Source organism: Bombus affinis, chromosome 6 (assembly GCF_024516045.1).
Source record: "Bombus affinis isolate iyBomAffi1 chromosome 6, iyBomAffi1.2, whole genome shotgun sequence".
NCBI lineage: Eukaryota > Metazoa > Arthropoda > Insecta > Hymenoptera > Apidae > Bombus > Bombus affinis.
This window is the reverse complement of record NC_066349.1, coordinates 6,227,812-7,285,042: the sequence shown is the minus strand read 5'-3', so window position 1 is coordinate 7,285,042 and position 1,057,231 is coordinate 6,227,812. Positions and strand designations below refer to the sequence as shown.

General features: G+C 37.3%; 32 protein-coding genes, 6 long non-coding RNA genes and 20 pseudogenes across 79 annotated transcripts; 39 read left to right on the top strand and 19 right to left on the bottom strand.

Moving 5' to 3' along the window:
- Nucleotides 1-5,439: 5,439 nt before the first annotated feature.
- LOC126917497 (otoferlin-like) lies at nucleotides 5,440-21,423 on the bottom strand (annotated as a pseudogene).
- Nucleotides 21,424-30,130: 8,707 nt separating this feature from the next.
- Nucleotides 30,131-83,650, top strand: LOC126917957 (uncharacterized). The gene is made up of 3 exons (XR_007711144.1): nucleotides 30,131-32,622; nucleotides 67,418-67,756; nucleotides 82,465-83,650. It is a non-coding gene; the product is annotated as an uncharacterized LOC126917957 (long non-coding RNA).
- On the bottom strand, nucleotides 50,912-67,674 carry LOC126917950 (LIM/homeobox protein Lhx9-like). Its single transcript, XM_050725433.1, has 5 exons — nucleotides 67,397-67,674; nucleotides 61,905-62,078; nucleotides 60,597-60,829; nucleotides 53,973-54,208; nucleotides 50,912-53,308 (listed from the first exon to the last, which is right to left on the bottom strand). The coding sequence occupies exons 1-5, from the start codon at nucleotides 67,672-67,674 to the stop codon at nucleotides 53,054-53,056; spliced, it is 1,176 nt and encodes a 391-aa protein (XP_050581390.1). The 3' UTR covers nucleotides 50,912-53,053.
- On the top strand, nucleotides 71,240-75,910 carry LOC126917955 (uncharacterized). The gene is made up of 2 exons (XR_007711142.1): nucleotides 71,240-71,397; nucleotides 71,811-75,910. It is a non-coding gene; the product is annotated as an uncharacterized LOC126917955 (long non-coding RNA).
- A 45,752-nt stretch (nucleotides 83,651-129,402) lies between the features above and the next one.
- Nucleotides 129,403-183,581, bottom strand: LOC126917947 (protein apterous-like). Of its 2 annotated transcripts, none has more exons than XM_050725429.1 (6): nucleotides 182,552-183,581; nucleotides 167,558-167,849; nucleotides 166,686-167,073; nucleotides 140,243-140,772; nucleotides 135,993-136,210; nucleotides 129,403-131,164 (listed from the first exon to the last, which is right to left on the bottom strand). In XM_050725429.1, exons 1-6 carry the CDS (start codon nucleotides 182,597-182,599, stop codon nucleotides 130,949-130,951), a joined length of 1,692 nt encoding a protein of 563 aa, XP_050581386.1. In that variant the 5' UTR covers nucleotides 182,600-183,581; the 3' UTR covers nucleotides 129,403-130,948. The 2 variants fall into 2 exon arrangements, with proteins under 2 accessions (XP_050581386.1, XP_050581387.1); XM_050725430.1 differs by having other exon boundaries at nucleotides 167,558-167,846.
- A 57,895-nt stretch (nucleotides 183,582-241,476) lies between these two features.
- Nucleotides 241,477-246,302, bottom strand: LOC126917954 (MIP18 family protein galla-2). Of its 2 annotated transcripts, XR_007711141.1 has the most exons (5): nucleotides 246,046-246,302; nucleotides 245,887-245,966; nucleotides 245,522-245,804; nucleotides 242,573-242,778; nucleotides 241,477-242,272 (listed from the first exon to the last, which is right to left on the bottom strand). XR_007711141.1 is itself a non-coding variant. In XM_050725439.1 (3 exons), exons 1-3 carry the CDS (start codon nucleotides 246,164-246,166, stop codon nucleotides 245,535-245,537), a joined length of 471 nt encoding a protein of 156 aa, XP_050581396.1. In that variant the 5' UTR covers nucleotides 246,167-246,302; the 3' UTR covers nucleotides 244,678-245,534. The 2 variants fall into 2 exon arrangements, 1 of the variants encoding a protein (XP_050581396.1); XM_050725439.1 differs by lacking the exons at nucleotides 241,477-242,272; nucleotides 242,573-242,778 and having other exon boundaries at nucleotides 244,678-245,804.
- LOC126917949 (mitochondrial inner membrane protein OXA1L) lies at nucleotides 242,849-245,502 on the top strand. The gene is made up of 8 exons (XM_050725432.1): nucleotides 242,849-243,563; nucleotides 243,656-243,830; nucleotides 243,906-243,983; nucleotides 244,044-244,373; nucleotides 244,463-244,542; nucleotides 244,641-244,904; nucleotides 244,966-245,131; nucleotides 245,201-245,502. The coding sequence occupies exons 1-8, from the start codon at nucleotides 243,501-243,503 to the stop codon at nucleotides 245,368-245,370; spliced, it is 1,326 nt and encodes a 441-aa protein (XP_050581389.1). The 5' UTR covers nucleotides 242,849-243,500; the 3' UTR covers nucleotides 245,371-245,502.
- Nucleotides 246,303-246,553: 251 nt separating the features above from the next.
- LOC126917938 (HEAT repeat-containing protein 1) lies at nucleotides 246,554-254,109 on the top strand. Its single transcript, XM_050725383.1, has 7 exons — nucleotides 246,554-246,694; nucleotides 246,784-246,932; nucleotides 247,044-251,707; nucleotides 251,980-252,297; nucleotides 252,565-253,028; nucleotides 253,153-253,603; nucleotides 253,818-254,109. The coding sequence occupies exons 2-7, from the start codon at nucleotides 246,791-246,793 to the stop codon at nucleotides 253,986-253,988; spliced, it is 6,210 nt and encodes a 2,069-aa protein (XP_050581340.1). The 5' UTR covers nucleotides 246,554-246,694; nucleotides 246,784-246,790; the 3' UTR covers nucleotides 253,989-254,109.
- An 8-nt stretch (nucleotides 254,110-254,117) lies between these two features.
- On the bottom strand, nucleotides 254,118-285,421 carry LOC126917948 (uncharacterized). 2 transcript variants are annotated; one of them, XM_050725431.1, is made up of 9 exons: nucleotides 282,555-284,969; nucleotides 281,221-281,889; nucleotides 279,037-279,140; nucleotides 276,647-276,823; nucleotides 275,938-276,120; nucleotides 275,206-275,388; nucleotides 257,520-257,702; nucleotides 255,362-255,446; nucleotides 254,118-254,728 (listed from the first exon to the last, which is right to left on the bottom strand). In XM_050725431.1, exons 2-9 carry the CDS (start codon nucleotides 281,637-281,639, stop codon nucleotides 254,659-254,661), a joined length of 1,404 nt encoding a protein of 467 aa, XP_050581388.1. In that variant the 5' UTR covers nucleotides 281,640-281,889; nucleotides 282,555-284,969; the 3' UTR covers nucleotides 254,118-254,658. The 2 variants fall into 2 exon arrangements, 1 of the variants encoding a protein (XP_050581388.1); XR_007711140.1 differs by lacking the exons at nucleotides 254,118-254,728; nucleotides 255,362-255,446 and adding an exon at nucleotides 274,241-274,691 and having other exon boundaries at nucleotides 257,557-257,702; nucleotides 282,555-285,421.
- Nucleotides 285,422-292,347: 6,926 nt separating this feature from the next.
- Nucleotides 292,348-403,719, bottom strand: LOC126917942 (whirlin). 10 transcript variants are annotated; one of them, XM_050725402.1, is made up of 16 exons: nucleotides 401,205-403,719; nucleotides 370,839-371,186; nucleotides 369,754-370,103; nucleotides 365,307-365,318; nucleotides 355,987-356,117; nucleotides 341,233-341,556; nucleotides 339,486-339,718; nucleotides 338,947-339,247; nucleotides 338,538-338,597; nucleotides 333,573-333,727; nucleotides 328,118-328,199; nucleotides 327,869-328,042; nucleotides 307,441-307,665; nucleotides 301,339-301,644; nucleotides 300,890-300,968; nucleotides 292,348-300,785 (listed from the first exon to the last, which is right to left on the bottom strand). In XM_050725402.1, the coding sequence occupies exons 2-16, from the start codon at nucleotides 371,159-371,161 to the stop codon at nucleotides 300,643-300,645; spliced, it is 2,898 nt and encodes a 965-aa protein (XP_050581359.1). In that variant the 5' UTR covers nucleotides 371,162-371,186; nucleotides 401,205-403,719; the 3' UTR covers nucleotides 292,348-300,642. The 10 variants fall into 10 exon arrangements, with proteins under 10 accessions (XP_050581359.1, XP_050581363.1, XP_050581362.1 ...); XM_050725406.1 differs by having other exon boundaries at nucleotides 327,869-327,979; XM_050725405.1 differs by having other exon boundaries at nucleotides 369,814-370,103.
- A 137-nt stretch (nucleotides 403,720-403,856) lies between these two features.
- On the bottom strand, nucleotides 403,857-445,123 carry LOC126917943 (ral guanine nucleotide dissociation stimulator). 5 transcript variants are annotated; one of them, XM_050725416.1, is made up of 7 exons: nucleotides 444,485-445,123; nucleotides 419,624-419,840; nucleotides 408,541-408,645; nucleotides 407,769-408,198; nucleotides 406,673-407,295; nucleotides 405,993-406,307; nucleotides 403,857-405,902 (listed from the first exon to the last, which is right to left on the bottom strand). In XM_050725416.1, the coding sequence occupies exons 1-7, from the start codon at nucleotides 444,499-444,501 to the stop codon at nucleotides 405,258-405,260; spliced, it is 2,352 nt and encodes a 783-aa protein (XP_050581373.1). In that variant the 5' UTR covers nucleotides 444,502-445,123; the 3' UTR covers nucleotides 403,857-405,257. The 5 variants fall into 5 exon arrangements, with proteins under 5 accessions (XP_050581373.1, XP_050581372.1, XP_050581370.1 ...); XM_050725415.1 differs by having other exon boundaries at nucleotides 419,624-419,836; XM_050725413.1 differs by lacking the exon at nucleotides 444,485-445,123 and adding an exon at nucleotides 430,342-430,800.
- Nucleotides 445,124-445,851: 728 nt separating this feature from the next.
- On the bottom strand, nucleotides 445,852-479,293 carry LOC126917939 (uncharacterized). Of its 7 annotated transcripts, none has more exons than XM_050725386.1 (6): nucleotides 479,024-479,293; nucleotides 477,839-478,051; nucleotides 449,826-452,045; nucleotides 449,367-449,617; nucleotides 448,824-449,240; nucleotides 445,852-448,699 (listed from the first exon to the last, which is right to left on the bottom strand). In XM_050725386.1, exons 3-6 carry the CDS (start codon nucleotides 452,029-452,031, stop codon nucleotides 447,710-447,712), a joined length of 3,864 nt encoding a protein of 1,287 aa, XP_050581343.1. In that variant the 5' UTR covers nucleotides 452,032-452,045; nucleotides 477,839-478,051; nucleotides 479,024-479,293; the 3' UTR covers nucleotides 445,852-447,709. The 7 variants fall into 7 exon arrangements, with proteins under 7 accessions (XP_050581343.1, XP_050581344.1, XP_050581342.1 ...); XM_050725387.1 differs by lacking the exons at nucleotides 477,839-478,051; nucleotides 479,024-479,293 and adding exons at nucleotides 452,724-452,835; nucleotides 452,899-453,918; XM_050725391.1 differs by lacking the exons at nucleotides 477,839-478,051; nucleotides 479,024-479,293 and adding an exon at nucleotides 452,724-453,918 and having other exon boundaries at nucleotides 447,773-448,148; nucleotides 448,294-448,699.
- LOC126917956 (uncharacterized) lies at nucleotides 458,687-461,264 on the top strand. Its single transcript, XR_007711143.1, has 2 exons — nucleotides 458,687-458,828; nucleotides 460,857-461,264. It is a non-coding gene; the product is annotated as an uncharacterized LOC126917956 (long non-coding RNA).
- An 851-nt stretch (nucleotides 479,294-480,144) lies between the features above and the next one.
- Nucleotides 480,145-483,080, bottom strand: LOC126917953 (class E basic helix-loop-helix protein 23). The gene is made up of 4 exons (XM_050725438.1): nucleotides 482,933-483,080; nucleotides 482,045-482,283; nucleotides 481,748-481,971; nucleotides 480,145-481,640 (listed from the first exon to the last, which is right to left on the bottom strand). The coding sequence occupies exons 1-4, from the start codon at nucleotides 483,068-483,070 to the stop codon at nucleotides 481,411-481,413; spliced, it is 831 nt and encodes a 276-aa protein (XP_050581395.1). The 5' UTR covers nucleotides 483,071-483,080; the 3' UTR covers nucleotides 480,145-481,410.
- An 18,015-nt stretch (nucleotides 483,081-501,095) lies between these two features.
- LOC126918133 (uncharacterized) lies at nucleotides 501,096-508,939 on the top strand. 2 transcript variants are annotated; one of them, XR_007711239.1, is made up of 4 exons: nucleotides 501,096-501,942; nucleotides 504,149-504,445; nucleotides 506,922-507,250; nucleotides 508,764-508,939. It is a non-coding gene; the product is annotated as an uncharacterized LOC126918133 (long non-coding RNA). The 2 variants fall into 2 exon arrangements; XR_007711238.1 differs by lacking the exon at nucleotides 508,764-508,939 and having other exon boundaries at nucleotides 506,922-508,369.
- An 876-nt stretch (nucleotides 508,940-509,815) lies between these two features.
- On the bottom strand, nucleotides 509,816-529,633 carry LOC126918131 (dynein axonemal heavy chain 7). The gene is made up of 29 exons (XM_050725782.1): nucleotides 529,279-529,633; nucleotides 528,564-529,037; nucleotides 527,828-528,208; nucleotides 527,284-527,720; nucleotides 527,093-527,208; nucleotides 526,292-527,019; nucleotides 525,426-526,083; nucleotides 525,030-525,224; nucleotides 524,766-524,897; nucleotides 523,636-524,691; nucleotides 523,046-523,223; nucleotides 522,807-522,972; nucleotides 521,516-522,521; nucleotides 520,764-520,952; nucleotides 519,576-520,654; nucleotides 519,276-519,467; nucleotides 518,993-519,219; nucleotides 518,242-518,612; nucleotides 517,840-518,020; nucleotides 517,186-517,484; nucleotides 516,930-517,094; nucleotides 516,589-516,829; nucleotides 516,077-516,366; nucleotides 515,982-515,999; nucleotides 515,872-515,892; nucleotides 515,247-515,484; nucleotides 515,024-515,175; nucleotides 514,170-514,451; nucleotides 509,816-513,877 (listed from the first exon to the last, which is right to left on the bottom strand). Exons 1-29 carry the CDS (start codon nucleotides 529,494-529,496, stop codon nucleotides 513,671-513,673), a joined length of 9,897 nt encoding a protein of 3,298 aa, XP_050581739.1. The 5' UTR covers nucleotides 529,497-529,633; the 3' UTR covers nucleotides 509,816-513,670.
- A 2,933-nt stretch (nucleotides 529,634-532,566) lies between these two features.
- Nucleotides 532,567-534,427, top strand: LOC126917329 (elongation factor Ts, mitochondrial). The gene is made up of 3 exons (XM_050724099.1): nucleotides 532,567-533,293; nucleotides 533,376-533,904; nucleotides 533,992-534,427. Exons 1-3 carry the CDS (start codon nucleotides 533,138-533,140, stop codon nucleotides 534,213-534,215), a joined length of 909 nt encoding a protein of 302 aa, XP_050580056.1. The 5' UTR covers nucleotides 532,567-533,137; the 3' UTR covers nucleotides 534,216-534,427.
- Nucleotides 534,428-535,737: 1,310 nt separating this feature from the next.
- LOC126917314 (villin-like protein quail) lies at nucleotides 535,738-542,176 on the top strand. Of its 2 annotated transcripts, none has more exons than XM_050724068.1 (9): nucleotides 535,738-536,263; nucleotides 538,678-538,770; nucleotides 538,948-539,064; nucleotides 539,324-539,664; nucleotides 539,740-540,502; nucleotides 540,588-540,774; nucleotides 540,844-541,095; nucleotides 541,174-541,470; nucleotides 541,548-542,176. In XM_050724068.1, exons 1-9 carry the CDS (start codon nucleotides 536,246-536,248, stop codon nucleotides 541,895-541,897), a joined length of 2,418 nt encoding a protein of 805 aa, XP_050580025.1. In that variant the 5' UTR covers nucleotides 535,738-536,245; the 3' UTR covers nucleotides 541,898-542,176. The 2 variants fall into 2 exon arrangements, with proteins under 2 accessions (XP_050580025.1, XP_050580024.1); XM_050724067.1 differs by lacking the exon at nucleotides 535,738-536,263 and adding an exon at nucleotides 537,127-537,950.
- On the bottom strand, nucleotides 542,041-543,466 carry LOC126917333 (proteasome subunit beta type-7). Its single transcript, XM_050724109.1, has 4 exons — nucleotides 543,299-543,466; nucleotides 542,900-543,079; nucleotides 542,471-542,786; nucleotides 542,041-542,396 (listed from the first exon to the last, which is right to left on the bottom strand). The coding sequence occupies exons 1-4, from the start codon at nucleotides 543,358-543,360 to the stop codon at nucleotides 542,121-542,123; spliced, it is 834 nt and encodes a 277-aa protein (XP_050580066.1). The 5' UTR covers nucleotides 543,361-543,466; the 3' UTR covers nucleotides 542,041-542,120.
- On the bottom strand, nucleotides 543,299-546,216 carry LOC126917318 (cell division control protein 6 homolog). 2 transcript variants are annotated; one of them, XM_050724074.1, is made up of 4 exons: nucleotides 545,542-546,216; nucleotides 544,512-545,450; nucleotides 544,224-544,429; nucleotides 543,299-544,153 (listed from the first exon to the last, which is right to left on the bottom strand). In XM_050724074.1, the coding sequence occupies exons 1-4, from the start codon at nucleotides 545,804-545,806 to the stop codon at nucleotides 543,920-543,922; spliced, it is 1,644 nt and encodes a 547-aa protein (XP_050580031.1). In that variant the 5' UTR covers nucleotides 545,807-546,216; the 3' UTR covers nucleotides 543,299-543,919. The 2 variants fall into 2 exon arrangements, with proteins under 2 accessions (XP_050580031.1, XP_050580030.1); XM_050724073.1 differs by having other exon boundaries at nucleotides 544,512-545,453; nucleotides 545,542-546,209.
- A 181-nt stretch (nucleotides 546,217-546,397) lies between these two features.
- Nucleotides 546,398-547,279, top strand: LOC126917369 (uncharacterized). Its single transcript, XR_007710917.1, has 3 exons — nucleotides 546,398-546,565; nucleotides 546,785-546,870; nucleotides 547,139-547,279. It is a non-coding gene; the product is annotated as an uncharacterized LOC126917369 (long non-coding RNA).
- Nucleotides 547,280-547,503: 224 nt separating this feature from the next.
- On the top strand, nucleotides 547,504-548,576 carry LOC126917334 (mitochondrial assembly of ribosomal large subunit protein 1). The gene is made up of 3 exons (XM_050724110.1): nucleotides 547,504-547,885; nucleotides 548,010-548,270; nucleotides 548,350-548,576. The coding sequence occupies exons 1-3, from the start codon at nucleotides 547,558-547,560 to the stop codon at nucleotides 548,553-548,555; spliced, it is 795 nt and encodes a 264-aa protein (XP_050580067.1). The 5' UTR covers nucleotides 547,504-547,557; the 3' UTR covers nucleotides 548,556-548,576.
- A 175-nt stretch (nucleotides 548,577-548,751) lies between these two features.
- Nucleotides 548,752-551,795, top strand: LOC126917320 (uncharacterized). Of its 2 annotated transcripts, XM_050724076.1 has the most exons (6): nucleotides 548,752-548,983; nucleotides 549,072-549,158; nucleotides 549,345-549,777; nucleotides 549,853-550,055; nucleotides 550,158-550,297; nucleotides 550,388-551,795. In XM_050724076.1, the coding sequence occupies exons 3-6, from the start codon at nucleotides 549,413-549,415 to the stop codon at nucleotides 551,267-551,269; spliced, it is 1,590 nt and encodes a 529-aa protein (XP_050580033.1). In that variant the 5' UTR covers nucleotides 548,752-548,983; nucleotides 549,072-549,158; nucleotides 549,345-549,412; the 3' UTR covers nucleotides 551,270-551,795. The 2 variants fall into 2 exon arrangements, with proteins under 2 accessions (XP_050580033.1, XP_050580032.1); XM_050724075.1 differs by having other exon boundaries at nucleotides 548,752-549,158.
- LOC126917332 (uncharacterized) lies at nucleotides 551,313-557,533 on the bottom strand. 4 transcript variants are annotated; one of them, XM_050724106.1, is made up of 4 exons: nucleotides 557,394-557,533; nucleotides 552,658-553,170; nucleotides 552,441-552,581; nucleotides 551,313-552,352 (listed from the first exon to the last, which is right to left on the bottom strand). In XM_050724106.1, the coding sequence occupies exons 2-4, from the start codon at nucleotides 553,084-553,086 to the stop codon at nucleotides 552,059-552,061; spliced, it is 864 nt and encodes a 287-aa protein (XP_050580063.1). In that variant the 5' UTR covers nucleotides 553,087-553,170; nucleotides 557,394-557,533; the 3' UTR covers nucleotides 551,313-552,058. The 4 variants fall into 4 exon arrangements, with proteins under 4 accessions (XP_050580063.1, XP_050580065.1, XP_050580061.1 ...); XM_050724108.1 differs by lacking the exon at nucleotides 557,394-557,533 and adding an exon at nucleotides 553,368-553,979 and having other exon boundaries at nucleotides 552,658-553,098; XM_050724104.1 differs by lacking the exon at nucleotides 557,394-557,533 and adding an exon at nucleotides 553,361-553,978.
- LOC126917323 (mRNA cap guanine-N7 methyltransferase) lies at nucleotides 554,209-556,758 on the top strand. Its single transcript, XM_050724086.1, has 7 exons — nucleotides 554,209-554,670; nucleotides 554,752-554,944; nucleotides 555,015-555,259; nucleotides 555,395-555,576; nucleotides 555,688-555,897; nucleotides 555,974-556,188; nucleotides 556,266-556,758. Exons 1-7 carry the CDS (start codon nucleotides 554,437-554,439, stop codon nucleotides 556,319-556,321), a joined length of 1,335 nt encoding a protein of 444 aa, XP_050580043.1. The 5' UTR covers nucleotides 554,209-554,436; the 3' UTR covers nucleotides 556,322-556,758.
- LOC126917308 (DNA topoisomerase 1) lies at nucleotides 557,422-564,019 on the top strand. 4 transcript variants are annotated; one of them, XM_050724052.1, is made up of 12 exons: nucleotides 557,422-557,571; nucleotides 557,843-557,888; nucleotides 558,438-558,831; nucleotides 558,902-559,215; nucleotides 559,295-559,443; nucleotides 559,534-559,740; nucleotides 559,814-559,975; nucleotides 560,755-560,846; nucleotides 561,213-562,186; nucleotides 562,273-562,723; nucleotides 562,791-562,940; nucleotides 563,065-564,019. In XM_050724052.1, exons 1-12 carry the CDS (start codon nucleotides 557,530-557,532, stop codon nucleotides 563,165-563,167), a joined length of 3,084 nt encoding a protein of 1,027 aa, XP_050580009.1. In that variant the 5' UTR covers nucleotides 557,422-557,529; the 3' UTR covers nucleotides 563,168-564,019. The 4 variants fall into 4 exon arrangements, with proteins under 4 accessions (XP_050580009.1, XP_050580008.1, XP_050580010.1 ...); XM_050724051.1 differs by lacking the exon at nucleotides 557,422-557,571 and adding an exon at nucleotides 557,675-557,774; XM_050724053.1 differs by lacking the exons at nucleotides 557,422-557,571; nucleotides 557,843-557,888; nucleotides 558,438-558,831; ... (3 more) ...; nucleotides 559,814-559,975; nucleotides 560,755-560,846 and adding an exon at nucleotides 560,909-561,106.
- A 1,504-nt stretch (nucleotides 564,020-565,523) lies between these two features.
- On the bottom strand, nucleotides 565,524-573,741 carry LOC126917321 (eukaryotic translation initiation factor 4E-binding protein Mextli). 7 transcript variants are annotated; one of them, XM_050724082.1, is made up of 12 exons: nucleotides 573,543-573,741; nucleotides 572,389-572,507; nucleotides 572,085-572,225; nucleotides 571,830-571,999; nucleotides 571,553-571,748; nucleotides 571,211-571,282; nucleotides 570,237-570,297; nucleotides 569,863-570,151; nucleotides 568,845-569,097; nucleotides 568,653-568,789; nucleotides 567,370-567,395; nucleotides 565,524-567,287 (listed from the first exon to the last, which is right to left on the bottom strand). In XM_050724082.1, the coding sequence occupies exons 2-12, from the start codon at nucleotides 572,495-572,497 to the stop codon at nucleotides 567,215-567,217; spliced, it is 1,527 nt and encodes a 508-aa protein (XP_050580039.1). In that variant the 5' UTR covers nucleotides 572,498-572,507; nucleotides 573,543-573,741; the 3' UTR covers nucleotides 565,524-567,214. The 7 variants fall into 7 exon arrangements, with proteins under 7 accessions (XP_050580039.1, XP_050580034.1, XP_050580040.1 ...); XM_050724077.1 differs by lacking the exon at nucleotides 567,370-567,395 and having other exon boundaries at nucleotides 573,543-573,734; XM_050724083.1 differs by lacking the exon at nucleotides 567,370-567,395 and having other exon boundaries at nucleotides 568,653-568,774; nucleotides 573,543-573,719.
- Nucleotides 573,742-576,307: 2,566 nt separating this feature from the next.
- LOC126917328 (neuroguidin-A) lies at nucleotides 576,308-580,933 on the bottom strand. 2 transcript variants are annotated; one of them, XM_050724097.1, is made up of 4 exons: nucleotides 580,796-580,933; nucleotides 579,668-580,193; nucleotides 579,218-579,568; nucleotides 576,308-579,099 (listed from the first exon to the last, which is right to left on the bottom strand). In XM_050724097.1, the coding sequence occupies exons 1-4, from the start codon at nucleotides 580,802-580,804 to the stop codon at nucleotides 579,074-579,076; spliced, it is 912 nt and encodes a 303-aa protein (XP_050580054.1). In that variant the 5' UTR covers nucleotides 580,805-580,933; the 3' UTR covers nucleotides 576,308-579,073. The 2 variants fall into 2 exon arrangements, with proteins under 2 accessions (XP_050580054.1, XP_050580053.1); XM_050724096.1 differs by lacking the exon at nucleotides 580,796-580,933 and adding an exon at nucleotides 580,274-580,675.
- Nucleotides 580,934-581,585: 652 nt separating this feature from the next.
- LOC126917317 (transmembrane 9 superfamily member 4) lies at nucleotides 581,586-584,981 on the top strand. The gene is made up of 10 exons (XM_050724072.1): nucleotides 581,586-581,743; nucleotides 582,153-582,403; nucleotides 582,463-582,609; nucleotides 582,676-582,831; nucleotides 582,903-583,183; nucleotides 583,267-583,485; nucleotides 583,565-583,722; nucleotides 583,798-584,057; nucleotides 584,187-584,370; nucleotides 584,441-584,981. Exons 1-10 carry the CDS (start codon nucleotides 581,741-581,743, stop codon nucleotides 584,678-584,680), a joined length of 1,899 nt encoding a protein of 632 aa, XP_050580029.1. The 5' UTR covers nucleotides 581,586-581,740; the 3' UTR covers nucleotides 584,681-584,981.
- Nucleotides 584,982-585,240: 259 nt separating this feature from the next.
- On the bottom strand, nucleotides 585,241-588,443 carry LOC126917324 (metallophosphoesterase 1). Its single transcript, XM_050724087.1, has 9 exons — nucleotides 587,705-588,443; nucleotides 587,491-587,636; nucleotides 587,323-587,393; nucleotides 587,105-587,245; nucleotides 586,847-587,014; nucleotides 586,686-586,771; nucleotides 586,505-586,627; nucleotides 586,255-586,395; nucleotides 585,241-586,166 (listed from the first exon to the last, which is right to left on the bottom strand). Exons 1-9 carry the CDS (start codon nucleotides 587,816-587,818, stop codon nucleotides 586,005-586,007), a joined length of 1,152 nt encoding a protein of 383 aa, XP_050580044.1. The 5' UTR covers nucleotides 587,819-588,443; the 3' UTR covers nucleotides 585,241-586,004.
- Nucleotides 588,444-588,852: 409 nt separating this feature from the next.
- On the top strand, nucleotides 588,853-592,758 carry LOC126917315 (trifunctional enzyme subunit alpha, mitochondrial). The gene is made up of 11 exons (XM_050724069.1): nucleotides 588,853-589,056; nucleotides 589,346-589,455; nucleotides 589,591-589,863; nucleotides 589,947-590,197; nucleotides 590,297-590,680; nucleotides 590,770-590,940; nucleotides 591,041-591,263; nucleotides 591,319-591,528; nucleotides 591,604-591,799; nucleotides 591,876-592,078; nucleotides 592,153-592,758. The coding sequence occupies exons 1-11, from the start codon at nucleotides 588,984-588,986 to the stop codon at nucleotides 592,351-592,353; spliced, it is 2,295 nt and encodes a 764-aa protein (XP_050580026.1). The 5' UTR covers nucleotides 588,853-588,983; the 3' UTR covers nucleotides 592,354-592,758.
- Nucleotides 592,759-594,294: 1,536 nt separating this feature from the next.
- Nucleotides 594,295-595,091, top strand: LOC126917371 (uncharacterized). Its single transcript, XR_007710922.1, has 2 exons — nucleotides 594,295-594,564; nucleotides 594,666-595,091. It is a non-coding gene; the product is annotated as an uncharacterized LOC126917371 (long non-coding RNA).
- Nucleotides 595,092-595,287: 196 nt separating this feature from the next.
- Nucleotides 595,288-598,150, bottom strand: LOC126917325 (Krueppel-like factor 10). The gene is made up of 3 exons (XM_050724089.1): nucleotides 597,921-598,150; nucleotides 597,394-597,603; nucleotides 595,288-596,917 (listed from the first exon to the last, which is right to left on the bottom strand). The coding sequence occupies exons 1-3, from the start codon at nucleotides 597,972-597,974 to the stop codon at nucleotides 596,051-596,053; spliced, it is 1,131 nt and encodes a 376-aa protein (XP_050580046.1). The 5' UTR covers nucleotides 597,975-598,150; the 3' UTR covers nucleotides 595,288-596,050.
- Nucleotides 598,151-604,006: 5,856 nt separating this feature from the next.
- Nucleotides 604,007-806,209, top strand: LOC126917310 (zinc finger protein ush). 3 transcript variants are annotated; one of them, XM_050724058.1, is made up of 8 exons: nucleotides 604,007-604,514; nucleotides 800,227-800,483; nucleotides 800,973-801,369; nucleotides 801,730-802,446; nucleotides 802,712-803,117; nucleotides 803,403-803,661; nucleotides 803,844-804,077; nucleotides 804,285-806,209. In XM_050724058.1, exons 1-8 carry the CDS (start codon nucleotides 604,475-604,477, stop codon nucleotides 804,714-804,716), a joined length of 2,742 nt encoding a protein of 913 aa, XP_050580015.1. In that variant the 5' UTR covers nucleotides 604,007-604,474; the 3' UTR covers nucleotides 804,717-806,209. The 3 variants fall into 3 exon arrangements, with proteins under 3 accessions (XP_050580015.1, XP_050580014.1, XP_050580013.1); XM_050724057.1 differs by lacking the exon at nucleotides 604,007-604,514 and adding an exon at nucleotides 743,728-748,113 and having other exon boundaries at nucleotides 801,742-802,446; XM_050724056.1 differs by lacking the exon at nucleotides 604,007-604,514 and adding an exon at nucleotides 743,735-748,113.
- Nucleotides 806,210-806,454: 245 nt separating this feature from the next.
- On the bottom strand, nucleotides 806,455-807,768 carry LOC126917330 (probable RNA polymerase II nuclear localization protein SLC7A6OS). The gene is made up of 3 exons (XM_050724100.1): nucleotides 807,468-807,768; nucleotides 807,121-807,387; nucleotides 806,455-807,045 (listed from the first exon to the last, which is right to left on the bottom strand). The coding sequence occupies exons 1-3, from the start codon at nucleotides 807,630-807,632 to the stop codon at nucleotides 806,569-806,571; spliced, it is 909 nt and encodes a 302-aa protein (XP_050580057.1). The 5' UTR covers nucleotides 807,633-807,768; the 3' UTR covers nucleotides 806,455-806,568.
- Nucleotides 807,769-807,806: 38 nt separating this feature from the next.
- Nucleotides 807,807-811,070, top strand: LOC126917316 (zinc finger protein 341-like). Its single transcript, XM_050724071.1, has 9 exons — nucleotides 807,807-807,995; nucleotides 808,121-808,195; nucleotides 808,304-808,577; nucleotides 808,679-808,952; nucleotides 809,043-809,237; nucleotides 809,307-809,870; nucleotides 809,946-810,215; nucleotides 810,294-810,506; nucleotides 810,609-811,070. The coding sequence occupies exons 1-9, from the start codon at nucleotides 807,965-807,967 to the stop codon at nucleotides 810,789-810,791; spliced, it is 2,079 nt and encodes a 692-aa protein (XP_050580028.1). The 5' UTR covers nucleotides 807,807-807,964; the 3' UTR covers nucleotides 810,792-811,070.
- A 186-nt stretch (nucleotides 811,071-811,256) lies between these two features.
- On the top strand, nucleotides 811,257-817,039 carry LOC126917368 (neprilysin-1-like). Its single transcript, XM_050724120.1, has 15 exons — nucleotides 811,257-811,567; nucleotides 811,639-812,395; nucleotides 812,675-812,782; nucleotides 812,872-812,977; nucleotides 813,065-813,257; nucleotides 813,356-813,505; nucleotides 813,568-813,660; nucleotides 813,740-813,922; nucleotides 814,017-814,148; nucleotides 814,222-814,404; nucleotides 814,542-814,648; nucleotides 814,719-814,906; nucleotides 815,039-815,202; nucleotides 815,332-815,487; nucleotides 815,585-817,039. Exons 1-15 carry the CDS (start codon nucleotides 811,367-811,369, stop codon nucleotides 815,795-815,797), a joined length of 2,934 nt encoding a protein of 977 aa, XP_050580077.1. The 5' UTR covers nucleotides 811,257-811,366; the 3' UTR covers nucleotides 815,798-817,039.
- Nucleotides 813,439-818,570, bottom strand: LOC126917322 (phosphatidylserine synthase). The gene is made up of 5 exons (XM_050724085.1): nucleotides 817,970-818,570; nucleotides 817,073-817,897; nucleotides 816,738-816,960; nucleotides 816,564-816,639; nucleotides 813,439-816,137 (listed from the first exon to the last, which is right to left on the bottom strand). The coding sequence occupies exons 1-5, from the start codon at nucleotides 818,221-818,223 to the stop codon at nucleotides 816,082-816,084; spliced, it is 1,434 nt and encodes a 477-aa protein (XP_050580042.1). The 5' UTR covers nucleotides 818,224-818,570; the 3' UTR covers nucleotides 813,439-816,081.
- A 582-nt stretch (nucleotides 818,571-819,152) lies between these two features.
- LOC126917367 (transcription elongation factor SPT6-like) lies at nucleotides 819,153-825,469 on the top strand (the record flags this gene model as incomplete). Its single annotated transcript, XM_050724119.1, has 4 exons — nucleotides 819,153-819,228; nucleotides 819,528-823,762; nucleotides 823,854-824,091; nucleotides 824,182-825,469. Coding segments are annotated over 4 exons (5,166 nt in total), but the record flags the coding sequence as incomplete, so codon positions are not given.
- Nucleotides 825,470-843,993: 18,524 nt separating this feature from the next.
- Nucleotides 843,994-849,769, top strand: LOC126917364 (transcription elongation factor SPT6-like; annotated as a pseudogene).
- A 3,432-nt stretch (nucleotides 849,770-853,201) lies between these two features.
- On the top strand, nucleotides 853,202-858,975 carry LOC126917359 (transcription elongation factor SPT6-like; annotated as a pseudogene).
- Nucleotides 858,976-862,422: 3,447 nt separating this feature from the next.
- On the top strand, nucleotides 862,423-868,196 carry LOC126917354 (transcription elongation factor SPT6-like; annotated as a pseudogene).
- A 3,423-nt stretch (nucleotides 868,197-871,619) lies between these two features.
- Nucleotides 871,620-877,395, top strand: LOC126917360 (transcription elongation factor SPT6-like; annotated as a pseudogene).
- A 2,437-nt stretch (nucleotides 877,396-879,832) lies between these two features.
- Nucleotides 879,833-885,614, top strand: LOC126917340 (transcription elongation factor SPT6-like; annotated as a pseudogene).
- Nucleotides 885,615-898,067: 12,453 nt separating this feature from the next.
- Nucleotides 898,068-903,839, top strand: LOC126917353 (transcription elongation factor SPT6-like; annotated as a pseudogene).
- A 3,028-nt stretch (nucleotides 903,840-906,867) lies between these two features.
- LOC126917352 (transcription elongation factor SPT6-like) lies at nucleotides 906,868-912,807 on the top strand (annotated as a pseudogene).
- Nucleotides 912,808-914,871: 2,064 nt separating this feature from the next.
- LOC126917365 (transcription elongation factor SPT6-like) lies at nucleotides 914,872-920,632 on the top strand (annotated as a pseudogene).
- A 2,844-nt stretch (nucleotides 920,633-923,476) lies between these two features.
- Nucleotides 923,477-929,242, top strand: LOC126917349 (transcription elongation factor SPT6-like; annotated as a pseudogene).
- A 2,649-nt stretch (nucleotides 929,243-931,891) lies between these two features.
- On the top strand, nucleotides 931,892-937,657 carry LOC126917348 (transcription elongation factor SPT6-like; annotated as a pseudogene).
- An 11,478-nt stretch (nucleotides 937,658-949,135) lies between these two features.
- LOC126917366 (transcription elongation factor SPT6-like) lies at nucleotides 949,136-954,937 on the top strand (annotated as a pseudogene).
- Nucleotides 954,938-965,970: 11,033 nt separating this feature from the next.
- On the top strand, nucleotides 965,971-971,736 carry LOC126917362 (transcription elongation factor SPT6-like; annotated as a pseudogene).
- A 3,041-nt stretch (nucleotides 971,737-974,777) lies between these two features.
- Nucleotides 974,778-980,544, top strand: LOC126917338 (transcription elongation factor SPT6-like; annotated as a pseudogene).
- Nucleotides 980,545-984,167: 3,623 nt separating this feature from the next.
- LOC126917355 (transcription elongation factor SPT6-like) lies at nucleotides 984,168-989,933 on the top strand (annotated as a pseudogene).
- A 4,242-nt stretch (nucleotides 989,934-994,175) lies between these two features.
- Nucleotides 994,176-1,000,117, top strand: LOC126917356 (transcription elongation factor SPT6-like; annotated as a pseudogene).
- A 3,258-nt stretch (nucleotides 1,000,118-1,003,375) lies between these two features.
- LOC126917357 (transcription elongation factor SPT6-like) lies at nucleotides 1,003,376-1,009,315 on the top strand (annotated as a pseudogene).
- A 4,640-nt stretch (nucleotides 1,009,316-1,013,955) lies between these two features.
- Nucleotides 1,013,956-1,019,895, top strand: LOC126917358 (transcription elongation factor SPT6-like; annotated as a pseudogene).
- Nucleotides 1,019,896-1,024,144: 4,249 nt separating this feature from the next.
- Nucleotides 1,024,145-1,030,080, top strand: LOC126917339 (transcription elongation factor SPT6-like; annotated as a pseudogene).
- Nucleotides 1,030,081-1,040,623: 10,543 nt separating this feature from the next.
- Nucleotides 1,040,624-1,046,389, top strand: LOC126917361 (transcription elongation factor SPT6-like; annotated as a pseudogene).
- The last annotated feature ends 10,842 nt before the right edge of the window (nucleotides 1,046,390-1,057,231 follow it).

Genomic DNA, 1,057,231 nt, shown 5'->3' with positions numbered 1-1,057,231 from the left:
ATGGCCCGTTACAACTCAGCGATTATTATCGATAATTTGCAAACCTAACATTATGCGAGTACTGTGTAAGTATTTGGATAGAATATGTAAGCTTGCATTTCTTTATCGTCCTTTTTTAATAAAAGTGAGTTAATGTATTTCGAAGTGTGTGATGTTATCGAATATTAACATTCATTAGAAATGTTTAATTAACGTTAAAAATACTAATAAGATTGACATTCGTTCGTTTCAGTGTTATCGAAAATTCATAAAATTTGAAATGTTCAGTGAAATATTTTTACGCCATTGTTTCGAATTACTCCCATAAATAATATTGCATTGTGAAATAGGTTCCTCTCGATAATCGAAGATTTCCCGATAGACCGCGACGCATATGTACTTTGAAGACAACGCTTGAGGGAAATAAGGTTCTCCAGGACTCCGGAGCAACACAAACTCGGATTATGCATCTCTACAAGTTTCAAGTACCATGTAATTGGTAACGTACCTCGACTTATATTGTCTATTATATTGCATGTTATTGTAAGAATAATTAAAATTCTCACCAATCTTCTCATGGTTTAATTTGATTGAGGTTATGCTCTAGCATGTTATAAGATAAATAGTTTCTGCTAGAGACTTGAACATTTGTGAATAATAATCATATGTAACAAATTTTATGAGGATGACTTTACAATAAAGGAGAAACTAAAACTTCTCAAAATAATCTGTAAGTATTATGCAAATAAATTTTTTGTTAGTTTTAAACATTTATGCATAATAATCGCGAAGACTAAATCTAGTAAGGATATAATATAGTTAATAAAAAGCAAAAATACATAACTTTTTAGAAATTATTCATAAAATGATCACGTCTTAAATACTTTGTCAAGAAATGGGAATAAGTATATCCAACAGCCAGTTCAAACGATAAAATGAAAGTATAAAATTATACTCGCAGGACAGTTCTCTGTGAAATTGAAACTAATAGTTTACGGTGGCTGCATCTATCCTGTTGTAAAAATGAACCCGGGCGCGTAACTGCGAGATGTCGTCGGATATAATTAAAAGTAAAGTGTCGTCTTGAAGGAAGCTTTTACCTTCTGAATCGTGTCGAGTTTCATTGAAACATCAACATTCTTGTCAAAGAGCTCTCGTAAAAAGCACTCAAAGCACTATCGATGAAACCGCCTGTAAACAAATTATAAGTTACCGTTTCTTTGAATACGAACACATAAACGCACGATTATAGATACACTCAAAATTTTTATTATCTCAGAAATTTTTTCAGTAATAATTAAAGACTTTTTACAATTACTATCTTCATGAAGAACAGAGTATTACACTTTTTATTATCTTACATTTGCATATCAATCCACAATAATTAGTAAAATGTTTGAATATGTTGATAGATATTGACTGAAGTAGTAACATAAAAAAAAATTCCTAAGATATAATCGTGACTGTAAAGCGATCATGCAACGGCCATAAAATAACTACAATAAGGCAAGGCTAAATTGCAGTATATGTTAAAATCAACTTTTTTGACATTCACATGTTGTGCTTACGTCTAATTTGCTGAAAAAAGACTCCTTATTTTAATATCTTATTACAGAAATAAAATAATTCATATTATCAGATTAATTAGCATATTTAGCATGTTTTGTACACGAAAATCGTGTTATTGATTAGGAAATTTGCTTCCTATTAAATCTCTTAGATTTCCCGATATCGCGATACACAATCCTCAAGCGTGTCGTTCATAGAACTTCGCCTAAACTTTAGTACGACCTCATTTACAGACCACGTATGCACGACACCTCTTTCGTGACGACAGAGTGGCTCGCATGTACGAGTGCTTGGAAATTTGTCTCGCGACGAAGAAACTTTTTCAAGACGCAGTCTCGTCACGACCCCGGATGTTAGATTTTGCATAAAAAGATTCTTGCTTAGTGGAATATCACAGATCTTGCAGGTTGCGTCGCAATGTGCCTGTAACAAGCAATACCACGTTTCCTCAGTCGATTGTTCGAAGTAAACACGATCCGTTGTCATGACGACGCAAAATCGAAAGTGTACTTATATGCTGATAATATGAATTATATTATCGTTGGTAAGGTTGAAAAATATGACTGTAAAATTAGATTTTCAGGAAAACACGCGAAATACATTTTTTAGCATATAGATTTCATAAACAGCATCATCATCTGCTATTATGCACGGTACGTCTATCAACGAACGATGTTAGGAGAAATATTTATTACGGTTTTATACTCGATCTGCATAGTTATCTGGCGTGTAGCATGAGGCAGGTGCTGTAAAGTAAATGCAAAGAGTGGCGCGCACGATGGCGGCGCAGAAGTCCTCGTTTACGTGAAGTAGCACGGAAGAAGGGACGATTTATGGTCATTAAATAATGTAACGAAATTTATTCCGTCGCCTCCGTTCCAGGAACTCACGGCGTTAAATTTTCGAGCCACGAACGTGTGTCTACGATTGCGATATTAATGGTCGCGGTGTAATAGGGATCCGATAATTGGCCACCGGCCAACAATCGACTCGCCTCTGCTTCATTGCGAAATTCCGCGATCGAAGAAATTATGTGGAGCTTCGTTTCGACGTGTATTACGCGTGCCTAATAACTAGTTTCGCGTCGGGTGCGGTTTTCACGCGAGAAAACCAGTAGTACTGACATCGCCAAACATGTTCAGAATATTTCGCTTCTTCCCGCACAATTCTTCTTCTTGCTGAACTATTAACATAGTCGCGTTATTTTTCTCCGGTATTCTGAAAACGCGAAACCTATTCTTCCTTCATCGCATGCAGCGAATAAATTTTTCCCTAGCCATTAACCAGCTACCGGAAAACTACCAAGTCTCTTATTTCTATGAACACAATCTTCTGCCTCGCCTCTTTTTTTTTCTATTAACGAAATAGTCGTCACAACTATTTTCTCGCCTCTTAGTTTGTGCGGTGCAACTGCGCGGGAGATACCTCGTTAGAAAAGACGTAACTACCTCAGCGTCTTATTTATGACTCCCGGGATTTTTCGAGGATTTAATTTAACCGAGGCGCATCTTTGCGTTGCACCTGTTATATCATGAAATACGTTTCACAAAATAAATTCTAAAACTTACCAAAGTTAAAAAATCCTACCGCCAATGTACATGGAACACGTAGAGAGGTCAAGATCGAAGAAAAAGATGAGTATCAGAAAATTGCAGAAATCTCGGGTGAGATATCAACGATTGCTTGCTTCCATTGTAACAATTCCATCATAAATCCGCGAGTCGGTAGAAGATCGCAGGTGACAGGGTCGCAGGTGAAATCTCAACGTTATCGCGAAAATGACGGAAACTTTTCATAGGGTCAGGTCATTGGCCCGTAATCGAGAGATACTTAGTCGGATAGGACACGCGATGCATTAAGACCGAATTTAGTCGACGCGGCGGCGCGCAGTTCGGTGCATGTACTCCTGGCTCGTGCATATGCATTCGCGTGACTTTGCTGGCCTGTAATAAGTGAATTCACGTTCGCTCAGGTCGAAAACTTAGCTAACAAACTCTGCCGCCGCGCCGCACGAGGCCATTCAGCTCGCGAAACTCGCTTGTTTCGAGTCCGTTTAACGGTTTCCCAGAGACCCGCTTTTTCGTCCGGCCGCATGCAACGCGAATGCGGTCGTGAACTATGGATTCGCCAGCGGGACCGCATGCAGGTTCGCGTGTGTTCACCCCTTTCGCCTGCCGCGGTCATTGATTCGCCGTCGTGTTTATTCCAAGTACTTTGCCTCGTGTTTTCGATTTAATACACTCCTGCTGCAATCGCGCAATGGTTTTCATCATTTGAAAATTTTATGATAATTTCACTATAAGAATTTTCAAATAGGGTATTAATGGGTTATTTGATCAAATAGATAGCGGTTTCTGTGTTGAAATTGTTGCGTAATTATCATCGTACAGTGTCATCGCATGTTAATAACGAAGACTATAATTATATCTGTTTATTTTTCTATATTTTAGTTTGGGCAAGAAATATTCATCGACGAGGAGAAACGTTTCATATGGACATATGGCAAATCCATTTCGCGCATCCGTGCGTCAGTCATACTTGATGGATTCGTCGAATATGTCGAACAAAAATAGTAGGAGTTTAGAATATGCTTGTATGTCATGACGAAAGTTCACGGGACGCGTCGCAAGGTTTGAAAGAGTCTCAATATCAATAACTAGCTGCATTGAAGATAAAAATTTCTCCCGAAAAGAAAATATATATGATATGAAATTCGTATACACACTTTATAAAAAAGTACAATGTCTTTCTCAATATGAAAGTTGATGTAACTTCCTACTCTATTTCTATTATCCACTATCTATCGCAGAAGAGTTCATTCAAAGTTCGCATTAAAGTATCACCGTAATGTAAGAAACTTTTACCCTTTAGAATTTCTCAGAAAACTTTAGATTCTGTGTTCGTTTTCCTTTAAAGAACAGAATAAAAAACTTCATCGTTATTTCATTTGTACGATACCGGAACTATTCATAATACTTTAGTTTGGAAGCTAAACGAGAGACACGTCCGTATAAATCCAATAGGAACGCAGCTGAATTTATCTTTTCACGAGGGTGCCACGTTAGTCACGTTCATCGGGAAATCGCGAATTGCAGCTCGAGTCGCGACGGAAAAGAAGATTAGATTACTTAGAGGCGTCCCCTCGAGTTCAGTCGTAAAGAGGTTTATCACGACGAGAATGAAAGGGATGGAAAATACAAAGGAGCCCTACGCGTTGCTCGTCTATGTCGTAAAAGCGACACAGACGCGATTCGTCGGTGGTTGAAGCGAGCAGCGGCCATTAAGAAAAGTCGAGTTCAATAAACTTTCGAACAAAACGGTTGAGTTATTGATCTTCTAGTTACGTCACGTTACCTCTTTTTCACCTGCCAGCTCGTCTATTGAACCGTACAGACTGAAACCGCATTTCCAACGTGCAAATGGTCCTTAAAAAGTACCTCGAATCACGAAAAAATCAACAGTCAAAGCGAATTCCGTCATGATTTCTGCATTTTTATTCGTCGCGTGTTTCACGCTATCGATCCGTTTCGGACCGTCTAATTTTTAGCCCAGAAACCAGATATCGCGCCGAGAGAAGATAACCAGGGTCACGACGGTGATAAACTCGTGACAAGCTTTTGTATAATTTGATTAACTCGCGAATAGTCGAACGTCAGATTTCTTTTTGTCTGAAAAACTTTTTAGGAAAAGAGTACAGTAAGAATACAATCGAATTAAATGCAAAAGTTGAATAACATCTTTTTTATTATATTCGTAAACTACATTCGTACAGTTAGAAACCTACTACGTATAATTATTAATATTTATATAACTATCATTGAACTTTACTGCTTGGAAACTTGAGGAAGTATAATAATCCATTGATTCGAATTTTACAATAAATAGCAGGTTTTTAATTAATAAAATGCTCGTTGAACAACTGAGTCGATCGTGTTATCCAACAATTAACGGTGCCGAAATAACGAACGTGTTATCATGAAGTAGTCAGAATCGATGTTTCATGCTACGACACAATTCATGATTTACGACCGAGCAACTGCAATGGTTCCCGATTCCATCGTTTTCTTTTCCTCGTTAACCGATTCAAGCACCAAGGAGGCGCTTCACAAAATAACCAGGGAAAGCGTAAATTCCACAGCCTGCCAACAATACTATCAACACACACATGAAGAAGCCTATTATCCTCCATTTATAGTACCGGCAGACAACGTAACGAAATGCTTTCCACGGGTTCCGGAACCAGGAGAACGAAGTATCCGGTCGGCTGTAAATTAAGGGAAATAAGATGTTTTCCTGTATGATTGATTCATGGTGAAGTATGATTGCGAACATTCCTAATGGAATTAACAAATACGTCGGCCTCCGTTGATGGCCGTCGTCATTACTATTACTCATATAATTATATAATGGCGCTTTAATGTCGATGAAATGTGATCAGGTTTAATTACACTCGCCATTGAATGTCGATCGTTTTATTGAAATAGCTAACAAACAAATGTTTGCATTTCACTGTTCATGTTGTTAGCGCATTATTTAGTGATCTGGACGTGTTTATGTATATCTTCTTTGATGAATTTCACGCTTTTATATCGAAAAAAGTAGATAATCAATTGAAAAGTAAGATTTAAATATCCGTGAACTACATATTTATCTTGTAAAATGCAACGAGCTTTAAAATCTCATTAAGGTTGCGATTCATCGAATAGTCGTGGAATAAATGATAATAAGAACAGAGAAAGATGAAATTACGAAGAATTAAAGATGTTTAATGTTGCGTGGATGTATAGTTACGGATTATAGACTTTGTACAGAACAAACGATCAACGCTCGTATTACGAATCGTATAATGGAGCTTGGTTTAATTTTATCTTTAGACGTTTCTTTATGCTCCGGGTGGAGTAGACAAACCGCAATTTAAGTGGATAACTTGATCTTCTAAAGATTGCTCGGAAATACATTGCCGGCGCTGGTCGAGCCCGAATTAACTCTACCGACTTAACGAAATAATCTGATTACCCAGCTACTTGCAGTTATACAGATTGACGGCAAAATCGAAAATTAATCTATTTAAGTTTGATAGCGAGTGATATATACGCTAATTTAATTTGCGGTTCAACGTGAAATTAACTTTGATACGTTCATCATGATATGGTTTTATTTCGATGTAACCGAGGTTACTAATTTTATACGGATAATAAATGATTGACCACGTCTAGTCAGTTTCTTGTTAATAGTTAAATATTCCTCTAATTTTTACGGTTATTTTTATACTGTTATGAATATGCACGTAATCCTTGAATGCATAATGTTATCATTTAATAATATATTCGAATATATTTATATTGTTAGGATTAGAATATTGACGTATATGAATAAATGACTATGTAGTCATTTGGCAAAAAACTTTTTGCAGAGAAACGGTACGGGAGATGAATTTTTGAAATAATTTTTCTATAGTTTTATATGATATAAATTAACAATTCTAACATGTTTCAGTATATCCCGGAAAACCATACATTTAAGGATTAAATTTATATCAATGCATAAATAAAAATTCTTTGGTACAGTGACATGGAAATACAGTAGAACTAATACTATTGGAAATTCATTAGAACTCATCAATCTTGTATAAACGTCGAATCATATTTCGCTCAAATTTTTGTCAAAGTAGGTCATCCTTCATGCAAGGTACAAGATATTTTTCATCGTTACTTGCAGGTGTCTTTTTTTTATCGACTGACGTGAAGTTCCGTATGTATATTTCAATTAAGTATCGTCATACTTTGGTGCAGGAAGATTTTGAGGTGGATCCCTTCCTTTGCCTGCAGGTTGCTCGTCAGCCTCCTTCGCTTGCAATATTGATATTTCCAGTTCAATTTTACCCTGTATCGATATATTACGTCAGCCTACTTCGATGTTTTACGAATATTTCTAAATAATCTTCAAAATAAAAAGATAAACAAAGAAGAATAGTTGAGGTAAATAGGTATATTCGTGATGTTCGTTATCGAAGGAACACATTTCCAGCGAATAATTTTAGAAGAAATTAAAAGCTTTCATTTTAATGAGAACTTTGGTATTGACTTGATTTATCAAAGGAGGCAGTGTTACAATTGCGACGGAGTAAAGTAAATGTTTGTTTCCTCGAATGTTAATGAACGTTAGATCTTTATGATACGCACCGCCTGGACGTATTGGGCTGCGTTCATGCTACGCTCCAATGGCCACCAAGCTTTGATTCGTGCCACTTTGAACATATCGATCGTTGGTAGATTCGGATTGAGTAGCTCTAAAGTACAGTTTTTAGAATTTGGACTTCCCCGTGGCATCTTGGCTAAATCCAACGTTAATGCTCCTAAAAGTAGATAAAAATATTCATGCCGATTGTGCCAGGACCTTTGAAACCTTCTGATACACACACATAAAATCTTACGATACATTCGAATATTTATAGACTACTATAGATATACTATACGTGTTATACGAGACAGGTTTCCCACAATAAGTGTTCAAATGTTTGCTTGTGTATGCATCAGCAATATTGAAAATTCGTCTGCAGTAGATTAATGGATAAACATGACGATTAATCTAATGTTTGTTTTACCGAGAAAATCGTCCGAAGAGAAATGATCGCTGTCCCAAACTTGCAGGTGTAATCTACATGGCAGTTTGTCCTCGGTTTCGCTCATAGCAAAGATGGATGTCTTTTTACGTACGATCATAACACGCTCACCCTTGCAATACATAACGCGAAATATAAATCGCCAATTGAAATTGCCCTCTCCGGTTAAGGAATTATAATGAATGTCAGTTCTTTGATAATCGTCGTAAACAATCCAGCTAAAAAATTGATCATAGCGATTTATACAAAAATAGCTCATCTATTTCCTAGTAAATTCTTCAAATAGCCACCGCTATCTGCAATTTTCAAATTCACCCTTTCACGTAAATATCGGAACACTTCTCTCCGGTAAGAAATTGGCTGTCGACGAGAGGCACGTCCTCTGTGTTCCAAACGATCACACGGATTTCATATTCCTCTGGTACAGGTGGACTGATGTTCACTGCTGGTTTTGGAGGAAGCTCGCTAGATTGAAACATGTCGATCCAAAGTTCCAATTTACCCTGAAGCATCGTTCGAGAATGCAAATTGTGCGTTTAGAATGCTCAATGATTATTTAGGCAGTTGAAAAAATGTTTAATTTCTGAATGTTACATTCGGACGATATCGTCTTCTCGACAATTCTAGATTAATTCTTTCACAGTGCGTCTCAATCTCTTCTGTCAAATATTTTACTGTCATGCCAACCATAAAATATAGTACCATAAATTTCGCATTAAAATAAATCAGAAATAATAAGTTTTAACAACGAGTCCCCAAGTATACGTCTCATGATTCTTTTTCTTCGAAGAAGACAACCAGCTGTCGAAAGTTTAGCCAAACTCGCGTTTTATCTTAAATGACTCAATATTAGTCACAGTTCTACCGTAGATAAAAGCACAGACTCGTCTTTTTTACAACCTGCTCCAATCCGGGTCTGGTGGCATTAAAAAGCGGACGTCTTTCAACGTGTTCCGGTACCAGGACGCAGCCACAAATGGGGAAATCTTGCCATTGATGAAGGACGTTCAGTGCCATACATTCTTGCCTCTCTGAATAGAAATCATCAATCACCGATAAAGTGAAATTCATTCTGACGACACAGTTCCCTCCTGATCGAAACGATTAATTTTTAAAATGTACCGTTTTCCGCTTGCTCGTTGACGAATGGAAATCTTTTTCGTCCAATTTTCACGTAATGCTTCCGGTACTCCGGCAATGGGAGATTGTTCCTTTTGCAAAGTTGCTCGAGTATTTGCGTCGGTCTCTCGCGGTCTCTCCACTTATTGTACCCTCCCTCGTTGTACGTCTTGGAAATACCGCAAGTAGCTCGGTGTCTGCTATAGAACCGATTCTCCAAGTCGATCTTCGTCTGTCCTACTAAATCGTCAGTCGTAGTTGCATCGTAGTCCCATACTTGTATGATCATCATGTAATCTTGAGGGAAAGTGGCTTCTATCTCGAAGAGCCTATAAATTATTCGACATTAACGCCCTTACGCATTCCCTGTTCTATCGGGTGTCTTGAAACGAAACATATATATAGTATTATAATCAGAGTTCTCTTACATAGTAATTTACTATTTAATAATATTAATGAATTAACAAGTTGAAATTATTTTAATACCTATTACTTTATTCAACGTTTTAATATTTCTCTCAAAAAAAGGAGAAAGATAGAATCCTATAATGTTATTCGCGATAAATTCAATAATGTTGCTTTGACTGAAAATTAGAAAAATGAATGGCTTTCGAACGAGCGCTCTCAAAGCGAATCACATGTAATCTATCGTGGAAAGTGGATAAAAGAATTATGCGACGTGGAAAATGCAACGGTCAACAGGGCGTGAACGAAATTAAAATGCCATCGTACCGTCCGAAAATTGGATTTAGCTGATTCGGTATGTAATTCTTTTTATCATTGATAAACGTTTTTCCAAGCTTGACGCACAGATACGGGTCAGATTTTCCGCTGAGAGGATCGCTAGGCTGCAAGTCGATACCTATGGGCGAAATCGATTCATTCTCATTAGTTTATCACACCATGTAAACGTCATAAAACGTCGTGTTTCGCACACCTTTCACGACGTAAAGTCTGACCAGAAATTTGATGGGATCCGATTGTGGATAATCGCCACACAGACCATTAGCCGCGTTTCTACCGCTTTTCGTTTTGCAGGGCAAGTTGTTCGGGTGCGGCCAGTGATATACACAAATGCGTCCCTGTAGATGTTATAATTTTATTAATGGATTATGTTTTATAAATGGATATTTTATCCTAATATTAGGTTATAGCAATGTTCATATTTCTTCGAATGAACGTCAAACATCGTTACTTTTACGTAAGATTTACATGATCAATTTTCATTATTACATTAAAACTAAACGATATCCTGTAACGTACAAGTTTGATTGCTTTATGCAAAATTCAAGATTCAATTTTAAGATTGAGGTATAAGTTATCCGAGTAACCCTGCTTTACTATGTATATGCAGATTGCAGAGATATTTTAACCGCTAGATTCGAAATAAACCTTGAACTTTCCAACGTAATTGTCTGTATCGTAGTCGGGATCCTCGCTCTTCTTCCCCTTCCATAGTTCGAACGATCTCAGACGATCCTGAAAGCCGGCGAATTGCGGTTGCATCTCCAGTTCTCCGTTGTATACCTGTTTCCCGTCCAATGAGACAGCTGAGCTGGTGAAAATGCGCTAAAGCGTAGGTACCTTGAACGTCGTCACGAGCTTCTGATCACCTGGTGACAAGCTGCCTAGCTCTCTGCTTCTTTCCTCCTGGAAACGCCATGTTTTGCTTAACAGAGATCCGTGGAAATTTACATCGAGTTACTCGCGTGACCGACCCTCTTTCGCCCTACCTCCATCGAAGCGAAGTATTTACTCCACCAGTCGAGAGACTGATCCTCCTCTGGCTTATAGTAATCCATTTTCTTTTTCTTTTTTTTTCTTGGTATCACATGCGCGAAAATCTTCTTTAAGGACCGTAATATTTTCCTAATCCATGATTTCTTCTTGTACATCTTCTTGTACGGTATCAACTCCTTGTTCTCGTCTTCTTTCAATGGATCGTAATCGATCGGCAAAGGTGCTTAAGGATAACATTATCATATGAAATGAGTTTTAAGAATGAGATTTGTAAACCCTATGAGCATTCACCATAGGAAATAACGTTTATATTCATCATAGGTATAACACCCTAGTAGAGTAGTATCTCTTATTTCAATTTTTATTTCGATAATTAAGCGACTGGTAATTTGTAATATTCACTTGGAACACTTTATTTATTTCATTATCAAACTTGCTATCGCCGTGTAAGAGAACTTGTAAGATCTCAGAAATAATATCAATCGATGAATATTAGACGCACGTATAAATAAAAGAATTTCATTTTTGAGGATCTTTCTCTGATACAGCTCTACCTTCGAATGGTTTAATAAACTACATGTTGAATAAGGGACGAAATTCGCTAATAACTAAACGCAAGTTAATCTCAATTTCCAGCCGGATAATGCTCGAGCTCATGTTCCTCGAGGGGTAAAAAACATTTGTTCGTAGCGTATAAACATTTCGTAGAACTTTAATTAACAAAGTTTTCTATTGCGTGCGGTGTGGAACCACATTTTCCATGGCATTATTAACTTCCGTTGAAACCGACCGCGTTCAAATATTTAATAACCACCTGAAATGCCTCTGAAATTGGCACACATTTTCTGTGAATCTATGGTATATGGTCTATGGTATACGACGAGGTATACCGTCATTGGATGTTAATATTTCACACAAGGAATCGCTCATGCTCGACGTTTTATATTTATATTATTTATATTATAACGTTATTTCAACAATATTTTGCATTTTTACATTCGTAAGAAGGAACTTACAAATCGTGACAGATTGTCTTTTAGTCCATTGAGATTTCAAAATCGATTTGGTGCCGTGTATACGCGCGTCGTAATCCTCCTCTGTTATTAATTGCTCGAGAAAGACGTAAACGCTGGGTATTATGCAAATCCCGACGTATTTGAAGCATCCAAATCCTCGTGAGTCGTAAGCTTTTATTGTGATGCAGGGATAATAGATATCGAGCTCTGGCATGTCCTTAGAGAATTTTCATATATTATAGTATATGTAATGCGTACATTGTACATACACATACGAGTATGTCGATACATTTGAATCGAATTAGATATTTCTTTAACGTTAAAATAATACTTGTACGACGATAATGAAAAATGCTTGAAACGTTACCAGTTCGACGACAACATACGTCTGCTTGTAGTTACTGAATTTCTTGGCATTCTGCATCACTTCTGACTTGACTTGAACGGCGGCACACTCTATAACAATCTGAGGGTTTAACACCGGCATGCAATTAATCTTCTTCATGTCTCGTACGCCCCAAAATATAACTTCAAGCCTGTAACTCGTCATTTTTGGTCTGATGTCTTCCGGTATGTTGTAAATGACGTCTTGCATTGAGGAGTCCATAATTTTGTCCACAGACTTATCGTCCATCGTCTGAAATAATACATAGCTGTACTCGTGTCATTAATATTTCGTGGGCTATTAAACGTAGAATAAACCGTTAAACTGTTCTTTAACTTTAAAGGTGATTTAACAAGTTTGTTGCTACTGTCATGCCAACCACAAGTATCAAGACACAATATTCGTTATATTTGTTGAAAAAATTATAAAGTTTAACATTTTGTACATATAAAACTCTTAGAATAGGATTTGTACCAGTTCATCTCATCGTTCGTAATTAAATATTCTGAAGAACTATCAATCGTCGAATTTCATTAATATTCATGCGGCCACGTCATTTTTGTGATTTAACCTTTGTATTCCGATCTACGTTTGCATTTATGAATAGAATGGATAGCGCACGTGGGAGACGGATATTAATTTTGTAATCAATCCGCGCGCCAGATGAAAGAAAAGTTCATTAGCGCGAAGGCAGCAAAGATTCTCTCTCTCTCTCTCTCTCTCTTTCTTTCTCTCTCTCACGAGTCGAATATCGATCAGTATTGCCTTTCTTACCTCTATGAGCTCGAAAGCAGCGAGCACTGAGCCGCTGAAATCCCTTTGCGATTTAAATTTGTACCACTCGAGTTTCGGAGGGAAATTAGGCGGCGAGTAAGTTTCCTCCGCCAGTTTAACTAATGGGATAGTTGTGCATCTCCCGCAGAACTCCTTGAAGCCCTGTAAATTTCGATTCGACATGATTTCAGGGTGAACCACTTAGAGCTTCTATCAATTTGTAAATCACTGCCATATCGAAGATCGCATATGATTAAACATCAGATATACTTTGCAAGATTTGATATTTCGGACCATCCCCTTCTCCCTGTGCCACCTATCAAATTTTATCTCAGTACCATTGGGAAATACAGCCTAGAAATCTATTTCTATGAATTTAAAAAAGCATTTCACTTACGCATATATCCTCGTCGTACACTTGCAAAATCGCTCTAGGCGGATTTGATTTAATGTACTCCTTCGTCCCATGAATAGTTTTCGGCGGTAGTATCAAAGTTTGATCCCAGAACGGATCCAGTGTCTGCTTAATAATCTGGAAAATTTCGAATACTTTCAATCCCCTGAAGTACCTTTCCAGAAACCGAGGAATTTTCGCTTACGATTCGAAGTTTGAAAAGTGCCAATCCTTGAAATATTTAAACGGACGTTCGAGATAGAAAATCGAAAGAAATCTAAATCGCTGCTCGTGAAACAGATTGCCAGCAAATTCTGTGGAAATCCATTTACGAATAACGGGGAACCTTCGAGGAATGGAACCGCGGAAATCTCCGCGGTAATAATAACGCGACGAGTTCGCGCGTCACCTCAGGAAGCGTGGGTGAATTATCGACACGAAACTTACTCTGGTGGAGGCCGTGTAACCGTGAAAAGTGACACGCACGATCGGATCCAATAAACCGGATGCATCCATGCCGGGATCAAAGCGACCTTGGAATATGTGAGCTCGCAACTGAAATGTCTGCAATGCAACCGATGACAAACTCATTTTATCGTTTCGTTCGAAATATTTCTAACGATATTACTTTAATGCGTCTGTGGAATAGTTAGACCTTTAATATGGATCAACGTCAAGTTTGATTTTTGAGTCGTTGAATCTCGTTTCAGGTGACGCTTAAATTAAGAAAAAAATGATAGCTACTAAAGCCTGGATTCCTCGATCAGGATATTTTGATTGTTCATTGATGTGAATCTCGATGGAAAGATTGATGATATTGGCACCTTTTGTTGTAGGTTGAATGCACAGTGATGCATAGTTTATTTGATAATATACTATATTTTGTAACGTAGCGGATATACTACAACATTTAATACATTGTTTGTTTCAATTCATTTATATTATCGGAACGCTCAAATTATTTCTCTATAGATTTATGTCACGTAAATTAATGATTTCGAAATGTTTTATTACATTTGGATACAATGCATTCAAAGATTAACTCGTTCGTTAAGAGAAGAAAACTTTTTAAGAACAAATGCGTTGAATTTATGATGTCAAGCGATAATAATTTAACGCATACTCAATTCCGTGTAAAAGGTGTGTGCGCTCGGGGAATGCATTGCGGCGAAGGTTAAAATTACAATTTTGCGTTGTAGTTGTCAGGAATGCGTGCCGTTTCGATTGTTTAAATTTCTCTAGTGTAATGAAAGTATCCGATACTAAATTGCATTTCATCACATCAACGTCAAAAAGCTTCCTTGACTCAAATAAAACCGTCGACAAAGGGAATAAAACAAAGGAATGTTAATTATCAAAGAGAAGAGTAGATAAACTGTCGTTAATATTGGAAATTATGAATGTAATCCAGTGCGTGACGTGGCAATTAGAAAGGAAGGAAAAGAAGGTATTCTTGGCAAAGAAAAATATACCCTCGTTTTCGCCTGGCATTTCTTGAATGTCAGGGATTAATTAAAGCCCCTGGCTCAAGCTACGAAACGAGACGCGTCTAAACTTGACCTTGCTCTGAAATTCTCACCAACGAGAAATTTTCATACCGTGGAACGTGTGTACTCCAAATATTTGGGAAACGAATCAATGTTTCTCTCATGGTCCACCTTGTAACCAGGTGGAATCGAGGCCCAACAAGCTCCTATATACTCGGCGTTTCCAAGCCACAGGAAAATTTCAAGCTTGCAGGCCATGTAATCGGCACCTTCCTCATCTCGTGGATGTAGCAAAAATACGTCAACCTTCTGACCGCATAATGATCCCTTCTCGGTCATTTCTTCTGAATAAATAATTCGTTCGGCTGGAAATCGCGCGTACGCCACTCGTTTCGAGCCGGCTATCATCCAAATGAAAACGTCAGGCAGGCCATGCTGGGGCTGGTAAATTTGTAAGAAGTCTTGTGTTGCTCACGGTAAAATAAATTTTCTATGGAGGTGCGCGGAACAAGAAGAACGCTCGTGTTTAAATATTTCATGACGATTTGCAATGTCTATGAGTAGAAAGGGCAGCGCGTCGTTATCTTGCGTTCTCCATGGGAAATTCTTCGCGAGAGAGGGGACACAAGATCACGAGGAAAAAAGATATGCAAATTTAGAAGCAACTTTGTTCTTTGTTCTCCGAGGATTAGTTTCTTGTGTTTATCCGAAACAAGCTGGTAAAGGGAAAAAGTCAGCGTAAAGCTTTTACCGTCTCATTGAAGTGTTTAAAACTTCTTCTTTCCGTCTTTCTCCGGCGAAGATGTAAATTGAATACATATAGACCTGGTAAGATTTGTAAGTAGAACGGGGAACGTTTATGTCGAATGGAGGAAAGTGGAGGTTAAAGAATTTGCTAGAGAATATTAATAAAATTTTCCAAGTAAATAGGAAAGTAAAAAAATGTCGTAGGAACTTAATACTCTACAGAATCACAAATGTAGTCGGAATCAAGATTAATTCCTTCTTAATCTTTATATCGACGACAAAAATATTCACATTTCATTAGTAACTAGGTTACCTAGGTACTTCGAAGAGAGGTCTTTCTGTAGATTAAACATATCTAGAGCGATAGTTTCATCTTTATACGTCTCCAGGACGTTCATAACCACTATGAGTTATTTCAAATAATTACTTGAAACTACAATATGGAATTGAAAGCAATTCGATGATATTTCCATAACAACATAAGCGGTTGTCAATGAAGTAAAAATGGCTATTCGATTTGCCAGTTGTTCCAGAAATAGAAAATGTGCGTGACGGAGAAACATGAAATACAACTCACGTCTTCCCGTAGCTTTTTCACTTTAGCCAGATACTGATACGCATGTGCCATTGCGATTCTCGTGTAGTGATTACTGGGAAGTTCGCCGTTGATCTTGATCCTCTTCAGGATATTCTCAATCTCTTTACGGCATAGATTCACGCGATGGCGATCGAGCTTCGTGGTGCCACCTTCGTCGTCGTATCGCCCCGTGTCTAATGTATGCAAATAATGTATGCAATGGCTCTTCATGGTACGAATCGTCTCGTTGTAGAATTTGTAAGTGTCTGGATGTTGGAGCTCGACCATGTCCTCTAGTTGTTCCAACTTCTGCTCCTGTCGTGACAAATTAAAATTATTCTGGTATCGCTGTTCTAGTTTGGAAACAAACTTACTCGTTTCCCGCTACCATCGTGAGAACTCGACTCTAGGATATATAAAATATTTCTTTCGAATGAAAGAACTTTTCGGTTGGCCGTTACGACGCTCTCATATTAATCGCGATTTGTAATTTTAGCACGTGCACTGACTTATTGAGAGATTAATGCGAACGAATGGCCAGGTTGCGAAAGTTTTTAGCTAAAGTTTCGTTGACAGAATGACAGGTGTTTAGAAAAGTTTAGAAGTAGGTAACTTGACCTACATCGAAGGCATAAGTCGGATTTAATAGAGCATTTACAATTTATCCAGTTTAATTTCCTTTTGATATCGAAGAACAAACGAAGCTCACTAGGAAATCAGCGATGAAAGCCAAGCTGTTACTGTTGTGCATTCGCCAATCGAGATTCGGCCACCAAGATCTAACATAGAGGCAGGGTTTTCGCGAGCCAAGAGGCACGTAATTATATTTGCCATCCAATGTTCCAGTCAATCGTGGCAGGGTCTCGCTTTCGAACTCCGGTTTACGGTCTGGCATCTGGTTTCCTGTTGAAAATTGATCATATTTTACATAGAGCAACCGTACATAGCGTAACTTGTCGATCGTATTAACAAGTAATTGGAGAGTGGAAACGTAGTTTCGTTATGGAAGTTCGAGTGGCGGGTCCTATATTCCCCAATTTTCGTTCAAAAGGAGTGGTTGAAGAAAGTATACACGAGAATCCAATACCATCGTTGTTGTCCTCAAAGCATTGGCTGCGAGCAAATTGTCTGTTACCGGCATTTCCGAGGCTAACCTCGAAGCTTATCGATTTCGTCCAAAATTTTCCCCGATCGATCATACTTATATCGTATAACACAGTGACCAGGTAATATTCTTCCGTCTTCCACAAGCTTCTCTTTGAAAAAAGAAACGATCCGAGAGTTAGTAATTGTCAATTTAGACGAAAGATGAAAAGATATGTCAAACAGAAATTGAAATTTTTAATCTAATCCTTAAATATTTAACAAATATAAAGAACTTGAGATATTGTAAAGTTGTTAAACTACTCCTTGCAAATATCGTAAAATATCGTCCTACAAGAAAATGTTCATGAATTCGCTGTAACAAAAGCAACCATCATACCAATGTAGAATCACATAAACAGGTAGTTAAATCAACGAAACGATATTACCGTCGGGTTATTGTATAAATTATTTACACGCTCACTCTTGCTACACGCAGAATGAAGCGTGACGATGGATTAATATTTACTAATAACACACTGAGGTGTAAGTGTTGTCCGTGATAATTGTAGCAGCTGGCTGTAGATCTCGCTGCTGAGGTACTGCTATTTTTCTTTTAATTTAGTTGCGTGAAAGGAGAATCGGACTACGGGCGCCGGGATTCGAACCCGGGTCCCGAACGTTCGTAATCCTAAGGCGCTAAACCACTGCGCTACCGTTGTCCGTTATTAGTTAGTGTCGAGTGGCGGTGTTTGTTATCGAGTGCCGCCACAACACAAACTGTCGTTTTATCTTACTTATTGATCTTCAATTATTCTTAAAAATTAATTTATAGCGCAAATTTTGTCTAAAGAATCATACTTTTATATAAGCACAGGAGGTTGTATATAATATAATATGTAATTCGTTGTAGAATTGTATCTGATCAGAGACGCACCGTTTCTCTTTATTATTTTACATTTAAATCCTTCCTTCCCATTTTTCGTTATATATAGTTAAAAGGACTGAAATCCAATACTATAACATTGAGCATTGCAAACTTGAGATTTGTCGACGCCTATTTAAAAGATTTAAAATTTTCGAGATTTGAAATTCTGCTCTTATGAAATAATCAGATAGTAATAGAAATTGATGTACAAAAGAGAGAATGATCACTGCAGATGTACCTCGATAATAGGAACCGCAAGCTCTCTTTCAGCACTGATTTCAGCCGTCGTTGTTTCTGAGTCATCCATTTCAGTTTTTAAGGAGAGAAGAACTCTACCGCGATAAAAAGGAAGGGCTATCGAGCACTTGCCGAAACAGCTGTTCCTTTCTGTAGTCCCGGACCCATAAAAGTGAAGGAACGATGGCCCAAAAGTCGGTAGGAAACCTAATAAAAATAACATCTAGCAATGTATCAGGTTATTTTGTCTCTTGTGATCTTAAAAAAAAAAAAACAAATTAAGAAAAATTTCGTATCATATTGTAGATTGAATGGTATTCGTTAATTTTATTGCTTACACAATTAAAATGTGTATAGTCACATATTATGATCACATACAAAAAACTTGTGGTATTGATATTCCTTTGTTTCAAAAATTTAAGCAAAAATTGATCTATAATATATTTCAATCCATTTTTCAGTTTATAACATCGGTATGGTATTGGTAATGGAAGAACGAATGTGAATTAAAAAAGAAAAACAATATATCGTACTATATCGAATCGAACTAACGTTACACGACGTTGGTTACATTAAATGCAGACGAGTTAGCTGTTCACGAAAAAAAGGATGGAAGAAGTTGAAATACGAATAGAACAGAACAAACAGAGGTGGTTAATCAACGTTTCGTTTGCAACTGCTTATTTGAATTTCGTTTACGTACGATATTCTGTCGTTTAATTTATCGATCTCGATTCGATGTTATATGTACTCCTGCTGTATTATCCTTTGAAATCTTTTTTTCGCGATCCTCGATACTCGGAGAAAAGAATTTCCAATAGCGTATATAATACTCATACGAATTTACCATACTCTCCAGAATTCGATATTTTGCTCATGTTGAGAATGTAAGAAGCCACGACACACGTTCGACAGCTATTAACACGATGCTTGATAGCAATCCTGACACGTTGACACAGTGATGGGAACATTTCTCTGAACGTAATCTTTTCATTAAATCGCGGCCTGTAGGTTTGCCACGCTTCGCTCGTCGTTTCCTGAAAACGTTGTCGAAATGAAACAAACGGGTCATTCTATAAGCGTCATCGTGTCCTATTTTACATTCCGAATTTCCATGATCAAAATCAAATGGTAACTCGGCTGAAAACATATGCGTACGCAGTTGGTAATTGGAAAGGTAAGAATTGAAACGACTGAAACTAATGAATAGGGAAAGTTGAATTATCGATAGCGATTTCAATTAATAATTACCTTCATTCCAGCGAACGATATCTGCACGAACGGGTTAATATTTTCAAAATCATTTTTTACGCATAGGCTGCTCATATCTGGCAACCCGTCAGCTCGATAAATCGTAAAAATGTAGCATGCTCGTTGCCTATAGGGTAGAAATTCACCACCGACAGGCAACAAGAGGTTCCTGTAATTATTCGCTTTCCATTAATCGGCTGACAAGCCAATGTGCTCCGAATTCGAATCCACCCCAAATCGATTTTGGAACACGCACAAATACCCTATTACATTAAAAAGGCTACTGGAATGTGTCTCTATTCTCTGTCGTACGGGCAATAGAACGCAATACGAGTATGTATGCAGATGTATAGTTAGGGCTTAAATTGTTGGTGTTGGAACGTATAAATTTATAGGGAAGTGCTCGAAGATTGGGAATAAATGTGGTACAATATCTTAGATTTATTGATATATAGGAAATAAATATGATTAACACTTAATATTTGGAAACCACAAAAAAAATATGACCAACATCTTTGCTGATATTTTGAATTTTATAGATTCACTGATAAAAAAATTTTTATTAAATTAAATCCTATCGAACGACGCTACTTATATTTAAAATTTGTGAATTTTATGATCTATAATGTTCAAGTTTAAATAAAAATTCCATGCAGATATCAGAGCGTATTTTAATGGATTTAGATTAAAGACGCCCGTCAGGTAGAATATCGATTTCACGTTAATGTCATAAAGGAGTTTGCTACTTTTCAATTTGATTCTGAAGGCGTAAAATGTCTAAGGATCTTCTTTTTGGAAATTCTTAACATCATACAATTAGTAAGTGATATTACGTGTTGAAGTATTTTGGAGTGAAAATTACCCTTCGATGTCGTCCTCGCCCTCTGTATCCGGATGTACTTTCAATTTCTCTCCTTTCACATTAATCGCGATATTACATTTGACGTAACCTTTCGGTCCCGCAGAAACATCCTTTGGATTTGTCAGCATTGCCCATTTGTGATAATATTGATGATCTGTTCAGGTCGATAAATTTATTACGCCACTGCCTCTTTTCCAATATGATAAAGTAAAAATTAAAATAGGATAACGGCGAACTAAGATGCATCGAGAAACTCAAGGAACTAAATATCACCTGGTTGATCCCAAACGAGAGCAACTTCGAAAGTCGTACTTCCATGAAACTTGAGACGTAAATAACCCTTCAGATATACAGCTATCGTAATTTTAGTGCTTAAAAGTTCGTTTAAGTTGCAAAAAAGATCGAACACGAAATACTGTAACATAGTTAAAAAGTTTAATAGATGGAATCGATAAAAGTTTCGTGAGAACGACGTTTTCCAATTTTACTTCATTATAGATTGGTGAGTCCGTTCTTTCACGAACCACCGTTTTTTTCCTCCGATTTCCCACTTTAACCACGACCATAGGATTTGCATTTTGGGGCAAATGTTTCGCTTTCAGAATCTTTATGCAAATCTGATAGACATTCGACCGAGTTTTCTTGGGGCTCATTACGTTTCGATACACTCGATTCTTTGTATTTCATATACTTCACGCTGTTTGATTTATCGTCTGTTTGATTGGCAAATTTCATACAGATGTTTATCCATTAATTAAAGTTAACTAATTATTTAGCCTTTGGCAATGAGCGAATTCACATGTGTAGATATGTTTATTTCCTTTAATGTTAATAAAAAATAATTTTTAGAGAATTTAGGTGACTATAATAATACACAATAGGCTTTAAACTATTATGATAATTAATAATTATATTTTAACGAACATTCTTTATAGCGAATGTCTTTAATGAACTTGATTACCTCCTTTAATCATTATTGAAATTTCTAAATTAATATCACTGGCGAGGAATAAGATAAATTCTTTGGAAAAGCTTTTAAGCATTTAAAGCTTTGATTTTTAAATGATTAAAATGTATTCAGAGTTATTAAAAAAATAAAATATTGGAATTATAACTATTACGATATTAAATAATGAAGGAGTTACTTTTTATCTGCAGTAAAGCTCTGTATTTACTCCTTGCCAACATATGATAAACATAACGTATAATGGTAAAGACCATTGACTAAATTATAGTATAGACTATAGCCTGAAATTATATGAAACCAGTTGCCACTACTATACTGAATCGATAACGTTGCATGCGATTCAAAAAGTGCTATGGTTGGTCAAATGACTCTCAAAACGTGGGATACAAAACAGCATTGAATGTCACGTCTATTCTGTATATCATCGGTGCTGGCATCTGGTATCTTACGAGACATCCCGTCACATGTTCTGTTGTACCGACCACTCAGAGGTTTTATTACGCCCTCTATATTCTACCGCTTCACTGGCGTTGTAGTCTTTCTCTACACTGAACCGATAACGTCGCATGTGACACGAAAACAGCAAGGGGGTTGTAAGCAACCCCCAAAACATGGGACATAAAAAAACCATTGAATGCCGAATCCATTCAAAGTATTTCTAGTCGTTCACATTTACTGAATATAAAATTTCGCATTGGACTCAACTATACTTGAAACATATTAAAAACGATTTAGTAAACAGCTAGAAACTTTTTATCTCAATTATCATCGTCTTTTTATCGTAAGTTTTCGTGGGTGTTTTAAAAAATCATTCACCGAAGCGTTCGTGGTAATCGAAAATCTATAGGATTGCAATGCCCCGGGAGTGCTCACTTTGTCGGATTTAACGCTGACGCTGGAAAATGATTTTTCCTATTTATTGAGCCAGATGACCGAATTAATTCAATTAAATCAAACCTGTACAATTTTTGTGCAATCCGCTATCTCCATGCAAAAATTACACAGGTGATTCTCCTGTAACATCTGCATCGTGTTCAACGCTTTATTTAAAACAAATGATATCATGTAACGTGGAATTATAAATCTTATAAGTAAATTTTGAATATCTATAGAAATTCCATTTTTGCAGCACGGATAAAGAAACAAAATTTGTATGAAAGAAATTCGTATCGTTTAAATGTATTAATATATAGTTTATTTTTGACATTTGATATATTACTACATTTCTATGCATGCTTCTACATATTTGCATTTGTGCACGTTGATGCATATTTTCGCATATTTACATTCGTCAAATATATAACTACATTTAGTCAAGTAGTAAGTATTTAATACTACCAGAGGCGATGTGTCTGATTTGTAATATTTATATGTGATTTCCTTCGAACAATCGACAGTGAGTTTGTTTTACGCGCTGCTTCGCGTCACTGGCTTCGAAGGCTGAACTGTCGGATACAAGTGTGTACTTCACACGTCAATTTGCGTACCGGTGTGTAAATAAAAATGCTGTCGAATGACGTGCTTCAACTTATTCCCCGATTGTCACACCAACGACTATCGATCAGTCTGTCGAAATTAGTCCACGAGTTTCGCGACGATCTGTCCACAGACCCTTATATTTACTTCATCTTACCTTATATTATTCTTGGTTATAAATTCGCCATTTAAATAATTCAACGATAATTGATTATCCGATGAATCGATTTCATTAAAATGTTATAAAATCGTGAAACTCTATTGGATTCGATAGATATAGTATATTTGTTCGATTATGGCCTCGGAATATCTCTATCAACGAGTAAAGCCATTATTTATGAGCACCTCTTCCGCATTAAATTAGAAATCAATGTTTAATTTCTGTTTCTAACAAATTGTTAGAATATAACGATTCGGCCAAATTTTTGCAAGTATCCGATTATCTGTTTATACGTGATATGCTTATGTAATATATATTTCGGTATTCAGACAATACTTCAGACTAGAAAGTTTGATGAGAAGAAGCTGAAACGCTCTGTATAATAACTACGTTTGCAACGACACAGGATATAATTCAGTCGTCGAATTTTGATCTGCGCATGAATTTTTCCTCTAATGATGTTAGAAATTAGGGTATCGGTGACACGCGTGGTGGATACCACGCCAGGATAAAAACGTCACGTAGTTTCGGCCCCCCATCGACTAGGTTCTCTATGGGGCGTGCACGAAACAGACGGTCGGAATAGCAAAGGGCGTGCACGCGCAATTCAGAAGCTATTATAGGCACGCGGTTTATTTCGACACGTGTCTTTACACGGCCTCCGATCCCCGTCGTTCGGTATCCTAAGTACGGACTTCCGACGTGTTGCCGCAAATCGCGCCGTACATTTTCACTAATTGTCCCGGTGATTTATCGAGAACAGCGCGATCGGTATTTCTCGGAATGAAAGTCATGCTTGTAACACTGACCAAACTGTTTCTTCCACGATCCTCCCAACTCTTGGCCTATTCTGCCCACTATTTAGCATTATTCGAATTGTTTCGTGCAATTCCTTATTCTTATACGAATGAGTTGTTCGATTTCATTTCGATCCGGATAAACTCTTACACGAACTATACTTTATCCGAATTAATTTTATTCGATAGTATATTCATTCGTAAGTGGCGAATAAAATTTTGCTCCACATTTTTATTCGAATAAAATTTTCACTCAATATGAATTTAAGTAGTTTAGTTAAGAATGTGTATTATTTTATTATACTTTTGTCTCCTGAGAAAACAATATATTATCTACTTTATGCGACCGATTGTAAAGTGTTTGGAAGGTGTGTTTAAGTTCGATTCTTTTAGTTTCGTTTTTAAAGCTATGGGTTTGCGTACACATTCACAGTCTAGTTATAAGTGTAGGTAGCTTGAGCGACAGCATTTTTGTGGACTCATGAGAAATATGCAGTAAAATTGAAGTGGTATACACGTGAATTCTTTAACATGTTCACTGATATGTAAATTTTGTATTTTCTTATGGGCAGTATCCAAGTGACGTTCAGATGCTTCTTGATGCATTTACTAGTTTACATCGCAGTACTATTGAAAGCATTCATAGTTTTTTTTTTTTCATAATTTTTATAGAAAGAATACTCATCGTGACATATATATTTTATCAATTTTATCGAGCTTTTTTCATACATCATGCGTCATACATCAACAAATTTACCGTTTATTCAATTTTAAAACGAGCTACATTATTTATATACCTATATTTATATATCAAGTATGCTATACATGAACGTAAAAATCTCGTTCACTTACCGTATAAAATAATTAACTTTTACAACAACACTGTACGTACACACTCTGAATAAATTCTGACAGTTCGCTCGATACAATGGATTTTATTATCTAACATTAAATATGTACATTGCACCAAAAGATGCAGGAACTATTCACGGATTAATATCCATAATCATGCGACCAAGAATCGTGTGAACCGATCGGAAATCTATACGTCACCGTAACACGAAATTATTGCCCATCATGGTAACTAGCGACGATTCGACAACACGAAAAGAAAGAAGTAAAAAAAAAAGTGATGTTGCGGACAGGGAATGAAAGAAGAAGCGGGGAAAAAGAAAAATCGTATTCCAGCACGTATTAGCGATGGACTTGTAAGTTAACCCTGGTAACTGGTAGAGGACACGAGCTCGGAGCGTGCCCCTTGTGGGGGTTGCACCATTGGGGGTGTTCGTTATATTCCGAGTCCTTTTGAAAGGGTCACGTGGCTAGGCCTGCATCCCCCTCGAACCGATATCGTATTTGTACAACACGCATCCATTATTGCAATCCGGCTGTTTGTGTGTTTTGCGCACTCTTTGTGTGGCGATCCTCCGCTCTCGTGGGCTCCCCGCGAGCGCGAGCGCACACGCCTTCGTTTTCTTTCGCTTGGAACGGCGCCCTCTCGGCTTTTCGCACACTTGTCCTGGTCTCGCTGTGCGAGCGAAACGCAGGCCCATTATTGTACCGTGAAACAATGAGCACTCGCGATCGGCGGACCACTCGACACAAGAGAGAAAACCGGCTCTTTCGTTTCGCCGGGTCACGTGGGAAAACGTCGTCGCTTTATTCCTTTCTTTTTTCATCTTCCTTCTTTACTTCGTCCGCCTCTTTTCGTTTCTGTTCTCTCGACAGAAGGGTGAATATCGACGGGGTGTTCGAGCACGCGTGGGAGAAGTCAGCTTTTCGAAATCTTTGAGAAAGTCGGCGCTTCGACAACGATGTGGCTCCTAGACCCTCTCCTTATCTCTCTTTCTCACCTTTTACCAGTCATGCGTCGAGTAAGCTTTTCTAACGTCAATATACTTCTCCACTTATTCTAGTTATGCCTATATACAGTCCGATATCGCGATGCAAAACACGTAACTGAATATCATGATTTCATAATTTCCCAACATTTCGCATCAAATCGTCGATCGACCTTGATCTCCCAAGTTTTACCCGAAATCCGCATCTTGTCTCCGATATCGCAATCCTGAACTTGGGAACAGTGGACACTGATGGATCTCAAACATAAATCACGACGATACCTGCGAAGTAATTGAACCGTCGCAGGTGCGTATGAACGATCCTTCAGCTAGCTGCCCATTCTATCCGAAGGGATTCGCTGGCGCTCTCCATGGGTGGCTGCGGGCATTTCGAAGTGAGCGCCCATCGTCTAAATAGCGGAACATTATCCTATCTCCCGCGGTGGAGGACGCGCGCGGTCCTGTGTACCTGCTCTCCGGTCCAGCGGCTGGACATCATCCTCTCTGCTCGTGCACAACGACGCGCGATGTCGTGTCCAGGTTCGAGCGTGGATGATGGGATGACGGACCGCGGGCGTGTCCGAGTAGCCGATACCAGGCGCGTGATCGGAAGACCTCCCGGGGCCGACCACCCTCGAGGGGCCACGAGGGTCGACTTGTTAGCCAGACACAACGGCCTCTCGAACTAACGGACCGCTCCTCCAGCGACGACAGCTCCGAGCCGACAATGTTTCTGCGAGGCCCCTCGCTGCCAGTCGAGAAACGCTTTGCATCGGCCCCGGCCGCATCAGTTCTCCGAGTATTCCACAGCTTCGTGACTCTGCCGGAAGATCGTCGATTCGGTCGAATCGTATTCGAGCACCCAAGCAAACCAGACGCACACGTTTTGTTCCTCGCTTCCGCGGATCTCACCAACCGATCGCGGGACACCTGACTGTATCGGTTTCGCTTCTCGGGGTGGGGAAAGGTCTTTGACTTGGATTCGATGAATTTTGTTGGATTTCACCCTTCTTTGAATCGTTGACGATTTAATCCTGTGTTTCTTTAAAAACAACTTTTGTTTTCGTTGGAACACCCGATTGGGTGTTGGGGTGATTGTTAAGGGATGATTGTATTGTTTTACAATGATTTACCCTCATCTTTTAATTAAACTCGTTTTTTGTTAGGATCTGTACCCTTCATTTTCCTAGTAGTAAGTTTTTCAAATCGTGTCGTGGTATTTCTAAATCATACGGAATTTAATATACTTGGATCTAATTAATTGACACGTAAATTGCTACTATAAATGCAATGATGTGCAAATACATTTTATAGCCACTGTATTGCCACTGTATCGTAGTTGAGGGATGATTGTGTGAAAGACTTTGAGGAAATTCGTGACTTCTTCTTTCGTCGCACTAATCACGATCAACCATTGCAACCTCGTAAAGCTTCTCTAAATAATTTTCAGTGCCTTCCTCGTCATTTAAGCCACTCCGAAGTCTTCTCATTGATCAATTTCGAAATTGGAAAGCAAAGAAAAGGGATGACATTGGAAGCACGTCTCCTGTTTTCTTGAGAATCGAACATTAATCGTGTATTTGAGTAATAAAATTGAAAGATTTACACAAAGTGTTGCGGATCAATTCGGCTTTCGAAACACTTAATTTATAAATACGACATAAAATGGCAAGTCCGAGAATTGGTTGACGAAACGTTAAGAAGCTATCAGGGGTCAGAAGTATTGTTCACCGTGGAAGCTATTTATTGATCGACCGCGCTATTTCAAACGGGTCGGCGTCGTTAAACAAATTTTCGATAAAGGTATTCCGACTCGCGGTCAGCCTGTCTAGGGCCGCTACGAAAAAATGTTATTATTGGACGTTTCGAGGCGAAAGCGAAACCGTGTTCGTCGAACCCGCCTTAATGAAGGTACATTCTTCGCTCGCCCTTTCGATCAAGATATCTCCCGTATAAATTGAATGCTTTTCACCGAAGCTCAATCAAGCCGTGCGGTAGTCGAAAAAATGCCCACGGTGGTACGATCTCGATTAGAGGAACCGGCGGCGGTCGCCGCGGCATGCCGCGCGTTCAACTTTGTCTTTTCCAGCGATTATCTTAAAAACGAGACGACTTCGATGCCTGTGCTCGGCGAGGGTGTATCGAAGCAAATCTGTTCCGAGAAACGTTCTCGCGACACGCTCTTTGTAACTAGAAACATCGCTGGTACAAGATTTCACCCTTCCGGACATCCCTATTTTTGCCATTATCGCAGATGTGTATTCTATCAGATTCTAGTTGGTATTCTATGGTATTTTATTTGTAGAAGCTTTGTAAAAATTAATCGAATCTAACGTAACTAAAAATGTCGAAAATGGAATATTCGGCCCTTGTTGCAGAAGCTTTATATACTCGTCGGTTTCTAGAGATTGCAAAACGAATTTTGAAAAATAATGAAACAACGAAACATCGTCGGATTTTTTTATTTTCCGATGTATAGCGTAATTTAACAGCGTAGTTGTTGAAAAACTCATATTAGTAGCTGTTGAAGTGGTCACCACTTCTACGAAAACTCCACATCTGGTCTTTTTAGTTTTCTCAAGCGCTGAAGCCATCGACAGCATATAGACAAAAGAATAGCAGGAGGGCAGACCATAAACAGTAGACAGGCGACGTTGGCTTCGGGTTTTTCAGTTATAAGGTAACACTGCTAGCGTGCGGATCTGGACCAGCTCAAATTGTATTCCTACTTATTATTACACTTCTCTATTAAATTAAATATATATATTTTGTACCTTACACTTTATCCACGCGTTTTTCTCTCTTTATACACCGAATAACCTCAACAGTAGCGCGAAATATGCAAAAGAAGAGTTAAAGATTGAAATATTTCCCCTTTTTCTTATAAAATTAGCGCTTCTGGAAAATAGTCGGAGAAATTGATTACGCAGCGTAAAAGTTAAGTCGGTAATTCTAAGAACTTGAAACATCGTTCGAGAAGAAGAGTATTTTTATTCGAACAGAATGGAATCATTCTCTTTCCTTTTTTGAGACATTTCTTCGAATGGGATTTCATTCACGGACAATCTAGTTTTACGAATCACCAGGGAAGAAACGAATAGCCGGACGCATGGCTCGATTTTCGTGGCACAAGCGCGATAACTCTTTCGACGAATTAAAAGTTCTCTAAGAAACAAGAAGGAAAGAAAAGGGGAAAAATAGGAATTTGGTTTAGTCCCCACATACCAGACAAACGAAATATCTTAGGAAACCGCCCACGAAACGAATCTTTAAGGTCGTTATACTCCTTTTAATTAATGGCCACTCTCATCTTCTTCCGCTCTCCTTATTTTCTCCTTCCCTCGTTCGCGATGTCAATCGTTACTTTCCTTTTTCCTCTCGTTCAAGCGCACGCCTTGATAAATCAAACTTTCCAACAAGTTTTATCATCACCCTATCTTCCTTCTTTGAAAAATTATTCCGGTGAATTTTAATTAACTGTCCAAACGTGACTTTCTCGGCGCTTATACTTAGACAAATAATGGACGAAGATTTAGAAACGAACGCAATTGACTCACGAGAAGACATATTTATATTACCGAGACCTGCACTTGCAATTAGAAGTGGCGAGGATGCTCGCAGAACAGACACGAACAAGTGGGGCCGTTCCGACAAGAGCGCATCTCTCAGGCTCGTCGAAAACCTGATTCCGTGCCACTGTACGGAGCATGGCGCTTGCCGCGGCGGAGGTCGCATTTCACGACGACCGGAGCGGTCTAAGCGTAATCAGCGCAAGCACGCAAATTAAAGTCTCTCCTGTCAGTCTCGACCTCCCTTCGCGCGTCCCACTGACCTGATTTCGTTTGCTCGAGGAAAAAAGGAAGCCGACACGGGCCGCCGCGCCGGGGCTCCGTAAGGTTCGCGATCCATCCGCGTCGTCTGAGGAAGGTGGAAAAGGGTGAAGAGATTGAAAAAGCAGAGAAAGGGGGATAGATGGATGTAGAAGGAAGGCAGAAAGGGAGAGAGAGAGAGAGAAAGAGAGGAGAGAAGACAGAGGGTAAAAGAGAGTGGAACGTCGAAGAAAGGAAGGAAGAGAGGAAGAGTTAAAGAGAGAAGGAAGGGTAAGAAAAGGAAAGAGAGAAGAATCAGTGGAGAGCTTGGGAGTCTGTGAACGAAGAAGGAAAGGGAGCAAAGAGTAGAGTGAGGAGGGGTTGGGGTAGGGAGAGTTTAAGGAAGAGAGACAAGGCGAAGCTGTGGCGGAGAGAGGGAAAGAGAGAAAAAAGGGTCAAACTCGTTTTCGTTTTCGTCGCTAATTAGACTCGTTAACCGCCTCTTCTGGCGTAGCAGGCGTAGCCATAACCGGGCGACTTCTCTTCGGCTCTCTGAGAGGCCGCCGAGAAGCGAACGGAACGGCCACCAATGCTTGGAGGCTAGTTTGTTCTCGTCGCCCAGTCCTCCAGGGTGCGTTTGCCTTGATCGCCCCTCTTGGCTATTCGACATGCGTGTAGCACGCGAAATTGCAGCTGCACCGGGGCCACCCCCCTTTCCCCGTCTCACGTCCACCTTTTCCCGTAGTGACCGATTCCTTGGTGTACACACGCGTGTCAAGGGAAAAGCTTGGAGAGCTTCGTGTTCAACGCGACGACGGTGCTGCTCGCTGATGGTAGTGGTGGTGGTGGTGGTAGCAGTGGTAGTAGTGGTAGTCGTGGTGGTGGTGGTAGTGGTGACGATCGGGTCATGGTGGATGTTCGCACAGGATGACCGCTTATCATGGAACACGATGGAAAAAACGATGACACCAGGTATTTGTTACATCGAAATTACGCAGCCAATATATCGTACTTGGTACGGCACAGGTGATCGAGACTATGTGCGCGCGCGGATGGAACACTTAGGCCTCATTACGTCCAACCGAACCACTTTAACATCCCGATGACACTCGATGATTGTATCTGTACTTACGCTTTTGGATCGCCGTGTTACGTGGCTCGCTGACATTGATAAGGAGGTCTGTTGGTTCGCTATAGCGTGCGAAAAAGGGGACACTTCACTTCCACCGAGAAACATCGGTGGCACCCTTGAATACTAATTTCGAACTGGTTACGCTTGAGAACGAACAGTCACGAAAGGTCTGAGAGTCAAAGGAGCATAAGCGGAGAGAAGATGATCAGGAAACGGATGCTCCGATGGTAAAGGCTATGGTAATCGATAATCGATGGTAGACGATGTTCCAAGGACGTACAGACTACGAGAATTCCCAAAGGAAATGTAGAAAATAACGAGGAAATATCTGTTACCAACCGTCGCGTGAAACGATGATACTGCTGTGACGCCTGTCACTATTGGTTGGTCGTCCTGTTGACTCGACCAATAACTCCTGCGTACGTCCGTTCAGAAAGAGGACCGATAACGATTATGTCACAGGACGCACTAACTCGTTATTCTGGACATCGTTCAACGCGATTTAACTCTCATACTCTTAGATAATCCCACGAATTAACTTTTCAAAGGATACTCGTCTGCCTTCGATTTATTCCGCTGGCTGATCGGCGTGCAACTACGTGTAATTATCGCTTCACGCTACACCATTCGATCGTTACGGTGTCCCGATTGCAACAAGATGTTGCGCTCATCAATGTACTTATATTACAATCTTGAGCGAGAACTCCGCTCGTCCACGTTGGGAAACGTAGCGTATACGTAACATATTCCACGGAAGTCACTGTATCTCGTTACTCGACACGACGAATCGAGTACGCGTGAAGATCGAAAGAGATCAAATCGCGAAAGCGATGAAGGTGAATCGAACAGGCGATGGTTGTACGCAACCGTGATCAGAAGGAATCAACGATCATCGACGAAGATTACGAACGTGCTAACTCTGAACAGACTGAACGAAAATCGAAGGCTCGGCTAGCCGGACGTCCCGTAGATGATGAAGCGAACAGGAAAAGGGAACGTCAGCAAGTAGCATCGGTTCCACCGTGAAAATAATTAATCACGTCACCGATAAGAACGTCGAACGCTGACAGACGCGGATTGCTTTCACGAGGCATCGGTTATATCGTCCCTCGGAGGGAAACGGTTATGCCAGATCGGCATGCCATCGAGAATATGCGAGACTAATGGTTGGCTACCTGAACGAAAGAAAAGGAAACGTACAAGTGGAAACTTTGTGTTGGTCAGAAATCGGCGTTACCGATCTGGAAAAGTGACGGGTCACGCGTACGCCATGGCTTCGATCGGCGTCGTGCGCTCGGATACTTCTTTGTTCCTCTTTCAGGGAGAGGGATCTCCTCTCTTGGAGATCAGAGAGAGGCAGATTGAGACACTCGCGGCTACCTGATCGTCGATAGAGAACGAATGGTAAAATGAACAGCCATGTGCACTGCGGAGGGGCCACAAACCGAACAGATAAGAATCATTTTTCAAAGGCGTGTTACCGGGAACGCGCGACGGAAGGGAGAGAAGAGTTACGTTTTATGATAAATGAACAGCAAAGTCTGTGGATGTCGATTTTCCAACCAGGAGATGTCCTTGAGGGAATTGGTGAATATGAAAAATGAATGAACAGAGACCGGACAAGCCGTGAATCGTTGTCATTGAATTTTTGCCCGGAAACCGAGACCGAGGTAAGGATCGAGCTCACCGTTTATCTCGAATACGATCTTCTCTTCGCGTAGATTACATTATATCGTGGGTAGCCGAGAATGATGTACTGCAAATGGAATTGCTGTTCCCATTGAACCCCGTCGCGTTTTTTCTCGCGCTTCCGAGATTACTTCTATCTTCTATCGTATAGAACACCGATAAATTAACGCCAGACCGTGGCTACAACCTCGAGTGATTTGTGTCTTCGAAGTAAATTTCGAGCCGAGGACAAGCTCTTGAAATTGATTGCGCGACGTGGTGATTGTGTACGAAAGGGTCCTCTGCCTCTGTACTGTAGAAATGCTGGATTGCAGGCAAGATTTTACTGATTAAATATAAAGTAAAATAATAATTACTATTATATTCAATAGTAATACGATGACAATAGCTCTTCAAATAATTCTGAATTCTCTCATTGAATCTCAAGTGATTCTTTCAATTCTTCCACAGTTCACACGCTCTTCTTCTCAATCGTATTGTACCTTTCATGGGTTATCGTGAATCGTTTCTTCTTCGTTATCGATATTCCAGCATAAATATAGCCTCGATTCTCGATCGTCATCAACGCTCAAATTCTCACAGTACGTTCCATTTTCTCGTATAAAAGCACACCGAAGACGTTTCTAGACGTTTCTAGACCACTTTCCGAGACGTGTACCGGTTCGAGCCGAGACAGCCGAGGGAGAACTATAATTTCTGTGTCCGTCGTTGGTTGCGCTGGCTGTCCTTGATGAAGTGCGCGTGCGGCCGATGCACGATATACCGTATTTCTTACATAAAGCGGACATTGACGTTCGCCATAGGGTCTAATACTCGCGGTGGGCGGCCATATTGGATCGTGATATGGGCCCGCAATTAAGGCCGAGTAGGCCACCCGGACGAGGGAGCGCGATAAGGTGAGGTTCAGCGTCTCAGGGCTAAGCTTGACCTTCTTGGCCCCCTTCGCTCGGTGCGCTTCCCAAAGCGGTCCGCGCTGGAGGTTAGGTCACGATTAAGCACTGATTGGGTGGGCCTAATAACCGGGGACCGTGCTGTATGCAGAACTTTCACCGAGGGAACGTCGCTCTCTGATGGATTAAAAGAATGATTTCACGTGCGCGGACGTTCGACAGGATCGGGCCTTGTACGCTTCGGAATTAACGGAATTGACGAATTTTCCTTTATTTTCTTAGATTCAGACGACTGACTTTGATTAGTAGCATTTAGGAATTTGATTTGATCGATAGAAAATACATTAGTTACGATATCTGTAAGTTTTAGGTATTTTTAGTTAAGAAACTTTCAAGTTGTGCTCCAGTGTTGGAGATTTCCCTTTTGGTAAGCAGAATTTTTCTCTTCGAGAAGTCACATGAATAGGTTAATCTTCTGTTATTTATAAGATTAAATGTATCGGTTTAAGTGGAGAATATTTAAAGAAATATTCTGATTTATATATATACATTTATAATTGGTAAGAGACATGCCAATAGCGATACGCGACATTTTTAAATTATCGAATGCTCAGTTAAATTTCGAATTTTGGTATTTCTATTTAATATCAAATATGTCTGAGTCTCTTCTTTGAATTAGAAATATTTAAATATCCGATTTTGACGATGAAAGACATACTAATCACAGTATCTGTAATTTTTAGATATTCAAACGTTCGATTGGAAGAATTTCAAATTCTAGAGTTCCAATTTTAAACATCCCCAGAACCACTACTTAACCTAACCTTCTTCTATGAAAAATTATATATAATATTTCCTATTCCTTCCACCACGTAAACCATCAAAGGTATTCACACGATTAGTAAACGAGAGCCGCCAGTTCCTTCCGCTGACACGAAGAACGTCGAAGGACACCTCGTGCCAGGGCAAAAATACGCGACACGGGGCAAGGACAACGGAGGAAGCTCACGGGTCCTTCAACTGTTGTCGCTGGCTACGATCAGATAAACGAGCGAGAGTCTCTGGTATGCAAATTCTAAACGAACTAATGAAGATTAAGAATGCCCCTGGTAAAGGAGTTCGCCTCATTTCGAAAACATCCTGCGGCCCCTTGTTCACTCCCTCTATTCGTGGACTCTTGGCCACGATCACGGCGATTCCTGGCAGAAACGGCCATTGTCTTTGGCTATCGTTTTAATAGTGTCAAGCTGGCGGACCTCCTACGGCGAAATTTCAGCGACTATGAGGTAAAATCTATCGACCACGGGACCCCGTCATCGGGGCCAGAGGGTCCGGTCCGGGTTACGGTAGCCGACCGAGATTATCATCTTCCACGGTAGCGGCGCTATGAGGGATTCCCTCTTAATAGCTCCTTGAATTTTTTTTCTCGACCGTACTTCTCTGTGTCCTCCTCTTCTGCGCTTCCTCGTATCCCTTCGTGGAAAAGGGCAACTATGGCCCCAGGATCGTTTTGTAATATTTCAGCGACGATTCCACGGATCCAACGAAGACCCTAATTTGGTGGCGCGAATAGGGACGTTCCTTGCCACGAGTAATGCTCGGTGTTTTCGGTTAATGAGAGGACTAGAAAGATTTACGGGCGGATCTTCTAGTCAGAAATATAGGAAGCAACGACAGCTGACCGCAGAAAGGTGGTCGATCTATTAATGTGCTTCGAAATGAACGCGTCCCCTGCGGATGTGTGCCATAGATTTTATCGGATCTCGTTTGGAGATTCGTTTTAATAGCCGCGATTGTGGAACGGGTATGCGGGAGGAATTTTATAATTCAATTTTCGAGAACTTTCGCGTGGATGTTGAATTCCTACGGAATTCTAACTTTTTTGTCCCTTTTTCAAAGAAATTCGCCAACAGATACATTTTATCTACTGCTACAACTACGTTGCTATAGATTCTTCATCGAATTGTAAAAATGTTCATATTTCTTAATCCAAAGTCTTAATTTAACTCTTCGATTAAGAAAGGGACTTCGTGCTTTGCACATTAGTAAATTTCATCGTTCTGTTTATGAAGATATTAAGTTAGTAAATGTGGACTGTTTCTCCGAAATTCTTCAACTATTGGATTTTTAAATATTCGTGATTAAAGTTTCATTGAAGTAATCTAGATAGTTGGAGGTCCTCCACTTTTCTTCTTTCTACTCGAGACACAGCGAATTCGGTGACAAGCGAAATGCACGCAGCACGGCAAGGACCTGGAATACAGGCGTCCCTTGCAATTCAATGGTAAAGAGCCAATCAGCGGCGGAAAGGCAATGGATTATCGAGGCCAGGCCCGATTACATATAAATATACGTATACACGAAGAAGCATGCTTGTCGACGTTCGTCAAGGAGGGCTATATAGAACCGCATCATTATCCAGCCTGTTTATACGACGCGCAGCATCCTTACACCACGAGATTCTACATATTCGCGATTGGCTGCGTTTCAACGACGCGGCCACTGTATTATTCTTACGTTTCCCTTCGTTTCAAAATTTTGCCGTGATCGAACGAAACGAAACTTCACGGAAAGTAGGACGCTAAAAATGTGAAACGAAGAAAAAGACCAGCGTCGTGCTTAGAATACAAATTTCGAACCTACTATAAGTATAAATATTATACTATACTAGTATCGACCACGATAGTAAATCATAGGTTTATTACACACGTTCCTGTCACCACGCTATCTGGACGCCTGTCAGATTCGTTATATACCCATTCACACCCACGAAATCCTCTCTTATACGCCTCGAATTATCTGCAATAATTTCGCATGCGGGTCGCGTGGACGCTCGCGCGTGAACGCACGGGAAAAGTGAAAGGGCCCGCGTAATACGTCGACGGAGAACGAGCGAGCCAATTTCTCTCCATCGCCCACGCAACGGGTCCAATTAAAAAACGTCGATAATTCAAGCTCGAGCGGGTAGGCTTCGTCGGCCAGATCGCAGAACCTTATCCCGAAGGAACAACGGTCTTGAACGCTGACGAGACATTACTTACTCCTCACTGAGGAACGAGCTACGGATAAGTGGTCGCGGGGCAAGGTACCTCGGCTAATCCCGGCGCAATAATTACACCCATGGTGGAATTTATTCGCGGTTATCGCGAAGTAAATGCGCCATCACCGACGGGGGCCTGGCTTCGTCCTTCTAAGCGGCGCTAAAACCCGACGTATCCTCCGCTCCGCTGTTGCCCCAAGGGCCTGCCCTCGCTCTCCTCCGCGCGCGCGCGGGCCAGATGAACCATAGCTGAACTTATTTCCACCGGACCCATCCCATTACCCCTCTTCTCGTTTCCTTTTCTTCTTTACCATCCTTCCTTCTCCTCTCGTCACTGTTCTCTCCACCATCTTTCTCCGTTCGTGTCCGACCCGGCCGTTTCGCTAGCGGGCCTGGCGGAGGCGCGCGAGGTGATAAATCACCGCGCCATAAACAACCAATATTTCTCGTCGAATGTTTACCGAGTACGCTTTAAATGCCTTGTTAAAACAAACCTACGCCCGCGCGCGAGCTGGACTGCACGCCCTTTTTGCCCTTCTTCGGGCTCCGACGTTGCCACCCCCTCCGCCTCGTAGCCCGAGCGACGGGTATATATCACGGACCACGGCGTAAACTCTGTGACCTCGCGCGAAACCTCTCGGCGCCGATGGAAAAAGTCGACAGAGTCTCCATCGGCGACCCCGTCCCCTGTCTCTCTCGTCGACGAGCGACGCGCGAGCGCGCGTACACACAGCCTTCTCCGTCTCGCTTCCCACGGCCGATTAGACCGCGTGATCTTTTTACGCGCCCTTCCTCCACCAGGCTCTTTTACCTCTTTTTCGCCGTTCTTGCGAGCTCCGTGCACGATCGAATCGAAAGGTTCGCTCGAGCAGGTCTGATGGTCGTAGCACTTTTTATAGTTCTTTCTTTGATCGATGAGTCGAAACTCGATGTTTGACAGGGTTCGAAGTATTTTGCGGGTTTGTGGCGGGATTAGAATTTTGAATAATTTCTTTAATTATGTAAAACCTCGTTGAACAGTCGCTGATGGTAAGTGGGATTGAAAATAACGAGGACGAGAATGTAAATAAATGTATGGATGTAGAAGGGTAAAGTAGAGCGATAAACAAACAGAATGGAAATGGAAATGGAAAAGGTTGAAGTGTAAATAAACAGACGGAAAGGTAAATGACAAACTAGGTAATAATTGTCGTGTTGACTTTCTTTTGTAGAAGACGAATTGAATTGACAAACTAAAAATGTAAACAGAAAGAAAATCAAACAAAATACTAAAAGCCCGGACTAAAAATGCAAGTGAATAAACTGGGAAAGTGAACAAGCCGAAAAGATAAACGATAAATTAAGTGTTAATTAATTAGAAACAAATTGGAGATGTGTGATTTTATTTTCTTTTTAGTAATCCGTAAAATATAAGAATCAAAGCAATCTGAAAGACATTTTTAATCTCAATTATTTCAAAGTGATGTATTCTGGAACTATATTTTGAAACTTTAATTCGTTTCGATAATAATAGTGGCACCTCGTAGTATTCTACCAAGGGTACCTCCAAGCTCGGGAGATAAATTTTCTCTCGTAATATTTATCGATGATTTAATGGAAGACATCAAAATTCTTTTTTTAGTGATAACAAAATTAGAAAGAAATTACAAATACGCACGCATACCCGTGAAAGAATAATTTTTCTTCGATTTCCCATAGCCCCACTAAATTAAGCTTGGTATCTAATATCCCGTATCTAAGAGACTGAACCCGAATCAGAAGTGAACGGTATCCACGGCCAATAAATTACTTCCTCGAGCTGTGTGTCGGCTTCCAAGTTGGTTCTCCGCGCGTAATAGAATCCTCCTGCGAACGAAATTAATTCCTCAGCATTCACCGACCTCCGGACCAGCCAGCGTTATTCCGTATTATCAGAAAAAGGATGGAATAATCGAAAACGATTAAGATTGGAACGGGACGCGCCACTTTGTCCCAAACCGCGACCAGCGCAAGCAATTTGAATGTTAATCGACGTTCGACTCTGTTCGGTCTCGTTTACGACCTGTTTCTGGGGTTCAATGATCCAGGCCCGACACGTCCTTCGTGGAAAGTTCGAAAGTCGTTGGAAAAGAGAGCCGATACGTGGGCGTAGCCCATAGCTCATCGGTTGATTGAGTTATAGCGCGTTAAAAAGGCCCAACCTGAGCTCGAAGCATCGAATTTTGAACGAATTTCGACCGTGCCACGAAAGGAGCCGATGAAGGCGAGATGAAATTAGCGATGAATAGCTAGCTGCTCGTTGATGGCCTACCGCCATACATGGCTCGTTTCAACAACAACTGGTTAAAATGTCTGCGACAAGCTATCGCTGTATTATTCTTCAGAATATTGTTTCATTATGTTGATAGGATACTATTGGAGCTAAAGATATTTTTGATATACAGATCAACGTAATTTTTTTTCAACCTCTCTGCGTTCGTTGAATTATTTTCGACTAAATCGTATTTTTTTTATCGCCAAACAATTTTTGAAGTTTAAGAAAAATAGGAGAAGATTGTTATCTATAAATGTCATTTAAGTTGTCAATTTTATTATATAAAGTACGTTATGCACACACCTGCTTCTGTAGCACATTATTAATACATATTTAGAGGTGCATGTATAAACGCAGTAAAATCACGCTAATAAATACAGGGTTTATCTGAAAAGACAAGCTTAACAAAATGAACTGCAACAAAACCTCCACGATATTCGAGAAGCTTTTGGACATCGATGCGTATTTCGATCAAACCGATCATCGAGGAAGCGTAAAGCGGCATGAATGAAAGTTCGCCATGCACGCGAACTTTGCTCTGAATCTCTTTTGAAAGAGCCATTCATGTTCTCGTGGCATATTTCGTGACGTGATTTCTTTTCACGTTCTCGATCGGTTCCAAGCGGTCTGCTCCGAAAAAAAGAAAAGAAGGAAAAGAGAGTAGGAGTTTCGCGTTGTGCAGGACAGGAATTCTATCGGCGGAGGATATCTGATTTTCGAGCGGCGGCCAGAGAATGAGCTGGAAGATATCCGGCGTCACGTAGCCGTATAGTTTAATGACACCCCCGTGATTTATTTCGCGTTTCTCGCGGCAATAAACGGCCGATTAAAAAATGAGAAAGATTTATCAAGCTCGTCTGGAAGCATGGGGGAGAGGGAAAGAAAATAGAAGAGAGACAGAGAGACAGAGAGAGACGCACAAGTGGCCTAGAGGCACACTCGTGGCCGGCGAGCTTCGAGTCCAGATACAAGTTTGCTTGAAAAACACACTGTAGACACAGCGGACATGGCCACTGGCGGGTTATCAACCGATCAGAAGTAAATCTCTCGACCACTGTCAGGGAGCGTTCGACAGGGCACGATAGTGAATTAACTGCCGGAATAAATGGTGCCTCCTAGGACGAGATTCCATTCACGAAATTTCTCGCCGGCGTGCCATGGTCCCCGATAAGAAAAAAATGCACCTACTTCTTGGAAAAATCCTTTTGCCGATCGTTTTTTCGACCTCTGCACCCATCTGCAAAAAAGCTGCGCTTCGCTCCTTGTGCGGGATCAATGATCTTGATAACCAGCCAGCGAAGGCGGGACTTTGCTCGCATACTCGGTTCTCTCCATCGATGGCTCTTGCTCCTTCTTACTTCATCGATCGAATGATTAATTTTGTAGGTGTGCGTTTGACGAGTCGAAGATCTCTGCCCTGGATGAAGTAGATGATCGTGTCGCTTTGATGGAGCTTCTATCGGATCTCTTGTTGAGATGGAGGGATGCGTATTAAACGCTGAAGATGGTGATGGGTTAACAAAACGAATTAGGAGTTCGATGAAGAGGAAGTTATTCGCTTTATGAAGCTTTCTTTTTCCAATTAATTACATTCTGACAACACGTGAAATTACGTACTTACAGCGGCGAACATGCGTATAAATAGAAAAAGTTTTTATGGCAAATTCGACATAATATAATTTATAATTATTGCGCGTAATAGAAATTTGAAAGCTTTTCTGTACGATGCTTCAATGAAATGTACTTTTAAGTCCTATATTATGAAGAAAATGAAAATAATATAATTAGTTGAATGTACGAGTAAGCATTTCCTCTACTTATACGCTCGCCATCGTATGTACCTATAGTTTCTAAATCTCTATCTAGTTGTATGAGATATTATTTTGCCGCGTTATTACACCATTATATACCATACTGGTACGAAGTAATTTATTTATAATAGTAACAGTCCCTACTATTATTTAGATGAAACGAAAAACTAAAAACTATGATCGACTAGAATTTCTTTTCTCACAAGCAATGACAGTTATACAGTATTGAAGAAGAAAAGGATAAATGAGATATCAGAGAGATGTTATTACAAGGATTTGGTTAACGTTTTCATCGACATGTAATCTAATTTCGTTAGATGCTGTATCTATTATCCGTGAAAAGTCCGTGGGCACGGTAGCCACGTACGAGAAAAAACCTTCAATTTGCATCGGCCGCCATTCTTCAGCTCCTTTGAATTCCGTCGCTATAGCGACCTTTGTCCGGATCGTGCCACAATGGCCACTATCTTCTCCCTCGGCTCTCCGCTTCTTCCTGGAGAAACCGTCGCAAACAAAGAATCCTCCCTGCACCCCCAGGAGAAAAAGGGCAAAAAGGCGAAAAAGGTCGATACACGAATAAGCGATGCGCCGCTTGGATAATCCGAGAAAAAAGACCGCGAAACGTGAACTCGCACTGTGCTGCACCAACCAACCCCTTCTCCCCTTCCTCCCTCCACCTCTTATACCGCCGCTTCCTCCACCTCGCCCCCTCCGATCGTCCCGATACCGACTTATGTGCACATGTACAGGGTGAATCCAAGTGTATCGCGTTTTTGGAAACTCGCCGGCCATCTTGTTTCCTCGAACTGGCGACTCTTTTCTTCAAGTTTCTAATAGAGGAGAAAGCTGCAAATATTCTTCGTATTGCAATTAGCGATTTTAATATTAGGGTTGGTTCACGGAGTAATCAATATTATGGATTAGAATGTTTTCGTGACTGGTAAGGTTTAAGGGTAGTTTGTAGCATCAAGGTTTGTAGCCCTAGTCTTGCAATATCGAATTGGATATTATAGTTTCAATTCGGTGGAAATACATTTTGTAACGAAGTTCGTTATTAGCTTTGAATTTTGTATCTGTATTTCAGATCGGATATTTTTACATATAAATGATATGGACTATTCCAGTACTTTGTGCACACAGCAGGAAATATCTCCATTGAACAAGGGGTCAAGACTAGGGATATCGGTCCATCATATTTATTATTATTATTAATATTATTTATTATTATTACGAAAAACTGTACCTTCTTCTCTTTACTTAAAGAAATATCTAATGTTCGCTTAAATAGTTATTGAAAATATCTTAAAGTAAGAGGCAGGAACAATTCTTGAGCGAAACAAAACATTGACGTGACATTCAACCTTCTTTCCTCCCTTAATACTCTATACTTCATACATCTCCTATATGTCGTACATAACGTCCAGTTCCACGTTGTTTCTCCGATCCTTCTTTCGAATCACGTTTAACAAAAATCGTGGTCGCGATTCAGCTGGTAAAAGAGGGGTTGGCTCACAGTCGGGCAATGACGAGGAACACTTCAAAAGCTGAAAAGCTGGAAAGCCCAGCAGAGACTCGAAGCAAATCGGAATGACGACAGAGCGTACGAATGACTCGTTACTCGGGGGAAGAGAAAAGTTACTCATCGTCTCGTGGTCCACCCTCGTGTGCAATCGCGTGTTGGCCACACGATTTACGTGGCTGATAAACCATGGTTCGCCCTGGCGATGGCCCAGTAACTTTTGCGAAATATTCGACGACGTACTGATGGAGAGGGTGGTCGAAAACAGTGGCGGCCGTGGACGGCGAGGGGGATCGGGACAGAGACGACAAAGGAAACAAAGCAAACGGCGTGACTGCGGTGGCCAATGGGAGTCCCGTGCGAGGGGACATCGGGACCGAATCAGTTTATGCGCGACAGGTTCTGGAAAGAGAGAAAAAGAAGCCGAAACCGGGAGAAAGGGGGAGGAACGAGGGAGGGTAGGGTGGGCGGGGGATGGAGGTGGAAGAAGAAGATAGAGGAAGAGAGCCAGGGCCCAACCAGGCTGTATAGTTTGCCAACTCTCCAACCTTCTGGTTCGCCGCCATGGAGAGACATTATTTACAACGGAGTCTTTGGTAGACAATGCTGGGGTACCCGCGGCCATCTTTCGTTCCTTTTCTGTTCTCCATATGCAACAGCATCTGCTGTTGCTCCGGCCATCCCATCGGCTCCTCTTCACCGCAACGGAGAAAAGGGAACAACCGACCTACCGTTCTCTGTTCTCTCCTCTCTCATCTCCTCTCTTCGTCCCATGTCGTTTTCGTTGGCTCGTCTACTACTCCTGGTTTCACCTGAAAATAGCGCCAACAGAGCTTGCGATTCGCTATCATTATCATAAACTCGCAGCCTGACATCGTAGCCAACCGTGAAATATATCGGGAGACTCGAACGTCAGTTTCCCATAGAATCGACCGGCTTCTGCCAACTTTGGAGATACTCATTTGCTGCAACTTACGCAACCACCCTCCCGATTCTCTGAATCTATGGAAATGCTCTACTCCGATCATCTGAGATTCTTTCTCCTACCTTTACCCGTGTCTTCCTAAGATTTGCTATGGTAGCTTTGACTCGATGTATAAATATATGTGAGTCTTCGACATTTGACGATACACTTAAAACAAAGTTGCGAGTTTTCTATGTATCGTATACATGACATACACCGGCAAGCTGAAACAACCGAACGAGTTTCGTTGGCTCATTCCGATTCAACGCATGCTCTATGGTTAGCTAGGACATGGGTGCAACAAGGATGATGCTTCCTGTCTTGTATATTTTGTATTACAGATCTTATCGACGATCTATCCTTCGGCGAGACGGTCGTAACGTTTCGTCAGCAGGTGTTCCGCCATCCTTCCTCCTGGAATGTTTTTGCCCTTCTGGTGAAAGCTCAACGTCGGTCACGTTTTGTATGATTCTCCGTAATTACCTGGTCAACAACGGGCGTTCCTTCTCTTTCCCCTTTGTAATTCGTTCCTCCTAATTAAAACGCAATTTCTCATACGACCACGTGGGGAACGCGTCGCGCGACGGTATCAAAGGAGGCCTTGCACAGTGGCCTCCGTCCCTCTGTTTGGTTTTTATCATTTCCACGATAGAATGGGGGGAGGAAGAAGGGGAGGAAAGAATAAAACGGATGGAACGGCTGAAACTCAAGGAGGGGGAGGTTAAGCTCCCGCAGCAGGTAGGTCCATCTCTCGACATCGGCGAACGAAGAACAGTCCGGAATACTGGTTTTCTTGCGGGGCCAATATACACTGGTAACGCGTGCCTCTGTCACCCTGTCGGCAGCCATCTGCTGTGTCCCGGGCAGCTTCCGGCGAAGCGAGGCGCGGCGAAGCGGAGGCAAGGCAATCGAATCGGCAGCGGAGCTTATCGCGACTCGCGGACACGGAGAAGAACGGGCAAAGAACGAAAGAGAAGAAACACAGAGAGATATACAGAGAGCGAGGAGAGGACGCGAGGTGGACGACGGGTCCCCTCGGCTATCGGCGGAAGCGTAACATCCAATGCAATGGCGGTAGATGCTGGCGGTAGCAGCTGGCTCTCTGGCTGCCCTTCTTGCAGTCAGAAAACGAGTCGCGGCCTCCTCTCTTGCGCCCAGCCAATGTAATCCATCCCTGTGTGTAGTTGTGAAACGTTCCTGTGTATGTATAAGTACTACTTATACACCACACGTTCGCGAACTTCTCTACCCGCCACAGAGAAGAGACAGTCGTGTATATATCGAGTTGGCAAGAGACGATTGCCGGACCCTAGCTGCAAGAGCAGCCGCCCCAATAAAAACTCCGCTTCTCGAGGCCCTCTCTCGTTGTCTCCTCCGCTACGTTCTCCTTGTCCTTCGGGTGAAAGAGCCAGCTACGACTAACAGAGAAGGGAAACCAAGGGAAGAAGTCAGGGGAAGAGAGGCTTCTGTTCTACCTTACCTCGGCTCCCCGCCTCTCCTGTTTCGTTCTCCCTCGCCGGAGGGACCGGGCGCGGTCCACGTTTCGACGTTTGACAGAACAAAAGACTATCGACCGAACTCGTGAACACCGTGGAAGGCTTCCTCTTCCCTCGAAAATATCCTTCTGGTAGCCACCCTTCTTGGGGAACTCCATTCTCCGTCCCACTCTCCTGTCATCCTGCCCCTTCTCCAGCGTTGTCCTTCATCTTGCCTTTTACACCTTCTTTCCAGATGGACGTATGTACCTACATACATGCACGTACGTACGTGCGCTACCGTCTTCCGCTGAGAGTATACGGTATTCGCGAATGGATCGAAAGAGGAGACCACGATCTTGCTGCCAGCACGAACGGATACGTGCGCGTTCGCGGCTCCAACGCGTACAAATTACTGAAAATTGGTCCACTTTTTAAGCTGGTCAGCCGCTTCGACACCGACCGGATACCGACCAGCTACCGAAGGCTTCAAGACATCTCCCCGGGTCGATCTTTTCCAACGATCCCTCGCCTGTACCGTTCCTTGACAGGCGTCCTTTCGTTCTTGTTGCGACTCGACTACCGATCCGAGAATGCGACGATTTTCAGACAGTTTGCTCTCTTTCTCCCGATGGAGGACTTGTGCTCACGCTTTTTACCTTTTGCCAAATCATTTCGATGATCGTCGGCCAATTGAAATGTAGAGGAATACAGGTTGCGCAGGGACTAATTGGAGGACCGTGCCTCTTCTAGGTCTGCTTCGATGTTTTGGTTAGTGGTTTCTTCGTACAGGGTGTGGAAAAAATCGGTCCAAATTCTAAGAACGTGTAGGAAACTGGGTGATTGAGAATTAATCATAGGGGAGCGACTTTAGTGTTTCTGGTTCGCTGTACGGTATATTAGGTATAAATGAGCAGATTGTTCTGTTCTCTGGACCAATTTCTTTTCGTCTCCACTTTTTATGCAGTTCTCAATTTCATTGCTCGGGTATATAATCAATATACAATATGTTATAGAAGAAAGATTCTTTAAAAACAATATCAATGATCGTCATTTTTCTCTATATTTCAATTCATGAAGTTGGTGCAGTATATCTCGTATAATAAAACAAAAGTACTATAAGGCTTACGAATTGACGCGTATGTAACATCAGAGACTCGTACCATACAGTTATTTTCAAAAACTGGTAGGAATATCAATGCTCAGTTAACGCAGTCCTAACTAATAAATAATCTTTTCAACCAAAGCCAAAAGGACGTTTCACGAATACTCTTCAATAGCCAATATAGAAATACGATTCATTCCACACGCATAGAGAATTTCCATTATACCAGCTCCTTCGTTACTCGCGACACCCGGACGCCCTCGCGTGCAGCTTAACGATGCTTAACTAATTAACGTAAAATTCGATCGGTCATGGGACACGGGGATCCATTCCCTCTTGCTTTCTCCCCGTCACACCTTTACACACACCCAGCTGCCAGTGTCTACTTATGTGTGAACACAGGCAACCTGTTACCTCGTTCCATCTCGCTCCTTCGCGTTAAAGAGACGAATATCACAGCTCTATTCAATCGTGTGAGAGCGTGGTGTTAAAGGTCGGCCGATTTCCACGGACAAATAAAGTTGGCTCGACCGTGTAAACACCTGTAAGGCTCGATGCAGACGAGCGATTCTTTCTCGCGCGTTTTCGCACCGTTGCCGAACAGGCAGCAGGTAATGCATATGTAAAGACGAAATATCGCTTGTCACCAGATGTGTGACAATTGTGTACGTACGTTGTGTAAAAAGTTGGAATTACTTTCTCAGTTGTATCTACGTTAAATCTGTTGTTTGTTCGTTTATTGTATTTAAAAAGTATTATATGAAATATAACGGATAGAATGTAACGGATGAGTGTTTCAACATCTTCTACAATAAAGATATTTGTTTAACTCTCCAACCGCGGGCAACGTCGAAATCACCGCTACTTATTCTGTTAATAAGTATACTTACGTTTTATATCTCATTAAAAGTCTTCTTATAATAAATCTATGCGGGATATAAACTTTGTCCACAATTTTGTACAGAAAATACGAATATCGTTCGTGATTTTTTACAGAAGAATATGAAAATCATTCGAGATTTTGTACAGAAAAATATGAAAATCGCCGGCGGCCGGAGAATTAAAATATCTCGTGAAGTAACCATTTTGGGATTATTTTACTTCGATACTTTTCTACGTGGATTAAAGTAAAAATGCGCAGCATTACCGTTTCAACAACACAGTGATGTCGTGCTACTCATTAACATTGGAGCCCAACAGATTACGCAATCTGTAAATTAATCGTGCACGACCCTCCGCTGTTCTCGCGACTCATCGTCGCCTACTATCCGATCACCTTGCGAACAAGTCCACGCGTACGGAAACATAAATTTTCCTCGTGTGGTATTGGTGGCCGATTTTCAAAGGCGGTCGAACGGGTGGGCCGTGGGATCGCGATAAAAAGAGGAAGGTGTGCAAGCGATTTCGCGAGCGTATGACACTTGCGGCAACGAGGAGCCGAACCGTCTTGTTATTACGAGTTGTAAATCGATCTCGTTGAAGTAATTTGCGAGCTTCCGTTTCGTGCAGATTGCCGATAATCGTGTGGCTGTAACATACTGTGTAATTACACGATACGGAAAAATTATGCGAAGATAATGCGAGAGTATTAAGGGAGCCTGACCTAATTAGCGGCAATCTTTTTACTCTTGATACGACGTTTAATGAATAGAAGTAAGAACATTTAGCCAAAGAGATACGATGAGACGGAACAGGTGAACACAGGATGCGTGAGAAGGACAAATTATTCTTAAATCTTCCAACAAAAGGTTTTCCTTTTAACGCAATCGTTATAATACTAGAATGAAATGAAACTTGAAAGAGATGATTTAGAGTATTCGTTGCGTTCAAATATTGCTATGAACAGAAATTGATTTCATTTAGTAAATATTATAACTAATATTTCATATCGTGTGTTTTATATATCTTTGTATATTATATATATTCCATACATTCGCGTGTTCCTTCGACCAAAACTCAAAATGACAAATTTCAGAAATTACTAAGAATATGCAAGTGCTTCCAACAGAATTAATGTTGATTTTTACTGAAATCGAAACTTATTTATTTTAATCGTGTCAGAGTACATTACATAAATAAAATTACCATAAATTCAATAATGAATCGCCAGAAAGATGTTTAAAACGTACAGAAAATGTACATCGAACATATCTGAGACGCTTATGGGCGACATTCGGAAACATTGCTGTTAACGATTCACAGACATTTCTTCTCGGTCTCGATTCGACAGAGAAGCACTTTGTCGCGTCTCGTGCCCAGAGAATCAGGTTAATCAGCGAAAAAGAGGCACGGATCGAAACGTATTGAGCGGCCGTATTCGAACAGCGTGTCGCGGGAGATAAAGGGCACAAGGCAGACGGTCACGATTCGCGATCGCCAATAAAAGGGGAGGACCAGATTTTGGACGCAGCTGTCGCCGCTGTAAAAGGTAGCGAGCAACGACGACTGCTTTTCGACAACCCAGAAAATACACGGAATTCATGGATGCGCACGTATCTCCGATGTTTCCAAGGCTTCTTGCATCGACGTGTCCCTTCTCGTTAAAAGTTTATACATATGCCTCCCCTGTCGATGGACCGGCTCGTAAATTAGTTGTAAATAGGCCAGCCAACAAAAGGGCCACAAATTGGATCCTTTTGAAAGGTGCGATCATCGTTTGATCTTTCGAACGGTAAACAGAACGAACACTGTTAATAGTTGGATCAGGATGGTTGATTTTGTTAAATTCTTGAAACAATGTTTCTCTGTAGCATTCACAAAATTGGAAGTACTTTTGTTGCACAGACCGTAGCAGTTTTTCCTAATATCGAACAGATATACGCATGTATATTTAAATACTATATAATTATTTAACAGAAATGTACGAATCTGGTATGTTTAACGAAATAAAAATTTTGTGTGATATGTATGTAAATGTGTCTGATTAAATGATGCGAAAATTATACGGGAAATGTATATTATGATACAATGTGTACGGAGATTATATAGATAGGTATCATAAATTAAGTAACATATAGAAAATGCATTTGAACACAAGCCTTACATGCGTTCAAACATATTGAAACGTATTTCTCTTGGTACCAACGAGATGAATTTAACTCGTTTGAATTTTACTCAAAAATTGCTCCGAATTTATTAATAAGAACGAAACCAATAAAAGTACATAAATAACTTGGAATAATTTCGATATCCGCAAAATCATATTTCTACATGTTTGAATAAAAAGATTCTTGGTCCATTCAGGATCGTAGTCGCGTTAACACGCCCGTAAACACACGGCAACGTGCGCGCTCTGCGTTCGCCCGCGAAGGTGATATTTCCAAGTCCCCGCGGATGGGTCTGGCCATTGTATCCTCCTCGCGCTCATTAAATATTAACGAGAGTCTCAATTTCTTCATTTCGTTGATGAGTCGCCGCGCGCCATCCGAGAACCCGCATATAGATTGAAAATTAACTTATATGAGCGCCGACGAAATATATGTATACGCCGTACAACGCGCTGCACTTATACGACTCTGGGGCCTACAATTTACACGAGAGGTCCCTATGTTGGTATAACCCCTAAGTAGGAGACCTTCGTCTTCTTTTTCTTCCGCCTCTCGACCTTCCTCCTCTTCCTCCTCTTTCTCCTCTGCCGTTCCTCTTCCTCGTCTTCTTCTTCTTCTGCTTCACCTTCTTCTTCTTCTTCTTCATCTCCTTCTTCTTTGAACGTCGAATCCCTTTTCTCCTCTGCTTTCAACCTTCTCCCACTACTTACACACTCTTCCCCTCTCCGTAATTCGTTCACGCACGAACGTGAAATCCTTAAATACCTAATTTGATGCTAATTAGAACTCGCACTTGCTCTCCACGGCCAGATCTCGCCGCGACCGGCTCGCGTGTGGCGGAAATACGGGCAGACAAACCGTATGAAGACGGGTCATGGAGAATATCTCGCAAAGTGGTTATTGATATTTCGCAGGAACATGATTATCAAGACTGGGAATTTAAGCGGGATCCTTTTGGCCGAGGGCCGAGACACGGAAGATGCATAGCGCAAGATGAATAAAATTCACGTTTCATGATACCGTGTCTGGATATTATCCGTACGTTCGAAGAGTAACTTTTTGGAGGCCGCGTCTCCAGCTTCGGACCTCGACGTCTCTTTTTGGCCAGGGATAGGGGCTTAATTTGCTATTCAATTAAGAACGGAACGAGACTCGTGGGATCCTTTGCTCCTCCGATTGGGGGTGATTTTGGTAACTTCGTTTTTCTCCCGGGTTCTTCTTTTTCCAATTTCTGATGGTTTCTTTCATTTACTTTGTCTTGAATTAGTGAGAAAATAGCGTTGACTCTTGTCTATGCGAAGATAGAGAGTTTTTGAATTACCATCGTTTAAAAGTAAGTAAGATAAATAGGCTGAAAGAGGAAATTAAAAATAGAAGTAGAAACAATAATATATTTCGCATTCACAAAATTAACATTATTTTCCGATCAGCTGAACGGGATAAAGAAAATATAATAAATTGAGGAAAGCGGAGGAAATTATGGATAATATAAAACGGGAAATGAGCAACAGCATTTTTAAAGTCCAGATGTACGTAACTATTTATTATACGATAATAGTCGCACTCGAATGCTGCACATTAATTTCATCTATACAGTTTTACATAATTGGTTCACCGATATGCGTATGTGTGTGTGTCTGTTTTATTTTTCTTGTTTCGATTTTAAGACGCTGACGTACATTAAATCATCGCTATGCTACACATGCCTAACATGCGACTGCCGCCACTTTGCCGACTATGCAGACTATTCCCGACTCGACGGGTGTTGTGTCGCAAAATGTGGAAAGATGTTAGAAAAACCGCTGTGGTCGGCGGTCCATCGCGATAATTGACGAGATGTTGTCCGCGGGGCAAGGAAGGAAATTTTCATTTCGGTAAAAGGAATCACGGGATTTAGAATTCCATCAGAACGATCATTTATCATCGAAACGTCTTGTCGCTTGCAGTCGATAAATATCATTTTCTAATTACGACGTATATATATAAAAATTATAAGTTCTCGATTGTTACAAATAAATTTCTTCTTCTCATCATAGGAATCCTCGTTTCTATCTTTTTTTTTCTTTTCTGTCCTTTTTTAACGTCATGTCGAAAATGTGACGCACGCGTGTGTCACGCGATGAAAGTCCGCATCGATAATTCGTTTCTTTCTTTTTTTTTTTTCTTTTTACTCTGGTTCTCTTCTTTCTCGGTTCTCAACGTCCATCACTTTGCTACACGTTGATGATCGCACTTAGGATACTCGATAATCCCAAGCGTTTTACTATGTTGCTTACGCCTGGCTAAAGACTTTGCGATCTGTTCGCTAATTTTCATTATCTATAATATACATACCGTGTCGTCAGTGGTCGAATGAGTGTATTTCGTGTCGATCGAATCCAAAGATCGTAGATCCATTTGACTAGATGAAGAATCCCTTCGTTTCTACGATCCTTCCTTCTTTTCATAACTTCTTCATTTTTCGCAATGATAAGCGATCAATTGTAAAATACGAAGACATCACGCTTATTCGAGATTAATTGGAAAAGAAAAAGAATAATTTTATTTGAAAAATCTTGCAATTACCTTGGATTCGCTTGACACCGTACAAAAAGAACTCGTATCTTAGCTACTCGTATGTACGTACGTTTTTGGCACGAGGAGAGGAACGCCGTTTTACCACACCTGTCGTTCGCGATTCTCTAGCCCGTAAATCGCCGTTATCAAAAAGTGTCTTCGTGACACGGTTTTTGGCTAAAAAGGAGGAGTGAAGCAGCGCGCAAAGTCGGATCAGGATGCCACAGAAGAGGGACATTATCGAGATATCGATACAATTTGGGCTATATCGATCCATCACGATCGTTTCACATTTTCAAACCATCGAGCACAAAACTAAAACGCAAGATGCTGTATGAGCAAGATTTTGTTTCACGATTTAATTAATCAATGCATTCTGCAAAGTAATAACAAATTAAAGGTAAGAAATGCCAGATATGTCGCCGTTTCTTTAAACCGATATACCGCGCGGCGAAATAACAATTAAATAAAATAGAAATCGTTAGTGTGAAACCGCTTCAAGAATCAATTGCACGAAATGGCCATTTAAAGACTCAAAGCCGAACCAGTTGGAACAAATGAAATAATCCTGCGGTATAATATAATTACACGCTGGAGGAGAGCTACGCCCATTCTGTCGGAACCCTCCTTAGCCTTTCGATCCAAAGAACGCCATGGGACAGTTTTATCGCTGTGGAACAAGGCCGTTTCTTCCCCCTATTTCGACGAATCCTTCGATGATACCTCAACCTTCAGCACCCAAACCCGATTCACGCTTTCGCTAGCGAGACAAACTATCGCCTAGTACCTTTGGTAATTCGGATGTGCATGGAACTATGATTATTATCACTGATTACTTAAACATAATCCGTTTCAGCTAAAACGCTGTTGGCGTAACTTTATCTGCCTTTTATCGCGAACCTTGACCATTTCTTGGTGAGCAATGGTGAGCCGATTGTATGTTTTTAGATAGATCCAAAAATTGTTTGATTCGATTCGTTTATGAAGCGATCTATGGGCAGTTGATGAATCGATAGATCGTTTTTAGCGTGTGGCTCGCCACGTAAATTGAGGCTGGTGATCGATGAACGACCGTTTGTTCTTGTTACGTGTAATTGACGTTTGCAGATTGTTCAAGTATAATCGTTGAAAGGCGTTTAATAGTCGGTTTTGCTTGAACGAATGCGATAATTGCGGGGATTTGACAAGCTCGTAGGCAGAAACTGTTCGCAACCCATTAGCGATTGTAAACGTCTTCATTCACCACGTGTCGCTTATTAATTAAGAAACGTCGGCTTTCTAACAAGCAAGTTTAATCGGGGTCGTTAAACAGATCAGTGTCTTTAGTATACAAATAAATCTAAGCTTACCAACTGGAAAACATTGGGATTTATTACTCACCAGGAAATTCGTCAAAGGTTCAGCGATAAATCTCATCGCCCAGAATTCGATTCTTCCGCCATTCAGAGGAGGAATCGCGTGAAACGCTAACAGAAACGCATCCTTCTACGCATCTTTATGGAACCAGAATGTGGTTCGTCCGTTGGTCAACGATCAACGTCGAAAATCTCGAGCAGAAATGGAGATGAAAATCGAATCGATTCCGGAGGAGCACGTTTTCCCTCTGAAATTGAACGCGGCGAAAATCGATCCCAAAAGAAAGACGCGGCGATCCTTCATCCAAGATGGCTGGAAAGGCTGCTGTAGCTGTCTTCCTCCATCTCAAGCCGTCGTCAGTAAAGATCGGAGAACGAGACCTGAGAGGAAACGCCGGAATGTAGGTGATGAAGAGCGTGGAGCTCCTCCATCGAGGTCGACGGCATGCTGTTGCTGTCCCCTAGGATGCTGGCTGCCGGTCCTACGTTCGGCGAGCCGGCCGTGTTCGACGGCACAGGCGTACCTGGACACCCCACGTTGCTCGTCGTCGTGTTGCCTTCCTGCCTCATCATGTTCCGTCGCCATTTCGCGCGAGCATTTTGGAACCAAACCTGCACGAACCGAGAACCTTACTCAGAATTCGTTATTCCTTCGTTTCGAGCACATTCTTAGACAATTTTTCTATTGAATATAGTATGATAAAAAAGAATGGTACAAAGATAATAGAAGTAGCTAATGGATATTGTGTGATAGTAATTTAAGTTTGGAAAATATGTGTCGATCTTTTGAAATTAGGAATGATCCTACGCGAATATAGATGATGAGAATATATAATATCGAATAAAAATTCAATTATTGCATATATTATGCAATTAAAGTTACTGTGCTAATTTCCTTTGCTGCATCGTGCCGATTATCTCAAGTTTTCCTCCATGATATTGAATTTCTCTATCTGAATATACTTAAATATAATTAAAAATGACTGTATATGAATATAGCTAACGAAGAAAATGCAATATTGAAGAAAAATTAAATTATTGCATACTCTTTTTAAATTAATTATCAAACTCATTTCTATTATACGTTACCAAAAGATACTCAACCTGTTAACATCTTATTAAATATAAAAACGATGCTCTCTAGAGTTATATGCATCTAATAAAACGAAAAAGGATATCATATCGCTAATTATTTTTCGCATAGGAGTTTCAACACGACATCGATTTAAAATTGGATTCGAGACGAAGGAAACCAAGGCTGAAATTTATTTCCTACCTGAAGCACCCTCTTCGAGAGCCCCGTCTTCTGCGCCAGTTGCTTGAGGTCCTTCGCGTCGGGGTTCTGATTTATAGCAAAATAATTCTTCATCGTCCGCAACTGATGGTGCTTGAAGCTCGTTCTCATCCGCTTCGTTCGCTGGCTCTGATGCACCGGCCCGGGAGAACCGACAGACGCTTCGTACGCCGCCAAAGATTCCATGGACGAGGACAGTTCGGTTGGGTGAAGCAGCTCTGCAACCAAATTACCTTCCTTTATTCGATATTTCAATCCCTTCCTCCGGTTTATACTGTTGGATATTTAATTGGACGGCTTGGAATTTAGGAAATATTAAATTCCTTGATATTTCTTCGAAAGCTTGATTTATTCGATTCACTGCTGCATATGAAAAAGCTATCGTACAATATAAGATAAAATGAAAATAGGCCATGATCTATTTAAGAGCTTAACAAACCAACAAAAAGTCTCACTCTCAGTTCAAATGTTTTTCTCTGTATTTGTGCAATGATTAAAATACCAATACGAAGATCTAAAGAGCGTATTTGATGTGAAGGTCATTTTTTACAGAATAGAAGAGATCTAACGTAGAATAAAAGACGCTTGAATTCTAACTTTTCCAACTAAATTAATCGATAGTATTTTTTATATTTATGCAATATCTATAGTGTCAAGATAAAAGTTTATGTATCATACGTAATGTTCGGTGCATTGAAGAGATTTAGTGCGGAATAAACAGTGGTTGAATTTTAACTTTCTCAAGAAAATTAACGACCGATGGGTGTACTGCGCTAATAAATCATCAAACGAAACTAAATGGTCGTACACACGAGTATAGAGTTCAAGAGTGTCGAGCATCTGTTACAAAGATTTTTTAGTCCTGTCGGCTTATCGGATACGCGAAAGAAGTTCAGTCATGTTTGATGTAAAAAGATTGGACAGCAAAGCTGGAGAAAAAAGCAGACGACGATCGGACGACACAGAACGGCCGATGCTAAATGAGAAGATTCCAGTCTGATCGTTACAGAACGCTCGTGATCCATCAATCGGTACTAGGCGACTATCTGACCTATCTATCGAACGATTTGTTCTTCTGTTTGGCGACAATCGTCAAACAACGATCTTCAAAAAGGATCATATTTTTTTCCGGACGATAGAAGATGGTTGATCACCATTGGTGAAGAAAGTTTAGAAACAGATCAACAAATTAGATATGACTTATCTTCATCACTTATCTTCATCTCTTCTTGAAATTCCTGATTTTTTACAAAAGTACTTTTAACGTTCTAATCAAATCTTTATATATCAGATTGAAACGAGAAATAATATTATATCAAGAATAATTCTTTTAGAAAATATCTCTATCGTTTTTCTTACGAATTACAAGGCAGTCCGCTTCTTTAAAGTCCGGCTTGTTTAAATAATTCTTTTATATTTTCCTCAAACTAAAGTAATTCGTTAAAAACAGAGAAAATTTGCCCTATAATTAGGAAAAAAATCATACGCTGTTAAACAGAATTATCCAAAGATGACCACTTAGTCATTTCTTTCAATCGTGATGATACAACAAGATATTTCATATGCAATTTAATGTTCATATTCAAAGATCGTTTATTTCATAGTTTTCCATCTTATCGACGCTATATACGACATTCTGCCATGAAGAAAGCGAACCGGACATATCAAGAACAATCGCTCAAGATTCAATCCCAACTTTACTCGTTCCATCTATAATCCAACCCCCGCTCGTCTTATCTCAAAGCTAGCCAAAACTCTGGCCACCGATTCTTCAGCGTCAGCATGTTCGCGAACCATCTAAATCTTTCCACAAGATCGACCGATCGATCTTCGTTCTCTTCTCTTCCTCCAACCCCTGTCCACGGAAAGCCGGCGGTACATCTGTGTGCACGCGAAACGAATTTCCGCGCACGTAAGCGCTGTTGCAGCTCGGGCAACAGCAGCGTCGTCGTGCCCGTGGATAAAAGCAGCGCGAGAGTATCGAAAGAGGGACGACATCGGTGTGCAACCGTTCAGTGCCGTTGCAAGTTGCAGTTGTTGCGCGCCGGCGGAGCGAAGGAACGCATCCAATAAATAAGACGACGAGGGTAACCATTGAATTCAATCGGAGAGAAAGAACGGGTTCCAGGCGACGTTCGTGGACAGGCGAGCGCGCGCAAGGGGGATGGGGCGACGGGGGGAACACCCGACCAGAAGTAAATCCCCGAGCACGTATCCGCCATTACTGTTTATTGTCCCGAACTTCCATTCCCTACGGACGCGACGAGCTGTTCTCCGCGTTCTGGCTCGCGATCCAGAAAAGAGAAGAACCGCTCTCGCGGACGGCCACACCGCCAGTGGAATTTGTTTTGTTCGCCGGGGTGAACGACATCGATTTTTGTTTCTATATAAGTTGGCATCGTGTTTGGAAAAGTCGTGATTCGATAGGGATTGTATAATACTTTGGGGAATTTCTTGCTAGGGAGAGGTTGAGAGTCCGTAACTGAGTGCTGATGGATTGATTATAAAGTTGATTTTGTTGAGGGTAGTATGCGGTATTTGTTGCTGATGAAGCAATAATTTCTTGCGTTCTTCGTATGGCTTGGCTTTTTAGTGTTATTCGAGAAATAGACCCGATTCGGTAGTAAGATATAGACATAGTTCACTGAAGTATTGCAAGAAACTGGAATAGGACATACTAAGGGTTGATGTTGATGAAATACTTTCTCATTGGTGAATTTTCTATGGGTTGAGCGAACATGAAGTAACGATTCTTTGTGTTTTTGATCCAGATAGGTTTATTTCGAATAAACTTGACATGATTTGCGAAGAACAAATGGAACGATAATAACAAACATCATTTCAAAAAATGAAATGACGTAACAAATTACCATTGCAATCTACGGAAGCATCGCTTATTTCTCAACAATTTCACGTTAAACTTAATGAAATATCCTACACTCTGACTCGTTACGTTAAATCACACCCAGCCCAAAGAACCCATTTTTCCTCCAATCTTTCGTTCCATTATCCACAAAAAAGGTTAAAGAAAATTGTGGTTCTCGGTGACTCCGTTCAATTCCCAAACGGATCGCTTTCCCTAGAACCAACTCTATCAATAAACTCGAGCGAACGGCCCTGCAAAAGGAATACGCAAGTTTTTTCATCGAACTGGCCTGGTTCCCAAGCTGAGTCTCCCTGCGTGGCGGGAGGACGAGGGGTAAACGGCAGTTAGAGGTAGGGGAATAGAGGAGATGGGGTGTCGAGGACGGTTTTCGTGGTTCAAGAATGAGATTACAATTTGTCAGGTCCGGGCTAGAGGCCGAAATCACGCGGATGGCACGGATGGTCGACGACGAGGGCCGTCTTCGAGTCGGCAAGAAACTCACGCAGGCGGCATTATAGTGTTCCGCCGGCCATTCTGCTGGCTGCGGCCACGTATTGGCCACGGCAGCATTCTTTTCCTGCCAGATCGGCCAATCGATGCATCTCGCCACCGATACCCATCTGTCACTGTCCGCGGAGCCTAGCCTTTTCTCCGTTCGCGCGACCGGCGTGCCTCGAGTTCGAATCCCCCGACGAACGGTGAAATCGACCGTACCAACGCCCGTGTTAACTCTTCTTCCGGTATTTGGGGAAATTTTCAGTGAGGTTTGAGAGTCCCTTTATGGTTAGTTTGGTGGGAAAAGGTATTATCGGAGGATGAAATCCGGGAAGAATCATGACAATCGATTTGAACTGTGTTGTATCATTAGATATTGTACGTCATTTGAGATGAAAAGTAAAAAATTAAGTTAACAATGTTGTTAGTAAAAAAAGAGGGCTATTTATTGTTATTACACACCTTTCTTTGTAAGAAACTTGGATATACTGTTTATTATATTTTGTTATCTTCTACATCGTTCTATTGAAACTGTGGGTATCTCATATTTTCTCGCGTGTTATGTATATTCTGTACAATTAAATTCTCCATAAATGCGTAAACGTTCACAGTTTACGTACAACACGAACTTTACTCCTTCAACTTTCTCCAAAACGATTACTAAATCGCTTTAAATAAACCTCTTAAGGACGATCTTCCAACAAAAACGCACGGAACCTGTAGAAAATATACTTCGCGAAATGACCGCTCTGCCTGTTGGACAAACAGAAACGAAGTCTCTGAAGGGAGCTAATTTTTCAGCGCCGCAAGAACCGTAACCGCGGTGGACAAAGGTATTTTCGGTGGCGGAGAAACGACGGCCTTATCGTGGTCGCAATTCCAGCGATTCATCGAACGCGCCTGCCGACGTCCAGACGGAATAGTTCGAGGGATCCGGTGGATCGTCCGGCAAAAAGTGTCCCAATTATATATAAAGACAATAAAACGCGAACCAGTCGGTCGGTTCCCACCCCGACCAAGGCTGCGCGTCGCTCAAACTGGACTCTTCATGGCCGATTTTATGGCTGTTGATCGTAAATTCCGACCCCGGTAGCCCGAAAGTGATTCTCTGTGATCGCGCGTCGATTATAAAATAACCGGGGACGATGGCGAGCGAGGCCTCGAAACGTCGTAAACATCGTGAAACAAACGAGACGCGGGGATATCGCGAACGAAAACGTTGTCGCACCGACAAACGAGCCTGTTCCACGAGGGCATTAAACGAATTTACCGCGGTGGTGATTTTTGGGGGATCGCGCCGTGCGATCTGGCTTCCGGGGGTAGTAAATGTCTCGGTGAATTAACCCTTGCATGGCATAATAAAACGGAGAAGAATTCAAAATGAAAGGTTCAGAGAATAATTGTTTCTTTGTCGTCGAAATTTATTGCACTTTTAATATCAAACGCGGCGAACACGTATTCGTATTTCTTCGAACGTATTTGTTCATGGACAATAAATTTTGATTTCCTTGTGTATAATAATGTTTGAAACTTGAAATTTATTCTTGAAACCAAGCGAGATTGCTGTGATATGCTTAGCTTCTTGTTATCAGAAACAGCCTGCATACGAATTTAAGGATTTATTACGTTACTCGTAATAAATGTCAGAATGATATAAAATGAGAACAGCCGTTTAGCATCCACAAATCTTCACAAACGGTCTACTCTTTCACCTTTCTTTCGATCCTTCGTTTCTTCGTTCTCATCGGTAAAGGGGCCAGCGAAACGTTTTCCGGCGTATCGAGCAAGCCAATTTAAGCATCGAGTCCAATTGGAAGCAGCCGCGACGACCAAATGCGTGGACACATTGGCGAACGAGTGGCTGGCCGTTTGTTCGATTGGTTCTCGAAAAGGAAAACCGTTCGACCGGCTGGCACATGTCCGACACGCGAAACAAAGAGTGCGCTTCGGCCGTGTCGTGTCTCATGCACTCGCACACTTGGATCATGGATCAATTAGACAGCCGGTGAAAATTCCGTCGAAGAATTCCGCTTGTATGTCGATGAGGGAACGCCTAACGAGGCGAGCGAGAACAATCTCCGGCCGATTCGCGGTCCGCGATCCTCGAAAGCACGGGCAAATGTTTGCACACCGAAGGAACCAGCCATTATACTCATTGCTCGGCAAATAATGCAACTCCCCCGACTCACTTGCTCGATTCGAGGGATGGAGAGCAGAGAAACAGAAAACTGGTACTACTAGGTGGTTTCGAAAGAGAGAAAGAGGAAAAGAGTTTCGCGCGTGCACATATTGAACGGAGAGAAAAAGAGAGATGAAAGAAAACGAGATCACGAACGAGAGTACCACGTGTTCCCATGGTTTTAAGACCTACGTTTGAAAGCACACCCCCGTTTACCATCCGGCCCAATTATCCCTCTGGCAACCCCTTCCATCCCTCTTTTACGTTCTCGCGTTGTTTCACCACTGCCAATTACACGTATTTGCGTCCTCAGGCAGCCAGCCCAGCCGAGACTGGATTCTTGTGAATTCTTTATTGTTTCGACTATACGACGGGAGGAACAAAGGGCCCCGGGGCCGACGTTTTTCTTCGTCCCTCGCCTATTTCTCTTTGCCCTCTGTCGCCCGCGCGATTAATCGATCCGCGGTACGATGGTGCAGACGTCGCGTCCTTCCGATCGAACCCAGAGATCGATATTTCTCATGTATTTCCCATTGCTTTCTCAATGATGAAACTGTATGTTTTTTGGAACTCGTTCTCCAGTTCAAGTAATATTCCTCTGCCGTTCTTACGTTTAATTAAATCATTTCTATCTAAGGAGAAAATGTTACTGTCGTTAAATAAATTCATATATTGAATATATGGTCAGCTGATATGATTCAGTGATAAATAAGCAACAAATACACTGGGAATATTTATGAATTTATGGGGAATCTTAATGTGTGATAATATACAGGCTGCATGTAACATGCAAAAATATAGGCACACGATACAGGAACAAAACAAGTCTGTATTTAAATTCTCCGTATTTCTTTAATCATAATCGCAAGAATACTTTGCATTAAAAATCTTGCCTAACGCCTGGTCTTGCATTGTAAAAATATTCTATCGTCGATTTGGTCCACACAACGTCAATTGAGAGTCAGTCAAACAATCTTCAAAAATTCGACGAAAGGAAAATATATAACGGAGAAACAATAATCAGAAAATAACAAATAATTGAAAAGAAGAGTAAAATGTAACTCACCAAGGGCTCCAGCGGCCAGCCTCATCGTGACAGGTAACTCGGATCCGGTGACTTCCGACAACTTCCTCTTTCTGGGGCGACCCTTCTGCACGGTACCGGATGAGGTGATCGGGCTCTGCTCCGCGGCGCTGTAATAAGCCGGAAGCGGCGACACTCCCGGCGAGCCGATGTCCTCGATATTGCTGGCTGCGCTCCCGTAATCCCCCGCGCAGCACAGCAACTCGTAGTGAGGTCTTGGGACCGACCAGCTCGTCATTCGTGAACCTTGCTGTCGAGTATTTCAGTGGCGACCCTGCGTTATCCTCCGAGTTCGATGAACGCGCGAACGCGATCACGCTCGCGAGAGGAGATAGACGAACGGCAAGGCCGCTTCCCGCCCACAATCGAATCGATGGATCGGCGAATCCAGCGTTTTATCATAGATCCTTTTGCAACCCTCCATTCCGTTAATCCGTAATTTTGTTTAAATAGATCGCGCGATTTTCAAACTTACGCCGTTCTTTCTTTTGTTTTTTCGACAAGTAACTTTTCTTCCGAAATTTTTCAAACTTTGTACCAGAGGAAATCATCTACTTCTACAGTTTTTAACCGCTCTTTCATTCCTACCCTTCGCACGAGAAATATGCAAATACATCCCCGTTTAGCGTTTTCCACAGATATAAAGTAAAACAACTTTCAGGTAAATAAAATGTACGTGCTATTGATCTTCGCGTCAAAATCTTTTTTGCATGGAACTTTAAATTTCCTAACAACAATCAATTCCCCTTCCAGCCTCACTCTTTACAAAACAATCGACTACCGCGCGTTGCGCGTTACATCTACTCGATACCTCTTTCCTTAGACATAAACAGTCATCTTGAGAGATCACTCTGTCAATCATAGGTCCTGTACTAAACTTCTCTTCCCTGAGCTTCCTACTGACGATTATTCGCGTGAAACCCTTGCTGATGTATCGTGAACGCGGATCGATGCGCAATACGCACGAGCAGCGTTGATAAGCCGGCGAGAGTGGCGGTCGAATCGATCTCGCGGAGCGGCAAGCGGCACCGCGACGTCTTTCTCTTTACGAGAGCGCGCGTCGAGCTCGACTCTCTGTCTCTCTCCGTTTATATCTCTCTTTCGATCCTGTTTCTGAGAATAGAAAAAACCGGATTCACCCGCGCCGGAGGGCTGTCATTAGGCGAGCAGCGAACGATAATAAGTGTCCTACGTCGACGCGCCTCGTGTTTCTGTCACTCTCGTCATCAAACTCGTTGATAACAAAGAGACGGCCTTTGGAGGATGGTAATTCGGGCTCGTATTTCTCACCTACAGTAGACCAGGCCATCCCTCTGCCCGAAATGATCGCCCTTGTTCAGCGGGGTGCCGCACGAGGCGCATGTAAAACAAGCCACGTGGTACACCAAGTCCCTCGCGCGCATCACCAGCTCCGTCGCGAAGATGCCCGCTCGACATCGCGAACATCTCGAAACGGCGAACAACCTACGGATTAAAATTACAAATCTTTTCGATTGACGTATTCTTTTATAGATAATTATTATTATAACGATCAGACGTTTATGAATTCGCATGAAATCTAATCCTTCGCGCATGGCATATTTTTTTGGTAGCATCATTAATTTGACAATAGTCGAAGCAATAAATACTTGCCACCACCATGGTGGTGCCACCTGACTTCAAAGACAATTTTTTTTTTTGGAGGTACAGAAGGATACAGGATACGTGTAAGATATGAAAATATGTAAAATATTTAAAGTGAAGTATAGTAAATAGGGGTGATATAAAAATACTGTTGAATTAATTCTATTTATGTTACGCTTCTTTAGTTGAGTTTATAAAAATATGAAATTGCACCAACATCCACTTTCTAATAATGGGTATCATCCTCGTTTTATACTGCTTCATAGAGAAAGTAATAAGGAAAAGGAGTACAGCGTGATTGCTGCTAACTACTACAGTGGCTGCAAAAAGTTTCCGACCAAAGTTTAATTTTGTTATTTTGTTGGGATAAAGTGTTTCTGAAAATAAAAGATCTACCATCCAAGTATAACATGTACTGTATCTTACTGTATCTGGCTTCGATGTTGCTACCGATATCGCGTCATTTTCGTAGGCAACGAATGTAATCCACTGTAAATATACAAACAAATAAATCAGGTCATTGAGCACGCCGTGCTGACTACAAATTTTTATAATTGAACGAGTTTCAGTACAATAACGTTGTTGCATTCGTTAATGCAATTTACGATTGCAACATTTTCCGTTTTGTTCGATCGGAGAAATTCTAACGTGGATTACATTTTCATCCGCGTCGAAGTAGAGTAATGCCCGTGCCTGGTCAGCCGCTAGTTGATATTATCTCAAGAATGTCTGCTCGTGAATATTGTTGCGATAAGTTTAAGTGTTACATGTGCTACGTCAATACTATTAATTGTTATGCAACAATACACAAATAATTCATCATTATTTTTAAATTTCAATCTCACTGTTTCCTGCAAATATCTGAATACTTACTATAGAAATTGTTTACGATTACATGTCTGTATTATGTACATTATACGAAACTTTCTGGAAGTTTATAACACTGTAACGATACGAGTATCATTACTGATAGAAGATACAAGCCAAATATTTTCGTAAGCAAATTTTGTATACATTAAATTTTCCAAAATTGCGTTTCATCAGAAAACTCAACTAATTCTTGCGTGCAAGAGTGCACAAGCTACATAGGCTAATTATCCATTGGATATTAACTAAACTCAACATTTATTCGACAAAACCTCTATTTCACTTTTAATAAACCTACAAACACTGGCATAGAGGCACGAACAGAAGCTACAAGAATATTCTCTGCGATGAAAATCCTGCAAGATCCCCTTAGCTATCCCATATCCAGCCACGAACACAATGACTCAACTATATCCTACCGGTATCTGTCTACCAATCAACCCTCTTAATACGACGGAACCGTTTCGATTCACCGGCAGCAACCGGCTTTCTAAGAGCGTCGCCGTCGTTCCGGGTTCCTTCGAACAGCCTCGAGCTCTCGATCACGCGTTCTTCGTAGAATCCCCTAATTACAAAATCAACGATCCCGATCGTCGCTCGAATTCATCGATCCTTGCCACTGTTCCCCGTTCGCGCGCGCACGTGACCTCCCGTTGTTCGTGACTATCGGCTCGAACCAAAATCGGAGAACAATGCAGTTCCCCCTCTGGTTACGTTTTTCTTCCACTAATACACCATAACGTCTGCGAAGGGAGGCAGCCAGAGGGGAGTTAGAGAGGGTGGAGTGAAGACAGAGTAGGAAGGTGGGGGTTTCCTCGCCAAGGCTCTCATATCGGTTGTCGACGATCGAGGCGAAGTTACAGTTTTCGAAGCGCGAAAACCAAATAGAGACAAAGGGGTTGGCCTGGATATGGATCGTTGCATATTGCATGGGAGCCGGCTGTATTCTTCTCTAACGAACCGGCAGCATGGAGTTCCAGCCTGCAGGAACACCGGCCTACGGCGTGTTCCACCCTCGTCTGGAATCTCTGAAACTCGAGGATCGCTGTGATGGCAAGGATAAAGGATGTGGCTTATGGGTGTGAGCAGGTTATACGAGGAATTGCGTTTTAACAGTTCGCTTGAGTATTTTTCTTCGAACGTGTGATATTTTGAGACATTGCTGATTAGATGTATAATTACAAATCAGGTGGTATTCTTTTGAATAAAATATGTCTAGCTTGCAATGGTTATCGGTTATAATCGATCGTAATTATTTTAAATTGCAATAGTTTTGAGCTAACACTGTTTTTTAAATTTATTTAAGAATTTATCGTTATTGGGAATTAAATATTAATATTCTAATGACGTTATTCTAATGCCAATATTACAAATATAAAACGCGAGATATTTCGTCATCCATTCATAATATGTTAAATAATATCATATCTTTTTTATAGTATACATCATGACTGATTTGCCAATACTCTAATATCTAGAGAGGTTCTTTAAAAATACGATTCTCATCTCCGAAAGAGGGTAGATTCTTTGACGAGTCGTTTTGCTTGCGGAATATCATATTTCACTGGAAAAAGCCTCGTAAAGAGAAGCTTACGGCTAAAGCCACAGCAAAATGTTGCATTCGTTATTCCGACTGTCTTTAGCTCAGCAAAGAAACGTTTCAGTTTTCTGGCTGTAACAACGTGTTCGTTGAAAAATCTTCCTCGTCAGACCTGAACTCGTTTTGTTCCCTTTAATTATTCCGTTTCACCGGGACTCGTGCGGCCTACGTATCACTGATTAGACAATGATTACAGGACCGAAATGGGGAAGCTTGTAACATAATCACCCTTTTCTCTCATTACAAAAATAACAAGGAAACGATGCTTGAAGATAATAATATAGAAAATATCATTGAATCTTATGATTCTTATGTTTTGTTCTTTTCACAATATTTCCCCCTCCATTTTCCTTAATATCGATTAATAAAAAATCTAAAATGATCACTAATGTAAATATTTTATTTTTCTGACCACAAACTTGTAGCTTTGTTCATTAATTTATTCATGCATAAGACAGTATAGAAAAGAACATTGGATTCTGTGATTCTGCACAGAATTTTTGTTCGTTCGCTCAACGATACTTCTCCCTCGCCTCTAAGATCGCTGAAAAAAGATACGTATTGGGAAATCATGTAAATTCTTTATTCTTTTCTAAGAGCAATCTTTAGCTTTGTTAATTAATTCATGCATAGAACGAAGCATTGAAGAAGTTCCACTGATATTATTCGTTGGTCAAGAATACTTTAGCAGTGAATAATTCATAGGGAATTGAATATTTAACGCTGGTTTCTCGTCGAAGCTCTCGTCAATTTAACAGTTTCAATCCGCTTAACGCCAAAAGGAAAGAACGAACAGTGGCTGAGGAAGGGGAAAACCCCGAAACGAAAAAGAGAAGAAACGATTCTCACGCTTTCCAGAACTACAGGAATTATGCAACGCGTGCTTCTCCGTCGCCGTCCGTTAACTGCACTCGGAATTTCAACGAGAACACCCGTTTTCATAGGCAAAAACACAATAACAGATTCCCAGCATCTAATTACCATCTCCACAATAACCACGTTTAGTGTAATTAATTTCATTCATCGAGACTTTGCATTTTAATATCTTAATCTGCACCGCCCTGACGAGCTTCCGCGTTCAAATGCGTGCTTACAGAACGAAGAAACATGCTATTGAAATTTTTATATTGTTAATCGGCGCGCCAAGTAATGCGCATTTAGAATAAAACATTACATTATGTATATAATAAATATAAATAGTATACTTAATAAAATAAATATATATATCTACTAAACGAACTATTAAAAGCTACCAAATATAGGATTTACTAATCGTCTTTATTTATATGAAGAATTACTTCAATTTCATTTTCTTACAATTACTAAAGACACGCAGATGGTTTTGGCAAAATTATCCACGACTTTTATTAGATTGAAAAATAAGCTTCATTCATATATTTTACAAAAAATTATTCTAATCCCCCAAAATACACTGTTAAATTTGTGAAAAACGTTACAGTTTCCATAGAAGGGCTTTCTATAAAATTAATAAAATTTCAATGAAAATTAAAAGATAAAATCAACAAATTTCTAAATTTCTAAATTCTTGTGCCAGAATTTAAAACGGAGGGATGTGTATATGTGTGCGGTACTCGTTCAAAAGACCAAAACCAATAATTCAACATGCGTTTGATCGATCAAAACTGCACAGTGGCGTACCTACGCGAAGAAAAACGAAGTGTCATTCGATGGCGGAAAGAGGTTGTTCGCTGGAAATCGTGACCGCGTGTTTTTATCACGGTGAACGTATCACAACAACGGAATTTCAGGACCAGGTTAGGCCTACCTAGGACAAGCACGGTTTAGAGCTGGCCATTAGTAGACATTTTGTGTGGTCCAGGCGAAGTTTTGAGCGGGGTGGACGCTCCTATGCAAATTCGCGAATACCCCAATAAATACTGAAACGGGAAGCCGGCCCCGGGCAACCAACGCTCGGGGATCTTGCATTAATTTCGCGCGTCATCCCGGTAATTCGACGTAAAATACCACGATGAATGGTTGGATCCGCTTTGTGTCGTAAAACGTATGGTGAAATATCGAAAAAAGAGAGAACCGAACACGAAGAACATTTACAATTATTACTTCGATTTAACGGAAGAATACAACAAACTAATTTCCATTCTTTTTTGAAGAAATAATTCTACAAATAATAAGAGATATAAATTTTAAAGGTAAAAGCAATTCCACATGATACAAAATTGGTAGAAATAGGAGGTAGCTAATTCAAGCTAATTTTATAGATAGTTGAATCGTATCTAATAATCAAAAAATTGAAGAACTTGCAACAATAAGGGATTGTTTATCGAGAATTTATCCTTTTATCGAGATTGAAATATGATAATCTTTACTTTTATCGTACCATACTTACTTAAATACAAGTATGATATTCAAGTATCTACACGTTAAAGGATGTCTGTCATAATATCCAATATTTCCAATATCTTACAAAATTAGAATATTTCAAACTTAATGCATTCGATACAAATACAAGCCACTTTGTCCATTAAACTAATGAAAACGTCAGTCATAAAAGAACCAGCTTGGACATTGCTTGAAACAACTGAGTGGTACAATCCACAAATAAAATTCCCTAGGATGGGGGTAGCTGGCGCAGTTTCGCGGACCGGATCACGTTCTAAGATTCTCTTCAGCGTCGCCCGACCCTAATCCTCTTACAACTACTTCTACCAACCTATAATAATCCTCTTTGCAGTAGATGTTGCCGTCCCTGGCGAAGCACGTCAACTCGGCGGCGAGAGGCACACGGCAATGGCAGCAACGAAGGCAGCCGCAGTGCCACGCGCGATCCGCAGCCTTTAGGTACCATCGTTCGGCTATCTCTCTGCCGCAACCCCCGCAACCGAGGCCACCATCGGTGTTGTTGTTCTCACCGGTACCGATCTGCCGATTGCTGATGGCACCATCCCCTGGCGGGGGTGTGCTGCTCCCACAGCCCACTTCCTTCAGCATCTCGAGGAGAATCGCCGCGACCACCGGCGCATTCTGGGACAAACGTAGTTGCTTCTTCAGTTCGGAATTATTGCAGTTTCAGGTATATCGATAAGTAAAATTCGATTTTATTCAATAGAATGAAACTGTACTTAATACCTGTTGGGTTGATCTTAAGTAGACTGAATCTATCTATATAATTGTGTTCTGTTTATGATACTTGATATAATACTTTAAATAATACTTTTATATTATATATAATGCTTATACATAATACTCATACATAGTAATACTTGTGTGTGTGTATATATATGTATCGTAAAGCTTCTTGAGATGAACGATTCATCAGCTTGTACTAATGCTTTACTACTATTGTCGAATAACGTTATGCTATTATTTTTTATACTGTTAATACCTGACTTAATTTTCACGATCATTTAACAGTTTAATAACAAAATTCTTCTTTGATTTCATTACCCCTCATATAAATAACGTGTTATCTAAGGAGCTCTCCGGGTAACACTTTCGATTTCATAACAATGTACATATATATATTCTCTAACGTTGATTAATATTATTAAATTGCTTAGAAAATTCGCATTTGAGGATAGCATATACTCGTATGAAATTACCATTAGTTACAGATTCTATTTTCAAACCTCGTTTCCCCACCGTCCATAAAACAACCTTCAAAACGATTTCCAATTTTCACGCAACCTCCACGTACAATTTCCAGCCATCATAAAATGAACAACGATACAATGGAGCAACGATAAATAAAAACGTTTACACTTTAATCGCGTACCGGCCACTGGCCCATGAATTTTCCTCTGGTAGCTTCTGCCACCACAATTGTATTTGGCGGGCTGACACTCGAGGCTGGTCGAGCCACTCGTCCTCGATTTCACGCGGGTGAAAATTCACAGGCGACACGAACCGGAACTTTTTTCCACGTCGTCATCACGATGACGAGAAAGAGCACCGTGGCCGAAGGACTCGGAGCCTCCTCCTCCTTCTCTTGGAGGCGGCGGAGGAGGAGGAGGAGGAGGCAGGCGGAGGAGGAAGATGGAGAGGCGGCCCCGCATTCATTCAGGACACTTCTCGGCGGCGGCGCACGCAAGAACCGATGAATGAAAACAATTCGTGACTGCTGTCCCGTTAATGAATGACTCCCGGGGCAGTGGCTCTCTCGGTTTCGAATCGGCCGCGAGCTAATTAGTAGAAGCTTGCGGATCGCCACAATAACTCAACGTCCTTTACGAGCGCGGGCCGCACGTGATTTCCGTAAGTTAAATGGAAGGTGACGTCGCCTGGAATCACCGTACACCTCGTTCCTACACAAGGTGACGCCGTTTTGCTGCCGCTTGTCACCGACGTATTAGACTGAACGTGTGCTCCTTGATTTACAACTATTCTACTCGCGCTCCTCTTATTCTTTTGTTCTTTCCTTTAATTGTGTTTCTGCTTCTTTGACTTTCATATTCCGATTCGGATTTTGCTTTATTATTTGTCATGGAGTTCGGGTGTTTCGTTTGATTGCAGAACGATCGCACATGTATATGGGTGATGGGGAGTAGGTTGGGTAATTTTGGTTGATGATAAGATAGAATGAAATGCGCTTTCTAGATATACTCTTAGAAAAATTCTCATTTGATGATGCATATACGCAAGGTTATGCTTTAACAAGTTACTAATCAGCGCTGAACGGCATTGGAATTTATTTTCCATAAAAGTAGTTCTAATTTCAATACATTATATCTTCGTTATAAAGAGGAATATATTTCACTAAAGAAACTATGCTTCTACTATTAATAATTGATGAAGGAAATATCTTTTCCTGTGGCAAAAAAAAAGATCTATATTAAAAGGGTTAAAAAGCTTTAATACGAATGAAAAGTACTTAACAACAGTTATCTTATATTAAAGACATAATCTCATCCGTTTTGTTCAATCATTGTACATCTACACAGTAACGCTAATTTAGCACACAGTGAAACGTATTATCTATGATCCCTATATTACCGTCAAGTAGATAGAAAGGTCTTAAATTGCAATAAAGATCATCTCAATTATCCTGCCAATCTCAGTCATTAAATCAACACCAGCCTTCGTTCTAACCTCGCTTGAAATTCTGTTTCTATGCTCCAATTCATCTTGAATCCATACTTACATGATTGTTAGTTTAACCAGCTGTAAACACGACGGTGAAATCCACCGACGCTACCGACGTCTTTGACGTTTCCTCTGTCTGCTCGTTGTCTGCCGTCGCTTCCTGTCCCAGCGTTCCCACAACGCTGAATTTATTCCACGAACCTGGCTATTTCCATCTGAATGGCAGCGTCGACCTTGAATCACGGGTAGGAAGGTTTTCCAGGTTCAGTGTCGATGATCGAGAGTCGAATGTCGACGTTTTCGAGGTCCGTCGGAAGCGGTCGCGGCAGTCGTGAGGTGAGAAAGTCGAGGCAGAGCGTTGGACGATTGAAAATGCTGCGTTGGAAAGCCGAATAGCGTGAAATAGGTGTCATGCAATTCTTTCGAATCGATTAATTACTTATTATTTAATTTTCCTGCTTCAAAAATGGTATTCGCGTCGGAATTCATAGAAATGGAATTGGAATCTATTGAAGTCGAATTATAATCTATCGAACAATTCCTTAGGTTCTAGCGATAAAACTAAACCAAATTGTTATGCCAGTAAAGAACACTAAAAGCCCAGTTTATTATATTAGTACCAAAGCATTTAAAAATTTACCAAAATTACATATTTCTTGTGGCAACGTGATTACTATTCAAACATGATACTTTTAAGCTTCGCACATCATCCAAGACATCACTCACGTCGTGATGTCACTACTTATACCCAACGCGTCCACGAAATTATCCTAACATTCACACGATTCCACGAACAAATCCACGAACGAAACCACGAGGACCACTATAATTCCATACAACATCCAATATTTCTGATCTTGTTTCAATCGTCCAACTTCCCCGTTGCTCAACCGCCATCAACCACCTCAACCCTTGGATTCCTCTACCTGCTTCCCCGTATTCAGTCTCGTTCCTCTCGTCGATCCTCTCCTCTCGCACTCGAGAACTTGCTCTATCACCTTTGCCCGCAGATCATCACCAGGGGTCGGGACTCGTGTCGCAGCCACGTTCTCGCGTGTCTCGCCGTTTCGTTTCGGCGACGGAACCGAGCCGGAAGACGCCACTTTCCCGTCCGACCGAGAGACGCCGCTCCTCTTTTTGCCCGGCGAGGGAAAATCGTGCGCGTCGCGGATAAGGTCGGCAGTCGAGTTGGCCGCGAGGGAAGCTGTTCCCCGTCGGCGTAATAGTACGATCCTGGGGCTGGCCAGCCAGGGCCAGGGGCGGACGTCGGCATGGCAGAATAGAGGGGCTGGCCCCCGCGTGCACCGATGTCGCAGCCACGGGGTGGGGTTTTCGGTGGCTACCCCGACGGGGTAGAGGCGTCGGGACGCCTGGCGTTTGCGCGTTCCCGCGATCTCTCTCTGTCTTCGTTTACGTTATATCCGATCGTGTATGGCGTCCTCGTCTACGACGCGTCGACGTAGCCGGCATCTAGTCGACCTCCGTGCCGGATGACAAGAATCACTTCGAACAACTCGCTTCGCGGGCGTCAATTATGTCATCGGGTTTGTGGGATGTCGAAGGTTCTTGGGTGCTCTGCTTTGGGTGGCTGAGAAGGATGGGTGCTCCTTAGGTGCATTGGGTTTTGGAGCGGTAGGTTTGGAAGAGTTTCACTGTGCAGATCCCGGTGTGGCAAAAGAATGGTTTCTGTATCGGATAGGTGTAATACGTGAGCTTCTGAGTTAAAAGTAATCGAACTTAGTTTTTGTAGATTTTGGAGAATCAAAGTGACTTTCAAGGAACTTAGTCTCCTTGATCCAATTCTGGAAACGATATTGGAAATCTTTAAAACCATCTTTTGCCTTTCGAATGTCTTTAATTCTACGTGAAATGTATTCTCAGCCTTTCAAATATATTTACGTGCATGTGAAAAGAACCTTGAAATCCCAGAATTGTAATAAATAGTACATTCCATCTTCTTCCCTCTGAAAGTATCTTGATCCGCCAAACAAAGAAGAATCTCATTTAATTCCGCAAATACGATATCGATATTCCATTTCCTACAGATAAATGAAAAACGAAGTTCAAGTTTAAAATGCGGATGGGGAAACAAATGGCCGTTGACGAGAAGAACATCGAACGACGAGAGGCGGCGGAGTACTCGAGCGAGCGGCAGGCACACGAGACCGGCGCGCGTACGTTCCAGAGTATCTCGTCGCAGGCCGCGTGACAAACGGTCAGCGATATTAAAATCGTCGCAGGAACACGTTTTTCGTCCGGCAGCGGCGAACTGGAACATTGCTGCTGGCCCGTTCGGAGCAAACGCAATTTGTAGCTGTATGCGTGAGTGACGCGTGACTAACCATTCGCGTGTCACGTCATTTCTCTTTGATAGTAGTGGAACCGCGCTCTTCCCATTCAATACGGTCCCACCTCCTCCTGCACCCTCTGCTCCTCCTAACCTCTCGCCCCCACCTGGCACGATTACAAATTAATTGAGAGTGAAACGCGAACGCACCGGTAAACGCTTTGAAAACGACGTCGACAGGAGCTAGAGGCGCTAATCATGAATAATGAATGCCGTGCCGGCCCGCCGCAGAACCCGCTTAGAAACGCGCTGCCCAACACACGCGGATTTTGTACGATAATCCCGCGAAAGCCAAGGGATTTTCCGAATGTTAAATCGACCGACCAGCCAGGCGCACTTCTACCGCGTCCTCGCGAGATTAATCGCGGCGAATGTCGAAACACGGTGTTAAAGCTTTTTGAGTTTTGACGAAAATACTCATTACCTTATTTCCGCACGGGAAAGTGATTGATATTAGAATTGTGAAATTTCTTTAAATGAGAAACTTCAGATATCTTATTACGATACGGTAGTTAACGATTCTAAATGAGATCCGACGATTGGTGAAGATTACAAACAATGACAACGTAAGAAAGACGGGGCTTATCCTCAAACCCTTCTTCACTTCTTTCCACTCAGCCCACAATCTTCAAGTATCTGTTTGAAACAATCTCATAAAAACCTCATACTTCGTAAAATCGAAGTAGAAAAAGTCGTACCTCTTAACTTCGAATCGCAAGAAAGCCAAACAATTCCACTAAATAGGACAAAACGAATCGAAATAGCGAACGGGTAATGTTGCACGAGACGTGAGCGCGTGCACCTGTTTCGTCAACGCTAGATTTTCTCTTACACGGTTTAATTGTAATCGAATCACGGTGACAGTTAGACGTATTGTCCTCGGCGGCCAGTTCTGGATTCGTTGGCCTGAAAACGGCCGACTATATTTGGCCACGAAACCGGTGGCCGCACGCGTATTCGACTGAACACGACGGAAATTCATCGCTCACCGTACGCGACGGAATCGTGTCTCTAGAGTGCCGTATGCTCTCTTTTTCCCTTCCCCTTTTTCCTCTCTTTCTCTCTCCACCACCAAGCACATATATCCCATTAAGTTCGTTAACCGAGGCACAATCGTACACGGTCCCCACGAATCGAGCCTCGCCGATTTTATGCGCCGTTACCACCGATCGACAGCTTCTTCTCGCGTTTCGAGTTTTTGAGCCGCGTTTCACGGCAATTACGTTCGATGACTTTCCTCGAATTCGTCGCGGAGTCCGTTTACGGAAGGCGGAACAATAGAGAACCAACGACACGAGTCTGATCGACGGCTGTTTCTACTGTGATTGATTGCAATCGGCCTGCAGGCCGACGCCACTTTCGATCCTCCAGTAATATCGTATATGTCTATGCCGAAGAGAAAGGGAGTGGATCGTACTTAACGAGATTCATAGGTTAACCTCGTACGGAATTGGTACATGGAATAAATATCGTTAACGATCAGATTCGCCCTAAAATTCGTTCGCCAGAGAACGAGACGAGATATCAACCTACTTTGGAAACACGGCGCTCTCGAGTCGCGATCGCAGCCACCCTCATCCCAGATGTCCCGAGTCGACTCGAAAATTCAATCCACTCGAACGAGAAGACGCGACAGAGGTCGCAACCCCGTTTCCCTCCAATGAGCATCTACGAAAGAGAGCAAAAAAAGAAGGAAAGGAAAAGTCCCACCGATCCGAGTACTCTCAATCAACGGAAGCTTCTCCGTCTCGCAATCTTTGGAGATTACGAGCACAGAGAGAAACGTAAGACGGCTTGAAGTAACCCCCATGACGCGAAGGAAGGGTGCACGAGGTCTGTCCCGCTCCAAGACTCCGGGGATGCGACGTCATATCGATCAGGGACTTTCGGAACGGCCTAGCAGAGGGAAGGCTGAAAGCAATATTAACGAAGAAGAAGACGAGCACTAGGTCTATCTCCTCTTCCACCCCTCTACAACCACTTCTTCTCTTTCTCTCCCTCTCCCTCTCTCTTCTCTCTCATTCTCTCTTGCCGGTACTCTGGTGTCCTTGTCCGATCTGCTGGAGGGGAAAACGAAGGTACACTAACCCCAGATCCGAAGCAGCAACCTCTCTCTGCTAGGCGCGGCCTTCTGACGCCCGCTCGATAGAAACCCGACCGGTTCCAGCCAATGGGAGGAACGTACGAAGATAAAGCAGTCGTCCGATTGGTCGACGTGCTATTCAGACTGACACTGTGCTGATGGGAAACGGGCGAGCCACCGAGCCGCGTGGAGATGGAACTGGTCCCACCAGCATCCACGGACCTGGGGATTCTCCGTGCCGAGAACGAGAGTCATCTGGCGAATGCCGCTGGAGGCCGTTTTCGACGGCTGATTCTACTTACGTCTCCACGAGGATTCCAAGGAAATTGCCACGGGGTTCGAGCGAACGGACCTAGAGTATCCTAGAACATCGAATTGGGTCGAGGATCGAAATTTGGGTTCTTTAGGGGTGAAAAATTGTCTTAGCTTGTAGTTAGTATAGACAAAGTAGTTTGACGAGGCATAACATGTCCCTGATTATTTCTTTTTTAAATTCGTCATTTTTTAATGTGTTTAAAATAATCGCGAAGTTGAAGTGCTGTAAGCAAGAATTTGTATAATAAATAAGAAATATCGTTTTAAATATAATATTTATAATTTGAGTTTTATTTATCGTAGCTCATACAACGTTTAAGATTGCATTCAGCATTTTTTTGTTTTCGTTGTTTACATCGTTTACTGATTGAAATCTCTCGATTTTTCAAAAAAAAAGATTATAACGATTTTGTGGCAGCAAATGGAAATATTGGTGAAGAGTCGAGGAATAATAGTTTGATATATTTGCTTTGAGACTGTCCTCTGTCTCTTTAATTAGGTTTGCTTCTAAAAATTCAAGGGAAATAGTACGGTTCAAGTGATGACAAGTTCTCAAGTAAGGGACCTTGATCGACATGCTGATATTGCGGTAGAGACGTATTCTAAATTTTGTAAATTGGCAATATTTCAAGCTAGGTTTGAGTCGCTCCGAAACTCGTGTCCCGACTGGTTCCATCAATCGTGAGAAAGAGAAATTAATTAGCGTAATTGAACCCGAGTGTAATTTGAAGGCTTCGTTAACACTTTCTTTATGCTAATCTCGAAATACATGTATCTCGACGTCGTGCATAAGTAACTGCAGAGTTATTAGCAATCCTTATCCACTTCCCAACATCGTATCATCCAATTTCAAGGTAATCTAAGATTAACGAAGATTTACTTCATCCGTTAGCTTTGAAGATTAAACGTATCTTTGAAGAAACATAATAATAGTAAAATATTAATAGCAAAGAAATTTCTAGATATTTAACAAAATACTTTATTCTTCGTCTAACTACGATTAAATGATTTTTCAACCTAAATATCTAACTACAGTTTTTTCAAAATTGTAAATGATTAAAAGTAAAGTTACATCGAACTTCTGCTGTTCTTCGATTCATTACATACGCATGTTATCTGCTGAAAGTTTGGAATTACAGCAGAAATGTAACAAAGTAATCGTCGTCAATCCATCGCTAAAACGAATCTCCGACTTACGATTCTTTTATCTTGGCAAATTCTGTAGTTAAAAATCCATCGAGATAAAGAAAATTACCGAAATTAGTAGAACATCCAGTATAGGTACAAGTAAAGAAACGGCTGCAAATGTTTGGTTGATACTATCTGTCATACATTATAGCAATTTGTAATCTCTACACCTATCAAAACCGATCAAAAATAAACAACCGATAAATCTTCGAGATCTGATCTTCCACTCTTTCCAACATGACATCAAAGAATCTATTCAAGTAATATAACCAGTCTACTCTAAATTCAGCATATCTTGAGACGTTTCATGCTTCACGGTATCCTAAGGTAAGCTTGAAGAGGCAAAGAATCGGTAAAATCGGTAACGGATCCGGGATGCTCGGTTCGGGCCCTTGATTCAAGCAGCGGTGCATCGTCTAAGCTCGGGGGCCGATTGCATTATGTAAAATACGGTGTTTCGCTCGCTACGTTATCTGGCTTGTGTAAGAGTAAATAAGTGCAAAGATATAACGGTTAATTTCCGTGTTAACCGCGTTTTATCGCGACGTCTATCCACAGCGAGCCGCCCAAGCAGCAGGATGCCGACTCTTTTCAGTGTGAATCTGCCGCGGTCGCCTGTTCCACGTGTGTCTACCTTAACGCTCGCACACGGCCAGACACGCACAATGGCCATACCTTCACACACGGACATTCTCTATGTTGTAGAGCCTACAATATTCACGGTGTACATGCACACCTGTCCACCTTTGGGTCTCTCTGATCACGGAACGTGTGTTCCACGCGGTCTCGCGTGTTACCGTGCGCTCGCTACGTTGCTCGGGCTTGCATCTCGCGTTGAACGAGGACGTTGCAGCCAGAACGCGCGGACACGAGCTGAGAAGAGCAGACAGAGAAGGAAAAAGGGGGCGGCGGCGTTGGTGGTGGTGGTGTTCGGAACGAGGACACGGGAGGGAAGAGGGCAAACGCTCTCGGTGCGTGTGCGCGTGCATCAAGTATATTTATGTGCGGCACCGTCACGTGGGGAAGGATCGTAGATTGCGGCCTGGGACATGCCGGTGTTGGTGAATGAGGTTGACGTGGATAAATGGTATGTTTCCCCGCGGGAGACGTATACCCGGTGATCTTCCGGGCCCTGGACTCGCCGTACAACGGCCGATCGGAGTGCCACAGAAACTCCAGGAAGCGCACCGCCTTGATACTCGTCGTCACAGCCCCTCGATTGCCACCGTGAATGTCACCAACCTTCGACAATCACGCTGGTACCGCCTGGTCGTCGTTGGGAGGTTCGCTCGATGCTCAGATTGAATTGTTAATAACGGAACAACTCGACGATAGTGTCTAAAAGCTCGTGGGAGACCGAGTCCTGAGATCATAGTGGTTTTTCTGATCGTCTTCCATGTAGCAACGTACGAACAATATTCTTCCACCGATTTTACAATATTATTTCGCATAATATTAAAATATCGTTATCCTAACAGCTATGCTTTTAACTTCTACAAAATTTCATCGACAGTATCTTTGTACTTGTTAAAGTCTTCTTATATTTAGATTAAATCATTTTATATTAAAATATTTCTTTTTTCCTTAAAAAGAAAAATCGATAAAAATATACTTATCCTGCATTTTACCTGTGTTCTTTCACATAGAGCCAAACCTTAAGTCACAATGAGAAGCCAGGAACGCAAGGAAGCGCGTTTCGATGCGTGCCACAACGCACACCGTTAAGACCGACACAAGAAGAAGCCTGGAGCTGGGAGTAGCTCGAGTTTCATTCAACTCGACACGGGTCGAGGCAGAAACGCGGGAAGCTTTCACCGTGGCGGCGTTCGAAATCTAATTAATCCGTCCGCCATTCAGGCAACGGCCAGCCACTTCATAAACACGATCAAGCCCGCGTGCAAGCTTGCGTGGGCGGTGAATCAGATCTGGCGAAGATAACGATCATCCGCGTAGCGTTTCGCGTTCGGTTTCTCCCGCTTTTACGAATCCTGTTAAGTTCGTCTCATTGTTCTGGCCGGCCTGTCAGGCGAAACGGAGGCCGAATGCTTGGCAACGAACCCACATAGACAGAGAAGGAAGGGAGGGAAAAGGTAGTGGATGACGGCGAAACAGGAGGTGGAGGACGGGTAGGAGGAATAAGAAAGCAAGGCAGGTCAGGCAAAGGCAGTAGAGGGTTATCTGATCGCGAGCGCGCGAATATCTTCTCGGCTTCCGGCGCCCAACCCGTGATTACCGCGTCGATTGTCTGCAAATGGAAGCTGAAAAAATGCATCTCACACTCTATAAGAAAAGCATAGTTCCCCTCGTGGCGAGAGCGAGCTGCGTGTTCGCGCCGGCGATATCTCGGTTAGCATCGTCCCACCTGCTTGGACGCGTTTAAGAATCCAGCATCGATGCGCCGGATCTTTCTCCGGATTATTTCGATCTATATTTCACCGTCTTTTTTTATGATGTTAACGTTAACTATTGTCAATTACCAACATTCGGACGCATATTTTCAATATATGTAGACATCGCAAAAGTTTAATTTGTATTTAATCCTTTGCGATATCGGTGAATAGATCCATAATATAATTGTTAAGTGTTAATAGCACTAAAAAATATTCGACTTGTATGAAATACGTGTTAGATTCTGTGTAGACACAGTAGATATCTTAATTGTCTAAATGTCGAGTAATTAAAAGTTAATCACATACTCCGACACATTGTGATGCTAGAATCGGGAAATGTTCAGAAAATGAATTTGTTCGGCTAAACTTTAAATTAGATGTTGCATTTTGTGTACATTAATTGGTCTTCTTGTGGATTCTAGCCAAATTAATGCAATAAAAAATAATATTTTGATAGGTAACCAACAGTGAAAAAGTAGATAAATATATTATTCTCGAGTCATATCCTAGCAAAGCAAATTTGAAATTAAAAGCAACAATGCATCAGAGAATCTAAGGAAGGTTTTAAAGAACACGCATGCACATCAGAGAAATGGAATATCTAGATTCTAGATACATAAATCCGCGCTTCGAACGAGCCGCGTTCTCCTATCGCATAAATATGGATTATTCTCGACCGATACCAGAGTTACAGTTCGTGAGCATGTTGAGTTGGAGCAAAAATGAGGCGTTCCAAGGGGAGAGAAGAAAAGAGTACACGTGAAAAATAAATTTAAACGATAAGCGGAAAAATGAGACGAAATAGTGGCCGTCTCTGGTTACAGGAATCATTAACATCGCACATATAATACATGTATATCGAATAACTTGTCTTATACGATATATATGATATACGATATATGATTATATATGATATTTTTAATATTTCATATCGTTATTTAAATCTATAGTTTTGCCATGAATAAAGAAGTACCTCTCCTTATCTCTAATTGTCAAAATAGCGATTTATTTGAAACATCGAATAATTTGTTTGAAACATTTATGCGTAAAACATTTTCATGAAAATCCTTCCAAGCTTACTACCTTGATAAATAGTTATTTTATTAAAATTTTCGAAAATACCGGGGCAGTATTTGGCCCTGATTTCTTCGTCGCTCGTTATTCACGATAGAAATTCCAGGAAATTTCGGTAGATTAATGATCACGCTGTAAAATCGAACGTGTACAATTAATTCCGCGAAAATTCCACTCGCTGAAGCATCTAATGATCTAATATTTCTCTCTCGCGATCAATTAAGCTGGCCAAATCTCCCATTTTGAAATGGACCTTGCTCGATTCAAAATATACAATACTTATTGGAAATAATCATGAAATTTCCAATCCCATCGTGGCGACTGGAGAAACGAATAAATCCCCCATCGACCGATGTACCGCGCTATCAAATCGGGCATCTGATCGCAAAGGTCCACTCCAATTACTCCCCTCCACAGGAAGAGAAGAGAAACGCAAAATCATTGGATAACACTGTGGCGTCGTAACAACGGCGGAACCGTCGTCAAACCGGAAGCAGACCGGCAAATGAAATTATAAAAGTTCCATAAGAGGCGTGATGTTTTTTCCCTGCGATATAACAATGTTTCTATGCCGTTAACTGGCGGCCATTTATCACGGGCAACACGATACGCATTTCCTACTGCCCCGTGTAAGGAAATCGACCAACCCTCGCTCTTGCGTTTTTTCTTTTTCTCTCTTTCTTTCTTGCTCCCTGCCCCACCCAAACGAACGTTTTCCCCCAATAACAAATGTGGAAATACAGGAACTGGAAGGCGAAGAAAATAAAAGGAACGAAGATGAAGATGAAAATGAAACTCAATCGGAACTCAACTCATCCAAATGCTACTGTTCCATAACATTATTCCATAGAAATGCAGACAAAGACGAATAAAAAAAAATAGAAGAGATACAAAGAAGAAATACGAACGAAGTGACATGTGAAGCTTTCCATCGGCCATAAATACGCGTTCTTCCTAGTTTTTTCCATCCGGCAGCTTTCCGCCATATTTATGACGCTGAAACGACGCGATCCAGCAGCTAGGCGGGGTAACCCCGAAGGAATGAAATCCTCGTTATTCTTCGCGGCCGGTACGTTCGGTGTCTAGCATCCGGCGGCGGCGCGATTTATTTGAGCTTCCGTCTTTATCGTTGGCCAGGATCACCACGGGTGAAAGAGGATATAGACCATAACCACTTCGCGTTGGCTGGCTTCCTTCGCTCGTGGATCCCATATCCTATTATATTGCGCGCGAAAACCGCTGGCAAATGTTGGATGAACGCGAGGAAGAGTAGGGAGAAATAGGCACAGGGTGATAGAGGGAGAGAGAGGGAGATAGGAAGAGAGAAAAAACGAAAAGAGAATAAACGCGAAGACTCATTAAGAGGCTCGATGATAAAGTGAGTTATGGTACTCGCGGGGAATCGAGCTATTCCGCGAACTGTGATTGTAACAGTGTTTCTGGCTTGCTGCACCCGCGCCTTCGTTATTTATGTAAGCTCGTCCCGCGAAAATGTAACCGACTACCCTGAAATGGGAACGCCGTTCTGTTATCGCCCCGCCATACGTAATTCGTGTTTCTTTGGCTCGTCCTAGTTGGAAGAAGGAGAATAGAATTGTCTTACAAGTGTGATTTACAAACTATACGATACCTCCTCCACGAAACTTTCCAATAGTGACTCGTTGATTTTGCGGCAAGCTAAATTGTTTGTTAACACTTTCACGGCTGCTCATACGCTTTAGCCTTTAGACTTCAGTGTATGTTAGAAATTACTTTCATTTTTCAGTTATATCATTTGACTATTTCTTTTGCACAATTATATTGTAGAAATACAGCGAGACCAAGTTAAATAATTTAATATACCGTATCAGGCTTGATTTAAAGTAATAAAGTGTTCCGAGAACACGTACGTACAATAGTATTTTGAAAACGTTTCAATGATAAGAATACAAAAATTTGTAATAGAGTATGTAATTCTTAAGTGACAATTTAAATGTAACCTTCCTGCTGTTGTCTTTCTTTGCACAGAAATATTAATTCTTTTGTAAAAACCCCCATTCTCCAAGAGCTTCATACCAACCCAAATCAAAGTGGATCAATTTCAACCTTGTATTTACACACTTCTTACAACCATTCCGCCTCTTTTGCATTATTATCTTATTAAAGCGTTCGCATAAATAATTCCATCGGTGTCGGAAGCTATCAACGACATCCTCTATCGGCCCTCGTCGTTTCTGGCCGCTGTTTAGTTCACCTGGACTGGCTCCGGTGTAAGCCGAGCGATAACCGTCGTTAACGGCGTGAAACGGATGGATCGAACGTTTCTCAACGACAGGAATCGACGAGGAAGGCTTGGATAAACAAGTCGACGGCTGCCCCATTCGGCGGGTTGTCAAAGAGGACAAACGAGAATGTCGTGTGGTTGAAAGTTGACGCGAGCCAGCGCGAGAAGCGGCTTCCCTCTGATGTCTAGCCAAACAATATCGTCGCTTGTATTTTTGGTTGTTCCAATCGGGGTTCGTGTTATTTTTGCGACGAGGGGGAAATCGTTCCGCGGCTTCCTCTATTGGTTCTACTTCCCTGGCGATTGTCTTGCAATTACGGTTTAATTGCAAGGGTTTGCGATAAGGGCTGGAGTGCAATTAAAAAGTAACCGTCTACGTACGTAATGATTTTATTAAACTTTCGCGAAAGAGTTTATGCAATTTGTTTTAAACGTCAGTTTTGCATCTGTCGTAATTTATTCTAATGAGAAATTACCTGCGTCTCGACGAATCTGCTGTCACAGGCGGACCGTAAGCTTCAGCTCCAATGATTCAATGTTTCCCGGCGTCTGATACACTTTCATGAACTTCATTTGTTCTTCTAATGTAAGAGGATTTGATAAGTTTATAATAATAATATTAAACAGCGTATTTAATTACCAACCAACCTTTCTATTCATTTTAATTCTTCGTTGTTCAAGTAAACTTTAAATCTCAAAGATAATGCAATAAGTGACTGATGCTAACAATGTTCTAATTAATTATTCGGCAAATGTCACGAAAATTATATTTAGAAATATCTAATTAGTACCAAAACATCGATATTCGTTTGATTAACTCAAATATTCGGGAATTTCTTTTATGATATTCTTCGACACTACGTCATATACTATTTGGGATTTAAATCGAACGTAAATTCTTTCTATTAATTCCTAGTAAAAATCAAAATTCTATTATTTATAGATACGAACGTTTATCATAAATTTTGTATAACGACTAGCCTTATTTATGCTCTTCTAACAATTTTCATATGCTTCAAATATTCAAATATTATTCCAGGGAAACATTCCACATTACCAATGGCGAACAGTCTTCATCCCATTCACGTTTATCACTGGTGCATCGCATCATCGATGGCTTGACCGTTTCGCGGTCGCAAATCCAAGGTTTTACCTTTGTGTGTATCGGTTGGCTGGGTCCTCGTACATAATCGTGACCGTAGAATGGTTCCGGAGCGTCATATCCTTCGGCACGATTAAAGAACCGACGACTTTAATCCCGGACGAGTGTCCACGGGAACGCTGGGAATACGATTCCAGCATAAAGCGACGACTTTATGGTTATTCGACGTACGATTCGCTGACGGGTTCACTTTGTGGAAGACAACGGGGCTGGAAGGAAGAGGAACAGGGAGGCGGAGGAAGACGATGACGAGGAGGAGAACGAGGACGACTCACGAAGGACGACAAAACGCAGCAGCCACGCCGGTTTTGCTACCTGAACGCTTGCTCCCAGCGAGAGCTTTCTTTCATCTAACGGGTGACGCGTTGTGAATTGAAATATTTGACATTTTAAATTAAGAAGTAATTCGTTTCGTTTTTCATTTTTCGACAACAGTTCGTGTTCAGTTCTGCCACTTCAAGAATTTTTCAATTTCGGTGTTTTATTATTTGGAAAATCAGATTTGATATGGTACAGAACTTTTGGTTTATTGAATTCTGTTTCTGTTCGTTTAGTTAATTTTGTTTGTTCGTGTCGATTACTTTCTCGATATTATTCGGCTTGTTTTTTCTTCCTTGTTCAGTTAATCTTTAGAATCGAATGCAGCAAAATTTCTTTTTTATTTTATCGTTAATAATAGAACATTATCTTTCCTGATGTTTGCGTAAAGAAGATATTATTGCATAATGTAAAGTAGATAGATTTCTTTTTAAATAATATTTTTTTACTGCTTTCTTAAAATAGTATGTCTAATTTATTCAGTTAATGTGGTAAATTTATAGTAATTATACTTCATATTACTCTTATTTTTGAACTGCATTAGCCGATAAATTTCTCTTTGGGCTAATCCATTTGTTATTTCGCTAAAGATAGAGATGGTTACTGTAAGGGAATTTGCTGTATCTAGAGGCTTTCCATGGAATCCCTCCTTGATTGCGTGAACTGACTGTTAACGTAGCGCAGAAATAGCGGAGAAACATTTCAGAAATAAACTGTGAACTTCACCGTCAGGTGTAGCCATGAATCAAGCCGAACTTCGCCGTTTCTCATTCCTAAAACGAAGTCCTCCGCCTATCCAATGATCCAATCGTTTCCTCTCTCTTACTGAACCCGATATTATGGTACCAGTACATACTGTTATTTTGCGATTTAGTTTCACGATACTTCTGCGTGCCTTTAAATGCATTTTTAGTATCTCTATAAGGCGGATAAAAATTTGTACAAATAATTAACGCAGCGTGAAATATCTAGGTACTACATTCATCGTGTTTATCCTCATTAATTCCCCTTGCCTTGTGCGTTCGTTTTAAACTTATCTTCGATTACAGACACATTTATTACAGTATTTAAATCTCTTCCAGCGCACCACTTACCTTTAAGCATAAAATATTTCATAAAATCACTAGTTAATATTTTTTATCATGATCTTTTTGTTGTTCTCTTTGCTTCTTATTGTTCTTTTTATATTTGTTATGCAGAGCAGTTTAAATTTTCTAAGAGGAGGAAAAGGAAATTTTTGTAAGATTGGAAGAGGGTAGCTTATTATTAATTTTATCAAATAACCAACTCTTTCCTCCTTCTTCCTCGGTTAAATTTGTTAGAATTCTGCTCTTATTTGAAAGAAACGATATTCCTATATTTTATTCGACAAAATATAAATTCTGTGGAAATATACCTTTCTCAAATTTGATTTAAATTTGTCTAAGAATTTTCTGAACAACCTTATACGTTAGTTTAAATTTCCTTTCAATTTTTAAATTCGCAAACTTTCGATCAGAGAATCAAAGAACGAAACACAGACTAATTCGATTTCCAATCGTCCACGAATGCTCTTCTCCAGTAAAGGGAAATCTTAATCGCGATTCGACGCGCGTATCGGAGGAGGAACCTGAAGACGACGGCAGTACACCCTATAGAGAGACAACAGAAGGGCCCTGCGCGCGAGAGGCGTAGACCACAGAGAAAACGCGGCGTGCTGGGAGTTGATGTGTGGCCATTGTGACGGAATTTTGATAACGACAGGGAACGCCACGGGGTATCCCGCGGCGCTACCCGCGATTCGGACGTCGGACATAATTCTCGTAAAATTCTCGGCTTTATGGTAATGTCCCTGTCTCTGTATTGCCATGGCAGGCCGCGTCAGCTTCGAATTTTCTCTCCGAACCGGCTCGATGATTTTTTTCTTATCACGATCGGCCAAGAGCTGCCAGATGATTCTCTGACCGACCAGTAATGTCCCTCTTAACTCTGGAATCATCGTATAAAACATCGAACGTGGAACTTTTACTTGTTTCGAAAGATACGAGCGACAGATATTTTCCAGCTTCTTGAATTTTTATTCTTTTCAATCGAACCTTTCCTAAATCGTTTGGATTTAGTGTCGATCGTTCGAGGATGATGTGCTAAGTATCAATATGTTGACTGCTGGATTTTCAAATATGTCAAAGTATGCGATAATAAATTTGTCAAAAATGTCTACAATTGAATTAAACGAATTTCTAAAATCATTCACTTACGTCATAATGTAGTATGACCTATTCTTGTAATCTAAAAAATCATCGCTATCAAATATAGCGAGGAAATAGGAGTATTTGATGATTACACGGTAACATAAAAGAAACATATTTTTACTCGACTGATGCGACGTATGTTAAGATAAAATTCATGAATGATTTTCTCAAAATTTACGACGTTAAAGTAATGTTATCACCTGGACATCAATATGCCGTAAAAAATTCCAAACTCTACAAGGTAGCATTCGGATTACAACTTCACTAATGAAAGAAGCTCGAAAGTTTCGGTTGCAGCATTTTCACACGACAGATACACGAGGATTTACCGAATTTCTCACAAGGTCCCGACTGTAGCCGGGGCTGTAACAGATAAGATCTTGCCCGGTTATACATAACGCCGGAAAGTCCGCGTTCCTAGCGTTCACCGTCTTGATTCCTGCTCTAACCGCGAGTATCAACTTCATCTTTATCATCGTCGTTATGGCGTCGCCGCGGGATGTCGACCCTTTCAGGTTCTAACCTCCGAGTCTCCTAGCGATGGAGCAGGCTAAGGAGATAAGCGCAAGCAAGATTAAAGTACGCCACTTTTTTTGTCTGCATTTCCATTTTCCTCGACGAAACAGGGAAACAGTGGAAGATTTTCAACGTTTTCGCGCGGACGCAATTCGCTAGTGACGTTCACTGTTTGGCTAACGTTAGGCAGATTGTCGAAGCGTCTAGGATTGATTCGAATTGTTACGTTGAATAATTTTTTCTTCCATTTTTATTTTTTTTTTTTTTTTTACTGGCTAAAAGATTTTTGAGAAAGAAATAATTCATCGTTAATCCTTTATCTATATAGATAACAAAAGTATTGCTGTTATTTAACAAGTGAGATACTAATTTTGCGTGAATTTCGACGAAATATGCAAAGAATCAGTATTCGAGAATTTTGTAATATTTTAATTAAAAAATTAATAATATGCTTGGAGGAAATAGCAAGGAGTAACAGGTTATTCAGATATCCAGACTAGGGTTAATTATTCTAGAATTCTGTGATTCTGTTTAAGAGTACGTATCTTTAAATCACAGATTATAGATCATCAACTATAATTTTTAATTTCTGCTATGATGAGTGGAAGATTAAGAAGGTTTATAAATTTTAGATGGAATTTAAGTAAGAGACTACGTCTCTCTTGAGATGAGTCGAGATACCTCGCCTTCATGTTTATTAAGTTTCCTAATATTTCTTGGAGAAATATTCTCCAAACTTCAGTCGTTACACATACTTTCATCGTCAAATTACGTTCTCACCTACAGTTTGTCAGAAACCTGTTGATCGCAAAGTTAAACTTCCATTGCGTTTTATTATTCTTTGTCGTAATATTTTTAATGCTTCTACACAAACCTATGCATGTAATTCGATGCACAAAAGTAACTTCAACGAATGGATTTTCAATGAAGACGTTTAAACGATAATACGATGATTTCTTGCGTTCTAGCCCCGGACCCCGTTGACGTACCGGGTTCAGGACTGCTTTTCCTTTTCCTTCCTTTGTATGGAACGGGAAAAATCACAGGGCTGATTAAAAGGCCGCTTAGTATGCTCGAGGCGGGGCCACTGATAAATAGCTCTGCTTCTTTCGTGTTCGCAAAAAGCTCGCTAGCGCCACGACCCATTCATGCCACATACGAAACCATATGTGGCGTTGTCCTCGCCGTTATACTTACACGGGATTCCAGACTCACAGGAGTCTGTTGCACAGGCAGAATTTACATTCCCTGCAGATCCTCTTTCGACGGAGTTAAATTCCTATTTTGTCTGATTCTCTACTACTCCACGTTTTATGTTACTCTTGGGAGTATATCAAATTAAATCATACTGGTTGGTTTTATTCGAAATAGTTACAAAAATTCTATAATCGTACTCAACAATTTAATAAATATTTCAATTACTATTTCAATAGTTATTGTATTACTATATAGTTTATTTAGTAATTTATTTTGTGTATTCAGGCAAATATCAAATTTTTATTGCAATTGAAGAGCGCAGAGATAGAACAAGTCGACTTCGTGATTTTCCTTTGATTCCTGTTTTAATTTTCTGATATTTGAATCATCTGATAAAAGAATTGGAAAAAGTGACTAGTTTAGAATTTTTCATAGGAATTTTATAAATTTGGTGTTCGAGACCGTTTTTCCAAGAGGAACGGGAAATATACCTTTTTTAGCGTGATCTTGAACCGAAAAAACGTTGAAAAATGCAAATCAGTAACACAGGTTCGAAGTTTCCTCGAATACTCTCCATTGAAAGACAATCCTCTTGTAAGCTGGTTACAATTCCAAATGCTTCAAAAAGTCAATTTTCACCGATTGTCAAGTTAAAAAAAAAAAAAAAAAAAAGGAAAGCAGAAGAAACTAAAAAATAGAACGGAGCATATTTCGCGTTTTTTCTCAATCGCTCTTACTCATCGTCGACTGAAGTATCAGAAAACAAAACGCGGCGAACAGAAATACTGCACTTGCCGTGTGTCCGCGTTGAAAGCAACGTGTTTCGCTGCACCGTTTGATGCCGCGTAGAGACGAGTTTCAAAAGCGCCACGGAAAAAGGTGGCTGGAAAGTTGAAGCGACTGAAAAATTCGTATACCTCACCGATGGAGCAGCGACAAAGAGGCAGGAACGAAGAAAGAGAAAACCAGCGGCTTCCTTTTCCGCTCGTTTCATCCTCGAAATTGAAACGCGCATCTGCAAATACTTTTTCTTTTTTTTTTTTTTTTTTCAAAGCTTGACCGTCACTCGAGTCGACACGCATCGAGGACGAAAAGTGGCAACTAGTAGCGTGCAAAGAGGGGTGGATGCATCCATGTTGGTTGGCGAGAAGCGTGATCGTTTCGAAAGCAAGTTAAAGTTGGACTACAGGCGCGCGTGGAACCGTGTGTGCGCGCAGTAAAGCTTCCAAGAGGGTTGGCCGTTTCGTTGAGGCCAATAATTAAAATGCATTCAGCCGAGTTATAAAGCCTTAACGACGTGCGTGCGCGACCGATTTTTTGCTACTGTATCCCCAGACTTTACGATACAATTTATTGCTTATTTAATTCTCCCTTTCCGTACCATCGATTTAGGCTCGTCTGGCTGGCGAATCCTGGCTGGCGGATATCAACGTTGTCGACGATTCTGTTGAGTATTCGTTTCTAACGTAAGGATATGATGCTCTTTGAAAGATGGTGAAAGCTTTGGTTTAGTCTTCTGGTGCTAAGAATTTGAGAAATTTGTAAATGATTGATGAACAAGATGATAAATTCGAAGATCTTTGCTTTTAGTAAAGGATATAGGTAAAATTCGTCTTTTCTCTTGCATCGTGTCTTTTTTATATAATATGTTTTTCTTATAAAACGATGAACAATCAGGTTGACGATCCTAGTATTAACGTCGAGAGACAAAATCATCTTTTCTATTTTTTAAACCACGTTGGAAGAACCAGGGAAGAATTAGCAAAATTCCTACATCCCTGGATATCAAACGATCGATACCTCGCACAAAGAAACCCTTCGAGGAGGAGGGCAATGTGACAGAAAACTCCGGAGGAGCTGCAGGAAACCGGATAAACCGCATAACAGAAGCGTCTCGTATTTCCCACCTAATTGGGAAGCGTGGCGGGAAAAAGGGTTGCGTGGCATAACAATGCTTATCTTTCCGTAATCCCTTCTGTTTTCTACCAACGTAGAACGCTCGTATACCGTAAAATACAATTATAATTCTACGAACAAAAAAATGTCCCCAATGGATAAGCCATGATCGTGGTTCGAGTCATAGATATTTGAAATTCTTTAACGACGCGGATCGACGTACATATGTCCGTCGTAGAACCGGACGATTTCTAGTTAAACGCCGAGGATAATTCGTTCCACGTAGAAATAAAAGTTTAGCGAAATACTTGGCCGGTTGGCCTGGACAGATTTCCAATAACGCAGAGAAGTGCACCGTCGATAATCTCGTTCGGCGAGTCGTCTTTTTTCCCTGGCCCCACTCTGCGGAACTCTCGTCGCGGTCTCTCGTCGATTTCTTACGGATGCGTCTCGACGATACGATAAATCATCTCGTTTCTCGAACGCAGGTTCGGGACGAGCATTTTTATTTGACAGCGGCAGCCATGTAGCAGACTTTCCAAAGGCTACGTGCACGGTGAATTAAGTATCCGCCAGCATCCGCCCTCGGGAGAGCTTGTCAGGTGTTCCCGATAGAAACGACAGCTTATTAAAAAGCTGTTCCCCTCGAGAGAGACAGAGATGTAGAGAGGAAGAGAAACGAGGTTCGTGGGAAGCGTTTTTCACGTGGAAATTTCGTGAGAATCGTGCTTCCTCGTTCAATCGATCACGCGATGTATGTATGTATTTTCTTTTTCTTTTTTCGAATTCATAGTTTCTCATCCATTACTAAGGTTGCTATGTCATTGTGTAATTGATTTGTCGATGATTAATATGATTTATAAGGAAGCATTCGGACGATCGATACTTCTATATCGTCAATATTTCTGTTGTCAACGTTGTCGTACGTGTAAAGGGATTGTCAGACGATCAATTTATCCATATATTGTTAATACGCATACAATAATGTTGAAAAGTCTGAAATATTGATAATGTACTCGCATATCGATCGTCTGAAGCACTCTCAAGACGCTACTTATTCGAGTTGCAATTTGCTTAACTCTTTCACAGTTTAACAGGAGAAAGACTACGGCGAGTCGTCAAATATAATCGAAATAAAGAAAATATAACGTTATTACGAGAAAGATGGCGAAAAATGTATATCTGGGTTAAAAGTACGATCAATGAATTCAGACCAAATCACAAATCAATCGTAAAGATCCAGTTCGCAGTGTCATCGAGAAATCGATTCTCCAGCTCTCTCACGTGGAAGAAGAAAAAAAGAGAAAGAGAGAAATCAGCGGCTGATGCAGACGCGTTTCCCTAGCGAGTTCTCGCCCTTTAATTAAACGACCCGAGCCCGCGAGGGGAAGAAAGAGGGCGCTATAGTGGCGCATAAAAGAAAGAAAGAAAAGAAGAAAGAAGATAAAAAGAAAGGAAAGAAAATAGAAAAGAAGCAGGAAGACAGAAAGGCAGAGGCGGTGAAGGGGGTGGCGAGGCGCGAGGAAGGAGAGGCAGCGGAAGGAAAAAAGAGTAGAAGGAAGAGGAGGGGCAGAGCAATAATTACTACTGGGCTCACAGTTTCCAGGCCCGATGCCGTCGAGCAGTCATGTAAAAAAATCTCAACGCCACCCACACCGCAAGTGGAAGGGCCAGAGGTTAGTTATTCATGCGTCAAGGCGCCACCGCTACAAGTTATTCGAACCAGACCGTACGTCTCTAATGCGTGGCTACGAATTTCTAAGCGGTCCTTGTCTCTCGTTCAACCCTTATCCTCTGTCTTCACGCCGCGAGAAAGCACCGACAACACTTACCGACCAGTTGGAATCTTCCTGATCGTTACACCTTTTGTTTCATACCAGGGGTTGTTTTTTGAGTTCAGTGAATTCTCGTCGCTTCTTGTCAACGAGTGTACGGTTTTTTTCGTTTTGCTATAATTTATGAAGTATTGCAGGTGTTGGAAGAGGCTGTTGTTTTAATTGTGTGAATTGATTGGGAGGAATGGAAGTGGAGTTTTGTTAAAAAGGATACGAAGTTGCGCTTAAATTTTTGGTACACTCACAATCTACTAACGATTCAAGCACGTAACGCTATCTTGCTTAGTAGCCAACAGCTTAGAAGCACCGGAGAAAGTCAATCGAACTCACTGAATGTATAGAAATATCTTTTTATATATCTTTACAGCGGATTTCTTATACGTTCACAAGGAAAGTACAAAATTGCACGGAATACACCTAATATGAAAAAATATATAAAATATCCAAAATATAGTATTTGTTGTAATACTATATTTGGTATTTAAAAAAATATGGATTTGCATAAAAATCCGCAGTCTACTAATAACTGAAATACGCGCTTCTACTTTACTTGGCAATCAAAGATCAGAAAAGAGTCAACCAGAATCCCAAACTCCAGCGTATCGCTTCAGTCTCGTTCAAAAGAGATTGGTCGCGCGCGACTGGAGTGACAGTCGCGATAGCGAAGCATCGAAAGGCGGGCGATAAAGCATTCAGCACGATGTATCGCGCGGGGCTGTGGTAATAGACGCATCTTCATAAATCACGGGTGTCTCTCCCTTTCGACGGGTCCGAAAACGGATGAAAAAGGAGGAAAAAGGAGGGCCCAGATGTAGTGGGACCAAGAGGGCCGCCGGGACACGGGGTAGGATAGTAAATTGAAATAATTCTCGGCCGAAGAGAATAGCCGTCGGCCAGGCGAAGTGGAATCGGTCCGGCTTGGCTGGCGAACGTGTTGAGCCAGCTCACTCTCTCTCCACAGAGGAAAACGATTCCGTAGCTCTGGCTCCGAATAGACCTCGCGACGATGTAGCCGTAAATCGAGGCGAGTTGATGGCGCATTGATTGCCTCGCATCTCATCACGTTCGAAACTTCCACGTTGCCCCGACGATTCCTATTTAGTCGTCCCAGTGCTACTTTTACGACGATGTCGGCCACGAGTTGCCCACTAAGATCTCGAAAAAGAAGCGTTTACGGGGTTAAGGTTCTTAACGTACGACAGAATTTAGTGTCGATGACTATTGAGTATTGGAAATTTAATTCTCGAATGTACTTGTCTAACTATACTTTCGTACAAGCACATTCTGTAACGGATTTGCATTTTATACAAACACATTCTGGCAAACTCGATTTCCATCAAATCACTATAAAAATTACAGCCATGATCTCTCTCATCCTTAACAATCAATCACCTCTTACGCGACAAAGCCACGGAATCCCTTAACACACGAAAGGATAATACGACCGTTGAACCTTTGCAAATGAGCTCATTCCATAAATTAGCGCATTGACGTGATCCAAGCATGTTGCTCCGAGGAATCTAACCCAAGCATAGCCAAACCAGAACCCAGGGGAATCACCGGTTGCAAATTGAAATCTGACCGCGATTCACAAGCGACTATAGCCAGAATCAACGAACGAACGAACATAACGATTGTAGAGTAGAAGACACCTGTAACCATGATCAGGTTCGTTCGTCAAGAACTCTTTTCTGTGTTCGATTCCTCGGGCTGCATTTGCCCATTCGCCGGTGCGGCGCGTTTAACTGGATCGGGCGGTTCAGTACTCGTGGCCATTAGCCCCGGCCCGTAATTTACGTATTTGTTCTTCGGCTTGTAAATCTTCTTCTACCTCTTGACTCACGGCCGTTTCCCCTTCTTCGTTCCAATCCCGTTCCTTCTGTCCTTCTGGTTCGCCAGCAGGGTTGGAGGCGCCAACGAGCAAGCAGGGCGAGCCAGCCAATATGGATAGGAATGCGTGACGTTACCATAATATTAATAGTTTATTTACCGAGGCCCATACGTCACTATGTCCCACAGTCGGCTTCGTGTATTAGTTAACGTCCGTTGCTCTTGCTCCGGGCGACTATCACTAAATATTCCTGCTCGCGATGATGCTGACAGGGGTTCAGCGTGTACGCAGCTACGTGCACACCGTTTCTACTCTGTGTACACGATAGCGATGTACCGGTATACGTGTGTAGCCCTTTTGGTTCGCGGGGAATAGTCGTATAGAAACGGTACGAATGTACGGACTAGCTTCGAGTGTTCGACGGTTAATATTGATGGCGGGACGCGGGAACGGGCACGGTTAAACGATCCAGAGAAGAATCGGCATGGTAAATAACCTGTTGGGCCTCGTAGGCGATTATTTATGTTCCCCGTGGTAATTCTGATCGGGATTTCGTGCGGCGGCTACGACGTTGCTCCGAGCTTGTCGCGGCTACCAGAGTAGCGTCTGTCGATCGAACCGTAGCGTGGAAATCCGTCTAATTCTTAGGTTACATGTGGATGAATTAGAAATGTCCCTCAAAAAAGTGAAGTAACCTATCGCAGGGTTACGTTCGCGAATATTCATTCATTCTTTATCAAACAGATGCTCCAAGTATTTGAAAGTATCCGGTGGATCCATATGCTATCTTCAATTGGTTAAAAAACGAAAGTGGCATTATTGAAAATGTATTCTCATTTCGTGGATTTTTTGGAAGATGTATAAGAACGAGATTTTGATCATCCCCAAAAATCGACATAACACGAACTAATCGAACGATTTAATAATATCATACTAAGATATTTGAAACGCATTTAAATGCTTCAAGATTTGTGGTGACATGACAAAATCCTGCCGATATTATACTAATCAAGTTAACAAACCCATGTCGCGAGTCACGAATCACGCGAATTCCGGAAACGCTCGATCCGAGAAGCGCAGGAGGCATTTTTAAACGACAAAAGAAACCGTGACCCATATTACAAAATGCCCAGCCAGAAGCCTACAAAGGACTTGGACAATGGTGGCAATTCAGTGTCGTCAATTTCACAGCCGCACCCTATTGTTATCCCGCCGACATTGTTACAATCTGCTTCTCTACGTGACTTATTTCGCCTCGAAAAAATATCCCCGAAGCATCAACCATCCTACGTCTTATGTTGGTTTGTTTATCTATCGTAGCGGTGCAGAGCCCCCGAAGCAAGCCGTGCCTCGTTCGAAAATCGTCGTTGCGTGCTTCTGAAACAAAATGGTGGCCCTGTTTCCCGAAAATCCTTTGCCGGCTGTAGGTCCGTTCCTCCAGGTCGCCATGCAGTTTCCCAGAATACGCGATTGATAATTGACGGGGCGCCGTGGCAAGGGAGAAGGGGAAAAAGCAGTCGCCCGATAATGATACACGCCGATACGTTCAATTACAGTGCGGTGCATCGCGTGTGCGCGTCTAATGTGTCGCTGTGGTATACGCGTTGCACGATCTTGACTAGGGTAAACGCGTGATTTCTAGACTCCTGGTCTTTCTACGTGAAGTTCCTAGGACTCTGAATGAAGTTCAAATTGAATTCCAGTGAATAGAGAAGTCTTCGATACTTATCTACCGAGGTGATTAGAAGCGTGTAAAATATAAATGGTAACCCTTCATTGTTGAAACCGTAATAATACATTCTGTAAAATGCGCGCTCGATGTGCTGAACCCGTAAATTTGCGGATTTCGCGTAGCGTATAATCAATTGCTTGTAAGATTTATTCAGCACTGAGTATCTTTTATCTTGGAATATATATTCAATATCGAAAGGGTCAAGGTGGTTACCATGTTTGAAATTATAGACTACAAGTATTTTATGCATTTACGACACCGTGATATACAAAAACAAAATATCTAAAGCATTCGTTGCAACATCTAGAGAATAAGGCAAATCTTTATTTGCATTCCATTGCTGTACTTGCATTCACGAGAGCGTGAATCAACATCAATAATCTAACTGTCAATTTTCTATATAACTTAGTAGCTTTTATTAATTTTATTAAAGATTGATTAGTATCGATCATCAACCACAAATCGATCAGCTTTTCATATCCCCTTCTAACGAATCCAGTCCGAAAATTTTAATAACACGAATAGCATCGTCGAATACCAAATGTCAACGAAGGATTTCGTCAGAGTAGCCACGACGGTGGCAGGACGGTAGGACATACCGATGACTGGTGACCGATTGCCGGTCCGCGGCTAGGAACCTGCGGCCAGAGGAAGGAATTTGCCGAGTAATAGCTTCGAGCCTCCGACTATTAAACTGCCCGGTTACCGTCGACTTTTCTCCGATCGCCCTGTCCCCCCAACCACCACAGCTTCGTCCTTTTCTTTCACACACGAACAGGAACCCATGGCGATGGAGAGGACCATGTCGTTGCCACGAAGCGCCAACCGAGCAGGTAGTCGCGGCCACAATCGCCGTGTGTGCCCTCTCACCTCCTTTCGTGTCACCACGGATTCGAGTGGAGATATTAAAAGGCAGTTTAAGAATGACTGGAAGATGACTCATGACGCTTCTGCCATCGGCGTGGATATTCGTTCTTTTATCATCGTGGAGAGAGACGTCCAACACGGAGACGCAACAGAAACGAAGAGAAGAGGAGGAGGACCTGTACGGTACTCGTTGACATCCTCGCAGGATATGCTAGTCACTCCCGTGGCCGCAGCCGGGACCCGTACGATGACTACGTCGATTCCAGCCAGGCAAAACGCGTCGTGAGAGTGGAATCCTACGTACGGAAGCACCGATTGCCGATTTTTGGCCGCTCCAAAGAGCGGAGATTTGAAGCGAGGGTCTTATCGAAGGTCGAGCCTTTTCGTCTCGCCTCGTTTCTTCCTTTTCGTTGGACGCGACGACTCTTTGGCCACGGTCGAACGAGGGTAGGGTAATAATTTATGTTTGCCCGGTGATGGGATAAATGCTTTTCTGGATTCCCCCCACATCGCGATCCTTTCTTTTTGAACGGTTCCTTGGTGATGTTGCACCGCGTGACGATGTGTGCTTGGATTAAATTGAAGCTCGAAGAGTATGTTTTATGAATACGTCTAGGTATTTGGAGAATAAGATTGAAAATCGTTGGACGAATTGTTAATTACAAATGTATTGAATTATATACCTATACATAAGGTGAAAAATATGTAGGTATACAAGTTTATGATTACTTAATCATCTAACAATTCATTTCTTTATAAATACACTCCAAAATTACAATTACTCTTTTCTTCCTTCATTTCAAGTTAACACAAAATTCGCCTGTCATTCCTATGAATTCTCACCGAAATCGATTATTCTACAGTGAAATAGAACATATTGGTAACGATGAAGAGTAGTAAAGTCGTAAAACTTTAGTATATCGTAAGAAGATCCAAGAGATATGAAAGATTCGGCTCGACTTGAAGAACCAACTATCGCCAATTTAAATCGATCTCAATGCCAGCAAGTGAGTGTCCATGCGCTGGTAAATGACCGAATCGAAAGGTCCATTTGTAACTCGGCCGGATCGTCTTCGGCCCCTCTGTCCGATGATCCACATCGAGTACCCCTTTCTCCACGGTGAAATCAAAGGGAGCCGACCGTTCTTATCTCGCTGCGGGGTCAAAACGTCCTGGGTGGACCTGGAACGAACCCCCTGCCACGGTACAATGACGGACTATCCATGCTGGCCACCGTGCGCCATTGTTCTTTGTTGCGACCACCGTGAACAGCTTTCTGATCGAACACAGAGAAGACAAACAGCGATCACGATCTTTCAGACTGTCTAGGATAAATCTTGTTCCTTTGTATTTCTATTCGTTGTAATTGTGGGTTAGGTTTGAGTGGAAAGGAACCTGGAAATAGGCGGTTTTAAGGCGATGATTTAACAGTTGGAATCTCTACTTCAGTTTAATTTTTATATATACGAGTCAGTTTCATTCAATCGTTAGATACTTGATGGTGCTAAATCTAATTGTAAGTTCAGTGTACAGTATGATGTTTTTAATTTAAACAGAAATTCAAAGGGTACAAAGAGTGTGATTATGTTGACTTTGATATTCGATCACTACATGTTGCATAGAACTCAAGGTAGAAGGCAGCTTAGAATTAGTGAATCAGTAAAATTGCGGAAATGATTCATATCTCCGCTATCTTTTCATTCCTAAGCGTATTCGTATTTATTTTACAAATTAATTATTTAAAAAAAAAGCTGACTAATTCCCTTTGTTATGTGTTAATAAATTTGTATCCAAACGGATTAACAATATATCGGATCAGGAAATTATATTCTTTCATCTTCTATTTATGCATCACTTACGATTTCCATTCTAAAAAACCGCACATCACATCCAATAAAGAAACTTCCTTCCCCAAAGGAGTCCGAAGCCTAACCTCCGATCTAACTCCTATTGCAGCCTCTTGAGGCTCCGTTTTATTTTCAACGTGACAGTCGGCGATTACCAACAAACCCATACTGAAACGCCATGGTCCATATTCGGTGAGTAATCATCGTGCACTGAAAGCGTACAGCCAGGCAAGACGAAAGTGACATCGCGCGACACAATCCTCGTTAAAGGCTGATCGGGTCCATGGAGCGGCAAATCGGGTCGCGTTCCTCTCACCGTCCAACAATGTGATTACCTTTCAAACGGAGCACCACCTCTCTGTACGCGATTCGACCGAGCTTGTCGCGTCGTCCTATCGCCGTTCGTCCACCGGATATTGGCCCCCGACGATCGATCACGGATGCCGTTCGCGTTCGCTCCATGCATCGTGATTATCATGATTTCTCAGTGGTCTAGTTTCCTTAGAACCGCGCTGATTCATTCGAAATCGCGCACGTCAGGAGAGGCTCGTTCCCTTTTTTCCCTTCTTTTGTCGCTCCTGTGAAATTGCACGGTATTTAGAGCGGTCACTAGACGCTTATAGGGACGAGTACGTGACGCTGTCACGCGCGAGAACATGGCTGACGAGTGGAATATACTGCCTCGAAACGTTTGCTGCAGAGAAAACGCTGAGTTTCCACGCCGCGAGTAGACTGTCGGTATTGCACGATTGTTCGAGAATCGTTGATTCCAACCATCCCGCCTCTGCATTGAAATAGATCAACTGAATGCAATTGTGTGTTCCATAGAGATACGTTTTTGGGTTAGAGAATAATCATCCTCTTCTTCAAAACTGTTCCTTTGTCGTGGTATTTTAAGAATTTGCTTCTGCAAGAATATTTACTCATCGTAGTATTTTAATTTGATGAAATGAGAATGTAGTGAATATAACGTGTGTCGATGTAATGAATGTGCCGTATAATGTGGAGTACCTATAATTCTGGTAGATACGTTGTACAAAACCTTGAAGAAATTAAAGATAATCTCTCACAATGTAACAACTGATTCCATCCCTAAAAAGGAACAGCTGGAATAAAATTGGATGAATTCAACGAACGTGCAATCATGCTGTTCGAGACCGAATCTTGACCAAGCAGACGCACAATCGAAGCCCGAGCCATGAGCAAAATAAGAAGCAAGAGAGTGCAACGGTAGTCGGTGAACGGCAAAGCAACAGCGCCGAAATCCAGCGCAACCCTTGGACCTGATCGACAAAAGGTGTCTAACGAACGACACGCCTCCGCTTCCTTAGCTTGCTGGAATCAACACTGCGCACCCTGGTATACCGTGTACTCGTGGCACGGAATCGTTAAGGCCATTATGTCGCGGAATTAAGACGTGAGCGGATCCGCCGCAGTAACATTAATCATTTCGGGACGCCGACGATTCTTCCGGCGCGGAGGCAGCCGCCATTGTGCGATCGCGTACCCCTCAATGCTGTGTGATTACGCGGTGCGAAGAAGAGACTAGCTCGCGCGAGTTGAACACACGCTGCTGTCCGTTATTATCGCGGCGAATCGGTTCTACGAAGTTCATCGCGGTCGATTGCGCAACGTGAACCAGCAGGTGGTGCGTACAACAGATCGTACAGACGGTGTGAGTTGTTTTCACCAGTCGATGTCGGACCCAGAAGAGAAAGGAATTACAAAGGAGGCGCAACGGGACGAACGCAGCTTGACACGAAGAAAATCAACGTGCATCTTCTGTTCGTTTCGATGGTATAATAGTAGTCAGCGGGGTGGGACGAAATAATTAAGAATTGTATATGCGGCTATTTCCTAATATCGAAGGAAACTTATTCCTGTTCCAGATTAAACATGCAAATGTTAGTTTGCTGATAAATAAATTTTTGAGGTGTTCTTGTTGCAAGGATTTTTGGTTCGAAATAAGGTTTCCGTATCTCTGAGTAAAAGCCATCTGAAACATTCTAGAAAAATATGAGCTACTATCGGAAAATTAAGATTGTCGAGGTTCTTTGACCAGAATGTTTAACGTGCCTGTAGCAAAGTTTCTTAAAAGAGAATACGAAATCTCAAGTGTATGAAAGAATTACGAAAGTAAGAATGATAAAAGGGAGGATTCTTCTTTAACGCAAGCAAAGAAAAGAAACGGAGCAAGCTTTCTTTGAAAGTCATAGGAATCCGGTATATTCTTTCCGTAACTCTTGTCCCTTTGTACTCTGTTTTAGGAATTATTCCAAAGGAATGGCTGAATTTTTCAAAGGGGGAATACAGTTTTCCTGCTTGATCAAACGATTAACGTATCCTCCATCCTCTCTGCCTGCAATCCCTTATACCCCATGCTATTTATCTACTCCATCTATATCCGTCTATCGATTCCTTTGTCCACCTGTCCATCTCTACATACGTACGTCTGTCTTTCGATTTCAATCGACCAACTGACGAATTCATAAAATCGTAAAGCCTCGTTAAACCAATCGCATGCATCAAGCATATAGACCCTCGCTAGTTCTGTATGATAACTCGACGATTTATTATCGTTCATGCCAGCTCATTATTTCACCGTAAGCGTTAACGCGATTGTCACTGTAATAAATTACATTACATTATCAACGGTTTCAGAATATCGACACCGGCGAGTGTAAACGTTGAAACGGTATAACGAGTGGAAATTGGGCAATTGACGGGTAACGATCGGTCGCCTCGAGACACAACGACGACGGAATCGTTAATTAGCCGTTCATGAAGGCGACGACGCGGCCGTAACAACAATATTATTATTCAACTACGTGAGAAGGGCGTGACGTAATCCGAAAAAGGTTCGGCCGGTATGAAAGCCATAGGATGGACGTGGAGCAAGGTAGCCGCGTACCGATGGAAAAGAAATCGTTCCTCTCTCTAGCTGAGATCCGCTTAGACTGATTTATAGCAAAGGAATGATGAGGCATTGCGCGATGTTAAACGCTGCCTTTATGACCCGCTGCTGATCCTCTGACGCTGACTTTGATTGCGCATCATTAATCAGCGGGGTTACTCTCGTCTTTCGCTTCCTCACCTGCACGCTGGACCCTGCCGCTGTCGAAACGGCCCACTGCACGATACAGTTGCGCCATTTTTCGTTACGGGTCCGTCGCACGAGGATCGCCAAGAATTTTGCATAGAAGTTTTTTGCAAGTTGATAGTGAAGTAAAGTGGGTTAAATATTAGACGCGTGGTATGTGGCATTAAGTACGTGAGTCATACTTAGTAAGCTACTTTCAAAACCTATGCTGCTTTACATTTTCATATTTCAGTAAACTTCTCGTGGAAGATTGTAGAATTTTCAAACATGACATAATAATAATATAGGTGATCATTTTTCTCCTTTCATCTTTGAGATACTGATATATGATATCTCTGTCTAATATGAAATATGAAATTGGCACATTTATTCCATCAACGTTGACATATTTTAAATTATTATTATTTAAATTATTATTTAAATTAATTACTATATTAAATTAATTTGTAACAAAAGAAATTTTATATACATTAACGTTAGAAAGAATCTAATGAAATAATAAATCAAATCTAAGTCAATGTAAGACAGCAACGAATTGAACACCAGATTTCCATTAAAACTAATCTCATCTATTTATTATCTAAATACAAACTTCTCGGCAACTATCAAATGATTAAATAAACACATCATTCACATATCACGGATTGGATTGGATTCTGTTAAGGGGAAGTGTGATCGACAATAATTAACACGGTAACTACCGCTTAGATCGTACCCGTGCACGTAGCAGCTAACTATCGAGCACACCTGATCACAACCTGTGCGTTAAGTATCGCGAGCGTTATAACTCGACGTGGTCGACACCTTGCCAGCATCGGTCGACTGCTCCCGTTCCGACGATTATCTCGATTACTCGCGTCCGCTTCTTAAACAAGCCACCCTTCTACGTAGCGTGTTTGCAGGACGGATTAAAATGTGTTTGGCCAAATACTTAGTCGCGCCCGAGTAGTCGTAGAGTTGTTTTCCATGCTTGTAGCACGCGTATATCGCTCGTCGATCTCGTTCCCCATGGTCCGATTTATCAATGAGAAATCGTAAACTGCATCGGTTGTGTTCCGCTTTCTGAATCGCGTTTAATTTAATTCGCCGACGCGACAAAGAGAAATGCAAGAGTCAAATCGCCGAAATTTATTTGAAGCTTACGTTCACATTCTTAGGGAACCCGTTACTTTGTTTATAAGCATAGATGATTTATTTTTTAAAAGATAGTTTTTAAATCTTAGTTTCCGTTAGTCTATGCATTTAACTGAAATTTTTTCTACGTGTGCTTACTTTACAAAAGTTTCTCGTAGTAAATGTAGCTTCTTAAACCATTTAAAATATCTCTAAAATACAATATCTTATCTTCCAAATCATCACAAGATCCTCTGTGTCATATTAAATTAAATAGGTCTTATAAATACAAAACAGTATAAAATTTACGTTTCAAGGAATATCAGCTGCCGTTCTTCCCAAGATGCCTTCCATCGTCGAAAAGTCTTGTTATTCCTCAAATCAACACTCCGTCGGCGTTGGTCGTTAACGACGCCCCGACATGACGCTTCGCAGCAGGTGTTCCCTGTCGTGTATCCGAATCGTCCTCGTTCCAAGCTCGAGGAAACGACACCTTTCAGGCGACCGGCACGGAAAAAGAGAAGCAGCTCGCGGATGGAATCTCTCCGGGGGAAACGCGTATAGAAAAAGTGTGCTTCCAAGGAGAACTCCAGGTCTCCGCAATGATAGTGGCGTAAAAACAAGTCGAAGGGAGCAGAGCGCTATAGTTGGGGTGCAGAGGCGCAAGCGATTCGTCACAGATATTATTTGAAGGGGCTGTGTCTTTCTTTTTTTCTTTCTCTCTTCTCGTTTCGAAGCACCAGCACAATACAAGTCAACACGGCTGTCTGCGTAATGAAGTACTTTCAGGAGGGTCGATTCCGCCTAACAGAGTCGAAGAAGAGGCCAGAGGGGAGCTGGTAATTGGGGGGGTAGCCCACTCTACCCGCAACCCTCAGCAGGGTCCACGAGAAAACCCCTAACATATGCTACCCTCGATCGGGGCTATCCTCGTTTGTCCCTATTCCCCGTCCACGATTATGCCCGTGTATGCTCTAATCCTCATCCTGATCTCGATGTCGAGCCTTGTGTAATAGATAAATAAAGGTTGCGAGTCCCGTGCCCCGAACGGTCGAATTCTGTTCCGCGTCGAGTAGGGAGACCAAGTGAGCAGCAAACGGTGTCAAGGGTTTTCGAGATTTCCACTCGGATTCCGTGGGGACTCTCGACAGATTTGGCTGAATTCCATGGATTTGAAGGATGGCGGAAATTTGTATCGCGAAAGACGGTTTGGAATTATTTCGGATTCCCCTTAACTCTGGAAAACGTTGGTTTAGTTAATATGATAATAGTACAGATTTATATAATTATTAAGAAATTTCGATTAAAGAATCGTTTCTTCTAAAGATTAATTAGGGATAAAAGTCGACTCTTCTCTGAATTGAAGAACGCTTTGAATAACTCGTTTCCGGCGATCGTTATTTTCACGGAACACTCGACGGTTCTGTAAATTCAAAAGTTCGCTAACAAATCCAGAAATCTTGTATCTCAGGATCACGAACGTTATCGATAAACTTTTTCAACGAGGAAATTCACGAAGGATCACGACAGGAGGTTTGTTTATATTTCTATATCGATTCGTGGAATCTCGAATTCAGCAGCGTCACCCCTAGCAATTTATCGTGCCCCAACCCTTCCTGATCGCCAACATATGAAGACATCAAGGGAATTTATGTATACCGCAATCAATTGTCACCCGGCCACCCTGCCTGTTTTTTCTCACCCGCGTGACTTTACCACGCCGTCTGTCGCGCGTTGTGCTCCTTGACTTCGCCAATTATCGTCTATTGTAAGGCTCGGTTTCACGCTCAATCGCGTGAAAAGATTTGTTCCGCTGGCAGGAATAATTTCTAAGCTTTGGTAAGTATATTTCTTTCCTACGAATTATTTGTATAAAGTGGCAATAGAGGTAAGGAAATTGTGCAACTACCGCCTGCTACTTTCTAATTTATAGTCCTACTAATAATCAGAATCTGTGCAATTTAAATTATTATAAATTTCTCCAAAATTTTACATTAGTAATATAGTTCGCCCTCTGAGGCTTCTCTGTAAGAAATAGTAATAGGAACAGAGAACGTTACTTCACACTGTTGCCTGATTCATAATTCTACTTAGATCTACTTGGAACATTGTGGAAGAAAATAGAAGAATCCTCGAGTCATTATAAACGTCATCAAAATTAAACCATTACTAATTTTGTTCCTTTTCTGAAGTTTATTTACAAATATTCGTTACGGTAGCTTATAATTCATAATTATTATAAACATCAAGATAGAATTAAACAGCTTCCCATTTTATAATTCTACTCAGAATTGCCGAAAATAAATTGAAAAATTTTTGTAAACTTCACCAAATATTCTCGTCTGAACCATCGAATCCTGTAACTCTCTTCGTTCGCCAATTTCAATCTCTCAGTCCTCTGAGCCCCAAGTTCAAGAAACATCTATCGAAAGTAGAATCTTCCAGAAAGAAACAGGCAATCGATCGTCAGTTGGGAGGAGCTTTATTAGCCCGGAAACGTGTACACGTACAAAGCTCGGAGTGGAAGTCGGTGGCGCTCACCTGTCAGATCCACGTGACCGTCACGACTTTTTCACAACGGGCGAGGAGCTGCATACAACCGTTTCGCCCCCGTTTTCCCTCCGGCTACATCCATGTCGTATTTCCACGTGACTTCCATGTGCTCGTTAGCGTCGGCTTTGGGTGAAATCGAGAGCGTCTACGTCACGGTCGCTCGAAACGGAAAGAGAGAAACATCTCGTTGGAGGAACAAGGATCCAGGGAAACACGGGGACAGAGGATGCCGTGGGAGGGAAAAGAGAGAGAGAGAGAGACATGGGCGAGAAGGGTGGAAAGAGGGTGAGAAGAAGAGAGAAGGGAACGTCGGCGAAGTTCCTCCCTAATTGGGGTGGAACTACGACGTCGACGACGACGACGACGACGACGGCTGCTAACCTGGGATAAAATCAGAGCTGGCGTCCTCTTCAACAGCCCAGACCCTCTTCTTCGTGACCGATTGCGCGGCTCGGTGAACGGGATTTTCAATTCTACCATCCGCGTCTCCTGGGCGCGGAAGAGCCACTTCGATCTGCGCCAGGACGGAACGCTTGTTTCCAAGATCTGCTAGAGGATCGAACTGACTTCCTGGTTCGCGTTTTGCTCTTCAATTGGAACCGAGTGTTTGGGACGAGACGTACCGACCGGTAACAAAGGCAGTCACAAGGGGAACAGTTATGCCGATGAATACCGCGATGTAAACCATCCTTTGTAATTACTTGGCACTGTCATGTTTCGAGGATGTTTGGGAAATTTCTTATGGGAAAAATTGTTAGCCTTCGTAAGAGAAGATTTGTCCGAACACCTTGATCATATTCTATTTAATATTATTACCAGTGGAGTAAAATGATCGATTCGTACATTTCCATAGAAATTTTAGATCTGCAGATTTACTACGATGAATCTTTTTTGAGCATTTGAACGTTTGTTGTAAAATGTATAAACGAAATTTTGTTGTTCTCTTTCTATTACATATATTTATATACTAAATATTATAAATATAAACATATTTATTTTTAGGAAAACCTCCGAAAAATCCCAGCTAAAAAGAACGAAGGTTCGTTATCGACTTCAACAGAACGAGCTACTTGTTTGCAATCGTATTAACGCGTCTCGTCTGTAAGGAAAAAATAAAATAACCATGGCTATTGGTAGTCCAAAAAACGGTGATTCCTGATTGACACCGGAAGCTGCAAAGCGGCTGCACAAAGTCGCTAGCGATTTACGCTTTGGAGTGAAATGTTTGCACGGCTAGCCAAGCCAACCGTTACGAAAATAAGCATAATATTTGGCCGCGTAATCAATCAATTAGCGCGGGCAACGAACATCACCGGCGTGCATTAGTTTACCGCTGACTGGCCACCCTTTTGCGATCAATCGAATAAACAACCCCTCATATGATTCGCTTCACCGCTACCTCGAGCATCGTGCAAACACTTTAGATACTGTTGCCGCTGGAAACCACGCGATCCTTCAACCGAACTGTTGCGAAATAGTTTCGCGACGTAAATGAGAAAATTTACTAATATTTAGAAATATACCATAATCGGCGAAAGAAATATGTCTTTTGAGATTTTATACGAGGTTCAAATAACTTCGTATTGACTGAAAATTAATAACAAGTCCTATAAGTATTTTCAACGTTTCGTTCTTCGCCATCAAATAGTATTTTGAATATCTACACTGTGTATTTCAATTTTCCAGTATCTCGAAATTATCAGTATCAAGGAAAAGCTTAATCAGATAGAACTTTCCGATTTGTATTAGAATCATTAAGATACATTTGACTAATCTAATTTAATAATCCAATCGAAATAAAGTATATAAAACATACAATATAATCTAATATATTTCTACTTATATTTATTAATCTACAATATAATAAAAATATAATCTAAATTTGCTATAAACATTTCATATTTCGTAACATAAAATTTCAATAAAGTATCATTCCTCCATTAATCAACACTATTCTCGAAGTTTCAATTTTTCTCAAAATCATCGTCTAAAAAAAAAAAAAATCCGTAAAGCCATCGGAATCGTTCATCATCGGGAGTTCATCGTTTTCGTGAAACGTCAACGTGTTTATACTCGGCTGTCGGCTCGATGACCGAGCAATAATTGCGAGCGATTCGGGGCGCAAATCGTCACGGGTGACGGAATACGCTCTCACGACCCCTCTGGCGAATTCGACCGCCTATTTATAAACACACGTCGGCCCGCGTTAACCGACGGTACACCTTTTGTGAATAGCCCGCTACACAAAACCAGTGTAATACCTGAATCCTGGACCCGTCTCGTCGTCTGGTCCTGGGGAGCGTGGATTTGCAGCGGTTAACACGTGGACCTAATGCGATCGCTTCCGCCATTTATGTTAAATAAACCTCGCGAATAACGGTGACTGATTTTTTTGTACGGCTTTGAAACCGCGCAGCAAACGAACCGCGACGATCTCTGAATAAGGATGAGTCGCTGCTTCTCTGCCTCCTTTTTTTACACTTCTTTTTCATTTATGTATCGTTTGAGATCGAAAGGCAGATGAATGACGTACTTATTACCTATTGGGATGTAATTACGTTCGAACGAGCAACATTTTCTGTGTGGTTGATTTTTAAAAGATTGGTTTTGTTCTACAATGGGAGATTTTTCGGATAAGGTGTATCTCCGAAGCTGAAAGTATTCTTTAACGTATTACTTTTTCGGTAGGAAAATTTTTGTTTGGTAAAGAGTGAGTGGAATTCTTGAAACTCGGTTCGAGTCGATCTTTATTCAATGATTGACTTATACTACTATTTATGCATCCTTGAGAATAGAATGTCCAATCTGTGATATGCACCTGAGTATTTGATTTGTGGATGATTATAATTACAATAGTATGATGAAAAAATTCTAATTATATTATAATTACAATGATAGGAATATTTAAGTGTTTTATGTCTAACAATGAATACCAGCCGACAACAATTTTACGAAGGCATCTACGTATTTTTCGTAATTGTAAAAAAAAACGAACAAATCTAATATCTGCCATTTTGATCATTCTAGTGTTAAATAGAAGTAATATGTGAGTATTCGTCTTCTTAGGTAATCTCCATAGAATACCTCATGCTGAAACATCGGATCTGCGACTGCGAACACCTTCGAACCCTCCCCAAGGATCAGCACTATTCTCATCCTTTCACCTCATCCTCCTTTTTTCTCTACAAACTCTTCTCTAAAATGTTAATTCACGGGCGTTTGTTTCTCACGCGCTTCCCTGCGCCACGCTGCGCGCGCAGAGGCCGTATCCTTTGAAATCCTGCGGTTAGGTGTCCCGCTGGGACATAATAAGGCGTATATCTATTCTTTCCACGGCCGATAATCCAGCCGAGCCACCCGCAAAACCTTCGCGAATCGTCGACGACCGAAGTTGTCGGCCCCGCGAACGCCCTCACCCCCTCAAGGCTTTTCCCTTCCATTTTTCTCGCAGTTTGTTATTCTGAAAGTCTCTTTTTAGCCGTAGAAACTCGACACAGCCTGCCAGCCTGGCACCCCTCGTTGCACCCCGCCCCTTCGAGTAACCTCTTTTCTCCTCCTTGCCACCCCATCGCGCCGTCCTCCCTCTCTTTTTAACCCCGCTGTCTTTCAATCGCCCCTCGTCGTCGCTCCACCTCTCTCTTCTTTGCTGTTCCGGTCTACTCTCTCGCCTTGTCGCTTTCTCGTTTCACCCTCTGCCTCGCTACCTCTTCAGATCCACTCACCCCTTTTTCCTGTGTAGATTTCTGCCCCGCTTCTACACCCCTTCCCGCCCCCTTGGCACCAGCAGTTCTCACCCTTCGCTCCATAGAGGCTAACCTTCCTTACGAAGAATGAAATTACCTTCGTTACGCGAAACTCCGTTCGCCCCAACCCCCGAACCCGATTCCTACTCCTCTCTTTCCGTCCTTCGGTCTCACCCTCCCACTTTCTGTCTTCCTTCCTCTCTTACCCTTGACTCACCGCCTCTCTACAACCGGTAGCTCCTTCCAGAGCCGAGAGAAACGCTATGTACATACTACCGGCACGGTATATACTGCACCAACACGTAGTAGGACACCCGGTACCTTCTATGTGTACATGGCTGTGTACACGTCAGAGGCACGATTTTATTGCGCCATTTTTCCCACCCCCCTTTTCTCTTCGCGGGGCCGAGCTCCTCGGGGATGCTACGAAAGTAATGGCTCCTTCAGAGACCCGCAACTCAACGCCACGTGACACTCGGGATTTATGGTCACTCGCGTGGTGTCTCCGCAGTTTTCTTTCGCTACCTTCTCGTTTCTTTTTTATCCATGATTCTTACCCTCCCTGCTTTGCTCCGCTCTTTGTGCTAGGGTTTTGTTCTAACGTGGATTCTTGCGAGAATGAACGATGATTGTAGAAATAACGAAGCTGAAATAATAGTTGGAGATTATAGTTTGCCAGTATATGTACGTTTATTTGAATATTTTAATCCTTTAATAGCGTAACACAACGGAAGATTCGGAACGAACAATTTAAAAAATAATTATCCTCTTATCGTGAAAGTTTCTTGTATTTCTAGTATCGGATACAGAAGATACCCTCCTGGAGGTACTCTCCTGATATGATCCTAAATTTTCTCAAAGCGAAGATTACAAAAATTCCTAAGTATCCACTCGTTATTGTCAACATCATGACACATTTCGCGAATACACGGTGAATTATCGCGAAATAAACATCTATGGACTTGAATCCCTCGTATTCGATACACCTGGGGTATCGTGTACCAGAGGAAGAATTATTATCTGTTCCTCGACAAGATGAATGCAGTTCATTGATAGAAGATCAATTGTATGTCGAAAGGGATCACGGCGGCATTGTCCGACGGAAGGTACCTTGTCAAATCTGCCGCACGGAGATTTGCTACGCGATGCTTCTCTCGCATGCTGGGGTGAAGTAACGAGCCCTTAGGGGGTGATAATCGTTTCCTACCAGCCGAGTTATATCGACTCACCAGTTGCTCCTCCTTTCCTGCTCAACCATGATACTCATTATTTTCTATATTCTAACTAATGCCAATACTCATGTCCCAAAATCCAATAAAATCAACGATCCACTAAAGATACTTAAAAATCCAAAAATAGCTAAAGTAGGATATTTAATGCAAGTGAATATTTCATAGAGATCATCAGAGTATTTAAATGATCAGTTATTCATTATACATATTAGTAAGCCATAATATTTAGTGAGATCACCACTGTGTATCCTCTATACTAATTCTGTACTAAGTACACGTTTACAATAGATATTATGTATTATAACCTCCACATACATTTCCAGATTAATCTCAAATTTTACCAATATAATCGAGTCATGTCTCGTTATTGTATTAATGGTGTTTAAAAAAATTGTTTGTGATAAATGTTCGAATAGTTTCCTGAGCCACTGTAAGTCTCATAAACATTCCAGGAATCACAGGTTGCAGGGGTGTTCCGTTTACAAGACCGGCGTCGATCGTCCAGTGATATAACCGCTTTTGAAAATAGCTCGAATTCCGCAACGGATGACCGGGTCTTCCTTCCTTGCACGCGTCATTAGCAGGGCTACGATGACGACGGAGACCGGCAGTGGCAAAGAAGAATAAGAAAACGAGAGAGGACGAAGTAGACGAAAGAGGGAAAAAAGGGCCGATGGGGGAACTCGTGTTCGAGCTTACGTGGTTCACACCCCTGCAGACGGATCACGTGTCAGCCACGCAACGACATGGCGCCAGGGCTCATCCCGTTCTACGCGGCTCCCTTTTTCGGGGACCTTTGAGGTCCCGACCGCAAAAATCATCGACTCTCTGTGAAACCCTACGCAGCCAACGCGCGGAACGATCGCACACGTGCTCCTTCGACCCGTTTCGGAGCTCCTTCGGCTCCCTCGATCGACGAGCAACGCGACCGGCGCGGCGTCGACTTTCATTGTTACCAAAGCCGAGACGCCGGGCGTGTCGTCGGCAGACGAGACGACAAGCTGTGGAAAAAAGCTGCAAGAACGCGGGTTTCAGTGTTACTGTCGCCTGTGAAACGGGATCCCGCGCAGAGTCGACTTACTCTGACGAATGGGTCCATTGATGTTTGTGGCTTCGTTACTTTCACGCTTTGTTCTGGGACTTACTTTCCATTCCTCATAGATTAGGCTTACTTCGTTCCTGTGGCAGTGTGAACGTTTGACGTTGATCCGATAGTTATTTTAAAGGTGAAAAATATTCATTTTTGTATCTAGATTTCTTCTTTGTTGTGTCGATTGCTTAGATTGTTTTAAATTGTTTAGGTTCGTGCCTTCTATTTGTAATAAAACTTTCACGTTAATTATAAATATTACTTATGAACTATTGGTGAAATGTTTAATACATTAGAACTTTTATACATTAGTTACTTTCACTTCAAGTATTTATTTTAATCCTGGAAGTTATTTCATTGTTTATTTTACTTTATTTAACGGCTCCCTGCTGGCTGAAATCGGGTTATTCGAATCTCCCTATTGCTAGACTTGTAGTACACGACGTCCTTTCATTCTTCCGCTATTTAATTTAATTCGCTTTATTAAGATAAATGGGAAAACCTTCTTTACATTAAAATTATACAAAAATATGTGTGGATACATAGGTTCGCAGAAACTTAATATAACATAATACAAGAAAATAGAAGAAAATACAAGAGAATATTAGTATACTATTATTATCGACATTAAAGCCAATGGTGTCTTATAATACACAAGACGTTTGATTATTCTGTGCAAAATTCAAGATTAAATTTTAAGATACTGACGTTTATGGCTAGATGATTCAAATCGCCCTTCCCTACTATACCAGGAACAACCTCATCGCCTAAAATTATAATTGCTTAAACGTCACCTGCATCGATCGCGGAAGGATACCGTGCTAATGAAAGAGTGCATGCATCGTATCGTTGGCATTAGAATAAATATTTCATCGTAGGAAATCATTAGAACCCGGATACGGATCGATGTCGTGTCGGTTCACTTGATACCCGGCAGACGTACGGTGCCTATAGGCCTGGCCAGCAGCGAATGGATCGTAAAAGCGAAACATAAAAAACGAAGAAACGCCCACCGTACTCGGCTTGCGCCGAGAAACATTTCTTGCGACCATTATTCATAAAATGCTGGATACCTCCGTGCCGTTTACTGCGTTTTCTTCCTACGTCTACCAACCCGTCGACCCCGTACTCTTCTTTCACTTCCTCGCTGCCCTTACACCATCATAAGTAAGTTTCGAAGAATTTTGTCATTTTTCTCCGTTGATTTTTTACGTGGTTGCGTATTACTCTTCTACGGAGTACTTGTATAACTCATTTAATTCCTGTTCGGTTGATAGAGCTTATATAAAAACGTTTTTTCCTATCGATAGTATGACTACTTTATATGCGATTGAAATAACTTTGTGGTGTTATTAATAGCAGTAGATACGCTATCCGATTAATTGTCAAAGAAGGTTTTAGAATTTGAATTTAATACTCGCAATTCTGACGATGTGTTTAATTGAAATGGTGTTGGATTTCTTTTTTAATGTAACGGGACATTTCTTCCGCAATTTAACAATTAAATTCCTATGGAATAAGAAGCATTTCGTATGAAGAACGGGACATGTCTAATTTTGTTAATTTTCTCGGCTTGAGTGCTGTAGAGAACAGAGAGAGAAAAAGAAGTATTCTAGCATGATACACGTGATACTTCATGCAGTTGTTCTTTAACGCAAAGAAACTTTCATTGCGATTACCTTAGAAAATATTGTATATCTGATTTTCTATGATGAATAAGTACTTTCGTGACTAACAACGATCCCTCCTGACAAACAGCGAAAGAACCACATCATACACAGCCAGCCACGAGCCCCCACAGAAGAAACACTCGTAATTCATTCAAAATCTGCGATGGCTGTTCGCATACATAGCTGTTCGAAAACTATCGTGAAAATCAGTAGAACGGACAGAGGGCATTCTGAGAGGTCACCGATCGAGGAGGGCACAGCAGGTGTTCCAAGCCGATTTTACGACAGCCTTTGACCTCGGCTAAGCCGATCGGAATAAGTTTTCCGGTGCAGTCGAGCGATATATTCCTCGGTCACGGCACGCACGCCCGCTATCCGTGGCCTCGCATCTTCTCCTCGGCCCTATTCCGGGCTCCGATTTATGTGTGGCCCCGATCAGACGAATAACGATCTGTAAAGAGGTTTGTAACGTTGGCGGGTAGCAAGAACCCCGTGGCGTGGCTAAGCCCTCCCTGTGTGAGATCGGTTTGCCATCGATGTGGGCTCGCGCCTCGTCTGAAACTTTGTTGGGACCCTATTTCTGCCGATTTATTTCGTGCATTATAGTCGAACACATCAGAGACTACTTATACGAAACGAAGTGCTTTGCGGTGTCCTCTTTTTAAAATAAAGGGATGGTTTAATGTGTGAAGGAAGTCGTGGTAGGTGGAACAGTGGTTCAATGTGTAAAAGGTTATAGCTGAAATGGGCTGTCTCTTTAAATGAATTAAGTATTTTTTATTTGAAACTTTGTATAGAATTAATTGGTTATAGAATGACTCCAACTTAGGGAGTAAAATTGCTAATTGATCTAGTCATTTAATTAAAACGTGAAACATATCGGAATGTTCTGTTAGTGAAGAAACATATTCTCTTTCGAGGAACTGCATATGTATCGTAATATCTCTATCAATTTATAAATTATATTATAACAATTTCAGGCTCTTCCACGATCCAATTAGCACGCAGTTCCTAAAACCGAATCTTTTGGATGTATATTATATTATATTATATTATATTATATTATAGAGCGACCAATATGCCATGCGACCTATAAAAAAGCTAACTAACTCTCACGAAAGTTTGAAATTTTCTCCCTCCGAAAGAATAATTAAAAAATTCTGTAAATCCTAATTCTAATAATTGAAAATTTATAATTCCTTCCTCTGACGAAAATTTTAATCCAAAAGTAATTATTTCGAAAATTACCTGTATTTCATAAAATACATAAAAAATTCCAAACCATTAATATTTTCATAGTAGTCCCGTAACCAAAATTACAGCATACAGAGAGCCAAGGCCTTCTGACAACACACGAGTTCTCAAGTTATATTTGTACAAGTTTTAGTTCTTTTGGCTTCCTTCAAACCCGGAACACGGCGAGTCTGGTCGAATCGAGAATACTCGGGTTGTGTGTGGTCCCTTGGCGACGTCGCCCTCGTCTCTTTCTTGCAAATTTCTCCGTAGGAGAGTAGCGCCATGCCGAGTAGTACGCGACGGCCATTCATATTCGCCGGCCCGTGATCGATGATCTACCGTCGCTTTCCGGCGACACAAAGCACTATCGTACTCGATCTGCTTCTTATCACTCCCCGTGCTTCCTACGAGACCCTCGTTTATCGTGTCTGAGCTTCGAGTGGGTGGCAGGGTCGCGAAAAAGAATTTGACGTGGACTTGTAATTGGATGGCCTCTCGTTGACGATTTTTGACAAGGGGATTTACAAAGTTGTCATATTTTTCAAATAATCTGACGACGTGGGAGATGAATGAGGTAAAAATATTGGAAAAAGAAGAATATAAAACACGGAGATTAATATAGGAAATATTTAATTATTTGTTTGTAATAGTAAATTCCAAGTAAGTGTTATCGAATAATTTTTTCAACATTTCCATTTTTTTATATTTTGCAATTTTGGAATAGAAGTTGAGAATGTGACTTCCGAATGTCTAACGTTCGCCAAAATTTCCTACATCACAAAGTGATCCTTCTTCGTTTCCTTTATCTCAAAACTGCTAATACACGTTTTGCCTCTTAAGCCAATTATAATCGAAACCTCAAACATAAGTCATACGTCCTGTGCAGCATACATTCGATGAAAAAAAAAGACTTCTCAAACCTTCCACCATAATCCTTATGCTAAATATAGCATAGAAGACCTGACTTCTTACCTGACGAACTCTTACAAAAAATACATTTAGTCGAGGATAATAGCGTCTAAATGTCAGCTTTCTAATTTCAACGTTTCGCAATGTACGTGAAGCCTGTCAGGAGACGAACAATCGAAACGCACCCTCACGTCAATTCTTGTTCAAGATGACCGACAGATCATGCGATCGACGTAGATTCCGGCAAGGGCAAACGCGAAGTCGAGCTTCAAAAGTCGTTGGTACCCCTGAGGAACGCGAAGAGGTGCCGGGCCATTTCTGCACACCCACACGACGTGCAGCGTGGGCCTCAAGACAATCGCCACCTACGAGACCATTCTTCCGCGGCGGGCCCGCATGCGCGAGATCGGAGATTTACGATTTTCCTGAGTTATGGCCAATTAATTAAACCGAGACGAAGAAGGATCGGCCGAGTCGCGCCATAATGATCCCCATAGACGGTTTTCAGTGCTCTCCACGGCTCTCGATGACGAGGAACCTTCCCCGTGATCGAACACTTGCCTGTCTTTCGCAATGTTGGTGGCTCGATTCTTCGACGATATCTAAATGGCTAATTCTTCGAATGTTTCCAGAATTATCGGATTTGTTTTTTAATGAGGGAGTTTCGCCGATCGAAAATGATAGTTTAAAGTTTATTTTGGTGTTTCCTTTTGTATGTTTTTTGTTTTATTGATATATTATATTTGGAGAGATCCTTTAACTCTGCGAGTCCTGGATCCTTTTTGACGCAATCATGCTTTTTTATTATTAAAAATTTCTCGAAGGAAATATAAAAAAATCGTTCTTAACGTGTATCAATTCTTGTTTCAATTTTATACCGAAGTTTTTCATATCAAATTTATTTCTTAAAATGAGAGCGACAAGTATAAAAATTAAGTAGCAGGTTGTCAAGGATTTAAATATACTCTTTCAGCAGCTGTTTAGTATTTTTACTCTATGAATGTATTAGGTTGTCCGAAAAGTTGTGTTGTGTTTTATATTAGTTTATTAAATTATGCACGAACATAATAGAAATATAACGAAATGAATCATACCTAATTCAATAAAATAATATAAAACAGAAATTGTTGTTCATCTATTATCACCTTATGAAACGAAAGAAACTTTTCGGACAACCTAATATTCTAATTATATGCACAAACACGTTTCCAAGGATCTTTCACAAATTAATTATATTTTCCCTACAAGGAAAGTGTATGATGTCTCGAATGACAAGCATACAGCCTGTGTAGCAACTCAATCTTTCAGAAGCGATATGTAATAATACACCACATATGACCAATATACTAAAGATAAATAAGTGATACCAGAATACATTACTAATACTATTTGCAACATTATTATCGTGACATCAAATGCTGTAACACCAAATTTCCTCATTACTGTCATTTGGAAGTATTTCGTTCCAATAAGTGAATAGAAGATAAATGAAGGTCTACCATATATTATCCGCCCTCTCGGCCTGATTATCAGATTCCCAACGCGATCAGTCGAAACATCGTCTCCCTATTCAAACTGGGTGGTCCCCGGAACGCGAGTATTCCTGTAACTTCCTCAATGGAGCGACTCCTTACGTAGCGGAGCATGTCGCGTTTTCGGGGATCGTCGGATTTCGGATGTGGGCGCGACCACGTCTAACAGCGAAGTGCGAAGGTCCGGTGACGACCTAATGAGCAACAAACCCGCTGCCATCTGGTCACCAGCTTCGCCGTCACTGACGTTGCTCGTGCTTACGGGAAATTAATGTACCTCGAGAATTAATGATCCGGTCGGCTTCCTGGAACGAGAGCACCGGGCCAGATTCGGTCGCTCGTCATTCAGTCTGGACGATAAACCGATTCTTGTTCACTCACTGCTTCGGATCGCTTAGCTTTCTAATTAATGTTTTTGGGTGTCTGTCTTATATTAGGTGCTAAAAAGGTTGGATGGGTTACAAGAGGGAAATATAATATAGATTTCGTTACAGGGTGTTGAGAATATAAAAAATTGAAGAAAATAATTTTGGGTGTCGTTTTATAAAATAAAATAATTATCAGATAATTATGAGGAGACAGACTTCATAAATATTTTGCTGTGAGAATCTTCAAATTGGCAGAAAATGTAAACGAAAAAAAATTGTATCATCTGTTTAATACGAGGAACAATATATGTGTACGTATATTAATCATCAATAAGTAGAATATCTTATAAACAATAAAAAATATCACAACATTTTCAATTCCAAAATGCAAAAGTATCAAATCCTATGTCTATCGCAACAATTCTATCCCTGAAAAAGAACAATCGTCGCGTGAACGAAGAAAACAAGAAACGAGGTCAAAGGGTACCACCAAAGGGAAAAGGTTAACACTGTCAGTTCAGAACGAAACAATAAACGCGAGCCAGAGAGGTAATAATTTCGTTTATTTTGTTCGATTTTCAGGATCTTCGGTCGGTTTCTCGGGCAACAAATCGCGGCTGACCGTTTTCATATGTATATGTATGCAGTGTGTAACGAGTTTCGCGATGATTTACGTCCCCATGGTCCCGTGGAACTAATCTGTATTTGTTTATTTAGTCAAACACTCTGCGGAGAAGATCACTAGCGTGGTGGGTTCGGCTCTTCTCTTTCTACCTTTATAGAATCCCTTGCTTCGTTCTCTAACTATCTTTTTTAACCTTTCACAGATCTACGCTGTGATTTAAGGTTTCGGGTTTCGATGCACTCGCCGGTCCGTTGTGTTTACCATTCCGCTGAATTTATTGCCGGAACACGAAGAAGATAGCCGGCGAACGAGCGAGAAAGCAATTGGATTTGCACTCCGATTCCGCGGCGCTACGGCCGAGCTGAACACCCTCGACACGCTTCGTTTCTTAAATTAAACAGTCTCGATATGCGTGACTCTGCCGAACACGGAATGTAAATCTTTTCGTTACAAGTTGACGAGATCGACGTGTATTGGCGGTTGAAGAGATTTCGATTATATAGAGCAACTAATCTTAAGAGTTCCAAAACTATTCTTTTACCGGGGAAGCTTTTCCCCTCGTAGAGGCATTGAGCAAGGATTTCCAATTTTTTATTTTGCGAGAAATAGATATTTCATAAACAAAGATGCAAAATTACTTTTTATTTTATAAATTTTATCTTTTATTTTCTTATTCTACAAAAGTGGATATTTTAGAACCGCAGCATCATTTTACACATCATGAAGACTTTTCTCATTGAATAGACATCTTGCAAACGTTCTTATCTCTTTTATTTTATTAAAAAATAAATATCACAACATTTTCTTTTATTTTACGATACATTTGTTTCGCAAGAAGTAAAAGATTTAAGAAGCAAGAATTTTTTCTGTTTCTTGCATTCCTTCTGCACTCTTCTACACAAATCCTTACTTTGTTATTATTTGCACACGATTCACAAATCTTTCTCTGTATCAGATGTGCTCAATTGATATATACTCGTCATCAAATAATTCCAGATGAAGTAACCCGAAGGGTTTGACAACTCCAAGAATATATACAGCTCAATGATTATCAAGCACCATTCGGATCTGTAATAATGCGACACTCTCTATATAATTACCAAATATCAAATTATTTTTCTTCTAACTCTCGATACATTTTTGTGGCACTAAGCCAGACAATGCTTCACGATCGTCGATACTTTTTTTAGGGCGCATTGGTTGACTTCAACTGAAGCGTGAAGAAATATGTACGATTTTATACGATATTTTCTCCTATCAAAAGCATAAACTTATAAATGTGCAGATAAAAACACAAATTACATCTGAATCAAACACAATGCAAAGAGATAGCAAAATCCGTATCTACCTCGTGCCTACACCAATTTCATATTTCTACCATATGTGTATGTATGTTGAGTTACAACATAAATTCCTCCTTTTCTTATACACATATTATAAATATTGCTTTTATATTAGATTGTCTTTCTTTCGCAAACATGTCTTTTTACAATAGTGCACCTTCATACAAACGTGAAACCAAATCTGTGAAATGTCGCGGTGTTTATTTCAACAGAACAAAATGGACCATATGTAATTCGGCAAAATATTATAATAATTAATTAATTAATAATTAATTTATTAATAAAAATATTATTATAAAACAAAAAACGTTGTGCGTCTACTATTTCCTCATAAAACGGAAGAAACTTTTCGGATAACCTAATACATATATTGTACAAGATGAATTTGTATTGCAACCCAATACATACATAGTACACCAATTATACATTCCTCGCCATCCACATTCATCAACTATTCCACTGAAATCACCACTGGTCACTGGTCGAAAGAAAATCACCTGATTCATAATCTTTTCATTACGGTCACCATCGCTGGAATCGCGTCGAATGGGAAAGGTGGCGATACGCGATAGAAAAGGAGCGACGAGACGAGAGGGTGGGATTATGTCATTAAAGCGGTCACGGTTCACCGAACTGTCATCCAGGATCGAGCAGCTTGTGTGTACGACGCGTGACAGCCTCTGGTTGTTGCACCTGTGTCGCCGTTGTTATCCCCGCTTTGTTGCATCGTGTGCCCGGACCCGGTCGACTGAAATAACACATCCGAAAACACGTGCGGCCGCGCACGCATACGATCCGCGTGCATCCGCGTTACTACGCGTCGCTAACGAGCCTCGCTCATCTATAAGCTGCCAATTAACAGGCTATGAGTCGCGGACCAGATTGGCTATCAATTAATTTACATTCTGCTCCCCTGTCGATTCATCCACCCTCTTCAAAGCCTGTGTCCACGTCTACGTCGTGTTCTACCCTACTGTCGATCGAAGGACAGTCGCAGGTGGCCATGCATTTAGATGCATTCGTGTCTCATCGATGAGTATCGTTCGCTGCTTAGATTGTTCGATATTGGTGCAGGTGGTTGTTTGGAGGGCGAACATGCGAGGGAGAGCTCGAGTCAACGATTCCGATGGCTCTCGTTAGAGAGAATTCCACGGTCGTTTTGTTATCGTTTTACTCTCCGCTGAATATTAGCTGTGATACACAGTACTGTTGATAATTACTCAAACGATACATCACGTATGATTCGAGAAGTTCTACTGGAACAGCAAATACTGGTTTGATCGTATTATCCATTAGAAATTGTATGTCTCAAATTTAAATTAATCAAGTAGTGTCCATCACGAATTAAAGTTAAAGTGTGACCCGACAAAGGAAGAATTAAGCAAGAACATTTAGTTCTTTGTATTAGATACCTCGCACGTGCAATATTAGGTACATTTTTTAAATAAATAAACCAAACACATAAAGTTTCTGACAGCCAAAAATAGAGCTAAGGATAGAAAAGAAGCTTTAACTTTTGAAAAAGTTCGAACACATAATGCTTCAGTCGTACAATTTGCATAGCATAAAAGGACCATAACTACGAACAAAGTATGAGAATCATCCCCTATATGAAAGAGTTAAAGTATCGAAAGGAACGCCGGTACTAAAGACACCGTTTATTTCCCAACTTTACCACCCATCAATCATCCGGTACAAAACAGCCATCCGCCATTCTCCTCGCCCACGATTCCTCCCCGCGTACATCGTGAAACGAGATGGAATATTTAACCGGTTACGTCGTCGGAATTATCGGGAGGTCACCGTTGTCGTGGTCACGCACGAACGAATGAAAAGAACGGTCTCGCCTTACCGGCGACAGTCGGCCAAGATCCTCGCAATAATGCATTTCAATTAATTAGCTAATAAGCCGCCTCGTTAAAGATAAATGGTCGCGGCGTTGGTGGCGCTCGATTGCGTCGCATGCATCAATCTTCGCTGGTCCCGGATCGGAAAGGCAAACGCGTTCGACCGTTTCCGTACCAGATACTTGACAGGATACCGTTACTTTAAATACTGTTACTTGCATGTCCATACGATAATTGAAACGTTTGACGTACGAATTTTGCGCTGACAAATTTTAGCGAATAATGGAAAAGCATTTAAACTACAGATTTTCTCTCCCTGAAAATCACACTCCTTAATTTCAATTTTTTGAAGCTCTTTTTCATTTTACTGAAATAGCGGTGCAAGGTGTCCTACAAACGATACCTACTCTTGTAAATTATAAAATTCCAATTTTTACAGTTTACGATACACCTAAATTCCAATGTCCAATAATATCCAAACGAATATACGAATATCTTTATTCGTTTTAATGCGAGACTACCTGACTGATATCAAAATATTTAACATTAAAAACGACAAACCCCTAATGTGTATTTAAATATTCCGTCCTTTCCAGCATCGAAATACTTCAAGCAGCAGTTTGACAAGCTTCCCCTAATATGTAATTCGGTTATTGAAATCATATACAATTTACTGCTTTATTAATGTTACTAGAATCTGAAAATATCGCAACGTTCGACATCTAAGTATGACAGTTTCGTTGCTACGACAAACAAACAGGGATATTGAATATCCGTTGGTATAATTCATAAGTAAACAGTCTCAAAAGCGGTTTCGCCGCGCGTTGCCGGCCACTTCATTTTCTCCCTTTGCCGCAATTAACACGTTAATTTGACTGGCAGAGGCGTGCTGAACTCCAGCCCGTGATAAAGGAGAAGCGAACGAGAAGCGACCGCCCCGCTCGTGTTCCTGTTATAATCCCTGTTACGGTATCTCGGGTATCCCAGCGACCGGTTTCTCGACGAATCCATTTCGATTTTCATACGTTTCTATTGCCCCAGGCTTATCAAGGACCGCGACCACTCGTAAAACGCTGTATTTACGTAACGTCCAGCGAATATTATTAATCGTTAATTAAACCGGTACAAAGCGGCTCGATAAGATATCGTTTAAACAGTGGTGCACTCAGAGGGGGTTCTATCTTTCTCTTTCCTTCAAGGAGACACCCGGATTTATGCAAGACGTGGTTGTTAAACGCCGGCGAGTAGCTTTTAATAGACATCGATTTTTCTTTACTTTTCTCGTTGAACCGATTTTATCAATGGTATGTTGGTTTTCTCAATATTCTTTAATTTTTTATTGGAAAGTTAGAGGGTGTAAAAATTTTATTCGTTCTTTTATTTTCGATTTTTCTTTACTTTCTTTTTTTTATTCTTTTTTATTTTTTATTTATTTATTTTTTTTTTCTTGTTGAATAGATACTGTCAACAGTATTATGGTTTCTCTTCTGTATCTGTTTTTCGTTAACGGTAAGTGATATTTTATTCGTGTTTTTACGCGGACAAGAAAACTTTTACTCGGAAATACGACTTTTAAGTCGAAAGGAAGGCTTACATCTTTTTTGTACGCTGCAAACACAATCTGTCGAGTAATTTATGGTTTACTTTATATGTTGCTCTGGGCACTTGGATTAGCTATCTGAGTTTCCTTATTGCTGTTTATTTTTTCCACTAATAAGAAGTGGAATATAGGAAGTAAGTGCAAAAAATTTAGTCGTGATTTTATTTTGGAAAGAAAAATGCACTCAGAGGAGTAATTCAAGGAACGATGTGTTTAAATCTTCTGTACGATACAAACGAGGCAATACTCTGTTAAAGTAAATTACAATTATACCATATCCGGAAACGTACTTGCAGTTCTTACTGAGAGCAACATGTTTCAGAGCGTAGAAGTAAAGCTTCTACTAATAGATGTGCTTTCTTTTCCCTATTCGTAGGAATAAATGTCACTAAAAGTTTCCTTTGAACAGAAAACAGCGGATCGATTAGATGGAGATACTAAGATTCACTACATTCGTTTGTAAAAATATTCGCATAGCTACGTAGTTGACAAATACGCGGAGGATTGAGCAAGTGTCACTAGAACATCCAAACTCCGCCTACCAACTTTGTATGGCAATGATGCGTACATCCCTCTACATCCAGAACATCGGTACATCTGTAAGCTACACGAAAATGGCTATTAATAACACTTATCCAATAAAATGTAAAATATAAGTTAAAATGAAATGTCCGAACATTAAATAATCTGAATCACATCTAATCTTAACAAATGTGACCACCCATGATCCAGTAATACCAACTGATGGTTAATATACATAACTTTCACTTCGAACCATGTAACAACTCTGAACCACTCCGTACGAATCTTCGCAACGACACTGACAACCATTGAAACTTCATTCCACAAATTGAAATTCGAAATCCCCTTAATACTCTCCGACGTGTTTCCGTCACCGTAACCACCGTACACAGATCACTCAAACCGATGCAACTCCCGTTTTGAAGAAGACATCCCTGCCGGTCCACCCACCCTACGTCGCGACTCAACTCATCCAACTAATCGTCCATCCGGCGCGGCGCGTTCCCCGACGCCGCTCGCCGAACCAAAAAGAACACAGATCCACGATGGTGTGCAGCCACGAATTTTGCTCGCACATGTACCGTGGCGTGACATCTCGCAGCTATTACGCTGACTCGCGACGGCAGGTGCAACATCGCTCACTGTCCCCCGCCGATATATTCAAATAGCCCGCTCAGCCTGCCATCTTGCCCCGCTTCTTCTTTTTTTCTCTCCGCTCAACGCGCCATACGGATGTCTTCTTATTCGAATTTTACTTTCTATTCCTTTCTTTCCAGTCTCCTCCTTATCCTCTGTCCTCTCAGAGAACAGCGTTCGTCGCGCGTCGTCTCTTTTTCGGCACGCTCGTGAACCGCTAATTAGCGCGGACTTTGCGCGCCGCGTGGATCCGTGGAATCCGTGCAGTTGTTTGTCACCCGCGCCAACCCGTGCAGGAAGCTTCCACCCTTTTCTCTCGCCTTCCGTCTACATTCTACCATCTGCCTTCTCTCTTCTCCTTTCTTTCTTGTCGCGTTTCTTTTGCTTCCACTCGACAGAGGCTTTCGCCGGAGCTTCGCCTCGCGCGAACTTCCGAGACGAGGAACGATCTCTGTCGTCAGTGATTTTTGGCCATGCGTTCAACCGCAGTTGATGTAATGAATGCGATTAGCAAGGATGTTGTTGTGTACTCGAGATTTCGAGAGTCGGGTTAGTATCAGACGATGCTTGATCAGATGCTTTGTATTGTTGCTCGATGCTTCGGTAGGTACTTTATTTCAATCCGGTTCTTTGACGTTATTATTTTCGCTTTAGTGGAATTATCATTTTATTCAGATGATTATTGGAATATTATTCTATTATTTGTAGAATTACAAATATTATTTTATCGAATCGAATTTTCATTGATTTATGATCTAGATTTCTAGACTATTCTTTATTTCGATGTATACCGCGTCCAACTTTTACGGTACATCTTAATATTTTCACACTTATGCACGTATCTTTGCGTTTAAATCGTAATTCGTAATTTTTCATAGAAACCTTAGTTGCAGTAAAATGTGGATTATTTGAAAGATTCGCGGTAGAATATCTTCTTGATACTAGAACCACCAATTCTTAATTTGTCATAGAAATTTTGTAGATCTACAACGATGCACTTTTGAACAACCCGATGATTTTTGTGAAATATATAGACGAAAATATGTTTCAATTTCGCTTGATTCTAGCATTAACTTCTAGCCGGAATTCACAAATTTTCGTAGATTAAAAAATATTACTTATACGTATAAAGAACACGGAACGTTTTTCCAGTTTTCGTAGTAACAAGTTCCACGGAAAATTCTTAGTGCGGCCGGGTTCCTCTGAAGGGCGAAGAACGACCTCTTTGAGCGTGGAGGAACGAAGGAGGCAAGGAGAAAACGGGAAACGCTGGCTCGCGTGGCTTTTGATATTCCGTCAGGGCGATCTTCACGCCCGCGCCTTGAAGTTTGAATTATTGGCCACGAAGAGCGGCGCCGCTTGTCGAATGGTATCCGAGCGTGATGCAGGCCGTCGAAAGTGCTCAGTGGCAAAGAGAATCCGGTGCCTGAGTAGACTTTAACGCGAAGTCTACGGATGGTTTCGCGTCCTCAGAAGAGATTCGACGGTAGACTCTTGGAAATTGTTCAAGCAACGACGTCAGGTTTATTAGTTGTGTAACTTGCTGGCTATTTTTACCATTGCGAACACTTTGATCTAAATTGTAAATGTGATAAGTATGTTATCGATTCCATTGAAATCTCGACTATGTACGAGGAAACAAAACTTTTAGACAAAACAGAAATCTTGAGATATAATTTTAATTAAAATGTCAAGTTGAAAAGTAACTTCAAATATAGGTGAATTTTAAATTACCTTGAAATTGAATTGCGATTAAAGAAATTGAGAATTAAATTACACTCAAAGTTTAGATATAATTATCACGGAAATTCTTTCTTAGATATATTATAAATTTTATGTAGATAAAATTGTTACATACGTATATTCTTTAGAGTTTCTATATGTGTCTATATATGTATCATCGACTGACTTGATCTCGACGCGACTCCTTCGTTTCCGGGGCGTACGATCTTCCAAAGCGACTTCTCGTCGCGAGAGCAAAAATGGAAAAGAGAAATAAAAAAAGAAAACGGGAACGAACCGCAGAAGGGAAGAAGCAAACGGGGACGAAGAGAGCGTGACGAACCGAACGAGGAAAAAGGGAAGAAAAAGCGGGAGAGTAGAAGAAGAAGCGAGGGAAAAAAACCTTCGTCGCCTCCCGAATCCTCTTGTCGAACGGTATTCAAGCGTATCGCGGGGCGTCAAAAGTCCTTCGGCAAAGGGTTGCGGTGCTCGGCCGTGTTCAGAGGAAGCGTTTCTCGGAGAGGAGCCGGCACACAAACGTGAGACGACGACGACAAGTGAGTTCCGACCCGAAGTCTCGTGTATATGTTCAGTCGAGATTCAACGAGAGCAAGAGACGTTGGAGAGGACAGAGAGGAAGGGATATGCATCGGGGCGTGGACAACGAGCCTCCGGAGAACCGCGTAGGCACTAAAAAAATCAAGGAGAGGAGTTTAATGAGCGGGTAGCGGCGAGAAATAATAACGTGACGAGGTTTATATACAAAAAGAAGAAACGACGAGACGATGGCAAAAAGGGGGCGGGTTGCCGGCGGAGGAGAACGGAGGGGTAAAAATCGACGCGCGGAGCACTCGCGTTGTCGCGCTTCATATTTTCGTTTCCGGTGAAAATAAATGCGGCCTCGATAAATTGGGAGCGACGCTCCAGTAGAGCTCGCAAACTCTCCATGATTCGTTACGTTTCGCACCGGCGCAACTGGAAATAGAGAGAGCACCCACAGATGGAATTGCCGTCGTCGAGAGGCTCCTTCCCGATCTTCAACCCATCGTGCACACTCGTCCAACCGCGCCTCGAAATGGGAATCGTCGATAGTTTACGTTGGCTGGCTCTTTCGGCTGTCGCGGTTTCCCTGTTTCGATGTGGATGTTGCCTCGGCCTGGTAAAAGAGTACTTTTCTTCAATGTAGACTGAACTGTCGAGCTGTTGCAACATCTTTCTTTCGTTTGTCTAGATTTTTCTTTATAATAATTACTGTGATTACCGTGGAAAAAATTGGCGCGTCATTGTATTAATTAGCATTTACGTAGATGCTAATTAATTAAACTCAAGTATATCAAATTTCGTATCATTTAGTTGTGCTTTCATACGAGTACAAAAATTTGATAATATGAAAATGAATCTGCAGAATCCGATAAAAACACTGTTAGATAATAGTGTGTAGCCTTTTCTTCAGAAAACTCTTCAATTAACTCATCTTTGATAAATTAGACGCACACGGAAAGATCAAAGTCGAATGATCGAGCAAAAAAAAGTTCGACGTCAAAACTGTTTGAAACATTAGCAGATAATTCGTGCAACAACTTATAACTAACATGCAAATTTGTTATCTTTCTTCGTATCGAACTTGTTATTTCACATGTTTACACTCATTATAGTCTATTAATTTGTAATTATACATAATTTAGATCTAAACATGCAAAAGTTGTTAGTTTCAACTAGTTCTCTCTGTCCCAATCAAATTGCATGTAATATTCCAAGCATCGATGAAAACAATTTACGTTATAATCTTATATACGTATGTTTAAATCAGGGAACATTGAAGTTAATAAGGCAGTGTTTATATTTTTCTTCCATTTTTAATGAATTCTGCTGACACGTCGATCACGGATCTCATATACGTTTAGAAACTCATATATCATATAGCACATGGAGAAAAATTTAAATTCAATCAGGGATAATCAAGCGACTCGAACCGATCACAAAAATGTGACAGCACGAAGAATGTAAATATCTGTCATTTAATTTTTGCCCCATTATCACCTTATCGATATAACACGTTTCTTCTTGAACGTTTCCATAAATTCCTCGGTTGAACTCATATTTTCCAAAATCGTAAAAATGATCTCCTCCTTTTTATCAAACAGAAACCTGCTCTAACTTCTACTTTTAGCAGATTGATTGGAAAGCGAAACGAAATCCTCGATCGAATCAAAAATCATCATTTTGTACATTAGTGAATATTTCAATAACCGTGAAGTATGTTAGAAGAAAGTGCAACATACCAGGTTATAAAAGATTGTTTATTACGACATTCCTTCTTCTGCTACAAAAGGCAACAGCTACAACTAACAAAGAGTAGATTTCTCAGTGAAGCAGTTTGAAACAAAATGTTTGAAATAGAAAACTATCAATAACTTGACTATTTAAGAGTGAACGAACTTTCTCTGTTTTGTAATTTAAGTATGGACTTCTGTCTTGAATGTATCCTCTTCTTGCCTGTTCGCTCTTATTCCAACAATTATTTTTCATACTATAACACCCAGCACGATCGCTTATTTCGCGAAATACAGTACACCACCGTCATCGGCGACAAACATCAGAAACGAGTCGTGTAACCGTCAGAACGTTCCCAACTTAACCATCCTCGCGGCTGTATTAATTAAAAACCATCGAAATGGCCGACGTCGGAATTACAAGGCTCCGACGTTCGTTGCAGCGCGACCCATTGATGGGCCAAGGTTAAGCAGCGAATGGAGGCGGAGAGGCGGCGTGGCACCCGAGGAGGAGCAAGGGTTCTCACATTTTCTTCTCACGTTGGAAACAATGCTCGTGGAACCGTGGTGGTTTCGTCGGACGATAAAACGAAAACACACGCAACAACGACGAACGTGCGCCATTCCGTTCGCATTCGGGGACCGTTCATTCTCCTGTTCGATCAGGCATGATCGAGGGACGAACGAGAGATTCCTAGATCCTCCGGCCCGATGTCCGTGCCTGGCGTCTACCGTGTCCTCTGACCGGTTCGAAGGATCGAGATGTCGATAACGCGAATGATCGATGCCAGGTAACCAACGACACCGAGGAAACGACTGTACGCCCATTGACAGTGTTCCACCGGTGTCGATCCTAGGCTACGTCTCATTTACTTCGTTAAACGCATCACGACTTCTTCGTGCAGCCGATCCCCCGTCCTCCACCGACCTGTCTTCTTCGTTCGTACACGTCACGCCGGGCAAACGTCCAACGTGTCCTCGACTCTGTGGATCGTTTGTTAAACGAGCACTCGCTTTCCGGTATTTTTGGATATTCTCGAAACCTTCCCATCCCCACTGACGAGTATTTTCGGTGGACGGGGAATTGATGTTCTTTTGGAATTTTGATGTCTGATAGGAGGTTCTGGAATATGGCAGGACTGAATCTGTTTGATGAGGAATCTTGAATATATTTGAGGGAAATTTCGTTAATCCTTAACTAGTACTTTTGGGATTCTGGAACAGCCCAATGTATCTTCTTGCCATGAATAAATTCATAGCAGCAAATTATTTAATCTTTTTTTTTTTAAATTGAACATTAATTATGCATGTGGACGATGAATTTCAAATGAGATGTTTTCTTTTCACCGTAGTAATTAGAGGATTAGTCGTTGAAAAAGTTTCACAAAAATATTTCCAAGTTTCTGTTGACGTTGATATTTGGCTTTTGCTTTCGATTCTTTTGTTTCTCGTTGGTCCACGATTTTTTCCAATCAGAAATACGTGCAATGCATAATCTCCTTTCGAAATCGCAGAGGTCCGTGCGTCAGCCGCTTACTCAGCAACTATAATGCAACTGAATGCATATTGTATGCACCTTCCTATCTTGCATGTTAGTTTTTTGCATTTCCGTTATCCTTCTCTGTGTTGCAGCTTCCTACCGCAAACAGTTAATATTCTCTCAGTGTCGAAAAACTAAATTATACACCTATCAAGCATGTACGCCAAAGCTGTTAAGCTCTAAACGTTACTACTCTCAGGAAATTAAACATTGATTTATGACAGTGAATATTTTTATAGATTTTTATTAATTCATAATCTACGTGGAAATATTTTCTTAAGTAGGTACATGAATTTATATTTATATTTATTTATAGAATCGATTTGTTTGACGTACCTATAGATATTTTAATAACAATGGCGTAGACTGTAGCCATTTATAATATCAGACGACGACGATCTGGATGACTCAATTAATATAATTCCATTCGTTTTTATTCCGTTTCACTGCCTGATTTATCGTTTCGTAACCATCTTTCGCGAGTAATTTGATGTATTTGACATAATGTATATAATACTTATAGCAGAACATAGTCAGAGAACAATCAAGACCCTAAAACGGAGTCTCCGTGATCTTAATTGACGAATTCGCTCCAGGATCGATTCCAGAATTCACTAATTTTCCCTAAGAACGTTTCAAAAATTAATCGTCGTCGCCGTCATGAGCAACTGGAAAGTTAAATTATATAAAGTTACCAGCCTTTAACATAGACCTCGATATTAGTTTCTTCCACCCTCAACAGAAGCATTATTCATAGTAAAAAATTATTCATTACGAATAAATACTTTACTCCACGCTTCTTGTTGTCGAATAAAAATCTTCAAAATGGTAGCACCTTAATCTTTTATTTCCAAGCTTCTTTGAAGAATACTAAAAACGTTTCAAAAAAACCAACGAATCTCACGAATTCATCCATTTCAAACGAACACACCGTTTGACACGCCTCGTTATCAAATTGGAACAAGCAAAACGACGACGCGCGCGTTCAGGCCGCACCGTATCATCGTTTGGAATATCGCGAGCGAGTAGCACGGATGCTATTAAGCCCCATTAGAAAGATTGCGGCGTTGAAGATGTGGAAAAAAAAATGGTAAAAAGAGGCGGCCCTCGACGCAGGCAAAGTTAACGAGAAATTTCTTTTCCCGCGCGTACAAGAGTCGAAGATAATTTGCACGGAATCAGCCTTGCGTAATTCGGATTGACGTGCAACGTGTAATTTTAATTTTAATGTTCGCCACTCACGGGATGCGCACTGCTCCTCTAGTTACGCGTAACAGGGTCGTTAAATCGGTTGCCAGCCTTATAAAACCTCGCCCTCACCCCGCCAGTAAATTTCAAGCGCAGAAAACGCCTGTGCCGTTGATTCGAATGTTTCCTACTTTTCCCTCGTTTCCCTCCATATGCGCATATGCATATATTCCGCACGAACGTTTCGTGAAATCGTGTACTTTTTAAATATGCTTCGTTTTTTCTTTTATAGAGATCAGTTTTGTAGATAAGATTTTATGAAGAAGTTACTTTCTATCGAGCGAAATTTTTGTTTTTACAGAGGATCTTAGATCTTACATTTGATAGCTAAATAAATAATTTGTTTAAAATAAATATTTCCTTTAGTTATTATCCAAGTATTAACCCTTTCGCCCTTTCTTGAGATACGTAAAGAAATTATTTTGTCAGCTATCTTGTCAGCCACAGAGATATATTTTCTTATCTCTTTGCGAAGGAATCAATTTAATATTTTATTTTCTTTCTTCCTCTAAAAATCTGAGAATTGGAATTTTAATACGTAGTCGTATTAATAACTGTGAATTCGATGTTAAGGATAGACAAGGCAAAGGATGTGAAACGGTGGCAGAGGGTTTACAAAGAAAAAGTCGAGAGAGGCAGCGAGTATATTGTCAAAATATATTCAATGAAAAAATCATCTTGTAAAATTAGACAATCGTTCCATTCGTTACAAGGGTATTAATAATAGGAGTGATAATAATAATAATCGACGTCATCATTATTACCTTGCCTAACAGAACCGCTACCGAATGCAATTAGAATCCCTACAACCTATAGCGGTGCCTTAAGAAACTTGAGGAACGTCCTTTATTTACAACAATTATCGTGAAATTTACGCCAAGGATTCGCGATCGGGCGCGACGCGAGCGGCAATTCATTCTATCCCTCATTCTTCTTCGATTTATTCCTTCCTCTTCTCATTCTTTACTTGAGCAATAATTACAGTCACACTCGTTAAATTCACGCTCGACGCGCCCGAATTTATTTATAAATAATATATATATTTATATATTTATATATTCGTATTTATATATACTCGACGTTAAAACCCAACGTTTCGCGCGACACGAAACACACTGGAGTTCTCTGTTTAATTATCAATTTCGATAACTCTTCGTTCACGCGTTTCAACACATGAGTCAATGGTTCGTCGTTGATATTGATCGTCGAGACGCGTTGGATCGAGTTAATCGTAACGATACGGAATCCCTCAATCGAAACCCTTCATCACCTTGATTCACATAACGATAACGATTACGAAATGTTATTGTGTACGTACATATAATTGTTTAATGCATTCGTTTATTTAAACACGTAATACCAATAGAAAAGTATTACGTTCATCCTCCTTCTACTAACCCCGTGGAAACGTTGGATTTTCACACAGCACTGGTAAGGTTTGTAACCTTTAACTAGGCTTACCTCAAAACGCTTATAACCAATAAATAGACATCGACAACTAATTACAAACGCTTCCGAGCCGGGTGTACTACATCGACGTGTCCCATCGAAACGTGCACCCTTCGTGTGTACGTATTTCCGTGTAATCGTTCGTGCACATGTGTCGCGAAATTCACCATAATGTGACAGAAAACTGTAGTAGATCAAGTTCTCTTCGCTTATGCCTCGCTTACAATAAATACATCTTCTATACCATTCAATTAATCGATTCTTCTTTATTGTACAATCTCCATTTTCCCCCAGATCGAATGCCGCTCGGTCCACATGGAGAACATCCTTGCTAGGAAAATCTTATTTTCATCCTTTCACTCGTCTCACGTTTCTAATTATTGTTACCGTGTTCCGTGTAGGCGTAGCGAGCTACATTGTATTGGATCAATAGATCCACGTAGTTACGGGAAAATCTCGTAAGAAATGGTTCGTCAAAAACGAAACAACTTCTTTTTCTTTACACAGCTTCCTACCGAACCCTTAAAACGCGAGATACCACTCGTTTCGACGAATAAATTATTCACAGTGTCGTTGTTCGCGCGTTCTTAAGGACAAAGAAAGTCGTGGATTCACGTAATCGAATAAAACAGTTCCTCGTTTCGTTGCGTGGCGTCGAATCCGCGAATTCTCGACCACGTTAACGACGGGCGTTTTACGAATCGTTCGGCTGGCCTGTCCCGGAAATGGAATTTCGGAGATCACGCGCAGTCCAAGGACGCCAAGGACGCTGGACTGTGCGGTCCGCCCAGCATGAATGGAGGACTCATCGGCGGTCCACCGCTTCCGGTGCTGTTCCCATAAAGCTCAAGGTCGCCAAGGGAACCGCCGTCCACGCTGCCGTCGCATTTGTCCGACTTCCCCTCCTGCTTCAGCACCATGCGCCGCCATTTTGCGCGGGCGTTCTGGAACCAGACCTGCGAACACATCGAAACCACACCGTTGAATGTATATACGTATCGCGTACCTTCGCGTATTCGATGCTTCAGCCGCGAGTGCTGATCGAAGAGAGAGTGCGCGGAGAGACTCGTGCACCGGATACCCGATGGATGTTACTATTCTTCTACGATTTCGAGTACATTTTTCTAGTGTTGTTGATATATTTGTTCGCGGATACTTTCGAGTGTTTGCTCTGAGCCTCGTTAGAAAGTCAATGAAATGATATAATAGATTATGGAGAGCTTGCAACTCGCATATTTTAGATGTATTAGACTGTAGCGTGGAGTGTTTGGTTTTGGAGTATCAATTTAGTAACGATTTCAGTTCTTAGGAAATATTTTTACTCTCTGTACATTATATTTCCTAGATTGATTTAAATGTTTTCAGATTTTAGCTGACAGAAAACGCTTCTTTTTGGGGATTTAATCGACTATGTTTCTTTAAAAATCGGACATTAACACCGGATTAGTGATTGCTTCCTCCATTTACCCCGTGTATTTAGATTTGCAAATTGCAAAGTTGGAAGGCGTGTTTTTAACTCTCTACACTTTAAAACCTTCTTTCCTCCATTTTCCTCTGGACTCGTAAGTTCGCCATCCTCGAAAGAACATCGCCTAAAAAGAAGCACACCCCAATTTCTCCCGTGCCTTTACCACGCCTCGTTGCACCTGACGACGAGAAGAAACGCGGGACAAAAGGAGATGGAGGACAGTCGCAGTGAAGAGAATGGTCGAGGAGGACCAAAAAGCTCGCGCGCCACCAATATATCTTCATCGAGGGGGCGCACTCGGAATACAGAGGGAGAAAGAGCGTGCAATTTAAATGCAACCACACGCGCAGTGGCACGTCAACGGGCCAGGCCCTGGCTAGGATAGCTACATCGTCCATACAATGCAACAATATATAATGCCACGATACACAGCCTCGAGCCTCTCCCTCTCGCCACTCTACCCTCTGTTCCCGATAGATAAAAGACGGCCTCGATACACGGATCCGGCGTCGCCATTTTCAAGAGAGTCTCCTCCCCCGCTAGCTGAAAACCAGCAGAGACTTCCAACCGACACAACCTGGGTCTCCCCTTCGTGGTCGAAGCGTGTACGAGTGTTTCTCCCTGTGGCGAACTCGCAAACTCTCTCGCGCGCGCATGTTTGTATTATACATACTTATAACGTGGTTACCACTGTGTAGGTTGTGTGCACGTTTGTACATGTGTATGTATGTTTGTACGGAGTTTGAAAGTGTCGGTGGGTTAGGTACGCGCGTTCTCGTGTATTCGCACATGTATACATAGAACGAAGTACGTAGAGAGACGAGAGGAGAGCGGCGACGAACGCAGCCGCGGCGAATGAGCGAGTATTCGTGCGTTTCGCGATCAATATCAAGCAAGATGGCGACCAAGAACCCTACGCCGCACCGAATACAATAGGCCGGCTCTCGCGCCTCCTCCCCTGGCCAACCCGACGACCCCCAAGCCTTTTCTCTTTCTCTAGATCTTCTGCCGGTTGCTGCCGGCGCCATCGAGTCACCGCGCGCTTCTCTATGTCTGCCTGGATCCACGTGAAGAGGCTGTGCTTCACGGGTGCACAGAGCCGCACAAGGATTTCGAGGATCTCGTTCTTTCGCTAGAATAGAAGGAGTCGCTTCCACAGAAACGGGTTAACTTTATTGGGTGAAGATCGGGGATGGTGGGGTGGAACGTGGTTTTGGTGCGTGCACAGGAATGTTTCTAAGAGGAACTGGAAATCGTTTTTGTCGTAGATTGAGAGCGATTATAATGCAGATTTTATGGACTATGTAAAAGTAGTTTGAACTTTCATGTTGATTTCTCTGATTATTTTCGAAGAGCGCTAATTTTAAAGGATGGAAAGAGTTCTTTAATCTTCAACCTTTGTTTGCATTGACGATGTCATTCACGTTTTTTCGATCGATTCCTTTCTTTGCAACGAAGGAAAATAATCTTCAATGGAACGTTGCGTGTGATAAATTACATCTTATTGCAATAATAAGATCGTAAATGAAACAAAGATCAAATAAAGATTTGGAAACGAATTTTACGGAAATTAAGGAAATCAATTCATTGTCCAATTCGTGTGCAGTCTATGGCTCCATCATTTGTCAATTCAATTTGTCGGTTATAACTCAAGAGGGTCGAAATATACTGCAGCGTAAATCGAATTTTCTACGAATAAAAAACCAGCTAATTTCAAAATCCTATCGCAATAAAATGTTTCCATACCACTAAAACCCATAAACCCTTCAAATCTTCTTGGAACAATACCAAGCTCCATAAACCATTCTTCTTAAGAGCCTCCTAACCAGAAAACAAATCCGATTAATTCGCCATAAAAACTGCGAAGCAACCACAAAATAACCGGAAATGATTTCGCCCATAATCACACGTTTAGGTCCGAATGTCCAGAAGTCAGTCGGGTCTAGTCGGTCCGGTGGCAACGATTTACGCTCAGACAAATGCTCGTTCACGACGATCTTCGATTCGGCGGATCGATCGACTGAGGTTTCGGAGGTTGGTCTTAACGCGTTGAGACGTGTGTGTTCGCACGTTACACCCGTCCCGGTTCACGAAATAGATTCCTGGCCCGTGTAATTTAACAGTAGTGGGTTAACGAGGGCAGAGCGCGGCGCTCGTTACGACAAAACTTGCCCGGCCGGAGATTTTGAGTAGCGGCGGATTGACGGAGGGCCATAATTACGGGGAAAGGCCACAGAGGCTCGTCGACGGAAATATCACCGTGGCCCATGCGGTTCTTTTACCTCAACGCGCCGCCGGCAGCACGCACTAATTGGGAGAAGCGCGCGCGTACGTCTCCACCGCGCGCGGTTCACCCGCCACGTGAATATTTTTATAGGAGTCCCTGGCAAGCGTGGCGACGACCGAACGCCACGCACAAGGGGTGCAGGGAGAGACAGTGAAAAAAGAGGAAAAACGATCGAACCACCGGCTATCCATCTTCCAACCGCGATTTTTGTCTGCACCTTTTTTACCCGCCTCTGGAAACCTCCGCGACCCTCCCGAAACCGCAGGCTCGGCCTCTTCCCTCCTCGTCTACGGACACCGATAGTTATCTATTCGAAACAACATCTTTCCGTGGCGACGATTTTTTTACTCAGTTTTTCGTTTTGCTTGCGCTGCTTCGTTTTTTAAGAAAGTAATGTTAAGGGAAAAAAGAGTTTGTATTGGAAATGGGGGGAATTGAAAAGTGAAAGTTTTTTTAGTCGATTTTCGACTCTTAATACTGCTGTGTTCTTTGAATCATTTTAGGATCGTAATAGAATTTGGATTATTTCATTTTTCAATTCTTATATAATATGTAATCGCTGCTTGCCTATGATCCAACGATACCAATCGATAATTAAATAAAATCGCCATCAACGTATGGAAGCAATTATTTTACAAGAATGAAGAGAGTACGAATTTATCAAGAAGCTAGTAAATTGTCGAGCGTATTAAATGCCCAAAAATATGTTCAAAAATATGTTTGATTAATGAACTTATGCAGGTCCAAACGAAGATAAATGGAGAAAGCTACAGACATTTCACCAAAGTAGGAGGATGATCGATACTGAGAAAACAATCAGCCTATTTATCTTTCACGCAAAAATGAACCACCGTCTGGCCTAGATCAAAACGTAGGATCTCAGGGAAACGGTAGGACGACGATTTTCCCCGGGACCTTCTCTTTTCGCGTACTAACAATCTCTTCTATCTTTAACCTACCGCCGCGTGTTCCACGTTTTCAAGTGCCGCCGAAATAAACGTAACACGGTCGCATAAATTCCAAAGACACCGCGGCTGGATCGAACAACACGAAGAGGGAACGCAACGATACAATCTGTCCGAAACGACGTAGCCGAAAAGGTCCCGGGGACAGTTTTAGCTGGCCTATGAAGGGCGTCATGCGTCATTGACGGCGTGCACTAATTGGAGGAGGCCGGTGCACACCCGACGCGAATACTTTTCCCGCGAACCGACCCTGTAAATTTCCTTTTAATTGCGCATCAAGACGATTCCACGCCTCTAAATATTTTGTCTAGCGTGGAAATACGGTGGAACGTTCAATGTGTAGACGATTCAGAAGATTGAATTTGACAGAATATGATGTGCTTTATATATAAGTATAGTCATTCGTAAGAATTTTTGTATGTTCCATAAGGGGACTCTCCTTGTTCAAATGAATTAAATCGTCGTGTAATTTTGATCGATTTATAGTAACGATGAACACATGGAGTTTGATTTTAAAAAACTCGTGATGAATTGGTAATTAAAAGTAGCACTTACTATCATCTTCCTATGGTAAGTTTTTCTATGGTTCAATTCAAATAAGGAAGTTGATAATTACTGATTGCTATAAGGAACATGGTATATATTATAACGAATAATATAAGAGCAACTAAATTATATTAATTTTCAAAAATCTAATTTTAAACCCATGTTGTTAAAAATCATATTATGAAATTAAAAAGTATCCAATGTCTTGCCAATACGTCTATACGTTTCAGGAAGAGCATAGTACCAATTAATTAACTCCGAAGAAAGCTACTCTTAGGCCAGGAAACCGATTATATATTCCACAATATCAATGTGCATCGAACCTTCATCCAGAGCACTGTCAATCAATAACAAATAACAAATCTTCCCAAGACAAAAGCGGACACACGTCCAAGTAACGATAACACATCCCTCGAATCATCAAACGTCGCAGAACTCGATTCCACGATTAAACTGGAGTAAATGTAGCACGAAACGAAGACTATGGCTATGGCTTCGTCACCAGATCGAAAGCTTACCTGTAACACCCTTTTTGGCAAGCCAGTTTTCTGGGAAAGTTGCTTGAGATCCTTCGCATCCGGATTGTGATTGATCGCGAAGTAACTCTTCATCGTCCTTAACTGGTGATGCTTGAAACTTGTTCTCATTCGTTTTGTTCTGCTATTGGAACCAGGTATGCCGGGAGTCGCCGGTCCTCCTCTACCGAAGGGCATATCTATGTAGTCCGCGTTCAAATCTGCAACATAAATTCCCAACATCCGGATTATGCGTCTTAATTAAACACCGGTGTCGCGGGCTATTTTTGAAGCCGCCCGTATCGCCTGTATCAGTTAGGGGGATCTTTTCCCGGCGGCGGTGGACCGAACCTCTCTTCGCGCGCTAAGGGTTGGACCCGGCTTTGGATTTATGTCTCGCCTTCCACGCAGTTCGTCTCGCCGATACCACGGAACGTCAATATCGCCGCGACTTTATTTACCGTCGTTTATCGTTTACCGTCTAATTGTTTAAATGAAAGGGTTAATGATATGGAGGTTTGATAGGGAAGATTTGTGTTTACTTGGTTATATTTTCTTTCGGTTGGATTATTTGGAAGTTCGTCAGTCGTGGATTTTCTAGATATACTGTGCAGTATTTGGCAATCCTTTTGATCTGATTCTGTCATTTGTTCTATTGTTTTTAGAAATCAATAAAATCGAACGAATGCAATTTTTGTATTAGTGTATTCAATATCAGGTGAAAAGTTATTATTTCCAATGCTTACAAATGATATAATGTTAAAAATAAATACGCATGGAATGAAACTTCCTTCCTTTAGGACCCGCTAAGAATGAAATTCAAGGAAACTGGAACATGTTTTTCCTCCCAAATTCCTAACGTCTCTTCGTATTATCATCACCTATCAATTTCACTGCTTCATAGCAAACACGCTACCGAAAAATCTCATCGAAATTCAAAAGCGATAGGGGGCAACGTTGGTAGCCGACGATCACGCATCTCGATCGGAAATAAAGTTATCGTGGCAACAATTGCGGGCTCTCGAGGCAATGCGAAGAACCGTCGGAAGCGGCAATGCGGCTGGTCGCGACTCTAGCGCTGTTTGATGTGTATCACAGCTCATTAGCTCCTCGAGTGCAAACAAGAAGGGTGATAGCGTATGCGAAAGACCAGTGGATACACGGCCAATTACAACTCTATGCAGCAAATAGTTTGCAGGCACGATACCTCATTCCGGTATATCTATCCTGTCCCCGAGACTTCGCCAGTCCACCAGAGAATAAAGCGACGCTCCGACAGCCGTCCAGCCAGATGCCGGATCGATAAGATCGAGATCGATCTTCTATCGCGTGGAAATCTACGAAACCGCTGACTCGTTCACGATGAACGACCGTTCTTACATATTTTTTCCTTTTTTTTTTTCTTTGCCCGTTCATTCGCTACCGTTCGCTATCTGAACTGGATCCTGCGAACTTCTGCCGCTCAGTTGATGAACTTTTAGATCTCACGGAGATCTTATGAGAATTTCTAATTACCGCGTTAGACGATTATTTGGAACCGTGAGAGAGTATCGATATTCCCTTTCCTATTTTTATACTATTAAAGACTCTATACTATACAATCATGCTTCGTGATGTATTTTGTAAAAAATGGAGTTCAGATTGTTGAACGACTTATTTTCATTTCTGTAACAAGCACTTCTGATAAGATCAAATTTGTTACTGAATACATTCAATCTTTTAAATCATCGTATCAGATAGTAAAAAGTATAAATAGCTGAAGTAGGAAGAGCTAGCATATCTTATAAATTGTATTAATTCCAAGGTTAAACGAGCTGGAAATATCTCACAAAAAAATTCAACACAACCTCGTCTTCTCGATCTAAAACATTGTCAAACGACCACCACACGTTCTAAAACCAAGCACACCTTGAGATAAAAGGAAAAACTGGAAGAAATTCTAGTCGAAGGGGCCCGACGACCTTGCCAGCGAAGAAGGTCCAATCGACGAAGTCCCCCCCCCCCCTATCAAATTATTTTATTTCAAACGATAAATTCTCGCGCGAGGCTATCCAGCCAGCAAACAGAACAAATAATTTCCAGTCATCCGTGGGTCCCGTGTCGAGACATCATCGTTCGCGGACACGAACCACGAGATCTTTTTCACAGGAAACAGCCAAAAGAAAAGGACCCAGAGATGAAAGAAAGAGGAAGAAAATGAAGGAACAAAAAGAAAAGCAGAGGAACTGGTCCCGGGGTAGAGAACGGCGCACGGCCGGTGGTTCGTTGAGGCGACTCGTCTCTGGTCCCTCCTCTGTTCCCACGGTCGGTCAACAATCGAAATTAAGTTCTCGAAGGCGGAGAAGGAAGCTGCCGCGGCGCGCTGCCCACGCGCGACACGTACACGCTTTGTTGGGATTGGATTCGTGAATTTATGTCGCGGCGACAAATTTTATCAGGGTTCGGTGGCAAACACCACGCGCCCACGCGCGCCCGTAAATCACCGGCGGAGCACACACCTCTCGGGGATTCGTCGTGTTACGTGCGCGTACCGCGCGATCTCTGACCGCGTGGCCGAGGCCCTCGTACCAACGTCCACCGATCCGGGACCCTGCAGCTCGTGTAAGAATTTTCGTGCACGCGATCGCGATCGTGCCCCGACACCGACGATTGAAAATCCTCGGACCTGATCTAGGTACACTTTGGAACTGTTCTTAAAACATGGATGCAGAGGAACGGTTAAATGCGAGTTGGCATGAAGTCTCTATATGGTGATTCGAAGCGGTTAGGTTACAGTTACAAGGAACGTTATGTGGACAATTTGGATTGCTATGTAGTTAAGAAGAACGTGGATGAAATCAAAACGAAGTATCTTCTAAGTCTTAGGTAACATTGATTGTTTGGAATGAAGAAATAGGAGTTGCTCGTAATTTTATGTGATATCTACTTTATTCTAGGCGGAGTCTTCCACGTTGATTTGATTAAAGTCATTTAGTTAAGCCGAATGTAATATGAGGCAACCTTCTGATAATTAAGAAGATCGTTGATAATATTAAAAATCGAGGTATATCTTTTAAATATCATTACTAATAAAGGAATATTAAATAATATTAAATATCATTACTAATAAAGAAAGGATAAAAGTGGTTTAAAGGTTAACACAACGATAGAGAGAATTTTCTGGCGTGTTTCGGTATAACAACGTTAAAAGTAATAAACGTTAATTTAATGGAGCAAAAATAATGACTCATTGACGAATTACAATGTTTTAGCACAGCTTAATTGAATTACGATAGGCACGCAGTTTTCGTGCTATTAATTTTTCAAGATGAGAAGTTCAACAACACTGAGCGCCTCGTTTTTCAAAGCTACTGACGCGGTTTGCGATATTTTCTTGTTAAGCAAACATTCGACCACTTCACGGTCCAAAAAATCGTACAGCAATTTTGCGGAGTTACACGTCTCGTGCTTTCTAATTGCAAACCATGATTATTGCGTGATACATTCCAGCACAATGCTCGTACAACGTGTTTCTATTCCAATTTGCATCTGTTCTATCGGGTACGTTTCACCTTCATTTGCGATCGAATCTCTGAAACGTGTCTACACATACGTATACTATTCGCTGCCAGAATGTTAATTCGCGCGTGAAGAATTTCTCTAAAATAACTTTTGCATTCCTCGAGGGACAATGTGCAAAGCTTTTTATAAATCTGGTACGTGGTGCAACCGAGAAAGCGATGAATCACTTTGCAGCTGTTAGGATGCCCGCAAAATCGTCCAACAGCATGCGATACAAAACAAAATAATACGCTTCGGAAGAATAACGAAAAACAATGCGACCAAGTTACCTTCCAATATTCTAGAACACTGGATTATGCTCGATGGAAGAAACGATCCGGATAATTCGTAGACACAAATTCTTCTTTCTAAGTCACATAACTCGATGAAAGTGACGAATGATCGAGAAATATAGCTATTACTGTATAAATATATTTTGCTGATACGTGTTACATGGAAGCTAAAAACATAAAGAAACAGTTACCTTGGAAGATTGTTTAGCCAAAAATTTAAAGAAATTAATCATAAGATTAATAGCAGATTAAGTGTAGCGTTTAAACACGAACCTATAAGAGAATTATGACTTAGAAATTAAGGAATCAAAAAATTACGGCTTTACGATAAAACAAATTACTCTGTAGGTCGTTTCTTCCATCAAGCACATCTTCGTTTTTCCCCAAAACTTTTGATCAGATACGGGTAACGACACTCACCTATGTTGGCGGTCATAGCTTCGAGATCCTTGGGTTTCCTCTTCCTAGGCCTACCCTTCTGTCTTGGCGGCGGCACGACGGCGGCGCCATTGAAGTACGGTACCTTGGGTGGTGAGCCTGCGTCGGGTATGGATGGCGTCGAAGGTTGAAGCGGTACCGGGCTTACGTGGCTGTGGGGATGCTGAGGATGCATCGAGTGATGCGGGTGAGACGGATGGGAGGGATGATGATGATGGTGGTGAAGGAATTCCGGCGAGGGGAACGGTTGACCGGGATAGTGCGGACCGGGCGGATAAACCGGAACCGGAGGACTCTGGGACGGGTGCAGCTCCGCGCCCATCTCGTAATGCAATCGACAGAGCACTGCGCCATCCCTCATCCCGAAGTGATCGCCCTTGGTCAGCGGAACCGCGCAGGCGGCACATGAGAAGCAACGGACATGGAACACCAAGTCTCTGGCTCGCATCACCAGCTCCGAGGCCAGGATCGCTGCGTGGCATCGGGCACATCGTTTCATACTGCCAAACATTCTGAAAAAAATTTGGATCTAAAGTTATACATGTGTTTTCTTTTGAGAATATTCATTAAGCAAGGAAGATTAATTTTCTAGTACTTAAAAGTGAGGTATTTTAACTGATTTTTATACTTGAATCTATGAATGAGACATTTCATTCCTTAAAATGTAGGTAATTTTAAGTTCGTCTTTTTTTTCAATCACTATCATAAAAACGTTCATATTTTTCAGCAATACCAACGTGTTCTTTTATTAAGACAAAATCGTGATTATACCTACATATTTGCTTATTTTCTTTTGTATTGCTTTAGTTCTAATTAGCTATGGATAACATATTAAGGTAGATATGAAGTATCTTGTTGAAAGCGCCATATGAACGACTGTGCAATAAAATATCTCACTCATATTGGGATGGTTTAAAAGAATTCTTTTGTAATTATCGAATAATCCCTATAACGTAAGTGACAGTTTTAAATATATATGATAATAACGACATAAATGTTATTTTACACGCATATAATATATCTCTAAAATAATATGATGTTTCAACGGGCAATAACTTGGCCTAAAGTAGCCCGATCCTTAAGCTCCCAATTTGCAAGACGATCACACAGCCCGGTTAAAAAGCCAGGGTAACTAAACGTTCTAGCAAAGTTACGCCGCTTTTGGTCCGTGGGGCATATCTTTGGAACTAAACCGGCCAATTAACAGGGCAAGAAATCGGGCGACGTTAGTACAACGCCCGCCGACACCGGGATACATACAAACAGATCGAACCGGCGGCCATAACAAAAATAACCAAGAAATTATCGTAACTGCGGGATGCAGGCGGCGCCCATTTTTCCATTCACTTTAAACGATACAAACACATCCGCATGGGGAATGTTTCTCATCGTCTGAGATATCCACCGTGTCCCACAGATAGGGTTCCGTTAAATCGAGAGAAAAAAAGGAGAAAAAAATGAAAGAAAGGAAAAAGGCAACCGGCAAGCAGATAAACAGCCACCGCCAGAGAAGTGTCCGTGGCACGAACGTGGATCGAAGTGGAACAGAGACAGAGACGACACATAGAAACTCAGTGATATCGCGAAGGTAGGGAAGGGACACGTATGGTAAACCGCGGTGAAGCAAAAGGGCGGAAAGGGAAGGAATATGCCGATGCAACGGGCACCGTGACATCGCTACTGCATTAGCGGCACCCTGCAGTCTCCATTACCGAAGCCGGTCGACTATCTACCCGACATCCACTACGGCTACCTACCTAACCACCTATCTCACTCTCCACCTCCTCCCAAATATATTACGTCGCCTCGCAGCCGTACTAAAGAACCTAGATAGAGACGTGCCCGATCTTATAACCCTGATGCTACGTCGGATCCAGTCTCCGTTAAGTTGCTCCGCACCATATAGAAATATATGGTAGGCATAATCATGGTGTTTCAGACGTATGTAGAACGATCCTCGAACCTGGGTCATTGGATACTCTTTGAGGTGTTCTGAGACGAATGTTTCAAGAAGAATGAGAAAAATGGCTCGGTCGTAATGTTGTACACAACTGTCGCTGAGATTATTGTACGTGTATATCGTTTAGATATTTTTATTTGTATCTGAAATAAAGAGAAACGTCTCTCTATTACTTGAGACCTAAATAAAGGGAAAATTGCAACGCTTTGAAAAATATCGCAGAGAAAATCGAGTATATGCAAATAAATTTAAGTGACATTACAGATTACTAAATTTTCTTACAATATGTTTTAAGCTATGATTCAAAGAAACGCGAATTGTGTAAAAGCGTGAGGTTGAAGCAGAGACTATTTTATAGAAGAGACGGTTTTCCTTTTGATCTCCCTCGAATCATGTCAACACGCGTAGCCAGACAATGATTTTTCTGAGATCGACGCGATATTGATGGAATGAATAGGGAAATGCGGGAAAACAAAAGGAGGATGTGGCTACGAGAAATCGTGCACGCACTGCGGAGCAACGATCTCAGCAATTGGAAAACGAGAAAATGGGGAATAACGATCAGATATCGCGTAACGGAAAAGCAAGCCAGACTCCGCGTAACGAGTTTCGTTGTTTCTCGATGGAACAACGACTCGGTTTGCTCGGTATTCTCGTCTCGAAAAGGGAACACGTTCGATGCATACCCTGTTCGATAACACAATGAAATGCAAACAAGATTTAAAAAAAACCATTCATCTAGTATCTCCATTAACACTGTCTGCATAGTGCATTAAATCTACATAAAGCTTGTTTAAACTGTCTTTACTCCACCAAGCATTTTAATAAATAAAGTTTCTTCTTGATTAATATACACTACATTCTATTAATAACAATAAATGAATAACAAATCAAATTAGTTAATATTATACATTCAATTTTCTCCAAACAAATATTTACATTCAAAATAAAACGAAAAAGAAAAAGAAGGAAAAGGGGGATGAATGTAATCTAATTGTCATAACGTTGCATGTACGCAACCTCTATACGTTATCTCGCTGCATAATTCTAAATGAGTTAATAAAAATTCTAACATATTAGTTTTATTACATACCTAAATTTTGCAGCAAAGCAACGAACGATAACAAAAGATTCTTTTCCCCTAACAAACATCTTCAACAATCCTCAGAAGAATAGCAAAGATGAAACTGTTGTTATATAAACTCGAAAGAGGGCCAATCGGTTACCCAATATGCTCGAATGGATCCGATTAGGCAAAAATACGCGGAGTTATCCTGCTGAGCACAAACCAGACTACCGCAACCATTGTATTCTGTATGTGTGACAGGATTAGGGCTGTCAATAGGATCAGAACAACGATAACAATGTGTCTCGAGTCAAGAGACCCTCGACGACTAGTAGATTCTCCGTGCCTAATCCATTAGATTAGGTTTAGGTTTTACCAGGGACCAGGTTAAATCCCTTCGACTCAAAGACTATGTTCTACTGTGCAACGTTATTCGTCGAAACCATTGGCACCCATCGTTGAAGACAGGGTGCCGAATGACTGGCTACTTTCATCGTTGGCGTTCAAGTCGTTTCGGCCGTGTCCCTGTGAAGAGGTGTTGACACGGCTTGACGCTAACTCCCGTCGACGCTTGAATGGAACTTTGAATCGAGTCTACTTGTCGGACTCGCTTGGGGACCGAATATTTTTCTAACTCGATTGGAGGAGCCTGTTCAGTTGAATGTGAAATTGAGGAAGAGGATTAATTTAGTTTGAAGTGCGGTGTAGTTTGATGTTGATGGTGTTTCGTAAAGGTTGAGGAGTAGATCGATTTGACATAGAGAAATTATAGAAATTGTTACAGCACTTATAAAAAATTTCCATCAATATATTACACGTATTATAAATAAATATTTATCGATTATTCAATTATTATGAACTCGAATGATTCTGTCCTGCCATCAATCTCTCCAACTGATCAGAAACCCAAACTTTCCACTTCATTAATCCATCAGTCTTCCTCCATAAGACTCGTACATCCTCTTCAAGCCCAAACACCTCACGAAACCGTCAGAAACCCGTAAGGCATTTACAGCAAAGAGAAAAATCCGTGAAGGTGAGTAGGGTAGAGTTGGTTTTGGCTATTCCTTGCCGTTGGTCGACGCTGTCTTCAGCCTCCCCACGAGGGCTGTCCCGCCGATGGATGAATGAACGAGCTCCACGACCGGGAATAACCTCATTCACGCGCTTCCATCCGTCCTTCCACGCTCATCCTGGTTCCACAAGGCACGGTGGGGGGACGCCCGCAGAGTTTTACAAGATGCACCATATGCGATACATTATTATACAATGCGAGTTGCCGCGGTATTCTAAGCGCGGCCAGAGCCTTGCTTTTTCGCCCGGCTCCTAAACGGATCGTACCCAGTCCGCCACAAAGAGTCGGAAATCTTTTATAATACGCGAACTACTCGCGCGGCGCTGGGACCACTTGCCGCGCGTTCGCACACTCGTTGCATCCGTCGACCACGTGGATACTCTCTCCCTCCGTTTCCATTTCCTTTTCTTTCTTTCTTTCTCTCTTTCTTTCTTCCTTCCTTATCCAGCTTCTTTTGGTTCGTAGCCTCGTTGCGACCGCTTTCTTTTCGGTTCGCTTTCTTTGGCCCTCGAGAGATGCCCGCGAGGACACGAGCCCCGCAGAGGCCGCGATTTCTCACGTGCCGTCTCGAGAAAGATGTAAGACTCCACACGTCTTCATCTTTCGACCGTTGCACCCCGCGGTTCTCGTTCTTCTCGCACGCTTCTGGGGATGATTTTTTTATACATTATACAATGTTGGGTATTTTCTCTTTTTTCTTTTTCTCTTCTTTTTTTTCATTTTGGTTCCTGTTTCTCTTTGTACGATTGTTGGTAGGCGCGAGGAGGAGATCGTGTTGAGTTTGGAACAGTTGGAGAGATGTTTCTGAAGGTTTGATTATGATTACTTTGCCAAATAACTTTTGATAGAGATTTAGTAGAAATGGAGTCAAGCTTGAATAGTTTTTATAGGATTGTTGCTTATTTGGAATATATTAATCATTATCTTAACATTTCTCTAAAGAAATAGTTCGTAAAAGTTATGGTCTTGTCCAGGTTTTTACTCTTAAACAGTTTTCTCTGTACTTGGTTGTTATGCTAAAACTTTTTAAGCGTTTTGTATTATGTAAATTTTGCTTACAGGCAATTGCATCGCTTACACTTGTGATACGAGTAGGAATATTCCAAACTACTGTACGAAACACTTAACATATCTTTAATGAAGATTCGCCATTAAACGAAGAAGCGTGCAAACGAAACGTCGTTAAGATTTCTCAGGCTGCAACCTGCAATCCAAAAATTGTAAGAAATTCAAAGATCTTCGCTCGATTAAACATTCCAGTAATTTCTTTGTAATGTATTCACAAATTCTAGCCAGCCACTCACAACCACATCGTTAAGACTCTTGCAGAAATGTTAAAACGAAATGGTAATCGTGAAAGTAATTGACGTTTTATCGAGAGAATGCTTTCGCTATGAACAATGACCTGTCATCGGAAGTAGAAGATGCAAAGAGTGATCATTTTCCCCAAATTGTATTACTAGAATTCACGTCCAACTTTACACATCGCAATCAGGATCAGATTATTTTTCATACGATGTCAATTTTTCTGCATTTTTCCTTTTTTTAACTATCATGAAACTTTCTTTGTCAAAAGACAAAATAAATGTCCTATATTATTACCATATTCTTTATGTTAGTTTGAAAAACCTAAATACGACAAGAATACTGACTGGATGGAATGTGCCAAGGATATTTCTAAACAAATATCAATGTGACGTTATCATTGAAATATTGACTTCTCGAAAAGAGTGTGTTCTCGTGTAAAATTTTTCGGAATCGTGGAAGACGTTTTCTTCGATATTGTGTCGTGTTCTCGTGGCATTTGTCAGGCCGCGTGCGGACATTCAAAAAGATCCAGTCCCGCTTCTATTCGTTCAGCAGCATCGTATGTTAAAGCGGAGGCCGTTGACAAGCCGCGCAGGGATTAAGAGGACAGGCCTCACGATGCTGTAAATTATTATTTTCACGATAAAGGCATGTCCACCTCGACTGGAATCCCGGGTGTAATTAATGCATCCACCGATAAACGATCTGCTTCTGTCCTTCCTACGGCCGCGAATCTAATCGACAAGATTCGACGATCGTCGCTACCGTCCTCGTTGGAAACGTGACTGGATTGTTGAAAGAGAAAAGTAGCAGAAAGAAAGATTTTGAGACACGCCAGGTACGAAACGCAACTTACTTCGATGTTTCTTACACTGTAATTTTAATTAATGTATCTAATTTAGTACTGGGTAATGTAGTAACATAAGTTCCCCTTGTTTCTATATTTATTATATAAATAGAGAAAACAGGACGAATATATGCATATTACAAACTGATATTTCTTCATAATGGTTTTCATTTGTTTATCGAGTGCGTGACGTATCCGTACGATAAATAACTTAACCAAAGCTATTGCGATTATTCTGTTAAAATTTTGTACCAATGGATATCGTATCTTACTGTGTCCTACAGCTCTCTAGCTCTTTACATAAAAACAAAACCACCCTTCGAATAGCAGAACCAGTTTCCCATCATACCATACATTTACCATTTTCCATATATACCATTCTACGCTTCATTTCTACTCAAATAGAGATCGTTACAGACCGGAGTGGCAGCAAGTGAAGCGAGACGCGCGGCAATGAAAGTCGCGGTGACAGGAACGCGGTGAAAATCTTGTCGGGATAGGCCTGTCCGGTATCCACCATCAAGGAAGATGAACGATAATGCAAGAATACCGTGATCCAGATTAATGCTCGAACACCGCGCCACGTCGCCGCCGGCGACCCACGCGTGTGCGTGTCCACCGCCGTCGGGGGAGATCCGCGGTGTATCCGCCCGGTAGCCCGTAGCTACATTATTCATAAAATAAAACGCGCAACCATTGGTTAGTCTGAGCGCAGACGACGCGAGAAAATCAACAAGAAAATGCAGCGGGCCGAGACAAGCCCAGCCGCTGTTACGAAAAGATTATTCAGCGAATCATTCAGTAAACCTAGCCGCTACTTCCGCTCGCGGACCGTCTGTAATAAAATGATATACACTGTCGAACTTCCGCTGACGAGGCACTTTCTAAAATGAAATTTCGTTTTTTCTTTTTTACAGATTTGTCGAAGAAGGATTACGCGTATTGAGATTTGTGATTGGTAAAAGTTGGAGATTAAATCATGAATGGTTATCGAATGTTGGAACGTTGATAAAGGGGTTATAGTTTAAAGAATGATATTGGACTAAGCTCGTAGCGAAATTTTGTAGAGTTAATATTTTAAAATCATACACATGCGCTTTCTTTCGGTAATTATAACAGAATGATACTATCGACGAATCTACAGTTCAAATTCCACCAAATGATCTCAGTCAACCTCTGTTACAACACTTCATTACGTAACTCTCATTACGTCTCTTAGACAAACTTATAATTCATCATCCAACGACACCCAATAATTAAGAGCAAAATCACACTACCTCGAGAGATGCATATTCTAATTCTCAATCGTGGAAAACTAAGAGTGTTGAGATCGCATCAGTGAGACTCTTAGTAACTGGAGATTCCCTGAGTCGAGAAGCATACGAAGAACAATGTTGCAGAGGTACATATGGAAATCCAGAGCATGATATTGTGAGAACGAGGAAACACGCAATGTTCTCGGTAGATAAAAGAGCTTGGTCGACCTTCTGGTTACAGGAAACACGTAGGCTATCCAGGTAAAGTTAGCATCGGTTGCGTAGCGGAACCAAGCTCTTGGAAACGAAAATTTCCAACATGGAAGAAGTATCCCCAAGGGCAAACGTGTCGCGATGGCGAAGATCCCCTGGCTGGATTAGACATAAACATGTCATACCGGCGATATCAACGCCAATAACGTTGCAAAGCGAACAAGTCGCCGCGATATCGCTGCTTCCGATCGCCTCTCCACAGGGGCAGCCAGCGGGCAACAAAGAAACCAAAAAGGGAAACGTCTCTGGAATCGCATACCGTGAAAACTTCGCGGCTGATGTATCGATAAAACGCGTTGGCAACGTTAATCAAGCACCTACGGTGCCATGGAACAATCGTTGAGAAAACGGTGCGCAGTTGCGTCGATAGTTGCGTAATATAATATACAGTGCCGTGCTAAAGTCTTGGCCCATCTACCATGGCGATCTCTTAATAGTAACAATCTTATTTTTAAGAAACATTTCCATACACAATTATCTGGAAATCTTTAGATGTTTTAGTTATGTAAATGGTAAGTAAATGGTAAGAATTGAGATTATTGAAAAATTAACGGGAGAACGTTTGTTGTGGAGAGGACAAAACAAGTTCATATGTCAACTTCGATGTTTCAATTTCAAATTTTAAAAGAATTTGTTGCGATAGAAAAACAGTCATGTTAAAAATAATCGAAACGACACGGTCGGATTAATACGTGTTGACAGATTTAAAATAATCTCAGATATATTTATATTTATCTGTAAAGACAAAATATTTATTTGACAGATCTTATTCGATATTGTTTTTGTCGTTTACTATGTATCACGATCTATATAATTATCACTGTGTCTGATTGCGCAGCTAAATGATTACAATATCATCGTGTCGAATACGACGAAACAGACAGAGACAGCGAGGAAGAAGGGGACAGTCTTTATCGATGCAGAATTTGTATCCGGATTGTCGTTTCGCAGCCTTTCGCGGCTACTGTTTCATTTTATTCGGTTAACGAACGAGAATCGAACGCGAGAACCGACTCGATACACGACTATTGGTTTCTAAGGGTACAAGTGGAACAAGAGCGGATTACGAATTGATCCGGCCTGAAAATGGCCAGAGATATCCATTTACGAGCACCCACTCGCCAGATGGGGAAAATTTATGTCCCCGGTTTCTTTTCGCTTTAGGAATTATTAGCTTCGCAGTTTGGCGCGAGGGCTACGCTTGATTTTCCGACCGAACGATTAGTCTTTGAAGCAAGCAGCCTCGATTAACGTCCTGACATCCATCATCGAATGGACACACGTTGGATCACGGTCGTGTTTGTTCGGGTTGCGAAAGGGAAGCTAGAGAAATGATTTATCTAGTGGCCCTCGAAGCCGATTTCCGGTTATCGTTTGTTTTTGGTGTGCACGTTTGACTATAGATTGATGATTCTTTTGCAACTGAAAGTAGGGAGATGAATGGTATCAATGTTAACCTATTAACAAGATCACTCTACAGAATAAAACGAAAGAAATCACGAGTCTTCGCAAGCATTCATGATAGACAATCCATTTTAATAAAATGGTTTAAGTATCATAACACGTTATTGTGATGAATGATTAGAGTATGAATAATACAATTGCCAAATTAAGACTGCTATAATCTGATTAACGACTGAAAAATGTCAATGAAATAACTGTTGTATAAAAAGCACGTTACTTAACTTGGAATTATAATAATTTTCAAGCTCAAAGCAGAAATATTTTACATTTTACAAATTTCAAAAGAAAATACACAAAGAAGACAATAATATTCACTCGTTATCCATGAGGTATCAATTCCAGAAAAATTGTATCCCATTAAAAATTCAATCCAAAAAGACTCGGATTATTTTTTCTCCTCTTTCTCAAATAGTAACTCGCCCGAACCTTAACCATCGGTCATAAAACCCTTTCTTCCCCACGATATATAGTAATAATCACGGGATTACCTCGCGAACCGGTGCTTATCTCCCGAACAGTCTAATCTGAATATTGATCTACGAAGAACGTAGGAAAAAGGGAAAAAAGAGGCGGGCCCGAGGAAATATAAACTCGCCGGGAAGACACGCTGCGTCCTGTGATATGTGGGGTATCTAGCCAGAGGGTACGTAGCTCATCTCCGTCGGTGCAATAAATACGTACGATTACAATGTTACGCGGCTGTAACTCAGCCGCGCCTTCGCTGCGCCTAGCACTGCGCTCAGCAATTTACGACGAACTTGATTCGACCATTTCTAGTTGTATCGAATCTTCAAGCATTAAGACACTCAAAATATAATCTTCCACTGCAATTTGGTAGCATCTTTTGGTACCTCGATACCTCTGTATTCGTATTGCTTGGATTAGTATTTACATGAGATTGAATGATTTAAAATTCGTATGCTATCGTCTAAGCATAGATCGAGATTAGAAGTTGTTTTGTATAAAATCATTCGTAAGTGAAATATCGTGATTACATCCAAAGTTATCAATCATCAGGAATTCCATGTAAACCTCCGAAACTTATCCAAGCAGCATTGAGCTCTGAATCCTAAATTAAAAATAATAAGTCTTAATTAAATTTAGTTAAATTAAAGTCTTTCTAAGCCTAAATTAAAGTCTTTCAATAATCTAATATCCGAAATTCTATTAGCCCAATAATGACAATAAAGACACAAAATATGTTTCAAAACTTCTATCAAGATCCTCGTCGATCTCAATAATTTAGTTTATAATACTCAAACTTCTAACATTCCTCCCATGATTCCCTTTAAAGAGACGAAAAATCCATTTAAAACCTCGAGACCTATCCAAGTCTCTAAACCACCAACAAACTCTCCATATACCAAAACAGAAACGCTGAATCGTTACTGGTGGAGGAACACCTCGACGAGCAAGCGCAGAGAGACAATCTATCTAGTCGTTCATCTGCACATGTCCAAGGATCGCTGGAGACGGCACACGGAGAACAGGAAGAAGAAAGAGGGTAGTCGAGGGTCGAGAATCGCAGTAACCCGATACTTTTGCGGGGATGGTTTATGTGGTGACACTCGCAATTCTGTGGTAGACACACGACTCATCGTGACCTTGCGGGTCCCTCCGAGATGGACCCCCTGCCGGGGTACGCCGAATCCTCTTATGAAGTAACGATGACCAACGACCGAGCCACTCGTAAAAACTCCGTACGAATACGAGGCATATGCAGAACCAGGTTTACACACGCGAACGCGTCGCTGGCATGCGTACGAATTAAGGGCCACTGAGCTTCGACTGCCGCCTCAGGGTATCGAACAGGCGACCCTTTCAACCATTTCGACTGTCTCTGAAATTGTACACTGTAACGGTGGTAGGGTTTGATAACGGAGAATACTCGAAGAAATGTTGAGTGAAATTCGCGATAATGATGGAGGATTCACAAAAACAATATAAAATTGTGCGGCTGTTTCATAAGTTTTGTCCTTCTCTTTCTGGGACGAAATGTTTGCATAATGAATACAATCATCAACATGTTGCTTCTGGCTTTTCATTGCTAATTAATTTTGATCTAAACCTTTCGGTGAAAATTTCCTGTCAGGTTCTTGAAAATCATTTTTGGCATATTTTTACACCGAGAGCTTGCAAGTGAATCCAATTAATATTTTCATTCGTCACTATTGCTCCTTTTTGTGATACTTATCAAGTGTAACTATATATAATTTTATATTTATCAAGTATCACGAGTGCTTTTGATATCTCAACGCATTAATTAAGTTTTAATCTTCAATAGATATCTTAACAAATAAAAATTCGAAAATAAATGAAAAATAATCTGGTAAAAAGATAAGAGATATGTTGTAATAAAGGAGAAGAAGTATTATTGAAGAATATTACGAGACTACGCGGGCAAATTTAAAGGGGACATGGAAAATGATCGTCATCGCAGTTCGAGGATTATTAAAAATTAATAGCGACCAACACCAACAGGTGAAAAAAGTCGATGTGACGGTAGTTGTAACGCGAACGGACAAGTGACTCTTAGCGGGGCGCCATTGCTGGCGAATCTGATAATGGCGAGAAGGTATATCGCCGCTCGGAGGAGCTATCATTCGTGTTCTCGCTGCGTCCGTTCGCATCCTGCGGCTGATACATGAAGTGTCCTACGTGCAGGTGTCGCGAGACAAATACGGGCTGGTCGTGGTATCTCACATAGGATCTACGACATCGAGATATCCTGGCGGTCTCTTTTTTTCGACCTCCGAATGAACGAATAAACTATTTGTACCATACGTATGCTCACTTCGTTTCGCGTATCATTGAATCGTTATCGTTATCTGGATTCGTTTCGTTTACTGGATAAAATACCAATTAACAGGTAGGTACTTTTATCTTTCATGGTTTATTTTATTCCATTTGTTATTTTCCTATAATTCTAACTTTTACAAACTCTTCATGTATTTTTTTACGATCGATGACGATTGGATTCGAATCGATTATCATTTTATACAATTCCATCAAGTATTTTAATATTTACGAGAAGAATTACACTGTAAATCTTAAGAGATTATCCAAGAGGATTAACACTCCCACCGTGACTCAACGTTCGATCGTCACCATACTCTTCACACCGTTCTATCCCGCGAATACTTGCTCCTCCGCCATCAGAGGCGCGAATAATACCTCTAATGAGCGTCATTCAATCTGTCACTCTTTTCGTTGTCATTAAACCAGCCATCGGCAACAAGCACTCGTTCCAGCAGCACCCGTGTACACCGTGGACGCATGAATAGAGGTCGCACAAAGACCTCCACGAGCATCAATCCTCTCCCATCGATCGTTCTACGATCTTCTCCTCTTCAAGTAGCTGAAAATCGATCGCGCGACGATCCATTCCCTCGGCTACCAGAAAAAAAAGCGACGCTTAACGAGGCAACCGGGGCGATAACCCAGCGAGTAGAGTCGGCCAGCTGCTATTACACTGTTGGAATGCGAGGGTATCTTCGAAATCGGCCCTTAAAGTACGTCGAAACAGCGACTTGTTCCTTTCTCTCCCTAATATCGCTCTCCTCCGTTCGTTTTCCTACATACTGAGGACTGATTAGACACCGTGGCGGAGATAACCGAACGTCCATCGAAGATCCTCTCCTTATCTGGTCCCGCATCTAAACCGCGTTCCCCCGGAATTTCGACGTTCCCTCTAGAGAAAACAGCCGACCAGGGACATAAATATGATAGAGTCACGACCTGGTGTGTCGGGACGCACGTACGGTACGGAGTGGTGGTGCGTCGCACCGGGTAACATAATACGCGTGCACAGCCTCTCTCGGCCACTTCTGGGACATGCATCATCGGTAGCCGTCCCGGTGTCGCAGTATTTCTCGGCCCCTTTCTTAGATCGTAACACGGTGGACGCACCGAGTTATGTCCCCGTGCCTCGTTATCGTTGCACCGCGACTCCGACCACCACGCCGCCCCCTACGTGCTAGCCTGCGTCCTGATTAATGCAACACTTTTTGCCATCACTTCGCAAAACCGGGTTCCTCTTCCGCTTGTTGCTGCTATACTACACGTAACTAGGCGGGAAGAGTGTTACGGTGGTTTAGATCGGTTCGCTGAGACACAAGGAATAGCGTTTACGGTTATTTCTCGAGGGTAAGTGCAATCTTCGGGCGTTGAGAGTGTTTAGACTGGAAGGTTAAATATCTAGGGAATCGATATTCTTGTTTGGAATTCAATGCGTGCTTCTCAATTTTACACGAAGTATTTATTTAATTATTTGTTTATTTATTATTGTATATCGAAGTAGCTGCCTGATGACTGGATTGCGAATGCTTGTGCATTTAGGAAAAATTTAAATAGACAACATAGACATATATATATACAATACAGCGTACAAAGTATCTAAAATACTCTTTAAAATATTTAGAAGATGAAGGAAATTCCTAGTCAGGTTCTACGTATCGTTTTCGTTATATCCATGAAAGTGTTCGGATTTGCAAAGCAAGAAGAACAAAGTGATACATATGAAAAACCATCATCGCGTAGAGATAAACGATTCCCGTCAGAGTATCGTGTCGGTTTGCGAAAGTGATTCGGAAGAATTCATTCCGGACTGAGTCGTATCTGTTTTCGTGAGGATGTTTCGGGACGACTGGTTGTGGCCTCGTGCTCGTCCTTTTTCGAGCAAGGATTCTCGCGCGTACGACGCGAGCAGGGGGTTCCAGCGGGTCCGGAGTCTGCGCGGCGCATCTTAATTATGAGGGCTAAATTATGAGCGAGCTCCCGGCGCTGAAATATTTGTGTGTTCGCCGGCCGAGGGTTATGGCTCAATTACCACTGGCTATTTCCTTTGCGAGCCGTTGATTTAAGGCGACCACTTCCTGCGCCCGAAAGGACATCCTCCGCGATCGTTTCGACCAGTTGAAACCACGAGAAATACTCTTGTCGCTTTTCAACGGCAGACCATTGCTTGAGCATTCTCGATATGAGGTCCTTGGTCATCTCGATTTCATTCCTGACGCTTCAATGTTTCACTTTCCAAGCATTTTTAAATCATTTAGCTTTAAACAATGAACTTGGACTCTTTTATTCGGTCATATAATTTAGATAACATAAAAGAGCCATAACATACACGTACATATATTATAAACAAATTACGTATAAATATTGTCTCTCATTCGATGGAGCTGAAGTATCGAAAAGAACGCCAGTATCCTCGTTTCATCTATTTTCTATAAAAAAGTTTGTAAAATTCAATGAAAAATTCATAAACTATTAATTGGATGAAATATTGATCTGAAAGAATCGTGGATGGAGAAAAATCTGAAATGTGAATGCATGTTATTAATAAATCTAATTAATCAGTGCATGAATCTACGTCTTCGCAAATGGAAACTCGATTAAAAACATAATCATTGTGCGCGTGTCTTATATTATATTCCACTCTATTCTATTCTTAGAATGAAATTTAGCGACATTGGCTAAGCGATTATTAACAATATACAACGTTACGTGAGACGAGTGGATGGAACGGATGAAGGGATAATCGTTGCTTTTTCGAGTGCAACAGCCGAATTGCAACGGCGACTTCACGCGAGCGCATCATCGGAGGATTGAGACGTTAAATGTGAGATCGTAATCAAAATTTAATGCGATCAGATAAGGACTAATTGCAGTCAGACCACTTCGGTAGTCTCATCGAGAGGAAATCGTAAAACATAGTTGCTCGGTGTCGAGCTGCACGCACCGTCTTCCTAGTATCGTAATCTATACCCTGCGATCTTGTCTTTGCCCATCGTGAGACGTATTATACATGTCTATATAATGGAAATTAAATTTCATTTAATTATATATAATTTATGAAATTATTGCAATGTCAAATATATAAATTCTTTATAACTATATAAGATTTCAAATGAGATATCTAATATGTAATTCTAGAAGGTTTTAATAATTTCCTAATGACTTCACTTACAGGTTTACCTAAATTTTCGTACATGTCGTACGTATTCGTATGTATATTGATATGTTTCATTATGTTCCAATACAACCCGCCATACGATACGCCAAATACTCTTATCTCAAAAAACTGCCGATTGGTTTAGCAAAATTATATGCATAACTTCCACCCCAGCATCCTCATCTTGAACAAATTGAAAGAGCCGCAAAATACATTTTTCAAACGCGTTCCCACCGTCTTCTGGTTGTACGAAGAAAAAAGCTAAATGATCCAGAAAGGAAAAAGTAAACCGAGGAAATTTCTGTCCACTAATTAGTCCTCTGAAGAGAGACAGTATATACGCGAGGACAGGATCGTGAAGACAAAATTCAGCAGGTGGTGGTACGCACGCGACCCCGTGGTTTATGAACACGCACGCTTTGCCGCTAATATACCCGTGCGCAACGAGACACGCACGGGCCGCGCGAGGAGATGCGCTTTGAACGCCGGTGAATCGCGCGAACGTGAATCCTGACGTACATGCAAGTCGTGGCCACGATGCATGACCGCTGCCACCAGCCAGAGAGCCAGCCTCCAGAAAATCCAGGAAGTCGAGCTCACCAAGCCCGATCCACGATCATTTCCTTAGTGTTCTCTCTCTTCTCTCTTCTTTCCCCCGATCCCTTCTTTTTCATACGTAATTAAGAACGTCCTCCTACACGCTCGTTATCCGCGCCAATCTCGAATAACGTCGTTTAAAAGATATACGATTTTGCATGAATTTTAGATGATCTTGAATGTATATAGAAGATTCGTAGAGAAAGCAAGTTTTTGTCTTGTTTTGTATTTTTTTTTTTTTTTTTTTCGAATATAATGTTGCTTATGTGGTTTGGCATTAAACAGAAGTAATATGAATATGTAATATAATTTTATCAGATAAGATAACGACACTCCGACATTTAGGAAAATATATGCCGTTTAATGTCTTACAGTTAACGATTCTGTAGATGCTACTCTTTTATACAGGAAATTAACAATATGAAGAGCAGAAAATTGAAATATTAAAATATAGAAACAGGGGCGTTTTAAGCGGAAGATTGAAATTATAGGGTTTGTAAGACTCGAAGGTAACCGGAATCCGAAGAAGATAAAATGAAGGCTAAGAGGTAGCGACATTAAGTCGTTCGAGTCCTGAGGAAACAGAGCCATCGGCTACCAAGTGGTCGCAGGATATTCCGGCGAACCGGTTCAAACGTATCTCTGGTTGCACAAGGAATAAGTGAATTTTATGCGCTCGTGTATCTTCCATCGTGAAAATATAACGACGCATCAAACATTTTAACGAATATCGTAATATAAATATTGGTTTATTAATAACAGAAAAATCTTTGAATCGGTCATCGAACGTGACTTACTAACTCATCTACGAAACACATTCATCGAATTCCCAGTGGCAAACCACAAATATTGCATTTCAGTAAACATGCGAGTTTATAATTAATGAACCACTCGACCTCACCTCCCCGAAACAAATTATTATAAATTTCAAAATTCTCGAATGAATATTATCACGCATTTTTATAAATCACGTTCCATGATTGTCGAGCAATTTCAACGTACCTCGAAAACATCCAATTCACGAAACACGTTCGCGTGGTTGCTCGTCGAAGTTCATACATTTCGCTGTATGCAAAAACGTTGGTGATAAATTATGCGTGCCCAGCGTCCCACGTGGCTGTGCTACGGGTTTACTCGATAAATAATGAGTAGCTCGGTGCGGACATCTTATCTAACACCGCTTTATATTTTAGAAAAATTCATCAAAAGTGGAAGAGAATGGAACAGTGAGTTTCACCAATGGCTTTGATCATCGAATGATTGAAAATCAACAGAATTGAATAGAATAAAATATTCCAAGTTTCTACTAATTTGTGTCGCTGAATCAGCAGTTTACTTCCTAATCGGATTTAGCCAAGAAACCAGCCATCACGAAGTTACTATCCTATGACCTCCATCTACGTCAATATCCACAATTAAAGAAAAAAAAAGAAACAGATTGGAAAGTTTTCTGAAAAAAGAGCTCGGAAGATAAGAGAGTCAAGTGTGTAAATTACATGGAAAGTTTAGTTCTAGTTTTTATAATAGTCCTCAAAAAGCACTATTCTTCTATATTTACAAAATAAATGAACATTTCGTAAAATGATATTTTATAAAATTATTTCTTTAAAAAAAAAAAGCGTCTATATATTTATCACATACTTAAAAGCCCCTCCTTTCAGAAAGCCCCTTAGTTTCAAAGACCTTGTTCCAGTATTCACGAAGAATTTCCGAGAAAGACCTAAACGATCCTCGTTCCATTCATTTTGCACCCTTAATCCGGGCATCCGGTTTCTTCCATCGCCCACGTAACGAATCTGCATGGTTCGCGGACGAATTTGCCGTGGCGCGGTGTGGGCAAGAAATTCCAAACGGTCCCCGAAGCGAGACGGAGCCCCGAATTAATTACCAGCCGGCATTGAACTTGGCCGTGTGTGAATACTGAATACTTGCGCGCGCGAAGGAGGCATCATCGAGCATGCTCGCCTCGAAAACATCCGCGAACGTGCGCACGGCTAACTCTTGTAGCGGGTAGTTCATTAGTCGCATTAGAGCAATTTATCAGCGATCAGGGGGCTGGACACGCTTCGATTGCCGACGCTGCTCATATTAACGGCGATACTAAAGCTCGAACAAACGCGTCTGACAAAGACGGAGGCCGAAGACCAACGGGCTAGCACCGCGAAGTAATTTCAGCCCGTGGAACACACAGAGGCGATTCCGGAGGAAAAGAGGAGGAAAGAAGAGGAGAAAAAAACTTGAACGATCCAGGAAGCTCTTAGAACACGGCGAGCAACGATCTCTTTACGCGCAAGCAATTTTTACGACGAAGCCACCGGGCCGGGCCGAGCTAACACGCGAGGTGACCAGCCACTTTCGACGTTCTACCGTCTGCCAGCCAGACGTTCATATTTCGCTTGGAAAGTGGCTCGTTAAAACATTCAAAGCTGCTTGACATTCTCGTCCGAAAACGAAATGGATGAGCCGGATAACTTGAAAAGCACCTGTGGCGATCCATCGCTAAATTGTAGCTACTCTTTCGCTTCGTCTTTCTTTTTCGCTAATTGCATCCTGTTCGATGTCAAAATATCAAGATCTGGTTAGCCACCGGATAAGGGGCGCTCTTTGTAACTCCTCGTGCTCGGCCGAGTTCTTTCTGAAGGCGTGTGATAAGAAGAGATTACTGAGAAAGCGACACTGTGTACTAATGATTACATCGATTCGAAATACGGTTATTTGGCCTGGAAAAATATTACACAAGAAGCAAATTGAATTTGTGTATTTCTTGCTATTAAAAATATGGCTAGTTATCTCTGAAATATCATATTCCAACACACTGTTCGCTACATAGTTCGTTTGCCTCGAATCTACGTTTTCAGTATCATCTAATATACATCAAACTATTAGAAAGTCCTAAGCTGTCCTAACATCCAAATATTCACTACCCGAACACTATTCAACATTCCATCAAACTTCTCCAACAGGCGCGATATCTAAAATGCAACAGTTACGTTAGCAGCATTATTTAATCGATGCAACACATATGTCGTAAACATCTAACATGTTAAAACTCCCAAAAAACCTAGCATCCACTTTAACTTACCAAAGATACCTAACCTATCCTAACAAGCAAATAGTACATAGCCACTACTCAAACGCTACCCAATATTATAATATACACGAAACTGTCCTAAATTCCCTAAAGTAATTCTTCCGCTTCTCGCCATCATCTTCGTTTAACGTCAACGCCTCAAACCCAGAAATCGACCATCCATCCAAGAGTCCATCCACGTAACTCGATCCTACAAACCTCATAGCCACGTGAACGGTTGGTCGCGTTAGATCAATCGATCGTTGGGTCCGCGAGCTAGACGAACGAGTTCGGGCCCGCTGCTGGAAATAATTCCTTCCGATCTAGAGCCGCGACGCGGGAGTTACGAAAGGGTGTCACGCGCGTAAAACCGAGTTCACTGGACGGACACGCGAACGCGCGTCGCCTAATAACACCGGTCGCGGCGACAGCCAGCAGCCAACGACACGCCGGCTATGCGGTAACGACGGCACAGATCGCACATGCGAGCCACCGAGATAAGAGTTTCGGGCCCAAAGCCGTGTCGTGACGGGATGTCTGTGCTATTCCATCTTGGCTGTCACTCTTGTATGACGCGGTAAGCAACTGTGTATGCAACCGTGTACACGCGTGTACAGTGTACCGGTTCGCGAGGACACACCACGAGGAAACGCGTCCAAAGTTGTCCACTCGCGTGCAAGTGCCGCTTGCAGAGAGAACACGGCCCCGCCACACCTCTGCTTCGACACTCTTGGTCTCCGTTGTCACTGGTTTCGACGACTTGCTCTCTGAATTTTAAACGGTTAACTGAGAACGAGTCGAGTTGTTGGACGGTTTCGGTGTATGTTGCTTCGTTAGAGGGTGTGATGTGGACTTTGGATTGTCATATCGAGTCAAATTCGCTGCATGTGTTATGGATTAAAGGCAGGTGGCGATTGTATCAGAATTTTAGCTTTGATGTGAATTTCAAATTACTGAATTGTGAATTAAAGAATAGAAGTTGCGTGCAGTAGTATCGAAGTATGTAATCTGGAACACCAGTTTCGATACATCGAATAGTTACATGGAAGATTATTTAAAGGAACACATTGTCGTTTGTAACGAAGTATCGTAATTCTTCTTTTCTAAATTCTTACGATTCCCAAATGTAAAATATATATCGCTCCAAAAATTTCCATGTCTTCCTTGTATTTCATCGTCGTGTTTTCTTTACTCGTTCTGAGGAAGAGTCGCTGATCTCAAAGGTCCCGTCTACTGAAAAAAAGCCCGCTATCTGGTAAACGAACGTTATCAGAAGGTTCGTCGATCCTCCCGCGCTGGTTCAAACAAAGAGACAGAAAGAACAAGTCGCGAGTACTCGCGTAATCGGCGACCACGGCATTTGCATCTCAGGCACGAAACGACGAATCCACGTGATCCGTGCGCGTGCAAAAAACCGGGGGGGCTCGTCTTACACAATCGCATCAACGGGAAATCTACGTTCTCAAATTTCAAGGCTTAATTTACGAGTGCCGCACGAGTAAATCACGAGGAATCGCAGCGCGCATCGCAGCAGCGACAAATTTATTCCTTTTCCTAGTAGATATCGCGTAACGCCGACACACTATCCTGCCACGAATGAAGTTCCTCTACCTGGGCGACAATAGGAAACGCGTCCAACTTTCCTGCCGGAAATCCCGAAAACCTGACTAGACACTATGCCATTTTGTACTTTGATCAAAGTATCATTGCACAAGATGAATTTTCGTCCATGATATTTTCATCGAGATATTTTTACTTTTATTTAGATTCTTTGATATAATTGATTAAAAAAAAATACATGAATTTTATATAGATATTAAAGGTGCCATATTACTATTAGCCTTACTGAATCTTTCGAGGCATTTTCAACTCTATTTTGTTTAGTTTTATGCACATATACCTGTTTAAAGCGAGCACAGTAGTATGAGCCGGAGGAATACCGAAGTCAGACAGTCGCGGTATCACGCTGGTGCGAATAGGACGATGTTATAAATTTATTAGGATGATTTTCAGTTCTATTAATTTCATCTTTATATCTCAATTATCCCGATTATCCAGCAGAGTTGCTCCTTATATTTTTATAAATTATTCATTTAAAAAAAATCATCTTGGGTGCTTCCCATTTGATTCAGCGAAAGAAATATTTGTGTAAATCAACAATGATAAAAAGGCAAACGTTAACCAATCCACGACGATCATCATAATTGCTCAATTGTGGAAATTCCAAATTTTGATTGATTCCACTAAATTTCAAATTTAATATAAAAATTAATCGACTAGACCAATGTAATATTCCGTTAATTTTAATCTGTAAAATCTCACACGGCACGCGGATCACCAAAACGCGTGTGCAAGAACGTCTAAACGACGTTCTCCCTTCGCGAGTTCTAATCTCGTCGCTGTCACAGGGTGTCTTCACTCGCGCGTCCTGCTTTGCGCGATAAAACCAGCTCCTTATCCAGGGGGATCTCGACCGTGGCCTCTGAGATCGGCTGGAGTGATTTTCGAGGCATACCACCGCGTCCACGAGCGAGCAGAAAGCGTGCAGACGAAGCGGAGGACGGAAGACGAGCAAAAGGAACCTCTGTTGGGTGTCTGGCTACCGAAATTGCAACGCGGCTTCGAGTCGAGCGACTTCAGCTTCTGTCACGCGTTTAATGATTTATGTAATAATGAATCACGGCTATCTACGATCTCCGTGACCATATGTTGAATCACGAATAACTGTAAAATTACTATATTCATGGAACGCTTGAGCGTTTTAGAATATTTAACCAATCCGACCAAGCGCGATTCCACTTTTCTCCGGCAGTGGCTGAAATTTGACTTTAAATTAAAACTCGAAAAACAACGCTACGAAGTTTTCTTACATACCAGTAACAAATTTGATAATAAAACAAATAAGCCATCAATTGTCCTCTTTGATGTGAAATAATAAAATTAAGCAACAAGAATCTGTAAACCGCAACTTATTTATCTATCCACTAATTTTATTAATTAGTAAGTCACTGTATAGGAGAGCCTAGAATACAATCCAACCGCTAATAAAAGCCTCTTTAAAAATTCGTGAATACCAAGCAGCCTACTTAAACTTCCTCCAACAAATCTCATCCGTCATTCAATTAAGAAAGCGAACGATAACAAAGAAAAAAAATATTAAAATTCGAGTGGGAAACAAAGTACGAAAGGTCGAAGGTCGATTCAAGAGTCAAGGAGACTGAGAATGAAAGGAAAAAATAGAGAAAGGCAAGTGCATCGAAAGGACATCCGGGGGTTGACGGCGCTGGTGCACCATCCGCGATGACGTGCAGCTCGGTGCACGTGTATATCGTCCGTCGCTCGTGAAATGTAGATCGACGGTGATTTACTTATCAAGAATCGACGCTTCGCCGGAGGTAAATGGTCGAGTCGTGACCATTAGTCGATGGACTGGCCAGTCCGTACGTACGGCGAACAGCCGTGTGTGCGAATCGAGCAGAGCGAGGGAGTACGCTAATATCCGCGCCGTGTGAGGCCTACTCCACGGCCCAACACGATGTTCCCTGTCCCTCTCGACCATGGTGCCCGCAACGATATTCTCTCATGAACCTTTAAATTATTTCGCTCGTCGATCGAACAAGAACGATCGAAGCATGTGGAATGAGGCATCGTGATACGAGTGGGCAACTTTGATATTTTCATTTCTGATGTGGGTTGTAAAGGAAGATTTATGAATTTGTTGATACGTGGTTGAATTGGTGGTTGTATGGAGCTGGAGAAGATAATCGAAGTACTTTGAGCATTTTGGAAGTTTAGTAGTTGTTGATTTGAATAGTTGTAATGTATACTTCAGAATAACTTTAGCGAGTTAGGTAAATTTAAATAGCCGGAAATCATACGTTCCAGTTTTCTTTGAAATTGGATGAAATTGAATGAAATTGATGAAAGACCAACAGAAATACAATTTGACGTTATTCCTTGACGGAATTGGTCAATATTACTTCGAATCATAACTTTTCCGATAAAGAATCAGACAATATATGAAGTTCTTGATCGAAGCAAAGCATTTTTTACTCTTCTATCTTCCTACAAAGTCTTGACATCGGGAAATCGACATTTTTCCAAACGAATCGCAAATACGGCGCGAAAGTTTCATCCGAAAGCACTTTTAAAGCATTTTTATTCTAAAAGATCGTTCACCAGGAGGAACGATTGACTTCTGACTCCCTGCTAGACAAGGATTAGTGTCTGAAACCGGGGCACGAAATATGGCAAGACAGGTGATTTCCGCGTACTGGAGCGCGAACGTCGAGGGCGCAATTGTTTCTCGGAATGGGAATCACCAGTGCCGGCTAAACGTGAGGGAATTCTTACGGAGCTGTGCCAAGTTCGCTTCTGGCGCACGAGTAACGGTTTAGGATACTTTAGGTAGAGATGGACCAAGTATTGCGCAAATTTATTTGACAAGTACACAGCGCATCAGTGCCGCTGCATCTTTAAATTCGTTTCTATAAAATTTCGTCGGAAATCAATTACTGATAAAAACTGAAAGAATAATTTTCTACGCTATAATTTGCGAACTATAATAGAAATCTTTCAACAAGTTTAATGAAACGATTTAATAAAATAATGTAATTTTTGTTAAAATAATCCATTTTATCAGTAATAACAGTGATAGCATAAACTAAAACTTACAATTTTATCTACTTATTTTTATAGCTACCTATGGAAATATTTTTTATGCTTCTCATAGATTTAGGAAATTACAGATTGAAGAAAAAATAGTTCATTAATCAGAGTCTTAAGTATTAAAGTATTAACTTTCAAAATAGTTAAATAAAATATAAATAGGGAGAAATTTTAAGTTTCTGGAAATTATCCATCAGATTCGTCTCTCTTATTATGACTATATGATTATGAGAATTTCATTGTGTTTCTCATAAAAATCACGCAATTTTTAAGGTGATACGCTTGTCGCCGTATCCCTAACAATACGGAAATCACCACGGATTACGTAACTTATTACGGATTTGCGTTTATCGTTTATAATCCCGATAGGGAAAGTTGACTAATTGAGGAACCGCTTGAGTAGAAATCTGGGGAAAGGTCTCGCGCATCTGCAAAAGAGGACGATCGCATCGATAAGTTTTTTTTCCTGGTTCTAACGTTGTTTCGGAGTATTAGGTAGATTAGGTAAGACGAATACGCTTGTGCGCTTTATTATCCTTATACTACGTGAAGCTCTTACGCTCGTATATTACTTAATGGGTCAATTTTCTATGAATAGCGAACGTTGTCGTGAATAGAAATTATCATTTTTACTTCCAAAGTAATAAATTTTATCCTTTCATCTTCTAATAGTTTCTAATAAAATTCTAAATCGCTTTATACGGAATCGATCTTCTTTCAAATTACTTCACTTTACATAAGCAAAAATTAATGGATGAATGTAATGTCAAGTCGGTAAATAATACGTAGTCAACGCATAATGTCAAATAATTGTAAAACTATCAAAAACCTTGCAATTCTTATATGTTGTGGTTAATATGATTTTATCGTATCGGAATATAAAATATAAGAATAGAAAAATTCAGAATATAAAAATTAGAAAGCTACATTAACAAGAGGCTAGAAATAATTTCCACACACCTTCATTTTCCAATGAAACGTTTTCTTATGAGATTTTAGATTTAATTTCCATAGTACGAAATTTTTATAGTCGTATGAAAGTACTATTATATGATACGAAATTTAATATACTTGAATCTAATTAATTAGTATGCAAATGCTACCACAGGTACAACGATATGCAGATACTTTTCGTAACCACTGTACATCGATGATGCCTGATCATGTTTTTTGTAAAATTTCAACACGAAATACAAAGTTTTTCTTGAAAGAGAATGCACGTTCTCGGAATAACGTGCATTTCAGAGGAAAAGCAAGCCGACTTATATAAACGCGTGGTATCTTATTGTTTTCCGCGAGTCGCTCTCTGTAACGATAATTTTTTGTTATTCCATGCGTGATTCGCCTCGATGGCCAGCTACTCGGTGCAATGGTAATTCACTGTCAATCGCGTGCACGTCGATAGAACGAGCCCTTATCATCGCGGCCGAGGAGATTCAAGACCTTCGTTGCGCAAACGCGTTCGCCCACTTTGAAATCACGCGCGCTCTCTGAAATCGCAGATGGTCTCCTCGAATGATCTGTGGAATTACAGAAATTGCCGCTTCGCGGTTGACTTACTCCTGTGACGAGCGACCCAGCATTTTCTTTGCACCGTATAACATGCCCTATTGACGTGAAGAAAAATTCAAAACGAAAATATAACGTAATTTAAGAAAAATATAGGGAAATCGGACGAACTTAATTTTTGACAACATCGAAAATTTAGTATGTTAGAAAAATTTTAAGTATTCGTTGAAATTATGTGATTGAGGGTAATTGATTAATTAAATGTCAGTGGAACAATGACACAAGTGTATTTTCTGTGATACATTACATTTTATATTTTCTTCGATAAAAATTGCCTTTAAGCTTCTTAATTATGTTTATTAAATTGATTTTAAATTTGAGGGAATAAAGAGTAGAATTTAAGATATCGATACATTACTAATCTTTGATTGATATTACTTGTACCGAATAATAACAAATGACTGAGATCTGTAAAGCATAAAATTTGGCCATAGCTACGCAAATATCGTTGTTTCACTGTAACGATAGGAAGTCGACCACTACGGATTTCCTCGGGCAACATTGTCGATAAAAACCAAAGACACTATACTTTGTGGTTTCATTTTAATTGCTTAGCGGGGAAGATTATCAGTCGACCACATGAAGATTCGTGTAGATATAAATATAGTTGTAAACCATGGCCGAAGCTATTAGAATGGGTGGATGAGAGGAATGGATCGATATAGGACATGTACCTAATTTATTTAATGCGTACAATCCCAAGACGTTTCACTAGACAAAATCATTAGAAGACTCGTTAACGGTAAGGTCGACAAACGTTCGAAACTTCGCTTTTATGACTCGCCTCGACGATACTCATTGGCGATCGTTACGAATCTTTAATGAGAGGTAGTGACTTTATCTTCATGATAAAAAACCAACTGCTTACTAATATAGATCCCTATTTTAATTGCGTTTTTTTCTAAAACTCGTTTTCCATCTACGAGCATAAAGTTTTAAACGAGCAATTTCTAAAACTCGCCTTTATAATATAAAATTCTTTGTATATTATTTTATAATCGGTTATTGTCAGCAATTTAAAGCTTTTAATGACTGACAACGAACAGCGCATGGCTCGTATTAATATTTGATTGATAAATATTAAAGATTGGTAAATCCCAAACCAAGACTGGTAAGTATAATCAACATGATCACACATGATCAATGAAAAGATAAGAGCTATTCACAAAAATATGAATTTGCATAAATATCTACAGTCTGCCTATTACAATCTCTTATAAGAAAACTCTGTCAAATCGACCTCGACCGCTTACGTAACGTTCCTCGTCGGGCCACCAGTCGAGGGTTAATCACCGTAACAAATGTCTGCATCGACTCACCGATAGTAATCCTTCTTGCAGTAAATGTTTCCGTCTCTGCTGAAGCAGGTGACTTCGCCATCGAGTCCTTGACGGCAGTGGGAGCATTGAAGACAGGCCGCGTGCCACCGCCTGTCCACCGCCTGCAAGTAAAACCTGTCGGATATCCGTAGACCGCATCCGGCGCAAACCACCCCCGGAACATCCTCAGACTGTGCGGGAGGAGTGGGTGGTGGCTCCAGCTTTGGGATAGCGTGCAAGTGGTCCGTGGTCTGTTGCTCCTGTGAATGAGTCTGCGGGTGCAGATGCGAATGGTGATGATGGTGATGATGATGCGTCGTATGCGGAGGCATGGTCAAGTCGCTGGGGTTCTCGAAATTACTGTTGCTATTCCTGTATTCTTGGCCACCTGACAAGCGTTTCAATGGATTATGACGTTTAATTTACAAATTGAGATTGTTGATTCAAAAATGAAAGAAAATTAAGGATCATCGAAAACAATTTTTACTTGAATCGTTAAATGTTATTACGGGTGCAAATTAATCCGATGTGTCTTTAAACAAAATTACCAATTTGTTCGTGGTATGTGGAATGTAAATTCGAGTATCAAATAAAATAATTTTCCTTATTCGATCAATTCACGTGAAGTTGCCAATACGAACACACGTGAAGTTGCCAATACGAACACACGTGAGGTTGTTTTTAAATTGTCGTGAAACATTAAAATATTTCAGTTTAAGATTCTTGTTAGAAACAAGTAAATCTAAATGCATCGAATTAATTTTCGCATTAAATACTTTAAAATTGTACGATATGAAAGAAAGTTGGAAATACTTGAAACATTTCGATGTGATAAAGAATTCAATATTGTTAAAGATAATACAAACACGTACCTCCAGGAGAATCATAATCCCTAGAGTCGTAGGGGGTGGTAGGTCCGTCGTAGCAGTTGTTGTTTGTTCCACAGTGGGTCTGATGCAGGGGTGTATGATGGGGCCCGTGATGGTGGGCGGCAGGAGGACTGCACGGTAAGGTGGTAGGTCGTGCAGCGTCGCCCATAGACGCAGGGAGGCAGGGACTTAGGTCCCTCGCCTGGTCCACTGCTCCGGGCCCCCCCGCACTGCCGGGCCCCCCTTGACGCCCCACAGCCAAGCCGCTGCCACGCTCCTGCGAGCTGGCCGGCTGCTGGAACAAACATCCAATCATACACTTCAGAAATTTTCAAAATTTACAATCAATGTCTTATAACATTTATGTATGTCTGAATTAAGAATATTTATACAAAATTTATATACCTGTGATCGCGATTAAAGATATAGGAGCTAAACATAAATTTGTTTTATGTACTGGAAATGGAGAGCTCACGGCCAAAGAGCGAAAAATGTATTTTGTATTTATTTCTTTACGATCCGATATTTTTAACAAAAGCAGATTGTAACAGAGTATAACTTTAGTTTACTGCTAGAGAATTATATAGTTACAAATTAAGAATAATATCTTCATATTTCACGGCTGACACGGTGTAAAAACAGCGATTAACTAACGCTAGCTTAAGTAGCAATTAAAAAGATCATAAGACAGGGAAATAACATTAGTTCGATGGCGTTAATTTTATTGTACGATAGGAATGGCTAAAAGGCTCGATGACAACGGGAATGCAAAGTTCTTCGCGCGAATGGAGCCTAATACGTTAATTGAACTGTAATGTGGCGGTGTTAAACGATTGTTTTACGCGCGTGTATTTTGCAACGCGGTCTCACGCGACACCCGAACGAGCATCGACGGTATTTCACCGTTCACGGTTCAGTAGTCGCATCGAAAAACCGAGTGGAAAGAACCTAATCCTTCCGATCTAACCGCAATTGCGTCGAAACAAAGCATAGTCGATTTGCTCGAGCGAAATTCTCACACCTACATTGTGCAATGTTCACAAAAATCGTCACAAACAGTGTCACCATAAACAAGAAGTCAATCGCGAGAAATCACCAATCAGAGAAAAACAGAGGAAGGATAGAGACAGGGTGAAAGTAATCAAAGGAGGCTTCCTTTCATTAATAGTTCGGATAGGATCGAATCGATTCTAAGTCGAAGGGACAAGACACGTCGAAAAACGCCGCGTCAACGTGGACGCGCCGTAGACCAGTCCCAGCTCAAAAACCTATATAATTCCCAACGACGAAGGGAGGAAAAAAGCTCGCCGGTAAAAGTAACCGATCTGAGGCAGAGCCGAAGATGGAGAAGACACTTTCCACCGAAGTCAAAGAGGAGGCACCGTAAAGGACATGGTCGGAAGACGTCGCAACCGCGTAGGATAGGTACTCCTGGTCGTCGTTGTCGGACCGACAACTGGAATAGGCGAAATAGGACAACAACCTAACAGGCACGAAGAGCAAGACGGCGACGGGGACAGTATCCAAAGTGACAGCGGATTACGGCTCGGTTGACATCGGCAAAGGGCAAGGGGTCTAGAGAAAAGGAGAAAGATAAAGAGTGGCATGCTGACGGCAGTAGCCGGTCGCCTCTGATGGATGTCGTAAGGCGGTGTGCGCATGCGCGCGACCCTATAAGGCGCCCGGAGCCGACCAATCCGAGTCGCCGCCGTGTTTCAACTGTCAACGCGGTTGCGGCGTACCGCGGTGCGCTCCAGACATAAATTACGTGGCGAGCTGCCCTGGTCCTCTCTTTCTTGTCCCTCTCTCTTTCCGCCTCCCTTTTTTCCTCTACCCCTCTTTCTCGCTCTTTCTAATACCTTTCAACTTCTCCTTCCCTTCTTCTTTACCCGGGAACCCTTTCTTCCCCATTTCCTTCTCACTCAGGTCATAGAGACCCTACGCTTCCTTAGGCTCTCTCTCCGGTGGAAAACCAATGCCGCACTTTACGACACCAGATACCGGTATTTACTGCATCTCCGTTGAAGCGGCATGTTTGCGATCGAGCCCGAAGGGCGGTTAACTTGTGCGCATAGAACGTCGTAAAGATCGCTACTCTGAGCGGTGATGCCCCACGGTGACGAATTTAAGCTCGTATTCCAACGATCTATGCTAAAGTTTATGGCACTTACAGTTAGTACCTTCGGTGGATAGTAATCATGCGTCGAGGGAATTTTTCTTTTGTCGAAACTCTTTACTCTAAGCATTAAGTTATTAAGAGACAACGTTGCGTGAAATTTTCTCTCAGTTAAATTATGAAAGTTTCTGTTGGAACTTAAAGTTGAAAAATATATCAGACGAATCCTTGAAATTCTCTTTCGTAACTTAATTGAAAAACAATTACGAATGTAACGTAACACTTGTCCCTAATAGGTTAATCGACTTTTTAATTTACCTAGATAAAAGTAAACGAAGTGAATTTCAACGAAAGCAAAATCTTCAATAAACAAGTATATTTATTCTTTTTCATTAAATAAACATGATTTAGCAATCTGTGGATAATACTGAAGGAAAAAAGATATCTCTACGACGATCTTCTTATTAAATTCGCGTTCCAGTTGCGACATAGATTCTGATTCTCTAAGTTGGCTAGCGACTTCTATCTTTTTCTGTTCTATTTCTTTTTTCCATTAACTGATTCATCGAACGATAATGGTCCTAGAAATGGCACAAAAGAGATCGATCGGATAAAGCGCGCATGCGCGGCGCCGCGTGTTTCACGACGAGGGAAAACTAATAGAAATTACCAGGTTCGTTTGTTACGGCGGATTTTCACTGTGCAACGTAACGATTACGCGGCGGCCGTTGTTTCTTATGTAATAAACCGGGTCGCGGAAAGAATCCATGGAACGCGCGTTTCGACGTGTCTCTCTGGTGCTTCTGGCGTGCAACCTATCGCGAGTCGTGGCTCGTTTCCTTCGAAGATCATTGATTAAGCTTCGATTGGAACTTTGATTGGGCGACTTTCTTGCCGCTAACAGTAACAACGACACCCCGCGGTGGTGAACTCGATTCTCCGAGGGAATACGCTGGTTTCTAGCGAAACGATTCGAGTCGCTCACCGCAAACGTTATCCGAATATCGTGGAAGAAGATGAAGTTAATTATAATTTTGCTCTTTTTTTATTAATTCCCTTGATAGATTTAAGTAATATATTTCCTCTATTTTCTCTATTATTTCTTACACAAAGTTACTGATTTGACAAAGATCATAATTTTACTTATTTATAAAGATTTGTTTTTAGAAAAAGATTACTAAGAATTTCTCGATAATTGTAAGTTTCGATTTAACGGGCTTCCGCTCCTATCCTGTTTTTTATTTATAAACGTGGACAATGTCGTCATCTACTTCCTGTCATTGATAGTATTGTACCTACTCAATGTCAGTTTGTAAACGCAGTTTCTTTCATCCAGTATTTAATCAAAACACATACGTACATACACTGAAATATCGATTTGTATTCTGATCGATATACAAATACAAAACTACATTTCTCAGAAAAGAAACCTCTACTTTCAATATATTTTTTCACAAAGAATTATTCTTTTCCGCTTATTTAATATTCTACTAAAAACTAACACGTTGAAATTTAATGGATTCAAATATTTCTACCATATTCATAGATACACATATAAAGACATCCTGTACATCTGTTACATGTATATGTATATCAGACAATCACAATGAAACGTTCTTTTAAATGTTACATCCATAACAACGGATCATCAAGACCTTCAGTCTTGCCTTTATTGGTTCAACAACGTTTGTTACGTTCGCCGATAACACCAGCGCATCATGCAAGAAATCAACCAGGTTTTCATACACTGTTCCTCGTTTAATGTCATTATTAACCTCCACTCGAACAATGCACAGCTTTTTTAACAGTGTAGGCGCATTTCTTAACACTCCATTGTGCCAGGTCGCACTCCTCGAGCCGCGAGCGAAGATGTTCTTTGGTACCAACATAGGTCGCCGCTTTTCTTTTGACGTGCCTCAATGAGATTTCCCAACCTTCCCCTCGTATCGGGCATCGCGGCGAAACAAGCGCCAACAACGAATGCAAATAGAGATATTTCCTCGAGAGAATGCGGCTGGAAATCTCTGTTTTTCCATCTGAACACGCGTTTCTCACGAACATTTTCGCCGAATCCCGTTTTGGTATGCGATCGTAATGGAATATCTTCTTGGATCGTAACCTAACCTAAATTTCGAACCGTTTCCACCGTTGCAACAGTTAGAATTATAAATAATATACGGATCTTTCGTCAGTTTCGACAATAGGAATGGATTGATTATATATTGAGGATTATAGGAAGAATAGGTGAACAGGAAGAACAACGCTCTCATTCTTCAAAGCAGTGTACAATCGCAAGATTTATGAAGTATGTTAACGATTGTGTGAACTCGACACAGTGTGATATGAAGAATAGGAACAAAGAATGGATATATAGTATATGATTAACACTAATAGCAACCATTCATAAGAGTTAATTGAGAATTAACACTGCAGATTGTGATGTATCGTAGATTTAGTCCTTTGCCAGTCTACTAATCCCAATCCTATGACTCTGTTCTCAGAAACTCCATTGATTATCCTAAATGCAAAAGGAGCATCCTCGTTTCGTTGCCTTCGCCATGGAAAAGGTCAACCATCCATATTTCATTGGAAAATTTCTATCAACCAATGAATTCCATTATTATCGGTTATCACTACAAACCACGTACCAGAGATTTTTCAATTCTAATCCCAGAACTCTGCTTTCATGAAATTCCACGGTTATCCTAAATATCAGATCAATAGCTTCATTTTCCTCCTTTCGCCGTGAGATCAATCAGCGATGCTTCACTGAAAAATTTCGTATTGGAAAATTTCAACGACGCCAAATGCATTCCGGTTGGTTATAGAAGCTGAACGAGTTCCATTTCCAGAATTTGCCCGATGGTCGATTTCGTAAGAGCGAACGCGACAACCGGCGAGTAGCTCGCGCGAACAGACGAGAGATCGATACGGGCATCCTATAAATTTCCCACGAAACGGCACGACCGGTCGATCGATCTTCACTCGGCTTCGCGAGATCCTTATCCATCTCGAGAGTGGACCTGCCACAGGCGGCCGGGTGCTCGGACTGTAAAACAGACTTTCACCGTGGCTCTAACTTGCACAAGACTCCGCCTTTTTCATTTTCACGAAACGTGAAGTAAATAACGAGCGCGGAATCCGTCGGGATGCCGGCATGAAAAGCCAGTAGAATGCCGCCAGAAATGCCGCTCGACGGTCGTTCGATTGTGCGACAGCCTCTCCGAACTACTGCCAAGATATCGACTGTCGATTACATTGGTCGCTGTGTACGTCTACTTTTGTATTATTTCTTTCGTCTGTTACTTTACTTTTCCTCTTTTCGCATCTTTTTTCTTTTCCCTTTTGTTTCATTAATTTTTCTAGGGCAAACAGACGCGTGGACCGCGTGTACACCAAGATAGCACGATGTATTAAATTCGCGCCGTGACTTTCAGATTGATAAGTAATCGATGATTCATCTGTTTCGCGTCGGGGTAACTTGCGCCGAGCCGTTAACGAGTTATCAAAGTAGAGATACGCTGGTCCATTAGATAGAAAATACGAGGTCGAGTTGGAAATTTTTATTGAACAACCACGTTCTCGTGGAACCTATAAAATCTTTCTTCCCAAACACTTTCTTCTCAGAGGCTGTTTCCTCCGTCTGTTCGCGAACGAGGAATGGGGTAATTGGAGCGTGATTCTTTTTGTAGCGCGACACGATCTCGTATGATTTACGAGAAGTCATCAGTATGAATCAGACACGACTCGAGCCGAGAATTTTTCTACGATCGTTCCCCTCGTTTGGAAAACGCCGAGCCGCCTGTTTCCAGACGGTGAAGTTAACTGGAGACTGGAGACTTAACCATGGGAAAATGGATCTCAAATCGAATGGAGTCTGCAGTCGTTCTGTAAGGAGGATGAGAAACGAGTCAGTTTCGCGCGGGAAAAGTTCCAAGGACCACACGGTCCGAATACGGTCGGAATAGGAGAGCTGGTAAAATTTATTGAGGACGATCTCTCGCCGCGTCGCCTCCATGACGGCTCCGATGATTAACCATCCATTTTTGGGGACAAAAAGAAACGCAAAATTCACCATTTCTTTATCACTCTTGCGAATCATTACGAAAAGCTTAGGAGCAACGAATAGAATCGCTGTTTTGAAAGGAAAAACAATTTGAACGACGAACATAGACAATGCGTTTGGCTTGAGTAAAAACTTTTTTTTTTTTTATTATTTATTAGAATATTTACAATCAATTCTCGTTGAGAATTTTCAGTAACTTAATTTGGCGTGATACAATGACATGGATTATAATAGTTTTATATTGTTGGTTCTAGTAGAAACTATGGATTTAATCTAGAGGGTATTTTCTTTTTAGTCTGCGGATCTGGTCCGTCGTGTCCAGTAGTTGGGCGACTAATGGGTTGTGGTGGTTGTTGACTCTTGTGTTATATCTGGACTTGTGTATTTCATCTTTGACTGTAGGTAGAGTAAAAACTGAGTAAAGACGTGTAGAAGAAAGAGCACGATCCTTGATCTTGTTGATTTTGAAATGTTATAAATGTTATAAATAGACCAATTTACTTTTATCGATACATTAGCGTATACATAAGGTATGATCAAATAGAACAGTTAACGTATCAATGTTAGACTCTGTGGAAAGGACAATAGTTTTATTTCTACAAATTTATCAGCCACGAATATGCTAAAAGAGATACTCAATGACGAATCTGGAATGTATATACTTCCAACCCATGATTCAAATTTTTCAGATTCTATCTTTCCCAGCATCTCCTGTTATCCATATTTACATTACATTAAAAAGTATAATAAATTATTACTTACTAGAAATAGTATTAAAAGCAATAAATTACTGATTACGAACATCTTCAGAAAACTGTCACCAATATCGCAACTATAAATTTTATAACATATCCTCTCAATTTTTTCAACTTCCAAATTTCCGAAATCCTCGAGCTCCAATGCCAACAATTCTCAGCATGTCCTATCATCGATACTAAAAGCGAGACCACAAAAAAATCAAACCAGGAAATTCGCTCGCAGTCCGAATCTGGCATCTCTCTTTGTCCCATTTCTCTCTCGCTCTGTCGATTCTATAAACACGCGCGTCCCGTGTTGGCCGCGTATCAGCTTCCCTTGGCCAGCCATGATAGTGATAACAATAAACAGCCTCGTCCACTCGGCGGACGGGCTGCAGCCTGTGGTTTCTCTTAAAACGCGTGGGCGACGCTTAACACCGCAGAGAACCGATAAACTGCTCGCTATCTGCACTTCTCCGCGGCGACCGGCTACCAACCGGCCGGACCTCGAGCTACTCGCGACCGGACAAAAATATTGGATCGTGGCTGTTCGTGTGCTACTGTGCCACCTCGGTTATTCGGCTGCTACGACGACAGCCAACTGAGAGAAACAAAAAACGAGAAAAAGGAATAAAGAAGGAAGGTGTTTGCGAAGGAAGAAGCCACCAGTCGAGCTCTAAATATAGATTCAACCCCTTTGGATCAGAGACTGGTCTCAAAGAGTATTGGTGTATTTTACGAGGATTTGATGAGAGCAGGATTTTGAAGGTGAATGATCGAAAATGGTACATAATCGTCGATGGTACTTTTGCCACTATTCAGTGTTTATTTTCCATTTTCTTATTCTTATTTTGCTTTTAACTTTTAATTTCACGTGGAATTTTTAATTGTATCATTAAACTGTTGGTAATGGATGACAGATTGCTTGCGAATGTAAGGATTAATTATATTAAAAATGACGCAAAAAGATTAGTGTTTTTTACTCGATATAAAATACGTACTTTTTTGTGAAATCGAGATAGTTATTCGCGACTCGATGTTGAAATTATTGTTCCGCTTCTTTCAATTACGTCGCGTGTCATGTATATGCAAATATAAAAAACTCTAATTTCAAGTTCGATAAAATGTCATGTAAATTCTTCCGCTCGAGAAATTTAATCAACCTAACTTCAATCTTCGACCTCCCACGTTATCGTACAGAAACACTGTTTTCATTCAACAAGAAGAAATTATCATTTCTAATTATTTTTAATCTGTACATATTATGAAACAATTTCGACTATCAATCTACTCGAATTTTCACGAATTTCTAGCACAGCTTGATCGCCATGAATATTAAACGTATCGCGCTTTTGCGTGTGATTACGAAACCTGCGTTTTGCAAATTTTATGAATCACGACACCGAACGAAATCGCATATCGTCGACCTCGAATTTTTCCGATCAATTCTCGCTATCGACGCTTTCCACGCGATTAAACGATTTCTTAATGACAAAAATGACGAAGAATCAAAACCGAATCAGAGTGATAAAAGATCGAGAGCGAGAAATCTACTTGATCGAACGATACTACGATATTCTGTGGAAATAAAAAAAGAGATTGAAAAAATGAAAAAATATCGAGACGAATATTGTCGTCCTTGCGTCACATCCGGTGCGTCATTGCACAATCGCCAGGACTATCGAGATCCGAGGGAAGCGACTCGTTTGCAGTGAGGCAAAGAATACGTAACGATAATTGAGAAATTATGAATTTTGACGATTGTTCCAGGAAATCGGTGATCTCAACTGCGTAGGAATATCGTATTATCATACTACGTGTTCTGTTTTGTTTTCTTCTTCTGGTACGATGTTTACGGAGAAGATTTTGATTTAACGACGCTCGGATAATTTCATCGCTCGTTTCAATGTTACGTCTACAATGATCTTATGTTTCCTGCGACGTGTGTATTTAGAACAAAAGTTCTGCTAGATTTCTTCCTTGCCCGATGTCAATCCAAATGAACGTGATTAATAACTACTAACGATCAAAGAAGTTTCTTTTTTCGCATCATTTACGCATGGGTAGAAAATAAAGACAATTAACTCTTATCTTTTAGAAAACCTTAATCTTTTATATTTCATTGGTGCTACTACGCAAAATTGACCAGATGAAAATTGTTTTTCTTTTTTGTATCGTTTCCACCGAGACAAAATAAAAAAGAGAACGTTACTGTATAAATAAAAGTATGCTAAAATTCTTCGTCAATCGTATAATCTCTGTATATTTTCAATATTATTTACGATTAACCAAACAAAGCTTTATTCATATAGACAATTTTTCTTTTTATATTATTCTAAGGAAAAAAAGGGATATGGAAGAAAAGGAATCTCGCAACTGCCTGACAAAGCAAAGAGGTGTAAGAGTACTTGAAGTAAGAGATGAGAAAACAGTTATTTAAATACTAAAACGAGACGAGATACCGGGGACACAGAACGGCGGCACGCCGAGCAGGCCAAGAATCGCGACCCGACCCCGAGATACCGCTTTCCCTCCCTCTGTGGCCACTTCGCGTTCCGGGAAAATTCAGATCGCGTCTTCGTCTGCCAACGACGCGACGCCCGATTCGACCGCTATTAATCACGTGCAAAACCGTGATCGGCCCGCTGAAAGCATGAGTAAACGTTTCGACGTACCGCAACGAGGACCGTTTGAAAATTTTGCGAAATGTCCGACCGACAGATGATGCATTCGAAGAAACACGAACGGACAGATTCAATCTTCTTGCGACTATTCGTGACTTTGATGTATTCGGGAATTTTGAAAGGGTTTCGTCGAGTATTTAAAGAAAATGGAACGATCGATGAGACAACTATGTTTTCGAGTTGTCAGCAAGAGTGAAAATCGGAACGTTTGACGATAGACAAAAAGTGAAAACAAAGAGAAATTTTCCTAGAAGCTGTAAAACTGCCAGTGGGAAACGAATTTCCTGTTCGTTGAATATAAATCATACGTTCTTACGACGGAAAGAGCATAGTGGAACGAATTAATTTAGGAATCGCGATTAAAAGATCTATTCTACCCAACGTGTTTTTTATTCCGAGAACCGCCAGTGAACAGGCAGTTAGGATATTAACAAGTTCCTGTGCAATAAATTAGCCACCTAGAACCAGGCTCTACTTCATAAATGTTTACTTATTCGTTCTTTTACTTGGTGATCCCTTATTCGATGATTCACCGAAATTCAAACGCATGACGAATAAAAATCTTTATCTTCTAACGCGTGATAGGAAATTCATTTCGTTACATTTCTTACGTATAAATAAAAATCAAAAAGAAGAAGAGGAATTCCGTTCCACTAAATTTCACTAAAAAAATCATATTCCTTTATAACGTTTTTCTATATAATCAATTCTAAACTAAATATTTCGAAAATATTAAATGTTCGTGTTTAAAGCACAATCACGAAACAGAATTACGAGCAACTCCGTTTCCTCAAATTTCGCCGAAACTCGGGAAAACTGGCAAATTTTTGCCAAGAGACGAACGTGTCACTCTGGAGGACAATTTCGCGAGCCACGATAGGCAAAAGCATATCGCCTCCAGTCCATACCTAAATAAACGACAAAAGATGGAGCGCGGCGCGGATTTATTAAACGTTCGTCCCGCGATGACCGCCGCCGCTTCGTGGCGGATATATCTCAACAGGCCCGGCCAATAAATTACGCTCGACACAAACGGACCACTATCACGGACAGACACGTTCGTGCCACGTCGCGCTTATCTCATCGAAGTTACAATAATCACACTCTCTTCGGCCGGCTCCATGCTGACGCACGCGTCCGGCTGCGTGCATAGAAAAAGATCGAAAGCGTCGAGAGACTAAACGACGCCAAATCCGTGTGACTCTGATTAGATGCGTTCCACCAATATCAGTTTCAACGATTGGATTTCAATCGACCGACTACAGGTCAGAATCGATGAAAGATTGTTTGTTGAATCACCACTTGTACGCGACGGGTGTTTATGTATATTCATATTTTGATAACAATACTAATCATATTATCATAATGACTATTTATGTCATATCACAATGTGTATATCATAATGATTATTTTGCTTTGAACATCAGTCTTCGAACAATGGTTTAAGAATTATATATGTACATAGTTGTCTCGATGATTTGAACGAAGGTTTGGAATAATTTAAGAAAGTCTGAGTGGGTTTGAAAGGAATCGAAGCCGAGAAAGAGAATGTGGAACAGTTTAAGCGCAGGTTACTTTCAGGAAATTTCAGAGCAGATGTAAAATGAATTAACGTCAATATCTTCTGAGCTTTTGGAAGAAGATTCCTGTCGAATTACGCCAGTAGGAGGAAATATATAGGTGGAAGGGTAACATCGAGAAACTGAGTTCGATGGGGAAGAAGATGTAAATTTCACTCTTGAAATCTGCAATCTTCGAAATATTCGAAAGTATTAAGCTTCCCCTTTAATTCCTCCGATCTTAATTATCTTAACATTGCTTCAGATTTTAGATTCTTATATCACCACTTCCATTTCAACAGCATACAAGGATTTTTAAATGTTTAAAAAAAAAAAACTTTGACATATTAACGATTGTATCGTGTTCTCCTTAAATTTAAGAAATATTTTAATAGTAGGAAAATTTGTGTCGAAGATTACCAAAGAGAGTAACATTAATCGTGGTATGAAAGAAAACGTTCTGTAACTTGTAAGTTTCGGCTCAACTATCATTCAATCACGTTATAACGCAACTCTGTCTTAAAACCACCTCTAACCACGAAGTCAACATTGTTGCAGTATCAAGAATGTCTGCTCAACCCGACGAATAACTCCCGTCAAGCATATGAAATGTCTGAAAAATCCGTCGCAGACTCGAACTCGTAATTCACGCAGTTGTCGGGGAAATTGTTATTTATTTTCACCGCAGTCGCGGCCCCTGTCGCGAGATGAATTATTCGATGGTGCACGCGGCCACAAAGGAGCGTAGGAAAATCTCGGGTTGCGCAACGAAGAAACAGAGAAAATTAAGCCGGTTGAAAGCCAAACTGATCGTCTCTGTTTTCCTTAACAATCTTTTATTTTGACAGGTAATGGAATATACGATTAAATTTTTCATAAATACGCAAAAACGTGTAATCGATGTACGATAAACGCGTCAACTCAGCAAAAGCTAAACGATTAACCTCGGTTGAGACGATCAGTTTGACTCTTGTGTGATTCAATTGCGCTGGCCACTCGTCGCCGCCACGAAAACGGCGCGCCATTCCCGCGCCCCGTTTTGCGTTTCATGCGATAAAATAATCGCGTCGCTATAAGGAGACTGGGACATTTAACGCACGGCGCCTCTTATATGATACGCTTTAATCAACCGCTGATTCTTTGGTAAACAAATTATTTACGTCGTGTTTCTTTCAATGGTTTTCATTGTAAAAATTTCGAAGAATAGCCGTCAAATTAAATGAATGAAAATTACAGAATAATTGTGAATGATGTATCTCACGATTTGAAAATTTGTATGTTCTTTAGAATAAAAAAAAGACAACACACGACGCCATGAAATATGTTTTACAGGAATGATCAGCAAGATAATGAAATATACTTCGTCGTGAATAATTCCGTGAATAATGGAGAGATAGTTTTGTTTGAGAAAATTCTCGTGGAATTTTTGGTGGATTTTTATAGTAGCTTTTTGTAGGTAGATATAGGGGCGTGAAAAGAAGGAATGATACGTATAATTTAAAAAATTCACATTCTGATGTAATAAGAATTTCCGAGTATTTATACGGACTGTGAACAAAGTAAGAATATAAAATTAACATATAGAATTAACATAATGTTTATCACGAAACAAACAAAAAAAGCGAATAAATCTTAATATAACGTATATTACAGCGTTAATATAATTTGATAAAAAGTGGAAGTCAATCTTTTTCTTCGACTGTACATTATCGATCTACATTAATGTATTATTTTATATGTATTACTTTCTTACTTGTATTACTAAAATATATCCAAATATGTATACACATTGAAACGACACAACAAAGTAACTTAAAAAGATCAGAAATTAATTCCGAGAAAAGTTTCCGCGAACACAAGTTAATCGAACGAAAGAGAACGAAAATAATGAAAGTCGTTCGAACTCTCGTTTGAAACGGTTTATATCGATTAACACTCAATTTCGGTGGAATCAGCGAAAATAAAGGGAAAAGAGAAAGATTGGTAAGCGATGGCATGCGTTTTACATCCAGCTCGTTTCGTCGGCGTAGCCACGAGTTAATGCATCGGTTCAATTAGCGGCCATCGTGGTGACACCGAACAATCAATTACGTTTGTTTACAAGGTGTACCCGTTAACGGCACAGCCATTCAACAGTCGTTTAAAACGGAATTAACATTCCTTGAAGATGAACGCCGGTTTCGCTGATCGTACATTGCTCGACACTGTTCGAACCATCGTGCAATGGAAAACGAACGTCGCCGCTAAAAATCACGAGCATCCACGTTCCGCCGTTTAATCCGACATGATTTCCTTCATGACCAAAACGGTTTCGTGAAATGTTCGTAGTAAATATCACGAAACAGAGGAATTTCGATTTCTCTTTCGAAAATTAACTTGCGTTGCTAAAACACGAGTATACGTACAGGATTTTCTCGAAAAGTATGGCCAACCAAGAAATAACTACGTCGAACGAATCGAAATGAACGTATACAAACGTAAGAATCTGCTTCTATGAAGAAATTCAATGAAAATCCACGGAAAATATGAAAAATTAATAAAACGAGAATAACCCGAAGAACACGACAGGATTAAATAATATCGTATAAAAAGTATAATGAAACGAGATCAGTGTTTAACATTTCGCTTCGATCTACTAAAAATGATAATCGCTTTCAGCAATGGACCAAAGAAAAATCTCTGTCTAAAGATTTCACGCAATATCAACCCTTCTCGAACAATGACAAGGAGAAAGAAAAATGTATACCTTTTAACCGATCGAAATCTGCAACCCCTTTCAGCCAGGGGAATCAATTAACAAATCGGGGGCGCGACTCGGGTTCGCGTGTCGCGATCCATTACACCGGTGACACCCGAAAAATTCACAAGCTTCGTGGCGATCCGTCAAACCCGTGGTTCGTGTACGCACGCAGGTCTGTCGTCGAGACGAGGTTTTTTCTGTCGGCGGCGATCTACAACGTCGTCGCGAATCCCTGAAACCCGTTCCGCTCCACGGCCGGCGAATATATCAACCGTTGCGTCGCCGATAAGCGTCGGAGCTCGTCGGCGACTCGTTCGCCCAGCAATATTCCAATTACGGAATCGCCGGCAATAAAATCGTTGGATCGAATTATCCAGCTAGGATTTGTTTCCATTAACAGCTACAACCGGACACCGACAGCCGCTATCGAGCGGCTCCCTTATCCCTCGCAACGAGAGGTTTTAATTAGTTTGTCGAGCCTGAGAATTTAGAATCTTGGAGATTGGACGTTTCGAGCGATCCTAAGACGTGGATTAATCTGTTTTTCGTGAAAAAAAATTGTCATACGGGAGTTAACAGATACTTAGGAAGTAGACTATGATATTTTGAAGAAAAAGATCGTTGTATCGGGGCACGTTGATAGAAATCTAGAATTCTCAAGTTTGTGGGATACAACTATTTAAAAGCACCCATTACAACTCGCAGAAAATACGACTGTAATTCCAGAATTTCAGCCAGTCAAAAGAAACCTACTTAATAGAAACCTGATAAACCTAATAAGAATTATTGAAAAATGTCTGTTACAACTCCCGAAAATGTAATAATTTCGGAATATAGGTCGCTCGAAAGCAACCAAAGAACCAAATTGCGACCCCCTCTCCTCTTGTAACATTCTAAAAAAAGCTCTGCTCCAGGTGCAAGTGTCAAGTTGCAAGAGTTGCAAACTCGGTGGAGATCAAAGGGTCGAGGTAAGGATCATCATCCACAGATCATCGAGGCCTGCGTGACAAAGGACCGGGAGCCCCTCTCGACGGTTTTGTGGTGCGTACACGGCCAATAAGCAAAGAACCGAGGGAATAGAGGGATGACACTCACCCAGTGCATGCCGGTGGTAGGAGGGGCGCGCTCCTCATACACTCCCATCAGGGTGGCTGCTGTCGCGGGGTAGTTCCCGCCGAGGGTGCGCGACGCCGAAGCTGCTTGGGGGGGAGTCCCGGGGGATCCGCTTGCCGATAACGCGGAGATGGCGTCCGCTGCGCAGGTTCCCTTCTTTTGCCTCCTCTTCTTCTTTCTCCACCACCGTCAAGCTCGCTTCACCCTCTACTTTCCCTGGTTTGGCAATTTTTTCCGCACTCAAAAACGTCACTGGCACCTCCGCGTTGCTTTTTTCCCCGGACTTGTATCAATATCTATATATATTGAATATGAAAGAAAAGTCCACGAGAGAACTGATAATCGTTGTCTGGTGAGTGGGTAACGCGCGCCCTCGCGGGCACATTTCGCTGAAAAAGAATCACTCCGAGAATCCAGCAGCTAATTCTGCTCTGTTAAAAGCAAAGACACGGTGTAACAGTACGGAAACACCGAGCAGACAGTCACGTTACCCCGGAGAAGAAAGTACACCCCTCACTGATACACAATCACTATAGACGCAACGGACAGTCGTTCATCGACGCGACGAGTTGGGGCGACGGGGCGCAGTCCTAGAACCTTGTCGCGGAATTCCTGGTTCCATATCGAACCAAATGGTTCACAAGCACTAGGGTAGTCGGAGAAACGCGCGACGAAATAACACCCGGTTAGTCCGCGCACCTGCACTCGAATACTACCACCGTCCTGGTGTCCTTGGAGCATCGACAGCTCGGTGATCGATCTCAGTTCGTGCTCCTTCGAGGGGACGACCGGACACGCGTCAGACACGATTCATGGCGCATGTGCCCCGTGTGGTACAAAGGAACGACGAGATCCAACGACCACGACCACGGCCACGGCGACGACACGTCGAGAGGAACGACGCCAGAAAACGAGATTCGCGCGAGCACGCTGCGCCACGGTAAATACAGACCCGTCTACCGAGCCGAAGCCGCGATGCGGAGTGAGGGAACCGGCACAGCTGCAACTGGTTCCAGCCAGAGGCAGCGCCGCATTGCGGTGGAACCGTGAAAACTACCACGTCACAAGGTGGGGCGGACACGGTTCTACGAAGAACCGCCCACTGGCACCCCCTCCCTGGTCGGCAGTGGAACAACAGGCCACACCCCTACACGAAACCCGATACTGTCTTTCCTTGTCTGTTCCGCAATTCTGTCTGGTCAGACCTTGTCTCGAGCACCACGACTACTTTGCTCCACGCCGCGCTCCTGCTCCAGAGAACCGTCTGCACGAGAGAACAGCGGCTCCGCTGCGGTACACAGTGGCGTAGCCTTCTACGTATATGTGGTTTCGTAGAACAGACGCTTTAAATTGGTGCCTCGGACGGCTGGGTTCTTTGCCGTTTTGTTATGTCACCACGGAAATGAATGTATCAGGGATGTAGGAATGGAAATGCTGAACGTTCGTTGTCGATCGAATGATTGTTCCCGTGAAAGAGATAATAATGTTGGATCGTGAAGAATGATAACTTCGTGTAAATATTTCGCTAATTTACTAGTTTCTAATAACTTATTCCGCGGTTGTATTGAATCAAAGCAAGATGTAAAAAGCAAGTTTCTGCTATCAAGGAGTCCATTATCCGAGAGGAAGTGGCCAAGATCAAAGCGTTAGAAGTACCTTAAACACCTGAAAACCTTAGACACCTCGTTTTCATGTCAAAATTGAAAGTTGGCTGTCCACACTGGGCCATTACCCCCGTTTTCAGTATATTTTGAGACGAAAAAAGATGTCGTAATTGTTCGCCCAACGATCCGCTCAACCATCTGGCATTTGCATGAACAACCAATTTACACGTTACCTCTCGTCACGCGACGCCTTTAACCGCGATTGTCGTTTAACTACAATTTTTCCATCACGAATGCGTCGCCACAAAAGGGCTTGTTTTGAAAAACGTACAGCGCGATTCCATCGAAAAATTCGAGAGGAATTCACAAGTCAAATCGAGCGACCGGTTGCATCCGGCTTTCCGCAATCTTCAGAAGGTCTCGGTTCTCTTTTTTTATTTCGCTCTTTGGAAAGTCGATTCGACGGGACACTGGCGGCCTTCGTCTTTTTGCCCCACGTCGATGCCTTTTCTACACAGCATTGTTCGTCATTATATTCGCCACCTGGAACTTTTTGGTCGGGATTTTCCTGTCGCAACGCACAATCGTCTTGTGTCGAACTGGTGTCCACGATAGATACATTGTGTCCTTTGTTTTCTCATTTGATACGTCAACCCTTTTAGTGTCTAACACTTTCACTGACATATATGACTCATCGATTCAATTATTTTGTTTAGATTTTAAATGACGTTATCGTAAGCAACTATCGTATTTTCAAGTTTGTATCTTTTAACAGAAACCTTTAAGGAAAGAAACAAAACAGCAAGTGCATTCAAATAAATATTGTTACTTCAAATAAAATTTCTCATAGTGAGAGTATCATCTTTTTTAAGCTATGTATGACTCATATTCGGTGTTTAAAAAAAAAAGTGAATTTAGTAGTATTCTTCGTGATCTTTTACATAGATTAAGCATAATGTCTTAATAGAAAGCGGGAAAAAACTAGAAGTGTGAAAGTTTTGTGACTATACGAGTGTTACAGACCTCACCTTTGACCACGAACCGGAAGTACGTGTATCTACGTGACAGTATAATTACAGAAGAAACATTTTTATTGTTGTCTCCTTAAAATACGAGAACTACCAACCCGGTATATATGTGTAGCCAAATATGAAACTATTTGAAGTTTCCTTCATTAATATGAAACTTAAACCTTCTAGTAATATATTTCGCCTAATTTCCATCGCATCCTTCATTCGACGCAACATTATCGATTCATGTTACAAGTCTCTTAACCCGGATTCTTCGGAGAGGGTCAACCTCAAACGAAAAATACAAGAAAAACCGTTTGGTTTTCATAGTATTTCCTTCGGCTCGAGCTCAACGCCTCCTTCCTCCTGTTCGCGGTGTTGCGTCTCTGAAAAAACGACAGGTTTCAGCGATGGAACAGGCTAACACAGACGTGGCCAGATAGGAGAAAAGAAAGAGAGAGAAAGAGAGAAGAGACAGGACGAGCGACCAGCTGAAACCGAACGACGACCGTCCGTCCGATATTCCGTCATAAAAAGGAACCGGTTTCGTCTGCAACGTAGACGGAAACCGCTGCTGTTGCCGCAGATAACGTCGTCGAGTGATGGAATTCGCGAATACGTCGCCGATGGTCCGTTCGTCCGGCATGTCGTCTGACTGTTTCATAATTGTGTGAGAATGACCGTGCTATTAGGATCGTTCATTTAACACTAGAACTATCAACATAATCGAAACGATCAATTTATAACTTAATCCAGTGGCACTTTATGAACGATTTTCGTAATTCATGTGAACAACTACGACACAGAGGGCTAAGATTAATCTTTCACCAAAATAAAACACTCCTTTATAAAAATATTCTTTTCATAGCAAAAATCAACGAATTAAAATATAATTTATTGCCACATCTATCTTATTCGTTAGATTTAACTGCTTCCGATTTCTATCATTACTTATGAATAAAGATGTAACGGTGCTAATGAGAAATTAAAATATATAAGAATTTATAGGATTGCTTACTATGATAGATATGTCAATATACTATTTAAGTAGTAAAACGAATCTGTATTGTAACGATCAATTCTAAGCTTTAATTACAGAAGAATCGTGCCTGTTAAATTAGAACCAACTAATGAGACGCTTTTCACGAGTGGTCAGCATTCAGCTAAAGACAAAAGTGTTCTTTAAACAACCCATCAGGTCTTGCAAAACAGTGAATCATGAAAATTCACGTTTCTATTCCTAGCTTTCACCAACTCAACTTCACAGATTGAAAAACAGACGACAGTAATACACTGTATGTATTAGCTTCTAAAATTTACTGTGTAATTTATGGTTATTTTTAAGAAATTAAACACTAATCATTAAATTATAGGTAAAGGATAATCAAATGTAGAAATGTCTTAGAACTAAAAGCATTGATCTGTTTCTCTTTCAAGAATCTCGCATAATCTCAATATCAAAGAACTAGACTGATTAACCAAAGCCAACCCTCCTCTAAACTACCCCTATAACAAAAATCTTGTAAAAATCCCTTTAACCTTCTCAGGCACTTTCTCGATCAGTCCAAGTAACATATAACAAAAACATACAAACCCGAGACCATACTTAACAGTATAAAGAAACAGTTGGCGATTATTGGAAGCCTCTGAGAAATTCTTGATCGCAATAGAGAAGCCGTGGTAGTTGAAACGCGGAATACAGGGAAAGAGATCGTCGAAAAAATATAGAAACGAAAGAGAAAAGAAAAGAAAGAAAGGTGAGAAGGGGAGGGGTGCTGTTAACTTGACGCGTGAGTACTAAACACGCAGTGACGGTACAATAAAGAGCGGCGCCCCGCGGAGAATGGGGCCCCGCCCGTTGAGAACCCCCCATGAGTGAGACTCGACGAGACCCATGAAAGCCCTATAGAACCTCAAGGAAACTTTGCATTTCGGGGGTCGTGCCGTGAAACCGCTTATACCTTCGGGATCAACGTAACCGGATGAACTGTTAAAATTTGTGTTCGTTCATTGATAGGTTCACAATACCACGTCTCTATGGAGCGTTAGAACGCGTCCCGGGAAATCCCCTACTGGTTTATTTGTTACGCTTGCGAATAAATTGACCGATCACCATGGTGGCTCATGTTAAGACGTAATGGTGTTATTGATATTCTGCAATGAACGTTGTAACGACTTGTTTAGGAAAAGAGGGGATGGCGAAGGTTGGGACTGGTAAATCTTAATAATGATCTTAATAATGATCGCTATATTTCGTGGTTTTGAATCTTTGTTCTTCTTTTTAATTCTGTCGTTGGTATACAAATTTAGTATATTCATAACATGTAACATCCATTATAAATTTATGTATTTACATACAAATTTATAATTAGAATTGTAGCATTGTTGGCTTGTTACATACATATGTATGTATAATGATCATCTTCCAGACAAAAGATTTTGATAAATATTGAAACATGAACTTAGCATGATGTTACTCACTCGTACAGGGGCATTATTCGCAGGATTAAGCTCCTATATCCAAAGAATATAAAAAGAAATCTTGCAAATGTCGCATGATTCAGTTCTCTTTCATAGAAAAACGTCTCAAAGGCAAAGTCGCGAAAACAGTGCAGCATTATACACGCGTTTCATTGTTCGTTGCAACGGCAGGTAGAAAGAGAAGAGAATCAAAGACGAACGGCGAACCTTGACCAACTTTTGCTTGTAGTGACGTCTGTTTTCGTTCTCTGAGTTAGAGGAAACTGTTTCGACGGTGATTCACGTCGAAATATTCAACGAGCACGAAAGCTCGTGAGTAGCATAATCGGTGGGAAAGGAGCGAGGCGCAACGCGATCTCTCGTCGTGAAAATCCGTTTCGCGACTTCTGTTTCCATGGGCAGAGATTCGTGTGCTCGGGGAGGCCGCCGTTGAAGAAAAGGCGAACAGCCCGCGTAGAATAAAAGCAAGCGAGAGGGATCAAGAAAGAAATGAAAAAAGAGAAAGAAAAAGCAGTGCTCGAAACGAACAGCCCAAGCGTTTCCTTCAACTCGCGTTCGTGAAAGTGGATTTTTCAGTGAAAACAACGTGCAACGTTGGCACGCGAACGAAATAGGAAAGCTTTCCACTCTTTGACCCGGAATCCGCGTTTCCAGCTGGCGGACGACGCCGCGCAACCCTTCCGCTTCCTCTTCTGCCGCGTCGACATTTTCTTCTGGGTATATGCATATACCGAGTAGAGTCAAAGACCGCGGCTGAGCTGAAACCAAGCCCCTTCAGCCCCTCAGCCTTTTTTCCAATTCTAAGCGTGCTCGCAAGAGCGAATAGCATTGTGTCGTTCGCTGACGCGCTTTTCGCATTCTTGTTTCGAATTCTAAGAGGAAATGACGGGAGAGACGAAACAGGAAATAGACGCGAGATTGTGCGATGGATATCGCTGGTCCAAAAAAATTAGTAATTCGTGTCTGAATAAAAGATTCACAAATCAGTTGTTTGCGAACAACTAGAATTTCATCCTTGGATTTCTTTCCACCAAATTTTTATTTCTACTGGAGAATAGTTCGAATGTTTAACTTTGCGAACATCGAACGTTGTACATGTTGCTGTATGTCGTTGGTATTGCTTTTATTGAAATAAATTTTTAATACGTAAATCAACGAAGAATAGTATAGAAAATCCCTCTTTTTACACATTATACATAACGTCAAAAAGATTAGGCTTCCGTATAAACGATTTAATTGGCCTACGAAGTGAAAGAAGAAGAATTACCTACAAAAAGTTAGACACACCAAGCCTCTCTGTGTGTTTCACGACAAACTGACAACATTTCCAATTTCACAAAGCTAAATTACAATTTCTACAAACACAACTTAAAACTACCTAATAACCTTATGGATCTATTTATGTACTTCAGTTTGTAGACGAAAGCCAAACAGAGATTGAATGGTCAGAAAACGAGAGTTAAACCGCGCTAACGAGACCGTCTGATCTCAGCACGAGACTCAGCCGGCGACAAGGAAACGACACAAGAGAGGGTGACCTGGGGTGCACCAGGATAGAGAGATCATAAGGGAGAGCAAGGCCCGAGAAATGCGGCAATTTCGATCGGGGGCGGCCGTTTTTCACAAAGCTCGAGGGTATGCAACCCTAAACGGTCCACCCCGTGCTCATTGTGCGCATTGTCGTGGATCGTGTCTCGCCCACAAGCACGCGTTCAAGCCTAGCACAGAGTCACTAGAAAGCGATGAATGACCAAAACCGGACTGGTTGCACATGCACGTTCGACAACCACGTTACAATGAAAGAAGGGCCTATTTCTTCGTTCGTCGGTCTCTTCTGGGCCTGCTGAAAAATGTTTCGCCGTCATTGTGCCTTGGCGGAAATCCACGTCGTTCTATGAGCATAGAGGTGGATGGGAAACGCGTGCTGATCAATGGACACCGCGGGGATTACAGGATTTTTCGTCGATTCCCCAAAGTGGTCAGTCCGTCTTTGAAAAGTAGAAAGTATCCTTTGTTCGCTGGAGGTTTTCCAGTTGTCAGTTGGGTATATTGAATCGCTGGACACGACATTTGAATAGTTGTAGGCGTGAGCGGCGTGTTAAAGTTTGTGCGTTAAGCTCAATCTGTGTAGATAAACAAACAAAAGAATCGTTGGTAAATTTAGGATGTTGGAGTTTAGTGTTCTAAACATCGATGATTATCGATTTGAAGTTTCTGAACCATTCATTGTTCTCTGCTGTATTTTTATCGTAACTTTTTAATAAAACTTTCTATTAACTTTGAATTACATTTTTTCCTGGATTATGCCTGTAGAATATACTGACAGAGTTTAGCTGTTAAACCCTGCAACACTCTGTATTTGTCGGCGTTTCTCTTATAATACACTATGCACAAATTTAATTAATAACACTCGAATTTTTCCAAATTGCCAACTACCTTTAATTGCAATCACTCGAAATCTGGAAACAGGACATCAACCGCAATACAATTCGTTCTAACGACCCATTCGCAGCTATAATCTCTCGAATACTCTGTTATAATCATCGTAGCCATCATCGACCAAGCATCGCCAGGTCATCTCAAAAAATCAATCAAGCTCTAAAAATCGGATTCGACGGAGGATCGTCGGTCCCGCGTACATGCGCGAGAGCATCGAAGCGGCGGCAACACGAGTGGCTCCCTTCTTTTATTTTCGGCCCATTCTCCCCCTGTCCGGGATTACACGGTGCGCGCACGTTGAAGAAGAGGAACGCCGCAAACCGAAGACGAAGAAGGAGGCAGAAAGCACCTGAGACCAGCGAACGAACGAAGCCAGTGCCCCCTCGTTCCGTCTTTTTCCCTTGAAGGCGGTCGCTTAGGGTAGCACGGACGGATATCCTCTTACCGACACGTGGCCTGCACGTGCCCCCATTTGCAGACCAGTCCTGCGAGCAACGCGCAGAGGGTCCTTCGGGCAACACGGCGCCCCTCACGCTCCTATAAGGCTATTAATTAAGCGAGATTCGGGACACGTCAGATTTTTCGAGTCTCCACTTGCGCGATGCTATATAGTCAGATAGAGAGAGAGAAAGAGAGAAAGAGAGAGAGAGAGAGAGAGAGAGAGAGAGAGAGAGAGAGAGAGAGTACCTATAGGCTTTGAAATTCGGCACGGGGGATTATTTGACTGGTTCCTGCGAGTCCTTGTTGAAGTGGATTTTGGAGAATAGTGATTTGGAATTGATTTCTTTTTTACATCATTAATTGTGCTTTCGAGGGCTATAAAGATTTCCCTTCTTGAATCTTTGGATTTGGTGGATAAATGCGCATTTTTAAATTTCAATCTTTAGAACTGTTGTTGTATTTTTTTGTTAGTCTTTCATCGTATTTGGCTGGTCCTGTCAGTCTTTGTAGATGCCGACTCTCTGGAGGATAGTCATTTGGGATCGATCGCTTTTTATTCATCGATCACGAGTTTTGAATTTGGTTCTCTAAAACTGTTCTAGAATATTTTGTTGGTCTTAATTGTGTTTAGTTGATTCCTGTGAATTCTTGTTGGATCGATATATAGTGGGAGTGGACTTTGGTAGATAGTTATTTGTAATAGGTTGATCGTAGATTTTTTAATTTGCAACTGTAAGGTCATTCTACGATTTTCTTGTACATATAACTGTAGATGTAACTTGATTAGATAAATAGATTTTTTAAATAATTGTAATATTCCTGTCGAAACACTGGATAAACTATCAAAACAAAATATTTAATCCTGCTAATTGACGATATATCCCTGTATTATCCTTCGTATGAGAGTTTAATCATACTAATCCCGAACTCTTTTTACGAAATGAAGGGGACGTAACGTCGAAAATTTGACGAAGCATGTCTGTTCGAAGTCGCGCGTTCAACAGCTTGACGGTTTAATCCTCCGTGCTAAGCAATACGAGACGTTGACGAGAGTCGATCCGACGTGTAAGGGATACCCCGTAAAAAAAGCTACGTCCCATACCCCACAACGAGCTCACGTGTGCCTTTTATTGTGGGAACCGCTTCTAAAGCATACTAGTCACCCATTACCCTGATTGCGCCATTTCTCTTACTTCTTCCCCCCAAAAAAGAAAAACGAATAGCAATTTGCCATACGAGAAAATAGAAATATGAGGGATCATTATCATATGAAAATAATAAAAATGACAACGTTTGATGTAAAATGAAATAGCATCGTTAGGAGCAATACATTATTTTTCAATCAATACTTCTTGAAATAATCGTTCGATGTACCTTATAAAGAAACAATTGTCTTCCACTAGAAAATAACTATATTAATAAATCTTTAATTGTTTAATATGTCGGAAAGCCAGTAGGATCGGAGGTGTGGGCGGGTAATGAATCTTCGCCAGTATTAGCCATTGTCAAGGTACGATCCAGAATTTATTGGCACAAGTATGAAGATGTGAGATTTGACGAATAAACTGCGGCGGTTAGGTACTCGCGACGCGAATGACAATAGTCTTAGCTCCGATAACGAATCCGCGGTCAACGGGACTCTTTTACCCTTTACTCGTTGGCACTTAATTAATAGCCTTATAGGAGCCCTAGGTGGCACTCTCAGTTAGCACGCGAATTAAACCCTTTGAGTGCTGACTACTCGCGGCCTATGTCATCCGTACGGACGGCGCGCGTCTAGCGCTGACGATCGCTGTGGACAGAATACTTTTTCGTTAGACTGAACTCTGTTGATTGACTATTCAAAGCGAAAATCGTAATAAGTTATAGTAATTCTTTTGCACGAGATTAAATGATTCAAGAGCGTTATTTTTTAGTTATTTTTAATTATTTATTATAAACATTGAAATTTACAGTTAACTAGAATTTGGATAATAAACTAGAAAACAATAAACTAGAAAACTAAATTTAGTAAATATAACACAAGTTAATAACTTATTTGTGTGTGAAAAATTCAGTGCTTGAGAAAACTAAAAAAACCAAATGTAGAGTTTTCTTACAAGTGGTGACCACTTCAACAATAACGAGACACTATTGGCATTTGTTTACTACCGTAAGGAATGCATTTATATTTATTTCACACAAACGTAATAGTATTACTTCTGCGTAGGTGTTCGGAAAAATTGAAAAACCCATACATGCGTCCTTAGCCCATGCCGGGCACTTACAGAAAGCGCATATATATGTCCACACCGATAGCTTTCGCCAGACACCTATGTGCACCCACAGCACTCAAAGGGTTAAGCACTCCGTCGAAATGATACCTTAGTCGTACTCGAAGCTCTCACTGTGACGCTGTTTCGGAAAAACTGCTCTACTCTCTCGCGGCCCCAGGCCTTTTATATTAGTGGAGACAAGTCTTCGTTCGAAGAGTGAGGGAAATTGCCATTATTGTTAAATTGGTCAGTCTTCGGAAGTGTCATTTGCGGAAAAAGACTGTTTGCCTATTTTCGTTAATTAAGATTTAAGGTTTATGATCATTTAAGGTTTATGGTCATTAGACTGGCTGCAGATGTTTTGCGAATATGTCTCGACAACCGGCAATCAACCTACCCATAGAATAGGGTCTGCGTATGACGGGCCACGAGACAGAAACCGTTAGTATGCTTACTGTCGAGTGCCGTTACAACTATTTCTTTTTACGGAGGGCTATAGACTTTTTCATGACTTTGTTAGAAAAAATGTTCGTCCCTTGACCGCGGCTACGTTCAGTGACTGGTTGTCACCTCGAACCCAAACTCATTCTCATAGATTGCAGGCAATTACAATCGGGCTGAAGAACGGTGATTGTTTAACTACGGCTATGATGGAATCCAAAATACAATATTAGGGGTTTTTCCCCGGTTTCGACGGGAAGGCTCCGGTGTCTCTCCATCTCCGACAAATATAAGATACTATCTTAAATTCGACTAGTCACGTCTCTTAATAGACGTCATAAATATTGCTCCTAATTGCAAACGGTCTTCAATGGTATCAGACACGATGCTATCAAAGCGGTTCATAAACGTACGAGAATTCTCAATTAAAACATGAAATACTATCGCGTGTATCTAATACGATTGATCAATTCGCGAAAAGCTATTATACAATTAATCCTTGGGAATTATTTTATCGCCCTCTTAATTTCTTGCAGCTATAAATTAAGAAAACGAGCTAAACCTCTGATAAGGCTAACGATTAACAACCTAACTATCTAACTGTGGTATACTAAAAACGCATATATGATTGGAACGAATTCAACAGGTTTGTAGGAAAAATGATCGATCATCGAGGATCTTTCTCGAGGGGAAAGAAAATTCACGATTCTCTAATTATGAATACTCGAGAAAAAAAGAGAAAGAGAGGGAGGATGGAAAAAATCGGGGGTTGCTGATTGCTCGACATTTTATTATCCGGTTTATCGCGGGAGGGTGCACGTTTTTCCATACATATGTGCGTGTAGAGCGTGTCGTCTCCATAAAAATCTCATAAACAACACGATCAGCCCCCGTGCGCGGAGTGACGCGCGGTATTCTCACCCCCGAGCCACGGTCTCGTGTTACAGACTTCCAGAATTCATCCATCAAGCCAGAAAAAGCCATGCAACTTGCGGCCTAATGAAAGTGACAGCTCTGGCAGCTCGTGATTGATAAAACGTCAAAATGCTCTAGGAAAATCCGATGACGATTTCGGGCTGGTACTTGGGAATGGTGATTTTTGAAAGTGCAAGGAACACAGTGTTTATACTTCGTTTAGAATATACTTAAAATTTGCCCATATTTTCTAAACATTCCCCTATTTTCCACCAATTTGCAAAACCTTAATGTTGTTATAAATATTAAAACAAAATTAGATAAACAGCTCTCTGAAAACTTGATCTTTAAAGGCACAGAGAATTTATATTTGGTTTATCTAGAATATAGCTAAAAATTTTCCATCAAATAATACTGAGAATTTAAAGGGCAAATTCCCAATTTGTCTCCATTCTCGAAACGTTTATATGCAACTGAAGAATTACGAATAAACGATACAAGTCACAGATGACAAATTGTAAGGAAAGAATATTTGGATGGTCGTTCGTTTTCCCTAAATCCTATTTAACGCCGTCTATTAGTTGCTAATGACGGGGCATTGTGCCGAACCATGTCGGAGAAATGCTGTTTCGGCGACAAAACGACGTATCCGACGCGTCGATGAGGGTGCTTAAGGGGCAGGATTTAGCAAATTTCGAAGAGTTTAAGCTGTGGACGACACCTGGATCGTAAAATTGCAGGTGTTCCCTCCGCAGAGGATCTCTTAGAGATGGATTAAATGGCACGAAGAGCACAAAAGGGCGTGACGGCATACCAAGCGTGTAATGGATAAGCGGCTGGTTTCACACAAAGTAACCAAAATGTGCTCACTGTATTGCTATTAATTTGTCAGCTATTTTATCATTTGTTTGTTCTAAATTATTTTATTATTTTGGTATTTGGATATAATGGTTGTTTGCGGATATTGAAACGAAGAATAGTTGTTTGAAGTTTCTTCTTGCTTGGTGGAAGATTTATGGCGATGATTTTGATCGGTATCTTCCTCGACAGAGTTCTTCTTCTTGGCCTAATAGAAGTTCATGGATATTGAAATGGAAAACTGATGTATCGGGTATGTTCTTATCTTGTAGAAGATTTATGACGATGATTTTGATAATACTCGCGATATTTGTAATTTTATTAAAGAAAATTCATCTTTTTGGCGATAATGGCGGATTTCTAAGGAGAAATCAAACTCGCAGTTAACAGTCGAAATTCAGGACAGGTTATCGACATCTCAAACACCGTCATACCTCCAAAAAGCGGACTTCTGGTCAACGTCTCACCTCGAGGCAGCTCGCGAATCAGCTCGTTCCCTTTTCAGCCTCCTGGACGGAGATGGTCGCGGGTTCGTGCCGCGTGCAGGCTTCGAAGTGGCCGGTTATTTATGGCTGGATGTATTAGAGGTGGATATAAACGTCGGTTATTGCAAACACTTAACAGTCCGTATATCAATCAGATGCCAGCTTCGGCTACAGCCCCTCGAGAGTGAAGAGGGTTAGGTCGCGACTCTTCTCGTCTTTTCTTCTTCTCTTCTCCTGATAGTATAGGTACATACATACAACGTCACGTAGGAGTGACGACGCTTTTGCCACACTCTCGACAATGTAAACGTATGGACGGTTGCATTAACGGTGACGTGCCAGAGAGGGCTGCATCGATGCAAAAGTGATAAATAATCTAGACCCGCGGCGAATAAACCGCGTTGTCCGGACACCGATACGCACTCTCTCCCCGTTGATTTATGGATCGTGTTTCTACTGGAGGAATGAAACGGAGGTGCCTTTTTCGGACGACGAACAGCGAGACCCGTACTCGTCTTGATGGCCCATGAACCGCGAAACGAGCGTCTAAAGGAGATTGAATTTCAATAAAGTAGCCATTGTTTGGTAAACTGTTGGTTTCTAGTGTTGTAGCAGTGAAAACCTCTTCTTTCTGTCAATATCGATCCGAGACAAGCACTTATAGAATTTTAGCAAGTACTAAATTCCTATTACGTGATGTGAAACGATTCTTATCAACCCTCTAAACTATACGACAGTTTTAATATCCAGGATATATCGTATATAAAAATTGAAGTCGATAGATTAATCAAAAGACTCAGAAAGATGATCAAGTTGTTCGAACCGATCTAGCTAGACCTGAGAAGAAGAAAAAAGAGAACGATGGTTTCCCGGCTGGTCCAGACCCCCCGTGCCCTTCTCATCGGTGATGCTCGTAAATAACACGGTCGACGGAACGAGCAACGGGGCGAAAGGGGAAAGGAATATGCCTGGAAGCACGGCGAGGGAGGGAGTAGGCCAGAGTCACATCACTACCGGCCGTTTGATAAGGCCGATAAGACACATAAAGAATGCTTGTCCCTCGTGTCCCTCTCTTCGAAAGGCCGCGCCTTTCCCCCATCACTGCTGCCAGCTAGTGTCGGTATCTTAATGTTCCTCTCTCTCTCCCCTTTCCCTCCCCCTCACCGTTTTCTCGTCCATTCTCTTTCTCGTCTCTCTGTTTCTTCGTGTCTCATCGGCACACACAGAGGAACACCACGTTCTCTCTTCTCTCTTCCTCTGTGAAACACGTGCGTGTTCATACAGGTTATTTCAAAAAGTTAGACTCAAAGTTGAGGGAACATTTAGTGGCATCAACTGGTAGCACTTAGTTCGCACCAATCAGCAAAAAAGTCTTAATAAACGTGGGTACAAATGTCACTAGGTTCGGAGTTATAAGATTATAATTTTCACCTATGAGCTACCTGTATCCTTATCGAGTAAATCGTTAGATCAAATATAGCAATGAGGAGTTTAGGAAACATAAGTTTAGAATTTGAGGAGGGGACAGGATATTTCCTATACCAACTAAGTAATTACTTAATGCATAATTATTTTAATGAGATCTGTAAATGAAGAAATTACAGTAATCGTTGAAAAAGTATACCAAAGGATTTGAAAATTATTTCAAGGAAAAATTACTATGAGATTTTGAAAAGAACTACGTGCAAGTAATGTTTTGTCGTATGGAACGATCTAATAATGCTTCACTTGTGGAAACGTCCTATAACTTCGAAGCTAATGATATTTGTATCCATGTTTGTTAAGACTCTTTTATTTATTTTGATCAGCGTTGTTCCTCCAAAGATCCCAACTTTTTAAAACACTCTGTATACGCGTTTATATACGTGATCATGGCTGTGTGTTTTTCGTGTATACGCGCGTTTCTCTGTGGCATCACGGGCCAGCCGATGCTATAAATTATGCGACTGCATCGCGAGCACAGCTGCGACGACGGCTTGTCCTGATCATCTCTCCTTTCGGCGGCCCCTTGGAGATCTTCGCTAACAGTCGGCCAGCCGGTGATACCACGGAAATTCTTCGTTGTCGACCGACTCGATATGATCGATCGAGAGGGAAGCGGGAGTCACGTCTCTCCCTCTCAACGTGGTTTTGTACCATTGATACGGGGACGATTGGAACTCGATCTTGGAACGCTTCTGACCAGAGTGGTGGCCGTGATTCCTCGCGGTCGTTTTAGACCGTGTTGTTTCGCGCCGTTGCTTTTATTACATCGGGGAACGCGTCCCGTGTGACAAGTGCTCGTTGATTTGTAACAGGATAATTGAATGTTTTACACTTCTCATTTTCTTCTCTTTCTTGTTCCCTTTCTTTCAACAATGAATGAAGTTTCACGATGTTAATCTTTTGCATATTGAGAATAGTTTAAAGTACTATATACTTCATAAAAATGTTGCCATGAAACAAGTATGATTGGGACGTAATATTAATTATTGTACAGTTCCTGGATTTTTATATATAAATGTTGCCCTAAAAAATGTTTACTCTTAGCGTACAAATTATTTGAACAGTCTCGAAGTATCTAAAATAAAATTGTACCAATAAAAGATGTGAATGATATAATGCAAATGATAAAGAATTAAATGATAAACTATAACTCTGTTTTATTTTAACTTTCCTTTTATTTCTTTGTAAAAAGGATATAGCTTAAACATTGTTCACGTTTAAACTTTTTATTTGTCAATAAACAACTTTGTTTTCAGATTCCTTTCTTTTTTACTTAATTATTAAAGTCGCGAGATGGTGACAATCACAATGGTGACATCCACCATCAATGGCGCCTCATTCAAGCTTGGTCACTAATCGAGTCTCGATTGTAAAATTGAGTCATGCAGCTATCGGATTTAAATCGCCACTGATAATTTTATCCACGTGGACCTCGTGTACCGCATCCTCGTGGAACCATCGCGTGCGTACGGTGTTTAATGGTTTTCAGGGGAGTCAAAACAGCCAGAAGAAAGACGGTCGTTAAAAAGGATTTCCCTACGATATATCTTCATTTACGCGCAGTAAATAATTCACGCGTCGCAATGTCGTGTGCGTGGTGCCGGTGTGCCTCTGAACGATGAGAAAATTGTGTCAGTGTGATAGGCATTGGGTTACTTTTTTGCCTTTCGAAAAATCTCCGAACGAGGGAAGCCATGCTCCTCGTGTACATACACCGCGTTTCTTCGCTCCGCGAAGTTTACGATCCAGTAAATTAAGCGTGGAGAAAGCACGATGGACCGGCGTGGATTCGGATCCTTGAAAAGTGGTAAAAAATCCGAGGTTATCGCGGCGACATCGTGTTCGAGGACTACGCGTTTTACCAACACTGGTACCGTGATCTTTCTCATTTTATTCTGGACACACTTATGACGAATTTCGTAAACGAAATTTCTTTTTGGGAAATGGAGTCAATATTCTTATTTTGATCCTTAATCAACGTTATCCTCGTACAACGATTCCTGAGTACATTTTCTCTCTTTATCGTTCCAGATACACTCGATTCTTGACAAATTTTTTTTTTTTTTTATTTATTAGAATATTTACAATCAATTCTCGTTGAGAATTTTCAGTAACTTAATTTGGCGTGATACAATGACATGGATTATAATAGTTTTATATTGTTGGTTCTAGTAGAAACTAAGGATTTAATCTAGAGGATATTTTCTTTTTAGTCTGCGGATCTGGTCCGTCGTGTCCAGTAGTTGGGCGACTAATGGGTTGTGGTGGTTGTTGACTCTTGTTGTTGTTGACTCTATATCTGCTTCTGGACTTGTGTATTTCATCTTTGACTGTAGGTATCTTGAGGTCACGGTGGATTGTTTCGTTGGTAACATACCAGGGTGCATTTAATAGAGATCTTAGTGTTTTCGATTGGAAGCGTTGGAGTATTTCAATGTTGGAATTACTTGCTGTTCCCCATAGTTGGATTCCGTAGGTCCAGACTGGTTTTATTACGGCCTTATAGAGCATAATTTTGTTCTGTGTGCTTAGGTTGGAGCGACGGCCAATGAGCCAATAAAATTTGTTGAGTTTGTCCCGGAGTTGTTTAGATTTGTCTAGGATATATTGCTTCCAGGTTAATCTCCTGTCCAAAGTCATGCCCAGGTATCTGACTGTGCCTTTGTTGGGAACTGTAACAAATTTTATAAATAAAATTTCTTTAAAAATTGGTTTCCCTCTAATCCCTGTGATTCCGTGACGAATCCAGACAACTGAAGTACCACTACACCAAGGCGACAAAGTAAATGAAAACTACAAAATGAGCTTTTGAAGATCAACAAAGATGATGCCTTGTCGCAATTTACCTTGAGATCTTAGAAAAACAGATGGGAAACGGAGAATTTTTCCGTGAATCGGGACTGCATCGTCATCCACTTGGCACCTTTCTTTTTCACAGCAGAAATTAGTAGGCCGAATCGTGGTCGGGTCAGACGCCGTCTAAATATTTTCTTAGGTCATGACGCCTTGTTCGACAAGCCCTACTCGAATCACGGTAATGGAGACAATGACCGAGTAAACATCAAATTATCCTTTGCCTTTCGACTTGCCAGCTTCTACAAGCCGCAAAATGTACCAATCTGACGATTCGTTTTTTCAGGTAAGAAACCATTTTCCCTTTTTCTCTTTGCGGCGTGAAAGGCTAGACGATCGATGACATTTTCGTTGAAAACGTGCTATTACCACGGCAACTAGAATTTAATTAAATTTACTTCAAATTCTGCCACGATATCACGCAAAACTGACAATATATACGTATATGTGATATTTTACAATTAATATTCTACGATCTGTTACGGTTTTAATTCCATTTCACGTGCATAAGCACGAAATGAGTTCTCCCGTTGAAAAATGGCCGATCCGCAGCCGAGGTGCGTCCAGGGGCTGAGAAACAACTTCGTAATAACAAAAACAATATTTAATGAGATCGGTCGTTACGCTTTTTCATACGATGCAAATATCATTTTTCATTAGAATTTCTACGTTCGTCCGCACGTTTCAACGTAACGATTAATATTCAACAAATGTTAAGACTCGCGAAACAGAGCAGAAAGGCGAGATAATCGAACAAAATTCCATATATATTTTGAGATTCGTGATATTAGAAAGGAATTTGCAAGCGTAGTCATGTTGAATCGCGATAATTATTATTTAAACTCTTACATCGAAGAGCTATAATGAATCAATAAAGCTAATGAAATTTTTAAATGTCTCCTATAACACGCGTAATATATTCGTTAAAATGATGTATTGTACGTGGAATATAAAAGAGTTTTGCAAATATTTAAATATTTCCGCGAGTCACTATATATTAAATCATGCATGATGTTAGAATGGAATTATTACAATGTTGCTAAGACGCAACAATAATTCGAGCCCTTTCATTGCGGAATTTACGATGGATCCATGAAGATAGCAATATTAACTCGGTATTCACGAGGGATTAGGAGCAAGCAGTGGTTATCTCGGAAGCGAATCACTGTTAAGGCTTATCTCCGTCGTCTCCCGGTTTACGGGCCATTGACTGAAAGACTCTCGAACATCTGGACCATACAGATAGTCGTGCTTTGACTGAATTCTGACTCTACTCCGTTTCCCGGAAGCATCTATCTTGCGACGTGGCGCTTAAAACCGGAGAGAAGGAGAGAAAATGGTAGCTAGAATGGATCGAACGTCACTGTGTTACGAAATTCTACTATTTAAATCATGGTAGCTTCTATATACTATTGTTATATAATTTTATTATTTTTATTATTTTTCGATGCCTCGTAAAGAAGATATAGTGGCACACAAAAATATTTCGATGAACTATAGAAAATTTGTATAAATATCGTACGTGATTTTTGCAAATAATTGTATTATATATGAATTATTATTAACATTCACAGTATTTCCAAATCAGTTACATTATTGATGACTGATACCAAATGCATTCAGCCGACGGAACTACTTCATCCAGCGCAATTGAAATTGCTCTTGATCAAATGTTACCGTCGCAATGCGGCTGAGCTGCAATTTACGAGAGGTCCAGGCGCCTGACTGCTCTCCAACGACCGATTAAAGTCGTTAACTTGGGAAAGAATGATAGGCGAGACGAGTGTCGGATATTTTAGCCGCCTCGACGCCGGAAATGATTCGGTGATTTTTGGCGAATATGGCGCAACAACTGACACGGTTACCATCTGTCGTCCTTCGACCCGTCAACCCTCCTCTTCACAACAATTAATTCTTCCATGACAAATACCGAAGTCAAAACACTATGACGCACACGATTATCTCAAGAATATATCATCAAATATTCATAAAGAAAGGGATAGTATAAAAGGGGTTCTACCATGTGAATTCTCACTCCTCGATAAAAATTTCTAAAAAGTTTTTCAAAATTCTAAAGATCACAACCTATACACTGTATTCACTCACTAACGATACTTGATCGTGATCGTTCGCTCGATTCTTGTCAGTTATTATCCATCAAAAATTCCCACTTTTACGATAAGAATCTAGAGAAAATTATCAAAAACACCAAAGACTCAGTGTCTCTCAGTAAAAGCCAAAAAAAAAAAGAAACAAATCGTCTAACGACCGTTCAAAATAACTACACGCGTATCTACCGTGAGAACGAAGCCTGTGCAAACGAACAGGTGTAAGAAAGGATTCGGCAAACAGTCTGGTTAAGAAGAGAGCGAAAATTTTCTGGAAAGTAAGTCCGATATCGCCTGGTCCGCGGGGTCTCGAGGGAACAGGTAAAACGGGGCATCAAACTCGCTTGGTTCTCTTCTCTGGCCCTCTACAGGGGGTCCAGTCACGCTGACATGTTTATCACGCTCGTTCCCGAGACTCGTGCCATGCGTTACACGCGAAGGACTCTCCGTGTTATGCTCGCGAGCATAAGCTTCGTAAGGTTTCACGTTACTGGCGACACAATGCCGCGCTACGTGTCCTCAAGCATTTTTCATTCCCCTTCAACCTGAGGAACTTGTGGATTCGTATCTTCCAAAAGGAAGTGTATGCATTTCCTCGAAGTAAATGTAAGATCAATTGATCCACCTCGTAAAGATCGTTGACATACTTACGAATATTTTCTCGATTCTTTTCAAATAGCAATTCTTGTTAAGGCAGTAAAAAATCGTTCTAGATGTAACGATGGGAGCTTTGCGATCATCGCCACGAATAAATCGCGTGGACTGAGGATTGTATAACGCTCGCTTGTGTCTGAGATGGGGAGGTTTTACGAGGAGTTGTTTCGCTTCTATAATGTGTGAAAGGTGTTTCTTTTTAGCAATGGGCGTGAAGAAGGTGTTCCGTGAGACAGTGGAATTTTAGTGACTAATTAGCTTTCGTGAATGTATTAATTTAATCGATAACGATGGGAGAAAGTCTTAACCCTGGAACATTGTAATTAAAGAGTCTAGGATATACATATCGTTACGCACGTTTTCCGCCTATTTTTCGCCTAACTTTGATTATTTTTCTACTTTATTAGCATCTATTACTTTATATCCATTGAATATCGGGGATATCGAAATTACTAAGTAAGTAAAGTAGAACATAAATAGAGTATTTATACTTTGATATATAGAATACCATAGTGAGATCATGCAACTCCTCGTTTATATTTGTTTCAGTTTCTTTTAGAAATATTTAATATTCCCAAAGTATTTAATATCAACGGGAAACGGTCCAAAAAGAGTAGATTTTATAGTGGCGAAGTATCCACGAAACAGTTTCAACTTAACGTCAACAGGCTTTCAATGCGTATATTCCAAGCGTCGACATAAAGTTTCATTTCCGAATGCTACGAGCAGAGCAAAATCCAACGCGACGGATTTTGCCGCATAAATTACCCGCTGCTACGTTATACGTTCATTTGCGTCATTTTATGGGATCGTATATCTGATTCTGACTGTATCACGCGCGAACGAAGCCAGCGATCCCGACGAATAAACGTTGTTTCGTAGTTTCACCGAGAAACACCTTCCCTCCTCAGTTGTTTGTTGCACAACGTAGCGTAACGTTTCTCGATTACGATAATCTATGGTCGTAACGCGTCGCGCGGTTCGTTTCCCCCCTTTATCGTCGTCGTTCATCTACGATCCTCCGGGAATCTGTTGCCTTCCCGTTTTTCTCATTTCTATGAAAGCACACGCGACCCAGCTTTTTCACTCGTGTCGCAGCTCCGGCTAGTTCCACGGAACTATCGCGATGAGGAACGACTGTGCGTCAGTCGAACCGTTATAAAATCCTCGAGTCGCCCTCTGCTTCTACCAACCTCAGGTTTTCTGTTTTCTCTTTTCTATTAGAATAAGACATATGCGATTATGTGATTTGATAATAGCCAGTAAAGTGATTACACGTATGGTAGCATCTCGATTATTGGAATATCGATTAACGAAACGATCAGTTATCGAAGTGTTGATTAATGAGAAATTTGAAGAATATCCCTGATAAGATAGATTGCAATTAAGATAAGGATAGGAATTGAAAAAAATAACTTTCTCGACATAATTAGTAAAGTTTGTTTCGTTATACCTGAATTTCCCGAACTGAGATAGTGTTCTTAGTATCGAATGTCGAAAAATAGTAAGCCCGTGGCATGTGTCATTTCATCCGGTGCCACGTTGATCTCTCCATCAAAATTCCATCCTAAAATGTCTTTTTACGACACGATAGTTTTACGATCCGTAGCGACCGATACCGTTCTTTTGCCCCTAAATGGATCTCTCCTCTTAGATCGAGTCACAATGCGATGATTCCTCGTTGCCTGTCACCGCCAAGTACGCGTGGAAGTTTAAAACGATCAAACAGCAAAATTAACAATCATAAAGAAGAAAAGGAAAGAAAAAGATACAAAACACGCAGATAAGTAAGAAGGATCGCGTTAGGTCACGTTACTATACACTGCCATGCTCTTTATCACCACAAGTGCGTACATACGAAGAAGCTGACACGACGATTGACGATCAATGACACGGCGATCAAACGCCGACAGTAAGGACTCTTTGGTTGATGATGAAAGAAAAATAAAACAACTCCTGAAGAAATAAAGAGAAGCCATGGTTACTTCAGCAGCACTTTCTATTCGGATCGATATTCCGCGAACGTTCGTCGCGTAACAGTCGAAGACAGCACTCGAGAGAGGTTAAACAGCCAGGCTAATACACGATATATCTCGACCAATATCGACGTGGATACCTCGTTCCCTGTGTATCTAACTTCACCGCCGGCCGATAAGGCCCCTTATTAAGTATCCTATAAAGTGCAGCCGCACGTTTTCCCGTCGCCGGTGCGAAACTTTCGCCGTCCTTTAAGGACCGTCGGGAATCGGCTTGGCCGGTGCTCGAGCGATCGGTGATCGACGGTGGAAGGCCTATAAACGCGCCACGGAATGTTGGTCATCATGCGGCGCAAGAGAATCGGAATCGGTGGCAGTTCAACAAATCAGCGATTTTATTCGGCATAACTGCCGCCAGCCGGGCCGACAGCTCTTCATATAGGTTATCTCTTTGCATTACGTGGCCGCTCCAAATGCAGTCTTCAAACGTTGCTGCGGTTTCCAGCCGGGAATGCGGTCCCAATCGTCCAGTGATACTCAAACCTGGCCCTTCCATTGCTTTCCGATCCTTTTAGATGGACAGGGAATATGTTCTTCAAACTGTCACAGTGATTATGATTACGTTGGAAACGATAGTAGCGGATATAGCACTCAAATTTAGGCAACGAGTACGAGATTTTGGTAAGCGAATAAAACACGAGCTTTGGTTATTCCTTGTTGAAAAGTCTTATCGAATTTGACGTTACGATTGGTTGCTGTTTCTAAGGGATGAAGATCGAAATTGGGATTGTTACCATTTTATAATCGTAGTTCTAATCTTGCAACAAGAATCGTATTGTATTCGATGTTTCTGTTAGTCGTTAGTGGAGTGCGAATATTTATGAATTTATGGGAAGTTAAAAAATACAAAAATATATAGAATAGATACATAATGTGCAAGAATATAGAAAATATACAAAGTACAGTCTCTGTTACAATAATTAGAAGAAGAGACAAGTCTCCATTGAGATTTTATTTCTCTGAACGAATCTATGAAAAATATGAATTTCCATAAAAATCTACAGTGATCGAGTCGTCGATATCGAATTAGATACAAATATCATGACAAAAACGAAAGTTTGAGAAGCGCTGCATGAGTGTGCCGTATTTCGTGGCGGCACACTGACGTGCTGCTAGCGCAGCGGGTACAGCGCGATGCCGCTTGTAACCGGCGAGCTCCAATCCTGGCTATGCGACATACCACCGGCAATATATAACGCGGCACGTATCGTGCGCACACGACTATTTTCAACAAATCGACCTGGATGCCGGCTACGAGAGCCCCGTCGTTCCGAGGACGATGTCCTTGTATGCCGCCACGCCATCGCCTCCTGTAACGAGGCCCTCTGATAAGGGTTGATGTTCCGGCATCATCGTTACAACGCGTTTTACTACGCGAACACCGGAATAATGTGTTTACTGCTACCGAAACGAACGTACTCGAACCCATTTATGATTCCAACTGACGACTGTTTTTAGGGCAAGCGTGAAAGACGACAGGTAAACTAAATGAGATGTAGAGAAGCTAAACTGTCGAATTCCAACGAGGTTAATTATTCAGTTTCAAACCATTTATGCTAACGACTGTTTATATCATATATAAAATAAACGAGCTATCAACTTAATTGTTTTATATTATAAAAATTCCCACTAGAATGCTAAAATTGAGAAATTTTTAAAAAACGGATTTAGCCGGATGGCCTTTTGACAATGAGTCACTCGAGTATGGCGGATGTCATCTAAGCATAGCATTGAGAAACGAATTCTATAACTGTCATTAAAGATTTATTACGTTTAAAAGTGTCAGAGAAATGTATTTTATAAAAGAGGATATGGTTTTCGGGTAGCCGGCATGAAAGGCATAAAGTAGTTTTGGCACCATTTGCCACGATTCGTTAGAACGACAGGTCTTAAGTAACTCGTTTTGGATCTTTTTACGACGTTGTAAATCCGTACGAACAACTACGGACGCGCGTAACATCACAGCACGATACATCGATAAGTTTATTATGCACGCAGAAAAGCTTTGATAAGCAGGCCTATAAAAACGCTAACATTAATGGTACTTAACATCGTCCGTTTTCAACATTCTATTACAAGTAAATATTATATCTAAAGATTTGAGAGAAACCTACATACACAAACTATCTTAGCACGACGAAAAATGAGGGCCATTGATATCGCAGTGAACGAGATAATCGCGCTAGTCTGGAAATGGATCGATCAACGACGAAATTGTCCCTCGATCCGTGAAAAAGGACGGGGTCAAGGGAGCCGAGTTGAAATCAGATCCAGATTATTTAAGACTTTTCCCAGCCGCTTCCGGCTGGCTGGCATGCTCTTCCGGAAGATTTACGCGGCACATTGTTTCGTAATCGTGAGCAGCCCGGTTCTCGTCAGGTCAGTGAACACTCACACGAACGCTATCTCTTCGGATGCTCCGACGAGGAAAAGAGCCTGACGTCGGACAACGGAATCAGGGAGCCGGTACACCCTGGCTGGCTGGATAGCTAGCGGTTCGTTCAGATCTAGATCGCAGATTTAACTGCAAATATTAATTAGGCTAGGCTGCGCTCGTGAATCCTAACGGATTGCGTCACTCTTCCTCCGTTCTAATCCTACGGTGTGGTCTTCACGAAATTTTCAAATGAAATCTAAAGTCTCGTTCAGACTAACCAAGTTCTTTAAATTTAAGTCCGTAGATAACACAATATAACGTTATTTAGCTTTGCTATTTTTCTCATATTGATCGGATATAAATGATTTCATTGGCTACTACGAATATGTAGAAATGTAGTGTCAAGTGAAACGATTTCAAGTTTATCTTCATACAAGTCGAGTTATTTGAACTTTAACCCAAATCCTCATTCTTCTTTCTCTGCTTAAAACATTACTTTACTCTATTTCACACCTACGAGATCTCCCATCGACGTTCCTATTACCGACTTTCATTCATGCGTTCTCCAATCGCTGAAGACCAGAATTTTCCCTTCCCACTCAATTGCATCGATGTTTCATTCACTCTATCCCCTCCATACATCCATTTGCTCCCATTGAAATCTCGATAAACCATGTTGCGATAAATACCCAGGTCATGTAAGTATGACAGCGCAAGTATAAAACTTGAATCTTCAAAGCTTTGATATTCAATCGTTAAGGCTGAATTTTTCGAACGAAATTTAGTCCCGCTTCATAAAAGTTTATGTTAAAAATTACCAAATCTTCTTTACGTACATGAGTGTAAATAACGATTTAACCGATTAAATTAGAACAAAGAGAGCTCCAACGCTTTTACAGTTTGAATCGGAATTTCAACTTCGAGCTCCGTGCTCGAAATGCTATTTTAACAACTAATTATCCCGAACGATGAATTCTCGAGGTAGACGCGAATAGTAAACTCGATAAAACGGCGGTCGGATATCATGCGTTTAATTATCAATCAGAGATGCCAGGGATCGCGTGGTTGATTCCTTACAGCAGAGCTTCCCTTAGGCCGGAACTTGGTACGCGGTATTTATGCGTAATATAGCCGGTCGAATGCATCGTAACACGTATACCTATGTACGCGTTAAAGTATATTTGTTACAGTCGAGCTGAGATACGATGCCTCCTTGTTATTATGCATTGTGCACTAACGTGTGGCGTGATGTGAGCCCGTGTTTGTGTACACAGGTGCGCGCGCAAGCGTAATCAACATCAGATAACAGATCTCGATCCGTCGATGACAGGAACACGGTATCCCCAGTGGTAATCGCCGCGGACCTGCTTCCCGTTCTCCTTCGAGGAATGAAATTACCGTCTTCCACCTTTGTTCCTCCATGTTGCCACGATCGAATCCCAGTTGTATGAATCGTGGACTGTTAACCTTTTAATACAGCTACGTTTGAATAAATCGTTCCCCTCAAACGCAAAAAGATGACAAGGCTAAATACAATATTATTATCGATACATTTCAATACATCATTCATTTTGTTCTGTGTATAGTATCTAGGAAACGTTATAGCAAATTTTTCCCCTTATCTTTCTTTCAAAATGATAATACATAGAGTATTATCCTATCTCGTGCGCGAGTTTTATCTAGCTACGTGTCAAGAACGTTGGAAGCCTTAATCATGCTATTAACACCTAACACGGGAGAGGAAAAATCGAGGAAAAATGGATGAATTAAACAGAGGAAGATCGCCAGCTCGATTTTCGCGTAAAACAACAAAAGACGGGAACGAGTGCGATGAAATAACACGATTTGCCTGCTTATGCAAGGTAATTGCTTTCTGGACTGAGTTATATCGTGTATCTGTTCATGCTAACTTACCCATGGCAGAGCGTGGTTAATTCGTCTTCTCCTTTTTTCTTCTTTTGCTGGAAACAAGCGATTAACTTTCGTTTTGCAAATGGTGCCACCATTGGAGATAAATGGCGGAACATGTCGGAAACGATTACGAGGATCGTGGAGACGTTGAACGACGATGATCAAGGGCCTCGTTGAACGAATCGAATCCAGACACATTGTCGTTTCCTTTTCTCTTCCTAAAATAATTTCCGGCGCTTCTACGGTTCCGTGAAAATGAAAATCACCGTTTTTAACGTTCGAGTTTTTCCAGCAAACGCGGCAAACCTACGTTCATCGATACGATCGAAAGCGTGGTTAATGCAACGTGGAATACGAGAGGAAAAATTCCATGGAACTGCATTTGCAAACCTTTGTCGGCAGGGCTTAGTTACTTGGATTCCGTCCTTCTTTCGCATTCGATGCGGTAATTTTCGGTATCGTTAAATTTCACGCGTGAGCTATGAACCGTTGCATCTAATTAAATGACGCAAGGAAAAGAAGTCATTGCGTGGAGTTATTCATTGAATTGAAACTTGCCGAAGTTGTCGGTATAACCAACGTCATTTAATGTTGTCATAAGGGAAACATCGATTTTAAGTCGTTATATTCAGCTCCTGATCATTTTAATGAACAAATAAAGAGTTAAGTATTATCCGTCTAACTTAAATACAAATTAAAAATTATTTGTCCCAATGTTACACGAATAAGAATATCGCAGATTATACATAGATATACTAACTAAAAACGAACAAGGTTAAAGACTGTAATGACTCAACTCACTTTGTATAATAATACAACTTTATCCCTGATCGCCAACAGTTGATTGGCATTTACCAATAAACTACCGCATCTCTTACCTTTTAGACAAATTTTAATTCAATTCTGTACGTCTGTAGAAACTCAGCAAACAAAAACGTAATACAAATTCTATAGATAATCTATCCTAATCAACGTTCTACAGGGAATATTTGAATATTTCTTTAACTCCTCGAAAAACACACTTATTGGAATCTATTGCAATGAAATGAAATGGAACTTCCACCTGTGTTCGATCTAGTTCCATTTTCTAATTAAAAGATAAAAGAAAAGAGGAAAAGAAATTAATGCTAGACACATATATACAGGTTGGATATTTCCGACAGTGGTCTGACCGCGAAAGATACGATGTCGTTCGCAGTGTAACCCCCGTGACGGTGAACGGTGTTGAACAACACATTTCAGGAAGAACAAAGTCCTCGTTAGGGTTTCTGCGCGTCCAAGAACATGCAAGATAGCCATAAGGGACACAGTTTCGCGGCTGTGGTTTAATGAGAAAGCACGGACTAGTTCTTGTAACGGCGACTCAACTACCCGCCCGTATTTATTACTCATCGCGGACATGAGCGATGGCTCGCGCATAAAATTAGCGATACCTCCTAATTGTTATTGCTTATGTGCTGGACGTCGCTGCGATAACGGCTAATGTACGTTTATTTGTCGGCGAAACGAGCGAGTTTCATGCGCGCTTGCTTTCTCTTGTTTTCCCCTGTTCACAATTAGCCATCGCCAACGTCGTGCTCCCTTTTCTACGTTTTCGGCCTCTGGCTTACTGCTAGAGATGTTTCTTACTGCTGAAAATATTCCTTACTGTTGTCGCTTTTGGGCTCGATTTATCTATTCGAAGTAAAAGTCTATCCAATCTTAACATTCACACATTGAAAATCATCTTTTATTGCTACGTCTTTATATCTTATGACATCAAACTGCTTCAAAATATGTTCAACTAGTTCAACAAACTATAGACATCTCAATCTCTTCGATCTACACAGGAGAAGAAGAATTGCTCCTCAAAGTATAAGAATTCTTCCACTTAAAAAACTCCAAACAAACTGCAATTTACTTTACAAACTTAACGATCGCGTTAAACTGTAACAACGGCCAAACTTCTTCAAATTGCTTCAGGAAATAATCAATCAGTTCATCGATCTAACCAAATTACACCTATACGATGAAAAAGATACACCTTCAAAAATATATAATAATTTTTCTACGCAAAGAAACTCGATTTCCACAACAATACTTCCTCGAACAAAACATCCCACAGTCGATAAACGTACATAGTCCAACATGAAGGTTCGCGAGTCCACACGGGTGAAGAGGAGCAATCCACGATTCGACACATGCGTATAACGTTTTCCCACGCGCAACCATGTGCATATCTCTGTGAATTATTATACGCATACAGATCACCCGATACGTAGCGCGGGTAGGCAGAAAGCAGAACGTACACTCGAACACGTACGCTCGCTCCCAGAAACATGAACGAGACCGAGAGAGGGTACACACATATACAAACGCATATGATTTTCTATCGAGAGGGGAAACCATCGTCGGGAGGCGCGTCGGTGTATCACAGACCGCAGATACTACTATGCCCGCTTCCTTCCACATTAAATCCCTGAGCGAATCGCGAATCTCGCCGGTGAATTGCCCTGGGACACGCACCAGTCCTCCGGCTGACCGTGGTAAACGCAAGGACGCGCCTTCTTCACGGGGTGAGAACTCCGCGACTCGACGACTCCGCTTTTAACCCTTGCCTCTCGATGGCTTTGCCCTCTTGTGGGAATTCCCTTGCGTCGAGACGATTTTACTCTGGTTTCTTCCAGTAGAATCGAATGGGGAGTCAGTTTTGTGATAGCAGTAATAAATGGAATAATTTATCGATGATAATGACGATGAAGTTGTATTTTTATGTGCAACGTAGGAATTCTGAAATGAAAAGAGGCATTAGTTCATTATTTAAGACGAAGATTTTATTGGAAAGTTCTACAAAATTTACTTCTGCTAAAAATTCTTGAAACGCCTATAAGATATAAAGCTTTGTTATAGTTTATGGATTTTAAATTACATATTCTAATGGAATTGTTATATCATATACCTATTAGTAGATACTTTCTATATAGTATAATAAATAATAATAAATAACAAAAAGACCTATATAACTGAAAGAAATAAAATTATTTCTTTCAATCCATAATCGTTGTTCACAAATGCGAAGCACCGTAAGAATCAACAAAAAACTCTCTGTCCCCATTTCTCCGTAAGAAAAAGGAAGGAAGAAACTCGTTGCGAGCGAGCAATGACAAAAATCACCTCTCGCCTTCTCTTTCTCTCTTTTCCTCCGTCTCCTCTCGGAACAAGTGATCGCGCGTGCACACGTGGGAATGCCAGGACATAATGTAAGAATTTTATTCGTGGCGATCAATATAAATACGCGAGATTATGAGCGGTGCGAGGAAGAATTCGAATCCTAGGGCTGCGAATCGTGCGTTCTCGATGCATTTTGCTCCTAATTCCACCGATCTCCAGTCTCCGCTCCAATGATTCCATTAGCGGTTCCTGCGTTCTGCTCTCCAGTCGACGAGACCGACGATCCGCGATCCGTGCCGATAATAAACGGCTTCACCGAGCTTGCGTGGAACTCGCCACGGCGAGACGGGTGCATAACGCGTTAACGATACGCGTTGCAAACATCGACGATCGGTCGGCGGCCATTTGGTTCCTGGCCTGTTGAAAGGGAAATTGGTAACGGGGATTCTTGAGTCGTTACGGTAGTTTGATAGCAAAATTAACCGTTTCTAGGGAAGGCTTGTTAGTCTATATTTAGAATGTTTATTAACTCTTTTGTTTGTAAGAAAATATGACTCTTTAACGATTATAAAAAGATTAATTAATGTAATAAGAATTGTATCAATCGACATAATGTTTGCATAAGAAGAAATTTATAATCCACAGCTTGTAACTGTCGATTCATCAAATTTATTATTACGTGGTAATTTGTCGTACAAGACAACTGATCTGAGATTTTTTACAAGTTTTACACGTTGGTAGTGTAATATATGCATATCCTGATACAGTCTGTCATTCATTTCACGTATCTGCTTTATGGACATACCCGATATTCAATGAATGGACGCGATATAGATTCAAATATCATAGAGTTTCTTGAAGTATAAAAATAAATTATGCTACTGACTATAACCAATTATGATAACGAATGTAATATTACATACAGTATATGACGATGTATATAAATGTAAGACGAAGAGGAGATATTGTTCTCGATTGCACGTACGATCATCTATCCGAGACGAACCTTTATCGCATGTTATACACCTGCAAAACAATCCCCTCCCGGTGTCAAGTACAGTAAAATGACTCGAGCGTAAAGTTCGGGATAGCGTTTCTTCCTCCCCGGGACCGATTCAAGCGTCGTTTTGTACATCTCCTTCGCCGTCACCTCCGCTTCCGATTCGCGCCTAGATAATACAACGCCGCGGACAGAAGTGCACGCCCGGTTGTTTTATGCAAGCGTAAGCACGTCTTGTTTCGTTCGAACGAGGAAAGCTCGAGAAAAGCGAAACAGATAAGAAGGAGTGAAAAGGGATCAAGATGCATTAGACGAAAAAAAATAAGAAAATTATAATGTTACACTAATAACGAGGTCGTGGCGCGATAATCGCATTTCGACAAGAAAATCCATCTTCCGTATGTGGAAACGTTACGTCTGTTTAGTCCATGAAGCAACATCGCGCATTGCAGATAGTTTAATTACACGCTCCAGCAAAAGGTTGATGCACGTTTGGAAGTAATCTTTCGAAAACTATGCCCCAGCAACACGCTACCAACTTTAGGCACATAAATTTCACGGCGACGCGCGGCTTCCAACTATTTCAGCCCCGATATCCGTTTTGAGAGCCACCGATCCTCGTCAGCATTCGCAACGCTCTCGTTGATCCCATGCCGACTATCTTTCCTTTTATCTTATTTCTCTATTTCCTATTCCTTGCCATTTCTTCGACGTATCTTTCTGTATGGTATGTGATACGATTCTATGCTCGCGAGTGTGCAGAGCATCGGTTCGACCATTCGGGAACATTAGCTGCTATGGTGTTTTATAACGAAGAATTGAAAACATCGTTGTTTTCTGCGTGAAATCAATCGCAACGATAAATTCTGAACCAATGAAGAAAAAATAAGACAGCTTATGGAAATTGCTGAGTAATACAAAATAAAAAGTGTGATTTGGATTGTGACATAGGATGGGTTCATACATAAGTCGTGCATTTATATACTTCCCTGTTATTGACTGTTGACAAGGAAGTAAATTGACTATAATTACAAACGATGTGTTTACGCGTCACGGTCACGCGTTTTGAATTTCAATTGTTTTGCATCGCGTTGAGCTAAACGAACAACAGTATAAAGAAAAGGGGAGAAAACGAGAGGAGAAAAAGTCCAAGACCTGTTCATGATCATTATGTAGACTTGTTTTCCGCGCAATTACTATTCCTTTTCTGGCGTTTAGACGGTACAGCGGCAAGGGCATGGACTGGGCTAATCACATCTTAATTAATACATCGTATGCGCGCATCGTCTAAACCGGAGAACGAACCATTCCTTTGGCTGACCATTTTCTCCACTAGTAGACCTGGCCCCAGTGCAATTAATCTGATAAACGTACATGCGTAAACACGACTCTTACGCGTTACTTTCTCTACCGAGTTGAACATTTACAGAGGTCACAGCCGTGTGATCAATGCAAGATCCAAAAGATATGCCCCATTGTCGTATGCGTGAGCTCACCTCGTACAGTACGAGACCCAGCCACCGTCACGACTGTCTTTTCGACGGAAAATAGCAGCTTCCATCATCGTCACTGAATTAATTCTTTTAATCGAACTGATTCGGCATTACTTACAATATCCTTACCATGTTTTATTTCCAGGAAGACAAAGAAATACTCTAAAATCTTTAATATTTGTTGTTACCTTCGTTTTCATTCTACCCTATCCACATCCATAAACTTACTTAAATTCATTGTCTAACACGAGCCACTGATCAAACTGATCAACTCTACTTTATATTAATTTCTTAATTTCATTACGTAAATAGACGATTAATGATCAATTCTGAAGAAACAAATTTTTACTTTCACAAGTTCATTCGTCGTAAAAAGATACGACAGCTGATGGTAAATTCTTAAGTAAATTTCAAGTAAAACCTATCGTATTCTAGCATCGTCATTTTACTATGATTTTGAATTTATCGGATTGATCAATGCGTCTTCTGAATAACTCATATAATTCTACACGAGTTAAGCAGTAGATCCAACGTATCGTATTCTCATCGTGAAATAGCGTTTCGTTTTCACAAAAGTAGGGGCCGAAATCAGATTCAAGAAGTGGCTGTCGATCGCCAAGGTGCGCAACGGTCTGCTCCTAAATCGATCGCCAATGATCACAGGGACATCGGCGGCCGGTTACGAAGTGTTCGCATCTGCTCCCCGATGTAGAATCCCGTGACTTTAGGAAATTGCATGGCTACGTAATACGCGTGTACGTAGCATGTACGAGGCAGGCGTGGCGCGTCACGGCGCGGCAGGTGCTTCGCGATGCGCTACGCTAAGCAACATCGTGCTCGGAGCTCGGTCAACGAGCCATCGACGAAGTCTCCTTAATAGGAGGCTCAGGCTTGATGGCCACTTTGTATGGGCAATTTCACTTTAATGGGTATGCTTCATTTGATCGAAGCGTCCCATGCGTCAAAAATATATGTAAAATACGGCAGCTTACGATATTCCGCACTCCTCGATTCCTGCTATTCCTTGTCTCTTCCTTTCACTACTTTTTCTTCCACTTTTACCCTTTTTAATTTTTATCCGAGGAGGGAGAATTATGTTTTTAACGGGTATCTGTGTCGTGTAATGTGTACCGAGCTTATCGATATACGCCTGAGGCGATACGTTCGCCTTTACCTCCCTTGTTTATTAAACATAGATCGATGACAAGATCGCGTGACCCCAAAAGAAAAAGCGCTACTGTTAGTATGTTGTGAGAAATACACGCTCGACGAAACTTATCGTTCTTGAAGTATTCCAATGGCGAGAATGTATTACTCGGTTGTAAGAGAATATAAACTATGCCACATATTTGGGAAGGTTTATGGGAATCAAGCTGGGGGCGTGTGTTGTTTCAGAAAAAAATGCATTATCATATTTTTTAATTATTTTATGAATCTTCCATCTCGTTGAGGTACTTTCATGTTCACTTATGGTGAAAGGGACATCATATATAACAATATATTTAGTTTTTACCTTTTTCGCTGTTTTATTCGTTTGTATCTATTCACGATCTTACATGTGAAACATTATTATAACAAAACGTTGCCGCAAAAGCAGGACAAACGGCAAGCTGTAGAAGGTGACGCGGTGCCTGTTCTCTCCGAGAGGGATGGGCCGTATGTAAAGATCGCATGCTGCTTGAACATTTAGCATTAATTGCATATCGGTTTTGGCAGGTGGTTGCCAGTCATATAGGATAAACATCTCCGCTCAGTGACCGGAACCTGTGCCATAGATGAATAATTATGAACTGCAACGTACGAAAACCGTATCGAACGCTAAGTCTATCAAGCGTTTCGAAATCAAAATTCGACGCTCCGTAAATATCGGTTATCGATCAATGTGCTTTATATATACTTTCTACCCGCTCTTCGAAAGAAAGATTAAAATCAACGATAATTTAGTTAAGACATCATCAAGAAAAAAAGTATAGGAAAAAATATATTCTAGTGCAAGAAGAAATACCAACTTTCATCCATATATTTTACAAAAAATAAATCGAATTTCCAAAAATGCATTACCGCGAGCTTATGAATTATCTATAAGAGGCTACAAATTATTAATATTGAACATTTTCATAATTTTGATATTAATAATAAACACTACTATTTCAAAGTAGAAGAAAATTAATCACCACGAATAATCATCTCGAGTAACGACGTCGAACATAAAGTAGCCTCTTTACGAATTCCCCGGATAATGGCAGATTAATCGCCGCGGGAATAAATTGCCCAAGCTTCAAAGAACAAAAGAAATCACAATTACATTACGCCGAGTGTAGGAATTCGTCTAACGTTTTCTCGCTGGAAATAATGGTTCTCGTTTAATTCAAAAGCAGTTGAAACAGGAAACAGAAACGTTCGCTCGCGACAGCGAGATGAACGATTTTTTAATGCAACAGGCTCGCGTAACGATATGCCCGTGTGCGCTTCAATTATTAGGATTCGAGGAAACGCAGGTTCGACATGGTTTACCGGATCGGTGCCACGGGAACTTAACGAGATCCCAGATTTTTTAATTAATACAGTTGGCACATCGGTAGCTGGGAACGAGGAACTCGGGACTCGCGGCGTTCCGTCCTGAGAACGACGAAATAATGCCGCGATTATGTATGCGCCGGTATCTTCGCGGCGAATCGATGATCATCATCAAGTTCAGACGATCGCCGGTTGATGAGCGTACGCGGCTTCTAAATCGCGAACCTTTTGCGCGTTATGGATTCATCAGGGTCAGATTAGCCAGCCCCCCAAGCGGGCACGATGGGATCCGCCGCGAACCAAGGCGATGATTTACGCGCGCGCCTTTCAGGAATTTTTCCTCTCATCGCCATTGTGAATCGTCGTTGTTGTTATTACGTTGCGGAATGAATGACATGCGCAGGGGAACGATTCAGATGGGGTAAATACGCTTTATCGGTTAATTGCAAGGAAGTTATATATATTATCTTCTCCTCTTACTATAAACTTTGAAGGTATGATGAAAATTAGCTGGTTAGAACAATCAAATGTTTTTTTCATATCTGTTTGATTGTTATACCAAGCTGGTGGTTCGGGATAAAGAGGATCTATTGTATTCTTTAATATTATTTATGTAACTACATGTTCTACCAATGGTACAAATTTTAAAGTTTGACTTTGTTTAACTCTTAAAGATCTAAGATTTCCTCATTTGTACCGCTTATCCTTTGAACCCTCATTTGTTAAACTAACCAGCTAATGTTATAATTGTCAAGTTGATACGTGTCCGTCCACACTATACTTAAGTCACTAAAATTATTCGATTGCCTGCAGGCGCTACGGAGGTGCTAAAACGTGGTAAAAACGTGTTAAAAGGTCGTGGCGCGTTGCATTGTAAATGAAGTCACCATCGAAGACAGAAAGATGCTTACCAAACGATAAGATCTAAGGAAATCCGCTAGTGGCTTGGAAACATTTCGTATTCATACGAGACAAACTATCAACGAATGACCTCCGTTCACTCGTTAACGCATAAATTCTTTAGTTTATTCGACGAAAGCGAATAAATTCCTTCATAATAAAACGTAGTTAAACGCATAATGAGAATAGGTGTGATACGTCTACTGCGAGATTATACATATTAGCATAAAATATTGTAATTTGATATTTTAGCACGAAACATTGTGGCTGAATGCTGCATGAAAGGGTTAAACTCACCCCTAATTATAATGAACTCACAATTCGAAATTATTTCGCGAACAGTCTCGTTCCAAATCAAATTGCAGGCGGTCGTCGACATTCTCGGAGTGCGAATACGATCCGCGAATTTATTACTTAATAATGTCAAACCGTCGGCTTAATTATTTCATGGCGAGCGGCCTATCTCTTGGCCGCTCTCTTGCTCCTTCCGTTTACATTTTAACGGTTCTCCACTTCCTCCCGGTCTCGATCGACCGGTCGTCCCCGCGCGCTCTTCTCCTGCGTGAAGATCGGCGTGGATCTAGCGCGCATGCGCAGTCGCCAGCGCGCCGGAATATACCACGGCGCAGATCGCGCAACCGCGCCGCTGCCTGCCGACCAACCAGCCGCGCTTCACGTGTGATCTCAAGCAGAAAAAAAATGGTCTACCGGTCCCGATAAGATCGTCTGGTTAAAGCCAAACAAACTATTCCATTAATTCGTAAAAGAAGAAATTTTTCGCCGGCCGGTTCGCCGGGAGAAGCGACTCCAGAAAAGGGGAAAAGAGGAGTGGAGAGGAGAGAGGACGCAAGCCCATCGACCACTTTCGCGCTAGCGTCGCACCGCTCTCGAACCGTATAAGAGCGTCCCTTTTCTTTAACGCTGTAACCGACGAATCTCTTTTATCTAGACAAGCTTAGTCAGCGGCTCTGATATAATTATATTCGGCAACGGGAGGAGCGATGGGGAAATAGTTTGTGCACCGGATACGTCGGAAAGAGCAGCGCTCGCCACGCCAGGAAAGCGTAAAGATGTATTATGCGGCTTGCTTCCGTCGTTGTATAAAGGAAGAGCTGTGTTGTGTAAAAAAGGAAAGAGTTTAAAAGAGAGGAAAGAAGAGAGGATGATTGTCAACAGTCGTGAAGCTTTCTGACGTACCCTTTCTGGCCCTGTGAGAGGTTTTCGGTAATAATATCGTGTTATGATCGCTGCATATATTTACTAGGCGGCAACAATGTGATACTGCTTTAATGCTCGAACGATAATGACCGGCTTACGTGTAATATTTGGAACAACGGCGAGAAGTGGCCGTGCTAAGTACCGAAACTCGTAGACGCGTTCGCGATGCTTCAGTGATTCGATGCCTTACCCCTTCTTAAGTCGATCTATTTATTCACTTATAATAACTGAATAAAGGACGAACGTTCGTAATCTTTAGGAATTTTGTCGCGCTAACGTTTCAGCATTGCATTTATGCAAAAATATTAAAATTAAATTCCACCAAATTAAACATAACTGAACGCAGTTATTAAGCCTCCAAATTAAAATATCTTTCAACGACAGACATTATAGACAGACTTTATAAGGGATATTGTCTCGCAATTCGAGAATCCTTCCTTGGATCTCTTCGAAAATCGAGCATTTCAAAGCTGCTTAAAGACATCCGGAGCGGTCGCCTTTGACGATTTCGAGTTCCGTTGAAGCAGTGGCGAGAAGTAGGAAACGGCACTCGTTCTGAATCCGGTAATCCGGTCATTTACAAGTTCAGCCGTGAAAATGTGTCCTTCTTAAATGTTATTACCGCTAGCCGGCGGTTAGGACAGTCTCTTTCACTCAGCCACCATTGTACCACGGATAAGCTTCGGTGGAGAAGTGGTTGAAGAGTAGAAGTACACGTTATCCTTTCTACGCCCTTTCGCGGAAAGTCTGCTCAAATAACAAAGCTACCAGGTGGTGAGGATCGAACATGGACTGTTCAGCCTTTAGTTTGTACACGCTGGTGTAAGGTTTATTGGGTTATTAGGGAAACCTTGAGCCTTGTCCCACTGCCACAAGGAGAAACCTTTTGGGCATGAGCTGCGAGATTTTCCATCGATACTCGCCAATTAGGTAGTAACGTACAAATTGGAAGCAAATGTCCGAGTAAGTGAAAGAGGTTTGGGCGTAGTGAAAGTTGGAGAAACGTAAAGAGATTTGTAATATTGGAGAAATCAACTTAAATTTTAGGGATGTGAAATTATAGATCATCAAATTTAAATGTTGAAGAATTAAAATTTGATTTTATAAGAATCCAAATTTCAAATAAGCGAACTTAAGGTTTCACAATAACTCGATTTTCGAATATTCAAATCTCAATTTTTAAACGTTCTAGTTTTAAATATCGAAATTTAAATTGTAAAAAATGCTACTTCTCCGACAAACATTTTGCAGTTGAATTTCAAGTGTTGTCAAAAGGAAAAGAAGCGTCAAGTGAAAATGCGTTGCAGCGCTTGATAAACCAGAAAAGAAATCATGAATCTCGAAGAACGAGTCTCGACGACTCGGCAATCTATTTCGTAGGTCCAGTTTCTCCTAGCAAGGCGAGTCATGTTCCTGGCGTTTCGTCTACCTGACGAGAAGTACTTGCCCGGTATTATCCAGCTACGTTCCACAAAGACAGAGGCTTATTGGGGTGGACGGCTCATCAGATAGCATTTAAACCGTAGCACTCGTCGTAGTACGGGGATCTAGCGGCGGGCCTGACAATGTTAAAGCGAGGTCTGTGTGCGTGGCCATAGGTAAAATGCCACGCGACCACGGGGCCAAAGTCCCTGTCGACCTAAAAGCCCATAGTTCGCACTGGCCCGTAGATGTCCGTCGGATAAGACGACAACGTGAATTATATTCAACCGGTGCGGCCGGGTACCTATCCGGATGAGTTTCGGTCCCCGAGATAAAGTTAATAGCTTTATTAACTGTGGGAAAAGCCGGCCACGTTACGGGAGTCGTGCGTTTTTCTTTTTCCCCTTCTACCACAGATTCCTCGCGACATTGCGAGTTCTCGCATAAATGTAATTTATATCGGTGCTATCTTGACGATGATACGTTTAAACGTATCCGTAGTTAACCAATTTCTACCATAATTTATCTGTTAACGTTTATTTCATTTGTAGTGGTGCTATATCAACGACGGCGAAATATTTGGATGTCCTGGAAAGAAGATAAAGAACGTTTAATTTGAATGTATTATACAAGTCGTTCTGTTCAGTTTTTACTACAATTGCTCTATTAACCTGTAACTAATTACATAATTTGCACGGGTAGCGGGTTAACGATGGCGTGGTGTTTGGATGTGTTGAGGAAAAAACACTTAGAAACGCTTGGGAAGGGAATACTTACATCGTATGTTTTATGCATATTCCGCTCAATCTTTGCTACTTTGTTTCACGATTTGTATTACAATCAAAACATCTAATATCCAACTCCAAATCCGGAAATCCTTAATTATTCCTCCAACTCGCGTAGTTAATGATTTACCAGCTCAAGCCTCATCCAAACCGACTGAAGACATTCCCACAGAAAGGCCAACATCGAGTGGAGGTTTGAAGTGTCCTCGTGGTACTCGGCGCGACAATCACGATCGAGACTTTTCCACAAGATCCTCCGTTCCGATTGGCCTCGTCCTACCTCGAAAATTCTCCGTCCGCTAACGAACCGGCCAATCCTTTCACAAGCCCGATATTCTCACCCCGATTGAATGGAACGAAAGTGCATACCGTATATACCAGCGTATGCTCGCTTCCCGATGAATCGATACGGCATGAAATCGAAGGGTGATCGGGATGATAGGCACCGGATCGATCTTATCAGTTTCGCGCGTAATTACGCGTGTTGGGCATACAGAGGGCCCGCGAGTGCCATTGTACAACCCAACCGATGCACACGCTGCTAAAGGGAGAGGAAGAGAGCGCGTAGTACAGCGTTGGCCTTAACGAAGATATCGGTGGCTCACGTGGATTGAATATGACGGGGCGGTGAAAATGGGCTTATATAGACTATCCCCAATAATCAAATAGCAGAAACAAATAAACATACAAGCGTCAATATTAAATTACTTTGACTTTATAAGAATCCACTACGCTAGAAACTAGGAAATACTTAGTTTATGCAAAAGGAGTCTATAATTCTTCTTTGCTATTAAGACCTGGATTCAAACGATGAATATTCTGCTCTTATCGAATCTTTTTAGATTCGAGAAGCTCTTGCCTTACATTTTAATGCCCACTGTCTGAAATTCAGAATTTCAAGATTTTTATTCCGCTAAATTAAACAGAACAGTTTCAAAATGAAAGAAGGCGACAAAATATGTAATACAGCGTTAGCTTTAAGGAAGATATCGGTTGATCACATGGTTTGAACGTGAAGGGGCGGTAAGAAGGGGGCGAGTGTACGGTGCTGCTTACAAGCTGGAAAATCAAGGCGAATATCACAAGCCGTCGGGCAAGTCTGATTGAATTTCCTGTGGCAATAATTCTCCGCTTTTACACGGGCACCGGGCATGCATCGCAACTCTCCTTGTCGGTGTGCCTGTAGGCTGTTGTTGTTCGTGGTAAAAAGGCGGATGCTGTTAGCAGCGCAATTAATATCGCGCGAAATCGTATATCAGCGGACGAGGTTTACGGTTAGGCTCGCGCAGGTAAAAGCTCTCCCTGTATAAAGCCCGGCAAACGTGTGTAAGCGAGCCGCAATCGTCCACCATTCAGTAGGGCTTATTTATAACTATTTAAACGGAGTGGAACGCGCAAAGGAAAATGTTCGTTTCGCGAAAGACAAATTGGGAATGGCCGTGCCGCTAATGCGGTAATTAGTATTCGAGCGGACTCGAAGATCAGAATCGGTTCCTTTTTCTCATCTCTTTCCATTTTTTTTTTTTTTTTTTTTGATTTGTTTATTTGTTTGAAGTCTCGTGGTTTATTTTTTTTTCCTTTTTTCCCTTTCACTGACTTGCTCCCTGTTTATAACGCCGCGGTTTGTTGCCATCGTACTTTCGAATGAGATCCCATTTTACGTCTGAGAAATGGAATACGTACTGTCGCAGTAACGTGTATGAAATATTTAAAACGTATGAATTCTGGTATTCTACCATTCTGCAAACTGTAAAGTGGAGCAAGATGACGAATGGGTCAACTGCATTAATGTTGCTTTGATTTCAAGAAATTCGACACTGTGTGTACGTATGTTGATACTACAACTTCGTAAATTAAAAAGTAGAGAAAACCGATGAGATATCATACCTTGTAGTTTTTAAAATTTACATTGAAATTTATAAATATCTATATCATCTCCCTGCGATAAACAAACTTGCAGAGGAAAATCAATTCTTCTCTGACAAATCAATTATTAACAAGGTACCTGAATCATGAAGTTAAAGAATTAATAAAAACGTAGTTAATCAGTTGCGTGTCTAAGACACTCATATTCGGAAAACAACGTTGCTTTTTTTCAAAACGTATTAAATATAATCGCCTATTATTATACAATTATTCAACAACTTAATCACTTACGATTGCCAAGCAAACTGCTAGAAACTAATCAGCCCCGTTAACAGAGATCCAAGAAATCTCATAAAAACCTCGAACCGCAAATAAAGTACCGAAGTTACGACCATAGAAACAGCTCGTAAATTCTTTCCCACGTTCACGTCCAATTTCACCCAAAAATCCAAGCCATATAACCGCACTTTACAGCGAATACTTTGGATGAACGGCCAAAGATCCGTCTCTATCGAAAGAAGTAAAACGAGCCTTCTTCGATTCGATCGGGTAGGGTGCAATAAACGAATAAAGCGGTAAAGCTCTCGACATATTGTTCGAGCAGATGCAGCAATGATTTGGTTCCTTTCGGACCTGGTGACAATGCCCGCCTAACAAAGTGACTCAGACACGACCGCGTAAAACAAGGAAGCGGAATTTATAAGTTATTGCAGGCTTAACACATCCGTCGGTGCGACGCGGCTCACGAAACGGAACAAGCAACGGTTGTTAGATGCTACCTAAATTAATTTACGAGCCCGGACCGACTTTTCTTCGGTCGTTATGGCATTCTTGTTGAAATAATGGCTCCTCGAAACCGACGATATCCTTAGTACGAGACGAGCGCGATGATACTCTAAAGAAAAGCGTATTAACGCGTTTGCGTAACTAATATCATTACGCACGCCGTTCTGGAACGTGACTGTCTTGCGGCTAAGTGTCGCGTAATTACACGTATGTACTTATATGTACGCAGGGGTTTTGATGTGATAACGAGTAAGAGGAATCTAATGTTGTGGTTAGGTTTCTCGTATAATGGGCATTTTCTTAAGGAAAAGTAGGATATGGCATATATGGTTTGAAGAGTGAGTACTTATAGGGTAAGCGCTAAGATTTTCTACATCTGTACTTGATGACATTTAGATGTTCGTAAGGTTTAAAAACTCGAAAAGTACGAAAGCTTCAAAAAGTATCGACATTCAAAGATTTGAAAATTCAGAAATTCGAGAATTTGGAAATTATATCCAATAGGAGAGAACGAATTACTGTTACCCTTACGATAATACCATTACGAACCGGAGAACGATTCATCCCTTAATTTTGTCAAACAGAACCTCCGAGAAATCGCGAATAAACAAATAAACGAACAAACCAGGACCAAGAGCTAACCCATATCAACACCGTAACCGATTAATTCGATTCACCCTTTTCATCCCCATTCTCCACTTGTCCTTGCCGTTCACTTTCCTCGGTTTACCCTGCGACCAGTGGTGTGTACCGAAGATTACAAATTTCAATCTCACCGGTGCGTGACGTGGTGTTACATTCATGACCGCCCTCTCGAGGCAATCCTTCCACCACCCTTTGTTTCCATTTCTCTATATTTCTCCCTCTTTACCCTTCTCTCCACCCTAACATCGTTTATTTTAGGGACGAAGTTAGCGCTGTGCACACAAACGTTTTGCGGTCGTGTTTGCTCGTAGCCTCCGGTTGGAAACGTAAGCCAGTTTGATGCTCGGTTGCTTCGATCCCGCTGGATACCGGTATGCTAGGTACAGGGGTAACTGAATAATACGGCATGATTATACGGCCGACCCCGTGGACGAGGGAGGCCCAGATAATTCTCTCTGGCCGAGCGGGGTAGCGATAATCTTCGCTAAAGGTGCTCGTTACGTTTGATTTTTGTGTACTCGGCCTTCTGCCTCCACGCAGGCGTTGAAACGCTTCTAGGATGGATTAAACGCGTCTTTTTTTAGATTACACTAGGGTTTGGATAACGTTAAACAGAGGACGTGGAATAACGATGATTTGTCGCTAATTTACCAGGACGACAGATTTTTTATATTACTGATAACGAAATAACAATTAAAATTACTCGAAGATCTAAGAACCGGACAGATTACCTTAGGAGAAGCTTTTTGAACTAAATATTCTGTTTCGATGCAGAGAGTAATTGTATTTTAGATATATAACTAATGATAATTATATTACTAATCGTTTTTCTCTAACGTTAGAAGTATTTCAAGTTTGAATAAAACATGCAAAGATTCTCGTTAATATACATGATTTCTCGGTTCGATTTAACGTTGAACGTTTTCCTAAAACGTTGAAAGTATTAATTGTTTGTCAAAACGAGAGTACAGCGAAGATCACAATAGAGTTAAGTCGAAACTCATAATGAAGTCCAAAGCCTTATACCTTGGTGCTTTGAAAATATCCACGATTACGTCTCAAGACATTTAGATTCGAAATGAACATGAAATTATATCGTTCGTTATATTAGTTCTACTATAATATATTATAATATAATTTTCAAGTTCTTTTGAAAATTTCTTCTGAATTTATTTGTTAAGCGAACAAAGACAGGTAAGTTATTTTAGTACGAGAAATAAAATGTGTTAGTCGGGAATACATTGTTGTGACGGCGCAAACAGTCGTTGATGATCTACCAAGATTGATCCACGCTGGGCGGATACCGACGATGACGCGTCTTGTCGCAGAAATGTTCCGCCTTTCTGTGCTTTTAACACGACTTGTCACCGCTTATCAACCAGGTAAATCAGCAATAAAAATATCTCGGCAAGAAAGCAATAAAAAATATAATTAGCGCGTCTAACGTTATTCACGGTTACCGTGCGCCTAGATGCTTGATATTTTGTACTCATTTACGGCAAACAGAGTAAAATATCACGTGCAATGTAAATAAAACACGCTTTTTTATTAACTCGCTCACTTTTTAGTCGATTAATGCTCTTTATAAAACCTCACTAATCTCAACTGGTCTAACAGGTCAAATAATTGACATAATAATATTTTCTTGCGTACTATCAGATCATATGGAAAACGAAGTATACCTGTAAAATTATTAGGAAATTATTACCATCATTAAACCGTAATCACTACAAGCTAATCTCTCAACTACCCTTGTAACCGAGGATATTAACATTAAGTGAACAAACTTTTTCCTTCTGGTAAGTTATATTCTTGTACTATTGCCCTCGAGCTGCCAATGCACGCGATATACTTCACTGTTTATCACGCCACTAATAACGCTTAAAACTTGTTCATAACTAAATTTTCCAAACAAAACAAATTATTTAGTTCGATTTAAATCCTTCTGGCTCGAATAATAATTCCGTACATTCTATTGTTCCCATAATTCCCATCCTATAATTCTAAAACAATTAAAATAAATTAGATCATTTTAATATAGAGAATAGATGTTTATATTACATTGAATGAAATTGAATAACCAACGACAAAAAGGATAAGAAAAAGGAGGAAGGAAAGGTAAGATCAAAGAGGGTCGTAAGTCTGATACGATCGAAAGCAACGGGAATTGCGATACTTTCTCCTTCGTCGCTTGTAACACGTGTCCCTCGTCTCCGTTCCTCGGTCCGGCGAGTGAAACGAGCGCGCGACTTGACAAATCCGCCCGGCTTCCCGTATTTATAAACACTCTCACGCTACATGAATTTAAGCCACCGCGAAAGAACACAGGCTGACGAAGCGCGGTAGTCTCTCTGTTTCGCGTCGGGGCGCGAGAGAGCTCTTTTCTACCAGCCGCGACGCGACGCGTCGTCTCCCTTTCTCTCCCCCCATAAATCACCCAGATTTCTCTTCGGCTCGTCTTGGTTACGAGATCGTCCAACTTGGATCCTTCGCTGCCACGATCCAGGAAGTCTCAGACGCCGTGAAACTTTTTATCCGTGAGAACACCGTATATTCGCGGACTAATCCACGGTTAATTAATTCTTTCTCTATTCCCCACGATTTTCGCCTTTTCCTTTTTCATTCGTTCCTCCTTAATCATACGAATACGTTCGGTGATTTTTAACTTGAAAATTGGAAGAAATAAAGTACGCGATAAAAACATCGAGAAACAGCATTTACGCGATAAAGAAATTATACACTGATAATATATTAACGATTTTATTGAAACATGAGTGTAATTTATAATTTATATGTCAATATCAAAGTTCTATCAAAAATAGATGTCCTAAGACTTTTGAGCTGTGGCGGTATATATTCCCGATACAGCGATATAATATTCAATTACGAAAACCTATAAGATCCGCCATGAGATTAATCCTCACCTCCTCTGTACCGCACCTAGATATATCAAACCATGACAAAATACATCGATTCAAGGCTCATCGCTTCCGAACTTTCCGACAGACTGAAAGCAAAACCCTCTCGATAAACCACCCGCAGAATAATCGCGCGTTCTCCGAGAATCGACGAACGTGCAAGCTCCGACCAGAGACAGAGAAGCGTCATCTCGGAATAGACGCGACGAAACGGCAGAGGAACGGAGTAACGAGTTCGAGCAAAGGAGAAACTTGCGCCATCCTCCCCTTTCTATCAGGAGGTGCGGGGCAGATGCGTTTGAGCTGCTCGATTCCGTACCTACGATCCTCTCTCTATCTCTCTCTTCTTCCTCTTCTCTTCGTCTAGCAATCTTTCCTCTTCGTCCCTCTGTCTCGCTACATCTCAGCCGTTTTTACGACGCTTTGAGTCGCGGGCGTCGCAGCGGAATGCGCTAATGAGGACTTGGCTACCGTCACACTTCCCCCTTTCGTTCGTCGGCGCACCCCAACCGCACCGCGGCGACGACGGTGGCAGAGACTGCAACGCCACAGACCTAACGTTTTCCTTTTTTCGAACACCGGCTCTCTCGATCACGCTCCCGCGGCGATTCCGCTCTCGCCGCCTATTGATATGTGGCTAGTTAAATTTGCCCGTGACACCGGCTATTCCTGGACCAAAGACCCGCGGGTACCGCGATTTAGCTTACAACGTGGTGCACGCTCGTGAAGGTAAGTTCGAGCTGGCTTTTGGTATGCTTGGTTTGATATTTCTGATCCTTTTTTAAATAATCGGTAAGAATTTTTTAGATTCAAGAAAATTGTTTGATAAGATGTAGGTGTAGATGATCTTGGGGACATAAAGCGGGAGATATAGCTCAGGTTTATTGATTTCGTGGTTTATTCGATAATCTGTCTGGCACAGAAGTGTTTTGTGATTTGAATATTGTAATTTTACTGCACCAAAGATCGTTTCTTCATTTGTTCACTTGGAGAAGGTTACATCGATATCTGAAAACTAAATTCGTGATCGATGTTACGATTCATCTTGAAATCAGCTTTCTATAGATACAGGAACCTTTCGTTCGACTTAAGTACTATAACTGTGCTATCTCCAAGACTTCTCCTTCTTTGTCTTTTTTACAATAATTATCCTTTAAAAGTAAATATAGCTATCTAAAAATCTCGTACTCGCGAGTCATGAGTAACGAGCATTTTTTCTTTTGCGTTATTTTCCTTTCTCGCGTAATAAATAATGCTGGCGAGGCGATAGGAGAGGTTTCATCGTTCCGTGAAAACATTTTCACCCTTTTCTTCGACGATGAGCGTAGCACCCCAACACTCGCGGTTAAGGAACTTCCTTTCGAACCGTGCACCGTCACGAGGAAGGGAGCTCGAAAGCGAGCCGCGGCTGCGACTGCGTCGAATGCAACACTTAACGCACCTTTCGTCGAGCAGCCGTGTCACGGCGTGAAATCATCTACACGGCCCTCCAGGATACGCTGAATAACGAGCGCAATCTTTACTTTTTTCCTTTTACTTTTCGACTATCCGCTCGAACGCTCGTGCACACGCGCTCCGTCGTCTGGTGGTGTCGTGAGGGAAGGATTCACGAGTCGAGAAAAAGAAAGAGATGAGAAGATGCAAGGGAGTCCTCTGTCAATGGTACTACATTTTAAAGTGCACCAAGGGGACGAGAGTAAGAAATGTCGCGCATCGTGCACCAACCTTCGTTCAAATGCTTCTTCGTGAATATTATCCACAGATGAAGAAGATCTGGAAGGGAAATATATCGAATTTATTTTGTAATTTTAATATTTCGGATTAATTTTTCTAGGACAAACTTTTCCATGGCCCGAAAATGTTCAATTCAGAAAAAGTTAATTTGAAATCTAAAAACTAATAACTATTACGAATAAACTATTTAGTGTCGATAAAATGTTCCAGTGTAGGAAAAACTGATAAAACATGATTTAAGAAACACGGACAAGAATTTTCACTCAGAAATTGCAACAAACATTCTACAACATCGAACCACAAAATATCAACACCTGTATCAGCAACACCAACATTATAAATAGTATTTCACAGTGAGAGGAAGATCACGTCGCAATTTCATGGCAGTCGCAGAGACACGCCGACAGAAAAGTTATTGCCGCGAATAAATATTCATGAGCAATCGTGCGCCCGCGCGCATGAAGATTTTTTTTTACAACGCTTTCAATATCTCGCCGAGAAAATGCGATTTCTTAGACGCGTTCAGCCGCGGGAGTATATTCTAATTTATGTAAGAAGCGCGCAACGGGATTGGCCGTTACTATACGTGCAGACGCTTTCCATGCCCGTGTCGCGGAGATTACGGTCCAGCCGAGAAGTGCAAATGGCCCTGTGTAATATATAATGACACAAAAGCGGCATCTCCGTTGACCGGCGTCAACGTTTACAACGCCGGAAAAATTTATAATTACTATTTCACTCGGGGCCCCGTTTATATTTCAAAAGATTACAACTCGGTGTCGCGGTTATTTATCGCCGATAAAACCGGTAATCGTCGCTGAATTCAATAACGTTGCAACACCGCTGGACAGGCGCGCGCGCGTGCAATCAACTTGGACAAAGTGCATATTGCGCTCTTTTCTAAGTAGATTCAGCCTGAACGATGTAACAAAGGTATAAAGGAAAATAATAATCACCTTTCCACGAGTTTTGATGCTTCATGGATAATCGAAAAAATGATACCGCTCATAAGACGAAGGTAAAAGCTTTATGAAGATGAAAATTTTATGGGAAACATGTTTGTGTTGCCAGTATTAAGATTGATACGCTTAATACTGAAAGTATTATACAGCTGCTATAAAGGGTACTTGTTCGGTAAACAAGTAAAAGAATAAAATCATATAAAAACAAATAGAAACAAAAAGCAAAAATCTAAAAGTCCAGAAGCGTTCCGTTTTATGGGCAGAACGTACATTGTCTTAAACAAAAAGTACCGTTTACATCGAAACTAGCTGGGATTCCCGTACAATTCTTCATAAACGTAGTGGCGAATAACTTCCGCCATGTTGATTTTCCCGTCAGCAGGATTGACTCCGACAAGAACCCTCGAGGGGCTAATTAAACCCGTCGAGTCCACTTACGGTAACAGACTTATTGTTAATTAATTCGTTCTAAATGTGGAGTTGTGGCGCCTATGGTGCTTCCTTCGAGCTACAAAGAAAACAATTAATTCCACTCTATCCGCGTGCTGCCTGTTGAACCACTGCAACCGCGGGTGCTCCCTCGGCGAAAAGCGGGCAAAACGCGATTCACACGAGCAGCTTTTCGCAGGAATACTATCGGAAGAGGAAAGGATCCTATACAAAAACGATCGTACGCCGCTTTCATTGTCGTGGCAAAAACTTCCGTAAGAACTTACGGGTTCCAACCTACACTGTGGGTCATACATACCCGTACAAAAGCCTTAGGATAGTTAGCCTCAAAATTGGAACAAATTTTCAATAAAATTATAAATGCATACATACAATTTCAAGAAGGCAGTATCTGCTTATAAACACCATCAGGTCTCTAAATTTATTTAGGCCCATATTCAAAAAATAAACAGTCAGAATAAAAGATTAATGATAAAAATTAAAAAGAGAAAAAAATTAAAACATCTCTGCTCCAAAAATCTTAGGACAATTATTCCTAGATTGCAAATGTTTATGCACTTATGACAGATTTATATGTGAAAAATGCACAAGGATGAGCACCAATGTAAACGTTTGTACATTATAAAATGTAAAATATACATTTTGTGACGTTTAGATGATAACGTATATCGCTGTCCAAGTTCCACTTCATTCTTTAATTCTTGCAGTTTAATTTATCCGTATTCTTATTTAACTTTATGATCAAAATATATTTTTTAGAAAGGAGCAAATACTTTTGAGCAATAGTGTACGCCGTTCTTCCGCAAACAACCGCATAAAAAAAGCGCGCCCAAAGTGGAACCCTGTCGATTGGCGCCAATGAGCGCGGTGCACGGCAACGACGCAGGCGCAGTCGCGTGCGCAGTGGTGGGGCTCAGTGGTTTCTAACCGTACAAGGGAGATGCGCTTAGGCAAGGCGCGCTTTTTGTCGAGCCGTACATCGTGTACGCGCGGATGCTTACTGCGACGATCCAACAAAATGCCTTCCGCCCTGGTTGAATAGGGGCGCCGTAAACTATAATAACACCAGCATCGTTCACACCATCAAAACGTTGCCCCGACCTCATCCGATGTCTTTATTAACGAGCTACATAATCGTTGATTCGATCGTGAGCCTGTCTCAGAAAATTCGCGAGATTATCGTGTAGTCACAGTGTATCGTAACGAAGATTACAAGCTTCAAGATGCAGACAGACATGATTCCTCCATGTATAAGTAGTTTGTTCTGATATATCGTAAATGTAATACATATTGCAACGAGTTAAAGATTGTGGACCAGCAAAGATTCATGACTCCCGTCCCTCGTGGCGAAACATGATTTGTCGTCGCAGAAAATATGTGACCAGAAATTTGTAATGTTTTACGTCTTTTTATTTAACCCTTAGGCGATAAAAACTAGTGAAACTGCATCCTGATTTACGAAAATATTTCACATTTATTTCAAGTTACACTTACGTATAATTATTTTCCCGAATTATATGAACGATTATATTTTTGAAATAAATTTAGTTATCAGAAAGGTGAAAAACTTTTTCATCCGGCTCTTTCCTTTATCGTTGTAAAATATAATGTGCGACATTTCTGACAACAATAATTTAACCTTCGTTAGATGAGGGTTTAAAGTTTTTGCTCGTCACCATGTAGAGAAGTCATCGTTGCAACGTGAATTATCAAATTTGTAGTCGTAAACTCATCTATGTCATGTTACATTTACCAGTACAGTCCTGTACTTGACAATCCAATCGTAGTTAAATTCGACTGGCGATTACATTAAATTACCGTGTTTCACCGAGCGTCTATAACCATATAAATTATTTATGTAATATCAGACCAGCTCGTTGGAGGTGTTTACTTATCTGTGCACACTGACACCGTCTTAATTGCCGAAGCAGCTCGAATCGATCGAATTAATTATTCCGCCAAGTTCAGCCAGCACGAGACGCGCGGCGATATGCTTTCTTACAACGCGTGCTGCCACGCCATAGAACCCAGCCGGTCACGATGGTCAAGGATACCCAAGACCCTGAGTCGAGCTATATCCTCTCGTCGCGACTGGCCAGACGCGCCACTTTGTCATGGCGTATTACACCTAAGCTGCGGCGCCTATGGTGGTGCTTCCTCCCAAAGGCGCCTATTACTCGGCTTAATGCACCGAGTTCACTCATTTTTATGCGCGCGATACGTCCCCTTGTAGCCAGCGACCAAGCATTACACGGCTTACCGCATCCAACGACACGAGTGCATGCGAAATTTACGAGACAGCACGTCCGACTTTGCTCACCTTTGTACTGTGCGCCACGCCACGGTACTACTTTTCTTACGACTCTTCGTTTCTTCCAGTTCTGGGACCAGACTGTTACATGTACGAGATGCTCGTTTGCACCTGATGCATTTCGTTTGGAATATTTCATGTAGTATGGAATACTCGTTTAAGTTAAATAAAACTTTGATAAAGGAAAATACTAATAACAAGTGCAAATTATCACTACTAAGATGTATACCTTTTTACTTGATAGATTTGATTAGAAATGTTTCATATATCATAGAGAATCTGTATAATGAGAGATAGACAAGAATAATTAGAATATTCTTAGTAGATGAAAGATTCGACAAGGAACACCAAGATATCACGCTAATCTCATCCCCTAAATGCATCTCCATTTCATCCCCAGCAATCCCTCAATCAATATCAAACTTTCTCTCTTTCACGTTCATTTTAATTCCGACAATGAAAACTACCCTGAGCAGAACTACTGGAAATATGCACACGAATGTATTCTACTCTTATTACCATGTCTATGTACAAGAATTATTTCCCAGAGACGCGTAGGCATGAATCTCTCCAGTTACTGATCGGATCTTGGCGTGGCTCGTCCAGGCATAATCGAACTCTTCTTCTGCCTATTCCTTCTGCTCCTTCTTCTTCTTCTTTTTCGTCGTTTCGGGGTCGCGACCGCAGCGGACACTAGTTGCATGTCGCTTAGCTGTAAACGTGCGGTTACCCGGCTTCGATTAACGTCGATCGTCTCGGTGGCTGGGCAAACTGCTGTTTATCTCACGGGGGATCGATGTGGCGAAATGCGATGGGATTGCATGGCGAAAGGGGCGGACATCGCGGAAGGCGCTAGTTTCTATTTGGCCCTTCACGTTGTCCTGCTAACTTTATATTTCGATATTTCTGGTTACACGTACGGTTTAAAAGGAATAAGAATTAAGAGTGTTTTTGTAAGATTGCGTAATTTGTATACAAGGTGTCGAGATAAAATTGAAGGTAATTAATCGTTAGTAGAAATCGGTTAAAGTAATCGAAGCATTTAACTGAATGTAAGTATGATGTAGAATATCGTATTTCAATTTCGATCGAAGAACACCGTTTTTGTAATAATTACCCGAAAGGATATGTAATTAATAAACTCTTTGAAACGAAATGGAACAGCACGATTTAAATTAATTATTTCGATATTTCGAACAGAAATAAAGATCTTAATTGCTAGCTTCAGTGTCATCGGTCATTATTTACCGTCGAAAAATTTACCACTTCGCGCTTTATTCGTTTCAACGAATAGATTTATTCCGCCGACACATTTGCACAGTTCGATTAATTTTTCATAACGATTTTAATTTATGTAACAAGTAATGTATTTATCGTAGCGAGCATGAAAAATTATTCATCCGTATCAATTACCAAAACGTTTGAGATCCGGAAGCTCTTTCAACGTGAAATGAATTCGTGCGCCGATTTCGATTCAATTAACCATTGATAACGGTTAATGAATTTCCTTTTGTTCAGTTTAGCATCCTATTGATTATATTATAATACGTATTACGATACAATGCGCACCCATGGCGGCGTATCTGCAAATTAATTAATAGCATAACATAAGATAATTTATGCGTGACACGATGGATCGATCGGCGGACGATGATAAAACACCGTGCGCAAGGATCGTCGGAGGCAAGGTCAGGTAGTTCGTCATTAATTTACAGCTCGCAGAGGGTTGATAAAATCGTCCGTTGGTGAAAATGAGCATCCTTGACTTTAACTGTCCTTTCAAACTGACCGTTTAACACGTGTCTGTAACACACACCCCTCCCTGATTAATTATTCCTCGTCATCCCCGACCGATTATTTGTTAATTAATTCTATGTCATGCCCGGATTTTGTGTAATATTTATTCGTTAAACCTCTCCGTCATATACCTGTTGAATCTCAGAACTCTTTAGCAAAATTCTTTATTAACAGATTTACGAGATCTTCTTTCATGGTTGTTCCGGTTAATTGTCCTACTAGTTTTTAAATCTAATAATTTCCTTTTTTAGCAAAACCTACCCTTAAAAGCTCTCTTTCTTAATTTTTAAGTTAACTTTTTTCTGAACAGAACAGACACAGAGGGATACTAACGCCTCCTCAATAAACTAACTCTCTAATCAAATTCGTACGTCGAGAACGTTAAAAGGCAAAAAAAAACCTCTACGATTCTAACTCAAAATCCGACTATGTGCATAAAAGTCGTGGGCATAATTTCGGTCGGACAGAGAGGAAACCGAAAAACCGGCTCGCTGATCGATCTAGATCTGTCCACCGGAAATGCATACGTTTCTATGATATATACACATCCGGCGCCACGCCTCCTCGCCTCACCTGCTGCATGATGCCTTGCGCGATGATAATAATAATAATAATAATGCTCATCCGCATCGTCGCGAACGAGCATTCATAACAGACATCTCTCGAGGCACGTGAGCGATAACGTGTGCTCACCCGTTGTATATAAGTAGTTATATGCTCCTGGCTATCGTGTATAACGAGTATGCACCTCCTCGAAGACGAAAGCGTCGCGATTGCGTTCAGTCTCGAACGGATCAACGTTCCTTCAACGATTAACTTAGGGAATCTCCTTCCTTTTTATGCAAAATTCTTCGCAGTTACAGTGCGCTCTTGGGAACAACATTTTTCTCTTTTCTTCTCTCTCTTCCTTCCTTTCTTCTCTACAGTAGTGTGAGAATTTTTGGTTACAACGAAAATCATGATATTATATTCAGCACGGAATGAAAGTTGAAATTTTAGAATTGGTATATTTTGGAGAATTTCCAATCCCCTTTTAACTCTGCGTAACCAAAATGTTACTTGATTTCCCGGGAATGAGTATTTTGTAAATACTGAAGTAAGAATCCTTTGGAATAAGAATCTTCTGAAGTTTATTTTGGGTCATATCGATGTTCATACTTTGTGAAAATGAAAGTACGACTCGCAAGGGGCACGGAAATATAACGAGACGCTATTTATACACGGTGCCGCAGCATCTAATCGCACTGGCAAAATATCAATTTTGCCACACGTAATCGTCATACTCGATTTGCCGTGTAACCGATCGCCTACCTATGTGCGCGTCTAAAATGAAGAACTGCGGTCGTTCTGTTAATATTCCGCCACAAATATCGGCCACATCCTTTAGCATTCAACATTGTTCCGAATAAAATGGAATCCAATATCAAAATCGTTCTCTCAACAGCAGGATCATTAAAAAAGCCATTTTCAATTTAAGGATCAAATCTCTCTCTTTCATTTCACATACTAAATGATAATTGCCTCTTAAATGAGATTACTTCATTTCGACCAGACAAACGCAGTGTCAGGTCGCCAATTAATAAGTCAATCCGATTTATTGGCCGTCAGTAAACTAATTAGCCACGTCAAAAGGACTAGCTTCTTTTTGAAAACTTAATATCCTCGCAAAATGCCAAGTTCGCCGATAAATTCAGCAGCTGGCATCTTGGACAACCGGAATACATGATTGCGTGATAGAAGAGTGATCGATGAAACGAACAGGAATTGGCAAAATTCGAGGATTTGTTTTATCGTGGAATTTGAGCGATCATCGTAAAATCAAATTGTTATATCGTGTGTTATATTATATATTATATGCCCGATATTATGATACCTACAAATATTTTGTACAAATCGAATGCTTCTCACTGCTTGTATTTTCTAGTTATTTTGTTATAAATCTGTTATTTCATCCGCGCCATATGTATTATAATGTAAAATGTTAAATAAAGTATAATTTGTTAGAGTTCTTTAATGATAACGCAACTTTTGTCCTTAACAAGATCGCTTAAATTCAAGTAGGTATGTAACTCGATTAATCCGGACGAGGTTTAACAAGCAACAAACAAGGTACAGTAAAAACGAACAACCAAAGAAGGGCAAAAAAAAATGAGGAAGCATCAACTAATTTGATCAAAGAGGAAGCATCGCGTAAGCGAAAATAACGATAGTCGCTCTGTCACCACCCCTTGGCGGATCCCGGAATCCCACGGCGTTTTCCGGCCGAACAGCAAAGCTAACAAACGTATCCTGACTCTCTTCGTATTATCGTCGTTATTTTCTGTATTTTATTTTTCTTTACCTTTTTTTTCACATTTTTTCGTTCCCCTCTCGATTCGAACAGACAGACTGCGAATTTGTGGGAATGTTCACGATACGCTCGCACATCCTCGTCGACGAATCGCGAGAGGGAAGCCTGGTTGGTCCCACGGGCGCTTCTCTACACGGTGGTTACACGCGAGAGTACGTCCTCGCGACGAGCATTAAGTAAGCATTATGATAAGTGGCGTGTTCGCGAGCCAATTCGCGACCTCCGTTGTCTCACGCGCGCGAATTTCAATGGACTCGTCACGCGAACCCCTAGTTACGTACTTCACCACTGTCTGTCAGATTCTAGAGATTTTTCTGGGGGAAAATCGTTCTGTTACTTTGCATCAGTTTGAAGAAGATTTGAATCAGCTTGAAAAAGATTCTATTTCGCAACACATTGAAGTATATGTACAATGTATTTTTTTAAATATGGAAAACATTTTTAGCAGATATTTTCCCATTAAAGAGATTATCGTGGTCGAATTGATAATAATCCTGAAACAGAGCGGACGAGTGGTACGAAGTCGTCAATGCGATTTTTTACGGTTATCGAATCTGAATGTTGACTGTTGAATGCATCGCTGGATATAATTTCGAGATTAACTGCTTTTATCTATTCATCCGATATTTAAATTTTTGCTAAAGACCCTTCGGAACACATTTCATCGAATTTCGTTCACCAAAACGAATATGCTACATTTTTAATATAATTCGTTACATATCATGCGTGATATTTTAAATGTTGGCTAAACCCATTGTTTTCCACCATCTTTCCAATTGCGTGATCACGTTTTATTCAATTATTTGCGTTTTATCGTTTTCGCTTCGATCGTAACAAATAATGAGATGAGAAAATTCGTTTGAGATTTTGTTCTCTTTTTTTTTTTTTCTTTTTTCATATGATGCAATGTTGCACAGATTCGAAACATTGTTACACCGTAAGATAAATTTGACGAGCGAGTGAAAGACAAGCAGCGAATCGCAACGAATTTCCGAGACTTATGATTGTTCGTGTTTCAATCGGGCACACTTCGATCATAACAAATAATGAGATGAGAAAATTCGTTTGAGATTTTGTTCTCTTTTTTTTTTTTTCTTTTTTCATATGATGCAATGTTGCACAGACTCGAAACATTGTTACACCGTAAGATAAATTTGACGAGCGAGTGAAAGACAAGCAGCGAATCGCAACGAATTTCCGAGACTTATGATTGTTCGTGTTTCAATCGGGCACACGGCCGATCTCCTGAACTACATTTCGCGCTTTGCAAACAATAAAACGCAACAACGGGGGCGCGCTCATAAAGCTAATCGAAAATAATTTCTCCCACACCGACAATGCCGATTCTGTGATTAATCGCAGAATCCGCTTCAAGTCGTCCGGTCTTTCGCACGTTAGTCGCGTTTCGAATTTCATGTCGTATAAAAATAGTGAATTTGTAATCTCCATTGAGCGTCACTTGATGTTGGAAACACTACTTCTACATTTATTTTTTAAATAATAATTGTAATCCCGTCTTCATAAAATGTTTCATAAAAAGTCCTTCTCAGACATAAACTAAATTTTTAACCAAAAATCTATAAACTAATATTTTAACCAGTCGTAGTTATCTGGAGAAGGTATATTCTCTCAATGAAAATAAAAGATAGAAATGCATCAAAACTCTTTCTGCTTAAAAATTCGTAGATTGCATAATATTTCCGCAAGAAGATCTTACAAAAAATAAACAAACTTCCTAACCACAACTGCAGTCGGAATGTATCCTCTTAACAAGAAACGTAGAATAAAAGTTATTGAATTTTTGTTTCGCGCAGAAATTTGCAGACACGGTCCCGTTAACCACGAATGGATCGGTTCCGCGAAAGAATTCCTTTTTTCCACGGAGATGATGCTCGCACAACGATAATCGGGCGTAGCAATCGTGCGACATTCGCGATGAAGAAACTTAGTGAATGAAAGGAAACCGGTGGTGGTTCACACGCGTCCGGGCACGCACGTCGCTCTGCCTCCTCGACCATTTACCTTAAAGCGAGGCGATTTCCTTTTGCACGTTATGATCCCACACAATGCTGCACCTACGACGACTATCTAGTAGATTATCCTTCTGTACATACCATTACCTCGACACGCGAGCCCCATGAACAAGAAAGCAACGAGAGAACAGGCAACGATCAAGAAAAATTGCGGCTGATGACGCCGATATACATGAACGAAACAAACAGATTGCTCCTATTACTGAACAACGTAGCATTATCTTTCCATTTTCTTATTCTTTTTCTGCTTCTTTTCTTTTAATATGATTTGATAAAAGTGGACCATTGTTCCCCTTTTGTGTAACTTTAATCGCTCGATCTTTGATTCTAACGATTCTGATGGCTCCTCGACTTTCGAGGAAGTCGTTAGACGCATCTGCGCCCAAATAACGTCTCGTTAAGCAAACTTCGTTTCCGCTTAACTTAGACTTCAGCATATGAAGATTCATGCTTCAAATATCGAAGTGTGTGCATTCAGTGAGTTCATTTGGAATATACACCAGGCTACATCTATTCTTTTATAGGTACTGATTATTAATAATGGAAATATATCTTCTGATATTTCCATGACGAAAACATGAATTTTAACTTCAAGATGAATTTTATCAAGCAAAACAAATACATTAGTCTTTTAATTAGTTCATAACTTGTGTCAAGTGCAATGTCGCGTATAATAAATAAAGAATTAAAAAGGGAATGAATCAATCCTTCGCTCAATAGATGTCACAGGAGATAAACAATATCTTACTTTGACTGTCGGCTAGCTAAACCAGTAAATACGACCTTTATCGAACGATTCAAACTGGGAACCAGTCCCGGTATAATCTTTGAAAGAAGAAGAGAAACACAGTGGTCAGCTCTTTCGCCGACACGGTGCCGTACTTCCTGTCCAATCACGACTTTATCTCTCCCTGACGAATGCGTACCAGGCGCTAGCCACCTGAGATCCCACAGATACTAGGAGAGTAGGCATCGGAAGAAAAAAAAAGGCCGTACCTGTTTCCACAGTCGTGTTAACAGCCGAAACTCATAAAGACGTTTAAAAGTGGCCTGAAGGAGAGAGACGGGACACGATCATCTCCTTTACCACCGAAACACACCTTCGTCGATTCTTCAACGTCGCCAGACACCGACCATTCAAAAACTGGCGACGATGAATAGACCGTTCATAGAAATTCGTTTGATTACGTGTACAGGGTGATTTCTTATAACTCGACCGGTTTTACGAAGTTTGACATTATATTTTCTTTGTTTTGTTCGGTTATACGCGATGAATAATTCTGTCGAAATTTCATTTTGTTAAATTATAGAACATCGTGCTTTCATGAGTAAGTAAAAGGTTGCTGGCATAAATTCGTTCAACGTATCAATTAGAGCCAAACTTTCATCTAATCGAGTTGTTCAACGTATGATATCATACAAATGGAAAATTTTTTACAAAGAATCATCAATGTTAGCAAATAAATCGCGAGGTTAACGAAACGTTAGTCTTTAAAAGATTAAAATAAAACACCCTGTACGTTATAATTTCCTAAAAGAAGAGACGTAAACGTAAAAGCATTCCTCTCATTTGCAACAATATTTTCAAGCTTAAACGTTTCATTATACCATTAAACTCCTCCCTGTGCGAGACGCAACTCGACAGATGACTATTAAAAGCGAACGAAGGACCGTTACCCGTCACAAGTATGCATTACCCACCAAATTTCATTCACGATATTAACAACACTTTCGCAACGTGGCTGATCGAACCGGAATCGCAATTAAAAATTGATTTACAACAGCCGCCGTGTCGGTTCGTCATTAACAACGCTCATGCGCACGCGCATGAGAGGAAAAACGGCAGCCGGTGGCAGCGTGCAAATTTCGCGATAATTGGCGAACGTGTCGCTCGCACGCCGCTAATATCACGATGGAATCGCAACGAGCGAATCGATCAGGCCTCGATGGATCGCCCAGAGCGCAATTTGTCATAGACAAGAATCTCCTCGAGGATGCGTGATCGAGACGCACCTCTACGAAATCGACTGTCATGTTTATGATCTAATTACCTATGATTTCGATCTTCGAATTCACGATCGATCCGTTTAATCGGTTACACATTATCTTTGGTTATTTCTCACAGGCTGAGATCGGTTAGGAACGTGTTTGTGCAAAATTGATATTGTGTAAGGAAATTCCATTAGGCTTGTTTCTTCTAAAGGAAATTTGTCAATGTCACGTGTCTGTTTCCTTTATTTGAGTACACACTATCTTTGAGGTTTATTTGTAGAGTACAGTTGCTTATTCAGATTCATATTTTTAGAAAGATAAAGAAATGCAATCTAAATAGAGATTTGTTTCACATATTACATAATATAAGATGCCAACTCATAATTCGTCATAAAAATTTTATAGATTTATATATAATGATACTTTTAGGGATCTGAATGATTTTTTGTAAAGCATACGAATGAAAATTTACTTTCTCTGAATTACATATTTTTCCATATGCTTATCACTTTAATTCGTTTAGTTCTAATTTTACACTTTAGTAATAATATAATCTCAAACGAGGTTATAAATCCTAACCAAAAACATTATTACGATTTGTAATTAATGGGACACTGATACGTAATGGACGGTCAACTTTCTCAGCAAAAATGACTTCATCTAACTAGGTGTTCGTCTTCACGAAAATTCTGTAGGAACTGGGCTTTATCGGCACGATCAAAGGGATCGCGATACGACGTTAACACAAGGCTGAATTTGGTGTCGTTCCTCTCCTGTGACAGCTTCACTATCTTGTTCTTTTCGAAGAACGCGCAATCCCATTATCTTTCGCCCTGGTTGACCTGCTACCCGGGCGTAAAGTGGGTAATCCTGTCCAAGAAGCGATCTTCAATCTTCTACACTCTACGCAATGGATACCAGGTTCTTGGGAGGTTTCGAAGGTTCGATTCGTTATTTTGTCACAACGGTTGGTGTTACGTGATGACTTTCTTGTAGGTATGAATTTTAGTTTTTCAGATAACTATAAAATGTCAAAAAATACAAATTTTATTTAATTCATCCTATGCACTCGCAAATGTGTTCAATAACATTAATGTACAATAACAAAAAAGGAGAAATCCTAGCGCCAGGTGGTTAATATAATTTCAATTTTGTATAACAACTATGTCAAAAATAATTTCGTGAATCGCTCCAGGGGTGAAACCTGACCGGATAAATACTTTGACTCGAATCTAATTGAACGTTACGGCACGCATTCATAAAAGGAAGAAAAGATAACAACGAAGCGGTAGTTGCGCCATCGAAAAAGCGGAGTTGTTACCGAATTATTTTGTGGAGAAATTGACAGTCGGTGCCAAAGCATGGTGGTTAGAGACCTTCGCTGACAATGTGGATCTGTAATTAGAACCGTGCCGTCTTCTGCCATTCCTCTCCGTTTCACGATCTTTTTCTTCTTCTTTCTTTAATCTGTTTTTGTTCACGTGAAATCTCACACAGCTATGTATTATCGTCTTAAACCAACAGACCCTGTAACGAGTAGCAGAACCTGGTTCAAAAGCAGCTACGCAGATCAAGGTAGGCAAAAGGGGGAAAGCAGGTCCCGAAAACGAAAGACGGCACGAGAGAAACTTAAATAGTAGGTCTGTCTTAATAACCTTGGTCCCGAGACGCAAACTGAATGTCATTGCAGTAGATTCGATCACGTGAGTCGGCACTGACAGCTTAATTCTAGTGTCGTGTCAATGGTGCAGCTTGGCCTCTCAAATTCGTGAAAGAACCGAGGAAGTCCTCCGATATCAAAACGCCACACGGCGTCACTGTATGCAACTTTATAATTGATTCGATTCAGGATCGATACTATGAAGAATTGCGAGTATACGTCAAAGAGGAAGTTTGTTCGAATTTGTATATTTTCCTTGGTTTCATTAATTAGAACATTTTGCAACTTAGAAAATGTTCGATATCGAAAAGCATATTCATGTTTGGAAGCTAAGAATTCAAATTTTGCAAATATTTATATACAGTAGCTCGATAGGAAATTTTTATGAATATACTTAAAAATGTCATTAGTACCTCAAATGTAACTTAAATCTGAACATATTCTCAAATTGAACTCAGAATGCCATCTGAAGTATAGTGTGACAACTTGTAACTTAATAGTGGATTGTAGTTCTACACGTGATATGAAAATCTCTTTTATTTATCATACCTTATATAAGATTAAATATTGCTAGTATATAAACAAAATCATGTTGACACGGTTATGTGTACGTGTTAGTCAAAAACTGTTAAATACAAATACAGGATTTCACGTAAGTTAAACTCTTGTTTCTCGTTAGGTTATGTTACGCTTATATATATATATATTAAAATATCTTAATAATGAAAATATGTATATAATCAGAAAACGACAGAATGTCACTTTAGCGGTCTCGCATATCATATAACAAACGGTCCTTTGAAACGGAATTGTGTATTAAACGTTCATAAACTTTCGAAAATTCATAAGATTTATTTCGCTCGTTATGAAAGCACAGCTAATACAGCAATAAAGGAAAATGCATCAAATACGCCACCAGGTGTGAAAAATCTCTAATTTCATATATGTTCTCAAAAATGTAATAATAAAAAATATAATCTACCATGTTTTTTAGATTCACCTGTGTTACAAACGCAAATAACAGATCTAAATAATTCAGTACCAGAGAAAGATCTATTAAATGAAATACCAGGTAATATAATATTTTTTACTTTTAAATTAGAAGTTGTATAATTTTTTGTATTTTTTACAGATCCACCTCTTCCACAAATACCATTGCCCACAGAAATTACAGAGGTTATTAAACTACATGCAAATGGGGAACCTACCTTTGAAAGTTTAGGATTAGGTGGATATGGTCCTGTAGGAATTATTCAAACATTTTATGAATTACTTTATGTTAATTGTAATTTACCATGGTGGGCCACAATTATACTAACTTCAGCACTTATCAAATTTGCAACATTTCCATGTACGGTATCAGCACACAAAAATAGTAGCAAAATGACCAACATTCTGCCAAAAATGGTAAAATTACAGGATAATATAACTGAAGCAAGAAAATGTGGAAATTTTCAAGAAGGTGCGTACTAACATATTTATCCAGTATATTATAAGGTATGTACTACTATATATTTATATAACTAAATCAATTTTATTCTTGTCTTTTAGCTACTATATATGCTATGGAATTACAAGAGCTACTCAAGAACAATAATATTAAGATGTTTCCTGTTTCGAATTTTTTGAAGGTATGCAATTGAATGGGTATATAATGTACTTAAGTACGTCTGTGATAATTTAAATATTAAAATTTATTCCTACTATATATATTATATATATTAAATAGATCGGAGCACATCTGCCAATATTTTTTGCTCTACGAGAAATGACTAATAAACCTGTTGAAAGTTTAAAGGAAGGTGGATTGTGGTGGTTTACGGATTTAACTAGTGTTGATCCATATTATCTGTTGCCACTGGGTACTAGTATAACATTGTATGCTGTTACTTCATATACATTGAGGAATTCACAAAATTTGACTCCAATAATGCGAAATATGTTCAAAGCAGTACCAGTTATTTCATTTCTATTTGCAATGAAGTTTCCAGGGGTAAGATACATAGCTCTTATCTTTACTTTGTATCGTAAATATTTAAAAAAATTTGTTTTAGGCCATTTTGTGTCATTGGGCTATTTCAAATATTCTAACCGTAGTAGAAAATCAAGTATTGCAGTTAAAGAAAGTAAAAGCATATTTTAATATCCCTTCTATACAGCAAGAGATAACCAAAAATATAGTAAAGAATGACAAAGGCTTCAAGGAATCATTCTCTGATGGTACTTTCAAATAAATATTCCCAGTATAATACAGTTTTAGATCTATTACATGAACAATTCTTTTTTCAGCATGGACTAACATGAAAATATCTAACAGGTTAGCATCTTATTCACATGCAGATTTAAAACAATTTAATAATGCTGCTAAAGGTCCACTCCCAAAGACATATAAATACAACCCAGTAAAAAATTTATCAAAAGCAGCATCAACAACATCAATGACAACAACGAAAAAATGAGATTTTATGTGTATAAAATTTCTTTATATATTTAATTAGTTAAAAAGATCTAATTATAATAATTTGAAATTTATGTCAATAAACTAGAAAATAATGATGAGATATCTTTAACAAATTATATACAATTATAAATATGTGTTGAATTTCATACCTTTTAGATAATATTAACATTTTATACCAATACATTGATTAATCACTTCAAGTAGATGATTGTTTTCAAGAGCTGCTGCTATTCTTTCTTTATCAGCTAATTGTTTATTTACTGCTGCCTCTGACATATGAGTACCTGGTGTAATTTCAACACTAACTTTAAATCTTGAAGGTAGAACTCGCAGTAATTGTACTCTAATTGATAAACCAATTAATGTTGCCATACTGCAATGTGGTATCGTTGGAGTAAATTTTACGTGAACTGTGCTTGCTTTATTATCAATCTGAAAGAAAACATATTACTTTCTTTGATAATATGGTTGATAATGTATACTATAATCTTTTTATATCATGTTTGTATGTTACTTCGATGAGACTTTGTTCTACCACATTCAATTCTTCCAATGTCAAAGGATGTTCGGGATCATTGATGTTTCTAATCAAATCTGTAAATCATATGTTAGAAAAAATAATTGTATACGACATCAAAATTCAGAAAACATTATGATATTAATAAATACATACCGAAAATTTCACGTGCATCAAATTCATCTACAATATCTTCATCTTCATCTTCTGCAGTAATTTCTCTTTCATCTATTTTTTTGTATAATTTGGGATTAATATTTTCAAACGAATCCTCCATTTTTTCGTTAAAGAAATGAGAATTTTGCACTGTTATGTAAACCTCATAAAATTATTTTTTCGTTTTATTCAGAAGTATGTAAGTATATACATATATATATCGAAGCTTTTTAATCCGAGCACAGAAACTAACATAAAATTTATATCAGAGATTAATACAATATTTAAGGATCCCGTTAATTCAAATGAATAATAGAATTCTAAGGAGCGTATACAATTCAATGTTGTGATAGATTCTCTTTTACGCGTAGTACTACCGTTGGTGGAAAGAGGAAAAAGCATAACACCGTACAGTTTGTAGCGACCACGTTTCTCTAAGATCTGCCTGTGCATGCGCATTATGGCTAATTAGGGGTTACGACTTACGAATATCATATGTACCAAATGTACAATGCTCACATATATATATCTTTATTTCGGCAATTTAATATATCATAAATACTGAAAATATTTTGTGATATTTGTAAAAAACCTTTTTACTACAGTAAAGAGGATTTGACTCCATCTGTTTCTAACGAATAAAAAAAAGGTGAGGTTATGTGCAGCATAAGGTTATGTGCATGTTTTATACATCTATATTTTTTTTATGTTTTGAATTGTAAATAATTTTAATCACAGTTTCAAGATGGCTACATCTCTTGCGAGACAATTAAAACAATTAAGAACCCCTCAAACAGCACTACTGCATCAAGATAAAAAACATGCAAGCTTATTATTTGATCCTAGAGAAGCTGCTAATTTAGACAGAGAGACAGTTCTAAACATAGGTAACACACTTTATTTTATGTTTCTATTAGGTCGGCACGAACTTATGGGATGACCTAATACCTCTACATATTCTTTATTAAAGCAATAATTAATGTTTATTCCTTTCTCAGGTCAAAATGGATTGCAAGAGTTGGCTAAGCTATCAGACGTATTTTTAGAATTTGAACATACTCTTTTTGCACAAAGTTCACTGAATCTTGAACGTTCTGTGCAAGATATTAAAGTTAACAAGAAGTTAGATAGACAGATTGAAAAGTTCCTTATCCTTCTATCTCCTTACTTCTTGCTCAATAATGCTCATAAAACTCTTGAATGGTTAATATGTAGGTTTCACATAGAAGAATTTAATAGAGATCAATTTTTGCTTTTAATATTACCATATCATGAAACTCGGATGTTTGCAAGAGCATTACAATTATTAAATCTATCTGATGATGCTGATAACTGGCATTGGTTAGAACCCCTTCAAAAGCCAGGTGTTCCCTTAGCTACAATAACATTAGTCAATCGTCTTAGTTCTGATAATGCTTTACTAAAACTAATTTGCAATCACGTTATTACCGCTACTAACATATATTCAGAGCGAGCATCTTCTTTAAGTACTTTGTATGCATTTTACACAACTTCAATATTAGGAATGATCGATCAATTATCTGGAATTTCCGAAGTACAAATGGGTCATATGTTACCAGCTATTTTAAAAGGTTTAGAAAGTTCCATCTCCGATTTCGTAGCCAGTAGTTACATGATTTTAGCAAAACTGACGTTCAAAGAGAAACTGAATGACGTAACTATGGAAAAAATACTTCTGAAGATATTCAAGAAAACGCATCTAAAAGAGGAAGCATTACACCTGTTATTCTTCTTGTACAATATACCAATTCATCGACTTACTACAGTTCCAAAAAGTCTTGCTACTCGATTATCGGAATTGTCCTGGTTCATCGAGCTCGCAATCAAGCTTCAATGCTCTAATGTGAACATATTAAAATTCATTGTATCATTACTACAAACAAGTTGTCGCATGATTTTGGACAGTCCATCAGAAACAGTTCGAATACAGAATATGGTGAATGAGATATTGTCACGAATAAAGCTGGACGATACTGGAGTGGACACCATTTTGTGGAATGTATTACAGAAGGAGTTTCTTTCAACTGACATTAAAAACGAAGCTAGAGAATTTCTAATAAGATTGTATCATACTCTTGAAAGAACGTATCCTGAAAGATTCGATGATTACTTGAAAGGATTGATGAAACGCAGCGAAACAGACAAAGATTCCAAACTGGCATTGGAATTCGTCACATCTTGGCATTTTGGAGCCAAGGACACACAAGAAGTTGTTGGTATACTTGACAAATTGATTCATATCAATCCAGTACAGAGAATTGTAGCGTTGGAAATGTTGGCAGATTCCGATGTGAATATTCCTGAAAGTTTCCAGGAGATGATGACAACCACGATACAATCCAGATTTAGTGACACAGAAGTAGATGTAATCAAAGCTTTGCTTTCTATTTCTACGAAACGCTTAACAAGTCTTCTATCTGCAGATATATTGATTGATGAGTTGAAAATATTACTATCGACTTGTCACACCAATCGTAGGAAAATTCTAGCGAAACCAGCGTTGAAAATCCTATTAGAACTCTGTAAAGTCGGAGATGATACTAGCGTATTCATTACATCATTGCCATATTTATTCCCAAATGACGACGCAGACGTAGATATCGCGATGGAAGTATTAAAATCAAACTTTGCTAGGAACAATATTTACATGCAACACGTGCAGAAGGATCTAGGAAAATTACCCAACGCAGAGGCGGTTTCATCGGCATCTTTTCATAATATATTAAACTGGGAATTGCTGCCGCCAACAGATAGCATATTAAGCGCAATGAAGCAACAGATCGCTCATGGTGATGCAGCTTCTATGTTTTTCAATCTAATTTTACTCGGATCCGTATGTAGAGTTCCTGTTGGATCTCTGGAACCGCAAATAGCTCGAGAGGTAATCGAAATGGCTACGGAGATGATTAAAAAATACCCTCAAGTAAAATTATTACAAAATTGCAATAATATTACAGGAGATAATATACAAATGGCTATAGAATTAACTTCGCAAGGTGTTCTCCCATTGCAAGTGGGTACCTACGTTCTGGAAATGGTTCACAGACGTCTCGATTTGAAGTCGAATCCGGCGATTGATTTTGAGAACAATCAACATCGTAGTAATTTGATTTTGAGACTTCTTGAGATGTTCTTCGAGGGAATAGACAATGTATATTGGTGCAAGCATTATTCTCGTTGTCTACAAATATTTTTCCAAAGACATTTCTCCACGATTCAGGATCTTATCCGCTTTCTTTCTCAACTGTACATAAAGCCTGTGAAGGTGCAAACGTCCTTTCATTGCTTGAAGATAACTCAAGTCCTGCTGAATCAATGCAAATCTACTGAATGGGCGTTCGAGGATAAAGTCTTTGTCACGAATTTGTTACTTTCGCTAGCCAGAGAGAACAATGAATGTCGTATAGCGTCATTAAAAGTACTCGAGAAGCTCATAAGCAAGTGCTCAAGTACTCAAGTGCTTCATCGTTGCACAATGGTGGATTCTTTTCCATCCTTACTGCAAGAACTTGTCATCAGAAGCCCAGAAATATCTTTAGATCCTGATCAATTATCTTTATCTCTTTACATCCTATTATCACCTGATCCAGATGTATGTAAACAATTGAAGACGGATCTTCGAAGGAGGCTTCAACAAGCGCAACAAATGTTATTCGAGATAGTCATGGACCAGCAAACTCCTTTACATATTAAATCACAGCTGCTTGATATTCTAGTTTATGTGAATGGGCCCACAATACTTCAACGATTAGTTCCTCTTGGATTACACCTTCTAGAAATGCTTCAAGCTGATTCAAAAAATAAATCTGCAGGAAATTTGTTGAAAAACATACTTCAGAGATTCAACAGCGAGACAGTAAAGGCACTCACTGTTGAACAAGTGTGGAAGTTATTCGAAGCTAGCATAGAGGAGCACAAGATCAAGGTAATAACGGATTCCGGAAATCAATATCCACCAAGTGTGATTCTTCTAAAACAAATAGGAAGTACCTTCTTCCAAAAAGCTGAAGAAGCGTCCAATGTTCTTCAGAAAAAAATTCTAGCTAAATTAGTAGATGTAGCCACTGATTGTGAAATAGGGAACATTATTTCTTCAACCAATAGAGCAATGAGAAAAATTCGAGTGAATGCACAGCTCATAGTCGACGAGCTACAGATCATGAAGGATCTCAAGAATGCTGAATTAAACGACAGTAAAATGAAAAATAAAAGACGGATCAGTCTCATTCGTGCTCCTGACCCAACCATCATCAATAGGAGAGAATGGAAACGTGGCGTGACTCTCTTGGAGTTCGTTCAACAAGCTGACAATATCGAACACGAGGAATTACTCTACCCGATCCTGTTTAATTTGCTGAAAACGTGCCTCAGTTTCGAGGAACAAGGTCCTATAGAATATACGAACCAATTATTACTATCCACTATTCATCGATTGACAGTGAAGAAATTGCTTATTCGTGATGCTCATTTACAAATAGACTTAATCACACAATGTATTAGAACTTCAAGGAATCCCCAAACTCATCATCATGCTCTATTAGTTCTAGTAGAGTTATTAAAAATCGTCGATGTGAGATGTGCTCTATACACTATAATGCCTATTTTCACTTTCATGGGAAGTTCTGTGGTACGTCAGGACGATGCTTATTCTATTCAAATAATATCCAAGACCATCGAGACCGTGGTTCCTATAATAAACGCAGCTGAGAATGAAACTCACGCTTGTGAGGTTCTAAGAACATTTATAGTTTCGTTACCCGATATTCCAGAACATAGACGAACTCCATTATTTGTAAAGTTATTACAATTATTGGATAACCATTTTCATTTGTATTACTTGTTGAGTTTCGAAAGCCACGTTATGTCGAGAACTATGCGTATTACGAATCAGAAGATACCTGGACAGAGATTAGAATTTGCTCTACAGGTATCTCAAGAATTTCCACCCACCAGACTTATTCAAGTTTGCGTGAAATTGGCTCAGTTTATGAAGGAATTGCCTGTAGATGTAGAAGACGAAGAAGGCAGGAGAGCTGCGATTTCGTTTAAATATAAACACATCTTTGATGTTAGTACTAGTAGTCCTAAACACTTGAGACATTATAAATATACTCTGGTCCAATTTTTAAGTAATTTGTTATCGTCACCTCATTTTATTAATAAAGTCGCCGAGTTCGATTCTACCGAAGTGAATAATGTGAGACCATATTATGATCAACTGATTGTTGAATTAATCATACTAATCCAATGTACCTCGAAGAATGCTGATAAACATCAAGGAAAGCCAATTGCGAAATATTGGAAGATTCTTTTGCATCATTTATATGACGTGTTAGATTTGGTGAATAATTTATTGCCAAATGGAATATTCTTGGTCAGTATCAAGCGTCTGATAGAACATAATTTACTGACAGTGAAGAGAAAAGCCTTGGAGCTTCTTAATACGCGTCTTCAACAAAGAAAGTTTAATGAAGAGGATCATGAAGATTTGTTACAGTTGATTGATTCTTTGTCGAAGACAGTATCAGTGAAAGTAAAATCTGAAACACAAGAACAGGAGATTGTACAGCAAACTGTCTTGATTACTATAAAATTGTTGGCGAAATTGTTGGCTAGCGATCATCCCATACTGTTCAAACCGGTAAGTCGATATATTATTTAACAGAAATAGAAAATTATTGGTTGATCAGTTGGTTAATAGATTGCGGATGTTTATGCAATTTCATATTTTTGTAAACACAACTGAAAAAATAAATCTTAAATGGAGAGTTGTTCTATTTAGCAACTACAATATTATAATGAAAACCGTATTTTGAATATCTTATGTATTTTTGCGAAAAAATCCATTAGTAATAGACAATTAAATAAATTAATAAATACAAATTTTTATTATTATTACTTTTTTTGTTATAGATTCTTGAGACGACCACTGAGCTGTTAGGTTCAAGAGAAGGACCAGTACTAGCCAGCGCTGCTCTTTGTGTCGCAGAATTATGCAGTTCTATGCGTATTCACGCGATACATTCATTGAACAAATTTGTACCTGCGATCCTGCATTTGTTAGAAGATCACTGCCATCAAGGTGTACCGGATGTAATAGTCGTCAGTATAGTAAGCGCGTTGCAAAAGATCGTCGAATCTGTAGGGAACTTCTTATCTTTGTATTTGGATCAGTTATTATTTGAACTGGCGAGATTGAACTCTCTGTACACTGATACGGAACATCAAAAGGTATGATTTACTACTTTATTAAATACTTCTGTCGCCGCGATAAATGTATTTTATAAATAATCGTATACTAACTGTTAGTCACATTTCGTAGGTTTCTCAAAGTGTTTTCACCTTTTCTATTCATTCCCTATTGTTTACTATATTTTTGGAGATATTTTACATATAGTTTTTAACTATCTAATATGATTTTATCAATATTTAAGACTACATTATACAATTAAACGATAATCAATATTTTTGAAGATTTTCTTTTTACCATTTTCATAGATTGGCATCGTAATATCACGATTAAATGCAACAACCCAGAAACTCTCCACGTGCATACCTTCGCGAGTGCTGTTACCAGCAGTCAACAGGACATATATGACGTTACTTGCAAAGAAATTGTACCAACGTATTCCAGCGCTGATGAACGTGCTAGTAGAGTCATTCAATAGTGCTCAGCCTAACGACATAAACGCAGTTATACCGGATTTAGGCACATTCTTCTTGAAGGTTTTACAGTTTCGCGAAGATATTTCAAATCCATGTCATCCACCGGATGACATGGAAATAGACAAATCGGAAGTAACGTTGAAGGATGTGGTGGTCGTAGAGGAAAGTGCTAGTAAAGCATTGGTTGCTTTAGTACTGAAACTGAGCGAGACTACCTTTAGACCGCTTTATTATAAACTTTACGATTGGGCTGCTAGAAATCCACAGTACAAGGAACGAAATATCACTTTCTACAGGTTGATTAAATTATTTTAACTGTTTTATTTTATTTTGTAATTTTTTGCATTTTTGTGTGTTAAAGCTTACTTATGGTTACCTAATTACAGATAAAAATATATACATTTTTATCATCTGTTGCAGACTTTCAGCCAACATAGCAGAGTGTCTAAAATCACTTTTCGTTCTGTTTGCTGGTCACTTCATCAAGCATGCAGCGATATTGTTAAGTAATAATAATCCAGCGATCATAGAGGAACCGCAGGAGATGACTCTGCCTGAAGAGTCTAGCAAAATCGAGTTAGTAGAAGCCATTTTATTGACTCTATATCGAGTCTTCAGTTACGACGCTCATAATTTCGTGAGTCAAGAGAGGTTCGAAATACTGGCTCAACCAATTGTGGATCAACTGGAGAATACTTTGGGCTCCACGGAGGACTATGAGAAAAGAGCAAGTGAATTAGTGGTGCCTTGTATTGCTGCCTTCGCTAGTGCCATTCCTGATGACTCTTTGCACAAGCAATTAGTGTACCAGACGTTGCTGAAGACAAGACATACGAAACCATATATTAGAACCGCTGCATTGAACGCGTTGGTGAGTGAAAGCTTATATTTTGTCAAGTTAATTGTATTAATTATTATTGGGTGATTAATATTAATTCATAATTGGTTACAAATAATATTGTAATGATATCGTTATTGAACAATTATATTAAAACGAAATAGATTTAGTTAGTCGCATCAGAAGTAAAATTCGATTAAGTTCATAAAATGCTATTAATTTAATATTTTATTTTACATGAATATAGGTTGAAATTGTAAGGAAGCTTGGCGAAGATTTCATGCCACTCTTGCCAGAAACTATACCCTTCTTGGCAGAAATGTTGGAAGACGAAGACGAAACTACGGAGAAGTGTGCTCAAAATGCAGTACGCACCTTGGAGGAAATTTTAGGCGAGCCCCTACAAAAATATTTCTAATTTCCAATTTAATTTTTTAAATAAATTTCCAATTAAATTTCATAAAAATTATACATTTATAAATATATATGTATATAAATATTATCCTTCTGAAAATAGAATTTAATGAGATATTCGGAAAGGCAAATGTATTATGAAAACATCTGTTTATTCTTAACTTAAGTCACAATTTGGACGAAATATAGAATATATTATTTCCTTACATTATAATACATTATCGTAAGTTTACGTGTACGTATGTGTGTCTGTATGCGTGAACATGTAGGTAGAAGACCATGGCAGCACTAATTAGGCGCCTGGATTCCTAAATATTGACAGCGGTTCTTATTACGAGTGGCGACGAGCGCATTATAGTCTTTTCTTCGAGAGCGTCTCTGAATTTCGCGTAAAAAAGACATTTTCCAGTCATGTGTCCCAACCAAAGAACATATAACTATCAAAATCGAATGAACACGAGTTTCGAGGATCCATCTGCAGACTCGACGGTCATTCTCCTTTTTAAAAGTGGAGAAGAAAGAAAAAAAGACGATGTTCGATACTCCTCGACGATCCTCTTTTTAGAGATCCATTTTCGTTTGGAGATCATCCTCGTAGAAAAATGCAACGTAGGCCTTCTCGCTGACGCTTTTTGGGCTGGCACCGTAAATTTTATCGCTGATTCTAACACGAATCACACCTGTGGCACCTCGGCTGCGTTACGTAGAGACATTTCCTCGCCCTGCTCTATCGATGAAACTTTCCTGCAAACAAAATTTAAGCTTCACTTTCTGTATTGCAAGAATATTTGTTGTGAACTGCAATCATTGGATATTGGACTGTTCAATGACACCAAAGATGAATCAAAATAAGCCAGAATATTCATACGTGAGTTTTATTATATTTACTTAATTATTGATTTAAGAATATTTTTAAAAATAATTCTTTATACTAGTATACAATATGATCGCTTATATTAGAACGATAAAAAGTGGTCAGCAAAAAATAAAATGTTCAAAATAATCATGAATATACTACAATACACTAATCAGGATTTTGCCTTGTTAACTGATCATCACTATCCCTACCAGTTTTTGGAACTGAATTCGTAGACTGAATTTCTGACGATATATTGAAATATATCAAAAATATACTAATATGTCAGATATATATATCTCAATGAAGAGATTTACTCAGGAGAGTGAACTTACTCGGGATTCCTTGAAAATCGACCAGAATGATAGCAAGCAACGATCATTTAACATGCCATTGCGATATTTTCAAATCATGAATTCATGTATAATCAAACAGGTTGCGTTGTACGTATAAACAATTAAAATCAAAGGGAAAGGAACTTTGGAGCGAACAAATGGCACGGCTGCACGACCTTTACTCACCTCTTTCTATACTGAAAGATAATGTAGACGATGATGGCGTTGCCAACGAATAGCAGAGCAATTAGAACGGTTGGCAAGACAATATCTGCAAAGGTTAGAAAAACATAGATTAGTAGGTGCATCGTACGGATTTTCGTCTTCCGCTTTTACAATTCGTCATTCCACGACTCATTCTTCCCTCCCACTTGAGAAGCGCGTGGCATAGTGAACTTCGTACTTATGCGGATTGTCTAATCGGTCGAAGTTTGTTATTCGAGTGTCAACGTTTTTGCGCTCTGATTGTTATTTAATCGATCGAGTTATAATGGCAATTAACGAAAAAACTGCGTTGTTTGTAAGAGTCATTTTCACTTACATGTTGATGTAAATATGAAAATACACATATGAAAATCTCTAAAAAATCAGTTTCTTCTTTATTGACAATTCTGAGGATATATCTTCCTGAATAACTGTTTTCTTCATTTGTAACAATAGAAAAGGATGACTTTTAACTGCGACAAGCATAATGCTAGTTAACTTATTTCTTTTTAAAGGATCAATAACGAAAGTACTATATTCAGAATTTAATGTATTCCCAAAGATAATATATTCCAATGGAGATGCAAAGACAATGAAGAAATATGCGGATAATACAAATTACCTTTTACTTATGGATTGCTTATGATTGTAAGCAATTATATTATGAATAGAATATATAAAAAAGACATGAAAAGAATGTGTTGGAAAGTAAGATCGGAATAAATATACGTAATGACTTTGAATGACACTGAACGTTTAATTCGGTTCTATTGATTTCCATTACCGATAGTATTTAAACGGACATTAATACAATAACATTGTTTTATTCTCTAGTTTGCAATCATAACATTGTAGGTCGGCACTTAATGTAAAATCGATAATCATGAATCAACAAACAAAGTATATTATGATTTACAAGACAGAGAGAGAGAGAGAGAGACAGACAGAAAGGGAGAAACCAGTTCTTTTTTATAATCTGCTGTGAAAGCCTGATAATCTGTAGAATTTGGCATAGTAACAATTTCTTCAAGACTCTTGTATAATTAAACATAAACAATTTTCTACATTTTAATTTCAATCCAAATTTCATTTTTTCATCCAATTGTCAAATACAAAATTTACAAGTTCCAATCAAATACAATTTCACCCTATAAAAATCTTCATATATTTTCAATTTCGATAAGACGCACTGTGATCTGGAAACAGTTTGTTTCGTGGCCGATATCGGACGACTTTAATAGAATGAAATTTACCAGAGGAAACGAGAGACGCAAACGCGGCGAATGTGAACGGTGATAACGAACTGCGAAATTTTCACAATCGTACTAATAGGCTTGCCCGTTGTCACGATGCTCTGAACGTTAATTTCAACAAAGAGAGAACAAGATCAATGGGCTGTAATATTCCCGTCAATTATTCCGTAATTCTGAGAATCGAGTAAACTACGTTGCTTGATGATCAACATCAAAAGAATCCAGGCGATTGCTCGGAAAGATAATAATTATAACAGTTCTTTATACAAAATTGAGTTATACGTTATAATTTGTCCAAAGATACTTGTAAATATAAAATGATCGTATCATACGATAAAAGAAGGAAAATAATATACGAAGAGAATAACAACAGTTTTAAACATTGGCGTTATACACGCATATAAATAACAATTTTGGACACAGTTCACCGATTGTATACAACAATTACGCTGTTAAAAATGATTTTCGAACATTTCAATACCGGTGGTGAATAATTGCCGGTTGCACGTGACATGTCGGAAAAACGACGGGATCACCGACGAAACGTGACCTCTGTTTCGCTATTCTTCGTTTGTATCTTTGTTCTTACAACCTATTCAATCACAGTGTCACAACTCGTTCGTAACGATAACAGTAAGAAAAATTATCGTTCGTTATAAAACACCGAATAAATACACGGTTGATACTTCCTCTTCAAACAGCTTACGCTGTTAATTGTTACTCTGTAACGATCACTTTTCTCGGCAAAATTTCGAAACACGAAAGAAAATTTCAACGAATTCGAATAACTTTACGAATCACAGAAACAATCTTGCGAGATGATAGAATTTAATTAACGAGTATGTTTAACGTATTGAAAAGAAAATGTTAGAGCTTCTTTTACTGACCCACGACGTAGTCTGTTTGCTTCATCATGGCTGATTGCGCCGAATCCATAATGTTGCCGTTGATACCCGCGACTGCGTCCTCGCCCCGACCAATCCTAACTCCAGTGCCAAGGATATTATCCCCCGAAAGACTGGATAACCGATTATGGTCGTGGTCTGTCTTCAGGATCACCGCCGACGTGGCTGTAAAAACACGAAATAAAAGAAATGATTTCGTTGAACGAGAAATGCTCTAATCGATAGTCGACTATCTGAAGTGAACCTAAGTTTGATGACCTTACATGGTATGGCTTCTCGTAACTTTCTACTATTATTTCACATACTCACACGTGCAATGTACATAGACCATATGTGAGAATTTTGGCGATGGTTTATAAACAAATTGAAAATTGGTGGGAAAGAACACGAAGAGTCGCGTTTTTCATTTTTTGGAAAAGAGAATTTATGGAAAAATCGTGAATATATATTAAAATGTTTGTTACCGCTTTATCAAGTTAGAGATACCGGTACTAAGAATTTGCTAAAATTTTACATATTTTCTTATCTATGCATTCAACGGGTTAAGATCTTTCTGAATGTAACATCATCTTTGTTTTCAATATGTTATCAAATAACCTTCGCGGTACGTAACATTTGACCAGCGAAAATAAATGTACAAATATCTTATTCAAACGGCGTAGATATAAATCTTCTAAGGGTACACGACACAAAGTTTAAGCAAACATAAAGATAAAAATGATACGGAATTATCGCAGAGATGTTGACACGGGCACAGAAAAATGATTAACAAACAAGTGACTAATAATGAAACTTGAAACACGTGCATGTCATGAGGATCTCAGAACTTCGTTGACAGTTTGGAGTTTCCTATTTGTCAAACTCCGTGCAACAAAATATTTCAGAAACTTTCTCAATCATCGACTCTTCTATTCGAGGAAGAGAATCAAGCAAAAACTAAAAGGTCAACTTTTTTGCTGTACACGATACAGAACTCACTGAGAATTATTAGAACAAACGAACTTTCTGATCGAAACCAATCAAACTTTTATATACCGGTACCAGAGCAACAAATCACTTAATTACAGCTCTATCTATAGTTCATCTTCCTTCTATTTCGTACTGCAGAAATTTGTATACATCTTTTATTCGTTTCTAATCCTATTACGTTCCTTGAATCATTTTTTCTTCGATTGTTTTCTATTTTTCTATTTTTTAACGAACCATTACAGTTATAACATACGTATGATATCTCGTTTCAATTTTATATATAAAGATTTTTTGTAAAAAAAAAAAAATGTATAAATCGCCGGTCTCTTTCTGTTGTTTTTGCAGAAAAAGGAAAAGTGAAACGCGACGTATATTCATTTCCAAGAAAAAAGAATGCTCCGAAAAATTTCCAATGTTTCTACGTGTATATCGCGAACAGTAATAACACGGTTCGTCCGAGATGGTGCAATTATGTAGGAATAAATTCTTTTTCTCCTGAAGGGCGTACGTTTTATGATGGCGATTCGTCGGAAGGTTCGCCGCGAAAGACAAACGGCCAGCTCTCGAAAACGGCTTCTGTTTTTAGAGGCGGAGAGAACCGCGCCCTCGTGTACGCTCCCCCGATAATATCGTAGCCACGTTAGAATGGCCAAGCCTTGTAAAACACGTTTACGATCCAGTCGATCACCGTTTCTTTCCTCTAGAAACACGCGCTCATGGATGCTTTCGGCCACGAAGAATTAGCATCCGCTGCCTGGGATTTATATCTCGCTGGTGAAACGCAAATTGCACGTTTTGCCATATGTTTCAGGAAAGAAACACGATGAACGAGAACTAGAAATCTCTTCTACCAGGTTAAAGCCAATATCTTCGCAACCAACATTTTATAAAGACTTCAGGTAATTCGATATTTTCTCACAAAACAGGAAGTTTCAAAATAGCAAACATAGTATCTGGTACATATTTCACCTTCGAATTAATTGAAAATGATCGATCACCTTGGAGTAGTACAGAATCCTAATTTAGAATAGTTGATCGCCGAACTTCAAACACCTAATATAGCATAGTTGATCAGCAAACTCTGAATAGCAAGAAGTCCTTGAAATTGTTAAAGATCACGCAAGAAACACTTTCAGTGTATGTACACAGCGAAACGCGAACAATCGAGAATTATCCGATGGTATTCTGGAGAAATGACTGACCAGATTGGCGAAACAGCCACAGCTTCACGCAATACTTTCCCCGTCTTTCGCTCGCTTCGTTGTTCCAGAGAGTAAATTCAATGTTCACTATAAATAACGTTTATACGTTTGCACGAAGACATTCGTTCTTATCGAACCGTAACGAAAACGCGACTTTACGGGCACGAGCAGAAGCACGATAAGCAATTATTATATTGCTCTATCCAAATGAAGCGAACAATATTTCGAGAGGTACTGATGCCGATTACGGACTGAACGACCAACGAATGATTCAGCCACGTTCAACGGTGACCTTATTCTTTTTCGAAAGTTCCGTATTTACTATGAATTGTCGATAATTTCGAACTTTACTGTTGAGATAATGCCTGCAACAGATGGCATGGAAAAATACGAGAGGTATATGTACATAACATTAAAATTTGGTATTCCTCGTATCAATTTTTTTATATTTATCAGTTATATTGTTTCGCACAATGATATGAACTGATTTTCTTCTCGATATTAGATTCAGGTATTGATTAAATCCTGAATTTATAGAATGAATGTCATTTTTTAACGATAGCTCTAACGAAATTTGGAGTTACAATAGTAGTATAGTATAGTATAACCGTGGCTAAAATGGAATATTTTCCAGGCAAAGGAGAGAAGCGAGAAGAATTGCGAATAAAAATTTCTATTCACGTCATTTAACATCTGTTGATGGAATCGCGTGATCTAATTTTTACAAATTTAGTGTCATGAAATTGTAAGATACAGAATCTGTGCGAACACATGCGCGGGTTGAGGAATAATGTTCTTCGAATTATTGATGAAAGCATGTCGTAGATATACAAATCAAATAGGAATTTACAAGGATAGTCTGAAGTGACATTTGAAAAAATGTGTATCTGGAATACTATTTTTATTTTACTTTCAAATGAATAACTCAATTAACAAAATTTCTGAACTATTAAGTAATCTTTAGAATGTTTTCTCTGCTTTTTCACTTTAAATACACGAGGCTCCGCGAGTCGCATTTCTATTCTAAGTGAAATACATTTTCATATTTCCCGTGATTCTCGGAAAGAAAAAACAATATATTGTTGTAGTTCAAAGGAATTCGGTTTATTGAACTGTTATGTGATCGCGAACTCGCTTGAATTCCGCGACTTCTTATGATTTAATGATTCAACGAAATAAGAGAATGTAGAGCCGTGCATTGCAAAGTCCACTTGAATGCATAGTCACGATCAGCAAAAAACGGGGAAGTAATAGCAGGAGAATGATTAAACCGGTACTATATCCGCATTTAAATAATTAGTTTCTGTTAGAACTATAAATTTCTACATCGAATATAGGAACCTTACACATCGAAATAAATGACTAAACAAATAATTATCTTTTTTTTGTTGTGAGTGAAGTATTTTTACAACTCAGCATGTTGTCAACAATTTCAATGTCAGGTACATTGCCTTTTTATTTAATCTTGGAATTAAACCTGTGTTTTTTTCCTACTTGTCAAGATTTTGAAAATATTACTCGTCATAATATTGAAATATTACAAATATCAAAATGTTAATAATTATATATTTGGCTTTCATAAAATTTCCACAATTTATCAGCTACTTTCGAACATAATAGATTTTATCATATCAAAATCTACCTTTTTATTCATACACTGATGTTTCTCCCTTGCGATCTAAAAAATATTTTCATTAAAAATATTTAATGTTCTTCTCATTGAAATCGAAGGGGATATGGAAATTGGATAATGGAGAGCTTCAACGTGATATTGCATTTAATTTGAACGGTATCGCAACAATTCTTAATTAAAAGATATGAATGCGTCCTTATCCGGGGTAATTTGTCGATGATCGAACTTCTTCGCTCGAACATCGATTGACCCAATTACATTGATTTTATGCTACCGCTACTATCGATCGTGTTATGGTCATCCGCAGTTAATTAAGACATTATACGTACCAACATTAAAACAGTCGTGTATTTAAAATCTTTATCATTTAAAATAATCTGTATATATCATCAAATCAAATGATTTATTATTGTAAAGGTGAAACGAACTCGTTTCTATCTTACAGTCAACTATCGATTGTTGTCTTTCAAATGATATACTCTTTGATATTGTACTTAATTTTATCAATTTCGAAAATTTCTATATCACATTTTATCGAAAGCCTATCAGAATCATTTGTCAACAAGCAATCGGGCACATTCGTGTCAATACAAGATTATCGACGAGTTATTGACAAAATTGTGGCACCAGATTACCAAATTTTGTCATCTTGTTTTACCTTGTCTCCTCTGTCGCGTCATGCACCAATGCACAATTCGATTACTGATACCGCATGAAAAAAGAAATGGACGCGATTGCATGAGAATCGAACGATCCGTTTATCGCAGTTCAATACGGGAAGATTCTGATGAAACGATGATCTGACATGGGTTATCGGCGCTTCGTTTCACAGTAATCGTTTTATTTTTTCGATTCACGACGGAACCACGCGTCGTTCACGTTCCCGTTTCTCAAACGAAAAATCGCGGAAAATCTTTGAATGAAATGCTTGTCGCGAAACTTTCAGTGCATCATATTGTAAATTTATAAAATTATTAAGTGGCGTAGTAAGATGTATGCGTTAGTTTGTTATGTTATCTCTGCAAATCGATTAAGTATCATATTTATCAAATCTCAGTTCATTCTGATACTTTTATAAGAAAATGTCGATATATACATACGTCTGTATTGACATATCCTTTAAATCAGTAAATGGTTAGTCACAAAAGGATTTTCAAATAGTGAAATAATTAATATTCCAATATTAATATTATTTACAGTAAATATTCCGACAATCTGAACTGTCGTAAACCCTTCAGCATTTATTTTATTTTCTCTTCCAATCGAATTCTATATTTATGTAATTACAAACAGATAATTGTAGTAATTATTAACAATATTATGTAAGTATTCATATTTCTTTGATGTTTCGTGTGATATCAGATTTTATTTTTGAGCGGCTGAGATGAAAGGCAACCGTGAATAATATCCATGTTACGAAGATTGATAGCGTAATGGAGTATGAAAGGTATATAAAATAAGAACGGTGAAACGAAGTTTTGATTTCGTATTATTGAATGATGACAAGTAAGATTAGGTGCAAATATTTTTACAAAACAATATCCTGTTCTCACGTTAAAGTGAAATATATAATAGTACACAACAATTGTTTAGAAAATTTAACTGATTACCTTGAATTAAAAATGTAAGAAAAACTTAATATTATTTAATATATCGATAAACGTCCTTCCTGATGTTTTACGAAATTATTACCGCTTCTCCTTTTATTTCATTACATTAAATTTGGCTAAATTTTGTTAGATAAATTAATAAATATGATCAAGGGAATGACTAGGAAGTGCAATTAATCCTTAGTGTTTGACAAACGAGATAAATTAATTGAATCTCTCACAAGTGGACCATATGATGTACTACTGACTTTCTGTTTCAAAATACATAGTTCGTCAAATCGACTAATTTTCAAACAGTGAACAATACTACTGGTAAAAAGAACATCAACTGAGTCGTTGTAATTCCTTTTTATAGCCACAATATTAAAAAAAAAACAAAATTTAATAATATAAATATAAAAAAAGAATTGCAAATGAAATGTTGCATTAACGTTAGTCCTTAACGAATGAATCAAAATTTCCTTCCAATGAACAGAGTCCAAAAAAAATGGGATTCCTTGCAGTACTTTGAATCAGAAGATAAATCAGTGTGCTTAATAAAATTTCACAATACGTCTTGCAAACTATACCTGTTCAATCAGCGGATACATTTCATGAAAAGGCAAGTTGATTCTTGTCACTGACTACCGATCGAAACTTTCAACAGGACCGATTAAAGCGATTCGGAGATAGTTCGAAACACGAGTTTCAGTAAATTTTCATCCATTGACTAGGTTCTTCGAGGCACTGGAACGGACTGAAACGGGTGCGTTTCAAGTACTCCAATGAAGGGTCTCTTCAGTGGTCGTACAATGAGCCACAATTGTCGCTAACCCTCTAACTTAGTTAATCCTTGAGAGCGACCGACCGGACGAGATGCACTTATGAACCTGAATGTTTCCTCGAGTGAGACGCAAAATAGTTTCAGAGAACAGCACGATCGTGACCAGCTCCTTTTATGGACAAATCTTCAAGGATCAATTAAAAGGAAGTCTATACTGGATACGTCATACTGGATAAAGAAATAAACTTGAGAGATTATGTTATAATGGAAGTAATCACAAAGGACTCTGATATAAATATAGAATTAATTCAATAAAATTCACTATCTACTTATGTAATTATTATATTGTATTATTATATCATTATAGTTTGTATAGATTGTATTAAAAATTCGTCTACTATTCACGGTAGAAATATGTAAGATTGAAATATGAAAATTCAAAATATTGACAAAGTAAGTTACGGCAGGATACTTTCTTTTGAAAGTAAGAATCAAATCTTTTTGTTCTTGTGGAACATTCTTGCCAAACTTTGTAACGAGCAGAATGTGTTTATAACGTTGGAAAGGAAACCCTTGTGGTTTCGCGCTTATACATTTATCAACTTACAAAGCAAGTTTCTGAAACTTGGCTCTTCGTTCTACAGTTATCTTGTGCGAAACTGTATGAAGGATGGCAAATCTTGCGTAAAAATTGAACAACATGAAAATGAAATGGAATATGAAATTAATATCGTCGAGTGTTGAACAAAATGGAGAAGAACGATAACAATTGATATCAGAGCCTTCGTAGAGATTCCAGCAATAGTTAGAAAGTTTTGATGGCTTTAAAGTTTAATCGCTTGTACCTAAAGTTAGCAACCTAGTTTCGCATACTTCCTAGTTGCTGCGAAAAATTAATAGCTCTCGTACTGGTCACACGAATGTTGTTCTTCGCTATTTTGACGTCTTACAGCTCAATTTTCGGCGATTCTAGCCGCACACGTGCGTGGATTGTTTAATTAAATGACTTCGCTTTCACAATGGAGGAAATTGGATCAAATTGCTCGAATATATCATCCATAATAAATGGAAGATGCAGTCAAGTGTTATGTTTGTAAAATATTCTGTGTTTACTATTATAAGGAATTCGTTACATTTTTCCAAGTCACGAAAATTTATCACGCGGAATAAATATAATTCGATATAACTCGATTAATTACAAAACGTGACCAAAGTGAACGAGACGAAATCCAAATTTTTAATACCTTGATCTATATCACCGTAATTTTCAATCCGTTATTATTCGAGTTGCATCTCTTCGAAGAAAAAGCTTACGTCATCCTCAATTCTATCTATAATTCTCTAGAATTATATCCCGTTCCTCTCTCGAGAATGAAGATTCAAATTGCAATCCATTGACGTACCTCAGCCTCTTGCCAGCTGAAAATTTTCTCTACTTTTTTCTACAACCCCCGATAGCGAGAATCGAGCCGAATCGATCGTCACTCGTGACGTAAAACGAAGAAGAATCGTTCTGGTCGCAATAGGGGGAGAGGGAGGGGGGCGTCAATTGAACGATACGAGAATAGACGAATTTATGATCGGAAGTTTGATATTGCGTCATATTATTCGCCTAATTTTAGACCTGAATACAAAGGCCATGGAAAGCTATCTGCAGGATATGTGTACAAATTCAGACGGTGCGGAAGAGCGGAGAATTTAGAACGAATCTCGATACGTTGCATCAGTCACGTATACTACGTGCCGTAGGAGAAGGTTGGAGAATACTGAAAGAAAAAGGCAGCAATTGATCATGTGCGCGTAAGAGACTGATGGAAATCGTCGATAAAAGGCGTGTCGAGAAACAATGTCGGAGGAAAAGCTTTCTTTCTGTTCGATAAGACGAGCACAAGGTGAACTCGTGAACTTAGCTTCGTTCTTCTTTTTTCGCTCGTCAATAACTGAATGCAATTCGAGAAAAAGTTGCGTAGACTCTATTGTAGAGAATAAAAGTCGAAATAGAGTGATGATCTTAACGAACAATTGGCCATTCGCAATACATCGTGAAATTATATAACATGGAGACGAACAACTTCTCTGTTGAGTCAAGTAAAATTATTGGAGACGGTCAAACGGAATTTCTATACATTATGTGCAATATCAGCTGAAAATTATTAAGGACAGAATGGTTAGATCTTCCTAGCAGCGGCTAACGTAAGATCGAGCCTCGTTTAATTATCATACAGAAATATGTTTCTCTTAAAATATCGTTTTTCTTTTTCTCTTAAATATTCCTGTTTAGCCGTTGAATTTACAAACAGTAACAAATAATAGATTGATAGCTTCCTTTTTTGATTTTTGAGTATACGTAGGATAATGACGTAATCAACATCATTTCAGATACGATCATGTTTTGTTTGAATACGAACACGTTCACGTGATTCTGTGTAATAATGTTCATCGTAGATCTTGTATACGGTATAAATAATTTGATTAATATGACCGCTACATGGACTTTGTTAACGTGCGAGCATGTCAACTTCGAAAGCGGCGTTCAGCGATTTAATGAAGCGAAATAAACCGATGCAACATTTCTTGTTTTCGTTATTTGCAAGCGATGATCGCTGAAAGAAATGACTGTTCCCCGTCAAATTATTTAATTTTACCAACCATTTCTCCGTCTATCTTTCCCGCTTAATTTTTTGATATCAATGTCACCAAGTTAAAACCAGTTATTCGATTCAAGGTGTTCCAATAATTTGTCTTTCCCGCATTACTTGAAAAGAAGATTATTTTAGATGAGCGTAAGAATGATTTGTATATGTCTCTGATTATATCTACAATAATCTACTATCAATCAATGAAAAAACAAACCGTTATGTAACTAACAGATAAGGAATGAGATTCTCAATTGATTTTTCGAAGAATACGGTTGTTAGACCAATTTTTCAATTGTTAATGAATAACGTTGTGCACAATACTGATAAAACACAAAATAAAATTAGATATCTCGTCATCGTTCGTTTGAAGATATGATATAAATCTATTAACCGGGTCATTCTTTAATCAGAAAATCCTATAATTACGAAATTTAAGGTTAATAGAAACAAATCAGTTTCAGATAGATCGATTTCTTCTAAATATACATACGACGTAATTTAGTTTATACAGAAATGTAATAATACGCTGAAAAGTTTCTATGAACAAAGGAATTATTATTATATCCAAAAAATTAAAAATCCTAGTGATCGGATAACTCGTTTTTTCCGGTTAACACATTAAAAGCTAGCAATGTCGTTACTTTTGACGAATGGTCGCAGTTATAAATGAGATTTAATGCACAGTATCTCCAGGACACTCACTTATTAAATTCCTGAAGGTGTCTGCGAATATTCGTATCATGGTGAAGCAATCGGCAAGAAGCTCGTTCGTCGATCCTCTCTTATACCCGAATTCGTGTATGGCCGCGCGCCGTCAGCTGCTAGACACCACCATAACGCGTTCCTGTACGACACTTTGGTTAAACGGATAGCTCCTGCTCACTCTTCGAACTGTACTACTATAGTATCAGTGAGCTCGTGTTTTAAACCACTCTGGCTTGGAGTCTTTCCCCAAAGCCTCTCCTCTCCCTTGTCTCTGTCTTTTATTTCACGATCTCTCTCTTTCTCTATATTTTTTCCCTATTTTTCCGTCTTATCGCTATATATTTATTTCTATTTTATATATATCACAGTTTCGCTCTTAAGATAGGAATCGCTCTTAAAAAATGATGGGCCGTGTCAAACGACTGTCTATTAAATTATTTTTATTTTTATCACACTCGGAACACGATCACAATCGGTAGAAAACTACCGTTTATTATTCAATTATTTTACTGTTCACTCTATGTAAAATCACGAATTTACAAATGTTTCAAGGAACCTGAACGGAAGACTTCCGGTGTTTCCAATCGATCAAATCATTTTAAGTCGACTGGGTAAACAGGAAATTCATAGGTAAGCAACGAACCTAGTCGATATTGAAGATCGATTCCTTCGGAACAGTTAGTCGCTCAGGAGACCAAGTTTCATTCCGCTCGCGCCACGAACGGCGACACTCGAGACTTCTCGAATAAGGTAAATAATTTGAGATGCAACTTCTCCGTTGAATGAATTACATACTTCGAGGAGGCGGTGTATTTACTTGAGTTTGTTCTTTTCCTTATATACGAATGAGTAACAACACCGATTATAGCACTTCTCTTTATAACACGACTACTCGATTATTTTTAATGGAAGTTAATGAAAGTTAAGATACCAAGCTTGTATCGCAGATTAGCTGTTATTTGCGATTAGTTTTCCAGAAGTTGGAAATAACGATAAATTTTTTAGCAACGCGAGTCGTGGAAAAAAGACACGATCGTTTCTCGCCATAGTCCCGATAAGCGGCTTGTAGAAGACGCACGGAGCAGTAGGGACAAACTGAGCAAGATCGCCGCTATTCCATCGGTTTTATCATCAGCGAGAAACGCATGGCGTGACGGGACGGTGCGATGCGATGTCTTCATTCGTTCACGACTACGATGCTCTTTAACCCCGAGTCGAACTGCGAGTAGAAAATAAAGCGGATATACATTGGAAAAAAAATGAACGAAGAAAATTATACTTGTTATCTCTTATCATTTGTCTTCGTGAACCGATGCATTTTTCTTTGTATTCAGCACCCCACCATCTGACGCTACACCTCCCACCATCTTGGAACCACTTTAGAGTGTACGAAATGCGCGACCTCCTACAAAGTCCGGGAATTCTGATAGCTTTCCAATCCTATGGTTTGATCAGGGAATTATATTTATGTAATAGTCTTAATGATATAACAAATAATTTCTAACGTATTAAACGTACTATACACAAATAATTATGATTAAAGGTATATGATGAAAATAAAACAGATGTATATAATCATATTTCAGATTTAGTTAGAGTTTCAAACAAGTTAATATTAGTTATGCTAATGGAATTCATATGTTTTTAATAACTGCAAAAAAGAAAAAACGAAACTGATAATGTTAAAGGCATTAGATTATGTTTTTATAAAGCGTTAAGAATATCAATTAAGATCCAATCAAAAATATGTTTAAAGAAGCTCATTCAAGCACATTGTTTAAATTAATCAATTATAAAATAACATAACATAATTGACTAAAAAATTATAAATATGTAACTCGTACAGGGCATCAGGAACGATATACACGAGCCTGAGTTAACGACGCCACATGGCCTATCCTTATCCCCTCTTTCCTGGAATGCACATTCGTCAATCTTTGTATACACGAGAACCGTTTTTGGATACATCTACCGTATACATACTCTCTTTTCTCGTCAAGAAAACTGCAATTTTCTTTGGAACTCTTTTACACTCTGTTCCTTAAAAATCTAATAATTCCTATCAAAATCCATTTCTTAAAACAACTTTCCTCTAAATTCCTTCTATAAAATTATCTAGTATCTACAATGATGTTAAAAAACGTTTCTATTTTAATCGTGGAATTAACTCGTAATATTCACGCAATTACTTTTTTGCGCGACGATAAATTTTGTGCGATTTTTGCGAAACGTGTTTGCCGTAGTTAAAAAGCGACCTTGTTCCGCCGTAAATACGTTGCGTCAATTGGCTCGTCTGCTCGGGAAATTCGAAGGAAGAGAAAGATCGTGGTTACAGAGAAAAAGAGAGAGACAGTTATTAAAAGAGGAGTAAAAAGGAGAGATGAATCGTGCACAACGGTGCAAGTTTCCCTTCGATTCCGTTGCACGAACCTCTCCTCTGTGTTATGTATAATACACGGTGTTTTTACGTTGTCTTTTTACGTTTACTGTGCAGCGTGTTTCTTTTTCCTCGTAACCTTGTAACGTATATATAGCATACAATGTGCACGAGCAGAAGGCATTCTGTGTCGTCATAAGAAAATTTGCAATACCTGCTTTTAATGTGTCTACTTGTGTGTCGTTTTTATGGTAGATCGTCTGATTAAAGTTGTCCTATTTTATTGATCTTTTCCTTTAAATTTCTCTTGGTCACGGATTCTTCCATAAAGTATAGATTTAGATCGAATCCCGTCTGTAGTTATTCTGGATCAAATTTCCGATGTTTAATTTGCACCGAACAAAGTAAATATATCCAATGTTTTTCCAGATACTGTAAGCATGGGACGTAATTATGGCGTCCTCAAAAGTAAACGTGTTCTTTAACAGACACGCCTTTCTCCTATTTGAACTATTTTCGTACCAAGCATCAAATTCAAGGACTGATTTTCGATTGAACTCTGTTCAGCCTTAATTTACTCTCGGTAGACTCTCTGGCTCTGCTTGACGGTTATCCTCAAAAATACGCCCTCAAAAATACCTTCCCTTGAAATATATTACTAGATTCGAGCAAATTATTATTGTTCGTGGTTTCGATTGGAATCTGATTTATCTTTAGTTAGTTTTGTTTCTATAATTTAAGAATCCCTTGAAAACTCCTTTTAATCATTGAATTCCTCTTTATATTTATTTTTCTAATAAATATAACTTGCATTTAGTTTCGATACAATATTTTTACGAATATTTTTTATCGATTCTTAAACGGGCTGATTGAAAGTACAGGCAATTTCCTGAAACGATACCAAGCTTGGTGGAACGTTTCAGTATCAATCAAAATATTACTTGACTTTCCCCGCAACTGGTCTCTTTTCTTTTCTCTTTTCGGTAACGAAACGAGAGCGTCAAAAGAGCGATAGAGATCGAAGCGGATTAAATTCGTGCCATAAACGATATTCTTCTCGGTCGAGGCAGGCTGTCCAACTCCATCAGAGTAAAGTCAGCCTAAACTAGCTGAGTAGACCGTACAAGTCGCGATTCAGTTTCTCAAACGGTTCTTTTTCTTTCCTCCGCTTGACCTGGGCTTGAATACTCTTTCACCGATAAATTAGAGAGTAAAGATCACGTCGCTCCTCTTTTCCTATATAGCGCGCATCAAGCCCTCCAAGTGAATTCTCTTTTCCTGGCGCGTTCAATCCGATACGCAATATATTCGATATATCGAATAAAAGAAACCGAAGCCAGGCTTCGAACGAAGCTATATAACCAATCGGAGTGACACACACACCGTGGGCCTTTTGAACCGGCTTGTTTTATTCCATCGACTTCCCTTCGAATCGCGAGAAACTCTCCGTCGTCCAGAAACGCGACGGGCAGGATACCGTGCTGATCTCCCTTGGAATCGGGCGTCCAGAGCGTCTGTTTCTTTTCTCCTCACGATATCGCGCGTGCGTCGTTGAGCGTAATCGCGAGGCGTGCGTACGTAAACGTGAAAGACGGTGACACGAGCTCTCCATTGATAAAAAGCAAGAGGCGATAAGACGGCAAGAGTCGCGTGGTTCTACTATCAGAAACTCCGACGACGACTGGACACGAACCTTCCCTACTTCAGAGAAACCTCATCGTGGTGAGGGTAGAGAGATAGAGATAGAAACACTAGTGAACCTGGTGGGGGAATAAACAGGGGCAACCGTTATCCCCACCACGATATTCCTTTCCTACCACCACCCACGCGAATTCTGTTCAGGATGAAACAAGCTGTCCTCTTTCAATTCGATCACCTTTCCTATCATGACCATTGCATGACGTTCCTTCGATATTACTTCTTTTTTATGGTTGAGCAACATAACCTGGCGTTTTTCTTCTGTTCAATAATTCCTTTATTTGTACATGTATATTTTTTAGTATTTCTATATTGGGGATTTCTATTAAATTTTTAGAAAATTTTGTTTTGGATTATTAAGTTATTTGTTTGTAAGTCTTTCCTAGAATTTATCTAAGTATTGTTGTTAAATCATTTCTGGCAAAATACATATATCGGAAAATATAAATGAGATTCTATTTATAATTTATTGCACGCTCGTTAAGTCAGCTGGTTAAACTTTGAAACGCGAACTGTAGAAAATAATTTGTATATATTATACTAACGTGGTATCAAGCGTTATTTGACGCCTCATCCATATTAATTACGTTAATGTCTGTTTAAAATTCTAGATCGCTTGAAAACATAATATCAATTTCCATTCGTTATTAATTTTGTAATGCTCTTTACTACTATTAACAGTTATAAATAAAAAATATTTATAATTACATATTGATTACAAAACAACTGAGATATTTTTCATTATATAATTTTTCTCTTTATTTTCTAAATCATCAAATGTATTTTATTTTGGATCCAAACAAGTCATTGATTACAATTAAGGATCTAAAGTTGCATAAACTGAATTAATAGATCTTCCAATTCGCCTTTTCGAAGTTCAATTTAGTCTCAGCTGCTGAGTGAACATGTGCAACTCAATGTTTTATTTTGTCGACTCTAAAATTATCTCCGCGCGGAAGGAGACAGAGGTGGTGGGGAGGCGATAGGGGTGATCACCCCTTCCACTTTCATCTTCCCCTACTCTTCGTTCTTCCCCACCAGCACGATGAGTACAAACTGCCACCTTTTCTACTCTCACGTTTCACGTTCGTGTAACCACACTACTAACCAAATATACCTTAAATTATGCATTCGTTTGGAATGTATGCAGATGTAATACATGCGAACGTGTGTCCGTATAGCTGTATCGCAGGAAATTTCGAAAGTCTTTCCGTCGCTGGAACGATATAGGCGGCGGAAAATTGATACGTTGACTATTTGCGCGGGAATATACCGATAATTTGAATTGATTTTTAGAACCTAATTAAAATATTCGATTATTTCATAAATGAAATACTAATATCAATATGTCTTTCCATTCTACCTCTGAGTTAAAATATAGATTTCTAGAATTCACTGCCAAAGTGAAAAGAGAACGTACTCATCAGCATATGACCTGGAGAAGCAAATCTATAGACAATACACTCATTGTCTTTCGACTAGAAGGTTCTTTCGTTCTTCAATTCGAGACTTTCCTCCAAATTCTACCAAAAACAGTAGGCATTTTAATTTCTATCCCAGCAACTCGCCTCGAGCGAGTTTCAAATACAAGCGTACGCGATGCTAAATTACTTAGCTATTATCCTTCCATTTCTTTTCTCCGATCTATAGAATACCTCATTAATGGCCTTCCATGAATGCTTTAGCTGTTCTAACAAAAAAAAAAAGGAGATCGATTCTACTGCTAACAATCTTCTCCTCGGAAATTCAATCACCGTTACGGTATACAAGGCACTTGGCCTCGTTCTATTGCTTTTAAATTCCAAGCTTCTCGTATAAGAAAGGTAATAATCTCGCGGGCATTTTCTTACGGTTGGTAAAAGCCTGCGCGCGAAAATTTTTCGATATTCTCACAGGAGGAAACTTCTTCCGGGCCCGACGAAGTTATTATCGACGTGAATGGAGGACCGCACAAAAGAACATTGGACAGACACATTCTTCCCTATCCCCTTTGTTCGAGAGCCGTGAAAAGCTACCGAAAAGGTTCAGGCAATCTTTTTTTACACGCAGAACTTTTCTTTTAGCTCGCAGCTGTTCAACAGCGAACTTGCTCTCATTCAGCGGCGACCAGCCGAATTAACGGTAGTGTATCGTCACTAAGATCGGTCGATTTTCGGGAGGAAGCCGTGTCGGATCGATAACGCGTGCGCTAACCACGCGATTACGAAAAGTTTCAGATAGAAGGTAAATATCAATGTTTATACAAAGGTTAGTGTCGATGATAAGAGGCTGGGGCAGATTGAAGTCGTTTTATAAAAAGTTATCTCAGTAATAAAATATTTAAATCCGAGAAATCTAGGGATTTAGACAATTTGGATAATTAGTCTAGTAAAAATGAAAATCTACAATTTTAGATCTGAAATTCTGAGAATTTAGGAAACTAGTATAAAATCAAATTTTATTTTTAACTAAATTTAAATAAATTGATATAAATATATCACTGTGATTTTCAACTCGTTATTTTATCTATAGAACGAAGACCGAAGGATGGATAAACATACATAATTATTTAATAGAGAATTCCATATTTCTACAAGTATGTGTAATACGATTCTCAAATTTATGGCGATGTCAGCAGAAGTGTAAATTTGAAGAGGTTTACTCGAGAATAAGGAGGTGTCTCGTCAGCGACAGAACATGAGGGTAATAATTAATAATCCGCTGAACGCATCACGTTTTAAAGACCCGGTTGGCAGCGTGAAGAAAGACCTGGGGTGCCGTTAATTAATTCCCATTTCCGCTCGGCTACGAAAGTTCGAGAGGAAGATGGATCTGATCCCGCGTATACATATAGCATCTTTTATTCACACGAACGCGAAATTTTGGTTTGCTTGGTCAATCGCGAAAAACGAAAATAGAAAAATAAAAACGATAACGAAGAAATACGGATAGGTCTTTGGACGTTGATTTATTGTATCGGAGTGTGCTTTATCATTGGGTTTATGTTTTTCGCTCATAACTCGCGGTTTCCGGGAAACGATAAATAATTTCCACAAAATACGCCATTAAACAAAGTTAAAATACACGAGAAAAGGTATCTATTCTATTAAATTTTACTAAAAAATTACCTGCTAGTGCTGAAATGACGTAGAAATGGTTGAATGCGTGTTATTCTCTTCTTCGTTGTCGTTTCGCAAATATCAGTGTTTCCAGATCGATATCACTGGTCAATCGAGCGACGATGAATTGAGCGAAAATATAATTCGACCGAAAAATACGATCGAGTTTGTTCGCACAGGAAATTGGTTTTCAAGCGATTTTTTCGAGGAGACACGTGGCGTCGAGACGACTGGCGTCGTTACGTGCGCGACGCTACCGATGTATGGTGCCTTCACGAATACTTCTCCGCCCTAAGATTCTTTCCCTCCGTCTTTTTCTTTCTTCCCGCCCCGTCTCCCGCGCACCATCAACCCCTCTTCCTATGTCCCCGCCGTTCACCGCGATATCCCCCACCACAAGCTTCACCTTTCGAAAGCAATGGGCAGCCATGGGTTCCCGGGAGGCCCGTGAGGGACGTAGCTAGCGATTCGAGCGCCATGACCATCATAAATTGTTCATATTTTCTTTACGAGGGCATTAACATCGGCTTATTGTTTGGTCGATAGTGGATATTGGTAAATGGAAGGTGATTCGATATTTTTTCAGAGGTAAAAGTTATGTTGGAATTGGTTTACAGTTTACGTAGTTTAAACTGTTATGAAAAGTACAAACAAAATTGTTATCGATCTTATTCTACATGCTGTTTTTCTTTTAACTAATAATTTAGTGGAATTAGTTATAATATACATATATATGATTATGAGAAATTCTTTAGTGGCTTTTTAAGTCCTGACTAAATTCTGATATTAATTAAGATGTGCTACTAGGGGATGATTCAACTTCCATTAACCACATATAATATTAAACTCTTAAATTATGCAATATATAGAAAATATTTGCATATAGTTAGCTAGATGTATCGCATTAATTTCCTATGTCAACGGTATGCTACATGCAAGCAGAGATACGTTGATAAAAAGGGAATCGCGGTTACCTATACAACTCGGCATGTTGATGACACTCTCATTCCACTTGCCGTTCTTACACTCCAGTATCCTTGTTCTTTCTTTGCTGTCAGGGAATACGGTGCCGAATTTGCACAAAAAGGTTTTCGTAGTCAAAGTACCATTCAATACGTAACTTCCGTTGGGTGCTGAGACATCTGGACAGGCTAGCACTAAAACATTTATTATCACCAATCTATAGAGTTGCCGCCTCTAGTCATCGTGTCAAATGATAATTAATTGGTACGTTAACATCTTGACGACTATGTTTTATAATTTCAATCACGTGCTGTTATTGTATTTATATTATTTATGTAGATGATTACAAACATGGAGATTATATTCTATACAAGATTGCTATAGTGATTGATAATGGATGAACGTAAAATTATACGATGCAAATAAATATTTCCAGACAGTAAATAATACATTTTAATGAAGGACTCTGTATTTAGAATCTCGATAATATGTATGATAATATAAACCATACTAAAATATGGTATTTAATAAAGAACAAAGATCAGTCAAGCAAAACGCGAAGGTAGCTAGACACGTGTCAACAAGTAGACTCGTCAATGTTATTTCTGGTTGAGAGATTCCTTACGTAATTGTGAACGTTTATGCGTATTGCGTTCCATCCTTCTCAGAGAGGTTTGATTTCACGCAAAAAGAAAATAGATAAAAGAAGCACATTACCGTTGTGCTCATAAGGTTAGACCGACCTTGATATTGCAAGAAGAATCCTCGTGCCGTGTATAGCTTCTTTGTGGCGACAAGGTCGAGGGTGACTACATTCGAATTTGAGATGACCTTGACGCCAGCCGCGGTACCGCAATTCTCGAACAACGTTTTCCCTTTTTCTCGCACCCTTAGAATGTCTACGCAACTTCCATCTGATTCAGGCTCTGAAACAGTTAGAACATTTTATTGTTCATATTTTTCACCATCCTTTATCCAAATACAAGCTTATATTTTTAATTATCATCTTTATTATAAAAATATTCATATTATATTATATATTATAAAAATATTATAAAAAATATGATTATTCATATTATAAAAAATATTGCAATAACATTGTGCAGTACAATACATAATAATTTAACGGAAATAATTTTTTCACAGTTTTTCTTTCAGTTTCAATTCTTAATCTAATTTTGAAATTTAGTTTCTTCACGCGAATTCCAAATAAAACAGAAAAGAAGATTAAAAGATTAAATTTCACAGATATAAAGCTTATATCTCAAGTACGTATTTTCATCTTCTTAAATGCCGATTAAATACTAATGCGTTCTCGAAGCTCGTTCATTTCCCTTGGCAAAATATATCGTCACGGCTCGTGGTTTCGTAATCAATTCCATACAAGATCCATATGAGTTAATCGGAGGGTCAGAAGAGTAGCGAGGGAAGCTCATTGGGATCGATACTCACCTCGGATATTCAGGTCGTGGAGCGTCAGGACTATCCTGTGCCCAGGAGCCGACCTGAAGGTCCAGCCGCACGTATTTTCACCGAGGTAGTAAAGCGGATAACCCGGTGAATTTATGAAACCACCCTCGCCAGGGACCACCTTCAGTTCCTCGTTGCAATATTTCTTCACGGCAGCCTCTGAAACAACCGCCAAAAATCGTATAAATTCAAGCTGAAATATCTAAAGAAGAAAAGAGAAACTGAACAACATACTGTCGATGTATGTACAACCATATATATTCCTTTTTTACGATTTAGTTATTTCACCGAGGGTGGAAAGAAAATTAAGTTTCTTCCCTAATATACGAGCGAGGAAGGAAAGTTTTAACACGAGGAAACCCTACTTTCTCTCGTTCGATTCGACTCAATTGAATTGCCAGCCACCAACCATCGAGCTTCTGGGACCATTGTTAGTTATAGAGACACGAAATGACGACACTTTTACCGGCAGAAGGACGCGGATCAACATCTGCATTCGTTTCGGTCCATTTGTCGATTTTGAGTGTGATTCTGGCCACCATTGTGCGACGTTTGGTCTGACCGAGGGTGTCCTTGCCCCACTTTTCAACGGAGGGGCGAACCGACCGGAGAATACCTACACCTGGAGGGGGTTGATACCGGTTGTAGGGCGTCGAAGGGGTGGCCTGGCCCTTCCCACCTTTCCCATCGTGAAGAAGGTTTTCGTTGTCTCGTAATTTCGTACTTTTCGAGCTTTTATTCTTTCGAAAGGGTAAAATTGCTGTTTTATCGAACTAGAAGTTTCACGTCTTCGCGATGAAGATGTGAATTATGTGACATGTATTTTTGACATGGGGTTTAGTTTTTGTAATGAGCGTTTCTGTCGTAAATTGTGATTTTATAAGCAGTAAATTTTTAATGTTGTACTGTAGTAGTGTTAGTGTAGTAATGGAGACGAAGCGCGTATATTATTCTTTGTGTGATAGGAGTAATTTATGACGCAGAAACACGACCGTGTAACTTTATCTTTCGATCATGAAACCATAGATTCTTTTGTGACACAGTCAATGTGCAGCTTATTTATCTTCCAACTTTTTCTCTTGCAAGTGATCGTCCACATCTGCATCAGCTGCTATAATAGGTCATTAGCAATTCGTTGAAAATAGTTTATTTATAGTAGTTTGTTTATAGCTTGTTTATAGTATTAAGAGTAATAGTGGGGAATTTGTTACAGTGTAGGATAAAATGGTTCACAGTAATTTTTGCGATATATGCAATATTACGATATAAGTACGGCATTACGATATAAGTAATGCAAAGAATATTTAATTTGCCCCATAACTAAAAGCTACGTTTCCAGGTGTATTTGATTCTGATATAAAAAATTCTAGTTTTTCATTTTTAATAATTGTTGGTACTTTTACCGTATATAATACTATTGTAGCTAATCGTGAAAGGATCGTTATAAAGTTGAAGTAGAAAGCTGGTACGATTGAAAAGGTGCTCAACAACTGTAATTCGCGAGGGATACAAGGACCTTCGTTCTGTACTCAATGATCCTTTTTCGCGTATATTACGAACTCAGGGTACGCGCAGTTGCATAGAAACGAGGGATTAGCGTGTCCTTCAGGAATTTTTACCTTTTGTCGAGCGCCACATGCCATTCATTATGAGACGTTTTCATGTTCCGAGCGGATTGTTGGCTATTATGAAACTTTTGGGTGAAAGTTTTAATCTTTTGAAATCGAAGGTTGAAATTGCATTGAATGCATCACGTGTTCTCTATAAGTCTCGGAATGTTTTAGAAAATTATAGGAAACGGTACGCGACGTTGAAAAGAAATGAAAGGGAAATTTATTTTAGCACAAATGTACGGATTTTATTTATTGACAAATTTTATGCGACCTTGAAGAAAAGGAAAATTTGTTTACATACGTAACTTTTGGTGAGAGATTACATCATACAAAAATGAAAAAATTGAGGAACTTTTACTCAGGTAAGCAGAATATTTTCTTATTATAAATGACTTAGAAATCAATTTTCACGAAGTTCGTCGATAACAAATGGTTTTGAAAGATATAAAAAAATGAACGTATTGTACGTGACATAGCATTCATTCTTTAGCTTCCATCTAAAGATGGTATATTTTTCTGGATTATCAAGATTGAAGATTATCGATTGAACGTGACTGACAATCGATTGTCTATGTTCTATGAGCAGGAAGGTAATATACACGTGAGAAACAGAAACCGGAATGCAGGTGTTTCCTGCTTGTCGTGCGATAAGTTCTATAGAAGCTATTCAGAGCGTGAAGATATTACATATTACTTTGAAAGGATTATTGCTTTGTTCATGCCTATGTATGTGTTAATTTAATTTTTGGAAGTACTTACCAGGAATGCACGCGTACTTTAACTGCAAAGTGGCAGGATTCCAGTAAACAGCACCTGGTTGGTCAGTGGTGAGGTTGTAACGACAATGTTTTTGTCCGGAACATCTAAAATATGAAAACGAAAATCATCTTTCGTTAAAAGATATATTTCGTTTAAACATACGTTCATATCTAAATTCTTCAAATTACGAATTCAAGATCTGAAATTTCAAATTAACATTTTTTTCAAATTCTCAAATTTGTATTCCTTATTTCAACTTTAGAAATATTCAAATCCCAAATTCTATATCAACATTTCTCCTGTCTTCCTGTAGTATTTTCTTGAAGTAATAATATCCGGAGAAATGCACCGAATTTATCAAATGTTATCGCGGATCAACGGATGAGGAAGTTCAATTTCGCAATTTCAAACACGCATGCCAATAAATATCCGTACTGCAAACGGCGCAGCGCAGATTGTATCGATTTCTCGTGCAGTGTCGTCTATTAAATAAGCGAGGTAGGTCATTAGGGGGTGTGTACCGGGTGTCAAAAGCGCGAGCAGCCTGCGTTTGACCGGACAAAGGAAAAATCGCGATTGTTTTCAGATCGAGATGATTGTTGCGCAGGGGATCGAAAGCGGCCTGGCTACATGAAACAATGGCCATATAGGGTCGATTCTCACCCCTTTTACCCTTGGAGGTGATCTACCCTCTCTTTTTGTCGATTTTATCGCTTCGTTCCCCTTTGCCGGAAATAAAAGGGAAATAACGTTTCATGCGCCACCCACGCGAGGAATCCCTTTGAATTTTTCAGTGTTGCTAACCTTTTCGACTCGCGACTCTTTCATCGTCACATTTTCGATATCAAAATGAGTTTGAAGAGCGTTCACTCGAAATGAGTGATATTTCATTCTAAAGTAAAACGTTTTATAGTGCGATGCTTGACTGATTTTTCACGAAAATAGCAGAGAAATTTGTGACTGTGTATTCAAGCGTTTTTTTAAGTGTCCGATGAATGGTTCCATAATGGAAGTTTCTCTAATTGTAAAAGAACGTTCTTTAAATTATTTGAAATGTTTACATATTCGTTCAAAATGGCACTTCTGCAATGAAATAAGCAGTGACAAAATCAGTTGGCAAATGAGAAGACACCGGAAACTCGAACCTAAAGAGAAAGATAGGGTAGTATGCTCCCTCTAGTTCGTGGCTGCAACCCCTTATTTACAAAGTTCATCGAGCTGTGCTCCTGACGCGCGATGTACTCTCCTGGAAACGATTTCTCCTTCGTCGGGCATCGAACGTCGCTCAAAAGGCAATTAAAACTTCACGTACGCTTTGCTGGCGCACATCAAACGGCAATTTTGCGTGCCGAGATTTCGTTCCACCCTTGAAAACACGCTTCCCTCGTGGCACATACGATTACAAAGAAGAAAATTTCAAGGAGAGAGAGAGAGAGAGAGAGAGAGAGAGAGAGAGAGAGAGAGAGAGAGAGAGAGAGAGAGAGAGAGAGAGAGAGAGAGAAAGACGGGGTAGTAGAGGAAGAAAAAAAAATTGTTTCTTGCAAAAGTAGAGTGGAGACCTGTCTAAGTCTGCTGTTACTTCCAGCGGTTCTATGCATACGAAAATACCTACTTCTCTGAATCATATAAATTAAATTTATACTTCTACCTGGAGAAAAACTGTTTCTATAGCTACTCTGTATTTACGTGGCAGGAATGACTTGCTAGTTCTGTGGTTTACAGTCCAGTAACCTAACCCAAACCGAATATTCTTTGCTCCTTCCTTTCTTTGCGGATGCCTAGTGGGTGACTCGTATTACCGGAGACGGTTATATTGTATGAAAATGCGATGAAAAGCGAAAGCAGTGGCTTGTAGTGAACCCACAAAACTTCAGAATATACGATCTCGAGCTACATCGATCAATTTTGATACCGAGAAATCTGGAATTTATATTTCCTCCACCTTCACTCGTTTACTTTATTTTCTCATAATTAAACTATGTTGTGTAAGCAAATTTATGTTCTTATGGATACAGCTAAAGAAATAATCATAATTCAAAATGTTCAAAGATGCAATACGAATTCTTTCGGATCTTTTTGAATACTTCCGTCCATTAGAAAAACGTGTAAATACGTAAATAAGGGTATCGTAAAAACATATATAGAGTAAAAGTTAATTTACACATAACAAACTACATGACATACCTCCTGTTCAATGACTGCCTAATATCTACCACCCTGAATTGTTCATCCTCAATATCATCGATATAATTTCCCTTCAGCTCTTTCTTCCTGAACGACATACTGCTACCTCGAGTCCTGTACATTTTCTTCTCCATCAACTTCTGCACATCGTATCCGCAAGCGTACGTAAGGTTCGACAGATACTCCGCTTCCAGGACGAAGATGAACGCCTTGAGAGACCTGCAGGTCAGTCGAACAGCACCATGCGAGCAATAATCTTCCTGGACCACTTCCATGTAACCACCCGCTAACCTGACGCCTGTCAGAGTCTTGGTGAATGGCGGTTGTGTGCTCGCGAGTAAACTTTTCGTCAACGAGCATCTCGTCACCGTCATCAACAGCAACAGAAGACTCGTCAGGGTCGTTGCTCCTGGCGCCATGGTCGTTGATCATCACAGAGGTCGAGGTAGTCTTCCTTCACTCTTGAGATGATCTTAAAATTAGCCTCCTCGAGACGGCGAAGGAATCAAGTGCGTCGATAACGTGGACCAATTTCCTTCTGTTTCTTGTTTCTGCCTCTGATATGACCAGCCAGCGGCTCTTTTGCTCCTCGAAACCGCGCTCGGACACTCGAGGACCACTTTATGGCTCGGGTCAACGACACCCTTTTCTGTTTTCTTTCCGTCAAGCCTGTGAGAAACATAGAATAAAGCGTGAAGGGTGTGGGAAGAAACTTTAGGGCGGAATGTAGGCTGAATTCTGGTGGAACGAGGCTCTAGAGAATGTTACATAGAAGTGGTGCAGTGATAAATAGTAGCAAGTAGTTTTCTTTACCCTGAGAAATTCTTATTCCGCTTTGCATATTCTGTGAACTTCTTTTGACACTGTACAGGGTGTCTCAGAATTAAATGACATCTTTTCTCGTAGTCGTTTGCGACAGAATGTAAATTAGTTACAAAATTACAAATAGAAAAATCTAGGATGATCGTTTATCAGTCGTAATTCACTCTCAAAAGCAAATTTTATCCATCATGAACAAGTTAATGTCTATATACTTTTGAGTGGTGGTATATATTCTGTTCATTGTTTTTCTTTTTTTTCAACAAAATGACAGATAATGATCTTTCTTTGACTTTAATAAATTCGTTCCCGGCTACGTTAAATTAATTAACCTACTCGCATCTACCATCTGCACAAACATGTCCAATTCAGTATCACATAAAAAGAAGTTCTTTCTAATCTTCTAAATCTTATCCACAAGCTATACATTAATCTTCATAAGCTACACATTGCTCTATCTACAATCCTCGCTACTCTTATCGTAAAAGTAAAATTAATGTACAAGTAGGACTTACTAGTAACGTCTAGAGCTGTTATTCTGCCTCCTGTTCATCGAGGCCGATAAATTTTCAAAGGATTCTCGTGGGAATGCGGCCAGTAAGTCGGATAAGTCTGGGAAGACTGAAGAGTACGATTATTTCTCGATGAAGATCGTAGCTCTCTTTTATTTTCGGCCCCCGTGCTCGCCTCTTGGTATATCCAGGTTTGTTGCCACAACGAAGACACCCTGGTGCACGATTAATCGGCCATGGCCAAGTACCAGGTTTCTACACAATGCTGTATGCTCATCGTCCAAGGACACGGATTAGGATAGTATCGGAAAAACGCGTTCGATTTTCAGTCATAAACTCTTGTACGTTTTGTTTGATATCGATCGATCGCTAAATATTTAGTATACGCATATTTCGTCTATCGTTCTAGGATTATTTTTTCCTTCTTTTCTTTAAATTTTAGAATTCTCTTGGAGAAATTTCTTCTGATTAATGTAAAATAGAAAATTTCCTTCTTGGGGTGAGATAGAAAATTCTAGTTTGGAGCAAAAGTTTTTTTTAAATTTTAATATGGAAATTAGTCATTTAAGAATGAAATAGAAAATTCTGCCCAATTAAGAGACTTTCGAGGAGTTTGACTATTCTTCAAATGGGACTCTGTGTATCTGAAAAGCTGTTTGTGTGATTCAGCGAAATATTTTGAATAGCGAAGATCTGGATAATTGAAGGTTGTTATATTTATGCTGTTGGTCAGTTTCGAAGTGAATGACGTTGTTTCTGTTTTATTTTGGGAACGTGCTGATGATGTTGGAATGGTTCTGGAAGACTGAACCGAATGCTCGACTATTTTTGAATTGGTACTACTCGATATCACTCTAAGCTCTTAAATCTTCTTCGAAGTAGTTCGTAAACATTCAGGAGTTCCTTTGGTAAATTCTTAGATTTTATACTCCGATGTGCATTATCAGTCTGTCAGATATTGACGTCAACGAAAGAAATCTTACTTACGATATTTATTCAAATCCTTTGGGAGTTGCTTTACAAAAATACACCGACAGATATTTTATTCGTTAAATATTTTCTTTGTTCCGTATATTTCTTGTAAGAAAATATATTAGTAATTTGCTTTCATATATTTTATAAATTCTCTCAAAAATACAATATCCAATTCTCCAATTTCTTTTTTCTTTCTTTCCTTCTTTTTTTTTTAATTCTTTTTGAACGAATTATTTTTGCTAATTGATTTTTATAGAACCACAACCAACTTGTTAATTATTTAAAAAATTTTTCTACATACAATTTTTCAATAAACAATCGTCCAAAAGTCGATCAATCAAAGACTAGCATCAATCTCGTTTTTCTAATTTCGATTTATCAGCCGCTGTCGACCAACATTCGCTGTTCTTTTTTCGCTATCACCAGTAGTCTTTCCATCTTAAACAAATACATTCTGCATTCACCTATTGCCCTTTAAATTGAACCACATGGAATGTTAATGAACCACATGGCGAATTATAGTTTCTGATAATGTTAAATCATTTTTCCTTTTATCCTAATCATCTCGTCGATATTGGAGTTCCTTCGAGTGGCATAAATTTTCACTACGCAATACTATCTAGCTTTGCAACAGGCAGAAGAAGTTTCCAAAGCTCTGTCGGCACGTTTCGTCGCGATAAATCAGTGCGAAAAGCTGCTGGAGCCATTCATCAAAATCCCAGTACGCTCTTTCGCTATCTCTGCCTCGCAGTCCACATGATAACTTCGCGCTACACCAAAGAAATTCAAAAAATCACCTTACGTATCCTCGAAATTCGCGGGAGATAAAGCAGCAGCATCTGATTCATGAACACTCTTCTCACAGTTCTTTTTTTCCACTCAAAGATCACAGATGATAAACGACTCGTCTTACCGAATGTAAAAACTGGGTCTGAAAAAGGGGTGAAAAGTTCGAACGAACGCTACGACACTTAGAACTCTTCAACTTCCGCTTATTTTGTATTTTCCACATTTTATATATTTATTTTAAATATTTTATTTTATATATTACATTTTACACATATATTTTCCATTACGCACATTCTTTATTTTCATATTTCAGTTATCCTCTGCGATAAGAAAAATCCAGTAAAAAACCAAGTTTAATTTTACACATAAATCACACGGTCGGTCAAGGTGAAAAAGGGAAGAAATAAAAAGTTGAAGTAAGTTGATGGTGTTTGTCGTAATGAACGAGATGTTTTCGTGTTTTTATGGATAATCGAAGTCCGCCGTGCTTTCGATTTGTCGTCGATCGAGCGAAAAAACTTGGATGGTCGCGTGTTAACGAATAAAACGAACGCGGTGTTTGGCGTCGTGCCCGACACTGAAGAAACACACGCACCGAAGAGGCCCGCTCCTGTCGACCATTCGTCGTCGTGTGCTACGAAGCAGCGTGTACTGTCAGTCCGTTCTCTAACATTGACAGCCTAAACTGCGAATCCTATGAGCCATTGGCGTCCATGCTACCCCCGGAAGCCAGCGTCCCCCGCCAGCTTGCCACTCGAAGCTGTTAGTAAGTGCCGTCGGGTTGAAAATGATTAAAAGTTTAAAGATGGAGAACTTAACTGAATTATTTTATACAAATTTAGCATCAGGCTGTTTAAATAAATATATCTCATATATATTGTATTATATATTAAGAGCAAATGTTTGGAATTGTTACTCCACTTCTTGGATAAAACGACTTGTCTAGTATTTTTCATTTTTAAGATATGTCGAAGTATTTGAAATCTTCCGTGTTTTCTTTAATCTTTTAAATACGGTTCTAAGTTGTCTTATAAAAGTAGTATGAAATAATGATTGCGTGCTTTAGATCGAAAAAAAAGAAACGAAAATGACTAAAAAATAAAAAGAAACTATTTTAAGTAAAATGGGCAGATTACGTGTTACATAGAATTCATATGAGAATTCTGCAATCTTAGGAAAGATTCCGATCGGAAATTTTATTGAAGCAAAGTATATTAGATTGTGACAGAAAATATAATAATAACCACAACTTCTACAAATATTCATCAAAGGAGTAAATTAAAGTATTCGAAATTAATAATGCAAACTACGAATCACACGAACAACCCGCCCTCTACTTCTACCCTTAGCAGTCTACCCTTCGATTGCACAGCGATCTCCAACTTTCAAAACTTAATGTAACCTATTGTAGCAAAGATTGTTGCTTAAATATACTTCTTATATAAATCATCCCCTAACGAAAGTAAATACGGAGGCGAACAGAAACTTTGTACTTCCTCATCGATGAGTTTGCTTTGTCTTAATTGCCTGATTAGGGAAACGTGAATTAATTTGAAAGTTTTGCGCGAGCACCGAGTGGTTGGAGATCCCTGATCTAGGGGGTCACCCTATAACAGCACGTGCACGTTTTTCGGCCGCGTGAAGGGCACGCCCGTGTACCGGGGTGGCTTTCCCTTCTTCAGATCCTCCCCTTTAATCTCTAGCTTGCTTTCTTCCATGGAATATCGGTTTGTGATTTCGACAGCTGCTCCTTTCGATTCGCGTCGCGACAATTCCTCTCGTTTCGATTCTTTGAAACGGATGGGGCAAACGTCCTCGGATGTCAAAGAATTTCTTTGTTTTCTTCTGTAAGGGCTTTCTTAGCATGTGTTGGATTGCTTCTTGTTGGATTGGGAGCACACTGGAGAATGTAAATTGAATTTTCAAAGAAGAATTATAGAGCAGAGATTGTTGAGAATGTTTTACATGTTGAAGAACGTGTTGGTGTTAGATATAGAGAAATATATAGGAACGTAATTTAATTTGCCTTATTTAATTAAAGGTTTTTGTTATTTATTCTATGCTTCTTTTGAATTCTTCTGTCGTACAGAGATATAAAATTTATTTAGAAAGATCGACAAAATTTTCTTCGTAGCCTTCATGTTTTCTCCAACTTCTTTGATAATGTATATCGTATGTAATTTGAAAATTACGCTGATCCGAAAATGTCCTGCTTGTTCTACTATACCACATGTTCAGACTAATCGTCACCCAATTCTTGGAGCAGAATGAATTCAGCGTTAGAATAGCAACAATGCATCGAGCTTATCCCGAAATCACAATTTCCACATTTTCCTCGGTCCCATTCCCACATTTAATCCCTCGTTTCTATTCTTAAACAATTGCATAGATCGATCTGTGATCCATCTGTCCCCATTGTCCTTCGACACCATTTTTCCATTGAATCCACAGGCGACATTTGTCGTAAACTGGTCCATATGTATCGACGACTATATATAATTGATCGATGTTAATAAAAATTCACTTGCGATCTCGATTTTATCTTACTAATTCCTGCCAGTCCTTCCTTCAATTTAAATTAAAATTACTCTTGTTTCGATAAAAGCGCAATGTTAATTTTACCAAAGCGTTAGTATTGTTCCAGGAATTACAGAAACAAGAAATCTGAGTTTGGTAATTCCAGAATTAACGAGCCAAAGAAAGTTCTTTTTATTCCAATGACACGAGAATATCGACAATTGATGGCTATATTAAGCGAAGATCCGAATTCTCCAAAAGTCCAGAATAAACAGAGAACGCTAGGGTGAAGAGTAAAAATATTTCCCAGTAGAACGAACTGCCCGATACGGTGCGAAGAAAGCGTAACAAGCTTGTGAAAAGCTTGTCAAATTTAAAAATATGTATAGAAATTACAAAATATTCGGTGCAAGCGTATATATAGTATAATCATGACAGTCGCGTCTCATTATAGCGCTCACGAGATCTCAGAATGTTTTATGTAACGCATACAATATGAGCGCCAAAGATTATTCATTCTAAATGTTCAAATTACTTTCGTAGGACAAGAAATTTCTGCATGTGATTCCAGTTTAACGGCAAGCCATGGCACACTCTATTTTATAATACAATATTAAACTGAAACCTGAATAAATCCATGTTTCAAATTCTCGTACATAAAATTCAAATTATACAATCTTCACCCCTTCTCGCCCCTCTAATGTCCATTTCGTCTGAAGAACATCCGTTATCTGAACATCGTCCAGACGTACCTCTTCGACTGTCTTACCTCACAGGTAACATGTAGGGTGTCCTTGCTCTCATTGTCGAAGAAACGAGCAGAAGTGTCGAGCGTCTCTTCCGCATGCGATTGGTCTATTGTCCGTGGCACGTGCGTTCTCGTAGCGTGCATCTGCGCCGTGCCAGGAAACTTCTTTTCCACGGATATACACCGGTTGTCATCGATCCCCCCTGTTGTTCGTAAATCAAGCTGGAGGAGGTTCTAGACGTCTACGAAAACCAGGAAGCGAGTATATCGAGCATCTGCCGCCACGTGAAGACGGCCAACGTTAGATTTGACAGGAATGTGTTAAACTGGAAGCGATAGCCTCGTAACGTGTGATTTATTTGTTGAAGGTTTTACTGATGGTGAATGCCGAAGTCTGCTTGTTTTATTAAGTTAAATGATTTTGTAGACGTTGACTATGTGGTCGGATGTTGAGTGATAAATAGGGTTAAGGATTGAGATATGAAAGATTCAGTGGGTTGAAGATTTGGCGAGATTTCTTTCTTTTTTGTAGTATTTTAGATAAATATTTAAATTCTAGCTTGAGAATATTTATATTTGCTGGTAACATTTAAATCTTAAATTAAATATTGAAATTTTCGATGGAATATTTAAATCTTTTAAACGAATGGTCTCGGAACGTATGATTTACTTGTTTAAAGTCCAAGGTAAAGCATGCCAAAATATATTCGTCAGAATATCAAAATATGATTCTGTTTATCTTTTAATTATTTCATACCTTTATACCTTGTATACATCGTCTTATGTTATATATATCTTTTTATATTATTACTGTGTTCGCCTCGATTTCCACATACGGTTCACAATAATCATCGCGTAACATTAACGTGGCGAATTAGACACACGGTCTCCTGGGCAATTTCCTAGTGAAACGAAAAAAATCGCATCCGGTCCGCCGTGCAGTCACGTGCAACCCTGCGGTCTTTTCCACCCCGATCCACCCCTTGAATGGGGCATAGAGCCCTTAGGGCACGCACTGTTAAAATATAGCGACATGTGCGACTAGTCACGGCTCGTTTGATACGCAAATTCTCGAGAAGTTCAGTAAAATTGGATCTTTAATTCACCTATTTTATTCCTTCGGTTTTTAACGCGATGCACTATATGGCATTGTTATAGTAATCGAAGCGAAACCTATATCGTTTCTGTAACGATGGGGGATCGAACCATAAAACAAAGAAACAGTTGTTAATTGCTTACAGGATTAATAGGTTTCAATAAAATGTTAAACGAGACTTTCAGGTACCAAGTTGCTGAATTGGATTTTTCATAAATTTTTAAAAGTAACGTCTGTGAGTTCATAGTTTTCCTTATTTCTCAACATATAGAGTAGATTTAAGTATATTTCTAACTTAAAAAGGAACTACTACTAATATAAAATTAATATTCCATCCGAAAACACTAAGTCTTTTCACCGACTGATGAAAGAAGATAAGAATTATCATAGATAATGAACCGTGCCGTCAACTTGCTGATGTAAAGAGATACAAGAAAGATTTGCATGCCTGATCAACTTATTCAAATTTCCTCTGATTTAATTTGATTCGTTGAGAATCCGCGTATTTCAAACCGATTTAATTTTTGCTACCTCATCAAGGACCCTTGGTACAGTATAATCCTACGACCTCACAATATGCTATGAACATTCATTACGAAACACAGAACCATGAATATAGTAAAGTGTGTCACAATCTTCAGGCAATTTGTACTGTTGGGTAAAATGCACTAAAATAGCCGCAGAAAGGATAGTTCCAAGCAGAACGAAAGGAATTACGTTTTGTATGTCTTAAGGATGCCTCGAACCTGAAAGCAGCTTTCAACATTGATCCACCGCTTTGAGTGCAATATTCTTTGAGATAAAAATATTCTTTATGGACCATAGTATAGGCGCTTGACCGATTTAATGGAATTTTACGAGGATTGACAAACTCCTTTGAAAAAAAAATCGTTTACTTTGAGCCACGTTCGTGATAAACTCTTTTCCATTGGAATGCCAACTAACGAAGCCACTACAAACCTTCCAGAAATATCAATACATATTTTATCTGAAAATAAAGGAAAAGAAGGGGACCTAGAAATCTGATTATTTCCACATCGTTACACAACGAGTCGGATTCGATAAAATCGTCGCGTACTGTTTCCTTCCATCTCGTATACGTCTTACGTATCATTATATATGTATATATATGTTGCTGGTGGAACAATTTGTCAACAATGTCAACTATTTGTTTCCTGATGACTTTAGATAAAGGGTGTTCCGCTGTAGCCATCAATTTTAATAAATATACTTTCTTCGAGCAATATATCTCAGTGATAATGTAATATCCGCTCGAGTAATTCCCTCACGTGTTACTTGCAATCAACAACGAACAGCCATCCAATGGCATCGGTATCGGCAACCGCCACCCTACATCGTCATCGATCCTAACTTTATCCACTAACGTAACATACCATTTCTAGGTAAACAACGTATTTTCACGGAATATCTTATGCCACAACGCGATCGAGTGATTTAGCAGAGCTTTACGACATAGCTTAGACAGCAACCCCCTTGGAGATTCCTAACGAGATTATGCATTATGTCTACCCTAGGTACCGTGTTGCGTAAGCCAACCCCGCAATCGACCAGCTTGGTACATCCGCTGATACGTATTACGACTATGTATGTCGAAAAAAAGAAATCTCGGTGGGCGTTGTGATATTTTGACATTCCGCCAACTGTTGTTTATCTTATGCCTAGCGTTTCGCAAAGACCAACTCTTATTCTTGGCTCGGTGCGGATAAGTTCTAAATTATAGCATTCTTTTCAAAGAATCGAAGTGGGTTTACGTTATATTTGAAATATTCTTCTCATATAGATAGATTTGAATTAAATCGAGGGAACTTTGAAATATCGTTCAGTAAAATTTCATCGAAATTGAAATAGCTTTAGAATAATCTTTAATCTGATTTTGAATCGAAATCGAAACGACTTTGAAATATTTTATATTTATATCCGAATTCAGATAAAAATATATGCGATAGATCTTTCTATTTGAATTTCAATCGAAATCGAATCGAATTTTGAGGTAGCTTTGATTCAAATTTAAGTAAAGATTGAAACAAAATGGAAAAGTGTTTGGCTCCAATGGAATTTCTCTCATTCCCTTCCTTTTTCCCCCTTTTTTATCGTTACATTTCTTTTTTCCAAAACGAAATGTTTGTGAAAAATGCATTATATATCGTGTTTTCGTCTACTTGTTTCCTCCGTATTTTTTAGTTGTGTGATATCTGATCTCGGCATGTTCTCTGTTCCTTCTAGTTTTCGTTTGGCTCGAACGTTATCGTGAGAATTCAATTATTTCTAAATCCAACGAGACGCTTCGTTTATTTGTAGGATATCGCCGCTATTTCGTAGAATTAAGCAAGCCAATTGTTCAACTTGAAGCTAGTTTTCGATTGTATCGTTCTTCTTTATTTAGATAGCAGCGAAAGCTAAACAGACAGATTATGTGCAACACGATATGTCGCTCTATTCCGTTTCCTTAGGAATTTCATTTTATATTATTGCAAAAAATAATAAACAAATTTATAAGAAATGAACAAATAAATATTACAAGCTAAAATTGTATTGACATTATCCTATTTGATGAACAATTGTGAGATCACAAAAGAGAAGTTTAACCTATAATCCTTAACCCTTTGTCAACTCGGTAATTTTATTAAATGGTAACTTATCGGGTCCTGAGGTAAATTTTGTGCAGATCTAGTTAAAATTCGAGTAACAATTAACTCAATTAGCCATAGCAACGTTAATCGGATTTGGCTTGGTGTTGTACTTATATAAAGTGATATTTTCTTTTCTTTTTATATAGAGGAGATAAATTCATTTCACTTACTACAATAGAAGCCTTGCAACCAGCACTTGACAACTATCAATAAAAACTCTCGCGGCCTCGAAGTTACGTAATTATCATCGTTTAACTCGAAATTACATCACCGATTGTTTTATAAGCTGTGGTCATCCTAGTGGTTCACCAAACAGGAAGCAATTAACTGGTAATCAGTTTGAAATCGATAATTCGAGCTTAATTGGCAAGAATGATGTGTAATTACGTAATTACGAGCAAACGCAGCGAGCTTCGAAAACAGATTTCTGAATTAACTGCGGCCGCCAACTCTCTCGTTTCGTCTGTTTTACCGATTATGCTTTTACTGCGTCACGATAAGCAAGGAATCTGTGGTAAATTTCGATCGCTGGCGCTCATTGATACATCTATTTAATTTTTAGCTTAATTAATTTTTGTAATTCTCAAATATTAGATATTACGTTCTGTAATAAATTGGTTTATGTAAGATCTATTTAATCATTAATATATATATCTATCATTTTATTCTATTATCCTCTGCAAATGAAGAGCACAGATGAAAACTATTCTTATTTAGCGTACAAAGCGTTATTTATTATATTATTAGATTACAGTAGCGTATACGTAATCTGTTTATAATAGTCCTCGAAATGTAATATCGAAAGGCGAAGTAAATTATTACAAAATCTAACAAAACATATAAAATGATTTCGATTAAGATTTCAACGAATATGTTACACGACTAATTCGTAATTTATTATTCAGCAATCTTTTTTTAACAAACAATTATATCAAAATATTCAAGTATACGAGGAAATGGGGAATTATAAGATCGGAAAAGTAAAATAAGTAATAGTAGGAAGCGAAATAAAAGATTCGATAAATATTCATACCTCTCGTGGTGAACGTTTTATTCAATTACAATAATAATCGTCATCGTCGCGGTGATGATGTTAATAATAATAATAATAATAGTAATAATAATAATAATAATATTCACGGTCGTAATCATAATGTAATGACTATAATAATAATAACGGCACACAAAAAAGAAGAAATCGACAGGCTAAACGATGATCGCAATCACATTACGCGACATCCAACGACGATAATAATGACAACGGTAACAATAATGAACAACAACAATTCGAACAAACAATTAAAGCGTCTGCGATTTTTAACAATAATCAAACAATATGGTCGCGCTCGTTACACTCGGAGAAACGATGAATTTCCTTTTGTCCCTTTACATTTATTCTACGCGTGTCCATGAATGTATCGTGTAGTCGTGTATTCGTATACGCAGGGTGTAAAAGTATCGTTTGATGATGTTCCTTCAACGTACTATTTAAACCAAATAAAAAAGCAGAGATTTAAAGAATTTTACTAATAGATCTACAAATTCCAACAAACTGCAAGTGTTGTTTAGCGACACACAAAACTTCAGTATCGTCTCATTAAAGAACGAAACCATCATTCTTATCCTATCTTTCAATCAATTTATTAACTTTTTATCGACTAATTGTATGTGCCATGCAACTAGTATTTGTTCAAACGTAGCGATATATTACTCGATACGAGTTCATAATAAATAAGAAATTCCATCGATTCTAAAGCGAAATCTACTGTCAAAGTTACAAATTTTCCATACTTTATATACTATAAATAGGAAAAAGAAAACAGACCTAGAAATCTAATTATTTTCCACAATATGGTTGCACAACGAGCCGAATGCGATAAGATCGTGGCACATATTTCTTTTACACCCTGTATACGCGCAACGTATCATTGTATACATGTTACTGGTGTAACAATTTCATACGTGCGATCTCTTCTATCTCCGTTCCACGACGATGAGCGTATTAATCGACGGGTCGTTAATTAACGCGACGAGCCCCGTCGTTTTCATCCTTTGGAACGATTCTTCGTGTTGTTGTTATGTGTTACACAGTCGTGTGAATTTGTTTGGTCTCTGTAAGTGTAGAACGTACGTGTGTATGTGTCTCTAAAGGTGTACGAAATCGGCTGCAAAAAGGATGATCTATGAAATGCGGTATGAGCGAGCGGTTTGCTTATGTACAGAGTGTTCCTTGAAACGTTACGAGTACAGTTACATCTGCTTTACAATTCGATTAGCCCTTTTATCCGCCGACGACTATAGTCGACTCGCTTTTGCATAATTTTCCGATTTTATTCTTCATTCGTTAAGCGAATGTGAATCCTCTTCTTTTTCAATCTTCTCGCTCGTTTATCTTGACGTTCGATTACGAGGATGTGTACGAAGCTTAAGCTGAAGATTTCACGCGAATTACGTTTGTCGATCGACTCTCGAGACTGAGGCGACGTGGTATCGTGGATGCTAGCTTTTTCTCTTAAAGTATTTCGTTGCAAGACAGACTTTTCTAACGTTTGATAAAGTTTATGACACTAAGAATTTCTTAACATTCAGAATCGATCGTATTTAAGATCGTTAATCGCTGATGCGAAATTTTTGTCCCGAAAAATTTTGCCGTAATATCCGACAGAGAAAACATTCCAAATACTCGACAATTAAGAATTTTCTATACACCGTCTCGATGAAATTTTGAATACCAGAAATCGTTTGATAGTAAGAATCGAGTTCATATTCGTTTCGAGTGGAAAATTCTCATTTCTTCAACTTCGATTCAAATACGTTTTCTAACGGAATTGAAGCTGAATCCAATTCCTGAATTTTTATATCTAATCCAATTTCTCAATCGATTTTTCCTCCTTTCAATCATCAGCGATCGCAAGAAATGGAAGTAGTATTTCCTGGAGCGAAGTCACGTGCTTCCTCTTCGAAACGTTCGAAATCCCTGGTTCGCCTTTCATCGTACGATCGATCTCGATCACCGACCAGAGGATCGATTTCAATGCTCGCTCGCACCCACGGTTCCACGGTCGATCGAGAAAAAGCAAGTTTGCGGATGGTGAACGTGCGAAAGCTGGACAGGTTTTAACGTGGTACGAGTCCGTGTTTGTCTCTCAAGTTTGATTCTCTTTTCTCTTTTGTCGTTGAAAAAATAAATCGCTCTCTGCTAGATTACGCTCTTTCTTTCCTGACTTCGCGGCATGCTTTTTGTGTCCTGTGGGAGCTAACGCTATTATTTAAGATAATCTCGGGTTTAGTGGACGCAACCTGTTCGTCTTCGTCTAATTATTCTTTTCTATCGCGACTGATTGCTCGATCGTTTTGTCGCTTCCCCTTCGAACTTTAACCCTTTGCATTTCGAATATATTTTTCATTCGATCGACACACAACTTCAGCGCATTTTTACAGTGAAATGTATTGAAGTCAAAGGTAAATTTATTTGTACAGTAGCTTTCTGCTCATTTTCGTTTTGTGTCGATGAAAGGTATATAAGAAACGTCGCCATTGAAGCACAAAGGGTTAATTAATTGACATCGATCGTAGACTAATCGTCTCGTCGTGTGTTTGTCGATCGTAGGACATCGCTCGAATCTTTGAAATTCATTTTCTTTCACCTGAGGCAATTTTAAATGTATACGTAGCTTTATAAATCTTAGGTAGATATAGTTGTTTTGCGAAATTAGAAGAAAAAATGGAAAGAATTATTTCGTTAAGGCACCTCGCTGGTTACTCGCTTAAGCAATTTCTTAAAATAAATAATTACTGTCTTTCCGATCACTTAACTTCAATAATTAGAATAATTAGAATAACTAGAATAATTTTCAACATCTTAACCTTTCTTCTACTCCTCAATTTTAAAGAAATCAATATCGTAATGCTGTTTCTAATTACCAGTATTAACTAATAAGAAGTAATAAATTATTGAATTTTTTTATTAAAAAAAGAAACGAAAAAAACGGCGAGAGAAACGTAAATAACGCGGAGACTTTAACGCCAGACTAAACGCGAACGCTCGAGCTCGCGGTAAAGAAAATCGGTTTCCGATTTTCTCAGAGAAAACAGTTTTCATTGGAGAAAGGTGGTCAATCGTCTCGCGATTAATCTGATTTTCATATAGAAATCGTGTTCATTAAAATTTATTTCAACGCACGAAACTTCCATCCCTCGAAATGAATTTTTAATCGAACCAAACGTATCATCGACAGTCGATATATTATATCAGCGATTATCATTGATCGAAGGGGAATCACGATAGCTCATTGATACGATAGATTGCCTCTTTCTCTCTCTCTCTCTCTCTCTCTCTGTCTCTCTGTTTGCAGTAGCTGATATTTTTCGAGAAATTGAAAAGCGATCGACCGAGAGCGACAGTATTTTTCTTGAAACGTTCGAAACCTTTGTCTGCTGTGTAATAAAGGGAACTTGTGTATGGAAAAATAGCTAGCGACGAATCTGTTTTCTCTTCTTGTCTCGATGGGATCGGAGGATCAGCGACCGTGAAGCATACATCGTGCAAGATAATGAAGCTGTTAATGTAATTACGTGGTTAATTGCAACAGTTTGGCAGTCTTTAAACGATAGATATTTCCTTTCATTCCTATTGTATCATAGTTTTGATATATTTTTGTTGCAATTGGATGATGGAGAAACTTACTGATAACTTTTTCTGTTGAATGTATTTAAATGAAACGAAAAGAGGAAAGACTGTTGTAAATGTTCTTACGTCTAGATTTACAGGTTCCTCCGCGAACATTTAATTAAGAAACCTGGATAATTCATTTCCAAATCGAATACCATTTATCTTATTCACGCGAGAAGCAAAAAATAAGTTTCAACTCTGACAAATCTCTTCCTTCATATATTCCAAATATCGAGTAAACGTTTCTTTCATTTTTACGGTTATTTGCACGAGTTTAAAAAATAGGAATACCGATTCCAGCGTACATTTATAAACAACGCTCTCCGTTTCGAACCGAGCCCGATAGAACCAGTTATTCCCACTTTTCTGCTTTACATAACTCTTCAACCAGAAAGATTATCAGCGTCGCTCCGCTCTGTGTCCGATCGTTAAGCAAAATCGAAAGATCGAAAAGCCAATGCTGTGTGTGCCAATTGCTTCGCACCGTACTGTATCCACTGACGCTGATCAATGGGAAGTTCCAACGAACATTTTCCTCGATCGTGATCGGTTCGCGTCGCTTTCACGAACCCATTCGTTTTTTCTTGTTTCTTTCATCAAAGCGGTAAGGCATTGTCGGATATGTCAGCTGAGATCTTCGAATCGCTCCGGTGATTGCGTTATACATCGAAGGCTTTTACAAAAATATCATCTCCTTCTTTCTTTCGTTTCTTTTCATTTCTTGTCCCACTTTCCATAGTGATTTTTCCTCTCATGCTTTTTTTTTTCATCGTTCGTTCTTCCTCTTTTATTCCTTGCTTTTTTTATCCGGGACGTCGAATTTATTTTGGATGCTTCGTTAGAAAAATTCGCTTCGAAAACAGGAAGAAACACTAACACACGAGGTATTTTTTAGTTTTGTCTGTTTGCTTAGCCGAACAGCAACTAGCCGCGTTTTACCAATCGTTCCCATCTTTGCTCTTTTATCTCCTATCTTATTCTCTTTTTCGTTTCTATTTCTCGTGTTTCTTAATCCCTTGGCTTGTTCGCGACAAGCGGTGCAATTGCATCCTTGCGTTACAAAGCAACAACGAAGAAAACAACTCGAGTGCACACCAGCTACGAAAAACCTTCCTCTTCGTTTTTTCTTTGCGGTTTCTTTTCTTCTCCCGATCGTCCACTCGTAATAGTTTCCGTCTTGTTTTCCATTTTGCACTTGTAATTGTATGCACAAGTTTCCCGCTTTCCGCGCTCGAATTCCACGCTAACGTTCTTCTCTCGTCTGCTTTTCTCTTCCTTTTCTTTCTTCTTCTCCGTGTAGCTTTTTCTTCTCTTTGGCACATTTACCGGAATACGTCGTACACGCGTCCAGGTACATTACTGTTTTGAAACGTGCTTTCTTGGTTAGCGCACTGACGATCAAAAAATTCTATTCGTTCTCTCCTTTTTTAATCTTTCAAAATTAATGCAAATGTAAAGCTGTTTATATCGTAATAGTATAGCTTGTCCGTTTCAGATAAAAGTAATATTATCGAAATACTTTATTGAGAATTTTTACCGAAAAGTAGCCTTCTAGATTGAATAATGCAAAGAATTAAATGATATAAAAGGGCTTACGTATTATTTGAATGAAATATTTCAAGAATTATTATTTAAACGATATATTACCTTATTTGACTAGATGTTATTAGAAAACAGTAATTCTACGACATAAATTCTGACAATACGTTTATATTCGTGACACGACATTATCGAAAAACTCCATCGGAATTTGATTAAACGCGAATCTTTGAACCGTCAGTGGCTTTCGTCGAATCGTTTCTCGCTTTCTCTCATTGGCCTGCGTCCCGATTCGGCTGTATCATTACATATACGCGATAATTTACTACTTAAGCTTGCGCGGTATTTTTTTCACGTTTTATTTTTTTTTTTTTGCATCTTTTTATCTTTTTTTATCATTTTTGTTAAAGCGAGCAAGATCGCGGACGATCATCGGCATTCGATAGAACGACTTGTGGACTCGTCGACATTCAACGTATACACACTACTATTCGTAAAATTACGTTTATCTTGGTAACAGGTAGAGATATTAAACAAGACGTATCGATAACCATTTACTTTTACAACAACAGTCGCTACGTTTATACTCACGAATTGATAATTAGTAACTACTACTCGTTTAAATGTAATTATTGCGGTAACAATTACGTTATAAATAGTTAGCGAAAAACGGTTTGTCGACACTAACGAAGCAGTTCCACAAAGCAAATATTCTTTCAACTCACGAAAGAAAATCGAACTTTCTACTTAATTTGAAATTTAATTCTCTGTGCTTTGTAAAACGATCCGGAAGAACTGAAACACGTACGAATTCTACTTTCTCCTTACTTAATACAATGAATCAAACAAAACTCTCTAAATTGTACGAACAAGTTATTTACTTAAAAAAGATTTTGCCCAAGAAAGATTGAAAGATCTTTCAACGAAATTAATAGGAACCGCTGTTCTAACTCGCGTAGATACAACAAGTTGCTTCTCTCTTTTTCCAAATTACACAGCGACGAAAATCAACGTGATCGTGCACAACGATCGAAAAGTTCGAGACATCAATTACAATAAGGCGATACAAATGTATCATTTAGAAAATTCTTCTCGTCGTCGCGTCTATGATTCATCGTAAAAAATGCCTAAACGACGTGATCCACGTGAACAAGGTGAGGTGAAAAAGCATGAAATCTCTGTATGAAAAATACAGCCTCGAGTTTTCCAAGCGTGGCGCGCGTACGAATTGAAGGAATCGTCGCTCACGCGAACGTGATTCTAAAATAATTTCCACGTGATCCACTATGCAAACAAACGTTTATGATCTCGTGATCGCCTGTTCGTTTCACGCTTTCTCCAAATTTTCCAGAAAGTGCAGATTTTGTCTTCCTTTCTCCTTTTCTTCATTCGTCTTCGATCACGAAAATTTTCAGATTTTTTAAGAAATTTGTTTTTTTTTTTTTTCTATGCGCGATCGTCCGCGATCTCTCGAAAAATTCGAACGATCAGGCCCATTGCTAAGTACGCGGTGTCTATATTTATTTAAACTTGTTGAAAATATTTCGCATATTCTTATAGAATCTTCTCAGTTTTCCCTTCTGCGCGCTCCTCGGTGCCGCCTCAGCGCGCACCAGCAACCGGAAGTCCGTGCGCGCTTGAGGTGTGATCGGGTAGGTACAAGTTTGCAATTCCACTACGATAGTCAATAATAATATTATCATATAATATATATGTATATATAACATATCTTGTTAAGCCTCAACAATTCCCATAATAAGTCTATGTTAATCTCAGGCTCCACTCGGTTAGGACTTCCGTCGATTTTGTTCCTCGCCACATTTTCCTCGCCGCCTGTTGGGTTTTCTTATGTACGAATTACTTGCTTATACGATTATCTAGATTTTATGCAAAAATAGAGTTTTGTGGATCCGTAGTCGAAGGTTTTTAACAGGCTGTGATTCGATAGATTTAGAAATATATGACAATTATTTTCAGAATTATTTAAAATATGAAATAACAAATTTGAACTTTGAAATTAGACATTTAAAACTTGAAACAATTGCGTGGTAGCTGGAAACAAGTATCTTTCTCGGACGTTTAAAAGACAGTTAAACGGATTGTCATCACGGTACCACTAAATAAGCCTTTGAGGAACTGCATCAACGAAAATCCTGATCGATGACATCGGCCAGGATCCTGGAAAACGCATTTTACTGAATCATCGCATGTCTCGCATAATCTCACTGCCTCGTACTCTTGATACGTTCGATCCATGCACGTGAACAGCTTTCGTGATCGTGTCCATTAAGCACAAGTTTTTCACTCAGGATCGCTCGATTTTGCTACTCACATATTCGTGAATCTCTTGTCTTGGCAGAGTCTCTGATTGAATCTCGTTACGATTAAGAGTATCATAATTAGTATACACGAAACAATCCCTAATAGTTTGGCACAGTCAACCTTCCTTCTCTCATTTAACATCATCCTCACACTCAAAGTGTCTCTCTTAAATAGTCTCTTCAAACCATATCTCTTTTGTACTCCTGTGTTTTGTCACCGGATCGTCCTTACTTTTATTCCTCGTCGCAAACTTTGACAATATTTGTTCTTATCAGACGGCTTCTTGGATCGAAAAGGTTGGAAAGCCGAAGAATTAGAAGCTTCCGATAGTCTGACTCGTCAGCAACGAGGGCAGCCACGATAGTGTCGACGATCGTGTAATTATCATTCCATTGACTCGCTAATCGAGCTTCACTCGCCGCCTAACCCTTCCTCTATCCGTGGCATTTCTTTATCTTTCCTTCATTTTACTCTTTGTATTTTCTTTTTGAAAAATTCCCACCACCAGGGCCAGGTTCAGTTAGCACCTGACTGAGAGCTCGACCGTCGAATCGAGAGCGTTCGATGAAGATGAAGAGGCAAGCTCGTCTTCTTTTCTCTCTTCGTCGATTTGTCTTCGTTACATTTGTCGATCGACGAGCTTCATGATCGATTTCCTCGTTCCATCGGTCTCTTCAGCTTCAACAGACGGTTCAGCGTCTACGACGCTCCAAGTATGTCGCGGGCCGAGCTCTGGTCACGTTGGGCTACGGTGGTTCCGGCTCGGAGGTGGGAGATTCCTGCTACGCCTCCAGGAATATCAGAGCCGTCGGTTTCGGCTCCAGGTTGCTCTTCTTTGCCTCGACTACCAGGAACTCGATCTCGTTGCGGTCTCGTCTCGCGAACGACTCTGCGATCAGCCTTGCTACCTCCTGATGATGGAGACCTATCCAAACAAAATACAGACGAATGTTAGACTTCTGTCATTTCTGTCATTTCATGTTTGTAGCTGGGTTAACGAGAAAAGAAAGATTTGGAAGATGAAATTACCTTCGACCTTGTGACCGTCGACTTCTAGGATCAGCTGACCGACCTCGAGACCACCAGCCTCGTATGCTGCTCCATTATCCTGTGAAAATGTAAACTAATTAGTGTTCCGAGTATCGGTAACTTGTTTACCTAACAGTAGAACTACAAGTCTGTAATGTATATTTAAGTGTTCTATAGCTATATGTATAGACGATTGTAATTAAACTGATCATTTCAGGATGTGTTTTCGATATCTCTTCATCGATCAAACGTTATTCTAGAAATAAAATCAGTCATCGATAATCACAGAATACTAAATTTTACTTTCAAATTTTTTTGAGATGTACAAATATACGCAATACTTGAAAATTTCCTAAATTCTGATGTTTTCTAATATCTTCGTATTCCAATCAATTAATTATTATTTTCCAAATAATGTTAATACTTATTGTGAATACAAATTTCCTTACATGTATATTGATGATTCTGGGCAGCGGATGTTTGGTATTGGCACCGCCCTCGATGGCAATACCTAAAATCGACTTGGTTTTCTTAACAGTGATCCTCAGGTTACCCTGATGATCAGGAACCACAAGGGCGCCATCTTCTTCTCTTCTCTCCGACATTTCGCTTCTAGTCAACCTTTGAGCACTGTGATGTCTTCGTGGTGGACCACCGGCACCCCCAGCCCCAGCAGTAGCTGCACCAGAACCACCCTCTTCGAGGAGCTGAGCTTCTTGCATGTCGAAGCTCCGTGAGAGCTTGTGCGCGAGTTCCTGAAACGGGCACAGCTACGTTTCATCGGTGGAAGTTGAGCCACCCGGCTTCCGGTTGACCTTGTGACAGCCACCGTTTGTTCACTTAGTAGAAAAATTGATTTATATTTCTTTTTGGATGTATTTTCGAGATGTTGTCGCTTTCTTTTAGTTTCCTAATTTCTTTCGATGCTATTTGAATATTTTGTTTCGAAAGTACCAGTTTGAATTTTCTATCATTTGAAAATTCCGATTTGAACTTTCTACGTTGAAAATTCTCATTCTTTTACAATAGAAGGAAAATTCTATGCTTCTAGTTTTAGTTGTCTCGCTTTCTCTTGAAAAGAAGTTTGAAATATTCACCGATGGAAAACAGAGTGAACATTTTTCAAGTTGAAAATACAAGATTCAACGGGAAAAGAGTTTCGGACACGGTCACTGTCACGCAGTCCGTAAAAGCCACCTCGAAAACGCATGATGACAGCACACAAGAGCTAAGGAGGCTGATGCTGACAAGTTCGTGTGCACGCTGTAGTCGAAGGGAATCCTGGTAGTCTGTAAAGTTGGTTACGCGAAAAGGTTCGTGAAAGGTACGATACGAAAGAATTTCTAACACTTCGCGTTTCGTAACATTCTGTGAAACCTGTGCAATGTGCTAAGACGAATATGAATAAAATTAATATAAATTATTGTCTGGAAAATAACTATTTCTTCATGGACAAGACTTTTTGCATCTCTGGTATCAGACGTTTTGCTTTTACAAAAAATAAATATCAATAATTACGTCAATCATCATGACATTTAAAATATAAAATGCATAGTATATCACGTTTGACTGCTTGTACAAGTTTCTCTCAAGTTACACTGTGAAAAGATCAAGAACTTTAATATAAAAGAGATATCTTGTATATCAATTTTTACAATTTTTAATTTCGAGAAATTTAATTTCAAATAGTATCTTCATCGTAGTACTCTAAGAAGCGGTATTATCTTTTAAAAAATAACCAAACATCGTCGATCAATGGGTTTCACCAAATTCGCCTTTGTAGTTACTCCACAGCCAACTTGCATTGTCTACCGGGCTTCGCTTCTCCACAACGATGCACATCTCTTCTTGTTACCTATATGCAATCACAGTCATCGTACGCAACATCGTGTTGAAAAAACGTGAATATGAATAAAAAAATATACATATATAAATATATATATATATAGTAATAAATATAAATATATCGTGTAATATATTTATATTTACGTACATATAAATAAATATATATGTATATCGATATAGGTATCATAAGAGTATATTAAAAAATTAAGTTTCATGCTTGCTGATAGGCTGGTAGCAGTTGGGTGTTGGTGGTGCTCGGACAGAGTGGTGGTGGTGGTAGTGGTGGTGTTTTGTCGTGCAATTATTTTACGATCGAATTATATTTCATTTCTTTTATTCTTATCGAAATTGCGATTGCACGATCAACTTTCTTAACGCACGGCATTTAACGAAATTGGTTCTTCAATTCCAATTTGTAACGTGCGAAAAAAGACGAGAGTTCATGAGACGATGATAGAAATGATCGTGGCACGTGATTCCTTGATCAAACCTTTGAAACGAGTATCTTTCCTAGACTAGTCACGTATCTTTCCTCGTCAAACTGGTCGAGTTTCACGAATTTCGAAATTCTCACGAAACTCCTTGCTCTTCGTTCAATTTCCAAAGCAAACTCGGCATTTTTGTTGTTACGTCGCTTGAGGAATTCCTAACTAGTGTTTAACTTCAGTTGTTGAGTCAACTCGCGAGTCCCCCGAGCGAATTCTGACGCGTTCGTTAACATTAGAACTACCAGAGACGACAAAATTACTGATTCGTAATTTTCCATTAGAATCTTATAGACTTACAGACTTATGGATTTTTGTCGAATTTTATAGATTTTTAAAATTTGATGAATCTTCGAAATTTTCTCTACTTTCTACACTTTTTAGAATCGTCAAATTTTATCATTTCTACAGATCCTATAGATTTATATAGATTTGAGTAATTTTTTGTAAAATATATGATTCAAGATTTTTATATTTTTATTGGAAAATATTTCTCTCCTCAAATTATATATTTTTACATGTCGCTGTCATTTTGATTCTTTTGATAAAAATTCTGTATAATATTTTAGTTGTCGACAGTTCTAGTGTCAAACGTTTTGATTTATACAGAATTCTCGGTTTCGTTTTGCGAAAAATGAAATTCCACAACGTAGATTCCGGATCGTCTCGAAATTCGCTCGACTTCCATCGCGTGCGTCAAATTTCCACCGACACAGATGTGTCGGTAGCCGGATCCGTAGGTCACGGTCGACGGGCATGGAAATCGAGCGAATTCGCGAACCAAGTTTCGCGGCCGGCCTCCTCCTTGCATAGAGAAACGCGAATCGCGAGCGGTGAAAGTGTTTCGCAAACGAACGCAGTTTGTGTGACGAGAACACGCGAACACACACGCGTTTATTCGTGAATTTCTCTTCCTACGCGTACCTACGTGGATCCCATTTGTCAACTCGTAATTGCGAAATAATTAAAAAAATAACGAAAATGGAAACGATTCTTCAATAATTCTTTATATTTTACGGCGAAGCAAGAATGGAAAAAATAAAAGTTTAGGAGAAAAGCTTAGATCTAAAGATTTTGTTTGAAGTCAACTGAAAATTAAGCAGTTCAAAATTAGATCGCATAACTGAAATCCAACTCAGGATGTTGTCGTCGTTTATAAATCATCAATATATCGAAAAAAGTACAATCTTTTAAGTTTGCCAAAAATAAATGATAGATACGTGGAACTTCACAATAACAATATTATAACGATTGAAATTTTGAAAATTGTAGCGAATGATTAAAATTGATTGGAAAATTTCTCTGTTACAAGACGATTAAAGCTATACTTTATTATATTTCTCTTCTGTAGTTTTCAATTAAAATTCTCATTAAAAAACAATTACGAAATGAAAGATTTAAACTATTACATAAAATGTACGTAACTTGTAAATTACATGACGCTGTAGAGATTGAAAATCGGTCTGATACAACGACAATAATCCAAATGACGCGTGAACGATGGTCGTCGAACTGAAACTCGTCAGGGAGCCATTTCCTCGCGGATTTTCCGGTTCCCTTCGAGTCTCCTTGTTCGGTGAAAACTTTTGTCTACGCTTTCTCTGCTGATTTATCGTCATCGATGGCGTCCCATTACTGATCGAGACTTTCTTCCTACAAAGATCCTATCTTGCGAACTCTACAGCATCGTTCTATCGATTGTCTACGTACGTTCAGGATCCGATTGCACGTTTCTAATCTCTAACGATGGTCTCTATAGCAATTAAATAACATGAAACGAACTATACTAGTATCTACATTTCGATTTTACACCCCGTTTACCGATTTTAAAGTCGCGAATATACAGTGATGTGGAAAAGTTCCTAGTCAGAAAGATTCTTCATTTTATGTTCCAAAAACGATATCTATAGGAATTTGAACTAATTTAGTAAAGAATTTAAATAATTTAGACTGCGCATTTTTATGCATTTATGGAATATTTAAAGGCTCAAAAATGCATAGAATATAGGTAAGATGCAAGAATATAAAAATACCTAAATTAGGGTAGATTGTTATAATAATTAGTAAGTGTATCAAATTTTTTCTTAGATTTGATTTCTTTATCTGTGTTTATATATATATAAAAATGTGAATTTGCATAAATGTGTGCAGTCTACTAATATTATACGACAATGTAATAGTATATATTCGTTTTATTGCTTTCTTTTGCTTGCTATTCCTTCATAGCCAGTATCAGTTAAAATTCTTTTAGATATCGCTTCTGGAATATGAAATGAAAAATTTATCCAACCAAAAACATTTGCATACGCTACTGTACCTGACTATACAACCTATACCGCTACACTGTATTTCGATGTGAGTAAAGTGATCGTGCATGCCAAGACATCTAAATATAATGTAAAAATACACTTTGACATATGTTCAGATGGTGTATATATAATTATATATTTATGCTCGTGTTCGAACGTTCTTATAATTATATATACATTGCATAGATATTATAGTAGTCGTGCGTTGAATATATAGTTAAGGATAAATCGAAAGTAGCATGTGCAAGACATCTAAGAAAAAACACGTACACACCTAACGCTATTTCGACTAAATTCGCTAACTCTAAGAGCAGAAAAAGGAAAATTGATCTTGGTAAAAAGAAACAGGGATAGAGAAAGAAGTAAGAGACAGACAGATAGTGAAATATATATGTAATGTAACATATAGTAAAAGAAAGACAGAGATCTAATTGGGAGAATTTCATGCCAAAAGGGATGATCATTTCCGATGGCTTGATATTAGACAATTAAATTAAGATAACTTTTAATTTTAAATGATTATCGAACATGATTTTATTTTATTTAACCATCACGTAAACCGATTAAAGATAAATATTTTCTTTTTCATTTTTTCGATTAAAAATTAAAGAATTCTATACTTTGAAATTATAAAAATTACCGATTTTGTAAAAACCAGAAATTTTCATTCTTTTTAATATATGCGTATCGGGGAATAACCGCACGTTTAAAGTTTGCATATTTTCTTCAGTTTATGAAACAAGCTTCGTGTAAAATATTACAAAAGTTTTGTTTCATCAGGGTGAACTTGTACTCAAGAAAGTAGGAAAGTTCTGCGACCATAATGCTATCGGACATTATCCTACTACATGTCAAAAAATTAAATTTTTGTTAAACAGGTTTACCGACTAGTTCGTAATATATTGTCTAATTATAGTCACTACGTTTTACAATCGTATCTATTAGTTACTTTACTAAACATCTCATGGACAGCACTTTGAATATTACGTTAGAATTTGTCACTATTTTGTCTATTGATCTAATGTTGGATTCGATGAAACGATACTACTGATGAATAAATTTTTTTGTTCATTTTCTGGAACAGTCCCGATCCCAAAATTTGGCTAAATCTTTACACGCGGTATACAATTATTTTTCAGTCTATTTATAAGTAATTACAATTGTCTTTAGTTCAAGAGAAACAAAAGAATGATAGGAATTCTTTGATTAATTAGACCTTCTTGGATGAATCGATTAGTTAATAAGATAAAATAAAATTCAAAAAATAAATAGAAGAAAAGTATCCATCGTGTTCTTCCTGCTTCTATATAGATACCATAAAATCGTTATTGGCGATCGATTATTTATCTCTTCGATTTACACGCAGTTCGAGCATACGAAGCCTCGAGTCGCAACCAGAAAACCGATGCGAAGATCTCGAAAAGTACCTTGAAGAGTTCATCCATCCCGACTCGCGTAAAAAATCGAAGAGCGTTAAAAGCCTGGAAATTTCAGCCTAGCGATGTACAAGACTCGCGGATGGAAATTTGCAAATTTGCATTACACCAGACGATTTTAACACTAGGGAGCTTTTAAAACACTCGAGATCAGATTAAGACAGTCAGGCCGTTTAAGTTTCAAGAAAACTCGTCGAGAATTCCACGGTCGTACGTCGCGACTCGAAACGTTTGACGCGACTCGAAACGCTTCGCGAATGACATGGGAGAACAAAAAAAGAAAAAAAAAAAAAAATTGAAATTTTAAAGTACAGTAAAACAAGAGAGGCTTTAAAAGTGAAATAAAAGAGAAAGAAAGGAAAGAGGAAAATCAAGAGAAAAATCGATAGACAGAAAGAGGAATGAAAGAGAAAAAAAGAAGTATCTGTGCGTGGTAGACTTTTGTGTGTTGGTGGTTCGTTTAAATTTAAACTTACGAGGGGCCTGGCGCCCCAGTACCAGGATTTGACACGTTGCGTTAGCCCACCGAGCAAGTGGGACCTCCAACCACCGAAACCTCCACCACCTCCACCCTCTGAGCTCCTTTCCTCCCTTCCTTCGTCCTCATCCTCCTCCATATCGCGATCCCTTTCCGTTCCGCCTCCGCGTCTCCCATTACCGATCATCTCGGCGTCGCTACCATCGCAACCACCGTCGCTCTCCTGCGTCGCGACGCCGGGAGAAAAACATCGAAAGCCACGTGTTAGCCCCGTCAGCCGATACAACGTTATATTATAGTGTTACAGTCACGTCAACGTGAGTTTATTTTTTCCATTGTCAAGCCTTTCTTCCTTTTGTTTCACTGTGTTTATTTCGTGTTTTGGAATTCCAGAGAGTTCTTTTTCGGGGAGGGGAGAGAGATAAACGGTAGCTGTTGGTTGTTTTATTATAGAGTTATGTAGATAAGGATTAGTAGTATTATTGATGTAATATATAGGGTGGATAAAGTTAATGGTGAGTTTGAGTTAAAGTTGTGGTTAAGATTTTCAGATACGAGCTGTAGGGATTTAGGGAATTATCCTTGTGACTACTACTTTATTTTAGTACATGGCTTAGCTACGTATTTTATTACATAGCTTATGAAATAACGATCTAGAATTACGTAGGTGGTACTATTATTTTACATGTAAGTTAGAATCTTCCGCAGCGTAGAAGAATTTTCCCATAAATCTTCACGAGGCGGATCATTTTTCTAGTATCAAACTACGCTCTATTTAACGAGTCAGCAGAGGTAAATAAAGCTATCGGATGAAAATCTAGAGAATGCTATAGTATAGCTGCGAGTGAGCAATATCCATTTTTAATTTCTCGTAAATTGAATACATTCAAGCATATAAAAAGAAATACACTAAAGATCTTCTATAAAACTCATCGATTTCGTACGAACACGTTCTTTCAGTGATCCGTGCACAATCTACAGCCATTAGGACCATCAAGAGGGATTCCGTTCTCAATTTTCGCAAGCAGTCAGTGACTGTTCAATCGTCTCGTTAAGTTCAATCCCGAGCAATGGTAACGTGCACGCAACTATTCTGCGATTCCGTTATCCGCTATTAATCCACGGCACGAAGGCGATCGATTTATATCGTAATCGCTCGCGCTGGTGTAAGATTTCACGGCGCGGCGAGAAAAATGGCCCCATGGTCCCTGGACGAGCGTGACGCGCGCGGTAATCATCATTATCGCGTCAGGATCGCGTAATCCGAACCGAGCCTTTCCCATCGTATACAACCGAGATAGAATGCGTACAACGAGAACGAAGGAAAATTCTCGTTCCGTGTAGGCCTCCGATAAACCTGAGATTACAGGGAAATCGACGCGATCACAGTCATAAGTGATTTCAAGGTTTCTCAGTCGGGACCGTAGATAACTTTTGATTGCACGGATCGCGCTTCCTCTTTCTTCTTCTTCTTTTTTTTATCCATCTTTCTTACTATCTTACGTAGTAAAAATGGTTTGTACGATGTTTAGCGATGGATAGAAGCTATGATGATCGTTTAAAGGAAACTTTCAATCTGAAGGTTTTTATTCTAAAATTCAGTAGAATGTTCCAGCTATAATCAGACAGGTACGATGATCATAGCTTCTCGAGGAATCGAAAAAGTTGCGATTTTAACTATGTTATTTTCTGGCGTTCTTCAGTTCATTTCCGATTCGTGAGCTTTCCTCGTTTCTCGCTGAAAATAGTTCCCCTAGAATTTTCTGTATTATGGGATACTTGGCCTTTCATTAAGATTAATAACGATTAATTTCTTGGTTTACGATACTCAATTAATTTTATTCCCTATGCTATAAAATATATTCATCTAATATATAATACAAGAATTTTTATCTATTTCGTTGTAATTTAATATCTAATTAGAATTTTATATATCAGTTCCTCATGTATTTGTAATATATTTTCAGCCAGCTGCTCGTACAACGTTTCACTTGATTCAATCCACCTCTAAAGAACTTTATCCGATACTAAATATAATTCCAAAGCATCATCTGTCTTTCATTCTCTAAGACCACATCCACAGAATCGTCATTTGATTCGTATTATCTCATCCCACGCAATCCATCAGGGCACAATATGTATTATTCTATAATAGGATCGACTGGCTGTGCCAATATATAACCACAAGCGTGCAAACAACGAAAGGAGCATCGCGTCGCGGTAGAATTCCGATTGTTCCTGAAACACTTCTCCCAGAGTAGCGTTCGATTGTTTGCAGCAATTAGAACAGGTGTCCGCAATTAGCGGCGTGGAGAAGTCTTTGGAGCGCGAAAGGGTCGCGAAACCGGCGTCGTATTTCGCGGAATATCTCCTTAGCGACCGTGGAAACGTGCAATTACCAACCGCTAATTAATCGTAATTAAGGGACGAAGATCGCCCTGGTGACCGTTTCCACGTATCATTATGTGGAACGTCGCGACCGATCGACTATCTAACCGAATATAACGGGATACTCTGAGAGTAATTCGTCCTCATGAGGTAATCGTGTTAAGTAATTCGTAGTATATTATCGTTGTGTAGATTGATGGAACAACCTTAATTACTATGGCTAACAGACGGAGTGACGGTAATAGAGAATGGAGAAATAAATAGATAGGTGGAATGTTGGAAGATCACTTTGTAGTAGTTATTATATATAATATTATATGTATTATATATATAATATTTAGCATTATTCTTCTGTATAATTAAATAATCGAAAATTGATTCCAGATATTCGTTACGGCTGTTAAGTTAAGAGAGTTTCGTTAAGTTGATATTAAGCGTGATTTTAGTACATTAATTGTGTGTATAGAGAAGATGAAAAATAAGGGTTGATTGTGAGAATAGAAATTTCGTACGAATAAAGTATTTACACCAACTGATTGATGATGAATTTCAAGTTATATTAAAGATGCGAATTGTTTTATATTTTGGCAAATAATATAGTTATCTAACTATGGATTGTATATTAACCTATTTAACTGTTTTTGATATAATATTTATTCACGTTGTTATTTATGTATAGATATAATTTTTTATTCACACTAACGAATAAAATCCCTAAATGAGAATAATGGATCAATTATTACGTTAAAATATTATAGAACTTTATAGATATTATATCTATCTTTTTCCACTTCATAAACCGTCACTTATCGATTACCATTAAAAATCAATGATACCTTCAATCAATTTAATTAAATGCAAAAGATCAAACGAGAACATTCTATACTTCGTAATATGTACTATTCCAAGTCACATGATATTACAGAGTAAAATTCAAACGTTCGTTCGCGAGTGATCGAGCACCGAAATTCGACTAGATACATGTCGTTAATTGACCCAGATCGTTATGGGCGTCACCGATTGCCGAGGAGCCGCTTTTCGGCCCGCTTCGTCTTCCTGGTATATAACGGAACGACTCGCCGAAAACTTTCTCCGACGCTGACCTATTATCGGCCTGCCATTATCATCGTTGTTTCGCGCAGTTGGTTAAGGTTAGTGGGTAACCGCGGTTTGTTGAATTACGAGCCGAGTGTCACGTCGAACGAGGCTCAGGTTTTTCAGACTGGAACGATATCTTCGTGGAAATCTTCTTATTGCGGATAATATCGCTTTGCTAAGACTGAGTTACACGCAGATCTCTTTTAATTTCTTGTGAGATTTTGAACCACTTAAACAGTGTTTATGTAGGTATCATTAAAACGGTATAAATGTTGCGATGTTTGGTATAGATATGAGGAATTCTTTTTTTTTTATAAGTAATACTGCATGTTATGCACCATTTATAATATCTGTGTAGCTACCGTATATGATTGATGCATAATTTATGAATATTTTATGAACCAACCGAATGATAATTTTTCACAGAAATTTTATTTGATTATTTAATTATTTACCATAGATAAGAGACAATGCGTGTGTTTGTGTGTGCGTACGCGTGTGCGTGTTGCAATGTTATTTGGTATGGATGTCGACCTCATCTAGAACGAGGTATCAATTCCACGATTTCACCAGATCACAGTGGATTTGCACGTAGGTGTCATTTGAAAACTGCTCTCGAAAGTCTTTGCGTAATGCCTCGACTCGATGAATTTAAAGTCAGAGATAATTCCGTAAGAATCCGATATCGAGAAGTGCAAATAAAATTCTTGTGAGGAGTTTCTCGATCGAGAAAGTCAAATAATTTTATCGTAAGAATATTTTCCTCAAGAAACGCGTGTCTCATTTCGTTGCAGAGACAATTATGTAAATGACGGTAGTTGCGCAACTATCACGCAATTCCGCGTATATGTCACGCAGATACGCAAAATATACAATTACTTACACGACTGTTATGCATTACAGAAGTTTAATTAATGTATTACATTTTTACTGCTAGGATTATTTATAGCTTACTTTGAAGTAAGTGAATTAACTTATACACGTTAAAGCGCTAAAAAATGCAATAATATCATTAAGAAAGTATAGAGTATGAGTTATTGTTTTATCAAGATACGAGAAATATATTAGAATGGATAAATTGGAAGCTTAAAATGGAATTGTTGCATTGAAGACTATCTTACCAATTTAACCAATATGGTGGTGTTATATTTATTTCATTGATTTATTTCTGCAACTTTGTATTAGTTCTCTATGTTAACATTGGCATTCGATAGAAAAGTTCAATTCACCACAAGTAACTAATCGTTTAAACTCGTATTTCCACCGTTCCACCCCACCGAATCTATTAAACTTCTCCACTCGATTAAACTCGAAACGCACCGGGCAAAGTATAATTAATCCACAAAGAGTATACCGATTTCGCAATTAAATCGACTCGTCCTGTACCTTGCTTGACCAGAGATTAAAGTAGTCTCTCCTCGGATGATGTGTAACACCTGCGGGATTCGACTCAAAATCAATAAAATTGACAAAAATTTTACTACCGTGCATAATTACATTCTTCATTTATGTATATTCAAAAGTATTGCAGAATATTCGTCGATAACTACAGTTTTTATAAAAATAGAATATTACAAAATTTCATTCCAAGTTTAGCGTTATACTGAAGTACTAAACAATCAGAAAGACGCATAGAGAAATTAAAAAGAAAACTTCAAGTAAATGAAAATGTAACCTATTTTGTGATAAAGAAACGGAATAGAATCTGCAGAACATATGTAAATTCTGCTCGGCTAATAATGCACATAAGTATCTCGAGTAAAATCCCTTGCCTCGAAGCTTCTATCGTTCGTTTTTCAAGTGGCCGCTGACCCACGCGAGTAGTGGCTCGTTATTAATCGCGGTTCTGCATATACAGTGAGTCATCAGAGAGGCCGCGTACAAAAGTAACCACGATAGGAGGATGATCCGTGGATCGAACCGGTTCGGAGATAAGGAAGATAACCAAGAGAAGACTCGTCACACGAGAAATTGATCAAGAAACGAGCCCGTTCCAATTTTCATCGCGGCCACGGAAACGGGCTCGGACTTTGCCGTTGCTTTTTCTCGTCTCTTCTTTTGAGCCACGATCACTGACAATTGCGATTCGACCGAAGTAATAAATTCCTCGGCATTTAAGTCATAAACGCCACACCGAGGATCATCCTTTTCTCATACTTGTGGAAAAACTCTATGGAGCTCGATTTATTTCTTCGATTCTATTACGACGACGATTCGTTTGGATCTGTTCGAAGGGAATTTGAGATGGATTATGTATGTTGCTGTACAAGCTACGTAGTGTTAGATTGTTCAAAAAGTGTCTTTCTTTTACAGACGTGTCTTTTACAACGATGCATTCTTGTACAAACATGAAACCTAATCTGTCGAACGTTGTGATCTTTATTTTGATAGAACAAAATGGATCATTGGTAATTTGATACGAAGAATCTTGTGTATTCATTATTTCCTTATAAAACGAAAGAAACTTTTCGGACGACCTAATGTATAATGATATACATAGATGCGTCTTTCCCAATTTACATTTTCTATGGAAATTGAATAAACGATTAAAGAGATAACAAGGAAATGGAATCTGAATAAACATTTATTTATTATTCAACAAACATTTAGCAATTTATTTATTATGGAATAAACATTTATTGGGCAACAAATCTTTTTCAAACTTTTCCTCCCTTTCTCCAACGAAATTTCAAGGTAAATTTCCACCTGAACGAGCAGCTCTAAATGAGAAGCTAGCGAGAGAGAAAGACAGCAAGAGTAGCAATTAACGGAATATCCGATTAAGATCCAGTCGTGAAGTTTCCCAGGAAGGTCGGTTCTTCTTTCGTCGAAAAGAAGTACCGTTCGGTTGGCCCGTCAATTCTGAGTAATCCTAATTGACCGGTCGGGATGATTTGCACAGAGGAAAGTCACTTGGAAGATTTGCTAGTTGGCAGGATAAGGTGTAAATAAAAAATGGCGGTTTCTCTAACAGAGGATGACCGATTCTACGTTCAACGTAATTCTCTTGTTTGACATATTCGACTGCTCATTAACATTCGAGACGACGACGCTTCTGTGAAAATGTAGACTTGCCTGAGTAAAGTAAATGACGTTCCATGGGAGAACTGTGTCGAATTGTCTCTATACGTTCTAGGTACACGATAGAATTTATAAATAGAAAGTTCAGAGAAACAAAAGGCAGAGAAAGAAAGTCTGACGTCCGGTGACTCTTTACATAAACCAGAATCCATCCCTCGGTCAAGAAAGCCACTAGCTGTACAATTGTAACACCTGTAACAATTGTCGGACCTCAATAATCCTAAGGAACTGTCTTAAAACTTAATAATTAAGATCCTTAATTGTTATAAAAGATATTCAAGTCGAGAAGTTCCTTATGGTTATTGTTCAATCAGGTAAAAAATGGGAAGGTCGGGGTTTTTTTCATGTTCAACGGTCATTTCCACCCGTAAACGACCGGTGGTTGGGCGACCAACCCTCAGCAATAATTTTCCCCTGCGACAGCATCGTTATCGAACTTCACTGGTTTATCAGCCTTAGATCAGTCAACATTTCTTAACTGGTTTTTCATCCGTTGACCGGTCAATGTCTTGACTGGTTCTTCGTTCATTGATCAGTCATCAGTTGTAACTTACTATTTACACGTCTCTGAGAATACGTCTATACCCACGACGCGCAGCTATTTATATCTACAAAGTTGTTGGAATAAAGTATATATTATAACCTGTTACTTCAGTGTTATAATCAGTCAACCACCTCTATTATCCTAATCGAAATAGGAGATCGACCAATCCGTTTACCTAATCGTAACGAGAATTTACTCTCGTTGACGCGATCTACCGCGAAAACGTCTCTCCGCGAACGGTCGAACAGAAAGAGCTTATATATTTTATGATAAAAATTCGGAGAAAGGAATATTGGAATCCCTGAGACTCGAAATTTCATAGAATAATACGTGAAGTGGTTCTACTAGGATAAGAACGTATGTAGTAGAACTCTGATATTGCAATATTGTAAAGAACTTTTCCTCCTGCAAAAAACAGTATTATTATAATTATCTACGAACTCATTTTTGGGATTGTTGTCGTTTTGCTTGGCCGAATTCATAGAAAGGTTTATCGCTGAAGGATGGAGAAACGGCTTAGAATTTCTTTCCATAGTGTTTGTTTGCTAATTGAGGAGAGGATTCGCGGTAGAGACCGTTTCGCTTGGCCCTGTCCTAATTAGCGAATTTTTATTGCGAGAAAAGCCGTTCTAATGGCTCTCTACGGATTTTGAGTGGCAATTAAGGAGCCTTCTACAGAAGACTAATTTGGTGAATCGTTAGAATAGGCAGGACGATTTGAAACTCATGTTTATTCGCGGTATCCTGTACTCTAATTAACGATTCTAATTTTCGATCCTTCGAAACCGTTTTGCCAGAGATCCGGTCAACTGTATTTCATGATATAACATGATTAGTTGCCTGATTCCTTACTATCGCGATCATCGATACTCTTCTTCAGATAAAAGAATGACTCTATCTTTCTTTGGCATTTTTTGCTGATTATCGTGACAAACGTGAAACCAAGTCTGTGAAATATCGCGGTGTTTATCTCAACATAACAAAATGGATCGTGTGTAATTCGATAAAATAATATAAAATAAAAAATGCTGTGCGTCTATTATTTCCTCATAAAACGAAAGAAACTTTTCGGACAACCTAATACATATAATGCATTTAATGGAAGAACCAAATCTTCGATAGACTCCCTTTCCTCTAGCATTGCCTGTAAAAATTTGGATTTGCATAAACATCAGTAGGTTACTAATTATTTATCATAGGAACATATAATAACATTTACGCCAATCGTGACAATTGTATTAAACGATGTTCACAAATACAATGTATATAACACATGCTAATTAAGAAATCTTAGAATCTTCAGAAACATTTAGAAACTTAAAGGAACCAAAAACTAAACATATAACATAAAACCACGAAAATTATAATTTCCTTGTCATCACGCAGCCGTTTTGAAACGAAATGCGCGATGAACGTGCCGTGTGGCAGTTAGCCACCTCATCATCCCCTTTGTTTGCCGCCGCTCCTGTGTTATCATCATCCTCGTGCTTCTTCCGACGAGATCGACGCTTCCACTCATCGTCATACACGTAACCCGTATTCGAAGCCTGGCCAGACAACCTGGCAACGTTGTAAAACCCATTCTTCCACCTTCCCCTCTCTCACCTGTTACCTGTCCAACGTCCCCACCGTACGAACACCTATGATTGTCTCTGTTTAACCAGTACGAAAAATCTGTTCCTCCTCGTTCGTCGTTGCCCGCGGACAATCAGGTAAACGTAAACCCAGGCCTGGTGTACCGTCACTTCACGCTCGGTTCTTGAATCAGTCGAGGCAACGCCGTCGAGACGCGTGCTGCTTCCACCTTTCTTCGATCGATCGATCGCCGATCGCGAGTAGGTACGACGTAGTTTCGATTCGTGACGATTTCGAGCGAGTTTGGAAGTTTAAAGACGACGGGATCTTTGGGATTTGGTTCGTGACATAGGAAGTGCGGCTTTGCTGAGCTTGAGAAATCGGCTCAGGGATTCTGAGGTGAGTTTCTTCACAGTTTTGGAAGTTTCGATTCGTAGAATGTAATAGATAATAGTCTCTCGGTTTAAGTTTCTAGTAATCAGTTGGTTATTCAAGTGATTGTTAGTTATTGACTATTAGAACATTATATCTGATACAAGATATTTACAAGTTATGTGTGATCATCTTAAAGACGTCTGCGATCTTAAAGACGTCTAAAGGAAACTAAACTTGGGTCAGTCTAGGAGTCTAAGCTTCTTACAAAATATAATCTGTTTTTGTCGAGTCGTAAAAATAATTTGAACCATGTGCGTGACATGGTCTTATAAAGCAAGAGGGTCATTTTAATGTGTGTCCAACAATTGTTGAAATGGTTTGAATTGGTTTAAAAATCTTCAGGAATAAAAGTAAATCTGTGTAAAAGTTGAAAAGTTCCCTAATATACAAATATTTATTAACATCCGAACATTCTAACATAAGAATGTTCAACCTCTTATCTTCACACCTTTCATACAATTTTCTGAACCTTTTCTTCTTCGAGGAAACTTTCCCGGAAATAAAAAATATCTTAATCGGAAATATCGCGTGAGAAATATATCTAATCAATAAAACGAAGCTTTACTCCAAACGCAAGTGATGTGTGTACAAAAAAGGAAGAAAATCTGTTTAAGCCTCGTAATCGACGAGATAACGTATAGGTACGATCGTTATCATCGGTCTGGTTCTTGTGAATCGACGACCAATCGATTACATAACGCGTACACGCGTCGATGACCATCGAGAATTTCGAACGATGGTTAATTAGCGTGGCTAATACATCTTTCGCAGCGATCATGGTAAATCGAATCTTTTCATACGAGAAACGCTATCCGGTTGTGTGTTCGCTTTTGCGCAGCAAGAATCGCTCGGCTACTTTCGACGCGATTTTTCCTCCCGCTCTGACGGTTTTAATTGGTGAACACCGGAGTGGAAAAAGATTTCTTCGATTTCTCGAACGAGGATGTGGAAACTGGGCAAACTGTCCGTTTCTAAACCAGAAAAATGATGGTCGATGAATGGATCTTTACGTACTTATGGGACATTCGAATATATAAAAGCGTATATAGTATACGATACATACGATAATATACGATATATATATTATATACTATAATTATACATATAATATACAATGTACATTGTATGTTAACGTATACAAATTATCCACAGAGAAGCACAATTATAATATGAAGATTACAGGATAAAAGTATAATAAGTACGCTTCCGGTAATTTTTTCACTTTAACTAAAAACAGGGAAACAAGAAATGCAAAGTGCTGTTAGGTCCGAAGATATATATACTTTAATGCTGTTTTGATCTTATCTGCAAATCATTCTCTATCTAAACTATCGTTAAATAAATAATCAGATAAAAACTGTTGAAGATCAAGTAGAATGATTATCCACTGCAAAAATGCATCGATTATCTTATCTGAAACTTTTTCTCTATCTAAACGGGCGCCAGCAGCGTTCTCGTTGGTTTTTCCAAGCCTATCGATGACTTCTTTCTACTGCCAAAAAAACGCACGCGATCTGGGTTTGCGGCGCTTCGATTAAGAAACCATGGTCTGCCTGATGAAATCTCGACGCAGCCATGGAGAAATCATTAAGCCGCTCGCAATCGTTCCAGGTGCGTGCATTATGCGCGTGCAGGTGCACGTGCAACGACTGGTTTGTCTATTACTTTTATTTCCATTTCTTTTATTTAAACGTTAGTCTGTTATCATAACACCGAATGCAAATGTTTGATTATCAGTCCAAGGTGCTGGCCAAATCAAAATGGGTTAAATTCTTAATGGAGCGTTGTAGCTCTATCAATATATAATAATAATATATCTATACGTATCGTATACATACTATACTATACATAAGTATGCGGTCATTTTGAACGAGATATACCAATTATACTAATTAATGATGAATTATTAGTTGGAAATAACACTTCATCTTTTTATGGAATCGCCAAACTACAATACTAAATTACTTCGTAAAAAATAGATGATAATATAGTTTACTACTATGTACATACATTTATTATTTAAATATCATTTTAGAAGAACCTTCTTGATCCAGCTCGTAGTCCAATTTAAAAATCTGAGAAGAAAGAGTTTGTCCAAAATGTTAAGAAGCAACAGTTAAGAATTTGAGGCAAATATATCTTTTTTATGTACTTTTTATTTCTTTATTATTTCTCAAATAATGGCATCTACGTTACATTTCAATCTCTTTCATTTTATTAATATCCAAGCAAGGTTTTAAAACATTACACGTGTAAGAACATACATTACTATCATACTTGCGATAAATTTTATCGATGCTGCAACTAATGGATTACACGATATATTGGAAAGCTGAGAGAAAAATCCGAAATAATCGTTGCAACAATGCAGCGATAGCGTGCATGGGTCAGATATCTGGATAGACGATCGAAGATTTGTACGAAATGGATTGATAATTTCAATTTAATTGCACGCATCATCGAAAAATACGGATCTACCAGTATCACACCGATCCGGTCTCCCAATCTTTTTCTACGGTTTCGTTCGTTCGGTGTCGCTCAAGGTAACGCGAGCGCGAAAAAACGGCGGGAGAAACGCGGGACAACAAAAACCGGCGGCTCTCGAGTGCGGATCGTTGCGAAATCGACGAGGTCGCGATTGCACTTGCTCGCTAGAACAATAACGAAACACGCAGAAGTTGGAGAACGGAGATCGCGATAACGTACATCGTATCTGTCGCCGTCTTTAACGCGATTAAAACGAGTTTCCGGTCGCGCTCTGCAGTTTCTGCATATTTCTCCGTGGGTTGATGTTGGAAAATGGACAAGCAGAGAAGAAAAAGATATTCGAAGTAACGTTGGAATTCTCGGTATTCGTTACTTTCAACACGTTTTCACACTCTTCTTTAGTGTACACAACGATTTCTATTACTTTGTACAGTTGCGCGTTTAAAAGGTTGTCGCAAGAGTGGAGTTTCTAATACTTGACGTATCTTAATTAAGCGACGGGTTTTTAGGTTTATTGTCCTTGCAATTGCTACAGGTATACTAACAGGTATACTATTCTTTTAACGAGAGTAATGTCTATAAGTGTATAAATATTATTGATAATTTTGATGCTTTAGATAATTTCAGTACTTTATTATTTGTTATTTTTAGTGACATCTGGACATGTACCTATTTATTTTTATAAAGTTTCCAATATTTAACGTGTTTTAACTTGAAAATTACAAAGTCAGAAAGAGATTCATCAAGATGACAAGTCGCAGATTTATTGCTTTTGTTAATACTAGTAAAAATATGTATATGTATTGTTTAGCAAGATTAATTGACTTCTATTAAGATAGACGCCTGATTATCTTTGTTTATTTTCATCAGGTCTTTGCTGAAAGAACGAAAATAATTAAAATTGTCGGTAGATTTAGTATTAAGTCGACTGCCTGTTTCTTTCTGCGGTTCTTCATTTCTAGGATTGATTCATTCGAGGCTGAATATGTAATTGGCTATGCTGTCTCGTCGTAAGTTAATGATTAAGAAATGACATCGAAGTTCGTTAGATCGTAGATCGACGAGTTCGAAAGCGACAAGAAAGTCCGCAAATGTGTTCGAGAAACTTTTACTTTCAGCGTCGATGTTTTATTATTGTGCAACCGTCGCAATGTGCATGATAGAGGATACAAAAAGTGGTGTGTATAGAAAGTGTTTGTAATGATTTATAACCGGTGGTTGTACCAGTTAAAACAATCATTCCGCGTGTCAAATATCGATGAAGGAACTCATCCTTGTCTCATCCTGATATTTCAAACAATTTTTTCTTTTCGCCATAACCATATATTGGACATTGTTGAATAAGTTAAAAAATATAAATACCCAAGACAATGTTTTGAATCTTAACTTTAAAAAATTTTTTAAGTAGGTTACCAATGAGATTTCGTTAAAAAATTCTGCAAAACTGGAATATTCTTAAATTGCGATATTCGATTATCGAAAAGTTGCAGGAGACCTCGGTAACGTCTCTGGCCGGTTCAGCAAGGTTGCCCCGTCGACAACATCTAACTGTTTATTCTATACGGTATCCGAGCAGCCAGTGTGGGAATTCATATTTTTAACCGGTTTGATCGTTTCCTATCGTCCCTCGAAATGTTCCTTTCACCGTTTAACGAAACTGCCACCGTGAAATTCGAGCCGAATCCAGGGTCGAATTGCGTGCACCGTAAGTACCATTCGACGTTTCGTCCCGTGGTTTTGAAGTCGAAGGAGAACAAATTAACCGTGAATATTTATTAACTCGTTGCATTGCCATTCAGTCGTACTTGAAGTACTGAATAAATCGATGGTATAATTAAGTTTAAGAAATGTAAAAACAAAATTAAAGAGGAAGACTTCTTCCAGTTTTATGGTCCATTTTGTTGCGTGCCAAATTCGGGGTCGTTGAATTGCGTGCACTGCTATGCATATAGTGTTTCCGTTCTTTGATTCCCAAGTCGTAGTAGTTTTATTACCATTAATTTACAGAGTAGTATGAACTGGAATTGAGGCAAACGGCCAAAGTAGTATCATAAATTGTACATCTTTAATGCTACTATATTATAATTATTAAAATTTATAGGGTAAATGATGCACGGAAAACGTAGCATTAACATCTAGACCCGGAATGGCAAGAACTGTTGCCAATAAAAGAATAATTATTCTCTAAATTCTTTATCCTGAATTCTTCGCTACTTTATCACGCATAAACAGTTTTAAATATCGAACGAATCGAGCTCATTTAAAGATATAAAAACGAAATTAAAATTCTCCTCATTTTATTATGTGTCTTGTCGAATTCGTTTTTCAGTTTTACGAGGCGGCACTTTAAACTTCTTTTACTGTTTACAAAAAGCACAAATGATTTCGCAAGATTCACTGATATCTCACAAAATCACTAAGCTATATAAATACGGACGTTTAAAGCCGAATAATGCTGCAACGTTATATAGCGGTCTCGACGTTACGACATTTGTCGTTTCACCCCTCGAGGATCCACTTTTACGATCGTGCGCCGATTCCGCGAGAATATTACATTAGAATTGTCATTTCCGCGACAGGATCTAGAAATCCCGAGCTTCCCGTGGCCCAAAACCACGATAATATCGACGTATAATTCGCGTTCCATCGCTCCGACCGCTGATCCTTGAGAGATCCGGGATAAACAAGATCGTAAAACTCGCGTGGATCGGTTCGTTCCACGAACACGAATGCGACCCGCTCCTTCTTCCGAGCTTTAATCTCGGGGAATAGTTAATTACGTGCGACCCTCTTTTTAAGGTTCATCTCTTCACCAAATTAAATTTCATCCACGGAAGTGTGCGAAAAGAGGAGAAATATAAAAGACCGATATTTCTCGCGAAATTGTTTAATTTCTTGCGATGACTATATAATTGGTTGTTTGCTAATTTGCTACTATTCTTTGTGAAGAGAAAATTGGATTAAAATGTATTCTATAAAAATCCTGTAGCTTCCTTTGATATTCCTTTCGATCTGTCTGTTCTTAAAAACACGACACTTTAAAAAAAAATATATTCGACCGTGAAATTGAGATTCTTGGATAGATAGGAAAATTCTGATCAACATAATAAAAGTTAGGGACATAAGGTCAAGAATGTATGTGGATCATTATGAAAGAATTGACGAAGTTAGTTAATAACGAATGAATGGCGTAGGATACTTGGTTTTCTGTGTCTGATTACGATTCAGATCATGCAGGTGGAGTGTCCAGCCGGCGTGGCCCAGTGACATTCTTCTTTTCTTTGTCACGTAGCTTGCATGACCCATTGCCCTCGACTGGCAATGACCACGATGTTCTCGTTTGCTTTTTATCGCGTTGGACTGTGATGCTACTGCGGCAGAAAATGTCACGAGTCATTTTCACGCGGTTCTCAGGAAATCACCGTACAAATTTGACGTCGAAACGAATCAGGTTATTTAGCAGCACGACATTTTCATTAGCGTCACGAAGTCTTTGAAAATTCTGTTCGGTAAATATCAACACTTTAATGACTGGCAACATCAATTAGCTTGGTACTTTCACTAAAGAAATTCCATCCTTAATGGATAATCTTTTTTGGAGCACGGTGTTAATACACTAGCGTACATTTCCCTCGTTTGAGATAAAAATCACATGACACAGATGTTAAATGTTCCAAGACTTTCTCCTCGCTAAAATCTGACTAAGTACCCAAATTAGACACGTGATGTTAATAAACTATTTATAGATTTCTCTAAATGCATTCACATCCTTTACATTCTAATCAAAATAAAGAAGAACAACCGAAAGGAGTAAATAAACTTTCACGATATACCAAATGCTATGACGATTAAGGAATTGAAATGGAAAATGATTAAGTGTGATGAGCAAAGAATGAAAAGGGAGCACGTGTCTATTAATCGTAATACTTATCATTGTGGTTTTGATAATTTCCTAATGATTTTTTAATTTACTTAATACATTAAGGACCAACGCTGCGTTAACGCAATGTTTAATTTGCAAACTTCTATCGATCAATTTACATTATCGAATTCTGCTTTTTAAATTCGTATCTAAGAAATGAAATCCGAAGAATTCGCTCGACATTATTTTTGTCGTTATCCTAGATTCTTCAATTTTACGAAATTAATAAAAATTCAAATATTTGTAAGATTATAACAAATTTACCTATTACCTGATCTTTAACTTTTCATAAGTGTCCTAATACTCGAATAACTAACGAACAAGGACCTAAATCGTTCACCAATTGCAACTTAATCACCAAAAACTGACTGCATTTGTTTCAGAAAATCTAAAAAAGCCACAGGAGCTAGGAAAAAGAGATCATGGAATCCTGGTTGAGCGACGTGCAGCGCGTACGAATTCCACGGCCGAAATTCGGTAGCGGGAACTCGGTGAGACGGTCGAATTCCACGGTACAGCACGTGCGACCGGAAGTGCTCTCGCGGCAGACCCAGGACGTGGCTAAGGCCACAGAAGAGTTACGACAGGCTCTCCAGGACAAGCTCTGACTGGCCGATCATCGATAAGGAACCAGCAAAAATTGATCGAGCAAAACACATTCGAGTTCGAGAGTCACCGTTGTATAAGATTCTGTACCAGACCGTCGCTTTGTCGCCTGTCCACTTTCTTCCGCCATAACCAGAGGACGAATCGTTGTTTCGTGTTATTTCGTGACATGTTCCGTTCCAGACTCGCGGCAAAGCCATTCTTGCGAAAAGGACAATAGAACTCGACGCTCGAGGATGAATGTTGCCGGACTTCCGGATTTCGCCGAGTGATGATGATGAACTGTGCTCGAGGAAAGTCGCGAATGGGGGAAACGGAGCGTTTGGTACGTCTGTGAAGGTGGATGCTGAATATTGTTGAAGCGTGAATGTGGATGACAGTGTAATAGAACGGTGGTTGATCGGATTTTTCAGTGAGTTTAATAGAAATATTCGTAAGCTTGGAAATAATTTTCAGAGCGAACGCTCATGCAAATTCGTGTTTTCACAAGCAGATAGAAGGGCCGACATAAAGAATTCAAACTTGAATAGGAGCATTGAATGAAACTACTCATTCATATTGTTAGGAGACAATAATGTTCGAATAACTAGCGTTCTATTGCGTGTAGTCTATCGTTTGAAACGTGTGTGAATACGAGTCAGTATTAGGAATCATATTTGTTCTCTGTGAAACTACATTCGGCGAGGCTATGTACAGTTTGCCAGTAGTCGCTTTCTGTTACGATTTCCATATCAAAACCATGCTTCCTTCGAACCTTTTGTAATTTATGCACGCGACGTTTGTTTCTTCTTTCAATGTTAAAACGAGACTGAAAGATAAAAACCTGTTGAAACCGTAAAGTACGTGTCGATTATTTCATTCTGTTGCGCCATTTCCCCCTTAAAAAGACTAGAATTTAATTCAACTAAGGAATCGAATAAAAACTAAATTAAAAAGTACATTAATTAAACTATAATTGTCAATACATACTGCTGGTAAATAAACGATAAGGATGAAGAAAACATGAAAAATGAAAATAGCTACATCGGCGATAAAGTATTAAAAGAAGTATTTAAATGACACATTTACGACTTCGTTGCGTCGTAAAGGTAAAAAAGAGATTCTTTTCTCGATCTCGGGCTCCTCTTCAAGGATATCAAGCAGCTCGTTTGCGCTCGGTCGACGATCTCCCGTCCCAAGGCCAGCAAAAGTCCATCAACGTTAACCGCCGCGAAATAGAGACATTTCGCGGCTGGATCGGGCCATGCTATCTGTACACCATGATCGATCGGGCCTGGATAATTAATTCAGACCTGGAACACCTCCTTCGACTGGCTACGCGATCTCGTCGAGCGGATATACGGGCCATGGCGAACATCGATCGACCTGGCGTGATCAACGTCCATAAATCGAACTTGTTTCCAGATGGACCCGTGAGAAGATACCCTCGATCGCGTTGGATCACCTGTCCAGCATGGTAACCAGACTCCATGAACGTATGATTTTGTATTGACCACGCGAAAAATGAGATAAGATCGAGAGAGTAATAGGACGATGTTAATGGATTTCAGTTTGCTTTAGACTTTTTCTTTTAAGCAAATTGCAGTTGGTAAACGGTCAGTATATGTGTAATTAAGGTATTGTGAAGAGACGATTGTAAAATTAAATTGGTCAGGCTATTTTACTGATTAGAGTAGTATAGTGAGCAATCACAGTTAGGGTATTAAAGTAGCAAGGAATTGTTCAGTATACGGTACGTATACGATCAAGGTATTTTCAAGGAAATAACTATAAAAATGAAGTAAGTTAAGATATCGGTTATGGGTTAAGGTATTAAAGTAGTAAGCGATCATGGTTAAGATATTAAAATACTAAGCCATTGGAGTAAAACATAAAGTAATAAACTAGTAGTTAGTACATATATAATCTCGATATCGTATTGAAAGGACTATAAAAGTAATATAATAAGCAATCGTGAGATCAAGCTATTATAAGGTAATATAATATAATCATGGCATTGTGGTGAAATGATTAAAAGTAAGAAAAAGATAAGGAAGGCCTTAGAATATCGAGCCATGTTGGTAGGTTTAAGAAGATTAGCATCTTTATGCTTTCGCGTGAAGATAAAAATTGTGTTGTTAAGAGCATTCCAAGATGAATGGATAGATTGGTAGGCGTCGATGTTCTGCTTAGTCGAAAGCAAATAGTAAGTTCGATTTAATTTACCTAGTACCTGAGGCAGTTTATGAGCCTGCTAGACCGGTCGATACGTGAGACGACTCTTCCACTCCAGGGATTTATCGTTTCGTCTCGCGAAATGTCAAATTGGCAGAGAGCAAAAAGCCAGAATAGCAAGATGACGTTGCCGAAAAACATCATATAACTTTCGAAAGGATCGTAATGTAAATTGTTATTATGTTATCCGATGAGACAAACCATCGAGTCATTGTGCATTTCATTTTTAATTTTCAACGTTCCTTTAACAATCGATCATTAATAAGTTGATTGATTGTGATAAATCAATGATATATTTTATGTTAAGGTTGGTGTAAATTATCTATTGCTGTTTATTTGTAAAGAAACAATTTTCTTTATTATAGACGTTTTTAAGCGATGTGAGCGATGTAGACGGTATATAGGACGAGAGTAGAGCTAAACGCTTCTAATCGAGGTACGCGGGTTGTGTTTCGATGCAGCCGCGACTTGGTGACTAATTAGGGTGGCTCGTTACACGTAGCAGTTCCTTAATTGGTCGATTCTTGCACGACGACAATCGAGTTAACGGTTTCTTGTTCATATAAATGCCATAGTTCATTGACTTCTGCGTTCAATCGACGCCATACGATCGGTAATGAAATTTAGTTCGACGAAGGAATTCGCAGCGTCAATTGAAAATATTAAATTTGTAACTTCATGTCTAGACGCGATCGATACAATTATTGTAAGGGCTGAGTTTATAATTTACGCGATTAATTTGATTAATTTGAAGCTAAATATCCGAGTAACAAATTTTTATTTTCATTTATTATTTCGTGTAAAATATAAATATAAAGAGTCAAAAGATTAAAAAGTAAAGTGGATCTTTCTTATTTTAAGAAATATCTACCATTTTATGTAGAGAAAACCGAGTGAAAAATTTAAAAAGTATGAAACATATCTAATCAGAACATTGCTCTGGAATTCCCTGAGATATATTTGTGTATGTATATCATCGAGTTACATCTGTTTCGGACTTCTCTATTGTTTTTATTAAAACCGTCGATCATTAGCTTTGAATACTCGCGCGAGAAATTTCACCGCTGTCTCAATTATCCATTTGTTCTGCTCTCATGCGCATCGCATGTGCATCCTGTACCCTCCTTTTCTTGACATTATCACAGGCAAAATACTGTCAGCCATTAGCGCAAGACAATTCCGCCATAATACCACAAGGCAATTCATAACCCTGCAAGTCTACTCTCGCTATTTGGACGAATTCTGTATGGTTACTGAATAGTAATAACATTGTTAATACGCCTGACATACACGTACGTATTCTACCAACGAAATTACTAAACGTAGAAACATATTAATTCCGAGGGAAATATTTCTTATCTTAGAGAACAAAAGATCAGAATGAGCGCGATGAAATTTCATTCATACTCGACACTCATAATACATATTCAGACGTTTCTTGGTATTTTCTGATATAATAATTTCCAGAGGAAAACTCACGTTAATTGGAATGTTCCTCAATCAGTCTTTACAATTTATTAATGTATCTGTGTTAAACCATCAGTATCTGTTGTGTTTCCCAAGTATCCGTTTTGCGCTCTTATATTATTTAATGTATTAATTATTATTTAATGTATCGTACCCGGAAGAGTTTCTACAATTCACCTTACACCATCATTTGATGTTTATTACATCCTCTATATTCCTTCCAATTATTAAAACTAGTTAATTACTGTCTTCTACTCGCGTTGCATAACTGAACAACTTCCAAACGATCTTCGTATCGTGTACAGCTCGTCTACCATCATTTTGTACGTTAATCGGATAAACGAACATTAGATATCAAGATTTAACCAGGAAAGCATCGTATCGCGTAAATACTTCTCGCTCACGAATATTGTGTACGAGTACATTAAACGATTCTTTATACGCTATACCGTTTCCAGGTAATTGCTGTTCTCCCGCGAGAAAACAGCCTCGACAAAGTTTAATCCCAACAGGAAATGAGTACGAACGTGAACGAGTAATTCGCGAAGAAACAAGGGTGTAACCGTCACAGAGATGGTCCCGCGGGATTAAGGTAAACTATCGACTCACCAAATTATCCGGATGAAGATGATGATGACCGTAATCCCTAGGGTTGCCTCGTGATCCACCAGGCGAGCTGTGCCTTCGTCCACGTCCGTTCTCCAGCTCGTCCTCGTAGTCCTGCAAAAGAAACCGACAAACATCCCTTTTATCGGGTTCATCGACAGCGATCGGGAACATTCTCTGGAATGGACAAACGCTCCGTCTAAGAGGGTCGAGCACCGACGATATTGCTTTTTCTCGAACAATTTTCTGTACCTGGTTGTCGCACTCGTCGTCGTTGGAGAGGGCGAGATCGGAGGTCGTCACTTGGTGCTGCTGCGTCCTTCTACAGCCCACTCTGTAATGGCCAAAATTGCGATTTGAGACCACCCACCTTGTCGAGACATTCACTGTCTCTCAATCAATTTTCCCTTTCTAGATCTACGGATCGCGCAATTGCATTCTGTTTCCTCCATTACTTGAAGCATCTACTTTATTTTACTTTATATAAATATTATCTTTTCTTTAACCTTGTTTCTTACATGAAATTCTCCTTTCTCATTGATTTTGATCTTTTTCTTAAAAGTTTTTCTTTTAGTTTATAGTGGTCATCCATCGGCCACGTGTCAATTGAATATATGAAACGATTCGTCGGTTATTTTACCAAAGTAATCCGATTTATCGAATGTGAGAGTAGGTAGTAAAGACAAATACAATCTGAATTTAAGTTTACACGATATTGTACTTATTCTTCGGTTAAAATTCGTGGTTATCGTTCTAGCAAGACAAAGTCTACGTTCGTGACGACTGATAATTCTGCGATTTATAATCGTACAGACGACTCGAAACTTCTGGATATCGTGCCACGAGACCGTTTCGATCGGAACGAAAATAGAACTTTCTATTCTCATCCGGTGAAGTTAGACAGAAGAATGGAGCACATATGAGCGACGACAGCAATGCGGTTTATTTATATGTGTGTTATCGATTATTTAATGAGTATCGCACAGTTGTCGACCACCAACGAACCCTCCCGTGGATATCGCATGCCAAATCTATTTCCGTTTGCTGGCTCGTCCTTCGTCGAAATTTCAACAGCTCCAGGTGCTACCGATCGATCGATATTACGCTAATGGTTAATCAGGATGGTATTAAACATCAAAGATCGATTTTTAGAATTTTTTATGAATTATACAATCGTCTACAAATATTTAGATACCACCTAATCATCACGAGAGTACAATGACAGCGATAAAAAAGCAAACAATTGAGGATGGATGAGAATTGTTTCTGCGGACATCGGAGCTAAGCTGGTTTCGAGCGTGCTCAATGATAGAATTTTAGAACTTTTTAAATGTTTGCTTCCAGCTACGTTCTAAACATTTATATAGATTGTATGAAGTCATTTAATGTCATGCAGTCAAGTATATTTCTTGCTTTAAATTAAATTTAGCAGATCACTTGGCTCCAGCCATGGCAGGAAGTAAAGAGTTAATATAATAATGCCGTAAATTTGATCGAATTACACAAAGCGTCTGTATACTTCTAAAGAATTGATTTTTCAAACTATTCTGATAATATTCGAGATAGATAGATACGTATTTGATTAAAAAACTTTCATAAATATCATCTGTAGAAAATTGGTTCAGAGTTCACTTTAAAATATACCACTTAAAATTGATATTATTTATCCGAAGATTATTCATGACACTGATCACGTAAAAAGATTTCTGATGCAGAATTCTTTCACTAAATCTTCCGCTACTTATTTGTTTTTGACGTTGAGAAAGTAGAACGAAGAAAGACAGAACTCTGCCCCTGGCATGGACACAGACACTTTTTCCCCACGAACGTTTCGTTCGCGTAGCTATTACGGTACTGCTAACTCTCTCGAAGCTCATTTGTTTCATTCTGTTACCCAGGATACGACCTAGTGTTAGACCTTTGGCCGACCATAGAACGAAATTTTCAAGGGCCATATCAATACGTACGTGTGTACGCTACTGCCGCATCAGCTCCATTATCGGACTGCGGTACAAGGATTTTGAGAATCGCTTCGGTAATGCGCCGCGGTATACCGTAATTTATGTTATTTTCCCTGTTAACCCTAAACCACCAACTGATTAATAATATCATCAATTTCACGACCGAAAAATTCTTTATTCCTTGCGGATAACGTGCTTGATTATAGATTGCTAACCAAATGATGTATTAATTAACACAGATTATGCTTCATCAATTATCGATTATTAATTAAATAACATATTAATTAATTTAGAGAAATGATCGGTAATATTTACCGTTAGAGGGATGATTTTTCCTTGAACGACTTACAGGTTTTTAAAATCTCTTGATGTATAAACGAAAGTTGGAAATGAAATGTAAACGAATCGAAAATAGGTCCTCACAAATTCTTCTTTATAAATACCATCATATTTTTAATTGTCAAGGTGATGAACAAATATTGTCTTCCACGTACAAAGGATTAATTAAAGTCACATCAAATAAATAAGGAATATTAAACTATCATATGCCAAATTAAATTCGAGTAAAATCAGCACGAGGATCGATACAAACGCGTTCCATAAACAAAGATCAACATTTACCGAAACAGATTATGAACAAATTGAATATAAGATCGAAATAATTCACGCGTTTTCAATCACTGTCAATGTAAATACAGATTCGTAATGAAATATAAACGAAATGAACGCTGTAAGAACAAAGGATCGACCAAACAGTAAGATTGGAATCTCGTTAAAACATTCTGGTAGAAGCGAGAACATTCATCGCCTGATGCCACGAGCAATAATCGGATACCACTGAAAACCAATATCACTCCGGTGAGATATGCAAATCCTATTTTTCTCTCTGTTTTCGATTCACACGGTCATGGAACGCTTTATATGTACATTTCTCTCGTGCCATACCGGCGAGAGATATCGATTCAACGGAATTTACTTACGCCCAATTCCGTAGAAAGACACGTATATGTACACACGGAACGTCCCTAGTCTATCCATCACTTTGTGCTACGATTCACGTACAGGGTGTGCACCGAATTAATCGACCTGACCATTCCCTCGAACACGTTAGAGAAACTGGCACGGGACCAGAGAAATTTTCCACAAGATGGAACCTTTATAGGTGATATATTTCCTCCCTGAAGTATTTCTTTTTTAAACTTGCTACGGTCTTTAAATTTGTATACCTATCAATCTCTATACCTTATGTATCAATTTATGTACTTTTATGTCAATTTATTTTTGCATAATCTGGCTCCATTTTTACATAACGTATTATGTTATGTTATCTTCGTTATGATGACAAATGGCAAGACTTTTTTAACTCTGTTGCGATCTTTGATTTATTTTCAATTCAATTTTCTTCTTCAATTATTAAAAAATTGTTAAAGTTGTAAAGGGAATATGTAAAGGTCATTATTGATATGAATGCTCCCTCGTCTCAATTTTATGATAAAATCTTCTTGGGATTACTATGAGTCTATTTTTTGCTGAAACATTGGAATATAAGAATCCCAAGACAGACTTTGACTCATAAAATTAGAAAAATTTTTTAATAACAAAAAGATTCGAAGCAAATTGAATAGACGTAGCAGGATTGAATTTCAAACAAAGGATCCTTTTTCTACTCCTTCATCCTTGACAAATATAAATGTTTAAAAGTTACCTTGAATTAATATTGCCAGCTAAACGAAAGAAAATTTTAATTTACATGCTATTTTCAGTCTCATTTTCTATTAAAATTTAACTTCAATCCCACCATTCCTCTATTAAAATATTTTATTCTACCTTCAAAAAGTCGATCGATCACCTTCGCAAATGTTTTCATCGAAATCAAATCGAGCCAACATTCTATCTCCAAGAGCAGGACGTAAAAAGCTAGTATCTTTTTTTAGAAAAAGCAACACCCCGTCCCATCGATCTCCACTTACGACGTGCTCCCTTGACCGTACATAAAATCCCGTCGAGGGCTCCGGCGAATTAATCGAACGATTCACAGAGCTGACCACCGATACACCCTGTACATATCCACACGTGTTCAACCAGCGCCCACGCGAAGATACAGAAACAACACACACGTACAGTGGCTACAAAAAGTATTTGCACATACCCTTATTTACCAATCACTGTTTACCAATTAAGCGCTTTCTTTCATCTAGTATTTCATTTTTAAAGTATCAATTTTTTGACCAATTTTTTCAGTTACATGAAAGTACTACTGCCCATAATTTAATATACTTACACGAAATCTAATATACTTGGATTAGCATGTAAATTAGTAATTAATTAGTAGATGATTGGACGTTTGTGTAATTTCATATGAAGATTACAGAGGTAAAGCTATAACCATTAAGCTGCCAATGTAAATACACGTATACTTTATTGTTTATCGCACCATTAGTAACAAGTTAAGCAATTTGTTTCCAAGTGTAGATCGCTTAAAAATTGTTCAGAACGAAATGTGGTGAATTACAAGGCAAATTACTTAGCTTGATTCAATTATCCTTCTGACTTAAGTAATCCTACCTTAAGGTCTATCTGGCTAAAAACTTTTGCACACCACTGTATTGGCCGCTATTTACCCTCCCCCTTCTTCGATCCTCGTGTCTGCTTATCCTTGTACATACCTGCTACCAGTCAGGTGGCGTCGAAGGGGGTGGCTGAATGCGGGATACGTACTAAAGCCAGATCGAGCCTGGTAGGAAATGAAATATCGATGTATCTCGTACATCCGACATAGAAACGCCATTACAGCTATCCCTGTTTACTGGGAATCGCACCCTCCCTCTCATATCTTTTTCATTTCTTTTATTTTATCTTCTTCCTTCTTTTTTTTTTCTTGGTTTGGAAGTTGGATTTCAAACCGTGAGAGAACGATCGATTATCGATTGCAGGTCCTTGTTTTTGGGTGGAAGTTGAGCTTGAAATTGGGTTAGGGTGCTTGGTTAGCGATTAAGACTGTGACTTATAGGGAAGACAAAGGGTTGGAGATCTTCTGCTAATCCTAACGAAAGGGCTAATACTGAGAGTAAAATCGTTTGCTTTCGGGGCTCTTAGAGAACTCTTTGGAATAGAAATTTGCGGGAAATTATTTTTGAAATGTATGAGGTTTTCTATTATTCTTGGAACTACGTGGGGTTGATACTGTTTTTCTTTCGAAGGATTAATTATATTCGAGGGCCAGTGTAATTTCAGGCTTAGCGATACTTAGGTCGCGAACAGTTTAAAAAATCGGTTTGGATTATTACTCGAAGCAGAGTAACTATAGTCCCACATTCGAGAAATCGGTTCGCAATATGCACGCAACGAAACGATCCGACCCAATCACCGCGGTATTCGATATTGAGTTATTTCAAGTTTAACTGCAAACTTGCCAATTACTCTGGATGAGAAATCTAAACTTAAATTTTCTTCAACTTCGATCCACTATAGATTTTATCCAATTTATTTTCGATGTAACTTTTTCTCGTCGCTAATTTATTTTCATTTTAAGCAAGTAAACATTTTTCCGCATTATTATGAAGCGATTATCAATTTACAATGTTTTTAACAAATTTCCTTCGAATTTTCCAAGATAAAAAGAACAAATTGAGAAGAATAAGAGATATTTAGATCTACAGTGGAGGATCTTCTAGAACATCAAGAAAGATTCAAGGGTATCGTTGGAAAACGTCAAAAGATTCTCGTTTTATTGGAATCTTCTTGACCTGGTCCTGGGCATGTCGGCCCCGAGACCGCTGTCCTCGCTGGGCGATCTATATTCCTGGTTATCCCGCGGCAGAAGAGGTCCTGTTACTCCTAGAGGATCTCCCTCGACGTCCACCAGTCGTCCTGGACGGCAACAACCACTGGGTACACCCCTCTGCGAGAAATCATCAGATCCAGTCATGCCGTTCGCCAATCCATCGCCATTTTCAACCCGGTTTCGATGGCCAACGAGCACTTTTCACTTTCTTTTCCCCTCAATTCAATTCGTTTCGTCGATTTTCAACATTTTTTTTTTCTTTCAAAAATAACTTGTCCATCTCTTAATCGAATATTTTTTCGATAATTGATCTTACTCGATTATCTTTGCATTTGGAAATTCAACGAATTATGGAGAATTTTCCAATGAATTTTGATGGTTCCAGAACAATTTGATAGAAAATGAAAGTAAATGTACCTACTGTGACTCACGGAAGCATTTGAACACTTGTCACACGAAACTTGTACGTACATGTATGTGTTACATAAAATATTCCATTACACTAGTGAAATTCGAAATCAGTCTGAAAATGTATATAGAAGTTACAAGATATTTAATCCCGTATCCAGATACGGAAATTGAGAAACTTATAAAAACTAGAGTTATCTAATTTGGCTTTAAGCAGACTCATATATTCGTAACAAGTTTCTGTAAGTGTTCGAATACTTCAGCGAGTTACCGTAAAGGATGAAGCGTAGTTGAACTCAGAGAAAGAAATAATAAATATCTGAGAGAGAAGCAAATGAAAAATATGAGGAAGCAGTAGCTTTGTCCATTGGGAAATCAATGGATTTCGTTCCCTACGTAAATCAGCGAATCGATTGTTCTATTCGTGCCAATACCTTCTCTGAGAGCCACCAATTAATTAGTTACAAAAGCGTCGATCCATCTGCCAATTTAGCAACGATCTATTATCGATCTGCACCGCGTGTCGTGGCTGAAGTTTGTCGCTGTACAGTTGACACTTGATTTACGATGACTTCCGGTGGCTCTCTTCCGTTCAAAGATCACGAAATCTGTCCCGTGAACCGTGAAACTGCATGCCAGCCGTTCGTCATTAATCAAACATCATACTGTTTTGTCGATTATCGATTTGTCGATTAGCCACGATGAAAACACTCTTTTCGAATCAATTAACCCGCAATGAATAACTTTTTGCCAATTAGCGCAACTAGTTCCGGGTATTGATACTTTGCTCTACGTTACAATATTCATAAGAATTTTATTAAATACTAGATGGTAATATATATGAAATGTCTGTTTTCTTTTCTCCTAAAATAAGTATGTTTTTTCTGTTCATCAAGGTTTATTTATTATTAATTCTTTCGCTATGGTACTCTAGAGACTGAATATACTCTTCGTACTGATGAACAATATTTCCCTTGACACATTCTAGATGGGGAATTTAAAATATTCAAACGGACATTTCATCTATTACAACTAAATAGAACAAATTCTCGACTGTAAATGCTGTTTTTATTTCAATCTACTTCGAATTTCGCTTAAACATTCTCTTTGATTAATGAGGCATCAACGTGGAATTATCCCAGCCTTATTAGGCATTCCTCTGTTTCCTGCCAACCGTCACTCGCGACTAAAGGGCTTCCAATTAGAGCAATTACGAAAGCTTTCCCTAACATCGTAACAGTTTCGAGATTCTCTGATAAAATTGACAAAAATTTCATGTAAGCGGTTTTCACTAATACTCCATAGAACTTAGATAAGCGAAACACAAAGGTTTAGGGATCGATGTAAAAGAAAGAAAAAAAGAGCCGTGTGGAAAGCTAAAACGCTAAGGACACGAAAGTCAGAGAACAAAGCGAGAACGAAAGCTTAGAACGAAGAGGATGCTTTCGTCGAAACAGAAATCGTTTCGTTCACAAACGATTCGGCGGAGGAGATTAAACGTGTCGCTCGTTTTCAACTCGTTGGCTACGAAACCGGCCATCAGCGAGCTAGCCCGAGCTTTGAACAAAGCTGGCAGGATCTTCCTATTTTTTCTCTTTCTGTTTTCCTTTTATAATTGGGCGATCTCGTATGCAGGAATTGTTACGAAATGGAAAAGCACCGTAGCGACGAGAGCTCAGTAAAGCTTTCAGGAAACCTTCCAGCTCCTGAATTGTGACGCACGAGATGCGACTAGGCTGATCTCCAACGAGCTACTCTTAGCATCTCGTGATCCAGTGCGTGATCAGTCGCGATTCATCTAACTCAAAAAGAACTTCGATGGTCCTTGAGAAAAATTTTACTTGGTAGGAAAGGAATAATTTCTTTTAAACCAAATATGCCTGAATTTTCTCAAAGTAATATCATTTTTCCTGTACTTGAAGTCCATATATATTACTTAAATTTGTATTTTTCATCAATTTGCCAATATTGTTAAAATATTATATCAATAAAGACTATCTAGTAAGAGTATCTATGATAGAAAATACCAACAATTCGTATACATCCATAAAATATAAAAACACTGGGAGAAATGGTCTTGAATGACCAAAACTTCGACGTCAATTCATATCTTTATGCTGAGTAATAAATACAACATTTTGCCTCTCTCTTAATTATTACGTATTTCCTACCAATACCTATCTGATCGAGCACTCGATCAAGCAAGATAGAACTGAACAGAAAATCCAGCAAAGCTCAGGCGAACTCGTTCGCATTTCTGTACTGTCTCCCCTGATGTGGTTAGCGTGACAAAAAAATAAAAAAAGAAAAAAAAAAGAAAGAAAACAAAACGAAGTCAGGTGAAATAGATTCATTCGCATCTAGCAGCTGCATTCCACTCTGCAATACCTACTCTGCAAGCGTATCTAAGACCTATCGCATCTAGATTCGCATTCAGAAAGAAGAATACTCGAAGCCACCGTTCCGATCGAACGAATCTTTTCCTCCGTCCAAGATTTTTCTCCTCGTTATTTCAAACGGTGAAACCGAATACTCTCTCGGCTCTCGTTGAGAAATCGTTTACACTGTCGAGGCCTTAATTGCAACGACATTCAATCCACGGGCTTCGAATATTCACGCAATGGCACGGCTGAAGCACTACGCAAACAATCTCGACTGCACAGTCTCCTAAAGAGAACGCGGGACGTTGACGAGCGCAGACCGGAAACGAGGCGACACTGCCTGCCAGGAGAAGCGCACTAACACTAAGCGGAATTCATAAAAACACAGATAGACAGAAGAAAGTAGGAACAAGACAAAAGAGAATGATGCAGTATTCGAGTGGAAATAGAAGAACAGCGGAAGAAGTATGAAAAAGATTGAAACGAAAGAGACGCTCCTCTACGAGAAACGGAAAAAGAAAGTGTACAAGATCGGCCAGCTAAATCGGATCACCTAAATATGTGCCTTGTTTAATTTTTTTACGAGAAAACTTCTCACGACAAAGTCACACCGTCGATCATACGTATTCAGGCAATTGTTTAATACAAATTGAACATTTTCCGCTACTTTCATATTTTAGTTATGTTTTTCTTTTTATAAATCTCTTTCACTCACACTATGTGTTCGTTATAATGAGAATTTTTAAATAAGGAAAAATTTAAGTAGGTCGAAATATTTAAGCCGATATTTCAAGAGACTCTTTTTATACGCTCTACTATACGCCGTTTCAAGAGACACGTGTAACGGCGGAGAGAATTTTTTCTTCGTGTTATTATGTTTCTTCATAATATGATAAATAAGGCAGATATTTAGCTGGACCATTCTGTATAGAGTTTTGTATAGATGAAGAAGAAGCAGAAGGGGTTGCAGGAAAATTCTCGAGTCATGCTTCACCGGTCACCGCGATAGCCGAGAGCAATTAAGCTAAAAACAGAAAGTTCATCTCTCGCATCGACGTTCCATCGAAGTGGTCGCGAGACGTGTCTGGTAACTCGATGATTCCCTTTGGACGTTCTCCAGTTGGTTCTTCGTCTGCCATTTTGTTCTCTAGTCTTCTTTTCTTCGAGACAGTTCCCCTCCGTTATCTTCTCGCACCTCTCCAATCGACAATGAGCTTTTCCTATTTCTTCTCTTTCATCTTTCTTCGTCCCTTTTTACTTTCTTACTTTCGTTTACTTCCTTCGTTCATTAATATTCTTTCATTTACTTTGGCTGAATTGAGTTCAACTCTTCTAACACGTTCACTGTGTTCGACATGGATTTATGCCGATACATAGTCTTTAAATTATGTGAAAGGTTCAATAATCAAATTGATACAATTTTTATTCTCTACAAATTTTTAAATTTTAATATTGAAATTTTATATGATTGGTGTTTAATTTCCTAAAAATCGAATGGTTTGTTTTGATGGAGGAAAAAAGCTCGGCTTTTGTGACTCAGTATATAATAGTATATGTATAAATAGAACATTTGTATGCCGCAAAGTCAATTTAATTTAATGCAATTATTACTGGAAATATAAATTTGGAAGCCCTCCAGATAGAAATTTGACAGTGAACGTGTTAAAATGTTTTCTCTCGTGTTTTTACGTGCTCCCTCGGGATATTTAGACTCTTTTACGATTCTATTAAAATTCAACACATTCAACGAAGGGTTCGAGCATATACTTCCATCGCGAGAAAACCGGCTCGAGATCCTTTTCGAACAAACATATTTTGTATTCGAAAAGGAGAATATCGTAGGGTTAGGTCGCTTGCGAGACTTGGCGACAGAGATAGGTAAAAAGAGAGACGAGAGGAGAGAACAGTCACCAGTTAAAATCTAACAGTTACAGTGGACAACGCAGAACAGAGAGTGAAAAAGACAGAGACAGATAGTTTCTATACATTTCCCGGAATAGAGATAGAAAAAAGACAAGTAGAAAGAGAAAGATAGAGAGAGAATAATCGTGTAAAGTATCAGTCGTTGTGTTTCGTGTGTTTGTCCCTTCATTCGTGTTATTGTATACGGTGAAATGAAAATTATTTTGTTCACTTACCGGAAGATCGTGTAGCGATGGCGTCACTATTAAATCCGAGTGGGCACGGTCACCTTTTCTCTGAAAATAATGAAGAATGATTTAATCGTAATTTCTCAATTTCATACGAGTTTCAAATAATTAACCATAGGAAGTGAACATGTCATTTTGATGGTGTGTATGAACAATTTAAAAATGCTGGCGACTAATTAAACGATGATGTATTCGTCAATGTAGATGTGTTCACTTTTAATAAAACTGGTACTATTTTTAAATGCATTATGTCTTTCTTAGAAGCTAGAAAAGATATACTTTTATTATCGGTGATTGGTAAAATTTGTTTTAAACAGCTGAAAAAACATAATCGTTCGATCATGAAAGAGTTCATTTCGATCCGACCAGATCGATACTATCGTAACGCAAAGCATACCCTTGCCATGGCCACCCGAGGCCTGTAAACCAAATCGTCGAAAGCAGCTCTGTCTTTACTGTCGACGAGTTCCCTCAGCTCGGTTAGAAGAGTTAGTTTCTCATGGGTGTTCAGCAGGTCACCTAAATTGACAACCAGCTCCTCGATCGTCATTCGACGCGTCCTATAATCAGCCAGCAGCTGAGAAAGTGCAGCTCTCTCGCTTCTCGCGAGGACCACCCTCGCCTTTTCTTCCACCATCGCTGCTGTCGCGGCAGAAACCGTGTGCATACCGCCTCTGTGCCTCCAATCACTCGCAATGCTAAAGAAAATATTAACGATATCGTTCAATGTCCATTTTTCTCTCCAAAATAGCATTTACTACGAAATTTCGATCGATTTACTTTCAAAGGACAATAGACGGAGATATTTAAATTGTAAATTTAAATATTTATGGCGATAACTGTAAAATAAGGGAATGGATGCTATATTGGTGCTATATATATATAAAGGAAGTTTACACTCTATAGTTTGGTTTAAGTAGAATAGGTAGTTCTTACGTAGGACTCGGTGGTCGATGGTTTCCTGGACTTTCTAAGAGAAGAGGGTCGTGTTCGGGATACCTAGAAGTTGGCATGACGATAGGTTGACTCGTGGTGCAAGAATGTGGCACTTTTCCGACATCGCGAATCAACAGAGTCATTCTTTTGTTCGTCTTCAGAATTTCCACTGCCTCGTCGTGTGTTGCTTCCTCGAAGTTTTGTCCATTTACTTCGATTATTTGGTCACCTACCTGGAAAGCAAGAAAATACAACGTTATATCCCATTCCTTATTCCTATTTTTATATCATTGCGTCATGTATTTCAGAAAATAGAAATATAATAAATTAATAAATTAACACACCTCTCATACTATCAAAGTAAGAGAAATTTGACAAATTACAAACTGTTACTATTAGGTCATCCCATAAGTTCGTTCCGTTTTTCGAGCGGTTATATATGTTAAGATTGTTTGCATACCTTTCAGTTTCATGAAAAAATGTAATCCCCCTCTCGTTGTATAACTTCTTCCCATTTTTCAAGTGCATTGGTCCCTTATCGCCGTATATTTATAAATCGACACATGAAATGTATACACAAAAGTCGGCACGAACTTATGGGATGACCTAATACTAATAAATTCTCTTCCGTAACAGTAACAAATTTTTTAATCAAATCAGTAGATTTTTGTAAATAAATTTTAGAGAGTAAAATGGTTAATTTGCCGCAACATTATAAAATTTTGCAAAAGAGAAGTCTATAAGTTACAAATTGTGACTTGTTCTGAATTCTAATTATAATGTTCTATTATAGAATCGTAGTCCAGATCTATTGTTTAATAATTAATTAACAGTTTTCTTATATCATATTTTTTTTCTATATAGAAACACGATGGATAATGATTTTCCTGTCGAAATTCATCGAATCACGATAGCCCGCGAACGAAAATCGGAAACGCCCTTAAGTGCTTGCCTTTTCGAACGCCATCAAATTTTCGCGATCGTTAGCGTTCGCTCGATGAAGCATCATTCCGATCCACTTTCGTCATCGAAGTGCTTGCCGGCGCCGCGCCATTCTAACTCAACGAACTAATTAATTCTCCCTGACATTGAATTACGTAACGAACTAATTGATACCGCTCGTTATTCGCGAACGTCCTGTTACGTCTATCGTATTTAATCGTAACCGCTTTTCTACGGATTGATAGTCTCAATATCGATAGCGAACAAATGACGTATTCCTCTATAGGAATTATCGATATAAAAAATTACCGCGTGCTTTCTTCTGCTAATTAATTAAAAACAACTATTCTAAAGACTTGCGAGTTTCAAGTTATTTCATCGAACCTTCTCTTGATTTTTCACTTGTCCCGCCAATTATAATTATCGTAACAATTTTAATGGATCCTTGTTAAACCTATAATTCAACAAATACTAAATATTAAATTTCTAACTTATTTTATCCTGTTTCCATTGTCTTAATTATTATAAAAATCTTTCTTTCTACTTTAGAAACGTATAACTTTTAAGTAACTTTACCCTGTCACACTTCCAAACACCTTAACAATCTTTTAAACTACCTACTCTAAAAAATTCCAACTTTGTTACTTCATTCGCAGTATCAGCACGGAAGGGAATAGAAAAAGGAAAAACTTTTCAATTTTATCACCGAGAAAATGGTCTGCTGACACATCGAAGAACCAAGTCTAATAAAAATACAGCGAATCCGTGGTATCGAAGGAAGAAATAAAATCTGAGATACTCTTACCAAGAGTCCAGCTCGGTCAGCTACGCTGTCCTTGTCGACCCCGGTCACATAAATCCCAAGGCCGTACTCAAGGCCACCCCTGATCATCAAACCAAGGGACTGACCGGGTTCGATGCAGAGCTCGACCTTCCTCGTCCTTGGACCGTACCTCGAGTCTCGAGGTGGATAAAGCGGAGGTGGTGATGTTGGACGACCTTGACGGTCGATCCAGCTGCAGGACTGCTGGCGACCGGAAGAAGACCACACTGGATGTCCACCTCTACATCGGGGATCTAACGCTGGCCCTCGCACTGTCATACTCAAGGTCCTGCATGATTTCAGCATCTGCAATGAAAATTGCGAGTTTGTTAAATTTTGATAGAGCGCTATATAAATTTTCCGATTTTCCTGTTATTTTAATTGTATACTTTAATCATATTTCTATTATATTAATTTCATTTTAATTTCCGTATATTTAAGCAAATTTCATTGTAAATTTTAGTGCACAAAACATGTAGCTAAATGTAAAAATTATCGTGAACGAAGATGCCTGTTAGATTATCTGGGTGCGACAGGTTCCCCGGAAGAGTATTCACAAAGAGTGTGGGAACGTTTTGAAAATCGGTGGAAAATGGGTTAACGTAGGGTGCGGATGGGCTGAAGTGGAGATTGGGTTAACGTGTGGTGCAGATGGGCTTAAAGTGGTGCTGGAAGAAATGGCGAGCTTGCAAATGACAAGAAGATCGAACTTGAGATTTTCGAAAATTAATATTTTCATGAAATTTGAAAGTTGAAAAAATCGAAACAGGAGAAAGCCCCAAGATTGAAGACCAAGAAACGAAAAATTATAAAATATGTATGTAGAGTATAAGGGGCAAGAAACATAAAAGATAAAATATGCAGTCCTTGCAGTATAAATAAATAAAATAGGTACAGAAAGGTGAAAAGGAATAATCGTAACAGTAGAAAAAGTCTAAAATGCCCACGAAGGAAACTCTTCGGGGTTAAAAAAAAAAGAAAAATTCCACAGATAAAAGATGTGAGCTTTTAAAAAACTAAGAACAGAAATATAAAAATTTCGGATCTAAAAAGGAATACAAAAATGAAATAAAGACGTATCAGAAAAAGTAAGGTAAAAAAATAAAATTAAAAGAATCTCTCAATGCTTAAAATTGACGCCAGTGGTAAAATAATTTATATCCCAGTTTCAATAAATTTATTTAACCACATCCATATACGAATTTGTTCCCTCTAACTGAGAAACTTTATTTAAACTGCTGTACGAAAGCGTCGTTTACGAGCCTGCTATACACTAGCTTCGAATTAAATGGAAAATTGAGGCAGGTTATTAATTCCTCCATAAAACGTAATGCCATCAAGGATAATTAACCTCTATTATTGGCCACTCTATTGAGTTCTTATTGACCCCCGGCTACCGAGCTGCATTTATCTTACAGCTGACAAAGACTCTCTCGCTTTGTATAAGCATAAACGTATAGTTGAAGAAAGCGATATAGTAAAATCGGTCACTAATTCAAATTTGCAATTTTCCATGACCGTAGCAACTAATTAGACACGTACTGAGGACCATAAGAATTTCGAAGCCTCGTTCAGGGACATATTCAGGGATATCAACTGAGAACTACTTTTCCCTTTGTAATGTAATAATATAGATATAGTAAGATAATTAATTTTGAAATAATTTTACGGACCATTGTATATCGTTCAAATGCATATATTAACATACGCGGCACGCTTAACATGCAAAATGAAGTTCCATACCTAACAGACGTATTATTTAAACGAGGTTATTGCACTTGATCGAATAAATAGAAACATCGGAGAACTTAGACCATCCTTTGGCCATTATTCAAGCTTCGTGACGGCACTCTTATGCAAAAGAGCCTACGGACACGCATCAAGCAGGAGAAGATTCCTCGCTGAGGATCTCAGAATAGATCGCTTATACGTGTTGTGCCTCAACGAACTGAAAGAAATCATTGTTCGTCAAGGGTTTCTTCCAAGGCTACCTTGGCAAGTGAAACAGCTAACAATCGGCGTGTGTACCGCGTCAACGAGGAACAAACTATTTCTATTCCGTTCTCCAGCGAGGATAAAAGCTACGACACTATCGTTGGCATACGATCCTTTGTACAATTTCCGAAAGATCACGTCAGCTACGCATACGTGTAACAAAGAGATCGAGTGTTCTCGATTGCGTTTTTGTCAGCCGTTTGACTATCGGAATTGAAGCTTCCAAAAAAGAACTGATTTTGCTATGTTTAATCTTTCTGTGATCTTCAAATTTTTATATTTTTATCTTTCTGCGTGTTTTTTTTTTTTGCTCGTTTTCAATCAGAATTTATTTTCCTGTGAAAAATTTTGCAGAAAATTTTTTAGGTTTGAAAAAAGAGAAGCAAGGTATGTAAAATCTGTTATTAATATGCGCGATTGCTCGTTTTACTTTTATACTAGAAATTTTCTTGAAACATTGACAACGAAATCGAAACAGACATTAACAAAACTAAGATCGCAGTAAGGTTAATATTCGTCATATTTTAATGTTTGAAGACGATCTTTATGGACAACAATTCTTTCATATTTTTCTCAAACTACAATAATTGATTCAGAATAGAAAAATAACATTGGGTCGGAAATGATCTAAAGGATATATTCTGGTTAAGATCTCTCATACTATGGAGAATAGAAAGAAAAATAGTAAAAGGGAAAGTAACATTACTATCTTACGTAGCGAAGAGATAGAAAGGAGTAAAAAAATTTGAAAAGAGGAGAACTTGTAGAGAGAACGAATTTATGAAGGATCAAACACGAGTTTCGAAACGGATGATAGAATTAAAGTCGAAGAAGAACATGTAAAAGGAATAAGGTTGAAGCAAATTCAGATCTTCAGCGGAGTCTACAACCTTGGCGCGAATTAAATCAAACTGAAGAGAGAGAATTCCTCACAGAAAGATATACGCTTCGCGTATTAACCAAATCCAGTCGATCTTCAACGAGAATTTTTTCCGAATACGAATTGGTGCATGAGTCGTTTGATTAACAGTAAAAATAGAAACCTATAATTGTAGCTAAATATACGATTCTAGTTGAAATGGTATAATGAACAAGGATAAGTATATTATAATATTATGTTGACAATACATGTTGGTCAACGTGGTTTCTGTGCGGTTCATATAATCCACGTTAAATTTATTTTTTGATGGAGAGAGCAGCTTTTTGTATCGATTTCAAAATACTGTAATACGTAAAGTCACGGAGATTTCCATTTGAAGCTTGCCGATTATTCCTTAAAAAAGTAGAGCCATTTTAAATTAATTATCAGTGGCATCTTTAAAACTATTTCTGTGAGTTTCGTAATGCATCACTCCGAATTATATGGAAAAATCTGTGTGATACCATCATCGATTGGATAGTACTTCTTGTAAGTACGTGTGGAGCTCAAAACATCAATCGTTATCGCTTGCCTACAATTCAGTTTACGACCTCGCTATATGTTTCTTTGCTCTGGGCTTAGGCTATAGATTATAGGCCTATTCTCATGTCAGAAAAGGATAGAAGGAACAATTCGATAAGCATTTGTCGAGGGGAACACGCGTCCGAAGAAAATTGGCACGTGTAAGGTCATGAAGAAGTAGACGGTGCGTTCGACGGTGACGCCACTTGGTAGCTAGGATATCGATCTCCTGGCACTCCGTGACGTCACATCCTGCCTATCCTTGACCCAGCCCGAATCACGTCCTTAGGATTCCATGCTTCTGGCCCACGAAGATGCAATTTTGTCGTATCTATGCAAGGCATGTACTTGCGTCAATGTTCTTCCGGCTCCTTCATCACGGAGGAGCCATCAAGAACGCGTGGAACTTTTCCGATGAGGCCGCATAAATTACTTTGTCCAAGTTGCTGGAATTACAACGCGATTCATCACGCCACGAAAATTAAGCTAATGGCACGCTTTTCGCAAAACAAAACATTTGGTTGAGAACGTGAAACGTTTGTCGTTGAAGAAGAGTAACAATATCGATGGACTTTAGACAAAGGCTTCTATTTAAGTTTCCTGGACTGTTCCGCAATAATTTACCTAACAAACAATAATATTTATGTAAAATATAGATAGATTTCAATTTTATGAAAATCTATAAATAAAGAGAATTTATGGAAGTCTTCAAGTTTTATAAATACCTATAAGTGAAGAATTGATCGAGCAATCCAATAATTCATCCGAAAACTGTAAATCGATGACTAGTTCGTTGCCAGATATTCAGATCGTGATATTTCGTATGAGTAATTGAAGTGATTGTGAGAGATTTTCGCTAGAAAACTACAGATGAAATGTGGTTTGACTACAAAGGAGACTTCAAAAGAGAGAATTTTTTTTAACTTCCAAAACAATGGTATTATTCTAGCTATTTCCTCGTAAAATCGTGCAACGGTCCATGACTCTGTTGCGATAAACGCAGAACGGAAATCGTGTTTCGCGTGTGCATGAACGATTAAAAAGCCTCACAGATTCTTATCCTTAATAAACCTGGTGGAACTTTCGTACGTGATATTGGCTGAAAGTACACAACTACTGTTTGTGTTTTTTACAAAATGCACGATAGACATATTTATAGAATTGTTATGTGGGAAACGAGGAACTGCTGATTCATTCATTGCAATAATCGATGCATAACAAAATGGATATTAAATAGACCATATCTGTAACTAATCGTATCTGAACTATAATCACAACATAACGATTATTACATATCGTATTTATTATACAGTACTTATTGTAATATTCCACGGATGAAATAAATTTTTGTTTAAATTCCATTTGTTTAATTAATTTTATAGAAATGAGAATTTGCATAAATATTCGAAGTCTAACATAAATAATATAGCAATGTATAATCAGAAAGCCGAGCATGCAACGATTCAGTAGAATATACGCGTCCTGGTCAGCCCTCCTTCGTAAAAACATTATACAATATACACATAACTATCCGCACCCGTGCTTTTGCATAATGGTTTTTGCTTAGCTTACTTTTCTCTCTGTCTGGGTGGATTTTTGTAAACGAAATTTCATTTACTTCCCGAACAGCTAAAAAGCTGAAATTTTAATTCTTGCATCAGCACCACTTTAGAAAAAAGTCGCTGTTCACGGGCCAAGTTTTAGATTTCCAACATGTCATATAATATAACATATAATAAAATATATATAAAATATAATATAACATATATTTTTGCATATATAATAACAAAAAATTATTAGTGGACAATCCAAGCGACTTTTAGAATTTTTCATATACATGTATGTGTGATACACAGAGGAAAATAACTTTTTTAATGGAGCATTATTAATTAATTGAATTTTATTATATTATTAGGGCTCATATTAGTTTAGTTTCAAAGTTATCAGAATTTTAACATTTTCAAAAATGTCTTCGATACATCGTGAAGTTAATGCAATGACTCCAGCAGGTTTATATTTTTAATAATATGAGTTCAACAATTGAGCTGTACCTTATTGTATGATTATCGCGTGTGTTCAACATATACAGGTTTTCTTATACATTATTATTACATTGAATTTCTTAATGATACCTGATAAAGAATATTATTTTTCTTCTTTTTACATTTTTAAACAAAAACCATTTTTTTTTATTTAAAATTTCCTTCAGGCTATCAACGATCCACAGTCTTTAGCAGCGCAATAAATCAGACGTACAACTAGCCAGCTATGCAACGCTAATTATTTCACTTTCATTGGCGTTAAACACGCCAAGATTCGTCGGAAAATGAGACCACATAGCTACGCGTAAATTACGAGGCCATTCAGAAGCTTCCGCGAAGGTTTACAGCCCGCGTATTGCCAAGCAAATTTCATGGTCGTCGTCCGTCTTCTGGGACGAGGGCCAATTAAATAAATAATTCATGAGGTCGAAGAGCAAGCGGAAAATCGTCCAACCAAGTCGGCTGAAACTCTTTATCGTGTCCTGGCCAGGACTATTTCTTTTCGACGACATTATATACGTCATATAATCCTTTTCGACCAAGTATCACGTGCACATCCCTGTTCATAAATATTAAGAAACTTATGAAGACTTAAGTAAATCCGAAGGATCAGTAGGAAATTATTAAAGCTTCTAAATAAGTTATTTCATTCGAAGTATATTGAACATTATAATAACAGTCTCATCAGTTCAATATAACAAAATTAATTCTCTTCTTGTCTACGTATGTGTCTTTCTATCACTGTTTTGATTATTTTTATATTCATATTATTGCTTGTTATTTAGCTCCATACGTGTTGTAGATAATTTTAGGGTACAAATTTAGATTTTGAATAGACTTTGTAATAGCTGACTAGGACATGTATATTCTACTGAATCGATATACATTCGACTTTCTAATTATATTGCTATGTTATGATATATAGCTGTTTATCTAATTTACTTTCAATTCTTTCATTAATATTTAGATTAGAATTCTATAAGGAGCAAAACATAATTACTAGAATTTGATGTATTACTATGATTCTATCAAGTACGTTTAACAACCTTCGATCATAATCTTGTGTAAATATAAAATTCTCATCGATCAATCGTTTTCTTGGTACTTTAGATTAATTGCTTCGTATGAAACTGGTAGATGTATTAATAGTAATGAACGAATTTATTATTAAAATTTATGTATATTTCACCCTCGTGAGGACGCCACTCGAGTTCCGTCGACAAATCGGGAAGTTGTTCTGATAGTTGTGGGACCGACTATCGGTCTGGTCACTTTCGTGATTCCCGGCGATACTTCTCGATCAATTTCGCTCGAGATAAGCGACCTCGGTCGACGTAGGGGATGGACTACAGACGAGTAAACAAGTTTGGCGACGTCTATTGGGTGGACACCATCGACGATTGATTTTTGCTACCCTCGTTTAGGCATTGGATAGATTTTCGGTATAACACCTACATTGCTGATCGTCTAATCAATCTAATCAATGAAAGTCTTTTCATTATACAGAGTGTTTTGTTGATCTTGGTTAATGTCTCAATTACTCTTGTTACTGCAAGAAATTGTATTAGGACAAAGTTGATTCAATAGTAGAGAGGATCGATATCACCACGTTATTCGAATACTTTTCGGCTAAACGTTCTTTCGTACATGAAGGTTAATAGCCACGCTGGAGTCGAATTTTTCACATTTCGATGCTCTTCACCCGAACGCTCGTAAGTTAAGTCGTTACGAAGGAATTGAGTTACCGCGCCATTGGAGCCGGAAAGTGTTACTTTATCGCAGCTTGGAGGCACGTGGATCAAGGGAATTCTTTGAAAGTATCGCAGTACTATCACGTACATTCACGCGCGAACAGAAAACGCAACACGCCATGCAACGAAGCTCTGTCCGTGAATTTTGAACCGTTATTCACAAATTTCGTCAATATACGCTATAAAAATTTACACAGAACTCACGATGCTCGTATGGTAACTTTATTTTACTCGGAAGGATCGATAAGTATGTATTCTCGATATTTATGAAAGTTCATTCTTGTCGGCGTTGCTCCAAGCGTTCTCGCGATTTAACTTCCGCTTTCTGGGTTAAGAGTTCCTTAAACAGCTAGCTGTATTATTCTTCGCCGATGACAAGATATTTTTTACGACTCGCAATCAGCGTAAAAATATGGAAGAACGGCGATGTACGTGTGAAATAATGAGTTGGTGGAAGCTCGCGGCGGAAATGACGCCGATCCTCCGCAACGAAATCGGCTCGTAACGCACATTTCCATGACAAACGGCATTTAGCTAGGCGCAGATAAAAGATTCGATCACTTTCGCGAATTCTCAAGCGATCTTTCTAGGTCAAGCATTTCCTGCAATAGGTATAAAGGGAGACGAATTTATGGCTGCCTATTCGCAGTTCCTCCTGGCGATGAAAATTCATGTTTGTTCAACCTTTTTCCGGTAATTTCAGATAAAAGTAGTTCTCGGTTATTTATGTTTGCCTTATAGATAATCTAAATGTCGCGCATTAAAACTCGAACTACTTAGGCTGGTTTTTACTTCCATCGCTACTTTTACTGTCGTAGGAAACCCACGATTATCAAGTGCGATAGTGTTCACAGAAATGTAAGTTCCAGGTAAGAATACAGAAAAACGAAAAAAAGCAATAAGGATTCGAAAATAAAATTAGGCTAAAGGAATTTTAAAAACTAACGTATATAATAATTCTAATTTTTTTAGAACACCCATTTATCTTTCCTTCAATCTCAAAATTTTTCAGCTTATCCTGTTATTTTGGAGTACTAGGCAATTTTAAATTGTCATTTGTCACTTGTGATACTCTTTACAACATCTGTCGGATAAAGAACAGACATGGGCTTTAATAAATAAATTGGTATTAACACTTCTGCATGCTCTGTGTATTTACGTATACATTTCAGAAAAAAACTCGTCGTTCAGACAATTTTATGTTTATTGTTGATCGCAATATACGTTTACGTAACGATTCCAGACGTATTCTGAATATGCAACGAATATGAAAGCGCATAAATATTAAAAAATTCCCCAAAATAAATTCTTCTTCATGTTAGAGGAAATATCAAGCACTGAGAATGAGACATCAAGAAAAAATAAAAATAACAATAAACTTATCAAACGGTGGAAAAAAAGTGCACTATAAAAAAATTCCGTTAAAGTATAAACCCAATCGTCTGGAGCAGGATCTGAAAATAATTATCGATCCGGCGTGGACACGACTGAGTCAAAAAGGAGTCGGCTTTCTCCGGAAATAGAAAAGGACAGGTTTGATACACAGTGGCGTCGGCGATAAGAACCGAAGAGATATGGAACGGGGAGCAATTTCACATCGATCTATCGTTATTCGTGTGCGAGTATCCCCATAAACGTGCACTCGATGAAACGAGTACGCCTTTTCTTACCAGAATTCCAGCAACGACGGGATTCTGAAGCAGCTTCCGCGGTAGCCTCGTGAATTATGTAGAGAGAAAATAAATGACGGGGATTCTTGCCGGAGGGCGCCAGGACGCCTGGCGCCGAGACGACGGCCGAGGAGTCGAGACAGAGACCTTAGGAGAAAAAAATCGGACGGCGCGCGGGTTGAAGGGTAATGGTGATTTCAGGCGTTCGTGAGTGGAAAGCGTGAATTCGTTGTCATTTTTTTCTTTTCGACCATTTCTCTTCGGCTTTTGTGGCTCAATTCTTGAATGATTGAGACACTCTTTGGAAAAAGCTAAAGAAGTTGTAAATCGTAATATGTCGATAAGATTGTTTCGGTGAACTGAACAACTCTATTCAGAAGATGCAAACATCTTAAATTTACATTGGAATTTATGATTATTTGTGCTTATTGTAATAAATCAATTTATAGAAATAAATCATTCGTTTTTTTTTTAAATTGAATACTACTGTAGCGTTATTCTGTTAGCCCTAAAAACTATAGTATAGTCGTTAAGATTTAATGTAATTGGTATATCTGTGTAGGAAGCATACTTTAAATTACTTTTATTAAAATAATCATCGGTTTTCATTCATAGCAGATTTCACTAAGTGATGGTAAAATCAAATAGACTTTATCCCTTAAGAGCCTGGATTGCGTGGTGGCACAGCTACTGCCTGACCTTTGACAGACTTTTCTACTGGCGCTGTAGTCTTGTAGGCGAGAAAAGGCCGCGAAACAATAAAGCGAGATTAAGTGTGACATTTCAAGCTAATACTATCCAAATTGATAACATGTTTCTACTTTATATTGGCATATCTTTTTTTATAACCAAATGTCGGGATCTTTGAACGCAATATCAAATATTATAATTCTGATACATTCCCGATATTATTACTCACATTGTATTTATTTTAAACTACTAGAAAGTATGTACACGTGCTTTTATAGAAATAAAAATATGATTACAATAGATACCCGTTTATTTCCATTGCATCATTTTGATTATAGTTATTTATGCATAATTTATTTGAGTACTACAGTTATAGTCATCTATGTACAATTTATGTAGCGTTTATGTAAAAATTAAATGTTTAATATTTCCTCTGAGAAACTTTCCAATCAACATCAGCTATTTATAACTGCGTTATCACGTCATGAGCTCTGTCCGTCGACGAAATTTCAAGCAACCATGTCTGAACAGCATTAGAGCGGCTTCGTTTAATGGCACGGTAATTCCCCAAAAAGTCTATTACATCCGTAGTACAGTTCAGAAGTTCCATCTTGCGGTTCGAAATTCCACGTCGCCCTAATGAACTCTGTGGAAAAACGCGCCATAAATCTGGCAAACTTTTCGCGCGCTGTCCACGCTTCTTGCTCCTGCCGCGCCTATCGACCATTACGAAATAACAAGCCACGGCCACCGTTACGGTTTACGACGAGCCACTGCAATTTAATCCGTAGCTCGTTCGAGCGTTTATGTTCGATCGATGTCAGACAAGAAGCAGACCGGAGCCGGATGTCGGTCTCCGGGAGACAGCCTTTCGAAATAGCAAACAATTCCGGAACACCGTTCATATCACAACGAGTTTTATCGAGTTAGAAATCCTTTTCAGGAAGATCTCCTTAAAATATTAGTTTGATCGATTTATTTTACGACAACACTCATTAGGTCTTTTTTTTATTTTTTTATAAATTTCTACCAAAGAAGAAAAGAAGAATAAAAATAGATTCTAAATAGAGATTTATTTTACTTACTAAATATTACAAGTGTTGTACTTTGGACATTTCGTATTTCCAACATCTGAATATTCTTTTCACTTTTTAAATATTGACTAATCATTTGTTAACGTACGTATATAATGCACAATTATTTTTATATTCGCTTAAAGTAGTTGACATCTACGAAAATAAGATCAGGTCCCTTAATAAATATAAACATTCGTATGACAATCGCAAACGAACGTGAGGAAAAACCACAAACGTATTCCAATTCTAGATAGAACGTTTGTATGCAAGCCGACACTGGAGTTTGAGCAATAGGACAGTACAAAGTCCGGGGCGGAAATTGGAGCTCGATAGGTGGACCTTGAATCAACGAAACTTCGTTTTGATTACGAGAACGAATATGCGACACTGTTATCCAGTACGAACAGTGCGAACACACCGGAAACTTAATCCGTGGATTGTCGAACTGGGTCAACCATTTGACCTATCGTGATCATTCAGGAATCGTGGCTCTTCCAATTTCCTGAAGTCATCTGGGTCAAGGTTGCGCCATTTTTTCACTAATTAGACAGTAATTTGTAAAAATACGTAATAAATAATTTTCTCCAAATCTTATCAAATATATAATATATAGAAGAAGATAAAATAAATAGACTGTCGAAAACTCTACGGATTTTTTGAAGATCCGAGAAAAATTGACTGAAGGAAGAGAGAGTTCGTGCTTGTTTGTGATTTTGGAGATGTTAAATTGCAAAGAGCACCCTCAGGCAGTGCATTTTACTTCTATAGGTACTTTTCTGTAACTGGGATCTTGTTTATTCTACTAGATTTCTCTTTTTACGCGTTTCGATAGAACGAGGAGCGTAAGTTTCAAGGCCGCGAACTAGTAGACTCACCGATCCGTATCTCTCTCGAGATTGGTTTTCACAAACTTTTCAGAAATACAATAACTTCTTAACAGAGGGAGGAAAGAAGGACACCGATATCTTCTCTGGAAGCCAGAGTGAATTTGCGCACAGGCGATGGAATAAGTATCTGAGAGAAGCAGAAAAGTAACAGGCGATAGTTCTCTTGTTTCGAGCCGCGTTCAATTGGCGACTTAAAAGGGTAGCTCTTCGGCGACTGAACATTTACGTCTTTGTCATATTTTCTTTTGAGTTTTTATGTAACAAATAGTGTTTACTACGGTATTAACAATAGCTCTTTGTGTAAGTTGAACCAGTTTTTAACTGCTATGTAACAAACGTAGAAAAATTATTCGTACGCATGTACACGTTCGTATTTTTCACATACATATCTACTATTCTTATCAAATATAATTTTATCTAAAAAATCTAAATTATCCTTTGCTCATCACCGTATGTTACCAATATATTTCCTTCCTAACAACTTTCCACCCTACAACAACAAAATAATTAACCATCCATTGTTCTGAACCATTAAATCACCAAAATTTTCTTTAAGCCAAACAATATTCTATACTCGTTACAGCTATATCAAAGAAATATCGACGAACAGAGGCTACCAAGTAATCCGAATACATAATTCTCCACTTCTAGCCAAATCACTCTCGAGGGTGAAGATACCTGTAACCCTGAAACAGGGTCGAATATATTATTTTTATTGTTCCCAAACAGCGAGATAGCCTATGCCTAAAGTAGCCACACAGCATCGATAGAGGATAGGAAAACTTGGGCCATGTATTCGAAATTCCGAGGCGGTTTTCACCGAGGTATGTGCCTCTTCACCGAACCAGTCTGATACCCTGATGGGCCATTGTCGACGGGCTTTTGTCTAGAAACTCTGGAGCTACTACGAGAGTATGATGAGCTACCGGATCCAGAGATACCCATCAGAAGCGTTTACACCAGAGATTACTCGTGGCGTGGCTCCGAGCAACGCTTCTTTTCCATCCGGCCAGTCGATAGTACTCACCCTCCCTTTCGCCCTTTTCTCTCATTTTTTCATGCTCAACACCGCGGAATTTCAGACCTCGACGATGGACAAAGAAAGAGAGAGAGAGAAAAAGAGAGACCTGGCGATCCATCGAACAAAGTCATTGATCGAACCCGTCTCTTCCTTTGGATACATTTTTTTCGGTGGATCGTCAGGGAGCTTCGATTATCAAGCAAGCGATCGAACCTTGCACAGGCGCTTCTATTGAGTCGTTCAATAAAATTGTCCCCTTTTACTGTCTGTTTTTTTTCTCTCTGCTTTTTATATATCAATGAGTAATTTATTTTCAAGGTATTCAAGGTTTTAGACATTTTTCTTACACAGGATTTACATTGTTATCTTCAAGGTTTGGTAGCAGTGTCATTTCTTTTTATGTTTCTTAAGATTTGGGTACGTTCTGCATCGAGAAAGTTTTCGTTTCGTATAAAAGACCACGAATTTTGTTTCTGCTTAGTCGATATGGATATCATGTAGAAAAATTTAGGAGAAACCCGCATGTTAATAAACAAAATGAGGAATGCAGCAGTAACGAATTTTCAGATAAATTAGTCAATAGAAGTTGCAGGCGGAGCAATCTACTTCTTTCGTCTTAAAAGAAAACCTACAGAGTATTGCCAACCTCGATCTAATAATTTCATAGATGAAACAACGATCGAGCTCCAAGAAATGTTTACCACCGTTTCGGACGCTCGTTGTGCCGGCGTTTCTTATAAGAAGAGTTCCTCGAAAATGACGATGTAAAATGTTTAAGCGATATTTCGAGCTAACGTTGAAGGCGGACTAACCTCGTTTATAAAACACGGTAATATAGTTGAAAGTTTCACTATAATCCTTCGTGATCTCGGACGAGCTTCCAAGTTAAATTAAATAACACGCTGGGTATCTTGCGCAATTTTTGCTCCTTCGATAAAGTCCGAACTGACAAGCGTTTATTTTGGGATTGGGTAGAATTGAACGTCGAAGTTGGAAGTTGGAAGTTGGAGTTCGATTTAAAGCAACGATTCGCAAAGTTGGGAGTACTGTACGTATTCTTGATACGAAATTTGAAATTATGCAAGTCAGGCTGGAAAGAGATGGTATAGAAGCGCGGAGCTTATAGATGATAAGTGACGAAGAACACTTGGAATAATTGAGAACAAAGATCAAAGATATCTGCCGTACTACACCGCTGGAAGCACTCTTTGGCATCAATCGAAACCGATTCAGACAAAACGAACTTTTGAAGAACAAAGCATCTCCTACTTTTGTCTGTTATTTTCTGGATATTTCTACTGTCTCGTTATGTTTATGCATATTGAAGCGTATAATCTTCAAATTTTGATCTATTTCAAGGTCGGAATATCTTTTTCTAGCCTTTCTTTTTTTTTATGAATTGTGATTGAAATTTATTGGAAGATGAAAATGAGATGAAGGATATTTATATTCTAGAAAAGCGCTCGAACCGTTCCGTTCGTCAGATAACACTTATCGAAGGAAATCGTCTGCCCCAGCCCACATAATTTAGCTGAGAGCCAGGCTGGTATTTGCGATCGATGGGATGGCTCTTAAGGTCACTCATAAATACAAAACACCCACGATCGATTGCGCATCAATGGTTAGAATGATTTAACACTGATTTTTGCTCGTGATCAGGCACGTAGCCAACGAATCGTGTTTAGGGAAACGTTCCAAAATTCGAAGACTTCGGTACGGTATCGGTTGGTATGTGGTAGTCACTCTACACAGAGTCTGTAACGATTGTCGAATCAACGCCTACAATCTAAAGAAATAGAATTTCCATCGCACAAATGTCGAAATTTTTATCAAATCGTACCACGGTAACTCAATCTGAAATTTCAACTGCAAGAATATCGATATCATCGATCATTGATCCAACCCTTGTCGCTTTTATAAAGATCGACGCCTAAATATAAAAATCGAAATCTCTGTGCGACAAAAATTTCCTTATGTTTGTCAGGCAGCATAAAACATGAGATGACACAATGATAAAATACAACGTTACAACGTGATATGATCGTCGCATGCAATAGAATGAGCTGGAAACACGCGCCAGCGCGTGTATGTATGTGTGATTTATCGTTACGTAAGCCGGGTGATATTATGTTTCTGGTTTGGAAAATGAAAGTAGAAACTCACTTTGAGGGCCTCCTCGTGGGTCACCGCCCGGAAGGGTGTGCCGTTCACCTCCAAGATGGTGTCTCCTGGCCTGAGTCCAGCACGTTCGGCCACCGAACCCTCCTCCACCCTCGAAATGTAGACACCCACCCCTGAGAACAATTCACAGACTTTCCATCAGACCGGAAGCTGTCTGGTGACTGGTCCACGACCAGTGCACGCTATAACCTTCCACCCAGGGCGCGTTCTTTCCAACTTTTTTCCGTACGATCGTACTAAAAATGCACTCGCGATTGAGGGAAATTTGATAGACACGTGGCGGCATTTAAAAACGGGAGCACTTAAATAAATTATTCTTCGATATCGCTCGAAGAGTGAATGGAAAGAAGAGTGGCATAGGAATTATTGATCTATCCAATCTCTTTTTCCTCCTTTTTCAATTTTTATTCGTCTTTTTTTATATAGGATAGGGATATTGAACATAATAGCTACTATGGCAGATCGAATATTTTGAATGAATTGTACTTTGGTCCGACCTAACGTTTGTAATAATAGCGAACCACTTGCATTAGTTTAAATTGAATATTTAGCACAATTACTAATTAATCGCGTTAATCCTTGCACATAATCAACCACATAGAACGAATCTCTAGGAAATTCGCAACAAAATAAATTATCTCCAACTGGGTCGCAATCTATTAAACAGTTTAACGTCGAACGTTGAAACTTTTCCCGTAATACAGTTGAGGAATTCAATTGAAAAGTGGTACAAGTGTTTTCTATTCTGATGTGCTTTAACGCGCAATGTTTAACTTCATCATGCTAAAGATTTCCTCGCTTGTACTTTCTTTCTCTTATGCTTCTCGATCGACCCTTTCAACTCAGTATAAACTAAGAAAAATTCGCGCCAACTGCCAATTGTACTACAAATTTCATATCATTATTAAATGACAAAACAAAAGCCATCACGTGCATAATGCAATTATTCATACTTATTTCCTATCAAAAAAAAAAAAAAAAAAAAAAAAAAAATTGAAAATTCGTATTTTTCATATCTGATACCAGAAATACGAGAAACTCTAATAATAAAGAAACAATTATTTCTTAATCGTTAATTCCAAATGTTTCGCTATTTTATTATACTGTTAGAAGGTTAATGTATTATTTCTATAAAATCGTTTTAAAATCGTACGAGGAAGGCCTCGAATTCTTCAATTTTAAAATGGCGAGTAAAGGCACAAAAATTCCCGTAAATAGCAAGCGAAGCGCCGCAGAAACGACACGATGAAAATCGAAAGAAAAGAAAAAAGGAAAAAAAGAAGGAAAGAAGTAAAAATAGTATAGTCCCCGAAGCATTTGAATCTCGAGCACAGAGACGTAGCCATAATCTCCTCGAGCCAAGACCGTACCATGAGCCGCTTTTGAGGCTCCATAAATCGCGGCCAGGGAAATTGATCCATTAGAATGCAAGAGGGTGGGCTGTTCGTGTAACATGACGAGGTAAAACTCCCATTTTTGATCGCAGCCACCGCCAACGTGTTACACCTCCTGCGAGTCTCTGATGAAAACGCGCCGTAGGCAGAAAATCGGGTTAGCTTCTTGTGTTGATAAGTGAAATAACATAAATAACGTAAAGGTAAGTTTGGTTGCTGCTCTCCTTAGTTAAAATGTTTTATCTTGCACTTTTATATTCTAAACTTCGGATATTTCAATATATTCCGAAAGATGAAAATTAGGTCTCGACTTATCTTCGCTAAATGTTTTTATTTGAACGAAGAAAGGCGAATACCGCATAAAAAAAGAATGATAAAACTTTGGTTTTCTTCGATTTCGAAATAACGGATATTTTATCTAAGGAGGACAAAGTAAAATCCAAGATAGAAATAAAGGATGTTACAGAGAGACTTAACAAGGGGAATGAAAGAAAAATAGGTGAGAAGAAAACGAGTGGGAGCACGAGAAGTAGTAGTAGAGTGCGGATGCAGAACAGTAAAACTGCTTGTAAAACAGAGATTACGATTTTGTGCCGGTGCGTGTTCTCTTGTGTCTCGCGAGCGACGTAATAGAAGGGCCATGCAAAACGATTTTTCTGCGGAAATACGTTGCGATAAGGATTGCCTCTGATCTAGAACTCTAACCACAAGGAAATAAGGAAATGAGAAAAGAGATTACGTATTCCTTCTTCTCGACTTTTCTCTCTTTTTCATTATTTACCTACTTGCTGGGAAATATTCCATTTCCTGGTTGTGTGCTTTTGTAGTGATGTATGGAAATCCCAGAATATCATGGTTAAATTGATCGTCTTTGTTATTTCCGCAGAAAGAAAGGAATATTACGACGCACTATATTTATGGCTGGGCTGGCGAATACATTGAATATATTTGTGGTATGATACTTTTCGAGCTCGTGCAACGAGAATTCAATGGCGTATTAGTTAGATGTATGTTTTTATACGATAAAATGTCTTTTAAAAATAATTTTTTCCCTGATAGAGTATTGACAATTATTGTATACTTTTCTTGCTGGCAAATTTATGGCGAACAAAATCTTTGAACGTCCAATTCGTTCGAACGGTTCCTTGCTCGCACAAATAGCTCGATGAGCCTTTTCTTCTTGTAGCGTTTTCTGTTCTTTTAAACGAAGCACGTACTGGTTACAATAAGGAAGCGAAAACGTTTGTTTGTTCGAACTTCGTTTGATCGCTGTACTGAAGTGAATATATTTTTTGAAAAATATTGGAAGAGTATTAAATAAAGAACATGTTGATGATAAAATTGTAATGATCAGAGATGATAGGAATAATTAATTCAAAATAGAGTTTCCCTTTATTCCAAGGAAGAACATGTACATAGAAGAATACTATAGATTCTCGTTAGCCTGAACTAATTAGGCAAAAGTTCCAAGTAACGGTACCGTGGTTGATGAGATTCTACGCCACGTATGTTTCGATGCATTATACATTACACAAATTAGCTGCAACTTAATAGCGATCAAACTGAGCCAGGCGTTTACGCTATCTTTTGTATCATTTTAATTGAATGCCGCGCAAGACCGTGTTAATTAGCTCATTAACCGGTATCTAAAATTGCGAAGCGCGTCATAAATCTAACTCCATTCTCTGTTATATGAAGCAACGCGCACAAAACTTTCCTCGGTCATTTACTGAAATAAAAACAAATAAAAAGGGAAATTAAATAGATTTAAACCTTAACGACGTATCGCGCCAACATATGTTCTATTACTGGATTTCAAACGTTTATATATTATATATCTATTCAAAAATATATCAAATATTCAAAGTATACTACTCGTTGTAATTTCTATTAGATGAAACAACGTAAATGGCGTATATTAGATATTAAATATATTAAGTTAATATTGAATATAAATATTAAATAAATAACGTACGTAGATATAACAATAATAATAATATTTCGTATCAATATCTTAAATAATTTTTTAAATCGCTCTTCACAAAAGGCCCATCGTTGAATCGTTAATCACGAAACTTTCGAGACACGGGTACAATCCTCAATTCCTGGAATTATAAAAACCAATGCAAATTCGATCTAGAATCTAGGTATCTAGTGCATCATATTGCCAAGAGAAAGTATAAAATATTAAAAATATAGCTCGGCAAAGGACACGGTATTATACTTGCAAAGCACGAAGCATCATGAATACTTAATTCCCTAGATATTTGTCCTGGACAGAGAATAAAACCCGGTCGCATTATTCAGCAAGACTAGATACAATCGATGACCAGTTATTCGCGCGAACAAGGACGAAATTATTATATTCTATACGTACAAAAATGAAATAAATAAAAGGGAACAAAATCCGACGTTCGGACCAGATGGACGTCGAATAAACTTGGTCTGTTTGAAGTCATGGGAATCTTGTTCCGCTGGTAATTAATCTCTTTCCATGCCAGTAAGCTGAGGAAGCAAAGATTAATCCGGTTGATAAAAGAGATAAGAAGGAACAATGAGCTCGTTACGCGAGGCTCGTGTTGCCCTTGCCAAACTTGTGTCGTCGCCGCCACGGCTTAATAAAACTTCGCCGCGTGTCTCAAGCCCATTTAAGAACTTGATTTCCACCTTGAGAACGCCCTCTTTCTATTTTCTTTCAAAGACGTCGATGATGAAATATGGACGCGAAGTATGCCGGTGCTCTGCCTGTATAAATACCGACATATTAATTTTCCTTCTTTTTGTACTTTTGTTTTAGCTTTGTAATTTTCTAGCTTTGTTTCAACAGTGTCATTCCGATTTCATTCTTCCTCCGAGTCTCTTTCTTTTTTCTTTTTCTTTCCTTTAATTTGTTTCCCTTTGAACAAGATGAATAGAGACGTTCTGAATACTTCGAAATATTCATTATAAATTCGTAATTGCCAATTATGAACTATTATTTCGTTGTATCAAAAATTGTCACTTCTGACACTTATAATTAGATGTATCATTTGTCATTTTAATTTCTCAATTTATCTTGAACCCGCGTATTTATCGGTTCGATATTTCTGTAGTTGCTTTCTTCGCTTTTCAATTAGTCTTCTTCGTTTATAACTCAACACGTTACCTTAAATGGGCTTCGTATAATGCTAAAAAAATTCGCATTCGTGCCTGTCCGCAAGAATGTAATGGAAATTACTTGGATAAATATATAAGAGAGATGCGCGTGTGTGTAGATATACATGTGCGTTTGTGTGTGCACGTTTTCTTCTATGAATTCATAAACTATGCGCATATGCATCATACACTGTCATGCAACGAAACGCCGGCGTGCTAAGCCTAGAGGTATTCTCGGTTATTATAATTGCGAAGTCCCGACGATAAATCGTCGGAAGAACGGAGCAGACCAGAGAAAGGATTCTGTCTTTATGAACATTCCACGCAAACTTTCGCGAATTTTATCACGGAGGAATGGTCCAGTTAAACTGGAAAAATTTCATTTTTTTCCTTATTTTAAACGAAGTTTTTGACCAAATACAGAATAAAAAATGTATATATAATTTGTTTTTAGAAAATAATAAGCAAGTAATTTATAAACTGCTACAACGAATATTTAGTATTTCATGCGTAATTCTTCTCTGTTATTTCTGTATTTTTTCTTGATGCTCTTTGAAGAGACTGTATCTAAAATCCCTTACGTGGAAAAAGAAAAAAACGACGAGAAAATTTCGCGGTAACGTACCGTAGTTCCAGTGACAAAAACGAGGTCATAAGAAGATAAACTCTGTTATAACATTCGACTTTTTGTACTGCCACCTTTTTTCCCTTGCTTCCCACTAAACAAAACGTACCACTCGCCCTAGTTACATAACTCATCGCACGCAACTTAAGCTAATAAACATTGGCCGGAAACTTGCTATGTCCTCCACGTTACCGCTCGGCGTTTCTTAACTCCCACACTTGCCTCCGATTGTTCACTCTCTTGTAAATCCAAACATTAGCATGTTCGTTATCATAATGGAAGAGAACATTTATTACATTAAGAAAATTCATAGAAAATAATAAACAATCTAAAATGGAGAGAATTAAGAAATTTTCAAAAGATATATCATTTTGAGCGATATAAATTTTGAGTAATTATATCGCTCAAAATGATATATTTCTTGAGTAACTGCTATGTATACATATGCACTACGTGTTACAAAATAATGTCCACATATGTTACACACGTGATACCGACATACGCGTCATCGATAGCTGACGTGTTAACAGAAAAACAAATTCGATGTGTAAAAAACTAAACCACGTGACGAATGCTCGACTGTACCAACAGTGAAAAGAGGAATAAAAGAAGTAAGTACATATGTAGCACATGTTTAAAGGCTGAAGCTACTCGTCTTCCTTACTTCGATCTTTTATCATCTCTCGAGATCGAGTCCCCTCGACTTAGCTTAGTCGAAAGGAATTCAGACGACGTTTCCAGGCTAATCTGTCCTTATCACGCGTGCTCGCTCGGCAAAAGAACTCTCGATAATACCAAAACGAGCAAGCTCGTGCGCCAACCACGGAGAAATCGCCGATCGAAACGCGTCGAAAACGAGGACAACAATCAAACCTGCATTCTGATCTTCTCCGGTGGGAATTGGTCGCGAGGTCAACTCAGCCACCTGTTCCTACTTTTAACGATTCTTCGACTCGACCAAGCCAGTGACTCGATTTATTGTCACGAGCACTTTACATAAATATTCGATAATTTAATTCAGAGGGCCGAGGATCATAGCGGTGTAACTCAATACACTGGTAGCTTTCACAAAATTACGTTCTACATTTATTACTATGAAATATTTAATATAACGTTTCAAGTTATAAAAACATGTCGTAGCAGAGAAGATAGAGCCATTACTTGATTAATTACGAATTGATTCGAATTCTCGAAACCTTGACTTTCACGTTTATAATCTTCGATTCGCCATTTGATGCTCACTCTCTATTTTATGTAAATTATTCGAAAACTCGAGAAATTAGGACTGGTTTTATATATTCTAGGTTTCTCATTTTAATATCATCGTCCAAAAATTCAATTCCTCTAATTACATAGAAAAAACGACGAAGATATCTATTTTAAGGGAACTGAATCAACCTCGTTAAACCAACTTCCTACAAATTTCTCAAACGGGGAAAAAATTGTTGGAAGCGAAATTACCTTCTCCAGCCTTTACCCGCATACCATGCAACCACGTTCCTAATCACTGGAAAATTTCCGTCTCTATATACAAGCACTATAATGTGGGTCGTTACTTTTGTACAATCTAAAATCGACAGAGAACGAGTCTCTATAGAAAGAGTATCTTTCGTCGAACAAAAATTCTGCTCTGTCTTTCTGTTTTATCATTAGCTTCCTTTCTCTTGTGCCACTGGTCGCCCTCTAGTCCCAAGCCCGGCCGATCTGCGCATTACACTTTCATGCGACATCGATCGTTATTCAATGTGTGTATGCATGTATCTATGTGTACATGGACGTGAATACGCGAGTATGAATACTCGAAAACCACGGGGAGATTGGAACGGCCACGAAATTCGCAACGATACAGGAAACTACGCTTGTAATGGCCTTCGTAACCTGTCGAGTGTCTTTGAAACGACCTGTACAGCACGATGATGGATCGATTCTATCGACCGAATCATTCAGACGTTTATGATCACTCGTTCATATATGTATATATGATTGCATAGAGCAAATTAAAAATTTAATCTACCGATTTGCCGTTTCAGTTGATAAGGAAATTAAATTTTTTTAATTTGAAACGCCTCAACGTGACGATAGAGGCTCGAAATTTAGTTACGTAACGTTTGATAACGAAGTATTCTTGTTGCTAAAAAAATTACTGGTACGACCCCATTTCTACAATGAAAACTTATAAAAAATATTAAAATACTATAATGTAAAATACGACGCATTAAAATAAAATTGTAAATTAATTTGAAAAAATATTTCTGTTAACGACAGAAATTCGACATTTAATTACGTAACGCTCGAAAATAATTTCATTCTGTGAAGCCGCGTGATTTCTATCGCGATTAACACGTTAAAAGAAAAAGTACTAAAATAAGAAAATTGTTTCTGGTTAGGACAAGAATTCGGAATTTATGTATGAAATGTTTTCCTTTCGTGAAAAATTCGTGGCGCCTCTTTTACAACAAAGGATATGAAACTTCGATTAAATCGATAAACGCGGACAACTGACATTATTAACCTCTCGTCACCTATGAGCCTCTTGCCTTTTCGAAACGAGGTAACAAACACGATAAAAAAACAAGGCGAAGAAAATGTCATATATTCCTTGCACGAGAAACTTTTCTACCAAAGTTAAAAAAAATAGATTCCACGTAAACAAAGTTCATGAAACGAAACGGTATCATCCCGAGTATTATAACGAAGGTGATAATGTTTTAAAAAAGAGAATTTTCAAAATGGAACAGGAACCTTTGTACGAATATCCTCGAACGTTCTATTTTCCAATGGTATTTCCACAACGTCTCTACCATTCTGAAATATACAGACCGCGGAGAAAGGTGCAAGGAATAGGATGATATACTTTATCACGAGATTACACGTCGTTTTATATCATGGTAGCCAGTAAATCGCATCTATTCTCTTATTTAAAAGAATGCCTACAAGCAACGCGTCATATTTCATCCACACAATACATAAGCGAAAAAGTAAGAAGAAAACGATATTTCTATTCGCGTTTAACCTTTCGCTCTTGGCCAATCAAGCCATTAAAAACAATAATTCAAGACTTAAGTACCCGTTCGTTTGATTGATAAGGCAAAAGGTTGAAGACGCCTAAAAACGAGGATCAGAGGAAGCTTAACAAATCGTTCGATCCGGATAAACGATAAACCGTTGGAAGTACGAGGCTCGATTAAGCGAACCTGTCTCGAATAGCGACCGCAAATCGCAACGAATCACGGTCGTCCAATGGAGCTCTCGTGTGTTACTAATCGAGCGGGACTACCACAAGGATATAAATCATATCGATTAACGATCGTCGGCCGATGAGGATATAAATCGTTCGCGTGCAGTCTGTAAAAAATTACGGATCACTGGATAAAGGCACAAGTTCGTGCCTTTAATCACGCTTAACGTAATTTATATCGGTGTTTCAGAATTTTTTCCCACTGCCTACGTATCGTCTTTTTCTCGCGTTAACGACGTCCCTGGAAACGATAAAGCCTCTCTGCAATATTCACCGGCACCGGCCATCTGCGTTATCGTTGTACAAGTTTAATATAGTAAAATTTACGCTTTTCCCGGTATTAAATTGAAGATCACAAGAGAATAACGTGATAAGTATATCTCTTTTGATTTTCTGACTTTAAGCATGTCATAGATCAATTTTTATAACATCGATTTTATCATTTCTCAAGTCTTGTTTCTGATTACTGAAACGCGTTATTATACAGGTGGAAAAATTTGAAAAATTTCATAAGAATCAGTTTTGTTACTAGCCCTTTAATCAACAATATACTGAACTCTTTCTTTGTAGAAAATGAAACTTATCTAGCTTGCGATCGTCAATTAGAATCGTCACATCGTGCAAGAAATTTGGTCGATCTCGTTGAAATTGTTTTATGAATTTATTAATATCGAATATCGCAATGGAAATTAAAGATTAAAAAATGAAGGTTATTGTCCGTTTGAAATTTCGAGCCATTCGTCTCAATCTCCCAGTGATCTTGTTGCTTTTTGCTTTGTATAATGCTAATGTTCCTTTTTCTCTCTCTTTCTCTCCTCCTTTCAATCTCTTTCACGCAGTATCTCGTTCGTTTTGGTTCTTTTTTCCTTACATTCTCTCTGCCTTTTGGTTCGTATGGTTGATGAGTTACCTGACTGCGCTTCTGGTACAGCGAAACAGAAAACAAGAAAGACACACCGCCAGTTGGCTTATTTCGATTTCGACCGGAGCGAAACGACGCCAAGGTTTCGCAATTGTTTCTTCGAAAAATTACCACTAATCGATCATTCGACGCGTCCTACTTTTTTATCGCTCGTCTATGCTCTAGCGAGCCTACTCGCGGACAGCGCTGAAAAACCTTTCGATTTGTCTGCCTCTGGTATTTTAATTTAATGCATTCTTCGATTTCACTGAACAGGTAATAGTCTTATAAATATTTCTATGAATACTGATTCACGCTTCGGCGCGAAATTTCCAACTCGATGTTATTACAAAAATATTTCAAATAAATCATGCGAAGAGAATTCGTATGGATAAACAAATCAAGCCAAATTCGACGATTTTAACTATAAATTTCCTAATCAAAAATTTGAATTTAAATGTCTTTCATATTCAGTAGTTTTCTGATTAATAAAATTTGAATTTATAGAATTGAAGATTTTATATCTAAAAATGTAAATCCACCGAAGCAAATCTACTTCCAAATTTATTAATTTCTTAACCAAAATAATTTTTCAAATTAATTTCCTTCGCATAGAATTCTACGCGTAAACAAATTATGAGAAATTTTAGGATTTCAGCCATAAATCTCGCAATTAAAATGTTGGACCACGGTTAAATGGTCTTCTTTTGTGAGAACATTTCTCGACTTTCTAATTAACCGAACAAAATTTTCGAAGAAGCTGACGATACACCCAGATGTCGTTTCTAGCCCCCGTGGGATCCACGACGATTCACAGGCTCACGCGACACGTTTTTGCGTTTCGAACCAAAAGAAGAAATGTAAAAAGAATAGAAAAAAAAAGAAGAAAAGGTTTCACGCCCGAGATCTCGACCAGGACCAAGCATGAAGCGATCATTTACGGTGCATGTGCGATACGCCGTGATCAAGCGTGAAGTTTACGAGACTCGAAACCGTGAAACCGGACCCCGACGACGTAAAGCGCAAAGCGCGATGTCGGGGATGCTCCTGGCATCCGCGGAACGTGGATCCCGGACGGGGACATTTCTATTTATCTTTGGCGTACGCGTGGAACTTCTCTGGAGAACCATACCAATCTCTTCCATTCTCCGTTATCCCTATCGAACTTCGAATTCCAGTTCGTTCGCTGATCCTCTTTTATCGTTTATTATCTTTTGTAATGACTGTTCTTTCTCTTTTTTCTATTCTACGCCCAAGAGAATTTGATTTTCTTAGATTACATGTAAAATATGTTTAATCAAGATCGAACGTAAAAATCGTTTCATCGTGGAATTTTTAGTGGGAAGATTTTCCCATATTGAGATTTTAGAGAAATATCTCTTTTTCGTTTGAAAGAAACGATCGAGATCGGAAAGAGTTCAGATCCCATGTAAATCTCAATGATTGTGAATGGAAACATTAGAAATATCTATTTCTGAATTATCTTTTTTCAATAACATTGAAATCCTTGTTTTTGAAGTCCCGAGGAATAACGAGTATACGCAAAGAAATATTTTTCTCTTGACAGAAATAACTCGGGTCGAAAAAGGTTCGTATTACCTATTCAGAAAGTCTCTGTTGCTTTTTCATTTGCTATAAAAACCAATATATTACACTTATTTTGTGCTCCCCTACTGACCCTTCGATATCGTGCCGACGAAATAAACCACCCTCTTCATCCGCGCAACAAATTCCTCGGGAAATTTACCAGACGGTTGTTTACCAGGTTCGACAAACAAGCGTCCGATATAAAAGACGATAGGTAAACCAACCGAATTCCATCTCTGTTACTCCGTCTCCCACCCCCTTTGCTCTAAATTACTAAACATTCCGTGGTGTAATTAATATTTAACGAGTATCGATACCGTGTAGCTTACCTCCTCTCGACAACTATTTAAAACGCGCGTACGCTCGCATATTATTCAATGCGTCGGCTTAAATAAAGTCGGGGAGGCCAAGGTGAGACTTGGATTTCCTCTCGTTCTTTTACAATCCTCGCGTGCTCCTCAACAGAAACAAACGATACGATTCCCTGAACTGATTACACCGCCGGATACACTACGTGCAATTATACATCCGGTTAATCCGTTTCAGTGGCGAACGCGGAAGAAAAATATGCGATGACCGCCGGCAATTAGAGCCGCGTCATTAAACGCTCGCAGTATCGTTGGTCAATTAGCTGGTATCGCTAATTACCCCGTCGAACGGTCGTCCCGTTGTAAATACTTTGAAAAGGGGGAAGGCGCATTCGCGCCTTAAGATCCCCTAAGGTCGCCTGCTATCGTATACTAATTATGCTTTTTGCTAATCAGTGAAAGAATTCTCAGGCTATTTGATCGTCACCCTTGAAATACAATTTTTATTTAATTGGTTGTAATATCTTCTATATTTTATAGTTATTATACAGGTGGTAATCACTGTAGCATTAGTATAAATATCGTAGGTATATTCATTTAATTCGAAAGAACAGCCATTGCTAATTTTATATATTTTAACAGTGAAAATTAACGAAGTAGTGAAGTTATATGTCGTGAAGAAAATTCTATTAATTTTTTGCAATTTAATTAAACTCTCGAATAGATATAATTAATAATTATTTGATTTTGCTTCTTAAATCAATATTTCTATGTTTTCCAGAGAACTCCAGCATAGGCCAATCAACGTCGACGAAAATAAGAGAACCATGTCGGTTTCAATTATTTTTTCTTTTCCTTTTCAACATCGTACTGTCCATCGGTCAGCGAAAACGAATGGTGACTTTCTTTCCGCGCAATAAAAAAAAAGAAAATAACGACAACACGAAGAGGGGAGAAAATCGAGGCGAAACGCGATCCGAATGTAATACATTCTTTCGTTTCCCCCGGAGACCGTAGCTGGAATGGAAATGACGCTTAATGATCGAAAACATGTTTTCTCTCCCTCGCCATTCCCTGTTTTCCGATTCTCGTTCCCGTGACGATCGTCTTTCAATCGAATTGAAATCGAATATTATCGTCAACAGCCACTTCATTTAATAATTCTCAAACGACGGTTTTGTCCACATTTACTTGTCTACATTTACATTTTAATACTTCCCACTGTGGAAGTTAACAGAATAGAAAATTAATTTTTATATCCCTTTTCTTCTTGATAACACATTTCACAATATGCAATACAAAAATATGCCTTTTTTATGCTATCGCTTGACCGTTGAACCACAATAAGTTAATATTGCATATTTTTTCAATTTTTTTTTATAGGAATTTTTGCGAAAAAGTAATTTTAAATTAAAATACAGGAGATTTACATAATAAATATATGGCCGTGCATATAATAAATAAATTGATATAATAAAAATAATGAATACGCATTAAAAGTACGTAAACTATACGTAAAATATACGTATATAATATGCATATTTATTATATAAATTTAATAAATGTATATCTGACCGGAAATGTGTCCATTACGTATATAAAAAAACTTTATTAATAAAAGTAATAGGACAAGTTACTGTTCCAGAAGAACATTCATTTTATACGTTTGTTGGAATAGGAATATAGTTTGAAGACCGAACTTCAAATTGTGCAATGAAAACTGAATTTAAGGACATCGTAAAAGAAGCGAGTTACTTTATTACTTTCATCGCTGCTATGGACGAAATTGTTTCATCCGCTTAACGGAAGATTCGTCACGAGAACGACAACGGTGAAAATGAAAGACACGTGACAGCTGTGCTGAAACACAGGAAGCACAGAGTGTCGATGATACGTCGATTACCAACGAAACAGGACTAAGTCTGCTTAGAAATACGATAGAGAAAATCGGCAATGACCGTCGTGGTGCAAAGACATAAATTGCGATTTTGTATCGACCGATTGTTTCTCAATAATCTTATCGTGAAACTTTAGACACTTTATAGCAAACCTACTAATGTATTAACATACATACATACTACATATACATTACAATATATACATAGAACTTATGCATTGGCTACTTCTGTTGTCACATAAAGTGCCAATTCCAATGATATTCCTCTAACAATTGCTCAACACTTCTCAGTTATTTCTAAAACTTTTATCCAGAGATGTATCTGTCACATATTATGATCAAAATATAAGCAAAAAAAATGTCAAAGAAACATATTAAACAGTACAAAGAAGCAAATCAAACAGTACAAAGAAGCAAAAAATATTTCGCTATTTCATTATGAATTTGAATTTCATTATGAAATTCAATGTTACTTTCAACATTTTATAAATAAAATATTGCTAAGGAAGCATCAAAAGAAATATCTATCGCACAACTTTCTTATGAATTTCGTTTAAAACAAAATTCGATTTCGCTCTGAATCGCAATTCAAAATCATCGAGCACCACGACGCGCGTATAGCAAGAAACGAGCGGCAATGAAAGTCACAGTTGTCGGAAGATACCTCGATCTTGAGGCGCGAAGTACGGCGATGGAGGTAGCCTGAAGGTACTTCGGATCTCACCTGCGTCCTTGCCACCCTTCACGCAGATCCCAAAGCCATGGTGAGAGTCCGGTGGATCTCTCGTCATGGTGATTGTCCTTACGGTGAGCTCCTGTAAACTCAATGGCTGAGAGCTCGGTGATGTCGGAGGATTCGCGGGATTCGGCTGCGATTGTTGCGACTGCTGCGATTGCTGTTGCTGCTGGGACGTTGACGATGGCGTGCTTCGAACAGCGGCGACACTTGCCGGCGAAGACGCCGGCGTTCTCCTATCGCCCTGTCGACGCTCGGACACACCATTTCCAAAAAGTCTGTGATGAAATTTCAATATTACTTTTTTATAGTTAATTCGGACCTTTAAAGGTTATCTTGAGTGAAATTTCGCCTGAATTTTTTTTGATTTAATTTAGTAATATAACGTTAATTCTGTTTTAATAACTTTAACAATATAACTAACAATATAACAATAAACTAACATTAACAATATAATTTTCTATCTGGTGAGTGGACTAGATAAAAAGAAGACTCGATCTATAGCGTACATTGCATCATTTTAAATTAAACGTGATCTAGGATTGAAGGTCTGCAGACTACCTGATTAATTCAGGAACTTTGTTGTCTTTGCTAATCGCATAATAGAATATTCTATCGATACTCTATCCTCTAATCTAGTGAATAAAAATAGCCACATTGCAACTTCCTAATAATAATCCCATTTGTTCAATTCAATATATATCATTGTAAAAGCTATTTATAACCCAATCTTTCCGTCGTTAAATAACCCTTTTATTATTTAAAAACAATATAAAATACATTAATCCCAACTTTTTATGTTCTGGATCCTGAATAACAGAACGAAATTCCTATAACAACTTACTACGCTTACATTTGCAAAAACTGATACCAACATAGTCGAAATGAATATATTTCTATCAAATTATCATTCTGTTAGCTTAATTCCAAACTTTCTGCATAAGAGACTTGATTAACAGGTTAGCAGTCAAATCAGTTATAAGAAGTCTAAAAACGAGCATTGGAGAACCTACCTAAGCACCTGTTCCGGCGAAATGGCACCAGAACCTCCAGTGGTGTGTCCCCTGTGCCTATACGGTGTGGTGTGCGAGGAATGGTGATGAGGGGCACTCGGTGGTCTCTCGACGATCGTGTAACTCGTACCCGGAGGGCTATAATATCCCCTGTGTTGACCACCATGATGCCTGCTGGTGGACTCTAAATCCTCAGCTTCGTAGCAACCACCGGTGCCGCTTCTCAGGAAGTGAGTGCCGCTGCGCAGGAAGTGCGACCCGCTACCACCACCCCACTGCAGCTCCTGTAATTCCGACCCGTAATCCTCCGTGCTGCTGGCCATGCCTTTGCGATCCGTTTTGTCAGACCTGGACACAAAACAAAGCAAACGATGGTCGAGTTTGAAACATAAAGAGAAAAGTTTTCGAGTACTCGAACTCTTTGACTTTTCAACCCGAAATGGACACATCGAAAAATAGAAATTGTTAAAACTATCAAATGTTACGATGATAGTAACTACAAAAGGCACTAGCATATACACTTATCCTCCAATGAAGATCTTCTCTCATCAGGTTTTACATTTCATCTTTGTACTTATTGTAAATTATTACTAAATGATACGAAGTTTAATGTATTTGGATCTAATTAGTTAGTACATAAATACTACTAGGTTGTCCGGAAAGTGTCTTTCTTTTACAGACACGTCTTTTACAACGATGCATCTTTATATAAACATAAAACCTAATCTATCAAATGTTGTGATCTTTATCTTAATAGAACAAAATGGATCATACGTAATTCGATAAAACAATATAAAACGGAAAATGTTGTTCATCCATTATTTCCTTATAAAACGAAAGAAACTTTCCAGACGACCTAATATAATAAATACAATGACGTATCTGTATCTTTCGTAGCTCTGTGGACAGCTATGTATTTCCTGTTTTAAGATCTAACGTACGAGCAGAATATATTGACCGATAGGTAATGCTGATTTAAATTTCCTAACATGTGCTCGTATTCTATTCGATTATACATTTTAACCTTTAGGTTGTGGCATTTGACTATAACTCAAAAGTCGCTATATACGAAATATATCCATTGCTAAATTTAACGTTAGTCCACGTGTCGCTAAAATCTAGTTTCCTCCATTATGCGAATTGATAAGATAAAGATATGCTATAACATAAAGAAATAAAAGTTTTCTCTTAAATTTGGATTCTTTAAATAACGAGTGGATAAATTAATTACAAAGCGCAAAGATCGAGCAAAGACCCAAACGAACCACTCGATTCGTTAAAATCCCTTGGTGTCAAAGCAGTAACTTTTAAGATTATGAAAATACAATTAGCAAGTGTCTCGTTAGGGGAAGATTGCTAATAACCAAAGCGACTCGATGGAAGATAAAGAGGGCCGCGACCTGAATTTCCCAGATAGCACTGCATCGATCTAGAATGTCGTAAATTAATCGAGAATCGTGCCTCTCAGGAGATCGTGAAGAAGTTCTTGTTCTAATATTCACCCCGTGTGCCATTCAAATATCAAACTAAATCGATCTCGCCCTTTGATCTAAAACTTTCTAACATAAAGTATCGTAGTGTGTAACTAAACTGACAGTTTTTGGAACAATTGTAAAAAGGAGAATAAGTGAAAATAAATTCCGAAAATGATTATTTGCATGAAATTCATTAAAGTAATTTATCACGGTAAGGGATCGTATAGAATTTTGAAATTTCTATACAAAAGAAATATCATTCAGTATTCAATTTCCAAATTACCTTCTCTCCAAACCTTATACAGTGCTAGTATAGTGGCTTCGCAAATCCCAATTCACAATTTTTAAATTCCAATTTTACAAAGTGCTTCGTACCAAACATGACGCTCCGGAAAACCAAACGATCTATTCTTCCTCGAGTCTCCTTAATTCAGAAAATTTTAACCTTTGCACAAAGTCATTTTCCTCTTTACCTTCTTTTAGTCGTTTCCATTCTTAAACTTCTCTCGGAAAATTCGATAACGTACAACGTCTATAATTCGAAAAATTCTAATTCTTCCCTTCGCTTGAAATTCAAATTACCGAGGTTCAACCGTATAGAAGAAGAATCGTTTTTAGAAAATTAATTTGAGAAAATCATCGATGTCTGCTTCAACGTAGAACGAGTTACTATCGAGCGACCATTAGGCGACCTTACACCTATTGCTATTAATGTGTGGCTAATGAAACAACGGAATTCATGGCGGGAGAAATAGCCTTATCGCTGTCGGTTAAACCGATAAAATCTGCACGTGATGCGAGGGCAACGGGGGGTCGGATTTTCCATAGCGTGGCGATGTCATAATCCCGACAGGAAACCAGCCATTATCGCCGGAAGAAATTTGAAAGTTCCCCCTTGTTCGTGGCGTTACGCCTCATGCAAAGCCGCCCACTCGTCGCTAGCGATTTGCACGCCCCTGTTGAAATTTCTCCCTCGTGACCGATCGTCCTTCTTGGCGGCGTTTCCACAATCGGAGAACAACTTCCGCGACACCGTTTCAACTTTCGTAAAATATTGCCGTTTTCTCTTATTGTTCGTATTGTTCGTATCTTGTATTTCGCAGCTAAATATGTTACAGCGGCGAAAAATGTTACTAACGTAAATCTATCCTAGTCAAAAATTTTTTGAATCTTTCTCGTAAATTTGTAAAGTTCTTCGTAAATTCGTAAAGGATACGGTTCTTCGTTCAATCTATTTGAGGCAATATTTTCCAGGAAAATCTGATTTCTCCCAACATTCTCTTTCTTTCGTTTCTTTCCATGAAAAAGAGAAACAAAAACGAAATCGTTACGTTCTTTTTATTATGCATGGAATATCAAATACCATTAACAAGCAACGTTGCATGAAATCCGTATTTTCATTTAATGTAAAATCCAATATTTTGTAATTTTCTATTAAAAGATTTTGTTATTCAAGTGCCTCAGGATTGCAGCAGTATCATATATTTTAAAATCATATTAACCGATATCATGGAACATGTAAAACAATGCTTTATACGTTCGTACAAAATACGTAGTTCATGATAGGATAGAAAAAGAATATAATATAAAAATTTCCCCGCCGAGAGTCACGTTTTCGTTTTATTTAACATTTCATCTTTTATGACGTATTGTCTTATTTCTATTACGTTTCGCGTTTTATGGCGGAATACGTAATGACGGATATCGAATTTCGAAACAACGTTCCGGGGCAAGTATCGAACCATATTGGTTGAATCGTAGTATCGACGCTTTCGAATACAGTAGAACGGTGTCCCTAATATGGAATAATATTTTATAATGATCTATTAAACGTTCCTATTTGAATATTTTATGCGGAGTTATGTCGTTTTATGCTTTATAAGATATCGTCGTATTTCCATTAGGTTTCATATTTTATGACGGCATACATTACGGAGAACATCAAAACTCTTGACGTATGACGCTCGACCGAATATTGAATTAATGTTTTTCTGCATCGAATAACTCTTCGCGGTTATTTCGCGAAAATATAAAATTGATATTAAATAATTTCGAGAGTACAATCGAGATATTCGCAAACGATATAACGAAATTACGATGAACGCCTCGTTTAATTCTCGAATAATTTTATAATCCTTTAACGTTGTTTAATTATATGTTCATCGCTGTTTAGGATATATAAGATCAGAACATAAGAAAGTTAAACTAAATATAACTTTCGGAATAGCCTGAAGTATTAGTAAATATGTTGCATTTAGGTATATCAATTTTATTTTAAATAACCAAGCTAACCCAAATCTATATTATTCGAAGTTGAACTATATACTTTATACTTAGAGCTCTTCTTTTATTTCTAGAAGGCTAATAGGATAAATTTATGGTAAACGTCAAGAAAGGACGTTAATGGCGCGAACTACTTTAAGTATGAGGTTACAGTGACTTTAATCTGTGCTGCAGTATCAATTTCTCCCTTTTCTTCGCTTTCTTTCCTTCCACTCTTCCTTCGTTCTCGTGTTTCTAAATTTTCCTCTTCTGCTTCTCTTCTTTCTCATCATTTTCTCCACACTCCTCTATTCTTCTTTTTCCTAGATTTCCTAAGTGTTTTTCTATATTGTAAAAAAATAATAAAAGATAACTTGACCTAAATAATGCCCTCTTTATCTCTATAGCGGAATTAAAAATAAAATCGTACGAAAGAGCGATTGTGTCCATGACCTGTCTATAATAACTGGTCTTTATTACGAAACGAACGAAATCTCCAACTTCACCTGGTGCTTTCCAATGAAGATAAGTGGAAAAAGAATACGAGGTAATTCCGCCTTCGGCTGCTTAAAGGGTCAAATCAAATAAGAAGTTCACGATGTTAAGAACTTGCATGCCACGTGTAGCCATGTACATCTATATATAACTAACGAATCGCCAATATTTGCTATACATCGATGTCCACTGGATTGAAGTTGAAATATCAAAGAATTATTTACTCGATCAATTCCTAGCAAATCGATGTTCAAAGTAGGTTCTTCAAAATTGTCAGGAAACTCATGGACAAATTGAAACTTTGTAAATGAAAATCGAGAAAAAATTAAACACGATATTTAATAGCGAGATACTAGAATCGAAAGTGTAATTAAATTACGCTTGTACTAAATCACAATCGAACGACGTTGCAATTTTATCTCACGACTCGGACTCGAAATTATTTTCCCGCGACAAAACTGTTCCAATTTTTCATGTATTCCATCGACGTAGTGCTCTTTACTGTTCACGTGCACGTATTTCTCGTTCTATTTTTCTCATGTACGAGTACCTTATTCTTCACGTCGTCTTATCGCACATCGCATTTTCTATCCACCATTTCAAACGTTTCTTAGAATCAAAGGAAGACTAATGCGACAAATTTTACGATATCTTCCCTAGTTTGTAATGGTTAAAAAACGATCAGTTAATTTCAAAGGATATACAATTTTTCGAAATATTTACAGTGCTATTGTTCTTTTACCATTTGTTTCCATTTTTATGTACAAAAATGCTCGTAATACACAGATACACGCAAGATCAAGTCTCATGAACTATATCATCATGAATTGTGACATAAGTTATAATTGTGATAATAATTCGATTATATGCTTTAAACAATATATAATCTAAACGAAAGCATTCTTTTTCATTTTTATCTTTAATAATTACCCATTTGCATATTGATATAGTATAAATGTTTAATTCCAATTATAAGAAAATATAATTTATAAGAAATTATACTTAATATAAGAGCACAACCTTCTAATATCTAGAACAGCATGAAAGGCGAGAGTCGCAGAGAAAAGATAAAAGTATCGAGGAAACTTGCCGGGGTTTCTGGCATAAATGACAGATTAGATAGAGGGATCAACGAAATTGAACAGAAATTCGAAGCGTTCCACGTAGAATATTAATCTAGGAAGGAAGAAGGTGGTGGAGAGCTTCGACACCCCGTGACAAGTCGATTTTCTAGAACAACCGTGGCATTACCAGCGCGCGGCTAACGTTCTAATAGCGTTAGGAAGCCTCCTGTTACCGGCGGAAGAAATTTCGGAGTCATCCGGTTCGCGGTAAATGCATACCTATGCAAAGCTGGTGCTTCGTCGCGGATCGATCGTTGGCCAACGAGCGAGAGAATCGACTGGCCGCGGTGTTTAATTCATACCACCGACCGGCAACGATCGATTCGCATTAAGGTTGGTTTATATTAACCGCTCGGACACGGAACGATTCCGTTACCGTTCCATTAAGTCGAAGACATTTAGCGTTTATACTATGAAGACTTCCTTACACAATTATTGAGCTAAAATTGTTAGTGAAATTTTCCAATTCACAAGTTACAAATTATTAAATATGTAATTAGTAAAGAATTAGTAAATTCTGAAATCTAATAGCTAATGACTAAGTAGAGACATATTATTGCTATATATAATAATCAATGGATATATATTATTACGAATACATATATGAACACAATATGTGGATATATATTAGGTTGTCCAAAATGTTTCTTTCGTTTTATAAGGAAATAATGGACGCACAATGTTTTTTGTTTTATATCAGTTCATTGAATTATGCACGAACATAATAATAGAAATAGAACGAAATGGATCATACCTAATTCAATAAAATAATATAAAACAGAAATTGTTGTTCATTTATTATAACTTTATGAAAGGAAAGAAACTTTACGGACAACCTAATATTATCATGAATAATAATTCGTTTATCAAGGAAATAATATATTAACAAAATACGGTAATATACTAACATTTACGAAAATAAAAAGTCCGAAATTTATCATTTTGTCGCGTTTAGTAAATACTTCCATCGTTAAGTGTACGTTTTCTCGTTGTTACAGGAGGACCACGATGTTCTCCGGAAGAAATCATCCTCAAGAGACGACGATTCTCCGCTACCACCCCTTTTACTACTCGCTCGCGCGAATTACACGAATTCTCACCAGCTCGAAAATGGAACGGTGGAAACTTGGCTGTTTAAATCTACTGTGTGGCGCTTGATAAATCGGAGCTATAGTTATTTGATTATCTCTGTTATTAAAGTCGGTCTCGAGGAAGGATGAAAGAAATATTATGGGGAAAATGTTTTTTTCAGTTTGGAAGATCGTTCCTTTCGGAGAATTTGCTTTGACTCGCCGGAAATAACTTCTCTGATGTAAATTTGTGAATAAAATTTGAAACAAATATCCTACCATCTTCACATTCACAGTTACAATAGCATTTTATTGCCTGAATACTTCATATTCGATTTTAAACAGTTTCCAAATGGATTTTTCTTTCAAGAATGGACACGATAATATGATAGTATAGACTATAAACACACTCGAGTTTAAAGCGAATGAACTGAATACGAGCGAAGATCTACAGAAGATTATTCTACGTGCGATCATTTATACATGCAAAAATAAATGAAACACGTGGAATTACACTTCTACGTGCGAAAATAAATGAAACACGTAGAATTACACTTTTTCGTTCAATGTTTCCTTTTTAAGAACAACGAATTTAAACGTGATTAACGAAGCATCTATTAAATTGAAGCAATAATTTTTCATAAGATGTATAACTAATGATCGAACTGAAATCGAACACATCTGTAGCCAAAAGTTACATCGTTCCAATCCCAAATAATATTTGCCTTTTTTCATATCTCGTAAGAACTCACAACACTCGACTCGATTTCATGCGATCCATCATCGTAACTCGACGTTATCTCTCCTCTGCAAGAGGAACAGAAATATCGACGTTCTCCCCTTTCCCAGAGCAAATTTTAACCTCTGACCTGTACACCCGATTCCACGAATAATCCCGCAGGGTAGGTCGATTTCAATGAAAACCGGCAATTACCGAATACCGGCCAACCGACCGCAACATTGTTCAGCCGGCAGTGTTACAATTCCAACAGCTCACACAACCTACACCTGTGTCCTACCTAACAGGCCACAGCCACCCGATCGCTCCACCCCCTTCACATACCGGCCACCATAATACCCAGGAAACCGAGCAATTTCCCAAATAAGCTCGTCGACGCTCGGTTATTCATGCCGAGACAGCAATCAAACCAGTTTCTACCCTCGTCAGCGAGTCAAGCTTGACCCAACCTTGACACTGAGCTGAAGGGGTAGCTTGTTTGCCGGCGGGGGTTGGCCGCGGTGCAAGTTACCCCTGGACGTTCCTAGGGGTTGTAAGCGGAGGGATAGAGAGGGCTGAGAGTACGGAAGGTATCTGTGAAACGGTGGAAGAAGGCTGAGGAGGGGAGAAACGAAAGAGGGAGCGACAAAACGATAAAACAGCCAGGTGGAGGGAATTGGTAGCGCGGGAAGGGTTAGAGAAGAAGAGAGAAGACACTGTGAAAACGCGACAGAGATGAAGACTACGTAGGATATAGTATGTTGAAAGGAGAAAGAGTAAACGATACAGGAAGAACGAAGAAGGGTAGATTAAGAGCGAAAGAGAAAAAGATAAAGTCATAGTGGGCGATGGAGTGGGTGACAGTAGCGGGGGCTGAGGAAAACGAAAGGAGGGATACCATGTACCCCGTGGTGCGAGGGTGGGGCGATCAATACTGCAGGAACACCCCCTGAAGCCGGCTTCATTCAGCAGCTCTCTTTCCACCGATTCTCGTAACTTCGAGCCGCTCTAACGTCGCTACTATAGCCGACTATACTGCTGCTCTAAGAGCGCAAGGGGCAAACGGCACGATTGTTTCGAGATAATCGCTCCTTTTCCATTTAATCGCGTTAAAAGGATGAAAGAAATTCGCGGGAAAACGACACGCTTTGATTTTTATCGATTTCCGTACCACTTGATTTTTGCCATTCATCATTCTCCTGTTTAGGCTTTTTAAAGTAAGCTTTGATGAAGATTAATAGCAAATATTATGTACGAAGAAGCTGATTATAGGTTAAGCTACCAGTGAATGAATGGATCTTGTATCGATCGGTCGAAGCACTTGTTTTCGTATGATGTTTAGAGTGGCACTAGGCCTGGCTCATTTTTCAAAGCCGTCTTCGATCAATCACGTCAGGAACAAATTGAATCATCCAATGAAGGAAACGATTTGTCACTTGGATACACATAGAACGAAAATAGGAAAGGGAGACTGATTGCCAAGAATTAAATTCATATTTTATCTACGAATCGACAAACGAACCAAGTGGCTCGTAACAAAAGTGACTGTTGCCGAATTTTTTGGCTTTTTAAGTAACCATGCATTGTAGTAATCAGGACTCGGACGTAGCACGATGAAATGGATATTACGAAACGTAATTTATATCTTGACTTACAATAGAACGAAAAATATTTTTGATTAAGTACAGTGGTTCGTAACAGTATATGAACGTTTATCATAAAAAGCTTCTACTGATGCAACTGATAATAATCTTTGATATCGATCTCCATGTGAAACAATTGAAAGCTAAAAGAATTACGATATATAGTAATGGTGTAAAGGAAACTCAATTTCGTATGGAGTAATCCGTGCTCCTTTGAACGCTTAATAGAATGATTAAAATGAGTAAATGAAGCAGAAAACGATCGAATACCACGAGTGAAATTCTCTAATGAATATATTTCTATCAGGCGCGCTAATGAGAGCGTGTCGTTTTCAACGAGCCACGGAAGAAAGTGAAATCTTTTAAGGCGAGCACGATGCAAATTATCTTAGAGGATTACGCGGCACGCCACGAATCGCGTCTAGTATTATGAAACCCAGTCGGCGAGAACGATCGGCTCGCGTCGATGACGATCGGGACGAAGCGTCGTTGAATTTTCGCGCATCAATTAACGATTACCCTGCCGGCATGGTGATTCTATCGAACGTTTTAAATATAATTCTTCGTTCACAGGGCCTTTACGGTCATCCTTTCGCAACTAATACGTCATCATCGATCATGGGCCTCTTTATTAACGAGCCTCGTTGATGAATGAATTCCTTGCAATATTTCTTTCGTCGTTGCTCGATAAATAATTTTAACCATCTGTGTTTTATTGACGCTATTAAAGCGATATTGTTAATGTACAAGTTACTTCTTCTACAGTTTCCAACGATAAAATATGGAAAACACAAGAAGCCTGGTGTATACATAAACTTACAAATATTCGTAACTTTGTTTCTTTCGAAGAAATTTCCTAACTTGTTTGCATTGAAAGTTTTGAAATTGTTAGTCGAATGTATCGCGATGCCGCAAAGTGTACATTACGTGGAGTTCTCACGAAGAGTGGCTGACTAGGACGCGTGTATTCTACTGCATCGCTACGCGTTAATCTTTTCTTCATTTCTGTTGACGTATTGTTGCAATTGCTACGTTATTACACTATTATTAGACATTTATGCATTTACAGAAAATTTAAAGCTGCAAAACCTCCTTTGGCAAAATCATACTGATATGTTACTTTCAATTCGTATATATCTATCTTACACGTACAATCCCATTGTCTTCCATAAAAGTCAGAAATACTGAGAATACTGAACAAGTAAAATTCCTTCGAAATTTTTAAACGATATTGCAGCAACCATTCCTAGCTTCGTTTTTATAACCCTCCATAAATAAGAACATCGTAAAAACTTTATATCAACCTATCTAGACCTGACTCGTCTACGATCACTTTGCAGCTGCGTCTATTAAACTCAGGACCACCTTCAACTCATTGCCAGAAGTAATCAGACGTAACGTGATCCAGCCAATTCTCCAAAATCGATTTATAATTAAACACAGTCTTCCCTGTTCGAAACGAGCTGCGGCATGGCGAAATAATAAAAAGCAGGACGCATCCAGTTAGTTAAATTGGGATAACACTAGACGCGATAAAAGTCAGGTCGTTCTAAGAAAAACGTATCCTTCTTCCCAGGGGAAATAAACAATCGTCGAGAACATGTAGCATTCCTTAAAAGGAAAAGGTAGAAAAAGTACAAAATGTTTGATAAAGCTAGGTAATATTTATAAGATGTGATTCTAGACATTAAAATAATGAAGGAAGTTTCTGTGACAACAAAATGTCGCTTGAGGCCTATTTTTCGTGTTACGAACGATCTAATATTCCGTTGAAAGTGGACTAAGAAGTTAACGGATCAGTTCACTTTCTCTGTAACTTGCTCATTTTTCATACATCTCATGCCGAGACAGATTTAGGAGATTACAGATACAAGAACGAAATTACGGAAAAAGAACGCGATAAGTCACAGCTTTTTGTCTTTTATAAAGGAAGTCATTGGAAAATTTTCAAATTCTCTTCTCTTATAATCAATTTTCATTTACTCTTTGCTCTCCTGGTACTCGTTTTTCATTTAATCCAGAGATCAACATACGCTTCTGCTAACTATCTAATATTAAGTTTTTTTTTTTAATTATTGATTATTCTGTTGGTTTTATACCTGCTCGTTTTATTGTTCATTAAAAAATTTACCATCCATTTTAGCTTTCATATATTCACATAAACTTCTTCATTGTTTTAATGACAAATCTAGCATCACGATTCACAAGCATCGGCAATTTTTCTAACGTCCTATACACAACAACGAAGCCACAAAGAAAGAAGCGTATGAGCGAGCGAGAAGAAAAAAGAAAAAGGGTCAGGCGAAAGGGCACGCAGTAAAGCGCGCAAAGAGGGTCGTAAAGCGTTGGGTAGCATCCGGTCGATGGTCAAGCATCCCTCTGGCGCGATATACGCGAGTTTTCCTTGGCTACTGGCAATAGGACACGCGGCCCTTCGAGAACGAAGAACAACACAGTCGCTGCGGCGACTGCAGTGGTGATATTTCACCGGGCGAGTCCGCGGAAAGGGGCATGCCTGACCTCTTGGTGTACTCAGGTGCGCCAACGTACACGACATGCACGGTCTGTGCACCGTAGGTGGAAACGACACGGCTCAGGTGTCCCGTGAGCACCCGCGCGCCCACGCCGGAGACGAATAAAGCTGCCGTTTGTAAATATTGAACGAGACCTAACTACACCGAAGCCGATGTTGGGCTCTACCCGCTTCGCAGGATTAAAATGGATGCTGCGACTGCTACGGAGATGCGCCTCTGCAAAGAAACACTTTGTATGCTGATTATGGGCAGAGTATGAACGTATAAGGGATGTGCTGGCGATGGTGACAGGAATGGAAGACAAATTAGGGATACATAGAGGGGATGTGGGATTAATAGATGTCTATGGAAATTCAGATTTTTGTGCAGACAAGTTGAGCAAGAAATACAATTGTAATCGAGGATCCAGGTGTTGAATTTAGTTCAAAGTTTAGTTGTTAAGAAATTACATGAAAGGAAAACAACGTTATACGTGTAGTGAGTATTAAGAAGCGGTATAAGAAAATTGGTAGAAGTTTGATATTTGATGTCATGAATTAGCTATTGGCATATTCGCGGAATTTCTGTATAGGTGGCACTTAAAGAAAATTTATATAAATGTTCCGACACGTAAACGTTAGCTTGTAGAATTCAGGACGATAAAGTCAAAGAAAGATTAAGAAATGTCACCGACGGTAATATCTCAAGAGAGATTGTAAAAAATAAATCAATTCGCCATTACGAAAATTTGTACTTTAAAGAAATTTCTCCTTCAAAGATCACCTAATTGCCAAGTGTTAATCACACAAGAGAGGATAAACAAGTGAATAAATCGTTTCTCTAAACTCTTCCCAAGCTCAAAGCTGATTTCAAATGTCAAACGCAGCGATTACCCGAAGCAAGGTTTCGTTTGATGGCGAACAACACACGGTGGATAATAAATTCGTCGATTGATCAAGCACGGTCCGTCGAATTCCCAAATCAAACACCTCCGTCGAGCTGAAAAGAATTCCTGGTGGCGTGTTTCCGGTGCATCTCACGAGCACATGCACCGAGGCCGCACCGAGGGACTCTCAGTTCCGTTTTATCGATGCTGCCCCCGCCACCACATCGAGACGCACTTCCCGTTTCACGTGCCGTTTCACTCGGAACCGATGCATCTAGGCCGACTTCGCCTCCGGCCAGTGCACGCTCGTCCTACCACGCTTCCGGTGCCACTGTCTGAAGACGCTGACTCGATCAGGCGCGCTCTTCTATCGCGGATTATGTTAAAACTTCCCCTCACAGCATTTTCCTTGCACATAACGTTTGAGGACGACTGTTTGATCGAGAAAGGATCGTGATTTTCATCATCATCCATGACCTAATTTTGTGTCTTTTTTAAAGAGTTTAAATCATTAAAAATCCTCGTATGAGAATGAGTCTACGTGGTAAAATAAATATAGTAACTTTAGCTGATACTAGTCTGTACAGCGATCCATAACATTTGTACGATTAAATAGACATTTTCACATCCCGTGCGACATTTAAAAACGATGGGAAACGTTTTCGCAGATCGAAACGTGCACAGTTTTGTCCAACATAAATCCCACGTACCCAGCGGTGCACTTTCGACTCGAACGTGCTGTAACTTCGTACGCGTCCCGCGTTACAATGCGTCGTTTTCCTTCTCTCGATGGAATTTCAAATTTCATGGATAAGGGCAGTCACGTGACCAAGAAATTTCCAAGGGAAATATTTCCCTTAGAACGGGATGTAGAATCTTTGGGGAAATCGGAGAAGAATCGTATAAAAGATTTAATTTTTAGAATACTCAGAGCCGAGTGATTGCACAATATCGTTCTTCATTGAATTTGGAATATAATAAAAATAAATTTAGAATGTAAATTATATTTTTAGATGTATTATACGATTTTATTATAATTTTAAAATTAATAATATTACCACCAACCATCATTAAACACAAAGGAGACATACATCGACGGTTTATTAGAAGTTTATGTTAAAAGTTGAAAGAACAAGTTGAACATTTCTTGGGAAGTATGACGTGTTCGATTGATTTAGGGCTCTGTAACATCATGTTATCGCAATGTTCGATGCTAATTAACGTGACAAGCCAACGGAACTGAACGGGTGAAACCTCGGTATTGGTAATGTGATTGAAAGCTCCATTTTCACGGCTCACCTGCCGTGTCTCTGTCAAAGCATGCGATCGCACGCCCTCCTCCGCGCCGCGATTCCTACGGACAGTGTGCACATTGCTCGACTCGTGCAGCCATTCCACACGACCCACTATAAATACACCGAGGGACGTTCTATCGAACCTGATCGCTGCCACGACTCCACGAACACGGAATGAACCTTCTTATTTTCCACGATATCTTATCGTTTACTCGAAATTCATTTCTTATAAGCGATAATTGATATGAATTCTTATAAATAACGAATAGTAAAAAAATAACTATGATTTATCTTTGATAAGAAATCGACGAGAACGATGAAACGATACTTATATTATTATCGTTATTATCTACAACAATTATAGAAATTGTATTAATTATTGCGACTGAAGAAAATAATAATATTTGTAGACTTAATTTAAATAGCTGGTCACATTTTTAGCTATATATTTTCCCCCTGAATCTACAAAGACATTTTTGTGCATACTAAACACCTTCATTTTAAACCACTTAATACGTACAACATTTATCATTCTAATCTTTCAATCTTCCTCTCGTGACAGTTTTATACGTTCCAGTAAAATAAGTGAAATATTATAAAAAGTAAATCTACATATGAGAAGCAATTAAAACGGCGCGTGACGTAACAGCGAACCGAGTACGAGAATAAAATTCAATGCAGATTCTTTTCAATTGTATTGTTCCTCATATGTTCCTTTCCCTAGAAGGTAACAAAGATATGAAAAAGATTGATCGGAGATTACGAGGGGAATTAATTCCGCGGGGGACAAGGAATCAGTGGCGCGTTCGAAATTCTCGAGACGATAATGACGGAAACGCGGATCACACTACCGCTAATGGTGAATTATTACGATTTAACGCAGCAATTAATTAATAAAAGTAGACGTTTCCCGTGAACGTTTTAAAAAGGAAACCGACTTCGCGATAACATCGAAGAAATATTGCGCAACGCGGCACCGCGATTACGTTACCAGCCTCGTTACACAAATCGCGCTGTCGTTAGAACCGACGAGCACAATTCGCCAATTTAACACTTAACCAAGATTAATCTTTCGCCACTGGCTAACTACCTCGGCGGAACGGCTAACAACCTTCAACCATCTTAATTACCACAAGGCTCTAAACCGTCGATTATAGCAAGCCACTAGAAAATGATAAATCAGCAGATACGTCCACGATATTTTGTGGCTGGTCCAATTTTTCAAATCGAAATCGTTAACCGGTATAACGAAGCGGAAAATCATAATGGACGTCGAAGTCGCATCGATTAGCTTATCGTGACGTTTCCAGACGAGCGCTCGTGAAACGACAATTGAATCTATGAAAAAAAGTAAGCGTGTTGGCGACGAAATGAGTAAGACGCGGGTTATGATAGAAAATGTTGGATCGTTTACATTTTTTACGAACTGAATCCTGCGAGTGTGTCAATATGCTCCTGAAACTCCATTTTATGTAGGATTATCTTTTCCTGTGTGTGATTGCTTGTTATAATAAGAGGGAAAGAGAGAACTTTTCTCGGCTGATTAATCTGTAAGCCGTTTAATTGCTAATTATAAATGTTCCCAGTTATTGACTGATTTTATTTCCAACGTAAACCGATCAGAATAAGAGACAAAATTACATAATCACCTGATATATGGAGAAACGTTTCGATGTTCGTGAGTTTCCCGTGCGATGTTCCACGTTAAGAAGCAGTTCCGCGTTACGGTGATGGTCGTTTGGAATTAATATCCCCGTGGTAATTCGCAAAAAATTCTAAAATAAACCGAGAGGAACTCCACGGGAGGGAAACGGAGAACGTTCAGGGTGGTTAAAGCGGGAGGATATTCGAGTTGAAAATTCAACGCGGTATTTTCCTTGGGCTTTTTCCTTATTTTCCTACTTTATTCTTTTCGTTCCATTTCCTCCGTTCTCCTCCCTTCTTTTTACTACCCTGCTATTTTTTTTCTACTTTCTTCTTTTCATATTTTCCGCAGCTTGTCTGGATTCGTGCGCAGTCACATTAAGAAGCCACGTTTACGTGACTACAACAGGGTTGCCACTGCATTGCGTGGCGATACTCGTGTCGCACTCGCTAATGTTGCATATGCGGAAAGCTGCACACGCCACGTGCGCCGAATGCGCAACGGGGAAAAATGAGCCCTCGAGCTCGCGAGAATGAACGCGTCGACGCGTGCAATGCGGAGAACGCGCCGCCCCGCCGGACTAGCCTTAGCAGTCTCGAGTACCGCCAGAAGTGTTTCCTCTAATCGTGGAATTTTAATGTACCAGAGTGGAAATTTATGGTAACAAACGTCGTTCACGATGGCCGAGTGGTTTCGAAGGAAACGATTATCCTGCTTCTCGAAATAGCTTTACTCGTCGTTCGTATTCGTTTTGTTTGTGTAGACAACGTGAGAGTGAATGAGAAAGAGAGAGAGAGAGAGAATAATGACGAGTAAAGCATACACGAAATAGGTGTAACATATACTCCTATTCATAAGCATCGGCCACTTATTGATTTTAGACGTAAACTTTAATAAAATAGGTCTGTAGTAAAATTTTGTAAACTTACTATTAGCACAATTTATAATAGTTTTCCTTGCTGTAATATTTATTTCTGGCTATTCTAAGTATATTAGATATCCCGTGACTTATCTAGTTGATTACAAAACTATAATATAATTGCCTCATATCATTCGCTAACAAATTATAAATAAATATCCAAACTTTATAATATCCCATTGGTGAACTATGTTATAAACAAGCAAACCTGTTTTGACTTTTCATTAATCACAACTACGTAATGATCGTACCATCGAGAACATGCATCGCGATAACAAAAAAGATAATGTGTGACGATGCAAGTATTCGGTCACGTTGCTCGGGAACGGCCGATCTTTTAACGAAATAGAAAGATCGAATCCGTTTCTTCGTGACGGTTAGCGTGACGGCTTCGCGTGTAGTCAGGAGCTTGGCATGTGCGCGGATCAATGGGACAGTTCCGAACTGTCCTGGTAGCATTTACCCACTGGTATTTCATCGTGAAAACTAAACTTCTTTCTATCACCAACCAAAGCATAAAGCGACTGAAAGCTAAAAGCAAAGAAAAGCGAGGAAAAGGAGAAACAAAGCGAACGATGGGACAAAAATGTTAGAGAGGAACTAGAACGCGTGATCTCTAGGGATCGAGGGAGCATACGATGGGCCAGTTGACGCAAGATTGAACAACGATAGTTATCTAAAAGGAAATTATCCGATATTATCGTAAATTACTGTAAACGACATTCCGAAAAGTGCCCTGACAACCCTTTACCTCTATTTTTCCCCTTTTTTCTCTTGTTGCACGCAGGTTCACACACGAGTCCTTTTCCAAGTAAACAATTCGAGACCGTGGGGGCAGCCTGTTGCATGAACCTTGATGCCAGATAGGGTTAATTTTGCGCTCCAGCTTTGCCCTCTTTTCGATTATCTCTCCCTATTCTCGCTGTGTGATTTTCCTCTCTCTCTCTCTCTCTCTCTCCGCCTTTTTTTATCCTACTTTCTCTCGGCCAGTTTCGTTCCAAACTGTGCTTTTTAAGCATTCGCGTGTATTTTGTTTTTCATCCTGAGTGTGCTTTTTTTTATCCGACGCTCTAGATTTCACGGAGAAGTTTAGACGAATCTCCATGGATGCTTTAGAACGTGATGTCGGTATAGAAACATGCAAATGGCCAAGTTCGGTATCGAATCTGGGTTAGGGTTACAATAGGACGTTGCCGAGTTTCATCGTAATTAACGCGCGTCTGTTAATGCGCCGTTTCTCTTCGTCTAATTCCCCTAATGTGTATTAGAATCATTCTGACACGATAATGAGATGTAGCTATTGTCACCGTAGGATTTCTATTTGAAATAATAAAACATTGTGGAGAGTTATTCGACCTTTGTTTTTAAAAATGGCCCCTTAAATTTTTAATGCATTGGTAATTTAACCATCAGTGATATCATTGGATTGTAAACAACGCAGAAGTATTTGGATTAAATTATTTAATTTTAAAGCCTTTGTTTTAACATGTAAATTGTAGAGTATATGTAAAAATTAAAATTATCCATAAGCTAACAAATTTTTTCATATTATGCAAACAAATTGCGACATTGATATATAAACTTGATGTTTTTTATCATTATAAGCTTTCAAAAAACCTAGAAGGATTTTTAAACGCTTACCGGCGTCGTCTGGATATATTATACAATTATTCGTTAAGCCAAACGTTTCAAACATTTTTTAATAAAAATGAAAATTCTTCTCAGGAAAGAAATTCATGGATAAAATTTCGCGTGCTAACGAAGGGTTAAATATCCTACAACAACGTTAATTTATGTTCAAGCTATATTCAGATATAATCCAACGATATCATTTGAAGGCTAATAGCGCTTTATTAGTGAGGATAATGTGATGTAAATCGAATGGATATATTATACAAATAATAAATTATTATATTTTAGCAAGTATGACGCGATGTAATGAATATTGATGTATCGAGATTACAAAACAAATATTGTATTTTCGATCTCTGATATGTAATATGTAATTTCTGCTTAATAAGGTTTATCTGAAAATGGAGGAAACAGAAAGGAAGACTTGAAAGTTTTAATAAACAATTAAACAACCAAAATTTTCAGAAGGAGATATTTAAGTTATAAAAGATCTGTAAATTAAAAGAAAATATAAAAGCTATTAAAAAGCAGAAAACAAAAGAAGAGGACTTAAAATTTCTAATAAATAATGAAGAATAAAAATCTGAGAGGTCTTTAGACTGCGCGTAGAAGAATAATGAAAATAACATTGAAATTTTTGTCCCATTCATTTACAATTATTATGTATTTGAAAAACTGGTGCATTATATTATTGAAAACTTTAAGTCGAGTTTGCTTATAGCTTCGTATACACCATTTAGTCGGCCAGTTTGGTTGTATAGTTGAACATTTATGAAATTAAAAACGCGATTAGACCGCGGTAGATGTTATCCTTCCACGCGACAGAAGAAAAAAAGACCAGAGGCAAGGAAAGGGAATCCCTGCATAAGCCGCAACACGACTTACCAAGGTAATTACCATTAGAACCTCGAGTGTATCGACTTTGTGACCGATTACGCGTAACTCACGAGCTCGAGAACACCATGCAACGATAAACTCGTAACGTAACGAGCAGGGGTTGGCTTAGAGCGTAAAAAACCAACCTCCTTTAATCACAAGCTGGTTTTGCCTCTAATAAAAGTACGCGAGCCGAAAGGAGCAATGTAAAAATATGCATCGCACCTTACTACTTCGAACCTGGCCTTCCTTCAGTTGGCGATTTCTTAGGGTAGTCCGAGATTGACATATTTAGCTCAAATATCAATCTTTATTGATAATCAATAATTAATTGTATTATGATTTCTTTTTTTGACGATTTTTGACTTAAAGAAATTGGGAAAAAAGAGAATTTGAAAAAATAATATTTCCTTTATTGTGTGATTTATTTTTGATATTAAACATTTTATGTGTCAATATTGATTCAATTTAGTATAGTATTTAAAGATTACTGTCTCCTTGACTAATTAGAAATCGGTAAAGTCATCTCTTCTCTGATTATACTACCATTTACACCTCACTCTATGCAAAATTTCTATACAGAAATGTTTCACAGAGCATGTCCATAAAACAGTAGCTAAAGACAGAGTTGAAATTAAACTTTGTTAAGAATAAAATCTACCCTTATTGAATCATAACACATAATTCGTACCATGAATGTAGCAAGGTATTATAGTGTAGGTGGTAAACCGAGATTTATGTTAAGAGATCGCGAATAAATATTCAGATTGTTTCCTAGATCCACGATGGACACACCGGTTGCTCGCGAAAGTGTCCGGTACAGCGGACGAAAGCGAATCCGCTGGAAAAAGGCATTGAAACGAGGCTTGTACCTTTTCTATGCAAACACGTTTCATTATACGAGAACTGATCGGTCTATCGACACCGAATGCAAGGAAAAAATAATACTAATAGCTACAAGAGAGAACAAAAGAGACGTAGTTTGTAAAGAGGGTCACGTTCAGGGAAACAGAGGGAATGAACATAGCGTGAAAACTATACGAGAGAAACAATACTTTCGTCGTAGCTGGTCCGCTAACTCGATGTATCAGTTTGCTATTCACACGTGAAACGTGTGAGATAAAATTGTATCAATGGTTTTTCATGTTGCGACTGAAAGTGTAACGAACAGTAACGGATGACCGAGCGTGTGGGTCTTTGCGATCGTGTCCAATATTTCGCGGGTGAACGCACCCTTATTGGATGACTCGAAAGAGGAAATTATGGCTTGCGTTGGATGTTTATCATGCATACGATATATATCACCTGAACGATTATGTACGTATTAATATGCGTGATTTAGGAACGGAAATTAAGTAAAAATTGGCGATGATGTCATGCATTTATAAACGTTATAATAAATACTTTAAAACGAATTTAGATTTAATTTTCAGATACGAAATAAATTAATACGCGTAGGCTACGTGCTAGATTTACAAAAAATTATATCGAATATATTGTACAAGAATAAAAGAAACAAAACATGAGATATATCGGACATTTTACCATTGCCCATTAAAACAACGAATGCGTTAAAAAGGATAACTCTTATCTGGATATCTTGTGCGTTTAAGACGTAATCTCCATCGTGAAATAGTTCTTCCCATTGCCGCTGAAAACAGATCGAGCTCAATCAAATACCATGTTTTTCGTTTGAAAGCTAGCCCTCGGAATAAATCGCCCCTAATCATTTCACGAACAGTATTATCTCATGCATCTTTGAATAATTTCACGGGCTAATCATCGCGTTAAATCCCTATGATCATTCCTTGGATCGAATCATCGTCAGAAGCTGATCTCACAAATGGATTAATGTTGCAACCGACTGACTCACCTCGGTCCGTACAACGATTGAAATGTATATCACTGGACAGTAAAATGCGGACGAGCATTGCTATTAGTTATTAACGTGTTCGCCCCCACTTCCCTTTTTTCCACGGAAGGCGTGCTCACGCACCACGTCACAGGCATCGATCCTCGGCCACGAGGTCGAGGGCTGGAAAGTGTTACGAGAGGAGAAAGGAGAGAGAGGCGGCCCAGTCTTCCGCCAGCCAGAGGAAACGAGCTGATTCAACGCCAGAGGCTCGGGCTACTCGCGTCGCTTATTAGCCACCAAAGACTCCTGGTTCTTAGAAAAATTTTACCCTTCGTGCATGTCCAACGTGGAGATGGTGAAAGGTTACGAGGCCACGGAAATGGAGAACCGAACGTGGAAACTGTTCCCGCCTACTCTAGTAAATACAGCGATTTTTATTAATAACGTTCGGACACTACTATGTTCCACAGATTATTGCTTCATGCACTATGGTTTAGGACCATGAATTTAATTCATCGTACAATCGAGGTCAGAGAGATTCTATAGTTCAAAATAAGACGATAAGAATCTAAGTATAAGAAAATTACGTTGGACACTTTATATTCGAAAAAATCGAATTTATAAAATTTCTAAATATACAGAAATTTGTCTAATGGCAGTTTGACACGAGTGTGATCAATAGATTATTCTACATACGAAGATAAGTTGGAAACGTAGAGTGAAGATTCTTTGGGGAAAATTGAATTTAGGAATTTTTCAAACGAATTCTTGATTAACCACGTTCAAATTCTATCTTCAAAATATGCTCGGAAAATGATTTTGGCGCTAAAGTGTGGTTAGATTAATCGATATGGCCGCTTGAAGCTTCGTTTAATAACCTTGCTGTATCATTTCCAGCAACCATACTGGTGCAGGATGATTAGAAAGAGAAAAAAAGGAGAAAGACAAAAAGAGAGAGAATTCTACTAATGTCAGAGACGAAGGTGGGATCTCTGTATCGGGAACAATCGAGTGAACGTTGAGGAAGATTAGGAACTGGACGGGGAACGGAAACATTGGAACGTTGGAGAATGCAAGAGGATGTAGGCTCTATTGTCGAAGGAGAGTTTGAAAGGGGCTCGCGGAAGTGAAAATTAAAATGAATGTCACAGAGAACTAGGGTCTTGTTCTTGTTCGGTAGAGTGGGGAAAAAGTACCAGGTTTTAGAGAACTGGTTCCTTTTGTGGCGATGAAATTTTTTTCAAGGATGAGTGCTTGAGAAATAATATATTTTTTTTTTACTCTATTATGAAAAATGTCAAAGGTGTAGAACATTCAGAGAGTAAAACATTCATAGAAAATGGAGCAGATGTTATATGTTACGAAATCGTCATAATGACAACATCTATAGTTATCATTAAATGATTATTGTGCTGATATAATATTGCTTTGCACATACAATAAATAATTGTACTTTCCCTTTCTATCAATTTTTGAAAAATTTCTTTTTACGATTAGTAAAAACATGTGGAAGTTTTTGACAAATTTAAACAAAGAGACTTTTATTGAAATAGAAACAAGATTTTTATCGTCCTTTAATTATAAATATTCATGTACACTGCATTTACATACACGCGAGAAGTTGGTTATTCTAATATTAAATATATATAAATGGCAAGCAAAAGTTCATCTTCTTACAAGTTAGCAACTGAGAAGCCTGTAATAAATTTACACGAACGTTCTTTGAAGACTTTACAAGTGTCCGGCGAGAGATTTAACCGATTACGGGTTCTAATCAAACAGGCGACGTCGCCGGTTTCCAATTAAGAAAAGAAAACAGACTCGATTTGCCTCGATTGCAAATCTTTCGTTGGAAAGCGAAGAACCGAGTCTACGAAGCTAGCAATTAGTCCACTTCACAGCGAATCGACGTTGAAAGGCTCGGTCATCGCCTGATGCCACCGTCTTTTAACTATTTCGAGTCGTCGAGGAAAAAACTAATGGCATCGAGTAGAGTAATCGGCCCGACAAATAATTATCCTTTTTCTCTCCCTAATTTTCCGAAGGACATCGTCCGAATTTTTCTCGATAATTTAAACCAGAAACTGTTTTCTTGAGACGTATCTTTCCCTGCTCAAATTTGGTCCTGGTACTGTTTCCTATAATTTCCAAAGTGAAGAACAATCAGATGGTAGTCTGAATAATATTTGCTGTGGGAGAAAGGAGAAATAGAATTTATCTTAGCTAGCGAACTAGAAACCCGTGTACCGTGACACCGATCGACCATCCTTCACACGCTGAACGCCACGTCATCCAAAAAATCAGCGACACCCAGTTTCGGTACTTGGTGACCCAAAAATGATACCTTAAATCCGTGTGAAATTGAAATTGCACGATCTTTATTTCAGTGACAATTCGTGTACTCGATATCGTTTTGCGAAGAACGAATTGGAAACACGAAAAATATATGAATTGCCCAGTTTGATATCGAAACTTAACTAAGTACCACGAAGAAAAAAATGGTGTCAGTGATAAAATATTTAAAAGAAAACTGCAGTAAAGTGACTATAGAAAGAATTTACATGAACCGGTGCGTAACTTTCAAATCGCGTAATTCTAAGCGGTTTAAGCAGAAGTGTCGGCGTGAATCAAACAAGAATTATTAGACCTTAACGAGGACCAGACGTAACACTTCGATTGTCACTTGTTTCAATCATCGCAATATTTTTTTAATGGACAAAAATTCAGTAAGCTAGAGGCTTACCGAAAACTTGTTACTTTCTGTTATTTCTAATCCCTATACAAGTTTTATACTTCAATCGTCGATGGCTCTAGTATTAATCCTTGAAACTCGAAGCTATCCTTTCTTAGTATCGCAGGAATCGCAGGAATATCTTCGCTGGCATTGGATCATCCGACAAATTAATGGGGAACACGATCGAACACGTTGAGAAGACGTGTTCGAATTAGTACGGGGGCACAAGTTCGTTAACTACACGTGTGTAGGATTCGAGAAGAAAAGAACAGAGCAGGCTGGAAGCACCCTCGTCCTCGGCGAAAGAAAAACAGAACGATTCAGCGTCGGTAGGCTACTTGCCTACGGTGACACCAATTAAGCCCTGAAATATCGTGAACACGCGGTTACACGAGCATGCAAACACCTCTAACCTAATTTACTTCGGGAGAAAGATTTCGTAAGCGATAACGTTTCAAATCGAGGAGCCTCTTGATTTGAATATACACATCACCGGTCGCGTATAGTTGGCGTATATGTTCGTGTCAAATTTTTAACACCGACAACTTTATAAAATTCCACTTCATCCTTCGTTATGCCACCTTTAAATGTATAATTAATTTATCGATCTATACCAATCTATAGTAATCAATATCTATCGATGGAATTTTTTTCACGACTATCGATGAAAAATTCTGCAAGTTAAACTAGTTATGCGATGCCGTTGAAGAAAGTTGCTCAATCTTCTTCGAAATTATCGATATAAAACGAACCCTTAAAAGTTAACATCACGATTAATTAATGCTGAAAAAAACAAACCAACTTCCACGAATTAAGTGAAGTGCGAGGCTCAAAGGAGCTTCAAGAGTCTGAAAAGGTGCCCTGAAGAAGAACGAATCCTTGATCCAAGCAACTTGTTCGAATTAACTCGCGCCGTTTGAGAAAAGATGGAGAAAGAAAAAAAGATAGCAGCAACCTTGTACGAGTTAACATTGGAACTTTCTTCGTATAAGCGTAGAGATACGGAAGATTGCTTTAACCCTGCACAACCGAAGTTTTCGTTGTTTACGAGACTAAAAATTATAATTAATCGTAATTTCTCATTTTCAAGTTACACGACGTTGTGAAAAGATTAACGGAATTTTGAAGCGGAAAAAGTTCCAATCGCAGCTTCAAAATTAATACGCACTCTGGCCGTTCGTTCCGCCCTTTTTTTTCTACGTGATCGATTGCACGAAACGGAGATAAATCGGCAAAATGTCGAACGCTAAGTGCTTTCGACAAGCACGTTCGATTAATCGATTCTTCTACGCGTACTTTTTAAAATGCAAAGCTTTCCCTCGCATTGTGCAACGTTGCTACAACGTTCCAGGGTTTTCGGGAAGAATTTTTATCAAATTCAATAGCCTTGATTCGCCGGGAAGAGAAAAGTTTCAAACGAAACGATCCTCGAACGTGATCGTAATGGAAGAATGAGAAAATCGACTTTGTTCGCCGAGGAGTTATGACGATGTATTACGATCGATTTGAAAAAGACTGAATTGGTAACGAAGAATGAACTCCGATATAACTCGATTCTACGAACAGGAAAAGCATGAAAATACTATTGCTTCGCGTCGAGAATATGTAAATTAGCTGTGTTGGCATATTTTCTATGTTTCACTAGATACGTTTGAACATACGTTTTTTTTTTTTTTTTCTTAAGAGATTTATCATTTTTATTGCATGAAATTTATCACCATATTGATTTATGCGTTAAGAGGAACACCGATAAATATTTTTTATTTTCATGTTTCCTTAAACTTAAAAAATCCCATAACAATAGAAAAATAGAATTACGTCGAAAATGATGCACAGGATACAGAAGAGTTGAATGAAACATGATATAGTTTAACTTTCATTTATCGTACTAAAAATAACTTTTTAGTCAACCATAAATTCCTCAGCGTCAGCATCGTCGCAAGCTATTTTATCATTCCCGCGGTATATCATTCGGACTTGTGTCATTCAGAAAGACCAAATGAAAATCTATATATCGTTCATGAATCACTACCACAATCTATCACCATAATCTATCGTCGATATTATATTAGGTTTTATAATAAATTCGTTCGTAATATTTTTAAAAAAGCATAAAAAACCATTGCTTCTGCGTAAGATCTGTTTAATGAACGATGGATGTAACGTTTTACTGTTCTTTCCTAATGAATTAAACAATTCAAAATGTTTGTTCTTTCATCGGAAAATTCCAATGTACGAATATTCCAAGAACGTATAGGTATTTAATTCCAAAATCAAATAGAAAGTCAATTTGGATATAGAACTGATCGACAGCATAGTCGAGTCATAAAATCGCTCTGTAAAAGGCGAAAAATGTAACTTCTCATATTCTTCGCCTGCGGTCTTCGTACGGTATCATCAAAGAACCACAAAGGCGTAGACTAATCTTCCACGTAAATAATTTTACCTTTCTCATTATCTTCGAAATTGTTATTAGTACATCGCCGTCGTGAAGAATTTATGAACACGACGTTGTATATATAGATATATCGAGCTTGAGAGGTTACGCGATGTCGTAAAACGTCTGGAAAGATAACTGGTGGTGCGGTGGCTGTCATGAATACGTAATCGCGACGCGATCAACGTCCAAAGTAATTTCGAGTAATTTTTATCGGTCGGCCGCGAAAGGATCAAGGCGAACGACGAAGAGGAAGGGGAAAGAGGAAGAAGAAAATCGCGAGACGAGCATCGACGGTATTGGGAATTCTCATTGAAGGTCCAAAACGAACTCCGAAAATCCTGTTTTCCGGCCCAGAGCCTGATTTGCAATGGAAATCAGCCGTGAATCGTCCTATTTACATGTACCCCGGTCCACGAATGAATAATTCGAAATTGATCCCCGTTTGATAAATGAAGGAACTGCTTGGGAACACCCGCTGTGTACTTAAACTACGAGTTTATTGCTTTAAATAGCGTTAGGATATTAAAGAATCATCGGAATTACGGTTATCAGTTAGATTCCTATATCGTTGGTTTCTTAGGAGAATGACACATCTCGAATCTACAAACAGATTGATTCTAGAAATGGACTATTTATTAACGTTAAAATTATCAGCTTTTAATATATGTATATAATAATATAGCTAAAAGTGTTATATATTAAGATCAAGATAAAATTAGTTTGCCGAAAAGTTAATCAAAAAGTCACTGACGATTGTTAATAGAACGATGATAAGATCGTTGTAGAGGTTGTTGTAACTTGATGGCTCAAGTTGGCAGAAAATTAATTCACCGTGACAGTCGATGTTTCGCCAGAGTTGCTGCTGCTCGACGAACTTATCAATCGAGTTTCCAGCAATTAGAAGTTGCTTCGTTATGCAAGCTTTCTTCGCGGCCCTGCTTTCTCGTGCTAAATTTCCTGTTTGCCATTGTCGTCTTCGCCGTTAATACAGTTTGTAAAAAATTCGCCTTTGTGTGAAAATACCGAATTACTTGCTGTCTTTTGGAATCAGATTCTAATTAAGAAAGAGTAACCAGAAGATTCGAAATGAGTTGATAAATTATTTCTAACTTGATTCCAAATTGGTTGAACTTTCCTAGTCCTTTACATTCAGCTTTATCGTCGAATCTTGTGCAGTGAACTACTAGTCCAAAATAGATGAGCAACACAATGGCAGATGTTGAAAATCACTTCCAAAAGTATCTCTCTTCGCTTGGATAAAGCAAAATATAAAAGATCGACCTTTGGACGAGATTCTAAGAAAGAACGAGTGAAAGATCAGAATACTTAAAAATAAAAAAATTCTCGTTACGTAAGGAACGTCTATTTCGAAGCTCGAAGAAAGGAAAGGGTAACTGTCTAGAATTTTCCATAAACCCCTACTTCTCTCGCCTAAGCTTTTTCGTTATTCTTTCAACATTCCATCCTACGATCCACTTCAACGGATTACCAGGAAGGAAAAAAAGAAACAGTTTTCTACCGAATCCATGTACAAAAACCTACCCCAACCCTATTGCTAGCCATCGAACAGAAAGTTCGATTAACTCGCCCATTTCCCATCAGACGCAGACGTTCGAGTAATATCTCACAGCTGGAACTACCATCGAATCGACAGCATAGCCGATATGTCCTAGGGACAGGCGGATAATCGCGAGCAAATATACAACGGCCAAACGAAAAACCTTCATTGACAGATCTGTCAAACGAGGAGAAACTCGACAACTGGCCTTAATTAACACAGCGGCGTGTGTTCGAGGTCTTCTTCAAAATCCTCGCTTTGGAAAATTCAGTCTAAGTTCATTTTGCAACGGACGGTAGCCTGTTTGATGATTCTGTATGAATTGTACTCTTTTTGATAGAGGTAGAAGCTGGTACATCGTAGGAAATGTTGTGTGATACGTATCTTTCTGTATTAGTACTCCACAGCCGTGGAATTGCATTCAGAATCATCAAGTCACTTAGCGTTTGTAATTAGTGTAATAAGCCGGAATATTTTATGCGATATTCTGTTTCTGCCAATGTGTCCCAGAGATTGTAAGGTTTGAAAAAAAGTCAACTTTCTATTGCATTATCTATTCTTTACCTCATCTTCTCAAAATTTTGTTATCTTTCAGAAAACTTTTTGTACATGTATATATATATATATATTTAAATTTTGATTATAAAAGTGTACTTAAATATAACAAATATATACATATGTAGTATCAGTTCTTGTAAAATATCCACATCTATGCAAGACTACAAAGAAAACTTTTTGTATACGTATATATATATATATATTTAAATTTTGATTATAAAATGTGTACTTAAATATAACAAATACATACATATGTAATATCAATTACATCAATATGTAATATCCATTCAAGACTACAAAGAAGTCCGTGTCATACTCTTTTATAACTATGTCCTTCTCTCTAAGCAGTGTCCACCGCCATATGGAAAGAGAACATCGAAACGTGCGTTGCACCTAAAGGGTCAAAATTGAAATTCGACGAGTCGTCCTGCACAAGTGTAACGCGAGGTCGTTCGAACGCGATAGATCGATCGCGCTATACCACATCAAGAGGAATGCGATACGGGATGCGAGTCCGTAGGTAGGAGACCAGAGAAACGGGGGCGTGCAAAGCGGTTGCTAGTGGAGGTGGAGGCGTTGATGGCTAATAATAAAAGCAAAGGAATGTTTGCTGTACGCGTTGGAAACGCGTCAGCAGGACAGGGGAAGAGAAGAACGATAGGAGTGATAAAACCGGGACAGTGATACGGATGGAAAATTGATGGAAACAAAGGCTGACGGAGGCAGTTTCCAAGATATATTCTTGTCCAAAAGTTATAGAATATAAGAGAATTTTAAGTGGAATAATAATAACCCTATTGTTTTCTTCGGATCTATAGAAACGAGAATGGAAACCGATAGAAACACTTCTGACGATTTAAATGAAATTATTTTATGTTTATATATTTCATATATATGTATATATTAAAACGATATTTGTTTTATTACAGTCAAATACGAAGCAGAACTTACTATCGGTTATCGAAAACCTGTCCAGCAATCTAATAGAAGTAAAGATTTCCAGATACAGGACATGTCGTTTTAAAATTCCTCTTGCATATTACAAATTATACGAAGCAAGCCATATAACCGCCGGACATGACATCAACCACGGTCAAAAGCGAAACATCCCCGAAGATAAAACCAAAAACGGGGCCAAAACCGGACCTGAAGCGTGTCCGTAGAAAAGAACAGAATATAAAGGACACAGAGGCGAGAGACAAGAAGAGAGATATAAAAGTGTAAGCGGCAAACAAGTGGAAGTTATGGAGATAGTACGTGACGAACACGTAAAATGTGGAAAATCCGATGAAAACGAGAAATGGCTGAGAACGAGAGAATATCTGCCACTTGACTTTAAAGTTCCTCGTGGCCAGACAGAAGCAGCCTAAACGAAGATAAACTGCGGCCTCAAAGAAACACGCAGGATAAGGATAGCAAGATGCGAAGATTTCGCTGGAGATAGCAATGTTACGTGTCGCAAGAACCATCAGGGTGGTTTTTTAAGGGTTGAAAATGGTCCCGTGCCGATTTTACGGAATCAAGCGTGCAGCCAAGTGGAATCTGTGCTCGATGGAACGCACGTGATCGTTACAAGTGGAACCTTTCTTTTTTCCCTAGCAAAGGAATCGCGCCGATAAACGCGGCTTCCTTCCACCCCATTTTTTCCCTTCTAGAATTACACGGGTTGGTTGCAACCGTAGTTTTTGCCGAACATTTGTAGATTTATATGTGAAACGTGAACAAAAACACCGTGACTGCATTATATATTAAATATTTTCAAAGGGGCAGTCAGCTTATCGATCTCACCCTGCAGCGTGATGCAAGTTTTTGCATAGCGTGTGCTTTCAGGCAAACGTTGCTTGCAAAATGGAATTTTTAAGCTTGCGGTTGAACTGCGACGATAATGATTAGGGCTCGTCGATTGATCAAGGTGATTAAAATTAGCACTCTTAAAGAAGAAATGTCTTTATAAGGAATACAGGTGTATAAAAATACAGTACGAACGTCCCAATGAATGAAAAGTTTGAAACCTGGCGCGAAGAATGGAACAACTGATGGAAAAATTACTTGGAAATTTTCAAAGATTAAACATTTCTACAGACTCCTACAAAACTATCGAATCTAGCAAAAATCTTCAGAACCTACCAACTTCGGAACACGCATCCTTCAAGTCCAACATAATGGGAAGTTACATGTACGTAATTATACAGGATCCTTCGAGAATCTCTAATTCAGGTAAACTCAACCCGTATCAATAAAGAAATTTTCAAAACTTAACTTACTTCAAAATACTCATCCTCCGGATCAAACATAACAGGATTATACGTATACCAATTTATACTTATACGAGACCAATTTATAGATGGAACACTTAGAGGACTCAGACTCGAGAAGCAGTGTATTGTTACAGACCAAAGAACCTTAAACGGAACGTATCTCAAAGTCCTTGCAGTTTCGACGAGAATCTTTACGATCCACCGACGGAAATCGAAGTTCAACCACTATCCTGACATAAACCTAGATACATCTTCTTCATAGAAGAGACGAAGACGTTCGAATGGGAATTTCGCGGGGACCTCTGCCATCTCGCGCCACGGCGGAGCGCGCTTGGCGAGAAGCAGCTTCCTGTCCTTGAATTTGTGGGTTCCAAGGGAACGTGTTCACGGGGTCGATTCTCGAGACTCACGTTTCTTCTCATCTCGTGTTGAATCCTGGGCCGTGCTCACGTGCGGCTGTCCGATGGTCGCACGGTCGTTGCACCGTCGGACCTCGTTGCGGCAGCAGCCTCGGGAACAACGACGTGAACCGTGACAACGACGACGAGGAGAATGGATACGAAGATGAGGTCGAGGGCGGCGACGATGACGATCGACCGCGACGATGTCGATACGGGACGAACGACGCGCGTAACGACACGGAATGGCGAGCACTCGGTGCAATCGCGAAGCACACGCGAGCGACGAGCATCGCCCCAGCTCGGCACCAAGCTCACGACTGCCTCTCGAGGGCTTAGCTGGGGGTTGCTTCGACTCCGGTTCACCGGTTCAATCGGTGGCTGGGGGTGGCCTCGGAGGGGCCAGGGGTACAATGTTAACCCGACACACCACTGCCGTCTAGGGGCTACCAAGGGAACGTAAAGATTCGCCAGGGCGCAAGCTCCGCCGTTCGCCACCAGCGCAGCCGACAGGGTGTCACGAACATTTCAAGCGACATGGATGTGTAAAGTGGATTCGTACCGGGAGCATTTCACATATTACAAGAGCACTTTCCGTTGCAAAATTTTCTCCTTGGCTTCGTGCAAATACGTATATGCTGTATATTATACGACGGTAGTTTGGTTCTCTTCAAGGGGTCGTCTAGGGAGAGTATGGGTGCACGTGCACTTTAGGAATTTTATACACGTGATGTAATGGCTGTTGGAAAGTTTCTGGCTGTAGTATAGTCTTAGAATATTCCCGGAAAAAGACGTCTATTACGTTAACGTAATATGTATTCGTTGAAGTAAATAAAATTATGGTACATACTATGTTGTTAAACTTCTTATAAGGAGAATTTTGTTAATATATGAATTAAATCGAAATAGAAGTATGACTTTTGGCTAGGAACTTTTCAGAGCTATCATGGCATATATGTACGTATAATTGACTAACTATAATAGACTCGAAATAATAAAAACGAAATTAATTAGCTTTTTTTAAACAGTGTCATACGGATATCATTATAGGGCAGAAAGAATTCTTTTATATTTTTTCCACATAAATAGGAAACAAAATGTCTATTCGTGATTTGAAACGCTTAAAAGAAAAACAAAGGAGAAAACGAAGCAGAAATACATCTTTGTATCTACGAGCAGAAATATGTCTCTGTTCCTATGAACAGAAATATATCTTTGTTTAATGGATTCCCAACCGGAATGTCCATTTGTACACAGTCACTGTTAATTCAGCGACGCAGTAGCAGCTGTCGATCACAGCTAGACACGCGATGCCAGCGTTAACTCTCTAAATTAAAGCTATGACGCGATACGGAAAACAAGAAAGCACACGAGTAAACAATACATTCGTGATCGAAATACCATTCTTGATATTCCAAAAAAATGCACTTTCTTGCATATCAAATGCATAAAGTCACGCGTGCCTCATAATAATACTGTAACTTCCATAAATTCAAAATTGTTGAAACAGAGTCGTAGCTACAACATTGAAAGACAAAATAATACTACGATATAGTACATTATATTTCAAAAAAATTTTTTTAATTATACCTATCAATGATTCGATTGTTTCCAAAATATTTAGTTATTTATAAACTAGCGTTTCTATTATTTCCAACAATCATCAGCTGAAGAAAAAGAATCTCCGATAAATAGAGCTCTCAATGTTGCAAAATCTCTAAGTACAAACCCTTCAACCACAAATTTGTGATTTACAGAGGCTACATATGAACCCCCATCCATTTCCCCATGATGTTCCAAGTGGCTCGCTCATAATCGTATTAACCACAACACGTGGCAAGAAATTGATACTAAGGATCAATTAAGGACTTTATCGGCATGCACGTTCGAATTCCTCTGGTTCGGCATCTCTGACGTAAACCGGTGACCTTGAACCAGTTCGGCAGACTCGAAGCGCGATATTAGGTACGCGTGTCTAACAGCTCGAGGAAGCTCGCCCTTATCGCATCGATCGTACCGAAGAGGACAGAAACGAGGGATATAGATCGCCCTTCCTGTTTCGTTAAATGATCGTATGCCGTTTGTCGAAACCATTAGCATCGATTCCACCCCCTGCCGTTTGTTTCCTTTGTTAAATGCGACCGGGGAACACCTACCTGCACGTTTTACCGCAGTATCGGGGTACTTGCACCCTCGCGGTAGGTGATCAACAGGTTCGCGTGCCGGATGTGTTGGCATACCGGAAGTCATCAACGAGGCCACACGACGTGGTTTTCCACGGTCTCGTACGGTAACGATCTGACCATCCTCTCTTTATGTTCGAAATAAGCGGTCGTAAAAGTTAGTTCTCGACTAGATAAACGCAGTCTGCATAAGCATCGATGACACGAGGAACAGATATGGATTTTCTAGGAACTTCTATAGGATAATAAAAGAAGAAATTTGAATGAAATGATTCGTTGAAGGTAAGGATCAAAGATAAATAATATGAAATAGAATTAGGATAAAGAGTATTATACCTAGGGTTAAAGGGATGAGTAACACTGTAGATCCATCTATTCTCGTTTCTGTAGGATAATAAAATAAGAAATTAGAATGGTTAAAAATAAATAATAAGGAAGAGAATTGGATAAAGAATACTATACCTAGGATGAAAAAGCTTAGTAAAATTGTAGGTCCATCTATTCTCGCTTTTATCGACTCGTATTACACATAACTTCCGCGAATTTCAGTAAAGAATTGACGCGTACACGAACAGATACAGCTAGTTAGAGACATTTCGTGGAAAATTAAGGTCGATAAGAAGTAAGTACAAAATTGCCTAAGCTAAACGATACATCAAGGATCCAGACACGTCGGCGTAGTATTTCACGAATCCAACGTGCTTGGATCTTGCGGTTGTTTTTTTTTTTCTATGCTTCTCACTTGCCCTAATACGAAATGCATGCAGGTCTTTGTAAAAATATATCAACGTACGTTCACACACGTTCTAATGTGTTTTTTAGCTTCGATATCGGAACGAGTATTTGATATTCACTCGCATCAAACGTATGCATATACTCGATTTCGGTTTTTCTTTCTTTTTACTTCGCGATTAAATTCAAAGCCGAAATGAGAAATTCCAATATCACAGAATCGAATCTCTCTGTTCCTCGCATCGCTGTCATAGATGCGGGACAAGAAAAATGAATCACGGAATGGACGAATGGCTGTTTGAACAATTTTAGACCTCTTTCTTTTTTTCTCCTTTTTTTTTTCTCTAAATTGCAATGCGGAAAAAAGTAATTGACAATTGTTTCATTGGGTCCACTTGATTCTCGCGGCCAATCGACTACGCTCGAAGCCACACTACGACACTAAAGTTATGTACAAAATCACAATGTTTCTCTCGCGGATACTCATTATTTGCCCGTCACAATCTTCATCGCCGTAATCTCTTAGAATCCGCAAGGATTTCTTGTATAAATTACACATGACTACACACAACTGCTACATTCGCGCACCTCGCAAGCTACCTATTACATCGTTTGTCTTTGTTCGTTTCGCGTGTGCGTCGATAAGAGACCTAAATGACTTACGCTAAATATAATCTAAAACTACATTAGTCCGCGATCCGCACAAATGACGCTAATGTTATATTCGAATACCGTGTAGGCGGGTAATGTCGTGTTAACACAATTATGCGATGAGCGAGTGACGATGAAAGAAACAAAAATTGATACTAAAGACACTGAACGTCGTATGATGTCCAAATGTAATATGTCACTGTCAATGCGTCGTTCACGATTATCACTATAAAAAAAATTTCGCGACATATCAAACATTGGTACTGTCATGGGTAAAATGTGAAAGAAAAGATGATGTGAACGCACCATCGCAAACCTAATGAGATTCTTTCGGATTCTCAACTAGAACGTTCTTCAAAATGCTCTTTTACTGCTCACGAAGAATAAATAAATCTCCCCTAAATATTTCGGTTGACATGATTATCGCTCTGAATATTCCATCTGCCGTAACATAGCAAAATATTAATTACGAAGTAGCCTATTCTCTCGACATTCAACACTACCGCTTGTGACTCGTCTTGCTCTTAGGACTTTCTGTAACGCTATCGTTAGGCTCTCTTCTAGGTCGTAGAATGAAGTTCAGATTGTGCGCGGTATTTACGGCGTAATAAACGTTCGCCGAGTTTGGCAGAACCATCTCACGATCAGGAAGAACCTGGGCTAGCGTATACTGGTCGGAGCTGCCCTCTATTCCTAGCTTAAGCATCGCGTTTCGTATCACTTGCGGGGTCCTTTCGTTGTTCGAGAGCATGATAGACTTGTACAGCACCACGCCCTCAGTCTCAACGTTATCGCTCTCCATGGTGACTTTAATTATGTAAAAATCTGGTGAGCTCTTATGCGAATGACTCGGACTGGACAGGCCAATGACATTGGTGCTGTTTCCATTGGCGGTGATGGCAGTCTGCGGTGCTAGTCGGTTGTGCTGATTCGTCGCTCCGCTTCCTCCGCCGGAGCTTAGAGACACGTCCAATGATGGCAAAGACGAGCTGGAGGAAGAACTAGACATCTGGGACGGCGAGGTGCGCCGATCGAGAGAGTTGTGCGGCGAGCTCGGCAGAGAATCTAGGTCGCAATAAAACTGGGAGCTACTCGAACTCGACGTAGAGGCTATCGAGTCGTTTTTGCGATGACCCTGATGACTCTGCAAGATAAGTCTGGGCTCAGGCTTCTCACGAGGAACAGGTGATCGGGAACGGGTTCGTATTAACGAGATCAGGGAGAGCATGCTGACCTGCTTCTTCTTGCCACGATTATTCAGAGTGTTTCCAGGGGGCGGCGGCTCGATCTGACAGCTCAGTTTGTATGCTTCTCGATCATCAAGCACCACCACGGAATGAAACCAACGATCGAACAACGGATCCGTGCTGAAATTGTACGCATTCGCTGCGCCTTGGAGCAATCTTATCCTAGCGAGAACCTCGAACTCCTTCCGTCTTTTATCAAAGTTGATTAATCCTTCTGCTATCGTATCTGGTATCGCCGTGTCTATCATAGTGAGATCCGTTAGGAAAGTTCCTAGGTACGGTATCGTGCCATAGCTGATATTCTAAAGAGAGAAAGTTCGTTAGTGGTTGTATCCAACATTGCAATCAATGAATCAAGGGATACATAAGTATTTGGCACACTTTCAAACTATTGTAAATATATAAAATAGTTCAAATGAACCTCCTTAATCTAATCGTGGCATCTGATTTTATCTCAGACGATCATATAAGTACAATTAGTGGATATAGATAATAACAATACTCGATATTAATTAATACGAACAAAACAGTAAGAGACGCCTGAATTAAGTGATTTTACGCGTTGTTTAATGTCGGGATAATAGAGAAATTGAATCGAATTTTGATCAAACTGCACCAAGTGTCCAAAATACTTACGCACATGTGCAAAATTAGAAATTATACTTACTCCCGCGTGAGTATTCTGCTTCTGAAATAACTTTTGCAAGTGCCTATCGCTCCTGCCGGCAGTGTCAGCAAACTTTGCCGTACCTTCCTTGATTAAAAGCTCTCGCTGCGTCCATGCGTTATTCTCTTCTGAAAAGATTCTCTCCAGTTCCCTGAACAGCTCGTGCTTCTCTCTGGGCATAGACTGCCAACATTTCTCCAACCTATATACGGGGTTACTCTGTAAACCGGACACGATAGCCTTCAGGCTACTAAAATTCTTCAACACGCGTAGTTCTTGAGCAATGTCAATCCACGTCTCGAGGATCCTCGCTCGTTCCTGAGGCTTCGTCGTCGGGTCCATCAGTATCGTGGATATGACTCGAAGCGACACAGCGTTGAATTGATTCACGGTGGCCAACACCGTGGCCGCGTCGTGGCTTCTCGAACGATCTCTTCTGGACCAGACAGCACCTAGGCACTGATGGGCTACGAGCTTTTTGAACACTTCGGCGTCCATTCGGGTTAACTGTTCGGCGAAATGCCGGTGTGGAACTTCGGGGAAACTGTAATTCGTCCAGTGATCCGCGATCGGATCTGGGGAACCACGTGGTAGTCGACCATTATCATACACCATACAAGAGTCTAGAAGAAAAAAGATGATTTAGGACGATAATATTTTTTTGCGTAGGTAGAAAATATGTATTCTTCGAATCGGTGAATCAAATGGATGAGTTGTACGTAGTAAGTTCCTGTATTTATCTAAAGTAACACTATATACGTCATATGCGGTATGATAAACTTCCGGTTGACGTGTAGCGTTACAGAATCGACGAACGAAATGAGATGCATGATAATATGTATCGATTGACGTGTGTTAATATAATATGTAAAGACTGGAATTTCTTGCTGTATTAAATTATCACGACTAAATTGTCATTCAAGACCAAAGAATTAAACAATGAATATTTATAAAATAACAATTTACTTGCAATATTTCTAACTCTAGAAATAAATATTTATATGTTTAATTTCCGGTATTCTACAGAATCTACTACGTATAATATACGATTAATCAATTAATCACGCAGGATATAGCGTTATAAAAGTTTCCTTACCCATCTGATCTTCACGCTGAAACCTGTGCAAGCGATGCCTTGCCTTGAGCTCGAGTTCCGAGCCAGGAAGTCGTCGATGCGTGAAGTCCAGGAGTCTACTGAGCAATGGATGATTCGGCGGCGACTTCCAGTCACCAGGATAGGCGTCCAGCCAAACGTGAAGAGCCTGAACTAAGGTTTTTCGATGCTGTTCACCTGTCAAGGCACCGGATCCTTCGTCGAGGGCGTCGTACCTCGCCAACAATAGCTCCAGCACTTCTCGCGGCGTGGTGAATGCACGATATGTCGCCAAGAAGACATTGATGTATGTCGACTCGAGTTCCCCGTCGTCGTTCGCCAGACTCTCTACCAGCCGCTGCACCGTTCCGGCTTTCAGGAAACGCACTCTCACCGTCTCCCATTCTAAATGCGAAATCTCGTCGTCTGAATCCTGTGGAAAGGGTATTTCAAAATCGTTAAGTCGGAACGTCTAAAAATTGCAGAGGTTGGACATTTTTCAAATTTGCAGATCTGTCAGATTTCGAATATTTATATACTGGCAAGATTTTTAACGAAAAAACTTTAACGTATTGAAATTCAAATGCAAGAATTGAGAGTTCCGGAAATTGTAAGCTTCATAAATGGAAAATTCAGAGACTGAGAAGGTACTCAAAGGTACGGAAATTGTATAATTAAAGAATTTCATAATCAGAAATACAGAGGTTTGGGAATTTGGAAACTAAGAAATTCGGGTATTCGAAGATTTGGAAAAGATTCGATATAAATTACTCACCGATGCAGAGAGACTCCTGGTAGGCCTGTGATATCGAACCTTCTTCAGGTACACCGTGTATATGACGCCATCGCCCCTTTCCTCGCCCCATAAACGCCACGTGGGCTGCAAAGTAGAAGCAAATGGCGAAAGTTACGACAAGAAAAAGGCAGATATCCGTCGAGGGTATAGGTAGGCGGTGACGGCGGCGTATACAACGAGCTACACGGGCAAAAGCACGCCACCAGGGGATGATTTACGCCATTAATTTCACTAGCTACCCCCTGTCATGCACAACCATCTTTCTAACGGGGACAAGCTAATCAATGAACGTCGTGCACTCGGCAGATTTATTGAAATAATTGACTTCCAGCTTCGAATTGACCTCGCTCGTCCATTTTACAACTTGCATCGTGATTAACCGGATGAAACGCTTTATCCTCGCCATCTACCGTCTCTCCTCTCTCTTTCTTTCTCTCTTACAACCTCATTGTTTCAAGTTACAAGAATTCTAACTGTTTCTCATTTTTAACAAGAATTTACGAAACCGATTTAACTACGCCGTGAATTACATTATGTCGACAATAGACTTGAGGATATCCTCAGATCGATTCCGTTCCAACAAAATATTATTCAATTTTGTAAAGAAGCTAATAGGCCACCGAATATAAAAATAATCGCTAATGGTCATAGTAATCGATGCGACTTGAAATAAATAATAGTATAACTTGAATCACGATATTTAGTCGTCTGGAACAAAAGCATACTTAAACGAAATATCAGAAAAACGATACTCTTGTATCTCTGGAAATAAATATTGTGCTCAAGCACACATTTGTTTCATCACACGATTCCTTTCCAATACCAAAAATATACTTAAGAGAAATAGCGGAGAAAAGGAACTTTGGTATTTCTACCATTAAATAACCAGCCCAGGCGCAAATTTATTTCATCACACGATCCTTCACCTATTTTCAGCCCGGTATTCCAAAACGCAAGTCGTGGATGGCAATTACAGGAGATTATAAACGAGCGGCTCCGCTGAGTCTGGTTTTTAACAATCGTGCAAGCTGGAAAACCAGCCGGGACCCTCGTTTCCTCTCCCCCGACGCGTGGAGACCCGACGAACAAAAGGGACTAACAGAAACACGACTACAAGCAGCAGCCTCATGCAAACACGAATCGAGAAATAAACACGCCATGTTCAGTCTGCGCGAGTCACTTCCGGACATCATCGTAATTCGTAATATCATCGCGGTACGATAAACACGGAACGATAGGAAGCCAGGGTGAGATCTTTATCCAAGTGTTTTCTTTGTGATTCAGTACCGTAAACTGCAGGGGAATAACAGCCGATTTTAGATTCTTAATTGGTATTTAAGCTTTAATTATGGCGCGTGTCTGCCCGCGAGTTAAGTAATTTTCATAAGTCAAGACAATTTATTTACGACGAAGGAGAACTTTAATATTTCATGAACTTGTTACAGAGTTTGCTTTTTCGTATGAGTTGTTTGTGATTGCTTGTTGCTATTGAAGATCATATTTAGATCAAAAGTGTTTATACATTTCGAGAAATTTAAATACCAGAAAATTAGAAAATTGAAAAAAAATAGAAAATTTGCAAAATAACGCGAAGGAATTGCATGAACGTTCACGATTCAGTAAGAGTACTTAAAATATAAAAATCGTAGTAACATCCTCGTATTGCACCGTACAACTTCTATTTGTATGAAGCGATTTGGAATATCGTACTAGGAATACGATTGCTATTGACGTACTTCTGTCCTCACATTTTTATCTGTAATCGTGATTTTTGAAGAAGTAACACGAGTCTTCGAGAGTCGGAATTTCCAGAACTCTATACTCGATAGCACCACTTGATCATCGAGAACACTAGGACTTCGAAGCATTCGAGCTGTACGATCCTCCATGCCCTAAGTTTTCCATCGCATTGCTCGAATTCAGAGATTTTACGAACTTGGAAATGTCCCAAGTCCTATGGGACCGCGAGAATTTCGAACATTCGAAGAACTAACCACGAAAGACATATCTAAGCTAGTATCTTCGTCGACGACTAATTAATTTATCGCTGATAAACCGTCGCATTATACTATACCAATTTTTTAATTCTCTTATTCCTCTTATATATCTCAGGTTTGTTTCCATTCGAATCATAACGACTCGATAAACAAACGTATATTTTAGAAATATATCTTATGGAATTTATCGATTTATTATTATTCGTTTTATAAAAAAGACCAATAACTCAATGAATAACCAAAAGCTTGCCAATATAACAAAATTTAGAACACGAGCACTTTCCAATCTATGGTTACCGAAGTACATTTTCTATATCATTTTACACGTCGTATGGATAAGAAAGGCAAGAAGTACTTATACAACGATCAGACGATGTTTCTTCAAATATTAAAATATTCTAATCTCAGGAAATGTAAAATTCTCCCAAAATAGACGTGGTATTTAACTGTATGCTATTTATCGATAACTGATATTATATATCTCATACTGATGACTATGCTAACCGTGACATTTATTACAATATACGTAATTTTCTCTTCGAATCACGTAGACACCTAGACAGGGAGGACAACAGGCTCGACAGACTCAACAACAGACTAATTTCTTAGCAAAGGAACTAAGATCTTGGAATTCACAGCCAATTACATCCTCGGAAACTGCTGCGAGGGAATAAGTTAAGGGGCCTTCAAAGGAACAGGGACCACTAAAAATAGGATTCTCGTTTGAACACGCTGCACACACGTTTGCTGTTTTATTTGCAACGCTAAAAACGTCACCAAAGTTATCCGGTCCCTCCGTCGGATAACTTACCTGCAAACCAACAAGAAAATCGTAATATCCCCTCGTGAGGAATATACGGAGAACCCGTATAAGATCTCGTTTCCCTTTCTCTCTATATCTTCTGCGTGTCTTCTATGTCTCTCTTGCCTCTTGAAATCGCGTATAGAATCGCCACAGAAAGAAACAAACCGTGTCATTGCCATTTATGCCTCTAATATGCAACATTTACTAACTGCACCGATAGGGACCGACATATGCATACAATGTACAGCCATTGGATCGATGGAACTACAAAAGGAAAGCGTTTCTACATGAAGAATGGAAGTAGTGCTGCACTACTCCTATCTATTGATTGCTAATCGTACGCGGAAGCTTTTATTGTTGACGATTCGATGGACGATCAAAAGAGTAGAGGGTCTCAGGAAGAAGATTTAAGTATAGCCTAGTCAACAGTTCAGAGAGTTCTTTTCTTTTTTACTTTTTACTTTTCTATTTCTATATTCTTGCATTTCAAAGAAAATAAAGTAATTTTCTCTCAATTGAACGATCTAAATCTCAGATTATAGCATTTAGATCTATGAATTAGAGAGTCGATTGTTCTGCTAGTGACGGTTAAAAAATTTCGACAAAAATGTTTTCCAAGGTACGAGAATCCAGTTAGATAATAAAAGACAAACGGCAAAGTATAGGTAAGGATGACGACAAAAAAGATGATCTGAAACTGGCTACGGTCCCGAAGAAAACTGGCTACGTTTCTCGATTATGACGAGTTCTGTAGCAGCGGAGTCTAGATACACGTAAAACTCTGTTGAAAAAATGTGGCTTACGTTCCGGAACGAACCGGCAATTAGAGGCCTACAGGGAGAACCCGAGCGTGACTTAAGGTCCTTACACAGACCCCCTCCTTCTCTTCGTCCTTGGAGACGCCTCTTTGGAGCACGTCAACTGTCCATTGTTCGTCAGAAAATTCTGTCGAATAGAAATCTGTCTGCATCGACTCTGAGGATTTCTGCAATTTCGGTGTAACCGCCGCTAAACAACCATAGGAGATTGCACCTGATTTTTGCTTTCTTGTGGTTTGAAGTTATCGAACCTTGGCTTCCCTGATGAAAAATGCCAACTTTTCTTTCTCGTGTATCATCTCGAAAACAGTGAGAGATATCGAAGAATGAAAAAAACAAAAGTTGCAGGTCTTTTTATATCTACAACATAGTTACTCGCACAAGCAACCACTGTGAGATGAACGTGTCAATCGAACGAACCCTATTAAGCCTGGAACATCCTCCTCGTTAACGTCCCAAATAATTCAACCGCCTTCTTCGTTCGTTCAACTCCTCCCCTTTGATTTCGCAGAAGCTTCCATCACAAAAGACGTTGTTGGAGCCGTGTACGTGGCAAAGAGAACCATTAGTGCTAAGACGGTACCAAAAGCGACGTGTGTACAAACTACCACAACCTCCTCTATTATTCCAGCGTCGGCCTATAAAAAGCTTAACATCGGATTACCACGAGAAGAGCAATGGTTTGTGGTGCGATCGATACATGGAAATCCACCCCGACTATCGCGATGCTAACCTCCGCCTCCACCTTTCAACCCGCGCAAACATCGATGTTAAAGTCACGATTCGAGAAACCCGTTGGAATATTCCAACCGTGAATCAGACAGGGTCACCGTGCACAGCAGTGACGGTTTTGCCATCGATCTGTCAAATTAGATTCTGTGAAATGGCACGTCACTCTATTTGAAGCAAGGATTTCTCGTGCCAATTGCTTCATCGTTATTAACTGATTGCGAATGCTTGCGCAAATTTGAACATACGCGAAGATCTAGATGTCAGATATGAATTTGTTCAGACTTCTACGTACAATAAAATTTCGATTATTAGAATACCGATTAATGCAACGACCTTTAATTATGGATTTTTAGAACAAAATTTATAAAGACGTAAAAGGAAGATTAAAAAGATTGGTGTATTTTCAATCTATATTACCTCTAGCCAGTAAATTGTACAAATTTACGAAGATATAGGAAATAACGAAGAAATTATCTATTACAGACTTTTTTTTTTTATTTGGAAATAGTTTACAATCAATTTTCATTGAGAATTATAAGTAAATTATTCTGGCGTGGTACTATAACGTGAATAATAATAAATGATTATCGTATGTTTGATTCTAGCTGAATCTAATGTTTAAATCTAGAGGGTAATGTCTCTTTACCTGCGGATCTGATTCGTCGTGTCAAATAATTGAGCAACTAGTGGGTTTTGGTGGTTGTTAATTCTTATGTTATATCTATTACTGAATTCGGATATTTCTTCTTTAACTGTAGGTGTCTTAAGGTCGCGATTTATTGTTTCGTTGGTAACATACCAAGGTGCATCTATTAAGGATCTTAGAGTTTTTGATTTATTACAGACCTGTATCGTATTACATTCCTTCATTATATTTTTATTCAATAAATCGTAAACGTTTACGGAGATATGAAGCAGAAACTAGAAACACTTTATCTATTACAAACCTGTGTTATTCTTAGGCAATAATCATCGAAATGAGGGTATAATTCTTATCTCGTTCCTTATAATCGCCATGAGTGAATGTAAAATTTAACGCTCGAAAAACCATAAGAAATAACGAAGAAAGGGAGAGCAGAGGATATCTGTACATAAGGGGGCAGGATCCGATTCAGTTTGGAGGCAGGCAGGCAATAAACGTAATCTGCGATCTGAAAGAATTACGAAGGAACGTTCTAACGCTATAAATAAGATCTATAATTGTTGGGTACGAGTATTAGAAACCTGCGAGGCAATAAAAGGAACGGATCGAGAGAGAGAGAGAGAGAGAGAGAGAGCCGTGGCCGCCACGGAGCAGATAACAGTCATTCTGCTAAACGGTTTCGCAACGCTTCGAGCAACAATTTTCCAAAGCCTGTTAGATAAATTCACGCGATGATCTAATCCTCCGGAGTTTCTGCGTGCACGTTACACCCTGCACTATCGTCACGAATCATCCCGTGGGCTGAGCATTCCGTGCATTTTTACTTTCGCCCGCGGTTACTTTATTTTTGACTTCGTATACAGTACTCCGCAAAAGTCTCCCGACAAAATCCTACGATAGTGATTCCGTAATGATGAATAATCATACGTTTTAGGAAATATTTCTTCGTGGTATTGCGGTAGAACACAATTTAACGCTATTTAAAGTCCGGATCTGGTTCAGGAATATTTTTTAACACTCGGTATAAAAAACTGTTGTGTCTGTATCGCATGTGTGATGATAAATCATCTTGACAATTCGCTTGCTATAATTTTTTACTCACTGTAATATTCAGAAGGTGGGACTGATCTCTACCTAGATTCCACTTCTCTAATTACGCTTATAGCAGGAGTATAAATTTGCATAAAAACTCACTCGCAGTGTAATTATTAATCAGTAATTTATTCCGCAAAAGATCTCAGATACTTTTATTTCAATAAATTCTAAGTCTGCAAGTCGCGAATAGTTTTATATTAATCCTAACACTTTTACGTCGTATCGTACTTGCACCACACGATTAAAATAACCCGACTGACCCAATTTTATTTTCGATCCGATGTAAACATTCGATTTCCTCCATTGGTTACTCTCCCAAGTGTAGCTACTGACTAATCAGAAATTCTCTATAATTCACGGATTTCCGTTTGGTAACAATAACCTAGCGAGGTGTCTTCCACGTTTACAACGTGCTATTTTAAAATGAATGATTCACCGTCGAGGAGACTTTTGACTAAGAGACAATACGAGTGATCGAAGAGAAAGAAGAAGGGGTTGCGTCGAGTGAGAAAAATGTCGCGTGGGTACCAAGACGTGCCGGAAGTTCAAAGAACGAGCGTTGATAAAGCGGAGCTTTGTTGATGCCCGCCACAAAAGCCACTCACGTACGCTCAGTGTGTGTACTCTGAAACACCTCAATAAAGAACACAATGCACTCAAACGTGTTAACAGTGCCGAAACTTCTCCAAAGGGAGATCAGGGTCGACGATTCCAGTCTCTGAGCCTATTCTTTCTTCATTAAATTCGAAGGACACATACACAGACGTGTTAACTGTTGATAACTCGCTGGATTTCTTTGATCGAGAGTTAGAAGAGTTAGCTGCTCGATGGTAACGAATTATGATTGTATCTATATGAACTGTAATTTGTTAAGATTAAATGAGAGAATTGACTAGTCACGTGATATTAACGTTTGTTAAAATCAACTACTTTTAAAACCGATCGTATGCTCCCTTTTGTATTGCAAGTATTACAACATTTACGACAAATTATACGAAGTTCGTATTATGTAAAACTACTATAAAAAAAATAAAAATGTTCTTTGTACAAAATGTAATAACAGCGTCGATCGCAGAATATTGTTATAGTCTCACGTGGACCGCGATCAGAGAATTTACCAAAGACAATTTAGATTCTTCAAGACGATAGACACAAAAATAGATAAACATTGCGAAATTGCAGATTATGGTTATTTCATTATAAAAGATAATTTTACAATAAGTTCTTGTGTCAGACGCGACAAAGATCATGAATAAGCTACGTAATGAGCCACAACTGCGAACAGATCGAAAGTGTAACGCGTGTCTGGCGAACACGTTGCTCAGAAGGTTTCATAAACAAAGAAAATTTTTTGCTTCTCAAGGGAATTCGATTAAGTACAAACTGCTGCCGGTTTCCGGTCAGGCAACGCATAATTACACGGCTCCGTAGGTCGGTACGTAAGGTACGATCCCAGATAAGCAATTAAACGAACTGCTGGCAGCAGCGAGGATGACTCATGTACCGGTAAATAAGGTGTCAAAGTACCTTTAATCACTTTGCGTTCCCGTTCTCTTTGTACATACATATACTTACTTACGTAACCCAATTTCTACGACAGACGAAGATCACTACGTTTAAAGAAAACAGATAGCAAAACTACAGTTAAAGTAATACAACGAATGACTTTATGCTATTTACCATTTCTAACTAAAGTTCCCTATTTAAATCCAGTGACTATGCAATAATTCCGATTATTCTTAAATATTCGATATGTGTACATTATATATTTGCTGTAACATTAGTTTACTCTAGCATACATATATATATTATATAATATTATATATATATATACGTTGATATTAAAGTCTGGTATCGTCTGTTTGATCGTGACATAATTCTATCGTCGACTACTCAAATCGTCGGCTCTATCTATGAGTCAACCGCAGATAAAAAAAAAATGTCAACCCAACGTATCGATATTTTCCTATTCCATAACCGTAAAAGCATACAGAAAACTAATCGAAGCTTATCCAGTGTAAGACGAAACGAAAACTCTTAAATCATGCAAACGAAACATTTGTTATTCCTCGCATACACAATTCAACGCGCGGCACGTGCGAACTCTAAAATAACAAAGAATTGACGTAAAATAGAAAACTACCATTCATTAAACCGGTTAAAAGTCGATCGATTGACGCAAAAAAGCTAGGTAATATTAGGAAGGGAAAAATTTACCATATCTACGAAACGTGCCGCATCACGTGCCAAATGAAATGGCCATTTTAATAATTTCTACAACTGGTTGCACGAACGAAAACCAATTTCCCTGATGGACAACTCATTATTTGCTTTTAATTATCGTCCAATTATCCTCCCCTGAATGATATGTACGTGGATGAAAAGAGATCCTCGTCGATTTATTCATCGTTGATTAGGTCAATGTAACCATACGTTATCGTCTTTATTTGCATGCCGTACATCCTGGTCATTAACGACAACGATACAGTTCCGATGACACTCTGACCCTGATTATCCGATTTAACCACTTCCACGTGCGCACATTTATCAACAAGCATACGAGTATTTAAATAAAACTCCCACGAATAGTGAAACTAAATCATTAATACATGGGAAAAAACCACGTACTACAAAAAAAAATGTTCCTCTGTATATATCTCAGGAAAAAAATTATGATTAATTACATTTTTCTGCTGTTAGCTGTACTTGTACGACCTCGTTTGTTTCTTCGACTCCCATATAGGGAAAATATTTTACTTGGAATCGTTTCAGTCTAGAATATATACAGTGCGTGGTAAATGTACTGAACGACGTAAAAACAATATTCGATTGATATGTAAGAGAAAAAAGTTCGATAATAAAAGCGTTATAAAGTAATGGAAAAGTTATTGTCATTGGATAAAGGCAAACAATGGAAAAATTATTCTTTTCCTTGAAGAATTTAGAGGGAATGTAAACAAAGTAAATTAGTGTTTCGTATCCCTGGCTGAATACGCAGCACAATGGTTCTCGTCTTCAGGTTAATTCAGGTTAAACATTGTAAGTTTGCCTTTTGTGAACCACACTTTCTCCGTCTTGCCCTTTTTTCTTGAATAACCTTTTTCTACACACAATAGCTGTAACTGTGTAAGTTTCTCGCTTTGAAAAGTGAATTCTTGCAACGTTAGCTGTTCCTTTCAAATATTTCCAAATAAAGAATTGATCGAACTGTAACATCTTTGTGAGTTTCAAAGCCTCACCAGCCTTTGGCATCATTTCTATTGTACATTAATGATATATTAGTACAAATAAAAAAAGTAGTCTCATTGGGGCGATCCCATGATTAAATCACATTAAAATATATCGATATTTATCCGAGGAAAAACGATATAAAAAGGTGGGAATTTCCTTGTGTCGTATACCAATCTAGTTGAAACATTTATGATACAACATCTGATTCATTAAATTCATTTGACGTATTCATTTGACAATTCATTATGGTGAAACAGCAACGATACACGATGCTTTTTTCTCGTTCTCATGCACGAGGAGGTCAGTACTATATATACAACAAACGTTTAGGCATGCATAATAAACGTAGATGACACACTTACGAATCACAGAAATACCAAACAAATTCTACGTGCGAAAGCAATTTCTTCCGATAGCTTATCATTATATCGTAATCGTGTTGCAATGACATTTCAGATTATGCGGTATTTATACAAGACTGTTATAAGCATCAAATATACTTCCAAAAATAGAAATCTTTATCGTGAATGGTTTCCTTTCTTTAAATTTACTATACTCGCGAATATTCTATATTACATATTATATTCTATATTGTATTATATATTAAACACACGTACAATGCAATACATTCTGGCTTAATAGCCATAACTGCGATAACACGAATAACTGAAATCGAATGAATCAATCGGAATACTAAAATTTTCCGAATTTATCGAAGAAACGATTCGTAATCGGAACTCGAGGAATCCGTTCGAGCAAACTTTCGCATGATTTATCGAACACGAACGAGAATTATCTAAGTCATTTAACAACGGAACAACGGAATCGCATTACTAAGGTAAACAAACAGGCTGTGAAGTTTAGACATTTTCTAACGAAATAGAATCAGATTTTCAGCCGTAAGTTCGACACGTACACATTCGATATTTCTGGTGATTGAACGACGCGGAGTTTCATCGAATCATTCGAAGCGCATCAAACGTATAGTTTTGCCTAGAGACGATTTTAACGCTACTAAAATACGTCAGAACGACAGATTTCAGAATTTGTTGCTTTTGCAATTAATAATAAATGCACGTAAGTAATTTTAATAAAATCAACATCGATCTTCGCCGAAATGCAAGCACGAATATAAATAATTAATTTTATCAATCTCTTGTCTCTTATTTTAACTTGTCACAACGACAAATACCATTTTGTTTTTTTTTTTTTTTTGTTATTTCTAAAAGTAAAAATGTGCAAGTGCTTTCGAAAAAATGAATCTTGATTTCTATTCTGAAACTCATAATCTTAACATTTGCTCTCTAACTTCTTGCAAGCAACTCTTCTACAATAATCAAGCGCGAGCTGAAAACACGTTCGAGCACACCACGCGAAATTCCTCGCTGAAACTAGATCTCTACAATGCTCGTATAACACTTATAACCAAAGGATTTTCTTGTGTATACGCGGGAAGTCACGTAGCATGGTCGAACTACGGTTGAAAATTAACACTACTCGATTACCTTTAAACATCTGAAATGTTTACACGTGAAATAGAATGAAACAGGAAAATCGTCATAACCAGACAGCAACGCAAAGAAACATAACGAACAACAACGAGCAACGAACAACTAAAGAGAAGAAAAACAAAACAAAAATACTATTATAGAAGGGAAAATGATATAAAAGAGAATATGAAGAAAGAAAAGAAGCTTGAACGAGAAAACGAATGATGAATTTGTTGCCAGTCTGTGTTTACCTGCTGCACGTACCACTGCGTGGAATTCTGGTTCTTCCTGTGGCTGCTGGGCTTGCAGGGCGCGCAGAGCAGCAAGGGCGCCAGTTTGTTCACCCCCTTGACGCTGGCCGTCGCCGGGGGCGACGTTGGGCTTAGCCCGTCATCCCCCAACACGGGCCACAGCATCCACGTGTGAATGTCCGCGGAACTTCCCCTTCTTCCGTCACTTCGATTCTGCCTGTGCAATTCGTCTCGTGATTCATCTGACTACTCTAACGTCCACCGAGCTTCTCTCGATTCTTTGGATCGAATTACACGAGAACCTCGAAGATTTGTCTTTTTTTTTTATCTGTCTCGAGGATTTGAATTTTTACAAAAATTGCCACGGATGAGACGCAAGTAGCACTTTTCTTTGTTGTTTCAAGCGTTTTTCGAATTTTGAATATTCAAGAAATATTCTAAATTTTACGTATTCCATATATTATACGTGACTGGAGCACATTGCTTGATTATTTAAGATCGTAAGATCATTTATTCCAATTCAACAGCAAATTTTCGAACTTGAAGAAATCGATTTTTAAAGTACAGCTTGTCTCGAATTTGCTCGCTTTTGTTTCTTCTGTTGTTTCTCTACTGAATCTTCTTTGAAACGACAAAATTTCATTCGACGAACGATAAATTGAAGAAACAAGCACAAGGATATATATATATATATATACCGTGTCTGCTGAGAATTCGCGTTCGAACACAATTCACAACAAGTCTTTCTTGGTTCGTTGTCGCTTGAAAACTGATCGATAGTCAATCGCGATACGAGCTCGAACTTGGTCGCGAGTCACGACGCAACAACTGCCGATGAGCAACTGCTTCGATTCCCACCAACGACGTGAATGACGCCACAACAAGAACGTGCGTCGCTTGACGCTCTATTATCGAAATCGAATTGAAATGTTAAAAGTGCAACTTGCGATCATCGATAGAAGAATAAAGAAGGCCTCTTTTATCTAATTCCACAGTTCGTGAATTTTCCATGTGAAATTGCGTCTAGTTCGATCGAGCTGCTTCGTTCTCGAGATTCTCGTTATCGAGCAATAAAGCAATGTATCAAAAGTGATACAAGATAATTCAAATAGTTCTTTGATTCTTAGTCGACGATGCAAAGGATGATTGGCTATTGTATAATAGAAATGCATAAGATAATGAATAAAAATATTGACACAGACAAGATTTTTTCCTAAAATCCTGTGTAACTCTGTAAACATTTCCTTGTTCGATATTCTTGCGGAATAATATTCGAGCCCAAGGTTTAAATATATCGTAATTCATTATCATTAAACAATTGTAAAGTTTCGACTGGCTATCGTAAAATGCACGTAATGATCGACGCTAGAACGTTTTGTAAATATTTTTTTTTGTAAATAAATAATCTAGAAACGATATGAGAATCGCTATAAAAATATTTACTGCAACAGAAGATTTTGATTCCTTACAAAAATATTTATTTAAGATATTTTTGAAAATATTTCTTTAGAATGGAAGATCATATATGTTTTGAGAAACCAAATCGATGTCATAACATTTCTCGATTTCCATTTCATATATATCTTACCAACAAATTTGATGGGCAATCGTATTACCGAAATGCTAATCGAAACTCAACTCGACGTTTCCACCTATTTTTTATGAATATACTTCAATAATAAATCCAACGAGCTTCAATTTACGAATTTTCTAATCTTAAAACTTATATTTTAAACATCTATTATTTTTTTATCTCATCGAGAAACTATTACTATTAGAAAATATAGAGAGATTTATTGAAAATTGTTGAAACATCAGAATGAAATTTAGGTAAAAGAGTTATTAACACTGACCTTACCAGCCCCGTTCAAATGACCGCTTTCAAAATTTAATTTAGAATTCTACATTCATTGTCATTTCTTTCGTTCGTCTAACTTTATGTAAATTCTTAAATTAACAAAAATTGAAAAACTGATTAATCAAGTAATATAAAAATGATATATAATAAAGTTGAACAAGAATTAAAGATGAACAAAAGAAATAATAAAGAATGTCTAATTTTAAATAAAAATTTGAAACCGGTCATCTGGCCGGGCCTGGTAACATTAATATTAATGTAAATATTATGTATATTTTGAAGAATTTGTTCGAACTGTAGTCTATTTTAAAACAGAAATTTCATTTTCGCTTATTTTAATTAGCGAAACGTATCCAGCACGCGGATCGTGTTTATTAAAAATCTTTCTTGAACTACGTCAACAATCATTTTGCCTACGCATATCGATTGGCTTTCGAAGGAAATGATCAAACAGAAGCTTTCATGAACATGATCGATCCTATGATAGCTGGCTACTGGATGTTTAAAGGTCGAAGGAGTAAACGATGAAAAACATTTTCGTTAAAGAGGATGTTGCTGCCGCGTGGGCGAAATTACGCTTCCTGTTGCTGAAAATCGCACGTATTTTCTAAACACTCGCCAACTTCGTGACTTTTTACATTTTAAATACCGCATTAACCAACGAACGAGGAAAAAACAAAACAAAATTCGTTGCACATCCTCTGATTGTTTACACAACTGTTTTCATGCCGTTGCATTAATACGAATTGCTATTTTCAGCGTTGTTATTATTCAACCTTCTATAATATCTTGTAAAATTTTATTTTATCCATTTGACATTATATCTTATTAGTATTCTCTCCTTCTGATACCATTTAATCTATTTATAACGATTATTTGTTCCCTTGGACTTGTATTAGTATTGATATTGGGGATGAAAATGTTGCAATCAATATATTATAATCGATTTTATCAGAATTAGAAAGCATTATGTTTACAGAAGATTAATGTAACATAAAAGTGAATATATGTAACACAGGAATAAATCAGGTATTGGAATACAGAGGAGACTTTAAAATATCTCGACAAAGTTGATGTTCAGGGCCGACAGAAAACGTATTTTTCTCGTGCGTAAAAACAGCCTGAGAACGATATTTTTTCCCATTTTATCAAACTAATCTACGATGTATGACCGCTAAAGTCCATTCTATGTGTCTAGAACTTCCCACGTGCCGATTCGTTACGCAGCAGTAACACAATATCGTAACGCGAACGATAAAACAATACATACAAGCACAATAAAAATTGCGAACATTAACAAAGGAAAAGAAGTCTCCTAGAAATCATGCAAAAGACACGAGGGATTTTCTTTGTATGACTCACAGAAAGAAGGACGATTTCTAGCAAAAAAAAAAAAAGAAAAAACAGGGTCGGTAATAAAGAACGAAAAGATTCACTTGGAAAAAGGAATCGAAAGAAAAATGAGGACATCGTCGTTATCTACAATTGTCGAACATGAGAGAGACACATAGATCGGGGGACAATAAAAAGAATAGAACCTAGAAAGGTGATTCAATAGGACGTCCCTAAAACGTGGAAACGATTGAGCGAAATCCTCGTGGCTCGATAAAAGTGTCGATGCCCGTCAACCGTCGCGGCGACGCCTCGTTTCGATAAAACAAACGCCCCGTCGCCGCTTGCCACGAAAAACGTATGGTTGTCTGTCATAATCTTAAACCCCTTGCTCCTCGTTATTTTTCGTACACCGTGCTTGCAAATTGAATTAACCACTTGTCCACGACCAGCTGCGATTCGGAAAAAAAGTACTCTGTGCGGATGGAGAAAGCTTCGTGTCCGTCCGAACTTTGAACCAGGCTTCGAATCGAAACGTGACTAAAGAAACTTGTATAACGATATCTGTGTGATTCATAAGTTGAAAAACATGGACTCCGCGGAAACAGCAGTTTTACGAACATTCTGCACTCAATTGGGAGGAATGAACAAAGAGCTACGAGGATTCTGCTTGATGAATGTCGCGTGTCTGTTATATTAACTTGTCTTTTTTGTAAGTCGACGTGACTATGGAATTCTTTTTGTATATCGCAATTTTTTTTATTGTAATTCAATAATTTAATATGTATCTATTTTGTCATAGAAAGAATGTAATATTTTATATACGGTACTTATAAATGTTTCTGTAATTCAATAATTTCGTTAAATATGTGCTCATTAACTTTCACGTAAATAATATTTTTGCTTCTATGATAAAATACATATCTCTAGATCCGTGAGTTACAATTTTATTTCTGAAGGAGGAGAAAATATGAGGAGAACACGTCGTTATGTTTGGCTTTGCGATTATCGATTCTATATTAAGGCGAAGCTGAAGCTTTGTTCTACGCAAATTCTTAATTAACGTCCATTGTTATAAGTACAGCACATATTGACATTAATATTTGCGATTTATATCTACACGTTCGAACTTTTATAATTAAAAAAACATTTCAGATGCCTAAAAAATATATACTTCCGATTATTTGTAATGTCAACGTGATAAATTGATCGTCTATTTTCAAGACAGAAAGATACTGATTGGAAAGATTTATAGATTTTTGACAGATTTACGGAAATTGAAAATTTGATATAAATTATTATCGTAGATCGTTCTGTCGATTAGAAATTATACATATACGCATGTACGCGTTATATGTATTTTATCTGGAATATCGAGCAATGGCTGTTGAAAGATCAGGCACTCAGATTGCATTATGCAATGTGGCTATAGTCCATAAAGGGAACTGGTGGACCGCTCCGTAGCAGGAAGTGTGTTTTAAGTTGCAGTGCGTTTCGTGCGAGCATGAATCATTTGGCGGCTCAAATGACTCGGCTGTTACGTTATTTTCTTATTTAACGCGTAGGACAATGGAATGCCTTACGAATCATTTGGAAACTTTGAACCGAATACTGCGTTCTTAAACGCACATATCAATTCATTAAAATAATTTATAAAATAACTTTATTCTGTTCTGATAATAGAAATATATTTGCAATAGTTATTCTTAACTTTCAGATACTTTACATGTCATGATTTATTATTCCAAATTATAAATAAACAACAAACGTAAATCCGTCTGTGAGTCAGAATATTCTAATTTTTAAAGCAAGTTCTTTCGTGATATTTCTTTTTACGTAAGACCATTTAGGAAAAAGGTTCGCCTAATAAAACGATTCCTTTGATAGATAACTACGAAGAATCGATTGCGCGTCTAGAATCAGCAAATTAAATCCGCAGATTGCATTGGTTCTAACAGAGACTCCCTACGAAGACTCGTAGCCAATCTCGCTCGATAAATACGTAATTTAAGGTCATGGATGTTAATACGTCATGTTACTCACCGCAAGATGTAAGCATTAACAGAACTGTTTGTACACAAGTTCGTCAGTCAGGCGTTTAACGAAGGTAGAAGGTTAGGAAGAGTTCTCTATGCTCGTGAATAAAATAGAATATTCTCGCTTAGAGGAAAATAATTCATTCCGCAATTAAGGGTTTTGGAAGAAAGTTTATTGTTACAAATAACAAACCGCTTGAGAATTGTTATTCTTGAATATTAAAACACATTATTATAGATTGCTACACTATCGTATCACAAGAACTTGAAAATAAAAAAATATCTTCTAGATAAATACGAATTTTATATATTGTTTCATCTACTTGGTTCATTATTAAGAAAAATACGCTTGTAACATTTTTTATCGAAAATTAAACAACTATAAATCATTATCTTTTGACACTATCCAAATATCCTGAGTTGTTCAACATTTTCTCATCCGCATAAGTTTACTAGCAGCTCTAACCAGTAACCGACGTTTTTTGGTAAAATATTTCAAGTTCGTAAGTTTCACGTGAAGGGTCGACCTGCACGTAACACCAACGTCATGTCACCGGATATTAAACACTTGGCCTGCAGTTAACAGGTCGATGTCACTGGACGTGAAACTGTTAAAAAAGGACAGGATTTCCTAATTCCTCCAAATAATAACGATATATGTAAATATATTTGACATACTATTTTTAACTAATAATACCAACTTCCTAATATATTTGCTACAAATACGGAATAAATTCGCTAGGAGTATTTCATCTAAAATATGTTCTACCATAGATACTCTTTCAATCAATGTGCACTTTAGCTATAATCACATTCTGAATTTGGCCACGTAGCATGAGAGCAATTCCATCGGCTAATTCCGAACGACCACAACCCCCTACGAAACTGCCAGATAAAATCGTGTTACGTCCCATTATCTGGTAGGAGCTGAATTCCACCCCTCGGTCAGGACAACCACTAGCGAAGCAAACATCATAGATCGGACAACAATAACCCTAAGGAATTTCTCGATTTGACTTCTATGTTGCAGCAATTGAGGGCCCTGAAGTTAAAGTAAAAAACGATATTTAGTTTATGACCGTGTGAATTAGAATCATTGCGGTCCGACTTATGATGTTTGCATCGCTAGTGGCCGTTCCGACCGAGAAACGGAATTCAGCCCGTACCAGATAACAAGACGTAACATCCTCCCCCCGTTGAGAGGGTACCGATCAAGATATTGTGAATATAGAGTTAATTAGATCTTCCATCAAACTCCCTCTAGATTAATTCTACTGGATCGGGTTGGATCGATCCAAGATGCTGGTTGCCGTCTTAACCGTGGCCGTCCGGATGATGTCGTCGACGCCTGGGTGAACCTTGATGATTCGGCCTAAAGGCAACTGCATGGAGGGCACGTTATCCTCCCTGATGATGATAACTGTGCCTTAGGATTATTGCGGTCCGACCTGTGATGTTTGCAAACCTAGTGACCGTCCCGACCGAGGGACGGAATTCAGCCCGTATCAGATAACGGGACGTAACAAATCGTTTTCAGGGAACTCAAGAAACTCGAGCACCCGAGAACAATTTTCTAGCGTTCGTAATCTCAAGCAAGAGGGAAATTGAGCTTGCTCGGGCCACGTGTAGGAAACTATCAATTATTATTCTGCGAATCACGTCGAATGTCGTAAAGTCAGGCGTCTTTTCGACGAATGCCGCCGACAAAGAAACGAACGTGTATGGCAATGATATATAACCGCGAATTATTCTTATGGTTGGTTGAGAGGAGGCCCTGAATCATTTCAAGAATAGAGACCGTGGAAGTATACGAAAATAAATATTTACAGATTTTATACAGACAATTTAAAAATCCGAATAATGCCGGCAAATGACCTTATACTATACAAAGACCGCGTTTTTATTTAGTTTTAGAATTAAATACGTATTTTTGCTATTCTCTTGAATATTGTGCAAATGTAGATTGTCATAGCATTAATGGTCGTCGTTGAACTTTTTGAAACTTTATATATTTAATACGTATTTTTCAATCCTTAAAATACCTAATATTTGAATATCAAGTAAAATAATAATCAGAAAACCGAGAAAAATTAAATCTTGTGAGAAGGACAATTTCTTTTAGTATCTTACTTACTGTCTTAAGGAGCATCATTAAGATATAAAGGACAGCTGTTACTTCAACCATAAACGCGCTTTATGTAAGAAGAATTTTAATCTTCAAAAAATTCGAAAGTTTCTCAATGCATTATCCACGAGACAGAAATAAATTAAAGACATCTGCCCTTCCACTGACTGTAGCACTCATTAATGCTATAATTAAATATGACCGCGACGAGAGATAAGACTCGCCAGTGATAAAAAGGAAAGAAAGGGAAGAGGTCGAATCTGACGCGGATGTCACTGTTACATTAGCATACTCGATCCGGTTTCGAAAACGCGAGTCAACCTTGACTCTTCGCTGTTCCCTTCTCGCCAATCAAAAAAAATAAAAGAGAAAGCAAAATGAAGAAGATAAGAAAAAAAAAAGAGAGATTCGCTCAAGCAACTGTTCTTTCACGATTATCCAAGATGAAATTTCGAACGTAGCCGGGTGATAACAGCCGTGTTTTTAATACCGACTCGTAAACGTTCGTTTCGGAATTCATACCAGACGTTCGACCAAATTACTTCGTTTCTACATTTACTCGACACGCTACAATGATGCACGTGTTATGAACCGCGTGTTCACAACGATACGCGCAATTCATTCAACCGTGTCCTAGTTGTTTGCCATCCATTTGCTGTATTCTGGTTGATATCTCGTATGCACTTTAGAGCTAGCGGCTTCAACGTAGAATTTTTGGCTATTCAATCGGAATAGACATTGTTAAAATAAATTGGGAGGAACAAGTTGGATTTAACCCAATCTACAAAGCCAATAGAGCGAAGGTATTTTCACCGAGGTATTCTTTTTTCGTTTGTTTCTGGAATGAAGAGATATGGAAAAAGCGTGTGTCAAGAGATACGGTAAATATTAATCTTCTGTAACTAAAACTGCCATCTTTTTTCCTCCATCTGAGATTTAGCAAATAGCAATTATAATAATGAAATTAATTTAGCGCGGAGTGTTTCAATGCAGAGTTTAATCGCCGCAAAGGATATTTTGTATTCAGTAATGAACACGTTCTTTAATTACTGAATAATTATAACAGAGAATGAGGTAACGCCACTACAGTGGTGTACGAATAAAATATAAGAATTCACGATAAAACTAATCAATATTATGATCAATTTTTTGGACCTTTAACGTTGAAGGAAGTACCGGCGGGACATTTAAAAAATTTGAAACATTTTAAGAATGTAATCCAAAATCGGAAAACCAGCTGGCAAAAATTTCCAACCGCGTAATCGTCTATTTTTACACGTTGCGATACACTGTTCAATTTTTCACGAGGCGATCACGCCAATAATTATAATTAAGACAACGGAGAATAAGCGGATTATAGGAACGTGGCACATAACAGATAGCTTAGTCATATGCCGTTAATACATAGGTACGTGATCGTTTACGTTCAACACTAGGCGTGTACAACATGTGTAACTTGTGACAAGGCGTTCGATTTTCCAAAGTGTTGCTAGAACCCATAAACCTCCTCGCTATGTTGGTATACTCTTAAGAGGCGATTCTGCTTGCTCTGATAAGATTTGACCAAGCTGTGTGCGTAGAACTGCGTATTTTGACAAAATATCGTAAATACGAGAAATGTGGATTAATTGATAGAAAGAACTAATAGAAAAATACCAATCGTCTGATATACTTTGCAACCCCTTTTGAAGGGGTTCCTTTATAACTTATAACGCCCTCATTGTGCAGCTATCTCTTATATCGTTTGCTCAGAAATATTTTTATATCTTCAGATTGTTACATAATAATATTATTACATATTTCATATAACAGTATTCATTTTAACATACTGTTCGTTATCTTGTTTCACTCCTTAAATCTTTTCATCGAAACGAAAAAATTTGAAAATATAATAAAACGTTATAAAATATTCGCTCATATAACGATGTTTCTTATTCGTTTATTACATCGTTCAAGTTGAAAGTTCGAACGATCAATTGAGAAAATTGCTAAAGTTTTTAAGCTTGACGATTTTATCTGACATGCTTATTGTTGAGTTTGACAACATGACGATAATACCATACGCTCTGATAGGTATCAAATAGAGGCGATAAAGACACAATTACAAGGCGTCGTGTCAATAGGCGTGAGAACAAATTGAATCTTTCGAACGAACGAATTAGTATCGCTCTTTGCATTCGTGACAAACATTTCCATGATGAAGCTTAGACGTACGTTCAATGAAATAATATAGTCGAATGAGTGATTATTCCTTTCGTTGAATCTTTTATTAAAAAGATATCATGTAACAAGAAGTTTTCTATCTAGCGTATATGTTTTATTATATGTTGTTTCATAGTTGGTTTGAAATACGGTACACGTACAAATCTATACGTACTGACATTAATGTACTTAGAGTCTAGAAAAATATCGATCAATCAGTAGAAACAATGTCCCGTTAGTACATCGTAGAATTTCTAATGAAACGAAAAACAGAACGGCTCGATATCTTTACGAGATCTCATGGTCACAAACAGTACTCACGACCGCAACCTTGCAAACCTATTATTCTCATCGTTCGATCGTTGTTTACCCTTAAAAACAGGAATGTACAATAGCTTGTAAACGGAGCAGCTCGATCTCCACGAACGCAGTTTCAAACTTTCGATTTTCAAATATTACTTAACTACATACGCCGTTTGCTTCTCTTTTAATTGTAAATAAAATTCATATAATCTCTATACAATTTATTCTGTACTTTTGTTGCAATGAAGATGAAATATTTAACGAATGTATCCATTTATACGACGTTTCAACAAAAGTATCGATCAGGATGAAAACGTTTATTATTTCTAATAAGTGTATTCATTTACTGGACAATGCTGTAACGCTTGTTCTAGTAGACATCGAATCTTGTTGCAAGCGAATGAATATTTTACGTTTCAACCTTCTTTTTCTTTTAACAGAGGAAACGGCTTTTGAGGTTTTAAGAGAGTCATTAGTATACAATTGACATGAGAAATCGCGTATTCTTTCATATTTTTCTCACGCTTAAGAATTTTTCTAACGATAGAGAAGTATAAATAATCGAAAGGACGTTGCAGGGTTAAATTGTGTTACTTGTGAATATAACGTCTTATGAAACACATGTACATTGCCTAGTAAATGACACTACACATTTGCTGAATTAACACACATTTGCGAGACAAAATTTACATCAAATCTTAATATTTGACTTTCATTGTATGTACTAATTACACCTCAATATTTAAATTGTAAATTCCATTTTAACCTTTGGAAGAATAAAACGCCTAAAATAACTTTACGAACGTGTGTTAATTCTCTGTAATTTTCTAAAATCTACCTCGAAATTCCAACGATCACTCACCACAGCCTCTTCCACGAGAAGAAAATCCTGCGTTCGAACAAAGAAGCGAAGAACTGGACCCGAAATCCCCAAGAAACACGACTCAAACTCCGGTAAACTTCGTATATCTCAACACCTGCCCTCGTACCTTTCTCTCCCGTTGGCCTAACTTCTGTTTCAGGTATACGCACGCACACGCGCATGCAGAGGCAACGTAGGCGCCTATCGTAGCCGAAAATTGTTGGACGCTGGCACGCCGTGAACGAAGTACAGGTGGTCGTTGATGGAACACGACCAAGGGAGAGAAAGGAGGAACAGTCACGCGACCGTTTCACACCGGCAACAACAAAGTACGTGCCCGAACCGCGCGGCTCGCCGTCCCGACAACGACTGACTCTGAACGCCGCGAACACGTAATTCGGCCGAACCGGCTCAATGCAATCGGACTGACCACGCTCTTACGTCGGCCACTCGTCTCCATTATCACCGTGGGTCGTGCATTGACGTAAATCTTCGTCGCCCGTAGTTGGAAGACACTAGCGACGATGATGGTTAGGTTTCAAGCGCCAGGATATTTGCGAGACACGCAGGATGTACATTCATGCAAATAAATGGTATGGAATTCATTTTACATTCGTTGTTTTGATATAGCAGATAATAGGATGATAAAGCGATTAATATGGATTAACGAAGAGATATGATTAAAGTTTTGGAATTGGAAGATTTGTAGAAATTTCTAAATTAAAAGTTTGTACATTTTGATAAGTGCAATTAATTTCAATAAGATCGTAAGACGCACGGGCTACAGGATGCAGCAAGGAAGTTTATGGAATTTATTTTGAAGTTACTTCGTGTTTTGGTGTGCGATTGACAAGATTGTCGTACGATATGAGAAATGATCATTTCTGATGAATCTTTGAGTTTCAAAATCTTCAAAAGAGATTTGAAGAACGAAATGAAAATATAATTTCGAATTGATATCTAGATAACGAAAATAAAAATATTTGTGTTACTTAAATAAAAAGGATTGAAATGACTTTTATTTGTCTTAGGATGTCCACTTGCAGCTCTTGTAAATTCCAGTTTTCGTTTAACTATATACGATCACCAATCGTCTATGATACAGTACTGCTATCTGTCACATGCTATGGATAAAGTCGATGCATGACATTACCATCGGAGGACTCGGCAACACTCGATCGATAAATTCCTCGATTCGGTTCCGCTAGATTTTATCATCCATACGAACTCGTGACGAACAATCATTCCTATATATCGTTTTACAATACAGTTATCTGGAGAAATAATAGGAACACGATCATTTGGAAAATACTATGAACGCATTGCGTAAAACGATTAATAAACAAGCTTACGTTACAGTTATCAAAAAAATATATCCAAACATGTCACAGTTGCAATATGATTGAACGACGTACTTTGATTCATGCCACGTAACAAGATCGTGCGTCAATTTTATTAAATATTGTTTTTAAACTTTCAAACCGTATGTTATATTACGAAGGAAAAGAAAGATTACGAGTTGAGATTCGATAAAGAATAGGTATGAAATAATACGCCAAGAATATTACAGCATTCGAAGCATTAAATTTATCCCACAATGACCAACTAGCATAATTCCTTTCCCAGGCCTTGAGAATCGACACGAATTTCACGTCTGATGCGTCGCAAATTACATCGACAGAAACGACGACTAAATTTCTATAGAAAAAGAAACATTGCTTATACCTCGCACGTTGAACATAGTACTTCTCCAACGAATGTACACGTATAAAGTGAAAATAGTAGCAGACATTAGGCCAATTATTTGGAGCGTAGAGTAGACAGACGCACGAGTATTGCTTTGATACATTTTTCCGTGATGCGCATCGCGTGCCAATAATACCATAATCAAACAGACTGTTACCGTGAGCATAGAGGAATTTATGCGTGTCTCCGCGTCTCCACGCGAGCACGTACGCACGCTCCCCTTCGAATCGCTGAATTTTGTTTCGGTCACGCTTTCTACATGAATCCTGGAAACTCGACATTGTCTCCCACGATTACACGTAATCACCGCGTTATCTAGGTATCAGCTAAACGCGTATATGAAGTGAAAATTTCCTTCGGCAAATCGGAATTAGGAAGTGTCGTATGATAAGACGAGTCGATAAATTTTGTTCAGGCTTAATTTCATATACATTATGATATATTATTGATAATTTGGAATAAGATCCCTTGAGAATAAAGTGTGTTTTTTGATAGAATCTCGTAGAAAGATACATGTATATAATATAATCGAAGCTACCTAATCTTCTACGATTCAAGTCATCCACTAGACTTCATCGAATTATCTCAAATTTCTTCCAGTCTACCGAACGAATCTGTCGAAACGATTTAAAGCGCGTTACAACATACGATAAAATCATAACTTTTAAAATGTAAAATGAACTTGTAACTTTTGAAATACTGTTGAAATGGCAGCGGAGACGACTCCACTTTGCAAAAACTCCCTGAAGCAAAGCAGCTACTTCAGCATCAAGATGTTTGCCCGTCTCCTCTCTGTCACGATGGTGGTAGAGTGTAGAGAGACGGAGCGTAATTTCATTCCCCATATAAAGCGACCTGAGTCATCAAATTCACCCTACACCGTGCTCGAGGGTGACAGAGAGCCGCGCAAGGGTGGCTGAGTACAACATTCCGGTCTTTATGCTACGAGACCGTGAAACTATCTTCGGTGTGCTGATTTTTTAACGGATTATATTATTACAAGAACGATCATGCAAGTAGATAGTGCCACTTTCATTTACGACGCCACTTTTGTCCCGTTGAAACAATACCTTTCGCTTCAATCGTGTCGCCAGAAAACCATTTACTCGCGATCTTTTTAAAAATGGATGGAAATACAGTGAAACGAATTAGATTGCTGATTATTTAAGTATATTACGTATTTTTTGTTCGTCTTCTTTTATATATTTTCTGTTATGTAATACTTAAACTATGAATAATTATTCTTAATAATAGATAAACTATGAATATTTCGAATTCAGATTATTATGAATGTAATCAAAAGAGCAGAACCTAAGCAGAAGTTCGTTTTTCCAATTAAATATCATAGCAAGTATTACACTTTGTTTTTCACAATTTTAACTGATTAACGATCTTACATAATTTTTGATGTAGATTTTGTTACAGCTTTACATTTGCCAAAAATAGCTACATAAACATCCGCAGACTAGTAATATTTCTGTTTTCATGAATTTTTCTTTCAAATATTTCTTTGCGAAGATTGTTCTCACTATTTAGCAAGCTACTTTTTCACGTTCCAGACTAAAGTGCAAAATTCTTAAAGAATCGACCGCTTCTTTAAATTGAAAGAGATCTTTGCGAGGCACAAAGCCGTCTGAAAGCCACCCTAAACAATGTCGAGTCCTGCGGGGGTGGTGAGGTGGTACGATCTGGAACGGGCACGTGGATCGATAAACAATTGCAGTCACTGGTGACCAACTATATTTCACTCGTTATCATCTACGCGCTACCGGAATCGCCAACCTTCACGTGATAAATGCAACCGTGACGTAGCGAGTGTGACGTAACCCACCACCTACTACGTCATCGTGTCGCAAACTGATTATACGAGGCCGTAGGCCGTAATTCAAAATGATTTATGGCGCGGGAAAATGTGAACAATAGTCTAAATATAACAGCTGAAATTTAACATCTAGTTTGAAAGGAAATTTGAAGGCATTTAAGAATAAAAAAAAAGACGCGTGTAAGTCGACGATTCGTAGCATTTGGTCATTGAATTACAATCACTCGACGTTTTTAATATTATTTTTTTAATAGAATTGTAAGATGTATCGGAATTCTATATAGAATCGAAATTTATCAACAACAGCACAGATACAAGTTAATAATTCGAAAGAACTATGTAGCAAATTATGTTACATGATATGATATTTTTAGTTTTAATTGTCGTAAAAAAGTATGAGATAGCATAAACAACGCCGCGTATATATAATTATCACTATATTTGTTACTAATGAATTTGTTATTACACGTGGTCCTAATTTATTGGAATTATTTTATCGTGTATGTAATATTATCGCTTATGAAATATTACAGGATATAGTTCGAATAATTTAGAGAATTAATAATGAAATATCCGTTGAAACGATTAAAAGATTATCAAATCGTATAGAAAAAGAAATTTACATTACGTGCCGTTTAGAATTAATTTAATTTAAATTTTCCTCTTTCCACGAAGTCACTTCCAACGGATGCCTGTCTATATTTCAACTTCTAGGAAGTTGACATCAAGACGTGAAATTTACGTTTTCGCGGATTTCGCGGTACGTTTATACCCGCAGCGTGCGAGATCATATACGTGACTTGGTGCATTTCGCTCGCTGGCACGTTTCGATTCGTTTTGTTTCACCTCATCTCGCTCTGTTCTTACCCTGCCTGTAATTCACCGAACAGTAAATCTTGTTAGCTTGAACGTGTACTCCAACGGACCACTCGTGTCAGTCTGTACAAGAGTATGGTTCAGGACGTAAAATCGATACCGAGTTTCTCTCACCCCTAGAATTGGCGGGAAACGAACCCCCTTGTGTTACGCTAGGGACCAATCTGGAGATATCCTCATTCCATTTTCCTCTGTTTGGACACCGTTTGCCCTGATTGTTCATGGATTAAACGAACAAAAAGCGGATCCAGTCATAGCGAAAAGTATGCACGACATGGCGCATGAGTAAATGTTACAAAGAGTAATTTTCCAACGAAGGCAAAAAGCTCGTTGACCTGTCTCTGTATCTAAAAATATACATGTCCTCGAAAGAAATACAAATCTAACTGAATGTACCTAAATATTAGATCACAAGAAATGGATTTAATAACGCAGCATCCTAAATTTAATTATCACATTTTATTCCTAGCAATTCAGCAAACATCCTTTAAATAAATCAGTACGTACGAACAACTATAAGTCGTCAGAAATACGCTTAAAAATTTACCGAGAATCAGCTCTTATCCTAAAAACTAATCTTTCCAGTAAGGCAACGTTCCAAGGTAGACGAATTGATCGTCCAATCACCATCACTTCCAACAAACCAGTGCACTAAAAAGTACAAATTCTTCGCACAAAGTCCTCTCAAACGCTTCCTCTATTCCCGAAAAACAATGAAAATGTATAATGAAAAATTTAACGGTGAAGAGATTCGCGCCTATTGGAGCCTCGTTATTCATAGCCTCTCGCTTTTGAACCAGCAGACTACCGGTAGTAATTACGATCCAGCCTGTGCTGTGTCAGTCTTAAGGTCGTTTACTTTCGTAGCGACTAGGCTGTCGAGCGTCTGTTCGCGTGTACAAGCGAAATAACTCCTAGAAAGCCAAACAGAGTCGATAAAACGTTCGCCCTAGGCGAGACGATGTTCATTAACCCCGTTACTCTCTCGTGAAATCATCCGTGGACGCCGGTTTCTTCTTCGGTAGAACTCCGCCTGATGAATCTCCTGGACGTCCTGCGAGTTCGACGTGTGCTTTGATACGGAACAAAGCAACTAACGGAACACGTTTAAACATAAAACGATGTATCGATGCTGGAACAAGCTGATAAACCGAACGATGGGATCGCTGGCTATGATTATTTTGAAAAAAAGCGACTGAGGTAGTAATCGTTAGATGCTTGATAGATGGAAGATGATAGGATTACTGGTTGAGGAAATATTGCTGATGGGGAGAGGAAATATCGCTGATGAGATTTACGATTGAACGAAACAGTTATAATCAGTATGGTACGGAATCACAGATGTTTGATCGAGAGGAATATTAGGTGCTAACCCTAACGTATGAGCAGAATTTTGCAAACTTACGAGAAAAAGATAGGAGAAATAAGAAATTGTAAGTGATAAAGAGTTATATAAGCGAATGAAATAAAATTTAAAAATCATAAACATATGTGTGTGTATAATTCTTAAATAATAAAGCATTGTAAGAGACTAACAAACAAGAATTTCAGTGAGGAAATTGCGTCAGAATTCACAATTATGTGAAGTAATTACGCTAACTAAACCGTGAATGCCGATAAAACGGAATTTTCGATGCGAAAGAATCGAACGTACTAGTTACAAAATACGTAAACAAGAAGCACGTATGTAGTTACAGTGAATAAATTTCAAATCGTAGACAGAGTGAGCTCCGCTCAATAGGAAATTCGCGGAACACTCTCAGGCAAATGCAATTTATCAAAATAATTTATGCTGAATAATTTTTTAAACTTGATCGGAATAAATGAAAATTTCAAGGAAATTCAAGGTCTTTGAGTAAAATAGCCAGGAGGTAAGGACGATACGATCGTTATCGGACGTTCTTTGGTCGCGAAAGCTTTTCTCTACTTTCACACGAGAACGAACGATATAATACACGTGTTTGCCAGCAGTGGTAGTCAACTGTCTGAGTTCCCAGCCATTAGAGCAAACAAAACCCGTTTCTTTGTGCACACAGCTATCGAGAATCCAATTAGCAGCAATGCCCTAGTGATTTAATCATTATATGTGCAACAAAGTCGCTGTTACCACGCTATAAATTCATTTCCCTCTCGTTTAATCGATTTTTCACTTATTTTTTCTTTCCTTGTCGTGTTTCCAAAGAAACGAATGATATTAGTTTGGCTGTTAGTGACTTAAGGGGGTGTCCTGAATTAGAATCTTCTAAAACATCGTCTTTTTATGATTTTTTTTAGAAAGGAAAGACTAAAAAAAGGGCAGGAAATAGTGTGACATTAAAAATTCTAGCAGGTTTAAAGAAAGAATGTGTTTTATAAAAAGAAAAAATAAACTTTAAAATGCTATAACAATTATTTAAATAAACTTTTTGACGAACTTTTTTAGTTCATCGAGAAGAAACATATATAATAATTTAATCCTTTTTTGGTTCTTTCTTGCGGTCAAGAATTATGAGGTGGATCTTTCACGCCGATTGAAAACTGCAGCCCATGAAATAGGTCTAGAAATCTGTTATAATTTTTTTCTTTTGCTTTAAAATAAATTTTGTTGTATTCGTTAAATATATATAAAACCATAGCTCAAAATTCAATAACTTCATTTCTTTCTTTCCCTTCTAAAAAAAAATCACAAAAAGACGCTGTTTTAGAACATTCTAATTTAGGACATCCCCTTAATTTAGTGGCATAACTTGACTCAATCAATATTGGTCCACATATACAATAAATAATGTTATTAATATCTTGTAAATGTTCCGGAGGTTGACAAAACATGATATTTAATCCTAAAAAATCAAACGAAAAAAATAGCGTTGAAGATCGATTGACGATGTAATGAATTTTGAAATTACTCCTTTTTTAAAAGATGACTGATGTGACTTGTCACATTTTTCGCCTGTGATCGATTTGATTCGTCTAGCAGGTACCATTCAAATATACAATCTCCTTTTATTTTACAATTATCGTCTCTGTCGATCGTGGAGCGAAATTGCTTGGCCGAATTGCACCACGCCGAAACCTTGAGCGATTTCAGACTCACGTATGTAGGTGTTGTGAGTCACGGAGACGCGTGCGTGTCCCACGCGCGACCCACGAATCACGTTTTTACGTTTGCACGAAAACCAATCGCTTCGATGGTGGCCTCCTTAACCTGCCAGGTGTTCAAACGATATTTTTGATATCGACAAGCATCAATAAAGAGTGATGTATTTTTGTTTCGATCGTGCGACAGAGTGTTACGACTTGCAGTCGCAATGATACCGATGTTCGCGGAAATGATATTCCGATCAAGGTCGAATCTGTCGAAAGAGTTGGACGATTCAAGTCGGTCAAGTCCCTGGCGGTAAACTTCGATCTTAACGTATTGTAGTAACTGGCTGGAGACAAACGTGTCTGTTTTTTATTCAACAGTCGTTTACTTTACTATAAAAGAAAATTTAGAATAAAAAAAGAAAGAAGAACGTTGAATATAAAAGTAATGAAAGCTCTTTTATATAAAGATTTTTCATGCAAATACGAGAGACAGAAGTCACGGACTATTTAATTATTTTAAAAAAAGAATACAATTCACAAAAAATATGGAACTATTGAATAGAAAGTATCTTTGGAGCTAAGACTGTTGGTTAAATATGTAACGAAAGATATTGATACCATAGGCGATATTGCGACTGGATAGAAAAAAGAAAGTCATTCATATCTCGAATCGTTACACAGCAATTTTCCCTTCAAATTGCAACAGCAAGTTATATACTTTATTAAGTAACAACCAATATTCGTCCACCGAGACGGTCTATAGAGTTCCGCAAAAGTAAAAGCGGATGTTTTAATCTCTCTAATCGTAATCCGGCCATTTGTACAAACGTTCGACTTTCGTAGCCGATAGCAGTTTCACAACGCCAATAAGAAACTGCTCGAACCACGATACACTTCCATGATTGACGTCCGCAGGTCTGGCCTCCTTGCGGTTTCAAACCTCTTAAATGTAAACCAAGACGTCGATATTTTTATATTTCTCTTTTTAACATCATGACGAATCACTTTTCCTTCAGTTTTATATTTCTTGCATTACGTATTATCTTAAAACAGAAATAAAAGTGGCAGAAAGGAATGCGATCGACATTCGTTCGTGACTTTGTAATTCCGTTCGATCTAATATAATCGTCTAGATCTGCGAGTAACAGAGAAGAAAACGTATAATGTAATTTTATCACCGAGAATCATTGTACGATTCGAACGCCATTTGAACAGTACAAAAAATCGGTAATTTTAAACCGATATAAAAATCGATTTTTAGATAACATTTATAATATTTATGTATTCTGTTTTGTTTCTGTGATTTTCGTTTAGAATCACGAACACGCCTTGAATATTATAACCTTCGTCTCTTTAAGGGAGACGTTGTCCTTCATCGAGACAGAAAATCACGTTAAAGACTTTAAGTAGATCTAATATCTTAAACAAGGCACGAGCTAAATTCTCCGTAAGACACGCGATTACAAAACAATTGGCAAGGCTTGTATTCCCATACATACGATGCTTATTAATTTCCACGATGAATCTTCTTCAGATACTGAAGATTATTCTATTTTTGTCCAGCGACTCTCTAATTTTATAACAGAATAAATATCCTTCCAATTACATTTGAGGCCAATTCCAGTATGACGTATCAGTCCTAATACCTCAATATCCAAATATTTCAATAATATTGTTCGATCGTTCGCGAAGAGACGCGATTTCGACGAAGCGCGTCAACGGGAGTTGTAAATTCCCGTTACAATTAGATAATCGACGCCATGAAATGATCGATCCCCTATTCCGTTTAGGATAATAAAGGTGGTTGAATTGATTATAACACTCAAGTACACAGGTTACAATATACACTTTATTCCAGCAACTTTGTAGGCATAAACAGTTATGCTCGATGCGTATAGATATAAGTTAAATAGATGACTGATCTAAAGGTGGAAAATTCAAAAGAGATGTTGACTGAGCTAAAGATGACAAACCATAAGTTCGATGACGATGCTGTCGCAGAGGAAAATTATTACTGGGGGTTGGTCGCCCCACCACCGGCCGCTTGCGGATCGAAATGATCGTTGAACTGGGAAAAACTCAACCTTCGCATTTTCTACCTGATGGAGCAATAACCATAAGGAACATCTCGATTCGAATATACTTTATAACAATTAAGAGCCCTAACGCTAAAATATAAACGCTTAGTTTTATAACAGTTTCTTAGAATTATTGCAGCCCGGACTAATTATATTTGACCGTCTCGATCAAGGAATGGATTCTGGTTTACGATTCTGGATTACTGGACGTAACAAATATATACTATTTGTCATTACCTACTTAAAATTTTATTTACCTTTCTATAAGCTCATAAAAACAAAGAAAATCTTGCATGAATACCTGCTACTGAAAGTCTAGCAATAAATTATAATCACTTCCTTGACCAAAATTACCATCAACAAATCCGATAGTCCCGTATCCTTAGACACAGCCACCCCTAGCTTTCCTCAGACACAGTATCGTCAGTAAGATTCACTTACTCTGTACTCTTGGAACAGTCAACTTATCCTTACCAGTCTCTACCCTTATAACAGTCGCGTACTTAACGTATCATTGTAACTCAGTGTGTATTCGCAATGAAGTTTAACTAAAATTAATAGTTGTGTTACGACTCAGCTATCTTAATTTATCCAACCCTCAAGTAACGTGACACGTTCAAGGATCCGTATTAATTCAGTAGGTCGATTGCCTATCCTTTTCTCACATGGGTGTTTTACTCGTGAGATGGACTCTCGCATAGTCCAGTCGTATCGATTTCAGGTTGGAGAAATGCGTGGCCGCGTGCAACGTATCCAGTGGTCCAGGTTACTTTCACGTTTCCGTTCGGTCGACGTCGACGAGGAACAGAGATCACCGCGGGAAACGTAGACAAAGAAGGAGGGGAGGAAAGCGACAGATGCGAAGAAAGAGAGCGAGAGAAAGAGAGAGAAAGAAAGGATTCCTCTCGTTTCGTACTGAATTCTGAATGAATATCCGCCTTTCTCACGATCGAACCACGCTCGTGAGAAGATTGATTCGTGCGAAGCGCGTACCGGAGAATTGGAGCATCTCGCGTCTTTTCCATCGTACTATAAGAAAAGCGTGCAAAAGTCTCAAGCCATGTCTCGTAATTGCCACTAGAATCATTTTTTCAAGAAATATTTTTATATCGTATTGTATAAAAGCGAATTTGTACATACAATGGCTCACGAAAATATATGAATAAAAAATCATAGCTAGCGAAGAGAAGCGTTGAACTCCAAATTTATTGAGATGTTTGTTCCTCGATAATTCGAATAAATGAAATTTTACTGTGCTTTTAAAATATCAAAATAACCAAGGTTCTAACGTGTACATGCCCGGAAGGAAAATCGTAAAACAAGAGATTAATCTGTGTCTACACGACGATACGATTCAATGTAAGAAAAAATCTAGAAAAGATGGCAAGAAATTGGAAGAACTCATCTGGTCGACTTTTTTCTACGAAGGTAGATTTTCTCTTCACCTTGAGTCGAATAACTAGAAGTAACAGTACCCGTGGTATTGGCACGTCCAGCATCTATCGAACGCGCCGGATCGACTAGTTTATCGTTCGAGTTTCTTGCACAAATTCCTTGTTTGTTCTATCGAGGAGCATCTGACCGAAGACGTATTTCCCGAAGGAGTGTCCCGGAGCCTATCTCTCAGGTCTTCAAACCAACAATGGAACAACTTCCAACTACGAAATAGACCTCTTTGTGTAACTGCATCTTGAATCACGGGACGTGCGATACGTCAGGCAAATATTCGGATTTACATATCACCACTGAATCGTCACAGTTTGCTCGAGCCACGAACGTGCTCCCTTTCCTTTTCGATGAAAGCGTGACCCAACACGGAAATCAAAGTATACAGATATAGGGTGTTCCAAAAAGTGAATCGAAAGTATCTTCGTTTGGCGAGAACGCGGGCAAACTGTACTATGCTACATATTGCGTATAAAAAACGAGCGTAACTTTCTCTTCCATGTTTTTATCTATGCTGAACGCTTGAAAGAAGAATCAAACGTTGTGAAGTTGAATAATATGTGTATTATAATTGGCATATCTATAGTTAAAACACGTCCATTGCCGATTGAATTTTTACTACGTTACTATATATTAACCTTATCATTTATGAATTATTTAACAAGCAGAGATATTTCTCCGTACAATTAATCTAGTTATCGTACGATGAATTAGGATTTCACTACGATTTTTTCGTTTAACCCCTTTCATGGTCAATATATTTCTATAGGTTGATAATTTATTAAAAAATAGCAGGGACTTAACTAAACGGGGAATCAGTTATCGTGCAATTAAATTTACTATATTTTTGGAACATCCTGTATCGAAGAGTTCTAGCCGTTCTTTACGTACGCGTTCGCGATGCCCGCACTTCTTTCTCGCCTCCTGCATTCCGCGACGCGCCTCGTTAGACTTGACACGTATTACTTTGCATTCTCATAAGCGTTATGCCGCCCTGCCTTTCTCATAGCGCCAGGCAGAGCGTACGAGATTGCCAAGGAATCGGCAGCTACGAGTGCTCATAGACGGTCAACGCGATCGAGAAGGAAACTATCCGAACAACGTTCGACTATCGACAAACGAAGGTACTAGAGGCTACAAAAACAAGGAGATTAACGACTTTTACACTTTGAAACTATAACATTTTCAAAGAACATGAGAGCAATTAAATTTTGAATTATTCATTAATTTCGCTCGGTATAGCGGAATTTTTTATTAAAACACTTGAGAAAATACTCGAGTCGGAGAATAAGAAAAGCTAAATGAATTTATATCTTTTTCTACATATAATCTACAATATGGTAGATAGAAATGTTAATAATTTCTTTTGCCAATGGGACCTAGTTATATAAACGTAAATTCTTATTATTTGAACGTTGGTAATACAGAGAATCGATAAACATCTATTACGTGAAATATTTGTCATCCAATATCGGTCAAATACAGTTGCAGTTGTAAACAACGGGAATAAGAATAATATTCCAACGTTCCAATTACAAGCCGTGAAGCAACGAGGGTATGTAACACACGAGAATGATATGGTCGACCGATTAATTTCTAACATAAACAGAACGGCATCCCTCGATAGTAAGCATACCTTCGCGTGCGCGAGGCGTGCGCAAGTTTCATTGACTCTCGAGTTATTGAACGTGTTCCATCGAACTACAAGCTGTCCGCTGCATTACGATTTTGTCCACAAGGCAAGAGAGGAAAGGTCAACGAAACATACTTGAACAAGGAACATCTCATATCGCGAATAAAATTAGAATAAAATTAGAATAAAATTATCATAAAGAAGACAGACAAGAACATGTGATCTTTAAGTAATCTTTAAGTGAACGTAGTAAACTTATTTGACTTTGCTGCGACTCTCGAAATTTTATGTTTCGATCTTCTTCGATATCTTTAACGTAAAAATTATCATATAGGAGCACAGGCCTCTTCAATCGTTATGAAATAAAATATTTAACGCTCATAACAACAATGATCCAACTTCCTGGATAATGGTTAAGAGCTTGAAATATTTTTGTAATTTTGGAAGAATACGATGTGATCTAAAATGGCCGAAAGAACGCATTAAGGTTAAGACCACGTCTTAGTCGAAAATCGTATTCTACTCTCGTTCCATTTTGTCTTGTGGCTAACCGGTGGCGAACTTACGAAACGTAAAGCGAGTTTCACAACTCCGGCTATCGAGCAAGAAATATCACTAGCCGCAAGAAATTACTTTTACTCGGTACAGACTCATCTGTCCACTCGGATCACGTGGATGAAAAACACGTGACAACATCTGAGTTATTAGCAATTAACACTTTACACGATGGGACAGAGATACGATCTATGACCTTTCTTCTTTTCCAGGTCTAAACATACTATTTCATTATGTATAAAAATTATCGGTAGTAATAGCACTCTTTATATAAAATCAGGTGACAACAAACGTTCGTAGAACTCGTTAAATTTTATTCTTCGTAACTACCGAATTTTAACGACATGAATACATCAGTTCCCGGCTAGAATCCCATACGAGTTGATTAGTCAGCGTAGTTAGTAATTGTCAAAAGGTCGAAGCTCGTTACAAGGTAAATCGAAATCAACTCACGCTGACGACATTGACGACAATAACCCTGCAATTCTACGATTCTCCTCTTTAAACATTGTATCGTATACTTCCTGTTTCGTTTATTACGTAAAAAAATTACGATAAGGCAACGTTCCTTGTGTCAGTCGTTTCATAATATTTTCAACTCGCGACCAACTGTTTTATAATACACCATTCCCAATACGCTAAACTGAAATACATACATACATATGTTTCCTACGAATATTCCCGCCAGCAGGAATATTTCCTTCGGTGACCGCGTTTACGTTAGACAGAGATGAAAGAAGGAAAGATAGAAAGAGACAGAAAGAGCTTTCAAATCCACGATTATTTCCGCACGGCAAAGCCGCGCGTTGCTCTCTGTCAACCTGTGTATTTCGCTGGCCACGATACACGGACACGGAACCAGACGCGACAGAGAGACGGAACAAGAGGGAGCAATAAAAAAGAGAAAGGTATGATAATTACCAAGGAGTCGTCCCCATTGTCAGCGCTCATAGCCCACCGCTAGCGCGAGGGAATTCGAGATCGTCGTCGTGGTCGTCGTCTTCGGTCCTCTTCTCCGCCCTTCCGGTAGAACAACCTTACGCTCGTCATTCTGCGGCGTATCCTAAATTCGCAGGACACTCGAAGGACTCGTTAATAGACACCAATGGTAGCGCCTCGCACCTGTCATCTGGCATTGCAACAACGAACGCGGCTTGTTGGTGCGATGGTTATAACGTATATAGAAAGGGACGAGATAGAAAAGGATCGGAGACGGGAAAGGGCAGACGTAAGAGAGGAAAACAGGGAGAGAAAGAGAGAGAGAGAGAGAGAGAGAGGACACTGACACATGAAACGTCAACGACACTAGCACGCCGTTGTATTCACCGTTCGAAACGAAAGCAAATTTTTTTTTTAATTACGCCATCGACACGCGTCTCGCACCACACGCCACTTCCATTCGATATAATCTGCGATTTTCGTGTTTCATTGACCGAGCAAGAAGGAAGAAAGCCCGAATATGAAATTTTACCGCACCAACCAAACTAACCTCCGTACAGGCTCACGGGCAGGCGCTAACTTCCAGCGGCACTCAACTCAACAACTTGCTAATGCTTTCCCTTCCATCACGTCGCCTCCCACCCCAAATCACATACGAACGGCAGGTAGAAACGATTGGTTTGGAATTGGAGTATATCGTCATACAGAACAAGTCGTTTGTGTTATCTTTTTGAAGACTAGTTACCCGTATCAGTTACTATTTCGTAAATAATTTGTAATTTGAATAATATCGCGAATAAACGTCACCACTATATGCACAGGATTCCCGCTACGGACGCCATGTTGGTGGTGCGCGCGCAGCTACGCTCCAAGGCAAGAAATTTGAAGAGTAATTTAGCGGTATGTTTAAAGTGTCATTGTAGAGAGGTGTTAATTTTAATTTACGCGGACAAATTGCTAATATTAATTTACGATATTTTGTAAGATTTCCGGCTTCGTTCAGGTGAATGGTAATAAATGTATGTTAATGCCCTGTAATTGCATGTTATCGCAACATTAAATAAGGACAAATAGGATATAATAAAGGTAGGAAGAGTATTTTTACACTGCGTTACTTGCACAGCCGTATATACCTATGCAAATAAAGTAATTAATAAGACAGAATCATAAACACTATATTGAAAAGAATCACATAAAAAATATGATTTTTTCATGAACTGCTTTCAATATAATAACGATAAAATAAACAAAGGATCTTGGGGAATGGTATCGTGAATGTAGAAAGACAAAATAACAAAGAACAAAACGACGCACACATAATAAGACAACACATTACACGGTAGACAAGAGACTTTTTCACAACATTTAATAAAACGCTATCAACTAGGTATGCCTTTTTTTACTCAAATACTCTAAAAGTTACTTACATACGTGTAGTTTATATGTATATTTACGTCATACGGAGGTGTCACATCCCTCGCAATGTTTCAACACGTTAAATCTATGTTCTTTCCGTTTCTTCTATTTTCGATAGTGAGATTTCGTTATCACTGTACACTGACAACAAACGTAACGATTTTAGGCACCAATCAGCGACGATGAACACAGTGTAAAATACGGAAATAGAAGATCGTCAAAAGTGCTTGGGAGCTGACACATCCAATAAGTATGTATAAATTTAATACTATCGTCTTATCATTGTTTTCTTACGTGTTATATTTTAATCAATCGTGGGTATAGCGATCAACGTCCCGGGATGCTAAAGAGGTCTATGTCTGAAAATCTACAAGGTGAATAACAATGGGTGTGCAAAACAACATCCGAACGAGATAATATTTGCCATCAGACTTTGTTTACCGCAATAGTTTTTCAAAAAATGAGAAAACCTCGAGCGGGTATCTTTTCTTTACTTTGTTCGTGTTAACTCTCACCTTGAAATTGCGAATATAGATAGACAACAAAATTGAGCCGTTGATCATCTGGGTTCGAGAATCTCCAATAATTGATAACTTATATATTTTCATTAAAAAGTTTTCACATTTTGCTATCCTTCGCACAATATGCGTGATATTAAAGAAGGGCGTGCAATTTCAAGGTGCCATATAAAAGAATGAAAAAAATATATGAGACCTTAAACGTTATATGTTCTATAGACAGCGTGCGCTTGGTATGCCAATCAATCATGGTTCCTGTAACATTGGAAACATGTAAATAACCGCGATGCTTCTGAATTTATTACAACACGACGGAAAATCTATTCTCTATCGTCATTTATCATCGTATGTTGATTGAAAAACCATTCAAACTCGATCTCTTACTAACTGGCATAAAAAAGTCCCATAATTTATTTTCTTAACCTACGATCCTGGCAAACTGCATTTTCATATGCACAAGTATCACAATCGTTCACATTTCGTGGCCACATATATATGTGTTTTGTGTGTACAATCATGTGCCTGTCTTCCTTTCTAATTAGCAACGCGAACATCTTTCGAATTCGCTATAAATACTAAGTTGTTCGCTATCGCAGCTGTCACACGGATCCGAAAAAACCTTCTTTTTTTCTGTTCTTTTTTACAAAGACACAAGGCCCGCGATCCTAATATTAAAGTTAAGTATTATAAACTGCAATCTAAACTGATCCCATATGTTGTTTCTTGGTCACAACCTCGTTGAATATCTTCTGCAACTTCGTTTCAAGGAGACTGTTCATGGAGATTTTCGACGAAGACCTTCCCCCGAAAATCCTTCACCGAACTGGCGGCCCCGGATTCTCTTCACGTTTATTGAGAACATCGTCTTATCCATTCGATCAATTACACAATCGACAATCTTATAATAAAGGAACAAGGACAATGTCTCAAGCTTCCATCCCGGGCGGACGCACACGTATAATTTTTCTAACAATATCCACTGGACTCGTCATAGTTAAACGCGAATGATTCTCGAGAAGAACCTTTGTTCTATTCGAAAACCACATAAACAATTTACTCGGATTTATCTAACGCATGGAAGTCTATCTGGTCAAATTGCCAGCACCTTCTTATCGAGATATTTCTTCGTTATCCTTTTTTTCTTTTCTTATTTTTTCATTCGCAAGGTTTCCAATGACGAAAGTTAAATTCTATTTTTCGTTATAAATCACTATGGGTCAAAAACGATTTGACGGATTCGCACATAGACAATTCTTCGTATCTACAGTTTAACCTAGGCGGATACAGTCTCAACCATTGACTTTTTAATAATTTCCCCAAAGTTTTCGTCACACTCTTCCGTACTTTCCGATTGTTGTTCGTTACCTTGGTTCTTTTCTACCTCGACCTTGGTTCCATTCCCATGATAAGTACCATGCGCCGCGGGTTCCATTTCACCATAGTACGAATATCTACCAGACAAAAGTTCTGAAAATGGTTCTAGTTTACCTATTTGTTGAACCACTGTATTCATCGGTTGCACCGAATTTAAATTCGTGTATTGTGATCCGGTTGTTTCGTCTTGGGCAAAGCTAGTTTCGTAACTGGATGAGTGTTGTCCGGGATGGACCTGGCAGTTTCCCTGAATTGATCCGGCATCTTGCCCATAAGGCGCATAGTGTGAGAACCCTGGATTTCCTGGCACCGTTTGGAATTGCGGCTGAAATTGCACCCTAGATGTAGAAGGAAGGTTAGCGTAAGGTTGATAGTCCTGATAAGTAGGCTGTTGAAAGTTTACTCCGGCACTTGTTTGGCCTGAGAACGTTTGAAAAGCTTGACTAAACTCAGGATGAAGTTTCCTTTGAGGTCCCTGCGTACCATCAACAGTGTCTTCGTTAGGATAGCAATCATCTCTAATTGCGTAAAGATCGAGACTATCCTCTCTAGTACCAGGTACTTCCGGCTGACAATTCGCCCCGCCGTCCCTAGCGTCGTGATTTTCGTAATGAAGCGTCGTAAATCCACCACCGTTCAGACACGATTCTGTGGTCCTATTCTCCATCACAGATCCCAAATTGATTTCTCTTAACGGACTTCTGCCGTTTTGATTGTCAGAAGCGTCGTGATCCGTACCCTCTTCTTCTCGTTGCTTTTTTTCTAACTCCAGCCGCATGAGAGTGTGAATAAAATGCGTTCGCACTCGTACTGGATTGAACTCAATCCTGCCTGAACTATTCGCACAACCATCTCGGGTACATCCACAAGGAAAACCCGCTCTATCAACCTATTAACATATATCACAGTCGTATTAGTATTAACATTAAGTATTAACATTATCACAGTCATTTAGTTGTTTCTTAAAAAAATCTGTGACTCTATCATATAGTATTTAGTATAGATCTACTAACCTGGCACTTTACATTAGCTCGACTACAAGGACAACTCTCTGGATCGCAATATCCTTTGCACCCGCAACCGCAATGTTCTCTGCTAGCTCTAATGTCGCGGCACTCGTCCTTTTCGACGGCATCTATTCTACGTACTCCAGCCGCCCTAAGTAAAGCTCGTCTCTGCCATGTAGGTACTGGCTGCAGGAAATAATAACTATCGATATCCAGTTCTTCGTTATCACTTTGTTCCTCGTCCGTATCATCGCTGGGATCCTCTGAGCTGGAGGCTGCTTCCGATACGCAATTTGCAGCACGCTCGGAGCGCAATTGAGCTAGTCTAGCACGATGAATTCGCCTCTGTTCAGCAGCATGCTCCGATAACGAGAACCGTTCTGCATGAGTATGCGTCGCACTCATGCCAAGGGTGCTGCCACCCTAAGAAAAATAAATCGATTTACCACGTTATATTCATACATACTATATATCATTAATACTATAACACTAATATATTCTTCGTAGTATTTATGACGAAATAAAATCTCTATTGTATAAAATATGTACCTGAGAAGGCACACAAGTGAAACCCTGTGCCCTGGGAAAATAATACACGGTGACAGCATCGAATTGAATATTGCGTTTCTTTTTCATGGATTCTTCCGTATTGCTTCTCTTCGGACTAGGAGCCTCATCCATGCAATCTATCAATCTTCGTTTTAAATTACTCTTTGGAGGACTCCGAAAATTCGTCAATGGTGGTTGTGGTGTACCCGATACACCCACATTCGGTACAAAACTGTCCAATTGATTCACAACTGAAAAAGAATATCATACTTTGTATTTTCCTATCATATTCTCGCATATTCAGAAATACACTGACATATCTTTTATAACCCAATGTCACAATTATTAAAATTAATTTGTCAAAAAACTTCTTTTACGTAAGTATTTATAAAATATATTTTGTTTATTTTCAAATGGAAAAAAGAAGAAGTTACACCAAAGAACGATGCGTTTAATTACCTTTTTCTTTATCGGAGAGAATATCATCGGGTATCCTATCCAAGAAAGAAGTTTCGGAATCGCTTTCAGGAACCGGTGCAGGCCCAGGATCACCGGGTATCTCGCTTCCTAAACCAGAATCGCTTCCATCCGATCTAACTTCGTCCCGCGCACCAGTGGCAAGCGCTAGGCTTTCCGCTGAATCTTCTGTAAAAGCTTCCGGCCTCTCTGGCTCCAACCTCGATATGATCTCCGGATTAATATCAACGCAGCACATGGACTCGTTCTCCTGACACGATATTTGATCAGAAGCGGTATCATCCTCACATCCACGTACATTCGTCGTGGTTGATATTTCGGAGCTATCGGACCCGGTTTCGGTTTCCGTCTCTGTGTCAATAACTTCTGGGATATCCGTGGTAGGTTCCAACATCTCCGGTGAACTTGGTGTCGTTTCAGACGAATCCAAATTGTTCAACGGTTGTAAATCCTCCGTGGAGGGTAAAGGCAAAGAAAACACGACTTCTTCATCTTCTGCCAATTTCTCTATTACCGATGTGGCTGGCGTTTCTTCTTTTTCCGGTTTCTCTTCCGTCGTCGCTTTTAGCGTTTTTGGCAATATTATCCTTTGCAAGATCACCTTGCATTCCTTCATAGAGATAATGGGAGTTGATTTTATCAATTTGGTCTGTAGCAGATCGGATACTGCAGGAGAATCGTCCTTCTCCTTATGGTCCTGTGACTCAGTCTTTTGGACACTGATCTCGCAATTTCGCCTTTCAACGGAACATACTTTCTTCGACGTATCTTTGGAATCAACCCTTACATCTACGTTGCTATCATCAGCCTTGCACGTGGCATTCTTCTTCTGCTTCTTCTTCGAAGTGACGGTGGTCGCATCTTTCTGTTCCGGTGAGAAGTACTGCGACACATTAATGTGATCTATTTTAACCACTAATTGGGGTAACGAACTTTTCATTATTTCAACCAACTGGTTGTTTACAACCGGTGTTGTGCAAGCACTATTCGTAGGCATAGTGTCGTTACACGAGCACTCCTCGACGGGCTCCTCGCACTGTTTCGGTTCCTGGCATTTGCTGAGATTCCTCTCGGGGCTGTCGCGCGACAGCGAACAACAAGAATCCTCGTCAATAAACGAGCCCGAGTATTCGAGCTTTTTACAGGGCTCTATCAGCGCCTCCTCGACACTGCCGTTGGTACATTCACCTTCCGGCGACGTCGCTACTCTGCAGACCCTATGCTCCGGCTCGGTACAGCTTATCTCCTCGGAACCGTGATTCGTTTGAAAAGAACCGTCCACGCTTACATTCGTTGATAACCTACAACCACTCGTTAATAAATCATCGATAATCCTATTGTTCCTTGAGATGCATCGACTGTTGACATCGTCGTCGAACAGGCACGAGTTCGACGACAGGGATATCTCACCCAGGGTACGCTCTCGGAGGCTCACCAACACCGGTGAGATCCTCCTCACGTCGCTTCTTACTTGATTCGATTCATTCTCCGAAATTTCAACGCCGATCCGCTTGATCTCCGCATTGATCGGCAGAAAATCGCTGGCCGGCCTTTTTCTACACAACGGCGATGAGGTGGTAAATCCTGCACCGTAACTATCATCCACTTTAGAATCGTCTGTCTGTTTCTCGGTACACTGAACCGACAACGACATCGACGTCGGCGTCGGCGTCGGCGTCGGCGTCGGCGTCGGCGTCAGCGTCAGCGTCGGCGTTAGCGTCGGCGTCAACGTCAGCGTCGGCGTCGGCGTCGACGTCGAACAATCTTGTTCATCCACGGATTCGTTCGATTTCACTTCTACATCGTTATCCGCGTCTTCGGGTTGCGTCTTATCTTTCCCAAGTTTCAGACCCATATCAGAGATGTCTAATTGACCTTCGCCGTGTGAAAAGTCGTTCGAGGTCTCGACCGAAGCTTCACATAATTCTAGATTGATGGACACTTGGTTATCGACAGATCGACGAGTAGCATCGTGTATTTCTTCGGTAGCCGTCAAAGAATCGGCATCATTGTCGCGCTTCGTTGGTCCGTTTTCCGATGTAGTTGACGACGACACTGTCGTCGACGCACCAATCGTTTTCGCTGATTCTATAGTCAATGCACCACCACTAACCGTTTCCGCTAAATCAGCCGAGGTAGAACCTTCTTGGGCTTCTAAACGACGATCCGGAGCCGAAGGCAATTCCATCTGGAGCGTTTAATCTGCGGTAAACAAGAAACACAGAAATTCATTAAACTTATACCACGTGCGGTTATTAACAGTAAACAATATTTGCAAATGTTCAAGGAAAGACCACAAATTAGGAAACGTATCTTATTCTCTGAACTTCATATTCGTTACTGATGGATACGAGAAAGTAGATTCGACCTTCACAGAAGTAGAGATGATCCCTTAACGATGGACGTCACACCACCGGGATCAATTCATTGCTATATCATTCCGTGAAACGAACTATTCTCGTTCCTAGTCATTTCAAGGTAATCATATTTTCCGCGTTGGCTCTTTTTCTCAAAATATCATAAGCAAAAGGACGAAGAGGAGAATGGAGGGATCAATAATCCGCGCGCCGATACCGCGCACCGGTAAACGGAGAAAGACACGACGTGACGCCAGCGAAAAAGAGGAAATAAATCAATCATAAATGTTCTCCGTGATTTTGTCGCGTCGCGTATCCAGAAACGTTTGCGAATGCTACGCGGTTATCCCCAAATCCGCGTGCTCTTTAATCTGTCGATATCTTTCTTATCACGGCACCAAATATAAAAGGGACTCTGCATATAATCCTGGCCGGAGATTATTGATTCAAAGCTGGCAGGAAAAGAGGGGTGGAATGGGGAAGGAGGGGGAGGTTTCTGTCTGCCTTCGGTTACCATGCGCACCTTGTACCCCTTATATACCAGAAAACTCCACGACTAAACTAGGTGTAGAAGGGTTCTTCTCTTCCGTTATCTCTCCCTCTTCCGTCTTTTTTTTTTTTTTACCTATTTGTATCTGTATTTTTTTCTTAATCCTGTTCGGTTTGATTTACTTTCGTTTCTTGTATTCTATTTTTACCTTCGAGCCGCACGATCTTCTGCCCCCTCCACTAACCTTCCGCACCACTCTGTCCTTTCGTGAAAACCGAACCTCCAAACACGAGGCTCGACCTCGACAATCCGTTATCACGGCAAAGCCTTTAAGTCGTTTCGCAACTCCAACTGTTACCATTCTGCCCGCGAACTCGTCTGCCGTCCCTGAGATCCGAGCGATCGGCGTCCTCCATGGAGGACAACCGTATGGGCCTTGAGCAGGAGCAGAACATTCAACAATGTCTGACTGCCCACGGGGCCTGCACGCAAATAGCCTTTTTCAGAGAAACGGCCAATCTTATCGGTGATCCTACGATAATTCTTGAAAAATTTTCGAATTCGAAAAACGTTTACTGGAAGAACGTTCCACGGCAAATCACGCAGACGGATGCTGAAGATTCGATATCGTTACGTTGAATGGTGTTCGATAATTCGAGACAAAGATTTTTCCAGGAGCGATGGTTGCAAAAAATACGAGTAGGTGATCGTGGAACTGGATACGTGTTCTTCGAGTACGAGCACCAAAAGATATATGACGATGATCAAGGCTGGTACGAACGAGATTAAACATGGAACGTTTTAGTAGGAAGACATCGTAACTCGGTGTGGTGCAACAGCACGGATCCGAAGAGCAAAAGCGGCTGTGCAAGACGAAAGAAGAGCTGAGCGGAGAAACGGCTTTCTCGATGAGAGATTCAAAGCAAACGCGCGAGAGCAAAACAAACAGGATAATATGTTCTCTGGTGTTGCGAAAACTAGGTGGATGTTCACGAACAGACTGACTGAATATTCCCAGGAACGAATTCGATAGAGAGAGAGAGAAAGCCGGCTTCCTCTCTCATTTGATGATGATGATAGTACTCGGTGGCGAGAAAGCGAGGGAAATATGCCTTTAAGTGCGGAGAGTATACTCGTAGAGAAGGAAGAAGCGAAGCGGAGGCGCGTGCGTCGCGTTCGACAGCTCGGAGCAGAGTGAGCGGAGCTAGCTCGACGCTGCGTCGATGACGATTCCGTTCGGCGCCGCTACTCGGTCACCTTCGGGACGCCTCGGTTCTCTCCTCCGCACTGGTGAAGGGTACACGCGTACTTTATACGTAGGAGTATGCGTGTTTGTGAATGTGTAATACAGTGTATGGTGCTATGAAACGCCGTGGTTCTCAACGGGCCGATCGAACGCAATTCAACTCTCCAAGCGATCAATCTTCGCCTCTATTTTCGGTCTTTTTCCAAAAATTCTCCCGTGGTGGTTGTAAATGTTCGAAACATACACGCCAATATTTATCCCTAACGGTAGTTAGAGGAAAACCTACGTGTCGACGGAACAATGGATTCAAGTGGAGAGTGATAGAGTTTTTCGAACGAAACCGCTCATTGATTACATCGGTGAAATTCCGTGGCCTTTCTAGAGTAATTCTATTTTCTGCGCACTCTTACACGCCACTGGCCGAGACACACAGCCATAGGTTACGCCTACGCGTAGACACGCGTGTAAAATTAACGATCGGTATTATTAACTTTCCTAGATTAAATACATACTGCCTTTAGCCTTCTTCTTTTTTCTTTTTTTAATTTAAACGGGTAAAGAAGTGGACATCAACCATAGTTCACGATAAAAAAAAGTAGGATAGTACAGCTACCGAGCAGGCTTTCGAATACGATCGAAGTAGTCGATCGAGTTTTTCAACAAAAAATGTTACATTCATTATGAAACGCACGAGTAAAAATTAGAAAAATAATTCACGAGAACGTGCGTCGTAGACACGTTCCGATTCAACTGTTAGACGATGCAGTTATTTAAATTAACCTCGTTACACTTGCTGGCGGACAGTCGTCGATTATCGAGTATCATCGGTGAAAAGCTTGGCTACAGTTCCCTTGCATGTGTAACATTGTATGCGGCAACATTTCCGAGCCTAGCCACAGAGGACTCTCTAGCCCACTGTATATCTCTTCTAAACTTCCGATACAAAAGTCCTTGCTTATAAACAGGAAATAGGAAGATCTGGCCGCGTGTAACTGCGAAGAATCGCCGCGTATTATCGATCCGAACGATTGACCAGCCTCCGTGAAACATCCAAGGTAATTCCCGTGTTTGTCCGAAGGACTACGATATAGCTCGTGATATAATGTCTCGACACGTTTAGAACCACAACAACTGATCGTTTTTAAATCGTGAAATAGTCGAGATCGATTTACAAAAACGACAATCATGAAAACCACTGATATAGAAGATATATTCACGGTATACCAAACAGGTTTCCATCGTTACATAAGCGAGTGTACACCAAGTGACTATATCATTCTTATCATTACCCTTGCATACGACTTTTTCCATCAGATTCGCCAAAGTGCACTCGACGATCCAGAAAACAAAGTCATGCACGAGGTTAAGTGCTTACTTATCATCGACCTGGCGTCGATTCTAATAGCGCAACGATTCGTTCGTTACGTTCGAACGATACCGGTTCGTATACTAAAAATCTACTATTCAAACCTAATTTTACAAAGGTTAAACAGGACCCAGTTTATCGTCACCTAAATATTCGCGCAACCATCCGGATGTTTGAAAATTCATACGCGTAACACGATCCTCCGGTTCTTGCTCCAACGTAATGCATTTTAAAAGTGGAAAGTCCTGCATAGGTGGCGCTGGTCGCAGAATTGGCGCGGTATTGTCTACGAGTACTCCAGCTCTCTCTTTCGCGATGTCTTTCTCCTTTTTCCTCTCTTCGTGCTCTCTCCCTCACCCTCTCTCCTTCTTTCTCTGCTTCACTTGCCTTTCTTCGTTTCTCACATTTATATTTTTCTTTCTCTTTGTCACACGCACACAGGGAGACGAGTTTCTCTCACGGATGAGGTTCAACGAACGAGAGAGCGTGGCGCTTGCGCGGGGCTGCACGACTGCCGTAATTGTCGCTACGCTGCGAAAGTAGAAGGCGTACAGCGACAACCCTGTGCTCGTCTCCTTTCAGTCTTTCTCTCTGTTTTTTCCTCCCCCGATCTCTCCTTTTTTTCTTATTCCTACTTCTTCATTTTTCCTTTTTTCAGCAAGAAAGTAATGGTACATTCATGCTGCGACAAAATATCAAAAAACGACCGAAAAAGATCTCCCAGCCCTGCGCGGCCTAACACTCGCGTTATATGTTCTTCCTCTCGATGGCTTCAACACGAATTTTTCACCTCTGCATTAACCTACAGAAAAGGAACCCGGAGACTCGACGGGTTACCACAGTACTTCAATATTCGTCACTTTCCAGATGCCGTAATAGATGTTACGTCAAAACATTTTCTTAATGCTTTTGCTACAGCTAGATTGCGAATGTTTATGCATTTATGAAAAATTTCAGTGTGCAAATACACAAAATATCCAAAACAAGGTACTCGTTGTAATATTTAAGATGAAACACGTCTATATTTATCTTCGCCCTAAATTATAGGACGCACAGGCTGCGACGTCGTTGATATTGAATGAGATAGAATGGAAATGAATCAAGCGTTGAAGGGTAAGCTAACTATATGAGGACAGTCCTGATTTACTGAAAAGGTCACTCGGATAATCCTTTAATTACACGTGATCCCGAACGACGCTATTCCAAAAAGATGAAACACGATCCGGTGTGCTTTCAATTAAGCTTCATTGAAATTTTACGTCACGTTGCACGACGCTAAACGTTTCAACGTATCGCGACAAACGACCGAACGATTTGTTACGTAAGCACATAATTGAGCAGCGCTGAAGTTAGCCCGTGTTCGATTTCTTTTCCACCCGTGTGCTCTGTTGTCGTTTGGATTGAATATCAAGGTCGCGTTCTTGAGCCACATCGCGAAATTCTGCACGTCTCCTGAACGATGTTTACCCATCCTCATGCACACTTGAGTGTGCATACGTCGCGACTCGTAAGCGTACGCGCGACGAACAGGTGCGTGGCAAACCATGAACATACATATACGAGTTATAAAGATTGACGCTGCAATCGTAGCGCTTTCCTGATCGAACATCTAATTTTTGTTATTTACATTCCCATTTCATCGTTGAAGTTGATGACTTAATAATGACTAAATAATTCGTTTAGTACCCATAGCCTATGCACGGAGGTGCATAAGCTGCATTGTTAATGAGATCTGGGAAGACAGTTTTTTGGATAACTAACCAGTTTATCAAATTACGCTTTACCTATCCAACTCTATGTATACACGGAGTCCATTTGTTTCCGTAAGATTTTCTGACGCTTTCTATAAGCAACATCTGACTAAAGTGCAGAGGGCAGAGTTCGTCCAAGTTGATTATCAATACTCGTTTCATTTCCTACAGTATCATATATACATACCAGAATTTGCACTGGAGATCAGACTAGATTTTGAATTTCTGGAGACAGTCCGCTAATTCACAATTTGAGTTTCTCCTGTACAACTTACTAAGCTATTTTCTATTTAGTTGTACTCCGCGTAAACTAGTATCAGGAAATAAATACACTATATCCGATCTCGTATTTTCTTATCTGGTACACAACACAGAATGTAGTGTCGGAAGTGGGACACCCAATTTGGGAAATCTCAGTTTTACGCTGAGCGTAGGTACGTAAGTGCAATGTGCAAAGAAGGAACGTCCTGCAATCTGTCGTTTAGTCACCAAGTAGAAAAACTATAAAATACCATACGAGATACCCAAATATTTCTTCCTAATATTTGAATTGTTTTTCTTAAGTACTTGGAATCGCGACCCTTTAGCTGTTTTAAACAAAACATCAGTTTCTTTGAAGCCGTCTGTCAGGAGTTCGATTAACTCTCTTCACTGGAAGCCAACACGTAGAAAATTGCCTAACGTCAGTGGCCCTTGTCCCCGCGTCGGAGACGATGCAGATTTTCAGCAAGTGAAGACATTCAAAAGGGACAGTTTGATCGGGCCTTGATACGAATTTTCATGAAAAAGAACCGAAAACGCGGCTTGACCCCAGGTACCGCCGGCTTTCCTAAACTCTACAGCGGCAAAGAACCAAAGTGGGGGCAGAACGAGGGACCGAGACGAGGCATATTAAAACGGCGTGGGGGCGAGCGAAACGCGAGACCAAAGCAGTTTTACAACACCGGCAGACGCTGCGATATTGCTCCGTCGTGCTTTCTGCTTTCTGGGAAAGGTCCGAAGCTCTCTCTCTCTCTCTCCCCACTCTCTCATTTTCTCTTTCCCCTACCCTCCATTCTCTCCCCGCTACACCCCGTCACTCTTTCACCTACACGTCTGCACAACTTTGAACACAACCTACACGAACACTACCTCTTTCTACCAGTACTTCGTACACACTCTCATATCCATACCTCTATCTCTCTTTCCTTTCCTCCTCTCTTCCTCTCTTCCTCACTACCCCATTCTCATCAGTAGTATTTCTCCCTCTTTCTTCCTCCCTACTCCCCGGATCTATCAACACCAACTATCCTTCTCTCTCGCAAGATACTCACACAAATTCCACGCTTTTATATCCGTGTCTCGCTCGATCTTTCAGTTACCCCCATCTAACCCTCACTCGCTTACACCCACACCAGTCTTTACCATCTGTCTCTTTCTATAGCGTAGGCTGGTAGTATCTATCTCTATCCACATTTCGTTCTCTCTCTTCAATCGCATCTCCTGCTCTATCTCCATTTCTACCCAGCTTCGCCGGTACCGTTTTCTCATATTCTCTCTGCGCGCGCCACTATGGCGCATCACTATAGGAAGATATAGTGCGGGCCTGACTACATTGCACGCAACTATACAACGTATAGTAGTACGGCGCAACGCGGCAACGGAAGACAAGGCCGTACCACTCGCGGCGAACTGAGGATACGAAAACAGTTTCACACGACCGACGCCAATGGTCTACGTATCACCACTATGATAGCTCGACAAAGTAAATAATATCGTGGCTATTCATTAATCAAGTAAGTGAACCTTAATGCGGAACGTGACACACATCGAGCGAATTTTTCAAGGGTCGGAAATGTATTTCTTTTTCTCGTCACCCTTCGCCGATCTATGTGTCGTGTTGCACTACTGACGCGCAACACTCACGGGAAACGTAGCAACCAAATCACCCACTCGAGTATACCAGTTGCTAATTCGTTTTGCTCATAGCCCCTTCTTGCAAAAGAGAATCACAAATCGAGGCGTATATACATATTCGTTCGCATATTTCAGAAACATAGCGAAGTAACGTATACCGCTGCTTTCTACGTGCATCAGCATAAACGGGTGTTCACGGAAATATATACCCATTGTACCATCGCGAAATCGATGTGTGCGTGAAGAGGGTTAGCATCCTACACGATTGAAGAACACGTCGTGCTACGGAGACACACGTTATGTGTCGATGTGCGCGTGCCTCTTACACAACGTAAACGCTCGGTAGTGTAGGTTGCTTTGGCATAATAAGAGCGAGGGAGCGGAATATAATGCAACCTCCTGCGCTCAGTGGCCTCCCTGGAAGCTGTGGAATGTACCACCCACCCTGCCCTCCCATTCTATACAACGGAGAGAAGAGTCGTGCGGCGTTGGTCGTTGTAAACACTTCGTCGGACTATTAATACTAAAAATCTCGAATCAGTACGAGACGTTACTCTGTGATACTAACTAACTGGAGTTTTATAGGTCGTTACACGAGGGTTGAAATTATTTTTAATAGGCTATTTTCGTCTCCTGATTCACTCTCTCTAGTCTTCTAATTATAGGAATTTTCTTCTTTTCTATTTTAAGTCAGATGTACATTTGAAGATTAAAGGTGTTACGGCCGATATCAATGGACAAAAATTAATTTTACCAATCGTGGCACGCTAATCAATCATGATTACGTATCGACACTTCGTCCAGGCTCAATTCCGTCAATTACTCGAGCGAGCTATTCGCCAACAGCATCGAGAACTTCACAATAACTGTGAGTTGCACGCTCGGTCATTTATTTCGCGTCTTGTTGATAAGTGGAACTCTGATTCGTCGCACACGACAATATGCGCCACTCGTGCGAGCGCGTGCCCATATAAACTGTAACGTATCGGCCATTGTTGCGTGCTCCGGATACATTGTCTCGCGGATCGCTTCGCATCTTCGTCGATAGTCTTTTCAGCATCTAAACTTTAGTGCCATAATTTTCACCGGTAGAACGTGTCGATCGGTTTTATCTGAGGAGTAGTAACGCAACCGCAATAAAGAATATATTCAGTGAACAACGAATGGCGAACCACGATGCTCGTTAAGATCATCATTCTTCGTCTAATATCCTTAATGAAAAAATCACAGAAAGATACTCTTAAAAGCATACACGATTAATAACGTCGAATAATCGTTACATCGCAGCAAACATTCATGCGTACCCATAGCTGTTACCATCAGCAAATGTGTGTATATGTATTTCTGTCTTCGTTTTCCGGGGAAAAAAAAGAAACAAGGCAAAGAAAGAGAAGGAAGAAGGGGAGGAAAAAATCTGACAAGAAGCAACACGACCACGACGATGTTAAAGGACAAGAGTGGAAAAAGAGAGGGCGGGTGGTGGTAGCGAAGAGACGAACGAACCTATGGATATTTCGCGAGGGTGCGAAAGAGATGGAGGGTGAGCTGCGGGGGTGTATATTGGGACTTGTAAATGGGGGTGGGAGGTTCCACCTCCGGCCGAATCGATCCCACCGCAGTGTAGCACTATAGCAGTCCACGTGCATACATACCATGGACTTCTCTCTCTCTCTCTCTTTCTCTCTCGCTATTTAGTTCTCCTTCTTCCCTCGTTCTCTACCCCGTTCGTTCCTTCACCCTCGTATTTTCTCTCGTATACTCTCCACACTCGTTGCACTACACGGTAACAAACCGACGCAGCTGCGCCAGTGCGCGTTCGACCGAGTGCAACCGGAACAGGAATTCTGGATGCTGAATGAAACTTTTTTTTAATGATCGTGATTAATACGTTGACACTGTTTCAACAGACACGATGCGGCGGTGGTCGTGAACTTTTACCGGTTCCGTGCGGGTGACGTTCCGCGATGTGAGACGTACAACGTCAGGTTCTGGACCAAGCACCGCTCAAGCGGATGAAACATAGCCTTGTGGACGTTGATGGATTCGCGAACCAGCATCAAAGGATACTAAATCTCTATTATCTGCTCCTGGCAAAGATGATTCCGTTCCGGGACCATCGTGAATTCCGCCTGATCGCCTCCGTTTTCCAAAATTTTGTATACACCACCATATCTCACATTATTGGCAACTTATTGAAATGTTCCAAATTTATATCAGCATCTTAACTTACACTACCGATCATAAGTATTAACACATTCCGTACAATCGAAATAATATTATCCATTAATAATAAATCCACGATAATTATGTTATTATATATTTGTTATTTCCTTTGCATCGTATGTGTCTTCTAATGTAAAAGACTAAATAAAATTTATTAGTGATACATCTATAAAAAAGTAAACAGTAGAGCAATATTCAGAACGCTCCTGTTAAATTTATATATCAATTTTTACGTTTCGAGCAGTTTGAACTACACGGTAAGTGGGACTATCGGTTAACGCGAAAATCAAGAAATACAGGCAAAGGGTGTTATTATAAATCGATAAACGCAACGCTATGGTATATCCTCGTGCGCTGATTGGACATCCTGTACGAGGATTACTGACACGTTCATTCAATTCGTAGTACGTACTACTCGCGCTCAGCCGATGACTGCAGTCACAGAATGCGCGTATATGGGTGCTGCAAATCGAACGCGTAGGTGGGGGAGGGATGAGGATGGAGGAAAGGGAGGAGAGGAGGTGTGGGAAGATAACGGGCATGGAGTATTATTACGTGTGTCGTGGTACACAATCGACATACACATTCTGCTATGTAGAGCGCAGGCTGCACGGGTTGTACCCAACAATTTGTCGAGGGTACGGAATCGTGAAAATTTGAAAGGAACCAAGAGAGAAAGTAGCCGGATTTCGACGGTCAACAACAACCACGTTTCTTTCCCACAGAACGATTCTACGACATGAAAAAAAACACACAGAGACTGTCCTTGTTTCTGGTTAACGAAAAAAAAAAAAAAAACAAGGAGAGCCATGTTTCAACGCGAGAAGATGAAGTCTTTAAAAGGAGGAGTGCGTTACATTGACGACACGTTTTTGATAATGAGACGACAAAGAAGTAAATCAAGGTTTATGAACACTTAATGAACGCTTAGAACACTTCATGCGATAAGGTCCCGGTGTATTGTATAAATAAGGAGTTAATGGCCAGTTATGATTCAAGTTCACGCACAAGTATTCCCTAATTACATTCTCACGTCCATATTTTCCTGTAAAGCCATGCTCTCGGTACGGATTATACGGAACGTTAACACGAGCTAAACACGAAGCTGGCACTATGTTAGCCGGTATAGCGGCCATACCCGTCGCTCATTGTACTCGGTTCAATAGACGAGACTATAGGTTTCTCGTACCATCGATGTATGCGTTACACATGCGTGTCTATATACATACCGGCATGCGTGTTCACGTATCAGAGCATTAGGGCTTATATGGGACCCTTCAGTCACATTTAACTGCGATGCAATTTGCAATTTACTATATTTTAATGGAAACCTAACAGATATCGTTGTTTAAGATAACATTTTGAAACGTTTTTACTATCAATTCACTCAAAATTTCTTGCAAAGTTTTACAGACAGAGGCACAGAGAATTTTATTATTATATGAAAAATTAAATATCAATTTAATCAATATACATTTTGATATCGATCGAACGGGTTTGTGAAAAAATAATACAATTACAACTTTTCTCGTGACAGCCGCTTAACAACTCTAAACTTCGATGCCAAAAACAATAACTCACAGGAAGACCTATCGTGGCCAATTCATAAAAAAAGGGGGAGGAAAAAAGGCTAAAGCAGAAACCACTGAACCATGTATCACAGACAGATATTGCAAGGTGATCGAATCATCCATCGACCGATGCACTCTGGATGCATCACCATATGCGCGTGTATGTGAGCGTGGATCGTGGGCGGCGGACACATGCATCGTCGATTGACGTGGGCATGCAAATGCTCGACAGACTGAGACAGACCCAAGAGAGACGGCCACAGTGACCGGAAGACATGGACAGGAAAAAACTTACTTTATTCGTTAACCTGTTCACGGAGGAAAGATTCATTCAACCTGTTACGACCGATTGTTTTGCTGCACTTGTCTGCAGACGACCGTTTTAAGTGACTGTTGCAACGGCTTCCTCTAATTATTGCGTAATTAGTACTCATTTGTTGCACACAAAGTGGAATTTTTATCGTTTCTAACGGAAACCACACAGTGTAAAGTATCTTCATATTGTTTCTAAAGAGTTAAGTGTCAGCGTTTATCTCGTAAGATGTGGTACGGTTTGAGCGAAATTTCGCGTCACCACTGTCACCAGAAGTTCGTGCCAGCTGTGCAAAGCAAGCAGAGGGGCTAACTGAAGTTATTTGAAAAAGCCACGACTTTTTATAGGAAGTATAGACCTAAAGTCTATCCTAAGGATACAAAAAGCTTTCAGGAACGGCTTGTAGTTCTTTTTAATTATTCAAGTGCAGAAGATCAGCTACCTAAAAGAGAATCATGATACGAAAATAAATTTTGAAAACGTCATTATCTGAAATGTCGAAAAATTTCACGGTAATTTTTGTTTCGAGCTCTTCGATAGCGGCATGAAACAAAATCCTAACTTAACGAAGATCGTTTAGTTCGAGAAAGTGGTTCATTGTAATTGATTAACTTTAATAGCTCCGCGAGAAATGTATCGTCGAAGAAAAGCGAGCAAGGGAAATACGTATTAGCAGCATTGAACGTTAAAAATAACATAGACCATCGATCGCGATGATCTGAATATCGCTTGTTATGAAACCAACCAGGATGTTTAAGAAATAATAAAATTCGTTCGTATAATCTTTTTATTCCTTTATCATCAGACTCAGGGTAAAAGAAGAAGAAGAAGAAGAAGAAGAAGAAGAAGAAAAAAAAGAAGAAGCAACATCCCCCGACGAAAGAGTCAGTCCATGAAATGAACTCCTGGTTAACGGGATCATACTGGCGAGGCCAGCTCAGTGTCTTTACCTCCTCGATCGCAGACGTCCCTCGTTTTCCTCCTTCCCTTCTTAAATAGACTCTGTTCTTTCTACTTATCTGTCGCAATTTGCCGTTGTCTCTGTGCCTTTTCAGACTTCCAATGATTACAAGTATCTTGGCATCGATCGTTTGGCAAATTGAGTTCCAGATGCTCGGATTAGAAAATTTAAGTTAGAAATAATTTGCTTCTTAGAATCATTTTAACTAAAAGCCACACTATATAATTATTATTTAAAGTTATATCTCTCTAGTTAATTTTGTTAATTAAAAATGGCTCTTTCTAACAAATCTCTATTTCTTTTCTGTGGGAAAACACGCGTAGTATAGTCGTATTTCTCGTACACAGGAATAACTATTTTCCATATCCACTTGTTCGTCACTGCTTTACCCGTGTCGATCGCCCCTCGAGGGTCTTCTTCAGGGTTGAAGCCGCTTGCAAGATTTCCGATATCCGTCAGGCTTACATAAAATCGAACAAAACGGCCGGGGAAAGACGTCAAGCTTCTGTTATTCGATAAAAACTTCACCTTCGTCTGAAATATGCGACCGCCTTCTTGCTTAATTAGATTGCCATTCGAACTGGACCATCGCCACTAGCTTGTCTCTATTTTATTTATATTAAGTACAATACACTCGCTAGACAATAATATTAGTGAATAGATCAACGACTGTACTAGTGTTGATCTCCTTAATTTATTTATCTTAGGTTTGCCTATTGGAATTTAATCTTGCATCAAATATAAGATTATTAACAACACTGTGAGAAAATGTGCTACATTAACTTACGAAGATATTGCAATGAAACTAATAACGTCTAACACAAAGATGAGCAACAAAAGATTATTGGATCTAATACCTGGTTTCTTCTGAATAACATGGTCATTTTGTGAGTCCGGAAGTTCTCATGAATGTTTACGGTGTACCGAAAAAAAGAATTCATTCTTCCGTCGCTTGAAACAATTGTTTCAATTTTTCTTTTAATATTCAATATTTTCATTCGCGCGTAAACAACGATACGATGACAGAAAATATGCGAGGAGCTTTCTGCGGAATAAGATAAATGTTCTAGAATATTCTCCTCGAGCCATGTCTCGTACCATTTTGTCGAAGAATTTTCCAAGGAACTGCAATTTTCATCTTCAATAGGAGGCTGCGTTTGAAGTATGGAACGTAAATACATTGGTCGATATCAGAGAGAAGTTCGTTAAGTCCACCCCTGATTTATATCAGTACTTAAGAGAACACTCTCAACCCATAGGCCAACCCCTAATGAAAGTTGTTCCCCTGTTGTATATACACATTTACACGAGGAAAATTTTCGACTGTCGTGATTCGCCGGATCGATAAGCGTCAAGTGCAGCGGATCGATCGCTAAGTAAATTACCTACTTGCAAATTTAGCAACACTGCCCCGTTCTAATCCCGTGATTCGATTGCTACAAGTATTCAATATAGTTTGCTCGATTCCGTTAGCCAAAAATGATCTTCCCTTTGGAAAAATGTAAAATTTGCATTTTTCTTGATACAAGAAAGTTGTTCGGGAAAGTTTCTATTTCGAGAAAGTTGTTCAGGAGCTTGAAAAAGTTTAACAAGAGAACTGCGATTAAAAGGAGGATTAAATTATTCAGAGACTCGATCCATTAACTTCATTTTCTGAATGTTTCTTAATTTTATGTGTGATTAATTTCTAATTTTGAAGCAGTTGCAAAAGAGATAAATATATAATAATCGCTTTTCAGTCTCGATAAAAATAGTGTTAAAAGTAGTTATGCGCTTTTAATAATTGCAGAAACTAAAAATCTAAGTCTAGTCATATCGATAGATGTAATAGTTAAAGCGTTAAATTGGTCCGTAAAAAGAATAGAGACCACAGAGGATCGACGATCACAAAATACAACGTGTTCCAAACATCTAACTCGAGGTAACATTTATACCGTCTTATTTTAAACTTTCTTCTCTGCTCAATTCGCACTGCCAATTTGCCACAATCGACCCCACGATATAGCAAAAACACAAGCATCTTACTTACAGTAAAGGTATCGTTAGACATCTAGGACTGCTTTCCCCATATCTCACTTCGGAATTGCGGCATCCTATACAGATCGTCCCAGATTCTGGAATCTTCCGGTATACTTCAAAACTCTGCTATTTTCCAAGCGAAAACGCTGCCTCTGAAACGCATCCACGATCGATCGACCTACGTTTTATCGAGCGATCGCAAGATGGGCGTAGGACCATCTCTTCATGGACCAGAATAGCGTCGGGTCTGACGTCATGTAGAATGTAGACGTAGTAGGACCAACGACACACGGCCTGGATGACGAAGAATGAAAATATCGTGGCTGCTCGTCAAGCTCGCGTTACACACGCCACATGCACATGCATATGTCGACGCGCGCGCATTCACAATTCGTGCAACGCACGCGCATACATGTGCATGTATAGGGTGGTTAGCAGGATACCGATTAATAATAAAACGTAATAATTCTAAGATAAGAAGAGATTACTTCATTTTGATACCTATACAAAAAGCATGATTCATTGTGTCCAACATTCTTAAACCTCGTTCACATCAATTCAAATAATATGAAACTGCATCACCAAAGGATCTGCTGGTCTCTTGATTGGAAAGATTCTTCCAAGTTTCTATTCCAACTCTCGTTTAATCCTGTTACTTCAAGAAGAAAAGTTCTTAATTGTACTGAATATTACAACATGGTTTGATTCGTCGCTTCTACGTGATTTTAGATTGAAATTTATAACGATTAAAATCAGGTAATATCTTGCTGAGCACCCAGTAGGTACGTGTTGTTGCAACTCGTTAGCGTCGCGACGTGCGAGCGTGAGGTATTCGTAATGTTTCACGAGAATGACGTCATTCTCGCGGGGCACGCGCACTGGATGCACATTCTCCGAGCAAAAACCCCGCGGATTCGCCGCCAAAACAAACCAGATGAACCTTCGCGGTTTGCCAGCTCCCCCATTGTTTGCCGCGTTGCTTAATACACTCTTTTTTTATGCAGAACAAGGATCACGCATTAACCGAGATATAGGTTTCAAAGATTGCGTTCTGAACGTTGGGTCAACTTAATATACATTAGGTTACAATCGATCGCATTTATATTAATTATTATATACCAACAATTATGGTTCGCTTTTTATATCAACTATGTACATAAATCACTATGAGCGTCGTACAGATCGAAAATAAGCCAGGACAATATAGGGCATACTTTGTTCGGTACAGTCATTGGAAAGTGTATTTCTCTTAGAAAACTTTCGTAGAATATCCGCACCGGCCCCGAATTTACTGCAGATAGAGTTGGGAAAGTAATTTCTACGCAATAAAACGCTACAAGTGGATCCGGCCGTAACTTTTCCGCCGCCATGGAAGGCCACCACCTGGGTGGGTTCCGATCGTTGGATAATTCGCGATAAAAGGGGAAATCTAATTAAACTTCGTCCCCGATACCGATAATACCGGTCATCTTCGATGTCGTTGTCAATCGGCGAAAATGCAATTTGATCTAGATGAGCGAGAAAAAAATGCACTAAAAAAAAAAGTGATCGAACCACTTTGGTGATCAAAGGAGAAAACAGGCCTGACCCAGTTTTCGCGATTGCGGTTACCTCCGTATGAAGGAACTTGCAATAACTCGTCCTTCTGCCGTCTCCTGCAATCTTAAATCCACTGACTTTCCCATGTCCCTTCTTTTCTTCCCCCTTTGCGATCACCTTCTTACGCGTGCCACGTGCACCAACGATAAAAACGTGCAACCAAGTGCATGGAATCGTGTGCTTGATCAAAAATAGACGCGGCATGAGGAGAATTAATGACAATACAATTAGCGATGCTGCTGGAATCTTAGGATGGAAAGGCACTTTTTTCATTTAGAAGACATTAGAGTCTTTAACCGTTGATAAATTGAAGATTTTTTGTGGGTAGCATTGTATGGAACTTTGAAATTACTCTATCATAAAATAAAAGAAAATGCGAACGTCCTGGTAGTCTTCATACGGAGATATTTCTTGAAAATACGATTAGTTGTCATTCTGAGGTCAATAAATAGATGATCTATAACGTGCAGATAGCACTGTAAGTGTGATATTTCAACAGCAGAAACTCGATATTTTAATGGTTAAATTCCAACGTTAATTCGAGAATTTAATTATGTCGATTTTTCTAAGTGGAAGTTGAATTATTAATAGCTAATTAAACGATGAACGATAGGTTTTTGCCGGACGTGAAAGTATCCTAGACGACCGGTAAGGTAGAATGCAAGTAGAACGAACGCACGAGCGCGGCCTGTTGCAAAATCATCCTGAGATTGCTAGGTCCGACTGGCTGGCCGAGCATTGCAAGAGTTTCACAACGGCCATTGTTAGATAAAACGATGTCGAAACCGCATCAATTTTAGAGGAAACGGGGACGAAATGGAAGACAGCAGTTCCGAGGTAACCTCACCTGCGTCTCGCTGCATCGACCTTCGAAACGGCCTTGATAAAATTTGGAAATATCGTCAGAGTTAACAGAACGGTAGCTCGGTATTTGTTGCCATTTTTTTTTTTTTAACATTTTTCGCTTGTTCGTTGTTATGTTCGTAAAAGATTAGATCCTAAGCCTTATAGTGTCGTCTGTAAATATCGTAGTATGAGTACTCTAATGTAGATATTTTATATATTCTTATATATTACGTACATAATATACGTCTTAACATATTTAAATTTCTAATGAATACATAAACATCCGCAGTGTATTAATAATTGGAAGTAACATTTACTAAAACAGAATAATAATTTACCATTTATTAATTTGAAGTGATATCAGAAAAAGCCCAAAGTCACTAAGCTACAAGTAGTATGGTCCAGCGTATACTCAGACAAAACTACAAAGTATAATTTAGTTACTTGTAAACTGAGACGAGTATCGAAACAGACGATATCGTGGCAGGATAACATAAAACAGAAGACAAGTCCACCCTCTGTGGTAAGTGTCCTCCAGCGTTAAATTCATTGCCTCTCATAACATTCGAATTCATGAAGTGAAACACGATAACGGATTTCCATATAGACTGGCGACGCGTACAAGCATTGTGTCGCACGAAGGACAAAGCGAAGGGTGGAAACTAAAAACGGATCTATACGTTCCATTGGAATGGGACGCCAATAGAAACTTCGCCTAAGAACTTACGAAAACTTTGCTGCCGTTCTTCGTGTCCGTGCACTTACCAGGGTAAGCTGGATCAAAAGAACCGGTGGACGACTTTATGCAATCTTTTCGATAGCATTCGTTCCGGATATTTTGATTGTACGTTAAGTCTTTGACCCTACAACTTCAATCCACTTGGGACTTTGTAAATTGTTTCGTAGATACGAGCGTTTCCTTTATAGAATTTATACGGATTAAAAATTGCTGAAGTCAGTTAGTACAGTTACGGGATAAATTCGAAGGTTTTATTACGTTACAATTTCTTGTTATTTAGATTATATTTTGCAGTTCTACAACAAGTCAGTCTTTACGATAAATATAACCATGCGTGCTATTATGTAAACTCCGTCTCCACCTACTCTCGATCAAGTCAAATCGGCTCCACCTTACCAATCATGTTCTTCCTACTGCATTTTACCATTTCAAAATCGAGGAACGTGTCATACGTTAAGATACGCAATTTTTAATAACGAGTACAATTTAAGTCAATTGGTTGTCATAATATTATGTCACTGGTTTGTTGCGTAATATCATAGATTTCTCAATCGTCTCTAATAGGCTTGTATCTTAAGATTTAACAAGTTTCTCAACCATATAGGTATATTAAGATATTTTTTTCTAGCCGTTAAATAACCATCGAAATTAAAAAATCAACGAAAGTGGATTTATCGTGCTTCGCTGTATGGTTCTTGATTATAAATCAAAAATACACGATATTCTTGGAAATAGAAACTTCTGAATCGACCACTCTCACAGTATTATACCTTTCTCTCAATGTTTACCTCAAGGTGTACGGAAACCTATAATTTGTGTTGGATGGAAGAGCGCCAGAAACGACGGGATGGAGTTGAAACTGAGGATTCACGAGGCGTCCGGACGCCGCGCATCAATAGCACATCCATTGGTGTTCGTGATAACGCGTTGAACGACGAATCAACGTAATAGGTGGCCTCTCGATATCCCCTGGAACTGACCATTCCTAATTCCACAGTTTTACCGTGGATCGCGGTTAATCTCCGCTAGACTTCACTTTCCCCATTTTCGGTTTCCACGGAGCGCAAAAAGGGACGAAAGCCACCGTTCGATCCGATCGATTTGAAGAATAAACGATTAAACTGCATTTGTGGAATTCGCTAATGACCATCGCTTGTTCCGCTTGTTTGCTCAAACGCTGGAGAATCGTTGGTTAATTCGACAAGTTCAACGTTTTGAGTCTTCGCTAAACGTTCTATTAGCTCAACTAATTAGAGTAATATCGTATTATGGGAATAAAAGTTATATATTAATATAGATGCTGAATTTATTGGAAATTTATAGAACTTATCTAAATGTCAATAAAAATTCATAAAAAATGAGTGTTAACCTCTGGTTTCAGTTACTAAAACGAAGCGTTTCTGATTGTACGTTGTACTTAGAAATAGTTTTGAGCATACACAACGATATTATATTTAATAAGCAATATTTCATTTTGATTTGAAGTGGTATGTCGTGATAGGTGTAGAAGGAATGCTCAGATGTTTCAACAAAAAACGTTTATTAACTTAGTAACAACTAACGTCCAATAACAACTAGCAACAAACAACAATTAACAACAATTAACAATTAACAATTAGCAACGCTTGGTAACGATCAATGCTTGATGCAGGTTATAGGAAGTCGAGTGCTTGTTTCGCGTAATCCTTCGCACTTCGCAGCTCGGGGCAGACTGATTCAAAAGCCACGCCGATTCTTTTCTTTGTTGGCCATCGATATCGCGCGCGTTTGTTAGAAATCCGCGACGACTGCCGCGTGTGCGGTCTCCCGAAAATTCGGCGAAGGAGCCGTAGGGATATCGATGACACCTAAGGCTTGTCGGCATAGCGCTTTTAAGATAAAGCGCTTAGTGCCGCGAAACCGTTGGAAATTTCCGAGGTCGAGTGCCGCCACAGATTCTTCGAGCATTTCGTTTGATTATATTATTAGAATTCGTTCAATGAAAATTCATTCTAACTACTACCAAATCCATATAATATTTGAGGTACATTCGACATTTTTGATACAGCAACAAAGGGTTAAATTGGAGGGAAACGTATCACAAGACGAGATGTGCTTACCGAGATGAACATTCAGGAACAAAAGTACCGTTTTATGAGGTAACATTGAACCGCCTGGTAACAAGTTCATGGATTGAAGACTATCGCGCGATAAACGCGACGGTTCACAAATCCATGGCTCAATCTCAGTCAATCCATCTGTTTCGTCGGGTGAATTCTTGCGTAGCCCGGAACCTATCCCTCAGTCGAGGAAGCCACTCGCCACGTCAGCAGTTAGTTGGAATAAAATAATCCTAAGGAATTGTCATAAAACAGGGCTTTTTGTTTTACCGTTAAGGCTGTTAAGTGCCATAAAATATGCTCGAATCAAGGGGTCCTTTATGGTTATTGCTCCATCAGGTAAAACCTGGGTTTTCCCACGTTTTCTGGGATTCCATCCGCAGGTAACGAGTGCTGTGGCGATCACCACTGAACAAGAGATTTTCTTTGCAACAGAGTCGTCACCGGACTTCATGGGATCTACGATTACAGATCAGTCGACATCTCTAGACTGATTCACCGACTTTAGAACAGTCAACATCTCTTTACCGGGTTTACACCCTTCAATCATTCACCTACTCACTTATATCTACGCACCAGCGTAACTATCTTCTCTACAAAGTTGTTGGAAATATATAATATTATAACCTGTTAAACTCAGTGTTATACTCATTGAACCATTCCTATTATCCTAATCAAAATAGGGGATCGACCTATTCGTGGCGTCGATTATTCTAATCGTAACGGGAATTTACGACTTCCGTTGACGCGCTTCCTCGCTATCGCGTCTCTCCGCGACTGGTCGAATAAACACCATCTTGGAATCGGAAAAGTCTGATCAAGGGGAGTCATGTTATCAAGAGCCCTTCACGTCTGATAGCTAACCAATGGTTCATAACCTTAACCTATCCTAATCTGTCTTTACCGCGGGGAGGTTAACCCTTGACCACGAGGTCAGCACTGGCCAGCGTCCGTTTACACCCCGAAGGGATTGAACGGACAAATGACGGTAAACAAACTCGTGGTCCTCTTCCGGACACCACTTGGTGTTAACAAGAAAACCAGGAAAGCTCCACTGAAAGAATGGAGTAGCGATCAAGCAAAATGAATAGCTTTCAACTAGGATGGGGGAAGATATTTCACCGGAGAATCTGCAACGTGGAAGAAACACTCGTGGAATGTCTGGATTGTCCGAATAAGTTGCGACACTAGACACGTCTAAACGATTTTACAGATGTTTGATATAACGTTCGCCATTTTAGGATGATCGATAACCTTATTCGCATTAACATTATTTTACTTTTTGGTCCTTAATAGGTTAAGGAAGAGAGAAAGACCTCGATATATAACATTATACATAAGTCACAGGACATTTAGTACACTTAGAGTAGGAAATGGATGCCATGATTAAAAAATGAAACTAATACTTCTTAGCTATGTGTATCATATTTATGTTGTAGCTACAACAATGGAAATAATATCGGTTGCTTGGCAACGCTCTATTTAAGAGATCGAGATTTTCTACTTTACCATATCTGTATCGCCTACCATTTCTTCGATCTCACTACATATTCTGTAACTATCACGTATTAAATAGCTCTCTGGCAAACCACACACGCTTTTTCCCTCTTTCTTCGAGCCCACCCTCTCATTTCAACCCCTAAAGCCACTCTTAGTCTTTTTCGTAGCTTCGAATAAGATGACGAATGATCGACGCTGGATTCAAAGATAACAAGAATCAAAAAACAGAGAGAAGAGATTCGTTGAATAGGGATGAAGTGAGAGGGGGGAGGGGGACAGGAAAGAAAGGAGAAGCGAAAGCAGTGTAGCAAGCCAGAACCGAGTAAGAAAAGAGATTTTTCTCTTCTGTGTTTCTCAAATCTATGTATGCATCTGTATCTGTGTTCGACACTGAAAAGAGAGAAATGGTAAAGAGATAGAGATAGGTGGGGGAAGAGGGGGAGAGAGAAGGAGAGAGAGCAATAATGTGTGGTGGAGGAGAGATGAAAAGGACGGTAGAACAAGAGGGGAGGGATCAATGCCGGTTGCCAGGGCAACCACGGCACCTGATCTTCATCCATCCTGGACCATACTTCTCAGTCCTGCCCCGTTCACGAGAACGAACTGGGACGAAGTGTCCTCTAGGATACCTGGACTGATTTCCAAAGGTTATATCGTGTCCAGATTGAAACCTAAACGGGGGAACGTAGGACGTCAACTTTATCCAATTGAACTGAATTGAATTTAGACCTTATGTACATTCTGTTTTGAATGTTGACGATAGAAACCAAGTTACAGGAGTAACATAGTATCTTACAAACTTACAAAAATTTATGTTAGAAAATCATATAAATGTTGTATATATGTCTTGAATCTATTTATATTTTTATGTAGATTCAATAATGTCTGGTTCTTATACAATATTCATATTTTTCGTTTGATATGACTCCACATGCATTTTCCAGTGATGATTATTCGAATGTTTCATCCTACAACTGAGAAGTTCAGTATATGAATAGTCAGCAATAAAGGAGAACGTAAGATAGCAAAGAAGCTAGCACGTTTCCTGTAGAATCGCTTAAGACTGCGTATTAGGTTCTGCAGACCAAGCAGTACAGTTAATATGTTATTCCGAAAACAGCAGTACTGCAATAACTTTCTCCTATTCCTACCAACAACCATTGCAACATAACAACCAAAGCCGGACTGATATATCCGTCCTTATTAAAACGTATATCTACCATAGATTCCTATCTTTCTCTAATTAACAAAATTAACTAATCTCTGCCTTAAAAAAGAACTTAATTAAAAGAAAAAAAAAAGGTAAAATACGATCAGTTTGAAAGGAATTCAGCTGCAGAGAAGCTATTACGTTAGTCAAGAGTCGGTCGTTTCCATGAGCCCCACTGCGCATGCTTTTGCGCATCGGGTGAACAGACGTTTGCTTCTTTTTTTCAACAGCGTTCGTCCGGCGTAGTATTCCGTTCGTTCACAAAGATGATTTATCTCGATTTATCTGTCCTATCGGAAAATCGTTCTAGCTGACAAAATAATCGTGCTACGAGAGATATAAAGGATTAGTTGCAATGTTGTTCGGTCAGAGCAGACGCGACGCGCGCGTTTCTGCGCATTAGCGCGAGTTTTGGCGGGTCGATGCGCCATTGTTGCCCTGGCGGCTGTGTCCGCTTTGTTTTCATCTCTCTCTCGTTCCGGTTTCTCTCCCCCTACTACCGCGATCCTCCCTCTCTTGTCTGCTCTCTCATTTCATCATTTTTCACTCGACGCTCTCACCCACCCACCCCCGGTCCTCTGGTTGTTCGTTAATGAAAAATAATAAATCCAAAACTATTGGGAGAAAAAAGAAGAAAAGAGAACGACACAGAGCGACGTTGCTAAAGCAACGAATTCCAGTTCACCATACGTTTACATTCTCACATAAATCTTTTTTTTTTTTTTTTTTTAGTGAAATATATACGATTGGTTCTTTCGATAAATGTTGTTTGGTTGTAGATATAAAGAAGAAATTTAATTCAGAAGTTCAGTTTTTTTTTTTTTTAGAAGTTTGACGTAAACAACTTTCGTAATCACCAGCACGCTAGTAGCGCGTCCTTGAATTTAGTACTTCATGTTGCAAATCTGATAGATAAAACTATTAGTTGATTGATTTTTTAAATAAAAATTAAGTGAAAGAATTATACTTGAACGAGTAATAAAAGTCGACCAAAGTGTAATATTGGATGAGACGATTGTGAGAGCACGTAAATTTGCAAAGCTATGGGAATAAATACAGAATTTACGTGAATTCCGTTACGGAACAAGCTATGGGATAAGAAAATAGAAAAGGGGTGTCTGATATGCAGCAATGGATGATAGATATATCGTTATCACGCGAGATATCGTAACACACATTCTTTCATGGTTAGACAGCTAACATGACTACACATTCGCAAAGAACTTTCTAGCATAGTTTAGATAGTTTTTCAATTCTATCCTCTCACGTGCACTCGACCGACTAGTGTACTGCTTGTGTAATTAGGAAAAAGGATTAAAAGCTCAAAATTTAAAAGTTATTTCATTTTGATTTAGCGATATTTACATTTCATGGAAACAATTACTTTATTTAATTAAATTGAAAATATCGCATGATATAAAAAAAAATGCGTTAGCTTCTTGCAACTGTAACTCTTTCTGCATTTCCAATAAAAAAATATAAATGTTATGGTACAAACTACAAAAGCTAATAGATTCTTATAAAATAAACTTTAGCATAAAATGATATGCATTGATTGGATAAGAATTTTAATAACACTAAAGGTCAAACATTAATCAACCAAGTACAACGAACTCTACGAATAAGAATATCACGATGAAATTGTAACATTGCAACTAATTAGAATATATTATGTTTTCTTCAATTTAATTTATCTGTGAATACAGTTCAATTTTTTTCATATCATGTGTCAGGTTATTTTTAAAATTGTTAAAAATATATTTAATGAATAACTTTTTGATATCTTTTATAGATTTCTATTGACGTCAAGTATGGGATATTTCTGAATAAATCGTAAAAATGAAGGTTGACAAGTCTTATGTATAAACAGAGAGAACTGTTGCTGCGATACCGATAACGGAACGGTTCGTCAGACATCACTTTCGGTTTCGTGGCTGATAAACAATATTACGACTAGAATTTATTACAATATCATTAAAATAAGCAAAAAAAAACAGAAAACTTTCTATCATTGGTTGGAACCGCAGCTTTGCATTCGTACGCTTCAATTATTATTGTCCCTCGTATAAAAACAAAAGTGAGCTAAGATAATTCAATCAGACGCTAATCCTTGACCCAACGACAATTTTGGTTCATCAAGTATTCGTCATGAAACAGACGCTATACTCCAGTCAGTTATGTACTTGTATGCTGTGACTTGACGATTATGTGATATTTTTAAAAGCCGCAGAAAACGTGATATAATTTATTATTTTTCTAGAAAGTGCAGAATCTAGGATTTCTTTACATTTCGAATTTATATTGAGTACATTATAGGCAAGTTTGTAATGTTTGACACAATAATCGATATTCTATTCTTTATTCGTTTCCTATCAAACAAATTGAGGATAATCACTTATTGATACATTGATAGAAATAATTAGGAAACTACCCACGTGAATAATGTTATCGTTCAGAGAAGGACTCGATATTGATATCATGTTAATACTTGGAATAGTACTTCGAATAATCAAATTTGAGACAAGAAATTGAATTCTAAACAATTTGGTATCTGACTCAGATATAAATATAAAAATGTAATATACATGTACGTTAATGAATATTAGATTAGTGCACATGAAACTTCTATAAAGTTTCATAAAGTTCATAAAATATTTCAAAAACTAATCTTTGTACTAATAAAGTACAGAGATACATGATTACATAAAGATATTACATATGTTTACAGTATCCTTTGAAAAAATGAAATTTCATATAAACCAACCTAACATTACTTTCATCGTACTTCACTGTATCGAACGAACTTGATTATATGAAACGATTTCCTGATCACGCAGTATGTTTGCGTAATGTCGCCATGATGCGCGTACACCTCGACAATCGGAGATATGCGCACTCGTAAAAATTAATGTATGCCACAAACTTGTTGCTCGCATTATAAAACGCATTCGCGATGCTTATCCGAAAATTCACGTCGCTGTAACGTCGTTGGTGAGATTGGTTTTTATCGTTAATACTATACGTCACGCGTACCAATTGTCAACGTACTTTTTATACACCTGAGATAAGTTTCGCCGGAAGTGCGTCACGAGTAACTTCTTTTGTTTAGCTCGACAGATACGGATGGAAATTTCTTTCCGTGTTCGGCGATCGAATCTGAATTCTTTTCTATCAAACAAGTTTTACCAATTTTTCGCCATATGTTACATACCATCGTTATCATATTAAAAAGGAAATCTAGGAATACACCTTTTTGAATTTAGAATAGATCTTTTTTGAACCTACGAACTATGTATATTTTGTCATTACCGCAAACGTCACTTCTCATATTATTTATTATTTTATCATTGTGTTACAAAAAGTAGTCTAATATAACTCCTTTATTTATTAATATACATCTGTTTCTTAGGATTTTTAGAATTGGGAATACTCAAATGCTAGAACCTCTAAAAATTTCGTCTAAATTATGGAAATAGATAAAAGTCATAGAATAAAAATGTTCTCTCTCTCAAACTTCGCACTAAAAAAAATGAACAGAATGGTTACAAATTACTATCATAGAGAAAGATTAGTACCATTTCTTTCATAAAATTATTAATAATTTCTCTGTACCTCATTAATTAAAGTCGTGTAAATAAGTGTACATACTCTACGAGAATATGATTCATTAAAAGAAAGTACAGTTATCCTATTATAAATTTGGAAAATAAGGCATAAACGTAGTAGACCGGAAGTAGGAACAGGAGACAGTGTGTCACTATGTCAGGCTCGAGGATGGCGAACAATTTAAATATTTTGCTGTTATTTACCTTACATTAGCAAGAACCAGAATACTGATATCCTATGTCATGTGATATCCTATGGTATGTATTGGTCCAGTCCTATACGATCATTCGTGAACGCGTTAATCCTTCGTCGAAGAGCATCATGAGGCAATGAATCAACTGTTTCAAGGTATTTCAACCTTAATTGACGTCAACGGCAAATAAGCACAGGCTGGCCGATGGTCTGTTCACAAGTAACTGCGAAATGTGATGTTAGTCGTTCATGAAAACAGATATTTCTGTGTTCCCCTGTTGAGACCTCAACCAGATATCATTCAATAAACAGAGTACAATGTAATTAAATCCTACGATTAAAACTTTAAGTATGTCTAAATTTGTTTCAAAGCGATGAATTAAATTGGTATACAATTTGTAATATTAATGATTTGGTAACTATATTTTCGTACATTATTCACAAAAAAAAAAAAAAATATTAAACAATAACGAACCGCATTTTTTAAGAATTAAATAAAAAAAGGAGGTGGTAAACCTTGGCAAAAGTCTCCAAGTTTGACCTCACTAAGAAAATAAGTTCTACGTGCCAGATATGTAAAAAAGACTACCAATAGCGACTCTGTCCTGCGTCTTTCGCCCAATCGAAAGGTAAGGTTAGTTCTTCCACTCGCGATGGAAAATATTGCTCTACGTATGTATAAATGTACAACGGAATATCGTGAGTTACACTGTATCAATAGTTCACTGTATCAATTTTTGATATATCACTAAGATTGTTAGTTTCTTTTGAAGCAATGTTGACCGTAGATTGTTTCGTTTTAATTCACCAAGAAACACAAGAAAGACAAGGTTAATAAACGTAAAAATACGTGATAGCAATCGAGCAACGAAGACAAAGAGATTGTACGAACTAGCCGCGATTATGACATCATAACCTATCAACCGTCTCATCCTAAAAACAATTGTGTCTTGAAATCATCGTTTTATCGTATTACTTTACTCCATACTCTTTCGGAATACAGAGGAAAGAAAGTTTGTTACCGTCTGGTATATCTGTTTATTTAGTCCATCCCTTTAAACTCCTTCCTGTTTGTTCTTTTAACCGCTTCAGTTTTTGCCATAAAAATGACTACGTTATTAAGTTTGTAGTAAGAATGAAACCAACGATTTAGTTATTACAAAGTAGAAAAGAATATCATGTTCGTTCTGACTTACCGATTCACAGACGATCGTCACATTTTTATGTTGCCCCAAGTTACCAGCCGGCCGAGTCACGTCGTGGTTCTGACACTAACGAACTTATTCACGAATCATTTACGGAAACAGAAACACCGTAAATCAAATGATCACACCATGGCGCGCAGCAGCAGGCTGCAGGCCATCTTGAAGCCACCGATGAAACACGCACACAATAAGCCCAGTGGAATCAGGCACATACGGTGTAAGGTCCTCCCAGAAGGACGGAAGACGATCGAGTGAATGCTCCATAAAGTGGCGGCCATGATGGCGCCACTTGTCAAGTCTTTTAAGCTTCAACGAAATTCATCCTACAATTTGAAAGTTAATTTGTTTTGTTGAATATGATACACGCCATAATACGTGACTTGCTTTTTTACAGTTGTAGGAAGTAGAAATTATGGCGATACTGCGTTTGGTTTCGAATTGATGATGAAAAATGTTCGAATTGAATCAAATTGGCAGTTCGTCATGCAATCACGGTGATGGCGCCACTAACTGAGCGCGTGTGCAATGACTGATAAAAATTATCTATTTCTCCTAGTATGTAGTTGTCTCTAAAGATTAGAAATAAGTAAGTAATTGTTTTATAATTGAAATTATGATTCACCATTTCGAAGTAGATATTCAATATTTTATCTTGATCTATCAATAGTTTGTATCGTTCATTTCGTTAATTATAGCAGTAGTGCGAAGATACGGTATATTTTCAACATTGCGAGGGTTAATCGATTTTCATTAAACGACTCACATATTTCTAATATCTTAGCAAAGAATTAGATCGAGTAGTATTGATTCACTGAGAAACTCGAGTCTCGTTTAAAAATAGGCTCCAAATGCATATTTGAAAAATAATTGGTTACACCCTGTGGTGTACATAACCACTTTTATATTAAAAGAACGTTATCAATGTATTAATTTGTTTCAATGTATTTTGCAATCAATATTGTATAGTACAGTTGCCCTGAAAGAATGTCAATCGTTATCCATTTGAATTTCTTATCTCATGCACGATAACAATCTACCAAGATAATATTTATAATCTTTTTTTCTATTGATGTCTGACAAATTTCTCTCAAAGCATCTGCCCGATCCATAACTTTCTTAAATAGATTTTATTCGAGCACTAAACAGTTATATCTACACTCTACAACAAACATCTTTGTCTGTTTTCGTCGTTAGCGTTGCGTTTGCACACTTTTATTGTTAATTTAATGACCAATGTCATCAGGAATTCCATATATATCATATCAGGAATAATATAATAATAGTTGTTATTGCTTGCCATTGAACGGCATTGTTAAATTTTTTTTACAACATTCTATCTGAACCTATCGAAGGACGGAAGCTTCCAGAGATAAGGTTCAATAATTTAAGGGATCATTGCTATTAATTAGGAATACTTCCGTTCTTCGTATAGAACCGCGTGTTCAATTATTCCCGCAAAAAGATGGATATATTCTTGGCACATCGTAGTAAACTCTTAATAAACGCATTATGTATATAAATAAGTTATACAATCGATGGCTCAATTCGAATTATTAAATATATATATATATATATCTATATATATATATATAATATGTATATGAATATTTAAGATCTGTACGCGTGTATGACTAGAATATAATATATATATTTATAATATCTCGACATGTATCACATGCTATATTGACTATCGCGTTACCGGACGGGATTTGGAAATTGTATTCCTCATCCTTACATCATTTCTCTCTCTGGCAGTTAATATCTGATATTTCAAAACTGAAAAAGAAAGTATATGAGAAAAAATTATTTAATATTGTTATTTCTTTTTCTCGTTATAAATCGATTTCCGCTTCACCAGAGACAGAAATATGCTGTCATTTATTGCTCATGTTAGTATAATCGTAGCCCGTAAAGTAATTACTTTTAATTATTAATTGCTAGTACTTTCATAAACTTTCATCTTAGGAGCATCAACCGTAAGTACTAGTATTGACTTCAGTGTTTATCGAACTCGTAACAGTGTACGTCGCCCCCCTAATACTTTTCTTTCTAATACTTTCATTGTATATCAACAAGTAGTCTCGCGTTTGAAACTTACAAACTAGAAATGTACTATAGACTTAATGTTAAAATCGAATCTATCAGATTCTGACCTCTGGAAGATTAATCGTGTTGGGTGTTATTAAATATTCCCGCAATATATTCATAAAAATTGGTATCCAAACTAAAAGTAATACCGTCTACCTATTCTTCCCTTATTTTGTAAATCGTATAGTAAGAAATCCTTTAATACTACTGACGCTTCTCCCAACGCTCGTCACATCTTTTAATGTTTGATTCGATTCTACATCTAGTCGAAGAAACAAAGGCTCGAATCTTTAATTCGATTCTCCACTGGCTACAGTACCATCTGTCGGAGGTCCACCTGCTGTGACGCTTTGGGGGTCTGTCGTAGGAAGTCCTTGCATATCCTGCACACCTTGGAACAATTTGCCTGGGAACCCATGCAACAAATCGTAGGAAACAGGTGTGGGTGGTAAAGCAGTGGTGTGAGCGTGTGGCGACTGTAAAACCGCTATTACTCTTCTCAGTTCCTCCAAAGCGTTCCCTGTATGATTTGGTAAGGAATAATTTTATAAACACGATGCAAATTAATACATTCATCGATAACATGCTGAGATCATGTTTTATTTCTTGTATTTTTCTGTAAAGTACCTTGCATGAGAATATAATTTTTCGCCAAGAGGAGAGTTGCAATCTTGGACAATTTTCTTACGGACGGACTATGGGCGTAAGGAATCACGGATCGAAGTTCATCAAGTGCATCGTTCAAATCGTGCATTCTTCTGCGTTCCCTGGCGTTAATGTTCAATCGCATGCTTTTCCCCTGACGAGTAGTTTTTGATTTTGGCGGGCAGTTTAATCTCGATGCCCCGGGTCTATAAACATCAGAATTAATAAATATATTGTTTAAATGGGTTACATTGATTTTTATTATAGGTTTTCTGATACCTTTCTTGATCTGGTCTATTTTCATCGGAAAGAGCACTCGATGAAGCGTGCGGTTGGGGCTGCTGCTGAAAATAGAAACCACCGAGGCCGACGGCACCCAAGGGAGTCCTTCTACCAGGTGCACTCTGAGGGTGCTCCGACGAGTAACTAGCTGGAGGAGCGGAAACACTAGCATGAGATGCTCCCGGTACTGAATACATAGACTCGAGCGATGCTGTTGATTGTGGTGGTAATGGATGCTGTAATAGCAGAAAATAGTGAATAGTATATGAGGTGATTAGGTAGTGATTAGTTTTTACAAACACCAGAGTATACCTAACTACGTAGTTTATTAGAATTTATTAGTTTATTCGATTTATATCGTAGTTTATTCGATTCGCGGTTACTAATAGATCAGCGCAAGGAAGTATCTGAGCTCTCGACCTAATAATAATAATAAACTCGTCTTTCGGTAAACACGATTTCTTGTGTAGCGGATTCTTTGGGCGAAATCCGTTATGAATTTTACCGACGAGTACCGCTACATATACACTAATCGAAGTTAAAGTACCGTCTTTTGTTTCACTTTGATCTTTATACTCGTTACTTGTATGTACACCTATTTCTTTTTTGTACATTTTACCTCAAAGTCCATTTTTATTACAGTGTTATATGAAAACCATAGAAATAACATAAGAAACAATTTTTAAATTCAACAGACTCTCAATATATTAAAGATAATTTGTCATAGTATTTGTTTTGAGTAATGTAATTTAATTTCTTTGCTAATTTAGGAATTTTTAAGGACAAACAACCTTCCAATTTCTGAATGGTAACTATCCAGATATTTTAATCGCTTAATAAAGACCAAATTTGGAAAAATGTATAACCATAACGATTGATACACACAGCGGTACGATGTTCCCAAGCCCATGTAGGATGCGAGGCCGAACGTTGCCAGGAACCTTGTTGCAGATGCGCCTCAGGAAGGCCCTCTCTTCTATCATCGTCCTCAGTGGAACTGCTCTCGCCGTCGTATGATCTCATTTCTCAAACGACTATGATATTCGTTTCAAACGTATTTCTTCTCTCACTTCCGTCTAGTGCTTCCGCGAATCACCAGAGGCGGCCTCTTCGCGAACATGAAAACGTCGGTTGATCGGTTATCATTGTTCACGCGTGGGTGACGCGAAGTATCGAGCGAATGGTATCATCAACAAGCATAATATAATCAATAGTAACCGCAACACTTACCGACAAATTTCTTTCCGCTGATGGTCATGCACAGCGCAGGATCCTCCGAATGCAGCGAGGATCAGCAAAACTTTTTGCGCACGACCGCGTAGCCGGCCATCTCTCCGATCTAAATCCTTCTTTGATCGTGGTACAATCCGAAACCGCGATCCAGACGATTTAATTGCAATATATTGTTTGTCCTTTCTTTCTACCGTTTATAATAGATTTAATATGATAAAAATAAGTCACTGTTTACGATTCAAGGCGACGCTGATCTCAGCCATGTTACGCGAAACTTTCGCAGCGCAAGCTATTTGTCTATCTCTCACGAGGTAACGTTCGACCATTCACTCCTCTGTCTTTATTAATCAATTGTCATACACGTGTTTTCCTGTCGTTTATCGGCGTTTCTTTTTTTCCATCACTCGAGTCGATACATTTGTATTTAATGAAATTATCGCTCACAGACGAGAACTCGTTCACACACACGGACCACGCATGCGTCTATTGTTTGCAGACGCCCTGCGCAGAGGGTGAACTGCTTGTAACCCTAAAGGTAGTTCGAGCCTCCTCCGACAGGACGAGTGACCGTCGACTGGTGGATGCTGGCCTGGACCAACGCCTGGCGAACCCTGGTGAATATCCGAACAAGTTTCACGAGATGATGCACCCGCTTCTTACCATCTGGATAGGTCGATGCCCAGATGGAAAGGCCCATCGTTCGGGGGGGTGCAACATCGTTTTTTGCTCTTTCGTGACTTGGATGCTTTCCCTACTTCGAGGGGTGACTTACTTTCAGTATCAGCCACAGCAAAACAATCTTTGTTTCTTATTTAGAATTTCCATAACTACAAAGGATAGGATAATAAAGGGTATATTTAAAAAAAAGTGGTCGTAACTTTGAAACTCAGTTCTTTTGATAATTTTTATAGATAATATCATTTTTATATTAATAGATAATATTATTTTAATCCTTCCTTTTCAGTCTACCCTTTTGCCTCGTCTTGTTTTTTATTCTCATATTTTGGAAAAGGTAATTATGGAGTAATACAGGGCGTATTACAGAAACGATCGTAACTTTGAAACCTAATTTCTCCTGAATGGATAAATTTACTCTCCAACTTTCTGCTATTCTAATCCTTCCTCTTTAATATACTCTTCTCATTTCGCCTTCTTGCGGTATATTTCTTCTCGCGAATGACAACAAGAATTAACGTTGGAACGGATAAACTTCTCGAAATATGAAATCCACCGTGCATTTTTCTAATCGCACATACCGTTAAAACTCATTTGATCTGTTATTCATTCCCGAACAAAGAGAAATTCAGGAACATAGAAATCAATGAAAAAATGAAATCGAAGGAGGGCGGGAGAAAAAAGGGCGCTGAAAATTTCATAAATGGTAGGGGTGAGCAGCGGAAATGCAACGTAGAGTGTATCACGATTCGTACGGTCTTGCATGTAACGTTGCAGATCAATTTTGCGAACAACGAATAGGGTCTCTCTCTCTCTCTCTCTCTCTCTTTCTCTCTGTGAAGTACGAAATAACGACGGATCGACGGCTGACACGTTCTCTACCGTGCGTTATACCTGACCGTGGGCATAATAACGCCGAAATCAAAACCGACTACTCGCACACACGTCGAGCCATATTGTTCGCTGCATCTGTCGTGTGCACGACACGGGGGGTTGTCATTCGCAACGAACACGTTCGACGAAAACTCTGTATCGTCGGCGTTCGACTCGCCTTTGCCCAGGTACAATGGGAATTTTTCACCGTGGCGTAAATGTTTTTGTCTCCTCTCCGTTTTTTCTTCTTTGTCGGTCCTTTCCCCCCTCCCTCTCTCTTTTTTTCATTTGTTTCCCGTTTTAATTAATACTCCGGGAAACAAGGCAAGCCGCACAAAAATGGGCGCAGAAAGGATTTTCGTCAGTTTTATGTATAACTTGCGATGAACATTCACGTTTGAAATTATACTGAAAATCGACAGAGTTGTTTTCTATTGTCTTTTTGAAGCATCCTGTTTTTTATCCTTTTTGTAATCGTGGAAACTATTGAAAAATAGAGTTTCAATTTTGCAATGTTCTATTTTTCGTTATAATCTTCATGGCGAATTGCGAACGTTGGAGTAAAGGAAAAAAGGGAAACTGACAAATTGCGATTTTCATTGAAAAAGATGTCTTCCGGTGAAGCTGTCGTCTTGGGGAAAGATTAAAATAGATTTATGCACGGTAGAATATTGCGAAGACGTACCTAATAAAAATACCATCTAGCTCCACGTTTGTCCGTGCCAGGAGAAAAGGAAATTTGTTTTACGCGAATGCAACCAGAATTTCAAAGTGTCGAGAGAATCCAACTACGTCATACTTGGCTCGGGACCACATGTAAAATAGATCCATGAAACCCGGAAACATTTTGCGTGGATGAGATTTATACAATTTCCAAGACGTTTTTGAACCGTACATTCATCATGTTTGAAGCTTCCAACTTGTCACAAATATCTTGAGCTGTGCAACTTCAACTATCTTCCTTTATGAATTTATTATAAATGCTATTACCTCAAACTTTCTCTATTAACTCTTTCACAGCAGAAGATTCCTCAGTTATGTAAAAAGCTATTTTTCTGTCAATTACTGATAATTAAACTGTAGATATTTATAAACATAACTAGAGAAATAAGTAAAATTGTTAATATACTTTTTTTATAACAAAGTATCAAGTTAAATGAACGATTACAACATAATTTATCCATAATTTCCTCCAATTATAGGCAAAATATTTATGTAGAAATTATCCAGAAACTTTTGAACAGAAGTACATGCCCTATAACTTCGGAACAAAAAGCTTGATTTACACCAACTTTCTTGGAAGCGTCTTCCACTCCTAGAATTTCGAACATCGATAATACCCTCGAGTCTGAATCACACGATATATCCATCCCTCCTGACCGAAATAGTGGTTGGGTGTATGGGTTAGTTTCACTTCTATTCGAAATGTTTACTATACGCAATTCGGCATAATGTTGCAGTCTCTCAGCCCCTGCTGAGTTCTCGAGGTGGTCAAATCTTTGGCACAGAAATGAGGGCTGTAATACATATCTATAGCAGGCTGGAATTGTTTAAGGAACTAGCGAGTGTCGCACCCTCATCGAACTTCTCTGTTCAAGAGAGTTGTATTGTACTTCAAATTCACCAAATTATACCATCATACTTCGCATCTCAATATGAATGGATACATATAGGAAAACGAAGATTCTTCTGTTTTTTCTTTTTTGTGCGTTTGTATGAAATAGATTAAATTGCTAAATTACGTAGAACGAAATCGAATTTACTTCTAAACGATTGCATCCGATAAATTGAACGCGGTAAATTTCCTATTTGTGGGAAAATAAATACAGAATCTTTCTAGGTCGAGCACCCTCCGTCGTAAACGGCTTGTTCGATGGAGGAGCCTCTCGAATTTCGAGCCAGTTGGAATGTGGCTGACGACATTTATCTTACTGTGAGATTTTAAACAACTTAATACTCTCTTCGATATCAATAAAATAGAAATTCATTATTCCGCATCATAAACTGTTTCAATCGTACTATAATATCGATACTACGTGATACATATAAACCTACGATAAACAAGCGACAGGAATATGCTAATATTGTCATTTCCGAGTTCGCTCATTCCTCGTTCTCGCGGAAACAACAACAGTAAGAAACAACACGAACAAGCCTCCAGCGAACGAAGCGACCAGAAATGGCTAGTATCGGCAAATAGACGAGATTATTTCCGCGATGGCAAAAGAAAAGATACGTGTCGAAGACCCCGGAAGGAGCGATTCTACGTGCGCGCGACTGGAAAAAGGATCTTTCGCGTACGCCCATGTAGAACGGTACAAACCTCCATCCACATCTAGCGGGATCCAGCGTATACGAGGACACGACGAGAAAGCGGGCGTTCGTTTAACACCTATAGATCGACTTGGTGAGGACAGAGAGAGGGCAAGGGAAGAGACAGAGAAGTTGGAAAGCAGAGGGACGACGGAGGTGAGAGAGCAAGAGAGAGGCGCAGCAACGGTTCTCTGTTCGGGGGTGGTTTTCGGTGTACGAGGGGCTGGTCCGACCGATGGAAAGTCCTGAGGGATGAGGGAGGAGGTTGCCAAGGCAACGCTCTGCCAGCCTCGGCTTACTTTAGCTCTGCCCGTGCACTCGGATCAATACAGCATCACCGTGAGTTCCCGGACCAAACACACCCCCTCGACACCCGCCCCTCCCACTACCCACCCCTCTTCTTCCATCTTCGTCTCATACCACGCTGCTCCCTCGATCTTCTCTCTTTCACCAACAATTTTTCTCCTTCTCTCTCGCTTCGTTTCTCGATTACCCTCTGGCACTTTTCATCTCTGTTTCACCGTCTGCTCGTTCCTCGTTCAACTTATCCCCGGCTCCGCTCCTTTTCCTCTTTCCTTCTCTTTTATTTGCTGAATGTACGCGCCTCTCCCTTCCGGGGCTCGTGACTCGCTCTCTCGTTCTCTCCTTGTTTCATTCTACCCGTATCTATTTAGTCGTCTCTCTCATCCACCAGCCAAGCTGCCTGTGTCCGGCCGTGGGCTCTCGGTGCAGTGATCGCAAAAATTATCGCGCCGTTTTCGGTAGGTCATCCACGAAAACAATCGAGAGCCATGCGAACAACGAGACGCGGTTAATTAGAGATTTACTGACAGAAGGAACAAGTTGCGGTCTTGGATGAACTTTTTCTATCATCGCATTATTTTTCTATGGGATCTTCCTACGGGAACGATATAGATTTTTGTTTCTTTTATATCATTTTTCTCGATACTCCAGTGGCGAGGGTTATAAATACCTGACCTTAGCTAGCTTCATTCACTGCCCTCGTCACATTGATCTTTCCTTGAGCGAATGTTAATACTCCAATTCATTTCATGCATATTATATTAAATATAATAAAACAAAACAAAATGATGCTCATATCACGTTCGAACAGTTTCTTCGTTTAGTTTCCCTTGTGAATCTAGTTAGCGTTTCTTTCGACAGTTATACAATATCTGAAGAGATCCCTCTACAACGAGCACGTAGATTATTCTTTTCTCGCAGTTGGCACGGTCACTGTGGTTTCATCTGAAAACCCAGTCCGAATTTCAACGAATATCATCGACATCTAACGACTTCCCAATCCTAGCCATCTCAGAGAATGTCTTTTCTCGTAGCATTTATGTACAAGTGGATGCACCTAAATCGCTCACCTAGTAATCGAAACGAAATTCCTGACCACGATTTTCGAATACCAGCGTTCGAGATGGAAGCAACTCTGGACACACACACCCAAATTTAAACGATCGATGTAAAGCGTCATCTGCAATTCGACGATCAATGCACTCCCCAGTCATCGTCGAGTCGGCGTTGCTCGTCGAGTTTCATTATTATCCGAAAAACGCTCGTTCAGAGACGAGGAATAATTACAACTAGCCCGGAAAGCACTTGTCGACTACTCAAATTTGTTTCAACAACCCACGGAATCGCTCTCTCTTTCTCTCTCTCTCCCTCTCTCTCTCTCACTCTCTCTCTCTCTCTCTTCACACGCTGCTAGGTGCATTCTCGTAAACGTCGAATCATATAAATTGCAGCGCACCGATTCGGATGGATCGTTTCGTTCTTCGTAATGCGCTTCTTGGCTGATGGCGTGACGTTCGAGGGTCGAGGACACGGATGGATCAACAAATTCAATCGGACTCTGATCGTTTCGGTTTTATACCGAAGCAAAATTCGTAGGGGATGTAAATCACTCGTAGCAGCCGTTCACCGCTCCATTTTCTCGCGTTTTATCTCTCTGAGTCATCGGTGAACTTCTCTATCTTGCCACGGCGAATTAAAGAAATAGAGGGGAACTGGTAAAAGAGAACGTAGCTAGTTTCGACGACGAGCGCGTTCATCGATTCGCGAACTTCTTCGGACGTTCTTTTTCCGTCGAGCGAAATTGGGATCGCGGAATTTTGAACTAAATTAAATTGTCGACACGCTGAAAAAATATAAGAGGAGAGCGTTGGAACGAGATGAGCTCCGACGGCTGCAAGAACATACAGTTTCACTTTCTTTTTTACATGATTTCCGCTACTCTTGTATAGTTTTACGTTTGTTCGTTTTATTTCGAAAGTAATTATATGTTGAGTTACTAAAAGGAAAATAACTTATTCGTAATAAAAATACAAAAATATTATACGTGACATCAATTTGCGCAACGACAGAGATGGAAAAACCATCAGAGGAGAATGGAAAAATCATGGTGGGTGTGGAGCAGCTTAATTGACTATTTCTCGTCGAAACTACAGCAATGTTGTACACGATGTGCAGCCCTGGTTTCCCACGCGAACTTAGCCAAGATCATAAACGCGTGAAATCGAAGCCTGCATCTCGTAGTAGAGTATACGAGAGAACTTAAATTAATTCGCGTTTTTACCAATATATAGTCAATAAACATCGTATCTCGTCTCGTATACGCGATAACTCGAAGATGTAATTTAGACGATAACTACGTGATGGAGACGAGCAAGCTTCGTAGATAGTTCGTTCAGAGAGATAAGAAGACGATCGAAAACGATATACGAGATTCAGTGGTCGATTAAAAAAGGAATGCCCGTGGAAACTGGTGGTTGATTATGATCAACGACTTCGAGCTCAGCGGCACACGGGGCAAAGGGTGGAAAAATGATAAACTTGGAGAAAGCCGGTAATCGGGCAGAAGTTCTCCACGAGTTTGCCATGGAAAACACAAGGAGACACCCTCTCCATCATTTTGCTCGTAAATTCAACGGGATAAGAGGGGTGAAAGAGGACTCCGTGTCTGGATGCCAAAAAAGAACTTCTCTCGCTCGGCTCGAAGATTAACGAAGAGGAGGAAGATTAACTGACGCTTCCTCCAGAGCGTACTCTTCGTCCTTTACTTACGTGCACAGAGGAACGACTGTCTCTCGCCCCGAGCAACGTGTCATCGGGAAAAATAATGGCCACCGTCGCGGGATCAAAGGCTAATCGGAATCCCTTGTATCGTCCCGTGACTCGTCGGTGAAAAGGTGTTTCAAACGAGCAAAGTAGAAATGTAGAGAGGAAGAGAAGGCGGAGGGATGAAACGTACGCCATGGAGCGGCGGCGAACGATTGGAGAACGAAAACCAGACGAATCGCCGTCGACTTTAATCCCCGGGTCCCGGTATCGCGACTTCGTTTGATATTATAACGATTCTCGATGAAATCTGGCGAACTACGCGAAAGCATCGACTTTTCCCCTATCTATTCTGCTGCCCAGAATTGCTCTAAAAAATTGTCGGAGCCCTTCACGGGTGAAAACCAATTTCTCGTCCTTTCAACGGCCAACGATGTGTCACTTCTTCCGGGTCTTTTTACAAGGGAGGACGAAATCCGTCGTTTTCTTCGTTGGTCGCGTAAAAGCGGGCGAGAAGTGTCGAAAATAAAAAGAAAAGCTACGTAAAAGGGTGGAAGGGTGAAGGGGAAGGGGAGATGGACGTTCGGGTAGAACAGGGACAAAAGCAATGATCGGAGAAGGACAGGCAGTTGAGTGCAAGAGAAGCAAAGGAACAGGAAGAAAGGCACAAATGAAATTTAATAAAATTTCAAGCGCGCTGGTCGGACCGTACACAGAGAGCTGCCGGGTCCGTTGGCGGTCACCATGGAGACGCAGCATCCCGCACCCCGCGACGTCACTGCTCCATCGATCTGCAACCCCTCTATGGATATCGCCACCACTATAGTCGCTTTACCCACCACCACCACCACCACCTCCGATACCATCACCAACACCGACGACATCGGCCGATCTCTCTGTACGTTTGTATCCGTGTGCGCCTCTTTACACTCTCCTCGTCGTACGTCCACAATCCCCTGGACCGCGTAATGGTACGTGGATGAGGGTGCAAATACAGAGATAGTGGCCATGTGTACGTTCGTGCACGTAGACGTAGGAGCAGCCCGTGCAGCAGCCGGATACTCACGCAGCCGTGGCACGGTAGTACGCATAGGGAAAGTGAGTAACCTTGCCGGTTGCCTGGCTGGCTGGTGTACACCTTTCGAGTCTACCTTCGTTCCGAGCTAGCAGGTGAGGGTGGAGTCGCAAAGATGAACGCGAGTACAGAGAGCAGCAACGAGCGAGACGGAGAGAGGAAGAGCCGACAGAGAGAATGAGAAAGAGAAGGCAGCCCTTATTTCTGCGATTCGTCCGGTGCACCCTTCGCCGGATCGCATTATCGATCGATGGATGGGTGCGAACGGGGCAACGGCGAACGACGTCCCCCTCTGTGGACCCCTCCTGCTCTCTTACACTTTTCCTTTACTTTAATACATCATCGATGACTCTTCTTCTTTCCGTTCTTTTTTACACAACTTTTATATACTTTCATTTTTGCCTTGTGTATTCTTATGTGAGGTATCCTGTTATTTCCTCTTTTCCATGATCCTAGTAGTATAATTAAATTCGAGTCACGATAGAAAAAGGCTGCCACTGATCCGTATTAGTGCGCTCGCGCTTTTACACGTTGATGACGATACGAGCTTCGCGTGAAAGAAGGATGCACGAAACACACGGAGGATGTTCCCGAACGACAAATTAAATTATCTCGGTGCTAAACACGATGAAAAATGAAAATTGATGACAACGATATTGGCAATAAGATAGTTAGATGAATTTCTCTTCTTTTCTCGATCGTCCTCTCTTTGATCTATCTTCTCGTTAATTGTTCTGCTTCCTCATTAAGAGGAGGATCTACTCTAGACCTGGGAATCTAATAAATTAACCGGGACCTCTGCTTCTCTGCATGCGGTTGATTCTTCTAATTGTAAACCGACGCGCGGCGCGTTCCTCTTCCTCTTTAATTTCATTAAAACTCACGTTGCATCTTTCTCCGTCATTTCAGCACCGCTTATAGCCCGTTAATCGAATCCACGGTTAAGAGCGCAATTTATATGGAGCACGGACCGCCTCCTTTCTCTCGCTTCTATTTTTTCGCCGTCTCTTATGCCTCGATCCCGCGGGATTCAACGACGAAACACGCAATAAATAGCTCCGCCTTCTCCTTTCTTTGCCGTGTTACTCTTTTACCTTGCAAGAAAATACTATTTACATCATTCTTTTATCGTTCATCTCCACATTGTTCTTGGTAGGTCAGATAAAGGATCTGAAACTCGTTGCGGTATCTTCAGAAATAGCTTTGATCGCGATTATCGCGGTACTGTAAAACATTTATCTAACGTTTCGATGCAAATATTGTATCCCGCATAAAGCTTTATATCCAATGTGAATTAAGATTTTCCACCAATTTTGAAATTTTATTCGTAATAGGTAAAACCTGTTCCCGAAATAAAATCGGAACGAAAGCAGTTTAACGAGTAGAACCTCAAGCGGGTCAATCTAAAGTTTTATTACGAACATCATACTCAAATTTTTCGTCGATTTAAAAATGAAAATTAAAATGAAAATAGTTTAATGAACGACAGAGAATCAGTTCAGAGTTTTATTACAGATATTATAGTTCCAAAATTGTTTATTTATTATTTATTCAAATTCTTCGCCAATCTTAATACTTTAATTACCACAAATATAATCTGTTCCGGGAAAAACAAAACAAAAAAGATCGAAACGGGAGCAGTTTACCGAACAGGAGGCAAGCCAATCGAGAGTACCTGACGGACATCGGGTTGCGCCGTTTACGCGCGGCTAGGGAGGAAAGGAAACACCGCGAAACGTCATTTCCTCGAGTGTTTTTCTTTGCCACACAGACCGCAACGATACGCAGGCCATTTCTGCCTTTCCCGTCTATGGGGGTTGCTGGCCTCCGGCAAGCTACAGCTGATCCCAAATTTTATCTCCCCCCGTGACCAATCAGGAGGTCGGTGTCCCGCACACGATCGAGCTAGACGGTGTGACGCCAGTAGTCCCGACGGATTTTCACCCTCGGAACGAACCCGACTGCGCGGAACCCTCTTCTCTCCGCTGCGTTCCTCTTCTCTCTTCGCTCTCTCTGCTCTCTTCGCTGCGGGATCGCTGTTAACGACGACGCACCGTGACCGAGAACCTCACCACGTCCGAGGAAACGATCAGTTGGAAACACGCTATCTCGATATTTCCATTTGCTCTCCTAATTTTTTCCTCCTGTTTCCTTTCTTACATAGTTAACGATTATGTCGAGCAATTAGTAATTTGTCAACATAGGATCTTTGATGTTTTCTCAAACATAGTTTCATAGAGATATATGAGTCTGTATGTGCAATAGTATTATCTAGGGTTCTCATTGTAGATTAACCCGAATAAGTTTCCATTTGAAAGGAAAGGAAGATTTTCCTAGGCAGAGTTTTATCGATTCCCGAAAAACGACCGATACGAAATGCAGCCTTGACAGTCGGTATCGGCTGTCCGTGTAACATGAGAGAGGGGTAGGGATAGGTGCATGGGAACCACCAAAATTGGAAAGGCAATAAGGGTGTACCGAGGGTGCACCTCGGCTCATGGGGGTTGCCTAGCGACCCCAGCATCCAGCTCTCTTTCTTCGTTTGGTAGCCCGTGCGCCTCTCTTTCCCTACCTATCCTCCTATTTACTGGCTCGTGCTGCCTCTCTCCCCTGTCCCCTCCACTCTTTCATCCCCTTGCCGTCTCTCTCAACTTGGGTCGCCCCAACCGTAGAATACCAGCTCTCTCCGAACCTTCGTCCGTCTTTCTCCGCCCTCTAGTTTCTTCCCGTTTGCTTCTGTCCGTCTCTGGAAATACCAATACGCTCGTCCTCTTTCTTCCACTCTCCGTTACGCTGTTTTCCACCACCGCCAACGCCGTTACCGCGTACACCCCCTTTTTTCCCTCCGTTGTTTCTTTTTCTCCCTGATCTCTTTTCCATTCGACGCTCCGTAGTACTCTTCCGTAGGCTCATTCCCACCCTTCTGCTCATCCCCATTTCCCTGTTACTCTCTTCGTTTCTCTGTGTTTCCCTTTCCCCTCCCTGGACGATCGTCCACCTCTTCCCTGTTCTCACTCCACGGTCCTGGGACCATTTTTCCATCTTCTCCTTTTTTCTCACTCGTTCTCCTTCCTTCCGACGAGTGCCAGCTTCCTCGTTGGTTTTCCGTGTCTTTTCACTCTACGCCAGAACCCGGAGTAGATACTCTTTCCTCTTTCATCTACTTGCCCTACAGTTTCGTCCTACTTCAACCTCCTTTCTTTCGTCCTTGTCGCTCGTTCCCCGTTTCTCCACGTAGATTCCCTTCCTTCTCCTCTACTCGAGGGATTCCCCTTGCTCCCGCACGAGGAACTAGCCCTGCTGCTCTCGCAAGGAGGCCGTGGCCCGAATTCTATCGACCCACGGTGTGTACCTACTATCAACAGCCTTCAGCTTCATTCACCCGCCCAAAAGATCCGGTTAAGAGATTGCGTACGCACACAGAAGACCGGCACGTGTTTTTGTTTTTGCGACGCTGGCCGGCTTCCGCCGGGGTTGCACCCGAGGAACACCCGGCAGTCGTCGATTTTTTTTACGATCCGACGCGGCGCGGCGAACTGCGAGCGACGAATTGTCGGAATCGAGTCGATTGGAAACGATGGCAATGTAGGGTGGTTCAATGAGATGAGTCCTGTTGGTTAAAATTCTTTTATTTATTTGTACACAAACTTTTTTGGGAAAAATGGAAAGATGCGGTAGATGTAAAAAGTATTTAAATATTTATAGCCTCGTTTTTCAATCAAAATTTTTTTTATCAGATTCATTTTTTATCAAACCCTTTTTTTCTAGCCGTATTATTCACGACATTATAATTTTAATACACTTGGATTGAATTCGTTAACATGTAAATTATATAATTAATACATTGACGTGGAATTATATTTTGTAAGCATTGTATAATGATGATTTCTTAAATTACGCTACAGGTTACTGCTGATTCACTAGGCAGTGTACTAGGCGATTGACTACCATGAACAAGCCAGTGTTTTCCAATTCCGTGAAAATTACAGAAACCAGGCACCCGGATAAAGCGGATTCAATTCATATTTCATCGGAACGCGAATGAAATTTTATTCGTTCACGCATGCATGAAATACGCCATCCCTTTTAATAATAAATCGCGGCACTCGATGTTAGCCCGTAATGGCTGTTTTGTCAAACGGTAATTTTAACGTTGTACCATACCCGGAGAGTATTCGATATTGTACCGGGCGGTAATTGAAATGGTAAGTCTGAAAAGGGAGTATAAAAAATAGAATGTGAACAAGGAAAGCAATAGGAAATAACGGAACAAAAAAAAAAAAAATCAAGAATATCGCAGAGTAGAAACAAAACACGACGGTAAAAGCCATCGAAGTTCGAAATTGGTCGAAACGTCAGCCAATTCCCTTTTTAGAATTGCAATCATCACCTCTACCAATGTCGATAACGCTCGTTGCCTCGGGCAATTTAATTCAAACATAAAAAATAATCCCTTTGATGATAGGTGGAGGTCGGCTGGAACGGAGCCAGCGGTCACGGAGAGGCTAGCTCCATGGCCAATCTCCATTCTCCGCGAGATCTTCGACAAAAATTTGTTTTCTCTTCCCACATCTCGTTTTGGCATTTCCCTATGTTCATCGTAGAGAACACGCGTATCAAAAGAGAACGATCGTCGATCTTCAACATCGTAGTTTGTAATATAAAATGGTGGACCATAGTCTGCAAAATTGAATGTAAATTTGCAAATATTTCTTATAAAAGACCGTACGACACGATATGATCGAAGGTAGATGTAAAACATTAATATAATATTATTTGGTATTATATCCAATCTTTTCTAAGAAGATTCGTCATTAAACTCCGATCACAATTGAAATTTCAATATATTCGCGTTTAGATTAGCTATGAGTTCGATCGACGACAACATAGCGAATCTTAAGAATACTTTCCTGTAAAAATAAGAAATGTGACTTATCACATTCTTCTTCCGTAGTTTTCAATTTCAAACGTTCTTTTGTCCAGTATTGTGTACACATACAATGGCTAGAAAAGGTATTGGCACATCCTCTTATTTTCCACTGCAGTAACCTTTCATTCGTATTTCATTTTCATAGTATCAAATATTTATACTAAATACTTAATATTATATACATAATTAATAATAGAGGTACTAAATAAACAAAGTTACATAAAAGTATGGAATGATACGAAATCTAATATACTCGGAATCAATTAATTAGTATATAAATGCTATAACAAATACAGTGGGATGCCAATGCTTTCTGTAGCTTTCGCAAATATTCTTCACACAAAAAATTAATTTTCCCGCACGTACAATATCCACTACCTTGTATTGCAAATTGCACTCTGTCTCCTAACTTTTATTAGTTCCCATTCGATTAGTTTGATATTCTACTGGTGACAATCGATCTTTTCGTAGACGAAAGCTATATTGACGTTTACATGTTTGTTGACAGGGACGCGTCCCTTACTCTCGCAGCACACAAATCTCGTTGACTCTCCGCAGGAGTCACAAGGATTCCGCTCTTCTAACAGCAGGTGGCTATTAGACGGACACGGTCACCGGTGGCTTCCAGTTTTACGGTCTCCGTAGTCCTTCCACCCGCGATTCGATTTTCTCCAATCGACACCGACAACCATGCAAGATCGAGATAATCCCGGTGATCGTGATTCACTCCGTCCCGAGAAAGGTAAAGTGAGTTGTTTATTGCGCCGCGCCACTGGTAACACTTTTACGTTCGCTCCATGTCCCGCCGGCCGTGTCGTTTATACACTTCCAGTAGCCGGTATATTTTTTCGAATTGATAGTCGTTCGTTTATTAGAGAGCTATTTTACTACGTCAAACCCACCTTTTTTTTTTTGTTCTCCCATTTTTAATAGGGTACGTAGTGCTGTCATGTGTTTTTGACGTTTATATATGCGAAATCGTATATCTTGATTGATAAAACAAATGACTATGTGTTTTTAGAGAATTCAAAAATTTCCTTGATTTATGTGCTCGGAGATTATTTATCTCTTAACCCTGCCAGAGTCCTTAGACTTACTATCAATTTTTAATTGATATTTATTACGTTAACATTAATCTCGTAATATACATAAAAGATTGGATTATTAAATTCCATTATTAAAAAATGGAATATTAAATGAAACTTCACTGCTCTCCAAATATTTGTATATTGATTTATAATAAATAGCTATATATTTCTAGATCAGGTAAATTCAATAATATTCTCAATTTATGTCTTTCATATATTTTTTCACTCTCAAGCTTCATTTTTCTTGCATCTACGTTTATTTAATTGTTAACTGATAGCTGTCTTACTAATATGAATCTACTAGTGAACGTGGAAGACACTTAAAAATGTCTGAACACTAGAAATAGTTCTGATGGGAAAAGCCAAACCAGTGTCTGACCAACAAGTGTCTAATACTACTTACGTTCTCAAACAAGGCGCACGGTCTTTAATCAAAACCCTCTCAGCCAATGCACGTAGAAGAAGGGAAAAAAGGGATATTATGCGCAGCATTTTATGCAACGTTGTAGGATTAATGACTCTCATTATACTTTTAACAAGAACGAGTACAAAAGAAATTAATACTCACTTTCGATATCAGCGCAACGATTCGGCTCAATTGGTACGCCGGTTAAATCGTGCTATTAAAAATAATTAATCGCCAGCAAGTTCGCGCAATATTCTCGCAAAACTGATTTCTCAGATTAAGCATAATTATCAATTACAAAACGCAGAAGCAAATCGACGAAACGTTACAACAATTTTCTGAAGTGCTCGTAAAAATATGTGAGTATTAAGGCATGAAATATTCGTTTTTCTTTAGTTGAGACAAATGTGCTTTTGATCTTTATCCGAATTAGTTTATTAACCCTTTCGAAGCGAATTTTTCTTTTAATCCTGTTACGTTCTTACATAGTAAAAGTTATTTTAGGATACATTGTCTTATTACCTTTAAAAGAATTAACGCAAGTGTTATTGCTAACGAAATACGACGTTCGTGATGTTAATTTCAAAAAAATACTGTTATAAAATCTTAACAAGTCCACTATATTTTTCATCTTGAAAATTGACATGCCTGCAAAGAAGTTTAAAAAACCTGATCAACGTAATATCGTTCTTTACATATAACCAAATGCTTTTAACCCGAAATATATTTCGTCTGAAAATTAAAGCAGTGGCTAACCCCTTTACACGCGTATCGATAGAGATACGCGTCTTCGGTTTACACACCGACCATGTTAATTACGTGTTAGTCGTACGTTGTAGTGCTGGACTAATATGCCCGCAAATTCGTGACGCGGCTCGTCAATACAGGTAACAGTGCAGTGTATTTCCATCCATGTGCCGCCATGCAGTGTAATTTTCCCCGTGCCACTGATTAATACCGCCTCGATATGATAAAACGGATAAAGATACTATATATATTCCATCTATAATAATGTTCTAATAAATTTTTCGGTAAACATCCTTCTCGAACGTCGAAGCTTTCGATGATAGATAACGTAAATATTTAATATCGTTAAAAAAGTCTTCCACCTCTGATAACCCTTGAACCAGCTTCCTCGAAAATACCACCCGTATCCCATAACATCGAGCACAACGTTAATTTCATTAAAACGTTCGATTGGAATTACCGAGTTGTCAGTCGTTTCGTCTCCGCTAATTGCCGATCAATTTTCCAATTTCCGCGGCGTTGTTGCGGCTTGCAGAAGGAAAAAAGAAGCTCGTCGAACGAATCCAACCGTACCAAACGTATTTACGGGGAGGAATAGCCACGTAGGATGTTTCGAGGCCGTGTTATTTCCTCCTCGTATCCAAGCGACAAGAACGATCCAGTGAAAAAAAAAAGAAAAGGGAAAAAAGAAGAGGAAAACAAGGTCCACTTTTTTTCCTTCTCGACAACATCATCTCGAACAGGAAAAGAACTTTCGAACTCGAAAGATGGCGGAACTACGGCGTGGAGGGATTGAAGGTGATTATTAGAAGAACGAAGGACTGGGTAATCGACGATACCATCCGCGAGAGAAAACGAAACGCCTAGACGGGGATGAAACTTGGATTTTCTTCGCCGATCAACCTTCCTCTCGTTTTATTCTGGTAGAGAAACGCGGCTCGCCAATGTGCGAGCTTTAATTGATATTAGGAAGTTGAGAAAAGAAGGAAGTAGGGCGGAACAAGTCGTTAAAAATGTAGTGGACGGTAAACTTCGAGGCGGTTCTCTCGCGTTTGCTCTCGATGAAAATCGGCCCGCGTTTTTAATTGCTTCCCTACCCTCGAGCAAGCTCACGGAAGATTCTTCTTCAAAGAATAACCGGGTCTTCCCCTAGCGAACGTTGCGATCGTTGCGCGACCGTGTGTTTTCTTGCAATGGGAACTAAGGAAACGGATTCTAATTTTCCTTCGTTTCCTGCTTTCTTCGCGCGGCCCGGTTGAATTTCAGAAGGAAAAAGACTCGGCGCGAGCGTATTATTAGCGAGCCTGCCGAGAGCACCGTCGCTGAGAGCAAGAAACGGAAATGGCGCGACGTAAACGAGTCGTTCCGCTCTTCCGCGAATAAAGTAACAGTGGAGGTGAGATCAAAGTCAAGTCCTTTCTCTTTTCCTCTTTTCTTTTTTGTTTCACCTGCAACGAGAAATAATCTGGTAAAAGGGCTTTTTTCCTCGATACTTTGATACGAAACGCGAGTCTGGTCGCATTAAACAAAAACTCGAACATAGCACGCAGTCTCCTATCACGCGAGAAACAGACTTTTTTTTGTGTATTTCCAGACTACGACTGGTAGATTAACGTAGAGTTTCTTTGTTACAACTGCGAGACCAAACGCGAGGCGAAATAACGACGTTTAAAGTACAAAACGGTCAGATTCTGCTAACGTTTATACCGCGATAAGCTCTGTAGCGAATAAAACGCAAACACGTACGAAACGTAATTAGATTTTTGCGTCCATTGCCAGGCACGTTCGGTATACCTCATTTCAATGAAAAAAACATTCTCGTTTGTCTCGTCCGTTTCTCGAACGTCGGTGCACAGGTCCTCTCCCAAGAGACGAGTCCTGGATGATACGATGCGGGAACGTGAGCAAAGAACCGTCGTGAGACCTTGCACCCGAAATTCCCACCCCCTTTACGCGGCCAGAATCTAAAGTCCGTGGGGGACCTAACGAAAACACCGAAGCGAGGCGAATCTCCCTCGTTTCTGGGTGACTCGTGGATGAAAGGGGGATGACGGGCAAAACGAGATCGTGAGGCAAAACGAGAGCGACGCGCGCGGGAACAGAGGAATTGAAACACATTACGGGTCCATAGTAGGTGGAGGTAGGGGCGTGCTAGGTTGCCAGTCAAAGAGGGAAAAAGAATTAGGAAGCAAGGAAGGAAGGAAGTAACGAACGAACGAGACCACGCGAGAAAGATATAGTCTCTCTGTGATCCGACTCTCCCCTGAAGGTTGCTCGTGGAAGAGGAGGTTGTACGCCCTTGAACGAAGACGGGCAACAGGAGCGTACGACGTGCATCCCTTTGGACAGAGACGAATGCCTCGGGAACGAGGAGAATGCTAGAGTCCCGTGCGCTGAGACTCGGAGAAACGAGAAACGCAAAAACGTGAAGAAAAGAGACAGAGGGAAGAGAGAAGAAGAGTATGTAGTAGAGAAGAGAAGAGAAGAAAGGCGCGCGCGGTGTATGAAGCTCGATTTTCTGGGTGACGCTTGCGCGACTTGCGTTAAAGCGCGCTCGCGCCATCAGCCAACCACCACCAGCAACGACAACGAACCACCTCTCCCTGAGCGACGTGGTTCTGGGCAGAGCGACGGCAGGCGGGTAAACGCGAGCACCCGGCAGAGAAGCGGCACCACCATCAGTGCGATCACGAGCATCGCGAAGCCTGGTTTGGTCGCGGAAAATGCGCGGCAGGGGTGGAAAAGGGCCGACGTGAACGTACCACACAGCCTGTGCCTGGCTGGCTGCCCGCCGGTTTTCGGCAAGAGACGACACAGCAGCAGCAGCAGCAGCAGCAGCATCAGCAGCCTGTTCGTGACGAGCCCCAGAATGCTCCTGGAGGGGGCTGACTCGGAAGGGGAGGGGGGGAGGCTCCAGAGTCGGCATCCTCGGTTCTAGGGTGGAAACCACTGCCACCGACAACGAGGGTTGGTGGGGGATTCAGAGAGGGCTAAAACGAGAGGTGGTTTGGTGGGAGGGAGAACAGTCGATCCCTGGGGCACTACCAGGGGGATTGGGGGTTGATATCGAGGGGCAGGGCTAGGTGGGCGAAGACGGAGAGGGCGCAGTGATCCCGCGACCATCAAACCAACAACACCGTCCCGACACAAAACGGCGCATCCTGCTGCGCCCCCTTCTTCTTCTTCTGTCGCTTCTGCCGCTTCTGCTTCTTCTTCTTCGTCGACACGTCCTGTTCCATCGTAGTCGGCCACGGCGGCGTCGACCGAAGTCGGCTCACGCATCCTGACTTTCTTGCCGCTTTCATCCAAGCAAGGTGTCGAACACGATCCTCCACGATGGATTCCATGGAGGTATCCGAGAGATTCATCTCCTGGACCTGCTGGACGATGGAGTATGGTTCTCCAATACGGTGACCGTGGCTGGAAGAGGATCCAGGAGACGTTCGATCATCTACCATTGGATCCACGGAACACGGAATTCATTGGCAGGTAAAGTATACGAGGATTTCTCCCGTGACGATCTCAAGGTCAATCTTTGGTCCAATAGGTTTCGTTCCGATTTTCCCTGATCGTGTCTTGCCGGTTAAAATGCCTTTGATCGTAAAACTTTTGACCTTCTTTTGGCGGCTCTTTCGTGACATTTTGATGATCCATGATGATCTTTATCGATACGTAATTTCCTTTTTTATGTCCCGGGCTGAGGTAGTTCAAGGTTACGTATAAATCAGGAAGTGACGTTTACAAGGCTTCAGGGTCATCGATGATACGGTCCATTTTTTCGTAATTGTTGTTTTGACGTAATTCATATCCCTTAAAATTATTAATTAATGACACATAATTATTTGATGACGATTATTATTGCGTCCATTTTTCAATTCGTTAATATAAAACGTAGAATTTTCCCCATCGTATTAATATCATGTATTGATCGAATAAAACTCTTGATTAGAAAATGTACAGACTTGAAAAATTATAGTCCGTGAGGACTGTACCGCGATGACCTTTGGTTACGTCAAGTTACATCATTCGACACAGTCGATCTAATGACATATGGTCAGCTACGAATGTCGATAGGAGAAAAACATCCGTGTTACGGGGAATCACCATATGTTACAATGCCGGTAACGTTTTCTTTGGCCTCGACGCATCATTTTTAAAAAAAGCATCCATCCAAGATAGACATCTCAAATGATGATACAAATTCATCGTACAATACGATACTCTCGTTACAATTCTACAGTATAATCTACGATATTGTTATTCAAATACTTCAAACATTACAACCGAGTTACTTAATCGCTATTGTCGATGTTATCTCTCTTCTTCCAACAAGATTACACAAATGTTTCCGTACACGCAGATGATAACTGATGAGACGTTCCTCTTAAATCGGACGAACGTTCTTCCATGTCGTAAGGACAACGTAACATCCTGACTTCTATAACACCCGGTAGACGAGGTGTTCCCCTATTCCGCGTAAGTACATTATGGTGTGTACTGTTGTTTTATCAGTAGTGCAGGATCGCCATGGCTACGAAGTATGAATAAGCCGTTGCCGGCACGTCGCCGCTAGCTGTCTAATTACCATTTTCGTAATTTTCTGTCACGAAACTGACTTTCAGTCGCCATCCTTAAAATCAGCCCACGATCGGCCCAGAAGTCTCCGAAACTGTGACGAGAAAAATCTCTCGCCACCTATCGACCACCACGATTCCGACTACTTCCGCAATTCGATAATCCTCTGGGAGGGATCTATCGATCGTTCTGATACCAACACTTATCTATACTACACTTTCAAAATTTATTATCTATTTATTAAAAAATGTATCATCTATCCTACGATCTTAAATATCAAGTAAGTAAAATTCGAAACAAAACATATGCAATATCCTTTAAATATACATATTTTCAAATTCATTACCTGTTCTGCTAAATATTAAATAAAATTTAGAGTAAAAATTATGCAATTTCCTTTGATTAGAGTTGTTATTACTATACAAAATTATTAGATTATCACTGATGTATCTAAAGTTTTATATCATTTATGATCCTTAATTATCGTTAATGGTCCTCGAACGACCGTTCTAATTGCGTGAGAGACAGTCTCGAGGATTGGACGATCCCGGCGAGACAACTTATCGAACTGTCAATATGTGATCAGCTGACGAACTCGGCTGAGGGTTTCAGGACGGATTCCTATTTATAACTAACCGATCGGTCGTCCGCCGTTCGACGTTCGACGCCTCGATTACGCTAGAAAGATTCGATTACCAACGCTTCAGGGTATTTAAACTTTCAACGATCTTCCCATCCGATTGCACAAAATCAATCCTCCGCATTCTACCAATCTTTTGGTATTACCATTATCCACTATGTGATTCCCTTTACGTGACAAATTTTTAAATATTCAATGTAGATGAAAAAATTCTACCTTGCCAATAACGTGTACTTATCAATTCTTTAATTCTATATGTAAGTCAATGAAAGTTGGTTTTTTAATTCTATAGATAAAGCATTATGAGAAAGAATTTAGAAGACACAATGAAAAGCTGTTGCTGACCTACGACCACTCAATTGCCTCGCAGGGCCGAGACACGTCTCCTCACCCCCTTGTCACAAATGCTGCCTCATCTTCCAACTCTCCCACTATCGTTACCTCTCTGTTTCGCTCATGAAAACTGTTCATTTGTTCTAGATACCAGGTAGAACCATGCGGTTCGTCGGCCCGGTACCAGGGTTCTCATGAATGGAGGAGGGTTCGCCAGGATCGATGAAGAGGGCGTGCCTTCAGGGGAGGATTGGTATCCGTGACGTTTTCAACCCCACCTGAGAAGGCCGCAAACGGAGTGCACGTGCTCGATTACGTCATAAGGATAGCCGGGACTGGAGCGAGAGTAAAGTCATTCAGTGATCCTGTATCGCTGCTCGTTCCACGGTCATAAGACTCCACTTCCGGTTCTCACCGTAACTGTAAATTAATGTCAACTTTACGGTAAGACCCATTAGTTTTGTTTCTTTCTCATCCCGAAAGATATGCATTTCTCGATCTTCTTGTTGAATTTTTAGTAGTTCAATTTTTAATAATACTTTCTGTTAATTTATTCACCATTTTTTTCGTAATATATTTGCTTCGAAACTTTTTCAGTTCGTTTTTATATATTTCTCAGCTTTGTAAGATGCAAGACCGCATAAGATTCTCATAGTTAAAGTCCTATAGTCCCGTTTAAACTATTTCGTTTGCATTGTATAATTGCACCATAAAAGAACATCGCCTTGCAACTCAAAATATTCGTAACGTGCACAAATCCAAGTATCCAAGTAGCAGATCAAAATTCCCAAGTTTCACGTTCTCGAGGCGAGCGTCAAAGTCTCCATAGACGGGAATTCGCGTCCTTGGGATTTTATCGCTCGTATAATTAGTGTCGTATTCGCCACGCCCGATTACCCACCCCTGTTCTACACTCTCGAAAACAGCTCTTCTCTCGTGGTATAGTTACCAAAACCAGGTAACGATCGTTTTCTTTCTTGCGTCCCGCGTTTCTATCTCCGCAAAGTACCATTAGATCTCCGCGAGATCTAATCCAGATCGATCGTCCCAAATTCGCTTCCCCTACTCTTCTTTATCATTCAGCCCCTTTCACGAGGCACGACGCTTTTCCCCAAGAAATTAATGACACTTTCGACATCCCATTGCAAATGTCAACGTTGGCTAGCATTTAAATAACTTCGTATTAAATTCCTCGTCTCCAAGGGTGTCTCCTGCGAGGGTTAATAGGCTGAGATCGGGAGAGAGGGTGGGGGTTGTCGAGGTTAGGCGAGAGGGGTGGATGTAGCGCGAGGAGGGTTTAAATCGATGGATGAAACCCCCCTCCTGGTAACCCTGACCCACAGTTCTGACAGACGAGGTCCCAGCCCTTCGAGGGAATGCCCCATTGTACCACGGAAACCCCCGTTTCTTCCTCGCTTGACGGATGTGAATTGGCCTTTAGGGCGATTGTAGCTTTCAAGCACGCGCTGGACCCCGTCGCGCGCTCACACAAACACACACACACACACATACGAACACTGTTACGGCCCCCCATATCGAGACACGCGCCCTTTAAAACGAGCAACACCCTTCTCACCAAGGTTTTCGGACGAGTTTCGGTCTACGGACCCCTTCGCCCTTTACTAGGACACTCGGCCAAAGAGATACGCTCGGCCAGTCATCTCTTCCATCGCGAAAATTATGGGTTTTCGGTTCGAACAGCACGATCCGCTATTGTGTCTCAAAAGGGGCATACCCGTCTTTCGAAAAAATTCGCTCGAATTAGTGTGTAGTCGTATCTCGTTGTTTTATGGGATAGACGAGTTCGTTAGAGATACTTTGTCAAACGAGGAACTTTTTTTTTTATTGGAAAAGTTTCGGTAAAAGGTGTAAAAGTTTGCTCATTCTCTCGTTTGGAGGTTGTAGACGATCGTACTTGTTTGTCGAAGTTGTGTTAGTATCTCAATGGAATATTTTATGAATGAGAACGAGTATCGTTTAAAAAACCATAAATTTCTGATTCTTCACATTCCTCGATAAATATGTTAAAAGTTAAATAACGCAGTATTCGCATTCGAAATGGTAAAATCAAACGATCGTATACAAAATTTCCACCTTGTTCTTTCTGTGACTACTAATCTTTCCACGTCAAAATTTATCGTACAACGTAAATACTTGATGAAGGAAAAGCGATCTATAAACCGTGAAATTTCCAGTTTCCCACAGAGAATTCGTAAAACCACGTCGAAACGGAGCATAACGTAAGTCGTAAGACACGGTCATGTTCTCTTACGTAGAGAACTCCGTGACGAACATCCATCAAGATCCGCGTCAATATTAGTCAGAGCATCCCATATGTCCCTTTCCACGCGAGGAAAAAGTATGGAATGGGGTGGCTTTCTTGATTATGCGAATATCTACAGACAATGGAACCCCAACGTCAGCTGCTCCCCGGCCCTGGATATCACGGGGTCGTACACCCTCAGCGAAATAAGCAATAAGTTATGGTGGGACTGACGAACCCCCCGTAGACCCCCCTACTCCGCGTACCAACACCCTCTAACCACCCCTGATCGTGGGTCCATAGGACGAGTGGTATCGTTCCATAGTATAGTTTCGACGCTCATCAAGCTCAGTTCGCATTGCGACGTGCATCGCGCCGTGTGCTCGCGTACGCTTTTTTTCTAACCCCCGCGCGTGCTCTCGATATTATCGAACGTATACATACGTGCATCGAATACGAAACGCATCCGTTGAACGCGATACGTTCGAACATTGTTCGAGTTGCAACGGTGATTGAGAATTTGTTGCTCGACCATAGTGTTACGACGTTACATCGTTTTAGTCCTTTGTTTTTATCCCTTTTATCCTCTTTTTCATCTTTCTTATATTACGTTTAATTTTATCCTTTTACATCGGGATGTTGACTTCACTGTGGCAGTAACTCGTCGTCGATGGGTTGACGGAGTAAAGACGGATAGAGGAGGAAGATACTGAAGAGGCTAGTGAATATTTCAGACTGTTGGTGGATTTTACGCGGAAGAAGATGGAAGAAGAAGTGAGATGGTGGAAAATACGAAGATGCGTGAGTCTGTGCTCCTTGCGTTCACTGCGGGCTTCCATGTGCCAACTTTTCAAAATTCATAAGGCACGCGGTGAATGCCAAGAGCGGACCAAATTCAACGTTCTCTATCGCGATACACGTCGACCGTAGTTGGCAGTTCACGGATTTCGACGATTTAACTGTGCTCGTTACTTTTGCTACGACAGGTCAGTAATGAGTTGAAATTTCCATGTCTGCGACTTTGATTTTCATTATGTTCGATGATTAATTTATTTTTCATTTTCCCTCTTTTTCTATTTTTTTTTAGTTTTATATCTTAATAATAGTAGACCGTAAAAGTGAATCGTAGTAATAGTTTTGAATGATTTAAAGTAGACGAGACTTCAGTAGTTCAAGAAAATCCTTTTGTTTTTCATTTTTTTTTTTTTTTTATTCCTCCTGCTAGAATTTGTAGCACTTCGCCAATCTGCCTTGTATAGATCTTCAGTTTGATAACAGAGTGAGACTTTAAGTTTGTTGTAAAGTGAGATCATGTACAGTAACAGCTCCTCTTCGACTGTGTACATATGCATTCTTTTTAACAATAAAAAAAAATATCGTTTACTCCCGTCTATTATACCTGCGTCTCTCAATCATTTCTCCATCACAATTCTCTCTACTTCTTTCTCTTTCTTTTTCTACTCCCACCGAGTGCCTAACCATATCAGGTAAGGAACCTTGAACTTTCTCTCTCTCTCTCTCTCTCTCTCTCTCTCTCGGTCTCGGTAATTTCACCCTGTGAAGAACCTTATTCAACACGTCAATTAATTTTTCACAATCTACGAACCGGCGAAGGTCCTCTAATCCTCATTACGTGGCCACGTACGATCACAGTAGTATAAATTACAATGCTTCGTCAACTTTTCCCATTCTACCATAATCTATACTCATTTCATTCCCAATTTATCACGACTTATTTTTCCACCACGTTCGCGTTTCCTTGGACGTATTTTCAACCCTCAAAAGATACCAAAAACGATCCACGCAATTCTACAAAACAACGAAGGGAGCCCTTCCTACGGTTTGTTCCCAATCCCTCGACTTTCTCAAGGACAAACTCGTGATCGAACCCAGCGATGATCGTAGAGCGGCATCAACGAGCAGCAGAGACATAGAGAGCAGGGTTAGCAATCGTTTTAAGTGTCCCAGCGTGGCACGAGCGGCGATAGGGGTGGGATAGAGGGCTTAAAGTCAGCACCCCCGTAATGGAAATTGGGGAATTCCCGAACGTACGACGAAAACGGCTGCTTGTATCGACCGAGTCCTCATCCGCGGAACGGGCAAATACGAGCTGCCGGTGGCAAGAGGGGGTGACTGCTAGCATAGGGGGGTGGCAAGGGGTGAACGGAGGTTTAAGGGTGGACGTGCGTTGCCTGGCAACCCATCCCTTCTCGCCAGCATCCCCCTGGACCGCCGCGGCTCCGGCAACGATGCCACGTTACCAATACCAACCGCCGATGCTCTGTGCTTCCACCTTCTACCAACGCGGCTCGATTTTCCTCTACCCCGGTTATACGTATACCCTATTAAAGGAAACGCGTTCTCGCTCTACAGACCCGTCCAACACTCCAGCAGTTTCCTCCATTATTCAGGCCCGATGCTCAACCACTGTCCCTTTTCGTCGGTTTCATCCCTCCACCTGCCAGACGTAGCATCCTCTCTCTTTTTCTTTATTTCCAGCTTTCCACGGGGCACCGCGGAGTATCTCCGCCGCGGATAATGGACGTCTGTGCACGCGAATTAGAAACGACGATCGCGAAACCAAGCGTACGCAAGCTTTCGTTATCGGAAAAGCGGTTCGATTGCAACGGGGGTTGGGGAGGATACGCCGTTATACTCGGGATTTGAGACGAGTTGGTAATAACGTAGATTATTCGATCGGTGGAGAGAATATTTTGTATACTCGATTATTATAGAGAAGCTTTTTTAAAAAGAAAAATAGCGATTTAGATTATTCGGTTGTTATTATAGATTAACGGAATTAGTTTGTTCTTAAATTTGTAAATATAGTGTAGAAATAATGTAGAGATGATCGAGTTTTAGGTCTGAGAAATCTAGATTATTTGATTATTATTATTATCATAGAAAATTTTTTCTTTGCAAATGGGTATGATAAAAACACGAACGTAGAGAAACGTGCCATAATTTCGAACCGTAAAGTACTTTGAATTCGGAGAACATATTTTACTCGATCGTTATAATGAGCTTTTATCTTGCAAATGTGTGTAATGAGGATAGCAATATAGGAGGACATAACTGAGCTTTAAAGGATCATGAATTTCGGTTGTCGTATAAAGCTTGATCGTAATAAAGTATTTTTTCCTGTAAGTTTATAGATTAACAGCAGAATTTTTAAACCTAATTTAGATATCGCGAGGTTTCACGTTTTCAAGAATATAATTTTATAAATATCGTGCGATATTCAAGAGTAACCTCCATCGTCCGATATCGACAGATCTATCTTTGCTCCTCGCCGAGAGTAGCGATTATTAATGACGCGAGTCTCGGCATCGTTGCAAGAACCAATAACATCTTAGATACGTAGATTTACGTAGATTACGTAGATATTAGAACGACCAAACTACTTTACCTTATATTTTATTAGAACGAATTACCTTGTATTTTATTAGAATGTTTTCGATTGATCAAGAACTGTAATTAAGGTTTGAGAGTGTATATGTAACGCATTTGTGAAAGCAAGGTGTGTGACCGATTTACTAATAATACATTCGTATGAAGAAACATGTTTAATTGCATGATGTAATGTGGTTGGAATAAACGAGCATACGTAACCAATGCATCGCACATTCTTTCCAGCGATCCACAAAACGCATCAAAATGATAAACCCGCTCCTATAATTACCAAGTTGTCTAACTTGTCGCTTCTGATTATCTACAATCGTCGTGACTTTCACCAGCATAGAGTTTTACAATCGCTCCCTTCCGCGTTCCTCTCCTCGTCGAGCAGACAGCCGATCAAACTGAATGGTCGCTGGAACCATCACGCAATAAAGTATAACCCGAACGAACGCTTGTTAACTCTCGTTCCTATCCTCCCTTTTACTTTTTTCCCATTATCTCCATCCTGCGTGTTACGGAGATAAAAAAAGAAACTAAGAAACCTCATCAGCATAAAAGACACAGATTTCTCGATATTTCTATTGAGATAAAGAACGGTCGTAAAATTCGATCAATCATTCATATCTCGTATAATGTGATATAAAAACTCATAAAACATCACACCATTCATAAGTTTCGTAAGAGATGATAAATACCGTCAGAGAAAAGATCCCTATCAAAAGCTTGCCGAAAGTCCTTGACGAATCTCCCTCATCGGTGTCCTGATCATCAATCAAATCTCTTCTCAAGGTAAAAGCACGGTCGTTATCTCGTAAGAAGCCACAAGCTCCGTGGTGGGTAGTGAAGCACGAAAGCAACCTCCTGGTAAACCATGCATCAACGAAAAGCGTTTTCATGGCACGGTGAAGGCCGGTCGAAGGTAAAAGTAAAAGGTATGCCATTTTCGCCACGCCACCCCTGACCAGCTCCCGAAATTCTCTCGCTCCATCTCCTCCAGCGTAGGCGCGACAAAGAGATTCAGATGAAGGTCACTTTGCCAATAAAAAGAAGCTCGAAACAAGGGATGAAAGGGGGTGGACGTGAAACGAAACAAGACGCGGCCACTACAGAAACGGCGATACTCTCACCCTTTGCAATTCGATCAACGAATAAATTTCATTCAGGTGATATGTTCCTCGATGAGAGAAGCCCAAGCTCTGATACGCGTTGATTGCAAATTAGTTGATTTTATGCGACCATGGAGCACGATTAACGGCCGTCCCTTTCGAGTGGACTCGCTGCTGAATCAATTTACACGGGATGCTACTTTTTTCGAGTACTTTGAAGTAGAAAACTGGAGTTAGGTTGGTAAAGAGAGAAAGAAGAGTTGATTATTCTACGAAGAGAAGGTAAATGGTTCCACGGGTATATAGACCGAGGGGCGAGGGTGATGGGAGAAAATAATTCGCCCACAAAGATAGTTAGACACCGAGAAAAGTTACACCGGGTGTAAAAATGTTCGATCGAGGCAACGTAGCGGAAGAGATACGGACGCCTCTTCCACTATCCTTTTTAAGTAATCTTATACGAACAATTTCAAGAGAGCGAAACGTACAAAGGAAGTATTACTATATTTCGAAACTCCGGCTTCGAGTTAACGTCGGTTCTTTTATGAAACACGCTTTAAATATTTCAATGTAGGTTCATCAGCATCGGTTGAGAAAAACGTCGATATCAAGGGACGGTATCGAAGCATCGCGATAGATGTGCAAGCTTTAATTACATCCTTTCCAGGCCCTCGTTCGACGTTGCATCCAGATAAATGAATATTTATCAACCTCTTCCCTCATCTTCGTTGGGCACATTCGAAATCTAATCTCTCGTCTAAAATGTAGGGAATGGTTAACACAACTATGTAGGAGTGTTTACCAACTCCTCGAGGGTCCTTCAACTTTCTTCAACCGAGTCCTTTCACGTTGCCGCAAATTACGCAAATTATCGGCGGTATCCGCGTTTCCCCGGTGCTCGTTCCGCCTCCATGGCCGACTATTTCGACGTCGTTTCCGGCTGACGCGAGAGACGCGTGCACCGTAAAATCAGCACGCGAAATCATAAGCCGAATATACTCGTCTATAATTCACCGGATTACTCCAGCGTGAAGTTGATTCTACCAGTCAGCGCTTTACCGCTAGCAGAAAAAAGAAGAATGAATAAATGAAACAAGCGTTTCGTTCAGTGAAAAAAATGGGGGAAGCTAGTTGGAATTTTTTAACAGAGATATAAAACAGGCCTCGGGAAAAAGTTTCCAAATACTTCCCCTATAGTTTCGCGATTCACCGGCTGTAACACGGTCCATTCCGTGGATTTTCATCGAATAATCATTCGATCCTAATGTCGTCACCTCGACCGTCGACCAATGCTACCGACATCGTTTCTCTTTCTCTCCCTCTTTCTTTCTCTTTCTTTTTCTCTCCCTCTCTCTCTCTCTCTCTCTCTCTTTCTCTCTCGGTGGTCCAGGGAGAAGCTGAGAGCACTCGAAACACGCAAACAGAAGGAACCTATATAACGAAGGCGAAACGAAGAAGAAACCGGTGGAGAAAAAGAAAGAACGAAAGAAAGCAGAAAAAGGAAAAAAAAGTTGAGCCCGAGCAGGAAGGAAAAGGAGACCGGAGGGATACAGAGAGGACAAAAAAGGAGCCGAGGGAAGGAGAGAGAAAAAGAAACGAAGACAGGAACGCGATGAAGGGATCCGCGCGAAGAGAGGGTTAGGCAAACGGCGAGGGGAAGTATAGGAGAGAGAAGCGAAAGGGGGAGGAGAGAATCACGTGGGAAAGGGGAAAAGCCGAGATACGGGGAGAGATCAATACGAGGTCGCTAGGCAACGAGCCTCCGGCGATCTCAGTCCGGGTAGACAGGGTGCCGCCACCAACCCCTGAAGCCACCCACTAGCCACCCCCCGAACCGACCTGCCTCCCGTTGCTCTCTGAATATACCCCGTGTGCTCGCCTCTCTCTTCCCACCCTTCTGGTTACTCCTCATCCTACTGTTTTTCATCCTCTCTCTTTCCCTTTCTCTCTATCTGTCTCTTTATGTTTCTCTCTATATGTTTCTCCGCCCTGTAGCCGGCTCTACTGCTTTTCCTCGTCGTCACCAACCCTGCTATCTCCTGCGGACGTACGCTGCCTTCGAAATCTCTCCTGCACCTGGCTCTGCGAGGCTCTTGATACCGCTTGCAATATTTACGATAGCCGTTTGCATAGGAATCTCGATTTTGCGGCGGATACGCTCTCGCCGGTTTGTCGAACTGTATATCGAAAATCAGCCTTGTTATATCTCTACCTTGTCTCACCTGTGTCCAGACCGATCTCTTTCTTCGTTTGATTTTTTCTCTTCCCTTTTTTGCATTCCTTTCCTGTGCTTTTTTTATGTTACGTTACCGTAGGTCCCCTCGTCTGATCTGCGTCAAGCGATTGACTTTTTAGAACTCGTTTGAAGATTTTTACAAAGACGTTGGACGGTCGATTGATCGGCAGGCAAGAGGCGAAGTGCAGAGCCTGTGACCCGGATGTATCGCCACCTGTTGTAGTGCCTCGCTTACGTGCGGAACGTTCCCAAAACGACACTCCACTGGGAAAAACAGCTCGGATTTTGATTGCGGATTTTAAGAACGTCCGCTAGTTTCCGCCATGAACAACGTGCCGGAGAACGAAATTTCGAAAGATGGACCGATTGTTTCTGAGGGTGATCGATAAAGCGATAAAATGAACAACGTTGAATAAAGTTTCTGCCTTCGATCCGACTATTTTTATCGCGATAAGGAGGACGATAAGCGAGAAAACGACTCGATCGACGGGCCCTCTTCGAGAATCGAATTAACGTACGATGCTTCTGATCGCTTCGTCGGAATTGAACACCAAATTCAATTATATCATCGATAAGGACAAGTATGCCGATGGGCGACGAGATATACGGCTGCATGATACATAAACGGAAGATAGTATAATCGTTATTTCAATGGGACGATAGGTTTAATCGGACAATTGGCAGATCATGGCTACGCCACGCAGAATCCAATGCTCCGGTGGATGGTCCGTCGGGAGCCATATGGCGATTACGAAGTTCGTCGAGTGGCCAGTTGTCGACAGAACACCTTTTCTCTCCGTGGTTTTATACACTGGACAGGTATATGTGTATCTTTCCTCCACATCTTCCTTTTTCATCGGTATCAGCCAAATCTGCCGGAACGAACGCGACAGATTGTAGGACGAATTCGATTGTACGCTTGCTTGGCGAAGAAAATACAGGAAACAAGAGAATGAGATTTTGAAGAAAAACAAATAGATAGAAAAATATGAAAGTAAAAGAATCGTTTCTTTTATTTGCTTTCGAAGACTTTCTCAGTGTAAGAGATAGATAGTAACTAGCATATCGATAAGATATCAAAGAAAAATCAAAATTGTTTTCTTTTTGATTTGATTTTAGAGATATCTGAGTATGAATAAGTCAAAAGTAAGAAAACGTACTTACGTAGGGAACGACGTCGTACAAAATTTTCGGCAATGATTCGTCAAGTTTCATCGTGCTCATGTTGAAACGAGCTCCATCGAGGAATAGACCGTAAATGTAAACACCATCGGTTGGTGGTTCAGGGAAAACAGTTTCCTTCAAAGGGACAAAGTCGTAGACGAGCAAATCTATCGGTATCGAATATTTCCTCGCGTAGTTCTGTTGTGCGCCGGTGAGAAACGCCTGTGTGAAGTAGAAACCAGAGATCCAGAAGGATGTCGGTGGTCCTTCATCGTACCATAGCTGCAGCGAAAAACAAATAACATAGAAAGTCTCGAAAAGAAAGTATTATTTCCATCGAATCACTATTGATATCCTAAAACGAAAACTTCTTCTTGCTAAAATATCTTCAATCTAGAGTTTCATAAAGAAGTATAGAAGTATTTGAGCACTTACTATAAAAAGAACTTTTAAGATTGGATATTAATATATGTCTATATTTTCGAATTTCTTTCAAACTCTAACAACATAATGGTGACAGTGATGTCTCATTGCATAGCTAATAAAGTTACATGAAGTTTAATATGACGCATGTAATATATTCAAAGAAATTTAGTACAGCGAGTGACCAAATATCTTCTCAAGTCATTCTATAGTACTTTGCTAGAATCTCAGACTATCTATCAAATGGAACAATTTATAAAGCAAAATAGCACAAATAAATAGTGCCTTGGAAAGAATATTCAAAGATTCATAAAATTTCGAACATCGCGTGAAAATGTTTCCTAAAAATATATACGTAATTACATTTCCCATTATGAGATCGCTATGATAGATAGCCGAAGATGTTTCGCGCGGTATATACGTGCAGATACCTGAAGAAAAGCGAGCCTCTTCAAGAAATCCTGTATATAACTGCCTAGCGGCTTCAACGACGGATAAGAGTTCCTCATCCACATCTTCGATATCTTTCCAGTAATTATCGATACGTAGACCTCCTCGAGGTCCGGGTTCATGATCACCAGACCTTAGATTAAGTTCACGAAGCCGTGAAAAATCGATAGACACCGGCTGGCCGTCACAAGCTTAGCCGTTTACCTTTGATCGCCTTCTGAACATTTATGAGGCTATTCCTGATCGTTTGCAGAAGCTTGTTGAATCTTCCCATTTCCTGGACTAGCACCGTGTTCATGCTTTGATTATATAACGTCGGATATTTCTCGAGTGCATCCACCAGATCGAAGTCGTCGGGCAACTTTGACAGAATATCAGACGCTACACCGTAGACGATCTCGTCGGGTGATTTTCCTACGTCTGTTTCCGTTTCTCCCGTGTCCTAATTGGAGGACGGAGCAACACAGGGTCTCGTTAGTCGTCCGCACGATTCGTCACGCAGAATACATTTAAGGAACCCTATTATATTTTGTGAAACACGAGGCGAGCCGAGGCGACCGCGTACACGCCTTAATTGTCTCGAAATTAATGAACGAAGATAATGATAACGACCGACCCGTGATACCAACAACCGAGATTTTCCGCAACGAAAGTGGCGAATATTTTTGATACAGATCGTGTCCACCATAAACCAGACTACGAATCTCCAGACTTACGATAAATAACAGAAAATGGTGCTTTAATAATCAATACATTTAATATGATTTAATAACTTTTCGCTTTGAAAATTCATAGAATAATCGAAGTGCACATAACAAAGTGGTATTACCTTTCTCTTCGACTTTTTCAGCTAAGCAAGCATGAGTAATATGAATAATAGAATAACAGTGTATATTTATTATTTACAGATTGAATGAATTTGGTTTTAACATCACTTACTTTAATATCCTGAATAGACTGCAGGATGAAACAAGATATAATATTAAGAAATCAAATTTCCATATGAAAATCAAGTTTCATAATATTAACCTCACCTGCGTTGCCAATAAGGAAGACAACATCGATGTAGTCTCCTGCTGATCCTTAATGATATCCGCATTGTCGTTCATCCCAAAGACACTAGGAGCAGTGGCCATTGGAAAAGATCTAATATATTCAAGAAATTCGTCATGATCACTGACTTCAGGTACATAGTATATACCACTAGGATCGAATAGGTGTTTTTTCTGTGCAATGACTTCCATACAATAAAACTTGACAAGAATCGTATTTAAAGTTCTCCTATCCCATTCGTCCGTCACGCGGCCACCATAATTACATTCGCCTACGAGACAAATTAATTTTGAGTGAGAATTGAATTTTCTAAAACAGTACACGATATTCAAGAATACAATTCGTTGATGAACATTGACTAGGAAATATTTCAAATAGTATTTTACGTTAGTGCAATGTTGGCCCTAGATGGGTTCTTTTAAAAAGAAAAAAAGAAAAAGAGTTTAACCACTCAATTAACAAGTTTAACAAAGTCTAACAATTAATGCGATACCTGTTAAGTATTTCAAGGCCGTAAACTGAACGTCATCGTACTGATCCAAGAAGATTCTCAATTGCAGCGCACTGATCCGTAGGTCGGTCTCGTTGAACTCATATTGATTATTCCAACCGATCGGCCCAAATTTCCTGCGTTCTTGAACAATCGCGTGGAAAAAGCACAAGGAAAAAAGTAGCTTCTTGAAAGCCTCGTTTTGCTTGCAAGTCTCGAAGAATTCCTCATCGCATATTGGGTCCTTACGAACGAAAGAAGTATCAAGTATTGACATATGATTTTAAAAATGTTGTACGCTTCCGAAGATTTTATAAAATTCGGAACAATTATTTTTACATTACTTGTAAGAAAGATCTGATTATATTTGCTCTTAGTCCTTTCGGTGGCTCGTTGGTCATTTTCACACCATTCTGAAGGACGCTAACTGGAAAATGCTCCACTGGATAACTTGTTAGCCATAATCGGAAATCTGGATGCACAGTTCCAGGTGTGAAGCTTTCACAAATCTAGAAAAAGATTTTTCTCTCTCGCCTTTCAAATTTTTTGCTCCGTCATACCACTCTGCCGCTTGATGGTCAGTCAACAATTCGGTAATACCTTTTCCAAATGTGGCATAAAACTCTTGGCAAGGTGACAGTTCTGCAGAACCACCCAGGTACCATTTTTCACTCCCTCGTCGATTAGCTGGGCGGCGATAACTCCTTGTCCTTGACCCAAAGAGAGGGAGAACAATCGGTTTGTACCGAAACCTTGATCGTCGGCGAATTTCAGTAGAACCGCCATAGGATCGGCGCCAGGCGTTAACACGAATATGAGGGGACTGCAGGAATATGAATCCGCGAACGACGATACCAGGTCGAAGGGCGGCGGCTCGATGTACTGTTGTCCCAGTTGTTCTACCACGAATTAATCGAAAATCGTTCGCCTTAATACGAAGCTTCGATATAGCGTAATACCAAACCATTTCTTTATTTCTGTCTTCATCTTTATTTTAATATATCTACATTTATATTACTATTTTTCTATATATAGCGAGTCACGAAAATATTTGAATTATTTATTATATATTTAGGGATGTGTTGTACGCTATATAAAACTTTTTGAATTTTAGTTCGCGGCGTAATGAAGTACGATTATTATGAATATTCGTGAATTATAGTTTTCGAAATATTCAAAATATCGCGTGCATGAATTCTTCTTGATAAATATGTAAGCAACGATGCGACGTATTTTTACATGAAGATTTTTCACCTTCTACAAATTGCTGGACGGCTGGCACAACTTTGTCAGGACGCATACATCGCAGCACGATTATTCTCTCGAAAGGGTTGAGCTTGTCGTAAGGCGCGGGAAACGTTAAAGTGTGAGGCTCCATATGATCAAAGATGGCTTTCCAATCATTCAGCATTGTCTCGAATGCGTTTTGAAATCCCTAAACGAAAGAGAAACGAATTAGTTACGAAAATGTATAACTATACTCAATGGTAATAGTATAACGAATACTCTCAGAATTCGAATTACGAAGTACGAGTCGATCATGATAAAATGTTCGATATAATTCGGACAATAAGAATTTATTTTTTAGAACTGTGACCAATCGGGAATACTAAGATCTCGAACATAAGTGCCTTACTGTACCACGTTTCATCGTACCATAAACCCTGGAATATTATTCAAACGACACAACTCGTCCCAGGATTTCGAGGGTAGCCATTTCGTGGGATTTGCGAAAGGATTCTCAAGGCCAACGCCGCCGGTCAACAGAAACATCCATTGAGGCATCGAGAGTCGTCCCTGCTTATTCAGCAGGTTCACCGAAAGCAGCAGCGAGAATAAAAGCTTGTCCTTCTCGAACAACGACCGACATATGTTCACGTAAAGTGAGTAGGTGAAGTGCTTCGTGAGGTCCTTCAGTCGTTGCTGAATGTCTTCGACCCGTTCCGTGTTGTCGATCGTGCTATTGAACAGATTCACGAACCAGGCCAGAGAGTATTGATACATCGGATCAATATTAGCCAGGACAGCTAGAGAAAATTTTATTCCATTAAGATTAATTCAATTTTCTTTTGAATCTGCGAAAACACTCCAGTGGATTTAAATTCGCCATACAAACGAAGTCAAGGAGATTCTACGAGTCAAAATATTACATCGGTATACGTAAAATACTTTTTCAAATAAAACTTTAAGTAAACCTAGTTTCTTTAAAATATCATACAAGTCGATTCGCTTTAATACGATTGATAGTCAACAACGTGATAAAATTTGTACTTTACAAGTGTTCAAACTTGAGTTTTTCAAAAATGGAGTTTCCAACGCAATTTTATTATTCTCAATTTCCGTCTTATTTTGAACCATAGAATCTGCCTTATTGCACTTATACAGTAAAACGCTTAGTGTGTGTCACCAATCGTGAAGAAAAGAACGGTGCTGTAAGCAGCTATGGGCGTGTACTCCAATCTTGCAGCGTCGATAGACTTTTCCGTAATCTCAGCTGCCGTTTGTTTCGTGACTATCTCATCAGAAAGAGTCTTGGATGAACTAAGTACACTAATCGCTGTTTCATCCTCGAGAATATTTCCTTCTGCTGTCGACAGAACTTCCAGAATTTCGTCTTCGATCTCCTTCAGTTTCCTACGAAACGAAGTCGTTGGCGAAGATTGAAGAAATGTAATAAAACATTAATGTACTTCTTGTTGGCGGCTCCTTGGACGATTAGCTGATTCTTCTCAGACTCCAAGTCTGGTCTTTCTTTGGCTACCACAATACCGAGGAGCTGATCTTCCAGGCCTATCGGTGTGATCATGAAATTCAATAGCGTTACTTTAACTGCTACCTCCGGTAAATAGTGGGGATTGCGTAATTTGGTTGTAATGTAAAATCTGTAAAAGAAAAAGATAAGTAAAATTCATTCCACTCAACAGTATAAACAGACAGTGTCGCAATTGTTTTTGAGTAGATAAATGTTATTTATTTAGAATGAAATCTACCGGAAATTGACAGAATACTCGATGACAGAATCCCCAACCTTGATACATTCCGCGCCACCAGACCTAAATGTTTGTTTCATCAAGAGCGGTTCCAAGGCAGCATCAAGCTCTTCGCCCACATTCTCTAACAAAACTGGCTGCCCAAACTGTATAGCATTTTCTAACACTCTCATATAATCACTCTGCGACAATCTAATAACATGAATATTATTTTCCTTCTCCATATTCTTCACCCATTTGTTAGCCTGGCCCTGAGGATCGATCATCAGAGGCCATCGTCGAGAATTCGTAACAATTATCGCGTTATCTATCGAGAACAAATCACTGGGCAAACCAAAAATATTCCAGGACCGTATCAACACAGGATCACCTAGAATCTGAGTAAGCTGATAGTCCTTCGTACAAATTACTTCCAAATCGGTGCAAATCTGCACCCAGTTGTCGATTTGTTGCTGTCTATACTGAGTGGTGAACACTCCTAAATAGGCCACGATCCCGGAGCCGATGAGAATGTCTCCCGTCAGCTTGTAATAACGTTCGCCCAGTTCCTTCGCAGTATCGGACCATCTGGTGTACTCTCCCCCTAAGCCGCCAATCAACTCCCTGGCCCTCCTTAATCTTGCCTCGCACTCGTTCACTTCGTCCGTCATCGCCTGGTACTCCGCTCTTCGTTCAGCCAACAGCTCCTCCAGCTTCGCCAACCTGTCACGCACTTCTTGGAGCTGACTTCTCTTCAAGTTCAATTGCCTCATGGCCTCGTTGTAGTCGGCCTCCGCCAAGGCCAGCGCTTGCTTCTTCGGCGCCACGATCTTCGCCACCTTGTCGTACTCTGACAGAGCGAAGACCCATCTACAGAGACCTTCACAGGCGGTAGAAACTTGTCTGATCCGTTCTGGATCGAAGTTTGGATTTGTTAAGATAGTAGTGCGGATCTTCGTCATGATCCTTTCTGGAATGTTGTCCTTATCGAACATTAATAAGGATTCGAGGAATTTCATGTCGCTCAATATGCGAAGAGATGGCCTCCAATAATCATCTATAACTCCATCTGGAGTCTTAACCTTCTCCGGTTTCACGTCCTAATAGGATAGAATTTGTATGGATCATGTTTTTATTCTTTTGATAAGCAGGGTTTGAATAAGTACATCTTTGTGGAGATTGAGTTTAGTTTGAAGTTGAAGATCGAACCTTTAAAATGCAAACTGCTTCCATCACCAATCGAACACCGGCTGGCGGTCGTTTCATGGATCGCACGATTTGAATATCCTGAGGAGTCAGAGTGTTCAAGGCATCGTTCGCCGCGTTTAATATTGGCATCACTTCTTGCAGATCGGCGTCGCATTCTGCGCGAATGGCGTTCGCTTCGTTCGCGACGACCTAGAAATTCGAACATTCTGCTTTTAAAAAATACCACAAAGGAATTTACGTACACGTACCGAGTTCCATGCATCCGACATACCGGACGAAAGTCATTTTTATTACGAGCTCTACAATTTTCGTATTTCAAAATCTCATTAATATTAACAGAGCGCGAGCATACGTTGTGGAAGCAATTTCAGCAGAAGTTATTAGAAACCGTAGAAAACATGAAATCCTTTTTACAGAGCGAAAACTACTTAAATAACATCGCTGGAATTAACATTTGTGTCCTAATATTTCAAATTTAAAAGATATGTAGATTTCTGGAACTATATGCGAATAAATGACAAACATACTTCAAACTACTCGCAATTATCAGTAAGGACGTACATTTACTTCATTTTCTAGTATTTTCATACCCCAAGGTCTCACTAATATCAGCATAACGCAAAGATGCATAACGGAAGGAATTCGAGAGGGAGTAATTAGAAACCGTGAACAAAGGTGGAGTGGCCTTTACAGGGCGGAAGCTTCCTAAATAAAATCGAGTGACTGTGATCTTTAAGCCGGCAACACCTTACCATGGCAGCCTCTTCGTCCCTCTTGACGACTTGCTCCATGGCAGCTACCTCCTCGCTTTCCCTTTGAACATCGAGAAACATGGCCTCCACGTCCTTAGCGGCGACAAGGAGCTTCGGTTGCAGCGCGACTAAAATCTCTTGCATCTTCTCCACTTGCCTGTGAGTACTGTCCAACTTTTCCAAGCCAGCTTCGTACCTTTTTTTCCCATCGAGCGCTTCCTTCCTCTTTTTTGCCAGCAGGTCCTTGAAAGTGTTGATGAGCTCCAGGTACGAGGTAGGCGTAACGTAGTTGTACCTCTTTGACTTCCTTAGGAACTCCTTTGTCAACTCCTGCGTGGACATATGAAAGAATTGGCACATCTCGATGCAGGCGTCACGTTCCTTCTCCGTTAGATCGATTTCGCCCAAGAATTTAGTCGCCACAGCGAGCAATGCGTCCTCAGGCCAAGGTTGCAGCCAATCTATCGTGCAACAATTCACCAATGCCGGAAATTTTCGAATTCTGATACGAAAATTGTCACCAATAGGCGACATGGTGACCACGATATGCAAGTGTTCGCGAACAGTTTGTACGAAGAAATTGAACAAAGCCACGGGGCTGCCGTCTGTCTGCAAGGACCTGTCTCTCTGACGATCGATCACTCGCATCTTCTCGCAAATATCAGATATTTCATCAGGTGCAAATATGTTAGGAACCTCTCCGGAATTTAAAAGATTGCTAATGTCTTCCAGAAAGGTCTCTTCTTTAATTTGTGTATCCAAAAATAGGAAAGCTGTGTGCAGATCGCTAGCTGCGCTTTTTTTTAGAATGTCTTTTACGTCTTCGTGCCATTCGTATAAACCATACTGTTGAGACATTTCCACTTGAAACAATTCGTAATCTGAGATGTGAGCTGCTAATTTCGTTAACGATTGGCGCCCCGAACCGCCCACTCCGATTAATAACGCGTGACTTCGAGGCTGCATCATTATGCGACAGATCTTTGATAGATGTTCTACGGCGAATCTAGAAGGCAAAATAAAATAGAAAAATTGCGGAGATATCTGGAAAAAGGATCTATAAGAAAAAATGGTGAACTAAGGGAATTATGATTTAACGTTATTTAGTTTTAAAAAATATAACAGTGAATATAAAATATAACAAAATATAAAATATAACAGAGATAGGTGATAATCGAATAGTGCAAGTAATATTTCTATGATAAATATTACTAGTCCTATAAACCCTTTTTTCAGAAAGCTCCTCAATTTTCATCATTTTTTACTTAAAATATACGCAACCGAGTAAAACCTGAAAAGAACGAGATTCATCGGTGTCCTCGAAATGGAATTATATTCAACGAGATATTCTTCAGCTATGATTGCCAAGTGGTCTAAATCCTGCACTTCGGAATATAGCTTTTTATCCGCCAATGTGTCGTAGAAGTCACAATAAATCAGATTTCGAAGCTCTACTTCTGTCACCTAATTACGATTAAAGAAGATTATGGAGATGGTGATATTTAAAAACCTTGCGTATTAGAAGAAAACGTACTGTGCCAGATCTAGCAGTAAGTAAATCTTGAAACAGATGGTCCAGATTGTCATCCATATATTCTAACATGGTCCTTCGTATCTGCTCGACGAGCCACTTAATATCATGGTCGTCTACCAACCGATCACCATAAACGCGTAACACTTCGTGTACCCAGAGACGCTTTAAACTCGCCTTAAAACATTATGTCGGTCAGGAAATATTATATAGTTCTCATACATATTTATGAATAGTAACCGTCAAAATTGGATATATTTATTTGGAGCATTATGTTATCATTACGTTAATAACAAAACACAAAGAAATTTATCTCTAATCTCAATTAAGATTGTAAGCTGTTGAAAAAGTTGAGTTTCATTTACGTTATAAAAATAGGGACATTTAGGGTCACCTTAACGTTAATGCAAATGTGTAACTATGCTAATATCATTAGAATATCGAGGTTCCAAGGTCAATAGAAGACACGCAAGGCTATGAATGGTCATACAGATCACGTCATTAGAATTTAAAAGCTTAAGATCATTCTCCGTAACCCTACAACGTATCATAGAATAAAACAGAAATTTATCTGCAAATAAATACTTACAGGTTTAGTGACACTTTCAGGCGTACACAGTAGCACTCCTTGAATCACTCTGGAGAAATCTCGTAAGTTGAACAAGTAATGGCATTTGGCTGGTGTCGGTAGAAGATACACTCTAGTTTCTTTATAAACATCCAAGGTTCCGCTCACGATGTAGTCGACACTAGGAAAGTAATAGTCCGGAAATTCCTTGTTCGTAAAGTGCCATGTTACGATGGTAGAGAAGATGGTGTTGAGAACGTCATCGGAGAATTCGGAAATTCCCAGGGTAAAAAAGTGTCTCTTGAACCGTAGCGTGACGTCTAATCCGCTGGATGGAGGACCCATCGCGCAAACCAGCTGAACGTCCACCAGTTGTATAGGCGTCACTTCCTTCAAATCGTACCACGTCCAATGGTCCAGCCATTGCCTCAACAACTCTATAGGTGGCTGTGCTCCGTACTCTTCCTTCTGTGGCATGGAGATATCGTCCACGAATACAACCCAATACTTTCCTGGCGGAGCTCCATATAGTCCCTTCTTTCGTCTGTCCAATTTGTTCATGATGATCTCTTGGGTTTGATTGGCAGTAGTCTGTGCGGAGAATATTACGAAAAGAGGTTTGAAAATTTCTGGGTTGTTCTTCTTCAATAAAAATTCCATGATGTACACTGATTTCCCGGTACCCGTCGGACCGACCAAAAGGATAGGTTTTTGATGACAAATCAACAGTTTAAACAGATGAAAGTAACGAACAGTTTCGATCGTGGGGACAATTATCTGATTCATTGGTATGTCCTTTGGTATTACTGGAACGTCTTTTAGATCATCCATCCAAGGTCTCCATTTGCCTCTACCTTCTTTGATGTATTTATAATCGAACACCAAACCTGTCATTGGTAAATTTACTACGTATGGTTTCGATGGATCGGTGGTTTCTTCGGAAACATTGAAACGTTCTCTGACATCGGCGGGAAATTCTCTCTCTGTTAATGCTCTAAAGAGATCGCTGAAGCATTCACGGGAGTCCACCATCAACGTGCCGCCCAACGCCCAGATACAAGAAAAGAAGAAGCAACCCTGAAACACCCTTGACACTCGTCAGTTTCTCTTTCTTCGATAGAAAAGGCTTGACAATGTAAGTATTTATGTACCTCCACTTGTGCCCTTAAATCTAGATCTGTTAGAGTTTGGAGGTACTTCTCGTCATGGTACTCGTCGAGGAAACAATCGAATAAGTATGTCACAGACCTAACCATATTAGCGTCTTGCATTGTTATTAATTCCTGAAGGTAAAATTAAAAACACGTGAAAATAAGAATAATACCAGGGCCTCTTCACACGATAATTTGTTAATTTATAATGTTAGCAAATTGGCAAGTTTATTTTAATTGATTTATAAATGACATCTTTCGAACCTTAACTCCCCAACGAAGCAGATGCAAGAGTGGAGGACAAAACCTCATGTACATCTCGTGCAAATGGTTTTTAAGATGCTCTGTGAAAGACAATGGTAAAGTGTTCAACCACGAGAGCAAAATTGGTTTCCAACCTAAACTAATTGGTTCCATGTAAATCATACCGCATCTTGACACTGTGGCAGGTGACGCGACCTATATCGATCGTAATAATTAGACTATGAGCTTTCGTTCCAACCTAAATTTTTATGAACGAAGCTAGAGAAGTAGAGACTAAATAGAAATTTGTTTCGCTCTATAAATATCATACACTGCCGCTCATAAATATTATAGCTTACAAAAGAAATAGATAAAACACTTTAAGTAAAGAGGACAGGATAAATTTCAGTAGGCTACCTCCAAGTCCATAGGCTCAAAAATTAAGTTCGTGGTGGGCGCTAGCTGGATAATTTCCCCAGAGGTCAGGCAGAGCTTTTTATTGTCATCCAGGACAGTATTCATGTTCTCGATCCACAGGGCGTCGACCGGCCCATCGAAGACCAACCATTTCCTATTCAGGTTGGTGGAAGTCGCGAAAGCTCTGTAACTGACAGCGAGCACGCCGTCGCTCCATTCGTGCGAGGCCGGGTCGAACTGACCGTATAATTGACCCATGGTGATCGCCTTTGGATTGATAACGGTTATCTCCACCCGGTGTTCGTCCATCAGCTTCCGTTCCTCTAACAAACCAAGACAATCGGCCAATATTCTATAAGCCGAGGTTTTCCCTCCAAATGGTAGACCAACGATCATGAAACCGTGTCTAACGATCATCATCTCATAGATCTGCTGTATCTTCTCCAAAAAGAAATCAGTACACTGAATATTAGCAGCGGCACACGCATCCATCGTACACGCGTTTAGGTGAGTATAATCTGGCGGTGGAAGAACGACTCCGGGAAACAAATCTGAAGCGATGCCCTCGAAAAGAGGTAAATCGTGGACCAAAAATTTTGGCAGGTTAACATCCAATATGCTTCTTAGCATGAGGATGTCTTCAGACTCGTCAGGATACCTGATCAAGAATCATAATAATTATAATCCGAATTAGAAAAGTTATAGTGTAAGAATTAGTATCTTATCTTAAATGATTTTGGGCATGAATAAACATTATAAATGATCGAAATTTTCTTTGATTACGGGAAATCAAATATGACGGAATTTTTCTTAATGAAATTTTTCGCAAAAGTTTTAAAAGTAATCGTCACATTCGATTCTCGTACCTGAGCTTTAAATTGCCAGCTGCAACGAGGACAGATTTCACTGCCCTCATACCATAATCATAATGATGCTGACTGCTCAACTGCTCGGAGCAAAGTCTGTAAGCTGTGACGATTTTTACAGCTAGAGGTCTACCGTTATAAAAGCCATAGGAGTATAGCGTGTTCTCGGCGATCAGCGCGTAATCCGGCACCATCATGGCCACGGGACGGAACAATGCCTTTAGATTGTCCGGCAACTCTGATCTCCCCGCGTAACCCGGATTCATCGTGATAAAAATGGCGCACGTTGGATCTAAAAAGATCTCCGTGCCCTCGAATACGATCTTCTCAGCGCCGCTGTTTATCGCTCGTTGAATCGTTAAAATTTGTTGCGCTACTACTGATAACACTTCGAGATCGATTCGATTGAATTCGTCAAAACAAGACCAGGCGCCGCAAGAAGCTAATCCTTTGAAGAATTTTCCTAATGCGAGGTAATCGAGGCCTTCGGAACAATTAAAGACGACGCACTGTTTTGCTACTGCTTTAGCGAGATCTTTCGTTGTCTCTGTTTTACCAGTTCCGGCGGGTCCCTCTGGTGCACCGCCTAGATGAAGGCTCAAAGCGCCGAATAGAGTTCGATAACATCTATCTGTTAAGGGAGTGATTACTAATCTTGAAGAATTGCCAAGGTACTCGTAACCATAACGTTGCTGTGAATTTATCATGTAAGCCCACATATTTTCTTCCTGAAATAAATATTTTTAATAATAATCTTACTATTAAAAGATTTTTCTTTATTTTGTAGGAAGTTTGCCTGACCAGCCAATAGTAACGCAAGTGACACAACCATTTGAAATCGGTATTCTTGATCACTTTCTCCTGGTGAAGCGACGTAAGCACGTCTTTCCCATGGACATCCAGCGTAACTAAAGCTTCTACAATTGTAAATCTATGTATTATATTTTGTACTAAGGAAATTATACCGAGAAGTATAGCTTATGAATAATCACCAAGAGTGATACGATTCTGTTTCGAGAGTTTGCCTCTGATTAACGATATAATGTCGTTCAGTTCCGCCTGACATTGATCCAAGTATCTCTTCATCCCTTGAACACCGTACGGCATCGATTCCTCTATACGTAGAGTCCAGTATGTTTTACCAACGCAAAGAATCGTTTGGCCTGGCCATTCCAGCACCCAGATCTTCCTCGATTTAGTAGGATACGCCTGGATCGCTAGCAGCACCTCATTTCGTATACTTTTTCGCATAACCGTTTCCAATTCGACCAACCATTTCTCTACTTGTCCTCTGGCAGCAGCTGTGGATATCGTCTCTATCAGTCGAACCTCTTCGTCCTCTGTCGATATCATAGCGACCACCTCGAGGTCCTCGTTAAAATGTAATCTATGTATTCCCTCGAAACATTTCTTTAGATGTGGCTGAACCCTGAAACAAATCGTTATAAATATTTCAAAATATTTTATTTCAACAATAACACAATCGTGTATATTTGATTAATTTTTCCGAATCGTGTTAATAGCAGTTTTTATTACCGAGTCGGATCCTTAGTTTCAGAGAGAATTTCCAGCAACTCGTCGTTAGACAGGAAAAAGAATCTCGGGAAAAAGAGTCGTTTTCTTTCGAGGTAATCATTCAGACCCTTTTGAATGTCTTCTAGTAATCCGTAGCTCTTCTTTAGCCGCTCCAACATTTTATCGATTTCGACGACAACGAAAACGCGAGGATCCGCGTGGACGGTCTTCATAATGTCACGCCAAGTTTTATCCACCGCGGAAAATTTTCTTCCTTCCTCTGGCATCTGTTGCTGTATATCCGGCGATGTGAAGATCGGCTCCAGGTACATCCAGATCGCCTGCACGCGTAGCCATTGGTCCAGAATATCTTGCAGCAAATGAAGTTTGTACTCCCATCTCCTGTTTTGTAGCGTTAGGTCGTTAAATTCCGATCATACTCGCAATATCTAGTATCGCTTGGAAAAATAATAGCTCGTAAAAATATTTTACACTCCAATTATCCGTAACAAGATGTTAAAAACTGTTGACGATCTATGTTTCATAGGCTGTAACAGCCAAAAACTTTTTACAACAGGTATTAGTTGAGAAATAGGTAGACACACAAAAAGTGAATGAATATGTTAAAAACGCCTGTTACATTTTTGTTCTTTTTGTAAAACCAACAGAACCCCCTTGGATCTATCTAATATTTTGTATATCATGAATACTACTATACTATAATAGTTCTAACGTCGATTTTCATTAATTTTCTTACAGGATCCTTGCTTCAAAAGGCTTTATGTTCGGCGAATTCTTGATAGTAACTGTCCTAATGATGTGATCGTCTAAAAGAAGTTGTATATCGTCGACACCAGCGATGACGTAGGTACCAGTATCCTTGAAAGGGTTCACCGTAAAGTATAAATCGGCCCAATCCTTCTCCATCTTATCCATGGCTCTTTCCAAGGTTGCCTCCTTCGACGCGTTGTCCGAGATGCTCTCGAACTGGCTGACGTATATGCCTAAATTCATGTCCAGAATCTTCGCCAATGTTAAATCGGGATCAACTTTTATCGGAATGTTTATGATCTCCGAAATTTGCTCCCAATGGCGATCCTTTAATCCTGGATTACCAAGCGTAAAAACGATCGGCATGTATTCCCTGAAGTCCTCGATTTTTTCCCGGACACTGGCTGCTAGCTGCCTCAAAGCTGGCTCTTGAAAACTTCTCTCCAGCTTATAGATCGTTCTGTTCGTGCAAACAGTTTTCATTAACCATTACTTGTCGGAAAAATATACGTTTTATCTTTATTGCTAAATAATTCTTAAGGAATATAGGAGAATAATTTGAATTCTAATTATAATAAGTTATTCGAACTTTCACAAACATGAATATAGAAACAGAAAATAAGGAAAGTCAATTCGTTTCGATCACTAAATATTCTAACAAGTAGATAATATTATAACGATTGCATAGCAAATATATCGACCTGAACGCGTATCCTACGTCGTTATCGATGTCCTCCGGATTATAAGAACCAATCATTGAGTTTAACCACTTATCCTGCTTAGTCAAAAAGTCACAAATTGCGTCAAAGAGTAGTTTGAAGGGCTTCAGTTGATCAGCGATCTGTTTACGACGTGGATATTGCGTTATATCCCAGCCAAACGATGCTTCTTCTTCGTTAAACTTATCGATCTTCTCCATGGCGGCGATCAGTCGGTTCTCTAAAGTCTGTGCCCTTTTCTGATATTTGTACACTTCTCCTATATCTCCCCAATGTTGAATCTCGTCCACCTGTTTCGCGTAAGACTCCAATTCTTCCTCAAACCTAAGATACCTAACTATTGAAACAAGAAACAATTTCAATAATTGTCAATTTCCTCGAACACGTGTTTTCTCTTCTTATTAGTCAAGTTACTTGACTAATTTGAAGAAGATATTAGCACCTTTTAATGCGTGCTGAAACTCCAGCGTCTTAATCGCAACGATGCTTTCGTTCTCTTCCAAAATTTGTGGTACCTTGTGGTACCACTGAAAAACTTCGTTATTTGTGATTATCTCGATGTCAGTTAGAAGACGATAGTCGGCCAACAACAAAATATGTTCGATTATTTGGTAGAGGTTCTGCTCCAAAGTCTTAAAAGTAACTTCTCTGTTTACCTTAATGAAGTTTTTAAGCTCTACAAGTTCGATTGTGTTGGCGGGCGTGCTCAGGGCACGTTCAGATATACTTTGATATCGTTCTGTAACACTAAACCGGGTTTGCCATTGTTTTATCGTGGAAGTGCGAATAGATTCATCCTTGTTGATTAAAGTAATTTGAGACTCACTTCTTGGCCATATCTTGATACCTCTTGATGAGCGTATCGATGAGAAGACATTTTATTCGACAAGTGTTGTCGACGATTGTCTCGATGAATATTTTTCGAGATACCTTGAACAATCCAGTGAAAGCTGTCCTTTCAATTTCGACAGGAAAGTTCATCATGAGATTATGGTAATGTTTTATTGGTTCGTTGTAATCCTCTAACTTTTTGCTCTCGTCTCTTGTAAATCGTTCCACTTTATAATACTCGTCATCATTGTATAAATATTCATATCTGTAATAAGGATACGAATATATAATAATAAATATTATTAACAGTAATACAAATTAACGGACAGTGACCACTGTATACACCAGTATAGAAAACAGAAATAAATGGTACAGGCAGTAAAGCAAATAACACATGATTAATTGTGGCGATTGGTCAGGATAATCAGATATTATATAAACAGAAATTATAAGTTAATATATAATAAAAATGAAAATTAGAATTTGCAATGAGTATCAGTGATTTATAATTACATTTTTAATTCCATTAATATCTGTTCTGGAATAAGCTTTTCTTGATCGACTAAGTCAATGATTTCCTGCTTCAATTTTTGCACTCTGGATTCCTCTATATGTGGCTAGAAAGCATTTTTAAATTTATATGTACGTAGTCACGTACATTAAATATATCATAAAAATATAATAAAGGGAAATTTATACTTTTAAAAAACCTTGTTCGCCAGACCAATCTAAATAAAGCTGAGTTTCTAATTTTTCGAAATTTCTAACTGCTTCGCATAGCTCATCCAGGATACTGCAAAAGATTTCTTTAAATTTTTCGAAAGATGGATCGAAAGCCAGCTGCTTAGAGGTGATAATTATGTCCACATTAAACATGCAATTAATCGGCTGCAAATAACGAATAATTATTACGTGACTCGTTTTATTACAAGTAGAGCGCGGATGCAGTATTCAATTTTGTATTTTAATTCCATTTCTTTAGCTATGTTTATAAGATATAAATTTGCATAAACATCCATAATCTAACGATAAGAATTAAATAATCCACCTTGCCACGAATGATTAAGTCCATAAAATCTTTCAAACTGTATTTACACATTGACAAAAGCTGCGATTCCATTATCTTGGCAGCGCATTCGTAGAATCTTTTGAATCGTATTCGTTGCAACATACTCGGAACTAATGATTTTCTATTATTCTACGGATAAACGAATGAACGCCAATTTTGTTATAATAGAATAGAATAAAATTTACAGTAAGAATTCGTGAAATTTTACCTCGAGAAAGATATCCTGTATTCCATCGTACCAAAAATTCTTCAACATATTTCTCGCTTTAATAATTTGTTTATTAATCATCTTGTTAAATCCCATCAAGTCCCAACTTTCTTTACATTGTGCAATTTGTTTTACATCAATCAATCGAAAGTCGCTGGAAAATAATCAATTAGTGTTTCAAAATGAAAGTGTAATAAATGGCCGATTTTTTACCGAAATTCGCCAACCCAATGGTCTAAGGACATCCTCATGCATGGATTTATTAGAAATAAATTGTTTTGTAAATTGTCGCGGCATTCTCGAATCTTAACTGTCGATCCAGGTACGATATATCTCATGTAAAGCGATTTTTTATCATTGTCTTTCTGCTAAAGAAATGCATATTTTTAGAAAATGGAAAATTACAATACATATATAAAATATAGTATAACAAATAGAATTGAAATTTCAATTGAACCTTTAACAAATAATTTTGTACAGGAACTTGAAGCGCGTATTGCAGTATTGCTTTCTTAATATTTCTTGTATAAGTATCTCTGATCTCGATTAGCAAGCTTTCTGTGTAATAAGCAAATCGATCTCTCAAACGATACGGGACTAAAAGTAATATCTTCTCTATAACGACATCCTGAATTTGTACTGTGTGAACAGTATCAACCCCATTGCAAATGTAATTGTAATATCGGTTTACGTCTTCGTCATTGTTTAAATCTATATCTACATTCGATAATTCAGGTTTGGTGATTAAACTAACCATGTATCTATAAGTAAACGTTATTTTAAGCTCTAGTTCGATTTCCTTACTATAAAATTTTCTTTTACAATTTTAAAAAATTTAGTAAAAGTTCAAATGTTTCGCTGACCTGCGGAAATTTTCTACTTTTAATCGTTTCCCTGTATACGTGACACCGAATTTACGTTGCTTTCGCTTCTCTTCTCTTCTTGTACATTTGATACATTTCATTAATTCTGGTGGCAACGAAAATAATGGCTCAATTTTCGTTTCAACTACTTTTAATATCTTTGGAACATCTTTGGCGCGTATTTTTTGAACCGCCGGACGCGTAATACCCTCACATGATGTCATTTCCTCACAATCACATTCCATGTTGAAACTACTTGTTATTAGAGACCGAAATATCGAAGATATCTTATACTTAGAATACAACTCCAGATATATCTGTATAGTGAATATATATTTTGAAATTTTAATAAAACGAAATTAGAAGTTGCATGATGAAATGTAATTCAGAAAATTGATGTTTATTGCTACCTTGCGATTGAATTTTGCATCGGCATAGACGGCGCCACTTTCGGACTCAGTTTTAGTGCTGGACTACATTTTTATCTTTAAGCTGTTTCACGGTAAGTATATTGCAACATAATATTTTCTCGAAATTAGAAGTTCAAAGAATAATATCACTGTATAATACTTTACAATATAATGCGTTAAAAATCTCTTTCTATATATTTAATGTCATTAAGTTACGAATAGAGCAACTCTTATGACTGCAATTGACTGTAGTTTCTAGGCAACGAAATTGATCGACTTGTATAGGATTTATAAAAAATTTCGAATGAAAATATTATTTTAAGGTCATTTGATTATAATTGTCATTATATTTAAGTAGAATATGATTCAAAATAAAGTTGAGATATTTTAAGGTTAGGTCTCATTAATGTAATATTTTTTCAATCTTCTTTTATGTGAAATAACGTAAGTAGCATTTCAGATGATTCTACGTCAATTTTTTCGTTCAATACATACAAATTATGTACTTTGCTACACATCACAAAAAACATTGTTAAGCAAATTGCGCAAGAAAACTGGATATACATTTGTAAATTGTAAAAAAGCTTTAGAGTTAAATGACAATGACATAGTAAAAGTAAGTCAAGCATTAAGCTATGTAAGAACATCAATTTTTAATTATTAATTATTATTAAACATTAATTTTTAAAATATTGTAGGCTGAACAATGGTTAAAGGAACAGGCTCAGGCTCAAGGCTGGTCTCAAGCAATGAAATTAAAATCCAGGACGACTTCTCAAGGATTAATAGCAATGATCATTAATAATAATCATGGAGCTCTTGTAGAAATTAATTGTGAAACAGATTTTGTTGCAAGAAATAAGAAGTTCTATGAGCTAACAGAGATCATACTTGCTGCTGTATTAAAACATGGAATGACAATTGAACAGGATTCATTAATCAAGAAAACTATGTTATGTACAGAAGCAATAAGTAAATTATATGCAGATGATGGTAAAAGTTTAAGTGATCATTCTGCTTTAACTATTGGACTTATAGGAGAAAATATTAATATAAGGCGTGCATTATGTATGAGTGTACAACCAGGTGTACATCTATATGGTTGCATACATCCTACTTCTGTAAACCCAGTATCTTCATTATTTGGACGATATGGAGCATTCGTGGTTTTAAAATCTGATAAAAAGAAAAATATTTTGGGAATGCAACTTTGTCAGCATATTATTGGTACTTATATTTATCTTTCAGTTAATCTACCATATTATTTCTTTATATGTAAGTATAGGTTTGTAGTAATATTTGTTTCAATATTAGGCATGAACCCAACCAAAATTGGTGATGTAAAGGTAGATCAGCCCCATGATAATGTAGATGACGAACCTGTTATGCTGTATCAAGAATTTTTATTTGATCCTAGTATATCTATACAGCAGTTATTGCAAAGTGAGCAGACTGAAATCTTGGACTTTGTACGCTTTGAAATGGGTGAAACACTCAAAGACAGACAAGAATTGGATTCTGTAGAAACTTGTGGTTAAAACGATTGTAATTCGTTTAATAGATCTATATATTATATCTTGTACATATTTCAAAAAAACCATGATTACACTTTTAAAAGATAACGTAAACATTACGCTTATCTATTATTATGATATGAGTAAAATATTTAAATTAATACATTTTTTTATTGCATATAAGTTGTTATAATAGAATCAAAAAGTAATACAAATTATATTATATGAAAACTAAAGTATTTTATTTACAAAGTTATTCTTCAATGATACATACACTTATCAAAAAGTATAATCGATTTAAAACAGCGACATCAACGATAAAACAGCATTATAAATGCAACAAAACTTTACATCTAAAATTGTAGATGATATTCAGATTATTACTCTTCTTCATTTTCTTTATTTACTGGACATATATTAGATGATTTTAATTTGTTCCTTCTTCGCATGAGCTTTACAGATTTCCAAAGCCACATTCGCGAGTCTTTTTTCCAATAACGAGCAATATCTTCTGGTGAATGCATGACACCCTAAAATACACAATTTTATAAATAATATATTTTATGATATTATATATCAAAATTTATAAATCATACTTGAAAATTCAAAATGTCAGAATGTTGAACAGATTTCTTATAGGGCAACATATCTTTAGTATTTAAACCGAACAATTCTTGGTCAATATCATCGGGTGGTTCAGTTTGCACATCGCTTGTTCGACGAAGCGGTATCATATCATTTCTGGATTCAATTTCTGCCTCTAGTTCCAAACGTTCAAGAGCCGATGTAAAGCTCCTTGACTCTTTACAATTGCCAAAATTCGCCTATTGGGAAATTTTGAATTTTCATAAAAAAGTAATAATTTATACTACGTCGAAAATAAAGAAATTTTTCAACATTGAACAAATTGTGTAAACCTGTACTCCTTGAGAACAGACATTACATCCTAATGCCACTGACAAACATATATCGCTCATAGTCTTGGACAAAAGATTTCTCTCGTCCCATGCAAAATTTTCAACTACTCACAAAAGAAAAGACGCGATTTAATATTGATGAAACCGAAGGGTTCACAACCTGCGACAAAACAGTCACAAACCGCTTGAGTGGTCAGATTCGTCATTTCTCCAATCCATCGGCTTCTTACCGCGTCATATAAAATTGCTATATTATAATTATCATATAAAAAGACTTCAAAAATTTCTCGTATCCGTTAAAATCGACTGACAGGTGCCAGATGGACGCGCATGGAAAAACAACACCCTTCAGTAACATAATAAATGAGCAACTTTTAGATTCACACGACTTCAACATGTATATTACGTATTACAATTATATTATATTACGATAGTATTGAATACACTTGGTGTACCCAAGTAATTTTTAGGAAGACCATTGAGTTGCAATAATTTTTCTGGAACAGGATCGCGTTATAAGTGAAACTGTACGTATATTACATTTTTTAAATTTATAATTAATCTATGCTTTTTCAAATTTGTGTGTATTATACTCTGTACTATTATATTATTTCATTCATTGTTAAAAGAAATATTCGTCTTTTTTTAAATTTAATTCTCTGTAATAAATAAAAGAGTGTAACAATTACCCTCTTCATCTTCCATGAAACGATACAAGATAATCACGATCGTTACGTTGTCTCCGTTATTCGAACGAAGATAACCAAGAGGAAAAAGAAGAGCACGATAGAGGACCTTCAACATGTCAGAATGACGTTAGAAAGGTACAGAACAGGTGCGCTGAAGCGAGATGTGTATGGCGTAGAGGCGATGCCCGCATGGTTGAAACGTATATCCAACAAGTACCCGTTGGTCACGGCTGGCCGGTCGGGGTTCCGGGCTGACTTCCGGACGAGTCTGCACCGCTACGGTTTCTTTTTAGCCAGGAACGCATGGTATCAGTTGTGTTCACGTACAGTTAGACGGTGTTACCTCGCAGCAAACGCCTCTTCTTCTGCTCCTTCGTGCATATCGCCGCGGATTCGTTCGTATACATTCCTTTAAATGACGTGACGGAAAAACGGAGAAGAAAGAACGATGGATTTCTCTAGACGGGTGAGTCTGCAGAGGAGCGTAACTATGTGAAACCAAAGACGCAAAACTAACCGGGATAAGGAAAAGAACAAAGTTAAACATTCATAAATAAATACATACGTTTTTAATTTTATCGTGTTTTATTATATTTTTTAGTCTTGCTTTTTTTTAATTCTTTCATGTGAAATAATGTATTATAATTCCATAAGTAATTAATAATATTATTACATACCGTATTACAGCTTAAAAAAAAAAAAAAAAGAAAGGGAACGAAGGAAAGAATTTTTTCTGCGCGATAAATTTGACAAAACAACAACCACCAATTTGAACAGCAACAAATTGTGTTGTATCTTATCTGTCTTTTGATTTTGCATTTTTGCCAATTCTTTTACACGAAGTAATATTTTATAATTCTAGAAAGTAGTAGCAAAAATATCATTACATACCGTATTACTGCTAAGGGAAAAGAGTTTTTCCCGCACTATAAATCTGGTAAAACAACGTCAACTTGTACAACAACAATTTTTACTTCCTCGCGAAACGATCGTTCGCGAGAGATTCGGCTATATACAGGTTGGTGGGCGTGCGGCAAGTGTAGTCACCACTTCCTGCCGCAAATGATCGTCGCGGACGACGCTCGAATAACACGTGTACAGTGTACACACGTACCGTTCGTAACGTACGTGTGTGCGGGCGTGGACATGAATGAACGTGGAGATGCATCTGCATTATCTGCAAAGACAATAGCGTGGCTGTATACGTGCGAACGTTGCACTTTGCATCACCTACACCTATGTGCAAGTTAGAGCATTAACGGCAATCGGCGCATACCCGGAGGTAACAGCGTGTTACCTCATCGCTATTGAAATACATATATTGTAGCAAAATCAGGACAACGCACGATAGATATCTATGGAAAGCATAGAAGTAATTAACAAATCAGTCATAAAAAGTTATTGGTGTCGAAACGAATGTTTATGGATTTAGCTTAGTCCAGTGACAGTAACCTCGTAATTTAAGAGATTATCGAAATAACGCGATCCTTTTTTCAGGAAGGTCCAAAATTATCTATTCTTCGTTACCAATTAAGTATCAAATATGAATATTCTCCGCATTCAAACTGTGCCACCGCGTCTAATTGGAAGCTACTTCTGTGGATACAGAAACAATATACATCCGCTTCTCTGTAACACTTATTCTTGCTTACATTCTGCTCCAGTAGAAACACCATCCGCCGTGAAAAGTACACGGCAATTAATTTTTGATAAAAATAATGATTATTTCGCCAGCTATATTTCTTTAGGCCGTTCAATTATGGCCGCAAACATAAACATAGAGAGAAACAGACTTACATATAATAGTTGCGTGCACAAACATACAGACGCACGATTACGGATCACCTGCGATTAAGTCCTTCCGAGGACCTCACTCCCGTGAGTTCTCATACCCCAGTTTTCTGCCAGCAACCGTTCAGTGCGAGCACTGATCGCGTTTCTCCGTTGCGAAATACAGGCGCGCACACTCGTGTCGTGATTCCGAGTTCGAGATCCGAAACGATCAAGCAGGTGCTCGATCAATTTCAAATAGACAAGTAATTCATAAAGGATCGGACGGTCAGTGATCGATAAGAGCGCGAAAAATAAAATCGTGTTTGAAAATCAAGAAACAGTGGCAAATGTCAGAACTATTGGGAAGGATCGAAGAGCCGGTGTGTAATTAAAGATACAGTAGAAATAACAATTTCGATTGAGCGAAGGAAAGCGTGTGGAGAATATACGGGCCGGTATTATTATTACACTAACTTGGACTATGAAAAGTATAAAAGAAAACAGAATACAATGTCTCACGAAAGTATTTAAACATTCATGAGAATTTTTAATGAATATATTATATGTATTATAAATATCTTGCAACTTCCATATACATCTTCAGATTCGTTTCAAATTTTATCGATATAATCACGATAGTTGTGTCTCGTTACAGTGCTAGTGAAATCCCATAATGTTTCGTATAACGTACATAATATATCCAAAAAGAATTCCCACAAGTATTCAAATACTTTCGTGAGCCATTGTATGTCTCAGACTACCAGCAGAAACGAAGGTCAATATAATTTTACCGCGAAAATGACCAAAATTGTAATTTCACGGATTCATTTTCCATATCGCTTGTTTCTTATTTTTGCTCGATAACGCGTATATGACCAATGACTACATCAATTCGATATCATGACCCATTATAAAATCCTTGAAATTAAAGTTTGCGATAACGTTATTACCGGACTATTTTGCGCGTATAAAACAAGATTCATTTGCAAAATTCATTTAAATAACAAAAGATTGCTTTGTCATATGATAAAAGTTATTTATACAAAATTTGCCTACTTAAAAAAGAGTACAGTTTCCTAAAAGTCAAATTTCAATTATGTGTCTCAGGACGACAGAACCTGCCGTTCCGATGATTCTAACGGTGAAATCTTTAAGAATGTTCCGAGGAACAGCAGTACATTTCGCATTTGGAAAATCGAGGTACCGTAACAAAATAAAAATGCAACATAATTTATACTCCCCGTTATATTACGATATATGCACGTAGTTTAAATGTATCACATAGTTTTAGTTAGCTAGGCTGCTTTTCGAGAGTTTAAAGAGTACAAAGAGTGAAAGTGTGAAGTACTAAATTTTCCTTTAATGTTCGTGCAACAGGGTTTACGAGTTACAGCCGTTACAGGAAGTAATATGGGACATTTCCTCTCAGAGTTGGCATACATTATCTACGCGGTGTCACCGAAAGACGGTCCACTACCTTACCCTGGAATGCCGGTAATTCTTTCTCCTTTAAAGAATAAAGTTGTAACTTAATTAACTATAGAATTAAAGAAATATTATGTACTTTTGAATGTTAAAATAAGTCTTCACTTACACCACTATGATTTTTGGTCAACCACATGTAGACTTCGAGTGCATTTATGGAAAATTAAAAGATATCCTTTTTTAATTATGTTTATAAAAATTTGAATTTATATAAACATCCACAGTTTAATTATATGCGTAAACTATATTCTTTATATCGTTTAAACAGGTTAAGGAGATAAAATCGACTGCGATAGTTCGTGTAATTCATTTCTGGATTGGATCTGCTTGCGATTCAACAATATCTGGGGCAGCAGCCCTTCGAGCGGCCGAATTAGATTCCCAAATATCTGCCACGATACTATCAAGGGAGGCCCAAGGACGAGAAAGTCCTAGATTTTTAGCCTATTTCCGCCAGCATCTTGTTATTGAAAATTTCCACTTTGAAACACCATCATGCAAATTGCATAGAGTAACTGGCGTAGCGATCCCTGTCTTGACAGAACTTGAAAAAGTTCATTGGGATCATTTCAGTTCACGGGACGTTATTCTTGTGGACGTTCTATCACAGTGCGTAGGAAATTGAATTGAATAATCATTAATCATTCTGTTATAATATATTAATAATAATATAATGGTACATAGGGCTATCGTATTCCTTTGGTTGGGATCATCAGCAGATCCATTGCACAAACGACACGCTGCCAGTATCTTGGAAGTGAGAAAAGAAAATAACAATGGTCGTATTATCATCATCGATGATGGTTACGAACAAACACTACCGGAGGAAGATAGACAACTGTTCGCCAGTATTTTAAATCCTGCCACAAGAGTGGTCAAGCCGGATCGCCTTTACCGAGTCAATATGCCAAGCCCAGTCAAACTGTATAGATGTAACGAACAATCCGGTAAATATAAGGTCGCTGAACTGAAATCTGGACCAATTCTCCGAGCTGATCTCACATCCGAAGCCGTTTACTTAATCGACCGTGGTGAAGCTGGTGTTTGGGCTTGGGTCGGGCGTAATGTGAATGCCCGAGAAAAATTGGAAGCGATTCGTAACGCACGAGGATTTGTAAAAAAGAAAAATTATAGTAATGGTGTATTAGTGGAAAGAGCGCTGGAAGCTTGTGAACCAACGGAGATGAAGGCTCTTATTAGAGGGTGGGAACCGGCGAAGACAAGACCGCTTACTCTACCACCGAATTTTGATCCCGACTATATGAATGAAAGACCTAAAATGGCTACTGGGTGCCAACTAGTTGACGATGGATCCGGTCAAAGAACTCTTTGGAGAGTAACCCATAAAGAAGGAATGATTCAAGTGGATGACAAAGGAATATACTACGCAGAAGCTTGTTACGTAATGTGCTACAAATATGGACAAGGACGTAGGAGTAGAACAATCGTACGTTGAAAATGTAATTTCGATTGTTAAATTAACAATAACTATTACTAATTAGTGTTAAATTTGAAATAACGTAACATCACAGATTTATTGTTGGGAAGGAGTTCATTCTATAAACGCGGATCGAGAAGCCGCTTTAGAAGCAGCTTGTCATTTGTCAGAAGATACTTCTGGTCAGTTAGTAAAAGCATCTCAAGGCAGAGAACCGCCTCATTTGTTGCAGATTTACGATGGAAAATTGAAAATATTAGCTGGAAGGCATCGCGATTCTCGTAAGCAGTAGAATAAATTATTTATTATGTTTATTTAATTAAATTCTTAATGAGATATTTGTTTCGTAGCTCCGGAAAAGTATCTCGTTAGAGTTTTCGGATCTACTCCATACACGTCGAAAGCAGTTGAACGGCCTTTGAGATCATCCAGCAGCCTCGATTCTAGTGGAGTTTTTATTCTATTTTCTAATTCACCTGTAGTATGGTGTGGTGGAAAAAGTACTGGTGACGCTAGACAAGCATCTAGACGACTTGCGCCCAGAAATGCACCTTTGATAACTGAAAATAACGAAGATGACGATTTTTGGAGAGAACTCGGAGGTTGACAAAAGATACTAAGAATTATAATATGAACTTAACATTGGATTATAACAGTGAACTTTAAATTTAATCTTTAAGGTAAAGGTACTTACGGTACAGAAGTTATTGACGACGGAGAAGAACTTGAAAAACATCTATACCAATGCTTGACGGACAATGAAATGTTTGTTGGCGAAGAAGTTCTTGGATTTGGTCAAAACAGTCTCCTACCAGAAGCTATTTGGTTGTTAGACGCGGGAAATGTGATATGGATCTGGATTGGAAAGTCTTCTATTCCTAAATCGTTGAAGGAGTGTGTACATGATGCAATGATATTTTTATTCACTCACCCAGCTGGTCGAGATCGAAACACAACGATTTCTATAATTAAACAGGGTATCGCAAATTATTTATTTTCAAAAAACAAAGATACCAAAAGACCTTGAAGTAAAATAATTTTATCATCTTTTTAGGTATGGAACCTTCAACGTTCATTGGATTATTCGATAATTGGAATTACAATTTACTGAGAGAATACAAATCGTTTGAAACATTTTGCACACTTCTACAAGATAAAGAATTTCTACCGAAAATACAAACGTTATCGAAATCATTGAGTGACTTCGATAATTATGTAAAGTATCCTCTTTCTGTCTTAAAAGGTGATCCGGAAAATTTACCATCCGGTGTTGACGTTGTCCGTAAAGAAATGCATCTCACTTTCGATAATTTCATTGCGATTTTTAAAATGGAACCAGACGAATTTGTAAAACTTCCTGCTTGGAAAAGACAAAGACTAAAACAATCGGCGGGACTTTTTTAAAACATTGTGCTTTAATAATACTATTTTGTACCATAGTGATTACAGTACTAAAATAAAATAAAATCATGTTATATATTTATATTTTAATGTTTGGGATTAAATTTATTAATTGGAAAGAATATTGAATTTTATAAATTTAAGCGTTATGAGAGAGAGATTAAGGCTTTATTTATTACAAATTCACATATATATTCAAATGTAAAGTAAAACTGTTTGATACATTTTATGATGAAGTATCCATTGGCTCTGTATTAAGCCTATGCACAGTTTCCCCTTCAATGATTATAGGATGAACCGTTTTGTTAAGCACAGCCGTAGTACCACGTTTATATCGGTACGATATATTGCGCTGTCCTTTAACATTAGCAACATCATAAGGGCGTAAATAATCAACAGAACCTTTACGTATGACACATAAATCTACATTAGAACCAGAAGCTAGATCATTAAATATACCAGCACGAATGGCATCTGCAACCAATTCTTTAGCCTGCTCTTCCTACAAACATTTAAAAATGAAATATATGATTGTACAAAATATAATAAAATAAGTAAAAATATTTAAATTCTTACTGTCATATCAGGTTTCCATCTACTTTCAAATACAGCCATTGCAGCTAATGATCCTGTACCCATACTAGTATAAATGTGACGATCTGAAGATCCATGAGGATGAATACAATATAAGTGTGGTCCATCCAAATCAACACCTCCTAATATTAAAGCTGCTCCAATATTTCCTTGATAACGGAACAATAATTGTTTAATCATAGCATTTGCAGTACAAACTGGCACTATGCGGTTAGTATTTAAACGATGTAACTCCAACTGACTGGATATCATTTGAGTTGTCATTTCAGTATCAGCAGCAGTTCCAGCACCACAACAACTTAAAAATAATTATTAAATTATTCTATTAATTATTCTTAAATTAGAATATTAGTTAATATTACATTGCTTTGAATAATTATTAATGAAATTAATTTTTTTTTAAATACTTACTATATATTTTCAGTAAGATAATGAATCTTACTACAATTTTTATCAGCAACTATGGTGTTTTCTGTTGATCTTGTATCACCACCAAGAACCACTCCATCTTTATAAACAACTCCAGCAATTGTTGTTCCTGTTTTAACAGCTTTAGGTGCTTGGAATCCTTTCTTTACCAAAAAATTGTTTCTGAAAAGGATATACACTCAAATAAATTCTACAGTTCTTTATATATTTTATAAATTCATAAGAAAAGTTTATTAAGAAAAATCAATAATATTACAAAATGACACAGCAATATTAACTTGTAATAGGTTATGCAGCATGATACATTACTTTTCACTTTTATGATTGTTTGTACTGATATACATATAAAGATGTTTTCAATTTTGAAATAATTACCATTACCTTTGACAAAGATCAAAAGAAAATCCAGGAGCGGGAATTTCAGGCACAAGAACCGAAGACATGATTCAAAAATTCTAACTTCTAACTCTGTGAAAAGAGACGCAGTAATGAACGAAAAGCATTTCACAAATGTCACCATTTACCAGTAGATGGCAGCTTTGTGTGGAATAACCACGAAAATAATTAATTTTTAACTTATTTTTATCTTAAATAATGTATGAAGCAACTTAACTTACCTTTTTCTTATATGCAAATGGACCAAAATAATAATAAATACAATTAAAAATATGTTATATTTATTAAAAGTCAAATATAACAAAATGCTCAAGAAATAAAATTTGAAACAAAAATATGTATTGCTTGGTTTCAAAAATTTAAAAAGATCGCTACGATACACACTAAAAATCACATAAATTTCTCCTTTTACATCAACTTGTATACAATATATGAAACATTAAATGCGTTCATTGTAATATAAAAAAATAATATAAAACATGAAATAATTTATACAGCTTATTCTAAAGTGGTTCTCTCAAATTATTAAAAAGATACTATATACTTTTTAATATTTACAAAATGATATGAAATTTAATAAATTATGAAAATTTCTTTAAATAACATCTATAAACAAGTTATATCGTTAATGATTTCTGCCATCATATTCCTGTCTTGCAAAGCTGCATCTAACTCTTCTTGATCCCATTCCAAATTTATTTTTGTCAAACGAGCTGCTTTTTTTCTTGTTAATTTTAAAATACCTCTAGTTTCTATCAATGAACATAGACTATAAAATTCAGAACCATCGACAGCATGAATATTTCGTTTCTTGCAAACTTTTTTATACACTTCATGCAACTAAAACAGAATTATATTTATATACATTGAAATTTTTTATTAAATAGTTGTTTTTTCATTATATACTTACTTTCCCCACTGTCACATCTTTATTTCGTCCTTTGTTTAGGATAAGTAACAAAGAACACAATAGTAATTTTTGTTGTAATGGAAATGTACTTTCCTCCTTTTCAATATTTTGAGATCCACCATAAATGCCGTTTAACACAGTGATGACTTCTTTTAGATCCACTGGCTGGTCCACTGCAGATTGTTGCTTTTTAGGTATATTTATTTCTGTAATGAATTTATTTTATTTAGAAAATAGCTATATGTTTTTTCTTACTTTTATTTTGCTCTCATTCCATATAACACATACCATTATTATTGGTAGGTTGTAAAACTTGTGCTAATTTATGAGATTCAGCAAGTTCTATTACTCTTCTACTGATATCCAATGCTCTTCTAATATCACCAGAAATAGCAGCAACTTTCCCAGATAACATTTGTATTGCAGTTTTAGTAAACAAGTCAGACACATTTGCTTCACTTAATCTTTCAGATATTATATTACATATTTCTTGTTTTGTATATGGTGAAAAATGCATCAACTTTGGTTTCAATTCGCATCTAGCTTGTAATCTAGGCAGTATCCTATCTGTTAAATCTAAAGCATTAGCAATTCCAACTAAAATCAGTTTCGAATTGTGTATTGATGGCCATTCAAAGACAGAATATAAAACAGATTGCTTTTTACTTTCTAATTGATCTATTTCATCTAAAATTAATAGCAACATTTTATGATTAGAGCTTAAATATTTTTCAATAACTCCTTTACTGTATTTTCCAGATTTTCGTTCAGCTAAAATGGGTGGTAATCCTAACTTCTGTATAATTTTTGCATAAATTGTAGCAGCAGATTTCATAGTTGTGCAATTAACATAAATTACTTTAAATTTTGATTTGAACTCAGTCTTTAATATAAGTTTTGAAAGACATGCAGTTTTTCCAGTTCCAGGTGGTCCTGATACATATAAGGATCCTGATGTTTCATTTTTTAAATGCTCTTCCATAAATTCTTCTAACTTTTGTAATTCATTTTCTCTGCCAGGTAAGGTATCAGGTATTGAGCTGTGCAAAGCTTTACGAGCATTGCGATATCTTTCTGTTCCAAATAATCTTTTAGGAGTCAGTTTTTCCTCCTTAGTTGGAGAAGATTCCAAATTTAATTTATCAAAAAGGGTAGAAGGTGTGGTTGGAGATGTTAATGGAAATGATTTATCTATCCTTCTCTGTTTTGGAGGTGTAGAACCATGATCTTCTAAAAAAGATATATAAAACCATTTGTATCATTCTATACAAAAAATATATACTCATTAAAAATGTATAAATTTATTTATTACACATACCATCAGATTCAGTTGAATTCTGCGTACGTTGAGGAGTTTTTACATTTATAGCATTATCACTGACTTTGGTATTTTCTACATCTGAGTCTGAGTCTGATTCACTACTACTTAAAGTAATAATCTTCTTCACAGACGGTGTATATTTATGAGAAGAATCTCTCGCAGTTGCATTACTAAAATCTTCTTTCATTACATTATTTTTAGTTCCATAAAATGAACATTTCTTTGTTACTTTGAATGGAATTGTCATTTGAACACCTGTCATTTTTTTATTAATTAAATTACACAATTAATAAATTAACATACACAATTTTTGCACACAAAAATTTTATTTTTTTCCGTAGAAATAATGCGTCTAATATAAACTGTTTGATATCTGTTTCCTATTGCTTTTTAACCTACAATTTTTTGGAAAAGCCAAAAAGTCACTCAACAATTTTCTCAAAGTTTGAATAAAATTACACATTCAATAATGTTATTTCAATTTACAAATTAAATGTTCTAATTAATTACATATACTTCCTTAATAAAACACGTTCCAAGTACCTATGTACCGCGCTATAAGTGTCGTACTCCGAGATTTTCCGCGGGAAAAAGCTTTAAACGCGGGAAACCGAAGGCATGTAAAAAGGAAATGGAAGAATACCAATTCCCGCGTAAAAACAAACATCCGAAAAACATAAGATGTTAATTTAAAACAGTACATAATAGGAAATATACAGATACAAATCAACACTAATAAATATGATATTACTTATATTATACAAATTAATATAAACGAGTCGTTTTAATATAATGTGTATGAAATATGGGTACATAAAATTAATTAGCCCTCTAGAGGTAAACATAAGAACTAGAGAGACTAAATTTCCAGGATCAGAACATCAGAAGAAGCGAGCTATTCTCTTCCATATTGGCATTAAAGCGTGCACGAAGTTGAAGAACGCAATCGACTAACCGACTAACGCAATCGAGATATTCTAGACTAATCTAGAAATCTCATATTCAGAAAATGAGAGCAAAGGTAATATGATATTAATATTTCTTGTTAATTTCAATATTTTTGATGATAAGTTTGCTACTACATATTTTTTGAATCCTAAAATATATATTTCTCCAATTGTTGCTGCATTGCATGGTTATTTGACATGTTTCCTAACATTCGAATCACAAAAGCAATAGGTTAAGTTATCAAAAAAAATAAAAATACAAGAAAAGTAAATAGGAAATTTTCAATTTTTAGTGGCGAAAAAAGAGGATGCGCAGGCTAAAACGTAAAAGGAGGAAAATGCGTGCGAGGTCTAAATAAATTTGATATCTATAACCTCTGTAAGTATATAGCTACATATACCATAAGCGTATTATAATATATATTTAACATCTTTTATTACAAAAAGATATTAAAACAGTAATATACATTAATAAATATGTATATAAAAGATTTATTTGAAAAGAAATTTAAGAAGCAATTTTCCAAACATTTGGTCATGTTTGTAACATATAAGTTCTATTTATAAAAATAATTTTATATATATAAATCTTAACACAAGTCTTTAAAAAAAAGACACTTATTAGCTTTATAAAATTTTTGTTTCAGCTGTAAGAGTAACATCAACCAGATCAACTTGAGAAAATTGTATCGATTTCAACTTTCACAATTAACTTTTCTTATACAGAGAGTTCATTTTATTACCATGCACGTGACTTGTACAATTTAATAAATTGATCGTTTAAATTACTTGGAACCTTATTTTCTTAACCTTATCCTCCATAATATAAAATTAGAAAATATATTATACAATTATAATATGAGTTAATATAAAATTAGAAAATATGTTATACATCTTATTTATTATTATTTATTTATTATTATTATCTTATAATATGAATTAATATAAAATTAGAAAGTATGTTATACAATTATAATATGAATCAATAGTGATAGCTATCAAATGGAATAACTGGCATTTACGTTATTCGAATAAACTTAACCTTGCTTTATATGTGCAGAACAACATGCGAACTGTATTAACAAGTCTATTACGAACAAAAATACAATTTTATAAATATTTAAAACCTCGTACAAATAATGTAGTAACATATTCTCAATTAAGACAAATTACGATGTTTCCAAATAATAGTCAAAAACAATTTAATAACGATGAAAATATTGAAAACGAATCACATAACCTAGTCGGTTCGCTTAGTACCACTCATAAAGTTTTTGAAGATGAAAATGCAGAAATTATTTATGATATCAGTGAAAAACAAGAAATGATTAATTTAGAAGATTTAATAATTGAGGAAGAACCTCACGATCCTTATGAAGGAATAAATTTAAAACGTGAGTAGTAATGAAACTTTTATATACTATACTATATAATTTATATACTATTATATAAACTTTTTGCTATTTAAAGACAATTATTAATAATGTTCTTTAATACAAGATATCAATCATTTTTCAGGTGGCGTAAATGGTGTGTTTGAAATAGAAGATCTTATATCATTATTACAAAAAAGTAATGCCAAAAATATCTTTGTTACTTCTGTACCCTCTGAATTACAATATGTTGATTACGTAGTTATAGTAACAGGTAAATCAAAGAAGCATATGCAGTCACTTGCTAATTTTGTCCGGAAAGTGTATAAATTAAAAAAGGACAAAACAGATTTCTTGCCAAAAATTGAAGGAGAAGATTCAAAAGATTGGCTCGCTTTAGATTTAGGTAATCTTCTTATTGTGTTGGGACAAATTTACTATATCTTTATAATAATCGAATTACTATATATTCCTTTTGTTCTTAGGAAATATTGTGTTGCATATTTTCTCAAGTTTTGCTAGATCATTATATGATTTAGAAACATTGTGGTCAGTTGGGCCTGATTATGATGATAAGAGTAGAAGTTCTACTGACAAAGACATTATGGAACAATATAATACGTTTTTATCTGATTTAGAACCAATTGAGAATAATGATGATGATAAAAAGAATGAAATGTATAGACAATAAATATAAAAGTTATCTAAATGATATATGTTATTTTTTATGCACTAAGATATGATCCTTATTAAATAAATTCTATACAAAAAGTAAAATAAAATTCTAAAACATAATCCTCATGCAATAGTTTTTGAAAAGTATGTGTATGAGCTATCAATCACCCTCCCTTCCCTCCCCCCTCTTTCATTCTGCTCTTCGTGCTCTATTTATGCTTTCTGAAGCAATTCTCCATTTGCAATAAGCGTCCATATCTGAAGGCGCTTTATCGCAGATCAACAAAATGAAATCTTATCGAATTATCAGCTCTATTTCATACGCTGACTAATAATTACAATATAGACGCATTTGTGCGAATAAATTTTGTGTTGGTACATGTAATATTAAACCGCGTGTATCAACAGAACGCGATTAGAATAATAGTCTGTCGCACTTAACGGGTATTATCGGCATTTTTATACTATTTATAACATATAACATAAAAAATAATTTTTATAATAACAGAAAACATTACATCTGGTTCTTTAGTAAAAAATTTATGTAACTAAATCCATGGCAGAGAATATTCTTTCTCCCATATGGAAGTGCAATTAATTTTCAACAGTACTTATATAGGTAATGTATATACATTTTCAATTATTGTAAATCGTGTAATTAAAAAAATGTACCATTATTTGCACATTGTTAATTATCATAAATTTCAACTCATATATTATATACATTCTTATGTGATATATTAAAAATAGTTTAAGGTATCTTTAATTTTATGGCTTGTTTTATCATACAATTTTTTTATTTCAGATAATCATATGATTATTTTAAAGGAAGAAAAATATGATAAAATAGAAAAATTTATCTAATCACAAAAAATGACAAACAATTTAGATTCAGTTTGTGAAAAAAAGCCCACTCGTTTCTTGCAAATTCCTTTAAAGTCAACTGAACAGATTTATTTAATTTTCTTAATTCCAACATTAATCAGCTGTTTTGTATATATAATTCATTTTTCTGCTGATTTAGTTGTTGCTATACAGCATTTCAAAGAAAATAACTTAGTATGGGGTTGTTGTACTATTTGTTTTATGTATGCACCAGCAATTGCATACTTTATGTTAACTGTTTCAAGACCAGATTGGTGGATGTCAAATGATGATAAATTAACAAAGGGAATGTTTTGTTGGTTCTGTCTCCAACTTTGTCAACTGATAGGCTTTGTTTTTTTTTCTCTTTATAGGTATTAATATTTTCTACTCAAAATAACTAATAATCCCATTCATTTATATTAATATAATATCTAATTATTTTTTAGGTATGCAGGTCTTATAGTACTATCTATTGAAGCTATTATTTTAGGTGGAAAAGAAAGAACTGAGACTTTAAACGTAGCAGCTGCTCCTGCAGCTATAGAATTATATTTCTTTTTACAAGCATGGTTTCAAGCAGTTCCTCAAGCTCTCTTTCAAACACATTTACTCTTTCGTGAACCATCATTTCATCAGACTCATCAATCTGGTATTTCTACGATACTATCTTCTACGATTCTATTTCTGGTTCTACGATTTGCAGTATAATTTAAATAAAATTATAAATACCAAATTAAGATTATTTTTGTAGCAGTTGTAAAGGTGCTTTCTATTACTATATCCATTGTAATACTTGCCATTCAGACTACCTCATTTCAAAGATTTGAAAGTCAACGTATTAATGGTAGAAAACTACCATGGGCAATGTGGTTAAAGAAATATTGCATTCAGGTATCTTAATATTAAAAATTACATGGTTACCTACAACATGGGAAAATAACTTCTCCTTTTAAAGTATTTATTTAATTTATATAATTATAGGAACTTTGTGATTTTGAAGAAGGCACACCTTTAAAATTATCTGATAAAAAAGAAAATAACCCTATAGATAATTCCTTAAAACAACCAGAATCTGTAAAAGTTCAACACGAAGATAAGGAGCAATGTGATTCTCACATTTCTTTAGATCGTCAAGTGTCTGTGACACCTCCTTTACCACCTAAAAATGTATATATTACACCACCTCCAACTCCTTTACGTGGAATTACTACAGTTACACCTTTACCTATACCAGATGTACCAGCTCCACCAAGACCAGATTCAATATGTATAGTTCCAAAAAATGCAGAATCTGAGCAATTATTTACTAAGGTAGTATCTATTGCAGAAAGAAAGAACAATACCATACAAGATTTAAAAGTTCCACAACGAAGATATTCAGCAAAAGGTTTAGAAGAAGATGATCCTATAGGAAAATTTTTGAGTTTTTTATGGTGGTTCTTTTTCATTCTAGCGCGTATACTTACTATTGCCATATTCTATGAATTTTACCCACTTTACTTATCCATTGTGCTTGGTATACATTATGGTATTATGTTAATATATCTTTTTTATTATACGCAATATTATGACATTATTACTTTTTTTCTTAATTTATGGCTAGGATTAGTGTACATAATTAGTTTAATCGAATATAGAATTAAATTTAAGTATGCAGATATGTGGGTATTGCCATATTATATTTTTGTATTAATGCAAAATACGTTTTTAACGTTATCTTGGTATTTTTATGCAGATTGGGATGGGTTTTGGTATTCTTACATATTTTTTGTCATTCTTGGAAGTATGACACTATGCGTTTTATCAACTGTAATTTATTGTGCTTTGCTTAAACCAAAGAAACGTAGGATATATACCAGCTGACAAATGGATAAAATTGTCTCATGGTAAAATATTCATTGAAACGTGATTTCACAAATGCTTTAATTTTTATATATTACTTGAACATGAGGTTGTTTTATATTTATACAAATCATTTACAAAATAGATATACTAGAAAACTATTATTAACGAATAGGACAATGGAGTAGCTGATGCAATTAAAATTTATAGTTACAATGTTTAAATCTAAACTGAGAAACTGAGGACTGATATTGATAGTTACATAATGTGAAAAGTGTATTTATCATACATTATTATAAATTAGGTAGCTATGTTTATGGAACATTCATAAGAAAATCCGTCTAAAAACATTTACATATAGTTACTAGATACAGCAGCATTTCTCCTTATCTATGAATTTTATATCTGTATAGTAATATTTACATTGCACATTTATATATAGAGATACTTATGTGAATACTTATAAGTGTTAAAATATGTATATCTCTTATTCTGTGTTTCTCTCATATTTGAAGACGTATATTAAATTTAAATACTTATCATTTCATTACTATCTCTTTATTTCCGCGATTTTAACTAAAAGATATTTGTGTAAAATATTTTTTACGCATTATTTCATATTGACTGCCAAATCTTAGCAGAAAACCACTTTGAGATTATTAATGTTAAAGTGGTACGTATTAAGATAACATTAATAAAGAAATACTAATAAGTTTAATTTGATAAAAAATATATGCTCCCTTATACATCCATTCATTTATAATTATATTATCTACTTGCACACATTCCTTAGTCTATAACATGTTTTTCCTATACATGTATATTAGAGTCTTTATGAAGATTTCCTAATTGTGCTTCAAATAAAATATCATTTAATAATTTTTCAGCTATAATTCTTTGGTCTAACTTCATACTTCTAAGTTTTGCTGCAATATTTCGTCCAATTGCATCAAACTCATCTTCCATTACAAATGAATTATTATGTGATATTTTTAAAAGATCAGAACATTCAGCTTCATCTATCTTACGTCTACGAATTACTGGACTTTCAGACCACTCATTAGACTGATCATAAGCTTCCTCATTTCCTGGTTGCCATACATCCTAAATAAATATAACTTTTTAAATTTCTGCAAAATTTTAATTTGAATTTTTTGTCATATAAGATTAAGCTCATGAACAATGTGCTTACTGTTTTGTAACATTTCCTATATCCTCCTCTTGTTCTTATTATTTCTTGACATTTAGCTGCTGATAAATCAATATATATCATTGCAGGTTTTCTTTGATTAGCTTTAGATTTAATTTTATCAACCATAAAAGGATGTAATCTCTGTAGAACACTTAGATTAATGAATACAAAACAATTATATTAAAGTGCAAGAATTCTGAAAATAAATAAATCTTACTTTAATATGACTTAAAAAATTTCCAGTAGATCTCAAATTTCCATTTAAATGTCTTTGACATTGTACACATTGAACTGTTATATTACTGTCTTCTACTCTAATTACTGTAAAATATTCTCCATCCAATATAGCTGGTATTCTAATTGGAGTAAGAGTCATGCTTTGTTGAATATTGGATTGTATATGTGAAATTTGATTAGGTTGATCTTGTTGATGTTGCACTTCCGAATCATGTTGTTGCTGATGTAAATTTGAATTTTCATGATTTTCTTGATTCTCTATTTCAATTGTTTGAGAAGATGTCTGATCACTGACTGTTTCAGATATTTCTTGTTGTTGATTTGCAGGATCGATCATACATGTGTCAAAACTTTCAATCTTTGTCTCATACCTTTGCGTAGGAAATGTATCCATGATCTTACAATGCATGCAAAATTTATTCTAATAGAAGAGTACGATAAATAAAAAGCTCAACAATTTATATAAATTGTACATGAATAACTCTTTAAATATCTGAAAAAAAAATAGAGGAACATGATTTTTACTAACAGTGAAGCAAAATACTATTATTTATCTTGCTTTCTTATTGAATTTCAGATAAGCTGTTAGATAAGAATGTTACATACATAACAAATCTAGATCAGATAATAGATGAGAGAATGTAATACATACAATCTCTAATGAAATTTCAATGTCTACCTACCACCAACCTTAAAAAATGTAGCTATATTGATATAATATATAAATTCCTTGTTATGTACTACAAAATATCGTCGTAACAACGAAATATTCGTCGCATTTCTTGAAGTATTATAAATATATAGCTGTTTGAGTTAAATAAATTGAGCTATCTTTGAAGCTATAGCAAGGCATGCATATGTGAAAGCAAGTGCATACTTGGCAGCACTGTGGTAAATAAAGTTATCAATAAAATTTCATTAAAATTTATATAAATTTATATACGTGGATAATAAATACATGTTCTTTACTTGACTACTATTCTTTTACATAATATAATTCAAAACAAAAGAAGGAACGTTACATATTTATAAGGCGCATACACTTATAAAAAAAAACAAAATCAAATATGTAAGATATAAATAATATAGATTGTTTAATATTATTTAATTGAAAAAGGTACTTCGTATAATTCAATGCTTAATTTAAAATAAAGAAATCTTTCAAGTTATTATTTAAGAGTAAAAATATAATTTCTTTTTTAGAAGAAATGAAGCTTATCTGTTTATATGTACATATTATTCTGTGTATGTTTATTTGTTAATAAATTCTGTATTTTAAATTACTAAATACACATTGTTACTTTAGTTACTATGTTGCGTATTTGTTTGGGGAATTTAGGCTTGGATTGTTGACCGTGGAGTACTAAGGCCATAGGGATATAAAGATAGAATGCGTAAGCGAACTGAAAAATAACTAGAAAAGCTATTTAGAAATAGAAAGAAAACACTGCATAAAGGCTAACCTTCATAACTTGTAGGGAATATTTGTGAAATACAAATAACGTTGTCAGCATTGATAACTCTGATTCTGATTTTACTGAAAATAGATGCAGAGCAGACGTAAAAGAATTGTTAGCACTGTAAGTTCTATGCGTATATAGTTTTTTTTACAAATGGTTTGTTTTTACTTAAACATATTTGATACTAATAATTTATTTACATGTATACATAATATAATATTTATTAAGAAACGAAAGTATCTATTGAAAAAACAGTGGAATAAGATTTAATAATTGGACGAGATTTCATTTACTTGGACATGTCTACACCTGAAGTAATGAATAAAGCCAAAGAAACGCAAGATGAGATATTATCAGAAAAAGACAATGAAAAAACAATACCTACAATAAAATCACAGACGTTCTCTAGGGAACGAAAAAGGAAAATTGAAGTAAATGATAAAAGTCATACACAAATTAAATACTCTCAAACTAAGGAACATTGTTCAGATGCAAATTCATCTAAGCGAATAAAATATGATGCCGAACAAAATGTATGTATGATTATTATATTACACATTTTTGAAACATTTTATTTATTTGTTAAATCATTTTCTTTTATCCGTATATTACAGGTTAATAATACTTCAGCAGATTTAACTACTAGTAACAGTGAGAAAACAAAAGAATCATCAAGCAAGGAAGAATACATTGAAAACTCATTATTAGTAGTACAACATTATAATTCAGTACTAAATAAAGATAGAAATAAAAGCAGAATTTTGTATATGAGAAATTTTAACAATTGGATTAAAAGCATGCTTATACGTAAGATGCTAATTTATATATAAAATAATGCTTTTGTGTGCAACAATTTTTAATTACAAATCATTTACAGTGGAATTTATTAATAAAACTCCAACTAATGCCCGTTTAAAAGTGCTAGATATGTGCTGTGGTAAAGGAGGAGATCTATTTAAATGGGACAAAATGAATGTAGCACATTTGATCTGTACCGATTTGGCTGATGTAACTATGCAACAATGTCAGGATCGATATAAACTGATGTCAAAAAGATATTCTCAAGAGAGAAGATATTTTCCTATGTTTTCAGCAGAATTCATAACGGCCGATTGTACAAAGGTATTTGTTTTTACTTTTCCATGAGTTTGTAGAGGAATAATGAACAAATAATTGACAAAATGTAATTGGTCTGAAATTTGTATCATTACTATTTATGTTAGCAATGGAGAAATCAGTGATAAAAAATGATTTCAGGTTCGATTGAGAACAAAATTTAAAGATCCTAGTATATCACTTGACTTAGTTAGTTGTCAATTTGCATTTCATTATTGTTTTGAGTCACTACAACAAGCAGAATGTATGTTTAGAAATGCAAGTGAATGTTTAAAACCAGGAGGTTATTTTATTGGAACTATCCCAAATGCATATGATCTAGTGTAAGTTCATCTTTTAATATGTTGAAAACTTTTAGCTAAACTTATAAAACTCTTAACTAAAGTTATACAAAAATTAAATGTTTGTTTTAATTGTTTAATTGTTTTAATCAGTTCTAGATGGCAGAAATGCGATGGTGATGGTTTTGGAAATGACATTTATAATGTAGAATTTTTTTGTGACAAAACAAAACCACCTCTTTTTGGTGCTAAATATCATTTTCAATTAGAAGGTGTTGTTAATTGTCCAGAATTTCTTGTCTATTTACCTGTATTTCGTAAACTAGCTTCAAAGTTTGATTTAAATTTAGTACTATTTGAAAGGTAAAAAAAATTTAGTAACTGTACTTACTGTATATCTATCATATTTATAAATAATAAAAATTTTGCTTAATTATAGATTTGACAGCTTTTATGAACGTATGAAAGATGGGGACAAAGGTAGAATGTTACTTAGTAAAATACAAAGTTTAGAAACTTATCCACCTCGACGAGAGGTACAGCTTACTGGTAACCCTGATAAAGATTATCAACATGCTAAAGAATATTGCTCGCAAAAGAATTCGACTCGCCGTGAGATTGGGACTTTATCTCGAACAGAATGGGAAGTTACTTGTTAGTAGAAAATTAGTATAATTTGATAATTAATTACGTTTGTTAATTTTATTGTAATAACATTAATTTTGTTTTAGCATTATATGCAGTATTTTCTTTTGAAAAAATGAAACCTGGCTGGAAGCAACATTAGAATATGTAAAATTATAAAAATTAGGAACCATAAGATGTTAAATTTTTAATATAAAATTAAGCACTGACTGTATATTGTACGAACTAGTCTGTTGCTATATAAATACACATATATGTCAATACAATATATATATATATATATATGTATATACATATATATATATATATATATATATACATACATATATATATATATATATATATATATATATATACATACATATATATATATATATGTGTATATATATATATATATATATATATATATATATATATATATATATGCATTAATTGATATTCTAAGTAACTTGCTCCAATGTGTTCAACAATATATCACTCCAAGCTAAATGTATACAGTATACTTTTATGTACTTGATTAGGGATTATGGATTTGATTGTTTTTTATATAAACAATAAAATAAAAAAATTTAATATAAATAGTATAGTGTAAACTTTTTTACTCATTGACCTACATTTTATAAAAACAAACTCGTTAAATTTGAACATAAAATAAACCTTGTTAACCTCTATATAATATTATGCCATTAATTACAAGTACATGTTATTTTCTTTAGATAAGCCATAGATATAAAAAGTGAATTAACAGAACTATAAAAGGTTAATATTATAGAAATCATATCACACAATAGCCTAGATCTTTGTATATTCCTTTGAATTACTGATGAAGTTTTAAGAAATTAACAATAAATAATTTTTTAATGTGATTATTTCCTATGTTATGAATCTCGATATATATTCGATTATATGTCACGAACATCTCCACTTAAAATTGAAGTTTGTAGCAACGGTTGAATAAAAATTAGATATTTCTTCTCAAAATTAAAACGATTTTCATCGATAGGAAAACGCAATTGATACATTAACAACTACTCTCATGTGATTTATTTATAAAATTGTTAGCGTTATGTTCATAACCAAGCATTATTGAAAGAGAACGACTGAATAGGCAGGTACGAACTGCGGTGGAAGGGACTGTATTGGGGATCGAAGAGGCGGAGCAAAGAAGCGCATGCGCAGTTAGATATTTTTGATACTTAGACTGGGTCTCCTACCTAAGCGTAGGCTCGGCTGCAGTCTCACGCGAAGTGTATAGTGGAATAGTGGTGTGTGTGCCCCCAGTCTTCTTTACTTCTCTCGCTTCTGTTAGCCCTTGCGTCGCTAAAGTCTATCAGTGCGTTTGTACGAGAAATGGAGCTCGAGCAAGCGACAACGCAGTCGAATTCCGACTCAGTAAGTGACTATTTAATATCTATTTGCTTCACTGCGTTTACCTACGTGTACAGTTTTTTAGTATTTTGTCTTATATTACGGCTTTTCTCTTGTACGTACGACATAGTCGAGGACGCAAAATTTTTCTAAGTCCCAAAATGGCGTCTGCGACTAAGTCCTACCTGGCTCGCTTCACACTGCCAGACGTTAAGTCCAACGGAGGAGTAGATAGTTATATACCATGCTACGATCTTATTAAGATGATATTTATATGTGAATTTTATTGTTTCAGGAAAAAAAGATCAAGGAGAACAGTAATGTGACTGGAAATCATAGTGGTAAGTGGTTTATTCGTACAGTTTTAACGCATGTAATCTGACATAGCTGAAATCAGAACTTTATAGCAGCAAATGTTAAATTCAACGCGACGACCAAAGAGTTAAGACTGCCAACGACCCGACCGGTCTGACACGTGTTTCGACTCTGACGAAGCGTCCGAACTACTTACGACTTCCTGCAATTCAAACTTAGTTTTATTTTTTGAATTGGCACTTGTTCACGTTCTGTATTACGAGAATTTAGAATTTCAATTTTTTAAAGTAAAAATTATGGGATGTTTCTTACTTTGCCTCTTTTAACTAAATGAATACAATACATTCTAAATTATTTTTGCATTTCACATTTAGTTAAATATTTCGAAATATAGCCGTAATAAATTTAATTGAGGAATAGAAATAATTTTTTTTTATATTTTAATAATTATGCAATTTTATTTAAATAATTACTTGCAAAATGATTTATTTTTTCAATAAAAAAATTTTGAAATACGATTGATATTATATATATTTGTGTGTGTGTATTTATATATATTATATGTATATTTCTAGATGCTCATATAAATGGCATGTCAAATGGATTTGACAAAAAAAGAGAACACAAATCTGAACATAGGGATAAGGATAAAGAAAGATCTCATAAATCAGATCATAAAGACAAAGAGAGAAGCAAAGAAAAGGATAGAAATCATAAAAGTGATCACAGGGAAAAGGAAAAAGATAGACATAAACATAGTTCTAGTTCTATTAAAGAAAAAGATAAACATGATAGTAGCAGTAGTAACAAAGATAAAGATAAGGATAGAAAGAGTAACTCATCATCTAGCAAGGATAAAGAACACAAAAGTAGCAGTTCTTCAAGCAAAGATAGAGAAAAGGATAAAAGCAAAGATAAAGAACATTATCACAGATCCAGCTCTAGTTCAAGTTCTAAGGATAAAGACAGGTATATTTAATATAATTTTGTACTTAATCACACAAAATTTTATGTTCATATAAAATAAATTACGTTGCAGACATCACAGTAGTTCCAAGGACAAAGAAAGCAAAGAGAAAGACAAAGAAAAAAGTAAGGATAAGGATAAATACAAACACAATATAAGTTCAAGTTCTCGTGACAAAGATAAGGATAAAAATGTCTCTAAGGATAAAGAAAAGGAGAGAAAACATTCATTAGAGAAGGACAAGGAAAAACATTCCACATCTCACGCAAATGACAAAGAAAAGCATCGCTCTTCTGAAAAAGACAAAGATAAACATAATTTGTCCAGTAAAGATAAACATCGTCATGATAAAGAAAAAGATCGACATCGTCATGAGAAAGAAAAATGTAAGTTATAACATAAGGTATACAACAAAATTATGAACGAAGAATGAACTTGTTAATTTTTATTTTATCTAATTTATAGCAAAACATAGAGAAGATAAAGATAAAAAAGAGAAGGAGAAGGAAGAAATTAAAGTAAAAGAAGAAATAATGGACGTAAAACCTAATCACATAGGAAATGAAGTATTTCAGTTTGATGTTGGCCAAACCTTGAAGCATGAAGTGAAAGAAGTACATATATACTTTTTTAAATATATTTATTCTTATATTTGAAACGTATGAATTCAAATAATTAAATAAATTTAAAATAATAAATTACAGGAACCTATATCACAAATTGAACCTGAAGATGATGATGACAGTGGTGGAGAACAACCGTTATATATTAAAGAAGATGAGGATGACGAAGAAGCTATGAATGAAGAAGAAGGTAGTATGGATTCGACTGATGGAAATGACACAAGACTTTCAGATCTTCATAATACAACAATTAAAACTGAGGAAGAATCGGATGAAGACATACCATTAGTAAGTAAAATATATATTAAATTTTTATTATTTAAAAATTAGATATGTATATCATAATATAAAAATTATATAGAGTGCAAGGTCCATGGCTCCTACAAATGTTAAGAGAAATTTAGATTCAGAGGAAGATGATGTCTCACTTTCAGCGCGTAAAAAGTCAAAGAAGAATGATACAAAAGCAAAGAAGAAAAAGCGAAAACATGAAGATGATGAAGATGAAGACGATATTGAACAAGTACTGTGATTCTTTACATATATTCCTTATATGCATTAATGATGTTATAATCTTACCTAACAATTTCGCTATGGCGGTTCGGTCCGCTAAACTGGACCTCGCGCCGAAAGTGTGCACATTGTGGGTGGACAGTTTATCTTGGAAGAAAAGGGACTTTTCTTTAAAACAATATACTCATAATTTCTACATAAAAGATATAAACTTATTTAATAGGTATAAAGAATCCGATTAACAATTGAAAATAGTGAAAGAATAATATACAGTGATTAATAATTTAATTGAATTAAATTCAATATATGTTTTGAAACATGAGAACACACACAACCCAAAATCACATTCTTGGTATTGATGATGAGATTCTTGTCTCTTAGAGTTTTTCGCACACACAACACATCTTTGTGATTATTTTTTCCTGTAGCTTCATAAGATTATAAGAAAATATCTTCCATTGAGTCTTACTGGGTAATTTTTTCCGGGTGTAATAGGATGACAGGTTGTTCTTTTCTGATATTTTTTAAAAATTTGGTCTGCTAATTTCAGTTGAAATTTTGCAATTGATATTGTTTTGTTGGTTTTCAATTTATATAGACAATATAAATTCCATAAGCACGTATCAATCATATGGAATATATATTTTTTTTGTACTATTCTGTTGTACACGTCGCTGTGGGTCACATCATGCATGTCTGATATAACCCGCATTCGTCTCCACGGGTTATATGAATGCTGGATATATCCGACGTTAGGAGCGAAAGGATTAACTATAAAAAAATTTTCAGAAACCAAAGAAGAAAGGTGCAAGAGCATCAAAGGGAGAAAATTCTAGCCCAAGGAAAAAGAAACAAGAAGAAGAACAAGAAGTTTGGAAATGGTAAAGTTTCTTATGATTTGAAGAACTACATCGTGTAAATAAATAAGGTTATGTCGTCCTAACCTTATTTTGTGTATTCACGTGAATACATTTTTCAGATGAAGTATAATATAGTAAAACTTATGTGCATGTTTTTTAAAGCAAAATATGTTTAATGTTATTACAAATATCAGAATAATATCTTTGATAAAGTTACATTCCTTTTATAGATGCAAATGTTCTATAAAATTGGAAATTCATAAATATTTATCTATTTTAAGGTTATGTTTTTAGAGTATGTTGTTAGATATATTGTAATACCTTAAAATTAATGGAATATACAATGAAACAAATACGAAATAAAACTAAATGAAAAAATTGTTATAGGTGGGAAGAAGAAAAGAAAAATGACGGGACAAAATGGACATTCTTGGAACATAAAGGACCAGTATTTGCACCTCCATATGAGCCACTTCCCCCTGATGTAAAATTTTATTACTGTGGAAAAGAAATGAAGTTAAGTCAAGATGCAGAAGAAGTTGCGACTTTTTATGCACGCATGTTAGATCATGATTATACTACAAAGTCTGCATTTAATAATAACTTCTTCCATGATTGGAGAGAAGTGATGACTGAATCAGAGAGGGCTAAAATAAATGACTTGAGTAAGTGCAATTTTAAAGAAATGCATTCGTATTTTGTACAAAAAAGTGAAGAGCGGAAAGCAATGACAAAAGAAGAAAAGCAGAAAATAAAAGAAATGAATGAACAAATTCAAAAAGAATATGGTTTTTGCATTATTGATGGACATAAAGAAAAAATAGGTAATTTCAAGATTGAACCGCCTGGTTTATTCAGAGGTCGTGGTGAACACCCTAAAATGGGCAAATTGAAAAGGAGAGTTATGCCAGAAGATATTCTTATTAATTGTTCCAAAGATTCTAATATACCAAAGCCACCACCAGGCCATAAATGGAAAGAAGTTCGGCACGATCCTAACGTTACCTGGCTGGCGTCTTGGACAGAGAATATTCAAGGACAAGTAAAATACGTTATGCTTAATCCATCAAGCAAACTTAAAGGAGAAAAAGATTGGCAGAAATATGAGACTGCTAGAAAATTAGCACAATTAATAGATAAAATTCGTGCTGAATATAGGGAAGATTGGAAAAGCAAGGAGATGCGTATAAGACAAAGAGCTGTTGCATTATATTTTATAGACAAATTAGCTCTCAGAGCTGGTAATGAGAAAGATGAAGATCAAGCAGATACTGTAGGTTGTTGTTCTTTACGAGTGGAACACATTACATTACATGAACAAAAGGATGGAAAGGAGTATGTAGTTGTATTTGACTTCTTAGGTATGCTGAATTTTTTGCTTATAAATTAGATAAAGATGAAATTTTTTAGTATAATATTTGTATACATGTTTTTATTGTATTTATAGGTAAAGATTCTATAAGGTATTACAATGAAGTGCCAGTAGAAAAAAGAGTATTTAAAAATTTACAACTTTTTATGGAAAATAAATCACCAAGTGATGATTTATTTGATCGTCTTAATACAACTGTTATGAATAAACATTTAAATGAATTGATGGAAGGTCTCACTGCTAAGGTCTTCAGGACATATAATGCTTCATGGACATTGCAGCAGCAATTAGATAAATTGACAAATCCTGATGATACAGAAGCAGAAAAGATTTTATCATATAATAGAGCAAATCGAGCTGTTGCAATATTATGTAATCATCAACGTTCAGTGCCTAAAACACATGCAAAATCTATGGAAAATCTTAAGGCAAAAATAGAAGCTAAGAAGCAAGCTATAAGTGAAACAGAACATGCTGTAAAGGAAGCTAAACGTGATGCAAAACATGGATCTGTTAAAGAAAAAGTGTATGTATTGGCTAATTATTAAAAATTAAGTAATATTAAGTACTTTATTGTGTATTTATTATTATAGCGTATATGAAAAGAAGAAGAAGACTCTTGATAGATTAAAAGAGCAACTGACAAAATTGGAGGTTCAAGCAACAGACAAAGAGGAAAATAAAGAAATTGCTCTAGGCACCTCCAAGTTGAATTATTTGGATCCTAGAATTACAGTTGCATGGTAACTTTGATTCTTCTTTTATTTTATATTAAATATTACAATCATAAGTACAATATTACAATAATTTACATATTTACATTTAGTAAATGCACAGCATTTACATTTTTATTTTTATATTATTTAGGTGTAAGAAACATAATGTCCCTATTGAGAAGATTTATAATAAGACTCAGAGGGATAAGTTCAGATGGGCAATAGACATGGCAGGACCAAATTATGTATTTTAACCCCATAGAAGATTGATTATTACGAAAAATAACTCCCACTGATTGTATTTAGTGAAATTTTCGTTAAAATTATTGAGGGAAAAAGTAATGGTATAATTTTCTATATTTACAAAAAATAAATGTGAAAATGCGAAAACATATTTTGTATAGAACACTACGTTAAATTTCGGTAAAGACTTTATATTCAGTATGTAATAAACACATACTTGTAATCTAGAATTGATCGCTTAGCAATCATCGCGTAAAAATTTTAGCGGTCGCATTTGCATATAGACGTTTAATTGATCTTATAAATATTAGAAACTAAAATTGAATAGTTTGACGAAAATTTAAATTCGTGTTAGGTAGAAATTTATAATATTTGTGAATTAAGAAAGCAAAATTTGTGCAAGTGATCTAAATTTAGAGAATATAGCTCAAAGTTACTTCATTAGAACAAGAATTTTACAGTCTCTAAATTTAGAAGTGCACGATAAACATTGGTTGCTGCATTGTACATAGAACTATGAAAACTTTGCCAACCAAGTAAAAAAGAGGTATGTGTATTAGATTTAAAAAAAATGTAACTGCCGAATGAGCAGCTAATTTTTATATTCCTTTAATTTGTCTTTTCTCATAAGTGTATAATGTCATCAATGAGAATTTAATTAAAGTTAGAGCCGCGCGCTCTACATGGATTTTTTAGTATAAAATTTATCAAATCGAAATTATGGTTAGCCAATTTGATTGAAATATAGCGTCTCGAAAGATAATTATAACGTATTAATGTATTTAAAAAATAGATTATTGCTTTTAGCGATTTATGCTTTATAAAAGAAATGTTTAGTCTATAATAAATGTGAACACAGTGTATCTTTAACATTTTTTTAATATTCGTGCACATAAAAACCTTGTGATCACCATGATATAGAATATTGTAAAAAAAATACTTCAATATGTTACAAATTAGTTATCATATTTATAGCCATAGTTGAATTTTGTTTACTGTTTAATAGCAAGATACTCAAATTTATTGCAATATTTTTCAAAATCCTTTCCTAATATATACCTGTAAATCATTTGTATAAGATATTCTAAATTTGAAGAATGTCTTTGTTTATGTGACTCATGGGACTCAAATTATACATTAATATTTGAGAGTATGTGTGTGTGAAACACCTTATTTTAATCTGTTATAAGTAAATCGTTTAGAATAGATTATTCGCTTATTTATCTTGGAATATGGATCAGAGACGAGTAATTTTTTCAGTAGCTTAGGATATATTCACGTTAGTTAGATTGTAGACTTTATAATAAATATATTATTTCCGTCATAAAAATATTCATTCATCTTGCTAAATTGAATATTAATTACTCGTCACTGACAGAATATTCCCATATCATTGTGTTGTATGCATATGAACACATACAATTTTTTACACTCATATATAAATATATATATTTAAGGAAGCTGCAATTATAAAATTATACAAATATGTAATTAGAATGGTGGTTCTTTATAACTTTTATATTAAAATATTACGTTAATAACAACCACAACCACAAGTTAGTTCATTTTATTTAAAACTATAGAATGTATACTATGTTTTAAGAAATGTTGTAAAGTTATTAAAGGCCACTATTCTCATAAAACTGCCAATTATTGTATGAAGAGTCGCATAATTTAATCGTCTGTTATGCTACAAACTAGTTTTTGATATATAAGTAAGTTTGGTCATGTTCTAATCTCATTAATAATTTAAAATGAATGTTTCATTCATTTCAAATATTTTAAAGTCTAAAGTAGTAAACTCTTATAATATTTATCTTTTTATATTATTGTCTTTTTTCAAATATTGATGATTATAAACATTTCTAAAGATGAAACTAGTACAGTATATCAGACTATATTAACTTATACGATGATCAAGTAGACTGAATTTAAGATATATATGTGCGTATATGTCACATTACTCTTAATTTACTTTATTAAAGTCATTTGCGATATAGAAATTAGTAATTAATTAACATGACATAATGAAATACAATCAGTACATAGGCCTCTAATATCAAATGTTTTATGCACATAACATCAGATATAACATTTTTAACTTTTACAAGTGAGAAGTAAAAATACAATCGATATCTAGTACAATGAAGTGTACACAAATTGAAGGTGTATGTATATTTCGGACATTATCATTTCTATACGATACTGGAATAATAAAACTTATAGTGCAAAAAGATAAATTGATTTATTTACATAACTAAATGTTCACATACTTACTATTGATAGAATCCAATGATTCAAAATACATCGCATCTAGTTATAGGTGTGCTTTATTTTGAAGTAAAAAAAAGTATAACCCGACGATACTTTACTTTTATTGGTTTATTATTAAAGAGCAAGGTACAATAATATACTATTATATTACTGCAGTTAGTGTTTATAGTAATAAATTATTAATAATTTAAATCAAATAATTGTGTAAATTTGTAATAAATATTAAAAGATGTAAAAACATACAAACATAACGTTCCGTGTGCGTGCAACATAATTTAGTCCCAGATCAAATAAATATTAAATATTCGACTAATATTTCAAGCCAGAAAATAAAATACAGAAATAACATATTTTACATGTTCAAATAATTCATATGTCAAAAGATACGTAATGCGTAATTTCAAAAATAATCAAAGAAACTTAACAATATATTTGTAATTTATATTCTGGCTAATGAAACATTTACAATACATAATATAATCTTTAACTGAAAGGAGAGAAGTAATACCATAACAAAAAAAAAATAACTTATTGAAATACAATTTTATATCTAATAAAAAATAAACTTGAATTAAGTATAATACAAAATTTGTTATGCAGCATTGAATATTAATTCTTATTATTAATTATACGGAAATCGATATAGAAGCAAAAAACTTGTTTTTATCTCTCCATATAATTGATAATATATATTATACAGTATCATGGTTTTAGTATATAAAATATAAAATCTTGATTTAAGATTAAATGAAATCATTTTTTTTTTCTTTTTTTTTGGCTATTATGTCACAGCAGAGTAATTACCAAAATAGTAGTTCCTACTTTAAAAAGGTAGACTAGACTATGTTAAATCACTATTTTGTTACAGTTGTTATATGTAACAAAATATATATTATGCATCAAAAATTGAAGCATTTTTTGAATGCTTACATAAATTGCATTCTAAAATGTTAAATTTAATTTTATTTACAGTTCCAATCAACAATCATTTGTTAGTAATATTATACTCTTTTTTTCAATTAACAATTTTCCTTCGTTAATTTAAATTCAAAACTATTAATGGAAATGCTATTTTTTAACTTGACAATATTCAAGAATTATGAATTGCATAAGCTATGTTTTATGAGTACCGTAATTTGATCTATATGTCATACTAAAAATATAAAAATCGTTTATTGTCTTTCATAAATGTTTATATGAAGTATTTCAATACTAATAGTAGTAGCGGTAGTAGTGATAGTAATAGTAATAGGAGTAATAGCAGCAGCAGTAGTAGTAATGATAATAAAGATATTGAAATTTCTTCCATCTACTATGAAATATAAAACAGTACATGGATGTATCATTGTAAAATAAACTAAAAATATTGCTGCAAGATACGTTCGATTAATTAGAAATAGACAACATTTTTTTTAAATGAATTCCACAAATTTGCTGCATATAAGTGTAATATAAGAAAGCATAAATGCTTATTAAAATTTACAATATTAAATTATTTTGAAAACAATTTAGATTTAAACACGCATAACATTTTTAAATATTACCGGATACCTCGATATTCATACTAATCATTTTGTATTGCTACAATTAAGTTCGGCAATACATATTATGTTACTCATATAATACCTATTCCTTCATGACAGAACATTATACCAGTTTACTTTTAAAAATTTATCACAATACATCGAGATAAAAATCGATGTAAATTAATACATACAATTTCATGGTGATTAAATAATTTTTCAATCTCTCTCATTCTGGATCAGTTTCTCCTTCTCCGATCGTCAATACTGTAACAAGACCAGCAGCTGCCACCTTAGCTTTATATGTCTCCGGTTCGAACCAGCGAATCGGTTCCTGTTAAATAAAAATAAAGTTTAGTTGCATAATTGCTAATAACAAACTATATTGTACGTAACCATTGTAGTTTCTACATTACCTGGATATGATGTTATAAGCAGCATGCTTTGAAATTGTGAAGCAAATGTTAAATGGTATATGTAAATGCATGCCATTTTAGAGTAGTTACACAAACGTTTTCTAATATAATTTTGAAGTTAAACAAGAATTTATCACACATTTGTTATAATGTACGTACTACATGATTTTAAAAAATACAAAGTAAACATTTTTATTATCTTAAAAATTCCATAAGTGTTATACAATAACATTCAGTATATAAATCTTTTTATAAAATATAAAATTTAATACTTTTTTCACATAATATCACTAAAATAATAAAAATTCCAATAACGTTTTCTTAAATTCATTTAATATTAATCACTTAAATTTAATATGCATAGCATACTATGCAACTATTAAACAAATCATAATATTTAAATAATGACGTATGTGGGAAATTTGAGGAAATATAAAATTTACATACAATGTATAACAAACACATAACACGACATATTTTCGTTTTTGATTTACATTAGTAATCAAACCCCTAATTCATTAAAAAAATAAATATTTTAGTAATAAAATAGAAGAATATGATTGAAAAAAGAACTTTTCGTAATTATTTAACGATAGCATATATTATGAGTCTAATTTATTTAATGAAATAAACATATATTACTATCAGTAATAAACATCAATATATTATTATAATCCAAGAGCAAATTATATTGCTTTCAATATAGAAAAAACCATTATAAGTAACATATAACAAGTTTTACATATAATCACATCTACATAATACTGTCAAAACAATTTTTTTGGTTGAAGCTATTAAATATCACAAAGATCACGCTTGTTCCAAACTTTTGGTTTAAATATATATGTATATATAATATTGTATATGAATTAAAATATCAGCCTTGTAATTTAATATTTCCAAAGGAAAAAAATATAAGCTAAGGAAAAAAGAGCTTAGGAATCAATTCTAACTGATCAAAGTTAGAAATTATTAAACTTTAGGAATTATGATACTTTCGTGAAAATTGTCTTCCACTAATGGAAAATATCTGTTCTTCTATGCTATTACTGATTCTAATAATGTAATGAGATTTAATATCTAAGGACGAATATTCCAAAAGTGAAATAAGTAAAAATATAACAGTTATTTTAGCATCAGCACATTTCAATACGGGGAATAAACGTAACTCCAAAATAGTCAAATTAATTTCAAGGCGTTAATCTTGTATCATCTTGCAAGAAAAATTAGTAAATAACACTGTCGTACATCAGGTGATTAGCATTGGTATCACATTGATGTACCTTGCGAACAATGTTGGGACATTCCTTTTGAATACGAGCCCAATCTGCAGGCGGTCGTTTAGCATAAGGGCCTGTTGAACACAGCAACAAAAACTCGTATGTGAGTTCTCTAATTTCTGGAACTAAACAAAGTATTACTAAAGTATTATCTTTTGTAGTTGAAAGCTTTCAATAATCACTCAAAATAATTACCTCCCTGAGTTGATGAACTTGGTTCAGGTATAATAAAGGGTTTATAAGTTTCTTCACTTTCTGACGTCGCAGTACTATCCATATTTAATTCTTGGCCTACTTCGTTTGTATTATTTGGAGTTAACAATGTTTTTTGTGTACTGGAAGACGAGATCGAAAATGGAGACTCTTCTTCGAAATTGAAATATTCTATACCACTTGTGAAATTTTCAGAATCTCCCAAAAAATATTCGTCTAAAACTAGTTTTGCAGTCTAACATACAAAGTAATTGTGTTAGAAATACATCAAATAAGATACTTAACCCTTAGAGTGCTATGGGCGCATATAGGCGTCTGGCGAAAACTATCGGTGTGGACTAAGGATATATATATATGCGTTTTTTGTAAGTGCCCGGCATGGACTAAGGACGCATGTATGCGTTTTTCAATTTTTCCGAACACCTACGCAGAAGTAATACTATTACGTTTGTGTGAGATAAATATAAATACCTTAGTAACGGCAGTAAACAAATGCCAATAATGCCTCGTTATAACAGTTGTCCAACTGTTTCGCGGACAGTCGCATCTAATTATTAAGAAGAAAATGTGTTGTTTGCGTGAAAAATAAGGGAATGCAGAAAATGCGATGTCGGATTATGTATCGATAATTGTTTTGAAATTCTGCGCACACAACTGAATTATTAACTTGTGTTATATTTACTAAATTTAGTTTTCTAGTTTATTGTTTTCTAGTTTATTACCCAAATTCTAGTTAACTGTAAATTTCAATGTTTATAATAAATAATTAATACTAAAAAATAACGCTCTTTAATCATTTAATCTCGTGCAAAAGAATTACTATAACTTATTACGATTTGCGCTTTGAATAGTCAATCAATAGAGTTCAGTCTAACGAAAAAGTATTCCATCCACAGCGATCGTCAGCGCTAGCTGCGCGCCGTCCATACGGACCACATAGGCCGCGAGTATTCAGCACTCACAGGGTTAATTTATATCTTTAAAAAAGAAAGATTATTACCCTAACAAGATCGAGATTGCATCCTGTGATCTTTAAGGACTGGTTACCAACTGTAACTGTATATTTATATTCGCCTATACTGGCGTCGTTGGTGGAGAAGCTGTGGAGGAGCGAACTTCGTAAACGAGAGTTTTGTTGCTGATGTTGCAATCGATTACTTTCGTCTGACGCACTACTATTTAGTGAGGAGCTAGAACCACCCATGGCTCCTTTTTCTCCTCCACCTTGCTCCAATCTCACCGGCGATGCATTTCGTTGAATCGTATCTTTTATCAAATCCTTCGCGTAACTGACGTAATAATGGATAAAAAGTAACTTAGATATTGCAAGTTTAATATAAAATAAGAAATAATTAAAATTAAAATTGAGCTCACTGTATCTTGTCCTCGGAAGTACCCGTGATTTGGACAAGTCGTTCTTTGGCTCCAGGGTTTACTACAAAAAAAAGCAGTATGTCAAACATACATATTTTGTAATATTAATAAAATGTCAAATGTTTGTTATCAATTAAAATTTATTATGTAAGTCTCATTTGCATTGTGGTTAATGTGCAATTTGTCAATGCAAAATTATATATCAATAGATATCTATTAAATATAAATAATGTTCAAACACTCCAAAACAAATTATTTATGCATTAAAACATTAAAAAGTTTAACATTAATTATGTAAACATTTCCTGTAAAAAGAGATAAGATAAATTTTTAGATATGTTTAAAACTGTAAGCATTTATAAGCAGTAAACAAAATAGTATGAAATGCATAAAATACTGAATAACATTGTAATAATAACATCAAATGTTATTCAACATTTTATACTTACTTAAATGTGATTTAATAAGCTGCAAACAATATGCATACTAATGATAATAAAATGTGATAACAATCAAGACAGTCATACAGTAAAAAAAGATTTTAAGTAATCACACAATCGAATTTTCACAATATCATTAAGTGATTAACATAATAACATATAAAGAAAAAATATTTCATGCAAATAAAGGTAAATGTAAGTTACAACATAAATTATATTCGTGAATGTACAAATATCATTTGCTATCATAAATTTATTTTACAATGTTGTAAGAACAAAACCCATTTATTTATATGTTTTATTATGAAAAGTTTTTCAATATATTTTACTAATGTTTTATATGTGAATATATAGTAAATATTTAACAAAATATTTATTCATAAGAACAAAAAAACTCCAATTTCTATTACTTTATAAAGTGGATTGATGTAATGGAAATATTAGGTATGTAAAGATATTAAAAAATATATAATTAGTTATTTTTGTAATGCGTGAACATGATGCTATTAAGCCATCTGCAAATTATTTGTTTACCTCGCTGGAAGGAGATGATTGTCTGGCTGAGCTCTTCGATCATGTGAACCCGCCGCCCTTTTATTCCCATCACTGTATTTTTGTGCAAATGATTTAGAAGTAGAAACATAATACTTACTACTTACAATAGATGTGAAAAACAGTATACAAAATATAAGATATATCAATAAACAGATCCAAAAATATAGTGCAACGGTAACTTAAAATTAAAATAAACCATTCAGAAATTAAAACAAGTAAGCCGTATTCTACATTATATTATGATGTTTTACATGTATGTATATTTCATCTACAATATACATATGATTAATATAATTTTAAAAAATTTTAAACTTCTCTTACCTTTACCAGAATCACTGTTACGTATAACAACTTCATCTTTACAGTAGTTTTTTCCAGGAATACGCGTAGGTTTAACAAATTTGCCGCTATTTTTTATAACTTCTCCAGGTCCTAGAATAGGTGCCACAGTAGGGGAAGTCATTGTTGCCATAGGAGATGACAATACATTTGTAGGTGTGTCAGGAATTACTTCTGCCTATTAATGTCATTTAGACTTCTTTACAAACCATTCCATTTATAATAAGACATAATATAATAAAATATAAGGATGACATACATTATCTAAATGCGATAATTTCTGTGTATAATATACATCCATAGAATCTGTGTGACGCCATTGCTTGGCTCTTAATTCTATAAGTTCCAGCAGGTGAACCCTAGTCGTCAAATCTAACTTTTCGTCTTGACTTCCATTTCTGATCGCCACAAAAGCTCTGTCCAGCTGATCTACAAATTAAAAGAAAAAAAAATTGCAATTAGTATCTTGACCTCACTCTATTTTTTATATTAAAAATATTATTTTAAGCTATACCTTTATAAATAGCTTCTAATTGAGGAGCACAAAGTTTTAAATGATTACACATTGTAATCACACTTATTTGCAGCGTTCGATCATGGAAGCCATTAGTTAGTTGCATAGCAACATTGTCGATTAAGGACACTATGTCCTCCACTGTAAAATATAATATTTTAATTTGATAAATTATAATAACCAAAATCAATAATAAAAAATTATAAAGGAAGTGAATAAGAGAATACAATTTAATATGCATGTCTTAGGTATGTAATACAATAAATGATGCATTATATAAGTATATTAATTAGCAATATATTACCAGTCGTAATCCGCCCATCGACGGTCGCGTGGCGTTGAGCAAGTTTAAGCGGCCGAGGTTTTTCGATTTTCTTGATGGTTCGAGCTCGATTCAGTTGTGTTGCGGCCATTCTCTATAATCTTAAATAAACAAATACAAAGAATATAAAAGGACATTAAACAAAGCTACTAAGTAGATAAGGATTAAGCACAATTTAATGAAATTAACCAATATAGCCTTTATTTCTTTCACATAATTAGAAAGCATAAGTTTCAAACACTACTTTTAAGAAAGTAAAAATAAGTATAGAATTTTCTGACCGATTTCTTTTCACACACTGTTGAAAGTCTTCCTAACGCGACGCTACTTCATAATGTAATAAAAGCAATTATTTGTATGATCAATATTTATACAGATGTTGCATTTTTTTTAGCAACTTAATATCATTTTGAAATTAAAGAAGAGAAGGATATTTTATTATCTTAAGTTTAATCGTTTTGTAGAGTGTATTCTTCAAAATTTTCGATATGTAGTTCTGCGCCGCGGGTGATTTAAAAATAACTACGGAACAGAGTGTGGTTTATGTAGAAAATACTAAGCAATAGCAATGGAAAAAAAATTGAATATTTAATGTACTAACGTGAATTTTAACAATATTTGCTACAGTTGTTGGAGTTGGTGCGAAAGTAGAGTCTTTACAATAGTAGGTTATTTTACCGTAGCCTACGTAGCGATAAAAATAATTTATGCGGTCTCCATGCGAGCGCCTTTGGTACTTTCGACATCTTGTAAGGCACGTTAGAAGAAGAGGGAAAATGTGTAAAGAACAAAGAGAGATAGTAAGCAAAAGAAAGGAGAAAACAAGAGTGGGGGAGGAAAAGTGGAAGGGAAGAGTAAGAAATAAAGGGAGGGGGGAAAAGAGAAAAAATATAATGAATTATTTAAATTTTGCAAAGTACAAGACAAATAACATACAGAGAATTCTTTATGTACACATCGAAATACTGAATTCTATTAAGGTAGGACATTAACATGAACTACCATTGCAAAATCCAAAATTATGAAAGCTAAGGCACGTCAGGTCGAAAAAACACTTAACATTTAACATTAATCAAATTGTTATATTTAAAGAGCAGTATCTACAATTTAATTTTTACAATTAAAAAGTCACTTACCACCACGTCGACCGTGCCACAGATCAACGACAGGCAGATCGTCTGAAAGAAATCGGTAAGATATGTCGACTGTCGTTGACATACGTTACGAAGGTATACTCAAGTGTCTTAAATTTACAACAGTGATACTAACATGTTATTTAAAATTCACTAGCAGAAGGAACGTAGCGCGATGAAAGCACGGTTACATAAACAGGTCTCGACACTCTCTAGAGAAAAGCGCTCAAAATTTGAGTTGTGAAAAATCAATATGGAAGACAACAAAGTTCTTGTTATTACAAGACAAACAAAGATGCATAGAATGCCTCTGTTTCTGTCTGAGACATGCATAGCATATCATGCACGCACAGGACTGAAACCATTTTGCCTTCCATATTGATTTTTCTCGACTCAATCTTCGAACAATTTCTGTCATGCTTTCGCCCACTTTTAGTATAACTATCGAGACCTGTTTATATGATCCCAGATGGAGGTTTCTGCGTTTTTTAAACTTTTACGTACAACTTCATACAATAGAAGAAGATAGCCAGGATACAAGGGACAAAAAGTGTTCTTGAACCGATTTTTATTATGCATCATTATGATGCACCATTCGATAACTCACCAAAAGAAAACATCATAAATCAATTTTCAGCGCTCTATCTTGACCAGAAAGGTAGTTACAGAGTGAATTCGAATTATCTCTTTTTATCCTATTTTCCCAATTTAATGGCATGCAAAAATTCTACATCATTATAGACACGATCATGTATGTTGAAAACTTCTTTTAGATTTTTTTGCTGCGAACCTTAAGTGAAAAAAATTAAAAATGCTGAAAAATTTAGATTTCGTATAGAAGTTTTAGAACGATCACTTTCTTATCTTTATACTAACGACGTGCCAGTATGACTATTATTCTCAATCTTAAGACTCAACCCAAGACCAATGATCTTTCGTGAACCATACTTAGTAGGTAATCACTAATCTTTTACCTGAAGGGACACATTACATCGGAGCAGGACAATAAAGTAATAAAGTAATAAGGTCTTAAGTTGGATTAAATAATGTGGTTTAACTTGTGTTGTAATTTAAAGATAATGAAATGCAGGGGACACTGGTAAAATATTGTTTTTCTATTGAAAAGGCTATCAATACGTTTACTTGTACCATTGAATATTAAAATATTGAAGCAAACAAAGAACGATACGAAAGTTTTGAATTGCAGACTATGACAGTTTTAGATAAGTAATAATATTATAGAAAAATGACATATACTATTATGTGAAATTAAAATTATTTGATGAATATGTTATACTTACCTAAGTGGAAAGATACGCTTCAATTACGAAACAACACTTTGAGTAGGTATAAGAATGAACCAGGTAGGAGATAGCATTGATGCTTAAAATATCATTAACAATTAGGAACTTTTCAAATAATGACAGGAATTTTCCAGGGAAAAAAATAGAATAAAAATTAAGCTAAAAGGTTTACATTCAGCAAATCCCTTAATTTTCCCAAATATTTTCACATGACAATTATAATTGAGCATAAGATCGAAAACACTAGATGGATGGTTGCTACATATAACAATTAGCCATTTTTGTGGATGAATCTCTGATTTTTTAATAAAGCAATTACTTTTCAATTTAAAAAAGAATGATAGTTTTTCCCAATGTATTGTCTTCAGAATCCCTACATAAAAGAGGAGATCATAAATACGAAAATAATAATTTTCAAAAAGAATGAATACCATTCCTGTCCATTTACTCAAAATTAGAAGATCTAATACTGATTTTATACATTTATATATAAAATATTAAATGTTAATATATTAAATGAATATCCGTAACAGTAAAACAATACGTGGTTGAAGGATCGACGGAGTAAAATGTGTCCCAAAATTATTTGCATGTACATTTTATGATAAAATATTCCTAAAATACTTTTAGAACACTTTTAAATGAACGCCGTTTGTTGTCGTGTAGTAAATAATGGGAAGAAAATCGATGTAATAACAGAAAAGTGGATCGCTGTGACGCGCACGAACCTGCGATAAAAAAATTCACAGCGGTACCATAAAGGAATATACAAGATACCTTGATCGCTCCGCTATCCACAACGTTGATATGAGAAACTGATAGTCATATGGTACAAGATAAGGGACATATACATTTTCAATTGATTAAATCAATTTAATTCCTTTTATTTGTATATTACTTTTTCGAACGCACAAATATTAAAAATCATACAATATACTCACTGCGTAAAAAGAATGCAAAATTTGAAAATATTAATCACATTTCTACCTGAAAATCTTTAAGGAAATTGGTTTTTGACTTTTTTAACTACCACACAAAAAAATTGGAAGGGTTTTTTCCAAAAAATCTAGGAAGGGTTGAGAATAATAGTCATACTGGCACGTCGTTAGTATAAAGATAAGAAAGTGATCGTCCTAAAACTTCTATACGAAATCTAAATTTTTCAGCATTTTTAATTTTTTTCACTTAAGGTTCGCAGCGAAAAAATCTAAAAGAAGTTTTCAACATACATGATCGTGTCTATAATGATGTAGAATTTTTGTATGTTGTTAAATAGGGAAAATAAGATTAAAACGGATAATTCAAATTCATTCTGTAACTATTACCATTTTGGTCGAGGTAAAGGGTTGAAAATTGCTTTACGATGTTTTCGTTTGGTAAGCTTACCTTTTGGTACGGTACAGTAAAACCGGTTCATGCACACTTTCGAGCTCCTTATCTTGCTACATCCTTTACGTAAATAAATTATTGACATTGAAAACATTTTATTCAGTCAGTAAGAAGCATTCTACATGATGATGATGATGATGATGATGATGATAATGATAATATAATAATAATCAGAATAATCATAATAATTATAATAATATTAATTTATAATAATTCATTCGTAATAACCATTTGTAATATACAGGTAAATCTCTCTCTCTCTCCCGTACGCGCTCACTTTCGCTCTCTCACATATACTGAATTGTCTTAGTACATAAATTATAGAAAATTCATCAATAAATGAAACATTACATTCTTCAGACTATGAATTAGTCAATAAATCATTTTATACTCATTTTTGCTGCAAAGATATTTTGTTTCTCCTTTTTTTAGTTTGTTATTCGGCAGCGTTGTTGGATTTGAAGGACTACTTTAAACTCCCTGCCCGCAGTAACGTTTACATACTTTGTGCTTCCTTTGTACATTGCTAAAAAATTCATACCTGCTATGCAGGTCAAAGATAACAAACTCTAAATACTTCTCTTCATAAGGCATAATATGTTCCATTATATTTCACAACAAAATTACCGTATCAGTAAATGTGTAAATGAACAATAACACAACAATGTAAACGCAACTGACGCAGTTCTATTATTGTAAATCCATATTTCTATTGATTTGAGGTAGTGTATTCAATGTAACCCTATTACTTTGCTGCTATATGTTGTGTGTGGATATGTGTCTCATATGAATATTTTTCACACCCATACACTTTTACTATAAGTCCAAAATATGTAAAACATATTAAGAAAATTTATCTTTAACAAACAGATGTAATCATAAATCTTTTAACTGAAATTTCTTCTCTACTTATTGCAAACAGCATGATATTTTTCAATGAGCATTTATAAACAGTTCAGAATGTAGAAATGAAGAATATACACTATGTATATATGTATATATATAAATATACACACACACACGCACACACACGAGTATAGTATTTAGTATTTTGGACTTACAGTTATTTCAGTTGTAAGTGTGCTTCAAAAATTATCATCTATGTATAAAGTATGAGAAAACTAAATGTCGGGCAAATTTTGAAACCGATTGTAATTTTTCATTAATTATTTTGTGCATGCCATACATTACACAGGCATGAGATTTTGTAAGTATACCTTGACATCATTAATCAAAATCTTCCCGCTATTCAGTATTCCAACTTCATTACCAAATACGACAAGGCTGCTGACATTAGGCTTGCTAGCACTTGTAAATAATGCCCAGCAATTGTGCTATTCTGTTAGTTTCTTTAACTATTATTTGATGAATAATTTATCACATTTTAATCGTCTTCACAGATTGAAAAAGAGAGGGCATATGTAACATCATGCATTACCAAGTTGGCTCAATCTATGAACACTTTTGTAAAAAATATAACATCTATGGATGGTTGAGCCCTTGGTTAGCATATAGCGAATTAGTACTTTTGAAGGTAATGCGGATCACTTCTGCAGGAACGACTACTGGATACAAATATCCATGTTATGATCTGCATTAAATGTATTTACCATCATCCTTCCTTTATCTTAAAAGGAAACATTTGGGTTTAAAAAGATACCCAAAGTTATATCTAATATTTAAAAAATGGAACCTATTTAAGCACAAGATATGGATGCTCTTTACAATTTGATTGTACAAATTCTTTATTTTATTGCAGAAGTGATTTTCGCTCTAGTCTTCGTATATTAGTTTTTCTTTCAATATCACACATACCCCCTCTCTAAGAAACTAAATACAGTAAACTTAAGTAGAAATCGAGAAATTGACAATATTAATTTTGAATTTTGACACATTCGTGTTATCCTTATATTACTTTTAATATAAGTTTAACAACTTAACCAAATCAATCTAAAGTTAAAACAATAAATACAATGCATAAACACATTGTAAAAAATTAAACTTAACATAAAATATGACTCACATCAAGATATAATAGCCTCAACAGTTTACCAGGGGAAAACACAAACGAAACATACATATAATAGTAAAACTATTTACTACACTACTCTAAAATAGCGAGAAAATCCTAAGACACGCGATATCGCACGATGAACAATATTTAGAAGTTGCAGAATATTTGCAATTTCTAAAATCATTTTCCTTATTAAACTTGAATTTTCTAATTTTTGCATTGAATGTCTTGTGATTTTTACGCTTCTGTAACAATTAATTCAATATCATCCCTCCTGCTATGTTACTGGTTTCCTCATCTATAGCTGGAGAATATCTCAAAATAAAGCAGAAAATTTTTCTGCTTTCAACTTGTACGTTTAACTTGCAATTTTAGATCTTGGAGCCGAAATCCATTATTTGATTAATTGTGTCACGATTACACGTAATTTTCTTTTATAAGTTAAGCTCGTATGTACCTTGACATTATTCTTCATGTACTTAATATCGTCAGAATATCGTTTCTTGTGACTTATGGAACATTTCAACTCCACAGATAAAAATTGATTTTAGACAACAATTAAAGATTAAAATCATTATTAACTATAATTATTAATTACACGACCATTAGTATGTCTTATGTAGTAATAAATTACCATCGTGCTATTTTATTTCACCGTTGACGATTGTTGTTTTTATTACTAGTTGTTTATGAGTTATTTAGCTTAACTTATTAACGAGTATTAATGGCATCTGCATTTGTCAAGAAGAATTGAAGTAAATTTGCATTTTACCTTAATTATTAATGCTGTACGAAATTCAGCTTTTTCAAATTTTTATAAACTCGATTTAGTGATGCCGTTTTTTCTTGAAACCTATAAGAAAATACAAATTGTATTGTAAATAAAATACTTCAGTATGACATAAGCATATTTACTAAATTTAAATTTTTATATTAATTTTAAATTTAAATAACTAAATTGAAATATTTACTCTTTTTAGCTTTGCTTTTTTTCTGAGCTTTTCTCTTTTTAGCAGATACAGAAGATGATTCCCCGAAAGTTGTGATTTCTTCTCCAAGTGTACCAAGAGTTGTTATTTGGCGACGTCTGTGTTTTTCTTGTTTAGTAACAGGTAAGCGCGTCATATAATTTTCTTCATATTCTATCTTCCGTTTATTTTCTCGACCTAGACTAGCTTGTTTTTCCCCTAAACCGTGTTTATCTTCAATGGGCGCATCTAAATATTCTTCTTTTAACTCTCTTAAAACAGCACCTGATACTGCACGCCTACGAGCTCTTTCTCCTGATTTGCGAATTTTTTCAGCAACTGTCTCATCTCCATCTGCAAATGAAAAATACGAAATATTTAATGTATTATAATTTTTTACCTTAAAATATTACAGCTGTTACACTGTGCAAATATACATTTATAAATACTGACCATAATGTACCGCAGCAAGTTTTGGTGGTACATAAATATTAGATTTTCTTGCCTGTGTTGGTTTAAAACCATCTACTTTACCATCTTGATCACTATCAGATTCTTCATCATTACTATCAAATGCATCTGGATTCGCTTTAAAATTAGTTGGATCATCACTGTTAATAGTACCAGTTACTGCAGTCTTAACAAGTTTATCTATTTGATATTTTAGTTTGTGATCTATTGGTCGGATTTTTTCTAGGACAGTTCTTATTTCAATTAAGCGATCGATTGATGGATCTCCTTCTATACGTTCTCCTGAACATTTTCTCAAAACTACATAAGTCAAATTAATCAGATAAGAAAGTAACATATGATATTTCATTTCTAGGAAACTAAGACCCTTGTCCGTAGAAATTTCCCCATTTTTGACACGGACTAACATATTGTCTACAAGTTGATTAACTTGTAGAACATTAGCATTCATCTCCCCAAGCAAGCGAAAAGCCTGTGGGAGATCTCTTTGTTCCATTTCATCAATTGCCTGCAAACAGAATATTTCATTATTAAAATAACATATACAATTTAGATAGACATATTATATACGTAAAAAAAATTATGTACCCTCATTATTGTCATATTTTGTTTAAAAAAGAAAAAATGTTTATAAATAAACAATTCACAATAGGATATTCATTCATAAAATGTTAAATTTTTATTTCACATGAATTCAAATATCCTTTAAGGACATCACTTAAAATTTCTACATAGTCTTTCACCGTATTTGACACAAGTTCAATATACAAAAATCGTTATGTATTCTATTTATTTCAATATTAATCACATTTTATTTAAAAAATGAAATACGCGCTAAATTCTGTTCGTAAAACTGAAGCGTAACCAATGTTTTTATATAAGTTTCACCCGAAAATTTGTAGAAAGGCTTAATTTTAAGAGAAATGTCGGACCCGTGAATGCACGGGAAAAAAGCGCAATAATCTGCTGCCATCTTTCCTATTTACTAATGGATGACAACGGAAAAAAAAACAATCAAAAATTTCCAATAGACCTGATAGAAAAATGCATTGATTTAGACAAACTGCATGGAAATTTATCAATGTAATATACTTAAAAGTTTCTACTCACCTGTACCATTGTTCTGAAATAAAAATTAACCGAACAGATGCATATCTAAATAACGTAACTTGTAATTAAACGAGTCCCCACGTGGGACGATATTTTCCTTTTCGGGGGTATATTTTTTCGCTCGGAAAAGCTTGATCAAAACACCTTCTATTATGTAGTATAAATGTTTTCATTTTCTATTAAAATTAAACTTTTATCAACTTATAAATAATCATTTTTATATATTAAGAATTTATAATATAGAAATGAAATAGATTAAATTGTTTATTAAGTAATATTTTACATTTATAAAAGATTCACTTCCTTTTCATTTGCAAGGATAAAAAATTGCGGGAATTTTAAGAGTAAACACACTAATTAACACTTTCTATATAATAATTAACATGCTAGATATCGTATTGAACATTAGGTATATTATTTCTCACAACTAAATTAGTCATAAATCAGAATAGCGTAAAATAAAATGATTTAAATAAAAAAATATCTAAAATAAATATTGTTTTCAATACGAGCAGTAAAAGCTAGATAGAGGAAAATAGAATTGTCGCACAGGAAAATCATTTTGTTTTTATTCATCTCTTGTATTTTTTCTAAATTTTATCAAATATAAATAGCCGCTTATGAAAATTATGAAGTTCCTCTTGTTTTAACAATTCTATTGGTAAATGTTACTGTTACTATTTACTATGTATTGATAAATGTGGTAGTATAAAAAATAACATGTGTATATGACCGTGCGTGCACGTGTAACTGAAAATAAACCTGCTAGGGAATTTTATAAAGAATCATGCTTGTATTATTTTACCAACAAATGTTTCGAAACAAACTTCATGTTGAAGTAAATTTCATTTTTGACGTGAACGCAGTAGAAACTCTACGAGTAGCGATTAAGAATAACGTAAGAGATACGGCGTGGCGCGCCTTTAACGAAAACAATATTAAAGAATGGTAAGCATTTTTCGTTTATTATTTTCGTGTGTTTAAAAGTTATTAAGATTGAATACCACAAAATAAAAGTATTTATTGAATTGATGTGGCGGTTCTTTTCAGTATAGTATTTTCTGTCTTCATAGTATTCGTAAAGTACAATGCCATTAGTCTGTCAGAAACTTAATTACGTTTTATCACAATTACTCAAAAAATGTTTTAAGGATTAGTGTCATTAAGTTTCGTAATTGATTGAAATTGGTAAGACGTATCTCTGGTAGAAGATAATGTGAGCATATCCACATTTGTATTTATAAATAAATCATATTTCAATTTATCCTATTGGACATATAGTCGTTTTTAAAAATATCAATTATTTAATTAAGATATAGTAAAACATGTACCACATAAATTATGCTTCTGTTAACAGGGAAGATTAAAACAAGGCAGTGCAATATTTGTAATAATATCATTATTAATTGAAACAAATGGTTTCTATGTGCCTGGTGTTGCCCCTGTGGAATTTAAAAAGGGACAAAAAATTGATGTTAAAGCAGTGAAAATGACCAGCACTCATACACAATTACCATATGAATATTATTCTGTTCCATTTTGTATACCAAAAAATGGAACTTTTATTTACAAATCAGAGAATTTAGGAGAAGTATTACGTGGTGACAGGTAAGATTTTCTAACTATCACTATATTCTGAAAAAGTAATTTGATTCATTGTTACATAGAATTGTAAATACACCATATGAGGTATTAATGGCAGACGATATAAGCTGTAGATTATTATGTCATGGACCATCTAATCTTATGACATGGAATGAAGAAGAGTCGCAACGTGTTATAGAACGCATTCAACATGATTATACTGTGCATTTGTAAGCATATATTTGCATTATAATTTATATTAATATATAGTTACAGTAATTTTTATCTGTTCTTAGGTTAATTGATAATTTACCAGCAGCAACAAAAAAGGTTCATAAAGATACAAATAACGTAATCGTATATCATGGATATCGTTTGGGTGGTATCATGAATGACCAATATTACATTAATAATTATCTTAAACTAAAATTAAGTTACCATAGATATGGAGAGTTAGTATAAAAAGCATCAGTTGATATGTAAATGATATTTCAAACTATAATTATTTTTTTGCTTTTCATAGAAATGAATTTAGAGTAGTTGGATTTGAAGTAGAAGCTCGTTCAGTTGATGTAAGCCAACTAAAGTTTGATGGAAATACTTGTATAGTGCCCACACATCCTCAGGCAAATCCTCAATTTGTTAGTCCCAAAGGAACCAAGCTTCTGTTCTTATATTCTGTGGAGTGGAGACAATCTGATGTGAGTTGGGCAAGTAGATGGGATATATATTTGGGAATGAGTGATGTTGAAATTCATTGGTTTTCAATCACCAATTCACTGGTTGTAGTCTCTTTCCTTTCTGGTAAATATACATCATACTCTATACTTTTAAGTCCTTTGATTGCTTTGAAGTTTATATACAAAGTCTTCAATAAAATTATATAGGGATCTTAACTATGATCATGATTCGAACACTAAGGAGAGATATTGCACGTTATAATGCTGGTGAAAGTGACAGTTTAGCAGGTTTAGATGAAGCAATTGAAGAAACTGGATGGAAACTTGTTCATGGAGATGTATTTCGACCACCACCAAATCCTCGATTATTTGCCGCTGTGATAGGCAGTGGAATTCAAATATTTTTTATGGCTTTAATCACAATATGTAAGGTTCTATATTGTTGTATGAAAGAATACCATACATTACTAAATATTTTTATACTACTTCTCTTATATACCTTTAGTTTTTGCTATGTTGGGAATGCTTTCTCCTGCCAGTAGAGGTGCACTTGGAACCTGTGCAATATTTCTTTATGTGTCTTCTGGTGTAATTGCTGGATATTTTTCTGCACGACTTTATAAAACAATGCGTGGTCGAAAATGGAGAAGGACAGCATTACTAGTAAGGACAAAATGGGTTAATATAAGATATAAAGATAATATAAAATTTACTATATTACTATATAATTTATTACAGACGGCAACACTGTATCCTGGAATAGTGTTTACTACCTGTTTCTTTTTAAATTTCTTTATATGGGGAAAGCATAGTTCTGGTGCAGTACCATTTACAACAATGTTAGCATTATTATGTTTATGGTTTTGTATATCACTTCCTCTTGTATACCTTGGATATTTCTTCGGATATCGAAAACAACCTTTCACACATCCCGTTAGAACAAATCAAATCCCCAGACAAGTTCCTGATCAGTTATGGTACATGAACCCAATACTCTGGTAAGTTTAAAGAATTTATTAATATGTTAAGAAGTGATAATAATAATATGTTAAGAAATATGTATATACATATATATGTATATCAATTTCATTATATTGCAAACAAAATGTTTATTATAATTATTACAGTACGCTAATGGCTGGAATTCTTCCGTTTGGCGCTGTTTTTATAGAATTATTTTTCATTCTAACAGCGTTATGGGAAAATCAATTTTATTATCTTTTCGGATTCCTCTTCCTCGTTTTCTGTATACTTGTCATTTCTTGTTCTCAAATATCCATAGTTATGGTCTATTTCCAGTTATGTGGAGAAGTGAGTAATAAACAATTATTTTCAATTGTGTTTATAGCATATATACTTATGTTATTTTATTCGTTATTAGGATTACCGATGGTGGTGGAGAAGCTTTATTGTTAGTGGAGGATCAGCTATATATGTCCTAGCCTACTCAATTTTTTATTTTATGACAAAATTAGAAATAACAGAACTAATTCCAACACTTTTATATTTTGGTTACACTGCATTAATGGTATTAACGTTTTGGTTATTAACAGGTACAATAGGTTTCTTTGCTGCTTATGCATTTATTCGTAAAATATATGCTGCTGTAAAAATAGACTAGTCAAATTAATCATTGGTGAAATCAATGATTAAAGAAGGTAACACATTTCCAATGTTACAAAACATATTTAATTACTTTAAATTAAATGTTATGTATTAAATTAAATGTAATGTATGAAACCAAAATAGTACAATAGTTTCATTTTCGTTAGATTAATCTAATTTGATTAAAAAGATGAGTAGTACATTTACCAAATAATATTCTTAAATATTATAAAATTATTTTGTTTATAACGAAAAATATGTAAAACTTACAAATGAACAGAAAAAAGTTTTGATTAAAGGTCGTGATGTATAATTTAGTTCATTGCATTATTAATACATAATTTTCTTTTTTTATCGTTTATTACATATCTCAAATAAATATTTCGTTATTATTAAAGTACTTATAATTTATAAAACAGAGTACTGCTCACATTCAGCGAAGAATACATACATTCATATAAAAAAAATGCATAGACTATATTAATATTACTTCCTTTTAACATAAAATTAAAAAATATATAAAAATATTAATAAATGTAATATTAATTATAGTCAATGCTAAATACAAAAATAATATTAGTTCACAATTATTATATTTTTTATTGCAATAAAATAACAAGTTTGCAAGTTATATCTGTAGACATTTGTTACTAGACATGTATGCATCGAATGCATATAATGTAACATTAAGGATGTAAAATTATGTCACTTACATTTGGATAACCTGGGATGTATATTTCTCCGTAATGTCATGTCATATAAAATGTTTATTAATTGTACGTAACAATTCACTTTTGGACTAATTATGAAGATCTATATTTTTAATTATTCAAGTATTATTCAAGTATGTTTAGTAAATCAGTAATGCTACGGTGTTTTATATATGAGATCTTTGATATTGGCTGATTAAATATATAAGACAGATATAAGTTTTGTACATGTTGCAATGATTATATTTGCGATTTTTAATATTCTTATAGTGTGTTATATGTATTTATACACATTTTCCTTTCCAATAGAGTAGTTTGATAAAATAATGAAAAGAAGATTGGAGTATGTAAAGCGAAATAGTATTCAATAATTTAATGCAGTTGAGATGTGTTATTGATCTGATTAATATAATAATGAGAATAAATAATATAAATATTTTATACTTAGAATAGTGTAAATAATATGTAACTAATATTTTTATCTTATATATATGAAGGTACACATAAAAATATGAATACTTTGAGCCTTATATTTTTATGTTTTAGTTTGTTTATAATTATTATTTATAATCTACTTACTGCACTTTTTAAAATTAATACTAATAAATAGAAACATGTCTTTATGAAACTTTAATGAAACTTTAAAAGATAATGTCGATTTTGTTTCAATCTACATTTTATGATAAAATATATAAATATACACACTATACTGATAACATAAATTTTGATCTCTGTAGATTCCACAGGCATGTAACATTTTGATACAGAATAGTTATTGGGGGTAAATACACCCTGAAATATGAATATTACTTTAAGTATGTATATGGTAATAAAATTATGAAGTTATATTAAATAGTTTTTTCAAATGTGTAGAACTTACTAGTAAAAGTGAAGGATTATCCTTATTACGCCAACTGAAAGATGGTATTGTAAATTCTAATATATCTCTTCTATGTATTCTTCTACAACCATGATGAGTGTGACCATTAATGATTAGTCTTGGATTCAATATATCTAAAAGCTGTAAGTTAATTTTCTATAATCTATCTATAAATTCTATAAATTCTATAAAATTAAAAATCTATAAATTCAATTTTATTGCAATAATCCTTGCAAAATATTTCATGTACTTGCTCAGATGCTTCCTTTGATAAACATTCCCATCGTTCCCTAAATTTGATATCTTTTATTTCATCTGGTGCTTGATCAGGTTCATTGCAAATTTCATCAGATTCACGATACATTGGATAATGCTATAATTATAATTCAAATATTACGTTATCGCTTTTATTTTAAGAAACATTTACTGACCTGTAAAATAATTGGTCTGCTGTATCTCGAAATTGCATTATCTTTGTTACAACTACTTCCCATATCTTTAGCACATTTTAAATGTGCTGAAAAATATTTTTATTTATACATAAGTTTTAATTCTCATAATTATTCACTTCTCTAACAAAAAGTAATCTTACTGGAAATTTTATTTAATGCAATTTCTGTTGGACGACACAAAAAGCACCCATCTCCTTCCAATGCCATACTATTAATTAGGACAAAGTGATTCCCTCTAATACTAACTCTTTTCACACTTGGTGACTTCAAACCATTTACGAATCGTTGATTTAAGTATGGTGTAATAGCTAAAGAAATATTTTTTTGCCAAAAATATCATATTCATTTTATAGTTATAAAAACTATTCATAGTTTAAAAAAAAAGTATTTTACAATACCATAATGAAATCCAATATCATGATTTCCAGCAACAACATAAAGATGAGTGTGTTTAGGTACTGAAAACAATGAATGAAATCTTTGTATGTATTGGTCAAATTCTGCTGAACTACTCCACTGTCCTTCATCAAATAAATCACCTGTCGTAATTATAATATATTTATTATTTCAATTTATCTTCAATATATTATATCATTAATATAATTTTGTTGCATACCTAATATAAAAATTATGTCTGGTTTATGAAGAGTAACCATAGTTTGGAATGCTCTATACATTTGCCATTCTCTAGATAAAGAAAATATTGATTTCAATAGGGAGAAATTACTTTCAAAGATGTATAAAATATTTACTACTTGTTTATTGTCATATAATAAAATCAAACCTTTTTAATTTATCAAACCAATGTCCATTTTTTGAGCCCAATAAATGAGTATCTGCTATAAACATTGCATGTACCGGAGTTTCTTCTGGTGCGGATTCAGTAATTGTTGTATCAGTTTTATGTGGTTCCAAAACTGGCCATGCACACTGTTGTGTTAAATACAACATATGAAATTTTTAATCTTTATAATCATTTTGTTATTTGTACGACTTACCTGAATAAGCACAAGGTAATATAGTAAATATTCACAAAAAATAAACACACATGCTAAAGCTATGACAGCTTCAGTTAAATATTTCTTATATGAAAATGTTCTGGTATCTAACATTTTGTAGATTTGGAAATACTTTAAAGATATGATTTACAAATCACTGTAAATGCAGTTGTGAATAGATAAATATTATACATCAAATAGTTTTTTTATTTCAAGTGAACATTGAACATTCTTTTCACTGTTTACATCATATATTTAGCATAATAAATATATTCTGTTTCAAATGTTGAAATGTTCTTAAGAAGTAATGTCTTTTTATGCCACACGATATTCGAATTCACAAATTCCCTTACCATTTTTACGTGACTTACAAAATTATCAATTTAATAGATAAATAAAATTACAATACTAATCATGTTTGGAATTAAAACTACGTGTGACTATCATAGCAATATTTTCTTTTTTTCTACAAGTAATCAACTAATTCAAATCAAATCAACTAAAGTAGAAAAACATTTGTATATCGCAGTTCATAACTGTGATAGTATTTATTTGTAATAATACTTCGAGGATGTAATTGTTGCAGTGCTACAAACAAGATCTTGATTGTAGTGGTGCAATAAAATAGCCAACTGTTGAATAACATAATATGATAAAACTATGTACTTGCTAATTAATAAATATTGAAATACAGGCAAGTATAGGAATTAAGTTCATAGGAACAATATTCACTAATATTAAATGATACAAATAATAAATGTATACATATACAGATACATTGTTTTGATAATCAATTTTCTTATTAGTATCAAGTAACATGTACAAGTTTTAATGATATATAAAATATTTGCACAAGAATATTCAAAATTCAAATTTTAATATTTAATGTTAAGTATTAATAGCAAATGTTATTTTTCTGTAATAAGTACATTACGAAAGTATACACTTATGATACTATATTATGTGATACATATGACACATAAAAGAATAGACATCATACATTTTGTATTCTGAAAATATCAATTGTAATATTAAATTATATTTTTCATATTCAAAAACAATTTTAATCATTTTTTTGTCTTATTAATTATTTTTATATATATCAGGATACAGTAAGTTGAGGTCAAAGTCCTTGAAGAGTATAGTAAATACAGTAGGTTAGATTAATATCCACATTTACACGCATGCGTAGTTACCGGCGTTTCTACTTTCGCATAGTGATTCCATGTGCAGACTTAAAACTATCTTTTGGGGCGTGTGCATGTAATTTTGTAAAAATATGTCACAATATAGATTATTAGGTGCTATTGCGAGTTTTTCGCATATTAACAAAAATGTTGTAGTACGAACAGGTAATTATAAATAAGAAAACAAGAGTTATATTTTTATATAATCGTATTTATGAACCTTTGCTCCCAAGTAAACTTATCGTAATCTACATGTCACATAAGGTTCAAAATATATGAAATATTCAAATTCGTAATAAATACAAAGGAAACATTTATTTATGATTAAGTTAAAGGTTGAAAAATAGATAAAACTTCAAAATGAATATTTATAAAATGGCAAATATTGAATTAGATGTGACTGCTGGAAGTGGAAGCTTTAGAATTTATATTTGATCATAAATTTTATTTTTAGCATTATACAAATCAGTAAGAGCAATGAGTACCCAAGTAAATACAAAACATTTGAGATACAAAGTTGTAGATAATGTAGCAGTTCTTACTTTAGATTCTCCAGGAGTTAAGGTATATAATAAATACACACATCTAACATATAATTATATTATTTGTCATTAATATATTGATATATTGTTTGATTAATAGTTTGAAAATAATAGCAGAGAAGATTAATAAAAATAATAAGCATTTTATATAATATAGGTAAACACCTTAAATCGAGAAATAATGGATGAAATTGTGGATGTTCTAAAAACTGTACAACATAATTCTGCTGTAAATTCAGTAGTTCTTATAAGTGGAAAACCAGGATGTTTTATTGCTGGTGCTGATATTACTATGATACAACGTTTTAAGACTTCAGAAGATGGCTATAAAATATCTTCTGATGGTCAAAAAGTTTTAGAGGCAATAGAAAAAAGTCAAAAGCCAGTTGTAGCTGCAATCCAAGGCAGTTGTTTAGGAGGAGGTCTTGAGGTATATGATTCAATATGTTTATATACTATTATATTACAATATCTATGGTTTTAATCATACACACTTTTATTTAATTTACATAGGTAGCCATGGCGTGTCATTATCGACTTGCTGTAAATGATCAAAAAACTAATTTAGGTTTACCAGAAGTAATGTTAGGTCTTTTGCCTGGTGCAGGTGGTACACAAAGATTATCTCAATTAACTTCACTTTTTAATGCTTTAGATATGACTCTTACTGGCAAAAATCTTAAAGCAATTAAAGCTAAGCAAGTTGGACTTGTAGATATTTTAGTAAACCGTCTTGGTCCTGGTATTGGAACACCAGAAGAAAAGTAAGAGGTGTTAATTTCATATGCATTTGTATGAAATAAATAAAATTTGTATCTCCATTATATAAAAAAAAAAATTGTATCTCATTGAAATATTTGCAGTACTATGAGATATTTAGAAGAAACTGCTATTAGAGCTGCAAAAGATCTTGCAAATGGAACATTAAAAATTGATCGAAGCCCTAAAACATTGATGGATAAAGTTATGAATTTTGCTTTATCCTATGAGTTTGTAAAAAATCAAGTATTTACCAGAGCAAAAAATGAAGTAATGAGAAAGACTGGGGGATTGTATCCTGCACCTTTTAAAATCTTAGATGTAATACGAACTGGTATGGATAAGGGACAAAAAGCTGGTTATGAAGCAGAGGCAAAAGCCTTTGGTGAACTAGCAGTTACACCTCAGTGTAGGGGTCTTACAAGTTTATTCTTTGGACAAACAGCATGTAAAAAAAATCGTTTTGGGGCACCCAAAAGTGCTGTTAAGTATGGATATTTTGATATGCGTTACATTGATATTTATATAAAAATAACTAATTCTTTTATAGAACACTAATCTCATATATGTATTTCAGAAAAATTGCCGTTGTTGGTGCTGGTCTTATGGGAGCAGGTATTGTTCAAGTAAGCATAGATAAAGGTTTTGATGTAATTATGAAAGATACAAATGAGGCGGGTTTATACCGTGGTCTTAATCAAGTACAAAAAGGATTGGATACTGCAGTGAAACGAAAGAAGTATTCCAAGTTAGTTTTTAGCTTTTCATTAAAAATGTAACACACTCGTACGCGTTTAAAGAGCCGTTGATTTCCGAATTTTGTTCTAATTTTAAAAATTAATTTTTAGCGTTCAAAAAGATAAATATCTTTCTCAACTTGATTCCACATTAGCCTATAATTCATTTAAAAATGCAGATATTGTAATTGAAGCTGTATTTGAAGATATTGCGATTAAACATAAAGTTATAAAAGAAATTGAGGCAAATACTCCAGATTATTGTGTACTCGCAACAAATACATCAGCAATTCCTATTACTGAAATAGCTGCTGGTAGTAGCCGTCCAGATAAGGTATGTATTATATATTATTTCTCTAATCTGATGTAACAGAGAAATGTATTTATAGGTGATTGGAATGCATTACTTTTCTCCAGTAGATAAAATGCAATTGTTAGAAATAATAACACATAAAGGTACGTCCGCTGAAACTATTAAAACTGCAGTTGATGTAGGTTTAAAACAAGGAAAAACAGTTATTACTGTTGGGGATGGTCCTGGATTTTATACAACAAGAATTCTGTCTGCTATGTTATCTGAAGCTATTAGATTAATGCAGGTAATACTTTTTTTTCATAGTTTATACTATATAGTATAAGAAAACTGAAAAATGTAATGCTCAATATACAAACAGGAAGGTGTGGATCCTATAGATCTAGATAGTATGTGTAAAAAGTTCGGCTTTCCTGTTGGAGCAGCTACTTTATCAGATGAAGTCGGCATCGATGTTGGCGCTCATATAAGTGCGCATCTTGTAAAGGCACTAGGTGAACGTTTTAGAGGTGGAGATGTAAATATACTCAGTGACATGGTTCAAGCTGGTTTTCTAGGTACTCAGTTTTTTATTTGTTTTATATACTTTATTCTTTTTATAGATGTATTTAGTGAAATATATGTCATTTTTAGGAAGAAAGTCCGGCAAGGGAATATATATATATGAATCTAATGTTAAGAACAGAAATATGAACCTTGCGGCATTAGACATTTTGAAGAAATACAAACTTGAACCAAAAGGAAGTACATCCGTCGAAGATCGTCAGTTAAGAATGGTGTCTCGATTTGTTAATGAAGCAGTACTTTGTTTAGAAGAAAATATTTTGGCTAATCCGGTAATACAAAATTTCGAACGCATTAGTAAATCATTAAATTATATTGTGTTTATTAAACATAAATATTTTTACAGTTGGAGGGTGATATAGGCGCTGTTTTTGGATTAGGATTCCCTCCATTCACTGGTGGGCCTTTCCGTTGGATAGATTTTTACAGTGCTGATAAATTAGTACAAAAAATGGAAGAATTTCAAAGCCACTATGGTGACGCATTTAAGCCATGCCAAATGCTACGTGATATGGCATCTGATCGAAGCAAAAAGTTTTATAAATGAAAAATTTAATAGATTTGTAAGAGAAGTGTTTATATAATGCTAAAGCTTTAAAACTACACTTGAAATTAAAAAAATTTTATATTTGCCTAAAAACTACTATAATATTTAGGAGTACTATATTTTTTGATAAATATATATGTTGAGATGGTTCTAGTGATTAATTTTAAACTTCCTTAAACTATCAATCCAAACTAGTTATGTATCTAGTATAAGATTTTTATACTTTATAACAAGAATATTTTCATAATATGTAACAATAATGTTTATTTTTGCAGTATGTAATACGAACAAAATGTACATATGCGCTCTATTTTGAAACGCAAAATATACTCTTTTTACTGTTTATAAAATTGTGCAATGTAATTTATTAAAGGAAATTTTAATAACAAGTTTTGAATATAAAAATTTTCTACTTATTTTCCTTTACAAAGGTAGCGCCAGTAAAGGTTGTGAGTGTGCATTATATGTTAAACAGTTTAATAATGAATGACTGATAAATGTGTACTTACGAATAAATTTATCGCTTAATTACCATTTTTTATTTCCTTCCAATTATGAAAGATGTAGAAGCGGAATTCTTGTTCTTGATGCAATGTTTGGAAGATATTGCACTTTCAGATACATTCTTATTTATGAGTAAAAAAAATTGAATCTGCATTCATTATATAAACATTTAGGATAAATTTAACCTCAGCAAACTAAACAAATTTCTAATATATGGATAATATAAAAATATAGATTTTTATTTTATTTCTAGTATAATTGTAATATAATTATAATTTCACAAAAGCACAACGAATGTAGTAATGCATTTAGATTTGAGACCCTATACCAAAAAAAATAAATTTAATGAAAGTAATTATTTTTTACTATTTACATATATCATACATTTTCTTGATTGAAAAAAGGAACTTCAAGAATACAAGAATATAATTTATTATGTAACAACATTGTCCCTTTTGTAATAAAATTACTAAAATAATAAGTCTATAAATTTTGATATACAAATAATTCTTTATTATTATTAGATTACTATTTCAATAAAGTTAACAAATGAAGAAATATAAAAATGGGAACACGTGTTACGCTTTTAATAACAAAAGGAAATTTTAATAAAAACGAGCAAGGGTAATCAAGAGGACATTTTACGTCATCTACCGGTCCCACACCTGTTTGTGACATTTACAATATTAAAAGAACTCAAGTCCTTGGCTGATGCAAGAAACCACAACGTTTCGTGAGAAGCCATTAATGAGGATCATGTCTTTAAATTGACCTGTATAACTTAGTTCGCGCTAGTTTGCCAAGAATATAAACAAAAGCTAAAAAAATTTGTTACGATTCTTTTCTTGAATATTTCTTTAGTCGCGTACATTGTTAAGGATTATTTTAATGATAACATTTTAATGATAAAAGAAAGCGCTAATAAAATATAAATATATATCATTACTAACAATATGCAAAGAAAGAAAATTAATCCACACATACATATATATCCGCATAAATTTTTGGTCAAGTAATACTGAACTGAAGCTATTACATATATTGCAGTAATTTCGTTCAGAGCCTATTCAATGGTATTGGAAAAATTTAGTTTTATAATACAGAAATCACTAAGCGCAGAAATATTCGAAAGTGTATTTATATTTGCTAGAAAATACGTATTTTGGGCAATACAGTTTTCCCACAAATACGTACAATTGATAAAAAATCTTATCTCAATCGATGACCTTGCGAATTATGTTTGACGCTAACGTGATTTTTTTACGCGTATAAAGAATGTGATAATGCTTACAATGAAATTTTCCTACTTTCTCTGCGTGGATTATATTTTTTATTAATAATATACATAAAAAATAATATGAGTATAATAAAAATAGTATGTATAATACACATAATAGTGTGTATATACTCATACAGTAAACTCATATACAAGGCACATTCGTATATTATATTATTGAAAAACAGAAATACTTGTGTTTTATTTGTACATTAAAAACTGTATAAAATTTATGTACTGTTAGAAAATCAATTTTTTCATGTGATCTTAGTATTTGAAAAAGTATCGGCTAATTTAAATCTGAATGCAACCTTAGTGAATTTTAACCAACGAGGATAATATCCTACACACGCATTCGAACACAACCTAGCTTTCTGTATGATGCGTGATGGAAAGTTTTCACTTTGATATGATTTGCTGAATGCGTTGCTGTATGTATATCCTAATATTCTAACATTCTATGTAATTTATATTTCATACTTAAGAGGTATTCTTAATCAAAATATAATTGAAATGTATTTATATTTTTCAGATTAAAAGTTGAATGGACGAATTCACATAATACCTATAAATAATGGTCGAATATTTAAACAACTAATGATATCACATTCTATTACTTCATTTATTTAAAATTCAATGTGAACACAGTTGCTAACGATTAAGTTTTATGATATGTTCGAAATTTAAAAATAACTAAGGGCTCGAAATAATGTATAATAATTAATGATTATTAGTCATGTCCTATTACGGCATGTAGTGCAAACACAACAGATACTGCACTAGCAATTTTTTCTCTTTCATTAGTCATCTTGATCTATGATCTTTTATTTATGTATATTGATCTTACTTTTTTATGAAGTTGAAAAGTTAAAGATTTACTATCAAGTTTTTGCTTATTAATGTTGTATTGCATTATGTTAATTTATAAAAAATATAACAAGGATTATTTTTGTCAAAATTAGTAATTATATTTAATTAAGTAATTTATAAAACACTCTACTTACTAAAGTTGATCAAGCGAGAATCTCTAATTATAAGAATTACATAAAATTGATCAAGACACTTTTGTAAATCGATAACGTATATAGTTAGATGCCTGAGGATACAGGAAGGACAGTGTAAGGTGTACTAAGTTTTATGTATATTAACGATACTTTTATATGAAAGTATATAAGTTGTTTAATTAATTTCTGTTTCTGTAGAAAAAATTTTAAAACTTATTTTTATACATAATATTAAAGTCTTACTTCGTCTAGTATATCACTTAACTGGACGAGTTATATGTATATACATATATACACATAGATAGATATGACCTTAATTAATATACATATATGTATAACTAGTTGAAGATAATGAAAATAGCATAATCCTTAACACTTTTGCATAGCCGTTATGTATACAACTGATAAAAACTGTCTTTGCATTTTTAAATAAATATTTTTTCTCGGTCAACGCGCTTATGCATCACAGATCACAGTCACACTTAGGTACTTGGTTCACGGACGGCAAAGAAAGCCTCATTTTATGACTTATCATCACTCCTCGTGCCTTCAAGTTCTTTCCTTTTAAGTACGCTTTTATTAATTCAATTTACACGATCACACTGTGGCACACATCGGAAAAGACATATAGGAGCGTATTCGTATTCTTGCAATCTTCACACTTCAAAGTCGACATGTTCCCCGTCAATTTTATTGTTTGATTGTGGAGTTAGGAAAATCTTCTCGGGATAAATTTTTTCGCAGAGAATATCTATTGTTATCGTAAAATATTGTCTTTGATTATCCATCAAAAGACAATCTTAATATTCTCATGATGTTGGAATGCTTAATTCTGCGATAATTAAAGCTCGATTCACTGCTTTAAATACAGGTTTAAATATTAAGTGATACCAGGTCACTGTTCTCGTATTTTTCAAGCTGTTAATTGCGGTGCAATTATTTGTTGAGTCGATTGTGTTATACGTGGTGCTATAACCGGAAGTAGGCTTACTCTTAAAGGTGTGGATGTCATTTGCGTGACAGAAGGTTGAGCGCTGGAGACACTCGTGGATGAAGACCTATCTCTGGTATGCCGTTTAACGTGTTTTGCCAGATGGTCGCTTCTCATAAATCTTCTCTGACAAACAGTACAAACAAATTTCTTTTCTCCAGTATGCGTTCGCTTATGCCGTGAAAGTTCGTCGCTTCTTGAAAATCGTCTGCTACAGTCTTCGTAGGGACATGAGAATGGTCGTTCACCTGTATGGGTTCGTGTATGGGCTTTCAAATGAGATGACTTAAAATAATTCTTGCCACAACCTGGATGTTCACATTCGTAAACACGACGTCGTGCAGTTGACTCTGGTGCAGTTACACTTGATGCTGTTGTAGTCGTAGGCGCAGTTACTAATAAAAGAGGAGCTCGTGGAAGAACCAAAGGCGATCCTAAAAGTCCGGTTACCATAATCGGCGCAGGTTTTGGTGCTAGAGGATGTAATTTTGGTTGTACAGTCTCGCGATCCGTATTTTTATTATTTACAATAATCTCTTCTTTCCGCAAACTCATTTTGAATTTGAGACTCTTCAGTATATTCTCCGGCTCCGTTGTACTTTGCCGCGTAGTCGATTCGGACTGTGAACTGGAGATATGCTGTGGATCATGTGGAACTGATTGTGAGCATATCGTGGTAATCTTTGGTATCAAGTTGGCAGGACTGTAGGTACCATCTCGATTGGCACGCATTATCACCGAAACACGGGCTGGTTCTGGACTTGGTGGTGGCGTACCGTCTAAGAGTAACTGTTTAAAAAAATACAAATTTGTAACAATTCATTCTTCTCTTTAGATAATTAGATTAACAAAAATTTGTTAGATAGATCGAAAAAAAATATTGTATTTATATTTTCTATGTTATTATGTAGAAAAAATTAAAAAGAAGTGAAAATATAACAAGCTCAGGCTTTTTATCATTCGTTTAAGAGACATCTATATATTTTGGAAAATACGGATTCAAATGTTACTTTGCAACAACTACCATCAGAAGGTATAAACCATTTGCTCGAAGGATAAGCATCAAAAATGGTGTACGAGTGAACGCACGCAATGTGTACGCAATAAATGGGGTCATCTTGCAAAACAACTCTATAAAGCATGCGCGCATGCGTCTATGTACATTGGAGTGGTCTGTCGATCGGGTAGAAAAAATCAAAAAAAGGTAGTTTTGCAATGAAGATGCATACTGAGAAGGCTATTAGTATCGATAACATAATACTCACTTTTGCCAATTCACATTGTTCCACGCATCGCCTTTTTCGGAAAGGTTCATCTTCTTCCGAATCAGAAGGTTGTGGAGTTGGAGGTAAACCAGGCCGTGCATTTCCGTCATCGTTTCTCTTCACGTTTATATCAGCAGTCTTCGTTTTCTGTAGAAGTTTATCTCCCAAAAGTGCTGCAACGCTGAACGAAGACTGAATCGTTGGTTCAATCTGGAAAGAAAAGATAATTTTTTAATTAAGCATTAAATAATGAATTCAATTATAAGAACCACATCAGAGAAATATAAACTAGAAGGACTATAAACAGAAAATCTACAAAATCTTTAAAAAATGTACAAAGCAAAGAGAAATACGAGAGAAAAAAAATTAATAGAAATGATATGAAATAAGAATAGAAATGAAGACATATTGTGATGTAAAATGAATTACGTGAAACAGGGCTAGGTTGCAGTTTCCAGCTGCATTCATATTTCGCGGGCAGCTAGTCTGTCTACAGTGGCGGTACTTTTAATTCAACGTTCACTTACGTGTTTGAATTGGGGTGAGGCCGGTGGTGAAAGAGGTGTTTGATTAGCATCCATTTTTTAGAGAAAATATGGCGTGAGTATGTTTTACGTTAAAGAGGCTCGCCCGTTGATGAGAAAACGCGGTCTCACGTATACCGTATTTCGAGCGAAAAAAGGTTAAGGGACGTAACCGTTGAACGTCTGGTAATGCAATGAAGCTTTCTCAGGTCGGTTGGCTCGACACGCCGTGCTAGTTGTGTGTGTGATCATGCGGCGCGCTTCACTCGGACCAATGGTGTGGAGGGGCTCGCCGTAGTTGACCAATCAGCGGAGTACTATCAGCCGACGACCGCGTGATCACCAGCGTGCTGTTCACGTGCTCGCGGTCTGACTGAGGCCGTGATCATGACGTCAGTCTGCGTGGCGCGCTCGGTCGATACGTCATGGTATCGCTGCGCTCACCAAGCGTCATGCAACTTCAACCCTCCTACACCTCCTTTCGAAGTTATCTAACTCGCTCTTTCTATCTCTTCGCCTTTTCTCTTCCTGCGACTCTTCGTCGATGTAGTCTGGCCGCGACCGAACGTTCGCAAGCCACGGCGAGCCTCCGAATTGCCTTTTCGCCACACTTACTTCCCCCCCCCCTTTGCGCCGTTGTAACGTGAGAGTTTCTAAGCTCGCTGCATAAATATTTCCTTCTTATAAACAACCGCGTACGACGCTTCGATGATTTCATTTTTAATAACTTTTCCGTATCCGGTTACCATTTCTGACCTTCTCGAAGATGTTTTGTTGTTAACAGATAAACGAGGAAAAATATATTACGATTCTAGGAATGTCGTTTTCACCGTTCAGCATCCTTGTCATGTCACTCTCCCTCAACGTATCTAAAGTCTGCAGCAATGCATCTGTAGCCGCTCTGACATTTATTGGTTTATTGCATCTGGATTTCTCTCAACTTATTCTTCGAGCATTTTTTGTGTTTTGAAGGAACAATATACGTATGTATATATACGCGTAATATATGGAGAGGGTTGAAGAGAGCAGGTAACTGAAAAATCTAGGAAAGCGAAGTCGTCGGGAGGTCGGATTTTAACGAGGAAGCATTCTGATGCAGTCTGCCGTTAAATATATCGGTCGCCTACTTTGCGACTGGTTAATTCGAATTCAGCTCGGGCGGGTGCTGGTCTTTGACTCTTCTTTCCCTTCTCCTCTTCCATCATTCTCTTTATCCCGTTGTATTTTTCTGCAGCGTCTTCTTTGCCGAACAAATTGGTCGGCTGGTTGATTGATTGTCTGCATCGGCAGAAATTCGCAGCCGTATTTATTTAAAGCCGGATCGTTTAAAGACAGCTCATATAGGGAAAATGGAATAATTTTATCGTTAGCTGAATGTTATATTTAGCGAATATTCTTTTGTTCTTCTTTTTCATGTTTCGAATGCAAACATAGTAGAATTCGCCTTGAAGATCGTATATAGCACTATGCTGTATAATCGGTGCCATTCATAGATACAAGAAATTGCATTTTTAGCTTTTTACATAGAATGGTTGCATCGAAGAAAACTTCTGTCCTTTGATAAATCTGTTACTATGAACGCGTAGTGATTTTCCACGACGTCTCTCTTGGAAATGCGGAAATCTCTGTAAACTGAGACGATGTTCATATTGTGGCCCACATATCGCGGTTGCGCACTAAAAGAAAATGGGGTCGTAAGAAGATAACAAATAGTTAACTTACAAACAACAACTTGACAACTGATGTTTATTGCGCGTCATTAATCTATTATATTGTATTTGGCTCCTTTCTACTTTTGAAATCCACGTGTCACAAGAGTCATTATATTCTGTCTTTAAATATATACCTTCTTTTTGCTCTTTTAGATTTTTTATGACTTTTAAATTTCGTCTCATAGAAAATCGTAATATAGGCTAATTAGATTATGAACATACAAAATATCTATCTATTATCATCTTTAATATAATTCATATAACATGACCTACTGCGACGCTAAGGAGGTTTAAACGTAGATTATTAATTTATTTCAATTATAATGTGACCATATTTTACTTTGGCAAAGTAATGGTGTCGAATCCTGATCATCTATCATGTTTACGAAATAAAATTGACGAAATGAAATAAAAAGAAATCGAAAGATTTCGAAATTACGATATTCTTTTTAAAACTTAACGCGTGAGTATTTTTCCTTCATTTAATAAATGAACAAGCTTGGGTTACGAGTCCCTTAACGCAATTCTTTAAGAGGCTTTACGAATTAACGTCGTCTTAGTGGAATTCGTGAGATCCAAATTATCCTGTGTTCGAACTCGAAGCCACTGAAAGAAACAATCTATGTACGTCATAATCGGCTTTGAAAATAGAGTTCCCGTAGCGGATTATCATTTAATCGTATTGGGTGTAAGATGCACATAATTGCGTATTTTTGTTAATGCATATTCAATGCATATTGCAATGATTCATTAAGAAGAGAATGACCTGCTGCATCGACTAGACGTCGAAACGAGCAATATTGTTGGACGAATTCTTAGATTTTTGTCGGTTCGAAATAGGTGAAGGCGTAGAATCGTGAATCAGTTCCATGTGACCAAGTTCTATGTGACTTTCTACGTATATCCATTGGTTCCTTATCGCTATTTTTTGAACAAGCTTCTTATCACGCAGCGAGCAATCGCGTGGAATATTACTATGTAAATTCTTTTCCCTTAGTGTTCTTGTGTCTTTAGTAAATTTGATTTTATCATTTGATATCTTCACTGTTCTCTGTGCATTATCGTTCTCGACTGCGCTCTATATTGGTAAAACGATTAGAACACTCGATAGTCCCGCTCCATGCTTATTTACGTCGCCGTGAATAATCGACAACGGTTCCCATGAACGATCGGAAAATACGCGGTAAGATTAGAAGAATAACGAAGTGTAAATCACTTTAATTGTTTCTTTCATAACGAAAGTCTTTATCAAAAAATTTAGTTAGTATTTCATCATTCTCTTATCGGATGTCCGTATAGTGAACCGAACTATAAATGTTATTCGTCGCTCTTAATAATTTTACAGTCTTTAATTAACTTATATCGATTCTCGTGAGCAGCCACGCGTCCCGTCGATTTGACGAATGGCTACCAATGTTTACGATAGACAACAACGGAATCATTCGACGAACTCGTGATCGATGATCGTGTGTGCGTTTTCTGTTCATGCTTTATCGCCAGCTTCGTGTTAACTCTGCAAAAGTATCGCTGACATTGTTTTTAAAATAAATATCTAAGTCAGTAAGAGAACGTGACAGAGAAGCATCCGGTATGATTAACCGAAAGTTCGTAAAAATCGGGTCCTCAAGCGTAAAGTGTATCTTATATCGAACGAATTTCGTTCAAAACATTCGACTTGTATCTCCTCTATCTTACTTTCCCCGTAGAGGGCCTCAAGGCTGACCGTACGACCTTCCCCGATCTTCGTATTATATAGCGTGTCGTATTGTTTCGCAATTTTAATTAATAACATGACTAAAGTGATTGAACGTTGCACGTTACGTGCATTTTAAACGTACACCGAACAAAGGAGGAAAGCACGTACAAAAATAACCACAGTGTTTAGTATGTGTCAAGAAAGACGCCAAAAAGAAATAATGCAAAGCTTAAGTAGGAAACTGTAAGTTAAAGATACAAGGTTCGTGTTTGAAATATTAAATTTCAAAAGTTTTTTTATTCGAAATCTTAATCTTAAATATCAAATAGAAATTCAATTTTTATATCGCTACTGTAGTATCACAGATTACTGTGACACGGATTATATCAAGGATTATAGTAACGACACAATAACATTGGTATACAATTTATTCGATATGTATGAAATCTATCTATGAGTATACAAAATTAAAATTTTTATCAAGCAATAAAATTGCACTATCAGACTTAATTGTTTTGTGACTGCTTTGTAACACGTAGTAAGGAGAAGTTGGTAAACTCGAGAATGTTTTCATAGAATCTCGATGTTTATCTATATACGAGTTATCAAGGTTTGAGATTCTTTGCTTGAAAATATGGAGGTAATGCTTTTCTTCGGTTTGCGTCAACACGAAGGCTCGCCTGCGAACATGCGCATCCGTCGATTGAGTTCACTTAAGGGCGTGCTATTTCATCAGTGTTTTTGTTGCAGCAGTACTGTATGCTAAATTATTGAATAATTATTACTCGATACGATTACAAAACTATATTATGCTCGTATAATTAGAATTACGCATTGATTAGAAATATGCATTTACTTTTGCGACTGTCTTGCTGCGATGGTTCCTTCCTGTAACTATTTTTCTTTTTTAAATTTCTTGCGTTCGCCATTAGCCTTGCGGCGTCTTTTCCTTTGTCCGACCTTCAGACAGCACTTCGACAGAATTACAACTACATATCTCATCGTTTATACGTTACATTTGTAGTTTGTTGCTGTACAAATGCAATTGTTGACAATTTCGTCGTCCTATTCTTGGCGATGCCTCTGACTTAACCTTCTAATTCTTTCTTCTCTGTTCCTCGAAATCTTCCGTATTCGTTACAGTCGAAGTATAGAACTCCGTATTATGTTTAGATTGCGAATACTAATGCGATCTCATACTTTTATAAATATAAGTAAGGAAATATTATAGGTACGTTTGACCATTAGATGTTTACATCTCTAAATTTTCCATAAATGCATAAAAATCCGCGATTTATGTAAGTATGTTCGTATAGCGTACAGTGTCTATTACTGCGTTCGGTTTGTTTTTTGCTTTATGTTATCCACGGGTTTGAAAGCATGGGGCGTGTCTGTTAAACAGGTCATAGCCCTTCATGGAAAGTAACGCGTACTCACAGCGACTCGTGGCCAAAAGTATGTTCGATAGAGGACAGTGTTCGTATTGTTGGCGGAGATGTGTTTGATATATCGCAAAGTTCGATTGCGAATGCATTTGGTACATCGTCTGAGTTCAGTCTCGTTGTACGACCGAAAATAGCACGTATCTTTCTTTCTCAGTAATAGAAGTGGGAATAATTGGTCTTTGACTTGTTTACATTCGAAGAAACGGTGCCACGTAAAAATTGGATCGGATTGAGGATACGTACTTCTCATCCACGGCCGAACAAGCAAATAAATATGGACGATAAAAATGCCTTGAGTGGAAGTTTCAACCTTGGGAAATAAGCATCGACGATGATATCTTACCTGTAAAATAAAATTGTAAATATTTCACCTGTGAAATAAAAATTGAGTTAATATATTTATGTAGGATTAGGAGAGGATTGTATAGGAAAGTATGACAAATTAATGAAATTAATTAAAACAAAATAATTTTCAACAACATGTATTTATAGCTTGATATGAAAAAATTATATTATAATTTTAAATCATAACTATGAAATCCAAATTTTATTTATCCATTCTATATTTAATTCTAACTAATATTAAGATTCATGTAAACGTATAAGTCGATAGTGCAAAATATATTTTTGTCGGTACACATGATGTCTCTGATATCTACCGTTGCCAATTTAAAAAATTTCAGTTTGATTACCAGATGAGAATAACTACATTATGTGTTAAACTACACTATTCGGCCGTAGATGTCGCTAGAGAACTTCTACCAAGTTACCAACCAATAGTTATAACTATTTTTCATAAAAAATTATTTGCTATTCATAAAGTAGGCTTTTTAAAATAAAACCCACGATAGTTATCATCAATATTAATGTCAATAATCGATCATCACGTTTGAGATTTTATTTTGTTTATATTTATATAATATTTTGCATCAATCATTAAATTCCTTTTATAATTGAAAAAATGATATAGCTTATCTTAATTTTTATCTTCTTTTATCAGTATTTTTCGGAGATCTTTCGAATTCTTTTAATTTGAATTTCAGATAATCGATATCATGTACATTGACGCACTACCGCCATCTGATACACTCGACAAACATTCTCTGCCGGTAAACACATCTTTAAAATTTCCCGCTTTCAGAAGCTGAACTCGAGTAATGGGCGGAGCTTCCCCCCTCACCGATTCCCCTACTTAGTAGCACGTAGTCACGCTGCATTTGCAGGAGTGGGGGTTGTTTGGTATCGCGTTTGTTTAGTTGCTCGCTGACAGCGGCCGCGGTACGAGTACGTCGTGGTGCGTGTATACGTTTTTCATCGGCGTTTGTGCGTGAAAAACGCGAGAACCGACTGCGAACGCGGGGTAAGAAGGAATCACAAGAGCGGGTTAATAGAACAATCCGGAATCGATGAGGAAGTATCATTTATCAGAGACGTATATTGTCCGGTGATCGGAAAAATCGTATTTTTGTGCCTGTCGAAGTGTTCGTTGTTCGTTGCTTTTTTATCTCTTTGTCTCCCTGGCTTTGTCGTCTTATAAACCAACCTGTTTCGTCTACTCCTAAATTTTCGTTTCGTGTGCTGTGTCACTTGTTATATGTCAACAACGTTACGACGATCTGGGACGACCGACCTTCGTCTTCTCGCGCGTACCTGCAACGATGTCAAGCATGTCGACGCTGATTTGGTGATGGCAGAACGCAGAGGATGTCACGCCGCAAGCAGAGCAATCCAAAACCACTGAAACGTGAGTCGTAACCGATATGCGATTCCTTCATTCTCCCGTGACTCTGCCGCTTTCTTTCGTTTACGTTCCGCGTGTTCGTATTTCTCACGTAACGCATGTTAAATCGTGTTTGCAACCCGGAAAAACGGGTTTCTCGACGGCGTGCTTTTAAGCCGGCCACCACGTTGCTTGACAGGTGATTGGGCGTCTTTGCTTGTCAGACCACGTTTCCAGTCGGCGCTTACGTGCCATGCAAACTGTCTCGGTTGATTCGCGTCGGTTAGAATTCTTTCTCGGAGACAACAGTTCTTTCCGCCATTTTTTATCGGTTATATCTTTTCGAACGAGCTCGATACTGCATAACGTGTCTAGCCAATCAGCGTTTGTATCGTGATATCTTACTGGCGGGAACATACGTAGATAGCTTCGAAGTTATTCGATCGAGATTTAACGTTACAGGGGTATTGAATTATCTTTCTTTTGCAGAGAATCAATCATGTGCACGATCTTTTCTGTAATTTTTTTGTATGTGTTTCGTTCGATCGATTGGAATGTTAGGTTAGCTGGTATTGGGAGAGAACAGTTGTCATTCGACAGGTCGGTTGTTGTCGGCTGACCTTTCGAGCTCTCGCGGATCACGTGGTTGACCACACATGCAGCGCTCGAACCGCGTGCGTATGCCAATGTCATAGAAATCATTGCATTTCACATTTGTACGTTAATCAGGGAAAATGATATAATACCGTTACAGATCATTGGAATCAATATTTTATTATATAACGCTGTGATACGTTGAAGTGTCAACGTGTCTCGGAATGTATTAAAGTTAGGAAATATGTTTCGATAAATTTGTTATATCTACATATATACGTAGTAGATACATATCTGTCACAAGCCATTATATATTAATTTTGACGCCATTTTATTACAAGTAGATATTCAAATATTATCTTTGATGCATACTATTATATATGAGTTCATCGTTGGTAAATTTGTTTTCGGTCGTATTAACGTATTCTACTTATTGCGTTTTTACTTAGAAATGGTTTTATATCGCTTTTCTGAATTCTGCGCCACGATTACTGTTTACGTTCTTACAGCAACACATTGAAACCTAATCATTATTATCGTCTATTGCGAAACAAACCGTATATTCTTCATAAGAAGCAAAATTCTTATAAACTATAATTCTTAATTTTGGAAGACGACATTTTTCTTCATATATATAACTAATAGTTCTTTTATCACAGACGCGTGTATACCAATAGAAGAAAAAACACACTTCGTGTAGTTTACGCAGCAAAAGTGCGATATAATTCTTTGATGTTAAAATTGATCGCTGACGTATGTAGCGCAATTCACTGTATGTATATGCAGACACATTTCCATTCAAGTGAAATGGTAAAAACAAGTAAGTTTATGAGATGGTTTTTTCATTTCAGTAATAGACAGCATTAACTTTCTTACACGTACATCTATATTCAAACTATTCGCTAATATTTGTTTATCAAATGTTTTTCATTCAAATACACTGTAGTTTTAAAAATCTTCCATTAGGTCATAGTAATAAAACAAAAATTCCATAATTAAGGATTAAATACACACGTAACGATCCAATTAATATCTTAAACAATACAGGAAATATTTTTCTCAATGACGATCATACCAATTTGTTTTTCTATGAAAAAGAAAAAGAATTCGCATCCGAAGTATTCGATACTTTGAAAAAAATTAAAACTCTCTTCCATCATACTCTTCGTCATTTTTTCGTAAAGCTAATTTTCTATTTCTTCACTCGCCATCCCCAACGTGCTTCCCAATATCTCTTTTTGGCGAACTCTTACGCAGTCAGGTGGATTCGCGACACTCGTGTACCTACAGCCACCAATTAAAGCTTCCACGATTCCGCAGGACTTTTGTCGATGGTATCGAGTTGGCAAAACGGGGATCGGTTCGGCTGCACGAATTCGTATCTCGGCGTATACGTATATGTTTCTGGATCTCGGCGTAAAACCGATCGAGGCCAGACGAGATCGCGGGTGCCGATTCCGACGGGATCCTTCGTCCCTCGCCGCCCTTGTGTCGCGGCTGGATCACGTGGCCCCCGCGATCACGAAAGTCGCCGGCCACTTTCACGTGGCCGCGACTCGTCGAACCGGGTGTTTCTCCTCTCCGCTCCTCTTTCCATCCTGTTCATCGCCACGCCGCACACAGTGTGTTAAAACGGCTGTCTCGCCGGGAAGACCCATAATTCTTATTACTTTCTATCGTTTAATATTTTTACCCTTTCCAAGTTTCTAAATACTTAAGGATCGGCTGTAAAATCATCATTTAGCGATCCATGTTTTTTCCTTTGTAAAAGGCAATATTTTATGTAAATTGGTGTGTTTAAACGGTTGTCACAGCGGGGAAATTCATAATTCTTGTCATTTCCTATTATCTTATTCTTTTGCCTTTTTCGAAGTTTCTAAGTTCTCGAGGACTTTTAATGGAAGATTACACAGGAAAATTATTCTCTCCTACGGGAAGAGAACAGGATGTGATTCAATCGCAGATTTATCGTTGCTAGTAATAATAGACAGGAATGTTGAAGTGTTGACCACTTCTACGAAAATTCTACATCTGGTCTTTTTAGTTTTCTCAAGCGCTGAAGCCATCGACAGCATATAGACAAAAGACTAGCATGAAGGCAGACTATAAACAGTAGATAGACGACGTTGGCTTCGGGGTTTTCAGTTATAAGGTAACGCCGCTAGCGTGCGGATCTGGACCACCTCAAATTGTATTCCCACTTATCATTACACTTCTCTATTAAATTAAATATATATATTTTGTACCTTACACTTTATCCACGCGTTTTCTCTCTTTATACATTTAATAATCTCAACAAGGAATAATCCTGGATATTGATAAGAGTCACTGTAACTCAAGCAGTTAATTACCAAAGGGTTCTTAGTCTGCAGAATATTCTCAATGATTGTATCGTAGTTAGACAACCGTTTTAACACGCTTTACGCGATATTTCCGCGATTTCACGACGAGACCACGTTTGTTATCCTTAACACGTTGACTGTCGCGCAATGTTTTCAATGAAATCTCTGTGGCGGCACTCGACCTCGGAAATTTCCAACGGTTTCGCGGCACAAAGCGCTTTATCTTAAAAGCGCTATGCCGACAAGCCTTAGGTGTCATTGATATCCCTACGGCTCCTTCGCCAAATTTTCGCGAGACCGCACACGCGACAGTCGTCGCGGATTTCTAACAAACGCGCGCGATATCGATGACCAACAAAGAAACGAATCAGCGTGGCTTTTGAATCAAAGAGATTCAGTCTCCGAGCTGCGAAGGGCGAAGGATTACGCGAAACGAGCGCTGATAGACGAGTAGTCGACTTCCTATAACCTGCGTCGAGCATTGATCGTTACCAAGCGTTGTTAATTGTTAATTGTTAATTGTTGTCAATTGTTGTTTGTTGCTAGTTGTTATTGGACGTCAGTTGTTTCAAAGCTAATAAACGTTTTTTAGTTGAAACATCTGAGCATTCCTTCTACACCTATCACGACATACCACTTCATCTCCTTCAAGCCACCAGTGCGGTACAAATTATTACGATGAAATGGTTTCTTATGCCACCGCAATTAAAAAAGCAATCAAATGGTACCGAAAACTTGGCATTCTACTCCTTCTGGGAATTTCTGTTGTAAACGCTTTGACGGTTTACAAAATTGCACCAAGGAAGGAAAAATTGCAAAAAAAGGAAAGACTGCAAAATTATTAGGGTTGTCTCAAAATATAAAGAATCCTTGTCTTCGACGAAGTCAGCACAATATCGTCGTTCGGAAAAATGATTGCGGAAGAAGCATTAGACGCGCATGCAAACTATGTTATACAGATAAAAGAACGGACCGATAAAAGACGCGAGGGAATTTAAAGAAAACGACAACTTATTGTCCAAATTATTCTGACTAACCTCAGCTTTGTATAGAATGCTTTAAAGTTTTATATTTTAAATGATTTTATTAATAAATTATTTTCGTATTACTTTTATAACAATTCAATAGTTTTATTACTTCCTGTGGAAGATCTTTCCAAATACTTGCGACGATCCTCCGCAAATAGACAAATAAGCGTCACTTGAATATGGATGACGCGGCCCTATCGGAAACTTTGTTGTCATCCGAATATGGATGACGCAGCAGTCAACGTGTTAAAACGTTCGATCGTTCGCATCCTTCTCTTTTTCTTTCTCTTCCCCTTTTGTAATTTTCGTGGAAGTATCTAAAAGATGTTCGACCGCTTTTTTGTCACCTGGACGTTAATGTCCCTGTAATTATTGTGTGGCACGTTGAGCCACGCGCGTGACTGCTAATTGGGAACAACGGTAATTGAGTTAATAACGAGCGATCGTGAAACGAGCAGGCCTTTCTTGGTTCACTCGCTGCTTCTGCGCTGGTTCTTAAGGGTAACTTCAGCTTCGCATGGTACAGTGGTTTGGTTAAACAGTTAGGGTAAAAAATTGTTAAAAATCGGACCAAAAATCGATGTATCGATTTGTATCGATGAGCCACATTTGTGTTTAACAGTGCACTGTTAGATGCAAGATCTCTTCTCATTTTTTTTTTTTTATTGATGTTTTAATAAAAATGTTTAATTGTTCAATGGGGCACCTTTTATTTCAAAGTATCTTCTATTTATCGGTTATATTCAAAATACCCTAACTTCAATTTTCATTCAATTTTTACAATTGTAAGAAGTTGAAGCGCTCCGGTCACCAATGACCACCGTGGCGTCATAGGAGAAACCGTGGCATGTGGTTAGGTATGTGATCAACGTGGTAGTCAAAGTGTTAATAATGGATACGGTAAAATGGACACGTGATGAGAGATCGATAATTCGAAGAATACGAATGGGACAATAGATGTTGGAAATTTTTGTATGGCAGAGTTTCTACGCTTTTTGTATTTTTAATTTAATCGGAGACTGTTCCGACCGATGTTTCGTACTTCTAAAGCAACTTTATACTTTTATAACGTTTATAAGAGTATTTAGAAAATTTTACAAGCTTGAGATTAGCATCTTATTACTGTCTTAATTACCGACACGAGATCCAACACAGACAATCTGGATGCATAGTGAGTCCGCTGCTATATCTACGAAAAAGAGCGAACGCTGTTTCCAATAAATAATTTGTTATACTAGCGTTTGAATAGTTTCGTATTTACAGAACGATTCTTCACGAAATTGTTCAAATTTCCTGGCTTTTCGTCGGCCGCGTTCGTACGTGCCTGAAATTCGCGACGGTGCAACGCGATCGCTTTAAAGATTAACCTATCTGCCGCTTATCGTCGCGGAGGACTTTAAAATACGCGCGTCGGCCGGTTGCGCAACTAAAGTTCGCCGATTTCGGAAAGGACGCGCGCGATTAAACGCTTATACGGCGAGATACGTCCTTCGCGGAAGAGGCACGGTCCTCGTGCTCGATAACCAACGCGATAGATTAAAAATAATTGACGTCACCAGACGATTTTTCTTATCTCTTCGTATCCAGCAAGCGCATACGAACGTTTTTCTTTTCGGTTTCTTCGTTCGCATAATTCCCTCTTTACCTTGAATACACGTGAAAAATTTGTCGTTGTAAGAGTCAGTTTTATCGTCGGGATATCTCGCAAGCAGCATAGAGAAAATTGTTTTACCTTTTTGGATATCGGTGCGTCATCGCCGACTCGTTATTACTGGTTCCTGGTTGCAGCAACTCTTTCCGTCTGCGAACTAAGAATTCGCCTCGATCGCCGAGGGATCGGCGAATCGTTGGTTTCTTGCTTTTCTTGCATTTGCTGTATGGAATATATGATTAAACTAAGATTTAACGGAATTTTAATGGAGAGCAAGGGTTATTGAATTTTCTATCGGTAACGCGAAACGATTAGATGGTAAATTGTAGTACGAATTAGGAATTCGTCGATGGAAAGTTAATTGGAGAAATGTTTGTCGCGAGCTATCGTGCGTACTAGCAGCTACTCGATAAAATGTACATTGGTAAGCTTCAAATAAAACGAGTAAATGCAACGTACGATAATGTAGTATCGTTGACGAAAGGCCTAAGAGATATCGGGCGAATTATAAACAAGCGGTTGTGGAACATGTGCATGATGGGGCTAAGACAAAAGACAAGGGGTTGCTAAGGGATAAAAATGAATTAACACATTGGTCGCCACGTTACCCATATCTATGTGACGGGTATGCTTCCTTGGGGGCCCCGTTACCCAAATATGGGTGACGCTCTTCTTGTTCGAGTTAATTAAATATAGGATATTATATATAGGATATACAACATAAAAATATTAAAAACACATTATACCATACTTTTTATTAATTTATATTCTGGATAAAATATTATATTATGTCGTTAAAACATTCCAAACACATTTAGGGTAATTTTGGACACTTCGAACAATATGTTTTAGTCTTTTTTACGTTTTTTCTCGCTTCTTGGCGTGCGACAATCTGCCTCTTCTTCTCGTAACATAGGGTGCACATCCTTCTTATAGGCTTGCCCTGCTGATTCTTACGAATATCCAAATGGTGGGACCCTTCTTCGTTTTTACCGATGTTTGTCGGGCACAGTATTTTCCCGAGGACACATCGGACCATTCGGAAACGAGAATTTCCCGAAATTTTCTTATCTGTATTTTTTTTATTTGTGGCTGTTTGGTACACAATATGAGCATTTACTATAGTTGTTCCTAAGAGTAAATACTAATTTCCGATACCACTTGATGCTTTTCCGTATCGTAGTGGTATGTGAGACCATCTGGTCACTTCTGCCGATACCAGTTTTTCCATTATTGTATACTACTCTCCTCAATTGCAAATATATTTTCATGTTATTATTTCTATTAAACATTTTGAGGATGAAAAAATCACCGATGTGCGTCTCACAAGAAGTATGCTTCTCGACTAAATGAAAAATCTGGGATATCTGCCACTCTAGCCGAAAAGCGTACCGACAGTCGCATTTGGGCCCCGTGGGAAACTTAGCCGAATCAGGCTGAGCGACCAACGTGTTAACAGTCATTGTGACTTGAGAAGTCAGAGAGTGCGAATTGCGTTGTCGAGAGAGTGTTGCTAGTGTCACAGGTTCAAGAAGGCCACCCGTTCAGAAACAGTAATATGATAAACTAGACATCCTGCGTACCACAGGCATCGAAACAATAACCAAATAGTAACGGAATAGGCGCCTCTGAGATACACCAAACGACAACCCCTCCAGAGGGACTAAAATCTCAGTATAAAAACCCTCCAAAATAAGCGCTCGCCCCAGTCTCTTGTAATACTTTGAATCATTCTGTTGTAACACTTTGAACCGTCACTCTGTTGGATTTGCATAATAAATTCTATTATCATATACAAAGTTCAATTTCTTCAGCTATCGGTTTCGTGATTTCTTGTGTCTCCTATGTGACACTAGTGTTGTCGAGAGAGCGTTGGATTCGTGGTGACGAGAGTAGCAAATTAACTATCTAGTTGTTTTAATTATAATACGTTATTGTGATTAGTTCACGTTAAACAACCATCGTTTCCTGTTTTACATCCACGTTTTCCACGTTAAACATCAGTTTAATCCATCTATTGTAAATAAACTAATTGTAATATAAGATCCTACAATAATACATCTTTTATATTTCCACTTATCCGTAAGTTTCTGAACGTATTGTCTACCTGATTAAAACAATCACCATACCAATTACGGGTTGAACACATTTCTCAATTACGCGATTTTATACCTTTTCTACGAGAAAAGAAACAGACGTTGATAGTACAAGGGGCAGTAATAAATGATAGCGTGAAAATTATTTCTCACTTTTAGCCTTCGCTTCCGTTGAATCTGCTTTACACCGCGAGGCGTGAACAGGTCGAAACGCTATCATCTGCCTTCCTTAATATCTCGATTATTTTTCGTTGAAAAAGCAGCGTCGCGAGATACCGAATCCTCTTCGTGGCAAGGTACAGGAGAAGGCTGGATCTCCGCTTGTATCGCGGCGGTAATCGACGATGCCAGGGATAAAAGGCACCCCGTGGAGAGGCAGCAATCACCCCCCGTCGAGCGTAGCCGTCAAATTAATAACCAATGATTTTATACGATGTTTTATTGAATCGTGTTGCCCGTAAGTAATATCTGCGCGCAGCATCGGCTCGTTTCGCCTGGACACGGGGGTTAAAACCATTCCGAGGGAAGATCGTTTCGTACGGTTCGATTGTCGCGTTCTTCAAGTTCCTGCTGTAATCGTCGTCGAAGCGTTAAATATCGAATCTTTCATTTATTAATCCTTTTCAGCAGATTGTGCTGTTGTCTCTTCTCGATGGTGATATTCACCTTGTAACGTTTCCCTCGCCTCGTTTTCTTTTCCGAGTACACGGCGTTTCCGTCTGTGTATCTTCGTGCGATTGGAATTTGTTGAATCCGCTTATCAGTTTGCCTTGCTACTGTGTTCCATATTTTTGCAGGTTTCGTCTCAGCTTTGTCAAAGATTGTTATTCGTTAAAATAAAATATACAGTTACATGTAAAATAGTAGTTTCTATACAAAATTCAACTGTATCTATTTTGTACAATTTTCACTGGCAAATAGAAAACTGTTGAATAATGAAAAACGGGAGACTACGTACGAGAAGCGTTAAAAACGAAATTATAAGAAAGTTTGTAAGATCCGAGGCGATTCCAGGCTCTAAAGCATCGCTTAAATGTTAAATGGTGGGAGTATTTGAAAATGTCTGAAGAGAAGATAGAAATAAGCAGAAGATACGAGAGTAACGATCGGATACCACCTGCCACCGTGTTCCGTACGATTTATATAAAGACAGCTTGTGTGGAGGAGAAAGAAAAAAGGAGAGAGAGCGGTCGAACGCGGAACGGTTAATTACGTTTCTCGGAATCGGTTATAGCCAGGGCAGGAAAGGAATTCAATTGGCCGGGTGAAGATTCCCGAAATCTCGTGCTCGAATCTATCGGTTACAAAGGGGCACGCTTCCCTCCCTGACCGGATCCTGAAGGAAGGCACAAAAGCGAAGTCGCAAATTCCGTCGTGGCCGGTTACCCGCGAACAGTCGTTGCGGCTATCAGTGTCGATCGGCCGCTGGTGTGTGCAATGAGCGGGTGACGTGAAAGGGAAGAGGAAGAAGAACTAGAGGAAGCAAACGGCGAAGACGAAAAGACGGAGAAGCAAGAAGAACGCTGTACGTGTTACACGTACGTATACGTTTGTCTGTACGTACGTGTGGATACGTGGATGGCAGGAAAGCAAGGGAAAGAAGAAGAAGAAGATGAGAAAAGGCGAAGGAAGAAGCAAGAAGGAAGAAGAAAGAGACAAGAAGAAGCAAAGAGAAGAGGAAGGTCCATCAGCGTCCCTTATCTTCCTCGCCTGGGTCCCTTATTCCGCGCAAACGCATGAATCCACAACCGCCGCAAATGTCTCTCCCCTTGTGTTCTCTATCCTTCTTGTTTTCCCCTGTTCGCTAACTTGTTCCACCTCGTCGAGTCTCTCCTCGCCATCGGTCCACCTTCTTTTTCCTTCTCCCTCCCCTCGTGTCTTCTTTGCGAAGAAACGCACGAGAGACAACTATCGCGGCGTTGATCTCGTCTAGTTAGCCCTTCTCTTCTCTCGATCCTCCTCCGTTCAACCCACCTTCTCTGTTCATCACCCTTTTCCTTTTCTCTATCTCGTTCTCCCTCCCCCTTGTTTTATCTTCCTTTTACTATAGTTACGTCTGTTCTTCTTTCACTCGCGTTTCTTCTTCCTTTTCTTCTCCCCTTCTTCCTCCTCGTCTTCTTGCTCCATTGGTATATACGTTCGTCGCCGATCGGCGCGCGGCGCGGGTTCGGTTGCTCGCAAGGAGAGAAGAAGAAGAGGAAGAAGGCCGTGTGTGTACTCGTTTCGTGCGCCCTGCATCGTCCTTCCTGCCTTAACCGCGGCGCGAGAGGAACCGATACAGGCGTTCTCTCGACTCAGCTCATAAATACAGCGGAGGAAGAGGCGGCTGCTGGAGGCTGTGCGGCACCAGAGAGACACCAGGGGAGGAAGGACGAAGGGCGAGCCTACAAATTGCTACACCGCATTGTGGTGTCACTCCAGCCTGTTACGACACGGCCCTGGCATCGTTGGAATGGTGTCTGCGAGTTCTCCTCTTCTCTCCCTTATCCCGTCCGCGTGTGTTAGGCCTCCTTCCCGAGCCTTCCTTCCGCTGGCCCTCTCCGCTACGGTGTCAACCAGCCTTCGTACCAGCTTTACACGCGTGTAAACGCGGCTTTACGCCGATAACCGCGATGTACCTTCCGATGCTGGACACACACAACTGGCCTCTTTTACCTTTTGCCTTGATTTCTCCTTTATCTCTTCCTCTCTTTCGTTTTCCCTGTTCCACCTTTCCCCTCCTTTCGCTCTTTCCTCTTCTCTCTCTCTCCCTTCCACCCTCTTCTTTTCATCGTTGTATTCAAGCCTCGTGACCGGGCGCGTTTGTTCCGAGAATTTTTTGATAGTCTACCCTCGATAAGGTTTAATAGATTCGTGGTGGGAACATGCTTGATGCGGCCGACATGTGTTTCGTGTTAAGTGAAGAGCTCGCGTCGAGCCTCTCTCTGTCTTTCTTCTCTCCTCTACTGTTTTCGGGGGTTAGCCGTTAAATTAGGAATGTAACGCGGAACGTGCAATTTAATCGTTTAACAATCCCCGAGAGAATTTACGATTCTTAATTTCTTCTTCTTTATACGCTCGTATCTCACGAATTCAGGTTGCAACACTACAGCCAATATAATTGAATTTGGCTGGCGTAACTCGCACTCAACGCGGGATACCGAAACAGCGGGCAGAATCACGAGCAGGAACATCTGTTTGAAAAGCGTTTAAACTACTCGGAGCAGGAGGTCGTGTATCGTGTTCGAAACGAAATCGAGTCGATAAGCCGTGACGTGATCGCAAATGCGGATATGATTTCGCGAAAGTGCTCGGTATTGGGAATGGGTGAAACACAACCAGCTCCAAAAATGGCACAACGTGTGTTCGTATGCAACGGTTACACGTACACAGGGAGAAAGAGAGAGAGAAAGAGAGAGAGAGAGAGAGAGAGAGAGAGAGAGCCGCAAAAAGGCCTTTGCGAATCGCGAGAGGCACGATCGAGATATCGTATCGGTCTGGCATTCCGAGTGAATATTAGCGTAATGAGCTGATAGCCAGTGATAGGAGATTTCAACCTGGCGATCGTCACGTTCGTACGATCCGCCGATCAAAAGCATCGCGACGACTAATCGACAGTGTGCCGTCGACGTACGCGCGTGGATATGAATAATCTCGGTCGCGGCTTCAAACAATACAACGAAACCCCCACCGTGTGGTATCTCTGTCGTTTTGCGTTCGCGAGCGAACCATATCGCTCGAGTTCTTTTGTCGCGATCGTGGTAGCCTCGTTGAAAAATCTGATCATCTACCACGGTCCCGTTCTAATTACGCGAATCGTTGGCCTGCGATCTACGGGATCTTTCGGCACCGGCATTGTTCGGCCTTTAATCGCGTACTGGCTCACTGGTTCGAGAGTTCGTGTACGTTCTTTTTATCGCGAAGATAGGGCGATCGTTTAAGTATCGATGATTTCGCTAATAGCGATTTTTTATTTGTAATTTATTTGGCTGGGTGATCGCAAGGTCTTATCGAGTTTGCAGGTTGCCCGATGTGTTCTTTACTCTCTAAGACGCTACTCGTAACAAACGATGGCTCGTTATCAGATTTTATTGCAGGATTCGTCATCTCCATATTGTGGAGTTCTTTCGATGTTCGCGTGTAATGTAACGCGTGAGAGTGGAGGATAGAAAAGATTCGCTCGATGTAGAAGTTAGGCGGATCAAGAATATCTCGAATCGCGTAACAGTAAATTCGAAAGGAGACTTTCAAAGATTAAATCACCCGCTTATAAAATATATGAATGATATAATTCCAGTAATTCGTATCATTTTCAGAAAGACACAATTCTATTCCAGATATATCGCGCGTCTATTATACGCGTATATCGTACGATATAATTCTATCGATCTATGTCGTTATCGGAAAGCCACAAATCTATTTCTCAATATCCTCGCGTCTCTCTCACAAATTCTTCGTTTCTTATTGTCAGTGGACAAGGGAGAGCGAGAGATAGATGGAGCTCCGTTTTATTCCACGTCGCGTGTATATAGCAAAGTTCGCGTAGCATTCCAGTAGACGCGGTTCCCTGTCCTATTACCGTTGTCTCTGGCCTCCTGGCGGCGGTTTTAGGGCCTCGATACCAGGCAGATTAGCCTCGCTACGAAGCGTCTGCGTTTTCTCAAGTCTTGAGATAAAGCGGACAGTCAGGAGCAAGGGTAGCTGGTGCCCGGCTCGTCTCTCGCCTCTGATCACGATACACGCTCGTCCACTCGCTTCTGTGTCTGTGTCCACATTGACGTACGAGACCTAATACGGGTAACACTTGTCTCGTTGAAACTTGTATTTGCGTAGTAATTGTCCGCTGCAAAAACTGTCTCCTCGTCGTCGCCATTTCAGAGCCAAGTATAAACCCGGAGGATCGTGTTTAACCAAAGACTCTAACCATCTGCCACAGTCAGTTTGTCAATTTTTTCCCTCTCGAATGACAAATTAGTCGAAAGACGGGCGATGGTCCATTTTCTTGTCTCAAGGTGAAAGCTTAAAGATGGTAATTAGTCTGCCAAAGATAATAACTCGTCCGACAATTAACGATTTTTAGGTCATCGGTACTCTTGACCATCCTCTGCATCGAACGTACGTACGTACGTACGTCGAGTGGTATTCTTAATTAAAATTATTGTTAGCTATTTAAACGAACAAAAGAGGCTCCGAGTAGAAGCATTAAAGTATACTGTTTTTGGTGGCATGCGAGAGAGGCATGTATGAAACGTTCGCTCTGGCCAGTTTTGCCAGTCTTCCAAATATATCGCTCATTAGTGTTAACTGATCGGAACAACGAGAGTTTCTTCTTCTCCCAGTCTCTCTCTTTCTCTCTCTCTCTCACTCTTATGTTTAACAGACGGAAGGAGATAGATAGTAAGAGCGAGATATAGAAGCGGGGGAGGAGAGACCGCGGAGAAGATCGCATCTGATCTCGGTCAGAACGATTTGGCCGTTGTTGTTTCGTTGTTCGCTACGGCCGAATCAGATAATTGTCTCGGTTTCGCAACTGGAGTATTCCGCGAACGATTTCCACGCGATAGCTTCTCTTCGACAACGTCCGCCTTTTTTCCTCTTTTTTCATTTTTTTTTTTAATTCCACTTAAACCGATCCACGTAGACGAACGAGATGTACGTATCTAGAGGAATATCGCGGTTGGTATAACTAGCTGAATCGTGTCAAAGGGTTTCTCGTTTCGGGTCGAGCTTCAAAGAGAAATCGGTCGGAATCAAATGTACAGTATGCACGAAAACTCGTATGCACTGATAGCTGATTACCTGCAGATGAGAATCTAGCGATAAGAGAGGCGTATCCGATTCGTTAACGCGTCGTTCGCGTTAACGAGAGAGGGTTGAACGTGGGTGCGTTGTATTACGCGTGTATCGGTGCGTGTGTGTGTCATTTCTCAACAATTTTGGCCCCCTCTCTTTGGTTCCCGACGCCGTAGGTATCTCGAGTGCTCCTTTTCTCCTCAATCATCGGGCTTATCCGTGCCTCTTCAGATAAGAGTGGCGCCTCGGTCATTTCGTGGCAGTACCGGCCTCGAAATTCTCTCGATCGAGATAACGTAAAATTAAGGACGACCTTTCGATGGCAATTAAACCACGAACGAACGACGTTCGACCGAATAAACGCGTCCGTATCATCTTTTTCTTTCCGTTCTCTCGATACAATGCACGCGAACAATTTACTTTTCTCCCTTTTCTACGCTGGTTTCGTTCGTCCATGTTCGTGAAAATGAAAAGGACTTCAAGATTCGTCCAACTATCGTTGAAATTTTGACGGAACGTCGATAAACGCTGCATCGAGCAACGCTGATTCTTCTTAGGTATAATCGAGTAACGTGTTCTCGTTTTATACTGAAAGTATTTGCAAAGGCTTTTCGAACGAGTTATTAGGAATGATTGTCATTAACAAGGCTGTATCGCGAATAACATTGTAATGTCAATGTGCAATTCTGATTGTAAGTCAAGTATCATGTTTTTACAATCGTTCGCAACGACGGTGGTCTGCCGCGTTGGAACGAGCAGTTAAAATGGAAGAGAAAATAATGGGACTTGTAGCAAGAAGATGACGTCGAGTTTTATTCTAATTCTATATGTATATTTAAAACGATAATTTATCGAGTTATGCTACGAGTCTCAAGCGTTCATCGTAGAACGAAAAACTAAGTTACCAAATAATTACAGCTATCAGATCGCACGTTTCACACAGGCCTGCTTGTACATACAGAAATAGTCCATGATGAAATCACGTCGTTCCACTGACACGACAAGCTCTATGTAAAGTTTAAGAGACTCGTGAGCATCGTAACACGGTCAGGCCTCTTATTTGTTTCCAGAAGCGATACCAGAAAGTTGGCGGGAACAAGATCCGAGCTCGTGTCTCGTCTCGAGTGCACGCCGCCCGTAATAATATCTTGTTTAGCCGGACAAACAACGGCACGCGCGCCGCCGTGTCTGAAGAGACCTAATTGCCCGCCTCGTATTTGCTCGGCAAACACCTTAAGCACAGTACAAACTCCTTTCCCTGTCCCCTCCTCGTTTTGCCACGTTCCAACCTGGGTTCTCCACATAAGTTGAGTCTCTGGTTCGTTGTCAGTCACCGTTGTACCACAGAGATTGTCGCTCCTCCATCTTACGGCTAAGCTAGCCTCGCGATAATTGTCGTCACGCGATTCTGTTCTTCGTTTGTCCTCATAATTCAACCCCCTTCTGATCTCGCGTCGAATCTCTCCGTCTTCCTGTGTTCCCGGCGTGTCGTGTGGTCGAGATTCGCTTGTTAAGGTCGATGTGTTGTTCCGATAGAGTCGTTGGCGAAATTGTTCCGTAGATTGTTCTTGGTGAAACGGGAATCTGGAGTCTTGGATGTACGAGGAGATTTTATCTTCGCTTTTGATGGAACGGGAGTTCAATTATTTGATCGTGGAGAATGTTTTCTGGTATAAAATCTAAAACCAGTTCTTTTTCGATGATTTCTTCACGTGCGTGTTTCTTCTTTTTTTTTTATTGTAAGTAACAATTTTATTTTCACTTTTGATAGAATGAAAGTTCGATTATTTAATCGTAGAGGGTATTTTCTATTACGAAATGTAAATCCAGCTTTGGAACCTTAAGAATAACGTTTGAACTAAGGGCGATTAAAGGAATTAACAGGTGTCAAACGCTTCTGGATAATAGTATACGTCTTATTTAAATAAAAATGCATCTTTTATAAAGCACATAAAGACTTCCGTGGGTGACTGTACATGCGTACACACACACAAATTCTCTCTTTGAGATGCATAGATAAGAAGGTGGAATGAGGTGATGCCGCTCCTCAATCTTTCTTAAATGTCCTCCTTCTTCGTTCGTCTTTCTCGCGCCAGGCTCCTCCTTCTCGTCCTCTTTCTCGTTTCTCTTACCTCCTCTCCTGGTTCCCTTCCTCGTTACTCCGGCCGCCGTAGCCACCCACGTGTTCGCACTTTAAACAGCGCTGTTCGACGAGCTTCGAATGACGTGTCGCGTCGAGAAACGAGGAACAGACCGACCGCGTGGGTTCAACGTAATCAGTCTTTGCTGAGAAATTGATATTAGGTTCCCTCGAAGGAGGAAAAGACAAATTGCCGTGCCTGTCGAGCGAGCTCGCTACTAGCGAGTCAGGAGAATAGGATGATTCCTGGTTCTGACGACTCTGAATGACTTTCGCGCGTATTTAACGCGTATTTGACGTGAAAGGATTTGACGATTTATCAGCTTGCTGTTTAGATAGACGAGCTGAGATTTGATAGACGAGTTGTCAGGATTATTCTCTTGTTCGATTCGACGAAGCAAGAAAGCAATTTGTTCAATCTCTCGGCATTTTAATTTCACGAAATATCTTCGCAGTTTGTTGGACAAAACGTAGTAAATACAAACATTGAACACGTATTATAAAGCGTTATCGTTTAAAATGCTAATATCTCCAGCTGTAAGTGATCCACGTCAATTTTCCAGAAACTGGTTCCTTAACTGATAGTGATTTTCTATATAGTTGAGAAATCGCCCGTACCGATGAAAGAATTAATAAGTAGATCATATAATTACAGTACAAGCAACAGAGTTTGGACTGTGCGATTTTTGTTGCATCGAAAGTATGCCTAGTATGACGTGCTTTTCTGTTCGCGTAAGAAATGACCACTCTTCCCGCCACCTCTCATAAGATTTACCAAGCGCAGGTCACATAATCGAATCTTCAGCTTCGACTTAATATTAATACCGTCTAAGCTCAGAAATTTAACTCGTACGACCTCTTAAAAAAAGAAGCAAAAGTTTGAGCGTACAGTGCGAGAAACGCGTTGACCCAAATAAATAAAGTGTCGTCAGCAAGCTCGCAGCTGAAGGTGTCAGCCAACACCTCGTTGATCCTAGCAGGAAAAAGAAACGGCTTATTTACATAGAGAGGCGTTCGATGCACTCCTTCTTCGTTCCATCGATCGGTTTCGCAAGTGGCGCGTTTTTCTTTTCGTTCGCCTCCCTGAAGAGAAGGAAAGCATGGAACGCTCCCAGCCCTCTAATTGATCTAACCCGATAACAGCGTTAATGGTACGAGTCAGTGTCGATCGGCAAGACCGATCGCCGTGTTATTTTGACAACGGCGTTGCACGCGGTCGCGGCGTTAATTAGGTGGAACGTTGGCGCTTGTATAGAGGTGTCAGCTGCGCGTCCCACGTCGCGTTCGTCGATCGCGCGACCGTGTTACCTGGGCTTCTTTCTTAGCTGGCCGCCTCACCTCTCTCGCAGACCCCGTGCTCCGCGATCCGTTGCTGCGAGCATATCCGCGCCTCTCGTCGCTTCTCCAGCCGGCATCGACATGCAGGCTCGATCTTATCGGCTGATATCGGCAAGCGTGTCGAGAGCGTAGCCTAACGCTAACAGAAAGAGCGCGAGAATCAACGGCAAGCAGCCGCTGCGATGTTGCGGCTGCGCTCTCTCTTGGTATTCTCGTATCGCTGCTCCGATGCAACGAAACACCGTGTATTTGGAGGTTTTTAGTTCTTAACTAAAGTGTAAATAAAATGTAAGATAAAGTATATGTATACGTATGATATACGTATGTATATTATTTGTATATAATGCTGTACATAAATATTGAATTATTAATGGATTATAGGAACGATCAATCAGAATTTTGTATTTTCATAATAATTATAGAAACATAATAAATTAACGATAATGCGCTAAATCCTAGTGGAAAATTAAAGATGAATTGAACTCTCCTCGTAATTCCTTATGGTGTAACGTTTTACACGAGATAATAATTTTTAAGGGTTTCAATAATCTCGCTGCGATTTTTCAACTTTAATACGACTTATACTTTTCACCTCTACGTACTATTTAATCGTTTTCACGAATGAAACATTTAACGAACTACCATATATTAGGTTGTCCGAAAAGTTTCTTTCGTTTTATGAGGAAATAATAGACGCACAACATTTTTTGTTTTATATTATTTTGTCGAATTACGTACGATCCATTTTGTTCTGTTGAGATAAACACCGCGACATTTCACAGACTTGGTTTCACGTCTGTATGAAGGTGCGCTGTTGTAAAAACACGTTTGCGAAAGAAAGACACTTTTCGGAAAATCTAATACATATATACGCATATACAAATATACATGCAATGTACCTACTCTCATAAGATTCTATATAATTTAATAGTCCCAATAAAAGACGCGTTACACTGCGCCTCACGTCTTCAAGTAGTTGATTCGAACGAACACGCGAACGCTTTTGAAAAGTTTTCTGCCTCTGTAGGGCAGCGAGTGTGTTGGGTTTGCGCTAACGCGAATACCAGGTAGTCGAAGGGTTTTGAAGCGAAAGAGCTCTAGCGATATACGAAGCGAACGGGACGCTCGTTATCGGCCGCGAATCTCTCACGAGAAAGGACTACTGTCTTCTCGTCGGCCATAAGAAGATGCACGTCCCCCGAGCTGCGAGCATCGCGCACCTTTACACGTTGCTCTCTTCGTTCGTGGCGTACGGTATGCTTGTAACCCGCTGCTAACCGCTTTGATTCGGGGCTGCGATCTTGGTCACAGGAATCGATAACGATCTACCCTGTGCACCGTAGTCTAGGGGAAAATCTTTTACTGTGGCAATCGGTCGCGTATCGATGGACTGGCTGTTGCCCCTCTCTCGTTGACGTTTCGCTACGTTTATTGGTGTTGACGCGTAAACGCGTATCGAAACTGAATATCGTGGGATTGGTGATGATACTTTAGCTTATCGGTCGTGCTGGGTTCTCTGGTTCAAGGATCAACGCGATCGAGTGGTTAGGGACTCGGGGAAGTTTAGGCTTCGATATATATCATCGTTAGATAATAGTGTAATCACAGTTAGAATTCCCGAAGAGCGAACGAGCAGATAAAACGATCACTGAGATCTTTGTATAATCTTGGTTATTTGTAAATGAGGAAGATAGGCATTGTAATTTTTATAAGTTATTGGTGCTATTAATTTTCTTGTATGATAGTAGCGAGTTTGGTAATAAATAAATTATTATCTTTCCGGCTCTATAGCACCATTATTGGTGCCTTTTAAAATTTCGTTAGTAATCTATTTCACACATTCGTTATGAAAAGTCATATAAAAGCTCCGTCTTCCGTTTGTAACAATATTTTAGGATAGCTTCGTAAACATTTCTTCGTAAATAACGTTTTCTCATAATTTTACATAATATATAGAAACAGGGACGAATATTCGGAATTGGAGGCAGCTTATCGTAGCAAGTTGGTTCGATTGAAAGTCAGAAGTGTTTTCCGCGCGAAAGGATCAGCTTTACGGTCGAAACTGTTTCGCCGCATGCGGAAGCACGAGATTATCGCGGATAGTCAGAAACAGACGGACTGTGGGCGCGGGCAGAGGGCAACCGAGTCGGGGACAGCGTTATCATTCGTAGTTTTATCAGTCTCCGCATCGTCTGGGGTTGCTCTCTCTTTCTTTCTTTCTCTTCGACGGGGCAACCCCCTCAGTGAAGCTGCCTCAACCCCCTCGGGGTAGACACAGTCCACATGTTCAACGGACGGATATCCGTAGGTCTGTCGTCGTTTGTCGACCAGGAGTGGATTAATCGAATCTGGCTTGGCTATAGCGTCCAACAGTTGATCGTATCGCGAATATTTTTTTAACTTGTTAGCATATAATATTTTGTCTAGTTTTATGATATTCCTCCACGCGTATGCAGTGAAGATTCCGAGTGTTCTACAAATTAAAAAAGTGAAAGTAAAAGTACAACTAATTTTATAAATTTGCTATGTAACTCTCAATTCGTACAGCACCTTTTAATTAACGATACTTCAAATCCAACAAAATGCGCAAAAATCCTCTATTTATCTATCGTCTTAAATTCGATTTCTCTTTTCCAAAAATCTCGAACCGTGCAAATTCAAACGAACAAATCAGGCTCAAAGGAGGAAAGATATCTCAGAATATAGACTACCTTCTTTCCCTTTCGATCCGACCCTGTCGGGCCGCGTTTATTCTTTCTCTTGGTACAGCCGTGTATGCATTCACTTTATGCGCCTCCTCGTATGTGCGGGAGTTCTTCGACGGTTGCAGGAAAGAGACGGGACAGCAGGTCGAATGGGTGGGGAAGATGAGGAGGAGGTGGAGGCAGAATCCTATCTGGTTAAAAATCGTCTGCGTGCCGCTCACTTGGTTCCATTCGCGAGGACGACGTCCGGCTTAATGCATTCCGCGAGATGGAAACGCGCCTCCGTGTGCCTTCGCCGTCGTCGTCTTGGTCGTCGTCGGGTACGACGAGAAGCGATCGATCTCTCGAATGGTTGTAGCTGGCTCTTGGTCGTCGTCGTCGATTCTCACAGTTCGGCCCGATTCTTATCGGACGGCGTCGCTACACGGAAAAGGGACCAGGAGGAGAAGCACAGCGGTACAGGTGTGGTCGTTAAATCCGTTAAATCGCCATAAGTGACCGGAGTCTGAAAAGAAACGGTCGCTCGCGTCAGGATCCAGCGGCGTCACGGATAAGGGAAGGAATGCCTCGAGATATCCGGCCTGGTCCCGAGTTTTATTCTCTCTCTATGTTTGGAAATTAACCGGCGTTGTTCGTTTGCTGCCTTCTGGCTTCCAACGAATTACGTTTCATCTGCTTCAAATTGCTTGCGCCTTCGATGTTTCAAAAACGTAAAACAGTCTGTCTATTTGCTTTGAAATGGATTATATTTTATTCGACACGATGTCGCAAGACTTGATTTCGATAACGTAAATCGATTGAAAGAATATCGAAATGTTCCATTTAACGCAACGTTGTATTCTGATTTAAATCGGAACGAATTAAATTCGATTCGCTCTGAATTGTTCTCGTTTTCTCGTCCTTCTTTTGTAGCTACTTAAGATAGATACGTTGATCTCGCTTTGCTTATGTAGCCGATGATACACGTTTCTCGTCCTTTTGTACGCTCTTAGCTTCAAAGACATATGCAGTACATATTTATTTTAAATCCCATCCACGTTCGAGAAATCGATACTTTGTCCCTCCTGGTTGCACCTGTTACCCATATCTGATTCGAAGAAGAAAATCTGCGCTTGTATAGCTATGATATATTTATTCCTATGTTGCTGGGTTGGATAGGTGGAGACGGTAATTTCCATGGCGTCACGGTCGCCTCATCGAGCTATCGTTGCCAAATGTGTTCTATAGTTGGTGATCTCGCGGTGATCGTCCAGGACAAGGCAGGTCCTTTAGAAGGAGGACTCGCCCCATGAAAAGAGGAGGAACAAGAAGGAGGAGGAGTAAACGAGCGTTGCTACAGCTACGACTTCGATGTACACGGATAGATGCAACAGAGAGAGCCGGTCGGTTTGGTCGAGAGCAGCGCGGTCTTCTCTCGGTGCACCGATGCAATATGCACGCGATCCGGGTTTTGATAATAAAGGGAGCCTTATGCAGGCACGGCAAGTGTGTGTTTATGCGAACAAGGGCGAGGGGCGATAGGCAAAGAACGAAGAGGAGCGAGAAGAAAGTAAAACGTTGTTCGCCGTGTGTGTGACTGAGACAGAAAGATAGAAAGAAAGAGAGGAAGACCGTTATCGGTAAGCACAAACTCGAAGTAGTAGAAGGAGAAGAAGAAGAAGCAGAGGAGGAGTAGAAGAAAAAGAAGAAGAAGAAGGAGGAGAAGAAGGAGAAGAAGAAGAAGAGTGGCCGTAAGAAGAATGCTCACAATGCTGTAATTTCAGTGTTTGATCTTCCCATCTCTCTATGGGGGTATTATATGGGTTCTCGGTGTGCACACAGCTTACACGTACGCTATCCAACGTTGATGCGTGTGTTCAGACTCGGTGCGTAAGCCTGTCTGAGTGTTCGAGGGGGAGGCCGGTTTTATTTTACCCGCATTATTATTCTGTTGGAGATCGCGCGCTGATCCGTGGCCGTTCCACGGCTCGCCAAGGCAAACCCCGTAGAGAGCCGCGCTTATTTATGGATGGATTCCCTTTTAACTTTCGGCAGGATCATTCTGTCTCCCTTTATCGTTCTGCCTCCCTGCGTCCGGATCCTTTGTTGTATCCTTCGTTTGTCCACGCGCCTATCCCAACCCTTCCGCGCGCCCACTTCAATGCCGCACCGCCGCCGACTCGTTTGATACGGTTTGAGGCTTCTTTGTCGGACGGGGGCGCGATCAGAGCATCGCGTCACATCATCTCGCAATAATGCACGAGCTTCTCGTGCTTTCATTCCGGGTTGTTCGCCTTTCTTCGCTGTCTAAATCTTGTGTTCGTGTCTGATGATCGATATTGATTATTAATTTAGATGTCCTTATTTTTCTTTAAATTCGAAGCCTTTCGAGCTCTTCTTCTCGCCACCGCCGCACGAACCTTTGTTTTCGATGCTCCTTTCACTTATCCTTTGAATATCTTCTTATCAGTGATTCTGTTGAAATTTTAGCGCCCGATTCTGTTCTAATTTTCGAATTTAACCGTAGATATTGATCGTTAATGATTTTATTTTTTACAGTTTTCGGAATCGCGTGGTCGTTGACTTTTTCATTTCCAGTCAAGGATTTAGAAAGAGGCGTTAATGCCATTCTTTATCTTATTAGATTTAATTCGTAATAGATCGGTGTAAAGTAACGCAATAAGAGGAGCTTATACATGTTTTTCATAAATTATTCCATCAAGTTCAATTTTTCGCTCCGAATTCCTTAGCGTGGTATCAAGCCTCGAAACAACATTGGCGAGCGCCGGAAATGAACGCTTCGGGAAGTGAATTTGGAATTCGTAGAAGTTCTCTTCTATCGAGCTGCTATCTCGGCCGTGGAGCGTAATCAGTCCATCATCCGGTCTCCCTTGCTTTCCTTCTTTCTCTCTCTCTCCCCCCTCTTTCTCTCTCCCGTGACTCCTTTTACTGGTTATTCGCCCGATGGGAACTTTCCTCTCGTCGCTCATTACCGCTATCTCCGTCCGGCTGACCATCAACTGATATCCTATCGACGGCCAACAGCTCGTAGGCCATTTTGAACAAAATCGCCGCGCCGTTCGTTCATGCACTTAAAAATTTTCTCTCCTTCTCCGACTTTCTTCTATTTTCGTCGAAGGTGAACGGAAAATAACAGGCTACCAGCCGATTCGAAAAAGAGTTTTTCGTACAGTACCAAATCGCACAATTCTCTGTGAACGAAGTGGTAATACGTGTTTCTTAACCTTGAAGCCTTTCTTAAGATCGGTTTCCTGGTTTAAAGGCTGTAAGACGCCATTCGACCAGGTCCACCGAGGCCCTTCATGGTCGATTCGAGAGATCTCGCGAGACGGAGAAATTTTTCGTGGATTAACGGTGGTTTTCGTTCGGCCTGGTAGCAACGCAATTTGATAAGAAGTGTGTTTTCCAACGATCGAACGTCCGGACAGTGCAGATTGCATTGTTGTCTTGTCCCAGAGATCACCGCGAGGGTATCGGTCTACTCCCTGATATCGTTGCAGAAAGCGAGGAAGACGAAGGAGCGCATCAGTGAAAGCTTTCCAGCGTGTAAGAGAGAAAGCAGAGCAGCCAAGCGACTATCGACAAGAGCAAGAGAAAGATAGGGGGTGAGCGGAGTTGCGGGGCACGGGTATAGTCGCGGATGATGCGAATTAAAAGTGGAGAGATGCGATGTCTGTCAATATTCCGCGATGTGCAACTTATCTACAACGCGATGCAGCTTCGCGCGCGAGCTCGCGTGAAAACATCCATTAACGCTGATTCGCTCTGAAAAACACCTTATCGTTATCCCTGTCGATGGCGTCGGTAGACCAGTCTCTGCACCGTCTCTGCCATCGTGTTCCGATAAGACCTTCGTGCCTTGCTGCCGCGATCCGATCACGCGATAATGCCCCGATCTTCGATCGATATCGCTTCTTAAGTGTGTTTATTGGATTACCATTGGCGAATGTCGAGGGCGGCACCGCTGCGGAATCTAATCTGACTGAAAGAAGCGTTGAAAAGTTTATTGACATGGACTTATTGTGGCCGATGCAAGAAAACTACACGCGTGTATAGACGGCGAAAGATTATCGGCATGCTTCGTACCTCAGAGTTCCACGGACCGATGAACTTTGTGGCTCAAAATCTATTCTTAGTGCGAGAAATCGCGGAACACTTCGCAATCTGACTTGATATTTCAAGCCAATCGGTGGTAAATTCAACTTGTTGCTTTTGTTCAAGATACTTCAATAAATACGACGAACGATTAGATCATAACCTTCCATAAATCAGAGTTCCAACGATCAGTCTAATATCGTCGGCAACTAGATATAGCAGTGATTCGTTAATTGCTTAGTTAACGAGAAATGTATATGCATTCGTTTACTATACGTACGCAATATCAGAGGCTGATTTCGTCGAATCGGTTCTGCGAGTTAATAAGAGTAATAACAGCCAGGTACTAGTGGAAAATCTCCGGAAAGAGAAAACTTGTATTAAGCAAATGTCGCCATTGCAGAACCATTGTATGCATGGAAATCACGGGACTGTGGAAAATTCGGTAGGGAAAACTACTATCAGAGACGCAAGCTTAGCCTACCTGGATGGTCGTTCGAGACTGTTGTGTGCCAGTCAGTGCGTGAAGTTTCTCTTTCGGTCGTGGTATCGTCGTCCGCCATCGTCTTTTGTGTGTCACGCGAGTGCCATTTCCTGCCGCATACTTTTTCCCTATCGGTTGCGTGGAACGCAGCGACGACACAACTCGTCGTCGTCGACGACGGATGTCAACAGTCCCGATGGAGAGGAGGCCGTGGTCGATCGAATCGACAGGAGGCCAACACAGGCCCGTTGGTTAGGTCGCATCCGCGTTGCCCACCTGTTGACATCGTTGGCCGAGAAGGTGAATCGAGCGAGGGTGGCCGTAGGGAACCAGGGAGGCAAAGAGGGATAGTTACGGTTGTAGTAGCGGAGAGTCGACTCGCGAGAGAGGGATAGAAAGACAGAGTTTGCAGCGGTGGTGTGCGAGGGTGCTCGTTCATTATCTGCCACGCTGGAAGGCTCTGAAAGCCACCGGCTGAAAGGCCAAAAAGAGCCACATCCCGCCATTACAAAAAGCAGATTCCTGCTTGCGCGCTGATATTGGCGCTGATGCTCGTTTCTTTCCACATCTTTCGCCATCTTCGCCGTTTATTTTCCCCACTAAGTGATGACAGTTTTTCGTTCTGTGAATTTTCGTTTTAATTTAAAGGCGGGAAATTAGTAGCGGAGGATTAAAATAAAATATATTCGGTGAAACGATGATTGTTACGTTTGTTGATAATACGAAATAAAGAAATACTTAGAGGAAGATAGGATTGAAGATTGGCAAGAAATTGAGTAAATAACTTTTATCGCACGTGCTCGCCTTTTTTTCGTATATCTTTCGTATGCATTTATCCGATGCACTTGGTGTAATTGTTCTCGGTAGAAAAATAAAAGCCAACGAGAGAAAAACTTCGCTTTTAAGCGGAATAATGGCGGCAATTATGCGTCCGAAGGCCACCTTCCGGAATAAAAGACGGCGTAAGTGCGAGCTACCGAAAAAGATATCGGCTTATCTATACAGATTGCTTGTCGAGAAACGTGTGCATGCCGATAAGTCGTGATCTCTGCGCGTCAGGCTGCTTGCAAATGCTCGCACATCATCGCGAAAGTGATAATGGCCGATAGGAACGATATTCTTTCGAGTATCATGCAATTTTCGTGACGCGACGTTTACCGTAATAACTACAAAAAGAAAAAGGAAAGAGGAACGAAAAAAACAAGCAAATAAGGAATCCCAGAAAAATAAATAAATTGTTTTCTTTCTTGATACATGCCCAAACTGTGGTTTATCTTCGATGCGACGTGTCTCCATGCGATAAGAGAGCGAACGCCCATCGGGAACACGAAAAAGCGAACGATTAAAAGTTTGTTTCCCCTCTTGGACGAGTAAATTTGTTGACGATCTCTTGTTATCGCTATTTCGTCGAGATCCATCGCGCATTCGCGAGAGTGGTTGAACGTAGAAGGACGTGAAATAAACGGTCACGAGACATCAGGCACGGGGAAGCGGAGGAAACGAGATGACGAAACGTCGTTCCAAACTGCCGATCTCTCGACTACAGCCTCTCGACGTCTGTTCAAAGGATGAAACGTTATCGAGCTGTCTGATAACACGTCGCTCATCGAAGCTTCCGAGGGAATCTTTCGTTTTCTCTCTCCCCCCCTCTCTCTCTGTCCTTTGCTTCGTTTCTCTCTCCCTCTTTTTGTATTCTCCTACGATTTTTCTTTTCTTACACCCTTGTAGATCTTTCTTGGTACATTTTTTCTCTTCTTTTACGTATGGCGGCTACGACGTGATGTAGTAATGTAATGTAGTATGATCACGTCAACGTCGCGGAAATAGATTTCCCGAAGGTTGCCGCGTTACGTCATACAGCGTTTCTTTCTTATGTAAATTGCTCGGTTGATGGCGACCGTCCCTCGGTTCTGTGATTTCGGTTATGGAACTACCTGTCTTTCGTTGCGCTACGAGCAATCACCATGCGCCGTTGGATCGTTCGCAGGGAATTTACTAAAATTGGAGACGGCTAGATGGAATATTCTTTGACGGTTCTCCCTTCTTTGAATTTTATATAATCTCCGTTGATCCTACGAGCCGAATTGGTACAAAAAATATATCCTCCTATGTAAAAATCATAAACGAATAACTCTTGAAATAATCATCTGCGTTCTTCCTCTGAACACGTCAATAATTACTAAATTACACGCCTCTCAAAGAACGTAACTTACTGTGCAACCAAATTAAATCAGAATGCCCTGAGGGGTTAAGCAGCCCTTGAAAGGGCATAATAAAATCACCTGTGAACCAACGCATCGTCCATGAATGAACTCCGGAAACCCGTGGCAGGCGCAATTACGATGGCCGATCGGTATCTTCATAAATACCCACGAGCCGACGAAAATAACAGTATATTTTGCGGGGCGTGCGCGCGGCGTACTCGCGCAAGCCGCGGCGAGATTAATCGTCACTCCGGGCAGCGCGCGTCGGTAGTAAATCGTCGATTGATTCAATTACGCGCCGCCGCGTGGCTACTCCGCGTGCACACGATACATATCCCGGAGGGTTCGCACTCGTTCTCTCTCTCTCTTTCTCTCTCTTTGTCTGTCTCTGTCTCTCCTTCTTTCTCTCTTCCTCGGTCTGCATCTCTTAAGGCCGATCGACGGCGCCGGCATTCGACGCGTTTTATTATTTCGCCGCGGCTGACTAGATGTAATGGACACCTAGCCATTATAGGCGAGAGAACGCCTCGATTGGCTGGCAGATACCTGTACGCGTCGTTACCAACGCGGACCACTACGTACAGGGACGTCACGATCGCGTGGGTGTTGGTGGCTGGCGTTCGCACGTGTTTCTGGGTGGCTAACTGCACATCTACCCGACGACGACACGTTGTCACGTGTGGTAGAAGTGGCGCGCATACCAGAGGAGCAGAAGAACGCGCTGCCTCCCGCGTCCGTATCATGGGAACGGAGGCGTATATGGTTTATGGCGGGCATAAAACGCACCTCCTTCGAGTGATCAACGGATATACCGGTCCTGGCCTTCCTACGGTCTCGCTTGCTTGCGTTATCGGGAAATCGGCTGCGAGGGAATACATGGATTACGATCGCAGAGGCGTAAGGTTGGATGATTTTGGTCATGACTCAGATAAAAGATTTTTAGTCGTGGAACGAGCAGGAAAGTTTGATTAAAGTCGAATTAGTCGAGTTTCCGGATTTAAGATGCTCGAAAACACTTTGAGCATGAACTCGTTATTTGAGAAACTCGAAGTGCTTTTTCCGGTTTCTAGCCAACTTGAGATTCTTTTGACGAATTTTACTAGCTAACTCGTGACTTCGTTTGAGAAAATTGAGAGATCGAAAGTTTTCTATTTGTAGAATCGAGGAGATGGGTTTAGGGTTTAGTTTGAGTCCGATGGTGCTACTTGGATTCGATTGGATTAGATTTAAGATACTTCACTTGATTGACATAAACGAGACTATTAGAACAGATTAAACTCATAGAATATATTAGGAAGTTAAGAGAATAAGTGACAGCTTCGCATTTCTAGCGACAAACTTTTATCTAATTGAATTGCATAGTTTATTCGCTTATTATCATATTCACTGATACATTCATTTTTATCCACCTCTTCATCGTATCCTTAGTCCTCCTACGTTGAGTCGATTGTTCCAACAGTCTCGCCTGTATAGCCTTAATTGTCTTCTTTCCACTAGATTAGAGAAATTATCGGACCGTGTTCTAGCCTGCGAAAGACGGACGTCAACCACCCTGGGTGAGAACTCGCAGTTAACATAGGGGTGCGATAGGAGAAACGTTACCGTTGTGGTCAGCGATACGATAGCGTCTACGGTTAACGATATATATTCTCGGTGCTCTCGCACCTGCTTACCGGGAACCGATTACAGGGCCACACTTTTTCTTCTTGACGTAACGAAAGGGGTTGTGTCGCCGTGCGGGCGTTTATTGAATTTGAATTACGAATGTCGCCCTCGACAACGTATCTCTCTGATGACGCGTTTAGATTTCAATTTCGTTCGTTTAACTCGCGTGTCTTTCCTCTCTTTATTCCCTATCGTATACACCATGCAAATTTCGAAGATAGACGATAATTCACAGGTGAACTTGCTGCGTCATGTGTAAGAGAACCTGAAGCTTTCCAAGCATTTAGGAACGACCTTTCGGTTCCCCAATGTCGAAAAAGAAACTATCAGGCAAATGTTAAACGTGGTAAAGTTTAATCGTTTAAATACTTAGTTAGAAACAGGATAACGCTTTGTTCGAATATCGTACGGGAAATCTGGCAGTGATTAGTTCGCTTTAATTTAATTGACTGTATGCCTCTTCTTTTTTAGTATTATATTATTAATATTTATTATTCCAGATTTTAGATAATTTTAGCGAACACTCAGACAGATAGCTTGGGGTATTCTCGGTTCTCCATCGTAAGCTAGGAGAATCGAATGTTTTGCGATCACGACGTACAGAGTAGATATTCTAGATTTTGTAAAGTTATCGACGAACGTCCAATGTAGAAATATAATACATTGACAAGATTGAAAAGAACTTCTATTCTAAATTCGTCTTATGTCATTAAATCTTCGTAATACAATCTCGCCGCAAGCTTGGAAGCTCCTTCCGATGTCGCAAAGTGACTCTGGCGCCACGTCAGAATAGGGAGAGAGAGTCCAGAGACTTTCCTGATGCTGTCGTCAAAAACGAGCGAACGCACGAACAAGAGACGGAACTGCGTCTAGTCGTGTGTCGCTTATCAGACACCGTGGTATCACATACGGGTCGCTAATGTCTCCTTATCAAAGGTACCTACCTATTCCCTGGGCCTTCCCTCCTGCCCCCTGTCCCACACGTACGCCGGCACCATTGGATTTCCAGCTACCAGCACCACTTACCTATACCCACCTCTAACGTCACTGCTGCTTGCTATCACCGTCGTGGGACAAAGACTTTCTAGTTTCTCGTTTCTGTTTCCGCGCTTCCTGATACCGCCGCCCGATAACGTAGTTGCGTTAAAACCGGGCTGCACCTGCAAACGGGCCCGCCTTCCTTTTTCCTCTCCTCGCTCGGCGAATGTGTGCCTGTAATTACCATCGTGTCTTCGTCTTCTTTTACCCTTCTTTTCTTCTTTTCGAATTTACTTCTCCGTTTTCTTCCTTTTTCTGCAGTGCGACCAACCCAGCTATTTGAGCCTGCGTGTATCGAAGATTAAGTTCATCGCGAAGATACTTGCACGTTGTACCGGACTCTCGCCTTATCGAGAGTTGTTGCCGATTTATCAGTCGCTTATCTTGTATTCGGCAAATCGGAATTGGAAGTTTCTTGAACATCGTTCGATAAGGAATTCGATCGAGGTGTTGCGCTTCTCGATGTCGCTATTGGGCAAATTTCGCATCGACGCGATACGAATTCGGAGTCCGCGTTCGTCTTGCGCTCCTAATTGGTCCTGTTCCTGTTGACCACAAAATCAGGCTGCAGAAAGACGCTTCGGAGTCGGTCGCCGCTTCGATTAGAATTCTTCGGCTTGTTTTTAGATCATAGGGAAGTCAATGCTCCCCAAACGAAGATTCTGCCAGTGCTTATCGACAATCACCGTTAATAACACCGCTATTCAGACTGTAGAGGAAGATAACTCATCCCTAAGCACGCACCTTGCAGCGCACCTAACGTCATTACCACCTCGATTCGTTTGATCCAGCCAATGATCTCTGGCGCTCGAAATTCCTACAGAATAGCGAACATCCCAAATGTGGTACGTGTTCGCCCAAACGAAAAGGAGAAAGAGAATCAAAGAACGCGAAGTTGCTTGGTGCTCATTCACGTTCGTCGTACTCTACGCTAGTGGTAATGGTAACGGCCACTTAACGACTTAACAAGCGAGGATGAGCATGCGCGCGAAAGGGGGCGCTAACCTAAAAAGGCAAAAAGTGAAAATAGCGCGAAAAGGGATACTGCAGGGAGAATCCTTTAGGTATGCGCGCGTACGACTCCGAGGCGCGCGTGTAAGGAGAATCTTGGGATAACAAATCTCTTCGTCGCCTCTCCCCTGGTTGCCTCGTCTTTTTGCCATCGTCTCTCCTCTCTGCTTTAGTTCTTCTCTTCGAACAGGGCCTCCGGCTTGCATACGCACGCCGCCAATTATAAACTCCCTTTCCCCGCGTACTGCAATCCGCCCCCACCTTCCACCCTCGACACGTTTCCTCTGTGCGAGAGCGGAGAAGCGGAGAAAGAGGGCTGCCGCCGCCGCCACCGCTGACGCTTCTCCGAGGGTGAGGGGAGTCACCCGACGCTATCTGATGCCGCGGTAGAGGTGTTAATTCACGCTGCCTCTCCCTTCCCGCCGACACCCCCTCTCCACCGCCTTCTCATCGTTCACCTTCACCCCCTCCACTCTGCAATACTCGTCTCCCTCTCCCCACCCATCCTTATTCGTCATGTCTCTCTCCATTCCCTTCTGCGCGCCCCTACCTTACTTATTCGACTCGTGCACCCCCTCCATTCTCTCGCGCGCCTCCCCCACCGCCGCGTCCCGTACAAGCATCCCACTTCTTGGCTCGCGTGTACACGCACACGCACGTGAGCTGCCACGATGGCAAGCTTTGCCTTTCGCGAGGGTACCAAGGTGTGCGTATACGTACACTGTGCACGCGCACGGAGAGAGCAGCACTTAAGATGGGCGTGAAAGGGAGTAATTGAGTTCTCGGTCTCACGTTTCGGCTATCGAGCAGGGTTGCCAGAGTTGTGGGATCTCTTGATTTTTTCTTCTTTCTCTCTTTTGTTTTTTTGTTTTTTTTTTGTGACTGACTACCGGGTGCTTGCTTTTTTGGACACTGGAATACCGCGAAGCTGGCATTGTTATATCGATCTTTGAGGTTATCTATTCATTGTTCGGCTGACTTTTTCTTTATGGCTGTTACTGGCGTTATCACTGGTGGTTGATTCTTTGAGTAGTGGAACGTAAAAGGTTCTTGCGATTGCCTATCATTCTCTTGAATTATTTACTCTTTGAGGTTATTATTGGTTCCACCGCTGGTGGTTGCTTTCTTCGGGCGCTAGAACGTTAAGATTGGAATTCATATCTTAATCTTTGAAGTTATCTGTTCTTTGTTCCGTCGAATTCTTTACTCTCCGAAATTATCTTTAAATTCTCTCGATTAATGAAAACTAGGCTGATGTCCATGCGAGTGTGAAACATTTCGCGTGACGGCATTTTTATATTGAATTTTAGATACAGCTGAATTTACGATTTATAAATGAAATAGGGTACATTGTACGTTTATCGTGCGATCGGTTCACGGAGTTTTATGATACAAATTGGTCAGTAGGATGTAGACGTTCCAAGGGAAAGAAGGAAAAAATATCGAACGATAGTGAGAGATAATTAGCCGTGATTGCGATTACAAGCATGGTCTTATGTAAATTGTTGAAATAATTAATCGCGTAGTCAAGTAAAAGAGTAAGGCTCGTTTGGTAACGAAGGTTGCACGAATTTATTCAATTACAGACACAACTCCGTGGAATTCCGTGGATGTGTTCTTATAAGGCGTGATAATTAAACGCGTATGAAATACTCCCGACGCTTATATCTGGCGCAATAAATTATTTTGGCTCGTCGTATTTGGCGTAGGAGCGCGCCGTAGAAATTTATTACACGAAGCTGGGTTTCCAGGCATTCACTCGTGATTCCTACAATTATCGCGAGAACAGGCGTTACTCGTACATGGAGAGAAATCGAGCGCAATTGCACCGTGGACGTTAAGAACCCGTCTCTAATTGTTAGAAGAATTTCATCATTACATAATATGTGTATCATGATTTTGCATAAAATATAATTCTACACTAAATTATATTTAGTCATATGTTATATATATACTTCTGATGTATTTCATAAATCACCTTTACCACTTTGTTTAGGTGATTTATCGGTACTTTCTGTATAATCATAGGCAATTATAAAAATGATGATTATTCATGATCTCGATGAATGAAAATTTATTCTATCATATTTCTTTTGAAAAGGAAAAGATCGATTTTCAAGCAAGGTTTTTAGAAAAAATCGAGAAGCAAAACAGTGTAAGTGAATTAAAAGAGAGATTTCAGCAGAATACTATATAGAAAAAAATGTTTCAATGAAAAATGAAATTTGGTTACCTACGCTGGGATTAAATTACAAACACACCGATTAAGAAATGTGCAAGCAACCAAAAGTATTTGTAACCAATGAGCGCCGTGACAAAGAAGAAGAAGGTGGATGTGTACGTGTGTTGCTATATAGCTATGAGAAATTATCTGATATGGTCGTTAAGTTGGTACACTGGACAGACATACGAGATCGTTGCTGATTGCCCACCCCCGTTCCACGTGCAGGTATACCGGGTGACTTCGTTAGGAGAAGGCTGATCATATCAATGCATCCGGAGTGAAGCGCCAGGTCTAATCTTCGAAAGAGCAGGAAGGGTCTCTTTCCGTTCCGAGGACGGAATGATTTCATCCCTGGCGATCTAATATTTGTCACGGAGCATAGTCTGACGACTTGATTACTCACCGTAAGCCATTCGAGTCAGTCGATTTTCATTTAATCCTCATCTTTAGGAACCTGATCATCGTTGTCACAAGTGTCGAAATGTCATTTTATTCGATAAAAATATAGCGAACAGCCGAACGAACAGAATCCTTACAATCGATTAAAATAAATGACATAATAAAACATAAATCTAACGTGGAAAGTAACAAACGTAAAATATCCATGCGAAAAATAATATACGTATAATACTTACGTAAGTTATCTGTGAGGATCAGAATCGACTCAGAATCCACCAATTATTAAGGAAACGTTTGTCTTTCGCGATTATAAAAATTCTTTAGATCCAGTTTTCTTATACATTCCCTTTTGAGGAAAATTTTATAACGCTCGGTGAAAGTAATCGAAGTATGATGTTAATTGACAGGAAACGGTTAATTATAAGAAGAGGCGGGGCACCATCCGCGCAGGTGGCGGAAAACGTAACCTGTTGATCGGACAGATTACCAAGACCGATTCCTGTGCCACGATTCGAGCTTTACGTTGGTGGTACTCAACAGGTTAATCGCAGGGAAATGTTATGCCGTCTAGAAAATTGTTCTGGGACATTTTTACAGGGAAACTTTCGCCCACGATGGGGACTGGAACGCTATTGCTCTTACATTTTCATCTTATCTCTACTTCGATCCTATTCTTTCCGATCTCTACTTGAAAGTTAAAGAACAACGTACACTAACGTTCAAGAGTATTCTGACGCTTATTCGAATACAATGGGATGTAATTTAATCACAGGTTTACGGAAAAGAAGATTTGGAGAAAAGAAGAATCTTATTAATCTGTCACTAATTCGATAAAATTCGATAAAATCTGTACTACGCTTACTGCGAATCGGTGCAAACCAAAGTGTTGGGATACTTATGGGAGGTAATGTACTTATACATACGTTCTCCAATCTATTTGTCTGTCTTTGACAAACGATGAAGAACGTTGAATACGCGAGTGAGAACGTGAACTCAGGTGAAACACGACCGTAACGCAAGAATCGACATAGCCTAGCAGAAAACGCGAGGCACGAGGACATCAGAGTGCCACACCCGCGCCCGTCGACCTCAATATTATAATATTATCACCTCGAAGCGAGCTATAATAAGTCGTTTGCATCGTTGTCACGTGCCGAGGGATCTCACTGTCTGCTATATACCCGTAGCTGATCGACAGTTAGGATAAGACGAAACGTGTCAGTTGGAAAAGCCGAAGGGCCAATGACCAGTTTCACAGGTTATCTCATTGTTACACGTAGCCAGTTCAAGGTTTCTTTCTTCACTTCGAATCTATTCACTATTTACGCTCTTTGGTCATTGATTCTCCTAGATATTACTTAGATATTTAATATTCGTTTAAAAAAAAAAAGAAAAAAAAAAGAAAAAAAAAATTGAGAAACATGAACGAATCCTATGTACAAGAGCACAGTTTGTCAATTATTGAAGCGTTACATGCTTATATTTTCATAAATCTCCCAATTCTCTCTCTATGAGAGAAAGAGAGAGAGAGAGAGAGAGAGAGAGAGAGAGAGAGAGAGAGAGAGAGAGAGAAGTTTCTATCAAAAGCGGTTTCAATTCCGAGATATTCGTTTCAATGTTCGTGTTTACCAGAAGAAAACAAAGATCGGCCGGAAAACTGCAAATGGAATTAGAGTCCGTAATTCCTCAAGGCTCGCGAATAGCCGCGAGAGCTGTTAGCGTCGAGGTGGCCGGATTAAGGAAGTAGTTACGCGAGCTTGAGAATTCTAAAAAGACAAACCGCTGGACTATTTCCCCTCTCGGTTATCGTATTCTTTCTACCGCTATCGAGAAGCCGGAGGAAAATTTACCTTACTTCGTCTTCCACATCTTTTCGTTTAAAAACAAGAAAAAAAAATCAAGAGAGACCAAGATATGGTGCAGAAGCTGGAAACCATTTATTCCAGTGGAACGGGACACGTGTGCATACTTATATCCACATTATAAACACCCGGATAGGTACTTGGAGGCGCGTGCGAACGAGCATACAGGCGAAAACGTTTCACATACATTGACACCACAAACGAAACGTGAAAAGAGAGAAAGGGAGACGATGCGGAAAGCAGTGGTGAGGAGGGAAGAGAGATGAAGGGGCAGGATACCAGGTTCGTTGTCATGCAGGATGCAAAAGGGGGATGAACGGTGTCCGCCCCCTCAGTCAACCATCCCCTTCCCTTGCCTGTGTTCCCTTCCAGATGGCAAGCCGGCGCACTTCATTTCCGCGTCTTACAGCTAGCCGGTATGCCGAAGGAAATGAAAACAATGAGATACAGCGGTCATCCGTTACCTATGCTCGTCGAGCACCGTCTCTTAACTCGCATTTATATTACTTAAGCGGCTCTAAAAGCATCCAGTCGTCTCACCCTCCTGTCCTTATCCGTTACCACCGGTTTTGCCCCGGCGTGGATGGTGTGTCGGTGGCGTTCTATGGCGCCAGACCTCTGCCGACGTGTTTCCACCTCGAACGAGAACCTTCGTACCTAGGAGGGGGGAACTTATATCCGCAATGGAATTGCGCTGCTTATGAATGTTCTTATTAATTTCGTTTAACTTGGTTTTTCAGCCAGATGTGGTTGAAATCCAGTTTATACGTGAATCTTCTAACCCCACGTTGCTTAAGTATCTTTTGAATCTTCACCCTTTTTCTTTTTCTGTAATAGCTAAATAATTTATGATCTTCTTATCCTTTGTATATTCATTCATTTGTCAAAGATCAATTGCATCATCATCGATAGAACGCGAAAGCCGAACATCTATATATTTAGTTAGAAACTTTAGAATCCCATTGTAGTTGTATTAAAATAGGCGCTGAACATTTTTAATTAGAAATAACTTGAGCGATCTCCGGGAAAAGAGGTTCGTCTTTTCTTTCTTTCTTAAATAACTTCTTTGTTTATATTTTCTCTTCCTTTCTTAATACCTTGATGATAGTTAAGAGAAGCGTCGGCTGTTTGGGGTGATTGATGGTGCGACTGTGTTTCAACGGCAGTCGTTAAATGATCATCGCGGCGTATCCAGTTGTCCCATAAACGTCATTATGTTTCTTGATTAATTCGCTGATAGTTTGTTCTTGTTGCTGACGTCGCACCGTGAACAGGGAGATAGGGGACTGATCGTATCCGGCCGCAAGTACGAAAGCCTGGTCGAAAGTGGGTCGCGAGGGACTCGCGAAATTAATTTCTCGAGATTAAAAGCGCGATCGGTACGATTTTACGAAACGGAGTCGAAGAAGAAAGTTACCAACACCTTTCACCACCTATGTTCTGAAATTTAATTTCCGCCATGTCCCTACTTATCAGCTCTCTTATGTATTTTACATATCATATATCAAATTCTATCAATTAATTACAGTTATCTTGTAATTTTATAAACCCTTATTTATTACCTCCTTTATATGCTTTATATTTCTTATATCCAATGTTATCAGTTGTTTACTTTTATCTCGTAATTCTATAAACATTCTTTCAGACATTCTTTGCTGAAAAATATGGCCAGATGTAGCTGACTTCTGTTTCAATATTCCGTTCAATTCCTTCGTTTTTCAAAGTAAAACCAAAGGTGCAACAGTTGCGCCAACAGCATTATCTATATAATTGAAGCGAACCAATGTCTGCTGCAAAACTCTTCCATTCTGTTACATTTATCTTGCACTCCAAAATACCTTTCAGTCCCCTTTATTCCTCATCAATTCCTCGACCCATTCCCCATTATTTTCATTATTCTCAGAAATCTGACGATTCAAAATTCATTCGATTCACCAGTGACAAACGTCGTTCTCCGAGATATTCTTCGATCTCATTCAAAGTTCATCCATCTCCTGGAACGTTCATTCCCGTTTATACAAGTCCGGTCGTCTTCCAAGCTCGTCGATGCTCCGCATTAAATTCACCTCCTCTCTCTCGGTCTCCGTGTGCTCTTCGACTGGCGCACGTCCCGCCTACGGAAATTATGAAATCAGAGACACAGGGCACGTACTCGGAGCCGCTTTCATGCAGGATGACTTCTCGCTTCGCCCTGTGCTCTCGGTGTCCTCGAGGAAGGAGATTGGTAAAAGTCGCCTCGCGGATGATGTATCGTGTCGATGATAATACCGCCCTCGCTTCTCCTCCGCCATTCTCATGCTAGATAAATGATCAGCGAAAGCTCCTCAACGTTCGTGAATTTCGTGCGTGGCGAATCGACGTAATGGCACGATTGATGAGTATTCGCTGACCGGCGAAGGACAACTCGGCTCGGTAATGGAGACGCGTCACACTTTGGGCATCTGTTTCACATGTTCCGATGTTTAACTTTGGAATTAGTTAGTATCTGAGAGCTGACTGACTTGGTCGCTTTGTAGTAATTATGCACACGTCATCGGTGTGTTCAGATGACTCATCGTTAACCGTGATATACTGTCACGCGTTTAGATTATTTCAAGTTTTTAAGCGATTTTTTATGTTGCAAATGGGATGGTTAGATCGTTATCGCGGCGTGATTTGGATAAATTGTAAATCAAACGTGATAGATCCATAAATTACAGCTAAGAGATGAGATCAGGTGATACGAGTTTTTAAAGCACCAAGATCTGTACTTTGATCTACATGTGTTTCTATACACGTGTTTTCTCGAGCAGTTCGTATGAAGAAATGTTATTCTACACTCTTTGCTTGTTTTTGCGTATGAAATAAGTTGCTGTTGATCGAATGTCGATGCAACTTTCGTATTTCCAACAACGTATTTCGTAACAACGCATTTTGAATTCATGGAATCTCTCTGATCACACTTGTAATTTTGTCTTGACTGAGTGGCATTTAAAGAAAAAGCAGCATGTTTTGTATATTGAAACTGGAGAAAACGAATAAAATAAAATATCGGGCTATTTTGGCGCATGATAATAACAATTACATGTACGTGACGTTACTCGTGACCGTATTTCAGTCATCGTCGTGATTCCACTGGCAATCGACACGATAATTTTACTCCGTAATTACAGCATCTAATTGCAAACGTTAACTGGTTCGATGCCAAAAGCGGATCGTGGTAGGGTAAGGTGAAAGGGAGACAGGCCCGAAAAGGGGGCAGAGGAACGTTATCACGAGAGGGTGCTTTCCTATATTCTCTGCGATACGACGCAGAGTTGGGTGATCAGATAAAAGCCTCAAAAGTAGTACCGTCCCAGTTTGAAAAAACTTGCGCTATCCGCGCGTGATTATACGGTAACGAAGTCAGGGACGCAGCTTACATTCTCTCCATCGCCTCTATCGAATTTCTCTTTGTCCATTATCGACTTTCCACTCGGCTCTGATCGTTAATCCTTAAAAGAATCTCTATGGTGGATAGTATCAAGTTAAATTGCGTTTAATCGCTTGAGAAATGTTCTTATTTCAAAACGAAGCGACAAGATTTTTGTATGGATATCAACCAAAGTATACTGTATTTTCTAATTGATTTTGTTATTAATTCGAAGTCGATACTGGATATATAAAATCAGTTGTTTCATTTTGGTGAATCTTCGATGATCGAGGTTTCTACGGCAACAAAATTCTAAGCCGATTTTCTCTTAAATTCTTTTGTGAAATTTTAGAGCAAAAGTTGCCTAAGATAACTCAGTTTTAAGCTGGCATTTTTTAAATTCATAAATTCTATGAAACACGAAATAATTTCAAACTTTTGGCAACTAGCGTGCATATACAACCAGCATGGTTCGGTGTTCAGCGTATTTTGGATTTTTTAAAATTGCAATCACCTGTGGTAACACGTAATCGTATGGTAATAAGATATAAAATGAATTTCAAAAGAGAAGGTTCACGGTACATCGGCGAAAATTTCCGGCTTGAATTCGCAATGACCGACCCTGGACGCGGTTACACGGCCTAGGGGGTAGGTATGTGGGATAGAGTTTGATAGGGGTGGATCCGGAGGTGTACGGCGCGCACCTTATCACGCCACTCTGCTGCTGTAGTTTTTGTCCAGCCCCTGCATATTCCAACTTTCTTCCTCCCCCGCATCGTTTGGACGCGCTGTTTACGTGTACGCGTGCACATGCACGACATCGCATACGAAAGTGCAACCCTTCTATCGCACCAAACACCACGTACCTACGTAAACGAGATAAAATTTGTTCTCGCGACAGTTTTATCCAATTACATATCGGAAAGATCGCTTGATTTAACGATACCCGATAAAATATTTTGCATATCTTTTTGTGCCTTTCCTTTTTTATTTACGATCCTTTTAATGCATCGTCGTATATGCAGGATTTTCGAGATTTAATAACGGTGCGTCGATTCTCGCAATTAACATAATCGCCAATTACATAAAAATAGATACGCGTTTTTTATATAAAATTATTCCTGAAAAAAAAATGATTTCGACTAGGAATGTATGCAACACCGATGGAAAAAGGTACTTTTATTTAACCAGCGTTTAAGAACGATAACGAAAAGACGAATTTCTACATGGGCAGCGTGAAATATATTAACAATATGTAAATTAAGATCGAATTCGTGAGTGAACGAATACATATAGCAGTTGTAATCGACTACGCTCGAATCTAATTAATTCGTCTCACACAATTTATTCGTTCCATTCTCCTCTGAATATACAAAGAGGTCTGTCGACAGCTGAAAACGATCGTCTCCAAACGATTCCCACTAAAACCCGCGAAGTAATTCTTCATGGTGAACCTCACGATACGCGTCCCCGCGCGAGAAGCTTGAAATTTTAATTCACCTGGGACTCGATTAACATAATTTCCCCGTTAATGTCTGGCTGGCTTTTCCTTGTCGCGGCTTGCCTCAATGTAGCCGCATCGTTGCGTCCTGCGATAAGAGAGCCTCGCTCGCGCTCTACCGTAACATTTAACAAAACGGCAAAAAATGACCGGTGGAACAACGGCGAGCCAGGAAGCTAACCAGGCGAGAGCCAGGAGAAACAAGGGGGGAGAGAATGAAAGAGGGTGTAGAAGGGGGAGGGGCAGCCGTTTGATTCGTAAATGAATATCAAGGTAGTCCGCAAAGGCGCGAGAAAAAGAGAAAGCAACGGAGGGTGAGAGACAACGCGTTTGGATCCAGCCAGATAGAGAGTTGGAAGAGAGAAAAGGAGACGTGGCTTCCGATGCCGTTGCGTTTTTCAATTGGCTTCACGGAAGCTTCGTCGCTTTTATCCGTGCTGTAGGCGCAAAACTAGAAAGCTTCGCTTCCCTGTTCGCTCTATTGTTCCATGGAAACAGTCGCTACTTCCTCGACGTGTTCCCGTCATCCACGTCTTCCCTTATAGAGACGCTTGAGGTGATTCGGAGTGAATAGGCCTCATAGGTAATCAACAACGTGACTGTTTGCTACAATGAATTACTGATAGCAACAAGCAGCTTTGATTATGCCGTAGGTATCACGGAGTTCGTGACCATTTTACTTACACGGCTGCTCATAAGCATTAGGAAACTCGCTGGTTTCAAAGTGTGAATTGATCTAATTGTAAGGTAACTGTTAATCGATCAGACTTCTTATTTTTCGCCAATCGATCAGAATTCGTGGAAATCTCAGCCGACAATACAAAATACGTATATCATATTTTTAAAATTCTGTTACAGAAAGTGGTGCTATTATACAAAAAACGAATTAGATCTGTATTTCTTCCGTTAGTATGGGGAATTAGCGTGGTCAGCGTAGACGTAGATGTAGAGAAGCAAGACGGTAGCTCCAGGTGGTGAGCGTTGTGCAATTCGATGAGATGCTTAATAGAGCAAGCAAAACGCAACCAAGCTGAAAGGGACGACCAAGTATGACGCGAATTGCTTGATCGATTGGCGGATCCATTAGAGACTGGCGTTCGGCTCGCTCAGGTGCCCGCAATGTGGCATCGAAATGGAAATGGACACGGATCGGTGAACACGTACAGGGAGGAAAAGGCGAAAGGGTAATCGAGGAGAGTCAGTCGCGGACTGACCTTGCTAGTTTGCCAGGAAATTGTCAGAGACGGAATATAGCCGGTAGATACGCGACTGTTTGTTGATATATTCATGTTATTTATTCGTTTATAGGAAAGTTTTTCGATGGTTAAGTTAGGGAAAAGTTAGAATCTCTAGCGCTCGATGTTCAATCACTAGCAACAAACGATCAGGCAAAATTTCTTTTTCTACAAATTGTCCGATATGGAAAAGATTATTGTAGACATTTCAGACGAAGCAAAAGATTTCTTAAGCAAACGTACAATTTCGCTATCGGCTCAGAGCTTGATAAATCGTGAAACTTATCGTACGTTCATTTACACCCGTAAGCATCGTTTGTTTCGAGCCAGAAATCATTCGGTCGATACGAAATCGTTGGGCGATATCAGGAAAGCAGGGCCACGGGAAAAAAGCGCACTTTCCTCTACTATCTGGAGAACTATTTCTCCGGTGTCTGGAAAAGCATTGCCGCTACGATAACGAGTGCGAGGGCGGTTCGGAGAAAGGGCGAATTTATCGGATTGACGATGGCCGAGGCGGGCCGCGTGCACACAGACATTTGTATGCAACCGTGTACGTACACGGGCCCGCGTCTGGTCACACGTTCCGATATGAAGAAGAATTGTTCGGGAGGTAGACATTGAAGGCTTTTTTCCGGCCGGACTGATAACGCGATAACGTTGGATAGGGGAGCGTCGCCTTTCTCCAATTAAACGAGCAACGTTAACGTTCCCGCGACGCTTTTTCTCGCTTCCCCTATTAACCGTGCGCGCTCGCGAATATACGCCCCCGATAAAATTCCTTCTTCCCCTCCTGCTTTCCTTCGGGACGGTAACGCATCGCCTTCTCGATCGAGGATTTTTATTTTGAATTCGTTGCAGTACTTGTTATCTATTCTAGCGATCGTCTTATTATTCAATCAATAGAAAAAGGTAACGATATTCGTTTCGGGAAAATAGCAATGCATTTTTGGACGATTTAAAACTGATTTTCATACGTTCGTGTAGCGCTAAGGTTTGTCAGGTTACTTAGGGTGAGACACGGTTGATTTTAGTTTGATTTTACGAAGGAAAAGATACACAGCGTATGAGATTGGAAGCCATAGCTGTTTTTTTACTTTTAATTACCGCCAAGCATCGTATAGATATAAATTGACACGTCTTATGCATCCTGACTCTTCGTGATTCTCGCTTCTAAAATCCAGAACTTCCAGATAATCGAACGATATTAATGCACACCAACCAATCTCTTTGAGTTTTACTACGTAGGCTGTTGAAATGATTAAAACAATCGATTAAACTAAGTACGATTTATATCCGTACAAAACACGCACAAGTGCGTTAAATGATTAAGTAAGAAATTTATATCGTAATAGGATTTTCGATAGCCGTGTAAAAATAACAGGCGACAGATCGGAGAAACAGGTTGAGGTTGTGGGTGTCGTTGAAGGGGATTCCCGGAGGAAAGGGTGGCGGCGAGTCGGACGGCCGTTTCGCAGGGTTGCAGGGGTTGTGTACGATGCACCTAGCTGCAGCTATTCTAGTGGAGAGCGATAAGGCCAGCGAAAACGGGTGGCTGTAGCCCGTAAATATCGAGACGGGGCAAGCAACCCCTGCTACCCTCTACCCTCTCTTCGCCACCACGTAGTTTATCGCCGGTATCGGAAGTCGCGGAATCAGAGTCGCGCCAATTGTTTTACGGTGCGCCGCCGTGTCCTTCGTTTAGCCCGTAGCACAAGCTTGGATGCTGTTTAGACCACGAGTCAAGATGCTGGTACATATCACAAATCTTCTCTAGTTTCTGTTTTCCGTGGCCAATACGTGGTCTCAACGTATTACGCCGCGAATTCTCTTATATTTATTCCTTTATATCACCAGAGAACAAGATAAGGTAAAGTAATAGGGTTGTTTCAGTCAAGCCAAGTAATTTGCCTTGCATTTAAGTTCCATCGAATTAGATAGCAAATAATTCGTTAACGATCTGCATTTGAAAACAGACTATTCGATTCGTTATTAATGACACACGATAAACAGCGAAATATAATATATCTTGTATCGACAGCTTGATGGCTATAGTTTTCTACGAGCATATAAATATAAAAGCATTATTATGGTTTCTGACATTGTTTGATAAAGAACGTTGATCACATTGATACGCTAAGAGTTAAATAAGCATGTCCGCAAACACGAAGAAATCTTCGCATCGAATTAAAGTAGCCTAAACTTCAATAAGCTGAAAGATGGAGTGTAAATAAAAAGAAGCAGTCGTGTTTACGAGTTCCCATTTCACACGCTGTAGCGCTAGTCCAAACATTTGTACCGTCATTTGTAGTTAATGGTTGTTACTTTAGTCAGTCGAGTGACGTCATTAATCATTATGATCGTCGGCGTCATCGAGCAGAGGGCGGACAGTTCTTATAAGGTGTTTCAGGCTAAGGAGTGGCGTCTCGTACATCTGGTTGGCGTGTATGCGCGACCGACAAGATACAGATCACGATAATTGAATCGACCGATCGGGGTACCCCGCAGCGCGAGATACGTCCCTGCTAAAGGTATACGGCTCCTTTCGTCTTCGTTTTTATCCTGGTGAGCTGTGAGAACGCACAATGCACGTCGTTCGCTAGGCGAAACCGCGAACGCCAATAAAATGCAATCGCGATAAAATGATATTGCAAGAACGAGACATTGTTACGTATCCTTTTAATCAGCTTTATTCGGCAGTGAAAGCAAGTTGGATTCGATTTTCTGGTATTATCAAGCGTGGATATTTAGTATGAGTTTTTATAGAAATTATTATTAGACTGGTGCGTATGAAGCGTCGTTTATTCGAAGATTAAATTTGATGGATCAATACCGCGTTAAAGATGAAGAAACTTGCTATATACGTCACATATATGGAATGTTGACAAGATTTATAAAAAAAAGTGTTTAAATCTCTTCATCGGCCATCTGTGGTGTATTTTATTAAACGATTCACGATTTTCAACGAAAGATGTGAAAAAAAGTTCGTTTCTTATAAGTCGTTTATGTTTTCAAGAAAAGATCTGTCATTTATTTAAGCTATAAATTATTGGATGGTTTTGAGATGCAAAATTACGAAATTAGTAGAAAACGTCTAAGTTTGTATTTCTAAATTACGAGTTAAGATGTTAGTTTGGCTTAAGAAAGAAAGTCCTTCTGAGGCATCGTAATTATGACGCTCCGCGTTAACATGCAATTAGGTAATACGAGTGGAGGCTAGGCAACGGAACGTCGTTACAGTTGTCACGAAGATTCGCGCGAAGACTACAGGGAACAAGAATCGCGCACGGTGGAAATGTTTATCTTGTCACAAATCGATTGAGCGGTTCCCGGCGCGGCTTAATTAAATTTACCTGTTATCTCCGATCGAGACTATACCTGGTGCTGTTGCGCGGAACGTTTGCGAGTAGTGCGTATACGCTCCACGAATAGGGTGGCGAACACCCGCGACGTTCCTGACTCCGACCCGTCAGGACTCATTAATTGAGAAATTAATCCTCGGTAATTGTGCTTTTTGCGCCCCGTTTGCCAACCCGTTTCAAGATAACGCCTGCTGTGCGAATTGTTTATCGATGACGTATTTTCACAGCCCACTCAGAGATATGAAACAAACAGCATTCGTGCATTCAACGATTAATGGCTCTATTTTCAATATTTTTTTCATTGTCTTCTATTTGGAAAAATAATTCTATACTATTTCTTTTATTTCAGTTATTGTCGTATTGTTCGAATGAAATACATTTATACAAGGTTTACTTGTCTTGACCGTATTCGTCATACGTATTAATGAGCACTAATTAACAGCTAGTTAACAAAGACATCTGAAACATTGTCTATCTTCTGCACAAAGGGTATTAGCCATAAAGATACTTTGAGTGATACAAAAATTCAATTGTTTTCTATGAAAACGTCAGAAGAGAAAAGGAAAGGCCTATAAGGGATAATCGATGCGACTCTTTCGATATACACGTACTTATATCGTTCGAGTCGCGTGAGTAAGGCCAGCGCAATGCGGTCGGACAGGAAAAAGGATTCCGCTGGTTCGCTTGATACTTGCTCGTTTTTCGAGCTTATCTTTCGTCCTGCAGGATTATTGAAAGGTTTCTGTTGCGCGTTACTCCCTCGTTCGTGAGAACGCAATTTATTTTAAACAAGCTGCCACGTCCAATTTATTCGTTGTCTCGTCATTATCGACGTAAAAGTTCCGTTTACAAAAGCGGTCTTTAGCTCTCGCCTTTGAATATCAAAAAAAAGAGAGAAAAGAGAGAGGAACGAAACAGCAATCAGACGATTATTTATCGATATTATTAGTGACAGAATGCGTGGACTCTGTCCACGGACAGATAGACGTAGAAGGAATCATGTATCGATATCGAAGCACGATAACCAACGCGACGAACGAGGGAGTACAGACATGGCTCGTCCATTACCACTTAAAGAAAGTCTTGGATCGATGGGAGAGAGCGAAGGTGGGTTCACGAACCAACACTGAACACGTATGCTTCGCCAGTTGACTCATCGTCGCGAAGCTGTCGGATGTTTCATGAAAAACCGGTATCTATCGTAGATTAAGATTCTTATACAATTTCCTTCGCTCAAACCTTTCGTTTCCTGGAAATTGAGAACTAGTCGGTGCATTAACCAAAGATTAAGTTCACTTGATCTTTTGGCGGTTTTTATTAGATTTTATCATAGGATCTAAAGTCAGTATGGTTGAAAGTACATAGATTAATAGGTTTTGAATTTTTTAATTTTGCATCTTTTATAGACAAACACGATATAGGTAAATCTCACTTCCGCTTCTAATCTAATCTGAAAATATCCAAGGATGTTTATCAACAGTCGTTATATTATATTATATAATCGTTCAATAGAAATAACTTGGAAATATTATCGATAAAAATAAAAATTCTTTTGCCTCTTGTTTTATCTATGTAGGATTGCTTTGCCTATGGAGAGCTCCGTTAAGACCCTCAAATATGTAGATTATTTTGTCAGTAAATTCTCGAATAGGTCGTTTTAAGTAATAAATTCTTAAGTATCCTATTCCCTCGGTAAATTCCGCGGCATTTCATAGGTTGGTTGATCGGTTGGAATACGTAAGATCGGTTTTCCGATTTGCAGTATCTAAATTAGAAGCGACAATTAGAATCGAATTGGCCTCATCGAGATTCATGGCGTCGATCTGTGAGGCAGTAGCGGCAGTTAGAAACGGAGAGCAATTTAATGCAATTCGCGTGCGCGAGAAAGGACAAGGAACTGAAAGCTCTTGATCTTAAGAAGTGTCTTCACGTGGCGGGCAAGTCCGTCAGAGGGGACGACGATCGTTTGATGAGAACCGCCTTGAGAAAAGTCCGCTGGACGGAGGATCAAGTGCCAATCAAGGGAGGCGCCTAAGCGTCAGGAATTTCGCGATCGTGAATGTTCTACCTTGCGGCTGGCATAACAAGCGTGTGCTAATTGCCTTCACCTTCTTCCCTCTCGCCTTCCTTTCGTTTCTTTTGGATTCTTCGCCGGCTCCTACCATTACTCGATGTCCGTGCTGTGATTCCTCGCTCTACCAACTTAACGGTTTATCGTCGGGAATAGAAAGATGCGTTTGATATTCTTGCGATAATTCAGATACTGGTAAAAGAAAATTTAGTACTTTTTCGAAGTTTTATGTTTTCTGGTCTTTACGTAGCGTAGCGTGAAAATAATCTTTTTTTCGATGCGTTTTAATTCATATAATTGGACGGTAAGATTTACCATTTGGAAACTTTAGAATCTTTTCAAGTTTTAGATTTTAGAGTTGTATTACATTTCTATCTATAATATTTTGCTTACATTTTTATGTAATTTTCAATGATCTTTAATTTGTACTTACGCAACAAATATATTCTTTCATCATCAATTGAATTTTAATTTCTATTATATTTAATAGCATAGTAATCCGAGAGCAAATGGATCTGACTTCGAATACGCTAAACTAAAAGTTCAAGTTTTGATTAAGATTTCTCGATAAGATATCGTAGATTTCCAAAGAAATTGCAGCAATCAGTATATTGCATCGTCGACCCGCTTTTTTATATCGAGGTTAAATTGTTTCTCATACAACAATTACGTAACATGTAACTTTATCTTACCAGTCTAGGGTTAATGATATTCCCAATAAGTAAATTCTCCACGGATTTCATTGGTCCTTGCTTGCAAGGATAATTGTTGCGCGAATTGCTTAGTGGATACGTTGAAGGAATCTGCGATTAGAATTGCGACGGTAGGTACGCGTTTCTGATCGCGTTTGCGGCGAAACCTCTACGTGTAGTGCATTTAGAGCATCGTGGTTGTCTTAAGTATGCTGTCGCGGTACAAATAAGGCATTCGAAAAAGTCTAGCCAGGTAAAAGAATTGTTTGATGCGCCTGATTGTTTCCAGCGGTTCAATAACACTCAAACGACACGGCAGACAAGCGTTCGATAACTTAATTGTTTATCGGTAAAAGAACGAAAGGGAAAGATCATAATCTTAAGATACAACCGATTAGTCGTAGTAGAAATGCAGAAGTAAGAAGTGTAACAAGAAGAATAAATAAGGATGTGAGTCACATAGGCGTTGGTTTCAAGCTTAAAGATAAATCATACCTCTTTGAGTATCATTTTAATTCATTATCGACCAAGCGATGCAATAACACATAAAATATTGAAAACGCAAGTAAAGTATTAAATAGTTCATTAACATAACGTCAACTTTCGGTCGATTACCATAGAATTTATTTTCAATCTCGTTCACTTCCAACACGTTCAAATTTAGAAATTCAAGACTTCGATCCTCTTGCAAACACTTTTCTCCACCCTTTTAAACGCATACTGAAAATCTCAACTCATTTCACAAATATCGAGCAACTCGTGGCAAATTCCTCGTGGTTGCATCAGTCGGAGCAACATCAAGGGGGTTGTTGAAAAAAAGGACTACCGTTTTTTTTCCTCCCGTGAGGGAGAACTGATCGGTTTTGCAGCGCGAAGGCGGGGGTGGTCGAACAAGTCGACGTAGGAATACAGGGGTTGGTGGCGTCGAGGGGGTAGGGATTGCGCAAAGGGAGCAAAAAGGGGTGGCTGGTCTTGTCGAACCGGGGGATCTCAGTCGGTATCCCCGTGCATCTGGGAGACGGCTATGCATTTATGCATGTTTTGCGGGTATCGCATGCTTCTTGCCAATAACGCGCCATTCTACGTGGCACACGACTCGCGCACACCGTGCCTCCATTTTCTGGCCTCTCCGTGCTAGTGTCGTTTCGAGAGTATCATGATCGTTTCCTCGACGATGAATCTGAACGATCTAAGAGATCGTAAGGAATTTCAAGCTAAAGATCGTCGATCTACGGACAACGACGAAGGTGTGGTTGGATTTTTCTTATGCGAGCTTGTCATTTTTCGTTGCGCGTGTATACAGTCATACGTGCGAAACTCGTTTCATCATTGGCGATGGACAAACGATGTTCCGCGTAATTTGCCATTTAAACGTCAATAGAAGAAAGCGCTGGATACTGTTTTATAACGAAATTCTATTTTAGTCATTTCCTATGAAGTAACTGATAAATGTAAAGATGATCTTAGTTTCTCGAGTAAAGCAAAGATGATTTCTATTTTATATTATTACGATTATCTTCGTTTCGGATTAAATTTTATTACGGTTAACATTGGCATTCCTGTTAATTAAAATTAATCTTCTGTACGAGTATCTTTTTCCTATGATGTAACAAGTCAGTTTAAAGGAAATTGTTAGTTGATTTTCTCTGGGAAAAAAACCGAAGACTGTTCGAAGAGAAAGTATATGTTATTTTATTAAGCTTATTTTATCGAGCCGAAAAGGGTAGCCAATTATTTTAGCTTCGGCTGGTTAAGATTAATCGTCGTGTACGAATATCTTATCTTCGGCAATTCCGTTTAATGGCCGGAGTTGACTCTCTCGAGAGATTTTTTGTATCGCGGGCAATTGTCATTTCGTGTATTTCCAGATCTAAATATACATACACGTGTTCGTACGTAGGGAAACACTTATTATACCCAGAGTCAGTAATACGTTGAGGCCAGTAAAGTCGTAAGTGGTCCCCGTTAATGGCCGGCGCTGTACAAGATAAGAAATTATTGATCGTAAATAATTTTGTAATGTACGCGACGATAATGTTGCAATCGCTGCCTTTATCGACTCGGCATTCCATAGATGCGCGATCGGACGTAAAACTTTTTCGCGGAATTTTTTTCACGTTTCAGCTTTTGTCCGATCCTGACGTACCTTTTATCTCGTTCGCTTAAACTTCCATTTAATCGCATCGCGTATTTCATAAATAAATGCCTACTCTTTCTCGAAGCTTATATCTGTTATTTTCCATTATTGTCTCGTATAACTAGACTGAGCACGTTTTCCATAATATGCAAGAATGTTCATTATAAGATTTGAAATAAATCTCTATTTAGATTCCACTCCTCTATCTCCTTACGATTACTCTTATAAACATTAATTTATTTATAACATACGAAAACGCGATGAAATTCTTGGCATTTACCTCGATATTTTACCACCAATCCTTCTTAATACTACATAAAAGTAGAAGAATTGTTTTTTTATCCTAATAAATATTTAATCAGCCACGATAAAGGAAACGATGCTTCCTTAACGTTATAGCCGAAGTTATCTGAACTTCAACAAAGGACATACACATAAATACATTTATGTATATTATACGAGGCGAAGAAAAGACGAATGTCAGAACGAGAATTGGTAGTTCGTTTACGTCTTCGAATTATCTTCAAATTGCATGATAGTTCCCCAGAAGGATCGTAGTCCTCTTTCGAAAGAGGTCGCGAGTTTTAAATTGGAGTGAATTAAGATATACGCGAGGCTACATATATATACAATGTATATATATATCTTCTCCTTCGGTCGCTTCTCATAGGTATTAATCGCTATCAGATTTATCGAGGAACCCATAATTCAGCCCGTCCACGTTGACACGTGAACGTAAGCTGGCCGCAACACGCTGCGTAACACACATACCAACGTTCGCGAATACACAGACGAAACGCATGCAGAATATGTTCATACAAGCTACCGGCTGTCTATATCGTAATTTTATGCACTTCGGGCCGATGAATATGGATTCGCAAGCAGCGCGCCACTGGGTCGTCGATTTATGCGGCCACTCGCTAAAGTACTATTTACCGAATAGGCGTGGAATCGAAGAAAAATGTACACGAGAGCCCGCGTATCGGTAGTCACGCGACTCAAGCTTAGAAATACGCACCGTTCCTTCATCGACGATGACGGTATTGTTCGTTGAAGCGTCGAATCTTGACTATACGATTGATCTATACGACTGAGATATCGTAAGGTAAGCGTAGCGATGAATGTTTGAATTTTTATTTCGAAACGATTCGAAGATTTTTAATGTTTTAAAAGTTCGAACAGCAGTTGTCGAGACTTTGAGGATTCAAGATCAGTCAAGATTCGAAATTTCGAAGAATTTTAACCATCGAATCACGTTCAAAGAGTTTAGAATTTTCCACCATATATTCGAGAGAATCCAAAGTATTTTAGAGCGCATTAGCGATCACGCTTCTGCTTCATCCATATATGCCGCTTCAATTTCGGAATATCTTACAATCCTCTATCAGAGCTTTATCAATTTTATGGACCGTATTACAGCACGTTTTACAGCAATAAAGTCTTGTTCACCGCAATTACCCGGCATCTCTGTCGTTTCGAACGATAACCGGACGTTCAGTCGTTTCAGTTAAAATTCATTTTGATGCTAATTAATACAATACGTCGATATCGGTACACGTGTTAGTTTCATTATGAGTACCGGCTCAAAACTCGATCGTTGAAAATTTAATTAGATTCCTCGACAAGGTGGAGGAGAAATATTATTAGATCGGTCGAGGCAGATTAGAGACGAGCCAGGGAACACGTAGTATTTCACGGAAGAAAAGAAAAGAGTGGCGACGCGGTGAAAAGGGGGTGGAAGAGCGAAGGGGTGGTCGAGAATCGGAAAAAAGCGAATAATCGCGACGAAGGTTTTCGTGCGAGCCTACCCACATTCCTACCATCGGCTACGAATGTTGCGGTCTCGTACGAAAAAAAGGGTAGCAGATACGGACGGGACAATCTGATTAGCGCAATCTAATTAACGCTGCTTTTAATGGCGTTCATTAGCACATGCGTCCCCTTCCCCCCCTTGTCGTCCACCTACGGTCCTTCCTAAGCCTCGACCCCATCTATACCCCTCGAATACCACTACCACCATCACCAACGCCACCCCTTTAGTCCGCCACGTTGACACTGTGGCCTTTTCTATACCTACGCTCGCGATTTTCGCGTTTGTTCCTTCACACGTGTTATGTTTGTACTCGTGTCTGTTGTTTCCTATCTTTTTTTATCCTATTACGAATTAAAGAAAATTATTATTATTGATATCCGTAGCTTCGTAGGAACCGACGTATCAGTGATTGTATTTTTTCGTTGAAATCGTGAAAATAGAATTTAAAATGAAACTATATGGCTTCGAATTTGGTTCGCTTAATAAAGAAACTTATTATTGATATTTGTAGAAAATTTTGATGAAACTCTTCGATAACAAACTGACAAGTTGAGTAAATGAGAAATACTTGAGCGTATACCGGAGCGTAGGGATTTGAAAAATGCCATTGTCGTTACGCGCTTTGCACTTAATCGGAGTTCTCAGATCTGTATCTTGCAGATACAACTCTCTTGGGTGGCATTTCATGCCGCAACGATTAATACGTTTGTCAAAATGAAGCTTAATAAACTTGACAGCGTCTAGGGTACGCCCGTGCTGCGTTTGTACAGTGAAAAGCGGAGATAATTGCCTTTGAAATTAAACGCGAGTTTGTGTTGTTAACATGAGCGTTACAGGAGTTTAAAGCAAGCAATTAGTTGCTTAGTTCCACCGTGCTGGAGCTGGTAAACGATTATTAAATGTAAATGATCAAACGCAAATAAACACAGTAACAGAATTAACGTATGTATCGTACTTTATTCGGTTTCCGTGATAACGCAATATGTGTTGGCATTAAAAATTGTTTCCGTAATCAGCCTAATATGCTTTTTTAGCCCTTTGAAGCGCAGATAGTCCCGATAATTTACAAGTATTAAATACGATGTGTGTTACTGTTGGTCGATCTTGAAATTAAAAAAAATAAAAAGGTGTGTAAAAGGGAAAGAGAGAATAAAAGTAGGTGAAGGTGACAATTCTACGGATTAGAATTGTAGCTTTTTATCGTATCGACGATATATTTCGGAGTGAAACGATGTTAATACCAAGCCGTGTATGGAAGTGCGTGACACTGTATGGATATTAAGCCGATTTTGTCGACGATAATCTAACGGTGGCTGTACGCCGGCCATAACAATGCGGGCTTTTTACGCAAAAATCTTAATTCGATACGTCGTACCGGTCCTAAGCAATTATGACCTACGTTAGAGCCCTAATTAATATTCTTACACCTAATCGTCTCTTTAAAACGACTTCCTCGCTTTTTACTTTAATGGAGTTTGAGTAAAGCAAAGAAGTACAGCGAGAAAATTTGTAACGGGGAAACTTATTTGCTTCCACGATATATTTCCCATGATGATATGAATTCAAAATATTCGAAAATAATCGTTTTTCTATAATGAGTATACATAGTCGCCGCCTACTAATTAAACGCATTCCAATGTACCTGTAAACACAGCTACGATGGGAATATCTGACGGAGAAACCGATGAAGGAAACCTTCTATTTGATTCTTCCCATACATAGTACCCCCATAATATGTACTTCCTATCCACATAAAACACGCATTAAACAATCAAAAAATGTAATACCCACGATAGTAGAGAAGTTGAATAAATATAAATGCCAGAAGGGAGAACGTCCATTGGAAATAAGAAATACATTTCTCTTAATTTATTTGCTTAGTTAAATTTTCTACGTACATATTTCAACGTTATGAATATACAGTACATCAGCAACATTTCTGCATAAATTTTCTATGTACGTATGTACTTAAACGTAATAAACATTCAGCATATCTAACAAAGATAATTGTACATTTCGTCAATACAATTGTATATTTCTCAATAACTTTCTAGCTAGTATTCGCGATAACTCTGACTTGTAATGTCAAAGACATTCGTCCTCTCTCTGTCTCTGTCGAAAATGAGAAAAGAAAAAACATGGAAGCAATAATTATCCCTAACTTACATTTAGCACAATTTACAATACGATTACACGTAGGCAAGGATACACAAGTCGCGCGATAAAGCCACGATTCTCAAAACGATGGCCTGAGCGGTAGCCGTTGGAAGGAAAAAGGGCGCGAGGCAACGAATTGTGAAACGACGGTAAGTCACTTAGCCAGGCAAATCTCTTGTATACGCCGGCAAACGTCGTACGCTCGCACGGGCTATGCACAATCGTTTGATATCCATACAATGCGAAGCCCGCCAAATACAAACTCGAATGGCGAAGTCAGCCGGCCTCGTCGTCGATCCTCGCTTCTACGACTAACCAGAACTTCGTTCCTCGTCGCGTGTACACACACGTACGATTCGTATCGTAAATACACGGCGGCGTGCATACATGCACACACGCACGTGCGCGAATACGGCCACGAACGGCAGCGGAGATAAGGCATGGCACACGTTGCTAGATATGTAACAGATACGAAGCGACGGCGTTTGCCGGGCTACGGGTACACCGACTGTACGACCTACAACTAAAGTAGGTACTACCTACTAGGCCTACTACAACGTACCTACAGGGAGTGGTACAAGTACCAGACGCGATCGAGACATCCATGGGAGCAGCCGGTAGAGGTATAATCGTCCCGCGCGACAGAGAATCAACCGCTACCGTCCTGCCGGTTCTCGTTGCGTTACAGGAAACCTAGCTATGCCTGGTGAACACGGTGTCGTTCCGACCTGACAGCACGGAGGAAGGTTTCCTGGTTTTGGTTGCTGTTATTTGCGAATGGGACGAGTGTTGTATAACGCTAGTTGGAAGAATCTCAAACTCGTTTGGAATTTTCAAAAGAAGTTTTAACAGTTTGACTAAGCAGGATGACTGTGAAGATAGAGAAGGATATTTTAAATCATAAGTAACGAGATTCCGATGACGACATTGCCACTGTTAAATCGTTTGAGTGCAGATAATTCGATCAATCTAGTAAGAAACGTTCATGTACTTCAAACTTCAACTTGCCACTTGAAATCTCTTTACAGCGTTGCTTCATTCGCTACTATTTCTCCCTTGAATACTCATTCTATTATTTATATGGCGTACTGTGATTCCTCTACGTTTGATCGATCCAACTAAATTCCAGGTCCTTTCAGTAAAAATTTTAAAATCTCAGTTCCATCAGTCGGTCTATGTATCATTTTTCTCCATATTCTGTGATTCCCGATTTTCAATAACCCGAGATCGGTAGAGATACGCCACGTCATTGATCTAATACGCGTCGCGTCTTCCCTCCATCGGTTAGGCGATAGATTTTCGCCACGAGCCGGAATTAAACGGGCTATGATCCATAGATCACGGGAGATCGAGCGGCTACGAAGGTGTCTCTCTCTCTCTCTCTCTCTCTCTCTCTCTCTCTCTCTCTCTCTCTCTCTCTCTCTCTCTCTCTCTCTCTCTCTCTCTCTCTCTCTCTCTCTCTCTCTTCGTGAACGATCCTACGTTGGATCCTGCTGCTGCTGCAGTCTGGGGTAATGACGTGCGAACAGATATCCGATCCCTTGCTCTCGCTATCGTGTCCTCGGCCCTCCACCAACCTCCGTCTACACCTCCGCCTCCGCCTCCGCCTCCTTCCGATTCCTGCTTTAACAGGCTTTGCACGCATGATTTCACGCGCACGCACGCACACGCTAGCGATCCACGCGGTCGACACACGCTGCAAAAACCCGGGGATGCCTAGCTGTCATGCGTTCACTGGATAGTGACGATGTTAATAATAACCTATGGCGCGTTCCTCTACGAGGAAAACGGAACGAGTCGAACCATATACGAAGCGTATTCGCGGACGACGAAGAAAGTGAAATGGGCACGTACGATGGCTGTGAAAAGTATGCGCATATACCCTTATTTTTCAATGAAGTGCGTTTTCTTTTGTCACATTCCATACATTTCATTTTGGCAGTAGCAAATTTTTATATTGTCTCTTCGAATTATTTACAAGAATATGGAAAATTTTAGAGCATACATTCAAATTTGTGAATTTTTAGCGAAAGAAGCGGAAGATTTGCCCAAATTGGAACATCGAATACAGGGAAATTGGTTTTTATTTGGTTATTAAAACTGATACGCTGTGATTTGATGGTAGATAAAGAGATATCGTAATTTTCTCCTGAATTATTTGTTATTTGAGGTCAGGTGTCTAAGAACGTAAACACAGATATTACAATTTTTGGTAGAAGAAGTTAAAATTTGTATAAATCGAATCACCGAACGTGGAAGCATTATTCTTTGTCAGGAATAGATAAGCCATGAGTCAGTAATAGATGGAGAAAAGAATGATAGTTTTGTGGTACCGATTCATTCGAATTCAAAGCTTTATCATTCGCATGATGCATATCGTTAAGCAGTAACCGTTATTAAACTAACTTATTCATACCGTTATAGTCATAGCTTCCACTACTTATCACTTTCAGGACCGTATGCTCCGACATGCATATAGCCTGAATTCTCGTGTATTTTTGGAGCGATTGAGGAGATTCAAAAGATCGTTGGGAAAGTTCGTCCCGATTTACGTTTCGATTCGATTGAATTATGTAAATGGCATTTTGTTCCACAACCTGAAACTGAATAACACTGGAATTCTATCATTTTCTCACGGTATCTTTATTTTTCTTCCTTCGATTTAAAATAGTTTGTTCTCGAACATAGCCACAGCCTGCATAAGTACACTTTCCAAAAGACAATCTGTTTTATCTTACTTATCTAACGTAACATACCTGGAATTTACCTAACGTAACATCAGGATGACACTAGTGGGCGATTCTAGGTAGAAATATCTCGATATTTCGCAAGGATGAGGGGGCAGATCGGAGAAAAAAGGCAGATAGAGATGGAGAGAAGGACGAGAGAGAGAGAGAGAGAGAGAGAGAGAGAGAGAATTGGCGATGATCGTGGCGATGTCTGCTCCGGCAGCGAGACTCCGGGCCGGCAACAATAATCGTCCCTCGTATCGGCCGTGCACGCCCGTTATCGCGGTTATCACCGCGTCCGGTCTCTATCGGCTATCTATGCAAATCGCAGCTAATTATATTTAATTAGATTCGACCACGGCGCTCCCACCGATTGCAGCGTCCCACTCCTCGTGCATGGGCTTCGATCGTGCTTGTGTGCGTTTCGCACAGAGATCCTCCTGTGTGTTCTCCAACTCGCGCGACCGCAAACACGCGTTCAACTATGTATGCGACACGGGATGATGATCGGAGTGCTGCGCAAATAAACTTGATGCTCGGGCGTGGACTCTTCGTCTCGTGATTCTGTTTGTGACGAGTTCGCGGGAGGATTGGATCTGGGAAAATTTCGTGACGTATTCCAGTAGAATCGACTCGGAATTAGTAATAATGTATACTGATGACTGAGTTCTCTTTGGTGATGAGGAAAATAGTATACGATCGTTATTTTTAATATTAATATTTTGTAATACATCTTGGCTTTCCCTTTTTTCTTTTTTTTTTTTTTGATTCTTCTTTAGAATTTACCATTTCTTTTCAAAGAATTCTTTTGTCAAGTATATTTGTAAAATTGCATCATTTGTCTTTTTGAGAAATTGAATGTCGATCGTGCGTTCGAACGTTGAGATTAAGAAACTTATATTAAAAAAAAAAAAAAAGGAATTAATTTGATTTCCGGGATGCTTAAATATCAATGGTTATCGTAAAAAGAGCAGCGAATGATTGTGTAGTCGTTTTTGCGCATCTCATGTTTGTCATGTTATTACATATTTGTCATGTAAATTAGCTTAAATTTGTTTAACATGGCTCGGGCTTCTAACGTAAGAAAAGAAAAGAATATTAAACGATTAATAACCAATAGTACGTGTGTTACGAGACATCGAGATACCCTTCTCTATAAAATGATTAATTTCCACCTGGATGACGGGGCTGAACGAGTCTTTGCCGATCTAACCGCCTCTGATCGACTTGATTTATCATTTGCACCGAATAAAATAATCCCGATCGAGATCTATACCACGATAAATTAAAATGACGAAGTAGAATCTTTCTTTTATCGACGTACAATAATCGTTTATTTTTCTGTTTCACCGAGGTCAATGTAACGAAACGAGAAGATAAAATTACCGCGTAAACCACAATGTTGCTCGGTAAGATAAAACTTTAAGGAGAGGGATGGGCACCTAAAAGATATCGCTTCTCATTATTGAATCTCTTTTGCTACCCTTTTGGGTTAGTATCCCCTCTAACTGAATCGCTATCGCGATATTACATCGCACACAGAATTCCAACTTGCAAGTTGGATCGTCGAGGCCGGTTACACTTGACTGTGTTGAGGCGCGTCCGCGTTTTGAGCCTCGTATTTATTAATGTTAAATGCAGCCAGTCGTATTCCTATGTACGTCTTGATTAACAGCAATGACTGTCTGATTTTTCGATAACGTAGGACTTTTTAAAACGCTAGAAACGTTATGAAAATGTGAGTTCTCTCGTAGAAAACGAATCGAAGGCACGCATGCGATTGCATTAGAGTTCTGCAACTCTTCTCGGTATTTTTATCATTTCTGTTTTACCATTGATGGGATGAATATTCGATATCGGGAATCATTCTGTGGAAACATCGAAAGCATACTTTTAATAACAGAAATGAAAAATTTAATAACGACAGAGTAAATGAAACACGACGATAAGTAACGACAAATATTATACAAACAACTGATCGACAGAAACTTCGTTTACGATAATCGACCTTCCTCCCAAAAGCTTAAAACTACGAAACTTGATAAAATATGGATTTTACCTAACGATAGATAGAAACGGTTGACCTAAAGATTATTTAACCACTTACCATAAAGTCCAACAAACCGCGTACCAAACGCGGCCAGAATTGCCTCCCTCGTCGTTATCATACCATTGCCGTGATACCAGTGAAGTACTCGCGTGTACCACAAGTTAGATTACATCGGTGATCATCTCGTCTCGAATTCTGTCCACTCTTTCCTCTTTCTCTTTATTTCTCTTCCACCCTGGATCTCTCACGGTTGCTCGGAATTAACGAGTGTTCCTCGTGATTCTACGGTATGTGTGTGTGTGTGTGTGTATATATATCTACCTGTTAGGTAGCTGGCCTTACCTCGGTCAGCTTGGAATCGACCTGCCCTCTCCGTGGTGACCTTCGAGAAAGTTTGATCGAACCCTGACCCTTCCACTCTTTCTCTTTGTCTCTCGATCCCCCAACGTATCTATCGCTGACCGATCTGACGAATCTGTAACGCTCTCGTTCACGATCTCTCGTGACCAACTATTAGGTGCCACTACCTCTATCTGTGGCCACGTGTGTAATTAACAGACGCGATTTTAATTAGGGATTTTTTATGTGTACGATTATGTAAATCGACTGGCTGTCGTTAATTGACGGTGCCACGGGTATCGATCGAAACCCTGGGCAGAATTCCACCCGCGAAAAAAAGTTAGGTAGCCAGTCGTTTGGAATTTGTTAATTCCTTGATGCGGCGCGACGGTTTATCGGCCGTTAGTGAATAAATTTTACGTCCATCTGATAACGTTGACCGTTCCCTTCCTCCCTTCCACCCACCCTTTGCAAACCAACAGATAGAACGAACGTGATTATAAATTTAATAGTGCATTCGCCGGGCTCGTCTGTAAATTTTTCCCCGATTATTTCCGGCCGGGTCGGTGAAATATGAAAAGGGTGCTTTTTTTTCGAAATTAACGTTGACGGCGGGTCATTTTTTATCGAGCCCAGTTAGAGATTCAAGGGAAACACGTAGCGTCATCGTCCGTTTGTCGCTTGTGTTGTGTTTGTTGCATTTTGTTCTATCGGATGTCGTAGGTCGAAGGTTTCTGACTCATCTGATTTTTATGCGTTTATCAATTTATGCAATGCCGTAGGAAACGATCATCGGTGAACTTGAAAATGAATTGAAAGATAGATAACGACGATGTTGGAAACATGTTGGATGTAGTTGCGGATAGTTGTTAGTCATCGATTAATCGTCAGAAAAATGAGATACAAGACTAACCAAAGTCTGCTGCGTTTTACGAATTCCAACTTTGTTTTTAGCTCTTCAAACTAACCGTCTCCAATTACAGATTATACACCGTGTTTCAGCATCTTACATCAGACACCGTGTTAACGATCAGCTGGGTATCTGCTAGAAAAATCACGAGACAGCGATCTAAACGTTGAGAATAGTCTGTCTTGCAGACTCCAACAAAATTATCGTCCGGTTATCTATCGCGGAAATGTTGGATAATTAATTCCACCTCGCGTACCGGCCGGCACTGGAAAAACATCGAGTACGCACCAATGTACGTCGCATTTTATAGCGTTTCTTTTCCATGTGAAATGCGGGCTCGTGAAAACGTCGATACACACCGTTCGCGTGAGAATGCGTGCACACCATCGAGGCATCCGCGTGTCCGTCGTGTAAGAGTTGCATTAGTTATCTCGGTTCTGGTGGAGGTGGTTCGAGGACGATAGGGGAGGAATGCAACCGTTGGTTTATCGACGAAGCGTGGGTTTCGGAGTGCCGTCTTCTTGGCCGAGAATGCAGGTGCTTTATCTCCGCGGCCACGTAGGGCAAAAAGGACGATCCGAAAGGATTACTCCAAATAAACTTCTGTCGAGATGCGTTTCAACCGTATTTAACGGTGATACCGAGCCTAAACCGGACGGATTTTATATTTCACGGGCCACTCCGCGCTTAAAACAATTATCTGCCCTGTAAATCTTAGATTTCTTAATCTCGCGTCGTCCCTGAGATTCGTCGAAAAGGGATCCGGAAAGTGGATCTCTCGAATAAGTTGGAAATATTTCGCGTGTTGAGAATAACGTGTTGCAGGTACCTCTTTGGTCGACTGACTCTGAGAAATCTTGAAACCGAGACGCATTGTTCTGCGGTATAATCCTCGATCATCTAGTTTCTAGAATTCTTGAAATTGCCCTTTTTATAAATACCTTCTTATCTATCGCATATATTAGTTCGATTCGTCTATTTTCCTGAAACACGCGAATCTTTGTAATTTTTAAATAAAAAGCGCAGCACGTGGCTGGAATCGCGAAACATGTTATCGTTCTAGCAGAGTAAAATATCATTTATCCTTTCTAAATCACAGATCATCAGCACGTCGTGCAGGCACGAGAAACGGAGAAAGTAAGAACGATCGAATCGAAGATTCCTCGAATGACATCTGTTCGAAATGACGAATACGTTCGAGACTTGGTTGCATTGTCATTTTCACTTTTAACTGGAGGAGGAGGCGCAGTAAAGGGGGTTTGTGGAACGTATTGCAAAACCGGTGTGCAAAAACGGTCGTTCACCCGGGGGAACGGGGAAGAAAAAAAGGAGAAAAGAGGGAAGCAGGTGAAGAGGCGAGAGAGGGTTTAACGAGGCAGGCGCTCAGCCAATGGCACTAATGACGCTAATTAATTGCACCAAAGACGGCGACCAACCATTATGTACTTCTCACGGAAACACGCGAAACTTCGAGGAAGTTTTGTTAAGTTGCTCTCTCTCTCTCTCTCTCTCTCTCTCTTTCGCTGTATGGTCGTTACGCTAACTCACAAAGATCGTCCGTCTCGAATGCGGTTATTAGTGTCGTTGCATTTATTCGTCTTGTATCGTCAGCTGTCACTGTGTCTACTTTATTCGCCGTGAAAGTACCTAACATAAAGGTAGCCCATTAAAGGTGAGTTCCTGGTAATTTTACTCGACGTCTGAGAGTTTAATTGCGATGAAAATTTATTACTGTGTATAATACTTTAAAGCGTTATTAATTCGATGTTCAAGCATTACGAATCAATGACGATATCGAAGAAGATGGACGTAAACACGCGTTTGATGCCTGTTGACTAATAGAGACGACGTTCGTACCGAGGAGATGGAGGAGATCCATTTTCACGTGAAACGAATATATTTTTAATCTGCTCTATCAGCCACAGAAACGAAGTCCGAAGAATCTTTAAAAGACACCAGTTCGAATCGCGATAGAAATGACTATCGAAAAACAGACGATAAGAGGTCGGAGGTCGAGATTCGATAAGGTTGCCCGCATTGTTCCCTGTCCTCCCCTCGTTCCTCCTGTCTTCCATAAAGAGCAATCAATCTGATGACTTAACTCTCATTTATCGCTGACCGGAGTAAAAATAACGCAGATGATCGGAGAACATGTCTCCGGTTGATTTTATTATCCGGACCTGGGTATCTCGCGTGTTAGAATTAATCGTGTGCTCCGTTACGAGTACAATCGTTCTAGACTGAATCAGAGAATTCTGGAATACGATAAAATCTTCGAAATAATATTACAAAGTTCAGCCTCTTGAATTTATTTTTCGCTAAATTTATTACTTTAGATCACATATGTAGTATACTTTATGCTTCAAAGATCTGATATTAAAACGAACTTGTTTTTATATTACTTGTAACGCTATAATGGAGTTGTAATGTTTAGTCATTTCATGTTTAATCATAATGGCTCACAATTAATAAGCCATTTTCAAAAGTTATTTAAAACTTGAATGTATATTTATATGTATGCATTTATATATAACGCGATGAAACAAATCGTTCGTTAAAAATTGTACGATAATCTTAAGGGTTAAACAACGGAGGACGTTCTATCTCTTTGCTTTCAACGATAAAACGAAAGAATCGACGATATCTTTCCGATAGGACTCGAAACATTACTTCTCCACGTGTACGCGCGCAGGATATAAAAGCGTGGCAGTTCTGTTCTCGCGTAAATTTCTCTTTCGTCCTTTTTTTTTTCGCTCGATGTTATCTGGCTGGTGAATATGTACGCTGGCCATCCTGGCTCCCTTATAGAAAATCACCGGTCCATCTCTCGTAACCGGGTTTGTCGCTGGACAAAAGCCGTGGCAAGAATGGGCCACCTATGCTCGCCCATTCTTGTTATCATCTCACGGAGGTATTGCTCTGATATCGAATGAATGGCCAGCTTTATGGCTCGATCTCGCATCCGATACATCGACCACGTATAACGTGTCTCGCACATAGGTATACTGATTATGCGACCAGATTGCCAACATTTCCTTTTTTTTCCTTCTAAATAAGGAAAGTTAGAAATATTTGAGTCAAGCCAAGTAATTTACCTTTTATTATTTATTATTTGCTATTTATTATAAAACAACCTTTAAACGATCGATATTCGAAAGTAGATTGACTGGTTACGAGTGGCATAGTAAATAATGAAATATATATATCGCCTATTGACAACTTAACTGGCATTGTTTTTTACGAGAATATAAATTCTATTCATCAAAAGGGAAGAAGTTCGTTCGATGTTAATATTCTTTGTTGCAATTATCACAGTTCGATGGCGCGTGTATATTGTTTTATATATTATTTTGTCGTTTATTTTATTAGTTTTTGCATAATAGCCGCTGTATTAAATTTTAAATAATTCTACCATAAGGTTATCCGAATAATTCTTTCCCTTTTGATATTTTCTCTCGCTCGACTTAAAGCACACCGTATTTTCTCATTCTTCGTTATTAGGTATACTAGAAGCTAATACCATCTGATAATATACAGCAGACTTGATTATTCTGTGCAAAATCCAAGACTGAATTTTAAGACGGTGCTACCTTGCTACGCCACTTTCTATGTACATTCAATCCTTCCACGCCTTCCCACATTTATAAATTCGATAAGACCATAGATATCCCGAGACGGAGAAAATTTAATTTCGTCCTCGGTAAAAATTTGTCTATCACGATGGGTAAAATGGAATTGATACGATACGTTTTCTCGCCCGCGAGTATCGTAGTATCGTTCGATGTATACGATAAAAGTAACAAAAAAGAAAAAAAAGAAAAAATCCAAAGCGGAGATAACACTTTCCTCCGTTTCTTTCTGATATTTGCATTTATTTACCAGATGGAACGTTCCTCTCGATACAACGGTGCTCTTGATGCGAGATATTTCGATAAGAGGGAAACGCGCGAGGGTGGAGGTGGAACGAGGAGAAACGTAGACTCGTAACTTGCAATCAACTCGTATTATTAACGTTCCGATTGTGGTACACTTTTGCTGCGGTGTATCAAGGGTGTGAAAAATCGAAACGAAGTAAGTTGCCCCATTAAAATTCGCCTGGCGTGTCCCTGAATATCTTCGTCGATATGGTGTATTCGATGCTTGAGGTCGACTTCCTTTCAACGTCCCCACTTCTGCCGTAATCTCTTCTACCATGGCCACCAAGTGAAACGAGATTGTCGCGTAAAGCTGAAGTTTATCGTAGAACTACCTGCCATTTCTCTCACTGAAAGATCTTCGTGCCATTATTCGCTCGTAAATTAAGAACTTTTTCAAAGCTTCGCGCTAATTTACTTCGGAACGATGGAACTTCGCGAGTTCCTTCGATTTCTTGCATTTAGTATCTATCGTTTGGCGCATTCTTCCCTAAGATGGAAACACATCCATCCCCTTTGAACGACTGATTACCATGATCGATGAGATCGACCAAATCTATACCCACCTATCTTAAATAAACCCAGAATAGTTCACACTGGGAAGAACGAATACAGAGAACAATAGGGTGCAACCGGATTCGATGACAATCCCCAGTCGCGGAGAAAAAGCCGTAGATAGGAGACGCGAGGCCGTTATCGTGGCGTATGCAGCGGTCGAGCGACGCGAGATGAATATTCAGCCGGTGGCGTTGGATCAGCATCCTTCGTTTCAGAGAAGCTATCCCTCTCCTCTTCGTCTTCGGTCTCTCGCCTCTATTTCCACGGTGTACAATGTAAAATACACCTAGTGGACGGTGGCGGTGGCGTTCTTTCCCCTTGGCGAAGGTCTGTCGGAGAGGGTGGTATAGGAGGATAGAGCGAAGGAGAGAGAAAGAGATGGGGTGGTTGGCTATCGGAAACCCTCGGCCCGACCAATGCCACGCCGCCTTTATCGTTTTACAACAGAAAGGCGCACATCAGTCAACCGGTATCTCCTCACGGTTGATTTCCCGTGGCCGCGGCGGAACCAACCTACCTCTCTTCGTCTCTCATCCCCTCTTTCTCTCTCATTTACTCTTCGGTTACTCTCTTCTTCTTCATCCTTTGGTATGCTACTATGTCTAGGTCTCTGTCCCTTTTCCTCTACAACACCCTTTCTCCTTTTTCACCCTTCGTCCTCTCTTCTTTCGCCTCACGGCGTTACTCTTTCGTGTCCTCTCTCTCTCTCTCTCTCTCTCTCTCTCTCTCTCTGCCGTTCTTCCGCTTTCACCCCTTCCTGGCGCCACCCCTCTGTAGCCAGGCGTCGTAGAGGCGACTCCAGGCAAGAGGTGTAGCTGGAGGTGGAGCTGATAGCGGGACGTAGCGGCCCGGCTGCGGTAGTTATGAAAACATATGAAATATATTCAATCTGGGCCGACGCGATAACACCGCCACCGACCACGGACCAACCGACCGCCCTCCTCTTTCCACCCCTCGTTGGACCCTTGCGCAGCCACCTATGTACCGGCAGAACAGGTGTTGGTGCTTGGTATGTACAAGAGTATGTGCCTGTATCAGAGAAACGCATATAGGTCGGGGTTGCGATGGTGCGACCGGTCTCCGGAGACTACACGCCCTCCTCGCCCTCTTCCAGAATCCGCTGGAAATTTCAATAGGTACAACACGGAGATTGCCACGACGCCGGTGGAACGGCGTCGAGGATGGCTGCTTTCTCCGACGTCCGATGGATTAGAATGGTCCTGGATGCCGATCTATACTACGCTGAACGTCGATTTCTATGGATGATCATCGGAGGAGAAGAAAGTTTATGTCGTAATGGGCATTGAATATCGTTTCTTTCGTTTTATCCGATAACCGGAGATCGATCGATGATTTCTATGATTAAGCTTGACGATCCGAAAGGTTACGAAATTTCATATCGTAACGAGAGTTGAACGTCTTCTTCGTTTTGTCAAAGAAGAGCTATTAGAAACGCCGTGGACATGGATCCACTCTAACGAACGATTCCTATGATTAATGTTGGCGATTAAGGAGATACAGTGCCTTGTATTACGGCGCGTATCGAATGTTATTTTATTATATTCGAATTCTGCCAATTTATTCAGATATTAATGTACCTATCTAGATTCTGTTAATTTAGACAAGATCTACGAACATGTTACTACGATGATGTTCCAACGCTTACGACGAGGATGTATGCTTTCTCTACTGATCTTCGTAGATTACAAGAAACGATGATTCCTGCGAGCAAGATTAACGATAAGCGAGGAATGATGTTTAATGCTTTGATCAGAGTCGAATGTTTTTCCTTCTTTCTATCGACGGGTGACTCAAATTTTGCAAAAATTTAGGCAATTGCGCAGAAATTTCGTTCGTCGTGTGACAATTATGGAAGATAGACTCGTACGTTGGGACCGACGATTGTCGTTTTACGACTTGACCGGTGTTTTATCGGCTTGGTCGCGATTACTGAAAATAGAACGTTCCCTCACTCAGATACCGGCGTTGCGCATGCCGCGCCGGTCATTATAATTATCTCACAAATTTCTAATCGCTCGCGATTATTTATCTCGATAGGTTTTACAAGCGCTCGGCCCCGCCGGCTGCCCTCGAACTCCCCCGTTAACGTGCTCCGTTTCCAGTAGGGACGACCGATAAAGAAACCGTCGTCTTAATCGCTATGCAAAACAGGGAGGCTCGTACGTGAAAATATGCTCGCATAATTTACTTCATCGAACCTACTATCGAGAAGCGTGATCCACGCGGACCCACACTATACACGGTACGATTATAATGTTCCCGAACTGATATTAGGATTCCGCGTTCTAATGGTATTTAAGTAAATTTGTTCATATTGAGTGGAAGTTGTACAGGCGGTCGTAAGATATATGGCGGCTGTTTATAGGAGCGATTCTGTCAAAAGTAAAGCTACATTTGAAATTTATTTTTTATGTTACAAATAATCTTATTTTCTAGAAATATACTATCACTGAATCAGTTGACAAATCTTTTTCTATCGCTCGCATTTCATGTTTCTCAGTCTCAAGTCGAAATTCTACATATTCTGTACTATACGTTTTGGTTCATATCGTTAAAATGAAAAACGTGAAGCATGAGTGTGATTAACAACGTTAGTACGCAATGTTGATCCTTAATAGATATCGATGTGATGGAAAGTTATTTCGAACGATAGAATAAAATAATTTATTATTCGATGTGTTTATGTTCCCGTCTCACCGTAGTCCGAAAGCTTTATCGTCACACCGTCTACATCTCTACATTTCACCTTCTCTCTCTTCGGTTACGTTTGTCGTGCAGTCGTTTGATCGGTCGTGAAGTGGCGCGAAAATACGAGTCGGTCAGGCGAAGTGGAGCGAGCTGGGAATGGACGCGACGATAAGGAAAGTCAGCCAGGTTGTTATCGCTTATCCTTATTTCCAGCGCGAGAACTATCTGTAATACGCGCGATACGTATCTCAGACGTTATCCAGTTCGATGAAACGTTACGCTGTTCCAGGACTTCGTAATTAGAATAGAGTTGCGACAGGAAGGAACGTTAAAGGGGGAGGAGTCGCAGAGGCTTTGCGCGAAACGAGATCCTGGTCGATGAAACGACTTTAAGAAGAAAAAATTTCTCTTAATGTTCTAAACGGGGGAAGAATTTTTGCATAAAAATTCGTTGGTCGACGATCGATGTTTTTAGTTACTACGCAGATCTTCGGCAATAACATATTTATCGATGCGATTATTCGACTTTATTTTTATATATTTTTATGAAAGGTTAGAAAGATAAACGAAACGATAAATATATCGAGATTAAAATAAAAACTAACGATATACAGCTCGTAGAGAAGAATAGTAAACACATTTTAATAACAGCGAATGTGTTAACTGAGAAAGATGATATAACTTGTCACTGAGATTGCTAATCTTTTGGATATAACAATTTCGTCCACCATATTTATATTTTATAAGGACAAAGATTAACTTATCTGAAATTCACGTAACTTTATTAACTTTGAAATACATGATTAGATGTAGAAGTCTCTAATTAAAGGATAACCTGGTTAACAAGATAAGATGTTAAACGATTCTGCTATTCCATAATATCTTTTATGGGCTATTTATACACACATTACAATTAAATTATAAATTTAAAGTAGGTACATATGTATATGTACCGCTTATCTTCTTTTGTGAAATAAATGTATCATCTCTTGATATCTAAGAAGCGACTGACGGTGTGGATAATTAAACATAAATGTTCAGATTGAACCGTTAAGCATGATACATTTGATTCGCTAGTAATACGTAATCTTTGTTGGAATTTGATAGAATTGATCTTCGTATGTATCTATTTTCGCTACTGGAAAGGTTAATAATACGGTAAAACATACTGTAAGGAATAGTTTCTATCGACAAAACAGATGCCACAACAATTGTAGCTTATTGCTTTTCAGTGTATTAAATTGTTTACGCTGCGTTTAACATGTGCGGTGTACAATATATTAGATGATTGTTTTGATAATTCTTTCGACGTGAAAGAAATTATTTATTTCTAAACACATATATCTCTGTATGTTATGTAATGTACGCTAGAACGAACACGTATTATAACAAATAAGACTTTAGAATCAATTATATTCGTTGCATCGTGCGACACAGTACCTAAGCTAAATTTAAAAGTGGAACTGTCGAAATTAGATATGTGTTAAGAGATATGGATGTGTAAGAGATATGGATATGTTGTTAAATGGAAGCGGAAATTCCGTGGGCGCCATTTCGCGATTAAATTCAATGAATCACTGATTTATCACAATCATACGCAAATTTCCTTCAAATGGCGCTATAAACTCTTTATCAATCAAACTCCAAACATTCGTGTTACATTTTCCTACAATAGAATTTACAATTAAGAACACGAAATTATTGATACGATTAAAACGAAGCGGAACGATCCTCTAATTTCCATAAGACCACGCTATAAATTCTTTGTTACTAAAACTACAAATCTCCAAAAAATTCTCACACTTTTCTAGAGTTTCCAATTAAAGACACGGTCTATCGATGTGGTACGAAGCACCACAGGTTTAGCAAGTTCCTTTAAAATCGCGTTATTCAAATTCATGGTATCAAGAAAATTTTCATACGATTTCCAATTAAAGACGCGAGTTATCGATATGATTGGGCCGAAGGGAGGCCAAAGGTCTATGACGCGATGGAAATGCGGTCCTTGGCGGGAAGTTCGTGAAGTGGCGCGAAAATACGAGTCGGCCGGGCGAAGTGGAGCGAGCGGGAATGGATGCGACGGAATATACGTACGGGGCGAAGCAAACCGACGCGGCGATAAGAGCGGTGGCGAGCCGTTATCACGATCGCCGCGCGGCCACGTCGCGCGATAACGATAACAAACTCTCGCCGTCTCTTTCCCTCTCCTATTCTCGTGCTCCCTCTCGACGCCCGCTCACACGAATAAGCGTGCACGTACCGTACGTGTATATTATGTGACCGTCGCGAGGGCGAGAGGTGACTCGTCGTTACCGCGTGGCAGCCTTCGCCAACCAGCGACTCCACGTATGCGAAATTCTCCGCTAGGATGAACGAGAATCCAAGCGAAATTTTATCGACAACTGGTTGTGCTTTGCTGGTTTGTTGGTTTCATAGAAAAACCACGAGAAAATCTATGGCTTCACTTTTGTTTCCTTAATGAATTAAAGAAAGAAATTGATGACAATTCCCCGATTTTATTCAACCCTTTTGAAATTCTATTTAAATCACTCACGTTATGATTCTGACGATTTCACATGTCTTCGTATCTTATTAAGTTCGAATCATTTGAAGCTTTCTGATTACAGATATATATTTCTTCAAGGAATCTTTAACTTTCTTATTTTCTACGATTTGAGGAAACTATGATTTTTCCAGATCCACGTTTATTTGCCATCTGTTAATCTACAAGGAATAAATAAGCAAGTCTTTTTAATTAAATGGATATGTACAGCGACGACCGTAAACCTTGTACTCATCGGCTCATTTCGTTTCTTTATTCCTCATTTCTTTATGGAACAGCTGATGGAATTAGAATCTGTTACGATGGTTCGAAAGTTTCAAACGTTCGAGTTGTACGATCGTGCATGGATCCTTCAAGCGATCGTTTTGCTAGATTATTTGGATGATGTACCAGCCGGTAGGAGTGTTTGTTTCCCTGGTCGACAAGGAAACCATGCAAGAAAAATAATTTATGTTGAAATGTTTTAAGAAATAGGACATCCTCGATAAACATCTGCTAACACCACCAGTCAACTAAAATATACCTCCAAAGTCTCTCACCTCGGCGCCACAAATTATCATAAAAAAAGAGCAGCGCAAAAATCGTAAAAAAGAAGCTGAAAAAAATCTTTAAAGGTTGAAACCTGGCTAATCTTCGACAAATAAAAGAAGAGGCAAAATGGGAAAATTATAGGGACTAGGGTTGACACAGGGAACCACGTTATGTGTGTGTTTGTTGGTTTCGTGGCGGCATTCGCGGTGGTGATTTGGCGGGATCGCAGATCGCGATAGCTCGGCTAAGTAAGATCGAGGTGTCGGCGAAGGAGGGTGGACTGCCACGAGCATAAACTTGGCTCTCACCCCTCGCCGCTCTGTTCCACGTCGAACAACGGTTTAGGGGATGCGAGGCACGCGACTGCCGCCTCATTGCACCGCGTTAGCTTTTCACCCTTCGCCGCCCAGTTTTTCGGCCCGGAACCATCCACCCCTCCGTCGTTCGTTCGTTGGCTGCTCGCCACTGAACAGACGCCGAATCCCTTTTATGCTTTCCTGCTTACCTTTTGGCGCGTAATCCGCCGCCTGTAAATCCTCCTTATGGTTCGTGTTGTGCCTTGCGAGCGAGATTCGTCGCAGTTTATGTTCCGTGTTCGGTTTATCTTTTCCTTTCCTTCTTTTTTCATTTTTTGAGAAAACATCGATATTGTACATAAAATGCACATTTTTATGCGTCTATGGAAAATTTAAAGATGTATAAACGTACAGAACGCACACACGGTCCAAGTACATATAAAATATCCGAGCTATGTGATATTCATTGTGACATTTTTAAAGTTCTCTAAAAGTTCCATTTCCTTTAATTTCGTTCGTAAGAATATGAAATTGTATAAATACCTGCAGCGTATTTAAGTAGCTTAGTATACGTTCTTTTTACACATTGTTAAAAGAGTGATTGGGTTAGGTTAGTGGCTTTTCCTTTTTAGGACGAAGATCGAAGGGATAAAGGGACGAAGATCGAAGTGATATCGAAGGGATGTTTTGTTGTGAAAAGTGCAGGCTTAAATTTTTATGGATTAATGTTATGCTGATTGATTCATTGACCGATTCGAAGTCGCGTTGGACATCGAGGAAGTGAAATGTATAATACCGACGCGTTTTACGAATGATTGTTATTTATGGCTTTTCTCGATCTAGTACTAGTGTTTGATTTTTTTAATTCAAACTGATCGATCTGCGAATAATTCGAAATAATTTCTAGTGATTTATACGATCATTTTGCATGTTATTTAGTTCTGGAATATCGCGGCAAGATAAATCGCCTGTGGCATCGATTAGGATCGTTGCATGCGCGAGAAATTTTCCACGGGGCGCGATTGTTCTTCCCCTTAGGACCTGCGCGCTATTCTTATTCCGATAATTGTTTATTCATTCGATTAAACCTGTTACATTTTATTTGGTAGTCGCTATTTTTAGACTTTCCCAAACGTTTTGTACGGGATTCATAGCGATTTTTCCCGGGGTCCTCGACTCAATGAGATGGTGCATGTACTATTGTTACGAGGAAATTGTAACGTAATTAAATATTCTCTCTACGATCAAGATTAGACCGTTGAAGAATAGATGGATCCTAAAGGAAATGCTAAGATATACCGATGCCTATGATAAATTGTTAATGGATTCTATAGTATATCTCACCTCGTGTATCAAACGTGTTAAACCTCTGCTAAGATAAATAAATAAATATAAAACATCTGGGAATAAGCTGGCTTCTTCTGCGCGTGAACAATGAAAACGACATTAAAATACCTCTTTTATAATACGGGGTAATCGTATTATTATGCGCATTTTCATGAAGTACTAATTCTATTCTATTGCACGTCTTAAAAATAACGATTGAAACGAACGAACACAAAATTACCGGTGATCGTACGGAGATTAACGTTTCCAGCGCAAATTTTGTCGTTGGACGATGAGATATCAATGGAGATCCACAAATGAACAGCGATGGTTGGCAGAGATCGAAGCGAGATAAACGATACGGATCTTCGATCGATTAACACCTGGGCAAGATAACGAGAAAACACGGTCGATTATCTGAGGGAACAAGTGGACGATAAGCGTTGCCGTCTCCCCCTTTGCATGCCCGTGAATTACATTATGATAATCACGGCCCCATTAACATATTAATATAATTCACGCTATAGCGGCGCGTGTAAAAGTGCGATGCGATAATATTCATTTCATTCGACCCATTTCTGCGCTGCACGCATTAATCACGCATGATGAGGTAACGAAATTGCCTTTTCCTACATCGGCGACAGTCGACGAGAATTTTCCTCCGGGGAAACGCGTGTCTTCGTTCTCAGAATTGTTTGCAGATATCCACTTGCGTTGAGGTCTATGATCAAGTCGTTTCACGGCTTCATTTTAATCGAATCGGTCAAGGTTGTAACGTTGACAGCGATCGACAGGTGCGTTGTAGATATTTTAAGTTACCTTCGTATTAATAATATAATGAGAAATTCACGAACCGTGGATAAATTTGGAAATATTTAAATTTGACCTGACGAATATTTAAATTTTCCAGTTATAAATAAGAAATATTTAAATTTAACCGGTTTTTAATTATGAGTCATATTTCACCGAATGATAAAACAAACGGGTATATGTAAAAGTTCAAAAATCGAAACGATATACGAAAAGGTCAATCTTTTCAAAAAATTAGAACAAGAAACAACTTCTATATAATTTAGAGCATCTTATTATCACTATCTTGTCTGTGTCTCTTGGTTCAATAAAAATTAAACAAAAACAGCTCTTCCTCGATTCAGAGGGAAATTTCACGTGAAAATCGTGTCTTTATCCCTCCATTCCTCTTTCTCGCTCCATCCTCGATCAGGTCGTGCCGCTTCTGCGTGCAGTGTAGGCAGTTGGTAGTATACGTAGTAGGTTGTGTATGGAGATAGGATCTCGACAGCGCTGGCCGTCGAAGCAAATCGATTAATTGGGAACTGGCTCGCCCGATCGCCACGCTCTGACGTCTAAAAACCAGCTCGACCGTGTTTACCGCAATACCGTGGAATATATGCCGCGACGAAAACGAGAAAAAGAAAAAGGCCAAGAGGAAGAGAGTGGACGTTACAGCGTCTGGCTCGCGTGCAAATACATTCGAGAGCCTAATCGTAGTCCATGGTTTTGCACACGCGCGAATTAATCGTCGATCCTCGACGACGCACCACGGTCGATTCATTTCGATTTCAAGACACGCCGCGTGAATCGAAGAAGAATGCCGATAAGGGGTTGATGTTGCTCGAGAATTCTTCCGTCGTGCGCGATGACGGCCGAGTTTCCGATGTAACGATTTCAGCTTGATAATTTCTAGTTTGACACCGTTCAGACGTATTAACATTATATTATTGTACGTATATTTATATATAATAATAGGTGTAGTTTCACTGTATGTCAACGATCTGCGTAAATTTCTAGTATATTCTGTTAGAGATCTTAGAATATCCGTAGAAATTTTATATTTTGTATTATATTTCGATAATTTGCAGGTTTTTGTTCTTTTTATGGTATGTTGCTTTATTTCTTATTATGCTTTATTTTTCACTGTTCTTTTGTCACGTTATTCCTCATTACTTTTTAATTGTTGCTGGAACTCTGTGTATATCACGTTCTTAAACCATCTTTTGCATTGTTGGAATTCTTGTTTCATTATCATTTTTCTTGCTGAAATTTCTTTCTTATTGGTACAATTAAATGGTATTCTTCTGCTACTTCTTTTTAATCCTACAACTTTTCTATTCATTGTCTTTTGTTTCACTTTTAACGATTTTACCTTAGTTTCTCTGTCTCTACTGCGTCATCCTTTTTAGCCTGTTCGTATCGCTTTTTGTCGGTAGAATTTCTCTGAAGAATTTAAGGAATCGTTGAACGCTTTAATAACCGTAGAAAAGTCGAATCGAATTCAAAGCTTGTACATTTGTTTTTGCACGCGAATTAGTAAAAATTTGAAGAGAGTCCATAATTTTAATTAAGAATATTGCGAATGTCCATGCGTGTCGGTATACTTTAACCAACTCCTCGTCCTTTACCTTCATGGGATGTCTCAATTTGAACATTTTAACGCGACAGCTGTTGCACATGGCAAATTGTTATTACAAACAACAAGCCACCTTAATGCAATCTTTCTGAACGTTTTACAAAACTGTTCGAAAAACTCCAGGATCTCGTTCGCGACACGATTAAGCAGCAATAGCCGCGAACGAATGGAATAATTTGTCGGTCACGAATTCGTCGGATCTTATCTGGCATCTGCGTGTCGCGTATTTTCTCATTGGCCGATACCTGCTTATCTCAGAACGAAAATAAGTATTCGATCCTCTGGGCGTGTTCACACTTACGAAATTGCATTCCGACACGACACATTGTCAAACTCTCGTCCCACGTTGAAAATAGCTACAGAGGAAAGGAAAGGGTGAAAGTGAGAGAGATAGCGGTGTCGAAGCGAAACGAAAAGTTACTTGGACGTGTGCAACGAGCACGCATGAATGCACGCTAAAGCGCTGCTATGCCGGCAGGGATCGCTTGGACCTCGGCACCGATCGAAATAAGAAAAAAGAAAAAGAAAAAAAGAAAGAAAAAGAAAAAAGGAAAATATAAAAGGAAAAAAAAGGAGAAGTTCACGGTGATCCTTAGAGAAAGAGAGAAGAAGAGAGCTCATTGAAACGTAGCACGGCCAGATTCCGGGCAACGGGCCCCAATAAAAAAGAATCTTTTGGCCCGATGAGAAATTCGATTCTGATCGCGGGGCCTTTTTGCAATTCCTATCGAGTTTCGCGGCACGGTGCCGCTTAAATCTCGATTTAATCTCCCCCCTGCGGGATTTTTGTTGCCCCTCGAAATCCTTATATAACACGCGTGTATCGATCCTTGTAAATATATCAAACCACGCTTCGGCCGCAACAAGAGTATCCGTGTTTGGAACCGTAGAAATTTCTCTGCAGGATTTTGCTTCTTCAAAGAAATCTTCATTTTACCGTTTCGGCGCTTTCGTGCGAATTTTGGCCACCGCTTCGATCTCCACTCGCAGGATGAATTTTAAGAGATTCTATTAGTAATGCAAATGGCGAAAAGTAATTTTGCTTGGAATAGCAAAGGTCAAGATTGCTCCTCGAGGATCCATGGGCAAGAGTCACCTACACACAGGACGAATCACGTAACTACGGCTGTATCAGCACGTATCTCCTATTTGGTTGAAGATGTACAGGTTACGACATGGTTTATCTTCCTCTAACTTCTCTTTCCTTGGAGCCCGCTCGATGTGCTTACGAAGTGAACTCGCATCGATCGAATGAAATTGCACGTTTCTATCTGAAACAGATCGATGCCACTCCGAGTGCGCGAGGAAGAGAGAGAAAGAGAGAGAGAGAGAGAGAGAGAGAGAGAGAAAAAAAGATGCAAATAAAAAAAGCAAGATCGCGAGGAGATAGAGCTTGTCGCACCACCACAGTCTTTTCTCTTCAACTCTATTGCGTAATTCACTCTGTAACGATGATGCATCAGCGGAACGCAATTGAATTTTTTTTTAAACCTACTTATCCGAGAAATTGTGTAATCGGAGATCATATGATTAATACGTATCTTTCCACTTCAATTTATCACAGCAAGAAGAAAGTAAGAGGAAACACTGCGAACAGATATTTTAATAACAGAAGTAAAACAGTTGACAAGAATGAAATAAATGAATCGTCAGACTAAATAAGGGACAACCGTAAGTAACAGTGAACGCTATATTGAAGACATTAACACGTTGGTCGCCACGTCACCCATATTTATGTGACGGGTATACTTCCATGGGGGCCCTCTTCTTGCTCGAGTTAATTAAATATAGGATATTGTATATAGAATGTACAACATAGAAATATCAAAAACACATTATACCATACTTTCTATTAATTTATATTCTGGATAAAATATTACATTATACTATATCGCATGGTATTTGTTTAAACATTCCAAACACATTTGGGGTGATGTTGGCCACTTCGAACAATAGTTGTAGACTTCGTCATCGCTACTCTCCTCACTTTCAAATATATTTTCACGCTGTTTACTGAACATTTTGAGGATGAAAAAATCACTGATGTACGTCTCACAAGTATGCTTCCCGACTAAATGAAAGATCTGAGATATCTGCCATGAGATCCCTCGGAATACTCCAGCTGGAAAGCTTATCGCTTTCTCCATTTCAGAACTAAATAATCTTTTCTTTACAATGAATCGAAGGCGATAAACAATGAATTTCCGCTTGTCGCTCTATTTTCGTTCGGCGTACCGACGGCAGGAAACATAGCCGAATCAGGCTGGGCGACCAACGTGTTAATTAATAGACACTTCAATTGAAACACTTGATTTTTTCCTTTCAAGGTGCAACATCTATACATCCTTCGAGTTGGATATCTAATAATAAAAATTTTTTATTGAATCGGAGATACGTATTGGAAGATACAACGAGCTGAGTAGTAAAATACGGGAATGTAGCGATGTGACGAAATATTTATGGTGTTTGCTGCGGTGGTGTATCGGTGAAACATCGTAGATCGCGGAAACGTCGTTAGTGTATCGCGGGCAAACGATTCCTTCCTGGGTGACACGATGTAGGAAGGCGTCGTTGAAAAAATCGCTCGTGACGAAACAGCTCGTTTCCATGCGTCGTTCGCGACGACGCTGCCGATAAGCTTTACGAGACAGCGCCTCCTTCTCTCTTCTAGCCGCCTCCGTTTCAGCTACGTTCGCCTCTATCGCTTTTCCCCTGGCACGATCGCCTCGAACAACGAGCCTCGGCCAGACTTGCCGATTACTCGATGCTTAACTTTCTAGAAACGATAAATCGCAATGAGGACTTTGCATAACTTCGCGTTCCGTAAATTCTTTGCTCTTTGTCACTTCGTTTCTCTGATATTTATCTTTTTTATTTTTAAAGAGAAAAATGATTTACGATTAACGTTACAAGGACACGGACTATACAAATATAAAGTAAATGATAAAAAGAAATGTTTCCATTAAAAATAAAAGGTATCAGGTGCCAAAGGATTGGATAATAGAAAACCATAACATATAATAATTTCTTTCGAACATCTTCCTTTATTAACTTCTACGGTACCAGCTGTCTAAGCTTTCCCAGCGAACACCTGTTTCCTTCCTACAGTCATAATGATCGCATGATTCCTTACGCTACCTCCCACATTGCAGTCCAATCAATTACCCGCGAACCGAACAGCTACAACAGTTCTCTCCCATCCTTTACAGTTCCCTCTACTTTTAATTGCATTCTACACCTGGTCTGCTATTATTCCTTACAAGTCGTGCGCTACTGTAATCGGAATTGTCAGTGCTGATACACGAGCCGTGAGAATTTCATCTCGATCGCATGTCTATGTCGACGTGTCTATTTCCTCGTATTTTACTTTATTCGCAAAATTCGATTGAATTTTTCTACATTTATAGAAATGTTAAAGATACCAGAATGCGCAAAACATCTATAGATGATATAAAAAAAATATATTTAGCGATCGAAACAAATTCCATTTAGGCTTCGTCTTTTTGATTGTGTTTACACAAGTATAAATTTGCATGAAACATCTTACGATTTTCTTGTAATAGCAAAGATGACGATTGGAAGAATCGTTGCTTGAATAGTACGCTATTATTTAATCGCGTAGTCTTTAATAGCGATTCTACGTACAAAGATTTCGATATTTCTACATTTTTCATATCAACCATCGATATTCATCGATGCTGTATCTCATTCGTGACGCTTCCAGCCAATAACACGAATTACAACTTTGCGACTGCACTTTTGTTCAAAAGGAAACCACGAACCGATCTCCATCGCTATATAAACATCGCTAACTAAATAGGTGGTAAATTGTTTATATCAACTCTGATCGTTTCGACTTTAGCTAGTGGACAAACGGCATACACGAAGACACGTTTCTGTTGGTGGTTAGGAGAGCTTGGATACAGATAAACGAGCGAGACGTGGAAGAGTGCCCGGGTCAGATGAGATTGTGCCGCGTGTGTATCGTTTCAGTCGAAGCTTATCGTGCTTCCCTGATAACACTTGAACGCCCCCAGATCACTCGATAACCATGTTATCGACATCGGCCTCGTCCATCGGTCATCACTGTTTGTCAGTCTGATGGAAAAAGACCAGGTCCTGTGTCCCGTACTCGAACAAAATCACGGTATCGTGGCCGGTTTCGTCATGTTTTCTCTGTGTTTTGCTCTCTGCCTCATTTGCATCATTCTCGATTCTATCTGTTGGTCGAAATCGTTTACACGAGAACCACACGATCGCGATACCGACGAGGTCTCTTATCGGTAGCTTCAGTGTCATTGTGGTATAAATAGTTCCATTCCGATATTTCCGATAATAAATCGAGAAAGTTGCAGCATGGATGTTTACGAGGTTGCTACACGTGGACAATACGCGCGCGTGCATTCGCGCGTGCACTCCACGGGATTTATCTTTCTAAAGTAGCCGCTCTCTGCAACTGCTGACGATTACCAGAGCTTTCTGTTTCGCGAGATAAACGCCCGTTGCAATTAACAGCCGCCGTAAATTACCGAAACTGTTTCGCGAGAGGATCGGGGAAAGATCGTTGCTGAATGGAGGGTTGGCCCGGCGACCATCACATTATTTTTCTTCGTTCTACGTTCGTATTTTCTGCCATTGAGAGAATTTCGTTTTCAATGGCAACTGTTTGGAACAAATGGAAATTGTGCTATCAACGAGTGCAAGGTTGTTGTAAACGATTCACCAGACAGCATTGAGTTAATTATAGAATAGTTGGAAGAACATTGAAAGAATCATGGATAATCGGCGATATTACGATTAATCGATACTGATTCTCTCAGTCGCTTGAAAGCACTGGAATTGTTTCTGTTACATTCGAGTGATCTTACGCGAATAAGACCTTTTTTATTGCACCGTAATTGCAGGCAATGGTATCGGACGTAATGGTACGACGAGTGAGATTCCACGTTTAATAAATGTCGTAAAGCGTAACCATGTAAGTGAATGAAATGAATGTAAGCAGAAAACGAAAATAGATTAAAGGAACAATTATTTATCGAATCGTTTTGTTCTCCGTGTCTGTAACGTTGCACAGGATATTTCTGTCTAATTCTTTTCCCATTGCCCTTCCTTCTTTCGATTAAGCGAACGCTGGTATATTAAAAAAAAATAAACGGTGGTGTATTTCGTGAAATCATTATTAAATTCGTACATACTCCGAAAGTTCTTACTGCGTGAAATCGCACGCTAGATCTGTCTGACAATGGCGCTCCGTTTCCACTTGCGTAGATACGTATTCCCCTGATTCGTCTTCTTCCAAGCACAAGACTCCTCTATCTCGAAGCTTTCGCGTTTTTCATTCTTCAAGTTATTAATTTTGCGCAAAAATTTTGATTCCGTCTGTTTGTATATATTATAATTTACCTATTTACATTCAACGATATAATTTTATCTACAAGGAGTTTCAATATTTTCACGTTTCACCTTTGTCAACGAAAGAAGTGTAATATTTCATCCATAATTTTTGCTATACGATAACACGAAGCTTATTAAAGTTATTCACATACAACAAATTTATAATATGCGCTTCTTCGTCAAGATCTTTTTTTACAATTCAGGGAAATATGTTCAGAATTGCGAACGTTTCCACTAAACAGTATAATTTTACCTGCAAGAAGAAGTTTTAATATTTTCACGTTTCACCTTTTGTTAACGGTTATAATATTCTACCAATAATTTTTTCTATACGATAACACGAGGCTTATTAAACTTATTCACATACAACAAATTTATAATATACGCTTCTTCGTCAAAACTTCTTTTTTACAACTCAGGGGAACATGTCCAGGCTTGCGATCGTTTCCGTCAGATAGTGGTAATAAAAGAAAAATTCACACTCCTCTCATAAATATTACAGGTTTGTAGCTAAACTCAGTGCATCTCGGCATAAAATTCGAATCCAACCGCGTAATCGCTTCAAAACGTGCGCACACATTCCTTCCACTGGATGCTCGATCTCACCGAGCGAACAAAACTTACCAAGCAGGATTCAACCGCATCTGAAAGAAACAACAATGTCATGCAGTGTCCTTCCGTTTTTCCGCGAGAGGAAGCGGCGCGGGCAAGAGACTAAGAAGAAAAAGACTGGGCTACGGCCCTGACATTCCCCGCGGCTGCGGAGAGGGCCTCCTATCGGAAAGCCATGGGAAAGAAAGAATCCGCAGGAAAGTCATCCGACGCGATGGGACCGTCTGATATCGCGGGCCTCGCATAAAACTCGGCTATCTTCGCAATCTGATGCCGCACGAACCAGTTTTCGGTACGGGGCGAAGGATCCGCGAGGATCTTCCAACCCGTAGGAACCATCCTCTTTGCCCGCTCCCTCGTTCTCGCTGTGTCCGCCTTTTATCCGCTTCGAATCCTCGCCGCGTCTCACCCGCCCCTCTCCCCAACCCCTTCAGACAAGAGAAATACTGCCGTGGATCGATACCGGCGATCGATCGAGAGTGGAGAAAGCGAATCGTGCACGTTCCCCTCGGCTCGAAAGTCGAACGTGCTTAATTGAAAGAAAAAAAAAAGAAACGGAAAGGAAGAAAAGAAAGATACAGAGGTGAAAGAATAAAAAATAAAGAAACGTGGTTAAGGATCGTGGTGAACGATACGGCTAATCGCGGCGGAGGTGTCGATTAGCTTTCGATCTTCCGGCTGGGCGCTTCCGCGAGAACTCGCAGATATCGATCGTGACCGCTCTCGCGATCGCGCCGAGTTTTCTTCCCGCCGTTTCAAGCTAGCTCGACCCGTTTTTCTTGCTTTTTAACGATCCCGATAGCCGACCAAGCCGCGGGAAAAGTTGCTCGATCGCCGGTTCTGTGTAGATTCGCGTTGATCGGAAAGTTTCTCGCGGCTCGCACAGGTTTTCATGGTGTAGAGTTATCTCGAAGATATTTGAACGGCGAGTTGAATAAATCAGTTTCGAAATATTGGGCCGATTCGCTATCGATTTTATGAAAAATTAGGGACGGAAAGATCGAATTCTAAATGGGAAAAGAAATTATAAAATTATAAAGACAGAAGCAGAGATACGTTTATGACGGAACTTATAATCGAAGCGACTGTATAATAGCGTTCCCGTTTTTTTCTTGCCGGTTATTGCAAGTAAGCAAACGTTAGTTGCTATCGATTAGATCATCGTGATCGTTAAGTTTGTGTCGTTAAGCAGTGGAATGGTGCGTTGGAAAATAGAACGGCAGACGCACATTCCACGATCAAAGGTAACACGAAACTGTTGGCGCGTTCGTCGACCCGTTCGTTTTCATCGGCCGTGTAATCGATCAATCGGTTGTCGGCCGATAATCTAAATCGAAGTGTCGAACTTCATTAACGTTTCGTACGCTCGTATCTCCTGGCACCGCTGCTCGTTATTCAATTAAATTACGACTACGATTATATATTGTGAACATCGATAGAACGGTATCTTCCAACAGCATCGTTTCGACCCAGCCAGAACCAACAGAAAACCAAAATCAAATACCGGAATGAATAAATAAACAACGAAAATCGAAATAAAAAATAAAGGAACAGAAAGATGGACGAAGCGCGTGGAAGAGAGAAATTGCATATTATTTTACAGATACTGTGCGACGTTTAGATTTATGAAATTTTATGAAACTAAATGTTATGGCCGCTATTCTACCTCGGATAATTTCTATACGTATTTTCGAATGACATTTCATCACAGACTCGTAAACGAGAAACGATTGGATATTTGCTACGGATGCAAATATTTGGCACGCTAAGGTCGTTTGATCGATCCGGCATCGATTAATCGGCTTAATCGATCAATCAGCCGACCGGACGCGGCTAATCTACGAGCAAAAGGACGCGACCAGCTACCTGTGAACCTACGTCGTCGTTTGATCGCCTCTGTTGCTTGGCTGTCTGCTTGTATAGCGCGTTGGACAAAGATAGGCTGTAGAGGAAAGGTAACAGGAAGGATGGACAAAGAGAGAGCGATGGGCGGAAAGGTTCGAGAGGGTTGGAGTAGGGTAATCAAATTGCGGACGAGCGTAAACAAGCGGGCGAAATTAACCTTCCAATTTCTGCGGCTTGTTGCTAAATAATCGATTGCCGCGTACCAAACTCCGTGCCGCTTTGCTGCGGTGTTGGCGTGCGGCAACAGGTGTTGAACAGCCGCTGTTACACGACGCGGCCACCATTGGTCCTTTCGCGTCGGGACGCCTACGAGATTTCAACCCCCAACAAGGTATATTCGTGGTATAGTTGTTGCATTTGTAGTTTCGTGTTGGGAACTTTTAGAAAAGATGGTAAAATTTAAAAAATGATGGAAGAAATCAAAAATTGGTAGAGAATAGAGAGAAGCTTAAAGTGAATATGATAGGAAAATTTGAAGGACGATACGAATATTCCAGGTACGAGTAACCGCTCTTTATTGAGAAGGACAGAATAGAAACATTTTAAGGAAGACAGTTAATTTTTTAAAAAGATTATTTTGAAAAGAATTAATATTAAGAACAATGCACATAAGTATTTAGGATATATGAATATATCAAAAAGGGTAGGATAGGGAAATGTTAAAAAAGAGAAAATAGAATGTAATGAGTGTAATAATAACTTTTGAAGTTGATTTAATTGGTAGAAGTTTATGTAATTGAGTAGTAACATAACTTCCGTTTCCACAAAAAAGAAGAGATGAATAATCTGTAAATATTTCAAATGAGAAAATATAATTATATATATATAATAACTCTGCTCCATTCATTTATTTTTTTCATGTCGTTTTAATTCTAATTATGTATGTATAACATATCTAGATACAAACTACAGGTTAGCCGTTCTAGTGTTAACAGGCAGCATGAAGTATAAATGCCTTAGTAACTTTATTGGGTTAAGTAATAAGTTCGTTTACCTTTCACCAGCGAATACATTTCGAAGAATCGTGTAAAAATTATTTAACGAAAGTAAAGATACAGGTGCTTGAATTTTTCAATGAGAAATACATATTCATAAAGCAGTGGGATAAGCAAGTAACTTGCTTAGTCCTAATCAGATTTTATATAAAAATAAGAATATTTGATATACTTTCATAAGAAAACTCGAACGAAGCTATTACTCATACTAGCGCAATGATTTCTAATTTTTCCATTTCAGCCTCAAACATCGCAATAAACGCATAGTAGGTCTTGTCTTAACACCGTCGTTCGTTCATCCAACTCACAGCAGGCCGCCTATAAATTGGACAGACTTCCCAAAACGAGAAACACTTTCGGATCCATCAGCGCCGCGCGTCGATTCAATTCGTGCGGCTTTATCTCGCGAGCGGAGCGGATGCAAATACGGGAAGGGGATGAGAAGAAAAAAAAGAACACCAGTCTATCCGACGAACGGTGTAATCGGTGACGCTGTTCGTGGGCCGGCGTCACGACGCATCGTGTGACGGCGGCCGATCGACGCCGGATAAGCCGCAGCAACTATTTCGAGTTATAGCTCGGCGAGAGAGTTACGGGCCGCTCGCGGGATTTATTAATCGCGGCAACGACTGACTCTAACCCAACCTCTGTCTCTTTCCCAATCTTTCTCTGTCATTTTTTTTCTTTCCGTTTTTTTCTTTTTTTATAGTTCCGGTTACTTCCAATCATTTTGCTTAAAATCGAATTTAACGACTGGACAAAAAATTCAGCTTCGGTTCTGACGATTGACGAGGGAAAAATATTGTTGGCCATTGGGTTGGCAAATTTATTAGCGTGCGTGGATCTGATATTCTTCAGAATATCGTGTAGAGAATTTATAGTACGGGACTACCTTGATGTTCACGCGTGAAACGCGCGATGAATCTTTTGCTTGGATCTTGGATGCGTTCGCGGACTGAGACGAATCAAATTTGAGCCTCTTCCGTTCTTTGTTTCCGCTTATGTTAATTCTGCTATGTCATGTGTTTCTAAGAAATTTTTTAATGAAAGAAAGAAACATGATTCCATTTGTCGAAAATATGGAACAATCGATACCATCGATCACTGAGTCCTTTAAGGACCAGCAGATAGAAAATTTCCATGCGCGAAATTAACGAATTCGATCGGGAAACCGAAACGAAGCTACTTCGCGCCTGCATTTAAGGCGAGTAAATCAACGAGCAGCGATGCAGATTAATAATTTCGAGATTCGTATCGTTCCGCGACTTCCTCTCTATGTGTGCGGCTGTGTATCAATCGCCATGAAAGTGTCTGCCTCGGCAGGTTTATCTAATCCGGTTAATAAAGACGGATTAAAAGAACCGCAACTTTCCCTCGACCGCGGCCAGATAATTCAACGTCGCGTTTCGTCGATCGTGAAATATTCGCGGCCGATAAAACGCAAGACGAGTCGGTTGCAGTTCTTATCGATTATCTTCCGGCCGGGTAATTAGTGTCTCATTAATTTGAGAAATCGGCGAACCTGTTATCGATGTACGTATGCTATACTTATGTAGCGTTGGTTTCGTGGAAATATTTCGTCATATTTATCCGTTGTTTTATCATTGAACTTTATCGAGCTCTCAGCGATTTTTCAACCGATTCTTCGACCGCATTTTCGACGTGCTATCTAACGTAGCGTTACATCGAGGCGTGCACGCTTCGTATATACGTGTATAATGTATATGCACATTGCGTACATTACTTATCGTCTCGACCTACGTGCGTTTACGTGCATCGGGTGCTCGCTCACAGGGTACTTGCTGCTCGAAGAAAGAGAAAGAGAGATTTTCTTCGACGAGATGTTTTCTCTTTTGTCGCGAGCCAAGTCAGCATGCAGATTACGATTTGTCGTTAGCCTCGTGATAAACTTTATGTGGCTGCTGATATCGGTCGATTGGCTACGCATAAACCATCCGTGCCACAACGTCGATCACTGATACATATCGTGGTCAATCGCAACAACGTTTCTACCAGATTTTTCAAGTGTCCGAGAATTGTTTTTTCCTGACTTTAGAGACTTCTTACATAATGGGACGAAGATTTTTAGAAAGAAAAATATAACACTTTATTAAAGAGAATGATTGGTTCTCAACGAGATCCTGTAAATATTATTATCCATATCGTAAAAGAAAAGATATTTGTTAGTAATTGTAGAACTGAAATCGTTGTCCTGAAAACTTCTGCGCTCGATTTCATTTCATTCGATGACATATAAAACCACGATATATTAATAATGAAATGTCATAGAACCTAATACGATAATATCGTATCGCAAACAGTCCCGACGTAGCTTTAATTATCAAAAGCAACGTTCGAGGTTTAGAGCATAACCAGGGAAAACATCATGGCCCGTTGGACGATATATATTTGTTTTCTCACGAAACCGTACGGAAAACTCTCTAGCAGCTATCTTATCGCTGCACTACGCGAAAGATACCGCCACGTTTTGCATTGTTATTCAGCATTACGTAATAATAACATACTTAGAGATATCGGTGGTTTCCGCGTATCTCCGTCGGTTGTGCACTTCACAATATGTCCGATCTTATAGATAGGAGCAGCGGTGGCCGGGTTGAAATGCAAGCGCAGTTCGCTCGTCTCTAAGTGGCGGGTCCGTTGTCGCTCCCATTGTACGCCGGCTCGATTGTTTCTATTCACGTTCCCGTTAACAGTGCGTATCCTGACTCGCTGTACGACGCGCGGCGTTTTCCTAATTGCACCGCGGTCGCATGCTGTAATCGACACGATTTTCCATTCGACGACCTTCGGCAGACCGATCGCGAGTGCGATACTTTTTCAGAGAAAGTGCGATCATTGTCTAACGACGATTCGCTAATTTCATTTTGGAGTATTAAGGATATTTCATCGATTGCTATGTACATCACATAATGTTCGGCGAGTAGGATTCATCAAAAGCGTCGCTTGTACGTTTGGAAAAGTTGCCAGATCTAACTCAAACTCGAATTATCAACAACAAGAACTAACCCAAGTTTATTTCTCGAACCAATTCATGAAACCACGATTCGACCAGCCAGCCAAGAACTGATTTAGCTGAAACGTAACTCAAGTTGAAACTCAACTTCAGTTGTGTATATATGTGTGCGTGTGTATACATAGGCATTACATGGTGTTACATATTTACGAACCTCGCCATATTCCGACTCCTACTCCAACATTCCTGGGATCCTTTCCCAACTCTGCGTCAACGTCCGACGAGCCGAGCAACGAGTGATTATACAACAAGAAGCGGAGCTGCGATTAAACGAGATCACACCGAGGGGGACCGATCTCGAGAGCGGTCACGATCGTCCGCGGAAAATTAAATAAAACTCCGTAGGAGCTGGCGAGAAACCGAACGTCCTCGTGACCAATAGATCTGATTAACGTGTCGGGGCCAGAGAAATGGATATGAAATCATATTCCATTGCTGTCTCCCGCGCCCGATGAGATAGTCAGGGGCTCGGAGCCCGCGAGTTAAAGAGAGACAGACTATACAGAGAGAAAGAGATAACAGGAGAGCCGTATTACCATCGATAGAGGATATATCGAGGACGGCGTGGCCACGTCAATCGATAGCGACCGTTCGATATCTCGAACCGGGCGAGCACCCGAGGGCGAGACCCCACCTCCTCCGCCGCGTACTTCCATCCGCGCATAATCATCGGCAATAAATCTCGGGTTGCATAAGTGTAACAAGAGATACGGGATCGCAACGCACACAGCCTGAAGCGTTACTGTTCCAGGGCCCTCTCTGCGCGTTGTGTTGGCTGGCCTGGGCTACCCGATCGTAGGCCCCGTCCCAAGCCTTCGATCCACGACGATGATGCGGGAAACGTACGAGAGAGAGACAGAGACAGAGACAGAGAGAGAGAGGATGGCTGAGAGACCGGTGAGATCGAGACGCGTCCGTTCCCGATAACCGGTCCGATTGTTTGCTGGCCGGATTTTTGGAATATGATTGTTATTATTATCTGTTGGCGCACGCTCCGTCTCTTCCTTCGATAGCGGATCGAATCGATCCACCAACGATTTTTGTTGTTCCCAGGGCAAGTTGCCTTTGCTCCGTCTTTTCCTTCATCGGCTTTCTCTCTTTGTTGGGATCTTCCTCTTCTCGCTAGAATAAGCTTCTTTTCCTCTGCCAATGTTCTATTTGAGATGTTGAAAGATTGAATTGGAGGGAATTTAGGTGGTAGATTGGGTTCCTTACATATTGATGGAGTGGTAGAATACTGGAGCGTACAGTAGGCTTTGGTGTGATGCAGAGAATGAAAATTGTCGTATCTTAGTGATAGAATGATCGAGAGATTTGCAGGAAATTTTGGCTCTTGACATACGTAAAATTGGTCTTTTATTGATTGATTTACTTCATAATTCATCTGTTCGTTTACAGGTATCATTTATATCCAACAATCGTGATCCATAGCGTTGTGAGATGTTTCTTCCTTAGTACAATAATGGGAATATTTGTGGGAAATTAAAGACATCGATATGTAAAAGACGTTTATTCCGTAAAGTTAGAAACTTTTCCCATTCTCGGTTGTTTATCACAATGCTTCCTTCTACTACATGCAACTGCCAGAGTAATTTCTAATTTTTAAAAAGACCTCAAATATCCTTCTCTCTATCATGATTTTTGTAACCAGTAACTTGTCGTTTTCTAATCATTTTGTATGCACGAATACGCGTGGCGTTCTGGCTTCGTTGTGTTTTTAATTGTACCGGTTAATTTTATGCCGGTTAATACCGGCCGTTTGGCGAGATATCGAACAACCGCTATCTTTCGCATCTCGATTGACGTGGCAGCCGCGTCCCCGATATATCTTCTATCGATGGTATCGCGCAGCTCCGGCCGCTGCGCTCTATCGTTCGACGACCGGAAACAAAATACGACCGTAAATACTTTTCGTGGCGCGATCAAAGCAATCGTTCCTCCGGATAATTAATCGATCGTGTCAGTCGTTTCAATATCCCATTCAATCGGCCTGGTAATTACGTTGTAGCTTCGATAATGGTCGCTCATCTTTCGCTACGTACAACTTCTTCTTCTCTAATTGCTATTCCATTAAATCGTAACTTAATCGGAAAAAGAAGAAGATAAACAAGTATGAAAGGAAACGTGTAATGTTTCTTACACGCGTGGACGAATCTCCGGTTTTGAAAATAAATGAATCTCGTGCCAGTGATGTATGAACGCAAACTGACGCGCCATTTCTGTATCTTCCGCGATATCCAGCCATATCGAGGATATCGTAATAACTAGATGGCGTCACGTTGTTCTTATATCGATATCAATTCGATGCAACTGCATAAACAACAAGGAAAATAGAGAAGGAAAACTACGAAATAATCGCTTGTACGTCGATTGTTTCTATCTTAGCTTGTTTTTAACTTCTTATAGGACATTTCTATTAACGAAGATGTTTATCTAGTCCGAAGATCGAATTCGCGGAAAAATCTAGAGGAAAACATTGCGACACGTGGACGCGTTGTGTAACACAATCGTTCGATTTTCTTCTGATCGGAGTTGAAAATCTCGTTGTAACGCGCGATCTCGAATCAAACGATCGTTATCGTACCGCGACTAGTAATTATCGAATTTTATACTACTGTTTTCTATCGATTCCTAAGAAACTCTTGGACAGGTTGATTTTCCGTAAATAAGAACAGAGAACGTTTAATCGATTCCTCTCTCTGTCCATCGTTTTATGCGTTTTCTTTCTAATGTTTTTCATTTGTCATTAATTACTCTTTGGTGTCAGCTGGCGCGTGACATCGAACTTGTTCGATTTTTTTCATTTATACGACGCAGATATCGCTGGTTATTCCGCAGGACGATCTTCGACGATGATGCCAGCTTGGAATATTTTGTCGAGTACCTAGAACAGTCTCCCTTTTATCCCTTCTGTTCGTTAAAATGTACAATTTTAGAATAATACGAAAGGAAAATGTTAAAAATTGAAATAGAATCTAATTCGAAAATGTCGAGTTCTATAATGAAATATCGTAATCTTATATTTTTCTCAGTTTCTAAAATAAGCAAATAAGAATTACTTTGAAAGAGGATTTCTTATCTAAGTAAATTTTCAATAAAGTTATTTGTTTTTATGGATTATCACATTATTTGATATGCTGTACTGTATTTATATATTACATATAAAAACAATAATAAACGAATTATACGCATGTTATTTTATTTTCAATCCGTAATTGAAATTTTGCATGTACGATTTTCATATTAACCGGTCATTCGTTTATCCAGTTGGCGATCTGATTCCCACAGGTATCGGTTAATCCTTTCAGAATCGAATGCTTTTTTAAACCATGAAAAAAAGAATGTCGGTTCTATCAATTATTAATGATCAAAATACACGTTCTCCGATATTTCCATAAGTAAGATGTAATTAAATAAAGTTGTAAATATACAAGCAAGATAGGGAAGCAAATAGAATCTTTTAATCAAGCTATAGGTTAAATAGAATCATTCAACCTAATTAATAACATTTATACATAAGATCAATCGATAAAAAGGTTAACGGGGTGTTTTCTATTTCCATCTTTATTTTTCCAAATCTTTCTATATTCAGGACAAGATTGTACTATTACATAACTCCTGTTTTTCTATGTAATGCTGAATTCAACATTGATATTCCAACATTCGCTGACTAGTCAATTACGTCTGATAAAATTACATGCGCGCGTACAGTCAACATCATTTCGACATGTTAGAATTCCCCAGTCTGACGAATATGTTCTGACATGGCTACGTCTTAGATCGCGGGATCGCTCGTAACGATTGCACGATTTTTCATGCGATATCGCGGCTATCGTTAACGAGTATCTCTCTTAATGCCTCCGTCCCTCCATCCTCGCAGTGTTTCATTACCCTCCAACAACCACCGCGTCCTACCTCCTCTTACCATTTTTTATTCTTCTCTTTCCATTCGTATCTGTCTCTCCTTAACGTTTACCACCTCTGTTCTCAAACCGATTCCATCTCTCTTTTCACCATCCCTCTTTAGCCCACCTTTTGTCATCCCTCTTCGTCGCTCGAATTCTCGATCCCTCGACGCCCGGCAGCGTTTCGAGTCGGGACGCTTTTATCAGCACGGCCGATCGCGAAACGGCACCTCGCGATAATTGTGAAATATTAATAATGACGAGGAAACGGGGCCCTGGCTATGGCGCAACGCGGCCATTTACGCGGCCAAATCGCATCTAGACATCGGTGCGCGCCGTCGTTTCTTCGATCGAGAGCGAACGTGTAGAAGATCGGGGAAAGACGTCGATCGTCGTTGTATAATAAACGGCGACGATATAACGAGGTTGTAAAACGAAGCGTTAACTCGTTAATCGGGTAAGACGAGTTAACTCGTCGCTCGTGTTGCCAATCCCTTAGACATAATAATTTTTTATTTATTTTAATATTTCGTGTTATAGACGTTTCAGCTTACGGGATGATTCGGTTAAAAGATTAAGCCGGGTCAGTCATTGATTCAACGCCAACTGCTTTCGAAATTTTATCGCATCCTGAGTTCATTTTTTATGTAATGAAATATTCCATGCATAATTATGCCCGCTCAATATCTCGAACGATAATATCTGTGAAACAAGAATAAATTAGTTTTTTATCGTTTTTCTTTTTTTTCCACTGAATATAATCGATCCTTCTATTTCAATAAGATTGCAAAGATAATACACTTCGTCCCTTCTTACTAATCACAGTGTACAAGGATTGACATTTTTCACGTGATGTTATAGTCATGAAACATAGTGTACATGTATCTGTAGGTATATATAGAGTGTATATGTATGCATGTCTGTACAGTATATGAGACGTCGTATCGTGTTCGTTTATGCCGCAAAAAACCACTGTCACTAATAATATTGTTATGTAAATTTACAAACGCTTATGCACGCGAATCGCGCGTAACATGGCAGCGTGACGTCGCGTCGCGATCGATTTTTGGCAGCGGATCGATTTAATCGAAATAAATGGTAAATTAATCCGGAACGACCTGGCGTTGAGATAAATGTCGGAAAATTAGAGGGTTCGTCACTCGGTACCGCGGCTCTGTTGCGTGCCATAATTGAATACACGGGCAAGAAAATAAAAAAAAAAAAAAAAAAATACCTGCGCGTGTTGAATACGATGATCGACGGCGCACGCGTGTTGCGACTCTTCCAGGAGCAGCGGCCCCTGGTTTCGAGAGATCGACTATAAAGATGACGCTTCTTCTGCGTGCCTACAAGCATGCTTTATGGGATTATTTAAATACAATGTAGAGGAGCCTGGATTAATTGGACGTGGTGGAACATTATAAGTAATTGATTAACAACTCGGTTCCTTTTTTTACCTTACGTATATATTCAATGAATATTTTGAATATTCAAAGCTTGAAAGACTTGATAATGTTTCTTAAGAGGATGTTAAAGCGAACTGGTTTTAAATTGATGGGTCTATAGTCTAAGGTAGAGTTATTTAAGTTACTACGATGTTCGAATTAAATTAAGAAATTCGCCTTGTAATTCGTCAAATTCGATTATGGACAATTAGATTATGAATTTCTGCAAGTTATTTCATTCTATCAAATCTTATACAATGCCTCCTCGTTGACTCGAATAACCCTAGCATAAGATTAATGACACCACTTTCTCGTTTCTGATATTTCCTCTCGCTGAACCTCAAGTGGACGAAGTGCATTTTCTTATTCTCTCGCTGTTATATTAAATATTAATGGTGTCTCGAATAAGCCTACTTTACTTTAGTTGTTTAGATTCATGATGAAAAACATGGTGTTGATAATTATACACGGAGAAGCAATCCAGGTTGCACGGTCGTTGATTTGAGCAACGTTGATTGGTAAAGAAATAGCAGGTTAATAAATTGATATCGAGGGGAAGGCGATTTAGCTGGTAATTGGCTGCGAGTGGTTGGCTCGATGACTCGGTTATCGATGGAACCTCGTTTTTTCCCCCGAGGGCCGGTTGTCGAGTTACTATTCAATTAATGTATCGTTTCGTCTCGGATGATCGTGCAACGTGCGCAAGCCGCGAGTTGGGTTCGCGACACGGAATTTCCTGTACGACCTTTTTTTAAATCCAGAATAAACAGACTTTCTCGAGTAGTTTCTCCGCGTTTAGAAATTTTTGACCGGACACGAGATGCGTGAGCTCATAATTCCATATCGACTATCGCGCATAGGTGTGACGCTTCAACGTTAATTTAACTTTAGTTCAGACTCAATTTGGCCAGTCATTGTCCATGGTAAAGGTATTATAATATTACAAAAAATTCATCTCCAATTCTTTTGATCTCGCTAAAACATCCACTCAAGATGCACCGTGGAGAGACGAAGGGCAAAGAGATGCGAAATAAAAGCACTGGGAAATCGGATTCACGCGGTGACTTTCGCGTGACTTCCCAGCTGCTGGAGAAGCTTCGTTGCGTACACGCGCGCCTTCTCTCTTTCTTTCTCTTGTCTCTGCTGAATAATGTAGCCGAGCTTTATCAGCATAACCTCGAACGAGAGGCAGTCGGAGCGCACTCGCGCTCTCGCAGATACTTGGCTGATTCGCGAAAGATCGCCGAAAGATTAGCCATATCCTCGTCCCCGTTCGACTTATCGGATCGCCGTTCGGTTTGCCGCAGATTCTCTCTTTCCCTCGTCTGTGTTCGATTCGTTCATCGGGCTAAAGATAGTCGGCTATTTATCTAGCGGACGCTAGAATCTTCTATCGATACACTACGATTTAGGAAGTAGATCGGGGGTAGTTTTTCTTATAAGGATACAAGTCTCTTTCGTATCTTTATTATTTTTCGTTGTTTTGTCAGCGTAATTGTGTGTCCAGGTGTCTGGATAATTTATAAATTTAACGCGGATTTTAGTTCATCCTGCTTTAGTTGCTCCACTTGAGAACTGGATCTCTCTCGGCGCTAGTTTCTCCAATAAACATCCATTCCTTGATATCTTTAATAACTTTTGTTATCTGGTTAGTACATTTTGTCGCAATCATCCGCTGAAACGTCTTAATCATTTATTTCGTTTGTTTGCCAACATTAGAGTCTTCCATTCATATCGTAACTTAGAAAGTGAATTAAGGCAGCTTCCTTTAAATGTAATTTAAAGTTTCTTTTAAGAAGATAAGAATTCTTCGGTATATTTAATAATATTTTTTATTCGATTAGTGTATTTTGTTGCGATTGTCTGCTGAAATGTTTGCGTATACATAAACATATTTTATAGATTTAACGTTTATGCTAAAAATGTTTTTCATAGGAACACTCTGTCTTATGGAATGGATCAATACAAATTTCTAACTTTCCTAACAGAGATAGAATTTCTTGGTGTATTTATAATACGTATAATTTTTATCGTTTGGTTAGCGTAGTTTGTAATAATTGCACGTCAGGATGTTGGATAATTTATTTTGTAAATTTGACGTGTATGTCAATTATGTAGTTAGCACTCCATGTTAGGTTGTGAATGGATAAAGACAGAATTCTTTGATACTTTTCTTGCAGTTTATTGTTTGTTTAATGCAAATTCCTGTAATTATACGTGAAGATGTTTGGATAATATTTTTTGCAAGCCTGACACGATTTAGGGGTAGCAGGGTTGTTTGAGCGACGATATAAGGGAGCGAGAGGGTTGCGAGGGAATCGTTCGTATGGATTAAGCGCGTAATCTGTTTATATTTCATGATTGTATATGGAACATAGTTGCGTGTTGCTTTGAAGCCACCGATGTTGCATATCGTTTGCAAAGTAATGAACGAGTCGTTGTTTTCTCCGGGCCGAGGGGATCGCGGCTCGACTGTCCGCGCTGTTTGAAGAATGGCGGTAATCTTTTCCATAACAACTGCTTAGGATTTAACGATCTTGCGTGTCAGCGGAATGAAAGGAAAACTAAATAAATAAAAATAAATCAGAAGAAAGAAGAAAATAAAAGAATATCGATAATAACCATCTTTAATCTCTGCTGAGTAAACATGTGTTTTTCGCGTTTCAGTTAATCTGAAAGTAACACTATCTACTACATTTCATACGTTTTGCTTTATATTGTACTATGTACTGCACAATATATGTAAACAAACTATTTGTATCAAAACAAATACCAACCAAAATATCACATCTCACCATCGTGATGGTTTAAAACCTAAAAAATTCCACGATAATCTTAATTTAGATTATTTGTTATACGCTCGATACGAAAGTCTAATACGGTGTAAGAAACTAGAAATAAGAATACAACAATGTTTTTATAATAAGCTCCGAACCTAAAGTACCTTAATTATAAAATTATAATACGTAACAATATTCGTTACACGAGTTTTTGCCGATTTTTTGAAAGACTGTTATTATTCTAAAAACACATTAGCCATGAAAGGCCGAATATCGTAAATACGTGAACACGGCAGAGCTGAATATCCTATGAAATTTAAAAGACGCAATCTACTTCCGTATAAAGAAACGCAAACAATTTCTTATTAAACAAGGAAATCTTCTGCAAATGATAAAAAAGGTATGTCTGTAGATCAGACGATTTCAGAATCGTGCCGAAAGCGTCGAGGTGCACGCCTGTAAATTTTTCAACGCGTCGCAAAATGCGGCAGAATTAGCATTGCCATAATAAGCGATATCGCAGGATCGACCAGTGCGCTATCATAAATTCCTCCAACGGTCGCAGATAGCTCAGTCCGATAAAAAAAGGCGCGCACACTGACGGCCGTGCGTCTTTCCCTCTCTCCCTTTTCTCTTCTTCTCTCCTTTCCTCTGTCTCTCGATTCGAATAATTTCCTCGGGGTGGGAAGGGTGTGTGCTCGATTCTTCCGCTTTTTTTTCTCTCGACGAGCCGCTAAGCCGACAGGAAACGAACCGGCAGATAGTCCACGAACGACGACGCCATTGCACTCGCAGATAAAACAGTGATAGGGAGATCGATGAAGGCGATAGTTGAAGTTATTACCGGATAGAGGAAGCGGCCAGGACAAAGATGGAAACAGACGAAAAAGAGAAACAGAAACGTTAGTCTCAGACCCTTACGATTGAAGGAAAGAGGAGAGAGAGAGAGAGAGAGAGAGAGAGAGACAGAGAGACTAAAAGAATGGAAAGAGACGTAAAGACGCGAAACTCGAAAGAGAGATTACAATAGAGGCGTTGCGTGGAAGAATAAAAAGAGAAAAACGTATCAAAGAACAAAGGAAGAAGAGAGAGGAAGAGTAAGTTCGAGAAAAAGAGACCGATGGAGACGACGAACGCGGATGTGGAAATAGGAGAAGGTAGAGGGGAAGAGAAGTATTCGGTACTGGCACGAAGCTCGGATAAGCAGTAACAGTTATCAAGAAATGGAAATGGCTGATAAAGGCCGGTGGCGAGTCGGCGGTGAAACGTTTTTAATATTACATTAAGGCAGGATTACTACGGCCGCGACAGAATTTGCCTCGTGTGACGCATCGTGTCCAGACACGCGAAATTTCACGGTCTCGCTTCAGCCCGATCCGGAACGATTTAATTAACGATCGACTCTGGCAATAGTACGAAGAAGGGCCAGAGAGAACGCGAGAGAATGATTCACCGTGTGATTATCGATCTACAGAAAAGGAAAATATTGATACGTTGTTAATCGATGCGAAACGATTGACGAGGAATAATCGAGGATCATCCGTGATCGAGGATCATCCGTGATCGTGCCATTTAAATAATTTCGCCATTTCGCTTAGTGTATTTCTTAATAAATCAACGATTTAATTTCTTAATTTATATTCCGTGTTTCTTTTTGAAATAAGAAAATGATTTTAAATGATGATAAATTGATTAGATCGAAAATAACCTAGACAGCGCAACCTTAATACCTGCAGTGAATTCTAAAACGTATATCGCCTTAATTTACGCCCGAAATTATTGCACAACTTCTGCCGATGCATCGTTACATCGGTGCGTCCGAAACTTGCGCAACGTCAGTAGGCGATTTTCCGCTCGCTACGCGCGTGGGTATCGATTACACGCGCGAAACGCTGAGCCCGCTGGCGGAGGAAGGCTCGATCACCAAGAAGAACTCGGGTTTATCATCGAACTTTTCGATATTTGCCGCGTTTCTTTGCAAGAAAGCTTCACTCCGCTATTTGCATAATGATGTCCGCGCGAGATCATTTCTATACCGCCATATGCAAATTCAGACGCCATTCAACGGCTAAACTACCGTCGATTAAGTGGCAGATCGATTCAGATCGCCTCGAAAAAAGTTCGATGTTCCCTCATCGACGATTCGATGGATATTGCGAAACTTGTATCGTCGAATCCTGTTGGAGTAGCCTCGGAATCGATTCGGTTAGAGCATTTTGGATCTTCCACGGAGTTCATCGAATCGAGAAATAGACGATTCTCGGAACGAGTGGGAGATCGAACCCGCTATGACTTCATAAAGGTAGCTGGAAATGGATTTTATGAAGTTCTTGAGATTCTTGCAGATTTTATTGGGATTCTCGATAATGGAAAGTTCATCGAATTAGACATTCTACATGATTTTTAGATTATAAGCTATAAAATGATAGGAATTTAGAAAGTCGTATAGCGAATTCTGGCCATCGAATTACGATCGGTCGTAATCTGAAATATTTTTTATTTTTTTTTTAGTAAAGTTGAACGATACGAGAAAATTCTAATAGCAACGTTTATCGATTACAAACGTCAATTCCAAACACTTTCGTTCGTGAGCATTAAGACGACGATTTTTGGACGGAACGTTTCGAGTTTCGCTTTGGTATTTTATTGGAAAAATTGACGGAACTTTTACAAGATTTATATTTACGTGGTTGGTTTTACGAATGTACAAACTCTTTATCGTGGACGCGATAAAGCGCATCATATGCGTATCGCGGTGTTTTTTTTTTTTTTTTTCGATTGCTCAGCAATAATTCGCGAGCATCATATTATTCCACCGTTTGCAGTTCGACTTTTGATATCGGATCTGCCGGCGGTGTCATCGGTTTCCACTCGAATTTATTTCTACGAAATTCAGTAACGGATAGAATGGACCGAAGTTAAATTTTTTACTTCCGACAAGATATGTAGCATCCACCTGGCGTTGGATTTCGTTCGAACAAATGGATCAAATAGTCTACTCCTGGACGATCGTGATAAAAAATTATCACTAAACAGCATTCTATCGTGCTTCCACTAAAAGACTTTAATAGTAGAAGAAAGGAACGCGATCAACGTTTTAGGTAGCACGAAGAATCTTTATTCAATCACGACGTAGACAAAGAAACTTGTTTACGATGGAGCTGGTCTGTCGACAGATCGACTGAGTCATCGTGGCTCACCGAGGGACCGAACACGAGCTTCGAGTCCAACTGTTTTGACACTCGTTCGTCTCGGAGCTTGGCTGCTCTTCGTCGGTCTTTCTTCTTCTCCGACCTCCGAATTCCATCCTGGGTTATATCAGAATATCTATGGACTCGTCCGGACCACTTTTCGCTTAATCGTCTTCTACTCTTTCTCTGGTATATATCCACCGCTACCTACCGAACATCTGTCCGTGGCTCGACGCTGCCTTTTCACCTGGACATTGTTACACTATTTGTTACGATTACGAGACTCGCTGGAAACGTAAATTGACATTACAGAAGAATATTACAAACGTTCTTTTATCTCATCTAGATTCTAGATAAGTTTCTGTTTGCATAGATTATCTTCAAAGAAACTCCGAACGAAGAATCTAATAACGCCGTACCAAGGATTTGTAGAGAACAGCATGCGTGGTTACTGTAGAGTATGGTTGGTTTAGTTGAATAACGAGATAACTCGTTGTCATAAACCGTCAAGTATATTTTAAAATGATTAAATAAATAAGTACAGACAGTAAGTGCTCGTACTAACAGATTCGCTAAAGACAGTGTAAATCGCTGAATAGATCGCTGACAACTCGTTGATAACTGATAGATACTGTCCTCTACATTGGTGACCCCGACGTGATTGAACACGACTAACGAACCTCTGCAGATTTTTTAATTCCAGGATTGACAGTCTTATAAACTTGGAATAACGAGAAACGTGATAGATCGTGTAAAAATTAATTTGATTAAGTATACGTCAATCTTTTATTCCACGTTTTTGCCTTGATGTACTTCACGATAGAATAGAAGGATCGATGGTTATCACAGATTGACACGACGACGTTAGAGCGATATGAACAGTCAAAGGGATCGTTCTAGAGTTTAAAAGGATAATCTAGAAGAGAATCTTCCTACACCAAAAGCGATGCGACTGCCGGAGGATGTTCTGCGATTGCGGTGACGCACGCGAACGTACAAAGGTCGTCTCGTAAATAGTTTAATCTCCGGACGATCAAGCAGGCGGCTGATTAAAACTGTCTCGCCTCTGTTTAATCATTATCTCCCGTTCGAAAGTACAAAGATGCGTTTTGTCTTCGCCTTGAATTTTTCTGCCCCTTTAAAAATCTGTATATCGTACTCTAACGAGGCTGGAACAGTTGATCCAGTGTTCCATTTCGTATCGATATTCAATCGCGATCGCAGTTCCCATTGAAAAACGTTGTTCGTAATAAAGACGCTTAAGAAAGAAAAATTTACAGTTTACAAACTTCTGAACTGTACTACGCTCGTATAAAAACGAATCTATATCTATCCAATTAATAATAGAATAAATATAAGAAATGATAATAATAATAATAACAAATATATAAAAAGAAACCTCCGTAAAAAGAATTTGTATAAAAATGAGTCTATTATCGATTCAATTAAACAAACAATCAAAGCAAAAATAAAGCAACCGCGAAACAGTAGCAAGCGGAGGAAGCATGAAGGTGTCGTCAATGAGGCGGGATCGAGGTTACCAAGATGACCCAACAAATGTCCATACGAGCAGCAGGCACGGCGGAGATGCAACGACGTTGTACACACTGTAAGGTAGGCGCACGGTAGTCATTCCTGTGGCACGTCGTGACGGGTCTCGCGGAGTCTCAGACTGCTATCTTCTGACATTGAGGCGCCGGTATCTGTGCCACCAAGTCTCAGCGTATAACCTGCTGCGACCGAGATATGCCTCTCTCGACCGGCACAACTTTGCCCCGTTTTGACGTGCGCCAGATAACTAACGTCCTCGTCCTCCCTCTCTCTCTCTCTCTTTCTCTTTCTCTCTTAACCGTTCCTCTTCTTCCTTCTGTTCTTCTTCGCCCTCTGACATGGTCGAAAGCGCAGCGGCCTCCGTGTATCTCGGAAACGGAATCGCTGTTTCAAACTCCGGTCACAGGGATATTCGTGATATGACGAGTATGACTTTCTTCCTTTCTTCTTCTGCAGCGACGTGTGTCTAGCTTGTTTCGTTCGGACATTGCTTCGACCATTTGGAAATACGATTCTATAAATTTTGTAGTTGGGCATAGGGCAAGATAAATTTTGTTGTTCCTTAGATTCAATCATTTTAAGAGCTGCGACATAATTATGTTGCTATTTGTATCTTGGGCGAACGTTGCGACGACCGCAATTTGACTGCATGTTAATCGTGTTAACGTTATAACGGCTAAACTAAACGACAGCTTCAAAACAGACACCGTCCAGACATCCGCTCTAATTCTTTATTATCGTTGATCGTGTTTCGATGGTTACGAAGATTCCAACCTCTCACCATTCCTGTGGACGATGCAAAAGTTGAATGTTTAATTAGATTTCTACATTAATTCAGGAAGAAAATCCAGTCCCATATTTGACATCGCGGTTGATAAGAACAGAGAAATATTACCAAAGATCTATTTGCCCATAAGCAATAGATGATCCTCCTATTCGCCATTGAGAACAAACGTTTCAACGAACCTACATGCCTGCTATTTGCTACCTTACTGATTACAATCCAGATGAAGCCAATCATCTCTCGATGTACAATCCTCAGGATACAATTTGCCACAGAACTGGACGTCCATCGTCGCCCAACGAATCCCTCTCTTCCCCGATCTACCAGTAGCCTTTCCATCGGCGTTGTTCAGGATTTTTTGAAGTTCGCGTGGGGCAGTCTCGGCGGGCAAAGAAGCCACAGTGAGCAGGTATAAAGCGATGCGCTAGCAGTCGTTTGACGACGGCTATGAATAATTCATGGACGGCGTTTCCTCATACAGCTCGAATGCTCTTCTGAGAACGTGGCAGGACACAGGAAAGCGTCGATAACGATCTCTCCCTCACTCTCTCCCCCTCCTCTCACTCTTTCTCACTCACTCTCTCTCTCTCTCTCTCTCTCTCTCTCTCTCTCTCTCTCTCTCTCTCTCTCTCTCTCTCTCTCTCTCTCTCTCTCTCTCTCTCTCTCTCTCTCTTTCTATCTCTCTCCCCTTTCTACAGTCTCTCTTATAACGATCTCCATCTTCGTCGGTCACGATACGTTCATCTCGCTCTAATCTACGTGACTCACTATCGAGCACGGCGGATGGCTCGTCACGATGCGTCAGTGCGTCAGATAAAGTCACCGTATCCTCGTCATTCTCATTGTGTCAGAGCTCGCGCGGTGACACGTTCGGTGTATGTCCTACATCGGTGCTCAATTCTTTCCCTCCCGTCTCCGTGCAACCTTCCTGCGCGCTGGCCAGATCCCGAAAATCGACCGCTCGATTTGCTTGCTCGCACGTTACACCTCCCGTCCACGTCTATCGTTCGCCGATCTACGCGCGCCCAGCTTTTCGCTCGATGCTCTGTTTTCTCTTTGGATTCTGCTCGTTGAAAGGATTATAGAGCTTCATTCCCATTGGGATATGTGTGGGTCCTCGATCGAGTATCCCGTTTGAGGACAATGTTCACTTTTTTTTTAATTATTAACACTAGAACTACCGATAGTTAACACGAAGCTATTTGTACAAGACCAGCCACAATGACTGGTCTTTAAAAAATACGTAACAATAGAATATTTTTATATTTTTCGATTTATTAAGTTTCTTACAGAAGAAATTACGTGTTATGTAATATTTTTGGTATTATTAATCCACCTGGGTTCATGATCCGTAAACGAGGGTTGACACATTTATAAAATTATAGAGCCAGTCATTTTCACTGGTGTAGTATTTATAGTGTCAGCATCTAGCGATCCAGCGATCGATCCGGAATTTCCCTGATAACTGATATCGTCATATTGAATGATACGCAGTAAAAAACGTGTAGGAAGTTGTACGAAACGAGGAAACTGGTTAATTGAGGTTCGATAAATAGATTGCAGGACCCTTTTACACTTTGACAAGTACCAGTCATTTTGACTGGTATTGATATAAGTAGCCTTGATACAAAATTATTTTTAGTTTGAATACATAAAAAACAAAATAAAATTCATTATATTATTCTTTTAGTTATCGTTGCGAAAGTCATTATATCATTGCGGAAAAAAGATATAACGTGAAGTAGAAATTTTAAAATAAAGTTGTAAAACCAGTCTTTGATTCAATTTGACTGGTGTGGTAGTTCTAGTGTTAAGGATTTTGTTTTACGTCGTCTGTTGAGGTTTTGGTATGATTTGCGGTATGATTTGGGAGATTGAAGTTAGAGGCTGTGTCAGGGATTGGTTAAGCCTTCGGACTGTCCTTGAATTTTATTCCCATTGATCGGTTATATTACGTATTATACGAGCATGAATTATATTGCATATGCCTTTTGTTTAGGTTTGGGTTGGGTTTGCATTAATTTACATTCTCAGATTGGAGTACATTGTAAAACTTGTTTTCTGGTGGACACCAATTAATTATTACGTGCAAAGAAAATAACTGATACTTCTCTTGTTTTACCTACCTCATTAAGATTTTAGATTTGGCTTATGCTTGAGTTATTTTTGAGTCGCGTTTAAGGTAGGTTTAAGTTAGATTTTGATTTGAAGTAGGTTTTTCAAGTTTTTTAATATCACCGATTAGATCGTAGATACAGACTACATTATTTTATACGTCAAATATCAGATACCTATTATTAGGCATACACACGATCCTAACATCCAATGAGGAATATAAACTGCAAAGTAGCAAAGATTCCTGCATCGTTTCAAATTTCGTTGCGAGTATCCACACTGTAGAATGACGATGGGATGATGTTACACTGCGTTATGCTCATGTACTTCGGTAAGGTAATCTTTGATCGAGGTTTATTGATAGTGAGAATAACTCCTCGAGTGGGAATCGATCTTCCAAACGATAAATAGGAGATTTTTCAAATTACCATATTCTTGAATCCTTATTGTCAGATTCGTATTGTAAGTTCGAAGAAATTCATTTCACCTTACATTTTTCTGATATTCTCCATTTCTATGGGTTTACTAAAAGGTTCTTTGTTAGGTATCGGCATCTTTCGGCTGGCGATCGGCAGAACGCGAGCGCGTTATCCGTAAAATCGTATATACATACGCGATAGGCAAAGTACGTGCCGCGATTATCTCGCCGTTTCGATCATGTACACGGTGTCTCGTGTGCGTGTGCGTCGGTTCACGAGGGACGCGCGTGTGTTCACCCGCCCGCTCCTCTTTTTTCCTCTTCCTGCTCTCGCGTGTATTACGCTCGCGCGTTTCTACGCAAACCGTACGTGCATACTCTGTGACTCGTAAAAAACTATTCCTCGCCGATCCTGACCGAACGAAATCAATCGAAATCTTTCAAAAGTTTCATACAGTGTCGAACTACATAACTCGTAAAGAGATTACATACGTATTTGAGAGATTGCATATTTCCTTTTAATTATACTAATCGAGCATCGATTACCAACAAGTAGTTATTTACGTTCGCTTAATATACGCGAAAAACCGTATTCTTCGCAACGTATCTTAATAATTTATTTAATTGCTAACTCAGTAATTGTAATAATTTCCCATCTCTAGTTCAACTGCCTGAAAAAGATGATAGACTAACGGAATTAATTTCTACGACTCGCCGTATAGAAGAACGTCGATGAACGCTTTTGTCATCGTGGTTACGGCGTGCACGAACGTGGAACACGCCGTGCATTCGTTCCTTTTTCGTTCGTTCTTCGGCGTTCTCGTGGCCAGCCGCGTTTTTTCACGAACGTTATCCACCATCACGATCGTCGCTAGACCTTAATCTATTTCATTTCGTCTCGTTAACAACACGCTCTCACCGCGGCCTGCCTGTTCCGTTCTTTTCTCTCGTTTTTGCCAGTTGTAACGCTGTGTTAGAACCAGGCGGGGGGTAAGTCCATGATATCGAGGCTAGATAACGGGACTCGTTCTCGTACATCTTTTTCAATTGCTACATTCATTGATACAGTTCGATGACGAAGTACTTTAAGTACTATCCGCTGGAACTTCTTGTAATATTCTTCTTCCCGATACCATCTGTTTTTTCGAATTGTTTCTATCCTTATCTCTAGAAGAATTCCATTCGGTTGCTTGGAAAGTTCGTAGAGGAGTTCGATGATAATAATTTGGCGATCTTTGCGAAGTATATGATTGGAGCAAATATCTCCGGACTTTTATATACACTTTGAAATTCGTTTGAAATTTTAATAATGCAACCATGACATCTCGTAACACTGCTAATTACATTTCAAGATTTTTGGAGTAATACACATAACACGTTAATAAAAGGTGTCTATAAGTGTTTAAATACTTTCTTCGATCACTGTGTAATATTGGGTTGTCCGGAAAGTGTCTTTCTTTCACACACACGTCTTTTACAACAACGCATCTTTATACAAACATTAATCCTAATCTGTCGAACGTTGTGATCTTTAGTTTGATAGAACAAAATGGATCATAGGTAATTCGATAAAATAATATAAAACGGAAAATGTTGTGCATCCATTGTTTCCTTACAAAACCAAAGAAATTTTTCGGATGACCTAGTAGAAAATTAATATCAATCGTTGGTAACGTTATGAAGTTTACGGACGACTTAATAATCGATGGGAAATTTTTGCCAAAAAATATGTTCAGGGATTCGCGTACCAGGCACCGACTTTTATCTCGCGGCCCAGTGACTCACCGTTTATCTTTACGTTCGCCTAGACGGTATTGTCCGCCGTTATCTTTCACTATTTACCAAAGAAGAAGCAGTCGATCAACAGATAGCGTCGAGTCATTGTCTAAACTCGTTCCTTTCCGATCTCGAGATCTCTTCCTCGTCTCCTCCCAGTCTCTATCGCAACACGAGTCATTTTCTCCTCTCTTCTAGAAACGAAAATGAACGAGGAAAAACCACGAGGGGAACGAACGATACACGTTCGTTCATTGTGTTCGTCTCGATATCCGTCGATACTTCATCCGAACCAACATATATAGACGAGAAAATACCGGGACAGGGGATGGTTCGGTGGAAAGTTCTCAATAAGCGCCTAAACGCGTTAAACGAATAGAACGCGAATGCTTCTCGTATCTCTGGCTTGTTTCCCTGCTTCTCTCATTTACGTCACTGCGCTGCCAGCCAGAGAAGCTAAGCCCGAGCGCACAATAATTCTATCTATCTATTTATCTTCTTCAGCCTTCAAAAGAAGAGGGAACAATGACGCAGCTCGCGAGACGTTCGGCAATTTGTTGCGGGGAGCGAGAGAAAGAGAGAGAGTGAGAGAGTTGGAGCAGGACAGAGGGGTAAACAGAGAAAGGAGTGAATGATAAAAGGGACAGAAAGAGGGAGAGAAAACTGAAAGAGAAGTAGCTAGCGAGTTAGCGCGAGTGAACTAACCTTATGGAGAGAGAGAAAGAGAGAGAGAGAAAGAGAGATAGGTGAGTTGTACGCAGTCGAGGTAGCCTCTATCCACGGCTGAGATCTAATCTCCCTCGGGAATCTGGCATCCTATACCGGTATCGTTCAGGGAATCTCTTCTCCACCTCCAACCTCCCACTTCTTCCTCCCTTTACCTCGCCCACCCTTCCTATCTGAGCGCTGACTATGTCCTAGTTTATACACACTTCGATATCCTTGTGATAACGCTTCCAACCACCCCATCCGCCATCCTCTCCCCCCTTCTCTGACAGTCCAGCGTCGCGCACGTTGCCGGTGCTAACGTTGCCTTCACAGAGACGCTCGCAATTTCTCGAATGGCCCCCTCTCTCTCTCTCTTTCTCTCTTTTTTCCTCCTCCCGTCCTCTGTTCTTCTCTTCCACCCCCTTTTTCTACCGCTATCTATCGAGCTCTGGCCTCCCCCGATACCGTTGACAGATAAAAATGTTTGGAACGTGGTTATCGATCGTCTCGACTGGAGATCCTAGGATACCGATAGCCGGGATATAATCGAAGATGTCCCGATACACGACGAATTCTCTGTTCGATCGGAGATTGGACTCTGCGCCATCGCTGGCGTATCGCGACGAACCGTTCCGCTGGCAAAAAACCGAGGAGATGAGAGAAAATCAGGGTGCAGCGATCGATGGTTCCGGTTGATGCAGTTTGATGGTGATCTTTTTAATCGAAGAATTTTTTAGAGTTTTAAGGTTACGGTGGTTGACTCGTTGTTACGTTGGGTGGTATACGGTTGAGTCGCGTCAATTGGGTAGTCATTGGACAACGTACCAAATGGTAGTTTTATTCCCTGAGCTCTACAGCAACGTACATCTCTCGATAACTGGCGCAAATAAAACTGTTCCGTGGTCGGTTAACAAATCACTTCTGCCGTTGTGTGTTCTTTTTTTGGGGGTTTGATCTTTTTAGGTTCGAGCTTGTTAATTGAAACGTGTCGATTTATTATGCGAGAAAAGGTGAGGATTTGAAGGGATATTATGTCTTTTATTATGTCTCCACGTGAAACGGACGAAGTCGGTGAACCGTTGCCGTGTCTTTTCTTGTTCAAGCTGATTTACTTATCGACTCTATCTTTAACTGGTCTGTCCAGTCGGCCGCAATTAATCGCTGCGTTTCTCTATTACGCTCCATCCGAGACACGCAGTTTCCATTCGAACTTCCATACACGAAAGCACGCTCTCTAACGTGATAAAGCGAGCCAGGAATCTGTGTGCAAGCGAAGATTCCTCGATACGAGCTTGTCTTCTCACATCTTCTCTCCTTTGACCTCCTTCGCCCTTTTTATTTTTCGAAATTCTTCCACGGCGGAGATTTTACGTAACCGATCGTTTCCCGTGGCGATCGATCGCTGTTAAGGCTCGGCTTTTTTTCACGCCCGGTAACAATTTACAACGCGCGAATGAAGTGTAATTTAGAGAGTGGCCGGCGGGCAGAAGGAAAATGGAGGGCAAATAAAGGCGGCGGTACCACGTTGAACAAACAAGCCTGCTTGAAATAACCGCGTTCGCCGCATCGGCTTGAATATTCACACACAGCGCCGCTGCGCGCGTGCAGATAAGAAAACGTTCGTGATCTTTCGACACAGATAACGGGTATACGAACTATCGATGATCTTCGCTCGATACGTCGATCCAAACATATTTTCCAGCGGGACGCGCGCACTTGCTAGCGCGTTCCACGCTGCTGATTAAAGCGTGTTTATCTTTATTGTAATCGGGCCAGGTCATAAAGCGTTCAGCTAACTGGATACTCCGGATACATTTCCTCGTCGAGCCGTTCGATTCGATCAATCAAGAAAATATTAGACCATTAAACTCTTTCATCCGTGTCGCACCGAAATCTATACGATCGAAACTGTATCGTTCGCGTTTCAATTAGAGGCGTTCACCGGGAAAGTGGACAGTGGTAAAATCTATAATTTGGACAAGGTTGTGAATAATATTGAATTCTGACGAAGAAATGTGTATGTTTCTATGTACATATATTGGAATATATTATTACGATTATACGTATTCGTAGAACATTGGAGAATCATAACTCGTACGTATAGATAAATGAGTCAACTCTATCGACAATAAGAACAATCAATCACCTTCTGGAAAATTAGACACCAGTCGTACACGTATTCCGGTACTAAGATCTTAATCGACTTCAATTTTTGATATTAATCTTTTCTTAGTTTAACGTTCCGCTACTAGAATTTTGCATAAGTTGAACTTACCGAATGACTCATATCGTTGCCTGTAATAGAAATTCTCCGTGAATTATTCCTTCGGCAAAAGTGTATCGCACAGGATATTACAAACTAACGACTAAACATTTTTAATTGAACGAGTAGAGAGGAAAATGTCAGAAAGAAAATACGAAGCTCGACGATGGTGGATAGGAAATTTCAAGTAAACGGAGTCGTATATACCGCTTTGTCATCGATCATCCTACTTTTTTTTATCAAAAAACTTCGAACCCCTGTAATCGCGTATAATCGCAAAAATTAATCATTACCACCTCGATACAATTGAAAGCATCGAGAGGGGCAAAGTGAAACAAAGTTGGTTCCGAAAACAGGAGGCCTCGAAACGGAAATAGAACGGTGCAAAGGGGTAAAAGGGCGAAAGGGTGAATTGATGGGAAGGGGTAAAAAGATCGTGGAACATTTGGCGAAAACGAGACTGGAAAGAGAAAGAAAGAGAGGCAAGAGAGAGGAATATATACGAGTGGTGTCGAGGCTGGAAAGCCTTGAGAGTTGCGGCGCCACTGGATGGAGATAAGGGAGCGTTATCGGCTGCGCGGTGGCTCTTATCAGCGATCGCGCTCTCCGTTCACCTCCCCCTCTCCCCGGCCTCTCTCTGTCTCTCTATCTATCTCGCTCACATCCCCGCTACCCTCGCGTAGCCTCGGTTCGCGGCTCGGCGATGTTATCATCTAACTAGCTCCAGCTACTGATTCTATCTCACGTACCCACCCAGCAGGGCCGCCAACCAAGACCAGGAACGTCGCATGAAAATCTCGCGCCCGATCCTACGTCTCTATCGGAGTTTCGTTTCGTTCGAACAATCGTTTCTTCAGGGAAAATCGATTTATCTTGATTTTGATTATCTGGAATTAAATCTCGGTTTATCTGAGGCTAGTTTTGCGCGATGATTTTACGGAGCAGCGAAATTTTCTGATTTCTGTACATTTATAGTAGAATCTATGAAATTCTAGATGGAAATTTATGTAACTATTATTTATGCGCGAATCTTACAGTAGAAGTAGATTCAGTGGAAATCGTAGATGTCAGAAAGATCAAACGAGAAATCAAACTGATTAAAATCTGGAAATAAAAAGTTTGTTCTCTGCGATGTTTAACATTAATAATCTGTTCTGACGTAAAGATTGAGAATTTTTTAAATAGTAGAATCCGATCAATCTGTCTTCTGAACGACGGAAATTGGCTACAATTAGAGCGTCGTATAAATCAACCCGCGTACTCGATTATGCCTTTAATCAAATTAACAATTCAGATTTTTCTCTTGCTTCGTAGGCAACGTTTATTAAATTGTTCGCAAGGATTTGCATTGAAAATCGTAACGAGTTCTCACAGCGGGAGGACGCGTCAGGTTAACGATCACCGGAACGCCACGCTGCGTTGGCTCGATTATAAAATCGAGCTGCGTCGGTGCGCCTGTCTTTTCCAGATACGAATCTCGATCGTCAAATGAACAGAACGCTACAAAACACAACTCGTGCACATTCTATCGGTCCATAAATTGGTAAACGATTAAAACTCCGTCACTTGGTGAATTCTAGCCCCTCCTTCTTTCGTTGTCTTCGAGTCCGATCTTTTCTTCCGTTGGCCTGGCCGACTCGGTTGATAAAGGAACACCGATTCAACCGCGAATTCCCATAACTCGTTCCCGAACCAGATCGATATCAGTCCGGAACAAAAAGGAAACGAGTCGATCGGGTCGAGATATAGGAGAAACACAACCGCGGCGCAAGATTTTACGGTGCATCTAGTTAAGAGTCAAGTACGACTATAAAGCTGGCGGAGGAACACCTGGTGCACGCGGCGACGTCTTCATCCTCTAATAGTCGTCGTGGATGCAAACTGTAAGAGAGAGAGAGAGAGAAGGAGAGGGAGTGAAAAAGTGAGGGGAGAGAGAGAGAGAGAGAGTAAGAGAAAAAAAGGAAGGTGTAGCGTAGAAGATCGAGAGAGTTGGTTTGAATGTTACGAGGGTCTCTGATAGCGCTACGAAGCTTTTACAGCTGCGTGGCATGCGGCGTGGTTGATGTTATAATGTCATTTCTTTTATTAGCACACCGCGCGATAACGAACGGATACCGCGAAACGCGTTTCTGCAATTCAGTTCCTTCCAACAGGATGTGTAACACGTCTAATATCAATCTCCTGTGTTCCTCGCGTATGTAGGTAGAAGAATGCAAGACAAGTATAATTAGCTTTTAGACGAAGAAGTGGAACTTTATTAGTAAAAGAGAGGCTCAAGTATGAATTTTGATGGATTGTCTACGTCTCTATATTCTATATCGCTAACCATGTTACTCGAAAGTATCAATTTCAAAAGATAATTACTCGCTAAATCGTTCCTGCTGAAATTTCATTTATTACACGTAACTGTTATTGAGATTTTTTGGCTATGAAAACTATGGCTATGAAAGAATCTGTATGACTATTATAATCTACTCCAAAACGATAGTTATCTTCTATGTCATTCCTTTCAAATTCTTCGTTATTTCTATTACACCACGAAGGAATTAATATCCTTTGATATCTATATTGATATTCTTCGATAGTTTGAAATTTCTTAAATTCTATATTTCATTGAACTTACAACTGAAAAGTTACATAGTTACTGGCATATACACGAAATGTGCAAACGAGTTCAATGTAAACCGTCGGTATCATCTTCGTTTTGTGTTCTTCGACCGGAAGCTGTTGGATGGCAGCTTTTTCACAGTTTCCTCGTGTTCGATGGCGAGCATTAATCCCCAGGGCCCCGTATCACGTCGTAGATCTCTCTACCGAGAATTCTGGGAATGTTCTGATAGTAAAATGAAGCCTTTATGGTTAACACGGAGAGCTAATCTCTCGGCGAGAGTTACACGCGGTCGCTTCTTGGAACCGAAGGAAGTTGTAACGATTTCAAGCGAATGTTAAGTTGCCCCCGCCGTTCAGTTCAAACGATCATTTTTGTTTCGTCGTTTTCGTTTGTTCGTCGTTTCCCATCTTCTTCACTCCGTTTTATTCCTTCACTGTTTAATTAAAGATCACGATGTGCCTTAACTCGAGTTCCACGGCGCGCTTTATTCGCGTTTATTTTCATAAATGGCGGATTTGGTGCGGGAACGGACAAAATCGATACAGATAATTGATGGTTAGCGCCAATAATTATTATTCTGTTTGCTTTTTCTTCCACGATCACCTGTCGTTCGCGTTTTTACGTTTGAATTACTTGATATATCCGTCGATGATCTCCTTTAAAACGTTTTATAAGATAAACGCCATCGTTCGTTGGTTATGTTATAAGTAATTTCATTGAAAATTGATGTTTCAAGCATAATTTTACTGCAGACCTATCTTTACTTCGTTTTAACGCTTCCTCGTGATCTTTCATCGTCTTTTTACCATGCATCCTTTCACGAGAAAGGGGAACCTGAATCGCTCTTCCGTAGATCGTTATCGTTTCCTGAAACATTTTTTTCGAGATATCTCGTGGTTTCTTTTTTGTTGTTTTTTGCTTATCTTTCTTACATTTTTTTTTTTTTTTTTGGTTTTTATTCGTACAGAATAAAAGTGCTTGAAAGAGGGTCAAATGATTGACAAAAATATTATCGGAATGATAAACGCGCCATTGGTGGTAAATGTAATCCGTGACACACGTATGTACGTAACGGTGAAAAAGAGGAAAGAAAAACATTGGCCTGGGCGCCATGCAAATTAACATATCTGACCGATAATCCTTGACGGTTCAGTGGCTGCCACCGACATGCATCTTCTACGAAGCCGTTCGAAGAACCTACATCTACTCCTGTCTTTCCGAATTATAACTGATTCCGCACATCTAAATATAATTTCTCATTTATTAACATAAAACTATTATCTTTCATTCTAATCCTACGCTAGTGAATAGAAGAACGTTTAAAAGTCTTTCCTACAATAAATCATTTATTCTCTTCTTTTCTTCGCTTATCAATTTAATATCGAGATATCGAAACATTTTAGATATTCTTCCATATTCATAATAGAAAAGAAAGTGTGTTCTAATAGAAAAATTGTTTGCTTATCTTAGAAGCTGTAACGTTAATATTTGTCTCTACATCAATGTAAAGTTCTTGTCTCATAAAATCATGAAAAATTCTTCCAATTATTGCGAATAAAACACATAGTCAACAGGAATTTCGTTTTTTAAATCGAACGTGAAAATGAACCCCATGGAAAGAGAATGAAAAACGGACAGGTTTTGTTCACGTAAACGTGTAACAGAGAAACTACATGGTGGATAGAGCCGGATGAAGGAAGGTACTGCAGGATCTAGATATCCCCTGTTGCCGTACAGTGGCAATCGATATCCAGACATCTATATCGAGCTTGCATCGATTCGTCAGAAGAAGAGACAGCCTGTTACGTTTGTTTCCATCGCTCGTTGCATACGGCTGTCAATACGTATCCTGGGCCGTGGCGCTGGAAAGCCACCGGCCGTTCTCTAAGAACGTTCGATCCACCAACATTTCCATACGCTTTTACGTCGGCCGGTGTTACAATTCCTTGCCTCGTGTTCGCACTGCTCGACCATTGGCTTCACGCCGCGTTGAATTGCAGATAATTTCGTATTTGAAATGTTAACTCGCGGCGATCATCCATGCAAATCGCACCTGATGTTTACGATCGACGTTCGATAGTCCACGTGGAAAGTCCAAGTTCGTTGGAAACTTCGAAACCCATCCAAGACGATTGTTTTCGTTGATACAGCATTTTTATGTGATTTTAAGAGTACGATCTTTCCTTTCCTCTTTCTTGCTTGCGTTCTTCTTATCTCGATCTTCTTCTTTTTATTTTCTTCATTTTATCAACTACTTTGTTATCGATACATTTTCATACTTTAATACTTTTTCATACGATGTTAATTAATGTTTTACTTCTCGAAAGCCAGTACGTGCGGTACTTTCTATCAATTGAGCCGTGAAGAAAACATTGAAAAGTACAGAAATATGGCGAAGCTATAGAAGAAAAGAATATCTCCTTTCTTTTTAGAATTTATCATTGTTTATGTCACCTTCTTGCGATTAACCAACTCATAAAAAGAAGATTTTTGTTTCTCGAGTATTGAATATTAATCGTGTATTTGTGTAATGAAACGAAGAAGTTAAAAAGTAGAGTTGATCAGACTTTGGCTTACATCTTATCGATAATAATAATAATTTCTTCTTCCATTTGCGCGAACCATTTTTTCTTATTTTGCGATTTTTCCGTGTTCCCTCTGCGGTTCTCTTTTTTTCTATTGCCATCGTCATCCGCCGTGTACGACTACACGCAGTCCCCAGTGTCCATTGTCGGCGTAGAAGCTGCAGAGCGGCCGACACCACGTATTATTATTGCGATAGCAAGAACAATGCAAGTGCTGAGAGGGCGAAAGGGTTGAAGGGTGGCTGCATCGGTATCTCTTCCCGACGATATCATCTGCCATTACCTCCTTGGGATAGGATGGTTTTATTTTCTCCGATTTTGACGGTTCCGCGTGATTTGGAGAAGACTTAGCTGATTTCACGAGCAACGATACCTTAGAATGAAATTGACATTGCTACTTCGGAAAATATCTTTTACCGATTTGATTCAGTGAAGACCGTATAATTTTTGTCACCAGCGTCGAATGTTTATTTCATAGCGATAAAGTTGAACGAAACAGCTTTTTGTCCATACGTGATAAAAAAGTTCACTTAATTTTTTATATCGCGACAGTATTTTGTAGTAGCGCCCGCATTAAAATATCGTCGCGAATTAAACATTTTGAATTTTGCAGCCCGTCTACGACGAGTATCATTCGAGGATTAATTTCACAGAGAAAGATAAATGATTTACAAAGCAATCCTCACAAAGAATATCTACATTTGATCAACGAAAAGGTTCACCTCTACGACGACCATTCGTGTATCTCAGCGTTCCTTTTCCTTTTCACTTTCCAAAATTTATCCTGACCTCGAACGAGTTTTTATTGTAACCTCGCAAGACGGCGAGCGAAAATAAGAAGAAGAGAAGAGACCACGTTCCTTGGACCAAATCCAAAAAGCGAATTCCCCGATATCTGGCAGTCTCTTTGACCGATTCAACTGGCTACACACCATCGTTCTGACAAGCCGCCACACAGAATGTAGGATAGACAAAAATCCGTGGGCTCCCTCTCTCTCTCTCTTTCTTTCTCTTCCTCTCGTCCCTTTTCTCTCTTTCGCTCTCCAGAGGTGCGCTATCTCCATGGAGATAGGCGAGGGAAAAACACTCATTTTTATACCGTCAAAATGTGTTATCTTGCCCGTGCGGCTCGTCTCCGCGTCCCTCCCACTCCTCCCCTCTCTTTGCCTTTTTACCTCTTTTTTTTACCCTCCTCCTTTCGGGCTCTGTGTCTCTCCGACACATACACACGTACACCCTGGGGGCGGAATTAACTCGCTAGCAGATATCCACCCTCGAAGCCACTCGCCTCGCCACCATCCCATTGCTCCGCCGCTTCCACCCTCTCGACATTTATATTGTCTGCCGGTCGTCTAGGGGTTGAAAAAAGTGGCCCGTCCTCTCTTGTCGCCTGGCTGGTAACCGGCTAAGCAAAGGATTCCTTTTTCCAGTTCGACACCTTCGATTAATCTCCGTAGAACGCTAGTTTCGGACAGAAGGGTGAGGGTCGTTCTGTTCTCTTGTTCCCAACTGCTAAACGCCGGCACCAATTCGGCATGTTTGGCTTTGTTAGGCTGAAAACTTTTCTATGGCTGTTGAATGAGTCTGACTGTTTGAAATTTGGGTTATTGAAACACGCAGGGTATGGGTGACACTTTTAGAAATAGTAAATAAAGAAGAAAGAAAGAGTTGTTTAGAAATGAGAATTTGTTTATTGTGTTCGTGTATTCCTTTAGATTATTTGTATGTTGTTTTATTATCGAAACGTTTTCTGAAGTATAATAAATATTTATTTATTGTTGAAATTATGGAACGGACAACTGGTTTTTTATTGTTGAAGAATCGTCGGTTATTATACAGAGTAAGTGTCTGGATAGCGAAGTGTCAAATTCGAATTGCCTGAAAACAATTTTTACTTCCTTCGTTAACATAATTTGCAGAACGTAATTAGAACGTAATCTATTTTTCGATAATTCTTCGCCAGTATTCAATTACCGAATTAGCCACGGTAACGTATGTCGTATAATTTACGTAACGTGTTTAACTTATTCACTTAGAATTTACTACTTTTACAGATGTACTTCAAATCACACTGAGACATGCATATGTTACGTTCATTGGATTATCTGTTTAATCTTGGTGTTGTACAAATATTTTTACTAAACTAAGAACGTTTCTTGTGGAAAGCAAGAAACACTGTTGTAGATCCTAGTGGATCGTGATATTTTAGTTTGCAGCAATATGTCATTCCTTTCATTCTTGAGTCGTTAGACGCATCGAAAGCTAAAGACTGTTCGTATTTTTATGATCGAATTTTTCTTTTCAATCGCGGCACAAATCTTTCGTGGATCAATTATTAATAACAAATTCAAAATAATAAACTATATGTTACTTTATCGTTATTTTCACCAACATTTAAACGATTGATCATCCTCCAAATAAATCCTATGATTTCATCGGAAAAATTCCACTTTTTCTCAAAAATAAAAAGAACGAGTTTTCTGGAATTCGACTATCTCGCTCGCGCATTCTCAGGCTTTGACGCACGCGACGTTCGCAGCTTTATTTCGTGCTTCAATTTCCGTTCGACGTGCGTCACGGTCGACCGGCCACGAAAGCTCTTACACGTTCTGTGTGGCAGGAAGAAGAGGGAAAAGAAAATTCGGTGCGGCCAGCGAAAAGCTTGGTCGATTCTCGACGAGCTGCAACCGAAGCCAGCCAGACGTTCATTTAATTATTATCACCCCTAATGAATCTCATTCTCCCTCACCATCCCCCTTTTCGTAATGGATTTCTGCGCCAAGTTCGAATCTCGTCCCTCCTAGTCATGCAGGTTCCTCGTCTTCTGCGAACGTTATTCCGCGATACGCGGCTTGCCTCGTCTTTGTATACTTTCGAATCTGTGTGATCCGCGAAATGAAGCGACAGGGAAGTTGGTTCCACGCCTCGGATATCTTCGATCTACGGTTCGTTGACGAAGTTCCAGCGGTCTTTGTGTTTCTGGTTTTTCGTTTGATAACAGCGTTGGATAAGCGAGAGTTAAATGGCTGTTTCGACGGAAATGTTATGGGAAAATTGATGATTACGATGATTGGGAGGGAGGTTAGCTTGAATGGTGAGGTCGAACAGACTCGTGAGATTATGTGTGTTACGCTGCTACAGGGTCGCGATGAAGGTTCTCTTGAACTTTGTTCGTCGTGATCAGCAGCAACGTTTCTGTCTTTCAAACTTTCCTTTTACAAACCTAATCGTGTTTTATATTGTATTACGATCTTCAAATGCTCGCTAAAACTACATTCTTGTGATTTCTGAAGTTTTGCAATTATTAAAATCATCCCGATATTTTCGATAAAATTGAATTTTGAAAAATTCTTCGTCTCAATTCCAGAATATATAATTACCACCTAATATTTTAGAAATCAAATCGTAGCTGCAAAAATTCTATAACGAGAAGAGATAAATCTTACCTGTACTGTATCGTAGAATCAAAAAGATATCACTCGCTTCCCCCAATTACCAGCAGAATCTCCAGTCTCCTCCATCATCCCCCAAACTACAACTTCTTTGGAAATAATGGTTCCGCGACTTTTCGCATGGAAGCTACGACACGGGCAAAAATGAGGGAACCCCGAGGAGTTAAGGGAACGTTAAGAAGCGTGACGCGATGGGTGACGGCTGAAGCGGTGGATAAAAGGAGGGGCGAGGTCGAAAGGGACGAAGAAAGACTCGATTAAACGGCAGGACATGGCCCAAGGCGCTGCTGAACTTTTTAAATACTTTCGAACTTCCTAAGGATGACAAATTGGACGAACCTCAGCGGAGGCTATGGAGGTATCGCGAGTCTTCTTTCTCCGGCGACCGATTAATTTCGTGTCTTCTCTCTTGACTGCTTTAACCACCCTTCCTATGCTCACTGGTCTCCTTCATTTTGTCATGGGACGAAGAAGGCAATTTGGGTCGCGGCAAACGATAAGACGTTTAATTTCTTCTTCTGTCAAATTTTTGAGCTGTGGTTAAGTAATGCGGAAAGACTTATACTTATTTAAAGTTAAGGATACTAGCTACTGAAGACTTTTTCTTTTAGTCTCATGTTGTTGATACATTCGCTGTTGTTGCTTTATTAGACATTTGGAATTGGACAGGTTCTTTTGACAAAGATATATTTAAAAAGAAATTATTTAATTAATCGAGAATTAGTCGACGCTAAAACTACCCCATTGATTAAAGTGATCGATTCGTATCCGATCCAATTTATCGTAGAAACTTTATGAATTTATAACAGAATATTTTTTTGTAAAATATATATTTTTCCATTTCGATCCCACGATTTATATCTTTTCCTTGAATGATTCAAGAACAATTTATCATAAGCTGATAAAATGATCTATTTTTTTTTCTTTTTGTCTCTTCTAATAGAATAGCATGTCGTATGCCAGCTTTGCCACGTTTCGATAGCCGTTTACAGTTGATCGCGATAGCATCAACGCACGCATTATAAATCACGCTGTAGGCACTGTTACCGAGCTACTGAGTTTAGCGCTGAAACACGCTCTCAGTTGTATATTACAGATTCTGAATGTTATTAAATATTCAAAGTATAACAGAAAACGGTTATACGTTAAATTCAGCCGGAAATAAATCGTAAGAAATATTACGCATAGAAATGGTATTATATTTTCCATCCCCCCGTCGAACTGGCGCAACAAATTGCCAAGTCCATAAAGTCGGAGGAACCAATAACAGGCAGAGAGTGTCGCGACCCGTCGTTGCTCCAACACGCTATGCAAAACGGGAGATCCATTATTCGCGACTAATCGCTCATGAATCAATAGGCAGCGATCGAGCTCGGTGAAACGAAACAATCACGCAGGTTCGTCGGTGGCAGCCGGGTTCTGTGTTCGAGGGATTAACTCTCACAGATCTGACCTTTCGTTTGCTGCAAACAAGCGTATCTTCCACGAAAACAAAAACCAGCCTCCCACACTCTATACTATGCTATGGCACTCTATACGTATACTGTATACATATATATATATATATAGAAACATCGATACCTCGCAGAAAACAACGACGATTTCCATTTAGCAATCGAGCGTGGCCGTCTCGTTTTTAGAGGGTGGAATTTAGTCGTTCACGGGCCACCGCCGCGCGAAATCGTTGCCCCGTCGACCATTCGAGAAATCGTGATCCGCGAAATCGACCGATCCATCTGGCGATCGCCAGTTCCTCGTTTAGCTTTCTCCATTCACCGCCTGATCGTCTCTCTTTGTCGTCGGCTTCGTATTCGAAGCCACGAAGGGAACCTGGATGAATACGAACCGTTCCGTGTTATCGACTGGTTCCCGGTTAACTGTAAATTATAATTTAAACCAAGTTATTACAAGCGAAAAACTTTCGCTGTTGGAGCGGGCTTCTTTCCGCTCGACTCCTACGCGAGATTTATCTCGCGATCTCGCGCTAATCTCGCTGAGTTGCTCGATACTATACGGGGTGTCATGCTTAGAATATCATTAATATCTTAACAGAGTAAAGAGAAAGGCTCGGGCAAGCTATTAAACATAGTACATACTATAAATTTCACGTCTTAAGTGTCGATGTACGAAGACCACGGATGAAAAGCATAAGTCATATTTCTTGTCTCCGACATTTGATTATACTGTCGAAAGATTAATTCAATTCTTCAAGTCGGGATATATGAATTCCGATATACGCCATAATCGAAGAGTAAATTGGAGATGTGTAAAATGAGAATAAACCGCGAGTACGATTATGTGATCGCGTGACGTTTGGGGGATGAGTTTAGGTTTCCAGGGTGGACAGTGTGCGTACAGTGAGAAAAACGGTGCGGTTGGGAACTTCAAATAGAAATAGCTATGTTGTTCGTTGAAGAGACTGTTTTATGTCCACATTGATCATGTTGACTTTCTAAACTTTCAAGTAAACAGAATAACGCATAACTAAAATAAATTCTAAATTTTCTTTTTATCAAGACCCTATAAAATATCTACGTACTTATAAAACTTTGAATCGAGCAGAACAACCAATCCAAAGATATAAATCCTCCACCGAAACAATTCACGATCTGGAATAGTTCCTTCGATATTCCCATAGATCGATTAAAATGAAACACCCAGTACCAGATCGTTGGTGTTTCTTTCAATCCCGGCACTTCCCCGTTTCCGTCTTTCACGACTGCCAGATGAGATCTCTGTTTCTCGCGCTCTTGTCTCCCGCCCCTCCATCGCTTTAGCTGCATATCGAGATGAATCGATGGCTCGACGAAGCGAACGATCGCTGAGAGGAGAGCTGCGATCGACGAGCATTTCGTTCACCGAGCCTCGGAGAAATCCATGGCCGATAGAAGGCTGGCACCGCCTAGATCCGCGATCTAGGATGTTTCCAGGCGTGTGCCCGTTCCTGCTGCGCGCTTTTCTGCAGATTCCTATCGAAACAGCGACGATATTAATGCGAGGCAATGATTTACCGGGATGATGCCCCGGGGGAAAATTTAATAATCGAAAGTCGAGGATATAGCAGCCGTTCGTTCTATGGAAGATCGCGGCTGTAATTGTTTTGGGAATACATTATCGATCTCTCGTAGTTAGAACGGCGCGTGTCTTGCAAAAAGGCGAGTTTCTAATCGACCATCGTTCCTTCGTTTGGCACTATTGGAATTGGTGGAAGAATAGATTGTTATGTCGCGTTTTATTATGCGGAGATGCCGCTTGGATTAAACCGAATCGCGATTAGAAACTTTGCTTTTATCGCCTCGCATCTAAATCCTGGCTAACTGTACAGTCGCTAATGGAAAATTTTAATTAATCTCGGTACAGTTTCCATGCGTAGTTACATGTACGTTTAAGAAATCGTTTAAAATGTCTAGCGAATATAATGGATATAAAATTTTCTAATAGATTTTCATTCTCTTCTGTAATACTGAAATATCTCTATCTATCATTAGTTACATTATACTGTATTAGATCTGTTTGGCGGTTTTCTAGATCCCTATCTTCATTAACCACTGCATATTCTATCTATAAATACAAGACGCGCATGTGTAATAAATAAAATAACCTTTTGATGACATAAATTTTTTCTTTAATCTTACGTTTTAAGCTATCCATAGGCGACACAATTTTTGTGGTTTTTGTAGCAGTAAATAGGAGATTTAAGACAAAGTGACTCAAAGTTTCCCATCTATCCTGATCCAGCTAACCATCGTGTAACCTGTACAACGTACAACGAATCCCAACGAGACTCGATCTCGTGCACAGCAAAGAAACTCGAAGCTCACGATCGGTTGTTCCCTCGGAGTGTCCCGTTCGAGCCGTCATTTCCATTGCCGGCAAAAAACGGGACAAGGAAACGCGCGGCGGTGTTCTCCAGCGGGCACAACGCGCTGCAACAGAGCGGACGCGTGGAAAAAACTCCGGGATCTGAATACAATCGTGGGACATTAAGGCCGGGCCGAGTGCAACATCCGCGAGCGCGCGATCCCGTACAGGCTGTTGGCCGCGTGCGTGGGTGTGCGTCTCGCGTATCACGATACAGATAGGCACACAGGGTGAGACCATTTAAGGGCATCGAGCGTGCCACCAAAAACGGATAGGTGGCGTGTGCACCATAGGGAAAGCCTTCCCGGTGAAATCGTAAATCTGCTTCTCGTGGTGACTACCGTAATGGATATTCTTTCTAGTCCTCTCAGGCAAGCTGTTTCTCCTTTCGTTGTTCTCTGGCCTTTCTATTTTCATCGATCATCTTAATCTTTTAAGGAGATACTACGTTTTATTTATAATTTATATACCACTGCCAGATTGAAAATCAAAATACGTTTATATGTGAGTTGTTCAGAAACCCATAAATTAACTCCATAAATTAAAATGCACAGGATACTGACGATTACGAACGTTATATTTTGAAATTTCCGATTATTATAACGAGTCTTTGGTTTCTTAAAATATTCAACGTAAATTACGTACATATCTGAATCATGGAATGGAAAAATACATGAAAGGTAAAGTTTATCAATTTGGGATGCTAGAAGGCCGCATGTTTTAATTCGTGTTTTAACTTTCACCAACGATAAGAAAGCTATTGTAGAGATTTCGAAAATAATGAAAATTTCGATATAATCGATCAATTTACCTGGCAAACTTTCCATATTCTCCTAAATGTAGCATTTAATTGTAAAAATTAGTTTGCAAGAACTCAGACAAATCTATATTTCCCATTATTCCGCATTGAATCCATCATTCCTCTTAACCTTCTGTTCCTCATCATCCCTCCGCAGGATTTCTGATCCTCCGAATATCCACGCTGAGTGGCGTGGATTCATCTTCCCGGTCTGAAAACAATTCTCGTCTGTTCGAGTCGATCGATCATTTGCGGTGTTTTTCACCTCCGCGGTTCTCTTCTTCAGCCGCCATCGAAACGACTCTGGCTAAGGGAAACAGAGAGACGACCTACGGATCGCGCGAGGAAAAGGATCATTGGTGGAAGCGGCAGCATACGACTGGCGAGAAAAGTTAATCTCTCTGGCCAGAGGTAGCGGAGCTTGAATCCGAACGTTGAGGGATGAAAAGCTCGGCGAGAAAGAGAGAACGACGAAGAGAAACATGCCGGAGAGTGGATGTATCGGCAATAATCGTGGTCAGGCCTGTGACTCGAGTGGCACGCCAGAGGGAAACGTGCAAGGGAGTTTCTGAATAGGCAGTGCCAGGGGATGTAGATACGCCATGCCCGACGACGCCCGAGCGTGCGATTCGACGAACGGGATGCTCCTTTGTCTTTCGTTCTGCTCGAAACCAATCCTCTCTTCTCGCTCGTCTCTTTTTAACTCGGCTTCGTAACGCGCGGAGCGGTGTGCGGCGCGAACGCGAGCACGCGACGAAAGGGGCGGCTCGACGACCGTGCCTGATTCAGACAATTATTGTCGATTCGCGACTGGAAATCCATCCTGCCGACGCCAGCAGCTTTTTCTGTCGCGAGACGACGACTCGGATCTCACCGACTATGTACAAGCCCACCCCCTTGGCCACCATTCTTTTCTTTCGTTCGCTAACACACGCCTGTCTCTTCATCCCCCTCAATCGTGCTCGTTGCCGCTTTTAGAATTATCGGCCTGGCTACTTTGTGTCGAGCATCACTCTCGAACCTGCCGTAACTACGACTTTTGCTTTCGGCGGGGAATAAAAGGACGGAGGGATATAATTGGGATTGGATCCGAGGGGGTGGATACTTGACAGATTTATCTGCCCGTATATGGAAGACTAAGCAAAAATTAGTCGTTTCAGAAAAAACTAGCTACGATTGAAGGGCTTGAGAAGAGGGTGGAACGGAGACGCTCGATTGTGCCGTTTCTTTTGCTGATAGGGGTTTTTCATTGTTTCGAGTTGACGAGATGTTAGTTAGAGAATCGTGTGTAGAAGTGTCGTTGATATGGAAGATGCTGCGAGTTGCTTCTCGGGCTAAGAGTTTCTCAGAAAGATACTAAAGGTGCGTAAGAAACGTAGGCAAATCTTTCGGTAATATTTATGAATCCATTGCAACAATAATTGTCTTACTATCGTTCATTTTCTTTTAACTATTCAATCACTCGATCTGTCCGAAAGTCACAAAATTGAAAAATAGTATGCGCTTTCGTATAATTTACGAACAATGCTTTTACGAACATTACATGCTACCAAGGAAGTAACCTTTGTTCGTAAGTTAACACTGGGGTAATTCTGTAAAGAGCATGCAGACCGCGGGAGAAAAGCGATCTGGATCGTATAACCGTTCGCTGGAAAGGAAGTTCGCCCTTTTCGACGTCAATGAGGGCGGTCGTTCTACAACAGCCCGTAACTTTAGAGTCCGGTCGGGGATTGCGAACGGGGTGGCGGGTGGTCGGCTCGCTCGACTTGACGCGGCTCTAATTTCCGATAGGACGCGTGACTCGAATCCACGATGCGGGACACGTGCGCGCTACGAACTTTGAGCACACCTCCTCTTTCTTCTTATTCGAACCTCCTTATCCAGCCCCGGACACGGCTGACGCCATGATTTATCAAAGATACCCCATACATCCGTTGGGTGGTCCACGGGAATCGGATAATTAGAGCCGTTTACAGCAATTTCGTTGCTGAGATTACAGTACCGTTATTGTGAGCTGCTTCAAGACGATCGCTGTTGAGGACTCTTTTTTGATAAATGGACAACTTAGATGTCATGGTTTAATGTACAGGTGAAGATACGATGTTGTCGATGGAAATTAAATGGTTGAGCGCAGAGTAAAATAATGCTATATAAGGCCATACTAAAACCTGTTTGGACCCATGGAATCCAGCTATGGGGAACAGCCAGTAATTCCAACATAGAAATTCTTCAATAATTCCAGTTGGAAACTCTAAGATCCTTAATAGATACACCTTGGTATGTTACCAACGAAACAATACATCGCGACCTCAAGATACCCACAGTCAAAGAAGAAATATCCAAATTCAGTAATTAGAGTAATTATCAGAGTTAACAACCACCAAAACCCTCAATTAACAATACTCAATTACTTGACACGTCGAATCAGATCCTCAGGCTAAAAAGACATTACCCTTTAGATTTAAGCACTAGATTCGACTAAAATCAAACACACGATGAACACTCATTAAATACGATACAGTACCACGCCAGAAAAATTTACTTATAATTCTCAATGAGAATTGATTGTAAAATACATCCAAATAAAAAAAACAAGTATAATGGTTAAGGTACATGATCAAGGGCCGGGCAGTTGAAACGCAATATGAAGATAAATTAACATATTTTGCATCCATTACACTTAATTGGTTTTATTATTTTTCATGCAGGACGAATCCTATTATATTGTTATCGAAAAAGTCCACAATCTTTCTCATCATTTACTCCAACAATACTAACCGAATCTTTTTCTTTTCTGTTTTAGGTAAGTCAATACCACGTCGCGTTTATCCTCATAGTGGGTAGCTTTTACTCGCGAGGAAATAAGTGAGTACCTTATTTTCCTTAACGTAATAATTGGCCAATCGAAATGGAAGATTATATAAGCGTTATAGCAACAACGAATATATTGCATAAAGGTATTACTAATAATAATTTTATAAAACGAGATCACAATAGATCTCAAGACAATTGATTGTTACCAAAATGATAAAGAATATATATGTGATCGGGGTTAGGTTTAGGGTACAAAGGCCACGGAGTAATTCCTATCTTGCGCAGGTACATGCTAGTTCTAAATCTTTTTTGTTCATCGTTGTATATTATTCTATCACCTATAACAAATAACCTTCTGCTCCATATTTTATAAAAAAAAAAAAAGAAATGTATGCTATTTTTATGAAAAGAATCATTTTTCAAATTTTTGACACGTACAACTTGTGCCATTCGAACTCGTCAATTAACAAAAATTGGATTTCACGTTCAATGGTTCAACGATCGCGACCGATAAGTCACGATTCAGGTCGCCGTCGAAAAAAAACAATGGGGGTGGCAGCCACGGTGGAAATGAGAAGTGGCCCGAGGCTGGAAAAAGCCCCGGACAGGACAGCGGCTCGTTCTTCACCGGGTTTCAAGGGAATCCGCCTTAAGAAATCGCTCGGTCTCTTATCACCATAGAGCAGGAATCCTTCTGGTGCAGGCGCGCTCGATCATCGGCAGAGAGAACACCGGCCAGACAGTCGGAGCGATTTGTAACGCCATAGAGGAGCGTGTGCGATGGCCGATGGGAAGGGTAACTTTGCCGGCGACGATGTTCGATTTATCAGCGGCTTTCTCGCGATGAAAATAATAGCGAAATATAACTGGCGGAAAATAGAAAAATGAACGCGCGCGGAATTGATTCGCCGGCACGATCTATGGTTTTCTTTCGCTATGCGAACCTGCGTCTCCTGTTTGTACCGTAGAGATCGTAGTTGGTTTGTTGTTAAGAGTTTCTAACATTGAACTAACTTGAAAGTTTGCGCGGCTTCAAGGATTCGCAAGGATTTTGGAAGAATATAATTTCGCTAGAAGTGAACATTTCTATTTAAAGTAATTGACTGAATCTATAATATTCGATATACTTTAGACGACTTTATTATGGGTGTTTAAGGTCATTTCGATAATGTCAATATGAAAGAGAAAAGAAAATAAGTAAATTCGAACTGATTTTAATACCGTTTATAAAGTACGAAGATGTCGGTTGGGATGGATTTCGTAAAAGAAGAAGGTTTATCGAATTTTTACGTACCAATAACAAACAAAACTACTTTCCACGCGTTGATCAAGATTACAGCATGAAATTGAAATGAGAAATCATGCGTATCAAGAATCGATTCATATTCCTCTCAAACAGATTATTAGAAAAACACGATTGTATCTAAAATGACACAAGAGAAATAGAAATATTAACTACATAAAACGTCATAAACAAAGAAAAGATACGAATCAAAAGGGTATATCAGCATCAGCAGACAAGCTCCAAATTTTCAAGGGATTAGCGCACCAACGACGATCGGCATCGTCCATTCGCATGATTCAGCAATACTCGGTTTCTCAAGCTGCTATCTCCAAGACTCCATCGTTCGTACGCACCCCATAAACTTCTCTACTTCGCACGGTGAATTCTCCAAGTAACCCCTTGGTTACTTCCGGCTTTAACCGTACGAAACCATGGAGACAGAGTGTCACGTCCGAAGCGCGAGAGGAAGGTGGTGCAGTGAGAAACGTCCAGGTTGAAGAGAAGCAAGACGAAAGAAAGGGAGACAGAGGGAAACTCGAGAGTGGAAGCAGAGCGAAAGAGGAGTGAGAGCACGACGGGAGTAGAAGCGTAGTACCACCCAGGAACCACCGACGCCGCCGCCCACTCGTGTGGAAAAATGATAGCAGCGTACTGACTGAGTGCCCGTGCTTCTGCCTCCCCCTCCAGTCCCCTTTGAAACCCCTACGGGGGTGGCTGAGGGTGGACTGCGGGGGTTGGCTCCCGCCACGTGGGTGGAGAAACGCGGGGGTTGGTGGCGTGAGAGAGGGAGACGAGATGCCTGCTCCCGATTCCCTTATCGCCGCGGCACAGTTGTGTGTGCCTTTATGAAGATCTGTCAAACTCTCTCTCTCCGTCGCTCAACCGCGCCACCACCCCCTTGCTTCTCGCCTCTTCTCCTTCTATCTCTCTCATTTCCCTTGCCAGGCTTCGCTCCTCGTTCCCTCAGCTGCTCTCTCCCGCGGGTGTTGCGGACCTAGGTGTAATGACGTATCGCGTATCTAGCGCACGTCGAAGCCAAACGCCGTTTCTCTGGCCTCCCCTCTGCCTGCCGCGCTCCTTTCACTTATCTTCCGTGAACTTTTTCCCTGGTTTATTTGGCTGGCCGGGCCGAGCCGCGGTCTCTCGCTGTCTCGGCTAACGGGTCTCGGACAGGTTACTGAGACTTTTTTGCTGTTTTGTAAGGTTTCTTTGGTCCGGGGTGAATCTGCTGGATTGAACGAGGGTGGAAGATCGGTAGACAGAGCGAGTAATTTCCAATTACACGTATATTTTGTTTTTAAGCAAAGGAGTTATCTTGAAAAAGTTTCTTTGCATTTTGGTAGAGTGAATTAGTTGACGCGTGTATCTGGTGTCTAGGATAGAAGATCGAGATAAGGACCGAGTAATTGGGAACGTTGGATTTCTACCTTTGCGAGAGAAGAAGCTGAGTTATCACAGAGAAGCTTCTTTGCATTTTGGTGTACCGCGTTGGACGATGCAGATACATACGCGGATCGAGATCAAACTCTCGTTTGACTGTCTCGATTACAGTTGTTAGGTTCAAACGATTTTCTTCGAAAATCACACGATCTTTACTCAAAATCGTCGGTAAACACTAAAACCCCGAGGGTTTCGGTCATTCAATCCCTAACGTCCTAAGTATTCAGAGATATCCTGAAGGGATCAAATGGTATTGTCATACCCATCGAACAAAGGACTCTTTTCGTCAGTAGTTCCACTTCTCTGAAGCTTTTTATTATTCGATCGAGAAATTCTCTGTTTAACCCTTTCACGATGATAACCTGTCATCAGTAACGTACTCTTGTTTTTTCCTGATTTTTGAAGTGATTTTGTCGATACACGCAAGAACAGCCATACAATATTTGTGTCAACAGGATTACTTCAATATAATTTATGTAACGCAACGTATGTATGTGACTCCTCAATTGGTGCAATGCGGTTTAGTTGATTGATAAATAAGCGATAAATAAATTAATCAGAAAAGTGTTATGAATTAATCTGCCGAGGTTGCAGTATAAGGTTATCAAGTATGAAGTGCAACACGTTGATAAGAAAAATGAAAAACGCGTGGAGGAAAATATAATTATCTGTAATTTGACTTTCACCATGCGAACTACACTCTCGTGTAATAAATCGTTACGTCGAAACAGCATTGCGTAAGCATCGTGTCACACGAGAATTACCTGTTCTATATTTCGATTGTGCATTCTTCGGCAACATTTCGTAAAAATTTCACTTTACGAACATAAGTAAAGAAAAAATAATACTAATGAAATTAAATACTAGTGACCAGATTATTTATTAAAATTTCTCCCTCTAAATCTTAGATATGACTTATTACTTTGAATCTTCTATACTTGTGGGCATCTTTAAATTCATAAACATTCACAGTCCAACTATTTTTACAGTTTACCTATATCTTTCTCGAGTCGCATTATTAAAAAGGATAAGAGTGTCACGATATGGCATAGAGAAATTAGCAAAAATGAGCTTTTGACGTATCAATATATCATTGCAAATAGATCAAAGAGACATATTTTCTGTATAGATCGCAAATTTGTATAGGGCTGTGTTCTTCAGCGGGATAGTCTAAACGAGAAGGAATCCAAGACGTTGCACCACGTTCGAAGTATCGTTTGGATATATCAGCCGGCAGATTAGGCGACGACTTGAGCAGAAGCTGTTGGGAGAAGTTGGAATTATCGCGTTCGGATTCATTGATTCCAGAAGGAACGTCGGGAAGGAGGACCGAGACAGTGAACTTGCTGCCATTACAGCGGTTGTTATCTGAGCATTTGAATGAAATTGCGATGTCCTACGACGTGTGATATCGGCACTCTACTTTCAGCTAGTTACCGTTACCTTCTTCGTCGGTAATTCGCGGCTCCAGATACCGAAGATTCGAGCGTGATAACGTTTGTTGCTTTCGGATCGAAGCATAGCTAAAGCAGGATCTTGAATTTGAGAAAGCTTGTCACGTTGCCATAGAATTATCATCTTGTGAATTTTAAACTAGGACGATGACTTAGGAAGATTGATTTAAATCTCTAGTCAATTTCAACGACAAATAGGGTGAGACCAGATTTTGAAAAAACAAAATTTAACACGTAGGCTACTCTAACGAATAGCCAGAACTCGACGTAACAGAGTCACGAAGAATTAAGAGCTAGCAACTTGGACAGTCTAATTCATTCCGTATATTTCGCTGATACCCCAGAGCTCTAGCAGTTAAAAATAAATCGGTTTAAAGTGGGAAGTTTGAAATAGAAATTATTAATTACTCAACCATATGCATACCGTTTAGTCAGGTAACAGCTTGTTAAAGTACACAATATACGCGACACTGAGCAGGAAATAGTTAACTAAACTACGCGATTATTATCCAAAAGCTTAGATTCCATCAAACTGAACGAAGCAATCCACGCTCCCCAAGGAAGCAAATTGGTCTCCCAAGAAGGAGTGCATAAAAGCTGCGGAACAATTCATTAAACCTGACCAAGCAGCCAAGAAACAAGCAGTTAGCCCGCCCCATTCCAGTCAGTTGTATAATATAATTAACCGCGACGAGGCACAGGAGTGAGCCGCGGTAAAATCCTTTGGAATTCGTTGGACGACACGCCGAAAGAGAAAGAGAGAGAGAGATCCCTTCCGACGCTTTCCTAAACCCTCCGCCATTCCCCTCGAATGTTCGTACCCAAACCCCGGATCGAGAAGTCCCCTCTCCGTAATCCCCTTCAGGGTCGGGGATTTCACGATCGCTAATGAGATTCCGAGTGTCAAAACTCCGGGCCTGGGCCGTGTCTGGAACACACAGGCCCCCGAGACTCGCACACGTATACGACGTGGCCACCAAATAACGGATCGTAGCGATTAGATGGTACCGATAAAGGTGTCCTGAGGTGGGCTCCAAGGGAACAGGTATACGACGAGTCGCGTTCTTCTCTGCCTTCTTTCTCCTTGTCACTCTTCTTCGTCTTCGTCTTCTTCTTCTAACTGACTTATACGTTGCCCGAGAGAACGTAAAAGACAGAAGACAGAAAGAGAGAGCGAGAGGCGGGGGCGGGTTGGGGGCTAGAGGTACGACGGCGGTGACGGTGGAAGGGAGGAAGTGGCGGAGGACGAGAGCAGAAAAGATAAAGAGAGGACTAAAGAGCGGAGATTAGCGCTAATGCACCATCGAGGGAATGGGATGGTATGGGGGCGAGGTCCATCGTATCTCTCATATTTCAGACCCCCGTGACGTCGTCCGAGATACCGAATCATTCCCACCTAGAGTCGACCGTGTATTTTTAGACGGTCTCTTTTTCTTTTCGCTCCGCTCCCGTCTTCCGACTCCGCGAACCATCCACAGCGAGCCTTCCTGTTCTCCGCGTGAACCGAATGCTCCAAGGAATCAGCGGACGACAACGTGTATTGTAGCTTCTTTTAGATACGGATATTGAAATGTATCGTGCAATTGGCAGGGATATCGCGTTTGTTGAAGATCGTTACTGCGAGATGACAAAGGTGGGCGATGTTCTCAGCGTGATCCCTGAATTCGATGGAATCGTTAGTGGGCGGTGAATATGTAGTTTCTTTCGGTGGATGGGTTTTCAGTAATGAATATCGAAGTTTATATCGTACGTTGGGGGCGGGGGATGTCGAAGCTTTCTCGAAGTTGTGTAAAGTTAGACAAAGTTTGAGGAAGTTTGTACTTACGTAAGATGACGTGGGTTGAGATTGCCTACAAATTCTGTAGGATATAAAAATAAAAATTCTTATTTAGATATAATAAAATTGTAACAATTACCGATACAATTAACCGTGTGCTTAAATTATCGTCGATTGCTCTAGATGTACGAAAGAAAACCGTAAGTTCGGAGTTTTGATCGAAAATGGAATTTCGTTTCGCAAGGAAGCGTGCACTTTTCGCCTAATTGCAAGCGCGGTTAGGCGTTCGATCGCAAACGGTTTCGCTATTCCGATAAATAGCAGCGCGCGCGGCTATTGAAAAGAGCAGGAACGTAAATCGGAGGTTAACGTTTGTCTCGACGTTAACCTTTTCCACGTGAGGCGTCGACACCTGAGATAAGGAACGTCTGTTAAGGGTACATGGATCTGAGTCTAATAAGCTTCTCTCGGTTTCTGCGAGATAAATATCGGTGAGCGCGAGCACACGGTATTCCGTGCAACTGGCGCGAAGTGATTTACAAGGATCCTGGCCCACACATCGCCGGATCGTTGGGAAAATTATCCTGAGCAAAAATTACCAGACGAACGCTCCTTGTCGAGAAACTTTCGATAGGTTAACTCGCTGATATTCAGAATAATTTCGTGGAAAGGATAAACGGCCTTATAAATCAGACAATTTTATTATATAAGCCTAATCCTTCTACGTCCTTCGAATCATTTTCCAACGAATCGTAATTTTCTATCGTTAAAAAATTTCACAAATACGAAGAAAGTACAAGGGAATCTTTACGTGTTATAATCGTTGAATTTTATTATCTTGAAGCTTTTCTCAAATATATCAAAAATATCAAAAACCGTTTTGTTTGTTAAGACAAGATCCAGATCGAGATATAAAAGTTTCAAGATTTTCGAGTTAAAAGCTTCTCAAGAGGGTTAAGATTTTAAAATGAAATTTTTCTCCAGTAAGTTAATGAAAATATCTATTTTTCCATGGTTGAAATAAGGTTGGAATTTCAATCACAGAAACTGTGGTGTCTCGGTAAAATGCTTTATGAGAAAGGGATCTAAAAAGCGGTTTGAAAGATAAACTTTTAATTGATCTCTTTAAAACCGCCGCTTTAATTCTGTATCGAAACGCGGAGGACGCGCTATTTACGATTCTGTTGGAAACGTTGGAAATATCATCGCCAGCAAGATGTCGCGTTCACCATAGAGCTTGTAAATCGTCTCTTGTAACGCGTTCGCAAATTAACGACGCTTTCAGCGAATCGTTATCCGCTCCGACTGTCCGCACTATGTTTTATAGCATTATAAACTTCGGCCGTGCATTATCGCGAAACGTTCGATATCTTTGTACTTTGTATTTCTCAATCAGTTTGCGCCACGACTAAATCGACGAATTTTGGTAAACAATTCTTTTCGTTGTTATTTAATCTGCCTTTTGTTTCTTTCACTATCAAATTCACTGTCTCAATCATTTTCAATCGAACTATATTCATAAATTTAATCTTGTTTGTTCGTTTAAAAATTTAGATATCGTCATACGATATCGTGGTACGCAATGATGAGAAAGACAGTTTGAAAGACACCATCATTTTTCAAAATTCAATTGTATTTCAGAAGAGTAACGAGTTGCTTGGTATCTATTTTAATATAAATATGTATTTCTTAACTCTTTACATTCATCGACGCAAAATTCTCTCACCAACGAAGTTTAATTCGCCGTTATCGATTCGTTATAACGATAAACCACTCCATAACTACCCTTATTTTTTATTTTAGCGAAAATAATCATTTCCGATCTCCTTGTACCTATCGAAATAAAATTCTATTGTTAGCTGAAGTCTCATTTCCCATTAACCGCTCGCTACAGCGGCTACCGTCCCATACCCATCCCTAATCCAGCAATCATCAAACGCGAATTACCATCCAACCACATGACCAACGATCAGGACATCCAAATCAATCGACAGAGCTGCCCTCGTCGTTATATCCACACTCCATACTCTAATGTGAGCTGATGCAAAAAGAAATCATGTCGTCGATTTAGGCGCACGAGCTTACACTTTGCATCCATTTGACCAACAAGCAGAATGAAGCCCGAAGTACAACAAGAAGAGAAAAATGGTGTAGCATTGAAAGGGGTGCAAGGGGGAGGGGAAAACGAAGCAGAGTCTCGGTACGAGCGTCAGCAGCCAATTCACGGTGCCAGATAACATCGAATATTTTTCGAGTGAATGTTAGCAAACGTCCAAAAAAAAAAAAGAAGAAAACGAGATGGAACGAGTGAATTTCGTAGAGAGAAAGAGAGGCAGGCAGACAGAGAGGGAGAGAGAGAGAGAAGTAAAAATAGTGCAAAGGGAGAAATAGGGGCGGATAAAAAGAGATGGCGAGAGAACGATCAGCGTGGGTGGAGGACGCTAAAAGGCTTGGACCGAACTTTTCGACAATAACCGGCGGCGGGCAGGCCGTTATTGAATTTTTATTGGCGACGACGAGTCAATTTGCGATTAAACCCACCCTTGTTACTCTTCCTCGCGCCACCGGCTCGACACGAGTTCGACAGTTCGTTTAAAGGAGAAGCACCTCGTTTCCCTTCCTTTCTTTCTTTCCACCCCTTTTTTTTCATCCGTAGTTGAGGAGAGACAGATCGACTAAAACATGAAACTTCTTAAGGGATGATGGACAGGGGTAAGTGGATGGATGAACAGGTTTCTCTTCGGAATGACATTTGAAATTATTATGTCTGTCAGGTTGGGGATTCTAAGATGATTTCTTAAGGTTCTTTAGTGGCAAGTTTTAATCGTTATTGGACTTCGTGCCTTAAATCGCTGAACCTTGGATATCAAGGGAAATTCAGTCTGGTAATATATTTTTGTTTGCTTGGAAATTGAGGATTGTCTTTAATGTAATAAAAGAAATTCTTACTCTATACTTTTCGAAAGTTATTAGGCGTCATTCTCTCGATTTGTCTTGAGAATGACCTTATACACGAGATGTCTTATGTTATAAGAGAAGTTTGAGGAAGCTTTCGAGTTGATAGTGAAGATGTCCTGCCACGTGTTCGAGAAGATGCCGTATATCCTTTCGACACTGTTCAAGGAAATAGAAACGGCTTGGCACTTGATCGAGAACCGGAAGCAGCACGTGTGGACTTAATGGATTCTTCGCGTATGCCACTTAACCGGTTATAAGAGAAACGATCCTCACCTGTCGTTACGTAGGGTGGTTACGTGTCTTAGGGATGGGAACGAAATTCTAGTCCTAGTAATACTTTCGTCGCGGAACTGTTGAAGCAAGTGTTCCTTCAAAGAAATCTTCTTTTCTTATTAAAATTTCCTTTGCGAATTAAGATCCTTACGAGAGAAAAAGGTTTTTTAAATGTTAATTTCTTACAATCTTTTTGCCTCGTCTAAAATTTTGGGAACTATAATTATTACAAGTAACTTTTAAATGATTTTGTGGTAGTAGGGTGACACGTTAATTTAGGCACGTCCGAATTTCTATATATTTTTTTTTTAAATTCTATTAAATTTCCTTTACTCGTGTTCTAAATCAAGTGCAGATCTAGATTAAATTTTTTATCACTGTTAGCTGATTTTTCAAAAGATAGCCAAGCTTCCAAAAGGACTTTGGACAATATGAACAGTGATGAAAAATCGCAAAATAAAATTTTAACAAAATGCACGAATACAACGATTGATAAAATAGAATAACATTTATTCGATAGGCAAATAGAATAAAATTAAAAACAGAATAAATACAGATATAATATACACGTTAAATGACGTTATAGAGATAATTAACGAACTAAAGGAATTAACAAAATGATAATTAAAAAGAAATGAAAATAGCCGTGCTAATGAAGCATGTACGATAAAGTTGGAACGATCCGTTTGCATGACCATTCAAAATCATCCATCCATCGAATTCGAGAGGCTTTGGAAAGGGTCGCTTCTCACCTGTCGTTACAAAGGGTGAACACGTGTTTATCGGGTGAAAAACCACGTACAAACACACGTGAGGGATGAACTGTGCCTCGTCGGCCTCCTGACACGATCGACCATCAATGCTAGATCACTCTTGACGGGACTTCCGGTTGTTCTCCAACGTTGTGAATTGTCTGGCGCAGGAAAATGTCAATGACAAAACAAGTGGAAAAAATGAAAAAGCAATATCCTTTCAAATTCTTAAAATTCCAAAACAGTGTCAAATCGTTCACTCCTTCGTTTTTGCATTAACGAATTATTTTCTTATTTCGTATTTACCTTTCACAAGTGGATGGACAGTGCCAGATGGACTATATCAAAATTACAAAATTCACAAAACTTTAAAATACAATAAATAATAGGAAATAATAGAATTTCAAATACGAAGGTAACGAATCGAAGAATGTTCTAAATATTCCAAGCACGCTCCTTCCGTTTCACACCGAATCGCCGCGTTTTGCAACTTCCGTTTCGGTCGCAAATCGACTTCTCGAGCCGTCTGTCCGTAAAAGGCATCGGTGCTTTTCGAGGGGTTCCGCTCCATGTTAATGGCTTAATGGCGAGTCGATGTCCGTTGGAAAAGGCCAACATTTCATGCTGCGTGACCAATACCCGTAGGACAATTACACGCCTCTTTTCAAGCTCCTTCTGTACCCCTTTTCGTGCTAAAGCCACCGATATCGCGAAACGTCGCTGATAACAGCGCCGGTTTTATCTTATCACGTGGAAACCCTCGTTTCACCGTCGCGTCGACTGGTCTCTTCTTCTTCTTTTCCTTCTGATGTTGCGTCGACTTCTTCGTCTTCTTTCTAGAGGCCATATTGCTGCCGTTCGTCGGGGTCCTTCCACCTCTGACAGACAGTGGGTCCATTTATTCGCAAATGCCAAGGCCGAGGGAAAGATCGACGATCGGAGGTCTGGCCGGAGGTCGCGGAGGTCCGAAGAATATCTGGATCACCAGACGAGCGTCGACACGGAAAAATGATTCAGAGAAATTGTTTTCGTTTGACGGTTCTTAGTCGATATAAGTCGTCGAAAGTTTTCGAGTTTGTAGATTTTTCCACGTTATTATTCATCCTCTGTTGCTAAGTTAGGATCATTGACTATTAGACTACGAATTTTTATGCATTTATTCAAAAGTGCATACAATCTACGAAATATCTATATTATGTTAGTAGACGAATATTAAGCGAGAGAACAAACTTTTGTTTCTTCCAAGTACATGTACTTAGGTTACAATCTTGCTATGTTAAAATTTTACTCCTCGGAAACAAATCGGCGTAATACAAAAAATTATTCGCGAAAAAGCATTTATACGTTGGGAATTATCAGATGGCCCTATCGTGGTCGAAATTAATGGTAGAAACAGGCGACCACGAGCGGAAGCAGAAGTCCTGAAAGGATGGATTGCTAGATCCTGATCGCTGACCAGTTGAGCGGGACTCCAAAGAGTCCTGGAGATAGCGGCGTGATTGCCGGGGGTTGATCGACGATTTGTCAAAGTCTTTCCACGAAACGGTAGAAAGACGACGACCGTGACAATACCGTCTGGTTCTATATTTAATGTTGCATCGCAAAAAAGCATCGATGGACCTTAGACTCCGACGTGGTCCGGAATAACAAAAAGTCCGACTGTTTGTTTCTTCTTTACTTTTAAATAACGTGTAAATAAAAATAAATTCTATTTTTTGAAAATGAGTTTTATCCGTTCTTAGTCTGTTCCCCAAAATGAATTCTTTTTATTGTTCTTCTTATAAACTTAGACTTTGTGAATATACATACTCCGAGCGTATAACGAAGTGAAAAATGTCGGGCAATTTTTATATCGCATATTTTATTAGTTCATCAAGTTTTTCATTATTTCATATTTTCATCCTAACCTTTAAACGTGGCTTTAAATGACCTATATCCGTGTAACGTGTTATGCCTGAACAACACTTACCTACAAGGTCTAGCTGTTAAACATTCAGACACCTTGTATATATAAGAGACATTTCTCGCTTGAGAAAAACAATTGAAAACGAAAAAAGTTAACATCATCTTCGGTCTTCTCTAGCATCTTCACAGTCTGCATTAAGCGTTAGCGAAAAGTCCCTAGAAACTGCGTGCATTCAGGTGTACCGGGAGCGTGGTTTCCGCATTAAAAACGCGGCAGCCTCCGCGATAGTGGTTCTGACGTGTATATCCTCGGCCGCAGATGTCGCAAAACGCCCGGAGAGCAGCCGACACCGAAGTTCTCCGATAGCCTGATGGTCATTTCTCATTTGCGTAATCTCACGCTGCCCTCCTCCGTTTCTCCCATCCTCGTTCCCTCTCCTCGTTCAGCTCGTCCCCGTTTCGCATGGAAAGAGAGAAGGAGGAAGGGTGGTGGCTCTTCCGCGAGAGCTCTCTCGAGGGGGTGGCTCGTGCGAACCATTTGTTCCGCGGGGCGGTTTTGACGAGGCGAACTCCCTGCCCTAATCGCTGCGGCCGTAAACGCGACGCCTCCACCGGGAGCTAATCATAATTGCGCGCCACGATAAAAAGTGTCCGGCTCTTTTTCACCGTCCGAGGCGCGCACCGCAGGGCACGGCCGGACGATGACGAAGCGGCTCGTTGCAACCCGCCCCGGATATATCTCGCCCCAGTGCAAGTGGACTGATGCGTCCGCGTAATTGACCCCGAAACGCTGTTACCACGCGATGTTGCGATACCGATAGAGAAGCATCCCTCTATCGTTCGTTCGACAATTGGCAATCTTGTTACGAATTAGTTTTGGATTAAGAGATATCTCGTGGTTGAGGTATGAAAGGATGAAAGTTAGAGAGGCAGGTTTTCTGTGAATTTTCTATGGATCTCAACATTTGGTGAATTACGATGTTTGAGTTATGCTTTCATGTTTGAATATAGATTGTACCAAATGTGATATATAATAAATGTAATGAATCGCATCGATTGATGCTCCGAAAATGTAGAAGGAATAGTATCGTTGTGCTGTAAAGAACGAACATAAGATTAAGCGATTAGGCAGTTTTATGCAAATTTGTAATCACAAACGTTGCAATTACACGGTACCGAGTTCACATTCCAGCACTTTTGTACGATACCTTTTTAACCGTCGTGTTTTACATTTTATCGGATTTCAGCTTCTGCCGATCAAAATAAAAAATCGAAGGGAAGAAATCCAACAGCGTAATTCCGTATGCGCTCTTAATGACCCAGTTTCTCTACGGAGTGTCAACCCAGCTCCCCCAAAAGCTCACCCCGCTCCTAATTATTCACGCTTACCCGAATCGGCGGCCGTGACTGTGACACGAGCGACGGTCATCTCCGCTATCCCTGTCCATCTCTTCGGACAGACGAGAGTAGAAGCTGGAGATAAAAGGATACGAGAGATCGAGGAGAGAGAACGAGACAAACTCTTTGGATCCGAGGAAGACACCAACAAGAAGCAACGAGAGATGAAACGAGAAAGTCGAAGAGAGAGGAAGCTATCTCTCGCGTCGTCTAGACTCGAGAAGCCGTTCCTGGATTTTCTCCCCCGGGACCCTTGGTATATTCCATCCTAGGGGAGAGGGGAGGAACAAGAGAGAATCTTTCGAGACAGTGAGACCACTGTTGAATCTGTTTCTCCCCTCCTCGTCGCCCTCGAGGATCTTAACGAATAAGATAACACGGCGCCAGGGAGTTCTCCTCTCCTCTCTCTCTCTCTCTCTTTCTCTCTCTCTCTCTGTGCGCATCTCTCCACTTGGACAGCCCAACGGTCACCGACACCACGTCGATGATCCATCCTTGCCTGTTCAGACATCTCACAGCCCCGATTACGCGGAATCTCTTGTCCCCTCTTTGCTTTTTCACGCTTTCGCGCTCAACGATCCTGTTTAGTCCTGGTAATTCGACGTAGCCTCTTCGGTGGCTTCACTGAATCGAGAACATTATCGGCGCCGGGCCGATCTTTAAGACGTGTTAAGTGCCATTGATGAACTGGTACGGCCTGGTCAGATTTATAAAGGCTGCATATTACAATACCCATTTGTTTGCAGTATGTGTCATATTGAGTGTGTGAGAGAGTATTATATGATGATTCGTTGGTTTGGTTCAAGGGATGTGCACGTATACAGAAATGCATAAAAAAATATCGAAAGTAAAGTACACGTTATTATGTAGAGGATGGTTGGTCGTGTGGTTTAAATGACGAGATTACTCGATAATGAAACCGTCAAATGTAATTAAAAATAATTAGTAAATACAGAGAATGTTCGCTAAGACGCTCGGTACTAAGTGATTCGCTAAAGATTGTGTATTGAACGCTAATAGAATCGCTCGAGACTGAGACTGAGAAACTGGTCCTCTTACGATCGCATTCGTTTATCTATACTGGTCGGGGGAGTACCGGAAAATTTAAATTCGTCTTTGCTTGTCGGTTGCACGTAGCGGCGACATTGTTCTGTCCGGAATTTATTTATTATTACATTATGTATGTCCTAAAGGTGTTGATACCCCGAGGCAAAACAACAACATGATTCGAATTGTCCTCTAGCTCATGTGTCGCTACAATTATATATGTAGAAAACGACAGATTATCTTATCGAAGCGTCGCTTTCATATGAGTACCAGGAAAGATATGAATCTATGTACCTTAAATATCCGCAGTTTACTGATAAGTATATTCCAGAATTCTTCCAGACTTTCCGAGGAAATTAGAAGAATCTAGATTAGAAGAAATTAAGTAGTAGGAGAGTCAGTTTTGGATATAAACTGCCCACCTGTTTATGTTTTGTGAAAACATACGTTTGTCTATGGAAGACTACTTTTACATAGTAATTCGTGTATTTAAGAAAGTCGTTAATTTACAAATTATCCAGTTAATATATCGTTAATGTTGCTCGTTGTTGCATCAAGTCATCCGTTTAAAATTTCAGTCTGTTCCTAAATGTTCTTATAACTCGTAGCTTAGTCGAGTAGACTCGCACGTATATTATTAGCAAAACATTAAAAAAAGCCAATTAACTGGTAGTCAAAAGTGACCAGAATGGTCGGCGTTGCCATAAATCATTCACAGCGGGGCTAATTAAAAAGAAAGCCGCGAGAAAGACTCGAGTAGAAGTTCGACTGGTTCCCGCCACCAACGCGGAGTCGAACTCAAGCAAGGCCTGGGCCGACGATAATTTATTGGCAGGTAATTAGCGATCGTGCGAACGATAATTGTCCGCAATTTCGCAATCCCCGTGAACTGGTGCCTGCAATAATATCGCGGTAGCCCCTGTGGTTGCGTAACTCGTCGATCCAGCGAAAATCCAAACTGATAAATGCCCGCCGCGATGCGGAAAAGGCTGATAGAGAAGGAAAAAGAGAACGGGAAAGACACGATCGTTAGCGCCGCTGAAAAGGAAAAATCGTTGCATAATTAAACGCACCTGTCAATCAAAACGTTTGTCGAATTTATTTTCGTTCACTTTTGAATAACGCTATATCGGATAATAGTCTTTATCAATAAAATCGAGATGTTATGATTTATTCCGACACACGTAATAACTCTCCTTTCGTATTCAGATAGCAAATGAGAATCCTACCAATTTAAAATTCACTAACACGAGCAAGAATAATCCATCGTTCCTTATATTTGATTTATTATTCCAATGATCCGATTCCAAATCAACTCACTGTCTTTCGTGTCTTCTATTCTCTATATTAAACAAATTCCAATCTCAACGAGAAAGTAAATACATTCCAAAAGAAAAATAAATAAAGGACAGGAAATAAGTTTCTATTTTTTGAAACGTATAATATTCGATAAGAAAATCACAATCTATTCTTATGGTATCTTGCCGCTTGTTCGTCATCACCAGTAATCTATCTACTTATATTTAAAACCTATTTTTAAAATATATTTTAAAACCTATTATAAATCGATTAAAGAATATCCCAATGTAATTATTCACGTAGAACATATGAACACAATCAATTGCCTACACCAGAAACGAAAATACAAGTTCTATGGATTAACCGTTACGAAAGGAAATACACCACTATCCGTCACATCCGATGATCAATCTAAAAACACGAGTCACCCTCCAGAATCAAACCACCGAACGATCCAACTAGTCCCACCCTCGTTTTCCGACAATCGAAACCAATCTACATCAGGATAGAAAAAAAAATGACAGAGAAACACGTTTTACGATGTCGAGGAAGGTTCGTAAAACGACGCTCGAAACGGCGCGTATCCCGACGTAATAAAATCTAATCGCGAGTGCCGAAACGAGCCGTCGGCAACGTTCAGGAGAACGGTGTGCACGATCCACAGAGACAAAGAGTACGGTTATTAGATACAACCGTACCCTACGTGTCTTACGATCCTCCTTATCGTTATCGCCATTAGTCACGGAGCCCATTGCGCACCGTGTTACCAGTATCGGCCTGGTGTTATCGTTATCCGTTATCAGGCCGCGCTATCGGCGAAGTTCAAGCCTCGTGACGCCAATGACAAGAGGTAATTCTGGTGCCCTGAAGTCTGCCAATGACGCGATATATAAAACTCGTACGCTTATTTCTTTGCTTATTTACTCGCCAGATCCAGTCTAAAGTATTTACCGGTGTATTGATACGAACGATCATTACAATGGAATCGTTGTTCGACGACGTAAAAGTGTGATTTCGATTAGGGGGGATGATCGCGTGGTCTTTGGAATGTTGAAAAGGATATCGGTGAAATATCGATGGGATTATTGGCTATTATCTTTACGACTATTCAGGGTTTTTGATAGTTTTATTTCATGATTGTGTACAAGCAGATAAATTATACTAATTTTATAAATGATTCACTTTTATCTATCGTTGTTGTTTATTCGCATTCCGTATGCTGAAAATGTATAGTAAACGTTACGATGAATATGTGAACGTTATTTTCGTGCATATTAGTAGAAATTAATCGCATAATCTTTACAATATTGAAACATGTTTTTTTCCGGTTTAGAGATTTTGCCCTCGTTTAGGGTAAAATAGAGATAATTCGATCGTGGGGGATGATCGTGTGGTCTCTGAAATGTTGAAAAGGATATCGGAGAAATATCGATGGGATATTGGCTGTTATTTTTACGACTATTCAGGGTTTTTGATAGTTTTATTTCGTGATTGTGTACAAGCAGATAAATTATACTAATTTTATAAATGATTCACTTTTATCTATCGTTGTTGTTTATTCGTATTTTGTATGCTGAAAATTTGTAGTAATCGTAACGATGAACATGTGAACGTTGTTTTCGTGCATATTCAAAGTAGAAATTAATCGCATAATCTTCGCGTTATTGAAGCATATTTTTTTCGGTTTAGAGATTTTGCCCTCGTTTAGGGTAGAATAGAGATAATAATGGTTTTCGACGGAAAGGAAGGGCTAAAATAGAAAAGCGAAGAGATGCAGCTCGAAGGAGTTTTCGAAGGAATTACTACCTGTGATTAGATACAGCAACGTATACTGCATTAATTTGGTAAATAGGTACTTACTAGTCAATGTATGCGCATACTAATTCGATAGGTAAATGAATGTATCCACAAGCAGTGAAATTTAAATGTTGACTAAATAGCACAAGTTTAGTCTTCATTTAATAAAGATATGCACAAACATTCAAATTAACAATTTTGCTAGCGGATGTGCACACCACGTAATTCACCAGGTGTAAACAAAAATGCATCATTTAAGTGAACGCAGACTACTATGTATTATGGAAAATATATCCCTTTTTTTTAACTGAATTTATTCTATAAGCTCGTTCGTTACAAAGAGGTAACACAAATAATAGTCAGTTGCAAAGTTAATTAGAAAAATAATGTTCGTTGTACCATCATTTTCCTCTATCGCTTTACTAAAATCAAACCTTGAAATCGCCTAATTTTCTCACAGGACTCCCAGTAACCGCCTCTTAACAATCGAGGAAAACCCCAACGCACACAGCCCCGTAACCGTATCAAAAGAAAAAGAAAAAAAAAATAAAAAAAAACATCTCATAAAATGAGCCATAAAATTCGCAAACTGCCGAGCATTTCGTAGAAACTGGTCGATAGAGGCAGACAGGGACGTAATCCGGCAGAGTCCTGGAAACAATCGTCGATTCACACCCCTTCCCAGAAGGCGGCGGTGTGTTCCGGTCGAAATCAGCCTTTTGCCGTAGACGCGAGAGGGAAAAGCGGTATGTTTGCCCGGCATTATCGTGAGGCGGCAGAACACGAGAGAGCCGGGGAAAGAGAGTGAAAGAGAGAAAGAGGAAGGCAACCGGTGCTGGGGACAGAAGCAGCCAAGAGGGAGCGAGAGAAAGAGAGAGAAGAGAGTGATAACAGGTAGCCATTGCCATGGGTCTCGGTGCCGCTTGGAAACCAGTGATAGCGCTTCCCCGCAACGGCGAGCATCTCGCTCCTCTGCGGTTTCGTCTTACCCTCAGCTTTTAAACAGTCTGTCGGAAGAAGCTTTCCGCGTCGCCGACGAGAGTCTGCCGTGCGCGTTAAACCGCGAGCGGCCTTGTCCGCGTAATCAACGTTCAATAGCCTCAACTAAGTCCAGACTAGAAGCTGCGGATTTAGGAGAACTGTCGACTGTCCCGTTCGTTGAAACGTTGAGCTTTCGCAGGAATAATTTCGTAATACGCTGAAGAGAGTTCGAGGAAGGACGTAATAATTAAAGAGTAACGGCACAGTCTTTCTTGGGGTAGTTTTGGTATTCTTGGAGGGAACTGTGAAGTGGTTCGGTGACGTCGTTTAGGGACTGAAGAATTTTAGAATTTGGGAGCTGCAGTGTTGAGGGATTGCTTGTTGGGTTGGTGTACCCTTTTAAAGAAGCATGAGAAGTACAGGTATAGGAAGACTATTGCATCCTGAACGATATAGTTTCCTGACGTGATAAAGATAAGTTGAAGGTAGATTTTGCAGCTCCCATTTGTGAAACGTGAGTTACCAGAGAAAATAACAGACAAGTTTGCGATATTAAACTTGTAAGAAAATACAAAGAGTATATGAAAGTGAATGATCAAGACGCACAGATATTTAGTGACAGCTAATGTAAAAGGAATCATACAACAGAACTGTAATCTTAGGATGCTAAACTTATTGCTCCAAAGATGTAACCCATCAGGAAACAAAGATATTTTACAGGAAATACAGGAAAAAGGCCGATCATATGCAACATACGATACTCCGATTACCAAAATACCAACGCACTTAAATTAACCACCCCTCGCCAATTTTATACCACCCCAACCTACTTAGTTCCGTCACACTTAACTCTACAACTGCATCGAAGAAAGCTGCGCGTTTTTCAATCGCTCGATAATCTTACAGTGCTAACTTTTCATCCATCAAGGCCGTAGACATAGACATAGATGCACACACAAGACAATTACATTTAACACATACAAACTAACATACATAATACTTCGATTGCCAAAATATCTACATTTTAAATGAACCATTTCCCTGGAATACGGCAATACCACAACCTACTTTATCACCAATGCCCATTAGTCTCGATCCTACGACCGCGTCAAAGAGCGTTCCGCATCTTGCAACCTCTCTAAACTCTCGTACAAAACGGTTTGCGTGAAACGAGGCACGTTCGAGCGTCAAAGCGACGAACCTGCTGGCCGGTTGTCCGCATTCAATTACCCTTATCGTGGTCCAAGTGTCAGACGTTATCAGCCGTGGGGCTAGTGGCCAGCCGTGACGAAAATTTCACCGGTCGATCGTGCCTCCTAATTGTCGTGGGTCGCGCGCGCAATTAGCCGCCGGTTTTCCGGGCGAATCGGCGTCGGCGTCGACGGCGGTGTCGACGGCAGTGGCCACGCGTTCTGCGTGTGCGCGATCGATAAGATGCCGATCGTGCCGGCTTATCGGGCAACGGGCGGCCGATAAGAGTCGGTCCCCGTAGCTGTCGGAGCGAGCGCGGCCAGGCCGCGATACGCGGATTATCCGCGTGGCTCGTTTATTCCCGTGCTCGCTGCTACAACGACGACAATCGGCCTACCGACCTTCTCTTGTCCTCTCTCTCTCTCACTCTCTTTATCCCTCACGTTCTATCTGTCTGGAAATACAGTCGTTGTTGCTCGGGTTGTCGTTACATCGAAGTTCAACACCAGGATATATAGGGAGCAGGATTAATTGTTTGTGAAGGGATTGATTCGGTCTTTGGGTAATCGGTCGAGGAGTTTGGTGAATAACGTTGGATATCGTCAAGTCCTGTGTAAAGTGTATTTTTATTTTGAAAGGAGATTTGAAGTGTTTGATGCGCATGTTGCATAGTAAACTGGATGAATAAGTAATCTCAATTATCATCTTTGATCGATAATGATATATCAGAGACGTGGATTAAATAGATTTGCTGGATTAAAAGATTGCGATAAGAACAAGCAAAAAATTATTTTATAACATCTTGTTTGTTTACTCTATCTTCCCGACTTATTATTTACATACTTTTAAACGATGATTTTTATAAAATCAAAGTAAGGCGATCGATCTTATGTCCAAATATAACTCGAACTTCAGTCTAAAAGAACGATAAAACACCGCGTGTTAAGAACGCCGAGTCCAGATAATAAAGTAGATCGAACAGTTGTATATGGATGATTAAAATCCACAGATCGATGCAATGATCGATTACGATACCGGTAACGCTCGATGGAAGACGCTCGACTCGATTTACGTGAAAAGTTTCACGATTTACCGACAAAACTGTTATCTACGCCAGGACTCGGTCGATCTCTAATCAAACATCGAACATTGGAAAATCGTGTGTGTATGAATAAACATTCGAAACACACATAGAAAGAGGAAACGATCGTACACGATCGATGTTTGCGATGTAGTCGATGGATAGCGATAGAACGAGTCGCAATCGGACATGGCGATCGCGATCGCGATAATCGTCTGACGAGCATCGTGCCAATAACGTGACGCGATATCTCACGGGATCTACCGATCGGATCTGATCGACGTTCGATCGGCACCGTCTTGAAAAACCGCAGAGTGCTTGTCGACGATTGCGTCAAGTTGAGTCAACAGAAATCATCGTACTCGAACAAGCTGGAAAAATTGAATGGGATGCGCTGCGTGACCGACAGTCGACAAACATAGAATGTTTCGCGTGGTGGACGGTGCAACAACGTGCTATTGGACTGTGTTACTCCGACGCGCTACGTCGATGAGAATAAAAAAAGGTGGATCTGAGGATGAAAAGTGAGTTTGTGGTCGAGTAAAATTTCGATCGAAATGAGTATACTGTTGTGGAGACAACGCAGAGGCAGTCAGCTCAGGGCGGAAACCACGCTTTCACTGACAAGTAAGTAATTTAAAAAAATACATAAAAGATCGAAAGTTTTGAAGCGGTGGTTGGTAATACTCGACGAAGTATGGAACGTAAACCAAGTTAATATTAAGGTACTTTGAGTATGAAAGCTTCTTTTAATTTTCATGCGATCCTCGAATTTTCATATCGCAATTTTACTCTCGTAATCGAAACGATAATTCATGTATGTTAGTAGCATAAATTTAAGAAATTGTTTACGATTCGGTTAAAGAAATATAGTTGGATATTTCTAGGACACTCTATATGCGAAATGCACATCCATAAAACGCAGAATTCCGACTCGTATGTTGTTCTATCTGACTATCACTCTATCTTCCTAACAACGTTATCTCGTGTACACTTCGAAATTTCCCACTCAATTATGTTCGTATTCATCGTTGTCAAACTTCCAATATCATAAAATATATAATGAAATAACCCGAAGTAAAAACGAAGCTATACGACGATATTTAAATTCAGAAAGTTACAACCAAAGATGTTACTGTACAGCCAAAACACTCGTCTACTTCCAAGAATATTATAACGAGAAGATTAAACAACCTCGAAAGGTCCCTCTCTCTTGTTGAAACACCAAAGAGAATGAAAAGCAAAACAGAAAAATGTGTATCCAGTTCCTAGTACCGTTTCGACGATCGATCGTCTTGCGATTTCCCATTCGATTCGACGGGGGTGATCGAAAGCACAGGCAGAACGGCAGAGAAAAAGAAGGAGTTTCGTCGAACGTTGCCGGTCGCGGCCTCGGAGCGTTAATGGGAGGAGTTCATTAAGATCGCGCGATTAGTGGCTTATCGCGGCTAAGCGAGGCTCGTTACTTTACCGTGACGTCACTTCCTCCCTGTGTCGCCGGCATCGTCCGTTGCCTCTCTTTCCGTCCGTGCTTCCAGCTTTCTGCCCGCCTCTTTTGTTCCCCGAATTCGAGCTTACACACCGTTTCCTTCTGGTTACTCTACGACTAGAACATCGTTTCCCCTTTGCTGCTTCTCTTTGCTTGTTTTTCGCAAGAAATCCAAAGTACGTAGCGTTCAACACGCGAATAAACAATAAAATATGATACTTTTTCGATTATATTTGTGGATATCAATAGGATCATATAATATTCTAATATAATAATATAATATAATAATGTAATATAAAACATATAATATAATATTGTAGGCGTAATTATATAATTGAAATGGCACAATTAGTTACAGAATATGCGATTAGCGATGAACCTCTTGAAAACCAAGCGATTTATATTGATGGAGTCGATCGGTTTCACTTTTATATTGTCCATTTATTGCTTGAAACTTTAATACGATTAAAAGAATGATTCTGGGGATTTTAGGTAATCGTTTGTTGTTACAAAACCTTCAAATTAAGCGAAGATGAATTGTGGCAACGATTACGGTTTCGGTGATTAAATTGGAAACTGGTTCTCGAAGGTTTCTCGTTTAACCTCGAAGAAAAAACACTTTTCAATATTCAAGATAATATAACATTTATTAAAGATCGCTGCTTATAATATTATGTTAATTAATTAGCAAGGCAAGACAGAAAGTTTGTCCCCGGTGGATTTGAATATTCAAAAGCTTAGTCTTAGGTTAAGTTTCTGTAAAAGTTTCGAAAGTCCCTTTCGCAAATCTACTTACACAAAAATATTAATTCCAGATAATACTATCTTGTTATACGTAGAATTCTTCGTCCGTAAACTTCTATTAAAACATTATGTTTTTCGTACAGCACTTCAAATCAAACAAATTCCAATTGATTCTCAAGAACAAAAATTGGGAAGGATTGTTTTCGAGTGCCGAAATTAGATACAGATTGCGTGATCCAGATGGTAATCTCTCGTCATTTGTACGATCATTGGCTTTGTTAATCGTCGTACGATCATGAAATAACGATTTTATAACGGAGTTACGATAAGCCTGATAAATTGTCTAGACAATGGTTAGCGGTAAGTGCGAGATGGATCCGATCGATCTGGTCATTGATCGATATCGCGACCACACATTCGGTTATCTCCGCTTGGACTTTGTTCCATCTTCTGTTTGTTGATTTCCCTTTATCTCATAAACTTCAGCTCCTATAGTCACGAATGTTCTTATGATACAATTATTGTGATCGATATCGCAGTTGATTACCGATGACGTTTAATCTTCGGTTTCTTGAACGATAAACTGATATTGGTTCTTCGACAATAAATGAGGTAGGTCAATCTAATTGATCGTGGCTAAGTTTTTACACACGTGATCGGTACCTTTTCGATATATCTACTTAGAATTTCTGACAAAAAGTAATTATAGTTTTTTTTTTTTTTTAATTTTGTTTACTAAAGTAATTTTTAAATTGGTGGGATTTTAAAGGATCGTAAAACGATCTTCCGACGTACAGTAATTCTTAACTCTGTGTGATTTTAGAAAATCGTAGAGTAATTTGTAAGTTGGAGGAATTGAAAAAAAATTGACTTTATAAATTATAGACTTTTAAGACAGAAGTAAGGGAAACAAAATTTACCGAGCGATAGCATAATTTTTACAACTGCTTCGACGTAATATTGCAGTGAACTTATGCTTCGTACGAAGCTGTTATTTTAAAGATACGTGTAGTTAGAACTATTACTCGTTTTATATCGCTCGATCGAAACGAATCAAATTCTACTCAGACTTAATCGAATTACTAATCTTCCTGATGAATTGATTATCGCATGGGAAAGATAAAACATACATAATATTCCAATATCTTTATGATTAACAGATATTAATCATTTGTTCATTACGATTTACAAACATACGTTTCCTACATTCTTTTTACACAATTACATTCTTATCCTATCACTCCAGCCTAAATTCCCGTTAAACTCCAACCTTGAAAATGTTAATCAATTCTCACGGAAAACTCGCTCTCGCCTCATCGAGTTCGCCAAATTCACCAATTCAAGTTTAAATTCACCAAACATTGTTGGACCCAGCGAAGCCACTTTTTAGCCTGTTCACCGGGCAAATTTCCGCTCGGTCGAAGGTGGGTTTCGTGGCGGATCGTCTGGTGCGCGAAACAGAGCGGTGGTCGATTTTCAGCGAGAGCAGACGCGAGTCGAGGCGATCGGTGCCGCGATTTCGAGGACAAGGGAAGGCCGAGGAGGAAAAAAGAAGGCCGATGGGCCATGTTGAACGGAGATGAACGAGGCGAAGGAGGTGGCGCGGAGGGTTCCACGAAAGGCAAGAACGAAATAAACGATAAGAGGGACGCCGGGTTAACCAACAAGCAAATTAACACGTGGGAGGGTCCGATCGGCAAATGAGATAATTGTGCAACGAGGGGCCCCTCGGGGCTCTTTCTGTCTCTCTCTCCCTTTCTCTCTCTCTCTCTCTCTCTTTCTCTCTTTCCTCTGCTTCTTCTTCGCTCTGTCTGTCCCAGTTGAGTCCGGCTGTATCGTTTCAACGTCGATTCATCCAACTGTCTCTCTCTCTCTCTCTCTCTCTCTCTCTCCCTCTCTCTCTCTCTCTCTCTTCGTTCATCTGTTTCGCATGAGCTTCACGAGCCACGAGGCGATCGGGAGAGGCGTGTTACCGATGGATGGGACCCATCGATGGATCGATCTATCGATCCCCACGGTATGCTTCGGCGTACCCCTCGCCCCAACCCTCTCTTCGGCTCTTTACCCGCTTCTCTCGTCCTTCGTACCTCGTCGCCATCGAGATTATAGGTGAGCACCGACAGCCACGGGCTTCTTCCAATACTTTGTAAGTTTATTTGCGATCCGGCTGTTTGTATCTTTATTTATGAAATCCTGGCGGAGGGGTCAGCCTTCCTTCTTCAATCGATCGCGCGCGTTCTTCCCTCTTTAACTGTGCCACGAAATTAATTATGCCGACGGAAAGAAGAAGAAGGATAGAGGATAGGGTGCAACGAAGCTCGTACCGGAAGGATAATGAGCGATCAATCGCGACCGGTCGATAGCTGTGTGCGTAAACTCTGCAGCTTGAACAGCGGTGATCGAGTTGATCTCGTTGTTGCTTGGTCTTTTTCGTGCGTTATCGAACACGCCTGCGGTTTTGCGTTTCCAATGCTGTTTTTCTTCTTATTTGTTATTTCCGATTTCTTTTTAACACCTTACAATATTTTATGCCATAGGTCGATGAATTTATTTCGAATTTCTAGTACGCATATTGACATTTCATCCCTAAAAGTCTCTCCATACCTGCAGCTATTCAGTGCCAGCGAAAGAGATTCCTTTGAGCGAAATCGCACTCGGCAACCTTCTTGATGACAGCCTTTCCGGTGTAACGGCAATTAAAACTAGGACCAAGAAACGAGCCCACGGCGAAAAGGGTAGCGGTGGTCGGAAGAAGAGGTGGAAAGACGTAGAGGAGCGGTGTCCTGATAAACCGGGCTGATAGCGCGCCTCCAAACATTTGCCCGCGATAAGATCCCGTATCTCCTGAGAAAGCCCGGTTTTTATGCTCGTGCACGTTCTCCGTGTCCGTTCCTCCGCAAAAGCAGCCACCACCGCATTGAAACGATAGCGGACGCGAGTGCGAGAGAGACACTGGCACGGTGAATCGCCAGGGTGCGACAAGGATAGCCAGAGCGTCTGGCATGGGCCCATGGTGTTGTTGTAGTACCGGCTTCAGATAGAGATAGCTATTTTTAATGGAAGTTCCTTCGAGTGCTCGAGCGTCGATAGCCGACCGCCTATCTACCGGCTGATATTTTTAATATCGGAAACGGCCAGATGGGGTGGCGGTGGAGGAGAGGCTAGCTAGATAAGTCTCTCTCTTTCTCTCTTCTACTCTCGTCCGGCAAAGTCGCCGATAGCGTGGATCCATTGCCCGTGTGAGACTGTCTATCTCTTTTCTATCCATTTTTCCCTTCTTTCGCTATCTTCCTCTCGACGACCGCATTCCAAAGCTTTTCTCCTCCTACTTTCGTCCTGGTGGGTATACATAGAATAACACCCGTTTTTTTCTTCGCGATCGCGATCTAGCGCAAGGAAACCTGCATCGTAGCTCGATCAAAGTGATGTGGATCACTGGGTAGACGTTTCGCGGGGATTTTGGGAACGCTAGATTTGGAAAGATGGAACGAGGAAATGGGCGGGATATTTGGAGGTGTGAAGATATTTATTGATAGAAAAATCGCTCTACTTCGCCAAGATACTTACAGATCTAAAATGTGACATTACCGATTATATAGTTAGAAGACTGACAATTCTCTAATTTTGTCACTGACGATAGGTAGAGTAATTACGTAAGAAAAAATATACAGAACGAATTTGATTGCAACTAATGTAGTTTATACGTACCAGTAAGGGTTTACTTTATAGTTATACAACGAAGAAATACAGCTTAAGTTTGATCCTTAGGATCGTACAGTTAAAGAACTAAATAGAAGCTATAACATTTTGTAACCGACGAATATATAATTATGGTACATAAAAATGATATATCTAAATGATATATGATTATATATTATTTGAATAGCATTGTGTATAATATATAATTATCGTACCGGAAATAAGAAAAGTAGTATAATGGTTGTTGAACTAGATCTGAGAGAAAGCATTCCGATCGTAGCTGTTGAAAAATAGTATTGAATCGTTGTCGTTGGTGGTACCAGAATCTCGTGAACGACTATCGAAGATCTAGAGCCAACAACAATTAGCCGGGGGTCAGAGTTCGGAGCTTGGTGCTGGCCTGCCACGATGGGCGGGTTTGCATCGCATCGAGGGCGATCCGAGTAAACAAATCATAAAGCCCGACGTGGAAGGCCTCCTTGCGAACGATCTTCTCTCGGTGAACCTGTCTGTTAATCTGATCTCGGACATTCTGCGTGCGTGATCCAGCTTTCACAAGAAACGTTGTACGGGAACTCTTCGACGAAAAAGTATGGAGCAGCCTGAAAAGTAACGCGCAATCTAGATTCGCTACTACTACATACACGAGTTTCTCTCTTTTTCTTAATGTAATCAGGGATAGACTTCCTTAAGTTCTGCCTTGGTAGTTTTATTCTAGAAACAATGTCTTTCAATCTTCTATTTGTTTTTATTTCAATAGAATAAACCCTTATTTTCATTCGAGTCTCATTGCAAATATTTCTATTTTTGTGTAGCCTACGTTCAATCCTTTTGGATCGCAAAAAATATCACCGAAACTTTAGCGAATTTTTTAATGAAAGAAGAATACGAATACACTCGAGTCGTAAAGGTCCTAAATAATTTAGCAGAATGAAATATTCGTTAATATTAAAATACAAATCAAGATTTAAAAAAAATCATTCTCCATTCTTTCTTTCGATCTTGACATCTTCCAACAAAATTTTCCATCGATCCTTTTCCTCAGTGTCCACCATACACGTTCCCTCAAAACTTGAAGAAGTTTTCGAAGGAACGCGTGTACCGTCTATCCTCGCCAAACAGTTCCGTCTCGTACCGATCTTCCTTCTCCTTCTTCCTCCACGTTTCTCGGTCCAGCTCTTATCCTTCCGCGGGATGAGAACCCGAGATGCCCTCCTACAGATACAAATGGGTACCTATGCCAACGGCGCAACCTGTTATTATACATTCCCCTATACAAACAACGTGTTAATCGGGCCCGCGCCCTGGCTCTGCGCCGCGTACGAGCTGGATCCCCCCATGCATCGCGAGCACAGGCTATCGGGCTACGCGCCGTGGAAACCGATTTATCGATCGTTCCGCGTGCATTTCTTCTTCTTCTTCTTCTTCTTCTTCTTCCTCCTTGCAAGAGGCTCGATGTATGTAGCGACGGTAAATTGGAATACACACCGGCCCCGGTTCCCTTCACCCACAGATTTTGACCGTTCGAACAACGATTCCAACTGTTCTTTGCGTTATTCCTGGTGATTTCTTTTTTCCAGCCTCTTGAAGCAGGAACGAAGCAACATCGAGATGATGGGCCGCTGGAATGTGAACAGAGTTTTGGAGAATTTGTTACGTTGGTGTATTAAAGAGCGTTACGAATCGATTCGTCTCGCCGGTCTTTGAACCTTCTTACTTTTTGTGGCCAGTTTCCTTTTAATAACGAGCGCAGTAATATTGTTTCGCTGATTCCAAACTTGTTTAAGAAACATGAAACATCGTATCTTGCAATGTTCTCATCGAAACGTTCTCCATTTAGAAATTTTTATTTCTCAGATTCTGTCGCTTCCTTTAATCTTCACGTAAAAGATTGAAGGAAATAGTCAAATAAAAATTCTCAATTGAAAAGCTAACTAGAAGTAGGTGATTTGATCTCTGTTCTATCCAGAAGTGTAATTGTATCTTATAAACCAGGAAGTCAAAACTGACAATTCGATTACTTAACCCTAAAACGATCCGAACAGTCAAACTTAAATCAATTCACTCGTTTCAAAAACGTAAAAAAAGAGGAAAAGGGAAAACAATCGTGAAAAATCAACGGATCCATCAGTAAGAAAACCGTAGAAGAATGTGGCGGGTCTTCCTGTCGAAGAGAAAGAACGAGAGAGGAAGGATCGCAGCCAGGGATGCAGCGGCCGGTATCTACATTGTATCGTGCACGGGGCTTCGTGGTCAGGTCTCGATGCACCTGGTGCTCATCGTCTCGATCTCGATGCTGCCCCGGGCTTTCTCGCTCCTCCCCTGTCTTCTCTGCTTTCTCTCGGTGATCTTCGGCATCGACGCTGCGCATATCGCCACCCTCGTGAAACAACCACGAAACGCCCTGAAAATCCACTGTGAACCATTCGAGGATCGATCCGCGGTCGATCCACGACCGATAAGCGGACTGCATGCCGCACCGCCACGAAGTCCTGGTGCATTATGAAAACCCTTCGTAAGCTTGTACACCCGCTGGCGCGAGCCTTTCGATGTTACGACACGTCGTTAGCTGAAACATCCTCCCTTCTATGTGGACGTACCTGTCATCGTGAACTTCCCTGTTTCATAGTCTCTATGCAGTGTCCGGAGAAATTGAATTACTCATCGCAAAGTCGGTCGTGTTATCTGGTTTATTTCGATCGATGTGGTAATTTTGTAAGGATTGTTCATTTATTACTGAAAGGAAGTAGGTTATCTTTGAAGAAGTGGGATTCCTATGGAATTGAATAATGGATTGTGAATCGAATTATAAGAAAAGAGCTATAATAGAAAATGGTATTATATTAAATTATTAGCCAAGATATAATCTTAATTGGAAAGTTTTATAATTATAGAATTATAATATGAAGACGTTTTATTAGATTTATAATATTAGTTTTATTATATTTTGATACTAATCGTATTAACTATGTAATCAAAAATCATGACATAAACGAACCACCACGATCGATCATCGCCCCAAACCTCTCTAACCATCCATCTCAGCCATCCTAGGAAAAATTCACCTAAATAAAACCGACCACTAGTTATCAACCCTTCGATGCGTTCACCTCCCGCCCCCGCCCCCGCCCCTTCCATTCAGGAAACAACAACGATGCTCGAGTTCCCACAGACGAAAGAAATTCATAGCAATCAGAAAAGCCTCGTCTGCCAAACGACGATATAACACACTGTCGGCGGTTTTCCGTGGCCTTGCCTTGTCTGCAGGGTTCCTCCAACCCCTCGAATTCCTCGGAATTCCGCGGCTGTGGTGACTGGCGGTGGCGACCGCGTGCGCTTCGCGATAAGCTTCTCCTCCGACCGGCACCAAACCACCCCTCCTCAGCGAGCACGAACCTAGAACCATGGCTGGTGTTAGCCCGTCATCCTGGAGAGGAGAAAGTTTCGGGGGTGCAGCTCGAACGACCGGAGTCGATCGATCTCCTCCGCTCATCGCGGATTCGTTATCTTTATCCGAGGCGCGCTAGGCCTCGCGATATATCTGATTGGACGAGAGTTCTCCTTTCTGTCTATGGTGTCTACACAGATAGAATGGTTGGGGGTAACTGCCGTAATTTTAAAACGATCCCCGAACCGCAGGATTTCGTTTGCTGGCCGTTTATTTATGGTCGCGGCAACGAGGGTGCCTAGAGATGGCTGTCTTATCGGCGGTGCCCGATAATTGCTCGGTTTTTGCGGGCGAACACGCGGGCAAACGTTGGAGCAGGTCGATGGCATTTCGTGCTTCGTGGTACAAAGAGAGAGAAAGGACTAGGTAGTATGTTTTACGGGTGTTTCGCGAGCACGTGGAACAGGGCACGAGTTTTATCCTCGTTCGATGATTGCCCGGTTTTTGCCGGATTGGCCAGCGTCAGGCGATGATTTTCCAACCTGTTCGAAATGAGTTTTGGGAACGAGTTCCCGGGAGAAGTTGAGAATTTCAATGTATTTTAGTCTCATCAAGATTTGTCTTCCGTTGTGTAGGGTTAATAGAGATTGAGCGTTTTTCGTATTAATTTCGATAAATAAAATTAGATCATCAGTAAAGCCAGATCAAGTAGCTACAACTAGATTTGATTTTGATTTTGCAATCGATTGGAGACGAATGTTAAGGGAAACAGAGTAAAGCGGATCTTTCAAAAAATGGAGTTGTTCGATTTGATTCCTCAGTGGCTCGTATTCGAAGGATAAGCGGAACTAATCACGAGAATTAGTTACATCGATGTCCAGCCTGTATTTTTACCATTTTCACACCTTCTTCCATGTTTACATATTTACAATTTACATGTGGCACAAATGCATAGACATCTGCTATTTTTTAATTATATAGTTGCAATTTGTATCCACCGATCTCGATGCAATCCATCGTGAACGTTGCTCCAATAATTTCGTGTATCGATTCCCCATTACACAAGAATGGGAATCGTTGCTGTATCAATTTGAAAAAACAAAATCGAAGAGAATGGAAGTGATGCACACGGGGACTCCGTCGAGTTTATCTCGGAACTCGGCTCATCGGCTCCTCTGCTTCATGCATCGATGTCCTTTATCGGCTGTTCGGCATGTCCCGGGAACATTACCGCCCCGGTTGATTGATATACAAAGTTGACAAAGTGCGCGACGTCGGTTGTCTACGTGTCGTGTTCGTCGTCGTCGTCCTCGAGGTAATGGCGCGGCAACCCTATCTCGCTATTGTACACTCCCTGTTATGTATACCTCTGTGTTCCGTATCGTTCTTCGAAAAGGAATCCGATTTCTCTGATTATTGACCGGATTTGTTTCTTCAAACGTATAGATGAAAGCCAAATGCCCGCTTGACGATTGGACATGTTATTCTTCCTTTTATTGGGGTTGATAGTCAACGAGAAAGGTGATACGTAAATTGAGACACTGTGTATTATAAAATTATTAGAGGAGAGTAGTTATAACGATTGGTTTTATCTTTTGCATTTAAAAATTATTGAAAATATGTCAAAATTTTTGACAAAGTTAGGACTGACACTTACCAACATAGAAGCACGATCATATATTTATGATCTTCTATCTGCAATATATTCAAGCACAGATTGAAAAAGTACGTAGTTCTACTATCGATGTATGTTTTAACAAAACGATGGATTTTTCAGTTTTTATTAAGTAAGTTGCACAACTACAAGTCAATCGTACGGATCCTTTCACTTCGTGAAATTCTCTCTTATTCTTACAAAAATACGATTACATTTAAAATAGGCCAAAGGGTACAGCAGATTTAAAACGGACGTTTTAAAGACGTCGTGCGTTGTCTGGGACATATATCCGTAACAAGCGTGTATCGTAGAAGCAAAATTGCATCTACCTAAAGGAAAACCCTCGATGGCTGCGAAAGCCTCGATGCTTTCCTACTGAACGATCCTTAAAATTTACGCCGCTTTATCGTCGATCGCACGTCGCTGTACATCTCCAGCTGCACACACTTTCGTAGCAGCGTTTAACTATACAGAATCGGTACACCTACATGTGTCTTGCCGCGACCCGGTTCTTTCTCGGCCCCGTGCTAAACGAGAGAAATAAGAGAGGGAGAGACGCAGCACTTCCTTATCTCTCGTAACGACTGCTCGTTATTAATCGGCGCGCGCTGTTCGAGATACCGAACCCAACCTCCACCCCCGTGCACCCTTAGTGTCTCGCACCGTGGCCCCTTCGGATCGCGCACCTTCGTCAGCCTGCTGAGTATGCGTTCGTGCTTATGTGTGTTACCGATACGTGCTGTTGCAACGCGTATAATAACACAAGGAAACGCAGAGTACGTATTATGGAATATTTCTCTGGGGGGTTGATCCGAGTCAAAATCGGTTAGATAATGCATGATTGATGTTTTATTGGAACTATTTAGTAGTAAAGAATTAAATAATCTTTTTACACGGAGGATACCAATGCAAGACCATAGTACAAGGTTAAACGAGTTATTAATAGAATAAATAATTATCTAGCGGCAATTTTACAAAGAAATAGATTCTCCTAAGTAATAGGTTGATCCACAAGTTCTCGCGGTTTTCATCTTATATTGTATTTTTTCTCATAACAATTGTCTATCATCCTGCACGTCTTAGAAGTTGGGAAAAAATCGTAAATAATGGCGAAAAATACTTCATAGATGAATTTTTACTAAATATCTGAAAAATGAAGCAAACTTTTCGCATTCGATAAAATTGTATAAACTTATAGACCGATTCCGACAATAAGAATAAAAGAAAGGAATTTTGTTAGGTGGAGGAATTAGTTACCGACTTCTATGTTAAGATATATTGTATTAGTTTTGTAGGTTATGTATTAGGTTTGTAGGTTAGGTATTGTATTCTATTAGGTGTCTTTCTTTTACAGACCTGTCTTTTATAACGATGCATCTTTATACAAACATGAAACCTAATCTGTCGAACGTTGTGATCTTTATTTTGATAGAACAAAATGGATCATACGTAATTCGATAAAATAATATAAAACGTAAAATGTTGTACATCCATTATTTCCTTATAAAACGAAAGAAACTTTTCGGACGACCTAATACATGTATTTACATTTTCCATTTCCTTCTGTATGCACGGTACACGTATGTGTACCATTTCGTGAAATATTCGGAAATTTTTCGGAAACAATCAGAAATAATAAAGGCAGCATGAAGCGCGTTAACAAAAGTAAGAAATTTCTACCCTCTATCCAGGGTTGCACACCCCTCTTCTCGTACAGCCATTTCCGTATCGACTCGCGATACCGGAGAATTCGGCAATGCATGTGCGTCTCGCCTCTCGTACACAGGATGATTTATTATTTTTATCTCACCGCGGTTCCTCGCCTGGGTAACCAGCAAGCAGACGACGAAGAAAGATGTCCTCATCGAGGGAGAATCATTTCGCCCGATGAAATTCGAGGCTGCCCATAAGATCTATCATCATTTTGCCAAATACAAATTTCATTCGTAATTTTATATACGTATTCTTTAAACGTTTACCAAGTTAGGAATACACAAAGAATATCTGTTGAACATTTGTTGCACTTAACAACGATATGGATGCAGATATCTTGTCGGGGTATTAGTCATTTTTACGATATTGGAGAATTACGGTTTACATTCACACGAATGTGCGATCACTGCTTTTCTTACTCATTTCTGTTTCAGCTACTTCTAAAGGACATATTTATATCCATTTATTATCCATTTATTATATGTATCTCTAAGAAAACGCTAGCTTCTTGTTGATAATTCCTGATAGTATTTTAATTTGTACGATCCATAGTAGTATTTTAAAATATACGTTAAAAATACAGAAGATAAAGGCTTAAACAAAAATTAACTGTACCCAATATGCATTTCGCTGGCATGGCAAATTACCAATTGGACAAATCTTACATAGGAAACGACCGTTTGCTGGATCTCCACGTTTCATCGCCAAATTCCCGAAAACGAAAAAGCCAAGAAACGGAGGAAAAAAAGAAGAAGTTGGCCAGGAAATACGGCGCGATTCGCGGAAGCTGTAATCGCGTGGAATCGTTTGGTAGCGAGCGTTTAAACGCGATCGCCTCGCATTAGCGTCGGGTGACGGGGCTAGGGAAAAGTACGGTGGCGTGCAAAAGTGGCCGATAAGTCGTCTACGGTCGTCGATTCGGCAGGGGGTGGCTCGTACGGTTATCTTTCAGACGTGCCTTGCAATCGGCCGCTCTAACTAACTGCTCGATGAAAAGCTCGTCGCGAATCCGGGACGTATTTCTCTATCGTCCGTGAAAGGAAACGAGGGGGAAAAGAAACGCCTCGATAACGCGCGAAATATAACCCTTTATGGTAGGTACGCTCATTAAAATCGTGGCGAAGGACGTGAATTACAAAAGGGGGGTAACGATTTTCGTTCGTGAGGAAATCGAAGTCAGGCTGGTGGTAAGATCCGTGAAATTATGGGACACCGACTGGTATCAATAATCGATTAATATCGCCGGTTAAATACGATCCCCGCGGCATTACTGGCCGATAAGTCGTCGATAACTACGGCAGAAGCAGTCGTGGAACCGTTAACTAACGACTCGATGAAAAGCTCGTTCCACCGAACTTGGATCTTCTCGCGCGGGATAGGCCTTTGGATAGATATTGGCAATCATGGTTAAATTTGTTCCTTGATCGCTAAGAAATTACCAAGAAACGTACGAACTCTGACTGATTCCTTTCTTTGTTCTTATATATTATTCTTCATTTTATGGCGTGTAAACGACAGAGATCCTGTAATTTAATGTTTTCGACGATAACAATTTTAGAAATGAATCCGAGCTTGGACATTTATCGTATGAAAATAGCGCTTGAACCGCTAAAATATCACATGAGACATCAAGATGCAGTAATTCATTTAAACGAATATAAAAACACGAAGTAATCTTGAAGATTTTATAATCCAATGGAAAAACAAAATTCTTAAAAAAGGATTCCAACGTAGAATCCTGTATTCGTACCTCGAGGACGAAGCTCAAGCGCTAAACTACTAAATGAAACCATCAAGAACCGTCGCGCTACTGGAGTGTAACTAAAAAAAATCAAAGCAGCCGGCTCATTATGGGTAATCAATAATCGATACATTATCGGCGCATTCTCGTAGGAGGTGGTAGAGGGAAGGTAGCAGCCATGAGGGGGGCTAGCAACTCATCTCCGTGCCAACCATCCAGGCAGTCAGAGAACCTGCTGTTCGACGGGGATGTTCGAGGGTTCCGATTTACACAAGTATATTGAATTTATTGAGATGAGCCTAGGGATAGCGGCCAGGAGGATATTAGCTGCCTACCAACCGCCCCGACGTTTCATACGATCTGTCCTTCCCATCCCCTCTCTCGTTCGTGTCGCGTTTCAACCCCCGCGACACACCTTCCACCCTCTTCCCAATGCTCAGACCAGAGAGCCCACCTCCGTTCGCCTCTCGTGCATTTATTAAGATCGCCAGCCTGATTTATGCCTGGCCGATAGGAGGCGACTGACGACGAAGGGGGTGGGTTTTCAACGCGATTCAAAGCAAATCTAATATCGACTCGGGGGTGTCGATTATCGGCCGAGGCGAGGTCGCGGTCCAAGCGTCTTGGCGATTCAATTTAGCTACGTTTACCCCTGTTTGCTCCGGTTCCCCAATGGGTTTCAATGTGTTTAGAATTGCAAAGGGGTTAGAACGAAGGGAAGAGGTTGTTTACGAGCCGGATTTTGATGGCTTCTTGATCCTCCTTGAGATTTATGATGGTGGGATATTTAGTGGGCGTTTATACTCAGATCTGTGGAATTTTGTAATTTTGTTTCATTCGTCGATGTGATGTTGATAAAATAATACGCTTTCCTTCGTCCATCTGAAAGGATTTTCAATGTTTCAAGTTTTCTATCATTCTTGAAGAATATAATCTTTAAATATAATAAATCGTATTTCTAATGTGCGTTTCTTTTTCTGTTATAGGTAAGTCCAATTCACCGTCTCGTAATGGTAACTATACAACTTCGCTTCTGCATGAAATTTCACTTGCTCTAACTGTAAGTCAGAGATTAATATCCTGATTAATATTCAGATTTTTATCCAAATCAACACGTCATAAACGAGGTAGAGAGAACAAATGTTAAAAAATAAACTTTGTGAGAAGAGATTGCGATAAATCAAATAACGCAAACGATCACGTTGCATCGGTGTGCGATTCAATCGGATTTTATCTCGTCAATTTTTCGATGACTGACCGACGCGAGACGTCGACGTCGCAACGATCCTCGAGGGTAATCGGTGGCGGCAGCCCGAGGAGTACTGCGGATTCTGCGGCTCTGCGAGCGCGATTCGAGCTATCCTTATCTTCGGCGACCAGCCGTGGTTCTACAACTTAACCCTTCCAAGGCAACACGGCGCGGAGATTACCTTTGCGAGCTCGTCCCGCTTTCTCGCTTCCTTTCCTGTCTGTCCTCGCTATCCCGAGTCCTGTCTCATTCCGAATCTTTTGACGCGAATGTCGTTCCACCCTTCGTCACTCGCGAATCAGACAGTTCATGAATTTAAGGAATTTTATCGCACGTTTTACTCACCAGATACTCGTCTCGTTCTCATTATTGTAACGATGATTGAGATATTGGGATTAGCAGGTTAAGATTATTTTACAGTGTTACAATAGGTGACCAAGTTAAATGAATAATGAATTTTGCATCTATCGCAGTATTGCGATGGTACATAGATGACAGTAATAGAAACATCTATTGAAATAATCCTATCCCTTAGGCTGTGTGATTTGGAGTTTTCCTCATTGTTTATTAATTTGATTTCTCGGTATTAAACGAAGGTATAAGCGACAGATATCGAAACAAATCGTATCATCGATTCAATGCTGATCGAAGAAATATATAGAAATATATTTCTCGCGCATTCTGTCGCGGATAGAAAGAGGGACGTGTGATTGAAAAGAAGTTTCGATGACAAGAAGCTGCCAACGGCTGATAAGCTGGCGGATAAGAGGGCAGTGACGAGTATAAATATGAAAATGGGGTGGAAAGATCCCTCCATAAGCTTCCTCTATTCTACCTTAGCAGAAAGAAATACATTTCCGAACAGACATAGTTCGAAAGTAGAACACGGTGAATTATCGAAAACCCTCTCGATACCAACTAAAATCCGAGAAGCTTCCCATTCGCGATAGCGGCAGAAACAAGGAGAGCTGAAAGATTCGGACGCGTTGGGGGTGGTATTTAGATATTCTAATGGCCGCCTGATATCAAGACGCCACGGCGCGCGAGATAAAGACGACGCTCCCGTCGAGGACGCGGCGCTGCGCGTCGCTGATAACGCGGAGCTTCGCTCGTTGTTTACGTATACGACGTTACATGCACGTTAAGGTATATCTAGGGGCGAGACAGTGTGCGTGCACACGTGCATATAACCGCGGCCGCGATTATTGGTGCAGCGAATATTAATGAAATGATTATGGCGAACGACGCCTGGGACGAGCACCGAAAAACTCGTCGCGTCGTTTCCTCGAGAAATTTACCGTGCGCACAGCAAGGTTTAATAGGGAATTGAAGACTATGTCTTGACAGGTTGATGGTTATTATGTATGAGGTACTTCAATATGCGATACCGGTTGTAGAGCAGGTTTTAATTTCACATAATTATTCGTCCATTATTTTCTTCTAAAATTCTTGCGTGAAGTTTCTATAATTTTTTATTGTGTATTTTAAATCGTTATATCATACAAATGCGAGATTCTAATTGGTCAGTTATTTCTCTAAAAGGCTGGTTCAATTATTCGAACCAACGAATAGCCTAATCTTATACATATTTCAAATATTAAAGATATAGGAAATGAAAGTTACCATTATTAAAAGTATCTGTACAATAGATAGGGTTTACCAGAAATTACAAAACACTCGACTAAATTCTCAAACGCTAAAAATCATTCAAATAGCATGTTGGAAACTGGATGAACGGCAGAAAAATACCATCAGACTCATCAATTCCACCAGCAATTTTCCAACCTTCACCTTACGGTCTGAAACATCCGCCATTACGATGCTCTAAAATTCAATAACTCGGTCGGTCGTGTCCGCGGCAATCTGAGATAGGAATCTGGCAAGTGATGCTCGACTGCAGAGGGCGATAAGCAAGCTATCCCGCGATGATAGCGATCGTAAAGTGACGCTGGGTTTTATCCGGCGTGTAACGTTCGACTTTTCCAGCGGTTTCATTGCTTATCTCTTTCGATTCGCCGCGAAGAAATCCACGGTATCGAGCCGTGGCTAGGGAAAAGAACTCGCGAAACAGAGCTTCTCCGATTACCAATGGACGATCGTCCACCCGCGATCCAGTTACCGCAGTTGTCTGTACTTATATATACATAGCAGCGAGAGAGTTGGCCGAGTCACGAGAGGAGAAACTGGCAAACCGGACGCGCAGGATCTGTTTGGTCGACAAAGGAGCCTGTGGATTAAGCCTCCGTGCACACCCACGTGCGGCATGGAACGAGCAGCGTGCACACACGGTCTCAAAGCACACGGAATAAAGTCGTGGCTGGAACGTGTTGAACGTTATCCCTGGCTCGGTGTCCGGCCGTAGATATGTTAATCAGCCATGCTGGTGCAAAGCGATCCTCGAAGGCTTGGACGATAGTTGCGTGCCCGGCATCCCGAACTTCGTCGACTATAATTATAAATCAGCCACCCTTATGCTAATGTCTCTGTCCTCCCAGACTTTGCTTTCGGCTGGCTTGGCTGGTGAAGTGAGCGCCCGCGAGCCGCGAATCCAAGAGGGAGATTGTGCATGTCTGCGTATAAACCGATCTCCAATTAGGCCGCGATACGCAACTTCGGGAGTTACGAGTCGCGGGCGTGAGATATCGCCAGCAAACACCGCGGAAAGTTTTCAAGTGTATTTTATATTCCACGTAAAATATTCGTATTCGTGTAACATCTTCTCTTGCCTACGTTTTAAACTAACTTACCAAACTTACAAGATCTTTCGACGATATCGAAGTCTAATAGAGAAATTTTTAATCAATGGATTAATATTCTCTTTCGTCCTATTACTATCAGCTTGTGTTATATTTCGTTGTCATAAGGAAACTCTTTGCCTGCATCTTAATCAACTTATCTAACGTACAAGAGGAAGATCTCTCAAATACCAATTCTCTCGATCGCAGAGAAAAATTACTCAGTGACCAGCATCGGATAAACTGCTAAAAATGAAATATTAACCCATAGCCTGGCTCTATCCGTCTTACAATCGTCATCTTTCCGACGATGATTCTCAGAGAGAGTAAAATTGGTCACAGCAAAGTCTCCAGGACGGAGGAGTAAGGGTAGGAAGGTTGGCTAAGGGGCGCGTGCGAGAGGGTGGCAGGGTGGTAAGCGTAGGGGTGGCGCGACAGCCGAAGCTATGCGGATCTGGCTTATCTCGAACTCGCAGACGCGTCGCAATCGATATATCTCGCGGAGGCTCCTCTCGATAGGTGACTACCCCGGCGACATCCGCGCGTAGAACGCCAACGCGGGGCTTTCTCGCTCTTTGCTCGCGCTAGTGCGAGCGAGAACATCTTTTACTCGACAATGTGTACGTCTATGCATCGATATATGTACGTACGAATGTATATGTGTGCGTGGAGAAGCAGACACAGAGCCCTCTGGCTCGTCCCCTGGCCTCGAACCGCTGCAGAAAAGATCAATTTTAGATTCGCAGCGATTTATAACTTCCTCTAATATGGCACCGATACCATCTCTCTTCCTAGCCTCCCTCTGTCTGTCTCTCTTCGTTCCAACCCCCTTTCCTCCGTCGACTATCCCCTTCTGTCTTTGTTGCTCTATCTCATTGTCGCCTAGCAGCTCGTGGATCTTCGAGGACCGCTTTCCGCGCCAACGAGCCGGCATTCGAATCCTCCTCGTGGATTATTTGTTTCCATATTCGGAAGAGAAGTGAGGGAGGGAAGGCCGCGTTAGGCCGAGCATAGGATTCACTAGCTGAAAATGGCTTTCATTCGCCGGATTTGCCCTCGTTCGGGGATTCCTTCGGCTGGAATCCTTGGACCAGCTGACTGCGGAAATAGATCCCGGAATCGAATATAGGGTGGCGGAGGGAGGAGGGAAGCGGATTGGAGCGTCACTCGAAGGATTTCCGTCTTACCCCTTTGGGTCCATTTGCAGATACCCTTCGCGATCATCGCGTTGCTATTGGATGTTCTTCGTGGAATTTTTATCAATGGAGTGGCCCGATGTAAGTGGATTACACGTGACAGGGATGAAGGGGTTGGAGTAGGGATAGAAAAGTTGGAAATTGATTTAGTTTACGAAGAAAATAGTCCGAGTTATTAAATTTCTTTTCCTGATATGTTCGTAGTAGCAAAATTTGTAAGGACGTTTTTAATAAGAATGAAAATTCTGTAACTAGAAACTAGAAACTACAGTAAGTTGCTAAGTAACAGTAAGATAGTTCTTCGTTTTATTGATATGGTGACTGGATGTATTGGATTACAACGACGAAAGGAGTTAAACTGTTGAAAAGGAAGTTGACAACCTATTTCTAAAATTCTACAAAATGGTCCACAGTTATATATCAGCCTAAACTAGAAACAAAAACACGCAAAGAAAATGGACGAATAACGGAACGAACGATGAAAGTGGAAGAAGAAAGAGGAACAATCGTTGTAGGTATCGGTTAATCATCGTAATCTCGTAACAAAGGGTTTTATTCGATGAGAAGGGAGGAGAGAGAATCAGGCTATGTTCGGTTTAAATTAATTTGGGACTGGAAACGGAGAGGACCTGTCCGGTTGCGCGGTGGACCCGAGCTACAACTTAATTGGACGCAGAAACTGGTCCCTTCGAGGGGGCGAAACAGCTCCGGCAAGGCAGGAAGGAAGGATCCGGGCATGCGCCTCGGAAGAAGAGAATTTTAATTGGCGGCAATTTGTCGAGTCCTCGAGAGGGTGGATTCCCCCGGGATCGAGTCAGCTACTTAGCTTCAGCCGAATGACCACTTTGTACGCCGTCAGGCCAGTCGTTTTGAAGGGTTCCACCGACGGTTCCTCGCTTTCATCCACGTCCCACGTTTTCTTGCCAATCTTTCTTCTTTCTTTGTTTCTGCTCTTTTCTATTTGCCCTCCTGTGAGACGCATACCAAATCTTTTTGCCTTCTTTCGCTTGACGTTATGAGATTTTTTTAGAATAATTTATGAGATTTTATTTTAGAATATACGAAAGATTTGATAAATATCATCACGATAGTCGGCTCTTCTTACATTGCCAACACAACTGCAAAATGTTTCGTATAATACGTTTATAAAAGATCGATACAAGCGTTTAAATACGATGTTTTAATTGTCTCGAACAATATGCAATATCTCGACATTTTGCATCGGACAGGCTGAATTTCAGAAGAGAATACATTAAACTCGCTGAAGTAGGTTCTACCAGATCGTAGGATCAAGGGACTAAGGATCCAGCAAAACGCACCGCGATTTTGGGATGTTCATCGACAAAGGAAGGAGGCAGGATCAAGCCGATAGGGATCAGCGACGCCGCGCCGGTCGGCTCATTATATTCCACGGATGACTCCGTGGCTCGGTCACGACGTCGCGACGACTTCCACCAGGACGACAATCCATCACGTTTTCACGCGAATTCCGTGCACGACCGCGCCGCAGCGTGCAATTAATGCCCGGCTACCACCAGTCGAACGTGTCGATGACAACCTACTGCACTATCTCTTTTCTTCTCTCGTTCACTCCTCAAAATATACCGAATTTAACATTATGCACATGCATGCAATTACTGTAAGAGAGTTCCGTGTTTGTAACCCTTTCCATGGTTTCTTTCGATCTTCCAAGAAATGCGCGGTTCCCGTCTTAATTATTAATTTATTCGCCGAGCCAAGGGATAATTTATTCGGACGCGACTCGATCCCGGTTTAATCGTTTTCGTGCGAGCTTGCCCCGTGTTCCTCTTTTAAATATTTTGTCCCCGTACGCGATGAACCACACGGTAGTTTATTGACCGAGCAAATTTACAGAGGCAAATTTCGATGTTGGGCGGCGACGGAGGCGCGTTTTACCGCGGCCATGGGCCCCGTTTAATGGAGATGCATGCGCGTATGCAAATCTGTAATTGAATATCGAAGAACGGGGCGGGTCGCGTAAGTTAAACGCCACTTTTCGCTAACCGCGCCGGATGCAACCGCTTTAAATTTCGCGTCATTTTGCCGAACGTGTCCATTACATGGACCCTCAATTGCTCCTTTTGCTTCTATAATACTTCTTCTTCTTCTTCTTCTTCTTGTCCTGCTCTTGGTCATTTAATCTTTTCGTTCTTTTAGTTTCTGAAGTCTTTAGTTTCAATCTCTTAACTGATCAAAATTGAGGAGAGTGGTTCAAAAAATATACCTTTTTCCCCGTGGATTGTAAAGAAAGGTTGCGTAAATTATATCTATCAAGTGGACGATACGTATTTACCATGTAACACAAATAAAAATTGAATCATTAGCGATATGTATTAGAATGCGAGGCTAGAATTGAACATTTTTTCTTAGAGTTTTCATAAGAATGGATTAAATGGCGGAAATGGTTGGGTTATATTGTTAACTGGTAGAAACAGTATGAGAAAGGGATATCAAAGGAATCGCGGGAGTATGGAAGGATACAAATGAGACTTTCTTAGTTGCCTCAGCACGGAATTGGCTCGTTTAAGTTCGCTTTTGAAATACGCACCGGAGCCTGATTGCGGCTGCAATCAGCTGCGCTAGAAACTCACCGGTTCACCGCTGCCCCTCTTAACCTCTCTTTAGAATCACGATCTGCCGCTGTCGGTATACAAAATTACGACGCTGCACGCCTATGAGTCGTTAAAATTATTTCATATTCAATCTTATCAATTAAAAGGGGAAACAATACAAACTCCAGCTTACCATTCTCTTGAGCAGTATATCCGAATTTTACAGAGGTATCGCGTTAAGTACTAAAGTTAGCTGGCCACTAATATAACCACCAATTCTCAAATAAATTTCACGAAATGAATCTCTAATGTTGCTCGGAATTAACTTCAAAGAATGAGCATTTATATAGATATAACGTGACATATATAAGTAGCTCACGAAAGCATACCGTGTTATCGTATTAGAAATAAAAAGATATAAAATGCGATACAGCACAAGACTTAATTTTATCGTGCTGTGATCCGCGGATTCCTAGAGCCAAGCGTCAATTCCACGAAACCTCTGAATTTCGCGGAAGACCAGTACCTCGGGCTAACTCATAAATAATCGTTTACCGCGAATCACTCGAAGACTTTCCCAAACACGACAACTATAATTAACGCGAAAATATTCCGGAGACATAGCGGAGTGTCTCTTACACCGTCCAATTATTATCCATTATTCGCGCCTTTGAGGCAAGATCTCTTGGTTCGGTACCCTCTGCTTTCGCGTCGTTACGATTAAGGGAACGATTGCGTGATCGTCGTTCCGCCGTGACAATCCGCCGTTAATAAATTCGTGGGGCCCTTTTAACGGTGAGTTAAAAGAAAGAGAGAGGGAGGGAGAGAGAAAGAGAGGACAGACGCGGCGAAAAAGAGGCGACGCGTTCCTCGCGTGCACGCTCGCGGCTCCACATGCGACCAGCTACCACCGATCGGTATTCATTACGTTAATATCACGTCATCTATGGCATATCCTGTAATCAAGCGGCTCGCGCCGGCCCTTGGTCTCTTGGCTGTGGCCACCCCCTGGAGCGAAGAGCTGGAGAGCTCGCGGCCCCGGTGTGTTATTAGAAGAGCATCCGGGCGACGGCCAGCCAAGGCAGACCGAGTAATACGGGTAGTAAGGCTCATTGAGATTTATGGTGGACCGTCTTCTAACCGCACCTGCTCGTTAAGCCTCGCGTTGCTAAACGTCCATGCCTCGTCGTTACACCTTCCTCTTCGGTTGGCTGACTGCTTGGTTGCTTACCCGTCTCACTGTTACTACATCGTATTCCTCCTCGATCATAGCGACAGTGAAAGTAGATTTTCTTATTAAGCTTCGTAGGTGGCTTGGCAAGCAGCTAGCCGAGCGTGGAACTCGCGATAACGTGAGAAATTTAGTAGATCGATGGTTGGAAGTGGCAAGACAGTGTTCGATTTGATTTAAATTGTTTCGAGCTGTTCGGGTAAAATATTCTTTGTAGAAGGATTATTAATAGACGTTGTTCGAATGGTTTTAGCTTGACGATGGACGTTATTTAAGAAAATTTCGATGAATTTCATTACGATGATTCGATTTACGGACGCGATCATTTTGACCCAAAATTCGAGTATCTTTGCATTTACATCGGAGAAAGTGCAAGTTATATTGTGGTATTGTAATTGTAAGCGAAGCTTGTGTAAGAGAAAGTACAACTCGATAAGGAAAAGAAACCAGGACCATCAGGAAAACCCAGTTAAAGTATTCGAGTTCGAAAGAGAACATCGTTTAGAAAATCGGATGACAAAAGTAATAAAGGTAGAAGATAGCCTTTTTATGCATATAAAGGGAGAAAAGGGACAAAAGTATCGAAGAGTTCCTAACGCTTCGAACGTGTATTTTATCTCAAATAAACGATAAAACAAAAGAACATTAATCTACGTTTTATACAAATAACATTGCAGCCAAATGACGTATTTCGTGATAGAACTTAGGTAAAAATTTTGCAAAATTCAAACGGACGTTTCTTGTGTAAGCGTTTCTTATGTAAAAAAATTAAGTAACAGTCTACACGATATACTGCAAAATTCCATGCTTACTTCGAGCATTTCTTACGACGTTTTCAATCGATAAACCATCTATAAACTATAATGCGATAGAAAAAGCAACAGAACTTATGCTTATCGTGTACGATAGAGAATCTCAGGATTCTCCACTAGCTAGTTTCTCTATTTCGATACCGGTCAGGGAGACCTCCGGGAGGATGCAAGGCGCGTGCTCACGTCGAGTAATAACTCGTCGATAACTAATGGGCCGGGAATGCGAAAAAATACACGCGCACAAGGAGCACGGCGATGGTAGAAGGGAAAACGCAAACTTCTCCTCAGCCAAACATGGTAAGTTGTTCCATCCTGATCTCCGTCGCCGAGGCGAAACTGTCCTGAACTCTTGTCCGGTCTTCCTTTCTCCGCGGGAAGCGCGACAGATGCGGGAACTCTGATATACGCGCGCGTACATCCAGAGGGGTGCACATTTCAGGTGTATCTCTCTGTAACGTGGATGCAGCATATATCAGCTGGGCCAAGATGCTCATAAATAGTTGATTTTGCACCTTCCTCGATCACGCTGATCGCGGTTGACCACTTTTTAACGCGTGGAATTATTTATAGAGACGGGGAAAATGGACCTGGATGAATTCTTTCGATGAATCGTCGTTCAAGTTACGTTTGTTAGTGAATCCTAGAACTGAGCGAGTGTTATATCCTTTAATATCTTGCGATTAATTAATGACTCTCCGTCATTACCACGCTTACCAAGCAACTTTTCTTTCACAAAAAACATATTTTTGATAACTTCCATCCTTCGTAAAATATACCGCTGTTTTCATTTAAACGAAATACCCTGCGTATAATTTTGGTAAAATTAATATCGACTCTTATTGAGATTTATATAGAACATATACCGTGAGGATCGATAGATGGAGCCTTAAAAAATCCTACCTTCGATTTACAAACATCGAGTGACAAACCAAGTCTCGTTTAGTACTACAGACTCTATCCACTTCTGAGGAAACATCGAAGTCATCGGAAAGAAAAGTGACGAAGGGGTTTCACGGGCCGTGCGGAACATGAGTTAGGTTCGTCCAGGTGGTGCATGGATAATTGGCAAGAGGTTGGTTGTCCGCCATGCAGGCTGTTGCGCCAAGGAAGAGGAAGGAGAAGAAGAAGGCGAGAAGCGCGGCTCGAAGAGGAAGAAGAAGAGAGAACGGGATCGACAAGGATCTTGCGATCCTGGCGACGGTTCGAAGGCCTCCTCTTGGCCAGGCCTGATCTATGAATGGGACCAGGCACCGGAGGAGGTCGTCGGTGCCGATTGGTCGAGGCTGGTACCACTCTGGTACCACATCGACCAATCGTTCGTTGGTCTCTCTCCTCTCTCTGGGTCGCCTTCGTATCAAGATACAGCCGGGCCACCTCCTCTTCCGTCTCCTTTTTCTTCTTTTGCCCCTTTCCCCCCTTTTCTTTCCTCGCCTGTTCTTCCTCCGTTTTTATCTTTCAACTCGATGTTCCTCGTTGCTTCGTTGCTTCGTACTCTTCCCCTCGTGTACCCTCTTCCGCGCTCTGATGATCGCCGATGAAACGATTAGGGGTGGAAGCGTGGCGAGAGTATGTTTCGCCGTGAATTGAATTGGCGAACTCCGTTTCGAGTGTGAGAATGTTGATCGGCTACATTTGAAATTGGCTCGCAAGATCTTTGTAGAGCGGTCAATTTTACGTAGAAATTTGTCAAAGTGAATGTTGATTTTTTGTTGAATTTATTTAATTTATTCGATCAAGCTTGGTACTTTCAATGGAGAAGTATTGGGTGTTTTAATTAGACAATTTTTTAATTTCTAGCTCTGGACGATGTGGAATATTTTTCGTATCGTATTCACGTTTGTTAAACATTCATTCACTTTGCGAATTTTTCTGTAGATACGTGTTCCTTATCGTAGTGGATTGGACCAAAACGTTTATTCCAAATTATATTTCGTTTCTTCTACTTTCGATCGATATATTGAATAATCCATTGCATTTTTCATGTAAGCAATAATCTTGCACGTCGATGATATATTCCTATGTTTCGCAGTCTGAAATTAAATCTAAATTCATCTTATGCATGTATATCTGACACTGGTAACAAACCTGTTAAACAATCTACACTTCGATATAATGCTTCGCCAGATCAGTCAATTGGTCAATGAAAAACTTGCGCAATCAGAAAGTTTGATCTCCACCAAATACGCGTACCAGAATCAATCATAACGCATAATTGGATATCGTAGACTCATCCACCACTCTCACCGTAAAATTTCGCGCTTGTTTCGTGGCTCTTCCTGCTATAATGAATTTATCGTACTCTTTCTCACCCTCCACGTCTGAATTTTCTTTCTCCCTCTCGACTTCTCTCTTTGTACGCTGTGCTTGTCTTCACGAAGTGGATGATGCGAATCGTTCGACTTCGCGTGAGCATTGTTTGGAAATACGCGGCTGATCAGCGCCGATATACGGAGCCGTTTCACCCTCTCCCTCCCGGCGAGGCTGCTTGATTTTTGCTCGTTCGTCCTCCCTTTTTCGTTTGCGTGCCTCGATCTCCGGCCGGATCGTATCCGTAACGCGTGCACACGCCTCGTCTTGTACGCAATTTGTTCTCTTCGACGGTGGAACGCGGCGTTCCACCGCGCTGTGGATTTCTCTTCTCTCTCCGCGTTTTTTCCCCCCCTTGAAAACATTCTTTTTTCACCCCCTCCTCTTCTCTTTTTGTCGTCTCCTCTCTATGGTCGCGGAGAGAATCGCGATGCCATCGCTTGGCGTAACACAAATACTCCACGTTGAGCAATTTCTTGCTCCGGTGCTTTATCCATGCGTTTCGGAGGTGCAGGGCTGAAGTACACGAATTTTGTAGATCTCGATTTCTTAAGCGTAGTTGATAAACTAGGTGGATATTTTGTATCCACTACGTAGATATTACGCTAATCTTTCTTACAGGGAAGCATAAAGCTTTTAGGTTTCTTTATTGCGAAAGAATATTCCGAATATTTTATAGTCGTCTAAATGCCTCGTGCAACATAATGTCCGCTTGAAAGTTTCGGGACGGTAGTTTTATTGGCGAGCAAATGCTATGTTTTAGGAGATATTAAGAATCCTTGTTTGTTTTTTGATACATAGATGAATATCTTTAATCACAGGGAAGATTATTCTCACATATTGCTTACTTTAAGTGTGCTTGTGCCAATGTTTTATGAACTTTTCTCGTGACCCAGAATTATCTGATGTACATGCTGCACAAAAATCTTGAAAGTACCATTTAACACGAAACTTTATACGTTAACACGAAAATATCAAAAGTTTATTACCCGAATCCTGGGAAGAGTGGCAGATGCTTCGAGTACCGCGGTGTCGCGGATTCTCCTCCCCCACGTCACATTAAACAAAGACGAATATCTCTTCTACGTATCTCCTAAATGTAGCCTGGTCTCGAAAGAACAGAGAGGCCCTTTTCTTCATTCTTCGTTCGTTTGTGTTGGTGAAGACAAGCCACGACGATAACGAGGCTGCGAGAGTAAATTTGCTGCCATTAGCCGCGCGAAAATAAAGGACGAGGGAGATATTAAATTAGCGGCTCGTCGGTTCGCGTGTCTTCTCGGGGCAGTGCCTCTCGAAAATGAGTCCCGAGTGTCTGTTTACTCCTCGTTCGAGACCGTGCAATTTGCCCGCATGGCTATCGTTTGACCGCGTCGCTAGATCGGACATTTGTCGCTTCGATTCGTCCTTCGGAGCCGATGGAAGCCTGGTGGGAATATTCGAACCTTCGCTCGCTTGTTGGATTTCGTAGAACTGTTTAATAATTTGTACAGAATTCTTTCTTTTTTCTTTATTTCTTTTAAGACGCACATGTGTGACCCTCTCAGAAGTCAAACTGATCAACTCTGCTTTTTATAAATTTGATAAATTAATTGCGTAAGCGTACGGTTAAAATCTAGTTGTTAAAACACAAATGACTTACCTTCATAAGTTCACTCGTCGCAGTGTGGCATAAATAATTTTGCTTGTGATGCAACGAATGATTAATATTCAAATTAAAATGAAATAATTCGTCCATCCTCGGTTCGAAATCTTTTTCAAGTATTCACGGAATTGCATGGTTACAGGATTAAAAATAATATTTTATACGTTGCAAAAGATTCTTAAGAAATTATTAACGATTGGTACATCGTACTCAGGCTTTCCACAAAAATATACCCAAGGTCCCTTAATCCTAGCATTTGCTAAGCTTAAAAAATGTCAATTACGAGTTCGAACTACCTTGAGGGCAATAGCACAGAAATAACCCAGCGGAGAAACTCGTAGATCAATCGCGTCCATGCGTCACTTTGGGCCGATCGTTCGTCGTAGAAACTAAACGTAGTAACGTTTAACGATCCCTCTCTTAGTTTCGCTCTGTCGGTAGAAAGAGCAACAAAGAAGTCCTAGGCCAAAGCCGGACAAGACCAATCGGGACACGATTGAAGAAAAAGAAAAAGAGAAGAAGAAAAGAAAAAAACGAAATAAAAGAAAGGAAGAAAGGTAAAGAAACAAGGCGCTTGACTGGCTACGAGGTCCTAGATGACCTCGAGCAGAGGATCGAGCTCGATCTCCGAAAGATCTCTTTCCTTCTCTCTCTGTTTCTCTCCTCCCCGTGGTTCAGCGACTAACGAGACGTTTTCCCTGCGCTGGATTTATCGTCGAGTTTGCCGAGACATCGGTCGAAGAGCACGGCGGAACCGGCGATTCGCACGTCGCGGACCCGTTTCTCGCGCTAATCGTTGCCTGGTCGACACCGATCCCGCGATCGGCATCCACGCATTCCCTTCAAAGGGTATCCCCTTTGACGTGGCCACGTCACTAGCCGCGAAGACGAGAACGAGACGGAAAGTCTCTTGACATTTTGTTTCTAACCGACTCTGGTTATCTGCTTTTTTTATCCTCTCGCGATTGGGTTAGGCTTCGGGCTACGGTTTCACGTGTACACCGGGACTTATCGGTTTCTTGGCTCTCTGCGTGTCGCATGGTACATATACACCGCGCAACGATGACATTGTGTGGAAATCTGCTACGTTGAAGTATTTAGTTAGGATTGGAATAGGGATAATGGAACTTTCTGAAGGGATTTGAATGAAATTTATGGATACACCGAGGGTGGTTTGGGCGTTTAAAGCTAAGGACGATGAAAATAGGGGTAATGCCGCGTAGATATGATTTGGCTAAGTAATTTAGGTTACAGTATTAGGAATAATTAGCAATTTGGATAGTTCGTAAAAAGAAATAAAGGCGTGATAAAAAAGAGAATAGAAAGAGACAAATGAAGGTAAATAAACGAAAAGACGGAATACGTGGAAGAAAAATAGAGAAAAGATTGAGCAGCAAAAGACACAAACTTTGTGCTACATGTTGAAAGTAATAAAAAATCCCTGTATATGTGTGTATGTGCTTTTGTACGCGTTGATAAAACTGAAGTAAAAAGAGGGATTCGAAAATGTGAAAAAAATAGAGAAAAAATAAATAAAAAAGAATTAGAAAAATGGGATAAAAACAAGTACTTTGCGCGGAAAGCAGCAGTTGGGGGTGGAAGTAGAGGTCTGAGGTGGTCGTCGAAGGTAGCGGGCGAGCAGTAAAGTGGCCAAGTCAAAGGGATCGTAATCGGACGGCGCGAAAAAGCGGCTGCAAGTAAAAAGAATAATAATCTCCCGGTGGAAAGGCGGCCGGCTGGGTTTCCTAGAGGCGAGGAATGGCAGTTGGGGAGCGTGGCGTGATAACCCTTTCGTTATCAGGGGTTGAATAGGGGGTGGTGGGAGCTTAGCAGCGGACCAGGCGATCCCAGACCCTGATAACGGGCCGATGTCTGATAACTCACACTCTACATTATAATACACAGCACGGGCTGCCAGGTCTCTGTTGTTGTTGCTGTTGTTGCTGCTGCTGTGCTGCTGCTGTCGGTGCTCTGCTACTGCTGCTGCTGATGGCTTTCTCAGTGGGGATAAATGAAGAGGCTTGTACTGGGTGATTAAAAAGTATCAGAAAATGATTCTGTCTTTCTTGCGAAATATTTCATTATTTTTGATTTTTAAACTCACATCCCTAAATCTCGATCTTCGATACAAAATATATCGATTGAAATACACAGATCGTTTTTCTTATCTCCATCATATTTCATAATCTCATGATATAAAATAGAGAACAATCGTTATCGAGACATTCCCTTGAATCGCAATCTTCAATACAAAAAATCATGCTACTTGCTGTAATATTTAATAGATGAAATTTAACGAATCTCAGCTTCCGTTCACTTCTTTAATTATAGTAACGAAAATATAAATTTGCGGAAAAATTCGTGGTCTAATTATAACAATGTGTACAAGAGTCTTTGGAAAATTTACTTTGGGATAAATCGCAGCATTAGTTTCGATAAGGATTAAATATTCTGATCTCCTGGAAACATAAAAGAAGGTAGGAACGAAGAATTTTGAGATCCGGACGTTCGATTCTATGAAGGGGCAAATCCCGCGAAACGGAGATGGGTGGATTCTCGTTGCACACGGATTCGTGACTCGTTTCAACGGACACGGGAACACTAACCAGGTTACCGCGAGTTTCCAGCGGGAGGGTTTTGCGGAGAGAGACTCGAACGCTGGACCCGTTTGATAACGGCTGCCAGCCACCACGTATCTTGGACCCTGCAGGCTTTATTATAAACCTCCTCCTTCACCAGCTTCGCCACCCCCTTCTTCCTTCTTCTTCGGCCAAAGCTCCCTTGACTTCATCTCTCTTTCTCTCTCTCTCTCTCTCTCTTTCTCTTGCTTGAACCGCTTCCTCCTCGAATTACGAGTATAATCCTGTAAATATAGAAAACAAGATAAGGTAGGCAAATGCTTTCAACGAGCGCTTAAATCAGCCACGCCGACGGAAACGATGATGATGTCAGTGAATTTTAGCCCTCTTCCACGACACCCAGCGAATTCTCATCGCGCTGGATAAATTCTCCAGGAAAATTTAATTTTTCGTCTTTGTTGTAGTCAATATTATTAAGCGAAGGATGTTTCTTGGATTTCTGAATTTTCCTTGGCAAAGAAACTTATCTATGATAATGCTGCATCAACTCACTAAGATTTTATTTCTGTTAAATGTCTCTCGCTGTTCATCATCCAATCGTTAAAACTGACTTCTTCAAGTGAATGTAATATTAGGTAGGAAGACTAAAATCACGTTTGAAGGATCCACGGTATTTTTGATAATTATTCGAATCTGATTTCATAGTATTCCTGTTGTATCGCTTGTAAAAACAAACTTCCGAGGTAAGACAATCTAAGACATATACTTTGTTCGAACCCTCTGTGGTAGCGAACATGTTATGTTAATCTGTACACCTATCACCGAAACTAGAATTGACCACTTAACTCTGCACTACCGTGCAAAGAGACCAAAAAAGGTAGGAACAGCGTAGATTCGCGAAAAGACTTAACAAGATACAGTACCAGTGGAAAAAAGGAAGTAAGAGAAAACACAAGAAGACTGAAAACCCTCCCAATCGCGGAAGACAAGAAGAAAGACAAGGCTCGATAGAAGAGGAAGGTAATACGAAGAAGAAGAAGAGGAAGAGGAGAAAGAAGGAGGTGTTGCAACTCCGTATGCCTCTCGCGAGAAGGGCTACACGGTGGTGGGACCTCTTTATCGTGATCCCCGTCCTGCAGCTCAGCTCCTCATTAGCTCGGCCGCTCATCAATCACTCGTCCACGACCACCGTCTCGTAAAGTCTCGGCCCCCATATCGGCGCAACCTGGGTACCCTGGTTCGAGAGCTATCTCTCACCGCGACCAAACGAGTAGAGAGAGGGGATGTCTGTTTCGTACGTACATACTACATACGTACATAAGTACTTTCGTACGTCGGCTAACCGTACACCAAAGTGTATCGTTGAAACTTCATCCATCTCCTGTTTCGTTCCTCTTTCTCTCTGTATTCCTTCGATCTTGTCCTATTTCTTAATCTTTCGCTTTTTTCTTTATAATGAATCTTCGATTATGTCTTTTTTCATTATGTCATCCGTCGTTTTCTTTCTTATTTATTTTGTTGCTTCTCTGTGTTTCTTTAATTCTTTCCACCAATCTTTCGTTCCCTCTTTCGATTTGCGACGACTCTTTGGTGCACACTTATGGCGTGCCTTTTCTTTATACGTTTCATTGTCTTCTTATTCCGTTGCACGTTCAATCCTTCGATTTCATCCTTCTCGTCTACGTGGAGGCTGGCCGGATTGGCTCGGCTTCGAAAAGAGATACGGTGTCCCAATATTTGGACCATGGATCGCGGGACCTGTCCCTTCTCCAGGCAGAAGATTCGATCGACGGACCACTCCAGCGTCTTGCATCCTTTCCCCAACGTCAGATCGATCGAGATATCGCGGCGAGTGGAGGACCGGCCGCCGCTCTCTCACTCGGTAGCTCACGGTTTCGCCTCCGCGGGGCTACGAAATTCGTCTTCGTTCTCGTTCGATCGGCTCTCCGATACGATTACGGCCAATTGCGATTTGTTTCTCGTGTTTCGCGCAGGGACCTGAGTTTCTCTTGTAACCGCTACTCTCGGTCGTTGGTTTCTTTCGTGGCTGTTTGTCATGCAGAAATATAAATTGTTCTTAACCCCTTCGAACATGTAGATAAGACGCCTTGTAGATTTTTATGATTTTTATCTGAAAGTATGTGCGCGATGTTCCACATCTTCGGAATACAATTATCACTGAAATATATAAAACCTACGAGATAATGTATAGCCCTTGTGCCCTGTTATTCAAATATTCTGCCGGAAAGAAGCGAGATACGTAATACGAAATTCAAAATCGCAAGGATACGTGACAAGCGTAACGCTATTTCGCTACAAAGGAGACTAAAGACGAAAGAAAAGAAAAGAAGGTGGTCGGGAAGGCAAAACGGAGGGCAAGTTTCAGCAAGTTTCTCCCCAAGTGCCGATACTCCTTAATCACGCTCGCGCGTTTCCTCTCTCCGCGTTGGGTTCAACGACGGCCAACCAACCAGCATCTTCCCCGAAATACGTCCAAGACCTGGGGGAGAGCCGATTCTTCGTAGATACCAAAGTATCTACTTGCCAGAGACGCGGTTAATCTTCGGTCTGGAGTCCTGGCCCTCATATAGCTCGATATTGTTTAACTTGCCTCGTTATCGCTAGATGCACTCTATAGCCATCTCTCCAGGGGTGGAAGATAGCGTGCACCTTCGAACATCGTCCCTCTCCCTCCCCCACAACCCTGTGGCGTTTTCCCCTCGCCTCTCGTCGCCACTTCGTCTCTCCTTCTCTCGCCGAGTTGCCAAAGGGGTTGGGACGCCTGGAAGGGAGCTGCATCCAGCTGATAACACCTCCTGAACTGATAACGAGCCGGCCAGGCTCTCGTCCTACGTACACTCCGAGCCCCTCAAGGCTCCCTCCTTGACTCCGTGTGTTTCTACGACGTCGCGAATTCCCTGCGAGCCTCTCACGGCTTCTTCTTCGTCCGACACCACGACCAGCCGTTGCAACTTGCTGCCCTGAAAATTCCTCCTCTGTGCCTTTCCGTCGCCAGCCGACGTTCAATGACACGAGATTTTCAGACGACGTTTGGAGAGAAAGAGAATAATGGTGGCAAAGTGAATTAGCAGGATGAGAATCACTAGAAGTATTTTCTTAAGGATATTCGATTTTGGATAATCTTTTTCTTTTTTAATTTGAGTACAGTATGCGTAGGACTGGAATTAAGAAATGTGATGATAATCATACTGTGTTCTTCGGGTTACTAGCGACGAATCATGTTCTTTCGTTACTAAAAAGTTCCTCGAGTTTCAGGAAAACATAGAAGAATTGTCATTGATATGGGTAATTTTTTCAATTTCAGTTTTATGCCGAGGATTTACATTAGATATTTGTCCTTGCGTTTATTGTTAGACAAAAAAGTTCGAATATTGCAACTTCAATTAGATATCGTCTAATTCTAAAGATCCACTAAAGTACCAGACTCCTCAGGTTGAAATAATCCGCGAGAAAGTCGGCGGGTCACGCGGAATTCTTATCTGTCGATTAGGAAACTTTTTCAGCCGCGCGGTTGCGTCTGATCGTCGACTTTATCTTCCGCGAGGAATGGACCGGGCGTTGCTTCTTCGGTCAAACATGCAACCGTGAGAAGGAAAAGGGCAATGGAAAAGCGCAGAGGGGAAAAGAGAGAATCGCAGAGACGCGGGCAATCGCGTCTGCGAGCTGCTCTCCGACGTCGACAACGATAAGGTGACGCGACGCGCCGATATCTGAGCCTTGGCACAATACGTCCCTGCGCGTCTCCACGTGCATCCACTTCGCGTCTGAGATTTCGAGCAAACGGAACACGAGATGCTTCTCCTCCTCTCTGCTTCCTCTTGAAGAAAATTATTTTCGTAGCTTGTTCCGAAAACATAGTATAGTTTCAAAGTGATTAGACTGCTGCAGAAAGACATGAAACGTAAATTATTCTACACGCGAATAATAATAATAATAGCCGAGACAGATTATAAAAATTCGAAATTTTCCGTAGCATACCGCGACGAACCTCGCAGCTACAAAAATTCTACTTATCCTTGTCACTGATTCATCTTCGTCAGGTCGCATATAACTCTAACTTATCGCCATCGTTCTTCCTCGACGATGGAAAAAAGAAAAAAGAAACGGAAGACAAGAAATCAGTGAAAAAGAGCGTGATAGAAGTCAGAATCTGCTCACGGTTCATGACACGTCCGCGATAAAACTTATCGATTCGATAGGAAATGAGGAGACGGCGATACGAAGCTTCGTGACCGTCCTGGCCCAACAAAGAAAATCGCTCGGCTTCGTGAAATTTTCACGGTGCATCTCGAAATATCCGCGACTCGACGAGCAGGTAGCAATTGCCGGCGATTACGATATCTGTGGGAAAAGGGGAAATAAAAACTTTATTCCTCGATGGAATACATTATCGTAGGTAACTGATGGAAGAACTCCTCGACGATGATTCATCGACGACCGACTGTTTCTCGCTTCCATGCCAGATATATACGCGATATACGTCCTCTGAGAGATCTTGGCGCGAAAACGATTAGAGTCCTTTCTCGGTATTCCCTGGCACGGACGCAACCGCGAGATATCGCGCGATTTATCGCTCCATTTTTGCGCCGTGACCTTGGATCATTTGTACGGTTCCGTGTTACACTCACGGACACGATTTATCTCGGATCGGGTCGTTTCGCGAACATCGATAGCCGCGGACTACTACATCGTCGCCTGGAGATCACGTAGACGCTCGTTAAGAAGCACAGTCTCGGAGAATACGATTGATTTTTCGATTTGGTATTTTTGGGTCAACTTGGAGGAAGTTTCTTGGATGTTCGAGAGTTTTATCGATGGTAGAATGACAAGTAGAATTTTGTGCTCCACTTGGGAATGTTAGTGCGGTTATCGGGATGAATGGGTCTGAAACTTTTTCAATCTGTGGTTTGTTTTCTTTTCGAGAAGATGGAAGACATCGAAAGTATCACTTCCTCGCAAACTTGTAACATAAAATACAGAGCCACTTTTTCAAAAAAGAGAAATTTCATTCCCATTGTATATTGAATTGTCGGATCGCTTCTACTTACAATGTCTACGTTAAAAGAGCAGACGTTTCAGAAGAATGAAATCGTTACTATGTTACACATACAACATATACCATAATCGATGCGAAATTTTCGAAAGACGTAACAGCATGAATATCGCGTATTTGCTCTGTAATTACCCTGAAATCATAATTACGCGAACTTTCGTCCACGAACCACACGCACGCCAAGGATGTGTGTCATGTTTCTGGATGCCATAAACCAGGAACAAGAAGGAACAATTAACGATGCGGAGGAGTGAAGCGAGGACTTGGTTCGGTTCGATTCTCCATTAGACTGACGGATGGGCCTCGATTAGGCTTCCCTGGATAACGAACGGGGCAGTGTCTCGTGGCGAAGAAAAGGCGTCGTGCCGAAAAAGGAAAAGCAAGGAAGCGCGGCGAAAACGAGACAACGAGATGGCAAGCAAAAGGAACGAATAAAGAGTAGAAAAGAAAAAGATTAAGATGCAAGAAGAGAAAAGAAACGAAGGAGACAGAGGACGAGGAAGGAGACAAGAGGAGTCGAAGAAGATTACTCTTTCTCCTGAAAGAGGGAAAAAGAGGGGAGAAGGGGGAGGGGGGGTTAAGACATAAAGCATAAGCAATAACGAGGCGCAGACTATCATCGACCTATCGGAAATAATTATTCTCTTTCTATCGAGGCGACTCAGAGAGAAGAGAGAGAAAGAGATGGAAGAAGAGAGAGAAGGGGGTGGATACGAGCGAAAGGGAGCAGAAAGAGGGGAGTATAAGTAAGTATAAGTGACTTTGCCACACGGTCCTAAGATAATGCCAAGGGCCACCTTCCAGGAATTAGTATTTATTGTGACGCGATACAGATAGCGGTCACGGTACGCCCCTGGCGTACCTGGAGCCCCCAGTCCCACGAATTATGGTTTTCAATATGATGACGGTTTCGTATCTGCCGACCGACCTCGCTCTCATCTCTCTTTCTCTTTCTCTCTTCGTCTTCGTCTTCGTGTTCTCCTCCTCCTGCTCTTTTCGGAACGTCCGCCTTTCTCTTCGGCAGCCTTCGAGATATACTTCGTCCGCGGGCTCGTAAACCGTCTAAAAGGCTTCGACGATTTTTGCCTCGCCGCTGCTCGCACGCACGAAAGATCGCTGGTCGCGCAGAACCTTCTCTTCTATCGCTTCCAACCCCTTGTCTCTTTCTACTTTCTTCGATTTCTTTCAGGTTTCTTCTTCTTTTAATTTAAAGCGTTCTTAATAGAGTTATCGTGGTATCTTTCGACGCGAAATGATAATTGTCCGTCGAGGAGGGTGGAGGTTGGCTAGAAATGAAAATAACGCTTACTTATAAATAATAATTAGAATATTATTATAATAATTAATAAATGGAAAAAATTTCAAATAATTGCACCGTCATTCGTAGCTACGATCCTAATCATTCGCCCCTACAAATTATTCTACAATTTTGAAAAGTATTCGTTTCTACGTCATTGCAAATAAAATTGTCTCCGGCGAATCTCTAATTTTCCAAAGGAAGGACACTAATTTTTACGTGGCCGTGGTGCGAGATAAATAATTCTAAAAATCGCCGATATCTCTTCCGAGAGGTGAACGAGAATGGCAGAGGGAAAAAGACGAATTGGAACGGGTGAAGGGCTCGCCGGGGGTGGAGAGGTGCTATCATCGGTACGTAAGCACGAAATATCGCGACATCGTAGTGGCTGTACGCTGTAAAAATATTTTAAGCGGCTCCCGAAGGCACGGTGCAGCCACGGGTCGGGGGTGGTTTAGTGGCGGCGCCTGAAAAAGCACGATTACGTTTACGACTTCCCTCTCCGTCTGTCGACTCGCTCACCCTCCGTCTGCCTTTTCCCACGAACCACCACCGTGAAAGGGGGATGGATCCGTCGCGTGCTCGACAAATTTTCAATCGGATCTCCACCGTCTCTTCGCCCGATTTTTCTCGCCCCTTCGTTTTCGAAAAATATCTTAATTATCGGTTTGAGTAAAAATTATGGACTAAATGGTATTATGTTTGCTGCACTTAAGAAGAATCGTGGATCAAACGAACTGTTTCAATTTATGAATATTTTTAATGAAAATGATTGCTACGTGAAACCTAGCCACTTGTGAATTGATCAAATCGTGTATTCAGAAATAAAATTGTCAGGTAATCTATAAAACTGCGTGTATGTCTACTGCAATGGAGTCCGACGAATATTTTCCAAATCTTATCTTAGATATTTCTATTTTCTGGTTAATTCCATATTTCCGTCTCTACCTTCTTGCTTCTTTGAACTACAAATGTACTACAAATATGATAAATCCGTTTTGTGAAACTGTCTTACCTTTAACACAACAGTATAGGATTGTTATTTCATTTCTCAAAACCAGAGAATTAATCGCGATAGAGTTGATCAGTTTAGCTTCGATGTGACTTACGTCACATTTCGCAGCTTCACGCCCTTCCAATTTAGTTATTTCAATATCTCCGTGTCCGCCCTCGCCGTTTTTTTCATTTATCTAACGCTCTTCATCCCTCCAGCATTAATAAAACATCAACTACCTTTCTCGATTCCTATCGGAAAAAGGAATAAATATCTCAATACGCACTCTGTGATTCATCTTCCACATCACTCGGAAGACAGCAAACCACGTCCGCCGTAATCTCGTAGGCGTATGAAGCTTATCGTCGCCATGATGCGAAAAATCGGGTCAAGCGTTGGGTTTCACCGCGTGAAAGGGTGGAAGCAGCGCCTTATTAAGAAAGATGGCGTGGCATCAGAGAAAAAGCAACACGGCTAACCGTGAGGAGGTGGGATGGAAAGTGAGGGTTGAAGGGGTGGACGCTGTATTATCTTCGCGCAACCCATTCCTGCGACCTTATCTACCGTAAAAACTTCGACTTTAACCACCGGGGATCATAATCGAGCTTATCTCTCTGCCACCCTATCCCACACGCTCACCCTGCGTTCCGTCTCGTTCTAACTCACCGTCGTTGCACCGAAGGCTATCTACCGCTTTTACTCTCGTCTATCGCCCCCTGACGCGCTATCGTGGATTTTATCGCGAAACTTTGGATCGACTCGCAGAGACGGAGATCGTGAGGATGAAGAGAGCCGCGGAAAGAGAAGCGGAGGCTGTTATTGTACGCCACGAACACCTCGAGGGTTGGATGATTGACGAAAGGAAGAAGATCGTGCATGCTTCAGATATTATAGAATTAGACCGGTTTGGAGATTGATACACGAGGTCCTCCATTCGTCGTGCGATTAAAGTCAGCGAGGCTGTACGATAAAAAATAAGACGAACTATAATTAAATATAATAATAAAATTACATCTGCCTAGTTTCTAACTCGAGAGGGGTAAACAATCGATAATTTGTTAAAATTGCTATTGATCACTTGATAATCTTATTTGTTAGATTGTCGCATTGCAAAGATCCATCTAATATAACTATGCTTTTCATATACACGCATCTGTTTGTTTATAAGTATTTTACAACTGAAAGTACTTAAATGTCGAAGCTCTTAAAATTCTGCGTTAAGTCGTGGTGATGAAATAGCTGCTTACTAATTAAATTCAGCCTCGTCGTTAAAGATGAAACAATCCAACGGTACTCCGGATTTTATTTCATACGAGTATCAATCGTGGCGGCGAAATTCGAGGCACGAGGCGCGATGTACGCCGGTAACTCACGGGAATACCGATAAACGACACAAAATTAACTTCCACTCTCGCCGTTCCCTCGCGCCGACTTCCTCAGACACTCGATAAAAATCCATTTCCACGTATCTCCGTCTCCCTCCCGTCGATTTACGACTCTTTCACCCCCGTTCCTCTTTTCTCGAACGCAGGCAACATCGCCGAACGACGGCCCAATATCATCGAAATTGAGCGATTCCAGGCGTTCCTCCCGTAAGAAGCAAACTGGCAACTTCGGTTGGAAGTCGAGGGGTTCCTCTGCGTTTCTCGTTCGTGCGCTACTTTACTACCCCGATGGCAAACGAACGTACGTGCTGTTTCGCCAACGAGTGTATCCGTGTGCATAATGCTACTTGCCACGCGGGCGTAATTTTTATGAACGCTCGTTTGCATGCAACATGTCATTCCTCGTAAAATATAGTAAATCGACGCTTGAACAAGTGAATTTATGTGTTGTGTTTTGATACCGGCAGATACGATAGGGGAACGTGAGAAAGACGATATTGAGAAAAACGAGAGCAACTGTTTTAGGAGAACCCTTTCTTATCGTATATTTACCCTCGTCTAAGACCATTCGATGGAAGTCGTGAAAGAAAATAAATTAATCTGCGAATTTCGTAATATCAAATTATTTTAATAACCGTCTCGATCTATGTTTTTATATGATTATATTTTTACGTCCATCTAAGAACCTGCTCCTCGCCGTTCCTTTTTCATTTCTTTAAAACTACATTTATGGTCTGTATACAACGTTCTTAGAACATTTTAGCGGCTACTAAATGCGCAGTCTGGTTATACTGAGATATAACGGCACGCTTAACTCTGGGCACGTATAGGTACGTGAGAGTTCGCTACGCGGGGGATTGTTCGTGGACACGATCGTAAATATAACCCCCTTCGAGTTTTCGATACCTCAACGGCGACTTTACGACGATCTGGTCTGCGAAAATTGCTCATCGATTCCACCAACTCCAGCTTAACACGCATCGTTCACACTTGCTGTCTTCAACGCTCTCTGTGGATTATTTACAAACTTGACAATGGACGATTGACAAATTTATTTAATAATCTACATTTGAGAAAACAGCTTCAAGGACTTTATCGTTCCATAAAGCGTAAAGTACGAACTCGTTAAATTTTGAAAATGAAATATCATATTTTGATAATCACGTGGACTGTATTTTTCAATGATCAAAGGTTAAAAAATTACAATAATAATAATCATGACCTTCTATGATAGAATATTCCAATAAATCCCACTTTTATTCAACTTCGTCTCCCAGAACGCTTTTCTCCGAGCATAAAATTTGTCATAAAACCGCGTGATTTCCATAGGGTACACTATCAAAATCTACAACGCTTTATTAATAAATATCGCTGGAAGGGAGGACGAAGTGGAAGGACAGAAGAATATTAGCAAGATTCAGATATGGAAACGAGGCCAAAGCAAGGGAATACTGGAAAGAAGAGGGAGAAAAAGATGCAAATTATGTAAAAGGAAAGAAAAAGACCTGAGACATGTAATAGAAGAATGTGAAATAACGGGAGGACCAAAGGACATAGAAAAAACACTAAATGAGACTGGAGAAGGACTAACAGAACTAAAAGCAATAATAGAGAAGAGAAGGGCAGTACAAGACGGGAAGGAACAATAAGAAGGAAGCACAGCAAGGAGGCAAAAGCCCAAAGTTGCAATAGTTTTTTAGTCATTAGTTTTTGGTTTTTAGTTTTTAGGGATAGAATAATTAAGGGAGTGCAATATAATAGAGTAATAAGAGGGGAGGTAGATGTATAAGAAGCGAAATAGGTATAAGAGATGTAAAACCGAAAGTTCGTCCAAAGCCGAAAGGCACGGACTAAGTAATAATAAATAAATAAAATAATAAATATCGCAACCGCTTTAGAAAACAACTAAACCAATCTCCGTATCGGGTATTTCGAAAGCATCCTGCAGAAGTACGTCGTCAGGTTGCTGGTTTCTACTCCAGCTAGATGAACGCGTCATGAGTCAAAACTTTCGTGGTCCGACGAGGAAAATCAAAGAAATAGAACTAGACAGGAGGAGGATCGAGGGGGGCAAGGTGGCGAGATATACCGAGCCCGCCCTTTGATAATTATTCATTCGGTCGACTTCCAGAGCGGTTCGATATCGATCTTAAAACGTCGTCCAGAAGGTAGGCGAGAAGTGTCCTGGTCAGATACGAAATCTCGTTGTGTCGGTTCAGCGTCGTCGTCGTCGTCGTCGTCGTCGTTGTCGTCTTCGTCTTCGTGGTCATTCGCAGGCAACCTCTGTCGCGAGCAGAGAACAGAGAGCAAGTTGCAAAGGGAAGAGAAAGAGAGGAAGCTCGTCGGCCTTAATGTATGCACGTCGAGGTCCTGCCGAGCGATAATTGCCCGATGTGGCATTGCCTTCGTGGCAACGAGCATTGGTCACGTCTCAATGTTTTAAGCCGCGTTCACAGTGTCCTCCGATTGATTCACCGCTTCACGATCGAAACGATCGCTCCGCGAAATTTCTTCATCAACGAGGATTGAGTTGGAATTATTTTCGTGCTTTCGACAGACAGAATTCTGTTTTGGATAATATCATTCCTCTTTTTTTTTTTATTATAAAAATGCAATTTGATAGATTCTGGAAATTCACACTGAATTAATGTCACCTCCAAGTTTCCATTCTAAAAAAAGTGAGGCACTTTGCTTCGTCGAAGGACTTGAAATTTTATCGTATTAACCATTTATCGTAGATACTCTAAAGATTTTGAATAATTCCTGCTTCTCTAATTATCTACGTTCAACGTAAGAGATTCCCGTTAGCCAAAGATATAACATGAATTTCATTCGCAAACTTTGAAATATCTATTCCTTGCGTCCTCGATTATCCGCATTCAACGTGAAGGAATCTTCTACTATGCAAGATATAAATTACGTTTTGAATTTCTATCCCAAACCCTACATTTTGCTCTACTTTCACCATCCAACGACAAGACGACACAACAACCCGCGCAGAATCATCTCTCTGACAGCTACGACATGTTCATGGATTTGTGTTGATCCAGGAAGTCTCGATTCTGAAAGAGAGTCTACTCTCCATACTGTCGGCCGCTTCTCATGGTTGATCCGGGCTCTGGTCCTCTTTGGAAATTTGTAAAGAGTCGAATCGACTCGATCGTGGCCGAACAGAGGGCCGAAAGGTAACGAGACTAAAGATTGACCGGATCAGATACGAGCGGGTAGGACCGGCCAGTCCAGATTCTCGCGATAGGAGAATTTAATAACCTGCTACGTGGCGGAGGGGGAGGATGGCAGGCCGATAGGGTGGCTGGAAGGTGGTACAAGGAGGGGGTGCAATAATATCGAGAGATATCGATCTTTAATTAGGCACGCAGCGCGGGAACGAGAGATTAGATCTGTAGCTAGACGAGAAGCGAGTTCTGGCCATCTTCCCTCCTCTCCTCTTGTTTCTCTCTCTTGCTCGCGCTATTCCTCTGCTTTCCTATCCCTCTTATACGACCATTCTTTCTTCCCCGTCCCCTTTCCATCATCTTTTTTTCTTCTCTCGTCTCTCTAACTTGCTCGAGTTCTGCTATATACTGGTCCTTCGAAGATCTTTCGGCTGCTTCGTAGTATCGTCTGCCACAATGAGACTCGATCCAGATCCATTTTCGTTGATTGTATCGAAAGAACGAAGAAAGGCAGTTCGATGGTATCGCTACCGGGCTCGCCGGAATATTTTGTGAATATAATTGCCGTGGATTTGTTTTATTTGGAAGCAATCTGTGGAAGCCTCCGGTTGGCGGCCATTGTCGTGCGCATTCAATGGTACTTTTATCTTCTTTGTCGATGAGAACGAAGAGAGGAAATTGGTCACCGGTTGTCGCGCCATCGCTCTTCTTCTTAAAATATTTATACCATATGATTTGTAGCTTGTCGATTTACTAATCGACGATATCGATAAATTGACGTGTGACAAGCGTAGATTGTGAACAACCGTCTTCTATTTTCCAAAACGGTGAAAAAGTTTATCGAGCTTGTAGCGACGTTTGAAAAGTGATTTGATTTTGCTCGGTTTTGAGTTGGTCGTTGTCGATCTATTAAAATTATCGAAAAGTGTCTCCTTATTGTAACAGCCTCTTTGAGACGTCGTTACAGGAGCTCGAGAGGAAGAGAAAAAGAGGAGAAAGAAAGAAAAGGGAGATGGCGTGATTCGTGAATAAGTTGGTATCGTGGGCAGGACGTTTTGTTGCCTCCAGAAAACGGGAATCCGGAATTTTAATCGAAGGAGGAGGCGGCAGATAATTTTCAACGCGTGTACGCAGCACGAGCCCGTTGCGACCATGCGCATTGAATATGCAGAGAGCCAGGGATATGCTTTATACGTGTCGACGATTAAGCCTTGAAAGATGGGGCAGTCATTAAGAGATACCAGCCGTTGACACCAGCGGAGACACTCGAACAGATAAACCTTTTCCTTTTTTCCCTCGGTACTCGCACCTCAACAGCGTGCTCCCAGCAGTTCGATGCATTCTTTTTGCTCGTCTATGTTGCATCTGGTTTCCTTTAAATGCATTTTCTGGATTGTGCGGTGGTTTATGGTAATTCGTAAACTTCAATGTTCTCCCTCACAATCCATTCATTGTAAGAATAAATGTGTTTAACCCACGACTGGTATGGTTGCAGTGCAGTACTTATTTTTCAAATATTTTATTTTATCGAACGTTGTATATATATCTGAGACGCTGAAAATAATGATATACAAAATGCATGTATATCTTGATATTAAGTAACGTAAATTATCCTGGTCACCTATATGACTCAAGGATAACAGTTAAGGGCTAGGCATTTGGTTTTTCTCAACAAATTTTCTGCCAAATTTGTCCTAATTCGCTTTTAATTAAATCAAATATATCAATTTCGGATTTCTACGGGAAAATCTTGAACGATACCCGTGTTATTCAGAATATTCGTAGTTTGATTTAAAGGACAAAGAGAGTGAGACACGGTACGTTGCTCCTCGCAGCATGGCTGGGCGGGCTCGATTTCTGGTTTTCACCGGCACCAGAAAAAATCACCAGCAAAAGCAGTGAAAACCAAGCTCGGTGACAGATGGCGAGTACTGATAACGTCCCTCGAAGGTCCTGCTAGCAAGCGAAACGACCTGCACGGATCCTGTTCCTGTCGCGAGATAAAAGAAGAAACAGCTGCGTCCCGGCGCTGATCGGAGATCGTTCTCCCGTACGAGAATGCTTTCGACGTAGGACAATCGTATGAAAATTTATGGCGATCATTTGTTTATCTATTTATTCTACGGGCGAAATAGACAATGAGCGGGACACGGGTCCGTGTTGTAACCGAGACGAGGAACGCGTTAATCGGCCGATGGAAAACACAAACTAATGATGAGCAGTTAAGGAATTAAAAATTTATTCCTTCCTTTCGCATCTTCCTCTTTACTTTCTAAAAAATTGTTTCTTCCTTTCTTTTTTATTTAAAAGTACAAAAATACATATAACGCAGACAATATATAACAATATATAAGATATAAGAAAGGTAAGTTTTCTTAAATTCTTTAGTTTATCACTAGAACTACCACACCAGTCAAATTGACTGGTTCTACAATTTTATTTTAAAATTTCTACTTCATGTTATATCTTTTTTCCGCAATGATGTAATGACTTTTGCAACGATAACTAAAAGAATAATTTAATGAATTTTATTTTGTTTTTTATGTATTCAAACTAAAAATAATTTTGTATCAAGGCTACTTATATCAATACCAGTCAACACGACTGATACTTGTCAAAATGTAAAAGGGTCCTGCAATCTGTTTATCGAACCCCAATTAACCAGCTTCCTCGTTTCGTACAACTTCCCACACGTTTTTAAAATTTTTACTGCGTATCATTCGATATGACGATATCAGTTATCAGGAAAATTCCGGATCGATCGCTAGATCGCTAGATGCTAACACTAGAAATACCGCACCAGTGAAAACGACTGGTTCTACAATTTTATAAATGCGTCAACCCTCGTTTAGGGATCATGGTCCCAGATGGATTAATAATACCAAAAATGTACTACATAACATGGAATTCCTTCTGTAAGAAAGTAATAAATCAATAAATATAAAAATATTCTATTATTACGTATTTTTTAAAAACCAGTCATTTTAACTGGTTTTGTACAAATAACTTCGTATTAACTATCGGTAGTTCTAGTATTAAGAATACCTAGGTTTTTGCTTTCTAAGTTGTCTTCAGAAATATCGTACGTGAATTTGTGTCTGATAATAACAATTTCGGAGCTCGAGAAGCTCAACGCAGGCGAGCTAAGATAACCTGAGATCGATAAAATCATCGTGCTTAAAATCAAAATGCATCATAGCTGCGAACAACAAACATGCCAGCACGTAATAAACTTTCAACAGGTATAACTAGCAACGAGAGAGCAACCATTACGAGTCTCATACATACGCTATATCTATCGTTAAATATCGCCATTAGGACATAATATAGCGGCATAATTGCACTAATAACGAACACCATTAGCTTTATTCACTCGGCTCAATGAACTAATAATATTCCCAGCTAGTAATCGGCGCGTATTTTCGTCCCGATCGACCGTCCGGCTCTGATCGAGTAATTAAGTGGTAAATGGCTGAAAGTCGAAATGTTACGCTATCTCGTCACGATATCGACGCCCGGGATTTATCGTTGCCCTTTAGCATAATTACTATCATTATTGTCCTACGTATGTGCACACGCGAGAGCTCGTCACGTGAAATACTCTCGCATGGACAGGTGAGCACGCGAGGTGTTACGTTTCTCCGATCCCTCGTGTTACGTTCAAAAACATCGATACGCGATCTTCATGGACGATCCTCGATCGATCTACGGTGTAATTAAATTTTCGGATCGATCCGCGAGATACGCCTGGTCGCTCGAGCAATCCTTGTTTAACGTCGTTCAACCAAAGATTTATTATATCCTCCAGGCATTCGAAGAAGTTGTAGTTTTCGCTTTAGTTTTCTTTCGTAGAAGTAGAAAATGATGTTCGATAGGTAGATTAGATTGTTCGATTTTTGTAGTGGCGTTTAACAACATGCATCGACTCGATTAGATGTCGATTAAATGGATAAATAGTTTTTCTTGAAAGGAATGATGCACTTTATGTGACACGTTCGCAATCTGACCTGGGTCATTACATGATGCGTTACAGTGCTATTTATGATTTCTAATTGGCCGACAACACGTGATGAACAAATATAATTGCCTGGAGATATTGGAAGAGGAAATCAATGATACCAAGGCAAGGAGTAATTAACACGGCATATTATTAGAACTTCGTTAACTTATAATATAGAGCTCTGTAAGCTAGCCGAAGGTACGAAAGTAATTTTCTTAGCGACGAAACTAAATGTTAAATTTGAAAAGACCTGTGTGTATCGTATGTAGAGATCTTATATCGTCTTTTACGATCTGATCGAAGATCCAAATACTTAAAACGGGGATCTACGATTTGCCTAGAATTTCTGTTTCCTCTTTTCGTATAGTTGATTAATTATCCGTCGAAATTCTCAAGACACGGTGATCGCAGGCAATTCGAATCGCCTGGTCGCCGTGTCACTACACGTATGACGGCCACGTATAGCCATGCGTGTTGATACGCAGATAGAAGACGAGGTGGATGTAGTAAGAGCTTTGCATGAATAATGTTCTCCGCGACGTGATCTGAACTTCTTGGAAGGGATGGACTGAACGGTGGACGGTCTCGTATAAGATCCTCTCTCTCGTTCCCCTCCGGCCGGCACCCCCTCGTCGAGACGACGAAGAAAACGACGGAGGCGAGGAGCAAGCCGGAATAAAGGCAGATCGAAGATATCGGATCGATCGGGTAGATTTGCGTTTTAATGAGGTGTGCTTGCACCGATGCTTGGTGAATCTTGAAGAGCTAAGTGTAACGGGACGAATTGAATTGATCGATTGCATCGGTGTTTAATTGAATCGAAACATGGACAGTTTCGTTTCTAGAGACGTCGTCCGGTAAATTGTGCATAATGTTGTAGTACAAGGGACGGCACGATCCTTGTCCACTAGCCACGATTGCTCGAGTACCATCCAATCGAATGTTTCTCAGCGACCTCCGTTTCTAAAGGAATCGATGTTTTAACCAGTGAAATGGTTGCTTCTTCATTACATGGCACTCGAAAGAAATCAAGATCAAATCGTCCTTTAACCTAGGGATGGAAGCCAGAATCCCTTCTGTACAACTTTATAAAGTCACTTGTCTATCAACTTTTTCATTTTTAAGTTACGTTGAAATATTTTTACCGTTTAAAATGTTGTCATCGCTTCGTACCATTTTAAGGTGAAATTATATTTTACATACAAACAGCGACGACGCAAGGAAATATTAAAAGTCTCGCAGGTATGTTTCGAGAGAACGATAATATTATTGGTACATCGATAAATTATTGTACAAGAAGAATTCCGCTTGTCTTTCATCTTCCTGCCTACGCACGACTATAAAACGATCCAATCGATATCCAACTCTCTCGATCAAACTCCATCAACGTCGACTCTAATTCTTTTACGATACGTCTAAACTGTCCTCGAGGTGTCCTATAAAGTTTACCACAGAAACGTCGTCCGAAACGGAGCCCGACTGTCAACCATAGCATTCGGGCGACAACCGAAGCGTTCAGCTAGAGGAACAGGAACAGGATCAACCGAACACAGAAGCGAGATCGAGTAGTCACAAGGAAGAGGCTCGACGCGCGGCGTAGGAGCCGATGAGAAGGTTGCGACTTGAGCTCTCACTTAGCAGCCGCAGTGTCACGATCGGGACGGCTACATTAGCATATCTCCACGATGCAGCGTGGTAGAGTAGAGAGAGGAAAAGACGTTGACTACCGATGGAAAGAGGAAGAAAGAATAACAGTGAAGAGGGGATGGTGGAGGGAGGAGAAAAGGCAGAAAGAGAAAAGCAAAGTGTTCATGGATGCATCGGTACGAGTGGCATGCACCTCTGGCATGGGTCGTGGCCCCGTGAAAAGAGGGCGCACACTACCATAATACAGCTTGGAAAGAAGGAACAAGAAGAAGAAACAAGACGAAGAAGAAGAAGAAGAAGCAAAGAGGACTCACTCAGGCCTCACTAGCCCTGCCTGTTACCTGTACGTCGCGTGTTTGCCTACCCGCGTCACGATCAGGATCCTATTTGCATAGCGCCGATGAAGCTGCTACCGTTGCGCTCGTTTTCCTGCCACCGCACCGGTGTACTGCCATCGTATCCTCCTTCCTTCGGGTGCCAGCTACGCGTCCAGCCAACAGCAGATGACGAGTACCCAATTGGAAGGAAGTAGACTCAACGTGTTCGCTGCTGGCTCACGGTAATCAGGAAGAGGTCGTAGTCGATGGAAACTAAGGGCTGATTGTACGAATTGTGAGACATAATGGAATTCTAGGTTTTTTGTAAATTGTTTTAGTGAGATTTTAATGGTAGAAATTCGCTGTAACGCATATAGCGAAGTTGGAGAGATGTTGTGAGGCTTAAGAAAATAAAAGAGAAAAAAGGATTTATGGGCTGAAAGTATAGTAGAACTTAATTTATTTGATGATAACGAGGAATAAACAGTTTACGCAATAGGTGTTTTCCTTTTTTTTTCTTTTTTACTTTAATAATGGTTTCAGTCGACAGCAGTTCAGTTAATTAGGCATTAACTAAAATTTTATGCTAATAAATGGAGTTGTACCGTATAGCGTTCCAACATGCATACGATGCGATAAATTATAATGTAAGACCTGGCTGAAAATGGGCCACGTGGCGCGACTACGACACGCTATACGATATGTAATTTTTACACGACGAGCACGTGTCTCTGCTCTTTATTCGCAATATATTTTTTAACGACCAAGGAACGAGCTTAAAGAGAATTTTTGAAAACCATCAAAAATATTTGCCACATATCAAAGAGATTTGATCGATAATTTGACTTCTAAAAAATAAATCTCCGCTATTACTTCTCTGCCATCAGCTTTAAGATCTACAACCAATCACCAAATTACAATCCTTTAAAAAAAAAAAAAAAGAAACAAGAACAATTTCCAAACGAATCCTTCTGGAACAGACGAAAGAAATCAAGCTGGAAGAAAAGACTTGTGAGGAAAGACCATCTAAACATTGACTAACAGGTAACAGGTGCGGTTGTTTCTAAATTCAATTAAAACCACTCAACAAAGGGAACAATGGCGTAAGTGGCAAAGAGCAGGAGAGCTTCCGAACTCCGTTTCTCACGCGGCTGTTCGTTTCTCGCATAAAGCGGGGCCGAAGGTGTACACGGGCGCGGTATCGGTTCTGAGAATGGCTTATCAGCCCGCGGATATGTTAATGGCGGCCGTGTTTGCCCCCCTTGTGCCCCCATCTGCCCTCCACCGTCGGCCACCACCACCACCACCACCACCGTCTTCTTTTCGAGATATATTACACCCTCAACGAACCCGGAGGTGGTTGGTGGCGATTGTAGTAGGTGGTTGTAGGCGAGCAAGGTGCAGCCCTCTCGATCGGCCGTTGAACGTTTGCATGCACGTGCAATTAAGAATGGTCGAAGCCGGTAACGAGAATGAAAGGCAGATAGAGGCGACTGGACGACCGTTTGCGGGTTTAATAGTTCACTTCGTGGGACATCGTTCGTGCTTGATAGAGTCATTTCGAGAGAGAATGTCCTCGACGAAGATTCAATCGCGTGTTCTGTAACCGATCGGTGATTTCAATTGTCCCGATACTAAAATGATTCAGTTTATTGAACACGAATTTATTTGCTTTTTGAAAAGTTAACAGAATTGTTAATGGTGGCTGTTGGTACGTTGATATAAGTTAAAAGTTACGGGAAAAATTCAAGAAAAGTTACCATCTATGCATACAATACCAGGAATACGTGCAGGAATAATAATATATGCATTGCGTAAATTGGAATCATTTGGAATAATAAATTACTTCTTTCGTTGTATCGATTATATCGTAAAAATGCCACATCTTCAGTAACGAAGATACTTTCTGATATTCTCTGACGATTTCGAAAGAGTCGTAAGGAAAGCTTCTTTCCCCCTGATGTTCAAAACTGAAACTCAAAAATCGCCCTCGTCGTAAGATCATGCGCAAGTAATTCCATAACACGAAAATTCAAGCAACTAATACAATACTTCCACAATTTCGATCAATTTCACCGCAACGAAGCTCGCGCGTAAACGCGAGACAAGCGTGTTCCGCGGACCCAGGTAGCTTGTACGCGCGTGCAATTAAGAATGCTCTCTCCCTCGCCTCCTCGTGCAACGAGCAACGACGACAAGCTGAACTGGAAGAAATAGGGCCTCGAAGGCAGGAGATAGCATTAGGAAAAGGAGAGGATGCCACGAGAAGAAAGAAGGATGAAGGAGGAACGCGATGGTGCTGGCGAGAGTCGGTCCGATCCATCGATGACCGCTTATTTACAGAGAGGCAGAAGGAACACGACCGAGCTGTAGATGCGAGCCGTGGATAGGCTAGAAGTGCGCTGCAACCCTTTGCCCAATCTACCTCGGCATCTCGCCTCCTCTTACCTCGTTTCTTCTCGTCTCGCTTCTCTCGCTCGTGTACAACGAGAAAGTCCCGACGAGCCTCGCCCAAGCAGGCAATTAAAGCATCCGGGTAATTCGACGGACGATACGCGTGTCGTCTCGATTTCGAGGACAACCCACCTGGATGGTGTAGTCCGTTTTGTCCCGCCTTCCTGGCATATATCCGCGCGAAGGATCACCGGGGAAGAGAGAAACCACGGACGGAGATACGGTGATCGGAGGTGTCGATGCTTTGTCCAGACTCGTTTTACTGCTTGGCAACAGGATTTTACCGAAGTACAGGCATTTCTGCGGATTCGATGTGTATAGGGTTGAATTTTGGGATGTCGAAGATCGTGGCTTTTGCAGCTTAATGTCTGTCAAATGTCTGTTTGTTCATATTTGAAGAGCACGGGTGAAAAACGCGATAAGTGGAATCTATCAGATTATTCCTTTCTTCGATTGTTTCGTGTTAAGATACTTGATGCTGAGGATCAAAGCCGAAGCTCCTCTTGTCATAAATAGCTGAAAAAGAATGAATGGAAATTTCAGGTACTTCAGGACTAAATATGTTTCAGGTAGAAAAACTTTTACGTCCGTTAATTTCGTTTTGAGATAGACTGTCGTTGAAGAAGGATGCGAGAAGGCGGAGCGAGAGAGCTTGAAAGATAAAGTAGTTAAACGACGAGGAACTTACGTAACCATTCCATTTCTCACAACATTAACACATTAATAAAACAAACTATGAATTCCTCGGTCTCACAAGCCGTCCAGTGGAAATCTTCTCACGGTACAACTTCCTCGATCCGTAAGTCAAATCCAAGATATACATCGAAATCGAAATTTTTCATTTAGTCGGATTCCACGTTTCAGCGTCGCGAGTCTGACGAACCTGAAACTTTCCAAATTATATTGTACAAAAAGTGTTTTCAGATCCTACGAAAGCGTGCGCGTCGTTTCATAGGATGCCGTGGATAGGTAATAAGTCGAACAACCCCATGGTGTCGAACTTATCCCAGATTTCGATGCGAGAGTAGCCCCTTTCGCCGAGGAAGCGCCTCGTCGAATGGTGGGGACCTGCAGAGGCGTGCGAAGGGTGCAGCGAGTGGGGTAGCTGGCAGAAGGATAGATAGACGAATAAAGAAAGATAGGTGAAAGGAATAGCAGGGAGAAGGGAACAGAGGGTACGCAAAGGCTGGCGTGGCGAACGACCATTAGGGAGTCGAACGGCCATAGAGACGCGTCGTTTAACGTGCGTGCCGGGCATTTCTTTTTCTTCTCACTTTTTTCCGTCGCCCACCACTTCCGACTCCGCCGAGACAACGTTCCTTCCACGTGGATCCGTCTTCACGGGCCATGGTCGTTTCTGAGGAATTTATAAACTATCATTGGAATTGGCTGAAAAAACGTAGGAATCTAATATTGAAATATACGAGGATATTTATGGACGATACATTATACTTGGTTCTATCGTTCTGTTATTTTATTTTATTTTTCCTTTTTATTAAGATCGACAAATTTGTTAGTGAGTTTTGTTTTGGCTGAAGTAAAGGAAGATTATTGTGCGGAGACATTGAATTGTTAGTTGCAATGGTATTTCCATTTGAGAAGATTGATAGAAATTAAAGTAATGTTTCTTTATGGTTGCAGGGGAGGATGAGGAATGGAGCGACTCGGAGAAGACACCATCGGTGAGCAGCGGAGTGGAAGGCGGTGGATCGGCGGTTTCCAGCCCGATCGCGCCGATCGTCGAGGAGGAATCGAGTTTACCGCCACCACCGAGACTGAATCCCCCTTCCTCGTCCGTTGCGATCGCGAATTCGGCCGCTGAGGATATCAGATTGAGGCTCAGCGTGCTCCCCGAAGACGCTCGGAAACGACTGGCTAGTCTTACCGAAGATATCGAGGTAAATATTAGGTTGTCCGAAAAGTGTCTTTCTTTTACAGTCCCGTCTGTTACAACAATACATTTTTATACAAACATGAAACGTAATCTATCGAACGTTGTGATCTTTATTTTGATAGAACAAAATGGATCATACATAACTCGATAAAATAATATAAAACGGAAAATGTTGTGCATCCATTGTTTCCTTATAAAACGAAAGAAACTTTTCCGACGACCTAATATTTAACATTTGATCAGTTTCGCGTAAAAATTAACAAACGATCTTATTCTCGATCGGTTCGCAAATATGATGGTAAAGCTTGTGGGTTATTTTGAGATAAATAGTATCTCACTTCGTAAAGCTTAGGTCTCATACGTTTCCCGAGAAATATCTAAAACGAATAGAAGGCTAGAATTTTACTTGCTTAGTAAAAATTACCTCGTTCGTCTTGTGAAATTACTTACTCGGTAACTTCGCTTACAAAATTTGTAAATATTTGTCGCACAGGTTGCAAGAAGCTTAAGAGATCGACATGTCACCCCGAGATCCAATCAGACGCGAGAATCGAGTCCGAAAGACACGGACGAAGAGTCCAATCTGGTCATGGTCAAAGAAGAGGACTGTCAGCCGAGATCGTCGTCCTCTTCGTCGTCCTCGACAAGAAGACGGGAATCCATGTGCAGGCGAGACTCGGAGGACTCGTCGAGACGATCGAATACGGACGATCCACCGACCGAGAAAAAGTTGAAACTCGACGATGAAGCTGCACCAAGACTGAGACTCAATCCTAGTCTGGCGACGGATCCAGCTCTTCGGCCCTCCGCCGTAGTCGCGCTCACCGTCAAACCGGAAAATACCTCGCCACCGAATCCTGTGCCACCCCTTCCGGCTGGACTTCAAAATGGTAATATTAATTAATAAAACAATCTGCTGTAATACTAGTCTGTGTATTATTTCTATTATATCAAACCTGCTCATATTTCTCAACCGTACAAAATAATGAAAGAATCGCTTCAGAATTAATTCCATGATACCACGATTGTCTTTCTATTTAGTCTTGAGATTAAACGTGTTTTTCTGCTCTCTTCGTAAGTTTTAAACTATTGGTTGTCGTAATGTCAAAATACCAAAGATATTAAAATATTACTTCTCGATAACTATACCTCTAGTTCTTTACAAAACACCGTTAATGTATCAGCTATTTTTGAAATACACAGAACTACAGACAGAATATGCAACTCACTCGAAGAAACTAACATTGCAGCAATCGCCTCAGGTCGTTTGTTCGTACTTCCAACCGATGGCAAGGAGACGATCACTGTGGAGCCAGCCAGGCCAGCACCTCTCTTCTGTCCTCCATGCGGCATCCGTTTTAGCTCAGCGAGCACCCTCGAAGCGCATCGCACTTTCTACTGTGCTCATCGTCCCCGACTCGAGGAAGACACTGCCAACGAAGAGGACGAGGAAAAGTCCAACAAATTCGAAGTGAGAAAAGCGTATGCCTGCCCTCACTGCTCGTACAGCGCGGACAAGAAGGTCTCGTTGAACAGACACATGAGAATGCATGCTGCATCTCCTGCACCACCCACGATACCAACCGCTCCGACTACAGCTACTACTCCAGGAAGTGGCGCGGCAAATGCCTCGAATGGCTCCTTGAACGAAGAGGCGGAGAGATATTGCAGAAACTGCGATATTCGATTCAGCTCCCTGAAGACTTATAGAGCGCACAAGACGCATTATTGTAGTACTAGGCACGTGGTCAAAGATACGCCACCAGCAGCTACGGTAGCTTCCTCGTCGGTGAAAGCTTCGCCACCGACGAGCGCGAGTCCCGGTGAATCGCCGCCTCCGCAACCTTGTCTGGCGCTACCTACAAATCCTATTTTGATTGTACCGTACTCTTTGTTCCGAGGTGCTAGTGTCCTGGCAGCACCCACTTTGCCCGCGCCTGATACTGCGTGTTTTCTTCTTCCAAATGGTACGTGTTTTAATAACAGTTTATTTAGATCTTCCAAGTTACTTGTATGCTTGCGATTAAAATTTAAGAAACTGTTGTATTCGTTAAAATAAGTAGAGAAGTTTGAATCGTATCATGGTAGAAGAACTCCATTTATTGGAAATCTTAATGAAGTTAAATTCGCGGCTTATGAATACATATACGAGTTAAAATTATGAATCTCATACCCACGAAAATCCAAAAAGCAATTCCAAGAATTAAACTGACAAGTCTCACTCTTTTGTAGGTCATCTTCAACCGATGACAAGAGGTTTGGCTACCACAGCACAGAACACCGTGGTCGAACCTTCACCGGTTCTCCGAGCAGCGAACAAACCAACGACACCAGCGTCCGTCGTGGCATCGTCGACGTCGCCATCAGGTTCAGCGCCACTCGATTTGAGCGTTAGAAAGTCACCAGCTCATCAAGATGAAAAAGAGAACAGGGTATCGCCGGCACCCTCTTCTCTACCTCCACCACCTGGTAGTCCTAGGTCAAGAGGAAGCGGAAGTCCTAGAGCAAGGTCCATTGGTTCTGCTCCTACGGCTACTGGAACGGTTGCACCTCCTCCGCCGACGGAACTCGCTCTCAGACTGGCTGAACTTCCACCACCCCCTGTTCCTGGGGTTCTTGTGAAGCAAGGTGTCTCGAGGTAAGATACTCCGACGTTTTCACAATGTGACAATTTGTTTCATATAGTTAATGAAAATAAAATAGACGAAACTAAAATAGATTAAAATCAAAATACTAAAACGACGAAAGAACGATAAATTCTTTTTCTCTCGCTTGTATAATAAATAATATTTGAAATGTTTTAGTATTTTAATCTTAAATTGATCAGTTAAAAAACTGATAAACAATTCAGCTTATTGTATATAACTGATACGTAAAAGGATCCAGGTGATCCGGAAATTATAGAAAACTGTTCGATTTTCAGATGCAAAGAGTGTAATATCGTGTTCTGTCGGCATGAGAACTTCGTTGCACATAAAAAGCATTATTGTCAGGCAAGAGAGACAACGGTCAGCAATAGTCCTCCACCACCTGGAACACCCTCGCCTCCTTTGGTGCAATTAATCTGTGCCGCGTGTGGTATCAAGTTCGCCTCTATGGATAATCTGGTAGCTCATCAAGCGTTTTACTGTCCTAAAAGGCCAGAACCTCAGGAACATCATTCGCGATGCTCCAAGTGCAAAGTTAGTATCGTTTCCTCTATATATATTCATTTTATCAAAACTTTCTCTAGATTTTTCTTTAATAAAAAATTAGTAGTATAATTTTCTATTAGATTTCAATTTAAAGAATATTCATTAATACTATATTTTTAATAATATTATATACATCTCTAAAGACTAAAAATTTAATATCCTTTTTTCAGACTATAATTGAACCTGGAGGCACCCATACCTGTAGCAGCGGACCGACTGGAGGTTGGAGATGTCCCGTTTGTGGTGCGGTTAGTCCAACAGCCGGAGCAGCTCAGCGTCACATGGATGCTCATCAAGGTGTTAAGGCTTTCAGGTGTACGATCTGCCGTTACAAAGGAAATACGTTACGGGGAATGAGAACGCACATCAAAATGCACTTTGAGAAACGTGGAACCGATCTACAGGTACAAAATTTTACAATTGTGGAGCTCATAATAAAAGCAACTTGTCAAATTTTTTCACTTTTTAGATAATCGACATTATGAAAATGTAATCTATACCCTGATTTATTGATGTCCTTATGACTCGAACGATTTCTCCATATTGTACAAAAACAATTTTCAACTGGTAAATCCTTTGATAAGCTTATATTGTTTATTCGTCATTTATAGGAAGAAAATTACATAACGTGCGTGCTCGACGACGAAACGGTTTTGCCGACTCCAGAACCAGCTCCAGCTACGACTCCTGAAGAAATCCCTGGCGAGGTGCAAGTAAATGGGAAAACCGAAGTTCGGAAGAGTCCTCAGCCACCTCCACCGCCACCACCGCCACCACCGACGGTAACCAACAAGGTGAAGCAAGAACGCGAGGACACTCCACCTCCCGAAGAAAGTTTGGATCCCAACAAAAGCGGCCCGCGTTACTGCAGGTCGTGCGACATCAGCTTCAATTACTTGAGCACGTTCATTGCTCACAAGAAGTTCTACTGTTCGAGTCATGCCGGCGAGGCGAGCAACAATAATAATAATAATAATAATAATAATTCGAGCAGTCACGCGACGACGCCTCCCAGCAACAGGACCGAGGCGTCGGTACTTTAAAAAGACTCTCGACAACCTATGGGACTGTTAATTGTTGCCAGTTTATATATATAACATAATTGCCGACTATCCGATTTAGTTGTGTGATTTCTGTTAATCCAGGGAATTGTTTGTACTTATAAATTCAGTTATCCGACGTGTACATATACGCGGTGCGTGAACGATCGTGAAGGAGAAGCTACGTTAAACGTAAGCTAGGATGTTAGTAGAAGTAAGAGGAAAGTTAGGCGATCGTGACGGCTGATTTGCTGTTTCGCTTTGGATCAATTAGGCAAAGATAAGATTGGATATTAGTGGGGAAAGTAAAATAGGATATACCAAAGTGAAACTGTGAAATGGATGTGTGTGTCCACGTATAAAAGGGATCGTGGTTGCAATTAGGTTCACGGTGCAGCTGATTTTGTACGTCACGATCGACCGATACGAAAGGTGTGCAATCTCATGACTCTTCAATAATCTCGTAGTTGTAATTGATAATCGAAACATACCTAAGGAATTACGGAAAAGTAAACGATGAGTGTAAAATGTTGTACAGTAGCCAAGTAGAGTATTACGGTACGATATAGTAATAATCCTAAATGATACCAATTTCCAGCTTGTGAAAACGCTAAGTTGCAATATGACATTTAATATATTATATATAAATATATATATATATATAAAAGATGATTTCATTGTCCATAAATCGCGCTCATAATCTCGGCGAGTAAATACGTTGATAACTGTATCCAGACTGCCATAAGAAAGAAAGATCGGAATCGTTTCCTATCATTTTGCCAACAGTCCCGAACGTATAACAAGCGAGAGAGTAAAAATAAATTAATGGTCTCTAGTATTTCTCTTCGAATTTCGGATACGGTGTAATTGGATCCTTACCAACGCATTTGCTTCATTACATTGCAATCAAAAAAAGAAATAAAGCATCGCCTGTACTTGTATACAAGTAACGGATTCGTTGCGAGCGCGTAAATGTAAAAATTAGAATTAAGGCCAGTGTTACACGTATACGCAGCGTACTATTCATATCACATAACGAGTTCGTTAAAGGCATGAGTTTCTTCGCGTGTGAACGTTCGATGATGAGAGAAAGAATGAGAGAAAGAGAGAGCGAAAAGAAAAAATAAATATGCGAATGTTGTAATCCGAACGTTGTCCAACATTTAACGTTGGAGCAACGTATCCGAAAAATCTCAGTTATACAAAAATTGTTTTCATATTTCGGCGAATAGTATAGTCAGATAAAACGCGAATGTTCGCAAATACTTTTATAAAAGTAATTGTTATGTTATTTACAGGCCTCCTGCTAATTACTGTCTAAAGAAAAGCAAGATTCACAATATTCCATTACGAAATAAATACGAAAGATTTAATAACACATAACGGAGAACCTACTTTATTGCTGAACATTTGTAAATCACTATCTGGTACTTCCACACAACAATTTGTTATACATTATAAATTTGGTATATTATTATATGCCATATCGTCGAAAACGGTTCTTTTTCTAAACACCTATACACACACCTTCCTTTGTCACTTCGATGTCTAGGTTTACTTTTTATTGTTTTTATTTTGATAGATAAATTTTACACATAAAATATATCTATATAAATATGTAATAAATATATAGACATAAATAAAATACTAAGATCCTTATAACCCTTACTTCTATGTAGTGGGAAAAACACATAATACTTATATTTGAAAAATAATTTTAGTTAAGAAACAAAAAGACATATCGATTTTACTAACTAAATTTATTTTACATGTTAGGAAATGTATTATGTTAACACCACTGATCATCAATTATTATTTTCTTTCAGTATAAAAAGATCTATATGTAATTAAATAACTATTCGGAATCTACTTCATTATTATTATACTCATCTGCATCTTCTGACACACATATACTAAAGTTATCATAATCATCGTCATCGTCATCGTCATCGTCGTCTTCCTCTAACTCTTTCATCATCCTTGCTTTATATTTTGCATACTTGTAACCAAAATTTTCTACAACAGCCTCGTCAACAGCATAAACAAAATCATCTTCTTCAGATAAATCAGATTCCTCCTCTAATCTCATGTTCATAACAGCGTCTCTGATGTCATCTTCATTAATTGATCCTTCAGAATAACTAGAGTCAGGATAATCATTTCTCCAATTTGACTCTGAATTAGAATCCTCTGAGTCATATTCAGCTTCACAATAATCTCTATAACTATCATGAACGAGTTCTTGTTCGAATGCATGTACAGATACTTCATCATCTAGGAACATATCGTTCTCAGATTGAACATAATATAAATCATATACATAATTATCATCCTGTAAAACATTATTTATATTATGTAAGTAATTATGCATTGAAGTAACAAAAAAAATTTTTTAAATATTGTTTACTTTTCCTATAGAATCCCTTTTTGCTATGGATTTTGAGTCCTCCACATCTATTACTACTGTAGGAACATTTTTTTCGGAATTTTCACTATTAGAATTATCCAATGATCGGAAACAATTAACTACTTTGTAACGATTTTTTGCTGAAGCCTGTTTTGTTGCTTCTCTTAGTTTACTTAGAATCTGTTTTGAATCTATATGATGTTGTTTGAAATTAGCTTGTAATTCATCTTTCCCATAACTTTGAATTAGATGTTCCACATTCTCATCCTGTCATCATAAAATAAATATTGACTTAATCTTAATATAACGTTCAGGTAACTAGAAATATTTCGCTTTTTAACACAAACCTGTTCTTTTACAGTTCCGGCAAATTTAGCAAGTGTGGTTATAGGAACTGATAGTATATCTTCGGTATCTTCATCTTCCGCAATTTTTTGTCGTTTACACGAAATTACCAAAGCATTTGATGGTTCATCATAATAACTACGTTTCACACGTAATATCGCTGCCATTCTTATGTGTCCTTTGTACAAAAAGCTACTCTAAGAAAATATTCACACATGCACCTTCAAAATGCGTCCTATTCTAATCCATTTGAGCAATCTTTACATTCATGCTACAAGCACACTACAAACAACTTGTCCTATTCTGAGGTTAGAATCGTTTTCAATAGTCGACATATCGATTATCATTCGCTGGCCTGGTCAGCAACAACGCTGGCAGGGCGTAGAAATTCTCGGTATGTTTTCAACTTGGAAATTGTTCATTTTCTTCATATTAAACGATTCATGAAAGTCTGATCGTTGATTTCGCTTAAAATGAAGCGTTAATATTATTGCAAAACATGGCGCAATCTATTTTCGACGCTTTAACAGGTAAAACTTCTCTATCATAGAAATAGGTGGGGTTAACCAACAAGTATCTTATTTATCTTTCTCTTTAAAAGAAAATTTAAATAGTGTTTTAAAAATTTATGATAATTATTTTGTCTGCTTTATAGGTGTATCATTGGACAGTCCTTCTGTGCAATCGTTATTGGAGTCTCAGACTCTAATAACTGAAGTTGAAGAATCAGGTGGGTTTTTGATGAAGTAACCCTGATAACCTATTAATTGAAATTGTTATATCATAGAAGCTTCTATGAGATAAATTTATAATGGATATTTTTATGCTTTGTATTTAGCAATCGATCAAGATGAGGAAGATATATTTCAATGTGGGAAATGCAAAAGCCAATTTACATCATTGCACATGTTTGTGCTGCACAAAAGGACACATCAAAAAACACAAGAGCAAACAGTAGATTTGAGTCAGTTTTTGGTGAATGATGAAACTCAGACTGTTCACACAGAAGACAATAGCGAAGATGTATCACAATTTCATCCACAAGAAACATTTGTTCAAAATGATCAACTTAGTGAACCAATTATACTTGAAGAATCTGATATGCTATTTAGGTAAATATATACATATATGCGTACATATGATTGAATGTGTTTAATGTATATGAAAAGGTATTTTTTTTCTCAATGAATGATGTATCGTTTATTTACTATAGTATGGATCAAGAAGGTGCTAATTACTTTACAACAGATTCCACATTTAGTGTTCCAATTATATTAAGTTCAGAAGGTTTGGATACTTTTGCAAACTCCACTATTCCAGGGGATAACGATCCCATAAAAGATGATTCAAACGAAGTACCTCAAGCTCTCCAAAGTGATATTTCTCAAGAACAAAACATTAACAATACACATAAAGTCGACGTACCAATGACTGAAAATTCAATAACAGAATCTGAAACTACTGCTACTCAAACACAAAACTTAAAAGTATGTACTTTAATGAGATGATAAATTGTGATTATCAATAATGTCTTTATTTAAAGTTGCATATTTATCAATAAAAATTTTCTATTGCAGTATAAGTGTGGTTATTGCAGCAAACAATTTTCAAAAAAATTTTATTGGCAACAACATGAACGTTCTCATACAGGGGAAAAACCATATCAGTGTGTTGTATGTGGGCGTGCATTCGCACAGAAATCAAACGTTAAAAAACATATGTCGTCACATAAAGTATGGCCCGGGACCGCTATACACTCCTTACCCCCAGAGGTATTTTAAACATTTTTGCACAGGCTTGTAATTTTTTTTCGTTTTTTAATAGTTCATGATCATTGCTAGGCACCACCAGATGGAAGCATAGATCGCACCTATCATTGTCAGTTTTGCAAAGAAATATTTGATTCGTACAAAGCTCTAAAGGGCCATCTTATAGTCTCTCACTTAGCACTGAAAGTGTACAAATGTGTGCAAAGTAGTTGTAGTATGATGTTTGCTGAACTCGAAGATTTCTTAGAACATACTCGCAGTCATAAGAGATCGGAATATCGTTGTCATGTGTGCGGTGAAGTGTTTAATACTCTGTCTGATCTTGGGCTTCATCAATACGCTCACTCCGTCCAAAAACAAAAAACAACAGAGAAATATTACTGTTGCTCTGTTTGTAAATCCTCCTTCTCTAATTTGGAGGCTTTGCAACATCATACAGAAACCACAACGCATGACTATGCTTGTCTACATTGTGGAAAGAGTTTCTTGATCGAACGATTTTTGCGGCGTCATTTAAAAACACACGCCTCATCTGCGCGATTTGCATGCGAGGATTGCGGAAAGGCCTTTAAAACTGAGCAATACTTAGCCAATCATAAGTTAATACATAGCGAGGAAACACCGTTTCTATGTCCAGTGAGTGATTCTATAGCCGATTAAAAAATTTGTAAATTGTTTTATATTTCATATATACATATTCGTTTATTATAGCATTGCCCAGCTAGATTTAAGAGAAAAGATCGTTTGGGTCGTCATATGCTGATTCATGATCTAACAAAGAGATTAAAGTGTCCCTTCAGAACTTACTTAGGTTGTATGAGTGAATTTTCACGACCTGATAAATTAAAGCGTCACTTACTGACACACAGCAATATCAAAAGATTTAGTTGTAGTCATTGTAATCGTAATTTCCATCGGGCACAAGCTCTTAAACATCATGAAATGAATAAACATAGTTTAAAATGTGAAATTTGTTCACACGTAAGTGTTATATTCGATTAGATAAATCGGAAATTCATAATACATGTAGAATACTTATGTTTAAAAATTCTTTTATAGGCATTCAAAACTAAAGAACAGTTGCTAACTCATAATTGCGATCAGTCGAACGAGACTAAGAAGCACATGAGTTCACAGTTACCTAAGAAAGCTTCTGGTTCATTTAAACCAAGGAAACCTACTCCAAAGAGACAAACATCATCAAAGACTGCAATTGGGCTTGCTGATAAGGACAAAGTAGAGAAATTTAAGGCTGAAGAAATACAAAGAAAAGTAATTACATAACTATACAATTTGAAAAACTAACATTTATTGTTATTTATTACTTATTATTATACAGTAACTTATACTATTATATAATTATTCCTATTTCAGATCACCTCTGAAATGTTAAAGTCTAATGATTATAAAGACGATGTCTGTACCAAAAAGATAGAGAACATTTCTGTATCAAAAGAGATCGGTTCAGCAATCGAAGCTCTTATTAAATCTGATGCAACGGACAATGAAATCAAACGCAACACTGATACATATTTGGTACAACAGGCAGGCGAATAGAGTTTTTAAATATATTTTTTAATTGTATTTAAATATTATAATATAGTCTAGACTGTAGATAAGTTGTCATACTACGTGCAATGGGATCATTGGCAAACTGCAAGTTGCATTTTATAATAGTATATATAATATTTTGTAGTTTACATATCTGTGATAATTGTATTATAAAATATATTAATATAAATAACTTATATCTATCTATCTCAAATATTTTTAATGTCGCCTTCCTTAGGCCATTTGGAATTTATGGATGTATTAAAGAAAAAGATGTTTGTGTCAGTGAGTGTATTTCATTCTACTCAATTCCCCTTTAGCGTACTAATAGAATTCCATTCTTCGTTCTTACAAATTAGCAAAAGGATATTATAATACCGCTTGCTACGGATGCTGGGGCGCATTTTAAGATAATGTTTAACAGGAAGTGGTTGATAAAATTGTAATTACCACTTCCTCTCTTTCATTAACATTTCGAGTTTGGTTCAGTAGAAAAAATACAGCGCTTTTAGGTACTACTAAAAGTATTATATCTTAAAACTAATGTCTATGTGAATAAGTAGTGGATTATATTTTAACAGATGATTTCTCGAGGTTCTTACCAAATTGCTAATATGGAAGCAGCCAAAGCAGCAAGACGGGACCAGTCTTATAGAAGCTGTGTTTTATCACTGATAATATTCTTTTTTCTCTGTATGATTCTTATCCTAGTCAGTTTACCGTGGAAATTATACCGCTCCTACAATTCTGAAGAAAAAGGTGAATATGCAGGGACAACGCAGGTAAGTTTATTTTTGATATTATGAAAATTGTGGAAGAAAACAATTTGATAAAGATAATTATATCGACACAGCATTATTACCACGAACATCATACAGAACATGAAACTGAAAGAACAACCAGTACTACGGATTCAATTAAATTATTAATTACTACAACTTCTATAGATGAAATGAATTCAATAGAAGTAGAAACAGAAACAACATTAAACTTTGAAGTATTCACCGAAAACTCTCGTGTAATAAATGATACAAATTCAGATATTGTTGTTTCATCTAAATCTAATATCGAGACTACTACGGAAGATTTATCACAGACGGAAACTTACAAGGAAGCTGCAACTGAAAAATTCGATAATTCTTCGTCGACTAATATTAATATTACAGAAAATAGTACATCAATTTCGACAAAAGAACATCAAGAAACAGATACTACAGACCAATATACTACAGAAACTTTTACTACTACTGATTCAGACTATATTAATCAAGAAACTCTCCTTGAGGTCGAAGAGTCGACAGAATATGTTATTAAATTGACAATGAAAGAAGAAAATGTCACGATTAAATCTACCACTAAGGATCAACAAAATGAACAATATTCTTCAATATTAAACAATGAGACTATAAGTACGACTTTTAGTTCACCAATTGATAAGTCAGTGTGTCACGAGGGTGAATGCAAAAATTTGGCCAGCAAGATATTATTTTACATGAATCATACGGTTGACCCATGTGAAGACTTTTATGAATACGCTTGTGGTAATTTCGAGAACAATCCTCAAATCGTAGAATGGAATTTGGAAGACGTAGCTTATCAACGTATTGTAGGTGAGTATAGTTCTGCTTTTTACTATATAAAAAAAAATTATTTTGTCAATAAACTATTCTTTAAATATTTTTCAATTCTTAATTGATAAATATTATGTAATATCAAGTACTAAATATTTAACTTTATTTCTAAATTATATTTCTTTTTTTCTAATCCTTTTTCTAAATAATTCTGTATAAAGTATTCTATGAAGCATTATTTAAAAAAGTATACAAAATAAGTAAAAATATAAAAAGTGGCAATTCTCACATGCAACACATTGTTTTAATTTGAATCAGGACAAATGCAGGAAGAAAATGAGAAAAATATATCGTCTATTTTCACCACCTATTACAACAGTTGCCTGCAATACGAGAGTATCAATCGGACAGAAAGAATCAAGATGGGTACGAAAAAATTACACATCTAATTATTTAGTTTCTAACTTCGAATACAAGTTTAATGTATAAGAAATAATATAACATTTTTCTTATAGCGAGAGAGACGTTAGACAAGGTAGGCAAGTTTTATACTTCACAAACATGGCCTGAAAACCATATAAGCTTTACCGAACTACTCGCTACACTATTATTAAAAAACAGGTAAGAAATTAAAGACAACGGCTGTACAAAAATATAGCATATCACGTTCACTTAATATATTTATCGTTTGCTTTTCTAATTCTCTAGCACTTTACTGTTCGACATAGTTCCGGTTCTTGACGAATATTCTCCAACATTCACCCTTAAAATAAGCCCAACGACATACGATAATCTTTTTGAGATAGACGAAAATAACGAACCCTGTTACGCAAATAAATTTGAAAGAGAAAACGAGACAGTGAATTTAGAAGAATTATATATGGAATATAAAACGTGCAAAGTACATATATAGATATGTATATCAATCAAGATAAGAAAAAACATGCTCTGTTAATGAAAACTTATAACAAATGTGTTTTTCTTATTTTGTTTTATTAGGCTGATACGAAAAAGTTAATAAAATCCATTTCCGAAGCCTTGACGATGCTTGGGGTATTCAACGAGCTGAATAATACGTACAATATTTCTCAGAACATATATTTTACAATCATTAACATCGATCTGTATATATTGCAACAATTTTTCGCAGTAAGTTTATCGAGTTCTTTTCGCAATCGAACGCGTTTCCTCGATTCTTTCTTATGTTTCAGAATTTTCCGTCTAAGGACAAGATCCGCGAGGCGGAACTTATGAAAAATTACACTCTCGTTACTGTCAAACAATTGGATAGCGAGTTTAAAATCGTAAGGGAAAGAGTTTACACCCGTTTAAGTTAAGCTGATTCGTTCGATCAAATGGATATATTATGTAACATACTTGTAGATAAATTGGTCGCATCTAATTTACTTGTTAACAAACGAAAAGGTTCAGCCGGAAGTAAAAGTGCAGGTTTATTTTTACGATGCTCTGTCTAAAGGATTGAAAAATCTGGAAAAGTTCGAAAAAGACCTGATGATATTGCATAATGCATTATTAGGATTGTATGTACACAATCTGTATCACAAGGTATAGTTATATTCCCTGATTAATGTCCCCTTTTATGTCTTTTTTCTGTATTGTATTTTTCTTCATTTCTTTTTTTGTCTTTGTTTGTTTCTAGTTAATTATATCGAAACATCCAGATGTTAAAAAAGAGTGCCTTCGTGTAGCTGCCAACGTTTTAATCCCGGAAGCTTCGAATTTATACATTTCTTCGTTCACAAATGATCAACTTACGTATATGAATAGAACTGTAAGTTTATATACTCTGATTACTCGAAAAGATTGTTTACTAGATGACTAACCAGTATCATACAATTTAATAGATACATAGTTTATTTGAGACACTTAAGGAGACCCTAAAATTAAAACTCACGGATGTAACATGGATTACAGAAGCGGAACGTAACGCATTGATTGCAAAAATAAATAATCTTAATGTTGCCGTACCTGATATTTCATATTATACTGATAGCGAATCAACTTATAAAAAAATTCTAGCAAACCAAGTACGAAAAACTATTTCGGTTTCTAATGAGATAATAAGCACATGTGCATAATTGTTTATATAATATCAAAAAAGATTAAAGAATACTATAATAACTAAAAGTTATTGAATGACAAGTTAACGATAGTCTAATTTTAGATAAATCTGACAAATAACTATTTCGAAAATTCAGTGATTTTGATGCAAAGGTACCGAAAATTAATATATGCAGAATTATCTACAAAGCCGGGGCATTCTGCACAAATGTAAGTTTATAATTGAAATTATATATATGAAATAGTTTAAAGTTGTTGAACTATATACATTAATATATAGATGGACACATTACGCAACACCATACCAATCTAAAGGGCTCGCGATTTACGGATTAAACCTCGTTGTAATACCTTATGGTGTAATTGATTGGTCCATGAAATACAATGAATCTTCATTTAATTACATAAAACTGGCGACACTTGGTAACATAATAGCACACCAAATTGCACATCATTTTGACGCAACTGGTATATTAGCAATATACAATTTTATAATATACTAGTGACCAATGTTATAGATCTGTAACTTATTAGTATACTTTCAAGAAAATTCGGAAAAATCTTATACTTTAAATATGCTTTTTTAATATATATCGCTAGGTATCTATTATTGGAATGGAAATCGCAATGCCAGTTCTCTATTAAACGATGATGATTCTACAAACATGAATTTCAAAGATTACATTAACTATCAGCGAAATGTTCTCTATAAAAATTCTATGGCTATGACATTATCATTTACAGGACAGAACGTACTTTATAAGGTGAATTCATATATTTGTTTTCTTTCTATAAAATCGTTACGATGCAAAAATATTGTTGTAAAGTAATACGTCTAATTAGGTACGTCTTTTTAAACGCAATGACTCTCTTTTTGTTTAAACACGTTTTAGATTTCCCAATTGACTTTAAATGAACGTCTGTCCGAGGCGATGGGACTCAGATTAGCTTACGATACTTTGGCTCAATTGATGTCTAGAGAATCGTGGCTTTCTCTTCCATGGCTTGAACTGGATTTCAATAAGTTATTTTACCTCATCTATGCTCAGGTACTCTTGTTATAGTAAGATTTATGGCATTGACATTTTGAATAAAATAACAATCGTTATGACTATTACCATTACCTTTTTATCATGGTTTTTATAGATGTACTGCACAAAGTCTCCACTTACGTCATCGTATATATCATTGTATGAGAATGAACAGTTACCAAATCGAATTCATATTTTTGTTTCTGCATCCAACAATAGGCTTCTCGGTGAAACTTGGAATTGTCCAGAAGGTTCACGGATAATGCCAAGTTATGTATGCAGTGCATTTCCGTATATTCAATGCAACGAAGAAGTTACGATAACGTAACGTGACGCAGTAATTATATAAACTACGATTCGTAAATGATGGTCAATTTTTTTATAAGAAAGCGTTATTAATTGGTAACGACGCTCTTCATTTATTCTCAGGAACATATTTTTCATAACATTCACACGCAAACAGGCGCAGTATGCAAAAATCAGACGAACTCAGGTATTCAACAGCCTATTACATTCGAAACTGCGACTTTGTATGATCTTATAATGCGACTAGAAAATTTGACAGTGTAAATAATTCACCCTTAACTTGAACGTTCCTTGTTGTGGATTTGTTTACAACTGCTTCTTTTCCAGCAAACCCATAGATTTTGTAGAATGAACCATGTCCCCTAGAACACACATAAATTGTTACAAACATTCATTAGTCCAATATTCTACCTACCAATGATGGACTGAGCTGTGACAAAAAATGTATATTTATATAATAAAATGTATATTAATTTAAAAATATTTTCATGCATTCATATGTATAATTGTTCTTAAATTATTTTTACATTTATTATTATGGTATATATCTATATATTCTTATGTAAACAGGTATAAAAATTCATATTTTTCAATATCAATAACAAAAAACAAAAGCATCCATAACAAAATTTATTTGAGTTTTATAACATTCAGTCAAATAACAGATTCCAAATGATTTATATGACACTCTTGCTTTATATTTAACAGCCAGTTAATTATATGTCAATAGCCCAGTACACTATCGGCTTAAACATTATTTAGAGGAATGTAGTAGACATCGCACATACCACTGCTAGGGGTTACATCCAGATGACTGTTGTCTAATTGAGTGATACACTGTTTTGAAGTAGTTTTCTTTTCTGTCTGAAAAGACAAGAATCATGCAAAGGGCATAGAAAAAAAGACACAAATAACCATACAGTTAGTTACAAAATTTCAAATTTAATTTTTAAACTAAATACCTCAAAGTATCGGTGCCACAGAACACAGCCATAGACACAAAGAACTGAGACTAGGGACTGGCAAAGTAGCCACAAAAGAATGTTTAGTGCTTGAGTACGTTCAAATAATGCAGCACCATGCCTTATGCATAACAAAGCTTCTGTAACCATAATTGCACCATAGACCCAACACTGAGTCCCTACTCTACTACATGTTGGATCTGTTACATACATGTAGTATTGCCTATAATTATGTTAAAATATTATGGTTCTTATGTAATAAATTGTTATAGCTGTTGTAATAAAAATTTATGTTTAATATATATCTAGCTCATTCTATTATAATTCTTCCCTACCTAACAGAAGGTGCAACTATAACTCCAACTAATACCAATCTTGCCACAACAAATGGATGAGAGGGCGGAAATTCGTATACATGTTTCAAGAAAAATGTATTTAGTTCTGAAACCTGCCAGAATATTACCAACTGACATAGAGCAACAAATCTCATGTATGTACAAGTTGGATCCAACCATCTAATAGCAGTCCAACTACCAGGTGTAAATTGTAGCATTGCCCTTTTCAATTTTCCAGTAGTGCTCTCAATGTCAAGGATGCTTACCCATTTATATTCTCTCATTTCTAATAGAGAGCAAATTTTTAATCCAACCCAAATACCCAAACCATTACAGACAACAACATCAAGTATAAAAGCATCCCACCAACATTCCACAAAATTTGGTAGTAAATGAGCAAATGCTATTTCTGTTACTTCCCACATAATGCTAATGGCCCAAAGAATACCAAGATGACGAATAAGGATTGCTTTAAAGGCCCATCCTAAAAAATGGGCTACTGCAAAAATATCTAAATGGTTCCATATCTTTTCAACTGTGATTTCTGAACAATTAACACCGTATTCTTTGTCCATGTCAATGTGAAACGACGCCAAACGAGGATCTATCCAAACAAAGATTTTTCTGATTGTTTCATAATCTTGAAACAGCATAAATAATAGGCCCATTAGATATAGTACACTACAGCCAAATACGAGTCTCCACACGACAGGATGAGGTCTCGTAAATGGTCCATTTGGAAATGTAAGTATTGATATAATCAGAAAAAAAAATATAATACAAAGTATTCCAGCCCAAATGTTATCCTCGACATTGGTAGTATTCCTGTATTAAATTAATACCGATATTTACAAGAATTAACATATGTATAGTAAGATAATTTGAATATTTAATTACCTAGTGAATGCGGAATATATTACAGCTCCGATTGAGATGAGAAGTAATGTAATGCTGTGCGGTTTATAAAAAAATTCGATCGAAATATCATCAACCGGTCTTTCATTGATATTGGGGAAACTGTCCGTACCGTGTCGTAATTTGTGCCCTTCTATGTTATCTGCACTACTCCGGCAATTTAAAACCTTATTTTCATCATTTTTGACGAGTCTCTCTAAGAGATCGTCATTTATGGACTCTTCATTAGTTGTCATCCCGATTAAGTAATTATTTGTTTTAAAATCGTATCCTGATCATTTCATACGTTGTTTCGCCATGTTCTCACCTTTTTTAGTTTCAGTGTGCACTACCACGCTATTGAGGAATTTACAAATTACAGCAGGCACGAATTATGAATCAAGAAAGTATTATGGTGATCAGTTTACTTCCATTTATGCAAATACAGTTAAAGAAAAAAAGATATTTGACGAATTATTTTGCTTGCAAGTCAGCTGATTGGACATGGAATACGAATGTATTTCTTTGTGAACACATCATTATATAAATAACATTATACGGGCTCAGAAAATCTTATGATGGGGTAGACATCTTTTATAAGGACGAGAAGTTTCTTATATCTTCCACCAAAATGATGTCGCCGCAGTCGAGTTAGGAGTGGTTCATATGAACTTGTAATTTTCTTCTTTCAAAGCAAAACTTTTTTTTTTGAATAAATTTTATTATAAAAATATGCCAAAGTTTCTGGCATATTTTTCTGGCACCAAAAAATGTTCGAAATATAAAGGTTAACAAAAAATTGTTTATATAAAATTATTCATAACTCGATCGCAGAGCCGCTACTTACTGCAGCGGCGGATTAAGGAACTATACTACAAAGAAAGTTGCCCCACCAAGAAAGTTTCTGGACGATCACAATACCCATAGACGCGTAGTATTAAACAGCTGTAGCGATCAGTCAGTGCTTCTTGCGCCGTAGTACGATTCTTCCGTCTGTTATTCTGCTTTGTTATATATTTTTTCGAAAAATTCTTATATTTCTAATAGAAAATGGCACATTATTTGGATTTTGAAGCAGAAGAAAGTGAGGTAACTAATAAAATAGTGAAATACGTGCAATTATTTGTGAACATATAATAATTGTGAACATATCTAATGTTTCATAATTTTATAGGAAGAGCAACAACTTGATGTTAAAGAAAAGAAGAAACTTAAAAAATTAGAAGCAATGCAGGACAGTGAGGATGAATATGACGACGAAGGTATGTGAAATTTTTGATACAAAAAAGTATTTAGTTACTGTTTCTTTCAAAGCTTTTTAAGGTCCTAGGAAATACATTATTACTTATACATTAAATATTATTATTTATACATTATATATATTATTTATACATATTATATATATTATTTAGACATTATTATATATATATATATATATTATTTATTCATTATACATTAAATATTAGAGTCAAGATTTATACATCATTAATAATATGTAAATTAATATTTACTGATACTTAGAAACATCTTCCTTTAAATTATATGTATGTTTAATATCTAGAAGATGATGGAGAAGTTCCCGGACTTATTGATGATAGTCCTATCGATGATGACAATGATGGTGAAGATAGCGATGGATCTGCTGATTCTAGAAAACGTAAAAAAAGTGATGATGAAGATTTTGATGATCGTTTAGAAGATGAAGATTATGACCTACTTGAAGAAAATTTAGGAGTTAAAGTTGAAAGGAAACGTCGTTTTAAGCGTTTACGTAAAATACAAGATGAAGAGTCAGAAGTGGAAGAAGAAAAAGAGATAGACGATGGAAGAGATGCTATTGCCAATGAATTGTTTCAAGGTTCTGGAGACGAGGATGAAGAAAGAAGTGAAGTTGACCACAGAGATGAAGTGGAAAGGTATGATGAGGAAGAAAGTGATGACGAAGATGATTTTATTGTGGATGGTGATGGAATACCCATAACCGAAAAGAGAAGAAAGAAAAGACCTACATATACGGATGCTGCATTGCAAGAAGCCCAAGATATTTTTGGCATTGATTTTGATTATAACGAATTTGGGAAATATGAAGAGGATGAGTTTGAAGAGGAAGAAGAGGAAGATGATGAATATAGTCATGATGATGCAGAAGACCGCCCAAGGCGATCAAAAAAACATCTTAAGAGAAAGAGCACAAGGAAAAGTATTTTTGAAGTATATGAACCTAGTGAACTTATACGTGGACACTTCACCGATGTGGACAATGAGATTCGTATTACAGACATTCCTGAACGTATGCAACTTCGCGTTGTTCCCATTATACCTACAGTGGAAGATTCGGATGAATTAGATCTTGAAGCTGAATGGATATATAAACAGGCATTCTGTCAACCAACAATTTCAATACAAGATTCTCATCTAAATGAAGAAGCCAAAGAAAGAGCTAAAAAGGGTCCGCAAACAATCGGCAAAATTAAGAAAGTTTTAGATTTTATGCGTAATCAGAACTTTGAAGTTCCGTTTATTGCATTTTATAGAAAAGAATACGTGTTGCCAGAGTTAAACATCAATGATTTGTGGAAAATTTATAAGTTTGACATAAAATGGTGCCAACTTAAACAAAGAAAAGAAAATTTAGTGAAACTCTTTGAGAAGATGAGGAATTTTCAATTAGATGAGATTATGAAAAATCCAGATGCTCCATTACCTGACAACATACGAGTTATTAAAGACGGTGATATTGAACGACTTAAAAATGCTCAAACTTTTGAAGAATTAAATGATATTTATCGACATTTTATGTTGTATTATAATCAGGATGTGTCATCCATGCAAGAAAGTGCACATAAGAAGAAAAAACAAGCACAAAGGGAAGCTAAATTGAAGAAAAGACAGCAACAACTTGGAGAAGATCTACCTGAAATTGCTGATGTAGAAGATGAAGAAGAAGAAATAGACGAATCATTAAAGCAGCCGATTAGAAAAGGTCCTTACTATATTTGCAGAAAAGCTGGCCTAGACGGATTTATTAAAAAATTTGGTCTCTCACCCGAACATTTTGCTGAAAATCTTCAAGACAATTATCAGCGTCATGAAGTAGATCAAGATCCAATAGAACCTGCAATAGTAGCAAATGATTTTTGTTCTGCAATATTTACAACAAGTGACGAAGTACTTAAAGCTGCACAATTAATGGTTGCGATTCAGTTGGCGCACGAACCATTAGTTCGTAAATGCGTTAGAGAAATGTATATGGAGAGAGCAAAAGTATCCGTAAAACCAACTAAAAAAGGAATAAAGGAGATAGATGAAGGGCATGCCATCTATGGATTAAAATATCTTAAAAATAAACCTGTACGGGATCTTGTTGGTGATCAATTCTTAAAACTAATTGTAGCAGAAGAAGATAAATTAATTACACTTTCCTTTAGTGACGTGATAGAAGGAAATACTAGCAATAATTATATCGATGAAATAAAGCAACTATATTATAGGGACGAATTTAGTAAAAGTGTCCAAGATTGGAATGCATTAAGAACTGGCAGTGTTGAAGTAGCTTTAAATCGGATTATTATACCTCAATTGAAAAAAGAATTGAGATCCAATCTTTTATTAGAAGCAAAAGAATGTGTTATGAAAGCGTGTTGCCGCAAAATGTACAATTGGATAAAAATTGCTCCATATACTTGTGAATTTCCCGATGAAGATGACGAAGATTGGAATACTAGCAAAGGAATTCGTGTGATGGGTTTGGCATATGTGCCTGATCCGTCTCAAGCCGCCTTTGCTTGCATAATTTCTCCAGAAGGAGAATGTACTGATTACCTAAGATTACCGCATTTATTGAAACGTAAAAATAGTTTTATGGAAAGTGAAAAGACATTGAAAAAGGCACAGTTGCTTGGAATTAAAAATTTTATTGCCACAAAGAAACCACATGTTGTGGTAGTAAGTGGTGAATCTAGAGAAGCATTAATGATTGTATCTGATATAAAAGAATGTATAGCTAATCTTGCAAAAGAAGGACAATTTCCTACAATCCAAGTGGAAATATGTGATAATGAACTTACTAAAGTTTATGCAAATAGTAATAGAAGTATATCTGAGTTCAGAGATTATCCAGAATTGTTAAGACAAGCTATATCTTTAGCAAGAAAAATACAAGATCCTCTATTAGAATTCTCTCAGTTGTGTACCATAGATGAAGAAATTCTGTGCCTTAAATATCATCCTTTGCAAGATCAACTTTCTAAAGATGATCTTATAGAAAATTTATATTTGGAATTTATAAATCGTATAAATGAAGTAGGAGTAGATTTAAATAGAGCAGTTCAGCAGCCTTATACAGCAAACCTAGTACAATTTGTATGTGGCTTGGGACCTAGAAAAGCACAGGCTCTGATTAAGATTTTGAAACAAACTAATCAGAGATTAGAAAATAGAACACAGCTTATAACAGCATGTCATATGGGACCTAAAGTGTTTGTCAATTGTGCTGGTTTTATTAAAATTGATACAAATAGTTTAGGAGATAGCACAGAGGCATATGTGGAAGTACTAGATGGCTCGCGTGTACATCCAGAGACATATGAATGGGCAAGAAAAATGGCAGTAGATGCTTTAGAGTATGATGATGAAAATGCAAATCCTGCTGGTGCCCTAGAAGAAATTCTTGAATCACCAGAAAGATTAAAAGATTTAGATTTAGATGCATTTGCAGAAGAGCTTGAAAGACAGTGTTTTGGAAACAAGTGCATTACTCTTTACGATATAAGAGCTGAACTGAATTGTAGATACAAAGATCTCCGTGTACCTTACCAATCTCTAAATACTGAACAATTATTTGATATTTTGACTAAAGAAACTCCGGAAACTTTCTATGTCGGTAAATTAATTTTGGCAACAGTTGTTGGTATAAGCCATAGAAGACCTCGAGGAGATCAATTAGATCAAGCGAATCCTGTTCGAAATGATGAAACCGGATTATGGCAATGCCCATTCTGCTTGAAAAACGATTTTCCAGAATTGTCCGAGGTATGGAATCATTTTGATGCCGGTGCATGTCCGGGGAAAGCAACTGGAATTCGTTTAAGGTTGGATAATGGAATATCTGGATACATTCACGTAAAAAATCTGTCTGATAAACATGTCGCTAGTCCAGAGGAAAGAGTACGTGTCGGACAAGTAATTCATTGTCGTATAATTAAGATCGAAGTAGAACGATTTAGTGTCGAATGTACTAGCAAGACGAGTGATCTTATTGATAAAAATCACGAATGGAGACCTCAGCGAGACGTTTATTATGAAGTAGAGGCAGAAGAAAAAGATATGAAAACAGATGAGGATGCTAAGAAATTACAACAACGACAAACTTATGTAAAACGTGTTATAGTTCATCCTAGTTTCCATAATATAAGTTTTGCAGAAGCTGAAAAGTTAATGCCAACTATGAGGCAAGGGGAAGCAATAATACGACCTAGCAGTAAGGGAGCCGATCATTTGACCGTAACATGGAAAGTTACAGAAAATATTTATCAACATATTGATGTAAGGGAAGAAGGCAAAGAAAATGCATTCTCTTTGGGTCGCAGTTTATGGATTGGCAATGAAGAATTTGAAGATTTGGATGAAATTATCGCTAGACATATTAATCCGATGGCTGCTTATGCTTCGGAACTTTTAGATTTTAAATATTACAAAACAAGCGTAGAAGGCATTAAAGATAAAGCAGAAGAAATTTTGAAGGAACAGAAGAAGCAAAATCCTGGAGGAATACCATATATTGTATCTGCAACTAAGGTATGTTCGAAAATATTTAATATTTGCTTATATTCCTACTTCAAAATTTTTATTTTTCAATTAAATTAATATTTTTTGTTATACATTTTAGAATTATCCTGGAAAATTTTTACTTTCGTATTTACCACGAACTCGTTGCCGTCATGAATATGTTACTGTAATAGCCGATGGATTTCGATTTAGAGATCAAATGTTTAATAGAATAAATGACTTGTTCCGCTGGTTCAAAGAACACTTTAGAGATCCTATGCCAGGACAAGCTACACCTGGTACTCCACATGGAACTATGACTTCCAGAACACCATACAATGGTACTCCAGGAGTGAATGGTAAGTTTCATATTACTAAGAATTTGGATCCTATAATAATTTTTATTCTACTGAAATTAACTTCCTTTTTGTCTGTTTCTTTTTTTTCAGGAGTGAATGCAGATACAATACAGAGGGTAGCACAGAATATGCCACACGACATGTTACATTCACTCTCGAAAGTAGCAAATCAAACTCAACATCATTATCCACCATACACTCCAGGAGCTGCTAGTGTTAATAATTATGGAATGTATGGAAGTACGCCTTATACGCCTTCCGGCCAAACTCCGTTTATGACCCCCTATCATACACCACACCACACGCCTCATCATCCACAAACACCCAGCCACTCTCAAGGACCATTCTTACAACCAATTCCTCCAGCAATGAATTCAAATTCACATAGAACTGCAAGATCACATAGATCTGTCACTAGTACATCTAATGCAACGAATTGGACAAAAGCGGCGGAAGCATGGGCTCGATCAAAGCAATCTTCTAATTCATTTTCTAATTATAGTAATACTACTCCAAGATATGATGAATCTAGAAAAACGCCACGAAATCAAGAAGATCAAAATGGGAGAGCAACTCCGCGCAATAGAACCCCATCTGCACGTACTCCGTCTTATAAATCTCCTAGAGAAACTCCATTTACAAATTCTAGTCCCCGGAGTATGTCTCTAAGTGGAGATGGTACTCCCCTATATGATGAAAGTTGGTAATCATACGTTTTACATGTATATGTAGCTAGAACAATTGGTTATTTGAAACAATACTCTATCGAATAGAGTATACTCTATTAATAAAAGAAAAAGAGTAAATTGAACCATAAATGTGTATGGTTTTATTTTCTGTTAATTGGCACAAAGCATTTTCTATATCAAATATGTATTACTAGTACAAATTATGCACTTTTTATAGAATCTTTTCTGAGGTTTTTGCTACAAATGTACAATTTTGATCGAGAAGTGTGTAATATATATGTACATAAAAAAGGAGGAAATTAACAGAAATGATTTAATTTTATATTTAATTTTATATTTCAATTTAGCAAAACAAATTTTATCATGAAAATGTTGTTTTCCTTCTTTATATGTACATTATGCTCTTTTTATAGAATCTTTTCTGAGGTTTTTGCTACAAATGTAGAATTTTGATCGAGAAGTGTGTAATATATATATAAATAAAAAAGGAGGAAATTAACAGAAATGATTTAATGCCAATTTTATATTTCAATTTAGCAAAACAAATTTTATCATGAAAATGTTGTTTTCCTTCTTTATATGTACATAATGTTTAAAATATTCTACCTCAATGATATTACATCTTCAAACTATCAATTCTATACAATATATCTGTTTATATTTGCTCAAATATATCATATTACCATTTAGTTCTATTAGGTCATCCCATAAGTTCGTTCCGTTTTTCGAGCGGTTATATATGTTAAGATTGTTTATTTTTCAAGTGCATTGGTCCCTTATTGTCGTATGTTTATAAATCGACACATGAAATGTATACACAAAAGTCGGCACGAACTTATGTGATGACCTAATATATATTATTCAAACACAGATACTGCCTTAATTCAAAAATATATGTATAAGTTTTATTTGTATAATAATTGACTTACTATCGATATGTTAATCTAAGCACATGTAATTTTGATATGTATTTTATTATAAAATATTAGGAACATTAAACATGTGTTAAATAAGATGTTCGTTCTTTCTTTTCAACCCTTCATAAACTAATGATCATAGTTACAAATGTCATCATTTTGAATTTCAATTTTTAATAATTATTTATTATAAATAACATTAATATATATTTAAGAAATACTTTCAATATATATTAAAAAATCTGATAATGTATAAATAAAATGTATAAATAAAATGTATAAATAAAATAATGTATAAAAAATGTATAAATAAAAATAATCATACTTAGTACACAAAAAAAGCATGATTTTTTGTTTTAAAAATTATTTTATAGTTATAAAGCAGAATATATATGAAACATATACATGCATTTTATTAAATATTTTGCATAATGGTTTGCATAATTGACTGACATTATTTTAATAATGTAAACTGGCTACTTACTATAAAAAAAAATTATTCATAACTCGATCGCAGAGCCGTTACTTACTGCAGCGGCGGATTAAGGAACTATACTACAAAGAAAGTTGCCCCACCAAGAAAGTTTCTGGATGATCACAATACCCATAGGCGCGTAGTATTAAACAGCTGTAGCGATCAGTCAGTGCTTCTTGCGCCGTAGTACGATTCTTCCGTCTGTTATTCTGCTTTGTTATATATTTTTTCGAAAAATTCTTATATTTCTAATAGAAAATGGCACATTATTTGGATTTTGAAGCAGAAGAAAGTGAGGTAACTAATAAAATAGTGAAATACGTGCAATTATTTGTGAACATATAATAATTGTGAACATATCTAATGTTTCATAATTTTATAGGAAGAGCAACAACTTGATGTTAAAGAAAAGAAGAAACTTAAAAAATTAGAAGCAATGCAGGACAGTGAGGATGAATATGACGACGAAGGTATGTGAAATTTTTGATACAAAAAAGTATTTAGTTACTGTTTCTTTCAAAGCTTTTTAAGGTCCTAGGAAATACATTATTACTTATACATTAAATATTATTATTTATACATTATATATATTATTTATACATATTATATATATTATTTATACATTATTATATATATATATATATTATTTATTCATTATACATTAAATATTAGAGTCAAGATTTATACATCATTAATAATATGTAAATTAATATTTACTGATACTTAGAAACATCTTCCTTTAAATTATATGTATGTTTAATATCTAGAAGATGATGGAGAAGTTCCCGGACTTATTGATGATAGTCCTATCGATGATGACAATGATGGTGAAGATAGTGATGGATCTGCTGATTCTAGAAAACGTAAAAAAAGTGATGATGAAGATTTTGATGATCGTTTAGAAGATGAAGATTATGACCTACTTGAAGAAAATTTAGGAGTTAAAGTTGAAAGGAAACGTCGTTTTAAGCGTTTACGTAAAATACAAGATGAAGAGTCAGAAGTGGAAGAAGAAAAAGAGATAGACGATGGAAGAGATGCTATTGCCAATGAATTGTTTCAAGGTTCTGGAGACGAGGATGAAGAAAGAAGTGAAGTTGACCACAGAGATGAAGTGGAAAGGTATGATGAGGAAGAAAGTGATGACGAAGATGATTTTATTGTGGATGGTGATGGAATACCCATAACCGAAAAGAGAAGAAAGAAAAGACCTACATATACGGATGCTGCATTGCAAGAAGCCCAAGATATTTTTGGCATTGATTTTGATTATAACGAATTTGGGAAATATGAAGAGGATGAGTTTGAAGAGGAAGAAGAGGAAGATGATGAATATAGTCATGATGATGCAGAAGACCGCCCATGGCGATCAAAAAAACATCTTAAGAGAAAGAGCACAAGGAAAAGTATTTTTGAAGTATATGAACCTAGTGAACTTATACGTGGACACTTCACCGATGTGGACAATGAGATTCGTATTACAGACATTCCTGAACGTATGCAACTTCGCGTTGTTCCCATTATACCTACAGTGGAAGATTCGGATGAATTAGATCTTGAAGCTGAATGGATATATAAACAGGCATTCTGTCAACCAACAATTTCAATACAAGATTCTCATCTAAATGAAGAAGCCAAAGAAAGAGCTAAAAAGGGTCCGCAAACAATCGGCAAAATTAAGAAAGTTTTAGATTTTATGCGTAATCAGAACTTTGAAGTTCCGTTTATTGCATTTTATAGAAAAGAATACGTGTTGCCAGAGTTAAACATCAATGATTTGTGGAAAATTTATAAGTTTGACATAAAATGGTGCCAACTTAAACAAAGAAAAGAAAATTTAGTGAAACTCTTTGAGAAGATGAGGAATTTTCAATTAGATGAGATTATGAAAAATCCAGATGCTCCATTACCTGACAACATACGAGTTATTAAAGACGGTGATATTGAACGACTTAAAAATGCTCAAACTTTTGAAGAATTAAATGATATTTATCGACATTTTATGTTGTATTATAATCAGGATGTGTCATCCATGCAAGAAAGTGCACATAAGAAGAAAAAACAAGCACAAAGGGAAGCTAAATTGAAGAAAAGACAGCAACAACTTGGAGAAGATCTACCTGAAATTGCTGATGTAGAAGATGAAGAAGAAGAAATAGACGAATCATTAAAGCAGCCGATTAGAAAAGGTCCTTACTATATTTGCAGAAAAGCTGGCCTAGACGGATTTATTAAAAAATTTGGTCTCTCACCCGAACATTTTGCTGAAAATCTTCAAGACAATTATCAGCGTCATGAAGTAGATCAAGATCCAATAGAACCTGCAATAGTAGCAAATGATTTTTGTTCTGCAATATTTACAACAAGTGACGAAGTACTTAAAGCTGCACAATTAATGGTTGCGATTCAGTTGGCGCACGAACCATTAGTTCGTAAATGCGTTAGAGAAATGTATATGGAGAGAGCAAAAGTATCCGTAAAACCAACTAAAAAAGGAATAAAGGAGATAGATGAAGGGCATGCCATCTATGGATTAAAATATCTTAAAAATAAACCTGTACGGGATCTTGTTGGTGATCAATTCTTAAAACTAATTGTAGCAGAAGAAGATAAATTAATTACACTTTCCTTTAGTGACGTGATAGAAGGAAATACTAGCAATAATTATATCGATGAAATAAAGCAACTATATTATAGGGACGAATTTAGTAAAAGTGTCCAAGATTGGAATGCATTAAGAACTGGCAGTGTTGAAGTAGCTTTAAATCGGATTATTATACCTCAATTGAAAAAAGAATTGAGATCCAATCTTTTATTAGAAGCAAAAGAATGTGTTATGAAAGCGTGTTGCCGCAAAATGTACAATTGGATAAAAATTGCTCCATATACTTGTGAATTTCCCGATGAAGATGACGAAGATTGGAATACTAGCAAAGGAATTCGTGTGATGGGTTTGGCATATGTGCCTGATCCGTCTCAAGCCGCCTTTGCTTGCATAATTTCTCCAGAAGGAGAATGTACTGATTACCTAAGATTACCGCATTTATTGAAACGTAAAAATAGTTTTATGGAAAGTGAAAAGACATTGAAAAAGGCACAGTTGCTTGGAATTAAAAATTTTATTGCCACAAAGAAACCACATGTTGTGGTAGTAAGTGGTGAATCTAGAGAAGCATTAATGATTGTATCTGATATAAAAGAATGTATAGCTAATCTTGCAAAAGAAGGACAATTTCCTACAATCCAAGTGGAAATATGTGATAATGAACTTACTAAAGTTTATGCAAATAGTAATAGAAGTATATCTGAGTTCAGAGATTATCCAGAATTGTTAAGACAAGCTATATCTTTAGCAAGAAAAATACAAGATCCTCTATTAGAATTCTCTCAGTTGTGTACCATAGATGAAGAAATTCTGTGCCTTAAATATCACCCTTTGCAAGATCAACTTTCTAAAGATGATCTTATAGAAAATTTATATTTGGAATTTATAAATCGTATAAATGAAGTAGGAGTAGATTTAAATAGAGCAGTTCAGCAGCCTTATACAGCAAACCTAGTACAATTTGTATGTGGCTTGGGACCTAGAAAAGCACAGGCTCTGATTAAGATTTTGAAACAAACTAATCAGAGATTAGAAAATAGAACACAGCTTATAACAGCATGTCATATGGGACCTAAAGTGTTTGTCAATTGTGCTGGTTTTATTAAAATTGATACAAATAGTTTAGGAGATAGCACAGAGGCATATGTGGAAGTACTAGATGGCTCGCGTGTACATCCAGAGACATATGAATGGGCAAGAAAAATGGCAGTAGATGCTTTAGAGTATGATGATGAAAATGCAAATCCTGCTGGTGCCCTAGAAGAAATTCTTGAATCACCAGAAAGATTAAAAGATTTAGATTTAGATGCATTTGCAGAAGAGCTTGAAAGACAGTGTTTTGGAAACAAGTGCATTACTCTTTACGATATAAGAGCTGAACTGAATTGTAGATACAAAGATCTCCGTGTACCTTACCAATCTCTAAATACTGAACAATTATTTGATATTTTGACTAAAGAAACTCCGGAAACTTTCTATGTCGGTAAATTAATTTTGGCAACAGTTGTTGGTATAAGCCATAGAAGACCTCGAGGAGATCAATTAGATCAAGCGAATCCTGTTCGAAATGATGAAACCGGATTATGGCAATGCCCATTCTGCTTGAAAAACGATTTTCCAGAATTGTTCGAGGTATGGAATCATTTTGATGCCGGTGCATGTCCGGGGAAAGCAACTGGAATTCGTTTAAGGTTGGATAATGGAATATCTGGATACATTCACGTAAAAAATCTGTCTGATAAACATGTCGCTAGTCCAGAGGAAAGAGTACGTGTCGGACAAGTAATTCATTGTCGTATAATTAAGATCGAAGTAGAACGATTTAGTGTCGAATGTACTAGCAAGACGAGTGATCTTATTGATAAAAATCACGAATGGAGACCTCAGCGAGACGTTTATTATGAAGTAGAGGCAGAAGAAAAAGATATGAAAACAGATGAGGATGCTAAGAAATTACAACAACGACAAACTTATGTAAAACGTCTTATAGTTCATCCTAGTTTCCATAATATAAGTTTTGCAGAAGCTGAAAAGTTAATGCCAACTATGAGGCAAGGGGAAGCAATAATACGACCTAGCAGTAAGGGAGCCGATCATTTGACCGTAACATGGAAAGTTACAGAAAATATTTATCAACATATTGATGTAAGGGAAGAAGGCAAAGAAAATGCATTCTCTTTGGGTCGCAGTTTATGGATTGGCAATGAAGAATTTGAAGATTTGGATGAAATTATCGCTAGACATATTAATCCGATGGCTGCTTATGCTTCGGAACTTTTAGATTTTAAATATTACAAAACAAGCGTAGAAGGCATTAAAGATAAAGCAGAAGAAATTTTGAAGGAACAGAAGAAGCAAAATCCTGGAGGAATACCATATATTGTATCTGCAACTAAGGTATGTTCGAAAATATTTAATATTTGCTTATATTCCTACTTCAAAATTTTTATTTTTCAATTAAATTAATATTTTTTGTTATACATTTTAGAATTATCCTGGAAAATTTTTACTTTCGTATTTACCACGAACTCGTTGCCGTCATGAATATGTTACTGTAATAGCCGATGGATTTCGATTTAGAGATCAAATGTTTAATAGAATAAATGACTTGTTCCGCTGGTTCAAAGAACACTTTAGAGATCCTATGCCAGGACAAGCTACACCTGGTACTCCACATGGAACTATGACTTCCAGAACACCATACAATGGTACTCCAGGAGTGAATGGTAAGTTTCATATTACTAAGAATTTGGATCCTATAATAATTTTTATTCTACTGAAATTAACTTCCTTTTTGTCTGTTTCTTTTTTTTCAGGAGTGAATGCAGATACAATACAGAGGGTAGCACAGAATATGCCACACGACATGTTACATTCACTCTCGAAAGTAGCAAATCAAACTCCACATCATTATCCACCATACACTCCAGGAGCTGCTAGTGTTAATAATTATGGAATGTATGGAAGTACGCCTTATACGCCTTCCGGCCAAACTCCGTTTATGACCCCCTATCATACACCACACCACACGCCTCATCATCCACAAACACCCAGCCACTCTCAAGGACCATTCTTACAACCAATTCCTCCAGCAATGAATTCAAATTCACATACAACTGCAAGATCACATAGATCTGTCACTAGTACATCTAATGCAACGAATTGAACAAAAGCGGCGGAAGCATGGGCTCGATCAAAGCAATCTTCTAATTCATTTTCTAATTATAATAATACTACTCCAAGATATGATGAATCTAGAAAAACGCCACGAAATCAAGAAGATCAAAATGGGAGAGCAACTCCGCGCAATAGAACCCCATCTGCACGTACTCCGTCTTATAAATCTCCTAGAGAAACTCCATTTACAAATTCTAGTCCCCGGAGTATGTCTAAGTGGAGATGGTACTCCCCTATATGATGAAAGTTGATAATCATACGTTTTACATGTATATGTAGCTAGAACAATTGGTTATTTGAAACAATACTCTATCGAATAGAGTATACTCTATTAACAAAAGAAAAAGAGTAAATTGAACCATAAATGTGTATGGTTTCATTTTCTGTTAATTGGCACAAAGCATTTTCTATATCAAATATGTATTACTAGTACAAATTATGCACTTTTTATAGAATCTTTTCTGAGGTTTTTGCTACAAATGTACAATTTTGATCGAGAAGTGTGTAATATATATGTACATAAAAAAGGAGGAAATTAACAGAAATGATTTAATTTTATATTTAACTTTATATTTCAATTTAGCAAAACAAATTTTATCATGAAAATGTTGTTTTCCTTCTTTATATGTACATTATGCTCTTTTTATAGAATCTTTTCTGAGGTTTTTTCTACAAATGTACAATTTTGATCGAGAAGTGTGTAATATATATGTACATAAAAAAGGAGGAAATTAACAGAAATGATTTAATTTTATATTTAATTTTATATTTAATTTTATATTTCAATTTAGCAAAACAAATTTTATCATGAAAATGTTGTTTTCCTTCTTTATATGTACATTATGCTCTTTTTATAGAATCTTTTCTGAGGTTTTTGCTACAAATGTACAATTTTGATCAAGAAGTGTGTAATATATATGTACATAAAAAAGGAGGAAATTAACAGAAATGATTTAATTTTATATTTAATTTTATATTTCAATTTAGCAAAACAAATTTTATCATGAAAATGTTGTTTTCCTTCTTTATATGTACATTATGCTCTTTTTATAGAATCTTTTCTGAGGTTTTTTCTACAAATGTACAATTTTGATCGAGAAGTGTGTAATATATATGTAAATAAAAAAGGAGGAAATTAACAGAAATGATTTAATGCCAATTTTATATTTCAATTTAGCAAAACAAATTTTATCATGAAAATGTTGTTTTCCTTCTTTATATGTACATTATGCTCTTTTTATAGAATCTTTTCTGAGGTTTTTTCTACAAATGTACAATTTTGATTGAGAAGTGTGTAATATATATGTACATAAAAAAGGAGGAAATTAACAGAAATGATTTAATGCCAATTTTATATTTCAATTTAGCAAAACAAATTTTATCATGAAAATGTTGTTTTCCTTCTTTATATGTACATTATGCTCTTTTTATAGAATCTTTTCTGAGGTTTTTTCTACAAATGTACAATTTTGATCGAGAAGTGTGTAATATATATGTACATAAAAAAGGAGGAAATTAACAGAAATGATTTAATTTTATATTTAATTTTATATTTAATTTTATATTTCAATTTAGCAAAACAAATTTTATCATGAAAATGTTGTTTTCCTTCTTTATATGTACATAATGTTTAAAATATTCTACCTCAATGATATTACATCTTCAAACTATCAATTCTATACAATATATCTGTTTATATTTGCTCAAATATATCATATTACCATTTAGTTCTATTAGGTCATCCCATAAGTTCGTTCCGTTTTTCGAGCGGTTATATATGTCAAGATTGTTTATTTTTCAAGTGCATTGGTCCCTTATTGTCGTATGTTTATAAATCGACACATGAAATGTGTACACAAAAGTCGGCACGAACTTATGTGATGACCTAATATATATTATTCAAACACAGATACTGCCTTAATTCAAAAATATATGTATAAGTTTTATTTGTATAATAATTGACTTACTATCGATATGTTAATCTAAGCACATGTAATTTTGATATGTATTTTATTATAAAATATTAGGAACATTAAACATGTGTTAAATAAGATGTTCGTTCTTTCTTTTCAACCCTTCATAAACTAATGATCATAGTTACAAATGTCATCATTTTGAATTTCAATTTTTAATAATTATTTATTATAAATAACATTAATATATATTTAAGAAATACTTTCAATATATATTAAAAAATCTGATAATGTATAAATAAAATGTATAAATAAAATGTATAAATAAAATAATGTATAAAAAATGTATAAATAAAAATAATCATACTTAGTACACAAAAAAAGCATGATTTTTTGTTTTAAAAATTATTTTATAGTTATAAAGCAGAATATATATGAAACATATACATGCATTTTATTAAATATTTTGCATAATGGTTTGCATAATTGACTGACATTATTTTAATAATGTAAACTGGCTACTTACTATAAAAAAAAATTATTCATAACTCGATCGCAGAGCCGTTACTTACTGCAGCGGCGGATTAAGGAACTATACTACAAAGAAAGTTGCCCCACCAAGAAAGTTTCTGGATGATCACAATACCCATAGACGCGTAGTATTAAACAGCTGTAGCGATCAGTCAGTGCTTCTTGCGCCGTAGTACGATTCTTCCGTCTGTTATTCTGCTTTGTTATATATTTTTTCGAAAAATTCTTATATTTCTAATAGAAAATGGCACATTATTTGGATTTTGAAGCAGAAGAAAGTGAGGTAACTAATAAAATAGTGAAATACGTGCAATTATTTGTGAACATATAATAATTGTGAACATATCTAATGTTTCATAATTTTATAGAAAGAGCAACAACTTGATGTTAAAGAAAAGAAGAAACTTAAAAAATTAGAAGCAATGCAGGACAGTGAGGATGAATATGACGACGAAGGTATGTGAAATTTTTGATACAAAAAAGTATTTAGTTACTGTTTCTTTCAAAGCTTTTTAAGGTCCTAGGAAATACATTATTACTTATACATTAAATATTATTATTTATACATTATATATATTATTTATACATATTATATATATTATTTAGACATTATTATATATATATATATATTATTTATTCATTATACATTAAATATTAGAGTCAAGATTTATACATCATTAATAATATGTAAATTAATATTTACTGATACTTAGAAACATCTTCCTTTAAATTATATGTATGTTTAATATCTAGAAGATGATGGAGAAGTTCCCGGACTTATTGATGATAGTCCTATCGATGATGACAATGATGGTGAAGATAGTGATGGATCTGCTGATTCTAGAAAACGTAAAAAAAGTGATGATGAAGATTTTGATGATCGTTTAGAAGATGAAGATTATGACCTACTTGAAGAAAATTTAGGAGTTAAAGTTGAAAGGAAACGTCGTTTTAAGCGTTTACGTAAAATACAAGATGAAGAGTCAGAAGTGGAAGAAGAAAAAGAGATAGACGATGGAAGAGATGCTATTGCCAATGAATTGTTTCAAGGTTCTGGAGACGAGGATGAAGAAAGAAGTGAAGTTGACCACAGAGATGAAGTGGAAAGGTATGATGAGGAAGAAAGTGATGACGAAGATGATTTTATTGTGGATGGTGATGGAATACCCATAACCGAAAAGAGAAGAAAGAAAAGACCTACATATACGGATGCTGCATTGCAAGAAGCCCAAGATATTTTTGGCATTGATTTTGATTATAACGAATTTGGGAAATATGAAGAGGATGAGTTTGAAGAGGAAGAAGAGGAAGATGATGAATATAGTCATGATGATGCAGAAGACCGCCCATGGCGATCAAAAAAACATCTTAAGAGAAAGAGCACAAGGAAAAGTATTTTTGAAGTATATGAACCTAGTGAACTTATACGTGGACACTTCACCGATGTGGACAATGAGATTCGTATTACAGACATTCCTGAACGTATGCAACTTCGCGTTGTTCCCATTATACCTACAGTGGAAGATTCGGATGAATTAGATCTTGAAGCTGAATGGATATATAAACAGGCATTCTGTCAACCAACAATTTCAATACAAGATTCTCATCTAAATGAAGAAGCCAAAGAAAGAGCTAAAAAGGGTCCGCAAACAATCGGCAAAATTAAGAAAGTTTTAGATTTTATGCGTAATCAGAACTTTGAAGTTCCGTTTATTGCATTTTATAGAAAAGAATACGTGTTGCCAGAGTTAAACATCAATGATTTGTGGAAAATTTATAAGTTTGACATAAAATGGTGCCAACTTAAACAAAGAAAAGAAAATTTAGTGAAACTCTTTGAGAAGATGAGGAATTTTCAATTAGATGAGATTATGAAAAATCCAGATGCTCCATTACCTGACAACATACGAGTTATTAAAGACGGTGATATTGAACGACTTAAAAATGCTCAAACTTTTGAAGAATTAAATGATATTTATCGACATTTTATGTTGTATTATAATCAGGATGTGTCATCCATGCAAGAAAGTGCACATAAGAAGAAAAAACAAGCACAAAGGGAAGCTAAATTGAAGAAAAGACAGCAACAACTTGGAGAAGATCTACCTGAAATTGCTGATGTAGAAGATGAAGAAGAAGAAATAGACGAATCATTAAAGCAGCCGATTAGAAAAGGTCCTTACTATATTTGCAGAAAAGCTGGCCTAGACGGATTTATTAAAAAATTTGGTCTCTCACCCGAACATTTTGCTGAAAATCTTCAAGACAATTATCAGCGTCATGAAGTAGATCAAGATCCAATAGAACCTGCAATAGTAGCAAATGATTTTTGTTCTGCAATATTTACAACAAGTGACGAAGTACTTAAAGCTGCACAATTAATGGTTGCGATTCAGTTGGCGCACGAACCATTAGTTCGTAAATGCGTTAGAGAAATGTATATGGAGAGAGCAAAAGTATCCGTAAAACCAACTAAAAAAGGAATAAAGGAGATAGATGAAGGGCATGCCATCTGTGGATTAAAATATCTTAAAAATAAACCTGTACGGGATCTTGTTGGTGATCAATTCTTAAAACTAATTGTAGCAGAAGAAGATAAATTAATTACACTTTCCTTTAGTGACGTGATAGAAGGAAATACTAGCAATAATTATATCGATGAAATAAAGCAACTATATTATAGGGACGAATTTAGTAAAAGTGTCCAAGATTGGAATGCATTAAGAACTGGCAGTGTTGAAGTAGCTTTAAATCGGATTATTATACCTCAATTGAAAAAAGAATTGAGATCCAATCTTTTATTAGAAGCAAAAGAATGTGTTATGAAAGCGTGTTGCCGCAAAATGTACAATTGGATAAAAATTGCTCCATATACTTGTGAATTTCCCGATGAAGATGACGAAGATTGGAATACTAGCAAAGGAATTCGTGTGATGGGTTTGGCATATGTGCCTGATCCGTCTCAAGCCGCCTTTGCTTGCATAATTTCTCCAGAAGGAGAATGTACTGATTACCTAAGATTACCGCATTTATTGAAACGTAAAAATAGTTTTATGGAAAGTGAAAAGACATTGAAAAAGGCACAGTTGCTTGGAATTAAAAATTTTATTGCCACAAAGAAACCACATGTTGTGGTAGTAAGTGGTGAATCTAGAGAAGCATTAATGATTGTATCTGATATAAAAGAATGTATAGCTAATCTTGCAAAAGAAGGACAATTTCCTACAATCCAAGTGGAAATATGTGATAATGAACTTACTAAAGTTTATGCAAATAGTAATAGAAGTATATCTGAGTTCAGAGATTATCCAGAATTGTTAAGACAAGCTATATCTTTAGCAAGAAAAATACAAGATCCTCTATTAGAATTCTCTCAGTTGTGTACCATAGATGAAGAAATTCTGTGCCTTAAATATCATCCTTTGCAAGATCAACTTTCTAAAGATGATCTTATAGAAAATTTATATTTGGAATTTATAAATCGTATAAATGAAGTAGGAGTAGATTTAAATAGAGCAGTTCAGCAGCCTTATACAGCAAACCTAGTACAATTTGTATGTGGCTTGGGACCTAGAAAAGCACAGGCTCTGATTAAGATTTTGAAACAAACTAATCAGAGATTAGAAAATAGAACACAGCTTATAACAGCATGTCATATGGGACCTAAAGTGTTTGTCAATTGTGCTGGTTTTATTAAAATTGATACAAATAGTTTAGGAGATAGCACAGAGGCATATGTGGAAGTACTAGATGGCTCGCGTGTACATCCAGAGACATATGAATGGGCAAGAAAAATGGCAGTAGATGCTTTAGAGTATGATGATGAAAATGCAAATCCTGCTGGTGCCCTAGAAGAAATTCTTGAATCACCAGAAAGATTAAAAGATTTAGATTTAGATGCATTTGCAGAAGAGCTTGAAAGACAGTGTTTTGGAAACAAGTGCATTACTCTTTACGATATAAGAGCTGAACTGAATTGTAGATACAAAGATCTCCGTGTACCTTACCAATCTCTAAATACTGAACAATTATTTGATATTTTGACTAAAGAAACTCCGGAAACTTTCTATGTCGGTAAATTAATTTTGGCAACAGTTGTTGGTATAAGCCATAGAAGACCTCGAGGAGATCAATTAGATCAAGCGAATCCTGTTCGAAATGATGAAACCGGATTATGGCAATGCCCATTCTGCTTGAAAAACGATTTTCCAGAATTGTTCGAGGTATGGAATCATTTTGATGCCGGTGCATGTCCGGGGAAAGCAACTGGAATTCGTTTAAGGTTGGATAATGGAATATCTGGATACATTCACGTAAAAAATCTGTCTGATAAACATGTCGCTAGTCCAGAGGAAAGAGTACGTGTCGGACAAGTAATTCATTGTCGTATAATTAAGATCGAAGTAGAACGATTTAGTGTCGAATGTACTAGCAAGACGAGTGATCTTATTGATAAAAATCACGAATGGAGACCTCAGCGAGACGTTTATTATGAAGTAGAGGCAGAAGAAAAAGATATGAAAACAGATGAGGATGCTAAGAAATTACAACAACGACAAACTTATGTAAAACGTCTTATAGTTCATCCTAGTTTCCATAATATAAGTTTTGCAGAAGCTGAAAAGTTAATGCCAACTATGAGGCAAGGGGAAGCAATAATACGACCTAGCAGTAAGGGAGCCGATCATTTGACCGTAACATGGAAAGTTACAGAAAATATTTATCAACATATTGATGTAAGGGAAGAAGGCAAAGAAAATGCATTCTCTTTGGGTCGCAGTTTATGGATTGGCAATGAAGAATTTGAAGATTTGGATGAAATTATCGCTAGACATATTAATCCGATGGCTGCTTATGCTTCGGAACTTTTAGATTTTAAATATTACAAAACAAGCGTAGAAGGCATTAAAGATAAAGCAGAAGAAATTTTGAAGGAACAGAAGAAGCAAAATCCTGGAGGAATACCATATATTGTATCTGCAACTAAGGTATGTTCGAAAATATTTAATATTTGCTTATATTCCTACTTCAAAATTTTTATTTTTCAATTAAATTAATATTTTTTGTTATACATTTTAGAATTATCCTGGAAAATTTTTACTTTCGTATTTACCACGAACTCGTTGCCGTCATGAATATGTTACTGTAATAGCCGATGGATTTCGATTTAGAGATCAAATGTTTAATAGAATAAATGACTTGTTCCGCTGGTTCAAAGAACACTTTAGAGATCCTATGCCAGGACAAGCTACACCTGGTACTCCACATGGAACTATGACTTCCAGAACACCATACAATGGTACTCCAGGAGTGAATGGTAAGTTTCATATTACTAAGAATTTGGATCCTATAATAATTTTTATTCTACTGAAATTAACTTCCTTTTTGTCTGTTTCTTTTTTTTCAGGAGTGAATGCAGATACAATACAGAGGGTAGCACAGAATATGCCACACGACATGTTACATTCACTCTCGAAAGTAGCAAATCAAACTCCACATCATTATCCACCATACACTCCAGGAGCTGCTAGTGTTAATAATTATGGAATGTATGGAAGTACGCCTTATACGCCTTCCGGCCAAACTCCGTTTATGACCCCCTATCATACACCACACCACACGCCTCATCATCCACAAACACCCAGCCACTCTCAAGGACCATTCTTACAACCAATTCCTCCAGCAATGAATTCAAATTCACATACAACTGCAAGATCACATAGATCTGTCACTAGTACATCTAATGCAACGAATTGGACAAAAGCGGCGGAAGCATGGGCTCGATCAAAGCAATCTTCTAATTCATTTTCTAATTATAATAATACTACTCCAAGATATGATGAATCTAGAAAAACGCCACGAAATCAAGAAGCTCAAAATGGGAGAGCAACTCCGCGCAATAGAACCCCATCTGCACGTACTCCGTCTTATAAATCTCCTAGAGAAACTCCATTTACAAATTCTAGTCCCCGGAGTATGTCTAAGTGGAGATGGTACTCCCCTATATGATGAAAGTTGATAATCATACGTTTTACATGTATATGTAGCTAGAACAATTGGTTATTTGAAACAATACTCTATCGAATAGAGTATACTCTATTAACAAAAGAAAAAGAGTAAATTGAACCATAAATGTGTATGGTTTCATTTTCTGTTAATTGGCACAAAGCATTTTCTATATCAAATATGTATTACTAGTACAAATTATGCACTTTTTATAGAATCTTTTCTGAGGTTTTTGCTACAAATGTACAATTTTGATCGAGAAGTGTGTAATATATATGTACATAAAAAAGGAGGAAATTAACAGAAATGATTTAATTTTATATTTAACTTTATATTTCAATTTAGCAAAACAAATTTTATCATGAAAATGTTGTTTTCCTTCTTTATATGTACATTATGCTCTTTTTATAGAATCTTTTCTGAGGTTTTTTCTACAAATGTACAATTTTGATCGAGAAGTGAGTAATATATATGTACATAAAAAAGGAGGAAATTAACAGAAATGATTTAATTTTATATTTAATTTTATATTTAATTTTATATTTCAATTTAGCAAAACAAATTTTATCATGAAAATGTTGTTTTCCTTCTTTATATGTACATTATGCTCTTTTTATAGAATCTTTTCTGAGGTTTTTTCCACAAATGTACAATTTTGATGGAGAAGTGTGTAATATATATGTACATAAAAAAGGAGGAAATTAACAGAAATGATTTTATTTTATATTTAATTTTATATTTCAATTTAGCAAAACAAATTTTATCATGAAAATGTTGTTTTCCTTCTTTATATGTACATTATGCTCTTTTTATAGAATCTTTTCTGAGGTTTTTTCTACAAATATACAATTTTGATCGAGAAGTGTGTAATATATATGTACATAAAAAAGGAGGAAATTAACAGAAATGATTTAATTTTATATTTAATTTTATATTTAATTTTATATTTCAATTTAGCAAAACAAATTTTATCATGAAAATGTTGTTTTCCTTCTTTATATGTACATTATGCTCTTTTTATAGAATCTTTTCTGAGGTTTTTTCCACAAATGTACAATTTGATGGAGAAGTGTGTAATATATATGTACATAAAAAAGGAGGAAATTAACAGAAATGATTTTATTTTATATTTAATTTTATATTTCAATTTAGCAAAACAAATTTTATCATGAAAATGTTGTTTTCCTTCTTTATATGTACATTATGCTCTTTTTATAGAATCTTTTCTGAGGTTTTTTCTACAAATGTACAATTTTGATCGAGAAGTGAGTAATATATATGTACATAAAAAAGGTGGAAATTAACAGAAATGATTTAATTTTATATTTAATTTTATATTTAATTTTATATTTCAATTTAGCAAAACAAATTTTATCATGAAAATGTTGTTTTCCTTCTTTATATGTACATTATGCTCTTTTTATAGAATCTTTTCTGAGGTTTTTTCCACAAATGTACAATTTTGATGGAGAAGTGTGTAATATATATGTACATAAAAAAGGAGGAAATTAACAGAAATGATTTTATTTTATATTTAATTTTATATTTCAATTTAGCAAAACAAATTTTATCATGAAAATGTTGTTTTCCTTCTTTATATGTACATTATGCTCTTTTTATAGAATCTTTTCTGAGGTTTTTTCTACAAATATACAATTTTGATCGAGAAGTGTGTAATATATATGTACATAAAAAAGGAGGAAATTAACAGAAATGATTTAATTTTATATTTAATTTTATATTTAATTTTATATTTCAATTTAGCAAAACAAATTTTATCATGAAAATGTTGTTTTCCTTCTTTATATGTACATTATGCTCTTTTTATAGAATCTTTTCTGAGGTTTTTTCCACAAATGTACAATTTTGATGGAGAAGTGTGTAATATATATGTACATAAAAAAGGAGGAAATTAACAGAAATGATTTTATTTTATATTTAATTTTATATTTCAATTTAGCAAAACAAATTTTATCATGAAAATGTTGTTTTCCTTCTTTATATGTACATTATGCTCTTTTTATAGAATCTTTTCTGAGGTTTTTTCCACAAATGTACAATTTTGATGGAGAAGTGTGTAATATATATGTACATAAAAAAGGAGGAAATTAACAGAAATGATTTAATGCCAATTTTATATTTCAATTTAGCAAAACAAATTTTATCATGAAAATGTTGTTTTCCTTCTTTATATGTACATTATGCTCTTTTTATAGAATCTTTTCTGAGGTTTTTGCTACAAATGTAGAATTTTGATCGAGAAGTGTGTAATATATATATAAATAAAAAAGGAGGAAATTAACAGAAATGATTTAATGCCAATTTTATATTTCAATTTAGCAAAACAAATTTTATCATGAAAATGTTGTTTTCCTTCTTTATATGTACATAATGTTTAAAATATTCTACCTCAATGATATTACATCTTCAAACTATCAATTCTATACAATATATCTGTTTATATTTGCTCAAATATATCATATTACCATTTAGTTCTATTAGGTCATCCCATAAGTTCGTTCCGTTTTTCGAGCGGTTATATATGTCAAGATTGTTTATTTTTCAGGTGCATTGGTCCCTTATTGTCGTATGTTTATAAATCGACACATGAAATGTGTACACAAAAGTCGGCACGAACTTATGTGATGACCTAATATATATTATTCAAACACAGATACTGCCTTAATTCAAAAATATATGTATAAGTTTTATTTGTATAATAATTGACTTACTATCGATATGTTAATCTAAGCACATGTAATTTTGATATGTATTTTATTATAAAATATTAGGAACATTAAACATGTGTTAAATAAGATGTTCGTTCTTTCTTTTCAACCCTTCATAAACTAATGATCATAGTTACAAATGTCATCATTTTGAATTTCAATTTTTAATAATTATTTATTATAAATAACATTAATATATATTTAAGAAATACTTTCAATATATATTAAAAAATCTGATAATGTATAAATAAAATGTATAAATAAAATGTATAAATAAAATAATGTATAAAAAATGTATAAATAAAAATAATCATACTTAGTACACAAAAAAAGCATGATTTTTTGTTTTAAAAATTATTTTATAGTTATAAAGCAGAATATATATGAAACATATACATGCATTTTATTAAATATTTTGCATAATGGTTTGCATAATTGACTGACATTATTTTAATAATGTAAACTGGCTACTTACTATAAAAAAAAATTATTCATAACTCGATCGCAGAGCCGTTACTTACTGCAGCGGCGGATTAAGGAACTATACTACAAAGAAAGTTGCCCCACCAAGAAAGTTTCTGGATGATCACAATACCCATAGACGCGTAGTATTAAACAGCTGTAGCGATCAGTCAGTGCTTCTTGCGCCGTAGTACGATTCTTCCGTCTGTTATTCTGCTTTGTTATATATTTTTTCGAAAAATTCTTATATTTCTAATAGAAAATGGCACATTATTTGGATTTTGAAGCAGAAGAAAGTGAGGTAACTAATAAAATAGTGAAATACGTGCAATTATTTGTGAACATATAATAATTGTGAACATATCTAATGTTTCATAATTTTATAGGAAGAGCAACAACTTGATGTTAAAGAAAAGAAGAAACTTAAAAAATTAGAAGCAATGCAGGACAGTGAGGATGAATATGACGACGAAGGTATGTGAAATTTTTGATACAAAAAAGTATTTAGTTACTGTTTCTTTCAAAGCTTTTTAAGGTCCTAGGAAATACATTATTACTTATACATTAAATATTATTATTTATACATTATATATATTATTTATACATATTATATATATTATTTATACATTATTATATATATATATATATATATTATTTATTCATTATACATTAAATATTAGAGTCAAGATTTATACATCATTAATAATATGTAAATTAATATTTACTGATACTTAGAAACATCTTCCTTTAAATTATATGTATGTTTAATATCTAGAAGATGATGGAGAAGTTCCCGGACTTATTGATGATAGTCCTATCGATGATGACAATGATGGTGAAGATAGCGATGGATCTGCTGATTCTAGAAAACGTAAAAAAAGTGATGATGAAGATTTTGATGATCGTTTAGAAGATGAAGATTATGACCTACTTGAAGAAAATTTAGGAGTTAAAGTTGAAAGGAAACGTCGTTTTAAGCGTTTACGTAAAATACAAGATGAAGAGTCAGAAGTGGAAGAAGAAAAAGAGATAGACGATGGAAGAGATGCTATTGCCAATGAATTGTTTCAAGGTTCTGGAGACGAGGATGAAGAAAGAAGTGAAGTTGACCACAGAGATGAAGTGGAAAGGTATGATGAGGAAGAAAGTGATGACGAAGATGATTTTATTGTGGATGGTGATGGAATACCCATAACCGAAAAGAGAAGAAAGAAAAGACCTACATATACGGATGCTGCATTGCAAGAAGCCCAAGATATTTTTGGCATTGATTTTGATTATAACGAATTTGGGAAATATGAAGAGGATGAGTTTGAAGAGGAAGAAGAGGAAGATGATGAATATAGTCATGATGATGCAGAAGACCGCCCAAGGCGATCAAAAAAACATCTTAAGAGAAAGAGCACAAGGAAAAGTATTTTTGAAGTATATGAACCTAGTGAACTTATACGTGGACACTTCACCGATGTGGACAATGAGATTCGTATTACAGACATTCCTGAACGTATGCAACTTCGCGTTGTTCCCATTATACCTACAGTGGAAGATTCGGATGAATTAGATCTTGAAGCTGAATGGATATATAAACAGGCATTCTGTCAACCAACAATTTCAATACAAGATTCTCATCTAAATGAAGAAGCCAAAGAAAGAGCTAAAAAGGGTCCGCAAACAATCGGCAAAATTAAGAAAGTTTTAGATTTTATGCGTAATCAGAACTTTGAAGTTCCGTTTATTGCATTTTATAGAAAAGAATACGTGTTGCCAGAGTTAAACATCAATGATTTGTGGAAAATTTATAAGTTTGACATAAAATGGTGCCAACTTAAACAAAGAAAAGAAAATTTAGTGAAACTCTTTGAGAAGATGAGGAATTTTCAATTAGATGAGATTATGAAAAATCCAGATGCTCCATTACCTGACAACATACGAGTTATTAAAGACGGTGATATTGAACGACTTAAAAATGCTCAAACTTTTGAAGAATTAAATGATATTTATCGACATTTTATGTTGTATTATAATCAGGATGTGTCATCCATGCAAGAAAGTGCACATAAGAAGAAAAAACAAGCACAAAGGGAAGCTAAATTGAAGAAAAGACAGCAACAACTTGGAGAAGATCTACCTGAAATTGCTGATGTAGAAGATGAAGAAGAAGAAATAGACGAATCATTAAAGCAGCCGATTAGAAAAGGTCCTTACTATATTTGCAGAAAAGCTGGCCTAGACGGATTTATTAAAAAATTTGGTCTCTCACCCGAACATTTTGCTGAAAATCTTCAAGACAATTATCAGCGTCATGAAGTAGATCAAGATCCAATAGAACCTGCAATAGTAGCAAATGATTTTTGTTCTGCAATATTTACAACAAGTGACGAAGTACTTAAAGCTGCACAATTAATGGTTGCGATTCAGTTGGCGCACGAACCATTAGTTCGTAAATGCGTTAGAGAAATGTATATGGAGAGAGCAAAAGTATCCGTAAAACCAACTAAAAAAGGAATAAAGGAGATAGATGAAGGGCATGCCATCTATGGATTAAAATATCTTAAAAATAAACCTGTACGGGATCTTGTTGGTGATCAATTCTTAAAACTAATTGTAGCAGAAGAAGATAAATTAATTACACTTTCCTTTAGTGACGTGATAGAAGGAAATACTAGCAATAATTATATCGATGAAATAAAGCAACTATATTATAGGGACGAATTTAGTAAAAGTGTCCAAGATTGGAATGCATTAAGAACTGGCAGTGTTGAAGTAGCTTTAAATCGGATTATTATACCTCAATTGAAAAAAGAATTGAGATCCAATCTTTTATTAGAAGCAAAAGAATGTGTTATGAAAGCGTGTTGCCGCAAAATGTACAATTGGATAAAAATTGCTCCATATACTTGTGAATTTCCCGATGAAGATGACGAAGATTGGAATACTAGCAAAGGAATTCGTGTGATGGGTTTGGCATATGTGCCTGATCCGTCTCAAGCCGCCTTTGCTTGCATAATTTCTCCAGAAGGAGAATGTACTGATTACCTAAGATTACCGCATTTATTGAAACGTAAAAATAGTTTTATGGAAAGTGAAAAGACATTGAAAAAGGCACAGTTGCTTGGAATTAAAAATTTTATTGCCACAAAGAAACCACATGTTGTGGTAGTAAGTGGTGAATCTAGAGAAGCATTAATGATTGTATCTGATATAAAAGAATGTATAGCTAATCTTGCAAAAGAAGGACAATTTCCTACAATCCAAGTGGAAATATGTGATAATGAACTTACTAAAGTTTATGCAAATAGTAATAGAAGTATATCTGAGTTCAGAGATTATCCAGAATTGTTAAGACAAGCTATATCTTTAGCAAGAAAAATACAAGATCCTCTATTAGAATTCTCTCAGTTGTGTACCATAGATGAAGAAATTCTGTGCCTTAAATATCATCCTTTGCAAGATCAACTTTCTAAAGATGATCTTATAGAAAATTTATATTTGGAATTTATAAATCGTATAAATGAAGTAGGAGTAGATTTAAATAGAGCAGTTCAGCAGCCTTATACAGCAAACCTAGTACAATTTGTATGTGGCTTGGGACCTAGAAAAGCACAGGCTCTGATTAAGATTTTGAAACAAACTAATCAGAGATTAGAAAATAGAACACAGCTTATAACAGCATGTCATATGGGACCTAAAGTGTTTGTCAATTGTGCTGGTTTTATTAAAATTGATACAAATAGTTTAGGAGATAGCACAGAGGCATATGTGGAAGTACTAGATGGCTCGCGTGTACATCCAGAGACATATGAATGGGCAAGAAAAATGGCAGTAGATGCTTTAGAGTATGATGATGAAAATGCAAATCCTGCTGGTGCCCTAGAAGAAATTCTTGAATCACCAGAAAGATTAAAAGATTTAGATTTAGATGCATTTGCAGAAGAGCTTGAAAGACAGTGTTTTGGAAACAAGTGCATTACTCTTTACGATATAAGAGCTGAACTGAATTGTAGATACAAAGATCTCCGTGTACCTTACCAATCTCTAAATACTGAACAATTATTTGATATTTTGACTAAAGAAACTCCGGAAACTTTCTATGTCGGTAAATTAATTTTGGCAACAGTTGTTGGTATAAGCCATAGAAGACCTCGAGGAGATCAATTAGATCAAGCGAATCCTGTTCGAAATGATGAAACCGGATTATGGCAATGCCCATTCTGCTTGAAAAACGATTTTCCAGAATTGTTCGAGGTATGGAATCATTTTGATGCCGGTGCATGTCCGGGGAAAGCAACTGGAATTCGTTTAAGGTTGGATAATGGAATATCTGGATACATTCACGTAAAAAATCTGTCTGATAAACATGTCGCTAGTCCAGAGGAAAGAGTACGTGTCGGACAAGTAATTCATTGTCGTATAATTAAGATCGAAGTAGAACGATTTAGTGTCGAATGTACTAGCAAGACGAGTGATCTTATTGATAAAAATCACGAATGGAGACCTCAGCGAGACGTTTATTATGAAGTAGAGGCAGAAGAAAAAGATATGAAAACAGATGAGGATGCTAAGAAATTACAACAACGACAAACTTATGTAAAACGTCTTATAGTTCATCCTAGTTTCCATAATATAAGTTTTGCAGAAGCTGAAAAGTTAATGCCAACTATGAGGCAAGGGGAAGCAATAATACGACCTAGCAGTAAGGGAGCCGATCATTTGACCGTAACATGGAAAGTTACAGAAAATATTTATCAACATATTGATGTAAGGGAAGAAGGCAAAGAAAATGCATTCTCTTTGGGTCGCAGTTTATGGATTGGCAATGAAGAATTTGAAGATTTGGATGAAATTATCGCTAGACATATTAATCCGATGGCTGCTTATGCTTCGGAACTTTTAGATTTTAAATATTACAAAACAAGCGTAGAAGGCATTAAAGATAAAGCAGAAGAAATTTTGAAGGAACAGAAGAAGCAAAATCCTGGAGGAATACCATATATTGTATCTGCAACTAAGGTATGTTCGAAAATATTTAATATTTGCTTATATTCCTACTTCAAAATTTTTATTTTTCAATTAAATTAATATTTTTTGTTATACATTTTAGAATTATCCTGGAAAATTTTTACTTTCGTATTTACCACGAACTCGTTGCCGTCATGAATATGTTACTGTAATAGCCGATGGATTTCGATTTAGAGATCAAATGTTTAATAGAATAAATGACTTGTTCCGCTGGTTCAAAGAACACTTTAGAGATCCTATGCCAGGACAAGCTACACCTGGTACTCCACATGGAACTATGACTTCCAGAACACCATACAATGGTACTCCAGGAGTGAATGGTAAGTTTCATATTACTAAGAATTTGGATCCTATAATAATTTTTATTCTACTGAAATTAACTTCCTTTTTGTCTGTTTCTTTTTTTTCAGGAGTGAATGCAGATACAATACAGAGGGTAGCACAGAATATGCCACACGACATGTTACATTCACTCTCGAAAGTAGCAAATCAAACTCCACATCATTATCCACCATACACTCCAGGAGCTGCTAGTGTTAATAATTATGGAATGTATGGAAGTACGCCTTATACGCCTTCCGGCCAAACTCCGTTTATGACCCCCTATCATACACCACACCACACGCCTCATCATCCACAAACACCCAGCCACTCTCAAGGACCATTCTTACAACCAATTCCTCCAGCAATGAATTCAAATTCACATACAACTGCAAGATCACATAGATCTGTCACTAGTACATCTAATGCAACGAATTGGACAAAAGCGGCGGAAGCATGGGCTCGATCAAAGCAATCTTCTAATTCATTTTCTAATTATAATAATACTACTCCAAGATATGATGAATCTAGAAAAACGCCACGAAATCAAGAAGATCAAAATGGGAGAGCAACTCCGCGCAATAGAACCCCATCTGCACGTACTCCGTCTTATAAATCTCCTAGAGAAACTCCATTTACAAATTCTAGTCCCCGGAGTATGTCTAAGTGGAGATGGTACTCCCCTATATGATGAAAGTTGATAATCATACGTTTTACATGTATATGTAGCTAGAACAATTGGTTATTTGAAACAATACTCTATCGAATAGAGTATACTCTATTAACAAAAGAAAAAGAGTAAATTGAACCATAAATGTGTATGGTTTCATTTTCTGTTAATTGGCACAAAGCATTTTCTATATCAAATATGTATTACTAGTACAAATTATGCACTTTTTATAGAATCTTTTCTGAGGTTTTTGCTACAAATGTACAATTTTGATCGAGAAGTGTGTAATATATATGTACATAAAAAAGGAGGAAATTAACAGAAATGATTTAATTTTATATTTAACTTTATATTTCAATTTAGCAAAACAAATTTTATCATGAAAATGTTGTTTTCCTTCTTTATATGTACATTATGCTCTTTTTATAGAATCTTTTCTGAGGTTTTTTCTACAAATGTACAATTTTGATTGAGAAGTGTGTAATATATATGTACATAAAAAAGGAGGAAATTAACAGAAATGATTTTATTTTATATTTAATTTTATATTTCAATTTAGCAAAACAAATTTTATCATGAAAATGTTGTTTTCCTTCTTTATATGTACATTATGCTCTTTTTATAGAATCTTTTCTGAGGTTTTTTCTACAAATGTACAATTTTGATCGAGAAGTGTGTAATATATATGTACATAAAAAAGGAGGAAATTAACAGAAATGATTTAATTTTATATTTAATTTTATATTTAATTTTATATTTCAATTTAGCAAAACAAATTTTATCATGAAAATGTTGTTTTCCTTCTTTATATGTACATTATGCTCTTTTTATAGAATCTTTTCTGAGGTTTTTTCCACAAATGTACAATTTTGATGGAGAAGTGTGTAATATATATGTACATAAAAAAGGAGGAAATTAACAGAAATGATTTTATTTTATATTTAATTTTATATTTCAATTTAGCAAAACAAATTTTATCATGAAAATGTTGTTTTCCTTCTTTATATGTACATTATGCTCTTTTTATAGAATCTTTTCTGAGGTTTTTTCTACAAATGTACAATTTTGATCGAGAAGTGTGTAATATATATGTACATAAAAAAGGAGGAAATTAACAGAAATGATTTAATTTTATATTTAACTTTATATTTCAATTTAGCAAAACAAATTTTATCATGAAAATGTTGTTTTCCTTCTTTATATGTACATTATGCTCTTTTTATAGAATCTTTTCTGAGGTTTTTTCCACAAATGTACAATTTTGATGGAGAAGTGTGTAATATATATGTACATAAAAAAGGAGGAAATTAACAGAAATGATTTTATTTTATATTTAATTTTATATTTCAATTTAGCAAAACAAATTTTATCATGAAAATGTTGTTTTCCTTCTTTATATGTACATTATGCTCTTTTTATAGAATCTTTTCTGAGGTTTTTTCTACAAATGTACAATTTTGATCGAGAAGTGTGTAATATATATGTACATAAAAAAGGAGGAAATTAACAGAAATGATTTAATTTTATATTTAACTTTATATTTCAATTTAGCAAAACAAATTTTATCATGAAAATGTTGTTTTCCTTCTTTATATGTACATTATGCTCTTTTTATAGAATCTTTTCTGAGGTTTTTTCCACAAATGTACAATTTTGATGGAAAAGTGTGTAATATATATGTACATAAAAAAGGAGGAAATTAACAGAAATGATTTAATTTTATATTTAATTTTATATTTAATTTTATATTTAATTTTATATTTCAATTTAGCAAAACAAATTTTATCATGAAAATGTTGTTTTCCTTCTTTATATGTACATTATGCTCTTTTTATAGAATCTTTTCTGAGGTTTTTGCTACAAATGTACAATTTTGATCGAGAAGTGTGTAATATATATGTACATAAAAAAGGAGGAAATTAACAGAAATGATTTAATTTTATATTTAATTTTATATTTCAATTTAGCAAAACAAATTTTATCATGAAAATGTTGTTTTCCTTCTTTATATGTACATTATGCTCTTTTTATAGAATCTTTTCTGAGGTTTTTTCTACAAATGTACAATTTTGATCGAGAAGTGTGTAATATATATGTAAATAAAAAAGGAGGAAATTAACAGAAATGATTTAATGCCAATTTTATATTTCAATTTAGCAAAACAAATTTTATCATGAAAATGTTGTTTTCCTTCTTTATATGTACATTATGCTCTTTTTATAGAATCTTTTCTGAGGTTTTTGCTACAAATGTAGAATTTTGATCGAGAAGTGTGTAATATATATATAAATAAAAAAGGAGGAAATTAACAGAAATGATTTAATGCCAATTTTATATTTCAATTTAGCAAAACAAATTTTATCATGAAAATGTTGTTTTCCTTCTTTATATGTACATAATGTTTAAAATATTCTACCTCAATGATATTACATCTTCAAACTATCAATTCTATACAATATATCTGTTTATATTTGCTCAAATATATCATATTACCATTTAGTTCTATTAGGTCATCCCATAAGTTCGTTCCGTTTTTCGAGCGGTTATATATGTCAAGATTGTTTATTTTTCAGGTGCATTGGTCCCTTATTGTCGTATGTTTATAAATCGACACATGAAATGTGTACACAAAAGTCGGCACGAACTTATGTGATGACCTAATATATATTATTCAAACACAGATACTGCCTTAATTCAAAAATATATGTATAAGTTTTATTTGTATAATAATTGACTTACTATCGATATGTTAATCTAAGCACATGTAATTTTGATATGTATTTTATTATAAAATATTAGGAACATTAAACATGTGTTAAATAAGATGTTCGTTCTTTCTTTTCAACCCTTCATAAACTAATGATCATAGTTACAAATGTCATCATTTTGAATTTCAATTTTTAATAATTATTTATTATAAATAACATTAATATATATTTAAGAAATACTTTCAATATATATTAAAAAATCTGATAATGTATAAATAAAATGTATAAATAAAATGTATAAATAAAATAATGTATAAAAAATGTATAAATAAAAATAATCATACTTAGTACACAAAAAAAGCATGATTTTTTGTTTTAAAAATTATTTTATAGTTATAAAGCAGAATATATATGAAACATATACATGCATTTTATTAAATATTTTGCATAATGGTTTGCATAATTGACTGACATTATTTTAATAATGTAAACTGGCTACTTACTATAAAAAAAAATTATTCATAACTCGATCGCAGAGCCGTTACTTACTGCAGCGGCGGATTAAGGAACTATACTACAAAGAAAGTTGCCCCACCAAGAAAGTTTCTGGATGATCACAATACCCATAGACGCGTAGTATTAAACAGCTGTAGCGATCAGTCAGTGCTTCTTGCGCCGTAGTACGATTCTTCCGTCTGTTATTCTGCTTTGTTATATATTTTTTCGAAAAATTCTTATATTTCTAATAGAAAATGGCACATTATTTGGATTTTGAAGCAGAAGAAAGTGAGGTAACTAATAAAATAGTGAAATACGTGCAATTATTTGTGAACATATAATAATTGTGAACATATCTAATGTTTCATAATTTTATAGGAAGAGCAACAACTTGATGTTAAAGAAAAGAAGAAACTTAAAAAATTAGAAGCAATGCAGGACAGTGAGGATGAATATGACGACGAAGGTATGTGAAATTTTTGATACAAAAAAGTATTTAGTTACTGTTTCTTTCAAAGCTTTTTAAGGTCCTAGGAAATACATTATTACTTATACATTAAATATTATTATTTATACATTATATATATTATTTATACATATTATATATATTATTTATACATTATTATATATATATATATATATTATTTATTCATTATACATTAAATATTAGAGTCAAGATTTATACATCATTAATAATATGTAAATTAATATTTACTGATACTTAGAAACATCTTCCTTTAAATTATATGTATGTTTAATATCTAGAAGATGATGGAGAAGTTCCCGGACTTATTGATGATAGTCCTATCGATGATGACAATGATGGTGAAGATAGTGATGGATCTGCTGATTCTAGAAAACGTAAAAAAAGTGATGATGAAGATTTTGATGATCGTTTAGAAGATGAAGATTATGACCTACTTGAAGAAAATTTAGGAGTTAAAGTTGAAAGGAAACGTCGTTTTAAGCGTTTACGTAAAATACAAGATGAAGAGTCAGAAGTGGAAGAAGAAAAAGAGATAGACGATGGAAGAGATGCTATTGCCAATGAATTGTTTCAAGGTTCTGGAGACGAGGATGAAGAAAGAAGTGAAGTTGACCACAGAGATGAAGTGGAAAGGTATGATGAGGAAGAAAGTGATGACGAAGATGATTTTATTGTGGATGGTGATGGAATACCCATAACCGAAAAGAGAAGAAAGAAAAGACCTACATATACGGATGCTGCATTGCAAGAAGCCCAAGATATTTTTGGCATTGATTTTGATTATAACGAATTTGGGAAATATGAAGAGGATGAGTTTGAAGAGGAAGAAGAGGAAGATGATGAATATAGTCATGATGATGCAGAAGACCGCCCATGGCGATCAAAAAAACATCTTAAGAGAAAGAGCACAAGGAAAAGTATTTTTGAAGTATATGAACCTAGTGAACTTATACGTGGACACTTCACCGATGTGGACAATGAGATTCGTATTACAGACATTCCTGAACGTATGCAACTTCGCGTTGTTCCCATTATACCTACAGTGGAAGATTCGGATGAATTAGATCTTGAAGCTGAATGGATATATAAACAGGCATTCTGTCAACCAACAATTTCAATACAAGATTCTCATCTAAATGAAGAAGCCAAAGAAAGAGCTAAAAAGGGTCCGCAAACAATCGGCAAAATTAAGAAAGTTTTAGATTTTATGCGTAATCAGAACTTTGAAGTTCCGTTTATTGCATTTTATAGAAAAGAATACGTGTTGCCAGAGTTAAACATCAATGATTTGTGGAAAATTTATAAGTTTGACATAAAATGGTGCCAACTTAAACAAAGAAAAGAAAATTTAGTGAAACTCTTTGAGAAGATGAGGAATTTTCAATTAGATGAGATTATGAAAAATCCAGATGCTCCATTACCTGACAACATACGAGTTATTAAAGACGGTGATATTGAACGACTTAAAAATGCTCAAACTTTTGAAGAATTAAATGATATTTATCGACATTTTATGTTGTATTATAATCAGGATGTGTCATCCATGCAAGAAAGTGCACATAAGAAGAAAAAACAAGCACAAAGGGAAGCTAAATTGAAGAAAAGACAGCAACAACTTGGAGAAGATCTACCTGAAATTGCTGATGTAGAAGATGAAGAAGAAGAAATAGACGAATCATTAAAGCAGCCGATTAGAAAAGGTCCTTACTATATTTGCAGAAAAGCTGGCCTAGACGGATTTATTAAAAAATTTGGTCTCTCACCCGAACATTTTGCTGAAAATCTTCAAGACAATTATCAGCGTCATGAAGTAGATCAAGATCCAATAGAACCTGCAATAGTAGCAAATGATTTTTGTTCTGCAATATTTACAACAAGTGACGAAGTACTTAAAGCTGCACAATTAATGGTTGCGATTCAGTTGGCGCACGAACCATTAGTTCGTAAATGCGTTAGAGAAATGTATATGGAGAGAGCAAAAGTATCCGTAAAACCAACTAAAAAAGGAATAAAGGAGATAGATGAAGGGCATGCCATCTATGGATTAAAATATCTTAAAAATAAACCTGTACGGGATCTTGTTGGTGATCAATTCTTAAAACTAATTGTAGCAGAAGAAGATAAATTAATTACACTTTCCTTTAGTGACGTGATAGAAGGAAATACTAGCAATAATTATATCGATGAAATAAAGCAACTATATTATAGGGACGAATTTAGTAAAAGTGTCCAAGATTGGAATGCATTAAGAACTGGCAGTGTTGAAGTAGCTTTAAATCGGATTATTATACCTCAATTGAAAAAAGAATTGAGATCCAATCTTTTATTAGAAGCAAAAGAATGTGTTATGAAAGCGTGTTGCCGCAAAATGTACAATTGGATAAAAATTGCTCCATATACTTGTGAATTTCCCGATGAAGATGACGAAGATTGGAATACTAGCAAAGGAATTCGTGTGATGGGTTTGGCATATGTGCCTGATCCGTCTCAAGCCGCCTTTGCTTGCATAATTTCTCCAGAAGGAGAATGTACTGATTACCTAAGATTACCGCATTTATTGAAACGTAAAAATAGTTTTATGGAAAGTGAAAAGACATTGAAAAAGGCACAGTTGCTTGGAATTAAAAATTTTATTGCCACAAAGAAACCACATGTTGTGGTAGTAAGTGGTGAATCTAGAGAAGCATTAATGATTGTATCTGATATAAAAGAATGTATAGCTAATCTTGCAAAAGAAGGACAATTTCCTACAATCCAAGTGGAAATATGTGATAATGAACTTACTAAAGTTTATGCAAATAGTAATAGAAGTATATCTGAGTTCAGAGATTATCCAGAATTGTTAAGACAAGCTATATCTTTAGCAAGAAAAATACAAGATCCTCTATTAGAATTCTCTCAGTTGTGTACCATAGATGAAGAAATTCTGTGCCTTAAATATCATCCTTTGCAAGATCAACTTTCTAAAGATGATCTTATAGAAAATTTATATTTGGAATTTATAAATCGTATAAATGAAGTAGGAGTAGATTTAAATAGAGCAGTTCAGCAGCCTTATACAGCAAACCTAGTACAATTTGTATGTGGCTTGGGACCTAGAAAAGCACAGGCTCTGATTAAGATTTTGAAACAAACTAATCAGAGATTAGAAAATAGAACACAGCTTATAACAGCATGTCATATGGGACCTAAAGTGTTTGTCAATTGTGCTGGTTTTATTAAAATTGATACAAATAGTTTAGGAGATAGCACAGAGGCATATGTGGAAGTACTAGATGGCTCGCGTGTACATCCAGAGACATATGAATGGGCAAGAAAAATGGCAGTAGATGCTTTAGAGTATGATGATGAAAATGCAAATCCTGCTGGTGCCCTAGAAGAAATTCTTGAATCACCAGAAAGATTAAAAGATTTAGATTTAGATGCATTTGCAGAAGAGCTTGAAAGACAGTGTTTTGGAAACAAGTGCATTACTCTTTACGATATAAGAGCTGAACTGAATTGTAGATACAAAGATCTCCGTGTACCTTACCAATCTCTAAATACTGAACAATTATTTGATATTTTGACTAAAGAAACTCCGGAAACTTTCTATGTCGGTAAATTAATTTTGGCAACAGTTGTTGGTATAAGCCATAGAAGACCTCGAGGAGATCAATTAGATCAAGCGAATCCTGTTCGAAATGATGAAACCGGATTATGGCAATGCCCATTCTGCTTGAAAAACGATTTTCCAGAATTGTTCGAGGTATGGAATCATTTTGATGCCGGTGCATGTCCGGGGAAAGCAACTGGAATTCGTTTAAGGTTGGATAATGGAATATCTGGATACATTCACGTAAAAAATCTGTCTGATAAACATGTCGCTAGTCCAGAGGAAAGAGTACGTGTCGGACAAGTAATTCATTGTCGTATAATTAAGATCGAAGTAGAACGATTTAGTGTCGAATGTACTAGCAAGACGAGTGATCTTATTGATAAAAATCACGAATGGAGACCTCAGCGAGACGTTTATTATGAAGTAGAGGCAGAAGAAAAAGATATGAAAACAGATGAGGATGCTAAGAAATTACAACAACGACAAACTTATGTAAAACGTCTTATAGTTCATCCTAGTTTCCATAATATAAGTTTTGCAGAAGCTGAAAAGTTAATGCCAACTATGAGGCAAGGGGAAGCAATAATACGACCTAGCAGTAAGGGAGCCGATCATTTGACCGTAACATGGAAAGTTACAGAAAATATTTATCAACATATTGATGTAAGGGAAGAAGGCAAAGAAAATGCATTCTCTTTGGGTCGCAGTTTATGGATTGGCAATGAAGAATTTGAAGATTTGGATGAAATTATCGCTAGACATATTAATCCGATGGCTGCTTATGCTTCGGAACTTTTAGATTTTAAATATTACAAAACAAGCGTAGAAGGCATTAAAGATAAAGCAGAAGAAATTTTGAAGGAACAGAAGAAGCAAAATCCTGGAGGAATACCATATATTGTATCTGCAACTAAGGTATGTTCGAAAATATTTAATATTTGCTTATATTCCTACTTCAAAATTTTTATTTTTCAATTAAATTAATATTTTTTGTTATACATTTTAGAATTATCCTGGAAAATTTTTACTTTCGTATTTACCACGAACTCGTTGCCGTCATGAATATGTTACTGTAATAGCCGATGGATTTCGATTTAGAGATCAAATGTTTAATAGAATAAATGACTTGTTCCGCTGGTTCAAAGAACACTTTAGAGATCCTATGCCAGGACAAGCTACACCTGGTACTCCACATGGAACTATGACTTCCAGAACACCATACAATGGTACTCCAGGAGTGAATGGTAAGTTTCATATTACTAAGAATTTGGATCCTATAATAATTTTTATTCTACTGAAATTAACTTCCTTTTTGTCTGTTTCTTTTTTTTCAGGAGTGAATGCAGATACAATACAGAGGGTAGCACAGAATATGCCACACGACATGTTACATTCACTCTCGAAAGTAGCAAATCAAACTCCACATCATTATCCACCATACACTCCAGGAGCTGCTAGTGTTAATAATTATGGAATGTATGGAAGTACGCCTTATACGCCTTCCGGCCAAACTCCGTTTATGACCCCCTATCATACACCACACCACACGCCTCATCATCCACAAACACCCAGCCACTCTCAAGGACCATTCTTACAACCAATTCCTCCAGCAATGAATTCAAATTCACATACAACTGCAAGATCACATAGATCTGTCACTAGTACATCTAATGCAACGAATTGGACAAAAGCGGCGGAAGCATGGGCTCGATCAAAGCAATCTTCTAATTCATTTTCTAATTATAATAATACTACTCCAAGATATGATGAATCTAGAAAAACGCCACGAAATCAAGAAGATCAAAATGGGAGAGCAACTCCGCGCAATAGAACCCCATCTGCACGTACTCCGTCTTATAAATCTCCTAGAGAAACTCCATTTACAAATTCTAGTCCCCGGAGTATGTCTAAGTGGAGATGGTACTCCCCTATATGATGAAAGTTGATAATCATACGTTTTACATGTATATGTAGCTAGAACAATTGGTTATTTGAAACAATACTCTATCGAATAGAGTATACTCTATTAACAAAAGAAAAAGAGTAAATTGAACCATAAATGTGTATGGTTTCATTTTCTGTTAATTGGCACAAAGCATTTTCTATATCAAATATGTATTACTAGTACAAATTATGCACTTTTTATAGAATCTTTTCTGAGGTTTTTGCTACAAATGTACAATTTTGATCGAGAAGTGTGTAATATATATGTACATAAAAAAGGAGGAAATTAACAGAAATGATTTAATTTTATATTTAACTTTATATTTCAATTTAGCAAAACAAATTTTATCATGAAAATGTTGTTTTCCTTCTTTATATGTACATTATGCTCTTTTTATAGAATCTTTTCTGAGGTTTTTTCTACAAATGTACAATTTTGATTGAGAAGTGTGTAATATATATGTACATAAAAAAGGAGGAAATTAACAGAAATGATTTTATTTTATATTTAATTTTATATTTCAATTTAGCAAAACAAATTTTATCATGAAAATGTTGTTTTCCTTCTTTATATGTACATTATGCTCTTTTTATAGAATCTTTTCTGAGGTTTTTTCTACAAATGTACAATTTTGATCGAGAAGTGTGTAATATATATGTACATAAAAAAGGAGGAAATTAACAGAAATGATTTAATTTTATATTTAATTTTATATTTAATTTTATATTTCAATTTAGCAAAACAAATTTTATCATGAAAATGTTGTTTTCCTTCTTTATATGTACATTATGCTCTTTTTATAGAATCTTTTCTGAGGTTTTTTCCACAAATGTACAATTTTGATGGAGAAGTGTGTAATATATATGTACATAAAAAAGGAGGAAATTAACAGAAATGATTTTATTTTATATTTAATTTTATATTTCAATTTAGCAAAACAAATTTTATCATGAAAATGTTGTTTTCCTTCTTTATATGTACATTATGCTCTTTTTATAGAATCTTTTCTGAGGTTTTTTCTACAAATGTACAATTTTGATCGAGAAGTGTGTAATATATATGTACATAAAAAAGGAGGAAATTAACAGAAATGATTTAATTTTATATTTAACTTTATATTTCAATTTAGCAAAACAAATTTTATCATGAAAATGTTGTTTTCCTTCTTTATATGTACATTATGCTCTTTTTATAGAATCTTTTCTGAGGTTTTTTCCACAAATGTACAATTTTGATGGAGAAGTGTGTAATATATATGTACATAAAAAAGGAGGAAATTAACAGAAATGATTTTATTTTATATTTAATTTTATATTTCAATTTAGCAAAACAAATTTTATCATGAAAATGTTGTTTTCCTTCTTTATATGTACATTATGCTCTTTTTATAGAATCTTTTCTGAGGTTTTTTCTACAAATGTACAATTTTGATCGAGAAGTGTGTAATATATATGTACATAAAAAAGGAGGAAATTAACAGAAATGATTTAATTTTATATTTAACTTTATATTTCAATTTAGCAAAACAAATTTTATCATGAAAATGTTGTTTTCCTTCTTTATATGTACATTATGCTCTTTTTATAGAATCTTTTCTGAGGTTTTTTCCACAAATGTACAATTTTGATGGAAAAGTGTGTAATATATATGTACATAAAAAAGGAGGAAATTAACAGAAATGATTTAATTTTATATTTAATTTTATATTTAATTTTATATTTAATTTTATATTTCAATTTAGCAAAACAAATTTTATCATGAAAATGTTGTTTTCCTTCTTTATATGTACATTATGCTCTTTTTATAGAATCTTTTCTGAGGTTTTTGCTACAAATGTACAATTTTGATCGAGAAGTGTGTAATATATATGTACATAAAAAAGGAGGAAATTAACAGAAATGATTTAATTTTATATTTAATTTTATATTTCAATTTAGCAAAACAAATTTTATCATGAAAATGTTGTTTTCCTTCTTTATATGTACATTATGCTCTTTTTATAGAATCTTTTCTGAGGTTTTTTCTACAAATGTACAATTTTGATCGAGAAGTGTGTAATATATATGTAAATAAAAAAGGAGGAAATTAACAGAAATGATTTAATGCCAATTTTATATTTCAATTTAGCAAAACAAATTTTATCATGAAAATGTTGTTTTCCTTCTTTATATGTACATTATGCTCTTTTTATAGAATCTTTTCTGAGGTTTTTGCTACAAATGTAGAATTTTGATCGAGAAGTGTGTAATATATATATAAATAAAAAAGGAGGAAATTAACAGAAATGATTTAATGCCAATTTTATATTTCAATTTAGCAAAACAAATTTTATCATGAAAATGTTGTTTTCCTTCTTTATATGTACATAATGTTTAAAATATTCTACCTCAATGATATTACATCTTCAAACTATCAATTCTATACAATATATCTGTTTATATTTGCTCAAATATATCATATTACCATTTAGTTCTATTAGGTCATCCCATAAGTTCGTTCCGTTTTTCGAGCGGTTATATATGTTAAGATTGTTTATTTTTCAAGTGCATTGGTCCCTTATTGTCGTATGTTTATAAATCGACACATGAAATGTGTACACAAAAGTCGGCACGAACTTATGTGATGACCTAATATATATTATTCAAACACAGATACTGCCTTAATTCAAAAATATATGTATAAGTTTTATTTGTATAATAATTGACTTACTATCGATATGTTAATCTAAGCACGTGTAATTTTGATATGTATTTTATTATAAAATATTAGGAACATTAAACATGTGTTAAATAAGATGTTCGTTCTTTCTTTTCAACCCTTCATAAACTAATGATCATAGTTACAAATGTCATCATTTTGAATTTCAATTTTTAATAATTATTTATTATAAATAACAATAATATATATTTAAGAAATACTTTCAATATATATTAAAAAATCTGATAATGTATAAATAAAATGTATAAATAAAATGTATAAATAAAATAATGTATAAATAATGTATAAATAAATAATGTATAAATAAAAATAATCATACTTAGTACACAAAAAAAGCATGTTTTTTTGTTTTAAAAATTATTTTATAGTTATAAAGCAGAATATATATGAAACATATACATGCATTTTATTAAATATTTTGCATAATGGTTTGCATAATTGACTGACATTATTTTAATAATGTAAACTGGCTACTTACTATAAAAAAAAATTATTCATAACTCGATCGCAGAGCCGTTACTTACTGCAGCGGCGGATTAAGGAACTATACTACAAAGAAAGTTGCCCCACCAAGAAAGTTTCTGGACGATCACAATACCCATAGACGCGTAGTATTAAACAGCTGTAGCGATCAGTCAGTGCTTCTTGCGCCGTAGTACGATTCTTCCGTCTGTTATTCTGCTTTGTTATATATTTTTTCGAAAAATTCTTATATTTCTAATAGAAGATGGCACATTATTTGGATTTTGAAGCAGAAGAAAGTGAGGTAACTAATAAAATAGTGAAATACGTGCAATTATTTGTGAACATATAATAATTGTGAACATATCTAATGTTTCATAATTTTATAGGAAGAGCAACAACTTGATGTTAAAGAAAAGAAGAAACTTAAAAAATTAGAAGCAATGCAGGACAGTGAGGATGAATATGACGACGAAGGTATGTGAAATTTTTGATACAAAAAAGTATTTAGTTACTGTTTCTTTCAAAGCTTTTTAAGGTCCTAGGAAATACATTATTACTTATACATTAAATATTATTATTTATACATTATATATATTATTTATACATATTATATATATTATTTAGACATTATTATATATATATATATATATTATTTATTCATTATACATTAAATATTAGAGTCAAGATTTATACATCATTAATAATATGTAAATTAATATTTACTGATACTTAGAAACATCTTCCTTTAAATTATATGTATGTTTAATATCTAGAAGATGATGGAGAAGTTCCCGGACTTATTGATGATAGTCCTATCGATGATGACAATGATGGTGAAGATAGTGATGGATCTGCTGATTCTAGAAAACGTAAAAAAAGTGATGATGAAGATTTTGATGATCGTTTAGAAGATGAAGATTATGACCTACTTGAAGAAAATTTAGGAGTTAAAGTTGAAAGGAAACGTCGTTTTAAGCGTTTACGTAAAATACAAGATGAAGAGTCAGAAGTGGAAGAAGAAAAAGAGATAGACGATGGAAGAGATGCTATTGCCAATGAATTGTTTCAAGGTTCTGGAGACGAGGATGAAGAAAGAAGTGAAGTTGACCACAGAGATGAAGTGGAAAGGTATGATGAGGAAGAAAGTGATGACGAAGATGATTTTATTGTGGATGGTGATGGAATACCCATAACCGAAAAGAGAAGAAAGAAAAGACCTACATATACGGATGCTGCATTGCAAGAAGCCCAAGATATTTTTGGCATTGATTTTGATTATAACGAATTTGGGAAATATGAAGAGGATGAGTTTGAAGAGGAAGAAGAGGAAGATGATGAATATAGTCATGATGATGCAGAAGACCGCCCAAGGCGATCAAAAAAACATCTTAAGAGAAAGAGCACAAGGAAAAGTATTTTTGAAGTATATGAACCTAGTGAACTTATACGTGGACACTTCACCGATGTGGACAATGAGATTCGTATTACAGACATTCCTGAACGTATGCAACTTCGCGTTGTTCCCATTATACCTACAGTGGAAGATTCGGATGAATTAGATCTTGAAGCTGAATGGATATATAAACAGGCATTCTGTCAACCAACAATTTCAATACAAGATTCTCATCTAAATGAAGAAGCCAAAGAAAGAGCTAAAAAGGGTCCGCAAACAATCGGCAAAATTAAGAAAGTTTTAGATTTTATGCGTAATCAGAACTTTGAAGTTCCGTTTATTGCATTTTATAGAAAAGAATACGTGTTGCCAGAGTTAAACATCAATGATTTGTGGAAAATTTATAAGTTTGACATAAAATGGTGCCAACTTAAACAAAGAAAAGAAAATTTAGTGAAACTCTTTGAGAAGATGAGGAATTTTCAATTAGATGAGATTATGAAAAATCCAGATGCTCCATTACCTGACAACATACGAGTTATTAAAGACGGTGATATTGAACGACTTAAAAATGCTCAAACTTTTGAAGAATTAAATGATATTTATCGACATTTTATGTTGTATTATAATCAGGATGTGTCATCCATGCAAGAAAGTGCACATAAGAAGAAAAAACAAGCACAAAGGGAAGCTAAATTGAAGAAAAGACAGCAACAACTTGGAGAAGATCTACCTGAAATTGCTGATGTAGAAGATGAAGAAGAAGAAATAGACGAATCATTAAAGCAGCCGATTAGAAAAGGTCCTTACTATATTTGCAGAAAAGCTGGCCTAGACGGATTTATTAAAAAATTTGGTCTCTCACCCGAACATTTTGCTGAAAATCTTCAAGACAATTATCAGCGTCATGAAGTAGATCAAGATCCAATAGAACCTGCAATAGTAGCAAATGATTTTTGTTCTGCAATATTTACAACAAGTGACGAAGTACTTAAAGCTGCACAATTAATGGTTGCGATTCAGTTGGCGCACGAACCATTAGTTCGTAAATGCGTTAGAGAAATGTATATGGAGAGAGCAAAAGTATCCGTAAAACCAACTAAAAAAGGAATAAAGGAGATAGATGAAGGGCATGCCATCTATGGATTAAAATATCTTAAAAATAAACCTGTACGGGATCTTGTTGGTGATCAATTCTTAAAACTAATTGTAGCAGAAGAAGATAAATTAATTACACTTTCCTTTAGTGACGTGATAGAAGGAAATACTAGCAATAATTATATCGATGAAATAAAGCAACTATATTATAGGGACGAATTTAGTAAAAGTGTCCAAGATTGGAATGCATTAAGAACTGGCAGTGTTGAAGTAGCTTTAAATCGGATTATTATACCTCAATTGAAAAAAGAATTGAGATCCAATCTTTTATTAGAAGCAAAAGAATGTGTTATGAAAGCGTGTTGCCGCAAAATGTACAATTGGATAAAAATTGCTCCATATACTTGTGAATTTCCCGATGAAGATGACGAAGATTGGAATACTAGCAAAGGAATTCGTGTGATGGGTTTGGCATATGTGCCTGATCCGTCTCAAGCCGCCTTTGCTTGCATAATTTCTCCAGAAGGAGAATGTACTGATTACCTAAGATTACCGCATTTATTGAAACGTAAAAATAGTTTTATGGAAAGTGAAAAGACATTGAAAAAGGCACAGTTGCTTGGAATTAAAAATTTTATTGCCACAAAGAAACCACATGTTGTGGTAGTAAGTGGTGAATCTAGAGAAGCATTAATGATTGTATCTGATATAAAAGAATGTATAGCTAATCTTGCAAAAGAAGGACAATTTCCTACAATCCAAGTGGAAATATGTGATAATGAACTTACTAAAGTTTATGCAAATAGTAATAGAAGTATATCTGAGTTCAGAGATTATCCAGAATTGTTAAGACAAGCTATATCTTTAGCAAGAAAAATACAAGATCCTCTATTAGAATTCTCTCAGTTGTGTACCATAGATGAAGAAATTCTGTGCCTTAAATATCATCCTTTGCAAGATCAACTTTCTAAAGATGATCTTATAGAAAATTTATATTTGGAATTTATAAATCGTATAAATGAAGTAGGAGTAGATTTAAATAGAGCAGTTCAGCAGCCTTATACAGCAAACCTAGTACAATTTGTATGTGGCTTGGGACCTAGAAAAGCACAGGCTCTGATTAAGATTTTGAAACAAACTAATCAGAGATTAGAAAATAGAACACAGCTTATAACAGCATGTCATATGGGACCTAAAGTGTTTGTCAATTGTGCTGGTTTTATTAAAATTGATACAAATAGTTTAGGAGATAGCACAGAGGCATATGTGGAAGTACTAGATGGCTCGCGTGTACATCCAGAGACATATGAATGGGCAAGAAAAATGGCAGTAGATGCTTTAGAGTATGATGATGAAAATGCAAATCCTGCTGGTGCCCTAGAAGAAATTCTTGAATCACCAGAAAGATTAAAAGATTTAGATTTAGATGCATTTGCAGAAGAGCTTGAAAGACAGTGTTTTGGAAACAAGTGCATTACTCTTTACGATATAAGAGCTGAACTGAATTGTAGATACAAAGATCTCCGTGTACCTTACCAATCTCTAAATACTGAACAATTATTTGATATTTTGACTAAAGAAACTCCGGAAACTTTCTATGTCGGTAAATTAATTTTGGCAACAGTTGTTGGTATAAGCCATAGAAGACCTCGAGGAGATCAATTAGATCAAGCGAATCCTGTTCGAAATGATGAAACCGGATTATGGCAATGCCCATTCTGCTTGAAAAACGATTTTCCAGAATTGTTCGAGGTATGGAATCATTTTGATGCCGGTGCATGTCCGGGGAAAGCAACTGGAATTCGTTTAAGGTTGGATAATGGAATATCTGGATACATTCACGTAAAAAATCTGTCTGATAAACATGTCGCTAGTCCAGAGGAAAGAGTACGTGTCGGACAAGTAATTCATTGTCGTATAATTAAGATCGAAGTAGAACGATTTAGTGTCGAATGTACTAGCAAGACGAGTGATCTTATTGATAAAAATCACGAATGGAGACCTCAGCGAGACGTTTATTATGAAGTAGAGGCAGAAGAAAAAGATATGAAAACAGATGAGGATGCTAAGAAATTACAACAACGACAAACTTATGTAAAACGTCTTATAGTTCATCCTAGTTTCCATAATATAAGTTTTGCAGAAGCTGAAAAGTTAATGCCAACTATGAGGCAAGGGGAAGCAATAATACGACCTAGCAGTAAGGGAGCCGATCATTTGACCGTAACATGGAAAGTTACAGAAAATATTTATCAACATATTGATGTAAGGGAAGAAGGCAAAGAAAATGCATTCTCTTTGGGTCGCAGTTTATGGATTGGCAATGAAGAATTTGAAGATTTGGATGAAATTATCGCTAGACATATTAATCCGATGGCTGCTTATGCTTCGGAACTTTTAGATTTTAAATATTACAAAACAAGCGTAGAAGGCATTAAAGATAAAGCAGAAGAAATTTTGAAGGAACAGAAGAAGCAAAATCCTGGAGGAATACCATATATTGTATCTGCAACTAAGGTATGTTCGAAAATATTTAATATTTGCTTATATTCCTACTTCAAAATTTTTATTTTTCAATTAAATTAATATTTTTTGTTATACATTTTAGAATTATCCTGGAAAATTTTTACTTTCGTATTTACCACGAACTCGTTGCCGTCATGAATATGTTACTGTAATAGCCGATGGATTTCGATTTAGAGATCAAATGTTTAATAGAATAAATGACTTGTTCCGCTGGTTCAAAGAACACTTTAGAGATCCTATGCCAGGACAAGCTACACCTGGTACTCCACATGGAACTATGACTTCCAGAACACCATACAATGGTACTCCAGGAGTGAATGGTAAGTTTCATATTACTAAGAATTTGGATCCTATAATAATTTTTATTCTACTGAAATTAACTTCCTTTTTGTCTGTTTCTTTTTTTTCAGGAGTGAATGCAGATACAATACAGAGGGTAGCACAGAATATGCCACACGACATGTTACATTCACTCTCGAAAGTAGCAAATCAAACTCCACATCATTATCCACCATACACTCCAGGAGCTGCTAGTGTTAATAATTATGGAATGTATGGAAGTACGCCTTATACGCCTTCCGGCCAAACTCCGTTTATGACCCCCTATCATACACCACACCACACGCCTCATCATCCACAAACACCCAGCCACTCTCAAGGACCATTCTTACAACCAATTCCTCCAGCAATGAATTCAAATTCACATACAACTGCAAGATCACATAGATCTGTCACTAGTACATCTAATGCAACGAATTGGACAAAAGCGGCGGAAGCATGGGCTCGATCAAAGCAATCTTCTAATTCATTTTCTAATTATAATAATACTACTCCAAGATATGATGAATCTAGAAAAACGCCACGAAATCAAGAAGATCAAAATGGGAGAGCAACTCCGCGCAATAGAACCCCATCTGCACGTACTCCGTCTTATAAATCTCCTAGAGAAACTCCATTTACAAATTCTAGTCCCCGGAGTATGTCTAAGTGGAGATGGTACTCCCCTATATGATGAAAGTTGATAATCATACGTTTTACATGTATATGTAGCTAGAACAATTGGTTATTTGAAACAATACTCTATCGAATAGAGTATACTCTATTAACAAAAGAAAAAGAGTAAATTGAACCATAAATGTGTATGGTTTCATTTTCTGTTAATTGGCACAAAGCATTTTCTATATCAAATATGTATTACTAGTACAAATTATGCACTTTTTATAGAATCTTTTCTGAGGTTTTTGCTACAAATGTACAATTTTGATCGAGAAGTGTGTAATATATATGTACATAAAAAAGGAGGAAATTAACAGAAATGATTTAATTTTATATTTAACTTTATATTTCAATTTAGCAAAACAAATTTTATCATGAAAATGTTGTTTTCCTTCTTTATATGTACATTATGCTCTTTTTATAGAATCTTTTCTGAGGTTTTTTCTACAAATGTACAATTTTGATCGAGAAGTGTGTAATATATATGTACATAAAAAAGGAGGAAATTAACAGAAATGATTTAATTTTATATTTAATTTTATATTTAATTTTATATTTCAATTTAGCAAAACAAATTTTATCATGAAAATGTTGTTTTCCTTCTTTATATGTACATTATGCTCTTTTTATAGAATCTTTTCTGAGGTTTTTGCTACAAATGTACAATTTTGATCCAGAAGTGTGTAATATATATGTACATAAAAAAGGAGGAAATTAACAGAAATGATTTAATTTTATATTTAATTTTATATTTCAATTTAGCAAAACAAATTTTATCATGAAAATGTTGTTTTCCTTCTTTATATGTACATTATGCTCTTTTTATAGAATCTTTTCTGAGGTTTTTTCTACAAATGTACAATTTTGATCGAGAAGTGTGTAATATATATGTAAATAAAAAAGGAGGAAATTAACAGAAATGATTTAATGCCAATTTTATATTTCAATTTAGCAAAACAAATTTTATCATGAAAATGTTGTTTTCCTTCTTTATATGTACATTATGCTCTTTTTATAGAATCTTTTCTGAGGTTTTTTCTACAAATGTACAATTTTGATTGAGAAGTGTGTAATATATATGTACATAAAAAAGGAGGAAATTAACAGAAATGATTTAATGCCAATTTTATATTTCAATTTAGCAAAACAAATTTTATCATGAAAATGTTGTTTTCCTTCTTTATATGTACATTATGCTCTTTTTATAGAATCTTTTCTGAGGTTTTTTCTACAAATGTACAATTTTGATCGAGAAGTGTGTAATATATATGTACATAAAAAAGGAGGAAATTAACAGAAATGATTTAATTTTATATTTAATTTTATATTTAATTTTATATTTCAATTTAGCAAAACAAATTTTATCATGAAAATGTTGTTTTCCTTCTTTATATGTACATTATGCTCTTTTTATAGAATCTTTTCTGAGGTTTTTTCCACAAATGTACAATTTTGATGGAGAAGTGTGTAATATATATGTACATAAAAAAGGAGGAAATTAACAGAAATGATTTTATTTTATATTTAATTTTATATTTCAATTTAGCAAAACAAATTTTATCATGAAAATGTTGTTTTCCTTCTTTATATGTTCATTATGCTCTTTTTATAGAATCTTTTCTGAGGTTTTTTCTACAAATGTACAATTTTGATCGAGAAGTGTGTAATATATATGTACATAAAAAAGGAGGAAATTAACAGAAATGATTTAATTTTATATTTAACTTTATATTTCAATTTAGCAAAACAAATTTTATCATGAAAATGTTGTTTTCCTTCTTTATATGTACATTATGCTCTTTTTATAGAATCTTTTCTGAGGTTTTCTCCACAAATGTACAATTTTGATGGAGAAGTGTGTAATATATATGTACATAAAAAAGGAGGAAATTAACAGAAATGATTTTATTTTATATTTAATTTTATATTTCAATTTAGCAAAACAAATTTTATCATGAAAATGTTGTTTTCCTTCTTTATATGTACATTATGCTCTTTTTATAGAATCTTTTCTGAGGTTTTTTCTACAAATGTACAATTTTGATCGAGAAGTGTGTAATATATATGTAAATAAAAAAGGAGGAAATTAACAGAAATGATTTAATGCCAATTTTATATTTCAATTTAGCAAAACAAATTTTATCATGAAAATGTTGTTTTCCTTCTTTATATGTACATTATGCTCTTTTTATAGAATCTTTTCTGAGGTTTTTGCTACAAATGTAGAATTTTGATCGAGAAGTGTGTAATATATATATAAATAAAAAAGGAGGAAATTAACAGAAATGATTTAATGCCAATTTTATATTTCAATTTAGCAAAACAAATTTTATCATGAAAATGTTGTTTTCCTTCTTTATATGTACATAATGTTTAAAATATTCTACCTCAATGATATTACATCTTCAAACTATCAATTCTATACAATATATCTGTTTATATTTGCTCAAATATATCATATTACCATTTAGTTCTATTAGGTCATCCCATAAGTTCGTTCCGTTTTTCGAGCGGTTATATATGTTAAGATTGTTTATTTTTCAAGTGCATTGGTCCCTTATTGTCGTATGTTTATAAATCGACACATGAAATGTATACACAAAAGTCGGCACGAACTTATGTGATGACCTAATATATATTATTCAAACACAGATACTGCCTTAATTCAAAAATATATGTATAAGTTTTATTTGTATAATAATTGACTTACTATCGATATGTTAATCTAAGCACGTGTAATTTTGATATGTATTTTATTATAAAATATTAGGAACATTAAACATGTGTTAAATAAGATGTTCGTTCTTTCTTTTCAACCCTTCATAAACTAATGATCATAGTTACAAATGTCATCATTTTGAATTTCAATTTTTAATAATTATTTATTATAAATAACAATAATATATATTTAAGAAATACTTTCAATATATATTAAAAAATCTGATAATGTATAAATAAAATGTATAAATAAAATGTATAAATAAAATAATGTATAAATAATGTATAAATAAATAATGTATAAATAAAAATAATCATACTTAGTACACAAAAAAAGCATGTTTTTTTGTTTTAAAAATTATTTTATAGTTATAAAGCAGAATATATATGAAACATATACATGCATTTTATTAAATATTTTGCATAATGGTTTGCATAATTGACTGACATTATTTTAATAATGTAAACTGGCTACTTATTATAAAAAAAAATTATTCATAACTCGATCGCAGAGCCGTTACTTACTGCAGCGGCGGATTAAGGAACTATACTACAAAGAAAGTTGCCCCACCAAGAAAGTTTCTGGACGATCACAATACCCATAGACGCGTAGTATTAAACAGCTGTAGCGATCAGTCAGTGCTTCTTGCGCCGTAGTACGATTCTTCCGTCTGTTATTCTGCTTTGTTATATATTTTTTCGAAAAATTCTTATATTTCTAATAGAAAATGGCACATTATTTGGATTTTGAAGCAGAAGAAAGTGAGGTAACTAATAAAATAGTGAAATACGTGCAATTATTTGTGAACATATAATAATTGTGAACATATCTAATGTTTCATAATTTTATAGGAAGAGCAACAACTTGATGTTAAAGAAAAGAAGAAACTTAAAAAATTAGAAGCAATGCAGGACAGTGAGGATGAATATGACGACGAAGGTATGTGAAATTTTTGATACAAAAAAGTATTTAGTTACTGTTTCTTTCAAAGCTTTTTAAGGTCCTAGGAAATACATTATTACTTATACATTAAATATTATTATTTATACATTATATATATTATTTATACATATTATATATATTATTTAGACATTATTATATATATATATATATATATTATTTATTCATTATACATTAAATATTAGAGTCAAGATTTATACATCATTAATAATATGTAAATTAATATTTACTGATACTTAGAAACATCTTCCTTTAAATTATATGTATGTTTAATATCTAGAAGATGATGGAGAAGTTCCCGGACTTATTGATGATAGTCCTATCGATGATGACAATGATGGTGAAGATAGTGATGGATCTGCTGATTCTAGAAAACGTAAAAAAAGTGATGATGAAGATTTTGATGATCGTTTAGAAGATGAAGATTATGACCTACTTGAAGAAAATTTAGGAGTTAAAGTTGAAAGGAAACGTCGTTTTAAGCGTTTACGTAAAATACAAGATGAAGAGTCAGAAGTGGAAGAAGAAAAAGAGATAGACGATGGAAGAGATGCTATTGCCAATGAATTGTTTCAAGGTTCTGGAGACGAGGATGAAGAAAGAAGTGAAGTTGACCACAGAGATGAAGTGGAAAGGTATGATGAGGAAGAAAGTGATGACGAAGATGATTTTATTGTGGATGGTGATGGAATACCCATAACCGAAAAGAGAAGAAAGAAAAGACCTACATATACGGATGCTGCATTGCAAGAAGCCCAAGATATTTTTGGCATTGATTTTGATTATAACGAATTTGGGAAATATGAAGAGGATGAGTTTGAAGAGGAAGAAGAGGAAGATGATGAATATAGTCATGATGATGCAGAAGACCGCCCATGGCGATCAAAAAAACATCTTAAGAGAAAGAGCACAAGGAAAAGTATTTTTGAAGTATATGAACCTAGTGAACTTATACGTGGACACTTCACCGATGTGGACAATGAGATTCGTATTACAGACATTCCTGAACGTATGCAACTTCGCGTTGTTCCCATTATACCTACAGTGGAAGATTCGGATGAATTAGATCTTGAAGCTGAATGGATATATAAACAGGCATTCTGTCAACCAACAATTTCAATACAAGATTCTCATCTAAATGAAGAAGCCAAAGAAAGAGCTAAAAAGGGTCCGCAAACAATCGGCAAAATTAAGAAAGTTTTAGATTTTATGCGTAATCAGAACTTTGAAGTTCCGTTTATTGCATTTTATAGAAAAGAATACGTGTTGCCAGAGTTAAACATCAATGATTTGTGGAAAATTTATAAGTTTGACATAAAATGGTGCCAACTTAAACAAAGAAAAGAAAATTTAGTGAAACTCTTTGAGAAGATGAGGAATTTTCAATTAGATGAGATTATGAAAAATCCAGATGCTCCATTACCTGACAACATACGAGTTATTAAAGACGGTGATATTGAACGACTTAAAAATGCTCAAACTTTTGAAGAATTAAATGATATTTATCGACATTTTATGTTGTATTATAATCAGGATGTGTCATCCATGCAAGAAAGTGCACATAAGAAGAAAAAACAAGCACAAAGGGAAGCTAAATTGAAGAAAAGACAGCAACAACTTGGAGAAGATCTACCTGAAATTGCTGATGTAGAAGATGAAGAAGAAGAAATAGACGAATCATTAAAGCAGCCGATTAGAAAAGGTCCTTACTATATTTGCAGAAAAGCTGGCCTAGACGGATTTATTAAAAAATTTGGTCTCTCACCCGAACATTTTGCTGAAAATCTTCAAGACAATTATCAGCGTCATGAAGTAGATCAAGATCCAATAGAACCTGCAATAGTAGCAAATGATTTTTGTTCTGCAATATTTACAACAAGTGACGAAGTACTTAAAGCTGCACAATTAATGGTTGCGATTCAGTTGGCGCACGAACCATTAGTTCGTAAATGCGTTAGAGAAATGTATATGGAGAGAGCAAAAGTATCCGTAAAACCAACTAAAAAAGGAATAAAGGAGATAGATGAAGGGCATGCCATCTATGGATTAAAATATCTTAAAAATAAACCTGTACGGGATCTTGTTGGTGATCAATTCTTAAAACTAATTGTAGCAGAAGAAGATAAATTAATTACACTTTCCTTTAGTGACGTGATAGAAGGAAATACTAGCAATAATTATATCGATGAAATAAAGCAACTATATTATAGGGACGAATTTAGTAAAAGTGTCCAAGATTGGAATGCATTAAGAACTGGCAGTGTTGAAGTAGCTTTAAATCGGATTATTATACCTCAATTGAAAAAAGAATTGAGATCCAATCTTTTATTAGAAGCAAAAGAATGTGTTATGAAAGCGTGTTGCCGCAAAATGTACAATTGGATAAAAATTGCTCCATATACTTGTGAATTTCCCGATGAAGATGACGAAGATTGGAATACTAGCAAAGGAATTCGTGTGATGGGTTTGGCATATGTGCCTGATCCGTCTCAAGCCGCCTTTGCTTGCATAATTTCTCCAGAAGGAGAATGTACTGATTACCTAAGATTACCGCATTTATTGAAACGTAAAAATAGTTTTATGGAAAGTGAAAAGACATTGAAAAAGGCACAGTTGCTTGGAATTAAAAATTTTATTGCCACAAAGAAACCACATGTTGTGGTAGTAAGTGGTGAATCTAGAGAAGCATTAATGATTGTATCTGATATAAAAGAATGTATAGCTAATCTTGCAAAAGAAGGACAATTTCCTACAATCCAAGTGGAAATATGTGATAATGAACTTACTAAAGTTTATGCAAATAGTAATAGAAGTATATCTGAGTTCAGAGATTATCCAGAATTGTTAAGACAAGCTATATCTTTAGCAAGAAAAATACAAGATCCTCTATTAGAATTCTCTCAGTTGTGTACCATAGATGAAGAAATTCTGTGCCTTAAATATCATCCTTTGCAAGATCAACTTTCTAAAGATGATCTTATAGAAAATTTATATTTGGAATTTATAAATCGTATAAATGAAGTAGGAGTAGATTTAAATAGAGCAGTTCAGCAGCCTTATACAGCAAACCTAGTACAATTTGTATGTGGCTTGGGACCTAGAAAAGCACAGGCTCTGATTAAGATTTTGAAACAAACTAATCAGAGATTAGAAAATAGAACACAGCTTATAACAGCATGTCATATGGGACCTAAAGTGTTTGTCAATTGTGCTGGTTTTATTAAAATTGATACAAATAGTTTAGGAGATAGCACAGAGGCATATGTGGAAGTACTAGATGGCTCGCGTGTACATCCAGAGACATATGAATGGGCAAGAAAAATGGCAGTAGATGCTTTAGAGTATGATGATGAAAATGCAAATCCTGCTGGTGCCCTAGAAGAAATTCTTGAATCACCAGAAAGATTAAAAGATTTAGATTTAGATGCATTTGCAGAAGAGCTTGAAAGACAGTGTTTTGGAAACAAGTGCATTACTCTTTACGATATAAGAGCTGAACTGAATTGTAGATACAAAGATCTCCGTGTACCTTACCAATCTCTAAATACTGAACAATTATTTGATATTTTGACTAAAGAAACTCCGGAAACTTTCTATGTCGGTAAATTAATTTTGGCAACAGTTGTTGGTATAAGCCATAGAAGACCTCGAGGAGATCAATTAGATCAAGCGAATCCTGTTCGAAATGATGAAACCGGATTATGGCAATGCCCATTCTGCTTGAAAAACGATTTTCCAGAATTGTTCGAGGTATGGAATCATTTTGATGCCGGTGCATGTCCGGGGAAAGCAACTGGAATTCGTTTAAGGTTGGATAATGGAATATCTGGATACATTCACGTAAAAAATCTGTCTGATAAACATGTCGCTAGTCCAGAGGAAAGAGTACGTGTCGGACAAGTAATTCATTGTCGTATAATTAAGATCGAAGTAGAACGATTTAGTGTCGAATGTACTAGCAAGACGAGTGATCTTATTGATAAAAATCACGAATGGAGACCTCAGCGAGACGTTTATTATGAAGTAGAGGCAGAAGAAAAAGATATGAAAACAGATGAGGATGCTAAGAAATTACAACAACGACAAACTTATGTAAAACGTCTTATAGTTCATCCTAGTTTCCATAATATAAGTTTTGCAGAAGCTGAAAAGTTAATGCCAACTATGAGGCAAGGGGAAGCAATAATACGACCTAGCAGTAAGGGAGCCGATCATTTGACCGTAACATGGAAAGTTACAGAAAATATTTATCAACATATTGATGTAAGGGAAGAAGGCAAAGAAAATGCATTCTCTTTGGGTCGCAGTTTATGGATTGGCAATGAAGAATTTGAAGATTTGGATGAAATTATCGCTAGACATATTAATCCGATGGCTGCTTATGCTTCGGAACTTTTAGATTTTAAATATTACAAAACAAGCGTAGAAGGCATTAAAGATAAAGCAGAAGAAATTTTGAAGGAACAGAAGAAGCAAAATCCTGGAGGAATACCATATATTGTATCTGCAACTAAGGTATGTTCGAAAATATTTAATATTTGCTTATATTCCTACTTCAAAATTTTTATTTTTCAATTAAATTAATATTTTTTGTTATACATTTTAGAATTATCCTGGAAAATTTTTACTTTCGTATTTACCACGAACTCGTTGCCGTCATGAATATGTTACTGTAATAGCCGATGGATTTCGATTTAGAGATCAAATGTTTAATAGAATAAATGACTTGTTCCGCTGGTTCAAAGAACACTTTAGAGATCCTATGCCAGGACAAGCTACACCTGGTACTCCACATGGAACTATGACTTCCAGAACACCATACAATGGTACTCCAGGAGTGAATGGTAAGTTTCATATTACTAAGAATTTGGATCCTATAATAATTTTTATTCTACTGAAATTAACTTCCTTTTTGTCTGTTTCTTTTTTTTCAGGAGTGAATGCAGATACAATACAGAGGGTAGCACAGAATATGCCACACGACATGTTACATTCACTCTCGAAAGTAGCAAATCAAACTCCACATCATTATCCACCATACACTCCAGGAGCTGCTAGTGTTAATAATTATGGAATGTATGGAAGTACGCCTTATACGCCTTCCGGCCAAACTCCGTTTATGACCCCCTATCATACACCACACCACACGCCTCATCATCCACAAACACCCAGCCACTCTCAAGGACCATTCTTACAACCAATTCCTCCAGCAATGAATTCAAATTCACATACAACTGCAAGATCACATAGATCTGTCACTAGTACATCTAATGCAACGAATTGGACAAAAGCGGCGGAAGCATGGGCTCGATCAAAGCAATCTTCTAATTCATTTTCTAATTATAATAATACTACTCCAAGATATGATGAATCTAGAAAAACGCCACGAAATCAAGAAGATCAAAATGGGAGAGCAACTCCGCGCAATAGAACCCCATCTGCACGTACTCCGTCTTATAAATCTCCTAGAGAAACTCCATTTACAAATTCTAGTCCCCGGAGTATGTCTAAGTGGAGATGGTACTCCCCTATATGATGAAAGTTGATAATCATACGTTTTACATGTATATGTAGCTAGAACAATTGGTTATTTGAAACAATACTCTATCGAATAGAGTATACTCTATTAACAAAAGAAAAAGAGTAAATTGAACCATAAATGTGTATGGTTTCATTTTCTGTTAATTGGCACAAAGCATTTTCTATATCAAATATGTATTACTAGTACAAATTATGCACTTTTTATAGAATCTTTTCTGAGGTTTTTGCTACAAATGTACAATTTTGATCGAGAAGTGTGTAATATATATGTACATAAAAAAGGAGGAAATTAACAGAAATGATTTAATTTTATATTTAACTTTATATTTCAATTTAGCAAAACAAATTTTATCATGAAAATGTTGTTTTCCTTCTTTATATGTACATTATGCTCTTTTTATAGAATCTTTTCTGAGGTTTTTTCTACAAATGTACAATTTTGATTGAGAAGTGTGTAATATATATGTACATAAAAAAGGAGGAAATTAACAGAAATGATTTTATTTTATATTTAATTTTATATTTCAATTTAGCAAAACAAATTTTATCATGAAAATGTTGTTTTCCTTCTTTATATGTACATTATGCTCTTTTTATAGAATCTTTTCTGAGGTTTTTTCTACAAATGTACAATTTTGATCGAGAAGTGTGTAATATATATGTACATAAAAAAGGAGGAAATTAACAGAAATGATTTAATTTTATATTTAATTTTATATTTAATTTTATATTTCAATTTAGCAAAACAAATTTTATCATGAAAATGTTGTTTTCCTTCTTTATATGTACATTATGCTCTTTTTATAGAATCTTTTCTGAGGTTTTTTCCACAAATGTACAATTTTGATGGAGAAGTGTGTAATATATATGTACATAAAAAAGGAGGAAATTAACAGAAATGATTTTATTTTATATTTAATTTTATATTTCAATTTAGCAAAACAAATTTTATCATGAAAATGTTGTTTTCCTTCTTTATATGTACATTATGCTCTTTTTATAGAATCTTTTCTGAGGTTTTTTCTACAAATGTACAATTTTGATCGAGAAGTGTGTAATATATATGTAAATAAAAAAGGAGGAAATTAACAGAAATGATTTAATGCCAATTTTATATTTCAATTTAGCAAAACAAATTTTATCATGAAAATGTTGTTTTCCTTCTTTATATGTACATTATGCTCTTTTTATAGAATCTTTTCTGAGGTTTTTGCTACAAATGTAGAATTTTGATCGAGAAGTGTGTAATATATATATAAATAAAAAAGGAGGAAATTAACAGAAATGATTTAATGCCAATTTTATATTTCAATTTAGCAAAACAAATTTTATCATGAAAATGTTGTTTTCCTTCTTTATATGTACATAATGTTTAAAATATTCTACCTCAATGATATTACATCTTCAAACTATCAATTCTATACAATATATCTGTTTATATTTGCTCAAATATATCATATTACCATTTAGTTCTATTAGGTCATCCCATAAGTTCGTTCCGTTTTTCGAGCGGTTATATATGTTAAGATTGTTTATTTTTCAAGTGCATTGGTCCCTTATTGTCGTATGTTTATAAATCGACACATGAAATGTGTACACAAAAGTCGGCACGAACTTATGTGATGACCTAATATATATTATTCAAACACAGATACTGCCTTAATTCAAAAATATATGTATAAGTTTTATTTGTATAATAATTGACTTACTATCGATATGTTAATCTAAGCACGTGTAATTTTGATATGTATTTTATTATAAAATATTAGGAACATTAAACATGTGTTAAATAAGATGTTCGTTCTTTCTTTTCAACCCTTCATAAACTAATGATCATAGTTACAAATGTCATCATTTTGAATTTCAATTTTTAATAATTATTTATTATAAATAACAATAATATATATTTAAGAAATACTTTCAATATATATTAAAAAATCTGATAATGTATAAATAAAATGTATAAATAAAATGTATAAATAAAATAATGTATAAATAATGTATAAATAAATAATGTATAAATAAAAATAATCATACTTAGTACACAAAAAAAGCATGTTTTTTTGTTTTAAAAATTATTTTATAGTTATAAAGCAGAATATATATGAAACATATACATGCATTTTATTAAATATTTTGCATAATGGTTTGCATAATTGACTGACATTATTTTAATAATGTAAACTGGCTACTTACTATAAAAAAAAATTATTCATAACTCGATCGCAGAGCCGTTACTTACTGCAGCGGCGGATTAAGGAACTATACTACAAAGAAAGTTGCCCCACCAAGAAAGTTTCTGGACGATCACAATACCCATAGACGCGTAGTATTAAACAGCTGTAGCGATCAGTCAGTGCTTCTTGCGCCGTAGTACGATTCTTCCGTCTGTTATTCTGCTTTGTTATATATTTTTTCGAAAAATTCTTATATTTCTAATAGAAAATGGCACATTATTTGGATTTTGAAGCAGAAGAAAGTGAGGTAACTAATAAAATAGTGAAATACGTGCAATTATTTGTGAACATATAATAATTGTGAACATATCTAATGTTTCATAATTTTATAGGAAGAGCAACAACTTGATGTTAAAGAAAAGAAGAAACTTAAAAAATTAGAAGCAATGCAGGACAGTGAGGATGAATATGACGACGAAGGTATGTGAAATTTTTGATACAAAAAAGTATTTAGTTACTGTTTCTTTCAAAGCTTTTTAAGGTCCTAGGAAATACATTATTACTTATACATTAAATATTATTATTTATACATTATATATATTATTTATACATATTATATATATTATTTAGACATTATTATATATATATATATATATATTATTTATTCATTATACATTAAATATTAGAGTCAAGATTTATACATCATTAATAATATGTAAATTAATATTTACTGATACTTAGAAACATCTTCCTTTAAATTATATGTATGTTTAATATCTAGAAGATGATGGAGAAGTTCCCGGACTTATTGATGATAGTCCTATCGATGATGACAATGATGGTGAAGATAGTGATGGATCTGCTGATTCTAGAAAACGTAAAAAAAGTGATGATGAAGATTTTGATGATCGTTTAGAAGATGAAGATTATGACCTACTTGAAGAAAATTTAGGAGTTAAAGTTGAAAGGAAACGTCGTTTTAAGCGTTTACGTAAAATACAAGATGAAGAGTCAGAAGTGGAAGAAGAAAAAGAGATAGACGATGGAAGAGATGCTATTGCCAATGAATTGTTTCAAGGTTCTGGAGACGAGGATGAAGAAAGAAGTGAAGTTGACCACAGAGATGAAGTGGAAAGGTATGATGAGGAAGAAAGTGATGACGAAGATGATTTTATTGTGGATGGTGATGGAATACCCATAACCGAAAAGAGAAGAAAGAAAAGACCTACATATACGGATGCTGCATTGCAAGAAGCCCAAGATATTTTTGGCATTGATTTTGATTATAACGAATTTGGGAAATATGAAGAGGATGAGTTTGAAGAGGAAGAAGAGGAAGATGATGAATATAGTCATGATGATGCAGAAGACCGCCCATGGCGATCAAAAAAACATCTTAAGAGAAAGAGCACAAGGAAAAGTATTTTTGAAGTATATGAACCTAGTGAACTTATACGTGGACACTTCACCGATGTGGACAATGAGATTCGTATTACAGACATTCCTGAACGTATGCAACTTCGCGTTGTTCCCATTATACCTACAGTGGAAGATTCGGATGAATTAGATCTTGAAGCTGAATGGATATATAAACAGGCATTCTGTCAACCAACAATTTCAATACAAGATTCTCATCTAAATGAAGAAGCCAAAGAAAGAGCTAAAAAGGGTCCGCAAACAATCGGCAAAATTAAGAAAGTTTTAGATTTTATGCGTAATCAGAACTTTGAAGTTCCGTTTATTGCATTTTATAGAAAAGAATACGTGTTGCCAGAGTTAAACATCAATGATTTGTGGAAAATTTATAAGTTTGACATAAAATGGTGCCAACTTAAACAAAGAAAAGAAAATTTAGTGAAACTCTTTGAGAAGATGAGGAATTTTCAATTAGATGAGATTATGAAAAATCCAGATGCTCCATTACCTGACAACATACGAGTTATTAAAGACGGTGATATTGAACGACTTAAAAATGCTCAAACTTTTGAAGAATTAAATGATATTTATCGACATTTTATGTTGTATTATAATCAGGATGTGTCATCCATGCAAGAAAGTGCACATAAGAAGAAAAAACAAGCACAAAGGGAAGCTAAATTGAAGAAAAGACAGCAACAACTTGGAGAAGATCTACCTGAAATTGCTGATGTAGAAGATGAAGAAGAAGAAATAGACGAATCATTAAAGCAGCCGATTAGAAAAGGTCCTTACTATATTTGCAGAAAAGCTGGCCTAGACGGATTTATTAAAAAATTTGGTCTCTCACCCGAACATTTTGCTGAAAATCTTCAAGACAATTATCAGCGTCATGAAGTAGATCAAGATCCAATAGAACCTGCAATAGTAGCAAATGATTTTTGTTCTGCAATATTTACAACAAGTGACGAAGTACTTAAAGCTGCACAATTAATGGTTGCGATTCAGTTGGCGCACGAACCATTAGTTCGTAAATGCGTTAGAGAAATGTATATGGAGAGAGCAAAAGTATCCGTAAAACCAACTAAAAAAGGAATAAAGGAGATAGATGAAGGGCATGCCATCTATGGATTAAAATATCTTAAAAATAAACCTGTACGGGATCTTGTTGGTGATCAATTCTTAAAACTAATTGTAGCAGAAGAAGATAAATTAATTACACTTTCCTTTAGTGACGTGATAGAAGGAAATACTAGCAATAATTATATCGATGAAATAAAGCAACTATATTATAGGGACGAATTTAGTAAAAGTGTCCAAGATTGGAATGCATTAAGAACTGGCAGTGTTGAAGTAGCTTTAAATCGGATTATTATACCTCAATTGAAAAAAGAATTGAGATCCAATCTTTTATTAGAAGCAAAAGAATGTGTTATGAAAGCGTGTTGCCGCAAAATGTACAATTGGATAAAAATTGCTCCATATACTTGTGAATTTCCCGATGAAGATGACGAAGATTGGAATACTAGCAAAGGAATTCGTGTGATGGGTTTGGCATATGTGCCTGATCCGTCTCAAGCCGCCTTTGCTTGCATAATTTCTCCAGAAGGAGAATGTACTGATTACCTAAGATTACCGCATTTATTGAAACGTAAAAATAGTTTTATGGAAAGTGAAAAGACATTGAAAAAGGCACAGTTGCTTGGAATTAAAAATTTTATTGCCACAAAGAAACCACATGTTGTGGTAGTAAGTGGTGAATCTAGAGAAGCATTAATGATTGTATCTGATATAAAAGAATGTATAGCTAATCTTGCAAAAGAAGGACAATTTCCTACAATCCAAGTGGAAATATGTGATAATGAACTTACTAAAGTTTATGCAAATAGTAATAGAAGTATATCTGAGTTCAGAGATTATCCAGAATTGTTAAGACAAGCTATATCTTTAGCAAGAAAAATACAAGATCCTCTATTAGAATTCTCTCAGTTGTGTACCATAGATGAAGAAATTCTGTGCCTTAAATATCATCCTTTGCAAGATCAACTTTCTAAAGATGATCTTATAGAAAATTTATATTTGGAATTTATAAATCGTATAAATGAAGTAGGAGTAGATTTAAATAGAGCAGTTCAGCAGCCTTATACAGCAAACCTAGTACAATTTGTATGTGGCTTGGGACCTAGAAAAGCACAGGCTCTGATTAAGATTTTGAAACAAACTAATCAGAGATTAGAAAATAGAACACAGCTTATAACAGCATGTCATATGGGACCTAAAGTGTTTGTCAATTGTGCTGGTTTTATTAAAATTGATACAAATAGTTTAGGAGATAGCACAGAGGCATATGTGGAAGTACTAGATGGCTCGCGTGTACATCCAGAGACATATGAATGGGCAAGAAAAATGGCAGTAGATGCTTTAGAGTATGATGATGAAAATGCAAATCCTGCTGGTGCCCTAGAAGAAATTCTTGAATCACCAGAAAGATTAAAAGATTTAGATTTAGATGCATTTGCAGAAGAGCTTGAAAGACAGTGTTTTGGAAACAAGTGCATTACTCTTTACGATATAAGAGCTGAACTGAATTGTAGATACAAAGATCTCCGTGTACCTTACCAATCTCTAAATACTGAACAATTATTTGATATTTTGACTAAAGAAACTCCGGAAACTTTCTATGTCGGTAAATTAATTTTGGCAACAGTTGTTGGTATAAGCCATAGAAGACCTCGAGGAGATCAATTAGATCAAGCGAATCCTGTTCGAAATGATGAAACCGGATTATGGCAATGCCCATTCTGCTTGAAAAACGATTTTCCAGAATTGTCCGAGGTATGGAATCATTTTGATGCCGGTGCATGTCCGGGGAAAGCAACTGGAATTCGTTTAAGGTTGGATAATGGAATATCTGGATACATTCACGTAAAAAATCTGTCTGATAAACATGTCGCTAGTCCAGAGGAAAGAGTACGTGTCGGACAAGTAATTCATTGTCGTATAATTAAGATCGAAGTAGAACGATTTAGTGTCGAATGTACTAGCAAGACGAGTGATCTTATTGATAAAAATCACGAATGGAGACCTCAGCGAGACGTTTATTATGAAGTAGAGGCAGAAGAAAAAGATATGAAAACAGATGAGGATGCTAAGAAATTACAACAACGACAAACTTATGTAAAACGTGTTATAGTTCATCCTAGTTTCCATAATATAAGTTTTGCAGAAGCTGAAAAGTTAATGCCAACTATGAGGCAAGGGGAAGCAATAATACGACCTAGCAGTAAGGGAGCCGATCATTTGACCGTAACATGGAAAGTTACAGAAAATATTTATCAACATATTGATGTAAAGGAAGAAGGCAAAGAAAATGCATTCTCTTTGGGTCGCAGTTTATGGATTGGCAATGAAGAATTTGAAGATTTGGATGAAATTATCGCTAGACATATTAATCCGATGGCTGCTTATGCTTCGGAACTTTTAGATTTTAAATATTACAAAACAAGCGTAGAAGGCATTAAAGATAAAGCAGAAGAAATTTTGAAGGAACAGAAGAAGCAAAATCCTGGAGGAATACCATATATTGTATCTGCAACTAAGGTATGTTCGAAAATATTTAATATTTGCTTATATTCCTACTTCAAAATTTTTATTTTTCAATTAAATTAATATTTTTTGTTATACATTTTAGAATTATCCTGGAAAATTTTTACTTTCGTATTTACCACGAACTCGTTGCCGTCATGAATATGTTACTGTAATAGCCGATGGATTTCGATTTAGAGATCAAATGTTTAATAGAATAAATGACTTGTTCCGCTGGTTCAAAGAACACTTTAGAGATCCTATGCCAGGACAAGCTACACCTGGTACTCCACATGGAACTATGACTTCCAGAACACCATACAATGGTACTCCAGGAGTGAATGGTAAGTTTCATATTACTAAGAATTTGGATCCTATAATAATTTTTATTCTACTGAAATTAACTTCCTTTTTGTCTGTTTCTTTTTTTTCAGGAGTGAATGCAGATACAATACAGAGGGTAGCACAGAATATGCCACACGACATGTTACATTCACTCTCGAAAGTAGCAAATCAAACTCCACATCATTATCCACCATACACTCCAGGAGCTGCTAGTGTTAATAATTATGGAATGTATGGAAGTACGCCTTATACGCCTTCCGGCCAAACTCCGTTTATGACCCCCTATCATACACCACACCACACGCCTCATCATCCACAAACACCCAGCCACTCTCAAGGACCATTCTTACAACCAATTCCTCCAGCAATGAATTCAAATTCACATACAACTGCAAGATCACATAGATCTGTCACTAGTACATCTAATGCAACGAATTGGACAAAAGCGGCGGAAGCATGGGCTCGATCAAAGCAATCTTCTAATTCATTTTCTAATTATAATAATACTACTCCAAGATATGATGAATCTAGAAAAACGCCACGAAATCAAGAAGATCAAAATGGGAGAGCAACTCCGCGCAATAGAACCCCATCTGCACGTACTCCGTCTTATAAATCTCCTAGAGAAACTCCATTTACAAATTCTAGTCCCCGGAGTATGTCTAAGTGGAGATGGTACTCCCCTATATGATGAAAGTTGATAATCATACGTTTTACATGTATATGTAGCTAGAACAATTGGTTATTTGAAACAATACTCTATCGAATAGAGTATACTCTATTAACAAAAGAAAAAGAGTAAATTGAACCATAAATGTGTATGGTTTCATTTTCTGTTAATTGGCACAAAGCATTTTCTATATCAAATATGTATTACTAGTACAAATTATGCACTTTTTATAGAATCTTTTCTGAGGTTTTTGCTACAAATGTACAATTTTGATCGAGAAGTGTGTAATATATATGTACATAAAAAAGGAGGAAATTAACAGAAATGATTTAATTTTATATTTAACTTTATATTTCAATTTAGCAAAACAAATTTTATCATGAAAATGTTGTTTTCCTTCTTTATATGTACATTATGCTCTTTTTATAGAATCTTTTCTGAGGTTTTTTCTACAAATGTACAATTTTGATCGAGAAGTGTGTAATATATATGTACATAAAAAAGGAGGAAATTAACAGAAATGATTTAATGCCAATTTTATATTTCAATTTAGCAAAACAAATTTTATCATGAAAATGTTGTTTTCCTTCTTTATATGTACATTATGCTCTTTTTATAGAATCTTTTCTGAGGTTTTTTCTACAAATGTACAATTTTGATCGAGAAGTGTGTAATATATATGTACATAAAAAAGGAGGAAATTAACAGAAATGATTTAATTTTATATTTAATTTTATATTTAATTTTATATTTCAATTTAGCAAAACAAATTTTATCATGAAAATGTTGTTTTCCTTCTTTATATGTACATTATGCTCTTTTTATAGAATCTTTTCTGAGGTTTTTTTCACAAATGTACAATTTTGATGGAGAAGTGTGTAATATATATGTACATAAAAAAGGAGGAAATTAACAGAAATGATTTTATTTTATATTTAATTTTATATTTCAATTTAGCAAAACAAATTTTATCATGAAAATGTTGTTTTCCTTCTTTATATGTACATTATGCTCTTTTTATAGAATCTTTTCTGAGGTTTTTTCTACAAATGTACAATCTTGATCGAGAAGTGTGTAATATATATGTACATAAAAAAGGAGGAAATTAACAGAAATGATTTAATTTTATATTTAACTTTATATTTCAATTTAGCAAAACAAATTTTATCATGAAAATGTTGTTTTCCTTCTTTATATGTACATTATGCTCTTTTTATAGAATCTTTTCTGAGGTTTTTTCTACAAATGTACAATCTTGATCGAGAAGTGTGTAATATATATGTACATAAAAAAGGAGGAAATTAACAGAAATGATTTAATTTTATATTTAACTTTATATTTCAATTTAGCAAAACAAATTTTATCATGAAAATGTTGTTTTCCTTCTTTATATGTACATTATGCTCTTTTTATAGAATCTTTTCTGAGGTTTTTTCTACAAATGTACAATTTTGATCGAGAAGTGTGTAATATATATGTACATAAAAAAGGAGGAAATTAACAGAAATGATTTAATTTTATATTTAATTTTATATTTAATTTTATATTTCAATTTAGCAAAACAAATTTTATCATGAAAATGTTGTTTTCCTTCTTTATATGTACATTATGCTCTTTTTATAGAATCTTTTCTGAGGTTTTTGCTACAAATGTACAATTTTGATCGAGAAGTGTGTAATATATATGTACATAAAAAAGGAGGAAATTAACAGAAATGATTTAATTTTATATTTAACTTTATATTTCAATTTAGCAAAACGAATTTTATCATGAAAATGTTGTCTTCCTTCTTTATATGTACATTATGCTCTTTTTATAGAATCTTTGCTGAGGTTTTTTCTACAAATGTACAATTTTGATCGAGAAGTGTGTAATATATATGTACATAAAAAAGGAGGAAATTAACAGAAATGATTTAATTTTATATTTAATTTTATATTTAATTTTATATTTCAATTTAGCAAAACAAATTTTATCATGAAAATGTTGTTTTCCTTCTTTATATGTACATTATGCTCTTTTTATAGAATCTTTTCTGAGGTTTTTTCTACAAATGTACAATTTTGATCGAGAAGTGTGTAATATATATGTAAATAAAAAAGGAGGAAATTAACAGAAATGATTTAATGCCAATTTTATATTTCAATTTAGCAAAACAAATTTTATCATGAAAATGTTGTTTTCCTTCTTTATATGTACATTATGCTCTTTTTATAGAATCTTTTCTGAGGTTTTTGCTACAAATGTAGAATTTTGATCGAGAAGTGTGTAATATATATATAAATAAAAAAGGAGGAAATTAACAGAAATGATTTAATGCCAATTTTATATTTCAATTTAGCAAAACAAATTTTATCATGAAAATGTTGTTTTCCTTCTTTATATGTACATAATGTTTAAAATATTCTACCTCAATGATATTACATCTTCAAACTATCAATTCTATACAATATATCTGTTTATATTTGCTCAAATATATCATATTACCATTTAGTTCTATTAGGTCATCCCATAAGTTCGTTCCGTTTTTCGAGCGGTTATATATGTTAAGATTGTTTATTTTTCAAGTGCATTGGTCCCTTATTGTCGTATGTTTATAAATCGACACATGAAATGTGTACACAAAAGTCGGCACGAACTTATGTGATGACCTAATATATATTATTCAAACACAGATACTGCCTTAATTCAAAAATATATGTATAAGTTTTATTTGTATAATAATTGACTTACTATCGATATGTTAATCTAAGCACATGTAATTTTGATATGTATTTTATTATAAAATATTAGGAACATTAAACATGTGTTAAATAAGATGTTCGTTCTTTCTTTTCAACCCTTCATAAACTAATGATCATAGTTACAAATGTCATCATTTTGAATTTCAATTTTTAATAATTATTTATTATAAATAACAATAATATATATTTAAGAAATACTTTCAATATATATTAAAAAATCTGATAATGTATAAATAAAATGTATAAATAAAATGTATAAATAAAATAATGTATAAATAATGTATAAATAAAAATAATCATACTTAGTACACAAAAAAAGCATGTTTTTTTGTTTTAAAAATTATTTTATAGTTATAAAGCAGAATATATATGAAACATATACATGCATTTTATTAAATATTTTGCATAATGGTTTGCATAATTGACTGACATTATTTTAATAATGTAAACTGGCTACTTACTATAAAAAAAAATTATTCATAACTCGATCGCAGAGCCGTTACTTACTGTAGCGGCGGATTAAGGAACTATACTACAAAGAAAGTTGCCCCACCAAGAAAGTTTCTGGACGATCACAATACCCATAGACGCGTAGTATTAAACAGCTGTAGCGATCAGTCAGTGCTTCTTGCGCCGTAGTACGATTCTTCCGTCTGTTATTCTGCTTTGTTATATATTTTTTCGAAAAATTCTTATATTTCTAATAGAAAATGGCACATTATTTGGATTTTGAAGCAGAAGAAAGTGAGGTAACTAATAAAATAGTGAAATACGTGCAATTATTTGTGAACATATAATAATTGTGAACATATCTAATGTTTCATAATTTTATAGGAAGAGCAACAACTTGATGTTAAAGAAAAGAAGAAACTTAAAAAATTAGAAGCAATGCAGGACAGTGAGGATGAATATGACGACGAAGGTATGTGAAATTTTTGATACAAAAAAGTATTTAGTTACTGTTTCTTTCAAAGCTTTTTAAGGTCCTAGGAAATACATTATTACTTATACATTAAATATTATTATTTATACATTATATATATTATTTATACATATTATATATATTATTTATACATTATTATATATATATATATATATATTATTTATTCATTATACATTAAATATTAGAGTCAAGATTTATACATCATTAATAATATGTAAATTAATATTTACTGATACTTAGAAACATCTTCCTTTAAATTATATGTATGTTTAATATCTAGAAGATGATGGAGAAGTTCCCGGACTTATTGATGATAGTCCTATCGATGATGACAATGATGGTGAAGATAGTGATGGATCTGCTGATTCTAGAAAACGTAAAAAAAGTGATGATGAAGATTTTGATGATCGTTTAGAAGATGAAGATTATGACCTACTTGAAGAAAATTTAGGAGTTAAAGTTGAAAGGAAACGTCGTTTTAAGCGTTTACGTAAAATACAAGATGAAGAGTCAGAAGTGGAAGAAGAAAAAGAGATAGACGATGGAAGAGATGCTATTGCCAATGAATTGTTTCAAGGTTCTGGAGACGAGGATGAAGAAAGAAGTGAAGTTGACCACAGAGATGAAGTGGAAAGGTATGATGAGGAAGAAAGTGATGACGAAGATGATTTTATTGTGGATGGTGATGGAATACCCATAACCGAAAAGAGAAGAAAGAAAAGACCTACATATACGGATGCTGCATTGCAAGAAGCCCAAGATATTTTTGGCATTGATTTTGATTATAACGAATTTGGGAAATATGAAGAGGATGAGTTTGAAGAGGAAGAAGAGGAAGATGATGAATATAGTCATGATGATGCAGAAGACCGCCCATGGCGATCAAAAAAACATCTTAAGAGAAAGAGCACAAGGAAAAGTATTTTTGAAGTATATGAACCTAGTGAACTTATACGTGGACACTTCACCGATGTGGACAATGAGATTCGTATTACAGACATTCCTGAACGTATGCAACTTCGCGTTGTTCCCATTATACCTACAGTGGAAGATTCGGATGAATTAGATCTTGAAGCTGAATGGATATATAAACAGGCATTCTGTCAACCAACAATTTCAATACAAGATTCTCATCTAAATGAAGAAGCCAAAGAAAGAGCTAAAAAGGGTCCGCAAACAATCGGCAAAATTAAGAAAGTTTTAGATTTTATGCGTAATCAGAACTTTGAAGTTCCGTTTATTGCATTTTATAGAAAAGAATACGTGTTGCCAGAGTTAAACATCAATGATTTGTGGAAAATTTATAAGTTTGACATAAAATGGTGCCAACTTAAACAAAGAAAAGAAAATTTAGTGAAACTCTTTGAGAAGATGAGGAATTTTCAATTAGATGAGATTATGAAAAATCCAGATGCTCCATTACCTGACAACATACGAGTTATTAAAGACGGTGATATTGAACGACTTAAAAATGCTCAAACTTTTGAAGAATTAAATGATATTTATCGACATTTTATGTTGTATTATAATCAGGATGTGTCATCCATGCAAGAAAGTGCACATAAGAAGAAAAAACAAGCACAAAGGGAAGCTAAATTGAAGAAAAGACAGCAACAACTTGGAGAAGATCTACCTGAAATTGCTGATGTAGAAGATGAAGAAGAAGAAATAGACGAATCATTAAAGCAGCCGATTAGAAAAGGTCCTTACTATATTTGCAGAAAAGCTGGCCTAGACGGATTTATTAAAAAATTTGGTCTCTCACCCGAACATTTTGCTGAAAATCTTCAAGACAATTATCAGCGTCATGAAGTAGATCAAGATCCAATAGAACCTGCAATAGTAGCAAATGATTTTTGTTCTGCAATATTTACAACAAGTGACGAAGTACTTAAAGCTGCACAATTAATGGTTGCGATTCAGTTGGCGCACGAACCATTAGTTCGTAAATGCGTTAGAGAAATGTATATGGAGAGAGCAAAAGTATCCGTAAAACCAACTAAAAAAGGAATAAAGGAGATAGATGAAGGGCATGCCATCTATGGATTAAAATATCTTAAAAATAAACCTGTACGGGATCTTGTTGGTGATCAATTCTTAAAACTAATTGTAGCAGAAGAAGATAAATTAATTACACTTTCCTTTAGTGACGTGATAGAAGGAAATACTAGCAATAATTATATCGATGAAATAAAGCAACTATATTATAGGGACGAATTTAGTAAAAGTGTCCAAGATTGGAATGCATTAAGAACTGGCAGTGTTGAAGTAGCTTTAAATCGGATTATTATACCTCAATTGAAAAAAGAATTGAGATCCAATCTTTTATTAGAAGCAAAAGAATGTGTTATGAAAGCGTGTTGCCGCAAAATGTACAATTGGATAAAAATTGCTCCATATACTTGTGAATTTCCCGATGAAGATGACGAAGATTGGAATACTAGCAAAGGAATTCGTGTGATGGGTTTGGCATATGTGCCTGATCCGTCTCAAGCCGCCTTTGCTTGCATAATTTCTCCAGAAGGAGAATGTACTGATTACCTAAGATTACCGCATTTATTGAAACGTAAAAATAGTTTTATGGAAAGTGAAAAGACATTGAAAAAGGCACAGTTGCTTGGAATTAAAAATTTTATTGCCACAAAGAAACCACATGTTGTGGTAGTAAGTGGTGAATCTAGAGAAGCATTAATGATTGTATCTGATATAAAAGAATGTATAGCTAATCTTGCAAAAGAAGGACAATTTCCTACAATCCAAGTGGAAATATGTGATAATGAACTTACTAAAGTTTATGCAAATAGTAATAGAAGTATATCTGAGTTCAGAGATTATCCAGAATTGTTAAGACAAGCTATATCTTTAGCAAGAAAAATACAAGATCCTCTATTAGAATTCTCTCAGTTGTGTACCATAGATGAAGAAATTCTGTGCCTTAAATATCATCCTTTGCAAGATCAACTTTCTAAAGATGATCTTATAGAAAATTTATATTTGGAATTTATAAATCGTATAAATGAAGTAGGAGTAGATTTAAATAGAGCAGTTCAGCAGCCTTATACAGCAAACCTAGTACAATTTTTATGTGGCTTGGGACCTAGAAAAGCACAGGCTCTGATTAAGATTTTGAAACAAACTAATCAGAGATTAGAAAATAGAACACAGCTTATAACAGCATGTCATATGGGACCTAAAGTGTTTGTCAATTGTGCTGGTTTTATTAAAATTGATACAAATAGTTTAGGAGATAGCACAGAGGCATATGTGGAAGTACTAGATGGCTCGCGTGTACATCCAGAGACATATGAATGGGCAAGAAAAATGGCAGTAGATGCTTTAGAGTATGATGATGAAAATGCAAATCCTGCTGGTGCCCTAGAAGAAATTCTTGAATCACCAGAAAGATTAAAAGATTTAGATTTAGATGCATTTGCAGAAGAGCTTGAAAGACAGTGTTTTGGAAACAAGTGCATTACTCTTTACGATATAAGAGCTGAACTGAATTGTAGATACAAAGATCTCCGTGTACCTTACCAATCTCTAAATACTGAACAATTATTTGATATTTTGACTAAAGAAACTCCGGAAACTTTCTATGTCGGTAAATTAATTTTGGCAACAGTTGTTGGTATAAGCCATAGAAGACCTCGAGGAGATCAATTAGATCAAGCGAATCCTGTTCGAAATGATGAAACCGGATTATGGCAATGCCCATTCTGCTTGAAAAACGATTTTCCAGAATTGTTCGAGGTATGGAATCATTTTGATGCCGGTGCATGTCCGGGGAAAGCAACTGGAATTCGTTTAAGGTTGGATAATGGAATATCTGGATACATTCACGTAAAAAATCTGTCTGATAAACATGTCGCTAGTCCAGAGGAAAGAGTACGTGTCGGACAAGTAATTCATTGTCGTATAATTAAGATCGAAGTAGAACGATTTAGTGTCGAATGTACTAGCAAGACGAGTGATCTTATTGATAAAAATCACGAATGGAGACCTCAGCGAGACGTTTATTATGAAGTAGAGGCAGAAGAAAAAGATATGAAAACAGATGAGGATGCTAAGAAATTACAACAACGACAAACTTATGTAAAACGTCTTATAGTTCATCCTAGTTTCCATAATATAAGTTTTGCAGAAGCTGAAAAGTTAATGCCAACTATGAGGCAAGGGGAAGCAATAATACGACCTAGCAGTAAGGGAGCCGATCATTTGACCGTAACATGGAAAGTTACAGAAAATATTTATCAACATATTGATGTAAGGGAAGAAGGCAAAGAAAATGCATTCTCTTTGAGTCGCAGTTTATGGATTGGCAATGAAGAATTTGAAGATTTGGATGAAATTATCGCTAGACATATTAATCCGATGGCTGCTTATGCTTCGGAACTTTTAGATTTTAAATATTACAAAACAAGCGTAGAAGGCATTAAAGATAAAGCAGAAGAAATTTTGAAGGAACAGAAGAAGCAAAATCCTGGAGGAATACCATATATTGTATCTGCAACTAAGGTATGTTCGAAAATATTTAATATTTGCTTATATTCCTACTTCAAAATTTTTATTTTTCAATTAAATTAATATTTTTTGTTATACATTTTAGAATTATCCTGGAAAATTTTTACTTTCGTATTTACCACGAACTCGTTGCCGTCATGAATATGTTACTGTAATAGCCGATGGATTTCGATTTAGAGATCAAATGTTTAATAGAATAAATGACTTGTTCCGCTGGTTCAAAGAACACTTTAGAGATCCTATGCCAGGACAAGCTACACCTGGTACTCCACATGGAACTATGACTTCCAGAACACCATACAATGGTACTCCAGGAGTGAATGGTAAGTTTCATATTACTAAGAATTTGGATCCTATAATAATTTTTATTCTACTGAAATTAACTTCCTTTTTGTCTGTTTCTTTTTTTTCAGGAGTGAATGCAGATACAATACAGAGGGTAGCACAGAATATGCCACACGACATGTTACATTCACTCTCGAAAGTAGCAAATCAAACTCCACATCATTATCCACCATACACTCCAGGAGCTGCTAGTGTTAATAATTATGGAATGTATGGAAGTACGCCTTATACGCCTTCCGGCCAAACTCCGTTTATGACCCCCTATCATACACCACACCACACGCCTCATCATCCACAAACACCCAGCCACTCTCAAGGACCATTCTTACAACCAATTCCTCCAGCAATGAATTCAAATTCACATACAACTGCAAGATCACATAGATCTGTCACTAGTACATCTAATGCAACGAATTGGACAAAAGCGGCGGAAGCATGGGCTCGATCAAAGCAATCTTCTAATTCATTTTCTAATTATAATAATACTACTCCAAGATATGATGAATCTAGAAAAACGCCACGAAATCAAGAAGATCAAAATGGGAGAGCAACTCCGCGCAATAGAACCCCATCTGCACGTACTCCGTCTTATAAATCTCCTAGAGAAACTCCATTTACAAATTCTAGTCCCCGGAGTATGTCTAAGTGGAGATGGTACTCCCCTATATGATGAAAGTTGATAATCATACGTTTTACATGTATATGTAGCTAGAACAATTGGTTATTTGAAACAATACTCTATCGAATAGAGTATACTCTATTAACAAAAGAAAAAGAGTAAATTGAACCATAAATGTGTATGGTTTCATTTTCTGTTAATTGGCACAAAGCATTTTCTATATCAAATATGTATTACTAGTACAAATTATGCACTTTTTAAAGAATCTTTTCTGAGGTTTTTGCTACAAATGTACAATTTTGATCGAGAAGTGTGTAATATATATGTACATAAAAAAGGAGGAAATTAACAGAAATGATTTAATTTTATATTTAACTTTATATTTCAATTTAGCAAAACAAATTTTATCATGAAAATGTTGTTTTCCTTCTTTATATGTACATTATGCTCTTTTTATAGAATCTTTTCTGAGGTTTTTTCTACAAATGTACAATTTTGATCGAGAAGTGTGTAATATATATGTACATAAAAAAGGAGGAAATTAACAGAAATGATTTAATTTTATATTTAATTTTATATTTAATTTTATATTTCAATTTAGCAAAACAAATTTTATCATGAAAATGTTGTTTTCCTTCTTTATATGTACATTATGCTCTTTTTATAGAATCTTTTCTGAGGTTTTTTCCACAAATGTACAATTTTGATGGAGAAGTGTGTAATATATATGTACATAAAAAAGGAGGAAATTAACAGAAATGATTTAATTTTATATTTAACTTTATATTTCAATTTAGCAAAACAAATTTTATCATGAAAATGTTGTTTTCCTTCTTTATATGTACATTATGCTCTTTTTATAGAATCTTTTCTGAGGTTTTTTCTACAAATGTACAATTTTGATCGAGAAGTGTGTAATATATATGTACATAAAAAAGGAGGAAATTAACAGAAATGATTTAATTTTATATTTAATTTTATATTTAATTTTATATTTCAATTTAGCAAAACAAATTTTATCATGAAAATGTTGTTTTCCTTCTTTATATGTACATTATGCTCTTTTTATAGAATCTTTTCTGAGGTTTTTTTCACAAATGTACAATTTTGATGGAGAAGTGTGTAATATATATGTACATAATAAAGGAGGAAATTAACAGAAATGATTTTATTTTATATTTAATTTTATATTTCAATTTAGCAAAACAAATTTTATCATGAAAATGTTGTTTTCCTCCTTTATATGTACATTATGCTCTTTTTATAGAATCTTTTCTGAGGTTTTTTCTACAAATGTACAATCTTGATCGAGAAGTGTGTAATATATATGTACATAAAAAAGGAGGAAATTAACAGAAATAATTTAATTTTATATTTAACTTTATATTTCAATTTAGCAAAACAAATTTTATCATGAAAATGTTGTTTTCCTTCTTTATATGTACATTATGCTCTTTTTATAGAATCTTTTCTGAGGTTTTTGCTACAAATGTACAATTTTGATCGAGAAGTGTGTAATATATATGTACATAAAAAAGGGGGAAATTAACAGAAATGATTTAATTTTATATTTAATTTTATATTTAATTTTATATTTCAATTTAGCAAAACAAATTTTATCATGAAAATGTTGTTTTCCTTCTTTATATGTACATTATGCTCTTTTTATAGAATCTTTTCTGAGGTTTTTTCCACAAATGTACAATTTTGATGGAGAAGTGTGTAATATATATGTACATAAAAAAGGAGGAAATTAACAGAAATGATTTTATTTTATATTTAAATTTATATTTCAATTTAGCAAAACAAATTTTATCATGAAAATGTTGTTTTCCTTCTTTATATGTACATTATGCTCTTTTTATAGAATCTTTTCTGAGGTTTTTTCTACAAATGTACAATTTTGATCGAGAAGTGTGTAATATATATGTAAATAAAAAAGGAGGAAATTAACAGAAATGATTTAATGCCAATTTTATATTTCAATTTAGCAAAACAAATTTTATCATGAAAATGTTGTTTTCCTTCTTTATATGTACATTATGCTCTTTTTATAGAATCTTTTCTGAGGTTTTTGCTACAAATGTAGAATTTTGATCGAGAAGTGTGTAATATATATATAAATAAAAAAGGAGGAAATTAACAGAAATGATTTAATGCCAATTTTATATTTCAATTTAGCAAAACAAATTTTATCATGAAAATGTTGTTTTCCTTCTTTATATGTACATAATGTTTAAAATATTCTACCTCAATGATATTACATCTTCAAACTATCAATTCTATACAATATATCTGTTTATATTTGCTCAAATATATCATATTACCATTTAGTTCTATTAGGTCATCCCATAAGTTCGTTCCGTTTTTCGAGCGGTTATATATGTTAAGATTGTTTATTTTTCAAGTGCATTGGTCCCTTATTGTCGTATGTTTATAAATCGACACATGAAATGTATACACAAAAGTCGGCACGAACTTATGTGATGACCTAATATATATTATTCAAACACAGATACTGCCTTAATTCAAAAATATATGTATAAGTTTTATTTGTATAATAATTGACTTACTATCGATATGTTAATCTAAGCACGTGTAATTTTGATATGTATTTTATTATAAAATATTAGGAACATTAAACATGTGTTAAATAAGATGTTCGTTCTTTCTTTTCAACCCTTCATAAACTAATGATCATAGTTACAAATGTCATCATTTTGAATTTCAATTTTTAATAATTATTTATTATAAATAACAATAATATATATTTAAGAAATACTTTCAATATATATTAAAAAATCTGATAATGTATAAATAAAATGTATAAATAAAATGTATAAATAAAATAATGTATAAATAATGTATAAATAAATAATGTATAAATAAAAATAATCATACTTAGTACACAAAAAAAGCATGTTTTTTTGTTTTAAAAATTATTTTATAGTTATAAAGCAGAATATATATGAAACATATACATGCATTTTATTAAATATTTTGCATAATGGTTTGCATAATTGACTGACATTATTTTAATAATGTAAACTGGCTACTTACTATAAAAAAAAATTATTCATAACTCGATCGCAGAGCCGTTACTTACTGCAGCGGCGGATTAAGGAACTATACTACAAAGAAAGTTGCCCCACCAAGAAAGTTTCTGGACGATCACAATACCCATAGACGCGTAGTATTAAACAGCTGTAGCGATCAGTCAGTGCTTCTTGCGCCGTAGTACGATTCTTCCGTCTGTTATTCTGCTTTGTTATATATTTTTTCGAAAAATTCTTATATTTCTAATAGAAAATGGCACATTATTTGGATTTTGAAGCAGAAGAAAGTGAGGTAACTAATAAAATAGTGAAATACGTGCAATTATTTGTGAACATATAATAATTGTGAACATATCTAATGTTTCATAATTTTATAGGAAGAGCAACAACTTGATGTTAAAGAAAAGAAGAAACTTAAAAAATTAGAAGCAATGCAGGACAGTGAGGATGAATATGACGACGAAGGTATGTGAAATTTTTGATACAAAAAAGTATTTAGTTACTGTTTCTTTCAAAGCTTTTTAAGGTCCTAGGAAATACATTATTACTTATACATTAAATATTATTATTTATACATTATATATATTATTTATACATATTATATATATTATTTATACATTATTATATATATATATATATTATTTATTCATTATACATTAAATATTAGAGTCAAGATTTATACATCATTAATAATATGTAAATTAATATTTACTGATACTTAGAAACATCTTCCTTTAAATTATATGTATGTTTAATATCTAGAAGATGATGGAGAAGTTCCCGGACTTATTGATGATAGTCCTATCGATGATGACAATGATGGTGAAGATAGTGATGGATCTGCTGATTCTAGAAAACGTAAAAAAAGTGATGATGAAGATTTTGATGATCGTTTAGAAGATGAAGATTATGACCTACTTGAAGAAAATTTAGGAGTTAAAGTTGAAAGGAAACGTCGTTTTAAGCGTTTACGTAAAATACAAGATGAAGAGTCAGAAGTGGAAGAAGAAAAAGAGATAGACGATGGAAGAGATGCTATTGCCAATGAATTGTTTCAAGGTTCTGGAGACGAGGATGAAGAAAGAAGTGAAGTTGACCACAGAGATGAAGTGGAAAGGTATGATGAGGAAGAAAGTGATGACGAAGATGATTTTATTGTGGATGGTGATGGAATACCCATAACCGAAAAGAGAAGAAAGAAAAGACCTACATATACGGATGCTGCATTGCAAGAAGCCCAAGATATTTTTGGCATTGATTTTGATTATAACGAATTTGGGAAATATGAAGAGGATGAGTTTGAAGAGGAAGAAGAGGAAGATGATGAATATAGTCATGATGATGCAGAAGACCGCCCATGGCGATCAAAAAAACATCTTAAGAGAAAGAGCACAAGGAAAAGTATTTTTGAAGTATATGAACCTAGTGAACTTATACGTGGACACTTCACCGATGTGGACAATGAGATTCGTATTACAGACATTCCTGAACGTATGCAACTTCGCGTTGTTCCCATTATACCTACAGTGGAAGATTCGGATGAATTAGATCTTGAAGCTGAATGGATATATAAACAGGCATTCTGTCAACCAACAATTTCAATACAAGATTCTCATCTAAATGAAGAAGCCAAAGAAAGAGCTAAAAAGGGTCCGCAAACAATCGGCAAAATTAAGAAAGTTTTAGATTTTATGCGTAATCAGAACTTTGAAGTTCCGTTTATTGCATTTTATAGAAAAGAATACGTGTTGCCAGAGTTAAACATCAATGATTTGTGGAAAATTTATAAGTTTGACATAAAATGGTGCCAACTTAAACAAAGAAAAGAAAATTTAGTGAAACTCTTTGAGAAGATGAGGAATTTTCAATTAGATGAGATTATGAAAAATCCAGATGCTCCATTACCTGACAACATACGAGTTATTAAAGACGGTGATATTGAACGACTTAAAAATGCTCAAACTTTTGAAGAATTAAATGATATTTATCGACATTTTATGTTGTATTATAATCAGGATGTGTCATCCATGCAAGAAAGTGCACATAAGAAGAAAAAACAAGCACAAAGGGAAGCTAAATTGAAGAAAAGACAGCAACAACTTGGAGAAGATCTACCTGAAATTGCTGATGTAGAAGATGAAGAAGAAGAAATAGACGAATCATTAAAGCAGCCGATTAGAAAAGGTCCTTACTATATTTGCAGAAAAGCTGGCCTAGACGGATTTATTAAAAAATTTGGTCTCTCACCCGAACATTTTGCTGAAAATCTTCAAGACAATTATCAGCGTCATGAAGTAGATCAAGATCCAATAGAACCTGCAATAGTAGCAAATGATTTTTGTTCTGCAATATTTACAACAAGTGACGAAGTACTTAAAGCTGCACAATTAATGGTTGCGATTCAGTTGGCGCACGAACCATTAGTTCGTAAATGCGTTAGAGAAATGTATATGGAGAGAGCAAAAGTATCCGTAAAACCAACTAAAAAAGGAATAAAGGAGATAGATGAAGGGCATGCCATCTATGGATTAAAATATCTTAAAAATAAACCTGTACGGGATCTTGTTGGTGATCAATTCTTAAAACTAATTGTAGCAGAAGAAGATAAATTAATTACACTTTCCTTTAGTGACGTGATAGAAGGAAATACTAGCAATAATTATATCGATGAAATAAAGCAACTATATTATAGGGACGAATTTAGTAAAAGTGTCCAAGATTGGAATGCATTAAGAACTGGCAGTGTTGAAGTAGCTTTAAATCGGATTATTATACCTCAATTGAAAAAAGAATTGAGATCCAATCTTTTATTAGAAGCAAAAGAATGTGTTATGAAAGCGTGTTGCCGCAAAATGTACAATTGGATAAAAATTGCTCCATATACTTGTGAATTTCCCGATGAAGATGACGAAGATTGGAATACTAGCAAAGGAATTCGTGTGATGGGTTTGGCATATGTGCCTGATCCGTCTCAAGCCGCCTTTGCTTGCATAATTTCTCCAGAAGGAGAATGTACTGATTACCTAAGATTACCGCATTTATTGAAACGTAAAAATAGTTTTATGGAAAGTGAAAAGACATTGAAAAAGGCACAGTTGCTTGGAATTAAAAATTTTATTGCCACAAAGAAACCACATGTTGTGGTAGTAAGTGGTGAATCTAGAGAAGCATTAATGATTGTATCTGATATAAAAGAATGTATAGCTAATCTTGCAAAAGAAGGACAATTTCCTACAATCCAAGTGGAAATATGTGATAATGAACTTACTAAAGTTTATGCAAATAGTAATAGAAGTATATCTGAGTTCAGAGATTATCCAGAATTGTTAAGACAAGCTATATCTTTAGCAAGAAAAATACAAGATCCTCTATTAGAATTCTCTCAGTTGTGTACCATAGATGAAGAAATTCTGTGCCTTAAATATCATCCTTTGCAAGATCAACTTTCTAAAGATGATCTTATAGAAAATTTATATTTGGAATTTATAAATCGTATAAATGAAGTAGGAGTAGATTTAAATAGAGCAGTTCAGCAGCCTTATACAGCAAACCTAGTACAATTTGTATGTGGCTTGGGACCTAGAAAAGCACAGGCTCTGATTAAGATTTTGAAACAAACTAATCAGAGATTAGAAAATAGAACACAGCTTATAACAGCATGTCATATGGGACCTAAAGTGTTTGTCAATTGTGCTGGTTTTATTAAAATTGATACAAATAGTTTAGGAGATAGCACAGAGGCATATGTGGAAGTACTAGATGGCTCGCGTGTACATCCAGAGACATATGAATGGGCAAGAAAAATGGCAGTAGATGCTTTAGAGTATGATGATGAAAATGCAAATCCTGCTGGTGCCCTAGAAGAAATTCTTGAATCACCAGAAAGATTAAAAGATTTAGATTTAGATGCATTTGCAGAAGAGCTTGAAAGACAGTGTTTTGGAAACAAGTGCATTACTCTTTACGATATAAGAGCTGAACTGAATTGTAGATACAAAGATCTCCGTGTACCTTACCAATCTCTAAATACTGAACAATTATTTGATATTTTGACTAAAGAAACTCCGGAAACTTTCTATGTCGGTAAATTAATTTTGGCAACAGTTGTTGGTATAAGCCATAGAAGACCTCGAGGAGATCAATTAGATCAAGCGAATCCTGTTCGAAATGATGAAACCGGATTATGGCAATGCCCATTCTGCTTGAAAAACGATTTTCCAGAATTGTTCGAGGTATGGAATCATTTTGATGCCGGTGCATGTCCGGGGAAAGCAACTGGAATTCGTTTAAGGTTGGATAATGGAATATCTGGATACATTCACGTAAAAAATCTGTCTGATAAACATGTCGCTAGTCCAGAGGAAAGAGTACGTGTCGGACAAGTAATTCATTGTCGTATAATTAAGATCGAAGTAGAACGATTTAGTGTCGAATGTACTAGCAAGACGAGTGATCTTATTGATAAAAATCACGAATGGAGACCTCAGCGAGACGTTTATTATGAAGTAGAGGCAGAAGAAAAAGATATGAAAACAGATGAGGATGCTAAGAAATTACAACAACGACAAACTTATGTAAAACGTCTTATAGTTCATCCTAGTTTCCATAATATAAGTTTTGCAGAAGCTGAAAAGTTAATGCCAACTATGAGGCAAGGGGAAGCAATAATACGACCTAGCAGTAAGGGAGCCGATCATTTGACCGTAACATGGAAAGTTACAGAAAATATTTATCAACATATTGATGTAAGGGAAGAAGGCAAAGAAAATGCATTCTCTTTGGGTCGCAGTTTATGGATTGGCAATGAAGAATTTGAAGATTTGGATGAAATTATCGCTAGACATATTAATCCGATGGCTGCTTATGCTTCGGAACTTTTAGATTTTAAATATTACAAAACAAGCGTAGAAGGCATTAAAGATAAAGCAGAAGAAATTTTGAAGGAACAGAAGAAGCAAAATCCTGGAGGAATACCATATATTGTATCTGCAACTAAGGTATGTTCGAAAATATTTAATATTTGCTTATATTCCTACTTCAAAATTTTTATTTTTCAATTAAATTAATATTTTTTGTTATACATTTTAGAATTATCCTGGAAAATTTTTACTTTCGTATTTACCACGAACTCGTTGCCGTCATGAATATGTTACTGTAATAGCCGATGGATTTCGATTTAGAGATCAAATGTTTAATAGAATAAATGACTTGTTCCGCTGGTTCAAAGAACACTTTAGAGATCCTATGCCAGGACAAGCTACACCTGGTACTCCACATGGAACTATGACTTCCAGAACACCATACAATGGTACTCCAGGAGTGAATGGTAAGTTTCATATTACTAAGAATTTGGATCCTATAATAATTTTTATTCTACTGAAATTAACTTCCTTTTTGTCTGTTTCTTTTTTTTCAGGAGTGAATGCAGATACAATACAGAGGGTAGCACAGAATATGCCACACGACATGTTACATTCACTCTCGAAAGTAGCAAATCAAACTCCACATCATTATCCACCATACACTCCAGGAGCTGCTAGTGTTAATAATTATGGAATGTATGGAAGTACGCCTTATACGCCTTCCGGCCAAACTCCGTTTATGACCCCCTATCATACACCACACCACACGCCTCATCATCCACAAACACCCAGCCACTCTCAAGGACCATTCTTACAACCAATTCCTCCAGCAATGAATTCAAATTCACATACAACTGCAAGATCACATAGATCTGTCACTAGTACATCTAATGCAACGAATTGGACAAAAGCGGCGGAAGCATGGGCTCGATCAAAGCAATCTTCTAATTCATTTTCTAATTATAATAATACTACTCCAAGATATGATGAATCTAGAAAAACGCCACGAAATCAAGAAGCTCAAAATGGGAGAGCAACTCCGCGCAATAGAACCCCATCTGCACGTACTCCGTCTTATAAATCTCCTAGAGAAACTCCATTTACAAATTCTAGTCCCCGGAGTATGTCTAAGTGGAGATGGTACTCCCCTATATGATGAAAGTTGATAATCATACGTTTTACATGTATATGTAGCTAGAACAATTGGTTATTTGAAACAATACTCTATCGAATAGAGTATACTCTATTAACAAAAGAAAAAGAGTAAATTGAACCATAAATGTGTATGGTTTCATTTTCTGTTAATTGGCACAAAGCATTTTCTATATCAAATATGTATTACTAGTACAAATTATGCACTTTTTATAGAATCTTTTCTGAGGTTTTTGCTACAAATGTACAATTTTGATCGAGAAGTGTGTAATATATATGTACATAAAAAAGGAGGAAATTAACAGAAATGATTTAATTTTATATTTAACTTTATATTTCAATTTAGCAAAACAAATTTTATCATGAAAATGTTGTTTTCCTTCTTTATATGTACATTATGCTCTTTTTATAGAATCTTTTCTGAGGTTTTTTCTACAAATGTACAATTTTGATCGAGAAGTGAGTAATATATATGTACATAAAAAAGGAGGAAATTAACAGAAATGATTTAATGCCAATTTTATATTTCAATTTAGCAAAACAAATTTTATCATGAAAATGTTGTTTTCCTTCTTTATATGTACATTATGCTCTTTTTATAGAATCTTTTCTGAGGTTTTTTCTACAAATGTACAATTTTGATCGAGAAGTGTGTAATATATATGTACATAAAAAAGGAGGAAATTAACAGAAATGATTTAATTTTATATTTAATTTTATATTTAATTTTATATTTCAATTTAGCAAAACAAATTTTATCATGAAAATGTTGTTTTCCTTCTTTATATGTACATTATGCTCTTTTTATAGAATCTTTTCTGAGGTTTTATTCACAAATGTACAATTTTGATGGAGAAGTGTGTAATATATATGTACATAAAAAAGGAGGAAATTAACAGAAATGATTTTATTTTATATTTAATTTTATATTTCAATTTAGCAAAACAAATTTTATCATGAAAATGTTGTTTTCCTCCTTTATATGTACATTATGCTCTTTTTATAGAATCTTTTCTGAGGTTTTTTCTACAAATGTACAATCTTGATCGAGAAGTGTGTAATATATATGTACATAAAAAAGGAGGAAATTAACAGAAATAATTTAATTTTATATTTAACTTTATATTTCAATTTAGCAAAACAAATTTTATCATGAAAATGTTGTTTTCCTTCTTTATATGTACATTATGCTCTTTTTATAGAATCTTTTCTGAGGTTTTATTCACAAATGTACAATTTTGATGGAGAAGTGTGTAATATATATGTACATAAAAAAGGAGGAAATTAACAGAAATGATTTTATTTTATATTTAATTTTATATTTCAATTTAGCAAAACAAATTTTATCATGAAAATGTTGTTTTCCTTCTTTATATGTACATTATGCTCTTTTTATAGAATCTTTTCTGAGGTTTTTTCTACAAATGTACAATTTTGATCGAGAAGTGTGTAATATATATGTACATAAAAAAGGAGGAAATTAACAGAAATGATTTAATTTTATATTTAACTTTATATTTCAATTTAGCAAAACAAATTTTATCATGAAAATGTTGTTTTCCTTCTTTATATGTACATTATGCTCTTTTTATAGAATCTTTTCTGAGGTTTTTTCCACAAATGTACAATTTTGATGGAGAAGTGTGTAATATATATGTACATAAAAAAGGAGGAAATTAACAGAAATGATTTAATTTTATATTTAATTTTATATTTAATTTTATATTTCAATTTGGCAAAACAAATTTTATCATGAAAATGTTGTTTTCCTTCTTTATATGTACATTATGCTCTTTTTATAGAATCTTTTCTGAGGTTTTTGCTACAAATGTACAATTTTGATCGAGAAGTGTGTAATATATATATAAATAAAAAAGGAGGAAATTAACAGAAATGATTTAATGCCAATTTTATATTTCAATTTAGCAAAACAAATTTTATCATGAAAATGTTGTTTTCCTTCTTTATATGTACATAATGTTTAAAATATTCTACCTCAATGATATTACATCTTCAAACTATCAATTCTATACAATATATCTGTTTATATTTGCTCAAATATATCATATTACCATTTAGTTCTATTAGGTCATCCCATAAGTTCGTTCCGTTTTTCGAGCGGTTATATATGTTAAGATTGTTTATTTTTCAAGTGCATTGGTCCCTTATTGTCGTATGTTTATAAATCGACACATGAAATGTGTACACAAAAGTCGGCACGAACTTATGTGATGACCTAATATATATTATTCAAACACAGATACTGCCTTAATTCAAAAATATATGTATAAGTTTTATTTGTATAATAATTGACTTACTATCGATATGTTAATCTAAGCACATGTAATTTTGATATGTATTTTATTATAAAATATTAGGAACATTAAACATGTGTTAAATAAGATGTTCGTTCTTTCTTTTCAACCCTTCATAAACTAATGATCATAGTTACAAATGTCATCATTTTGAATTTCAATTTTTAATAATTATTTATTATAAATAACAATAATATATATTTAAGAAATACTTTCAATATATATTAAAAAATCTGATAATGTATAAATAAAATGTATAAATAAAATGTATAAATAAAATAATGTATAAATAATGTATAAATAAAAATAATCATACTTAGTACACAAAAAAAGCATGTTTTTTTGTTTTAAAAATTATTTTATAGTTATAAAGCAGAATATATATGAAACATATACATGCATTTTATTAAATATTTTGCATAATGGTTTGCATAATTGACTGACATTATTTTAATAATGTAAACTGGCTACTTACTATAAAAAAAAATTATTCATAACTCGATCGCAGAGCCGTTACTTACTGCAGCGGCGGATTAAGGAACTATACTACAAAGAAAGTTGCCCCACCAAGAAAGTTTCTGGACGATCACAATACCCATAGACGCGTAGTATTAAACAGCTGTAGCGATCAGTCAGTGCTTCTTGCGCCGTAGTACGATTCTTCCGTCTGTTATTCTGCTTTGTTATATATTTTTTCGAAAAATTCTTATATTTCTAATAGAAAATGGCACATTATTTGGATTTTGAAGCAGAAGAAAGTGAGGTAACTAATAAAATAGTGAAATACGTGCAATTATTTGTGAACATATAATAATTGTGAACATATCTAATGTTTCATAATTTTATAGGAAGAGCAACAACTTGATGTTAAAGAAAAGAAGAAACTTAAAAAATTAGAAGCAATGCAGGACAGTGAGGATGAATATGACGACGAAGGTATGTGAAATTTTTGATACAAAAAAGTATTTAGTTACTGTTTCTTTCAAAGCTTTTTAAGGTCCTAGGAAATACATTATTACTTATACATTAAATATTATTATTTATACATTATATATATTATTTATACATATTATATATATTATTTATACATTATTATATATATATATATATTATTTATTCATTATACATTAAATATTAGAGTCAAGATTTATACATCATTAATAATATGTAAATTAATATTTACTGATACTTAGAAACATCTTCCTTTAAATTATATGTATGTTTAATATCTAGAAGATGATGGAGAAGTTCCCGGACTTATTGATGATAGTCCTATCGATGATGACAATGATGGTGAAGATAGTGATGGATCTGCTGATTCTAGAAAACGTAAAAAAAGTGATGATGAAGATTTTGATGATCGTTTAGAAGATGAAGATTATGACCTACTTGAAGAAAATTTAGGAGTTAAAGTTGAAAGGAAACGTCGTTTTAAGCGTTTACGTAAAATACAAGATGAAGAGTCAGAAGTGGAAGAAGAAAAAGAGATAGACGATGGAAGAGATGCTATTGCCAATGAATTGTTTCAAGGTTCTGGAGACGAGGATGAAGAAAGAAGTGAAGTTGACCACAGAGATGAAGTGGAAAGGTATGATGAGGAAGAAAGTGATGACGAAGATGATTTTATTGTGGATGGTGATGGAATACCCATAACCGAAAAGAGAAGAAAGAAAAGACCTACATATACGGATGCTGCATTGCAAGAAGCCCAAGATATTTTTGGCATTGATTTTGATTATAACGAATTTGGGAAATATGAAGAGGATGAGTTTGAAGAGGAAGAAGAGGAAGATGATGAATATAGTCATGATGATGCAGAAGACCGCCCATGGCGATCAAAAAAACATCTTAAGAGAAAGAGCACAAGGAAAAGTATTTTTGAAGTATATGAACCTAGTGAACTTATACGTGGACACTTCACCGATGTGGACAATGAGATTCGTATTACAGACATTCCTGAACGTATGCAACTTCGCGTTGTTCCCATTATACCTACAGTGGAAGATTCGGATGAATTAGATCTTGAAGCTGAATGGATATATAAACAGGCATTCTGTCAACCAACAATTTCAATACAAGATTCTCATCTAAATGAAGAAGCCAAAGAAAGAGCTAAAAAGGGTCCGCAAACAATCGGCAAAATTAAGAAAGTTTTAGATTTTATGCGTAATCAGAACTTTGAAGTTCCGTTTATTGCATTTTATAGAAAAGAATACGTGTTGCCAGAGTTAAACATCAATGATTTGTGGAAAATTTATAAGTTTGACATAAAATGGTGCCAACTTAAACAAAGAAAAGAAAATTTAGTGAAACTCTTTGAGAAGATGAGGAATTTTCAATTAGATGAGATTATGAAAAATCCAGATGCTCCATTACCTGACAACATACGAGTTATTAAAGACGGTGATATTGAACGACTTAAAAATGCTCAAACTTTTGAAGAATTAAATGATATTTATCGACATTTTATGTTGTATTATAATCAGGATGTGTCATCCATGCAAGAAAGTGCACATAAGAAGAAAAAACAAGCACAAAGGGAAGCTAAATTGAAGAAAAGACAGCAACAACTTGGAGAAGATCTACCTGAAATTGCTGATGTAGAAGATGAAGAAGAAGAAATAGACGAATCATTAAAGCAGCCGATTAGAAAAGGTCCTTACTATATTTGCAGAAAAGCTGGCCTAGACGGATTTATTAAAAAATTTGGTCTCTCACCCGAACATTTTGCTGAAAATCTTCAAGACAATTATCAGCGTCATGAAGTAGATCAAGATCCAATAGAACCTGCAATAGTAGCAAATGATTTTTGTTCTGCAATATTTACAACAAGTGACGAAGTACTTAAAGCTGCACAATTAATGGTTGCGATTCAGTTGGCGCACGAACCATTAGTTCGTAAATGCGTTAGAGAAATGTATATGGAGAGAGCAAAAGTATCCGTAAAACCAACTAAAAAAGGAATAAAGGAGATAGATGAAGGGCATGCCATCTATGGATTAAAATATCTTAAAAATAAACCTGTACGGGATCTTGTTGGTGATCAATTCTTAAAACTAATTGTAGCAGAAGAAGATAAATTAATTACACTTTCCTTTAGTGACGTGATAGAAGGAAATACTAGCAATAATTATATCGATGAAATAAAGCAACTATATTATAGGGACGAATTTAGTAAAAGTGTCCAAGATTGGAATGCATTAAGAACTGGCAGTGTTGAAGTAGCTTTAAATCGGATTATTATACCTCAATTGAAAAAAGAATTGAGATCCAATCTTTTATTAGAAGCAAAAGAATGTGTTATGAAAGCGTGTTGCCGCAAAATGTACAATTGGATAAAAATTGCTCCATATACTTGTGAATTTCCCGATGAAGATGACGAAGATTGGAATACTAGCAAAGGAATTCGTGTGATGGGTTTGGCATATGTGCCTGATCCGTCTCAAGCCGCCTTTGCTTGCATAATTTCTCCAGAAGGAGAATGTACTGATTACCTAAGATTACCGCATTTATTGAAACGTAAAAATAGTTTTATGGAAAGTGAAAAGACATTGAAAAAGGCACAGTTGCTTGGAATTAAAAATTTTATTGCCACAAAGAAACCACATGTTGTGGTAGTAAGTGGTGAATCTAGAGAAGCATTAATGATTGTATCTGATATAAAAGAATGTATAGCTAATCTTGCAAAAGAAGGACAATTTCCTACAATCCAAGTGGAAATATGTGATAATGAACTTACTAAAGTTTATGCAAATAGTAATAGAAGTATATCTGAGTTCAGAGATTATCCAGAATTGTTAAGACAAGCTATATCTTTAGCAAGAAAAATACAAGATCCTCTATTAGAATTCTCTCAGTTGTGTACCATAGATGAAGAAATTCTGTGCCTTAAATATCATCCTTTGCAAGATCAACTTTCTAAAGATGATCTTATAGAAAATTTATATTTGGAATTTATAAATCGTATAAATGAAGTAGGAGTAGATTTAAATAGAGCAGTTCAGCAGCCTTATACAGCAAACCTAGTACAATTTGTATGTGGCTTGGGACCTAGAAAAGCACAGGCTCTGATTAAGATTTTGAAACAAACTAATCAGAGATTAGAAAATAGAACACAGCTTATAACAGCATGTCATATGGGACCTAAAGTGTTTGTCAATTGTGCTGGTTTTATTAAAATTGATACAAATAGTTTAGGAGATAGCACAGAGGCATATGTGGAAGTACTAGATGGCTCGCGTGTACATCCAGAGACATATGAATGGGCAAGAAAAATGGCAGTAGATGCTTTAGAGTATGATGATGAAAATGCAAATCCTGCTGGTGCCCTAGAAGAAATTCTTGAATCACCAGAAAGATTAAAAGATTTAGATTTAGATGCATTTGCAGAAGAGCTTGAAAGACAGTGTTTTGGAAACAAGTGCATTACTCTTTACGATATAAGAGCTGAACTGAATTGTAGATACAAAGATCTCCGTGTACCTTACCAATCTCTAAATACTGAACAATTATTTGATATTTTGACTAAAGAAACTCCGGAAACTTTCTATGTCGGTAAATTAATTTTGGCAACAGTTGTTGGTATAAGCCATAGAAGACCTCGAGGAGATCAATTAGATCAAGCGAATCCTGTTCGAAATGATGAAACCGGATTATGGCAATGCCCATTCTGCTTGAAAAACGATTTTCCAGAATTGTTCGAGGTATGGAATCATTTTGATGCCGGTGCATGTCCGGGGAAAGCAACTGGAATTCGTTTAAGGTTGGATAATGGAATATCTGGATACATTCACGTAAAAAATCTGTCTGATAAACATGTCGCTAGTCCAGAGGAAAGAGTACGTGTCGGACAAGTAATTCACTGTCGTATAATTAAGATCGAAGTAGAACGATTTAGTGTCGAATGTACTAGCAAGACGAGTGATCTTATTGATAAAAATCACGAATGGAGACCTCAGCGAGACGTTTATTATGAAGTAGAGGCAGAAGAAAAAGATATGAAAACAGATGAGGATGCTAAGAAATTACAACAACGACAAACTTATGTAAAACGTCTTATAGTTCATCCTAGTTTCCATAATATAAGTTTTGCAGAAGCTGAAAAGTTAATGCCAACTATGAGGCAAGGGGAAGCAATAATACGACCTAGCAGTAAGGGAGCCGATCATTTGACCGTAACATGGAAAGTTACAGAAAATATTTATCAACATATTGATGTAAGGGAAGAAGGCAAAGAAAATGCATTCTCTTTGGGTCGCAGTTTATGGATTGGCAATGAAGAATTTGAAGATTTGGATGAAATTATCGCTAGACATATTAATCCGATGGCTGCTTATGCTTCGGAACTTTTAGATTTTAAATATTACAAAACAAGCGTAGAAGGCATTAAAGATAAAGCAGAAGAAATTTTGAAGGAACAGAAGAAGCAAAATCCTGGAGGAATACCATATATTGTATCTGCAACTAAGGTATGTTCGAAAATATTTAATATTTGCTTATATTCCTACTTCAAAATTTTTATTTTTCAATTAAATTAATATTTTTTGTTATACATTTTAGAATTATCCTGGAAAATTTTTACTTTCGTATTTACCACGAACTCGTTGCCGTCATGAATATGTTACTGTAATAGCCGATGGATTTCGATTTAGAGATCAAATGTTTAATAGAATAAATGACTTGTTCCGCTGGTTCAAAGAACACTTTAGAGATCCTATGCCAGGACAAGCTACACCTGGTACTCCACATGGAACTATGACTTCCAGAACACCATACAATGGTACTCCAGGAGTGAATGGTAAGTTTCATATTACTAAGAATTTGGATCCTATAATAATTTTTATTCTACTGAAATTAACTTCCTTTTTGTCTGTTTCTTTTTTTTCAGGAGTGAATGCAGATACAATACAGAGGGTAGCACAGAATATGCCACACGACATGTTACATTCACTCTCGAAAGTAGCAAATCAAACTCCACATCATTATCCACCATACACTCCAGGAGCTGCTAGTGTTAATAATTATGGAATGTATGGAAGTACGCCTTATACGCCTTCCGGCCAAACTCCGTTTATGACCCCCTATCATACACCACACCACACGCCTCATCATCCACAAACACCCAGCCACTCTCAAGGACCATTCTTACAACCAATTCCTCCAGCAATGAATTCAAATTCACATACAACTGCAAGATCACATAGATCTGTCACTAGTACATCTAATGCAACGAATTGGACAAAAGCGGCGGAAGCATGGGCTCGATCAAAGCAATCTTCTAATTCATTTTCTAATTATAATAATACTACTCCAAGATATGATGAATCTAGAAAAACGCCACGAAATCAAGAAGATCAAAATGGGAGAGCAACTCCGCGCAATAGAACCCCATCTGCACGTACTCCGTCTTATAAATCTCCTAGAGAAACTCCATTTACAAATTCTAGTCCCCGGAGTATGTCTAAGTGGAGATGGTACTCCCCTATATGATGAAAGTTGATAATCATACGTTTTACATGTATATGTAGCTAGAACAATTGGTTATTTGAAACAATACTCTATCGAATAGAGTATACTCTATTAACAAAAGAAAAAGAGTAAATTGAACCATAAATGTGTATGGTTTTATTTTCTGTTAATTGGCACAAAGCATTTTCTATATCAAATATGTATTACTAGTACAAATTATGCACTTTTTATAGAATCTTTTCTGAGGTTTTTGCTACAAATGTACAATTTTGATCGAGAAGTGTGTAATATATATGTACATAAAAAAGGAGGAAATTAACAGAAATGATTTAATTTTATATTTAACTTTATATTTCAATTTAGCAAAACAAATTTTATCATGAAAATGTTGTTTTCCTTCTTTATATGTACATTATGCTCTTTTTATAGAATCTTTTCTGAGGTTTTTTCTACAAATGTACAATTTTGATCGAGAAGTGTGTAATATATATGTACATAAAAAAGGAGGAAATTAACAGAAATGATTTAATTTTATATTTAATTTTATATTTAATTTTATATTTCAATTTAGCAAAACAAATTTTATCATGAAAATGTTGTTTTCCTTCTTTATATGTACATTATGCTCTTTTTATAGAATCTTTTCTGAGGTTTTTGCTACAAATGTACAATTTTGATCGAGAAGTGTGTAATATATATGTACATAAAAAAGGAGGAAATTAACAGAAATGATTTAATTTTATATTTAATTTTATATTTCAATTTAGCAAAACAAATTTTATCATGAAAATGTTGTTTTCCTTCTTTATATGTACATTATGCTCTTTTTATAGAATCTTTTCTGAGGTTTTTTCTACAAATGTACAATTTTGATCGAGAAGTGTGTAATATATATGTAAATAAAAAAGGAGGAAATTAACAGAAATGATTTAATGCCAATTTTATATTTCAATTTAGCAAAACAAATTTTATCATGAAAATGTTGTTTTCCTTCTTTATATGTACATTATGCTCTTTTTATAGAATCTTTTCTGAGGTTTTTGCTACAAATGTAGAATTTTGATCGAGAAGTGTGTAATATATATATAAATAAAAAAGGAGGAAATTAACAGAAATGATTTAATGCCAATTTTATATTTCAATTTAGCAAAACAAATTTTATCATGAAAATGTTGTTTTCCTTCTTTATATGTACATAATGTTTAAAATATTCTACCTCAATGATATTACATCTTCAAACTATCAATTCTATACAATATATCTGTTTATATTTGCTCAAATATATCATATTACCATTTAGTTCTATTAGGTCATCCCATAAGTTCGTTCCGTTTTTCGAGCGGTTATATATGTTAAGATTGTTTATTTTTCAAGTGCATTGGTCCCTTATTGTCGTATGTTTATAAATCGACACATGAAATGTGTACACAAAAGTCGGCACGAACTTATGTGATGACCTAATATATATTATTCAAACACAGATACTGCCTTAATTCAAAAATATATGTATAAGTTTTATTTGTATAATAATTGACTTACTATCGATATGTTAATCTAAGCACATGTAATTTTGATATGTATTTTATTATAAAATATTAGGAACATTAAACATGTGTTAAATAAGATGTTCGTTCTTTCTTTTCAACCCTTCATAAACTAATGATCATAGTTACAAATGTCATCATTTTGAATTTCAATTTTTAATAATTATTTATTATAAATAACAATAATATATATTTAAGAAATACTTTCAATATATATTAAAAAATCTGATAATGTATAAATAAAATGTATAAATAAAATGTATAAATAAAATAATGTATAAATAATGTATAAATAAAAATAATCATACTTAGTACACAAAAAAAGCATGTTTTTTTGTTTTAAAAATTATTTTATAGTTATAAAGCAGAATATATATGAAACATATACATGCATTTTATTAAATATTTTGCATAATGGTTTGCATAATTGACTGACATTATTTTAATAATGTAAACTGGCTACTTACTATAAAAAAAAATTATTCATAACTCGATCGCAGAGCCGTTACTTACTGCAGCGGCGGATTAAGGAACTATACTACAAAGAAAGTTGCCCCACCAAGAAAGTTTCTGGACGATCACAATACCCATAGACGCGTAGTATTAAACAGCTGTAGCGATCAGTCAGTGCTTCTTGCGCCGTAGTACGATTCTTCCGTCTGTTATTCTGCTTTGTTATATATTTTTTCGAAAAATTCTTATATTTCTAATAGAAAATGGCACATTATTTGGATTTTGAAGCAGAAGAAAGTGAGGTAACTAATAAAATAGTGAAATACGTGCAATTATTTGTGAACATATAATAATTGTGAACATATCTAATGTTTCATAATTTTATAGGAAGAGCAACAACTTGATGTTAAAGAAAAGAAGAAACTTAAAAAATTAGAAGCAATGCAGGACAGTGAGGATGAATATGACGACGAAGGTATGTGAAATTTTTGATACAAAAAAGTATTTAGTTACTGTTTCTTTCAAAGCTTTTTAAGGTCCTAGGAAATACATTATTACTTATACATTAAATATTATTATTTATACATTATATATATTATTTATACATATTATATATATTATTTAGACATTATTATATATATATATATATATTATTTATTCATTATACATTAAATATTAGAGTCAAGATTTATACATCATTAATAATATGTAAATTAATATTTACTGATACTTAGAAACATCTTCCTTTAAATTATATGTATGTTTAATATCTAGAAGATGATGGAGAAGTTCCCGGACTTATTGATGATAGTCCTATCGATGATGACAATGATGGTGAAGATAGTGATGGATCTGCTGATTCTAGAAAACGTAAAAAAAGTGATGATGAAGATTTTGATGATCGTTTAGAAGATGAAGATTATGACCTACTTGAAGAAAATTTAGGAGTTAAAGTTGAAAGGAAACGTCGTTTTAAGCGTTTACGTAAAATACAAGATGAAGAGTCAGAAGTGGAAGAAGAAAAAGAGATAGACGATGGAAGAGATGCTATTGCCAATGAATTGTTTCAAGGTTCTGGAGACGAGGATGAAGAAAGAAGTGAAGTTGACCACAGAGATGAAGTGGAAAGGTATGATGAGGAAGAAAGTGATGACGAAGATGATTTTATTGTGGATGGTGATGGAATACCCATAACCGAAAAGAGAAGAAAGAAAAGACCTACATATACGGATGCTGCATTGCAAGAAGCCCAAGATATTTTTGGCATTGATTTTGATTATAACGAATTTGGGAAATATGAAGAGGATGAGTTTGAAGAGGAAGAAGAGGAAGATGATGAATATAGTCATGATGATGCAGAAGACCGCCCAAGGCGATCAAAAAAACATCTTAAGAGAAAGAGCACAAGGAAAAGTATTTTTGAAGTATATGAACCTAGTGAACTTATACGTGGACACTTCACCGATGTGGACAATGAGATTCGTATTACAGACATTCCTGAACGTATGCAACTTCGCGTTGTTCCCATTATACCTACAGTGGAAGATTCGGATGAATTAGATCTTGAAGCTGAATGGATATATAAACAGGCATTCTGTCAACCAACAATTTCAATACAAGATTCTCATCTAAATGAAGAAGCCAAAGAAAGAGCTAAAAAGGGTCCGCAAACAATCGGCAAAATTAAGAAAGTTTTAGATTTTATGCGTAATCAGAACTTTGAAGTTCCGTTTATTGCATTTTATAGAAAAGAATACGTGTTGCCAGAGTTAAACATCAATGATTTGTGGAAAATTTATAAGTTTGACATAAAATGGTGCCAACTTAAACAAAGAAAAGAAAATTTAGTGAAACTCTTTGAGAAGATGAGGAATTTTCAATTAGATGAGATTATGAAAAATCCAGATGCTCCATTACCTGACAACATACGAGTTATTAAAGACGGTGATATTGAACGACTTAAAAATGCTCAAACTTTTGAAGAATTAAATGATATTTATCGACATTTTATGTTGTATTATAATCAGGATGTGTCATCCATGCAAGAAAGTGCACATAAGAAGAAAAAACAAGCACAAAGGGAAGCTAAATTGAAGAAAAGACAGCAACAACTTGGAGAAGATCTACCTGAAATTGCTGATGTAGAAGATGAAGAAGAAGAAATAGACGAATCATTAAAGCAGCCGATTAGAAAAGGTCCTTACTATATTTGCAGAAAAGCTGGCCTAGACGGATTTATTAAAAAATTTGGTCTCTCACCCGAACATTTTGCTGAAAATCTTCAAGACAATTATCAGCGTCATGAAGTAGATCAAGATCCAATAGAACCTGCAATAGTAGCAAATGATTTTTGTTCTGCAATATTTACAACAAGTGACGAAGTACTTAAAGCTGCACAATTAATGGTTGCGATTCAGTTGGCGCACGAACCATTAGTTCGTAAATGCGTTAGAGAAATGTATATGGAGAGAGCAAAAGTATCCGTAAAACCAACTAAAAAAGGAATAAAGGAGATAGATGAAGGGCATGCCATCTATGGATTAAAATATCTTAAAAATAAACCTGTACGGGATCTTGTTGGTGATCAATTCTTAAAACTAATTGTAGCAGAAGAAGATAAATTAATTACACTTTCCTTTAGTGACGTGATAGAAGGAAATACTAGCAATAATTATATCGATGAAATAAAGCAACTATATTATAGGGACGAATTTAGTAAAAGTGTCCAAGATTGGAATGCATTAAGAACTGGCAGTGTTGAAGTAGCTTTAAATCGGATTATTATACCTCAATTGAAAAAAGAATTGAGATCCAATCTTTTATTAGAAGCAAAAGAATGTGTTATGAAAGCGTGTTGCCGCAAAATGTACAATTGGATAAAAATTGCTCCATATACTTGTGAATTTCCCGATGAAGATGACGAAGATTGGAATACTAGCAAAGGAATTCGTGTGATGGGTTTGGCATATGTGCCTGATCCGTCTCAAGCCGCCTTTGCTTGCATAATTTCTCCAGAAGGAGAATGTACTGATTACCTAAGATTACCGCATTTATTGAAACGTAAAAATAGTTTTATGGAAAGTGAAAAGACATTGAAAAAGGCACAGTTGCTTGGAATTAAAAATTTTATTGCCACAAAGAAACCACATGTTGTGGTAGTAAGTGGTGAATCTAGAGAAGCATTAATGATTGTATCTGATATAAAAGAATGTATAGCTAATCTTGCAAAAGAAGGACAATTTCCTACAATCCAAGTGGAAATATGTGATAATGAACTTACTAAAGTTTATGCAAATAGTAATAGAAGTATATCTGAGTTCAGAGATTATCCAGAATTGTTAAGACAAGCTATATCTTTAGCAAGAAAAATACAAGATCCTCTATTAGAATTCTCTCAGTTGTGTACCATAGATGAAGAAATTCTGTGCCTTAAATATCATCCTTTGCAAGATCAACTTTCTAAAGATGATCTTATAGAAAATTTATATTTGGAATTTATAAATCGTATAAATGAAGTAGGAGTAGATTTAAATAGAGCAGTTCAGCAGCCTTATACAGCAAACCTAGTACAATTTGTATGTGGCTTGGGACCTAGAAAAGCACAGGCTCTGATTAAGATTTTGAAACAAACTAATCAGAGATTAGAAAATAGAACACAGCTTATAACAGCATGTCATATGGGACCTAAAGTGTTTGTCAATTGTGCTGGTTTTATTAAAATTGATACAAATAGTTTAGGAGATAGCACAGAGGCATATGTGGAAGTACTAGATGGCTCGCGTGTACATCCAGAGACATATGAATGGGCAAGAAAAATGGCAGTAGATGCTTTAGAGTATGATGATGAAAATGCAAATCCTGCTGGTGCCCTAGAAGAAATTCTTGAATCACCAGAAAGATTAAAAGATTTAGATTTAGATGCATTTGCAGAAGAGCTTGAAAGACAGTGTTTTGGAAACAAGTGCATTACTCTTTACGATATAAGAGCTGAACTGAATTGTAGATACAAAGATCTCCGTGTACCTTACCAATCTCTAAATACTGAACAATTATTTGATATTTTGACTAAAGAAACTCCGGAAACTTTCTATGTCGGTAAATTAATTTTGGCAACAGTTGTTGGTATAAGCCATAGAAGACCTCGAGGAGATCAATTAGATCAAGCGAATCCTGTTCGAAATGATGAAACCGGATTATGGCAATGCCCATTCTGCTTGAAAAACGATTTTCCAGAATTGTTCGAGGTATGGAATCATTTTGATGCCGGTGCATGTCCGGGGAAAGCAACTGGAATTCGTTTAAGGTTGGATAATGGAATATCTGGATACATTCACGTAAAAAATCTGTCTGATAAACATGTCGCTAGTCCAGAGGAAAGAGTACGTGTCGGACAAGTAATTCATTGTCGTATAATTAAGATCGAAGTAGAACGATTTAGTGTCGAATGTACTAGCAAGACGAGTGATCTTATTGATAAAAATCACGAATGGAGACCTCAGCGAGACGTTTATTATGAAGTAGAGGCAGAAGAAAAAGATATGAAAACAGATGAGGATGCTAAGAAATTACAACAACGACAAACTTATGTAAAACGTCTTATAGTTCATCCTAGTTTCCATAATATAAGTTTTGCAGAAGCTGAAAAGTTAATGCCAACTATGAGGCAAGGGGAAGCAATAATACGACCTAGCAGTAAGGGAGCCGATCATTTGACCGTAACATGGAAAGTTACAGAAAATATTTATCAACATATTGATGTAAGGGAAGAAGGCAAAGAAAATGCATTCTCTTTGGGTCGCAGTTTATGGATTGGCAATGAAGAATTTGAAGATTTGGATGAAATTATCGCTAGACATATTAATCCGATGGCTGCTTATGCTTCGGAACTTTTAGATTTTAAATATTACAAAACAAGCGTAGAAGGCATTAAAGATAAAGCAGAAGAAATTTTGAAGGAACAGAAGAAGCAAAATCCTGGAGGAATACCATATATTGTATCTGCAACTAAGGTATGTTCGAAAATATTTAATATTTGCTTATATTCCTACTTCAAAATTTTTATTTTTCAATTAAATTAATATTTTTTGTTATACATTTTAGAATTATCCTGGAAAATTTTTACTTTCGTATTTACCACGAACTCGTTGCCGTCATGAATATGTTACTGTAATAGCCGATGGATTTCGATTTAGAGATCAAATGTTTAATAGAATAAATGACTTGTTCCGCTGGTTCAAAGAACACTTTAGAGATCCTATGCCAGGACAAGCTACACCTGGTACTCCACATGGAACTATGACTTCCAGAACACCATACAATGGTACTCCAGGAGTGAATGGTAAGTTTCATATTACTAAGAATTTGGATCCTATAATAATTTTTATTCTACTGAAATTAACTTCCTTTTTGTCTGTTTCTTTTTTTTCAGGAGTGAATGCAGATACAATACAGAGGCTAGCACAGAATATGCCACACGACATGTTACATTCACTCTCGAAAGTAGCAAATCAAACTCCACATCATTATCCACCATACACTCCAGGAGCTGCTAGTGTTAATAATTATGGAATGTATGGAAGTACGCCTTATACGCCTTCCGGCCAAACTCCGTTTATGACCCCCTATCATACACCACACCACACGCCTCATCATCCACAAACACCCAGCCACTCTCAAGGACCATTCTTACAACCAATTCCTCCAGCAATGAATTCAAATTCACATACAACTGCAAGATCACATAGATCTGTCACTAGTACATCTAATGCAACGAATTGGACAAAAGCGGCGGAAGCATGGGCTCGATCAAAGCAATCTTCTAATTCATTTTCTAATTATAATAATACTACTCCAAGATATGATGAATCTAGAAAAACGCCACGAAATCAAGAAGATCAAAATGGGAGAGCAACTCCGCGCAATAGAACCCCATCTGCACGTACTCCGTCTTATAAATCTCCTAGAGAAACTCCATTTACAAATTCTAGTCCCCGGAGTATGTCTAAGTGGAGATGGTACTCCCCTATATGATGAAAGTTGATAATCATACGTTTTACATGTATATGTAGCTAGAACAATTGGTTATTTGAAACAATACTCTATCGAATAGAGTATACTCTATTAACAAAAGAAAAAGAGTAAATTGAACCATAAATGTGTATGGTTTCATTTTCTGTTAATTGGCACAAAGCATTTTCTATATCAAATATATATTACTAGTACAAATTATGCACTTTTTATAGAATCTTTTCTGAGGTTTTTGCTACAAATGTACAATTTTGATCGAGAAGTGTGTAATATATATGTACATAAAAAAGGAGGAAATTAACAGAAATGATTTAATTTTATATTTAACTTTATATTTCAATTTAGCAAAACAAATTTTATCATGAAAATGTTGTTTTCCTTCTTTATATGTACATTATGCTCTTTTTATAGAATCTTTTCTGAGGTTTTTCTACAAATGTACAATTTTGATCGAGAAGTGTGTAATATATATGTACATAAAAAAGGAGGAAATTAACAGAAATGATTTAATTCTATATTTAATTTTATATTTAATTTTATATTTCAATTTAGCAAAACAAATTTTATCATGAAAATGTTGTTTTCCTTCTTTATATGTACATTATGCTCTTTTTATAGAATCTTTTCTGAGGTTTTTTTCACAAATGTACAATTTTGATGGAGAAGTGTGTAATATATATGTACATAAAAAAGGAGGAAATTAACAGAAATGATTTTATTTTATATTTAATTTTATATTTCAATTTAGCAAAACAAATTTTATCATGAAAATGTTGTTTTCCTTCTTTATATGTACATTATGCTCTTTTTATAGAATCTTTTCTGAGGTTTTTTCTACAAATGTACAATCTTGATCGAGAAGTGTGTAATATATATGTACATAAAAAAGGAGGAAATTAACAGAAATGATTTAATTTTATATTTAACTTTATATTTCAATTTAGCAAAACAAATTTTATCATGAAAATGTTGTTTTCCTTCTTTATATGTACATTATGCTCTTTTTATAGAATCTTTTCTGAGGTTTTTTCCACAAATGTACAATTTTGATGGAGAAGTGTGTAATATATATGTACATAAAAAAGGAGGAAATTAACAGAAATGATTTAATTTTATATTTAATTTTATATTTAATTTTATATTTCAATTTAGCAAAACAAATTTTATCATGAAAATGTTGTTTTCCTTCTTTATATGTACATTATGCTCTTTTTATAGAATCTTTTCTGAGGTTTTTGCTACAAATGTACAATTTTGATCGAGAAGTGTGTAATATATATGTACATAAAAAAGGAGGAAATTAACAGAAATGATTTAATTTTATATTTAATTTTATATTTCAATTTAGCAAAACAAATTTTATCATGAAAATGTTGTTTTCCTTCTTTATATGTACATTATGCTCTTTTTATAGAATCTTTTCTGAGGTTTTTTCTACAAATGTACAATTTTGATCGAGAAGTGTGTAATATATATGTAAATAAAAAAGGAGGAAATTAACAGAAATGATTTAATGCCAATTTTATATTTCAATTTAGCAAAACAAATTTTATCATGAAAATGTTGTTTTCCTTCTTTATATGTACATTATGCTCTTTTTATAGAATCTTTTCTGAGGTTTTTGCTACAAATGTAGAATTTTGATCGAGAAGTGTGTAATATATATATAAATAAAAAAGGAGGAAATTAACAGAAATGATTTAATGCCAATTTTATATTTCAATTTAGCAAAACAAATTTTATCATGAAAATGTTGTTTTCCTTCTTTATATGTACATAATGTTTAAAATATTCTACCTCAATGATATTACATCTTCAAACTATCAATTCTATACAATATATCTGTTTATATTTGCTCAAATATATCATATTACCATTTAGTTCTATTAGGTCATCCCATAAGTTCGTTCCGTTTTTCGAGCGGTTATATATGTTAAGATTGTTTATTTTTCAAGTGCATTGGTCCCTTATTGTCGTATGTTTATAAATCGACACATGAAATGTGTACACAAAAGTCGGCACGAACTTATGTGATGACCTAATATATATTATTCAAACACAGATACTGCCTTAATTCAAAAATATATGTATAAGTTTTATTTGTATAATAATTGACTTACTATCGATATGTTAATCTAAGCACATGTAATTTTGATATGTATTTTATTATAAAATATTAGGAACATTAAACATGTGTTAAATAAGATGTTCGTTCTTTCTTTTCAACCCTTCATAAACTAATGATCATAGTTACAAATGTCATCATTTTGAATTTCAATTTTTAATAATTATTTATTATAAATAACAATAATATATATTTAAGAAATACTTTCAATATATATTAAAAAATCTGATAATGTATAAATAAAATGTATAAATAAAATGTATAAATAAAATAATGTATAAATAATGTATAAATAAAAATAATCATACTTAGTACACAAAAAAAGCATGTTTTTTTGTTTTAAAAATTATTTTATAGTTATAAAGCAGAATATATATGAAACATATACATGCATTTTATTAAATATTTTGCATAATGGTTTGCATAATTGACTGACATTATTTTAATAATGTAAACTGGCTACTTACTATAAAAAAAAATTATTCATAACTCGATCGCAGAGCCGTTACTTACTGCAGCGGCGGATTAAGGAACTATACTACAAAGAAAGTTGCCCCACCAAGAAAGTTTCTGGACGATCACAATACCCATAGACGCGTAGTATTAAACAGCTGTAGCGATCAGTCAGTGCTTCTTGCGCCGTAGTACGATTCTTCCGTCTGTTATTCTGCTTTGTTATATATTTTTTCCAAAAATTCTTATATTTCTAATAGAAAATGGCACATTATTTGGATTTTGAAGCAGAAGAAAGTGAGGTAACTAATAAAATAGTGAAATACGTGCAATTATTTGTGAACATATAATAATTGTGAACATATCTAATGTTTCATAATTTTATAGGAAGAGCAACAACTTGATGTTAAAGAAAAGAAGAAACTTAAAAAATTAGAAGCAATGCAGGACAGTGAGGATGAATATGACGACGAAGGTATGTGAAATTTTTGATACAAAAAAGTATTTAGTTACTGTTTCTTTCAAAGCTTTTTAAGGTCCTAGGAAATACATTATTACTTATACATTAAATATTATTATTTATACATTATATATATTATTTATACATATTATATATATTATTTAGACATTATTATATATATATATATATATTATTTATTCATTATACATTAAATATTAGAGTCAAGATTTATACATCATTAATAATATGTAAATTAATATTTACTGATACTTAGAAACATCTTCCTTTAAATTATATGTATGTTTAATATCTAGAAGATGATGGAGAAGTTCCCGGACTTATTGATGATAGTCCTATCGATGATGACAATGATGGTGAAGATAGTGATGGATCTGCTGATTCTAGAAAACGTAAAAAAAGTGATGATGAAGATTTTGATGATCGTTTAGAAGATGAAGATTATGACCTACTTGAAGAAAATTTAGGAGTTAAAGTTGAAAGGAAACGTCGTTTTAAGCGTTTACGTAAAATACAAGATGAAGAGTCAGAAGTGGAAGAAGAAAAAGAGATAGACGATGGAAGAGATGCTATTGCCAATGAATTGTTTCAAGGTTCTGGAGACGAGGATGAAGAAAGAAGTGAAGTTGACCACAGAGATGAAGTGGAAAGGTATGATGAGGAAGAAAGTGATGACGAAGATGATTTTATTGTGGATGGTGATGGAATACCCATAACCGAAAAGAGAAGAAAGAAAAGACCTACATATACGGATGCTGCATTGCAAGAAGCCCAAGATATTTTTGGCATTGATTTTGATTATAACGAATTTGGGAAATATGAAGAGGATGAGTTTGAAGAGGAAGAAGAGGAAGATGATGAATATAGTCATGATGATGCAGAAGACCGCCCAAGGCGATCAAAAAAACATCTTAAGAGAAAGAGCACAAGGAAAAGTATTTTTGAAGTATATGAACCTAGTGAACTTATACGTGGACACTTCACCGATGTGGACAATGAGATTCGTATTACAGACATTCCTGAACGTATGCAACTTCGCGTTGTTCCCATTATACCTACAGTGGAAGATTCGGATGAATTAGATCTTGAAGCTGAATGGATATATAAACAGGCATTCTGTCAACCAACAATTTCAATACAAGATTCTCATCTAAATGAAGAAGCCAAAGAAAGAGCTAAAAAGGGTCCGCAAACAATCGGCAAAATTAAGAAAGTTTTAGATTTTATGCGTAATCAGAACTTTGAAGTTCCGTTTATTGCATTTTATAGAAAAGAATACGTGTTGCCAGAGTTAAACATCAATGATTTGTGGAAAATTTATAAGTTTGACATAAAATGGTGCCAACTTAAACAAAGAAAAGAAAATTTAGTGAAACTCTTTGAGAAGATGAGGAATTTTCAATTAGATGAGATTATGAAAAATCCAGATGCTCCATTACCTGACAACATACGAGTTATTAAAGACGGTGATATTGAACGACTTAAAAATGCTCAAACTTTTGAAGAATTAAATGATATTTATCGACATTTTATGTTGTATTATAATCAGGATGTGTCATCCATGCAAGAAAGTGCACATAAGAAGAAAAAACAAGCACAAAGGGAAGCTAAATTGAAGAAAAGACAGCAACAACTTGGAGAAGATCTACCTGAAATTGCTGATGTAGAAGATGAAGAAGAAGAAATAGACGAATCATTAAAGCAGCCGATTAGAAAAGGTCCTTACTATATTTGCAGAAAAGCTGGCCTAGACGGATTTATTAAAAAATTTGGTCTCTCACCCGAACATTTTGCTGAAAATCTTCAAGACAATTATCAGCGTCATGAAGTAGATCAAGATCCAATAGAACCTGCAATAGTAGCAAATGATTTTTGTTCTGCAATATTTACAACAAGTGACGAAGTACTTAAAGCTGCACAATTAATGGTTGCGATTCAGTTGGCGCACGAACCATTAGTTCGTAAATGCGTTAGAGAAATGTATATGGAGAGAGCAAAAGTATCCGTAAAACCAACTAAAAAAGGAATAAAGGAGATAGATGAAGGGCATGCCATCTATGGATTAAAATATCTTAAAAATAAACCTGTACGGGATCTTGTTGGTGATCAATTCTTAAAACTAATTGTAGCAGAAGAAGATAAATTAATTACACTTTCCTTTAGTGACGTGATAGAAGGAAATACTAGCAATAATTATATCGATGAAATAAAGCAACTATATTATAGGGACGAATTTAGTAAAAGTGTCCAAGATTGGAATGCATTAAGAACTGGCAGTGTTGAAGTAGCTTTAAATCGGATTATTATACCTCAATTGAAAAAAGAATTGAGATCCAATCTTTTATTAGAAGCAAAAGAATGTGTTATGAAAGCGTGTTGCCGCAAAATGTACAATTGGATAAAAATTGCTCCATATACTTGTGAATTTCCCGATGAAGATGACGAAGATTGGAATACTAGCAAAGGAATTCGTGTGATGGGTTTGGCATATGTGCCTGATCCGTCTCAAGCCGCCTTTGCTTGCATAATTTCTCCAGAAGGAGAATGTACTGATTACCTAAGATTACCGCATTTATTGAAACGTAAAAATAGTTTTATGGAAAGTGAAAAGACATTGAAAAAGGCACAGTTGCTTGGAATTAAAAATTTTATTGCCACAAAGAAACCACATGTTGTGGTAGTAAGTGGTGAATCTAGAGAAGCATTAATGATTGTATCTGATATAAAAGAATGTATAGCTAATCTTGCAAAAGAAGGACAATTTCCTACAATCCAAGTGGAAATATGTGATAATGAACTTACTAAAGTTTATGCAAATAGTAATAGAAGTATATCTGAGTTCAGAGATTATCCAGAATTGTTAAGACAAGCTATATCTTTAGCAAGAAAAATACAAGATCCTCTATTAGAATTCTCTCAGTTGTGTACCATAGATGAAGAAATTCTGTGCCTTAAATATCATCCTTTGCAAGATCAACTTTCTAAAGATGATCTTATAGAAAATTTATATTTGGAATTTATAAATCGTATAAATGAAGTAGGAGTAGATTTAAATAGAGCAGTTCAGCAGCCTTATACAGCAAACCTAGTACAATTTGTATGTGGCTTGGGACCTAGAAAAGCACAGGCTCTGATTAAGATTTTGAAACAAACTAATCAGAGATTAGAAAATAGAACACAGCTTATAACAGCATGTCATATGGGACCTAAAGTGTTTGTCAATTGTGCTGGTTTTATTAAAATTGATACAAATAGTTTAGGAGATAGCACAGAGGCATATGTGGAAGTACTAGATGGCTCGCGTGTACATCCAGAGACATATGAATGGGCAAGAAAAATGGCAGTAGATGCTTTAGAGTATGATGATGAAAATGCAAATCCTGCTGGTGCCCTAGAAGAAATTCTTGAATCACCAGAAAGATTAAAAGATTTAGATTTAGATGCATTTGCAGAAGAGCTTGAAAGACAGTGTTTTGGAAACAAGTGCATTACTCTTTACGATATAAGAGCTGAACTGAATTGTAGATACAAAGATCTCCGTGTACCTTACCAATCTCTAAATACTGAACAATTATTTGATATTTTGACTAAAGAAACTCCGGAAACTTTCTATGTCGGTAAATTAATTTTGGCAACAGTTGTTGGTATAAGCCATAGAAGACCTCGAGGAGATCAATTAGATCAAGCGAATCCTGTTCGAAATGATGAAACCGGATTATGGCAATGCCCATTCTGCTTGAAAAACGATTTTCCAGAATTGTTCGAGGTATGGAATCATTTTGATGCCGGTGCATGTCCGGGGAAAGCAACTGGAATTCGTTTAAGGTTGGATAATGGAATATCTGGATACATTCACGTAAAAAATCTGTCTGATAAACATGTCGCTAGTCCAGAGGAAAGAGTACGTGTCGGACAAGTAATTCATTGTCGTATAATTAAGATCGAAGTAGAACGATTTAGTGTCGAATGTACTAGCAAGACGAGTGATCTTATTGATAAAAATCACGAATGGAGACCTCAGCGAGACGTTTATTATGAAGTAGAGGCAGAAGAAAAAGATATGAAAACAGATGAGGATGCTAAGAAATTACAACAACGACAAACTTATGTAAAACGTCTTATAGTTCATCCTAGTTTCCATAATATAAGTTTTGCAGAAGCTGAAAAGTTAATGCCAACTATGAGGCAAGGGGAAGCAATAATACGACCTAGCAGTAAGGGAGCCGATCATTTGACCGTAACATGGAAAGTTACAGAAAATATTTATCAACATATTGATGTAAGGGAAGAAGGCAAAGAAAATGCATTCTCTTTGGGTCGCAGTTTATGGATTGGCAATGAAGAATTTGAAGATTTGGATGAAATTATCGCTAGACATATTAATCCGATGGCTGCTTATGCTTCGGAACTTTTAGATTTTAAATATTACAAAACAAGCGTAGAAGGCATTAAAGATAAAGCAGAAGAAATTTTGAAGGAACAGAAGAAGCAAAATCCTGGAGGAATACCATATATTGTATCTGCAACTAAGGTATGTTCGAAAATATTTAATATTTGCTTATATTCCTACTTCAAAATTTTTATTTTTCAATTAAATTAATATTTTTTGTTATACATTTTAGAATTATCCTGGAAAATTTTTACTTTCGTATTTACCACGAACTCGTTGCCGTCATGAATATGTTACTGTAATAGCCGATGGATTTCGATTTAGAGATCAAATGTTTAATAGAATAAATGACTTGTTCCGCTGGTTCAAAGAACACTTTAGAGATCCTATGCCAGGACAAGCTACACCTGGTACTCCACATGGAACTATGACTTCCAGAACACCATACAATGGTACTCCAGGAGTGAATGGTAAGTTTCATATTACTAAGAATTTGGATCCTATAATAATTTTTATTCTACTGAAATTAACTTCCTTTTTGTCTGTTTCTTTTTTTTCAGGAGTGAATGCAGATACAATACAGAGGGTAGCACAGAATATGCCACACGACATGTTACATTCACTCTCGAAAGTAGCAAATCAAACTCCACATCATTATCCACCATACACTCCAGGAGCTGCTAGTGTTAATAATTATGGAATGTATGGAAGTACGCCTTATACGCCTTCCGGCCAAACTCCGTTTATGACCCCCTATCATACACCACACCACACGCCTCATCATCCACAAACACCCAGCCACTCTCAAGGACCATTCTTACAACCAATTCCTCCAGCAATGAATTCAAATTCACATACAACTGCAAGATCACATAGATCTGTCACTAGTACATCTAATGCAACGAATTGGACAAAAGCGGCGGAAGCATGGGCTCGATCAAAGCAATCTTCTAATTCATTTTCTAATTATAATAATACTACTCCAAGATATGATGAATCTAGAAAAACGCCACGAAATCAAGAAGATCAAAATGGGAGAGCAACTCCGCGCAATAGAACCCCATCTGCACGTACTCCGTCTTATAAACCTCCTAGAGAAACTCCATTTACAAATTCTAGTCCCCGGAGTATGTCTAAGTGGAGATGGTACTCCCCTATATGATGAAAGTTGATAATCATACGTTTTACATGTATATGTAGCTAGAACAATTGGTTATTTGAAACAATACTCTATCGAATAGAGTATACTCTATTAACAAAAGAAAAAGAGTAAATTGAACCATAAATGTGTATGGTTTCATTTTCTGTTAATTGGCACAAAGCATTTTCTATATCAAATATGTATTACTAGTACAAATTATGCACTTTTTATAGAATCTTTTCTGAGGTTTTTGCTACAAATGTACAATTTTGATCGAGAAGTGTGTAATATATATGTACATAAAAAAGGAGGAAATTAACAGAAATGATTTAATTTTATATTTAACTTTATATTTCAATTTAGCAAAACAAATTTTATCATGAAAATGTTGTTTTCCTTCTTTATATGTACATTATGCTCTTTTTATAGAATCTTTTCTGGGGTTTTTCTACAAATGTACAATTTTGATCGAGAAGTGTGTAATATATATGTACATAAAAAAGGAGGAAATTAACAGAAATGATTTAATTCTATATTTAATTTTATATTTAATTTTATATTTCAATTTAGCAAAACAAATTTTATCATGAAAATGTTGTTTTCCTTCTTTATATGTACATTATGCTCTTTTTATAGAATCTTTTCTGAGGTTTTTTTCACAAATGTACAATTTTGATGGAGAAGTGTGTAATATATATGTACATAAAAAAGGAGGAAATTAACAGAAATGATTTAATTTTATATTTAACTTTATATTTCAATTTAGCAAAACAAATTTTATCATGAAAATGTTGTTTTCCTTCTTTATATGTACATTATGCTCTTTTTATAGAATCTTTTCTGAGGTTTTTTCTACAAATGTACAATCTTGATCGAGAAGTGTGTAATATATATGTACATAAAAAAGGAGGAAATTAACAGAAATGATTTAATTTTATATTTAACTTTATATTTCAATTTAGCAAAACAAATTTTATCATGAAAATGTTGTTTTCCTTCTTTATATGTACATTATGCTCTTTTTATAGAATCTTTTCTGAGGTTTTTTCCACAAATGTACAATTTTGATGGAGAAGTGTGTAATATATATGTACATAAAAAAGGAGGAAATTAACAGAAATGATTTAATTTTATATTTAATTTTATATTTAATTTTATATTTCAATTTAGCAAAACAAATTTTATCATGAAAATGTTGTTTTCCTTCTTTATATGTACATTATGCTCTTTTTATAGAATCTTTTCTGAGGTTTTTGCTACAAATGTACAATTTTGATCGAGAAGTGTGTAATATATATGTACATAAAAAAGGAGGAAATTAACAGAAATGATTTAATTTTATATTTAATTTTATATTTCAATTTAGCAAAACAAATTTTATCATGAAAATGTTGTTTTCCTTCTTTATATGTACATTATGCTCTTTTTATAGAATCTTTTCTGAGGTTTTTTCTACAAATGTACAATTTTGATCGAGAAGTGTGTAATATATATGTAAATAAAAAAGGAGGAAATTAACAGAAATGATTTAATGCCAATTTTATATTTCAATTTAGCAAAACAAATTTTATCATGAAAATGTTGTTTTCCTTCTTTATATGTACATAATGTTTAAAATATTCTACCTCAATGATATTACATCTTCAAACTATCAATTCTATACAATATATCTGTTTATATTTGCTCAAATATATCATATTACCATTTAGTTCTATTAGGTCATCCCATAAGTTCGTTCCGTTTTTCGAGCGGTTATATATGTTAAGATTGTTTATTTTTCAAGTGCATTGGTCCCTTATTGTCGTATGTTTATAAATCGACACATGAAATGTGTACACAAAAGTCGGCACGAACTTATGTGATGACCTAATATATATTATTCAAACACAGATACTGCCTTAATTCAAAAATATATGTATAAGTTTTATTTGTATAATAATTGACTTACTATCGATATGTTAATCTAAGCACATGTAATTTTGATATGTATTTTATTATAAAATATTAGGAACATTAAACATGTGTTAAATAAGATGTTCGTTCTTTCTTTTCAACCCTTCATAAACTAATGATCATAGTTACAAATGTCATCATTTTGAATTTCAATTTTTAATAATTATTTATTATAAATAACAATAATATATATTTAAGAAATACTTTCAATATATATTAAAAAATCTGATAATGTATAAATAAAATGTATAAATAAAATGTATAAATAAAATAATGTATAAATAATGTATAAATAAAAATAATCATACTTAGTACACAAAAAAAGCATGTTTTTTTGTTTTAAAAATTATTTTATAGTTATAAAGCAGAATATATATGAAACATATACATGCATTTTATTAAATATTTTGCATAATGGTTTGCATAATTGACTGACATTATTTTAATAATGTAAACTGGCTACTTACTATAAAAAAAAATTATTCATAACTCGATCGCAGAGCCGTTACTTACTGCAGCGGCGGATTAAGGAACTATACTACAAAGAAAGTTGCCCCACCAAGAAAGTTTCTGGACGATCACAATACCCATAGACGCGTAGTATTAAACAGCTGTAGCGATCAGTCAGTGCTTCTTGCGCCGTAGTACGATTCTTCCGTCTGTTATTCTGCTTTGTTATATATTTTTTCGAAAAATTCTTATATTTCTAATAGAAAATGGCACATTATTTGGATTTTGAAGCAGAAGAAAGTGAGGTAACTAATAAAATAGTGAAATACGTGCAATTATTTGTGAACATATAATAATTGTGAACATATCTAATGTTTCATAATTTTATAGGAAGAGCAACAACTTGATGTTAAAGAAAAGAAGAAACTTAAAAAATTAGAAGCAATGCAGGACAGTGAGGATGAATATGACGACGAAGGTATGTGAAATTTTTGATACAAAAAAGTATTTAGTTACTGTTTCTTTCAAAGCTTTTTAAGGTCCTAGGAAATACATTATTACTTATACATTAAATATTATTATTTATACATTATATATATTATTTATACATATTATATATATTATTTATACATTATTATATATATATATATATATTATTTATTCATTATACATTAAATATTAGAGTCAAGATTTATACATCATTAATAATATGTAAATTAATATTTACTGATACTTAGAAACATCTTCCTTTAAATTATATGTATGTTTAATATCTAGAAGATGATGGAGAAGTTCCCGGACTTATTGATGATAGTCCTATCGATGATGACAATGATGGTGAAGATAGTGATGGATCTGCTGATTCTAGAAAACGTAAAAAAAGTGATGATGAAGATTTTGATGATCGTTTAGAAGATGAAGATTATGACCTACTTGAAGAAAATTTAGGAGTTAAAGTTGAAAGGAAACGTCGTTTTAAGCGTTTACGTAAAATACAAGATGAAGAGTCAGAAGTGGAAGAAGAAAAAGAGATAGACGATGGAAGAGATGCTATTGCCAATGAATTGTTTCAAGGTTCTGGAGACGAGGATGAAGAAAGAAGTGAAGTTGACCACAGAGATGAAGTGGAAAGGTATGATGAGGAAGAAAGTGATGACGAAGATGATTTTATTGTGGATGGTGATGGAATACCCATAACCGAAAAGAGAAGAAAGAAAAGACCTACATATACGGATGCTGCATTGCAAGAAGCCCAAGATATTTTTGGCATTGATTTTGATTATAACGAATTTGGGAAATATGAAGAGGATGAGTTTGAAGAGGAAGAAGAGGAAGATGATGAATATAGTCATGATGATGCAGAAGACCGCCCATGGCGATCAAAAAAACATCTTAAGAGAAAGAGCACAAGGAAAAGTATTTTTGAAGTATATGAACCTAGTGAACTTATACGTGGACACTTCACCGATGTGGACAATGAGATTCGTATTACAGACATTCCTGAACGTATGCAACTTCGCGTTGTTCCCATTATACCTACAGTGGAAGATTCGGATGAATTAGATCTTGAAGCTGAATGGATATATAAACAGGCATTCTGTCAACCAACAATTTCAATACAAGATTCTCATCTAAATGAAGAAGCCAAAGAAAGAGCTAAAAAGGGTCCGCAAACAATCGGCAAAATTAAGAAAGTTTTAGATTTTATGCGTAATCAGAACTTTGAAGTTCCGTTTATTGCATTTTATAGAAAAGAATACGTGTTGCCAGAGTTAAACATCAATGATTTGTGGAAAATTTATAAGTTTGACATAAAATGGTGCCAACTTAAACAAAGAAAAGAAAATTTAGTGAAACTCTTTGAGAAGATGAGGAATTTTCAATTAGATGAGATTATGAAAAATCCAGATGCTCCATTACCTGACAACATACGAGTTATTAAAGACGGTGATATTGAACGACTTAAAAATGCTCAAACTTTTGAAGAATTAAATGATATTTATCGACATTTTATGTTGTATTATAATCAGGATGTGTCATCCATGCAAGAAAGTGCACATAAGAAGAAAAAACAAGCACAAAGGGAAGCTAAATTGAAGAAAAGACAGCAACAACTTGGAGAAGATCTACCTGAAATTGCTGATGTAGAAGATGAAGAAGAAGAAATAGACGAATCATTAAAGCAGCCGATTAGAAAAGGTCCTTACTATATTTGCAGAAAAGCTGGCCTAGACGGATTTATTAAAAAATTTGGTCTCTCACCCGAACATTTTGCTGAAAATCTTCAAGACAATTATCAGCGTCATGAAGTAGATCAAGATCCAATAGAACCTGCAATAGTAGCAAATGATTTTTGTTCTGCAATATTTACAACAAGTGACGAAGTACTTAAAGCTGCACAATTAATGGTTGCGATTCAGTTGGCGCACGAACCATTAGTTCGTAAATGCGTTAGAGAAATGTATATGGAGAGAGCAAAAGTATCCGTAAAACCAACTAAAAAAGGAATAAAGGAGATAGATGAAGGGCATGCCATCTATGGATTAAAATATCTTAAAAATAAACCTGTACGGGATCTTGTTGGTGATCAATTCTTAAAACTAATTGTAGCAGAAGAAGATAAATTAATTACACTTTCCTTTAGTGACGTGATAGAAGGAAATACTAGCAATAATTATATCGATGAAATAAAGCAACTATATTATAGGGACGAATTTAGTAAAAGTGTCCAAGATTGGAATGCATTAAGAACTGGCAGTGTTGAAGTAGCTTTAAATCGGATTATTATACCTCAATTGAAAAAAGAATTGAGATCCAATCTTTTATTAGAAGCAAAAGAATGTGTTATGAAAGCGTGTTGCCGCAAAATGTACAATTGGATAAAAATTGCTCCATATACTTGTGAATTTCCCGATGAAGATGACGAAGATTGGAATACTAGCAAAGGAATTCGTGTGATGGGTTTGGCATATGTGCCTGATCCGTCTCAAGCCGCCTTTGCTTGCATAATTTCTCCAGAAGGAGAATGTACTGATTACCTAAGATTACCGCATTTATTGAAACGTAAAAATAGTTTTATGGAAAGTGAAAAGACATTGAAAAAGGCACAGTTGCTTGGAATTAAAAATTTTATTGCCACAAAGAAACCACATGTTGTGGTAGTAAGTGGTGAATCTAGAGAAGCATTAATGATTGTATCTGATATAAAAGAATGTATAGCTAATCTTGCAAAAGAAGGACAATTTCCTACAATCCAAGTGGAAATATGTGATAATGAACTTACTAAAGTTTATGCAAATAGTAATAGAAGTATATCTGAGTTCAGAGATTATCCAGAATTGTTAAGACAAGCTATATCTTTAGCAAGAAAAATACAAGATCCTCTATTAGAATTCTCTCAGTTGTGTACCATAGATGAAGAAATTCTGTGCCTTAAATATCATCCTTTGCAAGATCAACTTTCTAAAGATGATCTTATAGAAAATTTATATTTGGAATTTATAAATCGTATAAATGAAGTAGGAGTAGATTTAAATAGAGCAGTTCAGCAGCCTTATACAGCAAACCTAGTACAATTTGTATGTGGCTTGGGACCTAGAAAAGCACAGGCTCTGATTAAGATTTTGAAACAAACTAATCAGAGATTAGAAAATAGAACACAGCTTATAACAGCATGTCATATGGGACCTAAAGTGTTTGTCAATTGTGCTGGTTTTATTAAAATTGATACAAATAGTTTAGGAGATAGCACAGAGGCATATGTGGAAGTACTAGATGGCTCGCGTGTACATCCAGAGACATATGAATGGGCAAGAAAAATGGCAGTAGATGCTTTAGAGTATGATGATGAAAATGCAAATCCTGCTGGTGCCCTAGAAGAAATTCTTGAATCACCAGAAAGATTAAAAGATTTAGATTTAGATGCATTTGCAGAAGAGCTTGAAAGACAGTGTTTTGGAAACAAGTGCATTACTCTTTACGATATAAGAGCTGAACTGAATTGTAGATACAAAGATCTCCGTGTACCTTACCAATCTCTAAATACTGAACAATTATTTGATATTTTGACTAAAGAAACTCCGGAAACTTTCTATGTCGGTAAATTAATTTTGGCAACAGTTGTTGGTATAAGCCATAGAAGACCTCGAGGAGATCAATTAGATCAAGCGAATCCTGTTCGAAATGATGAAACCGGATTATGGCAATGCCCATTCTGCTTGAAAAACGATTTTCCAGAATTGTTCGAGGTATGGAATCATTTTGATGCCGGTGCATGTCCGGGGAAAGCAACTGGAATTCGTTTAAGGTTGGATAATGGAATATCTGGATACATTCACGTAAAAAATCTGTCTGATAAACATGTCGCTAGTCCAGAGGAAAGAGTACGTGTCGGACAAGTAATTCATTGTCGTATAATTAAGATCGAAGTAGAACGATTTAGTGTCGAATGTACTAGCAAGACGAGTGATCTTATTGATAAAAATCACGAATGGAGACCTCAGCGAGACGTTTATTATGAAGTAGAGGCAGAAGAAAAAGATATGAAAACAGATGAGGATGCTAAGAAATTACAACAACGACAAACTTATGTAAAACGTCTTATAGTTCATCCTAGTTTCCATAATATAAGTTTTGCAGAAGCTGAAAAGTTAATGCCAACTATGAGGCAAGGGGAAGCAATAATACGACCTAGCAGTAAGGGAGCCGATCATTTGACCGTAACATGGAAAGTTACAGAAAATATTTATCAACATATTGATGTAAGGGAAGAAGGCAAAGAAAATGCATTCTCTTTGGGTCGCAGTTTATGGATTGGCAATGAAGAATTTGAAGATTTGGATGAAATTATCGCTAGACATATTAATCCGATGGCTGCTTATGCTTCGGAACTTTTAGATTTTAAATATTACAAAACAAGCGTAGAAGGCATTAAAGATAAAGCAGAAGAAATTTTGAAGGAACAGAAGAAGCAAAATCCTGGAGGAATACCATATATTGTATCTGCAACTAAGGTATGTTCGAAAATATTTAATATTTGCTTATATTCCTACTTCAAAATTTTTATTTTTCAATTAAATTAATATTTTTTGTTATACATTTTAGAATTATCCTGGAAAATTTTTACTTTCGTATTTACCACGAACTCGTTGCCGTCATGAATATGTTACTGTAATAGCCGATGGATTTCGATTTAGAGATCAAATGTTTAATAGAATAAATGACTTGTTCCGCTGGTTCAAAGAACACTTTAGAGATCCTATGCCAGGACAAGCTACACCTGGTACTCCACATGGAACTATGACTTCCAGAACACCATACAATGGTACTCCAGGAGTGAATGGTAAGTTTCATATTACTAAGAATTTGGATCCTATAATAATTTTTATTCTACTGAAATTAACTTCCTTTTTGTCTGTTTCTTTTTTTTCAGGAGTGAATGCAGATACAATACAGAGGGTAGCACAGAATATGCCACACGACATGTTACATTCACTCTCGAAAGTAGCAAATCAAACTCCACATCATTATCCACCATACACTCCAGGAGCTGCTAGTGTTAATAATTATGGAATGTATGGAAGTACGCCTTATACGCCTTCCGGCCAAACTCCGTTTATGACCCCCTATCATACACCACACCACACGCCTCATCATCCACAAACACCCAGCCACTCTCAAGGACCATTCTTACAACCAATTCCTCCAGCAATGAATTCAAATTCACATACAACTGCAAGATCACATAGATCTGTCACTAGTACATCTAATGCAACGAATTGGACAAAAGCGGCGGAAGCATGGGCTCGATCAAAGCAATCTTCTAATTCATTTTCTAATTATAATAATACTACTCCAAGATATGATGAATCTAGAAAAACGCCACGAAATCAAGAAGATCAAAATGGGAGAGCAACTCCGCGCAATAGAACCCCATCTGCACGTACTCCGTCTTATAAATCTCCTAGAGAAACTCCATTTACAAATTCTAGTCCCCGGAGTATGTCTAAGTGGAGATGGTACTCCCCTATATGATGAAAGTTGATAATCATACGTTTTACATGTATATGTAGCTAGAACAATTGGTTATTTGAAACAATACTCTATCGAATAGAGTATACTCTATTAACAAAAGAAAAAGAGTAAATTGAACCATAAATGTGTATGGTTTCATTTTCTGTTAATTGGCACAAAGCATTTTCTATATCAAATATGTATTACTAGTACAAATTATGCACTTTTTATAGAATCTTTTCTGAGGTTTTTGCTACAAATGTACAATTTTGATCGAGAAGTGTGTAATATATATGTACATAAAAAAGGAGGAAATTAACAGAAATGATTTAATTTTATATTTAACTTTATATTTCAATTTAGCAAAACAAATTTTATCATGAAAATGTTGTTTTCCTTCTTTATATGTACATTATGCTCTTTTTATAGAATCTTTTCTGAGGTTTTTCTACAAATGTACAATTTTGATCGAGAAGTGTGTAATATATATGTACATAAAAAAGGAGGAAATTAACAGAAATGATTTAATTCTATATTTAATTTTATATTTAATTTTATATTTCAATTTAGCAAAACAAATTTTATCATGAAAATGTTGTTTTCCTTCTTTATATGTACATTATGCTCTTTTTATAGAATCTTTTCTGAGGTTTTTTTCACAAATGTACAATTTTGATGGAGAAGTGTGTAATATATATGTACATAAAAAAGGAGGAAATTAACAGAAATGATTTTATTTTATATTTAATTTTATATTTCAATTTAGCAAAACAAATTTTATCATGAAAATGTTGTTTTCCTTCTTTATATGTACATTATGCTCTTTTTATAGAATCTTTTCTGAGGTTTTTTCTACAAATGTACAATCTTGATCGAGAAGTGTGTAATATATATGTACATAAAAAAGGAGGAAATTAACAGAAATGATTTAATTTTATATTTAACTTTATATTTCAATTTAGCAAAACAAATTTTATCATGAAAATGTTGTTTTCCTTCTTTATATGTACATTATGCTCTTTTTATAGAATCTTTTCTGAGGTTTTTTCCACAAATGTACAATTTTGATGGAGAAGTGTGTAATATATATGTACATAAAAAAGGAGGAAATTAACAGAAATGATTTAATTTTATATTTAATTTTATATTTAATTTTATATTTCAATTTAGCAAAACAAATTTTATCATGAAAATGTTGTTTTCCTTCTTTATATGTACATTATGCTCTTTTTATAGAATCTTTTCTGAGGTTTTTGCTACAAATGTACAATTTTGATCGAGAAGTGTGTAATATATATGTACATAAAAAAGGAGGAAATTAACAGAAATGATTTAATTTTATATTTAATTTTATATTTCAATTTAGCAAAACAAATTTTATCATGAAAATGTTGTTTTCCTTCTTTATATGTACATTATGCTCTTTTTATAGAATCTTTTCTGAGGTTTTTTTCACAAATGTACAATTTTGATGGAGAACTGTGTAATATATATGTACATAAAAAAGGAGGAAATTAACAGAAATGATTTTATTTTATATTTAATTTTATATTTCAATTTAGCAAAACAAATTTTATCATGAAAATGTTGTTTTCCTTCTTTATATGTACATTATGCTCTTTTTATAGAATCTTTTCTGAGGTTTTTTCCACAAATGTACAATTTTGATGGAGAAGTGTGTAATATATATGTACATAAAAAAGGAGGAAATTAACAGAAATGATTTAATTTTATATTTAATTTTATATTTAATTTTATATTTCAATTTAGCAAAACAAATTTTATCATGAAAATGTTGTTTTCCTTCTTTATATGTACATTATGCTCTTTTTATAGAATCTTTTCTGAGGTTTTTTCTACAAATGTACAATTTTGATCGAGAAGTGTGTAATATATATGTAAATAAAAAAGGAGGAAATTAACAGAAATGATTTAATGCCAATTTTATATTTCAATTTAGCAAAACAAATTTTATCATGAAAATGTTGTTTTCCTTCTTTATATGTACATAATGTTTAAAATATTCTACCTCAATGATATTACATCTTCAAACTATCAATTCTATACAATATATCTGTTTATATTTGCTCAAATATATCATATTACCATTTAGTTCTATTAGGTCATCCCATAAGTTCGTTCCGTTTTTCGAGCGGTTATATATGTTAAGATTGTTTATTTTTCAAGTGCATTGGTCCCTTATTGTCGTATGTTTATAAATCGACACATGAAATGTGTACACAAAAGTCGGCACGAACTTATGTGATGACCTAATATATATTATTCAAACACAGATACTGCCTTAATTCAAAAATATATGTATAAGTTTTATTTGTATAATAATTGACTTACTATCGATATGTTAATCTAAGCACATGTAATTTTGATATGTATTTTATTATAAAATATTAGGAACATTAAACATGTGTTAAATAAGATGTTCGTTCTTTCTTTTCAACCCTTCATAAACTAATGATCATAGTTACAAATGTCATCATTTTGAATTTCAATTTTTAATAATTATTTATTATAAATAACAATAATATATATTTAAGAAATACTTTCAATATATATTAAAAAGTCTGATAATGTATAAATAAAATGTATAAATAAAATGTATAAATAAAATAATGTATAAATAATGTATAAATAAAAATAATCATACTTAGTACACAAAAAAAGCATGTTTTTTTGTTTTAAAAATTATTTTATAGTTATAAAGCAGAATATATATGAAACATATACATGCATTTTATTAAATATTTTGCATAATGGTTTGCATAATTGACTGACATTATTTTAATAATGTAAACTGGCTACTTACTATAAAAAAAAATTATTCATAACTCGATCGCAGAGCCGTTACTTACTGCAGCGGCGGATTAAGGAACTATACTACAAAGAAAGTTGCCCCACCAAGAAAGTTTCTGGACGATCACAATACCCATAGACGCGTAGTATTAAACAGCTGTAGCGATCAGTCAGTGCCTCTTGCGCCGTAGTACGATTCTTCCGTCTGTTATTCTGCTTTGTTATATATTTTTTCGAAAAATTCTTATATTTCTAATAGAAAATGGCACATTATTTGGATTTTGAAGCAGAAGAAAGTGAGGTAACTAATAAAATAGTGAAATACGTGCAATTATTTGTGAACATATAATAATTGTGAACATATCTAATGTTTCATAATTTTATAGGAAGAGCAACAACTTGATGTTAAAGAAAAGAAGAAACTTAAAAAATTAGAAGCAATGCAGGACAGTGAGGATGAATATGACGACGAAGGTATGTGAAATTTTTGATACAAAAAAGTATTTAGTTACTGTTTCTTTCAAAGCTTTTTAAGGTCCTAGGAAATACATTATTACTTATACATTAAATATTATTATTTATACATTATATATATTATTTATACATATTATATATATTATTTATACATTATTATATATATATATATATTATTTATTCATTATACATTAAATATTAGAGTCAAGATTTATACATCATTAATAATATGTAAATTAATATTTACTGATACTTAGAAACATCTTCCTTTAAATTATATGTATGTTTAATATCTAGAAGATGATGGAGAAGTTCCCGGACTTATTGATGATAGTCCTATCGATGATGACAATGATGGTGAAGATAGTGATGGATCTGCTGATTCTAGAAAACGTAAAAAAAGTGATGATGAAGATTTTGATGATCGTTTAGAAGATGAAGATTATGACCTACTTGAAGAAAATTTAGGAGTTAAAGTTGAAAGGAAACGTCGTTTTAAGCGTTTACGTAAAATACAAGATGAAGAGTCAGAAGTGGAAGAAGAAAAAGAGATAGACGATGGAAGAGATGCTATTGCCAATGAATTGTTTCAAGGTTCTGGAGACGAGGATGAAGAAAGAAGTGAAGTTGACCACAGAGATGAAGTGGAAAGGTATGATGAGGAAGAAAGTGATGACGAAGATGATTTTATTGTGGATGGTGATGGAATACCCATAACCGAAAAGAGAAGAAAGAAAAGACCTACATATACGGATGCTGCATTGCAAGAAGCCCAAGATATTTTTGGCATTGATTTTGATTATAACGAATTTGGGAAATATGAAGAGGATGAGTTTGAAGAGGAAGAAGAGGAAGATGATGAATATAGTCATGATGATGCAGAAGACCGCCCATGGCGATCAAAAAAACATCTTAAGAGAAAGAGCACAAGGAAAAGTATTTTTGAAGTATATGAACCTAGTGAACTTATACGTGGACACTTCACCGATGTGGACAATGAGATTCGTATTACAGACATTCCTGAACGTATGCAACTTCGCGTTGTTCCCATTATACCTACAGTGGAAGATTCGGATGAATTAGATCTTGAAGCTGAATGGATATATAAACAGGCATTCTGTCAACCAACAATTTCAATACAAGATTCTCATCTAAATGAAGAAGCCAAAGAAAGAGCTAAAAAGGGTCCGCAAACAATCGGCAAAATTAAGAAAGTTTTAGATTTTATGCGTAATCAGAACTTTGAAGTTCCGTTTATTGCATTTTATAGAAAAGAATACGTGTTGCCAGAGTTAAACATCAATGATTTGTGGAAAATTTATAAGTTTGACATAAAATGGTGCCAACTTAAACAAAGAAAAGAAAATTTAGTGAAACTCTTTGAGAAGATGAGGAATTTTCAATTAGATGAGATTATGAAAAATCCAGATGCTCCATTACCTGACAACATACGAGTTATTAAAGACGGTGATATTGAACGACTTAAAAATGCTCAAACTTTTGAAGAATTAAATGATATTTATCGACATTTTATGTTGTATTATAATCAGGATGTGTCATCCATGCAAGAAAGTGCACATAAGAAGAAAAAACAAGCACAAAGGGAAGCTAAATTGAAGAAAAGACAGCAACAACTTGGAGAAGATCTACCTGAAATTGCTGATGTAGAAGATGAAGAAGAAGAAATAGACGAATCATTAAAGCAGCCGATTAGAAAAGGTCCTTACTATATTTGCAGAAAAGCTGGCCTAGACGGATTTATTAAAAAATTTGGTCTCTCACCCGAACATTTTGCTGAAAATCTTCAAGACAATTATCAGCGTCATGAAGTAGATCAAGATCCAATAGAACCTGCAATAGTAGCAAATGATTTTTGTTCTGCAATATTTACAACAAGTGACGAAGTACTTAAAGCTGCACAATTAATGGTTGCGATTCAGTTGGCGCACGAACCATTAGTTCGTAAATGCGTTAGAGAAATGTATATGGAGAGAGCAAAAGTATCCGTAAAACCAACTAAAAAAGGAATAAAGGAGATAGATGAAGGGCATGCCATCTATGGATTAAAATATCTTAAAAATAAACCTGTACGGGATCTTGTTGGTGATCAATTCTTAAAACTAATTGTAGCAGAAGAAGATAAATTAATTACACTTTCCTTTAGTGACGTGATAGAAGGAAATACTAGCAATAATTATATCGATGAAATAAAGCAACTATATTATAGGGACGAATTTAGTAAAAGTGTCCAAGATTGGAATGCATTAAGAACTGGCAGTGTTGAAGTAGCTTTAAATCGGATTATTATACCTCAATTGAAAAAAGAATTGAGATCCAATCTTTTATTAGAAGCAAAAGAATGTGTTATGAAAGCGTGTTGCCGCAAAATGTACAATTGGATAAAAATTGCTCCATATACTTGTGAATTTCCCGATGAAGATGACGAAGATTGGAATACTAGCAAAGGAATTCGTGTGATGGGTTTGGCATATGTGCCTGATCCGTCTCAAGCCGCCTTTGCTTGCATAATTTCTCCAGAAGGAGAATGTACTGATTACCTAAGATTACCGCATTTATTGAAACGTAAAAATAGTTTTATGGAAAGTGAAAAGACATTGAAAAAGGCACAGTTGCTTGGAATTAAAAATTTTATTGCCACAAAGAAACCACATGTTGTGGTAGTAAGTGGTGAATCTAGAGAAGCATTAATGATTGTATCTGATATAAAAGAATGTATAGCTAATCTTGCAAAAGAAGGACAATTTCCTACAATCCAAGTGGAAATATGTGATAATGAACTTACTAAAGTTTATGCAAATAGTAATAGAAGTATATCTGAGTTCAGAGATTATCCAGAATTGTTAAGACAAGCTATATCTTTAGCAAGAAAAATACAAGATCCTCTATTAGAATTCTCTCAGTTGTGTACCATAGATGAAGAAATTCTGTGCCTTAAATATCATCCTTTGCAAGATCAACTTTCTAAAGATGATCTTATAGAAAATTTATATTTGGAATTTATAAATCGTATAAATGAAGTAGGAGTAGATTTAAATAGAGCATTTCAGCAGCCTTATACAGCAAACCTAGTACAATTTGTATGTGGCTTGGGACCTAGAAAAGCACAGGCTCTGATTAAGATTTTGAAACAAACTAATCAGAGATTAGAAAATAGAACACAGCTTATAACAGCATGTCATATGGGACCTAAAGTGTTTGTCAATTGTGCTGGTTTTATTAAAATTGATACAAATAGTTTAGGAGATAGCACAGAGGCATATGTGGAAGTACTAGATGGCTCGCGTGTACATCCAGAGACATATGAATGGGCAAGAAAAATGGCAGTAGATGCTTTAGAGTATGATGATGAAAATGCAAATCCTGCTGGTGCCCTAGAAGAAATTCTTGAATCACCAGAAAGATTAAAAGATTTAGATTTAGATGCATTTGCAGAAGAGCTTGAAAGACAGTGTTTTGGAAACAAGTGCATTACTCTTTACGATATAAGAGCTGAACTGAATTGTAGATACAAAGATCTCCGTGTACCTTACCAATCTCTAAATACTGAACAATTATTTGATATTTTGACTAAAGAAACTCCGGAAACTTTCTATGTCGGTAAATTAATTTTGGCAACAGTTGTTGGTATAAGCCATAGAAGACCTCGAGGAGATCAATTAGATCAAGCGAATCCTGTTCGAAATGATGAAACCGGATTATGGCAATGCCCATTCTGCTTGAAAAACGATTTTCCAGAATTGTTCGAGGTATGGAATCATTTTGATGCCGGTGCATGTCCGGGGAAAGCAACTGGAATTCGTTTAAGGTTGGATAATGGAATATCTGGATACATTCACGTAAAAAATCTGTCTGATAAACATGTCGCTAGTCCAGAGGAAAGAGTACGTGTCGGACAAGTAATTCATTGTCGTATAATTAAGATCGAAGTAGAACGATTTAGTGTCGAATGTACTAGCAAGACGAGTGATCTTATTGATAAAAATCACGAATGGAGACCTCAGCGAGACGTTTATTATGAAGTAGAGGCAGAAGAAAAAGATATGAAAACAGATGAGGATGCTAAGAAATTACAACAACGACAAACTTATGTAAAACGTCTTATAGTTCATCCTAGTTTCCATAATATAAGTTTTGCAGAAGCTGAAAAGTTAATGCCAACTATGAGGCAAGGGGAAGCAATAATACGACCTAGCAGTAAGGGAGCCGATCATTTGACCGTAACATGGAAAGTTACAGAAAATATTTATCAACATATTGATGTAAGGGAAGAAGGCAAAGAAAATGCATTCTCTTTGGGTCGCAGTTTATGGATTGGCAATGAAGAATTTGAAGATTTGGATGAAATTATCGCTAGACATATTAATCCGATGGCTGCTTATGCTTCGGAACTTTTAGATTTTAAATATTACAAAACAAGCGTAGAAGGCATTAAAGATAAAGCAGAAGAAATTTTGAAGGAACAGAAGAAGCAAAATCCTGGAGGAATACCATATATTGTATCTGCAACTAAGGTATGTTCGAAAATATTTAATATTTGCTTATATTCCTACTTCAAAATTTTTATTTTTCAATTAAATTAATATTTTTTGTTATACATTTTAGAATTATCCTGGAAAATTTTTACTTTCGTATTTACCACGAACTCGTTGCCGTCATGAATATGTTACTGTAATAGCCGATGGATTTCGATTTAGAGATCAAATGTTTAATAGAATAAATGACTTGTTCCGCTGGTTCAAAGAACACTTTAGAGATCCTATGCCAGGACAAGCTACACCTGGTACTCCACATGGAACTATGACTTCCAGAACACCATACAATGGTACTCCAGGAGTGAATGGTAAGTTTCATATTACTAAGAATTTGGATCCTATAATAATTTTTATTCTACTGAAATTAACTTCCTTTTTGTCTGTTTCTTTTTTTTCAGGAGTGAATGCAGATACAATACAGAGGGTAGCACAGAATATGCCACACGACATGTTACATTCACTCTCGAAAGTAGCAAATCAAACTCCACATCATTATCCACCATACACTCCAGGAGCTGCTAGTGTTAATAATTATGGAATGTATGGAAGTACGCCTTATACGCCTTCCGGCCAAACTCCGTTTATGACCCCCTATCATACACCACACCACACGCCTCATCATCCACAAACACCCAGCCACTCTCAAGGACCATTCTTACAACCAATTCCTCCAGCAATGAATTCAAATTCACATACAACTGCAAGATCACATAGATCTGTCACTAGTACATCTAATGCAACGAATTGGACAAAAGCGGCGGAAGCATGGGCTCGATCAAAGCAATCTTCTAATTCATTTTCTAATTATAATAATACTACTCCAAGATATGATGAATCTAGAAAAACGCCACGAAATCAAGAAGATCAAAATGGGAGAGCAACTCCGCGCAATAGAACCCCATCTGCACGTACTCCGTCTTATAAATCTCCTAGAGAAACTCCATTTACAAATTCTAGTCCCCGGAGTATGTCTAAGTGGAGATGGTACTCCCCTATATGATGAAAGTTGATAATCATACGTTTTACATGTATATGTAGCTAGAACAATTGGTTATTTGAAACAATACTCTATCGAATAGAGTATACTCTATTAACAAAAGAAAAAGAGTAAATTGAACCATAAATGTGTATGGTTTCATTTTCTGTTAATTGGCACAAAGCATTTTCTATATCAAATATGTATTACTAGTACAAATTATGCACTTTTTATAGAATCTTTTCTGAGGTTTTTGCTACAAATGTACAATTTTGATCGAGAAGTGTGTAATATATATGTACATAAAAAAGGAGGAAATTAACAGAAATGATTTAATTTTATATTTAACTTTATATTTCAATTTAGCAAAACAAATTTTATCATGAAAATGTTGTTTTCCTTCTTTATATGTACATTATGCTCTTTTTATAGAATCTTTTCTGAGGTTTTTCTACAAATGTACAATTTTGATCGAGAAGTGTGTAATATATATGTACATAAAAAAGGAGGAAATTAACAGAAATGATTTAATTCTATATTTAATTTTATATTTAATTTTATATTTCAATTTAGCAAAACAAATTTTATCATGAAAATGTTGTTTTCCTTCTTTATATGTACATTATGCTCTTTTTATAGAATCTTTTCTGAGGTTTTTTTCACAAATGTACAATTTTGATGGAGAAGTGTGTAATATATATGTACATAAAAAAGGAGGAAATTAACAGAAATGATTTTATTTTATATTTAATTTTATATTTCAATTTAGCAAAACAAATTTTATCATGAAAATGTTGTTTTCCTTCTTTATATGTACATTATGCTCTTTTTATAGAATCTTTTCTGAGGTTTTTTCTACAAATGTACAATCTTGATCGAGAAGTGTGTAATATATATGTACATAAAAAAGGAGGAAATTAACAGAAATGATTTAATTTTATATTTAACTTTATATTTCAATTTAGCAAAACAAATTTTATCATGAAAATGTTGTTTTCCTTCTTTATATGTACATTATGCTCTTTTTATAGAATCTTTTCTGAGGTTTTTTCCACAAATGTACAATTTTGATGGAGAAGTGTGTAATATATATGTACATAAAAAAGGAGGAAATTAACAGAAATGATTTAATTTTATATTTAATTTTATATTTAATTTTATATTTCAATTTAGCAAAACAAATTTTATCATGAAAATGTTGTTTTCCTTCTTTATATGTACATTATGCTCTTTTTATAGAATCTTTTCTGAGGTTTTTTCCACAAATGTACAATTTTGATGGAGAAGTGTGTAATATATATGTACATAAAAAAGGAGGAAATTAACAGAAATGATTTAATTTTATATTTAATTTTATATTTAATTTTATATTTCAATTTAGCAAAACAAATTTTATCATGAAAATGTTGTTTTCCTTCTTTATATGTACATTATGCTCTTTTTATAGAATCTTTTCTGAGGTTTTTTCTACAAATGTACAATTTTGATCGAGAAGTGTGTAATATATATGTAAATAAAAAAGGAGGAAATTAACAGAAATGATTTAATGCCAATTTTATATTTCAATTTAGCAAAACAAATTTTATCATGAAAATGTTGTTTTCCTTCTTTATATGTACATAATGTTTAAAATATTCTACCTCAATGATATTACATCTTCAAACTATCAATTCTATACAATATATCTGTTTATATTTGCTCAAATATATCATATTACCATTTAGTTCTATTAGGTCATCCCATAAGTTCGTTCCGTTTTTCGAGCGGTTATATATGTTAAGATTGTTTATTTTTCAAGTGCATTGGTCCCTTATTGTCGTATGTTTATAAATCGACACATGAAATGTGTACACAAAAGTCGGCACGAACTTATGTGATGACCTAATATATATTATTCAAACACAGATACTGCCTTAATTCAAAAATATATGTATAAGTTTTATTTGTATAATAATTGACTTACTATCGATATGTTAATCTAAGCACATGTAATTTTGATATGTATTTTATTATAAAATATTAGGAACATTAAACATGTGTTAAATAAGATGTTCGTTCTTTCTTTTCAACCCTTCATAAACTAATGATCATAGTTACAAATGTCATCATTTTGAATTTCAATTTTTAATAATTATTTATTATAAATAACAATAATATATATTTAAGAAATACTTTCAATATATATTAAAAAGTCTGATAATGTATAAATAAAATGTATAAATAAAATGTATAAATAAAATAATGTATAAATAATGTATAAATAAAAATAATCATACTTAGTACACAAAAAAAGCATGTTTTTTTGTTTTAAAAATTATTTTATAGTTATAAAGCAGAATATATATGAAACATATACATGCATTTTATTAAATATTTTGCATAATGGTTTGCATAATTGACTGACATTATTTTAATAATGTAAACTGGCTACTTACTATAAAAAAAAATTATTCATAACTCGATCGCAGAGCCGTTACTTACTGCAGCGGCGGATTAAGGAACTATACTACAAAGAAAGTTGCCCCACCAAGAAAGTTTCTGGACGATCACAATACCCATAGACGCGTAGTATTAAACAGCTGTAGCGATCAGTCAGTGCCTCTTGCGCCGTAGTACGATTCTTCCGTCTGTTATTCTGCTTTGTTATATATTTTTTCGAAAAATTCTTATATTTCTAATAGAAAATGGCACATTATTTGGATTTTGAAGCAGAAGAAAGTGAGGTAACTAATAAAATAGTGAAATACGTGCAATTATTTGTGAACATATAATAATTGTGAACATATCTAATGTTTCATAATTTTATAGGAAGAGCAACAACTTGATGTTAAAGAAAAGAAGAAACTTAAAAAATTAGAAGCAATGCAGGACAGTGAGGATGAATATGACGACGAAGGTATGTGAAATTTTTGATACAAAAAAGTATTTAGTTACTGTTTCTTTCAAAGCTTTTTAAGGTCCTAGGAAATACATTATTACTTATACATTAAATATTATTATTTATACATTATATATATTATTTATACATATTATATATATTATTTATACATTATTATATATATATATATATTATTTATTCATTATACATTAAATATTAGAGTCAAGATTTATACATCATTAATAATATGTAAATTAATATTTACTGATACTTAGAAACATCTTCCTTTAAATTATATGTATGTTTAATATCTAGAAGATGATGGAGAAGTTCCCGGACTTATTGATGATAGTCCTATCGATGATGACAATGATGGTGAAGATAGTGATGGATCTGCTGATTCTAGAAAACGTAAAAAAAGTGATGATGAAGATTTTGATGATCGTTTAGAAGATGAAGATTATGACCTACTTGAAGAAAATTTAGGAGTTAAAGTTGAAAGGAAACGTCGTTTTAAGCGTTTACGTAAAATACAAGATGAAGAGTCAGAAGTGGAAGAAGAAAAAGAGATAGACGATGGAAGAGATGCTATTGCCAATGAATTGTTTCAAGGTTCTGGAGACGAGGATGAAGAAAGAAGTGAAGTTGACCACAGAGATGAAGTGGAAAGGTATGATGAGGAAGAAAGTGATGACGAAGATGATTTTATTGTGGATGGTGATGGAATACCCATAACCGAAAAGAGAAGAAAGAAAAGACCTACATATACGGATGCTGCATTGCAAGAAGCCCAAGATATTTTTGGCATTGATTTTGATTATAACGAATTTGGGAAATATGAAGAGGATGAGTTTGAAGAGGAAGAAGAGGAAGATGATGAATATAGTCATGATGATGCAGAAGACCGCCCATGGCGATCAAAAAAACATCTTAAGAGAAAGAGCACAAGGAAAAGTATTTTTGAAGTATATGAACCTAGTGAACTTATACGTGGACACTTCACCGATGTGGACAATGAGATTCGTATTACAGACATTCCTGAACGTATGCAACTTCGCGTTGTTCCCATTATACCTACAGTGGAAGATTCGGATGAATTAGATCTTGAAGCTGAATGGATATATAAACAGGCATTCTGTCAACCAACAATTTCAATACAAGATTCTCATCTAAATGAAGAAGCCAAAGAAAGAGCTAAAAAGGGTCCGCAAACAATCGGCAAAATTAAGAAAGTTTTAGATTTTATGCGTAATCAGAACTTTGAAGTTCCGTTTATTGCATTTTATAGAAAAGAATACGTGTTGCCAGAGTTAAACATCAATGATTTGTGGAAAATTTATAAGTTTGACATAAAATGGTGCCAACTTAAACAAAGAAAAGAAAATTTAGTGAAACTCTTTGAGAAGATGAGGAATTTTCAATTAGATGAGATTATGAAAAATCCAGATGCTCCATTACCTGACAACATACGAGTTATTAAAGACGGTGATATTGAACGACTTAAAAATGCTCAAACTTTTGAAGAATTAAATGATATTTATCGACATTTTATGTTGTATTATAATCAGGATGTGTCATCCATGCAAGAAAGTGCACATAAGAAGAAAAAACAAGCACAAAGGGAAGCTAAATTGAAGAAAAGACAGCAACAACTTGGAGAAGATCTACCTGAAATTGCTGATGTAGAAGATGAAGAAGAAGAAATAGACGAATCATTAAAGCAGCCGATTAGAAAAGGTCCTTACTATATTTGCAGAAAAGCTGGCCTAGACGGATTTATTAAAAAATTTGGTCTCTCACCCGAACATTTTGCTGAAAATCTTCAAGACAATTATCAGCGTCATGAAGTAGATCAAGATCCAATAGAACCTGCAATAGTAGCAAATGATTTTTGTTCTGCAATATTTACAACAAGTGACGAAGTACTTAAAGCTGCACAATTAATGGTTGCGATTCAGTTGGCGCACGAACCATTAGTTCGTAAATGCGTTAGAGAAATGTATATGGAGAGAGCAAAAGTATCCGTAAAACCAACTAAAAAAGGAATAAAGGAGATAGATGAAGGGCATGCCATCTATGGATTAAAATATCTTAAAAATAAACCTGTACGGGATCTTGTTGGTGATCAATTCTTAAAACTAATTGTAGCAGAAGAAGATAAATTAATTACACTTTCCTTTAGTGACGTGATAGAAGGAAATACTAGCAATAATTATATCGATGAAATAAAGCAACTATATTATAGGGACGAATTTAGTAAAAGTGTCCAAGATTGGAATGCATTAAGAACTGGCAGTGTTGAAGTAGCTTTAAATCGGATTATTATACCTCAATTGAAAAAAGAATTGAGATCCAATCTTTTATTAGAAGCAAAAGAATGTGTTATGAAAGCGTGTTGCCGCAAAATGTACAATTGGATAAAAATTGCTCCATATACTTGTGAATTTCCCGATGAAGATGACGAAGATTGGAATACTAGCAAAGGAATTCGTGTGATGGGTTTGGCATATGTGCCTGATCCGTCTCAAGCCGCCTTTGCTTGCATAATTTCTCCAGAAGGAGAATGTACTGATTACCTAAGATTACCGCATTTATTGAAACGTAAAAATAGTTTTATGGAAAGTGAAAAGACATTGAAAAAGGCACAGTTGCTTGGAATTAAAAATTTTATTGCCACAAAGAAACCACATGTTGTGGTAGTAAGTGGTGAATCTAGAGAAGCATTAATGATTGTATCTGATATAAAAGAATGTATAGCTAATCTTGCAAAAGAAGGACAATTTCCTACAATCCAAGTGGAAATATGTGATAATGAACTTACTAAAGTTTATGCAAATAGTAATAGAAGTATATCTGAGTTCAGAGATTATCCAGAATTGTTAAGACAAGCTATATCTTTAGCAAGAAAAATACAAGATCCTCTATTAGAATTCTCTCAGTTGTGTACCATAGATGAAGAAATTCTGTGCCTTAAATATCATCCTTTGCAAGATCAACTTTCTAAAGATGATCTTATAGAAAATTTATATTTGGAATTTATAAATCGTATAAATGAAGTAGGAGTAGATTTAAATAGAGCATTTCAGCAGCCTTATACAGCAAACCTAGTACAATTTGTATGTGGCTTGGGACCTAGAAAAGCACAGGCTCTGATTAAGATTTTGAAACAAACTAATCAGAGATTAGAAAATAGAACACAGCTTATAACAGCATGTCATATGGGACCTAAAGTGTTTGTCAATTGTGCTGGTTTTATTAAAATTGATACAAATAGTTTAGGAGATAGCACAGAGGCATATGTGGAAGTACTAGATGGCTCGCGTGTACATCCAGAGACATATGAATGGGCAAGAAAAATGGCAGTAGATGCTTTAGAGTATGATGATGAAAATGCAAATCCTGCTGGTGCCCTAGAAGAAATTCTTGAATCACCAGAAAGATTAAAAGATTTAGATTTAGATGCATTTGCAGAAGAGCTTGAAAGACAGTGTTTTGGAAACAAGTGCATTACTCTTTACGATATAAGAGCTGAACTGAATTGTAGATACAAAGATCTCCGTGTACCTTACCAATCTCTAAATACTGAACAATTATTTGATATTTTGACTAAAGAAACTCCGGAAACTTTCTATGTCGGTAAATTAATTTTGGCAACAGTTGTTGGTATAAGCCATAGAAGACCTCGAGGAGATCAATTAGATCAAGCGAATCCTGTTCGAAATGATGAAACCGGATTATGGCAATGCCCATTCTGCTTGAAAAACGATTTTCCAGAATTGTTCGAGGTATGGAATCATTTTGATGCCGGTGCATGTCCGGGGAAAGCAACTGGAATTCGTTTAAGGTTGGATAATGGAATATCTGGATACATTCACGTAAAAAATCTGTCTGATAAACATGTCGCTAGTCCAGAGGAAAGAGTACGTGTCGGACAAGTAATTCATTGTCGTATAATTAAGATCGAAGTAGAACGATTTAGTGTCGAATGTACTAGCAAGACGAGTGATCTTATTGATAAAAATCACGAATGGAGACCTCAGCGAGACGTTTATTATGAAGTAGAGGCAGAAGAAAAAGATATGAAAACAGATGAGGATGCTAAGAAATTACAACAACGACAAACTTATGTAAAACGTCTTATAGTTCATCCTAGTTTCCATAATATAAGTTTTGCAGAAGCTGAAAAGTTAATGCCAACTATGAGGCAAGGGGAAGCAATAATACGACCTAGCAGTAAGGGAGCCGATCATTTGACCGTAACATGGAAAGTTACAGAAAATATTTATCAACATATTGATGTAAGGGAAGAAGGCAAAGAAAATGCATTCTCTTTGGGTCGCAGTTTATGGATTGGCAATGAAGAATTTGAAGATTTGGATGAAATTATCGCTAGACATATTAATCCGATGGCTGCTTATGCTTCGGAACTTTTAGATTTTAAATATTACAAAACAAGCGTAGAAGGCATTAAAGATAAAGCAGAAGAAATTTTGAAGGAACAGAAGAAGCAAAATCCTGGAGGAATACCATATATTGTATCTGCAACTAAGGTATGTTCGAAAATATTTAATATTTGCTTATATTCCTACTTCAAAATTTTTATTTTTCAATTAAATTAATATTTTTTGTTATACATTTTAGAATTATCCTGGAAAATTTTTACTTTCGTATTTACCACGAACTCGTTGCCGTCATGAATATGTTACTGTAATAGCCGATGGATTTCGATTTAGAGATCAAATGTTTAATAGAATAAATGACTTGTTCCGCTGGTTCAAAGAACACTTTAGAGATCCTATGCCAGGACAAGCTACACCTGGTACTCCACATGGAACTATGACTTCCAGAACACCATACAATGGTACTCCAGGAGTGAATGGTAAGTTTCATATTACTAAGAATTTGGATCCTATAATAATTTTTATTCTACTGAAATTAACTTCCTTTTTGTCTGTTTCTTTTTTTTCAGGAGTGAATGCAGATACAATACAGAGGGTAGCACAGAATATGCCACACGACATGTTACATTCACTCTCGAAAGTAGCAAATCAAACTCCACATCATTATCCACCATACACTCCAGGAGCTGCTAGTGTTAATAATTATGGAATGTATGGAAGTACGCCTTATACGCCTTCCGGCCAAACTCCGTTTATGACCCCCTATCATACACCACACCACACGCCTCATCATCCACAAACACCCAGCCACTCTCAAGGACCATTCTTACAACCAATTCCTCCAGCAATGAATTCAAATTCACATACAACTGCAAGATCACATAGATCTGTCACTAGTACATCTAATGCAACGAATTGGACAAAAGCGGCGGAAGCATGGGCTCGATCAAAGCAATCTTCTAATTCATTTTCTAATTATAATAATACTACTAATTATAATAATACTACTCCAATTATAATAATACTACTCCAAGATATGATGAATCTAGAAAAACGCCACGAAATCAAGAAGATCAAAATGGGAGAGCAACTCCGCGCAATAGAACCCCATCTGCACGTACTCCGTCTTATAAATCTCCTAGAGAAACTCCATTTACAAATTCTAGTCCCCGGAGTATGTCTAAGTGGAGATGGTACTCCCCTATATGATGAAAGTTGATAATCATACGTTTTACATGTATATGTAGCTAGAACAATTGGTTATTTGAAACAATACTCTATCGAATAGAGTATACTCTATTAACAAAAGAAAAAGAGTAAATTGAACCATAAATGTGTATGGTTTCATTTTCTGTTAATTGGCACAAAGCATTTTCTATATCAAATATGTATTACTAGTACAAATTATGCACTTTTTATAGAATCTTTTCTGAGGTTTTTGCTACAAATGTACAATTTTGATCGAGAAGTGTGTAATATATATGTACATAAAAAAGGAGGAAATTAACAGAAATGATTTAATTTTATATTTAACTTTATATTTCAATTTAGCAAAACAAATTTTATCATGAAAATGTTGTTTTCCTTCTTTATATGTACATTATGCTCTTTTTATAGAATCTTTTCTGAGGTTTTTCTACAAATGTACAATTTTGATCGAGAAGTGTGTAATATATATGTACATAAAAAAGGAGGAAATTAACAGAAATGATTTAATTCTATATTTAATTTTATATTTAATTTTATATTTCAATTTAGCAAAACAAATTTTATCATGAAAATGTTGTTTTCCTTCTTTATATGTACATTATGCTCTTTTTATAGAATCTTTTCTGAGGTTTTTTTCACAAATGTACAATTTTGATGGAGAAGTGTGTAATATATATGTACATAAAAAAGGAGGAAATTAACAGAAATGATTTTATTTTATATTTAATTTTATATTTCAATTTAGCAAAACAAATTTTATCATGAAAATGTTGTTTTCCTTCTTTATATGTACATTATGCTCTTTTTATAGAATCTTTTCTGAGGTTTTTTCTACAAATGTACAATCTTGATCGAGAAGTGTGTAATATATATGTACATAAAAAAGGAGGAAATTAACAGAAATGATTTAATTTTATATTTAACTTTATATTTCAATTTAGCAAAACAAATTTTATCATGAAAATGTTGTTTTCCTTCTTTATATGTACATTATGCTCTTTTTATAGAATCTTTTCTGAGGTTTTTTCCACAAATGTACAATTTTGATGGAGAAGTGTGTAATATATATGTACATAAAAAAGGAGGAAATTAACAGAAATGATTTAATTTTATATTTAATTTTATATTTAATTTTATATTTCAATTTAGCAAAACAAATTTTATCATGAAAATGTTGTTTTCCTTCTTTATATGTACATTATGCTCTTTTTATAGAATCTTTTCTGAGGTTTTTGCTACAAATGTACAATTTTGATCGAGAAGTGTGTAATATATATGTACATAAAAAAGGAGGAAATTAACAGAAATGATTTAATTTTATATTTAATTTTATATTTCAATTTAGCAAAACAAATTTTATCATGAAAATGTTGTTTTCCTTCTTTATATGTACATTATGCTCTTTTTATAGAATCTTTTCTGAGGTTTTTTCCACAAATGTACAATTTTGATGGAGAAGTGTGTAATATATATGTACATAAAAAAGGAGGAAATTAACAGAAATGATTTAATTTTATATTTAATTTTATATTTAATTTTATATTTCAATTTAGCAAAACAAATTTTATCATGAAAATGTTGTTTTCCTTCTTTATATGTACATTATGCTCTTTTTATAGAATCTTTTCTGAGGTTTTTTCTACAAATGTACAATTTTGATCGAGAAGTGTGTAATATATATGTAAATAAAAAAGGAGGAAATTAACAGAAATGATTTAATGCCAATTTTATATTTCAATTTAGCAAAACAAATTTTATCATGAAAATGTTGTTTTCCTTCTTTATATGTACATAATGTTTAAAATATTCTACCTCAATGATATTACATCTTCAAACTATCAATTCTATACAATATATCTGTTTATATTTGCTCAAATATATCATATTACCATTTAGTTCTATTAGGTCATCCCATAAGTTCGTTCCGTTTTTCGAGCGGTTATATATGTTAAGATTGTTTATTTTTCAAGTGCATTGGTCCCTTATTGTCGTATGTTTATAAATCGACACATGAAATGTGTACACAAAAGTCGGCACGAACTTATGTGATGACCTAATATATATTATTCAAACACAGATACTGCCTTAATTCAAAAATATATGTATAAGTTTTATTTGTATAATAATTGACTTACTATCGATATGTTAATCTAAGCACATGTAATTTTGATATGTATTTTATTATAAAATATTAGGAACATTAAACATGTGTTAAATAAGATGTTCGTTCTTTCTTTTCAACCCTTCATAAACTAATGATCATAGTTACAAATGTCATCATTTTGAATTTCAATTTTTAATAATTATTTATTATAAATAACAATAATATATATTTAAGAAATACTTTCAATATATATTAAAAAGTCTGATAATGTATAAATAAAATGTATAAATAAAATGTATAAATAAAATAATGTATAAATAATGTATAAATAAAAATAATCATACTTAGTACACAAAAAAAGCATGTTTTTTTGTTTTAAAAATTATTTTATAGTTATAAAGCAGAATATATATGAAACATATACATGCATTTTATTAAATATTTTGCATAATGGTTTGCATAATTGACTGACATTATTTTAATAATGTAAACTGGCTACTTACTATAAAAAAAAATTATTCATAACTCGATCGCAGAGCCGTTACTTACTGCAGCGGCGGATTAAGGAACTATACTACAAAGAAAGTTGCCCCACCAAGAAAGTTTCTGGACGATCACAATACCCATAGACGCGTAGTATTAAACAGCTGTAGCGATCAGTCAGTGCTTCTTGCGCCGTAGTACGATTCTTCCGTCTGTTATTCTGCTTTGTTATATATTTTTTCGAAAAATTCTTATATTTCTAATAGAAAATGGCACATTATTTGGATTTTGAAGCAGAAGAAAGTGAGGTAACTAATAAAATAGTGAAATACGTGCAATTATTTGTGAACATATAATAATTGTGAACATATCTAATGTTTCATAATTTTATAGGAAGAGCAACAACTTGATGTTAAAGAAAAGAAGAAACTTAAAAAATTAGAAGCAATGCAGGACAGTGAGGATGAATATGACGACGAAGGTATGTGAAATTTTTGATACAAAAAAGTATTTAGTTACTGTTTCTTTCAAAGCTTTTTAAGGTCCTAGGAAATACATTATTACTTATACATTAAATATTATTATTTATACATTATATATATTATTTATACATATTATATATATTATTTATACATTATTATATATATATATATATTATTTATTCATTATACATTAAATATTAGAGTCAAGATTTATACATCATTAATAATATGTAAATTAATATTTACTGATACTTAGAAACATCTTCCTTTAAATTATATGTATGTTTAATATCTAGAAGATGATGGAGAAGTTCCCGGACTTATTGATGATAGTCCTATCGATGATGACAATGATGGTGAAGATAGTGATGGATCTGCTGATTCTAGAAAACGTAAAAAAAGTGATGATGAAGATTTTGATGATCGTTTAGAAGATGAAGATTATGACCTACTTGAAGAAAATTTAGGAGTTAAAGTTGAAAGGAAACGTCGTTTTAAGCGTTTACGTAAAATACAAGATGAAGAGTCAGAAGTGGAAGAAGAAAAAGAGATAGACGATGGAAGAGATGCTATTGCCAATGAATTGTTTCAAGGTTCTGGAGACGAGGATGAAGAAAGAAGTGAAGTTGACCACAGAGATGAAGTGGAAAGGTATGATGAGGAAGAAAGTGATGACGAAGATGATTTTATTGTGGATGGTGATGGAATACCCATAACCGAAAAGAGAAGAAAGAAAAGACCTACATATACGGATGCTGCATTGCAAGAAGCCCAAGATATTTTTGGCATTGATTTTGATTATAACGAATTTGGGAAATATGAAGAGGATGAGTTTGAAGAGGAAGAAGAGGAAGATGATGAATATAGTCATGATGATGCAGAAGACCGCCCATGGCGATCAAAAAAACATCTTAAGAGAAAGAGCACAAGGAAAAGTATTTTTGAAGTATATGAACCTAGTGAACTTATACGTGGACACTTCACCGATGTGGACAATGAGATTCGTATTACAGACATTCCTGAACGTATGCAACTTCGCGTTGTTCCCATTATACCTACAGTGGAAGATTCGGATGAATTAGATCTTGAAGCTGAATGGATATATAAACAGGCATTCTGTCAACCAACAATTTCAATACAAGATTCTCATCTAAATGAAGAAGCCAAAGAAAGAGCTAAAAAGGGTCCGCAAACAATCGGCAAAATTAAGAAAGTTTTAGATTTTATGCGTAATCAGAACTTTGAAGTTCCGTTTATTGCATTTTATAGAAAAGAATACGTGTTGCCAGAGTTAAACATCAATGATTTGTGGAAAATTTATAAGTTTGACATAAAATGGTGCCAACTTAAACAAAGAAAAGAAAATTTAGTGAAACTCTTTGAGAAGATGAGGAATTTTCAATTAGATGAGATTATGAAAAATCCAGATGCTCCATTACCTGACAACATACGAGTTATTAAAGACGGTGATATTGAACGACTTAAAAATGCTCAAACTTTTGAAGAATTAAATGATATTTATCGACATTTTATGTTGTATTATAATCAGGATGTGTCATCCATGCAAGAAAGTGCACATAAGAAGAAAAAACAAGCACAAAGGGAAGCTAAATTGAAGAAAAGACAGCAACAACTTGGAGAAGATCTACCTGAAATTGCTGATGTAGAAGATGAAGAAGAAGAAATAGACGAATCATTAAAGCAGCCGATTAGAAAAGGTCCTTACTATATTTGCAGAAAAGCTGGCCTAGACGGATTTATTAAAAAATTTGGTCTCTCACCCGAACATTTTGCTGAAAATCTTCAAGACAATTATCAGTGTCATGAAGTAGATCAAGATCCAATAGAACCTGCAATAGTAGCAAATGATTTTTGTTCTGCAATATTTACAACAAGTGACGAAGTACTTAAAGCTGCACAATTAATGGTTGCGATTCAGTTGGCGCACGAACCATTAGTTCGTAAATGCGTTAGAGAAATGTATATGGAGAGAGCAAAAGTATCCGTAAAACCAACTAAAAAAGGAATAAAGGAGATAGATGAAGGGCATGCCATCTATGGATTAAAATATCTTAAAAATAAACCTGTACGGGATCTTGTTGGTGATCAATTCTTAAAACTAATTGTAGCAGAAGAAGATAAATTAATTACACTTTCCTTTAGTGACGTGATAGAAGGAAATACTAGCAATAATTATATCGATGAAATAAAGCAACTATATTATAGGGACGAATTTAGTAAAAGTGTCCAAGATTGGAATGCATTAAGAACTGGCAGTGTTGAAGTAGCTTTAAATCGGATTATTATACCTCAATTGAAAAAAGAATTGAGATCCAATCTTTTATTAGAAGCAAAAGAATGTGTTATGAAAGCGTGTTGCCGCAAAATGTACAATTGGATAAAAATTGCTCCATATACTTGTGAATTTCCCGATGAAGATGACGAAGATTGGAATACTAGCAAAGGAATTCGTGTGATGGGTTTGGCATATGTGCCTGATCCGTCTCAAGCCGCCTTTGCTTGCATAATTTCTCCAGAAGGAGAATGTACTGATTACCTAAGATTACCGCATTTATTGAAACGTAAAAATAGTTTTATGGAAAGTGAAAAGACATTGAAAAAGGCACAGTTGCTTGGAATTAAAAATTTTATTGCCACAAAGAAACCACATGTTGTGGTAGTAAGTGGTGAATCTAGAGAAGCATTAATGATTGTATCTGATATAAAAGAATGTATAGCTAATCTTGCAAAAGAAGGACAATTTCCTACAATCCAAGTGGAAATATGTGATAATGAACTTACTAAAGTTTATGCAAATAGTAATAGAAGTATATCTGAGTTCAGAGATTATCCAGAATTGTTAAGACAAGCTATATCTTTAGCAAGAAAAATACAAGATCCTCTATTAGAATTCTCTCAGTTGTGTACCATAGATGAAGAAATTCTGTGCCTTAAATATCATCCTTTGCAAGATCAACTTTCTAAAGATGATCTTATAGAAAATTTATATTTGGAATTTATAAATCGTATAAATGAAGTAGGAGTAGATTTAAATAGAGCAGTTCAGCAGCCTTATACAGCAAACCTAGTACAATTTGTATGTGGCTTGGGACCTAGAAAAGCACAGGCTCTGATTAAGATTTTGAAACAAACTAATCAGAGATTAGAAAATAGAACACAGCTTATAACAGCATGTCATATGGGACCTAAAGTGTTTGTCAATTGTGCTGGTTTTATTAAAATTGATACAAATAGTTTAGGAGATAGCACAGAGGCATATGTGGAAGTACTAGATGGCTCGCGTGTACATCCAGAGACATATGAATGGGCAAGAAAAATGGCAGTAGATGCTTTAGAGTATGATGATGAAAATGCAAATCCTGCTGGTGCCCTAGAAGAAATTCTTGAATCACCAGAAAGATTAAAAGATTTAGATTTAGATGCATTTGCAGAAGAGCTTGAAAGACAGTGTTTTGGAAACAAGTGCATTACTCTTTACGATATAAGAGCTGAACTGAATTGTAGATACAAAGATCTCCGTGTACCTTACCAATCTCTAAATACTGAACAATTATTTGATATTTTGACTAAAGAAACTCCGGAAACTTTCTATGTCGGTAAATTAATTTTGGCAACAGTTGTTGGTATAAGCCATAGAAGACCTCGAGGAGATCAATTAGATCAAGCGAATCCTGTTCGAAATGATGAAACCGGATTATGGCAATGCCCATTCTGCTTGAAAAACGATTTTCCAGAATTGTTCGAGGTATGGAATCATTTTGATGCCGGTGCATGTCCGGGGAAAGCAACTGGAATTCGTTTAAGGTTGGATAATGGAATATCTGGATACATTCACGTAAAAAATCTGTCTGATAAACATGTCGCTAGTCCAGAGGAAAGAGTACGTGTCGGACAAGTAATTCATTGTCGTATAATTAAGATCGAAGTAGAACGATTTAGTGTCGAATGTACTAGCAAGACGAGTGATCTTATTGATAAAAATCACGAATGGAGACCTCAGCGAGACGTTTATTATGAAGTAGAGGCAGAAGAAAAAGATATGAAAACAGATGAGGATGCTAAGAAATTACAACAACGACAAACTTATGTAAAACGTCTTATAGTTCATCCTAGTTTCCATAATATAAGTTTTGCAGAAGCTGAAAAGTTAATGCCAACTATGAGGCAAGGGGAAGCAATAATACGACCTAGCAGTAAGGGAGCCGATCATTTGACCGTAACATGGAAAGTTACAGAAAATATTTATCAACATATTGATGTAAGGGAAGAAGGCAAAGAAAATGCATTCTCTTTGGGTCGCAGTTTATGGATTGGCAATGAAGAATTTGAAGATTTGGATGAAATTATCGCTAGACATATTAATCCGATGGCTGCTTATGCTTCGGAACTTTTAGATTTTAAATATTACAAAACAAGCGTAGAAGGCATTAAAGATAAAGCAGAAGAAATTTTGAAGGAACAGAAGAAGCAAAATCCTGGAGGAATACCATATATTGTATCTGCAACTAAGGTATGTTCGAAAATATTTAATATTTGCTTATATTCCTACTTCAAAATTTTTATTTTTCAATTAAATTAATATTTTTTGTTATACATTTTAGAATTATCCTGGAAAATTTTTACTTTCGTATTTACCACGAACTCGTTGCCGTCATGAATATGTTACTGTAATAGCCGATGGATTTCGATTTAGAGATCAAATGTTTAATAGAATAAATGACTTGTTCCGCTGGTTCAAAGAACACTTTAGAGATCCTATGCCAGGACAAGCTACACCTGGTACTCCACATGGAACTATGACTTCCAGAACACCATACAATGGTACTCCAGGAGTGAATGGTAAGTTTCATATTACTAAGAATTTGGATCCTATAATAATTTTTATTCTACTGAAATTAACTTCCTTTTTGTCTGTTTCTTTTTTTTCAGGAGTGAATGCAGATACAATACAGAGGGTAGCACAGAATATGCCACACGACATGTTACATTCACTCTCGAAAGTAGCAAATCAAACTCCACATCATTATCCACCATACACTCCAGGAGCTGCTAGTGTTAATAATTATGGAATGTATGGAAGTACGCCTTATACGCCTTCCGGCCAAACTCCGTTTATGACCCCCTATCATACACCACACCACACGCCTCATCATCCACAAACACCCAGCCACTCTCAAGGACCATTCTTACAACCAATTCCTCCAGCAATGAATTCAAATTCACATACAACTGCAAGATCACATAGATCTGTCACTAGTACATCTAATGCAACGAATTGGACAAAAGCGGCGGAAGCATGGGCTCGATCAAAGCAATCTTCTAATTCATTTTCTAATTATAATAATACTACTCCAAGATATGATGAATCTAGAAAAACGCCACGAAATCAAGAAGATCAAAATGGGAGAGCAACTCCGCGCAATAGAACCCCATCTGCACGTACTCCGTCTTATAAATCTCCTAGAGAAACTCCATTTACAAATTCTAGTCCCCGGAGTATGTCTAAGTGGAGATGGTACTCCCCTATATGATGAAAGTTGATAATCATACGTTTTACATGTATATGTAGCTAGAACAATTGGTTATTTGAAACAATACTCTATCGAATAGAGTATACTCTATTAACAAAAGAAAAAGAGTAAATTGAACCATAAATGTGTATGGTTTTATTTTCTGTTAATTGGCACAAAGCATTTTCTATATCAAATATGTATTACTAGTACAAATTATGCACTTTTTATAGAATCTTTTCTGAGGTTTTTGCTACAAATGTACAATTTTGATCGAGAAGTGTGTAATATATATGTACATAAAAAAGGAGGAAATTAACAGAAATGATTTAATTTTATATTTAACTTTATATTTCAATTTAGCAAAACAAATTTTATCATGAAAATGTTGTTTTCCTTCTTTATATGTACATTATGCTCTTTTTATAGAATCTTTTCTGAGGTTTTTTCTACAAATGTACAATTTTGATCGAGAAGTGTGTAATATATATGTACATAAAAAAGGAGGAAATTAACAGAAATGATTTAATGCCAATTTTATATTTCAATTTAGCAAAACAAATTTTATCATGAAAATGTTGTTTTCCTTCTTTATATGTACATTATGCTCTTTTTATAGAATCTTTTCTGAGGTTTTTTCTACAAATGTACAATTTTGAATGAGAAGTGTGTAATATATATGTACATAAAAAAGGAGGAAATTAACAGAAATGATTTAATGCCAATTTTATATTTCAATTTAGCAAAACAAATTTTATCATGAAAATGTTGTTTTCCTTCTTTATATGTACATTATGCTCTTTTTATAGAATCTTTTCTGAGGTTTTTGCTACAAATGTACAATTTTGATCGAGAAGTGTGTAATATATATGTACATAAAAAAGGAGGAAATTAACAGAAATGATTTAATTTTATATTTAATTTTATATTTCAATTTAGCAAAACAAATTTTATCATGAAAATGTTGTTTTCCTTCTTTATATGTACATTATGCTCTTTTTATAGAATCTTTTCTGAGGTTTTTTCTACAAATGTACAATTTTGATCGAGAAGTGTGTAATATATATGTAAATAAAAAAGGAGGAAATTAACAGAAATGATTTAATGCCAATTTTATATTTCAATTTAGCAAAACAAATTTTATCATGAAAATGTTGTTTTCCTTCTTTATATGTACATTATGCTCTTTTTATAGAATCTTTTCTGAGGTTTTTGCTACAAATGTAGAATTTTGATCGAGAAGTGTGTAATATATATATAAATAAAAAAGGAGGAAATTAACAGAAATGATTTAATGCCAATTTTATATTTCAATTTAGCAAAACAAATTTTATCATGAAAATGTTGTTTTCCTTCTTTATATGTACATAATGTTTAAAATATTCTACCTCAATGATATTACATCTTCAAACTATCAATTCTATACAATATATCTGTTTATATTTGCTCAAATATATCATATTACCATTTAGTTCTATTAGGTCATCCCATAAGTTCGTTCCGTTTTTCGAGCGGTTATATATGTTAAGATTGTTTATTTTTCAAGTGCATTGGTCCCTTATTGTCGTATGTTTATAAATCGACACATGAAATGTGTACACAAAAGTCGGCACGAACTTATGTGATGACCTAATATATATTATTCAAACACAGATACTGCCTTAATTCAAAAATATATGTATAAGTTTTATTTGTATAATAATTGACTTACTATCGATATGTTAATCTAAGCACATGTAATTTTGATATGTATTTTATTATAAAATATTAGGAACATTAAACATGTGTTAAATAAGATGTTCGTTCTTTCTTTTCAACCCTTCATAAACTAATGATCATAGTTACAAATGTCATCATTTTGAATTTCAATTTTTAATAATTATTTATTATAAATAACAATAATATATATTTAAGAAATACTTTCAATATATATTAAAAAATCTGATAATGTATAAATAAAATGTATAAATAAAATGTATAAATAAAATAATGTATAAATAATGTATAAATAAAAATAATCATACTTAGTACACAAAAAAAGCATGTTTTTTTGTTTTAAAAATTATTTTATAGTTATAAAGCAGAATATATATGAAACATATACATGCATTTTATTAAATATTTTGCATAATGGTTTGCATAATTGACTGACATTATTTTAATAATGTAAACTGGCTACTTACTATAAAAAAAAATTATTCATAACTCGATCGCAGAGCCGTTACTTACTGCAGCGGCGGATTAAGGAACTATACTACAAAGAAAGTTGCCCCACCAAGAAAGTTTCTGGACGATCACAATACCCATAGACGCGTAGTATTAAACAGCTGTAGCGATCAGTCAGTGCTTCTTGCGCCGTAGTACGATTCTTCCGTCTGTTATTCTGCTTTGTTATATATTTTTTCGAAAAATTCTTATATTTCTAATAGAAAATGGCACATTATTTGGATTTTGAAGCAGAAGAAAGTGAGGTAACTAATAAAATAGTGAAATACGTGCAATTATTTGTGAACATATAATAATTGTGAACATATCTAATGTTTCATAATTTTATAGGAAGAGCAACAACTTGATGTTAAAGAAAAGAAGAAACTTAAAAAATTAGAAGCAATGCAGGACAGTGAGGATGAATATGACGACGAAGGTATGTGAAATTTTTGATACAAAAAAGTATTTAGTTACTGTTTCTTTCAAAGCTTTTTAAGGTCCTAGGAAATACATTATTACTTATACATTAAATATTATTATTTATACATTATATATATTATTTATACATATTATATATATTATTTATACATTATTATATATATATATATATATTATTTATTCATTATACATTAAATATTAGAGTCAAGATTTATACATCATTAATAATATGTAAATTAATATTTACTGATACTTAGAAACATCTTCCTTTAAATTATATGTATGTTTAATATCTAGAAGATGATGGAGAAGTTCCCGGACTTATTGATGATAGTCCTATCGATGATGACAATGATGGTGAAGATAGTGATGGATCTGCTGATTCTAGAAAACGTAAAAAAAGTGATGATGAAGATTTTGATGATCGTTTAGAAGATGAAGATTATGACCTACTTGAAGAAAATTTAGGAGTTAAAGTTGAAAGGAAACGTCGTTTTAAGCGTTTACGTAAAATACAAGATGAAGAGTCAGAAGTGGAAGAAGAAAAAGAGATAGACGATGGAAGAGATGCTATTGCCAATGAATTGTTTCAAGGTTCTGGAGACGAGGATGAAGAAAGAAGTGAAGTTGACCACAGAGATGAAGTGGAAAGGTATGATGAGGAAGAAAGTGATGACGAAGATGATTTTATTGTGGATGGTGATGGAATACCCATAACCGAAAAGAGAAGAAAGAAAAGACCTACATATACGGATGCTGCATTGCAAGAAGCCCAAGATATTTTTGGCATTGATTTTGATTATAACGAATTTGGGAAATATGAAGAGGATGAGTTTGAAGAGGAAGAAGAGGAAGATGATGAATATAGTCATGATGATGCAGAAGACCGCCCATGGCGATCAAAAAAACATCTTAAGAGAAAGAGCACAAGGAAAAGTATTTTTGAAGTATATGAACCTAGTGAACTTATACGTGGACACTTCACCGATGTGGACAATGAGATTCGTATTACAGACATTCCTGAACGTATGCAACTTCGCGTTGTTCCCATTATACCTACAGTGGAAGATTCGGATGAATTAGATCTTGAAGCTGAATGGATATATAAACAGGCATTCTGTCAACCAACAATTTCAATACAAGATTCTCATCTAAATGAAGAAGCCAAAGAAAGAGCTAAAAAGGGTCCGCAAACAATCGGCAAAATTAAGAAAGTTTTAGATTTTATGCGTAATCAGAACTTTGAAGTTCCGTTTATTGCATTTTATAGAAAAGAATACGTGTTGCCAGAGTTAAACATCAATGATTTGTGGAAAATTTATAAGTTTGACATAAAATGGTGCCAACTTAAACAAAGAAAAGAAAATTTAGTGAAACTCTTTGAGAAGATGAGGAATTTTCAATTAGATGAGATTATGAAAAATCCAGATGCTCCATTACCTGACAACATACGAGTTATTAAAGACGGTGATATTGAACGACTTAAAAATGCTCAAACTTTTGAAGAATTAAATGATATTTATCGACATTTTATGTTGTATTATAATCAGGATGTGTCATCCATGCAAGAAAGTGCACATAAGAAGAAAAAACAAGCACAAAGGGAAGCTAAATTGAAGAAAAGACAGCAACAACTTGGAGAAGATCTACCTGAAATTGCTGATGTAGAAGATGAAGAAGAAGAAATAGACGAATCATTAAAGCAGCCGATTAGAAAAGGTCCTTACTATATTTGCAGAAAAGCTGGCCTAGACGGATTTATTAAAAAATTTGGTCTCTCACCCGAACATTTTGCTGAAAATCTTCAAGACAATTATCAGCGTCATGAAGTAGATCAAGATCCAATAGAACCTGCAATAGTAGCAAATGATTTTTGTTCTGCAATATTTACAACAAGTGACGAAGTACTTAAAGCTGCACAATTAATGGTTGCGATTCAGTTGGCGCACGAACCATTAGTTCGTAAATGCGTTAGAGAAATGTATATGGAGAGAGCAAAAGTATCCGTAAAACCAACTAAAAAAGGAATAAAGGAGATAGATGAAGGGCATGCCATCTATGGATTAAAATATCTTAAAAATAAACCTGTACGGGATCTTGTTGGTGATCAATTCTTAAAACTAATTGTAGCAGAAGAAGATAAATTAATTACACTTTCCTTTAGTGACGTGATAGAAGGAAATACTAGCAATAATTATATCGATGAAATAAAGCAACTATATTATAGGGACGAATTTAGTAAAAGTGTCCAAGATTGGAATGCATTAAGAACTGGCAGTGTTGAAGTAGCTTTAAATCGGATTATTATACCTCAATTGAAAAAAGAATTGAGATCCAATCTTTTATTAGAAGCAAAAGAATGTGTTATGAAAGCGTGTTGCCGCAAAATGTACAATTGGATAAAAATTGCTCCATATACTTGTGAATTTCCCGATGAAGATGACGAAGATTGGAATACTAGCAAAGGAATTCGTGTGATGGGTTTGGCATATGTGCCTGATCCGTCTCAAGCCGCCTTTGCTTGCATAATTTCTCCAGAAGGAGAATGTACTGATTACCTAAGATTACCGCATTTATTGAAACGTAAAAATAGTTTTATGGAAAGTGAAAAGACATTGAAAAAGGCACAGTTGCTTGGAATTAAAAATTTTATTGCCACAAAGAAACCACATGTTGTGGTAGTAAGTGGTGAATCTAGAGAAGCATTAATGATTGTATCTGATATAAAAGAATGTATAGCTAATCTTGCAAAAGAAGGACAATTTCCTACAATCCAAGTGGAAATATGTGATAATGAACTTACTAAAGTTTATGCAAATAGTAATAGAAGTATATCTGAGTTCAGAGATTATCCAGAATTGTTAAGACAAGCTATATCTTTAGCAAGAAAAATACAAGATCCTCTATTAGAATTCTCTCAGTTGTGTACCATAGATGAAGAAATTCTGTGCCTTAAATATCATCCTTTGCAAGATCAACTTTCTAAAGATGATCTTATAGAAAATTTATATTTGGAATTTATAAATCGTATAAATGAAGTAGGAGTAGATTTAAATACAGCAGTTCAGCAGCCTTATACAGCAAACCTAGTACAATTTGTATGTGGCTTGGGACCTAGAAAAGCACAGGCTCTGATTAAGATTTTGAAACAAACTAATCAGAGATTAGAAAATAGAACACAGCTTATAACAGCATGTCATATGGGACCTAAAGTGTTTGTCAATTGTGCTGGTTTTATTAAAATTGATACAAATAGTTTAGGAGATAGCACAGAGGCATATGTGGAAGTACTAGATGGCTCGCGTGTACATCCAGAGACATATGAATGGGCAAGAAAAATGGCAGTAGATGCTTTAGAGTATGATGATGAAAATGCAAATCCTGCTGGTGCCCTAGAAGAAATTCTTGAATCACCAGAAAGATTAAAAGATTTAGATTTAGATGCATTTGCAGAAGAGCTTGAAAGACAGTGTTTTGGAAACAAGTGCATTACTCTTTACGATATAAGAGCTGAACTGAATTGTAGATACAAAGATCTCCGTGTACCTTACCAATCTCTAAATACTGAACAATTATTTGATATTTTGACTAAAGAAACTCCGGAAACTTTCTATGTCGGTAAATTAATTTTGGCAACAGTTGTTGGTATAAGCCATAGAAGACCTCGAGGAGATCAATTAGATCAAGCGAATCCTGTTCGAAATGATGAAACCGGATTATGGCAATGCCCATTCTGCTTGAAAAACGATTTTCCAGAATTGTTCGAGGTATGGAATCATTTTGATGCCGGTGCATGTCCGGGGAAAGCAACTGGAATTCGTTTAAGGTTGGATAATGGAATATCTGGATACATTCACGTAAAAAATCTGTCTGATAAACATGTCGCTAGTCCAGAGGAAAGAGTACGTGTCGGACAAGTAATTCATTGTCGTATAATTAAGATCGAAGTAGAACGATTTAGTGTCGAATGTACTAGCAAGACGAGTGATCTTATTGATAAAAATCACGAATGGAGACCTCAGCGAGACGTTTATTATGAAGTAGAGGCAGAAGAAAAAGATATGAAAACAGATGAGGATGCTAAGAAATTACAACAACGACAAACTTATGTAAAACGTCTTATAGTTCATCCTAGTTTCCATAATATAAGTTTTGCAGAAGCTGAAAAGTTAATGCCAACTATGAGGCAAGGGGAAGCAATAATACGACCTAGCAGTAAGGGAGCCGATCATTTGACCGTAACATGGAAAGTTACAGAAAATATTTATCAACATATTGATGTAAGGGAAGAAGGCAAAGAAAATGCATTCTCTTTGGGTCGCAGTTTATGGATTGGCAATGAAGAATTTGAAGATTTGGATGAAATTATCGCTAGACATATTAATCCGATGGCTGCTTATGCTTCGGAACTTTTAGATTTTAAATATTACAAAACAAGCGTAGAAGGCATTAAAGATAAAGCAGAAGAAATTTTGAAGGAACAGAAGAAGCAAAATCCTGGAGGAATACCATATATTGTATCTGCAACTAAGGTATGTTCGAAAATATTTAATATTTGCTTATATTCCTACTTCAAAATTTTTATTTTTCAATTAAATTAATATTTTTTGTTATACATTTTAGAATTATCCTGGAAAATTTTTACTTTCGTATTTACCACGAACTCGTTGCCGTCATGAATATGTTACTGTAATAGCCGATGGATTTCGATTTAGAGATCAAATGTTTAATAGAATAAATGACTTGTTCCGCTGGTTCAAAGAACACTTTAGAGATCCTATGCCAGGACAAGCTACACCTGGTACTCCACATGGAACTATGACTTCCAGAACACCATACAATGGTACTCCAGGAGTGAATGGTAAGTTTCATATTACTAAGAATTTGGATCCTATAATAATTTTTATTCTACTGAAATTAACTTCCTTTTTGTCTGTTTCTTTTTTTTCAGGAGTGAATGCAGATACAATACAGAGGGTAGCACAGAATATGCCACACGACATGTTACATTCACTCTCGAAAGTAGCAAATCAAACTCCACATCATTATCCACCATACACTCCAGGAGCTGCTAGTGTTAATAATTATGGAATGTATGGAAGTACGCCTTATACGCCTTCCGGCCAAACTCCGTTTATGACCCCCTATCATACACCACACCACACGCCTCATCATCCACAAACACCCAGCCACTCTCAAGGACCATTCTTACAACCAATTCCTCCAGCAATGAATTCAAATTCACATACAACTGCAAGATCACATAGATCTGTCACTAGTACATCTAATGCAACGAATTGGACAAAAGCGGCGGAAGCATGGGCTCGATCAAAGCAATCTTCTAATTCATTTTCTAATTATAATAATACTACTCCAAGATATGATGAATCTAGAAAAACGCCACGAAATCAAGAAGATCAAAATGGGAGAGCAACTCCGCGCAATAGAACCCCATCTGCACGTACTCCGTCTTATAAATCTCCTAGAGAAACTCCATTTACAAATTCTAGTCCCCGGAGTATGTCTAAGTGGAGATGGTACTCCCCTATATGATGAAAGTTGATAATCATACGTTTTACATGTATATGTAGCTAGAACAATTGGTTATTTGAAACAATACTCTATCGAATAGAGTATACTCTATTAACAAAAGAAAAAGAGTAAATTGAACCATAAATGTGTATGGTTTCATTTTCTGTTAATTGGCACAAAGCATTTTCTATATCAAATATGTATTACTAGTACAAATTATGCACTTTTTATAGAATCTTTTCTGAGGTTTTTGCTACAAATGTACAATTTTGATCGAGAAGTGTGTAATATATATGTACATAAAAAAGGAGGAAATTAACAGAAATGATTTAATTTTATATTTAACTTTATATTTCAATTTAGCAAAACAAATTTTATCATGAAAATGTTGTTTTCCTTCTTTATATGTACATTATGCTCTTTTTATAGAATCTTTTCTGAGGTTTTTGCAACAAATGTACAATTTTGATCGAGAAGTGTGTAATATATATGTACATAAAAAAGGAGGAAATTAACAGAAATGATTTAATTTTATATTTAATTTTATATTTAATTTTATATTTCAATTTAGCAAAACAAATTTTATCATGAAAATGTTGTTTTCCTTCTTTATATGTACATTATGCTCTTTTTATAGAATCTTTTCTGAGGTTTTTTCCACAAATGTACAATTTTGATGGAGAAGTGTGTAATATATATGTACATAAAAAAGGAGGAAATTAACAGAAATGATTTTATTTTATATTTAATTTTATATTTCAATTTAGCAAAACAAATTTTATCATGAAAATGTTGTTTTCCTTCTTTATATGTACATTATGCTCTTTTTATAGAATCTTTTCTGAGGTTTTTCTACAAATGTACAATTTTGATCGAGAAGTGTGTAATATATATGTACATAAAAAAGGAGGAAATTAACAGAAATGATTTAATGCCAATTTTATATTTCAATTTAGCAAAACAAATTTTATCATGAAAATGTTGTTTTCCTTCTTTATATGTACATTATGCTCTTTTTATAGAATCTTTTCTGAGGTTTTTTCTACAAATGTACAATTTTGATCGAGAAGTGTGTAATATATATGTACATAAAAAAGGAGGAAATTAACAGAAATGATTTAATTTTATATTTAATTTTATATTTAATTTTATATTTCAATTTAGCAAAACAAATTTTATCATGAAAATGTTGTTTTCCTTCTTTATATGTACATTATGCTCTTTTTATAGAATCTTTTCTGAGGTTTTTTCCACAAATGTACAATTTTGATGGAGAAGTGTGTAATATATATGTACATAAAAAAGGAGGAAATTAACAGAAATGATTTTATTTTATATTTAATTTTATATTTCAATTTAGCAAAACAAATTTTATCATGAAAATGTTGTTTTCCTTCTTTATATGTACATTATGCTCTTTTTATAGAATCTTTTCTGAGGTTTTTTCTACAATTGTACAATTTTGATCGAGAAGTGTGTAATATATATGTACATAAAAAAGGAGGAAATTAACAGAAATGATTTAATTTTATATTTAACTTTATATTTCAATTTAGCAAAACAAATTTTATCATGAAAATGTTGTTTTCCTTCTTTATATGTACATTATGCTCTTTTTATAGAATCTTTTCTGAGGTTTTTTCCACAAATGTACAATTTTGATGGAGAAGTGTGTAATATATATGTACATAAAAAAGGAGGAAATTAACAGAAATGATTTAATTTTATATTTAATTTTATATTTAATTTTATATTTCAATTTGGCAAAACAAATTTTATCATGAAAATGTTGTTTTCCTTCTTTATATGTACATTATGCTCTTTTTATAGAATCTTTTCTGAGGTTTTTGCTACAAATGTACAATTTTGATCGAGAAATGTGTAATATATATATAAATAAAAAAGGAGGAAATTAACAGAAATGATTTAATGCCAATTTTATATTTCAATTTAGCAAAACAAATTTTATCATGAAAATGTTGTTTTCCTTCTTTATATGTACATAATGTTTAAAATATTCTACCTCAATGATATTACATCTTCAAACTATCAATTCTATACAATATATCTGTTTATATTTGCTCAAATATATCATATTACCATTTAGTTCTATTAGGTCATCCCATAAGTTCGTTCCGTTTTTCGAGCGGTTATATATGTTAAGATTGTTTATTTTTCAAGTGCATTGGTCCCTTATTGTCGTATGTTTATAAATCGACACATGAAATGTGTACACAAAAGTCGGCACGAACTTATGTGATGACCTAATATATATTATTCAAACACAGATACTGCCTTAATTCAAAAATATATGTATAAGTTTTATTTGTATAATAATTGACTTACTATCGATATGTTAATCTAAGCACATGTAATTTTGATATGTATTTTATTATAAAATATTAGGAACATTAAACATGTGTTAAATAAGATGTTCGTTCTTTCTTTTCAACCCTTCATAAACTAATGATCATAGTTACAAATGTCATCATTTTGAATTTCAATTTTTAATAATTATTTATTATAAATAACAATAATATATATTTAAGAAATACTTTCAATATATATTAAAAAATCTGATAATGTATAAATAAAATGTATAAATAAAATGTATAAATAAAATAATGTATAAATAATGTATAAATAAAAATAATCATACTTAGTACACAAAAAAAGCATGTTTTTTTGTTTTAAAAATTATTTTATAGTTATAAAGCAGAATATATATGAAACATATACATGCATTTTATTAAATATTTTGCATAATGGTTTGCATAATTGACTGACATTATTTTAATAATGTAAACTGGCTACTTACTATAAAAAAAAATTATTCATAACTCGATCGCAGAGCCGTTACTTACTGCAGCGGCGGATTAAGGAACTATACTACAAAGAAAGTTGCCCCACCAAGAAAGTTTCTGGACGATCACAATACCCATAGACGCGTAGTATTAAACAGCTGTAGCGATCAGTCAGTGCTTCTTGCGCCGTAGTACGATTCTTCCGTCTGTTATTCTGCTTTGTTATATATTTTTTCGAAAAATTCTTATATTTCTAATAGAAAATGGCACATTATTTGGATTTTGAAGCAGAAGAAAGTGAGGTAACTAATAAAATAGTGAAATACGTGCAATTATTTGTGAACATATAATAATTGTGAACATATCTAATGTTTCATAATTTTATAGGAAGAGCAACAACTTGATGTTAAAGAAAAGAAGAAACTTAAAAAATTAGAAGCAATGCAGGACAGTGAGGATGAATATGACGACGAAGGTATGTGAAATTTTTGATACAAAAAAGTATTTAGTTACTGTTTCTTTCAAAGCTTTTTAAGGTCCTAGGAAATACATTATTACTTATACATTGAATATTATTATTTATACATTATATATATTATTTATACATATTATATATATTATTTATACATTATTATATATATATATATATATTATTTATTCATTATACATTAAATATTAGAGTCAAGATTTATACATCATTAATAATATGTAAATTAATATTTACTGATACTTAGAAACATCTTCCTTTAAATTATATGTATGTTTAATATCTAGAAGATGATGGAGAAGTTCCCGGACTTATTGATGATAGTCCTATCGATGATGACAATGATGGTGAAGATAGTGATGGATCTGCTGATTCTAGAAAACGTAAAAAAAGTGATGATGAAGATTTTGATGATCGTTTAGAAGATGAAGATTATGACCTACTTGAAGAAAATTTAGGAGTTAAAGTTGAAAGGAAACGTCGTTTTAAGCGTTTACGTAAAATACAAGATGAAGAGTCAGAAGTGGAAGAAGAAAAAGAGATAGACGATGGAAGAGATGCTATTGCCAATGAATTGTTTCAAGGTTCTGGAGACGAGGATGAAGAAAGAAGTGAAGTTGACCACAGAGATGAAGTGGAAAGGTATGATGAGGAAGAAAGTGATGACGAAGATGATTTTATTGTGGATGGTGATGGAATACCCATAACCGAAAAGAGAAGAAAGAAAAGACCTACATATACGGATGCTGCATTGCAAGAAGCCCAAGATATTTTTGGCATTGATTTTGATTATAACGAATTTGGGAAATATGAAGAGGATGAGTTTGAAGAGGAAGAAGAGGAAGATGATGAATATAGTCATGATGATGCAGAAGACCGCCCATGGCGATCAAAAAAACATCTTAAGAGAAAGAGCACAAGGAAAAGTATTTTTGAAGTATATGAACCTAGTGAACTTATACGTGGACACTTCACCGATGTGGACAATGAGATTCGTATTACAGACATTCCTGAACGTATGCAACTTCGCGTTGTTCCCATTATACCTACAGTGGAAGATTCGGATGAATTAGATCTTGAAGCTGAATGGATATATAAACAGGCATTCTGTCAACCAACAATTTCAATACAAGATTCTCATCTAAATGAAGAAGCCAAAGAAAGAGCTAAAAAGGGTCCGCAAACAATCGGCAAAATTAAGAAAGTTTTAGATTTTATGCGTAATCAGAACTTTGAAGTTCCGTTTATTGCATTTTATAGAAAAGAATACGTGTTGCCAGAGTTAAACATCAATGATTTGTGGAAAATTTATAAGTTTGACATAAAATGGTGCCAACTTAAACAAAGAAAAGAAAATTTAGTGAAACTCTTTGAGAAGATGAGGAATTTTCAATTAGATGAGATTATGAAAAATCCAGATGCTCCATTACCTGACAACATACGAGTTATTAAAGACGGTGATATTGAACGACTTAAAAATGCTCAAACTTTTGAAGAATTAAATGATATTTATCGACATTTTATGTTGTATTATAATCAGGATGTGTCATCCATGCAAGAAAGTGCACATAAGAAGAAAAAACAAGCACAAAGGGAAGCTAAATTGAAGAAAAGACAGCAACAACTTGGAGAAGATCTACCTGAAATTGCTGATGTAGAAGATGAAGAAGAAGAAATAGACGAATCATTAAAGCAGCCGATTAGAAAAGGTCCTTACTATATTTGCAGAAAAGCTGGCCTAGACGGATTTATTAAAAAATTTGGTCTCTCACCCGAACATTTTGCTGAAAATCTTCAAGACAATTATCAGCGTCATGAAGTAGATCAAGATCCAATAGAACCTGCAATAGTAGCAAATGATTTTTGTTCTGCAATATTTACAACAAGTGACGAAGTACTTAAAGCTGCACAATTAATGGTTGCGATTCAGTTGGCGCACGAACCATTAGTTCGTAAATGCGTTAGAGAAATGTATATGGAGAGAGCAAAAGTATCCGTAAAACCAACTAAAAAAGGAATAAAGGAGATAGATGAAGGGCATGCCATCTATGGATTAAAATATCTTAAAAATAAACCTGTACGGGATCTTGTTGGTGATCAATTCTTAAAACTAATTGTAGCAGAAGAAGATAAATTAATTACACTTTCCTTTAGTGACGTGATAGAAGGAAATACTAGCAATAATTATATCGATGAAATAAAGCAACTATATTATAGGGACGAATTTAGTAAAAGTGTCCAAGATTGGAATGCATTAAGAACTGGCAGTGTTGAAGTAGCTTTAAATCGGATTATTATACCTCAATTGAAAAAAGAATTGAGATCCAATCTTTTATTAGAAGCAAAAGAATGTGTTATGAAAGCGTGTTGCCGCAAAATGTACAATTGGATAAAAATTGCTCCATATACTTGTGAATTTCCCGATGAAGATGACGAAGATTGGAATACTAGCAAAGGAATTCGTGTGATGGGTTTGGCATATGTGCCTGATCCGTCTCAAGCCGCCTTTGCTTGCATAATTTCTCCAGAAGGAGAATGTACTGATTACCTAAGATTACCGCATTTATTGAAACGTAAAAATAGTTTTATGGAAAGTGAAAAGACATTGAAAAAGGCACAGTTGCTTGGAATTAAAAATTTTATTGCCACAAAGAAACCACATGTTGTGGTAGTAAGTGGTGAATCTAGAGAAGCATTAATGATTGTATCTGATATAAAAGAATGTATAGCTAATCTTGCAAAAGAAGGACAATTTCCTACAATCCAAGTGGAAATATGTGATAATGAACTTACTAAAGTTTATGCAAATAGTAATAGAAGTATATCTGAGTTCAGAGATTATCCAGAATTGTTAAGACAAGCTATATCTTTAGCAAGAAAAATACAAGATCCTCTATTAGAATTCTCTCAGTTGTGTACCATAGATGAAGAAATTCTGTGCCTTAAATATCATCCTTTGCAAGATCAACTTTCTAAAGATGATCTTATAGAAAATTTATATTTGGAATTTATAAATCGTATAAATGAAGTAGGAGTAGATTTAAATAGAGCAGTTCAGCAGCCTTATACAGCAAACCTAGTACAATTTGTATGTGGCTTGGGACCTAGAAAAGCACAGGCTCTGATTAAGATTTTGAAACAAACTAATCAGAGATTAGAAAATAGAACACAGCTTATAACAGCATGTCATATGGGACCTAAAGTGTTTGTCAATTGTGCTGGTTTTATTAAAATTGATACAAATAGTTTAGGAGATAGCACAGAGGCATATGTGGAAGTACTAGATGGCTCGCGTGTACATCCAGAGACATATGAATGGGCAAGAAAAATGGCAGTAGATGCTTTAGAGTATGATGATGAAAATGCAAATCCTGCTGGTGCCCTAGAAGAAATTCTTGAATCACCAGAAAGATTAAAAGATTTAGATTTAGATGCATTTGCAGAAGAGCTTGAAAGACAGTGTTTTGGAAACAAGTGCATTACTCTTTACGATATAAGAGCTGAACTGAATTGTAGATACAAAGATCTCCGTGTACCTTACCAATCTCTAAATACTGAACAATTATTTGATATTTTGACTAAAGAAACTCCGGAAACTTTCTATGTCGGTAAATTAATTTTGGCAACAGTTGTTGGTATAAGCCATAGAAGACCTCGAGGAGATCAATTAGATCAAGCGAATCCTGTTCGAAATGATGAAACCGGATTATGGCAATGCCCATTCTGCTTGAAAAACGATTTTCCAGAATTGTTCGAGGTATGGAATCATTTTGATGCCGGTACATGTCCGGGGAAAGCAACTGGAATTCGTTTAAGGTTGGATAATGGAATATCTGGATACATTCACGTAAAAAATCTGTCTGATAAACATGTCGCTAGTCCAGAGGAAAGAGTACGTGTCGGACAAGTAATTCATTGTCGTATAATTAAGATCGAAGTAGAACGATTTAGTGTCGAATGTACTAGCAAGACGAGTGATCTTATTGATAAAAATCACGAATGGAGACCTCAGCGAGACGTTTATTATGAAGTAGAGGCAGAAGAAAAAGATATGAAAACAGATGAGGATGCTAAGAAATTACAACAACGACAAACTTATGTAAAACGTCTTATAGTTCATCCTAGTTTCCATAATATAAGTTTTGCAGAAGCTGAAAAGTTAATGCCAACTATGAGGCAAGGGGAAGCAATAATACGACCTAGCAGTAAGGGAGCCGATCATTTGACCGTAACATGGAAAGTTACAGAAAATATTTATCAACATATTGATGTAAGGGAAGAAGGCAAAGAAAATGCATTCTCTTTGGGTCGCAGTTTATGGATTGGCAATGAAGAATTTGAAGATTTGGATGAAATTATCGCTAGACATATTAATCCGATGGCTGCTTATGCTTCGGAACTTTTAGATTTTAAATATTACAAAACAAGCGTAGAAGGCATTAAAGATAAAGCAGAAGAAATTTTGAAGGAACAGAAGAAGCAAAATCCTGGAGGAATACCATATATTGTATCTGCAACTAAGGTATGTTCGAAAATATTTAATATTTGCTTATATTCCTACTTCAAAATTTTTATTTTTCAATTAAATTAATATTTTTTGTTATACATTTTAGAATTATCCTGGAAAATTTTTACTTTCGTATTTACCACGAACTCGTTGCCGTCATGAATATGTTACTGTAATAGCCGATGGATTTCGATTTAGAGATCAAATGTTTAATAGAATAAATGACTTGTTCCGCTGGTTCAAAGAACACTTTAGAGATCCTATGCCAGGACAAGCTACACCTGGTACTCCACATGGAACTATGACTTCCAGAACACCATACAATGGTACTCCAGGAGTGAATGGTAAGTTTCATATTACTAAGAATTTGGATCCTATAATAATTTTTATTCTACTGAAATTAACTTCCTTTTTGTCTGTTTCTTTTTTTTCAGGAGTGAATGCAGATACAATACAGAGGGTAGCACAGAATATGCCACACGACATGTTACATTCACTCTCGAAAGTAGCAAATCAAACTCCACATCATTATCCACCATACACTCCAGGAGCTGCTAGTGTTAATAATTATGGAATGTATGGAAGTACGCCTTATACGCCTTCCGGCCAAACTCCGTTTATGACCCCCTATCATACACCACACCACACGCCTCATCATCCACAAACACCCAGCCACTCTCAAGGACCATTCTTACAACCAATTCCTCCAGCAATGAATTCAAATTCACATACAACTGCAAGATCACATAGATCTGTCACTAGTACATCTAATGCAACGAATTGGACAAAAGCGGCGGAAGCATGGGCTCGATCAAAGCAATCTTCTAATTCATTTTCTAATTATAATAATACTACTCCAAGATATGATGAATCTAGAAAAACGCCACGAAATCAAGAAGATCAAAATGGGAGAGCAACTCCGCGCAATAGAACCCCATCTGCACGTACTCCGTCTTATAAATCTCCTAGAGAAACTCCATTTACAAATTCTAGTCCCCGGAGTATGTCTAAGTGGAGATGGTACTCCCCTATATGATGAAAGTTGATAATCATACGTTTTACATGTATATGTAGCTAGAACAATTGGTTATTTGAAACAATACTCTATCGAATAGAGTATACTCTATTAACAAAAGAAAAAGAGTAAATTGAACCATAAATGTGTATGGTTTCATTTTCTGTTAATTGGCACAAAGCATTTTCTATATCAAATATGTATTACTAGTACAAATTATGCACTTTTTATAGAATCTTTTCTGAGGCTTTTGCTACAAATGTACAATTTTGATCGAGAAATGTGTAATATATATGTACATAAAAAAGGAGGAAATTAACAGAAATGATTTAATTTTATATTTAACTTTATATTTCAATTTAGCAAAACAAATTTTATCATGAAAATGTTGTTTTCCTGCTTTATATGTACATTATGCTCTTTTTATAGAATCTTTTCTGAGGTTTTTGCTACAAATGTACAATTTTGATCGAGAAGTGTGTAATATATATGTACATAAAAAAGGAGGAAATTAACAGAAATGATTTAATTTTATATTTAACTTTATATTTCAATTTAGCAAAACAAATTTTATCATGAAAATGTTGTTTTCCTTCTTTATATGTACATTATGCTCTTTTTATAGAATCTTTTCTGAGGTTTTTTCTACAAATGTACAATTTTGATTGAGAAGTGTGTAATATATATGTACATAAAAAAGGAGGAAATTAACAGAAATGATTTAATGCCAATTTTATATTTCAATTTAGCAAAACAAATTTTATCATGAAAATGTTGTTTTCCTTCTTTATATGTACATTATGCTCTTTTTATAGAATCATTTCTGAGGTTTTTTCTACAAATGTACAATTTTGATCGAGAAGTGTGTAATATATATGTACATAAAAAAGGAGGAAATTAACAGAAATGATTTAATTTTATATTTAATTTTATATTTAATTTTATATTTCAATTTAGCAAAACAAATTTTATCATGAAAATGTTGTTTTCCTTCTTTATATGTACATTATGCTCTTTTTATAGAATCTTTTCTGAGGTTTTTTTCACAAATGTACAATTTTGATGGAGAAGTGTGTAATATATATGTACATAAAAAAGGAGGAAATTAACAGAAATGATTTTATTTTATATTTAATTTTATATTTCAATTTAGCAAAACAAATTTTATCATGAAAATGTTGTTTTCCTTCTTTATATGTACATTATGCTCTTTTTATAGAATCTTTTCTGAGGTTTTTTCTACAAATGTACAATCTTGATCGAGAAGTGTGTAATATATATGTACATAAAAAAGGAGGAAATTAACAGAAATGATTTAATTTTATATTTAACTTTATATTTCAATTTAGCAAAACAAATTTTATCATGAAAATGTTGTTTTCCTTCTTTATATGTACATTATGCTCTTTTTATAGAATCTTTTCTGAGGTTTTTTCCACAAATGTACAATTTTGATGGAGAAGTGTGTAATATATATGTACATAAAAAAGGAGGAAATTAACAGAAATGATTTAATGCCAATTTTATATTTCAATTTAGCAAAACAAATTTTATCATGAAAATGTTGTTTTCCTTCTTTATATGTACATTATGCTCTTTTTATAGAATCATTTCTGAGGTTTTTTCTACAAATGTACAATTTTGATCGAGAAGTGTGTAATATATATGTACATAAAAAAGGAGGAAATTAACAGAAATGATTTAATTTTATATTTAATTTTATATTTAATTTTATATTTCAATTTAGCAAAACAAATTTTATCATGAAAATGTTGTTTTCCTTCTTTATATGTACATTATGCTCTTTTTATAGAATCTTTTCTGAGGTTTTTTTCACAAATGTACAATTTTGATGGAGAAGTGTGTAATATATATGTACATAAAAAAGGAGGAAATTAACAGAAATGATTTAATTTTATATTTAATTTTATATTTAATTTTATATTTCAATTTAGCAAAACAAATTTTATCATGAAAATGTTGTTTTCCTTCTTTATATGTACATTATGCTCTTTTTATAGAATCTTTTCTGAGGTTTTTTCTACAAATGTACAATTTTGAATGAGAAGTGTGTAATATATATGTACATAAAAAAGGAGGAAATTAACAGAAATGATTTAATGCCAATTTTATATTTCAATTTAGCAAAACAAATTTTATCATGAAAATGTTGTTTTCCTTCTTTATATGTACATTATGCTCTTTTTATAGAATCTTTTCTGAGGTTTTTTCTACAAATGTACAATTTTGATCGAGAAGTGTGTAATATATATGTAAATAAAAAAGGAGGAAATTAACAGAAATGATTTAATGCCAATTTTATATTTCAATTTAGCAAAACAAATTTTATCATGAAAATGTTGTTTTCCTTCTTTATATGTACATTATGCTCTTTTTATAGAATCTTTTCTGAGGTTTTTGCTACAAATGTAGAATTTTGATCGAGAAGTGTGTAATATATATATAAATAAAAAAGGAGGAAATTAACAGAAATGATTTAATGCCAATTTTATATTTCAATTTAGCAAAACAAATTTTATCATGAAAATGTTGTTTTCCTTCTTTATATGTACATAATGTTTAAAATATTCTACCTCAATGATATTACATCTTCAAACTATCAATTCTATACAATATATCTGTTTATATTTGCTCAAATATATCATATTACCATTTAGTTCTATTAGGTCATCCCATAAGTTCGTTCCGTTTTTCGAGCGGTTATATATGTTAAGATTGTTTATTTTTCAAGTGCATTGGTCCCTTATTGTCGTATGTTTATAAATCGACACATGAAATGTGTACACAAAAGTCGGCACGAACTTATGTAATGACCTACTATATATTATTCAAACACAGATACTGCCTTAATTCAAAAATATATGTATAAGTTTTATTTGTATAATAATTGACTTACTATCGATATGTTAATCTAAGCACATGTAATTTTGATATGTATTTTATTATAAAATATTAGGAACATTAAACATGTGTTAAATAAGATGTTCGTTCTTTCTTTTCAACCCTTCATAAACTAATGATCATAGTTACAAATGTCATCATTTTGAATTTCAATTTTTAATAATTATTTATTATAAATAACAATAATATATATTTAAGAAATACTTTCAATATATATTAAAAAATCTGATAATGTATAAATAAAATGTATAAATAAAATGTATAAATAAAATAATGTATAAATAATGTATAAATAAAAATAATCATACTTAGTACACAAAAAAAGCATGTTTTTTTGTTTTAAAAATTATTTTATAGTTATAAAGCAGAATATATATGAAACATATACATGCATTTTATTAAATATTTTGCATAATGGTTTGCATAATTGACTGACATTATTTTAATAATGTAAACTGGCTACTTACTATAAAAAAAAATTATTCATAACTCGATCGCAGAGCCGTTACTTACTGCAGCGGCGGATTAAGGAACTATACTACAAAGAAAGTTGCCCTACCAAGAAAGTTTCTGGACGATCACAATACCCATAGACGCGTAGTATTAAACAGCTGTAGCGATCAGTCAGTGCTTCTTGCGCCGTGGTACGATTCTTCCGTCTGTTATTCTGCTTTGTTATATATTTTTTCGAAAAATTCTTATATTTCTAATAGAAAATGGCACATTATTTGGATTTTGAAGCAGAAGAAAGTGAGGTAACTAATAAAATAGTGAAATACGTGCAATTATTTGTGAACATATAATAATTGTGAACATATCTAATGTTTCATAATTTTATAGGAAGAGCAACAACTTGATGTTAAAGAAAAGAAGAAACTTAAAAAATTAGAAGCAATGCAGGACAGTGAGGATGAATATGACGACGAAGGTATGTGAAATTTTTGATACAAAAAAGTATTTAGTTACTGTTTCTTTCAAAGCTTTTTAAGGTCCTAGGAAATACATTATTACTTATACATTAAATATTATTATTTATACATTATATATATTATTTATACATATTATATATATTATTTATACATTATTATATATATATATATATATTATTTATTCATTATACATTAAATATTAGAGTCAAGATTTATACATCATTAATAATATGTAAATTAATATTTACTGATACTTAGAAACATCTTCCTTTAAATTATATGTATGTTTAATATCTAGAAGATGATGGAGAAGTTCCCGGACTTATTGATGATAGTCCTATCGATGATGACAATGATGGTGAAGATAGTGATGGATCTGCTGATTCTAGAAAACGTAAAAAAAGTGATGATGAAGATTTTGATGATCGTTTAGAAGATGAAGATTATGACCTACTTGAAGAAAATTTAGGAGTTAAAGTTGAAAGGAAACGTCGTTTTAAGCGTTTACGTAAAATACAAGATGAAGAGTCAGAAGTGGAAGAAGAAAAAGAGATAGACGATGGAAGAGATGCTATTGCCAATGAATTGTTTCAAGGTTCTGGAGACGAGGATGAAGAAAGAAGTGAAGTTGACCACAGAGATGAAGTGGAAAGGTATGATGAGGAAGAAAGTGATGACGAAGATGATTTTATTGTGGATGGTGATGGAATACCCATAACCGAAAAGAGAAGAAAGAAAAGACCTACATATACGGATGCTGCATTGCAAGAAGCCCAAGATATTTTTGGCATTGATTTTGATTATAACGAATTTGGGAAATATGAAGAGGATGAGTTTGAAGAGGAAGAAGAGGAAGATGATGAATATAGTCATGATGATGCAGAAGACCGCCCATGGCGATCAAAAAAACATCTTAAGAGAAAGAGCACAAGGAAAAGTATTTTTGAAGTATATGAACCTAGTGAACTTATACGTGGACACTTCACCGATGTGGACAATGAGATTCGTATTACAGACATTCCTGAACGTATGCAACTTCGCGTTGTTCCCATTATACCTACAGTGGAAGATTCGGATGAATTAGATCTTGAAGCTGAATGGATATATAAACAGGCATTCTGTCAACCAACAATTTCAATACAAGATTCTCATCTAAATGAAGAAGCCAAAGAAAGAGCTAAAAAGGGTCCGCAAACAATCGGCAAAATTAAGAAAGTTTTAGATTTTATGCGTAATCAGAACTTTGAAGTTCCGTTTATTGCATTTTATAGAAAAGAATACGTGTTGCCAGAGTTAAACATCAATGATTTGTGGAAAATTTATAAGTTTGACATAAAATGGTGCCAACTTAAACAAAGAAAAGAAAATTTAGTGAAACTCTTTGAGAAGATGAGGAATTTTCAATTAGATGAGATTATGAAAAATCCAGATGCTCCATTACCTGACAACATACGAGTTATTAAAGACGGTGATATTGAACGACTTAAAAATGCTCAAACTTTTGAAGAATTAAATGATATTTATCGACATTTTATGTTGTATTATAATCAGGATGTGTCATCCATGCAAGAAAGTGCACATAAGAAGAAAAAACAAGCACAAAGGGAAGCTAAATTGAAGAAAAGACAGCAACAACTTGGAGAAGATCTACCTGAAATTGCTGATGTAGAAGATGAAGAAGAAGAAATAGACGAATCATTAAAGCAGCCGATTAGAAAAGGTCCTTACTATATTTGCAGAAAAGCTGGCCTAGACGGATTTATTAAAAAATTTGGTCTCTCACCCGAACATTTTGCTGAAAATCTTCAAGACAATTATCAGCGTCATGAAGTAGATCAAGATCCAATAGAACCTGCAATAGTAGCAAATGATTTTTGTTCTGCAATATTTACAACAAGTGACGAAGTACTTAAAGCTGCACAATTAATGGTTGCGATTCAGTTGGCGCACGAACCATTAGTTCGTAAATGCGTTAGAGAAATGTATATGGAGAGAGCAAAAGTATCCGTAAAACCAACTAAAAAAGGAATAAAGGAGATAGATGAAGGGCATGCCATCTATGGATTAAAATATCTTAAAAATAAACCTGTACGGGATCTTGTTGGTGATCAATTCTTAAAACTAATTGTAGCAGAAGAAGATAAATTAATTACACTTTCCTTTAGTGACGTGATAGAAGGAAATACTAGCAATAATTATATCGATGAAATAAAGCAACTATATTATAGGGACGAATTTAGTAAAAGTGTCCAAGATTGGAATGCATTAAGAACTGGCAGTGTTGAAGTAGCTTTAAATCGGATTATTATACCTCAATTGAAAAAAGAATTGAGATCCAATCTTTTATTAGAAGCAAAAGAATGTGTTATGAAAGCGTGTTGCCGCAAAATGTACAATTGGATAAAAATTGCTCCATATACTTGTGAATTTCCCGATGAAGATGACGAAGATTGGAATACTAGCAAAGGAATTCGTGTGATGGGTTTGGCATATGTGCCTGATCCGTCTCAAGCCGCCTTTGCTTGCATAATTTCTCCAGAAGGAGAATGTACTGATTACCTAAGATTACCGCATTTATTGAAACGTAAAAATAGTTTTATGGAAAGTGAAAAGACATTGAAAAAGGCACAGTTGCTTGGAATTAAAAATTTTATTGCCACAAAGAAACCACATGTTGTGGTAGTAAGTGGTGAATCTAGAGAAGCATTAATGATTGTATCTGATATAAAAGAATGTATAGCTAATCTTGCAAAAGAAGGACAATTTCCTACAATCCAAGTGGAAATATGTGATAATGAACTTACTAAAGTTTATGCAAATAGTAATAGAAGTATATCTGAGTTCAGAGATTATCCAGAATTGTTAAGACAAGCTATATCTTTAGCAAGAAAAATACAAGATCCTCTATTAGAATTCTCTCAGTTGTGTACCATAGATGAAGAAATTCTGTGCCTTAAATATCATCCTTTGCAAGATCAACTTTCTAAAGATGATCTTATAGAAAATTTATATTTGGAATTTATAAATCGTATAAATGAAGTAGGAGTAGATTTAAATAGAGCAGTTCAGCAGCCTTATACAGCAAACCTAGTACAATTTGTATGTGGCTTGGGACCTAGAAAAGCACAGGCTCTGATTAAGATTTTGAAACAAACTAATCAGAGATTAGAAAATAGAACACAGCTTATAACAGCATGTCATATGGGACCTAAAGTGTTTGTCAATTGTGCTGGTTTTATTAAAATTGATACAAATAGTTTAGGAGATAGCACAGAGGCATATGTGGAAGTACTAGATGGCTCGCGTGTACATCCAGAGACATATGAATGGGCAAGAAAAATGGCAGTAGATGCTTTAGAGTATGATGATGAAAATGCAAATCCTGCTGGTGCCCTAGAAGAAATTCTTGAATCACCAGAAAGATTAAAAGATTTAGATTTAGATGCATTTGCAGAAGAGCTTGAAAGACAGTGTTTTGGAAACAAGTGCATTACTCTTTACGATATAAGAGCTGAACTGAATTGTAGATACAAAGATCTCCGTGTACCTTACCAATCTCTAAATACTGAACAATTATTTGATATTTTGACTAAAGAAACTCCGGAAACTTTCTATGTCGGTAAATTAATTTTGGCAACAGTTGTTGGTATAAGCCATAGAAGACCTCGAGGAGATCAATTAGATCAAGCGAATCCTGTTCGAAATGATGAAACCGGATTATGGCAATGCCCATTCTGCTTGAAAAACGATTTTCCAGAATTGTTCGAGGTATGGAATCATTTTGATGCCGGTGCATGTCCGGGGAAAGCAACTGGAATTCGTTTAAGGTTGGATAATGGAATATCTGGATACATTCACGTAAAAAATCTGTCTGATAAACATGTCGCTAGTCCAGAGGAAAGAGTACGTGTCGGACAAGTAATTCATTGTCGTATAATTAAGATCGAAGTAGAACGATTTAGTGTCGAATGTACTAGCAAGACGAGTGATCTTATTGATAAAAATCACGAATGGAGACCTCAGCGAGACGTTTATTATGAAGTAGAGGCAGAAGAAAAAGATATGAAAACAGATGAGGATGCTAAGAAATTACAACAACGACAAACTTATGTAAAACGTCTTATAGTTCATCCTAGTTTCCATAATATAAGTTTTGCAGAAGCTGAAAAGTTAATGCCAACTATGAGGCAAGGGGAAGCAATAATACGACCTAGCAGTAAGGGAGCCGATCATTTGACCGTAACATGGAAAGTTACAGAAAATATTTATCAACATATTGATGTAAGGGAAGAAGGCAAAGAAAATGCATTCTCTTTGGGTCGCAGTTTATGGATTGGCAATGAAGAATTTGAAGATTTGGATGAAATTATCGCTAGACATATTAATCCGATGGCTGCTTATGCTTCGGAACTTTTAGATTTTAAATATTACAAAACAAGCGTAGAAGGCATTAAAGATAAAGCAGAAGAAATTTTGAAGGAACAGAAGAAGCAAAATCCTGGAGGAATACCATATATTGTATCTGCAACTAAGGTATGTTCGAAAATATTTAATATTTGCTTATATTCCTACTTCAAAATTTTTATTTTTCAATTAAATTAATATTTTTTGTTATACATTTTAGAATTATCCTGGAAAATTTTTACTTTCGTATTTACCACGAACTCGTTGCCGTCATGAATATGTTACTGTAATAGCCGATGGATTTCGATTTAGAGATCAAATGTTTAATAGAATAAATGACTTGTTCCGCTGGTTCAAAGAACACTTTAGAGATCCTATGCCAGGACAAGCTACACCTGGTACTCCACATGGAACTATGACTTCCAGAACACCATACAATGGTACTCCAGGAGTGAATGGTAAGTTTCATATTACTAAGAATTTGGATCCTATAATAATTTTTATTCTACTGAAATTAACTTCCTTTTTGTCTGTTTCTTTTTTTTCAGGAGTGAATGCAGATACAATACAGAGGGTAGCACAGAATATGCCACACGACATGTTACATTCACTCTCGAAAGTAGCAAATCAAACTCCACATCATTATCCACCATACACTCCAGGAGCTGCTAGTGTTAATAATTATGGAATGTATGGAAGTACGCCTTATACGCCTTCCGGCCAAACTCCGTTTATGACCCCCTATCATACACCACACCACACGCCTCATCATCCACAAACACCCAGCCACTCTCAAGGACCATTCTTACAACCAATTCCTCCAGCAATGAATTCAAATTCACATACAACTGCAAGATCACATAGATCTGTCACTAGTACATCTAATGCAACGAATTGGACAAAAGCGGCGGAAGCATGGGCTCGATCAAAGCAATCTTCTAATTCATTTTCTAATTATAATAATACTACTCCAAGATATGATGAATCTAGAAAAACGCCACGAAATCAAGAAGATCAAAATGGGAGAGCAACTCCGCGCAATAGAACCCCATCTGCACGTACTCCGTCTTATAAATCTCCTAGAGAAACTCCATTTACAAATTCTAGTCCCCGGAGTATGTCTAAGTGGAGATGGTACTCCCCTATATGATGAAAGTTGATAATCATACGTTTTACATGTATATGTAGCTAGAACAATTGGTTATTTGAAACAATACTCTATCGAATAGAGTATACTCTATTAACAAAAGAAAAAGAGTAAATTGAACCATAAATGTGTATGGTTTCATTTTCTGTTAATTGGCACAAAGCATTTTCTATATCAAATATGTATTACTAGTACAAATTATGCACTTTTTATAGAATCTTTTCTGAGGTTTTTGCTACAAATGTACAATTTTGATCGAGAAGTGTGTAATATATATGTACATAAAAAAGGAGGAAATTAACAGAAATGATTTAATTTTATATTTAACTTTATATTTCAATTTAGCAAAACAAATTTTGTCATGAAAATGTTGTTTTCCTTCTTTATATGTACATTATGCTCTTTTTATAGAATCTTTTCTGAGGTTTTTGCTACAAATGTACAATTTTGATCGAGAAGTGTGTAATATATATGTACATAAAAAAGGAGGAAATTAACAGAAATGATTTAATTTTATATTTAATTTTATATTTAATTTTATATTTCAATTTAGCAAAACAAATTTTATCATGAAAATGTTGTTTTCCTTCTTTATATGTACATTATGCTCTTTTTATAGAATCTTTTCTGAGGTTTTTTCCACAAATGTACAATTTTGATGGAGAAGTGTGTAATATATATGTACATAAAAAAGGAGGAAATTAACAGAAATGATTTTATTTTATATTTAATTTTATATTTCAATTTAGCAAAACAAATTTTATCATGAAAATGTTGTTTTCCTTCTTTATATGTACATTATGCTCTTTTTATAGAATCTTTTCTGAGGTTTTTTCTACAAATGTACAATTTTGATCGAGAAGTGTGTAATATATATGTACATAAAAAAGGAGGAAATTAACAGAAATGATTTAATGCCAATTTTATATTTCAATTTAGCAAAACAAATTTTATCATGAAAATGTTGTTTTCCTTCTTTATATGTACATTATGCTCTTTTTATAGAATCTTTTCTGAGGTTTTTTCTACAAATGTACAATTTTGATCGAGAAGTGTGTAATATATATGTACATAAAAAAGGAGGAAATTAACAGAAATGATTTAATTTTATATTTAATTTTATATTTAATTTTATATTTCAATTTAGCAAAACAAATTTTATCATGAAAATGTTGTTTTCCTTCTTTATATGTACATTATGCTCTTTTTATAGAATCTTTTCTGAGGTTTTTTCTACAAATGTACAATTTTGATGGAGAAGTGTGTAATATATATGTACATAAAAAAGGAGGAAATTAACAGAAATGATTTTATTTTATATTTAATTTTATATTTCAATTTAGCAAAACAAATTTTATCATGAAAATGTTGTTTTCCTTCTTTATATGTACATTATGCTCTTTTTATAGAATCTTTTCTGAGGTTTTTTCTACAAATGTACAATTTTGATCGAGAAGTGTGTAATATATATGTACATAAAAAAGGAGGAAATTAACAGAAATGATTTAATTTTATATTTAACTTTATATTTCAATTTAGCAAAACAAATTTTATCATGAAAATGTTGTTTTCCTTCTTTATATGTACATTATGCTCTTTTTATAGAATCTTTTCTGAGGTTTTTGCAACAAATGTACAATTTTGATCGAGAAGTGTGTAATATATATGTACATAAAAAAGGAGGAAATTAACAGAAATGATTTAATTTTATATTTAATTTTATATTTAATTTTATATTTCAATTTAGCAAAACAAATTTTATCATGAAAATGTTGTTTTCCTTCTTTATATGTACATTATGCTCTTTTTATAGAATCTTTTCTGAGGTTTTTTCCACAAATGTACAATTTTGATGGAGAAGTGTGTAATATATATGTACATAAAAAAGGAGGAAATTAACAGAAATGATTTTATTTTATATTTAATTTTATATTTCAATTTAGCAAAACAAATTTTATCATGAAAATGTTGTTTTCCTTCTTTATATGTACATTATGCTCTTTTTATAGAATCTTTTCTGAGGTTTTTTCTACAAATGTACAATTTTGATCGAGAAGTGTGTAATATATATGTACATAAAAAAGGAGGAAATTAACAGAAATGATTTAATGCCAATTTTATATTTCAATTTAGCAAAACAAATTTTATCATGAAAATGTTGTTTTCCTTCTTTATATGTACATTATGCTCTTTTTATAGAATCTTTTCTGAGGTTTTTTCTACAAATGTACAATTTTGATCGAGAAGTGTGTAATATATATGTACATAAAAAAGGAGGAAATTAACAGAAATGATTTAATTTTATATTTAATTTTATATTTAATTTTATATTTCAATTTAGCAAAACAAATTTTATCATGAAAATGTTGTTTTCCTTCTTTATATGTACATTATGCTCTTTTTATAGAATCTTTTCTGAGGTTTTTTCCACAAATGTACAATTTTGATGGAGAAGTGTGTAATATATATGTACATAAAAAAGGAGGAAATTAACAGAAATGATTTTATTTTATATTTAATTTTATATTTCAATTTAGCAAAACAAATTTTATCATGAAAATGTTGTTTTCCTTCTTTATATGTACATTATGCTCTTTTTATAGAATCTTTTCTGAGGTTTTTTCTACAAATGTACAATTTTGATCGAGAAGTGTGTAATATATATGTACATAAAAAAGGAGGAAATTAACAGAAATGATTTAATTTTATATTTAACTTTATATTTCAATTTAGCAAAACAAATTTTATCATGAAAATGTTGTTTTCCTTCTTTATATGTACATTATGCTCTTTTTATAGAATCTTTTCTGAGGTTTTTTCCACAAATGTACAATTTTGATGGAGAAGTGTGTAATATATATGTACATAAAAAAGGAGGAAATTAACAGAAATGATTTAATTTTATATTTAATTTTATATTTAATTTTATATTTCAATTTGGCAAAACAAATTTTATCATGAAAATGTTGTTTTCCTTCTTTATATGTACATTATGCTCTTTTTATAGAATCTTTTCTGAGGTTTTTGCTACAAATGTACAATTTTGATCGAGAAATGTGTAATATATATATAAATAAAAAAGGAGGAAATTAACAGAAATGATTTAATGCCAATTTTATATTTCAATTTAGCAAAACAAATTTTATCATGAAAATGTTGTTTTCCTTCTTTATATGTACATAATGTTTAAAATATTCTACCTCAATGATATTACATCTTCAAACTATCAATTCTATACAATATATCTGTTTATATTTGCTCAAATATATCATATTACCATTTAGTTCTATTAGGTCATCCCATAAGTTCGTTCCGTTTTTCGAGCGGTTATATATGTTAAGATTGTTTATTTTTCAAGTGCATTGGTCCCTTATTGTCGTATGTTTATAAATCGACACATGAAATGTGTACACAAAAGTCGGCACGAACTTATGTGATGACCTAATATATATTATTCAAACACAGATACTGCCTTAATTCAAAAATATATGTATAAGTTTTATTTGTATAATAATTGACTTACTATCGATATGTTAATCTAAGCACATGTAATTTTGATATGTATTTTATTATAAAATATTAGGAACATTAAACATGTGTTAAATAAGATGTTCGTTCTTTCTTTTCAACCCTTCATAAACTAATGATCATAGTTACAAATGTCATCATTTTGAATTTCAATTTTTAATAATTATTTATTATAAATAACAATAATATATATTTAAGAAATACTTTCAATATATATTAAAAAATCTGATAATGTATAAATAAAATGTATAAATAAAATGTATAAATAAAATAATGTATAAATAATGTATAAATAAAAATAATCATACTTAGTACACAAAAAAAGCATGTTTTTTTGTTTTAAAAATTATTTTATAGTTATAAAGCAGAATATATATGAAACATATACATGCATTTTATTAAATATTTTGCATAATGGTTTGCATAATTGACTGACATTATTTTAATAATGTAAACTGGCTACTTACTATAAAAAAAAATTATTCATAACTCGATCGCAGAGCCGTTACTTACTGCAGCGGCGGATTAAGGAACTATACTACAAAGAAAGTTGCCCCACCAAGAAAGTTTCTGGACGATCACAATACCCATAGACGCGTAGTATTAAACAGCTGTAGCGATCAGTCAGTGCTTCTTGCGCCGTAGTACGATTCTTCCGTCTGTTATTCTGCTTTGTTATATATTTTTTCGAAAAATTCTTATATTTCTAATAGAAAATGGCACATTATTTGGATTTTGAAGCAGAAGAAAGTGAGGTAACTAATAAAATAGTGAAATACGTGCAATTATTTGTGAACATATAATAATTGTGAACATATCTAATGTTTCATAATTTTATAGGAAGAGCAACAACTTGATGTTAAAGAAAAGAAGAAACTTAAAAAATTAGAAGCAATGCAGGACAGTGAGGATGAATATGACGACGAAGGTATGTGAAATTTTTGATACAAAAAAGTATTTAGTTACTGTTTCTTTCAAAGCTTTTTAAGGTCCTAGGAAATACATTATTACTTATACATTGAATATTATTATTTATACATTATATATATTATTTATACATATTATATATATTATTTATACATTATTATATATATATATATATATTATTTATTCATTATACATTAAATATTAGAGTCAAGATTTATACATCATTAATAATATGTAAATTAATATTTACTGATACTTAGAAACATCTTCCTTTAAATTATATGTATGTTTAATATCTAGAAGATGATGGAGAAGTTCCCGGACTTATTGATGATAGTCCTATCGATGATGACAATGATGGTGAAGATAGTGATGGATCTGCTGATTCTAGAAAACGTAAAAAAAGTGATGATGAAGATTTTGATGATCGTTTAGAAGATGAAGATTATGACCTACTTGAAGAAAATTTAGGAGTTAAAGTTGAAAGGAAACGTCGTTTTAAGCGTTTACGTAAAATACAAGATGAAGAGTCAGAAGTGGAAGAAGAAAAAGAGATAGACGATGGAAGAGATGCTATTGCCAATGAATTGTTTCAAGGTTCTGGAGACGAGGATGAAGAAAGAAGTGAAGTTGACCACAGAGATGAAGTGGAAAGGTATGATGAGGAAGAAAGTGATGACGAAGATGATTTTATTGTGGATGGTGATGGAATACCCATAACCGAAAAGAGAAGAAAGAAAAGACCTACATATACGGATGCTGCATTGCAAGAAGCCCAAGATATTTTTGGCATTGATTTTGATTATAACGAATTTGGGAAATATGAAGAGGATGAGTTTGAAGAGGAAGAAGAGGAAGATGATGAATATAGTCATGATGATGCAGAAGACCGCCCATGGCGATCAAAAAAACATCTTAAGAGAAAGAGCACAAGGAAAAGTATTTTTGAAGTATATGAACCTAGTGAACTTATACGTGGACACTTCACCGATGTGGACAATGAGATTCGTATTACAGACATTCCTGAACGTATGCAACTTCGCGTTGTTCCCATTATACCTACAGTGGAAGATTCGGATGAATTAGATCTTGAAGCTGAATGGATATATAAACAGGCATTCTGTCAACCAACAATTTCAATACAAGATTCTCATCTAAATGAAGAAGCCAAAGAAAGAGCTAAAAAGGGTCCGCAAACAATCGGCAAAATTAAGAAAGTTTTAGATTTTATGCGTAATCAGAACTTTGAAGTTCCGTTTATTGCATTTTATAGAAAAGAATACGTGTTGCCAGAGTTAAACATCAATGATTTGTGGAAAATTTATAAGTTTGACATAAAATGGTGCCAACTTAAACAAAGAAAAGAAAATTTAGTGAAACTCTTTGAGAAGATGAGGAATTTTCAATTAGATGAGATTATGAAAAATCCAGATGCTCCATTACCTGACAACATACGAGTTATTAAAGACGGTGATATTGAACGACTTAAAAATGCTCAAACTTTTGAAGAATTAAATGATATTTATCGACATTTTATGTTGTATTATAATCAGGATGTGTCATCCATGCAAGAAAGTGCACATAAGAAGAAAAAACAAGCACAAAGGGAAGCTAAATTGAAGAAAAGACAGCAACAACTTGGAGAAGATCTACCTGAAATTGCTGATGTAGAAGATGAAGAAGAAGAAATAGACGAATCATTAAAGCAGCCGATTAGAAAAGGTCCTTACTATATTTGCAGAAAAGCTGGCCTAGACGGATTTATTAAAAAATTTGGTCTCTCACCCGAACATTTTGCTGAAAATCTTCAAGACAATTATCAGCGTCATGAAGTAGATCAAGATCCAATAGAACCTGCAATAGTAGCAAATGATTTTTGTTCTGCAATATTTACAACAAGTGACGAAGTACTTAAAGCTGCACAATTAATGGTTGCGATTCAGTTGGCGCACGAACCATTAGTTCGTAAATGCGTTAGAGAAATGTATATGGAGAGAGCAAAAGTATCCGTAAAACCAACTAAAAAAGGAATAAAGGAGATAGATGAAGGGCATGCCATCTATGGATTAAAATATCTTAAAAATAAACCTGTACGGGATCTTGTTGGTGATCAATTCTTAAAACTAATTGTAGCAGAAGAAGATAAATTAATTACACTTTCCTTTAGTGACGTGATAGAAGGAAATACTAGCAATAATTATATCGATGAAATAAAGCAACTATATTATAGGGACGAATTTAGTAAAAGTGTCCAAGATTGGAATGCATTAAGAACTGGCAGTGTTGAAGTAGCTTTAAATCGGATTATTATACCTCAATTGAAAAAAGAATTGAGATCCAATCTTTTATTAGAAGCAAAAGAATGTGTTATGAAAGCGTGTTGCCGCAAAATGTACAATTGGATAAAAATTGCTCCATATACTTGTGAATTTCCCGATGAAGATGACGAAGATTGGAATACTAGCAAAGGAATTCGTGTGATGGGTTTGGCATATGTGCCTGATCCGTCTCAAGCCGCCTTTGCTTGCATAATTTCTCCAGAAGGAGAATGTACTGATTACCTAAGATTACCGCATTTATTGAAACGTAAAAATAGTTTTATGGAAAGTGAAAAGACATTGAAAAAGGCACAGTTGCTTGGAATTAAAAATTTTATTGCCACAAAGAAACCACATGTTGTGGTAGTAAGTGGTGAATCTAGAGAAGCATTAATGATTGTATCTGATATAAAAGAATGTATAGCTAATCTTGCAAAAGAAGGACAATTTCCTACAATCCAAGTGGAAATATGTGATAATGAACTTACTAAAGTTTATGCAAATAGTAATAGAAGTATATCTGAGTTCAGAGATTATCCAGAATTGTTAAGACAAGCTATATCTTTAGCAAGAAAAATACAAGATCCTCTATTAGAATTCTCTCAGTTGTGTACCATAGATGAAGAAATTCTGTGCCTTAAATATCATCCTTTGCAAGATCAACTTTCTAAAGATGATCTTATAGAAAATTTATATTTGGAATTTATAAATCGTATAAATGAAGTAGGAGTAGATTTAAATAGAGCAGTTCAGCAGCCTTATACAGCAAACCTAGTACAATTTGTATGTGGCTTGGGACCTAGAAAAGCACAGGCTCTGATTAAGATTTTGAAACAAACTAATCAGAGATTAGAAAATAGAACACAGCTTATAACAGCATGTCATATGGGACCTAAAGTGTTTGTCAATTGTGCTGGTTTTATTAAAATTGATACAAATAGTTTAGGAGATAGCACAGAGGCATATGTGGAAGTACTAGATGGCTCGCGTGTACATCCAGAGACATATGAATGGGCAAGAAAAATGGCAGTAGATGCTTTAGAGTATGATGATGAAAATGCAAATCCTGCTGGTGCCCTAGAAGAAATTCTTGAATCACCAGAAAGATTAAAAGATTTAGATTTAGATGCATTTGCAGAAGAGCTTGAAAGACAGTGTTTTGGAAACAAGTGCATTACTCTTTACGATATAAGAGCTGAACTGAATTGTAGATACAAAGATCTCCGTGTACCTTACCAATCTCTAAATACTGAACAATTATTTGATATTTTGACTAAAGAAACTCCGGAAACTTTCTATGTCGGTAAATTAATTTTGGCAACAGTTGTTGGTATAAGCCATAGAAGACCTCGAGGAGATCAATTAGATCAAGCGAATCCTGTTCGAAATGATGAAACCGGATTATGGCAATGCCCATTCTGCTTGAAAAACGATTTTCCAGAATTGTTCGAGGTATGGAATCATTTTGATGCCGGTGCATGTCCGGGGAAAGCAACTGGAATTCGTTTAAGGTTGGATAATGGAATATCTGGATACATTCACGTAAAAAATCTGTCTGATAAACATGTCGCTAGTCCAGAGGAAAGAGTACGTGTCGGACAAGTAATTCATTGTCGTATAATTAAGATCGAAGTAGAACGATTTAGTGTCGAATGTACTAGCAAGACGAGTGATCTTATTGATAAAAATCACGAATGGAGACCTCAGCGAGACGTTTATTATGAAGTAGAGGCAGAAGAAAAAGATATGAAAACAGATGAGGATGCTAAGAAATTACAACAACGACAAACTTATGTAAAACGTCTTATAGTTCATCCTAGTTTCCATAATATAAGTTTTGCAGAAGCTGAAAAGTTAATGCCAACTATGAGGCAAGGGGAAGCAATAATACGACCTAGCAGTAAGGGAGCCGATCATTTGACCGTAACATGGAAAGTTACAGAAAATATTTATCAACATATTGATGTAAGGGAAGAAGGCAAAGAAAATGCATTCTCTTTGGGTCGCAGTTTATGGATTGGCAATGAAGAATTTGAAGATTTGGATGAAATTATCGCTAGACATATTAAATCCGATGGCTGCTTATGCTTCGGAACTTTTAGATTTTAAATATTACAAAACAAGCGTAGAAGGCATTAAAGATAAAGCAGAAGAAATTTTGAAGGAACAGAAGAAGCAAAATCCTGGAGGAATACCATATATTGTATCTGCAACTAAGGTATGTTCGAAAATATTTAATATTTGCTTATATTCCTACTTCAAAATTTTTATTTTTCAATTAAATTAATATTTTTTGTTATACATTTTAGAATTATCCTGGAAAATTTTTACTTTCGTATTTACCACGAACTCGTTGCCGTCATGAATATGTTACTGTAATAGCCGATGGATTTCGATTTAGAGATCAAATGTTTAATAGAATAAATGACTTGTTCCGCTGGTTCAAAGAACACTTTAGAGATCCTATGCCAGGACAAGCTACACCTGGTACTCCACATGGAACTATGACTTCCAGAACACCATACAATGGTACTCCAGGAGTGAATGGTAAGTTTCATATTACTAAGAATTTGGATCCTATAATAATTTTATTCTACTGAAATTAACTTCCTTTTTGTCTGTTTCTTTTTTTTCAGGAGTGAATGCAGATACAATACAGAGGGTAGCACAGAATATGCCACACGACATGTTACATTCACTCTCGAAAGTAGCAAATCAAACTCCACATCATTATCCACCATACACTCCAGGAGCTGCTAGTGTTAATAATTATGGAATGTATGGAAGTACGCCTTATACGCCTTCCGGCCAAACTCCGTTTATGACCCCCTATCATACACCACACCACACGCCTCATCATCCACAAACACCCAGCCACTCTCAAGGACCATTCTTACAACCAATTCCTCCAGCAATGAATTCAAATTCACATACAACTGCAAGATCACATAGATCTGTCACTAGTACATCTAATGCAACGAATTGGACAAAAGCGGCGGAAGCATGGGCTCGATCAAAGCAATCTTCTAATTCATTTTCTAATTATAATAATACTACTCCAAGATATGATGAATCTAGAAAAACGCCACGAAATCAAGAAGATCAAAATGGGAGAGCAACTCCGCGCAATAGAACCCCATCTGCACGTACTCCGTCTTATAAATCTCCTAGAGAAACTCCATTTACAAATTCTAGTCCCCGGAGTATGTCTAAGTGGAGATGGTACTCCCCTATATGATGAAAGTTGATAATCATACGTTTTACATGTATATGTAGCTAGAACAATTGGTTATTTGAAACAATACTCTATCGAATAGAGTATACTCTATTAACAAAAGAAAAAGAGTAAATTGAACCATAAATGTGTATGGTTTCATTTTCTGTTAATTGGCACAAAGCATTTTCTATATCAAATATGTATTACTAGTACAAATTATGCACTTTTTATAGAATCTTTTCTGAGGTTTTTGCTACAAATGTACAATTTTGATCGAGAAGTGTGTAATATATATGTACATAAAAAAGGAGGAAATTAACAGAAATGATTTAATTTTATATTTAACTTTATATTTCAATTTAGCAAAACAAATTTTATCATGAAAATGTTGTTTTCCTTCTTTATATGTACATTATGCTCTTTTTATAGAATCTTTTCTGAGGTTTTTTCTACAAATGTACAATTTTGATCGAGAAGTGTGTAATATATATGTAAATAAAAAAGGAGGAAATTAACAGAAATGATTTAATGCCAATTTTATATTTCAATTTAGCAAAACAAATTTTATCATGAAAATGTTGTTTTCCTTCTTTATATGTACATTATGCTCTTTTTATAGAATCTTTTCTGAGGTTTTTTCTACAAATGTACAATTTTGATCGAGAAGTGTGTAATATATATGTACATAAAAAAGGAGGAAATTAACAGAAATGATTTAATTTTATATTTAATTTTATATTTAATTTTATATTTCAATTTAGCAAAACAAATTTTATCATGAAAATGTTGTTTTCCTTCTTTATATGTACATTATGCTCTTTTTATAGAATCTTTTCTGAGGTTTTTTTCACAAATGTACAATTTTGATGGAGAAGTGTGTAATATATATGTACATAAAAAAGGAGGAAATTAACAGAAATGATTTTATTTTATATTTAATTTTATATTTCAATTTAGCAAAACAAATTTTATCATGAAAATGTTGTTTTCCTTCTTTATATGTACATTATGCTCTTTTTATAGAATCTTTTCTGAGGTTTTTTCTACAAATGTACAATCTTGATCGAGAAGTGTGTAATATATATGTACATAAAAAAGGAGGAAATTAACAGAAATGATTTAATTTTATATTTAACTTTATATTTCAATTTAGCAAAACAAATTTTATCATGAAAATGTTGTTTTCCTTCTTTATATGTACATTATGCTCTTTTTATAGAATCTTTTCTGAGGTTTTTTCTACAAATGTACAATCTTGATCGAGAAGTGTGTAATATATATGTACATAAAAAAGGAGGAAATTAACAGAAATGATTTAATTTTATATTTAACTTTATATTTCAATTTAGCAAAACAAATTTTATCATGAAAATGTTGTTTTCCTTCTTTATATGTACATTATGCTCTTTTTATAGAATCTTTTCTGAGGTTTTTTCCACAAATGTACAATTTTGATGGAGAAGTGTGTAATATATATGTACATAAAAAAGGAGGGAATTAACAGAAATGATTTAATTTTATATTTAATTTTATATTTAATTTTATATTTCAATTTAGCAAAACAAATTTTATCATGAAAATGTTGTTTTCCTTCTTTATATGTACATTATGCTCTTTTTATAGAATCTTTTCTGAGGTTTTTGCTACAAATGTACAATTTTGATCGAGAAGTGTGTAATATATATGTACATAAAAAAGGAGGAAATTAACAGAAATGATTTAATTTTATATTTAATTTTATATTTAATTTTATATTTCAATTTAGCAAAACAAATTTTATCATGAAAATGTTGTTTTCCTTCTTTATATGTACATTATGCTCTTTTTATAGAATCTTTTCTGAGGTTTTTGCTACAAATGTACAATTTTGATCGAGAAGTGTGTAATATATATGTACATAAAAAAGGAGGAAATTAACAGAAATGATTTAATTTTATATTTAATTTTATATTTCAATTTAGCAAAACAAATTTTATCATGAAAATGTTGTTTTCCTTCTTTATATGTACATTATGCTCTTTTTATAGAATCTTTTCTGAGGTTTTTTCTACAAATGTACAATTTTGATCGAGAAGTGTGTAATATATATGTAAATAAAAAAGGAGGAAATTAACAGAAATGATTTAATGCCAATTTTATATTTCAATTTAGCAAAACAAATTTTATCATGAAAATGTTGTTTTCCTTCTTTATATGTACATTATGCTCTTTTTATAGAATCTTTTCTGAGGTTTTTGCTACAAATGTAGAATTTTGATCGAGAAGTGTGTAATATATATATAAATAAAAAAGGAGGAAATTAACAGAAATGATTTAATGCCAATTTTATATTTCAATTTAGCAAAACAAATTTTATCATGAAAATGTTGTTTTCCTTCTTTATATGTACATAATGTTTAAAATATTCTACCTCAATGATATTACATCTTCAAACTATCAATTCTATACAATATATCTGTTTATATTTGCTCAAATATATCATATTACCATTTAGTTCTATTAGGTCATCCCATAAGTTCGTTCCGTTTTTCGAGCGGTTATATATGTTAAGATTGTTTATTTTTCAAGTGCATTGGTCCCTTATTGTCGTATGTTTATAAATCGACACATGAAATGTGTACACAAAAGTCGGCACGAACTTATGTGATGACCTAATATATATTATTCAAACACAGATACTGCCTTAATTCAAAAATATATGTATAAGTTTTATTTGTATAATAATTGACTTACTATCGATATGTTAATCTAAGCACGTGTAATTTTGATATGTATTTTATTATAAAATATTAGGAACATTAAACATGTGTTAAATAAGATGTTCGTTCTTTCTTTTCAACCCTTCATAAACTAATGATCATAGTTACAAATGTCATCATTTTGAATTTCAATTTTTAATAATTATTTATTATAAATAACAATAATATATATTTAAGAAATACTTTCAATATATATTAAAAAATCTGATAATGTATAAATAAAATGTATAAATAAAATGTATAAATAAAATAATGTATAAATAATGTATAAATAAAAATAATCATACTTAGTACACAAAAAAAGCATGTTTTTTTGTTTTAAAAATTATTTTATAGTTATAAAGCAGAATATATATGAAACATATACATGCATTTTATTAAATATTTTGCATAATGGTTTGCATAATTGACTGACATTATTTTAATAATGTAAACTGGCTACTTACTATAAAAAAAAATTATTCATAACTCGATCGCAGAGCCGTTACTTACTGCAGCGGCGGATTAAGGAACTATACTACAAAGAAAGTTGCCCCACCAAGAAAGTTTCTGGACGATCACAATACCCATAGACGCGTAGTATTAAACAGCTGTAGCGATCAGTCAGTGCTTCTTGCGCCGTAGTACGATTCTTCCGTCTGTTATTCTGCTTTGTTATATATTTTTTCGAAAAATTCTTATATTTCTAATAGAAAATGGCACATTATTTGGATTTTGAAGCAGAAGAAAGTGAGGTAACTAATAAAATAGTGAAATACGTGCAATTATTTGTGAACATATAATAATTGTGAACATATCTAATGTTTCATAATTTTATAGGAAGAGCAACAACTTGATGTTAAAGAAAAGAAGAAACTTAAAAAATTAGAAGCAATGCAGGACAGTGAGGATGAATATGACGACGAAGGTATGTGAAATTTTTGATACAAAAAAGTATTTAGTTACTGTTTCTTTCAAAGCTTTTTAAGGTCCTAGGAAATACATTATTACTTATACATTAAATATTATTATTTATACATTATATATATTATTTATACATATTATATATATTATTTATACATTATTATATATATATATATATTATTTATTCATTATACATTAAATATTAGAGTCAAGATTTATACATCATTAATAATATGTAAATTAATATTTACTGATACTTAGAAACATCTTCCTTTAAATTATATGTATGTTTAATATCTAGAAGATGATGGAGAAGTTCCCGGACTTATTGATGATAGTCCTATCGATGATGACAATGATGGTGAAGATAGTGATGGATCTGCTGATTCTAGAAAACGTAAAAAAAGTGATGATGAAGATTTTGATGATCGTTTAGAAGATGAAGATTATGACCTACTTGAAGAAAATTTAGGAGTTAAAGTTGAAAGGAAACGTCGTTTTAAGCGTTTACGTAAAATACAAGATGAAGAGTCAGAAGTGGAAGAAGAAAAAGAGATAGACGATGGAAGAGATGCTATTGCCAATGAATTGTTTCAAGGTTCTGGAGACGAGGATGAAGAAAGAAGTGAAGTTGACCACAGAGATGAAGTGGAAAGGTATGATGAGGAAGAAAGTGATGACGAAGATGATTTTATTGTGGATGGTGATGGAATACCCATAACCGAAAAGAGAAGAAAGAAAAGACCTACATATACGGATGCTGCATTGCAAGAAGCCCAAGATATTTTTGGCATTGATTTTGATTATAACGAATTTGGGAAATATGAAGAGGATGAGTTTGAAGAGGAAGAAGAGGAAGATGATGAATATAGTCATGATGATGCAGAAGACCGCCCATGGCGATCAAAAAAACATCTTAAGAGAAAGAGCACAAGGAAAAGTATTTTTGAAGTATATGAACCTAGTGAACTTATACGTGGACACTTCACCGATGTGGACAATGAGATTCGTATTACAGACATTCCTGAACGTATGCAACTTCGCGTTGTTCCCATTATACCTACAGTGGAAGATTCGGATGAATTAGATCTTGAAGCTGAATGGATATATAAACAGGCATTCTGTCAACCAACAATTTCAATACAAGATTCTCATCTAAATGAAGAAGCCAAAGAAAGAGCTAAAAAGGGTCCGCAAACAATCGGCAAAATTAAGAAAGTTTTAGATTTTATGCGTAATCAGAACTTTGAAGTTCCGTTTATTGCATTTTATAGAAAAGAATACGTGTTGCCAGAGTTAAACATCAATGATTTGTGGAAAATTTATAAGTTTGACATAAAATGGTGCCAACTTAAACAAAGAAAAGAAAATTTAGTGAAACTCTTTGAGAAGATGAGGAATTTTCAATTAGATGAGATTATGAAAAATCCAGATGCTCCATTACCTGACAACATACGAGTTATTAAAGACGGTGATATTGAACGACTTAAAAATGCTCAAACTTTTGAAGAATTAAATGATATTTATCGACATTTTATGTTGTATTATAATCAGGATGTGTCATCCATGCAAGAAAGTGCACATAAGAAGAAAAAACAAGCACAAAGGGAAGCTAAATTGAAGAAAAGACAGCAACAACTTGGAGAAGATCTACCTGAAATTGCTGATGTAGAAGATGAAGAAGAAGAAATAGACGAATCATTAAAGCAGCCGATTAGAAAAGGTCCTTACTATATTTGCAGAAAAGCTGGCCTAGACGGATTTATTAAAAAATTTGGTCTCTCACCCGAACATTTTGCTGAAAATCTTCAAGACAATTATCAGCGTCATGAAGTAGATCAAGATCCAATAGAACCTGCAATAGTAGCAAATGATTTTTGTTCTGCAATATTTACAACAAGTGACGAAGTACTTAAAGCTGCACAATTAATGGTTGCGATTCAGTTGGCGCACGAACCATTAGTTCGTAAATGCGTTAGAGAAATGTATATGGAGAGAGCAAAAGTATCCGTAAAACCAACTAAAAAAGGAATAAAGGAGATAGATGAAGGGCATGCCATCTATGGATTAAAATATCTTAAAAATAAACCTGTACGGGATCTTGTTGGTGATCAATTCTTAAAACTAATTGTAGCAGAAGAAGATAAATTAATTACACTTTCCTTTAGTGACGTGATAGAAGGAAATACTAGCAATAATTATATCGATGAAATAAAGCAACTATATTATAGGGACGAATTTAGTAAAAGTGTCCAAGATTGGAATGCATTAAGAACTGGCAGTGTTGAAGTAGCTTTAAATCGGATTATTATACCTCAATTGAAAAAAGAATTGAGATCCAATCTTTTATTAGAAGCAAAAGAATGTGTTATGAAAGCGTGTTGCCGCAAAATGTACAATTGGATAAAAATTGCTCCATATACTTGTGAATTTCCCGATGAAGATGACGAAGATTGGAATACTAGCAAAGGAATTCGTGTGATGGGTTTGGCATATGTGCCTGATCCGTCTCAAGCCGCCTTTGCTTGCATAATTTCTCCAGAAGGAGAATGTACTGATTACCTAAGATTACCGCATTTATTGAAACGTAAAAATAGTTTTATGGAAAGTGAAAAGACATTGAAAAAGGCACAGTTGCTTGGAATTAAAAATTTTATTGCCACAAAGAAACCACATGTTGTGGTAGTAAGTGGTGAATCTAGAGAAGCATTAATGATTGTATCTGATATAAAAGAATGTATAGCTAATCTTGCAAAAGAAGGACAATTTCCTACAATCCAAGTGGAAATATGTGATAATGAACTTACTAAAGTTTATGCAAATAGTAATAGAAGTATATCTGAGTTCAGAGATTATCCAGAATTGTTAAGACAAGCTATATCTTTAGCAAGAAAAATACAAGATCCTCTATTAGAATTCTCTCAGTTGTGTACCATAGATGAAGAAATTCTGTGCCTTAAATATCATCCTTTGCAAGATCAACTTTCTAAAGATGATCTTATAGAAAATTTATATTTGGAATTTATAAATCGTATAAATGAAGTAGGAGTAGATTTAAATAGAGCAGTTCAGCAGCCTTATACAGCAAACCTAGTACAATTTGTATGTGGCTTGGGACCTAGAAAAGCACAGGCTCTGATTAAGATTTTGAAACAAACTAATCAGAGATTAGAAAATAGAACACAGCTTATAACAGCATGTCATATGGGACCTAAAGTGTTTGTCAATTGTGCTGGTTTTATTAAAATTGATACAAATAGTTTAGGAGATAGCACAGAGGCATATGTGGAAGTACTAGATGGCTCGCGTGTACATCCAGAGACATATGAATGGGCAAGAAAAATGGCAGTAGATGCTTTAGAGTATGATGATGAAAATGCAAATCCTGCTGGTGCCCTAGAAGAAATTCTTGAATCACCAGAAAGATTAAAAGATTTAGATTTAGATGCATTTGCAGAAGAGCTTGAAAGACAGTGTTTTGGAAACAAGTGCATTACTCTTTACGATATAAGAGCTGAACTGAATTGTAGATACAAAGATCTCCGTGTACCTTACCAATCTCTAAATACTGAACAATTATTTGATATTTTGACTAAAGAAACTCCGGAAACTTTCTATGTCGGTAAATTAATTTTGGCAACAGTTGTTGGTATAAGCCATAGAAGACCTCGAGGAGATCAATTAGATCAAGCGAATCCTGTTCGAAATGATGAAACCGGATTATGGCAATGCCCATTCTGCTTGAAAAACGATTTTCCAGAATTGTTCGAGGTATGGAATCATTTTGATGCCGGTGCATGTCCGGGGAAAGCAACTGGAATTCGTTTAAGGTTGGATAATGGAATATCTGGATACATTCACGTAAAAAATCTGTCTGATAAACATGTCGCTAGTCCAGAGGAAAGAGTACGTGTCGGACAAGTAATTCATTGTCGTATAATTAAGATCGAAGTAGAACGATTTAGTGTCGAATGTACTAGCAAGACGAGTGATCTTATTGATAAAAATCACGAATGGAGACCTCAGCGAGACGTTTATTATGAAGTAGAGGCAGAAGAAAAAGATATGAAAACAGATGAGGATGCTAAGAAATTACAACAACGACAAACTTATGTAAAACGTCTTATAGTTCATCCTAGTTTCCATAATATAAGTTTTGCAGAAGCTGAAAAGTTAATGCCAACTATGAGGCAAGGGGAAGCAATAATACGACCTAGCAGTAAGGGAGCCGATCATTTGACCGTAACATGGAAAGTTACAGAAAATATTTATCAACATATTGATGTAAGGGAAGAAGGCAAAGAAAATGCATTCTCTTTGGGTCGCAGTTTATGGATTGGCAATGAAGAATTTGAAGATTTGGATGAAATTATCGCTAGACATATTAATCCGATGGCTGCTTATGCTTCGGAACTTTTAGATTTTAAATATTACAAAACAAGCGTAGAAGGCATTAAAGATAAAGCAGAAGAAATTTTGAAGGAACAGAAGAAGCAAAATCCTGGAGGAATACCATATATTGTATCTGCAACTAAGGTATGTTCGAAAATATTTAATATTTGCTTATATTCCTACTTCAAAATTTTTATTTTTCAATTAAATTAATATTTTTTGTTATACATTTTAGAATTATCCTGGAAAATTTTTACTTTCGTATTTACCACGAACTCGTTGCCGTCATGAATATGTTACTGTAATAGCCGATGGATTTCGATTTAGAGATCAAATGTTTAATAGAATAAATGACTTGTTCCGCTGGTTCAAAGAACACTTTAGAGATCCTATGCCAGGACAAGCTACACCTGGTACTCCACATGGAACTATGACTTCCAGAACACCATACAATGGTACTCCAGGAGTGAATGGTAAGTTTCATATTACTAAGAATTTGGATCCTATAATAATTTTTATTCTACTGAAATTAACTTCCTTTTTGTCTGTTTCTTTTTTTTCAGGAGTGAATGCAGATACAATACAGAGGGTAGCACAGAATATGCCACACGACATGTTACATTCACTCTCGAAAGTAGCAAATCAAACTCCACATCATTATCCACCATACACTCCAGGAGCTGCTAGTGTTAATAATTATGGAATGTATGGAAGTACGCCTTATACGCCTTCCGGCCAAACTCCGTTTATGACCCCCTATCATACACCACACCACACGCCTCATCATCCACAAACACCCAGCCACTCTCAAGGACCATTCTTACAACCAATTCCTCCAGCAATGAATTCAAATTCACATACAACTGCAAGATCACATAGATCTGTCACTAGTACATCTAATGCAACGAATTGGACAAAAGCGGCGGAAGCATGGGCTCGATCAAAGCAATCTTCTAATTCATTTTCTAATTATAATAATACTACTCCAAGATATGATGAATCTAGAAAAACGCCACGAAATCAAGAAGATCAAAATGGGAGAGCAACTCCGCGCAATAGAACCCCATCTGCACGTACTCCGTCTTATAAATCTCCTAGAGAAACTCCATTTACAAATTCTAGTCCCCGGAGTATGTCTAAGTGGAGATGGTACTCCCCTATATGATGAAAGTTGATAATCATACGTTTTACATGTATATGTAGCTAGAACAATTGGTTATTTGAAACAATACTCTATCGAATAGAGTATACTCTATTAACAAAAGAAAAAGAGTAAATTGAACCATAAATGTGTATGGTTTCATTTTCTGTTAATTGGCACAAAGCATTTTCTATATCAAATATGTATTACTAGTACAAATTATGCACTTTTTATAGAATCTTTTCTGAGGTTTTTGCTACAAATGTACAATTTTGATCGAGAAGTGTGTAATATATATGTACATAAAAAAGGAGGAAATTAACAGAAATGATTTAATTTTATATTTAACTTTATATTTCAATTTAGCAAAACAAATTTTATCATGAAAATGTTGTTTTCCTTCTTTATATGTACATTATGCTCTTTTTATAGAATCTTTTCTGAGGTTTTTCTACAAATGTACAATTTTGATCGAGAAGTGTGTAATATATATGTACATAAAAAAGGAGGAAATTAACAGAAATGATTTAATTCTATATTTAATTTTATATTTAATTTTATATTTCAATTTAGCAAAACAAATTTTATCATGAAAATGTTGTTTTCCTTCTTTATATGTACATTATGCTCTTTTTATAGAATCTTTTCTGAGGTTTTTTTCACAAATGTACAATTTTGATGGAGAAGTGTGTAATATATATGTACATAAAAAAGGAGGAAATTAACAGAAATGATTTTATTTTATATTTAATTTTATATTTCAATTTAGCAAAACAAATTTTATCATGAAAATGTTGTTTTCCTTCTTTATATGTACATTATGCTCTTTTTATAGAATCTTTTCTGAGGTTTTTTCTACAAATGTACAATCTTGATCGAGAAGTGTGTAATATATATGTACATAAAAAAGGAGGAAATTAACAGAAATGATTTAATTTTATATTTAACTTTATATTTCAATTTAGCAAAACAAATTTTATCATGAAAATGTTGTTTTCCTTCTTTATATGTACATTATGCTCTTTTTATAGAATCTTTTCTGAGGTTTTTTCCACAAATGTACAATTTTGATGGAGAAGTGTGTAATATATATGTACATAAAAAAGGAGGAAATTAACAGAAATGATTTAATTTTATATTTAATTTTATATTTAATTTTATATTTCAATTTAGCAAAACAAATTTTATCATGAAAATCTTGTTTTCCTTCTTTATATGTACATTATGCTCTTTTTATAGAATCTTTTCTGAGGTTTTTGCTACAAATGTACAATTTTGATCGAGAAGTGTGTAATATATATGTACATAAAAAAGGAGGAAATTAACAGAAATGATTTAATTTTATATTTAACTTTATATTTCAATTTAGCAAAACAAATTTTATCATGAAAATGTTGTTTTCCTTCTTTATATGTACATTATGCTCTTTTTATAGAATCTTTTCTGAGGTTTTTGCTACAAATGTACAATTTTGATTGAGAAGTGTGTAATATATATGTACATAAAAAAGGAGGAAATTAACAGAAATGATTTAATGCCAATTTTATATTTCAATTTAGCAAAACAAATTTTATCATGAAAATGTTGTTTTCCTTCTTTATATGTACATTATGCTCTTTTTATAGAATCTTTTCTGAGGTTTTTGCTACAAATGTACAATTTTGATCGAGAAGTGTGTAATATATATGTACATAAAAAAGGAGGAAATTAACAGAAATGATTTAATTTTATATTTAACTTTATATTTCAATTTAGCAAAACAAATTTTATCATGAAAATGTTGTTTTCCTTCTTTATATGTACATTATGCTCTTTTTATAGAATCTTTTCTGAGGTTTTTTCTACAAATGTACAATTTTGATCGAGAAGTGTGTAATATATATGTACATAAAAAAGGAGGAAATTAACAGAAATGATTTAATGCCAATTTTATATTTCAATTTAGCAAAACAAATTTTATCATGAAAATGTTGTTTTCCTTCTTTATATGTACATTATGCTCTTTTTATAGAATCTTTTCTCAGGTTTTTTCTACAAATGTACAATCTTGATCGAGAAGTGTGTAATATATATGTACATAAAAAAGGAGGAAATTAACAGAAATGATTTAATTTTATATTTAACTTTATATTTCAATTTAGCAAAACAAATTTTATCATGAAAATGTTGTTTTCCTTCTTTATATGTACATTATGCTCTTTTTATAGAATCTTTTCTGAGGTTTTTCTACAAATGTACAATTTTGATTGAGAAGTGTGTAATATATATGTACATAAAAAAGGAGGAAATTAACAGAAATGATTTAATGCCAATTTTATATTTCAATTTAGCAAAACAAATTTTATCATGAAAATGTTGTTTTCCTTCTTTATATGTACATTATGCTCTTTTTATAGAATCTTTTCTGAGGTTTTTTCTACAAATGTACAATTTTGATCGAGAAGTGTGTAATATATATGTACATAAAAAAGGAGGAAATTAACAGAAATGATTTAATTTTATATTTAATTTTATATTTAATTTTATATTTCAATTTAGCAAAACAAATTTTATCATGAAAATGTTGTTTTCCTTCTTTATATGTACATTATGCTCTTTTTATAGAATCTTTTCTGAGGTTTTTTTCACAAATGTACAATTTTGATGGAGAAGTGTGTAATATATATGTACATAAAAAAGGAGGAAATTAACAGAAATGATTTTATTTTATATTTAATTTTATATTTCAATTTAGCAAAACAAATTTTATCATGAAAATGTTGTTTTCCTTCTTTATATGAACATTATGCTCTTTTTATAGAATCTTTTCTGAGGTTTTTTCTACAAATGTACAATCTTGATCGAGAAGTGTGTAATATATATGTACATAAAAAAGGAGGAAATTAACAGAAATGATTTAATTCTATATTTAACTTTATATTTCAATTTAGCAAAACAAATTTTATCATGAAAATGTTGTTTTCCTTCTTTATATGTACATTATGCTCTTTTTATAGAATCTTTTCTGAGGTTTTTTCCACAAATGTACAATTTTGATGGAGAAGTGTGTAATATATATGTACATAAAAAAGGAGGAAATTAACAGAAATGATTTAATTTTATATTTAATTTTATATTTAATTTTATATTTCAATTTAGCAAAACAAATTTTATCATGAAAATGTTGTTTTCCTTCTTTATATGTACATTATGCTCTTTTTATAGAATCTTTTCTGAGGTTTTTGCTACAAATGTACAATTTTGATCGAGAAGTGTGTAATATATATGTACATAAAAAAGGAGGAAATTAACAGAAATGATTTAATTTTATATTTAATTTTATATTTAATTTTATATTTCAATTTAGCAAAACAAATTTTATCATGAAAATGTTGTTTTCCTTCTTTATATGTACATTATGCTCTTTTTATAGAATCTTTTCTGAGGTTTTTTCTACAAATGTACAATTTTGATCGAGAAGTGTGTAATATATATGTAAATAAAAAAGGAGGAAATTAACAGAAATGATTTAATGCCAATTTTATATTTCAATTTAGCAAAACAAATTTTATCATGAAAATGTTGTTTTCCTTCTTTATATGTACATTATGCTCTTTTTATAGAATCTTTTCTGAGGTTTTTGCTACAAATGTAGAATTTTGATCGAGAAGTGTGTAATATATATATAAATAAAAAAGGAGGAAATTAACAGAAATGATTTAATGCCAATTTTATATTTCAATTTAGCAAAACAAATTTTATCATGAAAATGTTGTTTTCCTTCTTTATATGTACATAATGTTTAAAATATTCTACCTCAATGATATTACATCTTCAAACTATCAATTCTATACAATATATCTGTTTATATTTGCTCAAATATATCATATTACCATTTAGTTCTATTAGGTCATCCCATAAGTTCGTTCCGTTTTTCGAGCGGTTATATATGTTAAGATTGTTTATTTTTCAAGTGCATTGGTCCCTTATTGTCGTATGTTTATAAATCGACACATGAAATGTGTACACAAAAGTCGGCACGAACTTATGTGATGACCTAATATATATTATTCAAACACAGATACTGCCTTAATTCAAAAATATATGTATAAGTTTTATTTGTATAATAATTGACTTACTATTGATATGTTAATCTAAGCACGTGTAATTTTGATATGTATTTTATTATAAAATATTAGGAACATTAAACATGTGTTAAATAAGATGTTCGTTCTTTCTTTTCAACCCTTCATAAACTAATGATCATAGTTACAAATGTCATCATTTTGAATTTCAATTTTTAATAATTATTTATTATAAATAACAATAATATATATTTAAGAAATACTTTCAATATATATTAAAAAATCTGATAATGTATAAATAAAATGTATAAATAAAATGTATAAATAAAATAATGTATAAATAATGTATAAATAAAAATAATCATACTTAGTACACAAAAAAAGCATGTTTTTTTGTTTTAAAAATTATTTTATAGTTATAAAGCAGAATATATATGAAACATATACATGCATTTTATTAAATATTTTGCATAATGGTTTGCATAATTGACTGACATTATTTTAATAATGTAAACTGGCTACTTACTATAAAAAAAAATTATTCATAACTCGATCGCAGAGCCGTTACTTACTGCAGCGGCGGATTAAGGAACTATACTACAAAGAAAGTTGCCCCACCAAGAAAGTTTCTGGACGATCACAATACCCATAGACGCGTAGTATTAAACAGCTGTAGCGATCAGTCAGTGCTTCTTGCGCCGTAGTACGATTCTTCCGTCTGTTATTCTGCTTTGTTATATATTTTTTCGAAAAATTCTTATATTTCTAATAGAAAATGGCACATTATTTGGATTTTGAAGCAGAAGAAAGTGAGGTAACTAATAAAATAGTGAAATACGTGCAATTATTTGTGAACATATAATAATTGTGAACATATCTAATGTTTCATAATTTTATAGGAAGAGCAACAACTTGATGTTAAAGAAAAGAAGAAACTTAAAAAATTAGAAGCAATGCAGGACAGTGAGGATGAATATGACGACGAAGGTATGTGAAATTTTTGATACAAAAAAGTATTTAGTTACTGTTTCTTTCAAAGCTTTTTAAGGTCCTAGGAAATACATTATTACTTATACATTAAATATTATTATTTATACATTATATATATTATTTATACATATTATATATATTATTTATACATTATTATATATATATATATATTATTTATTCATTATACATTAAATATTAGAGTCAAGATTTATACATCATTAATAATATGTAAATTAATATTTACTGATACTTAGAAACATCTTCCTTTAAATTATATGTATGTTTAATATCTAGAAGATGATGGAGAAGTTCCCGGACTTATTGATGATAGTCCTATCGATGATGACAATGATGGTGAAGATAGTGATGGATCTGCTGATTCTAGAAAACGTAAAAAAAGTGATGATGAAGATTTTGATGATCGTTTAGAAGATGAAGATTATGACCTACTTGAAGAAAATTTAGGAGTTAAAGTTGAAAGGAAACGTCGTTTTAAGCGTTTACGTAAAATACAAGATGAAGAGTCAGAAGTGGAAGAAGAAAAAGAGATAGACGATGGAAGAGATGCTATTGCCAATGAATTGTTTCAAGGTTCTGGAGACGAGGATGAAGAAAGAAGTGAAGTTGACCACAGAGATGAAGTGGAAAGGTATGATGAGGAAGAAAGTGATGACGAAGATGATTTTATTGTGGATGGTGATGGAATACCCATAACCGAAAAGAGAAGAAAGAAAAGACCTACATATACGGATGCTGCATTGCAAGAAGCCCAAGATATTTTTGGCATTGATTTTGATTATAACGAATTTGGGAAATATGAAGAGGATGAGTTTGAAGAGGAAGAAGAGGAAGATGATGAATATAGTCATGATGATGCAGAAGACCGCCCAAGGCGATCAAAAAAACATCTTAAGAGAAAGAGCACAAGGAAAAGTATTTTTGAAGTATATGAACCTAGTGAACTTATACGTGGACACTTCACCGATGTGGACAATGAGATTCGTATTACAGACATTCCTGAACGTATGCAACTTCGCGTTGTTCCCATTATACCTACAGTGGAAGATTCGGATGAATTAGATCTTGAAGCTGAATGGATATATAAACAGGCATTCTGTCAACCAACAATTTCAATACAAGATTCTCATCTAAATGAAGAAGCCAAAGAAAGAGCTAAAAAGGGTCCGCAAACAATCGGCAAAATTAAGAAAGTTTTAGATTTTATGCGTAATCAGAACTTTGAAGTTCCGTTTATTGCATTTTATAGAAAAGAATACGTGTTGCCAGAGTTAAACATCAATGATTTGTGGAAAATTTATAAGTTTGACATAAAATGGTGCCAACTTAAACAAAGAAAAGAAAATTTAGTGAAACTCTTTGAGAAGATGAGGAATTTTCAATTAGATGAGATTATGAAAAATCCAGATGCTCCATTACCTGACAACATACGAGTTATTAAAGACGGTGATATTGAACGACTTAAAAATGCTCAAACTTTTGAAGAATTAAATGATATTTATCGACATTTTATGTTGTATTATAATCAGGATGTGTCATCCATGCAAGAAAGTGCACATAAGAAGAAAAAACAAGCACAAAGGGAAGCTAAATTGAAGAAAAGACAGCAACAACTTGGAGAAGATCTACCTGAAATTGCTGATGTAGAAGATGAAGAAGAAGAAATAGACGAATCATTAAAGCAGCCGATTAGAAAAGGTCCTTACTATATTTGCAGAAAAGCTGGCCTAGACGGATTTATTAAAAAATTTGGTCTCTCACCCGAACATTTTGCTGAAAATCTTCAAGACAATTATCAGCGTCATGAAGTAGATCAAGATCCAATAGAACCTGCAATAGTAGCAAATGATTTTTGTTCTGCAATATTTACAACAAGTGACGAAGTACTTAAAGCTGCACAATTAATGGTTGCGATTCAGTTGGCGCACGAACCATTAGTTCGTAAATGCGTTAGAGAAATGTATATGGAGAGAGCAAAAGTATCCGTAAAACCAACTAAAAAAGGAATAAAGGAGATAGATGAAGGGCATGCCATCTATGGATTAAAATATCTTAAAAATAAACCTGTACGGGATCTTGTTGGTGATCAATTCTTAAAACTAATTGTAGCAGAAGAAGATAAATTAATTACACTTTCCTTTAGTGACGTGATAGAAGGAAATACTAGCAATAATTATATCGATGAAATAAAGCAACTATATTATAGGGACGAATTTAGTAAAAGTGTCCAAGATTGGAATGCATTAAGAACTGGCAGTGTTGAAGTAGCTTTAAATCGGATTATTATACCTCAATTGAAAAAAGAATTGAGATCCAATCTTTTATTAGAAGCAAAAGAATGTGTTATGAAAGCGTGTTGCCGCAAAATGTACAATTGGATAAAAATTGCTCCATATACTTGTGAATTTCCCGATGAAGATGACGAAGATTGGAATACTAGCAAAGGAATTCGTGTGATGGGTTTGGCATATGTGCCTGATCCGTCTCAAGCCGCCTTTGCTTGCATAATTTCTCCAGAAGGAGAATGTACTGATTACCTAAGATTACCGCATTTATTGAAACGTAAAAATAGTTTTATGGAAAGTGAAAAGACATTGAAAAAGGCACAGTTGCTTGGAATTAAAAATTTTATTGCCACAAAGAAACCACATGTTGTGGTAGTAAGTGGTGAATCTAGAGAAGCATTAATGATTGTATCTGATATAAAAGAATGTATAGCTAATCTTGCAAAAGAAGGACAATTTCCTACAATCCAAGTGGAAATATGTGATAATGAACTTACTAAAGTTTATGCAAATAGTAATAGAAGTATATCTGAGTTCAGAGATTATCCAGAATTGTTAAGACAAGCTATATCTTTAGCAAGAAAAATACAAGATCCTCTATTAGAATTCTCTCAGTTGTGTACCATAGATGAAGAAATTCTGTGCCTTAAATATCATCCTTTGCAAGATCAACTTTCTAAAGATGATCTTATAGAAAATTTATATTTGGAATTTATAAATCGTATAAATGAAGTAGGAGTAGATTTAAATAGAGCAGTTCAGCAGCCTTATACAGCAAACCTAGTACAATTTGTATGTGGCTTGGGACCTAGAAAAGCACAGGCTCTGATTAAGATTTTGAAACAAACTAATCAGAGATTAGAAAATAGAACACAGCTTATAACAGCATGTCATATGGGACCTAAAGTGTTTGTCAATTGTGCTGGTTTTATTAAAATTGATACAAATAGTTTAGGAGATAGCACAGAGGCATATGTGGAAGTACTAGATGGCTCGCGTGTACATCCAGAGACATATGAATGGGCAAGAAAAATGGCAGTAGATGCTTTAGAGTATGATGATGAAAATGCAAATCCTGCTGGTGCCCTAGAAGAAATTCTTGAATCACCAGAAAGATTAAAAGATTTAGATTTAGATGCATTTGCAGAAGAGCTTGAAAGACAGTGTTTTGGAAACAAGTGCATTACTCTTTACGATATAAGAGCTGAACTGAATTGTAGATACAAAGATCTCCGTGTACCTTACCAATCTCTAAATACTGAACAATTATTTGATATTTTGACTAAAGAAACTCCGGAAACTTTCTATGTCGGTAAATTAATTTTGGCAACAGTTGTTGGTATAAGCCATAGAAGACCTCGAGGAGATCAATTAGATCAAGCGAATCCTGTTCGAAATGATGAAACCGGATTATGGCAATGCCCATTCTGCTTGAAAAACGATTTTCCAGAATTGTTCGAGGTATGGAATCATTTTGATGCCGGTGCATGTCCGGGGAAAGCAACTGGAATTCGTTTAAGGTTGGATAATGGAATATCTGGATACATTCACGTAAAAAATCTGTCTGATAAACATGTCGCTAGTCCAGAGGAAAGAGTACGTGTCGGACAAGTAATTCATTGTCGTATAATTAAGATCGAAGTAGAACGATTTAGTGTCGAATGTACTAGCAAGACGAGTGATCTTATTGATAAAAATCACGAATGGAGACCTCAGCGAGACGTTTATTATGAAGTAGAGGCAGAAGAAAAAGATATGAAAACAGATGAGGATGCTAAGAAATTACAACAACGACAAACTTATGTAAAACGTCTTATAGTTCATCCTAGTTTCCATAATATAAGTTTTGCAGAAGCTGAAAAGTTAATGCCAACTATGAGGCAAGGGGAAGCAATAATACGACCTAGCAGTAAGGGAGCCGATCATTTGACCGTAACATGGAAAGTTACAGAAAATATTTATCAACATATTGATGTAAGGGAAGAAGGCAAAGAAAATGCATTCTCTTTGGGTCGCAGTTTATGGATTGGCAATGAAGAATTTGAAGATTTGGATGAAATTATCGCTAGACATATTAATCCGATGGCTGCTTATGCTTCGGAACTTTTAGATTTTAAATATTACAAAACAAGCGTAGAAGGCATTAAAGATAAAGCAGAAGAAATTTTGAAGGAACAGAAGAAGCAAAATCCTGGAGGAATACCATATATTGTATCTGCAACTAAGGTATGTTCGAAAATATTTAATATTTGCTTATATTCCTACTTCAAAATTTTTATTTTTCAATTAAATTAATATTTTTTGTTATACATTTTAGAATTATCCTGGAAAATTTTTACTTTCGTATTTACCACGAACTCGTTGCCGTCATGAATATGTTACTGTAATAGCCGATGGATTTCGATTTAGAGATCAAATGTTTAATAGAATAAATGACTTGTTCCGCTGGTTCAAAGAACACTTTAGAGATCCTATGCCAGGACAAGCTACACCTGGTACTCCACATGGAACTATGACTTCCAGAACACCATACAATGGTACTCCAGGAGTGAATGGTAAGTTTCATATTACTAAGAATTTGGATCCTATAATAATTTTTATTCTACTGAAATTAACTTCCTTTTTGTCTGTTTCTTTTTTTTCAGGAGTGAATGCAGATACAATACAGAGGGTAGCACAGAATATGCCACACGACATGTTACATTCACTCTCGAAAGTAGCAAATCAAACTCCACATCATTATCCACCATACACTCCAGGAGCTGCTAGTGTTAATAATTATGGAATGTATGGAAGTACGCCTTATACGCCTTCCGGCCAAACTCCGTTTATGACCCCCTATCATACACCACACCACACGCCTCATCATCCACAAACACCCAGCCACTCTCAAGGACCATTCTTACAACCAATTCCTCCAGCAATGAATTCAAATTCACATACAACTGCAAGATCACATAGATCTGTCACTAGTACATCTAATGCAACGAATTGGACAAAAGCGGCGGAAGCATGGGCTCGATCAAAGCAATCTTCTAATTCATTTTCTAATTATAATAATACTACTCCAAGATATGATGAATCTAGAAAAACGCCACGAAATCAAGAAGATCAAAATGGGAGAGCAACTCCGCGCAATAGAACCCCATCTGCACGTACTCCGTCTTATAAATCTCCTAGAGAAACTCCATTTACAAATTCTAGTCCCCGGAGTATGTCTAAGTGGAGATGGTACTCCCCTATATGATGAAAGTTGATAATCATACGTTTTACATGTATATGTAGCTAGAACAATTGGTTATTTGAAACAATACTCTATCGAATAGAGTATACTCTATTAACAAAAGAAAAAGAGTAAATTGAACCATAAATGTGTATGGTTTCATTTTCTGTTAATTGGCACAAAGCATTTTCTATATCAAATATGTATTACTAGTACAAATTATGCACTTTTTATAGAATCTTTTCTGAGGTTTTTGCTACAAATGTACAATTTTGATCGAGAAGTGTGTAATATATATGTACATAAAAAAGGAGGAAATTAACAGAAATGATTTAATTTTATATTTAACTTTATATTTCAATTTAGCAAAACAAATTTTATCATGAAAATGTTGTTTTCCTTCTTTATATGTACATTATGCTCTTTTTATAGAATCTTTTCTGAGGTTTTTCTACAAATGTACAATTTTGATCGAGAAGTGTGTAATATATATGTACATAAAAAAGGAGGAAATTAACAGAAATGATTTAATTCTATATTTAATTTTATATTTAATTTTATATTTCAATTTAGCAAAACAAATTTTATCATGAAAATGTTGTTTTCCTTCTTTATATGTACATTATGCTCTTTTTATAGAATCTTTTCTGAGGTTTTTTTCACAAATGTACAATTTTGATGGAGAAGTGTGTAATATATATGTACATAAAAAAGGAGGAAATTAACAGAAATGATTTTATTTTATATTTAATTTTATATTTCAATTTAGCAAAACAAATTTTATCATGAAAATGTTGTTTTCCTTCTTTATATGTACATTATGCTCTTTTTATAGAATCTTTTCTGAGGTTTTTTCTACAAATGTACAATCTTGATCGAGAAGTGTGTAATATATATGTACATAAAAAAGGAGGAAATTAACAGAAATGATTTAATTTTATATTTAACTTTATATTTCAATTTAGCAAAACAAATTTTATCATGAAAATGTTGTTTTCCTTCTTTATATGTACATTATGCTCTTTTTATAGAATCTTTTCTGAGGTTTTTTCCACAAATGTACAATTTTGATGGAGAAGTGTGTAATATATATGTACATAAAAAAGGAGGAAATTAACAGAAATGATTTAATTTTATATTTAATTTTATATTTAATTTTATATTTCAATTTAGCAAAACAAATTTTATCATGAAAATGTTGTTTTCCTTCTTTATATGTACATTATGCTCTTTTTATAGAATCTTTTCTGAGGTTTTTGCTACAAATGTACAATTTTGATCGAGAAGTGTGTAATATATATGTACATAAAAAAGGAGGAAATTAACAGAAATGATTTAATTTTATATTTAATTTTATATTTCAATTTAGCAAAACAAATTTTATCATGAAAATGTTGTTTTCCTTCTTTATATGTACATTATGCTCTTTTTATAGAATCTTTTCTGAGGTTTTTTCTACAAATGTACAATTTTGATCGAGAAGTGTGTAATATATATGTAAATAAAAAAGGAGGAAATTAACAGAAATGATTTAATGCCAATTTTATATTTCAATTTAGCAAAACAAATTTTATCATGAAAATGTTGTTTTCCTTCTTTATATGTACATTATGCTCTTTTTATAGAATCTTTTCTGAGGTTTTTTCTACAAATGTACAATTTTGATCGAGAAGTGTGTAATATATATGTACATAAAAAAGGAGGAAATTAACAGAAATGATTTAATTTTATATTTAATTTTATATTTAATTTTATATTTCAATTTAGCAAAACAAATTTTATCATGAAAATGTTGTTTTCCTTCTTTATATGTACATTATGCTCTTTTTATAGAATCTTTTCTGAGGTTTTTTTCACAAATGTACAATTTTGATGGAGAAGTGTGTAATATATATGTACATAAAAAAGGAGGAAATTAACAGAAATGATTTTATTTTATATTTAATTTTATATTTCAATTTAGCAAAACAAATTTTATCATGAAAATGTTGTTTTCCTTCTTTATATGAACATTATGCTCTTTTTATAGAATCTTTTCTGAGGTTTTTTCTACAAATGTACAATCTTGATCGAGAAGTGTGTAATATATATGTACATAAAAAAGGAGGAAATTAACAGAAATGATTTAATTCTATATTTAACTTTATATTTCAATTTAGCAAAACAAATTTTATCATGAAAATGTTGTTTTCCTTCTTTATATGTACATTATGCTCTTTTTATAGAATCTTTTCTGAGGTTTTTTCTACAAATGTACAATTTTGATTGAGAAGTGTGTAATATATATGTACATAAAAAAGGAGGAAATTAACAGAAATGATTTAATGCCAATTTTATATTTCAATTTAGCAAAACAAATTTTATCATGAAAATGTTGTTTTCCTTCTTTATATGTACATTATGCTCTTTTTATAGAATCTTTTCTGAGGTTTTTTCTACAAATGTACAATTTTGATCGAGAAGTGTGTAATATATATGTACATAAAAAAGGAGGAAATTAACAGAAATGATTTAATTTTATATTTAACTTTATATTTCAATTTAGCAAAACAAATTTTATCATGAAAATGTTGTTTTCCTTCTTTATATGTACATTATGCTCTTTTTATAGAATCTTTTCTGAGGTTTTTTCTACAAATGTACAATTTTGATCGAGAAGTGTGTAATATATATGTACATAAAAAAGGAGGAAATTAACAGAAATGATTTAATGCCAATTTTATATTTCAATTTAGCAAAACAAATTTTATCATGAAAATGTTGTTTTCCTTCTTTATATGTACATTATGCTCTTTTTATAGAATCTTTTCTGAGGTTTTTTCTACAAATGTACAATTTTGATCGAGAAGTGTGTAATATATATGTACATAAAAAAGGAGGAAATTAACAGAAATGATTTAATTTTATATTTAATTTTATATTTAATTTTATATTTAATTTTATATTTCAATTTAGCAAAACAAATTTTATCATGAAAATGTTGTTTTCCTTCTTTATATGTACATTATGCTCTTTTTATAGAATCTTTTCTGAGGTTTTTTCTACAAATGTACAATCTTGATCGAGAAGTGTGTAATATATATGTACATAAAAAAGGAGGAAATTAACAGAAATGATTTAATTTTATATTTAACTTTATATTTCAATTTAGCAAAACAAATTTTATCATGAAAATGTTGTTTTCCTTCTTTATATGTACATTATGCTCTTTTTATAGAATCTTTTCTGAGGTTTTTTCTACAAATGTACAATTTTGATCGTGAAGTGTGTAATATATATGTAAATAAAAAAGGAGGAAATTAACAGAAATGATTTAATGCCAATTTTATATTTCAATTTAGCAAAACAAATTTTATCATGAAAATGTTGTTTTCCTTCTTTATATGTACATAATGTTTAAAATATTCTACCTCAATGATATTACATCTTCAAACTATCAATTCTATACAATATATCTGTTTATATTTGCTCAAATATATCATATTACCATTTAGTTCTATTAGGTCATCCCATAAGTTCGTTCCGTTTTTCGAGCGGTTATATATGTTAAGATTGTTTATTTTTCAAGTGCATTGGTCCCTTATTGTCGTATGTTTATAAATCGACACATGAAATGTGTACACAAAAGTCGGCACGAACTTATGTGATGACCTAATATATATTATTCAAACACAGATACTGCCTTAATTCAAAAATATATGTATAAGTTTTATTTGTATAATAATTGACTTACTATTGATATGTTAATCTAAGCACGTGTAATTTTGATATGTATTTTATTATAAAATATTAGGAACATTAAACATGTGTTAAATAAGATGTTCGTTCTTTCTTTTCAACCCTTCATAAACTAATGATCATAGTTACAAATGTCATCATTTTGAATTTCAATTTTTAATAATTATTTATTATAAATAACAATAATATATATTTAAGAAATACTTTCAATATATATTAAAAAATCTGATAATGTATAAATAAAATGTATAAATAAAATGTATAAATAAAATAATGTATAAATAATGTATAAATAAAAATAATCATACTTAGTACACAAAAAAAGCATGTTTTTTTGTTTTAAAAATTATTTTATAGTTATAAAGCAGAATATATATGAAACATATACATGCATTTTATTAAATATTTTGCATAATGGTTTGCATAATTGACTGACATTATTTTAATAATGTAAACTGGCTACTTACTATAAAAAAAAATTATTCATAACTCGATCGCAGAGCCGTTACTTACTGCAGCGGCGGATTAAGGAACTATACTACAAAGAAAGTTGCCCCACCAAGAAAGTTTCTGGACGATCACAATACCCATAGACGCGTAGTATTAAACAGCTGTAGCGATCAGTCAGTGCTTCTTGCGCCGTAGTACGATTCTTCCGTCTGTTATTCTGCTTTGTTATATATTTTTTCGAAAAATTCTTATATTTCTAATAGAAAATGGCACATTATTTGGATTTTGAAGCAGAAGAAAGTGAGGTAACTAATAAAATAGTGAAATACGTGCAATTATTTGTGAACATATAATAATTGTGAACATATCTAATGTTTCATAATTTTATAGGAAGAGCAACAACTTGATGTTAAAGAAAAGAAGAAACTTAAAAAATTAGAAGCAATGCAGGACAGTGAGGATGAATATGACGACGAAGGTATGTGAAATTTTTGATACAAAAAAGTATTTAGTTACTGTTTCTTTCAAAGCTTTTTAAGGTCCTAGGAAATACATTATTACTTATACATTAAATATTATTACTTATACATTAAATATTATTATTTATACATTATATATATTATTTATACATATTATATATATTATTTATTCATTATACATTAAATATTAGAGTCAAGATTTATACATCATTAATAATATGTAAATTAATATTTACTGATACTTAGAAACATCTTCCTTTAAATTATATGTATGTTTAATATCTAGAAGATGATGGAGAAGTTCCCGGACTTATTGATGATAGTCCTATCGATGATGACAATGATGGTGAAGATAGTGATGGATCTGCTGATTCTAGAAAACGTAAAAAAAGTGATGATGAAGATTTTGATGATCGTTTAGAAGATGAAGATTATGACCTACTTGAAGAAAATTTAGGAGTTAAAGTTGAAAGGAAACGTCGTTTTAAGCGTTTACGTAAAATACAAGATGAAGAGTCAGAAGTGGAAGAAGAAAAAGAGATAGACGATGGAAGAGATGCTATTGCCAATGAATTGTTTCAAGGTTCTGGAGACGAGGATGAAGAAAGAAGTGAAGTTGACCACAGAGATGAAGTGGAAAGGTATGATGAGGAAGAAAGTGATGACGAAGATGATTTTATTGTGGATGGTGATGGAATACCCATAACCGAAAAGAGAAGAAAGAAAAGACCTACATATACGGATGCTGCATTGCAAGAAGCCCAAGATATTTTTGGCATTGATTTTGATTATAACGAATTTGGGAAATATGAAGAGGATGAGTTTGAAGAGGAAGAAGAGGAAGATGATGAATATAGTCATGATGATGCAGAAGACCGCCCATGGCGATCAAAAAAACATCTTAAGAGAAAGAGCACAAGGAAAAGTATTTTTGAAGTATATGAACCTAGTGAACTTATACGTGGACACTTCACCGATGTGGACAATGAGATTCGTATTACAGACATTCCTGAACGTATGCAACTTCGCGTTGTTCCCATTATACCTACAGTGGAAGATTCGGATGAATTAGATCTTGAAGCTGAATGGATATATAAACAGGCATTCTGTCAACCAACAATTTCAATACAAGATTCTCATCTAAATGAAGAAGCCAAAGAAAGAGCTAAAAAGGGTCCGCAAACAATCGGCAAAATTAAGAAAGTTTTAGATTTTATGCGTAATCAGAACTTTGAAGTTCCGTTTATTGCATTTTATAGAAAAGAATACGTGTTGCCAGAGTTAAACATCAATGATTTGTGGAAAATTTATAAGTTTGACATAAAATGGTGCCAACTTAAACAAAGAAAAGAAAATTTAGTGAAACTCTTTGAGAAGATGAGGAATTTTCAATTAGATGAGATTATGAAAAATCCAGATGCTCCATTACCTGACAACATACGAGTTATTAAAGACGGTGATATTGAACGACTTAAAAATGCTCAAACTTTTGAAGAATTAAATGATATTTATCGACATTTTATGTTGTATTATAATCAGGATGTGTCATCCATGCAAGAAAGTGCACATAAGAAGAAAAAACAAGCACAAAGGGAAGCTAAATTGAAGAAAAGACAGCAACAACTTGGAGAAGATCTACCTGAAATTGCTGATGTAGAAGATGAAGAAGAAGAAATAGACGAATCATTAAAGCAGCCGATTAGAAAAGGTCCTTACTATATTTGCAGAAAAGCTGGCCTAGACGGATTTATTAAAAAATTTGGTCTCTCACCCGAACATTTTGCTGAAAATCTTCAAGACAATTATCAGCGTCATGAAGTAGATCAAGATCCAATAGAACCTGCAATAGTAGCAAATGATTTTTGTTCTGCAATATTTACAACAAGTGACGAAGTACTTAAAGCTGCACAATTAATGGTTGCGATTCAGTTGGCGCACGAACCATTAGTTCGTAAATGCGTTAGAGAAATGTATATGGAGAGAGCAAAAGTATCCGTAAAACCAACTAAAAAAGGAATAAAGGAGATAGATGAAGGGCATGCCATCTATGGATTAAAATATCTTAAAAATAAACCTGTACGGGATCTTGTTGGTGATCAATTCTTAAAACTAATTGTAGCAGAAGAAGATAAATTAATTACACTTTCCTTTAGTGACGTGATAGAAGGAAATACTAGCAATAATTATATCGATGAAATAAAGCAACTATATTATAGGGACGAATTTAGTAAAAGTGTCCAAGATTGGAATGCATTAAGAACTGGCAGTGTTGAAGTAGCTTTAAATCGGATTATTATACCTCAATTGAAAAAAGAATTGAGATCCAATCTTTTATTAGAAGCAAAAGAATGTGTTATGAAAGCGTGTTGCCGCAAAATGTACAATTGGATAAAAATTGCTCCATATACTTGTGAATTTCCCGATGAAGATGACGAAGATTGGAATACTAGCAAAGGAATTCGTGTGATGGGTTTGGCATATGTGCCTGATCCGTCTCAAGCCGCCTTTGCTTGCATAATTTCTCCAGAAGGAGAATGTACTGATTACCTAAGATTACCGCATTTATTGAAACGTAAAAATAGTTTTATGGAAAGTGAAAAGACATTGAAAAAGGCACAGTTGCTTGGAATTAAAAATTTTATTGCCACAAAGAAACCACATGTTGTGGTAGTAAGTGGTGAATCTAGAGAAGCATTAATGATTGTATCTGATATAAAAGAATGTATAGCTAATCTTGCAAAAGAAGGACAATTTCCTACAATCCAAGTGGAAATATGTGATAATGAACTTACTAAAGTTTATGCAAATAGTAATAGAAGTATATCTGAGTTCAGAGATTATCCAGAATTGTTAAGACAAGCTATATCTTTAGCAAGAAAAATACAAGATCCTCTATTAGAATTCTCTCAGTTGTGTACCATAGATGAAGAAATTCTGTGCCTTAAATATCATCCTTTGCAAGATCAACTTTCTAAAGATGATCTTATAGAAAATTTATATTTGGAATTTATAAATCGTATAAATGAAGTAGGAGTAGATTTAAATAGAGCAGTTCAGCAGCCTTATACAGCAAACCTAGTACAATTTGTATGTGGCTTGGGACCTAGAAAAGCACAGGCTCTGATTAAGATTTTGAAACAAACTAATCAGAGATTAGAAAATAGAACACAGCTTATAACAGCATATCATATGGGACCTAAAGTGTTTGTCAATTGTGCTGGTTTTATTAAAATTGATACAAATAGTTTAGGAGATAGCACAGAGGCATATGTGGAAGTACTAGATGGCTCGCGTGTACATCCAGAGACATATGAATGGGCAAGAAAAATGGCAGTAGATGCTTTAGAGTATGATGATGAAAATGCAAATCCTGCTGGTGCCCTAGAAGAAATTCTTGAATCACCAGAAAGATTAAAAGATTTAGATTTAGATGCATTTGCAGAAGAGCTTGAAAGACAGTGTTTTGGAAACAAGTGCATTACTCTTTACGATATAAGAGCTGAACTGAATTGTAGATACAAAGATCTCCGTGTACCTTACCAATCTCTAAATACTGAACAATTATTTGATATTTTGACTAAAGAAACTCCGGAAACTTTCTATGTCGGTAAATTAATTTTGGCAACAGTTGTTGGTATAAGCCATAGAAGACCTCGAGGAGATCAATTAGATCAAGCGAATCCTGTTCGAAATGATGAAACCGGATTATGGCAATGCCCATTCTGCTTGAAAAACGATTTTCCAGAATTGTTCGAGGTATGGAATCATTTTGATGCCGGTGCATGTCCGGGGAAAGCAACTGGAATTCGTTTAAGGTTGGATAATGGAATATCTGGATACATTCACGTAAAAAATCTGTCTGATAAACATGTCGCTAGTCCAGAGGAAAGAGTACGTGTCGGACAAGTAATTCATTGTCGTATAATTAAGATCGAAGTAGAACGATTTAGTGTCGAATGTACTAGCAAGACGAGTGATCTTATTGATAAAAATCACGAATGGAGACCTCAGCGAGACGTTTATTATGAAGTAGAGGCAGAAGAAAAAGATATGAAAACAGATGAGGATGCTAAGAAATTACAACAACGACAAACTTATGTAAAACGTCTTATAGTTCATCCTAGTTTCCATAATATAAGTTTTGCAGAAGCTGAAAAGTTAATGCCAACTATGAGGCAAGGGGAAGCAATAATACGACCTAGCAGTAAGGGAGCCGATCATTTGACCGTAACATGGAAAGTTACAGAAAATATTTATCAACATATTGATGTAAGGGAAGAAGGCAAAGAAAATGCATTCTCTTTGGGTCGCAGTTTATGGATTGGCAATGAAGAATTTGAAGATTTGGATGAAATTATCGCTAGACATATTAATCCGATGGCTGCTTATGCTTCGGAACTTTTAGATTTTAAATATTACAAAACAAGCGTAGAAGGCATTAAAGATAAAGCAGAAGAAATTTTGAAGGAACAGAAGAAGCAAAATCCTGGAGGAATACCATATATTGTATCTGCAACTAAGGTATGTTCGAAAATATTTAATATTTGCTTATATTCCTACTTCAAAATTTTTATTTTTCAATTAAATTAATATTTTTTGTTATACATTTTAGAATTATCCTGGAAAATTTTTACTTTCGTATTTACCACGAACTCGTTGCCGTCATGAATATGTTACTGTAATAGCCGATGGATTTCGATTTAGAGATCAAATGTTTAATAGAATAAATGACTTGTTCCGCTGGTTCAAAGAACACTTTAGAGATCCTATGCCAGGACAAGCTACACCTGGTACTCCACATGGAACTATGACTTCCAGAACACCATACAATGGTACTCCAGGAGTGAATGGTAAGTTTCATATTACTAAGAATTTGGATCCTATAATAATTTTTATTCTACTGAAATTAACTTCCTTTTTGTCTGTTTCTTTTTTTTCAGGAGTGAATGCAGATACAATACAGAGGGTAGCACAGAATATGCCACACGACATGTTACATTCACTCTCGAAAGTAGCAAATCAAACTCCACATCATTATCCACCATACACTCCAGGAGCTGCTAGTGTTAATAATTATGGAATGTATGGAAGTACGCCTTATACGCCTTCCGGCCAAACTCCGTTTATGACCCCCTATCATACACCACACCACACGCCTCATCATCCACAAACACCCAGCCACTCTCAAGGACCATTCTTACAACCAATTCCTCCAGCAATGAATTCAAATTCACATACAACTGCAAGATCACATAGATCTGTCACTAGTACATCTAATGCAACGAATTGGACAAAAGCGGCGGAAGCATGGGCTCGATCAAAGCAATCTTCTAATTCATTTTCTAATTATAATAATACTACTCCAAGATATGATGAATCTAGAAAAACGCCACGAAATCAAGAAGATCAAAATGGGAGAGCAACTCCGCGCAATAGAACCCCATCTGCACGTACTCCGTCTTATAAATCTCCTAGAGAAACTCCATTTACAAATTCTAGTCCCCGGAGTATGTCTAAGTGGAGATGGTACTCCCCTATATGATGAAAGTTGATAATCATACGTTTTACATGTATATGTAGCTAGAACAATTGGTTATTTGAAACAATACTCTATCGAATAGAGTATACTCTATTAACAAAAGAAAAAGAGTAAATTGAACCATAAATGTGTATGGTTTCATTTTCTGTTAATTGGCACAAAGCATTTTCTATATCAAATATGTATTACTAGTACAAATTATGCACTTTTTATAGAATCTTTTCTGAGGTTTTTGCTACAAATGTACAATTTTGATCGAGAAGTGTGTAATATATATGTACATAAAAAAGGAGGAAATTAACAGAAATGATTTAATTTTATATTTAACTTTATATTTCAATTTAGCAAAACAAATTTTATCATGAAAATGTTGTTTTCCTTCTTTATATGTACATTATGCTCTTTTTATAGAATCTTTTCTGAGGTTTTTCTACAAATGTACAATTTTGATCGAGAAGTGTGTAATATATATGTACATAAAAAAGGAGGAAATTAACAGAAATGATTTAATTCTATATTTAATTTTATATTTAATTTTATATTTCAATTTAGCAAAACAAATTTTATCATGAAAATGTTGTTTTCCTTCTTTATATGTACATTATGCTCTTTTTATAGAATCTTTTCTGAGGTTTTTTTCACAAATGTACAATTTTGATGGAGAAGTGTGTAATATATATGTACATAAAAAAGGAGGAAATTAACAGAAATGATTTTATTTTATATTTAATTTTATATTTCAATTTAGCAAAACAAATTTTATCATGAAAATGTTGTTTTCCTTCTTTATATGTACATTATGCTCTTTTTATAGAATCTTTTCTGAGGTTTTTTCTACAAATGTACAATCTTGATCGAGAAGTGTGTAATATATATGTACATAAAAAAGGAGGAAATTAACAGAAATGATTTAATTTTATATTTAACTTTATATTTCAATTTAGCAAAACAAATTTTATCATGAAAATGTTGTTTTCCTTCTTTATATGTACATTATGCTCTTTTTATAGAATCTTTTCTGAGGTTTTTTCCACAAATGTACAATTTTGATGGAGAAGTGTGTAATATATATGTACATAAAAAAGGAGGAAATTAACAGAAATGATTTAATTTTATATTTAATTTTATATTTAATTTTATATTTCAATTTAGCAAAACAAATTTTATCATGAAAATCTTGTTTTCCTTCTTTATATGTACATTATGCTCTTTTTATAGAATCTTTTCTGAGGTTTTTGCTACAAATGTACAATTTTGATCGAGAAGTGTGTAATATATATGTACATAAAAAAGGAGGAAATTAACAGAAATGATTTAATTTTATATTTAACTTTATATTTCAATTTAGCAAAACAAATTTTATCATGAAAATGTTGTTTTCCTTCTTTATATGTACATTATGCTCTTTTTATAGAATCTTTTCTGAGGTTTTTGCTACAAATGTACAATTTTGATTGAGAAGTGTGTAATATATATGTACATAAAAAAGGAGGAAATTAACAGAAATGATTTAATGCCAATTTTATATTTCAATTTAGCAAAACAAATTTTATCATGAAAATGTTGTTTTCCTTCTTTATATGTACATTATGCTCTTTTTATAGAATCTTTTCTGAGGTTTTTGCTACAAATGTACAATTTTGATCGAGAAGTGTGTAATATATATGTACATAAAAAAGGAGGAAATTAACAGAAATGATTTAATTTTATATTTAACTTTATATTTCAATTTAGCAAAACAAATTTTATCATGAAAATGTTGTTTTCCTTCTTTATATGTACATTATGCTCTTTTTATAGAATCTTTTCTGAGGTTTTTTCTACAAATGTACAATTTTGATCGAGAAGTGTGTAATATATATGTACATAAAAAAGGAGGAAATTAACAGAAATGATTTAATGCCAATTTTATATTTCAATTTAGCAAAACAAATTTTATCATGAAAATGTTGTTTTCCTTCTTTATATGTACATTATGCTCTTTTTATAGAATCTTTTCTCAGGTTTTTTCTACAAATGTACAATCTTGATCGAGAAGTGTGTAATATATATGTACATAAAAAAGGAGGAAATTAACAGAAATGATTTAATTTTATATTTAACTTTATATTTCAATTTAGCAAAACAAATTTTATCATGAAAATGTTGTTTTCCTTCTTTATATGTACATTATGCTCTTTTTATAGAATCTTTTCTGAGGTTTTTCTACAAATGTACAATTTTGATTGAGAAGTGTGTAATATATATGTACATAAAAAAGGAGGAAATTAACAGAAATGATTTAATGCCAATTTTATATTTCAATTTAGCAAAACAAATTTTATCATGAAAATGTTGTTTTCCTTCTTTATATGTACATTATGCTCTTTTTATAGAATCTTTTCTGAGGTTTTTTCTACAAATGTACAATTTTGATCGAGAAGTGTGTAATATATATGTACATAAAAAAGGAGGAAATTAACAGAAATGATTTAATTTTATATTTAATTTTATATTTAATTTTATATTTCAATTTAGCAAAACAAATTTTATCATGAAAATGTTGTTTTCCTTCTTTATATGTACATTATGCTCTTTTTATAGAATCTTTTCTGAGGTTTTTTTCACAAATGTACAATTTTGATGGAGAAGTGTGTAATATATATGTACATAAAAAAGGAGGAAATTAACAGAAATGATTTTATTTTATATTTAATTTTATATTTCAATTTAGCAAAACAAATTTTATCATGAAAATGTTGTTTTCCTTCTTTATATGTACATTATGCTCTTTTTATAGAATCTTTTCTGAGGTTTTTTCTACAAATGTACAATCTTGATCGAGAAGTGTGTAATATATATGTACATAAAAAAGGAGGAAATTAACAGAAATGATTTAATTTTATATTTAACTTTATATTTCAATTTAGCAAAACAAATTTTATCATGAAAATGTTGTTTTCCTTCTTTATATGTACATTATGCTCTTTTTATAGAATCTTTTCTGAGGTTTTTTCCACAAATGTACAATTTTGATGGAGAAGTGTGTAATATATATGTCGGGGCGGCGTTAAGATTTGAGTTAGGGTTGAGGGCGTGAAACGAATCCCTATTGGCGCTAGACGTGATCATTATGCAATAGAGGAGATATTTACTAGTGCAAATATGACTATGATGGAATTGGAGAAGTAATCGGATAATTAGGTACTCGAGAAGCTAATGACAATGATCCTAGGCTCACTAACGAATCCGCGGTCAAGGGGATGACGGACTCTACTTTTCCTCAGCGTCTAAGTTGTACTCAATGTTAATGCACGAGGCAATCACTACGTATCCGAGAGTTACTTGAATCGTCTTTTAGATCGTACCGGAGAGTGGTTCTCCATCACGGTAACGCTGTCGAGGAAAACTATGATGGGTGTGCCCAAGGGCACGAAATCATCGGATTCGTGGAGAAAAGCCTTCATTCGGAAAGTGAGGGAAATTGGCGTTACTGTTAATTGGTCAATTTCCATGTTGGTGGTTAGGGAAGGGTGCTAGCCGCCCTTAGGAGAAAGTTCGAGAAGAGGAAGCGTCGTTGGTGAGAAAAATAGATTTCTCCTATTTTCTCGTAGCTGGGACGAGGACTGTTTGTCGGTTTGAAGGACTTTAGTTAAACAGACCTTAAGATTTATAGCAGGTCCTCGGGCTAGCTGAACATGTACTGTGGAGACGCGTCGACGTCTGGTAATCATCTTACTCAAAGAATAGAGTCTGCGTGTGGCGAGCCACGGGACAGAAATCGTTGAAATGCTTACCGTCGTGCCCCGTCCTAAGTATTTCTTTTAAGGAGAGCTATAGGGTTACTTCATGCCTTTGTTAGACAAAACGTTCATCCCTTGACCGCGACTACGTTCGGCGACTGGTTGTCGCCTCGAGCCCGAGCTCACTATCATAAATCTCAAATAAGTACAGTCGAATCGAATGACAACAGTTTCTTAATTCGGCTATGGTGAAATCTAAATTACAATACTAGGGGTCTTCCCAAAGTTCCGAAGGGAAGGTTCCAGTATTCTTTCATCTCCGACACGGCCATTCTGACTATCACACGTCCTCGTGTGTAACTAAAATATTGAGTTTCCTAACATTAGACTCGATACAATTGACATTATTCACAATTTAACTAGATGTTCGAATAAGGCAAGGGTCCAGTGTAGCAACAAATCCTGTTCGGGGGTTTGGCAGCAAAGAAATAAAAGATAATGAAAATTAGTAGCGTTATAGTTAGTACTCAAGGTGATAGTTGCATTCTGCAGGTTATTAGTCGGATCGTATCGGCATGATGGACCATTTTCGATTTCGCACTCCAAAGGATCTCGGTCTTCTAGATCGTGTGAGCACATAGAGCTTTGTTCCACGGTTTCACCGAGCTTTACCATATTGTTGCCCCGAGATGCATACGAACCACACCGCATGTTCTCACTGAGCCCTTATCATACTGTCGCCCCGAGATGCATGCGAACCACACCGCATGTTCTCACTGAGCCTTATCATACTGTCGCCCCGAGATGCATGCGAATCACATCGCATGTTCTCACTGAGCCTCATCACACTGTCGCCCCGAGATGCATGCGAGTCACATCGCATGTTCTCACTGAGCCTCATCACACTGTCGCCCCGAGATGCATACGAGTCACATCGCATGTTCTCACTGAGCCTCATCACACTGTCGCCCCGAGATGCATGCGAGTCACATCGCATGTTCTCACTGAGCCTCATCACACTGTCGCCCCGAGATGCATACGAGTCACATCGCATGTTCTCACTGAGCCTCATCACACTGTCGCCCCGAGATGCATACGAGTCACATCGCATGTTCTCACTGAGCCTCATCACACTATTACCACAAAAAGCGTTTGAACTACATCACACGTTCTCTCTGAGCTTTATCACATTATTTCCCCGAAACACGTGCGAACTCGCTCTGCCGGGTGTTACTGGCATAGTGCTACTGATCTTCCGAGGTCGAAGTGCTCATATCGTCATGGTCACTGTTATTGCCTTCACTACAGACATCCAACTCGGCAGGGGTGCAACCATCTGGCATTTTCCTTAACCTGTCGTGACTGTACTTGTACGGTCGCTTACCGTCTAATGTCCTTAAGATATACCTGTCCCCTTCCAAGACTTCTGCTATTACAAATGGACCTCTAAATTTTGGATCTAGTTTGGTTTGATTCCTTTCCTCATTCTTGCGTAATACGAAATCACCGAGATTAAACCTAACCGCTTAAGCTTTAGCTTTGTCAAATCCATCCTCATCATACCTAGCACTAGTTTCCATCCACTTTATTGCCTGTCGTCTTATATTGGAGATATCGATACTTTTGATGTTATCGGGTAACAACAGATCGTGAAGTCTTGCCGTTCTACCTATTAGTAGTTCTAATGAGCTCGAGTTTGTCACGCGGTTGGTGGTGCAATTCAAAGCCAACTGTATTTCCCCAATCGCGTCTTGCCACGGCCGCCCGGTCGTCTCTACTACCGTGAACATATTTTCCAATGTACCCATAACACGCTCTACCTGTCCACTGGCTCTACTACCACCGATCGCTATCAAGTGAACCTTAATTCGTTTGCTTGCGCAGAATTCTCGAAATTCTTTTACCCTTAAAACATCTTCCCCCGATCTGCTATTATCCGGCAGGGACTCCCGAATAAAATATAGCGGATTTAAGCGCTTTAATGGTGTTAAGGGAATCTATCTTACGAGTATGATGCAGGTATACGAATTTAGTGAAGACGTCGATCAAAACAATGACGTACTCCTTTGAATTGCTTTTACCACTCAACTTGCCTGTTATGTCCATGTGGACCGTATGCCAGGGTATGCTGGTCTTAGGTATAGGATGCAGTTCGGCTTGTATCTTACCTAAACTAGCTTTCGAAACATGACAAGCATGACAGTTCTCAATGAATCGGCGAACGTACTTCGCCATCCCTTCGAACCAGTAATACTCGTATAGTTTCTCCAGCGTTTTCTCCCAACCTAAGTGCATAACTGACTGGTACACATGGTTAATAACAGACTATCTAAAACATCTTGGGACTGTAGGTACACAGAGAATCCTGCCTTTTCTTTGTATCCTACGGTGCAGAGTACCGAACCGTAATTCGTATGTATTCGCGATGTCTTCCGCGAGTCCATCGTTTTGCAATCCCTTGACGATTTCCAAGGTTTGAGAATCACAACGTTGTCCCGCTAATAGCCAATCTTCCGAAATTTCGGCCAGTCAACTATTTTCTCTTTGATTTTGTCGAATTTAATAGGGTCAACGCCTGTGGGGTTTCGCGACAAGAAATTTGTGAGCCGTCCGTTTACTTTCCCGATACATAATGTCAAAAATAAAAGTCTGCAAGTAAGCCCATCACCTATGGTCCCTGTCATTTAAATGTACTTTATTACTCGATGCTTTCAACGAGTTGCAATCCGTGACGACAAGAAATTCCCGTCCCTATAGATAGTGACAGAAATGTTTTATGGCGTTTACGATAGCTAATGTATTGTGTTCATAGGAGTGATATCTGGATTCCGCGGGGCTGGTTCTTTTACTGTAATACCCTATTACCTTGTTCTTACCTTCGGCTTGATGCGTCAAAATCACCCCGTAACTCTCCGAGCTAGCGTCAGTATGTAGTTCTATCGGGTAATTGGGGTTGAATATCGTTAGCACCGGCGCGTCGGTCAGGGCGGAAACTACCTGTTGTCTTATTTTCTCGTGTCTATCTGTCCAAGTTATATTTCTGTTATCTGAGATGAGCGCATACAGGGATTTCATCGTCTGTGAGAATTTAGGGATGAATTTTCGGAAGTACGGAGCTAACCCTATGAACTGCCTGAGTTGTGTAACGGTCGTTGGCACAGGTGAAGAACTTAAGGTGTGTATTTTACCCGGGTTAGGACGAACTTCTCCGTTATGAATTACATATCGCAAATGGAGCACCGATGTCTTTAGAAAAGAACGTTTCGCAAAATTAAAAGAGAATCCGGCTTTTACGAGGGTATCTAATACGGTGTTCAATCTTTCCAAAGCTCGATCTATCGAGTTGGCAATAATTAGGACGTCATTGAAATAAATAACAACATACGAATGAGCGAGGTCACCTAAGGCCTTGCGAATGACCCTCCGAAAGACGGACGGTGCAATTTTTCAGTCCAAACGGCATCGTTATCTACTCATATTGTCTGTCGGGGTAACGAACGCTGTAAACTTCGTTGGATTAGGATAAATAGAAATTTGGTGAAACCCGCTGGCCATGTCCCGGCTAATAAAATATCTCGCCTCTTGCGATCTCGCGACTTGATCCGCAATAAGGAGTAAAGGGTACCGATCCGCGACGATACTTTGATTTAGATCTCGGGGATCCACTCGTAATCTATCTGAGCCGTTTTTTTTTCTTCACGAGTTACGGCTCGCTAATGGCGAATTACTAGGCCTTATAATTTTTGCTTTAATTAGAACGCTTGTTTTCTCACGTACCGCTCTTCGCTCCTCCTCGCTAAGTCTATGAGGACTTCCTCCTACGGTGGTGTTAGGATCAGTTAATCGTATTTCTAACCGGCCTGCATTTACGCGAATACGTAGGAAACCCGTAACGAATGAATCTTTGAATTTGTCGAGAAGAGAAATTGATCGACTTTTATTATTACCATGTACATCAGCGTCAACTTCATTAACGACGATCTCGTTTGCAGTGGTTTCATTACAGACACCAATCATTTTTGTTTTACACATAGCGAGGCTATTTTGTGTAATGTTACGTCAAAAACCAGACTTAGAGTTCCGCAACTAATCGCGACATCATATTTCAAATAACTATCAGCAAGGACATGAGAAACTATCTTCGATGTAAAAATCATTAATACACACAATGAACAAATGGGAGGCGTATGTTTAATACAGGTATTCCCTACTCCTCGCATTACTAATATGTCAGTCATTCCTTTGCCAGAAAATCTCGAGGCCGCGGACACTTTAATTAGTGAACGCTCGGCTCCCGAATCGGAGTAAAATGGAAACGACTCACCCAGATGACTTGATCTATCCGTTGGTGCTTCCAGTACGTAGAAGTCGACTCGCCACTCGTTATTGAAATTATAGTTTCCTTCCATAATCAGGTTGGCAGCTGCGCCCCATGCAGCGGAGTCGGAGCACGCGATTTTAAGGGTTAAAACGTGGTAGCGATAATTGTTAGGTCTCACACTCGATTTGCACTAGCGACTGAATTGCGCACGACTTGCGACTTGAGCACGATGATCGTAAGTTCTAGCACTGTTATAATCGGCACTGATCCCACTTCTGATGTCGGGGCGGCGTTAAGATTTGAGTTAGGGTTGAGGGCGTGAAACGAATCCCTATTGGCGCTAGACGTGATCATTATGCAATAGAGGAGATATTTACTAGTGCAAATATGACTATGATGGAATTGGACAAGTAATCGGATAATTAGGTACTCGAGAAGCTAATGACAATGATCCTAGGCTCACTAACGAATCCGCGGTCAAGGGGATGACGGACTCTACTTTTCCTCAGCGTCTAAGTTGTACTCAATGTTAATGCACGAGGCAATCACTACGTATCCGAGAGTTACTTGAATCGTCTTTTAGATCGTACCGGAGAGTGGTTCTCCATCACGGTAACGCTGTCGAGGAAAACTATGATGGGTGTGCCCAAGGGCACGAAATCATCGGATTCGTGGAGAAAAGCCTTCATTCGGAAAGTGAGGGAAATTGGCGTTACTGTTAATTGGTCAATTTCCATGTTGGTGGTTAGGGAAGGGTGCTAGCCGCCCTTAGGAGAAAGTTCGAGAAGAGGAAGCGTCGTTGGTGAGAAAAATAGATTTCTCCTATTTTCTCGTAGCTGGGACGAGGACTGTTTGTCGGTTTGAAGGACTTTAGTTAAACAGACCTTAAGATTTATAGCAGGTCCTCGGGCTAGCTGAACATGTACTGTGGAGACGCGTCGACGTCTGGTAATCATCTTACTCAAAGAATAGAGTCTGCGTGTGGCGAGCCACGGGACAGAAATCGTTGAAATGCTTACCGTCGTGCCCCGTCCTAAGTATTTCTTTTAAGGAGAGCTATAGGGTTACTTCATGCCTTTGTTAGACAAAACGTTCATCCCTTGACCGCGACTACGTTCGGCGACTGGTTGTCGCCTCGAGCCCGAGCTCACTATCATAAATCTCAAATAAGTACAGTCGAATCGAATGACAACAGTTTCTTAATTCGGCTATGGTGAAATCTAAATTACAATACTAGGGGTCTTCCCAAAGTTCCGAAGGGAAGGTTCCAGTATTCTTTCATCTCCAACATATATGTACATAAAAAAGGAGGAAATTAACAGAAATGATTTAATTTTATATTTAATTTTATATTTAATTTTATATTTCAATTTAGCAAAACAAATTTTATCATGAAAATGTTGTTTTCCTTCTTTATATGTACATTATGCTCTTTTTATAGAATCTTTTCTGAGGTTTTTGCTACAAATGTAGAATTTTGATCGAGAAGTGTGTAATATATATATAAATAAAAAAGGAGGAAATTAACAGAAATGATTTAATGCCAATTTTATATTTCAATTTAGCAAAACAAATTTTATCATGAAAATGTTGTTTTCCTTCTTTATATGTACATAATGTTTAAAATATTCTACCTCAATGATATTACATCTTCAAACTATCAATTCTATACAATATATCTGTTTATATTTGCTCAAATATATCATATTACCATTTAGTTCTATTAGGTCATCCCATAAGTTCGTTCCGTTTTTCGAGCGGTTATATATGTTAAGATTGTTTATTTTTCAAGTGCATTGGTCCCTTATTGTCGTATGTTTATAAATCGACACATGAAATGTGTACACAAAAGTCGGCACGAACTTATGTGATGACCTAATATATATTATTCAAACACAGATACTGCCTTAATTCAAAAATATATGTATAAGTTTTATTTGTATAATAATTGACTTACTATCGATATGTTAATCTAAGCACATGTAATTTTGATATGTATTTTATTATAAAATATTAGGAACATTAAACATGTGTTAAATAAGATGTTCGTTCTTTCTTTTCAACCCTTCATAAACTAATGATCATAGTTACAAATGTCATCATTTTGAATTTCAATTTTTAATAATTATTTATTATAAATAACAATAATATATATTTAAGAAATACTTTCAATATATATTAAAAAATCTGATAATGTATAAATAAAATGTATAAATAAAATGTATAAATAAAATAATGTATAAATAATGTATAAATAAAAATAATCATACTTAGTACACAAAAAAAGCATGTTTTTTTGTTGTAAAAATTATTTTATAGTTATAAAGCAGAATATATATGAAACATATACATGCATTTTATTAAATATTTTGCATAATGGTTTGCATAATTGACTGACATTATTTTAATAATGTAAACTGGCTACTTACTATAAAAAAAAATTATTCATAACTCGATCGCAGAGCCGTTACTTACTGCAGCGGCGGATTAAGGAACTATACTACAAAGAAAGTTGCCCCACCAAGAAAGTTTCTGGACGATCACAATACCCATAGACGCGTAGTATTAAACAGCTGTAGCGATCAGTCAGTGCTTCTTGCGCCGTAGTACGATTCTTCCGTCTGTTATTCTGCTTTGTTATATATTTTTTCGAAAAATTCTTATATTTCTAATAGAAAATGGCACATTATTTGGATTTTGAAGCAGAAGAAAGTGAGGTAACTAATAAAATAGTGAAATACGTGCAATTATTTGTGAACATATAATAATTGTGAACATATCTAATGTTTCATAATTTTATAGGAAGAGCAACAACTTGATGTTAAAGAAAAGAAGAAACTTAAAAAATTAGAAGCAATGCAGGACAGTGAGGATGAATATGACGACGAAGGTATGTGAAATTTTTGATACAAAAAAGTATTTAGTTACTGTTTCTTTCAAAGCTTTTTAAGGTCCTAGGAAATACATTATTACTTATACATTAAATATTATTATTTATACATTATATATATTATTTATACATATTATATATATTATTTATACATTATTATATATATATATATATATTATTTATTCATTATACATTAAATATTAGAGTCAAGATTTATACATCATTAATAATATGTAAATTAATATTTACTGATACTTAGAAACATCTTCCTTTAAATTATATGTATGTTTAATATCTAGAAGATGATGGAGAAGTTCCCGGACTTATTGATGATAGTCCTATCGATGATGACAATGATGGTGAAGATAGTGATGGATCTGCTGATTCTAGAAAACGTAAAAAAAGTGATGATGAAGATTTTGATGATCGTTTAGAAGATGAAGATTATGACCTACTTGAAGAAAATTTAGGAGTTAAAGTTGAAAGGAAACGTCGTTTTAAGCGTTTACGTAAAATACAAGATGAAGAGTCAGAAGTGGAAGAAGAAAAAGAGATAGACGATGGAAGAGATGCTATTGCCAATGAATTGTTTCAAGGTTCTGGAGACGAGGATGAAGAAAGAAGTGAAGTTGACCACAGAGATGAAGTGGAAAGGTATGATGAGGAAGAAAGTGATGACGAAGATGATTTTATTGTGGATGGTGATGGAATACCCATAACCGAAAAGAGAAGAAAGAAAAGACCTACATATACGGATGCTGCATTGCAAGAAGCCCAAGATATTTTTGGCATTGATTTTGATTATAACGAATTTGGGAAATATGAAGAGGATGAGTTTGAAGAGGAAGAAGAGGAAGATGATGAATATAGTCATGATGATGCAGAAGACCGCCCATGGCGATCAAAAAAACATCTTAAGAGAAAGAGCACAAGGAAAAGTATTTTTGAAGTATATGAACCTAGTGAACTTATACGTGGACACTTCACCGATGTGGACAATGAGATTCGTATTACAGACATTCCTGAACGTATGCAACTTCGCGTTGTTCCCATTATACCTACAGTGGAAGATTCGGATGAATTAGATCTTGAAGCTGAATGGATATATAAACAGGCATTCTGTCAACCAACAATTTCAATACAAGATTCTCATCTAAATGAAGAAGCCAAAGAAAGAGCTAAAAAGGGTCCGCAAACAATCGGCAAAATTAAGAAAGTTTTAGATTTTATGCGTAATCAGAACTTTGAAGTTCCGTTTATTGCATTTTATAGAAAAGAATACGTGTTGCCAGAGTTAAACATCAATGATTTGTGGAAAATTTATAAGTTTGACATAAAATGGTGCCAACTTAAACAAAGAAAAGAAAATTTAGTGAAACTCTTTGAGAAGATGAGGAATTTTCAATTAGATGAGATTATGAAAAATCCAGATGCTCCATTACCTGACAACATACGAGTTATTAAAGACGGTGATATTGAACGACTTAAAAATGCTCAAACTTTTGAAGAATTAAATGATATTTATCGACATTTTATGTTGTATTATAATCAGGATGTGTCATCCATGCAAGAAAGTGCACATAAGAAGAAAAAACAAGCACAAAGGGAAGCTAAATTGAAGAAAAGACAGCAACAACTTGGAGAAGATCTACCTGAAATTGCTGATGTAGAAGATGAAGAAGAAGAAATAGACGAATCATTAAAGCAGCCGATTAGAAAAGGTCCTTACTATATTTGCAGAAAAGCTGGCCTAGACGGATTTATTAAAAAATTTGGTCTCTCACCCGAACATTTTGCTGAAAATCTTCAAGACAATTATCAGCGTCATGAAGTAGATCAAGATCCAATAGAACCTGCAATAGTAGCAAATGATTTTTGTTCTGCAATATTTACAACAAGTGACGAAGTACTTAAAGCTGCACAATTAATGGTTGCGATTCAGTTGGCGCACGAACCATTAGTTCGTAAATGCGTTAGAGAAATGTATATGGAGAGAGCAAAAGTATCCGTAAAACCAACTAAAAAAGGAATAAAGGAGATAGATGAAGGGCATGCCATCTATGGATTAAAATATCTTAAAAATAAACCTGTACGGGATCTTGTTGGTGATCAATTCTTAAAACTAATTGTAGCAGAAGAAGATAAATTAATTACACTTTCCTTTAGTGACGTGATAGAAGGAAATACTAGCAATAATTATATCGATGAAATAAAGCAACTATATTATAGGGACGAATTTAGTAAAAGTGTCCAAGATTGGAATGCATTAAGAACTGGCAGTGTTGAAGTAGCTTTAAATCGGATTATTATACCTCAATTGAAAAAAGAATTGAGATCCAATCTTTTATTAGAAGCAAAAGAATGTGTTATGAAAGCGTGTTGCCGCAAAATGTACAATTGGATAAAAATTGCTCCATATACTTGTGAATTTCCCGATGAAGATGACGAAGATTGGAATACTAGCAAAGGAATTCGTGTGATGGGTTTGGCATATGTGCCTGATCCGTCTCAAGCCGCCTTTGCTTGCATAATTTCTCCAGAAGGAGAATGTACTGATTACCTAAGATTACCGCATTTATTGAAACGTAAAAATAGTTTTATGGAAAGTGAAAAGACATTGAAAAAGGCACAGTTGCTTGGAATTAAAAATTTTATTGCCACAAAGAAACCACATGTTGTGGTAGTAAGTGGTGAATCTAGAGAAGCATTAATGATTGTATCTGATATAAAAGAATGTATAGCTAATCTTGCAAAAGAAGGACAATTTCCTACAATCCAAGTGGAAATATGTGATAATGAACTTACTAAAGTTTATGCAAATAGTAATAGAAGTATATCTGAGTTCAGAGATTATCCAGAATTGTTAAGACAAGCTATATCTTTAGCAAGAAAAATACAAGATCCTCTATTAGAATTCTCTCAGTTGTGTACCATAGATGAAGAAATTCTGTGCCTTAAATATCATCCTTTGCAAGATCAACTTTCTAAAGATGATCTTATAGAAAATTTATATTTGGAATTTATAAATCGTATAAATGAAGTAGGAGTAGATTTAAATAGAGCAGTTCAGCAGCCTTATACAGCAAACCTAGTACAATTTGTATGTGGCTTGGGACCTAGAAAAGCACAGGCTCTGATTAAGATTTTGAAACAAACTAATCAGAGATTAGAAAATAGAACACAGCTTATAACAGCATGTCATATGGGACCTAAAGTGTTTGTCAATTGTGCTGGTTTTATTAAAATTGATACAAATAGTTTAGGAGATAGCACAGAGGCATATGTGGAAGTACTAGATGGCTCGCGTGTACATCCAGAGACATATGAATGGGCAAGAAAAATGGCAGTAGATGCTTTAGAGTATGATGATGAAAATGCAAATCCTGCTGGTGCCCTAGAAGAAATTCTTGAATCACCAGAAAGATTAAAAGATTTAGATTTAGATGCATTTGCAGAAGAGCTTGAAAGACAGTGTTTTGGAAACAAGTGCATTACTCTTTACGATATAAGAGCTGAACTGAATTGTAGATACAAAGATCTCCGTGTACCTTACCAATCTCTAAATACTGAACAATTATTTGATATTTTGACTAAAGAAACTCCGGAAACTTTCTATGTCGGTAAATTAATTTTGGCAACAGTTGTTGGTATAAGCCATAGAAGACCTCGAGGAGATCAATTAGATCAAGCGAATCCTGTTCGAAATGATGAAACCGGATTATGGCAATGCCCATTCTGCTTGAAAAACGATTTTCCAGAATTGTTCGAGGTATGGAATCATTTTGATGCCGGTGCATGTCCGGGGAAAGCAACTGGAATTCGTTTAAGGTTGGATAATGGAATATCTGGATACATTCACGTAAAAAATCTGTCTGATAAACATGTCGCTAGTCCAGAGGAAAGAGTACGTGTCGGACAAGTAATTCATTGTCGTATAATTAAGATCGAAGTAGAACGATTTAGTGTCGAATGTACTAGCAAGACGAGTGATCTTATTGATAAAAATCACGAATGGAGACCTCAGCGAGACGTTTATTATGAAGTAGAGGCAGAAGAAAAAGATATGAAAACAGATGAGGATGCTAAGAAATTACAACAACGACAAACTTATGTAAAACGTCTTATAGTTCATCCTAGTTTCCATAATATAAGTTTTGCAGAAGCTGAAAAGTTAATGCCAACTATGAGGCAAGGGGAAGCAATAATACGACCTAGCAGTAAGGGAGCCGATCATTTGACCGTAACATGGAAAGTTACAGAAAATATTTATCAACATATTGATGTAAGGGAAGAAGGCAAAGAAAATGCATTCTCTTTGGGTCGCAGTTTATGGATTGGCAATGAAGAATTTGAAGATTTGGATGAAATTATCGCTAGACATATTAATCCGATGGCTGCTTATGCTTCGGAACTTTTAGATTTTAAATATTACAAAACAAGCGTAGAAGGCATTAAAGATAAAGCAGAAGAAATTTTGAAGGAACAGAAGAAGCAAAATCCTGGAGGAATACCATATATTGTATCTGCAACTAAGGTATGTTCGAAAATATTTAATATTTGCTTATATTCCTACTTCAAAATTTTTATTTTTCAATTAAATTAATATTTTTTGTTATACATTTTAGAATTATCCTGGAAAATTTTTACTTTCGTATTTACCACGAACTCGTTGCCGTCATGAATATGTTACTGTAATAGCCGATGGATTTCGATTTAGAGATCAAATGTTTAATAGAATAAATGACTTGTTCCGCTGGTTCAAAGAACACTTTAGAGATCCTATGCCAGGACAAGCTACACCTGGTACTCCACATGGAACTATGACTTCCAGAACACCATACAATGGTACTCCAGGAGTGAATGGTAAGTTTCATATTACTAAGAATTTGGATCCTATAATAATTTTTATTCTACTGAAATTAACTTCCTTTTTGTCTGTTTCTTTTTTTTCAGGAGTGAATGCAGATACAATACAGAGGGTAGCACAGAATATGCCACACGACATGTTACATTCACTCTCGAAAGTAGCAAATCAAACTCCACATCATTATCCACCATACACTCCAGGAGCTGCTAGTGTTAATAATTATGGAATGTATGGAAGTACGCCTTATACGCCTTCCGGCCAAACTCCGTTTATGACCCCCTATCATACACCACACCACACGCCTCATCATCCACAAACACCCAGCCACTCTCAAGGACCATTCTTACAACCAATTCCTCCAGCAATGAATTCAAATTCACATACAACTGCAAGATCACATAGATCTGTCACTAGTACATCTAATGCAACGAATTGGACAAAAGCGGCGGAAGCATGGGCTCGATCAAAGCAATCTTCTAATTCATTTTCTAATTATAATAATACTACTCCAAGATATGATGAATCTAGAAAAACGCCACGAAATCAAGAAGATCAAAATGGGAGAGCAACTCCGCGCAATAGAACCCCATCTGCACGTACTCCGTCTTATAAATCTCCTAGAGAAACTCCATTTACAAATTCTAGTCCCCGGAGTATGTCTAAGTGGAGATGGTACTCCCCTATATGATGAAAGTTGATAATCATACGTTTTACATGTATATGTAGCTAGAACAATTGGTTATTTGAAACAATACTCTATCGAATAGAGTATACTCTATTAACAAAAGAAAAAGAGTAAATTGAACCATAAATGTGTATGGTTTCATTTTCTGTTAATTGGCACAAAGCATTTTCTATATCAAATATGTATTACTAGTACAAATTATGCACTTTTTATAGAATCTTTTCTGAGGTTTTTGCTACAAATGTACAATTTTGATCGAGAAGTGTGTAATATATATGTACATAAAAAAGGAGGAAATTAACAGAAATGATTTAATTTTATATTTAACTTTATATTTCAATTTAGCAAAACAAATTTTATCATGAAAATGTTGTTTTCCTTCTTTATATGTACATTATGCTCTTTTTATAGAATCTTTTCTGAGGTTTTTTCTACAAATGTACAATTTTGATTGAGAAGTGTGTAATATATATGTACATAAAAAAGGAGGAAATTAACAGAAATGATTTAATTTTATATTTAATTTTATATTTAATTTTATATTTCAATTTAGCAAAACAAATTTTATCATGAAAATGTTGTTTTCCTTCTTTATATGTACATTATGCTCTTTTTATAGAATCTTTTCTGAGGTTTTTTTCACAAATGTACAATTTTGATGGAGAAGTGTGTAATATATATGTACATAAAAAAGGAGGAAATTAACAGAAATGATTTAATTTTATATTTAATTTTATATTTAATTTTATATTTCAATTTAGCAAAACAAATTTTATCATGAAAATGTTGTTTTCCTTCTTTATATGTACATTATGCTCTTTTTATAGAATCTTTTCTGAGGTTTTTTCTACAAATGTACAATCTTGATCGAGAAGTGTGTAATATATATGTACATAAAAAAGGAGGAAATTAACAGAAATGATTTAATTTTATATTTAACTTTATATTTCAATTTAGCAAAACAAATTTTATCATGAAAATGTTGTTTTCCTTCTTTATATGTACATTATGCTCTTTTTATAGAATCTTTTCTGAGGTTTTTGCTACAAATGTACAATTTTGATCGAGAAGTGTGTAATATATATGTACATAAAAAAGGAGGAAATTAACAGAAATGATTTAATTTTATATTTAATTTTATATTTAATTTTATATTTCAATTTAGCAAAACAAATTTTATCATGAAAATGTTGTTTTCCTTCTTTATATGTACATTATGCTCTTTTTATAGAATCTTTTCTGAGGTTTTTGCTACAAATGTACAATTTTGATCGAGAAGTGTGTAATATATATGTACATAAAAAAGGAGGAAATTAACAGAAATGATTTAATTTTATATTTAATTTTATATTTCAATTTAGCAAAACAAATTTTATCATGAAAATGTTGTTTTCCTTCTTTATATGTACATTATGCTCTTTTTATAGAATCTTTTCTGAGGTTTTTTCTACAAATGTACAATTTTGATCGAGAAGTGTGTAATATATATGTAAATAAAAAAGGAGGAAATTAACAGAAATGATTTAATGCCAATTTTATATTTCAATTTAGCAAAACAAATTTTATCATGAAAATGTTGTTTTCCTTCTTTATATGTACATTATGCTCTTTTTATAGAATCTTTTCTGAGGTTTTTGCTACAAATGTAGAATTTTGATCGAGAAGTGTGTAATATATATATAAATAAAAAAGGAGGAAATTAACAGAAATGATTTAATGCCAATTTTATATTTCAATTTAGCAAAACAAATTTTATCATGAAAATGTTGTTTTCCTTCTTTATATGTACATAATGTTTAAAATATTCTACCTCAATGATATTACATCTTCAAACTATCAATTCTATACAATATATCTGTTTATATTTGCTCAAATATATCATATTACCATTTAGTTCTATTAGGTCATCCCATAAGTTCGTTCCGTTTTTCGAGCGGTTATATATGTTAAGATTGTTTATTTTTCAAGTGCATTGGTCCCTTATTGTCGTATGTTTATAAATCGACACATGAAATGTGTACACAAAAGTGGGCACGAACTTATGTGATGACCTAATATATATTATTCAAACACAGATACTGCCTTAATTCAAAAATATATGTATAAGTTTTATTTGTATAATAATTGACTTACTATCGATATGTTAATCTAAGCACGTGTAATTTTGATATGTATTTTATTATAAAATATTAGGAACATTAAACATGTGTTAAATAAGATGTTCGTTCTTTCTTTTCAACCCTTCATAAACTAATGATCATAGTTACAAATGTCATCATTTTGAATTTCAATTTTTAATAATTATTTATTATAAATAACAATAATATATATTTAAGAAATACTTTCAATATATATTAAAAAATCTGATAATGTATAAATAAAATGTATAAATAAAATGTATAAATAAAATAATGTATAAATAATGTATAAATAAAAATAATCATACTTAGTACACAAAAAAAGCATGTTTTTTTGTTTTAAAAATTATTTTATAGTTATAAAGCAGAATATATATGAAACATATACATGCATTTTATTAAATATTTTGCATAATGGTTTGCATAATTGACTGACATTATTTTAATAATGTAAACTGGCTACTTACTATAAAAAAAAATTATTCATAACTCGATCGCAGAGCCGTTACTTACTGCAGCGGCGGATTAAGGAACTATACTACAAAGAAAGTTGCCCCACCAAGAAAGTTTCTGGACGATCACAATACCCATAGACGCGTAGTATTAAACAGCTGTAGCGATCAGTCAGTGCTTCTTGCGCCGTAGTACGATTCTTCCGTCTGTTATTCTGCTTTGTTATATATTTTTTCGAAAAATTCTTATATTTCTAATAGAAAATGGCACATTATTTGGATTTTGAAGCAGAAGAAAGTGAGGTAACTAATAAAATAGTGAAATACGTGCAATTATTTGTGAACATATAATAATTGTGAACATATCTAATGTTTCATAATTTTATAGGAAGAGCAACAACTTGATGTTAAAGAAAAGAAGAAACTTAAAAAATTAGAAGCAATGCAGGACAGTGAGGATGAATATGACGACGAAGGTATGTGAAATTTTTGATACAAAAAAGTATTTAGTTACTGTTTCTTTCAAAGCTTTTTAAGGTCCTAGGAAATACATTATTACTTATACATTAAATATTATTATTTATACATTATATATATTATTTATACATATTATATATATTATTTATACATTATTATATATATATATATATTATTTATTCATTATACATTAAATATTAGAGTCAAGATTTATACATCATTAATAATATGTAAATTAATATTTACTGATACTTAGAAACATCTTCCTTTAAATTATATGTATGTTTAATATCTAGAAGATGATGGAGAAGTTCCCGGACTTATTGATGATAGTCCTATCGATGATGACAATGATGGTGAAGATAGTGATGGATCTGCTGATTCTAGAAAACGTAAAAAAAGTGATGATGAAGATTTTGATGATCGTTTAGAAGATGAAGATTATGACCTACTTGAAGAAAATTTAGGAGTTAAAGTTGAAAGGAAACGTCGTTTTAAGCGTTTACGTAAAATACAAGATGAAGAGTCAGAAGTGGAAGAAGAAAAAGAGATAGACGATGGAAGAGATGCTATTGCCAATGAATTGTTTCAAGGTTCTGGAGACGAGGATGAAGAAAGAAGTGAAGTTGACCACAGAGATGAAGTGGAAAGGTATGATGAGGAAGAAAGTGATGACGAAGATGATTTTATTGTGGATGGTGATGGAATACCCATAACCGAAAAGAGAAGAAAGAAAAGACCTACATATACGGATGCTGCATTGCAAGAAGCCCAAGATATTTTTGGCATTGATTTTGATTATAACGAATTTGGGAAATATGAAGAGGATGAGTTTGAAGAGGAAGAAGAGGAAGATGATGAATATAGTCATGATGATGCAGAAGACCGCCCATGGCGATCAAAAAAACATCTTAAGAGAAAGAGCACAAGGAAAAGTATTTTTGAAGTATATGAACCTAGTGAACTTATACGTGGACACTTCACCGATGTGGACAATGAGATTCGTATTACAGACATTCCTGAACGTATGCAACTTCGCGTTGTTCCCATTATACCTACAGTGGAAGATTCGGATGAATTAGATCTTGAAGCTGAATGGATATATAAACAGGCATTCTGTCAACCAACAATTTCAATACAAGATTCTCATCTAAATGAAGAAGCCAAAGAAAGAGCTAAAAAGGGTCCGCAAACAATCGGCAAAATTAAGAAAGTTTTAGATTTTATGCGTAATCAGAACTTTGAAGTTCCGTTTATTGCATTTTATAGAAAAGAATACGTGTTGCCAGAGTTAAACATCAATGATTTGTGGAAAATTTATAAGTTTGACATAAAATGGTGCCAACTTAAACAAAGAAAAGAAAATTTAGTGAAACTCTTTGAGAAGATGAGGAATTTTCAATTAGATGAGATTATGAAAAATCCAGATGCTCCATTACCTGACAACATACGAGTTATTAAAGACGGTGATATTGAACGACTTAAAAATGCTCAAACTTTTGAAGAATTAAATGATATTTATCGACATTTTATGTTGTATTATAATCAGGATGTGTCATCCATGCAAGAAAGTGCACATAAGAAGAAAAAACAAGCACAAAGGGAAGCTAAATTGAAGAAAAGACAGCAACAACTTGGAGAAGATCTACCTGAAATTGCTGATGTAGAAGATGAAGAAGAAGAAATAGACGAATCATTAAAGCAGCCGATTAGAAAAGGTCCTTACTATATTTGCAGAAAAGCTGGCCTAGACGGATTTATTAAAAAATTTGGTCTCTCACCCGAACATTTTGCTGAAAATCTTCAAGACAATTATCAGCGTCATGAAGTAGATCAAGATCCAATAGAACCTGCAATAGTAGCAAATGATTTTTGTTCTGCAATATTTACAACAAGTGACGAAGTACTTAAAGCTGCACAATTAATGGTTGCGATTCAGTTGGCGCACGAACCATTAGTTCGTAAATGCGTTAGAGAAATGTATATGGAGAGAGCAAAAGTATCCGTAAAACCAACTAAAAAAGGAATAAAGGAGATAGATGAAGGGCATGCCATCTATGGATTAAAATATCTTAAAAATAAACCTGTACGGGATCTTGTTGGTGATCAATTCTTAAAACTAATTGTAGCAGAAGAAGATAAATTAATTACACTTTCCTTTAGTGACGTGATAGAAGGAAATACTAGCAATAATTATATCGATGAAATAAAGCAACTATATTATAGGGACGAATTTAGTAAAAGTGTCCAAGATTGGAATGCATTAAGAACTGGCAGTGTTGAAGTAGCTTTAAATCGGATTATTATACCTCAATTGAAAAAAGAATTGAGATCCAATCTTTTATTAGAAGCAAAAGAATGTGTTATGAAAGCGTGTTGCCGCAAAATGTACAATTGGATAAAAATTGCTCCATATACTTGTGAATTTCCCGATGAAGATGACGAAGATTGGAATACTAGCAAAGGAATTCGTGTGATGGGTTTGGCATATGTGCCTGATCCGTCTCAAGCCGCCTTTGCTTGCATAATTTCTCCAGAAGGAGAATGTACTGATTACCTAAGATTACCGCATTTATTGAAACGTAAAAATAGTTTTATGGAAAGTGAAAAGACATTGAAAAAGGCACAGTTGCTTGGAATTAAAAATTTTATTGCCACAAAGAAACCACATGTTGTGGTAGTAAGTGGTGAATCTAGAGAAGCATTAATGATTGTATCTGATATAAAAGAATGTATAGCTAATCTTGCAAAAGAAGGACAATTTCCTACAATCCAAGTGGAAATATGTGATAATGAACTTACTAAAGTTTATGTAAATAGTAATAGAAGTATATCTGAGTTCAGAGATTATCCAGAATTGTTAAGACAAGCTATATCTTTAGCAAGAAAAATACAAGATCCTCTATTAGAATTCTCTCAGTTGTGTACCATAGATGAAGAAATTCTGTGCCTTAAATATCATCCTTTGCAAGATCAACTTTCTAAAGATGATCTTATAGAAAATTTATATTTGGAATTTATAAATCGTATAAATGAAGTAGGAGTAGATTTAAATAGAGCAGTTCAGCAGCCTTATACAGCAAACCTAGTACAATTTGTATGTGGCTTGGGACCTAGAAAAGCACAGGCTCTGATTAAGATTTTGAAACAAACTAATCAGAGATTAGAAAATAGAACACAGCTTATAACAGCATGTCATATGGGACCTAAAGTGTTTGTCAATTGTGCTGGTTTTATTAAAATTGATACAAATAGTTTAGGAGATAGCACAGAGGCATATGTGGAAGTACTAGATGGCTCGCGTGTACATCCAGAGACATATGAATGGGCAAGAAAAATGGCAGTAGATGCTTTAGAGTATGATGATGAAAATGCAAATCCTGCTGGTGCCCTAGAAGAAATTCTTGAATCACCAGAAAGATTAAAAGATTTAGATTTAGATGCATTTGCAGAAGAGCTTGAAAGACAGTGTTTTGGAAACAAGTGCATTACTCTTTACGATATAAGAGCTGAACTGAATTGTAGATACAAAGATCTCCGTGTACCTTACCAATCTCTAAATACTGAACAATTATTTGATATTTTGACTAAAGAAACTCCGGAAACTTTCTATGTCGGTAAATTAATTTTGGCAACAGTTGTTGGTATAAGCCATAGAAGACCTCGAGGAGATCAATTAGATCAAGCGAATCCTGTTCGAAATGATGAAACCGGATTATGGCAATGCCCATTCTGCTTGAAAAACGATTTTCCAGAATTGTTCGAGGTATGGAATCATTTTGATGCCGGTGCATGTCCGGGGAAAGCAACTGGAATTCGTTTAAGGTTGGATAATGGAATATCTGGATACATTCACGTAAAAAATCTGTCTGATAAACATGTCGCTAGTCCAGAGGAAAGAGTACGTGTCGGACAAGTAATTCATTGTCGTATAATTAAGATCGAAGTAGAACGATTTAGTGTCGAATGTACTAGCAAGACGAGTGATCTTATTGATAAAAATCACGAATGGAGACCTCAGCGAGACGTTTATTATGAAGTAGAGGCAGAAGAAAAAGATATGAAAACAGATGAGGATGCTAAGAAATTACAACAACGACAAACTTATGTAAAACGTCTTATAGTTCATCCTAGTTTCCATAATATAAGTTTTGCAGAAGCTGAAAAGTTAATGCCAACTATGAGGCAAGGGGAAGCAATAATACGACCTAGCAGTAAGGGAGCCGATCATTTGACCGTAACATGGAAAGTTACAGAAAATATTTATCAACATATTGATGTAAGGGAAGAAGGCAAAGAAAATGCATTCTCTTTGGGTCGCAGTTTATGGATTGGCAATGAAGAATTTGAAGATTTGGATGAAATTATCGCTAGACATATTAATCCGATGGCTGCTTATGCTTCGGAACTTTTAGATTTTAAATATTACAAAACAAGCGTAGAAGGCATTAAAGATAAAGCAGAAGAAATTTTGAAGGAACAGAAGAAGCAAAATCCTGGAGGAATACCATATATTGTATCTGCAACTAAGGTATGTTCGAAAATATTTAATATTTGCTTATATTCCTACTTCAAAATTTTTATTTTTCAATTAAATTAATATTTTTTGTTATACATTTTAGAATTATCCTGGAAAATTTTTACTTTCGTATTTACCACGAACTCGTTGCCGTCATGAATATGTTACTGTAATAGCCGATGGATTTCGATTTAGAGATCAAATGTTTAATAGAATAAATGACTTGTTCCGCTGGTTCAAAGAACACTTTAGAGATCCTATGCCAGGACAAGCTACACCTGGTACTCCACATGGAACTATGACTTCCAGAACACCATACAATGGTACTCCAGGAGTGAATGGTAAGTTTCATATTACTAAGAATTTGGATCCTATAATAATTTTTATTCTACTGAAATTAACTTCCTTTTTGTCTGTTTCTTTTTTTTCAGGAGTGAATGCAGATACAATACAGAGGGTAGCACAGAATATGCCACACGACATGTTACATTCACTCTCGAAAGTAGCAAATCAAACTCCACATCATTATCCACCATACACTCCAGGAGCTGCTAGTGTTAATAATTATGGAATGTATGGAAGTACGCCTTATACGCCTTCCGGCCAAACTCCGTTTATGACCCCCTATCATACACCACACCACACGCCTCATCATCCACAAACACCCAGCCACTCTCAAGGACCATTCTTACAACCAATTCCTCCAGCAATGAATTCAAATTCACATACAACTGCAAGATCACATAGATCTGTCACTAGTACATCTAATGCAACGAATTGGACAAAAGCGGCGGAAGCATGGGCTCGATCAAAGCAATCTTCTAATTCATTTTCTAATTATAATAATACTACTCCAAGATATGATGAATCTAGAAAAACGCCACGAAATCAAGAAGATCAAAATGGGAGAGCAACTCCGCGCAATAGAACCCCATCTGCACGTACTCCGTCTTATAAATCTCCTAGAGAAACTCCATTTACAAATTCTAGTCCCCGGAGTATGTCTAAGTGGAGATGGTACTCCCCTATATGATGAAAGTTGATAATCATACGTTTTACATGTATATGTAGCTAGAACAATTGGTTATTTGAAACAATACTCTATCGAATAGAGTATACTCTATTAACAAAAGAAAAAGAGTAAATTGAACCATAAATGTGTATGGTTTCATTTTCTGTTAATTGGCACAAAGCATTTTCTATATCAAATATGTATTACTAGTACAAATTATGCACTTTTTATAGAATCTTTTCTGAGGTTTTTGCTACAAATGTACAATTTTGATCGAGAAGTGTGTAATATATATGTACATAAAAAAGGAGGAAATTAACAGAAATGATTTAATTTTATATTTAACTTTATATTTCAATTTAGCAAAACAAATTTTATCATGAAAATGTTGTTTTCCTTCTTTATATGTACATTATGCTCTTTTTATAGAATCTTTTCTGAGGTTTTTTCTACAAATGTACAATTTTGATTGAGAAGTGTGTAATATATATGTACATAAAAAAGGAGGAAATTAACAGAAATGATTTAATGCCAATTTTATATTTCAATTTAGCAAAACAAATTTTATCATGAAAATGTTGTTTTCCTTCTTTATATGTACATTATGCTCTTTTTATAGAATCTTTTCTGAGGTTTTTTCTACAAATGTACAATTTTGATCGAGAAGTGTGTAATATATATGTACATAAAAAAGGAGGAAATTAACAGAAATGATTTAATTTTATATTTAATTTTATATTTAATTTTATATTTCAATTTAGCAAAACAAATTTTATCATGAAAATGTTGTTTTCCTTCTTTATATGTACATTATGCTCTTTTTATAGAATCTTTTCTGAGGTTTTTTTCACAAATGTACAATTTTGATGGAGAAGTGTGTAATATATATGTACATAAAAAAGGAGGAAATTAACAGAAATGATTTTATTTTATATTTAATTTTATATTTCAATTTAGCAAAACAAATTTTATCATGAAAATGTTGTTTTCCTTCTTTATATGTACATTATGCTCTTTTTATAGAATCTTTTCTGAGGTTTTTTCTACAAATGTACAATCTTGATCGAGAAGTGTGTAATATATATGTACATAAAAAAGGAGGAAATTAACAGAAATGATTTAATTTTATATTTAACTTTATATTTCAATTTAGCAAAACAAATTTTATCATGAAAATGTTGTTTTCCTTCTTTATATGTACATTATGCTCTTTTTATAGAATCTTTTCTGAGGTTTTTTCTACAAATGTACAATCTTGATCGAGAAGTGTGTAATATATATGTACATAAAAAAGGAGGAAATTAACAGAAATGATTTAATTTTATATTTAATTTTATATTTCAATTTAGCAAAACAAATTTTATCATGAAAATGTTGTTTTCCTTCTTTATATGTACATTATGCTCTTTTTATAGAATCTTTTCTGAGGTTTTTGCTACAAATGTAGAATTTTGATCGAGAAGTGTGTAATATATATATAAATAAAAAAGGAGGAAATTAACAGAAATGATTTAATGCCAATTTTATATTTCAATTTAGCAAAACAAATTTTATCATGAAAATGTTGTTTTCCTTCTTTATATGTACATAATGTTTAAAATATTCTACCTCAATGATATTACATCTTCAAACTATCAATTCTATACAATATATCTGTTTATATTTGCTCAAATATATCATATTACCATTTAGTTCTATTAGGTCATCCCATAAGTTCGTTCCGTTTTTCGAGCGGTTATATATGTTAAGATTGTTTATTTTTCAAGTGCATTGGTCCCTTATTGTCGTATGTTTATAAATCGACACATGAAATGTGTACACAAAAGTCGGCACGAACTTATGTGATGACCTAATATATATTATTCAAACACAGATACTGCCTTAATTCAAAAATATATGTATAAGTTTTATTTGTATAATAATTGACTTACTATCGATATGTTAATCTAAGCACGTGTAATTTTGATATGTATTTTATTATAAAATATTAGGAACATTAAACATGTGTTAAATAAGATGTTCGTTCTTTCTTTTCAACCCTTCATAAACTAATGATCATAGTTACAAATGTCATCATTTTGAATTTCAATTTTTAATAATTATTTATTATAAATAACAATAATATATATTTAAGAAATACTTTCAATATATATTAAAAAATCTGATAATGTATAAATAAAATGTATAAATAAAATGTATAAATAAAATAATGTATAAATAATGTATAAATAAAAATAATCATACTTAGTACACAAAAAAAGCATGTTTTTTTGTTTTAAAAATTATTTTATAGTTATAAAGCAGAATATATATGAAACATATACATGCATTTTATTAAATATTTTGCATAATGGTTTGCATAATTGACTGACATTATTTTAA

What these genes read in the sequence shown, in the direction of transcription:
- LOC126917950 (XM_050725433.1), bottom strand. Translation starts at nt 67,674, where the DNA reads ATGCTGAAGGAAGTGGGCTGTGGGAGCAGCACACCCCCGCCAGGGGAT. An exon ending in TGCAAAGAGGATTATTATAG is followed by an intron (nt 62,079 to 67,396) that starts GTTGGTAGAAGT and finishes TTTAATCCGTAG; the next exon opens with GTTGTTCGCCGTTTCGAGAT. An exon ending in TCTCGAAGAGGGTGCTTCAG is followed by an intron (nt 53,309 to 53,972) that starts GTAGGAAATAAA and finishes CGGTTCGTGCAG; the next exon opens with GTTTGGTTCCAAAATGCTCG.
- LOC126917947 (XM_050725429.1), bottom strand. Translation starts at nt 182,599, where the DNA reads ATGGGAGTGTATGAGGAGCGCGCCCCTCCTACCACCGGCATGCACTGG. An exon ending in GGATTATGATTCTCCTGGAG is followed by an intron (nt 167,074 to 167,557) that starts GTACGTGTTTGT and finishes AACGCTTGTCAG; the next exon opens with GTGGCCAAGAATACAGGAAT. An exon ending in TGCCAAAAAGGGTGTTACAG is followed by an intron (nt 131,165 to 135,992) that starts GTAAGCTTTCGA and finishes ATGTGTTCGCAG; the next exon opens with GTCTGGTTCCAGAACGCCCG.
- LOC126917949 (XM_050725432.1), top strand. Translation starts at nt 243,501, where the DNA reads ATGTTGACACGGTTATGTGTACGTGTTAGTCAAAAACTGTTAAATACA. An exon ending in TGCATCAAATACGCCACCAG is followed by an intron (nt 243,831 to 243,905) that starts GTGTGAAAAATC and finishes CATGTTTTTTAG; the next exon opens with ATTCACCTGTGTTACAAACG. An exon ending in TCTATTAAATGAAATACCAG is followed by an intron (nt 243,984 to 244,043) that starts GTAATATAATAT and finishes TATTTTTTACAG; the next exon opens with ATCCACCTCTTCCACAAATA.
- LOC126917954 (XM_050725439.1), bottom strand. Translation starts at nt 246,166, where the DNA reads ATGGAGGATTCGTTTGAAAATATTAATCCCAAATTATACAAAAAAATA. An exon ending in TGATGCACGTGAAATTTTCG is followed by an intron (nt 245,967 to 246,045) that starts GTATGTATTTAT and finishes TATGATTTACAG; the next exon opens with ATTTGATTAGAAACATCAAT. An exon ending in TAGAACAAAGTCTCATCGAA is followed by an intron (nt 245,805 to 245,886) that starts GTAACATACAAA and finishes GTTTTCTTTCAG; the next exon opens with ATTGATAATAAAGCAAGCAC.
- LOC126917938 (XM_050725383.1), top strand. Translation starts at nt 246,791, where the DNA reads ATGGCTACATCTCTTGCGAGACAATTAAAACAATTAAGAACCCCTCAA. An exon ending in AGAGACAGTTCTAAACATAG is followed by an intron (nt 246,933 to 247,043) that starts GTAACACACTTT and finishes TTCCTTTCTCAG; the next exon opens with GTCAAAATGGATTGCAAGAG. An exon ending in CTGATACGGAACATCAAAAG is followed by an intron (nt 252,298 to 252,564) that starts GTATGATTTACT and finishes CCATTTTCATAG; the next exon opens with ATTGGCATCGTAATATCACG.
- LOC126917948 (XM_050725431.1), bottom strand. Translation starts at nt 281,639, where the DNA reads ATGGCGCCAGGAGCAACGACCCTGACGAGTCTTCTGTTGCTGTTGATG. An exon ending in AAAGTACGCGTGCATTCCTG is followed by an intron (nt 276,824 to 279,036) that starts GTAAGTACTTCC and finishes CGGTTGTTTCAG; the next exon opens with AGGCTGCCGTGAAGAAATAT. An exon ending in ATCTTTCAGTATAGAAAGAG is followed by an intron (nt 254,729 to 255,361) that starts GTGAGTAAAGGT and finishes TTTTGTTTGCAG; the next exon opens with GAAAGTTTCATCGATAGAGC.
- LOC126917942 (XM_050725402.1), bottom strand. Translation starts at nt 371,161, where the DNA reads ATGGCCAGCAGCACGGAGGATTACGGGTCGGAATTACAGGAGCTGCAG. An exon ending in CCAGAATCATCAATATACAT is followed by an intron (nt 300,969 to 301,338) that starts GTAAGGAAATTT and finishes ACATTTTCACAG; the next exon opens with GATAATGGAGCAGCATACGA. An exon ending in CGACGGTCACAAGGTCGAAG is followed by an intron (nt 300,786 to 300,889) that starts GTAATTTCATCT and finishes TTGTTTGGATAG; the next exon opens with GTCTCCATCATCAGGAGGTA.
- LOC126917943 (XM_050725413.1), bottom strand. Translation starts at nt 430,523, where the DNA reads ATGCGCGTGTGCGTGCGTATACCTGAAACAGAAGTTAGGCCAACGGGA. An exon ending in CGCAGTGGTACGTGCAGCAG is followed by an intron (nt 408,646 to 419,623) that starts GTAAACACAGAC and finishes TCTACTTTGCAG; the next exon opens with CCCACGTGGCGTTTATGGGG. An exon ending in TCAGCGTGAAGATCAGATGG is followed by an intron (nt 407,296 to 407,768) that starts GTAAGGAAACTT and finishes TTTTTCTTCTAG; the next exon opens with ACTCTTGTATGGTGTATGAT.
- LOC126917939 (XM_050725386.1), bottom strand. Translation starts at nt 452,031, where the DNA reads ATGGAATTGCCTTCGGCTCCGGATCGTCGTTTAGAAGCCCAAGAAGGT. An exon ending in TCTCTCCGATAAAGAAAAAG is followed by an intron (nt 449,618 to 449,825) that starts GTAATTAAACGC and finishes ATTCTTTTTCAG; the next exon opens with TTGTGAATCAATTGGACAGT. An exon ending in TCACTTGTGTGCCTTCTCAG is followed by an intron (nt 449,241 to 449,366) that starts GTACATATTTTA and finishes TATTTTTCTTAG; the next exon opens with GGTGGCAGCACCCTTGGCAT.
- LOC126917953 (XM_050725438.1), bottom strand. Translation starts at nt 483,070, where the DNA reads ATGAGATCATACGACGGCGAGAGCAGTTCCACTGAGGACGATGATAGA. An exon ending in CTTGGGAACATCGTACCGCT is followed by an intron (nt 482,284 to 482,932) that starts GTGTGTATCAAT and finishes CTGCTATTACAG; the next exon opens with CATCCATTACCACCACAATC. An exon ending in AATAGACCAGATCAAGAAAG is followed by an intron (nt 481,972 to 482,044) that starts GTATCAGAAAAC and finishes TGATGTTTATAG; the next exon opens with ACCCGGGGCATCGAGATTAA.
- LOC126918131 (XM_050725782.1), bottom strand. Translation starts at nt 529,496, where the DNA reads ATGGAGAAGATCGATAAGTTTAACGAAGAAGAAGCATCGTTTGGCTGG. An exon ending in GACGTAGGATACGCGTTCAG is followed by an intron (nt 529,038 to 529,278) that starts GTCGATATATTT and finishes TTGCACGAACAG; the next exon opens with AACGATCTATAAGCTGGAGA. An exon ending in GAAACTAAGGATCCGACTCG is followed by an intron (nt 527,721 to 527,827) that starts GTAATAAAAACT and finishes GATTTGTTTCAG; the next exon opens with GGTTCAGCCACATCTAAAGA.
- LOC126917329 (XM_050724099.1), top strand. Translation starts at nt 533,138, where the DNA reads ATGATTCTACGTCAATTTTTTCGTTCAATACATACAAATTATGTACTT. An exon ending in ATGACAATGACATAGTAAAA is followed by an intron (nt 533,294 to 533,375) that starts GTAAGTCAAGCA and finishes AAAATATTGTAG; the next exon opens with GCTGAACAATGGTTAAAGGA. An exon ending in ACTTTGTCAGCATATTATTG is followed by an intron (nt 533,905 to 533,991) that starts GTACTTATATTT and finishes TTTCAATATTAG; the next exon opens with GCATGAACCCAACCAAAATT.
- LOC126917314 (XM_050724067.1), top strand. Translation starts at nt 537,918, where the DNA reads ATGTCAGAACTATTGGGAAGGATCGAAGAGCCG. An exon ending in GACGTAGGAGTAGAACAATC is followed by an intron (nt 540,503 to 540,587) that starts GTACGTTGAAAA and finishes GTAACATCACAG; the next exon opens with ATTTATTGTTGGGAAGGAGT. An exon ending in GATTTCTATAATTAAACAGG is followed by an intron (nt 541,471 to 541,547) that starts GTATCGCAAATT and finishes TCATCTTTTTAG; the next exon opens with GTATGGAACCTTCAACGTTC.
- LOC126917333 (XM_050724109.1), bottom strand. Translation starts at nt 543,360, where the DNA reads ATGTCTTCGGTTCTTGTGCCTGAAATTCCCGCTCCTGGATTTTCTTTT. An exon ending in TCTTTTGATCTTTGTCAAAG is followed by an intron (nt 543,080 to 543,298) that starts GTAATGGTAATT and finishes TATCCTTTTCAG; the next exon opens with AAACAATTTTTTGGTAAAGA. An exon ending in TATCTTACTGAAAATATATA is followed by an intron (nt 542,787 to 542,899) that starts GTAAGTATTTAA and finishes ATTATTTTTAAG; the next exon opens with TTGTTGTGGTGCTGGAACTG.
- LOC126917318 (XM_050724073.1), bottom strand. Translation starts at nt 545,806, where the DNA reads ATGACAGGTGTTCAAATGACAATTCCATTCAAAGTAACAAAGAAATGT. An exon ending in ACAACCTACCAATAATAATG is followed by an intron (nt 544,430 to 544,511) that starts GTATGTGTTATA and finishes AATTCATTACAG; the next exon opens with AAATAAATATACCTAAAAAG. An exon ending in AAGATGTGACAGTGGGGAAA is followed by an intron (nt 544,154 to 544,223) that starts GTAAGTATATAA and finishes ATTCTGTTTTAG; the next exon opens with TTGCATGAAGTGTATAAAAA.
- LOC126917334 (XM_050724110.1), top strand. Translation starts at nt 547,558, where the DNA reads ATGCGAACTGTATTAACAAGTCTATTACGAACAAAAATACAATTTTAT. An exon ending in TGAAGGAATAAATTTAAAAC is followed by an intron (nt 547,886 to 548,009) that starts GTGAGTAGTAAT and finishes ATCATTTTTCAG; the next exon opens with GTGGCGTAAATGGTGTGTTT. An exon ending in TTGGCTCGCTTTAGATTTAG is followed by an intron (nt 548,271 to 548,349) that starts GTAATCTTCTTA and finishes TTTTGTTCTTAG; the next exon opens with GAAATATTGTGTTGCATATT.
- LOC126917320 (XM_050724076.1), top strand. Translation starts at nt 549,413, where the DNA reads ATGACAAACAATTTAGATTCAGTTTGTGAAAAAAAGCCCACTCGTTTC. An exon ending in TCATCAGACTCATCAATCTG is followed by an intron (nt 550,056 to 550,157) that starts GTATTTCTACGA and finishes TTATTTTTGTAG; the next exon opens with CAGTTGTAAAGGTGCTTTCT. An exon ending in TAAAGAAATATTGCATTCAG is followed by an intron (nt 550,298 to 550,387) that starts GTATCTTAATAT and finishes ATATAATTATAG; the next exon opens with GAACTTTGTGATTTTGAAGA.
- LOC126917332 (XM_050724106.1), bottom strand. Translation starts at nt 553,086, where the DNA reads ATGCATTGTAAGATCATGGATACATTTCCTACGCAAAGGTATGAGACA. An exon ending in ATTTTTTAAGTCATATTAAA is followed by an intron (nt 552,582 to 552,657) that starts GTAAGATTTATT and finishes AGTGTTCTACAG; the next exon opens with AGATTACATCCTTTTATGGT. An exon ending in ATAGGAAATGTTACAAAACA is followed by an intron (nt 552,353 to 552,440) that starts GTAAGCACATTG and finishes ATATTTATTTAG; the next exon opens with GATGTATGGCAACCAGGAAA.
- LOC126917323 (XM_050724086.1), top strand. Translation starts at nt 554,437, where the DNA reads ATGTCTACACCTGAAGTAATGAATAAAGCCAAAGAAACGCAAGATGAG. An exon ending in TAACGGCCGATTGTACAAAG is followed by an intron (nt 555,260 to 555,394) that starts GTATTTGTTTTT and finishes AAATGATTTCAG; the next exon opens with GTTCGATTGAGAACAAAATT. An exon ending in AATTTAGTACTATTTGAAAG is followed by an intron (nt 555,898 to 555,973) that starts GTAAAAAAAATT and finishes GCTTAATTATAG; the next exon opens with ATTTGACAGCTTTTATGAAC.
- LOC126917308 (XM_050724051.1), top strand. Translation starts at nt 557,709, where the DNA reads ATGGCGTCTGCGACTAAGTCCTACCTGGCTCGCTTCACACTGCCAGAC. An exon ending in TGAAGCATGAAGTGAAAGAA is followed by an intron (nt 559,444 to 559,533) that starts GTACATATATAC and finishes AATAAATTACAG; the next exon opens with GAACCTATATCACAAATTGA. An exon ending in GAACAAGAAGTTTGGAAATG is followed by an intron (nt 560,847 to 561,212) that starts GTAAAGTTTCTT and finishes AAATTGTTATAG; the next exon opens with GTGGGAAGAAGAAAAGAAAA.
- LOC126917321 (XM_050724077.1), bottom strand. Translation starts at nt 572,497, where the DNA reads ATGGCCGCAACACAACTGAATCGAGCTCGAACCATCAAGAAAATCGAA. An exon ending in AATTATCGCATTTAGATAAT is followed by an intron (nt 571,749 to 571,829) that starts GTATGTCATCCT and finishes TGACATTAATAG; the next exon opens with GCAGAAGTAATTCCTGACAC. An exon ending in GTCCCAACATTGTTCGCAAG is followed by an intron (nt 567,288 to 568,652) that starts GTACATCAATGT and finishes TTTATTTAACAG; the next exon opens with GAACCGATTCGCTGGTTCGA.
- LOC126917328 (XM_050724096.1), bottom strand. An exon ending in ACTTGCTGCGGTACATTATG is followed by an intron (nt 579,569 to 579,667) that starts GTCAGTATTTAT and finishes TTTCATTTGCAG; the next exon opens with ATGGAGATGAGACAGTTGCT. An exon ending in AAAAAGCAAAGCTAAAAAGA is followed by an intron (nt 579,100 to 579,217) that starts GTAAATATTTCA and finishes ATTTTCTTATAG; the next exon opens with GTTTCAAGAAAAAACGGCAT.
- LOC126917317 (XM_050724072.1), top strand. An exon ending in GAAGTATTACGTGGTGACAG is followed by an intron (nt 582,404 to 582,462) that starts GTAAGATTTTCT and finishes ATTGTTACATAG; the next exon opens with AATTGTAAATACACCATATG. An exon ending in CATGATTATACTGTGCATTT is followed by an intron (nt 582,610 to 582,675) that starts GTAAGCATATAT and finishes ATCTGTTCTTAG; the next exon opens with GTTAATTGATAATTTACCAG.
- LOC126917324 (XM_050724087.1), bottom strand. Translation starts at nt 587,818, where the DNA reads ATGTTAGATACCAGAACATTTTCATATAAGAAATATTTAACTGAAGCT. An exon ending in TGCATTAAATAAAATTTCCA is followed by an intron (nt 586,772 to 586,846) that starts GTAAGATTACTT and finishes AATATTTTTCAG; the next exon opens with CACATTTAAAATGTGCTAAA. An exon ending in CAAAGGAAGCATCTGAGCAA is followed by an intron (nt 586,396 to 586,504) that starts GTACATGAAATA and finishes ATTAACTTACAG; the next exon opens with CTTTTAGATATATTGAATCC.
- LOC126917315 (XM_050724069.1), top strand. Translation starts at nt 588,984, where the DNA reads ATGTCACAATATAGATTATTAGGTGCTATTGCGAGTTTTTCGCATATT. An exon ending in ATTGGAACACCAGAAGAAAA is followed by an intron (nt 590,198 to 590,296) that starts GTAAGAGGTGTT and finishes AAATATTTGCAG; the next exon opens with TACTATGAGATATTTAGAAG. An exon ending in GGTTCAAGCTGGTTTTCTAG is followed by an intron (nt 591,800 to 591,875) that starts GTACTCAGTTTT and finishes TGTCATTTTTAG; the next exon opens with GAAGAAAGTCCGGCAAGGGA.
- LOC126917325 (XM_050724089.1), bottom strand. Translation starts at nt 597,974, where the DNA reads ATGGATGCTAATCAAACACCTCTTTCACCACCGGCCTCACCCCAATTC. An exon ending in CCTCACCCCAATTCAAACAC is followed by an intron (nt 597,604 to 597,920) that starts GTAAGTGAACGT and finishes TTTTCTTTCCAG; the next exon opens with ATTGAACCAACGATTCAGTC. An exon ending in AACAATGTGAATTGGCAAAA is followed by an intron (nt 596,918 to 597,393) that starts GTGAGTATTATG and finishes TTTTTTAAACAG; the next exon opens with TTACTCTTAGACGGTACGCC.
- LOC126917310 (XM_050724056.1), top strand. Translation starts at nt 748,044, where the DNA reads ATGAGTATACTGTTGTGGAGACAACGCAGAGGCAGTCAGCTCAGGGCG. An exon ending in AACCACGCTTTCACTGACAA is followed by an intron (nt 748,114 to 800,226) that starts GTAAGTAATTTA and finishes TTATGGTTGCAG; the next exon opens with GGGAGGATGAGGAATGGAGC. An exon ending in CGCGATGCTCCAAGTGCAAA is followed by an intron (nt 803,662 to 803,843) that starts GTTAGTATCGTT and finishes TCCTTTTTTCAG; the next exon opens with ACTATAATTGAACCTGGAGG.
- LOC126917330 (XM_050724100.1), bottom strand. Translation starts at nt 807,632, where the DNA reads ATGGCAGCGATATTACGTGTGAAACGTAGTTATTATGATGAACCATCA. An exon ending in CCGGAACTGTAAAAGAACAG is followed by an intron (nt 807,388 to 807,467) that starts GTTTGTGTTAAA and finishes TTATGATGACAG; the next exon opens with GATGAGAATGTGGAACATCT. An exon ending in AAAGGGATTCTATAGGAAAA is followed by an intron (nt 807,046 to 807,120) that starts GTAAACAATATT and finishes AATGTTTTACAG; the next exon opens with GATGATAATTATGTATATGA.
- LOC126917316 (XM_050724071.1), top strand. Translation starts at nt 807,965, where the DNA reads ATGGCGCAATCTATTTTCGACGCTTTAACAG. An exon ending in TACACTCCTTACCCCCAGAG is followed by an intron (nt 809,238 to 809,306) that starts GTATTTTAAACA and finishes GATCATTGCTAG; the next exon opens with GCACCACCAGATGGAAGCAT. An exon ending in AATGTGAAATTTGTTCACAC is followed by an intron (nt 810,216 to 810,293) that starts GTAAGTGTTATA and finishes ATTCTTTTATAG; the next exon opens with GCATTCAAAACTAAAGAACA.
- LOC126917368 (XM_050724120.1), top strand. Translation starts at nt 811,367, where the DNA reads ATGATTTCTCGAGGTTCTTACCAAATTGCTAATATGGAAGCAGCCAAA. An exon ending in TACACAATCTGTATCACAAG is followed by an intron (nt 813,923 to 814,016) that starts GTATAGTTATAT and finishes GTTTGTTTCTAG; the next exon opens with TTAATTATATCGAAACATCC. An exon ending in ACATCATTTTGACGCAACTG is followed by an intron (nt 814,907 to 815,038) that starts GTATATTAGCAA and finishes ATATATCGCTAG; the next exon opens with GTATCTATTATTGGAATGGA.
- LOC126917322 (XM_050724085.1), bottom strand. Translation starts at nt 818,223, where the DNA reads ATGACAACTAATGAAGAGTCCATAAATGACGATCTCTTAGAGAGACTC. An exon ending in ATATATTCCGCATTCACTAG is followed by an intron (nt 817,898 to 817,969) that starts GTAATTAAATAT and finishes AATTTAATACAG; the next exon opens with GAATACTACCAATGTCGAGG. An exon ending in ATAGTTGCACCTTCTGTTAG is followed by an intron (nt 816,961 to 817,072) that starts GTAGGGAAGAAT and finishes ACATAATTATAG; the next exon opens with GCAATACTACATGTATGTAA.